Source organism: Calliphora vicina, chromosome 4 (genome assembly GCF_958450345.1).
Source record: "Calliphora vicina chromosome 4, idCalVici1.1, whole genome shotgun sequence".
NCBI classification, from domain to species: Eukaryota; Metazoa; Arthropoda; class Insecta; order Diptera; family Calliphoridae; genus Calliphora; species Calliphora vicina.
In genome coordinates, this window is record NC_088783.1 from 58,274,566 (window position 1) to 59,370,655 (window position 1,096,090).

Here is a 1,096,090-nt window from a genome sequence, read left to right on the forward strand (position 1 = left end):
ATTTATGAATCAGGAATTTATAACTCAAACATTTGAATCTTCTAATTTTGAGTTGTAATACTTGGACTGTTATTCTTTAAGAAAATCGAGAGTCATGTTTTCGGTCATCCTAATTGCTGGCATGAACTAGACAAAAAGTCTTTAGGCACTTTGTAATTGAGCACTGCCACTAGACGGACTGACGAGCGTTGACACAATTTTCAATTTAGACCTTTGAATGAATTGGATCGAATCGTCTCTTCGGATTAAGCAGCTCATTAATTCAAATAGTAAAGGTCCCTTTGACGCATTAACTATGGAGGGTCTTCGACATCGTCAGCAAAACAACTCTCATTCGTTTATCTTTTAGTCAACAATGTCCAAAAAATACGAAAATCTCCTACATCATGACAGCCTTACACCTAAAACTTAACACGGAATTTTTTATGAAATGTTCCACTTTTCAAAAGTCCCTGCAGCCTCTAAATATTTGCAAGTAATTTCTCATACATTTGACGACACTATTGAAGCGATGTGTCGCAACAATCCTGAAAGATAGACTATAGCAGTTTAGTGAATGTGAAACTCAGAGTTGAACTCAATGCGGTACAATTTTGAATTATGCGAATACATGACAGAGTGTCCCAATGAAATTACAAAGAAGCCTTGTTGGCCACCCAGTTAAATCTAATGCTGAGAGGAACGCAGAGAACAGGCTACAAACCACTTCGGAATAAGGCCTTCACGAGGAGACGAAGGTTCTTTCGGCTATGAACATCAATGTCATGCTTACGCAATAGTTCCTCCTGAAAATCATCAGAGAGACATCTAAACCTAGACTTTACAGTGTTTGGTTTCTCCCAATCTATGTCAGAAAAGAGTAAATAAGAAGGCATATACAAATCTCTTTGATCATTAATTTTAATTTACTATAGATAATTTCTTCTTTGAATATTTTCACGATCCATCAAGTCATTGTTTATAGGGAATAATTGAGGAGTTTCGGAAGTAATCTTGAAGGATCCATGTATTCATGCTTCCAAAATAAAGTCTTGAGAGATGTCAGAGAGCCAAATCCTCTCAGAACACTAGCAACAGGATGAACCAAAACTTTAAGAAATCCAATGTCAGGCTGACACAACAGTTCCTGCTGAAATATATGATGGGCATACATATAAACAACGATATTACAATGTTGGGTTCCTATCAAGTCCTGTCAGAAAGGCATGTGCAAGATGTCCTTGATCTATAATTTTTGTCCACTAAATTTACATAATATGTTCTTTAAAAGACTCATTTTGTTGCCCCAAGTAATTTAAGGACCACCAAGTCATGTTCTCCTTAACTGGGTAAGGAAATGTCTATTTGTGAAGTTGCTCTGGTAATCGGTAGATTGGCGTCTTGGTTAAGGGGAATTTAATTTTTTATCCTTCTTTGGAATTGATTAAAAAAATCTATTTTGCAAAACAAAGTTGCTTTTGTGAAATTAAAGAGCTAAAAAATTATTAAATGTTGAAGGTATGTGATGGAGTGATAGTATTACTTCGATCACATATCAAATAAGTTCATTGAGAACTTAGGTGTACTGAAAGTGTTCGTTTACATCGAACTATTATGATAAACTTTCCAACGAATATATTCTATGGTAGATGACAGTAATTATTCCTTGACATTATTATTCCTTTATTCAAATGGAGAGTATCTTGGAATTTGAATATAACTAGCTAAATTTAAGTCGTTCATCTTTGCACGACAGTGAGCGTTATTGACCGTGACATGAGGGGATGAAATCCACGCCACAAGGTTATCTTCTTGGGTTTGTTGCTGTCCAGTAAGCCCAATTTGAAAATCGTCGTTGAAGATGACGAAAATGGGAGTTAGCGCTCTATCAACTACGATAGAAATGTTTAATAATTTCCAAGCGTTTCTCTTTTCTAAACTGCACTATATATATATGTTCCCGTTGATCCTATATGGAGCTTAGGCCTCAATAAATTGCTTGAACATGTTCCTATCTTGTGCTAATGCTCTCACTTCGCTCCAACTCTTATGCATTCCGGATATTTCTGATTCGATTTGTGTTCTGCATGTATGAGCTGGACTTCCCCTTCTTCTGCTGCCTTGTGGATTCCACTCAATTGCATTCCTTGTGATGTCATTCCATGGCGTTCTCAATGTATGTCCAATCCATCGCCATTTACGTCTTTTTATTTCTGAGGCTATGGGCTGTTGATTCGATTGTTCCCAGAGCATAATATTGGATATTACCATGGGCCGAAATATTCGCAAGATCCTGCGAAGACACTGGTTCACAAACACCTGGATCTTTTGCATATCTCGAGGGGCAGCGTTCCACGTCTCACAACCATAAAAAAGAGTGGATTTTACATGTGTGTTAAAAATGGTTAACTTTGTACGCTAGGAAATGGAAGACGAATTCCAAATAGGTCTTAAACGACCGAAAGTTTGTCGCGCTTGTCAATGTCTTCACCCGACTCTCCGTTTCTTGAAATTATGCTCCCAAGATAGCAAAAATTACTGACATCTTCTATTTCAGTATTGCTAATTTCAAATAACTCTTGGGATGTCGCATTAACTCGGAGGGTTTTGTTTTTAGCAGTATTTATCTTAAGACCAGCCGCATCTGTTTTTGTTGTTATGCTTCGCAGATTTGAAGCAAGGTCTGAGAAGCTGTAAGCTAAACGACAAATGTCACCTGCATAGTCAAGATCACTAAGAAGGCCTTGAAGTCCCCATGTAATTCCCTTGCCGTTTTGGAGAGCACTTCGTAGAATTGTGTCTAGGACTATATTAAACTGAAGTGGTGATAATACACAGCCTTGCCGAGCACCGATTTCAACCTTTACAGTTCTACTAAGCACTTTACCGTGTCTAATTCGACAGCTAGTATTATGGTAAAGGCACTTAATAAGTGGGACAAGTTTGTGCCTTAGAGCGCTCCAAATCACACTGTGGTTTAGTTTGTCGAAGGCTTTCTCGAAATATATAAAGCACATATAGAGTGGTGATCGCCATTCCACAGATTGCTCGACGATAACTCGGAGACTGTTTATATGGTCGATGGTGGATTTGTGGGGTCTGAATCCCGAACTATGATAACACTTAAAATCTTGACTGATGTTTTGATATGGTTAGATCATAAAAAACGTATAAGGATGCATTTGTATTAAAACACAGAAATGTTACGTTCCTACTAGGATTCATATTAGTAAGCAACAGACTTTTTGCATCAGAAAATTTCCCATTTAGTTGGTCACACTTTCAGCACACATACACATCTTGTACTGTTACAGTTTGTCCTTGCCTGCAAAAATCTAGCTGTAAGGGAATAATTGTATTAAAGCATACATATTTTCAGTACATTTTGCTATCATATAGCTAGTAAATAGAAACAGAAGCATTTGTATATAAATAGGAGTTAGTACTTCATTCATAAAGTACTTCTTAAACGTGTATTGGCATCTGCAAAACTTCCTCAGTTCATCATCCATCCAAAATGCAACAAAAACAAACATATTTGTATGCACCTACATAAGGTTGAGTATGCTGGGTGTTGCAATGCCGTTTCATTGCCAGATTTTACTTCTTCCAGAAGTGTTTCATAATAAACATCTCCCACAGTTAGATTTAGAAAATTTTTGTTATAATGTTTATTGTTTACAACATCTTTTTTTAGTTTAACCAAAAACCATTTTCCGTTTACATTCCTCCTCCTTATGTTTGAATGGCCATCCTTCTAGTTTACTTGTTAGTTTCATTTTCCATATTACTGGCACTTTTGTTGGCACATTAAACATTCATATTTAGCCGTAGTGCTATGATTGTAGCAAATATTTACTTGCATGTTGCACGTTCAAAATGTTACTGCTACCGCTTGAATTGATTGCTTGTTATTACCGATAATATGCTGCTGCTGCTTATAAATTGTTGTCATAACAATTGTAGTTCGAATTATTAGGGTATTTGGGTTGTTGATGTTTGGCATACCTGAAGGGTTTATGTAAATTGTTTGGATAGGGAATAAAATTATATGGAATTATGAGGTATTGCAAAGCTCAGTATGTTGAATCAATAGAGTTGAAGAGATTATTTCAAAATAGAACTCCTCATGTGATGTTATTTTTTCTTGCTTCCTATATATATTCCTATTAGATATTCGCTCCAGAATATTCACTCAGTCAAAGGTTGTCTGATCATTTTTTCAATGGACGGTTTTCCACTGCCTATTCCATAACGATTACATCTTTTAGACGTTATTTTCAGACCTGCGATTTAGTTATTTAACATTTCTTTGGATCACCATAATTGAATCTCAGCTCCGGAATGAAACGAGTTTTTTTCTTGTCCAAGAACTTTCGATAAGATTGCAATTATTACAACAAAATTTTTAGAGCGTAATAAAATATATTTAATATTTTTTTAGATGAATCAACGATCCGGAAGAACCCGAGTTAAAGTAGTACAAATATTGATCTGTGATTGAGTTTCAAATCGTCCGACTCTGTCATATAAATACGAACCACAACAACAGGATCTTCTTTTCGAAACCAAGTCTCCTTTTACAATGCAGAAATTGAAAGGCAGACATTTATCTAATTCTCTTTTGAACTAACCTAAACCTGTGTAATACACACACTACCTATTCAACTCCTCGCCCACAAACTTCATCTGTCTGCCTTTCAATTTCTGCATTGTACAAGGCGACCAAGGTAGTTTTATTACACTAAACCAGATATTTTTTTATCACGGAAGAGATTTCGATAACAGAACAGTTGTTACAACGTTTTATAACGTCTTTTGCAGCACTTCGTAGTGGAGCATACGACAATCACGATTTCATTTGCAAACCCAAAAAAGTGCTATAGTTCAGGAGTTAGCTTCAATAGTAGGTCTTTATATAGTTAGAATTTAGCTTCAATCCAAGGTCTTTATATAGTTAGAATTTAGCTTCAATAGTAGGTCTTTATATTGGAAGAATTCAGCTTCAATCGTAAATCTAACCTAGCAGACAGTTGGATATTGGGCACCTTGTGACTTACCAAAGGGCCAAAAATCTAACCAACATAGTGATGCGAAAGCTGGTTCAGATAATGGAAGCAATTATGCAAACACTTTGACCTGGCGAACTAAGAGCCTTGATTGTCGCAAGATTGTTCACGTAGATGAAAATGTTCAATATTTTAAGATCAAGTTCACGTATTTGCTGAAAGACGGTGAAGGTATTGGAAAAGTAGCGAGTTACCAAAAAGTCCAGCTCACGAGAGAAAATGTTCAAGCCGGTGAACGTTTCCATATTAAAAGCATCAATGAAGTTTAACATCTCGTTGATGCTTAACATCATGTTATTCTATTTACTGGTTATGTAGAAATTCGGAATAAATATTTCTATTCCCTTCACAGCCCCAAGATAAGACTTCCTGCGCTTTGTAGGATGATGTTATGGGAATATGTTCGTACTTTAATGTGACTGAATGACTTCTTCTTAAAATTGTAGAAGAACTTTAGCTCATTCTACTCTCAGCATCCACGAAAGCTTGAAGTCAACTATACAAAGCATAGAAGTATCAGGTTTCTTTAGAAAGTTTCAGAGTAATACTCTAAGTTTATATCTCTTGTGTAATTCAATTGTCTTCTGGGTCGTTGTCTTAGGTCTATAATAGGAGGACAACAAAAACCGATTTCACGAGTTTACTTATCATGGTTAGAAATATCCCTCTAATAAAGAGTACGAAATAGCTATTGATATTTTGGTACATCTCCTAGTAAGTTTGATAAATATTTTATTTACGACGAGAATGATATAGCTTGTGAGTCTCTTAATTCAAATTTAGTTATTCTACCCGTGTACATATTGGAGTATAAACCCTGGTCTTTTGCATATTCCCGGCTTCTCGATATACCTAAACTATTTAAGTTACTAAGGGCTTCCAAACGATTTAAATATCTTAGTATTATTCTGGACAGTAAGACAAACTTCAGTTCGAATATCGTGGAATGGGTAAGGAAGGATACATTGGATCTTTAATCCTTTAAGATGGTCATTGAAAATAGTTTTGTTCTACGATATATAAATTAGTACCTTAGGTCAGCTAAGAACAGATAATTTACCGATCTGAGTCGTGGCCTGAGTTTAGGCCTTCAAAGAAGCAAAATATCCTTGTATTATTCTGGACAGTAAGAATGCCGTAAAAGGGGCAAGGATGGATGCAATGGATCTTTAATCCTTTAAGATCGGTATTGGAAACTATTGTTCTTTTATATATTAAGTTGTCATCGTTTAGAGTTCAACTGTAGAGGGTAAAATTTATCGACCTGTAACGTTTAAGATTTCAAAGGAGTAAAATATATTTTTATACCCTACACCACCATAGTGGGGAGGGTATAATGCGTTTGTGCAGATGTTTGTAACGCCCAAAAATATTAGTCTAACACCCACCTTAAAGTATACCGATCGAATCACTTTATGAGTCGATTAAACTATGTCCGTCTGGTCGGCTGGCTGGCTGTCCATGTAAACCTTGTACGCAGAGTACAGGTCGCAATTTTAAAGATATTTCGATGAAATTTGGTACATATTATTTTTTCGGCACAAGGACCAAGCCTATTGAAACTGGCTGAAATCGGTCCATTATTTCACCTAGCCCCCATACAAATGTCCTTCCGAAATTGGACTTTATCGGTCATAAATGTTTAATTTATATATGTATCTCCACAAATTCCGCTCCAAATAAGTTTTATATACACTAAATTCATGTCACCAAATTTTGTTACGATCGGTTCATAATTAGTCATAGCTCCCATATATGCCCGCTTCCGTAAATCACTTTAACGTGCATAAATCGCTTAAAAATGTTTTTATACCCACAAAATTCAACATAGTTATCATCAATATAGATATAAATCACACGACATAATTTCATGGTGATCGGTCTATAATTGGTCATAGCCCCCATATAAGGCCCACTTCCGAAAATCACTCCAAAATAAAAATTATTGAAATTTTAAAAGAAAAATGTTTTTGCTCTTTTACTTAGTGAAAGGTATTATATGGTCGGGCTTGACCGATCATATTTTCTTACTTGTTATTATTGCAGATAGTAAGATGAACTTCAGTATAAGTAAGAATACATTGGATCTTAAATAATTTAAGATGATCGTTCGATCATTATTTGGAGAAACTTCTCGAGAAAGCTTGTTCGACTTGTTCGCAGAAGACCTTGGTTGACTCCTAAAGATATACATCAATCTATTATTTTAATGTTTTATGTTATTAGCTTCTGGGGCACATGAAAAAATATAGGCGAAAGTGAGGATGAATGTGTACTTAGGGGTTAAGGTTCGAATATATTTTTTAATAAATTCAAACATCGATTGAGTACAGATGATTTGCTCTACTGACAATTGTGGTGGACTAGTAATTGATCTCAGGCTTAGTAATACTTACTCTCCATGATGATCCTGTTTTCTGTGTGAATTCTAGTGATAAGTAGGAATAGAATAATATCAAACACAACATTTCCAAAAGTCCATTTTAACAGGGAAACTACTTGGTTGTTCTTGATGAACTGTGTGATTTATCGATGTGGATTTGGAAATATTATGTACCATGAGTTCATATGAACCAACGCATTATCAGCCACCACTCTACATAATCTAATCCAACAATACAAATTTATTTAAATTTTTCAAATATAATTATTTTTTATTAAAAAGTCCTCCGCTTAGCCAACTCCAACAAAAGATCAAATTTAAAGGCGCCAAAAGTCCGGTTTTTTACAGTTTAAATTAAAGTAGTTGAGCTTAGTAGACACTCTCCATTTAAAATAAACCATAATCTTAAGCAAAACAACATATTTCTTTAAACAAAAAAAAAATCTTGTTGATTTAAGACTTCTGCTCAAAATAAGCTACTTATATATGTAAAAATATATACTTTTAAATGATGAAAATATTGCTTTGAAAATCCTTTGAATACTAAACACACACAAAACACTTCAACTATTTTATTTTTGGGCAAGAAATCCCCACTGGAGTTGAGGGAACACAGAGAGAGATGAAGAAAGAAAAGAAACCTCTAAGTACTTCACAAGTTTTGTGTGAAACTTGTGACACGTTTGTCAACGTGTTCAATTTCTATTTGCAAAAAAAATAAAATAAAAATATATTTTATTGCATTCAAATGCTAAAAGAAGAACAACAACTACAACAACATCAATGAGACTTAACAACAATTGTTAAACGGTCCATGGATGGATATCAGAGTTTCAAATTTCATGAGAGCCATAAAAAGAAATGAAACGAAATTGAGCGTGGAAGACTTTAATGGGGTGTTGGATAAGGTCGACTGTAAAATGTTCTACAATTTGTTTAATGATTTCTTATGTCATTACTTTCAAATATTGAAACACAAATCAATGTTTAAGTTGAATAAATAAGAGGATCGTTAGAATAAATTTATCTTAAATTCCTATTATCAGTTGGATATTCCATATCCCTGCTGACTGATTTTATCAAAGCCCTTATAGAAATCCTAATATGACCTTTGTCTGTCGCATACAATTAGTCAAATATTAGCAAGACAATCCGATAGCTAATGGTAGTGAAATGGTAAATTGAACGATTTTTCTGTGCTATTGAAGCTAAGCTGTGCCATCAAACAATCAAGGGAATTCTAAAATCTCTGTCAAATCTAAAAGGGGAAAGCATATGCTAAGAATCCTGCATCCAATTCCGATAGCTTTAAGCTAAAACTTTGCAGTTCCCTTCTATTACTATTTGGAAACGTCACCTATCTCCACACAAACTCAACATGCCCAGCTTTCTAACAAGCTAACTATTCAAAACACCGATGGAATGGAGATGATATGGTCAGACAAACATTTCAGCACGATTATAAAATGTTTTTTTTTTGTTCATTTAGTTTGAGTTTTTTGCCTTTATCCTCAAACAAACACTAAGACATTGGACAGTCTTAGAGTCTACATTGCTACCGCTGGTATTTCTTGTTGTATATCGTTTAATTTGGTTTATTAGATACCAAAAGCAACAACAAATCACAAAACTGAACTGGTTTTAAATTTCAGCGCCACTTTAAATCCCAGAAAGAAGAAAGAAAAAAATCAAAAGGTTCCAAAAGAAATGAAAAAAATAAATAAATTTTTGTGAAAAGTACTCTTGATAATGTTTATTTACCATTTTACAAAAGTGGCTGGCTCTTGCTGTTGTCTTTTCTTTTACTTTTCATATTATTTGGGACAATAAAATACCTTCAACTAAACAACAATAAATGAATAATAAAACTACACAGCCATAATAAAATAAACATAAATAAATTGAGAAGAATGATGAGGTGGATGGATGATGATGATGACAAAAAGATTTCGTTCTTCCTCTTTTGTGCAATGAATTGAAATTGAAATGCAAACGGTACAACAACAGTAAGGTTAACAAAAGGATTTTTGAAACTTATTTTGTCGAATTGCACTTGAAGAAATAACTAAAAAGAATTCAAAATTTTAAAAAATTCTTTAATTTAAAACTGAATTAATACTTGTAAGGGGACTCGTGCATTAAGTTAAGTTAGGACTATCCTTATATTTATCCTCTAAGGAGTAGTTCCAGGCCAAGTAATTGAGCTAATTCCACAGAGTTGGTCCATAAATCCATTGGACAAATTGAAGTAGGTTTGAATATCTAGGGGATTTCATTGTAAGAGCAGTGAGCTTTCGTACGACATTCGTGTGGTTTCCTGTGATGCGGTATTAATGGCATATCTATGTACGTCGTTGGATCTTTTAAATACATCTGTATATTCGAAAGTACTTCCTGATATGCCTCCAGCTGTGTGATGTCGAACCTTGGATGACTCCTACGATGATATCACAGGAGAAACATTTTTGTCAGTCGTTGTGTTGATTTACTGGGAGAACATTAGATTCCTTGTGTGGTGTTCGGATATTATTATTTAAATATTTCGCCATTGGATAGCACTCAATGAATGTGATCACTCTGAGGCAGTGTAATTTACCACTGACCAATCGTTTTGTAGGTAGTCCCAGAGCTTTGAGAACCATCTTTCCATTTCGAAATCTATGAGCTGACCCCATATACTTTAGGTGGTTCACGGTCGGTGTTTTGACACCATCGACAATAACGCCAATATTAAGCTTTACCTCCTTCGTCCAAATGGTGAAGAGTTTACGCGCTGTGAAGAACTTGTGCATTTCTCCGTGATTACCATTCACCAGACCGCATAGGTCATCAATATTGTTGCCCGTCGTCATTATAGTGTGCCTACAGAGGGAGTGTGGGAGGAGAAGAGCCTCAAGCATGTTTGCGATAAGGCAAAGATGTTTCAACATCAGCAAAGATATACCTTCTGGCACAATCGCCTTAAATTGTTTTTCTGCATTGATGGATTGGAAGGTTCTTTAGTTTACGAACAAGTCTGTCTCACTAAGGATGCTCAATGAAAAGCCGGCAGAATAAACCTGAGCACTGTTCTGGGTAGGATATGGTGGTATCTGCAAAGCTAATCGCGTCTCAGTCATCGTTCTTCTTCGGGTAAGAGAGAGACCGAACTATATATCACAACTTTCCAACTCCTGAGCACAAGTTGCCGTTTATCAGATGATCTTCTTCGTTGGATAAGAAAGAGACCAAAACTTATACCAAAACATTATAACTCCTGAACTCAAGTTGCCGTTTATCACATGATCTAACCATTGTGTTTCGCTTGTTCTCTTTTACCAACCGGCTGATATCACGATTCAGCTGGTCGATCATTGTGCCATCGGAGTTGGTGCTGCAGGCGTCATCACAGTATAGATAATAGACCTGCAGGAATGAATCGAGTCCCTGATGCGGTGTCTTCCACTCCGCTCGATGGACGTTGGAGGTCTGTTCCAGTCTTATTTCCTTGGTTGAAGTAATTACGGCATTCACAGGCTATGAAATCATTAGACCGATGCAGACTAGGCCGATCTAGAAACAGCTGGTCGCCAGGTGGCGTACAGGATCAGACCCGGACTCGCTTTCGTGATGTCTGGTGAGCCAGTGTAGTTACCCATAATCTTTGATGAATTCGTCGACGAACCTCTCAAGTTTTCCCCTAGTTTAGAGTACCAGAGCTGAGGTGCGTTAAAGTTCCCAAGAGCCAGATGCGTATCACCGTGGGGGCTTCGTTCCAGTCTTATTTCCTTGGTGGATATAATTACGGCATTCACAGGCTATGAAATCATTAGGCCGATGCAGACAAACCTTTATGGGAAAGTAGTTTGCTTCTAGAAACTGCTGGTCGCCAAGTGGCGTACAGGATCAGACCCGGACTCGCTTTCGTGATGTCTGGTGAGCCAGTGTAGTTATCCATAATCTTTGATGAATTCGTCGACGAACCTCTCAAGTTTTCCCCTAGTTTAGAGTACCAGAGCTGAGGTGCGTTAAAGTTCCCAAGAGCCAGATGCATATCACCGTGGGGGCTTCGTTCCAGTCTTATTTCCTTGGTGGATGTAATTACGACATTCATTAGGCTGATGCAGACAAACCTTTATGGGAAAGTAGTCTGCTTCTAGAAACTGCTGGTCGCCAGGATCAGACCCGGACTCCTTTTCGTGATGTCTGGTGAGCCAGTATAGTTACCCATAATCTTTGATGAATTCGTCGATGAATCTCTCAAGTTTTCCATTATTTGAGAGTGCAAGAGTTAAGGTGCGTTAAATTCCCCTAGGACCAGACCTTCTAAACAGTCGGGACGGTAGCCTATTATATAGCTGGCCGATCTAACTGCAATTTCTTTGGCTTTAACGTATTGGTCTCTAGTGTTGAAATCGAGAGAAAGAGCTCTATATTGGGCAATGTTTTGGATAATAACTACGAAAAGTAGCCTCTCCAAACTGTGCAGTGAAGTGTAATAATGACGACTTCGAATATATGTTTAGTCGGCGTTGGTATCATGGGGCGACTAAACTCCCACCACTTCCTATCATAGTGAAGTCTGGAGCATTGGACATAGATTTTTGTCAATTTCGGCACGGATTAGTTAGTTGCAGAGCTGCAATGCCCGAAAATGTTACTCATCTGGTGAAAATTGTACTTTTGATTCTGGATTTAACAGCCCTTGGCCGAATAATTCCGGTGGGTAGAACCGGCAGTCGTGGAAACAGGGGTAGGAGTCAATGATGCTGGCAAAATCATTACATGTTTAATCCTTTTGCTTCTGCTATGAATTCCTTTATATTCAATCTCCCAACTGCTCTATGTAGTAGAAATAGTCCTTGAACACCAAAGATCAGTAGTTTATAAACTTGATAGAACATTTAAAATTTACCAATAAGAATAAATCGAATGTCAAATATATTTTCGGAGCTCTTTTAATCTTAGACGATTGAACTCATTAACTACTTTCGTAAAATGACAATATTATAAAAAGGAGATAGAACTGAAGATGAAATAGTCCAGTTCCAAGTATCCAAAATTGTCGACCCAAAAGTCAAGGTCAAGGCGTTCATTATAAAAACAGTAACAACGAATTAACTCTGGGATCTAAAAAATCCACTCCATTTTCTCAATTCACCTCATACTTGCGGCTTGTGCCAATAAAATTGCTTTTAAGGCAGTCGACATCATAACGATTTTTGAGATAGTGTTACAACGTGGGGTCTGGATCTTTTAAACTACTGGTTCGATTGCAAAATCATATATAAACGAATAGTAGAAGGGGACAGGGTGGTCACAACGATTAGTTTAGACATTATCCAGATTTATTGCCACTTTTTTTGCAATTGATCCCACTATGCGACAATGGGTCAATGTGGGCTCGAAGCGCTTGTAAGAAAATTGGATCATCGTTGACTTCTGTGAAAGTTGTTATAACGAGATGAAAGAAATGAAATTAAGGCTCCTTATTCTGCTGGTCCTAACGAGATAATAGCTGAGTCGCTGGATAGCGGAGATAAAAATCGGAAGACTCTACGTTCTTGGTCCGGTTCCCGCCTCTATATTTCGCTCAGTGTCCCATTTTTACTGCAATTTCAAATTCATAAAGTTTTGATATCATTTGGCGCCACTGTCAAACAAAAAACAAACCAACAACAAAACAAAAAAAAAAAATGCTAAAAAAACAGAAGAATTTGTAAGCAGAGAAGGACGTGCTGCATGATTCTTTTTACAATATTTTTTATTTGAATTTTGATTTTCCCCTTTTTTGGGACATTGTGTGCGTGTGTGTGATATATGCAGTTTTGAATAGATCACAACAATGCGAGCACATTTTGAAGTTTCACGTTTGAATTTTGTATGTCAATTCAATTCAATACACTCAATTTTATTGTGAATACTTACCCAGCAGTTAAGCAAGTAGTCAATGTATCTCTTGTAGACAGTAATTGGTACTAATGTCTGACCACTTGCCTGACTGCAATTTATATATTTTGGGTTATTTGGATCGTGGTTACTTTATATATCCCATGTAATCTAGCGAGAAGCTAATTGGCATTTAAGTGTCTCTAAGTAATCTAGAGTGTAGTCACTTTGAACGTTTATTTTGTATAGTACTTTTTTTGTGAGTAATTTGTACAAACTGGTTTTATACAAAATGTATTGCTATAATTCTCATACAGTTTGGCTTTTGGCTTAAGTATACTGACATCCCATTTAACCTAGCGTGAAGCTAATTGTCACTTAAGTGTCTCTAAGTAATCTAGAGTGTAGCCACTTTAAACGAAAGTAGTTTTTAACTGACTATTTGAGGATAATTAGCGCCGGTATATGTTGAAATAAGTACCTAGTTATGTAGCTGATATGTGAATCCAATGCTTTGACTACTTTGGACTAGATATGTAACTAGTTCTCATCCTAAATGATATGTGAAATCACTAGTTTGGGACAGTCTCTTAGAACTGCTGGTTTCTTATGTATGTTTGTTGCTGTTGATGTTGTATTTTTGAATTTCAATGCAACTCAAATTCAATTGTTTTAAAACATTTCATTTTCATTTGACTGCACTACTTAACAGGGGCACAACAATTGCTTAAACATTGCCCCATGCATGTGCAATGTTTAATGGCTTGGTTGGTGGTGCATTGTCATCATTTATGGGAATTTTTGTGTCATTAAATTAATTCGATGATTTATTTCAAATTACACATTTGATTAACAATTAATTAAAGCACAATTAATATATAATCAACTATAGAATTTAGTTTGCTGTGAACAATTTGTCTTAAAACTTTAACGAAATAATTGTTTTAGCAGAAAAGAAAGATTGATGTTTAACAAATGTTACATAAATTGTGATATTTATATTGAGGCAGTTGCAAAAACAATTTGCTTTTATAGGGGGGCAAGTAATGTAAAACTGTTACAGAGCTTTGAATATAGAAACTCTTTAAAGACTGGAGTTTTATTAAACAAATTGAAATTAAGGTTATATTTGATAGATATTTTAAAATTTTGTTTAAAAATAAGATTTGAAATTTTCCGAAATTGTTGTGATATTATTTTTACAAATCTTTTAACGCCTTTAAACTTCTGTCGTATTTACACGACTTAAGCGTTCCCCTCTTTACATTTCCTATTTAATTTTTTTTATTGGGACCTCTTATCTACCATCAAAAAGGCTTTCAACAACAAAAAACAGAGGAGAATTGAAATAATATTAAGTAAGTGATCTATATTCGGTTCTGTCGAATCTTATATACCCTTTACTAAAGTATTCTTTAAAATAAGGAACAATTTTATGGTAAACAAGTAATAGAGCTATATTCGGCTGCGCCGAATCTTATATATCCTTCACCACATTATACTTCAAAATAAAAATTTTAAATATTTTTAGGTGAACAAAATTTATTATTTTTTGCAGTATTTTCATTGTTTGGAAAAAATAAATTTTCGAATTGTTTTTTTAAAATTTTTAAACTTAAAATTTTTTTTTTTTAATTTTAAAATTTTTTTTTTGTTTTTTAAATTTTAAAAAAAATTTTTTTGGTGAAAAAAAAAAATTCGGGTTAAAAAATATTTTTTTTGATTTTGACCCATTGTAGGTCCAACTTACTATGGTCTTATATATGTCGTTGCAAAGGTCTTTGAAATATCTATCATTAGATATCCATATTGTCTATATTAATGACTTAGTAATCCAGATATAGGTAAAAAATAGGTCAAAAATCGATGTTGTCCTGGTTTTTTCCACATATCTCAGCCATTTGTTTACCGATTTTGCATCCCGAAGATATCAGGGGTCTTCAGAAAATTGATTTCAACAGACAGACGGACAGACAGACGGAGATGGATTAATTGACTCCGCTATCTATAAGGATCCAGAATATATATACTTTATAGGGTCGGAAATGAAAAATGTAGAAATTAGAAACGGAATGACAAACTAATATACATATACCCTTCTCACGATGGTGAAGGGTATAAAAAGATCGGGTTAAAAAATATTTTTCCTGATTTTGAGCCATTGTATGTCCGAATCACTTTGGCGTTATATACGTGGTTGGAAAACTCATTACATATCCATATTGTCTATATTAATGACTTAGTAATCCAGATATAGACCAAAATAGGTCGAAAATCAAGGTGTCGTGGTTTTTTGCTTATATCTCAGCCATTTCTGGGCCGATTTTCTCGCTTTTAAATAGCATGCATGTAAGTTATTTGGGGGCTACGGAAAGCTGATTTCAACATACAGATGGCTATATTTACTGCGTTATTTATAACGAAAATATATACTTAATGAGGTCACAACTAGAGTTTTTCCGCACATTTTTCAGTCCCGAAATCCCGGGAAATTGTGCGAGAATTCCTGGGAATTATTTTCTTTAGTTTTATGTAATTTTTTTTGAATTTGACTCTTTAAAGATGCTGAAAGCTTCGAAACAAATGCAGAAGATTCATACAACAAAAAAAGATTTAACCCAAATAGACCAATAACAAGTTCATTATTCGAATTATTCCAAAAAACTCGTGAATGCTCTGGACTGTCACAGAATTCTATTCCGATCTAATGTGGAATTATTTTAGTATTTTGCTTTTTCGCAAAGTGTAAAACGAATATTTTTAGAGTAAAACCGTGGAATTGAATTTTGTTTAAGTGTTAATTAACATCTTTACTTAATTTTTGATTTAATAAGCAAAACATTGTCAATTCAAAATTAAACAAAATAAAATATTAATTTTTTGCGAATTAACAGAAATAATTGGAATATAACGTAAGTCAAACAAAATCTAATGGAAATTGAAGCCATTCCAATACAAATGACAAGTGGTGAAACATGTCATAACCAAAATTAGAAATCATGTCAGTTTACTTCTTTATATTAAATTTTAATTGTAATTTTTTTATTTATATCCAATTACATTTTACAACCAAAGAAATTTTTTAGATTTTTAACGAAGTCTACATTAAAATTTAATAATTTGTTCTAGGCGGGAATTCCCGGAATCCCGGTAAATTTCAAAATGAATCCCGATTTCCCGGGAAATGAAAAAGTGCGGGAAAAGAAAAACTCTAGTCACAACTGAAAAATGTAAAAATTACAAACGGAATGACAAACTTATATGAATATAACCTTGCCACTCATGGTGAAGGGTATAGAAAGAAGGTACAAACTAAACAGTTACATTTCAGTTAATATCAATTACACTGACAAAATGTTGCAAATTGGTTGCTAAATGAAAGATTTGTCCCTTGTGCCTCATTGCTGTTTTAAATGCAAACTCAAGTATAATATTTCTTATTGTTATCCCTTCACGATCATGATGAATTGACTAAAGGAAAATGGAAACAAAAAGAAAGAAACCTACAACAATATCAATTGCTGTAAAGACTTTTGAGCAAGGAAATGAGGGGCTATTTACAGCTGCTTTTAGAATGAATTGTTAATGTTAATTGTTATATAGAAGGTCCAGTAATAGTCTAAAATTAAAATACAGTGGACTGCTGTTGTGTTTTTGGGATTTTATACATCAATTTACAATTTACTTACAGAGATCTATGAATTGTCTAAACTTGAGTTTCGTGATCGGTTTTAACCGAAATCACTGTTTTTCGTGACAGTTATCCTTCGGCCATCGTTGTTTCCTTTTTGAACTATATTTAGCAAAAGAATAAAAAAAGTTTGGACTTGAAAACAAACTAGCTATACTATACGTTAATATTTGGATAGAAAAAGCAGAATTGAGAGTGAATGACACGATTTCAGACCTGGAAGTTCATTCAGAATCTTTTTCTAATTGCATTCTAGCAATTATAAATATTTTAATGTAATAGTAACTGAGATACAGATCAGAGAATTAAAGGGGTATTTATAATTCAATTATGAGAGATTCCTTCAAAATTGTTTGCATTCATAATATAATTGTTTGTAGCTTTTTTTACATTGTCAAATGATTCCTGTATCTATAATAACAAAATTTGGAGGAACCAGTTCAAAAGCGAAAATAACCGAAACCGATCAGTTTTCAATTTATTCAAATTTTTCATAAACTTCGAAAAGGCATTTCATAGATTTTTATTGGAAACATGCAATTTTACACAGTCAAAGTTTAGGTATTTCTGAGTAGATTTGTATTTACATGGATTCGTTGTAAGAATTGGGGCAAGTAGCCGGCAACGTTTTATGCTTCGGGTCTATACCCAGCGGGAATTTCTTTCTATAGAAGGTATACAAGGCCTTGGCTCCCAATGACATTTTTAATATTTATCTTAAAGTATACTTTAGTGAAGGGTATATAAAATTCGGTACTGCCAACAGTAGTTTAGGAACGTAAATTCGTAAATTCACATAGATTACACGCAATATTGAAAAAACGTTAAAATTTTTGAAAGGGGCAAGGTTTGCGGAGCTTCTGAACAGCAAATACAAGCTTTTTATATAAGTATTTTGTATTGCAGAAAACCATAGGACTTGAAAATTTATATTTTAGTAAAATTAAATATATAACACACCAATTATGAAAAAAAATTCACCCGGGAGTTTTTTCCCGTTTCTCATTTTTCCTATTCAAATTCTATGTTAAAAAATGAAAAGGGAAAAAACTCCCGGGGAATTTTTTTTTCATAATTGGTTTGTATATAAATTTTTCAAACCTCATTTATCTTAAAAAACTAAACAAATTATAATATGTTACTTTCCATGAAGAAAAATATACAATTTTAATTGTAAGAGATATAACAAAATTTGGAACTACTAAAGATCCTTAAATTAATGTCGTTATAAGTTTTGAAATTTTTTATTTTCAAATACAGTCTCTTTCTGAGTCGATTAAACGATGTCCGTCCGTCTGACTGGCTGTCCACGTAAAACTTGTGCGCAGAGTACAGGTCGCAATTTTGAAGATATTTCGATAAAATTTTTCGGCCCAAGGACGAAGCCTATTGAAACTGGATGAAATCGGTCCATTATTTCACCTAGCCCCCATACAAATGTCCTCTTGAAATTGGACTTTATCGGCCATAAATGTTTAATTTATATATGTATCTACACAAATTTCGCTCCAAATAAGTTTCATATATACAAAATTCATGTCACCAAATTTTGTTACGATCGCTACATAATTAGTCACACTGCCATATAGACCCGCTTCCGAAAATCACTTAAACGTGCATAAATCTCCTATAAATGTTTGTATATACACAAAATTCAACATATGTAGTAAACTTTCATTAAGACATAAATCACACGACCTAATTTCAAGGTGACCGGTCAATAATTGGTCATAGCTCCAGTGTTGCCAATTTAGCCCTTTTTGGGCTAAATTTAGCCCTTTTCAATCTTGTTTAGCCACAAAAAATTTAGCCTTTAGCCTTTTTTATTTTCATTTAGCTATATATACTTACTCTAATGAAAATTATATATTTACTCTAATGATCTGAAATTTTTGCTGTAGAAAATTAGTAAAATCAGTTCAAAAAAATTGGCAGGGATATTATGAAAAAAATTAACTAAAAATGTTGAACCAGTAAACAATTTAAGCACATACAAATGGTTGGATCTTCCATACATTAAAAACATGCCATAACTAATATAGAGAAAATGTACGTTATTTAAATAAAAATTGTTAATAAATATGTTAATATTTTACGCGCGAGTCCGGGCGTTTATAAAATCATATATAGGGTTAAAGAGAATACTTTTAACTTTATCTGGGCGATGTATTGAAGTAAATATAGTACTTTAACAAATATTTTATAACACATGACATGTAGTATACCGTTTTCAAAGACTACAACAATCCAAACAATTTAGTAAGAAAAATTCAGTTCATTATTGATAATAATTTAGGTATGATCATTTTTATCTGATCAAATGTAGAAAATTAACTTTTTCCAAATTTAAATTAAATATTTATGTTTACATATTTTGGCTACCTTAGTTTTGATATGTTTACTAATTAATGGCAAAATTTATGTTTTTGCCAATGAAAATCAATTCTGTCCGGCGACGTGTATAATTTTTAGAATATTTTTTTTCTACATTACATGAGAGGCATATTTGCCATATATTAACTTATCAAAATATTCTCCATCGAAGTTATCACAAAGGATTACTTTATACATAATTTGTCTTTCATATTAATAAATTTGCATAGGAGCATTTTCCAGGCCAGGTGATAAATACGAGGCTTTAAAAACATCGGCATATGATATACGTGTGGCCCCATATTAAGTTATTTTAAAGTTAAGGATCAAATAAATATTCTTATTTTCTTGCATTTGAACGTGTGTTATATTCATACATTTTTCTTTGTCTATTCGGCATAGCCAAATGTAACATTCTAAGTCGTTTTTTGTGTCAAATGTATGTATTTTTTTAATTAAAAATTTTAGCCCTTTTTTAGCCTTTTTTTTAGCCCTTTTTTAGCCTTTTTTTTCTAAGTATTTAGCCCTTTTTGTTCACCATGAATTGGCAACACTGCATAGCTCCCATATAAGGCCCACTTCCGAAAATCGCTCAAAAATATAAATTATTGAAATTTTAAAAGAAAAATGTTTTTGCTCTTTTACTTAGTATAGGGTATTATATGGTCTGGCTTGACCGACCATACTTTCTTACTTGTTTTTTTTAAATTGTTTGGATTGGTATGGTGAGGACTAGGTCCGCTTAAGTAAGTAAAAATTTACTTTGCAGGCTTTGGTATTAAATTCTCTTTTCGGATCATTTATACAATTTATATAATTCCAAATAAAATGTTTTTCTACAAAAGACTTTTTGGGAAAAAACGTTAAAAATACGTCCCTTTTTCCAAATTTGGATGCGTGTAACTTTTTATAAGGACGAGATAACTATTAGCCAGTTGTTTTTATTTTATTTCGAATTTTATCGCTAACACAGCTAATTTTTTTAAAAACTCGGCCCTCCGTAGGCCCGCCAAATCTAAAAAACCAAAAAAAATTAAAAAATAAACCTAAATATCTTTGGAACTAAAAGAGATAACCTCCACGTGTAAGCAAATTTGTAGATCTTCTCAAGGACTATTTATATTGTTACGTTTTAACCTTTTCAAAACGTTAGTTTATTTCCTTTAAATAAACCCGATACTTTTGATTGCTAATAAAAGCCGTTTAGTAGTTTAAAAATTGTAACAACTCTTTATTTATTTAAAATGTACAACAACAGCAGAATTAAATAGTCACTCAAAGTTTTTTATACACGTTTATAAATTCGCAGAAATACAGACACAATTTATAATGTACACGAATTCACTTGAAAAATACAACACACTTTAAGGCACCCAGTTGATGTTTATTCGAAAAGCGTCTCTGATAAACTCACTGACGACTGCAACCTCTGCCACTATTTATAACACTGCCATCTGCACTCCAGATTGCTCTTTAACTGTCTAGAGGTTTCTAATACATACGCCATCTGTGGTGTACTTTCTACAATGTTCTTTAACTGAATATTCGAATTCGAATATATGGTCGCAGCAAACAGCGTTGCCAACTTACGATCAATGGTCAACTGAATCAGCCCTTTCGTTATATTTTAATTCAAGTACCTACAATTTCGTAACAATATTTTAAATTCATTCGAATCATAAATAAAAAAAATTTAAACCCGAGATGACCAATTTTGAGTGGTCACGCACTGGCTCCTGTTATCCTTAGGAAGCTGAACAAGTGTATATCAACTCAAAAAGACCTCAGTTCATACAGTGTGAAATTTCGTTTAGCTATCCTCAATAGTCCCCGAGATATCGAATTATTAAAAAAAACGTTTCTAAACAACTGCGCACACTTACCCCCTTTAACACGAAGTCTGGTTATATGTTAACTAGTAGTTATACTGTCGGTTAAAATTAATTTTGTATGAAAACTGTCAGTAGCTAACACATAACCAAACTACGTGTTAATGGGGGTTACTAGTTTTTTTAAACATTTCGTTTTAATTTTTTTTTAAACTACCTCATAGTTTGATTTTAATATGTTAAAAATTGCAATTGAAATTTGTCCCTACGTGACTAATTCTATATCAATTTCCTTTCTTCTATAGCTTTCTACCATTAAATAAATAACCAGTTAATAAAATCCTCCTATTAAATATAATTGCATTTGCACTGGCAACTCTGCTCTGTTTGTCAACAAACATTTTAGTTCTTACACGGTCTCCACTAAAATCGTTTGCTTTAAATTCGTCGTCGTGTTGTCCGTCATTAATAAAACATTAAATATAGTGAAAGTGTAGTGCATTTAACAAAATTCCTAAAATATTAACTGTAATTTAAAAGAATATCAATTAAAATTATAACAAATCATCGTTAAAATAGTGTTTTTATTAAAATAAACCAGAGAGAAAAAGCCAAATTATCCATAAGAATTTGTATGCAATAATTTCATTGTTGTTGTATTTAGCAGTACTTCGTGGTTGTTGTTGTTTTTAAATAGAAGAGCTTTAGACATGACTTTGCGTGTAAATCGCGTGATGCTGTCCATTCAAATGTGTTGTCGTTGTTATTGTTTTTTATTGCTTTTGCATTTAGCAAAGGCTTGAGTGAGACAATAAGAGCAAAAACTAAATAGTAAAAACAGAGCATGAAAAAAAGTGAAAAGTGTTTTTGTTTTGAATTGAATAGGAAGGAATAATATTAGAGTTGCCAATTTTCTGGCTAGTGTAATAAAAACGGAAATCGGTTCGGGTATTTAATTATAAATTAAAGTAAAGAAATATGTAGAAACTGTATTTCAGGTGAGTTTATTATTTAATGAATTCATATTCTCAAGATTTAAATTTTTAAACAAATGATATTGAAAATAAATATTTTAAATTTTTAGCTGAAAACGATTTTTGTTTTATCTAATTTAAATACATATCTGGGATCAACTTTTTATAAAAAATAGTTTAGTTGGCTGACCTTTTACGATATTAATGCTAGCTTGAAGTAAAAACCTATACATATAAATCAGCCGTTTCAAAAGTTATAAACAAATTTCGTGAAACTGATACTGTCAAAACGAGAGGTTATCAAAAATCTAAAATTGTTTTTTTATTATTCTTTATTTCAATGAACTGATTTTTTTAGTTTATAAAATGTTTGTGAAATTTTTAGCAAAAAAAGTCTTCCAAAAGTTTTTAATTTTTTTGTTTTGGTACAATCAGAGCCTAAAAATTACAATATTTAATACTGATTTGTACAATTTTTAAAATTCACTTACTATCCCTGATTCCCATTTAGTTTATAAAATTTCGTAAACAATTTTTTTCCGAATTTCACTAAAATTAACTATCAAATCAATATTTTGTACGAGTCCAAAATTAGGTAAATTTAAAATTGAATATTGCAGAATAGGTCTACAAAAGTACAATAATTTGTATATATGGGGCATTACATGTCAAGTGAACCAACTTTTTAAATCGATGTCTTCCGATCGGGATAAAATTTGCACCAAGGTTAGTTCTATTGGATAGTAAAGGGCCCATTTTGAAAAAAAATTTCGAAGTTGCAAAAAAAGTCAATAATTGTATGTCTTGAGTTGAAAAATATTTATTTTGATAGATATCCCACTCACATCCCACTAAGCGACAAAATAGGTCTTAAAGGAAAAGACATAAGCTTTCCTTTGAGAAAAAAAAATTTTTTAAAAATATTGGAAAAAAAATCTATTTTGCAAAAAAAAAAAAATAAAAAATTGTATGCCTTGAGTTACAAAATATTTATTTTTATAGATATCCCACTCGCATCACACTAAGGGACCAAATAGGTCTTAAAGGAAAAGACTTAAGCTTTCTTTTGAACAAAAAAAAAATTTTAAAACAAGGCCCATATTGGAAAAAAATTTCGATTTTGCAAAAAAAAAGTCTAAAATTGTATGTCTTGAGTTGCAAAATATTTATTTTGATAGATATCCCACTCGCTTCCCACTAAGCGACCAAATAGGTCTTAAAGGAATAGTCCCAAGCTTTCATTTGAGCTAAAAAAAAATTAAAAAAGGGTCGTTTTTGAAAAAAAAAAGTCAACAAAGTTTTTGATTTTGCAAAAAAAAGTAAAAAATTTTATGTTTTGAGTTACAAAATATTTATTTTGATAGACATCCCACTCGCATCCCACTAGGTCTTCAAGGAAAATATCTAAGCTTTATTTTAAGAAAAAAAGGCCCATTAAAAAAAACAAGTCAAAAAGTTTTTGATTTCGGAAAAAATATATTAAAAAATTTTTATTTGTTTAAAAAATTGAAGAAAGAGCTATCTAAGCTATTTGGGACACATTTTGCTAAGAACAATAGGTAATAAGATACATGGATAAGCCAAATTGTCAAATTTTGACCCCCTCTAACTCAGAGAGTTCTCGACCGATTTTATTGAAAAATTGTGTCTGAGTTACTATCCAGTAGAACTAACCTTGGTGCAAAGACATCGATTTCAAAAGTTGGTTCACTTGACATGAAATGCACCATATTCTTAAAGATATAAAGTATTTCAACATAAACAAGTAAGAGAGCTATATTCGGTTGTACCGAATCTTATATACCCTTCACCAAATTATATTTAAAAATATTTTTTTTTTTTAAATATTTTTATTTAAACAAAATCAAAATTTTTTTTTAATGTTTTAAAATTTTTTTAAATAATTTTTTTTTCCAAATTGTTTTTTAATTTTTTTTAAAAAAAGTTTTTTCCAAATTTTTTTTTTTAAATTTCTTTAATTAATTTTTTTGGAAAAAGAATTTATGACAAAAAAAAATTTTTGATGAAAAAAAAATTCGGGTTATAAAATATTTTTTTCCGATTTTGACCCATTGTATGTCCAACTTACTATTAGGGATGCCAAACGGGACTGGTTTTACAAATCCCGGGATTCGGGATTTTAGAAATGTAAATCCCGGGATCCCGGGATTTTTCGGGACCCCGGGATTTTTCGGGATCCCGGGATTTTTCGGGATTTCGGGATTTTTCGGGACTTCGGGATTTTAGTTAAACGTCAAAAACATAAAATTCAACAATAAAAACTATTTATTTCGTTAATATGAATAAGAAAAAATATAACAAAGCAAAAACTAATGCATTGAATTAAAATAAATTTAACCGTGATAAATCCATAACAAAATTGAAAATTTTATAACTTTTGTATTGGGTACATATGCCATGGACATTGCCCTTACTATGAGACCAATCGTGTAAAAATTGGTAATGAAGTTTAAAAGTTATTTGCAATTGAAACTGCACAACTTTTGTCGAAAATGCTAATCAAGTCTCCATTGATGGTGGGTATACAAGATTCGGCGAGATTAGAATTATAAGTATGCTGAAATTTAGCTTTCTAGGTATTTTAGAAGCTTGAAAAATCTTCCTGAAAATATCAAAAATCTTGTAATATTCCGGGATTCGTTAATCCCGAAAAATCCCGGGATTCTTTTTCACAAATCCCGGGATTCGGGAAATCCCGATCCCGAAAAATCCCGGGATTTTCGGGATCGGGATTTCGGGATTGGCATCCCTACTTACTATGGTCTTATATACGTCGTTGCAAAGGTCTTTGAAATATCTATCCTTAGATATCCATATTGTCTATATTAATGACTTAGTAATCCTGATTTAGGTCAAAAATAGGTCAAAAATCGAGGTTGTCCTAGTTCTTTCCTTATTTCTCAGCCATTTGTCGACCGATTTTCTCGATTTTAAATAGCGACCGAGCCGGAAGAATTTCGGAGATATTGATGTATGAATCATGTATGTAAGTTATTTGGGGGCTTCGGAAAGTTGATTTCAACACACAGACGGACATGGCTATATCGATTCCGCTATCTATAACGATCCAGAATATATATACTTTATGGGGTCGCAAATGAAAAATGTGGAAATTACAAACGGAATGACAAACTTATATATACCCTTGCCACTCATGGTGAAGGGTATACAAATTTGTCAGTCTCAAATAATATCCAGTGTGGCTGCAGGAACTAATGTTTAACATTTTATACAAAATAACTCAATAAGTTTAAATACATTTTTCCTGTTTACCATGATACCGATTTTACTCGTTTTCACAAAAAAATTTCAACATTCAGAAAGCGGAAAGCTTGATATGTTCCCTATTTATCCCCAAAGCATTTTCACAGCCCCGAAGGAAATGTGGATCTTATGGGGAAAATTTAACAAAATACCATTTTTGGGATTTTCCATCCAATTTTTAGGAACTGCGGTATTCTCTTTGACCTTTTGACAAGTTCTTTTACACTTTGTTATTTAGAATAACAAATTTAAAAAACGTTGAAAATTTCATTTAGTTTTGTTAATAAATAACGATTTTATTACATATGTATTACATATTTACTGAGTTTTTAAAACTAAAATGTCAAAGGTACCCTACTTTGAGCCCCCATAGCGCCGCCCCTGTAGCATTTGTAGGTCCCATTTTAATAACTTAAACTCGAATCCTCCTTGGCTACGATCACGTCAACTTTTATTGCGACCGTACCAGCCATTTAGAAATGTCATATTTATTTCCAAAAAAATTCGTTTCTGCCCCACTTTGCATCGGTCGATTGCGGCTTATTAGCATTAGGGTTTCTATCGGGAAAAATTTCCCGGATTTTTGTATTTACAGTGTTATTTCAGTACAGATTCTTGCAAATCGAATGATAAGATTATATCCATAGATGTTTTCGATACAATAAATAGAAAATTATTTGATTATCAAAAATAGGAACCCTAATTGGCATTGATCTGCGATTTCAAATAACCTCTCAAGAAAAAGGTCTAGCGGAATCCAATCTTACAATTTTGGTGACCAATTTAATTTAATTTTGACCAAACAAATTAAACAAATTGCTACGAAACTAAATTTCATTGAAAGTATCTAAAAAATAATTGGTCAATTCACAAGGTCTCCTATCATGTCATATTGTCATAATGTCCTAATATTTCACGACTCAGCGGCTTAACCTACTCTTAGGCGATCGGCCCAGGTCTCTGCTGGTTGGTTACGATAACACAAAAAACATAGCATACAGAGTAGTATAATTTTACATGGTAAACATTAGCATTCGTTATGGTTATTAGTATTAAAATTTTAAGTGTTTTGTTACAAAAATGTCCCTGCATTTCCTACCACCCTTTCTATAACATCAATGCTGCAGCCAATATTGGCTGCAACAACGACAATAATTACAATTCAACATTTATGAAATAGTAGCACTTGTTACTACTCGTACACCCCCACTTCGTTAAGAAAATTTAAAATAGTAAAAAACAAAGCACAACATACAAATTAAACAAAAAGATACACAACAATAAACATAAGTTTTACACAATGCCAAAGAATTAAATGTGCAAAAACATCATATTTTAAGGGAAGTTAGACCAACTAACATAAATGGATTTAAAATGTAATTCTTACTAAAAAATGTTTGTGTTCTAAAATATCTTATAGTCGAGATTAGGATTTATAGCTTATTTGGTTCTTGTCTGTGCTAAGTTTAACCACCATTCGGCTTGCATTCATTCCCTGTCTTAATTGTAATCAAAAAATCTCCCTAGAAACTTTAACATCAATGTTTAACAAAAACTTCAATATCCTAGAAAGAATGAACACAACTAAAGTTAAAACCGAAGAGGAAAGGAAAACAATAATAATAACAACAACAAAAACACCAAGAATGCACCCAACAGCAGCACCAGCACTAAATAGTTCATGGCAAGGAAACAACATACCAACAGAGCCAACACCAACTACTACAACGATTGATGTTGTTGTTGTTGTTACTCATAATAATAACAACAAAATAATGCATACGATCTCATACATACATTCCAATTCCTTCCTCCCCCTGTTTTTGTATCCACGAGCGCAATTTAAATGAAAATGAAAACAACAATTAAGTTGAGCAACAAAATTTCATTGCGGTTTCAACTTGGCATATTGCTTGCATCTGCTTATGTTGGCTGTTGCTTGTATTCTTGTTGTTTTCAGTTTCTATTGTTGCTGCCAAACCGAACTTGCACTAGTATTCATATTCGATGGTACTACACAGCCTCAACTATTGCTCCTTAGCCTGCACATACGGATGTGCATACATAAATATTGAATACAATGAAAGCGGCGGCGTAAAGTAATAAACACTTCTCCCTCTCTCTAGTATTCTTTTCGTCAAAATAGCATTAAAATATTGATGAATTGCTATATAGTGAGTCACATTTCAATATCAATGAGAACAGAGTCTAACAGGACAAAATTCTATGGGAGATTGGTAGAGATATATCCCGAATACTACAGAATGCGGAGATCCATCATTCTCTGGCTTAATAGAATACATAACTCTGCCTCTTTCTAAACCTTGTTCCGTTTATTTGAAGAATGGTACATTTTTATTTCTAGAACTGGTATTTAGCAATGAAAGGACTATCACCATTCAATATTATCAAGGTTTCCTTCAAAAATATTGCACTTTTTCATACTAAAGAATTTGTATAAATTTTCTTAATGTGACTGAGTCAGATCCAATGATTTGTGTTGAATGAAATATTCAGAAAATTTATAAAAAAAAATTTAGTATGAAAAAGTGCAATATTTTTGAAGGACGGAGTTTTAAAGTGGCATATTTTTGAATCTAATTCAGATATTGACTTGAAATTTTTGTTGTAAGACCAAAAATTAACTTATCTAAACAAAACAATATAGCTCGGAATAAATGTAGATCAAATTGTTCCATATCTGCAATTCTTATGAGAAGCAGACGTGTTTTTTATTCGCTCCGCGATTTAAGTGGTTTCAGTGAAAATTTAAATAAAAAGGAAAAATTTAGCGATTGGACGCAAAAAAAAAAAATATTTCTCTAAGTGTTTAATATAAACAAACAAAAAAAAATATACAATATAACAAAAAAAATAGAAATTTGTTTAAAAGTGCTTTGTTTATTTTCTTTTTTCAAATTTCGTTAAATTACTGTGAGCATATGAACTCTCATAATGAGAGTAGACTCAGTTTAAACGGTAGAAATGCCTACATATTTTTGAACGGGGAGGGTGAAAATAGAAGTGCTAACAAAAATATAAGAGATCCAGACTTTAACAAAAATTATTTAACCGCCAAACCGATTGAGAGAGCGCGCTCTTGTTCCCCCGTGATACAAATACATGAGAACAATATTGCACACACATCATCACCTAGTAATGCTTGTTTAGAACAAAGCATAAAAGAAAATAAAAAGTGTTCTGGTACAACAACAAATACTGCAGTAGATATAACAGAGTCGACAATGATAAATACACAAGCTTATGGTAATCCACTAACAACACCTAGTGAGAGTTTTAATGTATTTAACACTAAAAATACCGTGATGGAAGATAATGGAACATCAAGTGGTGCTATACCTAAGGTTGGAAATAAGATAAGTAAAACTAAATCTCCAGTTCAAACAGGTATGCTTAGATATATAAGAATTAATAAGCGAAATTTAAGTCCCCAGAAAAGTCTGCCTTCTGAGAAGAAGCAAAAAATTACTGATAACCCCTTGAAAAGTAACCGTTTTGCTCTCTTGAGTGAGGAAGATTCTAATCGTCAAAAAAATGATGATAAATCCATCCGTAAACCGTTAAAACCACCACCAATATTCCTTCGTGAAACTAGCTCTAATAGCTTAGTGAAATCATTTATTGAACTCATTGGAAAAAATAATTTTCATATTGTTCCAATAAGAAAAGGAGGTGTGCAAGAGACAAAAATAGTTGTATACACTGAGGATTGTTATAGAAAAATTTCTCAACACCTAAATGACAGTAAGAAAAACTTTTATACATATCAACTTAAGAGTTGCAAGGGCTTGATAGTGGTCATAAAAGGTATAGAGTCCAGTGTAGATACAAACGAAATCAAGGAGGCCCTGGAAGAATTGGGCTATCAGACAAAGAATGTAGTCAATATCTTTAATAGAGACAAGGTTCCTCAGCCAATGTTTAGGGTTGAGTTAGAGCCTGATGATAGGAAATTAAAAAATAATGAAACTCACCCTATATACACTCTAAGATATTTGTTGAATCGTAGAGTGAATATAGAGGAACCTCTTAAGCGTAATCGTCCAGTTCAGTGTAGTAATTGTCAGGAATTTGGACATACACGTAATTATTGTACCCTACGCACAGTATGTGTTGCATGCGGAGGCCTGCACTCTTCGTCACAATGTGATATAGTTGAGAATGGTCTCAGTAGGAAATGTGGTAACTGCGGTGGAGATCATTCCGCTAATTATCGCGGATGCCCGGTCTACAAGGAGTTACTAAAAAGATTAAGAGAGAGGCAAAAGCTGTTGAGAGGTGAAATAGTTGAATCAACACCTACAAATTCGGTATCTACATCTAGACCACTAAGTTCTGGAGTAGATTTTTCAAATGATAAAATAAATGCGGCTCATCCAGTATCACAGGAAAATGGCCAGGGAGCTACAATTAATGCTGGAGCCAGCTCATACGCCAGTATTTTAAAAACGGGTTATCAAAAGCCAAAAGTCCCCCAAAATATGGGAGGGTTGGAAAACCTTATGCAAACACTTACTGAGAATATTTCCTCTCTTAATCAAAATATGACTAACTTCATGTCATCCATGCAAAACACAATACAAGAGCTTCTGAGAGCACAGAACCAAATGATTCAAATTCTATTAACAAGAAAATGAATTTTTTGAAGATATGTTTCTGGAATGCAAATGGTTTAAACCAGCACAAATCGGAAATTTCCCATTTTATGTTAAATAAAAGCATCGATGTGATGTTAATTTCGGAGACACATCTTACAAATAGATATAACTTTAATATATCAGGATACTCATTTTATTACACAAACCATCCGGATGGTAAGGCACATGGCGGTACCGGTATCATAATTAGAAACCGATTGAGACACTATGCCCTAGAAGCGTTTTCAAAGGATTATATGCAAGCAACATCTATTCGCCTTGAATACCCAGCTGGAGACCTAACTCTGAGCTCTATATATTGCCCACCACGTTTTTCGATGACCAAGGAAAAATTTGAAGAATTCTTTATAACACTAGGAGATCGGTTTCTGGCATGTGGAGACTACAATGCCAAACATACATATTGGGGTTCGCGATTGGTAAATCCCAGAGGTAGACAGCTGTATAAAGCTCTAGTTGATCGCAAAAATTGCTTAGATTTTGTGTCTCCTGGACACCCAACTTATTGGCCAACTGATCCTAGAAAAATTCCTGATCTAATAGACTTCGCCATATGCAGAAATATTATTCGGAATGCAATATCCACAGAAATATCCTATGATCTATCTTCTGACCACTCTCCTGTAATTATTAATTATTGTGAGAGACCCAACACCCCAAGATTTCCTAAGGACTCTTTGTATTTTAAGACAAATTGGCTAAAATATAGGAAATATATCAGCAGTCATATCCACACAAATCCTAATTTACAGTGTGAGGAAGACATAGATAGGACCGTTAATGACTTCACGTCATTGATTGTTTCGGCTCTGGAACACTCTAGGTGCCAGATCCCTCCAAAAACTAATACGCCTATTTCAAGTTCGGATATTGAAAGACTTCTTCTCGAAAAGAGAAGACTCAGAAGAGAATGGCAACATAATAGATCACCTGCTGCAAAGCAGAGGCTGTCCGCAGCAGTACGAAAACTGAAAAGAGCCCTTCATTTAGAGGAGGATCGCATAAACGAAAAATATATTAAAAGTTTGACGAGTACAAAATACACAAATTTCTCTCTTTGGAAGGCAACGAGGAACATTAAGCCACCGGTAGAGGCACAAAGCGCTTTAAGAAAAGCTGACGGAACCTGGGCACGAAGTGCTATAGAAAAAGCCTCAGTATTTGCTGTACATTTAAGTGAAGTATTTCAACCCAACTCCACGGCAAATGAGTTTGAACTAGAAGAACTGCCAGCTTCAACAATGGCTAATGCAGCCCAATTCGATATTAGTCCTGAGGATGTTAATAGAGTAATTAAAAATAAATTAGACTTGAAAAAATCACCGGGATATGATTTAATAACGCCATCAATGATTAAGAACCTACCAAATGTGGCAATAATTGTGCTATCTATATTGTTTAATGCGATCTTGAAACTAGGAATTTATCCAAAAAATTGGAAAATTTCTCAAATAATAATGATACCTAAACCGGGTAAAGATTTAACCCTGCCATCTTCTTATAGACCTATTAGCCTACTCCCTTGTTTGTCGAAGTTATTCGAAAAAATATTCCAGGAAAAGATAATACCTTTTTTGAATGATGGAAACATTATCCCAGTACACCAATTTGGTTTCCGTGAACATCATGGCACCATTGAACAGGTCAATCGTTTAACTGGAGAGATTCGAAAATCTTTTGAATTAAAGAAATATTGTTCTGCCATCTTTTTAGACGTTGCTCAGGCTTTTGACAAGGTATGGCATAAGGGTCTAATACATAAAATCAAATGTTTACTACCACTATGTACTCATAAATTGCTGGAGTCTTATTTATCGAATAGACTTTTCAGAGTTAAGTACAATGATTATGTGACGAGAGAATGCAAGATTGGAGCTGGCGTTCCACAGGGAAGTGTACTAGGACCTACACTATATTTGATTTACACCTCCGACCTCCCTACGTGCGATAAACTAACAATTTCAACATTTGCTGATGATACCGCCATTATTTGCTCAGACGAAAACCCACTCATGGCATCTAGTCAACTACAGAATTACCTCGTACGTGTGGAGTCATGGTTGAAAAACTGGCGAATAAAGGTAAATGAGCTGAAAAGTAAACATGTTACGTTCGCTCTAAGGAGAGGAAATTGCCCACCTGTCACACTCAACAACGTTAATATACCGCAGTCTGATTATGTCACCTACCTTGGTATTCATCTAGATAGACGGCTTACTTGGCGCCGACACATAGAAACCAAGAGACTTCACATGAAGTTAAAAGCCTCTAGCTTTCATTGGTTAATCAGTGACCAATCAAAATTAAGCCTTGAATATAAAGTCATCCTGTATAAGACCGTTTTAAAACCAATTTGGACATATGGAATTCAATTATGGGGAATGGCTAGCAACACCAGTATTGATCTTATACAGAGGGCCCAATCTAAAATTCTTCGGACCATGACGGGAGCACCATGGTACATAAGAAATGAAAACATCCACAGAGACTTAGAAGTGACATTGGTAAAGGAAGAGTTCGAGAAAGTCCGTGAGAAATATATTGTGAAGCTGCGTAACCATCCCAATACGCTTGCAAGACAACTTGTGCAGACCCAAACCCGATCCAGGCTCCGTAGAGCAGATCTACCACCCCGCTAAGATGAGTGACAGTTTACCATAATGGCTCTCTTGCTGAAGAGCAAATAGTTTTAATTTTAGTTATAAGATTTAAATACTTATTGTAAGGTCAAAATAGACAGATTCAATAAATCAATAAAACGTTAATAAAAAAAAAAAAAAAAAAAAAAATTGTTCCTAATATTTGCAATCCTATTAAAATTTTGATATAAATTTTAGTTTTAGAAACTCAATGAATATGTAATAAAATCTTTATTTATTAGCGAAACTCAATGAAATTTTCAGCGTTTTTTAAGTTTCTCATTCTAAATAACAAGGTGTAAAAAACTTTGTCAAAAGGTCAAAGGGAATCCCGCAATTCCTAAAAATTGGAGCGAAAATCTCAAAAATGGTATTTTTTTCAATTTTGCCTATAGGGTCCACATTTCCTTCGGGGCTGGGAAAATACTTTAGGGATAAATATGGAATACATCAGTGTTTCCAAAACTACTTTCCATTTTCTGATCCCAGCTTTGGGATTTTAGAACATGTGACCCAAAGTTGAAGTTTTTATAAAAAATAGGTCAATTTCCAAAGGGCGTGGGGCCGACATGTTCGAAAAATAGGACATGTTTTTTATACCAAAATGTTCTCCGTAAAGAAGCTTTATAGAAAAACATAAAATTGTTATATGTTCTTAAAGAAAGTTGTTTTTTAATAAAAAAAGAGTTAAGTCACCTTTTTGTCCAAAAAACACCAAAAATATACTATTTTTTGAATTTTTAAATTGAAAATCGGTTATTTTTGGATTCGTACTTGATATTGCTCTGAAATCTTTTGTATGTTGTTGGTAATTTAGTTGTCTAACTAACAAATTCGAGTCCATTCGGTCCAAAAGTGCGCCCTATATTTTTAAAAAAGCGGACCAAGGTATGGCAAAATTTTAAAATTTCAATTTTGAAATGCCTAAAACTAGGAAATTATAAGAGATAAATAGCACACGCAAGCATGTCTTTTCAAGAGCGAGCCGAGCGCTTTCCAAAAATATAAAATTCTTTGAAATCGGATGGGAAACAAAAAAATGGCACGTGTTTAAAAATTATACATGTCGAAGATACCCTACTTTGAGCCCCCATAGCGCCGCCCCTGTAGCATTTGTAGGGTCCACCCGTTTAGAAATGCCAGATTTATTTCCAAAAAATTTCGATTCTGCCCCACTGTGCATTGTGGCATGAGCTGTGTGGTAGGTAGCGCCGTCCTGTTGAAATCACATGTCGTTGGTGTCCATATCATCCAAATAAGGCCAAAAGAAGTTGATAAAAATTGACCTATAGTGCTCTGTGGTAGGTAGCGCCACCACATGTCGTTGGTGTCCATATAATCCAAATAAGGCCAAAAGAAGTTGATAAAAATTTACCTATAGCTCTCGTCCGTGGCGGTGCTGATGTCGTTCTCAAAGAAATATGGACCAATGATGCCGCCAGACCAAAATTCACACCAAAGATTGACTTTTTCGGGATGCATTTGAAGCTCTTGAATATCTTGCTGATTGGTATCGTCCCAAATTCGACAATTTGGTTTGTTGAATGGGCGAAGAGCGAGGAACGTTGACCGAACAGGACACCAATTTTGATCAAACAATTTTATCATTTGCAGATGAAGTTAATCCGAGCTAAAGAAAACTGTTGCTTAAGCTTCAGACTACGAGGGTGGGGTCATTTTCGTAGCCCAATTCATGGATTTTTGCCATAGAAACTGCCCATGTGTGTTACCTTTTGTGCACCCGATTGTGGTCAAACGCGGCAGCCATCTTACGGAAAGATTTCTCATTCCCAAGTGATCATTCAAACCACTGAGCCATGTAAAACACCTATGGCTTCCACAATCTTTCGCACTTTTAATCTCCGATCGGACAACCCCATACCGAGATTTTTATCTATTGTTTCTGGTATAAAGACCTTAACTGGGCGTCCAGAATGTTCGGCATCTTCCACTTTTTTTATCAAGCATTATTCCGCAAAATATAATGCTTGTGGATTATTTAAAGCCTCTTACGCACTTTAGTAGGGACAGAGGGGTGGGTGTAACATGATATATGGATATGACATACGACTTACCCTGATGGTTCCAAGATGATGTTTTCTGTTGTGAACTAGTCTTAAAATTGGTATACCCAATATACTGTCTGCCAACTTAGTCAGACAGTATTAGGGATAGCTCTCCAGCTAGAACGTCTATCTGATATTACCCTTGTATGGTTTGCTGCGCATATATACTACCGTGGTAATGACCAGAAGGAAGAGCTGGTTATAGAAAAATGCGCCATTTCAAAAGCATTCAAACTTGATCTAGTTCAACGATCTCATTGAGTGGTTTGGTCTTGTCAAATCATTTCTACTTCATTGCTTTCAGGCAATGAGCTGACTTTGAATGGTTATAAAGAAAATGAAAGTATTGGGCTAATATCTTGGAAACTAGAAGCTCTACACTATGTTATTCTGTTCTAATTCTTTTTAATATAACGTTGGTTTTTGATGTCTAACCGCAACAGACATGAGAAATTTGAATACAAATTGGTACCGAATATGGGTATACCAATGGGTAACGATTTGAAAAACGGCTTGCTGATTTAAACAATTGGAAAGATTTCTTTCGTATCAAGATATTTATTTCTGGTAATTTCTGAAAAAAATTATAGTTTATAGAGTTGTAACAAATTGCACACATTCAATTAATGTTATAATTTTCCATGCTAAACTCTCTTGGAATTATATTCAATATCGCTGGACTCCCATGCAATTACACATGTAAAATATTTCATTCCACATTAAATCTGCTGCATTATGGAAACTGTTGTGGTTTTGTAGCCAATCAATTCAATTGTAATTTGTTTTCAGCACATGTGTGAAGAAGCTGTTGCAATTGTAAAATATAATAAAAGGAAAAAAGCAATAATACAAAATAAAATCAAGAATGAATTGTAATAAATGGAAAAAAATAAAAAATAAGTTAAAACAAATTGCATAAGTTGCATGTTCATTCTTACAATTTGTTCGCTTGGCGCACAGTATCTCTAGGGGTTTGAACGAGTATGAATCTGAGGAGAATTTAAAAATGAAAGTGGCCTTTTTAAACACTACATTTAGCTAGTCTGGGGTATCAATCTATTTTGCATTGAAACTTCATCACTCTTATTTTTGGAATGTCTTAAATTGTATTTTGTAAAAATAGATAAATTATTTAATTTATATTGTTTAATAAAAGTAATTTCCATGCTCAAGCTCTGGGCAGTGATACTTATCGTGCTAAGGCTTTGCTGCGGACTAGTTTAAAGAAAGCTTTTCTAAAGATCATTACCAGTTTCAATTAATTATTATTTCGATTTTTAAAATTACTAAAGTTTAAACTTGGGAATGATATGATCTTCTGTACACTATTATTCCTAGATCTTTTAGAAACTCTAAGAAGGGCTGTTAAGGGAAGGCCTTGGTCCCCGCTTAACACTTACTCATCCTCTTAAAACCACACACATGTATGTTGTTAATAGAATTTTGTAATAAGTAGCAGCTATAACATTTACAAAGATGTGTTCTTACAGTTTTAGTTGAGTTTTCAAACTAAACAGTGTGACCAGAAATATATTGTTACGTTTTTACCTTTTAAAAACGGTGGTTGGCAAATAAAAGCGATCAGTAGTTTAAAATTGGTAACAAAACTTTATTTATTTAGACAACACTTTAAATAGTTAAACTCTTTTAATGAACACACTTATTTTACACACTTTAAAACCACACTGGACAAGAATACACTGGTAATACAGTTGATGTTAATTCTAACAGCGCATATAATAAACTGACTCCCTCTGTTACTATTTGTAGACACAGTGTCATCTTCTAGTAGTTTCATGAATTATCATAACGGACAAAACGAGAATGTTACATTTCTAGAGCTTTTAGCAGCTTTAATGTTAATGTTAGCAGCTTAAACAGTTAATGCTGTCCAACTTATAAACAATATTAATAACAGCAGGTTATCAACATTGTCGATAAGTATAAATTTATACTGTTGGAAAATGATGAAGTTGTTAAACATGTTAAAAGTTGTATGAAGAATTTTTGTCCCATTTTAAATGCATGCAATTGTAGTCAACAACTAACAACAACTGCTTGCTGCAACTAAAAATTAAGCACAGCAGCAGCAACAATTTAAAAAGAGCAAAATCCATACAATTTTATTTTTATTTTATATTTACTTCCTATTTTTGTTTTTTCACTATTTTTTTTTGTGAAATAAATGCAAATTGTTTTTACTTTATTCTTCTTCTCCTACTTCTTATCAAGCTTATTATGTTTTGTTTTTGTTGTCATTATTATTGCTATTGCTAATGTTGTTACCCCTACACTTGTTGTTGGGTCTTTTTTTACTTTTTTGCAAATTTGTTTTAAAGAGTTTGCAAGGCAGTTGGATAAAGGAATTATATCCTTCTATAAATCTAGATCTCTTATAGTTGATTCCATATAAATATAGATAATTCTTTTCAATCGGAAAGATTTGACATTATTTTTAATTTTTCATATACGTGAGGTATTTCTCACTGGGGCCTTGAGGTTACGCCCCCCACCCCTTGGTGTTTATAGTCCAAATTCAAAACATAAACTCAACTACACCTCCTCTATAGCAATGGACAATTTCATTATCGGAATATGCGTTTAGAAGTTATATATTTATTTTCAGTTCCCCCAATTATACATTGGCTAGAGGTCATAAATTGCGATTTGTGATGTGAAAAATAACCAGATAATCTAACTACTTGAGGAAAACTATTTTTTTTAATTTATTTGATTTTAATAGAGATTTCATTCCTTTACATTTATGCTTTCGATGCTTAAATATTATGTGGCAATAAATTTGCTCCTTTGGCCCCTAGTGTTTTTAATAAGAAACTAAGTAATTCTGGTAAATCATTTCTAGAATGAGGCAGAGTGCAAAAGTGAAGGCAGCTCTTTTAATAAGCGTTAATGCGTGCATAATCACTTTTAATACATTTGTAATGATTTTTATGAGAATAATGCATTAATTTAAAAGGAATTTTAAATAATGTTGAGAAGATGTTAAAACAGATTATTATAAATTAAATGAATTCCAAGTACTTTCATTAATAATTATGAAATTTCTACTTATAACTGTGAGTAATGCTTTGTTCTATAAAATTATACAACGATTGGGATTAATCCAAAGTTAAAGTATAAATAGAGCCACGATTAAGACTAATTTTGGAGTATAAATAGAGCCACGATTAATATTAAATTTGGAGTATAAATAGAGCCACGATTAAGACTAAATTTGGAGTACACGATTAGTAGAAAATTTGGAGTATAAATAGAACCACGATTAATATTAAATTAGGAGTATAAATGAGCCACGATTAATATTAAATTTGGAGTATAAATAGAGCCACGATTAATATTAAATTTGGAGTATAAATAGAAACACGATTAGTATTAAATTTGGAGTATAAATAGAGCCACGATTAAGACTAAATTTTGAGTATAAATAGAGCCCCGATTAAGACTAAATCTGCAGTATAAATAGAGCCATGATTAAGACCAAATTTGGAGTATAAATAGAGCCACGATTAATATTAAATTTGGAGTATAAATAGAGCCACGATTAAGACTAAATTTGGAATATAAATAGAGCCACGATTAAGACTAAATTTGGAGTATAAATAGAGCCACGATTAATATTATATTTGGAGTATAAATAGAGCCACGATTAAGACTAAATTTGGAGTATAAATAGAGCCACGATTAAGACTAAATTAGGAGTATAAATGAGCCACGATTAATATTAAATTTGGAGTATAAATAGAGCCACGATTAAGACTACATTTGGAGTATAAATAGAGCCACGATTAAGACTAAATTTGGAGTATAAATAGAGCCACTATTAAGACTAAGTTTGGAGTATAAATAGAGCCACGATTAAGACTAAATTTGGAGTATAAATGGAGACAGGATTAAGACCAAATTTATCGACGATTAAAGCGTATAAATAAAGCCACGATTAAGGCTAAATTTTGAGTATAAGTAAACAAGCTATCAATGCTAATTTAGATCTAAATATGGACTATAAATAGATTTGCCTGGAGAAACGATTCTTCTTAGAAACTACCATGTTTTAAATTACCTCTTTTGTAGCCAATTATACTCAAGAATTTCACCACTTTGTAAGGTTTCTCTGCAAATTATGCTTTCAAACACAACCTTAAACTTCTACACAAATAATCCATTTGGAAAATTTCCCTTTGTAATCTAATTTGATGCCTTTGTAACTACAATTCAGTTAAGTTCAAGTAATTAGTATACTCTAATGGTTCAATTCAATGAGATTGCATCTGTTTAACCAACTTATTTTCCATTATCATTCTTAGCAAATAACAATTCTATAGAAGAATAAAATACTATAAAATCTTAACAACACAATACCTACTTCAAACAAAACTGATGCATGCAATTTATGTCAAAATTACACTCATAAACTGTATATTAAACATTTTCTCTATTTGGTTGGCAACATAAGAAAATCTTAGAAAAAAACTACTTGATAGTGAAAAAAATACAATTTCATAACAACTACTATGGCTGCAATACAAAAAAAAAAGAACTTGAGCTCATTTCAAAAAAAATATATTCAAGGATTTTCAATTTTCTTCTAAACGAATGAGTAGCAACTTATGAAGTTGCAAGAAAAATCATGCATAAACAAGTAGGAGTACGTACTACTTACTATAACATTGACTTGATACTTATAGTATAGTTCTATACAGGAATACTCACTCACAAACTAATACCAACAATAACAAGCAGATTGACATACAATTTAATGTTGCTGCTCCTGTTGCTACTACTAAAATATGGCAGAAGTAGTATATTGTGGCACCCAATTGAAAGTGCATCAGTATCGTTATCATGAACTTCTTCAAATTCAAAACTGCAATGAATTGAGTGTGTGTCTGATAGCTGCATGACGATGATACTGATACAGGATGATGACAATGCTGTATTGCATCATGATGTACAGTGTGAAACTAAAGTGTAATAAAATTATGAACAAAAATGTATGAGTTTCTTAGAAAGAATATATGAACTAAAAACAATACGCATCTTTGGGTTGAAGGTTTGTTATAGTGTCATAGTTAGGCCACTGTTAATGAGTCCAAATAGAGCCATGATTAAAGCTAAATTTTAGAATAACAAGAGCCACGATTAAAGCTAAATTTTAGAATAACGTGAGCCACAATTAGAGCTAAATTTCGAGAATAAAGAGAGTCATGATTATGTTTAAATTTGGAGTATAAATAGAACCACGATTAAGGCTAAATTTGGAATATAAAGAGTATCAGGAATAAGTTCAAATTTGGACTATAAAGAAAACTACGTCTATGGCTAAATTTGGAGTATAAATAGATTTAAGATTTAAGTTAAATTTCGAGAATAAAGACAGCCACGATTAAGGCTAAATTTGGAGTATACAGAGAGTCACGATTATGTTTAAATTTGAAGCATAAATTATTATTATTAATTCCTTTATGGCCTCAACAAAAGATTTGCAATCGTTTCTGTTTGATGCTAGGTTCTTGATTTCATTCCAGCTTTTTCCTGCTCGCGAAGCCTCTATGCAGTGTTGCCACCAAGAAAATTATAAACTACACATGTCTCATACCTAAATTACACATACGAGAAAAAATTACACATGTAAATAAATGTTCGTGATTTCAATAGGAGAAATTGTCTAAAATTGTCATAAATATAAAAGGTTTGTCATAGTGGACTCTGGGATGTTTGGACCAAATACGATCACTTTATTGTTAATGGACAATTTTCACTTGCTGTGATTTTAATTTATCCAGGAATTGGATATATGAGGGATATTAAAGCAAAATTTTCTAATTTAATGAATTCTTGAGATCGGTCAAATATATCAATTCCAAATATGCTTTTAACAAATATTAATCAATTTTCATTCGGAGATTGTTCCATTGGAAGTTGTTACATTTCTATTAAAATTTAACAATATTTAAAAAATAACACTCTGTTTGCTTTCGAATTTGAATTTATTCCTAATTTAAGTGCTTTGAAATCAGTTTTGTTTTCCATTTCAAAGATAAGTATTTTTTACTATTTGTTTAAAAATTATAGCTCTGATCATTTTCCTTCCCAGTAAATACTTTACCAGTAAAATCTTGTAACGTTTATATTTTTAAAATTTGTAGTTATAAATTTGAAATAAAGCTTCCAAAATAGTAAATTGTAAGTCAATTTTATTGTTTGTTATTTAAAACACACACCAGAAACCAGACATACAATAGCATAAACACAAAACAGTTCTTACGGGTATAAAAAATAACTAGTAACAATTTGTAAATAAATTTTTCTCACACAAATTCCTACGTTCTTGTTTTTATACCCTTCACCTTCGTGAATATTCTGGATCCTTATAGATAGCGGAGTCGATTAAGCCATGTCCGTCTGTCTGTTGAAATCAATTTTGTGAAGACCCCAGATATATTCGGGATCCAAATCTTGAATGATTCTGTCAGACATGCTTTCGAGAAGTTTGCTATTTAAAATCCGTCCATAAATAACGGAGATATGAGCAAAAATCTGAGACAACCTCTGAAAATTTCATCAAAAAAAACAATTTATTGCATGCTTTGACAAAAAAGCAACAAAACGTATGTTTGGATGTGTGTTGGTTTCATTGCTTTGCGTATTTTGTTTTTGTTTTGTTTCGTTTGTGACTTCTACAATTTTTAAAAGTGTTCTTGATATATTTAGGATGCTGTACTGAAAGTGGGCAATATACATATAGGTATACTAATTATTATAAAAAATAATAATGCATTCACAACAAAGGTGAAGGGTATATAAGATTCGGCATAGCCGAATATAGCACTCTTACTTGTTTTCTCTTAAGATTGGCTAAAATTACCCCGAAATAACTGCAATTACCGTTACCGTTATCTGTAAATACCTTTACCCTTATTCTATAAACAATTTAAAATTATAATTGAAAATTAAGTTTTTTCCAATAAAAATTTGTAATAACTTGTAAAAATGTATAAGTTATTGAATAATATTTGTTGTTTTATATTTTTTCATGTTGGAATTAAAAGTCTTTAATATAAACTAAAATTTAGTTTCTATTACCAATATTACGCAAACAAAACTATCACTAACGGCGAAATGTCCACTTGGAAAACCAAACATAGCAATCTCCAAATTACTTATCATATTTTTCTGCAAACCTTAATGTTAATTTTGTTAAAACTTGAGTCATATCCTCATACAATAATTCCATTATACTGAGTAACAAATGAGTACAATATAATAAATATGAATACATTTAGAGATACTGGATTTTTTATTTATCAACTAAAATAGAGGATATATGTAGCTACTTTCCCTCATATAAAGTACATATTTATTTCAGTCGGTTTTAAAATCAGGATATAATTGGAATTTAAAATTACACATGAATTACACATTCACTCAATTACACATGGGCTACACATCCAAGTTAAAATTACACACAATATGTGTAATTACACATGAAGTGGCAGCACTGCCTCTATGTCTAACTGTGTTCTCCAAGTGTGGACAGACCGTCCTCTCCTTCTACTACCTTGTGGATTCCAGTCAATGGCATTGCGGGTTACATCTCTGGGTGGTCTTCGTAATGCGTGGCCTATCCATCGCCATTTCCTTCTCAAAACTTCGGAATATATTTGCCTTTGATTTGTGACTGTCCATAGATGAGTGTTTGATATTCTGTTGGGCCAGTAGATTTTTTATATTCTTCATAGGCATTTGTTGGTGAAAACTTGCAAAGTGTTTACGCCTCTAGCAGCCATATTCCACGTTTAACAGCCATAAAGGAACACAGACTTAACACACGAGTTGAAAATTGTTAGCTTAGTGCGGGTGGAGATTGATAATGATTTACAAACTGTGGTCCGAAAGCTTGCCGAGCTCTCATGGTACGATTTGAGCATAAATAGAGGCACGATTATGTTTAAATTTGAAGCATAAATAGAGGCACGATTAAGACAAATTTTTAAGTAAAATAGAGGCACGATTAAGACAAATTTTGAAGTAAAATAGAGCCACGATTAAGGTAATATTTGGAGTATAAATAGAGCTAAGATTTAAGCTAAATTTCGAGAATAAAGAGAACAACGATTGAGGCTAAATTTGGTGTATAAAGAGAGCCACGATTCAGGTTAAATTTGTAGAATAAAGAGAGTCAGGATTTAGGCTAAATTTATAGAATAAAGAGAGCCACGATCAAGGCTGAATTTGGAGTATAAAGAGATCCACGATTATGGCTGATTTTGGAATATAAAGAGTGCCACGATCAAGGCTAAATTTGGACTATAAATAGATTTAAGATTTAAACTAAATTGGGAGTATCAATAGAGCCACTATTAAGGCTAAATTTGGAGAATTAATAGAGCCACGATTTTAGATAAATTTGGAGTATCATTAGAGCCATTATTAAGTTTAAATTTGGAATGTAAATATAGCCACGATCAAGGCTAAATTTTGAGAATAAAGAGATCCACGATTATGGCCAGTTTTGGAATATAAAGAGTGCCACGATCAAGGCTAAATTTGGACTATAATTAGAGGCAAGATTTAAATTAAATTTGGAGTATCAATAGAGCCATTATTAAGTTTAAATTTGGAATGTAAATAGAGGCACGATTAAGACTAAATTTTGAGTATAAAGAGATTCACGATGTAAGCTAAATTTGTGATTAATGTGCTGTTTTTATATAGCGAACGAGTACTTTGAGTGGAAATTTAACATGTGTTTTGTTATTGTAACAAAAACAAAGTACATGTAAAACGTCCACTTAAAACGCTCATTCTCTATAGAAAAACAGCACATAATTTGGAGTATCGATAGATTCACTATTAAGGTTACATTTGTATTACAAATGGAGACATTTGTTAAATTTGGTTATTTTGGTTAAATGTTAATAAGGTTAAATTTGTATTACAAATGGAGCCAGGATTAAAGCTAAATGTTTACCCACAAACTGTTATAAATTTGTAAATGGAATCATGTTTATAAACAAATTGGGAGTATAAAGGAACCACGGTTAAGACTAACTTTGGAGTATAAATATAGCCAAAGTTTAGGCTATAAGCCAAGATTAAATCTTATTTTTGACTATAAATATGTCTACGATTAAGAAAACTTTTGATTATAAATATAGCCACTATTAAATTTATATTTTTTGTATAAATAGTGCCACGATTTGGACCAAATTTGGAGCATAAGTAGAACCAAGTTTAAGGATACATTTCTCTAATAAAGTTATATACATTTTGAATTAAGTCACGTTTGAGTACAAATTTGGACACAATTTAGGTAATATCAATAAATACATGTATGTTTGTTTTTCTTCACACTGTTTGCTATGTAAAAAAGCCAAATCGAGATCCCTTCTTGATTAAATTGACGTAATTTTCTTTTACGTCACATTATGCAAGTTTTATTATTCTTTGTTGATTTGGCCTTCTTTTCCAAGGAGTTTATAAGGATATCTTGACTTTTTTTCGGATGTAGTTTACTTATTAAGGCATTTCATTGACAAGTTTTTTAAAAAGGATGACAAAGGAAAGTTGTGACATTGTTCTTTTGAAGAATTTCGGTACTCAATTAGAATCCTTAAAATTAGGAATTTAAAAAAGACTTGTGAACTATCTTAAGTTTTTTAGGTGATGTAATATGTTTGAAATGGAGTTGTATGATTTAATGAGATAAATTACACATGTTCCCATTTACTTTTCTTTGATTGTCTGATGCTCATTTACATAATATTAAAATACGTTTACAATGGAGGATTGCCCTCTTTACGCCGACCACTGTTTTAAACTGTTACAATTTCTAAGCCTTTGACTTTCTCTTTTTGCCAAATGTCTAGTCTATTCGAACTTTTTTACACTTCCTTTATTAATTTGCTTTCGACTTCTGTTGCAGACCTCTTTGTTTCAAAATATTTTATAGAAAACTTTTAGAAAATTTTGTGTTTAAACCTCCTAGGTCCAATTAAATATCACTGAACTAAACTTTAGTTTTTTCCTCTACCAACTTTGACCATTAAAATTAAATGGGTGTTGGTATATACACACATATAAAGTGGCAGTGGGAGTGCATGTCAAATATAGTTTTGCCAGAAAAACAATGTATGATTTTTACACAAAGAGATAGAGAAAGAGCACTAATTGGCATCCTGGTGATTCAAGAATTTAATAAACTAAAAAGTGGCAAACTACTTTGTCATTCTGTTTGCAGCAAACAAAAATATTTAAAGAATATTGAATTTAATTGAATATTTGATATGCAAGTCTCCTCTGTTGAAAAATACTCACTTAATTCTCATCCTAAATAAAACAATAGACCAGATTCTACTGTTGTATTTTTTTTAATAAAATATTTTACTTTATTTGATTTTATAGTAAATCACCGGGATCTCGTAATATGGATTAGTTTAAAATGTAGAGCTTATCCCATTCGACTTAGCACTTTTACTTTTGTCTCTGTAACTTCTGCAATTTTAATAATTTTTTTATTTTCCCATTTTATTTTTTCATTTCATCGAGCTTTTCTTTTTTCTGATTTCTCAATTAATTGCAGTTGGCATAGATTTTTCCCCATCCAATTCCAAACTTGCCAACTACCATTTGGAACTTGTCTTCAATTAATTTTTTTATACGTCTGTTTTAATTTGTGGTGCCTGCTCAATAAAGAAAAGACACTTTTCTAGTGAAAAGAGAAAATATATATTGATGAGTTCTGTTTTACAAATATCATTTGACTTTTGAGGACTTTTAATTGCAACAATGTGGTTGAAAGGAAATACGTAACGATTTTGTTTTAGAAAGAGACTTTTTGGGGTTATTTTTCTTTGTTTAACCTAAATTTGAAGTATAAATAGAGCCACGATTTAGACTAAATTTGGTTAATCCAGGATTAAAGCTAAATTTGGAGTATAAAGAGAGCAACGTTTAAGCTCAAATTTGGAGAATAAAGAGAGCAACGATTAAGACAAAATTTGGAATATAAATAGAGCCACGATTAAGACAAAATTTGGAGTATAAATAGAGCCACGATTAAGACTAAATTTGGAGTATAAATAGAGCCACGATTAAGACTAAATTTGGAGTATAAATAGAGCCACGATTAAGACTAAATTTGGAGTATAAATAGAGCCACGATTAAGACTAAATTTGGAGTATAAATAGAGCCACGATTAAGACAAAATTTGGAGTATAAATAGAGCCACGATTAAGACTAAATTTGGAGTATAAATAGAGCCACGATTAAGACTAAATTTTAAGTATAAATAGAGCCACAAATAAGACTAAATTTGGAGTATAAATAGAGCCACGATTAAGACTAAATTTGGAGTACAAATAGAGCCACGATTAAGACTAAACTGGAGTATAAATAGAGCCACGATTAAGAAAAAATTTGAAGTATAAATAGAGCCACAATTAAGACTAAATTTGAAGTATAAATAGAGTAAATTTGGAGTATAAATAGAGCTACGATTAGGACTAAATTTGGAGTACAAATAGAGCCACGATTAAGATTTAATTTGGAGTATAAACAGAGCCACAATTAAGACTAAATTTGGAGTATAAATAGACCCACGATTAAGACTAAATTTGAAGTATAAATAGAACCACGATTAAGACTAAATTTTAAGTATAAATAGAGCCACAAATAAGACTAAATTTGGAGTATAAATAGAGCCACGATTAAGACTAAATTTTGAGTACAAATAGAGCCACAATTAAGACTAAATTGGAGTATAAATAGAGCCACGATTAAGACAAAATTTGAAGTATAAATAGAGCCACAATTAAGACTAAATTTGAAGTATAAATAGAGTAAATTTGGAGTATAAATAGAGCCACGATTAAGATTTAATTTGGAGTACAAATAGAGCCACGATTAAGATTTAATTTGGAGTATAAACAGAGCCACAATTAAGACTAAATTTGGAGTATAAATAGAGCCACGATTAAGACAAAATTTGGAGTATAAATAGAGCCACGATTAAGACTAAATTTGGAGTACAAATAGAGCCACGATTAAGACAAAATTTGGAGTATAAGTAGAGCCACGATTAAGACTAAATTTGGAGTACAAATAGAGCCACGATTAAGACAAAATTTGCAGTATAAATAGAGCCACGATTAAGACTAAATTTGGAGTATAAATAGAGCCACGATTAAGAATAAATTTGGAATACAAATAGAGCCACGATTAAGACAAAATTTGGAGTATAAGTAGAGCCACGATTAAGACTAAATTTGGAGTACAAATAGAGCCACGATTAAGACAAAATTTGAAGTATAAATAGAGCCACGATTAAGACTAAATTTGGAATATAAATAGAGCCACAATTAAGACTGAATTTGGAGTATAAATAGAGCCACAATTAAGACAAAATTTGGAGTATAAATAGAGCCACGATTAAGACAAAATTTGGAGTATAAATAGAGCCACGATTAAGACTAAATTTGGAGTACAAATAGAGCCACGATTAAGACAAAATTTGGAGTATAAGTAGAGCCACGATTAAGACTAAATTTGGAGTACAAATAGAGCCACGATTAAGACAAAATTTGCAGTATAAATAGAGCCACGATTAAGACTAAATTTGGAGTACAAATAGAGCCACGATTAGGACTAAATTGGAGTATAAATAGAGCCACGATTAAGACAAAATTTTAAGTATAAATAGAGCAACAATTAAGACTAAATTTGGAGTATAAATAGAGCCACGATTAAGACTAAATTTGGAGTATAAATAGAGCCACGATTAAGACTAAATTTGGAGTATAAATAGAGCCACAATTAAGACTAAATTTGGAGTATAAATAGAGCCACGATTAAGACAAAATTTGGAGTATAAATAGAGCCACGATTAAGACTAAATTTGAAGTATAAATAGAGCAACAAATAAGACTAAATTTGGAGTATAAATAGAGCCACGATTAAGACTAAATTTGGAGTATAAATAGAGCCACAATTAGGACTAAATTTGGAGTATAAATAGAGCCACAATTAAGACTCAATTTGGAGTATAAATAGAGCCACGATTAGGACTAAATTTGAAGTATAAATAGAGCCACAAATAAGACTAAATTTGGAGTATAAATAGAGCTAAGATTAAGACTAAATTTGGAGTAAAAATAGAGCCACGATTAAGACTAAATTTGGAGTATAAACAGAGCCACGATTTTTACTAAATTTGGAGTATAAATAGAAGCACGATTAAGACTAAATTCGGAGTACAAATAGAGCCACGATCAAGACTAAATTTGGAGTATAAAAAGAAGAACGATTAAGGCTAAATTAGGAGTATAAATAGAGCCACGATTAATATTAAATATGGAGTATAAATTGAGCCAGGATTAAGACTAAATTTGGAGTATAAATAGAGCCACAGTTAAAACTTAATTTGGAATAGGAATAGAACCACGATTAAGACTAAATTTAGGGAATAAATTGAGCCACAATTAAGTCTAAATTTAGGGAATAAATTGAGCAACGATTAAGACTAAATTTGAAGTATAAATAGAGCCACGATTAAGACTAAATTTGAAGTAAAAATAGAGCCACGATTAAGACTAAATTTGGAGTATAAATAGAAGCACGATTAACACTAAATTCGGAGTATAAATGCAGACTAAATTTGGAGTATAAATAGTGCCACGATTAAGACTAAATTTGAAGTAAAAATAGAGCCACGATTAAGACTAAATTTGGAGTATAAATAGAAGCACGATTAACACTAAATTCGGAGTATAAATGCAGACTAAATTTGGAGTATAAATAGAGCCATGATTAAGACTAAATTTGGAGTATAAAAGAACCACGATTTAGACTAAATTCGGACTATAAATAGATTAAATTTACGGTTTCGATTGGTTAACCTTTTATTATAAATATAAACGTACTAATATGTTAAATTTTTCACTATAAACTAAGCCAATTTTGGGTCTCATTTTACGCCCAACAAATTCTGTAAAAAATTAGCTTTTAAATCTCATTTAAAAGCTCCTTTGACATTAAAAGAAACTCATGTTTACAAACGTTTATCAGAATTGCTTTTTGTGAAATCAATCAAACATTTAACATTTTACAATCACTTGCAAAGACTCCTTTTGAAATAAATCTAATTCCCCAATCATTTATTAACAAATGAAATCTAGTTCACAATTATTTTGTTGAAAACTATTTGCTAAAACTACATTTTTTTTACCCACAAAAATATAGGAAAAACTTTCCTCAAAATGTCATGTTTTCTGTTGCTTATTATTTATTTTTATTTTTTTTTTGCTTTATACGAACAAGTTGTTTTTTAATTTCCCTTCCTTTTGAACATTTTTCTAGTTTTTATCCTAACAACTACAACATTAGGAAAAATATAAAAAAAAAGAATTTGCTGTTGACAATTAAAGGTTGTTAACTTTCAACAGCCAACGAATGCAAATAATGAAGCCAAAGTGACAAAACAGTGAAAAGCAGGGGAAAAAAAATTTTGTTCTAGCAACTAAACAAAAATAAAAAGTTTGTAGGGAATAAACTGAAATAATTATGAAAATATTATGAAAACAAACAAGCAACAGCAAGAATAAAACGAGAGGAAAAAGTGAATTAAAATTTCTATAAAAAAAAGTAGAGAACAAAATCAACAACAAATAGAGACAAATAGTAAAATAGTACTCTGACTATAAATGAACAACACACAGGATTTTTATTTAAGGATACAGAATTATATTTATGGTGCAGCAAAAATGAAGGAATAAGTGGGAGAAAGACATACAACTAAATAAATCCTGGGCAAACAACTCACTGACACTAGAACACATTTAATAATGTGTTGCCATACAGTTAATAAAATGTGTATAAGTTTTTGTATATTATTGGTAGGGTTCAAAGGCAAATTCGGAGTTTAAGAAGAGTCATGATTACTGATAACTTTGGAGGATAAATAGAATATAATTAGGGTTTAATTTGGAGCATAAATAGAGCCACGATTATTGCTAAATTCGGAGTATAATTAGGGCCAAAAGGTCTAAAAAATTAATTAAACAAGGTCCCAAAAAGGGCATCAGTCGAGAGGATGATGGAATGACAGTAAAGCCACAAGTTGTGGCAGTTACTTATCGTAGCAGAGACTCGTTTAACTAACCAGGGCGATATTCGCACATACTAAAACTCTTGAGTTTAAGAACGGGGACTTAGTATCTCCAAAGGATGAATAGATCCATATATGGAAGAACTGCTATGCGGAACTGTTGTCAAAGACGCCAACACGATAGGACAGTAATTGTAGCTGCACGCACCAGCAAGAAAGCCAAGTTATCAGTTCAGCTTGTCCAGACATTCCAGAATTGGTTCCGGAGGTTTGCCCTAAATTTAAGGCCAACAAACCCCCGGAAATACTGAAGTTATATCCCCTGGTTAATGCACATATTCTCTTCCCACTTAGAAGGTACACTCCTCCCCAAAAAGGGGAGTAAGAACTGGAGAGAAATAACTGTACTCAACATGGTTAACATAATCAACAATAGGCTGTCAGAATCTCTAACACCTAACCTAAGGCTAGAGCAAGCAGGATTTTGAGCTAGAAGTTCATGCATTGATCACCTGAACACCATGCGCATTATTGTTGAGTAATCAGTGGACTCCTTTATACATGTGCTTCATTGATTCACGATTAAGACTAAATTTTGAGTATAAATAGAGCCACGATTAAGACTAAATTTTGAGTATAAATACAGTCACGATTAATACTAAATTTGGAGTATAAATAGAACCACGATTAGGACTTAATTTGGAGTATAAATAAGTCACGATTAATACTAAATTTGGAGTATAAATAGCACCACGATTAAGACTAAATTTGGAGTATAAATACAGTCACGATTAATGCTAAATTTGGAGTATAAATAGAACCACGATTAGGACTTAATTTGGAGTATAAATACAGTCACGATTAATACTAAATTTGGAGTATAAATAGAACCACGATTAAGACTTAATTTGGATTATAAATATAGGCACTATTGATACTTAATTTGGAGTATAAATAGATCCACGATTAAAAATAAATTTTGAGTATAAATAGAGCCACTATTGAGACTTAATTTGGAGTATAAATAGATCCACGATTAAAAATAAATTTGGAGTATAAATAGAGCCACGATTAAGACTAAATTTTGAGTATAAATAGAACCACGATTAATATTAAATTTGAAGTATAAATAGAACCACGATTAAGACTAAATTTGGAGTATAAATAGAGCCACTAATGAGACTTAATTTGGAGTATAAATGGAGCCACGATTAAAACTAAATTTGGAGTATAAATAGAGCCACGATTAAAACTAAATTTGGAGTATAAATACAGTCACGATTAATACTAAATTTGGACTATAAATAAAGCCACGATTGAGACTAAATTTGGAGTATAAACAGAGCCACGATTAAGACTAAATTAGAGCCACGATTAAGACTAAATTTGAAGTATAAATAGAGCCAAGATTAAGACTAAATTTGAAGTATAAATAGAGCCAAGATTAAGACTAAATTGGAGTATAAATAGAGCCACAATTAAGACTAAATTTGGAGTATAAATAGAGCCACAATTAAGACTAAATTTGGAATATATGTAAATAGAGCCACGATTAAGACTAAATTTGAAGTATAAATAGAGCCACGATTAAGACTAAATTGGAGTATAAATTGAGCCACGATTAAGGCTAAAATTTGAAGTATAAATAGAGCCGAGATTAATATGAAATTTGGAGTATAAATAGCGCCACGATTAAGACTAAATTTGGACTATAAATAAAGCCACGTTTGAGACTAAATTTGGAGTATAAATAGAGCCGCGATTAAGACTAAATTAGAGCCACGATTAAGACTAAATATGAAGTATAAATAGAGCCAAGATTAAGACTGAATTTGAAGTATAAATAGAGCCAATATTAAGACTAAATTGGAGTATAAATAGAGCCACAATTAAGACTAAATTTGGAGTATAAATAGAGCCACGACTAAAACTTAATTTGGAGTATAAATAGACCCACAATTAAGACTAAATTTGGAATATAAATAGAGCCACGATTAAGACTAAATTTGAAGTATAAATAGAGCCACGATTAAGACTAAATTGGAGTATAAATTGAGCCACGATTAAGACTAAATTTGAAGTATAAATAGAGCCACGATTAAGACTAAATTGGAGTATAAATAGAGCCACGATTAAGACTAAATTTGGAGTGTAAATAAAGCCGCGATTAGGATGAAATTTGGAGTATAAATAGTGCCACGGTTAAGATTAAATAGTGCCAACTATTAAGAATAAATAAAGCCACGATTAAGACTAAATAAATTTGGAGTAAAAATAGAGCCACGATTAATACCAACTTTGGATTATAATAGAGCCCATATTAAGAATAAATTTGTAGTAAAATAGAGCTACGATTAAGACTACGATTAAGACTAAATTTCGAATATAAAACGATTAAGATGAAATTCGGAGTATAAACAGAGCAACGATTCAAAACTGATTCGATTGTAATTCCCAAGATGTAAACAGCAGGATACTTATTCCACATCCAATGTTTCCAAGTTGAACTAATCAGATTCTCTGATGATGGAATGGATGCGGCTCAGATTCACCCTTGATAAATCGATAACACGAGAGGATGGCGGTTCCAAGAGGAAGGCGGTTCCCTCAAGTTTGTTATAGTCGGGCAGTGGCAGAATAGGCTTCTGCGGTAATCGTTAAACCGTAGGGTTATTCTTCTAGCATGTGTTCCGATTATACAGTGTCCTGTAGTGAAATAAACTATTAGACTTATTTGCTCATGACGGAATACTATAAGTAGATTTGTCCTGCTGGCATCGTATATGGGTCAGGTCGACCTTGCGAAAATACAGATGGATTCATTACACCTTCTGCTGTACAACCATCTTACATTTTGCAAGGGAGTATAAATAGTGCCACGATTATGGCTAAATTTGGAACTCGTTTTCTTTTGTGTGAAATTTTAAGAACTTAATTTATAACCCACCTAATTATAAGTGAACACTACGATAGTACGAGTAAAAGTTAGACATGAACTTCCATGTGAAATCATAGTAATTCTTCCTTTAAACATGTAACCTTCATTCGTCACACTCTGCATTCTTGGTTTTTTCATATTTTTTTTCGCTTTACGTTGGCATTTAGTACCATAGTTCATTCAATTCTGTTTGGTTTTGTAGTTCGGTCTGTCTGTCGGTCGGTCGGTTAGTTGTTTGGTAAACGACGAGTGAGTACTCGTATCATGCAAATTATATATATAAATCTATGCAATTGTATGGGTATGATGTGTTTTCATTACGAGAAAATGTAAAGCGCGTAAAAGTTCATTTCAAGTTAAAAATAAACAATAACAACAGAATCGAGTATAGAGGAAACAAAAACAACAATAAACAATTTCACAAAAAAAAAATAAAAAAATCAAGAGGAGAAATTGCGGCAGAAGTAAGACTACACTTGAGCACATTCTCACATCTACAAACAAACAATTCATTCATTTTTCCATAAACATACACACACACACTTACAGAGTTTCGCACTCTCAAACATATACAGGAAAAGGAAACGGAAGTAAGAGTGGCAATGCGAGCAGCAACTGTGCATTGAATGCATTTCCATTCAAGAATAAGGAAGAGTAACAAAAACTTACATACACACTCAGCATATTTTACCAGCTCTACAACAGCAAATTGGTGGGAATATGATTGGTTGGTTAGGGGACTGAAGTAAGGTGTTGGTATATGTAGAGTTATTTGTGTAAAAAAAATAGAAAAAAAGAAATAATAATCATAAAAAATATTAAAAATGAAAATAAATTCTCTATTTTACTCGTATACTTATTATTATTATTATGAGCATAATCAACGAAACCAAACCAAACTGAACATAATATTCATTTAACAAGCTTGATGTATTAAAAATAAAATAATAAGCAGAGATTTTTAGCTTAATGTGAACAACTAATTCTTTATTGTTGTAGGTTCAATTATTCTTTTACAAAATAATAGAAATCAAGTTATAATTCTGATGGTTTCATAACAAAGAATACCCTCCGAATAAAATATTTTAAAAGGCATTCAAAATTTAAAATGTCACTTTTGGAGCCGACACATGTAAGATACTTCATTCGTCGTATTGAAATATGCTACAAGCCATTTACAGGAATCATATGGCTTCCACAAAGCATCTTCATCTTAAACGATTTGTTGCAGTTGTTTTTGCGTCTTTGATTGTGAGATAGCACTATCATATTTCTTGGAGATTCGTGCGTCTCCATGTATTTTTTGGCCGACCATGGCTTCTTGAGGGTTCCAATCTAGCGCTATCCTAGTTGTAGTTACTGTCAGGATTCTTTCTGATAATGTGGCCGATTCACCTCCATTTCCTACGTTTTATTTGTGTTAGTATGGGTTCCTCGGTGGTAAGGTTTAAGCCAGGGTTAAGACTAAATTGGAGTATAAATAGAGCCATGATTAAGACTAAATTGGGGTATAAATAGAGCCACGATTAACACTAAATTGGAGTATAAATAGAGCCATGATTAAGACTAAATTGGAGTATAAATAGGGCCACGATTAAGACTAAATTGGAGTATAAATAGAGCCACGATTAATACTAAATTTGGAGTATAAAAAGAGCCGCGATTAAGACGAAATTTGGAGTGTAAATAATGCCACGATTAAAACTAAATTTATATATAAATAGAGCCAAGATTACGTCTAAATTTGGAGTATAAAAACAGCCAAGATTAAGACAAAATTTGGAGTGTAAGTAAAGCCACGATTAAGACTAAATTTGGAGTATGGGTTCCTCAGTGGTAAGATTCCAGAGATCAGTGTTGTTGATGTCGTTAAGCCAGAATATTTTGCATATGATTCTGAGGCACTTTTTGGTATTCAACTGGTTGGCCATGTTTCATACCTTTGATTTTCTTGACATTTATCTCAAATCCAACAATGCGTGCCAATCTTTCCAAACGTTCTACTTTTGCTTGCAAGTTGGAGATCTTGTGCGAGAGTAGACAAATATCATCCGCATAATCTAAATCCTTGAGTTGACGTGAGAGGCTCCATGTTATTCCTCTTCTCTCTGAACAAACTTCGCTCAAGATATCACCCAGCACTATAGTGAATAGCAAGGGTGATAGGGGGAGTCCTTGTTTTACTCCAACTTTTGTGTGAAATGGTTGACTTATACTTCCGTTGCGAAGAATTGATAGTGCTGCATCTACGTACATAGCTCTGAAGATTCGAGTTATTTTTGAGGTACTCCTTTTCTTATCATTGCTTTCCATATGGCAGTCCGTCTGATGGTATCGAAGGCTTTCTTAAAATCCACGAACAGTAGGTACAGGGGAGTACGCCATTCTAGAGATTGTTCTATTATAATGCGTAGAGTGTTGGTCTGGTCTACGTAGCTCCTGTTTGGCCGGAAACCTGCCTCTCATTTTTGTTGCTGTCGTTCAAGTCTCCACTTTTCCTTAACTTAACTTAACGATGATGCAATTCTTTCAAGTTGGAGGTTGCCTTTCCGCCTCTCAGACTGATGTGATGTGCGGTCGTACAAGTTCAGCCGTGGTTTCAATGTCAACCCGAAGAATTTCAGCTTGTATTCCCTCTTCGCCTGCTGTAGTGTTATTTCATAACTTCCCGATGACCTCCTTTATCTCACTATTATGGGGGGCCAGCGTGATATTCTTTGGAGGGCTATTGTTTTCAAATTCGTTGTCCTCAGTAGTTGAATCTGTGGTGACGTTACAAATTTCTTCGAAATGTTCTCTCTATATTTGTGTCTGTTAATAGTGCACCACTGCACTCACCACATTGGTGAGACAGCTTTCTCATACTGTTCTGGCTAGGATCATGAAAATGTATATGCTGAATTAACTTAATCACAGTTCGTTATTGACCTATGAACAACTTTGCAGTAATCAAAGAATCTACGCAACTTAATGTTAACACAATAGTTCCTTCTGGGACGATAACGAAGGAGTCATTCAAACTTTGATAAAATCGTGTATGTGGTGTTAAGCAGAGTAATTCCTCTGCAGTTGTAGCAATCTTTCAAGTCGCCACTTTTTGGTAACTTAACGATGATGCCGTTCTTCCAAGTTTGAGGTAGCCTTTCCTCCTCCCAGACTGGTGTGATGTGCGGTCGTAGAAGTTCAGCTGTGGTTTCGATGTCAACCCAAAGAATTTCAGCTTGTATTCCGTCTTTGCCTGCTGTTCTATTATTTCTTAGCGGCTTTATCTCACTTATACTGGGGGACAGCTTGAGCTGTTATTTTCAATTTCGTTGTTCTCAGTAGTTGCATTTGTGGTGATGTTACTAATTTCTTAGAAATGTTCTCTCTATCAGCGACTAGTTGGTTCCTGTTTTTTTTTTTTTTTTAGTTGATACTGCTGTTTCAAAGTGTTGTTTTTGTTTAACTGTAGCTTCTTTGAGAAACCAGGTTCATAGTGTCTTCTGATATCCAAGCTTTTCTTTGACAAAAGTCGAGGATTTGTACACAAGTTACCTAACGTAAACATCATCTCCACAGTTTGAAAGTATACAAAGCCTGGGACATATTTCGAAATTGGGGCATATATTAATGATGTTGAAGCATCTTGAAGTTTTGAAACATCCTGGAAAAAATACTATCCTAATTATCATACATTTGGGTGTTCGGGAAAGTGTGATCCAGTATGATATCTATTTATTCCGTTGATGATTCAGACCAAGACATATTAATAATATCCGAGAATCTCAATTTACCCAAAACGAGTACACAACCCATGTTATTGCTTCTCAATCAAGCCCGACTGTCTCAATCTTCAGAGACATTCCTTATCCCGAAGTTACGGATCTAATTTGCAGACTTCCCTTACCTACATTATTCTATAGTCTAGAGACTCTTCAAGGACCGAGGAGAAAATATCAACAAAACAGTAAATATCATGCTCTTCTAGCCCATCTTCAATATCTCTCTTCAAGAGCTGAAAAGAAAACTCTTCCGATACCTCTCGACGGCTTCTTTACGACTGTTGCCAGGATGAGCACAAGGCCCATATTTAATATCAAACGGATACTCAACAGATTACGGAATTGGAACCGTATTCCCTTTCGTTCAAAATTATTCAAGTATTTAATTACTAAGCAATGTTACTTGCTTTTAATTATAACTTGAACATTTTCGACTTTCGCTTTAAACTTAGGACCGGCTAAATCGTGTTTAACCATTGTTCACAAGAAACCGTTCTCCACTTCAGTCCTCGAAGATCTCATTCGATTATTTGCTACTACCACCAAGATCTGTATCAATTGCAGTTCCATGCAGTTTTACGCCAAACACTTCTATGCTCACCACTCTAAAATTTACTCTCTAAAATTTCAAAGTTTATAATCCAATCGAGATTCAATATTGAAGAATAAGTTGAGATCGTTTCGATCCTAAGGCCTCTAATCATTCGAATTAAATTGATAGGATAGCTGGATCCTATCAATTTAATTCTGACAATCGAAGTCAGAACTGTTTCGGTATTCCAACTGTTTCGGTCTTCTTTCCCCTGACTGCAACCTGATCAACGCTCTGGCTTTCTTTAAAACACTTTTTTTGAAAGTCTGCAGAAAGAACATTCATTAATTACCCTTTTAACGCCGAATAAAACATATAGTTGGTCACATTTCCTCACTCACCATTCAAAAGTCAGTGAAACACAAAACTGAATGTCAGGGCTACAGAAAATGCTGGGTGAAAAAAGTGAAGTAGAAAATGAAAAAAATTCCCAACTGAATGAAAAACAAGGAGGAAAATAAAGAAATGAATGAATTAATGAATACAAAAATAACAACAACAAAAAAAATGAGAAGGAACAAAAAACAGAAAGTAAAGATTTTCAAGGATAACATTTAAATTAAAAAATTACCAAGCACCAGTCAACTATGAATAACCAACTAGCCACCAGCACCACTACTACCTCCAACAGCGAACACATTGCCAGTTATTTAAAAAAGCAACGAACTGATGATGTTGATGTTGGTAGTTTCCAGCTGGGGATATTTTTTTTTGGATAAAATCAGAAAATCCCACATTAAATTTATAAATATTCGTCTATAAAATAAGAAATGAAAAATATTTTTACGTCTTGTGCTTTTTTGCTTCATTATAATTGATAAGGATTTCTTATTAAAAAATCATTATCCTTATACCACTCCCAAATGTCCTGTCGCTCTTACCAATTGTAGACGTAGACAAACGAAATGTGCAGCACATGCAGTTCCTGTTGATTGTAAAAAATTGATAATGTAAAAACTGTTGCTGCTGCCCTTCCAATTCCCCTTATTAGTCTTAAGACTGCAAGTACTGTCTCGTTTGGTTGAATATTAAATTCTTATTTGGTGTCCTTATGCTCATACGTAGCTAGTAAAGAAATTCTAATAATGAAACTTTAAATCTTTCATATCCTTTTATCCAGTTTTCAATTTTCTTTATTATTTTTTCTTTGCCAGTTTTTCTTTAAACAGACATTGCAATTGGACATGAATAGTGGACAAAAACAAAATTATATATTTTTTTCATTAACTTTAAGCTGGTCTATAAATTTAGATAATAGAATTAGGAACGGAAGTTATTGTGACACAATTATTTTGGGTATTTGTATTCTATTAACATTTAAGGAGTTTTGAAGTTGGAAATAGGGCTTGCATGGATTTCAACTACAATATGTAATATTTGAGGCTTTAACTTTAAGCTGTTCTATAAATTTATATAATAGAGTTAGGAACGGAAGTTATTGTGACACAATTATTTTAGGTATATATCGATATTTGGTGGGAAATATGAGTGATCACAGATTATTAGCCTTTTTGACAAGAGTGAGATATCGCAGATTATTATCCTTTTTGCTCCAGGACGTCTTGTTAACGATCTGCAAGTTTTTTTTTTTTTAAACGCTTTATTGATTTATTGAATCTGTCTGTTTTGACCTTACAATAAGTATTTAAATATAAAATTAAAACTATTTGCTCTTCAGCAGGAGAGCCATAATAGTAAACTGTCACTCATCTTAGCGGGGTGGTAGATCTGCTCTACGGGGCCTGGATCGGGTTTGGGTCTGCACAAGTTGTCTTGCAAGCGTATTGGGATGGTTTCGCAGCTTCACAATATATTTCTCACGTACTTTCTTGAACTCTTCCTTTACCAATGTCACTTCTAGGTCTCTGTGGATGTTTTCATTTCTTATGTACCATGGTGCTCCCGTCATCTAAGAAATCTAAGAATTTTAGATTGGGCCCTCTGTATAATATCAATACTGGTGTTGCTAGCCATTCCCCATAATTGAATTCCATATGTCCAAATTGGTTTTAAAACGGTCTTATACAGGATGACTTTATATTCAAGGCTTAATTTTGATTGGTCACTGATTAACCAATGAAAGCTAGAGGCTTTTAACTTTACTATGTGTCGGCGCCAAGTAAGCCGTCTATCTAGATGAATACCAAGGTAGGTGACATAATCAGACTGGCAATTTCCTCTCCTTAGAGCGAACGTAACATGTTTACTTTTCAGCTCATTTACCTTTATTCGCCAGTTTTTCAACCATGACTCCACACGTACGAGGTAATTCTGTAGTTGACTAGATGCCATGAGTGGGTTTTCGTCTGAGCTAATAATGGCGGTATCATCAGCAAATGTTGAAATTGTTAGTTTATCGCACGTAGGGAGGTCGGAGGTGTAAATCAAATATAGCGTAGGTCCTAGTACACTTCCCTGTGGAACGCCAGCTCCAATCTTGTCTTCTCTCGTCACATAATCATTGTACTTAACTCTGAAAAGTCTATTCGATAAATAAGACTCCAGCAATTTATGAGTACACAGTAGTAGTAAACATTTGATTTTATGTACTAGACCCTTATGCAATACCTTGTCAAAAGCCTGAGCAACGTTTAAAAAGACGGCAGAACAATATTTCTTTAATTCAAAAGATTTTCTAATCTCTCCAGTTAAACGATTGACCTGTTCAATGGTGCCATGATGTTCACGGAAACCATACTGGTGTACTGGGATAATGTTTCCATCATTCAAAAAAGGTATTATCTTTTCCTGGAATATTTTCTCGAATAGCTTCGACAAACAAGGGAGTAGGCTAATAGGTCTATAAGAAGATGGCAGGGTTAAATCTTTACCCGGTTTAGGTATCATTATTATTTGAGAAATTTTCCAATTTTTTGGATAAATTCCTAGTTTCAAGATCGCATTAAACAATTATTGCCACATTTGGTAGGTTCTTAATCATTGATGGCGTTATTAAATCATATCCCGATGATTTTTTCAAGACTAATTTATTTTTAATTACTCTATTAACAACCTCAGGACTAATATCGAATTGGGCTGCATTAGCCATTGTGGAAGCTGGCAGTTCTTTTAGTTCAAACTCATTTGCCGTGGAGTTGGGTTGAAATACTTCACTTAAATGTTCAGCAAATACTGAGGCTTTTTCTATAGCACTTCGTGCCCAGGTTTCGTCAGCTTTTCTTAAAGCGCTTTGTGCCTCTACCCGTGGCTTAATGTTCCTCGTTGCCTTCCAAAGAGAGAAAATTGTGTATTTTGTACTCGTCAAACTTTTAATATAATTTTCGTTTATGCGATCCTCTTCTAACTGAAGGGCTCTTTTCAGTTTTCGTACTGCTGAGGACAGCCTCTGCTTTGCAGCAGGTGATCTATTATGTTGCCAGTCTCTTCTGAGTCTTCTCTTTTCGAGAAGAAGTCTTTCAATATCCGAACTTGAAATAGGCGTATTAGTTTTTGGAGGGATCTGGCACCTAGAGTGTTCCAGAGCCGAAACAATTAATGACGTGAAGTCATTGACGGTGCTATCTATATCTTCCTCACACTGTAAATTAGGATTTGTGTGGATATGACTGCTGATATATTTCCTATATTTTAGCCAATTTGTCTTAAAATACAAGGAGTCCTTAGGAAATCTTGGATTGTGAGAGACCCTCACAATAATTAATAATTACAGGAGAGTGGTCAGAAGATAGATCATAGAATATTTCTGTGGATATTGCATTCCTAATAATATTTCTGCATATGGCGAAGTCTATTAGATCCGGAATTTTTCTAGGATCAGTTGGCCAATAAGTTGGGTGTCCAGGAGACACAAAATCTAAGCAATTTTTGCGATCAACTAGAGCTTTATACAGCTGTCTACCTCTGGGATTTACCAATCGCGAACCCCAATATATATGTTTGGCATTGTAGTCTCCACATGCCAGAAACCGATCTCGTAGTGTTATAAAGAATTCTTCAGATTTCTCCTTGGTCATCAAAAAACGTGGTGGGCAATATATAGAGCTCAGAGTTAAGTCTCCAGCTGGGTATTCAAGGCGAATAGATGTTGCTTGCATATAATCCTTTGAAAACGCATCTAGGGCATAGTGTCTCAACCTTTTGTTATCGATCTACAAGTGATTTTAGATTTTTCATATAAAAATCGATATATGGTGGGAAATATGAGTGATCACAGATTATTGTACTTTTTGCTCTAGGACTTCTAGTTATCGATCTACAAGTGATTTTAGATTTTTCATACAAAAATCGATATTTGATGCGAAATATGAGTGATCACAGATTATTATCCTTTTTGCTCTAGGACCTCTTATTATCGATCTACAAGTGATTTTAGATTTTTCATATAAAAATCAATATTTTGTGGGAAATATGAGTGATCACAGATTATTATCCTTTTTGCTCTAGGACCTCTTGTTAACGACTTACAAGTGATTTTAGATTTTTCATATAAAATCGATATTTGGTGGGAAATATAAGTGATCACGGATTATTATCCTTTTTGCTCTAGGACCTCGGGTTAACGATCTACAAGTGATTTTAGATTTTTCATATAGAAATCGATATTTGGTGGGAAATATGAGTGATCACAGATTATTATCCTTTTTGCTCTAGGACCTCTTGTTAACGACTTACAAGTGATTTTAGATTTTTCATATAAAATCGATATTTGGTGGGAAATATAAGTGATCACAGATTATTATCCTTTTTGCTATACGACCTCTTATTAACGAGCTACTAGCAATTTTAGATTTTTCATATAAAAATCGATATTTGGTAGGAAATATGAGTGATCACAGATTATTATCCTTTTTGCTCTAGGATCTCTTGTTATAGATCTACAAGTGATTTTAGATTTTTCAAATAAAAATCGATATTTGGTGGAAAATTTCTCTTTCATCCAATTTCGTAGAGCTAATTATTAAACCTCTTGCTGTCAAAAATCATTTATTCAAAAACTAATAAGATAATACCACTACGATTACCATTGTGATTTTAATTATCCCCCTTAAGGCAATAGAGAATTAACATTTCATTAATACAAAACCCAACTAACTTCATCCTTAAATCCGCACAATTTTAAAACAACCTTAACAAAAACTTCCAAAAAACCAAAATCACAATATTTTCTAACACTCAATTTAATTTGGCTGAGCAAATATTACTTCAATTCTACTACTAACCAACCAACGACTGAATAAACAAACGAACGAAGTCATCGAATGTTTGTTTGTTGTGTTTGTTTCAAATATTATTTAGTCAGTCAGTCGGTCGGTCTCTCTATCTATCAGACGGTTAGTCAGCCATTGAGACCGATAACACAGCCAGCCATACAAACAAACCAGAAGCCGTAGCACCTAAAAGAGTTCACTGTACGAACAACAAATAAAAACGTGATTTCCAAATACAGCGACATTAACTATGAAAATAAAGCAACGTTAAAAGGAAGAAAACGAAAAAAAAACTCCAGCTAAAGCTAAATTCAGAAAATAAAACCAGTGCAAAGAGGAAAAAACTATATAAAATAAAGCTAAACAAATACCAGAAGCATCCAATAACTGAAAGAGCGAAGCGACTACACGTATCATCCTTTTGCAAAAAATTCCCTACATAGACAAAAAAATGCCAGAGTAACATCGAGCTTTAAATGATTGCAATTTCATTCAAATCGTCATCATTGCAATGTGTTCTTGTTGTTGTTGCTGTTGTTTCTTACTTGATACTATGAAAATACAAATAAATGTTTCGTACTAGCATCACTGCTTGTAGTATTAGTAGTACAAATACTACATATTACGAATACTATTGGTAGTAGAAAAGTACTATAATGAATGCTATCAATGTACGGCGAGAGCCAGTGATGCTATTTTCCTCTACTACAACTACTACTGTGATGCTAAAGATGTAAATGTAATATCATCTAATATTACATGGATTTAAGTTGACCAGGTTTTTAAATAAGGCAGCCAGTTGATTTACTGAAAGCAGCTATATAAATGGTATAGTCGATCTATGGTATAAATGGATTATTGATGTTTAGATTTTTGTGCTTGATACCTGGAAAAGCACCATTAACATTAGGATGTCTATATTTCGAAACCTTTTACTTATGTCGTCAGAACGAGGAGCCCATTCTAACACAGGAAATGGTGGTGGATCGAAAAGAACGAATCCTTCCTGTATAACAAGGGTGGCGCTAGAGTGAAACCCTTAAGGTTCAAGAAGCCGTGGTCGGCCAAAGAATACATGAAGACGCACGATACTCCAAGAACTAGGACAGTGCAGTCTTACATGGCATAGTGGGGCAGAATCGAAATTTTTTGGATATAAATCTGGCATTTCTAAACGGCTGTTCCGATCGCGACAAAATTTGAATTGGGCGTAGCCAATGAGTATTCGAGTTTAAGTTATTAAAATGGGCCCTACAAATGCTCTTGGGGCGGCGCTATGGGTGCTCAAAGTAGGGTACCTTCGACATGTAAAATTTTTAAACACGTGCCATTTTTTTGATTCCCATCCGATTTCAAAGAATTTTATATTTTTAGAAAGCGTTCGGCTAGATCTTGAAAAACATGAAAAAGTGCAATATTTTTGAAGGACGGAGTTTTAAAGTGGCATATTTTTGAATCTAATTGAGATATTGACTTGAAATTTTTTTTGTAAGACCAAAAATTAACTTTATTAACGAAACTCAATGAAATTTTCAGCGTTTTTTAAGTTTCTCATTCTTGTCAAAAGGTCAAAGGGAATCCCGCAATTCCTAAAAATTGGAGCGAAAATCCCAAAAATGGTATTTTTTACAATTTTGCCGATAGGGTCCACATTTCCTTCGGGGCTGGGAAAATACTTTAGGGATAAATAGGGAACACATGAGGGTTTCCAAAACTGCTTTCCGTTTTCTGATCCCAGCTTTGGGATTTTTGAACATGTGGCCCAAAGATGAAATTTTGATAAAAAATAGGTAAATTTCCAAAGGGCGTAGGGCCGACATGTTCGAAAAATAGGACATGTTTTTTATACCATAATCTTTTCCGTAAAGAAACTTTATAGAAAAACATAAAATTGTTATATGTTCTTAAAGAAAGTTGTGTTTTAATAAAAAAAGAGTTATGTCACCTTTTTGTCCAAAAAACTTAAACTCGAATACTCCTTGGCTACGCCCACTGTGCATGGGAAAACAACTGCAACAAATCGAATAAGATGGAGATACTTTGTGGAAGCCATATGCTCCCAAGAGGGGTAATGGAGAAAAAAATAGTTCCAGGTAGAGAATACCTTAAACTGGGATGAGAAGGAAGCTGAGACAATTGCTGTTGGGAACAGACCATCACTGATTAGAGATTACTGATTAGAGCAAAAGCTTTCCGGGCAACAAGTTAAATTACGTCAATTAAGTTTCTTAAATTTTTGGTTTCTGAGGACAAGAACAGATCATCTGCAAAAGAGATGAAGAATAAAAGAACGTATTTTCTCTGTAGTTTGTTGTGCGGTCCACTGGCCAGTCGACCACAAAGGGATGTGTTCTAGATGAAAAACGTTTATTAAGTAAAACTCTGCGGCTATCAGGAACAAGTTCCCTAATTTCATCAGAATACATTTCATTGTAGTACAGATAGAACAGTGAAATGCAGCCCAGATTGCGATGGTGCCCCAGCGAATCAATAGAGTTGGATACCCTACTCTCACCAATAATCATCTTCGCCCTCTTCTGTACGCGGTCGAGAAGCTCCAAAATAGACTTCGAAGCACCGGCCCATACGTGGGAGTTGTATTCCATTTGGATATAGGTGGTGTAAATATTGGAGATATCAGATAGTGTGAAGTAATTCCTACACCATTTCAGAAAACCGAAACATTTCAATGATTCTTTTGACACTTGAAAAAATGTGTTTATACCAGCTAAAATCACTTTATATTCTCATGCCCAGAATATCAAGAACATCTGATTCCACAATATTTACACCACCCATAAATACAGATAAAGCCACATGGTCTGTCGTTCGTTTTTGTGTGAACATGCAACACTGTGTCTTGCAAGTGTTGAAAGCGAAGCTATTCGCACGGCCCCATTCAGAGATTGTCACAAGGTCCCGATTAAGAGTATTATTAATGTTATGCCTCTTTGAATTTAGGAATTGGCGTGACATTAGCAACCTTCCAACATGCAGGAAATACACCGGCATGAAGTGCTGAAAAGGTTAGCTAATGGACGAGCCAACGAACACTGCTTCAATATCAGCGACGGCATGGCATCTGGCCCAGGAGGCTTATTTACGTTGACATCCGATAGAACCCTTTTAACAGCACAAGCTCGAAAGAATATACTCGGTATGGTCACTAATAATCTTTCGATTTCGGGCGGTGGTTGCTCACTATCCGGCAAGTGAGAATTACTAGCGAATAATTCAGCTAAAAGTTTAGCCTTATCAACCGGGTCAGTGAATGTTTGGTCATCCTTTAAAACAGTTAGAATTGAGCCACTTGCATTATCCTTTACTCTTTCAACAAATGACCAAAAGCTTTTACTACCCCAGGGAGTAGTAAGAACTTTAGTACTAAGGCGCTGCTCAAGAAAATCTCGCCTTTTGCCGTAGAGAATAAGTTTCAGCATTTTGGTTAATGCGCCAAGTTATGAATGCTACCTCTCTGAATCTGATTGCTGTTTTGCACGTCTGATTAAACCAATATTTTTGTCTAGGTCTATTCGAAGATTTCTTTGATGGAATGAAAGTCTTAAGTGCCAACATGATTACTTTCTCAACAATTTTCGTAGCTGTTTAACACAATGTCCAGTTATTACAGTTTCCAGCACAGAGACATTCCTTCAAGACATCCACAAAAATGAAAAAGTAATCCCTATGGTCAGCTGTGGTTTCAGTTTCCTGCAACAATTCCAACTTTTGAATCTCTCGCTGATTGCGAAGTTAGCAAATTTGCAAATTTGTTAAGATAATCCAACCTTCAAGACATCCACAAAAATGAAAAAGTAATCCCTATGGTCAGATGTGGTTTCAATTTCCTGCAACAATTCCAACTTTTGAATCTCTCGCTGATTGCGAAGTTAGCAAATTTGCAAATTTGTTAAGATAATCCAACCAATATTCCCTTGTATGTCCCCGTGGCAAAATTAAATGATTCTTATGATAAACAATTATCGTCTTGCGGCATGGTGTAGTGGTTAAAGTACTTGCCTACAAAACCAAGCACCCCAGGTTCGATCTCTGGCAGAGGACGACAAATTTAAATCATGGTTTTCGAGTTTTTAAAATTAACCTCCCTCTGAATAATCCATCCAAGAAGCCCCCTGACCACTTCTCCACCTGAAAAAGAGGATAACATCATGGAAAAGGTCAGGCAGCCCGCCACCCCCTGGGAGAAAAGGGTAGGAATAAAAGATCAACAAGGTTCCCCACCACTACACCAAATACACAGAGGGAGTTGTTTCTAGGCAAGGACATATAACAGCACCATTATCCTAGAACAGCAACAGCAGACCAATCGTCTACTTAGCTGGAACAACAACCGATTACCGAAACTGACACAAGGCAATAATAACAATCGATTGAATCCTTATGGCAACATCATACATGTATCCGAGGATCCGCTACAGCAGACCAATCATCTACTTAGCTGGAACAAGAACAGCTTAAACTGATACAAACAATAACAATGGATCTAATGGAAACATCATACATAGAGATGCACGATACTCCAACAATTAGGACGGTGCAATCTACATGGGAAATATGCTAAAAACAACTGCAACAATTTGTATAAGATGGAGATGCTTTGTGCAAGCCAAATGCCCCCAAGTGGGGTAATGGAGAAAAAAAAGATAGCATTAAAAGCTGTTTTCATTTTCAGTAACGAGGATAATAAGATCGCAACTGCCGTTTGACAATCAGAATATACATTTACAGCGGTTGTGAAGATTACATAACTTCAGCTAGTTCGCAAGTTTCTTAATTGATTCAATTTGGTGCTGAAAACTAGTGCAGTGATCCTAAAGTTTTCATAAGATCCTTGGATTAAAAAGAGTTATTATGACCCGAAATAACAACGTCTAGCCTAAATTTCACATTACCCAAAGAAGAAAAATCCACGATCTAGACGGTTAATTAATAGGATCGTAAAGCGAAATTAGATGGTCACCAATCATAATGGATCCATTTTTCATCGCAAGTAATGATTCGGTGTTTTACAGCGTTCAAACATAATTTCGGACATGGAAAATCGACTTTCAAGGTCTCGTGTTCAATTCGTATGGCCAATTTCCCTTCTTTTGAATGATTCCGTCTGCACGCAAACGTTTTGAAATTGCTGCTTGAGTAGCTCCCAATGATTTTACAAGCTCTTGTTGAGTTTGATAACAATCTTCATGGAGTAATACCTTTTTTGTATTCCGTGTTACCACTTCTGAACCAAACAAACCATCTCTCGCACGTTAAAACCTATGGAACACATTCACAATAAGCTTTGGTGAACATTTGGTGTACTGCAGCGTCTCTTTTTTCCGATTACAGAAATAAAGCAAAACTTCCTGCATATGACGCTTTGTTGGCACAGATAAGGCGTAATATGCGATATTCTCTAATTGGTAGGAAGATGAGGAAGTAATACCGTTTGTCGAAGTCTCTTCAGACCACATTGAAGACGATTTGATCGATCTTCATGACGAGCTTATCGACTTCGATGACGTACTTATCGACCTCGACTGAAGGTCACCGAACATTTCCTTAGGGAGGTTTGGAGGAAGCCGGATTTCTAATGTAACTTAAAGCTGATCGTGTAAAGAACTGAAGAAAGCTCAGATGTACAATTTTGAGATGATCAATTAAATAGTTAATAAAATAACTCGCGAATATCGAAAGGTTTAAAAAGTAATACAGTATGGCCACTCTAAAATAACACCGTCTTTACACGAATCCTACTATGAGTATTACAACTAATTTTTACTATTTGCCTGAGCTGAAGTTTTTCATTCTGTGCAAATTACATGTTCACAAGAGCTTGAACTGTAAAGCTCTTATAGTTTGTAAAATGTTCATGTGTGTGTGTGTGTATGCTCCTCTGTATATGTGTGCTTTTTTCTGTCAGACAAACTCACACCATAACATTCGACAGAAAGAAAGTAGCCTTTTCAGCGAAGATTTTTTTGTTTTACAAAATGTCTGAAAAAAATATTTGAATATGTTTGTTTTTTAAGCATTTTTTGCTCTCGTTTGTTTGTTTTCCACAAATACTGGCTGCTGGTGGTTGTTGGTGATGGATGGAATGGAGTGATAAATGAATTTACACAAATATAGATGAACTTTGTAGGTTTTGTATTTGAGTTCCTCTGTCTGTGCATGACAATGGAATGCGATAGTTGGGGATAATTTTTGGGCTACAAAATAGTGCTCTTTTGTGTTTCTGTCAATGCAATTCTGTTTTTTAAGTCTACTCTTGCAGGCAATTCCGTTGGAAGTACGCTTATATAGATTAGGGTAAGGAGGAATGAATGAATATAGAAGGCAAGGACGAATTGAGTTATACCATTCTGTATATTTAGAAAAATATTAAATGACTTATACATTAGTAGAGTATCACCTAAATTATTATTCGGGATTGTAGGTTTGTTCGCTATCATCTTCTTCTCTATTTTGACCATCAAGATCAACTTTGAAACCCTAATTATATCATTATTTTTAATCCTTTTTTCTTATCCTTTCCAGGTAAATCATTTTAATTTTCATCTTTATTCTGTAACAAACTCCTTAACAGGGTAAGTAGATTGCTCCATTTTATCATTCATTAAGTAGTGCAACGAGTAGCTAATAAGCCTTCCAAAAATAGTAGCTCCAGCAAGAATATACAGAAAATCTCGTTTTCATTTCACGTTTACTATTTATTTAGAGTTGAGTTTTGTGAATGAACGAGTAAAGTCACAACATTTCATAGCAAATTTTGGTTTTCCTTACATCAGCTTCGTCTTGTATTTTACTCTAAATTGTAGTTTTTTCATTTGTTTCACTTCTCTTCCTTTCTACGGTGCTTTTTGTTTCTGAATGGAAATGAGTTTAAATGATTAAAAAAAAGAGAAAGATATTCACAAAAAAAAAAAAAAAAACGAAGAAATGTGTTGTTAAATTTCTATATTGGCTGTTTGTGACTACGTTCTTGTCAATGACTGGAGGGTTTTCTTTTTTTTTGGTTGGAGAGTAGAGTATTTGTACGAAAATTCCTTTAATGTATTTGTTGCATGATGAGTTTTAAGGCTCAAATGGTTAACACTAGCATGGGATTTTGAGATATGAGGAAAAAAATTCTAAACTTGTTGGGAAATATTTTAATTTAGATCTGCTTTAAGGTTATATTTCAGCTAGTGTGCCTGGTTTGTGCTGCTAATTGAATTACCGTTTGTTTTGCATTTATATCCTGTCCTTTTAACATGCTTTTCCTTATTAGATTCATTAAGGTTGTTTTACACTATTGCCCAATATTAATAATTCATTTTCTTCTTGAAACGTTGAAAATTCTTTATTAATTAAATTCGAGTAATATTTTTTCAATTTCTCTTATTCATAATCAAGATTGGCTACAGATTAAAAACGGTGAAAAGGTAGCACTAATTTTTACTATTTCGTTAAAGGTAATTTAGCGGTAATTTCACCCTGAAATAAATTTTTAAATTCTATAGATTTCAATAGACTCAATTATTAAAGTCAGAAATATGTATTTATTGGGTGTATGACTTAAAAATTGCGGAATTTTTTTAAAATTTTTAGCTTTTATTTTGAAACATTTGTAGAATATAAATTAATTATTTTTCCCATCTTTCTGGAAACATATGGATTCAGAGCCAAAAGAACTGCTCATCTTTTGAGACCAAGAACGAATCAAGCCAATTTTAGATACTCTGTTCTGGGGTGAAGAGTATCCCAGAGATATCGTTCTGCTTCGATCGAAACAAATAGTAGTCGGACGGGCCACGGTCTGGACTATAAAGCGGGTGAAGCAAAACTTCCCAACCACTTCATTCTAAATACTTGTAAACAGGTATTAAAACATGTGGCCGCGTTGTCATGATGGAATATTACGGTTTCATGTTTGGTAGCATATTCTGGGCGTTTTTCAGTTAATGCTCGCTTCAAACTATCTAAATACAGAGAATTGCCTTAGCGCCATGGATATTTGGCTTTGATGTCGATTCGGCTGGTTGGCCGGTCTGCACATACGATCTCTTATGCTTCGGGTACCCAATTTCTCTGCTTTTTTGGATGAATTCTGCTGCTCGTAAACGTTTTGAAATTGCTGCTTGAGTAGCTCTAGCTCTTGAAGAGTTTGACAACACTCTTCATGGAGTAATGCCTCTAATTCTTGGTCTTCAAACAGTTTTGGCTGGCCTTAGCGATCTTGTAACTCTATTAGTTCTCTTTATCAGGAGATACAAGGTGTGGATATTTAACATGCCGAAAATTGGACTTAAATAAGGCGAGGAAAGCGAAGTACTTAAATATTTTCCTGGATAGTAAACTATCATGAAGAAAGAACTTCCAGGAAGTTCTTAAAAAAGGAGACATTGAGTAATTTATAAGACTTTCTTGGTTGGTTCTTCTCTATGATAGTATATTATCAAGGAAATTAAGAAAGTAAGAACTGGAATAAACAAACGGATATTACAAATCAGTTATTAAACCTATATAGATAGTTATAGAAAGATACTGACTACGGCTCAGAGGTCTATCTTACTTGGTATAACTGAGGTCATTACAAATACACGTCTGAATATCTATCTCTATTTGAGTGGAAGCATGGATGCTTTAGTGCAGTCAATGCGAAGGAGCTTCCTTGGACACGACGTTATTATTTCGCGAGTTACAGATTATACGGTTAAGGAAATTTAATTTCCTAGAAATGGGTGTCTGCTTTCGATCCGAAAGTCTGTTTGAAATCGGTGCAGTATTCACAGATGGAAAAATGCACAGGAGCACAGGAGAGGAGACTTACATTCGAATGTCTTGTAGACTTCTCGACGAATGGAGTGCCATCTGGGCTAAGATTTTGCCAATTTTGATGACTTTTTAAGTCGATAGTCAGGCTGTGCTGGAAACTCTGTGGTAAATTTTAAATTTTCTTCGTGGGATTATGGAACTATACGTTGCAGTATAGTTGAATGAGTTCACGGACAAACTTGTGAAGCAAAATTCTAGACTGGACTTGGTGATGAGGGGAAATATTTTAGTTGACCATGACTGCTATTAACTGATCCTGGGGAAGTAGAGTCATGGCAGGAACCAGAGTGCTTGGACAAGCTTAGTCTACGCGTAGTCTAAGAACCATTTAAGGTGTTAAGTAAATGGACTAGTAAGTGGGATAACACCTTTCAGATTTTTATAGGATGTGCGAGGATGTAGCTGAGTTTAAAACAATGCCACATAAACAAACAACCTGACAAGCGAATATACGGCAGACTGGCTGCTGACTTGGTGATATGTTTTGTTTCATTGGGGTAACTATGTGGCTTAATGATGGCAGAGTGTGCCCCTCATCTTTGACTGTAGTTCTCTTTATTGCCTTCTTAACTTATTTGACTTTCTTTCAAAGTAAATCGCAATAGACACTAATGGTCTCCGAGTGGAAGTATCTATAATGAACGCTAATCTTCTTAATCTAACCTAACCTAATATCTTTGGCAGTATTACTAAGTCGCAAAACCAATGCACCCAATTTGCCCACTTTTACTTGACCGAATGAAAAATCAACTTTGTCTTAATGGCGTTTAACATCATAAGGACTTTGTGGTATTTAGCTGGATAATGTCCAAGATCCTTTGTTTTTCTTAATTCTACCAGACTATGGACAACACATCAGATTTGTACAGATATAGGTTCAGTATATGTTTGCCCATGAACCGATGACCAGTTACACACTTAGCCAGATATTCGCAGATATTCTCGCAGCTAAGAATAGCAATAGTATTAGCATATCTCATGAAATTATTATAATTGATCCATGCGGTATTACAAACCACAGCTCATCTTAAGCCCATCCTAATATCAAATCCAATACATTTTAACTAACCTTTATCCATTTCACGTGAAAGCAAATATCGTAAATGCTATATCAAATTTAATTATTTATTAATTTGATTCAAAAATAAGGGTTTCATACCCAAGATCCCTGCATGATCGTATGTTCTAGATTTTCAGTTACCAGTTTCAGCTGGTTCTGTGCCCTGTTACTGTTATGTATATGATTATAGGGAATAGGTGTTCAAATCATATATAGCAAAATTCTAGAGTTTGTCTGTAATCAATTTTTTGATTGTTCTATTCGACTATAGAAGATGGCATAATTCTTGGAACTGGCATAATCTATTAGTTTTGTTTTGATGTTTTTTATACCCTACACTACCATAGTGGGGAAGGTATATTGGGTTATTGCTGATGTTTGTTACATGCCTAAATATTGTCCCAATACCAATCTGCTCAGGATGACTTTCTGAATCGATTTAGAGATGTCCGTCCGTCCGTCCGTCTGTCCGTCCATGTAAACCTTGTAATCCAACTACAGATAAAATTCGATAAAATTTGGTACAAGCTCTTCTATTACCCCAAAGACGATGCCTATTGAATTTGGTTAGAATTGGTCCATTATTTCTCCTAGCTCCCATACGATTGCCCTATCTGAAAATAGTTAAGCTTTCATAAATACCTTAGTTATATAGATATCCAAACCAAATTCTGCAAAAATAAGTTTTATATAAGTCAAACTCGGCTCACCAAATTTTGTGATGATCGGTCCACAATTTGTCATAGCTCCCATATAATGCCCACTTCCGAAAATCATTTTAATGAGTGTAGATTTCTTAAAAATTCAACACAAATAAGTTTCATATATACAGAAGTCATGCCACCTAATTTTATTGCGATTGATCCATGATTATATTGGTGTAGGGTATCATATGGTCGGGCTTGACTGACTATACTTTCTTACTTGTTTTGAAATAACAATATATCGGCAAGCCTCAATTTTTGGCCCAAATCGTACTAGTGATCCATATTTAAGTACTAGACGTGTTGCTGCAATATGCATAAATTGGACTATATCAGGATTCAAGTTCCATTTCCCCATAGCACAGTATACCACCTTAGTATGAGTAGAGGGAAGCTTGTATTCTATTTGCATATATCGAATTTGTTGGCTCTATCAACAGAAAGCCTTTGATAAAGAAGAATTTCGTTTGAAGTAACAAATTTCTTGTTACCCGTTCTAAAATTTCCCCTGACTTCTTAAAAAAAATGTATCTTTTTCCAGTTAATTGGAAAATAGTTGAGAGAAGGTCTAATGTTGAATATTTCGTGAAGACTGGATGATGAAGTTCTTTAATTTTTGCAGAATTCGTAAAATGTAAAAATATGTACCAGTGACCTGTATGGGAAGAATGTATCCTTTACCCATGAGATTATCTTCCGGAAAATTATGTCCTCTCCGAATACATCCATGTTTACAGAAAAGTCTGTGTTGAGAAGAATATTAAGCAATTCTGGTGAAGAATTAGACCAGAGCTCTCAATCAAATTTCAAATCTCAATTACATATGATTTTTATATTTATAAAGGATATATTCTAGATCCTCTGGGAGTTTTGTTTTCTATTTATTTTCTAAACTGTTCAATACACTGTCTGACTAATATCGACTATTTTAACTCCCCATAGTTTAATCATATTTTTCTCCAATTTTAATTTAACTGATTTGGAAATGGTGTAACCATTAAATTTTCTCCAACTACTTACTACTACTTTATTATAATCAGCAATTCCTTAAGGATACAACTTGCAAGTAACTTCAAACTTCTTTTTGACTTTACATTTTGTCGAAAAATATTTTTCATCTTAATTATTCTCCAGTTTATTACGTTGTTATGCCCTACACCATCATAGTGGGTAGGTTATTATGTTTGTAACTCCCAAAAATATTCGTCTAACACACAACTTAAGGTATACCGATCGACTCAGAATCACTTTCTGAGTCTGTCTGTCCGTCCATATGGTTGGTTTTCTGGCTGTTCATGTGAACCCAGCCAGGTCCATGTAAATCTAAATTTGGCATATAAATTGTTTTTATCCCAAGGGCGAAGCTTACTGAAACTGGTCCATTATTTCACCTAGATCCCATACAAATGTCCTTCCGATATACTACTTTATCGGTCATAAATAAATTTTAGCTCATAGCTCCCATATAAGGTCCACGTCCGAAAATGATTCATGAAACTAAATTATTGAAATTTTAAAAGAAAAATCTTTTTTTCATTTACTCCGTGTAGGGTATTATAGGGTCGGTCTTGACCGGCCTTACTTTCTTACTAGTTTTTTTTTCTTTTTTGGCAAATTGTTTTCCATTTAGTTGCACTTCATTTTACACCCAGACACTAACACATTCTGCTATGAAAATATTTACATTCAGATTGTTTTTATTTAATTTTATTATTATTGTTTTGTAGTTGTTATTGTTCCATTTTGTTCCTTTTAAGGATGTTAAAGGGTGTCTGAGTATCGTGCATACTCGTTGTTAGTTGTGCCGAATTGAATTTGTTTATAAAACTTGCAACAAAAAAAAATAAAAATAAATTTTGCATTGTTTTTTCTAATTGAACCATAAATGTCTGAGAAATTTTTTTTTATAAAGTGTTTTGTTGTTGGTTTAGTAGTTGTTGTTGGCTGCTGTTGTTAAAATAACAATAAAAGGTTTATGAAACTGTCAGAAAACAGTAAATAATTTGTAATAGATGTTAAATATTTGCCAATACATATTAATTTAAAGTGGTTTTGTTTAAAGTTTTGATTTTAAACAAAATATTAGAGGTATTGAAGCAAAGTTTGTATGGGTTTAGGAAAAGCTATTTGAAATAATTGTTATTTAAAATCTGGAACACATTAGATAGGAGTCTTGTGAGCCAATCAGTGGTTTGATTCTATACATTGATATGGCGAATGTAAAGTGGTGGCTCAAGATATTTCCAAGACGTTCGATAAAGTGTGGCTTGGTGCTCTTTTATCAAAACTAATCGCTTTTGGTGTCGGTAATAACTTCTCTCGAACTTTCTCAGAGATCGCAAAACGAGTTCAAGATAAATTCAGGGGTACCCAAAGGCTCCGTTCATTCTCCTAATCTATTCCTTATTTTTCTAAACGACTTGCTACGTTAAACTTCCAACCGTATCTATTCTTTTGATAATGACAGCAACATTTGCCATTCATAGCCATAGTCAAGCCAAATTTATGTCGGAGTTTGGGGCAAAGATGCAACATGTGAATGATTCCCTTCATCTGGACCTTGTGGCAATCTCTGAGCTTTCTCAGAGATCACACTGTTATATATAGGATCTCATCAAACGTGTTCAAGATCAATTCAGGGGTACCGCAAGGCTCCGTTCTTTCTCCTTCTTTATTTCTTATCTTTCTAAACGACCTTCTACTTCAAACTTCCAACCCTAATTATTCATTTGCAGATGACAGCAATATTTGCGATTAGGGCAATGAGGCAAAATATGAATGATTCCCTTAATCGGCACCTTGTGACATTCTCTGACTGGGGTCGTGCGAATAGGGTCGCTTTCAACGCTCGCAAGACTTAGTGTTGCATGTTGTTACAAAACCGAACGACAGATCATGTGGCTTCATCTGTATTTATGGGTGCTGGAAATATTGTGAAACAGTCGACCTCGATGTTCTGGGCATGAGAATACAAGGTGATATTCGCTGGTCTAAACACATTTTTTAAGTGTCAAAAGAAGCATTCAAGTGTCATGGTTTTCTGAAACGGTGTAGGAATTACTTCACTCCATCTGATCTCCTCACTATTTACACCACCTACCTACGATCGAAAATGGAATACAACTCCCATGTATGGGCCGGTGCTTCAAAGTCTATTTTGGAACTTCTCGATACGAGGAGAGGGCGAAGTTGATTATTGGTGACGGTAGGGTATCCAACTCTAGTGATTCGGTGAAGCACAAACTCAATGTGGCTTGCTTTTACTCTTCAATTGGTACTACAATCGAAATTGTTCTGATGATGAGAAGTGATTATTTTGACACGGAAGACAAAGAACGCCCAGTCTAGCCAAAAATGTTTGAAGACCAATAATTGGAGACATTACTCCATGAAGATTGTTGACAAACTCAATAAGAGCTTTCAAAATCATTGGGAGCTAATCTAGCATCAATTTCATAACGTTTGCGAGCAGTAGTATTCATCCAAAAGCTGGGAAATTGGATACCATACGAATTGAAGCTAAGAGACCTTGAAAGACGAGTTTACATGTCCAAAATTATGTTTGAACGCTATAAAAGAAAATCATTTTTGCACCAAATCATTACTTGCGATGAAAAATGTATCCCGAAGCATAAGAGAAGCCCGGCCATCCAGCCCAATCGACGCCAAAGGCAAATATCTGTGGCGCTAAGTTAATGCTCTGTATTTGGTGGGACTAAATGGGTCCTATGTATTATAAGCTGCTGAAATCTGGCCAGATCATCACAGGGAATCTTCACCGAACTCAACTGAAGCGAGGATTGGCCAAAAATGTCCAGAATATGCGGCCAGACATGAAACAGTAAAATTCCATCATGACCACGCTCGGCCACATGTTGCAATACTTGTTAAAAAGCATTTAGAATGAAGTGGTTGGGAAGTTTTGCTTCGCCGGCTTTATAGTCCAGACCATGCCCCGTCCGACTACTATTTGTTTCGATCGAAGCAGAAAGCTCTCTCTGGTATACGCTTCACTTTGGAACGTACTATCCGATACTACCTTCATTCGTTTTTGGCTTCGAAATATGAGCAGTTTTTTTGGCTCGGAATCCATATGTTGCCAGAAAGATGGGAAAAGATCATAGCTAACAATGGCAATGTGTCAAAATTAAAGCTAAAAATTTGAAAAAAAAAACCCTCATTTTTAAATCATAGGGAACTGATCCTGATACCAGCAAAGTTTTATGTAATACACGTTTTTCATCAAGAACACATCCCATTGTGGTCGATTTTCCAGTGGATCGCACAACATACTTGAGGGGAAATTCGTTCTTTAGCCGTACTCTTCGTATGTGGCACAAACTTCCCGCTAAAGTCTTTCGTCTCACTTTCAATGTAGGAAAGTTGAAATAGAATGTCCACAAACACTACTCCCTCTTTCCTCCCTGCCATTACCTATTTCCCTAGTTCCAACACAGTGCTTGGCATGAGTAGGGTTCTTGGACTGCTGTTACAAGAAGAAAAGAAAAAACCCTAAAGGCTACACAACCTCCTGCCATTTTAAAAAAACCACAACGTCATATAAATTAAATGAAATTTGTATACAATGCTACACTTACCAAACTTAATTTGCCCAACCAAAAGAAATAATCATAATTCTCATCCTTTATTTGCCACTATCAATTTATAATCAAAATAACCATTTTATCTGTATGGAAATCCCATATCAACCTACATGTAATTGCTCATGATTAGTCGAGACTTCGAAGTACAAATGAACTACAAGGATACAACACATCCTTTCGCATCTTTTATTCGGCAAATGCCAGCCGCACATGGAAATGTACATACATATGTATATGTATGTAAGTATGACAATAACAAATAAATTTTCATAAACACAAACAATAACAAATGTCAATAACATGCTCTATCATCGTTCGTGTTCACTAAAATGTATCCTTTTTAATGTAGTATTTTAAGTGCAATCTTTGTAGTTGTATATACTATTGTTCCTCTTTGATTACAACAAATATACATTATTTTGTCTCCTTTTGTATTTAGTTTACTATACATTTCTACAAAAAATGTTATTATTTGTCTGTCTGAACAAATTCATTGTTAAGGGAGAGATAGAGAGCAAGTCCTTTATGTTTCTGCCAGCCACATTACTAAACTGAATGAGAATTATAATAAATATAAAATTGTGCTGAAAGTATGATGTTGCATCATTCTGGTGGATGCTCAACATTACATGCACAAACACTCCATCAGTTTATCATCAATTTTCGTAAATGTGTTTTAATGTGTATTTATGTTTGCGGGAGCATGAGCATGAGTTTGAGCTCTGAACAGGGAGAGGGGTAATTTATGTATGCCATCAGTTGTGACTTGACCAAATATGTCTGTGAAAGTTTAAAGGAATTTAAACTTTAATTAAAGAAGAGTTACAAATGTAAAGAAAAAATTTTAGTAAAATTATTCTAAATGGAAATAGGAATATAGTTGTAGTAAAATGGAATTGATCTTGAAATCTCAAAAGTGGTAAATTGACAAGTCCAAAATGGCAAATAGCCTCTACGGCTGGAACCTACACAATCTTTTGTTGAGATTTTTCATGATAATTTTGCACTAATGTGTCAATGCATGGGTGGTTCTGGGCTTGTTGGCATAGACATTAGGCTTCAAATAACCCGATATAGGGGTGCAATTTGGATCACCATAATGAGAGAATACACGTCCACCAAATGTCGCCCCACATGTCGTCCACATCAATATCTTCAAATTTAAGCAAAAAGAACTAAGTATGTTAAAATATCCCAATATGAAGTATAATCGATATTATTCCTTTTTGACAGGACAAGACCAGACCAACCAATGAGATCAGTGAAACTAGATCAAGACTGCCGCATTCAGGTATCCAATCAGTCACGAAGTCTGGTTTTCAACATCCCACATAAGTCGATCATTATAAATACTAGGGCGTGAAAAACTCTTCCTTTGAGCGGTACAGATAGCTGAAGTAATAACTGTTAAAGAAATATCCAAGATACAATTTTCATGTTTCCGTTTTGCGAAGATGCGACCGATACAGAAACTGAGACATTCAAAGAGAATTCTTTTTCAGTCTCGATCAGGTTGCCAAACTAGGTTTTAGCAGGGACAGCTCTTTCTTACTCTGTCCGACAACGGTAGAATTATTATCGCCGTTAAATGAGCCTGAATACACTAGTTTATCTGGAAGACGTATTGCGAACCATGAGCCGAGTTCATCACAGAAGACACCAGATCCCATACCCCATGTTTGCAGAACCATCCAGAGTTTTTAGCGGGAATTGAACCCTCAACTCATAGACTTTTGGTTCAGCACACGATCATCTAGTCAAACTTTCGAAGTCCTCTTGGTGTTATGTAGTCAGAGGTTAGGTTTAGGAACGAGTGATCTATATTCAAGATCCTTGTGTGATCATTCGTTCTGGATCTCCAGCATACAGATGAATAAGTATTACTGTATGGTGGATTAAATATAGCTATGTTGCAGTAAGTTCCAATATAGTGGTCAGAGCCTCTGAATGACTAGTGTGGTTCTCAGAATACTGTTAAGGTGGTTCACGAGGTTTTTTCTTTTCGTTGCATTTCCACAAACTAAAGATTCATAAGTTCATCCTGGACATTTTTTTTCAATGAACGTTTTGCGACAGATACAGTAAGAAACCGTTTTTTTTTCTACTTGGTCCAGAGCTCTGGGTATGACCCCTACTCATTAAAAGTATTGTGTTGGAACTAGGAAAATAGGTTATGGGAGGAGGAAAGAGGGAGCAGTGTTTGTGAACATTCGATTTCAATGCATTGAAAGTTCCATGAAAGACTGCAGCGGGAGGTTTGTTCCACATAAGGACAGTACGACTAAATGACGAATTTTCCCCCGTTTGGTCCGTGTTGTTTGGTCCACGGGTCAGTCGACCATAAAGGTATGTGTTCTTGATGAAAAGCGTATTACGTAAAAAACTGCGGGTATCAGGAACAAGTTCCCTAATTTCATCAGAACACATTCCATTGTAGTACCGACAGAACAGTGAAACGCAGTCCACATTACGTCGATGCTCCAGCGAATTAGTAGAGTTGGAGTTGTATTCCATTGTCGGTCGGATATAGGTGATGGAAATAGTGAGGAGATCAGACGAAGTGAAGTAATTCCTACACCGTTTCAGAAAACCTATACACTTGAGTGCTTCTTTCGACATTTGAAAAATGTGTTTAGACCAGCGGACATCACATTATATTCTCATGCCCACAACATCAAGAACGTCTAACTCCAAGATATTTACACCATCCATAATTGCAGATGAAGCGTTCGTTTTTGTGTCAACAAGCAACTCTGAGTTTTGCGACCGTTGAAAGCGACCCTATTCGCCGAGTGTCAAGATATTGCTATTAAAATCCACAAAACATACCTGGAACCAACATTACAACATCAAGTTAACAATAATTAGCCAAAGTAGGGGAGATATTATCCCACTTAAGTGTGTTTCTCGATATGATATGCAGCTGCTGATTCAGATCAACACCTAGATTTTGAAGAGCCTTTTGAACAGAAATAGTTGTTACGTAGTTGAACTTGAACTGTCAGCCAGAGAGTCATTAAGAGCCCTCAGCTTGGAAGGTTTTCAAAAAACAAAGATGATGGGATTAGTGGGAGGAAGACTTTTGTATTCTCCTGACATCTTTTCCAATTTTTGGGAATAAAATGTTTACACTTTACCTAGATAGGGAGGCAGAGTTATATATTCCATTGAGCCAGGGAATGGTGAATCCCTTAGCAATCTTAGTATTCACGACAGGACGTCAACAGGTCCTATCGATTTATATGGTGAAAAGCTTCAAACCACTCATGAAGATCTAGAGAGAGAGGTAGAGTTTTTGTGTTCCATAGAGTCAGGGAATGATGGATCCCTTAGCAATCTTAGTATTCGCGGCAGGATGTCATCAGGTCCTGGTGATTTATATGGTGAAAAACTACATACCGCTTGTAGATTATGATTTCAAAAAGTGACTCACTATGCAGCAACTCACAGTCAGTCAAGTCCATACAGTCTAGATATTAAGTAGAATATCTGGGATTCCGTTTAAGATTTTACCAGAAGTGATCAATCTTTCTTACATAGATCGAATTAGAGTGATCTGTCCAGAACCTTTAAGTCTGCGGTATTCTCAACAGATTCGTAGACTTAATATTTTTTTAAGTTTTCATATAAAGTACGATTTTTACTCAGAAAAAAGGTGATTGCAGATCCTTATCTTGGTTAAACGCTTATAAACGAATTTATTTTCTTCATATAAATAAGGTATTTCTAAGAATTTTTTGAGAATTCAAACAGTTTTTGTATTAGAGCTAGATTACCTTCTTCTCATACAAACGAATCAATTCCTTTCCTACACCGGCTCCTAAATTTTTCTATAGATTAATGGTCATGTGTAAAAAAAATGATTTTTTTTTTTGTAGTTGTAGTTTCATTTTAGTTCAGTTTGAATCGTTTTGTGTATTGCCATTATCCATGTATGTACAAAATCGTACGTGTTCTTCGAAATGAGAGTTGTCTGATGTTCTTTCTTTCATTCTTTCATTCTAGTACATCATTCTACAACTATTCATAGAAAAACATTTGTAGTCATAGACTAAATGGCTGACCATGAGTCTGACTCTGTACATTTAAATTTGTATTATTTTGGAGGGGTTTATCTATAAGTACTACACTACACTAGTCTATGTATGTTCCACGAACATTTACTCATATAATCAAAATACAAATGATATTAAGTCAATTGTATGTGCAACTATTAACTTGAAGATGAGTACGAGAACTACGACGAGTGTTGCATGATGTTTGAATTCATTCATTCTGTGCAAAGAAAGCAACTGAAAAAAATAATAGAAAGAATGAGGAACAAAATAAAAAATCAAAAAAAAAAAATACATGAAGCTTTTGTGCATTTTTTGTAAGCTTATAATACTTGTTTAAATAGAAATATATGCTCTATTGGTTTGCCATAGAGTTCATACTCACTCGTATTATATCAACATCAATATGAAGGAATAAATATGATGATGATGCCAGTGCTAGAGCTTGCTGGTGTTTTTGTTATGGTATTTATAGTTTTTGGATATTGGAAGAAACATTAAATAAAGATTTTGGTTTGGTAGTTTTTTTTTTTTAAATTGAGTATTTTAGCTGTGTACTTTTACACATGAACAAAAGTAGACAGTGATAACTAAAAAACTAGCATAATTGAGTTTTTCTTCTTAGTTATTTTATACAATTTTTCAACATGCAGCTAATTTTCTTAGCATCGATCTATTTAGTTGCATAAAATCTCAGGTTTTACTTCATTAGGTTAGGTTTGTCACCATTTTGAGTAGTGCTCTGTTTGAACTTTAACATAGACTTTATCATTAATGGTGACTATTTGGTGATCTTGCCTGTAACTCTCGAGTGTGCTCTCATTTTTATACAAAATCTCCGATGCGATCCTGTTTGTAACTTAGAGGGCCTAAGTGTACTGTGGATAGGTTAGAAAAGACCACACAGAATACTGCATACGTTTAAAATACCATTTATGCAGATCCATATTGAATCCTTAGAAAGACAATACGATTCAATAGGCCTCCATTGTAGTACAGATTCTTTATCCCCTTGATTACGCCAGGTTCTGCGAATATTCTCAGTTTCGAGTTATAGGCAGTTATGTTATGTTGTGATGGTGATTCTTGATTTCCATGTGGATTCGTTCCGAAGTACCTAAAATTAAAATTTATTCATTATATTTCCATAAACAAAGTCAAGTCCAGGATAAACGTTTTCACAGGAGATGCTGTACATTTCCACACAGCAATGAAGTGTCATGCTATTGATACCAGATAGTAGAGCCCTATGAAACAGAAATTAATTTATTTGTGGGGGTACCGCTTCTATGATTTAAGCGAATGGTTCTGACCAGGCTCTACGACTTTGCACAAACGAGATGTTAAACAGTGACTACTTTAAGGACGGAAAGGGCGATTTGGCCTGAATATAATTGTAAACTATTAATAACTATGATGAACATTCCTCGGGTTTGACTACGAAATCTATTAGCTGTTATTGTTCGGATTGCATGCCAGTATATTCAAGCTACGATTTTACTACTTTTGTAGAAGTTGTCATTACGAGAAAGAGGAGGAGATTGTTAAGCATCTTCTCTTAGTACGTGCGTCGAATGGTTTGGTTAAGGACTCATTTTGGTTGAAGGGAGTAGTGACTGAGCTCTTAAGCGTATGATTCTGACGAGTCTACGACTATACATAAACTAGACTACTTGCAGGTCGGGATGGGCCTATAGCTTCAACATAATTGCAGTTGATCGATAGCTACGATTAGCATTCCTCAGGTTCAACTGCGCTGGTCACTGGTGAATGCTTGTTCAGACAGGAGGTTAAATCTAACATTTCATGAATTCTGTAGAAGTTGTCATAAATATAAATAAGAGGATACGGTGGAGTATCTTCTCTGCCACTACCATGCCCTTGCAGATTCTTACACGACCTGACGATTCGGTCGGCGGTGGATGTCAAAAGGCTAAATGCCTTCTTTTGGTTAAGTAATCATTTCGGTTTAAGGGTGTTCGGTTCTCGGTACTCCAAACCTTGAGCCTTTCTTTGCAGGTATCACGACGGGACTGATGTTGAAGGAACCAAGTGTGTCACTATTTAATATGACAGCCTGTTTAACCTAACCATCATAACACCTAAGTTCCTACACAATTTTTTAGGGGTTGTAATTGATGGGTTAATCATTAGATCTTGTTCTCATTTTAGACCTCTTCCCAATACAATGCTACTTATACGAGGATATTATTATGATTTTAATAGTCTGCCAGTTCTTCGTATGAGGTTGGGTAAATGGACGATATGGACTGTGTATCTGAATGAACTGGCCATTAGGATAATAATATGATCGACACGTCTGACTGTTTAGCCAATAAGTGGCCAGAACAGTTTTAATATGACCGGAACATTTTGTTGACATTTCAGTTGGGTATGTCAAGGAAAGAACTTATTTATGCGAAGTCACTACTAAGTCGGATGAAGCGTTTAGTACACAGTCTCGGGAATGTCCCAAAAGCTTTTTTGTTCAGTATTTTAGAGACATACTATCAATATGTTTTGAGAAAGCAAACTGCAAACATTTATCCATGTTTTTATTTCCTCGCCTAACAGAATAACTGGATGCATTCCAGACCAGGACTTGGTTGTGTTGAATCTCTCTTAGTGTTTTAGCGACATTCTTTCTTAATCGTTAGTAGGAATCCTAAAACTAACTTTCTAAGTTTTTGTACGCTCATGGTTACTTTACTGCTGACTTTAACGACATTCTTTATATATATACAGTTCTTGAACTGAGGCAAGCCATTCCTCTGTGAATTTGCCTTAAATATAAAACCTTCAATTAGTTTATACATTTTTATATAAGCGTTGTATGGTTTATTGATTTTATGATATTGTTATATCTTTGATTTCCCTCCAAGACATGACCATATGTAATTCCCAGTTTTTTTGGAGTATCCCATTCTTCCGAATTTGGCTCTATTTAGAATTTTTCTAATTACATTTTGAGCATATTTGTAACCATCCGGCGCTAATGGGTTAATTGCAGCTTACCCTTGTCGTCTTAATATCTCTACTCACGCAACTCTTTATCATCAAATCCTTCACTATAAACTAGTTTCGTTAAGAGCCTTAAATCTATTTAATTGGAGATAAGTCATCAATATTTATTTTTTTATAAAGCTGCAGCTAATTGCTTTCATTACGGATATCTTTAATGATCACCTTGATCTATTATCTATGGTAGAGCATGCCAAAATCAAGATCATTTTGAGAATGCTAGAATGTTGGAGTGTGTTGGTATATTCCTATTCTTTTACAAATAAAAGCTATGGTAGAGGACTGATAAGTTGAACAATCGAAGAAGGGCACTTTTCTAAATCACTTCTCTCGATTGCCAAAAAACTGGACATTGTCTTATTGATTAGGAATGCAGTGAACACTGTTGGATACTTCCTTTGTAAATGTCTCTTGAAATCCTTATAGAACATGAAATCCGTATATCATATCTCGTGATTTTATAATGTTTGATAACGTATCGTAGAATTGATATTTTTGAGATCTGTAGTCTTCTATAAACTGTCCAGTTTTAACAGAACTTCATTAAGACATCGAACTGGTTTTGCGTTGGAGACGATGTTCAAGCTCTTTGCATCTCCTTGAACAATTTGAAAGTGTATTGGATTCAATCAGATTCCGAAATAACTTTGTAAGGACCTTGAATGTTGGAGACGATGTTTGTATTGCATCTCCTTAGACCATTTGTAAGATTGTTGGATCCAATGGGAGTGTGTAGGATCCAAAAATATTCCGAAGACATTGTTTGAATCATATCTCACTGCATATCATTTGAAGTGTGTTGGATACAAAGCGAGTGTGTGGTGAAATACTCCAAGATAATGTTTATCTATAAGAACTACAACTGCTATATTTCCATGCCCCACTCTACACATCTGTCTATAATGCATCGTATTTACTTAATACCAATTTACAAACGTTTTGTTTCTTTGCACATGCATTTTCGTGCTTTCCATACATACGACTTCGAGTGAGTCTTGCTCCTTGGGTTTTGGGATTTTGTGTGTGTGTTTTTGTTTGCATTTCCAGTTAAGAGGAGCGAGTGTAAGTACTTATTTGTAATGGCAAGATGATTTTATGAGCCATGTGATCTGTTTTTAGTGATTATTTGATAATCCACACTTGTAAGTGTAAAACTAAATGTACATGTTCATGATTTTTATTTATATTTTTTTATACTTCTTCAATTTGTTGCTGCTCTTTCTATTAAAAATGTTTTAAAAATGGAGGATGAAAAAATGTGTGCTGTAAAAAAAATTGTTTGCAGCCGGTTATTAAATGATTTGTGCTAAATTTATTATGATGATTATATGATTTTGATTGAATATAAATTGAGTTTCATAGGAAACATTTGATTTGTAATTGTGTACAGAAATGAAAGGAATTGTTATATGATTTGGTATTCCAATTTAAGATTTAGATGATTTTGAGTTAGTTTAGCTTAATATGGAAAAGAAGGATGGAAGGAATTCAGTCTATTTTAGAAAATAATTAATATTCGAATCAAGAAAACAATGCAGTTTTTATATTAGTTATGAGTGGGTTAAAGGGATATGTTTCTGGTTTCGGATGATAAGAAGTCCTAGAGCAAAAAGGCTAATAAAATGTGATCACTTACATTTCCCACCAAATATCGATTTTTATATGAAAACTTTAAATCACATGTAGATCGGTAATAAGAGGTCCTAGAGTAAAAAGGATAATAATCTGTGATCACTCATATTTCCCACCAAATATAGATTTTTATACGAAAAATCTAAAATCACTTGTAGATCGGTAACAAGAGGTCCTAGAGCAAAAAGGATAATAATCTGTGATCACTCATATTTCCCACCAAATATCGATTTTTATATGAAAAATCTAAAATCACTTGCAGATCGTTAACAAGAGGTCCTAGATGAAAAAGGTCAGATCGTTGTTAAGAGGTCCTAGAGAAAAATGAACAATAATCTGTGATCGCCCATAACTTCGTGGGTATAGCCTGACAATTATCCAAAGATTCATGCTTATAAATGACACCTGATTATGTTTAACAAAATTAGGTCTCTATTATGGCATCAGAAGACAACTATACTATCATCTTCCCTCTATGAACCTTCAGGACAAATATTTTTCATTCCTACAAAATAACGATCTTCAATTTGCAACACCTTTCCTCATTACAATTTAAGTGAATGAAATAACACTCATAAATAATACAATAAAGACTGGCAACAACTACTGATGCTTATTACCAGAATTAAGTAGCTGCAATTAAATTTATTTAAATGAAATGATACTGTTAACATAATTTTTAACCACTCATTAAATATAAATTTACATGATGTCAAGTGTTATAATAATGATATTGTCAACTTTGAGTAGCAACTACTTGCAACACACACAGAAAAACTACTAACACACAACTGCTGCTACTACATCATCAGACACCAACTTGTACTCGTATTACTTACTTATTCTGCCACTACTAAATATATTTTACTTAACTAGTAGTTACAATTTAAATGCCAGTAGCTGAGTGAGTGGGTTGCCTTGTGGATTTACACATCAAGCGTTACATATCGGTGAATGTTGGAAAGGGATAATAACATAATATACGAGTACGTACATAAAATTTTACGCATAAAATTTTCATGCATAAAAATACACCTTAATTTATGAAAGTTTTAACACTACTGCTACTTCTTGGCATCAACATCATGGTAGTCAGCACCATCAGCAGAAACAACAGTATAATCATCGTCATCTTAATCATCATCATCAGCAACGGCGTTGTCAGAGAACCACCAACACATTCATGCTTTCCCTTAAGTAATAATTGCTTTTAATTCATTGTTACAGGAGCAGGAGAAAACTGAAAATAATAACGGGAGCTGTAACGGGAGAAAGGATACCTGGAGCAGGGAGTAAAAACAACGTTATAATAACCTGTATTTACCTACAATGTGGTAGACTGTGTTATGTTTAGGCAGGTTGGAATCAAAGGGTAAGGCCGGAGAGAATAACAACCATGTTATGGAAAATAAATAAGAAAATCACTTCTTAAAAACTGATCATTTAAGATCTAAACGGTAACTTTCTCAAAAACAAGTATAAGTGCTATATTCGGCTGCACTGAGTTTTTGGGTTTATGACTTAAAAATGCGGAATAGTGTATATGCAGGTAGTTTTGCTTTACTTCTTTACTGTGGAAAAAAGTGCCGCTGAAACTCACCGATTGCTCTCCGAAGTTTATGGTAAATGTGTTTCATCGGTTTCAATGTGCGACAAGGAATACAGGCCAGCCAAAACAGTTTGAAGGCCAAGTATTGGAGGCATTACTCCATGAAGATTGTTGTTAAACTCAACAAGAGCTTGTAAAACTATTGGTAGCTACTCAATCAGCAATTTCAAAACGTTTGCGAGTAGCAGGATTCAGCCAAAAACAGGGAAATTGGGTACCATACGAATTGAAGCCGTGAGACCTTGAAAAACGAATTTGCATGTCCGAAATGATGTTTGAACGCTACAAAAGAAAATCATTTTTGTACCGAATCATTACTTGCGATGGAAAATGGAACCATTACGATAACCCGAAGAGTAAGAAACCGGACTTGAAGCTCGGTCAACCAGCGGAATAGGGACCAAAGAAAAATATCCATGGCGCTATGGTAATTCTCTGTATTTGATGGGCCCAAAAGGTTCCTATCTATTAAGAGCTGGTGAAATCTGACCAGACCATCGCAGGACGCAACTGATTCGTTTGAAGCGAGCATTGGCCCAAAAATGCCCAGAATATGCGACCAGACATGAAACCGTAATGTTCCATCATGACAACACTCGGCTACATGTTGCAATATCTGTTAAAAACAATTTAGAGTGCAGTGGTTTGGAGGTTTCGCCCCACCCGTCTTATAGTTATGACCTTGCCCAGTCCGACTATTATTTGTTTCGATCAGTGCAGAACGATCTCTCTGAGATACGCTTTGAATACATGAAGATTGTTGTCAAACTCAACAAGAGCTTGCTAAATCATTGGAAGCTACTCAAGCAGGAATTTCAAAATATTTTCGAGCAGTAGGATTCAGCCCCAAACAGGGAAATTGGGTACCATACTAATTGAAACCGAGAGACCTTGGAATACGAATTTGCATGTCCGAAATGATGCTTGAACGCTACAAAAGAAAATCATTTTTGTACCGAATCATACCGAGCGTAAGAGATCGTGTGTGAAGCCCGGCTAACCAGCCGAATCGTCGCCAAAGCCAAATATCCATGGCGCTAAGGTAATGATGTGTATTTGGGATCTATCTATTATGAGCTGCTGAAATCTAACCACACAATCACAGGGAACCTGTACCAAACACAACTGCTCGGTCAACCAGCCGAATAGAGACCAAGGCGAAATATCCATGGCGCTATGGTAATGCTCTGTATTTGATGGGCCCAACATCTGACCAGACCATCGCTGGACGCAACTGACTCGTTTGAAGCGAGCATTGGCCCAAAAATGCCCAGAATATGCGACCAGGCACGAAACCGTAATTTTCCATCATGACAACACTCGGCTACATGTTGCAATACCTGTTAAAAACTATTTAGAATGAAGTGGTTGGGAGATTTCGCCTCACCTGCCTTATAGTTCAGACCTTTATTGTTTCGACTATTAATTGTTTCGATCAATGCAGAACGATCTCTCTGGGATACACTTTGAATCCATGAAGATTGTTGTCAAACTCAACAAGAGCTTGCAAAATCATTGGAAGCTACTCAAGCTGGAATTTCAAAACGTTTGCGAGTAGCAGGATTCAGCCAAAAACTATGAAATTGGGTATCATACGAATTGAAGCCGATAGACCTTGAAAGACGAATTTGCATGTCCGAAATGATGCTTGAACGCTATAAAAGAAATCATTTTTGTACCGAATCATACCGAGCGTAAGAGATTGTGTGTGAAGCCCGGCCAACCAGCCAAATCGTCACCAAAGCCAAATATCCATGGCGCCAAGGTAATGATGTGTTTTTGGTGGGAGCAAAAGCGTTCTATCTATTATGACAATCACAGGCCCAAAAATGCCCAGAATATGCGACCAGGCATGAAACCGTAATATTCCATCATGACAACACTCGGCTACATGTTGCAATACCTATTAAAAACTATTTAGAATGAAGTAGTTGGGAGATTTCGTTTCACCCGCCTTATTGTTCGGACCTTTATTGTTTCGATCAATGCAGAACGATCTCTCTGGGATACGCTTTGAATCCATGAAGATTATTGTCAAACTCAACAAGAGCTTGCAAAATCATTGGAAGCTACTCAAGCTGGAATTTCAAAACGTTTCAACCAAAAACAGGGAAAGTGGGTACAATACTAATTGAAGCCGATAGACCTTGAAAAACGAATTTGCATGTCCGAAATGACCAAATCATTACTTGTGGTGATAAATGCATCCATTACGATAACCCGAAGCGTCAAAGATCGTACGTGAAGTCCGGCCAACCAGCCGAATCGCCAAAGCCAAATATCCATGGCGCTAAGATAATGTTCTGTACTTGGTGGGAGCAAAAGGGTGATATGTATCTATTATGATTTGCTGAGATCTGGCCAAACCATCGCAGAGAACCTGTACCGAGCGCAAATGATTCGTTTGATGCGAGTATTTGCCGAAAAACGCTTAGAATATACGGCCAAACATGAAACCGGAATATTCCATCATGACACTTCAAACTATTTATATTGAAGTGGCTCTTGGAAGTTTAGCATCACCCGTTTTATAGTCCAGACGTTGCGCCGTCCGACTGATATTTGTTTCAGTCTATCCAGAACGCTCTCTCTAGGATATGCTTCACTTTGGAAGAGTATCCGTTATTGGCTTGATTCGGCCTCAAAATATGGGCTATTCCTTTGGCTCGGAATCCTTATGTTGCCAGAAAGAAGATACTTTGAATAGAAATTCTAAAACCACAGAAATTTAAAATGATTAAAATATAATTTCAGAGATGTTCCGAATCTTGGGGCTCTTGTCAAACATAAAGCCCCCACTTCCTCCCTGTCTTACGAAGCCAGTCAGCCAATGTTTCGAAATAATCATGTTTTATATCATCCATAAAAGTTGCGTGTATTGTATTTGTTGAATGTGGCCTTTAATAATTGTCTGCCAAACATGCAAGAGCAACACATATGTAATGCACGGACATACACCCGCACACTTTATCTACACAACAACAGTCACACTCACAGGACATTCAATAGCAACAAATACCTCATCACATGCCTACGATAGTGTTTATGAGTGCAACAGCAAGGACTATTGTCTTCGAAGCAACAAACACACACACAACATACGACTACTGTACTATACATTCCAGAAGTTTGTAGTTGTTGCTTCCATCTATATGTTTATGCTGTTTGTCCTTACAATTTGCTGGTTGAAAATTATGTATGGATTTGTAGCTGACAGTGTTGTAGCTGGAGAGTATGATGTTGGGTAGAGCAGAAAATTACATTACATCATGTGCAGTTTTTGTCTCTACTCTACTACTTACTTACTCCACTACATGTAACCATGTTTGATGTTGTACACAGTAGTTGTACTCGTAGTAGTAGTTTTTGTTGGCGTCTCCTAGACGTCTGAAATTGCTAGATGTACGTAAAATTGCATTTCATGTCACATGAATTTCGTTTTGTTCACTCAAAACGAAAATGCAGCGACAAAACAAAAAAGAGCATGATACAAAAAAAACAAAAAACCAAATGAATGTTTAAAAGGACATACATATTAGGATGGCACTTTTTCAAAAATTTAAAAATTTTTTTATAACGAATATTGTAAAAACAATTTTTTTCAAAATTTGATCTTTTCTTTTGTAACAGTATAATATAAATTTAAACAAAGTATTGGCCATTGTTAGCTATGACCTTTTACCATCTTTCTGGCAACATATAGATTCCGAGCCAAAAGAACTGCTCATGTTTTGAGGCCAACGAATCAAGTCAATTTCGGATACTCTGTTCCAAATTGAAGCGTATCCTAGAGAGAGCGATCTGCATCGATCGAAATAAATATTAGTCGGATGGGACAAGGTCTGGACTATAAGGCGGGTGAGGCAAAACTTCCCAGCCACTTCATTCTAAATAGTTTTTAACAGGTATTGCAACATGTGGTCCAGCGTTATTATGATGAAATATTACGGTATCTGGGCGTTTTTCGGCCAATAATCGCTTCAACCGAATTAGCTGCACTCGGTTCCTCGTGATGATCTGACCTGATTTCGGCAGCTCTTAATAGATAGGACCCTTTTGCTCCCACCAAATACAGAGAATTACCTTATCGCCATGGATATTTGGCTTTGGTGTTGTTGTTGTAGCAGCTGAGTTGACAGCCATTGGCCGAGTGAACTCGGGTCATTCCGGAGCGTAGAACCGGCTTTGGTGTCGATTCGGTTGGTTGGCTGGGTTTGACCTACAATCTCTTACGCTTTGGGTTGTCGTAATGGATCCATTTTTCATCGCAAAAATGATTTTCTTTTCTAGCGTTCAAGCATTATTTTAAGGTCTCTCGGCTTCAATTTCTATGGTACCCATTTTCCCTGCTTTTGTATGAATCCTGCTGCTCGCAAAACTTTTAAAATTGCTGCTTCATTAGCTCCCAATGATTTTGCAAGCTCTTGTTGGGTTTTGCAACAATCTGTAGTTCTTGGTCTTCCAACTTTTTGGCTTCGGTGATTTTTGTATTCCGTGTCAAAATCACCACTTCTGAACCGAACAAACCATATCTCGAATGCACGTGGTATAGAAAACAAGTAAGAAAGTATGTTCGGTCAAGCCCGACCATATAATACCCTACACTAAGTAAAAGAGCAAAAAACATTTTTTTTTAAATTTCAATAATTTATATTTTTGAATGATTTTCGGAAGTGGGCCTTATATGGGGGCTATGACCAATTATGGACCAATCACCATGAAATTAGGTCGTGTGATTTGTGTCTATATGAAAGTTTACTATGTTGAATTTTGTGAGAATAAAAACATTTTTAAGCGATTTATGCACGTTAAAGTGATTTCGGAAGCGGGTCTATATGGGAGCTATGGACCGATTGTAACAAAATTTGGTGACATGAATTTTGTGTATATAAAACTTAGTTGGAGCGTAATTTGTGGAGATACATTTATAAATTAAACATTTATGACCGATAAAGTCCAATTTCGGAAGGACATTTGTATGGGAGCTAGGTGAAATAATGGACCGATTTCAGCCAGTTTCAACAGGCTTGGTCCTTGGGCCGAAAAAATAATATGTACGAAATATCTTCAAAATTGCGACCTGTACTCTGCGCACAAGGTTTACATGGACAGCCAGCCAGCCAACCAGACGGACGGACGGACGGACGGACATCGTTTAATCGACTCAGAAAGTGATTCTAAGTCGATCGGTATACTTTAAGGTGGGTGTTAGAATTATATTTTTGGGCGTTACAAACATCTGCACAAACGCATAATACCCTCCCCACTATTGTGGTGTAGAGTATAAAAAAATGAAGGGAAATAATTCTGGAACTTCTAAAGGGTTAGTCCGGTTTGAATAAAATTTTACATGCGTAAAGAGGAAGCGTTGGTGAGTTTAAGTTTTGAATTTGAACCTCACCGGTCCACCAGGTGCTCGGCCAGTGGTCCCCAAATTATGACACATCGGGTTCCGATTTCAAATTCTTTTCGGGAAGTTAAGTTTTCCCTAATTAATTTGCCACGTAAAAAACATAAGGTAGACATGTTATATACCAATGCATTGGCTAATTTATCTATTTTTCAAAAATATATATAACTTTTGACAATTAAAAAAATCATGGAATACTTTTTTGAAAAAAATGACAAAAAAATATTTTTTATTGATACCCCTAGACATAGAGAATGTACCTAGAGCGGAAACTCTCCTGTCAAAGACCTAACTCAGTTGTCAGAAACCTATGTGGTGAAAATGTATTAGTAGAAAAAACTATGTGAAAACAAAAACAACACTCGTATGTGTGATTATTTTGAGTCAATTTTAGTTGTGAGTTTTTTTTTCTAGTTTCCGCTCTATGTTTCTCTATCAAAATTTACAAAAAACGGGTTCTGTTTTCGTGACTTTTATCTGTTTTTTTTTTTTAATTTGATTACAATGTCTATAACCAAAAAATATGTATATTAACCTTTTTAGATGATTTTGATTTTAAATTTTGTCAGTTTATTCGTGTCATTTGTTGTGTAAATACATCTCTTAATATGGGAAAAGTTCAACGTATTTTGAAGCCAAAGTTTTCTCATAAATTGGAGGTGTTAAAAAATTTAAAAGCGGAGATTCCATAAATTCAATTTGAGTGAATTTCTAGTTGCTTTATAATCCGTTTACCGCATTATACAGCGAGAAAATTCATTAAAAAGTTCGTACATACAACAGAAAGTGGCCCTGGGAAACGTTGCATCTTAAAAAAAAACTGAGCACCCAAGAAGATAAAACAAAGGGAAACAATTTTCAATATCAGCCGCGATTTTACGATCAAACGCCAGTCATCTGTATTCCAAAATTTATCAAACCAATTCAGTTTTCAATGCCAGTGAAGGATGGTTGAAGAAATTAAAAATTACACACGAAAAATAATCTTCGAAACCTCATCTTATTGATCGATTTGTGAAAGAGTTTAGGGATTACATGGGTTGACTCTTCACCAAGTCTATAAAGCCGACGAATCCGGTTTATATTAAAGATGCTTCCAAATCACACTCTGAAAACAAAATATGTAAAGAGCGAATAACATTTTTACCCCTTTCAAAAATCCTGTGATATAGAACTCCCGTAATAACGCCTGGACGACATCATTTATATTCAAGGATTGGTTCCGTTACGAATTTGTCCCAAACTTAAGTTAATTTTCACTAATTAAGTTAATTTTCAACCACTTTCTTGCCAAGAGGGAACAAATTTAGAGCTCAAACTAAAAAACTTTAATCTCAAAAATGCAGTTCAGATTCTAGCTACGACCTGGGATAAAATATCAGTGTCCAATATCCTAAAATCCTAGAACGCCTTTCTCGAATTCTGGTACTGAATGGAGTGAAGAGGATAACATTCACTTAAATATTTTACAAAATATAATTCAGGAAGAAAATGAAGATCTTTCAACGACTGGTACACTTGTACGGAAAATCTTTTCACGAATGCTGACATAAACAACTGGATTCAAGAAGAATTTCATGTGGAAAGTAATGAGGAGCAAATGCAATTAACAGGCACGGAATCGGAGGTCATGAAGAAAACGAAATTAAAGTAGACGATTGTATATCATCGATAAGCTGTTTTTTTACAAAATAATTTGCCAAAAAAAGCAACTCAAAATCTACAATTTCTTTAAAAATGTTTAAAATGTCAATATTTCAATGTTTTCGCGACAGGTCTGGTTTTTAATTAGTCGAGCTCGCACTGTATATATAACTTTGGACTCAGTCATTGTTTTTAAACAGTTATTTTTTATTGGATACATATGTATATTTGTTGTTAGTCGAATAACGGAAAAATAGATAAAATTGGGAAATATTTGGACCAGCTGTTCTCAAAGGTTGGGTAAAAATTTTGAAAATTTAATTTTCAAAAGCGAATATCTCCTATGCTGTAAGAGATTTCGGAACACAAGCGAAGAAATAGGATACAACAATATTGCTCCTCAATATGTTCTGAGCAGTTGACTTATACAACTCCAAATCCAAAAGTTTAAATTTGTGATAGAAAACGGAAAAAACTTTCGTTCGTTTCAATCATTTTTTTATATTTTTCAATTTTAGGAAATCATTCTGAAATTTTACAATTTTCTTGTGTCATTAAGAGAAAATTATTTGCAATTTTGTCAAGATCATAAACAATTAAGAAATAATGGACAGTTAAGGGTTAACGATTTCAATAAATAGGTATAGGAAATACAAAACCCAATTTTTAATTGGAATATTTTTCAACATTAATTTTTTTAAAATTAAAAATTTGGTCCAAAACACGAAACTTCAATTTTATTTGAAGTTTCATGTTTTGCAACCTCTAAATATTATCCGATTTTGAAAAAAAAATTCAGCATATGATTTTTAGGTGACGAATAACAATTTTAGATCTTGGTAGCATCGAATATCACAAAAGTGCAAAATTAGGAGCAGCCTAATACACCTACAGACAGATTCACATTTACTCACATACAAGTCGAAAGGAAGCGAATAATGACCAGTGATTGTTTAAAGAATGACATTTACAATACATTTACAGTAGTCCAATACAATTGCCATGTTTGTTGCATGCGAAACTTTTCTACCTCATCATAATGGATTTAAGGTAAAAATATACAAAATAAAGGATGTTTTGTGTTTGTGTCTGTGGATGCGTGAGTGTGTGTATGTGTGTGTGTGTAAAGGTAATCAAAGGTAATGAACAGTAAATGAGATAAAATTAACAAGGACATCTTAAATAGTCCATGAAATGAACAAATTTTATGCAAAACAACAGCAAGTACAGAAACAAAAAAATGTACCATGTTGATGAAGACGTTGTCGACATAATGAAGTTTGGAATTGGTTTTATTGAAAGGACACTTAGATGATTAAAACTTTACAAAAAAAAAAAAATTGGCACATATACAAAAATGTAAAGAACTAGCAGTAGGAGTAATTTGATTTCAAATAGGATTTTTACGTAAAGACAACACAAATTTGACTTTTAAGTGTGATGCCTAAAAAAAAATTAATTTACATACGACTACATATCTACTTATTCCTTACTCGAGTATGGAGACCTTGATTAGGCCAGCAATCTGGTAATTCATTCATTGAAGATGCTTTGTGAGAAAGACTTGAATTTAAAGTTTTTTTTTATATGGACAACATAATTTCCTTAATGCTGGCAGAATAAAGATTTTTTTTGGATTAATTTAAGAACAGAGTGATTCACCAGTCTTTTCTTTGACTTAAATGAATGACAGCGGTTTACTAAAATCCATTGAAATGTCTAATTAATTATATACATAGTAGCGTTTTCTAGACGGAAGGTTAGTTTCTGTAATAAATAATAGAAAACTGTATCTGTAAAAATGCTCATATTTATTATATTACAAAATGTTACGAAATTACGAAATACTATCAATTTGAATTTAACTTGCAATATTCATCATGTTCATTAACTTGTCCATCAGTAGAAGCTTCTACTTATCAACGATATTGATAGCACGTTTAAGCTGCTAACATTAGAGTAAGTTCGGGTAATGTGGTATACCTATTTTTTATTTGACTATACTTTTTAAAATCTTAATTCGATTGGAACAGTTCTCAGCTGGTGTTCTACTACAAGTGTTAGGTTTACATCCATGAAAGTAAAAAAGTCTTTTAAGTTAAAGTTTTAGAGAAATTTGGGAAAAAGAGGAAAAGCCCATAAACAAGCCATTGAAAAAATTGGCGGATAATGTGGTGTACCATGTTCTTTAAATATTATATGCTAAACCTCATAACCGATGCATAGTATTTTAATTTGTAAATGTTGCGTTTTATTTAAATTATTTTCAATGGATGTGGTTAAAGTTGGCGGCTGACCAAGCTCACCAGAAGCTCCTCAATACATTATTCGCTTCGTAGGAGACATTGAATGACTGTTGCGAAAAAAGATAATGCTGATTTTTTACAACTGACTATTTCCATAACCTGCAAAAATGAAGTACAATGTTAATTTTCTGAGATCATAAAACTCTTAATTGGTACGGCTACTCCTATGCTCTTAGGTTTAGAGAAAATAAGCTATACCACATTACCCGCCTATACCACATTACTCTAGCATTGAGCTGCTAAAAGCTCTAGAAATAGAACATTCTAGTTTTGTCCTTTAAGTTTATTCATGAAGCTACTGGAAGGAAGATGGCGCTTTTTATAAATAGTGGCAGCGGTTGAAGTCGTTAGTTAGTTTATCATAGGCGCTGTTAGAGTTAACATCAACTGCATTTTTGTACATTATAAAGTGTGTACATAAGGATTGTTACATGGCACTGTGGTTCTAAATCAAAATCTAGGTGGACAAAATTATGAAAATCGGTATCTTCAGAATTTGGAAAAACTAAGTTTTTTCGGAAGCTGACAATCTGCTCTCCTCCAAATATGGGTTTTTCAATTGGACATTTCGTTTTCTCGACAGAGGCGCCAGAAGTTCAACAAATTTTGAATCATATTTTCGTTAATTTTTTTTAATATTTTACTGCTTTACTAAATTAGATATATCTCAATGGTTTTATCATATAGAAATTCACACTTCAAAACATAGATAAACATTGATATAGGCTTTTATTAAGTGTATATCTTATATTTATGGGCCTCACCATTTTCCTGTTATAGTCCTTTCAACTTGGGTCTCAAATATACTGATATTTTTTTCTTCTAAGAATGTTATATACCTTGCCAAAAAAAAAGACCGTCGAAGCCCGTCCAATGACTATTTACATCATTTAAAGAAACTTCTGGGGAATGTCTTTGTAAAAAAATTGTAGCCGCCAGCACCCGCCGAAATACTTTTTTTTTAATTTTTACGGAATGGAATTTTTAGAAATATTTCTTAATTTATTATTTTTTTTATATATCTAGACCCTACTGTAACTTGAAATATAGTAAATACATATATTTTTAAAAATTTAGTTTCAGAAACACATGAAAACGTATTTTTTTAATTTTATATTAACGATTTTTATATGTATATCTAGACCCTAATGTAACTTGAAAAAAAGTTTATATTGATCTTTTAAACATTTGTTTTGGAATCGAAGATACCAATTCTATATAAAAAGAACGCCAAATAATTTTGTCCACCTAGATTATGAATTGGAACCATAGTGCATGGGGGAAGGGTCAATTATTGACCTACGCTTACAAAAGTTGTCAGAAAGAGTTGGGTTCATATAAAACGTGTTTCTGTTCAATTTCATCACTATAGTAATTATTGTAAGATAATTATGAATGTTCAAGTCATTTTTTGAGGGGGACTTTGTATGGGGACTAGGGACAAATGTTGCCCGATTTTCGCCAAACTTTACAGTATAATTTCAGACTACTTAGAACTAATTTGTGCAAAATTTAATCAGGATTGTCGCATAAGCAACATATTTGTGACTGCTCAAACAGTATTCCGGGGGTTTATTTGTACGGGGGGCTAGATGAAATTATGGACCGATATTACTCATTTTCAATAACAAACAAACCTTATCAACAGAGAGTTTCGCTTGGGCCCTATAGTGTTTTCAACAGACAGATAGACGGACAGACTGGCGGACATAGCTAGATAGACCTAGAACCTTATGAGGACCCAGAATATATGCATATACAAATGTGGCTCTGCGACAAATATTTTGATGTGCTGTAAACGGAATGACAAAAGGGAGAATCCATAGCAAAACGGACAGAAAACTGCTATTTTTTAATGAAATTTACTGCACATATTACCGTTCCAAAGGGTTTCTCAAATCAATGACTTTTTCATTTCAAAAATATCGCGATTTGAAAATTTGTTAAAATTGCTATGAAACTACTCAAAGTCCAACATAATTTTTGATTCCATTTTAAAGACAAAGATATTGTAAATGAGCTGAAAAGTAAACATGTTACGTTCGCTCTAGGAGAGGAAATTGCCCACCTGTCACACTCAACAACGTTAATATACCGCAGTCTGATTATGTCACCTACCTTAGAAACCAAGAGACTTCACATGAAGTTAAAAGCCTCTAGCTTTCATTGGTTAATCTGTGACCAATCAAAATTAAGCCTTGAATATAAAGTCATCCTGTATAAGACCGTTTTAAAACCAATTTGGACATATGGAATTCAATTATGGGGAATGGCTAGCAACACCAGTATTGATATTATACAGAGGGCCCAATCTAAAATTCTTAGCACCATGGTACATAAGAAATGAAAACATCCACAGAGACCTAGAAGTGACATTGGTAAAGCAAGAGTTCAAGAAAGTCCGTGAGAAATATATTGTGAAGCTACGAAACCATCCCAATACGCTTACAAGACAACTTGTGCAGACCCAAACCCGATCCAGGCTCCGTAGAGCAGATCTACCACCCCGCTAAGATGAGTGACAGTTTACCATTAAGGCTCTCTTGTTGAAGAGCAAATAGTTTTAATTTTAGTTATAAGATTTAAATACTTATTGTAAGGTCGATAACAGACAGATTCAAAAATTCAATAAAGCGTTACAAAAAAAAAAAAAAAGATATTGTCTTTAAAATGGTGTGAATAAAATTGCTTACATCCAAAAGGTTAAAGGTCAATTTTCGAAGTATATATTTCAATGTAAAAAATATAAAAGATCGCGGTGTTAAAAATTAAAGAAGGACATGGTGTGAGGACACCTAAACTCTACTATATTCGTGCAAAAAATTTTCGATATAGACTCGATTAGTTCAGGAGTTATACAGAAAACCGTTATTAAAAGTACGTTTTATCATATAAATTCATATAAAGCTTCAAGGGTAATATATTCTCTCAAACAAGAGTTAAGTGGACGAAAAAATAAGAGCAGTTTCAGTTATAGAGCTGCGAAGAAACCATTTATTTATATCGTAGAAAAATCTTAAAGTTCGCCTTAAATTTTCTCGAGACAACTTAAACTGCACTGATGCACAATGGGAAACCGTTTTATTTTCCGATGAATCTAAATATTATTTTGAGGACTCTGATTAAATGAGGAGAGTTTGACGACCTGTCAATAACAGACAATATCTAAGTCTGGAACAGTTAAGCATGGAGGGGACATGTTATGCTGTGGGGTTTCTTTTCTGGTGAATGCTTTGGACTTTTACTCAAAATTTACTTTATTATGGAGAAACAAGTGTATACAAATATTATGCACTAGAAGATGGCCATGAAAAAATGCCCCACCAATATTTCAACATGTCAATTGGTGAAGAAGTTTTTAGGACAGAATGGCGTTAATGTCATATAGTGGCCAGCCCAGTCACCCTACCTTAACCCTATAGCAAATGTATGGAATGGAAAGGTAAATCGGAAATTCTCACATAGAGATCCAAACAAATGGTATCAAGCTATAAATGAATGACAACAATAGAGAATATTATTAGTTCTATGTCTAAAAGATGTGATGCAGTTTTGAAGTTGAATGTGCAATAAAGAATCTTTGAAAAAATGTTTTTTCTATATTTTATTTTTCAAGACTAAAAATATTTTTTTATTTTTTCATATTTTTTACAAAAAGTTATTAATAAATTCAATGAAACTATTTTTATATTTTTTTTAAAACAAGTAGTTTTATGGTAGAGTAGTAGTTGCTACAAGTCTTTAATTAAGCGCTTCCTATCTGTATTGAACATAACTTGGTGCAAATTTCCGTCGCGGCTTCACTAGGTGACATGCATCCGAATTATCCAATTTCCCATGACTCTGGATTATTATTTGACCGATTGCATGAGTTATATTGGCTTTGAAGGCTGCTGTGGTTTGTGGCTTAAGAAAACCCCACAAGAAAAAGTATAACCCGGTCAGATCGCACGATCATTATGTCCACATGAGATGACCTTGCCACCATATCGCTCGTGCAGAATGTCCAATGTGGCACGTAACGACGTCCCGTGGAAACCATATGTCGTTGCTATCTTTAATGATAGACAGGCCAAAGTAAGTTGGTAGTCATCGATGATGACCTGGACAACGTCGTTCTCAAATAAATATGGACCGATGATGCCGGCAGCCCAAAATCTACACCGAACAGTGAATTTTTCGGGAGGCATTCGATGCTCTAGGATTAGTATCGTCCCAAATACGACAATTTTGTTTGTTGACGTACCCATTCATCGCTGAAGATGATTACAACTGCTCCAGGGCCGATTCAGCGAACAGACGTATATATATGCACGTGTTCTTGAATACTATATTTATTCATGGTGATTTCACAAAACAAACTTAATAAATGAACCCCAATTCGACATATGTAACTTCAACAATATGGTCTATGGCTATCAACTGCCAAAGTTCGGAAGTCCCTATTGGAAGACTCTTATAATCCAATACGTTTTGTCGTATGATTTTCCCTTAAAAGGCATTATTTTGCATATTCATATTAAATTATAGTGGCCACATTCGATTAACAATAGAGGAACAAACAGACTGAGCTTCACATAAGATGGAAGATTGCTAATTTAATCTGAACAACTCTGGATACAAATACCGGCTGGAGTAATAACCTGTTCCTCGGTTTGAAATGAAAGTTAGTCATTCGATTTATAGCACCCACATAAGCGGACTTAATGAAATCCAAATAAGATTAGTTTAACTTAGAAAGCGAACAAATGCATTCGTTACATTTCGAGAAACAGGGACGCTACAAAAATATACCGATAGGGACAGCAAACGACGCCATATTTTTTGCCGCTCTTTTGACATTTCTCTACAGTAAGGTTTGACATTTCATGATGGAAAGATATACGAGCCAACAATGAGTCGAAATTATTAAAATTTACTACCGAAATTCGGAGTCGGTGGCCTCAACGTTAAGAGCGAAAAATCATCTTCAATGATGAGGCTCATTTCTGGCTGAATGGCTTCGTCAAATAGCAAAATATGCGTTATTGGTCAGACAGCAATCCACACGTACTCCATGAGTCATCATTGCATTGCGAAAAATTACGGTTTGGTGCGTTTTATGGGCCGGCTGCGTCATTGGACCGTACTTCTTCCGTGATGATCAAGACCGAAACGTTACTGTGAATGGGAATCGCTACCGTTCAATGATAACAGAATATTTTTGGCCCCAATTGGATGATATGGACTTGCGAATGAACAGCAAATGTAACAATCAATTTATTGGAAACCAAGTTTGGAGAGCGTGTTATCTCACGAAATGGTCTAGTCGATTGGCCGCCTCGGTCGTGCGATTTGACGCCGTTAGACTATTTCCTGTGGGGCTACGTCAAGTCTATGGTCTATGCCAGCGGCGATTGATGAACTTCGTACGAATACCGAACGTGAAATTGCAGCAGAATCGGCCGATTTATGCTTGAAAACCGGCGAAAATTGGGTTCAGCGTCTGGACTTCTGCAAGCGTAAACTTGGTGGCAATGCAAAAGAAATCGAATTCCATACATAATGGCATCGAACGTACTTTCACAGGAATAAAGAATTTCATTGATATCCAAAACCGTTTTTGTTTTATTTAAAAAAAAAACTTTAGTAGCGCTCTTGTTGAAAAACCCTTTAATAAAGATATTCGCAACAATTTTTCAATGCTTTAAATAATGTTTCAAATCACAGTAGATTATTCTCTTTATAAAATTAATTAATTATTCTTATTTTCATACAATTTATTAACAAAACACGCCAAGTTTTTGCCCTAGCTCAACACAAGTCAAGGTAACTCTGTTTCATTCAAAAATTATTAAATGCAACTCAACTCTTGCTCTCTCTCTAGAGAGTTGCTAAGAGACAGCAAAGAACGCATATACAAAAAAACTCATGAAACATATAAAGGACTAGAACAACAAAAGAAAAAGTATCTATACAGAAGACAATAATAAATAAACCGGCAAATCGACTATAGGAAGAAAAAAAAATAACAAAACAGCTGCTTTGACGCCAACATGTACAAAAATCCCCAAAGAGAGGAAACAAATAGCATAGAAAGAGAGAGAGTTTTCACTTTGAAGTAGCAATATGAAATGGCAATGAAACACTACATTTACTATGTGCAAAACAGTGTGGAATCAAGTTAGACAAATGTACATTTAATTGTACTAAGGAAGGAGGTTTTAGGATGGGGGTACTTTTCACTAAAATTTCACTCCTAGGCGTTACTGGAAATACAGAATCGGTTGTTCTTGTTCCAAAACATACATATCATCATATAACCGTCGTCATTATCAAACCATCATTTCTCCATTCCCGTCGAGAAGGAATATGACCTTGAATGTCCCACCAAAGTATATATGGGATAATGTATAGTCTGAAGATTGATTTAGGAAGCCAGTACAATCGCTATCGATTGTGCGCACCGAGTTCGTTTAGAGATGTCCATGGTAACAACCAAACTTATCTTATAAGAGAACACGTGCATCCCCCCAAACAGTAAACAACATCAATCCGGGTGACCTAAATGCCCGCCTGGAAGATTGACGGGTGAGTCAATAAGTACGCCTTTTTGAATTTCCCGGCTCTTAACTGAAATGGCAATACTGAGCCTGTCAACAGGAATCTTTCAGTTGACTTCCGTCAACATTTGAACAAGATGAGAAATTTAGTTTGTGTTTGACAGTCATTGACGAGAAATTGTAAAAAAGTAAATTTCATCTTCTCAACTTGATAAATACTATGGGAACTCTGCACCATGAATATAAATGGTAAAAATATGGCTTCGTTGTGGACATACAAGCACGGAATATGGCGCACGTTCTAGACGCCCAGTTGATGTCTCATCTCCTAAAATAATTGAAAAAATCACGATATGATGATTATGGAAGCCATAGGCATCTCACGTGGCTCAGTGGTTTCAATTTTGAATGATCACTTGGGTATGAGAAAGCTTTCCGCAAGATGTTTGCTAACAATCGGCAGCACACACGTGAACTTTCTATGGCAAAAATGCCCCCTCCTCTTCCGCAATATCCTCCGAATTTAGCCTTGAGTGACTATTTCTTGTTTTTAATCCTGAACAAATGTCTCGACGGAAAGAGATTTGACTACAACGATGAAATTATTCCCCAAAAAAATACCTATTTTGATGACTTCGACAAATCTTATTTTTTGGAAGGGATAACAAAATTTGGAGAAACGTTGGAAAAGGTTCATAGAGCTCAAAGGAGACTACGTAGAAAAATAGAATAAATGTTTATCCAAAAGATAAAAAAGTTGCGAAATTAAACCCTCGTAGTTATTGAAACACTCATTTGAAAATTGGGACAACAATTTAGTATTTGATATAGCTCTAGGGTTTTGCAGTTCTATAGGGTTTTGCAGTTCCTCATATAACATTATAGGAACGATATAGGTGTCAATGGTTTTTCCTTTAACCATTAGATTTTGAGATTTAAATGATTTACACATTTTTTACATCATATTCATCCTTTACTTATCACATGAACCTCCAACATATTACTCTTGAAATTCAAGTACAATTTGGTTAGCAAATTTAGTACTTTTAAATACCAACACTCATATACCAAACTCTCATCTCTAGCACTCTGTTTTACATTAAGGACTTACATTATGGTATGGTTGGATCAAAAGGGGAGCAACAAAACGAAACATCGCACATAAAGACATGAAAAGAAACCAAGCAAGTTTATTATTATGATTAAAAACACAACCAGAGAGAGAGCATTCTATTTAGAGAATAAAAATTATAATTAACTCTCAAATATAAACAATATTTCATATGACGACAAAAAAAAAACATGCACATGTTTTCATATTAAAACAACATCACAGAAAAAAAGCCGGTTTATGTAAATGAGTCCATGAAATTTAAAAGAGACTTAATATGTTTTTGCTCTCTATGTAAAGTAATATAACTCTCGCCATATTTAGCCAGATGCAGGGATGGATTTCGATAATATTAAGGTATATTGAGTGCTTTTCTTAAGAATAAAAAAAAATCTTATTGCAATATATACATATGAAAAAGTAACTTTAAAATTACTTTCCATTTGGAAAATAAAATATAATTTCTTAGAAATGAAAAAAATAAACTTACCTACGGCAAGTTATAACAAGGCAAGGTAAAAGAAATATTCTTGAAATAAAAGTCCTTGGAGACAGTCCGTGACAAAGCGTGCGATACTACTTAGGATACATCTACAATTAAATTGATACTCCCGTTGCAATTAATGTCACTTATTCTTAGGTACACTGCTATTCAAGGAAATGACATGACCGACGAGACCGTGAGAAACGGATCGGTTATGGAAGAAATCGATTTCTTAATCATATTAGAATTTGTGCGGGAGAGAAAAACTTTGAGATTCGGATCGAACTTGTACTGTTCACAAGGAAGTACAAGATTCCTCATTTCTCGCTTCCCCGATTAAATGGTGTTGAACTAACACTATCGGACAATGCGAAATACTTAGGAGTTATTCTGAATAGCAAACTATCCTGGAATCCCAATACCCTTTCAAAGGCTTCAAAAGCCTTGACGGCAATGTATGAATTTCGGTTTCTCAATGCCGTATAATACGGAAGCAATAGACGGACCTTTATATGACACAGCGGGTCTCACAGTCTATACAGTCGGTTCTATGAAGGAAGATCGAGTTGGCGCAGGTGTCTACATTCAGGAATTCGACATTGGATTATCTTTTAGACTTCCAAAAGAATGTATCATTATTCAGGCTGAAATATCAGCGATCAAAAGGGCGGCTAACTGGCTCAGTTATAACAAGATATCAGGCAGGTATATTCGTATATATACTGACAGTCAGGCCGCAATAAAGTCTATAACAGGTGTATACACGACATCAAATTTGGTCCTGGAATGCCGGGCATACTTAAACAGGATGGCGAGACATTCAACAGTCGTACTCAAGTGGGTATGGGGACACGGAGATACTACGGGCAACTGCGTTGCTAACGATTTGGCGAAAAAAATCGCCATGCTACTGTTGAATTATTTTGTTTTATATTCAACTTAAATACTTTACTTTCAATATTTGTACTTTGTTTTTGAAAATCAATTTATCCATTGTAAAATATGTAATTCTAGTTTTGTAATTTTTCAATTTGATTTTTACTCTTTATCGAAACTTTGTTGAATAAACATTATTATAAAAATATACGCAGTTTATATTTTTAACACTACCTGACGGAGACATAGATTTCCTATGTAGGATTTCGTTATCCAAATGTAAGCTACAAATTAGTAACTTCTACTATGAGCTCGCTTAGACAAGATGGGGTTGTGAATCCACATGCACTATTACCAGAATGATATGGCCCCGACTGAATCGTGGACGAACAACATATCATCTTGACATGATACGCTCACAATTGATTTGTATAGTGGCGGTCATAACCAGACACTGCACTTTTGGCTACCATGCGAGGAGACTTGGCTTGCCCTTCAACGACTTCTGCAGAAGTTGTCAAAACGAGGAGGAGGATGAGACAATATTTCATCTTCTTTGTCACTTTCCGGCATTAGGAGATCTACGCTTAAGGTTTCTGGGACATCGTTCTCTAAATAGTCTTTCAGAGTCCTCGAATATGACGCTAGAGGGCATTAATGCCTTTATAAGGAGCAGTAATTGGTTACAAAGACCAGGCATGTGATCTTTAGAGTGACCTAATAACCGCCAACTTATCGGTACGCAATTTTTGAAAACCTCCTCTCTCCCTCTTTCTTCGGACATCTTCCTTTTAACTTTTTCTATCTTCTCCTTTTTTCATTTCTATCTGTTCCTCTTTTTCTGACTTTCTACTTTCATGAAACACAAAGGGACCTATAGCTTAATACCCACGTGAGCTGCTCTTCTTTTTGTCACTTAGCGGCTGATTGGAAACCTTACCTTACAGAACGCTCTTTCTTGGATACACTTCACTTTGGAACAGAGTATCCGATATTGGCTTGATTGGTCCTCTTAAGATGAGCAGTTCTTTTGGCTCGGAATCCATTTGTTGCCAGAAAGATGGGAAAATGTCATTGCTAACAAGGGCCAATACTTAAAAAAAAACCCGCATTTTAAGTCGTGAGACAATACTTGACCTATATTGCCCATTTTTAATACCAAACTTTTCTGGACAACAAAGAATACTCTTAGTCCTTCTTAGTCCTTCACTATAGGCCCTATCGTGCCTTCAACAGACAGCCGTACAAAGCTACATCGTTATAGAATTTTGTAAGGACCCAGATAATTATATGTTAGAAATTGGAATGACAAAATCAATACAGTTACCTCCCAACTTTATGGTGGGTATAAAAATTAGGTATCGTTAAAGTTTTTCAAAAGTTTTGAAGACTCAATAGTGTTTAAATTTACAAAAATGTTTAGCTTAACTCTTTCAGCCACAGTTTTTTTGTGCATAAGTTTATAATCAAAATAAGTGCAGTTTTACTTTAATTAGGGTTTTTGTATTATGACAAATAAGAAAAATTAAAAATACATCAAAAGGTTCTTATGGAAAACGTGGTTACTTTAGTAACCACCATGGCGGTTGGCATTAACAATAATTATGAAAACTTATCATTTTGGCTAAATTTTTTGAACAAAACAAACGAAATAGCTGTGTAGGTTCTATATCATTTGATATAGTCCCAGCTTCTGTGTAATCAACCGGCTCTTCCAATCGAAAAGTTTGTCTCACTAACAGAAGTATTAGCCAAATTTTAACATATTTTAACTGGTGACCCGAAGGTATATCATCATCAGATCGACTTGCTCCTAACATTTCTCTTCTTCGTGGGGTTTAGGACAGCAGTCATTTTCATCATCCGACAACACACGGCATCCCTTCAAAATAACATAATATTATGTAGAGAAACACATTATATAAAACCTATTCCTGTAATAAGGTGGTTAGTAATCTAACCACCTTATTATTTACGTTATTTATCAAAGAATATAGTATAAAATATTACTTTGTTAGCTCAAGCCAACCAAACAAACACTATGTAACAAAATAACACTGAATTTGATGAACAAAAAGCCTTCGTGAGAAGGGTATATATAAGTTTGTCATTCTGTTTATAATTTCAACAATATAATTTTCCGACTGTATAAAGTATATATATTCTTGATCCTTATAGATAGCGGAGTCGATTAAGCCATGTCCGTCTGTCTGTCTATTGAAATCAACTTTCCGAAGCTCCCAAATAACTTACATACACGATTTATGCATCAATATCTCCAGAATTCTTCCGGCTCGGTTGCTATTTAAAAACGACAAAATCGGTCCACAAATGGCTGAGGACAACTTCGATTTTACACATATTTTTGACCTATATCTTTATTACTAACCCCCATTAACACGAAGCCTGGTTATGGCCTAACTAATAGTTATACTGTCGGTTAAAAATATTTTTGTATGAAAACTGTCAGTTTAACAATTAGTTAATTCATAACCAGACATCGTGTTACTGGGGGTAAGTCATTAATATAGACAATATGGATATCTAATGATAAATATTTCAAAGACCTTTGCAATGACGTATATAAAACCATAGTAAGTTGGACCTACAATGGGTCAAAATTGGAAAAATATTTTAAAAAAAATTTAAAAAACAAAAAAAAAAATTTTAAAAATTTTTAAAAATCAATTCGAAAAAGTTTTTTTTCCAAAAAATTAAAAAACAACTTTGGAAAAAACAATTTTGTTTACCTAAAAATATTTAAAATTTTTATTTTGAAGTATAATTTGATGGAGGCTATATAAGATTCGAATATAGTAGCTCTCTTACTTATTTTAAATTAAGATATTAATCTAAACAGAGCAGCCAGACGGCAAAATTTTGCCAAAAAAACTTAAACGATGACTTAAAAAAATGTAATTGTTTAGCAAAATTTCAATAAATTTCACTTTTTAAATAGTTTAAAGACTCTAGAAAAGGTGGTTAGTAAAGTGACCACCAAACCGGAAAGAGTTTAAGTATAAATTTGTCTTTATTGTCATTTAAAAAATTCGATTTTCCAACTCTGGCCTGATGCATTTAACGAGATATTAACTAATGTTACACGAAAGGGACTCGTTTTAATGCAAACGATTAAATTTATTAAAATTACACACACAAAATGGGGGGATAATAAACAACACAACACACACAGAGCAACCAAAGTCAGACAGACAGACAGCAACAGCAACAAGAATAACAACAACTTTAATGGTTGGACTCGGGTACTACCAGTAGTAGTAGCAGTTGTAGTTGACGTACAATGTAGTGCTATGCTGTGCATAGTAGTAGTACGAGTCCAACTAGAATCCAAAACTCAGCTCTCTTCTGAAATGTATTATTTTTTTATGTTTTTATGTGTGTAACAGTGTATATATGCAGAAACATAATTATTTTTGTTGTTTTTTACTTTGCAAAAACAATACTGACTGAGTCTGTATATGTTTGCTGCATGCAGTCATTCTCCTGATGTTTACCATGGATGGATGATGGCTGATGGCTGTGCTTTAAACATGTTGTTTAGTGTAAGTTTTGCAATGTTACAGTAAGGACGCGTTATTTTTTAGGTGTGTGGCTAAATTCGTTTAACTAACGGCTTGTAAAAGCAAGCAAAACACTGAACATGTTTTGAGGAACATTACAGAGAACTAAAGATTCTTGATAAGTGAAAGAACTAAACAAAAATTTAAAAAAAAAACAGATTCTTGTAATAAAAAACTAAGAAAAAGAAAAAAAAAAAATATTTGAAAAAGTTTGTAACGACAGAATGGTACTACAAAAAACCGGTTAATTAAAAGGCTTACAACAAAAATAATAAAGTGAAGTGCAAAGAAAATTTTTGGGAAAATTCTCCAAGTGGAAACTGTATTTTAAACAAAAAATAAAATTGAATAAAGAAAAAAAAAATAAGAATTTATTAATTTTAATTCTTTAACTAAAAGAAAGTTTTAATTAAAAAAAAAATATAAAATGAGCTTAAAAGTCTAAAGAATGCTAATGCTGCTGTCATTTTGTAAATGATCCTCATCATAATATTTCATAAAAAATAGTGCTCGCCTCCAAAAAAATTGAAATTTAAAATTGAAACAAACATAATAAAATAAACTCCATCATTTACCACCTACACAAACAACCAGTTGTAATTTTCACAAAAATAAATATTAAAAAGGCAAGTGTCATAATTTACACTCTCCAGCAGGAGTAAACCCCCTCAGAAAAATACGTATTTTATTTTATTTTTTTTAATTTGTTTTTATTACCGCCGGAAACCACCAAAACAGTATATAAACGAATTTACAACTTTGTCTAGTCACAACACGAAAAATTTTGTTATTTTTTTTATTGTGTTTTGTTTTGAAGGATTTGTGTTGTTTTGTTTGTGTCGTTACTACAGGGCATGTTAAATTTGGGGGAAATATTTGTGACGCCAAAACAAAGGGGAAAAAATAAAAAATATTTTGCAAAAATTTTTTATTTTAGTTAAAAAAAATAATTTAAATTTTATTATCATACGAGCAAAACACTCTCCAGACAAGCCCTCATTTAAAACCACTAACTAACTAGATGTCAGTCAAAATTTTAGTTATGATCAGCTTTAAATGTTTTGTATTAATAGAAATATGGTTGAGCCATATTTTTACGACATGGTTGATATTCTATTTAAAAATTTAGTGTCTAGAACGTATGAAAAATACGATTTGAAAAATGTAAATATAATTTCATGTTGATATTGAGAAAATACCAATTGATATTAAGAAAATACAAATTGAAATCAAGAATTCCCAATTAATGGTGTAATTCAGAAAATACAAATTGTTATTGAGAAAACCTTAAATTTCGTTGTCGTTGTATGTGTTCCATAAGAAAATATTAGTTCAATATTCCCTGTAGGAAATGTCAATAGTGAATCTGGACTGACTTACTATTGACACAGTCACCAGTACTAGTGACTTCTTATACCCCAGACAATGTTATTTACTATAGACATTTAACATGTGCTTATCATTGAAAATGAACTACTGACTTCGGCACTATAGACTATGTAGTTATTATGCGACCATATGTAGACATTGGACCAGAGATTCACTAGTACATTTTTAGCAATTCTAGTCCACACTTTTGAATCTTTTTATTGGATTTTCACTCTATTAATAATACCGTTAGAACTATTGACTATGCAGTTCTTATGGGACCATATGGAGACATTGAAACCAGATATTCAGTAGTAGATTTTAGTCATTCCAGTCTACACTTTTTAAACTTTGTATTGGAAACAAACTCAGTCCATACACTTCCATATATTCTTTTAAATTGCTTGTTTTATTGAATATAAAAATATTTTTAACATATAAAAGTAAAAAAGGTACAAGTTGCGTTCTTCTTCTTTGCCAGAAGATTCGTTTTAGTTATTTTTTGACTTGCTGCGACTTGTTTACTTAAAAAAATTTTTCTTCTGACGTTGAAAAGGAGTTTTTAATGTGCAGATTCACTGAAAGTGGATATAGCAGCTGGGTGTTGAAAAAATTGTGATATTTTGATCAAATATGCATAATGGAAAATAGTTTTACACATTTTTTACCTATCAGAGCCGAAAATATATTGCGGTAAATATATTTGCCGAATGATTCGTCAGCATTAAAATTCAGAATTATTTTGGATCCAAATATGTTATGTAGGTTACGTTCGGCATTGCCAACGAGAAGTATCATAATTTGTCGTATCTAAAGAATATGAACTATCAATTTTAAATTATTCGTTAATTTCAATCCATATAAATTTAAATACCAACTCTTTAAATTTACTTCAAAATTAATTGGGAAAATGTCAATTATATTAGTTACAACAGCTTTTTTATATTAAAAAAAACAGAAAATAAATTAATATTTTTTCAGTTGTCAAACATTTCTATACACATAAACGGCAAAGTAAAAAATGGAGACGATTTGTAGACAATGTCAACAAATTATTCGACAAAAGTGGTGACTTGGAGACACTTAACCCCAGGTTTTTAATTTACAATTTTTATTTTCTGAATTTCAATTTGTGTTTTCTTAATATTAATTTCGATTTCTTAATTTCAATTTGATTTTTCTCAATATTAGTTAGTTTTTCTGAATTTCAATTTGTTATTACTCAAACTTTATATGGATTTCAATTTGTAAGTTCAACTTGAAAAGGTCTATAAATTTTTTATATTTTTTGCAAATATCAAAATGGCCCTAGCATAGTCGAATAGACCATTAAAAGTTATTTAAAAAATGGTATTACTTTTTCGAGGTTGTCAAAAAAGTTCACCCACAAAACGCGATAAAGTTTGGAAATATTTTTTTTTTTTATCCAAAAAACGCAAATAGTTTTTTTTATCCAAAAAACGCAAATAGTTTTTTTTATAATCTGGTTCGAATCTATAAAATTTAAAATTTGCGGTAATGGGAAAATTTTGACTTTAAAAAATCGTTTTTGTGACCCAAAAAAAAGTTTCGTAAATAACACAACATTTTCCATCGCGTGGTGCTAGGGCCAAAATTTGGTTATAGCCCTAGTCTAGATTGAATTTCGAAAAACCGGAAAAGCTCGTTTCAGTGATGTTTTATGTTTATAATGTGTTAAACGTTTCCTTTGAGAGAAATATGCCAAAAAAAAAACATAAAAACCCAAAAAATAACGACATTTTTATAACAAAAAAATATCTGTCACATACCCACATTAGAAAATGCATACATACATTCTGCATCCTTATATGATTCTAAGACGATCTAGCTATGTCCGTCCGTCTGTCCATCTGTTGAAAACACTATAGGACATAAATAAATGGAGCTAGCTGACGGAAATTTTCTACAAATACTCTCTGTAGATAAGGTTGATAATGGGAAATATCGGTGTTTGATTTCACCTAGCCTTCATGTCCCCCCGGAATACAGTTTGAGCAGACATAAATATATTGATTACGTCACAATCCTAATAAAATTATGCACAAACTAGTTTTAAGTACTCTGAAATTAGGCGAATTAGTCAGCCTTATCATGTTTCGTACTAGATTAATGAAACAGGTTGAATAATTTCTTTAATCTAGTACGAAACTGTCGTTGTCGTAAAACGACTACGCCTTACATGATAAGGCTGAGTGAAGTATGACGAAAATCGGCCAACATTTCGCACACTCAGTTCAAAAGTGACACAACTCAAAATTTTACTTTTTCAGAAATCGAAAATAAATATATACCAATTGAAAAATAATGAAAGACATTAGTGCTGTTTTTAGCCACAGTTAACAGCAACAGAATACACTGATATCTTTTGTATAGATAAATAAGTGTATTGCGCATAGTTTAAGCGTAAAGTTCCTTTTTTCGGGTTTAATTTAATTTTGAGTTGTGTCACTTTTGACCTGACTGTGCGATTTGTCCCTTGTCCCTATGCAAGGCCTCTCAGATAATGTCTTGAACATTCATAATTGAATCGTTTATTTCAAAAACCAGTCAAGCAACAAATTATTGATTTCGTGTAAATCAAAAAAACCTTCTAGCAGCCTAAAAATTACTTTTACAAAATTTATATTTTCATTTCTGTAACTGTTTAAAACAAACAATCATCACTATTGTTAATTGCATACGAAAAATTCTAAAAAAAAAAATCGATTAAAGCCTAGTATTTGTTATTGTGTCAAGCGCTGTCAATTGACTTCTTTCGGCAGTAAACACAGATTCCTCGGCTTTGCTACATAAGAAAGGGGCAGTATTTATGTTTTTTTTTTGCATTAAACAATGCATTTACCATTAAAAAACAGTCATCAGCCAATACATCAATTGTGAATTTTTTGTTAGTTGACTGGTTTTTGAAATAAACGATTCAGTCTTTTAATAATTAATATAGTGATGAAATTGCACATAAGCAAGTGTTTATGTCTATCCAAATCTTTCAACCAATTTTTGTCAGGATCGGTCCATAATTGACCCTAGCCCCCATATAACCCTTGTATCAGAAAAAATTGTTTATTGACAGTAAATAAGATGGTGGGTATACAAGATTCCGCACAGCCGAAAATGACTTGTTTTTTCTGATTTAATCGATTTTATTAATTTCTCGTCTCGTATATGTCTATTATAATAGAATGTCTGCAATAAATTCTACCTTGTTAGGTCCATCGAGAATAAAAGAAGTACTGTCCATATTTCGATGTATGTATTCAAAATCAGTATATCCGCATTTGTTTTTGGTGATGGGTATAAACATTTGTTATATTCGAATTATTTATAATAATGCCAACCATGTGTCGTAAATTATTTCAAAATAAAGTGACAAACTTTTATTGACCCAAGGAAAAACCCTATTGAAACTGATTGAAATAAATCGAAATAGGACTTTTCAAATACAATTTATCTTCAGATACAAATTTTCAATCTACTTTTTTTATTCACCAAAAGTGAAAAAATAGTTATCCGGTTGAAAAAAATAAAACTGTGAAATTAGTTTTGAGTGCAAAAAGGTTTAACTAAAAGTTTTTAGCAAAAAAAATTTAATTTTACCTAAAATAGTTGTTGCTCTAGAAGCATTAACGAAAAACCTATGATTTGTTTAGTATTATTCACAACCTCTTAATTTTATACCAAACCAATTAATAGTATGCCTTTAATTCGAGGCATCTTGCAATTCAAAATCTCAAAGATTTCGAAAAGAAGACTATTCCCATAAGTTTGAGATATATCCTGTTCCATATTATGTTATTAATTTTCACAACTTAAATTATTCTTAGATTCCTTCCATCTTTAAAATTTGTATTTTTTTATATAAAATTTATTTATAAGAGCTTAATTAAAAATAAAAGCAAAAATTTTTCGAAATTTTAATTTGTACCAATACGAGTACAAAATTTTATAATTTTACGTAGGATTTCAATTAAGATTGTAATTTGTTTATAATATTACAACGGCAAAATGCTTTTGTCAACCTTTCCCATGTCCGCCAAACTTTCATTATTTTTGAAATATTGTTCAACAATGACTAACTCTAAACTGTCAGCTTTCAAATTGTTTTCTGGTTGGCAATATTTACTGTACAAATGGCGGAAAAAGTTATATTTTGGGCCCAATAAAGCAAACTATAATACAGTAATACAAAAGTGAACGAAAAAAATCCAGGATTTCTCATGTAGCAATTTTAGTTTTTCCCTATAATTTTTAGTGAAAAAACGGCATTCTTACAGTTAGAAATTCTGAACGTCATAAGTATTTACACCTTGCACCAGCATAGTGGGAGGATGGTATTAGACGTTTGTACTGATGTTTATAACACCAAAAAATGTTATTCCAACACCCACCTTAAAGTATAGCGATCGCCTCAGAATCACTTTTAGAGTCGATTAAACGATGTCTGTCCGTACGTCCGTCTGTCTGACGGACGGACTTTGTTGTCATATGTGTCCTATTTATATAGGTATCCACTCAAGTTTCTCCACAAATTAGTTTTATATAAAAGGAAATCACATTTACAATTTTTTTTGGATCAATCTATAATTGACCATAGCTCCCATATAAGCTCCACTTCCAAAAATCCTTTTAAGGATTTTCTACATAAAATAGAATTGAATAATAATGATTTGGTCATATACTCTGTGTAGGGTATTATGTGGTCGGACTTGACCCAGTATACTTTCTTGTTTTTTTTTTTGTTAGAAATATATGTATATCTTTTAAACAGAGAAAGATTTCTGAAAATCGTTTAGAAAATGGCTGAGTTACGGTAGTTTAAAGTTAGCATCATAGAGAAAAACACATAGAGCGGAAATTAGAAAAAAACTCAAACAAAATAATCACATGTACGAAGGTTGTTTTGGTTTTAACATACATTTTCTCACCACTTAGGTTTTTGACAACTGAGTTAGGCTTTGACAGCAGAGTTTCCAATCTATATGTATTTATCTATGGTTAGATAATTACATCCAATTAAAGCAAAAATTTGCATAACTTATTAATTTTTGAATTGATTTTTATTTACTTCGATGGTTTGCTACTTTGGTATGCTTTTCTACTGAAACAATTAAAGGTTGATGACAGTAAATCTGCCATTTTCCAACCGAGTTTTCAATAGGTAAAACATGTAAAACAAAAGCAACAGTTTTAAAATCAATATCAAACCAACAATAATTAGGAGTTTTTAAAGTTGTAGCTTTGAGAATATCGTTATTTCACTACGTTTGTTGATAAAAAAGGTACTAATCGAAGTGATTCAGAAAAACTATAAGTATTTCCGAACTCTATGGTATCCAATACAACATAATTACTATATAAAAACGTGGTGTAGCATGAATATTATAATATATTCTGGTAATTTAAATTTAAAGTTGTGATCTGAGATACATAATGGTCTGGGGCTATGAATATTTCCAACACATTTGTTAAAAAGATAGATCGCACATGTAATTATTTGAGTTCGTAGAACCATTTAGTTTCGGATCAATACTGATTCCATAGATTAAAACGAGTACAAGGAGGCATTGACGAAAAGTCATTTAAATATATGCAGTATTTTGTTTAAATAACTTATATGTATTTGAAAGCGAGGTATTAATTTCTGTAGTGTAACTAATAATCGTTGTCTGCCTAACATTAATTCTAAATGTTTTTGACATTTTGTTTCTATATTGTGCAGCCTCTATTACACCATAAAATTTGTTTTGTTTCTGTTATTTTTTCTCTTTTTTTTTCATTTTGCCACTCTTTTTTTATAACGTATAAAATGTAATTTAATTTCACCATTTTATTGTGGCTATTCTTACTTTGTATAAAAATGCATGTAACTAGTACGTTAGAATTTTGCGTAAAATTGGAGTAGTAGAGTAAGGAGTCATTTTGTATTTTTGTTACACCGTTATAATAACTGTCATCATCATTTTGTAGTCTATGGTCAACCAACATCTGTCTGGGTTTTTTTTTTTATTCTTAGTTTAATTTTTAACAGACTCTTATTTGGTATGAAGGGATTTTATTCTCAGTTTACTGTGATTTTTTTTCCTAACACCAGTCTGTACTTGTCCTTGTGTAAAAAATGAGTAGAAGAAGAAAAAAAACTATGAATCGTGTTTGGTATTTGTGTTTTCTTGTAAATGAAATTAATTATGACGAGGGTTTATAAATTAACCTTGACTCATTTATTAATTTTTTCCAGGACAAAAAATGTGAGGGATGATGGCATTTTGCGACGTGTTGATGGAGAGACAGGAATATAAGTTTTCTTTAGTTAGAAATTTTTAAAAATCAAAAGCTGTATTGGAAAATAAAGATATTCTAATGGTTTCCCAAAGTACTCCTTCTAGTTCAGTTCTAGTTCAGTTCTAGCTCAGTTCTAGTTCAGTTCTAGTTCAGTTCTAGTTCAGTTCTAGTTCAGTTCTAGTTCAGGTTCTAGTTCAGGTTCTAGTTCAGTTCTAGTTCAGTTCTAGTTCAGTTCTAGTTCAGTTCTAGTTCAGTTCTAGTTCAGTTCTAGTTCAGTTCTAGTTCAGTTCTAGTTCAGTTCTAGTTCAGTTCTAGTTCAGTTCTAGTTCAGTTCTAGTTCAGTTCTAGTTCAGTTCTAGTTCAGTTCTAGTTCAGTTCTAGTTCAGTTCTAGTTCAGTTCTAGTTCAGTTCTAGTTCAGTTCTAGTTCAGTTCTAGTTCAGTTCTAGTTCAGTTCTAGTTCAGTTCTAGTTCAGTTCTAGTTCAGTTCTAGTTCAGTTCTAGTTCAGTTCTAGTTCAGTTCTAGTTCAGTTCTAGTTCAGTTCTAGTTCAGTTCTAGTTCAGTTCTAGTTCAGTTCTAGTTCAGTTCTAGTTCAGTTCTAGTTCAGTTCTAGTTCAGTTCTAGTTCAGTTCTAGTTCAGTTCTAGTTCAGTTCTAGTTCAGTTCTAGTTCAGTTCTAGTTCAGTTCTAGTTCAGTTCTAGTTCAGTTCTAGTTCAGTTCTAGTTCAGTTCTAGTTCAGTTCTAGTTCAGTTCTAGTTCAGTTCTAGTTCAGTTCTAGTTCAGTTCTAGTTCAGTTCTAGTTCAGTTCTAGTTCAGTTCTAGTTCAGTTCTAGTTCAGTTCTAGTTCAGTTCTAGTTCAGTTCTAGTTCAGTTCTAGTTCAGTTCTAGTTCAGTTCTAGTTCAGTTCTAGTTCAGTTCTAGTTCAGTTCTAGTTCAGTTCTAGTTCAGTTCTAGTTCAGTTCTAGTTCAGTTCTAGTTCAGTTCTAGTTCAGTTCTAGTTCAGTTCTAGTTCAGTTCTAGTTCAGTTCTAGTTCAGTTCTAGTTCAGTTCTAGTTCAGTTCTAGTTCAGTTCTAGTTCAGTTCTAGTTCAGTTCTAGTTCAGTTCTAGTTCAGTTCTAGTTCAGTTCTAGTTCAGTTCTAGTTCAGTTCTAGTTCAGTTCTAGTTCAGTTCTAGTTCAGTTCTAGTTCAGTTCTAGTTCAGTTCTAGTTCAGTTCTAGTTCAGTTCTAGTTCAGTTCTAGTTCAGTTCTAGTTCAGTTCTAGTTCAGTTCTAGTTCAGTTCTAGTTCAGTTATAGTTCTAGTTCAGGTTCTAGTTCAGGTTCTAGTTCAGTTCTAGTTCAGTTCTGGTTCTAGTTCAGGTTCTAGTTCAGGTTCTAGTTCAGGTTCTAGTTCAGGTTCTAGTTCAGGTTCTAGTTCAGGTTCTAGTTCAAGTTCTAGTTCAGGTTCTAGTTCAGGTTCTAGTTCTAGTTCAGGTTCTAGTTCAGGTTCTAGTTCAGGTTCTAGTTCAGGTTCTAGTTCAGGTTCTAGTTCAGGTTCTAGTTCACGTTCTAGTTAAGGTTCTAGTTGATGTTCTATTTCAGGTTCTAGTTCACGTTCTAGTTCAGGTTCTAGCTCAGGTTCTACACTCATAGAAAAATGCATCTTCATATTGATGATGCCCTATCATTAGAATTTTGACATCAATGTTATGACAAATGACATCAATGAAACAAAAAGACACATCAATATAATGACGAACGTTATCATACAATGAACTATAGTTCAGGTTCTAGTTCAGTTCAGTTCCTACTGAATGATTTTATTTGCATTTAACACACATTTTTGTAATGAAAACATTTTGACCAAATATGTTTGTACTTTATTTGCATTCTTTTCCACAAATTCTTTAGTTTTTTATTTTGTATTTCCTTGATGTCTTCTTTAAGTAAATCAAATTACACAGCTCCTTTGAGTCAAGTCTGTAAACACAAAAAACGTAAATTGTTAAATTTATGGCAATTTTCTTTTAAACATTAATCAAATTTTATATAAATAAAATGTAAACTCTCTCTAATTTATAGACCACACAATGTTATCATAAAAATCAGCATCTTTTTGTTGCAGTTTCTAATAGAACAACTACGAAAATAAAAAGAATATCCTTGAAATCCCTGGCAACAAAAAAGAAAGTGATGCACATGTATGATTTTAAATATAATAGGGAAAAAAGTGCATGTGCAAGTGTTTTTGAAAGTTTCAAGTCAAATGAAATAGAAAAATATAATTTATACAGCCTCCTAGTCTAGACATGTTTTAACTAAAACTAGTTACAATAGAAAGATAGATAGATAACTAGCAATTTAATGTATTTTAGGCAAAAACAAAAAAATACAATTTTAAGAACAAAAAAAAAATATTGCAAGAATGTTAAAAACATGTGTTGCCATAGAAAATAAAACACTAAATACCCCCAAAAAAATAAAATAAAAAAAATGATAGAAAATTTGAGCTAAAATATTGTAGGAAATTTGTGCCCATGGTTGCTTTTCTTTTGTATTCTAGATTATTTTCTAGATTGTGTGTAGAGGTATGTTGTTATTTTGCCCAAAATAAATTCACTTTCCATACACTTGCCTTTGTATCTCGGCAAAAAAAAAGAAGATGATGATGATGATGGCTACAAAATGAAGCCTTAAATATTTGAAGTGGAAGAAAATAAGATTTTTCTCTTGATGTTGTTGTGTGTTTTTGAACAAAATTCAATTTTGTGTATTAGAAAACCTAAACAAGAGCTCATTTTTCTATTTTCTGGGGTTTTTTTATGTTTTCAATGTTACATACACACAATTTTATTTTGGTTTATAATAGACTTTGCTGCTTTTACTCTTGTAGTTCCAGCCATATTTGTGGTTTAAGCTTAAGATATTAAAACTACTTAAAACATGACTAGAAGCACTATGGGTCAATTAGATGGGGTTTCAAAGGAAATTAATTACTGTAACTTAGAAAATAAGGGAATGAAATAATAATTAATTAATTTATAGAGGATGTTCTAAAATTCTTGCAAGATTTGAAAATTTTCATTAAAATCTAAATTTTTTCTTGTATGTAAATGGGGAACATTTGGGGATTTTTGAAATTTTTTTGGGAATTTAAAAATTACCAATTTGTTTGGGAATTTAAAAATGTTGTTGTATTTTACGAAAAAATCATTTACTAAACGAAAATCTACTAAAAAATATCATTCAAATCTAAATTTTTTGGTTCTTTTGAAATGGGGAAAAATTGGGAATTTAAAATTTTTTTTTGGGAAACATTGCTCATATATAAATCATTGAAAATTCAGTTTCTGACGTGTTCTAAATTGAAATCTAAAATTTTTGTTTGATTTTAAATGGGGAACATTTGGGGATTTTCACAAATTTGTTTGGGAATTTTAAAAAATTTAATATAATATTGTTCATTTAATAAATCTCTGAAAATTATTATTAAAATCTCAAGTTTTTTCCTGTTTGTAAATGATGAAATTTTGGGGATTTTTAACAATGATTTTGGGAATTTAAAAATTGTGTTTTATTTTAAGATAATCTTGCTTATCCGATAATTTTTATAAATTATCATTTAAATATAACATTTTTGGCTGTTTGTAAATGAGGAATATTTGGGGATTTTTAAAATTTTTTTTGGGAATTTAAAAATTTTGTTGTATATTAAGAAAATATTGTTTATTAAATGAAAATCTACTAAACATATCATTCAAATCTAAGTTTTTTGTATGTTTTTAAATGGGGAAAATTAGGGAATTTTTAAATAATTTTTTAGGAATTTAAAAATTGAATTATATTGAAAATATTGTTCACTTGATAAATCATTGAAAATTATCATTGAAATCTAAAATTTTTGCTTTTTTATAAATGGGGAAAATCTAAGATTTTTGGTTTTTTCGTAAATCTGGGGATTTTCACAAATTTGGTTGGAAATGTAGAAATTGTTTTGAATTTGTTCATTTAATAAATTTCTGAAAATTATTATTAAAATCTAAAATTTTTCTTGTTTGTAAATGGGGAAATTTTGGGGATTTTTAACAATGTTTTTGGGAATTTAAAAATTGTGTTTTATTTTAAGATAATACTGTTTATCTAATAATCTTTACAAATTATCATTAAAATAAAACATTTTTGGATGTTTGGATATGGGGACTTTGGGGATTTTTAATTTTTTTTTTGGGATTTTAAAAATGTATGTTAAGAAAATATTCTTTATTAAATGAAAATCTACTAGAAATATTCAAATCTATGTTTTTTGTATGTTTTTAAATGGGGAAATTAGGGATTTTTTTTAGGAATTTAAAAATGTTGTTATTTTAAGGAAATATATATCATTGAAAATTATAATTAAAATCTAACATTTTTGCTTTTTCGTAAATCGGGATCATCTGGGATTTTTATAAATTTGTTTGGGAATTTAAAAAATGTTTTGAATTTTAATAGAATATTGTTCATTTAATAAATTTCCGAAAATTATTATTAAAATCTTAAGTTTTTGCCTGTTTATAAATGGGGAAATTTTGGGGATTTTTGTCAATGTTTTTGGGAATTTAAAAAATTGTGTTTTATTTGAAGATAATTTTGTTTATTTAACAATCTTTACAAATTATCATTAATTTATAAAATTTTTGGTTGTTTTAAAATGGGGAATTTTGGGGATTTTTACAAGTGTTTTTGGGGATTTAAAAATGTTGCTGTATTTCAAGAAAATATTGTTTATTAAATGAAAATCAACTAAAAATATCACTCAAATCTAATTCTTTTGGGTAAAATTATGGAATTTTTGAATCTTTTTTGTGAATTTTTGGCAACATATGGATTCCGAGCCAAAAAGAACTGCTCATCTTTTGAGGGCAAGAACGAATCAAGCAGTCATATATTCTTTTCAAACGTGAAGCGTATCCCAGAGAAAGCGTTTGATCGAAACAAATAGTAGTCGGACGGGTCACGGTCTGGACTATTTAGTTTGTGAGGCAAAACTTCCCAACCATTTCATTCTAAATACTTTTTAACACTTATTGCAACACTCGCTTCAAACGTATCAGGTTTGTTAGGTACAGGTTCCCTTCCTGTGATGGTCTGGTGTATATAGTGTTGAATAACTAAGTGAGAATGAATGACAGATATGTACCCTTCAAAATTGTTTACTTAATTAAATTATCATTAAACTGTAAAATTTATTAATATTTTGAACGGGGAACTTTTGGTGATTTTTTTAAATTTGTTTGGAAATTTCAAAATTGTTTTGTTTTCGTTTATTAAATGTAAAGCTGCAAAAAATATCATTAAAATCTAAAAATTTTATATTTTTGTAAATGTAGATATTTTGGGGATTTTTATAATTTGGTTTGGGAATTTAAAAAATTAGTTATATTTTAAGAAAATTTACTTTATGTAATAAATCTCAGAAAATTATTATTAAATTCTAAAGTTTTTACATGTTTTTAAATGGGGAAATTTTAGGGATTTTGGGAATTTAAATTTTTATTGTATTTTACAAAAAAAATCTTTATTAAATTAAAATCTACCAAAAATATCAGTAAAATCTAAATTACTTTAGCTTTTGTAAATTTGGATATTTTGGGGATTTTTACAATTTCGTTTGGGTATTTAGAAATTATGTTGTATTTGAAGAAAATTTAGTTTGTTTGATAAATCTCAGAAAATTATTATTAAATTCAAAATTTTTCATGTTTTTAAATGGGGAAAATTTGGGGATTTTTTAATTTTTTTGGGGGAATTTAAAAATTTTGTAAAGTTTTAAAAAAAAATTTTTAGTTAATAATTCTCGGAAAATTATCATTAAACTTTATAATTTTTTAATTTTTTTAATGGGGAACTTTGGGGAATTTTTAAAAATTATTTTGGGAATTTAAAAATTCTGTTGTATTTTAAGAAAATTTAGTTTATTAAATGTAAATCTACCAAAAATATCTTTAAAATCTAAAATTTTTGAATTTTTGTAAATGTGGACATTTTGGGGATTTTTAAAATTTTGTTTGGGAATTTAAAAATTGTATTGTATTTTAAGAAAATTTAGTTTATTTACTAAATCTCAGAAAATTATCATTAAATTCTAAATTTTTTTGTTGAATTTTACAAAAATATTTTGAGATTTTTTAAATTTTCCTAAATTTTGGCAAAAGCTTTTTATTAAATGTTACAATTATAGAGAACATTTTCCCCACTGTGCAAACAATTGACTAGTTTAGCAATTGAAAAAGAATGGCAGCATAACAATACTCTTAAATACATTGCTGCTGATGCTGCAATAGCAACTAAAATTCTTTATTGGTCAGGCTTTCAAAAAAGAAATATATGAACAAACAACAAAAAAAAAAATAATTTCAAACTTTGAAGTTTGAATTTCTTTTACAAAAAAACTAACAACGTCTCTCATACTTATACAACATAACCAAGGCATTAATAATGGTGCCACTACTACTTCTTCTTAGAACCCCCCCTCGCTCCTCTTTAAAAAAAAGAAGAAAAACTTTATCCTTTTTAGCCATGACCAGTAGTAGTAGCAGTAAAACAACCAGCACAATCTACTTTTAGTCTTATTTAATCTACATACACAACAGCAGCAGCAGCAGCAGCAGCATTAACTTACAATCATACATGTTTGAACATGAGACTCCTATAAATGTACAGATGAATGGTTGGATGGATTGGTTAAATGTTCTAGAAAAATAGTATTTTGGCTAAAAGTCAAATATTACAAATGAATTTGTTAAAGAACCAAAAAAAAAACAACTTTGTGTTTATTTCATTTTGGTTTTAAAATGTATAATTTTGTTTAAAAATGGTTATAAATATTTATTTTTAGTTTTTAAATGTTTCTTAAGCCGTTATTTCATGTACTCACTTTGAGCTTATTTTATTTATTATGTATTGTTTTTTTGCCATAAGTTTCTTTAACCACAAAGTTTTATAATACAAGTTTTTTTTGTTTGTTCATTTGTTGGGTCCATGTTGCCTTTTTTTTTATTATTATTGTAGTCGTAGTTAGATTTACAAGTCAAGTTGTAGTTTTTTTTGTAGTTTATTTATTTGTTGTTATTCTTTTTGTTTTTCGATCTGAACATGCTGGAAAATGGCAAAAATCTTTATAGGAATTATTTGCAAAAAGAGACTGAAAAAAAACCGAAAAACATTTATAATGTATTTTGTTGATTATGATGTGGATTCGTAATATCAATTTTTGTTGTAAGTTTGTTGTTTGCGTTTGATGTTTTCGATGAGGTGACCAACAAATGTCATTTGATATTATTTAAATGTAAAAAGAAAGAGCTTAGGAAAACACTTAGCTTGTATTTAGTAAATCTTCATTAAATTCTTAATTTTATAAAAAGTATTTCAAAAACTGTCTTGGAAATATTTTCCGGCTCAGGTTAGAGTCTCACTGTTTCAACCGTTGCAACGGGTTTATCCTTCTAAGGAAGCATTTTATAATTCTGAAAATTCGACATGGGGCCTTCGATATTTCACGGGAAGTGCATGACTACCAATTTATAGACTACGTTTACTATGCACTTCACAATTAAGACCAGGGATTCCCAAAGCTAAAACTGCAGTTGTGGTGGTAAGCAAGAGAGAAATGCACCTAAGGAAAAGACAATAAGAATATGTATTGTGCTATGAAATGGATATCAAATGGATGTGAGTCCTGGAACTCTATTGCAAGCGACTTACAATCCCCACAAGTATTTATTAACCGCTGCTTGCGAATATTTTGGCCGAACGTAGTTTCCAACAGAGACCTCTGGAAAAGAGCAGGCGAAACACAAATACACATAGAAATTGCAAATAGGAAATGGAGATGAGTTGGAAATATTTTAGGAAGACAAAATTAGGACACAAAATCCCTCGAAGAACTCTAAAATTTTCAAAGTGAAATTTGAAAAATGTTTCAAAATTTTCACAAATACAATTCAGCATTCTCCCTTATATGTGTAGATAGCCTAGTCCCTTCCCTCCATTTTCCATATAGTGGGAATCCATGCGATGGCATAGTTTGGAGATATTTCACAAAATCCCTCAAAGAACTATAAAATTTTCAAAGTGAAATTTCAAAATTTGTTTAAAATTTTCACAAATACAATTCATTATTCTCCCTTATATGTATTTCAAAAATGTTTCAAAATTTTCACAAATACAATTCAGCATTCTCCCTTATATGTGTAGATAGCCTAGTCTCTTGCCTCCATTTTCCATATAGTTGGAATTCATGCGATGGAATAGTTTGGCCATATTTCACAAAATCCCTCAAAGAAGTCTAAAATTTTCGAAGTGAAATTTAAAAAATTGTTCAAAATTTTCACAAAAATAATTCAGCATTTTCCTTTATATGTGTAGATAGCCTAGTCCCTTGCCTCCATTTTCCATATAGTGGGATTCCATGCAATGGAATAATTTGGTCATATTTCACAAAATCCTTCAAAGAACTCTAAAATTTTCAAAGTTAAAATTCAAAAAATTTTTAAAATTTTCAAAAATACAATTCAGCATTCTCACTTACATATATGTACAGATAGCATAGTCCCTTGCCTCCATTTTTCATATAGTAGGATTCCATGCGATGGAATAGTTTGGCCATATTTCACAAAATCCCTCAAAGAACTTATAAATTTTCAAAATGGAATTTCAAATTTTCACAAATACAATTCAAACAAATTGGTTTTAGTGTCTGATAGCGTGGTCCATTGTCTTCATTTTTTATATGGTCAATATGAGTGACAAAGAAGCATTTGCCCAAATAGCCAAAAAATCCCTATACGAGAAAAACAATTTTAAGGCATGTCTAGAATTCCTGCAAACTTAATGAAATCTCCAAACAATTTAATACTGCAAGAGATACCAGGGAAGGTGACAGCTTATCATGATACTTACTCAATATACTTATGGATAAAATCTTAATGAAAAAAATCAGAGAACGGGAACATAGTGACATTTATCAAATTGCAACGATTGTTTTGGATGGGACTCTTTGGAAGAGTGAGCACAGACACTTCAATAGGAAACCAGTTCGATCACCTATACAAGGAAAAATGCAAACGGTGAAGATCATGACTCTTTCCTAAAAATCCTTGGATAATCCAACTCGAAGAAACTGAAAACTTTTTAAAAATATATCAATACTAGCAATAGATCCATTTTAATAGAAGCCGACTCGAATGGTCAAATGATTTCTACCGACCATAGGAAGCAGTATCTTTTTAGCTCAACAAGAGGAGTTAGATTAGAAAACGGGAAGTGTAGCGATGTAGTCAGATTTATAGATTTGTTAAACAATGATTAACTGGTAACTCGAGCGTTGATATGACTTCCGGAATGCACACGTATTACAATAATCTAAAGGGTCTTCCAATAGGGAATTCCGAACTTTGACAGTTAATAGCAGATAACAGTTAATTCGAAGCTTCATCTGTCGAATTAGACTTAGATTTGGGCAATAAAACGGACGGTGAATTGGCTATGGTTATTATGTAGTCAGATTTATAGATTTGTTAACCAATGATTAACTGGTAACTCGAGTTGACAGTTAATACCAATTGACAGTTGATTCGAAGCTTCATCTGTCGAATTGGCTGTCTTTATTCAGTTTGTTTTGCCAAATCAGCATGGACATATATAGCGTTCAACATAGACAACAACTAGATAGGTAACTGAGAGCCAAAAACCTAAGTCTGTTGTCAAAAACATAATTCATGAGAATGTATTGCATGTATTTTGTTATTGTATCACCCGTATGTGTGAAAAGAGATAATTTTTCCATATATATTACTCTCTCCTTCCGTTCTATGTGTTTATTCTATGGCGTTCAACAACAGGTGCAAATGATCAAATTTTACAATGAGTACCATTTCCAGATGAATGAATGGGTGTGTCAACAAACAAAATTGATAAAGTTGGGACTATATCAATCCACATGAAATCCAAGAGCGTCCAATGCATCCCGAAAAAGCCACTGTTTGGTGTAGATTTTAGGCTGGCGGCGTCATGAGTCCATATTTCATTGAGAACGACGTTGGCCTGGCTATCACCGTCAACGTCGAGCTCGATGATGAATAACTTCAGGGTGCCTGAATTGGATATATGTACACCAATGACACGTGGTTTCAATAGGACGTGTGCCACATTGATCATTCTGCACTAGCGATTTAAGGGCATGGTCATCTCACGTGGAGGTGTTATGAATTGGCCACCGATATCGTGAGATTTGAGCCCGTTTTAATTTTTCTTGTGGAGTAATTAAAAATGATATATTTCGGATGCACACCACTCAGCGAAGCAGCGGCGGACATTTGCACGATGTTATATTCCATATATGATGTCATCGTTATGCCTTTTAAACGAATAAAAAATGTCGATGATTTCTCACATTCCCTTTATACTGCGGATGACTTGTCTATGCTATTGCTCAAACATGATGTGTTTTCGATTGGTCAATGATTAATTGATTCTAGAGGGGACAATTAAAGACACAGGGGAAGCATGTTAGGAGAATGGTTTCCATCTGCAATGACTACAGCAGAAGTTGTCAAAATGAATAGAAGGGGGAGGAAACGATTATAAACCTATTTTGGCTTTATCTAGTTTTATCTGACATGAGGTCCACAATTTTTGGGTCTTCTTCTCCGCGGAATTGGTTATAAAACCACTCTTCCACTATCGAGTTTTGGCCTAAAAGAGGTTCAAATTATCTGCATTGTGTAGAGGATCCATCAACATTATTATACTACCCATACAATACAACGGATGGTTTAATGTGGAGTTTCATAATACGATTGCAACATGACTGGTTGTACACAACAGGATCGTTTGGATCGAACTCATGTGATCTTTGAATACTCATCAATCGGTCGATCTCGGCATCCGAAAGTGATGGCCCGGCGAATTCGAAACTGCATTAACAAGGTTGCAATTAGTCCTATTGATAAATTTTCTTTAAGTGAACTCCTCGGTGCAGCGTTATTAACATATTAACCAAACCAAATACAAAGAGCGTTTACTTTTGGACGTATGTATGGTTTCAACATAGAGGAGACTCCTGATTCACTGTAGTATTTTTTAGAGTTTGAAATGTTCCGACAATTAGGGAACTTGCCGCAATCAACGTCTCCACTATTACCGGGAATCTTTCTTTTTACGGCCGAGCCGGCATTGCTGTCGTAGAAACTACGTTCCTATTTCTATTAACATGATTAAGAGGCATAACTCTGTGTAGGTAGCTCTGATAATTGGACATCATTGAACATCATTTGTAGTGAATAGATGTTGAACATAAAGTTTTTCTGGATCTTCTGGGATGTCAAGGTGGAAGATATGTCACTACCCCGAGTTGGAGAGGTTACGATTGTCGACGAATTCAAATAGGTGTTGAATACAATGATATCTGTCAGAACTGTGATGATAATAAGGAGGAGGAGAATGTTGAAAACTTGTTTCGACACTGTTCACCACAGGCGAGGAACTGAGGCTAATTAGGAAATGTGATTGGTTCTACAGTGGACACATTGGTTGTACAGCATAAATCGGACATATAGTTTTTATTGTATTAGTCCTAATTTACAAAAGTATAGCTCTCCCGCTTTAACGGATAAAGTATTGTCATTGTATATCATATTTTCTCTGCGTACGCTTTAGGCAATCAGTCGACATCAGATGCGATTTCAAAAAATTGTCGGAATAAAATCATTCTAGTATTTTGATTTTGTGTTCCATTAACAAAGTTTTTATTGGGGCTTTATATTGCTGTTGTAACCTTTCCTATGAAATAATAAGTTTAGAAATCAAAAATTCTTGCTTGAGCTCATAAAATCAACTAGGGGTTGCGAACCATTATTTGGCCATCTTACTACGGATTTTACTTCGTATTTATACTTATACTTTCATTTCCTTTACTAGCATTTGCCAGAATTTGTTCCCTTTAATGCCATAATTTAATTAACCTTTGCTTTAGTCAACATAAAACTGTTTTAAGTTTAAAACCATCATGTTTTACAACTGGTCACCTTAATTCTAAAAAGAAAAAACTGACCCCATGATACTGCCAGAGCATTAAGATGGGAGTATGAATGCTCTTTTTTGGCTTAATGCTTAAACCTTTTAATACAGTTTACAATTTTCTGTAAGCTTTAACAGAATCTAAAGAAATATTATACAACAACAATTTAGTTGGTTTCTTTTTGTTTCTTTAAATTTTTGGATCTCTTTGTGATTTCCAACTGAATGGCCAACCAACCGACCGACCAACAGACAGACAAACCTACCAACCGGCCGGTCGGTCGTCCAACCAAACAACCAACAATAATTCCACAACAAGCTGTATTTGATGAAGATGAGACATTTGTTAGTGAGTTTCATTGAGTGTAGATATGTATGACTGTCTGTCTGTTAGGTTGGAGTATTTTTCTTCAATTTGGTTTTAGAAGGTTTTCAGGCTCTTCTCTAGTATTGTTGTTGTATTGAAATGCATTTTCCAAACAACTAACAACAACCAGCCAGAGAAAAAGTTTTAAAAAATCAACGTACATTTTTTTGGTGTAATGAATTTTTATCGTTTCTAAAGTCTAAAGGAATGAGAAGTTTTGTTGTTTTGTTTTTGGTTTGTTAGTTCGTTTGTTGTTTGTTTCATATTGTTGTTTTATTTGTAAAAGGTGTTGTTGGTTTTGTTGATTTCGTTAGTTGTGCTGCTGCGAAATTTCGCTTGCACACTGGTTAGATTTTCATGTTGTTAAGGAATCCAGGGATGCTTTACTTAAGATATATGATATATATTACCATAATTGTTTATTGTCATATATTTATTAAATAGGAAATTTTGTTGAATATTAATTGCAATGTAGTCATGAAGCTTTTGGAAATTAATTCACAATATACACCTCTCTCAATCTAAACCAGAGGAAATACAAGTGGGATAAAAACTCCTCTTTCTCTTGGCTTTTATGAAAATAGTTGACAGTGAGTATTTGCCTTTCTGCGAACTGCTGAAGTTATATTTACGAGCCATCCATAAAAAATAGCATGTTTTCTTAAATCGAATCTGAATATATTGACTACTGCAGATGTTTTCAGAGTGAACAAAAGGAAGAGGAAGCGATTATAAACCTACTTTCTCTTTATCCAGATTTACCCGACAAGAGGTCCACAATATTTGGGTCATCTTCTCTGCGGAAGTGGTTATAAACCTACTCTGCCACTATAGAGTTTTAGTCTACAAGAGGTCCAGATTATCTGCACTGCATATAGGATCCATCAAAATTACATACACTACCGATACAATACATCATATTGTTTAATGTGGAGTTTCATACTGTGACATGACTGGCTGTATGGAAATATTTGGAAGTGCTTATTTGCCTTTACCAGCCATCCATAAAAAGATCTTAGTAGTCCTTATTGTCATGTTCCCTTAAATCGGATCTGAATCGGGTGCCCCGATAGACCAGTCGATAGTGTGCGGAACTATTAATCTGAGTGTTGCTGGTTCGATTCCCGCCAGAGACTCTGGGAGTAACTGCAGATAAGCAAAACGCTTCGCAGTTTGTGTTTGCTTATAATTGCCTGAGTGTTACTTCTATTTTTTTTAAGAATGAGTTGAAATCGCAACAAATAGCAATATGAAGAACATATGAGGTTAATCGTGGAATAATTGTCAAACTTCAATCGAATATGAATTTTCACTGAAAAGTATAAAAGCTGGAGTCCCACAAGGGAGCATTCTTGATCTCCTATACCTATTATTTACAAGTGACCTCCCAAACAAACAAAACACTACTATAGCAGCTTTGAAGCAGCCAACTAAATCCAACCATACCTCCTTCTGGGCATCATTATGGAAAATTAAAATCAGCAAATCAATGTATTAAAATGCATGAAACCATAATCCCGTTTTCAAAAATAGCTGCATATTTTGATCTTACATTAGATTCCAAGCTTCCTTGGATCGAACATATACTCAAGAAGAAGCCAGAACTTGAGATGAAATAAAGACATTTGAATGTGCTTAAAGGTAAAGGCCCTTCCCTGTCAACACAAAATACAATTTTAGTATACCAACAAATCCTGAAACCAGTTTGGACTTATGGATGTCAGCATTCAACAATTAAACACATTGATTCTTTTCAAATTAAAGTCAATGCGCCATGATACATCCGAAAGAGTCGATCCTATCAAAGACGTTATACAAAAATGTGTGTTATCACACCATCAATGGTATGGTATTCAGGGAGCCGTCCAAATTGTGATACCTGAAGAAGAAAAATTAAGACAGAAAGAAGGAAAAGGGAAATAGAAATTAAAAAAAGGGAAATCTATAGATGAAGTTATAGTGAAATTTCGAGAATAGAGTGTATATAAAAAGAGCAAAGAAGGAGGAGAGGGGTCGAGAATTCAAAGAATTCAAATAACGCAAACCATCATGGGATGGTTGCTGGGTCCCTGAGAGGCATAATTTGCATGTCTGGTCTTATCAACCATCCGCTTTCAATAATAATCACACCATCAACTATTAACGGTTCATGTCAACACCGAGGCTAGAAAACTACTTCTTACTGGCAGTAGAATTCATCAAACAAAATCACACCACGCCACCTAGTTTTACTATATTTAACAGAAAAAATCTTTTCGTTACTCCAATTTGACTAGTCGCAGAATAACCAGCATTTCCAGAGCTTCCTAAAATGTGAAATGCTAATGCTCTTGGATTGATAGTTGATTCATAGGATTAGAGCTGAGAAGAGTCATATAGTATTTCGTTGAATATTTTAAGATTTGGAGTATTGAGATCCGCTTAGAGATAATTGAGGACAATCAAATTTTTGTGGTGGGACTCAAATTTTTGTGGTGTACTTGGAAAAAGTTTTACGATCGATACTCGTTTGGCACAGATCGATGTTGAAGTGAAATAATACAAGCTTTATGTGAGTAATGGTCAAATATTCAATGCCTCTGCTGAATAGATCCGGCTGAACTTGGGTTATATTGATTTTTGAAACATCATTCGATTGCGGCTGATTGGGCTTCGCTGTGTGGCTCTCCCTTAGAGCTGTTCTGTTGGAACCACATGTCGCCCATGTCCATATATTCAATTCGATTCAATATAAAATTTGTTATCATTAATAGGTGATCCCTTCATCAATGTCGTTTTCCAACATTTACTGGTGAATGATGCTGTCGAATTAAATTTCCACTTATCACTTATTATTCCCGTGAGAAGCCTTGTCGTTCTAGGAGCATTAGTCCATTTCCTTGCTAGAGAATTCTGGATATTCTACAAGTGGCAATAGTAGACCTACTGAATTCCGTCACTTCTTACGCCCATTCGTCTCTTAAATTCAATACCGCAAAAGTCACTTTCAAGGACGAATGATGCATTCATGAAACCTGAAACCCATATTCGTCTGACAAGGTGTAATCTAATGACTCAGAGTTGAAATTTGGACCACTGAATAAATGCAATCGAGAAGACATTTCGACTCTTTTATGTTTGAGTTGTGAGCCTTGATTGATGCAAGTCTTTCCTCTTAGATATTAATGATAGAAGTTTTAAAATTTAATTCCCGTAGACTTGTCGCATCTGTGTCGATGACATTGATATCCGTCTGGAAGACGACGCAGGTATCGGACAGTCTGAGAGAGGCCAAGTGCATCAGAGAAAATACCTGAAATAGTAAGTGTAGATTGTGATCGTCTCTTTTCGGTATTATAATCCTGAAGGTCAAAATTGGTTGTAGGTACTCTCCATTCTTATCCATTCGTTGACCCAAGATTAGCTAGCCTGCCTATCATCTGTAGAATGGTGTCTGCTTTTGCACTAATAAATACTTATTTTCATAATAGTGATTTGGCATCAGCGACTAAATCATTAACATGGCCGCCACGGATTGTCCACATGGATCCCTAATTGAATATAATTTAAGGGTTGGTTTTTTAGAGGCATAGAACTTTTTTTAAAAATAAAGCCATCCTGTCGGTCCAACTTTGCGTCACTTTTACGAGCATACTTGGTCTTATTTCGTCAATAATGCTTCGAATTTCATGTGATAATTCGGTCATCAAACATTTGGCCCAACAAGGTGATGGTTCCATACGCTGTGTGACATGTTGCGACATTTTGTTGGAACCATTTCTCCTCTAAATGATTTGCAATGACATGAGGAATAAATAAATTACGAATCATTTGCCTTAAGCGTTCGCCATTCACGGTAATCTTGGCACCGGTATCGGACTTAAAGACAAACGCCTTCGGCATGTAATCCAGTAATGGAGTATCGTGAGGATTTTCCTCTCTACAGAAATGACAATTCTGCTTGTTTACATACCCGTTAAGCCAGAAATGAGCCTAGTCGCTGAAGATGTTTTGACTTGATGAATTTTTGGAAATAGTATGAATCATTTGCCTGTAGCGTTCGCCATTCATAGTAATGTTGGCACTGGTTTCGGGATTTAAAGACAAATGGGCGGTTGATGCCTTCGGCATGTAAACCACACAAAACAATGATTTTTTGGGATGTAATGGAGTCTCATGAGGATTGTGCTGTCTCCAAAAATGACAATTCTGCTTGATTACATACCCATTAAGCCTCATCGCTGAAGATGATTTGACTTGACGAACAGCTATATGTTTGGTGGACAGATCGCGAATTTTAGAAATAAATTTCCAGGATTCGTGAACGTTGTTTTGGTGTAAGTCTTTGCTTGGAGATTTGACAAAGTATATTGAACAAAAAGTCAAACACACTACATTAGTATGGCAACTAGTTTTACCCTATCCGAAGTTCCATACGTTTAAAAAAATACCCTTTACTTATTTATATTATGAATTAGATAATCATATAGTCGGAAGTTGAAATGACTTCAAGTACACTCGAATGATCATAGATCGCAAATATTTATCTTTCTAAAAAATGGGGGTATTTGAAATCTCTTTAATACAAACTTCTTTAAGACTAAAGGCAGATCAAGCATTTGGAAGTAACTTTCAAAGTCTATGATTTCTCTTGAATCTATTTGCTGTCTTCACTTTCTAACTTTTCAAGTCATCTGCTCAAAAAATAATACAGCTTCCATTGAATCTTCATGTAGTGGTGGTTGTCCTTGCTTAATCCTCAAAAATGGATTGGGTACTTAGGGAATTTCTAACTTATCGTATCAAATTATCTGCTTAAAAATGAGCAGAGCATTCATTGGTCCTTCGTGTAGTCTAGATTGTCTAACCTCAAACATGACCTAGGAATTCAGGGATTTTGAAGTTGTTTAACACAAAGTCTTTTATATTTTAACTAACATCAAGGATTTGGAATTTCGAAGTTATAACTGATATATTAATTTCATGAAATGTATCACTGTGCAACGTATGATTCTTGTTTTAGCTTTTTATTTATTTTTTGTTTTGTTTGTTTTTGGGGTAAAACGTTGCAATATGTCGTGCCTGGCTGACTGTTTGCATCTTTTACCTTTTTGTCTGTTGTGTTCTGTTCTGTTTTGTATTTATTATTTTGTTGCTCGCTCTCCTCTCGTTAGTTGGTTGCACTATCACAAAACCGGTCTTTCAAAAACTCTGCAAAAAAAGTCAACGTCATTTGGAAGTTTTAGTTTTTATACATAGATATTTGTTGATGTTCTTTCTTGGATTTTTTTTGTTTAGTTTGGTGTTTGTAAGTACCTTCATTTTCTTCGTTGTTGTTTTGCTGTTTTTTATTTGGTCGTAATGTTCCATAATTCTATCGTTTATATTGGCTGCCATTGTCAGTGTCATTTGATATTGTCCTTTGGGAATTTTATTAAAGTGTCTAAACCTTAAAGTTAAAGTTGTAATTTTTTGGCACAACTATTTTGAGTTTAACGAGGCAGCCAAACGAAATGGCTAAATGAAAGGACCCAATAGGAAATGGGAATAATAAAAGATATATATTATGAACTGTCCATAAATTAATGATATCAGGTAATGAAAACTGTCAGTCGTTAGATTGTTTTAGGGAGTCTTTTCCTTCTGATAATTTGGCTCATAAACCATCCTTTAGGTATCTATTTGCTTTATTGGATTAAAGGTTGATTTGAGAACTTCATTGAGGATTCTTCTCTTCTCAACCAAGAATATCAAGGTGTTCTTACACCTAAATTTAAAGTTTGATTCTATTTGGTTTTGTCTGCATAAAACTATATCAACTGTTTAGGATTCAGGACCGAGTGATGTCCAAGTAAAGTTACCGCCTGTTTCCTAAGTTCCTCTATTTTGGAATATAATTCTCTGTCTTTTCCCAAAATACAGCACCGAAAACAAGACCATTTGTTTTATTGGATAAAGGTAGATTTGAGAACATCATTGAGGATTCTTCTCTTATCGGCCAAGATTTTCAAGGTATAAACAACTAAATTTAAAGTTCGATTTCTGTTCGGTAATGTCCAAGTGATGTTTGTTCCAGTTTCCTAAGCTCCTCTATTTCTAATGTAGCGTAGGTCTTCTGTATGAAAATAGCTATTTTTCCCACTGGGTAATTTCGAACATTTGAACATTTCTCTTTTTTTTATTTTCTTTGATTCTTTCTTTGACATTTGGAATCTTGTTTATAGTCTTTGTACTCGATGATGATTAAATGAGAGTACTAGTTTGTGAGTGTGTAAAATGTTCCACAGCTCTTTACAAAAAACACCTTGTTAAAAGTGCAAGAAAAATGGTCAATAAAACAGAAATGTTCACAATAAAAATAGTTTCATTTCCAGATTTTGATGGTCTCTTTTTTCGAAACCAAAACTATTTGTTAATGATTATTTTATTAGTTCAGTTTTCAAGTCACTTTTGTTAAATTTATAGACAAAAATTTCACAATGTAGGAATTTAAAGCAGGAATAAAGAAAGTAGTGAAAATAAGGATTTGGAATTACTAAAGATGATTTTTGATGTGGATAAACTATGAAGGAAATCAAACAAATTTAGGAGCATTTTCTTCGCTTTTTACGCTTTTCGTATAACCGTGTCACTCTCTTATCAATAAGACTAGATTTACACTAGGTTCACGAAATATTTATAATAAACTCAAGACGTGTGCAAGTTCGCTTCATTCGTTCGTCTGAGTATTCCATTGATTTTATGGTCCTTCGGATCCCTAAAATAATAACAAAATTTATAATTCATTTGTTTCATTTACTCTAAATTAAACGATACTCGAGTAATTATGCTATAGTATTCCAAATCTATTGAGTTAAAAATTAATAAAACAAATTAAATACTTAACGTATTTATTTAAATGGTCCTTCGCATACAACTCATACCTTCCTTTGTAACTCTAATCATTTGCAGCAAATATTTAATTTATTTCTTATACATTTCTAATACAAACTTTGTGAACCGCATTACAAAATTAATTACACTCACAATCCTTTTCAAACTAAAGATTCTAATAACCCAAAAATGTATTGACTTTCATTGATATACATAGAGAGATTAAAATTAATTTATTTTTATACTTATATACAATAAATTAATTTATTCACTTTATTCATTGTATATACATACATATTTATTTTTGAGATCAGAAAACTATTTGATAGACAGCTTACTCACACCCGAAAACACAGAGGAACTGTGTGCTCAATAACAGAATTAAAATTGAAATTTAATCAAGTGTAAAATTTACATTAGACGACTTTGTAAAACTGTAGCTGCCACATTTTGTATTTGCCTCATGCAAAGCGTTGAGTGATGCTAATGAAGCTGAAATAATGTTAGTACTTCACAAATTTCAAAAAATTCTTTTTAAAAACATCTCCTGGGCTTTTATACCAATTTAAAAATATAAATACCTCTTAAATTCTTTGATAATCATGTGGTCCCAGTGAGAATCAAACGCTACTTCCGGTACATTTGCTTAGATTCTTCAGTAGCACATCTTTGAGACACTCCAGATCATGATAGAATTCTCTAGTACCAATAATTCTTAGTTTGCGCTAATGTCTACCCGGGCAGTAAAATAGAAGGGGTTGTACCGATTTTTCATCATCTTCATCTAGACAAGTAAAAAGTCTAATCGAGATTATATCAAGACTCAAGATAATCTTGGTCCTTTTAGTGCTAGAGAGTGTCAACGAACTTTGGTAATTATACACTACCTGAGTTCCCAGTTCCATTTCAAGCAGGGGAATATTAGTGACTCTTCGCACTTCAGTTTCATTCACTGGAATAATTGAAAACGGTAGTCTGACTAGAAGACGGTAGTCTGAATTGAACTCTGACTAGAGGAAGACGGTAGTCTAACTAGAGGAATATTGTAGTCTTACTAGAGGAAGTGGTAGTTTGACTGAAGGAATATGGTAGTTTGACTAGAGCAAGATGGTAGTCTGCGAAGAAGACGGTAGTCTGACTAGAAGACGGTAGTCTGACTAGAAGACGGTAGTCTGACTAGAAGACGGTAGTCTGATATGAAGAAGACGGTAGTCTGACTAGAGGACGGTAGTCTGACTAGAGGATGACGGTAGTCTTACTAGAGCAAGACTGTAGTCTGACTAGAGGACGGTAGTCTGACTAGAGGACGGTAGTCTGACTAGAGGACGGTAGTCTGACTAGAGGATGGTAGTCTGACTAGAGGATGACGGTAGTCTTACTAGAGCAAGACGGTAGTCTTACTAGAGCAAGACGGTAGTCTTACTAGAGCAAGTCTGACTAGAGCAAGACGGTAGTCTTACTAGAGCAAGACGGTAGTCTTACTAGAGCAAGTCTGACTAGAGCAAGACGGTAGTCTTACTAGAGCAAGACGGTAGTCTTACTAGAGGAAGATGGTAGTCTGATTAAAGGAAGATGGTAGTTTGACTATAGCAAGATGGTAGTCTGAGAAGAAGACGGTAGACTGAGTAGTAAACGGTAGTCTGACTAGAGGACGGTAGTCTGACTAGAGGATGACGGTAGTCTTACTAGAGCAAGACGGTAGTCTGACTAGAGCAAGACGGTAGTCTTACTAGAGGAAGGTGGTAGTCTGACTAGAGAAAGACTGTAGTCTGACTAGAGGAGGTAGGCTGACTAGAAGAAGACGGTAGGCTGACTAGAGGAAGACGGAATTCTGACTTGAGGAAGACGGTAGTCTGACTGGAGGAAGATGGCAGTCTGAGTAGAGGAAGTCAGACTGGAAGAAGATGGCAGTCTGAGTAGAGGATGACGGTAGTCTGACTAGAGGAAGACGGTAGTCTGACTAGAGGAAGACGGTAATCTGACTAGAGGAAGACGGTAGGCTGACTAGAGGAAGACGGTAGGCTGACTAGAGGAAGACAGCATTCTGACTTGAGGAAGTCTGACTGGAGGAAGATGGCAGTCTGACTAGAGAAAGACGGTAGTCTGACTAGAGGAAGACGGAATTCTGACTTGAGGAAGTCAGACTGGAGGAAGATGGCAGTCTGAGTAGAGGATGACGGTAGTCTAACTAGAGGAAGACGGTAGTCTGTCTGGAGAAAGACGGTAGTCTGACTAGAGGAAGTCAGACTGGAAGAAGATGGCAGTCTGCGTAGAGGATGACGGTAGCCTGACTAGAGGACGGTAGTATGAACAGAGGAAGACGGTAGTCTGACTAGAGGAAGACAGAATTATTGCTTGAGGAAGACGGTAGTCTGACTAGAAGAAGACTCTAGTCTGATTGGAAGAAGACGGAAGTCTGACTAGAAGAAGCCGGTAGTTTGACTCGACGAGGAAGGTAAACTGACAACAGGAAGACGGTATTCTGACTAGAGGACAGTAGTATGACTAGAGGAAGACGGTAGTTTGACTAGAGGAAGACAGAATTCTGACTTGAGGAAGACTGTAGTCTGACTAGAGGAATACGGTAGTCTGAATACAGGAAGTCAGACTGGAAGAAGATGGCAGTCTGAGTAGAGGATGACGGTAGTCTGACTAGAGGAAGATGGTAGTCTGACTAGAGAAACAAGGTAGTCTGACTAGAGGAAGATGGTAGTCTGACTAGAGGTATATGGTAGTCAGACTAGAGGAAGTCAGACTGGAGGAAGATGGCAGTCTGAGTAGAGGATGACGGTAGTCTGACTAGAGGAAGATGGTAGTCTGACTAGAGAAAGACGGTAGTCTGACTGGAGAAAAACGGTAGTGTGAAGGAAGAGGAAGACTGTAATCTGACTAGAGGAAGACGGTAGTCTGACTAGAGGAAGACGATAGTCTAACTAGAGGAAGTCTGACTGGACTAAGATGGCAATCTGAGTAGAGGAATACGGTAGCCTGACTAGAGGACGGTAGTATGAACAGAGGAAGACAGAATTCTGGCTTGAGGAAGACGGTAGTCTGACTAGAAGAAGACTGTAGTCTGATTGGAAGAAGACGGAAGTCTGACTAGAAGAAGCCGGTAGTTTGACTCGAGGAGGACGGTAAACTGACAACAGGAAGACGGTATTCTGACTAGAGGACGGTAGTCTGACTAGATAAAACGGTAGTTTGATTCGATGAAGACGGTAGTCTGACCAGAGGACTGTAGCCTGACAAGAGGAAGACGGTAGTCTGACTAGAAGAAGTAGTCTGAATAGAAGACAATAGTCTGACGGTAGCTTGAGTATAAATAAGATAGTAGTGTGAGTATACAACTTTAGGCGTTTTAATTTTAACATAATAAACAACACTATTACTTATTCTCACTTATTCTGTCGGTTTGTTTATTTGTCTGTTTAACAAATAAACACACACTCTTACAAAGAAAGTTATTCATTAATTTAACAAATAACATTTAATTAAGAGCACGACTATGGCAACCCTTTTTTTGACCCAAAACAAGAGCAACAACAATAAAAAACAAAAGAAAAATCATCTGTAGCAAGAATAACAGCAACAACATCGAACACATTTCAGTAAGAAAATCAAAATCAAAACATCAAACAACCTTTTAGAAACAGTAGAAGCAGCAATAGAAGGCTGCAACAGCAGCAACATAAAAGTATTTTACTCATACCAAATAGGAAGTATGGAACAACAAAACCAGCCTTATATATTTTATACTTCTAAACGGAGGATGATTATGAGGATGCTGATGGCGAAGATTCCCTTTTAGTAAGCAAAAATTAAACTAAAAAGTTAAATCGCAATAGAGAACTAAAAACCTAAAAACTTGTTTATATTTTATAACAAAAACCACGGCAGGCAGGGAGACATTCATGATGTTGCCGGTTTTTAAATGTTAATGTTTGGCTATTGCTGCTACTGTACAGGAGGACCAACATTGGACCATGATGTGAATGTTGATGATGATTATAATGGGGACGTTGTGTTGATGTTGTGTCGATGTAAATTCTCTATTGCTGGTAGTTGTTGTTTTTTTTTGCTGTTCAAATCGTAGCTTGTTCAACTAAACAGTTGAATAGAAAAGAACAAAATCACCAGCATGCCCCTCCAAGTGGCATGCTAGTTTTGCTTTTAAGCTGTATTTTATTTTCTATATTTGAGGTTTTTATTTAGTTTTATAGCTTGTGTTTGGAAATGAAATAACTGATTTATAGTTAAGGATTCTTGTTGCTGTTGTATTCTAGTGTTTGCTTAGTCAATAGAGCTGCTGCAGAGCCACACACAAACCTTTAGGGATCTATAGTGTTAAAGGATTTTTAATTTTTTAGTTTGTTAGGGAATGTGTGGAATATTTAACTTATTTAGGTTGGTTCTTTCGTTTTATTTTTTATGGTTTGTAGGGAAATTGATTTGGTACTAGGAATAATCTAGAGATGAGTATATTAATTTATGTATTCATTTTATTAACAGCTTTTTGAATATTCCCAAAAGGCGTTAGGAGTTATATGTGGAGTTGGAGGGAAATTAATAGTAATTTTTTAGAGCAAAAATAATACATTTAAAAGTTTCAAAACTAGCATGAATAACAAGCCGTTTTTCTTTTTTCGTTTTTATGCTCTTTTCTGAGAACAAGAATATCGATGTTAAAAGGCCTATTCTGTTTGCAGGCTCAGATTTTTATTCGAAGCTGTGAAAAGTATAAGTATATTAGTATAAGACGGTAGTCAGAGTAGAAGGCAGTAGTCGTAGTATAAGACGGTAGTCTGAGTATAAGACGGTAGTCTGAGTATAAGACGGTAGTCTGAGTATAAGACGGTAGTCTGAGTTAAAGATGGTAGTCCGAGTATAAGACGGTAGTCTGAGTATAAGACTGTAGTCTGAGTATAAGACGGTAGTCTGAGTATAAGACGGTAGTCTTAGTATAAGACTGTAGTCTGAGTATAAGACGGTAGTCTGAGTTAAAGACGGTAGTCTGAGTTAAAGATGGTAGTCTGAGTATAAGACGGTAGCCTGAGTATAAGACGGTAGTCTGAGTATAAGACGGCATTCTGAGTATAAGGGGGTAATTCTTATTTCAATGTTTACTGTAAGAACCGGTTCTCATTTCAATATGTTCTTTAAGAGCCGTTTCTTATTTCAATATTTTCTATAACGACCGGTTCCTATTTCAATATTTTCTATAAGAACCGGTTCTTATTTCAATATTTTCTATAAGAATCGGTTCTTATTTCAATATTTTCTATAAGAACCGGTTCTTATTTCAATATTTTCTATAAGGACCGGTTCCTATTTCAATATTTTGTATAAGAACCAGTTCTTATTTCAATATTTTCTATAATAACCGGTTCTTATTTCAATTTTTTCTGTAAGGATCGGTTCCTATTTCAATATTTTCTATAAGAACCGGTTCTTATTTCAATGTTTTCTATAAGGATCGGTTCCTATTTCAACATTTTCTATAAGAACCGGTTCTTATTTCAATATTTTCTGTAAGAACCGGTTCTAATTTAAACATTTTCTTTAAGAACCGGTTCCTATTTCAATATGTTCTTAAAGAACCGGTTTATATTTCAATATTTTCTATAAGAACCGGTTCCGATTTCCATATTTTCTATATGAAGCGCTTCTTAATTTAATATTTTCTATAAGAACCGGTTCTTATTTCAATATTTTCTTTAAAAACCGGTTCTTATTTCAATATTTTCTATAAGAACCGGTTTTTATTTCAATATTTTCTATAAGGACCGGTTCCTATTTCCTATTTTCTATAATAACCGGTTCTTATTTCAATCTGTTCTATAAGGAATGGTTCATATTTTAATATTTTCTATAAGAAACGGTTCTTATTTCAATGTTTTCTATAAGGATCGGTTCCTATTTCAACATTTTCTATAAGAACCGGTTCTTATTTCAATATTTGCTGTAAGAACCGGTTCTAATTTCAAAATTTTCTATAAGAACCGGTTCCTATTTCAATATGTTCTTAAAGAACCGGTTTATATTTCCATACTTTCAATAAGAACCGGTTTATATTTCATTATTTTCTATAAGAACCGGTTCCGATTTCAATATTTTCTATAAGAACCGGTTCTTAATTTAATATTTTCTATAAGAACCGGTTCTTATTTCAATATTTTCTTTAAAAACCGGTTCTTATTTCAATATTTTCTATAAGGACCGGTTCCTATTTCAATCTTTTAAATAAGAACCAGTTATTATTTCAATATTTTCTATAATAACCGGCTCTTTTTGCAATATTTTCTATAAGAACCTGTTCTTATTTCAATATTTTCTGTAAGGAACGGTTCCTATTTCATTATTTTCTATAAGAACCGGTTCATATTTCAATATTTTCTATAAGAACCAGTTCTTATTTCAATGTTTTCTGTAATAACCGGTTCTTATTTCAATATTTTCTATAACAACCGGTTCTTATTTCAATATTTTCTGTAAGAACCGTTTCTTATTTCAATATTTTCTATAAGAACCGGTTTTTATTTCAATATTTTCTATAAGAACCGGTTCTTATTGCAATATTTTCTATAAAAACCGGTTCTTATTTCAATATTTTCTATAAGAGCCGGTTCTTATTGCAATATTTTCTATAAAAACCGGTTCTTATTTCAATATTTTCTAAAAGAACCGGTTCTTATTTCAATATTTTCTGTAAGAACCGGTTCTAATTTAAAAATTTTCTATAAGGACCGGTTCATATTTCAATATTTTCTATTAGAACCGGTTCTTATTTCAATATTTTCTATAAAAACCGGCTCTTATTTCAATATTTTTTATAAGAACCGGTTCCTATTTCAATATTTTCTATAAGAACCGGTTCTTATTTCAATATTTACTATAAGAGCCGGTTCTTATTGCAATATTTTCTATAAAAACCGGTTCATATTTCAATATTTTCTAAAAGAACCGGTTCTTATTTCAATATTTTCTGTAAGAACCGGTTCTAATTTAAAAATTTTCTATAAGGACCGGTTCATATTTCAATATTTTCTATTAGAACCGGTTCTTATTTCAATATTTTCTATAAAAACCGGCTCTTATTTAAAAATTTTCTATAAGGACCGGTTCATATTTCAATATTTTCTATTAGAACCGGTTCTTATTTCAATATTTTCTATAAAAACCGGCTCTTATTTCAATATTTTTTATAAGAACCGGTTCCTATTTCAATATTTTCTATTAGAACCGGTTCTTATTTCAATATTTTCTATAAAAACCGGCTCTTATTTCAATATTTTTTATAAGAACCGGTTCCTATTTCAATATTTTCTATAAGAACCGGTTCCTATTTCAATATTTTCTATAAGAACCGGTTCTTATTTCAATATTTTCTATAAGAACCGGTTCTTATTTCAATATTTTCTATAAGAACCGGTTCCTATTTCAATATTTTCTATAAGAACCAGTTCTTATTTCAATATTTTCTATAATAACCGGTTCTTATTTCAATTTTTTCTGTAAGAACCGGTTCTAATTTCAAAATTTTCTATAAGAACCGGTTCCTATTTCAATATGTTCTTAAAGAACCGGTTTATATTTCAATATTTGCTATAAGAACCGGTTCCGATTTCAATATTTTCTATAAGAACTGGTTCTATTTTCAATATTTTCTATAAATACTGGTTCTTATTTCAATATTTTCTATAAGAAACCGGTTCTTAGTTCAATATTTTCTAAAAGAGGCGGTTTTAAATTCAACATTTTCTATAAGAACCGGTTCTTATTTGAACATTTTTTTATTCTATAGAAATTCATCAACTAAATCAAATTAACCCTAATTACAAATCACAAAAGTAAATCACTGCATTTTATATGACCCTTAACATCCAAAATATATCCTGCATTCCACATACTCAGCTTCACCAACTCTACATCACTGGTCGGCATTCCTAGACACCAGGGTGCAAACAATAAACATTTCAACGAAGTTCATAAAAATTATAAAATAAGAAACAGAATTCAAAAGGTGGCCAGATTAAAACAGAGAAAGAAAGTGCATAAAATTTACAATTTATGTTCTCTTTATGCCGACCACTGTTCTACATTTAAATGAATAGCATCACTACCACTACCCGTCTAAAATAATCAAACCAAATATAAGTTCACATTTCACCACATATTTTCAACGTGATTTTGAATCTAATGAAGTTAAATTTTATTTTTTTTTTGTGTAAAACCCCAGTACAAATGAAAAGTATCTTTGTCCCACACACAATCACACACACCATATAAGGGGTTCGAAACCAAATAAATTTATTTTTTGGTTGTATTTAAACATAAACATCCAACAAATTTTGTGGTATTTTTTTTTGTTAGAGTCTGGGAAGGAAGGATGTTCAGAAAAGAGAGCTCATACAGCTGCGAATTGAATAAAATTCATTATTTAGAATTTCTGTAAAATGGATTTGGATGTCCTTTACATCACAACAAACAAAAAAGCTATGACTACATTTACTATGACTATTTATAGCATTCTTATTTTGTACTAAATATTCAGGAAATTTAATCTGCATAGATTTTAGGCCAGAAGTTGAAATTGTGGCAAACAGAAATTGTAAATGAAAAGATGAGGTGGATGGATATGTGAGCAGTAAGTAAAATTTATTTTGTGGTTTCAAAGAAAATAAATACGCAGACAGTTTGGGGATAGACACATTTATACATATGAACAGTTTATTATGAAAACACTGCCGAGATTAGTTAAAGGGTTTTAGAAATAGGATTTAATTAAATTTGTTGACATATTCAATATTTTTGCTTAACAAATTATTAGTTATGTCTACCTTTAATTATATTCTATACTGTTTAGAATCTACCCTAAACTAAGTAACCAAAATAACTAAATAGTTGTTGGTTAGTTAAAAAAAAGTTTAAATTGTAATTTAATTGATACTCGTACTGCATAAAAAAGTGTTTGTTTTAATTTATCAAGATTGATAATGGAAATCAATTAGGACTTTTAAAAAAACCGCAAACAAAATAACAAAATTATATCTTTAGATTGTGGTTGATGATAAAAACTCATAGATTTCGACTCAAATTTAATTATGCTAGAAGATTTTGTTAAGAAATAAGATTTATCAATTTAAAAAAAGCCGTTAACTTTTACTTGAATTCAAGAAAATAATCTGTTTTATCACAGAGAAAAAAACGTATTGGATATATGACTTCAAATAGAGGGCGTATCTTTTGAATGTGGTTTGTGTTTTTAATAACTTATATGTCATTTTGAATGGTACATATCTGTCAGTTATTCTCACTTTTTCTGTTTCGATTATACCAAATTTTGTGCCAACAAAGCGTCATATGCGGGAAGTTTTGCTTTACTTCTTTAATTTGAAAAAAAGTGCCGCTGAAGTTTATGGTGAATGTGTTCCATCGGTTTCAACGTGCGAGAGATGATTTGTGCGGTTCATAAGTGGTGATTTTGACACGGAAGGCAAAAATCGCCCATGCCAGCCAAAAAAGTTTGAAGACCAAGAGGCTTGGAGGCTTTACTCCATGAAGATTGTTGTCAAACTCAACAAGAGCTTGCAAAATCATTGGGAGTTACTCAAGCAGCGTTTGGGAGCATCAGGATTAATCCTAAAAATGGGAAATTGGGTGCCATACGAATTGAAGTCGAGAGACTTTGAATGACGCATAGTGGTATGAGAAAAAAAAGGGGGAAATAAATCTGTAACTTCTAAACCCTTACTTCGATTTGAATGAAATTTCACATGCTCAAAGGGGAAGTGTTGTGGAGTTCAAGTTTTGAATCTGGGCCTCATGAGCCCACCAGGAGCTGGGCCAAGGGTCCCCAAAGTAGGACAGAATTTTAAAAATGATACTATTTCTTCAAAAAAATTACATATATAGAATCTTCTCATTGAGCACTACATAAAACCTTGTCGTAGCTATTAATTATCTCTTATAGCTTAGGAGATATCCGCTTTTTAAAATTAAATTTTCAACATTTTTACCCATCCTACTCCAGTTTTTTGATGACCGCGGTTCCAAATATTTACCGATTTTCTCCATTTTTCTTTTATAGGATTAACAACAGATGTATATATCAAATAAAGGAAGAATTGTTTAAAAACCATGACTGAGTCCAAAGTTACATGCATTTGAATTAAAAAAGGCGATTTTTCGCTATTTTTTTGAGAAAAAAGTACTTTTATTCTTTTTCAGTTATCTAAAAAATTTCTAAGAGGATGTATAATGAATTTATACTTTTTGAAAAGCTAAATTAACGTCAAATATTTTAAATGAAAAAAAATTATAACTTTTGATACCCATGGGGACCAAGTCCATTCAAAAAACGCCTATTTTTTTATGTAAAATTCAAATTTATGGCAAAAATTCTCAAATCGCATAGTCGATATCAAAATATAGTAACCCATTTTAGATGGTCCAATATGTTCTTAATTATTTTGTAAAGGGTTCCAATAACCTCGCCCCTGGTATGGATATTATAGCCAAAAAACAAAAATATCCCATTTTTTGAATTTTTCAATACTTTTTTGGGAATTGCGGTATTCGTGATTACAAATTTCAAAATTTGTTTTCATTTTTCCATTTTCAATAAAAAAATCTATAGAAGTGTAAAATTTCATTAAAAAATATTCATAAATAAAAATGTTATTATAATTTAAAAAATTTGTATCTATGCAAAAACTCCATAAAAAGCATTTTTTGTCATATTTTTCAAAAAAGTATTCCATGAATTTTTTAATTGTCAAAAGTTATATACATTATTGAAAAGTAGACAAAATCTTCTATCCATTGATATATAACATGTCTACCTTATGTTTTTTACGTGGCAAATTAATTAGGGAAAACTTAACAGAAAATAATTTTTGCACCGAATCATTACATGCGATGAAAAATGGATCCATTACAAACACCCGAAGCATAAGGGATCGTATGTGAATCCCGGCAAAGCAAAGCGCGGAAATTCTCTGTATTTGATAGAATTTAAAGAGTCCTATCTACATGAGCGTGGGCAGATCATCACAGCGAACTTGTAACGAACTTGAATGAAGCGAGAATAGGCCAAAAAACGCCCAGACATGAAACCGTAATATTCAATCATGACAACGCTAGGTCACTTGAAGTAATACCTGTTAAAAACTATTTAGAAAGAAGTGGTTGGTAAGTCCAGACCCTGCCCCGTCCGACTACTATTTGTTTCGATCGATGCACAACTCTCACGCTCTCTCTGAGATACGCTTAACTTCAGAACAGAGTTTTCGAAATAGGCTTGATTCGTTTTTGGCCTCAAAAGAGGAGCATTTCTTTTGGCTCGGAATCCATATGTTGCCAGTAAGATTGGAAAAAGTTATAGCTTACAATGGCAACAATAATATTCCATTCTTAAAGAGATCACTACGAATTGTTCCCGAACATCTCGATAAACAAACGCTCCTAGTTTTGATGGCATCACATCAGTTCCAGTTCTATTTAAGTTTCTGTTTGATACAGTTGCTCTAATCACAGCATGGGAACAACGAAGAAAAAGTTAAAGAGTTGATAATGGTCTTAAAGAGAGAATATCTTAAATACTGAACAATATGATGACATTAATAGTTGCTCTGCAACATAAGTATGCTGCTGAAACCATAAAAGGAACTTAGCCAATAAGAAGCTACAAGACGGAAATTAAACGTCAACTGCTGACTCATCCAGCTGAATACTAAAAGGAACAGAACTATAGTGGACGACTTAAAAACTGCAATTATGCAGGCGTCAGATAAGGAGCAAAGGAAGAAGAAAGACGGTATATATGGGAATCATGGCAATGTGGATGCTCTCTCAAAAAATCGTTGCATCTAAGAGTATAGAGATTGTACAAAACCCAATAACATTTTGATGTTCGACTACGCATACAGATTCCATTAAAGACTAATAAAAGTCCACTGTTGAAATCATATTGTACCCTGGGGTATAGTCTACAGTTGCATATTCCGTACTTGAAAAAAGGCAGAGGCCAAAAAGCCGATAAATGAAATTGTTGGGAAGCACTACCTCCATCGCAGAAACAAATCAAATAATAACAGAGTTTCATGACGGCCCAAATGGTGGTCATCTTGATGTAGGAGAATCCACTCACTATAAATCAGCGAATAATTGTGGTGCCGCGAAAATAAACGAAGTAATAATGTTATTTAAAATTTTTTGGCAAAACCAGCTCTAAGCTCTAATCCACATCGTCCATATGTTTATTTCGTCAACTGTGAAGAGGGTAATGGAATGATTCACAGAAATTGGATCAAATGGTGATGCTAAATATACTAGTGGTGAAAAAACAAGCGGCAAGTGAGTAAAAGTCTAGGAACATCAATTCGACGTCATGGACAAAAATTGCAAATTTCTAGAAGCTCTCTCTATATTCCTACAAATTTCAATTTACATAAGAACTGAAGCTTAATAACCAGCCTCAGCTAATAGTGTTCTTCTAATTAATTGGATTGGATGATTTTTCCTGCAACATCTTCATAAGCGATGAAGTACATATTCAAGTTCATGGCTTTGTTAATCGTCAAAATTGCCGGCTCATGTTTTTTTTTTTTTCTTGGACCAGCACTCAGGGGATGACCCCTACTCATGCAATGCATTGTTGGAACTAGGAAAATAGGTTATGGGAGGGAGGATAGAGGGAGTAGTGTTTGTGGACATTTGATTTGAATTTTCCTATATTGAAAGTGACAGGAAATACTTCAGGAGGAAGCTTATTCCACATACGGACAGTACGGCTAAAGAACGAATTTTCCCTGTAATATGTTGTGCGATCTACTGTCCAGTCGACAACGAATTGATGTGCCGTTGCCGAAGAGCGTGTGTTGCGTAAAAATCTACGGGTTTCGGGAACAAGTTCCCTAATTTCAGCAGAGCACATACCATTGTAGTATCGGTAGAACAGTGAAACACAACCCACATTGCGACGATGTTCCAGTGAGTCACCGATAAGCATCTTCGCCCTCTCCTGTACGCGGTCGAGTAACTCCAAAATAGACTTCAAAGCACCGGCCCACACATGAGAGTTGTATTTCATTTTAGGTCGGATATAAGTGGTGTAAATAGTAAGGAGATCAGATGGAGTGAAGTATTTCTTACACCGTTTTAGAAAACCAAGGCACTTGAATGCTTCTTTCGACACTCGAAAAATATGTTTTGTCCAGCGGACATCGCACTGAATACACATGCCTAGAACATCAAGCGCTTCTGATTCCTTAATATTTACACTACCCATAAAAACAGATGGAGCAACATGATCTGTTGTGCGTTTGTGGGTTAACATACAACATTGAGTCTTGTGCGCATTAAAATCGACTCTATTCGCACAACCCCATTTAGAGATTGTCACAAGATCTTGGTTGAGCGTATCATTCATATTTTGCCTCATTGCCCCAATCTCCGACAGGCTTGGTCTATAATTGAATGCATATGAATTGCAAATGTTGCTGTCATCTGCAAAATAGTAGATAGGGTTGGATGTTTGACGTAGAAGGTCGTTTATAAAGATAAGAAATAGAGTAGGAGAAAGGACGGAGCCTTGCGGAACCCCTGAATTGATCTTGAACTCGTTTGATGAAATTCCATCTATAACAACTCGTATAGTGCGATCTCTGAGAAAGCTCGATATAAATCGACAGAAGTTATTACCAACACCAAAAGCAATAAGTTTTGCTAAAAGCGCACCATGCCATACTCTATCAAACGCTTTAGAAATATCTAGAGCCACCACTTTACTTTCGCCAAAACGGTGTATGGAACGACACCATTTTTCCGATAGGAAGCCTAGCAAGTCTCCCGTAGAGCGTCCTCTACGAAAGCCATACTGCCGGTCGCTGAGTAAATTGTTGGACTCTAAATATTACACAAGATGGTAGTTAACCATACTCTCCATAACTTTGGAAAGTGCAGAACAAATTGCTATTGGGCGATAATTTTCGGGGTTGTTAGCCTCTCCCTGTAACTGTTACTGGTACTCGATATCGTGACATGATAGCAAATTGGATGATATTGATGTAGACGACATGTGTGATTTAACACCATTGGATTTCTTTTTATTAGGTTATTGGAAGTCAAATGTCTATACCAACAAGTTCTCAACCCTGTGCCAATTTACTCAACATGGTTTTGGAAATTTTTGACAAATGAGAGCGTATGTGACAACAAATCCCTAAAAACTATTTGTCCTATGTGCTATTTATTCAATACATAACCCGATTCTTTCAACTTTCTAATTCAATTTCGACAAGGTACTGAAAATCACCATCTCCGATTTTGATGAAGTTTTATACTCTCGTTTTTTACATATTATCTGCTTATCCAATTTTATTAAACTAAGGCTCAAATTAATACACTTTTCTATATTTTCTATTCAATTCAAATCTTGCGTTCTTTTTGGGTCAACTTTGATATCAAGCCGTCATTGCTTATCTATTTCTAATTACAAAATACATAATAACATGTCATTTCAAAGTTATTGGAGTTGGGACATCAGTATTAATGATACTTCTGAAGTTAGACACTCACAGTTTCAACTTTTTGATTTGTTTTCCCATTAAATTTTGTAAATTATTTCAATATTTTTAAATTCCTTACAAGTTTTTTTTATCACAAATTTGTTTTATATTTGCCAAATTTCCAAAACTTTTCATTATTTTATTAAAGTTCAAACCAAGTTCAAAAAAAAGTTTCTTAATTTCATCAAATGTAAAGTCTGTGAAAATGTTTTTCTCAGCATTGTTTTTCTTATTGCTGTTGTTTTTAATTTGTGGCAGTTAGTGACTGTTATTGTTTAAAAATTAAGTAACAACAATTTTCCATTTTCCATAAAAGGAATATAAAACAAATTGCTTTAATATTTTAAATATGTATAACAAACATTACTCACATAACCTTTAGAAGTTTCGTTAATTTTTCGAAATGAGTTAATACACAGAACTTGTTGTCGTTTGTTTGGTGAAGGAGTAAGTAAGTATAGGATTTATGTAAAATAAATAATAATAAAAAAAATAAACTTAAACTTGTATAGTTCTTAGTCTGCTTCTTTCAGCTCCTTTTACCACTTAAAATGCACTTAAATATTTTTCATTTTTAATGTTGCTTAACTTATCAGCACAGTATTGTAATTTTTCTTTAAACACTTAAAAAAATAAACGCACACACTTGTAAATAGTACTCTTTATGCACGCACACCCTTTCGCTGGCAGCCCAGCAGTTCTGTGTTGACAACAAAAGGAGACAAGTGCTCTTTGTAATACACTAATGTGCTCTTTGTAATGTAGATATATGTCAGTTGGATACTTTATACATCCCAGGTGAAGTACGATGGCAATTGTCACATTAGTATCTCTAAGTAATCTAAGGTGTAGTCACTTTAAACATCTGTACTGCATCCTGGAAAGTAACTATTTTACTCAACAGAAGTAGTCTATTGAAGAGTCAATTGTTACTGAGTGTCATTTTTCCTCTTTGAAATTTAAGTAATATCAATTGAGTTCGGCATAGGACACGTACATATTTGTTAAAATAACTAGTCACAGCACTGCTGGGATATTCACATACACTTACATATAAAGGGTATTCCAGTAGGGCCTTCCTAACTTTGTCAGTTGATAGCTGCATCTGTCGAATTGGCTGTCATTTTTTCAGTTTATTTAGGCAATTCACCATTAACGAATATCGCGTACAATAACACGCGCTTCGCCTATTTGACGTTGAGCCCCATTTCTGGATGAATCATCATGAACACCAAGTAAGGAGACACTACCTCCCAGTAAGTGATGAGACTGTGAATAAGGCTATTGAATCTGTTGCTCCGTGTATTATCTCTGATCCGGTGTATAGGGAAAGAATCCATTGGGCAATCAAAAGCTTTGACCCATTTAAATCCCCTTGCCATGGCTCATCAATATATACCTAGCGTGTACCAGATGGATCTATATTCCTCTACGGTGGAAGAGGTGTAGAGTCGTCTTCACTCCGAAAGGAGCTAAGGGGACTCACACTAAACCAAAGGATTATAGACCGATTAGTCTTGCATCTTTTCTGCTGAAACACCTAGAAAGGGTGATTGACATACACTTGAGAAGGACTATTCCGACGGAACTCATCTCTAAATCCTAACCTGTCTACACCAAGGTTAGATCGGTGGAAACAGCTTTACATTCGTTAGTTGGCTCCTCTGAAGAGTCGCTATAACAAATAAGGAGTATTCACTTGTTGCCTTCCTCGATATAGAAGGATATTTTAATGACGTCAGGCCCGATGCTATCCAATCTTCGATTGATGAACTTGGGATTGATCTATGTATACGCCGGATAGTCGAAAAGATACTCGGTTATAGAGACATATGAGATAGGTGACATTAGTATCTCAAAGGTGTTTCGAGTGGACTTAGTGTGAACCCCCACTAGGTGGAGCTAGTTCTCTTCACTAGGAGGTACGAGATCGATGACTTTAGACTACCTACACTGAATGGAATCAGTTTTGAGATCAGAGATAATGCAAAGTACCTTGTCATCATTCTAGATAAAGGATTATCCTGGAACCTGAACATTCAGAACATGATTAACAAGGCCTATGTGGCCATCTACCACTGCAAGAGTAAGCCGAAGGTTATCAATTGGATCTTCTAAGCAGTTCCTAAACCCATTTTGTTTTATGCAGTGCTAGTGTGTTGTCATGCCTCGGAGAATGCTACTCCCAGAAGGCTGGTGAACGAGTTCTAAGGACTATTGCGATACTGATTACAGGCGCTATAAGGTCTACCTCCTCTAAAGCTTTTTTACTATTTTAAACTGGTTACCAGTTGATTGGATGGTGATACAAATGGCTTTCAATTCTGCTGTGAGACCGAATGCTGGCTGCTCGTTGTTTGGTAAGGACTTTGGGCACTCTAAGATACTGAATTACTATGGGTACATCCATAGGAATGTCGATTACTGCAACGCAAAACCATTTTTAGACATGCATTTCCATATTGTAATCCCGAACAGGAATATATGGCTGCGCGGACTCTACCCTCCTGACGATGTCATTAGGATATATACTAACGGCTCTAAAAGGGGTAATAACGGTTGGTGGAGGTTTCTTTATTGAGAATTTTTGGACAAAATCGTACTTCAGGTTAACTAATTTTTGCACTGCTCTGTAGGCGGAAATTACTGCTATAAAATATGCATAAAATTGGCTGAGGTATTATCAGGTATCTGGAGATGTATGTATATTTACTGATAGCAAGACTGCCGTTAACGGAATAGCGGATGTCTTCACGACATCTAGGTTAACAGAGGAATGCCGGGTATCCCTAAACGAGATAGCAAGACACTCTTGGATTACGCTTATATGGGTCCCTGGACACGATGGAAATCAGGGGAATTGTATAGCAGATGAATTGGCCAAAAGGGGTGAGATGATGGATGAGGAGGCGATCGATCCCTTTTCTGGTATCTCCCTTGTTAAATGTAAGATGTTTCCACAGCAGAGACTATATGAGACTGCACAGAACAGGTGGACTAATGAACCCACCTGTGCTATCGCGAGATCGACTTGGCAGGAGAGATCTACAACGAAGAAGAGGATGAGACTGTGTCCCACCTATTTTGCAAATGCCAAACTTGAGGAAACGTTTCCTTGGAACCCACTTACTCTCATGTTTATATGACTTATCAAGGATGGATCTAACACGCATTCATTCCTTCATCAGATAATATTTATAATACATCCGTTGTTTCCAAAGTAAACCAACGGATCAACGTTGGTTTACATCTTGGGTATCACAATGGGATCAGTTTTGAATGTGCGTAAGTGAGCAGCTTGACGAGTGGCTGCCTATGGAACCTAACCTAACATGAACATGAGATCCGAGAGGAAAAGTCACTGTTTGGTGTAGATTTTGGGCTTACGGCAGGACACTGTATAATTGGGACACATGCTAGAAGACTGGGCCTTCGTTACTACGTTTACTTTATAAGCTGTCAAAACGATGAAGAGGCTAAGACTGTGATCCACCTATTCTGCCAATGAGGGAACGTATCCTCTGTATTCCATTCTTATCATGCTTGGATAAGCTATTAAGAATAAATCTAAGACGCATCCACTTTTTCATCACATAATCCTGATGGTTAGCCTTGGAAACAACGGACGTATTATAAATATTTTGCTGTTCACTACTTGGGTATCACAATGGGATCAGTTTTGAATGGACCTAAGTAAGCTGCCCGGCTCTGACTAACTTGAGGGAACGTATCTTCGGAACCCCTTTCCTATTATGTTTAGATGAATCTAAGATACATCCACTCCTTCATCAGAGAATCTGGTTGGTTTACCTCGGAAACTACTGTCGTATTAAAAATATTCTGCTGTTTACTTCTAGGGTATCACAAAGGGATCAGTTTTGAATGGACTCAAGTAGTCTGCTTGATGATTGGCTGCCTTAACATGAACATGAGATCCAAGAGCGTCCAATGAATCCCGAAAAAGCCACTGTTTGCTGTGGATTCGTCGATGCTTCGGTCTATATTTCTTTCAAAATAACGTTATCATGCCATTATTGCTAACGATGAGTGTTATATGTCGATGATTACCAACTTCTTTTGGTTAGAATTGGATGATGTAGTTTCAACAGGTTGGCGATACGTGCCACAGAGCTCATGCCTTTGACATTCTGCTTGAGCAATTGAGGGCATCGCGCGATTTGACCCCGTTAGACTTTTTCTTGTGGTGCTTTCTTAACTCGTAGTTCTATGCGAATAAACCACAAACCATAGCGTCCCTCAAAGCCAACATAACACATGCCATCGGTCAGATTCAGCCAGATTTATGCGCCAGAGTAGTGATTTACATTTCCACGATGTTATATTCCACACGAATAAGAAATGTCGATGATATCACACACATACTATGTTTTATTTAAATTTTAAAATAGAAAGCGCTTAATGAAAGACCCTTTATAATATTCCAAAAAAACAAAAATGGTTTGAAATACAACTATGTGTTTATGAATGTTTGTTGTTGTTGCTCTTACTGTTTACTGAGTCCTTTGATGTAAACAGAGAACAAGACAAAAAGTAGAGAAAAACAATAACAACAAAATCTACATAAAACAAATAAAATATGAGTACATTAACAACAGTAATGGCAACAACATGAACAACAACAGCAATAACAGCAGCAACATTAGTAGAGTTGACTTATGAGTGTAGAATAGCAGTGCTGCCAATGTTTAAAATAATGTATGTGAGAACATTAACAACAGTAAATAGGGGGGAGTACAAGTTAACGGCATAACAAATGGTGGCATTGCATAGACTACAGTGGGACCAACCATTTTTTTTTAGGTTTTTATGAGACATTTTGGGGAAATCATGTTTATAAAATGTTTAAAAGGCTGACTGATCAAGGTACTGGTTTTAAAGTTTTTAAAATATTTTGAATTTATACATCAAAACCCAAGAAATTTAAAGCATTATTTAGTATAAAGAAATTTCGTAATATATGAAACCTTGAACTAGACAACACTTTCCTTAAAACTTTTATTCCACATCCCTACTCCTTTAATTTAGTTTGTTTTTTGGAAGACATAAAATTTATTTAAAAGTTTTTCTTTCCGCCTTCTCTGTGTGTAAAACAAGGAAAATAATAATTTGTTTTTCACTCTTAGTTTTAATATACAGACATACACTAAATAATAAGTATATATTTTCCTACATAAAATAAAATTTGTCTAGCCGTCAGCTAAACCAATAGGAAGAAGCAAATGTAAACAAAAAACCAAATTCAAAAATATTTGAAAATGAGTAAGTGCCAGTGTAAGTAAGTGTTGTTTGATAAAAAGTCTGCTTAAGTTTCCTTTTATTTTTTTTTAAACAAAAATCTTTGTCTTTTTTTCATTTCTGAGCAACTTAACACTTTGAATATCAAATATTTTGTTTCTTCTTAGAGTCTAGTGTGTGCAGAATTTCCTAGAAAGGATAAGCCTTTCTAGGAAATTTGTTGTCTATTCCTTATTTATGTATGTAAGTAATTTGTATGAGAAAAAAGGGCTTAAAATGACCTTTATTGTCAAGTGTTTAATACATTTTTAAGGAAAATATTTCAAGTATTTTATTTGTACGTAGCATTTGATTATATTTTTAAGGCTTGAGTGTCTTGAAACGGGAGTAATATTAAGAATTTTAAAGGAATGTTATATTTCTTTTGAAGATAGGTATTTACAAATTAAAATATTTCAAAAAGGTATTAAACAATTGCAAGCAAAATACTTAGAAAATGTTAGGTTACGGTACATAATCTCTGCAAATAATGTTTGATTTCCTACAGTAAGTATGATTAATATTAATTTGATAAAGTGCTCAATATTATCGCTCATAAGTAATATTGTCGCTCATATTTTAATTAAAAAGGAGCTCTGCTTAATAAATGGTACACGGTCATAATTTATGGAAAATTTTATGTTTTTTACATAAAAAAATGTTTTTCAACAGAGAAATAAAGGGAATGCCATATTTCATTTGAAGTTAGGTATTTACAAATTAAAATATTTAAAAAAGTTTTAAACTGTTGCAAGCAAAATACTTAGAAAATGTTAGGTTAGGGCACATAAAATCTGTAAATATTGTTTGATTTCCTACTGTGCGTATGATTGATATTAATTTTCTAAAATTCAAAATTGTATCAATCATACGCAAGTATAAACACATACATATCTTACAATACACCACCATAGTGGGGAGGGTATAATAAATATTAGTCTAATACCCACCTTAAAGTATACCAATCGACTTAGAATCACTTTCTGAGTCGACTAAACGATGTCCGTCCGTCCGCATGGCTGGTCCATATAAAACTTGAAGATATTTCGATCAAATTTGGTACATATTATTTTTCCGGCCCAAGGACCAAGCCTATTGAAACTGGCTGAAATCGGTCCATTATTTCACCTAGCCCCCATACAAATATCCTTCCGAAATTAAATTTTATCGGTCATAAATGTTTAATTTATATAGATATATACACAGATATCGTTCCAAATAAGTTTTATATTTACAAAATTCATGTCATCATGTCATATTGTTACGATCGGTCCATAATTAGTCATAGCTCCCATATAGACCCGCTTCCGAAAATCACTTTAACGTGCATAAATCGCTTAAAAATTTTGGTATACACACAAAATTCAACATAATTAACTTTCATATAGACATAAATTACACGACCTAATTTCATGGTGATCGGTCCATAATTGGTCATAGATCCCATATAAGGCCCACTTCCGAAAATCACTCAAAAATATAAATTATTGAAATTTTAAAAGAAAAATGTTTTTGCTCTTTTACTTAGTGTAGGGTATTATATGGTCGGGCTTGACCGGTTAACCGAGCAAATAATTAAGGGGTGTATATTTATTCGGTTAATAATCGGTTAATTTTAAATTATTCGATTAACCGAATAATGTCTATTTTAAATTTAAATTGAAAATACAACAACGAATTTTGTGTACAAAAACATAAAACAAACAAAACATAACAATTCAACCAAAAAATAATAGCAAATATCGTATTGAGATCCTTTTTGTATTCACATTTGAGGTTTTTTAGGATTTTAGTGAGATCTTCTGAAATAATCTTTTAAAAAAAGAATATCGGGGTTGTCATAGAATCCAATCGTTGTCGAAATCGGTTTTGAAAACGATAGAAAAGGTACATTGGTCTCGTGAAATCGAAAGTTATCGGTTTTTATATTCGATCTATAATTAAATTCTTTATCGATTAAACAAAAAATTAGATTAGATTTCACAAGTCAAATGTATTTTTTTTTGTCGTTTTCCAAACCGATTCCGACAATGATTCGATTCCATGACAACCCCATATAATTTAATTTTTTTCCTTTTAAATGATTTTTTTCTTTAGATTTAATAAAACTTGACTTGGAAAATAACTCTCTCGCTGATTATTGATGTTGGAAAAATCGAAAGCATGATAAAGAATATCCAATATCTGTTTTTTTAGGTTTTTCTAAGCATATCAAATCTTTCGTTATAATGTTATAACGAAAGATTTGATATGCGTGTACTTTTTGGATTGTTTTAAATATTGAATACTTTTAATAGTTTCGTTTAGTTTCGTTAAGTTCTGTACATGTAAATGCAAACAAAGTTTCAAATCCATATATGGTCAATTCATAAGGTGTCTTATCATGTCATAATGTCCAAATATTTCACAATGTTTTTTATTGTTTTTCAAGCAAAAAATGTGTTATGTGTTAAAAGTCGGTTAAGCCGAGCTGAAGAGTCGTGATATATTAGGACATTATGACAATATGACTGATAAGAGACCTTGTGAATTCACCTATAAATTAAATATGTAAGCTGTTATCTCACTAAACATTTTTCTTGGATGTTGGAAAAAATATACAATTTTAATTTGAAATTTTTATTTGAATTTGAATTGAAATGGAAAAATAAATTCAAAAAAATATGTTAAAATGCAAAAAAAAGGAATTTCGGTTAATCGGTTAATCGAAACAAATTAATCGGTTTATTTGTTATTTGAAAATCGGCAATTTTAAATTATTCGAACAGTTAACCGTTAAAAAATTAATCGGTTAACCGATTAACGGTTAATCGATTGAATACCCTACTATGTACTATAGAGTGTCCCAAAAAAATATTTTTTTGGAATTTTGGAACGCATACCCTCTATGTTTTTATATATATATAACTATAGTTAAATATGAAATTTTGTCTTTCTATCATGAACCCCAAGTGCTATTAAGGGTTAATTTTAATTATTTAGAAATTAAGAACTGGCTACTGAGGCCTTCGTCCTTTAATTTTAATTTTGTGCTGTTATTATAAATACTAGACATCATGCTATATTTCTCTTAAGTTTCATCAAAATCGGAACAAAAATATATAAAATTCCGCATATTGAAAAAAAATACCTTTGACCTTCACGATTTAAGGGTTAACGTTTTCCGATTTTAGCAAAACTTTCAGACTATATTTAAAATTACCTGGACTGTAATATTCAGAATAGGTTTTACTTAAAAATCATAACAGTAAGGAAATTCGGCACATTCGCCAAAATATGGCCAAAAAATTAGTTTTTCTCGAAAATCGCAAAATTTAAATTGCAGGTATTGAAAATTTTTTTTTTAAAAATTAAAAAACAATTTGAAAAAAAAAAATTTTAAATTTTGAAAAACAAAAAAAAAATTAATTTAAAAAATATTTATTTTAAAATATAATTTGGTGAAGGGTATATATGATTCGGCACAGCCGAATATAGCTCTCTTAATTGTTTTTTTGTAATTTTACTTGCAAGGTTTTTATTTTTATCGAGTACAAGAGTTTAGTTATATCAAAATATACTCAAAATATTTGTTTTTTTACAAAATTTGTAATTTTCTCAGTTTAAATTTACTTAAAGGATTTAATGCTAAAATGTTGTTGTATTATTATTTATTAACAACTTTCTGAAAAAGTTTTTGTGTGAAAATTGGAAAAAAATCTCAGCACAAAACTAAAATTTCCTATGATACCTACACAACATCCCGCCCTCACCATACACCTGTACTTGTTACAATTTCGTTGTCTTGTTAGCGATTTATTTAATAAGGTCAACCACATGTCATGTCACTTCATACGTCTAACCTGCTGCAAAAACAAGCAACAAACATTTTGTTATATTTTTTAAATAACTTTAATTACCCATTAGCCAATAAATAAGTAACAATTTTAATAATATTTGACAAACACTACTTGAAAACTTGAATATTTAACCAACAATTAATGTTTATGCTTTTTTCTCAACACTCTCTTATCTTTGCAGATAAATGAATAAATGTTTTTTATGGGCAACAAACAAAACAACTTACCAGGCAATTAATTAATAAAAAAATAAATAGAAAATTTATACAATTCACACACAGTTACAATTAAAAATAACACCCAGCAATTAATTGACAACAAGCCAACCAGCCAGCCAACCAACCAACCTACTTTTAACAATTACAAACCGAATTGGTTTGAATTAAAATCCGCCTGATTTTAAGTTGCCAGCAAAGAACTAATGCTTAAAATATCTATGTAGTTACTGCTAGATAAATTTGCATAAAAATGCAAATAAATTAAAGAATCAAATTCGTGTATTTGCAATGAAATAAAAAAAAATTTATATAAAAAGAAAAATGTAAAAAATTGAAAAATAAAACCTAACCAAACCAAAACTACACTTAAGCTATTAATAATAAATAATACAAATATCAAATTAAAATTGATTGACACTGTCTGACATACAGACTGACTGACTGACGGACAGACAGAAAAACAAACAAACAAACAAAACAACATGTACAAGACTTTGTCGAATGCCTGGTTGGTTGCATTTACAAACAAACAAAATAAAAATAAAGTGAATTGCAGCAAAAAAATATAACGAGTTTTTTTCAACTACCTCGTAAAGGTATTGAAGATTTGAAATGAAATAAAATAAAAAAAATATAAGAAAAATTATCAAGAAAATTGTGCAAAAAATATATAAATAAATACCAGCAAAGATAACGTGGAAAATGTCAATCAAAATTTGTTGAATTAGAAATAAAAATATGTAAAATAAATAAATATGTAGTAGTGTAAAAAAGGTGAAAAGAAATGAATATTTCTACAATATGTAAATTTAAAAAATTCTTCGAAATGTAGGAAGTGTAAAGAAATCATAAATAGTATAAGAAAAAACGCATCAAGAAAATTGTCTTGTTTTGCACAGCAAAAAAGTGTACAAAATATACTCTAATAAGTGTTAAAACAAATATCAATTAATTAATTAAAGGTTGGTTTTGAATACATTTTACACTTGCACAGTGGTATGGATGAATTGGAAGATTTTGAAAAACACAGATTGTGAAATTTAAAACCTTGAATGTGAAAAAACATTTCGAGAATTTTATTGAAATTTTTAATAGCAAAGATTTTAAAATTTTTTAATTTGTCTAAATATGAACCAATATACAATTTTTACTTTGCAATATTAAGGTTTACATTTTCTCAAAAATATTAGATGTTATTTAAACTATATTATAAAATTTTGAAGTCTCAATAAATTTAATTAAATAATAAAAATATTAATTAACTCAAAATTAATATTAATCATACGTTAGAGTGGCCGTTAGTGATTAGCGATCCCGCCCTTTTTGATTACAATGAGTCTTTCTGATAGCAGATCCAAAGTAGTCAACGCTTCGGATTTTCTTTTCGTTTCATAGAGTCAGTTACCTTAGTAGCTACCTAACTGTTTACTTGATCAGCTTCATAACAAGTTATTTTAACATGTACCTTAAATACAAGACCTAGACATCTTATGAATAGACATCTTATAATAACAGTCCAATAACCGATTGCTTGCAAACAAACCTACTTCCGACAACTATCCAATATATAACTTCTGGTGGGTAAAATAAATATCCCTTGAAGGAAATTTTTTTCAGCGAGGGAAATTTTCAAAATTTTCTCATAATTTAAGAACCTAAAGCAAATACTTTAAAATGCACTTAAAATTTTATTGCAAATACTTTAAAGTAAAATTTACCTTCGTTCGATTTTTTTTAAAAAAACAGAAAATTAGATAAATTTTTATAGTTCAAATGAAATTTAAGTAAAATAATTATGAAATTTTTTAAAAAAAAATTCACCTGAAAGGATATATTTTAAACAAGGGAAATTTTTAAAAAAAATTTATAATTTAAAATAATTTGAAATTCATTCAAAAATTTTATGAAAAACGCTATAAACAAAAATTTCCTTTAAAGGGAAATTTTTTGAAAATAAGGAAATTTTATTATTTTGATACAATTTGTTTGCTTATTCAAAAACAAACTAAATTTGTTAAAAATACCTTTGAAATTTTCAAAAATTAAAATTTCCCTTGAAAGGAAATTTTTCAAAACAAGGGAAATTTTTGAAAATTTTGGTAAAAACTCTTTATACAAAAATTTCCTTTGCAGGGAAATTTTTTAAAAATAATTTTGAAATTTCCTCGAAAGGAAATTTTTTTTCAATGAGGGAAATTTTCAAAATTTTTCAAATTTCTTAAAAATTTTAAATTTTCAAAAATAAAAATGTCCCTTGAAAGGAAATTTTTCAAAACAAGGGAAATTTTTGAAAATTTTGGTAAAAACTCTTTAAACAAAAATTTCCTTTGAAGTGAAATTTTTTAAAAATAGGGATATAGTCAAACGAAATTTAAGAAAAATAATTGTGAAATTTTAAAAAATAAAAACTTCCTCGAAAGGAAATTTTTTTCAAAAGTCATTTCATTTATTAAAAAAATTAAAGCAAATGCTAATTAAAAATTTTGTTGAAAAAACTTTAAAGTAAAATTTCCCTAAAAGGAACATTTTTTCAAAAACAAAAGATTATTTTTTTTTATAATTCAAAAACAAACAAAACTTAAGAAAAATAATTGTGAAATTTTTAAAAATAAAAATTTCCTTTGAAAGGATATAAAATAAAATTTCCCTTAAAGCAAATTTTTTTTAAAAACAGAAAATTTTAAAATTGTTTGTAATTCAACGTGTGTATCAAAAAAACGAAATTTAAGAAAGTTAATTACGAAATTTTAAAAAATAAAAACTTCCCTTGCAAAGAAACTTTTTTCAATGAAGGAAATTTTCAAATTGTCCCATAAAAAAAAATTAAAGCGAATGCTTTAAAATGCATTCAAAATTATATTGAAAATACTTTGAAATAAAATTTTCCTTAAGGGAATTTTTTTAAAAACAGAAAAATTTAAAGTAAAATTTCCCTTAAAGGGGAATTTTTTCAAAATAGAAAATTTAAATTTTTTTTGTAGCTCAGCGTGCTTATTAAATTTAAGAAAAACAAGTAAGAGATCTATATTCGGCTGTGACGAATCTTATATACCCTTCACCAAATTATATTTTAAAATAAATTTTTATAAATATTTTTAGGTAAACAAAATTTAATTTTTTTTGAATTGTTTTTCAAATTTTTTTTTTCGAAATTGTTTTTTAATTTTTTTTAAAAAAAAGTTTTTTCCAAATTTTTTAAAAAAAATTTTTTTTTAAAAAAAAATTAAATTTTTTTTTTTTTTTAAATTTATGACAAAAAAATTTTTGGGATGAAAAAAAATTCGGGTTCGATTTTGACCCATTGTAGGTCCAACTTACTATAGCCTTATCTACATCGTTGCAATGGACTTTGAAATATCTATCATTAGATATCCATATTGTCTATATTAATGACTTAGTAATCCCTATATAGATCAAAAATAGGTCAAAAATCGATGTTGTCCCGGTTTTTTGCTCATATCTCCGTTATTTATGGACCGATTTTGCTGATTTTAAATAGCAAACTTCTCGAAAGCATGTCTGACAGAATTATTGAAGATTTGGATCCCGAAGATATCTGGGATCTTCAGAAAATTGATTTCAACAGACAGACAGACGGACATGGCTTAATCAACTCCGCTATGTATAAGGATCCAGAATATTTACTTTATAGGGTCGGAAATAAAAAATGTAGAAATTACAAACGGAATGACAAGAAGGTGAAGGTATAATAATTGTCAAATTTTTAAAAATAAAAACTTTTCTTGAAAGGACCTTTTTTTCAACGAGGGAAGTTTTTAAAATTGTCCCATAGTAAAAAAAAAACTTAAAATAATGAAAATAATTTGAAATAAAATTTCCCTTAAAGCGAAAACAGAAAAATTTTAAAATTATTTAGAATTCAGCTTATTTATTCAAAAATAACTAATTTTTGTAAAAAACATTTTGAAATTTTTAAAAATAAAAATTTCCCTTGAAAGGACATTTTTCTTAACTAGGGAAATTTTCAAATTTTTTTTCGTAGTTTAAAAACCTTAAGCAAATGCTTCAAAATTTAGTTAAAATTTTGGTGCAAATACTTGAAAGTAAAATTTCCCTTTAAAAGGATTTTGTTTAAAACAGAAAATTTTAAAAATTGTATATAATTCAGCGTGCTTGTCAAAAACAAATAAAATTCAAGAAAACTAATTTTGAAATTAAAAAAAAAATAAAAATTTACTTGAAAGAATATTTTTAAAACAAAGGGAAATTTTTAAAAGTGTTTTATAATTTACGGACTTAAAGCTAACGTCTTAAAATTCATTGAGAACTTTGGTAAAAATGATTTAAACAAAAATTTCCCTTAAAGGAAAACTTTTTGTAAATAGGGAAATTTTATGATTATCTTATAATTTGGTTTGCTTGTTTAAAAAGAAACAAAATTTATAAAAAAAAGTTTGAAATTTTCCAAAATAAAAATTTCCCTTGAAAGGAATTTTTTTTTTCAACTAGGGACATTTTAGAAATTGTTTATAGTTTTAAATTCTAAAGCAAATGTTTGTAAACACATACATTTTTGTTGGAAAAACTTTAAAATAAAAATTCCCTTAAAGGGATTTTTTTCAAAAACAGAAAATTTTCGAAATAGGTTATTTATTCAGTTTGATTATCAAAAATAAACTAAATTTAAGAAAAGAAAAATTTTGAAATTTTTAAAAATAAAAATTTCCCTTGCAAGTATATTTTTTAATCAAGGGAAATTTTCAAATTTTTTTTATAATTTTAAAATTTATAGCAAATTCATTGATAATTTTATTAAAACCCTTTAAACAAAAATTTCCTTTAAAGGGAAACTTTTTGAAAAATAGGGAAATTTTTAAGTTGTGGACATAATTTCGCTTGCTTATTGAAAAACAAACATAATTTATAAAAAAAATATCTTTAAAATTTCTAAAAATAAAAACTTCCCTTGAAAGGAAATTTTTTTTCAACGAAGGAAATTTTCAAAATTGTTTATAGTTTAAAATTCTAATCAAATGCTTTGAAACACATGCATTTTTGTTGAAAAAACTTAAAATTTCCTTTAAAGGGACATTTTTCAAAAACAGAAAATTTTCGAAATTGTTGTTTTTTCAGCTTGATTATCAAAAATAAACTAAATTTAAGAAAAAAAAGATAGGATATTTTTTAATCAAGGGAAATTTTAATTTTTTTTTTATAATTTTAAAATGTATAGCAAATGCTTTGAAATTCATTGAACATTTTATTACAAATCCTTTAAACAAAAATTTCCTTTAAAGGGAAATTTTTTGAAAATATAATTTTGCTAGCTTATTTAAAAACAAACAAAATTTATTAAAAATATCTTTAAAATTTTCCAAAATAAAAATGTGCCTAGAAAGGATTTTTTTTAGCAAGGGAAATTTTCAATATTTTTTCATAATTTGAAAACTAAAAGTGAATGCTTTAAAATGTTACTGAAAATAACTTAAATATAAATTCCCCTTAAAGGAAAAAAATTCAAAAAAATAATTAGAATTTATGAAAAATAATTTTCAAATTTCAATAATTTTGCTTTACGGGAAACTTCTTACAATTGTTATGAAGGGTATCAAACTAGGGAATATTATGGCTAGAATTCATAAATTATTTTTGGGAACAACTAAAAACACTTCTACAGTTTTGCAAAGTCTTGTTTACAAGTATTTTTTAAATTTTCTTAAAATCCCCCATATTTCTACCACTGTGCACCATGTACATATGTATTTATAATTCTGTTATTGTCTTTTTGACAACAGGAAGTTCAGCCATGTTGCCATAAACCAAACAAAATAAAACGGAAGCAAATATTTTCTACTGCAACCCACCACCACCACCACCACAACGCAACAGACTGCCATCAACACAAAACAAGTGCCACAGTTTACAGACAAATTAAAATTGAAACAAAACAAAACAAAAAAATAAACACTTTTAAAAACAAAATAAAACTTTTAAATGAAAGACAATGAAAGAAAATAAATTTTTCATACAAAAACCAAACAACTTTTCTCAAAACTTCAAATAGAAAATTTATTTAATATTCAACACAAATTTTTTGCAAAAGAAAAGGAATAAATTTGACAACGACTAGTAATTGCAACAAGATTTAAATTTAAACTTTTTGTATAGAAAAAATAAAAAAAGAAAATCCGAAAATCCTTGGCTTAAGAACAACAACAGTTAAGCAAAAAAAGTTAAACTGCCACTAGCTGGCTGGTTTCCAAAACCATTGTTTGGCCTTGTTTTTTTTTTTTTTTTTGACAAAACTGCTTTTATTTTGCTGTGTGTCTTGCATCTACAATTCAATGTAATTGCGGAAATTGTCTACAATTTGTTGATGATTGCAAATTACTTCTGTGTGCCTCCTTTATTGTGTAAACGCAGCCAGCTTGATGGTGCCACAGCAAATAGTGGAGAATCGATGCAACAGTTTGAAATCACTGTGTGGGCCAAACTCTAAACTGCTCCAGTTAATTTAAATGGAACATTTTTTCCTGCTCATCTAAGAAAAACTGTTTGTACTAGAAAACATTTGTTGCTGATAATTAAGAAGAAAATAGAAAAAAACTAAATCGAAAGACCACAAGTTGCTTGGAGAAAACTTCAACATGCTCAATGGGTAAGTGAGTTTTTTTTTTCTGATATTTTTTTAAATTTAATGAACTTTAATATTAATTAACAAATATTATTACTAAAACGATTATTTCCATAAAGTATTTTTCTAGTCTTGCATGTGTTTAGCCAGTAGTAATCACAACCTAGACATGCAACATTTATTAGTTTTAATAAAAATTCTTTGCCATAATAATGTCTCTGGTAATTATTGTAAATACTTGCTAAAATGATAATGAACTCTCTAATAGTCATAAAAATAGCTATTAAACCACTTCGTAGAACAAGTAATCAAAATTTAATTTCTGTGTTTAGTTGATAAAACAATTGTAATAATATTCCATAAAATGTCTGGCAATTATTTGCCAAGCTAAAGAAATTCCTTTCATACCAAGCAACATAAGAAAAAAGGGATTTATTACAAAGATATGTAATTGAAATGAAATGGATTAAAATTATTCATATTGTTACGTTTTTGGCTTTTAAAAATGGACTATGTAATGACCTACGATTGCACTTGAAATTGTACTTAATAAAGACCCACGATTGCCCTTGAAATTAGACTATATAAAAATCTACGATTGAACTGGAAATTGATTTTTATAAAACTGACTTTATGATTGACGATCGCACTTAAAATATAACTATATAATTGCCTACGATTATACTTGAGATTACACTATATAATGACCTACGATCGCACTTGAGATTAAACCATATAATGACCAACGATCGCACTTGAGATTATAATATAATGACCTACGATCGCACTTGAAATTGGACTATATACTGACCTACGATCGCACTTAAAATATAACTATATAATGACCTACGATCGCACTTGAGATTAAACTATATAATGGCCAACGATAGCACTTGAAATTGGACTATATGATGACCTGCGATCGCACTTGAAATTTATAAAGACCTACGATCGCGCTTGACATTGGACTATATAATGGCCTGCGATCGCACTTGAAATTTAACTTTATAAAGACCTACAATTGCGCATGAAATTGGACTATATAATGACTCGTGATCGCACTTAAAAAATAACTATATAATGACCTACGATTGCACTTGAGATTAAACTATATAATGATCAACGATCGCACTTGAAATTTATAAAGACCTACTATCGCACTTGAAATTGGGCTATATAATGGCCTGCGATCGCACTTGAAATAGAACTTTATAAAGACCTACGATTGCACTTGAAATTTAACTTTATAAAGACCTACGATGAAATTAGACTATATCGCACTTAAAATATAATGATATAATGACCTACGATCGCTTGAAATTTAACTTTATAAAGACCTACGATTGCACATGAAATTAGACTATATAATGACCTACGATCGTATTTCAAATTGGACTAAGGAGTGAGATCGAAAAATTCTTAACACACGTTTTTCATTACATTTTTTAACCCAAGTATTATTTGAATTTTTTTTTGATCAAGTTACCTTTGAAAAACATGTCAGTTATTATGTGTAATGTCAATTATATTAATTTTTTTGTTAATCTGATTAAAATGAGTGACCAGAAAAAAGTGCGTACTGAAATTATTAAATATTTTCAACAAAACCCAACTTGGTCTTACAAAAAGTTGGCCAAGCATACAAAGGTCTGCCGTCAAACTGTTTCCAATGTTATTAAACAGTACCGGGAGAACTTGTCAGTTGATAGAAAACCTGGTTCAGGTAGAAGGAATGGTCCACATGATGTTTCTAAAGCCAAAAAAATAGAACGCATTTTCAAAAGAGCTCCCAACACATCCGGTAGGAAAGCAGCCCGGTTAGCTCAGTGCTCGGACTATTTGGTACGAAAAGTTAAAGCTAATGCAGGTTTAAAAACATACAAGGCTCAAAAAGTTCCTGACAGGAACGCTACTAAAAATTTAGAGGCCAAAAACAGAGCACGGAAATTGAAGTCAAGTTTTATAAAAAAATATTCTTGCTGCATAATGGATGACGAAACGTATGTTCTGGCAGATTTTTCGCAACTTCCAGGTCAAAAATTTTATGTTGCTGATGCTCGAGGGAATGTTGAAGAAAAGTTTAGGACCCAAAAGCAGACAAAATTTCCCAGAAAGTTCTTGGTATGGCAAGCAATATGCAGTTGCGGCAAAAGAAGCCACTCATTTGTTACAACGGGCTCTATAAATACCGAAATTTACATCAAGGAATGTTTACAAAAAAGGCTGCTTCCATTCATAAGACTTCATAATGTGTCCACTTATTTTTGGCCTGACTTGGCATCCTGTCACTATGGCAAACAAGCCCTTGAGTGGTACAAGAACAATAATGTGGTATTTGTACCAAGAGAGGCAAATCCTCCAAACTGCCCGGAGCTAAGGCCAGTGGAGAGATATTGGGCTCTTGTTAAAAGAGAATTGAAGAGTACAAAAAAGGTGTCCAAAAGTGTGGTAGATTTTAAACGGAGATGGACTACATGTTCGAGCAAAGTGACAGAAAGCACTATAAAAACGTTAATGGAAGGGTTTCCGAAAAAGGTTCAAAATTTCATCACTAGTGATTAAAACTATAAAAATAATTTTTTTTGTAAATTGTAATAATAATTTCAATCAAATAAAAAAAAAATTAAAGCTGTAAGTTTAGTGGTTTCTTTTTTATAAACATATATGTATGTTAAGAATTTTTCGATCTCACTCCTTATATAATGGCCTGTGATCGCACTTGAAATTGGACTATGTAATGGCCTGCGATCGCACTTGAAATTTAACTTTATAAAGACCTACGATTGCACTTGATATTGGACTATTTAAAGTCTTACGATTGCATTTGAAATTGGGCTATGTAATGGATTAAAATTATTCATATTGTTACGTTTTTGGCTTTTAAAAACGGTATTTTATTTCCTTTAAATAATCCAAACAACTCTTTATTTGTTGAAATTAACACGACAATTTATTCTCTTTTAATACACACACTTTATAATTTACAAAAATACACTGGTAATACAGTTGATGTAAACTTTAACAACGCCTACGATAATACTGCCTCACTCACAACTCGCTGTTACTATTTATATGCACAGTGCCGTCTTCTAGAAGTTTCATGAATAACATAACGGAAGAAAACTCGAATGCTCCATTTCCGCAATTAGTTAATGTTGTCATGCTTACAAACAATGTTAAAACAGCCGTTTCATACCGTTAAATTCAAACTGATAATGCAATTTCGTATCAATATTTTTAACCAAATCTAAACTATCGACTTTTTGTCCTCTTTTCTCGTATCTCAGAATTTGACAAAAGTCAAGGCAGAAGATCCTTTGATTACAAAGGATTGATTACATTTGTCGTATCTGCAAACAAGGAGGTGGTTTTTAGAATTTTATAATTTTCTTAGGTAATTATTGTAACGATTAAATAATCAGTAGCTTAAAAATCAATTTATTAATTATATTTTATTTTATTAACACTGCTTACAACAGCGTCTTTCATAAAGTGGGAGTGCTTAGGGATCAAATATCATATAACTAAGAGCCATCTGCATATTTAATAGCTTTATAAATCTGCTTTCCCAAACTATTGTAAGCATTGGCAAGATAAACATGAAACGTTATTGCAAAACATATTGTTCAATTAATGTAGTAACTAACTACTAGCCAGCTTAAAAACATTTCCAAAGAAACAAACCGCCTTTAAAGTTTATTATAACACAAGGAATTTAAAATCATAAAAAACAATTTTTACAGATTTTCATATTCTAAGCTGCTTAAATTAAACGTTTCTAATAAAAATTTTTATAGTTGCACTACTTACAACATACGCATGTTCAAAAATCTTCTAATAAATGTTGTGTTCAGTCGTAAAAAAAAGTTTCTAACTACTAAAAACGCATTAAATTAGAAATTTTACTACGAATTGTGTTTTGTCCAAGATCAATAAAAAAAAACAACTTCCCACATACGAGCAATGTTAGAGTATTTAAATTTTCTAAGCTGGCTTTTACAGTTTAAGCTTTTGTAATAGAATTTTGTGTATAAAAAAAAGATTATGTGAAAAAAATGGTAGTTAAAAACCACCTACAGGGTGTGGTAAAGTTGTAAAGTTATTAAGCACTAACGAACCAAAAAGGTATTTTTAATCATTAGACAGGCTCACCAAAATAGCTATGAGTGCAGCATACAATTGTGATACATTTAGATAATATAAAATCTATGACTACTTCTGCACTTAAAATTGGACTATATAATGATCTACTATTGCACTTGAATTTGGACTACATAATGACCAATCACTGCATTTGAAATTGGACCATATTATGACCTATGATCGCACTTGAAATTGGACTATATAATGACCTATGATCGCACTTGAAATTAAACTATATATAGAAACAACAATCGCGCTTGAAATTGAACTATATAGTGACTTACGATCGAACTTGAAATTGGACTATGATCTAACTTCAAATTAAACTATATAATGATCTGCGATCGCACTTGAAATTGGACTATATATTGACCTATGATCGCACTTGAAATTGAACTATATAATGAACCACGATCGCGCTTGAAATTGAACTATATAGTGACTTACGATCGAACTTTAAATTGGACTATATATTGACCTACGATCGCACTTGAAATTAAACTATATAATGACCTATGATCGCGCTTGAAATTGAACTATATAGTGACTTACGATCGCATTTGAAATTTGACTATATTTTGACTTACGATCGCACATGAAATTGGACTACGATCTAACTTGAAATTAAACTATATAATGATCTACGATCGCACTTGAAATTGGACTATATATTGACCTACGATCGCACTTGAAATTAAACTATATAATGACTTATGATCGCGCTTGAAATTAGACTATATATTGACCTACGATCGCACTTGAAATTAAACTATATAATAACCTAAGATCGCACTTGAAATTAAACTATATAATGACCTATGATCGCGCTTGAAATTGAACTATATAGTGACTTATGATCGCACTTGAAATTTGAATATAATGACCTACGATCGGACTTGAAATTGGACTATATAATGGCCATCAATTATACTTGAAATTAAACTATATAATAACCTTCGATTGCACTTAAAATTAAACTATTTAGTTTATTATTTATTGAAATTGGACTATATAATGACCTACGATCATACTTGAAACTAAACTGTATACTGACCTACGATCGCACTTGAAATTAGACTATATAATGACCTACTATCTCACTTGAAGTTAAACTATATACTGACCTACAATCGCACTTGAAATTGGACTATACAATGACCTACAATCACACTTGATATTGCATTATACATGTATTGACATACGATCGCACTTGAAATTGGACTTTATAATTTCTTTCAAAATTAGACTATATAAAGATCTGCGATTGCCTCTAAAATTGCGAATGTTTGCAGAGCATTTTTAAAACAATATTTTATCTACATATTTACAGTGTTCTTGTTCATTAAAATAAAAACGTTTTACAAGATTTTTTTTACAAAATCTTAACTTGGTAACTAGTTTTCACAATGTTTGTTTTTTTGATTGTTAAGTTTTTCATGTAAATCAATATTCATCAAAGTAGTTTTTCGGTAGAAAAAAAAGAGACTCTCTTACACACGTAACAGAAATTCACGCACATGTGACGAAGATAAATGTGAGTAAAACTGAACGAAAATGTTGAGGAAAAAAAGCAACAGCAAGAAAATCAAACAGAATTGACCATGACAAGACAAGAACGAACAAATGCAAACAAATCAACTGCAACAATAACAACAGAAAACAAGAAAATTAAATGCAACCAACTCGTCAACCTTTTTATTTAAAATGCTTTTTTTTTTTGGTTGGTGAGCTTGATGATGCAACAATTGATGATGGGCAATGATGATGATTACAACAAACAAACAAACAAATATCATAATGACGGCGATGATGATGCTGCAAATGAAGTCAATGATGAACACGACAACAAATGATGGATTCTTTAAAGGAAGTTTCAAAAAGTCGAAAAAAACACACACTAAAAAACGAATGTTTGACGACAAAAAAAGAAAAAAAAAACAACAACAGCATGAAGTTCACAAGTTCAAATACAAATTTTACGTGCAACAATACTACAAAAACACACATGTACGCATAAGTGAGTGTGTGTCTGTCTATTGGATGTCTGTTTGAAAGTAAATGTTAAAATTTTGTATTTTTCCCTGGTTATGCCATAAGGGAGACATAGTTGCAGCCAGAGCCAGACCTGGAGAATTGTACTACTGCTGCCAGCCATGCTGTCATGTAGTATTTGCAGCATCATTGCGTTGAAATGCGCATAAATAAGCGTAAAAATTGAATCAACAATTTTCTTGATGTGTTTTTTCCTGTGTGAGTAGCTTTTTTTGTTGTGTTGTTTTCTTCCTTTCACATTCGTTATTATTAAATACATTCACACACGCTTTTATAAACAAGATGAGAATTGTAAACGTTTTAATTCGTTTAAAACGAATGTTTGGTGCGCTTTCATTAATTAATTTTGGGAATTAGTTTGTTTTTTTATTATTAAATCAAGTAAATTCCTTACCTCATATATGAAGTCAAGCAGTGGTCAGTACAAGTCAAGTATATTTTAGCAATGTCAAGCCTGCTTTTGGTAGTATGAATACAGCACTAAATTAACATAACTTAAAAAGGTAGAGCAAATTGCTTTCCTCCTCTTTGTCAAGTTATTCATAAATTAGCCATTGTAATTGATTGCAACTGAAATTGAACAATATAAACAGCTACGATTGCAATTGAAATTTGACGATTTAAAGACCTACGGTTGCAGCCAAATTTTAATATATAAAGGTCCCGATTGTTTGCTAAAATTTAACTCTGCCTTTAAATAAAGTTCAGTTTCAGCCACAATCATAGCTGGTCGAATTTGGCGATTGTCATGTCCACAGCTCTTTCCCAAGTCATATAACGACAAATTCATTTATAGTACATTTTAGCCTATCTTATCTTAAATTTGACCATTCATCAAAGTGCGAGTTGACAAGCTCTTAAGGAAATACCAATATATTTTCGAAATCTGGTGGAGACTCCGTTTCTATGCCATTGCCTTAGTGTTTGTGGACAGGCAATATGGTCTACACTCGTAAACATTGGAATTCCTGACCATCTCATATCCCTCCATGTATTGTGCATTTCAAAGGCCTAGAAAGCAAGGCGTCTGATATGAACACCGGCGTGACGGTACCGAGATAGCAAACGTCAACAAATTTACCTATCTTGGCAGCGTCATAAGTAAAGATGGAGGCGCAGATGAAGATGCAGCAAACAGAATAAATCGAGCTCGTAGTGCATATACCTCTCTGAGTAAAGTTTGGAATTCTTCCCAAATTTCTAACCGGCACAAAATCAACATCTTCAATTCTAGCTTAAAGTCGGTCCTTCTCTACGGATGTGAAACGTGGAAAGTCACCGAGTCTTTAACAACGAAACTACAAGTGTTTGTAAATAAATATCTGAGCAAAATAAACAAAATATTTTGGCCAAACAGCATCACAAACGCCGACCTGCTGATAATTAGCAACCAAACTGCAGTCGCCCATGAAATCCGCCATCGTAAATGGTCGTGGATTGGAAAGGCCAGTTTACATTGGAATCCGCAAGGGAGACGAAATGTTGGACGACAACGAACAACATGGAGAAAACAGGGAGTATTTTCCAATACCTCCGAACAATATATTGTTAACAATGACTTATTTGAAGTCTTCGTGATGTTGGTATGCTAAATAAATTATCTTTCATTTTAAATTTAAATAAAATAAAGTGTGTGTGAGATACAACGACATTTTTATTCGTTTAAATGTCCTATCGATGCCATAATGCATGGAATACATCGTGCAAATATCCACCGCGGCTTCACGCATTCGAAATGTCTAATTTTCCATGACTCTGGCACATAAATCAGGCTGAATTTGAACGATGGTTTGGGTTGTGTTGGCTTTGAGGGCTGCTGTGGTTTGTGTCTTATTCCCATAGACCGGCGACTTCAGGAAACCCCTCAAGAAAATGTCTAATGGAGTCAAATCGAACGATCTCGGTGACCTGTTTACATCACTTCCATGCCCTCAATTTGCTCGTGCAGAATGCCCAATGTTGGGCCCTCTTGGATCTAATGTGAAGTGGTACCTTCACAAATTCGACAATTATATTTATTGACGTACTCATTCCAGAAATGGGGCGAAGCACACGCAACGTTCCCCACACAGAACATATATTTTGATAAAATAATTTTATCATTTGCACATGTTGTTCAATGCTATAACCGTCCGTGGGGATTTGGCAAAACAATCTGAATAAATGACAGCCAGTACGAAAGATGTAGTTTCAATAATATGGCCGCTATAAACTGTCTAAGTTCGGAAGTCTCTATTGGAAAGCCCTTTAATACCGATGGGCAAACACTGGTTGGGTTGATAGCCCTTGACCAAAGTACTTCCCGTCTTTCCTATGTTTAGAACTGGGAGTTCCCATAGTGCCAATATCAATACTAAGATGAATGTCTTACTTAATGGCTGCCCAATAGCAGGTGATGAGAAGAATCTTTCGCTGAAAAGTTTACATATTTTCGAATAACTGAGATGGGAATACAACAACAATCTTAATTCTTCTGGTACCATTCGCCCGTCCAGACAACCTTTGCTACAATAACTCTACAGTGTAATTGACTCTAAGTTAGATATCTTCAAGACTCTTTTCCAAATTCTAAAGAAGAGGAGAGGGAATGATCAGACTCTATCAAGCAACATATTCTTGCCTCATCAATTTCATAGGAAGAGCCATACATACTTTGATATTTCACAAGAGAAAACCTCCTCATCGAGTCATGCCGTACAGAAGATACGATCATACAGAGCTATATGATGATTTTAGATACTCTGTTCCAAGTTCTAAAGGAAATCATAGAGATTGTTTAAAGGCCATTACTGGAAGTAAATATTCAGTTTTAAAATACCGCCAAGGAATATTTTGATACAAAATGGTAAGGGGAAGCAGTTCAAGGATATTTTTGCCATTCAATGTCTCTTACCACTTGTTTATCAATATCGAAGCAAAGTTTTCATTTGCTTTCTAAGCGGAATAAATATAATTTAGGTGTCATTAACTCCGACAAGCCGAATGGAAACGTTAATATTTTCATACATATTTCAGTTTCCTTATTTGCAACACTGCGAACTCAAATATCAAAATCAGTCGTTTGTTGTTTTGTTTTTGACAAATGTAAAATTAATTAAATAATAGAAAGAAATCTAATTTCAGTCGATTTGGAGTGACTAAGGTTCGCTTTTATCTAAAGATCAAGGAATAGATCAGTAGTCTTATCCATACTTTCACCGCATTTTAAGCAAAGAGTTACGCTAATAGCCAAAAACTTATCCAGAAGATATTCATTGTATATGCATGGTCAACCAATAATCGTGTGCTCGAAATGCACCAGTGTAAAATGCTACGAGTGGCTATTTTTAAGTAGGTTTCTTGGGAGAAGTTAACATTATCTATAATTCTAGCAAACAATGGCGTTTATGTTAGGTTTCCAAGTAAACCTAATTTTGATTTCTCTTTATATTTTTGGAATTGGAAGTTTCCATCGAAGCCTTTAAGCAGTGCGTTGCGGTTCTCGTGTTTTCACAACTGTCCAAATATTCAATGACAATTGTTAGTTTGATTTATAGTTATGAGGTTTTTTATTGGGTGTATGACTTAAAAATATGGGATTTAAAATAGAAAGCGTATCTTTTGAACGGTATTTTTATTTTGAAGGGTACATATCTTTCAATTATTCTCACTTAGTTATTGAACGGTATAGTGTAAACAAGAAAGATTTTTTCTTCGATAAGGTCAAATTTTGAACAACGAATCGTCATATACATGAAGGTTTGCTTTTCTACTTTAATTTTAAAAAAGTGCCGCTGAAGCGCTCGATTGCTCACCAAAGCTTATGGTGAATGTATTCCATCGGTTTCAACGTGCGAGAGACGGTTTGTGCGGTTTCGAAGTGGTGATTTTATCACAGAAGACTAATATCACCCAGGCCAGTCCAAAAAGTTTCAATACCAAGAATTGGATGAATAACTCCATGAAGATTGTTGTCAAACTCAACAAGAGCTTGCAAAATCATTGGGAGTTACTCAAGCAGCAATTTCAAAACGTTTGCGAGTAGCAGGATTCATCCAAAAGTATAAAAGAAAATAATTGTTGCTCCGAATCATTACTTTCGATGAAAAATAGATCCATTACAAAAACCCGAAGCGTAAGAGATCATTTGTGAAGCCCGCCCAACCAGACGAATCGATAGCAAAGCCAAAAAACAATGGCGTTAAGATAATGCTCTGTAGTTGGTGGAGCAAAAGAGTGCTATTTATTATGTGCTGCTGATATCTGACCAGTAGGTCTATTCACTAACTTTTAACACTTTAGCAGGTATTTACTTTAACCACACATTCTGATGTTTGCACTAACCACTTTGTGATTCACTAACTAATTTTTAACCATGGTAAACTGTTTTATATTTCTCAAATTTTTTACGTGGAAACTCTGCCAAGAGACATGTCAAAATAGGAAAAAAGAACAAATAAGATTAAAAAAAAAACAAAACAAATGTTAAAAACTGTTAAGAATGAAGTGGTTGGAAAGTTTTAACTCACCCTCCTTGTCATTCAGACCTTGCCTCGTCCGACTACTATATGGAACAGAGTATCCCATATTGGCCTAATTTGTTCTTGGTCTCAAAAGATGAGCAGTTCTTTTGCTGCGGAATCTATATGTTGCCAGAAAGATGGGAAAAGGTCACCTTGACGACTGTTATTTTTGTGTTGATAAATTACATGGTATGAATAAAAGAAAAATTGCAGAATCTTATAAATCCGCCTTTGGTTTTCAGAGATAAGATCATTTTGCCTCCATTGCACATCAGATTGGGATATGAAGCAGTATGTGAAGGCATTATATAAAACTGGCGCACGTTTTGCCCTTTTATCAAAAATGTTTCCAAGTTGGAGTACAGAAAAAGACTTTTCGTGAAAGACAACGACTTCATACATTCAATGAATGATTTAGAAGCTTTCATTTTTCGCTAGCTTTGGACTGCCCTCTTGGAAACTTAGACTTCAAAAGGCACTGAGCGTTTGGCGTGTAAGAGATTGGTCTCCGGGAATAGTTACAGGATAGCCAGGAAACTATGGTCAGATTTGAAGATAGATCGTACAATTTCTTAACTTTAACCCTTAAATGCATGATTTTTACTTTTATTTTTCTATAAAGTTTCAAATATTGATTTTTATTTATTATATTTCTTTTAGCTTTAGTTTGATTTTAAATTTCTTTAGCTGAAACTTTTCGTAATCCATTTGATTTTACTGAAGGAGAATCTGAAATAGTATCAAGCTTATATTTGTCTAAAATGAAGTGGAACTGGAATGTAGACAATTGGCAACAATATGGATTAAAGGGTTAAGTACAATGATCCCTATCATGCGTTGGTGCGGAAATGATCTGCTGCCTTCGATGATGTCTCGTATATTTAATTGGATCCAGTAATTGGCTTTATAATGAGCTAATGATTGGTTTCTACCAGGGGGACTCTGTTCGAGTAGTGTCTGTTGTATGGTTGTGATTGGATTTGACAATCACTCCCATCTATCCTAACTGATTGAAAAGTTTCCTTATTAAATATGCTTAAAACACAATGGTATTATCCTGTATTAGTTCTTTTTTATTGAGAACTAAATGAGAAACTATTATTTATTCAAATCCTTAAAAGCTAATTGCAGCAAAAAGATAAGCAAACTTAATACACTCTGTAGGAAATACGACATACTATGTGACTTATAGATACATGCATCATGTGCATAAAACGGTACTTGTTAAGTCATCTACAAAACTTTACAATAACAAAAGCAACAAAAAAAGAGCAACAACTGATGCTGATTCTATATTTTTCTTTAAACTTTTTCCGTTTTTCTTTCTTTTTTTTTTTGCTTAAAAACTGGACGCGCGTTAAAGCTTGACAACAATGCCAAAGTATAGGAAAGAGTCAAAGATCTCTTTGGCAACAACAAAACAAAACTAGCAGTGGTAGTAAGCAAAATGACTGACGGAAGGATATAAAAATACGAGAAAGCTGGCAGGCTGACTGGCTGGCTGGTTGAATTGTTGTTATTGGTTGCATGAATGCATACATAGATAGATACATACTCGTTTGAGACTCATGATGATGCATGCATTCATATGAAGAATGGCTTGGTTAAGTGCAACATACATGAAGGTATGAAACAGCCAGCCATTGTATGATTGTAGCTACATGGTTGGTCACTGGTTCGTTCGTTCGCTTGTTTATTTCTTTCTTTCTTTTTGAATGTATAAATTTAAAGAATCACATCACAATTTTTTTTTCGTTTCTGTGTGCTTTTTTTTATTGTTTGTTATTGTTTTTTTGTTGTTGTTGTTGAATTTTTTAGCAACCAGCAATGAATGCAGCAGAAAAAAGGCATTTTTAAACGTTTTTGGCATACACGTCAAATATTTGAATCGTCGTCATTTTCTATAGAATGAAATGTCTTTTCTGCCTTGACTCGTCTCGTCTTCGTCGTCTCACAAACGTCGCCAATGACATTCCAATAGCAATTGTTGCACATAACCAAAATGCATACATGCATATTGAATGCACTTCTAAAGGCCCAAGATGTAGGGAAACAAACAAACAAACATAATAAAGAAAAGTATTCATTTAATAATTTTAATATCATTTATTACTTTTGCAAACTCTCCTCTATACGTTGTTTTTTGTTAATTGAGAGGGTGGGACTATTTTAAATTAATTTCTTAACGCCTGGCATTTGTTTGCTACAGCTTCTGCCAATGTTTCTGTAAAACATTTCAATTGAGTCTATTAAGAGTGAAAATGTAAAGTTTTATGGCAGTTTGGGAAAAAACGAGGTTGGTGGGAGAAAATTTCGTTGTAGCTAGAAATGAAAGGAAGAACAAATTTTAAGTAAATTGATTTGAAGCTTTTTTGGTTTTTCTATATTCAGAAAATAGTGTTTGGGAGGCGGCCGCTCCTATACTCATGTAGGAGTATCATAATGGAATCTTGGAATATTTTACCAAGTGGCTTTTCGACCTAATATTTGGACAGCTCTCCAACAATTACGCATTGTAAAGCCTTTGAGAGAATCTTGAATCACCCTACCTTTCTTTTAAAAGGGGTTCTCGGTTGGGATACTTCTAATATTCAAAATGAAGGCTGAAAAACAGGGAGAAGGCTGTAAAGATACTTCTTTATTACAAAAACTAAAACAAGTGTATCTTTTAGACTATCGGTTCTTCACGCTGCACAGTGGGGCAGAATCAAATTTTTTTGGAAATAAATCTGGCATTTTTAAATGGCTCATCCGATTGGGATACAATTTGTCATGGTCGTAGCCAAGGACTATTCGAGTTTAACTTATTGAAATGACCCCCACAAATGATCCAGTAGGGTACCTTCGACATGTAACATTTTTAAACACGTGCAATTTTTTCAAAGATTTCAAAGATTTTTATATTTTTGGAAAGCGCTCTGCTAGGTCTTGAAATGATTCTGCCCCACAGTGCGCTGAGATTTAAGATCTCATATATTTTGCCAGTTCATCTCATAAATGAGAAAATGCCGGTTATGTCTCAATGGGATGGGGACTACTCTGGGTGCCGTGCTCCTATGATTTAGCTGGTAATAGATCTTTGGTTTGGTTGGAAATTGTGCTTTCGGATACTAAAATATAAACTAATGCTTAAACACAACCACAATAGTTGTGCTCCGTTAAGATGATCCTCACTACATGTACGATCAGGAGGATCTTATGGTACAATCAATGACTCTGATGAATATTCCTCAGGATTAACGGTGAATTTGATTTGGATCGCCTGTAACATGATTAAATCTCACTTTCAACTAAATCTGTAGGGTTTCGTCATACGAAGAACGAGAAGAATAAAATTAATATAGGTATGTTTGTATATATGTTTGGATTGAATGGTCTCTCTTGATCTGAGTATCTGATAGTTATCTTGGATTCAAAGCTATACTGAAACTCCAACACTCATACGAGAATGTTAAAGGCGACTACATGATGGTGAAATCCTTTTTAATGTGCTGAGCTATTTTTATGATTAATTGTTAATGCGTCGAGATAATCTTGAGGACTGTTGATCTTTTGATTACAGAATCAATACTAACCACACCATCCAAGATTCTCTTTGCCTTGACAGACTCTTTATCTGTTGATCTTATGTATAAGGATATCGCTCTGACCTATGACATCGGTTTGTGGTTTACGGAAACGTGTTTTAGGAGGAAATCTGGACCCAAGAATACCAAGTAGCTTTAAGACATGGCAATAAAGCCCTATAATGTATGCATCTCTCATGAGATTCAGTGAATGCGAAACACATCTAAGTCAACTTGATGTCCAGGTTGATCTTAAGGAGAGGGGCATTGCACTAAAATAAGTAACAATCTTGTCCTGATACGAGGGCTTAAGTTTATTCTGTGGTTCTGGTCTCCAGTGTTTTTTGTACAAAGATCATGAAACATTAAAAGAATGCGCGACCAAGATATCGGGAAGGACGTGATATCATTCGCTGTCTGCCCTGCTATTAAGACATAGAATATTCTTTACGGGTCATCCATTAGACTAGGTTCGCTCCTTGTTTCGTAGGGGCTTTACCGATGGGTGGATCGTTATATCTGCAATATTAAGGCCAACGTGGTTGGTAGCAGTGTTGAAGATCTGTACATACTTAAACACTTCAGTCAACTGTTGTTGCCTAGTCCTTTCATGCCATCACTGTGTGAGATGGTCCGTTATAACGTGCACACTAGTGGGAACAAAATCGAAGATAGAAATTTAATTGGAAAGGATGTAGGAGTAGATGGTAAGGTTGGGAGTACTGAGGATGGAGTAGCAGGGAACCCGTGGGAGATGAGAGTCTTACTCTAACGGAGGTTCATAAGTCAGGATAATGGAGAATGAAGAGTAGGTTAGGGTTTTGGATGTAAATCGTCTTCTGTGTTTTTTTGGAAAACTCTATTGGTAAATTAAGTACCATTCAAAAGTTTGAGGAGATGGATCTGGTATCTGACGAGGAGCTAGATATCACTGTGATATCTACTAACAGTCAAAAGGCAGAGGAATCGCCTGCCGCCGATGAGGACAAGGGAATCCAAAAGTGTCGATCGTTGGGAGATCGCCCACATGGTATTGAGGTCGCCAAGCTTGTTCGCCAGGTCGCCGTGGAGGAGTTGGCAAGTGATCCTCCACGTGATATTTTAAATACCAGCCGAACGAGCAGAAAGCTAGGAGCGGCACACTGTAATCTCTAGCTTATCTGGCTAAGATGGATAATAGAGATCCGGCTTCATTTACCTCAAAGGAGAAGTATTTTCTCAAAAAGCATCGGCCTGTAACTGCAGTTTGAGGTTGGTCTTCTTCTTGGAGTGTCATGCAGATACTAACGTCAACCAGGCAAGTACTCGTAAGGGTGTCGGCGAACTCAGCAGCATATCGAGGTGGAAATAAAACTTTAAAACTAAATGTAGTTTATTTCTCAATTTATTTGTGGGACTTTCTGCAATTTAAAATGATTATCAGTTGGAGATGTTTCTTGAGCCTGTATTGAATATCAATCGTAAGTCTGCACTGAGAGTTGGATCACTACGATGTGCTTGGTGATTAGAAAAGTCTTAAAAATCGTAATATTGTCTAAATTAAGTTTCAATCGTACGTCTTTATATGTAGTGTAAGTTGAGCATGATTTGTAGAACTTATGCAGAAAAAACTGATCATAATTTGTAATTTATGGAGGCTGTGTTAAATTTCAATCGTAGGTTCGCACTGGGAGCCTGAATGCTGCCATTGGCCTGCTGACTATATTCCAATCCCACTGGCTAGTAAGATAATCTTGCTATCAGATGCTACGATTGAACAAGAGGTTAATATGCCGCTGTCACTACACTAATTGTACAATGAGATCTATATAGTAGTACATATATCATTTGGTCTAAACGAATATTCCAGGGGTTCTGCTGCGGAGTTTAGTAGCCGTAATCGCTGATCAATGATTTTCGGATCGCATGCAAGGAGATTGAACCTCCCGCATATCGAATTCCGTCATAGCGAGAAAATGTAAGAGTCGACAAAGAACATCTTCTGCCGTTATCCTGCATTAAACTGTCAATATCTCAAATATTCAAAATCATTACATTTGAAATTGGCTTTTAAATGGATAATGTTAACGATTTTTTTTCATCTACTTGGACCATATATCTGCGGGTATCAGCTACAAGTTCCCTAATTTTATCAGAACACAATCGATTGTAGTAATGAGTATGGTCGAAAAGCTCCAAAATAAACCTTGAAGCACCGTCCCATACATGGGCGTTGTATTCTATTTTCGGTCGGATATAGGTGGTGTAAATAGTGAAAATAATGTCAAATAGAACCTTTATAGATGTGCGCTCACTTACAACGACATCTATAGGGTTTGTCACAATACGCCCCAAAATTCTGAGCAAATATGAATAATTTTTAAAACCTCCCTCGCACATTCACTTCATTCTTTTATTCTTAATAGACTTGTTAATTTTTTAATTAAGAAAATGGAACAGGAAAACAGACACAAAACAACGCATATTTTTAATGCATTCCATTTACTTCACTTGATCTCTGAATGATTAAAATTGCAGAGACTTCTCTGCTTCATCATCTATTTCATTTTCATCATTGGCTGCAGCTGCTGCTGCGTCCTCTGCGTTACTCTGGCATCATAATTATTTGATTTAAATGATGAAATCTTATACACATGTTTGTATTTAAATCATCTTTAATTTGTTTCTTCATTAAGAACAAGGGAAACAATATTTTGTACATTATTTATAGTTAATATTAATAAAGAAAAAAAAAGAATTTTTATGTTGAACTCCTTCAAAAGAAGAAAAAATTTTCAAAGTTTTTCTTTTTTTTCCCTTGTAAAGTTTTTACTTGATACAAAAATATTAATGAGATGCCAGATTTGTTAGATCACAGACTCTTAGAATTTCTCACACGTCAAGTTTAGTTGAAAAGTCTTGAGTTTGTTGACAAGAGAGGAGAGAAGACTGTAAAGATTTTCCTTTTTTTCTTCCTCTCTCTTCTATAAGCTCAAGCCTTGCACAAGTAAACTTGACTTGTGTGAACTTGACTTATTTAGAATCTATAATTCCTTCTTATTTCCTTCCTATGGTTTTATTCTATAAAAATCCTTTAAATTTCATAACATATGGCAACTTTCAATTTACAGTTATTAATACAGCAAATTGCTTACGTTCGAACAAGCATTTATACCAATTGTTTCTCATTATTGTTCTCTATTCTTTCAATTATTTTCTCCTTCTCCGGCTCAGCTTATTTATTCTGCCCCGTCTGTCTGTCTGTCACAGCACAATTTTCAACTCGCATATTTTTAACCCGGGAATTATGCTTTCATTTGCAAATTATTTTTTAATATTTTCACTTGTATTCTGCTGTATTTTTCTTCCAGATTTCATTCATTATATTTCCCCCTCATCTTTCTTCTTTTTTTTTTATTGATGACTGCATTTTTTTTCTTGGTTGCATGGATGTTTGCCTGTGTTTGAGTCTTCATTATTTCTTCATTAAATAATGAGGAAACATAATGATTTAATTTATCTCTTGGCTCGTTTGTTCATTTTCATATTTTATATTTTTTATATTGGTCTTGATTTTTTTCTTTTAAAAAAAAGAAGAAATATTTAATAATAAAGAAATGAAATCGTTGACATCTTGGTTATTGGCTTAATAAATTAAGCTTTTAGTTGACAAAATCAGTTGCGAAAACATTTTCATAGAGATGGGGAAAATGTTTAAATTATGGAGGATTTAGTTGGCGATTGTTTGGCATCAGTTTGAAGTTTTGGTTGGGAATCATTATTTAACTCTTGATTTAATTGAGCTATCGAACTTTGACATTTAAAACTCAATTTCTCATTTTCACTGCAGGCAGTTTGTTTTAGTGAATGCTTTTTAATTATTTTACCTTTTTAACTATATAAAATTGCCTGTTTTGCTTGAAAATCTTTAAACTTTAACAGCCAACAGTGGGCAGAATGAATTTTTTTTGGAAATAAATACATTTGTCGTGGGCTTAGACAAGGATTATTCGAGTTTAGGTTATTAAAATGGACCCTACAACTGCTCCAGGGACTGCGCTATGGGGGCTCAAATTGGGGTACCTGCCACATGTAAAATTTTTAAACATGTGCCATTTTTGTGTTTCCCATTCGATTTCAAAGATTTTTATATTTTTGGAAAGCGCTCGGCTACATCTAGAATTTTCGAGTTATATTTATTTAAAAATTTAAATTTTAAAATTTTGCCATACCCTGCTCTGCTTTTTTAAAAATATAGGTCGTACTTTTGAACCGAAAGTACTCCTTCGATTTCAAATTTTTATATTATTTTATATTATTGGAAATCACTCGGCTAGGTCTTGAAAAGACATGCTTCCGTGTGCTATATATCTCTTATAATTTCCTAATTATAGGTATTTCAAAATTAAAATTTAAAATTCCGCCTTTTTAAAAATATCGATTGAATTTTTGTTTGTTAATTAGACAACTAAATTACCAATAGTACACAACAGATTTCAGAGTAATATCAATTATGGATCCAAAAATAAACAATTTTCAATTTAAAAATTCAAAAAATAGTATATTTTTGCAGGTTTTTGGGGGAAAAGGTGACTTAAAATTATCTTATCTTTATGGAGAATAATTTGGTGTAAAAAACATGACCTATTTTTTGAATATGTCGCCCCTACGCCCTTCGGAATTTGAACTATTTTTTTTTTATCAAAATTTAAATTTTGAGCCAGATGTTCTAAAATCAGAAAGCTGGCATCAGAAAACGAAAAGCAGCTTTAGAAACCCTGATGTGTTGCCTATTTATCCCCAAAGTATTTTCCCAGCATCGAAGTAAATGTAGACCCTATGGGCAAAATTGTAAAATATATAGGGCGTACTTTTGGACAGAATGGTCTCACGAATTTTGTTTATTAGTTAGACAACTAAATTACCAATAATACACAAAAGATTTAAGAGCAATATCAATTACGAATCCAAAAATAAACGATTTTCAAGTTAAAATTGAAAAAATAGTAGATTATTGCTGGTTTTTGGGCGGAAAAAATTTCTTTAAGAACATATAACAATTTTATGTTTTTCTGTAAGTAGTCTTTACGGAGAACATTTCGGAATTGAACCTATTTTTTTTTATCAAAATTTCAACTTTGAGCCAGATGTTCTAAAATCACAAAACTGGCATAAGAAAACGGAAAGCAGCTTTGGAAACCCTGATGTCTTGCCTATTTATCTCCAAAGTATTTTCCCAGCCCCGAAAGAAGTGTGAACCCTATGGGCAAAATTGTAAAAATACCGTTTTTGGGATTTTCGCTCCAATTTTTAGGAATTGCTTTGACCTTTTAACAAGTTTTTTTACACTTTGTTATATAATTGTTGGTCCTACATAAAATTTAAAGTCAATATCTCAATTAGATTCAAAACAAGTAAGAGAGCAATATTCGGCTTGCAGAATATACCCTTCACCAAGTTATACTTCAAAATATTTTTATTTAAACAAAATTAATTTGTTTTTCCAATTGTTTTTTTTTTAATTTTTTTTCAAACATTTTTTTTCCAAATTTTTTTTTTTAATTTTTAAAAAAAATTTTTTGGAAAAAGAATTTATGAGAAAAAAAATTTGTTGATGAAAAAAAAATTCGGTTTAAAAAATATTTTTCCCGATTTTGATCCATTGTAAGTCCAACTTACTATACCCTTATATATATCGTTGCAATGTACTTTGAAATATCTATCATTAGATATCCATATTGTCTATATTAATGACTTAGTAATCCAGATTAAGATCAAAAATAGGCCAAAAATCGTAGTTGTCCCAGTTTTTTCCTTATATCTCAGCCATTTATTGGCCGACTTTAAATAGCAACTGAGCCGGAAGAATATATTTATTGATGTATTTAAGTTATTTGGTGGCCACGGAAAGTTGATTTCAACATACAGGCGGATATTGCTTTATCGATTTCGCTATCTATAACGATCCAGAATATATGTATACTTCGTGGGGTCGCAAATAAAAAATCTAGAAATTACAAACGGAATTAAAAAAATATTGCACTTTTCCATAATAAAACAAAATACCCTACACTAAGTAAAAGAGCAAAAACATTTTTCTTTTAAAATTTCAATAATTTATATTTTTGAGTGATTTTCGGAAGTGGGCCTTATATGGGGGCTTGTATGACCAATTATGTGAAAGTTTGCTATGTTGAATTTTGTGAGTTTTAAGCGATTTATGCACGTAGAGCTATGACTAATTATGGACCGATCGTAACAAAATTTGGTGACATGAATTTTGTATATATAAAACTTATTTGGAGCGCAATTTGTGGAGATACATTTATAAATTAAACATTTATGACCGATAAAGTCCAATTTCGGAAGGACATTTGTATGGGGGCTAGGTGAAATAATGGACCGATTTCAGCCAGTTGCAATAAAAAATAATACCAAATTTGATCGAAATATCTTCAAAATTGCGACCTGTACTCTGCGCACAAGGTTTACATGGACAGCCAGCCAGACGGACATCGTTTAATCGACTCAGAAAGTGATTCTAAGTCGATCGGTAGGTATACTTTAAGGTGGGTGTTAGACTAATATTTTTGGGCGTTACAAACATCTGCACAAACGCATAATACCCTCTCCACTATGGTGGTGTAGGGTATACAAATTTGTATAAATTTTCAATGGTTCTGACTTGATATTTGACATTGGTGTCTACACGTTTGGTTGGTCGGGCTTCACTTACGATCTCTCAGGCGGTAATCGTAATGGATCCATTTTTCATCGCAACTATTGATTTGGTGCAAAAATTATTTTTTTTTATAGCGCTCGAGCAAGATCAAGATCTCTCGACTTCAGTTCGTAAATTACTCAGTTTCCATGATTTTGGATGAGTCCTGCTGCTTGCAAACGTTTTGAAGTTGCTGCTTGCGTAGCTCACAATGATTTAGCAAGCTCTTGTTGAGTTTGACGACAATCGTGAAGGAGTAATGCCTCCAATTCTTGATCTTCAAACTTTTTTCTCTGTCCTAAGCGGTCTTTGTCTTCCGTATAAAAATCACCACTTCTTAGCCGCACAAACCATCTTTCGAACGTTGAAACCGATGAAACACATTCACCTTCAAGCTTCGGTGAGTAATCGGTGTGTTTTAGCGGCATGTTTTTTCAAATTAAAGAAGTGAAGCAAAACTTTCCGCATTTGAGGCTTTAGTTTTTTACTATACTTTTGCTTTTAAATCATTCCTGAATAGCTTTTATTTCTTTCTATACACTTGATTTTAATACCAAAAATTCCTAAATATTTAGAATAACCCTTAAAATCCGGATCTAAAATAAACTTAATAGAACCATTATTATTGTGGCTGCAGGTGCCTGTCACTTTCAGCTCTTCATTAACTATTTATGGGAACTTTAACTTCTTTCGCAATTGTTTATTTTACTACAAATGCCGCACCTCATATAAGTATTTGTTTAAAGATTAATGTTTTTAATTAATTAAAACAAATTTATAACATATTTTCTACCATAAAATAATTTGTAATTTTAACTAGTTTACATTTGTAATTAAAGCAGTTTGCTGAATTTATACAGTTTGTAATTAATATTTATACAATAATATTTTTTTCTAAAACTATTGAATAAATTAGACTAGAAAAAAATCGTTGCAAAAGCATTTAGTTTTTGTTGCAAAGAGACAAAAATATGTTCAAAGGTATGATTAGCATTAAGCCTGAGTTAGATTGGTCCAAAAATGTTGAAAGAAAATCTAGAAGCAATAAGTCTTAACTAAGTCAGCCCTACCCTATCTTGGTGCAAAATTAAAGCAAATATTTTAGGGGATTCTAAGCGTCTACTTAGATTCTAGCACAGAATATGAATAATGATCAGCAATTTGTAAAGGGGACTGCGAATTCAGGCAAATTGGAGCGAATTCATAAATCACTCTAATTTTCCTGAATTCGCCGCAGCAGTTCTTTATAAATTCACATAAATTCCGTTAGACAAATATTATTTCCTAAATTAATTTTAATAAACATTCATTGTTATCCTAAATGTTTTATTTAAAGTAAAAAAAAAATAATCAGTTATAGGGTACCTAAATTTAAACAGTTTTTTTACCTCCATTTTTATATTAATGACCGCAATAATGTAAATAAATTGTATTAATATTTTCATGTGGCAAAAACAAATGAATTTATATCGAATTGTAATTAATTTTTATACCCACCACAAAATACCTATAATTTTAATATGAACAACAAATTAATTGTAAATTACTAATCATAAAATAGAATTTAATTAAATAAACTAACAAACATTTATGGGAAATTAGTATTATATCCGTTAATTGCTCATACGTCACAGAGGCTGAAATAAACATTTTTATTAATCATGCCCAGAGTAGTTCAAGATCTAGATAAAGAGGAATGAAAAATTTGTGTTGAAAGGTAATATCATTCAACCTTGAATAACAACTGATTTGGTTCGGTATGGTATGGATTCCGGGCCAAAAGAACTGCGTTCAATATACAGTAGCCCAAGAAAGTCTACATACAGGAAAATTATTATGTTACATTAATTTAAAGCAGTTTTTTTTAGTTTTTTTATGAGATATATAATAATACATGTCTTATGTCGATTTTAGCAAAAAAAAAATTAAAATAACGCCCAAAAGTTCACCGTTATTAGAGTTATTGATTCTGAGTAAAATAACGAAAAATGTATTCTCGGTCACACCTACTTTTGGGTGGGCGGGGCTATTAAGTTTCATAATATTTTAAACATAAAAGCACAAAAAACCAAAAAAATATAGTTATTTGACTCAGAATCAAAAATTCTAATAACGGTGAAATTTTGGACGGATAGGAAATGTTACTAAACCCCTTAAGTGATGTTGTTTTAATTTTTTTTAGTGTGAATATATTTTTTTAACAAATATATTTCATTATTTTTAACTTACAAATACAGCTTTCAATGAAAGAAATTTAATTTGAATTCCTGTATGTAGACTTTATTGGGCTACTGCATGTATATTGACCGCGATCCAATATCGCGATTTTTATTGATCGTCTAGCATGCAGTACTGATCAACAGAGAGCAATACAGGGTTTCTTTCAGGCCCTATCGTGCTTTTGACAGACGGATCATCTAAGAATCTTATGAGGACCCAGAATATATATACTCATGTGGGTCAGCGACAAATATTTTGATATGTTACAAACGGAATGACAGTGGAGCATAGATCCAAGGAGCTTTACAGTATCACCAAAAAAACTAACTGGAAAAAACTGTTCGAACACCAGACCGCTGAGAAACGCCGAAGGCGAACTCACAATATCTGCGAAAAAACAACTGGAAATATGGAAACAACATTATTCCAATAAGCTTTCCTTAACAACTTCTAACTACCAAAACATATGCACCTGCGTTTCCCAAGAATGCCCAATATCGCAGAAGTTATGGATGCTGTAAATTACCTAAAAACGAATAATGCCCCTGGACACATATGCCCTATATGCTTAAAGCCGAACCCCATACTACAGCGAACATATTGCTTCCCCTTATTCAGAACTTCTGGCTCACACATGAACTTGATTTAAATTTAAAAGAAGGTTTTATAGTAAATATCCAAAAAAAGCAGACCTAACAAACTGTAAGAACTAACAGGGTATTACCATCCTTAATTAATAAGATCATAGCGCAATTAACATTAACCGGAGAATATCCGACACTATGCTAAAGATTCTGTTACTGGCTTCCGGCCCCAAAAATCCTGTGTAGACCACAACAATAGTCTACGAATAATTATAGAGCAATCTACAGAATATCGCTCTCCGCATTAGCTGTTGTTTATCGACTTTGAAAAAGCATCAAAACTCAATATGGAGCGCTCTTGCTTGCAAAGTGGTCCCACCAAAAATCATAAACCTTACTCAAACTCTATACCGTGATGTTAAATGTCTTTTTGTCCACAATTATGCTCTGAGCAGTATTTTTGATGTTATAGCTGGTGTCCATCAGGGCTGCGTGCTGTGTTTAACATCGTGCTAGATGTTATAGTTCATAATGCTAATCAAGCTCATAGAAGTGTCAACTGGGGTTTTAACCAACAACTCGATGATATCTGCCTGCTTTCACACAGCTATAAAGATATGGTATCATAAAGAGGCCATAAAAGCTGGTTCAAAAATAAACGTAAATAAGAGGAAGGTAATGCGCTGCAATACATTAAACACCAATAAGTTTCGCATTGAGAAGTCTCGTGCCACCTAGGCACCATCTTAAAAAACACAGATGTAGCGCACTGAATCTCAAAAGCCAACCAAGCATTCGTTACCTTTCGGTCAGTATGAAAATCGTCTTCCATATCCAAGATCGGTATATTTAACTCTTGGGTTAAGTCTGTGCTCCTCTAAGCATACGAGGCATGACATACGACAGAACACAACGTAAACTCCCTACAAGTGTTTGTTAATCGATATCTCCGAAGAATATTCAAAGTCTTCTGGTCATATGAACTCTGACACAAACAAATCAGGATTGGTCACATCCTACGCAGGCCTTCAGATGACACAGCTGAAATTGCCAGTGACTAGAAGTGATCTAAGCTGAAGAGAAGTAAAACAAATATCATCAAATCGAATCGAATAAATTCGTTGTGGCCCTTTGTTCCCAGTAGGAACCACATATAACGATCCGGAATATATATAAATTATGGGCGTAAAAAACTGTAGAAATTAGGGAATGGTTAAATTTAAACAAATTAATGGGATAGTTTTTCTTTATAATCTTAATCCTCAAGTTCTAAAGTTGTCAATAATAATAATAATTTATAGATTAATAATAGAATTTTTTAAATTTTTTGACATTCTGATAACCTCTGCTCTGACTATATAAATTAAGATATCTTCAATTGTTCACAAGCAACTGAATTATGTTCAAAATAAAATGTTTCTAAATCACTCTGCAGTGTTTACTATAAATTACTTTCTGCCTAATAGTAATTTCTATATAGAAAAGTTTCAGTATAACAGTTTTTCCTGTAGAAGCTTTTCTGTATAACAGTTTTATTTATAACACAAGTTTATTTTCTTAACACTCTATTCCATACCACTGTATAACTATTTATTCATCTCCTGCCCCCTTTCCCTTCTTTTAAACAAAACTAGCTCATAAATTAGTAATTTAATTTAATTTCATTAAATTTAAATAAAATAAAGTATAATAATTTTCTCTTATTATTGTTGTTTTATTAACCATATTTTAACTGAAAAAATACAACATAATTAAGGTTAATTTTCCCATATTTTGTGCAAACAATTCGATGTTTTTTTTTTTCATTTTGTAAAACATTTTCATAATTGAATTCGGATTTTTTTGCTGTTGTTCACAATTTATTTGTTGTTGTGCAATTGCTTGAGGGAAATAAGATCCACTCAAAAAGATACCTTGGAATATACTATTCATATAAAAAAAGGAACAAAAAAATAAAACTAAAATATACAACATTCGCGTGCACTCATTAAGTGAGTAGTCAGTCAGTCAGCGGCAGTGGCAATTGTTAGTTGTGGTCGTATTCGTAGTCAGTCATCATCATCACCATCCAGCACCAATATCTACAAAAACGTCATCATCATCATATTTTTTCTTGTTCATCATCATAACCATTACAAAAGTCTTGCTTCCATTATTAAAACCGCAAATTATTTAATTTCTTAGTTTTTAATGGACTTCACTTCACAAGTGATAATGGGTCATATAAGTTTATCAGGCTAAGTGCAACATTTAGAAATACATTTTTTCAAAAACTTATTATAAAAATTTCGATCTGAGGGTCCTCCACGCTATTCATAAAGACATACAAAAATTTCTTTAGTTAAAAGAAAGATTCTTTACATAAGTTCAAATGTTTTAATTACTAAATATTATTCCGGAGAATTAAGCCTACTGACCAACTATAGAATTTTCTTAATAAACCTAATAGGTTCGCTGATGTATTTACCCTTGTGATATATTACATATTGCAGGGTTTATCAGATTCGCTCTAACCTCACAAAACACTCTACTTATTTTCTTCATTTTTTTCTTTTTTTTGCTCAAAAAGTTTTCTTTTCCTTTAGATTTGTTTGCGTTTCATTTTAGTTTTATTCATTCTTTCTTCATTTAATACATTCATTATGACAAGTAAACATATTACTTGGTGTCTGGAGATATAATAATCATAATAATAATGATACCATCTCACTGCCAACAAATACTACAACAATATCAACAACTATGACTCCAACTTCAATAATTCCAAAGACGATTTGCAAGTGCAGAGTGCACGCGAAATGAATAGAGTCATTTGGATTCAAAGGAATATTATACACAAAATTTTCGAGAGATAAAACTGTTATATAGAAAATGTTGGGAACAAAAAACTGTTATACAGGACACTTTTGAGAGAAAATTCTGTTATACAGTAAATTGCCTGTAAAAACAATTATTATACAGAAGATTTTCTGTAGAAAAAACTGTTAGACAGAAAACTTTCTACAGGAATCCCTTGTATACAAAATATTTTGGAGAGAAAAAACTTTTAAACAGACAATTTTAGAGAGAAAAAATACAGTTCTAAGAAAATGACGGGCTACAATACTGTTATACAGCAATTTTCTATAGAAAATACTAATTTACAGAATTGTTTCCTTAAAGAAAGTAAATCTATACATAAAAAGTTTACAGAAAATTTTCGGGAGAAAAAAATTTTATACAGAAATCTTTTCAGAGAAAAAACTGTTATAAAGAAAAGTTTCTATTGAAAAACATGTCCAGATAAAAGTTTTTATAGAAAAATAGATCTACTCAAAATTTGATTTAAAAAAATTATTTTTTATAGAAAATACTGTTATACAGCTAATTTTTTATGGAATTGTATATGTAATTGAGAATTTATTTTCTACTGAGTGTAACTTATATTGTTGTGTCATGGGAGAGAATAAACTTTTATACAGACAATTATAGAGAGAACAAGTAAGAGAGCTATCTTATATTCTTATTTAAACAAAATTATTTTTTTTTTAAATAGTTTTTAAATTTTCATGTATGTAAGTTATTTGGGGTCTACGGAAAGTGATTTCAACATACAAACGGACAGACGGACGTGGCTACATCGAATTCGTTACCTATAACGATCCAGAATATATATACTTTGCGGGTCGCAAATGAAAAATGTAGAAATGACAAACTTATATATACCCTTGCCATTCATGGCGAAATTACTGTTCTACAGAAAAACAGTTCTACTCCAAATTTTCTATAAAAACAGTTTACAGAAAATGTTCAATAGAACAAGTAGGAGAGCTATATTCGGCTGTGCCGAATCTTATATATACAAAATAATATATAAAATACAAATTTTAAATATTTTTAGGTAAACAAAATTTATTTTTTTTCCAGTTTTTTTTTTAATTTTTTGAAATAAAAAAAATTTTTAAATTCTTTGTTTTTAAATTTTAAATTTTTTTTTTTTGTTTTTTATTTTTTTGGTAAAAAAAAATTCGGGTTATAAAATATTTTTTCCGATTTTTACCCATTGTAGGTTCAACTTACTATGGTTTTATATACGTCGTTTCAAAGGACTTTGAAATATCTATCATTAGATATCCATATTGACTTATTAATCCAGATATAGGTCAAAAATCGAGGTTGTCCTGGTTTTTATCCTCAGCCATTTGTAGACCGATTTTTAATAGGAAACTTCTCGAAAGCATGTCTGACAGAATTATTGAAGATTTGGATCCCGAAGATATCTGGGGTCTTCAGAAAATTGATTTCAACAGACAGACGAACTGACAGACTCCGCTATCTATAAGGATCCAGAAAATTATATTGTGGAAATTCCAAACGGAATGACAAACCCTTATTACGAAGGTCAAGGGTATAAAAACAGTTCCACAAAAAATTGTGTACAAAGTAAAGTTCTATATGGAAAAACAGTTCTACAGACAATTTTCGAGAGAAAATACAGTTATAAAATTAATTGATTTTATATGGAAAACGGTTTTCAATCCAAAATGTTTGCTCAAGTTCTTTAAGGGTCTGCTTCTTTTGAAACTTAGTTTACCACTGAGCTGGCTTATACCTTCGAATACAGTTATTCGGCTCTTGATAAAGAATTAAAGGGTGTCCCAAAATTTTCTTAAGTTTTTATTTAAATAGGAAATTAATTTTTTCGTAAGTAAAGTACCCAGGATAGGGTTATGTATGGAAGAGTACATCGACCAAATGACCTCCAGGGATTTGGTAAAATACACTTAAGTTAGGATCACACATGACAAATATTTGACGAAAAATACGTAACCACTAAATAAAATACATTTGAATTCTTTTATTTATTTCAAAAACTTATTTTACTTAGGATGATTCAAAACAAAACATTTAGTTTTATTTTATTTGATGCTGTTTGATCTTACAAAACACTTGTAAGAATAAACACGTCAAACAAATTTGTGCTAAAAAAAAGTGGTTACGCTATTTTGAGCAAATATTTGCCATGCATGACCCTACTTTTACTCTTTTGTCGAACTTTTCCACGACCCTTTTAAATAAATGTGGCTGAAGTTTTGAGAGCGGTTTTTGTTAGTGATAATTTATATGTCATTTATTCTCACTAGTTATTGAAAAAAAAACAACATCGTTTTTTTTTTTTTGCTTCAAAAATGTCGAATTTTGTGACAACGAATCGTCATATGCGGGAAGTTTTGCTTTACTTTAAAGTGCCGCTGAAGCACACTGATCGCTCAGAAAAAGCTTATGGGAATGTGTTCCATCGGTTTCAACGTGCAAGAGATGGTTTGTTCGGTTCAGAAGTGTTGATTTTGACACGGAAGGCAAAGAAATGAGCAAAATGATCCTACACGCAGAGAAAAAATATAATTGGGCATGGTTACTGTAACCATTTATATAGTGTTACAAGTTTTTTAACTATATTATAGTCACAGTAACCATTTACATGATTGTGGTAACCATAATATGGTTAACTTACGATTCACATGATTGTCTCAACCATATATATGGTTACAGTAAACATATATATGTTTGTGGCAACCATATTTATGATGAATAATTTTATCATAATTCTCAGATTATGATAAGCCTTAAGCCGAGAGCACCATAATATGATAAGTCCTTCATCATATAAATGGTTGTCACAAACATATATATGTTTACTGTAACCATATATATGGTTGAGACAATCATGTGAATCGTAAGTTAACCATATTATGGTTACCACAATCATGTAAATGGTTACTTTGACTATAATATAGTTAAAAAACTTGTAACAATATTGAAATGGTTACAGTAACCATGCCCAACTATATTTTTTTTCTGCGTGTATCTACTATGAGCTGCTGAAATATGTCAAGATAATAACAGGGAACCTGTACCGAAAGCAACTGATTCATTTGAAACGAGCATTTTCCGAAAAACTCCCAGAATATGGGGCCATCATGACATCGCTAGGCCTTATGTTGCAATACCTGTTAAAAAGTATTTAGAAAGAAGTGGTTGGAAAGTTTTCCTTACCCGCCTTATACTACAGACCTTGACCCGTCCGACTACTATTTGTTTCGATCGATGCAGAACGCTCTGTCTGGGATATGCTTCATTTAAAACAAAATAAAATTGACTTGAAAGATAACTAATAAAGGCCAATATTTTGAATAAATTTTAATTGTACAAATGTTTCAAAATAAAAAAATTATTTAAATCTTTCAGCCACGGTTCTTTAATAAAAATTCATTTATGATGAAAAATAAGTAAAAATAAAAATACTAAAGGATTTTATAGAATGGGGTGGTTGGTTTATTAACCACCATGGCGATTGGCATTAAAAATAATTATGATAAACTTTTTCGTATGGTATTAATTTCTTGACCAAAACAAAAAAAATAGCTGTGTAGTTGAGACATCTTTTGCTATATCCCCATCTCCAGTGTAATCACCCGTCTCTTCCAATCTTAAAAATGGTTACTCATTATAGTTCCACCACAGCAGTTTGGTTAGATAAATCACTAACAGAAGTATTACACATATTTCGTAGAGGTATCTCATTATACAAATCAAAATCACCAAAGGTATGTCACCGAGCATCATCATTCTTTTCTTTGTCGGATTCAAGACGGCTTCAAGGTGCCTTCCAAAAAAATGTCTTCTATATTAACTTTCATTGAGTACACGCGGCATCCTAACAAAATAATATAAAATTATGTAGAGAAACACATTATATGAAACCTATTTCAGTCACAGTGGTTAGTAATCTAACCACCTTATTACTTACGTTATTTATCAAAGAATATAGTATAAAATATTACTTTGTTAGCTCAAGACAACCAAACAATCTCTAATTAACAAAGTAACACTGAATTCGATGAACAACAAGAGTTTTTGAACTCTTTACAATATTTTCAAATTAATACACTAATTGAACCAGAGCACCCTGACGACAAAGTTTTGCAAAATCACATAAACGATGACTTTGATAAATGTAATTGTTTATCAAAATGTCAATAGATTTCAATAAAAAATTTTTAAAGACTCTAGAAAAGGTGGTTAGAAAAGTGACCACTAAACCGCAAAGAGTTAAAAACAAAATTCGATAAAACAAAATTTTTGTGAAAAAATATTTTTGTTAAAAGCAAATTGTTGGTGGTAAAAAATAGTAAAAACAACAACAAATCGAGATAGTTGCCATTTATGGGCCGATATTCTCTATTTGAAATATCAACTTTAGTTGGACTAAAGCGGATATATTGATATATCAATCATGTACGTGAGTTATTTTGTGGCTTCGGAAAGTTGATTTCAACAGACAGACGGACGGTCATGGATATACCGACTAAACTATCTATAACGATCACCAGAATATATACTTTATGAGGTAGCAAATGAAAGATGTGAAAATTACACTCATAGTAAAGTGTAATTTTTGACCTCTGATTCCCTGCTAAAGAAACATATTTCCTATATAAAGTTAACTTGGGCAAGTGTCTAGAAACCTTACAAATATAAAATCAAAAGTATGCCCTAATTATTTCGCGCTCACTCTTTAAAAGCATTTTGTATTGTAATGTGTAGTGTTTTTGTTATATAGAAGGGCATACAGCTGTCAGTATGATTTCATATTTATCTCTATGTCTGTCTGAATCTCTCTGTCTGTCTGTCTGTCCGTCCATCCATCCGTCTAACCATCCGTATGTCTTACGTTTTGTCCTTTTTTTTTCTTACAGGTCCCCCTGTTTTCTTTTCATTTCATTTAATTTTTTTTTATATTTTTTTGTGGTCTAGCCTGTCTGTCTTTTTATTTACACAATATACAAAATGTTGATAATGATAACTAGAATAACTATAGCTACAAAAAAAAGAAAGAAAAATCCATTTTAGTTTGTATAGTTTTGTTTTTATATCTTTTCTGTATAAAATTGTAATAAACTAAACAAACCGACAGTTTTCGGGACAGACAGACAAACAACATACAGTGAATGACATGTACGACTGTTGTAAGCAACGCTGCAATGTTGCAATGTTCCAAACTAAACAATGATCAAGTTAACATGACATTTACTTCTCTTTCTACTTCTATTTGTGCTGATGCGCACGCGTGCATGTTTATTACAACTGACAGTTCTCGGCTTGTAAGAGTGTAAAAATTGCCTGTGTTAACAATAACAAAAACAACAACAGCAGCATTGTACCGGCTCAGAGAGGGGTTTGCTGGATGATTGAATTGGTTTTAAACTTAAAAGTTTACATGGAATTTATATTTAATTTGAATACAGCCAAGGTCATAAATAATTGGAGGTTGTTCAAAGGAATTTGAATTGTTTGACATTAAAAAGAAAAGTTGTTTATTTTTTTATTTATGCTGGCAAAGAATTTTAAAAATAAGGAATAAGATGGATGGATAGAGTTTAAACAAGTAAGAGGGCTGTATACAGCTGTGCCGAATCGAATTTACCCTTCACCAACGATTTTATCCTCCTCTTGGGACTATATGGCTTCCACAAAACATCTCCATCTTGCACGACTTGTTGCAGTTGTTTTCGCGTCCTCTCATCTAAAATTTCACTCTCCTAGTTCTTGGAGCATCATGCGTCTCCAAGTATTCTTTGTCCGTCGACGGCTTCTAGAGCCTTGAGGATTCCATTCGAGCGATATCCTTGTCAGGATTCTTTCTGATAGTATGGCCGATCCACCTCCATTTCCTACGTTTTATTTGTGTTGGTATGGGTTCCTCGTTGTTAAGGTTCCAGAGATCCGCGTTGCTGATGTTGTTAGGCCAGAATAAGTTGCAAATTATTCTGTGGCACTTGTTGGTGAATACATTAGCTTTTGCGTGCTGGTGTTCGATACTAACCAAGTTTCACTTCCATACAACAGAGTAGACTTTACGCATGAGTTGAATATTCTAAGCTAAGGTTCGTCTGAATATTTGTGAGTTGTAGTCTTCCGAATGCCGCACGCAACTGTTATTTACGTCTCTTTAAGCGCCGCCATTCGTGAACACTGTACTGTCTAGGTAGCAGAAGCTTTCTAAGTATTCAACTGGTTGGTCTTGTAGAATGATGTTATCGTTGTTAATTCTCATAGCTTTGGTTTTCGTGATATTTATCTCAAGTCCTTCATTGTGTGCTAATCTTTCCAAATGATTTGCTTGCATGTTGGAGATCTTGTGCGAGATTAAACAAATATCATCCGCATAATCCAAATTGGGGTGAAAGACTCCATGTGATTCCTCTACACTCTGAACATACTTCGTTCATGATGTCATCCAACTCTATAGTGAATAGCAGGGGTGATTGGTGGTATCCTTGTTTTACTCCAGCGTTTGTGTGAAATGGTTGACTTATATTTCCATTGTGAAGAATTGATAGTTCTGCATTCTCGTACATAGCTCTGATATTTCGAGCTATTTTCTGGGTTACTCCTTTTCTTCGCAATGCTTTCCATATGGCAGTCCGTCTGGTGGATCGAAGACTTTCTTGAAATCTGCGCATATTGGGGAGTACGCCATTCTAGAGATTGTTCTATAATACTACGTAGGGCGTTGTCTACGCAGTTCCATTTTGTCCGGAAACCTGCCTGTTCATCTCGTTGTCTCCATATTACTTTGAAACCTCCCCTGTATTATGAGTGCTATTATCTTATGCAATCTTTCAAGTCGCCACTTTTCGGTAACTTAACGACGATGCCATTCTTCCAAGTTGGAGGTAGCCTTTCCTTCTCCCAGACTGATTTGGTTTCGAGGTCAATCACAAGACTTTAGCTGGTATTCTATATTCGCCTTCTGTCCTGTTATTTCTTAACTTTCTGATGTCCTCTTTTATTTCACTTATACTGGGAAGTTGCTTGCCATTCTTAGCATCTATTTTTTGCATATCTGTTGTTTTCGATTTCGTTGTCCTTAGTAGTTGCATCGGTGGCAACGTTACTAATTTCTTCGAAATGTTCTTTCCATCTTTGTGTCTGTGCATCATTGTTTGATAATAGTGCGATCAGCGACTGGTTGGCTCCTGTTACACTTTCGATTGGTGAGACAATTGTAGTCTGGTGTAGTTTTCTCATGTAGTTCTAGCTAGCCTCTTCTTCTGCCGACATTGCAAGTCGTTCTAGAGACTTTCTTTTGTCTCTTCTTGCGGATCTCTTTACTTGATTTGCAGGAGTTGGTACTGCTGTTGCTGTTTAACTACAGCTTGAGTTGCCTTCTTTGAGATTCCAAGTGTCGTCCGATATCCAAGCTTTTCTTTATGGTACCCAATGTTTCTTCAGCGACTCGGTTATGTTTCTCCGATATCCTTCCATGAGTGATATTGGTTTATTGGTTGCTATTACGAATTGCCTCCGCTAACGTTTACTTAATGTCTTTATTCTGGAATTGTTATAGGTAGAGCCGTTTTCGTCTTGTATGTTTGGTTGTTCTTCTGTGTCATTTCAGTTTGATCTTGATTTCGCCTGTGATGAGCTCATGATCACTACCGATGTCAGCACCTCTTCTGTTTCTGACATACATTAAGGAGCTTCTCCATCTTCGACTCAAACATATATGATCAATCTGATTGCGTGAGTTGTCATTAGGTGATGTCCATGTATATTTATGTATCTCCTTATACGGGAAGATGGAGTTCAATTAACCGCTCTTCGTTGTTGTTCCTAACTCCACAGCCGTGCGTTCCAATTGTAGTGCTGATGTTGTCACTTCCTATCTGCGCGTTGAAGTCACCCATTAGTATTATGATATCTCCTCTTCGAATCTCATTGAGCATGGTTGTAAATTGTGCATAGAATTCATACTTCATAGTATCATCAGCAACTTCTATCAAAGCGTAACTCTGTCTTGAACTGATCTTGATGCGAGACATTATTTTTCGGTCTGATGTACGCTTCCTTTTTTAAATGGAGTTTCTGACTTTCTTTAATATTATGATTCCAACTCCACTATTGCCTCATACTTACTTTCCATTGTAGATTAGAGTATAACCTTTTTCCATCTCATTTCTCTCATGCCTAGGACTTTGATTTTATATGATGTCATTTCTACTTGAGCAAACCCTGATGCTCCACGAAGTGTTCGTACATCCAATTGTTCCTTTTCATGTGCCAAAGGTTGTTGCCATAATATCTCTTGTTATCTTGCCTTGTATTAGTTTCATTAATTGGTTGTTGTTGCAGCTAAGTAGATGCTTGATCTGCTGTAGCAGGTCCTATCAGAATGGGACTGCCATCTTTCTGTGTATTTGGTGTAGTGGTGGGGAACCTTGCTAATCTATGATTCCAAACTTTTCTCTCCAAAATGTTGCGGCTGTCTGACCTATACCATGATGTTATCCTCTTTTTCAGGGGTGGTGAGGTCAGGTAGCCTCTTGGAGATATTGTTTGGAAACCATGATGAAAATGTTCTGTCCTCTGTTGAAAAACTAATTTGGTGAAACAAAAATTTGGTTGATTAGTTAGTTACTCTGAATACTCTGAAAGTATATCCTTCTTTCTTTATGCATTTCTAGTATTTTTATAAATTTTATTATTTCAAATCTGACTCCACATCGCATTATCCACAATTTCTTTCCACCCCAAAATAAATACTATAATATTTGCATAGTTTAAATCTAGGTCATTTAAATTTTATTTAAAAATATGCAAAATCAAATAAAATTCCTCTTAGAATTTTTTTAAGTCATGATACGTTACGTATGATACGACCTAACCCAACATCTATCTATCACTTGTTATTTATTTGCGATTTGTTTTGAGGGGTTATTGGCAAGTTTTATATAAATTATTGTTGTCAAAAAGTCAATACAACAAAAATACAAATAGTCACCTCCAGGAAAAATACCCGATTTATAACAGCAACAAAAGCAAAAATAGCAAAACAAAGTAGAGATAAAATCCTTGTTAAATGGCAAATACGTTATACAAATACTAAATTCATATATACTTATTAGGAAGGCTCCACTTCTTTGGAAAATTTAACTTGTCAACATATTTGTCCTTCTGCTAGCAGTTGGTGGTGAGCTGGATCTAAGTTTTTATCATGTGATGCAATAGGTTGCGAGGTTCCTTCTTGAAGCTTCTTTAATATTTAATCATGCAATGTTGGTATCACTTGAAAGATCTTTGAAAGCTTACAGGTGAAAATACCGATTTCATTTTCTTATCTCCTTACAAACTGAGCCACCTTAATATTCATATATTTAAACTTTACTGAATAAATAAAAATGCTATACATTGTGCAACCCAAAAAAAATAAATAAAAATCGGAAACAGAGAGAGAAAGAGAATAACAAGTAAATATTTTAAACGGATTACAAAAGGATCAGCTCTGTGTGTACAAGAAATATAAACGAGCACAAATAAACAAAAAAAAAAAACAAAAATTGAAAATTCCAACAAATAAACGCAGCATATTAAAGGAAAATGACCAGCAGCGACAACTGAAAATACATGAAAAGATTTAAATCAAAAATATTGTTTTAAAATATAAATTTTGTATAAAAACGATGGAAACGACAAATGCTGGCACATAAAGTCAGTAAATTGAAACTCAAAACTGTATTGAATATTAGAGTTGGGGGTAGAGCAATACATTTTTAGTTGCCATTAATAGCTAGTGATAGTGCAATATTATATCAGCCTCACTCGAAGTAAGTGAGTCTTATTATTTTTATAGAAAATTTTTTTAAGGAAAATACTGTTATACAGAAAACATTCTATAGAATTTTCTCCTCCAATACATGTTTTGTTGTGGGCTTACCTTTGTCTTCAAATAATCGTATAAAAATAAATCCAATGATGTTAAAACAACGATCTCCGGGGGCGAATTATAATCTCCAAAACGAGGAAATGTCTGACGATAAATCTCAATTTTTTTACAGGCTGTCTTCCACATCAATGTCATCGAATGTAAGCAAAAAGTACACTGTTATTATGTCGTGATATCGTGCAACAGTAACAGTCTCATCAGCCTCATTTTCGGAAAAGAATGGTCCAATGATCGACACCAAACAGTGACTTGTTGTGAATGTATTTGGTTTTCGACAAACTGCCCAAACTGCTTCAGTTTTCACCTTTTACAATGCTACAACTGCAATTTAGACAAAGTCGCCATAGAATTTCATTAAATCTTTTATTGTAAAACTTTGTTTGTAAGATCAAATAAGGAATAATTGTGGCAGTATTTATTTTGTCAAATGTCTAAAGCAGTCTAAACTAGAGTTCCAAATTTGTCAATAAAATTAAACCAGAAACCGTCTTTAATTATAAGATCTTAAAGGTCCGAATAAGTCACTGGGTGTATGACTTCAAAATACGGGATCGTTCTGACAACATATGGATTCCGAGCCAAAAGACCTGATCATTTTTTGAGGCCAAGAACGAATCAAGCCAATTTCGGATACTCTGTTCTGAAGTGAAGCGTATCCCAGAGGGAGCGTCCTGCATTGATCGAAAGAAATTGTAGTTGGACTGGGTAAGTTCTGGACTATAAAGCGGGTGAGGCAAAACTTCCCCACCATTGCACCTGCTTTTTTTAAACGAGCGCACGAGGTACTCCGTTAGAAAAGAGATGAAAGGGGACAACTAGGCCCTGAAAAAAGTGTAATCTCGCAGGCGTCTGCCGCGAAATGTCCAGCTGCAACATCGAGGCGAGTTTCACTACTGTCTGTTTCACGACATCTTTCATAACAGCGGCTAGACAGAAAACTGCAACTGTGCTAGCGGCTCTGGACCCCAACATCATTTCGTAGTTGCCGGAGCTGATCGCAGCACAGGCTCAACCGCCTCCTATCTGAGCTTTCGCTGGGGGACAATCCGTCAGAGCTTTATTACGAAATGTTGCGTGTTGGGGGAAACACTTTGGGGGATGCAACCTTAAAGGGGCTTTAATCAAAACGTTTGCCCGAAATGGCTCATCCTGTAGTTGCAGTCTGGTCGGGTTTCCAGGCTGAATTCTTAACGCCATCACACCAAACCAAATTCATCGGGTCCAAGCACAACCTACGAGCGAGTTCAACGCGTTACGCCCAGCCGTCGACGATTTAACCAAAAATTTACAGAATTTTTCAACACTATCACGATCTCATTCACGTGCCAGACGACGAAAACGCTCATCGAGCAGCCTATAACATCGACTCGACTGGTTTCGCATGCTGGTATCATATGAAATACAGTCGAAATGCCCAGAAATGTCGTAGTCCTTGCATACACAAGCCACATTGTGAGAACACGGTAATATCTACCTCTTCAATTTCTTCTCCTGATTGACTCGACACGCCGGTGGGAGACAGTGGCGAAATCTCTCTCACCAGATCAAAGACAAATATACGAACAAACACTACCTCATAGACAGCGGTGCCGATGTGTCCGTCCTGCCTCTAACGTCGAGGTCACGTGGCGTACATCCTACTGCTGTTAAATTATACGTTGCCAACGGTTCCCCCATCAAATTTTTCATGGAAAACGTACCAAGCATGACTTCGGCCTTCGCCGCTATTTCGTAGTTGCTGACGACACTTCGGCGATCATAGGTTCTGATATTATTAAGCACAGCCGTAGCCGCCTCATCTACAACTCAACGTATAGCGTAGCAGCGGTCACTAAGCTTTCGAGGCAAATAATACAGCAGTTTCCTGACATAATGAAACTGTCGCCGTACGGCTTGAGAACGAAGTCTTCCATTATCAACACGATCGAGACTTCAGGTCAATCCGTTTTTGTCGTCTCCGTCGCCATTCACCGGAAAAGCTCAACACTCCATACCACAAGTGTTCGTCTCGAAAGAACTTCAACATGCCTCTCATGTTTTCGTGCGCATCGACTCCATATGTCCTTCACTTTCTCATCCGTGGACCGGATGCACTTTTGAAACGTTCGGCCAAATATACAATTCTCATCCGAGGACGTAATAGTGATATCAGTATCGATCGATTGCAGCCAGCATTTCTAGCAAGTAATTATCCCAATGATGATCCATCACTTCAATCAGTACTTGCCGCCCCAGTTGAAGATACGCCCCAAATATTATGTGTGTGAAGTTAAATTCGAATTTAACTAGCACAGACAAAAACCACATTTTTTAACATTGATCTTTTTACAGTCTACATAGCACTGTTAAGCACTTAACAGTCATCATAAATAAATTGTAGTACATGAAATATATCTGAAATATGTATCTGAAATAATTTCAGAACTATAAAAAATAAAAAAAATAATAAAAAAATAAATTTCTGACGTGAAATAAAAGTAAGATAGTAAGAATTAATATTGGAATTTAAATAAAATTGAGTTTTTTGAAAACAAAAGCTGGAGAGGATTAGTGACCATTTTGGGAATTGTGTGGAAGGTTCGCATATTACACTATATAGATATGGTGGTCCAAGAGGTACTTGTTGGAACTGTTATAGTGGGATACCTGAAATAATCTTGGGATTTGAGAAAACTTAAGTTTTTTGAAAAAAAAGCTCGAGATGATTTGTGACCATTTTGGAAACTGGGTGAATGGTTCGCATACTATACTATATGTAAGTGTTGGTGCAAGGAGCACTTGTTGGAACTGTGGTAGTGGGATATCTGAAATAATCTTGGGATTTGAGAAAATTTGATTTGAAAAATAGTATTTTTTTGAAAAATTTTCTAAAGAGGATTTTTGTCCATTTTGGGAATTGTGTGGAAGGTTCGCATATTACACTATATAGATATGGTGGTCCAAGAGGTACTTGTTGGAACTGTGGTAGTGGGATATCTGAAATAATCTTGGGATTTGAGAAATTTCGACATGAATAATTTTATTTTTTTTTTTGAAAAATTTTCTGGAGAGCAGTTTTGTCCATTTTGGGAATTGTGTGGAAGGTTCGCATATTACACTATATAGATATGGTGGTCCAAGAGGTACTTGTTGGAACTGTGGTAGTGGGATATCTGAAATAATCTTGGAATTTGAGAAATTTTGACTTGAAAAATGTAATATTGCTGGAGAGGATTAGTGTCCATTTTGGGAATTGTGTGGAAGGTTCGCATATTACACTATATAGATATGGTGGTCCAAGAGGTACTTGTTGGAACTTTAATAGTGGGATATCTGAAATAATCTTGGGATTTGAGAAATTTCGACTTGAAAATGTTATTTTTTGAAAAATTTTCTGGAGAGGATTTTTGTCCATTTTGGGAATTGTGTGGAAGGTTCGCATATTACACTATATAGATATGGTGGTCCAAGAGGTACCTGTTGGAACTGTATTAGTGGGACATCTGAAATAATCTTGGGATTTGAGAAAATTCGACTTGAATAATTTTATTTTTTTAAAAATTTTCTGGAGAGGATTTTTGTCCATTTTGGGAATTGTGTGGAAGGTTCGCATATTACACTATATAGATATGGTGGTCCAAGAGGTACTTGTTGGAACTGTGGTAGTGGGATATCTGAAATAATCTTGGGATTTGAGAAATTTCGACTTGAAAAATTTAATTTTTTTAAAAATTTTCTGGAGAGGACTTTTGTCCATTTTGGGAATTGTGTGGAAGGTTCGCATATTACACTATATAGATATGGTGGTCCAAGAGGTACTTGTTGGAACTGTGGTAGTGGGATATCTGAAATAATCTTGGAATTTGAGAAATTTTGACTTGAAAAATGTAATATTGCTGGAGAGGATTAGTGTCCATTTTGGGAATTGTGTGGAAGGTTCGCATATTACACTATATAGATATGGTGGTCCAAGAGGTACTTGTTGGAACTTTAATAGTGGGATATCTGAAATAATCTTGGGATTTGAGAAATTTCGACTTGAAAATGTTATTTTTTGAAAAATTTTCTGGAGAGGATTTTTGTCCATTTTGGGAATTGTGTGGAAGGTTCGCATATTACACTATATAGATATGGTGGTCCAAGAGGTACCTGTTGGAACTGTATTAGTGGGACATCTGAAATAATCTTGGGATTTGAGAAAATTCGACTTGAATAATTTTATTTTTTTAAAAATTTTCTGGAGAGGATTTTTGTCCATTTTGGGAATTGTGTGGAAGGTTCGCATATTACACTATATAGATATGGTGGTCCAAGAGGTACTTGTTGGAACTGTTATAGTGGGATACCTGAAATAATCTTGGGATTTGAGAAAACTTAAGTTTTTTGAAAAAAAAGCTCGAGATGATTTGTGACCATTTTGGAAACTGGGTGAATGGTTCGCATACTATACTATATGTAAGTGTTGGTGCAAGGAGCACTTGTTGGAACTGTGGTAGTGGGATATCTGAAATAATCTTGGGATTTGAGAAAATTTGATTTGAAAAATAGTATTTTTTTGAAAAATTTTCTAAAGTGGATTTTTGTCCATTTTGGGAATTGTGTGGAAGGTTCGCATATTACACTATATAGATATGGTGGTCCAAGAGGTACTTGTTGGAACTGTGGTAGTGGGATATCTGAAATAATCTTGGAATTTGAGAAATTTTGACTTGAAAAATGTAATATTGCTGGAGAGGATTAGTGTCCATTTTGGGAATTGTGTGGAAGGTTCGCATATTACACTATATAGATATGGTGGTCCAAGAGGTACTTGTTGGAACTTTAATAGTGGGATATCTGAAATAATCTTGGGATTTGAGAAATTTCGACTTGAAAATGTTATTTTTTGAAAAATTTTCACCATATCTATATAGTGTAATATGCGAACCTTCCACACAATTCCCAAAATGGACACTAATCCTCTCCAGCAATATTACATTTTTCAAGTCGAAATTTCTCAAATCCCAAGATTATTTCAGATATCCCACTACCACAGTTCCAACAAGTACCTCTTGGACCACCATATCTATATAGTGTAATATGCGAACCTTCCACACAATTCCCAAAATGGACAAAAATCCTCTCCAGAAAAGTTTTCAAAAAAAAAAATTAATTATTCAAGTCGAAATTTCTCAAATCCCAAGATTATTTTAGATATCCCACTACCACAGTTCCAACAAGTACCTTTTGGTCCACCATATCTATATAGTGTAATATGCGAACCTTCCACACAATTCCCAAAATGGACAAAAGTCCTCTCCAGAAAATTTTTAAAAAAATTAAATTTTTCAAGTCGAAATTTCTCAAATCCCAAGATTATTTCAGATATCCCACTACCACAGTTCCAACAAGTACCTCTTGGACCACCATATCTATATAGTGTAATATGCGAACCTTCCACACAATTCCCAAAATGGACAAAAATCCTCTCCAGAAAATTTTTAAAAAAATAAAATTATTCAAGTCGAAATTTCTCAAATCCCAAGATTATTTCAGATATCCCACTACCACAGTTCCAACAAGTACCTCTTGGACCACCATATCTATATAGTGTAATATGCGAACCTTCCACACAATTCCCAAAATGGACAAAAATCCTCTCCAGAAAATTTTTCCAAAAATAACATTTTCAAGTCGAAATTTCTCAAATCCCAAGATTATTTCAGATATCCGACTATTAAAGTTCCAACAAGTACCTCTTGGACCACCATATCTATATAGTGTAATATGCGAACCTTCCACACAATTCCCAAAATGGACACTAAACCTCTCCAGCGATATTACATTTTTCAAGTCAAAATTTCTCAAATCCCAAGATTATTTCAGATATCCCACTACCACAGTTCCAACAAGTACCTCTTGGACCACCATATCTATATAGTGTAATATGCGAACCTTCCACACAATTCCCAAAATGGACAAAACTGCTCTCCAGAAAATTTTTCAAAAAAAAAAATAAAATTATTCATGTCGAAATTTCTCAAATCCCAAGATTATTTCAGATATCCCACTACCACAGTTCCAACAAGTACCTCTTGGTCCACCATATCTATATAGTGTAATATGCGAACCTTCCACACAATTCCCAAAATGGACAAAACTCCTCTCCAGAAAATTTTTCAAAAAAAAAAATAAAATTATTCATGTCGAAATTTCTCAAATCCCAAGATTATTTCAGATATCCCACTACCACAGTTCCAACAAGTACCTCTTGGACCACCATATCTATATAGTGTAATATGCGAACCTTCCACACAATTCCCAAAATGGACAAAAATCCTCTCCAGAAAATTTTTCAAAAAAAAATAAAATTATTCAAGTCGAAATTTCTCAAATCCCAAGATTATTTCAGATATCCCACTACCGCAGTTCCAACAAGTACCTCTTGGACCACCATATCTATATAGTGTAATATGCGAACCTTCCACACAATTCCCAAAATGGACACTAATCCTCTCCAGCAATATTACATTTTTCAAGTCGAAATTTCTCAAATCCCAAGATTATTTCAGATATCCCACTACCACAGTTCCAACAAGTACCTCTTGGACCACCATATCTATATAGTGTAATATGCGAACCTTCCACACAATTCCCAAAATGGACAAAAATCCTCTCCAGAAAAGTTTTCAAAAAAAAAATTAATTATTCAAGTCGAAATTTCTCAAATCCCAAGATTATTTCAGATATCCCACTACCACAGTTCCAACAAGTACCTCTTGGTCCACCATATCTATATAGTGTAATATGCGAACCTTCCACACAATTCCCAAAATGGACAAAAGTCCTCTCCAGAAAATTTTTAAAAAAATTAAATTTTTCAAGTCGAAATTTCTCAAATCCCAAGATTATTTCAGATATCCCACTACCACAGTTCCAACAAGTACCTCTTGGACCACCATATCTATATAGTGTAATATGCGAACCTTCCACACAATTCCCAAAATGGACAAAAATCCTCTCCAGAAAATTTTTAAAAAAATAAAATTATTCAAGTCGAAATTTCTCAAATCCCAAGATTATTTCAGATGTCCCACTAATACAGTTCCAACAGGTACCTCTTGGACCACCATATCTATATAGTGTAATATGCGAACCTTCCACACAATTCCCAAAATGGACAAAAATCCTCTCCAGAAAATTTTTCAAAAAAAAATAAAATTATTCAAGTCGAAATTTCTCAAATCCCAAGATTATTTCAGATATCCCACTACCGCAGTTCCAACAAGTACCTCTTGGACCACCATATCTATATAGTGTAATATGCGAACCTTCCACACAATTCCCAAAATGGACACTAATCCTCTCCAGCAATATTACATTTTTCAAGTCGAAATTTCTCAAATCCCAAGATTATTTCAGATATCCCACTACCACAGTTCCAACAAGTACCTCTTGGACCACCATATCTATATAGTGTAATATGCGAACCTTCCACACAATTCCCAAAATGGACAAAAATCCTCTCCAGAAAAGTTTTCAAAAAAAAATTAATTATTCAAGTCGAAATTTCTCAAATCCCAAGATTATTTCAGATATCCCACTACCACAGTTCCAACAAGTACCTCTTGGTCCACCATATCTATATAGTGTAATATGCGAACCTTCCACACAATTCCCAAAATGGACAAAAGTCCTCTCCAGAAAATTTTTAAAAAAATTAAATTTTTCAAGTCGAAATTTCTCAAATCCCAAGATTATTTCAGATATCCCACTACCACAGTTCCAACAAGTACCTCTTGGACCACCATATCTATATAGTGTAATATGCGAACCTTCCACACAATTCCCAAAATGGACAAAAATCCTCTCCAGAAAATTTTTAAAAAAATAAAATTATTCAAGTCGAAATTTCTCAAATCCCAAGATTATTTCAGATGTCCCACTAATACAGTTCCAACAGGTACCTCTTGGACCACCATATCTATATAGTGTAATATGCGAACCTTCCACACAATTCCCAAAATGGACAAAAATCCTCTCCAGAAAATTTTTCAAAAAATAACATTTTCAAGTCGAAATTTCTCAAATCCCAAGATTATTTCAGATATCCCACTATTAAAGTTCCAACAAGTACCTCTTGGACCACCATATCTATATAGTGTAATATGCGAACCTTCCACACAATTCCCAAAATGGACACTAATCCTCTCCAGCAATATTACATTTTTCAAGTCAAAATTTCTCAAATCCCAAGATTATTTCAGATATCCCACTACCACAGTTCCAACAAGTACCTCTTGGACCACCATATCTATATAGTGTAATATGCGAACCTTCCACACAATTCCCAAAATGGACAAAACTGCTCTCCAGAAAATTTTTCAAAAAAAAAAATAAAATTATTCATGTCGAAATTTCTCAAATCCCAAGATTATTTCAGATATCCCACTACCACAGTTCCAACAAGTACCTCTTGGACCACCATATCTATATAGTGTAATATGCGAACCTTCCACACAATTCCCAAAATGGACACTAATCCTCTCCAGCAATATTACATTTTTCAAGTCGAAATTTCTCAAATCCCAAGATTATTTCAGATATCCCACTACCACAGTTCCAACAAGTACCTCTTGGACCACCATATCTATATAGTGTAATATGCGAACCTTCCACACAATTCCCAAAATGGACAAAAATCCTCTCCAGAAAATTTTTCAAAAAAATACTATTTTTCAAATCAAATTTTCTCAAATCCCAAGATTATTTCAGATATCCCACTACCACAGTTCCAACAAGTGCTCCTTGCACCAACACTTACATATAGTATAGTATGCGAACCATTCACCCAGTTTCCAAAATGGTCACAAATCATCTCGAGCTTTTTTTTCAAAAAACTTAAGTTTTCTCAAATCCCAAGATTATTTCAGGTATCCCACTATAACAGTTCCAACAAGTACCTCTTGGACCACCGTATCTATATAGTGTAATATGCGAACCTTCCACACAATTCCCAAAATGGTCACTAATCCTCTCCAGCTTTTGTTTTCAAAAAACTCAATTTTATTTAAATTCCAATATTAATTCTTACTATCTTACTTTTATTTCACGTCAGAAATTTATTTTTTTATTATTTTTTTTATTTTTTATAGTTCTGAAATTATTTCAGATACATATTTCAGATATATTTCATGTACTACAATTTATTTATGATGACTGTTAAGTGCTTAACAGTGCTATGTTGACTGTAAAATGATCAATGTTAAAAAATGTGGTTTTTGTCTGTGCTAGTTAAATTCGAATTTAACTTCACACACATCCAAATATTATCTGACAGTCAACTAAATTCTAACACTGAGACAACAAGCGACAACAATCTTTCACCCAGGGAGCAACATAAGCCAACTACAAGTGTAAGACTGGTCACGATTGCACTCAGGTTTAGGTGAGACCCCTATAGCGGGGGATATATGTGGCATCAATCAATTTAATCACTAAGGGTATACGATATAGCCAATATAGAATATATTAAAAATCCAATGCCTGCTACCATCTTGTTGCAACATGATCTTTTTCATGTTCCTTCATGACATGAATTATACCACATTCAAAATATACAACTTATATTCTCGTTTAATACCTAAAATGTATTAAACGCTGATGTTGCAAGTTATTTTGTTTGTTGGCAAATGGAAAATTAATTTTAATTATAGTGTCAAAATGAATTAAAACGTTAAAAATTTCAAACATTTTTTGTTTTAAATTAAAGCTCAAAACATGATGTGTGGTATAAATAAAGAAAATTTATAAAACTTGTACAAATATTACCTATATGCTACTATTAACATTTGATTTACTGGCTGACCACCAACCAAATTATAAGCATACACCTTTTATAATCACATATGTCGTATTTGTGTATATGAAATTATTTTATATGATTATACATACTTTATATCACATATCTACTATTTTATTATTCATTTATTTAAAAAGCGATTTTCCGTGTTGATTTGGCCTTAAGCCATTGTTTTTATTTGAATTTTCAATTTGCACAAATTTGCCGTATCATCATCACCATGATCGTCCTCTGGAGCAGAGCAATGTTACAATTTATTTATGTTTATACAGATGTATGTAGTATGTTAATACCCGACTTTTTTTATTTTATTCCAGATTATATTTATTAATTTTAACTTTTTATTTCATTTCAATTCACTTTATTTTATTTATTGTTTTATATGCTGACTTGGCTTTATTTGTGCTCTGTTACCACAAATTGTTATTAATTCTGTGGTTGTTGCTGTAAATCAATATTTTCTGTTAAAATCTGTTAATTAAATTGTGTGAAAAGCAGCAGAAACCAGTATCCAGGCAACACACCAACTACCAAAATAAAATATTGACATGAAAATTATAGGTATTAATGTAGCAATTGTATAATAGTTTTGTTGTTAAAATTAAAAAAAAAAGATTTGCGATGTTTAAAATTATGTATGTATATTAGGGTGGGTCGATTTGGCATGAAAAAAAAATTTGTTGGAAATCCTATCATCCTAATTTGCCTAGGAAAGGTAATATTTAAAAAAAAAATCACCCGATTTTAGGTTAAGTCTCATTGGACGATACTTCCTCTATTGGGTGTATAGCTAAAAAATGCGGGATTTTTTCAAAGTTTTACATTTTATTGAATTCCGAACCAAAAGCCAATTTTGGATACTCAGTTCCAAAGTGAAGCGTATGCCAGAGAGAGCGTTCTGCATCGATCGAAACAAATAATAGACAGACGGGTATTGACTATAAAGCGGGTAAAATTCAACCACTTCATTCTAAATACTTTGCAACATGATGGAATATTACGATTTCATGTCTGGCCGCATATTCTGGGCGTTTTTCGGACAATGCTCGCTTCAAGCGAATCATTTACTTTCGGAACAGGTTCCCTGTGATGGTTTGGCAATATTTCAGCAGCTATAACGAAATACATAGAATTACCTCAGCACCATGGATATTTGGCTTTGGTGTCGATTCGTTTGGTTGGCCGGGCTCACACGATATCTTTCTTACGCTTCGGGTTATCGTAATGTATTAATTTTTCATCGCAAATAATCACCCCTATCGGCAATAAAATGTGAAATTTTGTTCCCATGAAATATCCATTTCCCTCGAAGGGAAAATTGCTATCGTGATATTCCCATGAACTTTTCATTCACAATAGTTAATTTTGTTCGTAACAGCTGTTTATTGTTTACAAAATTCCATCTAAAAATTTCACAACAAGGGGAATTTTTTCACGTGAACAAAGTTGATGAACGAAAAAAGGAAAATATTTCATGTGGAATATTGATTCGCGATAGGGGTGAATGATTCGCTTCAAAAATGAGTTTCTTTTACAGCGTTCAAGCATCATTTCGGACATTCAAATTCGTATTTCAAAATCTCTCAGCTTCAATTCTTATGGTATCCAATTTGCCTGTTTTTGGATGAATCCAGCTGCTCGCAAACGTTTTTAAATTGTTGAATTCGACAGCAATCTACATGGCGTAATACCTCCAATTCTTGGTCTTCAAACTTTTTAGGCTGGTGTTTGTCTTCCTTGCTAAAATAACCACTTCTGAACCGCACAAACCATTTTTCACACGTTGAAACCGATGGAATACATTCACCATAAGCTTCGTTGAGCAATCAACTTCATCGGCCTTTTTTCAAACTAATGAAGAAGCAAAACTTCCCGAATATGACGCTTTTTAAATCATACATCCAATTAGATCGTGCAAATGTCCGCTGTGGCTTCGCTGAGTGGGCTCTTCCGAATTTGAATTTGACCGATGACATGAGTTGGCTTTGAGGGTCGCTGTAGTTTGTGGCTTATAAGAAAAAGACTAACGGGGCAACCTCACGATCTCTGTGGTCAGGTAACATCACTTCCACGTCAGATGAAAATCTCTCTGACAGATGGTCTGGACAACGCCGTTCTCCAATAATTCAACAATAAATAGTGACTTTTTCGAGATGCATTGGCCCCTCATGGATCTCAGGTTGCCTATCGTTACCTTAACATAGAAAGGCCATAGAAAAGCCAAAAAAATCTCGACTTAAAAAAACACGAGTTATATATTAAGGTAATGCTATGCTTCAGCTCCTTAATAAGTTAAATTTTGTACGTGTGAGAGTCAAGTTATGACGAAACATTCCCCAAGTTGCGGTCTACGAAAGGCCGAGTTCTTGTGAGCCACGAGAAATCTCGACTGCCTCCTGCAGTCGATTTCACTCTTTCACGGATAGCGGATTTGTTTTCGGCAGATCTTACATTTAGTTGTAGTGCGTGTCTTTGTTCATTGTTTACTGAACCAGTGGACTCAAATTTATCCACCATATTGGGAGACCGTAAAATAAGCGAAGCGCGCGGAACGTTGCCCGAACAGAACACACGTTTTTATCAAAGAATTTTATCATTTGCACCTGTCATTGAAAGCTATCTTCATCAATGGTGATTTTGCAAAACAAACTGAATAAATGAGGGTCAATTCGGCAGATGTAGCTTCATCAATATGGCAGCTATCAACTGTCAAAGTTCGGAAATCTCTATTGGAAGACCCTTTACAATACAAGCTTCATTATTGCAGAATTAACACTATATGAAATGTCAGACTTTAGTGGCTGAGACAGGGTCTCGAAGTGCTCTGCAACGTTCACAAGTAGCACATAGATTCCAGATTTGTTGTGGTTGATAATTCTTTCCATTAATGAGTGACCTCATAGCAAGTTTTAGATAACTGTATTTCTTAATCCTATTCTTTAGAAATATTTAAAATTTTGCAATTTTATTATACTTTTGTTCAACATCAAATTGTAGCCTTTAAAAACATTTAAATCAATTAACATCCTGAACAACTCAACATAAATTGGCTTAAAAAAGGTACGAGTTTAAGCAAAAAAAAAAAAAACACAAAAACAAGAAATTTTGCCTGAATACAGACAGACCACACAAATTAAATGTTCCACAAAATGCCACATAAATACATAGCTCCACATGCAAGAAAGACACATACATACAACATATCCACACTTTCTGAAAACAAAAACTTGACCCACACAACACCAACAATTTAAATCAATTTGTTCTGAATTTACGGCAAATAAACGCAAAAAATAAAGAATGAGAAGAAAAAACAAATGAGAGTGTTATATTCGGCTGTACCGAATCATATATACCCTTCACCAAATTATATTGACCTACAATGGGTCAAAATCGGAAAAAATATTTTTAAACCGAATTTTTTTTTCACCAAACAAATTTTTTTTTAAAGTTTTTTAAATTTTCATTTTTTTAAATTTTAAAAAACATTTTTTATTTAAAATTTTTTTTTTTTGTGAAACAAAAACATTCGGGTTTAAAATATTTTTCCGATTTTGACCCATTATAGGTCCAACTTACTATGTTTTTATATAAGACGTTGCAAAGGTCTTTGAAATATCTATCATTAGATATCCATATTGTCTATATTAATGACTTAGTAATCCTGATATAGGTCAACAATTGAGGTTGTCCTGGTTTTTTCTTAATATCTCGATTATAAACAGAAACCGAGCCGGAAGTATTCCGGAGACATTGATGTATGGATCGTGTATGTAAGTTATTTGGGGGCTTCGGAAAGTTGATTTCAACAGACAGACGGACAGACAGACAGACGGATATGACTTAATCGTATCCGGAATACTTTATAGGGTCGGAAAATTATATCGTGGCATGACAAACTTATTTATATCCTTATCACGAAGGTGAATGGTATAACAAGTAAGAGTGTTATAATCGGCTGTGCCGAATCTTGAATACACTTCATTAAAATGTGACAATGAAATATTTTTCTGATGTAGGGGTTATATTTTTTTTTTGCTTGGACCAGCACTCAGGGGATGAGCCCTACTCATGCAATGCATTGTGTTGGAACTAGGAAAATAGCTTATGGGAAGGAGGATAGAGGGAGTAGTGTTTGTGGACATTTGATTTGAATTTTCCTACATTCAAAGGGACAGGAAATACTTCGATAGGAAGCTTATTCCACATACGGACGGTACGGCTAAAAAACGAATTTTCTCTGTAGTGTGTTGTGCGATCCACCAATCGACCACGAATGGATGTGCTCCCGCTGATGAACGCGTATTTCGTAAGAAACTACGGTATACCATTATAGTATCGATAGAACAGTGAAACACAACCCACATTGCGACGATGCTGCAGAGAATCAATAGAGCTGGATACCCTACTGTCGCCGATAAGCACCATCGCCCTCTCCTGTACGCGGTCGAGTAACTCCAAAATAGACTTCGAAGCACCGGCCCATACATGAGAGTTGTATTCCATTTTTGGTCGGATATAAGTGGTGTAAATAGTAAGGAGATCAGATGAAGTGAAGTATTTCTTACACCGTCTTAGAAAACCGAGACACTTGAATGCTTCTTTCGACACTTGAAAAATATGTTTTGTCCAGCGAACATCACACTGAATTCTCATGCCTAGAACATCGAGAGCTTCTGATTCCTTAATATTTACACCACCCATAGAAACAGATGAAGCAACATGATCTGTCGTGCGTTTGTGTGTTAACATACAACATTGAGTCTTACGTGCATTAAAATCGACTCTGTTCGCATGACCCCTTTCGGAGATTGTCACAAGATCTTGGTTAAGTGTATCATTCATAGTCTTCTTTGAGCTCTATACATTTTGTTCAACGTTTCTCCAAATTTTGTATCTCTTCCAAAAAATAAGATTTGTGGAGGTCATCAAAATAGGTATGTTTTTTGTGTGATGATTTCATCGTTAGAGTCAAATCTGTTTCCGTCAAACCATTTCTTAAGGTTTCGAAACACTCGGGGCTAAATCCGGAGAGTAGAGGGAGCAATTCGTAGACTAATTCATGGATTTTTTCCACGGAAATGTACATTTGTGCACCCTTGCATTGTCCTGGTGCAAAGGAACTTTTTTCTTGGCCAAATGCTGTCGTTTTTTTTCAAATCCTCATTAAATCGACCCAATAAGTTGGCATAATATTGTGCATTGATTGTTTTAACCTCTTGAAGGTTGTCAATATGTGAATATCAAAAATCGGTCGCAAATGACTTTATTGTCTGATAAACCCACCTTGGCCGCTTTAGGCTGCTGTTTGGTATCTGGTTTCGTCCAAGGTTACGAAACGGCTCAAAAAAGTCCATATTGCGGTTAAACAACGCCAAATACTCCTAGGAAGTTATCACACGATTGCGTTTGTGGTCGATTGTGAGCCAACGCGGCAGCCATCTTGCGAAAAGCTTTCTCATGGCCAAGTGATCTTTCAAAATTTAAACCACTGAGGTACCTAAGGCTTCCACAACCCCTCGAACTTTCACTCTCCGATCGGCCAACACCTTATCGTGAATTTTTTCAATTGTTTTGGCTGCATAGACTCAAGCACACGAAATTTACTTTCAATGGCTGTCAAACACAAACTAACTGACGCAACTTGTTCAAATTTTGACAGGAGACAACTGACAGATGCCTGTTGAGAGGAGTAGTGTTATCCTTTCAGTTAAAAAGCGGGAAATTTAAGAAAGTGAGGCTGAGGGTGACCTTGAATGAGGACTAGTATAATTTTGCAGTAGAACTAATTTGTGCATAATGGCTCCATTCCTATCGTGTTGTCAACAGACAGACGTACGGGCGGATATAGCTAAATCGTCTTAGAGGACCCAAAATATACATAATTTTTGGTTCTAAGAACAATATTTCGAAATGTTACAAACGGACTGGCAAAATCATGATACTACCCATCTTTTTTGTTGGTGGGTATAAAAAATAATCGAATGATACCAACCAGAAAGACACAAAAAAGGGTTTCACATTGTTTTTGTTGCTGTTGCTGCAACATCAGCAGAACCGACCATAAATTTAAGGTGTTTAGCAGGGCAGATGTTTAATTTTAGTAATTTTTTTGTTTTAACCATTTTTTTGTAATCTTGTTCAGTTTCTTATTGTTTTTTCCCCCGACACACTCACAAAAATAAATGTGTTAAAATGAGAAATTAAACAGAATGTGGCCTTAAAATAATGACACTTGTTGTATTTCGTTTGTCTGAACTTTTTGGCTTTTGGAAGTGTAATTAGTAGACAGCAGGTTTCGTATGTTTAGCTCATACTGCTGCTTTATACAGACTGCTGTTTATACAGGTCTGATTATTTGGGACAAAAAAAAAATACAGTTTTTTTCTTTTGCAAAATATCAAATTTCATTTTTATGTTATTTATGTAGGTAGCTGGTATATGAATTTTTGTGGAAATTTACATAAATATTTAAAATATTTTAAGGCTTAATGCTGTAGAGTTTTTTTAGCAAATGTGTAGCAGATTTGTTTTCATTTCCAAAATATTATTGACCTAATTATGGCCATCAAGTTATGCATAAAGATTTCTAAAGAACATTGCTAATTAATGCAAGTAGAGGTTGTTGTCTATGCTGATCTTGTTAGAAAGCTGGCCAGCTCTTCTATTGCTAATCTATACCCCAGTAGTTTAAAATTTCTATATATATTTTATGACTTCCTTGTCTGCCAAACTTCATACTCATAAATATTCCTTACCATTCCTCTTTGCTTCCTCCAAGTCTCCCTGCCTGCCATCATGTGCTAAAATCCCATTACATTCGAATATTAATATTTATTTTCATACTTAGGAAACGTTTGCCTTACAAACATAATTCGTATGACTTGTCACACTTTATTCCCAGCATAATAATGTTGCAAGTATAGAGTCATAATCTTCCAAGTATTAAATAAAAGACAAGGAACAATTTGTGTCGTTAAGACTCGTTACTTATGTGGGCGTTTATTAAGTTTAAATCTTTTAAAAATTTTGTTCGTTTTTGTTTTTTGTTGGCCTTTCCATTGTGGCAGTATTTTATTTTAAACATTAAACTAAATGTTTGGTAATATGTTTCTAACCAGTTTGCTTTATTAAGTAAAATAAAGAGTATCATAAGTATCCTTCGAGACAGCGGCTTAAAGTAGTGACAACTTTTTGAGGTCTTTTTCTGGTTTCAAATGGAAGTTATGGAAATAAAAGAATGGAACCAATTAACCGACGATGAAGGTTATTTTGATACTCTTGGAGCATATCTGCAAACTTAAAACCCTTCATAGACTACTTTATACAATGCTCTGAACTCCTGATGATTTATTTCAGCATTTTACACAAACTATTAATGAGTTTCTAAGCCGCTTAACTAACAATTCCTTTAGGATACTTACTTTAGGAGAGGATAAAAGTTCAGTTTGGAAATCTTGATTAGATCATTGTTTTTCAGGTTTAATTCGTTATCATCAATAATGTTCATTCGGATAGATGAGTTTTGAAAACCATGAAATCATAGTCGTTTGACTTATAACGCCAATAGGACTGAGATATTCCGGAAGCCTACATAACGAAACCAAAGGGTAAGACGACTTGTTAACATACCAGAGACTGTCAAACCTCTTGGCGAATATTGAATTTTGCACTTTCCTTACATGACAAGAGGAGGAGTGTGTTTCTTGTAAGGGAAAAAACCACTTATCAAAAACACACTGCCTGTATATGTTCCGCTTTGGGGCATATTTGGATATCTTGGTAAAATATGGGGCGAAGGTACACAGACCTCATTCCTGATAAGAGAGCCTTAGAACATTGTTCTATCTGGATCATTGGTGATATCACTTCGGTGAGCACGATGTAGCTGTGGTTTAAAAACCTAAGCGGGAAGAAGATCGTTGGTTAAGAGACTGAGAGATTCTGGAAGCGTACATAACGAAACCAAAGGATAAGACATGTTAATATACTAGAGACTGTCAAACCTCTTGGCGAATATTAATTATTGCACTTTCCTTACATGACGAGAAGAGGAATGTGTTTCTTGTAAGGGAAAAAAACACTTCTCAGAAACACACTGCCTGTATATGTTCCACTTTGGGGCATATTTGGATATCTTGGTACAATATGGGGCGAAACCGGTGTGCACGGAACTCGTTCCTGGTAAGAATTTATTTTTTTTTAATTCGCAACTGACTAGAGCCTTTTTCTAGTACAGCGGGGATCCAGAGAGCCTCAGAACATTGTCCTGTCTTGATCATTGGTGAGATCGTTGGTTAAGAGACTGATACTTGAGCTAGTGACAAATTTCGGGCCGACAATTGCATCTTATTTGTTGCTGTTAGCCGAAGCAACAGGGCCATTAAAAGTAGCAGTTGGCTCAGTGCTCAGGAAACGTATTGGAGTGGTATCATTCGTGATATACTGATCGTTGGGCTTGGTTCTCGATCGAGGTATATTGTGTGTGGTGTCAGAAACACACACTTTGACTTTTATCGGCCGGGAGCTTTTGAAGTCAGAGATCATATATCGAACTGGTTTACTATGCCCGAAGTTTTTGCTTTGATAATTTTCCTGAGCTTTGCTGATGGCTTGCTAGCTATGATGACAAGGGATTAGATAGCCCGAGCTCTTGAGTAAGGGGTTTGTGCATGGATCTATGCAGTCAATGTACGAAGAGTTGCCAATTGTGTGTTCCTTGAAAGTTACACAATGTCATTGATTCTATCATGTGCTAAGAGCACCGTGATATTGGACCGTCAATCTTAGACACGTTCTGCCTTAGTATGTTCACGGATAACTCAGATGATGGTAGTGTGGTTGATATTCAGACTGAAACATTGGCTATTAATGAGCAAGAAACTAGCTAAGGGAAATTCAGCTATTATGTTATTAAATAGCATGTTTGTTACCAAAGTTATCCAGGAATGCGGCGGCATATTTGTCTGAGGTAGCAAGCCATTCAACAGTGTCATCTTTTCTAAAGGGTATTTCAATAGGAACTTCCAAACTCTGACAATTGCTATAAGCTATATTATTGAAGCTACATCTGTCGAATTGACTGTCATTTACTCATGGAAGGGCATAGCGTTCAACAAGGCGTGGAAATGATAAAATAGTTTTATCAAGCGTTCCGAGAGCTTCACGCAATTACTAGTTAGTCCCATTTCTGTATAAATTATTACATCAATCCTCATGACATCCAACAGCGTTAAATGAATCCCGATAAGTTCACTGTTTGGTGTGGATTTTGAGCTGACGGCATCATTGGTCCATATATCATTGAGAGCGATGTTGGTCAGACCATCATCATCAACGACGAGCGCTATAGATCGATAATAACCAACTTCTTGTGAATGAAACACAGGTTTTTCTATAAAAAATTATTTAAATTGTCAACATAGTCTCCTTTGAGCTTTACGCTCTTTGTCCAACGTTTCTCCAAAATACAAGATTTGTCTAGGTCATCATAACTGGATTTTTTTGTGAGATGATTGCATCGTTGAAGTCGAATATCTTTCCGCCGAGACATTTATTCAGATTAAGAAACAAGAAATAGTCACTTGGGACTAACTACAGAAAATAAAAGCAGAAGCAGGAACCTTTTCGTGGACTAATTCATGGATTTTTGCCATGGAAACTGCACCCGATTGTGATGAAATGCGGCAGTCATCTTGCGAAAAGATTTCTCATACCCAAGTGATCTTTCAGAATTGAAACCACTGCGCCATGTGAGATGCCTATGGCTTCCACAATCTCTCGCACTTTCAATCTCCGATAGGCCATCATGATATCGTGATTTTTTCCATTGTTTTTGGGTTTACAGTTCTCAACTGGGCATCCAGAACGTTCGGCATATTCCATGGTTATACTGCTATAACGAAATTTAGTAAACAACTTTTTTACCATTGAAATTGATGGTGCAGAGTTCACATAGTATTTATTAAGCTTAGTCTTTTAATAAGTGATGGTTTTTAACGCAAAAAATAATGCGTAATGAGCAGATGAAATTCACTTTTTTCCAATTTCTCCTCAAGTCGCTAGGTAGTCTGCTATCAATGGCTGTCGAACACAAACTAAATGACGCAGCTTGTTCTAATTTTGACAGGAGTCAGCTAAGAGCCGGGAAATTCAAAAATTTGTGGACTTATTGTCCCATCCTGTTCAAGAAGTTGGTCTGAATTGGATGATACGCCGCTACGTGACACTTGAGGGCATAGCCATCTCATCACTGGCCACCTAGATCGAGCAATTTTACTCCGTTATACATTCCCTTGTGTGGTTTTCTTAAGTCGTAGGTATATGCGAATGCGTAGGTACATAGCCCTTCTATTGGTCAAATTAATGTATGCGCCAGAGTCATGGACAATTTTACATTTCGGATGCGCTGGTTGGCGAAGCTACAGCAAATACACACTTTATTTAAATTAAAAGATAGGAAGCTCTTAATAAAAGACCGTTTATATTGTAATTGAGAAACTTTTCATTCGAAATATTTCTAGTAACTTATTAAACACAGATCAAGAGTATCCCTTCTACGGGTTCTTTACCCTCACCCTGTTAAAAACGTTAAAAGCCACATTTTTAACATATTCTAAAGCAAACGATTTTAAAACTTCTGACAAGTTCTAGAAATGGGAGAGTGGCATGTAGTACTGAGGATTTAATCTCGACATCACTATTTCAATGGCACATCTTCCTTAATTTTCCTTAAGGATGTCTGCCTTGCTAAATATCTTCGCTCTTTGGACTGATGTTTTCACTAAGAATATTAATGTAATTCAGAATTTCATTTAGTTAACAGATTCCAATTGGACCTGTTTATGAACTCTAATGACTAAAATTTTGTTTTCCTCGCTCAAAGCCATATACAATCAGTAGACTTCACACGAAACGTTCTCTATAGTTTCTCTAGATCAGGAGCGGATACAGGTCAACCATTTGTTTGAAAAATTAAAATTCGTTCTACAGTTTTCCTTTTTTTCATTTTTATATAGAAACTTTTCGGTTTTGGGGGGGAATTCCTATTTCACCCTCTGGATCCGCGTAAGAGAACCGATACAGAACTAGGACCTTGAGTGATTACTTGGGGTAAAGTTCTAGCTTTAATACTTCATATGAAAGGAACCTTTAACCTTTAACGTCTTTAACAAGGCGTTGCTTTAAGATTGATAAGTTTTTCCACAATTGTACATGTTTTCTTTTCATTTGTCATGGAACTTGTGAGAACCAATTGACTCAATTTATCCTCAGGGTAAATTTGAACTATAAGATTTCACTCTTTTCCTCATCTGACATCTCATGCATTATTTGTTGGCATCTCTTTACCCACATACTTGGTTGCTTTGTTGCCTGCATGGCTGGTTCGATGGCTGACTGTCTCTGGTTGCCATCCGTATAAAGAATGTGTGCGTCTGTCTGGTCTGGCCTGGGCTTGTATGTTTGAACACACTTAGAGAGTACGAGTTAGTATTTGGAAGAAATAATATTAGTTGGGGTTCATTATTATTATTGTTCATCAGAGGAGCATAATATTGTTGTTGATGCTGCACAGCACTGCACGACAAACTATATGTATCTTATGGATTTTTAAGTGTGCATTATTAGTTTTCTTTCCTCAGCAAAGCTTAAATAAAGAGCCGAAATGGTTAAATAAAAATGAGTTTTTAAAAAGGAACTACATTACATTATGGTTACGTACTCTTCAAATGAAACTGATGATGATGATGAGGATTTTATAGGCTGTATGAGCTTGATTATTATTTGCTATAGTCTTATTTTGTTTAATGCTGCTAATTTTCACAGTTTTGTTTTTTTGGATATTTGGAAATTATTAAGTGTTTTTTTTTGTAAACCTTACAATATAAAACATTTTATGGCAAATAAAGTATTATTTGGCGTAATGAGCCCTTTTGCTTATATTCGAGTATCATAAATTTTTAGTACTATATTTAACAGGAATTTCCTTTAAATTATTTTCTTATTGTTCTTCAGTTTCTTCGTACTTATTCTTTTAGCACTTGTTTTTGGGTTTTCATATTTAAAAAACGAAATATTTATCTCTTAAATAAAGTTATAAAACGCCAAACAAAATTTCAAAGAAAACATAAAAAATAATGGTGGGAAAACATGAGCTAAGAAAACAAATGTGAAGGTTTTTTCATATTTGTTTCATGTTAAGAAAGAGCGCGGGCTGTTTGTAAAGATTAATTGAGGATTTATTATAGATAATTTGAAAATTTCTTTTAAAACAAGAACATTAAACATTCTTGGAGAAATTTTAACTTAAAGGTGGGTAATAAAAGTGTTTATAATAAGGAATTTGGTTGCCAATCATATTGTTTCGTTGCAGCAAACAAATTGTTCATTTAAGGTTAACTTGATTTAGTTTATCTGGTTTAATAAATACACTGCCTCAAAAGTGAGTAAACACTAGCGACTTTTTTGATCTTTTTAGGATCATGAAAATCATTATAGTCCGACTTGAATCTTTTTTTTTTTTGACAACAGAATCCATTATTCAACCCATTCTCCAACAAACCGAAACTTTTAAATTTTAATCGAGAGATACATTTTAGGATTTTCATTATCTTAAAAAAATCATATAATTTTTGGTGTATACTCACTTTTGAGGCTCACTGTACATATTTATAGCATAACAAGTTATTTAATATAAATAATTCGTTATAATTTAATCAAATATATATTTCCGTTTTCTATTTTCAGTTTTGTTATCATCAACTCTTTTAAATGGTAAGTCAATCATTCCTTTTTGATACACTTCACCATGAATTTTAAGGCTATAATAAGTTTGTCATTTCGATCATAATTTATAAATTTTTCATATAAAGTATTGGGTGTATGACTTAAAAATGCGGCATTTACAATAGATGGCGTGTCTATGTCATTTTGAAGGTAACTTATCTGTCATTTATTCTCACTTAGTTATTGTACACAATAGTTTTTTTTTGCGTTGAATTTTATGCCAAGAAAGCGTCATATGCCGGGCGTTTAGCTTTACTTCTTTAATTTAAGAAAATGTTCCGCTGAAGCACACCTGTGGCTCACTAAAGCTTATGGTGAATGTGTTCATCGGTTCCAATGGCTAGAGATGGTTTTTGTGGTTCAGAAGTGGTGATTTTGACACAGAATGCAAAGATCACCCAAGCCAGCCAAAAAAGTTTGAAAACCAAGAATTGGAGGCATTACTCCATGAAGATTGGTGTAAAACACAACAAGAGCTTGCAACGTCATTGGGAGTTACTCAAGTAGCAAACTTTTGCATGCAGCAGGATTCATCAAAATGCAGGGAAATTGGGTACCACACGAATTGAAGCCGAGATACCTTGAAAAACTATTTTGCATGTCCGAAATGATGCTTGAACTCTATAAAATAAAATAATTTTTGCAGCGAATCCGTTTCGGATCCTGTAGCGAAAGCAAATGATTCGTTTGAAGCGTCCTTATGGAGATTGGAGCTTGACCGACTGAACGTTCGAGGAAGAACCTGTTAAATTTGCACTTTAAACTAATGACGATTGGTATACTGAACTTTTGCTAAAATATCATTGACACTGAGCCGTAGCTCGATTTTCATAAAGACAATAGAAACAACTAAGGGAGCTATATTCGGCTGTGCCGAATCTTATATACCCTTCACCAAATTATACTTAAACATATTTTTTTTAAATATTTCTATTTAAACAAAATTATTTTTTAAAATTTTTTTTTGATTTTTGATTTTTTATTTTTTTTTTATTTTAAAATTTTTTTTTTTGTAAAAATAATTTATGACAAAAAAAAATTTGTTGATGAAAAAAATTCGGATTAAAAAATATTTTTCCCGATTTGACCCATTGTAGGTCCAGCTTACTATAGCCTTATATACATCGTTGCAATGGACTTTAAAATATCTATCATTAGATATTCATATTGTCTATATTAATGACTTAGTAATCCAGATATAGTTCAAAAATAGGCCGTAAATCGAGGTTGTCCCGATTTTTTCCTTATATCTCAGCCATTTGTGGACCGATTTTGTCCAAGCCGGAATAATTCCCGATATATTGATCATGTATGTAAGTTATTTGGGGGCTACGGAACATTGATTTCAACATACAGACGGATAAACGGACATGGCTATATCGACTTCGCTATCTATAACGATCCAGAATATATATACTTTGTGGGATCGCAAATGAAAAATGTAGAAATTACAAACGGAATGACAAACCCTTGCCACTCATGGCGAAGAGTATAAAAATATCAGTCAGTTACTTTGAGGAGACTCATCTGTCTATGTCGACGATCTGTCATCAGATCCGGATTATCAGGATCATTTTCTGAGATCAGAGCTAGACTGAATCTTCAGGGAAGAATTTTTTTATTAGCAATTCAAACCGGTGACAAACTATTGTCAAAATCTTATTAATGCTGATCAGCTGCATCTAGTTTTTCTTGAAGACAATGGAAAAACTATCGTACAGTGACTTAAGGAAGACCTATATATTGATATCAGAACATACATCAGAATTAACTTATCAGGATCATTGCCTGCAATCATAGCACCATCCTCTTTATTCGTGAGACATTGCAGCTTGGTCGACTAGAGCTTTATGGAAGTTACTTCAAACCTATCAGAGATTGCAAATCTATACTACCGCAAGGCTCCGTCCTGTGTCCTACTCTATTACTTATCCTTCTAACCGACCTTCTACGTCATGTTGTTGTCTTTTGCAAATTACAGCAACATTTGCCATTCATATTCATTAAACTGACAATGAGGCAAAACATGGATGTTACGCTTAACCTTCGCTTTACCAAAGGTTTTTTTATATATATGGTTTACCAATAACCACCCGGGTGGCACTGCACCGATATTTTAAAAAATAAAAAAAAACTCATAAAAAGTTTAAAATGAGTGAGTCTTAATTTCGTTTAAATCAAAACAAAATTAAAAAAAAAATTATTAAACTACTAAATCCGTAATGGTCACCCGGGTGGGTATTGGTAACCAAGATACCTTGACAATCTCCAAAGCTCACGACAGATCATATTGCTTCATCTGTTTTTATGGGTATTTTAATATTAAAGAAAAAGAAGCCCTTGTCCGATGGACAAAACACATTTTTCAAGTGTCGAAGGATGCATTCAAGTGGCTACTTCAATTCATCTGATCTCCTTACTATTTTCACCACTTATTTCCGACCTAAAAAGGAATACAAATCTCTTGATTGACTCACTAGAACATCGTCGCATTGTGGGTTGTGTTTCTCTGTTCTACCGATACTACAATGGAATGTGCTTTGCTGAAATTAGGGAACTTGTTCCCGAAACCCTTAGTTTTTTACGCAACATTATTTCTTTTCGGCAAGGACACATCAATTCGTTGTCTACTGGATAGTGGATATCACAACGCATTACAGGGAAAATTCGTTCTTTAGCCGTACATTCCGTTTTTGGTATAACCTTCCTGCTGAAGTCTTTCCTGTCATTTTCAATATAGGAAAATTCAAATTAAATGTCCACAAATACTACTCACTCTATCCTTTCTCCCATAACCTATTTTCCTAGTTTCCTAGAAGGGTTATCCCTCGAGTTGATGTGGTCCAAGCAAAACAAAAAAGAAGCGAATCAATGCCTGTGATCAGAGCACCACCCTATTCATTTGTAAGAGGTAGAAGCTTGTCCGAGTGGATCTTTAACCCTCCGTTAGTCAAAATCATTTTTAATCGAGGCTAGTCGCAATGTATCAAATTGACATCAATAAAAAACGGCGCGTTTGAAAATAATTTCTTCACTTTTTATTTCGAAAACATTAAAACAATATTAAGGTCAAAGTATTTAAAAGAGTAATAAGAATAAAATTGCCGTAATAATATATTTTTATCAAAAAATAGCTTAAATAGCCAGATCAGTTGCGAGTAACGGAGGGTTAAAGAAGAAGCTGTTCCTCATTTTCTATCTTTGCACATATAAGAGACTTCTCTTTTCAAATCTGCAAATGACAAGACTGGATTTGTGGTCCAAATTTTCATGTAGCCATTTCCATTTTTGGTGGAAATTTAGGTCATCTTAGGGGCAATAATAATTGCGATGTCAGACCCCTAATAACATATGAAGTAAGATCAATAATTGTATGTTGTCTGAACGAACTACAGGTGTCAAGGTGTCATCATTTCTGTAAATAGTTCATAAAGTAATAGTTTGTGTAAAGCTTTTATTATACCCTTCACCTTCGTGAGAACGTTATATATAAGTTTGACATTCCGTTTGTAATTTCCAAAATATAATTTTCCAACCCTACAAAGTATATATATTCTGGATCCTTATAGATAGTGGAGTCGATTAAGCCATGTCCGTCTGTCTGACTGATATCTGATTTAAAATCAGCAAAATCGGTCCACAAATGGCTTAGATATGAGGAAACAACCAGGACTACCTAGATTTTTAACCTATATCTGGATTACTAAGTCATTAATATAGACAATATGGATATCTAATGATAGATACTTCAAAGACCTTAGCAACGACGTAAAAAGAAAATTAAAATAACAATTTGAAAATAAATTGTTTCCAATAAATGAAAAAAACAACTGGAAAAAAATAATTTTTGTTCACCTAAAAATATTTAAAATTTTTATTTTGAAGTATAATTTGTTTTTTAAATAAAAATTGCCATAAAACACAAACCTTGTCTGATATTTGCCATATTAAAGATCAAAGGTCACAAAGGTCATGGATATTAAAACAAAGAATTTATGTCAAATGAGTTTGTCTCTGGTCAAGGCATTTTAAACAGCAGGGTGGACTAACAGTACCCAGTATAAAAACATAATAATACCATTATTCTCCCAGCATTTCGAAATATTTCATATTTGTTAAAGCTCTTTTGTGATTTTCTAGAGCGCACATTAAATTAAATATTTTGCTCGTGCCTTCAAATTGAATCATATCATTTTACGTGTACCACTTAAAGCCAAATAAATCTTGTTCGTAATATTTAAAATAAACCTTCAAACCTCAAAAGATTCCAACACATAAATGTGTAGTTAACATGCTTCCGCATGCTGGGTTTTTGTACGTCGTTCGTCTGAAGTGCCAAAATCTGTCAGAATTTCTATAACACTTTAATACTTTGTAGCAGTAACATCAAATTCAAAGGACAGACGGACTAGAGGAAAAAGAACAGACGGACTAAAGAGACAGACTAGAGAACACAAAGACTGTTTGGAGAATAATACAAAAATCATTTTTGGGTTCTTTTTTTAGCCAAATAAACCTCTTATACTTTTAAATTACACTTAGAGATAGATTCCTTTATTTTTGCGAACATTTTGGTATGGACAAGTATGAATATTTTGCTAAAATACCGTGGGGCTAATAAAGAGCCAAGAATAACATTGTATCCTCAACTCCAGCCATTGTTTGAGAAGAAACTTTGTTTTTTTTTCTATTTTTCTTCAATGAAAAGCAGCTGCAGTTTTTCAATGCGTCGAATGATAAAAAAAATCATGGAAGATGAAAAATAAAGAAAAGTACCTTAAACTAGTCTCGTTTTGTAATGTTGCGCTGAAAGACAATAGACTTCAACTGCATTGCATTACTCTATTATCCGTTACCTGATGATGTTGCCTGTACAATGTTTCAAAAGGAAGATGCTGGCTGGCTGAGTGACTGCCTGCCTGGCTGTGCGCGGTTTTTTTTGCTCCTTAGGAATATTTAAGTTTATGGTGGTTTTTTTTCATGGTGGGAGTGAAAATTGATTTACAAACTATGGCCTGGTACTTGTTTGGTTAAATATTTTCGTGCTTGTTTTCTTTTCTTTATGATTTATTTAATAGAATTGTTAAAGTTTTATTGAATTTTAACATGCAGTGTGAGTAATTAATTATAAAAAGCTATTGATTTTTTTATTTGAACTCTAAAAAAGAGATTGTAACGGGAATAAGTTTAAAGCTAAAAGCAGCAGATGAAATGTAGACAGCAAAGTTTGAATAAATTTGTTTATATGTTTGGCTTTAGATATTGGTATTATAACACAAACATCTAAATAAAAAACTAATTTTGGGTTCTATATGGAATTATCACGAAATAAAATAATACTACATATGCGGATTGTTAATATATTAACGATCGATGCAGACCGCTCTATCTGGAATACTCTTCACTTTGGTACATAGTATCCGATATGGCTTGTTTCGTTCGAGACCTCAAAAGCTGAGCTGTTCTTTTGCCTCGGAATCCATATGTTGCCATTTCAATCTATGACCCCGGAATATATTAGGACAGTTGCCCATAATATGCTCTACTGTCTCTTGCTCCTCCACATCCCCACACACCCTACAGAAAGCCTGTGTGCCATTATCCCATTTACTTATGAAGGTTACCGGTTATCACTTCTACTAGAATTCTGAGGTTACACCTGTACAACCCAATTAGTGTTTTGGCTGCCTTTGCATTCAGTTTTGGAAAAAAGGCCCTGGATACTTTGCAATCCGTCCTACTAATCCAGGATCGGTTGTTGTAGTCACGGAATCTTTCAAGTATTAGCCTGTAGTAGTGACATATGGAAGGTATAAGCCCCCGTTCCCTAGTACCATGAACTAAATCATAACCATGTCTGGCCAGTTCATCTGCCACCACATTTTCCTGTATGTTACAGTGCCCCGGTACCCAACATAATCTTATTGAGTATTGTACCAATAACTCTTCGAGAACTCTCCTACAGTCTTCCACTAAGCTGGAATGTATTAAATGACATTTCAAAGGCCTAAGTACCGCCTTAGTGTCCACATGTATAGTCACTACAGGCCTCTCAGTGACGTGTGCCTTTATCAACTTTATGGCTTTCCAGATCGTGAAGATCTCTGCCTGGAAGACACTGCACTCGTTAGATAGTCTATATGAACGTTTAATATTCTTGCCCCGGTACCCAACACAATCTTATTGAGTATCGTACCAATAACTCTTCGAGAGCTCTCCTACAGTCTTTCACTAAGCTGAAATGTATTAAATGCCATTTCAAATCCCTAAGTGCCGCCTGACTGTCCACTGATAGTCACTACAGACCTCTCATAGACGTGTGCCTTTATCAACTTTGTGGCTTTCCAGATCGCGAAGATCTCTCAACTCGTTAGAGAGTCAATATGAACGTTTAATATCCTTGTCGACCAAATAAACTCCGGACCCTGTACCATAGTCCATCTTGGATCCATCAGTGAAAACTGCTCCTCCATCGAACATTTGATCGAATCCAACCCAATTATCACTACTGAGGAACACTACTGGGGGTGCGGCACCGAAGTTGATGATCGCGATCAGAAATTCCCGATGGACTGATGTCCTGACCGATAATGCCTGCCCCAATGCAATGGTTTCACTAACGACGACTTAAATAGCCTAAGTAACTTCCTTCTCAACATAATTTTCAATGTGTAATAGGTTTAGTATTATATCCAAGGCCGCCTGTGGGGTGCTGCCAATGGCACCTATTATGCTTTGTTGAGTATAATACGTTTCCTCATTGCTTCCCACCACACCGTACTACAACCATAAGTAATAGTAGGCCTAACAACAGATGTATAGATCCAATTAACCATACTTGGTCACAAATCAAAATTCTTGCCAATGTAGTTCCTGCATGTATAGTAGGAATTATGGGCTTCTTTAATTATTTATTTAAGTATTTATTTTCCATGACAATTTGTTGCCAAGGAAGGTTCCTAAATACTTGGCTCCCCCTGATAAATGCAGCTCAACGCCGTGGAATTTCGGCTCTCCACCTTGTATTTCCTGATAAAGAACACCAATTCTGTCTTCAGTGGGTTAACACTTAACCCGTTAGTTTTTGACCAGGATGAGATTAGTGGAGAGAATCATTCCTTTAATCAGAATCACCACGTCATCCGCATATGCGACTATATTCCTACCTACAGACTCAAAGATTTTGAGAATAGAGTTTACCACCAGTAAACACAAAAGAGGAGAAATAACTCCAGCTTGTGGTGTGCCCTTGGTAACTGGTCTTCTGATCCTATCGTCCTCTAGGGTTGAGTTAATAATCCAGCATTGAGACTATCCAACTCACCAGGAAGTCGTTAACCCTTAGTTCCACTAACGAATTCCTAATTGTCTGTATCTTTATGTTATTAAAGGCTCTTTCTATATCCAAAAGCGTAGCCAAACTATATTCCCTATGCTTCAAACTGTGTTCTAAGGAGTGAGATCGAAAAATTCTTAACACACGTTTTTCATTACATTTTTTAACCCAAGTATTATTTGAATTTTTTTTTGATCAAGTTACCTTTGAAAAACATGTCAGTTATTATGTGTAATGTCAATTATATTAATTTTTTTGTTAATCTGATTAAAATGAGTGACCAGAAAAAAGTGCGTACTGAAATTATTAAATATTTTCAACAAAACCCAACTTGGTCTTACAAAAAGTTGGCCAAGCATACAAAGGTCTGCCGTCAAACTGTTTCCAATGTTATTAAACAGTACCGGGAGAACTTGTCAGTTGATAGAAAACCTGGTTCAGGTAGAAGGAATGGTCCACATGATGTTTCTAAAGCCAAAAAAATAGAACGCATTTTCAAAAGAGCTCCCAACACATCCGGTAGGAAAGCAGCCCGGTTAGCTCAGTGCTCGGACTATTTGGTACGAAAAGTTAAAGCTAATGCAGGTTTAAAAACATACAAGGCTCAAAAAGTTCCTGACAGGAACGCTACTAAAAATTTAGAGGCCAAAAACAGAGCACGGAAATTGAAGTCAAGTTTTATAAAAAAATATTCTTGCTGCATAATGGATGACGAAACGTATGTTCTGGCAGATTTTTCGCAACTTCCAGGTCAAAAATTTTATGTTGCTGATGCTCGAGGGAATGTTGAAGAAAAGTTTAGGACCCAAAAGCAGACAAAATTTCCCAGAAAGTTCTTGGTATGGCAAGCAATATGCAGTTGCGGCAAAAGAAGCCACTCATTTGTTACAACGGGCTCTATAAATACCGAAATTTACATCAAGGAATGTTTACAAAAAAGGCTGCTTCCATTCATAAGACTTCATAATGTGTCCACTTATTTTTGGCCTGACTTGGCATCCTGTCACTATGGCAAACAAGCCCTTGAGTGGTACAAGAACAATAATGTGGTATTTGTACCAAGAGAGGCAAATCCTCCAAACTGCCCGGAGCTAAGGCCAGTGGAGAGATATTGGGCTCTTGTTAAAAGAGAATTGAAGAGTACAAAAAAGGTGTCCAAAAGTGTGGTAGATTTTAAACGGAGATGGACTACATGTTCGAGCAAAGTGACAGAAAGCACTATAAAAACGTTAATGGAAGGGTTTCCGAAAAAGGTTCAAAATTTCATCACTAGTGATTAAAACTATAAAAATATTTTTTTTTGTAAATTGTAATAATAATTTCAATCAAATAAAAAAAAAATTAAAGCTGTAAGTTTAGTGGTTTCTTTTTTATAAACATATATGTATGTTAAGAATTTTTCGATCTCACTCCTTATACAACCCACCACCTCATGAAGCGCACTCTCAACAGACTTACCCTTAAGATAGTGAGTATCTATATTGCTCCTTAGATGTAGATCTATCAGTTGTTCTAGTGTCATCAGAAGAAAAGACGATAGGACTGAAATCCTTTGGTTTCGAGTGGCTGGCCTTACCGGTCTTAAGCTGGCCACACGGGGAATGAATTGTTCGTCTGATTTGTGATTGAAAATTTTCAATTACTTGTGATTTTGTTCGCCCACAGCCCCATTAACAAGTAACAAGACGTCGAACACGAACAAATCACAAGTGTGTTGGCAGCTTTAGGTATGAAGACTACCTTAACCTCCTGCCACCCTCTAGGCTGAGACAGCTCTTGAAAATATCCACCAAAAGAAATAGTGCCGTATTCGTGATGTTACGTAGCATTGCCGTACAGTCCGTGTGATTTATAAGGATCAAAAGTGTTAACCGCCCAAAATAGTTTCTCCCTAGTGACAATTTCCTCAATTTGTCTAGAGTTATGATTAACACACTCAGGCACAATATCCTCCTGGTCGTCATCCCTAGTTCCTGTACCTACACAACTGGGAAAGTGCGTTTCCATAAGCAAAGTGAGTGTCTACGAGCTGGATTTCGTCCAGTTGTCCTCTCTTTGAATATAACCTGTGACTTAAGCTGAGGATCTTGGACAGGAAATCATTGAAACAATACATAGGTCGTATTGAATTCTGAACGAACTCATATATTTAGTATAAAGCAAGTTTAAGGAAAATCGTTTTCAGAGGTATCTTTCCACTAATATAAACTTCTAGACTTTATATGTTTCATATAAAAAACAAAATAAGTTTCTTTCTCTCCTTGTTCTGAAAAGAAGTGCTAACTAAAACCTGCAAGTCTTAGGAACTTCTAAAACTATACTTTTCCCCCCTCAAACCATTTACACTCACAGATGTAAGCCGCACTCCAAAAGATTACAAACTATCGTCATTAACACGAACATGAAAAAGAAGAGTCAATGAAAAACAAAACGAACAACGATCGCAGGACATAAAACTCAAATAATGTTGATGCTCCATAATCATGAATGCCACAAATCGAATGCCACAATATAAGGCCAGAGTAGAAAAGACGTAGAACTGAAATGAGAAAACGAAATAAGAAGGTGGTACTCTAGTCTTAAATGTATGAATGCTTGGTGTTAAATACGTTGCAAAATGTTTGTTCCGCCGAGCTGCTGCTGCTGTATTATATTTCTGCCAATAACAGCAATGGTGCCACATTGCCAGTCAGTGTCTTTTCAGGAACACTTACAAAATTGAACAGAAAAAATAAAAAAAATAAAGAAAACTACACAAGCCGTGCTAATAAAAATCTGTAAAATACTTCAGCAATTTAAATCATAAAGAAGACAAGAACAATTCCATAAAGTAAGAATCACAAAAAACTAAAGAAGGAAAAAAATCGTCACGAATTAATATTATTTTACGATTTATCTCTTCGTTTAGTTACAAGAGTGGAGGTTTTTTTCTTTAAAAAAAACACAAAAAAGCTTAAATAGATTTTGTTAAAGTTATGTGGAATATATTACATGGCTTTAAATTTTAAGGCCAAAAAAAATAATAAAAACAAAAATAACTTAAAACTCCTGATCAATGACTGATCAGAGGAAACTTTTACCAACACTAAATGAGACCAACTCCAAAAATTTGAAACTTCGTTCTCTCACGATCAGTTTTAAAATTTTAGGTTTTGAAAATTTGAGTTAGGACTTTACTTGGAAACTTTGGACACCTTTTTCATATTGGCTTGGGGTTTAAAGGGATTTTAAGTTGCCTTTGAATAAAAAAATAACACTGCTTACGATTGTAGCTTTACCTTCCGGAGATTCCTAGCATTATCGATCATATTAGTCCCTAAATAAGTAGATTGGTCCCATTACAATTCAGCCTCCTTAAGAGCTCATAGAAAACGCGTTTCATTTTCAATAAAAAGCGCAAATAGTATTTAAGCCAACCAACTATACTGCAGACCTTCGCAAACACTAAAACACTGTTGCTATTACAAACATTTTATGTCAGAATAAAAAGGAGTATTTTGTAACGCCTCAAAATAAGAGTTAAAAGCTAAAAAAAATATATATAAATATAATAAAAAACCAACCAAATATCGTAAATATTTTCATAGTTCTGCAGTGCATACCTTCAAAGTGAATACAATTTCAAGTTCACGATCGTGTTGCACGATTTTTATTTTCTTATTCTGTTGCATTTCTCATTTACTCCAGCAATACTTTACACCAGTATTTGTGGTAACAACTGCAACACAATTTCATTATTGGCTTAAATTGAATTGAAGTGTAAAGTGGTGTAGAGTGGAGCGGAAGGTATAACTATACATAGTGCCAGGTGCCAAGTTCTGTGTACTAAACAAGCACAAAATAAAAACAACCAGTTCCACTTCCATGATGCACTTCACTCTACTTGACTTTAAACGTTTAACTCGGTACTGTTTGCTGCTGCTGTCTCTCTATACGAGTGCAAACGACACTACAACTCTGCAATCAGTTGCACTAACAAGATGCGGATTTTACTAAACGAACTTAATTTACGACCACCCAAACTGGTCGACATCGTCATCATCATCATCATCAACCTCATATTCGATGCATTGGACTCATATGTGAGTGTGTCGTAATGTAAAGCGTTTTAACGCATTTATGATCATAATGCTGATCGTTTTTTTCCCCTCCATGTTTTTGCTGCCTTTTAGTCATGCTATAATATTTACTCCCTTCTTAATGTTTCTTTTCGCATCCTTTTCAATCTCAAAAAATATAATTAGCACTTTTTCTGTAGCGTAACGTGCACGAACGAAATTACAAGAAGTTGTTGGAATAAACGACTTTACATTGCTGTACAAGATCAGTTTCCTTTCAAGTTAATGAAAGGTTTCATTAACTCTCACTGTATAGATTAGTTAAGCCTATTAGTTATATAAGTTTAAGCCGATTTAAGTTAGCTTAGGTTCCATGGACAGCCACTCATCAAGCAGATCACTTAGATCTATTCAAAACTGATCCCATTGTAATACCCAAGAAGGAAACAGCAGGATACTTATTCTACATCCGTTGTTTCCAAGGTGAACCAACCAGATTCTCTGATGAAGGAATGGATGCGTCTCAGATTTATCCTTGAGGAAAGGGGTTCCAATAATACGTTCTCTCAAGTTTGTCAAAACTGGTCTTTGGCATAATTGGCGGGATACAATCTCCTCGTCTTCTTCCTTTTGACAGCTTCTACAGTAGTCGTTAAACCGCAAGCCCATTCTTCTAGCATGTGTTCCAATTATGGAGTGTTCTGTAATAAAACAAACAATTAGCCTTATATGCTCACGAATCTACTATAAGTAGATTCGTCCTGCCGACAGGTGGATTCATTAGTCCACCTGTTAATATCTTACATATTTCAAGGGAAATACTAGAAAAGGGATCAATCACCTCCTCAGCCATCATCGTTCCCCTTTTGGCCAATTCGTCTACTATACAATTACCCTGATTTCCATCGTGTCCAGGGACCTATATAATCGTTATCCTAGAATGTCTAGCTATCTCATTTAGGGCGGCAGCCTTGCTATCAGTAAATATACAGATATCTCCAGGTATTCGATTACACCTCAGCCAATTGGATGCACGTTTTATGGCAATAATTTTCGCCTTAAGAGCAGGTAGCCTGAAGTAGAATTTTATCACATAGTTCCATTTTAAAAAAAAAACTTTAATTCTCAAAGTCTTTTTTGCACTCTCTTATCTGAGTTTATTAACTGATGATTATAAGAATCTTCTCAACGAAGATGAATGCAATAAATAAGTTCGATGACTTCAATTTATTACTTATCAATTGGTATACGCGTCCAGACTCTATTGACTATTAGTCCACCTTAGACTCCTTCACTCAGATACAAACTAACGACTTAGCTGAAGCCACAGAGAAAAGTTAATGTAAGGCTAAGTCCACATTGTAGAAGGTTGAAATTTTGGTAAATGCAGGAATATATTTTATGATGTTAAAGATAGTGATCATTATACCATATATAAATCATCGCAAAACGAAGTTAAAACCCAATTAGGAAAGCTATTGTATGTTAGCTGGAGAAACCTCTGCAGTAGTGTTGAAAGCTCTTCAGAAAAAAGTTGGCTATGTAAGGTTTAACTCCAAGTCCAAGTCACATTCAGAAACTGGATAGAATATTGACCACAAACAGTCTAAAGGCCTAGTTAGTTTGTACGTTCCGTTCCGAATCAGCTGTTTTGTTTTTAGTATAGGGAAAGTTGTGTATGTCGTTAGTTTTTCTGTAACGTTGCCGTTCTGTTGCGGATGAATCTGTTGAAAACAGAATTTTGTCCGCAACGTTAAGTGACAGCTAAAACAGCTGATATCATATATACACAAAAATGCCAACAATATTAAAGCAGTGGTACCAAAATTTTTGAAAGGGAAATATTTATTATTAACAAAAGAATAAAAAATATAATATTTTCAAAAAAACATTGAAATTTAATAAAATAAATATAAATTTCTTTTAATGTATGTACTATGTATGTAAAAAAATTAGTTTAAATTAAATCATTAACAAAAAATATATGTATGTATTTATAAAAATGTTCACAATAATATGTTGAAGGTCTAAATACAAAAAACACTAAAAATAGTAACAAAATCACCAAGATGGTTTTTTGGTTATTATTTTAAAAACAGCTGATACGATCTTACGGAAAAACTAACTACAATATAACAGCATTCAGAACGGCACAGAACAGAAACGTTACAGAACGCAAAGACTAATGGAGCCTTAAGGAAGGCCAAGGTATTGATACATATCGAGTCATAACGGCAAAAAAGACGTAAGCGCCAAAACCCAAATTTTACAGGGGAAGGTTTTTTTTAAATATCCTTGGTTGAAGTCTAAGTATTACCGTGAAATTGAGTATGTATGCACAGTTACTTCTTAACTATATATTGCATTTATTTTATTTCATATATTTTCAAGATAACGGGTATTTATGACGCTTACGTCTTTTTCGCTGGCAGTTACACCCTTCCAATTTTAATAAAAACACAACTTAATGTTTAAATTTTTTTATATTGTTCAAATTATATTCATTTACACAAATACAAATTAACGTTTTTAACCTTAAAAGACTAATATTAATTAATTTGTTAAAACTAATAAAGACGTAAGCGCCACTTCTTGTTCACAAAATATGTAGAAAAAACAATAAATTGTACTTACGTCTAAATTGTTTTTGCAGTAAAATCATAACGGTACATTATACAGCGATGGTATTTTATGAGATGATGCGAATGATCGAGAACTATCGATATTTATCAAAAAACGAAAATTGATAATCATGGCGCTTACGTCTTTTTGGCGGTTATGGCTCGATACGATGGGCAGTTAAAGGCTTTCTCCAATCTAAAACGAAATAAATTTCGAATGCTTCATGGCTTACGAATATAAACACGATCGTTATCGAATGCCATCATTATAAATTTATATACATTTTATTCGATATCGGATAAAGGAATCCTAAAAATGAAAAAAAATCGCAAGTTCGCCGTTGTGGTATTCTTCCAGTGGACTTACAGGAGAACATTAATATTATAAAGCCATTGCTCCTGATAATCTTCAGATTCTGTTTGCGTCCCTCAGAATGAAAAATATACAAGATCGAAAATTTCCAAAGCGGCTGGAGGTGCACTTTTCACGATTTTTTATAAAAAACCATGGACATGACAATTGCTTATCAGGAAGATGTGTCTGTGTAAGCTATGGACAAGAACCAGAAATACTCTTGCAAGTTCTTGAATCTACGCTTAAATTATATTTAAGGATGTGGAATGGATGTAAAGCCAACGAAAAAGAACTGGTACTATTCATTAGACGATACAAAGGCCTTGGGCGACAATTTGCCTTCAAAAATGTTAAACCGAAATCAACTCGTAAAATGCAGGTGCATTGAATCTACTCCAGACACCTCGAACATGTCCGAAATGGCTGTTACGTGTGCACCAGAAGGAGGTGTACTTTCTATATTGCTCAGGAATCTTATTATAAACACTCTGCTATGAGTCATGGAGAAACTGCTTTTCATGACAATTGTTTATGCTTAAGATATGGCTGTTCTAGCTATACTGGAATCTGCGCTAAAATTATTATTAGGGTGTGCGCTGTTAGTAAAACCAACTAAAACATAACTGGCAATATTTCAATTTGTTATTTCTAGCATCAAAGGATTGGAGCTAACATTATCCAACAACGCCAAATATCTCGGATACTATACTATACTAATTGGAATCTAAATACACAATATATAACCACTAATTTGCAACTGCACTATATTGCTTCTAAAATGGAATTATCCTAACCCGGGAAATTTACCCTACAAGCATATACTGGCTATACAATGTTGTTATCAAACCAATTATATTCTATGGGTTAGCGTTGAAGAAGCGAAATCACCAAAATAATTACGAACGTAATATGAGAATAGTGGCGGCTCAGTGCTCACTATCATTTAATATACCTGAACCCGTCTTTGATCCAGGTCTCATGATGAATGTCATGAATTCATTTTTGGAAATGTGGAGAACATTAAAACAGTAAATTTTTTAATTTTTTTCAAATTATCTTAAAAAGTGTTAAATTGTCTAAACAACCAAATTAAATTTTTTTGTTTATATTTAACTCCATATAAAAAAAACATTTATTTGAAAAAATTATTAAGAGGGTATTTTTTAAGACCGACAGAACTTACGAAAGGCTTAACCGTCAAACGAACTGTCATACTGATCAGTATACTCTGGCAAATCATCATGAATAGATTAACGCTTGAACAGCGCTACCAAATTATCCAAATTTATTTTGAAAGTTAGTCATTGTGTTCAGCGATGAGGCTTATTTATGGCTTAACGGATTTGTTAATAAACAAAATTGCCGCATATTGAGTTAAACCAATCCACATCCGACAATACAGATTCCATTACATTCAGAAAAATGCACGTTTGGGGCGGTTTAAACGCTGATGGAATCATGGGACCTTATTTCTTCAAAAATGAGGCCGGAGCTTACGTTACGGTCAATGGAGATCGTAACCGTACCATGATCAATGAGATTTTGTTTGAAAATATGGGAAGATGTGTCGACCGCAATCATCGATTTATTGACCCATTTCTTCAGGTTTGGAAACAAGAAATAGTAATTCGTTTCCGAGTAATACGGAGAATAGGGTGGATGAGGAAGCAATTTGTAGCCTAATTTATGGATTTTTTCCATGGAAACTGCACACGTGTGTACGCTTTTGTGTACCCGATTGTGGGCAAACTCGACAACCATCTTACGGAAAGCATTCTCATATTAAGTGATAATTCAAAATAGAAACTACTGAGTCATGTAATATGCCTATGGCTTCCACAATCTCTCGCACTTTCAATCACCGATCGGCCAACACCATATCGTGATTTTTTTTCAATGGTTTCGGGTGTAGATACCTCAACTAGGGGTCCAAAACGCTCGGCATCACAACGAAATTCAGTAAACCAACTTTTTACTAAGCCTTGGTCTCAGTGATGATTTTTTCCGCAAAAAATAATGCTTAGTGATCAGATGAAATTCAGTTTTTTCCCAATTTGCCCGGGGACATTGAAAGAAACTGTAGAGCTGATGCACTTGCAATGCTGTCACCGAAATAAGTTTGAACGAATTCGATTTTTGAATCCCTCTCTTGAGGGGTAAATAACTAATTTCATACAAACTTCACCTCAGTGTCAAAGAGACCAGAAAAATCTGGCCTTATATTCACAAGCAGAGAATACGAGTTGCGATAAATTTGCCAAGATTCCACCTAACTCACACTGCCCTCTAGTTGCTGACGTTCAAAGGCTGCGTCTTCCTCATAAAGACTTCTGTAGAAGCTGTTTGGTCAACAAATAACATTTATTTGGAGTAGATTGTGCGGTGAATCGCAGAACTCATTACTGCAGAGAGAAAACAGATTGGTAGTAGCAACCGAATGTTGTCAACCGAATGATTCGGTTGCACACATAGAATTTTTCGGCTCTATCAATAGAAAGTCAACTGATAAAGAAGAATTCAGGTTGAATCAACCAAACTTTTGGTATCCCTTCTAAAATTGTGTAGCTACAACTTTAAAATTCGCTTGCGGAGGTAGAATCATTCCATTGGCAAAAAATTCGGTTGCTACTACGAATCAGTTTTCCCTCCCTTTAAACGAATGTATGTGGAATAAGCTATTGGAAAATGATTAATGACTATAAATTATATTTTAAAATATAATTCCATAGAATTCCATATTATCAACGTATTGCATTGCATTGCATTTGAAGATACATACGGACCACTTAAGGATCGTGGAAACGAAACGAACCTCCCTTTTTGAAGTAGTAGAGCTCAAACACATTTTTTGACCTTTATATTTCATCAAGTTTATTGTTCATTAGTGCACGTACGATACGAGTCATGATCTAATGAACTTTTATTATGCTCATATTTTTTCGTATTCAACTATTAACGTTTTTTTTCTTTTTTATTTATTTATGTAGTGATAATGAAATTAAAGTTTTTTTCGTTTTGTTTGCAAGACTTTTGCAGCATTTCGTAGCATTTATAAAATCGACAGCTGCAAAAGTCTGGTGCTAAAAGAAATCTCTTTTGAAAAATGCGTTTAATTAAGAGGAACTGTGTGATGTTTGGTTTATTTTCGTTGCCACGTAACTTGTCTTATTTTAATGGAAGAGGGTTAATTAATTTATGGCATCAAGGCTAGTGACTTAAAAGGAGAGCAGGTCAGGAACGTAATACACAGGCATAAGCTTAAGAGAATTAAACTGATATATTTGACAGATTCCTAGAAGAAATTATTGAAATGTTTCGAAATTGGATCATTGGTTTTGTATTTTATGTAAAATATAATTAAGTTAAATAAAAGGATTTATAAATATTCTTAAGGAAAAAATAGTATTTCTTGGAATAAAGTGGCACAAAATGAAGAAGAATGAGAAATTGGGACTCTGGCTATGTTCTTGGCAACAATTTTTACTGCTTTGCTTTCTCTCAACTAAAAACTCAATTGCATATTTTATATGATCCTCTTATAACTGATTAACATTTCAAACGTCCAAACATTTCAAATAAGATTTGGAAGTCAGAATGTCTCCTACCAAAAAACACACAAATATTTTGGAATTTTCAAAACCAAACAATTACTTAGTTTAAACATATACTATGCAGTCACATGGCTTTAAATCCTAGAATCATAAACAAATTGACTCTCTCTCTCTCTGTCGCTGCCTGCAATTAAAATGCCACAAAATCCTCAATCCTCTTATAACTTTGCACCCTATTTACACAAATTGTCTAGCTAAATTTAAAACTACAAATGTTTTGCAAAACAAACTAAAACTTTTAAGCTGAAAGGGATGAAGTGTTTAGTTGAGAGAGCGGGTGTAGGAGTTATTGTTTGGTATTGTTTATTTTAATGTTTACTATAAACAACTAATTGCTTTTCATTGCTTTTCCAACAAAACAAAAACTAAACTTCAAATGTAATAAACCCTAAATAATCCTCACAAAATCAAAAACTGCCAACACACACTCGCTCTTCCAACTCCAACTACCAGCAGTTGGTTGCAGCTGCAACTAAAGCAGAACATTGGCACCCGAAGAAGGCAAAACAAACAAACAAATGAAACTATTAAAGTGGAGTAGCGCAAATTGTGTATGAACAAACACACGTTGCAGTACTCGGGCATGAGTTGAAATGCTGATGCTGCTGTTGCTCCTGCTACTGCTGTGTATGGTGTATTTTAACACTTGACCAACATTGGTTGTTGTTGGCTTTTTTTACCCTGGATCTCTATTATATGTAGAACAACAAATTGTGGTTTAAATATACACTGAGGTTTATTTTATGGATATATATTTTTTTTGTTTTATTCTATCGGGTTTTTTTCATCCATTCTTCTCTGTGGTTAGAAATTCCAACATATGTGTTTGTTCTATTCCATCATATACTTCATATATACATTGTATGTATGGTTGCAACAAACAAAAAAAAAGCTTGTCTGGACTGTGGTTAATGCTATGGAGCGTGCATATATGTACACAAATTTACTCGATATATATAGTCTGCTTCTAGTATTCTAGTTTTGTCAGAACTTTGAAAGGCTGGAATGGAAGTAGATAAATGCCTTAATTTGAAGGACAGTAGATTACTATGTTTAGCTAACCTTGAAATATTAAAGAATGATAATTACTGCTCAGAATATGAAGCATAGCATACTTGGCTATGCTCTGTTTACGATACCTTGTTCATATCACGCCATTCGTGTTATGTTTCTTCGCCACTGTCATTCATTGATCGAATGAAAGTGTGAATGTTATTCAAATCACCCCTAGATAGATAGGTTTTTTCAGTAAGTATTTGTTGCCTAAACATTTCGCGTTTTAAGACCTGGGATAGTGACAGAGAACATGTTCATTTGTCTATACTTCTTCCTCGTCCTTACAGCTTCTTGGGATTTGCAACCTTGGAGCGTCTTAATGATCACAGACTAGCCGCTATAAGCGTCCCTAGGAGGAATCTATGCAGATCTATCGCAGGTCGTTCATCTGTATGTCCAATTTTTTTGTCTCTTTCCAAGTGGGTTCTCTCTTCCATCTTTCTTTGGCAATGAGATGAAGTTTGCGTGCAATTAGTTGTTTCCCTAAAGAGAGGAATACTCAGAATACTTGTCCAGCTAAAAATATTGCCTATGTTTTTAAATTACTATCCGGACATTGACAACTACATGCCTTTAAAGAAGACTTTAGATAATTTTCCACATTCTATTGGGTGTATGACTTAAAAATGTCGGATTTATAATGGATGGTATATCTTTTTAAGGGTTCATATCTGTCATTTATTCTCACTTAGTTGTTCAACACTATTTTTTCATCGAAAGGGTTAAATTTTGTACCAACATAGTGTCATATGCGGGAAGTTTTGCTTAACTTCTTTAATTGAATGTGAATGTGTTCCATCGGTTTCAATGAGCGAGACACAGAAGACAAAGATCGACCAAGCCAGCCAAAACAGTTTGAAGACCAAGAATTGGAGGCATTATTCCATGAAGATTGATGTCAAACTCAACAGGAGCTTGCAAAATTATTGGGAGCCATGAAATCTGTACCGAATGCAAGTGATTCATTTGTAGCGGATTGGCCGAAAAGTGTCCAGAATATGCGGCCACAAATGAAACCGTAATATTCCATCGCTCGGCCACATATTTTAATACCTGTGAAAAACTATTTAGAAACAGGAGGTTGCGAAGGTTATATGCCAGATCTTGTCCCGTCCGACTACTATTAGTTTCTATCGATGCAGAGCAGAGTATCCGAAATTGGCAGTTCTTTTGGCGCGGAATCCTGTCTATATTTAATCATTACACTCCGGACATTGAAAACAACATGTCTTTAAATAACACTTTACACAACTTTCTACATTGTATAAAATAGCAATAGAAGAAGACTTCACTTCTTAACTATTAACTTAACTCAAACCATAAAGAGATGAAATCAACGGGAAACTATAATGGTGCTTTGTCAACGTCAGTTTTGTGACTAAAACTTGTAGCTATCTAACTGGCTTACATCTTGATATCAGGACCTTATTAGATAGAGTAACAATTCTTCTCCTGGCCTTAAAAACAAGTGCAACCAAGCGAACAAGGAACCAAGGAACAAATCTACAATGAAAGCAAATAAGATCCAATGAATGATCTTTTGTATTGTTCTAATGTACATGAGGCCGAGTGAAAAATCCACAATAAAATATTAGAAGTCTCGCAGACGTACTTGATTCCATATGCCCTGCCATCATTGATGATTCTAGGACCTCACAACAAAACTGTAAAGATAGAAGATTCGTGAACGAGAATAGGTTAATGAATTAAAGAACCATTACATTAGCCACAAATTTCTTTCAAATAGTGTGAAAATAAGGCAATTTTGCGATCATATCTTTTGTCAACTTTCCTGTGATCCAGGATCGTAAATAATATATGAGTTAACGTATCTTTTGTCAACTTTCCAGTGATCCAGGATCGTAAATAATATATGAGCTAACGTCAGTCTCTAGTGGAGTTTAGGGATGCACTCTTAAACCCCTATAAATTTAAAAAAAGTTCTTTAGTGACGTTCGTACATTTCATTACTTATGTTTAACATGTAAATCTATATTAACCCTGGTGTGAAAGAGCTAAGATCCAAGTAAAATTCACAATACCTTCAGCGAATCAGGCATTGGAATCAATGCAGCACAAATTCCTTGGGCATCATTTGAAAATGCGAGAACTTAGTTAATGTTCAGATTTTTCATAATGTACATCATTACAAATAGCTCCAAAATATCACTTACGAAAGGAAAATTTAAAGTTCTTTGGGTTAGGCAACATGACTTCATACTAACGAAATATTTTCTCTTGGGATGTCATTAGAGTTGTCACCAAAAGCTCAACATAACTAAATTAATTGGGTTCCTTCCTAGAGCTAGTATATTTTAACAATATCTATTGATACTAGGGTATTCAATTAATCGGGTTTCTGGTTTAATCGGTTAATCGAGCAAATAATTAATCGGGGTTTAGATTTAATCGGTTAATAATCGGTTAATTTTAAATTATTCGATTAACCGAATAAATTATATTTAAATGTTAAACTGAAACTAAATCACGAATTTTGTGTACTTATTGAAGTATTTTATTAAAAAAAGAACAAAAACATAAAAAATAAACAAATCATAACAATTCAACCAAACAGTAAATAATTTTCTTTAGTTTTAATAAAACTCGACTTGGAAAAAACTCTCACGCTGATTGTAGATGTTGGAGAAATCGAAAGTAAGACAAGGTAAAGAATATCCAATTTGTCAGTTGTTTTTTTAGTTTTTTCTAAGCATATAAAATCCTCCATTATACCATTGGAGTCCTTTTTGGACTATTTAGATTTTAAATACTTTTAATAATTTCGATAAGTTGTGAAAAAAAAACTTATTTCAGTAGTGTATCCAGTTTCGTCTATTATTATGTTCTCATCCGACAATTACAAGTAAATTAAATATATCAGTTATTATAATACTCACTAAACATATTTCTTGAATGTTCGAAAAAATATGTAATTTTACTTTGACATTTGTATTTGAATTAAAATGGAAAATTAAAAACAAACAAATTATGTTAAAGTGCAAAAAAAGAAATTTCGGTTAACCGACACAAATTAATCGGTTTATTCGTTATTTGAAAATCGGCAATTTTGAATTATTCGAACAGTTAACCGACCAAAATTAATCGGTTAACCGATTAACGGTTAACCGATTGAATACCCTAATAGATACGTTAAAAGTACAGTATGAATATCATACTCGATCGTTGCCCATTCCCTGCAAAGACTTCATACACATTGTTATGTGTCTTACTTGCTTTAGATAGCGTCCATCCAAGTATTTCTCCCAGCGTGAATTTAATCCAGATACTTGACCTTTACTTATCTATGGATTTGTTGCCTTATTGTTCTGGAAGATGCGATCAGCATAGTTATTAATCTTCAAATGAATACGAATGATTCTCTCCAAGAAAGAGAATTCGATTTAGCTTCAAAATAAGTCGAGATATTGATTCCAAAAGGATAACTGCGGCATTCAAATATGGAATCATTAAAATTCAAGAAACATTTGATGATCTAAATGATCGCTAGGAGGCTGCCCGTGAAAACTAAAAGCAATATAAAGACGGCTAAAATTCTTGAAAGCAAACCATTTTTTTGTGAAAAAAGTTGAAGCTATTAGGAGCTTCGTCAACCATAAAGCTTTCTTCCAGTGATCCAGCATCTTAAATAATCGAATTTAACGTTATTGTCTAATGAACTGTTTGGGATATATTCTCCTTAAATTCCTTCGTTTCTTTATTAACTTATAGTTAACGAATATCTGTATAATATCCCTGCATTTGCACATGATTTGGCAACACGGGACGACTGTACTATTATGATGGGTCACAACTCTAATTTCATTTGCGATCGCTTAATTAGTTTCTATAACACTTCAGTGATGTCATCGATAACACTTATTATTTATAGGAGTAATTAAAGCACAAATTCTACTTGAGTTTCGCTCCATAATATTGAGAACGTTCTTATTCTTGAACACTTGAATATCGCTCCAAAATATTATGAAACTGAGCGATCTTAATCTAACATAACTCCCTGTAAAGTTTATAAATAGTCTTTTTTGAAATTTCTGATTTAATATATCAGACATCTTTTATAACTGAAATTGTTCTTATTTCTTATCCTTCCTTTTTAGCTTCCAGAAGGGTTTAGTGTTATTGGAAGTGTAATTTTCAAGGAGGAGATAATACTGGATCATACATCATGCCGGAATCAATATAATTTCCAAGTCTCCATTAAAAAATGCTATAAACGAACTGTTGAATTTACATTTCAACAGTTCGTTTATAGCATTTCTTACTCTAGCTTTGAATGACAAAAATATGATAATTCCTTCTTTTATATTTATATCATAAATTGTGCTCAGGAAGGATAAGCTGAGTTAACACATTCGGGTGTCATGTACACCGTTCCATCTTAATGAGAAGCTTAACATTTTCTCGGTATCCTCGACATGTTTAGCTTCCAAATAATGTTACTTCACAATGTCCATTGCATTGGTTATCTTGACCTCAAGGAAGATTTGGAATTGTATAGATCATACTGTGAGAACATCAAATATTCGTATGTCTTTAAACTACTTGGAAAGTTGGATCTAATCGATCAATGCTTTCCGAATTGCATTAGATCGATTAATTAAGATTTCAATTCAATTTCCCAAAATTCATTACATTCTTCCTCAACTCTGTCTATGGAGTATATGTATGGATAGTTGAGACATCTAACCAACTAATAGTGGTGGGTAACAACTGTTAAATGCTTGACCACCATGAAGAGGCAAGCAAAAGAAAGCCAGAAAGAAAAAGCGTAGTGCGAGTATTAAAGCAAAATGACGGGAATATTAACAACCAGCTACAAATAGGAGTTTAATTGCATTTCAATTAGAAAAAAAAGATGAAAATTGAAGAACAATTATGCAGCATAAGTTGTTTATTTTTTGCTTGATCCCTCTCTTCGTTATACAATTTTTTAACATGCCCTGGTCACAATAAAGCAAAAATTAAAACAATTTTTCTAGGGTTTTGCTGGGGTTTCTTTTTTATATATAGATATAAACCATGATGGAGAAGTGCAAAAAGAGTGTGTGTAGATCACAAAAACCACTTGAAATCACATCCAATGTGACAAATTATGTTATAAATTGTAGATTGCGTATATGTATGTTGGGATATAGTTGACTGACTGACTATAGTTAGTGTGACAGACACTTAAACGCCCAAACATGTTTCAAATCATTTTACCATAATACAATTTATGTATGTTACGGATCGGATGGCTACTAACTCGTACAACACGTTGTTCCTTTTGCCAATTTTGTTTTCAGTTTTCAGTTTTTTTTTTTGTTGGTTGGTGAATGATTTTAATAGAGCGAAGTGTTTGTATTCTGTTGCATTTTGTTATATACGTTCGTTTGTTATCGATGGAGTGACAGTTTAACATGATTTTAAAAGATGATTGGATTTGTTAAAAGTGATTAAGATGATGACGTTTATGATACGCCTGTATTATCTGCAGAGAATATGATGATTGCCGTCATTAAGAGGAGTGATTGGTGTGATTGATTTCGACAGCTGTTGTGGGCAATAAGAGATTCATGTGTTGATTAGAAATTTTATCGTTTCAGGTTTAAGTAGTTTGTGGAGTTTGATGAATATTCTTTAAATTTTGTGGGGTTAAATGTTAGGATTTATATTTATAATAGCTTCCGGAAGGTAATTTCAATTTCCTCTTAAAATTTAAGGATTTTTTCTCCTGTTTTGCTCTTAACTATAATGATTCCAGCTTTCTTATACCATCATAACTATCTTTTATGATTATAAATGGTCCTCTGTGAAATTTTTTTAAAGTTCGGGGTTTATTACCAGGATTCTATTAAAACTGAGGTGCTTATTTCTTTTTCAGTTTTTGTGAATAAAGATGAAACTTACACGACCTTCGTCAACCATACAGATTTCTTCCAGTGATTCAGCATCGTAAATAATGGAAGTTAATGATAGTGTCTAGTAAATTTTAGGGATATATTCTCTTAAAATTCCTTAGTACCATTATTCTCTTATGGTTAACGTATATCTATATAGTATTCCTGGTTCACCACAAGGTTTGGAAACGCTGACGACTGAACTATTATGATGGTTCACAACTTTAATATCATTTGGAATCGATTAAATAGTCTCCATAATTCTTCAGCAATGGCATCACAATCTAGGCATTGGAGTTGTTGAAGCACAAATTGCACTTGAGTATCGCTCCGAAATATTGAGAAACTATGCGTTCTCATTCTAACATTAATCTCTATTAAGATTATAAATAGTCTTCTCTGAAATTTCTGAATTGATTTGTCAGGAATCTTTTATAATTCAAATTTAGCTTATTTTTTATCCTTTTAGCTTCCGGAAGGGATGAGTTATTAGTTGGTTATTCCAAACTTAATATAATTTTCAAGTCTCCACTAAAATTGAAGGCAATATAAGCAATTTACATTTCAACAGTTTTTCTTTTTTTTCGAAAATGTCGAATTTTGTGCCAACAAAGTGTCATATGCGGGAAGGGCTGTCAACTCAGCAAAAACTTCTGCTACAACAACAACACCAAAGCCAAATATCCATATCGCTAAGGTAATACTCTATATTTGGTGGGAGCAAAAGCGTCCTATTTATTATAGCTACTGAAATCGGACCAGACCATCACAGGGAACCTGTACCGAATGCAACTGATTCGTTTGAAGCGAGCATTGCCCGAAAAACGACCAGAAAATGCGGCCACACATGAAACCGAATAATGACTATGTTCGGCCACATGTTGCAATATTTGTTAAAAACTATTTAGAATGAAGTGGTTGGGGAAGTTTTGCCTCACCCGCTTTATAGTCCAAAGCGTTCCACGTCCGACTACTATTTGTTTTGCTATTTTGTTTAATGCTCTCTCTGGAATACGCTTCACTTTGGAACAGAGTATCCGATATTGGCTTGATTCGTTCTTGGCCTCAAAAGATGAGCGGTTCAAAAAAATATTCCCAAGAATTTCCATGACAATTTTACCGATTAGGAATACTAGTCACATCTTTAGTAATTTTATCTGTATGTAAGAAATTTAATATTGTCTGATTCTTAGATGCAAACTCGTTGACCATCCCTTGATCTGATGGCAGCCAAAGCTGCTTTATATCTTACCAAAAAACAATCTATGCGTTTGAGTAGATGAAGCACTGCGTAACATTAAAGTATTGAGAGCCTAATCTGTCTTATACTAACTTAGCTCTCAGTAAAGATTATAAATGGTCCTCTTGAAATTTTCTTTGAAGTTTAGGGTTTAAATAGCAGCATTCACTTCCTTATTTGCTTCCGGAAGTGTTTAATGTTATTGAGGGTTACTAGTCTTAGAGACCATGTTGGATCATTCATTCTTCACGATTCAAAATAGTAATTGCCCTCTATCTCCATTTTACATATCAAGATAATTTTAGAGTTTCCTAAATGCTTAAGATTTTGAATGGTGCTCTTTTCGAAAGGGTCTTGTACAATCTTTAAGAACATCTCTGTCCTTCTTAAAGCATCGAACTATGAGTATGTATACTGAACGAAAAGTTAATTTTTTTTTAACAAACAGAAACTTCGAAGCTTTTTAGAATACACCTAGAGTATCTGGCGGAAATTGAACTCTTAGATTGATAGCCCAGCACACTATCGTCTAGAATATCGGGGCACACATATCCAATGTCTTTCTTTATATTTAGTGTCTATAAAATAGTTAATATTTCTGATTCTTAGATGCTAGTCGTTGATTAATCTGTTTTAATATTACTGTAACCAGAAGTGTTTTGTATCGTAGCTTTATATCGATCTTATGTTCCATAAGCCAAAAAATACGAATAATTTCAGTCTAAAACAACTGGCACAAAGTTCTCTCTTCATTAGAAGCCATGTTAAAGACATCATAGTCATTATCCAGAACAGCATGAAGCTCTCAATCTTGTCATTAGAGACCAATATCGCGAGTAGCAATATATTGCAGTAAGAACGTTCAGTATCTATTGTGATATTTGAATGGTGATCTGGATTTCAGAATATTCAGAAGTTCAATAAAAATTGCGATACTGGATCAATATGCAGAGAACCTCAAAAGTGTGTAAACACCGCAAATTATTTGAATTTTTAAAAGATAATGAAAATCTTAAAAGCTATTCATTGATTAAAATTTAAATGTTTCGGTTTGTTGAAGATTGTTTTGAATAATAGATTCGGTTATAATGATTTTCATGATCTTAAAAAAATAAAAAAAATTCACTAACTTTTGAGGCTCTCTGTATATTGAACGTGTAGCAGTGCCCTTAAATCAATTGAAACTGAATTGGTGCTTTATATTGTCAACACATCGACTCTAACCAGCTATATAACATGCTGTCATCTTGGTGTTAGTTAGAACCTTATTAGTTGAAGTTTAAACCAAAAATATAACAAATCAATGAGAAGCTATGATTATGCTTTGTGTGGCTTACTATGTGCAGCTACCTGAAAGGCTATATTCAAATATAAAATCATTACAATACCACAAAACTTAGTTGACTAGGGTGAGCACTAGAAAGTGCCAATGAAACCAAACTAAAAACTAATATAAAAATAACAGAGATGCTCAATATCAAGCAACTTTAAGCAATTCCTTTAAAACAGTTCTAAAATTAAACAAAACATACACTTGCCTACAATAAGTTCAACGACTCCAAAACAAAACTCAGAGTTGTAAAACAATGTTAGAATAAATAGAAACTATCTAAAAACTACAATAATTTTAGAAATTAAATTGAAAACAAACCACATGTTCGAAAAGGGATTAACTATTTAACGAGCATAAACAGCATATATCGATTCATTCAAGGTACTTAAAAAGTCAAGTTAACACAGTTTTAATCCAATTAATTAACAAACAACCCAACATGCACACACTATAAAACCCAGTCCATAAAGTAAACTGACTGACGAAGGCTGCAGTAAATATGGGAATGACTAGAGAAGAATCATTATGACAAACTTTAAGCACATAAAGTTTACGAGAAAATAACATAAAAGGGTGCAATGCAAACTAAACGTAATGTGAATGCGGAGTGCTGCAGCTCTTTAAGGATTTAGAATTTGCATACAAGTGCAATTGCAACTCCACTTAACGCATTGCAACGCATCTCTTAGTCAAAGGTAGAATGCAAAAAAAAATAAAACTGAAAAAGGAAACACTCATCATGCGTATGACTAAATACACGTCGTCGAAGAGGTTTTAATTAACAACATACGCACTGCTAAATTTACGCACTTTAATGTTGTAAGTACGCACTGGTACTCATAGAACAGGGTATTAATATGGAGACAGCCTGCATTATACTGCGGCAACTACGGTTTCCTTATTGTCTGAGTTTGGTTCTCTAATGCCTACTGCTCTAACAACCAAACCCAGTTAGTAGAAGTTGAGTAATAAATGCGCTTAATCATTAGCAACAAGAAGAAAAAAGTAAAGGAAAACGTTAGTAATAACCGGCAGCCACAAACCGGCAACCAACCAACAATCAACTTCTTTAAATCAGTTGAGTAATAAACTAATGACAACATTAACAGCAACCTACATGAATTTGCCACAAAACGAAGGAAGCTTTAGCACAGAAAAAAAACGCAGGAAAACTTTACTTATGAAACACACACGCAGCAGCTCATCAGCACAATTTTCCTGTATGAAGTCAGTAAGCTATTAAATTTTATATTAATTCTTAAACAGATTTCAAGGAGTTCTTATGTTTTTTGTTGTTCATGATTTAAATAGCGATAAAAATCACCATAATTGATATTCAATAAACGGAAGTTTAACATGAGTTCTTTTGCTGAAGTACTTATGTTAACAGTGGGCCTCAGATTTACTTATAAGGAGACTTAAAGTAGAAAAGGTTCTATTTTGATACAAATTGGAAAAATTATTCAATGAATATTATGATATTTTGAGTGCCAGGAAAGACATCAGCAGGAAACTTATTTCACATATGGACAGTACTGCTAAAGAACAAACTTTCCCTGTAATGTGTTTGGCATTCCACTCACCAGTTGACGACAAATTGATGAGCCCTTGCCAAAGAACGTGTATGGCGTGAAAAAACTACGGGTTACGGGAACAAGTTCCCTAATTTCAGCGGAGCACATTCCATTGTAGTATCGGTATAACAGTGAAACACAACCCAATGACAATGTTCCAGTAAGTCAGTAGAGCTGGATACCCAACTGTCACCGATAAGCACCTTCGCCCTCTCTTTCTGAAGCGGTCGAGTAACTCCAAAATAGACTTCGAAGCTGTGACCCATACATGAGAATTGTATTTCATTTTGGGTCGGAGATCAGATGGAGTGAAGTATTTCTTACACCGTTTGAGAAAACCAAGGCTCTTGAATGCTTCTTTCGACATTCATTTTGTCTGAAGGACATCGAACTGAATACTTATCAAGAGCTTCTGATTCGTTCATATTTACACCACCCATAAAAACAAATCTGTCTTGCGTTTGTGTGTTAACATACAACACTGAGTATTTTGTGCATTTAAATCGACTCTATTCTCTAACCCCTTTCAGAGACTGTCACAAGATCTTAGTTAAGCGTAACATTCATGTTTTGCATCATTGCTCCACTCTCCTACAGGTTTTGTCTATAATTGAATGAATATTAATGGCAAATGTAGCTGTAATCTGAAAAGAATAGATAGGATTGGAAGTTTGACATAGAAGGTCGTTTAGAAAGATAAGAAATAGAGTTGGAGAAAGGACGGAGTCTTGTGGTAGCCCTGAATTGATCTTGAACTCGTTTAATGCGATTACATCTCGTATATTGCGATCTCTGAGAAAGATCGATATAAATCGAGAGAACCAAAACAATAACTTTTGATAAAATCGCACCTTGCCACAGCATATCAAATGACTTAGAAATATCTAATGTCTCCGCTTTACTTTCGATAAAACGATGAATGGAACAGCACCATTTTTCCGATAGGAAAGCCAACGAGTCTCCCGTAGAGCATTCTCTACGAAAGTCATACTGCCGGTCACTGAGTAAATTTGTGGGCTCTAAATATTTAAAAAGATGGTAGTTAACCATACTCTCCATAAATTTTGAAAGCGTTCCTTTTTAGATATTGGTGTTACATTAAGTGCCCTGGAGACGATCAAATAAACACATCAATCACATAGTTGTGTGCGTGCATTCGTTGTTTTTCTTCTACACGTACGAGTTGTCGGCAATGATTGATGAAAATCAAAAAGTTTTGATTTTTTCATTTGATGGCTGATTATTTGATCGTCTCCTGTTCTGATTGACAATCAAATTTCATTTGCTTTGTGTTTACCGTTCACGGATGAAATAAAATATTCATATTATGTGTTTTCTTCGAGATTTTTGGTAATAATGGAAAAGGGCGTACAAATACAAATGGTGATTGACGTATTTATTTATACGTCTCCTTTAAAGCTTCAAGCATACAACACTCACACATATGCACTGATTGACGGGTTTATTTGATCGTCTCCAGGGCACTTTAGCAACCTTCCAACATACAGGAAATTAGCCGGCATGGTAGAAAATACTGAAAGATTAGCTAATGAACGAGCTAGCGTCGCAGATCACTGCTTCAAGACCAGTGCTGGTATACCAGCAGACCCAGGGGACTTATTTATGTTGAGATCAGCTAAAACCTTTTTAACTGCGCGAAAGAATATATTCGGCATAGTAACTGATACTCTTTCGAGTTCGGGTAGTGGTTGATTGCTTCCCGGTAAGTTTGAATTATTTGGAGGTAATTCAACGAAAAGGTTATTTTTATGATCCGAGTCAGTGCATGATTGGTCATCGCTTAGAAGCAGTAAGAACTTTGGCTCGGAGGCGCTGCTAGTGCAGATATTTTTTACGCCTCAGCACTTTGGCATACGAAGATCTCGCCTTTTTGGGCCGCGAAACAGTTTCGGCATGTTTGATCAAATAGTAAAACTTTTTTATAAAAAATCTGGTACTTTGCTGAAATAGCAAACCTTTTCTTTCTTTGGTACCATTTAATCCTTTTTAACTGCATTTTCAATCTCTCGAGAACTTTGAGCGATAACTTCTCTAATCTTATCGGATATTCTCTTTAAGAGTTTGGAAGTCTCTGGCTTGCTCACATAGAAAAAAGCAAAGACTTTTTTGGTCAAACTTACCAGTCACTGCTAATCACTAAAACAAAATATCCATTGTCGAGAAAATGCTTTGACAGTAGCATTTTGGTATGGGAGCAACAATTCCTGGAGTTCCAATACATCAATTTGCGGCATGAAAACTAATTGATTCTGCTTCTATATCATCTCTATTTATTCATATTAGCCATTATTCTCGCATTCTTATCAGATATTCTTTCTGCAGGCTTCCAAAGTCTGGATTAGGTTACATTGCCGACTACTGTAAGTCGCGGAAACGAGACATAAGGCGAACATTCAAACAATCAATTGTCGTGCGAGATATGTATGCTGTTTCATCGTCCTGTTATAACACACCTCCAGTAATTCCAATTCATCAATTTTTAAGTGTGAAATTTCTGCTATTTTCAATCGGTTTGAAAAGAACTTCCGTCTGTAAGTTATCGCACTCTTGTTGGTTATTCTCTTTGAGATCTTCCAAACTGATTTTTTCATATGGACCAAGTTACTTTTAAAACATCGAAGAAGACAGAATTCCGGAGTGGTAAATTCTTTTGATCTTGTAGGCTACTACAAATATCCAAAACGAGTCATAGATGATCCAGAACCGCATCCTTCAAAATTCTGTGTGTTATGTAGCAGCGCCCAGTTGCAATTCATCAATTATTAAGTGTGAAATTTCTGCTATTTTCAATCGCTCTGAAAAAAAATTATGGCCATAAGTTATTGCGTTCTTGTTTGATATTCTCTTTGAGAGCTTTCAAAGTTTGCGAATTGTTAAAGAGATCGGTTCCATTTAAAACCCTGAAGAAGAAATAAGTCTGGAGTTGTAGATTCATTCAATATTATAGGCGAATGCAAATATCCAAAACGAGTCATAAGACGGTCCTTCAAAATTCTATGCACATCCCAGTTGGAAACACATGACCTCCAGTTCCATTTCATTAAATTGGGAAAATAAAAAGTCATGGTTCTGGGGCGCTAAAAATCACATTAAATTTCTTACATTTATGATCTCTTACCGCATTTTCAATAATTCTGGAAAATACTTCGAGCAATATCTGAGCTTAGATGACTTGGTAATCCAGTGTTTTTTACTTGACGCTAAGAACATTGTTTCTCCACAAATCTAGGCAAAATTGTTATGAATCTGAAAACATTTCGTCAAAAATTGTGCCGAAAATCTAACGAATTTTATATAAGATTTTCCGGGAAAATAGTAAAAATGCTATTCTTGTTTGGAAGGTCAAAAGTATAGGGTGATTTAATTTAGAGTTATTTTTCTTAATTTCAAACAAAACACTTAAAATATAAATTGAACCTTTGTCGGAACCTTTGTTATACCCGAAAGAACAATCACTGTCATTTACTTTTTAAAGATAATTTCAAATGTTGCACAGACTTCACTATAGGTGGTCCATTCGTGAGTTTCAATTTTCGATCACACTTTTCAGCATTACGCGAGTAATGTTGGTCTTCTTCTATACTCTCCGCTACAATATTCTCCTAAATATGGGCTGCATGTGATCTATTCGGTCTAGTATCCTCCAATAATTTACACTCTAGATTCGAAGGATCGATGATATAATATGATGCTCGAAGTGCACGATAATCATTTCTCATATAACGCTGATTCTCGTAATACAGCTGAATAAATTGGATGTTGTGGTGCGAGACTTTCCACTATGAATTGTCAAACAATACTGAATAAAATAAGAATTGAAAATCAAATGAAAAAAACCTGCTAAAGGAATCACTCTACATATTCCCCTTTTTATAACAATAGGTCTTCTGAAAGCTTCTGATTTTATTTATAAACACAAATCTGTTAAAATTAACAACTTAAGGCTCAAATCAAAGTACTCACTTTACAGCCGTTTATTACTTAAATGACAGACATCACACTATAATTGAAATATTAAAGTCATTACAGCACTTTCTAGCTAGTTTGAACTACTAACTAAGTTCATCATCTGCTACTTCACATAAATCCTCATCGTTCGTCTAATGAACCTTAAACGACACCACACACCTTCTTGGTTTATTCCTAAACATATGCTAGCAATGACAATATTTTCCCTGGTATTTAATGTTACTCCCTATTCGCATTAACAATATTAAAGTAAATAGCAACATATGTATGAATGAATGTATGAGAATTGTGAAAAGACAAAACAACATGTTGTCGTAGCTTATTTAGTCATTTTCTTTAAGACTCTCCATTATGTTAATCCCTGACAGTTTTGCTAATTCCTACTTTTCGCACAAGCATTTTCCAATTCAACTCTCAACACTCCCCCCTTTAACTGCCTTGCTAACAACCTCTATTTAACTTTAGTTATTGGCAAAGTTTGTTTGGGTTACTTGTAAGAAGTTTTTAGTTTTTTTTCTGCTCGTCTTTCTTTCTGTCGTTAAGCCTTTTATTAAATGAGGAAAAAGTTCGTTTGCTAGGAAAAGCCTCAATAAGTATTGATAGTCAGTTCGAAACATATTGGAAAAACACTTGTAAAGTTCGAGTGAAAGAAAGAAGACAACGAAAAAAAAAACTGCCAAAGAAAATGTATTTAATGACTATAACAATTTTCACTGGTGATGTGATGTGATGGTAACCAGAAGGAATACTGCTGTTAGTACTTCATCATACCAGTCATGGCATAAGTCACATACTCACATGTGTCTTCGATGGTATGGTTCCTTGATTTTTTTTTTATTTTGCTTTTTTGGTGTCTTAGTTTTTATGTGCTGTTTATTTTAGCCAACTAATTCACTTTCACCGCACGTACTAACAAAAAGACAAGTTAACAAACATCCATACATGCCAGTACAAGTTAATGGTATTTATAGGGTTTTCCTAAAGAGGAACTGTTGCTGTTAATTATTTGGGAAACTCAGTTTTTGATATCCAACAATCAGTATTCCTTATCCAAACTGTCAAAACATTATCAATCTCTCGATCTTGTAAGAAAGAAAGATGAGTTCTCTCACTCTTATCGAAGCCTAAAGAGATAAACTCGTGGGATAAAGCACTGCATTTCGATATCTTCACGATCTTGTAAAACACTTATCCTGCAAAATGTCCTTCGTCGCGTGAACTGTGTTTGCAGCTGCACCGTGCTGTTGGATCCACATGTCTTCCAGTTCCAATATTGCTCGCTAGTCCACCTACGTATCAGTTGAAACATTTTGTACCTATTCAGCTATTTTCTGTAATAAAAACCAGATTCATTAAACTTCCTCTTCGAAGTACGAATGAAAAGGAAATCAAAGCAAAGGAAAGGAAATCAAATGTTCACCGTTCTGTTGGAACCAGATTCATTAATTTCCAGTGATTAAAGCTTCCTCTTAGAAATACGAAAGGAATTGAAAGGAATGGAACGGAATGGAAAGGAAAGGAATGGAGAAGAAAGGAAATGAAATGAAAGGAATGGAAAAGAAAGGAAAGGAAAGGAAAGGAAAGGAAAGGAAAGGAAAGGAAAGGAAAGGAAAGGAAAGGAAAGGAAAGGAAAGGAAAGGAAAGGAAAGGAAAGGAAAGGAAAGGAAAGGAAAGGAAAGGAAAGGAAAGGAAAGGAAAGGAAAGGAAAGGAAAGGAAAGGAAAGGAAAGGAAAGGAAAGGAAAGGAAAGGAAAGGAAAGGAAAGGAAAGGAAAGGAAAGGAAAGGAAAGGAAAGGAAAGGAAAGGAAAGGAAAGGAAAGGAAAGGAAAGGAAAGGAAAGGAAAGGAAAGGAAAGGAAAGGAAAGGAAAGGAAAGGAAAGGAAAGGAAAGGAAAGGAAAGTAACAAACGATGACACATTGTTACTTGGAATAAAGCAAATATTCTTTAGACAAATTTTAAAAATTTGTCAATTCTTCTTAAACGTAAACCCTAAATCCATTAGAAAGAAAAACATATCGGTTTTCGTTGTTTTCGTTTTTATTTCTGCTGCCATCAACTTTTTTCTACGGTTTGAGTCAAAAGTTCAAGAGTTTACTAGTGCAAAAATTCTTACAACGCGTACGTACAACATGTACATACCTACATATGCACATGAGTTTAGAGGAAAAACTAAACATACATTTAGACATGAACAAACATTGTGTGATAATACATGCTTGAGTTTTGTTGGAGATGTTGTTTTATAAAACTTAAACTGTGTCTTCTTGCTGCACTTCTTTGCAACTGCAAGAAGTCTCGACGGTGGCTTTAGTGATGCCAAATAAGTCACTGATATTGTAACAACTACAAAACTGATTGTTAACGATGCGATACGATATACAGATGCTGCCACAGCTACTATGAATAAATACATTTATGTAATATTTGTTATTGGTGTAGTTGTCATTTCTCACAAGGATTTTCTTCTTGAAGCTGCAGCAGTTGCAGTAGTAGTAGTTGAAGTTGTAGTGTGAAGATACCCATTAAATGTTGAGCTTATGTCAGTTAAAATTACTCGTAATTCTTGCTATTGCCACTATTTCCAATTCTTTATTACACATGTGTACATATCCACACACAGATGTAAGTGTAAGTTTAAATGTGTCTATTTATTATTCCCATACTATGCAGCATGTTGCCTGAATAATAAAAACTAGCAACAATGTACGAGTATGTAGGTTTACTTCAATAGTTGTTATGCCTCTAGTTGGTTGTTGGTTGTTTACTATTGTTTTCCTAACTATACATTTTGTGTTAGACAAATATAATGTTTTAAAGTGTTGTTTTTTTGTTTGTTGTTCTTTTCTTCTTTAAGTTTCTAAAAGTTTTATGAGTTTTTGTCTAGTTTATGCGGTTTTCTAGAATTGTTTATCATGTTGCCACTATTTATGCTGATCTTTTTTTTCTTTTTTGTTACAATTACTTTAGTCTTAAACTTGCTGTTATTATTACGTTGCGTTACCACAACATGACAACTTTTGGTTTTATTTTTCTGTGTGAAACGGCGTAATAAATTTGATTTTACAACTTGCAATTTATCATTTATTCAATGATGAAAAATTCATTGTTGCATATTTGGCAATGCCGATCTAATACAACTTTCCAAACAATTTTGCGTGATTTAAAAGTTGTAACCCAATTAAGAAAGTTTGTTGTCACTTCGCAAGGGAGTTGCAAGCCTGTGTTTATATGTTTAATTATGATATCAAAATATTGACCAGGGAAAGTAGGATATAAAGAGTAAGTTCCCCAGAGAGGTTCTATATAAAGAGAGTAAAATTAAAGTCTGGCATGATTTCTCTGCGGCTGTCAAGTGACGAATATATTTTCTTGTTGAATAGTAACGTTTTTAAAGATCTAATAAACAATCAAAAATAATACAAAGGCGGTACCGCGAAATAAATCGCAACAAAAATTAACTAATTCTCAACCTTAAAAAATAAAATAACTCCCAAAGGGTAAAAGTCAATTACTCCCAATAATTGCCAAATTTATCCTGAAAAAAAATTAAATAACCCACAAAAAATCTAGCCTCTAGCTACATGAGATAGCTTCATCTCTGTGAGCAGGGAGTTTGCAGCTTCAACCTCATATGCTTCAATGCTCCCCGTTAAAGCCCGCCTTCTCAAGCTCAACTGACCATGATTCAGTGATGGAGAGAATTAGGCATGTGCAGCTTCAAACATTCCAACATCTTATGTGCATCGGTTGCCATTTTTGGTAACCAGATACGTGCACGAGGTCTTTAAGGCCTAAACCTTCCCATGCACCACCGATATTTGCGATGAATTTGCTAAGAAAGTCCTTTGAGAACTCGTCCAGTCATTGATCATACTGTAGCCATGATGAATTTCACCAGAGTCAAAACGAGGTGCCGTACCAGCCCTATTAGCGAACAAGTATTCCATTACGAGATCAGTTAATTTGGACTCGATAGCACCCCATTATGTTACCACAGGATTGATGGTACCGTCTTTCTCAGTCGCCAGAGCCATTAGAAAAGGGTCTTTAACCACCTAGTTGAAAAGCCGCCTGGCGGATGTGGGTCCTGGAGCGGTTTTTTTGTCAACAACCTTTCTCCGTTTGGGTGATTTTTCTACGACTGCTGCCTTGGATGTGATGGGTACGGAATCAAAACAGTTTGGTATTTTGCGCGTTCTTCCTCATCACGTTCATGGTGGAAACCGCTGGCAGCATTCTTGTCAATCTTATGAATGAATAGCGCCTTGGCGTATCGAAATTTAAGGATGTAATTTTGACTCTTCCCTTTTTTCTTCTTCAATTGGTCGCCAGCATTGGCATCTGATCGAGTTTTTGGAGGGCAGTAGAGTGCTATTTCGGTCACCCACGCTGCCTGACATTTCGACCAAGGTCTCTTGACTAGAGGCCAGTAGGTTGTCTTCTGAAGATGCTCCGAGATCATCGGTCTTCTTCAGGGTGTTGTTGTTGTTGTTGATTTGGTTCATTTTTGGTCCCACAAATAGGCACGTCAGGGGATGGACCATCCATGCAGTGACGACGTATATGGACTGGACATAAATGGTTACAACCGGTCCGTGTCCTAGCACCGGAGGGGAGCTGTTATCTACTTATCCTCTTTTACCACTAATTAGCCATTCAGGTTCTCGACACTGCCACCAATCACATTAACCTTACAAGTGGGGGAAGGGAAAAAGGTAGGAGAGGGGTTAAAAATGGTAAGGGAAAAGAGAGGGGAAGATAACCTTTAGTCATGAGGGTTTTTGATTTCATTATCTCGAAAGTTGACCCAACATCAGTGGTATACACAACCAAGATAAAAACAACAGCAAAAACTAAAGCCACCACATTGCGATAAGATTGTTAACCAGGTGGCGGTAAAAGTTTATAGCCATCGACCTGTAGCGTTTCGTTCTGAAATCAATATGGACCAATAACCCCGACAGCCCAAAATCCACACCAAACATTAACTTTTTCGGGATGCATTGGACGCCCTTGGATCTCATGTAGATATGTATCGTCCCAAATTCGACAATTTTGTTTGTTGACGTACCCATTCATCCACGTAAAATGGGCCATGTAGCTGAAGATGATGCAAATTGGGATCAGTTTCCAATTGTCCTAGGGCCTGTTCAGTGAACACACACCTTTGTCTGTGATCGTATTCCTTCAGCTCCTGGGTCAGTTGAATTTCGTATGAGTGCAGGCCCAAGTCACAATCAAAAATCCCCAAGTTGTGGTCTGCGAAAGGCTGAGTTCTTATGAACGATGCGAAAGCAACTGCCTCGGATTCTCCTACACACTCTCACGGATAGAAATTAAGTTTCGGATAAATTGATCAAAGAGAAGTCCGCAGCTCTTCGAAACTTATTGGCAGTCGCTTCTATGTTCAAGCATAACGAACTACAAGCTTCTTATGACTTTGAGATTATGTTATAGCAAAACGGTGCCGTCCATCGACATTGTTACACTTTCATTTAAGACAAATATTGAAATAAGGTTTCTAGGAGAAGAGGAATTGCAGCTGGATTTAATTACTCTTTACTTTGGTGTGGATTGGATTTTAGCTTAGTTTTAAATAGTGGCCTTCTACCGGACACCGGGATTTTTCAATCTGCTACATTTCGAATTCCTCTCTCTCGCTCGACATCATGACTAATTACAACCCATGGACTTTGTGAGACATCGGTTCTGCTAGGTTGTGGTAAAGAATATTCGTACGGTTCCAATGGTTGGACCAGATCTTAACAGTAATATATTCATACATGATATTTTTCAACATGTTTTTATCCCAATGCTGGTAATCGGTATCCTATCCTATTTTCAAAAAACTGTTTGACTTAAATAAGGAGAATATCTAAGAGTTCCTCTACACGCATCTCAATGAACTTGTTGTATTTCTCAGGGTCTTTATCTGAAGCTAAGTCTTTCTATCTTAACCCAAAATCATTTGCTATCTACTGGTATTCTAAATGTTGGCTTATCAACAGTTTACTACACATAAGTGTCGGATAAATTGTCCAAAGCGATCTCCGCTGATCTTTTAAACTGATTGGCAGTCGCATCTTTGATTAAGGATAAGGAACTACAAGCTTCCTATGACTATCAGATCATGTGATAGTAAAATGTTCTGCGACCGGACTCCGGGATATTTAACTATCTTCAATAAACTTGTTGAATATTAAAGATTTCCACTGGAAGTTGGTCCCAGTTCTACTAAAGGGAGGGTGTTTGAATCACGTTTCGTATCTCAATGAACAAATGCTAACTAATTACAACTTGATGTATTTCTCAGAGACTTTATCTGAATCTTGATATTTCTAACCTATTCCTAAATTATTTGCTGTCTACTGGCATTCGAAATGTTGGCTCATCAACAATTTACTACACATAAGTTTCGGATAAATTGGTCAAAGCGGTCTCCCCAGCTCTTCTAAACCGATTGGCAGTCACCTCTTTGATTAAGGCTAAGGAACTACAAGCTTTCTATGACTATCAGATCATGTGATAGCAAAACGTCCTTCAACTGTGCTCCGGGAACATTTAGCTTTGCTGTATTTCGAATACCGGCTTTACATGAACTTTGTGAGACATCGGTACTGCTACGGTGTGATACAGTATATTCCTACTATTCCGATAGTTGGACCAGATGACCGGTAAGAATACTCTGTTTTTCGGATATCTCCTATCTTCAATAAAAGGTCTGACTTTGAGGTGTTTGAATTACGTTTCGTATCACAATAAACCAATGCTAATGAATTACAACTTGTTTTAAGTATTTCTCAGGGACTTCATTACAAGCTTGGTCTTTTCAACCTTACCCAAATCAACTGGCATTCGAAATGTTGGCTCATCAATAAATTGCCACGGACTATCTTTTTGGCTCAATTATTGAAATCAAAGTCAGTTGATTACGCTAATAATAAAATTTTCTTCTTACCCAACCTTCTCAATAATCCCCATGAATGGCATAACATCATTTTCCAACAATTTATGAAGTCCGCAGCATACTTTCAGCTAAATGACCCTTCAACATTGCATCTTTTTAAGTGAATCTAACTACACTTTATATGCAACAATACTTTCTTTCTGCAGCATCAATTATTTAAGGAGTTTTACATTAAATCTGTACGTTGGCTTCCAGCACATGCACGTAATTTCTAGCTAAACTAAGTATTTTCAAACATGCCGCACTCTGAACTAACCACAAAATAATAGTTGAAAATTCTCTTAATAGAAACAAATTAAAAAAAAAATAGCCAAGAAGAATTATTTGTGGCATGTGCGTAATAAACACTACATTACCATCACCAGCTCAATCGACACTTGACTGCTGCATTGTATATATGTTTGTCGCTGGGGGTATCTTGTCCGAGGTGTAGGTACAGAAGATTGTCGTCATTGACTACTATGATGTGATGACGATGATGATGATGTGAGCCTGATGCCATTGCCTTTCTAACAGACTTGGTGTCGGTGTTATGGTTGTCATGTGTTTTCTTGTTAAACATGTATCTTACAATGCCATTCCATGCCACATACTCGTAATACCATTTTCTACGACATCATCCATAGTTTTGTAAACGTGTTCTCTCTCTGGTATTTACTACTCATAGTCTAAGTCGTACTTCAACTTACCACTCATGATTTTGATGTTGCAGTTTGGTTCTGTTTTTTGTCGTTTCTAACTGCTGCTTGGTGTAGTAAGCTATAGGAATACGTGCTACATACGTGTTGCCTTGTTACATTGACACTGCGGAAGCAACATTTAATTGACTTAACGTGTAATGTTTGTTACGTATTTTGTTGATTTCTGTTGCTGCTGCTTCATTTTCATTCTCTAAAGTCTTTTCGGTTTAAGTACGATGGAAGCAGAGTATGTTTAGTTTGTTATTGGATAAGGCATTATAATCCACTGGTTTCTGGAATGACAGCTTCTAATTATGAGCAAATCGTATGAAGCAGGGGTCGACACTCATAGCCACACGATCCATTATTTCATTGTAAGAAACACGAATCTAATAACAATCACTTGCTGGTCAGGTCTCAGCCGAAAAAAAATCAAATCGTATAAACCAGTGGTCGGCACTCATAACCACCAGGTGTCGAACACGATCGGTTATTTCCCTGTTCTCTTTATGCCGACCGACACTCAAAAATCTTGGGTCTTACCGTATGCATGGAATTACGGAGTAACTCACCAGGTCATTTTATTGTAGAATCTAGGGACTGCCTGTCTTTATCTTACAACTATGAGCATTTTCTCCTCTTAAGGTACTTGCAGTTCGTTTCTAACTCCTTCCTTTCTAACATTCCAATCATTATTTTATCTCTATTGGGAGTACGAAGTGTGTGTTTGCGAGTCTCATTTAATGTGTTCCAAAATAAAGTGCTGCTTATGAACACATATCCCTGCACAAACACTCCAACACACATTATCATTTATAAGATGGTATGAAGTAGCAAATATGCCCGTACTTGTGCAGAATTCCATCACTGTTGTTTGGTGTTTTTGGTTTCCAAAGTGGTGTCATGAAGGTTGTCTGCTAATACGCTTAGTGCGGCTATGTATAGCTTCCTCAGTGGTGTTGTTATTTTTTGTTGTTGTCCCTGCTAATGCAACAATTTCCTTACAGTTTTTACTTAGTTTTTGCTCACTTTTTCATACCAAAATGTTTGCTTTTAGATTCCTTTACTAATTGATGGCTCACACTCCTCTCCAAGCTCTCACACAGAAGTTAATGTGAATCTAAGATTCTTTAAATAGTTGACATTTTTGCTGCATGTGTGTATTTATGTATGTATATATTTGTTGCATAGTATGAGGAAGTAGTCTCTGCCTCTAGTAGGAATGATTTGAAATTCGTATGGTAAACAATTTAGTGGATAAAGGGTTCTAGTAAACAAAATTCTTTAATAATGCATTATGAATTAAGTAAATTTTTGTAAATAATTTTTAAACTACATTTGGAAACAACTGAAAGTTAAAGGCATAGAGAACTGTACATAGAGACTAGACACTAAGTTTTTTTAAAACAAAAATATAAGAAATCATATGAATAATTCAATAACAAAATGAATTGACTAACATAATTACAAGAGTTAGATTTTTGACAAAAGACTTGGGGTTTTGACAATTACGTCTCGTCTCTATGTTTTAAAATTACTCTTATTTAAAATTGCTTAAAATTATAATCTAAAACCAACAATAAAACTTAGGATTTTCATTGGATGATGTTTCATAATATTTCTACATTGGGTGATAAAGGGAATTGGAATATTGTGCCTCCCAAATCGAACAATTCGTTCACAGTAGAGCTAGAGAAAACTTCACCAAACGGCTCTACTGTAGATCTTGAGTACTTAGGAAGTAGGTTCTCACAATCCGAAATCGCAACGAGGTTTTAAATAAACTATGTCGGATGATAGGCATCCTGGATTACGATAGTGTGCCTTTTTAGAATCTGATTACTGGAATAACAAGGCAATGTGGATTCACTTTCGACACATGCGGTTGTTATACGGACTAGACATTAACATTGAAGCTGCTAAAACCTCTAGAGTTGGAACATTCAGTTTGTTCGTTAAGATCATTTATGAAGCTACTGGAAGGAAGATGGCGCTGTGAATAAATAGTGGCAGAGGATGCTGTCGGTAGTCAGTTTATCATAGGCGCTGTTAGAGTTAACATCAACTGTCTTGTATATTGAAGTAAATTTAAGTGTGTATATTATTGTGAATTATAAACGTGTATTTGTTTGAAATAGAGTATCCAAAACCGAAAACCGGTCAAGCGGTTTTTTCATCTTTGTTTTCATCATCTTAACTTTTCGGTTTTTTGAAAACCCGGTTTTTGTAAAACGGTTAACTGGTTTTAATGAAATATATTCTCTAAAGCCCGCTAAACATATTTATGAAAAACTTTGATACCATTTTTAAAAATATTTATTTATTTTATAGAAAACTATAGCATTTGACAATATTTCGTAAAAGATATAAAATAAGTACATAAACATAGACCCTTACACAGAAAAAATTATATTTCAATTCAAACATTTATCCCATATTGAACTGGTTTCAATTATTTCAAAAATTATTGAATAGATAATTTTCGTAATTGAAACACAAAAAATAACAAAAATGTGTTTTCAATTACGAAAATTATCTATTCAATAATTTGTGTATTTGAAATTCAACCAATAACGAAAATTGTATATTCAATTGTCAAAATAATCAACTTCTAAACTCAAAATTCAATAGAAAATATCAAGAAATTTTGTTTTTGAGCAAATGAATACTAGATTTAATTATGAAATAATTGAAACCAGTTCAATATGTGACAAATATTTGAATTGAAGCGGTTTAAGAAATAGTTTTTTCTGTGTTAAGAATTCAAAAATGATAAATTTCCGAAGATTTAGTACACAATTCTTAACACATTTCCTATTAGCGTCCAGAAATAAAAATAAATTTATGGAGACCTTTTCAATATTAAACAAAAATTTAATATAAACCGGTTAACCGATTTTTATGAAGACAAAAACCGAAACCGTTTAATAGGTTTTTTTAAAAGACAATAATCAAAACTGGTTTTTTCAAACACACACTTTTTCGGATAAACCGGAAACCGGTTTTCTAAATTTGCCTGTTTTTTGGACACTCCAGTTTCAAAACACATAGTGACTGTTTTGTGTAAATTTGTATAAATAAAGAGTTTTTACAATTTTAAACTACTAAACTGCTTTTATTTGCAACCAAAAGTATACTGTTTATTTAAAGGAAACAAACCACCACAAACCAAAACTTTTATTGAATACAAAAATTGTTGAAAAGTTGAATGTCAAAGTAATTAAGACATTCCTAATTCCCGCAAATTTTCCATTCCAGGGAAACACAAATTATTTAGTCTAAATGACTGAATTTCGTCGATTGTCATATTTCTCATATATATTATGATCAAAAATATTTTTTATATTTCGCACTCCTTAAATAATTAAATTTAAAAGTGGGAGAATCCATTTCAAAACGGACAGAAAAGTGCTATTTTCGGATTTGACATTTTCGATTTTAATGAAATTTACTACACATCCCAGCAAAAACTTTACTTACCTAGTAAGCCAGCAAGTATAATTGGAGCAAAGCGATAACTACTTATTATTTGACTGAAACACTACTTACCGTTGTTCGAGATTTTTAAAAAATTCAGGGCTCAAGCTTACAAATGTACTTACAATCAGTTGAGAAATAAGCAGTAAATTCACAAAAAGAATATGTAGCTAAAAAAAAAAAACACAAAAAATATTGCTTTGTGTGGGAATCGAACAGTCACATTATTTGCTTGTGTTTGATAGTCAAGCTGCTAACTCACTGCTCCATGTACGAGTTATTTTATTGTAAGTTAACAATAGTTTTAACATCAACATATAAATGAATATGATATGAACAAAAAAATTAATGGCTTTGACAGGTGGCGAACTACTAACCTCCCGTTTTCCAGTCAAACACACTAGATAGCTGTGCTAAATGCAAAAGTTCATTACCAGCCTGCATAAAAATAAGTACTTATTCTAGTAAATAAAATAATGTGCTGGGTAACCACCACTCCTTACAAAAGAATGCATGAAATAACTAGTGGTCATTACAAAAATTCACAAAATTTTTCCTGGGATATTACGGTTCCAAAGGGTTCCTCAAATCAATGACTTTTTCATCGGGAACCCATTCCACTTCAAAAGTATAGCGATTTGAAAACTGAACTGAATATTTTTCAGTTTTCAAATCGCGATATTTTTATAACGCAATGAGTTTCCATTGAAAAAGTCACTGGTATGAGAGACATATTGGATATACATATTATGTATGTGGTAAATTTAATTAAAATCGGATATGGTAAATCTGACTGTTGTCCGCTTTCACATGGATTCTCCCAAGTATTTTTTAATAGAAAAGCTATTACTTTTTATATTAGTCTTTAAAATATTTATCACATGTTCTCTGACAGATTTCATAAAAATATTAATTATTTAAATGTTTTAAATAGTTACAACATGTCATTTTATTCTAAATTTATTTTTTTATTTACAGATTTTCAACAGAATTCATCAAATAATCATTTAATGGATACATATAAGGTAAGAAGGACATTTTGTATTTAATTTGTGATTTTATTTCCAACATTAAACTTATATTTAGTTGATTTTAAATGGCAACTCAATGACAATTTAATTCCATAGCCCTATGTCTATAACTTATACAAAGTCAAAATAGTTGTCAAGATAAAAAATTATCAGGTATAGTCCCCTGATTTTGCTCAAACAACTTTGTCTTGACAACAAACGTCATTAATTGTTATCTATATATATAAAAGAGTAACGTTACTGACTGACTGACTGACTGACTGATTCATCATCCCACAGCCCAAACGACTGAAGCTAGAATCATGAAATTTTAACTGTGGGTTCCTCCCTCCCCAAAACGATCCACTAAGAAGGGATTTTTGGAAATTGGTAAAAAGTGTAAATCCGGTAATCTTATATCTTTAAAACTAATAAAGATACAAACAACCTTGAAATTTCAAGTTACTCCATTTAAAAAATAAGCTGACAGGTGTTTCGTACTTTTTCGAAATTCGAACCTTTTAGGGGAGAAAACGGGTAAAAACTGTATTTTGGTACTTTTTTGGCACCCTATGTATCTTTTAAACCAATAAACATAGAAACAAAATTTAAATCGTATTCTTTACTTATCAAAAAATAAAAAATATAAGTTTGGTACTTTTTAGAAATTCGAACCCTTAAGGATAAAAATTGTGTTTATTTTTGGTACTTTTTCATAAAATATGTTTTTCTATAATTTGACATAGACATTCGATACAGAAAATTATTTTAATAATATTTTACCACCGCAATGTGGATAAAAAATGTACCAAAAAGGGGATAAAATCGGGAAAATACATTTTATTGCAAATTATTAAGCCGATTTTGATAATTTTTTTAACATTGATTCCTGGATTCATACAAAAATTATTTCTTTATTCGAATGGTACTTTTGGTAATTTCTTCACCAATGTACCTAGAAACATGAAATAAAGCTTACATGGGCCCGAGTGGGTGGGAATCCACAAGTGGCTGCTTTCTGGTACTCTTTCTATATTCTAATGGTACTTTTTGAATTTTTTATAATAATGGATATGAAATTAAGCGTATATGGTCCTAATTGAGTGAAAATTCAAGCGGATACTTCATGGTACTTTTTTTATTATAACGGTACTTTTTTTAATTTTCTATAATAATGGACTTAGAAACATGAAATTAAGCATACATGGTCCTAAGTGAGTGAGAATTCTAGGGGGAGACTTTTTGGTACTTTTTATTTATTCTAATGGTACTTTTTGTAATTTCTTCACCAATGAACCTAGAAACCTGAAATAAAGCTTATATGGAACCGAGTGAGTGGGAAACCACAAGTGTGGACTTTCTGGTACTGTTTCTATATTATAATGGTACTTTTTTGAATTTTCTATAACAATGGATTTAGAAACATGAAATTAAGCATATATGGTTCTAAGTGAGTGCAAATTCAAGGGGATACTTCATGATAATAAATAAGTAACTCAAAAAAACAATATGGAATTAAATCGGCCACCACACTAAACCATTAAAGGTACAACATGCGTTTGGAATATTCATTTAGTTATTATTGGAATCGATAACTAATTTCGAAATTTTTTAAAAATGTTGAAAATGTAAAAATTAAGAAGATATGCATGAAAATTTATTTGGCATTTTGTTATCGATAGGTTATTATCAGTAAAATTTTCTATTTAAAGATCTATGTGTAAATGAAATGTAAAAACTATTTGCAATTAGATTTTTTGTTAACATTTCGTTTTTATTTTCTTTTTGAAAATAGCTATAGTTTGACCCAGAACATAAATTTTCAAATAAAATTTTTAATAAATCTTGTATCAATTTAAAATTTTAATATGAATATGACGAATAAATTGAAATCGGTCCCTACCTTAGTCACTTCACTAATTCTTCATCAATTCCCCTATTTCTATAGCTTTCTACCATACTGTTAATAAAATCCTTCTATCAAATAGAATTGCATGTTCACTGGCAACTCTGCTCTGTTTGTCAAACATTTTAGTTCTTATTTGGTCTCCACTAAAATCGTTTGCTTTAAATTTGTCGTCGTGTTGTCCGTCGTTAACAAAACATTAAATAAAGTGAAAGTTTAGTGCATTTAACAAGATTCAAAAAAAATTAAAACGTATTAATGTAAATTAAAATAAGAACTATTAAAAAATATAAGAAATTATAGTTAAAATAAAGTTTTAATTAAAATAAATAAGTGAAAAAGTCAAATTATCAATCAAATTTTGTATGCAATAATTTCGTTGTTGTTGTGCTTAGCAGTGGTTAGTTGTTGTTCTTATTGTTCTTAAATAGAAGCCCTTTAAACATGTTTTTGCGTGTGAGTCGCGTGATGCTGTCCATGCAAATGTGTTGTTTTTGTTTTTTTTTTGATTGTTTTTGCATATAGCAAAGGCATGAGTGTAAAAATAAGAGAAAAAAACTAAATAGTAAAAGCAGAGCAAGTAAAAAAGTAAAGAGTGTTTTTTTACACAAACAAAATTATTGTTTTTAATTGTAAATAAGGAAGCATACTAGAGTTGCCAGTACTCTAGTTAGTGTAAATAAAGCGGAAATCGGTTCGGGTATTAAATTTTAAGATAATAATGTAAAAAAATCATATGCAAAGAAATATTAATTGTATTTAAGGTAAGTTTATTATTTCATAATAAATTCAAAAGAAATTATTGATTTTCCTCAAGATTTTAATTTTTAAACAAGTGATTTTGTATTAAAACTAAACTTTATAAATTTTTAGCTGAAAATGTTTTTCATTTTATCTAATTTATAAACATACATAGTATCTGTGATCATGTTTTTATAAAAAATCGTTTAGTTTGCTGAACATTTTTATAAAAATCTAGAACTTTTGTAGGTATCTTTGCATGTAATTGTTGTAAATTTTTTTAACTATGTATATTGCTTAATTTCAGTTTTCAAAACCATCACTTTTTACCAAATATAAATGTATATTTCTAAGAAAAATTTAAATTTATTAAATTTAAATTAAAGACAATTTAATTTAGTATAAATTACCTATTAGGGTTTGTTACGTTATTACTAAAAGTAAAAAAAACCAGGACAACCTCGATTTTTGACCTACAGTGCCGGTTAAAATAATAGCACCACAGAACCTTAAAGCAATCAACATGGAAAATATTTTTATTTTCATAGTAATTTTAATTAAATATTTATAGTATATCGTTAATTAATCTCTATTTCTTCTATGAGTAAAATTTTCTTTAAGAAAAATTAACCTTTCAGTCAATTATATGGTATTTTTGAAAAATACCCAGATTTTGTGCAAATAATAGCACCATCGTAAGAAATTGTCGAAAAAATATAGAATATTTATGTTTTCGATTTAAAAAAATATCCATAATATTATAATTTGAATTAATTTATATCGAAATGAATAAAATTTAAAACAAAAAAATTAATTTTACTTTTAAAATTTTTTTAGTAAAGCAAGGTACTCTGTTCAAAATTTCGTGCGAAATGCTGTCAAACTACATATAAAATATTTGGAATGAAATTTATGCGAAATAATTTCGCAAAAGTAGTACTCTGTTTTTATTGTGGAAAACATGTGAAATACATCTGACAACCTTATTTTTCCACACGAAATAACATACGCAGCAATTCTTTCGCACGAAATTAAAACCAACAGCTAACTGTCAAACAGCATGTAAAATTTTTCGTATGAAAAAACCATAATTTTTCGCATATATGAACAGAGTACTAGGCTTAACAAAAAAGTGGTGTATGTGAGCTCTAGTTTCAAAAATTATGATTTCTGAACATACAATTAGCAATCAGGTTGCGAAACCGCTTATCGCTTTTAATCATAACACTCTTGGCCCACCGTTTCGAAAATCAGGCATTTATGTTCTGCACCGTGGTCAAAAGTGGCGACTAGTGTTGCAGTTATTCGCTGACCATTACAAGAACAACATTTAAATTATTTAAATCCTAGTAAAGTTTTATCAATAACAATATAACATCCTCTATTAAAGATAAAATTTCCAAAGTCACATTACCATTTTTCAACATTCAAGTACCAAAAAACTTCTTGGTCAAATAATTAAACAAATTATATTGTTTGATATCAGACTTCTATAGAATGTCCTCCGAATCTAATTTCAACTAATATTTAACCTTCGCTTTACCAATACCCACCCGGGTGACCACATCGATTTTATTGGTTTAATATTTTTTTAATTTTGTTTCGATTTAAATGAAATTTGTACTCACTGAACAAATTCTAGAGGTTCTAATTCTATAAGGTTTTCTAAATTTTTTAAAATTTCGTTCGTCGCATATATTTATAGAAGTGTAGTGTCACCCGGGTGGGTATTGGTAAACCATGTACATAAAAAACATTTGGTAAAGCGAAGGTTAAGATAATATATTCATATTTTCATAAAAACACACAGATTTTAAAATTATAATTTGATCGTGGTTTTTCTACTATAACATTCGAAGAATATATAGAATATGTGGAATAAATAATTCAATATTATATGATCAAATGCTTGATAAAATCATACTCAGATATAAATCAAAGAAATTATGACCCTAGGAATGATCTGTTTAATGATAAACTGATGTAAATTTGGGTTTCAAGCTAAAAGGTCAATGCAGGATGCTAAAAGGTCAATGCAGAATTGTTACTAAATTAAATTTTGTCCTGGTTAATTTTTGTTTATTTTAATCGATTTTTATCTTGGTGCTATTAAAAAAAATGTTTAAAAAACAATTCGAAAATTTTTTTTTCCAAAAAGTGGTTTGGTACTTGAATGTTAAAGAATGGAAATATTACCTTTTATATAGTTATATTGTTATTGTTGAAACTTTTCTAGGATTTAAATAATTTAAACTTTTTCTAGGGTCAATTATGAACCAATCGTCACAAAAGTTGGTAGAAAGATTTAGATTCATATAAAACGTGTTTATATCCAATTTCAAAACGTTATTAATTACACTAGTTTACAAATCAGACATTTTTGTTTGCTCATGGAATGATACTTATATTTTTGAGAAGAGCTAGGGATGCTAGTTAATTGACCATTTTTTGTTTCCCACCTATACGTCAAAATTTTGAGATATATGGGTTTTTATTTTTCACCTGCCCTGAGTACTACTAATACATACTGTAGTGTACCGAATTGTAGTAATTAAGTATTTACATCGTTTTTGGGTACTCAACACTCTGGCGAAGCTACTAGATACTTTCAGAGTTGTATTCTTTTGACAAATTCCAAAAAAAAATTAACGGGAAAAAATAAATACTGTTTAAAAGTACATCTTTCCTGTAGATAAAGGTTAATAAATCGCTATTAAATACAAAACTCTAAAGTAAAAACTATTTTAAAATGTCTTCTAGGAATTGTAAAATAAACCCAGACCATTTTTGTGTTATTTGCGGAAAAATGATTCAGTCAAATCGAGGTTTTCCTATAACACAAACACTGCAAAACGCTTATTTACATTAACAAATTTCGTAAAAGCTTTAAATAAGACAAAACCAGCATTTCAATATTTATGCAGCGTGTTCCCGAGTCTTTCTGAGGCTAAACTAAAAGAAGGGATATTTGCTGGTCCTCAAAGAAGAAAAAATTTGGTTGATACCAAATTTGAGTGCCTATTAACCGATGTTGAAAATGCAGCATGGAATTCTTTTAAACTTGTTGTTCAAGAATTTTTGGGGAATAAGAAAAGTCAAAATTACAAAGATATTGTTGCGAATTTATTACATAATTTCGAACTGATGGGTGTAAATATATCCCTCAAAATTCACTTTTTATATTCTCATGTGGATTTTTTCCCGGAAAACCTCGGGCACATGAGTGACGAACATGGAGAGCGTTTCCATCAAGATTTGAAGTTTTTCGAGAGGAATTATCAAGGTTTTTGGGATCAGAATATGCTAGGAGAATACTGTTGGAGTGTCGTGAGGGAGACAAATGAAAATAATTATAAAAAGAGGACTAAACACTTCACTTTTAATTTTGTTGTCCTAATTTAATGTACATTTTTATATGTTTCGTTTTTAATAAATATTTCAAAAGTTTGACGTCCTGGAATTTTTTTAATATTTTTTCCGAAGTTAGAAGACCTAAATACACAAATCGCCATATGTTTTAATTCATGAGCAAAAACCTTGTAAACTAGTGTTATTATTATACATTCAATTATGAATGTTCAATTCATTTTCTGATGGGGACTAGGGACCGATTTTCGGCATACTTTATTTAGAACTAATTTGTGCAAAAATTTATCAGAATTGCCGCATAAAAAACATATTTATGACTGCTCAAACATAGAAAATTATATGGGGGCTAGACCGATATTTCCCATTTTCAATTGCAAATAAACGTTATCAACAGAGATTATTTGTGGAAAAAGTTAGCTAGCCATCTAGCTCCTTTCGTGTTTTAACAGACGGACGAACATAGCTAAATCTTTTCTCTTGGTGGTTATGAAAATTTATAAAATTGTTACCCAATTTTAAAAGTATCAAATACAAATTTCATATTTTAGGTTAACTGCACAATCTGCTTTCAAGTTTATTTATATATTTATTGGTTTATATATATATACATTAAACGATAGTACTAAAATTTTTAAATGAACAGTAGAATATTTTGAAAATGACATATGTAAAAATTAATTGCTAAAATATTTTAAACATATGTTTCTACATTTAATGTATTTATGGAAATTTGTGTTTTTAACAAATTATTAATGCCAACAAACATTCGACCTCATTGCAATTTAACTAACACAAAGTTATAAACTATTTAATATTCTTAAATACAAAACTAAAATCAATATTATTTAAATAACTTTTACACAGTTTCCTAATTTAAATATTTTGATTCTTAAATTTGTATTATCTGTCTATAGAATTATACTCTTTACTATAAGTGGCAAGGGTATATATAAGTTTGCCATTCCGTTTGTAATTTCTACATTTTTCATTTGCATATTCTGGATCGTTGTAGTTAGCGGCGTCGATATAGCCATGTCCGTCTGTATGGTGAAATCAACTTTCCGTAGCTTCAATACATGATTCATACATCAGTAATTCTCCCGGCTCGGTTGCTATTTAAAATCGAGACAATCGGCCCACAAATGGCTGAGATATAAGGAAAAAACCAGGAGAACCTCGATTGTTGATTTTATAGTCTTCACCTTCGTGAGAAGGTTATATGTATATAAGTTTGTCATTCCGTTTGTAATATCCACAATATAATTTTCCGACCCTATAAAGTATATATATTCTGGATCCTTATAGATAGCGGCGTCGATTAAGCCATGTCCGTATGTATGTCCATCTGTAGTCTGTCAGTTGAAATCAACTTTCCTTAGCTCCCAAATCCAATCATTGTCGAAATCTGTTTTGAAAACGTCAGAAAAAGTACATTGGTTTTGTGAAATCGAAAATTATCGGTTTTATATTCGATCTAGAATTAAATTCTTTACCAATTAAACAAAAAATTACATTGGATTTCATAAGTCAAATTTATCTTTTTTGTCGTTTTCAAAACCGATTCCGATTCCGAAATCAAGTGAATCGGTCCACAACCTATTTTTTACCTATTTTTGACCTATATCTGGATTACTAAGTTATTAATATAGACAATATGGATATCTAATGATAGATATTGCAAAGGCCTTTGCAACGACGCATGTAATACCATAGTAAGTTGGACCTACAATGGGTCGAAATCATATTTTTTTATTCACCAAAAGTATTTTTTTACCTAAAAAATGTTAAAATTTTTATTTAAAGTATAATTTGGTGAAGGGTATATACAGTGACGGACAATACAATAGAATCACTACATATGAATTCGATTAAAGCGGTAAAACTACAAAATTTCATTTCAAAATTTAAAATTTGTTCACATTCTTATGTTAAAAACGATGTCAAATCTAAAAGACTAAATAAAATATGCGACATTCAAATAGAATCAATCAGTCTTAAAATGATTTAAAATAAAAAATCATCATAAGAATTCCTTGTTTTCTTAATATTTTGTTGCATATCAATTATTTCTAATAACAGCATCAAATCTTTTGGGTATTGAATTTAACAAACGTTCGCATGTAGATCGGGAAATTGCATACCATATTTCCTGAATTTTCTGCCAAAGTTCTGCCAAAGTTCTTCCTTGTTTTTCAATTTTTCAGGTCCGAGTTTGTCTTTTACTATTTTCCATAGGATTTAAGTCTGGTTATTGAGACGGCCATTCCATAACATGAATTTTGTTATATAAAAACCATTTTTGGCAAGACCTGACGTATGCTTTGGGTCATTATCTTGCTGGAAGAGCCATTTTAAGGGCATATTCCATTCTGCATGTGGCTTTATAACATTCTCCAAAATATTTACATACAAGTGCTTATCCATATTTTCTTTAATCCAATAAATTGGACCAACGCAATACCAAGAAAAGCATCCCCATATAATAATATTTCCCCAACCATGTTTAAACGTTTTTGGTTTTTGCCATTTTTTGGACGTCTAACCCATGTCTTATCATCACTACCAATTAAATTAATTGTCGTTTCGTCCGTCCACTACACATTTTGCCACTTTTTTTATATTTTCTGGCACACACCAATCCTTATGATTGCTCCTGGTTTTAAATGAAATATTGGAAGTGATTCTATTGTAATGTCCACTGTAAGAGTTGGCACAGCCGATTTTCAGTTTTTGAATAAGTTCTAACACATATTTCCAGCATTTATTTCCTCAATTATTTAAGACCTCTCAGTAATGGAAACAGTGTTTGCTATTGTTTAAGCATTAAGTAGATTTTCATAGACAAAATTTCTTTCACATAAAACGATAATATTTATAATGCTTATAACAATAATAATAATAATACTAATAACAATTGCTACTTATAACAACAATTTAAGAATGTTTGCATGCAGCAAAGTATCCATGTGTCCATATATTTGGGCCATAAAAGATACTGGCTGTGGCAGTTGTTAAGCATACGTTAGATTATAAGAACAGCCAATACTTATGTAATCTACATAAAACTAGAGTTTATGCAGATACAAAAGTGCACATATTCAAAAGCTCTCTTGTTCTGGCCATATTTAATTTATGTAAAATAGTTTGTTAATGTAAAATTCGATTTTTGTGAGCTAGTTTGTTGGACATATATATTTTTGGAATATTAACAAGATAATATTCAGTAGATTACAGTGGACACTATTGAAAAATAAGGGGTTATAGGTTATAGATATAAGTACTAATTCGTACGAAATCCCCAAATGTGTGACAATGACAGAGTCAATTATCCATGGTCTCCTCTTCTAGCTGGTCATTACAGCTTCTACAGAAGCGAGCCTTTGAGAGTGTTCAAATAGAGGCGAAGGACTAGTAATGGACGCTATAAGGTTTCTAGGTAGATTTATCGAAAGTCGTGTTCATTTCAGGTCAGATTTGTCTGGTCTCCTTAAAAGTGGATTCTCTTCCATTTTTCTATGGCAATGGGATGAAGTTTGTGAGAAATTAGTTGTTTAACCCTTAACAGAGGGTTAAACAACTAAAAATATTTTGAAATCAAAACATTTCCTCTTTTGATATCCCCATTTTGGAATTCTTCGGATCAATCTTTAAAAAGTTCTAAATTTTTTTTATCATTTTTGTTCAATATCAGTTCCTCTGTTGCATGTTAACAGACAACCATGAAAACTTATAAGTATTTGCTAAATGAAAACTTGTATTTGAGAAAAAGCCAACAACTTATTAGTTGATTATGTGGAAAATTATTATATTTTGATTGCCACATGACTAGACTTTAAGATACGCAAGCAAACTCATGTACGTCTTTGTACATAATGTGTATGCAGCATGTTGTAGCAACCCAGCAGTTCTAGGAGACAGTACCGAACTAGGGTGGTAACTAGATACTTCAATAGCTACGTGACTAGTTATTTTAACACGTTCATGTCCTAAGCATTGACCCTTTTTAATTACAATGAGAATGTCCGATAGCTGGTCCAAAGTAGTCAATGCATTGGATTCACATACTGGTTACATAGCGTCAGTTAATTTACTAGCTTTGTAACTGGTTACTACATAACTAGTTATTTTAACATGTAGGGGTGCTAATTGACTTCAAATCTTCAGCTAAAAGGACATATCATAGACCAAAAAAGGATTGCTTGTAAACAAACCTTCCTCCGACAAATCTCCAATGTGCAGTACAATATAAACGTTTACAGTGACTTCACTATAGGTTACTAAGAGACACTAAAGTGACTATTGACTTCACAATATGTTACATTGAATATCAGTATACTTAAGCAAATATAAAAATAAACTGTATGAAAATTATATCAACACAATTTGTATAAAACCAGTTTGAACGAATTACCCGCAAAAGTGACTACACTCTACATTACTTAGAGACACTTAAGTGACAATTATCATCACGCTAGATTACCTGGAATGTATAAAGTAACCAATTGTCTACTGTCTGCACTACAAAGAGCACATACGTGTCAAATGACCCAAGATATATAAATTGGAGTCAGCCAAGTGGGATACATAAGAAGGGATACATTGACTACTTGCTTAACTGCTGGGAAGTGTGGTAGCATGTAATTACACATAAGTGTAAGTAGAATTTGAGAGTATGGGCATAAAAGATAAGACAAACATTGATTTTGAATTAAAATAATTAAAATTTTCATTAGAATTTATAATGATTAGCATGTAATGAGCATTTGCCGTGAACTGGTATGGCAATAACTGTCAGTTTCTATGAATGCATGTGTGTTTCGTAAGTGTGTTATCATTACAAATTTGATTACATTAATTAATAAATTCATTAAAACTACTTGCTCTGTTGTACAGGCACAAATATGCATGCAACTGATATGTAGTATGTGTTTTACAAACCTGTAAATACGAAGGTAGTTTCTTATGTCCTCTTAGCATTTCTTAAAATTTCCTGAAATAATTAAACACCTCTCGTTTTTATTGCTTAGTCTGTGTGGGCTTTTCTTATTTTTCTTTCATTTACTGAAGGCCCCTTCTTTTTGTCCAATGCATAAATTAACACTATAATTATGCACGATATCGGTGTATTTTTTTTTATCTGCTGCTGCTGCTCTTTAGTGCGTCTGACAAAAGTCAATTATTTGTAATTATGTATCGTTTTAAATACAAAACCAACAACAAATTGTCGTTTAAATTACTTTAAAAAAAGTGTGAGAGAGAGGGAAAAAGAAAGAGAGAAGTTAAATAAAATTATTAACGCCCAATTTCAATGGCACATTAAGCGTGTATAATTTATGACCAAACAGGTGACAACAATTTCATGCTAATGATTGATTTTAGTTTCTTAATAATAAAAAAACGGTATGAGTCGAAAGAAGTTGAAAAAAAATTAAAATTTAAAGTAGTTTTAAGAAGAAGAAAAATATCTTTACAAACAATTTTATTGCAAAATGAAAGATTAAAAAGATTGAGTTCAAAGTTAACACCTTAAAAGGTAGACAACTACAAAAGGAACCGAATATACATATTGTTGGGAATATTCCGTTGAATATATTCCAAATGTGATTTCAGCAGTCGATTCTACAGCAAAAATTAATACAATGGACGTTTTTTAAACCCTTAAAAAAATTCAAAAACCCACAACAAGGTGTTTTGTAATCAGCTAGACTTACAATCTTCACTCATTATTTAACAAGTTATTTTTGAGTGCAGCACAGTGCATATTTTTGAATCAAATTGAGATATTGACTTAAATTCTATAAAATAAATTAACAAAACTCAAGGAAATTTTCAACTTTTTTTTAATTTTGTCATTCTAAATAACGAAGTGTAAAAATACTTGTCATAAGGATTCCCGCAATTCCTAAAAATTGGAGCGAAAATCCCAAAAATTTTGCTCATAGGGAAAGTGCTTTGGGGATAAATAGGGAACACATCAAGGTTTTCAAGGCTGTTTTCCGTTTTCTGATCCTAGCTTTGGGACTTTAGAACATGTGCCCCACTGTTGAAATTTTAAGAAAAATAGGTCGATTTCCGAATGGCGTAAGTCCGACATATTCGAAAAATAGAACATATTTTTTATACCAAAATATTTTCCGAAAAACATAAAATTGTTATATGTTCTTAAAGAAAGTTTTGTTTAATGACATAGTAATCCAGATATAGTAGGTCAAAAATCGAGGTTGTCCTGGTTTTTTCTTATATCTCAGCCATTTGTGGGTCGGAAAATTATATTGTGGAAATTACAAACGGAATGACAAACTTGTATCTATGAACTTTTGACAAAACAACTTAAGTGGAATTTTCAAATTTTTCAGGAGAGCACAAAAACTGTTGAATTTATCGATCAATATTTTATTATTTGTCCTTGAAGAACTTTATTAATTGTCTCAAAGAATTATACAAAGGATAAATAATAAAATAATTATCGATAAATTCAACAGTTTTTGCGAATTAAGTTGTTTTGTCAAAAACAAATCAACAACAACTCCAAATAAGTCGATTTGTTTTTTATGATATTTCAGAAACTAATATTTGTAAGAAGAAGCAGATTAGTGTAAACGGAGCGTTTTGAAAAGTTAGTTTTATTATAAAAAAACTAAGATATTTTCTTATCTCCACTTAAGATGTTTTGTCCAAACTCCACAGATATATACCCTTCCAGCGATGGTGAAGGGTATAATAATACAGTGAAAACGATTTGTGTTTTACATTTGAGAGTTTTTAATATATCAAGCCTTAACCGCAAAAATATCTTAAGTGCATAACAACAAACTTTATGGGACAAGCTTTAATTCAATGGAAACATATAGGCGATGTGCATTTAAGCTAAAATTGTTTTTGCTATAAAATTGTAGCGCTACTTAATACAATTATTAAATATCATTTGATTACGTAATCGATCTCAAGTTATCGTTTATACACGCCATTCCAGATTAAGATAAACTCGGCTGTGCCGCACAGTGCTTTGTTCAATGGACAAAAATCAAAAACAAGATCATGTCTTTGATGTTAATGAAATTTATATTTAAATTTACACTCATTCGTCTAAGAAAGAATTTTTATAAATATCTCTTTTTGTCGTCACTAGAGGTTGCTAAAGTTAGTACATTTTCAACATAAATTTTATGGAGAAAAATATATTTTTTTTAAGGTTAACTAAAATCATTGTTAAAAGTTCGTTTCAAAAGATATAAACTCGCGATTAGCTGCAAATGAAAGAATATGAATGTGGAATTATGGAGAATTACCGTTTTTGTCAAAAAAGGTTTAACAGTTTAATCTGCGCAATTTTTAATAATTAAAATTTTTTTATTGTAAGCCTGAAATTCTAAAACTTTGTTGGAATATTAGTAAAATACGTGTTAATCTATTTTGATTATGTTTTACTATAGAATATCCATAACTATTATCTATAAGAAAATGTAATCATTAGTTGTCCTTTCGTATGAAAACTATTAAAATTTTGTTTTTCTTTAAATGTATAAATTACCATTTCGTAAATTTTCAATTTGATGGTTTGGGAAAATAGCTCCAGATTTTTGGTTTTTTTATAAAATAATACCGTTTTTTCTTTTAATTAACTAGGAAATATTGCGTTATTTAACAAAAGTAGTTTAATGGCATAAAGTGTATTAATAAGACTTTATTTGGTTCTTGATGTTGTATTTTTTTTTGCTGAAATCAAAAAAAATTCCAAAGTTTGATTTAATTTTGAAAAAAAACATGTTAATCAATTTTTATTTTTCTTTAATTTTGTCTAATGCCTATCTCTTATTTATTATAATGTGAAATCATTATTTGTCGTTTTGACTAGAACTTTAAAAAAAAATTGTTTTTGATGGCACCCATTAAAAACAAATTTTTTTAAATGTAAGTAACTCAATAATTGAATATAACTACATATCCTTAGATTGAGATATTAATATGAGCTTCTGCTGATATTAGGAACACTTAAAGTATAATCCAACATCCAGTTTCTAATATTACAGCTGAACCATAAGGCTATCAACATTTGAAAATGTCCGTCCATCTGTCCTTCCGAATTTAGAAAATATGTACAATACTTCAGTATTTTTTTAAAAAAAGGATATATGGCAGTTATGTAAATCCTTGCTAGAATTGAAATGTTAATAACTAAATTAATCTAATATTATAAGAGAACAATAATTTCTGAAAATTAATAATTTTATTCAGGTTTATAGGTTTTTTAAGGAAAAGGATGTATGGCAGCCACCCGAATCCGTAATACAAATTTTCACAAACAACAATAATTTTATTAAAATGACTATAACCAAATTTTAAAATGTTAGGAGTATAACTGTGAATTTTATTCAAAATTATATGTTCAGGATATATGGTAGGTACCCGTGTCCTTTCACGGATTTTTTCAAGAATTATATTTTTTCTTAATCTTACCAAAAGGTAATATTCCACTAATTTTTATTTGTCTGCAATAACTCCTTCTATTTTTGTCCATTGCCTATATGAAAACAAAGCACAGTGTGCCGTATCTTATAAACCCTTCACCAAATTATACTTCAAAATACAAATTTTAAATATTTTTAGGTAAACAAAATTTATTATTATTTTTTTTTCATTTTTTGGAAAAAATAATTTTTCGTATTATTTTAATTTTTTTTTCATTAAATTAAATTTTTTTTTAAGTTTAAAATTTTTTTTTTGTTTTTTAATTTTTTTTTGGTGAAAAAAATATTGGTTTTAAAAATATTTTTTTCCGATTTTTATCCATTATAGGTCCAACTTACTACGGTATTATATACGTCTGTGCAAGGGTCTTTGAAATATCTATCATTAGATATCCATATTGTCTATATTAATGACTTAGTAATCCAGATATAGGTCAAAAATTGTTCATCATATCTCAGCCATTTGTGGACCGTTTTGCTGATTTTAAATAGGAAACTTCTCGAAAGCATGTCAGACAGAATTATTGAAGATTTGGATCCCGAAGATATCTGGGGTCTTCAGAAAATTGATTTCAACAGACAGACATACAGATAGACGGACAGACAGACTGACAGACAGAAAAAAGATATAAGTCACCTTTGCTTTTAAAAAACAGCAATATCTACATTTTTTTAATTTTTTAATTGAAAATCGTTTACTTTTGGATCCATAATTGATATTGCTCTGGAATCTTTTGTATATTATTGGTAATTTAGTTGTATAACTAACAAAAAAAATCGAAACTATTTGGTTCAAAAGTATGACATGCTTTCCAAAAATATGAAAACCTTTGGAATCTAACGGGAAACAAAAAATGGCACATGTTAAAAAATTTTACATAGCGTCGCCCCTGGAGAATTTGTAGGACCCATTTTATTAACTTAAACTCGAATACTCCTTGTAAACGTCAAATTTTATCCCGATCGGACCAGACGTTTAGAAATATCTGAATTATTTCCAAAAAAAATCTAAGCTCCTGGAAATAATGTACAACAGAGAATATTTCAAAATAAAAATTGTCTGTTTAAGTTTTAATTGAGATCCTCCACAGATCCTACGATCTGTCTATGTCCATCCGTTCGTCTGTTGAAAACATAAGGCCCAAACGAAAGGAGGAGAAATATAGGTCCATGATTTCACCTAGCCCCATACAAATGTCCCCCTGGAATACTGTTGAGCAGTCATAAATATGTTGATTACACAGTGCTAGTTGAAAAAACTGTCAAGCGGGTAATTTTATTGCGGAATTTAAGTTTTTTCAGTTTATTCAATAAACTATACCGTTTTTGAGTTACGTGAATATACAGTAGTTGACAAAACAATGGAAACTTTTCCAAATATTTCATTAGTGGCCTAAAATCTGAAATAATTTTTTAAAAAATTTTAACATTTTTGTAGTATTTTATTTGTATACTTTTATTAACTTAATTTAACAAAAAACAAAGGACATAATTAATTAAATTCTAAAAATGAAAAAACAAAATTAAAAGATTTCTTTATTACGGCATTGACAAAACAATGGAAACTTAGGTATTATTTTAACAAATATGGTCTAAACTTTGCAATAACTCAATATTTTGTTGGGTATCACTTATTTTTTATAACTGCTACACATCGACGATGCATTGAACCAATTAAAGAGTCAATGGTCTCCTTTGAAATATTTTGCCATTCCCTTATAAATCTCTATGAATTGGGCCCATAACTTGCCCTGAAAAACCTCCCCATACCATAATATTGCCACCGCCAAACTTTACAGTCTTATTTGTGTACTTTGGATCTAATCTTTTTCCCTTTGGTCGTCTTACAAATGTTCTCCCATCACTGCCTCTTAAATTGTATTTGAATTCGTCGGAAAAGAGGACAGTATTCCATTTCTGTATCGACCAGTTTAAATGATCCCTGGCAAATTGTAGACGAGCAGAACGGTTCTTTTTAGAAATGAGTGGTTTTTTCCCAGGACGATAGCAACCAAGACCAGCCTCATTTGCCCTGCGACTAACTGTTCGGGTACTTATTTCTAATTTTAGGCTATTAACAACCTCTCGAGGAGTTATTTTTGGGAATTTCTTGAACTCTCTCGCTATTAAATTATCTTGTCTAGGAGTAGTCTTACGAGGTCTTCCACCTAAATGTTGAGTTTTTACAGAACCGGTCTCACGAAATTTCTTTATAATTTTTGAAACTGCTGATTTATTTATTGAATATTTGTCACAGATACTTTTTTGTTTTAAACCAGCTTTAAAATCTTAACTTTAGCCATTTTCGTTAACTTTGAAAAAAAGCAATTATGCGAAAAATTGTGAAAAATTACCAGAATTTAAACATCATTCTTTTAAATATTATTTTCGTTTTACACTTCTTTCTTGCAGAAGTTTAAAAGTTTCCATTGTTTTGTCAGTAGCGAAATAGTGAATATTTTTAATTTTGTTCCCTTTTTTCAGAATATAATTAATTATGTTGTTTGTTTTTCAGTTAATTTATATAAATAAAACTATACAAGTAAAATAATAAAAAAAAAAAATTTATTTAAAAAAAAATATTTTAAATTTTGTCAACCACTGTGTATCCTTTGTCAAATGCTTGTCCAACAAGTGTTCAATGTAGATTAATCACTCAACTAGTGGTGTGGTGAAGAAGCTACAAAAATCGGTCGATTAGGTAGTGGATGACATCAGGTGGTTGATGTGATCCAGTGTGCTTGAGTTATAAACATTAATCGTTTCTCAAATTCATGGCCTATTAATGTTCAAATTACTAAAAGCTCATACCATCAATAAGAAGGATACCATATAAAACTTATATAAATTCAAATAACAGGAACAGCAATTATAATTAAACCCTATCCTAATATAGTACAAATTCAAAAATTATGTCCTTAAAATTTACATTTGTAATTGTATTTAAAAAGCTTCTATTGTGATTTTAGCATTAATTCTATTGAAATTGTTTCAATTCAATGAATTTAATTTACAAGACACGAAGAAAATATATAAATTGTTGCCACTTTCGGTTTACCGAAATATTTTATTGAAACTGTAGCGTGGTGACAAATTCGGTTGTAACAACGAATCTGTTTTCTCTGTACAGGGTATTCCAAATTCATCCTTACTTACCTGTTAAACTGTTACATTTTCAAATCCACAACATTCTCACTTCTTTGCTCTTATTATTAAGATAAACTACATCCCGTATTTAGTTTATTTTCCAAAAAAAAGAAAAACTTGTAATGCAAGTTCAATGTGATGATAAACCAAAAAAAAAAAAGTAATAAAAAGCAATTCTACATAAACTGCAGCACAACATGTCGTGTTGCCTGGAACTAAGAACAACAACCGAAACCACAATTATGATCACTTTGTAGAGCCTGCAGTCGGTATACACCGACCGCCCGACTTACAAAAAAGACCGCACTTAGTTGGGTAACAGCAACAGAAGCCCGTTGTGTATAAGTAATTGTGGTTTTACCAGCGTTACACATTCCCGTAACTATATATATTTTTTTTTAATAATTCTGCCTCTACTTCTTCACCATTATCATGGTCGTCGTCGTCATCATATTTTTACAAAGTTGTTGTGGTTCCACAGCTTATTGTAGCCTGTGGCTTTAAACGAGGCGTTGTGCTAATTGATTTTCCCGCTTAAGTTTTACAGTGCCTCCATTAAAAGTTGTATATATGTATATTTTTTTGTGCCTTTCCTTCATTCTTTCCATTTTGGGTTCTCATACCAATCATTTATTTTTTTCTTCTTGTGTCGCTAAAGTCTTGTGGTTGGCTTTTTTATAAGGTTTTTTTTTGTATAAATTGAGTTTTATTAGCAGCAGTCGTTGCATGTAATTGACTTTATTATTATACTTTATTATACAGCTTTTTTATTATTATGATTTTTTGTTAAAAATTTGTCTAAATTATTTGTTGACATGCTTTCATAAATATTTGAATGTCTTTTTACTCCTTTTTATTTAATAATGATGGTGTTAACAACGTCTGTATATTTTAATGGTTATTAAGATTTTTATTTTAGGTTTTTTGGTAATAAAATGTAGCAATGTTGGTTGAATGGATTTGGTGTTGAGATAAAAATGAAGAAGAAGGAAATTTGAGGAATGTTCCTCCCAAATATAGGCAGCAACATGGCTTAGTTTTGGGGGGTTTCTCCATAATTCTATTCGAAAGGAAATCGTTTCGAATTAAAATGTATTTAGCACACAATTTCGAACATTTCCGTTTTCGCATTGAGTTACGCAGTAACCCCCCTGTATTAAAGTTTTGGTAGATCCTAACAAATACGTGGTAAATGAAATATATCAAGTCTTATTTACAACAAGCCAAAGTCTTTGATTAAACTGCAGTTCTGCCCTATTAAGATACATGCAGTCATATTAGATATTCCCAATCGAAATATCCATTGCTTCGGACTTCAGCTAAAATATAGCATATCAGGAAAATGTCATCCACGAAATTTAGTCTCATTTTGCATAAGGGTTTGGCAACGATCGTATTACGATCGACATCAATCTCATATATTTGCCCTTTGGAACTTGGAATTCAGTTAATGTATTGGGTAAAACAAAAAACATACATATGGATTCACTTGAGTTTCCATCCATACTCGATTTGTATTTACTTACTTGTTTTGGATATCCATGTCAGGAATATCCTCTCCCCTTATAATTTCTGTAGGGCACAACAGACATACCTTAAATGCAGATCGATGGAGACAGCCTTGCATGACGTTGTCGTAACTATCCAGGAGACACTTGATAGAAAGGAGTATTTATGCGTTTAATAATGTGAACATATCCGGAATAGTCGATGTATTAGGTGACTTAGGTATTGATCAACGGATAACAAACTGGACAGGAAATATTCTTAAGAGCAGGGTCATACACTCAAATATGGGTATTGGTAGGACAAGGAAAGTTGTGACAAAGGGCACACCACAAGGTGGTGCCATCTCTCCACATTTGTGGAATCTTATATGGGATAGGGAAAACGGTCTAGCGGTCAACCTTGCCAAAACCGAATACCAGAAGATATAAAATTCCAGAGCTCAGACTTGCACGACTTGATGGCAATTTTCTGAAGATTTCGAGTTAAGCTAAGCTCTCGTGGAAACGTAATGCTGAGAGTCGAATGAGGAAGGCCTTATATATATGTAAGAAAACCTTTCGAAAGAGATGAGGTTTTAAACCATATATTGTACACTGGACGAGAACCCCATTTTGATCTATGGGGTTCTCGTTTGGTGGTGAGCGGTGGACATTAAAACTCAGCTTTCTATTCTAAACAAGGTACAAAGACTAGCATGTCCTGCAATTACTGGCTCTATGAATTCCACCCCTCAGGCCAGTCTAGAAACGATGCCAAATATAACCCCCCTTGATATATAATCAAATGCATTTCAGCTAATTAGAGTGACAATCAGTTGTATGAAAAAAAAGATTGTTCGAATTTTGAAAAATGGTGGTGCATCGATACGCGTGCTGAAATCGTTGTTCGATTTGGCTCAAATTTTCAGCAGTTAACCTAGTGTCACAATATTCCACCCGGCATCTAAAAATCTAAAAAAAAATCGGCTGTCACCCTACTATACATATCTACTTGGGCAGCCTTGCATCAATCAAGTCTCTTAACTCCAACGTTATTAGGCCGTAATATCTTCTCAATTGTTTCCACTCATTGACACAACTAACACAACATCACAACGAGTTTATATGGGTTGCAGGACATGAGGGCATCCGGGGAAGTGAAGTGTATGATGAATACTCAAGTCGTTCTTTGATGTAAGTCTTGCGCAAAGGGATATTCACACTCCCTGGGTTTCCGTATCGAATTTGATAGATGAGATAGACTAAACTCAGATAGTCAAATATCATCTTTTGCACACTCTGACAAAGAATAGGACCAGGACTCTTTTGTCTCTTGGAAGGAATTGGATTAGGCTTCTTATGGGTATAATTACTGGGCACTGTATGATTGTACAAATGTCGGAATATGATCAGATATATTAGAATTACCGGCTGGTTCTCACGGAGACCACAGGCATCACATAGCCATCGGAATTTGGGAGGGAAACTATTCGCTTTTCATGTATGATTTTCAGCCTAAGAGGAAAACGTTTTTTCTAAGGGTTGCACAATGGGTCACAAAGCCTCCGAGGGAACTCGCTAAATGGCGAGCAACCCACCTAACCTAACCAACGTGTTTTGGATACCTACTGCATGCTTCTTCATCGTACTGCCTCACAATAAACTTAGAACGTGAAAAAAATAAAATTTGTTAAAAAAGTGCGTTTGTATACCCTTCACCTTCCTGAGATGAGTATATAAAGTTTGTCATTCCGTTTGTAATTTCCACAATATAATTTTCCGACCTTATAAAGTATATATATTCTGGATCCTTATAGATAGCGGAGTCGATTAAGCCATGTTCGTCTGTCCGTCTATCTGTCTGTTGAAATCAATTTTCTGAAGACCCCAGATATCTTCGGGATCCAAATCTTCAATAATTCTGTCAGACATGCTTTCGAGAATTTTCCTATTTAAAATCAGCAAAATTGGTGCACAAATGCCTGAGATATGAGGAAAAAACCAGGGCAACCTCGATTTTTGACCTATATCTGGATTACTAAGTCATTAATATAGACAATATGGATATCTAATGATATATATTTCATATATAAGGCCATAGTAAGTTGGACCTACAATGGGTCAAAATCTGAAAAAATGTTTTTTAACCTGATTTTTGTTCCCCAAAAAAATTTAAAAAACAAAAAAACATTTTTTTAATTTATTTATGGGGTTCTTGTTAAATTTTTTAAATAATTTTTAAAATTTAAAAAAAAAAATTTTAAAATTTTAAAAATAATTTTTTTTCAATTTAAAAAAAAAATTTTGGAAAAAAATGTTTACCTAAAAATATTTAAAATTTTTATTTTGAAGTATAATTTGGTGAAGGCTATATAAGATTCGGCACTGTCGAACTTGTTTAAACTTAAATCATTTCTTGAAATTTCAGTACAAGGTCCCAGCGGACTTTTTCACACGTTCCAGTGTGAAATTGAACTATTGGTCGGATCCCTTGAACGATTCTAGATAAAATTACCTTGGACCTTTTCATACGTTCCCGTGCACCTTAAAATATCAATAGAAACTAAACTATTGGTCGGATCGCCTTGAACGATTCTATATAAAATTTCCTTGGAATACATGTGGGGGTCGGGTATACTTTCCATGGACCATCAAGGAGTAATTTCAGTTTGAAAATTAAAAAGGTCCCCAATGACCTTCTCACCCATAGGAGGGTTAAAATAAAAATTTATTAATAAAAAATATTTTTTTTATCAAAAAATTTCAAAAAGTAGTCGAGGTTGTTTTCTTATATATCAGCCATTTGTGGGCCGATTTTCTCGATTTTAATTACCAATCGAACCGGGACTATAGGGGATATATTGATGTAAGAAACATGTATGTATGTTATTTGGGGGCTACGGAAAGTTGATTTCAACACACAGATGGACAGACGGAAATGGCTATATCGACTATCTATAACGATCTTATGGGGGTCGCAAATGAAAAATGTGGAAATTGTAAACGTAATAACGTACTTACATATGCCCTTGCCATGGTGAGGGGTATTACAATTATAAGTATTTCCAACCTCTATGGAATCTCAGAATTGCTATATGGGAATTTCTTTTGGTGTAGCATTCTTCGACTGAATATATTTCATCCCGATTTCATGACACATATATCTTTCTTCAAACATAACAAGACCATTATAGAATTCAAATGAATGTTTGCCAACTACCTGAGATGTCATTGATTCCAACAAAACAAGCACTCTTACTGTCGCAAACTTCTCCTCCCTCACCAATTAGTAGATATAGTAGACTCCCTCGTATAACAACTGCAATATATGACAACAACCTCCCCTATTTATGCGTATATATTTGTTTACACATCAAAGAATTTCCTGTATGATGAAGGAGGAAACGAGTGTGTGTTGCATGTGTTCGGAGTGAGTGGTGCAGTGAGGAGCTGTATTTCGCATACGTACGCATTCCCTGTAGAAAGAAACAAAAGTACAAGAAATAATAGAAATAATGCGTATGCAAAGGATTTGTAAATGGCTGTTAAGATAACTTTGTTTTGTTTTGTGCATTTTCTACTCTTGTGTTGGTTTTTTTTGTTTTAATTTTTTTCTTTCTCCTTTTGCATTTTGTTTTTTTTTATTTTTTGTTTCCACTTGTTTCATTTTAATTTATGTAATAGTTAAGTGGTCACCCAAACTCCCGTCCAGGATTATATTGTCATTAACCTCGACGCAAGAACAACGGCCCCTTGTATTATTTTGTGTAGAATCTTGGTGTCTTTGTTGCAATAAGAAAACACTCACACTCACTCATACGTATGAGGAATAAATGTAAGACATTCTTCTGGGACTCTTAGCATAATTTGTTAAGAATACATACGAACGAAGGAAAGAATTTACTATGGGACCCTGTTTCCCTTTTTTTCAATATTTTTCCTTTTTATTATTATTTTAGTTGGTTATGAAACTCTGTAGTGGTTGGATACTGTCTTGAACTGTTTATTTCCCTACATTTTATTAGTTGTATTTCATTTGTGTATTCCTGCCAGCAAGTATTGTTTCCCATTAATACTCTTGTTGTTACTAATTATTTGAAGACTATAGAAATTGAAGTAACTTCTCTTGTTTTTGGGCGAGAGGGTTGTTGCAAACTATTCATAATTATACTTTTGTTGCTAAACCAACCATTCACTGCAAAACTGGGGTTTTAATGGGGTTGCTGCTGCGAACAAGTGAGTGGGAGTAATAAATGCTCTTGTTCATACATATTTCTATTTTTAATAAAAAGAAAGTATTACATTTTATTTTATTTTTTTGTTCAAAACTAGGTGTGGGTCATTTTGTTTTTAAGTACTTTATTATTATATGGAAATTATTTGAAAAAACGTTTATTATGAGTCGAAAAATTATGTATTGAAATCATATACTTAGAGAAAACATTTACAACTGCATTTGAAAAGAAAATTCTACTTGAGAAAACATGTGTATGTTTTTGATGTGACATGTGTTAACGGGGTTTAATTGTGAAGGCTTTAAAATACCTATATATTTTTAATACAGAATTTTTTGGTTTGAACTAAATTTCCTTATTAAATAAATTTTTTTTTCTCGAATAAAATTTCGATTAAATTTTCAGAGAAACTTTATTGTAATAAAAATTATAAATTTTTAAATATTTACACAAATTTTTGTATAGAATTTTTTTTATTCGATTAAATTTTTTATTTGCATAAAAAATTCCAATAAATTTTACATAGAAAATTTATATTTTATGATAAATGTTTTATTCGAATAAAATGTCTATAGTTAAAAAATTGAAATAGAATTTTATATAATTAATAAAACATTTTTTATTCGATTAAATTTTTCATGCAAATTTTTTATTCGAATAAATTTACCATGCTAAATTTTTATTCGAATATTCGAATTCGAATAAAATTGAACAATATATTCTTCGAATAAAATTGCTTTAGCAATTTATTATTCGAACAAAATTTCTTTAGTAATTTCTTATTCGAATAAAATTACTATAGTAAAATTTTTATTCGAATAATTTGTCTTTAGTAAATTTTTTATTCAAATGAAATTACTTTAGTTAATTCTTGATTCGAATAAAATTTCTTCAATAAATTTTCAATTCGAATAAAATGTTTTCGTAAATTTTCAATTCGAACAAAATTTCTTTAGTAATTTCTTATTCGAATAAAATTACTATAGTAAACTTTTATTCGATTAATTTTTCTTTAGTAAATTTTTTATTCTACTAAAATTTCATTAGTTAATTGTTGATTCGAATAAAATTTCTTCAGTAAATTTTTAATCCGAATAAAATGTTTTAGTAAATTTTCTATTCGCATAAAATTTCTTTAACTATTTGTTATTCGAATAAATTTTTTTTAGCAATTTATTATTCAAATAAAATGTCTTTATTAATTTCTTATTCGAATAAAACTACTATAGTAAAATTTTTATTAGAATAATTTTTCTTTAGTAAATTTTTATTCGAATAAAATTTCATTAGTTAATTTTTGATTCGAATAAGATTTCTTCAGTAAATTTTAAATTGGATTTTACAATTTTTTAGTAAATATTCTATTCGAATAAAATTTCATTAACAATTTATTATTCGAATAAATTTTATTTAGCAATTTATATTCGAATAAAATTTCCTTAATTATTTCTTATTCAAACAAATTTTCTTTAGTAAATTCTTATTTGAATAAAATTAATATAGTAAATTTTTTATTCGAATAAAATTTCTTTAACAATTTATTATTCGAATAAATTTATGTACTATAGTAAAATTTGTATTACAATCATTTTCTTTAGTAAATTTTTTATTCGATTAAATTTCTTCAGTAAATTTTTTATTCGAATAGAATTTCATTAGCAAATTTTTGATTCGAATAAAATTACTATAGTAAAATTTTTATTCGAATAATTTTTCTTTAGAAAAGTTTTTTTCGATTCAAATAACTTACTGCATTTTTTATTCGACTAAAATTTTTTTAGTAAATTTTTTATTCGAATAAAACTTCATTAGTAAATTTCTGATTCAAAAAAAAATTTCTTCAGTAAATTTTTTATTCGAATAAAATGTTTTAGTAAATTTTCTATTCGAATACAATTAATTTATTTAACAATATATCATTAGAACAAAATTTCTTTAGTAATTTTATATTCTATTAAATTACTATGTTATTAACATTTTGATACGAATAATTTTTCTTTAGTTAATTTTTTATTCGAATAATTTTTCTTTAGTAAAGTTTATATTCGAATAATATGTTTTAGTAAATTTTATATTCAAATAATACTTCCAGTAAGTTTTTTATTTGAATAAAATGTTTTAGTAGATTTTATATAGATTTTCTATTCTAATAAAATTACTATGTATAGTAAAATTTTTATTCGAATAATTTTTCTTTAATAAATTTTTTATTCGAATAAAATTTGTTTAGTTAATTTTTTATTGGAAGAAAAATAGTTTATTAAATTTTTTATTTGAGCAAAATTTCATAAATAAAATTCTTATTCAAATAAAATTTTTATAACCAATTTTTTATTCGAATAAAATTATTATAGTTAATTTTTTATTTGTATATCCGCATAAAATTTATTTAGTAAACTTATTATTTGAATAAAAAAAACTCTTTATTAAATTTTCTATTCAAAAATTTTGAGTAAACCTTTTATTCGAATACAACTTTTATACGAATAAAATTTCTTTAATGAATTTTTTATTTGAATAAATTGCTAAATAAGTTTTTTATTGAAATTTTGTTATTCAAATAAATAATTTTATTGTGAGAATATTTTTATACCAAAGATTTTTTAAAACAATTATTTTATAATTATGTTTTATTCCAATAAATTTCCAATATACATTTTTAATTTGAATAAATTTTTAGTAGACTATCTGCGAACGGAATATATTTTTAATTCCTTTATTAATTGATCGACTCCCATTGAGTCTTTTGTAGACAAAATTCCCGCTGGATCTTCTTTAACTATCACAGGTTATCTAAGTTTGATTCGATTGGAGACCCTCCGCCGTGCTTCTTGCGTGTTAGCCTTTTATTCACCACAGCATTTTCGGTATGCTGAGATACTGAAAACATTGAAAGGGGCAACATAGACCTTCTCATTTACTGAAGTCCCTGTCTTTAACGGTCAATCGAATGAGTATTGAGCGGAACCAAAGTAACTGAATTAAATTAATCAGCCTGCCGAAGACGAACTACCAATATTCAACATTAAACCAAAGCCAAAATATTTAAAGCTTCTCCTGATAAAGACGTCTAGAAGAAACCAAATCAGACATTGATATTGCTAAGACGCACTTCTAAATTTCACGTCGATGTCTCCATCATAACCAACATAATTAATGATGATGGTTCTAAAGCAATTTTGGGTATATGGCTTCTTCGGGAAGCAGAATGGCATTGATCCCGAATTGAATCATATTGATAAACTAACTTTTCAAACCATCCACCCGAAAATTAAACAACTCCCTAAACATGTGTGTAACTGAATGAGAAATACCCATATTCAAACCAGTACTTTTGAACGAGTGACAACAAATAGGGTGCAAAATAGAAAATTCCTTTTGTAGGTTTTCTTTCACTTGATTTTTATGCTTTTTGTTTCAGTTATTTTGTATTTTTTTTTACTGTGCTAGGGGAGCATGTTGTATTTAGTAGTACTGTTCATAGCTCACAGCTCAGCTCATAGCTGAAGTACACTCTTTACTTTGGAATCATTTCTGAATATGTGTTGGACGGATTTGCTTTGCTTTGCTTTCATTTCAAACTCGTACTTCATTCATTCAAATCGTTCTTTATTTCTTTCTTTCACTTTATGTGTGTTTAGGTTGCTTCTTTTTTATTTATGTTTTTTTCAGTTGTTTTTTGCTTTGCTAAAGTTAAAGTCATTCTTTTTGAAACGATACGAAATGCTTCCTAACGTGATGTTTGAACATTTTGCATGTTAGGGGAGCTGCATAGCATGCATTGGCACATTGTATGATGATGATGCTGCTACTGATGATGATGATGCTGTGAATGATGGCACTCGTACTCGTATTGGAACACAAAATATATATAGGGAGTAGAGTGAAAAAAACCCAGTAGAACAGAAAGAAAAAGTTTTGAAACTTGAGTTAAGTTTTTTTTTGTTTTGTGCAGGACATTGCTCCCTAGATACAAGAACACATAATACTCGTTCATTTACTCTTACATTCTTATATACTTCATATATATACAACTGCATATAAACAAAATCAACAGAAAATATAATTTCTCCTCTTGAAAACAGCTAGGATTCCCTGCTTTTTTTTTGTTGTGCTTCTTTAAGCCTTCCATTTGACAAACAACGTGTGATGTTTGAATGTTAAAAACGAAGAACAAAAATATTACAAATGTTAAGAAAAAAAAAACAATGAAAACAGCTGTGACCATGGTGTTAAAGTGGCGATTTTTAGTCTGTCATCGAATGACCATGTAGCGCGATACGAACCAGAGTCCGAAGGACCACGAGTGCCAAGGACCATGAACAAGTTCAGGCAGGATTTACTGCCTAACAACTTCATATTATTACATTGCAATGATCGTCTCGAATTCCCCCTGAAAAATTCTGCTAGAAATTTTATATTTTTAGAGATGATGATTAATTGGAAGATTAAAATTTTGTAGAATATTTGGATATTAAAAGGAACCTTGAAGATTGATGCATTGATGCATTAGATCTCTCTAATTGTAACGAGGGTGTAAGGAGAACAGAATTCTGATCTTAACAAATTTTGAAATATTTCATTGTTAAAAATTAGCACTTTTTATGCGTTTATTTCCAGCTTTCCACCGCTATAGGCCACACTGCTATTTGGCTTATGAAATATATACATATGTACATAACTGCTAAAAGAAACGTGCAAATAAAAACGTTTGTTTAGCCTACAGAGGAATCTCTTTTCGCTTTATGACAACACCAACTGAAATGAACAAGAAAATAAAAAAAGAAACGAACGTAACAAAGGTGGTTATGGAATCAATTCATCTTTAAAAGGATACTACTTTTTTATTTATTTGTTGATGCTTTCCTTTCCTTCTTTGGCTCGTACAAGTATTGTAACTTTCCACTTGCATGCCATTGAATTAAATAGATTTTTCCAATCCTTTTTTTGCGTTTTTTATTTCGCTTGACAACAAGAAGAACAACAAGTAAATATGTTGTTCTTCAGTTGGACTGAAACGAATTATATATACTCAGCATTGTAAGTTGAGCCAAGAGTTTGGAATTGCATTCCATTTTATAGTTTAAATTCGTCTAATATAATCCAAAATTTGGAATATATACTTGGTTGGTGCTGAAAATTGCATTTTTCTAGACAGTTCTAACTGTTTCTGTCTTGTTATGGAGCAATCTTCCATATTTTGATTAAGTATCAATAATTTTGAGTCAATTGAAACCCAAGTCCGGTTACCATCTTGGTTATGTTTCTAATTATATTATATTCGAACTGCTAGATATAACCAGTAGCTTTATGGTATCTTACAAGGGACTTAATTCGGTCTCCAATATCTTAGATAGATCATCTTAAGTCTTACAAAGTCAATGGATCGTTACCTTAGAACTTTCATAAGATAAGACCTCAAAAGTGTTTCCTTTCAAGGACATTAAAGGGCCTGTTGAAGAAAGGGTTGGTTGTTCAATAATCAATGTTGTCCAGCAGTCCACCAAGACAGCTTAATATGGTCAAAGTTCCTCCGGTCCCATACGCCAGTAGTATCGAGTATCATGGCAACGTTATTATACAGAAGTTCATATGGAAGCCAGTTCAGCATAGTAAAGAGGATCCTGTGATCAACTGTACCGATGTCCGTAACATCTTATGAACGGACACACGGTAGCTTGGCTTAACCACCATACCGAAAATACACATAATATTCCTCGGGTAGTACTTCGGGTTCTCCCGAAGTATACACGAATGTATGATCACAGCGGCTTTCGAAACAATCGGCAGAGTGTTTTGATTCCAGATACTTTGCCCTAATGGAAAAAAACAGTTCCACGTCATTTAAACAATATGGCTTCCGCAGTTGGCATTTAACTGGAAACCTAATGGCTTCCGCAGTTGGCATTTAACTGGAAACCTAATGGCTTTCCTTTCAGATGTCCACCAATAAACCGCATGGGAGAGAATGAGGTTGTTGCACTGGACATTTCCAAAGCATTTGAACTGGTGTGGCATGATGGTATAGTTTCGAAACTGATCTAGTTCGGTGTTGGGGTAGAATTTTCTCGTTTTATTTCAAGATTCCTTCGTGGACGTACTATAAGTGTAATAGATGGTAATTGGGTTTGTTCCAAGAACTTTATATTGTGCTATGGAGTAGCCCATTGCTCTGTACTTTCTCCTTCTCTTTTTTATAAATTGCATGAATGATTCACTTACTTCAAATTCAGTTCATTCTTTCGCAGATGACAACAATATTTGTCACTCATATTGCTTTGACCATAGATAAACTATTTCTGATATTAAACCCTCAAGAATGAATGTGGGTGGCTCGATAAATCGTGATCTTACAAAAATCTCCAGAATTGAACTATTGACTCATGTGTTCCTATGGGTAACGAAACTGTTGAAGGTTCAGATTACCTTTTGATTCTAGGTACGAAAATACAATGTGGCGTCTGTTGGAATCGTCATATATTTGATATTGCGTAGGTAACTTTTATGTACTTGGGTTTCTTGAGACGTTGTCGGACATACATATTTCCCCCCTTCCATGGAATATAATTCCAATGTATGGATCGCAGCTGTAAGATCTAGTCAAGAGGTGTTGGAACGGGTTCAAAGAAGGGCGGTGGATCTTATAGGTGACAAACGGTCAAGCGATTTATAACAGCTTTGGAATATCGTCGGAACATTGTCTGCTTATCTCAATGTTGTTCAGCAGATATATGTTGCTTTATACCTAATACTCGCGTTTTCATTCGGAACTCACGCCTATCACCTGGATCACACCAATGCTATAAATTGGAGTATCGACTGCATGTCAAATTGCAGGGAAAAATCCTTTTTTTCCGAATTATTCGAATGTGGAACCTAATAGCTGCCGATAATTTCCTGGCGGAATATAATATTTAACAATTCAATACAAATGTTCACAAATACTTCAACTTCTTTCCTCCCTCTCATTACTTTATTTCCTAACATCAACACAATGTACTGACATCAGACCTATGTTATGTTAGGTTTACAGGCAGCTGCATGGTAGAGACAGGAAAGAGAGCAGCTCACTTGGATCCAAACAATAGGTCTCTTTGTGTTTCCTGAAAATAAAGATAAAAGAAGGACAGATAGTTGTGAAAAGAAAAGGGGTAAGACAGATAGAATGTAGGAGTAGATGAAAGAGGAAGGTGGCCAGAAGAAGAGAGGTGAGGAGAATATTATGCACCAGTAAATTGACGGATATTAGGTCACTCCGTGGAGATTCCCGTGTCTGGCATGATTAGCCTATTGCTATTCATAATAAAGGCATTTAAGGAACGATGTCCCAGAAACCTGATGCGTAGATTACCTAATGCCGGACAAAGCAGATAAAAAATGGTCTCATCCTCCTCTTTATTGTGACAAATTCTGCAGAAGTGGTTATAGGGCAGGCCAAGTCTCCTCGCATGGTTACCAAATATGCAGTGTCCGGTTTCACCGCTACTACATTACTAAATTGTGAGCTTATCAGGACAAGAAGATACGTTGTCCGCTCTACGTTTAGTCGGACCCATATCATTCTGAGCGAGGTCATAGTAAAAGTTATTAATTTGAAGCTTGCAATTAGATAAAGAAATCCATAAGAAGTCTATGTGTTCGTCAGTCATCATTGCGCATTTTTTCGCCAAAAGATCAGCAACACAGTTGCCCGTAATATCTCCGTGTCCACGTAGCCACATGAGTACAACTGTTGAATGTCTCGCCATCCTATTAAGGGATGTCCAGCAATCCTGGATCTCCCTTGTGTTATGTAAAGGTTCATCCATTAGTTCCGTGTTGTATGGAATTAAGAAACCGAGGTTCCATGAAAGGAAGGGTCTGGAGATGCAATAATCAATATTATTTGGATGATTCTGGATACTTCCGATGCACCAATAGAATTTAGCTTGGAGGCCGTAGTGAATGCCATTTTGCTGGACATTAGGTACTCAGGGATCCAGTTCAATATAGTAAAGAACGACTTTGTTGCAGTCGTTCTTAGGGCTCCTGTTATCAGGATTGTCATTCTCCTTAAAACCTTCTAGAATAGCATTCCAATTGAGCCCTCGTCTAGTGCCCTCCATAGAATAATATAGGCTTAGTGACCATGTCGTCAAGGCTTTGCATGTCCTTGGCAGACATCAGTATACATTGGCTCTGCGAAAATCCCATATATTTAATGGATGTTCTAATGTATACATTAGTTTCACATCTTGGAGCCACCTACCCAATATAAGACATTTCACGTCCTACTTGTTTTGACTACTCCTTATTATTAAGATCAGATATGACAATAATATCTTCCAACATTATTGACATACATCTCAGCACCTAGATTTTCTAGATACCTTTGAAGCTCAGTACATAAATGTGGCATTATTGAAGGCAAAATAGCTTAAACAATTTGTTCGAAGACCCTAGATGCAAAAGCTAACCATGCCCATTCCCGGAATCCCATTTTTTGCAAATGCTGCTGACATGTTACCAACAGAATGACAAACCAATATGCCTCCCATGTTTGTATATTAGAGAGTAACACAGCAACAAAAACGAATTGAAATTACAACTTGTTTTATATGAAGCTCATCTGCTGATGATGATGGCGATATTGCATGAAAGATGGATGGATATATGAATGTCTTCGACAACATGACACATGGAAAATCTTCTTTCCACACTATTCTCCAAAAAAAAAAATGAAAATAAACCCCAACATTAGATGAGTGTTTGTTTGTTATATGGAAAATGCCTTAAAGCCCATTACTACTACAATATGGATAATAAAAACAGCCAGCCAACATGCAAACCTTACATATTTACATACATTCACTCACTCATTTCATTCATATTTATGTACATGTGGCATGTGGCAATAGTCATTTCAGAGTTTTTTTTATTTTTTTTTGTTAAGCTGTAATTAACTCTACTCTGAATGAATGGAAAAATAAAACAGAATAAGAACAAATCAGTTTTAAAGATTTCTAACATTCTTAGTTGTTGTTATTTGCTTACTGGTGTTGTTTGTGTAGTTGTTGCTGCAATTGCTGCTGCTGCTGATGTTGGTTGGTTGCTCGATTTGCAACATCTTACATAAGCATGTTGTTTAAGTACATTTAACATACGTATGAAGGAAGATGTGATTAGATGTGATGTGATTTTTATTTACACTTGGTTGAAAGTAAAAAGTTTTTGTACGGAATTTTAATTTGTGTTCTTTTTCTTGCTTTTTGTCGTTGTCGTTGTTGTTGTGTATTTTTATTATTTTTATTATTATTTTCCATTCATTTCACTGACTTCTTTTACAAGATCCTTTTGGTCATACATATTTTTGTATTTTAACTGGGGGAGAGTTTTTTTTCATTTATTTTGCTCGCGCGATTCCTCAACAAAGATTGTATGTAGTTCATTTACCCAGGATTTAAGGCATAGAGTTGGAGAAAATAGCAAAAAAATATAAATAAAAAATTATATGTAGAAAACATAAATTTTAATTGCTTTTAAAGTGTTTGTTTTAAAGGACACAAATCCATATAGTGGATAAAGAAATTATTGCAATGTATAAAGAGAGTGAGGCAACATGTCCTTAAAAAATTAAAAAAAAAATTAATGAAATCTGAAAAAAATTAAAAAAATATATATATCACTGAATGAGAACTCTGTGTACCTTGAAAACGTTATTTTGTAAAATCTCTTTTAAGAGTTTTTACTGATAAACACAGAAAATTAAAAAAAGGATTAAAAATATTTACGAACTGTGAAAATTCTTTAATAATAAAAGGTTTAAAGAATTAAAAAATACATAATTTTAAAAAGTATTGAAAACTTGACTTCATTTTTTTAATAACGTAACTGCGGAAATTTGTGTCAATGGCTTTGAACTCAATAGTCCATATTATCAGAAAAGATTGTCAATTTATAAATGAATCTTAAATAAATTTGGTGAAAATTTAACTGATTACTGACCTTAGTTGTAAAACTGTTTCTATTATATCCGAAACAGATTTACAACTTAGGTCTTCCTGCACCATCGCCATCAACCAGACTCATAACCAGTTCTGTGTCAGTTTCTTTCCTTATTTGGCTTTAAACTTTGTCAAGTAAAGGTTTACTAAACGACAGTTAAAGTGCTTTTTAAATACTGAAATTCTCCGTTTACTTTCTAATTTTATAAATAAAACCGCCCCATAACTCCCACAAACCAGACTCATAACCTGTGCTGTATCAATTTCCTAACCTATATGGCTTTAAACTTTGTCAAGTTTGTGCAATGCTTCATTTACTTTCTAATCTTATAAATACAACCGCTCCAAATACAACCGCTCAACCAGACTCATAACCAGTTCTGTGACAGTTTCCTTCCACATCTGGCTTAAAACATTGTCAACTAAAGGTTTACTAAACGACAGTTAAAGTGCTGTTTAAACACCGCTATGATTTGTTTACTTTCTAATCTTCTAGATGCATTTTAAAGCATCACTCACGGTAAACATCGTCACAATCACCGCTCTAAGAATGGAATTTGAATGAAATACAGGTTTTTAGAGAAAAAATTATTTAATTTTTGAACATAGACTATAAACTTTGTCCAACGTTTCTCCATTTTTCTGATAGTTTCCAAAAAAAGGTCATCAAAATAGGTATTTCTTTGTGGAGCCAAATCTCTTTCCGCCGAGCTATTTCTTCGGGTTTGGAAACAAGATATAGTCACTCGGGGTTAAATCTGGGGGATGTGGGAGCAATTCATGGATTTTTGCAATGGAAACTGCAACTGTGTGCACCCGATTGTGAGCAAACGCGGCAGCACTCTTGTGGAAAGCTTTCTCATACCCAAGTGATCATTCAAAATTTAAACCACAGAGCCATGTGAGATTCCTATGGCTTCCACAATATATTGCACTTACAATCGCCGTTCGGCCAACATCAGATCGTGAATTTTTTCTGGTCGTTCGGCATATTCCGTGCTTGAACGGCCACAACGAAATTCTCTAAACCATTTTATTTTTACCATTTGAACGTGATGGGGCAAAGTTTCCATAGTATTTATTAAGCTCAGCCTTGGTTGGAGTGATGATTTTGTATGATCACATGAAATTCACATTTTTGCATTTTCTTCTCGTGGTAGTCTCCTATCAATGGCTGTCCAATACAAACTGAATGAGGCTGCTTGTTCAAATTTTGCCAGGAGTCAACTGACAGATGTATGTTGACAGGATCAGTGTTGCCCTTTCAGTTAACCGGAGGGACTTTCAAAAAGTCATGCCCTTATTTAGCCGCCATCATACTCACTAGCATGATGAAAATGTTGAACAAAGTTCTTGCTAGTTTTGCTTAAAACATCCAATTGAAAACTGAAAGCAAACGAACACGATATTGCTTATCCGATTATTCGCTTACTGCATCCAATGGAAGGAAAATGTCCACTTCGCAATTGGACCACGAATTTGACCGAAGAATCAACAGTTAAGAATATAGATCTGGGACTAACAAATCTGGGCTAACAATGTCCAATTAAGCGAACTAGCAGCTACTTACTTTGTTATCGCTTCTCAGATTCTGTCCTTGAACAGCAGAAACTGATCGCAGAATATTCTTTTTTGGACTTGACGCATTTTGGGATTGGAATATCCACATGTGATTGTTGATAAGTTAATGCAACCACAAGGAGTGAAAGTTTAGAGTGATGACACAATTGATCCATTGATTTTTCAAAAATGCTGCTAGGAAAGCCATTTAACTCAACAAAGAGTTAAATGGCTTTTGAGTTGAAGTTATAGATATGATCACGGAGGATCTAAGCACGGTCACAGACCATTAAATAATCCTTACTTTACATAACTTAGATAATGTTGTTATGAAATGTCTTGGCAATGTCATTTGGTCGCTTCGGAGCTGTCAATTTAGCATGTTAGTCTTTTGGGAGTGCAATTTAATACCGATAAGATTTAGTAACAATCCAGATTCTTACAGCGAATAATAATCAGTCGTGGGTTCTATATGGGTCCCATTGTGATAACCGAGTAAGAGGAGGTCAATTAGAGGAAAGCAATTCCCTCATCCGTCATTCCGTCAGGTCAAGCAAAAAATAGTCACTGCATTATCAATCGCAGGGCCGGGTAGTGGCTTAGAATGTGCCCCGCCGTGTGCAGTTCTCCATCATTAAGACACCTCCTACTGAAATCATCATCCATGCAAACTATGAGCAATTACATTTTATAGCACGCACAAACGGAATGTTCATCTGTGCTGCAGAGCGACGATACTTAGGCCATAAGTAGTCTCAAGGGACTACCTCGTCTGAGTGGAATATTAGAAAGCTGTATACCAATCTAGAGGTTAATCTCATCATCTAAGAGCGAGGCTACCTTTTTAATCAACGAATTTACAATACAATTACAAGAGACACTCTGGTTACACGATACTCAAAAAAGGCCACCTGAAGAAAAGCTCACAATCTTTTTGATAGAAGCCTGATATTCCAGGCATCTCCAATATTTCGAACCAAGGAGATCTTGGGAATAGCACTACATGCATTTGGCAGTTCAAAAGATACATACGTTCCAGTTTGAGCCCTATAAAATATCCCCTTCACATACCTTTGACGATAGGGTCGCTTTCGAGAGATTGTGTCCTTTCAGCCCCTGTCGAAGAAATGGCTGGGAATGGATAGTCTCTATGATACGGTAGTCCACTGAGATACCCAAATATTGGCGAAGTTCATTCGGTTCCATGTACCCTAGGGTGTTTCATTTTGTAAGAGAAAAAATAAAATGTAAAATTTTTGCAGACTTTGCTTACGCCCTGAGTCTCTGTGATGCAAAAGATATTTATACCAAATTTCATGAAGATTGAATAATATTTAGAGGTTGCACACTTTGGTCATTTTTGTGAAAATAGACAAAATACAATTTTTCAATGTTAATTATTTTTATTAGAAAACTAAAAATAACAAACTTAAAACAATAAAAACAAATAAAAAAGTAGACATTCAGATTAATAAGTAGTAATTATAAGTATTATATGTAACATGTGTTTTATTAATCAACTTTGAACGATGCAATGCCTTCCTTTGTTCGCTTGGGAACGACCTTTCTGTGATGCTCGACTACCCTCAACAAGTACTGTTTCTGTTGTTCGTCTCTGACTGATTGGTTAAACTTTTTTATTAGAGCAACTCCTCTTTCTGCGGTATCATTGACCACCTTAAGAGCGTTTACATACTCTCTTAGAGAATCACTGCTGTATTCTGTTGTATCATGGATCCCAAACAATTCAAAGAACTTCTTTGTCTTCTTAGTGACAAAATGGCTTAAATCTTTTCCTTCAAAAACTAAGTTTTTACCATCTAATCTTTTTATTTCCTTTTTCTTTGCAGGTTTGGTTTCTAAATTTTTAATCATATTTTCCTTATCAGCCTCAGTAATGCGTTCGTCTAAAAAAGCCAATCCAACGTTTATTTCTGACAGATACCAAAGGTGTCTCTTAGCAACTGTGAGAGCACTTTTCTTGACGCCTTCATCTGGGTAAGTGCTCAGAAGCTGTAGCATATCCAAATCATTCTTTGGAGCCCATCGACTTACAATTGCCTCGTGCCAAAATCGAACATATATGAGGCAGACAAAATGTGCTACCCGTTTCATTCCTTTTATCTCTCGTTGAGAAATATTTAATTGTTTGGTAAAGAGGGCAATTTTAAGTGCATATATTGCTTTTTCCATCCACCTTGCCTGATGTAGAGCCCCTGGAATCTTGAAACTGAAGTCATTTTCAGACCACCCTCCTAGGTACAGGAGTGAGAGTTGTAATAACTCTTTATAGTCTTCTCTTGGATGACTTCCGTTTTTTAAGACATTTTGAATGTAGATAACCATTTTCACTCGTTGTTCTTCTAGAAAGCCTTGAATGGGAATTTCTTCATCTAGCATTGTCGTATATGATTTCTTATCAAGTGAAGCCCACAGACTTTGGAATTTACGAAAAATCTGGATGTCAGGACCACTTGATGGTATGCCATAACACGCTTCATACACCGCTTTCAATATTAGTTCAGTGGTGTGATGACGGCAAGCCAGCCACAACAATGTTCGTCCGAATTCCCTTTCAATTCTGGTACAAGCTCCTTGGATCGGTCCTGTATTAGATGCTGTAGTATCAAAAGATATACCAATGATTTTTTCACGTAGCTCAAATCGGTCCACTTCACGAATAATTACTTCGGCCATCTGCTCACCAGTGCCATTTAAAGCAACAGGTACGCCAAGCAAATGCTCAAAATCTTTACCACTCACTACGACTGCAACCCTATCTTCCAAATTCCCATGGGCAACAGAGGGCAACAGTTTACTATCCCAATGCAAGACCAAATGAGGAGGATTTTCAAAGAGTGATACTTCGATTTTCTTTGCCATTTTACTTCTATTGATCCACCTAGCTCGGTGAACGGTAGCTGGAGATACAGAAATTTTTGAAACATCATGTCCAAGGCTCTTTGCAGTTGATATAAATGAAGCACTTGCTTGTAATTTAGAGAGCTTTTCTCGGTCCCAAGTAGACGTAAGTGTCTGATCAAGAGGTTTTAACTTAGGACATGAACGTAATTTTTTCTTTGATGGTAGCGAAAACTCGGCTTCTTCGTCACTAGATGTTACAGATGGAGTTGAGTGTTCCAGTATGACTGTCTTATTGGTTTCTGCGATTGCTTTGTAATGTTTATTCTTATATGAATCTTTTTGTTCTTCTTTTGCACACTTAGTTCTTATTTTTGAGGCGAAAACCTTGTCAACTCCACTCATTGACGAACTCGTACGATCTTCTCTTTGTGATATAAGAAATTCTTTATCTTCTTCTGATACGCTAGCAATGTCCATAACATTTTGTCGAGAAATGTCAAATAACTCAACGAGGTCACCTTTCCAAATCTGCCGTTTCATATTTGCTTTATCCGTGTTTCTTGATTTCTCTTTACCCAGATTTTGGTATTGGTTGTACAGCTTCTGTATACTAGCACGGATATTCTCCTCCGTCTTAACAGGGATATTTGCTTTTCTTCACACTTCCTGTAGTTTTGTACTGGTACATTTAGCAGCATCCGAAAGTGTTTCTTTAGTTTCCTTATGGTGGTAAATAAAAACTAAAAGTACTTGTCCCTTGAAGGGAGCCGAGCTCCTAAAAACTCACTAGTAGGTACCTTTTCCAGCAGCCAAATTCCTCTTTTGGTTCCCATTTTAAAGTTCAATTACCTACAAAAGATGAAAGAAATTCAAGTGAAGTCGATTGGTACAAACTATTATTTAAATATTGTTTGTTACACCAAATTTAAGATTAGCGTTAAGAACTATAATTAAAAACAGTTTTTACCATATATACATAATATAAGACTTCTTTCCGTATATATGATTATAATGTTAAAAACTGTTCTAAACACACTTTAAGTATGCTGTCATTTTCAGATAAAAGTGTTAAATGTGTGCAACCCCTAAATATAACCCAATCTTCTTGAAATTTGGTATGTATATCTTTTACATCACAGAGACTCGGGGCGTAAGCAAAGTCATATGAAAATCACATCTTTGGAAAAATGAAACACCTTAATGTACCCATATGCCAAAAGTATTGAGGGGGAAGTCAATTCAGTATGCTGAGATCATCGGAGTCGAGGTTCGTAAGACCATATCGAAGGACCTACGGTGCCTGGATTTTCAATGTGGCAGCCATTAATCAAGAGCAGCATGTCAAAAAGTCATTTAGTACTCCTAGATTTATTGCTCTAGGTTCTACCTTTGGAACTTCTACACAAATATAGGCATTCTGGACTGCGTGATCTAATTCGAGGATATTTTCGAAACATTAATAACTCCCAGGTTGCCCCGAATAGACCAAACGATAGTGAGCTGGGATATCAATCTGAGGGTTGTGGGTTAAATTCCCGCCAGCGATTCTGGGTGTATTTGCGGACAAGCAAAAAGATACACAGTTTGTGTTTGTTTAAAATAAGAAAGAACACCATGAATAAATTAAGAAAACTAGCTACATGGTTGACTGGTGCCTCATATCTAGTAGCTGAAGTCGGGACCATTGTTTTCAAGTGTTTCGTGAGTAATGAACTATTATTTGATTTGATCCATATGATCGAATGCTATGGATGTTTAGACTTATATGCCAAAACTCCTGAATCGTAGTTTATCACGGACAACAGGTGTAGGATTTCACTCAACAAAACAACATTGTTTTTAATTATTTATAAAAAAACGCAATTGTAATACATACATTCAACTATTCCCTACTAATGCCCCCTAATCTATTTTGCCACAAAAAACTACTCGCTACATGCATGCTCCTGTAAAAAACAACTAAAACCCTGTAATGTCATGTTAATCTTCACTTAGTGTTTGTTACCACCAACTTGCAACAAACAGTTTCAACAATTCACATGGTTTTGCTTTCTTTTGTCTTCTATCTCTCTCATTCATAGTGGGTTTTTTTGTTCGTGCTACACAAAGTGACATTAAAACATTTTGTATGTTAGTTGTTGCCCTTTTGCCAAATGCAAGCAGCCAGGGTGATGGCACCACAATGTCACTCCAGCCATTTGAGGTTTAACTTTGTCTAAGTTCACAAATTAAAAAATTAAACTAAAACTTTAGTTTGCCATATAGAGAATTAAAGTTGAAGTAAAAAAACAAAACAACAAAATTGAACTTGTCAGCTTGGAACATGTTGCAACATGAAATTTTAAGTTCACTTTATAATGAGGGAATGTTAATTATGAAAGAAACTTTTTTTGTGGAATTAATTGTTGGTTAGAGAAATTTGTGGAAAGTTTTGTGGACATTTTTTCAAAATAATTTCGTTTTAGTTTCTTTTTATTATTTTTATAGATAATTTTATTAAAAAGTTAACCCAAATTTGTAGGTTACTGCTCATTTTTGTTTTTCTCTTAATCATTAAATGAGTTTAGCATGAAAGCAACTAAGTATGTTGAAAATTTTGGGAATATTTACTCTATTAGCAAAATGTTTGTCACAATGTAGAAGATTTGTAGCAAGAGTTTGTTAATTAATTGTGATGGTAAATTATATAGTTTGGTTAAAGGAGTCTTAGTTTATAGTATATATGTGTATTTTTTAAGGCTTTTAAAAAGCTGTTTAACCATTTTATATGACTAGAGGTCAGAATCTAATGGATTTTTTTCCATACACAAGTTGTCTTCAATTTATACAACTTTTGCTATAGATGTCTTGTGTTAATTTAAGCAACTTTTTCTACAGAAAATCTGTAGCAATCTTCAAATTTTTTTCCTGAACTATTATTCATAAACTAAAGATAAATTGTGTCTTTATAGAAGCAAATACTAAAAAAACGTTGCCTCAATCAACTCAAATTTTTCTAAAAATCTTCAAAACTATTTTTTAAAATGCCAACATTATCTACAGAAATGTTGTCGAAATCAATGTAAGTTTCTCTAAAGATAAGTTTTCTCTCAATTATGGCACTTTTTTGTAAAGAAAAGTTGTCTCAAAAAGGGCAAATATTTTACAATAAGTTGTCCAATAAAGGCAGCTTTTTTCCAATAAATAGTTGTCCCAATCATTGCAATTTTTTCTGAACAAAAGTTGCATCAATCAAGGAAATCGTTACTGAGAATTTAGCTCAATCATATCAGGTTCTTCTATAGAAAATTTGTCTTAATTAAAACAGTTATTTCAACAGAACATACTATGTCTAAATCTAAGCAACTTTTTCTAAATATAAATTGTCTCAATCTTGGTAACTTTTTTAAAATAAAACTCTGCAAAAAATTGTCATTTAAACAACATCGAAAAGTTGTCTCAATTAAGGCAACTTTTTCAAGTTTTTCTAAAGAAAAGTTGTAGCAACCAGGGTAATATTTTTTCTTATGAAAAGTCGTCCCAATCAGGACAACTTTTTGTAAAGAAAAGTTGTCTCAAACAATGCAACTTTTTCTAAAGAAAAAATTTCCCAATCAAGTCCAATTGTTCTACAGCTAAATATGTGGTCTCAATCAATGCAACTTTTTACAAAAATTTTCATTTAAATTTTCCTGAAGGAAAGTAGTATCAATCAGGGCAACTTTTTTTAAAAAAAAAGTAGTCTAAATCAAGGCAATTTTTCTAAAGAAGTGTTGTAACAAACACTTCAATCAATGCAACTTTTTCTAAAGAAATTAATTTTAAATCAGATCAAGTTTTTCTAATAATAAGTTGTCTCTATCAAAGAAAATTGTCTAAAAATAATTTGCCTCCGTCAAAGCAACTTTTTCTAAAGAAGCTTTTTCAATCAATTAAACTTTTTCTAATGATATCAAGGTAAATATAAAAGTAGAATGAATCAAGGCATGTTTTTCTATGGGAAAGTTGTCTCAATAAAAGCCACTTTATCTAAAGAAAAGTTGTCTCAATCGAGGCAACTTTTTCTAAACAAAAGTAGTCTCAATCAAGACAAATTTTTCTAAAGAAAAGTTGTCTCAATGGAGGCAACTTTTTCTAAAGAAATGTTGAGGCAACTTTTTCTAAAGAAAAAATTTCTCAATTTCTACTTTTTCTAAAGAAAAGTAGTCTCAATCTAGGCAACCTTTTCTAAAGAAAAGTATTCTCAATCGAAGCAACTTTTTCTAAAGAAAAGTTGAGGCAAATTTTTCTAAAGAAAAATTGTCTTAATTGAGGCAAATTTTTCTAAAGAAAAATGATCTTAATTGAGGCAACTTTTTCTAAAGAAAAATTGTCTTAATTGAGGCAACTTTTTCTAAAGAAAACTTGTCTCAATCGAGGCAACTTTTTCTAAAGAAAACTTGTCTCAATCGAGGCAACTTTTTCTAAAGAAAACTTGTCTCAATCGAGGCAACTTTTTCTAAAGAAAACTTGTCTCAATCGAGGCAACTTTTTCTAAAGAAAACTTGTCTCAATCGAGGCAACTTTTTCTAAAGAAAACTTGTCTCAATCGAGGCAACTTTTTCTAAAGAAAACTTGTCTCAATCGAGTCAACTTTTTCTAAAGAAAAGTTGTCTCAATCGAGTCAACTTTTTCTAAAGAAAAGTTGTCTAAATCGAGTCAACTTTTTCTAAAGAAAAGTTGTCTAAATCGAGTCAACTTTTTCTAAAGAAAAGTTGTCTAAATCGAGTCAACTTTTTCTAAAGAAAAGTTGTCTCAATCGAGTCAACTTTTTCTAAAGAAAAGTTGTCTCAATCGAGTCAACTTTTTCTAAAGAAAAGTTGTCTCAATCGAGTCAACTTTTTCTAAAGAAAAGTTGTTATAGATAGCGGCGTCGATATAGCCAAATGGCTGAGATATAGGGAAACAACCTTGACGACCTAGATTTTTTTACCTATTTTGAAACTATATTTGGATTCTCAATATAGACAATATGGATATCTATTGATAGATATTTCAAAGTCCATTGCAACGATGTATATAAGGACATAGTAAGTCGGACCTATAATTGTTCAATATTGGTCAAAATATTTTATAAGTCGAATTTTCCACAAAAAAAAAATTCTTTTGACATAGAATTTGTTTCAATAATAAATTTAAAAGTAGTTATATAGTTTAAAAAAAAAATAATTTTTTTGCCATAAAATTTTTTTCACTGAAAATTAAAAATAAAAAATATTTTTAAAATTTGGTTACATAAATATGTTTAACATTTTTATTTTAAAGTATAATTTGGTGAAGGGTATATAAGGTTCGGCACAGCCGAATAAAGCTCTCTTACTTATTTTTTATATATATATTTTTTTAATTTTCATAATAAATATTATTTGTTTGTCCTTTTATGTAAGAAATAAAGTTAATTTCATTTAGAAATCCGGAAAACATTTTAATCGAAATTACAAAGAATCAAAATTTGTGTTATAAAAAACATAATTTAAAGTTTGCTTTTTTCAGCATATTTTCAAATAATTTGAGCATTTTTGCTTGCTTATTTAAATTTTTTGTGTGTATACTTATGGTTATCACAATGTTTGATAAGAATACACAACTACACAAACTTAAAAACATAAATTTCTTTTCATAATTTCAAACACGAAATTTTGTATTAGTTTTTGAATAAAATCATTTGTTTCAATTAAACATAGCTACATATAGTATGTGGGTACAACAAAACCAACCATCATCATCTTCTCAGGCACACGCTCGTTCATTGTACCAGCAATTTATTTTTAGATCCAAGAAAGAAACAACACAAAAAGAAACTGGAAAAGAAATCACAGTAAAACTATTTCACACAAACATAGCGCGCCATCACACAGTCGAATGGTTAATATAAAATTTTGTGCTGGTATTAAACAACTGGCTCGTTGGTCTAGGGGTATGATTTCCGCTTAGGGTGCGGGAGGTCCCGGGTTCAAATCCCGGACGAGCCCAAGTGAAATTTGTTTTTTTTTATTGAAATATTTATTTATTTTATATTGCATATTTTTTTCTAAAATTTATTACAATGTTTAACAGGCAATTTTCCATTTATAATGCACTAATAACTTGTCGACGTGCCATGAAATGTTAATGAAAAATTGATTTAATTTAGTTCCAACGTTAAGTGCTGCCTGCTGCCAAAGCATGAGCGGCTAAATAATGAAACGTCAGTCAGTCAGCCAGCCAATGTTGCAGCTAATGTGTGTTTGTGTAAGTGAATTAATTACTTGGTATCTCTGTTGCATAGTGATTTTTTTGGCGCCTCATAATGAAAATCACATTTTATATTATTGCCTTTCCACATACTGCAGCCAATAACAAAAACAGCAACAAAACAAAAAAAAATACATATTTCAGCTTATTATGCATAATTTAATAATTTTTAAACGAGTGCCACACATACAATAAATTTCATTTTAAACAACTATGTATGTATCTTTGTTTGTTCATTTTGTATGTAGGGAAACGCCAACAACATTTTGTAGAGTCCTTATCCCTGCCACATAAAGTGCACCTCAGTACCTTTATGCTCGCTCGTAACTTGCTGAACAAATTTGAACGTGGTCAAACGTACATGTTTATCATTGGCAGACAGGGAGTCGAGGGCAATTTGTGGCAATGCATTCGTACAAGAGTATTGGGGCTGTATGATTGGAGTCTAGTTAAATAAAATACATAAAATGGGCTGCCCATTGTTGTGCTTTGTTTTTTGGTGTATAAAAGTCTAATTGTTTTGAGTTTAAATAATGTTTTTGTTTTATATGCAAGTAGCCAGAGTTGCCAGGGTATATAATAATGGGAAAAAAGATAACAACATTTAAGCTAAGCAAGAAAACCTGAAAAGATATAGGTGACTTTTTCTGTATAATTATTGATAAGATTTTAAATTTTTTTCTTTAGAAAATGTTGACTCGATTGATACAACTTTTCTTTAGAAAAAGTTGCGTCGATTGAGACAACTTTTCTTTAGAAAATATTGCCCCGATTGAGCCAACTTTTCTTTACAAAATGGTGCCCCGACTGAGACAACTTTTCTTTAGAAAATGCTGCCCCGATTGAGACAACTTTTCTTTAGAAAATGTTGACCCGATTGAGACAAATTTTCTTTAGAAAAAGTTGACACGATTGAGACAACTTTTCTTTAAAAAAAGTTGACTCGATTGAGACAACTTTTCTTTTGAAAGAGTTGCCTCGATTGAGACAACTTTTCTTTAGAAAAAGTTGACTCGATTGAGACAACTTTTCTTTAGAAAAAGTTGACTCGATTGAGACAACTTTTCTTTAGAAAAAGTTGACTCGATTGAGACAACTTTTCTTTAGAAAAAGTTGACTCGATTGAGACAACTTTTCTTTAGAAAAAGTTGACTCGATTGAGACAACTTTTCTTTAGAAAAAGTTGACTCGATTGAGACAACTTTTCTTTAGAAAAAGTTGACTCGATTGAGACAACTTTTCTTTAGAAAAAGTTGACTCGATTGAGACAACTTTTCTTTAGAAAAAGTTGACTCGATTGAGACAACTTTTCTTTAGAAAAAGTTGACTCGATTGAGACAACTTTTCTTTAGAAAAAGTTGACTCGATTGAGACAACTTTTCTTTAGAAAAAGTTGACTCGATTAAGACAACTTTTCTTTAGGAAGAGTTGCCTCGATTGTGACAAATTTTCTTTAAAAAAAGTTGCCTCGATTGAGACAACTTTTCTTTAGAAAAAGTTGCCTCGATTGTGGCAACATTGCCTCGATTGTGACAACTTTTCTTTACAAAAAGTTGCTTCGATTGTGACAACTTTTATTTACAAAAAGTTGCCTCGATTGTGACAACTTTTCTTTAGAAAAAGTTGCCTCGATTGTGACAACTTTTCTTTAGAAAAAGTTGCCTCGATTGTGACAAATTTTCTTTAGAAAAAGTTGCATCGATTGTGACAACTTTTCTTTGATTGCATCGATTGAGAAAACATTTCTTTACTTAAATTAGATATATTTTCTATAATAAGAGTTGCTTAGTTTCTAACAATATTTTCAAGAATTAAATTTTCCCCAAATCCCCTATTTATTGAAAAATTATCACATTTGGCAATAGTTTATCTACCAGATTTAAAACTATATTTATGTGATTATTGTAAATGTTAAACATACAAACAACAATTAGATTACATTACAGTCAACGTGTTACAAGATATAATTTTCAGTTAAAATCGCTTTGCAACATTTATACTTCATATATTTGTATGTAAGTATATAGGAGACAAGAACATAAAAGCTTGAGTGGCCAGGTTTAAATAACTAAAAGCCTGCTTGCCTGCCTGGCCGACTGGTTGGCTACATGGCCAACTGACATACCGACCATTTAACCAAAGCAATGTCAGCCTACTTGGTCTTTAACTAAGTAGAGTTTCTGTGCTGTAGCTGAATAAATGTTGCTGGTTTTTATTATTTTCGAATTTTTAACATGCATGTGGCAACGTAATCAATTTGGCGCCCAATAAAACATTCATAAGCCTTAAAGTACAAATGGCCTTTTTGCTGAGCAGCGTTGCTCCCTCTGCTGTCAACGTTGCTTTTGATATTGTTATTGTTATTGTTTTTTCTTTTTCGGTGAATTCCTATTAAATACACATACTTAAGCACACATAAACACACATTCGAACTCACACAAATTTTATAGTCCATAGTCCAGGCTTAAATGAAAATCCATTATCAGTGGTATGTGGTGTACATGTAGAATATCCGAATGTATGGGATGTAATTTTAAAGGTATCACCAACACCGCTACATTACTACACCATTTTGAATTGTATTTCAGAAATTTCAAATTGAGTTTCAGAAATTTCCAATTGAATTTTTAAAAATTTCTTATTAGAAACATATGAAACTTCTAATTTTATTTCAGATATTTCTAATTCCATTTCAGAAATTTCTAATTACATTTCGGAAGTTTCTAGAATTTTGCAATTGTACTTCAGAAATTTCAATTTAAGAAATTCTGAAATTCAATTCCAAATTTTTGAAATATAATTGAAAATTTCTCAAATTCAATTAGAACCATCTGAAATACAATTGGAAATGGTGTATTACTATGTCACTGTGGAAGGGAAGGTAGTCATGAATATTTGGTAGTTGCCAGCACAATGAGCATAAATGTGTGTGTTGTTGGCTGGTGTTGCTTGAATGCCTGTTGAAATATTCAAACAGGAATAATGGTTTGTTAATGCCTTAAAGCTTTTGTATTAAGCGCTGCAAATTGCAAATTTTCGTACTCAATTTTAGTGGCATTTTAATGTTAATTCACCCTCCATATAAGCGCACACACATTTTAGACTTACACTCAAATACACACACACACTCATTGTAAGAGATACTTGCCTCAAATTCTGTGTTTTTTTTTGCCAAAAAAAGCTAAACCTGAAGTTGTTTTAAGCAGCCAGTCGCATTTTGTAGGCAGCATCAGTTTATAATGAGGTTAGAATTTGAGGCATTAACAAATGTGAACTTTCAGCACAAGTGATTAAGATTGTTGGGGCTGAGAAAATAGTTTTAGTTTTTTAATATAATTTAAAATACACTACACATATGGAGTCGAATTTAATGCAACAAATTTACAAAATAGTCATGACGTTTTATTGCTAATAAATATGTATGTAGTTTAAAAGACCTTTGCAAAATACTCCAGGCAACTTTTCTTAAAGCAAATTTGTCTTAATAAAGGCTGTCTCAATCAAGACAACCTTTTCTATTGAAAAACTGTCTCAATCAAGACAACCTTTTCTATAGAAAAACTGTCTCAATCAAGACAACCTTTTCTATAGAAAAACTGTCTCAATCAAGACAACCTTTTCTATAGAAAAACTGTCTCAATCAAGACAACTTTTTCTATAGAAAAACTGTCTCAATCAAGACAACTTTTTCTATAGAAAAACTGTCTCAATCAAGACAACTTTTTCTATAGAAAAACTGTCTCAATCAAGACAACTTTTTCTATAGAAAAACTGTCTCAATCAAGACAACTTTTTCTATAGAAAAACTGTCTCAATCAAGACAACTTTTTCTATAGAAAAACTGTCTCAATCAAGACAACTTTTTCTATAGAAAAACTGTCTCAATCAAGACAACTTTTTCTATAGAAAAACTGTCTCAATCAAGACAACTTTTTCTATAGAAAAACTGTCTCAATCAAGACAACTTTTTCTATAGAAAAACTGTCTCAATCAAGACAACTTTTTCTATAGAAAAACTGTCTCAATCAAGACAACTTTTTCTATAGAAAAACTGTCTCAATCAAGACAACTTTTTCTATAGAAAAACTGTCTCAATCAAGACAACTTTTTCTATAGAAAAACTGTCTCAATCAAGACAACTTTTTCTATAGAAAAACTGTCTCAATCAAGACAACTTTTTCTATAGAAAAACTGTCTCAATCAAGACAACTTTTTCTATAGAAAAACTGTCTCAATCAAGACAACTTTTTCTATAGAAAAACTGTCTCAATCAAGACAACTTTTTCTATAGAAAAACTGTCTCAATCAAGACAACTTTGTCTATAGAAAAACTGTCTCAATCAAGACAACTTTTTCTATAGAAAAACTGTCTCAATCAAGACAACTTTGTCTATAGAAAAACTGTCTCAATCAAGACAACTTTTTCTATAGAAAAACTGTCTCAATCAAGACAACTTTTTCTATAGAAAAACTGTCTCAATCAAGACAACTTTTTCTATAGAAAAACTGTCTCAATCAAGACAACTTCTTCTAAAACTGTCTCAATCAAGACAATTTTTTCTATAGAAAAACTGTCTCAATCAAGACAACTTTTTCTATAGAAAAACTGTCTCAATCAAGACAACTTTTTCTATAGAAAAACTGTCTCAATCAAGACAACTTTTTCTATAGAAAAACTGTCTCAATCAAGACAAATTTTTCTATAGAAAAGTTGCCTCAATCAAGACAACATTTTCTACGGAAATTGTATCTCAATCAAAGCAACTTTTTGCATTGAAAAGTTGTCTTGATCAAAGATGCAGAAAAAGTGTTTCAATCAATACTAAATTGTTATAGAAAGCTGTATCAATCAAGGCTACTTGTTTCAACAATATTTGTCTCAATCAAGGCAACTTCTTCTAAAGACCAGTTGCCTCAAAGGAAAAGTCGTTCAATCAAGGCATTCTTTTCAATAGAAGAGTTCTTTCTATTGAGGCAATTTTTTATAGAAAAGCCTTCTCGAAATTTGTCTCAATCATGGCAACTATTCCTTGGGGAATAGTCATCTCAATATAGGCATTTACTACGGAAATAGTATCTTAATCTAGGTAACTTTTTGTGTGCAAAAGTTGCCTTGATCGAAGCAGCTTTTTCTACAGAAATGTTTTCTTAATCAATGCAAATTTTTTATAGAAAAATTATCTTAACATAGACAAATTTTTCTAGTTGCCTTGAGACAACTTTTTCGTTCGTTTTGTTTTTGTCTCGATGAGGTCAACTTTTTCTTAAGAAAAGTTGTGACATACTGAACAGCATTTTCCATAGACAGGTTGTCACAGTCTACAGAAAAATTGTTACTTGTAAACGTGGGAGTAATTTATTAAAATTACATTTGCATGTTGATTATTAAAAAAAAATATTTAATTATTTAATAAATTTTAATTAATATTGTAAATCACCATCTACAAAATTTATTTATATTTATAATTATTTTTTCTATTTCCAGTCATGTTGTCATCTACTAGATTTATCTTGAATGGTAAGTTTAATAATTTATTACCGATTTTTTTTCTGCAAATTTTTTCTTGAGAAACAATTTTGTTTATTATTATTTTTGTATTTTTAATTAACTGTTAAAAATGTTTGCCATACTGTTGGTTTTCTTCCCCCCTTCCCCTAAAAACGCAATGACTAAATGAATATTTGTTGTTTTACAACCCTCCCATGCCATTATCGTCATCCATGTCGTTTAAGAAACGTGATTTTTTTGTCGCTACTTTGGAGCAAACACACGTCCCAGTTAAATTTATGCATGTGTTCCGTTAAGTGACATTTTTAACATGAACATGGTACGAGTTACAAAAATTAAATAAAAACGAATAAAACACAAACATTAAATTACCATTAACAATTTAATTTTGGAAACAATTTCAGTTACAAAATACGCAAAAAATATATTGCAGGCAAAAATAGAAAAAAAAAAGAAATACAGCTAAAATGAAAAATTGTTAATGATAAAAACTAATAAACATGTATAAATATACACCTTGCAAACACGCATTATAATCAGTGGATGTTTATAATAATGACAGAGATCTAAATGTATGAATTGCATAAGGTACTCCAACATTTTTATTAAAACTGACAGTATCTGAGCTACATTTTCTATAGAAAATTATTTAGAGTCTGGGCATCATTTTCTATAGAAAATTGCTCAGAGTCTGGGCATCATTTTCTATAGAAAATTGCTCAGAGTCTGGGCATCATTTTCTATAGAAAATTGCTCAGAGTCTGGGCATAATTTTCTATAGAAAATTGCTCAGAGTCTGGGCATCATTTTCTATAGAAAATTGCTCAGAGTCTGGGCATCATTTTCTATAGAAAATTGCTCAGAGTCTGGGCATCATTTTCTATAGAAAATTGCTCAGAGTCTGGGCAACATTTTCTATAGAAAATTGCTCAGAGTCCGGGCATCATTTTCTATAGAAAATTGTTCAGATTCTAGTCAACATTTTCTCTAGAAAATTGTTCTGATTCTGGACAACATTTTGTATAGAAACTTGTTCAGAGTCTGGACAACATTTTCTATAGAAAATTGCTCAGAGTCTGTGCATCATTTTCTATAGAAAATTGCTCAGAGTCTGGACATCATTTTCTATAGAAAATTGCTCAGAGTCTGGGCATCATTTTCTACAGAAAATTGCTCAGAGTCTGGGCATCATTTTCTATAGAAAATTGCTCAGAGTCTGGGCATCATTTTCTATAGAAAATTGCTCAGAGTCTGGGCATCATTTTCTATAGAAAATTGCTCAGAGTCTGGGCATCATTTTCTATAGAAAATTGCTCAGAGTCTGGGCATCATTTTCTATAGAAAATTGCTCAGAGTCTGGGCATCATTTTCTATAGAAAATTGCTCAGAGTCTGGGTAATATTTTCCATAGAAAATTGGTCAGAGTCTGGGTAATATTTTCCATAGAAAATTTCTCAGAGTCTGGGCAACATTTCCTATAGAAAATTGTTCAGTTTCTGAGGCAAACATTCTGAAATTATCCTAGCTATGAGAATACTGTTCGAATTCTGTCCAATATATCTGAAATTCTTGTTTTCTTTCCTTTAATGAACTGTTTAAAATGTATTCAACATCTTAGTTTATTCTTCTAAACGACGGTTAGTTAGTTAACTTTACAACTTTGAAAATCTCATACATATTTTACACATAAATTCATATGAAAATGTTAAACTGAAAACAAAAAAAAGAAATACAAGTCAAACACAATAAAGTAAATGTTTTTCTATACAAAATCCGATTTGAACACTTAAACACGTACAACAAACTACCAAAAACCCAAACTCCTCACACAAAGCCAGTAGCGGTGGCAGTAGCAGTAGCAGTATTATTTGCATACACACTTTGCTGTATGCAACCAACCACTTTCTAACAAAAGAAAAGGAAAAGAATTTCAAGAATTCTGAAGAGTGCATAACATATTTTCAGAAGAAGGGAGGGAAATGGTGCAGGAAGTAGCTAGTATATGTTGCAAGTAGTCCAGGGATGTGAGCAAGAAGGAAATTAAAGCCAAAGATAGAAGGCTAAAATATGTTGATTTATACAATTGAATATTTAAAGGTTTCCTTTGCGGCACCTTTTCTTCTTTTTGTTTTATATATTTATTTGGTTTTGAAGATGCTGCAGGAACAGGAGTCATTCCTATCATCATGTGTTGCTACTAGATGCATTGAAATACATATGTTTAATAAAATTGTATAAAATAATGTAGACATTATTTGCATAGTTAAATGGAAAATCTTGAAGGAAAAGTATAGTGGGTCATAGTAGATAGAAAAACTCAGCTCACAAGAGAATCCAAAATAGTGCTAATAGCTCTAAATGACATAGTAAAGGGAAGCTTAGCTTTTTTTAGATTCTAAAGCAAAAATAATTATTTAAAACCGTAAAATTGTAAACATTTCTGATACTTCAGTACCAGATTTTAAAATAGTTTGTTTTCAAACCTTCAGTAAGAACTGTTGGTATCAGTTAAAACATTGTAGGGTACCTACAAAAGAAAAAGTGTTTAATTAAATTGTAAAAAGTAAGACAATATTTAAAGATGTAAAATTGTTTGATCTTCTTCTTTACTCCAACACATATTTTCTTGTTAAGCAGTGAGTGAAGACACCATCTTTCTTCTAAATGTGTGCGAGTGAGAATATTTTTCAAGGAAGTAGGACATTGAACGGAAGTCAAGGAAGTATGAGGTTAAATTATATATTACCAACACACACACACACAAACGTTCCCTCACCAACATACATATTTAAGTTGCATTTTCACTTTCCTTTTTTCTATTGTTCACAAAAACGAAGTAAAAATGAGGCAAAAAATATGTAACCAACCACATTTTATGCAACATGGAAAGGAAACGAAAGACAATAAATTTTATTTTTTATTTCTGGTTTATGTCTTCTATAATATAAGATATGTAGCCATTTTAACACTTAAATTTAATTAAATTACAATTTTCTATTATATACACAATAAACTCAAAAGTAAATAGTAGAAGAAATTAAGATTTAAATGGAAGTAAACATTAAACTTGTATTAGAGTAAACAAATGACACTGTAAAGTAATTGTTTACATGGTGTAACGAAATCAAAAGTTAGGAATGATAACTAATAGATATTTTGTTTAATATAAATTTATGAAAGTGAATTGGAAGCTTTACATTATAAAGCAGATATAAACTGAAAACAATTTTGCTGACCAATATTTTATAGAAAATGTTGCCCAGACTCTCAGCAATTTTCTATAGAAACTATTGCCCAAACAATTTTCTATCGAAAATGTTGCTCAGACTCTGAGCAATTTTTTATAGAAAATTTTGCCCAGACTCTGACAAATTTTCTACAGAAAATGTTGCCCAGCTATTTCTATAGAAAATGTTGCCCAGCAATTTTCTAAAGAAAATGTTGCCAAGCCTCTCAGCAATTTTCTATGGAAAACGTTGCCAAGCCTCTCAGCAATTTTCTATATAAAATGTTGCCAAGCCTCTCAGCAATTTTCTATAGAAAATTTTGCCAAGCCTCTCAGACTCTGTTGCTCAGACTCTGAACAATTTTCTATAGAAAATGTTGCTCAGACTCTGAACAATTTTCTATAGAAAATATTGTGCAGACTCTGAACAATTTTCTATAGAAAATATTGTGCAGACTCTGAACAATTTTCTATAGAAAATATTGTGCAGACTCTGAACAATTTTCTATAGCAAATATTGTGCAGACTCTGAACAATTTTCTATAGAAAATATTGTGCAGACTCTGAACAATATTCTATAGAAAATATTGTGCAGACTCTGAACAATATTCTATAGAAAATATTGTGCAGACTCTGAACAATATTCTATAGAAAATATTGTGCATACTCTGAACAATTTTCTATAGAAAATATTGCAGCCAGACTCTGAAAAATTTTCTATAGAAAATATTGCAGCCAGACTCTGAAAAATTTTCTATAGAAAATATTGCTGCCAGACTCTGAACAATTTTCTATAGAAAATATTGCTGCCAGACTCTGAACAATTTTCTATAGAAAATATTGCTGCCAGACTCTGAACAATTTTCTATAGAAAATATTGCTGCCAGACTCTGAACAATTTTCTATAGAAAATATTGCTGCCAGACTCTGAACAATTTTCTATAGAAAATATTGCTGCCAGACTCTGAACAATTTTCTATAGAAAATATTGCTGTCAGACTCTGAACAATTTTCTATAGAAAATATTGCTGCCAGGCTCTGAACAATTTTCTATAGAAAATATTGCTGCCAGACTCTGAACAATTTTCTATAGAAAATATTGCTGCCAGACTCTGAACAATTTTCTATAGAAAATATTGCTGCCAGACTCTGAACAATTTTCTATAGAAAATATTGCTGCCAGACTCTGAACAATTTTCTATAGAAAATATTGCTGCCAGACTCTGAACAATTTTCTATAGAAAATATTGCTGCCAGGCTCTGAACAATTTTCTATAGAAAATATTGCTGCCAGGCTCTGAACAATTTTCTATAGAAAATATTGCTGCCAGACTCTGAAGAATTTTCTATAGAAAATATTGCTGCCAGACTCTGAACAATTTTCTATAGAAAATATTGCTGCCAGACTCTGAACAATTTTCTATAGAAAATATTGCTGCCAGACTCTGAACAATTTTCTATAGAAAATATTGCTGCCAGACTCTGAACAATTTTCTATAGAAAATATTGCTGCCAGACTCTGAACAATTTTCTATAGAAAATATTGCTGCCAGACTCTGAACAATTTTCTATAGAAAATATTGCTGCCAGATTCTGAACAATTTTCTATAGAAAATATTGCTGCCAGACTCCTAACAATTTTCTATATAAAATATTGCTGCCAGACTCTGAACAATTTTCTATATAAAATATTGCTGCCAGACTCTGAACAATTTTCTATAGAAAATATTGTGCAGACTCTGAACAATTTTCTATAGAAAATGTTGTCACAGACTCTGAACAATTTTCTATAGAAAATGTTGTCACAGACTCTGAACAATTTTCTATAGAAAATGTTGTCACAGACTCTGAACAATTTTCTATAGAAAATGTTGTCACAGACTCTGAACAATTTTCTATAGAAAATGTTGTCACAGACTCTGAACAATTTTCTATAGAAAATGTTGCCCACAGACTCTGAGCAATTTTCTATAGAAAATGTTGCCCAGAGACTCTGAACAATTTTCTATAGAAAATGTTGCCCAGAGACTCTGAACAATTTTCTATAGAAAATGTTGCCCAGAGACTCTGAACAATTTTCTATAGAAAATGTTGCCCAGAGACTCTGAACAATTTTCTATAGAAAATGTTGCCCAGAGACTCTGAACAATTTTCTATAGAAAATGTTGCCCAGAGACTCTGAACAATTTTCTATAGAAAATGTTGCCCAGAGACTCTGAACAATTTTCTATAGAAAATGTTGCTCAGACTCTGAACAATTTTCTATAGAAAATGTTGCTCAGACTCTGAACAATTTTCTATAGAAAATGTTGTCCAGACTCTGAGCAAATTTTTATTGAAAATGTTGTCCAGACTCTGAGCAATTTTCTATAGAAAATATTGTCCAGACTCTGAACAATTTTCTATAGAAAATATTGTCCAGACTCTGAACAATTTTCTATAGAAAATATTGTCCAGACTCTGAACAATTTTCTATAGAAAATATTGTCCAGACTCTGAACAATTTTCTATAGAAAATATTGTCCAGACTCTGAACAATTTTCTATAGAAAATATTGTCCAGACTCTGAACAATTTTCTATAGAAAATATTGTCCAGACTCTGAACAATTTTCTATAGAAAATATTGTCCAGACTCTGAACAATTTTCTATAGAAAATATTGTCCAGACTCTGAACAATTTTCTATAGAAAATATTGTCCAGACTCTGAACAATTTTCTATAGAAAATATTGTCCAGACTCTGAGCAATTTTCTATAGAAAATGTTGTCCAGACTCTGAGCAATTTTCTATAGAAAATCTTGTCCAGACTCTGAGCAATTTTCTATAGAAAATGTTGTCCAGACTCTGAGCAATTTTCTATAGAAAATGTTGTCCAGACTCTGAGCAATTTTCTATAGAAAATGTTGTCCAGACTCTGAGCAATTTTCTATAGAAAATGTTGTCCAGACTCTGAGCAATTTTCTATAGAAAATGTTGTCCAGACTCTGAGCAATTTTCTATAGAAAATGTTGTCCAGACTCTGAGCAATTTTCTATAGAATACGTTTAGTTTGTCACAGATCTTGTGTTTATGAAATCATTTACCCAAAAAGTTATTAAAAATTCTATAATAAACAAAAACTCTTAGTCAACTATAAGTATTTATCCAGTTTTATTTATAATTTAAATTAAATTTGCAAAATTGCTTACATTGTTTACAAAATAGTTAGGAAAAGCAAAAAGACAGTCTATGGATGTATTAAATGATATTTGAATTAAAAAATTTTAAATGTTTTTTATTATGATATTCATATGCATACATTGTTCATATATATTTTACTTACGTATGTAATCTATCTGTATGTAAATGTAAACAATGTAGTTTTCTTGAAAAATATTTTTGTGTATGTTGTGTGTAAATTGTTCACTCAGCTTTTTATTTCATCTTTACAGTCGGTAAATTTTTATTATGATTTTAAAATGATTTTGCTTTTAACACATACTTTTATGTTTGTTGCATGTTGCACTTTATTTACAAAAAAAAAAAAATAAAAGAAAAAAAAAACATTCAGCCATTCATGCAACATTCTAAATATGAGCAAATGTATGTATAATAATGTATAATGTATAATGTTAAAGTTAGGAAGTGGGAGAAAGAGAATGGATGGGTAGCAGAGTTTTGAAGGAAGTGCTAGTTTGTTAAACTTTTGCAGTTAACTTTTCATTTTACTAAATGAGTGACTATAGCAGCAAGCACTAATTTAGCAGGTTTCTAATAATCGATACAGGATGACTGGCTACATATCTGTCCTTTTTTGTCCAGCTGACATTTGAAATGGAAAAGGAATTCAGCGGGGATTTTCATTATGATTTTTGAATGGTTGCTGTTGAATGCATCATCAACATGGATGAAATTTTCAACATTCAACTCTTTTCAAAGTCTGCCTCCAAATATGCAACATTTTAAAGTGGCTCTTATACATATTTTTGGTAGTACTTAAGAGTCTTTGTGTATGTAAATTTAAACGAGTATGTGTTGTCTGCTGTATAAGTATTTTACATTTAATAAAATATTTGCATTTGCAAGTTTGTCGCTGTATATGTTTCATGATTTTTAATTCTACTCAAGATAATACCGCCATTACCGCACACTTTTCTCATGTTTATCCATTTTTGTTGCAAAGATTTTATTATATTTTTCGATACTTAAAGAACCGAAAGCAAACAACAGCCAAAATATGTTGAACAAAACAGTTAAACAGCAAAAACCTTTTTATAAAATGCCGACCACCAACCACTGTGAAAATTTTGCAAAGAGAAAAAAAGAATAAGTTAAACAAACAGCACAGTTTGTTTCATATGTCAAGGGTTTCATGTTGTGTGCATGTTTTTGTTTAAAAACCACACTAAAACTAATTTATTAGAAACAAGTTAGGGAACTATAGTCGGTTGTACCGAATCTTTTATACCCTTCACCAAAGTTTATTTTAAGAAAACAGATTTGTTGGTAAAAAAAAATACCGTGCCGGGAGAATTCCCGATATATTGATGTAACAATCAAGTTTATAAGTTATTTGGGGGCTTCGGAAAGTTGATTTCAACATACAGACTTCGCTATCTATAACGATCCAAAATAGATATACTTTATGGGTTTGCAAATGAAAAATGTGGAAATTACAAACGGAATGTCCAAACTTATATCTACCCTTGCAAATCATGGTGAAGGGTATTCAAATAATGTCTAATTTTGTATTTAGTACAAAGTAGATCAGGGGATTCCCAAATGTTTGCGATGAATAGAGGTCGAATGAAGAACTTGAAACTGGCATCACAGCTCATACATTAGACAGCTAAGAGTAAAATACATATTCAGAATTTCCTCACTCCTTGATAGATTTTAAATTATTTGCAATTTACTTCCAATTTAATATTTTTATGACTTTGAAACAAAAGTTTAAGTAACTCTGTTCTTTAAAGAAAAAACTGTTTTCCGAAACAACTTGTTCAATATTTAAAGTTTTTATAAAAACTGTTGCTTAATTTGGTATATTTTTGTTTTGACTAAACATGTGTGTTTTTTCTAGTTTAATTTTTTTTTTAATTTAGTTATTTTGTGCCAAATTTTATCTTTTTCCAAACAATAACTTTATTTGGTTTTAAATTGGTTTTATTGCTGCTATTTTGTTTTTGTGTAAATTAACATACATACATTTTCTATAAATATTTTATTTAATGAACTTATTGTTTTTGGTATATTTTTGTGAAAAACAATAAACCTTGTAAATGTTTTTATTTTTGAACATTTGGGAAACTTGTTGAATGTTCATAGCTGAATAAGAGAAGCTAAAGTAAAATGTCAACAGGTAATTGGCCAACAAAAAATAATTATTTGGCGTACATAGGACAATATATAGATTAATTTGAAAACCGGATGATAATTAAGTCTTAAATAAAATATTTGTAAAGTTAATTTTTATGATTTTTGGGAAATTATTTGAACCTTTTATTTTATATAATTTAAAAGTAAATTTATTAATTTGGCTTCCCATATTCAATTTCCCAATAAAATTATGGTAAAATAGATGATATTTAAAATATAACTTGATAATAAAGATTGTTGACGACGCACTTGCCAATTGTCTAAAGCAGGGAAAGGCAACCTATACTATTGCATTTTACGATTGTATTAGTTATACACTCTCTGCGCTCTCACCACGAATCGGTGTTGCCAGTAAACTTTTGTCTCTTTTCCCCAATTAAAAATATAAAATCTCATATTGTTCATCATACATCTTCAAAAGTTGGGACATTTTTTTTTTCACTGGCAACGCTGATTCTTAAATTGTGCGATAAAAAAACGATACACAACCTGCTTGTTTGAGTTCTCAAGCTAGACTGATTAAAAGTTGTTTATTTCTCTACAATGCGTGTACACACGTACGTAAGAGAAGAGTAAATGAAAAACGCGGCGCCCATGTTTTGCCTTTCCCTGGTCTAAAGTTACTTTACAATGGTATTCTTTGAATTGTAACATGAACTTGAGCCAAATTAAAAATTTACTTTAATATTTAATTCTTTACGTTTCATATATGGGGGATTTCATATCAAGTGAATCAACTTTTGAAATCGATGTCTACGGGTGAAATTTTCACCAAAGTTCAGATTCAATTTTTCAACAAGGTCGATCAAGAACTCTCTGAATTAGAGGGGGTAAAAATTTGACATTTTGGCCAAACTGGTGTTCTTTTCATCTATTGTATGCCTTGAGTTACAAAACATTTATATATGTAGATATCCCACTCGCATCCCATTCAGCGACAAAAAAGCTCTTAACGGAAAATACATAAGCTTTTTTTTGAGCAGACAAAAAAAAAAGAAATTAAAAAAAATTCAACAAAAGTTTTTTATTTTGCAAAAAAAAAAATTTTGTTTTGATAGATATCCAACTCGCATCCACTAAGCGACCTAAAAGGTCTTCAAGAAAAAATTTAAGCTTTATTTTGAGAAAGATACTGACGATACTATTTTATAGAGAATAAAAAAAAACTCAATTCACGCATTACACCATTCTAGTCGTCTGTATGTGCCTTGTGACAAAACTGTATTTTTTTAAAAACTCTCACTAATTATGTCATAAGAAAAATAACTCCCGTTCGTTTCAATAGTTTTGTTTTTCAAATTTAGGGAGCTATTACTAATAAAGATATAGACCTTGGATTCTGAAATTTCGAAATTTTGTTGCTGGTAGTGTCGTTGAAACAAAATTATCTGCTATTTTGTCAAAATCGTTAATATTTTAAAAAAATAGAGGTTTTGTCCATATACACAAATATGTTCCCTCTTTTCATTCTAATTTAATCGCATCATATGTAAAGTTAGATCCCTTTCACACTAGGCAACTTAGTTGCGCAAGTCTGTTGCCCAACAACAAAACAGCATGTAAAATTTTCTTCTCCTTAACCCGACATTACCTCTGTCATCTACAAACACAAGAGACTTGCGCAACTAAATTGCCTAGTGTGAAAGGGGTCTTATTGTACTCATTGTCCAAATTCCATGTGAGAGAAATTAAATTTAAGAATTGAGGAGTATATCTACAATCAAACAAGACACTTTTGCGGTGTTTAGAAAGATTTAAAAAATTTGTCTTAAAAAAAATAATTTTTTTTTTTAATTTTTTGGAAAAAAAAAATTTTTCGAATTCTTATTTTACAATTATTTTGTTAAAATTTAAATTTTTTGTTTTAAATTTTAAAAAATTTTAAAATTTAATTTTTTTTTTTGGTTTTTTAAATTTTTTTTTGGTGGAAAAAAACTTCGGGTTAAAAATTAAATTTTTCCGATTTGACCCATTATAGGTCCAACTTACTATGGTCTTATATACGTTGTTGCAAAGGTCTTTGAAATATCTATCATTAGATATCCATATTGTCTATATTAATGACTTAGTAATCTAGATATAGGTCAAAAATAGGTTAAAAATCGAGGTTGTCCTCGTTTTTTCCTCATTTTTCATCCAGTTGTGGACCAATTTTGCTGATTTTAAATAGGAAACTTCTCGAATGCATGTCTGTCAGAATTATTGAAGATTTGGATCCCGAAGATATCTGGGGTCTTCAGAAAATTGATTTCAAAGGACAGACAGACGGACATGGCTGAATCGACTCCGCTATCTATAAGGATCCAGAATATACAGTGGTGGCCACCAATTTAAGACAAATACTTGAATTTTTTTCATCAACTGAATTTTAAGTGCGATAGAGCCAAAATAAAAGGACCTCTAAGGGTATGAAATTTATTATTAATGTTTCTAGTTTCTGAAAAATGTTTGGAAAAATCGGTAAAACATATATGGACAAAGATATGTGGAAATATGTTGACACACCTCAGCGAACATCCGCTGTTAATAACATGATATGACCGAAACTAATGGAACTAAAAATACGAAATTTGGTCCGAATATTTTATAATAATAAAAATATAATGATATAAATGTGAGAAAATATGTTTATTTAAAAAATTTTTTTTTTGGTCAAGTTGTAGAAAAATGTTATGTGTTCGTGGTGAATATGTATGAATTGACACAGTCGAATAAAACACACTTGTGTGTTAAAACAATCCTCATGCATACATATTTGTCGAAATATTTGAAAAAATAATTGACAATCACGTGGAATTTAGCAAACAATTTTTGTCTTAAATTCCTGGCCACCACTGTATATACTTTAGAGGGTCGGAAAATTATATTGTGGAAATTACAAACGGAATGACAAACTTATATATACCCTTTTCACGAAGGTGAAGGTTATAAAAACAGAAAAATTTCTAGCAGGTCGACTTAATACCAAATGAAATGTTAAGATCTTTAACGAATTATTTGAGATTCTTGACATTAAAACTACTAGTTATATTCTTATATAGAGAAAATAATGAAAATGATACTGGTTCATATTTGTTTAAATACATTTAGATTTAATAGTTTTCTTTCGAAACGAATTACTAATTATACCCTGCACCACCATAGTGGGGAGGGTATTATGCGTTTGTGCAGATGTTTGTAACGCCCAAAAATATTAGTCTAACACCCATCTTAAAGTATACCGATCGACTTAGAATCACTTTCTGAGTCGATTACGATCGGTCCATAATTAGTCATAGCTGCCATATAGACCAGCTTCCGAAAATCTCTTTAACGTGCATAAATCGCTTAAAAATGTTGGTATACTCACAAAATTCAACATAGTAAACTTTCATATAGACACAAATCACACGACCTAATTTCATGGTGATCGGTCCATAATTGGTCATAGCCCCCATATAAGGCCCACTTCCGAAAATCACTCAAAAGTACAAATTATTGAAATTTTAAAAGAAAAATGTTTTTACTTTTTTACTTAGTGTAGGGTATTATACTTTCTTACTTGTTTTTTTTACAGATTTTACTTTTAACTCTTTGCGGTTGAGTGGTCACTTTACTAACCACCTTTTCTATAGTCTTTAAAACATAGTTTATTGGCTTCTATGGTAAAGAATTATATTTTTCGAAGTCATCGTTTATGATTTTTTACAAAACTTTGCCGTCAGTGTGCTTGCTCTGGTTAGATAAATATATAATTTGAAAATATTGTAAAAATCTGTTTTTTTTAAGAGACTTTCACGCATTCAATAAAAAAATGTGTGTTTATTGTTCATCGAATTCAGTGTTATTTTGATATTTCGGTAGTATGGTCAGAAAATTTAGTCAAAAATATTCGATTACAAAAGAATTTATACGAAACAAAAATGTTTATCATAGTTATTTTTAATGCCACTGCCACGGTGGTTAGTAAATTAACCACTTCACTCCTAAAAAAACCTTGGAATAGGGTGTTTTTTTTATGTTTTGATTTATTGTTTCTTACTTATTATAATAAACTAACTCGATTAAAGTAAAAATGCAATTGTTTTGATTTTAAAATTATACGCAAAGAGTTAATTTAATCTGAAAGAGTTAATGTAATCTTTTAATAAATCACTCTCGGTAAAGAAGTGTTTTTTTAAATATTTTCCGGTAATGAAAAAAGTCCGTGAAATTATAGAGCCCAGATGATCAATTTAGTAATGAGGTCAATATATATTTAGAAAAGCTAGATGCAATAAACTGTTCAGAGTCTCTTAAGGAATCAGATCGGTGAATTTAACACACTAGATCTGAGATACATATATTTTTCCTACTTTTTTGGTTCATTATACTAGTAAAATCCGAACATTGGTCAATTCGGAGTATTTCAGTCATATCTACTCTACGAATATAAGTAGACACATAAAAACTCTATCAACCCAAAGCTTTCAGCATAATGTAATCGAATTCCACTCTATTTCCTATGACTAACTTTCGTTGGCTTTGCTTTTATTTCAATATCGAGAATACTGTCGTTAATTTTTCAATACTGCCACTAAAATGTGCCAGTATTGAAAAATGTTTATGTTTATCAATTCGAAATGTCCTTTGATAAAACAAATTCTATAAATTTCCATTAAATAGTGCTGACCCTTTAAAATATATACATAACTGTGGTTTAACTAAACCACGATTATTAATTACAACGTCGCGGGCTAAACCGCTGGAATGTTATTTACGAGCAAAGCCAAAGAAAACGCAACAAAACTAAACAACAAACAAAAAAAACACTTTTAAGCCATAAAATAAATGAGTTTGATTTTAGAAAACTACATCACAACAGAAAAAACAACAAAATTAAAATGTGGAATAATTTATATTGTTCAAAATGAGTTTGTTGTTAGTTTTTTTTTGCAATTTTCGTTTGACGTTATTTGTAGTCGACGTCCTTGTATGTGTTGTTGCTGTTGTTGCCGTTGCATGTTTTCTGCTGTCAAAACTAACAACATCAAACTAAAAACTGTCATGCTGTGTAACAACCAACAATAAAACTAAAATGTTCATGTAACATTTAAAAATCGACGAATGAACGCCAGCAACATGGAAACTTGCAACAACCAAAAAAAAATATCCCTATAAATTGTTATTAGTTGTAAAAACCTTTTTTTATTTTTGTTTGTTTGTGAGCTGATGCTTGCAAACATTCAAAAATTGTAATGACTCTATTCCGGCCACCATCATACAAAATTCATAGAAAGACGAATGGACAGACAGTTAAAAGTCCTATGGACTAGAGTAGAAGGACAGACAGGTATGGAGGGAAGCAGCAATTGACATCAAACTAAGAAACGCTAACGTCATCCCAAAACAACAATGGCTTATTGTCACCAAACACTAAAAATGTTGTTGCCACTACTGTTGCTATTGCTGTTGCCGTTTTTTCTAGAAGCTGTATGACTATTTGCTACCAACAACCAGCCAGTCAGCCAGCTTGGCCAAGACCAAGACCCAACTGCAGCCATTTATACCCATTCCAAACAGTCATCACAGTGGCAGTTGTTTGAAAGTTTGTGTCGTGTTTTATTTTTAATTTTTTTGTTCTGCTGTTTGTTGGCAATTTTAAAAATATCATTAGTATTGTGTCTAAATAATAAAAAATGGCAAAAAATGCATTTGCTTGCTGTTGTCGCTTTTATTACTGTTATTGGTAAGAATATGTTGTTGGTGGCAAGGAAAAATATACTACAAAAAAAAAGTAACCAACATCACTTTGGTAAAAAATTTCCAATTTTTTTTGTTTTATTTTTAACAAACAATGCAAAACAATACAATTTGCATAAAATCAACATTGTTGAAATTTTTACTTTGACTGCTTGTTCAAATGAATACTGAATAATCCATCCATACATCCCTCTCTTTACTGCCATACAAACAATCAACTTATACTAACAGCAGCAACAAAAACAACAACTTTGTCAACAACATGTTTTAATACAAACATAATAGTAGTAACTGGTAGTAGTATAAAATAAATCTATTAAAAAAGCCAGCAACAGCAGTAAAAATTCAAACTTTGTATTCGAATGAATTAAACAATTTTAGTTTTGTAGCTGTTGTTGTAGTATCTATTCTATTTTTATATGTTCACTAGCTGGCTTATGCACAATGGGGTTCAAGTGGGAAATTCTGTGAAACATTATCTCGGCAACATATGGATTCTGAGCCAAAAGAACTGCTCATCTTTTGAGGTCAAGAACGAATCAAGCCAATGTCGGATACTCTGTTCTGAAGTAAAGTGTATACCAGAGAGAGCATCATGAATCGATCGAAACAAATAGTAATCGAACGGGTCATTGTCTGGATTATAAAGCGGGTTAGGCAAAACATCCCAAGCCTTTCATTCTAAATACTTTTTAACCGGTATTACAACATGTTGCCGATCATTTTCATGATGGATTATTACGGTTTCACGTGCGGCCGCATATTCTGGGCGTTTTTCGACAAATGATCCCTTCAATCGAATCAGTTGGGGTCGGTACATGTTCCCTGTGATGGTCTGTTCAGATTGCAGTAGCTCAAAATAGATAGGACACTTTTGCTCCCATCAAATACAGAGAATTACCTTACCGCCATGGATATTTGGCTTTGGTTGCGATGGGGTTGGTTGGTTTATCGTAATGGATCCATTCGGTGCAAAACTGATTTTTGAGCATAATCGTCTTTCAAGGTCTCTCCGCTTCAATTCGTATGTTACCCAATTTCCCTGCTTTAGGATGAATGCTGCTGTTCGCAAACGTTTTAAAATTGCTGCTTGAGTAGCCCCCAGTGATTTTGGAAGCTCTTGTTGAGTTTGACAACAATCTTCATGGAGTAATGCCTAAAATTCTTCAATATTTTTTGGCTGTCCTGGGCGATATTTGTCAACCATGTCATAATTACCGCTTCTGATCTCTCACACGTTGAAACTGATCGAACTCATTCTTCGAACTATATTTAATTGTTATATCTATTAGTTGTTATCCCTAAAAACTAGTCGTTGGATGATGGATAGCAGAAGCATATTTCAAGACGTATATAATTTATGAGACTGTAAAAGCCCAATAAATCCTAGTTATGCGACTGAGAGATGGATCATTTGATCCGTTGGATTGTAGCCACAATTTATTCTTAGCTACGAAACCGAACTCTACCGATTGAGTGCTGAATAGTTCATTTCGTCAGATTGTCTCTAGTGTTTTATGCCTCGATAGAATAGAGGATATTGTGCTGGATTCCCGCCAGAGTCTCTGGGTGTACCTGCAGACAAGCAAACAGCTTGGCAGTTTGTGTTTGTTAAAAGAAGAATATATATGATTCTTGGTCAAGATTCTTGTCGCAAAAACTCAATCGTATTAGGAAGACACATGCCATATCTAAGTAGAAGAAGATTTCAAAGGTGGCGGGATTTTGAGAAACCTGGGCTGACAAAGTAAACCCCGGATGGAAGCAAAAACTGCATCTATAACTTCTGGCTTTCTACATTGGCACCTTGAGATCGCGTCTTTTTGAAGCTTCTTTATGTTACGTAGATTCTTATAGGTTAGACGACTTTAATTATAACACTCCTGGTTCGATCATATTAGTTCTACAAGAACCTGGTGTTGAACAAATCCTTATTGTTTTCGAAGAGAGACTTTAATCCGTATTTGAGCCATATATGCTCTGATCATTAAGACTGTCATTAGTTTGAATACTGGTAATGCTAATATTATGCTGTGTTCGTCAAAATATAAAATCTCTAACACTCCACTGTCTATTTTGAACTAGGTGGAACTAACTTTATTAGATATCGAAAAGTTTCTGGGTGTCATTCTAGATTCAAAGCTGTTATGGACACAAAAGTGAAAAATGGTCGCCATTTCCATAAGAAAATATGCCTCACACTTTAAGAGAAAATCTTCTTAAGAAAATGCTAATGGCTTTGATCTGTGCCTAATTACCGCACGAGATAATATTGGGAGTTGTGGAGTAAGAAACTAGAAAGGCACAATGAATTCAGAATATGCTGAATGCCTGACAATGAGTAACTAACGCCAACAGAAGATGCTCGACATATCTTCTGGGAATATGAGCTTTCATATGGCTAAGCTGGTGAACGGAAACTCTCCTGTCGAAAACCTAACTCACTTGTAAGCAATCTCGTATGTGATTTGTCTGAGTTTTTTCTAGTTTCCACTCCATGTGTATGATTACTTCGCGAACTTAACTTATGGTGAACTAAAGGGCAAAATAGATTATTCCGGGTCCTGGTACTTAGGTTCATTTAAATCGAATATATGGAGTATATTTGTGGTGGAGGGCTCTTGACAAATTCATCCACCATAGTCCTATAATAGGAACTTGTGAACTTCGGTACTTATATTCGTTATAAGTACATGTGATACCTTCAGGAAATGCATTAGTCTTATTGAACTATCTGCTCATTGCTTTTATGGCTAAGGATGTTGATCTGCGATGAACTGTAGGAAATTTGGCCATGACACCATTCTAGATATCGGATAACTTTGGCTACTGCACATCCAAAACATTATTTCATAGCGGCTTTAATATGTCAATCACGACCGGTGGACTGCTCGAAGTTGATGAAACAAATGGCGAGTGGGTGACTTTATATTGCACTAAGTTGGACGCATGTGACTATAAAACTGCCGAATCAATTCAGTGGTCTGTTGGTTGAGATTTCAGGCGCTGAAAACTTTATGAGTTTTATCGGGTGTATAGGTATAATATTCGATTATAATGCCTATAGTCAGGTAGCACTGAAATCTTAGTACTAAAACGAGACATGGTGAGACATTCTTCGGTTGGACTCTATTGAATAACGAAGTACAAAAGTGTTACAGGCAATTGATAACTGTCTCTCTGTCAAAAAGGGTGGCTTTTAGCAAAGGTCAACCGATTAACCGCTCTACTGTTACAGGAGCTACTACCATTTTTGTCACTAAAGCTTGACACCTTAGGTGTCTTTAATTTTTAACAAGTTCGGCCTGTTTTAAAAAAATTCAATTCTGATCTTTTCAAATATTAGATTTTAACAATATTATGAATATTTTTAACCGCCTTCCATGCCACTGTGCCTTTGTAAAAACCTTTTTTGTTAAAGTGTTAGAAAATACTCGTAAAATAAAATTATTTTAATTAAATTATTGTGTCTTTTTCTGCAACTTTTCCATACAATGACATTCAGACGTTCATTCATTCAGTCGTTCATACGTTTGCTCGCTCGCTCTCCCGCTCTTTCCTTCATTCGTTCGTTCGTTCGCTCCAATGTTTAACAAACTGAACTTTGTGTCATTTATTAATTGCTTTTTAATATTCAAAGTTGTAAAACAATAAATTATTAAAACACCAGCAGAGATGACAGTATTTTAAATTAGAAATTAAAAAAAAAAAAAAACAACACAGCAATAACAGCAACATTTTAAAATAAACAAGTGAAAATCATGTACATTCGATGATATCACATGGTGTTGGTAAATTGATTAATGAAAAGGGTTCGAGAGGAAAAATAAATTGTGAACACATACTTTGAATTTATTTTAATACTAACTACTAGTTATTTTTTACGTAGGTTGTATGATGCAGGACTTTGATTATTACAAATAACAAATTGTTTGACAAAAGAATGAATGAAAGGCCACCTGCATTATTTGAGTTCAAAAATTAAGGAATTCCAGGAATTTTTTTACGTAATACTAGCTCCGGGGAACATTTTGAATCCCTCACCGAACAGAATTTTATGACAGCTGCGTGAACTTAACTTACGGTGAACTAAAGGGCATAGCAGATCCTTCCTGGTTGTGGTGCTTAGATAAGTTTAAATCTTACCTACATATGTATAGAGTACTTGTCTGGCTTTTGACCAATTCACCCACCATAAGTCCTATGATAGGAAGTTGTGGTGTTTGGTACCTATATTCGTTATACTTATGATACCTTCTGGAAACCCATTAGTCTTACTGAACTGTATGATGCAGAACTTTGATTACTACTAATGACAAATGGTCAAAATAATGAATGTTTAAAGCCTCTTGCATTATTTTAGTTCGAAACTGAAAGAATTTCAGGAATGATACCTTGCTCCAGATAATCAAATAGATAAAATAAGACTCAGTTTTGATATATCATATCACTCAGTAGAGATAAGAGCAGTAGATCTTGACTTGAATCAGTCAAGAATCCAACCTCCCATAATAAAGGGTATTAAATTAAGCGCTTCCTATGTGGGCATTATTAACATATAATAAAAGCTTTCAGTTGACCATTGATCGTAAGTATGGCAACGCTGTTTGCTGCGACCGTATATTCGAATTCGAATATTCAGTTAAAGAACATTGTAGAAAGAACACCACAGATGGCGTATGTATTAGAAATAGAGATGCTAATCGGGACTGATTTTTGAAAATCCCGGGGATCGGGATTTGGTAAAGAATCCCGAAATCCCGACCCGGGGATTTCCTCTTGTTCCTTCAGAAATAAAGTGATATATTTCTTTTGCAAGTTGCAAATCTACATTATAACTTGGTTTCGTTATTGTTATTTGGGTTTTTTACATTTATTAATAAAATCTTTTAGCCTTTGAGCAATCGAAATATTTTCATTTTGTTCGAGCTCCTCATCTGAGATAAAATCAATTTCGTTTGAAGAGGATTTAAATTGAGTTTTGTTAGATAACTTACAAAAAAATGTGAAGAATTGATTTTCCCCACTCTAGGAAAACCAAAAATACCGCTTTCCTTTATTAACTATGTTGTAGCAGGAGTTGAGCTTAACAAAATATCAAAATGCATAAAAAGGCACACAAAAATGACAAATTCCCCTATTTACTTATGAAAAACGGGATTTGGAAAATCCCGGGATTTAAAATTAAAAAATTCCGGGTTTCGGGGTTTAAGAAATCCCTAAAACCGCGGGATTTTCGTTTGGCATCTCTAATTAGAAAGCTCTAGAATATACGAGCTTTGACAGTTAAAGAGCAATCTAGAGTGCAGATGGCAGTGTTATAAATAGTGGCAGAGGTTGCAGTCGTTAGTGAGTTTATCAGAGACGCTATTCGAATAAACAGTGCCTTAAAGCGTGCTATATTTTTCAAGTGAATTCGTGTACATTTCCATGACAATGGGACATACATCAGCCTGAATTTGTCCGATGGCATAGGTTATGCTGGCTTTGAGGGACGCTGCGGTTTGTGGTTTATTCGCATAGACCTGTGACTTAAAAAAACCCTATATAAAATGTCAAACGGCGTTAAATCGCTCGATATCGGTACGCAATTCATTGTGAGATGACCTTGCCCTCAAATCGCTCGTGTAAAATGTCCAATGTGGAGATGTGGTGCATAGCGCCGTCCTGTTGAAACCACATAACGTTGGTGTTCATATCCAATTCAAGCTTAATAATGGCGCCCGCCATTGACGGTGATGGACTGATCAACGTTCTTCTCAAAGAAATATGGACCGATGACACCACCAGCCTAAAATCCACACCAAACAGTAACTTTTTCGAGATGCTTTGGAGGCTCTTGGATCTCATGAGGATTGCTATCGTCCCAAATTCGACAATTTTTTTGATGTATCCATTCATCCAGAAATGGGCCTCATCGCTTAAAATAGCCGAATCGGGCAGAACTTTGTCCAAATAGATAAAAAAAATGGCCAGGCCAACGTCGTTCTCAAAGAAAAATGGACCTATGATGCTTACGGAATGTTACACGAACAGAAAACTCATTTTAATCAACGATTTTTATTATTTATAAGTGTTGTTGAACTCTATATCCATCCTTGGTGATTTCGCTAAACAAACTGAATAAACGACAACCAATTCGACAGATGTAGCTTCAAAAATATGACCGCTATCTGTCAACTGTCAAAGTTCGGAAGCCGCTATTGGAAGGCTCTTTAAATAGATCTTCCATTATATGTCTGGCTGTATAGCAAGGCGAAAGACATTTGGGAAGATCCATTTGAAAGCTGACAGCAGTCGGATTTACCATTTCCGGTTTTAATGAAATTTACCACGCACATAATATGTCCAATATATTTCTCATATCAGTGAATATTTCAATGGAAACTCATTCCGATGTAAAAAATATCGCGATTTGAAAATTGAAAAATTTGTTAAAATTGTCAAAAATTTTATACACATATTTGCCCATAACTTTAAAACTACTCAAAGACCAGATTAATTTTTGATTCCATTTTAAAGCCGAAGAAATTGTCCTTAAAATGGTGTGAATAAAATTGTTTACTTCCAAAAGGTTAAAGGCCAATAGTCGGAGTATATATTTCAATGTAAAAAATATCACAGATCGCGGTCTTGAAAATTCAAAAAGAACATGGCATGAGGACACCTAAACTCTTTACCTAAATTCGATGGAGACTCGATTAGTTCAGGAGTTATTAAAAGTACGTTTTTTCATATAAATTCATATACAAATTTAAGCACCTGTGTTTTAGCATAAAAATTGTAATTGATTCAACTCTGTTCTATTTTCTATTTGCTTAAATTTCTGATGAAAAAGTCATTGATTTGAGGAACACTTTGGAACTGTAATATGTGTGGTAAATTTCACTAAAATCGAAGACGTCAAATCCGAAAATAACAGTTTTCTGTCCGTTTTGATATGGTTTCTCCCATTTAGGGTATAAATTCGTAGCTTCTTTTCCTCTCTCTCTGATTCCTCATGCTGAAAGGATCTGTTTTCCAGCATTTCATAAAACCAAAATGAGACGGTCACAGCTTCTGATGTTTCTATAGTGGAAATGAATAATCGGATGAATGTAGTATCATTAAGGCAGGCGCGGATCCAGGTCTTCTTTTTTCTTCTTTTTTATATGAACACTTTTCGATTTTGGGGAGGAGAGTTCCTATTTCCCACCTCTGGATCCGCGCCTGCATTAAGGTCTTGAAGGCTTTAAAGTTGGTATTTTCATATGGGGTGAAAATGTGACTTTCTATGTTAATATTCAGACCTTTAAAGACCTGACAGACCTTTTTAGTACGCTCTGAAAGGTCACATTGTAAAACCCAAGCTGTTACTTAAAAGCTGGAAGGGAACCCTAAATGGGCTGATGGAGCATCATGAAGTAAATCTGCGTTCCTACCAGGATACTGTAATGTAGATGGCAACGAAAGTGCGTACGAGATTGCAAGACACGCGGAGATATTCCCGGAAGATCCTACTTAGGTGTAATCAATGCTGAAAGGTCAAAGGGGACTGTAGAATATCATAAGCATTGTCATGTTAAACATGACAGGGAGATTTTGGATTTAGATATGTGTGGTATTAGGGTCATTGCACAACGGCACTGGGAAACTAAGGAGCACATTATTTGTAACTACACGCAGAGAAAAAATATAATTTAACAATATTATAGTCACAGTAACTATTTACATGATTGTGGTAACCATAATATGGTTAATTTACGATTCACATGATTGTATCAACCATATATATGGTTACAGTAAACAAATATATATTTGTGGCAACCATATTTATGATGAATATTTTTATCATAATATGTTGTTCTCAGATTATGATAAGCCTTAAGCCGAGAGCAACATAATATGGTAAGTCCTTCATCATATGAATGGTTGTCACAAACATATATTTGTTTACTGTAACCATATATATGGTTGATACAATCATGTGAATCGTAAATTAACAATCATGTAAATAGTTACTTTGACTATAATATAGTTAAAGAACTTGTAACAATATTGAAATGGTTACAGTAACCATGCCCAACTATATTTTTTCTCTGCGTGTAGTTGTAAGTTAGCGGATATCACCTGAAATATAAATTATCTTAATAGTAGGGAAGTTCTTTCGAATATTTTCCAATTTCCAGATGTATTTGATCCATTTTCCTTGTTCTCAGCTGAATTTTCTTTCCCAACTTTTAAAAACAATTTTAAGCATATTCAGGATCTTTACTAAATTATTATAGTTAAGTTTTTCTTGGATGCTATTAACAAATGAAGCTATTTATATAGTTTTCCTGAGAATTGATTACAATCTCATTGTTACAGTTCTATACATTTGCCATTGAACAAATATCTTTTAAAATCTATTATCCTGTAAGGAAAAGAACATAAATATTTCTTTTCGTTATAATTATGAACCACTTAAGAAGTACTAGAGTTTCATTATTATTTTATTGCTCGTTGGGGTTTATGTTTTATTGGTTTTTCATACTTTCTCCCTGTTCTTAATGATGCAACCATATGTTGCTAGTGTTTTTGTTTTTGCTGTTGTTGCTATTTGTTTACTTAACTATAAATACTGCAAACACATTTGAGCTTAATAAAGACTGAAACTTGTAACATTGTGTGGTGGCAAGAGAGAAAAGAATGAAAAGTAAACACAGTCAGGCAGCAAGTCATCACCCAACAACACAAGCACAGCCAACAACTAAAACTAACTAAGTAACGATTGGAAGGCGGTTGCATGCATCCAAAACAAGCAAGAATGCAATTACTTACTTCCTGCTAATGCTTTCAATACATCAATTTGTTAGAAAACTAACTACGAGGAAACCAAGTTAAAAAAAACTTTTTGTATTAAAGAAGTTTTTCTGTTGTTTGCACTCGAACTCAAACAAGGAATATCAGCAGCAAGGAGCAAGGAGTGAACTATAATGCAACATGATTTTAGCTTTTTATTTTTCCAATAGTGTTGCTCTATTTGTAGTAACTAAAGGAACTTAAATAAAGTACTGCAGCAAATGTGGCAAATAAAATGTTGTTGCTCAATTTATATGGCCGAACCGTACAGCAAAATTAACTCAATTAGTGGTTCGTCAGCAGCAACATGAGTCAAGTTTAGTTATTGGGACGTAAGTGTGCGCTAGAAACTTGAAATACTTTCACTTTCTTTTTAGCACGTTGCCTGTTAACTATTCATGTATGTGGTAGAGGATTAACATTATATTTTTCCTGGCATTTAATTTGTACTCAATATCCTTTAATTCTACAATTTCCTTTTGGAATTAATGCAGTGTAAACTGATGAAAAGGAAGTTGTAGCACAAATAAACGTCACATTGAATTTGAATTTTGACAGGGTAATGAAGTGTAAAATGCTATAAAATGTAAGATTTCTAGAAATAACTCAAATATCAATGTTATTAAAGTTACACTAGAGTTTTATACATTTGTAGGTTTTCTAAGATAGGGATTTAAAAAAGGTCAAGAATATTAATTGCTAGTAATGGTTTTTGTAAGCTAAATAAGGAATGTATTTAATGGTTTAAAGAGGGAATGTTTAAATCTATTAGACATTTAAAGATAAATAAAATAATCATCAAAAAGCAGACGTAAATCAGTTTTAGTCAGTCCACAATATTATTGTGAGGAACATCAGAGCCACCCAGAATAACTCCAGGTTAGAATATCTCGTCAAAAATATATACAGCATTCATAAACCATTCTAGATGTCGTGTAGATACCAGAAAGTGATTTAAATGCTGGTTTCAGTACATATAATCTCGAAAATCCGGTTATCTCGTACATCATGGTTACGGAAATAGATTCCTGAAAGGGATGTCTGAAAGAGTTTCGTTAGATTACACGTTATGGGACTTTCACTGACGAATCGAAGATGGAAACGGTCAATGGCTCTTCAGGATAATAAAGTTTTTGGAAATTATGCTCCGAAGATAACAAAAATTGCTGACATCTTATATTTGAGTTTTGGTTTTTTGCAGTAACTATTTTAAGGCCAGCCGCAGCTGTATTTGTTGTTATGTTTCGCAGATTTGATGTCAGGCCTGAGAATCTCTTACGCAAATTTCATCTGTATAATCAAGATCACTCCAACTACCTTGCAGTCCACATGTAATTCCATTGCCGTTTTGGAGAGCACTTTGCACAATTGTAGCTGGGAATATATTAAATAGACGTGGTGATAAGACACAGCCATACCGATCACCGATTTCAACCTTTACCGCTCAAATTAGCTCGACGATAACACGGAGACTGTTTATATGGTCAATAGTGGATTTGTGGGGTCTGAATCCTGCCTGTTCTTGTCTTAATGCTGGTGTCACCCTAATGGAGATTCGTTTGGTGACTATTTGAGGAATGACCTTGTTGACAATGCAGAGCAAATAAATACCGCGTCAGCAACACCAACAGCAATACGAGGCCTGTCAACATTCAAAGACTTAAAAATCCAGTAATAGCCACTGCATATTCCGCAAGGAAGGAAGCACAAGTGGTTGCGGAAACACATCGTACCAGTGATATATACAGGTGTTTGAAAAAACTTACAACGGAAACGGAAGAAACGGAACGTAGAACTTGCAACATCTTCTGAGGAACATGTAAATGTTTTGGCAGATTTCCACAGTGACGTGCTATCCTCAAATAGGCTCAGTGCGCAGATTAGCTGTGAATATGAATCACATGTAGATTATCCAAAGTATTTGGCTGTCATCTGATGAAAAGTCATGATATTTAATTATTTAAAACTTGAGAAATTGTATTCATGAAACGTTGCACTCGTGAACAATGAATTTTAATTGTTATAATCCTATCAAGACGCCATCAGCTTGAATTGTCTGTGTTACCAAACCATGCACAGAAAAAACAGATTCGTGATAGCAACCGAATTTGTTGCCAATCGAATGATTCTGTCTTAGTGACCGAATTTTACAGTTGTGGCTACAATATTTTGGAAGGGGCAACTAAAGTTTGATTGCCTCAACTGAAATTCTTCTTTATCAACTGAATTTCTGTTGTTAGAACTGAAAAATTCTATGTGTGCAACCGAATCATTCGATGGCAACAAATTCGGCTGCTATCACGAATCAGTTTTCTCTGTGTGATAACCAATTAGCCTCATTTGAATTATGTTGACATCAGTGATCTTTGCTTTCAACAAGACTGCACCACGAGCCATACAGCGGCCAAACAATTCAGTTGTTACATAAGAAATTTCCTGGTCGCTCAATTTCTTGATTTTGGCGATGTCAATTGACCGCCTCATTCTTATGATTATCACCACTGGAATATGTTCTCTATTATCATTTGAAAGACTAGGTTTAAGTGAGCAAACCGCAAACAACTGATGCTCTGAAATATGAAATTCGTCATTGCATTGACGAGGAAGCGAAACATTGGTGAAAAAGTTGGTTCAAAAGTTCATAAGATTCTGGGAAAAATGTGATTGATTCTAATATTTCTAATTTACATTGTCAAACAAAAGTAAGTTTTTAAGCTATTTGCTCTATAACCTCAAATTTACCCAGCCTTTACGGAATAATAGGATACATTTTCTTGAAAAATACAAAATACTCTTGGTTGTATGACTTAAAAATGCGGGATTTAGAATGCATGGCGTATCTTTTGAACGCGATTTCAGTTTTTAATAACTTATATGTAATTTTGAAGGGTAGTCGGTAAATAACGACATTTGTCAACAAATAAAATGTTCTAGTTAAGCCATAACGATAATTGTTAAGAAGTTAGTTTTGTAACATAAATATTTGAAATAAGCCGTTCTTTGACAGTACGATTGGTCAACCTTTTTGTGTTCGTTAGATACAGACTGATTTGAGTTTTAAATATACAAATTAACTTGCCTTAATTATCATTTGCTTTTAAAAAATAGTATTCGAATTTTAAGAGCAACTTTTATATGCGCCATAATATCCTTATTTAACACATTTCTGGAGTGTATAATGTTTATCCCTATATTCAAATTTCCTAGTGAGCAATTTATTTAGCGATGTGATACGAGTATAAACTTATATAAAAGCTAAAAAATCGTTTTTAAGACCGTTTTCTTAGAAGGAAATACATCCGAATTTTTCGACGATCACTTGTGGTGGCATAGACATATGGATTACACTGGGTTACTTTGATTTTGAAAAAACTCTTGTTCTTCTGTTTTAAGTAGGTTTCGCGAATATATGTATTTGGGGGAGCTGGTGTTTGATTTTTAAATATAAATGCGATTATTTATTCACACGACTACAATTTTATCTACAAACACGAAAATACAATGAACATTTTAATAAATAAAAATGATTTTTTTAATTTTAAAAATATTGAAATTTATGTCAGAAACAATTATATTTAAAAATGATTAAATATTTGTTATTTTTTTTAAGAATATTTGACCACTTTTTAAACTAACGCCAAGAAAATTGAAGCGTTAAATTTGACAATCAAAGTGACAAAAAAAGTTAGCGTTGCGTTTTATAAAATGTACAATTTCAAACAACTGCAATCACAATAACGTAAGAATCAGATGTTACAACGCGAGCAGTCACTTGCTTGAACGCAGTGATTTGCAAACTGTAATTTAATGCAATGCAAAGAAAATGGAGGCGTTGCGTTTTATAAAATTAGGGCCTTTAAGTCCTACAGCCATAGATATGTATATATTTCACACCGGATAAGAATAATGCCTTTAATATCCATCCCATTTAACTGTTCTTCTGAATTATGAATTTTTCATTGATCAATATTTGTCCATATAAGTTTTCCTAGAAATTGTTTATTCTTTAAAAAATATAAATCAATTGTATTCTAAGTTTTGCACAATATTTATAAATTCTTTCTTTCCTTTCTCAGCGCCCCTTCATCCTCTGCTTTCAATTTGAAAAACAATATTTATGAAATAAAGTATTAAATTTTAAAACTTTGTTTACCAGGAAATTGTTTATTTCTTTTCTATTACAAACAGTTTTTTATTTTCTTACAAAATCATCAGCTTCCTTTTGGTCCCTTAACAGCAACTTACAGTTCCGTTCATAAGAAAACAACAGCAAAAAAAATCTGAAAAAGATGAATGTTTATAGGAAAACAACAACATAACAGGAATAATAAAAAAAAGACGACAACACGTTCAACATTAAGTTGCAAATGCAGTGAGTTGAGTTGAGTTAAGTTGAGCTGAGTTGAATTGAGCTAAGCTGATGCATGTATGCATTAGGATTAACTAGGATATTGCATCACCTCAAGTCATAAGGAAGCACAAGCAATGTTTATGTATCTTTTTCCTCTTAAATTGTGTATGCACTAATGTTGCAAAGTATATTTGCAGACTCCTTTCACTTTAGTAGGTGACTTTTTCTTCAGCAGCAGCTTCTTGCTCCCTCTACGACAACATTAAGGGAAAAATATAGAAAATAAAAATACTTTTTTTTCTCTTTTGAAAAAGAAAACTTTTTCTATTTAATTTTCATTTTACGCTAGAAAGTTATTAAATATCTAGTCTATTTTTTCGCTAATGTTTTTTTTCTTCTTTGTAAAAAAATTTGAGCCCAGAAAGAGTGAAATCAAAGAACCACCCATGTTGTTTTTGTTACAAATGCAGGCGTTTATGTTGCATGCCTTACAAAGTCTTTTTAATGAAGTTGTTTATGAACACTTTTTCTATGTTGCTGGCAAATATTTATGATTTGTTGCCACCATTAAAGTGCAGTATAATTCTAAATTCTGTATGAGTTTTTTCATCTTTTTTGTGTCACATGTTGCATTTTGTCAATTGCGTGGAGAGTGTGTCTTAATTTAAAGCAGCAAAGAAAAGAACAAATTTGTAACGTTTCATTAAGTTTTTAAATTAACAAGAAATTTATGTCGTCTTGTTGCATGTTAAATTTCTAATGCACTATTAGTGAATAAGTAGTAGATATTGAGTTGTTAATTCGTTTGTAACGCTTTTTAAGGTTTTCTCTTTATTTTGGAAATTTTTCAATCTTTCATTGTTCTAAATCGCCAATGTATATACTACGTGGGTTACTACTTATTTTTTGAGGTATGATGTGGAACGAATTCTAACCTCAATCGTTTTGTTGCCGAATATTTTGAGGATCTTCCAAGATCGGTAATTTTGTAAAAATAAATATTGAAGCTGCGCGAACTGAGATTCTTGAATTGTGATGCGACTTCTTGAGATATTGTTGCATGTTTGGTCATTACGAAGCCGGTGAAGCAGGCCCAAAATTCAATCCACAGTCTTCTCTTGGAAACCATATTAAATATTTCAATATTTTTCTTAAATGAAAGTGTCCATCGACGTTATGACACTTACAAATGTGAATGAAACTAAATTCAATAATTAGGTCGTTCTTAAAAATCAACAAAAGTTATTGAAAAACGCAGCACTTGCAAAGAAAATCGGCCATCATTTGCAACCAAATATTGATAAATTTCCACCATAAAAACGGGATCTGTCCAATGACTGTTTAAGCAGACATCATTTGGTCTTTACTCCAACTAGAAGGCCAATAGATAGAAGTAAAGGGTGTTTTCTAGAGACTGATAACTTTAAATTGATAGAACTGTTTTCTGTGACTGTGCTGATTTGACAGTTCTCGATCGTTTTGAAGTTAGTTTAATTTGGCAGTTTATCATGAATAGACTCAAGCCATAGCAACGTTACCAAATTGTTCAAATTTATTTTGAAAATCAGGGTTCGATTCGTCAAACAGATCGGGCATTACGTGCATTTTATGGAGCTCATAATCATCCATCAGTGCTATTAATTCGAGAAACTATGGATCGTTTTCGCAACGCAAAAATAAACGTCTTAACTATAATAAGCATCCCGAAAGATGCCGTACAGTGCGCATAAAATAAGCGATGGTTGGTGTGCAGAGTATTGTTGATGATGATTCAAATGTGTCAATTCGTCATCGTGCTCAACAATTTATTTTGTGTCCATCCATTTTATGGAAACTTTAGAGTAAGGATTTTGGTTTGCAATTCAACTCGTACTGGAATTGAAGTCTCAGGATCATTGTTCGCGCTGATCCCTTTTTGAATGAGTCGAAGGAAACATCTGTATTGACCCACAATTTAATTTGAAAATTCTGTTCAGTAATGAAGCACACGTTTGGTTCGTGCCTCAATTGGAAGACATTAGTTTTGTAGACATGTGATTTCAGCAGTATGGTGCCGCATGTCATACAATCAATTTACTAAGAAAAAAATTCGAATAATTTCAAAGAATGGTCCTGATAACTGGACACCTCCTGAATAGCAGCCTTCTAAACCAAATCCAACAAAAGCTATTCACAAAGAAAATTGTTCCAAGAAAACACTCAATTAGCAGTTTTAAAAACCAACCGCTTAACACAGATACATTTTCACCAGGACAAAGTGAACTCTAACATTAAGTCGGTTTAAACCCTAAATATTGGAAAGTGATGGAGGCTGTTATCTTTCATTAGGTCTGACCACTGCATTTTTTTTTTGCTTTTTCTGTATGCGTTTCATGGTGTACTCTAAAGAAAGTAGCCATCTAGAAGTACTACAAAAAGAAGCGCTTCCTACATTTGATAGAGAAGGAAGAATATGCTTCGTAAGATTCAGAATTCAGATTCATTATTGATGGTAGATCATTCCTCCACTGTAGTGATATATATTTAATTCACTGTGGAACATAGGGCCGCAACAAATGTTTTCCATTATATTTATAATTACATAACAGTTTCATCTCACTCCAGGATACACCATGCTCACGCAACTCGTTCTTAATTTGTCGTCTCCAAGTATTTGCAAGTCTGCCAGGTCTTCTAGAAACTTGTGGGTTATATTCGACGGACTGTTTAGTTATATCGTTAGCTGTCTTACTCATTGTGTGTCCCAGCCAACCAAATTTACGGATCGGATACTTTTATTCCACAATTCTTGATTTGATATCGTGACTGGCCAGAATATTCTAAGTATACGCCTGAGGCAACTTTTTGAAAAAGCTTCCATAGAACTCATTTCGCGTCTCGATATATTCCAAGCCACAGAATTCACGTTGCTGTTAAAAACCATGACTTTGGTGTGAGTTGAGATATTTTGCTTGGATAGCATGTTAGAGAAGCGGTGGGATAGAAAACAGACATCATCTGCATAGTCGATATCATCTAACCTATCGTGAAGGCCCCACGAAATACCATGCTGCATATCCATGTGATGTTAAACAATAATGGAGACAATACACAGCCTTGACGAACTTCGACGTTTACTTTGATGGGTTTGCTTAATTATCTTCTCGGGAACTGCTTTGTATCTTAGAGCTTCCCATATCCCATTGTGTTCTAATGTGTCAAAAGCACGTTTGAAGTCTACGTACACTAAGTAAAGGAGTGAGAGCCATTCTACCGATTGTTGAACAATTACCCTCAAGCTATTGATGTGATCATTACATGACTTGTTTGGCCTAAAGCCCGCTTGTTCTCGTCTTAGCTGTGGTTCAATGAAGGTTGAAATGCGAATGTTCACAAATACACTACATTCGATTTGAACCTATGTAGGAAGGTTCAAATCGAATATCCACAAACACTACTACTTCTTTCCTCCCTCAGATTACCTATTTTCCTAGTTCTAACACAATGCTTTGCATGAGTATAGGGGTATAAAAAAGAAGAAAAGGAAACTAAAGAAGAAAATCGCTTTTATCATCAATAAAGATGCTCTCGATATTCTGAAAATTTAGATCTGGAAGTGGAATGATTAGACTAAACTCTCCTACAATGACTTGAATGAATAATTTACGGAATTTTGAGTTTCCGGATATCGAAGTATCTATCGGTAGACTTTGGTTAGACTCTTATTTACAAGGAGTCTGCATCGGCATGCGGTACTTAATCGATTTTGGTATATAATAAATTTTATTCACAATACTCTTTTCCGGTGATAGCCAGATGAACTTCTGACAAAATTTTATTTGGAAATATTGTGTCGCCAATCACGGGGTTATTATTACCTTAAAGTGGCGTGAAAAACTCTCCAGTGATAGAATCCGTCGTGGCAATGCCAATTGGCTGTGATTTTTAGCTTCTTTTTTGGGGTGCCCTTAAATATCGATGACACACGGAAGATCTGGCCCGACAGATAGAGCCAGAAACCGTCAACAAAGTGTTGGAAATTAGATTTGAGGCAGCTAAATGAAGTTTATTCCATAACTAATTAAAAAAAAACCATAACACTTTCAGTATTGAGTTTTGTGCATTTAATGTAATTTTGAAAAATAATCTTGGTAGCCCATTTACTTCGTCATTAATCTATCAAAATTTAGTTTGCCATTTTATTTCCAACAAAAATTTAAGTAATTAAATATGTATTTAATTATACATTTTCTACCTCCTCTACAGGACCACACACAGTGTTTCACGTACCATGAAAATGTCTTTATTTTTGTCAAATTTGAAATCTGTTTTTGTAGCATGTCTTCTTTTTTTTTGCCATATTTTTCTTGTCGGAATCTGTCATCAGTTGCTTGTCGGAATCTGTCATCAGTTGCTTAATTTGTTTATTTATTTTGTTATTATGAGTTTTTTTGCCCAAATGATTTTCTTCTGTTTTTTTTTTTGGATAGTTTTTTGCATGTCGAATGCTTGTTTCATTTTAATATTATGTCTTTATGTGAAGATGTCTAAATGGATGGCTGAAGATGATGCTGTGGATTTCAGTCAGACATGTTCAGAAAGAAGACAAAAAAATGAAAAATACAAAAGAACAAGTGTTTTTTGTGTCTTTAATATTTGTTCCTCTAATGATTGCTGAAAGTTGTTGTCATCATTAGGTTAATGTCTTCTTTTATTGTGTATTTGAGTGAAGATTATGATAAGCAGGAGGATGATGAGTGTTCCAAAAATAAAACATTTTATTTTATGTATTTTAATAAGATTGTTCTTTTTTTGGGGAGTTTTTTTGTTTAATTAAACACATTTTTTTGCAAGATAATCTTTATGGTCTGGGGTTAATGTGTCTGCTTAAGTAAAACAAAAGAATGGAAATTAAAGTAAAATTTTGGTGGATAAGAAATTGAACATTTAAATTCTACATTAAACAATATTAAAATCTTTACGGTTTTCCGACATTTCAAGTTCGCCTAAGCACTTATATATCAAAATTTAAAACAACCATTACTAAACTACTTCCCAGTAATGTAGTTGGTATATAGAAGTCATTACATTAATCTTTATATAGGCAAACTGCTGATTTTTTCTCACTGTCATTTCAGCAAATATCAGTCACAAAAAAAGTGGTGAAAGATATGTGGATCAAATCGGATTTGTTGATGTTTACAAATTTCCTGCCTAATTAATTTCTCTAACTCTATGGGGCCTTTTTTATTATTTCCTTAAATTTTGCAGATTTTTATTTTACTTTAGCATTTAAACGTTAAACTTTCGTTAAATTAAATGCCATAAAATTTAATGCAATTTAAAAATCTTTTTTTTGTAAAAAGGACTTTTTTATTAGTTTGTTTTTATTTCGGTTTTTGATTTCACGTGTGACTGAAGCTTTTTTTTCTGTTGCATGTAGTTTTCTATAAATTTTTTCTTCTTGTTGCATATAAATTGTAGTTTTATTGTGTAGAAAAACAAGCGAACACTTTGTGTCTAGTTGCCAGTTAAATGTTTACTTTTGTAAAACAATATGGAAATTAACAGGGAAGACAAGAGATACTTGACCACTGTTGGGACTCGTAAGAAAATATTAGAAAAATTTGGCTGAATAATATAGAAATAGAAATCAATAACTCAGACCTATTCAAGAAACCGATCACTACAGCTTTGGTAATATAAATTAGTTAATAATTGAGTCTTAAATAGAAACTTTTGCTTTTCATGATACATTGAAAACTGATGAATCTAGACAATATCGAATACTCTGTTCCAAATATCGAATACTCTGTTCCCGGAGAGAGCGTTCTGCATCGATGGAAAGAAAAAGTAGTCCGACTATAAAGCGGGAGAAGCAAAACTTCCCAACCACTTTATTCTAAATAGTTTTTAACAGGTACTACAACATGTGGCGAGTGTTGTCTTGATGGAATATTACGGTTTTATATCTGGCCGCATATTCTGGGCGTTCGGTACAGATACCCGGTAATGGTCTTGCCCGATTTCATAGGCTCATAATAAATATTGCCCTTTTGGTCCCACCAAGTACAGAGCATTACCTTAGATCCATGTATATTTGGCTTTGGTGTCGATATATACAATTTTGGTAACGAATAAAAAATTATTCGATCAAAGTTAAACGAAAAATCGTTAAAAATAAACTAATTTATAGCAAAAACATCATAAAAACTAATAAATATAAACATTTTAGTATATCATTTATTTTTTCCAACGAATAAAACTTAATCGAATAACTTACAACGAATAATGGTAGAAATGATGGCTGTAAAGCCTCAAAACCTAATTCAAATCAGTAACATAATGATCAAAATTAAATTATATAAGAATATGTAGCGAATAAAATATTATTCGAATAATTTAAAACGAATAATCGTCAATGAAAAAACAAATTTACAAACAAAATTACATTTAAACTAAAAATTATGAAATTTTTGATATAAAAATTATTATTTGCAACGAATAAAAAAATTAATCGAATAATTGACAACGAATAATATTCGAAAATGTTGGATGAAAACACACAAAACTTTAAATAAATCCGTATTATAATGAAAAATATATAATGAAATAAGATTTTTGTAACGAATAAAATATTCGAATAATTGTAAACGAATAAACGTTAAAAAAATAAAATTTATATAAAATTTGTTATTTGCAACGGATAAAAAATTAATCGAATAACTAGCAACGAATAATCGTTAAAATTTACAAGAATTCGATTGAGACGTTAAATCAATTAAACCTTTAGCTATACCTTAAAACGTCATTTAACTTGTCCCTAATTAAAATCTTGAAGAAATCCCTTGACTTTCTCAAATACTTGTTCAAATATTGGTAACACAAGAATATCAGATTGATAAGAGCACTTAGAATTTACGAGAAATTTAAAGGAAGGTCCTGGAAATTGGAGCCTCAGAGGAGACCACCTCCTAAAAATCGAATACGTATTTTGAATAGATTGTGCAATCAAGTCCTCTCATTTTCCTCTTCACACTATAACGAGTGTGTTTTTGTTTGGCCATTCTAGTACTTTTTTTTTGTTGTAAAGTTGTTGGTTTTTTTTCTGGCAAATTGTAGGTGTAAATAATGACAGCATAAATGAACATGTAAATTGTTTATGATATTCATTATTAAAACAGCAACAACAACAACAACTAAAACAACAAACAAATAACAATAATAACAACAATAACTATTAAAAAAATTAAATGAAGTGCCTGAAAAAAAACACAATTCAATGTACATTGATTTGTTTGTTGCAAACTCATACGAGCAGAAATAAAAATTACAAAAATATAAATAAATTTGTTGGTAAAAAAAACACAAACAAATCCACAGGATGGTTTTTTTCTCTTCTTTTGATTAGGTTGTGTGAGAGGCATTTAACCAACACTCTTCAGTGTAAGTGCAACATTTACCAAACGGATATTGGGGCAGGGGAGGCAATCAATTTTATATATTACAATTTATTTTAATTCATGCTACAGTGGATTAAGTTTTATTTAATTTTTTTTTTTTTTGTTTTAGTTGAGGTTTAGACTAAAGGTAATTTGCATATTATTAAATTGTAGGACAGAGAAGGTGATGGCTGAAGGTAAATAGACTAAAAGGAGGATCATTGTTACAATGGGGCATAAAAAATACCCTCAGCACATAGAACCTGAGGGTTCATAATAGCAGTTATACTTTGCTTTGGAATTTATAGGGTGATTGAACCATAGATTGGACAACATAAGGACCTACGATTGAAGCTAAAATTGGACTTCATAAGGACCTATGATTGAAGCTAAAATTGGACTACATAAAGATCTATGATTGGAACTATAATTGGACAACATAAACACCTATGCTAAAGTTGGACTATATAAGGACGTACGATTGAAGCTAAAATTGGACTATATAAGGACGTACGATTGAAACTAAAATTGGACTACATAAAGACCTACGATTGAAGATAAAATTGGATTACATAAGGTCCTACGATTGAAGCTAAAATTGGACTACATAAGGACCTATGATTGAAGCTAAAATTGGACTATATAAGGACGTATGATTGAAGCTAAAATTGAAGCTATAATTAGACAACATAAGGACCTATGATTGAAGCTAAAATTGGACTATATAAGGACGTATGATTGAAGCTAAAATTGAAGCTGTAATTAGACAACGTAAGGACCTATGATTGAAGCTAAAATTGGACTATATAAAGACCTATGATTGAAGCTAAAATTGCCTACATAAAAATCTATGGTTGATGTTATAATTGGGCTACATAAGGACCTATGATTGAAGCTAACATTGGACTACATAAGGACCTATGATTGAAGCTAAAGTTGGACTATATAAAGACCTATGATTGAAGCTAAAATTGGACTACATAAAGATCTATCATTGGAGCTATAATTTGACAACATAAGGACGTATGATTGGAGCTAAAATTGGACTATATAAAGACCTATGATTGAAGCTAAAATTGGACTATATAAAGACCTATGATTGAAGCTAAAATTGACTACATAAAAACCTATGATTGATGCTATAATTGGGCTACATAAGGACCTACGATTGAAGCTAAAATTGGACTACATATAGACCTGCGATGGAGGCTAAAATTGGACTACATAAGGATCTACTATTGAAGGTAAAATTGGACTACATAAACCCCTACGATTGAAGCAAAGTCTTACGATTTAAACAAAGGAGAGACTACACAAAGACTTTTGAGGGGCCATATCCAAATGCCAGCATTAACAATATATTTAAAGCTTTAAATTTTTAAAGAAATATAACAAATTGTTCGTTTTCGCTTCAAAGTTCCTTAATTGCTACGTAGGGTATCTCACTTTGTCTTTGTCCACAAAAAAAATCACTCCAACACCAACCACCTTCAATTAAATCAACAAAAATTTGTTCACTTAATTTAAATATAATAAAATAAAATCTGAATGTTATTATTTTTTTTCTTTAGTAATTTTTTGCCCAATATAATTTTATTTTAATTTTGTCGTTGTTTTTTTATCTTGCCTCCAACATGTTGTCGACTTTGAAAATGTCACTATGAAAATCGTGTTTTTAATTTTTTATTATTTTTCATTTCGTTTCCATTATCTTGTCTGTGTTTAAAATGAACCGAAAATGAAATAAAAAAAGGAAAAAAACTAGTTAAAATTTGTTGCTTTTATGATAATTTTTTTGCGGAATTTTTTTTTCGCTTTTGGTAACGACAAATTTATTTTTTTTGTTGGTGCAGCAGCATGTTGCTCTTTGTGTGCTGTTGTAGCGCTGGAAATGTTTGAAATTTAAATGAATTTTTTATTTATTTGAATTCGATTTCAAACAAATTGTTAAGTTGGTCTAACTGGGGCCAGTTAAGTTGTGTTTTTCTGTTCTTGGTCTTGTACACAATATTTATTAGTTCGGTTGTTTTAAGGTCAAAAGTATACAATTTTTGGCTATTTTTAGTTTGTAATTGTAGTTATTGTGTTAAAGATTTTCATATAGCAGATTTTGTTTATATGAAAACAGGAGTTTAGTAAGATTTTAATGAGGAGTGGTGTTATTTTTCTTTCAACTTGCACCTGTGACTTTAAGAAATTCCCTATAGATGTTGGTGTTGTGAATTGTTAATGTATATATTGATTTTTCAAGTGTTAATTTAATAATTTAGTCTTTAAAATCATAATAAACATGTTAAAATAACTCTTAAACACAATTTAAAAGATTTTTCAAGGTATCACTTAGGCAAAATATTGACCACTCATCCTTCCAACTTTCTGTCTGTCTGTCAGTCTGTGTCTGCTTATAGCCCAAGTCATTAATATTGTCTTTACTGCCTGGTTCTTGCTGATAACGCAAGTTTTTTCTTCCTTATTTTTAAATATAAAGGGTCATTGTATGTTGCTGTTCAATATGAGACAATGCTAAAAACATGTTTGTTCATGTTTCTCAATTCAATATTTATTAAAAATTTACTATCATTTTAACAATGTCCTCATGACATTTTTTCCTTTTACACGCAGAGAAAATTCAATTGGTACAATAACTAAGTTTTGCTCCAACAAAATAAGTTAAAGCAACAGAAATTTGCATTCAGAAACAAAATATTTTAGACTTTATACTAAAATTTCAGTTGCAGCAACTGTTTCCGTCATTTTTAGGTGACACATTTTCTTGTTTTAACAACTCTTTTCTGTCTGTGTAGTTTTAAACTTGTACCTGTTTTTGTGTTTATTTCTTTTTTGTCGTACCCGTATATCTTGAGGATTTTTTTTGTAATATGAACCCTTGTTTTTGTTTGACTCTTTTTTTTCTCCTTTCGATTCTTCTTTTCCATTCTGTGACTTTTCAATAAACATTAAATACAACAACATATGACTTCTTCATTAAATGGATATGAATTCTATACTTTTTCCTTAATAAACACACAACAACTAAAACTCATATATAACAAGAGGAATAGATATGTTATCCTTGCAAAAATACATTTAGTTTCAGCCTAAACAATTTTTAAGCTTTCCATAAATTGTTTAATAACTACAATGCTGGAAAGGGACTGGCAAATAGTGGCACGACACATACTAAGGAGCTATGGTTCTGTTGGAGCTAAAATTGGACTACATAAAGACCTACAATTGAAGCTAAAATTGGACTACATAAAGACCTACGATTGAAGCTGAAACTGGACTACATAAAGACCTACGATTGAAGCTAAAATTAGACTACATAAACCCCTAGAATTGAAGCTAAAATTGGACTTCATAAAGTCCTAGGATTGGGGCTAAAATTGGACTTCATAAAGACCTACGATTGGGGCTAAAATTGGACATCATAAAGACCTAGGACAGAAGCTAGAATTAGACTACATAAAGACCTACGATTGAAGCTAAAATTAGACTACATAAACCCCTAGAATAGAAACTAAAATTGGACTTCATAAAGTCCTAGGATTGGGACTAAAATTGGACTTCATAAAGACCTAGGATTGAAGCTAAAATTGGACTAAATAAAGACCTGTGATTGAAGCTGAAACTGGACTACATAAACCCCTAGAATTGAAGCTAAAATTGGACTTTATAAAGTCCTAGGATTGGGGTTAAAATTGGACTTCATAAAGACCTAGGATTGGGGCTAAAATTGGACATCATAAAGACCTAGGACAGAAGCTAGAATTAGACTACATAAAGACCTACGATTGAAGCTAAAATTAGACAACATAAACCCCTAGAATAGAAACTAAAATTAGACTTCATAAAGTCCTAGGATTGGGACCAAAATTGGACTTCATAAAGACCTAGGATTGGGGCTAAAATTGGACATCATAAAGAACTAGGACTGAAGCTAGAATTAGACTACATAAAGAACTACGATTGAAGCTAAAATTAGACTACATAAACCCCTAGAATTGAAGCTAAAATTGGACTTCATAAAGCCCTAGGATTGGGGCTAAAATTGGACTTCATAAAGACCTAGGATTGGGGCTAAAATTGGACATCATAAAGGCCTAGGATTGAAGCTAAAATTGGGCTACAGAAAAACCTGCCATTGAGGGTTAAATTGGACTACATAAAGACGTACGATTGAAGCTAAAATGGGACTCCATACAGGCCTGCGATTGAAGTTAAAATTGGACTACATAAAGACCTACGATTGGGTTACATAAAGACCTGCGATTGAAGTTTAAATTGGACTACATAAAGACTTAAGATTGAAGCTAAAATTGGACTACATTAACACCTGCGATTGATGCTTAAATTGGACTACATAAGGACCTACAATTGATGCTAAAATTGGACTACTTAAAGACCTACGATTGAAGCCACGATAAAGACCTACGATTAAAGCTAAAATTGGACTACATAAAGACCTTGACGCAAACATTGGACTACATAAAGACCTACGATTGAAGCTGAAATTGTGCTACATAAAGACCTATGATTAAAGCTAAATCTGGACTACATAAAGGCCTACGATTGAATCTAAGATAGGACAGCATTATCATGATTGATGCTATGATTGGACCATGATTGCAGCTAAGGTTGGATTACAAAAAGTCCTTGTATTGAATCTAAGACTAGACTGTATAAAGAGCTGTTTTGGCTACTTAACTTGTTTTCTCCTTTGCGAACTAAACAGACAGATTTTAAAAACTCAAAGGGTTAACAAATCTAAAAATGTGTTATATTAATATCAGAGGAAACTATTAAACAACGCCCTTCTTATTTCCTTAAAATTTCGCTTGACAATTTGCTGTTTATAAAATCTATATTTGTTTGTATTTAACCTGACCTTTTTGCAAATAAATTACATACTTGCCCACCTCTGTTTTATAATTTCCAACAAAATTGAAATTCAATATCTATGTGAGCATGTATCGTTAACAACAGTAGTTAACAAAATACACATGATAACCACCGCTCCCTTCTCAGTGCTTTAAAATGAGCTGGTTTCTCCTCCTTCCTCCTTTCCACCTCTTATATAACTATCATTCTATTCATTAACAGCCATATAAAACTAAATTTCATTTCAAGGTACATATTGTGATTATAACTATGTGGTCGTTGCAGCAACGTGTTGTTGCAACCTAAAATTTATGGTTTAATGCTGTACACAACAATCATAGAATTTGTGTATTTGGCTTTATGGTTTTCTTTAATTTGATTTTAAAGTGGAGATGTAGATTTAAGTTGAAAAAAAAAACAGAAAACGATTGTTAAGTGTCTTGTGTAGTCCTGAAAGTTTACGGAGGAGTAGAAGGGCACGGTGTGCCGGCTGTATGTGCGAGTTCTCGTTTATGTGATGTTAAAATATCAATAAATTAGTAGCTAATTATAATTATGTATTGTATATTGCTGTGTTGCAATATTCATGTTGCATGTTAATAAATGGCCAATAAAACAGCTGGGTTAATAAACTAAATGTATGTATACGAGTGAGTGCCAGTCAGACCTTTGCACATTTGTTGAAGTGGTTTAAAGGTTGATATTTAAAAACAAGAGTTGAATTAAATAAAGGAAATGGTTGGATTTTTAATACTATCATAATGTTTCTTTTAAATTTTAAGTAAAATTAATTAATTAAATGAAAACAAAAAATCTAAACTATAAAAAAAAATTCAAAAAAATAATTTTAGAAAAATAAAAATTTTGTTTTTTTTTATAATTTAAAATTTATTTTGTTTTTTTTTTATTTGTAATTCCCACTATTCATAGTCAAATAAAATGATTTAAAAATTTTGTTTGGAACTCGAAATATGGATTTTTAAAGTTTTAAAAAAACAAAATTGGCGGGGAAGTTGTTTATAATAATTTCTTTATATTCAAAAAAGAAATCAAACTGGCTTTGATTTATATGCTGCCTTACTTAATATTAGTTAATATAATACATAATTATTACAATAAATAATAGCAAAAAGTTTTTCTATTTTGCAATATTTTGAAATATAGTTGTAAATTCAGAAAAAAAATCAAAATTTTTATTTAAAAATTTTAATAATATTTTTAACTTAAATTTTAGTAGTGATTAATACTAGTTATATTCCCAAAGAAAATTCAAAAAGTTTTGATCAGATTTCAAAATACGGATTTTTAAAGTTTTGAAAAAACAAAATTGGTGGGGAAGTCAAATATAACAATTTCTATATATTTGATAATAGCTTTAATATGGCTTTGATTTTGCTGTTGGTTTGCTCAATATTAGTTGTTATACATAATTGGTAATTATTACTAATCATATTTATATGATAAATATGATTTTTAAGTATTTTTTTTTGTATTTCTCAATATTTAAAAAAAATATATTTTTTTTTTTAAATTTATTTTGTACTCAAATTTTAGTAGTGATAATTACTGTTTACATTTCCAAAGAAAATTTAAAATATTATGTTTAGATTTCAAGATACAGATTTTTCAAAATTTGAAAAACAAAATTGGTGGGGAAGTCTTTTATAACAACTTCTATATATTGATAATAATTTTAATTTGTCTTTGATTTTACGGTTAGTTTAGTCGATATTAGTTCATAAAATACTTAATTAATACATCAAATTAACAGCAATAAGGTTTCCTGGTTTATTTATATTTTGCATTACACGAAAATAAAAATTGTGATTCAAGAAAAAATTCTAAAATATTTTTTTTTAATTTAAATTTTATTTTGTACTCAAATTTTAGGCAATACATAATACTATTCATAATTAAAAAGAAAATTTAAATAATTTTATTTAGAACTTAATATATGGATTTTTTACGTTTTGAAAAAACCAAAATTGGTGGGGAAGTTGTTTATAAAAATTTAAATTTGGCTTTGAATGGATATTATATTACTCAATAGTAATTTATATAAGATCAATAACAAGAAGAAATTCTAATTACATGCAAACAAACAGAAAAAATCCAATTTTTTTTAAATTTAATTTTTTTTTTTGTATTAACATATGTATAAGTAGTAATTAGTAATATTCATAATTAAAGAGAAAATTTTCCAAATATACTCCAAATATGGATTTTTAAAGTTTAAAAAAAAAATTGGCGTTTTTGATTTAAGTTTATTAAACTTTATTACTAAAACCAAAAACAATTTAAATGCTTTCTTTTAATTAAAAAATATTTGGAAATAAAAATTTTAAATTTCTCTAAAATTTAAGCAAATTTATTTTATACAATAATATGTATATCACAAATCTTCTTAAATCTCCATAATACAAAACTTTATACTATTAATAATAATAATAAAAAAATGACATTTCCATAATTCCTTTTATTTAAATATTAATAAGTAATGTCTGCTCAAAATAATGTCATTATGATGCATGTTCAAACATCTGTTATTTGTTTAATAAGTACTACTACTACTACGACTACTATTTTATTCTTTGCAATCTTTTTTTTTTGTTCTGTTATGTATTTTGTGGCATCAACAACTACCACAACCCATGGCATAAATATTTTTGGTCACATCATGCAAATTTTTATGTAAATTTTCCCATAAAACTGTAAACCATCAAACCAATGCACTGAAAATGTTAACCAAATGAAAAAAACAAACGAATTGGTATTTTATTGTTGGTGAAACAAAAAAAAAACAGATTGAAATCGATAAAAACTCATATTTTTCATCAAAAATATATATGTATGTATTTCAAGCATGTATTGTATGAATAATAAAATTGTTATGGGTTTCTTTAAAAGCACTATGAGCTTTAACTTCATTTAGTTTATTCACTTCATCGGCAGCATCCAGCCAGCCAGCCAGTCAGTCAGAGATTATATTATATTCAAGAAGTATTTGTCTCTCTCATCTTTTGCCATTCCTCAGCATGGTTATTATCTATGTTATACAAATAGAAAGTATAGTGGGTGATGAAAGTATTTAAACAGTTTCAGTCGGGCAGAAAATTAATAAAAAACAGAAGATTTTTGAAAATTTAAAAGATTCCGATTTTTAATGATTTTTTAAATATTTACTCACTGCATTTTTTGCAGATCTCGTTGCTGTGATCAAAAACGAGTGAGTACACGACCTTGAAATGATTCATGACCATTTTTCATAAATGTGGCTGAATTTTAGATGATGTAGTGTTGAATTCCCTGCTTCTAGTCCAAGTTTCCGAATACTAAATCCCTCTACTGTATCTAATTCATTCGGGTGAAAAATTACGGAAAATAAAGGATTTTTGGAAAATTTAAGAGGTTATGATTTTTAATGATTTTTTAAATATTTGCATCATCTATGCAAAATAGTCATAAGTCATTTAAAGGTCCTGTTCGCTCTCGTTTCTGATCAAATCTGGAAAAACACAGTGATCTCGTCGCTGTGATCAGAAACGACAGAGAACACGACCTTGAAATGAGTTATGACCATTTTGCATAGATGATGCAGAGTTGAATTCCCTCATTCTAGTCCGAATACTTAATCCCTGTACTGTATCGAATTCAACACAATACTTTCCTTTTGAATGTATTTTGTTCAGCTATTGCTTCAGTTCATAAAATCCTTATGAATATTTAATAACAAAAATTTTAAATTCAATTAATTGTGGTAGTTGTTCGTATTCTGTCTTCCTCCTGCAATAAAGTGGCAATGAATTGGAAATCAGGAATTGCTATATCAATAAAAAAAAACAATAAATTGTCTGGCCATGATTTCAGGCGGCAAAACATTTGTATGACCCTAATAAACACATGTTTTACACAGACCATTGACAAATATAATCATTTGGTTTAAAAACTACAATTGTTTTTAAAACAAAAACGAAATTTACATACAGACTAAAGGACAGACTTGCCAGACACATTACATTATAATGTTGATATTTTAATACCTTTACACATTTCTTTTTTTGTTATTTTTTTTCGCTCGCATAATACGAAACAGCTTTTGTATGATTAAAAGCCAATATTTGGCCTGAGCCCGGCAAATGTCATAAATTATAAATGTTAAATGTCTGTACGATTAAATAAATGTTGAATTTAAAGTTGAGGGGCAAAAACTGCAGGTTTGAAAGACAGTGAATTGTTTAAAGTAAAATATCAGAGGAAACTATTAAAAGCGTTTTTGTCCGTAAATCAGTGGTCGGCATAAAGAGAACATGGTTAATAACAACACGCTATCAGCTTTTGATTGTGATTTTTATTTTGTTGATATTGGTGTTGTTTACAGATAAATAAACGAATATATTCGTTGCATGTTGCATGTTGCCGACCACTGCTTTGAAGTTTTACAGAATTTTTTAAATAATATTTTCCAAAGAACATTCCTCATCACTAGAGCCTGACACACAAAAGTTCAACTGTAATTATTCATTATTAATTTATTTCAGTTTCACAAACATTATAAATCCTCTAATTACACATTTAGTACTTAAGAATCATATTCTTTACAGCAACAGCAACTGCCAACAATCATTTATTATTGAATTACTTAAAGAATTCTATGAATAAATATGTATTTTTTTTTGTCTCCGACCGTGTCTGTATCAAATACTTACATATTTCTATTACTACCAAGGCAATAAACTGATTCCTATGAATTAAATAGAAAAAAGAATACAACACATTCATACAACATTTAGTAAGTTGTATTCTCCAAGCAAATCCTCGCACAGCAAACGCGTAAAAAGAATTTCATAAATGCGGTAATAGTTTTTTTTCGCTTTTCTCTCTACTTAAATTCTATGATCCAATGAGCAGAATGGAATGCTTTAATAAGGCAAGTCAGAAGAAATAGAAAACCCAACGCATATTGAATAAGACACCATAAACTGGGAGCAACATATTTCTGACTCTATCAAAAAATAGTTAAAGGCAGCTGTGTTAATTGCTGACAATATTAAGGCAAGAATATAGCAGATGCATGTAGGATAATGTGACCAACAACATAAACTATTACTAAATAAATTTTGCAAAAATTCGAAAGTATGTTGCCTGGAACTATTTTAAAAGAATTTTGGACTTCATATTAAGAAGGAGAGAAGTCATATTGGGAACGGAGGCTCTCTTTGAACAGCGATTAAGTTTTGAGAGTGACAATCAGTAGAATTCTTCATAGTGTCTAGTTGTATGGCTGACTCTTTTTTATATACTTTTCGTGGTTTTGTAACTTGTGTCTGTGGAAAGTATAATCAATTGGTTACTTTACATATTCCTAGTAATCTATTGTAGATTCGATTTTGGTTGGCTGTTCTTGGTTGTGCAGAGCATCGAGAAGTTAACAGCTTACTTTGCATATTCTAAGTAACCTAACATGGAGTCAATTTGCTCTTTTGGATTCCTAAGTAAAGTAGAGTGTAATCAGTTTAAACTTTTTATATTTCTTTAAAGGAAGTACTTTTTTACTCCCCAAAACTAATCAATTTGTAGAATTATCAGCTGGGAAAATTGTTCCTACAGTCCTTATCGCAGGTTCACTACAGGATAATCAAAAATAAATATCCACAAACAATACTCTTTCTAAAATCTTTCCTTCCACCTGGGTATTCCAAAATTTAAACAAGGTTTGAATTGTGCAGTAAAGTATTGCCAAAAGGAAGCAATTTGATAACTGATAAGCAAGGATTATACGAGAGATCAACTAGATCTCATTAATGAAACATATTTCAACATATAATAATGAAAATTTTTGGCGACCTCAGTTCGAAAATGTAAGTCACAATATGTTCGGAATTTTAATTTTCCTTTGCCAACTAGAAATAGAGAAATTGGAAAATTCAAGAAGATTCGATTAATTGGTGATGATATATACACTTGTCCTCCACAAAACAAGTCTTTCAAAAGTCAATATTGAAGGCAAGCGTGAGGGTGTTGATGAAAGTCCAGGAACATGAATTCGAAGTCGAATTCGTTGACCAATAGTTTCGAAATAAAGAAAATTTCGCAATAACAGTTCGAAAATTTCATACAAAATATGTGAAGAAAGTAATTGGAAAGTTCAGGAAGATTGGATCTATTGGTAATGCTAAATAAACTGGTCCTGCGAAAGTTAATAACGAAGCCATGCGTGAGAGTATTGATGAAAGTCCAGGAACATCAATTCGGCAAATTTTCAGAAGTTCTCTATATGTAAATATACTCACTGAAGATCTGAGTTTCTGAGATCTGAGTTGGATTGTTGAACATCAACAAATAAATGTGATATCTTTATAAGCGATTAAGAACATTTTTACTGTAATGGTTTTGTAAGTAGTAAAAGTTGCTACAATTGGGGTACAACAAACAGGAGGCTGCAGGCAAAATTTGACTATATTTCTTCGACAATGAGGCTGATAAAGAAGCGCCTGTTACTGGTGATCGATATTGCTACAATAAAACAAAAATTCTTCATTAAAGATCAGCTTCTCCTTACTTACAAAGTTCAATTGATGAAAGAACTGAAGCTTTATGATCATACACTGTGCAGAGAGTTCGTCAAATGGATTATTGAAAATCAAAATCATTCTAAGCGACAAAGCACTGATCTTTTGAGCAAAATCGTCCTAAACAATGATGAATATTCAGCTTGATGACTTTTCAAAATTTCCGAATATGGGGATGATAACACCCATTTGACATTGTCAAAAAGAAATGCATCCATAATGTGTCACTGTTTGGTACTGTACTTCTTTTGGTCAAGAAGTGACTGTTTTTGGTGCTCTAAATCCCGACATGTAACAGAGAGCTTTCTGCCTAAATTGAAAGATATTAATGTAGATGCCATGTGGTCTCAATACGATGACGCCACATGCCATATAGCCCGTGAAACAATCCAAATACTGCATGTGGGGCCCGTGAAACAATTCAATTGCTGAATGAGAGATTTCATATTCTCCCTCCTTTCGATGATCCAAGTTTCTTGTTATGGGGTTATTAAAAGTCAAAGGTCTACGCCACAAGCCCACAACCTCCCATTCTGTCAACGAGGAAATTCAACAAATTTCACTGTTTGGTGTTTAAAGACACAATTGGACCATACTTCAAGCAGTGGCTTGCACTGGTGCTCGATAACGCGACATGATAACAGAATTCTATCTGTCCAAACTGGATGATAGTGATGTTGTGGCTTCTATGATCAGAATTGTACTTCTAGACCGTGTCATTTAACAATATTGGATTTATTTTTATAAGGTTATTTAAAATCATAAGTCTATGCAAACATGCCCATGTTTCTGAGTTGATTTGTGTTGAACAAAGGTCGGCCTGGTCAGCCGAAAATGTTTGAAAACCGAGAATTGAAGGCATTACTCCATGAAGATTGAGAAATACTCGACCAGCAATTTCAAACCGTTTGCGAGCAGCATGCTTCATCCAAAAGCAGGTAAATTGGGTGCCATACGAAATGATGCTTGAACGCTTTGAAAGAAAATCGTTTTTGCACCGAATCATTACATGCATGAAGAATGGATCCATTACAATTACCCGAAGCGTAAAAAAATCATATACAAAGCCCAGCCAAACAGCTGAATCGACAGCTTAGCCAAATATCCATAGCGCTATGGTAATTCTCTGTATTTGGTGAAAGCGAAAGAGCTGCTAAAATTTGATCAGACCATCACTCTTAACTTCAGAACAGAGTACCCGAAATTGGATTGATTCGTTCTTGACCTCAAAAGATGGGCAGTTCTTTTGGCGCGGAATCCTAATGTTGTACAAATGTTTCAAAATAAAGTCAGACATCCAATATTTTATCGTTACCACTAACCTGCTTGTTATTCCTTTCTATGTAACAGTAAACAAGTAAGAGAGCTATATTCGGCTGTGACAAATCTTATATATCCTTCGCCAAATTATACTTCAAAATACAATTTTTTTAAATATTTTTTAGGTAACAAAATTTATTTTTTTACCAAAGTTGTTTTTCATTTTTTTTTAAAAAAAATTTTCGAATGCATTTTTTTTAAATTTAAAAAATGTAAAATAATCTATATTAATGACTTAGTAATCTAGATATACATAGGTCAAAAATAGGTCAAAAATCAAGGTCCAGAATATATATACTTTATAGGGTCGCAAAATTATATTGTGGAAATTACAAACTGAATAACAAACTTATATATAACCTTCTCACGACGGTGAAGGGTATAATAAATGCAGATTGGTCTCATTTTTCTAACAATATGATCTAATGGCATCATCACCATCAACAACAAACTATCCGTGCCAGTGATGATAAGTCTAGGAGAAAAGAAAAAATTACAACTACAAAATGTTTACGACAACAACAAAGCAGCAGCAACAACAACTATCAAAACAGCCCATAAAGAAATGAATGAAAACAATTTGTTGTCACCAAACAATACTTTATTTCTCACACATTGTTGTACTCGTACACTAGACTACACTGCAGTAACAGTAACAACGAGCATCTATCTCGTCCAGGCATACAATCATCCAACAACTTTATGCTGCATATACTACATATGTTGTATGCTGGCAATCGTTTACATGTTTGCAGCACACGCCAATACCGAGCAACATTTCATACGCCATAAATGTGCGAACAATAAAACAGAAAATAAAACGCATTTGCTGTTTGTTTCCTTGCCACACAATGCACAAACACACACACAATTGCATAGATACAGTCATACATAGATACACAAGTGTATTGTGGTGCATGTGTTCTTGCCACTGGCCACCGTTTTATTCATTTTCTTCATTGTTTTCACTCTTTAACCAGGCAGCAGCACCAGCAGCAGCCCAATTACTAGAGTTGCTGTTCTACGCGTTCGTGCTGATTTTTTGTTGTTTTGTATTCTGTTGCTGTTGTTTTTGCCATATTGTCGTTGACAAGTATGAATTACATCTACACTACAGATTAATTGCTGCTAATTAAACGAATTTTTTAGCCCAACAATATTGCAGTAAAACATAAAAAAATTGCAAACAAACAAACAAAAAAAAATACTCAGTAAAACGCTTTTCTGAACACACGTTCATTATTTCTTGTACTAGTACAGCTCCATGTTGCTGGCTGGCTGTTGTTTTCAAGGCATTCGTTTAAACTATGTAGTAGCTGCTGCCTGAGAATGACTTGCAATTGTCACCCAGGACTTGTGTTTTCTGCAAATATGTTGTTGATTGTTGCTAGGCTGCCTTTAAAAGAACGTATTAGACAAATATTTCTGTAATCACTTACAAGCATGTGTGTATGTCTGTTAGTATCACGAGCAACAATTTATAAAATATTTCGCTTTTTTTTTTGTTACAGTTTAAACATTTTTATTACATGTTAATTAACTGGAGTAGAAATTTATTTCCAGCCAGGAAGTTTAAAATTTTCTAGAATTTTATGGGAATTTTAAGTTGAAGTGAACAGATGTAGTTCGTAAATGTCATCTAAATTTTAATGAAAAACTTTTCAGGGCTTTTCCTAGTTGTGGAGCAACCAATCCATAAAATATGTCACGATCACAGAAATTATTGACGATTTACTTTTTCGATTCAATTTGCAGCATTCTATAAGCCTATAAGCTTGTAAATATTATATGGTCCTGCAGCAAGACCTGTTGTTCTGAGCTCCCACTAATGCATCAATTCTCACCGACAACGAGATTTTCTAAAGCAAGCCAATGGGGCAGTAACACACCCTTTCGGGAACACAAATATCTTGGAAATATTTACACCATAATGGGGAGGATAGCTACGGAATTAAGTATGTAGATCGATACTCCCCTACAAGAAAGCCCATACATCCAGCCAAAAATTATCATATTCGAGTATGAAATAACCCTATTCGTTGTATTAGTGTATTCCCCTATTGGATTTCCTACAATGATCACAACGAAAACAAGATTGACACCATATGTATTGACAAAATATGAAGCTGTAATCATTTGGACGTACGAAATGAACACAGCACAGATATCGCTTTCATTGACCACATTTTAATAGCCGAACTACGACATCACAATAGTTGGATATTCAAAAGCTCAAAAAACGAGATATATATATCCAAAAACTGCTGTTAAAATCTCGAGCATATCATCAACGAGAAATATTGCTGTAAAGTGGAATACAATATGACAGCTCCAACAGTATTCCGGGGGGACATTTGTATGGTGGTTATGTGAAATCATGACCCGACATTGCCCATTTTCAATACCAAACAAACCTTATCCACAGAAAGTATTTGTAGAAAATTTCAGCCAGCTAGCTCCTTTCGTGTTTTCAACAGACAGACAGATGGGCGGACATAGCAAGATCGTCTTAGAATTTCATAAGAATCCAGAATATTTATACTTTTGTGGGTCTGTGATGAATATTGCGATGTGTTAGAAACGGAATGACAATATCAATATACCCCCATCTTTTTTGATGGTGGGTATAAAAAGAAGGAAGGAAGAACTGGATGTTATACACTATATGAGATAATCTCAGATCCTATCTTATCTTTCTCCAAATCATCTGGGTTTTCAGCTACTACGTGGTGGAATACCTTTTGGTAATCTATTCCAAAAATAGAACATTTTAACAGCATCGAACTTTTGCGGACGTTTTTTGCACAAAGATTCTAGAACGATTCGAAAAGTACTCACATCTCGCTTAGTTAGCGGCGGCAAAACCTTCATTCTCAAAGGTTGGAGAATGATACCAAAAACGATTCATTAGTTATATCGATAGAGGTTTCTTTACTATTACAAAACTGCATTATTTTAAAAATTTCTTACAATTTCTCGGAATTACCTTTCAAAACATAAAAAGAGTAGAGTACACCTCTATAGTCACGGTTATTCAATTAATTTTTGTAACTAAAATTTGCCACTTTTATATATAAATAATCCAACAAACGGGAAATATTTGGAGCAGTGAAATTCTTAATAAGAAAGCTTATTTTATTAGCATTCATAAGTATTTGAAATTCTTCTTAGTTTGAGAAATATTAATAAATAACTAAAATTGGCCATAATTAATATTAATCATACGTAATGTACCACTATAATAGTGATTAAAAAGTAAATATATAAAGAACTCTTAATCCATTGGATCAATCGCTACAAAACTCGACATTAAAATAGAGGAGAAATTACACTTTCAGAATTTGATTTACAGGAATGTAAAGTCTGAACACAGGCTTGAGTACAGTGGGTCAAAGTTACACGATGGCATTGTGCATATTTTTACTTTTCACATACTATATTGTATGTCGCTAATGTGTGTCTGGATGTCAAACTCCACATGAGATACTATAGAAAATTGACGACAGTTGACGTTAAATGGACTATGGCTGTACCCTTAAAATACCGGCACATATTAAACAAGAAGCCTATAAAAAGGCAGCGTATAAATATGAAAAGAGATGATGGATTTACTGCATCACTACTGTAAACATCTCTTGTTGCAGCAAAAAAGATTGGAAATGTGCCTAAAAGGTAAATGGATAGTAACCTTTTGATCTTTGAATCAGAACAGTTTTCCCACCGGTATAAACATTTTGTGAAACCTTAGCAAGTTACTTGCAAAATTGTTAATTCACTTTGGATCGAACCAGATCGTCTGAAACATATGGCAAAGCTGTCAGCTATGAACTGAATTCTTCAGATCTGACTTTAAACACTCAGTTCAAAAGGCTGTCTTAGTATTCAGGAAAGAGTTGAATTTGCCGCCATTGTGCAGTCAAGTACAAATTACTTCGGAATATATGTTCAAGATTTAACGTGCGCACCTGCCTCTAGGGCCTTATCACACGGTGATCCCAACACTGGATAGAAACAATGCGTCTATCACCGCCATTTAGTGACTTGCAAGGAACACTAAATTGGCAAATTCTCGTACATTAACTGCACAGATTAATGTACAAACCCCTTGCTCGAGAGCTCGGGCTATCTAAAAATCTAACAAGCCCAAGACAATTATTAAAGCAACAACATCTGGCCTGGTAATCCAGTCCAATGTATGATTTCAGACCCAGAACACAAGTCGATAAAAGTCAACGTGTGTGTTACGACTCACACACAATCGACCTCGACCGAGAACCAAGCCCAATAACCAGTGCATCACAGATGCCACTACAATAATACAATTCCTGAGCACAAAGTCAAATTTCCATCTGCTACTTCAGTGACTTTGTTGTTCTCAGCAACAACACCTAGAAGATACAATTGGTGTTCCGAAGTCCAACTAGCACAAACATCAGTACTTTAACCAACGACCTTCTTCCCGCTTGGGTTTCAACCACAGCGTGTTCACATAAGTGACCTCACCAATGATCCTACAAGACTAAAAGTCCTGGGGCCAAGGATCCCCGCTGTACCTGATAAGACTCAGGTCAGCTTCGAACTTAAAAATATTAAGTTCTTTCCAGGAACGAGGTCCATGCACCTCGAAGCCCCGGTTTCGCCCCTTGAAGCCATGTCAATTAACCACTCCAGTTGTATAATAATCAACATCATCTTCTAATCAAAGAAGGCTTGGAGGTTTGACATAGGCACATGAAAAAGATATGGTTGCCCATCAATTTCTTTGCCCGCTATTACTTCGGAATATTGTTCTGTGAAGAATGCAATTGAAAAATTCTGGCAGATTTGATCAAGTTGATCAATATTCAAATATTGGGTGGTAGTGTTGGTGAATGTCCAGGGACAAGACGCCGAATATTTAGTCTTGGATAAGAATTACTATTTTAGAAGTTCTATACAGCGTATACTCACTGAAAATTTGCGTCTGCAAACTCAAAAAGTTCAATTGACAAAAGAATAATAGACTAATGATAAGGAAATCTATTATTGAACATTAACGAGAGAATGCATTTGAGGTTCGGAGGACGTACATTATGATTGTCAAAAAACAAAGCATCAACAATTATGTAACGATCGTTTTAAAAATTTAACATAACTGAGGTGTCCTGCCGTGCCCCTGGTGGTACAAATGAGGTACAAATTCAAAACTTAAACTCGACGATACTTTCTCTTTGCACATGTGCAATTTCATTCAAATCGGACTAACCGTTTAGAAGTTACAGATTTATTTCCCTCTTTTTTTTTTGTTTATACCACACATCATTTTTTGAAAATGAGGGTGGAAAAGCAGTGAATGTTACCGGTACTAGATATCACAACATTGGTTGATATTGATGTGACCGACATGTGATTTCAACAAGACGGTGGTATATGCCATTCAGCACCTTGTTTTCATCAGCAGAAATCATTATGTTCAACTCCCAGTCACTGGAATTGTCGCCCAGTTAATCCTTGCATACCGGCATCAGTACGGTGATACATACATCAGCGAAAAGACTAGACATCTTAAATTAAAATGTAACCAAAGTTGTCAGGCTATTCTGCAACCATTCTTAGTGACCCATCTCATTTCTTACCATCATCCATCTCTCGTTCCTATTACAATTCGATTCACTCCGGCCAATAATTGTGATCTCAGCGACTGCTGTTTCATCCAGAAGTTTTTTCCCGAGGGAAGAAATTTCGACGACCGCAGACCTGTTGAAACAACAACTATAACCCATCTTATATTCGCCAACTCTTTAATCCTACGCCAAAATTCGCAAATTTGTACGGATATTCCCACTCATGTTCCAATCTAAATAGATGAAGATTTTAACGCCTTAACATTACGCAAATCATTCCGAGGTGGAGTAAGCGTCGATAAAAGACTTTAGTAAATCACTATAGGGCAATATTGCCAAATAATTTTGTTCCCTATCTGCAAACATATGAGGGCGGGTCAATAAGTCAGTGACTTTTTCAATAAAACACAAGTTTTTGTATAAAAAATCATTTTATTTTCAAACATAGTCTCCTTTGAGCTCTATACACTTTGCCCGACGTTTCTCCAATTTTGTTATGCCTTCCAAAAAATAAGATTTGTCGAGGTCAACAAAATAGTTATTTGTTTGTGAGAAGATTTCATCGTTAGAGTCAAATCCTCATTAAATTTACGGAATAACTTGGCAATATTACACTTTTCATTCGTGCATCCCAAAAAACGATCGCCATGACTTTATTAACTGACAAGCTCATCTTGGCCTACCTTGGCGCCGATTCTCCCCTAGAATCCCACTGTTTTGACTGCTGTTTGATCTCTGGTTTGTTGTGGTCGATTCACTTTTACGAAACCGCGCAAAAACTCTTCCATAATGCGGTTGAATAACACCAAATACTCTTGCGAAGTTGTCACACGATTTCTTGCGTGATCTTGCGGAAAGCTTTCTCATACCCAAGTGATCATTCAAAATTGAAACCACTGATCCATGTGAGACGTCAATAGTTTTGACAATCTCTCACAATTTCAATATCCGATCCGGCCAACAACCTCCTGCAGCTCAAGCTTAATGAGCACACGAAATTCACTTTTATCCATATTCTCCCCAAGTCACTCATTAGTCTGCTTTCAATGCCTGTCAAACATAAACTAAATGACGCAGCTTGGTAAAATTTTGACAGGAGTCAACTGACAGATGCCTGTGGACGGGACTGGTAATGCTCTTTCAGTTAAGAGGCGGGAAATTCAAATAGTCACGGACATAAGTATAGACCCGCCCTCCACAAAAAATTCGACCATTAGGAAACTTCTTCAAACGCTGATTTGGATTTAACAATTTTATATTACAAAGTACCTCAAATGTTGTTTAAAATCCATCCAAAATAAATGAAATTAGTTACAGTAATAGGTACATACTTTCTCGCCATTAAATCCCCAAAATATGCCGTATCCCCAAACGATATTATCTCTCCCCCATATCCCCAACTTTAGGGAATAATTAACGAGTTAGTTCAACAATTCTAGAATACCTACATTAGAGTGTCCCAAAAATTTTTTTTGTTTCCTATAAAAATCAAATTTTCATCAGCAATATTGAAATGGACTATTTTTTAATGGTTTTAGAAGTTTGGGGTAATTTTAATCCCAAGTGCTATTAAGGGTTAATTTTAATTTTTGTGCTATTATTATAAATACTAGACATCATTTTATACTTTTCTTGAGTTTCATCAAAATCGGACCAAAAATATATAACATTTCGCAATTTTTCCATGAGAAATTCCAAATATTGAAAAATTTGACCTTTGACCTTCTCGATTTAAGGGTTGACGTTATCCGATTTTAGTAAAACTTTCAGACTATATTTAAAATTATACGAACTATAATACTCTGAATAGTTTTTACTTAAAAATCATAACAGTAAGGAAATTCGGCTCATTCGCCAAAATATGGCCAAAAAATTAGTTTTTCTCGAAAATCGCAAAATTTAAATCGAAGGTACGGAAAAACTATAGGAGGTATTGACATAATTTTTCCACATTTTTATTCCCTATTATGTTGACAATAAATTCCCAAGTGATGATCAAAAAATTCTGAAATTTGTTTAACAAAATTTTTAAAAATTTGAAATTGGAGTTTTGAAACTGCCGTTAAAAAAAATATTTTTTTTTGGTCATACCTGCGAATAGGTTAATGGTATCCAACGAAGACAAAAACTCATATACAAGTAAATATGTATATATTTTAAGTAAAAATAAGCTCTTATTTTAATATTTCTCAAAATATGTTCATTTTGTTCCTACGTTTCTTGTTCTAGTGGCCTGAGACACGTTAATGGCCCGGCGATTTTTCAATAACTTTAAAATTTTTTAACCAATTTTTGTGTTTTATATCTTATTAGAACGACAATTGCATACACATATCGATTCTTTTAAATTAAATTGCAAAAGTAATTATTTAATTTCAAAATTTTTACAAAAACTGAAAAAATTGCATTTTTTCCCCTTGTAAATGCACCACAAAACTAAATCGCAAGTCGGCACGGGTTACAATCATGTTAGAAAGACAAAATTTCATATTTAACTATAGTTTTATATATATAAAAAAACTAGAGGGTATGCGTTCCGAAATTCCAACAAAAAATTTTTTTGGGACACTCTAACCTACATACATATATTTAACATTAAAAATAAATCTTATTGTGCTTGCACACAAAATTCCACCTTTTATCGTTCAATTAATAAGCAGTTGCAACGAAATTATTTGTCTGCCAATAAAACATTTTATATTGTAAATCACCAAACGAATTACTCTTGTACGCTGCCACAATACCAAAAGAAGAGTTACGAAGGACAACAGTGTACACTCGTACATACTATGTATTCAAAATGTATGAATGTGTGCCACATTTAAAATTCAACACTTTTAATTAATGTGCGACAAAGCGAATGTGCCACACTAAAGTTGAAACCTCAAATACCTACAACAAACAAACGAAAAAAATAAGAGTATTACATTTAAATTACAAGTCTTTTGTGATGTAATACAACAACTAGCTGCATTTGTATTTGTGTGTGTGTGGCATACAATACTCAAGTGCGTTGCTTTGTTGCAACGCAATAACAGCAACAGAAACAAAAAAAAATCGTTGCTGTGCTGCAATTAACAATAACAAAAAGATTTAGTGTCAACTATTTTGTTGATGTTGAATCCTTCCGCTCGAAAAAGAAGCCACAATTCCCAGCCAAATAACCAACAAAACCATTTACAGCAACAACAAACAAACAAATAAATAAACCATGGCAACTTTAGCGGCAGCATACAGTCAGTTGTCTCGCTGCCACATGTGCTAAATGAATGTTGTTGTCAACCATTTTATATATTTAAATACAAATGAATATTTATTTTCTGTGTCTCTGTGTGTACGAAGTTACAAACGCGGGCTCCCTGTAACCAACACCATGCCCCAAAAAACCTAAGTACACTCTGCCACACATAAACGAGTTGAAAATAAATAGTACGTACAGAATTGTTTTAACATGAAAGATGTTGCAACTCGTTAGTGTTTTGTTGTTGCAGGGTTTTTTTTATTTTCATTTATTTTGTATTGCGTAAATACAGAAGTTGTTTTTTTTATTTATTTATTTCCCTTTTTATTTCATTTATTTTTGGAATACTTTTCTTTTTTTTTTGTTTCTTCTGGCTTTATTTTTTTGCAAATTAATTAGATTTTTGTTGCAGTTGAGAGACAAAGTTTCTAGTTTTCCTGTTATAGTTTCAAAAGTATACATAAGTATTTTTAGTTTGTCATTGGGTTTGCTATATTATTTTTCAAACCATACTGTTTATTTCTCAAGGCCTCTAATCTACTAAACTTAGAAATATCGAATTTTTTTATGAAAGTTATTGATGATTTTTAAGGGTTTCGATCATTTATAAACCAATTTATATGAGGATTCTTTTAGAATGTATTTCCGACATGTCCGTAAAATATTTGTAGCATTGAGAATGATGATTTTAACATACAGACGAACGACCATCTTTAAATCGATTCTCCTACCTATAAGGTTCCAAAAAGTCCGCGACTTTTTGAATTTTCCGGCTCTTAACTGAAAAGACCACACTGCTACTATCAACAGGCATCTGTCAGGTGACTCCTGTCCAAATTTGAAAAAGCTTCATCATTAAGTTGTATTTGACAGCCATTGATAGCAGACTACCTCGTGACTTGAGTAGAAATAAATGTTTTGCGAAAAAACCCATCACTCAAATAAAGGCTAAGCTTTATAATTATATATCTGCACCATCAATTTCAATGGTAAAAAAGTGGTTTACTGAATATTCCGAACATTCTGGACGCCCAGTTGTGTATCTCCGAAACAATTGAAAATTCACATATGGTGTTGGCCGATCGGAGACTTAAATTGCGAGAGATTGTGGAAGCCATATGAATCACACATGTCCCAGTAGTTTCAATTTTAAATGATCACCTGGGTATGAGAAAGCTTTCCGCTCACAATCGGGTGCAGTTTCCATGGCAAAAATCCATGAATTATCCTACGAAATGTTCCCTCTTCCGCCCTATTCTCCAGATTTAGCCTCGTGTGACTATTTCTTGTTTCCAAATCTGAACAAATTTCTCGGCGGAAAGAGGTTTGACTCCAACGATGAAATCACACAAAAAATACTTATTTTGATGGCCTCGACAAGTTTTATTTTTTTTGAAGGGATAAACAAATTGGAGAAACTTTGGAAAAAGTGCAGAATATAGCGTCGTACTTTAAGGGTAATACAATTGAATATTGTAGACATTTTTATTGGAATGACAAACTTTGAACATCCCTACTTTGAACAAGAATATTCCGTCCTTTTTTGCCCTCAATAAAAAAATAACATGAACAAAATCATTCTGTAATTAAGTAGTAGCTCGTGAACGGTTGGAGATCACTTAATGAGTTTTTGAGTTGATTTGCCTTTAATTGGGCTCGAAGTTGTATTGGGGGCTTCGAATAAAATATAAGTAAGTGTCATACAGCAACCATCGATTTATGGAAATCAAAATTTGGAGATAACTTGATTTCGAGAAATGGCCTACAATGTCGTTGAATTGGACATCAAGAATAGTCAATAACAGCCATATGCCTGAATTCATTTTCTAATGTTAAGGCCTCCTGAAGGTTTCATGTATGCACTATAGATACATAAGTATTTGATATTAGTGATATTACTAGAAGATAAACATTTTAAAGAACAAAATTTTCCCATCACCGGATAAAAACTGAATTTTTGGTGACAAAATCCCATGTAAAGACAAATCAACTCAGAAACACCTCAGCACTGACTGTGTGAAATTTCATTAATATGTCTGCAGTCGTTCACGAGCTATATAATTATTTCCAAAATTAAAAGTTTCTAAAGCTTTGTATGTTGGTCACTACTTTAGAATTTTCGTTTTATATCCACTTGGTTTCAAATTGTAAAATATAAATAATATTATATTTCTTCTCTTTTGCGGTTGATCAGTTTAATTTTTAAATAAAACTTGTACAGTATTTCAAAATCAACCATGCCCTTCAAAAATATTTTATTCACTTTATATTTATGTCATTTGTTGAGTAATGACCATGTTGATTCATTAGTTGTTATAAATTTTAAAAAAATATATACATATATTTTCTTTCTCTTTTTTTGGAGGACATGCTAAATAAAAATAATTTATTGTAAGGGAATTGGTTGTTGAAAAGTTGAAAACTGATTTATAAGCCAAAACAAGCTAAATAAATAAAAAATATCGACACAACAAATGTGTTGCTGGTTTCTAAAACAGAGTAATTAAAATTATTCGAATATTTAGACAAAAAACTATTTCTTTATTTATGTTTTAATAATGTAATAGGGCTAGGAAGTAGAAGAAGTTCTTCGATAATTTGATAATATATAGATGGAATATTGATTTAAAATCGTCAATAATGACGCGATTAATTGAAAAATAGGGGAAGATTTTGTTCCTCTAAAATCAATGATTTTAATCTATTTTTAAAACTCTCGATTAAGCCTATATAGTCTGCGAGTTATCCCTATTAACTCAAAATCCAGTTATGTGTTGACTTATAGTTATACTGTCGGTTAAAATTATTTTTACATGAAAACTGTTAGTTTAACTTTAGGTTAAAACATAACTATACATTATCAGTGTTTTAAAAATATAGCACACAATTTATGATTGATTTCATTTAAATAGTACCTGTTAGTTAAACAATAATTAAAAGAAATACCATGACAAAAGCACTATATTATAGTAGGAGTACATAAATAATGAATTTTAAATTATAAAATTGAGAAAATGTTGATATATAGTCCTCTAAAGGTCGAGTTATACGCATTTGAAAACATTACAAAATATCAGCCACAATCTATGACCTATTACAATAAATGTTTGACTGTTAATTAAACAATAAGTAAAAAAAAACATATGAAAAAAGCGTGAAAACAAAAAGCGTGAAACCAGATCAAAATTAATAGATTTTATAAGGACTGAGATCAAAAAATTCTTAACACACGTTTTTCATTAAAACTTGTAACTCAAGTGTTATTTGATTTTTGTTTTGATCAAGTAACCTTTGTAAAGCATGTCTGTTATTATATTTAATGTCAATTATGTTGTTAATCTGATTAAAATGAACGAACAGAAAAAAGTGCGTACTAAAATTTTTAAATATTTTCAACCCAACCTACAAAAAGTTGGCCAAACAATCAAAGGTCTGCTATCAAACTGTTTCCAATGCTATTAAACAGTACCGGAAGAACTTGTCCGTTGATATAAAACCTGGTTCAGGTAGAAGAAATGGTCCACATGATGTTAATAAAGCCAAAAAAATAGAAAGCATTTTCAAAAATTCTCAACACCTCCGGTAGGAAAGCAGTCCGGTTAGGTCAGTACACGGACTATTTGGTACGAAAAGTTAAAGGCAATGCAGGTTTAAAAACATACAAGGCTCTAACAATATTAGAGGCCAAAGACAGAGAACGGAAATTGAAGTCAAATTTTATACAAAAAATATGCCTAATATGGATGACGAAACGTACGTCAATATTTTTATGTTGCTGATGCACGAGAGAAAGTTGTAGACAAGTTTAGGACCCAAAAGTAGACAATTTCCCCATAAAGTTCTTAGTATGGCAAGCACTATGCTGCTGCGGCAAAAGAAGCCAAACATTTGTTACAAAGGGCTCTATAAATACTGAAATTTCCATCAAAGAATATTTGCAAAAAAGGATGCTTCCATTCATAAGACTTCTAAATTTTTTTTTTGGCCTGATTTTGCATCCTGTCACTATGGTAAGAAAGGTCTTGAGTAGTAAAAGAACAGTAATGTGGTGTTTGTACCAAGAGAGGCAAATCCTCCAAACTGCCTGTAGCTAAGGCCAGTGGAGAGATATTGGGCTCTTATTAAAAGAGAATTAAAGAGCCCAAAAAAGTGTGGACAACCTGTTCGAACAAAGTGACAGAAAGCCGGGCCGGGCTTCATATACGATCTCTTACACTAAGAGTTATCGTAATGGATCAATTTTTTATCGCAAGTAATGAGTCATTGCAAAAATGCTTTTTTTAAAGCGTTCAAGCAGCATTTCGGACATACAAAATCGTTTTTCAAGATCTCTCGGCTTCAATTCGTATGGTACCAAATTTTACTTTTGTATGAATCCTGCTGCTAGCAAACGTTTTTAAATTGCTGCTTGAGTAGCTCCCAATGATTTAGCAAGCTCTTTTTGAGTTTTATAACAATATTCATGGAGTAATGGCTCCAATTCTTGGTATTCAAACTTGTTTGGCTGGTCTGTCCGATCTTTGTTTTCCATATCAAAATCTCCACGAACCCCACAAACCGTCTCCCGGTGGAACTCATTCACCATAAGCTTCGGTGTGCTTCAGCGGCACTTCTTTCAAGTTAAAGACGTAAAGCAAAACTTTCCGCATATAATGCTTTATTATATGTGGGATATTTTCGAAGCAAACAAAAAACTTTGTTGTTTACACTATAATGTTCAATAACTAAGTAAGAATAAATGACAGATATGTATCCTTCAAAATGACATATAAATTATTAAATACAAAAACAGCGTTCAAAAGATACAGCAATATATGAAATGTGTCCTATTTTTAGGAGGACTTCGTACCTGGTCCTTCCAAATTTAACCAATTTTACATCGTTGGTTTTTTTTTAAATTTACTACATGTGTTAGTTTGTAACTTTTTGGCAGACTTTTAAAACTTTGGCATATATGTGATGCTTTACTTTGAAAGCCACTTCTGGGGCTTCGGTGGTTCTATGGTCAAAACTTATGGGTCGATTATGGATGGCAACCGAACATCAGTTGCGTTGCCAGAGGTCAACCACAAATTTCTGGTTGCCAATTGCTATCTATAATAGGTTGCCATCCATAATGGACCCATTACACATGAATTCTATGTTAAATTTAATGTCAATCGGATCAGGCAGTTAGAAATGACAGATTTATTTACAAAATATTTTGATTTTACCTCACGGTGATAGGAACATTCACCCTTATAGCGGTTGGCGTATCTGTTTTACGCCTACGACAGTTTCGTAGTAGATTAAAGACAAAATGTAACCTGTTTCTTTAATCTAGTACGAAACTGTCGTAGGCGTAAAACAGATACGCCAATACGAGAATTTTTGTGAAAATATAAAAAACACTAAATATATATTCTACTTTTTGTTTTTTTGGAACATCTTGTTTGCCAGATTGCTTTCAATTTTATCCACGAGTACTAGCAAAAGGAGAAAATATCTCTGTTAGAAATATTTCAGCCTTAGAAATGCCGTATTTGACCACAATTGATTAAAATCACAGTTACTATTATTAATTACATCAATTATAAGAAATATTTTTAAGCTCTCATTAAAAAAGTTTCTTTAAAATCGATTACTTTCAAACGCCAGCCATAATTAATCATTGCTCCTTATCTCCAGCTAAAAATAAACTAACCCCATTTCTCTTGAAACTCCAACAAAATCCATTGCCACATTTTAATTCAATCAATTAAGTTTTCAATTTAAAAACCACTTTTGTAAAACACCTCATTGATTTGTCATTTATAATCTTTCAATTACAGCCAACTATTGACGATACTCATCTCATACAAAACGAAAACGTTTAATTACGAAGCCAACAGCAAGCAGTCAACAGAGTAAAACAGAAATTGCCGTAGAAGACTAGACGAGTAGTTGAAGAAGAGTTTTTTATTCGTAGTTGCAACTGTTGTCAATTAACATCAACATGTGCCATGGAGGCTTGTTTGGGTTTAGGCCGAAGTCAACGCAATCTAAACAAGCAGCAACAGAAAGATTTGAAATTGCAACAACAACAGCAGCAACAGCATACGCAATTGCAACAGCAGAAACAGGCAACACAACAGACCATTGTGACCAATCAAAATTACTATACAACACAACAGCAACCACAAAATCAACGTCATCTAGTAGCACGTGGACAAACCACAAATGTTGCGGCGACGGCTTTGAAACTACAGCAACAACAACAGTTACAGCAGCAGCAGTTACAACAACAGCAGCAACAACAACAACATATAATACAGCATTTGGCATACAACGAGGACAACAACAGCCATTTGTTGAGACATCAAGAGCAGAATTTGCTAAAACAAAATGTGGCACACAATACAGCCACTACATGTACGACAACACCTAAATACAGAAATACAGGAGCAGCAGCAACAACAACAACTAATATGCAACAATCATCACCAGCTTCAAATGAAAGTGTTGGTGGTGGTGGAGTTGGCACACAACAACATCAGCAATCATTTCAAAAGAGTACGGTAACTGTAGAAGTCACCACCACTTTGCCCTCCACCATAAGTCCCACAAACACTGCCTCAATTAGCACTAATTCGAATGTCAAAAGTTTTCGCAAGATTAACAGACATCAACAGCAACAACACCAGCTCCAGCAACAGCACCAACAACAACAGCAGCATCAGCTACAGCAACACTATCAGCTGCAACACCATCAACAACAAATGGAAGCTGATTTAGATGCCATTGAGGTGTGTGCAGACCAGGAGCCAGTGGCCTCCTTTAAAGGTGGAGGCCTGTTGAGACAAACTAAAACTTTGGGACGTTTAAATCATCAGCATCAACATCATCACAGCATAGAGGATCATCATGGTCAATGGTCCAATATGCCACAAACAACTTCCCTGCAACTGTTGCAGTTGCAGCAGCAGCAACAACATGACTATTCATATGCCTACTATGAACCGGGAGCGGCCATGAGACACACCAATATTCCCCACACTGAACTAATGGCGGGGGAAGAAGATCTAACGCCTGCTCCTCCCAATTCCATGAGAGCTTTATTATCCAAGGGCAAGAAGAACAAACTGTTGGTGTCACCCGCCACCCGGCAATCTTATCAAACCCGATTAACTCAACAACAAGGTCATGGGGCAGGAGCAGGAGCTACCGCTCACCAAGCCACAGCCAACTGCAGCAATATTTCCACACCGGAAAACTTTTACGAAGAAATATCAGCTTCCTCTACATCATCGTCTTCGAATTCAATGACCAGTCATCATCAGCTAAGAGCCACCTCGCATTCGGCCGGCTCCCTGACCCAGACATTGGTGGAAGAAGAACTGAGAAGAGTACAAAATAGACATCATAAGATTTTAGGCGAACTCAACTTGTCCGTCGAAGCCATGCTAATGCCAGATAGTCCACCCAACAGTAGTCCCACTGCCAAAGAACCAACGGTGCCCACGGTGAGTGTTACGCCCGCCTCGGGTCAACCTCTAAGATTGACATCTTCCTCGGCCGATAACATATGTGATACGGCGCTGTCCGGAGGACCAGCTGATGAGTTCATCTCTCCCATACCCAATTCGGCAACGGTAAGTGCTGGTCTTTTGCAATCCTCTTGTCTAGCGGCTGATTTAGATAGTGGTTTTAGTGGTTCCAGTGGTGCTAGTTACATCGGCTCTTTGCGTCTGCATAAAACAAATGCCCTTATGAGTTCTCGATCCACCAACCAAGCAACAGCAGCAGCAGCAGCGACATCTACTGCGGCCGCCTCGGCCGCACACAAGACTCAACAAAGTGCCTTTGCTTATGCCACACAAAGTTGCCGTTCATTTCAAAGAGCCAACGCAGCGGCAACAGCCAATGCCAATGCAGCTACGGGCAACTCAAATGCAACAACGTCCTCATCATCAGCATCATCTTCATCGTGTACCATCAAACATTTACCTCAAATTCATCAAAACACTAAACACAATATGCAACAGCAACCACAACAACTACAACAACAGCACAGTCATCTACACCATCATCACCACCATCATCACAATGCTGGCCTAACAACTTGCTCTTCCCTGTCCACCTCCAACCAAGATGATTCACAAAATTCATCGGGGTTTTTTACACGTGCCTCGTGTGGTCGTCGTATTTTAAATTGTGCCAAAATAAGAGCCGCCGAAGATCCCGGTCCCATGGTGTTGAATGCACAGCCCATCGAGTCAAAGGCACGTAGTTTTTGGAATCGCAAAGGTTGGCGTAAATTGCCTGGCTTCTCAACATCCACCTCAAGCATAAATGATACGGGTTTATCAACAGGTAAGTGCTTTCTTCCCTCTATCATCTTGAAATTATTTTTATTCTTTTTGGAACTTAAATTCTACCCATAAATATTTTTATGACAGTTTTGTGTGTGATATACAAATACATAAGTTTTGGTTTGTTTTATTGTTTGCATAAATCACCGCCACAGTTTAATCCCATTAACCTAATTATTGTGTTGCATAAATTATGCCTTTTAGCCAAGAAAACAACATTTTATTATTTTTTATTCACATTCTATAATCTGGAATACTCGTGCAGGCTAACATTTTCATATGAATGAATGGCTATTGATGGAACCAGTTAATTGTTTTTAAATGGCTGCAATATTTTAGCACAAAAAACATAAGATTTTATTATTGAAAAGTCATACATTTTGATAAGAAAGAAGCCAAATTGTAATTCCCACAAGTGATTGAATAATTGAGTTACTATGGGTCCTTTTATTTAAAAAAAAAAATAACATAAATTGCGAACTGGTAGGCCAATCTTTACAGAACTATGAAGATGATAAAAAATAGCATTTATAATAAAGCTTGCAGTGTTAAAAACAATAATAACGATAATCACTTCCTTCTAAGTGAAATTACGTACGTTTTCTAATCAACGAACTGAACAAAAAGGGTGGTTGTAACAACTAAAACCGTATTATTTTTAATTAGGGGCTTCTGCGACAAGGTGAATATCATGGAAATATGATTGATCACAGATTTTTATCCTTTTTGTCCTAACACCTCTAGTTTCCGAGAAAAGTGGAACTTTAGGTTTTCACTCAAAATATTGTTTTTTGTAGGAAATATGAGTGATCACAGATTTTCGTCTTGTGATCTTTTTTAAAAGCATCCAGTGGACCCTTAGGTTTTCACTCAAAAAATCGATTTTTGTAGGAAACATGAGTGATCCAGATTTTCGTCCTTTTGGTCCTAGCAACTCTAGTTTTCGAGAAAAGTGGACTTTTAGGTTTTCACTCAAAATATTGATTTTTGTAGGAAATATGAGTACTCACAGATTTTAGTCTTTTTGGTCCTAGCACCTCTAGTTTTCGAGAAAAGTGGACCCTTAGGTTTTCATTAAAAATATCGATTTTTGTAGGAAATACGAAAATCTGTGATCACTCACAGATTTTCGTTCTTTTGGTCTTAGCACCTCCAGTTTTCGAGAAAAGTGGATTTTAAGGTTTTCAATGAAAATCTTGATTTTTAGTAGTTTTGGAGAAAAGTGGACTTTTAGGTTTTCACTGAGAATATTGATTTTTGTTTGAAATATGAGTGATCACAGATTTTCGTCCAAGACCAAAAGGTCTTAGCACCTCTAGTTTTCGAAAAAAGTGGACTTTTAGGTCCATCGATATTTGATAGGAAATATCGAGCCCTTAGCGCCAAATTATCGTAAGCGACATTTTTAAAATTTTTGTTTTATTGCAGAAATTAAAATTTTATGGACCGACTGATGTTTTAGCGTTCTCAGAATATCAAAATTGTTAATAACATCAAAAATATAGGGGGTAAGATTTTATCATAAGTCAATGTTTATATTTTACAGTAAACAAATTTTATCGTAAGCGACACACAATGGTATAGAAAAAAAAGAGGGAAATAAATCTGTAACTTCTAAATGGTTAGATTGGTTTCAATGAAATTTCACGTGCGCAAAGAAGAAGTGATGTCGAGTTTAAGTTTTGAACGTGGACGACATGGGCCCACCAGGGGCACGACCAAGGGCCCTCAAAGTAGGACACCTCGGGTATGTTACATTTTTAAAACGATATTATTTCTTGGTTTGAGTTCCGATTTCAAACAAATTATACATGTAGAATCTTCTCATCGAGCACTACAAAAAACCTCTTCATAGCTATCAATTATCTACTATAGCTTAGGAGATATTCGCATTTGAAAATTAAATTTTCAACATTTTTACCCACCCTACTCCAGTTTTTTGATAACAGCGTATCCAAATATTTCACGATTTTCTCCAGTTTTCCTTTATTGGACTAACAACACATGTATGTGTCAAATGGAAAAAGAACTGTTTAAAAATAATGACTAAGTCAAAAGTTATATACATTTGAATTTAAAAAATGTTTAAAAGCAATTTTTCGCTATTTTTTGGGATAAAAGAACTTTTTTTCTTTTTAAGTTATCGCAAAAAATTTCTAAGAGGATGTATAAGGAATTTTAACATTCTGAAAGCTTAGTCTTCATAAAATATTCTAAAGGAAAACCAATTTCAAAATTGTTGTTAACGAGGGGACCAGGTCCTTTCAAAAAACACTTATTTTTTATGTGAAATAAAAGTTTAGGGCAAAAATTCTCAAATCGCGTATCCGATATCAAAAAATAGTAATCGATTGTAGGTGGCTCAATATGTTTCTAATTATTTTGTAAAGGGTCCCGATAACCCCGACCCTGGTATGGATATTATAGCCAAAAAACGAAAAATTACCATTTTTGGAATTTTTAACACTTTTTTGGGAATTGCGGGATTGCTGATAATAACTTTCGAAATTCGTTTTTATTTTTCCATTTTAAATAGAAAAATCTATATAACTGTGAAATTTCATTAAAAACTATTTATAAATAAAAATTTAATTTCAATTCGAAAAATTTGTATCTATGCAAAAATTCAATAAAAAACATTTTTAGTCATATTTTCCAATATAGTATTCCATGAATTTTTAATTGTCAAAAGTTATAAATATTTTTGAAAAATGGACAAATAGCTTGAACGAAATTATATTATATCGCATCATAACATTTTTAATTCTATGTATAAATTTCAAAATAATCAAAAAAAACCTTCTCCTGTAAAATTTGTGTTTTGTCGCTTACGATAATTTGGCGCTAAGGGCTCGATATGAGTGATCACAGTTTTCATCCTTTTGGTCCTAGCTGATTGACCTCAAGTTTTTGAGAAAAGTATTAAGAAGTTATAATAAAATGTGCATGTGTCTACTTCAATTTATAGAAAACCTTTTTAAGAGTACGTATATCCAAAAAGTTCTAAAATAAGATTTTAAATGTAATTCTATATTTTTTATTTAAAGGATAAATTGGCTGTCAAAAATGTACCAAAATACAGTTTTTAATCGTTTATCCCCTTAATGGTTCGAATTTCAAAAAAGTACAGAACATGTGTCTGCTCATTTCCCGATAGCATTTACTAATGTTAGTTCTTCAAGTTTCTCCAACACACTCAAATATTTATTTGTAAATAAAATATCTAAATTTGTACTGCATACTTTAGGGAGCTTTTTTTATTACAGTTGACTGGACTCACAAAAAAAGAATTTCCGAGTTTAACCCGGAATTTTTTATCTTTACTGAATCGAATCGAATAAAAAAAAATCAGCCAAATCGCTCCAGCCGTTCTCACGTGATGACATTACATACATGGACCATTTAATTTTTATATTTATAGATTTTATGAGTTAGTTTAGAAGATATAAGGTTATCAAATTTATCCATTAAACCTTAAAAATTTGGTCTGAATAAAAAAATAAAAAAAAATTAAATTCTCTATACTTCAGTAACCAACATTTACCATTGTTATTTTCTTTTATTTCTAGGTATGTGAACTTTTATGGCATTTCTTTCCTTATGTTCATCAATAACTTTTGGTAAATATAAACTTTTTATTCTATTTATTCATATATTTTTAACAATTTGATTTTAAAAGACGCATTATCTACAACAATTGTTATGGGAGACCTTTGAGTCTCATATCTAAAGAAAGGCTTTAATAATCAAAAGCATTAAAAACAGATTTTTGAATGATAGATGTTCTAAAATTCTTAACATGTGGATTTTCAATAAAAACTTAGGCATACACGAGATTTTTTAAAGGAAACTTAGCTAATCATAAGATTTTCTATAGAAAAATTTGCCTTTCAAAGGACATGCAAAAAAATATCCAAAAAAAAAAAATCAATTTAAGAGACAGACAACTTTGTTATTCACAAGATTTTTTATAGAAAACTTTGCCTACCGCAAGTTTTTCTATAGAAAACTTTGCCTACTGCGAGTTTTTCTTTAAAAAACTTTGCCTACTGCAAGTTTTTCTATAGAAAACTTTGCCTACCGCAAGTTTTTCTATAGAAGACTTTGCCTATTGCAAGTTTTTTCTATAGAAACTTTGCCTATTGCAAGTTTTTCTATAGAAAACTTTGCCTATTGCAAGTTTTTCTATAGAAAACTTTGCCTACCGTAAGTTTTTCTATAGAAAACTTTGCCTACCGCAAGTTTTTCTGTAGAAAACTTTGCCTATCGCAAGTTTTTCTATAGAAAACTTTGCCTACCGCAAGTTTTTCTATAGAAAACTTTGCCTACTGCAAGTTTTTCTATAGAAAACTTTGCCTACCGCAAGTTGTTCTATAGAAAACTTTACCTATCGCAAGTTGTTCTATAGAAAACTTTGCCTATCGCAAGTTGTTCTATAGAAAACTTTGACATGACAGCCTGCAATATTTTATTAGAATTTAGTCTTTCCAATTTGCTAAAATACTGGAGTTTTAAATCAATTTAATTTCCATTAACAATTTCCTTTAATTCCCAGCTACAACTACATAATTTATTTAAGAACTCAATAGAATTCAACTGAAATAAAATAAATACAATTTAAAGCAATTACTCGTATTTACATTTTAATCCGAAATGCAATTAATACTAAATAAATATTTCTGATAAAAATTCTACAACTAACTACTACTTGGGCACTGCTGCCGCTGCTGCTGCTGCTACATATTTGCCAACTATTTATTTGTAAATTTCTATAGAATTGGTCCAGCAACTAAATATTTTATTGCGTTTTATTGTGGATGTTTGTATGTACATATTAATGTTGTACACAGTTTTATAATCAAATTCCCTAAATTTATTCGAAAAAGAAAACAGAATTAAAACTAAATATTTGCAAAACTAAAGCCAAAAATTTGCACGAAACAAAAAAAAACTTATCCAGAAAAATCGCCCTCAAACAATAAAATACAATTCACACCCTTTTTGGAATACAAATACAGCAACAAAAAAAAAGCTCAATTAAATTTAAAATAAATTGCTAAATAACTTTTTTTATATTGTTGTTGTTGTTTTTGTTTTTGTTGATTTGGTTACAAAGGGATTAAATATCAACACAAATCAACAAGAAGGAACCAACAGTCAGCAGCAATATGCTTAGTCGAGCGCATTCGAATTTGTGTGCTGTTTGGTTAACTTTTAATCCAACTAATGCTTCAGGGGGGTTTGGTCATAAATCGGGTAATCGGTTATTGAGATGTATTATTTAGCAAAAGCTGTATTCGATTTTAGCAAATATGAAAATTCAGTGGTCGGCACAAAGAGACCATGTCGCAATAGTAAATGTATTGTAATGTTGCTTAAAACAAATTCTCTAATTCTGTTTTTGATTCTTCTGTTTTGATGATTTTGAAGAGTTTCACTCACATTCGTGCTGTGTACATGTGAACAGTCGATTGTGTTCGCCTCTGTTAGCTATGAGTGCCGACCCCTGATGTCATATTCCCTATTCTAGAGGCTATAAAAAGTTAATTTTTATTTGGTTAGCTTTCAATTTTGCCACACCAACATAATGCTCGAAACTTTATTTTCAAACTTTATTTAAAGTTCATTAGTCATTATTTAATTTGCCAGTCAATTCGAGTAATTGATTACACTATTCATCATTTAAAAGTTCTTTTTTTCACAAAACAATTTACAACATTTACAATTTGCACCATTCGGATGAAAATTCTATTGTTGGTTTTCTAAATTAATGCTCCACCAAAATACCAAAATTATTATGTGATGCATGGAATTCTCTTAACTGGATTTAAATCCCTAATTAGAAGTTATTTTACAAACTCCTCCTCCTTTCCATACGAAGCTAATAATTTTATTTATTTACTTTTTGTTAGCAGTTATTTATAAAATTTACAAGTTCAGTTCAGTTTAAATGTGAAAATATTTGAAATTTTATTTTATAGTGCCTGCATTATGTTTGGTGGCCACATATTGTGGTTGCCACATAAAACACATACTCACATCATTAACATCATTATGATACTCAATATCAGCATCATCATAATAATAATAATCATTACTATCAATAGAGGTAGGTGTTTTTTAATTTAATATCTAGTATTTTGCATAAACTATTTACAGAGAGAGTGTGTTGTGCTATTAGTTTAAAAGGATAATTGAGAATTCGATACCATATGTTGCATAATGAAATAATGGATTTTAAAGTATTGATTTAGACACATTGTGCGGAATAAATTTAATGGAAAATTTGCTTTAATTTCAAAAATTTATTGTTAATATTTAATATATTAATTTATATAGAGTTTTTGCCGCATGACACTAGTTGCAATTTAGGAAAATCAATATTAAATTGTGTTTTGATTAACAAAGAATTGTACAACGCAAGTTGTTCTATAGAAAACTGTGCGTAACGCAAGTTGTTCTATAGAAAACTGTGCGTAACGCAAGTTGTTCTATAGAAAACTGTGCGTAACGCAAGTTGTTCTATAGAAAACTGTGCGTAACGCAAGTTGTTCTATAGAAAACTGTGCGTAACGCAAGTTGTTCTATAGAAAACTGTGCGTAACGCAAGTTGTTCTATAGAAAACTGTGCGTAACGCAAGTTGTTCTATAGAAAACTTTGCCTATCGCAAGTTTTTCTATAGAAAACTTTGCCTATCGCAAGTTTTTCTATAGAAAACTTTGCCTATCGCAAGTTTTTCTATAGAAAACTTTGCCTATCGCAAGTTTTTCTATAGAAAACTTTGCCTATCGCAAGTTTTTCTATAGAAAACTTTGCCTATCGCAAGTTTTTCTATAGAAAACTTTGCCTATCGCAAGTTTTTCTATAGAAAACTTTGCCTATCGCAAGTTTTTCTATAGAAAACTTTGCCTATCGCAAGTTTTTCTATAGAAAACTTTGCCTATCGCAAGTTTTTCTATAGAAAACTTTGCCTATCGTAAGTTTTTCTATAGAAAACTTTGCCTATCGTAAGTTTTTCTATAGAAAACTTTGCCTATCGTAAGTTTTTCTATAGAAAACTTTGCCTATCGCAAGTTTTTCTATAGAAAACTTTGCCTATCGCAAGTTTTTCTATAGAAAACTTTGCCTATCGCAAGTTTTTCTATAGAAAACTTTGCCTATCGTAAGTTTTTCTATAGAAAACTTTGCCTATCGCAAGTTTTTCTATAGAAAACTTTGCCTATCGCAAGTTTTTCTATAGAAAACTTTGCCTATCGCAAGTTTTTCTATAGAAAACTTTGCCTATCGCAAGTTTTTCTATAGAAAACTTTGCCTATCGCAAGTTTTTCTATAGAAAACTTTGCCTATCGCAAGTTTTTCTATAGAAAACTTTGCCTATCGCAAGTTTTTCTATAGAAAACTTTGCCTATCGCAAGTTTTTCTATAGAAAACTTTGCCTAACGCAAGTTGTTCTATAGAAAACTTTGCCTAACGCAAGTTGTTCTATAGAAAATTTTGCCTAACGCAAGTTGTTCTATAGAAAACTTTGCCTATCGCAAGTTTTTCTATAGAAAACTTTGCCTAACGCAAGATTTTCTATAGAAAACGTTGGCTAATGGAAATTTTGACTTTGAAAATGTTTTTATTTTATAAAAACCTTGACATCCTTATTATGTTTTTGTTCTCTTAAATTTCACAAACCACCAACAACATCCTTTAAATTAAAATAAAAGTCACAACTCCTTAAATTTTTTGCCATAAATCTTTTAATGCTGTAAAACAGAAATTTACTAAGGATTCCAGCTAAAAAAGCGAAATAAAGCATCAGGTAGCTAAAAAAAAGCAGCAAGTAGTTACATGTGTATAAGAAATCATGTTGTCGAAATTTCTCTATAGTGTTGCAAATCATTTATGTAACAGGCAACAACGACAACATTTTGATGATTTCGTATGAATGTAAGGACGGTGTGATGTGGTTACCATGGGGAGTGATGACAGTTTAAGGGAATTATTTACTATAGTGCTGCTATTGTTGCATTTTGTATAGTTTTTTTTATTGTATATTTTGCTAAATTCATTATAAATACAAACTGTCAGTTTTAAGCCAAAGTAAAATATATAATCCTAACATAAATTACATAACAACGAAACGAAACGTAAGAGTCATTGTACTCTATGGGCTTTGGATTTGGACTCGACTACACAGTGCGAGTAAGAACGAACAAGTACATTTTGTAAATGCCATCATCATAAGGATGAAAAAAAAAACAACAACAGGCCAAAAATAACAAGCAAAGCAGCCTTTTACAAAAAATTAAATATAAAATATTGAAATACATACACACATGTACATATCAACAACTATAACGTTATTGCCATCCATCAGATTCCTGTACGAAAAAAACTCAGTGTGTATGAAAAGTATTTTGTCCACCCTACACTATCTATCACTTTGACTTGTTCTGCCCGCCAACCAGTCTGACTGCCTGCCTGGCTGTTTGGTAAATCATGCTGGGCCAGGGATGGAAAAGTTGATATGATCGTACTTTGTTAGATACTATAATAATGTAGTACTACCGTGACTCATTTAATTCTTTGTGGTTTAGTGGTCACTTTTCTAACCACCTTTTCTACAGTCTTTAAATAATAGTTTATTTGTTTGAATCATATTTTAGGCACATTTTATCCAATAATAAATTAATGAAAATCCGCCCTTAGTCATTATTAGTGTTTATAAACCGGTTAACCGGTTAACCGAAAAACCGGTTTTTCTTCGAAATCTCGGTTTTTTGCAAACCGGTTAATTTAAAATGTTGATTTTCGGTTAACCGGTTTATCCGGTTTTTATCACTCGGTTAACCGGTTTTTAAAATTTAGGTTTAAAACTAAGAAATCTCATGGTTTTGTGCATTTTTTATATTTATTGTACAAACATTATTGGTCTGATTTGAAATCTAAACTGCTGATTTACAATATAAACCTATTTAGATTGATATTTTTAAGAATTACAATGATTCTAAATAGTAGAGGACGATGAGTTTACTTAAAAACTTTTTCAGAATAAATTGCACATAATGAAAATATTGAATGAAATTAAATTCCGCAGAATTCTAGAAGTTAAGCAAAATCTTAATAATGATTCATTATAAACTTAGTGATGATTTTACCAAACGTCAAGTTGAATTTGATGTGCATACCTTCTTTCAATCAATTTGACTTCATTAGTGTGTTTTGTTCTTAAAATTTTATTTTATTATTAATTTCGTTAGCTTAGTGTACAAAGTCCTTTTCAGAAATAACAACGTTCCAAAATCCATAATTTGAAATATTTTTGAAATCTGATAATGGAGCTTTATTAATTATTTGGTGTGATTTATAATGACAAATAATCACAGCTAAGAAGAAATGCGTTTACATCTTATAGGTCCTTTTTTGGGACTTGCTACATTTTCTGTTCCATATCAGAAAAATTTAATGAATAAACCAATAATTAAAACAAGTATATTATATATTTAGTAACATATTTATACTCAATTCCATTTGACTGAGATAATAATTGTGAAATTTTTACAAAATAAAATGGACTTAGCACCTTTGTATATTTATAGTTATTTAATATTAACCATTCCTGACTAATAAAAACTAAAAATTTTAAAGCTGTATACACTTTATTGGACATTTTATGTTTTCTACATATATATGACGGTTAACCGGTTTAACCGGTTTTTTCGATGTCGGTTAACCGAAAAACCGGTTTTCTAAAAAAGCCCAATTTTCGGTTAACCGACAAACCGGTTTTTTAAAAAGTCGGTTTTTTATAAACACTAGTCATTATACAACATACTGAACTAATGAGCCAAAAGAGCGATCTAGTTCATTTGAGTGAGCTGAGCTGAAAAGAGCAATAATAAACCAAATTTTACTCATAACAAATATAGGACTCTTTTGCATGTACAGATAACAGGGCAACGAAATCGAAAAAATTTTAGAGGCTTTTTAAATCACTACACAATTTTGATGTATTCTGGTTCCAGTAGTAGGCTCTTTTAAAAAAAAAATGTTAAGTAAAATTGTGAATTTTTTTAGACCTTTCTCCATATAATTAATGATTACTCAAAAACGGTTAGTACGATATTATTAAGTTAGAAAGACTGAAATTTATATAACCTTTAATCCGTTTCTATAATGCACTTTAATCGGCTCAGTAATTTCGGAGTTATAATAACAAACTGAAGTAAAAACAAGTAAGAAAGTATGGTCGGTACACTAAGTAAAAGAGCAAAAACATTTTTCTTTTAAAATTTCAATAATTTATATTTTTGAGTGATTTTCGGAAGTGGGCCTTATATGGAGGCTATGACCAATTATGGACCGATCACAATGAAATTAGGTCGTGTGATTTATGTCTACATGAAAGTTTACTATGTTGAATTTTGTGAGTATACCAACATTTTTAAGCGATTTGTGCACGTTTAAGTGATTTTCGGAAGCGGGTCTATATGGGAGCTATGACTAATTATGGACCGATCGTAACAAAATTTGGTGACATGAATTTTGTATATATAAAACTTATTTGGAGCGGAATTTGTAGAGATACATCTGCACAAACGCATAATACCCTCCCCACTATGGTGGTGTAGGGTATAAATATATTGTTTATGTGAAAATAGCAAATTTTTAAAAAAATCATGAAAAATCGAAAACGTCAGAAATTGTTCAGATTTATTACTTTATCGCATAGCCACATATAATAGGAACAAAATGTGGTATCAATAATAAAAATCGATTGATTCTTTTCGAATTTATTCACAATTAAGTGACATTTCAGACATACAAAATCGTATTTCAAGGTATCTCAACTTTAATTCGTATGGTATCCAATTTTCCTGCTTTTTGATGAATCCTGCTGCTTGAATTAGCTGCCAATGATTTTGCAAACTCTTGTTGAGGTTGACAACAATCTTCATGGAGTAATGCCTTCAATTCTTGGTCTTCAAACTATTTTGGCTAGTCTGGGCGATATTTGTCTTCCTTGTAATAATTACCACATTTGAACCGCACAAACCATCTTTTCAATATTTCTCAACTTTGATTGAAAATTAAAATAAGTTGTTTGATTATTCCTTTACAAAAGCAAACATTATCAGCTGCCTGTCTTTTCCCCATTTTTTGCTAGAGGTAAAATTTTGAAAAAAGACTTGGGGCTCCAAAATTGCTGCATTTTTGGGAAATCTATGTATGACGGAACCTTGAAAACCCATTAGATATATTTTCTTTTACGGATTGTGAGCAATATTTTACAAAATATTTAAAAATAAATTAAAAAAAAAACAATTTTTTTTAAATTTTTTGGTAACATTTTAAAAGAAATTTTTTTAAATCTTTTCTGTAATAATTTTTAATTATAAAAGCCTTTAAAAATTAACATAAAAACTCAAAAATTTTTAAATAAAATGGATTTTTCCACAAATTACAACTTTGCTAACCCATAAGTAGGTACCTAAAAGGCGTTGTTTTCGCCAAAACAACACTTCCCTGCAATTCCTATTTTTCCTCAATATATATTAATGCAGAATTCTATATTTTGCAGTACACTTCCAGTTGTCATTTAGTTCTAAATTAATCGTAAGGAGTCGTAAATACTTCTTTTTCGTAGAGAGATACAAATCTAACTCTAAACTGTGCACTTCGCTATACTAATCCTATTGTTCCTTATGGTAAGAATTCACCTTCCAAATAATTTAATAAATAATTAGGAAATTCCTAATACATTTGTTTTATTCCTTCCTTTTCGTTTCATATTGTGTTTTTAAATTATTCTGAGTACAAAATCTTAACGATTTTGTTACGGCTCAGAGAGTTTGAACAATTTTCCAATTCATCCATCCCTTTCCCCATTCACCCAGCTGCTCAGCTAAACAGGCGTAGAACACTTTTCAAACACTCATTTCATAGGCTGATCAATTACCTATCATATGGTTATAATTTTAGCAACGAAAAAACTCTAATGGCGCCACTGTGCGCCGGTAAAAAAAACAAACTACATTTTGCACAGAAAAGTTTTTAGTATATTTTATTACAACTTTTCCACAATCATTAAAAAACCAAAAGAAAAATCATCTTTATCTCGAAAATCCCTCAAAATACCAAATGAATTTCCACCATCACCGTCCAATCCATTTTATTATTATACCCTTCACCATGAGTGGCAAGGGTATATATAAATTTGTCATTCCGTTTGTAATTTCTACATTTTTCATTTGCGACACCACTAAGTATGTATATTCTGGACCGTTATAGATAGCGGAGTCGATATAGCCATGTCCGTCTGTATATTGAAATCAACTTTGCGTAGTCCCCAAATAATTTACAAACATGATTGATACATCAGTATATCGGGAATTCTTCCGGCTCGGTTGCTAATTAAAATCGAGAAAATCGGCTCACAAATGACTGAGATATAAGGAAAAAACCGGGGCAACCTTGATTTTTGCCTATTTTTGATCTATATCTGGATTACTAAGTCATTAATATAGACAATATAATATCTAATGGTAGATATTTCAAAGTCCATTGCAAATAAGGCTATAGTAATTTGCACCTACAATGAGTCAAAATCGGGAAAAATATTTTTTAACCCAAATTTTTTTAGCAAAAAAACTTTTTTGTCATAAATTTTTTAAAAAATTAAAAAAAAAAATATTTTAAAATAAAAAAAAATTAAAACAATTTAAAAAAAAATATATTTTAAAGTATAACACCGTACGACACTCAATATTAGACACGAACCGGATGATATACGTCTGAAACAATAAATTAAATGGAGAAAAACTGCGTTTTCAGTTTTTGATTTCGTGATAGTGTTTACTTTTAAAAGGACTTCAAATTTTCAGAGGAGTACATTTTTAAAAAAATGTTTTAAAATACTTCTGATCATCCTACTATGTCAAATTTGGTGTCAAGTGATCAAGAAGAGTCGTAAAATATTTCGTATTATTTTTATTTTATGCTGTAAGGATCAAAAGATATCAAAAATGTCCTTTCAAATTTTTATCCTTGAATATCCTTTTAGATTTCCAATAATTTTTTTTTAAAATAAATTTCATCCTTTTATCTTAACTACTTAAGTGTTAAAAAATATTTTAAATTTGAATTATTTGATTTTTTATATTTTATTTTAATATTTCATTCGAAAAAAATATAACAAAATCCGTTGTGCAAAGCAACGAAGAAGACTCTTTAATAAACAAGTAAAATGTTATATTCGGGCAAGCCCGACCTTATGATAGCCTACACCGGATATATGATTATAAAGAGGTTTCTTTTGATATGAAACTTATTTGTGTTGAATCTTATTTGAATACACAAATTTTCGGTAGTGGACCTTATATGGGAGCTATGACTAATTATGGACCAATCGTCACAAAATTTGGTGGGATGAATTGCGAATATATGAAACATATTTGTGTTGAATTTTGTTTGGATACTGACATATTTCATAGACTTATGTATATTAATGACATTTTCGAGAATGTCATGATCGTCATGAAATTTCGTCGTGAGAGTTTGGCTTACATAAAACATAATTGTGCTGAATTTGGTTTGAATATGTTTATAATTAAGATATTTATGAGAGCTTAACTACTTTCAAATAGGCTGATTCTAACCAAATTCAATAGCCTTTGTCCTTGGGGAAATATAAAGGTTTGTGCAAAATTTTGTCGAATTATCTTTAATCCTGCGACCTGTAGTTTGATTACAAGGTTTACATGGATGGACGGACATCGCTTAGTCGACTCAGAAAGTGATTCTGAGCAGATTGGTATACTTTAAGGTGGGCGTTGGTACAATATTTTTGTATGTTGCAAACAATAGCCCTAACCCATTATACCTCCCCCACTATGATGGTGTAGTTTATAAACATGCACTTTTCTTAATAAATCTTTTTTGTATACTAATAAATTTTTTTTATATATTTTAATTTGACCTTTAATAAAGGATGAAATTTTGACATTTACTATAGAATATTTGGGTCTTTAACGCACTATTTTTTTAAAAGGAAATTATTGGCAATCTTAAAGGATATTAAAGGATAAACATTTTAAAGGACATTTTTGACATCTTTTGATCCTTACAGGATAAAATAAAGATAATACAAAATATTTTACAACTCTTCTTGTTCTTTTGACATACAATTTGTACTTCTTTGAAACTTTGAAGTCCTTAAAAAAGGACACAGGATCACGAAATGAAAAACTGAAAACACAGTTTTTCTCCATTAAATTTATAGTTTCAGACGTATATCATCCGGTTCGTGTCTATCGAATTTTTTCTCTATTTGTCGGACGGTGTAATTTGTGAAGGGTATATAAGATAAGCTCCCTTAATTGTTTTTTTTATATGAAATTGATTTAATAATTAGCCCTCTCGGACTTCAAAAAATTGCCGTAGTGGACGGTATTTCACGTCCCCATGGCGGGGTATTGGTTAAAGTTTTCAACTAGCAATAATCGCACCTCAGTAGAACTTCATTGGTTACGATATCGCCTCTGCGCAAAGCTAACTTAACACCACAAACACTTAACTATATATGCCCAAAAAAACACAAACCAAATGAGAATTATAACGAAAAAAAAATCAAAATAAAAAGAAATGAAAAAAAGGTAAAAGTATACAACCACATTTTATACATATGTTGATACAACATAGATTTTCTTACGCCAAATAGGGGTTGTTTTTGTTTGTAGATAATGCGTGCATTGCACTTAATAATTTTGTTGAAATAATGATCATTTTCCAGATGTTTGTTTATTTTAACCTACTGATAAAGCAAACTGTCTAACTTTAGTTTTCCATCCCTGTTCTGGGCTTAAGCAAGCGGATCTTTTGTTATGATTGTATCAATTTTTCTTGTTGTTCTTTTTCCATTTTTTTGGAAGGATTCTGTTGCATTTATTTTAATTTGTGTGTGTGGTTTATTTTTAAAAACATCAAACAAAAAACAATAAACTAAAAAACTGAAACAATAAAAAAAACGTCACTTGTTCCATACAGTCATTCAACTCGCATTATTTTTTCAAAATATTATATATTGTTGCCTTTGGTTGTGCCACTGCCACTTATTGTTGCAGGCCCAAACACACACACTCACACACATTAGTCTTCTCATGTGTTGCAAGTTTGTTTTGAGAGAGAATTCCGCAACACAATGAACTTAATATCCATCATATACAGCTACATTTTATGTTGACCAGTTTGAATTAACTAAGTTAAACCCAAACAATCCAAACACCACAAAAAAAAAACAAAAAGGCCAACATAATACGGAGGTGGCATGTGCTGTTCATCTGAATGCCCTTTTAAAACATACGGCCACATGAAATAGTTTCCAGCTCGTTCTGACATATTACTCTACTACTACTCCTTTATGTTTACCAAAACGTTCAAATTTTACTTAGTTTGATTTTCTACCACAGCAACTAAAAAATTGATATAATTGTATGTGAATTCCAAATGAACACCAAACAAAAAAACTACAATATTACATTAATTTTTTTACCCAAACATATTGTTGCATTATTATTTAGTCATGTCTCAACTAAGGAAAATGTAGCTTTTCCGAATTGTAGTCTAGAATTAAATAAATTCTCCCTGGTCTCCCCTCAAGGGTTTGTGTGTGCGTGTGTAGTAATATTCCAACAAAAAAAAAACAAAACATAACTGTATTATTTTCCCCAAAGTAAATTAAAGACGACTATAATTTATGATGTCCTGAGGTTGTAAAGCACGACATATTAAAATGTTATTAAGTAAATGCATGTAGTGCATTAATTTCAACAATGTTTACTTTAAAATTAAATCTATAAATAAAAAAATTATGAAACCTGCACCATCATAATAACAAAGCACTGCAATTATTTACCTATTATTAAATCACAAATGTAAACTGTGACCAGCGCAAGATTTTCTATAGAAAACTGTGACCAGCGCAAGATTTTCTATAGAAAACTAAGCCTAACGCAAGATTTTCTATAGAAAACTAAGCCTAACGCAAGATTTTCTATAGAAAACTAAGCCTAACGCAAGATTTTCTATAGAAAACTAAGCCTAATGCAAGATTTTCTATAGAAAACTAAGCCTAACGCAAGATTTACTATAGAAAACTAAGCCTAACACAAGATTTTCTATAGAAAACTAAGCCTAACGCAAGATTTTCTATAGAAAACTAAGCCTAATGCAAGATTTTCTATAGAAAACTAAGCCTAATGCAAGATTTTCTATAGAAAACTAAGCCTAATGCAAGAGTTTCTATAGAAAACTAAGCCTAAATCAAGATTTTCTATAGAAAACTAAGCCTAACGCAAGATTTTCTATAGAAAACTAAGCCTAACGCAAGATTTTCTATAGAAAACTAAGCCTAACGCAAGATTTTCTATAGAAAACTAAGCCTAACGCAAGATTTTCTATAGAAAACTAAGCCTAACGCAAGATTTTCTATAGAAAACTAAGCCTAACGCAAGATTTTCTATAGAAAACTAAGCCTAACGCAAGATTTTCTATAGAAAACTAAGCCTAACGCAAGATTTTCTATAGAAAACTAAGCCTAACGCAAGATTTTCTATAGAAAACTAAGCCTAACGCAAGATTTTCTATAGAAAACTAAGCCTAACGCAAGATTTTCTATAGAAAACTAAGCCTAACGCAAGATTTTCTATAGAAAACTAAGCCTAACGCAAGATTTTCTATAGAAAACTAAGCCTAACGCAAGATTTTCTATAGAAAACTAAGCCTAACGCAAGATTTTCTATAGAAAACTAAGCCTAACGCAAGATTTTCTATAGAAAACTAAGCCAAACGTAAGATTTTCTATAGAAAACTAAGCCTAACGCAAGATTTTCTATAGAAAACTAAGCCTAACGCAAGATTTTCTATAGAAAACTAAGCCTAACGCAAGATTTTCTATAGAAAACTAAGCCTAACGCAAGATTTTCTATAGAAAACTAAGCCTAACGCAAGATTTTCTATAGAAAACTAAGCCTAACGCAAGATTTTCTATAGAAAACTAAGCCTAACGCAAGATTTTCTATAGAAAACTAAGCCTAACGCAAGATTTTCTATAGAAAACTAAGCCTAACGCAAGATTTTCTATAGAAAACTAAGCCTAACGCAAGATTTTCTATAGAAAACTAAGCCTAACGCAAGATTTTCTATAGAAAACTAAGCCAAACGTAAGATTTTCTATAGAAAACTAAGCCTAACGCAAGATTTTCTATAGAAAACTAAGCCTAACGCAAGATTTTCTATAGAAAACTAAGCCTAACGCAAGATTTTCTATAGAAAACTAAGCCTAACGCAAGATTTTCTATAGAAAACTAAGCCTAACGCAAGATTTTCTATAGAAAACTAAGCCTAACGCAAGATTTTCTATAGAAAACTAAGCCTAACGCAAGATTTTCTATAGAAAACTAAGCCTAACGCAAGATTTTCTATAGAAAACTAAGCCTAACGCAAGATTTTCTATAGAAAACTAAGCCTAACACTGACTAACGCAAGATTTTCTATAGAAAACTAAGCCTAACGCAAGATTTTCTATAGAAAACTAAGCCAAACGTAAGATTTTCTATAGAAACCTAAGCCTAACGCAAGATTTTCTATAGAAAACTAAGCCTAACGCAAGATTTTCTATAGAAAACTAAGCCTAACGCAAGATTTTCTATAGAAAACTAAGCCTAACGCAAGATTTTCTATAGAAAACTAAGCCTAACGCAAGATTTTCTATAGAAAACTAAGCCTAACGCAAGATTTTCTATAGAAAACTAACCCTAACGCAAGATTTTCTATAGAAAACTAAGCCTAACACTGACTAACGCAAGATTTTCTATAGAAAACAGTGACCAGCGCAAGATTTTCTATAGAAAACTTTGCATAACGCAAGATTTTCTATAGAAAACTAAGCCAAACGCAAGATTTTCTATAGAAAACTACGCCAAACACACGATTTTCTATAGAAAACTAATACAAACACACGATTTTCTATAGAAAACTAAGCCAAGCGAAAGATTTTCTATAGAAAACTAAGCCTAACACTGACTAACGCAAGACTTTCTATAGAAAACTAAGCCTAACACTGACTAACGCAAGATTTTCTATAGAAAACACTGACTAACGCAAGATTTTCTATAGAAAACACTGACTAACGCAAGATTTTCTATAGAAAACACTGACTAACGCAAGATTTTCTATAGAAAACACTGACTAACGCAAGATTTTCTATAGAAAACACTGACTAACGCAAGATTTTCTATAGAAAACACTGACTAACGCAAGATTTTCTATAGAAAACACTGACTAACGCAAGATTTTCTATAGAAAACACTGACTAACGCAAGATTTTCTATAGAAAACACTGACTAACGCAAGATTTTCTATAGAAAACACTGACTAACGCAAGATTTTCTATAGAAAACACTGACTAACGCAAGATTTTCTATAGAAAACACTGACTAACGCAAGATTTTCTATAGAAAACACTGACTAACGCAAGATTTTCTATAGAAAACACTGACTAACGCAAGATTTTCTATAGAAAACACTGACTAACGCAAGATTTTCTATAGAAAACACTGACTAACGCAAGATTTTCTATAGAAAACACTGACTAACGCAAGATTTTCTATAGAAAACACTGACCAACGCAAGATTTTCTATAGAAAATATTGACAGAATCATGATTTCCTATATAAAACATTGAGTAACGTAAGATTTTCTATAGAAAATATTGATCAACTTAAGATTTTCCATAGAAAATATTAAACAACGTACGATTTTCTTTCGAAAGCATAAAAAATACTGACAAGAGCGAGCTGACCCGCGAAAGATTTTCTATAAGAAATATTGATCAAAGCTAGGTTTTCTATAGAAAACACTGGCCAATGCAGACTATATATTGGGAGTATGTCTTAAAACTGCGGTATTTGCAATAGTTTTTGAACGCGGTTTTTGTTTTTAATAACTTGTATGACATTTTGAAGTGTACATATCTGTCATTTATTCTCACTTAGTTATTGAACATTATAGTGTTAACAACAGTTTTTTTAGCTACGAAAAGTCGAATTTTTAACCAACAAAGCGTCATATGCGGGTAGTTTTGCTTTACTTCTTTAATTTGAAAAAAAGTGAATGTGTTCCATCGATTCAGCGTGCGAAAGATGGTTTGTGCTGTTCAGAAGTGGTGATTTTGACACGGGAGACAAATATTGCCCAGGACAGCCTAAAATAATTGGAGGCTTTATTCCAAGCAGCATGATTCATTCAAAAGCTGGGAAATTGGGTGCCATGCGAATTGAAGCCGAGTAACCTTGAAAGACGATTTAGCATGTCCGAAATATGTTTGAACGCTATAAACCAAATCATTACCTGCGATGAAAATTTAATCCATTACTATAACCCGAAGCTTAAGAGAGAGTATGTGAAAGTCAAAGTCAAATATCTGTGGCACTAAGGTAATCACCCCTATCGTGAAAAACATGTGAAATTTATGTTCCCATGAAATATTCATTTCCCTCGAAGGGAAAATTGCTATCGTGATATTCCCCTAAACTTTTCATTCACAATAGATGCAGCTGCATCTAAAAATTTCACAACATGGAGAATTTTTTCACGTGAATAAAGTTTATGAACGAAAAATGGGAAATGGGAACATACATCATGTGAAATATTGATTCGCGATAGGGGTGAATTATCTGTATTTTTTGGGACCAAAATGGTCCTATCTATTATGAGATGCAGAAATCTGACCAGACCATCACAGAGAATCTGTACCGAACGCAACTGATTCGTTTGAAGCTAGCATTGTCCGAAAAACTTTGAGAATATCCGGCCAGACATGAAACCGTAATATTCCATCATGACAACGCTAGGCCACGTGTTGCAATACCTGATAAAAAGAATTTGGAGTGAAGTGATTGGGAAGTTTTGCATCACCCGCCTTTTAGTTCAGACCGTTCCCCGTTCGACTCCTATTTGTTTTGATCGATACAGAACACTCTCTCTAGGATACGATTCACTTTGGAACAGAGTATCCAAATTGGCTTGATTCATGACTGGCCTTAAAAGATGAGCAGTTCTTTTGGCTCGGAATCCATATGTTGCCAGAAAGATGGCAAAAGTTCATACCTAACAATGGCCAACTTTGAATAAATTTATATTATTGTACACATGTTTCAAAATAATAACTAAAATTTTTAAAAAAATCCTGCATTTTTAAGTCATACACCCATTATAATAATTTCTATAGAAAACTTTCGAATCCCCAAGAGATTCTTTAAAAAACTTTAACATCCTCAGAGTTTCTATAGTAAACTTTACCATCCACCAGGTTTACATAGAATTTCCAATGGAAAACTCTAATCCCTATAATCCATTGCTTTCATAGTTGTAATTAAACTTTAAATTTTTGAATGCAGTTCATTAACACTTTCTGTAACCAAATAGAGAAACAGCTAAATAAACAACAACAAATGACTACGTTTTACCATTTAAATAATTAATATTCAAATATCAATGTTCACCATTCTTGTGCAATTATCGTTAAATGCCAAAATTACGAATACTTTTATATTGGGTTGAATATCCTGTGTTAAACTTCCTTTCCTCTTCCAAAAAAAAGTGAAATTCAAGCAAATGCTAATACTTGTGTATGTCCTTTTTACAATTTTTTTTTCCTTTTTCTAACAAAAGTGCTTTTTCTATTACAATATTTTGTGTTTTTCATGCACTTTTTTGTTTAAATTTAGATAGTAGGGGGAATATAGCTATTATGTATTGTTAGCAGTTAGTTTAGTGCAGTTTTTAGGGAGCACTATAATTTTTGATGGGGCAGTGTTTTTTTTGAACTATTAGGAAGCAAAATTTTAAATAGGTTGTTTCTCATTAATAGACATTGTTTATTTGGTAATTAATATTGTTATTTTAAGTTTTTTCTACAACAAAATTCAGTCATGTATTCAAATGTGTAGCCTGCAGTCCATATTTTTGTATTGTAGGGTGTTTTTCTATTACAAAGGATGCATTATTATTTTTGTGCATTTTTTGCTCTTCTATTATTTTTTAAAACTTATTTTCCATTATTATTTCTTGTGCATTTCTGTATTTAGAATGAAATGGCAATGACATTGGCTGCAATTGTTAGAATGAGTGAATTTGTTGGCATCAGTTGATTACCATTTGTGTAATATTTGGCAGTGACTACTTAAATATTTACATTTTAAATTACTTTGATTAATATTGGTTTAAATATGATAAAAATAAAAGTAATTTAAGAGAGTGTTTCAAGCAGGGTTTAAAATTAGTTAAACGTTTTTTACATTTGACTACCGACTGCGCAATAAATATGAATCGTTTTCATATTAATGTGCACAAATACTGAAAATATACAAACTATAAACCAATGCCATATATGCACAAGCTTCATGGTAGAAATATTTGTCGCAGTTTTTCCAAAAATATTTTGCCTTACAAAATATTTTACGTTGCAGCTAGAAGACAAAATGAAAATTTTGCATTTTTAAATCTTTTGCTGCCTAAATATATGTATATTTTTGGTTAGCAAAAACAAATGAAATTGCTTGTGTATAATATACAAAAAATTACTACAAAAACATCATACATGCAAACAAATTGCAGCGTGAAAACCATAAACTGCAAACGATATGCGCAGTGAAAAATTCAAACAATGAAAATATGGAAGATGCTAAAAGTAGACTGCCAAACCATACGAAGTTGAAAAATGTAAAATACGAAATTGTGCAAAGTTAAAAATGTTTAAAGCGAAAATGTTTATTTTTAAAATATTTCCGCCGCATATATGGTTTTGTTTTGCCGCATATAGTCATTGAGTAGAAAAATGTGAAAAAAACTATGAAGTTGATTTGGGTGTACAAAATAAAAATTGTATTGAAATGTGTGTTAATAAAGAATTTTAGTGCAATAAAATAGAAGTTTTATTTTTTGAGGTATGTAATTGTATGTATTGTGAAAGATAAATTAAATTAAATAAGATTCTGGACAAAGGATAGCTATTGAATTTTTTGATTGATTGGCTTTTTTAATACGAATTCAAATGTATTCATGCTGGTGGTAAAATCCTTTTTTCTCCTGCTACAAAATCACTCACGATCACGACTGAACCTATTTATGTATTTGTTTATGATTTTTGCATAAATTGTTGTTGTATGTACACACATCCAGCAATTTTATATCATAATTACCTACTTGTGTGTATAAGTTGATGTTGTTGCAGTTAATTTCCTTTTGCTACTGTTGTAATTATACCTGTGCCTTTTTTGCATTATATCTTACACATAAAATTGTTCTTCCACAATTATTTTCTATGCTGCTTATTTTTTTGTTTGTTCTCCTGTTGCAAATTTTACGAAAGGAAACATTTGAATGTACAACACTTTATTATGATAGATTTTATTCATAAAATGAATGATCCTGTTATTTATGGTATTTGGCTGTTGTTGTCACATTTTGTTGTTGCATTATATATCCTTTTTTAACCGCTTTACATACAAAATTATTTTTTTTCTTACTAATTTTTCTGGACTCCTATTACCACCAGCATGAATACATTTGAATTCGTATTAAAAAAGCCAATCAATCAAAAAATTCAATAGCTATCCTTTGTCCAGAATCTTATTTAATTTAATTTATCTTTCACAATACATACAATTACATACCTCAAAAAATAAAACTTCTATTTTATTGCACTAAAATTCTTTATTAACACACATTTCAATACAATTTTTATTTTGTACACCCAAATCAACTTCATAGTTTTTTTCACATTTTTCTACTCAATGACTATATGCGGCAAAACAAAACCATATATGCGGCGGAAATATTTTAAAAATAAACATTTTCGCTTTAAACATTTTTAACTTTGCACAATTTCGTATTTTACATTTTTCAACTTCGTATGGTTTGGCAGTCTACTTTTAGCATCTTCCATATTTTCATTGTTTGAATTTTTCACTGCGCATATCGTTTGCAGTTTATGGTTTTCACGCTGCAATTTGTTTGCATGTATGATGTTTTTGTAGTAATTTTTTTGTATATTATACACAAGCAATTTCATTTGTTTTTGCTAACCAAAAATAGGCAGCAAAAGATTTAAAAATGCAAAATTTTCATTTTGTCTTCTAGCTCCAACGTAAAATATTTTGTAAGGCAAAATATTTTTGGAAAAACTGCGACAAATATTTCTACCATGAAGCTTGTGCATATATGGAATTGGAAAATAGTATTTATATTTTTAGTATGTATACAATGAAATATTATCTTGTTAAATATTTGTTGCAGTTTTCATGTAAAATTATGATTTTTTTTGCAATTTTTTGACTAATATAGTAGTAATTTTAAACTCTGGTTTCAAGTTCATTTTTACTATTGGGAGTATGATTTAAAAATTTGGGATTTTTTTAAATTTTTAGCCTTTATTTTGAAAAATTTTTACAATATCTATTTATTAAAAGTATTGAACTATAAGACATTTGGCCTAACGTTGTTATGATGGAATATTACGGTTTTATGCCTGGCCGCATATTCTGGGAGTTTTTAGGCCAATGTCAGTTGCTTTCGGTACAGGTTCCCTGTGTTGGTTTGGCTAGATCTCAACAGCTCATAATAGATAAGACCCTTTTGCTCCCACCTAATATAGAGGATTACCTTAGCACTCTGGATATTTGGTGTCTATTCAGTTGGTTGGCTGGACTCCACATACGATCACTTACGCTTCAGGCTATAGTAATGAAGGTCTCTCGGCTTCAATTCATATGACACCAAATTTCCCTGCTTTTGGATGAATTCTGTTGTTTTGTTTTACAATAATCTTCATGGAGTAATGTCTCCAATTCTTGGTCGTCAAACTTTTTTGGCTAGCCTGAGTTATCTTTGTCTTCCGTATCAAAATCACCATTTCTGAAATGCACAAACCATCTCCCGCACGTCGAAACCGAAGAAACACATTCACCATAAGCTGCGGTGAGCAATCAGAGTGCTTTACCAGCATTTTTTTTTAAATTAAAGAAGTAAAGCAAAACTCCCAGCATATGACGCTTTGTTAACGCCAAATTCGATATTTTCGAAACAAAAAAAACTTTGATGTTTACACTAAAATGTTCAATAACTAAGTGAGATAAACAAGTAAAAGCTATATATTATATTATATTTTGCCGAATCCTCAAAATACAAATTTTAAATATTTTTAGGTAAAAAATTTTTTTTTTTCTAAAGTTGTTTTTTCATTTATTGGAAATTTTTTTTTATTTAAAATTTTTTTTTTTTAATTTAAAAAAAAATTTGGGTTTTTTATTTTTTTTTTTTTGGTGAAAAAAAAATCGGGTTAAAAAATAATTTTTCCGACTTTGACCCATTTTAAATAGGAAACTTCTCGAAAGCATATCCAGAAAGCATATATCTATAAGGATCCAGAATATATATATTTTATAGGGTCGGAAAATTATATTGTGGAAATTACAAACGGAATGACAAACTTATACCCTTCTCACGAAGGTGAATGGTATAAAACTGACATGTACCCTTCAAATTGGCATATTACTTATTAAAAACAAAAACCGCGTTCAAAAGATACGCCATCTATTGGAAATCCAGCATGTTTAGGCCATACACCCCATATATGTATAGTAATTCAAAGAACGCCTTGGAATTTAATAATTACAACATATTCAAAAGTAATTTATTTACATCATGTATATTGATTTGTCACAAAACAATCTTATGTTTTTATTATTCTTGTAAAACAGTTGTAAAAGCTTTACAAAAGCCTATAATTCCTATTCAGTTACATATTCCCAAATTTTATTCTTGTTTTACAATAAATCCCAAGACTTGGCAATCCTATTTGCAGCGCCATCTGCTGTTAATTAATACTAAATTTCATTCGCGCAGTTTATGGTGGTTTGTGTCTTTGCTGGAAGAATTTGTGGTGCGAAACGGTTTGTTGTCATGCTTAGCTAGCGCAACAACCTTAATCATTCATTTCATTTCAATTTGTTTCGACCGTATAGTTGGTAACGCATTAGGTAGGCAACATAAATTGTGTTTGTTGTTATTCAAAATTAAAATCTGTTGATTTTATTTATTTCACTGCATTTATAACTTCCAAGTTTTTCTAAAAGGAATGTTAATCTTTGGTTGCTCATTCTACATACACACAGTTTTTGTGCCTATATCCCAGCAGTTAAGCAAGTAGTCAATGTATCCCTTAATGACAGTAATTGTCACTAATGTCCAATCACTTGGCTTTATATTTTGGGTCATTTGACACGTATGTGCTCTTTTTAGTGCAGAGAGAAGACAATTGGTTACTTTATACATCCCAGGTAATTTAGCGTGAACGCAATTGTCACTTAAGTGTCTATAAGCAATCTAGATTGTAGACACTTTAAACGTTTTGTGAGTAATTCGTACAAACTGCCCAGCAGTTAAGCAAGTAGTAAATGTATCCCTTAAAGACAGTAATTGTCACAAATGTCTTATCACTTGGCTGACTCCATTTTATATATTTTGGTCATTTGACACGTGTGTGCACTTTGTAGTGCAGAGAGAAGACAATTGGTTACTTTATGCATCCCAAGTAATCTAGCGTAAAGACAATTGTCACTTAAGTGTCTCTAAGTAATCGAGAGTGTAGTCACATTAAACGTTTTGTGAGTAATTCGTACAAACTGGTTTTTTACAAATTGTGTTAATATAATTCTCATACAGTTTATTTTTATTTTTGCTTAAGTATACTGATATCGCATAGCATGAAGTCAATAGTCACTTTAGTGTCTCTTAGTAACCTATGGTGAAGTCACTTCAAACTTTTTTTTGTACTGCAGTTTATTTTACCCACCAGAAGCGTTGACAACCTTCGATCAGCTATCCGATAGTCACATTGTAATCAAAAGGGTCAATTGACCCCCTGCTTTGGACATGCACGTGTTAAAATAACTAGTCAAGTAGCTGATCAAGTAACCAGTTACAAAGCTAGTAAGGTAACTGACGCTATGTAACCAGTTTGTGAATCCAATGCGTTGCCTACTTTGGACCAGCTATTAGAAAGTCCCATTGTAATCAAAAAGAGACAATTGACCCCCTGCCTAGGACATGCCCGTGTTAAAATGACTAGTCATGTGGCTATTGAAGTAACTAGCTCCCACCCTAAATGATGGGTAAAATCACTAGTTCGGTACTGTCTCCTAGAATTGCTGGGTAATCCAAATTTTTACTGCATATAATCCAAGTTTCTATATATCTAAACATAATTGTTATACCCTACACCATAGAGAACATAGAGCGGAAACTCGAAAAAAACTCAAACAAAAAAATTACTCAAAAAAGTTACAGTGTTGTTTTTGTTTTCACATAGTTTTTTTTACTAATGCATTCTCACCACTTAGGTTTTTGACAACTGAGTTAGGTCTTTGACAGCAGAGTTTCCGCTCTATGTGTTTTCTCTATGCCCTACACCACCATAATGGGGAGGGTATATTAAGATTTGAGACATCCATTAAATTTTATGATTTTTTCGCATCTTGTTATCAATTAAATAAGTTATTCTAAGAAAAATTTTTCTTTTAATCATCTATGGGTAAATAGATGTAAATGAAATGTAAAATCTAGTTTTTATTGTTTTTTTAAACTAGCTGTAGTTAGATCCAGAACTTAAATTTTCAAATAAAATGTGCAAAAATGTGAACAAATTATGTTTCATAAATCTTTTATCAATTTAAAATTTGAATATGGAGGATAAACTTTATCCTCTTATGATTACCTCATGTTAAAAATTGGAATTGAAATTGGTCCCTACCTCACACATGACTAATTCTACAACAATTTCCCTATTTCTATAGCTTTCTACCATCCTGTTAATAAAATCCTGCTATTAAATAGAATTGCATTTGAACTGGCAACTCTACTCTGTTTGTCAACAAACAATTTAGTTCTTACTTGGTCTCCACTAAAATCGTTTGCTTTTTAATTCGTCGTCGTGTTGTCCTTCATTAATAGAACATTAAATAAAGTGAAAGTTTAGTGCTGTTAACAAAATTTATAAAATATTGAATGTCTTAATGTAATTTAAAAGAATATTAATTAAAATTATAAGAAATCATTGTTAAAATAGTGTTTTTATTAAAGTAAATCAGTGAGAAAAAGCTAAATTATCAATCAGATTTAGTATGCAATAATTTCATTGTTTTTGTAGGTAGTTAGCAGTGTTTAGTTGTTGTTGTTTGTAAACATGGCTTTTCGTGTGTGTCGCGTGATTTTGTCCATTCAATTGTACTGTTGTTGTTGTTTTTTGCATATAGCAAAGGCTTGAGTGAGAAAATAAGAGAAAAAAACTAAATAGAAAAAGCAGAGCAAGTATGAAAGTGAAGAGTGTTTTTTATACAAACAAAATCATTGTTTTTAATTGAAAATAAGGAAGCATACTAGAGTTGCCAGTACTCTAGTCGGGCATTTAATTTAATGTAATAATATAAGATTATAATACAGTAATAAATGCATATGTAAAGAAATATACTAAATTGTATTTCAGGTGAGTTTATTATTTAGAAATAATAATTTTTATGCATTTATTAGGTATGTATTTACTGACTTGATTTTCCTCAAGATATAAATTTTTAAACAAGTGATTTTGTATACATATGGTTTTTTCCATATTACAAAATGTTAAAACAAATAATGAAAAAGTCAAATTTGTAAAAAGTCTTTTTTATTTTAGCGAAGTAATTATTCAGAATAAATATTGCAACAATTGTCCCATAACAGTTGAAGATATTAGCAAAAATATGCGATTGCTTGACGTTACCAAAAATGGGTTTGACAAAATTGCATAACTCAGTCAATTGGGCAAGACTTCTTGTATAAAAAACCGTTTGTAGTAGGATTTAGAAAACATAATTTGAATTCATTTTCCAAATTGTAAAATTTAAAAATCTTTCCTCGTTTTTTATTTGTTAGCCTTAGTATCTCGTATCTCGGTTAGTAATAGGTAATCGACTCTTGAAAAAAAATGTTTATAAAATTTAAAACTACAATTCAAGCTCTATTAAAAACTAGTTAAATTTGGAAAATCTATAGAAATAGCAAAAAGTAACCGGTAATCAGTTATTGAAAATATATGCCAAAATGCTTGAAAATAAGGAAATTTTAAATAAATATTTCATATTGGAAATTTTAGTATTTGTTTGTCGGATTGTGGACTTAATAAAATAAAATTTTCCAAAAGTAATCGGTAACCGATTTTAGAAAATATATATTTATAAATAACAAAACGGTTATTGGCGGAAATGTTAAAAAGTATGTATTTTATATACAAAACTGTAATTTTTATAATCCTTAAAAATAACAAAATGTAACCGGTAACCAGAAGTTATTTACTTGTACTTTCTACAAGTTAATATCGTTTGATTTGTTGAATGCATAATTAAAAATTTAATAAATAATCTTTGGTAATAACAAAAAGTAACCAGTAACCGGTTATTGATAAGATTCCTTAAAATGTTTTAATATGACGAAATTTGTTGAGTAATTGAATTTATCATAAATATTAATATTTTTGTAGCCGAGTTGTGGACTGATAAAAATAGCTATATTCAAAAGTAATCAGTAGCATATTTTTTAAAAATTTGAAATTGGAGTATTTTTAGTAGGGTTGTGTGGATCAATTAAAAAAAATTGTAAAAGTAATTGGTAACCGATTTTAATTTGCATATAATATTTCTCTATTACATACAAACAAATTTTTTTTAAACAATTTTTAGAAATAGTGTAAAGTAACCGGTAATCGATTATTCAAAACTACCTCCAACATGTTTTAGAACAAGGAAATGTTAATAATGTTCTTTCATATCAAAAAAAGAAGCATTTTTTAGACGGCATGAGGATCAATTAGGATTCTTTATTGCAAAAGTAATCGGTAACCGATTTTTAAAATTTTTATTTTATGTATAACATTTAATACTACATTTTAAGTTTTATTAGAAACAAAAGTAAAATTGAAACAAGTAAGAAAGTATGGTCGGTCAAGCCCGACCATATACACTAAGTAAAAGAGCAAAAACATTTTTCTCTTAAAATTTCAATAATTTATATTTTTGAGTGATTTTCGGAAGTGGGCCTTATATGGGGGCTATGACCAATTATGGACCGATCACCATGAAATTAGGTCGTGTGATTTGTGTCTATATGAAAGTTTACTATGTTGAATTTTGTGAGTATACCAACATTTTTAAGCGATTTATGCACGTTAAAGTGATTTTCGGAAGCGGGTCTATATGGGAGCTATGACTAATTATGGACCGATCGTAACAAAATTTAGTGACATGAATTTTGTATATATAAAACTTATTTGGAGCGTAATTTATGGAGATACATTTATAAATTAAACATTTATGACCGATAAAGTCCAATATCGGAAGGACATTTGTATGGGGGCTAGGTGAAATAATGGACCGATTTCAGCCAGTTTCAATAGGCTTGGTAATTGGGCCGAAAAAATAATATGTACCAAATTTGATCGAAATATCTTCAAAATTGCGACCTGTACTCTGCGCACAAGGTTTACATGGACAGCCAGCCAGCCGACCAGACGAACGGACATCGTTTAAGAAAGTGATTCTAAGTCGATCGGTATACTTTAAGGTGGGTGGTAGACTAATATTTTTGGGCGTTACAAACATCTGCACAAACGCATAATACCCTCCCCACTATGGTGGTGTAGGGTATAAAAAAATCTAACCGGTAATCGGATAATGAAAAAAATTATATTAAAATTTTAGTACTTTCCAAAAGTAATTGGTAACCGATTTTAATTTTTATATAATAATTAAAAGTAAAACTTAATCACCATTAGATACAAAAACAAAATTTTGAAAATCTTTAGAAGTAATGTAAAGTAACCGGTAATCGATTATTAAAAACTAACCCCAAAATGTTTTAGTACAAGGAATTGTTAAAAATGCTGTTTCATATCAAAAACAGAAGCATTTTTTAAACGACATGTGGATCTATTAGGATTGCTTACTGCAAAAGTAGTCGGTAACCGATTTTTAAAATTTTTATTTTGCAACATTTAATTGCTGTATTTAAATTCTATTAGAAACAAAAGACACATTTTGAAAATCTTTGTAAATAACAAAAAGTAACCGGTAACCGGTTATAGAAAAATGTCTTTAAAATGTAATACATATAAGGAAATTTTATAAATAAGTCTTTTATATTCAAAGTTATAGCATAATTAAAATGTTTAGTCCCCAACCCCATTTCCAATCACTAGCTTAAGTGAATAGTACGTCTCTGGTTTTTAATACGAACAATGATAATTTTTCTGTAGTTGTTGATATTGTTTTTTTTTTCTGTTTGTTTTGTGTATGATTTTGTTGTATTAGATGTGTTTTCAAACGTTTTGTTGTTCTGTTTTTTTTTTGTTATTTGTTTTTTGGTATGTGTTTGCTAAACCATTTGATGGAGCCGCTATAAACAGAGCGCACATGGAAAAATGAAAATGAAAAAATCAAATTTTCCCCCCTCTCTCTCCACAGTCATACACGAATAATGTTTGCTGTTTGTAGATGGCTTCGTGTATGACTGTCTACTTGGGCTGAATGAATTACTGGAATTGGATGGAATACAATCTTGGTGGATACACGTACAAAAGTACTTGTACACTCACAGATTACGGAACAACACATGCATACGTACGTATGAACATGGAACTGCTGTCTATTCCTATTCCAACTATTACTCCCCTCAACCTGTAGTGTCGAATGTAGTACTCGTATCTAACGAATAATATAAGACAATATACGTTGTCTGTCGTATCTGTAGTATAGTTTTTGGGGGGCTGACTTGGTTGGCTTTGTGATTATTCTGCTGTGGTATATATTTTTTGCGCTTTCCTAAGTAGCTTTTATGTATCGCTGCTCGCTTATTCTGCTGAGGTTGCGACTGCGACGGTTTTGCCATCTCTAAACCACTGAGTTTTTTTTTAGTAGAATCGATCTTGTCGACTCGTGCATATGTTAAAAGCGGATGAAATTATTATAGGCGAAATTGCGTTCAGTTTTTCCCTCTCTGTTTTCTTTTGACGTTTTTAATGTTTTCATACGGTTTTTCTTTGGTTTCTAAGTACGTTTTGATCGCTGCTCTCTGCAATTCTCTTGCACGATTTTCGTTTAATGAGTGTTGAAAGAATGAATAATAATAAAAACAAAGCAACAAGAATAATAGTGCGTTGCAAAGTGCAAGAAATTGAAAAGAAAAAAAAATAAGTTTGTTTTGATTTCAAACTAAAATCTTGGTGCATACGAAAAATATTTATAATTTAGTTCTATGGAATAAATAAAAATACAAATAAAACACAACATTTAAATCAATGCAAAATTTGTATGTATCTTTTGGAATAAGCAAATGTAAAAATAATACAAAATTTTACACATACCATACGTCTGTTTTTCTCTACATACAATAAATATGTATAAATAAACAAGTGTTCTTCTTTTTCATATGCAGTTTTAAGTTTATTTTTGTAGTTTTCTGTGCGAATTTGCACACATGGTGTTTATTATTATTTATTTGCTTTTAGTTTTATTTTTGAAATTGCATACATACATAATTTCTGTGCCCCATGGACTGATATGTATAGTAAAAAAAAAACTGATGGCATGATTTCATTGCTAAAATATATTATAATTGGAAAGAATTAAAATTTCGTGTAAATCGGTTGAAATAAAGAAAAGTAACCGGTAATCGGTTTTGCAAAAATTGTTGAAAAATGTCTCAAAATATATATAAAATTAAAATAAGGGATTCTAATTACAAACTAATATTTAAAGAAATCATTTATCGATCAAATAATATTATTTAAGCACAAAGTAATTGATAATCGGTTTTTAAAAAATGAATTTTTAAGCAATCGCTCGAGATTTTCCTTGGAAAAATAATTACACAGTACAACACATGATTTTGGGACTCAATTCTGACAATTGCACGTGAAAGTAGCCCCAAAAATAAGAACTTCTGCATCATTAGTTTTGTCAAGTTGGCTGCCGTATTAATTTAATGGCCATACGAATTTTTATTCCTCAAGGTGGATTTTTATCACTTTTTCTATATTTTAACACGGTTATATCTCGTATACCGTACGGAATATCTCTTTTGTGGCTGAAGCAATGTTGAAGATATTGAATAGTAGAAAAAAAGTACGGAACATACCTACCCGAAAAAAGTGCATCCAGTGCCTTAAAAATCGCAAAAATTCCCATTTTTTTAAATTTTTTTACCAATTTTTCACCTTTTTTGCTCAATAGCTGGATTACAAATCCAATTATGGACCGATCACCATGAAATTAGGTCGTGTGATTTGTGTCTACATGAAAGTTATTTGTCATGAATTTTGTATGTATACCATCATTTTTAACAGATTTATTCACTTTAAAGTGATTTTCGGAAGCGTGTCTTATATGTGAGCTATGACTAATTATGGACCGATCATAAACAAATTCGGTACATATAATTTGTTCGGCCCAAGGACGAAAACTGTTGAAATTGGCTGAAAACGGTTCATTATTTCACCTAGCCCCCTTACAAATGTCCTCCCGAAATTGGACTTTATCGGTCATAAATGTTTAATTTATATATGTATATACACAAATTTCGCTCCAAATAAGTTTAATATATACAAAATTCATGTCAAAAAATTTTATTATGATCGGTCCATAATTATTCATAGATCCCATATAAGACCAGCTTCCGAAAATCACTTTAAAGTGAATAAATCTGTTAAAAATGATGGTATACATACAAAATTCATGATAAATAACTTTTATATAGACACAAATCACACGACCTAATTTCATGGTGATCAGTCCATAATTGGATTTGTAATCCAGCTATTGAGCAAAAAAGGTGAAAAATTGGTAAAAATTTTTAAAAAATGGGCATTTTTGCGATTTTTAAGGCACTGGATGCACTTTTTTCGGGTAGGCATGTTCCGTACTTTTTTTCTACTATTCAATATCTACAACTTTGCTTCAGCCACAAAAGAGATATTCCGTACGGTATACGAGATATAACCGTGCTAAAATATAGAAAAAGTGATAAAAATCCACCTTGAGGAAAAAAAATTCGTATGGCCATTAAATTAATACGGCAGCCAACTTGACAAAACTAATGATGCAGAAGTTCTTATTTTTGGGGCTACTTTCACGTGAAATTGTCAGAATTGAGTCCCAAAGCAATGAACTGAAAAATGTTGTACTGTGTTATTTGATAGTAAAATTTAAGCCCTTTTAGAAACAGTAGAGAGATTTTTAAAATTAATGTATTTAGCAAAAAGTAACCGATAACCGGTTAGTGAAAAGAACTAAGTTTTAATTGATATGTGTTTTGTATACAAAATAATTATTTTTTTATAATTTTTATCCATTTATAATAAAATCAAACCTTAAAAAGTAATCGGTAATCGATTTTCAAAATTTTTATTTTTTACAGTTTTAAATTAAAATTCAAAATTCTCCTTTGAGAAATAATTATTTGATAGTAAAATTTAAGCCCTTTTAGAAACAATAGAGAGATTTTTAAAATTTATTTATTTAGCAAAAAGTAACCGATAACCGGTTAGTGAAAAAGTTCGTTTAAATGATTTTAAGTACTAAGTTTTAATTGATAAGTGTTTTGTATACAAAATAATTATTTTTTTATAATTTTTATCCATCTTTAAGATAATCAAATGTCAAAAAGTAATCGGTAATCGATTTTCAAAATTTTTATTTTGTATAATTTTAAATCATAATTCAAGCTCTATTAGAAACAAAAGTAAAATTTTGAAAATCTTTGCAAATAACAAAAAGTAACCGGTAATCGTTTATTGAAAAATTCCTCTTAAATGCTTTAAATTTTATTTAGTTTTTTGTAATACAAAAAAAAAATTTATTGCGTTTTGTGAACCGATTAAAATAACTTATACGAAAAAATAGTCGGTAACCGGTTTTTCTAAATTATTTGATTTCAACATTTCAAAGTATAATTTATATTCTATATTAAGCAAAACTCAATATCTCTTCAAATAGTAAAAACAAAATTTTTTTAGTGCAGATTTAAACCAATTTAAATATGTTATTCAAAAAAGTAATCAATAACCGATATTTAAAAAGTTTGTATTGTAGCATTTGAAAGTACATATAATTTATTTAAAACAATACTCAAATAACCAAAAGTAACTGGTAATCGGTTTTTGAAAGACTGGTTTTAAAAAGCTTGTACCTCAAAAGGTAACCGGTAACTGTATTTTGAAAAATGCATTTAAATAATCTTAAATGAAGTTGTTATTATACTCAAATAACCAAAAGTAACTGGTAATCGGTTTTTGAAAGACGAGTTTTATAAAGCTGTACAGTAAATTGATTTTTGTATCTCAAAAGGTAACCGGTAACCATATTTTGAAAAATGCATTTAAATAGTCTTAAATGAAGTTGTTATTAATTAATAGTTTTCTATAGAACAAGTAATCGATAACTGGGTTTTGAACATTATTGTATCATTTGAAAGTTTAATTAATGATGAAAAAGTAACCGTTAATCGTTTTTAAAATCCTTTTACAGATAATTTGTTTTACAGAAAAAAGTTTTCGTATGAAAGATAATTAATTTGTTTGTTCGGTTTGTTTATCGGTTAAAATATCTTCATCGAAAAAGTAATCGATAACCGCTTTCTAAAAATTTAAAAAGTAATCGCTAACAGGTGTCTGTAAAATTTAAAATTATGTTATTTTTAAGTACAATTAAAAGGCTATTAGGAAAAAAAATAACTTTTGTGAAAATCTGATTAAATAACCAAAAGTAACCGGTAATTGGTTTTAGAAAAATGTCTTAAAAATACATTAAAAAAATAAAATGTTGGAAATAAGTCGTTTACTTAATATATGGTAATGTTTTTAATAAAGTTTATGAACGATTTAAATTGAATACTCGAATAGTAATCGATAACCATGTTTTCAAATTAAGGAACATTATTTAAAAGTACTGATTATGATACTTTTAACCGGGAATCTATCTAGAAAATATTTGAAAATAACAAAAAGTAACCGGTAATCGATTATTACAAAATGGCTTGAAATTGTATATTGTATTAATTAAGTCCACGATTTCAACTCTATTAAAAATTAAAGTAAAATTAGGAAAATTTTCTCAAATAACCAAATGTAACCGGTAATTGGTTTTTAAAAAATAGATTTAAAATTCATCAAGATAAAAATGTTATCAAGAAGTCGTTTATACCATAAATGGTATTTTTTGTTTGTACAGGTTTATTGATCGATTAAAATCTCTGGACTATAAAGTTTTTAACAGGAATTGCAACATGTGGCCTAGCGTTTTCATGATGGAATATTACGGTTTCATATCTGGCTTCAAACGAATCAGTTGCATTCGGTACAGGTACCCTGTGATGGTCTGGCCAGATTTCAGCAGCTCATAATACTTAGAGGACCCTTTTGCTTCCACCAAATATAGAGCATTACCTAAGCCTGGTTGGCCGGGCTTCACATACGATGTCTTACGCTTCGGGGTTATTGTAATGGATCCATTTGTTATCGCAAGTAATGATTTTCTTTTATAGCATTCAAGCATCACTTCGGACATGCAATATCGTCAAATGTCAAGGTCTCTTGGCTTCAATTCGTAAGATACCCAATTTTCCTGTTTTGGATGAGACCTGCTGACCGTAAATATTTTTAAATTGCTGATTGAGTTTCACAATAATCTTCATGGAATAATGCCTCCAATTCTTGGTCTTCAAACATTATTGGCTGGCCTGGGCGATCTTTGTCTTCGCTGTCTTAAAATCACCACTTCTGAACCGCACAAAAAATCACTCGCACATTGAAACCGATTAAACACATTCACCATAAGCTTTGGTGACCTTTTTTCAAATTAAAGACTTAAAGCAAAACTTCCCGCATATGACGCTTTGTTGTTAAATGAATAAATGACAGATATGTACCCTTCAAAATGACATATAAGTTATAAAAACCAAAAACCGCATTCTAAAGATATGCCATCTATTGTAAATCCCGCATTTTTAAGTCACCGATTATTTTTTGTTATTTCAAACTAAAATCAATTAATTTTAATTCAACTAACACTTCTCTACTGCAGAATTTTTGCATTGCAGAAATGCTTGAGATTCATATAAAAAAAGTAAATCTTATTTAAATAAATATCATAAAAACCGGTTACTATTCATAATCTAAGCTAGTGATTAGAACAAGTATAATAAATACTGATTTATTGCGCTGCAGCAACAATATTATTTGAAAAAAAAACCAAACATATTTAATAATAAATTTATAAAAACATATTTTATATATCAACAATAGTTTTGTTGTCTAAGAAACAATAGAATTGTGTTTTACTCTCTAGCTAGACTTCAAGGAGGCTTCAAAATCAGTTTTATTATTTTATTTATTTTAGATTTTCGATTTTTGTTTTGTTTTCATACGTATGAATATTACAAATGACAACAGGTTATCATCACCAGGTTACTTTAAGAGACAATGAATATTGAGAAAAACAAAAACAAATATTGAATACTCAGCATGAATAGATTTCAAGTGTACTCGTTCGTATGTATGAAATTGTTTTGGGGGTACAACAATGTACATCTAATAAGTTGGGGACTTTGGCTGATATGAATGAGATTGTAAGCGGTTACTCATGCGTTGACAAAGTATTTGTTGAAATGTTTTTATTTTTTATTATTATTATTTTTGTGTGTTTGTGTGTGGAGAGTGTAGATAATTATTATCAATTACAAGAAGATAAATATTGTCAGTCAAATAACACAACATATAGGATACAATTCAATCATGAAATTTGTAACATTAATAATGAATGAAAAGCAAATAACAAATACGTTTTTTATTTAAATATTAACAATCAATGTAACTATTGTACAATTAGAAAATTAGTTTTTGTTTTAAAACTAAAACTACCCAGCCTTAATTAATGGATATTTTGAAATAAATGGGCGTGTTTGAGCATAATTTTCTTTAAAATTTTAATACCGAATAATCATTATTTGGGTGGCTTACTATACATCATTACAAAACGTTTAAAACTCCAAATCTTATTTATTGGATGTATCTTTTGAACTCGGTTTTTTGTTTTTAATGATTTACATGTCAAAACTTTCGGTACCATACTGAATGAAAATTTTACATGTCCGAAATGATGTTTGAATGCTATAAAAGAAAATAAATTTTAGCACCGAATCATTGCTTGCAATGAGAAAAGGATCGCTTACAATAACCCGAGGCGTAAGAGATTGTATGTGAAGCCCGGCCAACCAGCGCACAGTGGGACATAATCAAAATTTTTTGAAAATAAATCTGGCATTTCTAAACGGCTGTTCCGATCGGGATAAATTTGACATGGGCGTGGACAAGGTGTATTCGAGTGTATTAAAATGGACTCTACAAATGCTCCAAGGGCGGCGCTATGGGGGCTCAAACACGTGAAATTTTTTTTCCCCATCAGATATCTAAGATTTTTATATTTTATCCCGGGAATTACCGGGAATTTTGTCAATTTTTTACTACCCGATTCCCGGGATGTTTAGTCGGGAATCCCGGGAATTAAAAACTGACGAAACTACAATGAAAACAAGTTAGAACTCTATTTTTTTTACCAAAAAAAGTGAAAAGTTTTTTATCGCTTATTATTTATTTGGGGTTTTTTGAATGAACATCGATTTATCTACTTCGCTATCTATAAGACTTCAGAGTATATACATATTTATATTATTTATGGGGTCGCAAATGAAAAATTAATTTTTTCATAATCTGTATGGATTTTGTAAATTATTAAAACCAAAACAATGGTACATGAATGCCGGATGAACTGGCCAAAAGAGGCTCACGCCTTCAAGTCGATGAGATCGATCACTTGGTCGGTTTACCACTATCCTGCTGTAAGTCAATCACACAGCGTAAATTATTTGAGTCTGCTCAACTCAGATGAACTAATTTGACAAATTGCTCGATATCGAGACTCACATGGCCCGTTTTTTGACCATCATAGGTCAATGTCCCTCACGGGGCTACATCGGGCTGGGCTACGAGCTCTGATATCAGTGCTCACGGGGCACTGCTTGATAGGTGCACTTGCTAGGAGACTGAATACTCCATATAATGAATTCTGTAGGAGTTGCCATGATGAAGACGAGGATGAGACGATTGAACATCTTCTCTGCCTTTGCCCTGCCTTAGCAAGAGCTCGGACTGCGACAATAGGTAGTCCATTTTTGCACGGCTTAGCGGATCTATCTACTCTGGATGTCATGAAGATGGAATCGTTCATTCGTGTGACAGGTTGGTTCGGCATTGAACCCAGTTCTGACATGTGAAGGACCTCTTGGGGTCCTGAGCATGGTCCTTTAGGGTAACACAAAGGAACCAATTTATGGACCCAAGTGAGCTGGTTGATACTAGCTGCCTTTATAACCTAACCTTAAACCAAAGCAAATTTGAATGAATTTTTGTAAAATTGTTTTATGCTAAAATTTAACTCAATTTGTAGTAGATTTGAATTAACAAAAATTTGATCATTTAAATTTTGAATAAATTCTGTTATTAATTAACTTCAGTAAAAACAAAAGCTTTTGAATGAAGCTAAAGAATTAGATTTTGGAAATAAATTTATGGAATGAAAGGCTGACATTTTTTAATTACGGATTATGATTTTAGTGAATTAAGCTCAAATTTAATTAATTAATACGAAGCTCTGATATATCATGATTATAACACTATATTTTTTAAGAAATTTGGCTATAATATTACTAATTTACAGTATCATTATATATTTCGGGAATCGCCGGGTACCCGGGAATGTAAAAAAATCATAAAAGTCCGGGAATTTAAAAACCCTACTTGCGTGTGCTAATTATCTCTTAAATTGAAATTTTAAAATTTAAAATTTGTCCATATCTTGGTCCGCTTTTTTAAAAATAAAATGCGTACTTTTGGACGTACTTTTAGTTAGACAACTAAATTACCAATAATATACAAGAGATTTCAGAGCAATATCAATTATAGATCCAAAAATAAATGATTTTCAATTTAAAAATTAAAAAAATAGTAGATTTTTACTGTTTTTTTTGCGAAAAAAAAAACTTTTTTCAATAACATATAACAATTTTATGTTTTTCTGTAAGGTATATTTATGCCGAACATTTTTATATAAGAAACATGTCCTATTTTTATCAAAATTTCAGCTTTGGACCACATGTTCTAAAATCCCAAAGCTGGGATCAGAAAACGGAAAATAGATTTGGAAACCTTGATGTGTTCCCTATTTATCCCCAAAGTATTTTCCCAGCCCCGAAGAAAATGTGGATCATATGGGCAAAATTGTAAAAAAGATACCATTTTGGGGATTTTCGCTCCATAATTTTTAGGAATTGCGGGATTCCCTTTGACTTTTTGACGTTGAAAACTTCATTGAGTTTTGTTAATAAATAAAGATTTTATTACATATTTATTGAGTTTCTAAAACTAAAATTTGTATAAAAATTTTAATAGGACTGCAAATATTAGCAAAAATTTGATCCATATTTATTCCGTATTAATTTTTTTTGCTTGGATGAGTGAGATTTTTGGTCTTACAAAGAAAATTTCAAGTCAATATCTCAATTAGATTCAAAAATATTCCACTTTAAAACTCTGTCCTTCGAAAATATTGCACTTGGCAATGCTCTGTATTTGGTGGGAGCAAAAGGGTCCTATCTATTTCCTAACCGTATATCAATAACCAAAAGTAACCGGTAATCGGATCTTAAAATGCTTTCAATACCAAGTTTTCTACATCACTAGTAATCATTTATGACGACATTGTTGACCAAATAAAATTTAAAATTAAAGAAGCAATCGATAACCAGTTCTTGGTATTTTCACACAAGAAAGAGTAACCACTAATCGATTATTAAAAAGTGGCTACAAAATGTTTTACAGATTAGGATATCTGAACAATAAGACTTTTATTTCTCACATAGAATACATTTAGTCGGATTTGTTGACTGATTTAAAATGCTTGATTCAAAGGTAATCAGTGCATTTTTTTAATTATTGTCATATATGAACATTTCATTAGTTTGATGAATAAACTTTGAAATTGTTGGCCTAATCATAGATTTACTTTTGTTAAATACCTATCAAATAAAAATATACATTTTGTTGATTATAAAATTTTAATTCCAAGCATATTTAGCTTTTGACAGCATACAGAAATATAGAATTATAATTTATACCTATACATTCGTGTTTTGTGTCATATTTGTTTTTGGATGCAGCTATGGAAAAGTATAAATTCTTTAATAATTTATTAATTAAAAGAATTTCTAAATATGTAATTTAATATGAAGAAGTGTGACAAAGTAAGAGTTGGGTGGTGATCTTAACTCACAGGAATATTAAAGCCTGCCACAGTAGCCAGAATCTCTATATATAGTCATAGCTATGATCATGGATGTAGCAGTAGCCATAACTATATCTGTATCTTTAGGCATGACTGAAGCTATAGTTCAGTGCTATATTCAGATGTATTGCTAGAGTCAGAGCTACAGCTATAGTCTGTGTATTTGTAGTATTTTCTGTAGCTATAGTCATAGTTATGACAAAGTCCTAGCTATTGGAACGATTAGAGGTATAGCTACATTCAGAGCTATAGCTGTGGGTATAGTCATAGTAACAGAATATATGTATAGTCACAGCTATGATCATGGCTGTAGCAGAAATCATAAATATATCTGTTTCTTTAGACATGGCTGAAGCTATAACCAAAGCTTTAACTATTGTCAGAGCTATAGTCAAATTTTCTAAAGTCATAGCTACAGCTATTGTCTATGTATCTGTAGTCATTTCTGTAGCTATAGTCATAGCTATAACAAAGTTCTAGCTATAGCAACGATCAGATATATAGCTACAGTCAGAGCTATAGCTGTAGATATAGTCATAGTAACAGCTATATTTATTTTCGAAGCTATAGCTGTAGTATTAGATATATCTGTAGCTATGGTCGTAGTTATAATTTTATATGTTGTAATACCTGTAACTGTAGCTATGTTCACAACTTTAGCTTCAGCGTACCTTTATATAAATTTATAAATTTATTGATTTAAGCGTAGCTTTAAATATAGTAATTATTTCGGTTAGAATTGTAACTAATAGCTAGAGTTAAGTTATAGATATAGTAAAATTATCACATGTTGAAAAAATATGGTCACTTACTAGGTGTAAACATAGGTCAACCGATACAATATTTTCAACAATAATCTGAAGCTTGTACCCCAATATTTATTTAACATAAATTTTATACCTTCAAAGCACTGCCCCAAAATTAGTTGCTGCAAAAGTCACTCAGTCAGTCCACTGATGATTAATTTACGTAGGAATTCCAAAGCAACAAACTGACTAAATCAAATTCATTTGCACAACAAATAACAGACAACTAACTAGACAGCACAAATTTAAAACAGACGTATAACTGCCAGACAAAACAATATTGTATTTAACAATTTTGTGTTGTTCTCTAGACACTTTAGAAATGGAAACAATGGAAATTTTAAATAAAATACTTTTCATATTTAATAATAATGTATAAATAAATATAAAGAGATAAGTTTCAATTTTAATTATTTCAAATAATTTTTGTGTAAAAAGGCAGATGGATAGACTGACAGACAGACAGACAGTCTTATATCAGGCCACTTAAATTAAAATGAATGAGAAACAACATTATGATTATAAACACCCGCCTTACTTGAGATATATTTTGAAAATTATTAGTTCCTTAAGTACTTGACAAAAATTCATAAATTTTTATTTATAAAAATAAACTTGAAATCTGCATATGTAAAAAAAAACGAAAAAACAAACAAAGTCATTAAAATTATATGATTTGATATGATATTTTTAGAATGAAGTGATTTTTTTTAAATTTTAGTTTTTAAACAAATCGTAAACTTGTGTATTGAAATTAAGAAATATTAATACGGAATATGAAAACTGAAACGTTTGCTTAATTTGAAACATGTGACAAAAATAAAATCTTAAAAAATTTAAAGAAATAAAAGATTTTTCTTAAATTTTAAACGTGATATTTAAAAATTGTGAAATTAAAATTTATTATTAACACCACAAAATTGTTTATTTAAGTGTTCATAGAACAATTAAATGGAATCACATTGAATAACATTCCGAAAACATACATAACGCTAAATATTGTGTGTTATCGATTTACTCGACTCCTGCTCCTCTGCCCCAGCTTGCAATTTGTATACAAAATACATTTTGTGTGTGTTTTTATTTTATTATGTTTATATTGGAAACCATTAATACGTTTCCATTGCCATCACCGAAATCATCATTAACATCAACAAAAACAACAATAACAACATTTTTATCGTCGATGTTCTCACAATTATTATTATTATTGCAAATATCAATAATAAACAACAGCAACAAGAGCAACAACAACTACAATAATTCTACTATTACGAATAATAATCGAATAGAAATAATTTGATATAAATCACAATCGCCAGCACCAGCAATATGGCTTTTCAAATGATTAAATCAGCATTGGATGGTACGGTTCATCATCATTTATCTGGAAATCAGCATGGCAACAGTAATGGCGGTGTTGTTTTAATAAAATGTAAGTGAATTTAATGTTTTATAGTTTTTAATGAAAATAGTTCTAGGATTTTAAAGAAATATATAAAGATATAGCTAAGGCTATAGTAAAGGTTTTGCTATAGCTGTAGCTATAGTCATAGTTATATTCATAGAAATATCTGTGAATATATTCATAACTACGTTTGTAGCTTTAGTCATAGCATAGCGATAGCTACAGCTATGCTAAAAGCTATAGTTACAATGCTATGCAACAAGCTATAGTTAGAGATATGCTGAAAGCTGTAGCTAAAGTCAAAGAAATAGCTACATGCATCAAAAGTCCATTATTGATTAATTTGCATAGGAATTTCAATGCCACAAACTGACGATATCAAATTCATTTGCACAATAATAAACAGACAACTAGCTAGGCAGTACAAATTAAAAACATTCTGAGCTATAGGCTGAGCTATAATTCATCCATTGTCGGAACTATAATCAGAACAATATATCAGCTATTTCTCTGAATATCAGATATATTCCGAGAAATAGCTCTTTTATAATCAGACAAATTTTGCAGCTATATTCATAGCAATAAATCAACACTAATCTGGCCTATAGTCCAGCTATTGTTTGAGGTATAGCTCAGATATAATCGGATATACAGTGAGTGTCACTCAAAATCGTACAACATATTTTTTTTTAAATATTATGAAATTATACAGGCAATACTAGGTGATTATATAAAAAATTAAAAGTCATTTTATTAATTGGAACAATAGCTATGCATTTCAACAAAAAAGTTAACAAAACCTCAATTCCTTAAAAAAATATTGATGAAAATTAAAGAACATCACAAAATTCATATTTCACTTAAATTCGTACACTTATATTAAATTACAATTAAAACTTTAAAAATTAAAAAAAAAGTTAATATTAAATAATCCTAATACTTTGTAGGGTATCCTTTGCTATTTTTTAGTACCTGTAGGATTTTAAATGAAGCGTTGATATTCTGGGCACTGACAGTGTTACCCAATTTTGTTATTTGTAGATAAGCGCAATTAAAATTATACCATATTTTCTGATAGGTAAAAGCACACTCAATATAAAAATAGCATTTTAAATTATTTCCAAAACATCAACTTTCTAAAACTAATGAATAAACTTTTACTACGATGGTGTACGATTTTAAGTGACATTCACTGTATATGTATATCAGCTATATACAGAACAATATAAGAACAGCTATAGTCATAGCAATAGCTGTAGCTATAGTGATATCTACAATATCTATAGTCAGATAAATGTCATAGCTACTATAGCAATAACACAGATATAGTATAGCTCAGCTATAGTCAGAGCAATAAATCAACATTAATCAGCTCTAGTCTGAGCACTAGCTCGGCTATAGTTAGAAATATATGTGAGCTATATACAGAGCAATATCTGAGCTATAGTCAGAGCAATAGCTGTAGCTAAAGTGATATCTATCTATAGTCAGATCAATAGATCAGCTACTATATCAATAGCACAGTTATAGTCAGAGCAATATATCAGCAATATTCATAGTAATAGCTTTTCTAAAGTCAGAGCAATTGAGCAGCTATAGTTAGAGCAATAAATTAACAGTAATCACCTATAGTCTGAGCTATAGTCCAGCTATGGTCTGAGGTATAGCTCAGCTATTATCAGAAATATATATCAGCTATATATAGAGCAATATCTGAGCTATAGTCAGAGCAATGGCTCATCTGTAGTCAGAGAAATAGACCAGCTATAGTTAGAGATAGTCAGAGCAATAAACAAACACTTATCTGCTATAGTCTGAGCTATAGTCCAGCTATAGTCCAGCTATAGTCTGAGGTATAGCTCGGCTATAGTCAGAGATATATCTGAGCTATAGATAAAACAATATCTGAGATATAGTCAGAGCAATAGGTGTAGCTGTAGCCATAGTGATATTTATAATCAAAGCAATAGCTTAGCTTTAGTCAGAGAAATAGATCAGCTATTATATTAATAGCACAGCTATAGTCAAAGAAATTGCGCAGGTATAGTCAGAGCAATCAACACTTAGTCTGAGCTATAACTCAACTTTAGTCAGAGATATAGCCCAGAGATAAGAGCTGGGCTATAGTTATATCTATCTATAGTAGGGTTCTTCTCTTTCGAAATTAATAGCTTAGCATTGGTCAGAGAAATAGCTCAGCTACTATAGAAATAGCTCAGCTATAGCAAGAGCAATAAATCGACACTAATCTGCTATAGTATGAGCTATAGTGCAGTTATAGTCTGAGCTCAGGTATAGTCAAAGATATATCTCAGCTATAGACAGAGCTTTAGTCAGAGTAATAGCTCAGCTATAGTGAAAGCAATAGCTTAGCTATAGCCAGAGAAATAGCTCAGCTATTGCCACAGCAATTGCTCAGTTATAGTCAGAGCAATAGCTCAGCTATTGCCACAGCAATTGCTCAGTTATAGTCAGAGCAATAGCTCAGCTATTGCCAGGGCATTAATCACAGAAATTGCTCAGCAATATTCAGACCTATATCTGTAGGTATAGTTATATCTGTGGCTATAGTATAAGCAATAGCTATATACGAAACTACAGCGGTAGCTATTAACAGATCCAAAGCGTTCAATTGATTCGGGAATCTTAGAAATTTCAAGCTTTAGCTAAATTTTCTTATGTTAAAGAAAATTGTCTCTATGGGAGCTATGAGGAATTACGGAACGATCGCCATGAAATTAGTTCATGTGATTTATTTCTATATGGGGGCATTTACATTATGACTTTAAGTCATGACTAAAAATCATGTTTTATTTTTTGTACTAACAAATTGTGACGTCTAAACATAAGGCAAGTTTTCTGTTTTTCAAGACTTTTTTTGATAGTCTGCTTTGAGCTCTTTTCTGATTGGTTGTTGATACGATTATATGCCAAAAAAGGCAAACGTGGTTGACAAAAAAGGCATCGTATAAATGCAAGGGGATTTTCGTAGGGGTTTTAAAAGAAAAACAAAAAAAAAACGACATGATTTTAAATCAAAGTGTAAATGCCACCTATGAAACTTATTTGTGTTAAATTTTAGAATAGGATTCCAACATTTTTAAGAGATTTATGTCTGTTAAAGTAATTTTAAGAAGTTGGTCTTATGTGGGAGCTATGGTCAAACATGTACCGATCGCCAATTATGGACCGATCATCATAAACATAGGTAACATGACATCCGTATATGTATATACAACTTACTGGAGCGAATTGATAAAGTCCTATTTCGGGAGGACATTTGTATGAGCCCTAATAATGCTTCAATTTGAGCCAATTTCAATAGGCTTTGTCCTTTGGTCGTAGATAACACATGTGCTAAATTTAATCGAAATAACTTTAAAAGTGTATACTTTACGCACAAGCTTACATGGGCAGCGGAAAAATGTATAATATCCTCCTCACTATGGTGGTATAAGTAGTACTTTTTAAATTCCCCTAAAAATCCCCAAATCTCCCCTTATTCCTAAAGCCAATTTTTCATCCTCAACTTGGAAGAAAGCCTAATTTTTAGAAAAATCCCCTAATCTGACAACACTGATTGAAATTAATATTTAAAATTAAAAGTACTTCCCTTTCTCACTGTGTAAACAACACACTTAAACATAGTGACTCAATAGATTCTAAAAAAAGTAAAAGCAAGCGGCAAAATTCAAATATGGACAGGTGAATGAATCATTTGAATGTTTAAAAATAAAAGCAATACACTATAAAGTGGAGATATTAATAAACATGGTCATTGTCATAGAAGGGAGATAAACTAAAACAAACTACACGTGAGAGAGAGAGAGCTGCAATGTATTAAACGATATTTTTAAAATATGACAGCTTCATTAAAATCTCACACAGTTTAAATATCACACTAGTTTCCGGTTAAATAAATATACAATTTAAAATATTAGTAGTAGTAGTAAATAAAAGTATTATTTTGAATATTTCTTTTCTTTAATTTCGCACTGATGATCTGTCAAATTCTTAACAATTGATGTCAAACATTTAAACAAATAAATCCATAAAATTTATTTGTATCTCTGGTAAACAACAGAGCTGTAAATATAAATACAAAAAAAAAGAAAAATGTTGCAAAAGAATGAAATAAAATAGAATCGTTAAAAACAATATTTGTGGCATTTTTATACGTTGGATTTCTAAATCAATAATTGTCATCAATTTATTGTTTAATGCTTTTTATTTTTAATGTTTCAAGTGATGTTGGTTTTATTTATTTTGTTTATCATTTGGCATGAAGTAGAAGTCCATCAAATGTATTTCAATTTTAATGAGAAACCAATCACTTGTTGATGGGTTTAAATTAATGGATTTTATTGTAGATTTTTTCAATATTTCAATCAATGTCATTGATATAAATTGTGGATTGTTATGAATATGATATAATTTTGGACATGACCTTCAATTTGTTGACATATTGAATGAGAGATTAATAGAATTCTTCCTAGCCTTTAAATATGAATTAAAAGAAAATATACAGTCCAACATATCTTAGAATTATACAGCTTTCTTCGGTACCTTTCTTCACCTACTAAATGCTCAGAAGTACTGCGGTCATTATGAGGAAGATACGTTGTCTAACATATTCTGTCAATGACTGACCTTGGTCAAATTTGGCATCCCCTTCCTCTCATGCTTGGATAAGCTGACGAGGATGAATCTTAGATACATCTACTCTTACATCAGAGAATCTGGTTGTTTCGTTATGAAAAGAATCCATATCTAATTACAAGTCTCTCATTATATAATTACAAGTCTCTTGGGTATTACAACTGGTGATGGATCCAAGCGAGTTGTACTGAAGAGTGGCTGCCCACGGAACCTAACCTATACGAGGGACCTTGACTCTTTTTAAAATTCAATATTAATCTCACATTAATTCATTAGTTTAAATATCATTGTGTTAGATTTACCAGCAATTACTGACCTGATTAATTTCCTCCTAAAGCAGTCCAAGATTTTGTATTTCAGTTTCTTATGCAAAAGGTGCGGTCATAAAACCGGATCACTAGGTGTCATATTTTAATACTCATATACCACGTTTTTATTCCACTAAATCTCTCATGTTTAACAATCTTAATTCATAAATATTTATTTAAAATATTGTATTGCAAACTCCAAATTCCAAACTTATGTACATATTTAAATAAATAATAATTTTGTTTTTAGCAAACAAATACTAAATCGAATTTTACTGATTATTTGCAAATTGGGTGGGCGTTAAATAACAGCAACAACAACAATAGAAATGTGATAATTGTAGGCGTAAATAAATACCAAAATTCACTTATTTATTTACAAACATAAATATTTAATTTAAACACTAGATAGATAGATACATGCGTACCAGCAGATTTATTTTTGTTTTACGAATTAAAAGCGTGTGATACATTGATAAATATATTTGTTCAAAATGTGTAATTTTTGCCCAAATTATTAGCATTAAATAAATACTCGTAATAACGTAATAATGACCAAATGATTATTTACAATCTGCATACAGCTTAAAATTATTAATTTGTTTTGGGCTCGTCCAGTGGTGGAATGAATATTGTAATTAAAAGCTGAAATGTTTTTGAATATGTAGAGATTATCATGAATATTCAAGGTTGTAAAATATTTAGGGTGCTATGAAAGTTTCAATGTCAAATGCTTTTCAGGAATACCTACTAAAATTTACTAAAGATTTGAATTGCACAGAAATTACAGTTATTGTTTTCTTTAGATTGTTATTTTTTAATTGAATCATACAATACTTAGGAATAGCACAAATGGCATCCACGGCTTCTTTCGGAATATTCAATAACTAATTTTCATAAATGTAGCTTCATTTTGTTGATGCAGTGTTGAATTTCCTCATTCAATGCACGGTTGGTGGGTTACATTTTGACTTCAAAGAATCCTATAAAATTAAATTCAATAATGTTAAATGACACGATCAGCTAAACGAAGTGCACAGGATCAGGAAATGATAAGAATTCAATGGTTTTATGGCACATGTCATCTAATTTAAACAGAAAGAACTCTGTTATCATATCGCGATATCGAGCATCAGTAACAGTCACTGTTTTTGTCCAGCTGCAATTTCCAAAACCCGCAACAAATAGTGACATGCTGTAGATGCACTAGTTTTTCGATAATCTGAACGCAGAATTCGACTAATAAATAAAAAATGCGCTTAATCGCTTAGGATGATTTTGTTCGAAAAAATCAACATTCAACGAACTCTCTTCGCTATACATGGTTGTGTATTTTGTGCGATTCACTGTCCAATCTGAAGAACATATGATATATAATCAAGAGCACACAGGGGGCAGAATAAAAAATTTTTGGAAAACAATCTGACATTTCTAAACGGCTGGTCCGATCGGGATAAAATTTGATGTGGTTGTAGCCAATGATTATTTGAGTTTAAGTTATTAAAATTGGCCCTACAAATGATTCAGGGGCGGTGCTATGGGGCTCAAAATAGGGTACCTTCGATATGTAAAATTTTAAAAAAATTTTTTTTCCCATCCGATTTCAAAGATTTTTATATTTTTGGAAAGCGCTGGGCTAGTTCTTGAAAAAACATGTAATAAAATCTTTATTTATTAACGAAACTCAATGAAATTTTCAACTTTTTTTTAAATTTGTTATTCTAAGTAACAATGTGTAAAAAAACTTGTAAAAAGGTCAAAGGGAATCCCGCAATTTCTAAAAATTGGAGCGAATTCTACTTTTTACAATTTTAGTCATAAGGTCCACATTTCCTTCAGGGCTGGGAAAATACTTTGGGAATAAATAGGGAACACCTCAAGGTTTCCAGAGCTGCTTTCCGTTTTCTGAGCCCAGCTTTGGGATTTTAGAAAATGTGGCCGAAAGTTGAAAGTTGTATAAAAAATTTCTCACATTCCGAAGGGCGTATTCGAAAAATAGGACATGTTTTTTGTACCAAAATTTTGTTTTAATAAAAAAAGTTTATTTTTGGCCCAAAAAATACCCAAAATAATTTTTTTTTTGGAATTTTGGATCCATTATTGATATTGCTCTGAAATATTTTATATGATATTCGTAATTTAGTTGTGTAACTAACAAAAGAAATTCGAGTCCATTCGGTCCAAAAGTACGCCCAATATTTTTAAAAAAAGCGGACCAAATTTTAATTTTGAAATGCCTATAACTTGGAATTTATAACAGATAAATAGCACAAGCAGCATGTTTTTTAAGAACTATCCGAGCGCTTTCCAAAAATATAAATCGGATGCTATACAAAAAATTGCACGTGTCGAAGGTATCCTACTTTGAGCCCCATAACGCCGCACAGTGCTTTGTTCAATGGACAAAAATCAAAAACAAGATCATGTCTTTGATGTTAATGAAATTTATATTTTTCAATAGACAACTAAATAACTCATTCGTGTAAAAAAGACTTTTTTTATAAATATCTCTTTTTGTGGTCACTAGAGGTCGCTAAAGTTAGTACATTTTCAACATAAATTTTATGGAGAAAAATATATATTTTTTAAGGTTAACTAAAATCATTGTTAAAAGTTCGTTTTAAAAGATATAAACTCGCGATTGGCTGCAAATGAAAGAATATGAATGTGGAATTATGGAAAATTACTGCTTTTGTCAAAAAAGGTTTAACGGTTTAATCTGCGCAATTTTTAATAATTAAAAATTTTTTTATTGTAAGCCTGAAATTCTAAAACTTTGTTGGAATATTAGTAAAATACGTGTTAATCTATTTCGATTATGTTTTATTATAAAATAGCCATAAGTATTATCTATAAGAAAATGTAATCATTAGCTGTCCTTTCGTATGAAAACTATTAAAATTTTGTTTTTGTTTAAATGTATAAATTACCATTTCGTAAATTTTCAATTTGATGGTTTGGGGAAATAGCTCCAGATTTTTGTTTTTTTACAAAATAATACCGTTTTTTCTTTTAAATAACTAAGAAATATTGCGTTATTTAACAAAAGTAGTTTAATGGCATAAAGTGTATTAATAGGTCTTTATTTGGTTCTTGATGTTGTATGTTTTTTTGCTGAAATCTAAAAAAATTCTAAAGTTTGATTTAATTTTGAAAAAAAAACATGTCAATCAATTTTAATTTTTCTTTAATTTTATCTAATGCCTATCTCTTATTTATTATAATGTGAAATCATTATTTGTCCGTTTTGACTAGAATGTTAAAAAAATTTGTTTTTGATGGCACCTATAAATAATACATTTTTACCGTAAATGTAAGTAACTCAATAATTAAATATAACCTACATATCCTTAGATTGAGATTTTAATCTGAGCTTCTGCTGATATTATGGACACTTAAAGTATAATCCAACATCCAGTTTCTAATATTACAGCTGAACCATAAGGCTATCAACATTTGAAAATGTCCGTCCATCCGTCCTTCCGAATTTAGAAAATATATACAATATTTCTGTATTTTTTTTAAAAAAGGATATATGGCAGTTATGTAAATCCTAGCTACAATTGAAATGTTAATAACTAAATTAATCTGGTATTATAAGAGAACAATAATTTCTGCAAATGAATAATTTTATTCAGGTTTATAAATTTTTTAAGGAAAAGGATGTATGGCAGCCACCCGAATCCTTGCTGCGATTGTAATAACAATTTTCACCAACAACAATAACTTTATTAAAATGATTATAACCAAATTTTAAAATGTTATGTGTATAACTGTGAATTTTATTCAAAATTATATGTTCAGGATATATGGGAGGTACCCGTATCCTTTCACGGATTTTTTCAAGAATTATATTTTTTCTTAATCTTACCAAAAGGTAATATTCCACTAATTTTTATTCGTCTGCAATAACTCCTTCTATTTTTGTCCATTGCCTATATGAAAACAAAGCACTGTGCGCCGCCCCTTAATCATTTGTAGTGCACATTTTAATAACTTAAACTCGAATACTCCTTGGCTAAGCCCACGTCAAATTTTATCCCGATCGGACCAGCTGTTTAGAAATGCCAGATTTATTTCCAAAAAAATTTCACTGCATTGAAAAATGTGTTTACTGACTTCATAATGAATTTTATACCAGAACAGCAAGAGTTTCTGAATATATGTAGCTCCAATAATTTGATATAAATCAACTTTATCAATCGATCTTTTGAGCATTATCAAACCAAGAGCAGGGATTGTCAGAAGATCCCGATTAAGTAAGTGGTTTAGTTACGTTTTGACTCATAATCGAATAAATAAAATACGATTGGGTCATATGTAATTACTCACTCGTTTATTGACATCAAATTTAACAACTCGTGATCTCAGCGAAAGAATAATATAAGTCGAGAGAATATTTGAACGGAGTTGTTCCGGAATGCCTTTGAAAAATCCAGTCACCACTTCACTTTGTATTGAACGAAGAAGTTTGCAATACTTTCCATAATTTTGGAGGTGAAGAACAAATTAACGCTAGAAATTTTCGAACACTATTCAACTTTGAGTGGCATTCAAAGAGACGCCATCAATTCAGAGATCAATGGAATGTCATATGTGGAGAACGTGAAAAACAAGAGTAATTCTGGAACAACTAAAGTCCCCAATTTATTTCCACAAATTTAAAGACATTTTTAAAAATGATCATCGCAAGTTTCATGCAATTTATCTTGGAACAAACTCAACTCGAAGAGACGAAGATTCTCTCTCCTTGGTATATCGGAGGAGTCATCATCACACGATTGAATGATAAAACTTTATTATTAATATAAGTGTTTCTTAATTCAAAAGTAGTGTGCGTTGTGCTCATTTTACGGCAGACACGGTCCGCCACAAGCGAGTTATCCCTGTGGTAAATTTTCTGACACCTCTTGTTAAAAACTCCTTAGACCTTCTAAATCAAATGAAGGGCGGAACGGCCGAGAACATCGCCGCTACATCATTTGTATGTACTTTTTCGAAAACGACCTTGGTGAAGCGATCATCGTCAACGGCGATAGCTACAGAGATCAATTAAAACCAATTTATTTTGGCCCAAATTGAACGATACATATGGACATGGACGACATGTAGTTTCAGCAGAATGGAGCTTCATACCACACAGTGATCGTCACAATGGGCATGAGCGATTTAAGGATATGGTTATCTCTCGACTGACTAGGCTGTTTCTTGTTGGGTTTTCTAAAGTCGCAGGTCTATAACAATAAGCTGTAATCGACCGGTGTTCTGAAAATCAACATAACCCAAGCAATCGCTCAAATTCTGTCCACTCGCTCTAATTCGAGCCGCCCTTATTGGAAAATCCAATAAGAAAGTCAATTGATAAATATGAATTACGATTGAATCTTCAATTTTTGGTTTCGGAAAGAGAAATGAAAATCAGTATTTTTCTCCCAACATCAAAACCGATGCGGGTCAGTAAATTTTTTGCGGAAGATATTTCTACAATAAAATAACTAATTCTAGAGGGAGTAAAGGCCAGGTGTTTGGAAGTTTTTTTCCTCCCTACATATTTGAAGCAATCTAGTGTAACATGTATCACGACAAACATGTATCCCGACAAAATGAAATCAATGCTGCATGAAACACAGTTTTTCTGAACTAACGCGCAAATTCCTCAACTAGACACAATAAAAGCGAAAAAATCAAATTCAAAATAATAAAATTAACAGAGAGCGCAATAAACTTAAAAATGGGCAATAAATGAGTAAATAGTTCGTGGCGGTGCTGCTGCTGCTGCTACAGCCCTCAAAGCATTTAAATAACTATTTCAATTGTGGCATGAACACAACAAAAAAAAAAGAAAGAAAAGCGCTAACATATTGTAAAGAGTGATGAAATTTAAGTTTTTAATGTTTAACGAGTCAATTTTCATAAGATCTAAATTGAATGACTTAAATGAGGGGGAAAACCCATAGCCAATATAGATATAAATATCTAGTAGTAAATTGTATAACATTTCTGTCAGTGTAGTTTTCCATAGCTTGATTACTACGAACAACTCGTATGGTGCTATTTATGCCCTTCATGATAAAATTGCTGCTCTATTGAAATTTGCAAACGAACGTAGCTGAGTGTTGTGTAGTTATGTGCTGGGCTCTTTTATTGTTGCTCATAGATCGTTGCCACATAAAATATAGGATGGTTGCTATTTTTTCTTTTCATAGGATCGCAACCCATAAAGTCTTTCATTTGTTTGTTGAAAATATTGTAATAAAAAATTCAATACTTTTTTCTTTCGTAGTTTTTAATTGAGTTGAAAAATTCTTGTTCATTGTTAAATCTAAATTAAATTGAATTTTATTCAATTTAAAAAAAGTGCTCGGCAGGCAGGGAAGTAGGCAGAGTGAATGAGTGGTGGAGTATTGTTCAGCGTACTTTTGCTGATCGTTTAGAGTACGACGGACCACTATTTCTCATTTTCAATTTCAGTTTTAATTTAATGTTTATTTTTTTCAGTTTTATGCGTTGAATGACATGGAACAATTGATGAATTGTCGTCAATGTTTTTATTTTTTACTTTATGTTCGCTAAGGCTGGTGGCGGTTGGTTGTATTTTTGTATGATTCGTAAATCTGTTTTGTGAAGGGTATTTTGCATGTGGTTTTATTCTGCTTACTCCTCGTCATTGTTGTGTCATTTATGGTTTTGAAGAGAGTGACCCTTTTTGTACAAATAACGAACGTATTCTTTAGTAATTCCATTTTATAATGGAGATTTTGTTTATATGATGGCGTGCTGTTTTCTATTTATTACTGACAATACACGCAGCTCCAGAAGAGCTTCTTTTATTATTGAAGTTTTTCATTGGTTTTTCTTCTATTTTTTTTTTGTTCATTCTTCTTTTTGCTAAATAGATTGAGTGAGCAAAGTGTGTGTTTGTCATTTTAAAAGTGTTTCACTTAATTTATCATTAATCAATGTCGATTTTGCCATCGTCATCGTTGTTCTATGTATGTAGTATGTTATTGAAAAAATTCTATTTGAAATATTTGATCAGTGTTCGTAGAATATTGTATGAGAGTGTTTTTTCAAGAGCATTGAGCTTCAGGGTATTGGGATACTGTTAGCATAAGTTAAGTATAAAGAGGAATAGATGATTTAGTTTTGCCATTAATAGCAATTATTGAGATGAGGGAAGGGAACACATAACTAGTTTGGATTCTTAGGCCAATGGACCGATTCTAGTTCTAATAATTCTTTGGGAATCTCTCAGTTTAATTAGATATTGTTCCAAGGGGGAGAACTTGACACCTTCTAGATACTCTGTGCTAGTTCACTGAACCGAAGTAAGCCAAGAGAACTAGTTCTATTCCAAATTCACGGAATTATTGCGTGTCAAAATATTGGCACGAACTTACCCCACGTTCTTGAATTTTCAGTCCATAGAATATTTCTAAGCATGGTGCTTATACGAACCTCTTTCGTCAACGACATTTCTTAAAGTGTCTTAAAAGTCTTATTATTTTTATATCTATCGCGGATTAAACAAATTAAATTTGCAGTAGTAAATTCCATTCCTTAATAAAAAAACTTATTTTCTTTACTTTCGAACCATGGTTTGTCGTGAAGCAGCCAAATATATTGTTATCATTAAGGAAATAAGTTGGATTTCTAATTCCATGCAATAGGTAATGAAAGCGTCAGTCACTATTTACTCGCGCTAAAGGTGGAGCCATTGAAATGAGCTGCTAACAGGTTCCAACGTTTTTCCGATTCCTCTGTATGGTGTTGTCCTTTGGTGACTTGCGCAGGAGTTTTTGGAATATGACGTCATTAAAATGTTTGCCACGTATTCACATGGTGACATTTATCCAAAAGGTCGAATTTTCAATGACTCTGCCGCATACATCCGGTTGAATAGCGGCGATGGTCTGAGTTATGTTGACTTTGAAGACCTCCGCGATAATTAAATTGTGACTCGTTCATATGGTTCAATTGGTTAAGGTGATGGCCTCATCAACGTTAAATTCTAACAAGTATTGGAAAACCAATGCTTTTTTCGGCCAAAATCCACACCCAACATTAACCTTTTGTGGATGCATTGCCAAGTGTTGAATTACTTGGCATCGTCCATATACGCCAATTTTGTTTGCTAACATACACGCAGAGAAAAAACATGGTTGGACATGGTTACGACAACTATACTATGTTGTCTGTAACAATATATTGTTGTCGTAAACATATAATTATTGTTTTAATTTAATTTCAACAATATTATAGTTACTGTAAACGTTTATATTTTCATCGCAATTATAAATACGAATATGGTTTTCGAACAACTAAATAATGATAATTAGGTAAACATATTATTTTTATATACAACCATTAAATGTTGAGTTTATATACGCGTAGTCATAATATGTTTAAGATGTTAACAGAATATGTTTACAACGACTAAATAATAATAAATGTAGTCATAATATGTTTAACATGCAAACAAAATATGTTTACTTTTAATAGTCTGTTTTCCCACCATTTGTGAGTGTTGGTGTTTGTCTCAGCTATGTTATTTTTACAAGTAAATTTTGAGTGTCTGTAATTCCCATTCGCTCTATAGTTCTATTTGTATATTATCTTTAACTTTCCTAGAGCGAATAACAATAAATTTGATTTAATCAATAATATTTTAATTGTGAATTTAGTACTTTAAAACTAAAACCTATTAAAATTTTATATTTCCAAAAATAAATTTTAATAATAATATGATTATTTTGGATCATAATATGATTTAATTGTATCATAATATGATTTAATTGGGTCATATTTATGATGACTTTTGGTCATATTATGATTGATTTATATCATAATATGATTATTTCAAAACATATTATGATTGATTTTTATCATAATTTGATTATTTCAGAACATATTATGATATTTTATGATACTAATAATGATCATAATATGTTTTGGACTACAAGCAAAAATCTTATCATAATATGTTGCTCTTAGTTTATGGTTACCACAACCATGTTTTTTCTCTGCGTGTAGCTATTCATCCAAAAGTGCTCCACTGAGCATTAATTTTGATAATAATGGTGATTTGTTGTCAGTGACAGACTGCACCAAAACAATCACCCTTATCGTGGTTGGCGTAAACGTCTTACGCCTACGACTGTTTCGTGCAAACTGTTTCTTTCATCTAGTACGAAACTGTCGTAGGAGTTTGAAGTTTACGCCAACCACGATAAAGGTGAATATCTTCAGCAGACGGTCATAAATGGTTTCGCCCATATTGAAAAATCTTTTCCAAAGTTACAAAAAATGCCTTCGATATGTGTTACCAGATTTCTTCGCACTATAACCTCTGATAAGCCATTAACTTGGGAATTCCTCTACCTTTTACTTAGCAATAGACCGGTAATACCTGTAGTCATTTGAAAATTCTAAGTACCGATGGTTCTGAATTGATGGTGAATCATACCTCTCCCCTGTAGATATGTACGTATGTTTCTGGTGCCGTCACGGTATGCTTTACAAAATGATATTTCTGCTAGAAGGAAGGGCGTCGATATTTGCATGAAAGCCAACCTACACAACGTTGGAAATTCAGCAACTCATCGCTACCTTTTGGCTTAAGTCGTAGGGAGTCCTACTTTCCGCTACTCACTCCCTAACATAAACTCTAGAGCAGGACTGTAAAATTGGCGAATATGAGATAGTTCACCACAAACATTTGGAGAGAGCTAGGGTATTGTGGCCACAACTGAATATATCACTTTGCTTTCGATGACAATGGTACATACATATTTCTTTAATAACTGGTCACAATCTCTTTGGGAATCAAATGCAACATTAGTATGTTGAATGTAATGATTTCAGTCTGATCAAATGAGTTGGAAAAGTGGAGCATTTTCATACATTGAATCATAGGGTGTTATGTTTCCTTAAGGAGCGTCACGTGGTTTTGAAATTTGCCAAGAGGTCTAGGGTAATGGATTTCACTCTGATAATTTTACTTAACCAAAACCAATTACCTTCTCACGACAGCCGGTTCTACGCACCGGAATGACCCGAGTTCACTCGGCCAAGGGCTGTCAACTCAGCAATCACTGCTGCTACAAAACAAACAACCTTCCATATAAGCGGAAAAGGTTTACAATCCAAATATTAGAAGGAAAATCGTCAATTAGAAGGAGTCAGTCATATTTAGCGGAATGTAGATTTTAATAATTACGGGTTATCCTAAAGTACAGTGCAAGATAGAATTCTTCTCCCAAAGTTGCTGAATTATTTAACATAAAAATCCATATAACAGCCATAGATTTATCATACATTATTTATAATGTCAGCAGGACCAATAGTACTGTTCTTCAATAGAATATAAATTGCGTATCACTTGTGTAAATTTCTTAAATTTTCCCTGGATTTACGTGGTAGCTCACTGCACACATTTAGTCAAGGAAAGTCGATAGGACTCCATTTAAAAAAGTACACATCACTTAGTGAAATTATTGTAGCAGATAAAGGCTAGGTACTAGTGGAAGAATAATTGATCCTACCTGTAATTCAGTACAGTTTCCGATACTTTGCATTTGCTCGTCCAGTATTTATCTGCCCAAGAATTTACTTCTTATCAGATGAAGAGTAGTTTCTGACCTTTTAAATCTGTTTATATTTTTACTGATCGTCCAATAATACTTGATCACTATATTGAGACTAGATACTAATGAAATGAGTGCTAGCTCTAAGATCCGAGACACTTTAGAAAAGGTCATCATAGACTACACATAATTATCAAAGAACCTATCGGTGAATTTTTTATTGTATGAAAAGTGAGATATGATATTTGCAGAAAAGAAGAGAAAAGGATTTCACATTTCTAAAGTAAGTCGTTCATGTTTTCTTGCATGTTTTTTGATAGTCTAATGATCCGTTAACAGTGTCATCGGAGTTAAAATATATTCGGACTATATTTTTCTTGCCTCTGAAGATTCAAACGCTATTGAGACAGATACCGTATCAGAAACGAATTTCAATCTGGTTAGATCATCCTTTTCCCAGGGAGCTAAACAAGATATGCGGTCTAACCTGCTGCTCTTATTTGCGCTGTCTGACTAGAATAAAAGGAGTAGTGCAGGATTTTAGTGATAGAAGTCCTAACTGACTGACGGTAAAACTATCAAGCTTCCACGAATGTTTCTGTCATACTGTTCCTCATCATAAAATAATTCTTCATCTGGAAAACTGTATGGGGACTTTCAAACGAGTTCCTTAGAAAATAAAAATCAGTATTGTGTGAAAAAGTCAAGGCATAATAGCCATTTTTTAAAGGGCAACTAAAAGTTCCAAAGCGAAAATATAGAAATTATCTAAAGTGAGATTCAGGGAAATGATTTAACAGTCTCCAAGAATCCTTTTATTAGAAAATTTCATTATGTTGGTTGAACAAAAGAATCTTGCATTAAGCGCTTCCCTTCTTTAAATTTAAATAAAACAATGATTTTTTAATTTTTGTATGTAATATGACATCGTGCAAATGGCCGCCGTGAATTCAATGGGTGGCTCGCATCTGAAATGTCCAATTTTCCATGACTCGATTGATTGGTTTCTATCGACTTTGAGGGCCGCTGTGATTTGTGACTTATTCGCATAGACTCCACAAGTAAAAGTCTAACGGGGTCAAATTGCACGATCTCGATGTCCAGTTCACATCACCTCCATGTGAGATGACCATGCCCTCAAATCACTCGGGCAGAATGTCTCTAATGTGACATTAGGTGAGTGACAAGTAGCAACGTTCTGTTGAAACAACATGTCTTTGGTGTCCATATCATCCAATACAGGCCAAAAGAATATCAATATCAATATATATTGACGGTCAACATCGTTCTCATTGAAATATGGACCTATGATGCCGCCAGCCCAAACAGTAACTTTTTTGGGATGCATTGGACGCTCCTAGATCTCATCTGGATTGGTATCGTCCCAAATTCAACAATTTCGTTTGTTGACGAACCCATTCAACCAGAAATGGGCCTCACCGTAAAATGATCGAAGAGCGCGTAACATTACCCAAACAGAACACCCATTTTGATAAAACAATTTTATCATTGGAATGTTTTGTTGAACCCTATATCCGTCCAAGGTAATTTGGCAAAACAAATTGAATTAGTGACATCTAATTCGACAGATGTAGCTGCAACAATATGTCCTATATCAACTGAAAAAGTTTGGAAGTCCCAGATTGGAAGACCCTAATCAAAACATTTAAATTTTCAACAGTTATCAAAGACCAATGTTGGCAGTGGTCCTGCTGGATCCCGGAAATTTTGTTGAAAACATTGTCTATAAAATATATTGTATTTATTATAAAAATTACTCCCTAAAACATGGTTTATTGACAATTGGCATTTTGTGTGTGCCCTGTAACACCTTATTGCAACACTTTTTTGTTGTTTGTAGTAATACGTAGTTGTTATGGTTGTAGTGATCTGTGGTAATGGAGAGCCATGAAGCAGCATACATGCCAACATACAAACTTGTAGTCGTACAATGTTTGTTCCCTTAATGTCGCCGTTGCATGTACAAATAATAAGACATTGTCCATTTTAACTGTGTGTGACATGCTACAACACTACACAGATACTATAGCGAGATACACACAGCACCACTGCATATGTATGTATATGTTGTTGCAAGGAGTGTGTGAGTTTGTTTACCAAAAGGTTTTATGGATAAATGGAAGACAAGAAGAAACAAAAAGAAAAAAAACTTTAAGCTTCTACATTTAACCGCCACCTAATGTTAAACATGAAATTCGTGAATCGTCAATTTTTTGTGTTGCTGCCTTTTTAATATTTCTCAGAAACCACAATGATGTTTGTCATGTTTGTTTGTAGTTTGTTGGCCAAAACCCAAATGAGCCAAAAAAAAAAAACACAAACACACAACAGCCAGCAAATATTCAGCTTTAACCCACTATATGTTTGAGTTTGTTTGATTTTATTCCTATGGTAGATTTTGGCAAATATTTTTTTTGTGTGTGTTTTGACAAACAAATAAAATCCGCCTGTTAAGAGGACAGTTTTGAGAGTGAATAATAAAATCAAACAAAATTGTGAGTGTGTGTTTCGTTTTTTGGTAGCTAAAAACTCCAGAAAATGAAAACAACCACCACAATGTGGCACCTAAAGATGACATTAAAAATGAGACTCGGAAAAAAGAGTGAAAGTTTTTCTTTTAAGGAAATTTTTTGCAGTGAAACAAATGAAACGAAACGCTAAGAAATGTTGGTCAAATTTGGTCATAAAATAATGTGAGCAAATGTTGTTTTTTTTTTTGTTCAACACTTTTTTTTGTTTTTATTGTCTTATCAAATGACCCAAGTTGCGATATTTTAGTTGGTGTGGCATGGTGTGGTGTCAGTGCAACAAATTGTTTATTTATGGTTTTCATCGATAGTTTGATTGGTTGTTTTTACATCGATGTTTGCCTTATTGTTGGGTCTAATGCTAATACGAAGAACATTAATTAAATGTACAACTGTGGCAAGAAATTTTAGGTTGACAACGAATTTGTTTGGAATCTACAGGTCTGGTTTATGTTTTTTTGAGGAAAAATATCTGCCTTCATTTCATTCGGGAATCGTTACTTATATTTTGAAATATGGCTGCATTAGGCCTCTCCAAAATAATTGTAGGAAGAAGAGGCTCCATTATCTCCAAAATGAATTTCGTTGTCAACGTCTAATATTGATTGTTATGATTACAGACATCGATGCTGAAAAGGAACTTATCCAGACCTTAATTATCCCCTACTCCACTTTAAACTTGAGCTGTGCTCATTTTCCTTCCCACAACGTCGATTTGACTACATTCTATACCAGTTTCCACCTTCCTTTATTGACAGAATCTCTGCCCGAAAGATACTTCAGTGATCCGGGAGTCTTGTCCTTTAAATTGCAGACCTTCATGATGAAAAGGAACTTATCCAGAACCATTTATACTTAAAAGCTGAGCTGCATTCATATTCTTTCCCAGGTACTAGAATTCATGAATATCCATTTACGGCAGTTTTGGAAAATACATTGTATACCTGCCAGTTTTCACCTTTCTTTATTGCCAGAGTCTCTTACTGACACTTCAATAATCCGGGAGTCTTGTTCTTTAGCGTGCAGACATTGATGCTGAAAAGGAACTTAATTATCCGCATCTCTATTAAAAACCTGAGCTGCAATCACTTTATTTCCCACAACATGGTTCGACTGTATTAATATCCATTTACGGTAGTTGTGTAAAATTCATTCTATACTTTCCAGTTTCCACCTTATCCAATCTCTTCCTGAAAAATACTTCAGTGATCCAACAGTTCTCCTGATATAAAACGATTGAAATGCCTGAATCGACAATTTTTCAACTAAGATTTCATTTCAAATGTAATTAGGCAAGGAACGGTAGTTATCGGTGAAAAATTAAATATACGTAGGCTGCTTAGTCCATTGTGATATTAGGAGACTATATAAATCCAACCTGATTACGTTATAAATTCATGTAATCATTCCTGCTGACCCATTTTGTTAACTCTTTAACCCTTGGTCGAAGCCTAAAGTTGGAAAAGAGCAATACTATATTCTTTTGTAGACAAACACATCAGCGGCCAGTCCATATTGATATCTTGAACCGCAAATGGCGCTGGATTGGTTACACGCTGCGCAGGCCTTCAGATGACACAGCTAAAATTGCCATTGATTGGAACCCATAGAGTAGGACACGAAGAGTAGGCAGACCGTTACACACATGGCGACGGCAACTGAACATCGATCTAAGCTAGAGAGAAGTAAAACAACTATCATCAAACCGAATCGAATGGAATAGATTCGTGGTGGCCCTTTGTTCCCAATAGGAACCACAGGACATTATTTATATTCTTTTGTGATTCGACACTAAAATCTTATCTCAGCTTATGCTTATTTGTTAGAATATCTGATAGATTCGTGGAGCAAAACTTAACGATTCTCCATACATCAGGAACATTATTTTGCCAAGGTTCCCGGAACTGTATAAGTGTCGTGGAGAGGGAATGAAATCCATATCGGCTCCAACCTATATTTGAGATTCATGCTCTCTAATCCCTAACCCACACGTTCATGTAACTTTTCGTTATCCCATTTTGCTTTCCCGAATATCATGTCGTCAAGCATGTCATGTAGAGACGTTAGATCCTCTACAGGAGAGTTATGATCCTTTCTGAACCTTCAGTATGAGGGCGGGCTAATAAGTCCGTGACTTTTTGAATGAAACACAGATTTTTGGATAAAAAAATTGTTTTATTTTTCAACATAGTCTCCTTTGAGCACTATACACATTGTCCAATCTCCTATTTTATTATCCCTTCCAAAAAATAAAATTTGTCCAGGTCATCAAAATATGTACTTTTTGTGAGATGATTTCATCGTTGGAGATAAATCTCTTTCCGCCGAGCTATTTTATCACGTTTGGAAACAAGTAATAGTCACTCGGGGCTAAATCCGTAGTGTAGGGTGGATGATTCGTAGCATAACATGGATTTTTGTCATGGAAACTTCACATTTATGCATGATTGCGTTTGTGGTCGATTGTGAGCAAACGCTGCACCCTTGAGGAAAGCTTTCTCATACCCAAATGATCATTCAAAATTGAAATCACTGAACCATGTGAGATGCCTATGGCTTCCACAATCTCTTGCACTTCCAATTTACGATCGACCAACACTATATTGTGAAGGTTTTCACTTGTTTCGGGTGTAGAGATCCCAACTGGGCATCTGGAACGATCGGCATCTTCTATGCTTGTACGACCTCAACGAAATTCAGTAAACCAATTGTTTACTATCGAAATTGATGATGCAGAGTTCCCATAGTATTTATCAAGCTTAAACTTGGTTTGAGTGATGGTTTTTTTCGCAAAAAATAATGCTTAATGACCAGACTAAATTCTCCTTTTTCCATTTTCTCCTCAAGTCATGCGGTGGTCTGCTATCAATGGCTGTCAAACTCAAACTAAATGTCGCAGCTTGTTCAAATATTGACAGGAGTCAACAGACAGGAGCAGTGTTGCGCTTTCAGTTAAGAGGAGGAAAATTCAAAAAGTAACTCACCCTCGTACCTAGAATCTTTCAATATCGGTATCGGGCTTTTCACTCCATTAAGAAGTTCAATGTAGATTGAAGTATGAGGGAGTTCATAGCAACCTCTTTCTGTACCAAATCCAGCAGTAATAGGTTTGAGACTTTATTCAGTACTTCGGAAGATGTAGAGCGAAGAAAATTTAGTAGACAATCTTTGGAACCAGTCCCAACTCTTTCCAATGGGTTGCTTATACGAGTAAACACCGAAAATATTTGTAGAAACACAACCCCAAACAAGTTTTAATATTTTAAGATTAGAGTAGGGTATCCTTAAACAAAAAAGTGTTAAATAATGTTTCAAAACTACAACAAAAGCAACAACAAAAGTCTAGTGTTAATTACCTGAACGTGCGTTACTATTGTCTATATTTTGTTTTATTTTATTTAAACAAATTTGCATAATTTTCCCATAACACCAAACAACAAAGCAACAACCAATCAACCAACAAACAACCAACCAACGAAACAACATTTTGATGTCCAACATCCCAAAAAAGGAAGTTTGGTGGTATTAAACAATGCCAAAAGGAATCCAATATTAGTTGTGCATATTGTTTTATTTTCGTTTTTTTTTGCTTAAGTCAGCCAAAAAAAAAAACCAATAGATTTTGACTGGACTGTATGTTTCTTTAAAAGCTTTTGGCCATTTTAGAAAAGTTATTTAAATCGTTTCAACAATGTTGCACAATTTATTGTACTCGTATCTTGTACTTGAAGTGAATGAGTATGTATTCATTCCAAGTTAGAGGGGCTGTTTTTGGACATTAAGACCCAACGAAGCCAAAAAAAAAAAAAAACATTATAAGAGTTTTGTTTTAATTAACCTTTTTAGTTAATGGCTGTGAAGCTTTTTGGTTGAACATGTTATCCACATGTTTTTCCTCGATTTTAGCCTGAAGGGCTTAAAATTTTTTCGTATTTACGAGTAGATTGTGTGAGTTTTTCTTAAATAATTTTAGTCTTTTGGGGAAAAAACAATGAACATACCATACCGTTGTATGTTATTTTACAAGCATGTGAAATATTTTTTTACATTTTTTATTCAAATCAAACATTTTTTAAACAGAAGGATGTTTTAAGAGAACATATTTTTAGTTTGAACCAAAATCTACTTTGTTAACAATCGTTTAAATGCTAAATTTGTGATCACTCACACACATTTCCAAATAAAATTCGAGTTCTGATTTGAAAAAGTGAAAACTAATTTAAGCGTCAATAATTTGTGATCAGTAATAATTGTAACTGAAAATCGATTCTGACTCAAGAACATACATCCCATCCGATAAACGTCATGACATTTTTGACCACACTTTGAATAGTTCTGAAGAGAACTTTTGTCGATGAGTTCCCGCTCTCTTGATGGATATTCTCTTTGAGATATCATAGAGTTAAGAGAAAACGCAAATAAGTTTAGAATGGTAGAATCGGCTGATCTTGCCAGGAACTGCAATAAACAAAACCAGACATTAGATGACCCAAGGTCTTATCCTTGAAAATGTCAATTGTCCATCGAGTTGCACTTTATTGTTTGATCCACATTATCGTCTTTGGTCCCGATCTGGACTCCTTGAATACTCGTCAGATTTCTTTCATTGATTTGGGTCAGAGTTTGACTTCATTTGGTATAACCATCAATTTGTAAGAGTACAGCAAGATCTTCTCCTCCAAAAACAACCCACTATCAGTAGTAATTTGATCCTGTTGTCTGCTAAAAGACACTGTTTTGCCTCATTGATCGTCAAACCTCGTTGGTAGATCTAGACTGTTCAAGTTGGTGATCTACGTGCTCGGTCCACTGTCCTTGTCTTAACTGAACTCCTCAATTACTAAAAGCAATTCATAACTCAGAGGTAAGACAAAGCTCCCAGAAGTATGTTGGATTTGGAACAAATTTACTAACATTTTCGGAATGACGGAGTCATTATACCTTCAATTCAACTACTGGCTATGATGGCTAATTATTTTTTGCATTTGCTGTTTATTACTAGGAGTTTTGATAGTTGTTGTGGAGGTTCGAATTGAGGAAGTCGCAGTTAGACATCCATTTGCGATATTGATCGTTTATCATGTGCCACCCTTAGATCGTCATTGTTTTGCCGCATTTATCGTCGTTGGTGCCGATGTGGGCTCCATGAATATTTGTCAGATGTCTTTCATTGATTTTTGTCAGAATTTGACTTCCTTGTGCGAGTACAGCTAGATCCTGTTGTCTACTAGCAGGCACTGTTTTGCCTCATTGATCATCAAACCTCGTTGGTAGATCAAGACTGTTCAAGTTGGTGATCTACGTGCTCGGTCCACTGTTCTTGTCTTAACTGGCCTGAACTCCTCAATTACTATTAGCAATTCATACCTCAGAGGTAAGAAAAAGGGGCAGAAGTATCCTGGATTTGGAACAAATTTACTATCATTTTCGGAATGGCGAAAATGGTCATCTATCCAAATTTATTATATCTTCAGGTTAACACGAGCTATGATGGCTATTTATTCATTGCATTTGCTGTTTATTAATAGAAGCTTTGATAGCTGTTGTTGATCAAGTTGCAGACATACATAATTTTGCGACATTGATCATCAACCCTCATTGTTTCCCATGTGGCACCATTAGATTGTCAGAGTATTGCCGCATTTATCGTCGATTTGACCTCCTTAAACCTTCGTCTGATTTATTCATTGATTTGAGTCAGAGTTTGACCTCCTTTGATATCAAGATCTCTTCGTGCGAGTACAGCAAGATCTTCTCCAAAAACAACCAAAAGTCAGTAGTAATTTGATCCTGTTGTCTACTAACAGACACTGTTTTGCCTCATTGATAGTCAAAACTCGTTGATCCTTATGTGGCACCTTCAATGGGGATGATCAAGACTCTTCATGTTGCTGATCGTGCTCGATCCACTGCTGACAAATGGTACAGGTTTAGTCGTTTTTGCATGACTGATCTTGTTTTGCTCAATCCTTGTCTTAACTGGCCTGAACTCCACAATTATATTAGCAATTCGGAACTCAGAAGAAATACAAATGGGCCAAAAATATCCTCGATTTGAAAAAAATTTACTACCATATTCAGAATGAAGGAGTATATATTAGATGATGTTACCTATGAGACTAGTATAGAAAGAGTCGCCCTAAACATAGGGAACCGTTGCAACTGAGTTGGAGTCATGGGCGCAGCATTGTTGCATAAGCCCCAGCGTCATGTTCGAGAGGTAACCATCACATGGGAAAGATATAAATATTTTATAATGTCTCTAGTCTCCAACTTCTTCGCTAAAAAAAAACAAAACTTAGAACTGTCACTTTAATTTACATTGAAACACCAGACTATTGCCAACAACTAGTGGTTTTATATAAGCCATCTCCAATAAAGCAGACTATCAGTTGGAAAATAAAAACATAAATTAAACTTTCAATGATTAATGGCTGTGGAACCACCTCTGCGCCTAAAAAAGAAAGAAAATCTAAAATTCCAAATTAGAAATTCAAAAGCAAAAACGTAAAGAAAACACACAGACACATCCTTTTTGTAGTTATTTGTTCACCAAGAAAAGAAGTGTTAAAAACATACATTAGAAACCAATAGACCAAAAACAACAAAAAAAAGGTGAAGAAAAAATAAACAGCAACAAAAAAAAATCCATACAATTATCACTGTCATATGCTTGTAAAGCCATAAATTTTGACAATTGTCAAATCTTTTTTTAGTTTTATTCGATTTCATGAGCGCCTAACAGAGAAAGACAGACAGACAAAGAGGGATAGATGGATGGACGACTGTAATAAAAATCGAAACATGAACATGAAATAATAAAAAAAAGGCGGCTTATGATCAATAAAAACATTTTCACCTTAAGACTTTTCCAATAGGTTTTTGCAGTTTTTTTTTCCTTACAAAATATGTACAAAGTTTTATTTTAATTTTTTTGAGGCAAGTATTAAAATTTAGTTTTCAGGCTTATTGTCTGTCTGCTATGGCTGACTGCCGCTGACAATATGTAAATGTGTCATCATTCATTTGCTATGGTTTGCAGTTGTTTGCTGCCATGTTGCATGAGTGTTTTAGGCAAGTAGTTAATAGTGTTGCTAGTACGAGTAGTTTTGTTTGTAGTATTTTTTTTGGTGTTGCATTTGCTTGTTTGTCTTGCTGACACCATTTGCTACAAATCGCAGTGGCAAATATAGTGTATTCCTCTGCTCATCATGCTGCTATCATACTTTCCGCATTCATTTGCTTGTTTTATTGTTGCTTCTTTCTCTACGTTTGTCACTTTTAACATGAATTCAATATTTTGTAAATTTGTTTATATCCTTCACCATGAGTTGTAAGGGTATATATAAGCTTATCATTCCGTTTGTAACTTCTTAATTTTTCATTTCTTCATATAATATTTGTAGATAGCGGAGTCAATATCTGTCTGTATGTAACTTACATACATCACTCATACATCAATACATCCGCTATAGTCCCGGTTCGTTTGCTATTTAAAATCGAGAAAATCGGTCCACAAATGGCTGAGATATAAGCAAAAAACCCCGACTAAATCGATTGTTGACCTCTGATTTATATCTGGATTACTTAGTCGTTAAAAGACCTTTCCGGCGACATATATAACATCATAGTAAATCGGACATGGGTCAAAATCGGTAAAAATATTTTTTAACCCGAATTAAAAAATATTTTCATTTTCTATCTTGAAGTTTACTTTGGTGAAAGGTATAGAAAATTCGGCATAGCCGAATATGGCTCTCTCACTTGTCTTTTTTTTTTTCCTTTTCGCTTCCCAAACCCAACTCTATACAGTGTGTTGTTTGTCTGTCTGTCTCTGTCGCTAATATTTTCAATTTCTGTCGTGCTGCACTAATATTTAAATGTTGCTTTTTGATGATAGTGGGTAAAAAAAAATCAAAACAAAACATGTTTCTGCTTTTAGTATATTTCTCTCATTAGGTCTAGATTTTTGTTTATGCCAGCCAGCCATCATGGTTCATGTAGCAAGGCAATCGGTAGTAGGTTGCATTTAACGTTTAACACAGGTTGCAACCTCAAATTCATTGATTTATTGCCAAATGTATGGTAAGCTTTGTATGTGCCACCAAAAAGCGCACACAACCAATAAAAGGTCTCTCTTGAACAGCAGTAAAATGTATTTAACCTAAAAACTCATTATCAAAAATAGATAAGATTGCTGATTTTGTTGTTGTTATTTTTCTAACTGATTTATGGGTGTTTAGTTTCTAAATAAAAGCTGCAAATTTTATGCATTTATTGGGCATATTTGAATGCACAGAAATCCATAGAAATTCAAATATAAATAAGTGTATGTATACTTAAGTGTAAAATCTTCTTATGCAATTTAATTTAAGCCTTCAAGCTATTTTATAAATTTGAATTTTTAATTCGAAAGAAGAAGAAGAACAATGAAACATTGGCCATTGTTAGCTCTGACTTTTTCTCATCTTTCTGGCAACATGTGGATTCCGAGCCAAAATAACTGCTCATCTTTTGAGGCCACGAATAAATCAAGCCAATTTCGGATACTCTGTTCTGAAGTGAATCGTATCACGGATAGAGCATTCTGCATCATTGAAATTGCAGTTTGAGAGCTCCCAATGATTTTGCAAGCTCTTGTCGAGTTTTACAACATGTATTAGTGCCCCAATTCTTGGTCTTTAAACTCTTTTTGGCTGGCCTGGGTGCTCTTTGTCTTCCATGTAAGAATCACTATATTAGCAATCGGTGTGCGTTGGTGAGCAATCGGTGTGTTTTAGCGGAACTATTTTCAAATTAAAGAAATAAAGCAAAACTTCCCCCATATGACGATTTTTGGACTTGACACTTTTACGGTCCACTCTATTAATCCAGGATTGTAAAATTTCTCTGATATTACCCAGTAATTTTGACAAATCGGAGGCTTTACCTTCATCTCTCACACCTCCAAAAACTCTCCAAAAGCTTATCTCCCAAGTTCATACGCGGACTCATTTTATTGTTCTTTATAATGACGCGTAATATGGTTTTGTTATTAATTCGTATTTTGTTATATAAGTCCAAAAAAGGGAGGGGATAATGCGATATTTTGCTTCAACTTCCTTATCGATTTACCAAATGAACCAATGCGATTATTACAACGTAATGCTGAAAATATAAGCTTCATTCCTCTTAAAAAACTTCAACGACACCTAGCGAAACGTCTTTGTTTATGAAGGGAGTCATAATAGCTGCTTAGGTAAGAAAATCCATAATTGTACACAATTGTCAAGTTATTTTTGTTAGCATTGTTTCTGATTGCTGCCAATCACTGTGTGATGCCTCATCTTCATATGAATGTTCGTTCCAATGACGAGTGTATTCATTTCCACAAAATATTGTATTTATATCCTTAAAGTAAAGGGGATCGAGATTGCTGAAGCTATATAGATGATACATGAAGGAATTGTAAATATATTAGATGAGTATTTGTACTTGAGGAAGCATACTTCTAAATGGGTTGTCCTCTTACAGTCAATGAAGAAAGAAACGGAGCAATTTTTGCTTCAATCGTGGCTCTATTTATAGTCAAATATTTGCTGCAATCGTGGCTCTATGTAAATTTAAATTTTAGCTTCAATCGTGGCTGTATAAATAAAGCTTCAATCGAAACTTTATTTAGCTTTAATCTTGACTCTATTTAAAGTTAAATTTTAGCTTCAATCGTGGCGGTATTTATAGTCCAATATTTGCTGCAATCGTGGCTCTATCTAAGGTTAAATTTTAGCTTCAATCGAGGCGTTATTTATAGTCCCATTTTAACTTTAATCGTGGTTCTATTTATAGTCCCATTTTAGCTTCAATCGTGGCTCTATTTATAGTCCCATTTTAGCTTCAATTGTGCCTCTATTTATAGTTCCATTTTAGTTTTAATCGTGCCTCTATTTATAGCCCCATTTTAGTTTTAATCGTAGCTCTATTTATCCCATTTTAGCTTCAATCTTGGCTCTATTTATAGTCCAATTTTAGCTTCAATCGTGGCTATATTTATAGTCCAGTTTTAGCTTCAATCGTGGCTCTGTTTATAGTTCAATTTTAGCTTCAATCGTGGCTCTGTTTATAGTCCAATTTTAGCTTCAATCGTGGCTCTATTTAAAGTCCCATTTTAGCTTCAATCGTGGCTCTATTTGTAGTCCCATTTTAGCTTCAATCGTGTCTCTATTTATAGTCCCATTTTAGCTTCAATCTTTGCTCTATTTATAGTCCAATTTTAGCTTCAATCGTGGCTATATTTATAGTCCAGTTTTAGCTTCAATCGTGGCTCTATTTATAGTCCAGTTTTAACTTCAATCGTGGCTCTATTTATAGTCCCATTTTAGCTTCAATCGTGGCTTTATTTGTAGTCCAATTTCAGCTTCAATCGTGGCTCTATTTATAGTCCCATTTTAGCTTCAATCGTGGCTCTATTTATAGTCCCATTTTAGCTTCAATCGTGGCTCTATTTATAGCCCCATTTTAGCGTCAATCGTGGCTCTGTTTATAGTCCAATTTTAGCTTCAATCGTGGCTCTATTTATAGTCCAATTTTAGCTTCAATCGTGGCTCTATTTATAGTCCCATTTTAGCTTCAATCGTGGCTTTGTTTATAGTCCAATTTTAGCTTCAATCGTGGCTCTGTTTATAGTCCAATTTTAGCTTCAATCGTGGCTCTATTTAAAGTCTCATTTTAGCTTCAATCGTGGGTCTATTTATAGTCCAATTTTAGCTTCAATCGTGCCTCTATTTATAGCCCCATTTTAGTTTTAATCGTAGCTCTATTTATCCCATTTTAGCTTCAATCGTGGCTCTATTCATAGTCCCATTTTAGCTTCAATCTTGGCTCTATTTATAGTCCCATTTTAGCTCCAATCGTGGCTCTGTTTATAGTCCAATTTTAGCTTCAATCGTGGCTCTATTTATAGTCCAATTTTAGCATGAATTATTGTTTAGTTTATAGTCCAGTTTTAGCTCCAATCGTGGTTCTATTTATAGTCCAATTTTAGCATGAATTATTGTTTAGTTTATAGTCCAGTTTTAGCTCCAATCGTGGTTCTATTTATAGTCCAATTTTAGCTTAAATCGTGACTCTATTTATAGTCCCATTTTAGCTTCGGTCGTGGCTCTATTTATAGTCTCATTTTAGCTTCAGTCGTGGCTCTATTTACAGTCACATTTTAGTTTTAATCGTGGCTCTATTTATAGTCCCATTTTAGTTTTAATCGTGGCTCTATTTATAGTCTCATTTTAGCTTCAGTCGTGGCTCTATTTACAGTCCCATTTTAGTTTTAATCGTGGCTCTATTTATAGTCCCATTTTAGTTTTAATCGTGGCTCTATTTATAGTCTCATTTTAGCTTCAGTCGTGGCTCTATTTACAGTCCCATTTTAGTTTTAATCGTGGCTCTATTTATAGTCCCATTTTATCTTCAATCGTGGATCTACTTATAGTCCCATTTTAGCTTCAATCGTGACGCTATTTATAATCCCATCGAATCGAAATCAAAGTACCTCAAATTCATCACCATTTTCCTGATGATGGATACGTTTATTTTCTAGGATAATTTACATGAATTATGAATGATCTTCTCCTAAATATAAATCAAATACTTACAGAAAAATCTATAAATTCCTCAATGGGAATTGATTCTAAAGAAGACCTACATAGATAGAACTATAAGCTATCAAAATGATGGCTACTAGGATTTTAGGAGATGATCTTCATCATCTCAAATAATGAGGAACATTTTCTACCAATACAACGGATCAAAAGACTAAAAAGCTAGGAAATTATGGCAAAATTTTCCTGCAAATTAGTTCACCACCTGAAAACTTTGTTGTCCGTCCGGGAATGTGCTATAACTTTTCAAATTAGACGTTTTAGTTGGAAGCTGAACAATTCTAAATCCGGACTAATAATAAAAATATTGATACTTTTAGGGACAGAAGAGTTTGTTTTCATCTTTTGTGAAAAAAGCACACGATAATGGTTGTTCCTCAATTGCGATACTAATTTAGCATGACATCACATATCAAATTGAAGTATTTTCATGTACATATTTGTTGGAGATGTGATCTCATCATGCCTGATTAAATTACATTAAAGCCAAGGTTTTCTTCTATTTAAATTTTCTTGTGACAATAAACAAAAGTCATTTGTCGAACATTCAGCCTTAGATGAAAGTAACTTCTGCCATTCATTTTCATTCACTCGCAGTCCTAGCTGGATAGTATTTATATTTATAGTCCAGTTTTAGCTTCAATCGTGGCTCTATTTATAGTCCAGTTTTAACTTCAATCGTGGCTCTATTTATAGTCCCATTTTAGCTTCAATCGTGGCTTTATTTGTAGTCCAATTTCAGCTTCAATCGTGGCTCTATTTATAGTCCCATTTTAGCTTCAATCGTGGCTCTATTTATAGTCCCATTTTAGCTTCAATCGTGGCTCTATTTATAGCCCCATTTTAGCGTCAATCGTGGCTCTGTTTATAGTCCAATTTTAGCTTCAATCGTGGCTCTATTTATAGTCCAATTTTAGCTTCAATCGTGGCTCTATTTATAGTCCCATTTTAGCTTCAATCGTGGCTTTGTTTATAGTCCAATTTTAGCTTCAATCGTGGCTCTGTTTATAGTCCAATTTTAGCTTCAATCGTGGCTCTATTTAAAGTCTCATTTTAGCTTCAATCGTGGGTCTATTTATAGTCCAATTTTAGCTTCAATCGTGCCTCTATTTATAGCCCCATTTTAGTTTTAATCGTAGCTCTATTTATCCCATTTTAGCTTCAATCGTGGCTCTATTCATAGTCCCATTTTAGCTTCAATCTTGGCTCTATTTATAGTCCCATTTTAGCTCCAATCGTGGCTCTGTTTATAGTCCAATTTTAGCTTCAATCGTGGCTCTATTTATAGTCCAATTTTAGCATGAATTATTGTTTAGTTTATAGTCCAGTTTTAGCTCCAATCGTGGTTCTATTTATAGTCCAATTTTAGCATGAATTATTGTTTAGTTTATAGTCCAGTTTTAGCTCCAATCGTGGTTCTATTTATAGTCCAATTTTAGCTTAAATCGTGACTCTATTTATAGTCCCATTTTAGCTTCGGTCGTGGCTCTATTTATAGTCTCATTTTAGCTTCAGTCGTGGCTCTATTTACAGTCACATTTTAGTTTTAATCGTGGCTCTATTTATAGTCCCATTTTAGTTTTAATCGTGGCTCTATTTATAGTCTCATTTTAGCTTCAGTCGTGGCTCTATTTACAGTCCCATTTTAGTTTTAATCGTGGCTCTATTTATAGTCCCATTTTAGTTTTAATCGTGGCTCTATTTATAGTCTCATTTTAGCTTCAGTCGTGGCTCTATTTACAGTCCCATTTTAGTTTTAATCGTGGCTCTATTTATAGTCCCATTTTATCTTCAATCGTGGATCTACTTATAGTCCCATTTTAGCTTCAATCGTGACGCTATTTATAATCCCATCGAATCGAAATCAAAGTACCTCAAATTCATCACCATTTTCCTGATGATGGATACGTTTATTTTCTAGGATAATTTACATGAATTATGAATGATCTTCTCCTAAATATAAATCAAATACTTACAGAAAAATCTATAAATTCCTCAATGGGAATTGATTCTAAAGAAGACCTACATAGATAGAACTATAAGCTATCAAAATGATGGCTACTAGGATTTTAGGAGATGATCTTCATCATCTCAAATAATGAGGAACATTTTCTACCAATACAACGGATCAAAAGACTAAAAAGCTAGGAAATTATGGCAAAATTTTCCTGCAAATTAGTTCACCACCTGAAAACTTTGTTGTCCGTCCGGGAATGTGCTATAACTTTTCAAATTAGACGTTTTAGTTGGAAGCTGAACAATTCTAAATCCGGACTAATAATAAAAATATTGATACTTTTAGGGACAGAAGAGTTTGTTTTCATCTTTTGTGAAAAAAGCACACGATAATGGTTGTTCCTCAATTGCGATACTAATTTAGCATGACATCACATATCAAATTGAAGTATTTTCATGTACATATTTGTTGGAGATGTGATCTCATCATGCCTGATTAAATTACATTAAAGCCAAGGTTTTCTTCTATTTAAATTTTCTTGTGACAATAAACAAAAGTCATTTGTCGAACATTCAGCCTTAGATGAAAGTAACTTCTGCCATTCATTTTCATTCACTCGCAGTCCTAGCTGGATAGCATTTGGGTTGATGAGGCAGAATTTGTGATGTATTTATTAAGGAAGCGAGCTTATTTTTGATTATCACTTACCATTAAGGATGCTCACAATTTTAATATAATTATTTCCAAGTTCTTGCTGAAGATCTGAGATCTCACTAAATTAACAAAATGCTTTGTTTTGTCGCCTATTTCTTACCTTCTTTGCAGACTTTCAATCATAAATATCAGTAAAATTTTCGATTTGTTGCAGTTCTAACTATAGAGAAATATATGGAGCGGAAACTCTGCTTTCAAATACCTAACTCAGTTGTCAAAAGCCTAAGTCGTGAGAATGTATTAGTAGAACAACTATGTGAAATATATACTCCAGTTTTGGCACCCAATGACAACTATCTTCTGTCGAACTTAAAGAAGTAGCTTTGAAGAAAAAGATATCATTCTACTACCTCTTCATTTGTGTAACAAATGTTTTAATACAAATCTCCAAAAAGATTGATTATGGAAGCAAATGATATTAAGAACAATTGTTAATTAGAAAATATATGATTTCATAGAAAATCATTCAAGAACTTACGTTTTCTAAACGGTGTTATAACTTTTGGAAGAATGTTAACAGCATAAGAGGAGGAATAAATTTGTTTTTCAATAAAAGCCAACTATATTGTTAGATCGTACAAATGTAGGAATAGGAATTGGTTCTAGGCATTATCAATAACATAATGAATTGTGCCCCTCTGAGACAAACACGTCGTTTTCGATAGCCGTCTGATATTATGAGATACTGCTAATTCATTAGTGTGCGGAATATATGAAAATTCTAAACAAGAACTCAATATATTCATTACTAAACACTGCATTTCACGATTAGGAATCACTTCTGGTTCAAAATAACAAAGTTTTTTTTTGAATTTTCTGAATAATTAAAGATTTTTCCATTTAATTGTTTCCAATATTTCTAAGAATATTTGAAAGTGACCTAGTCTAAATTTACAATAATCTTATCAAGTGTTCTCTACTTGTTGCTACCACAAATTAAGCTGTCAACCAATAACACTGCCATAATTTATGGACCTACTATACAAATTTCCAGCTACCGTTCTCCTTCTTTTCCAATTAAAAAACAAAACAATTTCACTTTAGAAAATCGAAAAGATTAACAGCAATAGGAAAACATACAACAAACAACTCGCAATCGATTTGTGAGCAGAAAGAAGTGTAATTTTCCTTAAACAATTTGTTAATGCCAATTTGTTGCAAGCAATCAAATAAGATCAAACTCTAACAACACTTAAGACAGGGGAAAAAAGCCCACAAATTAAATTAAAATAAAAAAGGAACGATCTGTGCTGTGGTGTGTTGTCGACTGGTGGTGGCTACTGTTGAATTTGGTTAGTTGGTTGGGTTGAATGGTTGCCTGGATGTTTACTGTATGTAACGTTTAGTCAATGTGAGATAGTCGTCTTGAAATTGTGTGTGTTTGTTATTTTATTTGACATGTTAAACATATCTGCCGAAATATATCACAATTGACATTTAGCCAGCCACTGAGTGAGCGAGTGAGCGCGCATAAGAAAACTCAACATACGATACAGATACTTGTATTCCTATTCCCATTCGCACAACTCACTAAATGCTACAATTAATTGCCCAAAAAAACAAAAATCAACATACCAACAAGATCTCTCTTTTGGTTGCACAGAAATTTTGATCAATGTTTGTTTGTTTGTTTGTGTGTATAAGGCCAAAAGGCGTTTTTGTTGAAAAGCCAAATTTAAATTTACTTTAAAGAAAAACATTTATTCGCATGTACATTTGTATATAGAGACTGCCACATACATAGACTGACTGACTATCGGGCTGACTGTCTGTTTGTATGTATGTTTGTTTGCTGCCTTCCTTCCTGCCAACCATCGAACCAGTCAACTACTTAACCAGCCAACCATCTCGCCAAAGCCAAAGACAGCTGGAGAGTTAATGTAAGAAACGCAAATAACAAACTGTTAAACAGCCTAAATGCTGTCGAATTTAATGTCAATGCAATTTTCAAATTATACACAAAATAATGAAAAAAATATAAATAAAAAAACCATCAAAGAAAATTGTGTGTTAAGTCGACTTGGAAGTTTGCTGCAGTGCGTTCACAAATGTATTGTAACCGGCATACTTCCTATTGTACAGTGTCTCATGAGCAACGTTTGTCCTACTATCGTAGATCACCCCTCCCATCTACCTCTGCTCTCTTCATTCACCGACTCTCGATCACATTCGAAAGTTTGTCCAAAGAAATATGAATGTGTTTCTGAATCGATTTCCTTTAATTCGCGAATTCGTCCGCCATTTTAAGTTCTCAAATGTCATCGTGTCATAGCATTTTAATACTACGAAGTGATAGAGCCTTGTAGAGGCACAATCGAATCCAAAATATCGACGTTTTCTGAATTTGCCCCACAGCTAAATTTAAGCTTAAGATCATCAGAGAATATTTTCGAACCGTCAATGATGACAGAGAATGGAATTGATCTTCTAGTATCCCAATGAATATATCGAATTACATTCGGAGATAATGTAATTCTGCTGACTCCTAGTTTTTCCCGCTCACACTCCGTAGGATTACTATCATGCACAAATTCGCTCGACTCCCTGTTTCGTAATGCCGACACAGAGGTGCCAAATCCAGCTGTACACTCACCTCTATCGGCAAAACATGTGAAATTTATGTTCCCATGAATTATCCATTTCCCTCGAAGGGATAATTGCTATCGTGATATTCCCATGAACTTTTCATTCACAATAGTTGATTTTGTTGGTAACAACTGTTTATTGTTTATGAACGAAAAATGGGAAAAGGGAACATATTTCATGAGAAATGTTGATTCGCGATAGGGGTGAATAAGTTCTTTTGCAATGGGATTTCTATGATATTCAGGATTTTCTTCAAACTTTTACAGAGACGAATAGGAGAAGTTTCGGCGCTTCAAATTATCAAGAAGCTTCAGAAGTTAATTTCATGGTCTTCAACCAAAATTCAGTATAATATAGATCGACAGATTAACCTTTTCTGGAACGTTCAATAGTGAGTACGCTTAATCGAATTCATTCAATATGTGTTGCTCAGTCTGTCTGGTAGGACACTTATTACGAACGAAAATTAAAGGCTGCGCTCTTAATTTTGCGGCCACCAACTCGCAATTCGTTAGTCATATAAATAATTTTCAAAAGTATCTTATTAGAGCACCATTAAAAAATTTTTACTTTGAATAACGTCTTCTTTTTTCCTTTATTTATTCCACTTGGGAACATAGGACTTCACAATCAAATTATAATTAATTCTATCATTACATATTAATTTAATTTCATCAAAAGATTTCTTTACTTTCATTTAAAATTGTTCTACGCCATGTATTTTTTGAACGACCGGAGCGCCGACTTCCTTAGGGATTCCATTCTAAGGCGGGTCTCGTTACGGAGAGTATGTTCTATCCATTTCTATTTTCTTCTTGTTATTTGACGAACTATTGGTTCTTCCTTTGTTAGCCTCCAAAGGTCTGTGTTTGTGATTTTATTTGGCCATAATATTGGACATATTATTCGTACCTGAAGTCTTACCATGGTATTAAAACACATAATTCTAATGTTATAATTCCAAATTTCTTTACAATCACATACTGTCCGTTGGATCTTTTCCCTTATGTAGAAGACACATAAGGCGTTGTTCTTTCTACTTTCAGCACTAAGTTTTCTTAAAACCTCCAGGTTCAGTTAGGATAATTGGCTTCATTAGAAAACTACAGAGTAGTGTTTTACCTAATTTTCTATTGTAGTAACTGGTTATCCTTCTCCTTCAATTTGCTCAAGTCACTTTATTTTTGTATCTAGAAAAGATGCTACTACTTATTCCTGTTTTGTCAACTGCAGCCCCAATAGTACTTGACTTTCTCCACAGATCATCCCTTCAGGTAGTAGTTGCCCAACGAGAGAATACTTCAGTCTTTCCAGTATTTTCAACAAAAATTAGGACATACTAAGTAGTATTTAGTATTTTGGTTTATCTTTGCAGCCTTAGGAATAAATACTTCTTTACGATTACAGTCTACTTAAAATCGTCATGAACTATGGCTGGTTCTTGATGTTAGGGCATGAATAATTTTACATCATTTAGTCTTGGAGTTCTGAATAGATATCAAGTCCAAAGAATTGTGTTCCTTCAACCGATTGAGTCCATGTATTCACTGTACGTAGTGAAATACATTTAAATATGGAAATGTGAGTACTTTGACCTTATGCAGAGTATACGTTGGGAATGACCAGTTGTGCCGGAATGACTTGTTTTACGCGACAAATCTTCTACCGTGGATTTAATGGCGATCAAAGCGGTCAATTAGGTGTTCCATCAAATTGATCCTGTACATACCTCTATATGATCTGCTCATAGATTCTATCTGACATGCCTTGGGGGAGCCTCCCAATGTGTGAGTCATAATTTGGTTGTCATTTCGGAAGGAACTATTGTGTCAACATGACTGTGTTTTCAGACCTTTGGACCTTTATTTCCTCATGAAGATGATGGTTGGATGTTATTTCAATGCAGCGTGTTTAGTATTTTGATAGATTTAGTGCTGAATCCTAGCTCTTTGAGGACCTTGTTTTCATTATCAAATTTCGGCTAGTTCACTGCCTGAATCTCCACATTCGTCAAGATAATAAAGAGTGTTGCAGATGACTTCGTTGGTGGAAACAGCAAGTTACGAGCAGTGAATTTCATGGATTTTGGATTTCGTGAATATATACGCAAAGTTCATTACCGCAGTGGCTATTCACCATGGTATCCACATCACGCCTTGTGCAACTTTCCAAAGCCCTCCAAAACCTCGAAGAGTTTAACAATGTAAGCCATAATTTTAAATACCTAAAGTGACTGCATGTAGGGTGTTAATACAAAAATGAAATAAAGAGTTTCAGTGTTTCAACAACTACCACCTCTGTATTTAGCCAGACAAATGAGGTGGTTTATGTGTATGTGTTAACGTACACACTCTTATAAACATCGCAGCAGAAAAAATGTGCAGTAAAATAGCCTTCCTAAAGGCCTTATTTTGGAGATACAACCCAGCAAAAACTTTTCTTACAAAATAAGCTGAAAAATACTACTTATTATTCAACTAGAACCCACGAACATCAGCCATTTTTGCTTGTTAATCTGGCCTCTTACTCAAAATCTTCTTTCAAGGTCTCTCAGCTTTAATTCGTTTGGTACCCAATTTCCCTACTTTTGGGTGAATTCTGCTACTTGCTGATTGAGTAGCTCCCAAGCTCTTGTTGAGTTTGACAACAGTCTTCAAGGAGTAATGCCTCCAATTCTCGATCTTCAAACTTTTTTGGCTGGCCTGGGCGACCTTTGTATTTCGTGTCAAAATCACAACTTCTGAACCAATCAAACCATTACTCGCACGTTGAAACCAATGAAACACATTCACCATAAGCTTTGGTGAACAAACGGTGTACTTCAGCGGCATTTTTTTGTTTTCAAATTTAAGAAGTAAAGCAAAACTTCCCGCATTTGACGCTTTGTTGGCACAAATTTCAACATTTTTGAAGAATAAAAACTCTGTTTTTTACACTATAATGTTCAATATCTCAGTGAGAATAAATAACAGTTATGTACCCTTAAAAATGGCATTCAAGATATTAGAAACAAAACCGCGTTCAAATGTAAAAGAAAAAAAATAAAAAAAATCTGCCTCATCCGTGAGTTGAACTCACGACCTCATGTTAGGTTTATATATGACTTGATGAAGATGGCTAACAATTTATGCATTTCTTAATGCATTATTTCATTGCAAAATCAAGTCTAAATTTTACATGGGACGTCATTAGGAGGAAGGCCTGTACAACTCCCTATTTGTTAGATGTATAATCAAAGTCCCTCTAAAATGTCCTCTAGAAAAGTCCAAAAATAAGACGATCGGAATGAGTATCAAATCATTTATTTATAGCTAGTAAAATAAAAATATATAGCCTATTGACGCTTCCCAGTAAGGATCTATCTACGTTCCAAATTTCAATAAAATCGGTTCAGCCGTTTAGGCGTGATGCTCAAACAAATAAACAAACCAACAAACAAACTTACAAAGACATTTATATATTTATATAGATGTGTAAATAGGTAATTTAGAAGGCCTATAAAGTGAAGCCCTAACTATTTTTCCCCGCTGACATGTGTGACTCTGCATATGTGTGGAAGTCCGTTCGTTTGTCTGTCTGTCTGTTTGATTCAACATTTAAGCCTTCTTTTCTTCTCCCATTTTAGTGATCATGCCAGGCCCCCTGTTGCTGCTTAAAAGCTGGAACATTGCTTGGCTGTCTGTCTGTCTGTCTGGTCTGGTCTGGCTAGCTGATTGCCGGGCTGTTTGACTTAAATGTGGCTGCTGATTGTCCATGTTTATTATGTTTTTTTGTTTTTTTGTTCAAGTATTTAGGAGATGCTTATTTGCTGATAGTTTTGTATTTGTTTCTTTTTATTTTTTTGGTTTTCATTATAAATTGTTCGTTAAATTTTATTATTGTTTATTTGATTTTAAGCCAAACTGACAATTTTCACACATTTACACACATATTACAAGCAGCTTATATTTGAAAATAGTGCGCCAAATTGTCGGCTAGTTAGAGATTTTTTACAATATTATTTACATGATATTGCAACATTATTATTGTAGTTTAGTTTAACATTTGACTTTAGGGGTTATAAAGTGGGGGTTACATGAATGATTTTGGCTACTGTTTAAGATCATTATTGCTATAAATGTCATTTAAATTATAATTATTTGAACTAAAAGAAATTCATTTGTTATAAGGATAAAACAAAATTAATTTATTATTTTAAATACTGCTAGTATTTCTTACATTGCATGCATACAAGCTGTCAATAATTGCCACAACAGTAGCCACAAAATGTCAACTGATATTTTTAGCACTCCAGCGAAATAGAAAACGAAAAATGTGTCATAACAACTGACACATCGCACTACTGTTTAGCCGGTAATGTAAAACTTTTACCCAAAAATTTATAAATTTTTAAAGAAAAAAACTAAAAAAAAAAACTCTTTTAAACAAGACATAAAACATGAGTAGTTTATAAACACTTTGCTACATGGCTAAATACTCTTGCTGCAGCTATAGAAAACGTGCCACCAACAGCAGCAACAATAAAATATAAACATGCAATTTTGCAACTACTTTAAACACAAAACTAAAACATCATCTGTATCTCAGCAAAACTAAAACGGTAGCAAAAAAAAGCTTAAGTGTAATAAAAAGCAAAGAAAGGGGAACTAGAAATGAAACGAAACTAATGTTGCAACATTATTTTTTTTACTCTAAGAGATGACTTACACAAGCAAAAGTGGCAGAAAACTAAATAAATAAATAAACAAACAAACAGCAGCAGCATTGGCAATAGCAGCAACAAGAAACGACTAGATGTCAAGAGGTTGCATCTTTAAGTGGAGCAATTTAAGGTGACAGTAGTAAATGTTGTGCATACGACAGACGAGTAATCAAAACAAGGTTTTTTTTCCTGTTTTACTTTTTATGTTTAAAAAAAAAACTAGAGAAATTTGTTGTTGCTGCTGCTTCAAAACAAATATTCAAATAAACAAGGATTTTGAAATAGAAATTGCACATAAAAAAACTGTCATTAGAAGAGCAATCTTTTTTTATAGGAAATGTCTCTTTCTTTAACATTTCATTTATTTATTTTAAAAGCCTGCAATTAAGATAAAACTAAGAATTTACAAATTATTTAGTTTAACAGAATTGTCTAGATTTTTCATTTCTTTTCAAATGACACACTTTTCTATTTGTAATTAATTATTACTCATACGCAATGTGTAGTTTTTTTATATTTCATTTCAATTAATATCAATCATACGTCTGGGTGATGCATCATTGTCTGCAGTTAATGCGTTTTTTAATATTTTTGTTATTTAATTTAATTACGATGATGATATTTTTTGTTTATTAATTATCATATTTCATTTATTTTTGGTTTCTTTGCAGGTGAGTGTTAAAATTCTTTGGTAAATATGAAATTTATTAGTTATTAATCAATATTTTTATTTAAAAAAATTTTTGTATCTGGATTTATTTTTATAAAATCAATGATGCAGAGTTTCTACTCTATAGTGACTTCTTCTTTCATACAAAATTAAAAAATGTGTGGCAAAATTTAGGTTTATTTTTTAAAAATTTCAGGTGTCCCAAAATGTTCGCTTGATTTGTATTATATAGAAAACACAGTTCTTTAGATTGCCTGTTTATAACCAACACGCCCTAAATATCAATCTAACATCCATCTACACCAATCGACTCAGAATCACTTTCTAAGTCGATTTAATGATGTAGAATATTGCTAATTTACTCAGTGTGTGTTTTTCATTAAATCATAAAGTACAATGAATAGGGTTGGGTATGGAATAGCACATCCATTAAATGGCCTCCAAGGCTTTTCTGACACATAAGCACTTGTCGGTCGTAGTTTTCCATGATTATTTAGTATGAATGTGGCGGAGTTTCGTTGAACCTTCAATCTATCAATTGTGGGCTTGTTTGGTGCAAGTTGTAACGAGGTTTTGTCATCGGCTAAGGTAGTTCAGCCGAGGGTAGACTTTCCAATCCACAATCCTTAAGTAAAAACACAATTGATTTACCCTTTTTGGGGTCGATAATATCTTTCTTTATTAATTTAATACGATTTACTATAATAATAAGTTTTATATATAATGAACTCTTTGGGACTTCAAAATTCGTCGGCTATACGATATATTTAGATGACTAACTGGGCAGTTTTTCACAAGCGATAGCTACGGATTTCTGTTGATGCCTTTCGTCGGTACAGGATCGTGTGATTACTAAGACTAATGCATTGAACACATTGAAGACAGCAGGCTACACGACTACACGAACACAAATTCTTCTGGCTGGAGTTGTAGTCGTGTGGCAGCTACTGAATTATTTTAAAGGCGACAGCTTCAAAGTAAACAGTTGATTTATAATTCAGTGGTGCCACTTCAATAAAAAATAACCGTACAAAATTCCAAAGTAATTATGATTTAAAAAATTATTTTGAGTAAAAATATATATATGGTTATAATTAATTATGTACCTGTTATTAATTTACATCAATATGGTTATCAAAAACTTCTCTTAATTAAGTAAAAAAAATATTTTTTTAAGCACTAATATGATTTACATGTTTTATTATATTAGCAACACTATTTTAGTTTTGTAGTTGACAAAAATAGAAGTTAGCCTAATTCGGCTGCAGTGGCAAAAACAATCGTGTGGCCGTGTAGCTGTGCTGTCGTCAAAAGAATCGTCGTCATATAAACGTGTGCATTCTAATTTTGACAGATTGTTGTTGGTAGCCTGCTGTCTTCAATGTGTTCAATACATATATTCCGTTCGGATGGAGAAAGATCAGGTAACGTGTATCTTCGGTACATGATCGGGTGATAACTAAAGCTATAATATTTTAGATACTTCTATCTATAATATAAATAAATGAACTAAACTAGGTGCTCAGTTGGCCGAAGCATCTGTCTTGAACAGTTGACCGAAGTCTCTGCATTAAACAGACGACCAAACCCTCGGTATTGAACAGACGACCGAAGTCTCTGTATTGAACAGCCGGCCGAAGCCGGCCTATTGTACCTATACAGGTACAATGTATTCATCGGCACTCGGACGTAGTTTCGAAAAAAAATGGGTTGACCGATTTGTATCAGACGACTATATATATAATGTAAGCAAACAATTTATCATATTCATGTACTTTTTTGGCAGTTATGAAGAATTTTATATACAGGTATTGGAAATACCTATGTTTGTACTTTTCTGAACTCTTATTTGAGTTGCATGGTCTTATTTTTCTCGCTTTTTATTTTAAATAATCTGAAAAAACTCTTCAATTTAAAAAGGTCTAAAAACTCTTAAATTAGTTTAAATTTAAAAACATTAAGAAATTTAGAAAGTCTGGAATTTGAAGGGTGTTGGAAAACACCATAATCATCTAGGCGTGACAGTTGGATAATGGAACAGTTAAGAAGAACTTTCTTTTAAAAAAAATCTCTGATGTTTCCTTTTATGAAATGATTAATTTTGTGTACACATTTCATAATATATTAATTAGAGTTAATGGTAAAATCAAATTCCAAAAAAATCAAAATTTGCAATTTAGATGTAAATTGATTAAGATCCATATATATTTTTGTAGAAAAAAGATTATGTTCTACTTTGCACATCTTATCAATAATAGGTTTATTTAATTCCAAAAAAAAATCCACTTCTCTGCCTTTCACTGCCACTTGATGTAAAACTAACATAAACAATATGGATATTTAATGATATACCTTTCACTATGAGTGGCAAGGATATATAAGTTGTCTTTCCGTTTACAATTTCTAAATTTGTCATAAAGTAGTTGATACAGCAATATCCGTCTGTCAGTATGTTAAAATCAACTTTCCGAAGCCCCGAAATAACTTACTTAGAGAATTTATACAATATATCCGCTATAGAATAGAAAGATTTAGAATCGAGAAAATCGGCCCACAAATGGCTGAGATATAAGCAAAAAATCTGGATAACCTCGATTTTTAACCAATTTTTAATCTATATTAGGATTACTAAGAGCTAGTTTCTTACTTTTCAGTTAAACGTAGCTTAACACGCTGTTATATTAAACCTGACACATATTTAGACGGGATTTAACCAATGATTGTGTTTCTCACTAACGGATTAATTTTGTTAGCATTGCCATATTTTTCAGTCAAATCACATGTGCATTTCTCAAAATTTTTCATATAAATATGGCAATACTTTAAATTTTATAAGGAAAACAGCCTTATAACTGTAATAGAAAAAGCGTCATTAAAGTATATAAAATGTTTATTAAAAATTATATTGATGTTTGATTCAGCTGTTGTGCTGAATTGTTTTTTTTTATTTTTCAACTGTTTGTGCTTTGACATTTTGTACTTACGTTTAACTACCAATGATGCTCAGTTAAACCTAGATTATATAGTAAATAAACAATAAGTGCGAATCACAATTTTTAGTTTGATCTAGGTTTTAACGAAGCATGTAGATTATCTTTATCCCAGAAACTAGCTCTAAGTCATTAATATAGACAATATGGATATCTAATGATAGATATTTCAAAGTACTTTTCAACGACGAAGACCATATTAAGTTTAACCTACAATGCACGGTGGTAAAATCCGGCCAAAAATGTTATTTTTTGGTTTTTTAATTTTTATAAAATTTTGATGGTAAATTTTTCTTAACACTTCCGAATATACAGTTCGGCTATAAAGTAACTATATGGTTATTTATAGTGCTGTAAAGTCAAAGGTTTTTCTTGTCATTTTAATATTAGAAAAATGCTTTGCTTTTATCTTTAAAGTTTTTTTTTGCAAATTAGCACATGCTTTTATAAAACAGTTAGCAGTTAACCATGCTACGTAGTTATTAAGGAGTTGTTGCGTGTTATTTTTATATAAAAGTAAAGTGATTTGGAACTAGTTTAAAATCTATAGAAACCAAATTAAAACAAAGTTTGAAAGGCCAGAACAAATTAAACTATTAGAGGTTAAGTGTAAATTACATCTAATACTGTAAAGCATCAAGAGTAAGCATTATACATTTCAGCTGCAATTATCATACATTCCAAGAACCAGAACGATTTCAGAGCCTTCATATTTTACACATTTTTTTGGCATTTTTTTTTTTGGTAAATTTTAAAAATTATTTAAGTTTGAGAGTTATTTACGTATATGCTGATTTGCCCAAACCATGTATTTGAATGCCGAAAATTTTTCAATGGTTCATTTATGTTATTTTTAAATATAAACGTAATTGAAGCCATTTACAAAAATTACATACTTTTTTCGATAATTTTATAACGTCAATGTTTATTTGACCAACTCCTGTATGCAATTTCTAATATTTTTTGCGATGTATCAAGTGGGTTTTCTTTAAATGTATACCAAATTTCAGTCATTTACATGAATAACCTAACTTTTCCGATAATTTCAAAACGTCCATGATTGTTTGGCCAAACCCTTTATATGTATTCCGAAATTTGTAAGACCATTTTCATCAATCACTTATGCTATTCTTCATTTCAGGCATTTACATGAATAACCTAATTTTTTCGATGCTTTTAAAACGTCCACGATTGTTTGGCCAAACCCTGTATATGTAATCAGAAATTTGAATGACAAATTTTGTTTTCGATCACATATTTTTTTCTTTATTTTGGATTAAATTTCAGCCACTTACATACATGCAATTTGTTTGATACTTTTAGAACGTCCATGCTTTTTTGACCAAACACTGTATTTGAACATCGAAATTTTTATCGATCGATCGGTTATGGTATTCTTAATACAAATACCAAATTTCAAACATTTTTATGGAGAAATGAAGAAGTTATGGATTTTTGACCGGTATTGACCACCGTGCAATACAACACTATACAACAAAATCAATTTTTTTCCAAAATTACAATAAATTTTGAAATTAATAAATCCGAAATTAACCCTAAGCTCTCTTTTGTTATGTCTTATTTCTGACTTTCTGGTTGAATTTTCCGTTTTGGTGTATTTAGAGACTTATAGTAAAATTTTACGGATAATATTTTTTCGGAACATTTTAACCCCTTAAATCCCAGTTTTAATGGTGTTTTTTGCTCATTTTTAAAAGAAGGATAAAAAGACCCATGCCTTGAGGATTTACAGGGTTAACATATTATACAAAAATATTCTCCGTAACATTTTACATAACTTTGCTGAACACATTTTATACCTAAAATGTAAGGATCACATGGCTTCTTATGACGATTGACAATAAGAATGTGCCAGAATTGGGAAACTTTAACCTCCCCTCAAATGAAATTCAGATGTAAACTTTCAAAACGCCGATACACGTGTCTTTTTTTTTTGTCTCCTCTATCAAAATTTATTGGTCGGACCTTGTAATTTTGGAAAAAATTGGATTTTGTTGTATAGTGTTATTAGAGTATTTCTACTTGGTAAGGCAACTTTATACTTTTTTTCGATATAAAGCAAAGGTGCTTCCATAAACCGAGCAACCCATCCCTAAATTCGGTTGTACAGTGTAATAGTTACAGGTGAAGTATTATAAACAGTACTTTAACTGGATGAAGATGATTCAGTCATGAAATAATCCCTCCTAATTTCATCATCTTTACTTTGACGGAAAATTTTGAAAGTTCTTTTCCAAAAGCACTCATTAGTTTTTAAGTTATAACTCTAATTTGTATTAAAACCAAACTCCTGAAATTAATCTACAGGTTTTCTTATCTCTGGCCATTAATCGTTGGTGTACAATGTGTTTTAATTCTAAGCGATATTTTACTTAACTGAAAATATCTCCTCAAACTAAATCTAATAATTAATCATTCACTTTATACAAACAAAAAAAAAACATTCGCCTTTAACAGAAATTAATGATGCTGTTTGTAATTAGAAATTGAGTTCATTGCAACTAGAATTATTTGAGTAGACTAAAATAGAAATAAAACATTTTTTGTGTGCGAGTTTTTTTTTTGTGCAACATGAAAAATGTCACATACTTATTCAGTTCAACTTGTTGCAAATAATAAAAAAAAAACTAAATAAATTAAGTAGTCAAAATAAAACGAAAACAACAACAACAAACTTACACTTAAAGATGTTGCAATGCAACGACAACAAACTGCTAGGTAAATATGCAAGAGTAGTAGCAGAGTCAGCATCATCTAGTGAGGCAATGTTGTTGTTACTTCTATCTTTATTTCCTTGGATGCAACAAATAGAGCATGAGTTGAGTGCAAAATAAACTTAAACAAATCTACAATTGAAATAACTGACTGACTGACTGCCTTGCCTGGCTGCTACAAAGTGTATTTTTTATGCTTCTAACATTTTTTTTCTTTTCTGTTTTCATTTTCTGTGTTGCAAGATCCAACGTAAGATTTCATTTGTCTGAGTGTGTGTGTGTGTTTGTGTGTTGTTGCCAAAAACAACAGAACGACAAAAATTGTGTAGTGTCTTTAAAAGTGAAACAGAAACAAAACCAAATACAAAAAAACTTAATGCAAATTAAGCAAAAATAATTTCAACAAGTTGCACGTCACAGTAGTAACAAATCGAACGTGACGCAGTTTAAAACTCATTTTCCTTGTCTAGTCGAAAACAAAGCGACTTGCATACATAAAAAAAATATGTGAATAATAAAGTGAAAAATAAATAAACAAAAATTAACAATTAATTCTGCGAATAAATAAAACGAACTTAAAAAAAATAATTCAAAAATACTTGCAATTTTAACGAATATTTCGGTTTCTTCCACAGAGAGGAAGTTTCAAGTTGTAAGTACGAATGTGCTGCTGGGACAGACAGACATTATTGAAACAACTTGATCGGAAAGCTGTGCAGTCAGACAGACAGACAAACGGACGGACGGTCTTACAGTAGAGTACGAGTAGTAGTAATACGTTGTAATTGTGTTTAACGGTTTCTGTGTTAACTGTCAGTTAAACGTTTCTTGAAAGTGTGACTACTTACTTGTCTGTCCTTAAGTCTGTCTTAATAACGATAGCTTAGGTTAGTTAAAAAGTAATTTCGTTTAAAAAACTAGGAGTAAATTTTTCTCCAACCAAATCATGCTTTAAACAGGACTCTACATTCTGCATTACGATCCTCAAATTCTAGCATTAAATACAACACGTGAAACGTAAAAAATACGGCCACTTTTACATGTTCCAATTTTGGATGCCTGTAACTTGGGACGTGATAACGACCCTTCTTAGGCCCGCCATATTTTTTTGTAGATCTTCTCAAGGACTGTTTATATATTAAATTTTAGCTCATTCGAATCATAAATGGAGTTTTGGCAATTTTTTTTTTTAAAAAGTGAGACCAAAGGTGGCGTGTAAGAGCGTAAATAGCTTTATTTAAAACTTTGCTATCTATGGTGACCCCCACAAAAATGTTCGTGGACTATTTTAATCCTTAAATGTCCTTTTTGAAAGGACTTTTTTGATTTTCTCGAAATAGGGGTCGAATTGACACCTAAAGAGACAAGCTAGAGGATTAAGATCTGCCACAAAAATTATTCCCATAAAATTCTACAATATAACTCTGACAATAAGAATTCTCTCAGACGTTAACTTAAAACATTTTTTTCATTTAGTATAATGCCCCCTTCGATCAAAAAATTAAAACTTTGACCTACTGCACGGTGGTAAATTCCGGCTTTTTTGGTTTTTTTAATTTTTATAAAATTTTTATGTTAAATTTTTCTTAACACTTCAGAATATACAGTATCATAGTTATTTTGGCTATAAAGTAACTATATGGTTATTTATATAGCTGTAAAGTCAAAGGTTTTTTCTTGTCATTTTAATATTAGAAAAATTTGATTTTTTTACTTTTGAATCGAAGTAGCCTTTGCTTTTTTCTTTAAAGTTTTTTTTTTTCAAATTAGCACATGCTTTTATGAAACAGTTAGCAGTTAACCATTCTTCCTAGTTATTAAGGATTCTTTGCGTGTTATTTCTATATAAAAGTGAAATGATTTGGAACTAGTTTAAAATCTATAGAAACCAAATTAAAACAAAGTTTGAAAGGCCAGAACAAATTAAAAGGGGCTATTAGAGGTTAAGTGCAATTTACATCTAATACTGTAAAGTATCAAGAGTAAATACTATAAATTTCAGCTGCAATTATCTGCCATTCTAATAACCAGAACGATTTAAGTGCCTACATATTTTACACAATTTTTTTTGTATTTTTTTGGTCAATTTCAAAAATTATGTTAGTTTGAGAGTTATTTACGTCTATGCTGAATTGGCCAAACCATGTATTTGTATGTCGAAATTGTTTCAATGGATCATTTATGTTATTTTTAATTATAAACCTAATTGAAGCCATTTACAAAACTGACATACTTTTTTCAATACTTTTATAACGTCAATGTTTATTTTGCCAACTCATATATGCAATTTCTAATATTTTTTGCGATGGATCAAGTGTGCGTTTCTTAAATGTACACCAAATTTAAAATTTTACATGAATAACCTAACTTTTTCGATAATTTCAAAACGTCCACGTTTGTTTGGCCAAACCCTGTATATGTATTCAGAAATTTATACCACCATTTTTTTCAATCACTTATGCTATTCTTCATTTTTGGTCTAATTTACAGACACTTACATGAATAACCAAATTTTTTCGATGCTTTTAAAACGTCCATGATTGTTTGGACAAACTCTGTGTATTTAATGCTAAATTTGAATGACCGATTTTTTTCGATCACATATTTTATTCTTTATTTTTGGAATAAATTTCAGCCGCTTACATGCAATTTTTTGATACTTTTAGAATGTTCATGCTTTTTTGACCAAACCCTGTACTTGAACATCGAAATATTTATCAATCGGTTGGTTATGTTATTCTTAATACTAAAGAGGACAGGGAATAATAAAGAGGACAGGGAATATCTTCAGCAGGCTTCCTGAAAGTGTGGCCTACCCATCCCCATTTTCTCTTTCTAATTTCAAAGTGGATTGGTTGCTGTTTCGTTATTGCCCACAAGCGGTTATATGAGATAGTCATTGGACAATATATTTGACAGGTTTTCATAAAGGTTTGAATTTATTGGAAGTCACATTTTACAGCATTTGATGACTCACATCCATAAAGTAGACTTGACTTAACGTTAGAGTTGAATAGACTCTGTTCAGTTTTTTCAGATGTCCGAATGCTTGTCGGGCTTTGCTGATGCGTCTCGATATGTCTCTTTTGGATCCTCCAGGATCCTACCAAAATAGCAAAATGACTTAACTTCTTCGATGACTTTGTCTTGTATGCGAAGGTGGTCAAAATTTGCCATCGATTTCGTAATATTTATGTTAATCTTCATGCCGGTAAAGAAACCAAAAAAAATAAAGAGCGAAATAAATCTGTAACTAAACCGTTAGTCCGATTTGAACTAAATTTGATACACGCAAAAAGGAAGTCGAGTTAAAGTTTTGAACTTGGAGTTTATGGGCCCAATATTGGCGCGGCCAGGGGCCCCCAAAGTAGGAAACCTCGGGTATGTTACATTTTTAAAACGATGCTATTTCTTCGTTTGTGTTCCGATTGTGTTTGTCGAGCACTACAAAAAACCTTGTCATAGCTATCAATTATCTCTTATAGGTTAGGAGATATTGAAAACTAAATTTTCAAAATTTTTACCCAACTTACTTCAGTTTTTTGATAACAGTGGTTCGAAATATTTCCCGATTTTCTCTTTATTTACTTTATTGGACTAACAACAAATGTATATGTCAAATAATAGATGAATTGTTTAAAAATCATGACTAAGTCAAAAGTTACAGTGGTTGACAAAACAATGGAAACTTTTCCAAATATTTCATTAGTGGCCTAAAATCTGAAATATTTTTTAAAAAATTTTAACATTTTTGTATTATTTTATTGGTATACTTTTATTAACTTAATTTAACAAAAAACAAAGGACATAATTAATTAAATTCTAAAAATGAGAAAACAAAATTAAAAGATTTCTTTATTACGGCATTGACAAAACAATGGAAACTTAGGTATTATTTTAACAAATATGGTCTAAACTTTGCAATAACTCAATATTTTGTTGGGTATCCCTTATTTTTTATAACTGCTACACATCGACGATGCATTGAACCAATTAAAGAGTCAATGGTCTCCTTTGAAATATTTTGGCATTCCCTTATAACCGCCTCCGATAAATCCTCCTTCCTGGTGTAATTTTAGGTACTTATATTACGATCTACAATTTCCCATAGATTTTCTATGGGATTGAGATCTGGCGATTGGGCAGGCCACTTCAAAACACGTACCTCTTTGGATTGTAACCACTCGTTTACAACCCTACAGGTGTGTTTCGGGTCGTTGTCGTGTTGGAATCTCCAAACTAGGGGCATATTTTCTTCAGCGTATGGATACATAACATCGTTTAATATGGTTCTAATATTTTTCCCTTTGGTCGTCTTACAAATGTTCTCCCATCACTGTCTCTTAAATTGTATTTGGATTCGTCGGAAAAGAGGACAGTATTCCATTTCTGTATCGACCAGTTTAAATGATTCCTGGCAAATTGTAGACGAGCAGAACGGTTCTTTTTAGAAATGAGTGGTTTTTTTATAGGACGATAGCAACCAAGATCAGCCTCATTTGCCCTGTGACTAACTGTTCTGTAATGGTAGATTGTTGCTAGAGGTGTTGTTGGTACAATTAAATTTTTTTTTTTTTTTTTTTTTTTTTTTTTCTAGTCATAACGAAAGTCCGCACGTTCAAACATAGACTAGGGCTCGCCGGATGGGTGTGGTTCTTGGCTTTCGTTATCCTAATAACTACCAACACAAAATTAGAAAACGTGCTCATAAAACAAAATATTATACATCATAAAACAAAATATTATAACTCACTTTAAATTCGGACGGACTAAAAAGGGCTATTTCTAATTTATATTTAAAACAAGCTAACTTCATTTACTTCAAAACTACCGGATCCTTAGATATTCTAGATCCATGCCCTCACCAGCCATGGTTCTTCGTTAAAATACCTTTAAATCAATTTTGAAGAACCCCATATTATACACTACCTTTTTGTTTTAGTTTTCTTAACTTCAATTAATAAATTCTTATTTCATTTTGAAATTACTTAAAATTACTTTTAATTTATTTGAGAAATTCATTTAGTATAAATACTGTACTGTAATTTATAAATCCATTTATCTTATTAACTTTACACAAATATAATAATATATGATTATATAAACATATACTCTAATAACGAAATCTTTAATTTGCTAATGCCTTTGCAAAATGTTTCCTGGGTTAATACAGTAATCTTAAAACAAAAGTAATGAGCAATGATAAATGATCAATGAAGAGAAATTATAATACAATAAAAATTTGGAGACTTCATTGATCGATGCTTAAAAATATCAATGAAAGAATTTAAACAAGAATAAAACAAGAATAACAAAATACAAATAACAACTAACAACTAACAAAGATGGGACTTATTAATTATATGAACTTGTGAACTAATTAAATATTTGAATTATTTTCTTTGTAATAGTAGTTTTAAACTGAAGTCGAATAAATATATATAAGAAATTATATGTATATAATTATAATAAAAATTACAGAACAATTTGGTTTTAAGTAAACACCGAATTCAAGTTCTAATTTAATTAATTATTTAACTTTTGAATTTTGAAACTTTTCAACTATTTGGCGAATAAATGAATACTTTACCAAAGTTTAGGTATCGGTGTGCTTTCAAAGGTTTATAGAAAGTGTACTCGAAGACGCCAGTCTCGGTTCCAAGTCCAACACATGGTTTCAAACAGTAGAATTGAGTTCCAGACTTAATGGTTGATATTTAATTGGTGGAGATCACTGCTCTTTTATTGTTCGCTTCTTGTTTTCTTTGATTTTTAAATTTATGTAGCAATTCAAATAGTTTTTATATAATTTAAATTCTTAAATTGTACTTCACAATTAATTATCAGATTATATAATCTTTAGATTTGGCCACGTTTTATTATTATCTTAATAAAATATATGGGCTGGTTGAACTTTTCTGTTTGACGTCTCAGTTCTGAATCATCCAAAAATCTTCTCGATTTAACCTCACTACATATTTTCAATAAAATCTATATTCATTCAATAAAACACTCATTGAGAAAAGTAACGGGACTATAAAGAATTATTGAATAAAAAGGTATTTGAAAAATGAGTGGAATATAATTGAGAAATGTGTTGATCAAAGAAATGGAGCGAAACAAAAAAAAACAAGTGGGAATGAAACATTAAGTCTTAAATTTATTTTATTTACTGTTTTAACACTTTAAATCGAAATCACTTGAAAGAGTCAATTCATTAATGGTCATATCAAATAGAATTCAACAAAAAAAAATACCGTCACAACACAGGTATATTTTAATTAAAATATTAACAAATTTTAATGCAAAATATAGCTGGAAAGGCGCTTTTAATTCGGTTTTAAGTCCTTGGCATGATAAGTGCCAATAATATTGCCTTTTAAATCTGAAACCTTATAATACGAATTTCCAATGCGTTTTTTAACTATAGATCTTAACCATTTTGGTGCTAGTTTGGAGTTAAAATTATCTGATTTTTTGCTTTGAACGAAATTCCTCCTATACACTTCATCACCTTCATTATAGTGGACAGCTCTTGCACGCAAATTATAAGGCTTCTTGTAATTATTGTAAGCTATTTCCAAATTTGTTTTAACATTCTTTCGTATCAACTGCAATTTGTCAGCTTGGTTCAAATTTTCTCCTTCTTCTAATCCACCTACTTTCCTTAACAACTCATAAGAACTTCCGTGGGTTATCATGGGATACCCAAATAAAACATAGTATGGAGAGTATCCAAGAGAAGTATGAAAAAGGCTTCTAAGAGCTATGCAGATATTATACAAATGGACATCCCATTCCCTTTGATCTTGTTTTAAATACGAGCGTATGGCAGCCAAAATGGATCGGTTGAGTCGTTCTGATGAATTGGATTGTGGACTATAAATAGCCGTGAATATTTGTTTTATGCCATATTTGCTCAACAGATCCCTAAATTGTACCGAACGAAATTGAGTGCCATTGTCTGTAACTACATACTCTGGAACACCAAACAGACTAAATACCTTTGTTACAAGGAAATCGCAAATTTCACCCGCTGTAAACTTCTTTATAGGCTTCAATATGGGATACTTAGAAAAATGGTCCAATATTACAAATATCCCCACATGTCCTGTTTTTGATCGGGGGTATGGACCAAGAAAGTCCATATATAGCCTTTGAAAGGGGCGTTCTGATTTTATCTGATCTCCCATTAAAGGTCGTAAAATATTATTGGGAGATTTAGATTGTTTACAAACTATACATTTTCCTATAAAATCTCTCACAGTCAAAGACATTTTAGGCCAAAACAAATTTCTTCTGATTTTATCTAGTGTTTTCCCAATCCCACAATGCGAAGAGTTTGGCAACGAATGACATCTTCTAATGACTTCATTAGTCAATTCGTTTGGAACCCATAATTTCCAAGATGTCGCTTCACTATATGGGTCACCGTTAGCAAAAGTTATACGTTTGTAAATAAATTTCCCCATCACTCTAAGGTCAGGAAAACTATCTTGTTTATCACAAATCGAATTCCTTAAGTTTACATATTCTGGGCTATCAAAAGCAGTAGATTCAAGATCTATTTCCGGTTGGATTTCAACGTTAGATATAGCCTCAATCGATAACCTAGAAAGAGCATCGGGTACGGTTTGCAAACTGCCTTTGCGATGGACAATGGAGAACTTAAAACCTTGTAATCTAAGAGACCAACGTGCTAAACGTCCGTTTAGGTCTGTCTGCCGCATAAGCCACTGAAGGCTTGCGTGGTCTGTAACGACTTTAAAGGTATGTCCTTCGACGTATTCTCTAAATTTCTCTATGCACTTCAAAGCAGCTAAACACTCAAGCTCTGTTATGGAGTAGTTTCTTTGTGATTGATTTAATTTGTATGAATAGAAGGCTATTGGTCTTTCAACTCCCTCCTCATTTTCCTGAGCCAAAACACCACCAATGCCAAGAGTTGAAGCATCGCATTGGATCACAAAGGGTTTTTCAAAATTAGGTGTTATCAAAACTGGGGCAGTCGTTAAACAAGTTTTTAGCTGTGTGAACGCTTTGTCTGCTTCATCAGTCCAAGTGAATGTCTTTGTCTTTTTCGTTAAGTCTGATATGGGAGATGTTAAGGCTGAAAAATTTTCAATAAATCGTCTATACCAACTGGCAAGACCTAAAAATTTTCGGACTTCACGGACGGACTTCGGAGGTGGTAAGTTTTTTATGGCAGAAATCTTGTCTGGGTCGGTTTTAACTACTCCATAACCTATAATATAGCCTAAATATCTAACTTCTTTTAGGCACCACTTGCATTTGCCAATATTAAGGGTTAGGCCAGCTTTTCTGAGATGATGAGCTACATCGGCTAATAATTTTAAATGGTCTTCAAAAGTTTGAGAAACTAGCAGGAGATCATCCAAATAAATAAATACTTGATGTCTCAAAGATGGTGGAATTACGATATCCATCAGGCGACTCATCGTCTGTGGCGCATTAGTCAACCCGAATGGCATAACACGAAACCTATACAAAGGTCTATTCGGAACTGTGAAAGCAGTCATATCACGGGAGTTAGTGGCTAATCCGATTTGCCAGAAGGCGTGTTTTAGATCCAAGGAGGTGATGAATTCTGCTTTGGGTAGACGTGATAGTATATTACTTATTTTGGGTTGGGGATAAGCATCCCTTACCGTTACCGAATTTAACCTCCTTGAATCTAAACACAATCTGACCTTTTCATTTTTTCTCACTAGAGTTACCGGACTGCTCCATGGGCAATTTGGTGGTGCGACTTCAATAATACCCATTTCTATCATTTTATCTATCTCCGCGTGTATCAGTTTTTCGATTGCCGGCGAAACTGAGAAGTACCTCTGTTTGACAGGTTTTGATCCCTTTTCCAGTTCTATTGTGTGCTCAAGTAATAAAGTTCTACCTAAACCTTCACGATCAAATGATGGAAATAAGTTGATAACATTTTCCAACTGTTTAGACATTTCCGGTGTTAAACTATGACAATTTTCCATTTCCTTGTGACAAATTTCCCTAACATCAACAATATTAGTATCTAAGTTTAATATATTAAATGTTCTCACAAAATCAATGCCCAGGTAAAGTTCGTTTTTCAAATCAGGGATAATATAAATTCTTAAATTTTTTATTAAGCTACGAAATTCAATGTCCACATTTAAGTAACCAAATACTCGATATTGAGTACCTCCAGCTGTTGTAACAAATTCGTTTAATTTTCTATAAGATATATTCTTTTCTAGAAATAATTTTGCTGCAGAACCAGCAATACAACTAATCGATGCTCCTGTATCAATGAGTCCTATTAGATTCATATCTAAAATGTTTATTCTTACGTAAGGTCTCAAATCGTCATTTACATTTTCTATAGCATTCAAAGAAATGTTTATAAATTTTCTACTTCTAACGACATTCTTCCAAAATGATCGCATTCTTTTAGTATTACGTTTTGGTGTCATATTTTTAATTTTGGCTAATGAAAATGACTCACAAAATATCTTTTTTCTAATATCATTATATCTAGAGAGCCGTTCGTGATATGGTAAGATGGTTTTAAAAACAGGTTTGTTGTTATAAATATATAGGGTGTTATCTGTGTCTGTGGTTTGGGTTGCAACTGATTTTGTCAAATCTATTTCTTTGAGCGGTAACCGCTCGTTTTCAAGTTTCCCTGGTTCTGACAGTGAGGGCAATTTGGCTTGAAAATGTTCTCTGCCCCACAACCATAGCAGAAAATCGTCCTGTCTTCCAAACAGTCAGTGAACCTATGGCCGGGTTTTCTACAGTTCCAGCAAGTCAAGTCTTTCTTTATCTCAGAAATATTCTCTAAATACTTTTCCTCCTCACTCTCATATTCCAATTCACTTATTCGTTTTTGTTGTTGGGGTCTATTTAAGTATTTTTCCAATTCATTATTTAGAACTTCTCTCTTCAACACTAAATGGCGAAGTTGGGCTACTGTATGGATCTCAATGTAGAATAGTTCTTTTCTTAACTGTGGTCGTAAATTTCGTCTTAAAGTTTCAACTAAATCTATCTCTGTCAACTGATATCTCATTCTGTCACATAGTTTTAAAATGGCTGCATGATATTCATCGAAGCTCTCCCCTACTAATTGCTTACGGTCCCTTACCATTTCTCTAATGTCGTTATCAGATAGATGGTCAGCAAAACTAGATCTAAGGGCATTGGCAAGAGGTTCCCAAGTCATTTTCCTTGTTGTGCTTCGGAATCTCCAATACCACTCTTTTGCTCGTCCACATAGTAAGATGTGAAAATGATCGCATAAAAGTTGAAAATCTCCCCCTAAGTTGTCTGTAGCCAAGGCTGTAATTACATACAAAAACTTTCCAACAGGAAAGTTCGAAGAACTACCATCAAATCTAATGTTCCAGCTATTTATAACACTAGCTACTTTACTACTATTAGCAAGAGCTATAGAAGATATTGAATTGTTATTTCTACTAAGGCCTGGATCATTAAGATTAATATTTGACAAATTACTGTTATCCAAATTTGGATTATTATTTTCATTAATATTTGCAAAATTCATATTTGAATTTTGAATGTTATGATATGAATTACGGCAAGAATTTGTTGGAAATAAATCTTGTGGAAAATCTGGTTGAATTCTATTTAAATTGACTTGTTCAAGCTTTTGGGACAGGTTTTCTATAGTCCTGTAAATTTTGTTTATTTCGTCTTTTAGATTATTGGGAGAGTAATGATCAGGTGAATTACCTGGTGAATTACCTGTATTAATTATGGTACAATTGTTTTCGTCTAGTAAATTTGGTTCCGATTCATTAGGTGTAAAAGATAGATTTCTATTACTATCGATTTCTTGGCTTCTAGTTGCATAACGTGTCTTTTTAGTAGCACTTTTGGTTTGAGAGGGCTTAGCTTTTGGAATGGCACCTTGAGAAGCAGGTGTAATAGACGATAACCTGAATTGGGTTAATGTGGCATAATTAACAGAGTTTTTACAAATCGGACAGAATGGAGACTTTTCTATATATGGTAGTAAACAAGCTTGATGAAATGTGTGATGACATTTGGTTGAAATTAAAATTTCAGAATTGTCGAAAGATTTCGAACAAATAGAACAGATTGAATTAGGTGTTTGTGACATTTTTCTTTTAAATTTAAATTTTTAAATCTTGTAAATATTATTTTATATTGATAAAATTCGAAGTTAAGAAAACGAACGAAGGTAGTGTAGTAGTTGGTAGTGTGAAATGTGTAAATGAAATGATGAATATTTAAATGAGAAAACAATTTCTAATCAATAAGCATGAAGCCAAGACTGGATAACTAATTTGTTTTAATGGCAACAAAAAAAAAGTTATACTCCAAAGAAATTGACTACAATGAAATAAAGATTATAATGTTAACATGTTTTTCCCAAGTAGTTATTGTAAACTAATATAAAAATTGTGATTAAATATTTACAAATTAATATCGTTTACGGACCAGTCAAAATAGTATTTTATCACCATTGATCTGATTATTCCAGTAAATCCCAATAAAATGTTTGTGAAAATATGAAGGAGCTAGACAAATCCATATACAACAAGATGACATTATTAAAAAAAAATATATATTTTCTGGATTGTCATGCCCCACGTTGGGCGCCATCTGTAATGGTAGATTGTTGCTAGAGGTGTTGTTGGTACAATTAAATTTTTTTTTTTTTTTTTTTTTTTTTTTTTTCTAGGCATAACGAAAGTCCGCACGTTCAAACATAGACTAGGGCTCGCCGGATGGGTGTGGTTCTTGGCTTTCGTTATCCTAATAACTACCAACACAAAATTAGAAAACGTGCTCATAAAACAAAATATTATACATCATAAAACAAAATATTATAACTCACTTTAAATTCGGACGGACTAAAAAGGGCTATTTCTAATTTATATTTAAAACAAGCTAACTTCATTTACTTCAAAACTACCGGATCCTTAGATATTCTAGATCCATGCCCTCACCAGCCATGGTTCTTCGTTAAAATACCTTTAAATCAATTTTGAAGAACCCCATATTATACACTACCTTTTTGTTTTAGTTTTCTTAACTTCAATTAATAAATTCTTATTTCATTTTGAAATTACTTAAAATTACTTTTAATTTATTTGAGAAATTCATTTAGTATAAATACTGTACTGTAATTTATAAATCCATTTATCTTATTAACTTTACACAAATATAATAATATATGATTATATAAACATATACTCTAATAACGAAATCTTTAATTTGCTAATGCCTTTGCAAAATGTTTCCTGGGTTAATACAGTAATCTTAAAACAAAAGTAATGAGCAATGATAAATGATCAATGAAGAGAAATTATAATACAATAAAAATTTGGAGACTTCATTGATCGATGCTTAAAAATATCAATGAAAGAATTTAAACAAGAATAAAACAAGAATAACAAAATACAAATAACAACTAACAACTAACAAAGATGGGACTTATTAATTATATGAACTTGTGAACTAATTAAATATTTGAATTATTTTCTTTGTAATAGTAGTTTTAAACTGAAGTCGAATAAATATATATAAGAAATTATATGTATATAATTATAATAAAAATTACAGAACAATTTGGTTTTAAGTAAACACCGAATTCAAGTTCTAATTTAATTAATTATTTAACTTTTGAATTTTGAAACTTTTCAACTATTTGGCGAATAAATGAATACTTTACCAAAGTTTAGGTATCGGTGTGCTTTCAAAGGTTTATAGAAAGTGTACTCGAAGACGCCAGTCTCGGTTCCAAGTCCAACACATGGTTTCAAACAGTAGAATTGAGTTCCAGACTTAATGGTTGATATTTAATTGGTGGAGATCACTGCTCTTTTATTGTTCGCTTCTTGTTTTCTTTGATTTTTAAATTTATGTAGCAATTCAAATAGTTTTTATATAATTTAAATTCTTAAATTGTACTTCACAATTAATTATCAGATTATATAATCTTTAGATTTGGCCACGTTTTATTATTATCTTAATAAAATATATGGGCTGGTTGAACTTTTCTGTTTGACGTCTCAGTTCTGAATCATCCAAAAATCTTCTCGATTTAACCTCACTACATATTTTCAATAAAATCTATATTCATTCAATAAAACACTCATTGAGAAAAGTAACGGGACTATAAAGAATTATTGAATAAAAAGGTATTTGAAAAATGAGTGGAATATAATTGAGAAATGTGTTGATCAAAGAAATGGAGCGAAACAAAAAAAAACAAGTGGGAATGAAACATTAAGTCTTAAATTTATTTTATTTACTGTTTTAACACTTTAAATCGAAATCACTTGAAAGAGTCAATTCATTAATGGTCATATCAAATAGAATTCAACAAAAAAAAATACCGTCACAGTTCGGGTACTTATTTCTAATTTTAGGCTATTAACAACCTCTCGAGGAGTTATTTTTGGGAAGTTCTTAAACTCTCTCGCTATTTAATTATCTTGTCTAGGAGTAGTCTTACGAGGTCTTCCACCTAAATGTTGAGTTTTTACAGAACCGGTCTCACGAAATTTCTTTATAATTTTTGAAACTGCTGATTTATTTATTGAATATATGTCACAGATACTTTTTTGTTTTAAACCAGCTTTAAAATCGTTAATTATTTTATTTTTTAAGTCTTCACAAATCTTAACTTTAGCCATTTTCGTTAACTTTGAAAAAAAGCAATTATGCGAAAAACTTAGAAAAAGAAATTGTGAAAAATTACCAGAATTTAAAAATAAAATAAATTAAAATAACTGTAAACAGGATGCTTTTTAAATCGTTCTTTAAAATATTATTTTCGTTTTACACTTCTTTCTTGCAGAAGTTTCCATTGTTTTGTCAGTAGTGAAATAGTGAATATTTTTGATTTTGTTCCCTTTTTTCAGAATATAACTAATTATGTTGTTTGTTTTTCAGTTAATTTATATAAATAAAACTATACAAGTAAAATACTAAAAAAAAAATATTTGGAAAAGTTTCCATTGTTTTGTCAACCACTGTATATGCATTTGAATTTAAAAATAGAAAAAAAAACGATTTTTCGCTAGTTTTTTTTGGAAAAAAGTACTTTTTTCTTTTTAAGTTATCTAAAAAATGTCTAAGAAAATGTATAAGGAATTTATACTTTTTGAAAAACTAACTCTACAACAAATATTTTGAATGAAAAAAATTTTGAAAATTTTTGATACCGAGGGGACCAGGTCCATTAAAAAAACCCATATTTTTTAGGTAAAATTCAACTTTAGGGCAAAAATTCTCAAATCGCATAGTCGATATCAAAATATAAAAACCCATTTTATATTGCCCAATATGTTCTTATTTATTTTGTAAAGGGTTCCAAAAACCCCGACCCTGATACAGATATTATAGCCAAAAAACTAAAAATTTCCATTTTTGGGATTTTTCAAAAAATTTTCGGAAATTGTGGGATTCCTGATAACAAATTTCAAAATTTGTTTTTAGGTTTGCATTTCGAATAAATATAACTATATAACTGGTGAATTTCATTAAAAATAATTTAGAAAAAAAAATTTAATTTCAATTTGAAAAATTTGTATCTTTGTAAAAACTCAATAAAAAGCATTTTTTGTCATATTTTTCAAAAAAGTATTCCATGAATTTTATAATTGTCAAAAGTTATATATATTTTTGAAAAATAGACAAAATACCCTATACTTTGATATATAACATGTCTACCTTATGTTTTTTACTTTAAATTTGTTACATTAAAAAGTATGTTTGCCTTTTGAATGAAAAACCTTTTTTGGGACATTGAAGATAATTTCTTCAGCCAATTCTTCAGAAAACGTTTCGTTACAAGAATATTTCCTGAAGCTAAGCACTTGAATGTGGTTCTGCTTCTTTATATTCAACTACTTTTTTTTACATTTTCACCCCAACCCAATACAATAATACGAGTACAACACGTTCAGTGTTAAGTTTAGTTTAGTTCATTTTGACTTTAACTTCTAGAAGAGGATGTTGTCGTCATTATGTTGCATTTTGTTAAAACAAAATGCCAATGTTGTTTTAATTCGCCAACACCAGCAACAGCAGCAAACACAACAACATCATTATCTGCAACAGCAGCAAACACAGCAATTGCAACTGCTACAGCTACAACTACTAACAGCAACAGGCAAGTGTTAATTTACAATAAACAATATTTTATTTAAGTTTTGTATTTTTAATTAAGTAGTTTTTGTGGTTTGTCTTCTTCAAATTTACCTCCTCTGGTTTATTTGAATCTGTATGATCTATCGTTATTTGCAAATAGATGCCAGTCTCCGATGTTTAGTTTAGAAGTTGTGAAATATTTGTGTTTTGTTTTTTTGTTTTTTTTTGTTAACCCGGCAATTCCCATAACCTCGCCAAAGGGAGAAACAATTTGTTTTTATTAAAAATACTAAAAATACTTCTAGTTTACACTATAAATAAGTTTAAAATAAAAAAAAATATAGCTACTTGCGATTTTATAGCGGGGTCACCTATAGGTGACACTGGGCAAAAAAAAAATAATTTTCTAAAAATACTTGCTCACATTGTTAGCCTGAATATCTAGCAGTATTTATTAAAAAAAATTATTGTGATACATACCCGTTTGGCATTTTTATAACAACTTATTTATCATAAGACACACACCAGTATGTTAAAATCAAAAACACAGCTTAATGATTTTTAAAAATCCCCTAGTTAATAAAATTCTAGGCTTTGCCAAAATAAAATCAGATATAAAACAGGATCTTGTCTGTATATAAATAATATCAATATTTATCAGTGATATCTGTTTCAATGTTTAAAACTACCGTTAATCTTTGTCACCTGTAGGTGACACTGGGAATTGCCGGGTTAATACATATGTTTGATGAATTTAAATTATTTGTCAACTGGTGATTGCATGTTAACTAATGCTTATATGTAAAGAGATATTCTTAAGACTATTGCGAAAGAGGTTTTATAACAGAATGGAGTTGAAAATGAAGAATAATTTTTTAGATTCATTCCTCCATTCCATTCAAACTTTGAATTATTAAATTTTTGTTAAATCAAATCATTTACAAAATTAATTGAAAAAATTGTCTTAAGCCTTTTTGTACTAGATTTGAATTGAAGAAAAATTTAATCATTTAATAAATTTTTTAAGCTATTTTGTTATGGATTTGAAGAAGAAATTTAAAGAAATTAGATTGATTCAATAAGAAATAAATTCTATAAATAATGAATTCACTTTTTAAATTTTCATACGAAAAATCCCAAATAAAAAAATAATAATAAGTGGTCTATTATTGCCGAAATATAAGCAAAAAACTGTAAAAAACTTTTCTCTGTTTTAGTGAAAAATTGGAAAAAATCCCGGGAAATTAGTACCGGGAATTCCCGGGATAAAAACCCTACCTATGTGTTATAAGATTACTAATGCCCAATAGCAATTTGTTCTGAACTTTCCGAAATTATGGTGAACTAAGTATTATTTTGATTACAATCGTTTTCCTAGCTAGAGTCAGTAAGATACGCATTATTTGGCACTGCCTATAGGAAAGATTTTTCGATTCAATCAACATATCGATCTTTAGGCCAAAACACTTTTATTTTAAAGTCCTTTGGTCAAGAATCTTTTGTATATTTGTTTAAGGAGCAATTTTCAATACATTGATATAAAATAGGTCAAAGTAACTTAACAAGCCAATGTGATATTATGATACCTGGTTTTTATAAGTTAAAAACATGAAAAAGGTGTTAAAAGAGAGTAGTTTCGTAATGCTCTACGAATGATCTTCTGGTCTTCCCATCCCAGAGAGAGAGTTGCATTCACAATTCTGACGAGAATCAAATAATAGCTCTAGATAAGATCAGATATTTGATGGAGTGTGGCAATTTGTATTGCGTTAGATGCCGATAATAACTGCTCTCGATTTATGTAGATACCACCTTTAAATGTTTTGAAGAATAACTAATTTCTTATTTTTGTCACTGACATTCTATATCGAACAATAATAGGATAAGCCCATTAGAGATTTGGATCATCAGTCACAACATGTGTGATATCTTGGTTATATGGGTTGCTCGCAGTTAGCGACTACAGTGAGAGGCCTATTGTGATACCTTTAGAAATTTTAGTCAATTTGTAACACTAGTTGTCTCAGTGAAAATGAATCGGTAATTCTGAAAAATTTGATTTAAGAGACCTCTGCCAAGATATCCCAATCTACGCTTATATATAGCGGGTCAGTCTCATAGAAAGTTTTGTACCGACTTCTGGCATAGTTGTTACGTGGGCAACCCATATGTGCCGTCTATACGAGTCTACAAGAACCAAGCGAATCTTGGTTTTTTTCTATGCCAGAGCAAGTAACATCCCAAGTAACATCTCTTTCAACGCCTATTTGTCCATCAAATTCGATACTGCAACGATTTATATGAACCTTTGTGTCACAGTTACGTCCAAGGACGACATGTTTGTAGAACTATCATCAAGGATTCCATTGCCGTCGGAATCCATACAAACTCGATAAGGTGTTGCATGTACTCCCTCTATTCTCTTTTCCTAAACCTACCAACACACAATACACAGAAAATAGGGTCTAACCTCTTAGTGGTAGATTCACTGTCTACTTTTTCACCTGAATTAAAGTCTTGTTAGTCGTTCAGGGAGTATATCTGCTAATTATTTTATGCGGAAAGGTAAATACAAAGGTCTCTCATTAAGCGCTTCCTATCTTTAATTTTAAATAAAACAAAGTGTATTTAAGCTATCGCCGAATTTTTGTATTCGTTTGAAAGGCTTATCGATGCCATTATGTATGGAATATAACATTGTGCAAATGTCCGTCACGGCTTCGCTGCAAATCAGGCTAAATTTGAACATATCAGGCTTAATTTGAACGATGGCATGGGTTATGTTTTATTTGAGGGCTACTGTGGCTTATTCGCATAAACCTGTGACTTAAGAAAGCACCACAAGAAACACTCTAACTGGTTCACATCGCACCGTCTCGGTGGCCAGTTCACGTCACCATCACATGAGATGACCATGCCCTCAAATCGCTATTGCAGACTATCCAATGTGACATTAGCTGTGTGGCATGTAGCGGAGTTCTGTTGAAACTACATGACGTAGGTGTCCATATCATCCAAATCAGGCCAAAATAAGTTGGTAATCATCAACCTATAGCGCTCGCCATTCACGGTGACGACCTGTCTAACGTGGTTCTCAAAGAAATATGGACACACTAAGAAATCCACACTAAGCAATGACTTTTTCAGGATGCATTTGGACCTGATGTGGATTGCTATTCTACAATTTTGTTGGTTTATTTGTTGACGTACCCATTTATCCAGAAATGTGCCTCAACGTAAAATTAGCGATGCTCGCTAATAGAACAAATATTTTGATAAAATAATTTTATCATTTGCTAGTGTTTGTTGAACGTTATATCCATCCATGGTGATTTGGCAAAACAAACTGAATAAATTACAGCTAATTCGACAGATGTAGTTTCAACATTGTAGCCGTTATCAACTGTCAAAGTTCGAGAGTCGATATTGGAAGACCCTTTGTTATATCCCTATTATTCCAAAGGGTCTTCCAATGCGAAATGGATTTTGTTTATTCAGTTGAGTTTAAAATGATCTTTTATAATTAATATCGGTCAAAACTGAGTCAATTAATTCCAATTGATTAATTTTTACCATAATTAAACTCAAATATGAACTTAGATAATTAAAAATCCAAAATGAATTGAAATTTCTGATCCGTTCGATGTTGAGAAAATTCGAAATTAATTTTTTTTGGTTGTAGCCAGAAAAGAGAGTTTATCCCCAACTATTTATAGAACTTTTTCTTTGAAGTATTAGCCAGTCTTAGAGAATGCTGAAGAAATTTTCGATCAGAAAAATATCTCCATTCGCAATATGTACGTGTTTGGTTAGCTTGTGTTGTAAACTGTGATGATCTGCTCCACCATATTTTGTTTTAGCTTAAGAAAACTAAACTATAATTTTTACATTTTCATTGCATATTTGAGCCAAATTGATTGGTTCCTCAAACGTTCTAGCGTTGCTTAAAGCTAAAATTCATTATCAGAGGAAGCATGTATGATTAAGCATCATATATTCAAATCAGGATCTGCGGCTTAGCATTTTGGAGAGCCATATGTTTTAGGGTTGATTATCAGAGTTTCAACGGAAATCCTATTTTGACATTGATTGAATATCGCCAATTTTTGCTTTAAATCTGTCAATAGAAGTGTCCTTACCACCCTGATCCCTAATAATCTGGTGTTTTCTCCAACTACTTATATCAACCTCAATTTTACTGTGATTTGAATCACACTCAATTAATGGTAAAGTGTGAAAGAGTTGAAGTTTATAATTGATTGCTCAATGATGTTTGAAAATCAGTTGTAGGAGCAAAGGTTCTACATTTTGAAAAAAATTTCTTTTGATGAGCATATTGTCTATGAACAGAATTAACATCCAAGATGACCCCTACTCATGCAATTCATTGTTTTGGAACTAGGAAAATAGGTTATGGGAGGGAGAATTGAATTTTCCTATATTGAATGTGACAGTAAAGACTTTAGGAGGAAGCTTATTCCTTAAACGGAAATGAATAAATATTCCCTGTAATGTGTTGTGCGATTCTCTGTCCAGTCGACCACGAATTGATGAGCCCTTGCCGAAGAATGTGTATTGCGTAAGAAACTACGGTTTCGGGAACAATTTCCATAATTTCTGCAGAGTACATTCAATTGTAGTAGAACAGTGAAACACAATCCACATTGCGACAATGTTCCAGTAAGTCAGTGGAGCTGGATACTCTACTGTCACCGATAAGCATCTGTACGCGGTCGAATAACTCCAAAATAGTCTTCGAAGCATCAGTTCATACATGAGACTTGTATTCCATTTATTTTTTCCTCTTGGAGCAGCACTCAGGGCATGATCTCTACTGATGCATAGCATCGTGTTTGAACTAGGAAAATATGTTATGGGAGAGAGGAAAGAGGAAGTATTGTTTGTGGACATTCGATTTGAATTTGCATATATTAGAAGGGACAGTAAAGACAAATCGGGAAGATTGTTCCACATACGAACAGTACGGTAAAAATAGTAAGAAGATCAGATGAAATGAAATATTTCCTACACCGTTTTAGAAAACCAACCCATTTGAACCAACGACTCTTGAAAAATTAGTTTTTTCCTGCGGGCATCTTATTAAATACTCAAAACATCAAGAGCTTCGGATACTTTAGTTTTTAAACATTTTGCATTTACCCTGCGCAACCAATGTAAGAGTTATGCAAATTTAATTGAAAATTTAAAGAAAACAATCCTACCTTTAATGCTGTCACCTTATAAAATCACTTTGGCTTAAACAATTTTTCGTGTACATTCTTTAATTGTAGTTTGTTCCAACAAAAAACAAAAAAAAATACTAGTATGGAAGTAGTATCATGTTGTTATCACCCATACAAAACATTTGTGCAACATTTCTCTAATCTATGAGATTTCAATATTTCAACTTATTGAAAAATCAACAGAAATTAAAGACAACAAAACGTTTGGGTAAATTGACAAAGTGACAGTTGGTTTGATTTGTGAATGTCTGGTGAATTGAAATACATGCAATTGAATGATTTAGTATTTTAATATATTTTTGCAATAAATAAATAAGTAAATAAATACGAACTACAAATAAAAATCAAGTTATAAAGTTGACAATTTTTCAAGATACGACTAGATGACAAGTTGCAATTGGGATTTGTCTTGGCTTTTTTCAACATTTTGTTTTTTTTTTATTTTTTGCCTCTTTTACATGAAATATGATTTGTAGTATGGATTTTGTTGTTGTTGCTATTTTTAAGTTGAAGTTTAAGTTAAAAGTTTCTCAAATAAAACAAAAAAAAAAATGATTTATTAAATGCATCAGACAAGGTGTCTGATGTTCACACACAAAAAAATATGATGATCATCATGATACACAGCCCACATTGAACAACGATTTCAATGACAATTTTTTCAACACCTTTTTTTAAAAAAAACATGAAAGGAAATCCTACAAAAAATAAGATGTTTAACAAATGTGGTTCAAATATTATTTTAATTTTAAAGATTTATTTTCAAAGAAATAATCTGTAAATCATTTGGTGATTTAATTTTTACAAATCATTTTACAATTTAATTTGAAAAGATAATGTTGTTGTTGGTTTTTTTTTCTGCTTCTCTTTTTAATAAATATTTATTTATTGCAGAGAAATCATGTTAATCATTATGACATTTCAGTAACTTTTACTTTCATCCTGTTGCAATTTTTATTTTTATTTTATTTTTTTTGTAAATCAATTTCAGTTTTCATTTCTTTTTTGTTTCTTAATGAATTAAAAAAAAAATGTTGCTCAAAAAAAAAAAGTTTTTTGTTTTCAGAAACACCGCCCAAGAAGTTGTTTCACTTTGTTTATCAGCCCAAATAATAATAAAAACCGACTGTTTCATTGACTCTGTTAAAACAATTTTATCATTTTGTTAAAATCTATAATCAAGAAAAGGCCACCAGAAAAAAATCTCTTTTTTCTTAAAAAAAAAATTAAGTAGAAACCTGCAATAAAATTCCTGTTTCTTTAAATATATTTTTTTCTTTTGCTAAAAAAAACTTTCATTTTCTTTTGTATTAATTTTAACACAATGAAATCAAAACAAAATAAAAACTTTTTGCTGTTAAAACGTTTATCTCGCACACAAAATATTTAATACGAAATACACTTTTGTTTTCATTAACATTATTTTTCAACACTGTGCAACAGAAATCTTAATATTTTTAGCTTTTTTTCTTGAATTGAAATCCACCAACCCTTAACAAATAGATTTATAAAAATTTTATTAAACAAAAATTAAAAATTTTCAATAAATTGACAGTTTAGAATAGACCGATTTGCATAAAAATTGCCAAATATATTATTTTGCTTTGTTTAAACTGAACATTAAAAACAATATGTTCACACTTATCTTATATTTACTCAAAACAACGTAACCACTATTTTTAGCACAAACTTGTTTAACTTTGTTTACTCTTACAAACGTTTGGTAAGAGCAAACAACGACAAATACAATACAACTAAATATGTACCGTGATTTATCCTACGTAAGAGTAGAAACACAAGCTTGTGGACCTATTCCAGCAGGAAGAATTTCTAGGGCTTCATTTTGTACCCCTTCTACAAGATCTGTTACACATTATATAATATTCGATTCTCAGAAGGTGTTCAGGAAGGACTTTGATCCTCCTTCTAACAACTTTTATCTAAAAATCAAACATGATTGGATTTCTAATTATTTTCACATGTTTTCTATCTATTGGTGTATGGTTTAAAAATGCGGGATTTACAATAGATGGCGTATCTTCTGAACTCGGTTTTTGTTTTTAGTAACTTCCATATCATTTTGAAGGGTACATATCTGGCATTTATTTTCACTTATTTAATGATTATTACAGTGTAAACAACAAGACTCTTTTTTTTGCTTCGAAAATATCGAATTTTGTGCCCACATTGTCATATGAGGGAAGTTTTGACTTCTTTAATTTGAAAAAAAAGTGCCGCTGAAGCACACAGATTGCTCACCGAAGCTTATGGTGAATATGTTTCATCAGTTTCAGCATGTGCGGTTCAGAAGTGGTGATTTTGACACGGAAGGCCAGCCAAAAAAGTTTGAGGGCCAAGAATTGGTGGTATTACTCCATGAAGATTATTGACAAACTCAAAAAGATCTTTCAAAAGCAGCAGGATTCATCCAAAATCAGGGAAATGGGGTACCATACCAATTGAAGCTGAGAGACTTTGAAAAACTATTTTGTTTATTTGAAATGCAGCCTGAACGCTATAAAAGAAAATCAATTTTGCAGCGCATCATTACGATAACTCGAAGCGTAAGAGATCGTATGTGAAGCCCGGCAAACCAGCGGAATCGACACCAAAGCCAAATAATTTGGTATCTCGGGTTAAAGCTGTGGTGTTTTCGAGTTGATTTGCATTTGTTCAGCTTCTTAGCGCTAATGGGGGCTAAGGTGGGGGCTATTGCAATACCTGTTAATAACTATTGTGAAAGAAGTGGTTGGGAAGTTTTGCCTCACCTGTCTTCTAGTCCAGACCTTGGCCCGTCCGACTATTATTTGTTTCGATCGATACAGAACGCTTCACTTTGGAACAGAGTATCCGATATTGACTTGATTTGTTCTTGGCCTCAAAAGATGTACAAATGTTTCAAAATAATAGCGAAACATTAAAAAAAAAGTTATACTCCCAATATAACAAGAATTCTTTATTATAAACGGTTACAAAATCTTCTAAAAAATGTAGACTTTTATAACATTTCACAACATCATAGTTCTCGTGAAGTAGTTTTTTATATATATGAAACTAATCACGCGATTCTTTAAAGTCCATTCCTCACCGTTTTATGTTGGATCTTGAAAAGGCTTTCTTCAGCAGACTTTTAATTAGGCTTTAATTTTCAGGATTCTTAACAGAAGTTTCTATGTAGACATTCTATGAGGCAGTTCTCCTTACAGGACTTCAACGGAGACCTTTTGAAATAGGTCTTCTAGCAAGCCTCCTAGAGAACCGAGTATGCAATGATACGCCAAGTAAAATTTAAACGATTTTTGCAATAAGGTTGAGTGTCCTAGTATCTGCAAAATTAGATCTTTCCTAAAGGAAAACAATATATAAATGACAATAAAATCAGATCAGCTTCATTTAATGTGCATTTTCTCTGAGAAGCGGACACCGCATTAAAAATCCCATGATTGTGTTTCTACACTACACACAGAAAACAGTTTTTGTTGCCAATCGAATGATTCTGCCTTGGTGACCGAATTTTACAGTTGTGGCTACAAAATTTTAGTAGTGTTAATAAAAGTTTGGTTCCTTCAATCGAAATTCTTCTTTATCCACTGATTTTCTGTTACTAGAACCGAAAAATTCTATGTGTACAACCGAATCATTTGATTGGCAATAAATGCGGTTGCTATTACACGAATCTGTTTTCTCTGTGTAAAAGAAGATTTTCAAATATAGGTTTTCATTAAATATTTGTGACCATATCTTAAAAATAAATAATGTTGGTCTGTGTAATTCGCATGTTCAACTAAACGTACCTCCGACATTTAGCGACATTGTTGTACTTGTACATTGTTGTTTCTGTTGTTTGCTGTTAAATACATTGTTGTGTTTTTTAAATACCAAACTAAATTCACTACTTAGTAGCTGCTTCTTTAAGAAATAATTGTTGCTCTGGTGTTTTTTGACTCCAAAGACAAACACTTCTTATGTGTATAAAGGCAAAGCTGTTAAATAGCAATAAATGGTTTGCTTAAGACAACGAATGCCTGATCACAGGCATTCTTGCGTACGAACCAGTCTACCAAATGTATTTCTTAAAAATATCCATAAAAGCAGCAAGATTTCTGACAATTCCATTCACAAGTCTTAATCTATGTTGACAGAGATTTGAGGATGTTTACTCTTTTGTAACAGCTAAAACTATACAGATTTTTAATCCAAGGGTTCAGCATCGAGTTCCAAGCCAAGGATTTTTGCTACTTTTACAAATAAATACGTGGGAGGAAGTGAAATAGGGCTGGCTGACCTGTTGAAAATGTGAATGGTATTATAAGACCTGTTGGGGACCACTAGACATTAAGACTGTTGCTTCATCGTGACCTCATTTGGTTTAGAACCCCTTCTGTTTTATGCTGCTTCTACATGTCTCCTGTGGGCGAACTCCAACTACGACATTCATTCGGTATCCTGCTACCGTCTTTATGAATTACGTTCCTGTCTTCGATCCAATGGACCCTGCTTATACATCTAGATGTTATCCTGGTATACTCGAAGATAATTCCTAACATGCCTCGCGAGATATTCCTTCTAATATGACTCCTCTAATGCCATGTCTTTTCCATGGCAGAATATTATTTGTGCTTGTTATGAGCGATGAGCAAATTTCCTGCATCCTGCATATAGCTCTGAATGTTCTCTTAGAATACTCGAAGCTCCTTCCTGACATGCCATCTGGGGTGTTTCCTCTAATGACATCCCAGAAATAACTATATTGTCAGCATGATGTTCCATGAATATGATATCCTTCGTTTCCTCATTTATATTGCTTTGAATATTTCTTCACTGAGTTTCACAAAACGATTAGATTAAGCTATACCTCCTAGCTCTAGATGATGAAGAGTGTTGACGAAGTCTTCGTTGGTGATAGTTCAGGATATGTGCATTGAAAAAGTTGTGTATTTCTCCAAGAGAACGATTAGGTCACAACGTTGTGGTCCCTCGCCGTAGTGGTGAGTTGTTCACATACAAAATCAATTCCACTCCATGTGTAAGTGCTAGAATAGTAGTGACAGCAGCACCCCTATCTGAGCTAATCCTTACTTAACTGTTTGAAAGTCTGTATCTAAACTCGAAAAACAAGTTACGGCTCTGATAATCTAGAGATAGATAGATGTTGTTGGGTATTGTGGACTGTAGAATATCCCGGAAAACTTGCGCCTCGACGATTAAGTAAGAGACTGGAAGATTCTTAAGTTTGTTTCGCCTTCTCTCTCTCAATTCCACACCCTGTAGTAATGCGAGAATAGGAATGCAAACAGTACCCTTGCCTAAGGTAATCCTTGCATAACTTTTTGAGTATGGTTCTAAACTCGAAAAACCACTTACGGCTCTGATAATCTACTATGCATCTCTTCATGTTGTTGGGTATTGTGAACTGCAGGATAGCCTGAAATACTTTCGCCTCGGGGATGGTAAGTTAAAGACGAGAAGATTTGTAAGTTTTGTTTCGCCTACACTCTCTCAGATTGCTCAATGAAAAGCCGGCAAAACAAAGGTGATCACTGTTTAGAGTCGGATATTGTGGTATCCTATTCGAACTGTAGAATACAACTTGCCAAATCCTGAAGTCAAATTTAAGTTTCTTAATTGCAGTTTCCTAAAATTTGTTTTCAACCTGTTTATATCGCTATTCAGCTGGGTAATCATTGGGTTGTTGTAACAGGTCTGCTGTCGTGTTCCTTGAATAAGAAACTTCCAGTTGATACTGATGTCACTGAGTTAAGAATCTTCGGTCGAGAAAGCCTAGGGTCGTTCCGGAACGAAGGTCCAATTGTTGAAGGAATGAGATCCAACCACACGGTACTTCGGATATCATCCTAGCGCTTTTGCTAGGAAGTCCGACCGCTATCGTGATATTTAGTAAGCCATCGCGATTACCCATAATCCTTGTGAAGGCATCGTTATTCTGACAGCAGAATGTGGATTTCTCAATTTGTTCTGACATCATCTCATCCCATCTGCTCTTCCCCAAGGCTAGAATTCCAGAGCTAATTGTGAGCGCTAAATTCATCTAGAGCATGAAGTGTATCACCGTCTTTAAAGATCCTGATGTTGAAACGGTTGACTGTTGGATAGGTGGCAACTGTAATCAATGTCATCGAAGATCTGACTGCAATTTGACAATCTTCGGTCGAGTTAGCATTGGGTCGTTTCGGAGCGAAGATCCAATTGTTGAAGGAATGTCATCCAACCGCACGGTACTTCGGATGCCATCCTGGTGCTTTTGCTAGGAAGTCCGGCCGCTGTCGTGATATAATCCTTGTGGAGGCATCGTTATTCTGATAGCAGAATGTGGATTTCTCAATTTGTTCTGACAACATCTCATCCCATCTGCTCTTCCCCAAGGCTAGAATTCCAGAGCTAATGGTGAGCGTTAAATTCATCTAGGGCAAGAAGTGTATCACTGTCTAGAAAGTTCCTGATGTTGGAACGTTTGACTGTTGGACAGGTGGCAACTGTAATCAATTTGATCGAAGATCTGACTGCAATTTGACAATCTTCGGTAGAGTTAGCATCGGCTCGTTCCGGAACGAAGATCCAATTGTTGAAGGAACGCGGTCCAACCTGAGGTTGGTACTTCGGTTGTCTTCTCACTGCTTTTGCTGGGAAGTCTGGACGCTATCGTGATACTTAGTGAGCCAGCGCGTTTACCCATAATCCTTGTGGAGGCATCGTCCTTCTGATAGCAGAATGTGGATTTCTCAATTTGTTCTGACAATATCGCACCTCCCAGGTCTTCCCCAAGGCTAGAGTTCCAGAGCTAATGGCGTTAAATTCCTCTAGGGCAAGAAGTGTATCACCGTCTAGATAGGTCCTGATATTGGAACCGTTGACTGTTGGACAGTTGGCAATTGTAATCAATTTGATCGATAAATCTGACTGTAACACTTTAAACCTCAAGGAATTGTTCTCCAGTGACGAGATCTAGATTTTACATGGTGCTATGGATAATGAATGTTAAGTCCTCGTGTCTTATCAGCAATGTAAACAAGATTATTACATTCAATTATTATTTGATTTAAAGGGTTTGGAGAATTAAAATGGATAACGATTTTGAAGGTTTCGCATAAAAGTGTCAATGAAATCGGAAACAAATTAATTTAAATTCAATTAGTCATTAAAAATTATACTTTTGTTGGGCTTTATACTTTAAAGAAGTTTCTGAAATTCAACCCAAATGAATGTTATTCAATTTGTCAACTAAATAAACACTACACATATAAAATACTCAAAATTAATAGTCTGTTGCAATTTTCCATACAAGTAATAAACTTTAATTTTATATTTTCCAACCGAAATTTATATGAAATTATTAAAGTTGTCTGTCTGACTATAGCGGTCGCTAGCGGCTGATGGTGTTCCTCCATACTGCCGTTGCCGCAATTGATATAAAACGTGCAGCAAGTGCAACCTTAATTAATTGAACATGTCATAAAAATTACAAATTCATGTATGAAACGATATAATATGACTACGAATTTGAGTGCGAGTAACAAAACCTACACATGATTTTTTTCGGTTTTTTTTTAAATAAAGTTTTTAGTTTTGGTTTTTGCACTAATGAAAATTAGCTTATTTTTGCACGAAACGATACCGCCGAAAAAGAAACAAACTGTATGAATGACTTAATGAATAAATGAGAGAATGAATGGACGACGAATGTTTAAACATGTGACTGGTCGCCATCACTCTGTTTGAAAGTGTTGGCTGGTTGGTTCGGCTGGTTAATTTAGTGGTGTGGTGGTGGTTTGTTGGCAACGAGGGTTGGTTATCATTTCGCAAGCAACCACTTTGAAGTAATGCAACTTTAAGGCTTCAAAAGTGGAAGTTATTTCAACTCTTAATAGTGAATAAAGCACTCAGGAGTGATCTAGATTGAGACTGAGTTTCCAGCTTAGAATCATCGTTAGTTCTTTTAGAGTCAATCGCAAATAACTGCTTTCAATATCCGAAAAAAGAAGAAATGATGTTCAAAATTCTACTTGTCCACAATTCCTGCAAAAGTCGTTGTATTGGAATGTATTTCAATCAGACAGTGTTCAATAAGAAACCCCCTACATTCGAGAGGTTCTTCCTAAACTATGTAAATGGCGAGTTTGTCCCCTTGGAATTAAGAGTTGATCATATTAGTTAGGTTATTGTACAGTTGGTTCTTCGGACCCAACTTGACTTTTAAAATTGCTTTATATTTAGAAGATCTTGCTCTAATATGCCACAGCTCTTCCAAATAAAGGGCTCAGCTAATTTCACCCCACCCTCGTTTCATACATTAAACAAAAAAACTGCAATGTAATGTAATGTGTCAAATTTTTATATATTAATGTCAAAATTGTAGCAGACAAGCAAAACAGCAACAAAACAAAAAAAGTTATTCAACCTTCATTAAGAAAAGTTCAGATTGTAAACGACAGCACAAGTGTTACTTGTTCATTTTTTCATTTTTATATTTGTATTTTTGTGATTTGTTTTTTTTTTCTCTCTCTGATGTCCTCCATATATTTGGGCCACAAAATGCAAAAGCTTTTTGTGCATTTTTATTACTTTATTATGATTAAAATGATGCACTCACAACATTGTGTATGTTTTTTTCCTACTTTTAATTTGGCTGTTTAAACAAATCCAAGGACTTAGTGGAGGTTTTTAACTGATTAACCGACTTTAGAGTCTGTTTGGGATTGGAACTAATTTGTAAATAAACGAATGTTGTGCATAAATTCATTTATTAAGTGAATTAAAATTCAAAAAGTTATAAAAAAAACACATTTACGTTGTCATTTGTTTATGTTCAGTTTTTTTTTAAATACTTCTTCATCTTTTATATTTATTGCTTAAGGAATTGGGTCAATATGTCATTTGGGCTTGGGTTTTTTTTAGAGATTTATTTAGTTACGTTTTTTTTTGTTGTTGCTGTTTATAAATGGTTAAGCTTTTAATTTGCTGTTAAGTTGTTAAATTGCAGAAGTGGCCAAAGGTCATGGCTGAGGAATCTGGCATAATGGAATATATATACTAGACTTTATAAACGTAACTTTTATAAATTTTCTGTACCTGGACATTTGTCAAAACTTTACAAATAATCAATATTTAATTACTTAAAACAGAAAAAAATCGAATTGCTTAATTAAAAATGTTGTGGGCAATCAGAGGTCATAAGGTCATTCCTTTCACAAAATGAATGACAAAAAGCTAACAATTAACATCATCCAAATCAAAATTTGTTAATGCAATTACTAAATGACATAATTTGCAATGACCGGTTTCAGTTTTTTTACTGAAAATTTGTTCACAAAGAAACTAGTATGGATACAGTTTTTTAGTAAGGATTAGAGCAGGATATTCTAAAAACTTTTTTTTTTGACAAAAAGAAAAATTATTTTTAATTACTTTCTGAACAAGCTATCCAGTAAAAACCATAGAGAATTATATCTAGAGACGAGACCTCCGATTTATCAAACAAAAATACACCAATTCATATTTGATACAACATCGAAACACATTGACTAGCTGGTATTTTGTGGTTGCAAGAGTTAGGTTTCTGACAACAGATTTAGGTTTTTGTCAATTACGCCTAGTCGCAATGTTACCCTATGGTACAAAACTCTACTTACCTAGTAAGCCGGCAAGTAATATTGGAGATAAGTGATAACTACACTAGTTATGATATAGAACTTACAAAAGGGTTGACTGTCAAATGAACTTTCATACTGAGCTCACATTTTAATATTTATAATCAATATAATGTGGTTAATCATCATTGGAAGGATGATGAAGGGAGTGGTGTTTGTGCACATTTGATATGAATTTTACTACATTGAAATGGACAGGAAATATTTCGACATGAAGCTTATTCCACATTCTCTGTAGTGTGTTGTGCGATCCACTGAAAAATCAACCAACAATGGATGTAAAAAACTACGGGTGTCGGGAACAAGTTCCATAATTTCATCAGAACACATTTAATTGTAGTATCGATAGAACAGTGAGACACAACCCACATTGCCACGAAGCTCCAGAGAATCAATGGAGCTGGATACCCTACTTTCACCGATAAGTAACTTCAAAGTGGACTTCGAACCGACCGACCCATACTTGAGAGTTGTATTCCATATTGGGTCGGATGTAAGTGGTGTAAATATGAAGGAGCTCAGACTTTCGACATATGAAAAATGTGTTTCGTCCAGCGAACATCACATTAAATTCTCATGCCTAGTACATCGAAAGCTTCTGATTCCTTAATATTTTCATCACCCATAGAAACAAATGAAGCAACATGATCTGTCATGCGTTTTTGTGTTAACAACATTAAGTCTTACGAGCATTAAAATCGACACTGATCGCACAACCCCATTTAGAGATTGTCACAAGATCTTGGTCATTCATGTTTTGCCTCATTGTCCCAATTTCCGAAAGGCTTGGCCTATAGTTGAATGTATATGAATACGAAATGTTGCTGTCATCTGAAAAGAATAGATAGGGTTTTAAATTTGACTTAGAAGGTGATTTAGAGAAATAAGGAACGGTTCCCCTGAATTAATCTTGAACTCGTTTGATGAGATCCCATCTACATCAACTCGTACAGTGCGATCTCTGAGAAAGCTCGATATAAAGCGAGAGAAGGCGTTACCGAGACCAAAAGCAATAAGTTTCGATAAGAGCCCACCATTACACACCCTATCAACAGTCAACTTTGGGCGATAAGTTCTCTACTCTTATCGGATTTTCTCTTTAAGAGTTTGGAAGTCGCTGGTTTGCTCACATAGAAAATAGCAAAGACTTTTTTGGTCAATCTTATCAGCCACTGCTAGTCGCTAAAACAAGGAAAGATATCTCTCAAAATATCCATTGTCGTGGGAGATGCTTATGCAGAATAATGCTTCTGGTGTAGAATACACAGATCTGCAGTTCCAATACATCAATTTGCGGCATGAAAACTTATGTATCATCTCTATTTATGCATATTTGCAATTATTTTCGCATTCTTATCAGATATTCTTTCTGAAAGCTTCCGAATTCTACCGCATGTTTACAAATTAAGTCTGGAGCTGGATTAAATTAGGTTATATTGCCCGCTACTCTAAGTGGCCAAATATGTGTGCTGTTTCCTGCTGTAATACAGCTACAGATATAAAAATTCATCAATTATTAAGTGTCATGTATCTGATCTTTTAACCGCATTTTTAATCGCTCTGAAATGAACTTGCGGCTGTATGTTATCGCACCCTTGTTTAATAATCTCTTTGAGAGCTTCCAAAATCTGTGAATTCTGAACTGCATTCCATGGTTTCAATGAAAGGAGTGCAATTTAATCTAACTGCCTGAACGAAGTATTTGAGTGAATCTATAATCAGTTTACTGTCGATTGCCGCGGCGCACTTCATGTCATTTTCACATGACGCATTTCAGAATGTATTTCTTTATTTCGTGTACGCATTTATTAAAAATATGCAACATGCACTGTATGCTAAGGTTTTCATGAAGTTTCAAAGCTGTCAAAATGCAGCTTTAAGGATCATCACAGGCTGCTTTCGAATAGTCGCGTGCTAATGTCAGGACAGAAATGTATATGTACAAGTAAATCGTCCATAATATGCACAGAGCTGAACTTGTCGCGTAAATGCACAGAGATGAACCTTTAGCGTAGTTCTAGTACAACTGAGGACGAATTAAACAATATTCTTTCTCCTTTGAAAGCTAAAATGCATAAGATTGCAATTTTGCTTTTTAAATTACTTGACTTAACAAATTTCGTGTCGTGTACTTGTAAATAAATCGCGCCATTTACTTTTCATGTTGGCCTGATCTGCCTGGAATGTGTGATAATAATTTATACTCTTCTCTTACACATTCTCTCTTTCATGCATAAATATTTATTTATTTGTTGTAAATGTCCGTTTATTGGATTCCTTAACAGAACAAAAAATTCTTAATAATAATTCAATTGCTTTCTTTATTGCTTCTTTTCATGTTTTTTTTTTCATTTAATTTTGCATTCATTCTTTTATTACGAATATTGGCTGGCCAAGATATGAGGAGATTCTTCATCATCATCATCACCACCATCTTCATTCGTTTGCTGCCATTGTAGTTTTTAATTTTTAAAGTTCATTTTCAGTTAAAAATAACTGAATTGACTGACTGCACAACGGACAAGTGCAAATGCACTTTTTTTGAAATGCACACAAATTGCAAAATAAAAGAGGAGAAAAAAACTATGGTAATTTTTTTTATTATACAAATTGTACTTACTTGCAAATGCCTTAAGCATGAAACTAAAGCGGTATGGTGTGTGTTTGAGTGGATGTACGAGGGTTTGCTAAGTAATTTTTTAAAGGAATTTTCAAAAAGTTTTCTTCATAAAGATTGCTACTAAAAAGATTGTGCAGAAGAGAGATTGAAATAATTTTTTTGCAAAGAAGAGTTTTATTTTTTTTCAACAACCCTCGCAATATTTCTTTGCAGAAGTCTGCGGCCTGCCCGCATTTATTTACGCATTGACTCTGCAACAGGCACGCATTTCACAGTTGCATCATTTGCTTGAAATAGTTGTTTTTTATTATTAAAATATTTTTGTTTTTTTTACCGGCATTTGGCGTTTTCTTCTTCATTTTATGGGTTTTTCGTAAGTTTTTTTTCTCCCAACTTGTTTTAATTTTATTTCGTATGCAAAAGAAATTCCTCAGGCCACAAGACGCCAGCATTTGTGATTTATTTTTAGGTATGTTTTTGTGTTTTTTTCTTTTGTTCTACTGCAGAGTGCGTTTTCAAAACGTAATAAATACATGCGTTGCTCTGGTCCTCCCAGCGATTATTTATGGTTATTATTTCACTTCGTTGTTTCTGCCATACATTCATACATCATTTTTATTATATTTCAGATTCAAAGTTTTTGATTTTATGAGATTTTCCGCAGTATGCAAATATTATTTTCTCGCTGTGGCGTAAATCTGGCTCTTCTAATTAAATACTCCTACTTTTTGCATGTTTAAAGTTTTTAGAAACCGTAATAAATGGGTGTAAACCTTTAACTTAAACGTCGTTAGAATTATTAGTTTTTTTATGCGAAAAGTTTGACAGTTTTTATAAGCATTTTGAGTGTTTCTATTTAGCTGAACTTCCGGGATAATTTAATGTGGTCGGCACAAACAGAACCTGCTACATTATTAAATACAGTGTGCGACACAAATGTGTAAATGATGGTCATATATTTACACTTTGTGATACAATATTTAAAGTGCAATGTTTATAAAGAAACGTTTTGTGTTTTTTTAAACAATATTTATTAAGGATATTTTAGGACTAAATAAACACCCTTCATTGCATAAAAACCACATCTTTTGATTTCTCTAAGAGATGTACGTTTTAAAATTTTAATTTAATAGCATGAAGATAGTTTTGGTTGTACCTCACGGGGATTATTTTCTTCTACTGATGCAACTAGACGCTATACAGTGAGACCATCTTTAAACAATAGAATTGAATTCCGTCCACAAATTGGTGCTGGAAAAGCTAAACCAAATATATTCGCCATGTTCTCAACAGATTTAAAGAAATATTGAATTTGGTGGATATTTTTCGATAGGAGAGACCATTTTTCAGCTGCTCTGTAACAGATTTTGAATCTTCGGTGCTAATCTTCTTCATATTCAATATTCCTTAAAGAATTGTAAATTGTTAACTAGTAACATGTTTTAACTAACTGTCATTAAAGAAATTCATAGCACTGAATACAATAGATATTGCGTGCACGGATGCGAAGACAATTAGAGATGAATCTGTCCGAATGGGGTTTTTACATTATCAAGTCCCGTTTTGCATCCTTAGATAGTAAAAAACCCAACGTCGCTAGATCTGGGATCTCCTTTCGGTTTTCCAGAATTGACGAAAGTGGTACCATTGGTGTTCGACATAATTCCATTGTCAGACCACCTTGTCTAACAATCTTTGATATTACGATGTAAATGACTCTACCTTTGACGCGTGGTATAGTCATTTCGACTCCACCTAACTGTTCGAGCGCAGTGAACTACCATGTCAACCATCCATCCATCCACATTGTCTCGAATAGACCCAGAATAAAAGTTCGTATTTTCCAAACTGCCGACATATTTGAGCAAATCTCGTTGGTTCCAGAAGCGTTCTTATTTATATTCCATGTTCGAAGTCGTGTCCTTGTTTTATAGCTAAAAGTCTTCAACAGTTAGGCATCATTTAGATTTTCATTTGTTGTGGTTTCCTTAAAATTTAAGATGAAATGGAGATGAGACAATCGCATCCAATTTTGGTATCGGGGCTGCCGGTAGAGCATTTAGACATGCTTGAATTATCAGAGTGGATTATGAGCCGCATCTTACTCCAGCCATGTTATTCTAAGGATCATTGGCGACTCGGATACTTGATAGGATCGTTGAATAGTCCCTCCGATACTCTCTCTTTAAAACCGCTGAAATGTTGTATGCCACTGTATCTACTGAATGTTCCACTATCCGTAACCTGTGGACGAGTCCGGTAGCATTTCAGATGATGCTCTTTTCATAACATCGTTTAAAATGGGTCTGTATCCGATTCCAGTCACAATAATATTGCCACCGTTGTTGTTGTAACAGTTCGACTGTGACCGATTGTTCTTTCCTTTTTTATATTTTTGTACACAAAATTCGTTGTTGTATTTTCAATTTAAAATGAAAATAGAAATTATTCGGTTAATCGAATAATTTTAAATTAACCGAATAAATCTAAACCTCGATTAATTATTTGCTCGATTAACCGATTAAACCAGAAACCCGATTAATTGAATACCCTACTAAATACACCAAAACGGAAAATTCAACCAGAAAGTCAGAAATAATACACAACAAAAGAGAGCTTATTAGGGTTAATTTCGCATTTATTAAGAATTTTATTTTAAAGTACCCCAAAAATTTAACATGCGCACCCATTGAAGAACGCTTATAGCTGAAATATGCTGGACATCGTATGGTAATGTAGTGGAATTGCCTAGAGCTAAAAAGAATGTAATTAATGAAGACTTCCTATCCAAATTCTTAATAAATACGAAATTAACCCTAAGTTCTCTTTTGTTGTGTCTTATTTCTGACTTTCTGGTTGAATTTTCCGTTTTGGTGTATTCAGGGACTTATAGTAAAAATTCACGTATAATATTTTAGCGGAACATTTTTACCCCTTAAATCCCTGTTTTAATGGTGGTTTTTGCACTTTTTTAAAAGAAGGTCAAAAAAGACCCATGCCTTGAGGATTTAGAGGGTTAACATATTCTACAAAAATATTCTCCGTAACATTTTACATAACTTTGCGGAACAAGGATCATATGGTTTCTTATGACGATTAACAATAAGAATGTGCCAGAGTTGGGAAACTTTAACCCGATCTTAAAATATATGTATATAAGTGATATTATTAACCGCGTACGTAAGTGTTGCAAAATATTTAATAAATCAAATGATAATCACAAATATTGCAAACTAACATTTTGTTGCAAGAAAAGTATGGAGTTCGTATTATACATGATTTTGAACATCGTTCAACATCTTTGTCTAATATGGTAATAAACTTTTTGCGTATTTGCAAATGCGTCAATCATGCACTGCCTGAATTCAAATTAGCTACATTCACTGACAATGATATCAAACTTTGGACAGATTCCCTTTATTGTGTAATTCCCCAAGACCACTTTATTAAGCAAAGATTCGGCAACGTTGATAGAGCTTGATGTGTAATACAATTTGTTATAAATAATTTAGAAATAGTGAATAATTAATTTACTAAAGAATTAGTTATACAATTTAAACCCCGAATTAATGAAAGACATTAAAAAGTTCTTAATACGTTTATATTGTATTTGAATTCTAGGGTTAGCTAGTCAATTGTTTTGTAGATTGTTCGGCATTTAATCTGATCGGAATATTTCTGTTGAAAATTTAATGATGGACTTTGTTTTAGAATGTTTTTTAACATTATCAATACTTAAATTGGTTACTTTAAAGTTATTTTTTGTTTTTCTTTAACAATAAAATATTAAAAAACCGACATCAAAACTTCATTCTTTACTTTTTTAAAAAAAAATTTAATTATTCGAATAATTCGATTAATTTTTAATGTGTGATCGAATTATTCCAACAAGTTAAAATCTCTTATTCGAATTATTCGTTTTATTCGAACAAGAGAAAAATCGAATAATTCGAATACCCTAATGTATACCCACCACAAATGGAGACAGTTGGCTGACATTTTCCACAATTACTCTCTGTTGATAATGGATAATATCTGTGAATGGTTTCACCTAGACCCCGTACAAATGTCCCCCCGAAATACTTTTTCAGCAGTCATAAATATGTTGATTATGCGGCAATCCTGATGAAATTTTACACAAATCATTTCTAAATATTCTGAAATTATACTGTAATTTAAAATTTGCCATTGAGAATCCGACAGTTCCCCAACAGCTTCTTAAATATCCCAAAAATGGGCTTTTTTAGATTTTTTGCTCTACTTAGGGCACCAAAACTAGGTCGAAATATGCCCAGAAATATTACACAGAGACCATCGCCGACTAAATTTCACGGTGGCTTGTGGCTGGCTAGAAAAAGGGTCGACGGTGGCACAAAGCCGTTGTCAGCCGACTGAGGAAAATTATTCAAATTGTAAACAAGTAAGAGAGCTATATTCGTCTGTGCCGCATCTTATATACCCTACACCAAATTATACTTAAAAATAATAATTTTAAATATTTTTAGATAAACAAAATTTATTTTTTTTTCCATAGTTGTTTTTTTAATTTTTTGTAAATTATTTTTTTTTTAATTGTTTTTTTTTTAAATTTTGAAAATTTTTTGTTTTTTCAATTTTTTTTAATATTTAGCAAGAAAAAACTTTTGGTGAAAAAAAATTAGGGTTAAAAAATATTTTTCCGATTTTCACCCATTGTAGGTCCAACTTACTATGGTCTTATATACGTCGTTGCAAATTTCTATGAAATATCTATCATTAGATATTCACATTGTCTATATTAGTGTTTTAGTAATCCAGATATAGGACAAAAATCGAGGTTGTCCCGGTTTTTCCTTATATCTCAACCATTTGTGAACCGATTTGCTCGATTTTAAATAGCAACCGAGCCTGAAGAATTCAACAGACAGACAGATGGACATGGCTTAATCGACTCCGCTATCTATAAGGATCCAGAATATATATACTTTATAGGGTCGGAAAATTATATTGTGGAAATTACAAACGGAATGACAAACTTCACGAAGGTGAAGGGCATAAATATACAAAATTTAAAAACAATTAAACAATTTTATGAATTAACTAAGGAACTTTTATCAACCACAGCACAGCGGCTATTTTCAAGTCGAATTAAGCATAAAATGTCGGTGTCTGTGGGTTTTATAATTGATCTGCGGTTCGGCTCAGCCGGCTTACAGTCGAAATTACGGAAAAAAGGATTCCAATGTATTGTCATTCACTGTGAATACCACAAATTTCGTAAACAGTCAGTCTGAGCTGGTGACCTCTAGCCAAAATAGCAAAGGAAATATTTAATAAACAAATTTGACTACAAATTGTGTCCTAAAATCATATGTGTCTAGTACTCCACCTTTATTGACACCTGCATCACAAAGTACCCCTAAAAAATAGCTACACTTGTAATGTCTGCAGCCTACCAAATTTATTTGAATATAAATAAATTTATTACAGCTAAAATATTTTATAAGAAAAACCACATTTTGTTTAACAAAACTATTTCTAAACACACACAATAACAATGGCAACACTTGTGCTCCAATTACACTCATAAAAAATTATCCATTAAAATAACAAACAAGAACATTACAATAACAATAACAACGAAATGTAAACAATAAATAAAAAGTTTCTATTTTTTGTTTTCTTTCTTACTTATTACACATTAAATAAATGTTTACAAACAAAATAGTTGTCGTATCACATAAAATAGCAAACAATCAAGCCAAAACAACAAAAAAAAAATTGTCTAAAAAATACTGAAACATTTTGTATGGAAATAAATAAAAACAGCAAATATATGTCAACAACACAACAAAACGATCACCTACAAATCACACACAACCAGCCACTAACTCACTCGCTTAACTACAAAAATATTAAGCCCCTCAGACGTTGCTCCTTCTCTGCCACCTAACAAACTCCCACCAAAAAACCAAACGACTCGCCTTTCCCATTTACCGTGCCAGTATTTTGTCTCATTTCTATTGAGAAAACTATTCAAACACCCGCTTTTTTTATTACACGATTGAATAGTTGCTGTTGTTATTGCTGAGTTTGACAACTGCAAAATACAACAAAAATTATGTCACATACCAACAATTTTGACATTTTCTAAGACTCTTAGACAATTCTATTACGACACTTTGCAGCGACAGTGAAAAACGCCACAACATCAACAACAACAAAACTGTTTAAGTATCAACAAAAATTGTTGAATTAAATTTATTAGACATCGTGTGTCTCCCCATTTCTGTGTGAGAGTGTAAAGCAGTGGTGTATAGAAATATGGCACTAGTTAAATCAAATATGACAATATTTTCCACTATATTTCTGTTGGTGTATCCTCATCATTTTAAATCAAGCGAAAGTTGTCTTTTCATGGCATGATCAGTTAGTGATCATCTCTAAAGCAGTTTCTTTAACTTCAAGGTTATATCATAAATAAGATTCAAATTCATTATGGCAACAGAATTAGCAGGCAGTCGAATGAATCGACATGGATTTTTTCTAAAAGTCAGTTAATATACTTGATCTACGAATTTTGCAACTTCGGTCATTCGCTTCTTGTGTGCACAAAAAGGAGGATCTCTTTTTTAATTCCTCTTTCCACTCTGAAACTACAAATAGAATAGTTTAATTTTAATTAAATCAAAATAATGTTCAGGATCTACATGTGTTAATCCTTTTTATTAAACGAAAATTACGAGATTTCACCGGAGGAGTCATCCGAACTTCAACATCACATAGTTAGTGACTCCCCCGAGGCATGTCAGAGAGGACCATAGAAAATACCAGGAGAGGATATCACATCGTTGGTGACTCCCCCGATCCATGTCAGACAGTACCTTAGAAAATACGAGGAGAGCATACAGAGGTATGTGCAGGATCCATTTGATCGCAGCTTGTATATGACAGATATGAACGACATTCATACGGCATCCGCTGTAGCAGGTCGTACTTGGAGGTCGCTCACTATCGATAGCAGACGCCGAGAAGATTCTGCCGCGTAAAACATGACTCGTTCTGGCACAACTAAGATCAGGATGGAGCAACAGACCGTGCCGTCCTCAGCTTACGCCCAATATGTGGTCAGGGTCCCCATGACACCCTCCACATATTCAACTGTCCATCACTACGTCCAGTTGATTTATTTACCCACCAGTAGTAGTAGCACAATTTCTTGGACTTGATCTTGCAGAACCCCTAGACTAAATATTGTAAAATTGTTCACGCTGCTACAACAACAACGATATCTCACAACTTTGTTCCTCTGGTTCTGGTACCATTGAATCAATAATCCACTGATCTCTTGATTCGAATTCACTGTAAATTCCCACTTGAAAGTATGTTTGTGTGTATTTTATTCTGTTTCGATCCCTTACACTACTGCATCCAAGATTAATTTTTTCTTAAGCGTTTTCAAAAGAAGTTTATTTTTTATGGGGAAAATTAATGCTGGGCTATGTTATAGTTAAAATCATAGGGCGGAAACTATTAGGTGAATGACTTAAAAATGAGAGATTTTTTCAAATTTTTTGCTTTTATTTTGAAACATTTGTACAATATAAATTCATTCAAAGTATTGGCCATATTTCTGGCAACAAATGGATTCCGAGCCAAAAGAACTGCTCATCTTTTGAGACCAAGAAAGAATCAAGCCAATTTCGGATACTCTGTTCTGAAGTTAAGTGTATCCCAAAGAGAGCGTTCTGGATCGATCGAAACAAATAGTCGCCGGGCGGGGCAAGTTCTAGACAAAACTTCCCAACCACTTCTTTCCAAATATTACACTTTTTAACAGGTATAGCAACATTCGGCCTAATGTTGTCATAATGGAATATTACGGTTTCATACCTGGCAGCATATTCTGTCATTGATCGCTTCAAACGAATCAGCTGTGTTCAGCTATTGGTCCCACCTAATACAAAGAATTACGTCATGGATATTAGGCTTTTGTATCGATTCGGCTGGTTGGCCGGACTTCACATAGGATCACTTACTATTCGGGTTATCGCGATGGATCCATTTTTCATCGCAAGTAATGATACGCATTTCAGACATACAAAATCGTCGTTCAAGGTCTCTCGCAAACGTTTTGAAATTGCTGTTTGAGTAGCTCCCATTGATTTTGCAAGATCTGGTTGATTTTGACAAAAATCTTCATCTCATCTTCTTTTGCTTCAAGGTGTCTCTCGTACGGTACCCAATTTCCCTGCTCTTGGATGAATCCAAGCGTTTGGAAATTGCTGATTGAGTAGCTCCCAATGATTTGGAAAGCTCTTGTTTAGTTTTACAACAATCTTCATGGAGTAACGCCTTCAATTCTTGGTCTTTAAACATTTTTGTCTAGTCTGGGCGATCTTTGTCTTCCGTGTCAAAATCACCACTTCTAACAAACCATCTCTCGTCCGTTGAGACCGATGGAAGACATTCTCCATAAGGTGAGCACTTGGTGTGCTTCAGCGGCACTTTTTTCCAAATTAAAATTAGTAAAGCAAAATTTCCCGCATATGACGCTTTGTTGTCACAAACTTCTACATCTTCGGAGCGAAAAATCGTTGTTGTTTAAACTATAATGTTCAATAACTAAGTGAGAATAAATGACAAATATGTACCCTTATAGATAGCGGTGTCGATATAGCCATGTCCGTCGCTCCATCTGTCCGTAGCCCCCAAATAACTTGCAAAAATTATTCATACATCAATATATTCGCGATAGATCCGGTTAGGTTGCTATTTAAAATCGGGAAAATCAGGACAACCACGATTTTTGGCCTATTTTTTATCTATATCTGGATTACTAAGTCATTAATATAGATAATATGGATATCTAATAATAGATATTTCAAAGTCGTTTGCAACGATGTAATAAGGCTATAGTAAGTTAGACCTACAATAGGACAAAATCGGGAAAAATATTTTTTAACCCGAATTTTTTTTTCACCCAAAAAAATTTTTTTTCTCAGAATTTTTTTATCTATGGTTTAAATTTAAAAACAAACAAGGAAATATAGCCGGTCAATCCCGACCATACAAAATGAGCAAAAACATTTTTCTTTTAAAATTTCAATCGTTCATTTTGGTCAGTGATTTTCGGAAGTAGGCCTTATATTGAAGCTATGAACAATCGCTATCAAATTAGGTCTCCTGATTTCTTTCTATATGAAATTTATGTATATTAAATTGTTTTAGGATACCAATGTTTTTAAGAGTTTTATGCTCGTTAAAGTAATTTTCGAACCTGGGGCTTATATGAGAGCTATGGTCAATTATGAATCGATCTGTACAACATTTTTAGGTGTGATTTATTTGTATATAAAACTTGTTTGGGGAAAATGTTTGTGGATATCTACATTAGGGTGGCCCTTAATAAACGAAAGTTGGATTTTGGCCATTCTCACCCTCCAGTTTGGTGAACATTAGTAAAAAAATCATCCTGAAAAAATTTTAGGTAAATCGGTTGGGGTTAAGACGTCCCGCAAGCCCTCTGAAGTTTTGGGTTCCTTTTCAAGGTGAAAAAATGCTTTTTTTCAGTTTTTGTAAAAATTTTGCCATTAAAAAATTACTTTTCCAATTTAATTTAAAAGAATAGAAATGTGTACGCAATTGTCGTTCTAATGAGACATAAAAAACAAAAATTGGTCAACGTGTCTCGGGCCTGGCGAAAAAATTCGCCAGGCCATTAACGTGTCTCGGGCAACTAGAACAAGAAATGTAGGAACAAAATTAACATATTTTGATAAATATTAGAATAAAAGCTCATTTTTACTTAAAATATGTCCATAGTTACTTGTATATGAGTTTTTGTCTTCGTAGGATACTGTTAACCTATTCTTAGGTATGAACAAAAAAATAAAAATGTGTTACGGCAGTTTCAAAACTCCATTTTAAAATTTTTAAAAATTTTGTTAAACAAATTTCAGAATTTTTTGATGATCTTATTTGGATTTATTATGAATATAATAGGGAATAAAAATGTGAAAAAATTATGAAAATATCTCTTATAGTTTTTCCGTACCAGCGATTTAAATTTTGAAATTTTCGAGAAAACCAATTATTTGGCAATTTTTTGGCGAATGAGCTCTATTTCATTACTGTTATGAATTTTAAGCAAAACTTATTCAGAAAATTATAGTCCAGATAATTCTAAATATACTCTGAAAGTTTTACTAAAATCGGAAAACGTTAACCCTTAAATCGTGAAGGTCAAATGTCAAATTTTTCAATATTTGGAATTTTTCATCCAGTTTTTCAGGATGATTTTTTTACTAATGTTCACCAAACTGGAGGGTGAGAATGGCCAAAATCCAACTTTCGTTTATTAAGGGCCACCCTAATCTACATATATAAATCAAGCATTTACGAGGACATTTGTATGGGGGCTAGGTAAAATAATGGACCGATTTTTACCAGTTTCAACAGGCCTCCTCCTTAGGACGCAAAGAATATACGTGCCGGGCGGACATTTTTTAATCGATTCAGAAAGTTATTCTTAATTGTTATGTTTACTTTAAGGCGGGTGTTAGACTAATATTTTTGGGCATTACAGACCTCTCGTGCATTTATTTATATAAATTATTTAAACGCCTAGAAGTCTGCTACAGTTTTCCACATAACTGTTTGTATCACTTTTCTATGTTAATAAATTAACAAATTCATAGAAATTGTTTTTTTATTGTTGCTGTTGTTGTTTTCTAAGAACATTTTTGATAAGTTTTTTATATTGTTGTTGCTTTTTAAGTATTCACTTGAATTTAAGGCAATTGTTGCGAATTGAAAACACAACAAGCAACATACCACTCACAATCAAACCCAGCAGTTCGTGCCAGCAGCAAACAAAAATTTTTGTTTCGATGGTGTTAATTTAAATGCGTTTTTCTTCACAAATTTTACTTTTTTTAAAAAAATTTGAAAATATTTCAGTTTTATTAATGAACGTCACAGACGATGTTGACACATTTTGTTTATTCACTGCTGTTGTTAAAGTTGAGTTTTTAACTATGACTGGCTGCGAAATTAGTTTCGCATACACAATTTTGTTAAATGTCAGTAATATTTTGTCATTTTGGCATACATTTTTTTTTTTGCAAAAGCCGGGTGTTAATAAGTAATATTGCCAGAAAATCAAACAACAATTTTAGTTTTCAATTATTTTTATAGGAGGGAGGGGGAAGATATGTAAAAAGTGTCTGGCTGGAAAAAACACAGCTCATGAAGGAGTTAAGGAATTTTCGTGAGAAAAATATTAATTGTTTAACAAAAATAACTTAAATATGTATTAAAGTTTATAAAAATAATTAAATAATACAAATGTAGAGAGATTTGTTCTTAATCTCTAGATCAGTGGTCGGCATAATGATAACATGAAACGGACTGACGGACATTGTTTAATGAAACCTGAAAGTGATTCTGAGTCGATCGTTATACTTTAAAGTGGGTGTCTGACTAATATTTTTTGACGTTACTAACATCAGCACAAATGCATAATACCCTCCCTATTATGGTGGTGTAGGGTATAAAAATAAAGCATATTTAAAATTTATATCTGTCCATTGGCTGATTTTAGCATTATTTGTAATAAAATTGAAAACTTTTTCTCCACGAATCATTGATATTTTTATAGCTCGTTTAATTTTTGACACATTAAAATTGTGAAATGTTTTCCTCTTCACTTTCAAAAGAATTTGGTGTGTCTATTTTTCAAATATGTATTTCATTTAGCCGAAACAATTTTTATTTTGCCACATAAACAAAATAGTTTGTTGCATATTTATTTATTCAATAAATAATTTGTTGATACAATTTGTGGTACGTGTCTGTAAGTTGAAAACAAAATATATTTCAATAACATTCATGAAAGACAGACTAAAATGGGCATGAAAAATGTTTTTAATAAAAGGACCTAAGTGCAAGAATTAAAATCCCAATATTAATCTTAATTGAATTTAATATGTGGTAGGTCCTCCTTTCTGCGCAATTGCAGCATTTTAATGGCTTTGCATGGAATGGACCAGCTTTGTTGTTGTCAGGGAATCTAAAAAAGGTTTAAATATGTATTGAAAAGTGACCATAAATTGCTAGTTTATATTATGAGTATGTCTGTACGGAGACTTAATTGATTCTGTGTATATATGTTGTTTGTTCTAAGAACTTCCTCCATCTCTTTTTTTCAATTTTCAGTTGACTATAGACCTGATTTTCAGGAGATACTTTTGATATTAGATTATCTAGACTCGCTTAATAGCGATCTCACTGCAATATCCAGAAGATTAGCACTTGTATTAACATTGGATTTGTCACAAGGTATCCTAGACCTCGTCTCATGAAAATCTCCTCCTCCATTGTGTTTATTTCCATTTACAAAATTTATTTTTCTTCCAAAGTTGTTTGAATTGTTATTTTAAATTTTTTAATTTAAATTTTTTTTTTTAATTTTTGGTGGAAAAAAAATTCGGGTTATAAAATATTTTTTCCGATTTTGACCCATTGTAGGTCTAACTTACTATGGTCTTACATACGACGTTACAAAGGTCTTTGAAATATCTATCATTAGATATCCATGTTGTCTATATTAATGACTTAGTAATCCAGATATAGGTTAAAAATCGAGGTTGTCCTGGTTTTTTCCTCATATCTCAGCCATTTGTGGACCGATTTTGCTGATTTTAAATAGGAAACTTCTCGAAAGTATGTCTGATAGAATTATTGAAGATTTGGATTCCGAAGATATCTGGGGTCCTCATAAAATTAAATTCAACAGACTGACGGACAGACAGACATGGCTTAATCGACTCCGCTATCTATAAGGATCCAGAATATATATACTTTCTAGGGTCGGAAAATTATATTATGGAAATTACAAACGGAATCACAAACTTATATATACCCTTCTCACGAAGGTGAGAAATAAATATCTATATTTAGTAGGGTGATTGGCCCGATTTTTAATAACCGGTTATAATCGGTTTTTTTGTTAAGTCGGTTTCGGTTTTTTTGAAAAGCTCACTTTTCGAATATCGAAGAAACCGGGTTTTTCTCCTCGAATAAACGGTGTGATTTTATGAGTTTTAGTGTATTCAAATCTTTAATAAATATTCAAAATCCAAAAAAGTTTTTAAAAAAAATACTCCAACTATTTTAGAAGACTTTTTATATTTAGAAAAATGTCACAAGCGATGTATATAATATTCTATATATTTTTTCCATTTTTTTTTAAACCTAACGTAGTTGTTGACTTTTGAATTGAAATAAAAGTCGTAAAATATCAACCACTCATTTTAGAAAAAACTTAATTTTAATTTCAAAATGTGTTAAATTTTACCCGAATATCATAAGAAAACAATAGCTATGGTATTTACAAGGGGAATCCCAGTTTTCATACAAACATACAGCCCAATTATGAAAAAAAATTCCCCGGGAGTTTTTTCCCTTTTGGTTTTTTTAACATGGAATTTGAATAGATAAAACAAGTTAGAACGGTATATTCGGCTTTGCCGAATCTTAAATACCCTCCACCTGCATACATATTTTTTAGGTTGATATATATGGGAGCTATAACAAATTATAGGCCGATCATCATAGAATTAGGTATAGCGATTTTGGTATATATGGGGATTATTTATGACGATTTTCAACTTAATAGCGACATTTATAAGATACTTATGCTAATTTAAGTGATTTTCGGAAGTGAGCTTTATACGGGGGCTATGGTCAAATATGGGCCGATCCACAAAAAATTTTGTGTTGTGATTTCACGAAACTTATTTTTGCTGAATTTTCTATGGATATTCCTATTCTGTAGGCATTTATAGACCATATAACCATATTTCGGGAGGAAATTTGTATGGGGGCTAGGAGAAATCATGGACCTTTTATCATAAAATTAACGAGTGCAAAATTTTATGATATTAGCTGCAATATATTTACAAAAATGACCAAAAATATGTGAAAATTATCAATTTTTTTTGAGGTTGTCCCACATTTTAATTCATAACTTTGGTTCCACTGTACCGATTTTGCTGATTTTCAATACCAAACTGCTTATTACAATAATAAACATTTTTCTTGCTACTCTGCTAAGTTTGTTTGCGTATTTTGGACATGAGCGTGTTTTACGCAGACGGACGGACGGACGGACATGGCTCAATCGACTTAGAATTTCATAAGTATCAATAATATATATACTTTGTTGGGTCTCAGATGAATATTTCTCAATGTTACATAATGTTACAATATTATTCACCACTTATGGTGGTGGAGGGTATAATGAGAAAATGGAAAAAAGCTCCCGGGGAATTTCTTTTCATAATTGGGCTGATAATGTTCAACAAGTATGATGAAAAGTGCTACCAAAGCTCTGAAAACATTTAACTTAATTGTGCGTAACAAAAATTTCAGATTTTAGCTCCGGGTCAAATTTAACCCCATGACCTTAAGTGCAAAAAGTTTTATAGATATTTTTTTTCTGGCAGATTTGTGTTTCTAAAATGTAGTTGTTATATTATAACATTTATTTGAAATTAAATAAAATTCATAAAATATCAAAAATATCAACCACTCACTTTTAGAAAAAATTCAATTTTAATATCAAAATGGGTCGAATTTGACCCGAAGACCTTGTGAACGTTAGAAGAAGCGTTTTAAAAGGGCTTATTTCTAATTAGAATACATGTATATTCTTTATCATAAGTAAGAGATCTTTAATATAAAATAAAACTTATTTTCTTCTTATTTCTAGGCGTTTTAATATTTTGCCAAAAAACCGGTTAAGCGTTTATTAGTATAAAACCGAAACCGGTTTATATTAAATTGCAATTTTTCGGAGAAACCGAAAACCGGTTTCTAAAAAATGTCGAATAATCGATCACCCTAATATTGAGGTAACAAAAACTATTAGTAAACTATTTTTCGAAAATGGTATTTTTTAAATTTCTATAATAATGAACCTATAAGCAGGAAATTAAACACACATGATCAATGATAATGACTAAGTTAGAATCTAAAAATGGGACTCACATGTACTTTTTATCAACTAATAGTATATTTTGAATATTGTTTCACCATTGTATTAAAATATGTGGTGGGAAATTAATAGAATTTCGGTTTTTATCTATATGTTAATTGACTGTAATGTTAAATCTGCTCAAATGTTTTCTGGTAGTTACGACCTTTTTCATAAATGTTTTTAAGTTTAATTGAAAACATTGTTGTTTTAAATGGATTTTGACATTCTTTTATTATGATTATTGTTATTTTTAAAATAATTAATTGCGAATATTTTATGGAATACTTGGACAAAAATATAAACAACCAGCGGCAGCAAAAAACTATAAACAAATTAATGAAAATAACAATTTGTTTTTGAAATTAAATTGTAAATAAACAAAAATTTTATTGATGGCTTGGGGCAATATTTACTTTATACTTATAACAGGGATGAATAATTTTCACCTCCATTAATAATTTGGCATGAAAGAAATCTTCTAAAGGCAATACTTTGTAAATACTTTGCAAATTCCTAACTTTTATACACAAAATAAACTCCAAGCAATAAGAGCTGACTAAAACTCTTTTAATTGCTAAACAAATCGATCTATTAAATTTAAAGGCAAAGAAAAATGCATGGTTTAGATAAGCTCATGCTTTATTATTGCCTTTGCTTATGTGTAATGATCTTTGATCCTTAGACTTATTAACGCAATGCTTAAGATTACTGATCATATACTATTTTTCTCTGAAATTATGATCAGAAATTACCCTTTATTTCGAAAGGTTTTGCCATCCCTGTTATATTCAAATAAACTTTGCTGGAATTCCTTAATTTTTTTCTTTCTATATAATAAAATCATTAAGCAAACTTGAACGACATAAACTTTCCTTTCTCCCCTTAAACTAAAGGAATCCGTAAATTATTGTAAAATAACTGCACATTTTTTATTTCTGTTGCAGTTTTTGATGGCACCTTGCACTCAAAATGTCAACTTTAATGAAAATATTGTTGCACTAAATACATATTTCTGTTGTATGTGAAGAACATAAAACAAAATAATAATGAACCAATTCATAAATCGCCTTAAAGCTCATTGTAAATTAAGGTTTAAATTGTTGACGTTTTTCTTTTATGTTTATTTTTTTATTTCAAGCTGAAGAATATGCTTGATTTTTACCGCTTTAAATAATCAACTCAATATGCATCTTTATGCAGATCTGCTTGGATGGTTGAATGGTTGGTTGGTGGTCTCTGTCTCTTTGCCAGCCAATAACTGGTTAATAACTGTCTTTAAGCGGCAATCAAATGAAAATGGAAATTAAATTCTTTGAAAAGCAAAATAAAATGCAGGTTAATTTTTTTAGTGTAAATAATGTAGAAAAAAGAGGCAGGTTGAAAGTAAAATAAAAGTAAGGTGCTATATATGAGAGTTAAAAGATGAGATGTGTCCTGTTTTAGTGAAAACAGTACAATTTCTGAAAGGAATCAGTTAGAAATTATTGTTGTTTATGCGAGATCTAAATTCCATGTTTCTAGGTCCATTATTATAGAAAATTTAAAAAGTACCATTGTACCAAAAAAGTACCACTAAATACACCCTTTTCGTATACTTACTCATTCAGGATCATATACATATGTCTAATTTCATGATTCCAGGTTCGTTATTGTAAATGTGTTCAAAAAGTACCATTAGAATAAAAAAGTACCATAAAATCTTCCCCTTAGATTCTTATTAACTCAGAGCTAGAGTATCCGAAACCGAAAACCGGTCAACCGGTTTTTTCATCTGTGTAAACTCCACCGGTTTCGGTTTTTTGACAAACCGGTTTTTGTAAGACGGTTAACCGGTTTTAATGAAATATATTTTCCAAGAATGATAAACTAAAGATTACGCCATCAAGCAAACTCATTTAAAACTTTCTGCGCATATGGTATCTGTGACGTCACGCAATCTGTGTTTCTATTGGTTAAAAATTTTCAGATGTCAAACTATTATTTTATATGTAATAATAACAGTGGGACAATTTATATTTTTTCCCGCAATTTATTTGTTTATTATAAATTTAATTAATAATAAGTATATATGATATATATGATTTTTTTTCAATTTCATTTGTATTTTGGTTAACATTTTCATTGGAAATTTTGTGTACATTTTCGTTTGAAGTTTCATTTGGAATTTCATTTGGAGTTTCATTTGGAATTTCAATTGGAATATCGCAAGACCCTATGGTGGGAACAAACCCCGGTTTCAATTTTTGTGTACGGCGATTACTAAATCCTATTCATATTCATGAGGAAATGACCTACCGAAATTAAATTGGTGATAACTTACCCAGCTCAAATTTCAAATTTCTTTCGAAATCCTCTTTTTTAAAGTGTAAGGCACACATTTTTTCTTTTTGTACATTAACGGGTTTAAAACGATTACAAAATTTTACCCAAGACTTTCTTTGTATTACACCCTTCGGGAAATTGTAAAAGGATACAGCTTTATATACAAAAAGTTTTAAACATTTAATTAAAAACACACACAATTTTACTTTTTTCACAATTTCTCATATGTTTTTTTTGTTATTATTTTGCTTGCACTTGCCCACTGCACACTTCATGTTTATATTCTTTATGAAATATTCCTTTTTGGTTTTCTTGATACTGGGGCTTTCTTAGATTACTTCACTTAATATATTAGCAATATTATTTTTTTTAAGAAGTTTTGCATCAAAAATAAAACAAAATTCGTTATATTTTTCGAAATCTGTTACAATATTTTTTGAAAACTGTCAATGTATTTTTGAATGCAAGGTTGCCAACTCTCACTTAATACATACATTTTTCACTAGAAATAGTATGTTTAATATACGAAAAAAATATGTCAACCCTTAAAAGAGAACAACTACGTCATCAAACGGTAAATCATGCGCAAGGCGTAATCTTTAGTTTATAATTCTTGATATTTTCTAAATCTCATTCAGACATATTTATGAAAAACTTTGATACCATTTATAAAAATATTGATTTATTTTATAAAAAAAAATTGCAGCATTTGACAACATTTCTTAAAAGATATATGTAAAATAATTGCTTAATTTCCATTAAATAAAAATTTAATATAAACCTCTTAACCGATTTTTTTAATCGAAACCGGTTTTTTCAAAAACCCACTTTTTCGGTTAAACCGGAAACCGGTTTTTTGGACACTCTACGCGATATATATATGGGGCATTTCATGTCAAGTGAACCAACTTTTGAAATTGATGTCTTCAACAAGATCGGTCGAGAACTCTCCGAGTTAGAAGGGGTCAACATTTGACATTTTGGCCAAGCAGGTGTTTTTTCTTATCCATGTATCTTATTACCTATTATTCTTAGCAAAATGTGTCCCAAATAGCTTAGATAGCTCTTTCTTCAATCTTTCGAAAAAAATTATTTAAAAAAAATAAAAAAATTGTAATATTTTTTTCCGAAATCAAAAACTTGTTCGACTTTTTTTTTAATTGGCCCTTTTTTTTCTTAAAATAAAGCTTAGATATTTTCCTTGAAGACCTATATGGTCGCTAAGTTGAACATTAACATTTTTTTTTTTTGCTCAAAAAAAAGCTTGGGTCTTTTCTTTAAGACCTATTTAGTCGCTTAGTGGGATGCGAATGGGATATCCATCAAAATAAATATTTTCTAACTCAAGAAATATAATTTTCGAAATTTTTTTCAATGGGAGTTACTATCCAATAGAACTAACCTTGGTGCAAATTTCATCCCGATCGGAAGACATCGATTTCAAAAGTTGATTCACTTGACATGAAATGTCCCATATGCTTAATTTCAGATTTCTATGTCCATTATTAAAAAAATTATAAAAGTACCATTAGAAAAATAAAAATAATTTTTTTAAACTTTTTTTTGTAAATTTAAATTTTTTTTTTTTAAATTTTAAATTTTTTTTTTTAAATTTAAAAATTTTTTTTTTTTGTTTTTTCAATTTCAAAAAAAAATCGGGTTAAAATTGTCTTGGTTTTCATATCTCAGCCATTTGTGGACCGATTTTGCTGATTTTAAATAGCATGTCTGACAGAATTATTGAAGATTATCTGGGGTCTTCAGAAAATTGATTTCAACAGACAGACGGACATGGCTTAATCGACTCCGCTATCTATAAGGATCTAAAATATATGTATGTATATACTTTATAGGGTCGGAAATGAAAAATGTAGAAATTACAAACGGAATGACAAACTTATATATATATGAAGGGTATAAAAAAGAACCTATAGTTCAGCTCTCACTTGTACCTAAATATTATCCCCTATTCCTAACTCTAACTTTACTCATATATGTACATATCAGCTAACTTTAATGTCGATAAGTTAAATAATTTAAAATATTAAAAAAATTACCAATTTCCCTTTTCCTCCTTGAACATCCTCAACTTTGAAATTTAAAAATATTCCACTTTGCCAAAATTGTTTATGCTACAGACATCAGTCTCAAACGATTAATATCTGTGTTGATGTGCTCAAGAAAAAAAAAATATGTTTAAAAAAGCACTAAACTGTTTACCCGGATTTGGCTCAAAATACACCTTGGCACTCGAATTCCAAATAACACCCTGTTAGTTAATTTTTGTATGAATGCAGGAACAAATGTTAAACAAATTATCAAAATTAGCTTAATAATTGAAAAAAGTTATTTATACCCTCTATTTGGTATCTTTTTTTATTACCTTGCGGTGATACAATTTTATTCAAATAAATTTCTGTATCATGGTGGGAGCTCATAATAAAATACTCGTATGTCTATGTCAATTTATAGAAAAACTTATTTTATGAAAAAAGTACCAAAAATAAACACAATTTTTATGACTTTAGGGTTCGAATTCCTAAAAATTGCCAAATCCATATTTGTTATTTTTTTGATAAGTAAAGAATACGATTTAAAATTTATTTTTATGTTTAATGGTTTAAAAGATACCAAACTAAGATAGGGTGCCAAAAAAAGTACCAAAATGCAGTTTTTATCCGTTCTCCCTAAAATTGTAGTTCTCCCCTAAAATTTTCGAATTTCAAAAAAGTACCAAACACATGTCAACTTAATTTTAAATGCGTTTTGGGGAGGGAGGGAATCCACAGTTATAATTTCACGATTCTAGCTTCAGTCGTTTGGGCTGTACTACTCTTTTATACTTTACTATTTTATATATAGAGATTGATTTTAAATGGTAACTAAATGACAAGTTAAAAAATGTATTTGAAAAATATTGTATAACTTATTTTGATTTACATTTAATTGAAAATCATCATTCATTAGAAAATGTTGACAGATAAACGAACACAGGTAGACATACTATATTCAAAACCCATGCTAGTAAATGATAAATTTTGACTATAGTTATACTGAAAGGGTTAATGAAATTATGAGTTATAAAATCGGACCATTATAGGTACAACTGTTAAAATTTGCGTTTATAATACTCATCGAATCGAAAACAAGTTTTTAACTTTATTGAAATAAATGTAAAAATTGGGATGATTTTTTTTGTATCTGGTTATAATGGGTTATCGATGAAATAGTTTACCATCACAAAATTTTTCTCATATTTAAACATCTATGGGCAAATGTAATTAAACTTTTTTCAATATTTTGTTTTTAATTTTTTTGAAACTTTAAACTTCAATTAAAATGTGAACAAAATGTGTTTTATAAATCATTTATCAATTTAAAATTTGAATACGAAGGATAAACTTTATCCTCTAATGAATGTTAAAATTGGAATTGAAATATTTAATAATATATAAATGTAATTTTACATCACTTCCCCTCTTCATCTAGCTTTCTACCAATAACTTAATACCCTGTTACTAAAATCCTTCAATCAAATAGTTTTCCATTTGAACTGGCAACTCTGCTCAGTTTGCCAAACATTTTAGTTCTTACTTGGTCTCCACTAAAATCGTTTGCTTTAAATTCGTCGTCGTGTTGTCCGTCATTAAAAGAATATTAAATATAGTGAAAAGTGTAGTGCATTTAACAAAATTCCTAAAATATTAAACATCTCAATGTAATTTAAAAGAATATTAATTAAAATTATCAGAAATCATTGTGAAACTAGTGTTTTTATTAAAATAAATCAGTGAGAAAAAGCAAAATTATCAATCAGATTTTGTATGCACTAATTTTATTGTTGTTGTAGGTAGTTAGCAGTGTTTAGTTATTGTTGTTGTTTGTAAACATGGCTTATCGTGTGTGTCTCGTGATTTTGTACATTCAATAGTGTTGTTGTTGTGTTTTTTTTTATTGTTTTTGCATAAAGCAAAGGCTTGAGTGAGAAAATAAAAAAAAACTAAATAGTAAAAGCAGAGCAAGAAAAAGTGAAGAGTGTTTTTTACACAAACAAAATCATTGTTTTTAATTGTAAATAAGGAAACAAACTAGAGTTGCCAGTACTCTAGTTAGTGTAAATAAAACGGAAATCGGTTCGGACATTTAATTTAATGAAATACATAATATAAGATAATAATAATTTAAGTAATAAATTCATCTGTAAAGAAATTAAAATTGTATTTCAGGTGAGTTTATTATTTAGAAATAATAAATTGTTTGCATTTATTAGGTATTTACTGCATTGATTTTTCTCAAAAATTAAATTTTTAAACAAGTGATTTTAGATAAAAAATAAATTTTAAAAATTTTTAGCTGAAAATGTATTTCGCTTTATCTATTCGAAAAAAATTTAGAACATACGTAATTATGTATTGTGATTTTTTTATACCTTTCACCATGTGTGGCAAGGGTATCTCGCATCCCACTAAGAGACCAAAAAGCTGTTAAAGGAATGGACCCAAGCTTTCTTTTGAGCAAAAACAAATTTAAAAAAACGGCTCATTTAAAAAATAAGTTAGATTTTGCAAAAACAAAGTCAAAAATTGCATATTTTGAGTTACAAAACATTTATTTTGATAGATATTCCACTCGCATCCCACTAAGCGACTAAATAGGTCTTCAAGGAAAATATTTGAACTTTCTGTTGAGCAAAAAAAATAAAAGAGGGCCCATTTCGAAAAAAAGTCAAAGTTTTTGATTTTGCAGAAAAAGTCAAAAATTTCATGTTTTGAGTTACAAAATATTTTTTTGATAGATATCGAACTCGCATCCCACGACCAAATAGGTCCTCAAGGAAAATATCTAAGCTTTATTTTAAGAAAAAAAGGGCCCATTTTGAAAAAAAGTCAAAAAAGTTTTTGATTTCGGAAGAAAAATATTAAGATTTTTTTATTTTTTTTTAAATGTTTTTTTTTTCGAAAGATTGAAGAAATAGCTATCTAAACTATTTGGGACACATTTTGCTAAGAACAATAGGTAATAAGTTATATGGATGAGATCACATGTTTGGCCAAAATGTGAATTCCGAGAGTTCTTGGCCGATCTTGTTGAAAAATTGTGTCTGAATTACTATCCAATTAGTCTAACCTTGGTGCATCATCCCGATCGGAAGACATCGATTTTAAAAGTTGGCTCACTTGACGTGAAATCCCCCATAAGTTTGTCATTCCGTTTGTAATTTCTACATTTTTCATTTGCGACCCCACAAAGTATATATATTCTGGATCATTATAGATAGCGGAGTCGATATAGCCATTTCCGCCTTTTCGTCTGTATGTTGAAATCAACTTTCCTTAGCCCCCAAATAACTTACAAACATGATTGATACATCAATATATCTTCCTCTATACATCAATAATTCTTCCGGCTCGGTTGCTATTTAAAATCGAGAAAATCGGCCCACAAATGGCTGTGAAATAAGGAAAAACCCGGGACAACCTCGATTTTTGGTGTATTTTTTATCTATACATACAGTGGTTGACAAAACAATGGAAACTTTTCCAAATATTTCATTAGTTTAACATTTTTGTAGTATTTTATTTGTATACTTTTATTAACTTTATCCTCAGCGTATGGATACATAACATCGTTTAATATGGTTCTGTATCCTATACCTGTCATGGTATCTTTATAATATGAATTGGGCCCATACCTTGCCCTGAAAAACATGCCCATACCATAATATTGCCACCGCTAAACTTTACAGTCTTATTTGTGTACCTTGGATCTAAACTTTTTTCCCTTTGGTCGTCTTACAAATGTTCTCCCATCACTGCCTCTTAAATTGTATTTGAATTCGTCGGAAAAGAGAACAGTATTCCAATTCTGTATCGACCAGTTTAAATGATCCCTGGCAAATTGTAGACGAGCAGGACGATAGCAACGAAGACCAGACTCATTTGCCCTGCGACTAACTGTTCGGGAACTTATTTCTAATTTTAGGCTATTAACAACCTCTCGAGGAGTTATTTTTGGGAATTTCTTGAACTCTCTCGCTACTAAATTATCTTGTCTAGGAGTAGTCTTACGAGGTCTTCCACCTAAATGTTGAGTTTTTACAGAACCGGTCTCATGAAATTTCTTTATAATTTTGGAAACTGCTGATTTATTTATTGAATATTTCTCACAGATACTTTTTTGTTTTAAATCAGCTTTAAAATCGTTAATTATTTTATTTTTTAAGTCTTCACAAATCTTAACTTTAGCCATTTTCGTTAACTTTGAAAAAAAGCAATATGCGAAACACTTAGAAAAATAAATTTGGAAAAATTACCAGAATTTTAAAATAAAATAAAATAACTGTAAACAGGATGCTGTTTACATCGTTCTTTTAAATATTATTTTCGTTTTACACTTCTTTCTTGCAGAAGTTTAAAAGTTTCCATTGTTTTGTCGGTAGCGAAATAGTGAATATTTTTAATTTTGTTCCCTTTTTTTGTTTTTCATATTTATATAAATAAAACTATACAAGTAAAATACTAAAAAAAAATTTTTTATTTTAAAAAAATATTTTAAATTTTGGAATTTTAAATATGGAATATTTGGAAAAGTTTCCATTGTTTTGTCAACTCAAAATCACCTTTGACAATTTATCTTTCCGAATCGAAGAATTTTCAACAAAATGGCATCGATTTGTTGTTGCATATTTTTGCATATTTTGTTATACATAAATGCATATTTTTCTTTTAAATGTATATATTTAGCATATTTTTCCATTTTATTGTATATTTAATTTTCTTTTGGATATATTTTTAATGTACACTGTACATTTTTTGCCGAACGTAGGGGTCACCTTTTTACATTTTTCGTTATATCTTTGCCATTTACCGTCGGATCTTATGGCAAATGATATACCAATGTTTTGCTCTAAGGGCCATAGACCTTAAGTATCCCGTTCTAGTATTTATCCTTCAGATCTTTGTTCCTACCACCCTAGATAATATGGATACCAACTTAATGGTAGATATTTCAAAGTCATATGCAACGACGTATATAAGGTTGGACGTATCATAGTAAGTTGGACCTAAAATGGGTCAAAATCGGAAAAAATAATTTTTAACCCGAATTTTTTTTTCACCAAATAATTTTTTTGTCATAAATTTTTATTGTAATAATAAATTTAAAAAATTAAATTTGTAAAAAAAAATTATTAACAATTTTGTATTTTTAAACAATTTTGCAAAAGAAAAAAATTAAAATTTTGTTCACCTAAAGATATTTAAAATTTGTATTTTAAAGTAATGGATTCGGCACAGACGAATATAGCTCTCTTACTTGTTTCCTATATTTTATATGTTGAAATTACAAATTACGTTTGAAAATTATAAAATTCTTTTAATAAAGTCGAAAACAAAATTTGTTTCGTTACCGGAATGAATGAGCTTAGAGTATTTTATAAACATGGAGTAAATGGTTCCTATTTTAAAAATTTGTAAAAAGTCTCTTTAAATTTCATTTTATAAAGATTTATCAAAGGTCCATAAAACAAATTTCGTATAGAAATTTTGTTTTTTATAAATTTAAATATTATTTATGAATATGGGAGAATATCGTTGGCATGAATTGTTCATAACAATTTACAAAAAAAGTACATTTCTTTGAATATTTATTTATATTTCTTGATTTATTTTGCAAAATGTCAGACAAACAATAATTTGCTTATTTTTTTTCCCGAGGATGTTTTTGCGTATATTTAAAATTCCTATAAAACTCAAACAAATTTTGTGTTTCACATGTAATATTTTTTCCACTCAAATTATTTTAAGTTGATTTTTATGGGTTTTTAACAAATTACATGGCAGCAGCAGCCATACAGTTGTTGGGTTTTGTAATAAAAATAAAAAAACGGCGAAAAAAGAAGAAAACAATTCCTTTTTTGAAATTTTTAAAACATAATTTGTACATGTGGTTGACCGTAGGGTATGTTTTCTGGTTTTTGAAATGAATGCATTTTTGATCTTTCCCCCAATTTGATTTTTTTTATTTTGTTACTTTTTAACCAAATTATCACTTGTGCATTTTTCTACTTGCCTGCTGACTCTCTAGGTTGTTTTTCATTATGAAATTTTTATTGAATTATGAAAAAATAGCTGCTAGTTATAGGAAATTTTGTTGTTGTTAACTTTTAAATCTTAGTATTTTTAATAATTTTGTTTTTCTTTTTCATTTACTTGACTTAATTTAATTTTTTATTTTTCTTTTTGTGTTTCTTTACAGGTAAGTGCTTTTGATGCTGCTTCAACACCTTTTGAACATTGATTGTTTTTTGTTGGGGGTGAATTATTGGAATTTAAAATAAAAATTGTTTTGTACAATATTTGTAAGTAGATAAATACCATGAAATGAACTGAAACTCTTAACGATTACAATAATAATCTGATTATATAGATTTTATTAGCATGAAATCTTATTAGTTAAAAGAGGAATTGATAAACAGGTTAACAATTTAAAACAATTTTTCAAAACAAATAAATTTCCAAATGGAAATGTAGGATTTCCTCTGAGTACCCCTGACTTTATTACTCATCTTTTAAACAGATATCGCAACAATCAAATCATTGTAATGTTATTCTCTTCTCACTGGTTGCTATATAAAAAATCAAATTAATTAAATTTTGAAATTCAAGTCAACAGAATCCAACATCACATAGACTATAATAAATCTGAAAAAACCTAAAACCACCATAAAAACAAACTGAAACTACCACAACAAACATATACTACGTATATATTGTTGCAAGATTAATTGATTCCCATTGTAGTTGCAAGCAACAGCAAAGAAGTTAAATGAATTTCCATTTATTAACCACAGGAACACTTCATTTAACCGCATTAATGTTGAAAATTTGCCATAAACCAAAAAATTATTTCAACAAGAAGGGGTTGCATTTCATTTAAAAACAAAACCAACAATCTCATTTCCAAAATAAAAAGGTATAAATTTCGTATTGCGTAATAAACAGCAGGATACGCTTGTTTTGTGTTTTTTTTTTAACGATTACGAGTATTTACACTTGAAAATCCCGGAGTCAAACTGAAATATAAATAAAAATAATAAAAACTATAATTGAAAGCACACTTTTAGGGTATTAAAAAAATTCAATGATGTTTGTAGGTAAATAAATACAAGGGGAAATTATTTACAAAAGGTTTGAATGTACGAGGATAGTGTGATTAGTTGCTGTTCTTTGTATTACTCATGATGGAATGAGTCTTTCTTTAGTGACTGAGACCAACTTTACATTAAGCTTGAATGCCTGAAGTAAAATAGAGTTTCAAAATCCTCGATCATAATGGCTTCTTCTCCAGCTGATCACGCCAAGTTTTAAAAATGATTCTTCCATTTGGTTCTATCAACAGAGTTTTGATCGCCATCATATACTAGGCTCTTGTATTGTAACTGAACCAGCTGAACCGCTGTCTATTTCCTTTATTTTGGATGAATCCTGAAACGGTTTGCAATTGCTGCCTGAGTAGCTCCCTATGATTTTGCAAGCTCTTGTTGAGTTTGAGAACAATCTTCATGGATTAATGCCTCCAATTCTTGCTCTTCAAAATGCTGCCTTGGGTGATCTTTGTCTTCCGTGGTACAAAATACGACATTTTCGAAGCAAAAAAAAAACAATTCAAAATGTTGTTGAAAACAAAAACTGCGTTCAAAAGTTACGCCAAAATTTGTATGATCATTTTTCATAAATGTGTCTTAATTTAAGGTGATATTCCCTGTTTCAATTAACGGGTGGTTGTGAGCTTGTTGGCATAGAACTTTGAATACAAGTAACTCCATAAAAAGAATTCAATGGTGTTAATTACACGATCTAGGGAGCCAATTCTGATCACCGAATCGATAGACAAAACCAGGGTCGTTATTATCTAATACAATTAAATTTTTCACAAAAAGAAAACTGATTCGTTGTGATTTGTAAACAGGGGTCGTTATTATCTAATACGATTAAATTTTCCACAAAAAGAAAACGATTCGTTGTGATTTGTAAACATTCGAATGATTCCATTATCTATATTCTATATAAATATATAAATGTCTTTGTAAGTTTGTTTGTTGGTTTGGTTGTTTGAGCATCACGCCTAAACGGCTGAACCGATTTTATTGAAATTTGGAACGTAGATAGATCCTTACTGGGAAGCGTCAATAGGCTATATGTTTTGTATTTTACTACGACAGGGGTAGCGAAGCGCACCGGATCAAGCTAGTATTCTGCAAACAAGAATTACGATTAAAATATTTGAATTTTTGTCAGCGACAATAGAAAAGTTCGGTCATTCGATTAGATACAAATTCGGTTATCACAACCAAATGAGTTTTCTTTGTATGATTTTCCTTTCAAATCCAATTACACAATTTTATTTTATTATGGGATGTATGTGGCACCAGTCGTCCACTTGAATATCATCTGATTTAGGCAGAAAGAACTCTGTATCCTTGACCAGACTAATTTTTTAAGAAGTATGGTCCAATGATGCCTCCACCCGAAAATCTCCACCAATTGTAATCCATTTATTTCTCGTTAATTACATGTGAGTTCTCTGAACACTAAATGCTTCAATTTAGAAGATTAGCAAAGCTATTAAGGTAAAAATGCTATCAATCATTTTGCTCGAGAAATATTCGAACTTATTTTTGCAATATTTTTCAATAATGAAATTTTTACAAAACCGAAACTGTCTGCTGTCAAACTGTTTTTTGCAAAATCTTACATTCCTTTTGGGACACCATTTATATCATCTGCATTTGCCAAAAGCATTTACTTTTGTTAAAGATCGTATTTACAGCTGCTTTCATCATTATTTTCTCCATAGCGATATTGAATAGAGTGCTCGACAGACTGTCATCTTGCCTAAGGCATTATATTCGGTTCGGGTTTTATCTATTCTCTTCTTGATACATATCGGATTATCAATGGCAGCTTTTTAAACAACAAATATGTATATGAACTTATCAGCGACCTATCGTAATGACCAGAATTATTGATTTGCGGGTCTAAATTCATACTAATATGGACAGATCTCGTCATTGGTCACGCTTAATTTTTTCATGAGAACGCTATTTTTATATTATATATATGCGATGAAATGGTGATCTGCCGAAAGATCACCAGCTTTACTCTCATTACAAATAGAGAGCACTGAGCTATATCTAGGTGCATGTAAGTTACCTTCAGATAGAATTTTGGAACATCATCTCCTAAATTCCACTATTTCCTCCCTCTCTTGATACCGTTGCTTGACAACTCGCACTGTAACAGGCTGCATGATCTTTGTCGGTGCAGCATCCTTTTGTTAAGTTGTGTTAAGTCTTCATCATCGTACAATTAAACCCTATCATTGATTAAGCAGCATATATGAATATCGACATGGTGTACAAGAATCACTATGGAGAAATGTGTTTCTAAACAGCTATTGATTCAGTAGGTTGGAATAGAATGTGTCGATTTCCAGGATATGCGGCCATCAGTTGTGTTCATCTTTTGCTGTATTATTTTTCGTACTTTGGAAGCAACAATTTTATAATCTGTCTAGATGTCGTTCCTCGTTTCGATCGTACGTTCACAATACTGTAAGCATAGTTACCTTTATTCACTTACTGTTAGCATGCCTAAGTTTGGTTACTTGTGTTCCGATTAGGGACTAGTTTAGTTTTCTTATGGGCGGGTTTATGCTAAAACATTGTACTACTTACCCCCTAACATCATTCCTAACCGTCACACTTCCAGGTGCAGATTTACGCCATCCTGAATTTAGTGTTCAAGAGAATTTTGAGAAGTCGGAGACCCAGGTTGCACGAAGGATTTTATTCTCTTATGTCGTCATGGACTACGAAACATCTCTGAGCATACTCATGCTCATAAATCCTGACGATGTTGAAGTTAAGGGGCGGGTTAAGTGGGTGAAGTTAGGAAAGATCCAGAATACATATACTAGAGTCGCACGAGGATATTGTAAGAATTACAAACGGAATGATTACTTGTGGTAAATGTTATAAAAATGAGGACGGAGGAAAAAGGTTTCTCCTTCATAGAAAATAATTCAGTTTCTTTAAAACAAATTTTCATTTGAAATTTCCTTTAAAACTTGAAACCCTATCACACAACCCTCGTTTCTTACAAAAAGTGGGTTAATCTAACAAAACTCTTGGATTTTCTTTGTATGTTTAAAAATCAAACTTTAATTTATTAGTTTATCAATGTAATCCGTGTAAATGGAAAAAAAAATCTAAAAGGATTTAACCAGCAATTTTTTGTACTCGTTTTATAGATTTACCTTTTTAGATTAAAAAAAACATAGTTTGCGAAATACCATCCACAGCTGTTAACAGATTTTTAAAGGGTTTTAGAAAATGTTTAGCAACATATTTAAAAGTAGATGGCAATGATGTGATATTTCAAGTTGAAGTGTTAAATGTCAAATGTTGACAAGTTGTTGTAGTTGCAGATAAATAAAAATGACTTTGACAAAAATAGGAATTTAGAAAAGCAATAAAAAGAAGAAAATTAAAATAAGTAAATAAACATGATTTGGCAAAAGATTAAATTATAAACCACCCCTACAATCAAACACAGCTGTTAAGCAAATAAAATTTTACCCTGCAATAATTTTTTAATAATACCTTGATATTAAAGGTTTTTATTTATTTTACTGTGTTTTTTTTTTGTTTTCTAAATTAGTGGTAGTTTATATTTTGGTAAATTTCAAGATCTGGTAACACCCCTGTAATATTCTGTGTATTTTGTCTCTCCCTCTTTAGGGTTTTGATAGTTATGTGACTGTCTCTTTAATTGTTTACTGTGTGTATATTGAAATTAATACCCATATCACAAATAAATATTTATTCCAAATTATGTAAATCAATATGCGCCTTTAAATCATTCAATTGACATGTTTATTGATCTTTTATACAAACAATTATGAGAATTTATGTTTTTTTTTAAATTTCGTAAGGCGATCTTTACTTTTTAATACTCCCTGCAGTTTGTGCTACTCTCTGCTCTTAATTATTATTAATAATTATGGGGTTTAATTTAAATAGTTTTGGGTTTAGTGATATTTACTGCTGTTTTATTTTTTTCTTAATTATAATTGCCAGGTTTGCTTAAGAAGGGATTAGTTAATTGCCTTAAATCATGTGTAATGGTCATTAAAAATGGTTAGTATTGTTTCTGAAATGTCTATAACAGATGGTTTTTTATGTGGGAGCTTAGGAAGTTTAGGAATTTATACAATTTTAGGCAAATTGTAATTGCTGTGGTTTATAGATGTTAATATACCTATCGTATGTGTAAATGGTGGCTAAAATACACGCAAGATTTGAATTTGCCGCCATTTGTGCATTAAAGTGTTGCCAACCCAAAAAGCTGTTTCACTGCTTAGGATTAGTAAAAATGGAGCATGAGAGAACAACTCGTTTTAATTTTTGAACAATATTTCAAAAATAAACAAACTTCGTCAACTGTGAAGAGAGTAATTGAAAAATTTAAGGTGATTTAATTATTTAGTGATGTTAAACACACTGGTCATCCTGAAACCAGGTGTACAGACCAGGAAAATCAATTCGACGTCTTGAACAAGAATTACAAATATTCAAGAAGGCTTTACTGAATATATGTGTCTCCATACTTATAGAGAACATAAGAACTAAAACCTGGCCAAGCATAGCGAAGAGGATTCGTTGAATTGATTATTGAACATCAACAAGTGTATGCTGATGCAATATCCCAAGCGATGAATTACATTGTGTTACTATTTGGAACGAATTTTGTGCTGGACACATCATTGGACCATACTCTTACTGGTGCTCGATATCGTGACATGACAACAAAGATCTTTCTGCCTAAATTTGCTGCTATTGATGTGGAATATATCAGATTCCGCTAAACAATTCTCTCTCAATTCGGTGATCAGTACCTCGTTTCTATATTGAATGTGAGAAACATTTCATTCAAAATATTTATAAACTTCTTGTTAAACTCAGGAGGAGTATGACTGAATCGTTTACTGTATCTGCACTTTCAATGTATTTACTCGTAGTTTGAACATTATATAAATCATTCTGTTAAAAACTAAATGACTTTTAGAATTTTTGAAATTTTTTTTCGATTTGAAAACTTCTAATAAGTTATAGTTACGGGGTACAGGTCTGGCTCTCTAGATCGTGTGATTTAACACAAATGGTTCAAACAATAAAACAAGTCAAAAGAAAGTGCATTTATTAATGATTTCTTGAAATTTCAGAACAGCGGACCTTTTCACACGCTCCCGTCAATAGAAACTAAACTATTGGTCGGATCGCCTTGAACTTTTTTTAAACGATTCTAGATACAATTTCCTTGGAATATATGTGAGGCTCGGGCATATTTCCCATGGAACATCAAGGAGTAATTACAGTTTTAAAATGAAAAAGGTCCCCATCGGAGGGTTAAAAAGCTAAAAGCGTAATAACATTTTCGAGTTATTAAAAATTATCTGTCATTTATTCTCACTCAATTATTGAATATCATAGTGGAAACAATAATTTTTTTTTTTTTCTTCGAAACTGTTGAATTTTGTGTCAACAAAGCGCCATGCCAGCAGGACTAATCTACTTATGGAATTTCGTCGTGAGCAAATAAGGCTAATTGTCTCCTTCATTACGGGACACTGTATAATTGGAACACATGCTAGGAGATTGGGCCTACGGTATAATGACTACTGTAGAAGCTGCCACAATGAAGAAGATGAGACGGTGTCACACCTATTCTGCCAATGCCCGGCTCTAATAAACCTGAGGGAACGCATCCTTGGATTACCATTCCTTTCATGCTTAGATGAGCTATCAAGGATGAGTCTTAGACGAATCTACTCATTCATCAGAAAATCTGGTTGGTTTAACCTGAAAACAACGGACGTATAATTAATACCCAGATGTTTACCCCTTGGGTATCACAACGTGATCAGTTTTGAATGGACCCAAGTGAGCTGCTTGAAGAGTGGCTACCCATGGAACCTAAGTGTCATAAGAGCCGTTGAAGCTCACCAAGGCTTACGGTGAATGTGTTGCATCAGTTTCATCATGGGAGAGATGGTTTGGTCGGTTCAGAAGCAGAGACATGGAAGACAAAGATCGCCCAAGCCAACCAAAAAAGTTTGAAAGACCTCCATGAAGATTGTTGTAAAACTCAACAGAAGCTTGCAACATCATTGAGAGCTAATCAATCAGCAATTTCAAAACGTTTGCAAGCAGCAAGATGCATCCAAAAGCAGAGTAATTGGGTACCGTAGGAATTGAAGCTGAGAGACCTTGAAAGACCATTTTGCATGTCCGAAATGATGATTGAACGCTATAAAAAAAAAAATAATTTTTGCAACGAATCATTGCTTGCTATGAAAAACTGATTAATTATGAATCCCGGCCAACCATCCGAATCGACACCAAGCCAAATATCCATGGCGCCAAGGTAATGCTCTGTATTTGGTGGCAGCAAAAGGGTGTTATATATTATGAGCTGCTGATATCTGACAAGACCATCACAGGGAACATGTACCGAATACAACTGATTCGAATTTTGTACCAACAAAGCATCATATGTGAGAAGTTTTGCTTTATTTCTTTAATTTGAAAGAAAGTGCCGCTGAAGCACACCGTGTTCCATCGGTTTCAATATGCGAGAGATGGCTTATCACGGAAGACAAAAATCACCAAGGCCAGCCAAAAAAAGGTTTGAAGACCAAAAATTTGAGGCATTACTCCATGAAGATTGTTGTCAAACTCAACAAGAGCTTGCAAAATCAATGAAAGCTACTCAGCAGGATTCATCCAAAAGGAGGGAAATTTGAAGCCGAGAAACATCGAAACACGCTATTTTTTTTTTTTCATCATTTATTTATTGTATCTTCATTATTTAATGAACTAACAATAAGTGGTTCAAATCTTATATCTAATATTATTATTTAATTAGTCCAGCCAGTGCCGGACGAAAAAATTTTGTGTTCATGGTTGTTTTGGTTAAATTGTCATTCTTCCTTCTAGATTAGGTCTGCTGTGTCCCTCCTTCTTAATCGAGTGTGGCCACGGTTATCTAATATGTTGCGGGTCAGCGGGTTTGGGTGAACTTCAAGTTTTTTTAAATATTTTTGTACGTTTTTCGAGATTTCAGTTTTTACAATGGGCACGTTTAGATCTTTGTGTATATTCGCATTTTTGATATACCAGGGGGCAACTGTGATCATTCTTAGAAACTTGTTTTGGCGTCTTTGGATCTTTTCTACATTTGACGCTGAGGCCGTGCCCCATAACTGTATGCCATAACACCATATCGGTTTTACGATCATGTTATAAAGTAGAAGTTTACAATCTAAACTAAGCGTGGAGTTTCTGCCAATAAGCCAATTAATTTGAATTGATTTCAATTTCATTTGAGTCAACTTTGCATCTATATGACTTTTCCATGTAAGGCGACGATCGAGATGTATTCCGAGGTATTTCACTTCCGATTGTTGAATTATTGTTTGGTTATTGATATGAATAGGGGAGCATGATTCTCTACGCAATGTAATGTGTGTACATTTTTGCTCGTTGACTTTAATTTTCCATTGTTTTAACCATTTTTCTAATTCAAATATGTGGTTTTGTAAGTAACGAGACGCTTCTTGAGGGTTTTCATGAATGCTTAGAATAGCAGTATCATCAGCAAATGTTGATGTATGAGTGCGATTGTTAGTTGGCATATCAGACGAATACATCAAATATAAAAAAGGTCCCAGGATACTGCCTTGGGGGACTCCAGCTTCAATGGGTTGTGCAGTACTTAAAAAGTTTCCCTCTTTAACCTTAAATGTTCGACCAGTTAAATAGCTTTCCAACAGCTGTCGATGAAGAGTGCAGAACAGTATTTCTTTTCTTCAAACGCTTTTCTCACCATATTTACAAGTCTATGGGTTTGTTCGATAGTACTGTGTTTTCTTCTAAATCCAAATTGATGATTCGGAATACAATTGTTTTCAGTTAACATCGGGTACAACTTGTTCATAAGTATCTTCTCAAATAGCTTTGATATATTAGACAATAGGCTGATGGGTCTGTATGATTCTACTTTTGTGTGATCTTTTCCCGGCTTGGGTATCATGGTAACCAGTGAAACCTTCCATTCTGGAGGATAATATTCAAGTCGTAATATAGCATTAAAAATAAAAAGAATTATTTTTATTGCTATCCGGGGTAGCTCCATAAGCATCTTGTTGCTGATCTTATCCATACCAGGCGCTTTCTTGGGATTTAAATCAGCAATAGCATTTTCGATCTCTCGAATCTCAAGACGTAGGGGTACGGCTGCTCCAAAATAGGGTGCAACAGGTGGCAACTCAATTGCTTCGTTTGATGTGTTCGGTGTAAATACTTTTTTTAAATGATTAACAAACAGATTCCCTTTTTCAGTATCATTTCTTGCCCAACCACCACTTGAATTTCGCAAGGGGGACTTACATATAACGGGTCTTTTAAGATTGTTTGTTGCTCGCCATAAGGAGACACGCTATTAAAAAACAAAAAATTTGCACCGAATCATTACTTGCGTTGAAAAATGGATCCATTACGATTACCCGAAGCGTAAGAGATCATATTTGAAGCCCGTCCAACCAGCCGAATCGACACCAAAGCCATTATCTGTATTTGGTGGAAGCAAAAGGTTCACATGAGCTTCTGAAATCTGATCAGACCATCGCAGGGAACCTGTACCGAACTCAACCGATTCGTTGGAAACGAGCATTGACCGAAAAACGCCCAGAATATGCGGCCAGACATGAAACCGTAATATTCCATCATGACAACGGTCAGTCACATGTTGCAATACCTGTTAAAAGGTATTAAGGATAAAGTGGTGGGAAAGTTTTGGCTCACCCGCTTTATAGTCCTGACCTTGCCCCGTCCGACTACTATTCGTTTCGATTACTCTGGGATACGCTTCACTTCAAAACACAGTATCCGACATTTTCTTGATTCGTTCTTGACATTAAAAGATGAGCAGTTCTTTTGGGGAGGAATCCATATGCTGTCAGAAAGATGGAAAAATAAATTTATATAAATCTTTCAAAATAAAAACTAAAAATTTTATAAAATCCCGAATTTTGATGTCATACACCCAATTGTATTCCTAATTTGTTTTCGAAAATAGAACAGCAATACAAAATTTTGACACATTTATCAAATTGCTGCCAAAAATTTCGATTGTCTTGAAAAACTAAAATTTCAAATCAAATGATTTTCACCTCTATAATTCTGTTGATATGAAGTCTCCGAATTAGTGACCCCACTTCCCTTATGTTGAGCTGATAATTTTGCTTTAATCTAAATTTCCATTTCAAAGTAATTTTTATAAATACAAGTTTTTCTTTCCACAGAAAACCATTGATGTTGCCATATATTTAAACAAAAATAGTTACTTTTAATATAAACTCTTCTAATCTTTACACATTCTCCGGCTTCTTTCAAAACATTTTTCCACTTAATCTATTTAATATTGTTTCCATAAACAAAAATCATAGCGGATTAATTTCTAGCCCATAAATTTCATATTTAATTAATTCAAGATAAATTCTAGTCATATCTCTCTTTAAGCTGTGACAATATTTACACCCAAACATTTTAATTCTTAACAAGTTCTTGAAAAATGGAAATTAATTTTTCGTCGTTGTTGTTTTCCTTTAAATCGACCGCTTTTGATAACAAATTTATTAAACAACAAATGAACCACAAAATAAAAAATTAATAGGAGAATTTATGAAAGGAAAGAAAACCCACACTGATCTTGACCCCTCATTGACACCCAATGAAGCTGTCAATTCATTAAAAGAACAACAACTAAAACGAGAATAATTCAAGATTTTGTGGAAAGAAGAAAATTATGTGTAACAATTTATTAAGAGAAGCAGAGTAGTACACTTTTGAAATGAAAGAAAGCAGACAAATATGGGTTTAAGGAAAGAAGAATGAAGTTAATGAATTAGATTTGAGTTTGAATAGATGTTGGAGAATAACAAGAGCGACAAAGATTGTTGGTTTTAAAGCTGTTGGTATAAATTAATTGTTTTGTAAGACAATGAAGAGTAGAGTATTGGACTTAAATTCAGGTTGGAATGATAGAATTGAAATAGATTTGAAAAAGTCATTCTGCAGTCATATTAAAAATTAGTGTCACTCTCCGATCTTCTCATAGAATTGATCAGATGTCAGTAGGACATAATCAGCACGAATGCGAAGATCATTCGCCAATTCCTTACTATGACATTTTAATAGTGTTGACATCTTTCGCATTTAGTCTTTCATTTTGTGTCCGAAATTCAGAAGTGCTAGTGAAAAATACAACAGTGTCATGATATTTCCACTGGAATGTTTTAAAGATCTCATGACTCAATTTCCTACCGGGTATAAGACAAATCATTTAATGCGACTGCAACTTTTCTTTGATATTCATTCAGACAACACATTAAGTTCATTGAATAAATTGTTATTAAAACAAATTCCGTCTATAGCAAATTGTGTTTTGCCTTAATACATCCTTCTCTAAATGCCAAAGACTTCCTGGTCTCATGCATACTTTTATTTTCAAGCTAAATAAAAGCAAATCATAATCATAAATTTATGACAAGCTCCTCCATACAAGAAACGTTAAAGCAACTCACACAAGGACAGCCTAAGTTATTTAATATTCCAGCGTTATTTCTGGTCTACACTGACCTCCAACGTATGAATGTAATGATCAATTCAATGTCCAATGATTCTAATCTAAATGCTCTAAACGCACCAAGCCAAACACCAACCAACCAGCCAACCAAAGGAATAGCAGCTAAACAGACCTCCAGACTAAAAACATTGACATAATGTGGCTTGACCAAGTCTTAAGTTTTCTAAAAAACGCGCGCGCCAAAATGACCACCAACTATGCAAATGAAGCTGCCACAAAATATTAAACAATAACACAGAGAGACAGAGAGAGAGAACGAAAGCACTGATTATGGATTGAAACTGAAAAGGAACCTTATTTTTTTTCATTGTCTCATATTCCTCTGGCCACTTGAATGGAAATATAGATAGTTATATGGAGAGGGTTGAACAAATGAACAGACAATTATGTATAATACATATGATCGTATTGAGCTAAAAGGTGCGAACGATCACTACGTGTGTGGCATGGATCATATGAAAACGTTATTGTTATTTTATTTATTTATTTTATAGATATATTTTTTTTAAGTTAACATCACAAAAAGGGGAACAATACAATTCAATCCATATCAATATAACATGCAACAACAATTCCATTTTCATTCATTTCAATACCAAGCAAAAGACTAAAAACTTCATATTATCACAAAGCAAAAGAGTAGAAACGAGTCGTGTTTTTTTAATTTAATAATGAAAAATCATAAAACAAATATTATGGTAATTGGATATTCAAAATAGATGAACAAAAACTAAATAAAATCTAAATCATTGTTATCTTTTCGTTTTCTAAGCAACAGTCAGTCGTATTTTATAAAAAATAAGTTGTTCTTCGGGGCACTTAATAAAGAAGAAGGCCACAAAAAAGAATCACTTGAACAAACTATAAATTAATAATATACATTTAGTAAGTTTCGCTTAAGCGAAGCTCCAAATTCAATTTCATTGCGAATTGAAGTCGCTTAGGCGAAGCTACAAATTTTCTACAGAAAATAGTGGGACGCTTAAGCGAAGCTACAAATTTTCTATAGAAAATAGTGGGACGCTTAAGCGAAGCTACAAATTTTCTATAGAAAATAGTGGGACGCTTAAGCGAAGCTACAAATTTTCTATAGAAAATAGTGGGACGCTTAAGCGAAGCTACAAATTTTCTATAGAAAATAGTGGGACGCTTAAGCGAAGCTACAAATTTTCTATAGAAAATAGTAGTCGCTTAAGCGAAGCTACCAATTTTCTATAGAAAATAGTAGTCGCTTAAGCGAAGCTACAAATTTTCTATAGAAAATAGTTTCGCTTTTCTATAGAAAATAGTAGTCGCTTAAGCGAAGCTACAAATTTTCTATAGAAAATAGTAGTCGCTTAAGCGAAGCTACAAATTTTCTATAGAAAATAGTAGTCGCTTAAGCGAAGCTACAAATTTTCTATAGAAAATAGTAGTCGCTTAAGCGAAGCTACAAATTTTCTATAGAAAATAGTAGTCGCTTAAGCGAAGCTACAAATTTTCTATAGAAAATAGTAGTCGCTTAAGCGAAGCTACAAATTTTCTATAGAAAATAGTAGTCGCTTAAGCGAAGCTACAAATTTTCTATAGAAAATTCAATATTTTCTATAGAAAATTTGTAGAAGCTTAAGCGAAGTTCCAAATTTTCTATAGAAAATAGTTGTCGCTTACGTGAAGCTCCAAATTTTCTGTAGAAATTAGTGGGACTCTTAAGCAAAGCTCCAAATTTTCTGTAGACAATAGTGGGACGCTAAAGCGAAGCTACAAATTTTTTACAGAAAATCGTAGTCGCTTTGATGACCTTAAAAATAGTCTATAAAATGTCTATCGTTTAAGAGCACCTATAGAAATACATTTATCCAGCTGAAAAAACTTCATTTTAAAAAAACTCCTTCACTTCCCATTGCCATAAATTATTTCCAAAACTCACTCAGCTAGAAAATATGTCTGTAATTTGGTGTAATAAATTACTTAAAAACAAAAAAAAAAACAGAAAATATAAAATTTACATAATTTTGGTAAATATTCCAGAGAACAATTATGAGTAATTAACACACAACATCTAACAAAAAAACTAACCATATGACAAGTAGTAACCCCTTTTTAAGGTACAATGACTACTGACTGGTAGGTCAGTTTAAATAGAATCCCCCAAGTACAAATTACAAGGATAAACATACACAAAACTAGACAGACAGACAGGCTCAAGAGGAAGTCTATGTTAATGACACCAAATGAATACTCACATCAAACTTGTTAAATAGTGTTACAACAATTAATTCCTGGTAACAATTTTCACGCCTAAAATACACAAAAAAAAATATTCAGCCAAAGGAAAAAAAAGTCCATGTGTATTTAAATGTTTGTCATTGTTGTGTTTGCACCCGGTGCTTAGTTTGGAAGTTAAACATCATAATCATCCTCATTATAATTTACAACACTCCGTAATATTTTCCACTCGTAATATTTGAAATTTTAACATATGCAATGTATTTGTTTAGTAACAACTTCAAATATTGTTGTTGGTTGTGTGAGGTGGCCTAAAACTGGTCACATTTTTATTAGAAGACATTAATTAAGCTAATTTTACATTTCACAAGAATTGCTGTTGGTGGCTCTTTATGTTGTAGTATCTATTCAATCTAGCTTTATGTTATTTTATTGCTGCTTGAAATATTTGTTAAGCGGACAGCACTTTCTATAGAAAATTTGTAGCTTCGCTTAAGCGTCCCACTATTTTCTATAGAAAATTTGGAGTTTCGCTTATCCGTCCCACTATTTTCTATAAAACAGTTAGAGCTTCGCTTAAGTGTCCCTCTATTTTCTATAGAACAGTTTGAGCTTCGCATAAACGTCCCACTATTTTCTTTAAAACAGCTGTAGCTTCGCTTAAGCGACTACTATTTTCTATAGAAAATTTGTAGCTTCGCTTAAGCGACTACTATTTTCTATAGAAAATTTGTAGCTTCGCTTAAGCGACTACTATTTTCTATAGAAAATTTGTAGCTTCGCTTAAGCGACTACTATTTTCTATAGAAAATTTGTAGCTTCGCTTAAGCGACTACTATTTTCTATAGAAAATTTGTAGCTTCGCTTAAGCGACTACTATTTTCTATAGAAAATTTGTAGCTTCGCTTAAGCGACTACTATTTTCTATAGAAAATTTGTAGCTTCGCTTAAGCGACTACTATTTTCTATAGAAAATTTGTAGCTTCGCTTAAGCGACTACTATTTTCTATAGAAAATTTGTAGCTTCGCTTAAGCGACTACTATTTTCTATAGAAAATATGTAGCTTCGCTTAAGCGACTACTATTTTCTATAGAAAATATGTAGCTTCGCTTAAGCGACTACTATTTTCTATAGAAAATATGTAGCTTCGCTTAAGCGACTACTATTTTCTATAGAAAATTTGTAGCTTCGCTTAAGCGACTACTATTTTCTATAGAAAATTTGTAGCTTCGCTTAAGCGACTACTATTTTCTATAGAAAATTTGTAGCTTCGCTTAAGCGACTACTATTTTCTATAGAAAATATGTAGCTTCGCTTAAGCGACTACTATTTTCTATAGAAAATTTGTAGCTTCGCTTAAGCGACTACTATTTTCTATAGAAAATTTGTAGCTTCGCTTAAGCGACTACTATTTTCTATAGAAAATTTGTAGCTTCGCTTAAGCGACTACTATTTTCTATAGAAAATTTGTAGCTTCGCTTAAGCGACTACTATTTTCTATAGAAAATTTGTAGCTTCGCTTAAGCGACTACTATTTTCTATAGAAAATTTGTAGCTTCGCTTAAGCGACTACTATTTTCTATAGAAAATTTGTAGCTTCGCTTAAGCGACTACTATTTTCTATAGAAAATTTGTAGCTTCGCTTAAGCGACTACTATTTTCTATAGAAAATTTGTAGCTTCGCTTAAGCGACTACTATTTTCTATAGAAAATTTGTAGCTTCGCTTAAGCGACTACTATTTTCTATAGAAAATTTGTAGCTTCGCTTAAGCGACTACTATTTTCTATAGAAAATTTGTAGCTTCGCTTAAGCGACTACTATTTTCTATAGAAAATTTGTAGCTTCGCTTAAGCGACTACTATTTTCTATAGAAAATTTGTAGCTTCGCTTAAGCGACTACTATTTTCTATAGAAAATTTGTAGCTTCGCTTAAGCGACTACTATTTTCTATAGAAAATTTGTAGCTTCGCTTAAGTGCAGCTTTAAATTTTCTATAAAAAATAGTTGTTTAGGAAAAGGCCTAGTGATGATTTTCCATTTTAAATTTCATACCTTGAATTTTGCTGGACCTTGAAAATATTTAAATATTGTTTTTTCAATGTCAGCTGTCTGTTAGATTGGGGTGTGATCTTTTATTTTCATTTAAACACTGACTGCATATATTTTGAGTTTTATTACTACAAAATTTCAAATACTTGCTGGCCATTTGCAGTAGAACAAGCCTAAAATGAGGGGAGTATTTTTTGTTTAGTCTTTCTCCTAAAAATACGTATCCTCTAGTTACAATAGCAGCGACAACGACTAACAAGGCAATGAAGACGACAACAATTTTAATCTTATGTCTGTCTGTATGACTGTCTCTCTATCTATTTATTTTGCTAAGTTTATTGTACTGTACGGGTCTCATGTTGAATGTTTAGAAATTCCATTTGGTTTTTGGTCTATAAAATCTACTCTTTTCAAATGAATATTTTTAAATAATTTTTTAGCTCGTTGGCTGACATTGCCAGGTTTCCTTTATGTACATTTATGACAAGTTCTAGTCTGGTTTATTCTTCTATTTTGTTGGTTGTTTACAAAGCGACATGAATAGAAATAAAAAAACATCTGCATAGAGTTGGATCATAATTTTTCATATTGTGTCTATTAAGGATGACGACGATGATTAGAGATTAAAAGGTCAATGAATTTGTGGATGGATGTGTGGAAATGTGATGTATTTATTTAGGAATTTTATGTATTTCTAAAGAATTGTAATATTAAAGAGGGTGGTGGCAATGGCGTGTGCTATAAAGCGAAAATATTTAAAATTCTCATTTGGAATTTGAGAAATTTTTTATATTTTTACAAGATTTAATAAAAAAGTTATTTAACATTGTCGTTAATATTTTCATTTAGCTTAAAATCATAATCCCCAAATTAGTTTGCATTTCTTTTATAATTTTGCCCAAAAATATATTCCAGCCCATAAAGAGGAACCCCCTAAAGGCTTTAATAATTTTATGAGTTTTAGCCATGTTGTTACGGTTGAAATGTTGTATTAAAAATTGCTTTGAAAATCAATAAATACATTCCTTTAAACCAACTAAAAGCAATAACGCAACATTAAACCAACAAATAAAGACAGAATACTACAGAGTCAAGTAGATTTTTCTAAGAAATTCAGCTGCAATCGTAACACTGAGAGCAGCACCACTCAACGTGTGGGATAGAATTTCAACTTTAAACATTTTTCGAGTAGAAGATGAAGCAACATACAGCGCACAGTAAAATTTATTAGCGTCAACAAACGGCAACAAACGAAACCAACAACAGCAAACATGAATATACTGTCAGTCATTTAGTCAGTCGGAGCCTTGGTTTGGTAATTCCTTTGCTGTTTTTTTTTCTTTTTTGCTTTTAATTGCCCAGACATGTTTTCTGAGATTTTGTTTTTATTTCTTGAAAACGATACTTTTTGTGTTACTGCGTCTATTTTATTAGTATTTTTGTTCATTGGAAATGGCATAATATGGCTAAGTTTGCATATAAGTAGCTAAAAGATTTCGACAATTAAAAGTACAAATAATATAATATGAAAATTGTATTGCAACAAGGTCTCCATGTAAGATATTTATTGTAAATCTTGGAGACCATGTTGCAATAGAATTTATATGTGAGAGCTCGTTTTTAGTATTTCTATACACCCATAACTATTGCTAATCACTGTTTTTCCCAACGGAATTTTTTGTAACTTCAGGGTAACAGATCTTGCAATATAGTATTTGTTGGGGGCTGACAGATCTGAGACGGGCATCCGAAGGTTTGATATCTTCAAACGTGTAACAGAATGGTTTCGTTGAGAAGTGACATTAGTCAGATATGGGGAATTAATTCATTTCTAAACCCTTTCTTCCCAGATATCACAGAGGGTCCCATGGACTTTGAATATTGCATGCACACTTGTTTTTCAATATATTTTCTAAATCTTGAATTTGTCACACGACTAGTACAATAAAAACATGTAATAGCGCTATATTCGGCTGTGCCGAATCTTATATACCCTTTACCAAATTATTCTTCAAAATACAAATTTTAAATATTTTTAGGGAAACAAAATTTATTTTTTTTTCCAAAGCTGTTTTTTAAATTTTTAAAAAAAATTTTTTTTCGAATTGTTTTAAAATTGTTTTTTTAAATTTTAAAAAAATAATTTTTTTTTTGTAGCTACGTAGCTTTAGGGACCGAATTTTACAGTTGTGGATACAAAATTTTAGATAGGTATTGTTGATAGAACCAAAAAATTCTATGTGTGCAACCGTATCATTCGATTGGCAACAAATTCGGTTGCTACTACGAATCTGTTTTCTCTGTGTAGGTTTTTCAAATTCAACAGCAATTGTTACTACATAAAGAACATCGAAACGAAAGGTCGCCATTTTTTGTAAAAAAAAACATGGCAGATCGAAAAGGTACTATCAGTATAACGTTCATTTTGAATGCTACACCATCATATTCTATTGACTGAGGTCTGAACGATAATATACTTTCATACTGAAATATTTGTGATTCTCTTGTCTCAAACAAGTTACATAAAATATGTAGGTTATATCCACAGTACGGTCGCAATACATACTGCAATTTCTAACTGGCTGATGCGATTGACATGAAATTTCACATGGGCGTAGCAGAGGACTATTCTACTTTAAGTTTTGACGACGAAGTAGTGCATGCTCAAACATGCCAATTCAAAGCTTAAAAACTGTTTGAGGTCATCTCATACACAGGATGATCCAAAGACTTTTTAAATCAGATGTTATTTTGACAATGATAGATTTGATGAGTCACTTTACGCTACAACGTTAGCGTTGTATCGCCAGAGACTCCGGGTGTATCTGCAGACAAGCAAAACGCTTTGCAGTTTGTGTTTGTTTTTAAAATAAATGAGGTGTGAACAAATCATAGAGGTAATTTTTGACCACCCAGTAAGAATACAATGTGAGATACAGGGTAAAAAGTTGACCACCTCGGGTTAGAACAACTTTGTAGAACTTTGTTAAACTATGGACAGATTTCAGTAGAGTAGAGTTTAAAAATGCGTCGTTTTCCAAATTATTAGCTTTTATTTTGAAACATTTGTAAAATATAAATTTATTTAAAGCATTGGCCATTGTTAGCTATGACTTTTTCCATCTTTCTGGCAATATATGGATTCCGCGACAAAAGAACTGCTCATCTTTTGAGGACAGGAAGGAATCATGTGAATTTCGGATACTCTGTTCTGAAGTGAAGAGTATCCCATAGAGAGAGCTTTCTGCATCGATCAAAACAAATAGTAGTCAGACGGGGCAAGGTCTGGACTATAACCACTTCATTCTAAATAGTTTTTAACAGGTATAACATAATGTGGCCGATCGTTGTCATGATGGAATATGATGGTTTCATGTCTGGCTGCATATTCTGGACGTTTTTCTCCCAATGCTCACTTCAAATAAATCAGATGCATTCGGTACAGGTTCCCTGTGATGTTCTGTTCAGATTTCAGCAGCCCATAATAGATAGGACCTTTTTGCTCCCACCAAATACAGAGAACTACCATGGATATTTGGCTTGGTGTCGATTCGAATGGTTGGCCAGGCTTCACATACGATCTCTTACGCCTCACATTGAGCCAGAATCAAACATTTTTGGAAATAAATCTGGCGTAGCCAAGGAGGATTCGAGTTTAAGTTATTAAAATGGACCCTACAAATGCTGCAGGGTCTGCGCTATGGGGGCTTAAAGTAGGGTACCTTCTACATGTAAAATTTTTAAACACGAGCCATTTTTATGTTTCCCACCCGATTTCAAAGATTTTTATATTTTTGGAATTTTAAAATTTTGCCATACCTTGCTGCGCTTTTTAAAAAATATATTGTGTAATTTTGTACCGAATGCACTCGAATTATTTTCGTTAGTTAGACAACTAAATTAGCAATAATATATAAATGATTTTTCAATTTAAAAATAAACAAGTAAGAGTGCTATATTCGGCTATGCCGAATCTTATATACCCTTCACCTTTGTTGTGGATGCATTATTATTTTTTATAATTAGTATATAGGTAGGTATGTATCAGAGCTGTAAATGAATCATTCTTTTTTGATTTTAATTCATTATGAATTAGCTAAATTTTGAATTAATTCATTGAATTGAAAAAATGAATTGAATGAAATTTGAATCAATTCAAACGAATTAGGCAGAAATGAATTTCAATTCATTTCTAATTCAAATGAATTTGTAAAAATGAGTTGCAATTCATTTACAATTCATTTGAATTGAATTGATTTTGAATTAATTCAAACGAATTAGAAAAAAGAATTAGCAATTCAAATGAATGACTCAAAAATGAGTTGCAGTCAATAAGATTCGAGAGCAGATCTCTAGGGGGAATGAAAGATTTCTCCTACCAAAATGAAAATATCCAGTACAAAAAATTAAAAGCCTTGTCCTGTATACGCGCATGAACAATGAAAACATGGTGTTTGTGGTTTATTTCTTCAAGAAGAACTGATTTTTATTTTTAAATACGCTGAACGACAAAAGATATTTAATATTCAAGAAGCAATTAATAATTTTTCAAATTTTGTGACCCACGACCACCCAACGACAAACTTTTTGCTAATATTTATATTATATTTATTTCAAAAAAACAAAACTATCTTCCAAAAATAATCAAAAATCAGGAAAAATAACAATGTATGAACAATGTTTTGAACTAACACAATTGAGTTTCATAAATAAGGCTAATTATATTTAATTAGAATGCATCATTCACCTTAAACAATAATAGCTTTTCAAAATTATCATCTGAAAGAGATCCACGTTTAGGGATGTTTAGAATAGAGGCGTACGAAAATAATCTTTCAACGCCAGCTGACGATGGTAACGGCGCATTATATTTAAAGAAAGATTTTTTAACCGTCGATTAATTATACTGCATACTTGATGACTTTGAACAACCTGCTAAATATGCTGCGAATTTCGCGTCGGAGTTGGAAATGAATTGCTAATTTTTTTTCTAGTTCATTTGAATTAATTCAAAATCAATTCAATTCAAATGAATTGTAAATGAATTGAATTAATTCAACATCAATTCAATTCATTTGAATTGGAAACGAATTGCAATTCATTTTTACCAAATTCATTTGAATTAATTCAAAATCAATTCAATTCATTTGAATTAGAAACGAATTGCAATTCATTTTTACCAAATTCATTTGAATTAACTCAAATTTCATTCAATTCATTTTTTTGTGTGAATGATTCGTGAATTAATTCAAAAATGAGTGATTCATTTACAGCTCTGGTATGTATGTACATTGCCCACTTTCAGCGTACAGCATCCTAAATTTATCAAGAACACAAAAAACAACAACAACGCCAAACGAAACAAAACACCAAAAGAAAAAACAAAATACGCAAGGCAATGAAACCAACACACATCCAAACATACGTTTAATTGTATAAAAAACAACAACAACGCCAAAAGAAACAAAATACGCAAAGCATGCACATTCAAACATACGATTTGTTGATTTTTTGTAAAAAAAACCAACACACAACCAAACAAAAGTTTAGTTGTATAAAAAACAACAACAACGCCAAAAGAAACAAAACACAAAAAAAAAAACAAAATACGCAAAGCTTGCCCATCCAACCATACGTTTTGTTGTTTTTTTGTCAAATCATGCAATACATTGTGTTTTTTGATGAAATTTTCAGAGGTTGTCTCGGATTTTTGCTCATATCTCCGTTATTTATGGACGGATTTTGCTGATTTTAAATAGCAAAATTCTCGAAAGTATGTCTGACAGAATTGTTGAAGATTTGGATCCCGGAGATATCTGGGGCCTTCAGAAAATTGATTTCAACAGACAGACAGACAGACAGACAGACAGACAGACAGACAGACGGACAGACAGACAGACAGACAGACAGACAGACGGACATGGCTTAATCGACTCCGCTATCTATAAGGATCCAGAATATATATACTTTATAGGGTCGGAAATGAAAAATGTAGAAATTACAAACGGAATGACAAACTTATATATACCCTTCTCACGAAGCTGAAGGGTATAAAAAAAATAGTAGATTTTTGCCGAAAAGGTGACTTAACTCTTATTTGATTAAAAAAATCTCTCTTTAAGAACATTTAACAATTGTATGTTTTTCTGTAAGGTGCCTTTACGGAGAACATTTTGGTATAAATAAGTAGCCCTATTTTTCGAATATGTTGCCCCTACGCCCCACAGTGTCAGATTTTGGCATTTTAGGGGGACTAAACTCTGTATTTCAAAAACTATTAATGGTAAAGCCACGAATTTTTGAACTTGGTATTATCATGAAAAGACGCATCTTTTTAGAAAAATTGGGCGAAATCGGACAACTGACACGCCCACCTCCCATGTAACAGTAAGAATAAATATGCTAAGATTGCGCCAAAGAAAGATTGAAAGTTATGGCCAGGAGATTTTTTAGGGCAAACCCATTAGGATAAACCCATATTTAAAAATACTCGGGCCTTACTACACTGAAAAAAAAATTTATAGCTGGTCAAAAAATATATTTTTATTTTTTATTAATTTAATATTTGTTACAGAATAATACAATAGTAGGTAAGTACATAAACATTTAATTTACATTATTTATTCCAAATCAGAGCCATCAGAGTCGTCATTATAAATATCCTGCTCTTTAAGTAATGCCAAAACTTCAGGAGTTAAAACGTGTTTTTTAGTTTTCGGATTTTTGCGCAAACTGCATATTATCGGATCAGATGATATCAAAAGTCTATGCAATAAATCAGTATTAGAGTCAACTCTAGATGTTTTTCTCGTAAAGTTTAGTCGATATCTTCTGTTGTCTTTATTCCTAGCTTCTTGTGCTTCTTCCGATAACTGGCCTATTGGAAGAATACTGCTATCTATAATTTCTTTTGCATGGAAGAGGACTTTGTGTACTGTCACTGGCATGAAGTACCAAGAATATTTCTCTAAATATATATTTCTTGTCATTTCTGCGAACTTTTCAAAAGCTGTGGAATTTATTGGATATCCTGATGCTAAACATTCTAGGATAATGTGAAAACGTTTTATCAGTTCCATGTCAATATTAATTATCTCTGCTGTTTTCTCGGCGTTTCTAAAAAATCTTCTTGCCGTGTTTCCATCGTTAGAATTTCCGGATTTTTGTTTTGGCATATCGACTAGTAATCCCATTTCGTTTTTAAATCTTTTTTGGATATGTTTTTTTCGTTCCAACAATTTTGCTTTATTTTCATCTCCTCTAACTTGCCATTTTTGAATGTCTGTTCTGTATGCAATGTGTAAGAGACATTCCATAAAACGGATCCAGGCATGGAGAGGAGAAATTCCTAAACGCAGCATATGCTGATCCACTGATCTATTTAAAATTGCCACTGGGTTATTCATAGCTAATGGTGTTGCTCCACATATATAGCATGCTTGTGACGATGAATAATTAGAAAGTGCACTGCACACTTTTCCATCAATCATACACAAAATTAATTTGGAAGTAACAGTAACAGCAATAGTGCCTATTGTTATCGTGGTTGGTACAAGTGACGAAATTTGTTCCTCAATTAACTTTACTTCATTTAAAATAAGTTCTTTAGTTTCTTTAGCAAATATAAATTTTATTGGACGACAATACCGCGTTGAGGATGGTGCCAAGTTTTTCCAAATAGTATGTTTAACTCCATCCTTTGTATTTACATACATTTCAATTGGGACCATGGAAATACTAAACAAATTTTCGTCCGAAATATCTTCTTGAGCGAATTTTTGCTTGTATTGATTATGTTCAGCTCCATCACAGCCCCATTTAATAATGATAATTACATCATGGAAATTATTCGGTATCGATAGAAAAACTTCTTCGTAAGCGGAACATAGTCTTTCAACTGTATGATCAATTAAAGATTGAAGATTAATAGCCGCATACGACTCAGTGACAACTATACCATTCGGATAACATAAACGCTTCGATTTCGATACTAAATCGTAAGATGGATATATCTTGGGATGTACAGCTTTTGTATGTTGTCTTACTAATCGATATTTATGCGTCGATAAATCGGTATCAATTATCATTGCTAAGGCCTGGTCAGGAGAAAGAGTTGTTAGCCTTTCATTAGACATTCTAGCCATTTTTATTGAGACACCTCTTTTTGGGGATGCATTTGCAAGCTCAGTTACAATTGCAGCTGAAGATCGCTTACCAGATGAATGTAGTTGTACAGCCGCTGCCATTAACAACTCATTCGGAGTGGTCCCTTTCACAATCTCCTTTGCTTTTCTTGTTTTTGTTTTTCGACAACAGTCAACGAAATTTTTTGTTGGTCTACCACCTCTGGACTTTGAAATAGAAGGTTGACTCAAGTATACTGAGAAATCAATTTTATATGCAAGCCACTCACTGTTAATTTTTAAAAACTTTGATTTTAATCTTTGAGACTTCCTCCACTTTTCCAGTATATCATGGCAAATTTTACTAACAAAAATTTTTAATTTTTTAAGATCAATAGTTTGATTGGATCCATTACTAATATTTCCTAAAATAAAATCAAAGACCCGCTCATATTTATTATTTGGCGCAGCGGAACACCAAACATCGAAAATTTGTTGATTCGACATTTGCGAGTTCATGATGAACTTTTGAAAAAATGTGTATAGGGTATGCAAAAAGATGCAAAAAATATTTTGTAATCCCAATAGGTTATATATCAATTTATCATATAGTGCCAACAGAACCTTGGAATCAAATGGTATTCTATATTTTTGATTCCATTAAATATTTGTTAATTTCAAAACTTACTTAAAATAAAATGACTTACTTTAAACGGCACAGAAAAATGTGTCCTCACTTATTTTTCAAAAAGCTTTATTACTATTAATAAATAGATTAATACCTTTAAAAAGCAAAAAAAAAAATGGAAAAATATCCATAAACAAAAAAGTTATAATGATTTAAAGTTATTGAATACTCGGCAGATAAAAATAAGATTTTTATTTTTTGTAATATACACGACATTCAGAATACCGTTACCTTGTTTTGGTTTACATTCCTTCACTTTCTTAAGCATTTATTTATTATTTGGACAGTTGTCTGTCGTACTGCATTTAAACTTAATCAAAAAAACACACAAAAAAAATGAGTTTTGTCCCCCTAAATTTGCAAAATCTGACACTGTGCGCCCTTCGGAATTTGACCTATTTTTGATCATAATTTCAACTTTGGGTCACATGTTCTAAAACAAGTAAGAGAGCTATATTCGGCTGTGCCGAATCTTAGATACCCTTAACCAAATTATACTTAAAAATAATTTTTTTTTAAATATTTGTAGGTAAACAAAATTAATTATTTTTTTCGAAATTTTTTTTTTTTCGAAAAAAGTTTTTTCCAATTTTTTTTTTTAATTTTTATTTTGGAAAAAAATTTATGACAAAAAAAATTCGGTTTAAAAAATATTTTTCTCGATTTTGACCCATTGTAGGTCCAATTTACTATAGCTTTATATACATATATCGTTGCAATGGACTTTAAAATATTTATCATTAGATATCCATACTGTCTATATTAATGACTTAGTAAACCAGATATAGATCAAAAATAGGCCAAAAATCGAGGTTTTCCCGGATTTTTCCTTAATCTCAACCATTTGTGGGCCGATTTTGTCGATTTTAAATAGCAACCGAGCCGGAAGAATTCCCGACATATTGATGTATGAATCATGTATGTAAGTTATTTAGGGGCTACGGAAAGATGATTTCAACATAAAGACGGTCAGACGGACATGGTTATATCGATTTCGCTATCTATAACGATCCAGAATATATATACTTTGTGGGGTCGCAAATGAAAAATGTAGAAATTACAAACGGAATGACAAACTTATATACATATACCCTTGCCACTCATGTCGAAGGGTATAATAACAAAGCTGATATCAGAAAACGGAAAGCAGCCTTGGAAACCTTGATGTTCCGTATTTATCCCCAAAGTATTTTATCAGACCCGAAGGAAATGTGGACTCTATAAGCAAAATTAGTAAAATACCATTTTTGGAGTTTTCTCCAATTTTTAGGAATTGCGGGATTCCCTTTGATTTCATTGAGTTTTGTTAATAAATAATGATATTATTACATAAGTATGTATTTATTGAGTTTCTAAAACTAAAATTTGTATCAAAATTTTAATAGGATTGCAAATTTTAGCAACAATTTGATCCACATTTATTCCGAACTAATCTTTTTTTATTTAGATAAGTGAATTTTTGTTCTTAGAAACAAAATTTCAAGTCAATATCTCAATTAGATACAAAAATATGTCTCTTTAAAACTCCGTCCTTCAAAAATATTGCAATTTTTCATAATAACATTTTTTTATAAATTTTCATACAGCCCCTACAAGAACAGTAACAGTCATTTGATGCATCATCTGATGGGTATTGTTGATGGGTTTATACATCAGTAGTTCCCATCATTTTATTAAGGGCATCGTGAAAAACCTGATGTAAACTTTCGTGTACGTGTGATTCTTTTTCTCTTTCGAACTATTGTTTTCTCTTTCCAACTTGTGCCGTGTTATGCATATGTTGGTAAATAAATTGCTAGTGTGTTAGTTTCCATCAGCCATTTCTTGTAGGGGCCCTATTAGGAATAAAAATTCCACGGGGGTTTTTTAGCTTTCCTCATTTTTCCTATTCAAATTCAATGGGAAAAAACTCCCAGGGAATTTTTTATTCATAATTGGGCTGATAATATTTAATTCAACAACAACTCAATGGTTATACTAAAATATGAAAAAGTTCAATATTTTAAATATTGGATAAAATTATTCCGAGAAAAATAGTTTCAAAAAAAACTAAAATGTCTTTATTGTTGTCCTGATTCATGTAGAATACGACTGATCCTCTTACAAACGATGTTCGTTTGGGTTTTTATGGTTTTTTAATCATATTTATGTAAAACAGTTTGGATTTTTGCCTCAAGTAACATAATTTTTTGGTTTCATTTAAATGATGCAACAGTTTTTTTTTTTGGCATTCACTTGAACTCTGACTGACATGTGGAAGTGTGTGAAAAAATCATAGCACAAAATATGCCACAGAAAAAACATAAAGATTATTTAAAGAAAATTTAACAAATTGACTTTTGTTAGCAAACTTTACTTACTAGTTTGCATAATACTGGGACGTGATTAAATAGAAATTTAGGTCAAGTTAGAAATAGTTTTGCAGGTACTCATAATGAATTAAGAAGGACCTAAAATGTTGAATATTTTATTAAAGTTTAATGTATTGCATATAAAATTTCTTATAAGAGAAGCCCTGTGATATTTTATGTTTGATTTTGTATAGTTTTTCATTTATTGTTTAGAACTTTTTTGTATGTATTTATATTTTTTGTATAAATACATAGAAATGTATATTTTTTTCCTTAACTTTCTATTTATGGTCAATATAACTGTTGTTTAGATCATTGAACTTTTCTTCAGATCATGTTGATCTTTTACGCATTTGAAATATTTTTCCATTTTTATGTGTTTTTTTTTTTTTTGTTATGTTTCATTTTCTTTCGCTGATGAAGATGCTGAAGATCGTGGCTGGTGTCTGTGTGGCTTCTTTGTTGAAAAAAGCTCATTTTACTTTCTAAACAAACTGCAGGCATACGTTACTTTTGTATTGTTTTTTTTTTTCTGTTTTTATTTTTTTCTTTTTTTTTGTGATATTTCTTTACGTTTTTCTTGATTAATATGCCAGGCAGCAAACAGCACTACTACAATAGAGAACGTATCTAAGTATGGTCATTTGAGGAAGAATATTTTTGTTTGGCTTTTGCCACATAACGACGCATCATATAAGTTTTATGCACATAATTTAACATAAACAAGCAACAGTGGCAGCAGCAGAATAGTCAGCATTAAGGCGGCCGTCAAACAGGCAACATGACAACTCCTTTCTCCCCACCCAGCCCTGGCAGCCAATGTTGTGAAATGGAAAATTGGCGAAATTTTCTTTCACAAGAAGAAAATTTTTGTTGAAATTTTGCCAAAATAAATCTGTGAAAGAAAGAAGATAAAGAAAAGCAAACTAGTATTTTAATCCAACCTCATCTTTTTTAAAGATTACGCAACATTTGCCACAACGCTTTGAGGCAACATCAATGCAAATTTTGAACATACATACTTGTAGGCCAGCAACAAAAATACTCCTCTTTTTATATTGTTGCTATTGCTATTGTGGCAGAGTGGCATGAAACGAACAACTTTAAATCTCCATCACCTAAAGCGTCAACATATCAACACTACTAAATGAACGAGCAGCAGCAGCAACAATAAAGAAAACTCACTGAATGTGCAACTTCCTAAAGGAGGAAAATTCCAAAAAAAATTAAAAACGAAAATGAACATGATCTACAGCATCACTAAGCAACAACAACAACAAAAATTAAATAAACCATTGTGTGTTACATTATAAAGTAATAGTGGCAAAAAAAATCTCTGTAAAGGAAGGAAAATCCAAAAATTCGTTAAACATGCAGCAGCATAAATGCAATTTGTTGCAAATATGCAGCACCACTAACAACAATAACCTCACTGAAATAAAGTTACTTACATAAATCTTAGATTTACAATAGCGTTGTTGCACTTCTTTCTACCGTTTCCATACTTACTGGCTGCCTCAAAAGAATCTAGAAAGAAATCGCACACTAGCAACAGCAACAGAAACAAAAACAAAACAGTATCATATGGAGTCATCATTGACAGTGGAAGTGAATAATACATCGATATTGTTATAAAATGCTATAAACATGCCACAACATTGTGCAACATCTACACATACACTAATACACAGAATGCAATTTGTTATGCCAGCACAAATAACATCACACACATTCATCTTTTTTACTTTCAAACCACAGAATACCTGTGTGCCGATCGATGATGATGATGATGATGATTTCTTTATGTTTCCTACATACCTACTCCTCGTACTCGTTGACCAAACCATGATGCCACATCAAATATATCTTACCAAGAGTGTGGCGTTAAATCACCGTATTTGTGCGTGTACATGTACGTGCATGAGTAATCAGTATAGCGGACAAAAGTTATTATGAAAAATGTATGAAGGAACAACAGCGACGATGACGACGATGATGATGATGATGATGATGACAATGACGACTACGTTAAGAAGGAGAATGAAAAACTATTTACAACTACAACATGATTCGATAGTAACACAGTGTGGAATGTGGCATATAGGTATTGCAAATTGATGATGTTTAAGAATAGATAGACAATGAAAAGGAATGAACAACGTTTTAAGTTTTAAGGGGGCCAGGGACCAAATTAAATAAGAAATTAGCTGAAAATATTCAGGACCCTCAACGACATATAGAAATGTTTCGGTATTGTTTGCTTAGCAGTACTATGAAATATCCTGGAGAGATACTATTAAAACCAGAAAAAGCATCACCCAAGGGTGACCCAGTGGCTGTACACGAGCATTGTATGGCCAATCCTGACATACTCTTAAATAATTTGGTGGTCATCTGTATAGAGTAACCTATTACTGGCCTAGACTTGTTTAATATACATTTTCCATGGACTTTGGTCTTGCGATCGCTGCTTTCAGTTTGCTTCTCCAAGGATATTTAAGTCTTCTTCCACTTGGACTTTCCAATGGATTTTCGGGTTTTCCCGTTTCACCAACGTGCCATCACTCTTCCAACGTATCCCGGACAGATCATTCGTTGAAATTTTATACAGCTCAATATATTTAAATCATACTGCTCGTTGTTCATTCGTCACTTGATTTAGCGACATACTCCTAAATAGTCTGGTAGTCACCTGAAGAGTGAAACCTATTACTGGCCTTGACCTGTTTAATATAGATTTTAAATGGACGTTGGTCTTGTGAGCGCTGCTTTCAGTTTGGATTTTTAAGTCTTCTTCCACTTGCCAATTCTGACATACTCTCGAATTGTCTGTAGAGAGGAACCTATTACTGGCCTAGACCTGTTTAATATACATTCTACATGGTCTTTGGTCTTGTGAGCGCTGCTTTCAGTTTGCTACCCCAAAGATTTTTAAGTCTTCTTCCACTTGGACAGCGCACGTGAAAGGGTGAAATGAGTGGAAACATTTCATCCTTTCACGTGCACTCACTCTTCTAACGTAAATCAGTCAGCGCATTAGTTGGAATTTGATGCACCTCAATATATTTACATAATACAGCTTTGTGCATTCGTCACTGGATTAATCGACGAATTTTCCTCGCGATTACGCTGAAAACATCTTTATCATCTTACGAAAGGCCAATTCTGACAGACTCCTAAATAGTCTGGTATTAACCTGAAGAGCAGGAACCTATTACTGGCCTAGACCTTAATATACATTTTCCATGGACTTTGGTATTGTGAGCGCTGCTTTCAATTTGCTTATAAAAGGATTTTTTTAGTCTTCTTCCACTTGGACTTTCCACCGGAGTTGCGGTTTTTCCCGTATAGGTCTTCGAACGCCTCATTCTTCCAACAGCCAATTCGTTGGAATTTTATGCAGCTCAATATCTTTACATCATACAGCTCGTTCATTCGTCACTGGATTTTTCGACGAATTTTCTCCCGATTACGCTCAAAATATCTTCATCATATTTCGAAAGTATCCATGCTTCATATTCTTATAATTACTCGGTTATACAAGGTGGCGCAAAAGTAAACTTCCGATGTTTTTTGGCTGTAATTAAAAAAAATGAAAAACTTTGATTCTTCTTGTGGATTATTTTTATATGGTCTTTTAATTTTTTTACATCAAGTTTTTTTTACATGTAAATGGCCGCCGCCACTGTTGATTGTCATTTGAGCCCTTTTTATGGCATTTTCCATCACTTTGGCCAAAACTTCCGGCGATAGGTCCTCACATTCTTGACGGATATTGTCTTTAAGATCTGCAAGAGTCTGAGGCTTGTTGACATAAATCCGCGACTTCAAAAAGCCCCACAAAAAGAAGTCTGGAGCGGTCAAATCAGGCGATCTTGCTGGCCAGTGCAAATCGCCATAACGGGAGATTAGGCACCCGGGAAATGCATCCTTTAGCATATCTGTTGTGGCAAGTGCAGTGCGTGCCATTGCACCGTCCTGTTGGAACCACATGTTTTCCAATCCCAATTCATCAAGTTGCGGTAAAAAGAACTCGTTGATCATTGCTCTGTAGCGCTCACCATTCACAGTAACCGTTTGGCCCGCGACGTCTTCGAAGACAAAAGGTCCGATAACTCCTCCAGCGAAAACAGTACACCATACAGTGACTTTGAGCGGGTGTAATGTCTCTTCGTGGTTTACACTTCAGTGCCCCAGATGCGTAAATTTTGCTTATTTACGTACCCGCTAAGATGGAAATGGGCCTCATGACTCATGATTATTTTTGATGAAAAATCATCTTCCTCTTGGTGGTGATTAAGGATGGCAATATTCCGCGTTCTGGAGCAGTGTAGCGTAACATTGATTATTAACGTGTATTTCGCATATGTTTACTACACAAATTTCAAAACAGAACTGACATTAGGGGCCAATCGCAAAATTTATAGCATTTTCTGATAGGAGGATTACTTTTGCGCCACCTGTTATTATAGGCTTTGCTATTCAACTGAATTTGCCTTCGCTTTACTACAAGGCTGGGGCCAAATCACGGCATTCGATATCGAATGCACGTTCGTGTAGAGAAAATTTTCGATGGCCGCAATGTTTTGGATCACGGTAGTCGATTGTAATTTATATTACCTACTACTATTTTTTACATTGCTGAAGCACATGACAATAAGAAAAACAAAACAAAAAAGGAAAACAAAATAAATAAATTTGTGATAAATTGTGAAAAAAAATGCAGAAAACTTTTAATAAAAATGGATCCAAATGTTTTTTTGTATTCTCATCATCGGCCAGTGGCATATTTCAGAATGTTTTTTACTTTGATTAGTACAAATTACCATGTGCAAAGTTGTGAAAAACTTCAACAAAACACCAAACATAATTTTGTCCCAAAATTTTAAAATTTTAAATAAAATATGTATATTTTTTACACTAATTTTGAGAAAATATCAGAAAAATACGTATATTTTTATTTATTAATTTACTTCATTGTGTTGGTTGATTTGTTTAGTTTTACCACAAAACGGCAGTGTTTGTTTCTTTTCGATAAGATATTACCAATCGAGTACAACTTCGAGTAAATACGTTTCGATAACGACTGCCGTGATCCACGTTAACTACATTTCGATGACAAAGTACTCGATTTCGAATGCGGTGATTTGGCCCCTGATGTCATTTTGCATGTTTACGATGGAGCTGAGTTAATTCTCGAAGTTACAATTGACAGTTTTCGCGTTATCTCTAGCTTTTTTCGAAATGTTTTCTATGCAGTTGCAAACATTATTTTGGTCTTATCCTCGTTTATCAACTGATAAAATAAAGAACCCTGACTGACTGGTGCTTTTTGTGGCGTGAACCATGATATAGTAAAAGCGTCCTAGTCAGTATTTTCAAATACAATCAAGTTGTTATCAATATATTAGGATTCACTAAATATCAAAAGGGTAACGGTCAATGATCGATACAGAAAATTGTCTATTGAGAAAGAGTGTGGATGTGTAGTAGTGTATATTGCCAGGAATGTTAGTTATTTATCTCCAAAATGTCTCATTATTTCCACGAGTTCAAAGCCAACCAAATACCAAATAGAGTTCTTGATGTTTTCCTAAGTAACGCACTCGTGACCATCGATATAGTATTCCGTAGTATCTTTTCGATGATCCCAGAGTATATGGATTTACCAAGAGCCTCCACTTCGTGTTTAAGAAATAGACATATGTTGTTTCCCAGAAAGAACTACCGCAACATCATCAGCATATGCAACAGTTTTACAGGTCATGGATAACCTCTCCTTGCGGACTTACTCTGTGATAGGATCAGTCTTCATAGTAGACATAATGATTCCGAACTTCTCCCTGTGAAGCGAGTAGTAATCCAATCTCCTCGGAGCCATTATGATCGTTCCTGTTACACAGTATTAAAAGCGCCTTAGAGTCATACTCTGATGCTCGAGTGTTTTTCACACACGAGCAAATGAGCAAATGTATTACAGTTTCAACTGATTTTCCATCACTTAGTCTTGTTGAGAATAAGATATTCGGTCAGAGTCTATCAACGATCGCAGATACAAATTGTTAATCCTTTACATGGCTTTCATGAGAAAAGCCGACAAACAGACAGATGGGCATAATCTAGTCCACATTACCTTGAAGTACGCAGTAATGCCGCCATATGATTTAAAAGTCTCAAATGTCATTTCAGTCTATCCATATTTATGCGAAATTGGTTCTCCATGCCCACACTGAAGAGTTCTGAAGTTTTCGCTTTTTATAGATGGTGACGGCCAGGAAAATGCGCCTCTATCAGAACCTCTAAGGTTAGTAGTCCAGCTGCCACAAGATTTCTAAACTGAACATTGGACAAGATCGTACGTAAAATATTCGTCCCAAAAGTAAATTTCCACGACATAGAGGGTCTCCAGGATATGTGTATCTTGTTTTTGAATTCATTTACAGAGGACTTATATAGATATTAATTTCCTAGTCTATTAACCTCATTAAACAATCTGCAATAATTCCACCAAGTGCTAGCTATCTCGGGAGACCACCGTGGAGGCTTTATCCTACCCCTGCTAACAGGTCTCATATCCACGTCGTGGAAGAGCATGACGTTCGGCCCTTTCCAATTCGTTATTCTACTAATTCGACATAAAGCCAAATCAATCACCTCGAGAGAGAGAAATATTTACTGTTCAAAACAAACAACTTATTTTTTTAAATAACAAGATATCAAAGATTCGTCAAATAAGTATTTACACGTGACATTCATGACTTTGTTGGCCGCTAAATTCTACTTAGTTCTGAGCTCTTTTATAGTTCCTCTTATAATTGAACAACTTCCTTCTATCGGTAGTAAATCTTTCTATACAAAATCCATTCCATTGCTCCTATACCATTCAATTGTTTCCCTTAAATATTTTTTGGCCTGAGGTTTTACAAACGCTAACTCACGTTTGTTAATCATTCTTGTCATCTGACCCTTTTTTCAAATTTTACTTGAACTTATCTTGTTTCTCTATTCATTTGAGCTATTTTACCCAATAAATATTTCAATTGTACATTTTCCTTTCTACTGCTTAATGAAATGTCATTATCAGTTGTGCAAATGTTTCATACAAAAATCTAGTATTGATTGATATTAAAGTTTTGACATTCAGACACGAGTACGAAGAAATGTAAGGAAATAAAGAAGAAATTGCGTCAATTGTACGACTATTTAAGCTCTCGTTTTGTTACAAATCATTTAATATTTGAAAGTACACTCTTGACGCATTTTCAAGTTTATTTTATTTATTTTTTCATATTCTTTTTTCATTGTTATTTCCCCAACATGACACACAATTATAATGGTTACATGCAACAGCAGGTACCTGCTATAAAATTAAAACAGTAACACAAGAATAAGGGTATTCAAGGAAAGAGAAAATAATGAAATTTATAAAAATAGTTAAGTTTTGGAACTTTAATAAAAAATTATTAACTTTTGATATAGACATCAAATCAGCAAAACAAACAAATTTATTTGCTAAGAAATATTTCTGCCTACTAAAGAGCATACCCCTAATACTAGCCATTACTCCTACTACCTGGCTACTGAACAGGAGGTTGCTTGGTTGCCGCTCCGTTTAGCTGGTTGATTGGTTTAAACTGCAATGACACGTGAATAATTGAGCACTCTGTGACAATAAAAACGTTTTTTTTTCTGGTAATTCTCTCTATCTGTCTTAATGTACAATGTATGTGTACAAACAGGACACGTGTAATCGGAAGTGTTGTTATTTTAATACAACTAGCGCCAGCAAAAAAAAAAACTTGTAAAAATAAACACAGATTTTCTGCAAAAAAAAATAAAAACAAGAAACTCAAACATAAAATAATAATAGTCATTGTTGAAAAAAGAATTATAATTCTATATAAATAAAAAAAGGACAATTTATGCAAACAATATTCTGCAAAATACAACAAGATGTTTACATTTTGTAGCAACACCATTGCCACCACCTACTGTTGACATTTAAAAACTGAAAATAACAAAAACAAATATTCGATACATTCAATATTTTTTTTTAAATTCCTTTACTGATTTAAATAAATAAGGAATGAGCGTAGAAACAAAAAAATAATTGTTTACTCTATTGTAATGGCAACCTTATCACGTTTTAAATTAAATTTTATAAGAAAGTTTTTCCATTTTTAGTCATACTTTAGATAGCTATACTGATAAGGTAGTAGTTTGAGTTTGTTTTAGATTTTGTTACCTTAATGGGAGGGGATATATAGGGATTTTTAGTTGAGTCGATATATGAAGTCATTTACTGTAAATGATGAGGAAATGATTACAATGTGGTGCACTTGTTCAAAGATTTCTTAATCAACTCGTTTAAGCGAATGAGGATTGTCCTAAACTTCAGGAAAATTTTTCACAGAACTCATTGCTTAATAGATTTGTTACTAGACCTGATGTATGACATAATCACAAACACTTGCCAACCATATTCAGTCCGTTCATTTACGAAAAAACAACGAAAAATCCTCTAATGTTCTGTCATCTTTAGGGAAACCCGAATCATGCAAATGCATGCTTTTTCCTGTGCGTCCTATGGAGCCGTCCATAAGGTCCGTTTCAGAACACTATAAGAATTGTGGTATCGATTTGGTAGAGCTGATTTTGCCCTTAAGAGCATATTTGTGCATTTATTACTTTTAATGGCATATTGATGGCATATTTTTATATTTAAAAACAACAAGTAAGAGAGCTATATTCGGCTGTGCCAAATCTTATTCACCAAATTATACTTCAAAATAAAAATTTTAAATATTTTTAGGTAAACAAAAAATTTTTTCCAAAGTTGTTTTTTTCATTTTTTGTAAAAAAAAAATTGTCGAATTGTTTTTTTTTTAATTTTTTTATAAAAATTTTTTTTTTAAATTTTAAAATTCGGGTCAAAAAATATTTTTGATCCGATTTTTACCCATTGTAGATCCAACTTACAATGGTCTTATATACGTCGTTGCAAAGGTTTGAAATATCTATAATTAGATATCCGTATTGTCTATATTAATGACTTAGTAATCCAGTTATAGGTCAAAAATCGAGGTTGTCCTGGCTTTTTCCTTATATTTCAGCCATTTGTGGACCGAATTTCTCGATTTTAAATAGCAACCGAGCCGGAAGAATTCCAGAAATATCGATGTATGAATCGTGTATGTAAGTTATTTGGGGGCTTCGGAAAGTTGATTTCAACAAACAAACAGACAGACGGACATGGCTTAATCGACTCCGCTATCTATAAAGATACAGAATGGGTGAATTTCAAAATGTATGCATACAATGCAGTCATAACTTCATCAAGACAAAGCATGCAAACTCGTAGTTAAAATTCAAAAAAATACTTATCATACTGACTGTTTTTACTTTTTCATACATTTTGCGTTATGAAACATTATCAAAGTTTACACGGTTGCGTCAAAAATCGCTCGACTTTTTAAGGTTGCATTGCATACATACATTTTGGAATTCACCCAATATATACACTTTATTGTGGAAATTACAAACGGAATGACAAACTTATATATAACCTTTTCACGAAGGTGAAGGGTATAATAAGAAATTTACAATAAATGGTGTATCTTTTTAACGCGTTTTTTTTTGTTATTAATAAGTTATATTTCACTAGTTGATCGGCCCGGCCTCGCCCGGTAGCATTTACTAATGTTAGTTCTTCAAGTTTCTCCAACCCACGCACACCAGCCTGTTCTTATTTGCAAATAAAATATCTAAATTTGTACTGCGTACTTTAGGGAGCTTTTTTATTACAGTTGACTGGACTCACAAAAAAAGAATATCCGAGTTTTACCCGGAATTTTTGAATTTTTTTTCTTTACAAACCATCTCCTGAAAATTTCGAATCGAATAAAAAAAATCAACTAAATCGCTGCAGCCGTTCTCACGTGACGACATTACATAGATTTTGAGTGTTTTTTTTGCTTTGAAAATGTCAAAGTTTGAGCCAATAAAGCGTCATACGCATTTACTTATGGTAAATGTGTTTTATCGGTTTCAACGTGCGAGAGATTGTTTGTGCGGTTCAGAAGTGGAGACAGAAGACAGAGATCGCCCATGCCAGCTAAAACAGTTTGAAGACCAAAAATTGGAGGCATTACTCCATGAAGATTGTTGTCAAACTCAACAAGAGCTTGTAAAATCATTGGGAGCTACTCAAGCAGCAATTTCAAAACGTTTGCAAGTAGTAGGATTCATTCAGAAGCAGGAAAATTGGATAACATATGTATTGAAGCTGAGAGACTTTGAAAGACTATTTTGTATGTCTGCTCCGAAGCATTACTTGCGATGAAAAATGAATACATTGCGATAACCCGAAGCGTAAGAGATCGTTCGTGAAACCCGGCCAACCAACCGAATCGACAGCAAAGCCAAATTTCCATGGCGATAAGGAAATGCTCTGTATTTGGTGGGACCAAAAGGGTTCTATCTATTATCAGCTGCTGAAATCAGGCGAGATTATCAAACACAACTAACTGATTCGTTTGAATCGAAAATTGGCTGAAAAATTACCAGAATATGGGTCCAGACATGATACAGTAATATTCCATCATTACATCGCTCGGCCACATTTTGCAATACATGTTAAAACTATTTAGAATGAAGTGGTTGGGAAGTTTTGCCACACCCGCCTTATAGTCCAGACCTTGACTCGCCCTATTACTATTTGTTTCGATCGATGCAGAACGCTCTCTCTGGGATATGTTTCAACTTAGAAAAGTGCATCTGAAATTGGCTTGATTCGTTATTGGCCTCAAAAGATGAGAAGTTCTTTTTTGGCTCGGAATCCATATGTTGCCAGAAAGATGGGAAAAAGTCATAGCCAATACTACAAATCTATTTTGTACAAATATTTCAAAATAAAAGCAAAAATTTTAAAAAATCCCGCAATTTTAATTCATACACTCAGTATTTAAAACTCTATGGTGTATGTTTACACGGTGGCATGTCACAGTGTCCATTGACATAATGTCCATGGACATTATGACACCCCATAAAGTGACATTTTGTCCATGGACATTGTCATTTCGGTAGTGTCATAATGTCCATGGACACTATGTCACTTTGCTTATGGATATTATGACACTTTTGAAAGTGTCATAATGCCCAAATTTTGTTTAGAAAAACTAATCTTTATAAAATTTTTGATCCTAGTAGCAGTTTATATTTTCATATATCAGAAAACTTCATGTAGCGAAGCCGCCTGCCGCGTTCCATGGAGGAGAAAGCCCCTAAAAGCGACCGCAGGCCTCCAATAAGAAATACCTTTTTCTGCGATACCGAATAGTTGCTCGCCATGCTACTGAGTGCAAAAAACTTGTCTTTGTAAATAAAGTTTTTCTGCGTGGCGGCCTACGGCCGCTCTTAGGGACTTTCTTCTCCATAGAACGCGGCAGGCGGCTTCGCTAAATAAAGCCTTTCTTGTAAATAAATTATTAAAAAATATTTTTTTGAAGTGAAAGTTCTTAAATTTTTTATTGAACTCTCTTTTTTTGTCAAATTTATTCCTAAATTCATATTTATATTTTACATTACCCATTTTAACACTTTAACACTTTTACTTTTTTAAACTTTAAATTTGTGACGTCTGAACTCCACAAAATTCAGATAACAGATAACATAAATACTTAAATTATTTTTTAAATATCATGGACATTATGTCACTCCAAAAGTGTCATTATGTCCATGGACTTTACGACACTTTACACATGGACATTATGTCAATGGACACTGTGACATGCCACCTGTTTACACCAGAATAAATCATTTATTGAGTTCCTTTTATGTCTCAAACATAATAATCAGTCCATTATACCAACAGACCTATTGTAGCGCTAAATATTGAATATGGTGGGCGAGAAATAAGTTATTAAAAGTAGAAATAGAAATACTATCAGTTGTTTATAAAAAGTTAAACAAATAATTATTTTTGTTTGCTAAGGTTTTTTTATTATAATTTATTTAGATTTAAATTAAAAAGGATTTCTATGTCGCTAGGGAGATGGTCACCAATAAATACATAATTTACAAAAGCTTTCGAGAAAAACAGTTATTTTTTACTTAATATTTCTTACAAATGTTTAAAAAAATACATCACTATTTATTATTAATATATTAATTTATACTACACGAAATAACCTAAGCATACAACATAAAAATTAAAAAAACAAGTTATTTTGTGATGCACAATTAAATTGTTTCCATATCATATAATTCAGACCAAAAGAAACCAGCCCGAAATTCATTCCAAACATCGCAAAGTGAGTGATGCGCGCGAAACGTTGCCCAAACAGAACTCCCATTTTGTTCAAACATTTTTATCATTTGCACGTGTTGTTGAATTCCGGCCATGGTGATTTGGCAAAACAATATTCTAGGCGTCTTTTGGCCAATGCTCGCGTAAAACGAATCAGTTGCGTTGCAACAGGTTCCCTGCGATGGTCTGGCCAGATTTCAGCAGCTCATAGTAGATAGAATCCTTTTGATCCTTTTTTGGCTGGTCTTGGCAATCTTTGTCTTCCATGTCAAAATCACCACTTATGAACCGCACAAATCATATTTCGTTTCAGCGGCACTTTTTTTAAAATTATAGAAGTAAAGGAAAACTTCCCGCATATGACGCTTTGGTGGCACAAAAACTTTGTTGTTTTCACTTTAATGTTAAATAACTATGTAAGAATAAATGATAAATAAACGTTCAACTAATACACCATATAATTGTTTTATAATTTTGTATGCTTTAATTATTTCGTAAAGAAAACTTATGAATAATTTTCATACAAATTATGTAAACAATTTATTCGTTTGTAACCCTAAACTGGGGTTAAAAGTTGAATACAATTATACTTGGTTTTAAACAAAATACTTTTATTCTGGCATGCATATTCAGTTAAAGTATTTTGGACAGAAACATTGAATTTTTAACTTTACTTTTGCCATACTTTATTCCTTATTTCCAAAAAATATTTGCTTTGATTTTTAAATTAATTTATTCCTTATCCTCTCTATTTTCAGGTAAGTGCTGTTCATATATTCCAAAATATACTAATGGATTGTCTTGAAATATTGTTCTGCCCAAAATTATGTAAGTCATACTCAATATTAAGGATTTTTGTCAAAGTTTTTTAAAATGACAACAAATTTGCATATTTTCACATCAATTAATCGAATTGTAGCAAAAAAGTACAAATGTACTAACCATTATCTCAGGTAATATAGCGTTAATGACCACTTTAATGTCTCTAAGTAATCTAGAATGTAGTCACATTAATATTTTATGTTACTGCACTTAACAAAGTATTAATTTTACCTACCAGAAGTAATCTATTGGACCACCAAGACAGACGGACAGACTTAGCTAGATCGTCTTAGAATTTCATAAGGTCTCAGAATATATATACTTTTTTGAGGGCTAATTCCAGTAACCAGTGCTGTTTCTAATGAAATGTAAAATCACTAATTCGGTGCCAGAACTGCTGGAAATTGTTTTCGATTTTTGTCAATAACATTTTTTTTTTATTTTGCCCCTTTTCACACTGACCCTTTTTAGTGTCAACTTTGTTGACCGTGCATTCACTTGAAGCAAAAACTTTAAATGACATAATTTGGTTAAATATTTTTTTTTTATTTTTCTTATTTATGCATCATTGTATGCACTTCATTACATTCATGTGTTACAAAATAATGGAATTTCTTATGAGTTTGAAAAAGGCACCATTCAACAACACAACAACCAAAAAAAAAATCATATTAAAAATTCGATTACATAACCCATCATAAAACTGGTGGGTGCTAAATGTGTAGCTGCTACAATTATGGCGCCTCAAAGAAACGAAATTTTGGGTAACAAAAAAAAAACTTATTCGTTCACTTCATAGACACTACTTACTCCTCACCCAATTTCATTCAGCTGACTTGACTGTCATGTCAAAGTTTTCTACGAACCAGCCGATATAAAACAGGCAACTGGGTTTGCAACAATATTGTTGCTGCTACTGCTTTTTATTTTGTTAAAGCCTGTCAAAGCAGTGAGTGAGTAAAGTGTTTACTTCTGAATGTGGATTTAAAACAGATGCCCTTATTTTTCGATTAGATGCTGGCATTTTTACATTGTATTGTATTATATTTGTACCATAGAGGAGAATGTATGATATTAGGAGCCCTTTGAAATACGAGGGTGTCATGAGTAATTAGGTTTGCGTGTGTGGCTAAAAAATTATGGATTTTTTAAATTAAATTTATTCAAAGTATTGGCCATTGTTAGCTATGACCTTTCCCAACTTTCTGGCAACATATGGATTCCAAGCCAAAAAACTGCTCCTATTTTGAGGCCAAGAACGAATCAAGCGAATTTCGGATACTCTGTTCTGAAGTGACGCGTATCCCAGAGAGATAGTTATGCATCGATCGAAATAAAATGTAATCGGACGGGGCAAGGTCTGGACTATAAGGCGGGTGAGGCAAAACTTCACAACCACTTCATTCTAAACACTTTTTAACAGGTATCGGAACATGTGACCGAGCATTGCCAAGATGGAATATTAGAGTTTCATGTCTGGCCGCAAATTCTGGGGGTTTTTCGGCCAATGCTCCCTTCAAACGAATCAGTTTTGTTCGGTACAGGTTCCCTATGATGGTCTAGCTAGATTTCAGCTGTTGCTCCAACCAAATAAAGAGCATTTCCTTAGCGCCATGGATTTTTGGCTTTGGTGTCGGTTCGGCTGGATGGCCGTGATTCACATACGATCTCTTACGCTTCGGGTTATTGTAATGAATCCATTTTTCATCGCAAGTATTGATTCGGTGCTAAAATGATTTCTCTATTAGCGTTGAAGCATCATTTCGGACTTGTAAAATCGTCTTTCAAGGTCTCTCAGCTGAAATTCGTATGATACCCATATCCATGCTTTTGGATGAATCCTACTGCTCGCAAATCTTTTGAAATGGCTGCTTGAGTATCTCCCAATGATTTTGCAAGCTATTGTTGAGTGTGACAACAATCTAATGGAGAAATGCATATAATTCTTTGTCTTCCATGTCAAAATCCACTCTTCTGAACCGCACAAACCATCTCTCGCACGTTGATAAAGATGGAACATATTCACCATAAGCTTCGGCGAGCAATCGGTGTGCTTCAGCTCCACTATTTTTCAATTTAAAGAAATAAAGCAAAACTTCCCTCATATGACGCGTTGTTGGCACATAATTCAACATTTTCGAAGGAAAAAAAAGTTGTTCTTTGCAATATAATATTCGATAACTAACTGAGAATAAATGACAGATATGTACCCTTCAAAATGACATATGTTATTGTAACTCCCGCATTTTAAAGTCATACGTCCAATAGAAAATTTCCGATCAATTCCCTACTAAAACATTTGCATTTTATTAAAATTTTATTGCCAACCCTCCTACATATCTTTCTGCCAAAATTGTGTTTATAAAATTTTTGACAACTTTGGCAACTAAAAGCTTAAGTGAAATAATGTTTATTCTTTTGGGAGAAAATAAAACATAAACTCATTCAATAATTTCAACTGCTACATAAAAATGAACTATTTTTCTTCTTTATATTGTACATATTTTGGAAAACAAAAAAATCAATAAAAATCAATGTAATTAAAGTGCCATAAATATAATTTGTAATCGTAATGCTCCACATACAATTTGTTGTTTTGGTGTCTTAAAAGTTTATCTTAATGACCAAAGCTACTTAATAGTGCATAGAAATACACAAAACACAGAGATACTCAAATGCTTCTATACACATGAAGAAATTTATATTGGAATTTTTAAATAGATACAAGTCGAATGGAGTATATTCGTATGATTAAGTAGATATTTTCCAAGAAAACTATATTCTGAATAATAGCTTTATAAATAAGCATTTGCTGAATTATTTATATTTTATTCCTGTTTTGGTGGTACACTGCAATAAATTTGTATTTTTTAAGATAAACCTTAATCAATTTTATAGTATTTTGGAGCAACAAGTCCTTTTGGTTTGTACAATTTTAGAAATTTCAAATTTCCTTTGAATTTAGCTTTTATTTAAAATGTTCCTTTTCTCCCAACTTTCTTTAAGTGTACTATATTTGCCAGAGTGTGTTTTAATGTGGTGGTTTGCACTTATTGTGCCATCATCATCATCATTATTATAACAACACACTCGTGATTCAAAGAGAAGGGTCTATGTCATTTTCGTATTTCAAAATAAAACAGAAACAAAAAAGATTGAAACCAAAGAATGAGGTCAACTTTAAAATTCTATGTAGACCAATTATGTGCATATGTGTGTGTCTATTTGTGAGATAGCAGATAAGCCGGTCTGGCCAATGTACCAGGAAGTAAGTGCAACTAATTACCATAAATACTTATCCAGGCAAAGTTGACTATAATCTAAAAACAATACAGGAACCAAATTACGGCAGTAAATTTAAATTTCGTAATTTGTCCTGTTGGCTTTTTAGTTTATAGAAAAGTTTAGAGAAAAGCTTATAAAAATCATTAAAAAAAACTTATTCTTAGAATACCATTAAAATAATATTTTATATAATATTATTCAAAAGGCGTTTTATAGGAAAAAATTTAAAAATACATCATAATAAGAAACGTTTTTTTATAGAAAAGATAAAAGCTTTTCTTCTCATTGTAGAAAACCATTAAACAACTATTTAAGGAAAATTATTAAAAAAGAGCTTTTTAAAATATTATAAAAAAAATTATAGAAAACCTTTCTATAGAAAACAAGTAAGAGATCTATATTCGGCTGTGCCGAATCTTATCCTTCACCAAATTATACTTTAAAATAAATTTTTTTAAATATTTTTAGGTTAACAAAATTTTATTTTTTTTTAAATTGTTTTTCAAAATTTTTTTTTTCGAAATAGTTTTTTAATTTTTTTAAAAAAAAAGTTTTTTCCAAATATTTTTTTTAAAAAAAAAATTTTAATTTTTAATTTTTTTTTTTATTTTTAAAATTTATGACAAAAAAAATTTTTTGATGAAAAAAAATTCGGGTTAAAAAATATTTTTCCCGCGTTTAACCCATTGTAGGTCCAACTTACTATAGCCTTATCTACATCGTTGCAATGGACTTTGAAATATCTATCATTAGATATCAATATTGTCTATATTAATGACTTAGTAATCCATATATAGGTCAAAAGTAGGTAAAAAATCGAGGTTGTCCCGGTTTTTTGCTCATGTCTCCGTTATTTATGGACCGATTTTGCTGATTTTAAATAGCAATCTTCTCGAAAGCAAGTCTGACAGAATTATTGAAGATTTGGATCCCGAAGATATCTGGGGTCTTCAGAAAATTGATTTCAACAGACGGACAGACAGACGGACATGGCTTAATCGACTACGCTATCTATAAGGATCCAGAATATATATACTTTATAGGGTCGGAAATAAAAAATGTAGAAACGGAATGACAAACTTATATATACCCTTCTCACGAAGGTGAAGGGTATAATTATCTAAAAAGCTTTTTATAGAAATTTCTTTGAGATTTTCAATAGAAAATCATTGGGCTTTTTAAAAAAATATCTTCTTATAGAAAATCAATTTAGCTTTTTAATAGAAAAGCTTTTAAAGTTACATTTTAATACAAAATAAAATCATTTAAAAGCTTTTTTAGAAATTATTTTAAAAAAACTTTGCATGAAATTTAAAAAGTTATTAAAAAAAAAGTTCTATAAATAGGGGTCCGTGACATCTAGTGGCCGCGAAGAACTAAGGAAAACTTTAAGCCTAAACACTGTATGTATTCTAATTTATTTTCCAATTTTAATTTCAAAGAAAATAATTGTCTTATTGCTCAACTTTAATTTCTAATTTTTGATTTGATTTATATTGGGAAAAATATTGTTTAGCTTTTATTTTGAATACTTTTATTGTACAATATAATGTATTCAAAGTATTTTCCATTGTTAGCTATGAAATTTTCCCGTCTGTCTGGCAACATATGGACTCCGAACCAAAAGAACTGCTCATCTTTTGAGGCCAAGAACGAAGCAAGCCAATTTCGGATACTCTGTTCTAAAGTGAAGCGTATACCGGAGAGAGCGTTCTGTATTGATCGAAACAAATAGTAGTAGCATGGGGCACGGTCTGGACTATAATACGGATGAGGATAAACTTCCCAACCACTTCTTTTAAATACTTTTTAACAGGTATTGCAACTTGAAGCCGAGTGTTGTCATGATGGAATATTACGGTTTCATGTCTGGGCGTTTTTCTGCAAATGCTCTCTTCAAACGAATCAGTTGCATTCGGTACAGGTTCATTGTTGGTCTGCCAGATTTCAGCAGCTCATAATAGATAGGACGCTTTTGCTTCCACCAAATACATAACTTTTTTATACCCTTCACCTTCGTGAGAAGGGTATATATAAGTTTGTCATTCCGTTTGTAATTTCCACAATATAATTTTCCGACCCTATAAAGTATATATATTCTGGATCCTTATAGATAGCGGAGTCGATTAAGCCATGTCCGTCTGTAGTGTTGAAATCATTTTTCTGAAGACCCCAGATATCTTCGGGATCCAAATCTTCAATAATTCTGTCAGACATGCTTTCGAAAAGTTTCCCATTTAAAATCAGTAAAATCGGTCCACAAATGGCTGAGAGGACAACCTCGATTTTTGACCTATGGTTCAAAATAGAAAACTAAATTTTTTTTTTAAATTTAAAAAATTTAAAATTTAAAAAAAAACAATTTATAATTTAAAATAATTAATAAAAAAAAAATTTAAAATAACAATTCGAAAAAAAAATGTTCGATAAATAAATTTTGTTTACCTAAAAATATTTAAAATTTGTATTTTGAAGTATAATTTGGTGAAGGGTATATACAGCCGAATATAGCTCCCTTACTTGTTTGTAACTAAAAAGGTAATGCAAAACTTCCCGCATATGACTCTTTCTTTATTAGCAAAAGCTTGTATGGACTCCTGATTTAATGCTGTTAAAAAGGTTTATTTTCCAAAGAAATTACATATTTTGAATATAGCATTTTAAAAAAGCTTCTTTAAAAATCTTTTGGAAAAAAATATTTTAATAGAATTAAAAAAAATTAAATTTTATAGAAAATAATTTAAAAAATAAAAGCTTTCTTGTTGCGAAAAAGCTTTTTATGGAAAAGCTTTTTTATAAAAAATATTATTATTAAAAATTCTTTGTTTAGAAAAAAAATTTTATCCATAAAACCTCGCTTCTGTTATGATTGATATTTTATTAAACTGTTATACAAGATATTTTTTTAAAACGTGCCAAAGCTTGTTCCCACCTGCTATTGTCATTGTTAGAACTAATAGCAGTAACACCAGCTCAGTTTAATGACCAGTATTTTTCTTTTTCTTTAGAATTTCATGAAAATCATCTAGTTTTTATGGCTCTAGCTTAGCATTTCATTGCTCTTGGTGTTTTTCCCATTTTTTTTTTTTTTTTTTTTTTTTGTGCACGATTCTGTTTGTGGTCACTTGTTAAGTGTTAAAATGGAAATTGTTAGATAATGGTTGGATTGGATATTGATAATGATGGCTATAAATACTGATTGAAAATATGTTATATAAAGAAGGTTTAAAGAAGAAAATACTCAAAGTTAAGGCTTATAGAAAATCTTCATTTAAAAATTAGTTTGTGACAGTTAAAAGTCTTTAATGACATGTAAGAGTTCCATGTACGTAAGTAAGCATTTCTTGTTTGTATAAATATGATGACATAATAAGTATTTCTGTATGATTTTTAATTAAAATATAATTAGCTAAGGATGCATTAAGTGAATAAAGGTGAAAACAAAATCATAAGAAGCTGCCTGTTTTTAATTAAAATTTTCTAAAATTGATTTGTTAATCTATCGTCACCTTTTGTGTTTAACGATAAATTGTGTAACGTGCCTACTGTGGAACTAAAGAGGTGTAGGAAACTACAGTAAAAGCTCTATATAAGTTACATCGTGAGTTGTTGTGCTAAAGCTCAGGTGCAGAGCTTTACTCCCTTTAAGAAACTGTAAAGCTTAATTCTACCATCAATTTGTTTGTTGAACTGCTCAACAAATCCTGTAATTAAAATGTTATTTTCAATTTAATAATATTCTATTTAGATTGTTTATTATTTTAGTAAACAGTTCAGGAAGTATTTGCTGTAATTCCTTTTAGTTGCAAAATAAATAATTGTACGGCTTTACATTATATATTTTTTCCTTACTAAGTCAGTCGTGCTTCTCCAGCAATGACGTTCTTCGTCTTCCAATGCAGCACACAATCTAACGACGACGAGGTTGACTGTTAAAAAGGTTCCTTATGTGGAGAATATTGCAAAATCTAGTTGGCATAGCCGTACATGCAACCAAACACATTCCTAATCGCACATAAATTCTAATATACTTAAACTTATTTATTTGTTGTATTTATTCATCATTTCAAACGCCATCAAGGCGCCATGTTGCGGCATTTAATTGAATTATGTTTTTTTTTTGTTGCTTTAATTTTTTTTTTTGCTCTTTCAACAAAAATACCATGAAGCGTAACTGATACGATTCGATTGCGTTTTTTGTTTTTTCTTCTTAGTAGTACTTTAGACATCTCCCACCTCTTCAACTCCCCTCCCTAAAGCCACCAGCTCTGAGCTGTGTGCTCTGTGTGTTTTCAGTGTAAAATGTTAATCAAATTTAAGTTTGTTCAAACAAAAAAAAATATGGGCAAGTCTGCTCTGTCTGTGTTCCATCATGGAATATGTAAGTATATGGATGGTTGGAGGTTCATGTGTGTGCTGTTCGATTTTCTGATGCTGAAACTTTGGTGGAGCAGTAGTTACGCGGTTACGTCTATTGATTCAGCTATAGTTTTGTTGATGAAACTAAAAGTTCATTACATTCGTTTTGTTTTTGGTTTTAAAGTTCTTTCTCATTTGTAATCAAATTCACATGTTGTGTGCGAGTCAGTCTGTCTTTCTGTGTACTTTTGATTTTTAAACCCTCCAAGCTTGAGGTTAGGGTAAAGGGAGCATACTTGGTGGGTTATTAGATTTGCACTGACATATATTGTTAAAGTACGCTATTTCTGCAAATAAGTCAAATCTCAAAATAAGTTAATGATAACAGATGTTGTTGGCCTTTATGCAGTTTAAAGATCAATTTTCTTCGACTTTTGATAATGAAATGCATCATCTTTTACCTTCATTTTCAATTCAAACGTTATTTTCGTTCCCTTCAGCGTGAATTTCGAGAATGTATTTTAAAATCGGTTCTAGTTTCAGAAGCATGGTATTTAATATTTTTTTATTTATTTGTCTTTTTATACCCTACACCACCATAGTGTTTGTAACGCCCAAAAATATTGGTCTAACACCCACCTTAAAGTATACCGATCGACTTAGAATCACTTTCTGAGTCGATTAAACGATGTCCGTTCGTCCGTCTGGCTGGCTGGTTGGCTATCCATGTAAACCTTGTGCGCAGAGTACAGGTCGCAATTTTGAAGATATTTCGATAAATTTGGTACATATACTTTTTTCGGCCCAAGAACCATGCCTATTGAAACTGGCTGAAATCGGTCCATTATTTCACCTAGCCCCCATACAAATGTCCTTCCGAAATTGGACTTTATCGGTAATAAGTGTTTAATTTATATATTTATCTTCACAAATTTCGCTCCAAATAAGTTTTATATATACAAAATTCATGTCATCAAAATATTTTTGCTTATTTACTTGGTGTAGGGTATTATATGGTCGGGCTTAACCGACCATACTTTCTTACTTGTTTTAAATTGCAATCTATCTTAATACAGATAATAAGCAACTTTGAAAAAAATTTATTAAGAAGTTGATAGATGTTCTCTTAAATTCCAGCGAATACCACGGAGACAGTCGATATTAGTTTGTTCCATACCAAAATCAAAAAAAGTGTAGATGACATAACACAGCCTTATTTAACTCCACGGTTAGTTTGGAAAGGTTGACTCTCATGTCCATTAAAACGGAATGCGCAATCTGAATCTGTTTATAACTCCTTGATTATGTTTATTATCTTTTCCGAGCTCTCTCCAAATAGAACTATGAGATACCGTGTCGAAAGCTCGTTCAAAACTTACAAAGAGAAGATATAACTGCGAATTGTGCTCAATTGATTGTTCGATAATTATGCTAAGTGTGTTAATATGATCTACGCATGAACAGTTCGGTCTAAAACCCGCCTGCTCCTTCCGTAACATTGGTTCAATAACCGTGCTAATACTCTTAGGTATTAATAGCGACAAAACCTTACAGATGGCATTTAACAGTGTTATACCCTTCCAATTTTTACATTGGGATAGGTCACCTTTTTTGGGCACTGTTACAACTACTCCTTTTTTCCACAACTTGGGTATCGTGATGGTGTTCTATACCCATCCCATTATCGGTGTAAGAGATTGTGCTTTTGGTCCGGCTCCGTATTTTAATAGTTCTGCAGTGATGTTGTCGGCGCTGACTATTGAGGATCTTAAGAACTTCTTTCTGAGTGGGTGGCGAGTTGAATATTTCCCGTAGATGGTGATGCCTAGATATTAAAAGGTAATCTGGAGCTGTTCGGATTGTGCTAGGAGCGGACGAGAAGAAACTATACCATCTGTTAAGTTGTTAATCAATAGTGAAATAATAATATAACACAGTACACATCACGTAAGTTACCAGTATTCGCAGACTTTTCGACATCGTTGGCGAAATTATCGTAGTATTTTTCATAATCCATCCTTCCCAGCGGGAAAAAATGATAGGACTTCAGGGCTTCTAAAAGGCATACTTACACATTCTAAAATATCCTATATTCATTCCACTCTGCTTGCTATTAGAAGGCGTTCAAGAAGTCCTATGAATTCCCTTCTAACAACAAGTGAGTAAATGAAAATAGTCAAAAAATAAAATACTCTTCATCTTTTTGATTAACTCTCCTTACAAATTTACAACAATAAATTGCTTGCAGCAGATCATAAGTAGACCTTCCCATAGCCCTCTAACAGCAGAGAGTATGCAAGGCCTTGGCTCGCAATGACACGCCGTGTAAAATTGAAATGATTTTGCAATGTGGCCAGAAGTCATTGTGTCTGCAAATTGACTGTATATTTTTCCCGATGGGTCACCATATGCTTGAATCTACGAGCGCCGGTTCTATAATCAGCCTTGAGCCTTAGTCTTTTGTCCCTAGATTTGGAACTATCAACTTTATGTTTAATTCGTCTACGTGAACTAATTTTCTCCCATAATTGAAAACTTAGCCATGGTTTATGATTGCGCCTTTTGATACCTAGAACGGATTTTTCACTGACCACGCATATTTGGGCTTCTTTTAATGCGTTGTTGTAGGCAAGACCAAATCTAAAAATTATGCCACCCAATGGCACGATCCTGTCTCTAATACGTTTCAGGAGAAACAAGTAAGAGAGAAACAAGAGAGATGCCGAATCTTATATAGCCTTCACCAAATTATACTTCAAAATAAAAATTTTAAATATTTTTCGGGAAACAAAATTATCTTTTTTTCCAAAGTTGTTTTTTTTAATTTTTTGGAAAATTTTTTGTAAATTTTAAAATTTTAAATTTTTTTTTGGTTTTTTCATTTTTTTTTTAATATTTCACTTTTGGTGAAAAAAAATAATTCGGGTTAGAAAATATTTTTTCCGATTTTGACCCATGGATATCTAATGAAATATCTATCATTAGATATTCATATTGTCTATATTTATGACTTAGTAATCAAGATATAGGTCAAAAATTTGTAAAAATCGAAGTTGTCCTTTTTTTTCCTTATATCTCAGCCATTTGTGGACCGATTTTCTCGATTTTAAATAGCAACCTAGCTGGAAGAATTCTGGAGATATTGATGTATGAATCGTGTATGTAAGTTATTTGGGGGCTTCGGAAAGTTTCAACAGACAGACAGACAGAAGGATATGGCTTAATCGGATCCAGAATATATATATTTTATAGGGTCGGAAAATAATATTGTGGAAATTACAAACGGAATGACAAACTTATATATATCCTTCTAACGAAGGTGAAGGGTATAAAAATCTACTATTATAATTTGGACAGATGGACAGAATATTTGTATAACCAGATCTCTAAATTAGTAATGCCGGAATGAAACATTGATGATAACCAATTCCTTATCCAATTTTTAGTTACATGTCATATTCTATTTGTGATTAAACAGATATTAAGAAACATTATTGTGATTCCTCTATAAATAAGTGGTGAAATGGTTGATTGTTGACAGTGCCATTTTTCCTTCTTCAGGGATATTTGTAGTACAAAAGATTCTTTAGGTTTCGTGACATCGACCATGGAACCAGATTTGAATACCCTACACCACTATAGTGCGGAGGGAATTGTGCTTTTGAACTGATGTTTGTAATGGTCAAACACATTTGTCTAACCTTAATGTAAAGCGATCGACTCAGAATCACTCTCTGCTGAGTTTCGGGTACATCTGGGAGGTTATTTTGTAATTCGTTTCGAAAAGAATATCGTTTGAATTTGTATACTACTTGCTTTAAGCTTTGAATGACGCACTGATAATCTCACTGCTGCCATATTATACATCGTCAATAACAAATCGTCATTGAATCCTTTGATGTTTGTTGGCTGCAACTGTGAAAAAGAAGGATAATTTCAACTTCAGGTGTCTGAGTAGATAATACTTCCTTTTTATAGCTTTATTGGACTGAATTAAATTAAAAGAACCTCACGTTCTTTCTTCTCATGAGTCAACTAATGAATGAAAACAATGTTAAGACATGCAAATTCTTCTGTTTGAAAATGAGAAGGAGCTTGGAGATCTGGTGACGGTTATCGAGTAATATAACTTTTTAATTACATTTAAACTTGAGCGTGTCATTGTAGAAAATCAATTGACCCTACGTAGATTATAAAGACAGTGCACTTACTCACCAATTACCTCAGTAGTTCCCCAACTCGCTACTTGACTAGATATTTAAATATTTATTTGAATTAATTGACTCCTATTGTTCAGTCTAAGACTGTTTATTGTATTCCCGGTTTCCTCTAAACCCATTCTCCACTCTAGATAACAAATTTACTCTGCAATAGCTAATATATTACCCGGTAAAACAACTACTTCCTAAAGTAAATTTAAAGTGACTACACTCTAGCTTACTTGGGGACACTAAAGTGACAATAGTCTATCAAGAATATTTAAAGTGACCTATTGACAACTGATTGCCTTAGCAAGTACTCTAATGACCCAAAACTATATAATTAACTAAAAAATAATATGACATTTCATGGAATTGGAATAGGAGAAAAACTTAAATTTATTATTATGATTCGTAATGGAAAAGACTTTTTGGGGCTTATAGTAGTGTTAACAGGTGACACTGATACGTTCTTATCAAAATAGAATTCTATCGACTCTAGTTTATTGGTTTCGCATAGCGTTGTTGAATTGAATCGCTATTCCTTAATCAAAATAGATCAACAATAATATCTTAATCAATTTAGTACGCTTCTAACTAATATAATTCTATCAAACTCGCTGTAGAGTGCACAAATGCCGCCTTAAACTCAAATGGCCCACAATTAGTTGCTCATTTCATAGTCATTGTCTTAATGAAATTTTAATCAATGAATATTGCTGTAATGAACATCGAGTATATTTTTGGGATTGTGTAGTTAGTTGGAGTACGATTATAACAGTATTGTCATGGAGCCAATATTTAGTGTAAAATATTTGAAAAATACATGATGATGAAGTGCGTCAATGTGATGATTGTGTTGGTGGTGGGAAAACTGAATGTACTTTTGTGTGTTCGTGGGTACTTATCGGTGGGCAACCTAATCAAATTGTTATTAAGCAAATTAAGCATGTTTAGGAAGATTATTTTAGTTTTTTCTGTATGTATGTTTAGTATTTACGAGTACGGAGGTTATTGATTGAAAATGTAAATACAAAAAATTGTGTGAGAACCAAAATTCGATTTTTGGTTTTGAGGAAACAAACTTTTTTTAATGAATGATACTTAAGTGAAGTTGATATAAAACAAAATTTCGAATTCAGTGTAGAGCTAAGAAGCTTTGAATGAAATGATTAACAGATACACTGCATAGTTGGCTTTATAAATTCGGAAAAAAATTCAATTCCCTTTTCTTCTATATTAGTTTACAAAGTTTATCGACTTTAGTTTATTTTGAGAAACTAGATCCACATACTAAGAGGATCTGTAGATCTCTTTTCTTTACAATCGCAAAATCAAAATTGTCTACACTAGCATCATTGTTTTGCAATTCTTTAAAATTCCTTTCCCACCACAATAAATCGTAAATCATAATGACCCACCCCAACCAACTCTTTTAATCAAAAGTATTTTAAGAACTCTTTCATTTGTCAATTGAAATAGAACACTCGCAGCAAATAAACACTTTTAATTCTTAAGTTCAATCTATAATTTAAAAGCCATTTAAACAAACACCATGGATGGAATCTTTTTATATTTAAAACACAATCAATCCAACTAAAACCAGCCACCACCATCACAATCAATATCCACCAGCAATCGCCCCACCAACCATTATAATTTAACAATTAATGACAATTTTTAACACAAAATTTCCTGCTTAAATACATACAATGTTTAAATGGACAAATATCAATGAAGAGGAAAAGGAAAAGAAAATAAACAAATAACAAATAACAAAAAAACGCGCACCACACTCAATCGAATCGAACTCAATGACAATTATCAACATTGTCAACTGTCAAAAGAAAAATGCACTCAACTGTCAAATTGACCTCTAGCCATGGGATGGAAATTTGAAGAGCAGCAGCATTCATTAACAGCGCACATGCGGCAATGACAATAAATTGTGTCCACGAGGAGCCAACAAACCACCGCATAAAACAACTGACGCTTCGCTTCGTTTGTGGTAAATTATAAATAGCAAAAACACAACGACACAACAAAAAAAAATCATATTCAGTCTTAGGACTTTGCTATTAAGCAATGGCTTGTCCATCATACCCCCAAACCCAATCGTTACTATCCAATCATTCCATGTGAATTGACAGAAAAACAAATATTGAACGAATGAACAAAGTAATCAACACATACTTTTTATTTATTTGTAGATATATAATGTTTGTTGTTATTGTTGTTGTAGGCGGAATAAAAGAGAATTGGGAACGTTCATATTTTTTGAATTTTACAGGATTTCAGTTATTAATCCAAAGATAATTTATTAAATACGAAAATGCCAAAATAGGCCTGATGTTAAAACACTCCAATATATTTATGAATAAACGTTGCTCTACCCCGTGCAAAAACTGGGTGACCCGATTTTTCAGTTCTCAACCCCGAAAGAGCAGGGCATAGATAAAGAGTTTCAGTACATCCTTCTAAAAGGGAGATTAAATTTTCTATAAACCGTAGCCTACCTGGTGAGAAACCTATTTAAGCTGTGGATCTTTAGCACTCGTAGAAGGATCGTAAGAGTCTCGAAGTAATGGGTGTAACGTTTTTGGAATTTGGTGTAGAGACACCCATATAGTTTCCTTTTGACCCATACAACTACATCAGGAGAGCGGAACTCCATTCAGATAGGAAACGGTGCTGGCCAATCTATCTAATTTTATTTTATCAAACTAACTCGCTATAGTGTGAACATTAGACGCCTTAAACTCAAATATCCCACAATTAGTTGCTTATTTCCTAGTCATTGTCTTAATGAAATTTTAATCAATGCATATTGTTGTGAATATCGAGTATATTTTTGCGATTGTGCAGTTAGAGTTCTCAACCCCGAAAGAAAGAGTCTCAGCAAGTCCTTATCCTGTTTGTCGGCTTTTTAATGGTGAAGATTTCAGCCAAAATAACTCTTCATAGATCCGGTAGCTTGAAATTTTCAAACTTCTTAAACACGTATACAGCCCGATCATACCAAAGAGATGATTTCCCTATTACAAATATCCAAGTTCTGAGCCACAACCTACCCCAGGCCGCAGACTGAGATCTGTATTAGATCTGGACCATGTCATCCTGGGAGGACACATCATCTATTACTGATGATCTGTCCTTGATCGATATTAAAAATCGATGGTTTTTCGATTATCGTCACACATCTATCATCCGCATGATCCAGAGGATGTGAAATAGGATATTTCCCCCCCAAAACCGAAAAATTTTCATATAAAAAAGGAATAAAAAGAAAAATGTAGAACAAATTTTAATTTTGGTTGACCTGGATCCGCGCCTGGCATGACAGGTAGTCCTCGCTGTTCAAACTGCTGCAATTATGTAGGTGAAGCGATGGAAATGGTGGAATAATTATATATTTAAGACTGCAAGGAAAGTTCCAGCAATTAAGAAAAAGTAATGAACTCAAACACGAGATGTTTAACTGGAAATTGACGCTAAGCCTGACCGCCGAGTTCAAAGCATATGTATCATAATAAACAACTCCTTAATACCGTGGTCCGTTGAGTAACCGTGATCAGTAAAATATTCAGGAGGATTAGTTACTGAGCGCCATCTACCAAAATAGTGCCGCATACATTAGTATGATCATGGAAAACGTGTCGATGAGCCATTTACATATCCTTGGATTTGGATGCTATCGATAGTGCGTTTGCAACAATCTGGAGTCCGGATTTATTCTCACATACTTATCAATGTCTGAAAGACTAAGTTCAATTCTTTTTGGAGCGGCAATGGAAAATGTGAAATTTTTTACATTGCCGAGAAGTCTACGAGAGCGATCGAGCGACTGATTAAAATTAATACATTATTCTCTAGAACATTTATTCTAGGAACATCAAAATGGATATGAAAATTATTTTTTAGGATTCACGGAAGTTCCGAGTACAAAATGTTTTCTGCCGGCAATCTAAATTCAAATATTTCATAACTGAGCAACACGCTGGTCAGTCAGGATATTCCTTGGAACTTTATTGAATGGATATCGAGTTTTTTCTGAAACGCAGCTACTACCATAATTTATCTGTCAGTATTTAATGATCTACCATGTTATCTCTTTAATATGTATGACACTCGAATTCATTATCATTTATTCATTTATTCGTTTCATCCGTAATCATCCTTATTATAAGTTTAGTCTGATGTTAAGGTTACAAGCTGTTCTTTTCTCATCTAGCACCTAAATCCATCTTATACCAGCAAGTTTCATTATCATTAAGAATATACGTTCCTTATATTCCAGCATACAAATGATGGGCCAATATTCTTCTAACATTTTAGACTCTTTAATCTGTATGGCTCTTGTATCCACTCTTCTGAGTATGGTATAGGATTGCGGTATTCTAGTATGTTAACAAGTTTCAAATAATCCTGATTGTAAGATTAGCTCGATGATGATAATATGATTGGTCAATTTGCTTCATTCAATTCTACTGTCAACTACCGTTTTAATCCATCTTATACCAAGTGTAAGGTTTTTGGTGGCTGCCCAATTACCCAGGTCAACTCTCTTTAGTTTTTCGGGTTAAACATGCTCTGCATTCATTATATTAAGATATTGATATTCCAGCATATGATGGATTTGTTAATCATCCTGATTTTCAGGTTGGTCTGATAATGATAAGATTGACCCATTTCGTTCAATCGATATTAGACCATTGTATGCTGTGGTAATGAAGAATGAGATGGATAAATAAAGAAGGAAGAAAAGAGATGAAAAATAATATTCGCCCTCCCTAGGCTGGACGACTTTGTGATTCATTCGGAACCGTACTTCTTACAAATTTGATTAGATTCGTTGATAACAAATCTCTGAGACAGTCCAGATCATAAAAAAGACCTGTGTCATGATGTAATAATCTCCGATTTTTTAGAGCGGAACAGTCGCATAAAATTTTTGTTGTGTTGTACTGATTCCTCTTCTTCCTCGTCTAAACAACTTCTACAATTGTTATAATGTGGATAACTCATACTTTCCGACATATGTACAGTCATATAGTGTCCAGTATTTATTCCCCGTAAGAAGCCTGATCGAATCCGTACGAAGAGACTAGAGAGTCTGAACATTCTGCATATCCTACAAGTTGTAAAATTAAACCACCTGAGTTCCGCCTCTTCCAACGCCCATTATTCTATGAAATTCGATATCGCCACCAAGGGTACAAGAGTTACATCCAAGGACGACACGTTATTTGCACATTCATCAGCGATTTCATTCCCCCCGATATCATTGTGTCCTCAACCCATATTAACTCAACATGGTGTTGTCTAAGTTGGTCAAGAGATTCGAGGAGACATTTTGACCTAATTAAGTTGGAGTTATGAGCCTTGATTGAAGCAAAGCTATCCACGAAGATATTTATGGGCGAATTTTCTAGATTTAGTTCCTGAATTCTCGCATATATACAGATGGCATAGATCTGTGCCAGGAAAACGGTGCAGGTGTCAGGAAATCTGGGAGAGACCAAAAGGCCGAGTTCATCAGAGAAGATTCCAGAGCCTGTACCCGTTTCCGTCTTTGATCCTTCAGTGTAGATTAAGATCACTTCGTACCGAAGGAATGAGATCGCGGACCAGTCATCCCTTATCGGTATTCTAATCCTAAAGATCCCGTTAAAAATAGCTATAGGAACTATAGTCCGTTCGTTGCCCCATGATTGGCCTGCCTATCATTATTTGTAGGATGGTGTCATGAGCACTACGGTCATGCCTCAGTTCGCCTGAATCAATTAGTCGATTCACAGGGTATCCTATCTAGTTATATTGTCATAATGTTCTAATAGTTCACGACTCGGCTTTTCCGGATCATAGGCGTTCGGCGCAGAGTAGTATTATTTTAGGACATATTTTGCTTGAGAGGCAATAACAAAATTTTTAAACCATTGTGAAATATTAGAACACTATGACATGATATGATACCTTGTGAATCCACTAATTGAGCCTTGGAGCTGTCTTAGCAAAAACAAGACTTACAAATCTTGGATAAACAACTTTTGGTTGAATTTTACCAAGTAATTAGCATTTGAAAACCACTGTGCGAAACGCACTGTATTTGAGAAAAGGGGTTCATGTTTGGATTTTTTTTTTGTTCGTATTATGATTATGATTTCCTTTTTTTCTGCTGTTGTCTGTCTTTTTGTCTCTGTGTAGGTCCACCACACTCATGAAAATGCATTAAAATTAATGTTTTGCAATTCAAACAACGGCATAAAAAGTAACAGCAACAAAAAACCATGGCAAACGAAAATAAAAATGGACAAGTCGTCAAACATTCACTCACTCATTCATTCATTATTGATGTGGTACAACTGTTAGTAAGATTCCAAGTCCTTTTCTTTTACTTCAGTTTCTTGTATATTAAAGTAGTGTTTTAACCGAAAGACCCACTCTCCTTAACCAATGTTGTAGTATTGTTGTCGCTCTAACAATAATAAAATCAGCAACAAAAACAGACCTCACACAATGCAAAAAAACAACAAAAACAACAACGAAAAAAACAATAGCGAAACTTAAGAAAATGCAGCAGGGTTTCATTTCACATGCCCAAGCGACTGAGTGAGTGAGTGACTGACTGAGCGAGTGATACGTTTGTATACTATTCACTCGTACATATATGCATGCATGCAGCATGCATGATTAGTAATGTAAAGTTTGCGACGTTGTTGTTGTTGCTGATGATGGTGATAGACATGTATGAGACACATACGCGAATTTTTTGACATTGATGATGATCGGCTTTGAAATGCGGGTGTATTAAGATCATACACATAAATGTGAGTGTATATATGCTGTATATTTAATGTAATACGACGACAATCGGAAAAGTCCTTTAAAAATCTTAGTGATTGAACACAGTGGGGATTTAAAAAATAAAACTTGATATGCAAATCATTAAGATCATCAGAGGGAGCAACTGTGCGCCACGGATCAGAATTATATGCTGTTAATTACAAATACAATTATGTGAAAAATCCGAGGGTGTCTTCGAGAATATTTAACTACAAGTCGAACACATTTTGGTTCCGTTTCGTAACCATAAAAGCAATAAAAATCCCTTAAAACTCTATTGACACCAACTACAAATCGAAGGATTGGGTAGCTTTATTTTAATCTCAATTGATTTTTCAGCCTAATCTCGTATAAACACAGTTTTTTTTCCAGCTATGGTTAGATGATATTATAAGTACACATATGAACATGACATTTTAATATAAAAAAATGCTGAAAAAAAAAATATATTAAATGAAAAACAAAAGTTATGTTAATGGGCTTTTTTTAGTACTTTGTTAGTTTTGTTTTAAGAGAAAAACAAAACCGTCAACTGCATCGAATCAACTTCATACGTACACAAAATATAAGGCACTTGTATTATTTTAATATTTTTTTTAAGTTTGTATGGTTTTTTATAAGGAAACGTCAATCAAAATCAGTGAAATATTCGTTTTGTCTTTCATATTTGTTTAGAAATAAATTAAACTTTGATCTTAGTCACTAAGGCATTTATAAAATTAAATCAAATGAAAATATATGGGAATGACTTTATTTTTGAAGTTTAAATTTTGTACTGGCCATTTATTTGTACGTATGTATTTCGATAGTGTGTATATTTTAATTAAACTTTTTTGGTTTTAATTTATGTTTAAGGAAGAAGACACATTTTGTTAAACAAATAATAGCAATATGAAATTGTTATTGAATAGTGGTAAAAAGTATCTTCTAAACTACTGTAGCGATTGCTAGATAATTTATAACAGCACTAGTTTCAACTAAAAACTGGGCTAAGTTTTTATTTACCCTTTGAGAGCGACTTTTGAAACAATACAACCCTTTAATTTAATGTTAGAACCTGACATTCTGCAGAAAAGAAGAATACTGAAAATGGCAGCAGCGATTCAGAAATTGACACTGAAACTGGCGAAAAATCGGTTTTGGGTATAAATTATGAGTGATCGCAGATTGAGCTTATTTTCCGTAAAATCGCAGTATCCACAAATTTAGATATTGGTTTTTTTATACAAAAAATCGATTTTTGATATAAAATATCAGCGATTTGGATTAGATTCACACTCGAGTTCCAAAAATTACCCTGTTAGTTAATTTCTATATGACTGCACTAACCAATGTTTAAAATTTTATCAAAATTGGCTTGATAATTTCGAATAAAATGTGTTCCCGTTTTTACCACTTTTTGGTACTTTTGTAATTATACAAATTTAATTTAAATAAAATTCAGTCGCATTAAAATATTCATATGTCTATGCGAAATTTATAGAAAACAAGTAAGAGAGCTATATTCGGCTGTGCCGAATCTTATATACCCTTCACCAAATTATACTTTAAAATACAAATTTTAAATATTTTAAGGTAAATATTTTATTTTTTATTCCAGTTGTTTTTTTTTAATTTTTTGGAAATTTTTTTTTTCGAATTGTTATTTAAAATTTTTTAAATTAAAATTTTTTTTTAAATTTTAAAAAAAATATTTTTTTTTGTGAAAAAAAAAATCGGGTTAAAAAATATTTTTTTCCGATTTTGACCCATTGTAGGTCCAACTTACGTCGTTGCAAAGATCTTTGAAATATCATTAGATATCCATTTTGTCTATATTAATGACTTAGTAATCCAGATATAGGTCAAAAATCGAGGTTGTCCTGGTTTTTTCTTCATATCTCAGCCATTTGTGGACCGATTTTGCTGATTTTAAATAGGAAACTTCTCGAAAGCATGTCTGACAGAATTATTGAAGATTTGGATCTCGAAGATATCTGGGGTCTTCAGAAAATTGATTTCAACAGACGGACAGACAGAAAGGCCATTAGAACCATCAAGAAATGGCTGGAAAAATCGAACCTGAAACTGGCAGAACACAAAACAGAGGCCGTGTTGATAAGCAGCAGGAGAGCAAATGAAGTCCTAAGGATCCAAGTTGGAAGAAGCGAAATTGTTTCCACGGAAGCAATAAAATATCTGGGCGTTATCATCGATAACCGACTAAATTTTAAACGGCATACGGATTACTCATGCCAAAAGGCTACCATAATCGTGAATGCATTGGCCAGGATGATGCCAAAAATATGAGGCCCAAGGCAAAGCCGTAGAATACTTCTATCGAGAGTGGAAAACTCTATACTGCTATATGGGTCACCGATCTGGAATGGTTCACTAAGATGCACCACCAGGAAGGACATGATGTCCATTTTCCGTAGAAGTTGTCTACGAGTATGCAGCGGATACCGCACCATATCTCTTGATGCATCATGTGTAGTTGCGGGCATAGATATCCCTATAGATATCACAGCAAAAGATCATAAACATAGAAACGCAGTACAGATCAATTCGACAAACAGAAAGAACACTGTCGATACAAAACTAGCAACGAAGGTGGGATAACTCTACGGTAGGTCGATGGACGTACAAATTAATCCCAAAGGTTATCGAAGCTATATATATGAAAACATAGAACATGTTATATTAGTATGTCACCGATTCCAAGAGTAAAGATCAAATCTAGAGACTCAGCTACGGTGCAGCTTAACAACAGAACATATTGTAGACGTCATGCTTACATCAGAAGTATAAAAAGATTCATAACGTACGTAAATGAATGCAGATTCGAAAGCAAATTCGAGTGGAGCAGTCATATATCCAGTGATAAAAAAGGTAGATCAGCGACAACAGCTGACCACCCCGCGACGTAATACCTAACAGCAGTCCCGCGGAGTGTGGTGTTGACGATGGAGGTGGTTTTAGTCGGTATTAATCCAACATACCCAATTGTGACCTATTGTGGAAATTACAAACGTAATGATAAACTTATATACCCTTCTCACGATTTGGTAGGATATAAAAATATATATACTGAAATATCATTGTATAAAAGACGAAATGCGCAAGATAGGATTTGATTTTAGACCTATGGTTTCTTTGGGAAAATTTCTTAGAATTTTCCGTAGAATGCATTTCTGCTATACGATTTTTCGTGAAAAAATTTACCCACCCTAATGTATAGATGTACTTAGAAGATAGGTGGATTAAACAATAATATAAATTATTATTGGAGTACTACAGCACTTTTGTACCTACGGCCTTGAAATGTCTCTCTAATAACGATTTAGAAATTGTACAGATCGTTTCTCATTGTCTTTGAGTTTGTTCCAATCCTCCAAGCATCTAATTTGTGCCATATATTTTAGATCTGTCCTGAGATTTTTTATGCCAGCTATCGCATAATTTTCAAAGCATAGTTTGCTCCTCCGGATGACACGTGTACGCAGAAATTCAAACCAGAGTAATGTCAGATAAACTGTCCGACTAGAATAAAATAAAATAAGTATACGATTTGGTTAACAGAAATTCCGCTTGTCTGTAAATACGAATACATAGCAATATCCTCTCTAATATTCAACACCCTGATCGGCAGTAAATTCTCCGAAAACGCGAAAGTTTATACTAGGTTTAAGACTTTTATCTGCTGAAGAACCCTCATGTTTTGGGACTTTACGTGTTAATTGTTAGGTACCACGCTACGGCCCGTGCTAATTCTTATGCAGTTTTATTAATTCTAATTTATTGTGACCTGGTACTAGGGTTCCTAATTTAGCGGAACTTTTCCATTTCCGGGAAATAATAAAAAATATGTTCATTCTTGGTAATTCCCGGGAAATTAAAAGATTGAAGGTGTCCGACTAAGTTAGAAAATCGGAATGTAGTATATAAACAAATGAAAACCACTATTATTGTCATTATTTTCTCTAAAACTTCAAATTTTAATTTGTATTAAGTCGATCTACTATAAACTATTTTTAGCACACAGAGAAAATTGTTTAGGTTGTCATAACCGAAAATGCTGCAAGAGTATCTCAGTTTACAGCTACGTCCAATATTCCAACTTCTCACAGATGTTCCCGCTATATTTTCTATTAACATCTATATCTTCAGTATTATGTCTTAAAGTCTTACAGTTATTATTTGGAAGAAAGCGTGTGATAATCCCCGTTATGTGGTCAGTTCTTGTGTTCTCTAAGTGATATTTTCATATAAAATATGGGAACTACTAATACTGAGTTAATCATTCTGTCTAAGTTTCATTTGAGTACTCCGTTGATGTAAAGATTCACTCGTTCCATGGTCCATTATCGGCCACCATAGCAATGGTCCATATGTCAATTTATGGATTCAGTTGTGTTATCAGAGGGCAACTACCAATTTCTGGTTGCCATCCATAATCGATCTATTAGAGATTTCTCCTAAGTTGAGAATTTTCCGTTGGAACAGTACATCTTATCCAGTCGTTCACTATTTGAACACTACCGAAATTATTAAATACTCGGTAAAAGCATTTAGAAGGAAACATACCAGTGCATATTCCCCATGATCCAAAGATGTCTCTTTTTTAGTCGTTAGCTCATGATGAGCTGTCTCCACCAATTTATTTTTGATGTAGGCATGTTGATTTTCCATCCATGGCAGTCGACAGAACCGCGTTTCCGATAAAGGGGATAACAAAATCCACTATGGAATTATAAGCCTCTGATGATGATAGGTTTCCATCTTTACCCCCAAATTCTGGCAGATATGCAGGGTTTTAATACTTATTACGGTCATTTCGCCCAAGTAACCTTTGGTGACATCGTTTGTACAATCATGGGGCAACAAGACAATTAGACATTTAAATAAGGATTGTCTGTGTTTAAACCTTATCACACAACCTTCTTAACATTCTTAGACCTGCAAAAGCTTCTTAACCTCCTCCTGTATAAGTATTGTAACTTAAAATGATTAAATACTTGTACACAACTAAAGGTCAAATCTCCAATCTATTAATCTAACTTACTTCCTCATCTATCTCCTGGTGGTTGTTACCAACCTGAAGTAGTTGGTGGATGTCATAAACAAACAATAACAACAACACAAAATAGACAAACAAATAAATCCCAAAACAAATTTAAAAAAAAAACTCCTTTTTTATATAAAACTGATGATATATGGCAAGGCGTTAACCCATGATCACACATTCGGTATTTTTATCTTAAATAGAAAGAAAAATCCAAGGGAAAAAACTTGAACTGAAATGAAAATAAAAATAAAAAATTTATAATAAATATTGTTTGTTTTGTTTAGTTATTATTTATTCATACCCAGGGCTAAAAACACCGGGAAAAAATTATGTTCAAACCTGGGACAAAAAGACAGAGAAAAATACATAATAAAACGCAGCATGTTGTTTTGTGTTTTCATAGCGATTCCTTTGAAGAGTAGAAGTGGCAACGAAATTCAAAAGTTTTTGAAGCTGCAAAACTCTAAAATAGTGCATGCGGTAGGTCGTTCATTTCTTGTCGGTTTTAGTTTAGTTTTGGTTTAAAATTGGCTGCCTGGCCGGCTGCCTTTTAATGTTTATTTTATGTTGCTGATGATTGTGTGAGTTTCTAAATGTTGTGGTTGACTTGTCTGCTGCATTTTTTTCCTTATATACACATGACTCTTCCTAATTTCTTATACTTTTCCCAACCCTCCGCTTTATTCCTTTTAAAACTTTTTCTTTTTTTTTTTTGGTGAAAAATTCGTTCATAATTTTTAACTTAAACATAAAAATGTCGTGCTTAAATATAAATCTTTAAAATAACAAGAAAAATATTGAAGAAACTAAAGAAAAATCTTAATGTTTGTATAATTTATTTTCCCTTTTTTTTGTGTGACGTTTGTTGACTAACAATTTTATGTGGAAAATTCAGCTAACAATTTGTTTAACTCAAGTTTAACAACACCATTTTGTTATGGGAACTAAGCTACTAGCTTTAACTGCACCGGTGATCGGTGATCACACACACGAAGACCTCGCCTTTTTGCGTAGCGAATCTATTTCAGCGTTTCCATTATTACGCCAAGTTCTAAATTCATCCTCTTTGGATCACATGGAAATTTTTCACGTCTGCTTTTCATCTGGTTCTAATTTCGCAACCATTTTCGCCATGGCATTGCCATTTTTATCCATGAAGAGGGATCTAGATCAGCCGATCCTCGCCCTAGATAAAAGTTGAACATTAGGTAGCTGTCCGTGAAACTTTGCAAAGATCGGAGAGCGAAAAGAAGGTGGAAATAGTGCAAAGATCGGAATTACCGAGAAATGCAAGATCATACTTATCAGGGTATGAAGTAATCAAACGATCGACAGTGCAAAAAGTGTAGACTGATTTCGATTTAAAACCATAATCAGTCCCCTTTTTTCCTAGTTGGTCTCATTATTATCCTACAGCCAGGAAAATCTTATTTATTTCTAACCTAAAGTTGTATTGCATAGACATGTGTGAATTTATAAAGCGCACTCCTCTCTTCCATATTTATTTCTTTCTTAAAGTAATGTGTGTTGTTTTAGTTACATTTTTGCAGCCTTAAGCAAATAACCTCTTTATCTAACCCATAAAAATATATTTTATTTATAAAAATTGTCTTTAATACAAACTCCTAGCAAATGATCTTCTCTAACAACAACATCATAATCTTTAACTTCGTCATCATAAGTTTTCAACACTTTTCTTAAGATGTTAAGATGTTGCTGGCTCATGCCTAAACATTCATGTTGTTTATTATATTTATTTTTCTTAATAATTTTTTTTTATTATAAACTTTTCTATAACTCTGTATAGTTCATCGTTGTCATCGGTCCACTTGGCTTGTTTTTGCTGTCTTATTTTGCGCCTTTGGCTGGTCCTAGCATGTCACATTGTCATTAGTTTGAAAATGTCTTTGGAATTATGAAAATCTTTAACATATTTCTATTTTAGCTGTTGAAATGAAAATGAAAATTTTTATTTAACGCTTTAAGCAAATCAACTGCAAGCGAAAATATTTATATGAATGCAAAGCAAATTAAAATAAAGGCAGGGGAGAGCAGCTTGGAAACAGACATATGGATGGACGGACGGTCAGGCAGAATTTCTAATGTGATTAAGCGTGCATGAGAGACAGAGAAAACAAAAGAGAAATTTCTATTTAAATATGTTGACATTTTTGGGGAAAACATTGTTTGAGGGAATTAATTTAAAGTTAGAATTTTAAAAGATTAATTGAATGTATAAAGAAGTTTCAAGAAGAGTGAAAGGATTTCAAAAATCCAGTTAGAATTGTTGACGTTTTCTTCTATACGTAAAAAATACATGGAAACTTATCGTCACACAGTAAAATTTTAATTTCTGCCTGAATAACTGAAGAAAGTGCAAATTTACTGGATGAATTTTATATACTTTTTAGAAATTTATACAGTGACCGACAAAAGTCTACATACGACCATTATTTTCGTAACTCGCGGACTTCTAAACCATAACAAGTAAAAGTAATGATGCAGTTTTATTTCAAATGAATTTTTAGTAATATAACAAAAAAATATCGCTAAATTTATAATTAATTTAACTTTTATTCACAAAAAATTAAAAAAATGTGTTGACAAAATAAACATTTTTCAGCGAATACAAATTTTCATTAAATTCAATATTTCGTTGGGCCACCACGGGCATCGATAAGCGCCTGGGCATCGAAGCAACTAAATTTTCCAGTTCTGCGGACGTTATATTTTGCCATCCTTCTGGAAGGTTCTCCTTTAACATTGGTGCACAAGTAATAAGATGTTTTCGGATCTTCCGTTGTAGAATTTCCCACACGTGCTCAATAACATTTAAGTCCGGTGTTTGAGGTGGTGTGTACAATTGTCATGGGGCATGGTAGAGTAGCCAATCTTTGACAATTTGAGACCAATGTTTCGGATCGTTATCTTGCTGAAAAATCCAACTTTAACCAAGAGTTAAAATATCAACGGATGCTCTCAAATTTTGTTCCAAAATGGATTTGTAATGATAACGATCCATATTATCCTCAATAAACACTAACTTTCCCACTCCAGAAGCAGCGACAGTACCCCATCACACTGCCAACACCATGCTTAACTGTAGCGAGTAAGTTTTTCGAATCCATTGCTGTATTTGTTTTGCGCCATACTTTATCTCTCCCATCACTTCCAAATATGTTATACTTCAACTCATCAGTGAAGAAAACTCGCTTCCAGAATTATATGTCCTTTTCAAAGTGCTTTGGGCGAATTCCAAACGAAGTTTGCGATCCGTTCGCTAATTTACGAGGAGTTCTGCTTTAATTACCATTATTATTTAAGGTTCTTTGAATTCTTCGTGGATGAACAATAACTTCTGATCTTGTTGCGAGTTCTTTGGCCAATTTTGTGGTATTTACTTTTGAGTTTTTGTTGACTTCTTTTAAAATGAAGATTACATCTCTACGATGTAGTTTCTTTGGGCGACCACTTCGCAGCTTGTTTTTTAACTCTACCAGTGTTTTCAAAGTTACTGAATATTGTTTGAACTATAGACTTAATAAATTTCATGGTTATCTGTTAGTATACAAAAAAACCAGGACATGCGTGGTCGTATGTAGACTTTTGTCAATGTTTATACCCTACACCACCATAGTGGGGAGGGTATAATGCGTTTGTGCAGATGTTTGTAACGCCCAAAAATATTAGTCCAACACCCACCTTAAAGTATACCGATCGACTTAGAATCACTTTCTGAGTCGATTAAACGATGTCCGTCCGTCTGTCTGGTCGGCTGGATGGCTGTCCATGTAAACCTTGTGCGCAGAGTACAGGTCGCAATTTTGAAGATATTTCGATGAAATTTGGTACATGTTATTTTTTCGGCCCAAGGACCAAGCCTATTGAAACTGTCTAAAATCGGTCCATTATTTCACCTAGCCCCCATACAAATGTCCTCCCGAAATTGGACTTTATCGGTCATAAATGTTTAATTTATATATGTATCTCCACAAATTCCGCTCCAAATAAGTTTTATATACACAAAATTCATGTTACCAAATTTTGTTACGATCGGTCCATAATTAGTCATAGCTCCCATATAGACCCGCTTCCGAAAATCACGTTAACGTGCATAAATCGCTTAAAAATGTTGGTATACACACAAAATTCAACATAGTTAACTTTAATATAGACATAAATCACACGACCTAATTTCATGGTGATTGGTCCATAATTGGTCATAGCCCCCATATAGGGCCCACTTCCAAAAATCACTCAAAAATATAAATTATTGAAATTTTAAAAGAAAAATATTTTTGCTCTTTTACTTAGTGTAGGGTATTATATGGTCGGGCTTGACCGACCATAATTCCTTACTTGTTTTTATTGTTTTTTATGAATAATTTTGCAAGTTTATATTGCAACAACATTTTATTTTGGTGCATAGCAATAAAAATAGATTTCAAACAAAACTGCATTGTTATTTTTTTATTTACCGGGTTTTCTCTAATAAAGTGGCAAAAATTGTGGTCGTACGTAGACTTATGTCGACCACTATATAAGTACAAAAATATTTGCTACATGATGAGCCCTGAAAATCGCCTACCTATCAAGGTTGGCTACCGTTATCGCTAAGTGCTGGAGAACACACGTCGAGTTTACTTGAGCAAGTCTTGAATTTATAGAAGAGAGAGAGTAAGAAAAACATTTTTCCAATCTTCTCTCCTCACTCATCAACAAATTATCCAAATTTTTACCGAATCAGTAGCCAACCTTGATTTCTATGTTGATTTATTGACGGAATATGAGCGACAATTGCATCTTATATGAATACATTTAATGTCAAGGAGAGCGATAAGTAGTCTTCTTACAAATTATTTTAAACGGATATCTTTAACGACGTTGTAAAAAAAATATTCGAAAAAATTCTGAAATTTTGTCTTTTATTAAACCCTGCTGACAGTAATATAATGGCAAGTCTTAAATGTAGTTTTCTGTTGAGTTTGACTTCAATCTTCATGGAGTCATGCCTCAAATTTTGGTCTTCCAAATTTTTTGGCTGGCCTGGGCGCTATTTGTCTTTCATGTCAAAATCACCACTTCTGAACAGCACAGGTTCCCTGTGTTCCCAAGCAAAGGCTTAATTGGCTTTAATGTCGATTCGGCTTGTTGGCCAGGCTTCACATTCGATCTCTTCGGTTATTGTAATGGATCCATTTTTCATCTCAAGTAATGATTCGGTGCAAAAATGACTTTCCATGCGTTCAAGCATGATTCGAACATGCTAAATAGTCTTTTAAGGTCTCTCAGCCTCAATTCGTATGGATGCCTTCGCCATGAGTGGCAAGGGTATTTATTTCCATATAACACCGTACGACACTCAATATTAGACACGAACCGGATGATATACGTCTGAAACAATAAATTAAATGGAGAAAAGCTGCGTTTTCAGTTTTTCATTTCGTGATCCTGTTTCCTTTTAAAAGGACTTCAAATTTTCAGAGGAGTACATTTTTAAAAAAATGTTTTAAAATACTTTTGATCATCCTACTATGTCAAATGATCTAGAAGAGTTGTAAAATATTTCGTATTATTATACCCTTCACCTTCGTGAGAAGGGTATATATAAGTTTGTCATTCCGTTTGTAATTTCTACATTTTTCATTTCCGACCCTATAAAGTATATATATTTAGTATAGAATATTTGGGTCTTTAACTTACTATTTTTTTAAAAGGAATCTATTGGCAATCTTAAAGGACATTTTTGACATCTTTTAATCCTTACAGGATAAAATAAAGATAATACAAAATATTTAACAACTCTTCTTGTTCTTTTGACAATACAATTTGTCATTGTTGGAATAGCAGGAGTATTTTTAAATATTTTTTGAAAAATTTAATTCTTTGAAACTTTGAAGTCCTTAGAAAAGGACACAGGATCACGAAATGAAGAACTGAAAACACAGTTTTTCTCCATTAAATTTATAGTATCAGACGTATATCATCCGGTTCGTGTCTAACGAATTTTTTCTCTATTTGTCGGACGGTGTAATATTGTCATTCCGTTTGTAATTTCCACATTTTTCATTTGCGACTCCACAAAGTATATACATATATTCTGGATCGTTATAGATAGCGAAGTCGATATAGCCATGTCCGTCTGTATGTTGAAATCAACTTTCCGTAGCCCCCAAATAACTTAAATACATGATTCATACATCCATATGTCGGGAATACTTCCGGTTCGGTTGCTATGACTGAGATATAAGGAAAAACCCGGGACAACCTCTGTTTATGCGCACAGTGTATATGGCCAGTTATTGTTCACTGGCCATTCTATGTTTTTTATTGTATTCTCATATTTTGTAATTACTTTAACTCACTTACTCTTGTAAACTCCAAGCGTACGGTACGTACATAGAAAAAAATATAAACCCCCGAAGAAAAACTAAATAAAACCCCATTTTATTTTAAAACCCCAAAAATTAATTTGCATTTTTATTTTTTAAACCCCGATATTTTCGAGGAAATATTTCAAGGAAACAACCTCGATGTTTGCCCTATTTTTGATCTATGTACATCTGGATTACTAAGTCATTAATATAGACAATATGGATATCTAACGATAGATATTTCAAAGTCCATTGTAACGATGTATATAAGCTATAGTCAGTTGGACCTGCAATGGGTCAAAATCGGGAAAAATATTTGTTAATTCTAATTTTTTTTTCATAAATTCTTTTTCCAAAAATAAATTTTAAAAATTAAAAAAATAAATTTTAAAAAATTTTAAAAATAAATTTTAAAAAAAATATTTGGACAAAACTTTTGTATAAAAAATTTTAAAACAATAAAAAGAAAATTAATTTTGTTTAAATAAAAATATTTTTAAGTAAAATTTGGTGAAGGGTATAAAAGATTCGGCACATCCGAATATAGCTCTCTTACTTGTTTATCACTAGTAATGATTCGGTGCAAAAATGTCCCTGCTTTTGGATGAATGCCGTCGCCTGCAAACGTTTTGAAATTGCTGATTGAGTACCTTCCAATGATTTTGCAAGCTATTGTTGAGTTTTACAACAATCTTCATGAAGCTTGGTATTCAAACATTTTTGGCTGGCCTAGTCGATATATGTCTTCCGTGACAAAATCACCACTTCTGAACCGTACAAACCATCTCTCGCACATTGAAACCGATGAAACACATTCACCATAAGCACTTTTGTTCAAATTAATAAAGTAAAGCAAAACTTTCCGCAAAAGACGCTTTGTTGACCTAAATTATACATTTTCGAAGCCAGAAAAAATGTTGTGTTTACACCATTATCCCATGTCACAATCAATCAGGTATAATTATTCGGGAGAGTTGTCAATCAGTTCCCTGGTTCTGTCAAACTAAAGAAAAATATGAAACGAAGTGAAATAAAATTTGTTACTTCATATTTACAGCACATGCATAACTCCAATCTTTTATTTTATCTGATGGAGATTTCACAAAGTTCACATATTTTTGTTCAAACACAATAATATGATTTTATTGGGTCACAATATGATTACTTTGGATCATAATAGTATGTATTGTTTTTTCTCATAATATGATTAATTTGCATCATATTCAGCCTAATTATGAATAAAAATTCCGCGGGAGTTTGTTCCCCGGGAGTTTTTTCTCATTGAAATTGAATAGGAAAAATGAGAAAAGGGAAAAAACTCCCGCGGAATTTTTATTCATAATTGGGCTGATTATGATTGTTTTTTATTACTTCACAAAATAATTACTTTATGATAACAATAAGAATCACAAAATGTTTGGACTACAATCGTAAATCTTATCATAATATGTTGTTCTTAGATTATGTTTACCACAACCATGTTTTTGTCTCGCCAATATTTGAACGTGTTTTGTTAATAGGGAGGGATCTATATCTGGAATGTGATTTCAAAGATTCTCATTAGATTAGTGTATTTCAATAATGTATACAAAAGGAATAGTAGTGTAACATGTTGCAATCAGATTTCTAGTGCAATATCTGGCACTCAAAAATTCTTTTCAAAAAAAATCTTCAAATTCTTTGAAAAGCTTCAACTCTTATTATTGTATAAAACAAATAAAACATTATTAAATTTATACCATTTAAAGAATATTTATGCGTGATTTCTCAAGTACTAAAGTATGATCATGCATTTATGTTTGACGATCATCTTCAATTTAAACTAAATATGTTTGTAAGTACACATTGTCTGCATTTTGGCAGTTTCATCATTCAAAACTTATGTAACATTTTGAACTCACTAAACTTCAAAAAAAAAATATGTTTACTATCAAAGTGCATTTCAAACGTAATATTCATTACAAAATATTCTTTTAAATTTAATATGTTATAAACAAAAAACTTAAAGCAGAAAAACCCCCAAAATATTGTGGTAATAACGGAAAACACTTCAATTAATGGGCCATTAACATAAAAGCCATTAAGAATAAAAAAGATTCTTCAGCTTTAATTTCTAATTCCTCTAATGCAGCTATATTTATAATGATTTTATAATATTTTTATATTATTAAACCGAAAAAATCACTTAAAAAATATTCTAATAACAAGGCTATAAATGTAATTGCTTGTAATGGCTTAAAAAAGTTTTTGTTCTTTATTATTTTTTGTTTCAGAAAAAAACATAAAATACACAACACACTCACTTCAAATTTCTGAAAAAACCCTACAGGTCTAGGAACTAATTCCCGGTTTATAAATGTTAAACACCAACACTGGTTACCCACCAAACTACTTGCAAAGCTTTTCAGTGGTGATTTTATCTACATAACTATTAGCTAATAACATGTTTTTAATATAATTTCTTTACTTCCACTTAATGCACCTAACGAACTAGCGATTTTGTTGGTGAAAGGTACATTAACAGGTAACCAGTTGACACACCTTATACATAACTTTTTATTATAAAGGTATCTGATGTCTTTGTAGCCACCTTCAAAACTGCAGGAAAAAATATATGTTTATTGCTATATTACTTTTTCAGCTTAACACAAGAACAATGCCCTGCCTGCCTGGAATTGAATGAATAGAAAGAAGTCTCGAGATGTGAAGATGCATCGACTGCAAATGACGCATTCATAATAAAAGTACTGAAATAGAACAATTGAATAAAACTTTAACTGACAACTGCATACAAATACAACAGATTTTATGGAAATATGCCTTGAATAAGATTATTACAAAATATTAAAATGAATTTCAATAAATCCTCTCCAATTACATAATAAGTACTTCTCGAGAGAGGGTTGTGCTTGTTTTGTTCAATTGTGTAAAAGATGATTGGTATTTTTAGAACATAAATTTTATGAGAAATAAAAAAGAATAAAATTGAAAAGAATTGAATTGAATGTAAATGCAAGATTAATTAAATGTGAACTATGATGAATACATAACCATACTTATGCGATTTTGCACTTTTTACTGTCATGAAGTTTAGATTGGTGAAATGCATTTGCTCACAGTGGGGCCGTTTGCAAAAAAAATCAAATATTTATAAAAATGTTTACAAACGTAATTATGTTATTTAAATTTCAAATGTTATTTGTTTTCAAATATATTTTAAACGTAAATATGTCAATCTTAATCGGTAATGTCGCACAGTGGAATTGATTGCAAAAAAGTGGTAATAAATCTGAATCTTCTAAACTACTTTTTCCGATTGCAAAATGACGTATGAACAAATCGTAGAGGAGGAAAGAAAATAAAATTTGTGACCACCAAAAGTCAACCACATCTGGTGAGGAAAACTTTGTACAGCTTGTACAAAAAAGGAGAGATTTCAATGAACGAAACTTTGTTATAAAGCAGGTGGGAGGGTAAAGAAATTCTTATTTATTTCACTAAGTACTTTATGGAAGTACTTGAAAAGAAAACACAATTTCCTATACTTTGATAAATAGTATGTATTTCTGATATTGGCCACTAGTCATGATTTTGGATTCAAAATCTACAATGTAATATATTTTTGTTCACTGCATTGCCGACTACTGCATTACCAAACATTGGAGAAAGCTAAAAGATGAAGCTAATTATAGCGAAGCCATTCATGAGACTAGTGGAATAGACAAGATATGTATACTATATATCAGCGTATAAGAAATTATAAAAATTTTAAGAATTAAAAAAATTTTTAAAAAAAGTATGGGAAAAAAAGTTAATTAATTTATTTGGAAATTTTTAAAATGCTATAAAAGTTTTGGTTATGAATAATTTGTAATGTATTTATACAGTTGTATAGACATTTTTGATCAAAATGCAAACGTTAAAAACAAAATTGAGAATCCCACAATTCCCAGAAAACTTTTCAAAAATCCCAAAAATTTGATATTTTCGATTTTTGGATCTATTGACGGTAACAAGATCCGGGCTATGAATTGCCATTTCAAAGTATTTAAGAAGATATTAGGGCAAACAAAAGAGGTTTTCATTATACCCTACACCACCATAGTGGGGAGGGTATATTGGATTTGTGCAGTTGTTTGTAAGGCCCAATAATATTAGTCTAACACCAACCTTAAAGAATTACTTTCTTAGTCGATTAAACGATGTCCGCCCGTCCGCCTGTCTGTCCATGTAAACTTGTTTTTTGAAAGCAGCTGCTATGCCATTAGAGAGTTTACCATAAAGTTGAAATTTACATAAAAAATAGGTGTACTTTGGAAGGATCCAGAGCCTGTGTTTATCTTTAATGACTTTAGTAGAAAATAACAACTGTATCATCAGGAACTACTAGAAGAGATTTTTTAAGACAACAGAATTTGAAGAAGACAACTTTCAAAACATTATGGCTAATCTTCCAAAATCATTCAAATAGTATAATAGAAATCTATATTTAAGAATACGTCTCTTATATTGCCACAGAGTTCAAATGAGGGCAACATTTGACATATTTAGTCGCTCAATTCATAATTAACAGAGTTGATAAAAGACAATATTTAAGACTTTTTCGACAGCATTCAGCAATATGACGATCATCTGTCAGCACAGTTTAACAGATTACAACTTGCCAGACAGTGGCTTCGTTAACAAGATTTATTTTACATCTCTGTAAAAAACAATCAACTTTGGAAGAAGATAACTTTCAAAATATCTTCACTCAACTTATCGCCACAAATAGTTAATAAAATAGAGTATTCTAGACTATATCGCTTACCTTTTCGTTGACAGAGCTTAACAGAGAACAACATTTAAGTTTATGTTGGTCAACAAATTTGAAAGAAAACCACTTACAAGACTTTCTTTGCCATAAATCGAGTTGATAGTAGACAAAACCTTGTCGCATAAACTTGTTTACGTCCAATTTCAACACGATATTAATTACACTAACCAACAGCATTTTTGGAACAGACTAGTGATATAATTCTATATATAATTCTGAAAGGGCATGTTGAGTAGATCATTTTTGTAGAATAAACTTATAGTCCAGCTGGTCTGAATTTTTTTTTTACAGTGGGTCAAAGTTTTAATTTTTTGATCGAAGGTAGCATTATACTAACTGAAAAAAGTTTTGTAATTTTATATCTGAGAGAATTCTTATTGTCAGAGTTATATTGTGGAATTTTATGGGGATCATTTTTGTGGAAGATCATAGCTTTTATTTATTCACCAGGAGCTCAACAAACCTTGCTCCCTTTTGAAAAATTTTAAAATTTTTTTATACATTGGATGCGTGTAACTTTTTATAGGGATGAGATAACTGTTAGCATGTTATTTTTATTGTTTTCAAAATTTTATAGCAAATATAGATAATATTTAAAAAAAAAATTTCGAACCTTCGTAGGCCCGCCATATCTAAAAAACCAAAAAAAGGTCGAGCAGAATTAAAAATAATAAATAAATAAACCTAAATATCTCTTGAACTAAAAAAGACATATTTTGTAGAGTTCCTTATTTACTATTTACATTTTAAATTTCAGCTCATTCGGATCATACTTGGATTTTTGGAGATATTTTTAAAAAATGTGAGACCCGATATGGCGTGTAATTTTGCTAAGTAAGCGTAAAGGGCTCTATTTACAACTTTTGTGTCTTTGGTGACCCCCAATGAAATTTTACGGCAAAAAGTTTCGTAGAATATTTTAATCCTTAAATGTCCTTTTTCAAAGGACTTTTTTCAATTTTCTCGAAAAAGGGGATAATTTGACCCATAAAGATAAGAGATAGGCGGTTAAGATCTTCCACAAAAATTATCCCCATAAAATTCCACAATATAACTCTGACAATAAGAATTCTCTCAGATATTAACTTACAGCATTTTTTCAGTTAGTATAATGCTACCTTCGATCAAAAAATTAAAACTTTGACCCACTGTAAAAAAAATTCAGACCAGCTGGACTATATGTTTATTCTACAAATATGATCTACTCAACATGCCCTTTCAAATTATGTGGTCTCTGTTCTGTTCCAATCAAAAAGTCTCAATTTGTTGGACAGTGTTATTATAAGACAATTATGAATCTTAGAGTTATTTTCTGAGGGTGACCTTGTATGAGGACCATTGACAAATGTTGCCCGATTTATGTCAAAACTTAAATCAAATATTGCTCGACTATGCCTATTTGAAATTGCATGTCAATCGAAAAAGCCAGTTAGAAAAAATCGATTGATTTCGCCACATTGTATTAAGCAAAGTTGACCACCTCGATTCTTTTGAATTTTAAAATGTTTTATAATAAACTTATATATTTGTAACGATTTTCAACAAAATTGCTTTCCTTTTTCCAGAATGTTGACACTTGTTTCAAAGTTCTATCTATAACCATTTATTTTCTACGTGACAGTCAACAAATGTATACAATTAGTTAGTATTTAACTAACTGAAAATATCTACATTCAGTGTACTTTTACTACTTCATATTATTCTGTAATTCGAGAACTAAACTAAACAAAAAACAAAGACAATGTTTCATTATCCTAGACAAAAACAAGTTAATTGCAGCTAAAAATAAACCCAAATACATAAATCATTTTTAAATGCTGTAGAATCTTAAAAAGACACGCATATCCTTGCAACAACTCCCAGGATAATTTTAAAGCATGCTAAGATTACATACATGTCTTTTGTTGATAATTTAAAGTTGTTTTTTTCCTTTTGCTTTTGACATCATAAAATTGTGTTGGCATTTATGATTTTCTTGCTTTTGAAAATTTTTCCAATTGAAATAATGTGTGTTATGGTATTTTCTTTTTGTGAAATGTGTGAAAAGGGATTTTTCTTTTGTGTTTCTTTTTCTTATAATTTCTTTAATGATTGCTTGTATTGTTTCATTTTATTCTGTCTTTCTTCAGATTTTATTATAATTTGGTGGGAAATTTGAAAATGTTTGATGTATTGTTTCTTTTTTGATTTATTTTATTGAAATGTAAATTTGTTTGTTTTATTGTTATTTAAAACAGTCATAATTGTGTGAAATGTCTGTATTTTTAAAGTTGTCAACACCGTAGATGTATGTATGTTTTATTAGAAATTAAAAATTCATTATACATACATAGGAATATTTAGTAGAAATTGTGTATTTTTTTATAAAAATCCACTTAACTTTAAAAGTATTTAAATATTTTTATGGATTAAGTAGAAGCCGACAATTTTAGAAGGTTTAGAAGAGAACAGGGTTTTGATGATTTTGGAAGAGAGGTGCATACAAGAAAATGTGGCTGAGATTTGAACCTGTTTATTTATTATATCCTTCACCATATAAGTTTTTAATTTCTACATCTCTCATTTGTGACCCCATAAAATATATATATTCTGGATCGTTATAAATAGCAAAGCCAATATAGCCATGTTCGTCTATCTGTCTATATGTTGAAATCAACATTTCGTATCCCCCAAATATGTTACATACAAGATTAATACATCAATATAGCCGCTACAGTCCCGGTTCGGTTACTATTTAAAATCGGACCACAAATGGTTGAGATATATGCAAAAAACCACGACTACCTCGATTTTTTACCTATTTTTTAGCTATATCTGAATTCCAAAGTCATTTATATAGACAATATGGATATCTAATGACAGACATTTTAAAGATCTTTCCAACGACATATATTATAATATTGGCTAAAATATTATTTATCTCGAATTTTTTATATATATTTTTTCATTAATAAATTAAAAAAAAAATTTTTTACTTAAAAATATTTAAAATTTTTATTTTAAAGTATAATTTGGTGAAGGGTATATAAGATTCGGCACAGCCGAATATAGCTCTCTTACTTGTTTTATTTAGTATTGTTTGACAATTTATCATCTACTGCATCAACGTCTCAGCTGTATTATGTGATAAATGTTTTTCGTGCTCTTCGAACAACATATTGTTACGTTTTTACCTTTTAAAAACGTTGGTTAATTTCCTTTAAATAAACCGGATACTTTTGATTGCAAATAAAAGCATTTTAGTAGTTTAAAATTGTAACAACTCTTTATTTATTAAATCATCGACCTTCGCTAATTTCGCTATCCGTTCCCGTCAACTGTCGCCCTTGATTGTGTTAGGCGGCCAATTGACAGTTATCAAAAATCTTAGTGATAACTGTCGCGTAAATCGCGAGATACCTGTAGCAGTGCTGGAAAGAGTGATAAAAAATTTGATCTTCCTGATGGATCATAAATTTCAAAGATTATTCTTTCCGATCATAGCACGATGGGGCCAATGACAGGTTTTGAGGCAAAAAGTCCTTTTTTCAAGTCAACCATTTAAAAAAAATAATAACGGAATTTTATATTTAACACCTTGAAACACTCAAATATTAAAAAATTAAAGTCAGGTGGCAACTCATGGCGACATGCCGAGCTGCCAAAGTTGCCAAGTTTTGCTTTGCTACATTTTCCGACATTCAATCATAATGAAACAACAAAGGAATTTTAGTCGTCAAACAAAAACTTTTAAGATTATAAAAATTTTGTAAAATGGAAAACACTTGTAAAGGTGTGTTAATTAAAATATTATTAAAAATTTCAAAAAAAAGTTAGATGTAGTAAATAATTTTTTGTGTCAACTTGTGTTGTCTTTTTTGTGAAGTTTTTGCTGTCGTCCATATATTCTTTGGAATAGAACTTTGTTTATCCGAGCGTATCCGTGAAAAAATATATGTGTGGGGAAAGGTAATAATGTGTATTATAACTTTTTGGAAAAACCATCTGCCGCCATTTGCCGCTGTTTATAAAAATTTATTTCCTGATAGCGTATAACTTAAAAATTTGGATATTTATAGCCTAAACCTCCATAGTGGGGAGGGTATATTGGGTTAGTGCTGATGTTTATAACGAGCAAAAATATTGTTCCAACACCCACCTTATGGTGTACCAATCTGCTCAGGATCACTTTCTGAGTCGATTAAGCGATGTCCGTCCGTCCGCCTGTCCTTCTGTCAATGTAAACCTTGTAATTAAACTACAGGTTGCAATTTTAAAGATAATACGACAATATTTGGTACAAGCATTTCTCTTATCCCAGGGACAAAGCCTATTGTATTTGGTTAGACTCGGTCCATTATTTCTCCTAGCCCCCATACGATTGCCCTATCTGAAAATAGTTAAGCTCTCATAGAAATCTTAGTTATATAGATATCCAAACCAAATTCACCACAAATAAGTTTTATATAAGCCGAAATCGCACCACCAAATTTTGTGACGATCGGTCCTTAATTAGTCATAGCTCCCATATAAGGCCCACTTCCGAAAATCACTTTAACCAGCATATATCTCTTAAAAATGTGGATATTCCATTAAAATTCAATACAAATAAGTTCTATAGATACAAAATTCATATCACCAAATTTTATAACGATCGGTCCATAATCAGTCATAGCTCCCATATAAGGCCCACTTCCAAAAATCATTTTAACGAGCATAGGTTTCTTACAGATGTTCGTATTAAAATAAAATTCAACACAAATAAGTTTCATATACACAGAAAACATGCCACCTAATTTTAGGGCGATTTGTCCATAACTAGTGATAGCTCCTCGCTTAATTTCACGATCCGCCTATCGCCATGCATATATTTCCTGTCACTAGAGGTGGGTGTGGCAGTAGGCGGATTGACTTGAAATGATTACTAATGTCTTAGGTGAACATTTATGCGACCTAATTGAAAGTCAGAAACTTATTATTTTCCAGTGATCTTCATCCGCAGTTGCACTTTAATCCACCTACTGGAAATAGGCGTGGCACTGCCCGATAGACTTAAATTTTTTACTGGAAATTTAAAAACTTATTATTGTCATCTGTACGAAGTTTTAAAGGTCTAGCTGTTTCCTGTGATTTATTGCCTCAAAACTGGTCATTGGCCCCATCGAGCATAGTAAAGATTCCGACATCCAATTCGATTTTAAGGGTTTTATTTAGAATAAAAAAAATCTCTATATAAATTGGCCTTCCAATAGGGACTTTCGAACATTGACAGTTGATAGCGGTCATATTGTTGAAGCTACATTTGTCGAATTGGCTGCCATTTATTCAGTTTCTTTTGGCAAATCACCATGGATTCGCTACATTAGCGTTCAATAGCGTTCAAATAATAAAATTGTTTTATCAAAATGTTGTTGATTGCCTACATCAAAAAACAGAATTGTTGAATTTGGGGCGATGCATTCCGAAAAAGTCACTATTTAGTGTGGATTTTGTGCTGGCGGCGTTCTTTGAGAATGACGTTGGCCAGGCCAGCACCGTCAACGGCAGATGCTATAGGTCGATAATCACCAACGTCTGTTGGCCTGAATTGGATGATATGCACACATACGACATGTGGTTGCAACAAGACGGCACTACGTGCCACACAGTTCATGCCACATTGGAAATTCTGTACTAGCGAGGGCATGGTCATCTTACTTGGAGGTGAACTTGAAACCGAGATTGTGTGATTTGACCCCGTTAGACTTTTTCTAGTGGGGTTTTCCTAAGTCGATCTATGCGACGTAACCCACAGCAACCAACATAACCCGTGTCACCCAGCCGTGCGGACATTCACAAGATGTTATATTCCATACATAAGACATCGATAGGCATTTAAAACAAATAAAAACTGTCGATGATAGTTTTATTTAAATTTAAAGATAGGAGGCGCTTAATGAACTTTATATCTATGAAAGTAAAGGACAAGTTTAGGTTGCTAAATTGACTAAGTCTGTGTCTTTTCTAACCAAAAAAATCAAACTGACATTTAATTTATTAAACATCTACTTCCAGACATAGATAGATGCACATAGATAGGAAACTCTACTGTCAAAGACCTAACTCAGTTGTCAAAAACCTAATTGGTGAGAATATATTAGTAAAAATACTATGTGAAAACAAAAACAACTCTCTTATGTGAGATATTTTTATGTAATTTTTTTGCTTAAGTTTTTTTCTAGTTTCCGTTCTATGTATATTTATCTATGCTTCCAAGCATTTCATTGAACATTGATATGTTTAAACAGAATATTTGATTTTAAAAACTCAACCTTCAAATTATTTACATCCTTTGTGTCATTAGCAAAATCCAGTTCCGTAATTTCTTCTAAAATCAAGTTAATGAAAACTTTAGCTTCAAATTCCTTTAATTAAAATTTATATACCCGCAGCTTCTTTTACGCCTTTTCTTTAATAAATTATAGCGTTTTTGCTGTTGTGTTACAATTTATAATAAAAAGCCTAATTTCAAGTAATTTCAGGGGATTTGTCCATGTTTATTTATTTATTTAACAACAAAGAAGAACCAGGATTTATCATCAGTATCATCATTATTATGGCCTTCATTATCCTCATCATTAGTAAATTTTGATTATTTTGTTTTGTTTTACTTTTACCATTCTTCATCATTCATTATTCAGTATTTGAGAATATTGAGGTAAAGTACAATAGCATTTTGATTTTTATCTCCTGGCTGTCTGTTGTGTCCGTCTATGTTGTCTGTCTGTGAGCTCTTGAAAATTTATTTTTCTGTATTTTTTTTTTTTTGCCTCTGAGTTATATAATCGTTTTTATTTCATAATATTAAATATATTTTTATTGTTATTTTACTTTTTACTTTTGTTGTGTTAAGATTTTAATTCGTACTTCAGTGAGGCAGGGCTACTTGTACTTGAGTATGGTTGTATTAAGGGGTTTCACAGTTAGAAGCAAATGAATTAAATTCAAAAGGTATCAGTTTGATTTGGAGGAGGAGGATGTGAAAGCCAAATTAAATCTTAAGTGGTGTTATTTTCTGGCAAAAATAATGTTTTTTGACTTTTTAGTTTTCTTTTTTTAAAAAAAGGCAACATTTTGGAAAAAAAATTGCCCTAAATGAGGCAAATATTTAAAACTGTTCATTATCAAATTGAAATCCAATTTAAAACGTATGGCTTCTTCTTTTCTAGTATAAATACCGCATTTTTCCCTCTTTAGTTTGTTTAAATAAGTATTCCGCAAAAATTCAGTCTAAAAAGGCAAGAAGGGCGAGATCTTTTCTAACATAAATGTTGCCTTTTTCTTGCCCTTTTATTCATTATCAATTTGAAATCCAATTTAAAACATATGGCTTCTTCTTTTCTAGCATAAATACTGTATTATTCGTTCCTTCTTTAGTTTTTTTTTTTTAATATTCTGCAAAAAGTCAGAATAAAAAGGCAAGGCGAGGTTTTTTCTGTCATAAATGTTGCCTTTTTCTTACCCTTTTGTACTCGTGTATACGTTATTTAAGAGTATTGAATACTTAACAACAAGTTAAAGACCAAATAATACAATTCGGTAAGATTTTGTTATATTTAAGACGAAACGAAGTCCAATCCAGGGTTTTTTTTCTTGCCCCTTTTAGTGTTCTTTTCATGGAAAATGTAACATTATTCAGAGACGAGGGCAACTTTTTTTTGCAATTTAAACCTTGTAACAGGGAAATTTTTGCCCTTTTCTGGTTTCTACTTTATGAAATCTTTGTTTTTTTACAATTTTTCCTTGAATACCTTTAATATTTTGATACCTTTAATGAGTGTTTATTGCCCGAACGAATGAGTATTCTTTATTGTTTCGGCTTGAATGGTTTTAAGGTTTTCTTTTATTTTTTGTGTTACAATATAACATGACCATCGTCATAATCATCATCATTTTAAACATCTTTGGCAGCAACATACTGAGAATTATTTATTAATATGAATTGCTTGCTTACTGGTGCCGGGAGTAAGTGAGTGACTGATTAGGTGCGCGTCTGTTTGAATGCCTTTAATTACTCTTAATGTCCATTTTATATATCAAAATTAATCGTACAACATATTCTTATTTTAATTGTTTTCTTTTTTCTCTTGTTTTTTCTTTCTATCAATCTAAATTAATTGTATTTTCTTTCTTTATCTTTGCAGGTAAGTTTTTGTGGGTCCCTTTTATGAATTGAATGGGAGATTGTCAGGATGTAAGTAATTTATTTACTTATTTAAGGGGATAACATTAAGGATTTGTTCAGTAATTATCTGCAAAATTGCTTGCTCTTGAAAATTACATTTATTTCAATATGTGTTGGTCTTATGCAAATTGTAGGGATTTAATCAGAATTGGAAATTAAGCAAGAAGGAAATTAAAGTGTTTCTTTGTAAAAAAAAGTTTTTGAAAGTGTTAGGAACCTTTCTCATTTCAAGAGAGCGTCTGTGGCTTTTTTGCAGCATTAAAATTTCTACTATTGTAGACCATTTGGACATCTTGCTGATATTCTATCAAATCTATAAGAAAGTCTTAGATTGTAACAGAAAATTTTGAAAATTTATTTCAATAAAATTTATTTGGAAAACTATAATTAGTTTAATTAATATTTAGCTGCATTAGTTCTGCCCGAAAACCATTTCATGTTTAATTTTCCAAAAATCCTTTTAAGCACGCAACAGTTGCCCTCTTTTTTCCCTTTATACTTTGATCTTCCCCTTCAAAAATAATTTCGAAAAACATTGTTCTTTTATCGAGAAAACAACACGAGCTCAGTGTGAACAACAAGAAATATTAAATAAAAAGAAAGTAAGAAGAACGTGTATCATAAGTGTCAATCTCTGGGGTCGCACATAAATTTACAAGAATTTTATGTGCTTTTTACCATTTTACAAATTCTATTGAATTTTGGAATAAACATTTATAAACAAATTTTTTTTTTATATATTGATTTAATCTTGAAAACATTATTTCATGTACACAAGTACAAAAAAGAGTGTGTGTGTAGAAATAAATGAATGTATCGATGGATGAAGGCAGACATCATGACCAAATACCCTACGACAATACTTAAATACAACAACCAGACATGCATCAATATTAGTGCAGCAATAATAAAATTGAAGTAGGCATGTTTGTTGTAAACATTTATTAATCCCAGCAAACACGGAGGTTTGATGTCAAATTGAGAATGATTTGAAATCAAAGATTGGAAGATAACATTCAATCATTTAGCACTTAGCTAGTTGCATTGAAAGGTCTTCAGAGTTTGGAAGAAGACGACTTTCAATACATTACAGCTGATCTAGTCAAATAAGTTGCTACAAAACAACATTAAAAAATTATCGCTCTTCTTGTTATACACAATTACGCGCCTTATAGTCCAGACCTTGCCCCGTCCGACTACTATTTCTTATGTTTGATGCAAAACGCTCTCTCTGGAATATGCTGTTCTTTAGAAAAGAGTATCTGAAATTGGCTTGATTCGTTCTTGGCCTCAAAAGATGATCAATTCTTTTGCTCGGAATTCATATGTTGCCAGAAAGATTGGAAAAGGTCGTAGCCAACAATGGCCAATACTTTCAAACTTGTCGCTCAATGGCCAATAGATTTGATACAACATTTAAAATTAAATTTTTTATGAAATAAAGATGTTAGTTTTTGTGTTTGCTGGGATATTTATAGTGTATCGAAGCCTGCATGCTGCATTAAATTTGGTACAATTGTAGTAGTAATATCAACCGGAAATAACCTCTCTTTCCCTCTCATTCTGTCGTTGTTTTGTGTACTTTTTGCTCTTAAGGGATTTCAAACAAATAATATAATAAACTGGGGATCGGATTATTTTGTTGTTCACAATTTTTATTTCGCAGTTTGTATTCTTTGTCGTATGAAAACAAATTTTAGAAAATTTTGTTTTGGCAACAAGGGCTGACTGAAAAGTCCTTTTAAATGTAAAGTAATTTTGCTTAACTTTCATATATGTAAGTTCAGTACATTTCGTTCAAAGCAGGGATTCTCTAGGACAGATAATTTGAACATAAAATGGGTTAATTTGGAAGGACTTGTGAAGGATCCTTACATACATATATGACATACACCACCATATTGGTGAGGGTATATTGGGTTACTGCTGATGTTTACAACGTGCCAAAATAGTGTCCCAACACCTTAAATTATACCAATCTGCCCCGGATCACTTTCTGAGTCGATTATAATAATAATACTAATATTATATTGCTGTTGATAAATTTTATTAAATAGGTATTATGTGAATTAATATTGAGTAATTTACCCGCCAAATCAAAGCGAAATTAAAATTATTATGAATCTTAAGAAATTATATACAACTTCCCCGCCAATTTTGTTTTTTCTAAACTTTAAAGTTCCATATTTTGAGTTTTAAAGTAAGTTTTTCAAATATTTTTTCTAATAATGAATAGAAATAATTAATTTTAAAATCTGAATTAATTTAAAAATTAAAATATTTATTTTCGAATATGCAAATATACCCATTCATTGATTTATTAATTTAATTATGTATTATATAAACTAATATTGTGTAATTTAACAGCGAAATCAAAGGCAGTTTATAAATATTATGAAAATATAGAAATTAATAGTGACAACTTCCCCGCCAATTTTGTTTTTTAATATCTTTAAAAATCCATATTTTAAGTTCTAAACTAAATTTTTTTAATTTTCTTTTTAATTATGAATAGCCTTAATAAGTGCTAAAATTTAGATTAAAATAAAATTTAAATTTAATAAAAAAACAATTAAATTTTTTTCTGAAATCAGAATTTGTATGTCCAAATATTGCAAAATATCAACAACAATAAAACGTTATTGCAGTTGATTTATTTTATTAATTAGGTATTATATTCAACTAATATGAAGAAATTTAACACCAACATCAAGGCAGCTTAGAATTATAACAAATATATGAAAATTTTACACAGCTTCCCCACCAATTTTGATTTCTAAAAAAATTAAAAATCCATATTTTGAGTTCTGAACATAATTTTAGAAAATTTCTTTTTGATTTTAAATAGTATTAATCAATAATAAAATTTTAATTAAAAAAAAGTTAATTTTTTTTTTAAATTAAATTTTTTTAAAAAATAAAAAAAAAATATATTTTTAGATCTAAAGCTATGTTTAATATTTTTGTAGGAATACACAATTGACAGGTGCATATCCAACACTTTTCAGATTGCGCTTGTTTTTGTTTTCTTTTGCATACATTTTAAACAATTCATATGAACACAAGTATAGATTTTGTACGTTTATGTTTTTGAAATGCTTCACTACCAGCATGTGAGGATGTTTTTAAATATTTGCAAGAAACGTGCATGCACCATACATATTTCGTTGATATTCTTTCTACTATCCCATTGCATTGAGTATGCAATGAATTTTTTTTAGTATTTTGAACATTTTTATCCATTTCATAATTCATTCATTCACTCATTCAATTATTTGTAAAAGAGAGAAAACACATATTGTAAATAATTTTTATTTTACGTACACATTCAATTTTTTGTCGACTTTTTTCTTGTTAAAAATCACGAAGAAGAATTGTGCAAGTTGGTAGAGACGAATTTCTAGAACACTTCTATTTGTTATTTTCGTACAACTAAAGTAAAATTACTATGATCAACAATATATTTCCTTAAATTCCACTGATTTTTTTTAAATTTTCAGGGGTTCAAAATATGTACAAGTTTTAGGAGTATGACGCAAATTAAAAAAGAGATGCCGAATAGAAAAATCTACAAATTTTTAAATTTTTATTTAATTTTTAATGTCATCATTTGTTGCAAACCCATTAACAATTTATGTAGATGACATGTTTGTTCCACCCATTCATTCACACTAGCAACGCAACATTCTCTTTTAACACTCTACAATTTTTAAAACATGAAGTTTTTATCAATTTCTGCCAGTGTGAAAGTCTTCTTTAGCATTCTTTTCCTTCTCTTTCCTTTTTTTTTATAAAATTTTTGTAAAATGGAAACACTTTTTTTTCATCACATACATTTTTTGCTTGGAATTTCGTGGTACTCAACATGTTGAGTGTAAAAACATGTTACTTTTTCTACCGAAAACAAAAAAAATATTTTCTGGAATTTTTTTAAAAAAAAAAGAAATATTGCAGGATTAAATTGTTGTTTGTTTGGAAAACAAGAGTATTCATATTGTAGCAAGTATTTCTTTATTTATTTTATCGTTTTGGCATGAGTATTAAGTTGTATTTCAACAATACATGTACAAAAATGTTGCTGTCAGTCAGAATTTCTGCATTTATGAATTCAAACAAAATAGTATAGAAAAGAAACATTTTTATGCGAAAAAAAAGAGTTTTTAAGGATTAAAAACATTTCCACAATGAAAAGAAAAGTTTAAATGAAAAGTATTTTACAAGGAAAATTTGTTCTGCAAAAAAAAAACTTCCGGGAAAATTAATTCATTTTTGTTAATGAATTAAATTGTCATAAATATTGTTTAAACACCTTTAGTTTAGATTAAATTAAAGCTTTACAGAGTTGAAACCATAGATTTAGGTATTATGAATAAATGTGTTACAAATTGGAAGCGTTACTCCATGAAAATTGTTACCATACTCAACAAGAACTTTTGAAAATCATTAGAAGCTACTCAAGCAGCAATTTCAAAACGTTTGCAAGCAGCATGATTCATCCAAAAACAGGGAAATTGGGTACCATTCGAATTGAAGCTGAGAGACCTTGAAAGACGATGTTGTATGTCCGAAATGATGCTTGAACGCTATAAAAGAAAATCATTTTAGCACCGAATTATTAATGGATCTATTACGATATAAAATGGATCTATTACGATATAAAATGGATCTATTACGATAACCCGAAGCGTAAGAGAACGTATGTGAAGCCCGACCAACCAGCCGAATCGACACCAAAGTAAAATATCCCTGGCACTAAGGTAATGCTCTGTATTCTGTGGAACCAAAAGAGCTGCTGAAATCTGGCCAGACCATCACAGGGAACCTGTACCGAAAGTAACTGATTCGTTGGAGGCGTAACCGTAATATTCAGTCATGACATGCCACATGTTGCAATATATAAGTATATACGTTCCCATCATTTCCGTAAGGAGCACAGAGCCTCAGCAAACACGATCCAACGTACTTTATCATGGGCAAGTAATTTTATCTCTTCCCATCTTTTGTTCATGATAGCAGCTTTGATGTCAATTTGTTGCCTCCATATTTGTGCTGGTCTTCCAGTTCTACGGTTACCCTGAGGATTCCAGTCGATGTCGTTTCTGGTGATGTTGTTAGCTGGTCTACGTAGGATATGAGAGATCCAGTTTCACTTGCGTTTCATCATTTCTGTTGCAAGTGGCAGTTCACTAGTTCAAGTCCACAATCTGACATTCGTGATAACATTTGCTCAGAAGATACTTATGATTCTGCGCAGACATTGATTCACAAACACTTGCAGTTTTGAATATCTTACGGTGTAGAATTCCATATTTCACAGCCATAGAGTAGGATTGACATCACGTTTGTGTTGAATATTTTAAGCTTCACACGACGAGAAAGAGTTCGAGAGCTGCAGATTTCAGCATACGAGGTATGCAGATTTCAGCATACCAAAGGATTGTCTGGCTTTTGTGAGTTGATTTTCAATGTCCTCTATAGAGCCACCAGTCTTTGTGATAATGCGAAGTAGCTGAAGGTGTCAACATCGTCCAGTTCAAGGTTTTTAATGCAGCATTTTTCATGCCTTGTTTCATTAACACGTAATGTTTTCGTTTTGCTAATATTTATCTTCAGACCTGCTTCTTCTATAATATTTGCTAGTTTATGCAGCTCGTACAAATATCGACTGGGTAATCTATATGGGCCCTGCTACACGTTCAACACATATATGTATACACGTTCAATAAATATCGCGATACTGGATCGCTATCAAAACAAATATATAGTGGCGATCGCCATTTAATTGATTGCTGCGTTATGACCCCCAGACTATTGATATGATCAATACAAGATTTATGGAGCCTACAGCCAACCTGTTCATTTCTAAGTGTTGATGTTACTACCTCAGAGATTCTTTTGGTAATGTGATAATATTCCGAGAAGTGATATTCCTCGCCAATTGTTTCGATCCTTGGAGTAGCCTTTTTTCGGGATTTCGTAAATAACTTTCTTTAAGATCACTGGGTAGTAACTCCGTTTCCCAGATATCTGTGATGAGGGGAAAGATAATTTGTACACTAATCGTCAAAAGCTCGGACGATTTACTAATTAATGCTGGTGATTTGCTATTATTAAGAGAACTTATTGCTTTAACCTCGCATAAAATAGTATGTTGTTTCGATGTTGAAGTTTTCGTTATGTGATATACAATTGCACATTAATTGTACATTGACACTGCTGGGTGGAAGCATATCAGAGTAAAATTCCTCCCATAAAACCATTTAATCGTTCACATGTTAAAAACTATTTAGAAAGAAGTGGTTGGGAAGTTTTGCCCCACCCGCCTTATAGTCATGACCTTACCCAGTCCAACTACTACTTATTTCGATTGATGCTGAACGCTCTCTCTGGGATACGCTTCACTTCAGAACAGAGAATCCGAAATTGGCTTGATTCGTTCTTGACCTCAAACGATGAGCAGTTCTATTGTCGCGGAATCCATATGTTGCCAGAAATATGGGAAAAGGTCATAGCTAACAATGGCCAATAATTTGAATAAACTTATATTGTGCAAATGTTTCAAAATAAAAGCTAAAAACTAAAAAAAAGTCCCGCATTATTAAGTCACACAATAATTTTACTATATATTTAAGAGAAATTAAAAAAGGGTTTTTTCCCCAATTTAAAACGATATACTAAATATAAAATTCAATTATTTGAACTTAAATTCGGTACATCTGTATTTATTTATATACAAGTATCTTTAAAAATTGTTTATAATTTAAATAAATTGTGGTTTTCATGTGTATACACACAACATTTAGCAGGAGCTAAATTTAGCTTACATTATTTTTTCTAAAATTTCGTTCCTTTACAAATCCTGTTATCCCATAACAATTGTGTTGTTATTACAAAAACAAATTTTGCCCCAAAGTTGTAGAAGAAGCAAAAATACAAAAAAAAAAGGAAATAACATAAAGCATTGTTTATATATCAACAACAAACGTACAAAATATATACACCATGCATTTGTTGTGATAAACTACGAGGCTTACTAATTGTGTTTTGAGATATTAAAACAAACTTTTAACATTTCATGAGCATTACTCCCAGTCTGTACCTGATAAATAGTTATCAAAACAGGATACAAAGTTGTCTTGACAATAATTTCAAACAAGAACGAAATATTGAAACAAAATCAATAGTAGTGGAGTGTCTGGTTTGCCTTTTAAATATCATGGATCTAGGATTATATATCAGTTCAATTTTGGGTTACATTATGAGTCTTTATTATATGACAAAAGTTATTCAATACGGCACGAAGCTCTGGTCTTGCTTCTTGGGAAAATCTGTTTATTCAATTTTAGTTTAAAACATAAATAGTAACACTCGCATAACAACAATTACGATGATGATACAGAGTACTGGCTGTGTATGAGTTTTATAAGACCCAGTAGTTAAGCCAATAGTCAATGTATCCCTTATAGACATTAATTGTCACTTATGTCTTATCACTTGGCTGATTCCAATTTATACATTTTGGGTCATTTGTATGTACGTATGTATGTGCTCTTTGTAGTGCAGAGAAAAGACAATTGGTTACTTTATACATCCCAGGTAATCTAGCGTGAAGACAATTGTCACTTAAGTGTCTCTAAGTAATCTAGAGTGTAGTCACTTTAAACGGTTTGTGAGTAATTCGTACAAACTGGGTTTATACATATCGTGTTGGTGTAATTCTGATACAGTTTATTTTTATACCCTTCGTCTTCGTGAGAAGGGTATATATAAGTTCGTCATTTCGTTTGTAATTTCCACAATATAATTTTCCGACCCTATAAAGTATATATATTCTGGATCCTTATAGATAACGGAGTCGATTAAGCCATGTCCGTCTGTCCGTCGTCCGTCTGTTGAAATCAATTTTCTGAAGACCCCAGATATCGTCGGGATCCAAATCTTCAATAATTCTGTCAGACATGCTTTCGAGAATTTTGCTATTTAAAATCAGCAAAATCGGTCCACAAATGGCTGAGATATGAGGAAAAAACCAAGACAACCTCGATTTTTTACCTATTTTTGACCTATATCTGGATTACTAAGACATTAATATAGACAATATGGATATCTAATGATAGATATTTCAAACACATTTGCAACGACGTATATAAGACCATAGTAAGTTGGACCTATAATGGGTCAAAATCGGAAAACAAAATTTTTAACCCGAATTTTTTTTCAGAAAAAAAAAATTGAAAAAACAAAAAAAAAATTTTTAAATTTAAAAAAAAACAAAATAAATTTAAAAAAAAAAATTTAAAAAATTTAATAACAATCGAAAAAAAAATTTTTCCAAAAAATTAAAAAAACAACTGCAAAAAAAATTTAATTTTGTTTACCTAAAAATATATAAAATTTTGAAATATAATTTGGTGAAGGGTATATAAGATTCGGCACAGCTGAATATAGCACTCTTACTTATTTTGAAGTATAATTTGGTGAAGGGTATATAAGTTTCGGCACAGCTGAATATAGCTGTTGTTGTTTTGTTAATTTTTTGAAAAAAAAAAATTTTGGAATTGTTATTTCAAATTTAAATTTTTTTTTTAAATTTAAAAAAAAAATTTTTTTTTTAAATTTTTTTTTTGGTTAAAAAAAAATTCGGGTTAAAAAATATTTTTTCCGATTTTGACCCATTGCAGGTCCAACTTACTATGTATGTTCTTATATACGTCGTTGGAAAGCTCTTTGAAATATCTATCATTAGATATCCATATCGTCTACATTAATGACTTAGTAATCCAGATATATGTAGGTCAGAAATAGAGGTTGTCCTGGTTTTGTCATTTGTGGACCGATTTTGCCGATTTTCCACTTCTCGAAAGCATGTCTGACAGAATTATTGAAGATTTGGATCCCGAAGATATCTGGGGTCTTCAGAAAATTGATTTCAACAGACAGACGGACATGGCTTAATCGACTCCGCTATCTATAAGGATCCAGAATATATATACTTTATAGGGTCGGAAAATTATATTGTGGAAATTACAAACGGAATGACAAACTTATATATAGTTTATTATGATAAAAATTTTCGTAGGGTATAAATTTATTTGAAAACTTATCATATGACTAAATTTTCTGAACAAAACAAACGAAATAGCTGTGTGGTTGAGACATTCTCCAATTCTTTTATATCATTTGGTATACCCCCACCTTCTATGTAATCAACCGACTCTTCCAATTGACAATTTGTTCCCCATGTTGGGTCCACCATAGCAGTTTGGGTAGATAAGTCACTAATAGAAGTATTAGCCAAATTTTATGGAGGATGTCATCATCCGAATCAAAATGTCCATCTTATTTTTTTACTGGAGCCCCGAAGGTATTTCACCGAGCATCATCATCAGACCGACTAGCTCCTAACAATTCTCTTCTTCGTAGGGTTCAAGACTGCAGACTAGGGTTATTAATTTCCCGGACTTTTTTCTTTCCCGGGAGGAAATTAAAAAATCGTTTCATTCCCGGGAGTTTTTTTAACACTAAATTAAACCAAAAACCAGAAAAATGTTTTCGAATAAATTGACTTATAAATTTATAATTTATCGACTTATAATTTAATTTTAGGGTTTTAAAAGAATTATAAAAAAACTGTATTTGGTTGTTGTTCCAGCCTTTTTAAGGGTTTCTGATTTAATAGTGGCATTTGATCGGTATTGACACAGATGTAGTTTTAATCAGTATGAAATCAATAAATTCATTGTTTAATTAAAAAACTTTTGAATTCCTACCATGTTAATTTTACAAAACATGCGTAGTTAGAGAAATTTTTCAAATCTGATTGTAGATAAACAAATTTGAACCACTATTACATATTGTTATTATTTTCTCTAAATATGAATAATAATCATTGAATATCCCTAAAAGATTTAATGTTAGGCATCTTAATAGTTTAAAATTTGTCTGCTGTGGCTTGAGTTGAGTTATTTCAATAGTAATACTTCTTTGCCAACTCACTATCTGTTGTTAAAACCGAAAAAAATCTATGGATATAATAGAATAATTCAATTAGCCACAAATTTGGCCATCCAAACGTATCTGAATATAGTAAATTTTAAAAGAAATCTTATGATGAAATTCCCGAAAATTCCCGACAAATATTTCCCGAAAATTAACAAAAAAATATTCCCGGGAATTCCCGTGAAATTTTTCCCGCGTGGGAATCCTACTGCAGACACATTCCCATCCAAAGGTATACCTTCGAACAAAGTATCTTCAATTTAATAATCATTGATTACACGCGGCATCCTTACAAAATAACATAATATTATGTAGAGAAACACATTATATAAAACCTATTTTTGTTACAGTGGTTAGTAATCTAACCACCTTATTACTTACGTTATTTATCAAAGGGTATATTATAAAATATGACTTTGTTACCACAAGTCAACTAAACAAGCAATAAATAACAAAGTCATACTGAATTTGGTGAACAATAAACACTCTGACCTTTTTTTATTGAATGTGGAAATACCCCTAAGAAAACTGCGGTTTACAATATTTCCAAATTATATTAATCTAACCAGAGCAACCTGACGGCAAAGTTTTGCAAAAACTTATACAATGACTTAAAAAGATTTAATTGTTTAGCCAATAGATGTAACTAAAACTTGTTTTAAGACTCTAGAAAAGGTGGTTAGAAAAGTGACCACTTAACCGGAAAGAGTTAAGTAGGCTGATATTCCATGAAACATAGCTTGAGTCAATAGTCACTTTAATGTCTCTTAGTAACCAATAGTGAAGTCACTTTAAACGTTTATTTTGTACAGCACTTTAGAAAGCAATCCATTTGAGAGTTCTCGGAGGATTGTTTGTTTACAATTGAGCCCCTGGATATACACGTGTTAAAATAACTAGAATGAAATGATGGCTAAAACCACTAGTTCGGTACTGTCTCCTAGAACTGTTGGGGAATGTTTGGCATGTTGCTTGTTGTTAATTTCCTCGTATACCACGAGTGTTGATTGTACTTAAACCAGAGAGTCTGTGATACTTTCGCAATGTTTTCATTTTTGTTATTGTTGTTGTTGTTGTTTTAAAAACAAAAACAAATTAAACAACAACCCCTACTTGCATGACTGGTAGGTAAGTAACACACCGAAACATACTTACACAACCAACCCCTCCCCCTTACTCACTTGTGAGAGTATCCTGTTTGTTGGAGAATAGTGTCCTAGTTAGTGAGAATAGGAATACAACAACAGCTGTTTTTCTTTCTTTTTTATATAAAACGAGTACGTAACCACATAAATGTACAAACAAATATAAACATTCGTAAGCTCTCGTTACTTGTTTTTATTGTTGTTTCTTTTTATTATTCCTTATAAATGTAGGCATAAAAAAATACTTTTATTGTTGCTGCTGTTTATAATTTTTTTTTTTTGTTTTTGTTCTATACAAATAATTTTTCACTTTGAGTTGTTGTGTTTCTTGCTTAAATAAATACAAATAAAAACAAAAACAATGAAAACAACAATATTAAACCCCATAACAGAAATATCCTTATGGTTGCTGGGAAAGCTGAACTCCTGGTATTAAAATGTGTTGTTGTAGTTTTGTGTGTGTTTCATTCAGTCGTCAGTCAACGTAGAAAAAGATTGCGATTGCTATTGTTTGTAAACGGAGATTTTTTTTGCTTTTCTTGCTTCAGAATTTTGATGGCCAACACTTATTTGTATACATTTTGTTGTTATGTATGAATGTGTTTGAGTCCGCTTTTAGGGACACGTGTTTTTTTTGTAGCAGTTCACAAAAATAAAGCAGACTTGGAATTGAAATCTAAATCTACTCACGTCATTCAAAACAAATTTCATATCATTTTAGTTGATTTCATTTGCTTTTAACAACATGCAACAGGTCCATTATTATGAGTTCTTTATTTTTTCTCTGTACTTTTTTTGTTATTCTTATCTTTTTGTTTTGAATACAGACTTTTTATATAAAAAAAACTACTTACACACTCTACCTTAGAAGAGGAAATGAAGGAACTGAAGCAAGCAGTTGGTCAAAATATTTGCAACATTTATTTGATCTCAGAAAATCAGGGGAACTAATAACAAATTGGTTAAGAAGGCCCATTGCAACTGATCTGTAGAATATCTTTTCCTTTAATTCCTTTGGACTAAAAGTTATACCAAAATATAAAGCATTTTTTTCATACATATTTCAACAAAAATTAGCAAAATATTAAGTATCTTCTAAACTAATGGTTCAATCAAATTGCAGTGTATAGAAACATTATTGAGAAAATTGTATGAGTTATAGCTGAACACTTTGACTGTAAAATTGCTTTAAATTTTAAAGTTTAAAATCTACTAACAGCCACATATGTGGCTCAGTTTTGATATACTTGACATTCACTCGCCAATAATACAAATAACAAGTAAGAGTGCTATCTTATCACCAAATTATACCAAACTTTTAAATATTTTAAGGTAAACTAAATTAAATTTTTTTCCAGTTGTTTTCTTTCATTTTTTGGAAAAAAAATTTTTTCGATTGTTATTTTAAATTTTTTTTTTTTTAAATTTAAAATTTTAAAAGATTTTTTTTTGTTATTCAATTTTGTTTTTGTGAAAAAAAATTCGGGTTAAAATTTTTTTTCCGATTTTGACCCATTGTAGGTCCAACTTACTATGGTCTTATATACGTGGTATTTGAAATATCTATCAGTAGATATCCATATTGTCTATATTAATGACTTAGTAATCCAGATATAGGTCAAAAATAGGTAAAAAATCGAGGTTGTCTTTGTTTTTTCCCCATATCTCAGCCATTTGTGGATTGATTTTGCTGATTTTAAATAGAAAAATTCTCGAAAGCATGTCTGACAGAATTATTGAAGATTTGGATCCCGAAGATATCTGGGGTCTTCAGAAAATTGATTTCAACAGACATACAGACGGACAGAAGGACATGGCTTAATCGACTCCGCTATCTATAAGGATCCAGAATATATATACTTTATAGGGTCGGAAATGAAAAATGTAGAAATTACAAACGGAATGACAAACTTATATATACCCTTCTCACGAAGGTGAAGGGTATAAAAATAATGCTTGCAGAGTTTCAAAGTTGTTAAATTTAAAAACTTTTAGTTTTTATACTCTACTCCGCCATAGTATATAATGATTTCTTTAGTTCAAGGAACACATGGTCTGAAATCAATAGCTTGATCTCGGGCTTGGAATAAACGGTGTAATCGGTTGAGATTACGCTCTAGAGATGGCTGTAAAATGCTCATTTAGTCTGTGTATCTAAAGTTTCAGATACGAGTTCGGAGTAGGGTTCCTAATTTCCAGCACTTTTTCCTTTCCCGGGATGAAATTAAAAAATCTTTTCATTTTTTTTTTTCGAATAAATTATCTTATATTTTAATTTTACCAGGGTTTTAAAAGGAGTATAAAATATCTATATTTAGTTGTACAATGTTGATTCAACCTATTAAGGGTTTCTAATTTAATAGTGGCATGTGATCATATTGTCAACCACGTACTTAAGAATCTGTAAAATATGTGTAGTTAGTTTTCAAAGAAAATTTTTCAAATCGGATTGAAGATAAACAAATTCAAACCACAATTATTGTTATTATTTTCTCTAAATATGAATATCCTTAAAAGTTGTAATGTTAGGCACCTTAATAGTTCCTTTAAGAACATAACATTTCAATTTGATTCATTCGAATTTTTCTACTTTGAGTTGAGTGAAAAAAATACTGTTATTTAAATCGTAATGCTTCTTTGACAACTACCATCTGACTATCTGCTGCTTGAACCGAAAAAATCTAAGGATATAATAGAATAATTCAATTAGCAACAAATATTGCCATCGCAACGAATCAGAATACTATAATTTTAAGAAGAAAACTTATAAAGTAATTTACGAAAATGTCCAAAAAAAATATTCCCGAGAATTCCCGGGAAATTTTCCCGCGTAGGAACCCTAGTTCGGAGTCACACTGCGAGGGTTCTGTCGCAGTATAGGTGTCAATCTATCAGAGCATTTCACGTTCTTTGCTAAATAAAATCCCCACTCCACTAGACCCGGTTGAAAACACTCCAGGGTCCGGCCATCTGATTTCGTAAAGACGTTATGTAATGACTGCTCAAGATTCGAAGAATCTAAAAACATCCTTACGTTCGAAGTTCGTAATCGTTTCAGGTGTTTAACGTTTAACTTGTCATCAAATGAATCGATTGATAATTATTCTCATTCTTTGAGGCTTCGCCATTTAGTTCTACCATCATCAATTAGCATCCGATCCTGGATGACCTGGATGCGATCTGGATGAGATGCCTCATGTTACTAGCCGGTTTCTACAATACCCGATGCTCGCTAACAGTCGCCACTTACAACGCTACAGGGAAACACTCTGAGACTCGGAACCGATGATTGCCTGTGACTGCATTAACAGCTGCTCCATATATCCACGGAACTTCCCACCAGTCGCAACCTGTGAATGCGACCGATAGTATAACGCGTTTGTGCTGATGAAAATGTAGTCCAACCCAGCTTAAAGTATTGGGTGTATGTATGTTATTTTGAAGGGTTTTTTTGCTTCGAATATTGTACCAACGAAGCATTATATGCGGGAAGTTTTTTGAAAAAAGTATTTGAAAAAAATACCTTTGAAGCACACCGATTGCTCATCAAAGCTTATGGAAAAAGTGTTCCATCGGTTTCAACTTGCGAGAGATGGCTTGTTCGGTTCAGAAGATCGCTCAGGCCAGCCTAAAGACCGAGAATTGGAGGCATTACTCCATGAAGATTGTTGTCAAACTCAACAGGAGCTTGCAAAATCATTGAGATCTACTCAAGCAGCAATTTCAAAAAGTTTGCGAACAGCAGGATTCATCCAAAACCAGGAAAATTGGCTACCATACTAATTGAAGATGAGAGACCTTGAAAGTCGATTTCGCATGTTCGAAATTATGCTTGTACGATACAAAAGAAAATCATTTTTGCACCGAATCGTTACTTGTGATGAAAAATGGATCCATAACAATAACACGAAGCGTAAGAGGTAAGGTAAGGTTCTGTATATGGTACAAGCAAAAAGGTGCTGAAATCAGGCCAGACCATTACAGGGAACCTGTTCCGAACGCAACTGATTCGTTTGTAGCGATCATTGGCAGAAAACGGTCATGATGACAACACTCGGCCACATGTAGCAATAGCTGTTAAGAACTATTAATAATGATGTGATTAGGAAGTTTTTCACCAACTTTATAGTCCAGACTATGCCCCCTCCGATTACTGTTTGTTTCGATCGATGCAGAACGCTCTCTCTAGGATACGTTCACTGTGGAACAGAAAGATGAGCAGTTCTTTTGTCTCGGAATTCATATGTTGACAGAAAGATGGGAAAAGGTCATTGCTAACAATGGCCAATGCTTTGAATAAATTTGTATTGAACAAATGTTTCAAAATAAAAGCTAAAAATTTAAAAAGAAAAAAAAATTTAAGTCATACACCCAAGGGCTGTATCATCATCAATCAATATCTGATCTTAAATGGCCTTGAGGCAGGCTGGTTGAGATGTCTTATTTCACATTTATATATATAGCAAGATTTCTTCAAGATCCGACTCTTGCCGTCAGCCGCCTCTTACACGGGGAACACACGTTTGCAGTAGGTTACTATTGGTTATTTTAAGACGCAAGTCTCCCGTCTTAATATTCCAAATATCAAGTGGAGAATGATCCTTGTTTGATGATTTCTCTTGTCATATTTCAAGACTTCTAGTAAACATTCCGAATTCATTTCCGACTCCAAAATACGTTACTTTTTTAACATTGTTGGATTTGGAAAAAAAACCCACGATCAAAGTGATCGACTAGTTTAAGCCAGCTATAATTCACAGATCAATGTTCCATTGAAATCTGAACTCCTCTAAAGCGCCTTTCAAATTCCCCATAAACTTAAATATTGTATTTCCTTATGAAAACATCTCATCACAGCTATATTTTGCATAAAAATTTATTTCGAATTTCCTTAGAATTGAATTATAGAACTTCATATGTAATTTTCTGTTGCTTTCAAAGCCAGTCTACAGCTAAAAGCATGAATGTGTGTCTGTTATGTATATCAACATTTAACCAAAAATGTTGGACGTTTGGACTTTTTATCCTTTCATTTGCATTTTTATTTTTCGTATTTCGTTCTCGTCTTGATTATTTTGTCATTTTTATTTTCTTTTTTTGTTCCTGCTCAAAGCTGATACGTAGTAGTTTTAATAATTTTGTTTTTTTTTCATGTGACTTGACAAGGGTTCGTTCTTTTGCTGGGTATTTATAACAAAATAACTCTTTCGTCTACCCAAGGTAATAAGTTGAGAGAGTTCTTAGGAAAAATGATAATTTAACTGTTGAATAATATTTTTTTCCCCAAAATTCATTTGATTTGTTTTGGGGTTTTATTTGTTGGTTAAATTGGGCATTTCATGCAGCTACTTATTAATGTAGACAGAAGAGTAGACATTTGAAGACTTGATAAAGTTGTTTTTTTTTTTGAGAGTGAAGGAGAAATGTTTACATAAATTAAATTTGAGAAGTATTTGACTTTTAGGTTTTTGTGGCAAATGTCAGTAAATGAGTTTATGGTACAGATTTATAGGGATTTTTTTCCAAGAAAGGACTATCGATGCCATTATGTATGGAATATAACATCGTAGAAATGTCCACCGCTAAAGTTAAAGTTTCCATCTCGGTGGACAGTTCACATCACCTCCACGTGAGATGACCATGCCCTCAAATCTCTACTGCAGAATGTCCAATGTGGAATAAGCTGTGTGGCACGTAGCGTCATCAACCAAACAGTGACTTTTTCAGGATGCATTGGACGCTCTTGGATCTAATGTGGATTGGTTTCATTCCAAATTCGATACTTTTGTGTGTTGACTTACCCATTCATCCAAAAATGGTCCTCGTCTCTGAATATGATTTTTTGATAAAACAATTTTGTCATTTGTACGTGTAGTTGAATGGTATCCGCCCACGGTGATTTGGCAAAACAAACGGGATAAATGACAACAACAAATCGACAGATATAGCTTCAAAAATATGGCTGCTATCAACAGTCAAAGTTCGGAAGTCCCTATCGGAGACCCTTTAGTAAGCAAGTTTGTTCTACATGAGCCAAATGGGAAGAGTCACAAAGTAGCTACTTCGAGGATGACTGCTGCCACCCAAAAAAACTTCTGGAATTTTCTCTTTGACTTTGAAAGGGACCGAACTTTAATTATGAATTAATTGAAATAGTAACTTAAGGTTTTTGCTCCAGAGACATTCCAATAACTACTACCTTCATTCGAATAATAAATTTTTTTATTATTTTCATATTTATCTCCCACTGTGAAAAAAAATGCTCAACTTTCATAATTTCCAGCCTCACGAACAGAAGAATATCATTCGCATGATTCACCATTTATTTCTATTAATAGTCAGTCGTTTTTTTCCCCCAGCCAACTGACTGACTGGCCATTAATAGTTGGCTAAATCATGAAAGCGATTTGTAACCATATTAGAACATTGAAATGGTTTTACTAACTTTAACTGTAAACAAAACAAAAACAATACATATTGTTTAAAAGTACACTGCACTTTGCACTTCGTAAACAACTACAACCACAAAGACAACAGCAAAAACAATAAAAAGAGTTGCGCAAGCGCAGTGTAAACTACAAAAAAAAAACACACACGATTTATCTTAATGATGTCTGTCGCTCTGTCTGTCTGGCTTTAAGGAATGTGGACAAAGGTACAAAAAATAAAGAAGAAAATCAGCAAAAGTTCTCATTGAACAAAAAAGCAAATAAAGAATTACAACAATCACAACAAGAAATTTAAATGAAATGCAAAAGAAATTGAAATTTTATTTGGGTTTAGAAATTTATACTAAAATATTGGGATCGAGGATGCGAAAAGAAATTTAAAAAATCGAAAGATTTGTCGAGATAAAGTCCAGCTTCATTACTTTGGCTTGGAATATCAATTAATAATAACGATCATAATAAATTTTGTTAATAAAGGCCACAAAGTAACTAATGCGTTGTAGCTTGGGTGTCCCAAAATACACAAAAAAACAGTTTGATAGCTGAAATTTTCGTCGAGTTAAAATGGAAAATAAAACGAGAGAACAAAACATTTCCTTAAATGAATTTTTTTTTCAAAAACAATGAAAGTTTGGCAAAATATGGTGGGAATATTGATTAAACATCGTGAACTGTGAAGAGAGTAATTGAAAAATTCCGGAAGATAGGATGAATTGATGATGCTAACACACTGTTCAACCAAAACAGAGCCCTTCAAATGTCAATATCGAAGCAGTAAGTGAGACTGTTGGTGAAAGCCCACGATCATCAATTCGAAGTCGTGGACAAGAATTGCAAAATTCCATAAAGCTCTCTACATCGTAAACTCACTGAAGGTCTGTGTCCTCTTCGTTAGCAAATTTCAATTGGCACAAGAACTGAAGAATATTTATTATTACACACAGAAGAGATTTCATTGAACGGATTATTGAACATCAAAAAGTTGATGCAGATTTATCTAAGAACATTATCCCAAGAGATGAAACAAATTTTTACCTTGAAGGCTGTGTTAATCTTGAAAATTGTCGCATTTTGGGTGCAGAGAACCAACATGTGATTGTAGAAAAACAAATACAATCACATCATGCCACTAGTTTGGGTGAATTTTAGGTTGGAGGCATCATTGAAACTAACTTCTTCGAAAGTAAGGCTGGTGAATTTGTGACTGTTACATGACTGAGGCATGATATCAATATGAAAGCAGAGTTCTTTCTACCTAAATTGGACGACAAGTGTTTATAACTGCAGTATGAGTACATTTCCTACCTTTCAGTGATCAGAATTTCTCCCTAGATCGTGTGATTAATTATTTGAATTCAATTTAAAGCCCCCCGTAGTTTCGAGATTTTTTTAAATTTTTTTCATTTATTTTAATATGTACAATATAAATTTATTCAAATTATTGGCCATTGTAAGCTATGACCTTTTTCCATCTTACTGGCAACATATGGATTCCGTTGGACTGCGACCCAAAGGATCTTTTGTGTAGCTATAAATTTTGTTTCATCCTAACAGATTTAGGCTACGTATAAAGCCAATTATTCTATTTGGTGAAAGATCAATTATGTCCCCCAGGGCCATTAAGGCCCTTCCGAGCCATTTAGTTCTGCATATTGCCAGCATTGGGAAGTCTCATAGAACATGTTCAGAGGTTTCGGCCTGGAGTCCACAAAACCTGCACTATTCATTCTCAACGTTACCTAACATAAATTGGTGATATTTTAAACCACAGTGTCCGGTGAATAATCCAGTAAGTATCCTCAAGTCACCCTTTCCGAGCGAAAGCAACGACTTGAATCTACATCTGGATATGGTTATGAATCGTTTGGACTGTCTTAGTCCTGGTAAATTATCCCAAAATTGGGCAAATTCCGATTCAACCCAAGAACGTATACGTTCCATAGTGTATCCACGTGGGATGCCAAAAAACGGTTCAGGGCCTATAAATTCATTGTCATGGCCAGGTACCCAGCACAATATAAGTTCATTCAAGGATGTCCAGCAGTCCATAACAACACCAGACCTCTAAGAGCAGCCTGACTATCAGACATAACAAATATTCTATTGTTTCTTAATCTCCTTCTTAAGCATTCATTGGAGCATATAAGGATGGCGTAAATCTCCGCCTGAAATATTGATGGGAATGTATCCATTGGGATACCTCTTTGAAAATTGGAATCATAGGTACCAGTCCCAGTGTCACCATTAGCCTGTTTGGCTAATGGTTCCAAACAGGCTAATGGTGACCATACTTGGTCGGCATTATTTTGCCACCATGTCTGATTTAACCACTCGTCCTTTTCAGGTATAAGGACCCTAAAATTCCTATTTAACACCAGAGTTTTAAAACTTATGTCGATGTGGTTTTCATTGCTTCACAGACGACTATGTAGCACCATATCTGTATTTTTATTGGATGCACAGAGAAAACAGATTCGTGACAGCAACCGAATTTGTTGCCAATCGAATGATTTGGTTGCACACACAGAATTTTTCAGTTCTAACAACAGAAAGTCGGTTGATAAAGAAAAATTTCAGTCGAGGCAACCAAACTTTAGTTACCACTTCCAAAATATTGTTGCCACAACTGTAAAATTCGGTCACTAAGTATATAAAACTATAGTGAAATTGTATGAATATTTTTCTTTACAAATATTCATCCCTTTAACAGTTCCATCCGGTTTATTCACTGCTTTAAAGTGAGTTAGAATTGAGCAACATTCAAAAATAGTTGACATTTCAACTATGTAATAACAACAATCAGTGTTATCACTGGCACCTTGCATTGCCACTACATTACAACCACAACAATGTCATTATCTAGTTAAACTACATCATCATAACCTTTCAAACATCTTCCTAATTACATATTACAATTACACATCTTTCTCTCACCAACTTTAACTACATACAGCTCTTTGTTGTGGTTTGTTTTCTTCTTTCATTCTCTCTCATTGTATATTTTTTGTATCTTTAATTTTACTCCTCTGCCACTGCCACAAACTACCAGGCATGCAGTTCTAATGTTTGGGATTCTTTTTTAAAATAACTTTTTTCTGGTAGAAATTAAACCTAAAACTACTTTTTTGTTTGTTTTTCTTTTATTGTTTTTTGCCACCATCATTCTCAGTTATCAACAACAACTTCCTTTTTCGTGTATAGTCAGTCGTCAGTCTTGCCGTTTCTGTTGATTATTATACTTTGTGAATGTCTTTTGCTGCTGCTTCTTGTTTTTCTAAGAACACTTGAAATAAAGAAGAAGAAGAGTAGAAACAACAACAATTAATGTTTTTATGATGGAGAGGGGTTTACATATTTTTGTTGTCTCTTGTTTTATTTATCTATTTTCTTTTATTTTGTTTTAGTCTCTGTTTTTCTACAAATTTCATGCAAAATTGTTGTGCAAAAACAAACAAATAAAAAAATATAGTTTTTTATTGTAGTTTTGCATTTGTTGTGTTGGTGAGTGTCTATGAATGAGTTTATTAGTGCCTTGTTATGATGCATTTTTCTTTATCTATCTTTCTATCTCAAATTAGAGTTACCAGTAAGTTCATATGATTATGAATAAAAAGCAATCCAATGGTGAACAGTGGGGCAGTATCAAAATTTCACATGGTCGTAGACAAGGTGTATTCGAGTTAAAGTTATTAAAATGGATCCTACAAATGCACCAGGGGCGGGGCTATAGGGGCTGAAAGTGGGGTACCTTCGATATGTAAATTTTTTAAACACTTGCAATTTTTTGGTATCCCATCCGATTTTAAAGTTATATTTTTGGAAAACGATCCGCTAGAACTTAAAAAAAACATGTTTATGTGTACTATTTATGTCTTATAATTTCGAGTTATAGGCATTTGAAAATTCAAATTTCTGAATTTTGCCCTAATTTGGTCCACTTTTTTTAAAATATAGGGCGTACTTTTAGACCGAATGGTTAGTTAGACAACTAAATTGCCAATAATATACAAAAGATTTCAGAGCAATATCAATTATGGATCCAAAAATAAACGATTTTTAATTTAAAAATTCAAAAAATAGTAGTAAATTGTTGCTGTTTTTTGCAAAAAGTGCAATATTTTTGAAGGACGAATTTTTCCCTTTCACACTAAACAGCATGTAAAATTTTCTTCTCCTTAACCCGACATTACCTCTAGCATCTACAAACACAAGAGATTTGCGCAACTAATTGCCTAGTGTGAAAGGGGTCTAATTGAGATAGTACATATTGACTTGCAATTTTTTTGTAAGACCAAAAATTAACTTATCTAAACAAAAAAAAATAGTTTTTTTTTTCTTCGACCACTCAGGGGATGACCCCTACTCATGCAAAGCATTGTGTTGGAACTAGAAAAATAGGTTATGGGAGGGAGGATAGAGGGAGTAGTATTTGTGGACATTAGATTTGAATTTTCCTATATTGAAAGTGACAGGAAAGACTTCAGGAGGAAAGAACGAATTTTCTCTGTAATGTGTTGTGCGATCCACTGTCCAGTCGACAACGAATTGGTGAGCCCTTGCCGAAGAACGTGTGTTGCGTAAAAAACTACGGGTTTCGGGAACAAGTTAACTAATATCTGCAGAGCACATACTATTGTAGTATCGGTAGAACAGAACTTTCAACGTTTTTTAAATTTGTCATTCTAAAAAGACTTGTCAAAAGGTCAAAGGGAATCCTGCAATTCCCTAAAGCTGGAGCGAAAATCTCAAAAATGGTATTTTTTACAGATTTGCCCATAGAGTCCTCATTTCCTTTGGTCCTGGGAAAATACTGGGATAAATAGGAAACATATCAAGGTTTTCAAAACTGCTTTCCGTTTTGTGATCCCAGCTTTGTGATTTTAGAACATGTGGCCCAAAGTTGAAATTTTTATAAAAAAAATAGCTCAAATTCTGAAGGGCGTAGGGGCGACATATTCGAAAAATATGACCTGTTTTTTATACCAATAAGTTCTCCGTAAAGATTCCTTACAGAAAAACATAAAATTGTTATATGTTCTTAAAGAAAGTTTTTTTTTAATAAAAATCTGCTAATTTTTTAATTGAAAATCGTTTATCTTTGGATCCATAATTGATATTGCTCTGAAATCGTTTGTATATTATTGGTAATTTAGTTGTCAAACCTAGACGAGCGCTTTCCAAAAATATTTCATATTACTTTGAGCCCCCTGGAGCATTTGTAGGGTCAATTTTATTAACTTAAACTCGAATACTCCTTGTACCTCGATTCTCGATCGGGCCGTTTAGAAATGTCAGATTTATTTCCAAAAAAATTTGATTCTGCCCACTATGTGGTGTTAATCACACAATCTAGGGCAGCCAATTCTGTTTGCCGAAACCAGAGAGACTACAAGACCGGGAAATATATCATGCAGCAGTAGAATCAATCAATTTAAGCAGAAACAATCGCGATATAGAGCACCGGCAACAGTGACACATTGAGAATGGATTTGTTTTTCCACAATCACAAAATGCACTATAATTCGCTTTGTTGTAACTTATCTATCGATATCAAGTTTTTTTAATACCTTTTCTTAAAATTCCTCTCAAAAACTCCCCTGGAAACAAGCTAAAAATAAATTCTCCACAGCTTAAGTTGCAGCAAATGCAACAAAATACTTGTGAATATAAAAATAAATATTGGCAGCCCTAAATTGTCAACAAGCGACGACGAGTATCACTTTGATAAACAAAAAAGAAAAAAACAACAGAAAACTGAAAATAAAAACAACAATCTTGCGGTTTATGCACTTAATCAGAGGCGCTCTCACAAGATGCATTTTCAACATTCAAACACAGACATATGCACTCAATTAGAAAAAAAATACTGTCATACACAGAGAAATACAACACCAAAACTATAGCTATCACAAGTTCATCACTTGAACACGGCTGAACAGAAAGAACTTGAACACATTTTAATGGCCAGAGGCATACATACATATGTATGGAGGGACGGACTATAGTACCGAAATACTATTGTTATTAAAGTTTAGTACAATCAGGTTTTGTGTTTAAAATAAACATTTAGGGGTTAAATAATGTAAATTTTATACATTTTCTTTACAAAATTAATACAGAATATTAAAAATTATTAGAATTTCTTTAAAAATTAGGTTCTTTAATGCTAATTTAACAAATTTTACACTCTTCATTCAGTTTTACTATCATTTGCTGCTTAATTATAACAGTTTCTTTACTCTACATGTATTTACACATGTTGCCTTCAAATGTATACATAATAATGTTTATAAACATGTTTATTTTCATCTGTTATATTTGGCCCGCCAACACCAACCATCCCAAACAACAACAACAACCATATGGTGTTAAATAATTCTCCACATGTTATTCGTTCTCTGTTTACTCCAAGCACAACTGTTAACGTATGTTTATTTCTCTGCTGCTGCTGCTGCTTTTGCTCTGCTCTGTTAACACTCAACTTATTATTACTGTTAATGTAATGCTTTTTGTGTGTTGTATTTTACTCCGTTTATTTGTTTGTTTGATTTAAGTTGAGTTGATTAGTTTAATGTGTTTTTTAGTTGTTGCTGTTGTTTTTCTTCTTCTTTTACTGTTTATGTGTTTTTGTTGTTGCTGTGTTTCTTGCTTTTTAATAAAACACATTTAAACAACTCTTCTTTCTTTTTGTTTGTGTTATACATTTTTCTTTTATTCTGGTTTTGCTTTTCGTGTATTTTTTTGTTGTTTGTTTGTTTGTATGTTAAAGATTCATTCATAAAAATCTTTAAATTATGGCTGGGTGTAGTTGTGTGTGCGGTGTATAAGTGTAGGGTCCAGTTGAATACACACAAATTTTAATTGACCATATGTTTTTTTTAGTTTAGTTTTAAATGAAAATTAATTTTTTAGTTATTTATAGTTTTAAATTTGTTTGCTGTTTTTGTTTATAATATGTTTATAAATAAACATAGAATAATTTTTTTTTGTTCAAAACTTAAATGAAAATGGTGGGTTATTTATGCCTTGCAAAATTTGTATCATATCATTAAAATTAATTTTATTTTATTCTTGGAAAAACATTGTGATGACGAGTGTAAATTACATTCTCAAAACAATATTTTTGTTTTAACATTAGCAATCAGTTCTTAAAAACAGGGTAACCAAAAAAATATGAAATATTCGCAAGATTTGAATTTGCCACCACACAGTGGTATGAGAAAAAAAAAGAGGGAAATAAATCTGTAACTTCTAAACCCTTAGTCCAATTTAAACGAAATTTCATATGCGCAAAGAGGAAGAGTTGTCGAGTGTTGTCGAGAATTGGTTAAAAATCGCGGCTGACTCCTAAGTTACGTGCATTTGAATTTAAAAAAATAAAAAAGGCGATTTTTCGATATTTTTTGGGGAAAAAAGTACTTTTATTCTTTTTAAGTAATCTAACAAATTTCTAAGAGGATGTATAATGAATTTGTACTTTTTGAAAAGCTAACTTTACAAAAAATATTTTAATGAAAAAAAAAATTATAATTTTTGATACCGAGATGACCAGGTCCATTCAAAAAATGCCTATTTTTTATGTAAAATTCAACTTTAGAGCAAAAATTCTCAAATCGCATAGTCGATATCAAATTATAATAATCTATTTTAGATGGCCCAATATGTTCTTAATTTTTTTGTAAAGGGTTCCGATAACCCCGCCCCTAGTATGGATATTATAGCCAAAAAACGAAAAAATCTCATTTTTGGAATTTTTCAATACTTTTTTGGGAATTCCGGGATTTCAAAATTTGTTTTCATTTTTCCATTTTCAATAAAAAAATCTATGTATATAAGTGTAAAATTTCATTACAAAATATTCATAAATAAAAGTTTTATTTCAATTTGAAAAATTTGTATCTATGCCAAAACTCATTAAAAAGCATTTTTTGTCATATTTTTCAAAAAATTATTCCATGAATTTGTTAATTGTCAAAAGTTATATACATTATTGGAAAGTAGACAAAATCATCTATCCTTTGATATACAGTGGTGGTCAAAACATATGCAACCAGCAACAGAATTTTACAAAAGTTGTTGAAACTAGTTTAAGATGTAAACAAAAATATTAATTTGCTTATAATATTTTTTAATTAATGCTTTAAAAATAAGAATATGAAATTTAATTCAGAATTTTTTGCATTGAAAAGAAAAAAAAATTAAAAAACTACGTATGGGTTGATATTTCATTGGCCAAAACATATGCAACTAATTGCTTCTAAAACATTTCTGTCTATAAAACTTAATATTTCGTGGTAAGTCCTATATTTTCAATGACGGCCTTACATCGGCAAGGCAGTGAAGCTATCAAATTGGCAATAAAATTTGCAGGAATAGCGTTCCAAGCATCTACCAATCCTTGAAACATAATATCTGAATTAGTGCAATTTTCGGGGTCGCTTCTTTGATTAACGTTTTCCCAAATGTTCTCAATGGGATTCAGATCTGGTAATTGTGGTGGCCATTCCATTACCAAAACTCTTTCCTGTGCTAACCACGATTTAACAACATGTGCAGAGTGCTTGGGGTCGTTATCGTGCTGAATAACTCATCGAAGAGGCTTATTATCCTCAGAATTTGGAAGCATTACTCTTTCCAAGATGTCTCTATAGTTAGATCCATCCATTATTTCATTCATTTAGAGCGATGGGCCAACACCAGCAGCAGAAAAACTGCCCCCATACCATTACGTTGCATCCTCCATGTTTCAGTGTCTTTTTGCAGTATCGTGCTTGAAGCCGCGTGTTAAGTGGTCGTCTTACGTAACACATGAAATCACTTCCGATGATATTAAATCCGGATTCGTCGCTAAATAGGACAGTCGTCCATTTGTTTTCAGGCCAATTTAAATACTCCATAGCAAACTTCAAACGTTTCTTTTGATTACGTTTTGATATAAGCGGTTTTTGCGCGTAGGGAAAACGTCGGCGAAGCATGCAGGATGCAACGTAATGGTTTGGGGGTTGTTTTTCTGCTGCTGGAGTTGGCCCATCGCTCTAAATTAATGAAATAATGGATGGATTTATCTATAGAGACATCTTGGAAAGAGAAATGCCTCCAAATTCTGAGGATAATAAGCCTCTTCGATGAGTTATTCAGCACGATAACGACCCCAAGCACTATTCACATGTTGTTAAATCGTGGTTAGCACAAGAAAGTGTTTCGGTAATGGAATGGCCACCACAATTACCAGATCTAAATCCCATTGAGAACATTTGGGAAAACGTTAATCAAAGAAGCGACCCCGAAAATAGTACTAATTCAGATATTATGTTTCAAGGATTGGTAGACGCTTGGAACGCTATTCCTGAAAATTTTATTGCCAATTTGATATCTTCACTGCCTTGCCGATGTAAGGCCGTCATTGAAAATATAGGATTTGTCACCAAATATTATGTTTTATAGACATAAGTGTTTTCGAAGCAATTAGTTGCATATGTTTTGGCCAATGAAATATCAACCCATACGTAGTTTTTTAAATTTTTTTTCTTTTCAATGCAAAAAATTCTGAACTAAATTTCATATTCTTATTTTTAAAGCATTAATTAAAAAATATTATAAGCAAATGAATATTTTTGTTTACATCTTAAACTAGTTTAAACAACTTTTGTAAAATTCTGTTGCTGGTTGCATATGTTTTGACCACCACTGTATAACATGTCTACCTTATGTTTTTTACGTGGAAAATTAATTAGGGAATCGCAGATAATTTACCTAATGTAATAGAAACAAGTAAGAGAGCTATATTCGGCTGTGCCGAATTTTATATACTCTTCACCAAATTATATTTTAAAATAAAAATTTTAAATAGTTTTAGGTAAACAAAATTTAAATTTTTTTCCAGTTGTTTTTCTCGAAATTGTTTTATATTTTCTTTTTAATTTTTAAATTTTTGTTTTAATTTAAAAATACATATTTAAATTTTTTAGATTTTAAATTTTTTTTTTTTAATATTTAGTGAAAAAAAATTTTTCGTGAAAAAAAATTGGGCTAAAAAATATTTTTTCCGATTTTGACCCATTGTAGGTCCAACTTACTATGATGGTATTATATATGTCGTTGCAAAAGTCTTTGCAATATCTATCATTAGATAAACATATTGTCTATATTAATGACTTAGTAATCCAGATATAGGTCAAAAATAGGTAAAAAATCGAGGTTGTCCTGGTTTTTTCCTTATATATCAGCCATTTGTGGACCGATTTTCTCGATTTTAAATAAGTAGATTTCAACACACAGACGGACATGGCTATATCGACTCTGCTATCTATAACGATCCAGAATATATGTATATACGTTGTTGGGGTCGCAAATGAAAAATGTAGAATTTACATTTTGTGTACCCGATTGTGAGCAAACGTGTTAGATGCCTATGGCTTCCACAATATCTCACACTTTCAATATTTCAATCAATTCGGTATAGAGACCTCAACTGGGCGTGCTTGTAAGGCCACAACGAAATTCAGTAAACCACTTTTTTACCATTGAAATTGTTGGTGCAGAGAGTTCCCTTAGTATGTATTTATCATGATTAGACTTGAGTATAAGTGATGTTTTTTTACCGCAAAAAATAATGCTAAATAAGCACATGAAGTACACTTTTTTCCATCTTTTCCTCAAGTCACGTAGTAGTCTGCTATCAATGGCTATCAAACAGGAAATAGATGACGCAGCTTGTTCAAATTTTGACAGGAATAAACTGGCAGATGCCTGTTGACAGGAGTGTTGCCCTTTCAGTTAACAGGCGGGAAATTAAAAAAGTCACGGACTTATTGGCACGCCTTCGTAAGATGTCTACATCTGAGGTTATTCGTATTTAATGAATGTAATGACACAATTTGGGTACCATACGATTTGAAGCTGAGAGAATGACTTGAATGGCGATTGTGCGAATGCTGCTTGAATGCTATAAAAGAAAATAATTTTTACATCGAATCATGACTTGCGATGAAAAATGGATCTATTACGATAAGCGTAAGAGATCGTAAGTGAAGCCCGGCCCGGACGAATCGACATCAAAGCCAAATATCCATGGCGCTACGGTAATGTTCTGTATTTGGTGCAAGCAAAAGGGTCCTATCTGTTAAGAGCTGCTGAAATCTGACCAGACCATCACAGGTTACATGTACCGAACATAACTGATTCGTTTGAAGTGAGCATTGGCCGAAAAACGCCCAGAATATGCGGTTAGACATGAAACCGTAATATTTCATTAAGTCAACGCTCGGACATTTTTTGCAATACCTGTTAAAAACCATTTAGAATGAAGAGGATGGGAAGTTTTGCCTCACCCGCGTTATAGTATAGACAGTGCCCGATCGACTCCTATTTGTTTCGATCAATGTAGAACATTCTCTCTGGGATATGCTTCACTTTGGAACAGAGTATCCGAAATTTGCTTGATTTGTTCTAAGCAGTTCTCTTGACTCTGAATCCATATGTTGCCAAAAAGATATGAAAAGGTTATAGCTAACAATGGCCAATAAAAAAAAATCTAAACATTTCAAAAATGCCACATTTTTAAGTCATATTTATTATTCTTAATTTTGCAATTGTTCTTAAATTAAGAAATTTTGTTGATCTCAATTAAATTACTTCATTTTATTTTAAATATTTGAGTTTTAATGAAACTTTTCCAAAAAAAATTAATTTTCCTTCAAAAAATACTCTTTAATAACATATTTGGTCACCTTATGTCCATAACATTTGTTTACATCAAGTTATTATCGTATAAACATGTTGCTAACTGCTTCACAAATGTTGCTAAACATTTCGAACATATACCAAGTCTCGCATAAGCACTCAAACACAAGTAAACAAACAAAATTCACCACCAACTAAAGCCACACTAAAATAAACAGACAACATTAAATGCACACTAGCAGAGTATTAAAAAACAAAAACAAAACAACAAACACACCACTGCATAGTTTAACAGCTGTAGCAGGCAGAGCACAAGTGTTACATTTTAACAATTCGAACAGTTTTTAACAGACGTCTAGTGAAAACGGTGGTGTAACGCGGATGAACGAAACAGAAAATTTTAATTAAAAAAAAACAAATTCAAAGCAAATAAAATGTGAGAAACATATTGAAAAAAACCAACAAAATAAAACATATTTTTGAGAAAATAATTAAAAAAATAAAAAAGGTGAATGAATAAATGGTTTAACAAAATATTTCTAAAAGAATATTTATTAAAAATTAATGAATTACAATATAAAGTTGAAAATAAAGTGAGTGTGTGTGATTAATTTTGTTGTTTGCATGAGAATTTTAACAGTCTTCTTCTTGTTCTGCTTCTTCTTTATAATTCGGCCTGTTGCTTGATTAGAATTTTTGTCTTCTTTTCTTTGTTTTCATGGCGGTGCATTATTCATTACTGAGAGAGTGTTGGTGTGTTTCTGTTAGTTTAATAAATGAATGATAAATAGAAAACAAAGAAGAATTTGAGAAAGAAGAAGCTGATGATAAAATAAAAGTGTTAAATTAAAACAAGAATGAATAAAAAATAAAAATACAATTTAATTTGTAAATAAAAAGTAATGAAAGGAATTTGAATTATGTGGCGAAATTTTCACATTTTTAGTGAAACAAATTAAAGGAATTTAAACAATAATAAAAACAATGTTAAATTTACCTAAATAAAAAAAATTAATTGAAAATAAAAATAATTAATTCAAATTAAAACAGAATTTTAAAGAAATTTTTACAAAAATTGGAAGATTTATTTAAATCTAAGGAATTTGGAAAATTATAAGATGTGAAGATTAAACATTTATTCAAAAATACTTAAAGAAGTGATGCAATTAATAAGACTTTTTAACAATTTAGACAGTTGTGTAAAAAAACTTAAAAATATTAAGAATTAGAAAAAAAATTTAATGAAAAAAATGAATTTTAACAGTTTTGTGTAAAAAATTTGAAAAATAATAAGAACTTTTAACAGTTTTGTGTAAAAATTTGAAATTTCAATAATTTAACAATTTATTAAATTACTAAAAAAGTTAAATAGTGTGGAAAATTGAAGAGACTTTTAAAAAAACAATTAATGCAAAAAAAGATCTAAAGAATTTCAATATCTTTTTTGTGAATTATCTACAGAATTTCAACTTTTAGCTAAAGTTTTTGAGTGAAATTTTAAAGTATGTAAATATACCTATTCCAAATAAAACAATTATTTATAAATTGATTAATTAAAAACAAACATTTGAATAAAAACCTACAATTTTCCAAAACTTTTTGTGAATTTTCTAAAGAATTTCAAAATTTAACGGGAAATTTTTTTCTATTGAAAAATTCCTAAAACTAATATTATTTCGTATTTTTTTAATAAATTTGAGTCAAAATATAAAATTTTGACATTTTTTTAACAGTTTTTAACTAATAAACTTTTGGAGATATATTACATAAGAGTTAAGGAGAAAGAGTTAAGCTTTCAAAATATTATTGGTTGAAATAGGATAAATTTGGTTTTTAAAATTTTGAAATTTTTTTTTTAATTTTTATCATAAACTTTTAGAATATAAATTATTGTTTCATAAATTTGAGTCAAAATTAAAAATTTTTAATTTTTTTTACAAGTTTTGAATCTTTTAACAGTTTGTAAATTCTAAACTTTTAATGACATCTTAACTAAATTTGGAATACATAGGTATTAATGGAGAAACAGTTGTTAAGCTTTCAAAATATTATTAACAAAAATATTGAAATAAAACACAGTGGGAATAGAAGTAAAACCAATTAAAGTTTCTCGAATATAACAAAAATTTCCCAAATTTTGTAATTTTTAAAAATTGGACTTAAATTTTTTAAATGTTTTTTTATTTGATTCTGATAATTCCACAAAAATTATAAAAATAAAAATTTTCAAAAAATAAAAAATTTTAAAACTTTTAAAAATTTGCAATTTTTGATAAATTTCAAAAGCGTAGAACTTCTAAACTAATAAAACTATATAAACAAAATTCCGATTATTAATAGTGAAGGAGATCTACTTTCAAATTATTAAAAAATAATCTCATTATACCTAAGTTGTGGCGCCCTTACGTTAACCAAAGTTGATAATTTTTAAAAAAATTTGGAAAAGTTTGAAATTATTTTGGTTTAAAACTGGTAAACTACCAAGGCAATCTTAACAAAACTGAAACTATTAATTCAGTATTGGTTAAGCTTTCAGATTATAAAGTTGTAACTAATATTAATTTAAGCTTTGGGGCTCTATTGTAAACCAAAGTTGGGATATTTTGATGCAAAAAAACACAAAATTTAATAACTTGTTAAATGTTATTTCCAAATACAGCAAAAGTTAAACTTACAGAGTACATATTACTAAAAGTGCTAAAAAATTTGAATAAATCGAAAGCTACTATGGGTAAAAGTTCAAAATTTTGGGTGTGTAAAAGATTTCTTTATTTAGAAATTTAAGTTTTTTTTTATATTTATTAAATTTATAAACAAAATCTAAACATGCTGGGTTTTATGTTTTCAAAACAATATTTTTAATTAAATATTATTAAAACACCGTTTATATTTTTACATTTTCTATCAAAGTTTCAAATAAAATTAAATAGGTACTTTTTATAATTCTCTGAAAGTTTTGAACTTGAGTTATATTTTTGTTGCGAATTTTGATTTAATATCGGTACATTTACCCTATATTTGGCAATAAAAGCGAATCATACATTTTGAAATAAAAGTTTATTTTTAGGCCCCCGGAGTAGGACCTTAATAACTATAGGTATTAAGTTTTTTTTCTTGATCGGAATAAAAGTTTTGAATTTCTATACAAAAGGAATTTGTTTTACATAAAATTTGTTTACACATTATGTGTCTATTTTTGTTCTGTGTAGTTCCCGGTGTCTTGAAATGTTTTAATTTAATAAATAATATTAATAAAGCTTAACTCCTGCTTTATTCAAATACCAATTTCTATACAAATCGGAATAAAGGTATAGAAGTTATATAGATAACAATGTTTACATAAAACCATTTTTTCTACTTCTGTCTTCTCATTTTGCCCTTTGTAGTTTCTGTAGGGTGAACTGTTCTTAATTAAATTAATAATGTTCTGAAAGCTTAACTTCTGCTCTATTGATATGCCAAGTTTCAAGCACATCGGAATACAAGTTTGATATTCTATAGCGTTCTGTAAAACTCAATAAACTATAAAATTTCACATTTCACATTTAAAAAAAATTAATTTTTTAAATAAAATTGTTAAAAAATCAAAAAATTATTTATAAACATTTGGAAAGCAAGAAAAGATTTACCATGAAATTAAATATTATAGGTAACAAAAATAGACCAAAATATTGAAAAATAAATTTTTCTTTAAATAAATTTTGAACAAACTTTTTATAGAAAATTAAAATTTTCTTGTTATTTTGTAAAACGTGTTTATTTTAGCAAAAAAATTTAATAAAAAAAATAAAATTATGGGAAACTGAAATTTTTTTGTAATTTTATAAAATTTTTAATAAAAAATGTTAGTTTTACAAAAAATTTAAATAAAGAAAAATGTTTAGTTACCTAACTAGTCCATAAAAAACAAAATTGCAATGAAACTATAAGAAAAATTGTGAATAAAAATTATTTAAAATAAAAAATAAAAAAATTTTAACAAAAATGTTAAAAATATTGAAATCCTTAATAAATAAACAAAATTTCTTATAAAATGCTTCAATTTCAGAAACTTTTTTTTAGAAAGAAATAAAAAATTTGAACAAAAATCTTAATAAAATAATGAAATTAAATAAATAAACCAAAATTTTTATAAAAAAAAACTAAAAGTGAGAAAAAGTGAAAATTTTAAACAAATTGCCAATAAAAATAATAAGAAAATTTACAACAAAAACTAAAATTCAAACAAAAACTAAAAGAATTTAAAAAAAATCTATAAACAAATCAAAAAATAAAAAAAAAATTCATTGAAAATTAAATTTTTTAAAAAAAGTTAACACAAACTTACCTTTAAATTTGAATTTCCTATCAACAAAAAACATTTTTAAGAAACTCTTGAATAATTCTGAGAATTTCTTATACATACAGTGTTTTTAAACATAATTAAATTACAAAATTTGTTTTAATTTATGGATTTACATGTGTTAGTTTTCAATAAAAACACACATGACAACAACTTAAAATACAAACTAAAACAACAATAACGACAACTTTGTACCTACCTACAACAATTTAAGGACGTGCCAAGCATAATTTAATGTTGAAACTCCTTTAAAATCTTAAAGAAAGAAATTATTATTTCAAACATCTTTTTGTGTTTAGAGTAAAAAGTGCTGTGACACCAAATACATACAACATACAACAGCAAACACCCAAAAAAATTTAAAACAACTTCAAGCAAAACTGCCAAAAAGTAACAAAAAAACTAAAAAAGAATTCTATATAAAAAACCTTAAAGGCAGACATTAAAAAAGAAAAAAAACAAAGCCACGACATATTCAAAACTTAAATGCTTTAAGAATCAAAAAAATCTAGCAGAAAAACACTAAATAAAGCAACAAAATCAAAGAAACTAAAAGAAAAAACAAAAATAATTCCAGGAAATCAAAAACAAACTTAAGACAAATCAAACAACAAAAAAACAAATGAAAAATAAAAAGAGTAACAAAATCTAAAAATAATAATAACTACTAACTAAAACAACAACAAAAACCGTAATTTTTAAAACAAAAAATTGTTATTAGTGCTTTTATCACAACAACCAACAAACAACCAAACTTCTTTTTATTGTCTCTGCATTTGTGTGAGTTCTCTACTCAATTATCATTGAGACAAACAGAAAAACAACCAAACAAAAACAACAACAAATAAAAATTGTGTTGCTTGCATTTTGCCGCCAACTGTATATTTGATTTTACTCCTCTTAAAGACAACAAAAACAACAGAAAAACAGAACTTTAATAAACAACAACACATAAAATATAAAAGCACAAGGAAAATATAAAACTTAATGCAAACATTAAAATAACAACAAAAACAACTACACTCAAGCAATAAAAAGAAATATACAGCAACAAAACTCCTTTAGCTGAATTTTTTGGGTTCCTTGTTGTTATAAAGAGCAGCTTTAATTTGTTCCTTGTTGTTATTGTTGCTCTTACAGTGTGCAATTTTTTTTGTGTGTGCGAATTTTTTGCGAAACGTCATCTCATCTTTAACCACTCGGATCACAGTGTTTTTTTGTGATTCTACTTCTGTGTTCATTCTTCTTTTGTTGGCTGTTATTGTGGATATAAAATTTTATTACTGCTGGTATGTTTTTCCTTTTTTTTAAGAATTAAATTCTTTTTTTCCAGTTTGATTATTTAAGTTTTAGAAACATTATTCCAGAGAACATGAAAAAATGTTAAATAAAAAATTTACATGAATTTTAATGGGGAAATTACTTCTTGAACAAAATACACACACATGGGGAGGGTAAAAAAAAACATTTGGCATAAGTAAATGTTTTTTAAAAAACTATAGGAGTCAGGAAAGGAAATGAAAATTCGAAATATTGTTCAAATAGCACTTTTTTCTTCTATTAAAATTATTTTTTTTTAAAATATTTTTGCACAAGTACCCAGGTAGAAAACAGAATTACTCGATTTTTTTAAAACCATAGATTTTTAATATTGTTGTTTATTGTGTTTTTTAAGAATGAAATCTTAAAATTTTGAAAGGTTACAACTTCATATCGGTTATTTAATTTATATTTTAAATGGTTACTCGTTTCATTGTTGTTCGGTTACTCAATTTTTTTTTTAGTTTATTGAACTTTTTTATTTGACGTTATATTTTTATGTTTTGAGAAAGAAATAAGAAATTTTTAAATGGTTACTCATTTTTCTGAAGCGGTTACTCACCGTTTTAATAATTTACTCAAACTATTAAATTTTTTTATTAGGTTTCTACTAACTTTAAATAAATATGATAGTTATAGACGTAAAAGCGGTTATTTAATTTATATTTTAAAGGGTTACTCGTTTTATTTAAATGGTTACACTATTTTTTTAAAAGCATAGAACTTTAATAGTGTTGTTTATTATGTTTTGAGTAAGAAATCTAAAATTTTTAAATGGTTACTCATTTTTTAAACGGTTACTCATTCATATTTTTCAAACTGGAAAGTTATAAACGTTAAATCGGTTATTTAATTTTTATTTCAAATGGTTACAAGTTTTATTTTTGTTCGGTTACTCTATTTGTTTACTGCAATTAACTTTTATTATTTGAGAAAGAAATCTGAAAATTTTTAAATGGTTACTCGTTTTTCTGAAGCGGTTACTCACCGTTTTTATAGTTTACTAAAACTATTGAAATTATTTTTTATTAAATTAGGATTAATTTTTAATAAACTGAAAGGTTATAAACGTTAAAGCGGTAATTTATACTTCAAACGATTACTCGTTTTATTTAAACGGTTACTCATTATTTCCATAGGTTACTCGAATGTTTGAAATTATTTTTATTATCTTTTGAATCATTTTCTATAAACTGGAAGGTTATAAACATAAATCGGTAACTTAATATTTTAAACGGTTACTCGTTTTTATTTTTATACAGTTACTTGATTTTTGTAGATTATTTAATTTGAATCATGCTATGTATTTTCAAATTTTAAGTAATAAATCTCAATTTTTTTAATGGTTACTTGTTTTTTTTTTTTTTAACGAGTTCTCATAATTTTATTAGGTTACTAAACTTTTTAAAATTATTTTTATTATACACACTTCGACTAATTTTTTATAAACTGCAATACCTAGGACATTTGTTTATTTTTCTGTGAATCTTATTAATTTCTGTTGTGTGCTAAATTGTCACAAAATCAATAAAACTTCAGAATTTAAGTAAAATTAAAAGCAATATAAAATAGCATAAGTAATCGATTAATAAAAATTTGCGTATTTTATTTAATCGAAAATTTGCAATAATCGATTAATATTTATAACTTGAAATTAATTATGTAAATTTATTTAAAATTGAGTACACGTTCAAATTTTAAACCAATATTGAACAATTAACAGAGTAAAAATTAATCGAATAACCGAATAAAAATTAAAAAAAGCTTATAATTGAATTTTTCATTATTATAACCAAAATAGAACAATTAGCCGAATAAAAATTAATCGATTAACCGAATAAAATTTATAAATTCTTGTAATTGAGTTTTTTTTTTATTCTAACCAAAATTGAATAATTCGTCGAATAAAAATTAATCGATTAACCGAATAAAAATTAAAAAATGCTTACAGTTCAACAATTAGTCGAATAAAAAATAATCGATTTTAGCAAATAAAATTGAAAAATGCTTACAATTGAATTTTTTATTATTGTAAGCAAAATTGAATAATTCGCCGAATAAAAATTAATCGACTAACGGAATAAAAATTAAGCGATTAACCGAATAAAATTTAAAAATACTTACAATAAAAACTTACAAAATTGAACAATTCGCCGAATAAAAATTAATCGATTAATCGAATAAAAATGAATCGATTAATCGAATAAAAATTAAAAAATGTTTACCATTGCATTTGTTATTATTCTAACCAAAATTGAACAATTAGGCGAGTATAAATGAATCAATTAACCGAATAAAAATTCATCGATTTTAGCAAATAAAATTTAAAAATGCTTACAATTGAATTTTATTTATTGTAACCAAAATTGAATAATTCGCCGAATAAAAATTAATCGATTAATGAAATTAGTCAAGAAATTAAAATTAAGCGATTAACCGAATAAAATTTAAAAATACTTACAATAAAAACTTACAAAATTGAACAATTTGCCGAATAAAAATTAAACGATTAATCGAATAAAAATTAATTGCTTAACCGAATAAAATTTAAAAATGCTTACAATTGAATTTGTATTATTCTAACCAAAATTGTAGAATTATCCGAATAAAAATTAGTCGATTAACCGAATAAAATTTAAAAACTTTTACAATTGAATTATTATTCTAACCAAAATTGAACAATTAGCTGAATAAAAATGAATCGATTAACCGAATAAAATTGACAAATGCTTACAATTACATCTTTTATTATTCCAACCAAAATTAATCGATTCACCGAATAAATTTTAATTAGCCGAATAAAAATTAATCGATTAACCGAATAAAAATTTAAAAATGCATTGAATTTTTTATTATTCTAACCAAAATTGAACAATTAACCGAAAAAAAAATAATCGATTAACCTAATAAAATTTAAAAATGATTACAATTATTTTTCATTATTCTAACCAAAATTGAATAATTCGCCGAACAAAATTAATCAATTTATTTACCCAATAAAAATGAATCGATTAACCTAGAAAAAATTGAACAATTTGCCGAATAAAAATTAATAGATTAAAATTTAAATGAAAATTTATGCTTACAATTGAATTTTTCATTATTCTAACCAAAATTGAATAATTCTACGAATAAAAATAAATCGATTAACCGAATAAAATATAAAAATTCTTACAATTGAATTATTATTCTAACCAAAATTTAACAATTAGCTGAATAAAAATGAATCAATTAACCGAATAAAATTTACAAATGCTTACAATTACATTTTTTATTATTCTAACCAAAATTGAACAATTCACCGAATAAAAATTAAGCGATTCACCGAATAAATATTAATCGATTAGACGGATAAAAATTAATCGATTAGACGAATAAAATTTAAAATTGCTTACAATTGATTTTTTTTATTATTGTAACTAAAATTTAATAATCAGCCGAATAAAAATTAATCGGTTAACCGAATAAAAATGAATCGATTAGCCGAATAAAATTTACAAATGCTTACAATTACATTTTTTATTATTCTAACCAAAATTGAACAATTCACCGAATAAAAATTAAGCGATTCACCGAATAAATATTAATCGATTAGACGGATAAAAATTAATCGATTAGACGAATAAAATTTAAAATTGCTTACAATTGATTTTTTTTATTATTGTAACTAAAATTTAACAATCAGCCGAATAAAAATTAATCGGTTAACCGAATAAAAATGAATCGATTAGCCGAATAAAATTTAAAATTGCTTACAATTGAATTTTTTATTATTCTAACTTTTAAAAAATAAAAGAATTTATCAAAACTAATTACAAAATTTTGGAATTTTCTATTCCAGCTTAGTTTTTTTGTTAATTACAAATATTTTATGAAAATATCAAGTAAAATTGTCAAGGTTTCATTTGAATTCTAGTGCAATATTTTTCCTAGAAACATTAAAAATTTATGCATTATGTATGCAATTCCCTATTACCCCTCAAGAGTTTAAATATGTGTGACATATTTGTTCAACTCACAGAATAACCAGAGGCAGGCAAACGACATACACACATATGATGACTATTGTGGTAAGTTTAGCCAACATATGTTGCACATGTGATCTGTAATGTAAATTTCACTTTCATTGCCCCTTTACTACATTTAACACTAAAGAACTCTTACAAATTGTTTTAGAAACGATATAATTTTTCGTTTTTATTTGGAAATGAAAGGGAAAGGAAATTCATGAAAGATTTTATTTTTTTTTAGAAAGTATTTTGTACTATTAACAATTACATACAGCTAACAAATGAAAACATTACATCACATTACATTGAAAACAAAAACAACAGTAAAATATCAACATTGTCATCGTCATCAGTACTCGGATGTTTATATTAGTAAAATAAACAAAAAAAAAACCAAAGATATATAAAAAAAGTTAGAGGAATTGAAATGACAAAAAACCTTTTAGAAATGAGATGACAAGAAGAAAATTTTACCAAAGGGGGGGAAAATAAAGTAAAAACTATAAACGATAAAAAAAATCAAAAGTCATGTTGACATTAAAAAGAAAGAAAAAAACTAAAACCAGAAGGAAATAAATGCTAAACAAAAAAATCAATGACAAATCATTGTCATCAAAACTTTAAGCAAGGCAACCAACACAAACTGCAGCAGTATGCAGACAAATTGAAAATAGAAATTCAATAGAAAATTTTGTTTGGAATAAAAATACACAGAACTTTATGGTCCATTAATTGACAAAACAAATGTTGTTTGTAAGACTGCGTTTGTAAGTACCCGCAGCCCTTTTTTGTGGGCATAGTTCAATGTAAAGTTAATTATCAGGTATTTTTTTTTTATTTTTCTTTCCATAGACGTTATAAGTGAAAGTGAAATTGTTATAGAAAGAAATCTTTTCTATTTATTTATCTGACAAATACAAAACGAAAACATCATCGATTTTAGATAAATAAGTTGGAATTGTAGGTATTACAGTATTCAATCATTCAATCATTTGTTATTACCATGTGTAATAAGCTGTTTTCTTTTGGGCATTTACAACGCCAAACCAAGGCCCCCTCTGTCACCCTCTCTCTCTTTGGCTTATGCACTCAACAAATGATTAATTTGTTTTTGTGTTTAACTCGACAAATAGACAACATTTTTGTAAATTGTTTATATTTTCTAAAAATCTTTATTAGAAACAAATATACATAAATACAAGAAATAAAAATAGAAAATGAAATTGAAATTACAAATTAAATATAGAGACATTTATTATTTTAAGAAAAAGTGAATGCAGCGCAAAAGTCTAAGGTGTTAAAGGGGGGATGAGACCAGACAGTCCCCAAAATTACATTAAACAGTTTTTTATTTAAATTTTTTAGTTTAATTTAAATTAAAAGTTTAATAACAATTAAAAAAGAAAGGAAAGTGTAAAATATTTCAAATAATTAGAAAGATGGAGCTAAGTACCCCAAGAGAAATAAAAATTGTAAACAAAACTTAATTATTGCTTTAAAATATGATAATCAATTACTTTTTAAAATTGAATTTATTAAAATTTAAATATTTTTGGGTTTAACTCAAATATCTATATTTTTATATTTTCAGAAAAAAATCTGAAATTTTTGAATGGTTACTCGTTTTTTTAAACGGTTACTCGATATTTTAATAAATGAATCGATTTTTTTATAAATTTATTATAAATCAAAGCATTTTTTATATTTTGAAAAACTATAAACGTTACAGTTGTTATTTAATTTATATTTACAGCGGTTACTCATACTATTTTTAATCGGTTACTCGTTTATTTTAACCGCATTCGTCTTTAATACTGGTATTTATTAATTTTTAATTAATAAATCTTAAATTTTCATATGGTTACTCATTCTTTTAAACGGTTACTCACTATTTTAATTGGTTACTCATTTATTAAATGGTTTTTATTTTATTTTGATTTTTTTTTATAAACTTTTCATAACATAACATTAAATTGAATATTTAATTTATATTTCAAACGGTTACTCGTCTTATTTTTTTATCGGTTACTCGTTACTTTTAACCGAATTCGACTTTAATAATGCTATTTTTTAAGTTTTAAGAAATAATTAATACATTTTTAATCGGTTACTCACTATTTTAATAGGTTACTCAAGTTTTTTATATTGTTTTTTTTTATTTTTACTAACTTTTTATAAAATGTAAATTTAAAAACTCTAAATCGATAGTATAACTTATATTTCAAATGGTTACTCGTTTTATTTTTTATCGGTTACTCGATTCTTTTAAGCGCATTCGTCTTTAATACTGTTATTTTTAAAGTTTTAAAAAAGTAATCTTAAATTTTTAAATGATTAATTATTTTTTTTTTCAATGGTTACTTACTATTTTAATTGGTTACTCAAATATTTTTAAACTTTTTATTTTATTTCGACAAATTTTTTATAAATTATATATAACTTAACATTAAATCGGATATTTAATGTATATTTTAAACGGTTACTCGTTATGTTTTTGATCGGTTACTCGATTTTTTTTACCAAATTTAACAGTACTACTGTTATTTTTTAATTTTTAGGAATGACATTTGCATTGTTCAAATGGTTAGTCGTTTTTTTTTAAATGGGTACTCACAATTTAAGTGGCTACTCGTTATTTTTTTAAATGTTTTTAATAATATTTCGAATACTTTTTTAACTCGATTGTTATAAAGTTTATATCGGTTATTTACTTTCTATTTAAAGTGGTTACTTGTTTTATTTTTAATCGGTTACTCAAATTTTTTGACTGCATTTAACTTTAATAGTGTTAATTTGTGAATGGTTACTCGTTTGTCTTGAACGGTTACTCACAAAAATAATGCCAACCTTTCAAGTGTTATTTTGTATGTGCTACGAGAGAAAACTTAAACTTGAATGCTTACTCCTTTTTCTTGAACGGTTACTCACTATTTTAATAGGTTACTCAAATTGCATTAAATTGTTTTTATTATACTTGGCCTCATTCTGTTTAAACTAGACAACTTTAAACATTAAATCAGTTATTTAATTTATATTTAAAGTGGTTACTCAATTTAATTTTAATCGAGTAATCGATTTATTTTGGCTGAATTTAACTTTACGTGTGTTATATTTAAAATCTACGAAATAAATCATAGATTTTTGAGTGGTTACTCGTTTTTCTTAAACGGCTACTCACTATTTTAATTGGTTACTTAAGTTTTAAAGTTATTTTTTTATTATAATTCGACTCATTTTCTATAAACTGGCAAGTTATAAACATTCTATCCTTTATTTCAATTATATTTCAAACGGTTACTTTCAGTTGCGTTTAATTTTTAATCGGTTATTCTATTTTTTTTACTACATTTAACTCCAAAGGTGTTATTTTTATATTTAAAGAAATATTAAAATGTTTCAAACGATTACTCGTTCTGTAATGGTTACTCATTATCATAAGTGGTTACTCGCTTTATTTTCATCGATTACTTGATTTTTTTAATTGTATTTATGTTTAATGCTGCTTTATTGATGTTTTAAAAAAGAAATTTTAAATTTTTAAATGGTTACTCGTTTCTTTGCAGTGGTTACTCAATATTTTAATAGCATACTAATTTTTTTGAACGGGTTTAGACTTATTTTTATATGCTGGGTTATTACAACTGATTTATATTTGGTTATTTGTTTCAAATTTAATTGGTTACTTCCTTCATTTTTAATTGATCACTTAATTCATGGATAATCGGTTAATCGATTAATTTAAAATTGTAACATGAGTTCATGGTTTCAAGTTCTTGAGATATCATTTCAAATGCATGCAAATTTATTAGAACTTAAAGCAACACTTCAAAAAGCTATTAATTGAAATGAAAAAAAAAAATTATGTGCCGTTTTAATATTTCATGAGATTAGAGCCGCCTGAAATTTATTAGCAATTAATAAATAATAACCCCTAAATGAATAAATTTTACCTCCTTAATTTAGTTTTCACTTGAAATTTTACTGGCTGTTATTAGTTGTACCGAGCAGGTGCTCCTCCTCCCCCTTTCACATTTAAAACACATGTTTAAGATTTGTTATTTCTAAAAATTCTTTTTTTCTTTTGCAGTTTACAGCTCTCAAACAGGAAGTTTATACAATTTTTTAAGATGATTTTTTTTCTTTAGCTCTTTTTTTTTTGCTGAGTTCCACAGCGTAGTAGTCATTATTTGCCTTAAGAATCAATTAAAAAATTATTTTATGTCCATGTTTATGTTTTCTTAATGGTTGTGTTGTTTTTTTCCGATTTTTTTTCCATGTTATTTGTACTTCTAAAGAGTGGCTGGCAGTGTTGAACTCTTAAGTATACAGCTATTTTTGTTTGTACAGATTCTAAATACTTTATTATTTTGTTGAGTTTTTTTTTTTGTGCGCAAAAAATATATAATTTTTTACCTTTTTAAGATTTTTACGTGTTGTGTGATGTTTAAAGTTTATGGCGGTAGAGGTTTGTGCGTTTTGTTTTTTAGAATGGACAGACACTCTTACACTTTGATATTTATTTATAATTTTGTTGCAAAATATGTAGATGAACTTTATTGTTTTGATTTTTTTTTTGTATATGACTGGGTACTTAATTTTATTGTTTAAATAAAATTTGTTTGAAAAAAAAAAATTTTTTTATTCAACAATCATGTGAATTATTTTGTTGATTTTCTAAATTTATGAAAATTTATTGTATTTTGTTTTTAATATTTAGCAATAGTTTTGTTTGTTACCATCATAAACTTTGTTATTTATAAATTTTATTAAAATTTAGTGTTTGTTCTTTTTTTGTAAAATAGTTTTCTTTGAAAATTTTTATTTATGCAAAACATTTACTTTAATGTTTGGAAAATAAATCTTATATGACGATTAAACAGATTAATCTATTAAAAACGAGTAATTGATTAAAATGCTATATATTTTATGAAAAATATTTCGAATATCAAAAAACCGATTAGAAATTAATCAATTAATAAGTTAATGTTTCAGCAGGAACGGACTAATCGATTAAATATTATTAGAATTGTAAGCGAATAAAAATTGATCGCAAAACTCAATTCCAAAATTGGAATTCATTGATATTCTAATAAAAACTAAAATCCTCAAAATCGAATAATTGATTAAAAATTATTCGAATAATCGATTAAAAATATACATTAATCGCAAAACTCAATTCCAAAATTGGAATTCATTGATATTCTAATAAAAACTAAAATTCTCAAAATCGAATAATTAATTAAGAATTATTCAAATAATCGATTAAAAATTAATCGAATAACTGGCTAAAAGTTAGTGTTTCTTCAGCTTCAAAAAAATAAATGGTTTAATGTTGTAATAAGAAAGTAATTTCAAGTAACCGACTAAAAGTTATTCTAATAACCGATTAAAAATTAATCGAATAAAATAATCGTAAAATTTAGTGTTTTTAAAAAACTGTTAAATATTCTGAAAAAAAATTAAATATCCGATTAAAATTCATACGAATAATCGATTAAAAATTAATCGAATAACAGGTTAAAAGTTAGTGGTTCTTTAGTTTTTAAATTAAGAATGGATTCATATTCAAATAAAAAAAAAATTCTGAGTAACCGACAAAAAGTTATTCGAATAATCGACTAAAAATTATTCGAATAATTGTTTAAAAATAAGTGTTTCTGAAATTTTACGTTTTAAAAATATGTATAATAAAATGTAATAACAAAATACATATAATTATAAATCTTGAATAACCGATTTAAAGTTATTCGAATAACTGACTAAAAATTATTCGAATAATTCATTAATAATAAGTTTTTCTTCAGTTTCAAAGTCAGGAATAGATTAATATTAAAATAAAAAATAGTTCTTAATATCCGATTAAAAGTTATTCGAATAACCGATTACAATTTAATAAAACGTTTTAATTTTTTAAATTCTTAGGGCAGCAATGGTATAATACATATTTTGTTAAAAACTATAACTATGAAAACCGATTAAAAGTTATTCGAATAACCGATTAAAAATTATTCGTCAATTCTAAAAATACTAATGGAATAATAAAAAGTTATTCTTAATATCCGATTAAAAGTTATTCGAATAATTGAATCAAAATGAATCGAATAACTCTTTAAAAGTTACTGTTTTAATTAAGTTACTGGATTAATAATAACCAACTAAAATTTATTCTAATAACCGATTGAAAATTAATCGAATAATTGTTTAAAATTTAGTGTATCTTATGTTTCAAAAACAGGATTATATTATTATCTCTGAATCGAATAAGAAATCAAATAAATATTAATCGAATAACTTGATAAAAGTTAATTTTTCCTCAGTTTAAAATTATAATTCTAATAAAAAATACAATTCTGGACATCGAATAACCGATTAAAAGTAAAACGAATAATAAAATAATTTTTATTCGATTGAAATTTTATTTTCAGTTTCAACAACAGAAATGGAACAATGTTCGAATAATAAAAATTCTGAATTACCGATTAAATTTTATTCGAATAGCCGATTAAAATTAATCGAATAATTTTTTAAAATTTTAGTGTTTAAACAGTTTCAAACACACGAAAAAGAGATACATATAATAAATAAAAAAGTAATTCTGAATATTCGACTAAAAGTTATTCGAATAACCGATTAAAATTGAATCGAATAACTTAATAAAATTTAGTATTTATCAAATTCCAGAACAGGAATGGAGTTATATTCTAATAAAAAATATAATTTTTAATAACCGATTAAAATTTATTCGAATACCCGATTAAAATTAATCGAATAATTAGTTAAAATTTATTCAGTTTCTAAAACACGAACAAGAGATATAATATATAAAAAAATAATTCTGAATATTCGACTAAGTTATGGAAATAACCGATTTATATTGAATGAATAATTTATTAAAATTTAGTATTTCCTAAATTTCAGAATAGGAATGGATTTATATTCTAATAAAAAATATAATTCTGAAAACCGACTAAAAGTTATTCGAATAATTGAATAAAAATTAATCGAATAACTTCATAAAAGTATCTGATTCTTAAATATTATATTGACAAAAATTTTGTCGATTAAAAATGATTATGAAATGAACTGTTTAAAATATTGAGTTTCTTCAGATCCAAAAACCATATTAAACAGTAATGGATTAATTTTTTATAAAAATATAATTCAGGAAATCGAATAACCAATTCGTAATTATTCGAATAACAGATTGTTGGATATTTTTGCTTTAGGTTTTTTGGAGGTGTTTCTTTCCATATAGGCTATTTGAATAATGATGATTTTAAGCCTTTCTTTAATAAATTAACTTTGACTAAAATGATCTAAATACAACCGTTAAGCTTCTCAAAAATAAGCTCATTTGAATATTGACCCATCATGACCAGTTGAAATGACCTTGCTGCTTACTAAAAAAATAATTATTTAATAGTAGCCTCAAGCTTTAACCGTTTTGATAAAGAGTTTATGTAATAAAATGTCAGATAATGTTAACAATAAGTTACTTTATCAAAAGAGAAAAAAATTCAGTTGCAACATCATTAAAGATGTCATAAATCCTCCATTATTATTAGAATTAGGTTGTATGGGATGTTTCAAACCTCCTTTATATAAATTACATATTTAAATTTGTAAATTTAAAACAAATTATACGGTTTTTATTAGAAACAAAAGCCCATTAAAGAAAATAAATGTTATAATTTTCAAACAAAGTTGACAAGGGTCAAGTTGAGGAGTGAGTCTACCCCAAAATGATTACTAAATTATAAGTTTGAAAATAGCCAAAAAAAAAACTTTAAAGATGCATCAAAACCAATTTAAATAATGCATAATCAAACAAATGTCTGTTACAAATTTCCTGATTATTCAATACCTATAATTAAAACAGACAAAATACTTTGTTTTTTCAATGGAATCAAAATATTTAGCTTGGGGCTGCTTAATAAAATAACATTTTCTAAGCAGTGCTCGATAAAGTAGATGAGGAGATGAGTATTATGACATGTCTGTAATAAAAGTGTTCATTTGGACGGTTAAGTGGAAGTGCAATAGAAATTTAACAATAACAAAACCAAAACCAAAATGTTAGAGCATTTGTTGTAAATTTGTGTTACATCAAAACCTCTTAAACTTAAGAGAAAAAAAAATTGACTTAAGTATTGAATTCAAGGTTAACAATGGTAACAACATTTTTTTTTAGGGGGGAACCAGCTTACAACATCAAGACAAACTCAATCAACCATTAATAGTGTTTTTTTCTTCTTTTCGTTTAAAGTTGTAAAAACATTTTGAAAAAAATCATATTAGTGAAAAATCCACATCAATCATTATTATATATTTTTTTTTGTATCTAAGTGTTTAAACGTTTAAAATCTGGCGGTTTTTTCTTCTTTTATTTTATGTTGACTTCATCAAATTACAGAGTGTCAGCTTTTGGCTGCAAATGTCCTAATATATTTATGCAATAAAGTCAAAATACAGTTGTTTTTCATGTAAAATGTAAATTTTTTAATTTAAAAATTATATATTTTTTTTAAATTTAATGACAGTTTTTTCGTATTTGTTTAATTTTGAGAGCCTTTATTGGATGATTTAATTTGTGTTTCTTAAATTTGTTTATTTTTCTGTTTAAACCGCCAGTATTGTTTGGTTTTTTGTTGTTATTTATGCGGGCTGTCATTTCAGTTGTTGTTAATTAAGTTTTATGTTGATTAAATTCACGTTCACACGTCTCATTTGATTAAATAAATATGTATTTGAAATATTATTTGTTTGATATACAGTGGTGGTCAAAACATATGCAACCAGCAACAGAATTTTACAAAAGTGGTTTAAACTACTTTAAGATGTAAACAAAAATATTCATTTGCTTATAATATTTTTTAATTTATGCTTTAAAAATAAGAATATGAAATTTAATTCAGAATTTTTTGCATTGAAAAGAAAAAAAATTTAAAAAACTACGTATGGGTTGATATTTCATTGGCCAAAACATATGCAACTAATTGCTTTTAAAACATTTCTGTCTATAAAACTTAATATTTCGTGGCAAATCCTATATTTTCAATGACGGCCTTACATCGGCAAGGCTGTGAAGCTATCAAATTGGCAATAAAATTTGCAGGAATAGCGTTCCAAGCATCTACCAATCCTTGAAACATAATATCTGAATTAGTGCAATTTTCGGTGTCGATTCTTTGATTAACGATTGCCCAAATGTTCTCAATGGGATTTAGATCTGGTAATTGTGGTGGCCATTCCATTACCGAAACTCTTTCTTGTGCTAACAACGATTTAACAACATGTGAAGAGTGCTTGGGGTCGTTATCGTACTGAATAACTCATGGAAGAGGCATATTATCCTCAGAATTTGGAAGCATTACTCTTTCCAAGATGTCTCTATAGATAAATCCATCCATTATTTCATTAATTTAGAGCGATTGGCCAACTCCAGCAGCAGAAAAACTGCCCCCATACCATTACGTTGCATCCTCCATGTTTCAGTGTCTTTTTGCAGTATGTGCTTGAAGCCGCGTGTTAAGTGGTCGTCTTACGTAACACATGAAATCACTTCCGATGATATTAAATTCGGATTCGTCGCTAAATAGGACAGTCGTCCATTTGTTTTCTGGCCAATTTAAATACTCCATAGCAAACTTCAAACTTTTCTTTTAATATAAGCGGTTTTTGTGCGTAGGGAAATCGTCGGTGAAGCTTGCAGGATGCAACGTAATGGTATGGGGGTTGTTTTTCTGCTGCTGCAGTTGGCCCATCGCTCTAAATTAATGAAATAATGGATGGATTTATCTATAGAGACATCTTGGAAAGAGTAATGCTTCCAAATTCTGAGGATAATAAGCCTCTTCGATGAGTTATTCAGCACGATAACGACCCCAAGCACTCTTCACATGTTGTTAAATCGTGGTTAGCACAAGAAACAGTTTCGGTAATGGAATGGCCACCACAATTACCAGATCTAAATCCCATTGAGAACATTTGGGAAATCGTTAATCAAAGAATCGACACCGAAAATTGCACTAATTCAATATTATTAATAATATTATGTTTCAAGGATTGGTAGATGCTTGGAACGCTATTCCTGCAAATTTTATTGCCAATTTGATAGCTTCACAGCCTTGCCGATGTAAGGCCGTCATTGAAAATATAGGATTTGCCACGAAATATTAAGTTTTATAGACAGAAATGTTTTAAAAGCAATTAGTTGCATATGTTTTGGCCAATGAAATATCAACCCATACGTAGTTTTTTAAATTTTTTTTCTTTTCAATGCAAAAAATTCTGAATTAAATTTCATATTCTTATTTTTAAAGCATAAATTAAAAAATATTATAAGCAAATGAATATTTTTGTTTACATCTTAAAGTAGTTTAAACCACTTTTGTAAAATTCTGTTGCTGGTTGCATATGTTTTGACCACCACTGTATGTATATCACAGTGGGATAAAAAATTTTAATCGTTTTTCAGAATTATCCCAAAAGGCATTTTTGCTGGAATTTTAGATGAAAGCAAGTGTAATTCAAGCCTTGAATTACATTTGTATTACACTTTATTTCAATAGCATTCTCCAGTAAAAGGGAAACATAAATCCAAACCATATGTTTTTTGTTAGAAAAATATTTAATTTTCAAATATTTTTCAAGTTTAAAACATAATTACATTTGCATTCAAGTAAAATTTCAACAAAATATTCAAGTGCTTGAATTTTTGAGTCTTTTAGATTAACTTTTAATGGATTATTCATTTTACTTCTAATCGGTTATCGATTTTCTATTAATTTAAATGGAATATTGGCCCGCAAAAAGTTATTCGATTGCAATTTAATCTATTATTCGAATAATTTTTCATCGATTATCTGTTTTCATAGTTGTTTTGTTATTACAATATCAGTCCATTTCTGTTTTTGAAACTGAAGAAAAACGAACCACTTATTCGATTAATTTTTAATCGGATATTCGAATAAATTTTAATCGATTTTTATAAATATATTTTTTATTAAAATATAAGTCCATTCCTGTTCTGGAATTTACGAAATACTAAATTTTAATATGTTATTCGTTTCAATTTTAATCGGTTATTCGAATAACTTTTAGTAGATATATTGAGATTTTTTTCTATTATTAGATTATTAATCCATTCCATTTTTTAAAACTGAAGAAAAACGAACTTTTAACTTAATGAACTTAATTTATTCGATTAATTTTTAATCGGATATTCGAATAAATTTTAATCGATTTTTATAAATATATTTTTTATTAAAATTACTGTTCTGGAATTTAAGAAACATTAAATTTTAATAAGTTTTTCGATTCAATTTTAATCGGTTATTCGAATAACTTTTAATCTAGTACATATTCAGAATGATGTTTTTATTATATTATTAATCAATTCCCGTTTTTCAAACTGATGAAATACTTACATTTAACAACTTATTCGATTAATTTGTAATCTATTACATATTCGAATAATTTTTAATCGGTTTCTTTATTTTTTTTTTTAAATATGGTATGGGATTATAAGGTGGATGCATCCAGTTTCTGGAAATGCAATTCAAGTTTTTAACCACTTATTAGATTAACTTTTAATCGGATATTCGAATAGATTTTAATCGATTTTTATTTTTTATTAAAATATAAAGCCATTTCTGTTCTGGAATTTAAGAAATACTAAATTTAATAAGTTATTCGATTCAATTTTAATCGGTTATTCGAATAACTTTTAGTCGGATATTCAGAGTTATTTTTTCTATTATATCTGTTTATGATACTGGAAAAAATACAAACTTTTAGCCACTTATTCGATTAATTTTTTATCGGATATTCGAATAATATTTAATCGAATAATTTATAATTATATTTTTATTGGAATATAAATCCATTCATTTTCTGGTACTTAAGAATTACTAAATTTTAATAAGTTATTCGATTCAATTTTAATCGGTAATTCGAATAACTTTTAGTCGGATATTCAGAATTATGGTTTTATTATGTATATCTGTTTTTGAAACTGAAAAACAAGAACTTATTCGATTAATTTTTAGTCGGATATTCGAATAACTTTTAATCCAATATTTTTTATTAAAATATAAATCCATTCCTGTTTTTGAATTTAAGAAACACTGAATTTTATTAAGTTAGTTGAATAAATTTTAATCGGTTATTCGAATAACTTTTAGTCAGATATTCAGATTTTATTTTTTTATTATATCTGTTTTTGAAACTGAAAAAACACGAACTTTTTGCCACTTATTCGATTAATTTTTAATCGAATATTCGAATAACTTTTAATCGAATTTTATAATTATATTTTTGTATTAGAATATAAATCCAATCCTGTTCTGGAATTTAAAAATACCAAATTTTAATAAGTTATTCGTTTCAATTTTAATCGGTTATTCGAATAACTTTTAGTCTGATATTCAGAATTATGGTTTTTATTATATCTGTTTGATACTGAAAATAAACGATACTCGAATAACTTTTAATCGATTTTTAAAATTATATTTTTATTTGTAGAATTTTATTTTTTATTCAAATATTATGTGATTCATTTTTTATCGATTATTCGAATAACATTTAGTCGGATATTCAGAGTTATTTTTTATGTTTTTGAAACTGAAAAACACGAACTTTTAGCCACTTATTCGATTAATTTATAATCGGATATTCGAATAACTTTTAATCGATTTGTATAATTATATCTTTTATTAGAATATAACACCATTATTGTTCTGGAATTTAAGAAATACAAAATTTTAATAAGTTATTCGATTCAATTTTAATCGGTTATGCGAATAAATTTTAATCGGTTATTCGATTAACTTTTAGTCGGATTTTCGGTTTTATTTCTTTTATTAGAATATTATTTCATTTCAGTCTTTGAAACTGAAGAAAACCGAATTTTTAACCACTTATTCGAATAAGTTTTAATCGATTATTCAAATATTTATTGCTTATTAACTATTTATCAGTTATTCTTAGAGTATTTTTCTATTTTTGTTTTTGAAACTTGAAAAAAATACTTTTAACCTTTATTCTTGTAAATTTTAATCGGTTTTGTGAATAACTTTTAGACGGGTATTTAAAATAACTTTGTTTATTAGAATATTTATGAATTCCTATTATTTGAATCTAAAGAAACACTAACTTTTAACAAGTTATTCGATTAATTTTTATTCAATAGAATCGAATAACTTTCAATCGAATATTTTCAGAATAATATTTTTTATTTGAATAAAGTGTAGAAACACTATTTTAGCACTTATTCGATTAATTTTTAATCGATTATTCGAATAATTTTATTCGATTATTCGAATAATTTTATTCGATTTTCAGAATTGTATTTTTTTATTAGAAGTTATTCGATTAATTTTTTTTTATTTGAATAAAGTGTAGAAACACTATTTTACCACTTATTGGATTAATTTTTAATCGATTATTCGAATAATTTTATTCGATTATTCGAATAATTTTATTCGATTTTCAGAATTGTATTTTTTTATTAGAAGTTATTCGATTAATTTTTAATCGGTTATTCGAGCAAGTTTTAGTCGGTTATTCCATTTTCTGAATTATAGTTTTTATTATAATATTAATCCCTTCATATTATCAGCATTTTACAACTTAACTGGTTATTTGATTAATTTTTAAACGGTTAATCGAATAATGTTTAGATTTAGTCTCGAAATTTTATCATTTTGATTGCGCTGCTGAATTGTCTATACCTTTTGTGGATAGTACCGACATGTTACCAGCTAGAAATTTCAGCTGCTTGCTAACACATCCTACATTAGTCGTAGTTTTTATCAAATGTTAACTGGATAAAATCAGCAGTTTGTTAATAGTACTGAAATATTGCAGAACGGATTTTGTCCTGCTGACATTTACCAAAAAGTATAAGCAATGTCTGCAGGTGTCAGAGACAATATGGACCTGAAAGTACTAACCTGTTGACAACCTGCTGATTTTGTCCTCAAAATGTCAGCAACTTCAATCATTCCCTCAGAATGATAAATTCCATAACTATACAGTATTTCAAAGGCCAGATTTATTTGCTTACACTTAAATTAAACATGACATGTCATGCTCTTCAAAAAAAACATTCGCCTGTCATATGAAAACATGGCCATTAGATGGGGCGTTTTTAACATGGACATTTTGACAGATTGATTTAATTTAATATTTATTAAAGTTTTCATTTAAAAAACAGCAGCTATTTTTACGAGATGTTTAAATAATTCGCAACATTGTATGATTTTAAACGCTTTAAAATAAAATATTTATTAAGCAGCCGCAATATATTTTAAAAATCATTCATTTTGTTTAAAAAAAAACTCGTTAGTTATTAATAGCGTTTTAATATTTAACAAAGTAAAAGGTTAATGAAAACTACTATACAAAAAAATACAAGCAATAAAATAAAACATGAATAACGATTTGTTCAAGCAATGCGGATTTCAATGAATTAAAATATTCACACAATTTTTATTATGATTGTAAATTGTTTTTGTTTTCTTTTTTTTTTTAAAAAAAAATATATAAAGAAATTAATAATACATTTTGTTGTTAATAAATGATAAATGATTTAAATTAATGCATAAAATTTAAAAACTAAATGAAAAATTTCAATGAAATTTTAAAAGTTCAGCAAGTAACTATCTATGTATTGTTAAATAGCAAGGATTTAATTATGAATTAAAGTTTTTGTTTAAACAATGATTTAATCTAAAGCTTGAAACAAAAATCTCTTGAAAAATATAAAGCAATTTAAGAAACGCACGTTTGTTATTATTTATTGTGTCAAACTCACTACTATTGTTTAACAACTGTGTGTAGTTTTGCAGAGTTGTGTTTGGTTGTAGTTAAACCTGACAAATTATAACATTTCCGCAAGTTTGCTTGTTTTTTAAACTAATAGACTTGTTACAGAGTGAAAACAATTTATTTTTAACAAATTCGTAAACAAAAAATTTATTATTAAAACTCAAAACAAACCGACGAAATAACTTGCAAAAAACTACAGCGTAAACAACAAACCTTTGAAAATTAAACCCAGTTTTTTTTTCTCATTCATCTGCAGTATTTTTTTTTTAAGCTAAAGTAAAAATAAAGTTGTAATTGCTAAAATGGGAAAAAAGTATTAAAAAAAAAGAAATTTATAGGATTTTATGTGCGAAACATGTAAAAATGTTTAATTGTTTTGCTGTTTTTGCTTCTTTCTGTTGGCTTTATTTTTTCGTTTTTAAAAACCGACCGCCCACATTGAAGTGATAAATGTTTTTTCATGTTGCTGTGTTTTCTTTTGTTACTTTATTATTATATTTTTTTTAAACTAAATAAAATTTTTTAACAAGTTGTTGGTAGTTTGGCAGCCAGCAGCAGGTATAAGGAAAAGGAATTTTTTTGGCTGAATTTTTATTTAGTTGTCATAAGTTTTATTTAATAGAAAGAAATCTAAAGAAATATAAATGAAATATTGGATTTTATGAGTCCCAGTCCTGCTGACACCCTCACAATGTCAGCAGGAAAACTCAGCAGTTTGTCTGAAGAACTGAAAAATCAATTACATTTCTCAACTTTAACATATCAGTAACATTACCATTTTATTTGATTTTATCCAGCTGACATTTGTCTAAAAGTCTGTAAATTGTACAAGGTGTCAGCCGATGAATTAATTCGTTTATAAAATGTTTTATTTAAGTAAACCAAATCTTTATTAAATTCCTAACCAAACTAATAAATTTGTATTTCTCCTTTTCTCTTTCAGGTATGTACTCAATTCTTATTACATCACTGAATTATGATTGCGGTAAATATTGTTTATATTATAATCAAAGTATACTTTAGGGATGCTGTATTTATATTGCATAAATTTGGGCATACTTAAATAATAAAAATAAACCACAATGACCCTTGAGAGTAAAGTTTAGTTATGAATGCTAACAAAACTAAAGCATACTTTAAGGTGAACAACAAAATTAAAGAAAAGGGCATAAGTTTAGGGGGAAATAAAAAGAAATGAAAGTAAAAATCATGGCAGAAACTAAAAAGTTCATGTTTTTTTGAGCAAAAGTTTTTTTGCTAACCAGCTTTTTAACGAAAAAAATAATGCTACATGGCCAATTAATTACTTAAATTTTGGCAAATGTTTGAATAATAAATTAAAAAAAATATTTTAAAATATTGCAATAATCTAATGAGCAGATCATTTTAACTCTTTTTTAATTAAAAAGGCCGCCATTGCGTCTTCTTTAATGACATCCAAGCTGATTGTGGGGAGGTAGTGTTACAATAAAATCTGTTAAGTAAATCATTTATCAATTATTACGAGTACAAAAATCAAATACAATTTGTAAATAAAAAAACTATATTTTACGCTAATTTAAACATGGATGTCTGTTAGTGAGTGTGTGAAAAAAATATTTGATGATTTTAAGGGAATCTACAAGCACTGGGAGAAATAATTGCAATGAAAGGAAAAAAAACAAGTTGAGAAAATGCCAAAATAGTTAAATAGTTTTACTGAAAACTATTTCCAAAAGTATTCAAATTTGAAACTCAAAAGTTGTTTTCAAAAATTTTAATTTAGTACTAAATTGTTGGCTTTATGTTTCAGTGTATTAAAATTGCTAAAAAATAAAAAAACTATACTTAAAACTAAAACAAAAACACCTTTAGGCCAAACACGTTTCCGTCCGTTTCAGCTCATTATGGTTAATTTGATTCTTGTTTTAAAAGTCTTAAGTCTTTAGTTTTATATTTTATGTTGTTGCTATTTATTTGTAGGCATTTCTAAAGACACAACACAACACACCACACTCAAGACTTCAAGACGTTTTAAACATTCTATGCGCTAGACTTGTTTGAAACTTAATGGCCTCTAAAATGTTCAGTCATTCATTCTACATTTCTGTCTTTCTGTAACAACCAGTTATAATTTCATCTTGTTAAAACTAAAAACTCTGTTTACTTTCGTTGGCTACAAGCAATAGCAACAAACATATGATTTTATTTTTTTGAATTGCCAACCTTAACACACTCCCTCTTCCACACCCCTGTTTTAACTCTTTTTTTTTTTTTTGTGAGGACCATAACAGATTTTGTTTAAAGTTTACTTCAAAAAGAGAGCATCCTAAGACCGAGACAGGTAGACAAGAAAAATCAATCGATCATTGTTAATTTATCATTCAGTTTTTTTTTCTGTAACGTTCTTTGTTTTCTTCTGTTCTATTCTGTTCTGCCTGCCATTCAATATCCACTCAATTTAAAGTTACTTGCTAGATGATGTATCCAAGAGTTTTTTTTTTCATTACATTATCATTATATTTCTTTTACAAAACCATTAAGTAACACCAATTGTTAAATGACAAGATAATTACTTTAGAAATGTTGTAAACGTTTAAATTTCTGCTAGAAACTACAAAACTTGTCTTTGCCAATACTCTTTTCATCAGACTCTTGGGTAAATCATCATTATTGGCAGCAGATTATTCTAGTTTTTATTTACAATATGATTCATGCTGAAATTTTTGAAATATGTTAATTAATTTTTGTAAACCATTATTTTCTTTCTTAAGGGTAATGGAGTTGGCAACACCATAGGTAAAAATATTGGCCATAAAAGATCATTAAAGAATGAGGAATTTGGTGGGAAACTAATTTGGTTTTGTAGATTATTTCTTAACCAAAATTCCAGGTTTTAATTGTATTTCAACACTTATATAGATTGTAATAGTTTTTAAAAAGTTGGCAGCGCTATGAACGTCCCTGTAGAGCCCGTATAAAAACCCTATTCACACCCATTTACTTATACTAAAATTATAATTTAGTACTAAAGTAATAATTTGGTACTAAAATTAAAATTTTAGTACTGAAATTAAAAGTTTGGTTACTAAAGTTATGATTTGGTATTGAAATTATAATGTGGTAATAAAATTGTAATTTAGTACTAAAGTAATAATTTAGTACCAAAAGTTTAATTTAGAACTACAATTAAAATTTTGTACTAAAATTATAATTTAGTATTAAAATAATAATTTGGTACTAAAACATGATAATATAATAATTTTTTAGTACTAAAATTATAATTTAGTGCTAAAGTTATAATTTAGTATTAAAATTATAATTTTGTATTAAAACTAAAGTTTTGTAATAAAACTATGATGTTTTACTAAATTTATAATTTAGTACTAAAATATTTTTTAAATTTTAATGTTATAATTTAGTACTAAAATTGTAATTTGCTACTAAAACCATGCATTTGGTCAAATGTCAGCAGGAAAATCAAACCTGTTGAATTGTTAAACCTCGTTTAACTGACTTATATTAACTGTGTTTAAAAATACTGATATTTCAGAAATTGTAATTTAGTACTAAAGTAGTAATTTAGTACCTAAAGTTTAATATTGAACTATAATTAAAATTTAGTACTAAAATTATAATTTTGTATTAAAACTAATGTTTTGTACTAAAACTATGATATTTTACTAAATTTATAATTTAGTACTAAAATATTTTTTTAGTGCTAAAATTATAGTTTAGTGTTTAAAATACAATTTGGTGCTATTGTTATAATTTAGTACTAAAATTGTAATTTTCTACTAAAACCATGCATTTGGTCAAATGTTAGCAGGAAAAATCCGACGATTTGTTAATCCTCGTTTAAATGACTTATGTATATAAACTGTGTTTAAAAAGACTGATATTTCAAAAATTGTAATTTAGTACTAAACTAGTAATTTAGTACCAATAGTTTAATTTAGAACTATAATTATAATTTAGTAATAAAATTATAATTTGGTACTAAAACTAAAATTTTGTACTAAAACTATGATGTTTTACTAAATTTATAATTTAGTACTAAAATATTTTTTTAGTACTAAAATTATAATTTAGTGCTAAAGTTATAATTTAGTATTAAAATTATAATTTGGTACTAAAACTAAAATATTGTACTAAAACTATAATGTTTTACTAAATTTATAATTTAGTACTAAAACAATTGTTTAGTACTAAAATTATAATTTAGTACTAAAATTGTAATTTTCTACCGACGATTTGTTAAGCCTGTTGAAATGTTAAACCTGGTTTAACTGACTTATATAAACTGTGTTTAAAAACACTAATATTTAAAAAAATTTAATTTAGTACTAAACTAGTAATTTAGTACCAAAAGTTTAATTTAAAACTATATCTAAAATTTAGTACTAAAATTATAATTTAGTATTAAAATTATAATTTGGTACTAAAACTATTTTTTTTACTGAAACTATGACGATTTGTTAAACCTGTTGAATTGTTAAACTAACTGACTTATATAAACTGTGTTTAAAAATACTGATAATTCAAAAACTTTCGTTTTTTCGTAACTACTGCTGTTTCAAACCTGTCTTTTTAAGAACATTTATAATTGATGTCGCCGTGTTAACCCAAATTTTAGGCTGGTCTTGCTTTGTTTTTTATTAATTATGGTTTTTAGACAGGTTTCTTTTGTTAAGCAGGCAGGCAGCCATCCACACAGTCCATCAATGTCTACTAAAATTACACCCGCTTTAGCCAAACATAAAACCACATCACAGGAAAATCATGGCCACAAAAGATGCCATAAAGATAAATATTTTGAACATTAATTTCAATCTTATTTCAAAAATAATTTATAATTTCTTAAAGACACAGAGAAATTTACAGAATTTTTTATTTTTTTTTTTGTTTTTTCGAAAAGAACTTTAAACTCAAGAAACATAATTTAAAAGAAAGTAATTTAAAACGTGTGGGAATGAAGAAAAAACTTAAGAATTAAAAGATTTGAAACTAAAGATTAAGATAAAACAACTACTCAGAACAGTAAAGAATTGAAAACATTTTAAAATTGATTATTAATGTCCAAAAATTTGTAATGAAACATCAGTTAATAATATTTATCAAACTTAAATGATTCATCAGAAATTATTAATCATTAAATTTGTTAACGATTTCTTTGTGATATTTACAAAAATTATTAATTTTTTTGTGGATTTCAAAGTTTATTCAACTTTTTTTTTAGATTCTTCACCTATTTATTTTGATTTTTTGTTATAAAATTTATTACTTTTTTAATTATATTAATTAATTGTTTATGATTTAAGGTGTTTATCTCAATTTAAAAACATTTTAAATTTAATTTCAATTTAAGCATAGACCATTAACGGTTATTTAATATAAAATTGTTGCTTAAAAACCGTTATTATATTTCTATTTCTAAATTGATTTATGGCCTTTTGGGAAATTTCATTTCAATCTAAGATTTTTTTCAAGTCTTTTTTTATCTATCTTCCTCTTCCTTTCTGTGTTCATTTGAAATGATGTTTAAATGTCTACTATTAAGGTTTCCTAGTAGTTTATAGTTGTTGTCTTTTGTTTTATTTTTCTTTGGTGGATTTAATCAATTGTTTAAACAAATAGCCTTGAACTTTTTTTAGATACACAATGGAAAATATTTAAATAATTGGCGACTTAATATTTATTTTCATTCATAGGTTTTGTTTTGAAAAGAGACTTTGAAGATTGTTGGTCATTTAGGAAGTGCTTTAAAAGCGGATATGAAATATTTTTAAAAATTTTAAGTCTCAAACCTAATTCAAACAAAGCACATTTGAAATGTTTCTCAAAATTGTGAGTGAAATTGAGGGCTTCAATAGTTGATATCGTGACATCTGATTCTCAAACCTAATTCTAACAAAGGCAGAGGGGGTTTGAGTTTCAAAATTTGAATTGAATTTGAGGTAAACTTGTTAATAAATGTTATTTTCAAACCTTTCTCAAGTTTAACTATCACTTCAATTTAGTGCTAACATTTCGGCTTTGTACTAAAATTAATTAAATCAGTACTAACCGAGCAAACACAATGTCGAAAGCTATAATGACTTTAACGTTTGATATCAAACTTGATTTTCAAACATGATTCAAACCTAGACAGAGATTTTTAAGTTCAAAATTTGCATACAATTTGAGGTTAAAAGTGTTATTTTCATTCATATCATTCACAAACTAAACACATCTTTGATTAATGCTCGAAAAATGTTTGAAAAATTACGTTTTCTCAAATAATTCTCAATTTGAAAACCAACCTGAGTTAGTTGAGTTAGTACTAAAATATTTGTATTCAACATATGTTCCACACTTGAAATTCATTTGAGAATTAGTTGCGAAGAAAGGCATATCTCAAAATGATAAACAATTCTTAAATTATTTTAAATTCGTTAGCAATCACTTGACATTTGAGAAATAGATTGCTTTCAAATAATTCTCAATTTGAATTGAAACCTCCGGCTTTGCTGAGTTAGTATTAAAATACCTTTTTAACTAAATTTAGTTTCCACACTTGAAATATAATTGAGAATTTTGTACCAAAATTTAAATTCATTACAAAATTTATAATTTTGTACCAAGATTTATAATTTTTTACCAAAGTTACAATTTAGTACCAAAATGAAGATTTTTGTACCAAATGTACAATTTTGTACCAAATTTAAATTTCTACCAAATTTACAATTTAGTACAAAAGTACAATTTTCAACCAAAATTAAAATTTTTTACCAAAGTTACAATTTCGTACCAAAAGTACAATTTTGTCCCAAATTTACAATTTACTACCAAAAATACAATTTTGAACGAAAATTACAATTTTGTACCAAAATTACAATTTAGTACCAAAATTACAATTTTGTACCAAATTTAAAATTTTGTACCAAATTTACAACTTAGTACCAAAAGTACAATTTTGTACCAAATTTACAATTTAGTACCAAATTTACAATTTAGTACCAAAAGTACAATTTTGTACCAAAAGCACAACCAAAATTACAAATTTGAACCAAAATTACAAATTTGTACCAAAATTACAATTTTGAACGAAAATTAAAATTTAGTACCATAGTTACAATTTAGTACCAAAAGTACAATTTTGTACCATATTTAGAATTTAGTACCAAAGTTACAATTTTGTACCAAAAGTACAATTTTGTACCAAAGTTACAATTTAGTACCAAAGTTACAATTTTGTATCAAAATTAAAATTTAGTACCAAACTTACAATTTAGTACCAAAAGTACAATTTAGTACCAAAAGTACAATTTTGTACCAAAATTACAATTTAGCACCAAATTTACAATTTTGTACCAAAATTACAAATTTGTACCAAAATTACAAATTTGTACCAAAATTACAATTTTGTACCAAAATTACAATTTTGAACGAAAATTAAAATTTAGTACCATAGTTACAATTTAGTACCAAAATTAGAATTTTGTACCAAAAGTACAATTTTGTACCAAAATTACAATTTAGTGCTAAATTACAATTTTAACCCAAATTACAATTGAGACTATTAGAATTTAGTATTTACTAAAATTACAATAAGGTTCCAAATTTCAATTTAGTACCAAAATCACATTTTAGTAACAAAATTACAATTAAGTTCCAAATTTCAATTTAGTACCTAAATGAAGATTTTTGTACCAAAAGTACAATTTTGTTCCAAATTTCAATTTACTACCAAAATTCCTATTTTGTGCAAAAAATCCAATTTTGTATCAAAATTCCTAATTTGTAACAAAATTCCTATGTTTTATCAAAATTACTTTTTTTTTAACAAAATTCCTCTTTTGTACCAAAATTCCTTTTTTTTAACAAAAATTACAATTTTGTACCAAAACTGCAATTTAGCACAAAAACTACAATTCACTACTGAATTTTAAAATTTCCCTTAAAATTATTTTGTTTTTAAAATTAGGCCTATAACAAAAATATGTAGGTGTTTTCATTATGACACTTGTCGTGTCACATAATTGTCACCGTTAACAATTTTTAATTAACTTTGTATTATTTAAATATTTTCTTTAAATTGAAATAAAAATTAATAAACATTTTACATTTTTCCACTGCATTATTAAGTTAATGACATTGTTGTCAGCAATCTAATGACAAGAAACAATATTAATAATATAAATTTTAAATAACTTTTCAATAAATATAGGCAGGTACCAGTTCTATTAACATATTCTCTTTTTTCTTAGTTGTTTGTAATAAATATTAAATCTCCAAACACAAAAATTCTCATTAAATATGTAAATTATTTAGGGTTTAAAAACCTAAATCTTTAACACACCCCTGGAAATCAACACAATGAATGGTTCGTTCACAAACATTTTAACATATTAATTAATAATTAAATAAATTTTATTGAAAAAAATATATATATTTTGTTTACAAAATAAAGAGAATTATAAAAATAGTATGAGAAAAATAGTTGTATTGAAAATAATTTTAGAATTTGAAAAAAAAATAGAAAAAAAAAATGAATACAAAAGTCAGACACGCATGAATATAAATACAGATTTAAATGACAACTGACGCTTTTAAAGTTCAAGGTTTATCATTGAAACAAATTTTGAAACAATTATTAATGAAATATTAAATAAACAATAGAACCAAAAAATAATTTATGCTTAACATATAAAGATTATCTGTTGGAATTGGAAAAAAACGTGACGCAATATTTGTAATGACATGTGATTAAAATTTAATTGGGGGAATTTTTATTTTCATATTTTATATAGATTATTAAAAATTTAAAAGGTTTTAAATTTAAATTTTTAATTTTTTTTTCTCATGGCGCCTATTTTTTTTAATTGATACATTATATAAATTAAATTTTGTTAAAATATGTGGCAACTTTAAAGATTTTTATTTATTTTATGTTCTAAAAAAAATGTGCTTTGCAAACTAAACAAAAACTCTGCTAAACCAGTTTTCTTCTAACAATATACGAATTATACAGCTTAATTCTAAATTCTTTACACACAAAATTTTTGCTCTAAATAACTTCACAACATCACACAGCCAGTAGAAAAATGCTAAAGAATTAAAGAAAAAACAATAAAAAAATACACAACAAAAAAAGCATACACTTAATCAATGAAGTAGAACAACATACACACGCCCTTCTCTATAACCTACACTCAACTCAAAAAGTAAAATTACTTTATGTGAATACAAAGAACAAGCATGTAATACTAAATGATTACATTTCGTAACACAAACACACACACTCACTCAAACACAAACAAAATCGTTAATACACGAATTACGCACTCGTGAAAACAGTTATGCACTCGCATATGCAACACACACCTACATGAACATGCATGCATTTGTTTGAATGAATGTATGTATGTACTCGCATATTAGTTTAATACAGAGAGTTTTTTTTTGTTATTTTGGTGGGAGCACAATAAATAAATCCGTTACTTTAACAACAAGTACAACAACACACATTGAACTTTAACTTTAAGGGGGGCCAACATAAAAAAACATATAAAAATGACAACAATGTTTTTTTTTTTTGTAGTTTATTGTCAATATGTATGAGATATGAGTCAAGTTTGTTGAAATGTATTAAAAGGGGGGACCAGGGAATTGTTCAGAAGCAAAGTAATGACAACAAAGAGCACGTTACATGAAATGTTAGAATAAAATGTTGCTCTTTTCTTCTTTCTGCTGCTGCTGCTGCCTTCTTTGTTTCCTTATTTATATGCATTGCTACGCATGATATAATTTACAAAATACTAATAAAATAACAACGAAAAAAGTACAAATAACGAAAAGAAAAAAAAAAATACGACAAAAATTAAATAAAAATAAATACAAATTACCGGCTGTAAAATTAAATATAATAAAAATAAATGATACAAAAACAACAAAAAAATCGAGTAAACAACACAATGTAAAATAAAATGAAAGCAGTGATGCCAAATAAAAATTTTAGCTACTAAACGAGGTAAAATTGTTTTGTCTGCTAGTTATTGGGTGTATGACGTAAAAATGCGGAATTTACAATAGAAGGCATATCTTTTAAACGCGGTTTTTGTTTTTAATAACTCATATGTCATTTTAAAGGGTACATATCTGTCATTTATTGCTCACCAAATCTTCTGGTTAATGTGATCCATCGGTTTCAACGTGCGAGCTATGGTTTCAGCGGTTCAAAAGTGGTGATTTTGACACGGAAGACAAAATCGCCCAGTCCAGACCAAGAATTGGAGCCATTACTCCATGAAAATTGTTGCCACTCTCAACAAAAGCTTGCAAAATCATTGGGAGCTACTCAATCAGCAATTTCAAAACGTTTGCGAGCAGCACGATTCATCCAAATGCAAGGAAATTGGGAACCATACGAATTGAAGCCGAGAGACCGATTTTGCATGTTCGAAATGAAGCTTGAACGCTGTAAAAGAGAATAATTTTTGCACCGAATTATTACTGGCGATGAAATATTGATCCATTACAATAACCCGAAGCGTAAGAGATCGTATGTGAAGCCCGGCCAACCAGCCGAATCGACACCAAAGCCACATATCCATGGCGCTAAGATTATGCTCTGTATTTGGTGGGATCAAAATGGTTCCTATCTATTATGAGCTGCTGAATTCTGACCAGATCATCACAGGAAACCCGTACCGAACGCAACTGATTCGTTTAAAGCGAGAATTGGCCGAACGCCCAGACATGAAACCATAATATTCCATCATGACAACGTTCGGCCACATGTTGCAATACCTATTTAAAACTATTTAGAATGCAGTGGTTGGGAAGTTATGCCTCATATAGTCCAAACCGTGCCCCATCAGACTGCTATTTGTTTCGATCGATGCAGAAAAGTTCTCTCTCGAATACGCTTCACTTCAGAACAGAGTATCCGATATTGGACTCAAAAGATGAGCAGTTCCTTTGGCTCGGAATCCATGTTGCTAGAATGATGGGAGAAGGTCATAGCTAACAATGGCCAATATTTTGAATAATTTTTGCCAACAATCAATGTAAAACGAGTTGGCTTAGGGTAATTCAACATTAAATATTTCACAAGGGAACAAGGCGTTTTCATTGTTGAAGAATATTTCAAAACTAATGAAAGTTTGACGGCCACAGTTCGAAAATTACGTACAAAATACATATGTCAGAAATATTGATTTAATTTTGTCAACTGTGAAGATAAAAATTGAACAATTTAGGGAGATTAGATCAATTGCTGATACAAAACACGCTGGTCCTCCAATAATAAGCCGTTCAAATGTCAATATCGAAGCAATAAGTGCTGGTTTACACACGTCTAATTTACTTGAGTCTGGAGTTTACAGAGGAGAGGGGAGGAAAAAGTGAACCGTCTTTCCAATCTCCTCTCTCAAATCTCCGCTGGTGTGAACCAGCACTAAATAAGAGTTTTAGTGAAAGTCCTGGAACCTCCTGGACAATCAAGAATGGCTAATTTCAAGAAACTCTGCAGCTTATACTCACTGAATAACTGCGTATCCATGCTTTCATAGTTCAATTGAAGAAATGAATCATGGTGATCATACAAAGCGAAGAAAATTCGTTGATCGGATTATTGAACATCAACAAGTGGATGCTGATTTTTAAAGCAAAATCATAGCCATGATCGTCGTGCCGCAATTGGAGTTCAATGAACCCACATGTGGCTTAGTTTAGGTTCCATTGGCAGCCACTCGCTAAGCTGCTCACTTGGGTCCATTTAAAACTGATCCCATTGTAATACCAGAAAAGGTATCGATCGTCTCCTCATCCATCATCGCACCCCTTTTGGCCAATTCGTCTGCTATAGAATTACCCTGATTTCCATCTCGTGTAAGTGTTAGCCTATAATGTCTCGTTATCTCATTTAGGTATACCCGGAATTCCTCTGTTAACCTAGATGAGGTGAAGACACCCGTAAATATACATACATCTTCAGATATTCGATAATACCGTACCTGATGAGCAGTGCAGAAGTTAGGTAGCCTGGAGTAGGATTTGGCCCATAATTCTCAGTAAAGAAACCTCCACCGGCCCTATTACGCCTTCTTTTTTGGAGCCGACGACATGTAATGTTGTGACATCTTCAGGGTGGTATAGCCCGCGCAGCTATATATCCCTGTTCGGGATTATAATACGGAAATGCATGCCAATAAATAGTTTGGCGTTGCAGTATCGTGACTTTGGTGTATCAGACACTGTATAGAGATGATTGGAAAATATCAGATATTATGACCTTTGACCTGCACCATTGTGCACATGGTTTTGCTAACATTTAAGTCCTTATTTATAATGCCAGTATGAAGATAAATCTTTGAAACATTTGAGGCCCCAAAAAGTACCTAAATACTTAGCGAAAAGTACCTAATAGGGCAACACTGCCTAGAATCCAACAAATACACTGCCTAGTTGAAAAAATAAGCAACGAGCTGTAGAACCGAGCACACAACAATAAAAAGACCTGTCAGTTAAACTGACATTTAATCTAAATTTATATTGACATTTCTATTTTTTTCCTCTTTAAGCAAACAAACACACATACACACACATAAATACTCTTACATATGACTTTATATATTTATAAATTGTAGAAAAAGTAAAGTAAAGCTAAAGTGAAATGTTAATGTATGCAAGTGTATCTCGTAGATGTTTGTTTGAGTGCGATTGAAATACAGACATACTATACATATGTATGTAGTTTGAGTGTGATGAGTGGAGTGTTGGTTGTGATATAAACAATTTTTGTTCTGTTTGCCTAACCAGCAAAACACGCATATATGTATGAACGAACGAGCTTGTCTGTCGATCTATGTAGGTATGTATGTACTTTGACATGTAAGAACGAAATTTATCCATGAGTAATTCGTCAATTCTGGGTAATGATGATTTGGCAGGGAATTTTTTGTTTGTTGTATGTATGAAATAAACCTCTCCTGCTGGTGGAAGCAGCTATTTAAAGGTGTTGAATGTCAGTTGACTCCTTTCAAAATTTAAACAAGCTGCGTCATTTAGTTTGACATACATTGCTAGCAGACTAACTACTGCGAGACTTGAGGAGAAATCATCACTTAAACCACCCAGCAGTTAAGCAAGTAGTCAATGTATCCATTAAAGACAGTAATTGTCCCAAATGTCATCACTTGGCTGACTCCAATTTATATATTTTGGTCATTTGACACGTATGTGTTCTCTGTAGTGCAGAGAGAAGGCAATTGGTTAATTTATACATCCCAGGTAATCTAGCGTGAAGACAAATTGACACTTAAGAGTCTCTAAGTAATCTGGAGTGTAGTCACTTTAAACGTTTTGTGAGTAATTCGTACAAATTGGTTTTAAAGTTTCAAACTTTTTTATACTGCACTTTATTTTACTTTCGATCAGCTATCAGAAAGTCTCATTGTAATCAAAAAGGATCAATTGACCCCCTGCTTAGGACATGCACGTGTTAAAATAACTAGTCACTTGGCTATTGAAGTAACTAGTTTCCACCCTAAATAATGGGTAAAATCACTAGTTTGGGACTGTCTCCTAGAACGGCTGGGCTTTGCTTGATACAATACTATGGGAACTCTGCACCATCAATTTCATTGTGTCCGTAAAAGCACGGAAGTTGCCGAACGTTCTGGATGTCCAGTTGAAATCTCTATACTCGAAACAATTAAACAAAATCACGATATGATGTTGGCTGATCGGAGATTGAAAGGAGGTTTCCTGAATTTCATTGTGGCCGTAAAAGCACGGAAGTTGCCGAACGTTCTGGATGCCCAGTTGAAGTCTCTACACCCGAAACAATTGAACAAAATCACGATGTTGGTGTTGGCCGAGTGGAGATTGAAAATGCGAGAGATTGAGGAAGCCATAGGCAGCTCACATGTCTCAGTGGTTTCAATTTTGAATGAACACTTGGGTATGAGGAAGCTTTCCGCAAGATGGGTGCCACGTTTGCTCACAATCCGGTGCACAAAAGAGTACTCACATGTGCAGTTTCCATGGCAAAAATCCATGAATTAGAATGTGAAATGCTCGCTCTTCCACCCTATTCTCCGGAAAGAGATTTGACACACAAAAAAACATATTTTGATGAGGAATTAGTATCGAATCAGATTCTAATTCACATCATCCGATCATAATTCTGCCATCAAGTGTTTATTTTCTGAATTCCCTTCTTTGTTTATCCTTTTTGTTGATTATTTTAAACGATTTCCTTCCTTTAAACAGCAGTGAGTTTCTGTAACGTCAATTTTGTTGGCAACATGTTACACATTTTAAATTCCTAGTGAAGCAGAAAATTTCTTTATACAATCGTCTACTTTTTATTTGGCATTAAAGAGTTTTTTCTTCATACGTTTTTTTTCCCTGCTTATGTAAAATTCTTTGCAATTACTTTGGCTGTTGTTGCAGACAAAAAGAAGTGAGAAGTTTTCAAAAGGAAACTGTGAACATTTTCATGGGTGTAAAAGACTTGAAATTGTTGTGACAACGGAAGTTAGTTTTTTTTTTGGTTTCGCTTTGTAGAATATTTGTGTTTATTTCATTTAATTTAAACATCCTACACTCACGCTTCTTCATTAAGAATTTTAAATAAAAATATTTACACGTCCGTTGTTGTCTTCTGCTGCAGTCTGTTTTTTTGTTTCGATTTTGTATTTATATTCCTGGAGATTAAAAGGCTTTAAAGGAAAAGCTGCTCTATTCCTTTAGTAGGAAAGAATAAGGCAGCTGCCTAAAATTTTAAACGATTAAGGAATAAAGGCCATTTGTATTCCTGGATATTAAAAGGCGTTAAGTTTGGCAATTTTACAATTTTTTGTCCTCTAGTAACGAAGAATAGGGCAGCTGCCCAAACGTACCTTAACTTCGTAAGGATGAATCCAATAACTTTTACAATTAATTGCTGTACATTTCTAATTTAAATCTTTTTTTTTTTAATTCTCCAAAGTAAATACAATAATTTACTAAAAAAAACACAATTTCATTTTATAAATCCTTTTATTCGTTTCTTATTCCTCTTAAATCCTTTGAGATTTTTTGCTGTTTGATTGCTGCAGTCAGTTTTTTTTGTGGCATTTTATTTGTTTCTAAACTTTTTTTTTTTGGTAACCAAGATAAACTGTACTGTAACTGTACTTTAAACCAGTCGTCTGCTTTTGTTTAGATTTTAAATAAATAAATGAATACAAAATTAAATAAAAGATATGAATATTATGATGATGATGATGATTGTATGTACGTTTAAAGCTTTTTATTCCATTTATTGTGGGGAAAACAAATAACTGGAATAAGTAGAGAATAAATAAAGTAACCTGAGACTTTAAATAAAATTTATAACAATTCTGCAAATAAACAAACAAGCAAGATCGGGCACAAGCAAATTAAAGATTAAAGAGTTTTGACTTTTGTTAAATGATCACAAATTTAGAAAGAGTTTCAAAGAGGGGTCTTAATTTTGGTTTAACTAACAAAAAAATTTCCCAGAATTTAATATTTAAGATAGAAATTACGGGGTTCTTCTTCAGATTGTAATTCCAACTTAGGCAGAAAGAACTCCCGAGATCGAGCAACTGTAACAGTTACTGCTTGACCAGTCTAATTTCCGAAGAAGTATTTTTATATTGTTACGAAATTGTACTTGAATTCAAATATAACGATTTTAACGGCTGATTTAAAAGTAGCATAATGCTTTCAAATAGCAGTGCTGTAATAGCAAACTCTAACATATCTGTGGGCATTATTAACATTGAATAAAAGCTTTCAGTTGACCATTGATCGTAAGTATGGCAACGCTGTTTGCTGCGACCGTATATTCGAATTCGAATATTCAGTTAAAGAACATTGTAGAAAGTACACCACAGATGGCGTATGTATTAGAAAGCTCTAGACAGTTAAACAGCAATCTAGAGTGCAGATGGCAGTGTTATAAATAGTGGCAGAGGTTGCAGTCGTTAGTCAGTTTATCAGAGACGCTTTTCGAATAAACATCAACTGAGTGCCTTAAAGTGTGCTGTGTTTTTCAAGTGAATTCGTGTACATTATAAAGTGTGTCTGTATTTCTGCGAATTTATAAACGTGTATAAAAAAACATTGAGTGACTATTTAATTATGTTGTTGTACACTTTTCAAATAAAGAGTTGTTACACTTTTCAAACTACTAAACGGCTTTTATTTGCAATCAAATGTATCCGGTTTGTTTAAAGGAAATAAACCAACGTTTTGAAAAGGTTGAAACGTAACAATATTTTGACTATCACATGTGGGTTCGGCTATTTTAATGATTAACGCAGCCATCCAGGTGAAAATGTTCTGCATCGTTTAGGATGATTTTTATCGAAAAATCGGCATCCACTTGTTGGTAATCAATTATCCATTCAATGAACTCTTTTCACTACGAATGTGCATTAGGATGTTTAAGTTCATATGTAAATTGATCTTTGTAGACATGGAGACGCAGACCTTGAAATTCCCACGAAGCCGAATTGATGTTTTTAGGATTTTGTTCAACATATATTTCAAACGGATAACAATCTTGAAGCGATGCAAGGACTTGAATGTTTTCTGTGACTTTGGCTTCGTCATAGCTATAAAGGAATTTCCAAATAAAGATTACTCACCTGTTGTCATGTGAACCCATTCCGATTCTCAAGACATGTATGAATTTCGCTATCAACTAGAACGATTTTCTCTTTGTGTATGGAGAGAGATTTATCTGTGGACAAACGGCGCTTATCGATCTGTCATCCTCGACTGAAACCAAAGGTTTGGAGGGTCAAACCCGATAAAACAAAACTTCTATTATTCACCAGAAGATATAAAGTCAAACACTTTACTCTATTCGCAAGATATGGATGAATTTCGCTCTTGTTCAGTTCGATCACTCTTTGATTATGGTATGAGCTTCATCTGTGGACTTATTGATCTTTCCTCCTAGGCTGAAGTCAAATGTTTGGGTGTCAACCCGGATAAAACGGAACTTCTATTAAAGAACACACTGGATAGACTCAATGCTTGCTTCGCATTCCATAGGTAAGATTTGGAGATTGCGACCGAACGTGTTGAATTAGATCTACAGATATATTGTGAGACCTTATGGTTGCACTATATGGTGGGAGGCAACTAGAACCAGAGTGTAACAGAAATACACTGACTAAGGTTCTAGATGTAACTCGATTGACACTACCGCAGCCAAAAGGAGCAGACCACAGTTGGCCATGAATAACATTCAGTATTTACTGCTCATTGAATGGGAATGGCGACAATAGCTTTATAGCTTTTATGAGTCGACTCTACTGAGGCCGTGGAAATCTAGTTATCTCGTACTACAAACAAATGGAAATAAACTTCGATAGGACAGCGATGTTAGCGAGCTCTATAAAGTTTGATGGGCCTCCTCAGTATACGACTGTGTTGTCATCCTAAGTTTTCCTCCAGACTAATCGGTCGTGGATTGGAAAGATTGGACTGTGGTTCAGTCTAAAGTCCTGTTCAGAAACTCGACTGGAAAACAATTTTGAACTTTTGTATGAAAAACACTCAGTGTTCAAATAGAGTGGATTAAGCCATGTCCGTCTGTCTGTTGAAATCAATTTTCTGAAGACCCCAGATAACTTCGGGATCCAAATCTTCAATAATTCTGTCAGACGTGCTTTCGAGAAGTTTCCTATTTAAAATCAGCAAAATCGATCCACAAATGGCTGAGATATAAGGAAAAAACCAGGACAACCTCGATTTTTGACCTATATCTGAATTACTAAGTCATTAATATAGAAAAATGGACATCTAATGATAGATATTTCAAAGACCTTTGCAACGACGTATACAATACCATAGTAAGTTGGACCTACAATGGGTCAAAATCGGGAAAACATATTTTTTAAACCGAATTTTTTTTTTCACAAAAAAAAAAATAATTTTAAATTTAAAAAACTAATTAAAATAAAAAAATCAACTTTGGAAAAAAAAAAATTTTGTTTACCTAAAAATATTTAAAAATTTTATTTTGAAGTATAATTTGGTGAAGGGTATATAAGATTCGGCACAGCCAAATATAGCTCTCTTCGTGGTCGTGGAAATTATGATCATATTATCTGAAAGTGCCAGGGAACTAAACCCAAACGAAAATGTACTGCTTTGATTTGTCAGTGATATGACTGACACCTTTTCACTAGTGAAGTAACTAATGCATTTAAAAAAGTTAATAAAAAATTGTCAGTATTCTTGTATATATCATAATTTTTCAATATTTCTGTTAAATTTGCCCTTTACTGTTTGAAATTCTTTCCTGACAAGATGCAAATATCCATATATTTTTTCCATTTATCTTTTGTTCACAACATTTTTTCTTCTACCTGCCTTTTAATCACAAGACTTACTGACTACTATGAATATTAATTTTACTTTTTCCTTTAAAAGTCAATAATACTTTTTTGCTTGTTAAACTTAAACATGAGTCATAGAGATAGAGAAGATTAAAAGGAAAGAAAGATAGAATGAAATAAATTCATAAACAAACTTGCAGAAAGGAAATCTGCTTGGAAATTTAGCAATAATCATTCAAAAGACACATTTTTCAAAATAAAAATTGTTAAACATGAAATTTCTAACTAAAGTGGTAATCTTTTTTAATTGTAATACAATAACCTGCACCCCTCGTTTTACATTGTATTTATTTGTTTATTTATTACAAATACCATTTATAATTATAATTTTATTTCCATATGTTCTCAGAATTTCTAATGTTTTTTTTTTTAAGATTAATTACCCCAACAAAAGTAAACTTTGTTCTGTGGACTTATCTCCTCACTCACATACAAATTATTAACCAGCTAGACATTTAATACACAGCCATAGCAACTTTAGATTATGATTATATTTCTATACACAAGTGTCTTTTCAAATTATTTATTCAACAGATTATATGATTTTTTAATTACTTATATAGTATTTGTAGGGAAAAGTTGTAGCTACTTTTTTTTTTTGGTATGATCATTTGTTTAATAAAGTAATTTATTACAAGAATTAAAGCAATTTCTAAATAAATATGGTTATAAAATTTTTAATAGGACAGTAATTTCAAAGTAATTTAAGGTATTATTAAGCTTAGAGGGCTTATTTTTAAGTTTATGAACTTTTGAATTGATTTATATGAATAATTTTTGTTTTTTTTAAGTGAACTGAATTTATAACTTCCTAAAATTAGGAAACAATTACTTATTATAAGTTTTTTGTATAATACTGATATAAATTTTAAGTTTTTTAACACTTTCATACATTTTCCTTGTGGACATATTTTTGCATAAAAAAGCATATTTCTTAAAATTGTTCTTTTTTCATATTTTCTGGATTTCTTTTGATAAGAAAATCTTTTAGCACAATTTCTTAGTATTTCTGTTAGCATATTTTAAAATAAAAATCAATATTTGGTCAATAAAATGCATATTTTCTTAAATTTGCACTTTTTAATCAGCTGCATTATTAAACTGCATATTTTGTTAATTTAAAAACATTTATTTTATTATAGAGTTTTTGTAAAGAAAATTTAAATTTCTATGTTTTTTTATAACCAAACTTTAATTTTTGAGTTTGCATATTTTTGCATATAAAAGCATATTTTCTTAAAAGTTAAAATTTCAGATTTTTTCTTTAAATTTCCATTGCAAATTGTAATATAAACACGTTTAAATACAATAATTATATTTTTGTGTCAGCATATTTTGGCATAAAATTGCATATTTTTTTAAAACATAAAATTTGTTTTTCTAATTTAAATTTTTTTATAAATTTAATAGATTTTTGTATAATACAGTTGATATTTGTAAGTTTTTAAACATTTTCATTCATTTTCCTGAAGAGCATATTTTTTGCATAAAAAAGCATATTTCTTTAAATTGTTCTTTTCACATTTATAGGGATTCTCTTTCATAAGTAACTATTTATTAGTATCTCTGTTAGCATATTCTAAATATTTTGGCATATAAATGCATATTTTTTTAAATTTTCACTTTTTAATCCAAAAAAAGCTTACTATTGCTTTAAACAGCTTATTTTCTTTTTATTGCTTAATTTAAAAACCTTTATTTTATGTTTTTACAAAAAAAAATTTGCAATTTCTATGGTTTTTATAAAAAAAACTTACATTTTTGAATTTGCATATTTTTGCATAAAAAAGCTTATTTTCTAAAAAGTTAAAATTTCAGGTTTTTTCTCTAAATTTTCTTGGCAAATTGTTTTATAAACATGTTTAAACATAATTATTATGTTTTTGTGTCGGCATATTTTGGCATAAAATTGCATATTTTTTTAAAACATAAAATTTGTTTTCTAATTTAATTTTTTTTTTATTAATTTTATGTATTTTTCGTACAATACAGTTGATATTTGTAAGTTTTTAAACATTTTTGTTAATTTTCCTCGAGAGCATATTTTTGCATAAAAAAGCTTATTTCTTTAAATTGTTCTTTTCACATTTATAGGGATTCTCTTTCATAAGTAACTATTTATTAGTATCTCTGTTAGCATATTCTTAAATAAAAATAAATATTTTGGCATATAAATGCATATTTTTTTAAATTTTCACTTTTTAATCCAAAAAAAGCTTACTATTGCTTTAAACAGCTTATTTTCTTTTTATTGCTTAATTTAAAAACCTTTATTTTATGTTTTTATAAAGAAAATTTGCTATTTCTATGGTTTTTATAGCAAAACTTAAATTTTTTGAATTTGCATATTTTTGCATAAAAAGCATATTTTTTTAAAAGTTAAAATTTTTGAATTTTTCTCTAAATTTTCATTGCTAATTGTAATATAAACATGTTTAAACATAATTATTATGTTTTTGTGTCAGCATATTTTGGCATAAAATTGCATATTTTTTTAAAACATAAAATTTTTTTTCTAATTTATTTTTTTATAAATTTAATACATTTCTGTATAATACAGTTGATATTTGTAAATTTTTGAACGTTATCCTTCATTTTCCTGGACAGCATATTTTTTGTATAAATTGTCTTTAAATTGTTCTTTTTCACATATAGGGATATTTTCTCTCATAACTAAATTTGTTAGCACAATTTATTAGTATCTATGTTAGCATACTCTTGAATAAAAATAAATATTTTGGCATATAAATGCATATTTTTTTGAAATTTTTACTTTTTAAACCAAAAAAAGCTTATTATTGCTTTAAACAGCTTATTTTCTTTTTATAGCTTAATTTAAAAACCTTTATTGTATGCTTTTATAAAGAAAAATTGCAATTTCTATGGTTTTTATAACAAAACTTACATTTTTTGAATTTGCATATTTTTGCATAAAAAAGCTTATTTTCTAAAAAGTTAAAATTTCAGGTTTTTTCTCTAAATTTTCTTGGCAAATTGTTGTATAAACATTTTTAATCACAATTATTGAGTTTTTGTGTCACAATTATTGAGTTTTTGTGTCAGCATATTTTGGCATAAAAAAGCATATTTTTAAAAATATTAAGAAAAAATTACTTAATTTAAATTTTTTATTCATATTATAAGTTTTCCATGTAATACTGACAAAATTTTTAAGTTTTTTACCACTTTCATGCATTTAGCTTGAGGGCATATTTTTGCATAAAAAAGCATATTTCTTTAAATTTTTATTTTTTCATATTTTTAGTATTTTTTTGTACTAAGAAAAACTTTTACAGCTATCTTTTAGTATTTCTGTTGGCATAAAGATAAAATATTTGTAGCTATCTTTCATTTTTAAAGCTTTAAAGTGCTTATTTTTGCTCAAGATTTTCTACATTTCTATATTTTAGCTTATTGTACGAATTATCTAGTTTCAATGAATATATGCAGGATTAAACTTAAAATTCCTTACTGTCTCAAATTGATGGTCCTTTAAAATGCTTATTTTCTACTCAAAAATTAACTAGTCACTTTTTATGTTAATTTTCTTTTCTCTTCATTGTTTCTTTTTTTACTATCATGTAAAATTTAACTAAATAAATTAATGTCTTTATCTAAGCTTTATTTACCTAAGTACTCATACAATAAAAAATGTATTTTTAACAATGTGTAAAACTGTGATCGCTACTGTGCCACTCACTCACTTATGTTGTACAAAAAAAAAAGTGTAATCAAGCTAATGACTTGTCATAATAATAAAAGTTTTACTTTTTTCAACAAAAAACATTTTTATGGCAACAAATAAAAATTAAAGACATTTATGTCTAGTCACAATTACATTATTTTTTAGTAGAGACACAAACCCAGGGAAATTGAGGGATTTAAACCTAAAAGGCTTAAAACTCTAGGAGTAAACATAATTAGAAATTTGTCTTTTAAATATCTTCAAATTTCTATAGATTTTTATGGTGTTTAGTTCAACAAGGAGATTTAAATTTTCCTATATTAAAAAATGTTATATTAATTTAATAATTATCCCATTGTTGTTAGATTGATGAGAGTTTTTAATAAGAAATTTTAAAATGTTTTGCTTAATGCTTAAATTTACTTATTTTTACCTTTTTTTTTGCTTTATGTTCTACTTAATATACTTTGTAATAATTGCCATCCCTGCCCTCTCAATACCTTAATTATTTGCATAAATCTTCTCAGAATTATTTATTTACAACATGCTGTAACCTGATACTGTTATATTGCACTCTCTGTAAAATAAAACAACAAGCAAATCTAAGAAAGAGAGAAAGAGACTAAATTTCAAAAGAATTCATTATGACTCTTTTGTTTACATACTTTGTTTTGTTTTTACAACAACTCTTCTTCTTCATGTTTGTTTTGAATCAAGCTAAAATAAAGCAACAAATATAACAACAACTACATATACAATTACAGTTGTCATATTACAACAATATTAGCAAATAACATTAGCCAATAATAATAATAACAACAACTAGACACTAAAAATAGTAATTGCTAAATTGTAATAATGACGTTAATTTTTGCTAAAAAAAATGAACAACAACATTAGTTGTCACTAAAGAAACAAACAATTTAAGCCGCGAATTTCAAAGGTCATTAATGATAATGAACTTTTATGTTGAGCATTTTGTTTTTTTTTTAGTTTTTCTTTCAAATTTTTTTTCTTTGTTGCTTTTTATGCTTGAAAAATCAAATGAATTGAATGAATTAATAGACAAGAGAAACAACTACAACAACTATTTTAGTAAATATTTAGTTGTTGTTATTATTTTGGCTTCTCATACTAGGTAGGTACTTACTAAGTATGTGTTTCGGCTAGTGATTATTTGACGTTTATTTTCATATATCGTTGAATGTCCGTCTGTCTGTATTTGCTGCTTGTTGCTTGCTGCGGTACCTTGAATGAATATTGTGACAGACACACTGTGCTTTTGGGAGGAAGAGTCGTGACAGAAAAATGAAGGAAGGCAAAGATTTAAAAAAAATTAAGTTTCCAACAAAATTTTCTATATAGACAACTGTTATACAAATAATTATTTATATAGGAAAGTGTTATACAAACAATTTTTATATAGAAAACTGTTATACAAAATATTGTCGATATAGAAAACTGTTATACAAAAAAATTTTCGGTATAGGACCTGTTATACACCAATTTTTTTTATATATCAAACTGTTATATACAATTTTCTATAGAACAAAATTTCTATATTAGAAACTGTAAGACTCAACATTTTCTATTGGAAATACGACTTAAAAATGTGGGATTTACGATAGATGGCGCATCTTTTGAATGCGGTTTTTGTTTTCAATAACTTATGACATGTTTAAGGGTAGAACATTATAGTGTAAACAACAAAGTTTTGTTTTGCTTCCAAAATTTCGAATTTTGTGCCAACAAAGCGTCATACGCGGGAAGTTTTGCTTTACTTCTTTAATTTGGTGAATATGATTCAACGGTTTCAACGTGCGAGTGGTGGTTTATTCGGTTCAGAAGTGGTGATTTTGATACGGAAGACAGATGTCGCCCAAGTCAGCCAGACAAGTTTGAAACCATGAATTGGAGGCATTACTTTATGAAGATTGTTGTAAAACTCAACAAGAGCTAAACTCAAGCATCAGAATATGCGCCCATGAACGAAACTGTAATATTCCATTATGACAACTCTCAGCCACACGTTACAATACCTGTTAAAACTATTTAAAACAAGTTGATCACCCCGGCTTACTAATGTTAGTTCTTCAAGTTTCTCCAACCCACTCACACCAGCCTGGGGGGTTACTCTGCTGCGATGCGAAAATTAAATGCGTTAAGAATACAATTTTGTACATTAACAATGCAATTTTGTAAAGAAGCAATACTGGCAACTTGTAAATAAAAACATTTTAAACTAATTTTTTGTGCGACGCGAAAAAGCAATAAAGGGTACCAATTGTACCATTTTTCATTCGCATCGCAATAGAGAGTAACCCCCCTGTTCTTATTTATTTGCAAATAAAATATCTAAATTTGTACTGCATACTTTAGGGAGCTTTTTTATTAAAGTTGACTGGACTCACAAAAAAAATAAAAATTTCGAGTTTTACCCGAAATTTTGGAGCCAAATCGCTCCAGCCGTTCTCACGTGATGACATTACATACATGGACCATTTCATTTTTATATATATAGAATCTATTATAGATAGATATAGATAGAAGAAGTGGGCGGGAAGTTTTGTCTCACCCGCTTTATAGTACAGACCTCGCCCCGTCCGATTACTATTTGTTACGATCGATGCAGAACGATCTCTCTGGGCTTGATTCGTTCTTGGCCTCAAATGATGAGTAGTTCTTTTTGGCTCGAAATCCAGCTGTTGCCAGAATGATGGGAAAAAGTATTTTTTAGATAAAATGTTGCCAGATACTAAATTAACAACAAATCTCATTTGAAATGTACAAGTGTAAAGCAAAAGCTGCTTTAAAATAGTACAATATCCCACAGTAGTGCTTTCAAAAGATGAAATTTAAATTGTTTTGTTATGGGAATGAAGTTGGCTGCAGTTGGTTTTAATATGTGCTTAAACACAAATTGTTTATAGTTTTATAAACAAATTTTAAAAGATTTTATTTTAAACGGATTCAAAATTAAACCCTCCGGCCCCTTTTCAAACTGAAATTACTACTTGATGGTCCATGGGAAGTATACCCGCCCCCCACATGTATTCCAAAAAAAATTTTATCTAGAATCGTTTAAAAAAAATTAAAGCGATCCGACCAATAGTTTAGTTTCTATTGAGATTCAAATGTGTTTAAATCTGAAAAGTTGAAAAGGTCCCTGGGGACCTTTTTCTAACATTCATTATATATAATTAATAAATAATAATAAATCAAAACAAAACAAAAAAAACTTTAAAAAATGCGTTTTCATATAAAATTCCCTAAAGGTCCCTGTGGACCTTGTACTTCGTATAAGGGTACTCAACCGTCTGAGGGTTAAAGTGATGTAGTGTCATGTCTCTAAAATCTGATATATAATGTGTTATGATTTCGGAGTTAGGTTGGCGATAGTTTGTTTAAATTTAGAAGTTATAGCATGAAGTTAGCTGCACTTGGTTTAAGTTTTTATTAATATCTTTATTTACTATAGTTTTTTATTTAGAAATTCTAAGAGAATCCCGAAGAATTTATTCATTTTTATTTTAGCTAAAGTTTACGAAAAAAAATATTTGAGAGTTTCTTAGGTTTTCAATTTGGTTTTCATATTTTAAAAGAAAAATGTGGCCAGTCATTAAATTAACAAAGGTTACTATTTAAATGTATTAAAGTAATGCAAGTTCAGTTTTAAAAAAGCTTAAAATTTCATTGTACTGGCTTTAAAACTTGTAATTCAAAGAGATGAGGTTTTGCAGTGAAGTTGGCTGCAGTTGATTTAAATTTAAAATTTTGAATAGTTTTACAAGGAAGTTAGTTGGCTGCAGTTGTTTTACATTTCAATTTAGTTTGTTGGATTTAATAGTTTGTTAAACTTATTTTAATAATTTTTTTATTTAAAAAGAATTTATAGCTTTTTGAAACTGTAGCCATATATGTTTCAATAAATATGTTTAGTTTTTTATTGTTGTTGTCGCAGTTGTTGTACAATTAGTTGTTGTTGTTATTGTAGTAGTTAATGTAGGTTTCTTTTACATTTTTCATAAGGTGGAAAACATTATTAAAACAAATTCAGGTCAATGTTTTCTACGGTATTGATTTTTAAGAGCAATTGGTTTTTTTACATTTTTGTTGTTATTTCTTCTTTCGGTGTGACGCTATGTTTTGTTTTAAATATTATTAGATGGCAATTGTTATAAATTTTTTTAGCTAAAAATTTCAATAATTGGAATCCCAAACAACTCGGCACACATGTCTGGTTTCATATGAATTTGATTTTGTTTAAATTGTTTCAATATTTTTTTTTTAAATTTTTTGGTTAATTGAGTTTTAAATGAAACCAATTTGTTTATATTTTTAAATGTTTTGCTTTTTTTAGGGGTGGGTTGCACCTTAACTATGTTGTATACGCAGTTAAAAGAGGTGTGTTTTGAAAACTAAAACGGAAATTAAACTATTTGATTAATTTTGTTTAAACATTTTAACATATTTTTGGGGCGAGAAGGCTATACATGACCATGTAAATTTGTTTTTAATTTGATCTCTATTCTTTGCTGTTTTTTTTTATTTTGTTAAATTTCAAAGTCAATTAATTTTGTTCCATTTCATTTGTTTCTTTACAGGTAAGTTTCCTTTGGCTTGAAATAATTTTTGCCTGAATCATTATTTTAACCTGCTTTTTTTGGGCCAATAATTGTGCTTAAACTGGGTGTGTGAGTGTCTAGCTCGACTGCATGCTCATGTGGTTTGTATTTTTATATTTATTATTATTTTGGTGATTTATTTGCAAACCAAATCCTTTTAATGATTTTTTTGCAAAGAGATTTATCTTGTTGAATTATTATTTATTTCAAAAAAATACAAAATATATTTCTTTAGCTGTCTGTTTATTTAAAGTATGTGTTTCTTTTTTATAACTATATTACTTTTTCCTCATTCTTGACTTTCTTTTTTAAAATTCTTAAGAAATTTATTTGTTTGTCTTTATTATAAAAAATGCATTTATTTTCTTATACGTTTTTTATTTCTAAATGCAAAATTCACACCACAATTTATCAAATTGTCATTTGGTTTTATAAGCTTATCGCAAAGCAAAGAATACCAAGAAGAAGGGAAGGCTCTTATTTTTTCTACAACAACAACTTCTCTCTCTTCTCACATTCAAGTAATATGTGAATTCAACACACTTAAGTGAGAGAGAATTAACTTTAAAATCTCTCAAAAAAACATATTTTTTCCTTTAAAAAATTTCTATAATATTGAATAAAAATTCAATATAAAACCGGATGACTGTTTTTTTAGAATGGCAAACCCGAAACCGTTTTTTTAAAATCACACTTTTCGATTAAATCGGAAACCGACACTCTAGCAGAGATATAACAATGAAATGCTTGCTGAAATAAAATATTATTGTTCAAAAAAATATATGCTATATATTGTGGTATATAGAACTTTGGTAATTTTAGTCTGATTTCAACAAAATTTGGTGTGTTCTTTGAGTAAAGGTTAAACTTTCAAAATAATCTGAGTGAGAGTAAGTCACATCTAGCCAAAGTCGAGCATATCGGGGGTGTGTAAAACTTTTGTTTAGTTTTTTTTTTTATATTTTGAAAATCTTGTTAAACAACTAAAATATTTTATGACATTTTCTGAAAATTAAGACCTTGATAAAGTTAAATATTCTATAAATTTTTTCATGTAGCCTACCTCAAGAGCTAGACTCAAGAGCTAATTTAGTGGAAAAAGTCAAATTTTTTTCCGGTATTTTCTAAAAATAAATTTGTGTAGAACTGTTTTTTTCAATTGAACATTGTGTATAACAGATTTTTCTATAGAAAATTAGTGTATAACTGTTTTTTTCCTATAGAAAATTAGTGTATAACAGTTTTTTCTATAGAAAATTAGTGCATAACAGTTTTTTTCTATTGAAATATTTTTGTATAACAGTTTTTTTCTATTGACAATTAGTGTATAACAGTTTTTTCTATAGAAAATTTTGTGTATAACAGTTTTTCTATAGAAAATGTTGTGTATACCAGTTTTTTTATAGGCAATTTTGTGTATAACAGTTTTTTTCTATAGAACATTTTGTGTATAACAGTTTCTTCTATAGAAAATTATGTGTATAACAGTTTTTTTATAGAAAATTTTGTGTATAACGGTTTTCTCTGTATAAGTTTTGTGTATGCCAGTTTTTTTCTATAAAAATGTTGTGTATAAGAGTTTTTTCTACAAAACATTTAGTGTATAACAGTATTTTCTATGGAGAATTTTGTGTACAACAGTTTTTTCTATAGAATTTTTTCTGTGTATAACAGTTTTTTTTATAGAAAATTGTGTGTATAACAGTTTTTTCTATAGAATATTTTTAAAATAAAACTAATAAAATTAGTGTATAACAGTTTTTTTCCATAGGAAATTATTTGTATAATAGTTTTTTATAGACAATTATGTGTATAATAGAACATTATGTGTATACAATTTTTTTCTATAGAAAATTATGTGTATAACAGTTTTTTTATAGAAAATTTTGTGTATAACAGTTTTATCTATATACCTTTTGTGTATAACAGTTTTTTCTATATAAATTTTGTGTATTCCAGTTTTTTTCTATACAAAAATTTTGTGTATAACAGTTTTGTTATAGAAAATTTTGTGTATAAGAGTTTTTTCTATAGAAAATTTAGTGTATAACAGTATTTTTATAGATAATGTTGTGTATAACAGTTTTTTTCTATAGAAAATTCTGTGTACAACAGTTTTTTATATAAAATTGTGTGTATAACAGTTTTTTCTATAGAAATTTTTTTTGTAAAACACTTTTTTCTATAGCAAATTATGTGTATAACTGTTTTTTTATAGACAATTATAGGCAGTTTTTTCTATGGTAAATTAGTGTATAACAGCTTTTTCTATAGAAAATGTTGTGTATATCAGTTTTTTTATCGACAATGTTGTGTATAAGAGTTTTTCTGTAGAACATTTAGTGTATAACAGTATTTTTATAGATAATTTTGTGTATACCAGTTTTTTTCTATAGAAAATTCTGTGTACAACAGTTTTTTATAGAAAATTGTGTGTAGAACAGTTTTTTCTATAGAACATTTTTTTGTATAACAGTTTTTTCTATAGAAAATTATATGTGTAACAATTTTTTTATAGACAATTATAGACTGTTTTTTCTATCGAACATTTTGTGTATAAAAGTATTTTTTATAGATAATTTTGTGTATGACAGTTTTCTTATATAGAAAATTATGTGTATAACAGTTTATTTTATAGACAATTTTGTGTATAACAGTTTTCTCTATAGACATTTTTGGGAATAACAGTTTTTTCTATAGAAAATTTTGTGTATAACAGTTTTTTCTATGGAAACTTGTATAACAGTTTTTTTCTATATAAATTTTGTGTATAGCAGTTTTTTCTATAAAATTTTTTATTGTATAACAGTTTTGTTATAGAAAATTTTGTGTATAACAATATTTTTGATAGAAAATTTTGTGTATAACACTTTTTCTATAGAAAATTTTGTCTTCAACAGTTTTTTTCTATAGAAATTGTTGTACATAACAGATTTTTCTATAAAAATTTCTTGAATATCAGTATTTTCATTACAAAATTTTGTTTATAACAGTATTTCCTAGAGAAAAAAAAAACTATTTCTTGTTATTGTTAAGCATTCTTTACTCTCCAATTCTTTTTAAATCTGAATTCCTGTGTCTGTTTATATTTCTTTAGCAACATTTCAATCAATCTTTTGTCTAAAAGGTAAAAACACCCTAATCATCTGCTGGAATTGTTAGTATTGTTTAAACTGTAGAAAACGAAGAAGTTAAAAACAATTCTGGCAAATTGACATGCTTCAATTTTATGTTTCAGAGATATACTACGCATGAATCATCTCAGTATTTTGCACAAAAAGATGCATAAAAAGATAAACGAACTCACATTAATCATGTGGCATAAAGAATACACTGAGCGTCAAACAACAACAACACACACATATAATGGTCAGACGAGAATAGTGAGCGCCAATGCAACGCTTGTTCTAATTGTAAGAAATAAATAAGGAATGTTTTTTTTTTATGACGCGATTTTTTTTTTTATACAAGCAATTTGCAACATTTCTCTAAGATGTGTGTTGCACTGAGATGATGATGAGGATGCCCATAAGAATGAAAAAAACAACAAATTAAGCAAAATAACAAATGAGATACGAACAAAAATTAACAACAAAAAATTTATATAAAAATACACAAGCCAAAATACTTATAAAGAACCACATAGTGAGGCCAATACCAAAAAAAAAATGGTATAAAAAAAATGTTTTTTAAAAACATGAATCATTCGCCAAGTTTTAAAATAAATAAAGAAACACATGCATGTGCCACCAGATGAACAGAAAAAAACGCAAAAAAGAAACGGTGAAAAGCTTTTGAAGTGTGTTTTTTTTTTGGTTTTCTTTCATTTTCGTACTTGTTTTGTGCAAGATTTATTTAAGGATAATAAAACTGAAAAGAAATTTTATAGAAAAAAAAAAAAAAATTCTTTTTAGTTTCATACTCATTCTTACATACTACATTCACTCACCTTTAAATAAAATGTTGGGTAGCCATGTTTAAACCCAGCAAACTACACGGTTTTATAGTAAATTTAGATAAAAATTTCGAAAGAAATCTGTTTAATTTATCCCAAGTTTTTTATATTTCCGAAAGTTTCAAACATGTTCTAACATGTTTCAGTAATTTTTAATTTGTTTGTTTGCTGGGTTATTCTTAGAAAATATGATGTATAATGTTAGTGAATTTGAATTTCAGAAATTTATGTTAAATAAACATGGCCTAGTGCTTGAATAACTAGCTACCGGTTAATGTTGGTAATATTTTCTAAATGTTTTTCAACGTTACCTACTACTTGCAGCAGTAGCAGCTGAAGCAGAAGACTACAACTACTGCTACTGGAAGAGGTGGTTTGAGGTGGTGTGTTACTTGTAAAGAAAAAAAAACAATTCTTGAAAACATTTATCATCATTTGCATGCAAATGAAAAGAATAGGGGTTTCCAAAAAATTAAAATTATTTAAAAAATTCAAAACTAAACCAGAAAAATACACAAAATTGTCTATTAAAAATACTGTTATTCACAATATTCTCTATAGAAAATACTTTTATACACTAAATTTACTATAGAAAAAACTGTTATACAAAAAAATTTCTAAAGAAACAGCTGTTATACATAAATTTTAAATAAAAAAAACTTTTATACACAAAATTTTCTAAACAACTGTTATACATAATTTTTTCTATAAAAAAACTGTTATACACAAAATTTTCTATAAACAAACTGTTATACACAAAATTGTCTATTAAAAATAATGTTATACACAAAATTCTCTGTAAAAAAACTGTTATACACAAAATTTTCTATAGAAAAAACTGATATACACAAAATTTTCTAAGGAATCAACTGTTATACACAAAATTTTCTATAAAGAAACTGTTATACACAAAATCATCTATAGAAAAAACTGTTATACACAAAATTCTCTATAGAAAATACTGTTATACACTAAATTTTCTATAGGAAAAACTGTTATACACAACATTTTCTAAAGAAGCAACTGTTATACATAAATTTATCTATAAAAAAACTGTTATACACAAAACTTTCTATAGAAAAAACTGTTATACAAAAAATTCTCTATAGAAAATACTGTTATACACTAAATTTTCTATAGGAAAAACTGTTATACACAAAATTTTCTATAAAAAAACTGTTACACACAAAATTTTCTATAAAAAAACTGTTATACACAAAATATTCTATATGAAAAACGGTTATACACAAAATATTCTATAAAAAACTGTTATACACAAAATATTCTATAAGAAAAACTTTTATACACGAAACATTCTATAGAAACGACTGTTATATACAAAATTTTGTATTAAAAATACAGTTATATACAAAATTCTCTATAGAAAATAAGTTTTACACTAAATTTTCTATAGGAAAAACTGTTATACACAAAATTTTCTATAAAAAGCTGTTATATATAAAGAATTTCTATAGAAAATTATGCTTAGAATCTGACTAAATTTTTTTATAGAAAATTCTATAGAAAATGTTGAGCTCAGAATCTGACAAAATTTTCTATATAAAATGTTGAGCTCAGAATCTGACAAAATTTTCTATAGAAAATGTTGAGCTCAGAATCTGACAAAATTTTCTATAGAAAATGTTGAGCTCAGAATCTGACAAAATTTTCTATAGAAAATGTTGAGCTCAGAATCTGACAAAATTCTCTATAGAAAATGTTGAGCTCAGAATCTGACAAAATTCTCTATAGAAAATGTTGAGCTCAGAATCTGACAAAATTTGCTATAGAAAATATTGATAAGAATCAGAATCTGACCAAATTTTCTATAGAAAATGTTGAGCTCAGAATCTAACCAAATTTTCTATAGAAAATGTTGAGCTCAGAATCTGACCAAATTTTCTATAAAAAATGTTGAGCTCAGAATCTGACCAAATTTTCTATAGAAAATGTTGAGCTCAGAATCTGACCAAATTTTCTATAGAAAATGTTGAGCTCAGAATCTGACCAAATTTTCTATAGAAAATGTTGAGCTCAGAATCTGACAAAATTTTCTATAGAAAATGTTGAGCTCAGAATCTGACAAAATTTTCTATAGCAAGTGTTGAGCTCAGAATCTGACAAAATTTTCTATAGAAAATGTTGAGCTCAGAATCTGACAAAATTCTCTATAGAAAATGTTGAGCTCAGAATCTGACAAAATTTGCTATAGAAAATGTTGAGCTCGGAATCTGACAAAATTTTCTATAGAAAATGTTGAGTTCAGAATCTGACAAAATTTTCTATAGAAAATGTTGAGTTCAGAATCTGACAAAATTTTCTATAGAAAATACTGAAACCCCTACCAATTACAACATGCACCAACAGAATGTGATTTTTTATTTTCTATCTTGTTCAGGTTGTGTTCATGAAAAGAAATTCTTTTATACTTTCGAAAGGTTATGTTTACATATTACAACTCTACAAAGACTACAACAACAATACGAAAAGATAAAAAAAAATACTGAGAAAAAAGATTCGGAATAGTATAAAAAAGAGCTGCCATGAATTTTGAAAAATAAATGGAAAAGTAATACTGGAAAAATATTTCATTTAACTAACAATAATTTCCAATAAATTACTTCATTAAACTAAGAAATGAACTTTAAACCTTAAAAACTACAAATATTTTGCCACAATTTCTAAAAAAAACCAAGTTCATTCAACTTGAAACAGATGAAACTCAATTATTTTTTTATAACAATGAACTTATTTAACTCAATGCAACATCTTTTTAACCTTAAAATCAACCTCCTACTAAAATAAATGCCAAAAAAAGTCATTTAAATTTATTACGAAATAATTCACTTTTAGTTCATGAACGTTCAGAAAAAAAACTGAAAATTTGAAACAAAAAATTTAAAAAAAAATACAGTGGCAAAATCATAAAAATAAATTATATTAACCGAGAAATTGTTTAATAATAATTGTATTTATTGAATAACGTAAAAACAAGATGACTAAAAAACCCCAGGTACAAATTTTAAATGTGTGGTTTTAAATAATCAAAAAAAAAATAATAATAAAACTACTACAAAATACAACAATGTTATGGAATGACATCTCCTCTCTCTAGATGATGGGATTTATTTTCGCTTGCATGAATACCCACATATATGTGGAATGCTGTAAAGTATTAGGGGTAATCACAGAATTGAAAACAAAATGATACTTTTTTGTTTTGGTTAGATTTTGGATCACCATATTCTTTAGAAAATTTGCCTGATTCTGAGCATAATTTTCTGTAGAAAATTTTGTCAAATTCTGTTAGATTCTGAGCATCATTTTCTATAGAAAATTTTGTCAAATTCTGTCAGATTCTGAGCATCATTTTCTATAGAAAATTTTGTCAAATTCTGTCAGATTCTGAGCATCATTTTCTATAGAAAATTTTGTCAAATTCTGTCAGATTCTGAACATCATTTTCTATAGAAAATTTTGTCAAATTCTGTCAGATTCTGAGCACCATTTTCTATAGAAAATTTTGTCAAATTCTGTCAGATTCTGAGCATCATTTTCTATAGAAAATTTTGTCAAATTCTGTCAGATTCTGAGCATTATTTTCTATAGAAAATTTTGTCAAATTCTGTCAGATTCTGAACATCATTTTCTATAGAAAATTTTGTCAAATTCTGTCAGATTCTGAGCACCATTTTCTATAGAAAATTTTGTCAAATTCTGTCAGATTCTGAGCATCATTTTCTATAGAAAATTTTGTCAAATTCTGTCAGATTCTGAGCATCATTTTCTATAGAAAATTTTGTCAAATTCTGTCAGATTCTGAGTATCATTTTCTATAGAAAATTTTGTCAAATTCTGTCAGATTCTGAGCATCATTTTCTATAGACAATTTTGTCAAATTCTGTCAGATTCTGAGCATCATTTTCTATAGAAAATTTTGTCAAATTCTGTCAGATTCTGAGCATCATTTTCTATAGAAAATTTTGTCAAATTCTGTCAGATTCTGAGCATCATTTTCTATAGAAAATCTGTCAAATTCTGTCAGATTCTGAGCAACATTTTCTATAGAAAATTTTGTCAAATTCTGTCAGATTCTGAGCATCATTTTCTATAGAAAATTTTGTCAAATTCTGTCAGATTCTGAGCATCATTTTCTATAGAAAATTTTGTCGGATTCTGCGCATCATTTTCTATAGAAAATTTTGCAAATTCTGAGCTGAACATTTTCTATAGAAAATTTGGTTAGATTCTGAGCTGAACATTTTCTATATAGAAAATTTGGTCAGATTCGAAGCTAAACATTTTCTATATAAAAAATTTGGTCAGATTCTGAGTTAAACATTTTCTAAATAGAAAATTTGGTCAGATTCTGAGCTGAGCATTTTCTATATAGAAAATTTGCACAGATTCTGAGCTCAACATTTTCTATAGAAAATTTGCTCTGATTCTGAGTTGAACATTTTCAGGAATCTGTACATTTTCTACAGTTGTTTATTCACAAACTGTGATCACCCTTTTTATTTATATAAAACGACATGTGAATGACAATAAAAGAAGAAAAAGATAAAAAAAGCCGTCAAGCTTAAAAAAGAGCATGTTTTTTTCTTGTTATTGATTTTAAAACTAAATGATGTTCAATATCGTCTCAAATACTAATGATGATTATGACAACGATGAAGCTGATAAAAAGCACCTGCTGTGCCTTGAATAGTCACAACATGATGTCGTTTTTTTGTTGTTGTTATCTTCTTCATCATCTGCTTTAATTTCTTTCCCCAGAAATACATGCATATTCCTCAGGTATTATAGTTAAATGAAACACACAAATACATAATTTATTTTAGTTTTATCATTATTAAACATAAATATAATTGAAATTTTAAAAATTTCATAAAAAAACAGCATAATTTATGAGCAAAAGAGAAGACATGCACCACTTGGCTGTCTCTTTTCCAATAGCTTTTTCTATAAACAAATGTGGAACAGTAAAAGGATGGAAAAGAACAAGTGAGAGCTAGTGAGAGCAAGAGTTGTTGTGTTTGTTGTTTTCTAGGTGTTAGAGATGCCAATGTTAAACAAAACACTTGTTGCCACCTATTTTAACCCTGTTGCAAACAACTAACCTGCTGTAATCTAACGTATAAATGAATGAGTGGAAATATGTAGCTTTAGTCGTTTATTACATTTTCATTTGTATAAACAATTCATTGTGGGATCTTTATTATTTGTTGTTGCTATTAAAACCAATAATTTTCTACATTTTACTTTGATCATGCTGTTACCGATCTTCGTGGTTGGTGGTGGTGCTGGATGTTAATGTCTGCCTGAACTGATGCTGTTTGTTCAATATGTTTGTTTGCCACCAATTTGAGGTAGATAAGATGCTGAGTTGCCATCATGTTAGTTTTTTCCTTTTGTTGTAATGTTTATTATTATGACTTTGTATTTAAAAGTTTATGCCGCATTTGCTGTTTTTTTTCTTCTTTAGCTTGCTAAAGACCATTGAACTTTTTTGTTGTTGTGTTTTTTGAAAATATTTTTATTGCTGTTTATCTGTTTAGTTGCTAATAGAGTTGTTATTTTTGTTCATAATTGCTAACATGGCAAATATTCACACATAGACTCAAGAAATTATTAACATAAATATTTTTAAAAATTTTTGTTCGTTTGTTGCTTTTGTCTTTCGTCAAAAACTCATTTATTTGTAAGAGCAAAGTTGCGTAATTCATGACATTTCAATAACAGTGCTTTTTAGCCACAGCAGCAAGATGAAAAATAAGTAAAGAAACTGTTTAAATGGGAAACCTAAAGCACGGCAAAGAAAAAATCATTTTCAGCAACATTTTCTGTTTAGAAAATTTTGGCAGATTCTCAGCAACATTTTCTGGAGAAAATTTTTCGGATTCCGAACAAAATTTTCTACAAAAAATTTATCGGATTCTAAGCTACATTTTCCAAATAAAATTTCTCGGATTCTGAGCAACATTTCCTATAGAAAATTTCTTGTATTTTTAGCAACATTTTCTAGAGAAAATTTCTCGAATTCTGAGCAACATTTTCTATAGAAATTTTTTTGCATACTGAACAAATGATGAGCAACATTTTCCAAAGAAACATTTTCTAGAGAAAATTTCTCGTATTCTGAGAAACATTTTCTACAAAAAATGTCTTGGATTCTTATCAACATTTTCTACATAAAATTTTTCGGATTCTGAAGAACATTTTCTAGAGCAAATTTCTCGGATTCTGTGCGACATTTTCTAGAGAAAATTTCTCGGGTTCTGAGCAATATTTTCTAGAGAAAATTTCTCAGATTCTTAGCAACATTTTCTACATAATATTTCTCGGATTCTGACCACCATTTTGTAGAGAAAATTTCTGGAATTCTAAGCAACATTTTCTGTATAGAAAATTTCCGGTATTCTGAGCAACATGTTCCAAAGAAAATTTGTGGAATTCTGAACAACATTTTCTATAGAAAATTTCTCGGATTCTTAGCAACATTTTCAGTATAGAAAATTTCCGGGATTCTGACAACATGTTCCAAAGAAAATTTCTTGGATTCTGAGCAACATTTTCTAAAGATAATTTATTGAATTCTAAGCAACATTTTCTAGAGAAAATTTCTTGGATTCTCAGAAACATTTTCTCTATAAAAAATTTCTCACATTCTGAGCAACATTTTCTAGGATTTTGAGCAACATTTTCTATAGAAAATTACTTGGATTCTACGCAACATTTTTTAAAAAAAATTTGTCTGATTCTGACCAATATTTTCCGGATGCTAAGCATCATTTTCTACATAAAATTTCTCGTATTTTGAGCAACATTTTCTAAAGAAAATTTCTCGGATTCTGAGCAACATTTTCTACAAAAAATTTCTTGGATTCTGAGCAACATTTTCTAAAGAAAGTTTCTCTTATTCTTAGCAACATTTTCTGAAGAACATTTCTCGTATTTTCAGCAACATTTTCTACAGCAAATTTCTTGGATTCTGTGCCAACTTTGGCCTGCCCTGCTGTTTGCAAAAGTACTGTTGCTTTTAACATAAAAATAAAAAAAGTTCAAGTGCGTTCAATGGCGTGGTGTTGGTGGTGGCATATTGAACTTTATTGAAGATTTCGATCACAGGTACAACAACAAAAACACACAAAAATATTCATAAACAAAATTTTTATACAGAATATTGACCGCAAATTGAAGGTATTTGTACGTTTAATTATGATAAACACTTTTTTGTTGGACGGAATAAATCAATGTTATTAATGCTGCGAACTAATGCTTTGAAAAACAAAAGTGAAAGGATTAAATTAAAGAAACAGAAGAAGAAGAAAAGGGTTAATTTGTTTAAGAGATTTGTAGCATTAAAGGTTACAAGGTCACAATTACTTACCACAATAAAAAATAATTAAATCTAAACAAGTTTTAGAGCTAATAACGTTAATTTTTCAAAATACTTGAACAGAAAAACACAACAAAACATTTCATAATTTATTTGAAATTTCTTATCAAAAAACATTAAAATTAATACAATATTAAATTAACAATTTTATGAGCCACATTTTAAAAAGCCATAAACTATTAAAATTTCGATTTCTTCTACTCAAAACTATACTTTTGTTGTTGCAGTTGAACATTAAACTTTCATCAGATAATTTTCCCCCCAAAAAATATGGTTGTCTCTGAACATCATAAAAAATTTGTTTGTGTATGTTTTTTTCACTATTAATTATTTTTTTATTTCAAATTAATATTTATTGTTAAAAAAAATTTTAAATTTTTTCGAGCTTTAAAATACTATTAAAAAAGGCCATAAAAAAGTATTTGTCAACTATCAGAAATATATTTAAAATGAAATTATGTTTTTTTGTGGGTTTTCTCTGATTTAAACGTAAAACTATGTAAAAGGAAACAAATTTCAAAATTAACAAATCATTTATGGGCGAATAGTGATAATACATACAACGATTTAGGTTTTTTTTAACACTTTTGGATTTAGGAAAGCCGTCTTATATGTAATTTTAATAGTTTTGAAAAGATTATAGTTTTATGATAATCAAAATTTTGAAAGTTTAACTGTAAAGCACAGCAAATTAGACAAATATTGAAAGTTCTAATGCATCACAAATGATAAAACAAGCTTTCAAGAAAATATTAGTCTAACACCCACCTTAAAGTATACCGATCGACTTAGAATCACTTTCTGAGTCGATTAAGCGATGTCCGTCCGTCCGTCCGTCTGGTCGGCTGGCTGGCTGTCCATGTAAACCTTGTGCGCAGAGTACAGGTCGCAATTTTGAAGATATTTCGATCAAATTTGGTATATATTATTTTTTCGGCTCAAGGACCAAGCCTATTGAAACTGGCTGAAATCGGTCCACTATTTCACCTAGCCCCAAATGTCCTCCCAAATTCCGCTCCAAATAAGTTTTATATACACAAAATTCATGTCACCAAATTTTGTTACGATCGGTCCATAATTAGTCATAGCTCCCATATAGACCCGCTTCCGAAAATCACTTTAATTTGCATAAATCGCTTAAAAATTTTGGTAAACACACAAAATTCAACATAGTTAACTTTAATATAGACATAAATCACACGACCTAATTTCATGGTGATCGGTCCATAATTGGTCATAGCACCCATATAACCCCACTTCCGATAATCACTCAAAAATATATATTATTGAAATTTTAAAAGAAAAATGTTTTTTGTTCTTTTACTTAGTGTAGGGTATTATATGGTCGGGCTTGACCGACCATACTTTCTTACTTGTTATTAAATGTTATTAAGCTTTACTAAAATGAACTTTCTGACACATTTTAAAATTTTTCTAAACAAAATATTTCAATAGACAATTTTTTGCTTCTGAAAGAGTGAAATTTCTCTATAGAAAATTTTTTGTCTCTGAAAGAGCTAAATTTTTCTATAGAAAATTTTTTGTCTCTGAAAGAGTGAAATTTTTCTATAGAAAATATTTTGTCTCTGAAAGAGTGAAATTTTTCTATAAAACAATTTTTTTCTCTGAAAGAGTGAAATTTTTCATAGAAAATTGTTTGTCTCTGAAAAAGCTATATTTTTCTTTAGAAAATTTTTTGTCTCTGAAAGAGCTAAATTTTTCTGTATACAATTATTTGTCTCTGAAAGAGCTATATTTTCTATAGAAAATTTTTTGTCTCTGAAAGAGCTAAATTTTTCTATAGAAAATTTTTTGCCTCTGAAAGAGTGAAATTTTTCTATAGAAAATGTTTTGCCTCTGAAAGAGTGAAATTTTTCTATAGAAAATTTTTTGCCTCTGAAAGAGTGAAATTTTTCTATAGAAAATTTTTTGCCTCTGAAAGAGTGAAATTTTTCTATAGAAAATTTTTTGCCTCTGAAAGAGTGAAATTTTTCTATAGAAAATTTTTTGCCTCTGAAAGAGTGACATTTTTCTATAGAAAATTTTTTGCCTCTGAAAGAGTGACATTTTTCTATAGAACATTTTTTGCCTCTGAAAAAGTGAAATTTTTCTATAGAACATTTTTTGCCTCTGAAAGAGCTAAATTTTTCTATAGAAAATTTTTTGTCTCTAAAAGAGCTAAATTTTTCTATAGAAAATTTTTTGTCTCTAAAAGAGCTAAATTTTTCTATAGAAAATTTTTTGTCTCTAAAAGAGCTAAATTTTTCTATAGAAAATTTTTTGTCTCTGAAGAAAATTTTTTGTCTCTGAAAGAGCTAAATTTTTCTATGGAAAATTTTTTGTCTCTGAAAGAGCTAAATTTTTCTATAGAAATTTTTTTGTCTCTGAAAGAGCTAAATTTTTCTATAGAAAATTGTTTGTCTCTGAAAGAGCTAAATTTTTCTATAGAAAATTGTTTGTCTCTGAAAGAGCTAAATTTTTCTATAGAAAATTTTTTGTCTCTGAAAGAGCTAAATTTTTCTATAGAAAATTTTTTGTCTCTGAAAGGGCGCACAGTTTTCTATAGAAATAGATTTGCCTCTAAAAGAGTGATAGTATTCTATAGACAATTTTTTGCTCTGAAATTTGTGTTTTAGGAAATTATTTATCTCTGTAAGGGCATAATTTTTCTATAGAACATTTTTTGTCCTGAAAGAGCAAATGATTTGCATCTAAAAGAGCTAAATTTTTCTCTAGAACATTTTTTGCCTCTCAAAGTGTAAAATTGTGCTATAGGGAATTGTTTACCTCTGAATGAGTGAACATTTTCTATTTTTTGCATCTTATGTTTGCATTACTGTATGGGAGCGACATTTTTCTCTATAAAAGAGTAATCTTTTTTTTCGAACATTTTGCAGTTTTCTAACTTTTTTTTAATTATCTATTCAAAGTTTGACTTGACTTTTGAGTCATAGTTTTTTTTATTTTTAATTTATATTTAATTAGTTATTGTCTGTTATTTAAAAGGAAGTTTAATATTCTTACTTTTTGCACTTTAGCTATTAATTCATTATATCATGTGTTGTTTATGAACTTTTTAACATTTCAATTTGTTAAATTATATTTATTTAATGCATTTAGTATTACTTTGTGGCTTAAATTACACTTGAACTTTGTTAAGTAATTACAATAATGAAAACTAATTTTAAATACAAGATATTTAGTTTAAATATTTAAAGAAATGCTAAATATATTTGTTTAAAAATATAGTTTTAAAATAGAATTGTTTATAAATAAATTGTCATTTCTGTCTATAAAATTAAAACTGCAAGAAATATTTATACGAATTGAAAACAAAAGTATAAACAAATGGATGTTGTTGACATTGAATTTAAAATCCGCTAATAACAACAAAAAAAATAATTTTGCACATTTTAAGAGACAGAGAGAGAGCAGAAAAAAACGCGACATTTTGGGTATATTTTTAAATGATGACGTCTTTACAGATTTCAGCCACTGTTAATGATAGTGTTTCTTAACTTAATGGTGTTATTTTATATAGTTTTGTTTATTAACAAGATATTGTTAATATTTTCAACATTTAAGAAATATTTTTCTCTTTTTTTATTTCAAAATTTATTTCATTCAATCTGGCATCTTGTCTCTCCAAATATACGAAATGGTCCTTCTTATTATATTATGTATAGACGTACTTGTGTGCTTTTTATGGCCACTTGGCGGTTTAATCCATTATAAATTTTTACTTGCTTTTTATGACTTTATTTTTTATTACTAATTTGCCATCTTAACATCTTAAGCAATAAGTTTAAGTTGATGGCAAACGTTTAGAAACGATACACACACACGCTCTCTTCCATTAAAAAACACCCACTCAATACAAAATATTTTTATTACCAGCTATAAAGGGTTGAAAAAAATACTGAAAAATTTAGCTTAATAAAAACTTGTTGAACATTTCATTTAAAGAAATTGCAGTAAAATGCATTTCAACAGGTAAATTTAAACTCAGCATCTGCTTCATAAAAACTTAGTGATTGTCAAGGTTGTAATAAAATTTTCAATACAAAAATTTATGTTTAAATAAAGAAATATTGAAATCCGTTTTGATAAAGCAATAAACTAGAGCAAAAACCATCTTAATTTACAAATAAAGCTTGAAAAACTTAAAGCAACACTTACAAATGAGCAAAATAACAATTTATCTTCTAATTAAGAGATTTTTATACAAAAAAAAAAGAAATAAGAAATATTTAAAATAATCTCCATAAGAAATCAATAAATAAAAATGCAAATAATTTCCGGTTTTATTGTGGAGTGAATGAATAAGTGTATGCGAAACCATTAAAAAAGAATTAAATTTTTATACAATTTCAAAATGAGAGTGAAATCAACTTTATAACAAAAAAAAACACAAAAATCAAGGTTGTCATTGTATGCAAAAGTTTAAATACCTCAAATGTCAAAAAGCATCTCATACAGCAACAAAAAAAAACATCTCCAGTGTCAGATACTCTACACAACACAAGTCAGTCATAATAATATGAAATATTATACATTTTTCTTTATTTTCATTTCATTTATTTCAAACAAATTACATTTATTTCTTGTGCCAGTGAGTGTTTATTTGATGTCAAAAAGTCAAAAACCTTTTTGCCATTTTCATCACATTTCAAATTTCATGTTTGTTTTTTTTTTTTTTTATTTTAAATCATGTTATTATTTATTGTTGCTCAGAAAAACATAATTTTGTTTATTTAATACTACTGTTTAAATTTGTTTTTGTTTAATTTGCTGTTTATTTTGGTTATTTAACACCTTTTTGTTTAAATGTTTAAATGAGCATTACAAATGCCTGCCCTTTATTTGCAAGATTATAGACATTTTGTTTTAAATAAACATTGGGGTATATTTTTAAAAATGAGCAAAATATGGAAATATTCTGCACAAGAATTATTAAAGAGGGGTAATTTGCTATAGGAAATTTATATTATGCATACAAATTTTTATAAAGGGATATTTTTCTATAGACCATAGACAAGAGCGACATTTTTTTAAAAAAAAATTTTTGCCTCGAAAGAGCTAAATTTTTTTGCCTCCAAGATTTAGCTCTTTCAGAGGCAAAAAATTTTCTGTAGAAAAATTTAGATCTTTCAGAGACAAACAATTTTCTATAGAAAAATGTAGATCTTTTAGAGGCAAAAATTTTTTCTATAGAAAAATTTAGATCTTTCAGAGGCAAAAAATTTTCTATAGAAAAATTTAGCTCTTTCAGAAGCAAAAAATTTTCTATAGAAATTTAGCTCTTTCAGAGGCAAAAAATTTTCTATAGAAATTTAGCTCTTTCAGAGGCAAAAAATTTTCTGTAGAAAAATTTAGCTCTTTCAGAGAAAAACATTTTCTATAGAAAAATTTCACTCTTTCAGAGAAAAAAATTTTCTATAGAAAAATTTCAATCTTTCAGAGAAACAAATTTTCTATAGAAATTTAGCTCTTTCAGAGGCAAAAAATTTTCTATAGAAAAATTTAGCTCTTTCAGAGGCAAAAAAATTTCTATAGAACAATTTAGCTCTTTTAGAGGCAAACAATTTTCTATAGAAAACTATTCGCACTTTCAGAGTCAAACAATTTTCTATAGAAAAATTTAGCTCTTTCAGAGGCAAACAATTTTCTATAGAAAAATTTTACTCTTTCAGAGACCAAAAATCCCTCTTTCAGATGCAAATAATTTTTTTATAGACAAATTTAGCTCATTCAGAGGCAAATAATTTTTTATAGAAAAAATGTAGCTCTTTCAAAGGCAAGCAGCTGTAACAGAAGCATATAAAGGAGTTTATTCACCATTTGTTTATATGCAATAAATTTAGTTCCCATAATGGTAATTATTTAGAAAGTAACATTTTCATTTTCAGGGGGGCAGTACAGAGCGTTTAGCGTTTGCACCCAGAATTATGTTATGTCATCATAACACATATTAAACATAAATAAAAACATTATAAAAATAAAATAAAAACTATAAAAACTACACAATTATTTCTTGTGTTTTACAACAAATAATTAAATTGAAAACAAATACAAAAAAAAGCAAAATATTTTTCTATAATTAAAATATCACAAGAAATAAGTATAAGTATTTTATAGCTCTTGGCGTTTTGTTTGATTAAATATAATTTGACAAGACGGCAGAGAAAACAACCAACCGACCACTCACTGCACACAATGCTACGGTGTGGACTGCAACACCGGCGACTGACTGCACTACTGGTATTTGTATGTGTTTTTTTTCTAAATGATTTCTTTATTAAAAGTGACATTTCTTATGCAATTTATGCATGTCATACTGGCATTTAAAATTCAACAATTTTTATAGATTGTTTGTAAGAAAACACAACAACAAAATACTATATATTTTTTTGTTTAATATTAAATTATTTTATGACAAGTTAAACTCATTTATGACACATTTGTTAAAGAAATTTAATTGTTAACATTTTTGGTATTTAAATTGAAAACTACCACAACAATAATAAATAAATAAAAACAAACAAACAAATAATGTTTTCCAAAGAAAATATATTTTATTAAATGGGGTAGTAGCCGCCATTCACTCACTCTCTATCACCGGTTTGAGGACAAACATAAATGTTGATTTCATTATGTCACTTTTTATGTAAAGTTTTTTTTTAGAAAAATTGCTGTCAATATAATCATTTATACAAAATAAAAAAATAATAATAATTAAATTATGCAAACTGAACAAATTTGAAAGTATTTCATTATTTTGGTTTGAAAATCAAAAGTAAAAAAAGGGGAGCTCTAAAATTTTATTTAATTTCCTGTCATAAAATGTAATCAGCAAACAAAAAATAAAGCAAAAATAAAAAGTCATAAATATTTCTTTAATTTGAAAAACAATTAATGACAAAAACTCAAACAAAACAAACGAAAATCGTAAATTTTGTTCAAATTAAAATAAATTTATTCCCAACCTTTTAAGGAAATGGATTTGCATACTAACGATTTATAAGGTTTGTCTAAAAAAAATTAGCTGCATTTTTTAAGTGTGTGAATTCCTAAATATTAAAAAAATGAAACTAATTTTAACACTACTTTTTAGGAAATCAAAAATTAAAGACCGCTTTTGTTAGACATACATACTTATAAGGGACTTCAAAAGCGCCTGAATAATAATAAAAAATAAGTAAAAAAAAATCTCAAGAAATTTCTTCTAATCTGTCAAGAATTATTAAATATTTTTTGCCTCTAAAAGAGCGAAATAAAAACAGATTCTTTACAAAATTAAACTCTCTAAGAGGCAAACAAAATTCTATATTTCTAACATTTTACTTTCTGAAAAATTCCTTCTATTGAAGCAATAAAGAAAAAAAAATTTACTTTTTCAGAGCAAAAAAAAAATCTATAGAAAAATTTTACTCTACTAAGAGGCAAAAAGTTTGTAGCTAAAGTTTAGTCTTCTATAGAAAAATTTAGCTCTTTCGGAGACAAATTTAGCTGTTTAAGAGCCAAACAATTTTCTATAGAAAAATTTAGATCTTTCAGACGCAAAAAATTTTCTATAGAAAAATTTAGAGGCAAAAAATTTTCTATAGAAAAATTTAGATCTTTCAGAGGCAAAAAATTTTCTATAGAAAAATTTAGCTCTTTCAGAGGCAAAAAATTTTCTATAGAAAAATTTAGCTCTTTCAGAGGCAAACAATTTTCTATAGAAAAATGTACTTCTTTTAGAGACAAACAATTTTTTATAGAAAAATGTAGCTCTTTCAGAGGCAAAAAATTTTCTATAGAAAAATTTAGCTTTTTCGAGACAAAAAAATTTCAGTCTTTAGAGACAAACAAATTTTCTATAGAAAAATTTCACTCTTTAGAGACAAAAATTTTCTATAGAAGTTTGTAGCTAAAGTTTAGTCTTTAAAAGGCAAACAAAATTTATATAAACAAATTTTTCGCCTTGACAGTCAAACAAATTGTCTATAGAAAAATTTCCAACTTTTATAGAAATGTCGCTTTTTTATACACTTCACCTTCGTGAGAAGGGTATATATAAGTTTGTCATTCCGTTTGTAATTTGTACATTTTTCATTTCCGACCCTATAAAGTATATATATTCTGGATCCTTATAGCGGAGTCGATTAAGCCATGTCCGTCTGTCCGTCTGTCTGTTGAAATCAATTTTCTGAAGACCCCTGATATCTTCGGGATCCAAATCTTCAATAATTCTGTCAGACATGCTTTCGAGAAGTTTGCTATTTAAAATCAGCAAAATCGGTCCACAAATGGCTGTGATATGAGGAAAAAACCGGGACAACCTCGATTTTTTACCTATATCTGGATTACTAAGTCATTAATATAGACAATATGGATATCTAATGATAGATATTTCAAAGACCTTTGCAAGACGTATATAAGACCATAGTTTTTTGTTAAAAAAGAAAAAAAAAATATAAAATTTAAAAAAAAAAAATTTAAATTTAAAAAAATTGAAAATTTTAAAATTTAAAAAAAAAAATTTAAATTTTTTTTTTTTAAATTAAATTAAAGAAAACAATTTTGTTCACTTCAAAATATTTAAATTTTTTATTTTGAAGTATAATTTGGTGATGGGTATATGTGATTCGGCACAGCCGAATATAGCTCTCTTACTTGTTTTCTATAAAATATTTCCCACTTTGAAAGGAAAATAAATAGCTATACAAAAATTTCCCTCTTTTAGAAAATGTTTAGTCTTTAAAGTTGTCCTCTTTTCTGTAAAAAAATTTTACTCTCTGAGAGGCAAACATTTTCTATAAATTTCCCTTTTGTAGATGATAAAAAATGTTCCATAGAAAAATGTCTCTTTTTAGAGGCAAAAAATAGAAAAATTTTACTTTTTCGAGGATTTTTTTATGGACATTTTACACTATCTTACAGCTAAAGACTCATAGTTTCGAGTCTTTAGCTGTAAGATAGTGTAAAGTAGGTATTAAAAAGTTTTAAAATTTATTATAAATCAGCAATATTTAAAGTTGTTACAATTTTCATAATTTACGTATGTAAACTATTGTAAAATTACAAATAAACACAAAAGTTTCCCAAAAGGTCTGTAAATCTTTCATTATTCAATTTAGAATTTATATATGACTTCCTTAATTTACTAATAAATTTAATATGTGCATTTAATGTTAGCAAGCGATTTTGTTATTTAAACAAGACACTGTGGGAAAAAATGAAGAAAAATTAAAAAAAAAACGCAAAAGCAATACAATTTTAAAGTGAAATTATAGTGTGATCAGAGTTGGGGGTAGTGCACTAAATGTTGAGTGCAATCAACATTTCACTAGCACTAAATATTATTTTAAAAAATATAGTTTTAACTAATTTTCATCAGCTTTAGTGGTAGTGAAGCTTATATTTTTATCACTAATATTTTTTAGTGATAGTGATATTTTTTTAACTATAAATCAATTGAGTGGTAGTGTAGAAATAAGCACTAAACTCAAATAGTTAAAAAATTTAACAATAACTAAAAAAAAGCTTCAATAATTTTCTTTGCACTAATATATTCAAAATTAGTGATCGTGAAGTTATTCCAGTTTAAACTAGAATATTAAATATAGCATCCGAAGAAATAATAACACAAAAAAACACTGATAATGTAGGATTCTTAGATTTTGGGGAAATTGACAGTAAGTGAAAAAGTTATTGAAGAAATTACTTAGTTTATTAACATCTTCAATATTAGGACCTTCAACATTTGTTCAGAAAGATGGCATAGAAAGTGAAATACGTGCATTCCTTTTAAGCTCGGACACTGATATTTGCAGTCTCAAAAAATATCCAATAATAAGGCAAATGTTTTTTAAATTTAACACGCCTTTGGCTTCTTCTGCTCCAGTAGAGCGTTTATTTTCTTTTAGTGGAATGGTGGATTCTCCTCCGAGAAATAAATTAAGTGATTCGAATTTCGAAAAGCTTGTTTTACTTAAAGCCAAAAGTCGCTAATTATTTTATGTGTAATTGCTTATTTCTCTTTTTATTGTAATTTGTATATTTATATACCGCTTTTACGTTTTTTCCTTAAATATATTAACTTAAACTATGAATAGAGTAAAACATTTCTTTGTTGAAAAAAATAGTGCAGGAATATTTTTTTAACTAAAAATTTTAGTGTAGAAAAAATTATTTCATTAGGCTGCAAAAAAAATATTTTAACTATTTTCAAAATATTATTAGTTAAAAAATTTTAACTACACTATCACTATTATTGAGTGAGGCTTATATTTTTCAACTCATCACTAAACATTAAAAGAATTAGTGAAATATTTTACACTACCACTAACTATTAGTGATAGTTAAAAATTAGTGCACTACCCCCAACTATGAGTGTGATGTACAATAATACTTACTATATTTTTTAAATTATAACTTAGATATATTAAAAGGCAATTAAGATACTTGAAAATCTTAGCTAAAGGAAAAATTTAAAAATAAATTATTTTTTTCTTAGTTCGAGCTAAATATCAGGGCAGAAGATATTTAGAAAACTTTACTCCTTCTCTATTAATCAGGCCTGTCACAGAATTCCATTCCGATCGAAAGTGGAATTAATTCCGTAATTTGCTTCTACACAAAAAGTAAAACGAACATTTCTTTCGGAATGAAACCACTTACAGTTTTCAAAGTGGAATTGATATTTGTAATTATTTGTTTTTCTTAAAATTTTAATAAATTTCTGTACCAAAAACTTCACTTTTGTTTTAATATAAAAAACGCTATCAAATTAAAATCAGAAATACTGAATTATTAAATATTTTTGGAATTAATAAATTACACGGAATCTGAAGAACATAAAATGAAATCGATCGGAATAAAAACTATGGAATTGAAACCATTCCGAACGAAATGTGTGACATGCCTGAATATGCAAAGCTTTGCTTGAAAATGACCTTTAGTTTAGAACTATTTTTTTTAACCAACACAAACTGCGAAGTTTTTTGCTTGTTTGCAGATACATAAGAGTCTCTGGCGGGAATCGAACCCGCAACCATCAGATGGATAACATATCACACTATCGTCTAGTCTATCGGGGCAATATCTATTTATTACTTATTATTACTACAATTTTACTCTTTAAACTCACTAATTTGAATTCTACTAAGACTTACTTTTATCCGAATAGAACTGTCAATTTAAAAAAATTATGGAAAAATCGAATATCTATCCAAATTCAAAAGCTTAAAACAAATGTATCATCTTACTTACATCTGATATTTTACTAAGCTACTTTTTATACCCTTCACCATGACATTTTTTTTTTTTTTTCATTTGCGACCCCATAAAGTATATATAATCTGGATCGTAATGAATAGCCTAGACAATATAGCCGTATTCTTCTGTCCGTATGTATGTTGAATTAAAATTTTCGTAGCTCCCAAAAAACTTACATGCATGATTCATACATCAATATATCCGCTATAGTACCGGTTCGGTCGCTATTTAAAATCGAGAAAATCGGTCCATAAATGGCTAAGATATAAGCAAAAAAACACAACTTTCTCGATTTCGTTTACCTATTTTTATACCCTTCACCTTCGTGAGAAGGGTATATATAAGTTTGTCATTCCGTTTGTAATTTCTACATTTTTCATTTCCGACCCTATAAAGTATATATATTCTGGATAATTATAGATAGCGGAGTCGATTAAGCCATGTCCGTCTGTCTATTGAAATCAATTTTCTGAAGACCTCTGTCAGACATGCTTTCGAGAACTTTGCTATTTTAAATCAGCTAAATCGGTCCATAAATAACGGAGATATATGATATAACGGAGATATATAGACAATATGGATATCTAATGATAGATATTTCAAAGTCCATTGCAACGGTGTAGATAAGGCTATAGTAAGTTGGAACTACAATGGGTCAAAATCGGGAAAAACATTTTTTAACCAGAATTTTTTTTTCATCAAACAAATTTTTTTGTCATACAATTTTTTTTCCAAAAAAAAAAATTAAAAACTAAAAAAAAAATTTGGAAAAAAAATTTTTTAAAAAAAAATTTGGAAAAAAATTAAATTTTGTTTACCTAAAAATATTTAAAAAAATTTATTTTAAAGTATAATTTGGTGAAGGGTATATAAGATTCGGCACAGCCGAATATAGCTCTCTTACTTGTTTTTATCTATATCTGGATTACTAAGTCATTAACATATACAATAGGATGTCTAATGATAGACATTTCAAAGACCTTTCCAACGACGTATATAATGGGTTGAGTATTTTTTTACCATAATTTTTTTTCTACCAAATTTTTTCCCTAAAATTTTGTTTCTAACAAAAATGGTTTTCAATCTTTATATTAATCTTTGGTGAGGGGTATTTATTAGCTTTTTGTTTTAGCCTGTTCCACTGTGCTTTATGATCACTTAACGTTTTGTTTATATTTGAGAATTTTCTTGAAATTTTGCATTTAACAAAAACACTAAACAATTTTCCAATTAATTTAATAATCATTGTATATTAAAATTTATTGAGTGTGCGTTATTTGCAATTAAAGTGGTAATAAATATTTGCTTAATGCAGTTTTAGCACATTTTCTAATGGGTTTTTGGCTAAATGATTAGGGGTATTCTTCTATGCGTATTTAAGTGAGAAATTAAGCAGAATGTTTAACAAGAAATTCCATATTAACATTTTCTACGCAGCAGATTTCAAATTTATTTATTTAATAGCCAATTCAGACTGGACTAATTAGTTGACGAACTCGATTCGTACCTCAGAAAAGCGGGACAAATCATAACCGTTCCCCTGAATTTGATGAATACATAACGTCCAGAAAACACTTAATCACAATTACTGAAATCCCATTCCATATATCTAGCGTAAAGTCAATTGACACTTTACTGTCTCTAAGTAATCTAGAGTGTAGTCAATTTAAACGTTTATTTTATACTGCACTTTTTTGTGAGTAATTTGGACAGACTGGTTTTATGCAAATTGTGTTGATATAATTCTCATTCAGTTTCTTTTTGCTGACATCCCATGTAACGTAGTCTGGAGTCAATTGTCACTTTAGTGTCTCTAAGTAACCAGGAGTGTAGTCACTTTAAAAGTTTATTTTGTATCGCTCTTACATAAGATTGAATTGGTTGGATTCACACCGGTATGTGAATCCAAGATGTTGATTACATTGGACCAGCTATCCGAAAGTCTCATTGTAATCAAAAAGGGTCAATTGACACCCGTAGCTAGTCATGTAACTAGTTGTCACTGATAGGTAAAATCATTAGTTCACGACAGTCCCCAAGAACTGCTGGGAACTTTAATCTACTTGCTAATGATAGTTTTGCTTACACCCAGAGTCTCTGGCGGGAATCCAACCCGCAACCCTCAGATTAATAGTTCAGCACACTATCGACTGGTCTATTGGGGCACCCCTTACTTTTGAGTAACACATTCTTACCTAAATGAAAAAATAATTATATTTATTTATCATAATATTCATTTCAATTGGACCTCACATAAGTGCTATGTGTTATTGTGAACTGAGTTGGGTCTGATATATCAGTTTAAAAACTTCACATTACTAAACTATAGCTAAGTAATTCAAGCGGTATGTAGGAGTCTTGGTAGAGTATGTCAATCAATACTAGCAAGTCATGAGAAAGTTGAGCTCGTTTTCTGGCGGATTTAAAATATGGAAATAAATAGGTTAATGAAAAAAAGTAAGCTATTCTTTTATATTCTTATTTTTTTACTAAATCTTTGAAACTTTATCGCTTAACGCCATCATTATGATTTCGATTTAAACACACTTAACACATTTGAGGCTATTTCAAATACAGTGGAGAACTGTTTTCCTGTTAGTCATACAGTATTATTGTCTTAATTAAAACTCTTTTCAAATTGTAACAATAGAATTGAAATTGATATTGGAAAACATAGCCAAAATATTGGAATTTAAATTACAAAAAAAAACACACACAACAACAATTCTCTCTCTCTTTCTCTCACCATCAAGGTTAAAATTCATTGCAATTTTGCCCTTTTTGTTTCCTTCGTTAAAACCAAAAATGGTATATGTTTTAAATGTGTTTAAAACTAAAACAAAAAAATCAAGGTAACAATAAAATAGAAAAAAAAAATTAAAAACTATTAAACTTTTACCATGTAAAACACTAGCAGTTGTGTATCAGTTGATGGCTTATTTTGTTTTATTTTACATTTTTTGCCAAGTAATTGATGATGTGTGTCACATAGTGCAATCAAAATTAATACTACATGTAGTTTATTTTTTTGCTATTTGTTTATCAAAGTCTCGGTCAAAAGCATGTTTAGGGGATTTGTTATAGTAAATAATCTATTTAAAGCAAAAAAAAAAATTTTTTGTAAAAATTGGGTTAAATAAATGAAATCGTATTAAAAACATTGAACACAATTGGAGTGTCTAGATATGAGATAATTGAGATTTAGTTAGGCTTAAAAGTTTCATAATTTTGTAAAGTTATAGAAAAAGTTTTTTATTTAAAAAGATAATTTAAATGAATTTAAACGTTTACAAATAGGGATGTTAATAAGTCAATAATTTGCTATTACTAAAATAACTAGTGACATATAACGACTACAATAACTCGGTATGTAGAGGTAATTACAAGTCATTAGTTACTGCTTAACCACGCTTTTTATACCCTACACCACCATAGTGGGGAGGGTATTATGGTGATGTCCGTCCGTCCGTCCGTCCGTCTGGCTGTCTGTCCATGTAAACCTTGTGCGCAGAGTACAGGTCGCAATTTTGAAGATATTTCGATCAAATTTGTTACATATTATTTTTTCGGCCCAAGGACCAAGCCTATTGAAACTGGCTGAAATCGGTCCATTATTTCACCTAGCCCCCATACAAATGTCCTTCCGAAATTGGACTTTATCGGTCATAAATGTTTAATTTATAAATGTATCTCCACAAATTGCGCTCCAAATAAGTTTTATATATACAAAATTCATGTCACCAAATTTTGTTACGATCGGTCCATAATTAGTCATATAGGCCATATAGACCCGCTTCCGAAAATCACTTTAACGTGCATAAATCGCTTAAAAATGTTGGTATACTCACAAAATTCAACATATTAAACTTTCATATAGACACAAATCACACGACCTAATTTCATGGTGATCGGTGCATAATTGGTCATAGCCCCCATATAAGGCCCACTTCCGAAAATCACTCAAAAATATAAATTATTGAAAAAGAAAAATTTTATTGCTATTTTACTTAGTGTAGGGTATTATATGGTCGGGCTTGGCCGACCATACTTTCTTACTTGTTTGTTTATAAGTTTAAAATCAAAAGAATTGCATTTTTCCTTTAATCAAGCTTAGTTTTTTATAAAAAGTAAGAAAAAATAAATCAAAACATAAAAAACCAACCCATTCCAAGGTTTTTTGTGGAGTGGGGTGGTTAGTTTACTAACCACCGCGTGGGTTGGCATTAAAAATAATTGTGATAAATATGTTTGACTAAATTTTCTGACCAAACAAACGAAATAGCAAAGTAACACAGAATTCGATGAACAATAAACACTCTGCTTTTTTTATTGAATGAGTAAAAGTTTCTTAAAAAACTGCAACCTGATGGCAAAGTTTTGCAAAAAAAACATAAACGATGCCTTCAAAAAATATAATTGTTTAACAAAATAACAATAAATACCAATAAACTATGTTTTAAAGACTATAGAAAAGGTGGTTCGTAAACTAACCACCCAACCGCAAAGAATTAAATAGCTCAAATTCAATAATAATGGTTTCTTAACAAATTATTTTTGTTGTATGTTATTAATCTAACCCTGGACCTCTTGAAATTATATTTTGCATTTAAAAATTCCCTTTTCCCCCTACGCTATTTGTGTTTTGTATCACTGTCACTTTTGTCAAGCATTCTTAATAGAAAACATATAAAATGAATTGTTTAACTACTTAGTATTTGCTTTTGTATTAATTTTTATCACAATAATAATGATGATACGCAATTTCTAATAAACAAATATAGAATAAAATATCGATTTGCCAGCCATATTGTTGTAGTATTTCAAATCACATTCTCCTCCATATAAATTTTTAATTTATTCAACAATTGTTTCTATAGTTTCTTCTTTTTTTTGTTCTGTTATATTTATTTTATCATTCTTTCATAAAGCGATTCATTGGAAATATTTTTGTTTCAATTCTTTTCGTCTTAAATGTTTCAATAGTAGACTTAGAGTGTCTCATAGCAACTGTTTTTAATTCAAGAAATTTAAATATTTATTTTCGATTTAATAGCAAATAAAGATAAATTAAAAAGAAGAATAATAAAAAAGCAAATAAATATATAGTTAAGAAGAAATGTTGCTGATTTGAAAGCAATAAAAACAAGGCAATGACATACTACTACATACCGAGTGCATGACTTGTAAGTAGTTCAGTAATGTAAATTCAGTTGTTACTGATAAAGGCTTCTGTAAGTCCTTACAATCAATAATGAGTAATGAGCATTTTAACACATTACTTTGTGATGATAGATTTTGCTAGGTATAAGACAAGATTTTTAGTTTAATATTTTTATTTCAAAAATTTTTTCAAAATTATTTAATTATTTGTTTATAAACTACCAAAACCGCTATATTTATTGATTAATAAATTAATTTACAACACAAATATTAAAGTTAATTTGTAGTATTTATTTCTACAAAAATTTCAATATTTCAAATTTAAATACTTGTATTGAAATTTTTATAAATGTTTTATAATTTTAGAAATATTTATGACATAATTAACATTAAGCTGTTATACTAAAGCACACGTGCAAATCAACATTTTGTTTAAACAAAATGCAGTAATTACAAACAAACTACTTCCTTTTCAGAAAAGAATCTTAAACAAATAAATAATTTAGAAATAAATGCTATTAATTGTATAGTACTGAGTCATTTATTTGGAACTTGAGGAAAACAATAAGCTTAATTAGAAAGCAAAAACTATGTATTTTTGTTGGTAAATACCCAGTAATAAATAGCATCCCAGCTACCAAGTAATTATTTAAAATAATGATATTCTAACACTTTATTACTTACAAATTAGTATTTCAACTCTTTATTTTAAAAACGGCGATGTCCTTGGCGACAACTACTTATTGTGTAAGCTTACAAATAGGCACATAAATAATTCATTACTAGTTACAGATCTACTTACATGTAATCACTATAAGAACTCATTTATAATAAGGATTTACGAAAGCCATTATCAGTAAAAAACGAAATGTCAGGCAATGTCAGGTACTTTTTATAAAGGTAAAAATCTAAATGAAAATTTAAATTTCTCAATTTTACTTAAAATTGGTACTATGTGCAGAAAAGTACTTTTTCAAAAAGTACTTTTTTGAATTCACTTATTTTTTAGTTTTAAATTACATACATGCTTCTATTTAACGATTGCTTTTATGTTGTAATTTTTGCAAAGTACTATTTTAATTGGGACCAGTAAATTTTGGTACCAAAACAATAAAACTTGTTTTTACAGGAATTTTTATATTATTTATTATCAATTTATCAATCTGTTACTAGCGGTGATACGTTTTTGATAAGTAATTATTTAAAATAAGTACCCAATTTAACAAATTACTGCATGTACAGTAATAAACACATTTTACTTAAAATTGGTGCTATTTTTAGAAAAGTACTTTTTCTTTAAAGAAGAAATTTTCAAAAAGTACCTTTTCAAAATATGATTTTTTGAAGTTACTTACTTTTTTATTTTAAATTACACACATTTTTCTATATAACTTTAGCTTTTTTATGATTTTTGGAAAGTAATATTTTAGTTAGAATGAGGAAATTTTGTTACCAAAACTATAAATCTTCTATTTACATAGATTTTTGTTATTATCACTCTAATTTTTTTAATTTTCAAACCCACTTGCCATACTTTCCTTCAAAAAGTACTGTTTTAAAGTTACCTTTTGTTCTGCGGCTCCTCATATCTAGTGTGAAGTCAATTGTCACTTTAGTGTCTCTAAGTAATCTAGAGTGTAGTCAATTTAAACGTTTATTTTATACAGCACTTTTTTGTGAGTTTTTATACAAATTCTGTTGATAAAATTCTCATACAGTTTCTTTCTTGCTGACATCCCATGTAACGTAGTCTGAAGTCAATTGTCACTTTAGTGTCACTAAGTAACCAGGAGTGTAGTCACTTTAAAAGTTTATTTTGTTTCGCTTTTAAGTAAGATTTGTTGGAATCACACCGGTATGTGAATCCAATATGTTGAGCTATCAGACTGTCAGTCTCATTGTTATCAAAAAGTCAATTGAACCCCTGCATAGGACGTAGCAAGTCATGTAACTAGTTGAGTTTAAAAATAAATTTTCTTATCTATTTTTTTTTTGTTAAAGATGAAATTTGTAAATGTCCTTTCCAAAATGTACTTTTTTAAGTAAATTTTTTAAGCATAAAAACAAGATAACATTTTATTAAATATGGTACTTTTCTAAAAACTAGTTTAGAAAAAAGTACTTTTTATAAAAGTACATATCTTTTTTAAGGAAGCTACTTAAATAAAAAACTTATACCCGTGACTAAATGTAAACTTTATTTTGGTACATTTCAAAACACTGCTAAAAAGTAGGTAAAAAAGTAATTTCCCAAAATCTATTTTAATAAATAGTAATTTAATTGTAAAAAAATAGTTTTGGTACGATTCAAAACAGTACTTTTCTTAAAACTACCTCTCTAAATAATACTTTCCCAGGAATAATTTACACAAAAAGTATCGTGTTTTAATTGTTAAAGTTTGTTTTGTTACGTTTCGGGAAGTATTTAAATAAAAATGATCGAGACTAAATTTCAAAAATACTTTTCTAAAAAGTACCTTCCTAAGGAAGTACATTCCCACGAAGATCTTTAAATAGAACATTCTATTTTAATTGTGAATTAAGTGAAAAAATTTGTTTTACTACGTTTCAAAAAGTACTTTTCAAAAAAGTACCTTTCTGAAAAAGTACTTTCCCAGAAAATATTTATATAAAAGTCCTAATTGTAAAATTGGTTTTTTTTGTTTTGTACGTTTCAAAAAAGTACTTTTCCAAGAAGTATTCAAATAAATAGTAATTGTAAAAATTTGTTTTGGTACGTTTCATTAAAGTGACTTTTTAAAAAAGTACTTTTTCAAAATGTACCTTTCTAAAAAGTACTTTCCTAGGAATTGTTAATATAAAAAGTTTGTTTGTACATTTTGAAAAGGTACTTTTCTAAAAGTACCTTGCATTTGTAGTTTAAAAATTTCAACTGTCTTTAGATTCTGTCTGCTTTTCCCCCTTGTTATAACTCCCTATTATTTTCAGTATTTTCTCCCTCCTGCAAATGTGGCCTGTCACTTCCATTTCATTGTGAACAAAAAATCTATGTTTGTTGTTGTTCAATAAAACAAATTCTAGATCAATTAGAATTGATAATTTACAATTTCCACTTAAAAACCATTTATCGACTTGTCATTGTCTGTGTATAAACAATAAATTTAATCATGCTCGAAAATTTATGTTTGAAACCTTTTTTTGCTGGTTTTGTAAAAATGGGTTTCAAAAATAAATAAATTTTATTTTTGTATTAACAACGGTATTTTTTTTTGTTTTTCCCACTTCCTTTGCATTACATATGTAACAAAAAAAATATTACTGCCTTGAATAAAAAGCAACAAACAACATACCAACAACATTTGATTACAAAGTTTGGCCAACCAACAACATGTTGCAGGCATTTGTTGCATTTATCACACCCACCACTTTATAAAATAACAAAAAAAGAATAATAATAAAAAATGCAAACAAGAACAAAAAATGGAAAATATTTATTGAAAAAAAAAAATGAAAATAAAATAAATAAACCAGAACATTTAATTGTATGTTTAAAAAATGCTCCAAAATAATAAAAACAAATATATAAAGGACGTTCACACTGGCTGATAAAATAAAGGATTTGATTTTATTTTTGTATATTCAAATTTTGCTCTTTTTGTTTTAAGATTTGCTTCAGATTTAACTGGTTTTTGTGATTGTCTAGTGTGAACGCCTTTTGACATTTGTTAAGTTCTGTTTATTTTGTTTGGTTTTTTTTTTTGGTTTATGGAGCAGCTATAAATTAATTATGCTTTTTTTTCATGTTAAGCAAACTCAAGTATTTGCACCTTTTTTATTGCTGAGGGTTTGTAGCTTGAGGCAAAGGCAACTATTTTGTTGTTGCATGTGGCTTGACAAAAAGGGTTCTTTCTCTATCTTGCTCGAGTTGTGTGTTAAAATGAAATGTTTATTATAGTTTGTTTATAAAACCCCGTTAAATAAATAAATATCAATTCAATTCGTTTAGTTTTTTTTTTCCATTTTTTTTTATTTGAATGGCCTCATTTTAGCACGACTTTATTGATACAACCAACGTCCAACACTTGCGTTGTAAACGCAGAACATACAATATACGACACAATACTTTGGGTACCATATCAATGTTTGTTTCATTTTTTATTCTTTCGTTTTTTTGTAATGTTAGTGTGTAGTAGTATTTCCCCCTTTAATATTGTAAATTAAGTATTTTTTTCGTTTTAATGGTTTTTGCATTTTGTAGCGTGCAAGTATCACTCACTCGCATTTAAAGTGTAGAAACCGATGAAACAAAACACACAAAACAGAAATATTCTGTACATGTTTTTTTTATTTTATGTTGGCTGTCGTTGTTCTGTCTGTTTTGTCTGTCATTGTGAAGGAGTGTCCGTCTCCGTTAGGCCTATGAAACAAAACAAAACCTGACCACCATCGCCGCCACCGCCCGTATTTTAAAACTCTCTATACTAGAATTAAGAACATTTATTGCATTTAATTAAAATAAATAAACAAATGAAATGAAAAAAGAACTGGGGGCTAAATAATATACATAAAATAATCCATTAACCTTAGTTTAATGTGGAAAAACACAGTGGTTCATATGGTGATGTTTACGCAAACACAATTACTAAAGTGTCAGGCGTTTAAAGTTATTAATTGTAGTTAATTATTTATAAATAGTTAAACATGAAAATTCTTAGCTAAAAGCTATTAATTAATTAAACTTAAGAGAGTATAACAACTTGTTTTCCAAGATTGATGCTCTCTAAAGGTATAGATCCGAATACTAACCCCAGTGTTCGTTAAAACCTTATCCAATTTATGGCCCTTGATGGCCGGAAGCTGGGTTTGTTGAATACTGTCGAAAATATGCAAGGCACACCTGTTCCTATCCTTGCAATATAAAATACCCCACCCACCAAACTCTCCCCCCTCCTCAAGCAGACTCTCATGGGTGCATTGTCCCATCTATCAAAGAAAGGTATAAGTGTGAAGTAATCAATACATATTATATGAAATTTTCCACGGACTATCGAGAACATCATATCCATAAATCACACGAATCAATGAGCCCGTAGAATTGAGTCTAATATTAGAGTTGAGATCAACTTTCGGAAGAGCAGTTCACCAAAAAAGTACTTTCCCCAAAGGTACTTCCTTTAAATAGTACTTTTCCGAATGGTATTTTCTTTAAATAGTACTTTTCCAAAAGATTCTTTCTGTAGAAATTACTTTCTTTAAAAAGTAATTTTCTTAAATAGTACTTTCACAAAAAGCTGTAAATAGTACCTTTTCAAAATGTACTTGTTTACATATTACTTTTCCAAAGGTAACAAAATAGTACATACTTTTCCAAAAAAGTACTTTTTTAAAATATAACTTTTCCAAAGATACATTCATAAAATAATACATTTCTTAAAATATTACTTTTCCAAATGTACTTTCTCTTAATAGTACTTTTCCGAGTGGTATTTTCTTTAAAGAATAATTTTGGAAAAGGTACCTTATTTAAATAGAACTTTTCCAAAAGATTCTTTCTTTGAAAGGTACTTTTTCATAAAGTACTTTTCAAAAATTTACTTTTCTTAAATAGTACTTTCACAAAAAGGACCATTTCAATGCGTACTTAGTTTTAATAGTACTTTCCAAAATGTACATTTTTACATTTTACTTTTCCAAAAGTACTTTCAAAAAATATATACGTTTCTAAAAAGTACATTCCAAAAAGGCACTGTTTTTTAATTAGAGATTTTCCCAAAAGTTTTTTTTTAAAGAATAATTTTCTAAAAGTTGCCTTCTACAGATAGCACTTTTCCAAAAGCTTCTTTCTTTAAAAAGTGCTTTTCAATGCGTACTTTTCCAAACCGTACTTTCTTGAAATAGTACTTTTACAAAAGGTACTTTTTTGAAATAGTACTTTTACAAAGGGTACTTTCTTGAAATAGTACTTTTCCAAAAGATACATTCTTGAAATGGTACATTTAAAAAAGGACTTTCTTGAAATAGTACTTTTACAAAAGGTACTTTTTTGAAATAGTACTTTTCCAAAAGGTACTTTTTTGAAATAGTACTTTTACAAAAGGTACTTTCTTGAAATAGTACTTTTCCAAAAGATACATTCTTGAAATAGTACTTTTACAAAAGGTACTTTCTTGAAATAGTACTTTTACAAAAAGTACTTTACTGAAATAGTACTTTTAGAAAAAATTACTTAAGTACAACATTTTCTAAAGGTACTTTCTTTCAAAAGTACTTTTTCCAAAAGTTACCTTCTTTATTGAGTACATCATACTTAATCAAAATGTACTTTTCCTAAAAGTACTTTCCTAAGAGAGAGTTTTTCCTAATGCTTTAAATAATACTTTTCCAAAATATTTCCAATTGTTGTTTTCAAAAAAATAAAATCCTTTTTCAAATCATGCTTTTGCAAAACTTCTTTTCCGAAATGTACATTCTTAAGAGAGAACTTTTCCTAAGGCTACTCTTCTTAAGTACTTTTGCAAAACGTATTTTTTTAAAAATATAATTTTCTGTTTTTCGGCCAATGCTCGCCACAAACGAATCATTTGCGTTCGCTATAGAATCCCTTTAATGGTCTGGCCAGATTTCAGCAGCACATAATAGGTAGAACCCTTTTGCTCCCACCGAATACAGAGCATTACCTTAGCGTAATTGATATTTGCCTTTGGTGTCGATTCGTCTGATTGGCCGGGCTTCACGATCGGTCTCTTACGCTTCGGGTTATCGTAATAGATCCATTTTTTTTATCGCAAGTAATGATTTGGTGCAGAAATGATTTTCTTTCGTCTTTCAAGATCTCTGGGCTTCAATTCGTATGGTACCCAATTTCCCTGCTTTTGGATGAATCCTGATACTTGCAAACGTTTTGAAATTGCTGATTGAGTAGCTTCCAATGATTTTGCAAGTTCCTGTTGAGTTTGACAACAATCTTCATGGAGTAATGCCTCCAATTCTTGGTCTTCAAACAGAGACTTTTGGAAGTCTCTGTCTTCCGTGTCAAAAACACCACTTCTGGACGGCGCAAACCATCTCTCGCATATTGAAACCGTTTACCATAAGCTTCGGTGAGCAAACGGTGAGTTTTTTTTTCAAATTAAAGAAGTAAAGCAAAACTTCCCGCTGATGACGCTTTGTTGGTGCAAAATTTTACATTTTCGTAGCAAAAAATACTTTGTTGTTTACACTATAATGTTCAAAAACTAACTAAGTGAGAATAAATTACAGATATGTAAACTTCAAAATGATATATAAGTTATTAAAAACAAAAAAACGCGTTCGAAAGATACTCGCAATAGTTTTTCCAAAAATTAATTTTTAAAACCTAAGTTCTCAAAAATTATTTGATTAAAATATAAATTTTCAAAGAGATACATACTTCTTTAAATCAATATTGGCACATTAAAGCCGTCCTTGTTGAATTTAAAATTGTTTAACTCTGCAAACAATATTTGGTAAGATCATTCTAGTTGATTCAAAAAAAAACCTTATACAATTTTCTACAAAATTTAAAATTTTTTTGCCGGAAATGTTATTATTTCAAGCTTTTGTACCTTTTGAAAGCTTTATAAATAAATAAACAAATTCTCTTTTAAATACCCAGCTAAACCTACTTATATATTTCTATTATTATGTATTAAACATACAACTAAATATCAATAATTTATAATACGAGTATGTACCTACAATAAATATAATAAACAATGGCTTAAGCACATTTGACATTAATTTGACGTTTTATGTTGCCGCTGACAGTTTTAACAAAAAACTGTCAAAGTTGTAAATATATAAAGAGCTACAAAGCTTTTCTCTCCACTTTATACACTCTTTCGTCAAAAATAAAACATTATTGTATTTTTTCTTAAATAAAAAAAAAATATAAATATTTCCTTTTCTTGAAAGTTTTAAAAGAAAACTATTGAATCATTTAGACAGCTTAAAAAAAACTACTCCTCCATGTGCTAACAAAACCTAAATACAACTCGAAACATGGTCATATACCAAAATGAATATGTTGAATGAATGAATGAATGAAGAATAGTTGTATAAATGAATGACATTTGTCATTTGTTTGTGGCTGGTTTTGTTTGTAAAATAAATATATTTTTTGTTTCTTTAAACAAGAAATGAAAAGTTTTCTGTGATTTATATAACTCACTCATAATGTAATTTATTTTAAACAAATATTGTTCATAATTCTTTTGTTTAAAAAGGAAATTTGATATATTAACACCTTTTTTTGGTGTGACAGACAATATTCCCAAATTTCCCCAAAAAAGCTTTATTTTCAAACATGATCGATTGCTTTTGCTTTGAGGGGTCATTGCTTTAAATAAATTTTTAAATCATGTCTCTACTTGCTGTTGTTGGTCATTATTATGATATTTCTTTAAATTTCAAGTTTCTGTTTATAGATTCTGTAATTTCTAAGAATATTTTGTGAGTGTTTTTTTGTTTTGTTTTTGTCAATTACCCAAATTTATTGGACCGTGTTGAAATAATTGTGAATTTGCGTTTTAGTTTTATTTCGTTTTATTTATTTTAAATCTATTTTAAGTTCTTTATTTACAGTTTTTTGTTTATTTGTTTGCTTAAATGAGTGCCATTTTTTGAAGTTCAAGTATTTATTATTTTTAAGTAGAGGAAACTTGTTTTTGATTTATTATTTTAAGCGGATGGGTTAATAAATAATTAGAAACATTGATCTTTAAGAATAAAAAAGTACGCTACATTGCTCAATGTAAAAGAGAAGCTTTTTAATAGAACTTTCTTAAATAAAGCTTTTGTTAGAAATGCCGGCTTATAAAATGTTCAAAGTGTTTATCCGGCTTATTTAGAAAAAGCTTTTTTAAGCTTTATTGAATTTATAGAATGAAGCCAATAAAGTTTACTAAAATAAGCTTTTGATATTATGTATTTATATTACTAATATATAAATTTGATCAAAGCTTTTTAATAAAGTAGTTTTGTAAATTTTAAAATCTTCACTTTAGAGCTTAATATTTAAATATACAATACAGGGCTTTTAAATTCGTTTAATATTAGATTTAAAAAAAATAACATGACTCCTAAAGAGCTTTTTTACAGTGTTATTATAACTGTGAAAAAATATAATAAAAATATGAGAACTATATAAAAAAAGCTTATCTTAAAGCTTTTTCAGAAGCTTGAAAGCTTGATATTTTTCAAATGTTGAAATAAAATTTAATACATTAAAAATTCTGAAAGAGCTTTTATGTTGTTTGAGTATGTATTAGAAAAGCTTTCAATAAAGACTCTAATTAGAAAAAGCTTTTAATTATAAAAGTTTAAAAAACCGCTTAAATATTTTATATCAATTGTAAAATAACTTTTTAAAGATAAAATGGTACAAAAGCTTTTGCTGAAAGTTATAATTATAGTTTATAATACAAACGTTATAAAAAATCTTTTTTAAGAAAAAGTTGTACAAAAAGCATTTTAAAAAAAATTTGTAGAAAAGCATTTTATGAAAAATTTTTAGAAAAGCTTTTTACGAAAAAGTTGTTCAAAAGCTTTTTACGAAAAATGTTTACAAAAGCTTCTTAAGAAAAAAGTTGTACAAAAGCTTTTTAAGAAAAATTTGTCAAAAGCTGTTTAAGAAATTTTATTAGAAAAAAACAGTTGTACAAAAGCTTTTTAAGAAAAACTTGTCAAAAGCTTTTTAAGAATAAGTTGAAAAGAGCTTTTTAAGACAAATTTGTGCATCTTAAAAAAGGGTGTAAAAAAACTTTTTAATAAAAAATTGTACAAAAAACATTTTAAGAAAATGTTATACAAAAGCTTTTTTAGAAAAAGTTGTAAAAAAGCCTTTTTAAGAAATAATTGTAAAAGAGCTTTTAAAAAAAATGTAAAAAAGTTGTAAAAATCTTTTTTAAAGAAAAAGTAAAAAAAGCTTTTTTGGGAAAAATTATTTTTAAAATAAAGCTGTTAAAATAGTTTTAAAGAAAAAGATGTAAAAAGTTTTTGTAAAAAAGCTTTTTTAATAGAAATTATAAATAAGCTTTCTATAGAAAAAGTTTTAGAAATTTTTTAAGTAAACATTTTTTAAAAAGCTTTTTTAATAAAAAAGTTTGTAAAAAGCTTTTTTAATAAAAAAGTTTGTAAGAAGCTTTTTTAATAATAAAAAGTTGTAAAAAGCTGTAAAAATATTGTTTGAAAAAAAAAACAGAAAATAGCAATTTTAAGGCGAAAGCTTTTTGTTTAAACATTTGCAAAGCTTTAACTCAAAGCTTTCATATACACATTTACTTGAAATTTAAATCTTTATTTAAAAACGATTTAGTTATCTTTAAAAGTTAAGGTAAAGCTTTTTTGCATAAAGTTTAAAGAGAAAGCTTTCTTTCTCATATATTCATTAAAACTTACTTCCTTATGAATAGCTAACTAAGCATGTGACATTTCAATTTTAAAATATAATTAGCCCGTTCGTTGTCATACAAATTTTATTTTGTAGCTTTTGGCTCTTAACACTTCAATTAGAACTCTAATTGCTTTGGTTTATAAGTACGTAGATTTTAAAACTGGTATTATTTGTTTGTAGAATATTTTGAGAATAATTACTTTTAGTGTTATAACGTCATGATTATAATTAACTTAGGTATTAAATTTTTATTTAATTTTGTGTTCGGATATAGGAGATTGTAGGTGACTGCTGGAAATGGCGTCTTAAATAGATTTCTTACTTTAATATAATTAATAACCAAAGCAAATACATGGCGTCATGAAATTATGTTTAGGTTTTTGCAGTTTAATATAAACATGACTCAGAATTTCAAAAAAATATTAATAATTTGTTGTGAAAGCCAGCAAATTTTAGTTTAAAAAAATTGTTATTAAAATAATTTAATAAAGATATTAAATTACTTTTAGATGTTAATTTAATTATATAAATAAATTGATTTAGACAGTTGTTTAGAATTTTTATTTTAAATTAAATTAAAGGAAATGTGGTTTTAAATTTTCTTTGTGAGTATTTTTTTAGATTTAATTAAATATAAATAAAGAAAATTGCTTTTTTTTCATCCAATTTTTTCTGTATTTATTTTCATTCAGTTATTTAAGCGAAATTGCTAGTATTGTATGTTAATTATAGCTGGCTTATTGACTAACTAACTGCCACCTACACGCACAGCTCATTAATTTCTCAACTCTTTAATTATGCATAAAATCAAATAAATTTCTTATAATCAACATTATTATCATAATCATCGTCGTAATTATTATCCCACCCAGCACCATATCATTCAGTGTAACCAGCTGCCTTGAAACTCTTTCGTTAACAGCTCATTAAGTAAAATCATCAGCCATATAATGGCTGCCAGATAAATGCCATTGCATCTCTCTCTTTCTCTGTTCCACCCTGCTTTAAGTTGAGAAAATTATTAATTAATTTCGAAAAAAAACGTTATTTATCAATCACATTTCCTTGGCATTTTATATAAGGACTCATATATGAGCCTTTCAAAGCCTTGAGTATTAAAAGCTTTGTATGAATAATGTTTTCTAATGGATCCTTTTATTGAATTTTGGCTTTTAGGCAGCTTTTATTTGCACCTTCATATGTGTGTGTTAGAGCTTTTGTAAGAGCAAAGTTGTTTGTATTTGCCTGCCTACTTCCTTCCTATTTCTAGGTTTGTTTGAACGGATTTTCATTTGGAAACTTTTTTTTCAATGTTTTTGGCATCTGATTTTTCGTTTTTTCTAAAAAGAAAAACAATTGTGTAATAATATAAGGCTTAGGAAAGTGTGGAAAAGTAGGCAGACAATTAGATATATTAAAAATAATCTCACAACAGTTTTACAATGATGGGAAAAAGGGTAAAATTAAACCAAATTTATGTTTTAAAAAGCTCATAAATTAAAACATAAAATAATAATCTTAAAGTTTATGAAAATACATAAAATTTTATGACTTTCCTGATTTAAGAATTTCTAAAAAAAATCAAAAAAAAAAAATTTTAAAAAATAAGAAGATTTGAGGAATATCTTCATAACATATTGCTAAATTAAACAATACGTCTGTTGAATTTTAAAATTTTAACACTAACGATGACACATTCTTCTCTAACAAAAAATAAAAAAAATAAAAAATGTTCCCAAATATAATAAATGAAATTTGTAATCTTATTAACTATGAAATCTACACACACTCAAATTCTTCCACACAATAACAAATTAATCTTATTAACTATTTTTTTTGTCATGTCCATTTTGTTCCATGTTTTAAAAATTAATATAATAATAGATGACAGCTACACACACTTTAAAAAAAATGCTTTGTGGTAAAATGCACTTTTGAGACACGCCCCCATACTTTGTATTATAAAATATTTGTTTATTTTATGAAAATAATCTCAAAATTATACAGAGATAAAGAAAATTATAGAAAATATTATTTAAAAAGACCTTTTAATGTTGAGAAATTTGCATTTTAAATGATGCTGCAGCCAAAGCAGCAGACAAATATTTATGATGTTTGAAAATGATTTTTTTTTTACAAATAAAGAAAAAATACTTGGGTCCTATAAAGAGATTTTAGAAAGAGCTACAGAGTTCCCAAAAAAGCAGATAGTTCAAATCTTTAAATAATTGGCTTTATTTGAAGAAATTAAAAATTTTGTGAAATTTGGCAACCTCGCAAAATATTTAAGTTTTAAGATTTTAAGCTTTAATAGCTAAATTTTCCCTTGCTTTATCTTTTGTATTGCAAACCAATACATTTTTAATTGATTTTATTAATTTGAGTGAAATTTGGCAACATGTCAAAATCTTTAAAGTTGCATTTCATAAGTAAATAACACGGTAAATAGTTATTAAAATTGAGACTTCAAATTAATAACTAGAAAATCATCCAAAAAAGTAGATAGTTGAAAATCTTTAAATAATTTGCTACATTTTAATAAATTAAAAATTTTGTGAAATTTGGCAACGTCGCAAAATATTTAAATTTGAAGATTTTAAGCTTTAATAACAAAATTATCCTTTGCTTTATATTTTATATTGCAAATCAATACATTTTTAATTGATTTTATTAATTTGAGTGAAATTTGGCAACATGTCAAAATCTTTAAAGTTGCATTTCATAAGTAAATAACACGGTAAATAGTTATTAAAATTGAGACTTCAAATTAATAACTTAAATTTTTGCAATATACAACAAAAATATAAATTACAGCACCTTGGATAATATTTTTTTTGGTAATTTGACAGCAAAGCAAAAAAAATTTCAAAATTTTTGAAAACTTAATTTTTGTTATAATTAAATAAATTCATTTCTATAATTTGTTCTATTTACCGAGATTTTTTTTACAAAAAACTTTGAATTTCCTATAAAAAGCTGTGAATTTTTGTAATTCTTAAAATTTCTAGAATTTTTGGTTGGATTCCTTTAATTTTAGACATATTATTACAATTTACAGTTTTTTATATTGCAGAATTTGAGTCTTGAATTGTTAACTTTGTGGATTTGGCGATATTGAAAAATTTATGAATTCTGTTAAAAAACTTTAGGCGGAGCTTTAGTTGAATTTTAATAATTTTTAAGAATTTGGCAACAAGGCAAAAATCTTTAAAAACTAAAATTGATTTTTGCTCTTTAAATACAACAATTCTTAATAGTTCTTTGTAGTAAAAACTTTAAGTTAAGGTTTGATTTGTTAACTTTGTGGAAATTTGGCAACAATGCAAATTTTTTTTTATTCTTAAATTTTAACTTAAATTCTTATATATAATCTAATTTGTATACGTTTTAATGTAAAACTTAAAAGTTTGGCTTGAGTTTTGAAATTTTTAGAAATTTCACAACATCGCTAAAAGATTTCAAAACTTATTGATTTTTTATTTAAAAAGAATTTTGGCAACACCGCAAAATATTTAGAAAATTATAATTTACAAGTTATAACTGGAAAATGTTAAAAAAATCTGCTTTTTGTATTCAAAACTTTGAATTTCATAAAAAAAATTTATTATGGTGGAAATTTGGCAACATGGGAAAAAGTAAAAAAATCAAAATTTAAATTTATACTTACAAAATAGTTCCTTTTTTCTTATGGTTATGAGAAAAACATAGAATTTTAGATTGAATTTATTTTGAAAGGAAATATGGCAACATAGCAAAATATACAGAAAATAAGAATTTTCAGGTTATACTTTCAGAATGTTTAAAAATGCAGCACTTTATATTCAAAACTTTTAATTTCATAACAAAAAACAATTGACAAACAATTGAAAATTAAAAATTTCCCGTTAATTTTTTTTTTGATGTAAGAAAAACAGATTGAATAGATTTTTTGTTTGCTAGGAAATTTGTCATTAGAAATTTTGAATTTTTAGGTTATGCTTCCAAAATGTTCAAAAGTACTGTGGTCGAATTAAGGCATTCGTGAACGAACTGCCTATCGTATAGAAAAGTAATTTCGATATCGAAATTATATTAAAATGTACTAAATTTCTTGTTCGATATCGAATTCTTTTTGTAATCAAAATATTGAATTTCAAGGATTTTAATTTAATGAAATTCGGCAACCTTGCAAATGTTTAAAATTCAATGTAGTTCAATACATTGTTATTGAAATTTGTTTTAATTTATTTTAATAAAAATTTTTCCTTAAAATATAAAATTCCATATAAAATCAAATTGATTGGATAAATGAATGACACCTGACATCCAGCAATATTTATAATTTTAAATTAATACGAAATTTCACCTGTCATTTTGAAACTAAATGTAGGGTAATTATTAAACACACTATGTATGTGTTGCAATTTTGAAAATAATTTTTAAAACTTTTTTTTTAATATTTCTCAAATCAAATCAAATCAAAAATTGATAGCTGTCTAATACATATTAGAAAATTTCATACTTTTAGACAACTATAAAAATATTATAATAGAAATGGCGCCATTTTCTTTGAAATAAATTTAAAAATTCTTATTTTATAAATTTAAAATGTATATAAACAAATCTAAATTTAATTGTACCTAAATAATTTATTTAATTTTTTCTTTGTTTTTTCTATCTTTTTAGGTAAGTTTTCTAAGGCTTTTTTCATACAACACAAAATTTTTGGTATACTAGACATGAAATTAAAAGTAAGTTTAAAGTATTTCATTATATAATATAGCTGAAACAACCTTGAATTATTTGAATTTGTACTAACAATCGTTACGCACAGTGAGTACACACCGTTACGCTTCAAACATGGTTAGAACAATGGCTGCAATAATGGTGGCCATATTTCAATTTAGTTTTCAAGTTTTTATTTTTCAACATATGTAAAAGTCTTTGGTTTAACAAAAACAAAAAGGGAGAGCTAAATGACAATTGTTCTAAACACTCCCACAAAAATCCCTAAACCTAATTACTAGTCCCTATCTGTTTGAGGAAGCTCTTTATAAAATCTAATTTATTTCTAGCTATAATTTGTTTGGCTTACTAGCTTTTTGGGGATTTAGGGAGTTTATTTTAAGGGAGACAGGTGTGTTTCATTTTATTATTTTCATTTTTAGTATTATTTCTCATATATAAAATACATTTATTTTTTTTTGGGGTGGGGGAGGGGTTCAAATGCCAGGGCTTTTGTTTTTTTTTCATAATTTTGTTGTTTTTATCATTATTTTCAGTTGTGTTTTCCCCATGGAAATGTGGAAAAAATATCATTTGCATAATAAATTAGTAAATCGATAAGTATGTTAGAAGGTTTGACAATTGCTTGAGGTATGTATATGAGTACTTTGTTTGTGGCCAGCCATTGTTACAGAGTATTTGTTCAGTTGATTTCGAATAGTCCATATTGGCAATTACTTGTGTTTTAGGGACATATCAGCTAAATGATAATTGAAAATAAATTGAAAATAATTGAATTGTATAGACAACAAGCAGAGAATGAAAGAGAGCCATTTTCCACTTAATATTTAAAATAAAAACTAATAAAAAATTCTTAAAATATGAAAATTACTGGCAAATCTTTTTAAATATTAAATAAATTTGACAAATATTTAAATAACTAGGAATTTTTTGAATTTTACTTAACTTTCAATCTATCAATCAATTATTGCATTTTAAAAAGTTAAAGGAAATTTGGCAACATAGCAAAAAGTTAAAATATTCGAAATTTCTGTATTAACTAAACAATTATCACTTTACTTTATTGGTTTATTAAAATTCTAAAATATAGACTAAATGTGCTTAACAAAATGGAATTTTTGATCGATTTCTTAATAGGAGAGGAAATTTGACAACACTGCAAACATTTAAAAATTCCCAGTTTTAGGTAACTGTTCTACAAAGTGTAGGATTTTAAATTTTGTGGAATTTGGAAATTAAGTTATATTACAAATCATTGAAGAATCCTTAAAAATATTGAAGAATTTAAACTTTATTGTTAACATTGATCTAACATGCCTTAATATCCACTTAATCTTAATCATATGTAGGATGTGTAAGGCAATTATGGAGATTTGAAATTTGGCAACATCGCAAAATATTAAAAATAACGAATATCGAAATATGTAGTTGAATTTTTAAAATGTCTTAATTTTTTATTTGAGTGAAAATTTGGCAACATTGCAAAAAATTAAATGTTTACAACATTTAATTTTATTATATTTATGTTATTTTTTAAAACTCTCCATTTTATTGAAAATTTTGAATTTCGAAATATGTTATATTTAAAATATTGAATTTTAGTTCAAATTTTAATTTTGAGGGAGATGTGGCAACGAAGCAAAGTGTTAATACATTTGAATTTTCAAGCCATTATTTTAATATATTAATTTCCTCAGTCCGTTATATACAAATCTTTGTATTTTGTATAGATTGTCAGTTTTTGTTATATAAAAAAACTTGGATTTTCTATTATACAAGAAATTTGGCAACAATGCTAAATATTCAGAAAATTGGAGGTTCAGGTTATAGTTTTAAAATGTTTCTTCTTTATTCAAAACATTGATTTTTATGAGGAATTTTAATTTTGGGTGAAATATGGCAACATGTCATAAAGCTTAGAATTCCTAATTTCAAGATGTTATTTTTGTTTAAATGAAAAACAATGAAATTTGACAATATTGCCATGTGATATATTACTAATAGATTTTGTAAATTTTATACATTAAAAATTATCAAAAATGCTGTCCTTTAAATTTAATAACGAATTGTTATTATGGTGGAAATCTAGCAACATTCATTATATGAAAAACATTGGTTTTTTGTATATAAGAAAAATTTGACAACATCGCATAATAAAAATATTGATGTTTGGAATTAGTTTTTGTTTGGGAGGAATTTGGCAACATGGCAAAATATTCAGAAAGTTAGAATTTTCAAGTTATACTTTCAAAATGTCCAAAAGGCTGTTCATTATATTTAGAACATTAATTTTTATACGATTTTTTTTTTGTTTTGGCAACATAGCAAAAATTTTAAAATTTTAAATTTGAAACTGCAGTCCTAAAATATTTTTTTAACACTTTGTGCTAAAAACTTAGTATTTTGGATCAATTTTGTATGGGAATGGAAATTTGGCAACATCGCAAAAATTAAATTTTCATGTCATACTTTTTAAATAGTCATATAATTTTTGCTTTATATTGGAATCTTAGAAAATTTGGCAACATTGCAAATATCAGAAAATTAAAATTTTCAGTGTATTTCTTCAAAATGTACAAATTGTTTGTTGTGGGTTTTAACAAATTATGGATTTTGGATCGATATTATATTTGTCCGATTTTTAAGAAATTGTCACTATTTTTTATTTAATTTGAGCTTTAATTGAAATCTTCGAAATTTGGCAACATAGCAAATATTAGAATATTTAAATTTTCAATTTATTTCTTCAAAATGTTCAAATTTTGTGAATCTTTATTATATGTTCCCGATATTTAAGAAATTTTCATTCTTTTAATAATTTTATATTAAGTCTGAAATTTTGCAACAGCGCAACAATTGAAATATTTCAGTATTGTAACCATATTAATTTTGATGTTAAATAATGCCAAGGATCCCACTTTAATGACTGTAATACCTTAATTTTCTTATACTTATCTTAATTAACCTACATAACTCATTTATATTCTGACGTCTATACTGGCCATATTGACCTTTTTTCCATGAAATTAAAAGCTTAATGATTCATGTCTTATTCTTTAAATTTTTTGAGACTTTTATCTATTTAAAGTTTAATTTTGCAAACCAAAACGGAAATCTGTTTTCTTTGACACATTTGCTGTTGCAAAATTTTATTAATCATTTATATTTTTATATATAATATTTCGCTATAAACTTTAGTCTTTCTTTGTTTAATGTTTTAACGAATGAAAGTACACAACACAGAGAGTGAAAAAACACCAAGACAGATTATCAGCTACAAAATAACAATATAAATAATAAATATTGTATATTAACAACCATTGATATCAACCATAACCTACAACCATAAAATATGTTCTTAAACGAAGAAAATTATGGAAAAAAACAAATAATAATAAAAGAAAAAGATAAATTAAAAAATAATGAACACAATGGTTTATGGTAGGAAATAAATGTCTTATAATGAGTTATTGACAGATTATAAAAGAGTGGGATCTTCAATTCAAATAAGATAAATATTATTTATTCAAAAATAAAAATCTTCCTAAAAACATGAAATTCCATCAAGAGTTGCTAGTTAGTTTTACTAAAAATTAGCTTAACCCGTTGCGCTTCGCTACCCTATAAGTATTCCAGATATTCGAATAACTATTTATTTTGTATGATAGGTGCACGCCCACTAATCAAATCCGTCCCATTTTTATTAGACTTGCACTGATAAGAAATTTGTTCGTATAAAGTTTGAAGACTGTTACAATTACTCGAATATAACTATTTACTTTGTATGGGTGGTGCCACGCCCATTTATCCAATTCCGCCAATTTTCAGCCAATATGTCTTTGTTATATTTCAATGTATTCTTTGAATTTCTTTAAATTTTTAAATTTAAAACTAAATTTTTCTTTATTTTTTCTTAATTTTCTCCATATTTCTTTTATGTTTCCACACATTTCCATTACTGCCTTTCAATATTCTTTTGTTTTCAAATTGATAAAAGAACAGTTTTCCTCTTTAAACATGCCATAAAAACTTCAACACTTGCTTTCGTACAGAACATCCACAAGAATAATCATTAATGATAAGAAATTGTTTAAAAACAATGGCAACAATGACATCTTGGAAAGCGGAAAAAGTTGAAGTTTTTAGTACAATAAAGAATATTTCACACAATTTGTTTTTAGTCAACTTAATTTCACTCATACATGTCAATATGACAGTTTAGGGTAATAGATAATGACAAAAAATTGTTGAGAGGTCTTAAACGAAAAAGTCATAGATGAATATAATGACACAAATTTAATTAATACTCTTATCGAACTCTAAGGATTTTCTCCCCTTAAACTTTAACATTTTCAGGACAAAATTTCAAAATATTAATAACTCAGTCTGTTATATATAAATCTTCAATTTTAAAAAGATTTTTTGTAAAAAATTCATAATTTGAAGCTATTATTTCCAAATTTTTCTTTATTCTTCCCGCATGAATAAAAATATTGACTTTCGGAATGATTTTCTGTTTGAGAGGAAATTTGGCAACATCGCAATATATTCAGACAGTTGAAATTTTCCAGTTATACTTTCAAAATGTTCAAACAGGCTGCTTATTGTATTTAGAACTTTGAATTTTATAAAAAATTTATATTTTTTTTGGATATTTGGCAACATAGCAAAAACTTGAAAATTAATAATTTTAAGCTGTAAAATATATTTATTTTTGTTATATGAAAAACATTGTATTTTGGATTATTTTTTTGTTTGAGAGGAAATTTGGCAACACCGCAAAATATTCAGAAAGTTGGTATTTTCAAGTTATACTTTTAAAATGTTCAAAAAGGCTGCTTATTATATTCAGATCTATGAATTTTAAAACAATTTAAATTTTTTTTTGGAAAATTGGCAACATAGCTAAAATTTGAAATTTTATTCTTTACTCTCAAATTATTTATTTTTTTATTTTTGTTATATGAATAACATTGTATTTTGGATTAATTTTTTATTTGAGAGGAAACTTGGCAACATCGCAAAATATTTAGAAAGTTAGAATATTCAAAAGGAAATGGGAAATGTTCAAAAGGATAACAAATATTTTTTTTTGGACATTTGAAAATTTAAAATTTTAAGCTTTACTCTCAAAATATTTATTTTTTATTTTTGTTATATGAAAAACATTGTATTTTTTAATTTTTTATATGAGAAGAAATTTGGCAACATAATTTTTAAAAAGTTGGAATTTTCAAGTTATACTTTCAAAATGTTCAAAAAGGCAGTTTATTATATTTAGAAATTTTGATTTTTTTTTAACGAATTTGCATTTTTTTTTGAAAATTTGGCAACATAGCAAAAAGTTTAAAATTTTAAATTATCAGCTAAAGTCCCAAAATAGTCCTTTATTTTATTTGTTATATTAATTTTTGTTTGTTTTTGGCTGCGTGAAAATTTGGCAACTTCGCTAATCATTATAAAATTACAATTTTCTGGTTCTACAGTCTAAATCATTAAAAATGCTGCCCTTTGTATTCAAAACATTGAATTTTATAAATTTGATAGTTTTGAGTGAAAATTTGGCAGCAACATCGTAAAATATTCGGAAAATTATAATTTTAATGATTCAGGAACACGAAAGGAAAACAAAATCAGTTTTTAAATAATTTTTTAGTGTTTTTCATGTTTTCAAAAATTTGAAAATTGTTTTCCTTTCGTGTTTCTATAATTCAGGCCCTAAGATTATAATTTCAAAAATGTTGCACTTTTTATTCAAAACGTGGAATTTTGTAATGAATTTTTGTTTTGGTGGAAATTTTCCAACAATGCAAAAACATGCGAATTTGCAATTCCTATCTGTTGCTTTAAAATAGTGATATATTAATTTCTTTATATGAAAAACATTGATTTTTGTTTCAAATTTTTATTTCGGGGAAAGTTTGGCAACGTTGCATAATTTTCAAAAAAAATCTAAATTTCTAGTAATTCTTGCAAAATATGTATGGCAGTTATATAGAATTAATAATATGGCAAAAAGTTAAAATTTCAAAATTTTGTAATTTTGCTTAATTTTGAATTCTGAAAATTCTGTTTAAATAAAATTTCCCTAAAACATGAAATTTTTTCGAATGGAGCAAATTTTTGAAATTTTGTTAAATTCTTCTTTATTGTGAAGTATCACAATTAATAATGAATAAAATTGAGAAAAATTTTGTTTAAATAAAATTTCCCTCAAAGGGAAATTTTTCCATGTCAGGGAAATTTTTATAATTTTGGTAATTTCTTCCTTATTGTTAGGTATCATACTTAATAATGAATAAAATTGAGAAAAAATTTGTTTAAATTAAATTTCCCTAAAAGTGATTTTTTTTCAAGTTTGGGAAATTCTTATAATTTTGCTAATTTGTTCTTTATTGCTAATAATAATAAACAATGAATTTATTATATTCAATTTATGCATACAAAATTAAAAACTCTGGTCGATTTAGAATATGAGGAACCGCAGAACAAAAGGTACCTTTTCGAGTTTTTTTTACAATTTGTTGGTATTTTTATAATATTTGGGTTGAAATCTTCTAGAAAAAATTAATTTACCAAAATTTTTAAATTTTCAGAAAAGTACATTTTGCTCTGCGGCTCCTCATATAAATCTTTACATTTTCTAAAGATTTTCGATTGGGAGGAAATTTGGCAACATTGCAAAAAGTATAAAATTTTAACTTTGACTTAAATCAGGAACACTAGTAATTTAGTAAATCCTAGTATTTTAATATTTAGTTACTGATATGAAAGCCCTGCTGTCAGAAAGATCTATTACAGAAAATCGGTGATTGACATACTCTAGAATTCCTTCGTGAGGCCGAAGAGCGGCTATTCAGAAAAAATATAAATATTCAACTACAGTGCAGGATCTTGATTTGTTCTTCAAATTTTTAGCTGTATTTCTTTATTATTTTAGTTATCATCATTAAATTTTAAATGAATTTTTGTTTTATTTAAATGGTAATATTTTTAATAAGCAACATTCATCTGCCTTTCAATGTAGTAGTACCCCCTTTAACACCATTCGTCATGGGGTTAATGTAATAACAATAAAATTTTGTTATAATTTTTCATAGTTTGTCAGCATCATTGTTGTTTTATAGTTTATTTGTTTATTTTTTTTTTCTTCGCTTTCAAAATTAAAAATTTTTCTTTATGAAGCCCATTCATCCATCCACACATGTCTCAAAATTGTATCGAATATCTTACAAATATGTTTGCCTTGTTTTGGTAATTTTACAAGTATTTCAAATGTATTCATATAGCTTGATCTTTATATACTTGTATTTTGTGTTAAATGTTGTAATATTGACATTTAAACAAAATTAATATGGGTTTGATGGGACACACAAATCAAAAGACCTACTTACAAAAGCAAAACTTTTGGGAGAAGGAGAGACAAGAAGAAAAGTTTACAAGTGAGATACTTGTTGTGTTATAAATCTTGTCTTTATTATATTTTTATTACATGATTATTTATGATTATGATTTAAATTTGGGGGCAGTAGATGTCAATGTCTAAGGCTCTGTGTAAACGAGAGTGGGAGTATATGTTTTAAAACATTTTTAATTATAATTATTTTCAAAGAAAAAGGTTATTTTTAAAGATAAATTATAGACAGTTGGTGTGACAATGAAATAAATGAAAAAAAAAACATTTTGTTACCCCTCAAAACATCAATTTTGAGCCACTGTAGCAGCTTTGGTATTCAAATTTGTTATGACTGCTAACAATATTATGAAAGCTTAACTATTTCTTTATATAAATGCCAAATTTTGAACAAATCGGACCAAGTTCTATACTTATGAAGTAATAAACCAAGAAGGGGGACCATAAGCCACTTCTGTTTTCAAGAGCCTTGACTATTTGAATTACTTCTCATTCTCATAATTTTTACTGATCAGAACAGGGATTGAGATGTTTTATTTATATAGAAATATATCCGAGCAGGTATTGAGAAGTTTTAAAATAATAATGCGGGAGGACACTGCCCCACTTAAATTACTTTTCTTTGTCATGCTCAAAATCCGCACTTTTTGTGCGAACATTGTTTTTAGAAGTTTGAAATTGGTATGAAATTAAACTAATAACTATTTTAAGTAATTAGTGTTGTTGGCAAAATTAATTCTTATCACACAACTCAATCTATACATGTCAACATGTATAGGGGGGTAAAAAAACCAAATTGCACTGACATACTTGACATAAAGGTTGCTGTTTCTAAGTAAACCAACAATTATTTTAGGCGGTTTTTCTTAACAAACAACAATTTTTCTATATAATTAAAGGTTTCTTTGAAAAATAAAACTTGAGAAACTGAACTGAAAACTAAATTTAATTTACTGTTCAAAAGTCATTAAATAAATATGAGTGACATACTTCGTAATATTTGAAAAAAACCAACTAAATAAATTTTCAAATAAAAAAAACACCTACATATTATTTGAAATCATAACAATTTTTATTATATTTTTTTTAAGAAAAAAATACCGCCAAATTGTTATTTAACAACAAAAAATAACACCTGTTGTTGACCAGCCAGCCTCTCTAACTAATGAACAAAATCTATTTCAAATGAATTTTATAAACTCAGGTTTATTTGTTTCTTTTTTTTTGCAGCCATAAATAAAAAATTTACTGCTTTACAAATTTATTAAATAAGAATTTATTTGTGACAAACAATTTAAGAAATCCAGCAAAATATTTGTACAAATTCTGTCACACATTTATTAAGATGAAGAATTTATGAGTTCCAGCCAGAAAAAAACAAAATTAATAAAAATAATTGGCATTTTTTTAAAGCAAGTAATGAAATAATAATTAAGCTGTGGCCGTTTAATAGTTTTTTAACGAATGTAATGCTATTTACACTGGCTACAAAAAATGATTGGTTACACTTTAACTTAAATAGTTTTCTACAATATATAAATATTGGGTATACGACTTAAAAATTTAGTATTTTTTCAAATTTTTAACTTTTATTTTGAAAAATTTTTATAATATTGATTTATTCAAAGTATTGGCCATTTGTTAGCTATGACCTTTTCCCATCTTTCTGCCAATATATGGATTCCGATCCAAAAGAACTGCTCATTTTTTGAGGCCAAAAACGAATCAAGCCAATATCGGATACTCTATTCCAAATTGAAGCGTATGTCAGCCAGAGCATTCTGCATCGATCAAATAAAATAGTAGTCGGACGGGGCAAGGTCCCTAACTATTCATTCTAAATAGTTTTTAACTGGAATTGCAGCATTTGGCCGAGCGTTGGAATATTACGGTTTCATATCCGCATATTCTGGACTTTATCAGCCAATGTTCGCTTGAGACGAATCAGTTGCGTTCCGTACAAGTTCCCTGTGATGGTCTGGTCAGATTTCAGCAGCTCATAATAAATACAACCCTTTTGATCCCATCAAATACAGAGCATTACCGTAGCGCCATGGATATTTGTCTTTGGTGACGATTCGGCTGGTTGGCCGGCCTTCACGAACCATGTCTTACGCTTCGGGTTATCGTAATGAATCCATTTTTCATCGCAAGTAATGATTCTGGTCAAATCTGATTTTCTTTTATAGCGTTCAAGCAAGATTTCATACATAAAAATTCGTCTTTCAAAGTCTCCCAGCTTCAATTCGTTTGGTACCCAATTTCCCTGCTTTTGGACGAATCCTGCTGCTCACAAATGTTTTTAAATTGTTACTTGAGTAGCTGCCAATGATTTTGCAAGCTCTTGTTGAGTTGAGTTTTACAACAATCGTCATGGAGTAATGTCTCCAATTCTTGGTCTTCAAACTTTTTTGGCTGGCCTGGGCGATCTTTGTCATCCGTGTCAAAATCACCATTTCTGAACCGCACAAATCAACTCTCTCACGTTGAAATCGGTGTGCTTCAGTTTCAAATTAAAGAAGTAAAGCGAAACTTTCCGCATATAAAGATTCGTTGGTACAAAATTAAAAAAAAAAGTTTTTCGATCTCCAAGGATCCATGATTGTTCTATACTCCACTACTTAAATCCTTAGTTATATCTCTAACAATACACGATTGGTCTATTTAATTCATCACCATCCACGACTGTTATTTTGAACTCTAATGCTCTTACGATCTCCAAGTATCCATGATTGTTCTAGAACTCTTAACTTCAACGATTCGCTACTTAACTTCTCAGAATCATCGACTGTTATTTCGATCCCTAACAATCTACCATTGTTCTATTAAATTCGTGAGGATCCACAATATACGTTTGTTATATTTAGAATCCATGAATGTTATTTTAATCTATAAGGATCCATGATTGTTATCATTAATTCATTAGGATCCAAAATTGTTCTTCTGATTTCTAAGTGTCCGCCATTAACTTCTCAGGAATAATGAATTCTTATTGGATCCACAAATTTTCTTTCGATCTCCAACGATCCATGATTGTTCTATAAAACACTTAACTCCAAGGATCCATAATTGTTCTATTTAATTGCTCAGGATCATCGTTTGTTAGTTCGATTTCTAACAATCCACAATTGTTCTATTCATTTCATCAGAATCCAAGTTTGTTCTTTTCAACTCTAAGTATCCACCATTAACTCCTCAAGAATAACGATTGTTGTGTCGAACTCTTTGTTCTATTTAATTCATTAGGATCCAACGACTGTTATTTCAATCTATAGGAACCTGCTTATCTTTAATCCTTTAGAATCCACAATTGTTCTTTTGAACTCTAAGCATCCTCAGGTGACTTCTCAGGAATAAATATTGTTTTAACGAACTCTTATGAATTCACAAATGTTGTTTCGATCTCAAGGATCCATGATTCTATAGAACACTTAACTCCAACGATCCATTTGCTCTGTATAACTTGTCAGGATCATCGGTTGTTATTTTAATCTACAAGAATCCACGATTGTTCTCTTTAATTCATCAAAATCCACAATTGTCCTTTTCAACTCTGAGTATGCGCGAATAACTTCTCAAGAATAACGATTGTTCTAACGAAGTCTTATAAATGTTCCTTCGATCTCTAAGCATCCATGATTGTTGTATAGAACACATGACTCCAACGATTTATTTTTGTTCTATTTAACTTTTCAGGATATTTCGATTTCTAAGAATCATGAGGATACAAGTTTGTTCTTTTCAACTCTAAGTATCCACGATTAACTCCTCAAGAATAACGATTGTTCTGTCAAACTCTTTGTTCTATTTAATTCAGGAGGATCCAACGACTGTTATTTCAATCTATAGGTACCAACTTATCTTTAATTCTTCAGAATCCACAGTTGTTCATTTGAACACTAAGTATCCGCGATTAAATTATCAGGATTGTTCTAGCGAACTCTTATGGATTCACAATGTTCCTTCGATCTCCAAGAATCCATGATTGTTTTATAGAACACTTAACTCCAACGATCCATTATTGTTCTATTTATATTTTCAGAATCATCGGCTGTTATTTCGATTTCTAACAATCCACAATTGTTCTATTTAATTCATCAGGATCCAAGATTGTTCTTTTCAACTCTAAGTATCCACGATTAACTCTTTAGGAATAACGATTGTTCTAACAAACTTTTATGGATCCAAAAATGTTCTTTCAATCTCCAAGGATAAATGATTGTTCTATAGAAATCTTAAGGATCCAGGATAATGGATAGTGAACTTTTTTCGCCAAAAAAAATAATTTTTTGGAAGGTGAAGGTGGCTTTTGAACATTTCTGAGTCTAGTGTAAACGCCTTTAAAATATTTTTTAATGAATTATTCCCAGGAATAATGCGGCTTTATTTATATAGAAATTTTTTAACTGTAAAACAAAAATTAATTTTTTAAATCAAACATTTATGCTTTCCCAGTTTCCCATGAAATAAATATAAAGTATTTTGCCATTAAAAGATAACAAGGATTATGATGAAAGTAAAAATAAAGACTTATTGAAATATTAAAACTTTTTGGTTGGTTTTCTTAATAAAATATAACTTAAGCCTTTTCTTTTTTTAAGAATCCAAATACGCTCTAAATCATTTGAAACTTAATACAAAATTTTGATAAGTTCAACAACATGGTTTACCCTTTAAACTTAGATTGAGGAGTTGGGGTAACCTAAGAGTTTTATCTAAAAACCATAAATAATCCCATTAGTTTTATACATTTCAAATATATTTTATATAAATTAAACACATTTGCCGTTTATAACAGTATCATTTGTCTGGGTTTGACTGTGTGGATGACTAAATGCCTTTAAATTATCTTAATTAAGAACACACTCCCGCTAAACTAACTCCTCCAGCCCTCCTCTCCCCTAAAGCTGTTTGCAATGACAGAGTGCAAGTATAGATAACATTTTAACGCCCTTTGGAAATAGGCCTTAGCTGCCGCCAGCCAGCATTATTTGGTTTTTGAAATTAAACTAAATTCTAAAAGTTTGAGTGAATACTGATCTGTGTGTGACTGAATGAATGACTGACTGTTTATCGCTTGCATTTGAACATTTATGAAATGTTTACACACTGTGTCTGTGTGATGTTTCCACATTTTGTTGCAGCTTAGGGTTTGGTTTGGTTTAGTTTAATTTGTTGCGGGCACAAGAAAACTCCTTAAATGTTTGAAATAATGATTCATGTTATGAGGCTTTCACAAATCCCAAGGGTTTTAATTTCAATACTAATAACTTTAAGTACGAGTATGTTTAATTGGGAAACATATGGAATAACTATTCCTATGTGCACCATTTTGAAGCAACATAAAATGTTGAGGTACTATTTTAAGCTTAGGAAAGCACTACATTGTTGCATGTTCATTATTTTAACTATAAAATAAATGTGCTGTAAATTCCTTGAGTTTAACAAAGTTCCTTTGATTTTAAACCTCCTGTCTCAAGCAATTAATACTTTGTTGAGCTAAACAACCAGAATATAGCTTGAAACCAAAGATGTGTGAAAAAACACACACACATCTTACCGCATTTTTACACCTTTCAAACAATATCGGATATAAAAGTCATGGTGTTAATCTTGATGGTGTTTTCCCTAGTAAGTAATTGTTACCTAATTAAAATTTATGCCAACACTTCCTTGCAAACACCACAAACATGCAATGAAGCGCAAATATCACCCAATAATATACTGAATTGAACGTTGAAAGAAACCTCAAAATTCATGAACTACACACCGGATAAATTGTGGAGGCAACACACACAATTTTTTGCAGCCACCAAAAGAGATTTTCTTTTCCTTACCAATCAGTGTTAAAATATGAAATTTAATAACTTTAACTTTATATTTTTAAGATTAATACTGTGTGTGTTAGTTAATTCAATAAATTATTTCAAATGTAAGAAAAAGAGACAATATGTAATAAATTTCTGAAAGGAAGCAAAACTAAGGCACTAAGGTTTTTTTTTGGTTTTTTTGCTTTTATCGCCAAGTAAGTGGGAAAATGTTGGGAAAAAAGGTTAAGGAAATAGTGGTTAATAGTTAACCAAGACTTCCTAGATTAAGGTAACATCATCAGCAACAACAACTAGTAACAGATAAAAAAAATACAACAATAAACACAAATAAATAAATAGCAACACGCTTGTAATATTAATAAATCAAACACGCAGTGCACAATGGGACAGGCTGGAAATTATATGGGAATATTTGGAATTAGGAATAACTAATTTTGTAAATTCATTAGACGATTGTTTTTTTGAAATTTTATGACTTAGCAACTGATCTCTTGAACTCTAGGGATCGACAATTATTCCATTTAATTGTTCTCCTCAGGAATAAGGATTGTTTTGTCGAACTCTTATGGATCTACAAATGTTCTTTCGATCTCCAAAGATCCATGGGAATATTTGGAATTTGGAATAAATAATTTTGAAAATTCATTAGACGGTTGGTTTTTTTAAATTTTATGAATCAGGGACTGATCTCTTGAACTCTAAGGATCGACAATTATTCCATTTAATTGTTGTCCTCATGAATAACGATTGTCTTATGGATCCACAACTGTTCTTTCGATCTCCAAATATCCAGGAGTGTTGTATAGAACTCAAAAGGATCAATGATCTAAATCTATAGGGTTTTTCAATTAAACTCTTTGTAATCCACGATAATTCCTTTCAACTTTAAGGATATAGGAATAACTCCTTACAAATAACGATTCTTCTATTGAGCACTTATAGATTTCCAAATGTTGTTTCAATCTCCAAGTATCTAGGATTATTCTATACAAATCTTGAGGATCCACCATCCCTATGTATAGAATTGTTGTATTAAACACTTCCTGATCCAAGATTGTTTAAATTCCACAATTTCCCAATCGAAATGTTTTGAGACAACGGCTGTTCTTTCGATCTCTAAGGATGTACTATTGTTGTATTTAATTCTTGAAGATCTATGATTGTTCATTTGGACACTAAGGATCCATATTTGTTGTTTTCAACTCTAAAGATTTACGATTAGCTCCTCAGGAAATCTAATGAATTCCCAAATATTCTTTCGATCTCCAAGGATCCGTGATAGATCTATAGAACTCTTAAGGTTCTACAATAAAGATGTATAAGGTTGTTCTATTAAACTGAGATCCGCGGTTGTTCTATCGAATTATAATGAATCCACAACTCTTCTTTGGAACTCTAAAGATTTACAATTGTTCTATTTAATACATCAGGTTTCACGATTATCTCCTCAAGAATAACGATTGTTCTAACGAACTCTTATGGTATCCCAAATGTTCTTTCGATATCCAAGAATCGATTATTGTTCTATAGAACTCTTAGGGATCAAAGATTACCTGCTCAGGAATAACGAACTCTTATGGATCCGCAAATGTTCTTTCGATCTCCAACTATCCGTGATTGTTCTGTATAACTCAAGGATCCAAGATGAACTCTTTAGGATTAACCTTCGCTTTACCAATACCCACCCGGGTGACCACATCGATTTTATTGGTTTAATATTTTTTTTAATTTTTTTTTCGATTTAAATGAAATTTGTACTCACTGAACAAATCCTAGAGTTCTATACAATTTAATAGAACAATTTTAAACTTTTTATAAGGTTTTTTCAATTTTTTAAAAGTTCGTTCGTCGCATATATTTATAGAAGTGCAGTGTCACCCGGGTGGGTATTGGTAAACCATGCACATAAAAAACCTTTGGTAAAGCGAAGGTTAAAGATTGTTCTTTTTATTTTCAAGGACCTATGATTGTTCTAACGAATTCTTATGGATCCGAAAATGTTTTTTTCGATGATTATTCTGTAGAACTCCAAAGATCAAGATTGAATCTTCAGGAGTAAAGATAGTTCTGTTGAACTCTTTTGGATCCACAAATGTTCTTTTGATTTTCAACGATCCATAATTGTTCTATTGAACTCTAATAGATCCACAAATGTTCTTTCGAAGTCCAAGTATCCACTATTGTCCTAAAGAACACACAATCCAGATGTATAGGATTATTCTATTGAAATCTTTTAGATCTATGATTGTTCTATCGGAAACTTTAGGATCCATCATATCTATATCGAACTCTTGAGGATCCTCGATCTGGGTGTATGGGATTGTTCCAAGGTTCCATGATAGTTCTATAGAACTCCAAGGATCCAAGATTAACTCTTCAGGAGTAAAGAGTTTTCAGTTGAACTCTTTTGGATCCACTACTGTTTTTTTGATATTCAAGGATCCATGATTGTTCTATCGAAGTCTAATGAATCTACAAATGTTCTTTCGACCTCCAAAGATCCATTATTGTCCCAAAGAACTCTTAAGGATGTACAATCCAGATGTATAGCATTCTTCTATTGTTCTAATGGAAACTTTAAGATCCAGCACTCTTTCGGATCCAACATATCTCTACCGATCTCTTGAGTATCCACGATCTAGGTGTATAAGATTGTTCTATTGAGCTTAGTAGATCTACGATTGTTTAAAAGCAAACACTTAAGGATCGAAATCTTGAAGATTCACTATTCAAATGTATAGGGTTGTTCTATTAAACTCTTCGAGACCCATGATTGTTTAAAATCCAAGAATGTGCTATCGAACTCTTTAACATCCAGGATTATTATATTGAACTCTTTCAGTTTCATGTTCTATGCATCGTATATAATTAGAAGGGGAAGAAAATATGATAATCAATTTAGACATGAGGAATTCTCCTAATTTTATTGTCATAAGTTTCATTGATTTTCGTGATGTGTACATGTGAAAGACGACCTGATAACTATAGGCACTGAGCACGAATTTAGAATCCAAAAAAACATATAAATCATACTCCAAACTAGTTAAAATTTTCATTATGCAATTGTCAGTGTAAAATATTTTTCATTCAGTTTTTCAACTTTATTTAAATCCTCACCCATTGTAATTACCTCTATTCCTTCATCATTTTAATATTTATTAAAAGTGTTTAACTCTTTAATGTAATAATGATTAAGTATGATGTAAATATTTTACATAAAAACAACCACGATTCACCAAAAAAAAAAAAACAAAAAAAGAACTACAACCATGATGATGTGAATGATAGTGAAGCTGGATTGTAATAACGATAATGAGTTGTAATGATACTTTTGGCAAAGTATAAATTAAAATACACAACAAAACACATGAACTTTGACATTAAATACACACTTTATTTAAATGCAAGCAAAAATATTTAATAATTTACAAAAATATTGCAAACATTTCAAGCAAAATGTTTTGCGGTCTTGTCTTTTTTTTATCAACAAATACAAAGAGATATACAATACAACAAAAAAAAAAACTAAATAATTTTAAATTACAGGGCTCACAAATTTATACTTGAGTTTATTTATTTCTTTTTATTTAAGCAAATAACAAAAAGAAAAACTTCCGCTTAAAAACCGCACGCAATTTCAAACGCAAACTCTCTAACCAACTACATTCAACTACTAACCTCCTCATTTTTGCTCTATAGCCCCCCACTGCAGCCCACAAAAAAGGAAGTACTAGTTGGTACTTGATTTTCTTTCAATCAGTTTTCTTTTTTTTTTTCTTTATTTGATTGGAGGTATTTAAATGTGTGTCTTGCTTTCAGAAAAAACTTAACAATTACGACTACAAGTTGTTGAGATGTTGCTGTTGCTTGATGTTTGTTAAGATGATGTTTAGGTGACGTTGTTTAACCGCTTGTTTATTGCATTGACATTAGAAACTTTCAATTGTTTATTTACATAATACATCACCCCACGCTATAATAATCAACATTAGACTGCTTTGGCTAACAAAACTATGAAAGATTTTTTTTTTGATGATCATTTCATTTTCCTTGTAATATTCGCACAATTTATTGTGAAATGACCAAAGGTTTAAGAGACCCTCGAAGTAATTTTAAACCAAAGAATCCACTGTCTTCTTTATCTCTAAAGGGTCCTCTCCTTTCTAACTCTAATTGTTACACGATTCTTCTATATAATTCCTTAGCACAAATGTTCGTTCGAACTCCGAACTGTTCTTTCGAATTCCTTAGAATCCACGACTTTTCACTTGAACTTGCTTTGGATACACGACTGTTCTTTCGAATGCCTTAGAATCCACGACTTTTCGTTTGAACCCGATTGTTATATATAACACAATGGGGTCATCTGAACTCTAAAGGAACCAGGACAGTTCTTTCGTACTTTTTAGAATCCACGACTGTGCATTTGAACTCCAAATTCCCCACTACTGTTCTATTTAACTCCTTAGGGGCAATTGAACTCTAAAGTATCCAGGACAGTTCTTTCGAACTCCTTAGAATCCACGACTGTTCATTTGAACTTACTTAGGATACACGTCCTTTCGAATTCCTTAGAATCCACGACTTTTCAGAACTTGCTTTGGATACACGACTGTCCTTTCGAATTCCTTAGAATCCACGACTTTTCATTAGAACCCGATTGTTATATTTAACACCATGGGGTCATTTGAACTTTAAGGGATCCAGGACAGTTCTTTCGTACTTCTTAGAATCCACGACTGTGCATTTGAACTCCAAAGGATCATTTGAAAACTAAAGGATCCAGGACAGTTATTTCGGACTCTTTAGAATCTATGTGTGCTTTTGAAATCCAAAGGACCCACGACTGATCATTTGAACCAAGAATTTTTTATCGAACTCTTATGGATCAACAACTGCTAAAGGATCCAGGATCGTTCTATCAAAATCTTATGTATCATCAACTGTGCTTTCGATCTGTAAGGATCAACGATTGCTCTATTGAAATATTACGGATCCACGATCCAGATGTATACGATAGATCTTCAAAATACGTGATTGTTCTACCGAATATCTTAAGATCTAGTATTATTATAGTGAACTTTTCCATATCAAGGATTCTCACATCGAACTCTTGTCCAGATGTATAGGAGATTGTTCAATTATTCTCTATGAGTTTCTCGATAGTTCTAGCGAACACTTTTAGATTCGATATTTTTCCTTCTAATTCCTTAAGTTCTTAGTTCTTTGTTATTGAAAATTCAGTTCTTTACGATCCACGATTGTTTTTTCGATCCCAGTTTATTGTTGTTGTCAACTCAGTTCTTTACGATCCACGATTGTTTTTTCGATCCCAGTTTATTGTTGTTGTCAACTCAGTTCTTTAAGATCCACGATTGTTTCTTCGATCCCAGTTTATTGTTGTTGTCAACTCAGTTCTTTAGGATCCACGATTGCTTCTTCGATCCCAGTTTATTGTTGTTGTCAGCTCAGTTCTTTAAGATCCACGATTGTTTCTTCGATCCCAGTTTATTGTTGTGGTGAACTCAGTTCTTTAAGATCCACAATTGTTTGTTCGACATCAGTTCTATGCTGTTGCCTTCTGAGTACATTAAGGTTAAGAGTACTTTGAGGTTAAAAACTAATTTTATTAAGATTTGTGATTGTTCCTTTGAACAAAGTTCCTTGTTGTTGACAACTCAGTTCTTTAAGATCCATGATTGCTCTTTCGAACAGAGTTATTTCTTGATGACAACTAATTTCTTTGTTATTCACAATTTTTTCTTCAAGCCGAGTTATTTGTTGTTGTTGACATCCAAGCTCTTTAAGATCCACGATTCTTGAATCAAACTGAGTTTCTTTTGTGCTAAAAACTCAATCATCTACGATGCGGGATTGTTGTGTCCAACAATTGTTGACAACTCAGAACTTTAGGATCCAATATTGTTTCTTTTGACTGAGGTCTTTAGTCAGTTCTGTAAAATACACGATTGTTCCACTGAACTGGTGCCCAAACCTAAATTCAATCAATGGTCTTGAGGTATTCCAATATAAAGTTCAATCGTAGGTCTTTACGTATTCCGATTTTAACTCCACTTCAATTGTATAACTCAATTTAGTACTATCTTTATACAACTCAGTTATATTGTTCCTTTAAATTTAGTTTTTTATAGTGGACAATTCAGTTTTGACAAATTGGTTCAGTAAAATTCGAATATTCCATCGATCTGAGTTGTTGATAATCCACAATGGTTGTTAAGATGCCATAATGTTTCATCAAACTGATTTCTATGTTGTGAATTTCTTGGACTGGTAGAAATTGTTTAGAACAAACTCGTGGTTATTTTTATGATTTTCCAGGCCTTTTTAGATTATGAAACTACCACTTCCTGCACTTATGCTAATGTTAGATAATTGTACTTTACTTTTTATTTTCTTATTATTTCCTTAAGATTTATTATGAAATAAACAATTAATGATTGCCAATCATTAGTAATTTATGTAAAATATTCTAAAAACGTATGAGTATTTATATAATTTCATTTTATAGCAATTAAAATCACAATGTTAAAATGTACTTAAAGCGGCGCTTTCAACTTTGATTGTTTGAAAAAATATAATAATAATTATCAAATGTAATGAAATGCAAAATAACAAAATCATTTAAAAGCATTTGAGAGAAGAAACAAAAACCAAACGCGCAGGCCGCCAGTTTTATAAAACTGAAAAAAGTATTTTTAAGTATTTCAAACTCTTGGGTTTAAAAGAAAAGTAGTCATTGAATAAAATTAAAAACGCAACAAACTGCAGCTACAATTATAAAATGAAATAAAATACATTGTTAATAAAAAAACAAACAAACAAACTTAATAAAAACAATAATAAACTACTAATACAAGGCACGTAAATGTTTTAAAGCGCATGCGCGCAAACAGCTTGCGCCAGTGTGTATACTATACATTACACAGCACATTTGTTGGCACAAAATTGTCATTTTGAAAAAGTACTTTTTTGTTTAAAAAAGTTCTTTCTTAGATTTTCTTAAATTTGGAAATTAGCTTTACTTTTCGGGTTAAACTTAGAAACTTTCAGTCTATGTTGAGTAAAACTAATTTAGTACCTAAAAAAGTACTTTAGTTTTATATATTTTACCATCCCTGTTTATGATATTAAAGAAGTCGGTAGGCTTCTTTTTTTCGACTTTAATGAAAATTACTAACATGTGCAGAATATAATATAAAAAAGAAGTATATGAGTTCAGAAAATAAAATAAATGTGGTTGTATTTCATTAAATTGTTACTGTTAAAGAGGTTTTCAAAACTTTAGCTTTTCATTAAAACCATGTGCATGATCATTTGATTTCTTTTGAGTCTGTCCGTCTTCCGACCATGTTGTTGCTATGGTTGACCATTTAATTTTTAACTTGTTGCATCTTCAGTTATTTGTTGCGGCTCATGTTACGGAGTGTTTAAATGTTTTTTTTTCTACTTTTTTTAATATAAATCTAATGTGAAAAAGTAACGCAATTCCAATCAAAATGCAATTTAATGTAAAATAATGTAATGTGCACCACAGACATTGAAAACATGATACAATGATGTTGTTAATGCTGATCATACCTGATGATGATGATGATGCATGCAGCATGCTTAATATAAACCAAATTTAGCAACAAGTTAAGAAATAAAGAAAATAATATCTACTTGCTTGTATTTATATTATGAGTTTTAATAAAACCTTTTCATAACATTTAAACGATTGCATTACAATTTCTTTTCTAATGTTAAAGCAATTGCGGTTTTCAATTGTGGATGCTGCTGTCTGTCTGTCTGTGTAAGAGGTATGTTATGGTTTGGTTGGATGGATAGATGAATGATGCCATAATATGTATTAGAGATTTTGTGGCATCAACAGCATCTGTTGTACATTAGAGGCCAGAGAATGTAGACAAACGATGTGTTTTGAATGCCAAGTGAAAGTCGGTGTTTACTAGCAACTATTGGTTGCAGCGTCATAACAGCTGATTTATATTCGTTTGACGCAAATTCTGCAACAGAAATTTTATTTAGATTTAAAGTCTCTAATTTTATATGATTTTCAAAGTTCATTCAGTCAAGCACTCGTAGGTTTTTATGTAGTTCAATCTTTGCTCTCCATTCGGTCCACAATGAGCCACAATTTATGGAGTCCAATATTGACTTCAATCGAAGGTCTTTTTGTAATCCGAAATTAGCTTCAATTTAGTAGTAAAATATATATAGTAAAATATTAAGTTCAATCGTAGATCTTTATATAGTCCAATATTTGCTGCAGTCGTAGGTCTTTATATAGTACAATATTGGCTTCAATCTTAGGTCTTTATATAGTCCAATATTGGTTTCATTACTAGGTCTTAATATAGTCCAATATTGGCCTTAATCCTAGGTCTTTATATAGTCCAATATTGGTTTCAATCGTAGGGCTTTATATAGTCCAATACTGGTTTCAATCCAAGTCTTTATATAGTCCAATTTTGGCTTTAATCCTAGGTCTTTCTATAGTCCAATATTGTCTTTAATCCTAGGTCTTTATATAGTCCAATATTAGCTTCAATCCTAGGTCTTTATATAGTCCAATATTGGCTTCAATCCTAGATCTTTATATAGTCCAATATTAGCTTCAATCCTAGGTCTTTATATAGTCCAATACTGGCTTCAATCCTGGGTCTTTATATAGTTCAATATTGGCTTCAATCCCATTTCTTTATATAGTCCAGTATTGGCTTTAATCCTAGATCTTTATATAGTCCAATATTGGCTTTAATCCTAGGTCTTTATATAGTCCAATATTGGCTTCATACTTAGGTCTTAATATAGTGCAATATTGGCTTTAATCCTAGGTCTTAATATAGTCCAATATTGGCTTCAATCCTAGATACTCCAATATACTCCAATATTGGCTTCATACTTAGGTCTTAATATAGTCCAATATTGATTTCAATCCTAGGTCTTTATATAGTCCAATATTGGTTTCGATCGTAGATCTGTATGTAGTTCAATCGGAGGGGTGTATACAGTCCGAAATTAGCTTCAATCGTAGGTATTAAAAAAAAGTTTAAATTTTACCTTTTGAGAATTGTTGTTATTACCCTAACTATTAAATACAGCTATATTTCTTTCTAAATTGTCTTAGTTATACTCTTGGTTGTAACTACATATAAATGCTGTTGTGTTTCTACATTATATTAATGTGATTAGCGTTTAGGTTAAGGTCATTTTATTTATAAATAAATTTAAACTTAAACTTTTCTTTGTGTAGTATTGCCCCCTCCAACCAAGTAGCTTCGAAGTCATTTAAAGCCATTAAAAGAAAATCACATACAATTTGTGCAAAAAAAAAGAGGCTTAATTTAGCTGTGATTTTGTTGGTGTTCATTTGCAGGCTAAAAAGGGCAACATGCAGCAGACTCACACACATTTGCTATATTGTACAATAGTAATCGTAAATTTAAACGTAAATTTGGAATTATTTTTTTGTGTAAATACTCGCTCGTATAATAAAGAAATCTACAGGTACACGTTTCAATTCGTAGGTTATCGCTGGCATTAAATCTTAATTATGAGAAATAGTTTTCGCTTTTTATTTAAATGGATTTTAAGAAAATAAATGAGGAATTTTAAAGGAATATTTTAACTAAAAGGAAATTATAGAAACAAATATGAACATAATTTACCTATAAAACTGAAGAAAATAAAAATTAATTCCTTAAATTACTAACATAAGTTCTGATTATTTGAAAAAGTTAAGAAAATGGAAGAAAATTTGTCTTTAAACAATCCATTGTTAAATGAGCAATTGCGCGTTTTCCTCTTTAAACGATTTGCAAATTTAAATTTATCCCTTGTTTGGAAATTCTAATTTTGCAAGATAAAATTGTTTGAATCTGCATACTGTGTGTTTAAATCATTTTGTCTCCTACAGCAAATAATTTTAATAACTTCTATTGATTTATTCATGTTTCTTACAATCCCAAATAGATCACTATTAAATATCAACAAATTCGCTACGCAATTGAAAGAGATATTATTCATTTAAAACTTTGTAAAATTCTGTGTAACTTTTAATGCCACATTTTTTGTTTTCGGGACAGCTTTAATTATCTGAATGCATTCATTAATTCCTAGAATTAAAACAACGTATTATTCATCATTTGCCAATACTCTCTGAGGTTATAAACCAACCTGGTGTTTTTTTTTCGCTTTGTTGTTTGCCAACTGCGAAAAAATAATATATATTTGATAAAATTTGGCCTTTTTGTTTCTTTTTTAAACTATATTCATCACCCTGAATAAAAAGTTTTTTTTTTCAATGTAAAACTATATGAAATGAAAGATAAGCTTTTCATCAGAAACATCAATGGTTTTTTGTGTTTAATTAAATGGGAATTTTATTAAGGGTATTCAGAGGAAAGAAAAATGTAGGAGATTTAATTGAAAGGCAAACTATGTATTTGAATTCTGAAATATTTTAAAAAGTCTTAGTTAAATACCTTGATAAGCCACAGGAATTCGTGTTCCAATATCAGTTTCAATCGTAGTCCAATTATTAGAATTAATCGTAGGTCATTATATAGTCCAATATTAGCATCAATCGTAGGCCACAATACAGCCAATCCAAGGTCTTTATATAGTCCAATATTAGAATCCATTCAAGGTCATTATATATATAGTCCAATATTAGCATCAATCCAAGGTCTTTCTATAATTCAATATTTGCTTCAATCGTATGTCTTTATATAATCCAATATTATCATCAATCCAAGGTCTTTGTATAGTCCAATATTAGCATTTATCCGAGGTCATTCTATAGTCCAATATTATCATCAATCCAAGGTCTTTGTATAGTCCAATATTAGCATCTATCCGAGGTCATTATATAGTCCAATATTAGCATCAATCCTAGGCCTTTATATAGTCCAATATTAGCATCAATCCAAGGTCATTATATAGTCCAATATTAGCATTAACCCATGGTCTCCATATAGTCCAATATTAGCATCAATCCAAGGTCTTTCTATAATTCAATATTTGCTTCAATCGTAGGGGTTTATATAGTCCAATATTAACATCAATTCGAGGTCATTATATAGTCCAATATTAGCATCAATCCTAGGTCTTTATATAGTCCAATATTAGCATCTATCCGAGGTCATTATATAGTCCAACATTAGCATCAATCCTAGGCCTTTATATAGTCCAATATTAGCATCAATCCAAGGTCATTATATAGTCCAATATTAGCATTAACCCATGGTCTCCATATAGTCCAATATTAGCATCAATCCAAGGCCTTTGTACAGTCCAATATTAGCATCTATCCGAGGTCTTCATATAGTCCAATATTAGCATCAATCCAAGGTCTTTCTATAATTCAATATTTGCTTCAATCGTAGGGGTTTATATAGTCCAATATTAACATCAATCCAAGGTCATTATATAGTCCAATATTATCATCAATCCAAGATCATTATATAGTCCAATATTAGCATCAATCCAAGGTCCTTAATAGTCCAATATTAGCATCAATCCAAGGTCTCTCTGTAGTCCAATATTAGCATCTATCCGAGGTCATTATATAGTCTAATATTAGCATCAATCCAAGGTCTTTATGTAGTCCAATTTTAGCATCCATTATTTCCAATTAAATTTTTCTCTAATAGGCTGCATTATTAAAAAATTAAGCACAGGTTTGTTTATTGTTTTTTCTTTGCAGTGAATAACCCTATTATGATTTTTATTTATTTCCATTTGTCATTCAGTTCCCGCTCCTTTTTCTACAGAACTTTTAGTCAATTTGAAATGTGAGTATGCAACATGTTGTTGGCTCATGGATTTTTCGGGCGAATTTTCAGTTTTTTTTTTTTATATTTCAAATGAATACAGTAAAAGCTTTACATAATTATGAAATTTATTGGAAAATATGACTTTTAAATAATATTAGGACATTACAGCAAGATTTCACAGTTGTTGTTAGTCATCTCATATGATAAAACATTGTCATATATTTATTTCAAGCATTAACAGAAAGAAGTAAATAAATTTGCACTATTAAAACAATAGAGGTTGCATTTCAAAGAAAAGTAAGGGTCAGGATGTGTACTATTTGACTTGAAAAAATTAGCTGGAAAAAAATTTAATTATTTCTGTTCTGTGCAATCAATTTACAGCTGTTCTTATGAATTTTGTTGTAATAAAAATAAAAATATTAGCTGAAATAATTTAATAAAGACTTCTACGTTTCTCATTTCAATATTAGCATAAATCGAAGGTCTTAATATAGTCCAATATTAGCATCAATCCAAGGTCTTTATATAGTCCAATATTAGCATCAATCCAAGGTCTCTCTGTAGTCCAATATTAGCATCTATCCGAGGAGATTAAATAGTCCAATATTATCATCAATCCAAGGTCATTATATAGTCCAATATTCGCATCAATCCAAGGTATTTATATAGTCCAATATTAGCATCAATCCAAGGTCTCTCTGTAGTCCAATATTAGCATCAATCTTAGGTGTTTATATAGTCCAATTTTAGCATCAATCCAAGGTCATTATATAGTCCAATATTAGCATCAATCCTAGGTCTTTATATAGTCCAATTTTAGCATCTATCCGAGGTCATTATATAGTCCAATATTAGCATCAATCCTAGGTCTTTATATAGACCATAATTACCATCAATCCAAGGTCTCTCTGTAGTCCAATATTAGCATCAATCTTAGGTGGTCATATAGTCCAATTTTAGCATCAATCCAATGTCATTATATGGTCCAATATTAGCATAATAAAGACTTCTCCGTTTCTCATTTCAATTTAAATTATCACAAAGTTTTTGTTTTGTTTTCAATTTTAACTCATTCTATCTTTTTACGTCTTTCAATTCTCCACTAATTTATATTATTCCAAACTTTAGTTTAAAATGCTTTAAAATTCTAATCAGTTTAACTATGTAAACCTCTTACAATGATGGAAACTTTATTAAAATCTTGTTTATGCTTGATTCGTATTACAAAAGAAATCATGATTTCCACCAACCCAACCAAACAATCAACCCACTCACACACTTTTGCTTTTAATGATTTCGCATGGAACCTCTAACCATTAGACACGAGAGTCAGTCAAGAAACATGACCATAAACATAATAGCTAAACAACTGTAAATTGAGGTACTAGATAAATTAAACACTGTGAGAAATAAATATTTAACAAGTAAGAGAGCTATATTCGGCTGTGACGAATCTTAGATACCTTTCACCAAATTATACTTAAAACTAATTATACCCTTCACCTTCGTGAGAAGGATATATATATGTTTGTAATTTCTACATTTTTCATTTCCGACCCTATAAAGTATATATAATCTGGATCCTTATAGATAGCGGAGTCGATTAAGCCATGTCCGTCCATCTGTCTGTCTGTTGAAATCAATTTTCTGTAGACCCCAGATATCTTCGGGATCCAAATCTTCAATAATTCTGTCAGACATGCTTTCGAGAAGTTTGCTATTAAAATCAGCAAAATCGGTCCATAAATAACGGAGATATGAGCAAAAAAACGGGACAACCTCGATTTTTGACCTATTTTTGATCTATATCTGGATTACTAAGTCATTAATATAGACAATATGGATATCTAATTATAGATATTTCAAAGTTCATTGCAACGATGTAGATAAGGCTATAGTAAGTTGGACCTACAATGGCTCAAAATCGGGAAAAATATTTTTTAACCCAAATTTTTTTTTCATAAAAAAATTTTTTTTGTCATACATTAAAAAAAAAAATTGGAAAAAACTTTTTTTAAAAAAAATTAAAAAACAATTTCAAAAAAAAAAAAAAATTTTAAAAACAATTACAAAAAAATTAAATTTTGTTTACCTAAAAAAATTTATTTTAAAATATAATTTGGTGAAGGGTATATAAGATTCGTCACAGCCGAATATATCTCTCTTACTTGTTTTTTTTTTTAAATATAAAAAATTTTTTTTTCCAAATTTTTGTTTAAAATTTTTAAATTTTTGTTTTTGAAAAAACAATTTATGACAAACAAATTTTTGATGAAAAAAAAAATTCGGGTTAAAAAATATTTTTCCCGATTTTGACCCATTGTAGGTCGAACTTAATATAGCTTTATATACATCGTTGCAATGGACTTTCAAATATCTATCATTAGATATCCATATTGTCTATATTAATGTCTTAGTAATCCAGATATAAATTAAAAATAGGCCAAAAATCGCCATTTGTGGGCCGATTTTAAATAGCAACCGAGCCGGAAGAATTCCCGACATATTGATGTATGAATCATGTATGTAAGTTATTTAGGGGCTACGGAAAGCTAATTTCAACATACAGACAGACATTGCTATATCGACTTCACTATCTATAACGATCCAGAATATATATACCATGTCCATTTGTCCGCCTGTCTGTTGAAATCAATTTTCCGAAGCCCTCAATTAACTTACAAACATGATTGGTACATCAATATATCGCGTATAGTCCTGCCTCGGTTGCTCTTTAAAATCAGGAAAATCGGCCAAAAACTAACTGAGCTATAAGCCGAAAACCCAACTACCTCGATTTTTGGACCCTATAACTCGATAACATGTACAAAGACAATATGGATATCAAATGAAAGGCAGTGCAAAGAACTTTACAATGCCATAGAAATTCTGACCCACAATTGGTCAAAATCGGGAAAAATTGTTTTTAATCAGAATTTTTTTTTCAAAATTTTTTTTTTTTTATAAAATTTGTTTGTATTTTTGTGCTAGATTTATAGTAAAATATACTTAATTTATTTAAGTAAAGAAGTTGAAAATCTAGTTTAAATATTTCCCAAATTTTCTTTGATTTGCTGTTGAATTCAAAGAACTTTACAATGCCATAGAAATTCTGACCGACATTGGGTCAAAATTGGGAAAAATATTTTTTAATCCGAATTTTTTTTTATTTTTACAAAATTTGTTTGTATTTTTCTGCTAAATTTATAGTACAATATATTTAATTTATTTAAGTAAAGAAGTCGAAAATCTAGTTTTAATATTTCCCAAAATTTCTTTGATTTGCTCTTGAATGCTGGTATTTTGCTAAGTGTCTTATAATTTTCATTAAAACATTCATAACTTGTTAACAAAAAAATAGAAACAAAAATAAGCAACTCCATAATAATACTTCAAATAAAATGACTGTCTAGTAATAATTAAAAGAAAATATTTCTATAACGTGTAGAAAAGCTTTTTTGTGTTTTCTTCAAATTATGCGAAATTATAAAAACACACAGCCATTCGTCAGCATTTCTTTCATACACTACTCAGTTAATTTGCAGCCAGCATGAATAAAATTTACAAACAAAGTCTTTAAGTCTGGCTTAAAAAAAACAAACAGAAAAAGTGCATTCATTGTAACCCGGTCTTAAAGCTTTTAAAGCATTCCAAACATTTAAATTTATACTCACAACATTGCAATGTGAAGCTGACTACATTGGCAGCCAATTACAAATACTGTTTTTCTTTCATAAAATTAAATACTAGTAGTACAGCAACAGCAACTACAAATAAGACAATAAATGTAGTAATATTTACTGTATTTAAACTTGGCCATTACAACTGTACAGTGTTGTGGCTTAATTTTTTTTTTTAAAACAATCAAACAGCAGCATCTCTACGCTTTTTTGTCTTTGCCAGCCAGCATCATGATCATTGTTATTTTAATCGTTTATTAAGATCTAAAACAAGATAAATTTGCTAACAAATCTCTCTCTCTCAAAAAAAACAATCTCTAAATTTAAGTTTTAAACACAATTGTCATAACACAGCTTCAGACAACATGCGACATACACAACAATTACTAATAACTAAAACACACATGTTTGGATGGATGGAGTGAAGAGGTAAAATTACTCTGGAATCAAACAACTGGAAATGATGATGCGAATGCAGCAGCAGGCCTTCTTCATCTGCACTATTATGGCATGTGAATGAAGTTTTATGATATTGTTTTATATTCATACATGACTGAATGCCAGTCAGCCTAGCCTGCCTGGCTGCCTGCATACGACCGTAGTACGTGTATGGCAACTATTTACTGATGGACGGACGTACGGAGGGGAGGGACGGACAGTCATATAATAATAATAACAACGGATCATCAAAGTTTAATGTTATTTTTGGCCTTTTTGACTCTATTTATGAATTTCAAATCTTCTTTTGTTGTATTGTTTTTTTGGTATGAAAACAAAGTTTAAAGTACAATAATGTGAAAAAAAACCAACTACACAGAGAGAAACAAATATATTATGCCCTTTTCTGGATGAATGGATACGTCAACAAACAAAATTGTTGAATTTTGAACGATATCAGTCCACATGAGATTCAAGAGCGTTCAATGCATCACGGAAAAGTTACAGTTTTATATGGGTTTTGGACTGGCGCCACTAACGATCCATGTTTTGTTGAGCGTCAAAGGCGAGCGCTATATGTCGATGATTACCATATTATTTTGACCTGAAATTGATGATATAGATAAGATAACAAACGACATGACACACTGAACATTCTGCACGAGCGATTTGAGGTCAAGGTCATCTCACGCGCAGGTGATTTGACCTGAGATCGTGCAATTTCGCAAGGTTTTCTTAAGTCTATGCGAATAAGCCACAAATCACAGCGGCCCTCAAAGCCAACATATATACCATGCCATCGGTCAAATTCTGTCTGATTAAAATGCGAAATTTTTTAAAATTTTTAGCTTTTATTTTGATGGCCAATACTTTGAAAAATTTATTCAAAGTATTGGCCATTGTTACCCATTTTTCTGGCAACATATGGATTCCGTGCCAAAGAAACTGCTCATCTTTTGAGGCCAATAACGAATCAAACCAATATCGGATACTCTGTTCCAAAGTGAAACGTATTACAGAGAGAGCTATCGAGTGCATCGATCGAAACAGATAGTAGTCGGACGGGCACGGTCTGGTCTATAAAGCGGGTGAGGCAAAACATCACAACCTCTTCATTGTAAACACTTTTGAAGCCAAGAACGAATCAAGCCACTTTCGGATACTCTGTTCCAAAGTCAAGGGTATCCCAAAGAGAGCGATCGAGTGCGTCGGTCGAAACAAATAGTAGTCGGACCGGCACGGTCTGGTCTATAAAGCTGGTGAGGCAAAACATCCCAACCACTTCATTGTAAATACTTTTGTGGCCACAGAACGAATCAATCCAATTTCGAATACTCTGTTCCAAAGTGAAGCGTATCCCAGAGAGAGCGATCGAGTGCATCGATCGAAACAGATAGTAGTCGGACGGGCACGGTCTGGTCTATAAAGCGGGTGAGGCAAAACATCACAACCTCTTCATTGTAAACACTTTTGAAGCCAAGAACGAATCAAGCCACTTTCGGATACTCTGTTCCAAAGTCAAGGGTATCCCAAAGAGAGCGATCGAGTGCGTCGGTCGAAAGAAATAGTAGTCGGACCGGCACGGTCTGGTCTATAAAGCTGGTGAGGCAAAACATCCCAACCACTTCATTGTAAATACTTTTGTGGCCACAGAACGAATCAAGCCAATTTCGAATACTCTGTTCCAAAGTGAAGCGTATCCCAGAGAGATCGATCGAGTGCATCGATCGAAACAAATAGTAGTCGGACGGGCACGGTCTGGTCTATAAAGCGGGTGAGGCAAAACATCCCAACCACTTCATTGTAAACACTTTGAGGCCAAGAACGAATCAAGCCACTTTCGGATGCTCTGCTCCAAAGTGAAGGGTATCCCAAAGAGAGCGATCGAGTGCATCGATCGAAGCAAATAGTAGTCGGACGGCCACGGTCTGGTCTATAAAGCGGCTGAGGCAAAACTTCTCAACCACTTCATTGTGACGGTCAGCAGCTCATAATAGATAGGACCCTTTTGCTAACACCAAAACCAAAGCATTACCTTAGCGCCATGGATATTTTTCTTTGGTCGATTCGGATGGTTGGTCGGGTTTCACATACGATCTTTGATGCTTCGGGTTATTGTAATGGATCCATATTTCATCGCAAGTAATGATTGGTTGTGAAATGTTTTTCTTTTGTAGCGTTTAAGCATCATTTCGGGCAAACAAAATCTCTTTAAAGGTCTATCCGCTTCAATTCGTATGATACCCACCCAATCCCTGCTTTTGGAGGAATATTGCTGCTTGCAAACGTTTTGAAATTGCTGATTGAGTAGCTCCCAATTATTTTGCAAGCTCTTGTTGAGTTTTACAAAAATCTTCATGGAGTATTGCCTCCAAATCATGGTCTTCTTTTTTGACTGGCGTGCAATCTTTGTAGTCCGTGTCAAAATCACCACTTCGGAAACCGATCAAACACACTCACAATAAGTTTCTGGTAGCTTCTATGGCATTTTTTTTTGAAAGAAAAATATCGAGTCAGTGAAATTTAAAATTTTCTCACCCTGTATTTTATGACATGTGCATGACGTTCTTCTCGAGTCATTTTAAAAACCCAAATGAACACATAAAAACATGTCTATTTTTAGATTTTTTTACAAACTCAATTGTTGTTTAATGTATGTTTTTTGCATTTAAATTTAACTAAATTAACTTGGCTTTGTAAGCCATCATAAAAGGTTGGTACTACTCGTATTGTATTGTTTTTCAAACCATAATAACAGCAAAACTAACAACAAATCGAATATCTATCAAAAACCAAATTAAATATTAACAAAAACACAACAGTTAACAATTATTTATTACTTGATTTAGTTGTGAATTTTCAAACCCTCCCCAAAATATAAGCTTCTTCGGCAAAATATGTTGGAGAGTTAAATGCAGAGGAGACAATAAATTAAAGATACAAATATTACAAATTGTTTGAAATCGTAATAGTCGTTTAATTGCCATGAATTTTATTTACTTTTTTTTATTAAAATAATTAAATTAATTTTTGGGTAATTGTGTAAAAATTGTTGTTTTTATTTTCTCTCATTCATTAATTTCTTTGAGCTGCTGCTGTATTTTTTAAATTTATTTTGGTTTGAGTTTTTTTTTAAGTAATTGCGGTTTTTATTAGATCTTTCTTTTTAATGTTGTGCGCATTTACAACGTGTTTGGAATTTAAAATGACCATTTAAATAACAATTTTCGTTAAATTTAATTTGCTGCATTAAATAAGCAAAATGACAGGAGTTACTTACAGACTTCATAACAACAAATGTACATAAATACTTGTAGAGATTTTGTTGTACTAAATGAAGTTAAGTGATTTAATTTTCTTAAAATAAAATAAGAAAGAATTTAAAAATTGTTTAAGGAAAATTAAACCTGATTGTATTTGTTTACTTTTAAAGGTTTCTAACATAAAATCAAGCTCAGTTCTAGTTCAGTTCTAGTTCAGTTCTAGTTCAGTTCTAGTTCAGTTCTAGTTCAGTTCTAGTTCAGTTCTAGTTCAGTTCTAGTTCAGTTCTAGTTCAGTTCTAGTTCAGTTCTAGTTCAGTTCTAGTTCAGTTCTAGTTCAGTTCTAGTTCAGTTCTAGTTCAGTTCTAGTTCAGTTCTAGTTCAGTTCTAGTTCAGTTCTAGTTCAGTTCTAGTTCAGTTCTAGTTCAGTTCTAGTTCAGTTCTAGTTCAGTTCTAGTTCAGTTCTAGTTCAGTTCTAGTTCTAGTTCGGTTCTAGTTCAGTTCTAGTTCAGTTCTAGCTCAGTTCTAGTTCAAACACTCTATAATCCTCAACTTTCATACAAACCTATTTTTGTTTTAATAAATGCATTTCTAGAAATGATACTTTTTTAAGGTCCTTTCATAACTTTGTACTTTCTTGAAGTGAAGCACTTTAAAAATAACTTTTTTGAATAGGTACTTTTTAGAAAATGTGATTTTATTAGCAGTCACCCTTGCAATTGACCATTTCGAAAATGACATTTACAAAAATCTACCTTCATTACAAATAGGTTTACATTTTCAATACTTTCTTAAAGTTAAATCATAATTTTCATAGTTGAAATTTAAACTGTCTGCCTAAGAGTCTACTTGCCTATTTCGCTGTCAGTCTCTCTGTTTTGATTCATTGACTGTCAATCTTTTCATCGGCTTAATTACAAAATTGTTTATACTTGTGTTCAGATATTTATTTACTTAAAAATTATTTTAATCATCTTTAAGACTGACAACAATATCTATATGTACATATGCATGGTGAAATTTACACTTTTTTTCACTTTTAAACATCTAATTAAAAATGACATGTTTAATATGAAAAATCAACAAATAAATGATTGAAGAAAAAAAATTGCTAAATATCAAAAAGATAGCGATATGAAGAAAAAACAACATGACTTTAATACGCATTAAAATAAACATCATCATCATCTTTAAAATCAACAAAAGTAAAACTGAAAGATTTTTGAAAAAAAGTGATTGAAATAAAGCCAACCACAACAATTATTTAACAAAAGGTTAAATAAGAAAAAAGATATTACAACAAATGAAAATGAAACCGATAAAATCCCAAAAGAAAATATTAGAAATTTTTATTTTTGAAAACTTTTTAAAATAATTTTTTTTATTAAACAAAACAACATAAGTTAGTAGTTATCGTTACACTGTGAACTTGTTGGTTTCTTATTTCCACTGGTACGTTCGTTACACTTGTGACTAAAATACTATAAAGACAACAACAATAAGATTAAAATGTGTAAAATGTAAATAAATAAATAATAATCTACATGTAAGTAATAATACAAAAAGTACATAAACACAGACAGATGATACGAGTAACCAACGAATAAAAAAAAAACTTGAAAAAAAGTATTTTACTGCGAGGTTACAAGTATTTCGAAAGTGAAAACTTGAAAATTGTTTTGTTTGAATTGTGTTTCATTAACAATAGATACATCATCACATACTCAGGTGATACTTTTTGCCATGTTCCATCTAAATGATAAGAAAAATATATGTTTTACATTTAAAATTGTGCCACTGGGTAAAAAAAAAGCGCTTGAAATGTTTGTTTTTTTTTCTCGCTCATTGTTAATCAATGTGATTTCTAACACCCAAATTTGTTTGGCCTGTATTTGAAAATGTTGGATTCTTTGTTTATTTTACAAATTTATTGTTGTAAATACTTAGATAAGTTGTTTTATTGGTTGGCTCTGAGTACTTACACGAATTGTGCAACTTTTTACAACATCATCATTATTTCATCATTTTTGTTTTCAAATGCAAATGATTATTTATTTATGTATATAGAGTTTTGTTGTTTATATTTCAATAAATTTATGCAAATTAAAGTTATTGTTAATTACTGTGGAGATTGTTAAGTGTATTTTTGCCCTAGTATTTAATGACATTGGTGCTGAATTTATCAAATATTGGTTTTCGTGCGGTTCGTTTATTGAAGATGAAGTTGGGAAATGTTTTGATTAGATATACAATTTAAAAGAGAACTCTTTACAATTAGCTAAAGTAAATACAAAGGGTCTAATACCTAGGAGCACAACCAACAAATCGTTAACAATATTTATGCCCCAGAGTTCCTGGTAAACTATCCTTGAACTAAACTAGAACTAGAACTGAACTAGGACTGAACTAGAACTGAACTAGAACTGAACTAGAACTGAACTAGAACTGAACTAGAACTGAACTAGAACTGAACTAGAACTGAACTAGAACTGAACTAGAACTGAACTAGAACTGAACTAGAACTGAACTAGAACTGAACTAGAACTGAACTAGAACTGAACTAGAACTGAACTAGAACTGAACTAGAACTGAACTAGAACTGAACTAGAACTGAACTAGAACTGAACTAGAACTGAACTAGAACTGAACTAGAACTGAACTAGAACTGAACTAGAACTGAACTAGAACTGAACTAGAACTGAACTAGAACTGAACTAGAACTGAACTAGAACTGAACTAGAACTGAACTAGAACTGAACTAGAACTGAACTAGAACTGAACTAGAACTGAACTAGAACTGAACTAGAACTGAACTAGAACTGAACTAGAACTGAACTAGAACTGAACTAGAACTGAACTAGAACTGAACTAGAACTGAACTAGAACTGAACTAGAACTGAACTAGAACTGAACTAGAACTGAACTAGAACTGAACTAGAACTGAACTAGAACTGAACTAGAACTGAACTAGAACTGAACTAGAACTGAACTAGAACTGAACTAGAACTGAACTAGAACTGAACTAGAACTGAACTAGAACTGAACTAGAACTGAACTAGAACTGAACTAGAACTGAACTAGAACTGAACTAGAACTGAACTAGAACTGAACTAGAACTGAACTAGAACTGAACTAGAACTGAACTAGAACTGAACTAGAACTGAACTAGAACTGAACTAGAACTGAACTAGAACTGAACTAGAACTGAACTAGAACTGAACTAGAACTGAACTAGAACTGAACTAGAACTGAACTAGAACTGAACTAGAACTGAACTAGAACTGAACTAGAACTGAACTAGAACTGAACTAGAACTGAACTAGAACTGAACTAGAACTGAACTAGAACTGAACTAGAACTGAACTAGAACTGAACTAGAACTGAACTAGAACTGAACTAGAACTGAACTAGAACTGAACTAGAACTGAACTAGAACTGAACTAGAACTGAACTAGAACTGAACTAGAACTGAACTAGAACTGAACTAGAACTGAACTAGAACTGAACTAGAACTGAACTAGAACTGAACTAGAACTGAACTAGAACTGAACTAGAACTGAACTAGAACTGAACTAGAACTGAACTAGAACTGAACTAGAACTGAACTAGAACTGAACTAGAACTGAACTAGAACTGAACTAGAACTGAACTAGAACTGAACTAGAACTGAACTAGAACTGAACTAGAACTGAACTAGAACTGAACTGAACTAGAACTGAACTAGAACTGAACTAGAACTGAACTAGAACTGAACTAGAACTGAACTAGAACTGAACTAGAACTGAACTAGAACTGAACTAGAACTGAACTAGAACTGAACTAGAACTGAACTAGAACTGAACTAGAACTGAACTAGAACTGAACTAGAACTGAACTAGAACTGAACTAGAACTGAACTAGAACTGAACTAGAACTGAACTAGAACTGAACTAGAACTGAACTAGAACTGAACTAGAACTGAACTAGAACTGAACTAGAACTGAACTAGAACTGAACTAGAACTGAACTAGAACTGAACTAGAACTGAACTAGAACTGAACTAGAACTGAACTAGAACTGAACTAGAACTGAACTAGAACTGAACTAGAACTGAACTAGAACTGAACTAGAACTGAACTAGAACTGAACTAGAACTGAACTAGAACTGAACTAGAACTGAACTAGAACTGAATTAGTACTAGAACTTGAACTGTGAACCAGTTTAGTTCTGCTTTTCCCAAAACTTTTATATAAACTTTTACTATTTAACATATGCTTTAAATTATTATTAATAGCTTTTATTTTTAAATACATATTAAAAATATATCTGTTTAAATTCATACGAAATTAATATTAAATTTTTCCTCCTTTTTTTACTTTCAGGTATGTGCACAATTTTCTCAAATGATTAAATATTACGGTAATTTATTCTTAATACAATTTACAACAGTATAGAATACTCCTACTTAAACATGTTCGCTCTATTATTAAAATCTATACACACAAATTTGTGCTGCATACTTTTAAGCTGTAAGAAATTAAGCATACTTTAAGGAAAACTTTTTCTTTGAAACATATTAAAAACAAAAACAATTTTAAGGATGTTAAGAAATTTAGAGTTTTTTTTGTGAGAAAATACAACCCGGAAAAATAACGACAAGCCTTCGCTCCTACTCTGTTTACTGGAACAGAATCTAATTAACTTTTGTTGTTAGGAATCAAATTTTTTCTGCTTACCTTCAAGCTTTTGTAAACTGTTTATAAATTTATGCTTTTTTTTTATTAATTTATAATTTTTTTATAAAAAAAAGGTTAAAAAAAAGATCAGAAGAAAACTGGTAGCAAGATTAACTATAGAAACTCAACAATAGAAATATGTTTTTTATGAGAAAAAAATCAACAGCTTTCAAAACAAATTTCTTGTTGTTTACATTCGATTTTTGTTTCAGTGTTTTACGTTTTGTTAAGTCTGATTTTGCTATCTAATTGTTTTCTAGACAATTAATCTTAATTTATGTTGTTGGCGAATGTCATATCAAATGCCTTTAAGCCATACTTTGACCAATTTTTGCAAAGCATTCCAAATGAAGAAAAAAAAACACATTTGTAGCAATCATTATTATAAAAAATATCAAAAAAACTAATTGAAATCATTAGTTAGATAAGAAGCAAACAAGTTACTGAAAATAAGCAGCTACTATGTCACACAATAAAACTAATCCACAATTATTAGGTATTTCCCCGGCAGCCTTTGGAACCAGTTTCCCTTTGATTGATGTTTTAACTATGAAACATTATCATTGGTTACCCAACAACCTACTAGCAAGGCTTCCTATATCCACCTCATATTTTTAATCAAGTGCTCTAGCAACTCTGCTAGATTGCTCATTTCAGACAAATGATTAATGACTGGCTAATAGAGGATAAAAGCTTTAGAAAAATATTCAATAAAATTCTAAAACAAAAAAGAAACATTAACAGTTATTTTTGGCCAAACAAAAAAGTTTCAAACCAGTTACAAAAAATTTACTTTTAAAAAATAATTACTTGAACGAATTTTACTTTTGTAGCCAGCTAAAGTGCCACCTTACAACTGCTACCAATAAATTATTGAAAAAAACAACGTGTGTGGGTCATATTTTTTACAAGCTTTTATTTCTCCTTTACTTGACCCTAATTTTGTAGTTTTATTAATAATTTTACGAAGTTTTACAAGCTGTTTTTGTTTTCTGTTTCTGTTAATTTTTTTTATTTTTTGATGTTGTGAACGATGTTTTGATGTTGTTTGCAGATAAAACTCTCTTGAGAAATTCAAGTAATACAAGTAAGACACTTAACCAGGCTAAAAATAAAGCCCGCCACAATCATTAATTTGCCAAATATTCCCGATAATAAATTGACTTTTACTTGGTCATGTATTGTGTTACACTCGACACAATTTTCAATGTCAATGAACGTTAAAGTCCAGCAACGATGAAATGAAAAATTTAAGACAATACTTGACAATTTTACTGGGATCATTAATTATGTTGATAATTTAAAAGATTATTCAATATTTTTTCTTTAGTTTTTTTTTATGGGCAATGACAAGTAACAAATTGTAAGAAAACTGACAATTTTAAGTGATTGCTGTTGAGAAAAGGGGTGCAGTATGTAGGACCTTTTTTAAGTTCTCTTGAAAAAGAAACAGTTTAATTATAGGAGAGTTGAGTGATGACTAGCAAAAGTCCTTAATATAAGAGTCATAAATTGCGTAATTTAAAAAAAAATATAAAAATAAAATAATTTACAAAGCTCTTTAAGTATTCCTGAAATCATCACAGTTCTGTTCTAGTTCTAGTTCTGTTCTAGTTCTGTTCTAGTTCTGTTCTAGTTCTGTTCTAGTTCTGTTCTAGTTCTGTTCTAGTTCTGTTCTAGTTCTGTTCTAGTTCTGTTCTAGTTCTGTTCTAGTTCTGTTCTAGTTCTGTTCTAGTTCTGTTCTAGTTCTGTTCTAGTTCTGTTCTAGTTCTGTTCTAGTTCTGTTCTAGTTCTGTTCTAGTTCTGTTCTAGTTCTGTTCTAGTTCTGTTCTAGTTCTGTTCTAGTTCTGTTCTAGTTCTGTTCTAGTTCTGTTCTAGTTCTGTTCTAGTTCTGTTCTAGTTCTGTTCTAGTTCTGTTCTAGTTCTGTTCTAGTTCTGTTCTAGTTCTGTTCTAGTTCTGTTCTAGTTCTGTTCTAGTTCTGTTCTAGTTCTGTTCTAGTTCTGTTCTAGTTCTGTTCTAGTTCTGTTCTAGTTCTGTTCTAGTTCTGTTCTAGTTCTGTTCTAGTTCTGTTCTAGTTCTGTTCTAGTTCTGTTCTAGTTCTGTTCTAGTTCTGTTCTAGTTCTGTTCTAGTTCTGTTCTAGTTCTGTTCTAGTTCTGTTCTAGTTCTGTTCTAGTTCTGTTCTAGTTCTGTTCTAGTTCTGTTCTAGTTCTGTTCTAGTTCTGTTCTAGTTCTGTTCTAGTTCTGTTCTAGTTCTGTTCTAGTTCTGTTCTAGTTCTGTTCTAGATCTGTTCTAGTTCTGTTCTAGTTCTGTTCTAGTTCTGTTCTAGTTCTGTTCTAGTTCTGTTCTAGTTCTGTTCTAGTTCTGTTCTAGTTCTGTTCTAGTTCTGTTCTAGTTCTGTTCTAGTTCTGTTCTAGTTCTGTTCTAGTTCTGTTCTAGTTCTGTTCTAGTTCTGTTCTAGTTCTGTTCTAGTTCTGTTCTAGTTCTGTTCTAGTTCTGTTCTAGTTCTGTTCTAGTTCTGTTCTAGTTCTGTTCTAGTTCTGTTCTAGTTCTGTTCTAGTTCTGTTCTAGTTCTGTTCTAGTTCTGTTCTAGTTCTGTTCTAGTTCTGTTCTAGTTCTGTTCTAGTTCTGTTCTAGTTCTGTTCTAGTTCTGTTCTAGTTCTGTTCTAGTTCTGTTCTAGTTCTGTTCTAGTTCTGTTCTAGTTCTGTTCTAGTTCTGTTCTAGTTCTGTTCTGTTCTGTTCTGTTCTGTTCTGTTCTAGTTCTAGTTCTGTTCTAGTTCTGTTCTAGTTCTGCTCTAGTTCTGCTCTAGTTCTGCTCTAGTTCTGTTATAGTTCCCCAACAGCAGCCCTTTTTATAAAGGCCCTGGTACTTTAAGATTTTCTATTTTATCTTATTTTCCTGGAAACTTATTTTACATTAATTGTGCAACATTTTCAAGTTTATTTTCTTTTGTATTTTTGATGCAATCATTTGTTTTAATAAGAATACAAATAAACTGCTTTGTTTTCGTTCACTTTGCATAATTTCTTTCGTTGTAATAAACGATTTAGTTTTGTTTTTTTCAAATTCTCAGAAAATGTTTTACTTTAAAATTAGTTTCTACCCTTGAGTATGCTAAACAAATTGTTATTATTTCATTAGACAAAAGGTATGCTTTGAATTATAATGTTGGCAATTGTTAAATGCCTTAAAGTATGCAAAACATTTTATTTTATTATATAATATTTAGTTATAAGATTCCTCAAAGTCTGTGAAAATGGCTAGAAATTGATAAAATTAAATTTTAACAGGAATTTTAGAGAATGAACTAGTAAATAAAGGTTGTATAACAAAATTCTGCATTCAATATTTAATACACAGTGCGTGACCTTTACAAAATTTGTGCAGAAGCGATTCAAAATCGCGAACAATTTCAAAATTATTGAGAAATACGGAGGTGCCAGAAGCATTGGGAGTTTATATATTGTTTTAATTAATCCAGACGGAAAATTTTAAGCCAAATAAATCTTTATTTCCTAAAATATAATATTCACTCTTAATTTTATTGGCATCATGGTTAGTTGGCTTCATAATATATTTAGAAATAAGACAAATGATGCTTTTGAACCCTTAAAGTATGCTTTGAAATCGTACTATGACTAACAAAATTAGTTTTTTTTTTGTTCTATTACTTACGACTTTATTCAAACTATAAAACTAATTTCGTTGTTCGTCCAGAATTCCTTGGAATTGTTAATTTAATAAATTTGTTGGAAAATATTTTATGTAGAAATAAGAGAACTCCAAAAAGTATGATAAAAATAACTTTATGAATGAATATATACAAGGCTTTAGTGAAAAATTTTCCTAAAAGTATGCTGCAAATATTTTAGTTTTCTATTTAATTAAGGATATGCTTCATTATTTTTACATATTAAATTAAAGATAGCATACTTTACAGTAATACAAATATAATTTGTTTCATAATTACTATTTAGTGTAAGCTCTCTTAATCTGCTATAAAATAATTAATTATTTTAAAAACTTTTAAACAAATTATGTAAAACTTATAACAACAGGAAAATATCATAAATTATTATGAAAATGTCAAAAAAAAACAACAACACAACACACTTTTAGCAACAAAATGTGTAACAAAACTTCAACACACACAATAATGAAGCCACCACCTCAACTTACTTATAGTCACTCTAAATATCTCGAAAGGTTTTGAAAAATACAATATCAAACACACACACCCACTCAAATATTTCTCTACTTGTAACAGAAATTTTAAAAATTTTTTAAAAACGGCGGTATATCAATTTATTTTCTTACATTTTTTTCATACATGACAAAAAAAAATTGTTACACATCGTTGTGGTCTTTGGAGTTAAATTTGTACGCTTATTTTTCAAAGCTTATGGGCAGTTAATTTGTTTGTCACTTTATATTTGTGTAACATAAAGTTGAATATGGAGAAAAAAAAACCTAAAAATACATACTTAACTGCCACAACTCACGCATAGTGTTTATAAACCCGGTTATCCGTTAACCGAAAAACCGGTTTTTCTTTGAAATCTCGGTTTTTTGCGAACCGGTTAATTTAAAATGTTGATTTTCGGTTAACCGGTTTATTCGGTTTTTATCACTCGGTTAACCGGTTTTTAAAATTTGAGACTTAAATTATTAAATCTAATGTTTTTGTGCATTTTTTATATTCATTGTGTACACATTATATCAAACATTCGGTCTGATTTGAAACCTATACTGCTGATTTACAATACAAACCTCTTTAGATTAATATTTTTAAGAATTACAATTATTCTAAATAGTAGAGGATGATGAGTTTACTGAAAAACTTTTTCAGAATAAATTGCACATATTGAAACTATTAAAAATTAAATTCCGCATAATTCTAGAAGTTAAACTAAATTTTAATAATGATTCATTATAAATTTTGTGATGATTTTACGAAACGTTAAATTGAATTTAATGTACATACCTTCTTTCAATAAATTTGACTTCATTCGTGTGTTTTGTTCTTAAAATTTTATTTTATTAATCATTTCGTTAGCTTAGTGTACAAAGTCCTATTCAGAAATATTGAAATCCATGATTTGAAATCTGATAATGGAGTTTTATTAGTTATTTGGTATGATTTATAATAACAAATAATCACAGCTAAGAAGAAGCGCGTTTGCATCTTATAGGTCCTTTTTTGGGACTTGTAACATTTTCTGTTTCATATCAAAAATTCGAGGTGATAATAAATATCAAAATTATTAAATATTTAATTAATTTTACATTTTTTGGTTGAAATTTAATGAAAAAAACAATAATTAAAACAAGTATTATATATTTAGTAAAATATTTATACTCAATTCCATTTGACTGAGATAATAATTTTGAAATTTTTACAAAATGGAATGGACTTTGCACTTTTGTATATTTAATATTAACCATTATTCCTGGCTACTAAAAACTAAAAATTTCAAAGTTGTGTATACTTTATTGGACATTTAATGTTTTCTACATATATATGACGGTTAACCGGTTTAACCGGTTTTTTCGATGTCGGTAAACCGAAAAACCGGTTTTCTAAAAAAGGCCAATTTTCGGTTAACCGACAAACCGGTTTTTTAAAAAGTCGGTTTTTTATAAACACTACTCACGCACCAAAAGAAATTAAGGAAAAAAAACTTGACTTAAACATGCTTTAATTAAACTTTAAAATTTTGTTTCTCTTTTTTTTTTCTTCATTTTATAAGATTATATAAAGAAATATTTAACTTTAACTTTTAAAATTAACAAACAAAAAAAAAACACACAACAACAATGTTTTAGTTATAAAAAAAACAACTACACACTTGTATATTTAATCACTAATTTTAGCTCAATGTGTGGCTGGCTGGCTGCATGAAGCTGCCTGCCTGCCCGTGCTTGTTTCTGCTCGTGCTTGCAAGTTAATGCTGCATGTTTATTCAATACATTTGGTTTGTGTTTTATTTGTTGGTTTTCGATTGGTCCAAAAAAAAATTATTATCATAAACTTCATTATAAGACAACCAAAAAAACACAAAAATGTTTATTCACAAAATATCGGTAGACTTCAAACATATCAATGTTTGAATATTTCAGCAGAAACAAAAACATAACGTCTACAAAATCATTAAAAAAATGTTTTTTTTATTATTTATATATTTAAAATATTATATTTTAAATATAATTAAGAGAAACAGTAATTTCTTAAGCAACAATTTAAAAGAATTATTACGATTTCAAAGTTATATGGAAATGGTAATTCAAAATTTACGTCAAATTTAAATTAAATTGAGAAATATAAAAACAAGAAGTTAAGGATCAGTATTAATATTGGAAACTTTATCAGTTAAAAACAAAAAAAAAAACAAATAAGACAGCTATATTCGGCTGTGCCGAATCTTATATACCCTTCACCAAATTATACTTCAAAATAAAAATTTTTTAAGTAACCAAAATTTTTTTTTTTTAATTTTTTGGAAAATATTTTTTTCGAATTGTTTTTATAAATTTTAAAAATTTAAAAATTTTTTTTTTAGTATTTTAAATTTTTTTTTAATATTTAGCGGAAAAATAACTTTTGGTGAAAAAAAAAATTCGGATTAAAAAATATTTTTTCCGATTTTGACCCATTGTAGGTCCAACTTACTATGGTCTTATATACAGTGCTGTTCGAAAAAATAAGGCCACCCTCATCCAACATATTCAAGACAAAAAATGATGTACATAAACGTTATAAACAACACTTTTATCATTTATTTTTGTTAGGTTTTAATACAAATAACTTAAATTAAAACATCATATGGTAATTCAAATCTTAAAAAAATATATATACGTAAAAATACTTCAGGTAGTGATTTTTTGGTGTGAATAAAAATAGGGACACCCAATCTAGTTATCTAAATTAAAGAAATTTTATATATTAAAGTTTGATTTTATTTTTTAATTACATTTTGTTTACCTCAGTACTTAGTCGAATAACCATTATTTTCAATGACAGCTGCGCAACGTCTTGGCATTGAGTCCACAAGCTTCTGGCAAGTTTCGTTTGGGATATTTCTCCACGCATCTTCAATCAATAACCATAGCTGTTGTTTATTCGATGGATTCTTTCCTCGAAGACGCATTTTAACAATTTGCCATAAGTTTTCAATAGGATTTAAGTCTGGCGACTGTGCAGGCCAGCTCAAAACTTCTACGCCGTTGTTCTGAAACCAATTTTTTGCCCGCTTCGATGTGTGTTTCGGATCATTATCTTGTTGAAACACCCATCGAAGCGGCATTTCCCATTCCGCATAAGGCAACATAATGTCCTTTAGTATATTAGTGTAGTATTCAGCGTCCATTCTTCCCTCAATCCGAAATATAGGCCCTGTTCCATTATAAGAGAAACAGCCCCATACCATTATATTTCCGCCTCCATGTTTAATAGTTTTCGTGGTATATTGGGGACGAAATTCGGTGTTAGGAGGTCTTCGCACAGTAAGACTGCTCCGGTCAGAGTTAAATAAATTAACTTTTGTTTCATCTGACCACAAAATATTTCGCCATTTGCTCAGGGGCCAGTTTAAATGTTTTTTTGCAAATTCTAGTCTTTTCTTCTGGTGTTTTTTTGTAAGATATGGAACCTTTCTGCTACTTTTCGACTTCAAATTATTTTTAAGTAACAGCTTACGTATAGTTGAGGTGGAAACATCTAAGTTATGCTCTTTTTTAAGGGCAGAAGAGGTAATAAAAGGATCGTTTTTTACATGTCTCAAAATTTTCCGCTCCAAATGGGGTGTTATTTTTGATTTTCTTCCTCTATTTTCCGGTTTAAACTGACTCTTTACAGCATTTTCCACCATTGTCTTTGAGCAACCGTCTTTTTCAGCTATTTTTCTATAGCTCTCACCTTGGCTATGTAGTTTTTTTATTATTTCCCTGCGGTCTTGAGTACAATGTTTGCCTCTGCCCATTTTTTATTCTAAATGTTATTTTTTGTTTTTAAATTATTGTGGAACTATGAAATATGTATTAAACTTACCATTCAATTAGAAATTTTTTTGTAAATTCTTATTTTTTGCAATTTTTTACAACTGTCCCTATTTTAATTCACACTTGTTTTCACGCCTAAATTCATAATTATATTTAAATTACAAATAATGACGCGTAAAGAATTTTAAAAATAACGGGATAATATTTATAAGAGATCAATAAAAAAAGTGCATTTATTTGTTTTTGTACAACTCTTTGTTTAAGAGATTTAAAATGTAAAAACTCTTCAAAAAGAATGTGGCCCTATTTTTTCGAACAGCACTGTACGTCGTTGAAAAGGTCATTGAAATATCTATAATTAGATATCCATATTGTCTATATTAATGACTTAGTAATCCAGATATATAATACCTTTCTCACGAAGGTGAAGGGTATAAAAATATGAGATAGTCTCACATTTTGAATGATAACTTAGTTTATATTTAACCGATTTCTTTAATTTTCTTATTTTCAATAGCAAACTGTCTAGGACAATAATAAACGTGTATGATAAATCTTATCAATTTCGGTTTTGTTTTTTAGATATGAAAGTGATTTACACAGACACAAATTGCCAAAAAAGCTTATAATTGCATAGTGTGAAAGGGGTCTGAGTTTCATTACCAATTACATTGAATAATAAATAGTTTTGATGAATGTTGACAATTTCGGGTTTGTATTTTATATGAGAGAGTGATTTACACAGACATTTATAGCTAAAACGACTCAGAATTGTAGAAACTTATACACTTTATAAGTTTTTAAGTGAAGGGTTGATAACTTTTTTTCTACTAAATCGATTTTGCTGAGTTTCAATACCAAACTGTTTAGAACAATGCTAAACAATATAGATGAATCTCGTCAATTTCGGGTTTGTATTTTGGATGTGAATGTGATTTACACACACAGTTATAGCTAAAAATACATCGAATTGCATAATAAACTAGAATAAACACTTTATAGGTTCTTAGATGAATATTTCTAAGCTAAACAAACATTTTGATTGATAACTTTGTATCTATTGGGCGTTTGTCTTAAAAATGCAGAATTTTTTAAAATTTTTAGCTTTTATTTTGAAACATTTGTACAATAACAAGTAAGAGAGCTATATACGGCTGTGCCGAATCTTATATTTCCTTCACCAAATTATACTTAAAAATATTTTTTTTTTAAATATTTTTATTTAAACAAAACAAATTTATTTTTCCAAATTGTTTTAAAAAAAGTTTTTTACAATTTTTTTAATTTAAAAAAAAAACAATTTTTCAAAAAAAAATTTGTGAAAAAAAAAATCTTTTGATTTATTTAAACAAAATTATTTTTTAAATTTTTTTTCCAAATTGTTTTTTAATTTTGTTTAAAAAAGTTTTTTCGAATTTTTTTTTTAATTTTTAAAAAAAAATTTTGGACAAAGAATTTATGAAAAAAAATATTTTTCCCGATTTTGAGCCATTGTAGGTCCAACTTACTATAGCCTTATATACATCGTTGCAATGGACTTTGAAATATCTCTCATTAGATATCCATATTGTCTATATTAATGACTTAGTATCCAGATATATATCAAAAATAGGCCAAAAATCGAGGTTTTCCCGGTTTTTTCCTAATATCCCGGCCATTTATGGGCCGATTTTGTCGATTTATAATAGCAACGAATTCCCGATATATTGATGTATGAATCATGTATGTAAGTTATTTGTGGGCTTCGGAAAGTTGATTTCAACAGACAGGCGGACATGGCTTAATCGACTCCGCTATCTATAAGGATCCAGAATATATGTATATACTTTATAGGGTCGGAAAATTATATTGTGGAAATTACAAACGGAATGACATACTTACATATATATACCCTTCTTACGATGGTGAAGGGTATAAAAATTTATTCAAAATATTGGCCATTGTTAGCTGAACTTTTCCCATCTTTCTGGCAACATATGGATTCCGAGCCAAAAGAACTGCTCATCTTTTGAGGCCAAGAACGAATCAAGCCAATTTTGTATACTCTGTTTTGAAGTGATGAGCATCCCAGAGAGAGCGATCTGAATCGATCGAAACAAATAGTAGTGGGAGAGGCAAGGTCTGGACTATAATACGAGTGAGGCAAAACTTTCCTACCACTTCTTTCTAAATAGTTTTTAACAGGTATTGCAACATGTGGCCTGGCGTTGTCATGATGAAATATTACGGTTTCATGTCTGGCGAGTTTCGGCCAATGCTCGCTTCAAATGAAAAATTCGATAGATATGACCCTTTCTTCCCACCAAATAAAGAGCATTACATTAGAGCCATGTATATTTGGCATTGGTGTCGATTCGGCTGGTTAGCCGGGCTTCACATACGATGTCTTACGCTTCGGGTTACAGTATATTTTATAGCTTTCAATAATTTCGGACATGCAAAATCGTATGTCAAAGTCTCTCTTTCCCTGCTTTTGAATGAATACTGCTGCTCGCAAACGTTTTGAGTAGCTCCCAATGATTTTGCAAGCTATTGTTGAGTTTGACAACAATCTTCATGGAGTAATACCATCACTCGTACAAACCATCTCTCGCACTTCGAAAACGATGGAACACATTCACAATAAGCTTTGGTGAGCAATCGGTGTGCTTCAGCGGCACCTTTTTCAAATTAAAGAAGTAAAGCAAAACTTCCCGCATATGACGCTTTGTTGGCACACAATTCGACATTTTCGTAGAATAAAAAAAATGTTGTTGTTTCCACTATAATGTTCAATAACTAAGTAAGAATAAATGACCTTCAAAATTACATATAAATAAAAATTTGCCATCTATTGTAATTTCCACATTACACCCAATATTATATTTGTTTATATTGTTTTTCATTTGCAAAACAAAGAATTAACTGTTCCCCTTACTTATTTATACTTATACTTATTTATACATAAATGATGATGGTTTTTTATTACCCTTACATACCTAAATATATAAATCTATCTGCAAGTATCATCTTTATTATAAACGTTATTTTTTTCCTGTTTTTATAACACAGATGAATCATTTTGTATGATGTTGTTTTGTTTTGTTTTTTTTTGGGTAAATTTTACAAATTTGCCGCTGTTTTTTAAGTAAAGGTTTTAGATTTCGCCAACTTGTTTTTTTTTCTTGGTTTAAATAAATTTTAATTTCAAAGATTTTATCTCTTGAAATGGCTTGGGCAGTCTTTAATTATAATTTAGTAATATTTGTTTATGAACAATAGTTACAAATCAAAAATCTTGAAAATAGACTTTGTAATAAACGAACTTGATCTTTTGAGGATTTTAAAAAATTTTAAATATTTTTTTTTAAATGTTATTGACTTATTTCTTGTAAAGACCGTTAACATTTAGATTTTTTTTTTTAATTTTTCAAGTAATTTTTTTTTGTGATGACCATCTTATTTTGTTTATTATTTAATTAATAAAATTGAAAATTTTATGTTTCAAAATTTATGACTTTTGGTTTGTTTTTTTTTCGTATTGGGTTATTTGCAAAATGGGGAGGGAGTAAGTCTTGGCTTAATTGTGATTTATTGGTTAATTATTTTAAGTTATATCCGGTTAAGTGTGTAAATCATTTAAAACAAATGCTAATTTTTTATTGAAAATTTAATTTCTTTTGTTTTTTTGGCAAAATTTTATTGCATTTGAGCTGCTGCTGCTGGTGGGGGTTGAATGCTTCAATCCAGTTTGTTAATTAGCCTGGTGTTTATTAGTAAAAGTAATCAATTTGTCTATAAAAATTAAAAAAAAGATTGTTTAAAAGTAAAGTGAAGTGGCGTAAACAAAAATTTATTCATAATAAACACTTAATTGCAAGAAAAACAATTAAAATACACTGCGTGGTAAAAGTAGAGACATGCAGTGTATTATACCAGCTAAATACCGAGGAATAGTTGTCCATTTACTCATATTCGTTTCATTCAATAATAGAACTTTTTAATTATTAAAAACACTTTAAGGAATATGTGTAAATTTCCTTATAAAAACCTATTTTGAAACATATTGAACTTTAAGGTCAAAAGGTTAAATAAGTTTCATGTTATGGCTTTATTTCATCTAAAATGGTAAGAGAAATTTATGAATTTTCTTATACAACAGTATTTTTAAAATTATTAAACCTTAAGGTCAAAAGGTCAAATTAACAAAATTTGTGAAAATTCCCGGAATTTCTTTTGAATTTCTATATAAACGATAATTTTAAAAGATAATATTTCACATTATTACCTTAATTCATCAAAAAAATGGTCTAGTAATAGGTTTACAGCTAAAGTAAGAATTTTCATATTTAAACGTGCAGATCAAAAGGTTAAATTTCTTCTTATTATTTTATTTCCTTCGCAATTTGGTCGGGAAATAGTTACTGTTGCCTTAGCATTTCAAAATTTGTCTGTATTTCAAATATTTTTTATTATTCATTTAACCAACAATCAATCATCAGCGATTTTAGATCAAGGCATTTGATTTAAAGCAATATATCCATTCTAGGCGATTCTGTTTGAAACACTTTATGACTTGTAATAACAATAAAAAATAAAACAAATATAATTTGTTTATTCTTTAAAAGAAAAACAATAAAACAATTGAGTTTTTTTTATGAGCTGTTACTGATGGAATACAATACACAAGTACAGCAAAAGTTTAAATTGTTTACATTTCACCCTTCAATCAAGGGGTTTTTATCAATAAATTTTGGAAAAATTTTGTAAGAAAATTCATGTTTTCAATTTTTATTTTACTAATTGTATAAAACATTTAAGAAAATGCTTCAAATTATTAGACAAGTTGGTGTAAATGAATTTTTCATGTTGTCTAATAATTTTTAAAAATTTTAAAAAAATATTTTAATGTAAGTTTGAAGTTTGAAGTCTGGAGGTCACAGTTCATTATGGAAAATTGTAATGATTTCCACATGTCTAACATAAATTTTATTATTTGCTTACCTTTAAAGATGATTAGGAAAATTTATAATTTTATGCAATTCCTAGTCTATTTAGCTATATGTGTGTGTGTAAATCACTCTCGCGTCCAAAATATAAAACCGAAATTGTTGAGATTCATATAAAATGTTTAGAATTGTCCTAAACAGTGTGGTTTAGAAACTCAGCAAAATTGATTTAGTTGAAACAAAGTTATGAACAAAAATTTCACTTTGAAATATTCATTGTTTGACCTAAAGATGAGTTTTTTTTAAATTTTTAGCTTTTATTTTGTAACATTTGTACAATATAAAGTTATTAAAAGTATTGGATATTGTTAGCTATGACCTTTTCCCATCTTTCTGACAACATATAGATTTCGAGCCAAAAGTACTAATCATCTTTTATGGTCAAGAACGAATCAAAGCAATTTCGGATAATCTGTTCCAAAGTGAAGCGTAACCCAGAGAGAGTATCGATCGAAACAAATTGTATTCGGACGGGGTAAGGTCTGGACTACTTCTGCCCAACCACTTCATTACATACAATCTCTTATGCTTTGGGCTATCGTCGATTTTTCATCCCAAATAATGATTCGGTGCAAAAATGATTTTCTTTTATAGTGTTCAAGCATCATTTCGGATATGTAAAATCGTGTTTCAAGTTCTCTCGGCTTCAATTCGTATGGTACACAATATCCCAATGATTTTGCAATCTCTTGTTGAGTTTGACAATAATCTTCATGGAACAATGCCTCAAATTTTTGGTCTTCAAACTTTTTTGGCAGACCTGGGAGATATTTGTCTTCCGTGTCAAAATCACCACTTATAAACCGAACAATGGATCATTCACCATTCGATGAAACACATTCACCATAAGCTTTGACAAGCAATCGGTGAGCTTCAGAGGCAATTCTAACTCTTTTTGGCTATAACTGTGTGTATAAATCAATCTCACATCCGAAATATTAAATCGAAATTGCCAAGATTCATCTAAAATGTTTACTATTAACCTAAACAGTTGGGTATTGAAATTCAGCATAATTGGTTCAGTTGAAACAAAGTTATCCAGCAAAATGTGAGACAACCTCGGAACATTTTTTTAGTTTTTTAACATTTTAGATCTTCGTAACGCATTTTTATTTGTTCTGGCGAGAATTTCGAACGATAAGTTTTTACACTCTTGCCAAAAATTTCATTGGGGAGAATACTTCACATACATATGTTTGTGACTTCAAAAAACCTCAAAAAGCTCCCTAAAGTATGCAGTACAAATTTAGATATTTTATTTGCAAATAAATAAGAACTGGCTGGTGTGCGTGGGTTGGAGAAACTTGAAGAAGTAACATTAGTAAATGCTACCGGGCGAAGCCGGGGCGATCAACTAGTTATTTATACAATTGATCAATTAAATGCTCTCATAAGTAACACAAGGGGTAAGGGCTCTATTAAAGATTTCAAAAGACGCTGATAGAGCAGAAGTGCTTGTTTACTTCTACTTGAAAGTGATAATTTCTTAATTTATATTTAAGGAGCAGGGAACAAAAGTTGTTTAAAATGAAACAATGTTTAAAAAAACTACAATTATTCTGCTTTTACTAAATCAATCGCTATTTAGCTATTTTATGAACTGATCTAAGTGTTTATTTCTTTAAAATAAAACGTTTAAAGTTTCAATAAAAGGTGTGTCTTTAACACCAGTTTTTCAAACCCTTAAAAGAGAAGACAGCCACAGAGTTTCTAAATATGCATTTAAATATATTGATTTAAAATTTTTTACGCTGCAAATTATACATATTCATGTTTTTATTTTTTGTTTTGTATATAATTTAATTAAAGTGCATAATATTGTAGGTTTTTGTTACCAGTTTCATATTTTTTTTTTAATAATCTGGTTTATAAGCAGCGTATAATTTCAGCTTTACACCTGCGTTTGTTATTTATTTTTTTTTCTTCATGACTTTTCTTACATGTTTAAAGTTAGTAAAAAAACAGCTAAGAAAAAAGGGCTTGCATTCGAAGCATTTTATTAAAGTTTTCTACAGCTGATTATAGCAATTTGTTACATACTATATAGTTTATGGATTGTGGTTATGTGATTGTGTCTGACAATTTTTAAAGAAAGTTGCATATAATTTTTAAAAGTTTTTTTTTGAATTCGTTATAACTATAACTTTAAAATGGTAATAGTTATTTATTTTATAAAATCATATACAACATACTCACTTGGCTTTGGAACGCATTAATTATTATGTTTCTCTTTTAGTTTTATGTTTTTATTTTTTTTTTTTGCTTTTTCCACTTTTAAGGAAAATAGTGCAATTTTTATTCACCGAAAGTTAAAATGTTAGTAAAAATTAAATCTAAGAAGGAATATTTGTAATAAGTTTTAAAGAATTAAGTGTTATTTGTTTCTTAATTTAAATTTATTTTAATATTTTTGAAAAGAAGACACAATTTCCTTTCAAATGATATATAAAATGTCTCTCTATGTTATAAACATCACAAATTAAAGGACTCGAAGAATATAGCCCAGCTAAATTTCTCTTTCTTTCATTCAATAAATATTCCATTTTATAGTGAGCTTTGCTGAGATGTCTCTTTTCGTCTCTTTTACACATATTAGCTTTAGACTAGAGCCAGGCACACACATGCAAGGAGTTGTAATGTACAAGAGAGAGAGAGTGAAGAAATGCAACAAACAAACAACATTTCGTTCAATGCTAAAGCAAAAAAACGAGCAACGACACGACATTGTCGTATGAATGCGAATGATTTCCTTTAATACATGAGCATGTGTAGGTGTGAGAGCAAGATAAACAAATGCATGCAGCTGCATTTTAATGGTAAAGCATACTTTTAGGCAGTATTAATTACTAACAAGTCATAAAAAATATGTTCTTGTAATAACTTCACTTTTAAAATGTGTCTATTTGAAAGCAAAATAATATTTTATTTACCATCAACTATTTATTTTTGAGTGTATTTTTTCTTTACAGTCTAAGTACCTGTGAATTAGGTCTTGATTTAATTTATAGTTTCACACTACTGATGTTTTTTTTTTTTTAATTTGTCTACATATTGTATTCATGTCGTTGCATGTTCTTTTTTATTAGTTTTTTTCCCCCTCAAATTATAATTTTATCATACATTATTCGCACGTTCTTGACTTGAATTAAAATAAAAATTTTAATTTTAGTTTTTCCCCATCATCATCATTTCAACGTCGTCATTGTCTACCTTATTTTTTGCTGTTATCAAAAATAGAACATCTTTATTTCTTGTTGAAGCTCTGGTTTCTTTTGATATTCTAGCAGGTGATTATAATTTGAAAAAAAAATATATATAAAAAAGGCACAATAACAAAACAATGTTTAATAAAAGTTCATATTCCTTCATATGCTTAATAATATAGAATTATTATATTTTATATATTTAGAAATTATAGACGTTTCATGTTTGACATTTGATTTTTTCTGTTTTAATTCTGTTCTTGAGATTTAATATGAAAATAGTTGATGTTAATTATAGCAGTTTCTATAAAGACTTTGACACTTGTTTGATGTCATAAAAAGCCTGATGGAAATGTATTTGTTATTAAAGTTATAAGAAAAGGTTATTTATAAATTCAGATAATAAGTAAAAATGTTATAATCAGAACATATAAAGAAATGAAATTGAAATTGTAGAAGTCTTAAGGTTAAATGATTGAATTTAATAATATAGTAGAGACACTTACCTTTCCCCAAATTAACTAAAACTAAGCAAAAATTAATAAATTTCTAATGATTGTTTATAAATCAAAAGATTTGCAAACATTTTTATGAAAATATAACATTTTTTCTTTTGAAATTTAAAATAAAATTTATGTGATCTTGAATCTCACTTTTAAGTTGAGACAACAACCAACCATTGCAAAACTAAAATTCCTTTAAAATTCCCATAATTATTTTTAATTAAAAAAAAAAACAAAAGAAAGTAAAAAATCAGCCGTATTTAAACAGATTTCAAGGTTATACAAACAACCATAATTTTGTTTCGTTTTTTTTTTTGCTTTGTTCAACAAAAATTACCAAAGAAATTATTGTAAATTATCTCTTTATTACATGTTTATGGTTTTTTTCTTTCTTCATTTCTTTTGGTCGAACAAACTGCAAAACCAAATCACCTTGAATTTGTTAAATTATCTTAAAACATTTGTACCGCCACCACCAACACCACCACCACACTGACTCACTGCCAGCAGCACCATACTCACCTGTGTGCTGCAAAAATAAAACACAAAACAAAAACATTTTAAAAACGAAAAGAAATTTGTTGAAAAAAAAAATGATAATTATTGTAATTTACACATTATAAACTGACGATTTAATCTTTTTTTTTTAAATGTAAACTATATGTACAAAGAGAAAAAAGCTTAATGTTAAAGAAAACAAAACAAAACTGCTTAAGTTTTCCAAAGAAAATTTGAATTTTGTTCGTAAATGATAAGAGAACAGTGGGAACAAAGTCTTAAGTGTTAGCAATAATGTGTAATATTTAAACTGGAATCACATTATTACAGTTATTTAATAATTTAATCACCATCGAAAGACACAATTCCTATTCAATTGATATATAAAATGTCTCCTTATCTTTTACATATCTCAAACTAAGAACATAGCCTAGCTAAATTTCTCCTTCTGGTTTCATTCAATAAATATTCTATTGCATACTTATTGAACTTTGCTTGGATGTCTCTTTATGTCTCTCTTTTACATACTAGCTTTAGACTAGAGCCAGACACATACATCCAAGCAGAAGTAATGTACAAGAGAGAGAGAGAGAAGAAAGGCATTAAGCAAACAATTAAACATTTCGTTCAATAATAAAGCAAGAAACGAGCGACGACACGACATCTTCCTATGAATGCGAATGGGTTTCTTCAATGAGCATTCGCAGAATGTGAGAGCAAGATAAACAAATGCATGTAGCCATTTTATTATACATTGCTCTATATTTGACTACTAAAGCATACTTTTAGGCTGTATTAATTACTAACTAATGCTAATCAAAACGGATTTGTAGCATATCAAAATATTGGTCGCAGACCCACATTAGTTAATATATTCTGAATCCTCATAAGATTTAAGGCGATCTAGCTATGTCCGTCCGTCTGTCTGTTGAAAACACGATAGAGCCCCAACGAATGGAGCTAAATGGATGAACTTTTCCACAAATACTCTTTGTTGATAAGATTTCTTTGGGTTTGAAAATGAAGTCCATGATTTCATTTCGCTCCCATACAAATGTCCCTCTGCATAATGTTTGAACAGTAATAAATATGTTGATTATGCGGCAATCCTAATAAAATTTTGTACAAATTTATTCTAAGTACTCTAAAATACTGTAATATTGGACTGTAAATTATGGAGAAAATCGGACAACAATTGTACCTAGTCCGCATTTAAGGTCCCCCTTAGAAAATAACTTGAACATTCATAATTGTCTTATAATAATTAATATCGTGATGAAATTCGACATAAACAAATTTTATACGAACCTAAATCTTTCTACCAACTTTTGTGAGGATTGGTCCCCATATAACACCTATTTCAGAAAAATATTTTATTGTCACATATTGGTGGTGGGTATCTTGTTTTCTTTCCAAATATTATTTGGTATCCAACCACTGTGCCCCACCAACAGCGAACAAGTCAAGCATTGAATTGTAACAACGTGTTGAATTTACAATGAAGCTCATTATTTTTATCAGCTGCCAAGTGGAAAAATTAATTATATTTAAAATTTGTTTTTTTGCATTTTTTTCCATACATTATTTTGTTTGGTTTCCTTTGGCAAATTGTCGCCCCTACGGGCTGTCAAAACTTGAAAAAGCAGCTCAGAGTACCTACATGAAACTTACTGACTCAAACTAATTTAAATTTATTTTATTTATTGAGTTCAAAAAAGTAATAAATTGCCAAAAAAAAAAACAGCAAAATTTGTAATCATTATTTTATTAATTTTTATGATGCTGCTCATAAACTGTTGCTGCTACCATATATTATAAGTTAATAATGTTAGTTGGTGGCTGCTGCTGCTTTAAATTTTAAATGATGTTAAAAAAATTACATGACCTTGCTTAAGCTTTCAGTTTTCTTTATTACAAAAAGTAATTTTGATTAAACACAAACTGTTGATTCAATTTCCCATAGCCTACATTAAGGTTCCTTTAAATTTAAATCATTATCAGTAATATTGCAAAACTCTTAATGGAAAATTCAATTTCAATCTTTAATTTTTGTTTTTCCCTACTTAGGCAGCTTTGTTTGTACTGCACAGAGACCAGCGCCAGCCAGACTTGTTAGTACTATTTAAGTAGTATCTATCTCACTCTCTGACGCCTTGTCTTATCTTTTTTCATTTAAAAAGAGTTGAGAACGAAATTGAAATTGACAAAACTTAATTGAAAATTAACAATGTATGTCAGTAGGCTGTTGTTTATTTGCTTGTTTTGTTTTGTCTTTAAACAAAGTCTTCTTGCAATATGGGTCATATATTAATCTCTCATTTCCCAATTATAAAGTGATCATTTCAATTAAGATAAAAAAAAAATATATGTCAAGCCATAAACAAACAACAAATATAATTAATTATATCAATCAGTCTAAAAGACAGAGATAAAAGATCATTAATATTGTAGCACAGAAGAGCGAAAGAGTAAAAGATTGTAAAAGATTGTTTTGGGAGGGATTGATTTGCAAAACAAAATTAAAATATTGCTAAATACTAAAAATTTTTTGTACATTAGATTAGTAAGTTGCATAAAAGAACAATATCATACATAGTCTTATGATTTCATAGTGTATTCTGGTAAAAATAGAGTTAAAATCTACTAAACATCGAATGTTATGACATTGTATGTATAACTTCCCCCTTACGCTCTATTAAGAGGCATAGAAGGCACCTAAAATCATGATCAAGACTAAGAAATATCCATGACTTTCTCATACACTATGTAAACTAACATAGAAATTTTCTAAAAAGTGAATAAATTCATCTTAGGGTTCCTCGTTAGGCTAGATAATAGTGTTCTGGGCTATCAATCTGAGGGTTGCGGGTTCGATTCCCGCCAGAAACTCAGGGTCTATCTGCAGACAAGCAAAAAGCTTCGCAATTTGTGTTTGTTAAAAAAAATATCCACAAAGATAGCAAATAAGGGGTACACTTATTTTAAAAATTCAAAAAATGAAATACATTCAAGAAAAGAAAGGGTTATTCATTTAGAGATTTTTTTAACTTTAAATAAAACACTCAAAATAGCATTGGATGTAGGAATCTTGATTATGACCCTAAAAAACAATCCGTGCCATTTACTTTTTAAACGGCCAGACTTGATGGTAGATGGTCCATTCGGAAGGTCCAATTTTCGACCACTCCTTCCAGCAGTGCTACCGATATCTAGCGAATTACACGAGTAATGTTGGCTTCCAAGTCTTGAATCGCAGATGCATTGTCGACGGAGACTTCGATAGCACATTCTAGGTGGCCAGTTGATAGGTTCGGAACGTGGAATTAGAGAATGTCGGTGAAGGGCACGAAAAACATTTCTCCATAATGTATTGTCGAACAGTACTGAATTTGTTGTTGGACCAAAAAGAGATGAAAATAGGTTTTTCTTTGCATTGGACAACCTCTGACCTTCTCATATATTTACGGGCAGATATTGAACTCAAAATAAGCATAGACCTTGCTATTTTTTTCTATTACCCCTCTTACACGATTTGTTGCAGTTGCTTTCTAGTCTTTCCCATGGAAGACCCAAATAACACGAAATGCAATGCTGTTAAATCACACGATCTATGGGGCCAAATCTGATCACCGAAGCGAGAGAGTACTTTAGGGGGAAATGTTTCATGTAGTAACTGAATTGTATCATCGGTAACACATTGAAACCAGAGAGTACTTTAATGGGAAATGTCTTGTGTAGTAAATGAATTGTTTCATTGGTAACAGTCTCTGCTCATTTTTCGAAAAAGTGTGCTCCCATGACGGTTTCAATTCAAAATTCTCACCAAACTGTGACATGTTGCGGATGCATTTGTTTTTCGACAATCACATGTGGGTTCTATGAACCATAAACGTCTAAATTTTGATTAACAAAGTCATCAAGGTGAAAATATTCTTCATCATTTAGAATGATTTTGCTCGAAAATCAGCATCCACTTGTTGATGTTCGGTGCATGATCAGTAATTGAAAACACAATCAGACTTGTGAAAAATAGGCAGAAAAACAGCGAAAGTGCGGTCCAAAGTTGTCTCCCGCCCATAATTTTCGTCAAAACAGTGATATGTTGTGTATGCATTCGTTTTTCGATATTCACATTGTGGGTATCTGAACCCCAATTGCGACAATTTTGTCGACGAAGTCATCAAGGTGAAAATTTGCATCACTAGCTCAAAAAATCAGTATTCACTTGTTGATGTTCAATAATCCATTCAACAAACTCTCTTCGCTGGACATGTTCATTAGTCTTCCATATTTGTGTCAATTGATCTTTGTAAGCATGACAACGCAGATCTTCCCTACACAACGTTCAATTGGCTTCCCTAGAACTTGTTTTTGTGCGATCAGAAGGTTCAGTATCAATCAATTGTAGTAATGTCCCTGAAATTTTCTATTAATCTCTTCACAGTTGGCTCTCACATTCTCATACACTACTTCGATATTGACATTTGAAGTTTCAGTATCAATCAATTGTAGCAATCTCCTTGAATTGTTATATTGATCTCTTCTTAGTTTATTATTTTTGAAATTTTTGTTCAACAATGAAAATGCGTTGTTCTCCTTTGCAATGCTCCAATTTAGCTACATACTAACCCTAAACTGTCAGCTGTTAAACAGTTTCCTGAGCTGACAGCACTTTACTGGGATTTTTTGATAACATAAGCGCTTTTAAGCTTGTTTGCTTATTTTCAGAGCTTTCTAAAGGTCCCCAAAGAACTAGAAAGTTCAACATGGTCATTCTTATAATACTAAACAAATTATTATGTGATTTTTTTTTTAATTTCAATCACAGAACGGAGCGTCTTCCTGGCATGGACAGCCGTATACACTAGTAATACATTGTAATATTACTGTTCTATATATTCTTGCACTATTTACTCCCTCAATTTATTTCAATTTAAAATTGTATCTCACTTTAGTTTTCAACAAAAAAAAAACCCACACTCATATTGCCACATTGTGCAACGCAATTACATTAATTCTGTCCATATATCAATGTAAACGTGTTTATTTTCCATAGAAAATTACACAAATTTTTTGAAAACTAATTCCCGCATTTGCATCATAATTAATTTATTACTTTGTTCTTAATTTTCTACGCAGTATTTTATAGTTTTTCTTTTTAAACAAAATAACAAGTGAAATGAAATGATTTAAACTGCAACAAAATTAGAAAAAAGAAAGAAATGAAATGAGTGTGAAAAACTTTGTGGTTTTGTATTCGTATTTGGGCAATAAAATGTTTGCAACGGAAATTTCATCAACTAGAGTTAATTAAAATGTTTGCACTAAAAAATTGTGTAGAAAATGTTTTACAAGAAATTGGAAATTTGGAAACAAAAAAAATAATTTATAGGCTTTTGAGTAATAGAGAGTTGGAAAGAAAAAATTGTATTTAAATTAGAAGAAAAAAATAATTTGGAAGTAGGTGAGTGAGGAAGTATTTTAAAGTATTTGGAGCAACATAATAATAAAAAATGTCTGCTCAATTGGGGAAATTTAGCACTGAAGAATTGTATTATTGAGGTTGTTGTGTCTTTTGCAACTTGGTACTTTTAAAGTAAAATGGTACTATTTATAGTACCAAATCAGTGGTAAATGTCTGTGATAGTTGTGGTTTATTGTAGTCCGGTTCAGATTTGCTATTTGTGGTCATTGTAATCGTAATTCTGTATTTAGCAAACTTTGTATTGCAACTTTAAACTTTTTCAATAAAATAAATAACTTATATCTGCTCAGTTTGCTTTAATTAAGATCATTCAAATATAAATCCGTTTCATTACAATTATTAAATAAATCGTTTTACACTTTTAGTTTATATTCAAATTAAAATCATGGACACAAATAAAAAAATAAAACCTCATTGATATGTTGTTGATTTCCTAAAGTGTAGGAGTTGAAAATCATTATGACAAATACTCGATGAAAACAATATAAAAAAGATCAGAAAAATAGATACAATTCTAAACATAGCAATTCATGTTTCACATGTCATAAAACACAAAACAAAAAAAGAGAAAAAAATCAATGACATGATTTAAAAAAAATACAAACAATAATAAACTTAAAATAATAGTTTAAATGTAAGTAATACAAACATAAAAACGAATTATTAACAATCATTTATTTTAATAAACTGTTTAAATTAACAACTAAAACGGAAATAAATATCTTAAAGATAAATTATTGATACAATGCCGTAATGTTAACGATCATAAAAACGAGGTTAAATCGTATTTGACTTAAACAAAGCTGTGTAGTTTTTTACAAACAATTTTGCAAATGTAAAAACAATTTAAAACTATGAACGAACGCCTTCCGTTTTATGTCTTTAAGTCACCACCGTCTGAGAGATGTCGGTTAATCATACACCTACAAAATGTATTTAATAAACAAGTATTATTATGTTGACATTTAAATTTAATTTAATATTAGTTAAGTAACATTCTGTAGTTTTTCAATAGTTTTTAAAACCATGGTACATAGATAAATAGGCGCCTTAATAAAGGTGTTTCCAAAATTAATGCAAGTTTTGAATTTGCCGCCATTTGTACACTAAAGTGTTGCCAGCCAAAAAAAACATTTTTTGACAGCTTAATGTTATTAAAAACTAGTTTACCGCCCTGGCTTCGCCCGGTAGCTATTTACTAATGTTAGTTCTTCAAGTTTCTCCAACCCACATACACCTGCCTGCTCTTATTTATTTGCAAATAAAATATCTAAATTTGTACTGCATGCTTTAGGGAGCTTTTTTATTATAGTTGAATGGAGTCAAAAAAAAAAAATTCCGAGTTTTACCCAGAATTTTAAGATTTTTTTTTCTTTACAAACCATTCCTAAAAATTTCGAATCGAATAAAACAAAAATCAGCCAAATCGCTCCAGCCGTTCTCACGTGATGACATTACATACATGGACAATTTCATTTGTATATACATATATAGATATAGATGAGAGAGAACAAGCGCTTTCAGTGTAGAACAACATTTCAAAAATAATGCAATTTTGTAAGCCACTGTTCTTTTGTAGGACAAATGAACGGAAAATTTATTTAATTTCGTATATTCCAGTTCTAGGAGAATGTCCTGAACTAGTGATTTTACCTATAATTTAGGGTGACAACTAGTTACAAAACTAGCTACGTGAGTAGTTATTTTAACTCGTGCATGTCCTAAGCTGATCCTTTTGGATTGCAATGAGACTGTCTGATAACTGGTCCAAAGTAGTCAACGTCTTGGATCAACGTCTAGCTACATAACTGGTTACTTGATCAGCTACATAACTAGTTATTTGACATGTATACATGCAAGCCGAATTCAAATGAACTCAAATAGTAAGTTAAAAAAAACATTTCATAGACAGTCCAATAACCGATTGATTGTAAATAAATCTTTCTTCGACAACTCTCCAATAGATTATTTCTGTTAAGTAAACTAACTGCTTTCTAAAGTTTAAAGTGACTACACTCTAGGTTACTTAGAGACACTAGACAATGGTTACATAGATTGTCAGTATACTTAAGTAAAAATACCATAAACTGTATGAGAATTATATCAACAAAATTTGTATAAAACCAGTTTGTATGAATTACTCACAAAGCGTTTAATCTGACTACACTCTAGATTACTTAGAGACACTTAAGTGAGAATTGACTTCACACTAGACTACCTGGGATGTATAAAGTAACCAATTGACTTCTCCTTACAATACAAAGTGCACATACGTGTTAAGTGACCCGAAATATATCAATTGGAGTTAGCCAAGTGAACAGACATTAGTGACAATTACTCTCTATAGAGGATACATTGACTACTTGCTTAACTGCTGGGGTTGTGCAAATGTCAATATCGAAGCAGTGCGTGAGATTGTGTGTGTAAATCCACGAACATCAATTCGGAGTCGTGGACAAGAATAGCAAATTTCATGAAGCTCTCTTCAGCGTATACTCACTGAAGATCTGCGTCTGTATTCGTCCAATTGACACAAGAACTGAAGCCTAATGGTCATACACAAGAGAGTTCGTTGAATAGATTATTATACATCAAGAAGTGGATGCTGATTTTGCTAGCCAAATCAATCTAAGCTATGAAGCAAATTTTCACCTTGATGGTTTTGTTAATCGTTAAAATTGCTGCATTTGGATTTCAGAGAACCCACAGAATGATTGTCGAAAAACAAATGCATCAACCACATGTCTCTGTTGCTGCGAATTTTAGGCTTCTTCAAAAATTAAGCTGGTCAAACAGTGATTGTTTCTGGTATTCGATATCGCGACATTAAAACATAGTTTTTGTTGGATGATATTGATAGATACAGCTTGAAAGTATTCAATTATTGCAAGAGACATTTCCTGATCGTTTGCTCTCTCGTTTCGATGATCAGAATTGGCTGTCAAGATCAGGTGAATTAACATCATTGGATTACTTTTGGTTTAATTGCAAACAATGGCCTATGCGAATAAGCCCACAATCACCCGTGCATTGAGGAAGGAAATTCCACTCTGCATCAAAGAAATTCTTATTGAAAAATTTGACAAAAGAATGCAAAGTCATGGAGACAATTTTCCAGATGTGCTAATCCTTACATCACCCTCATCTGGACACTAAATGAAAAAATAACAATCTAAAGAAAAATTTTCAAATTTTGAGTTAATTTTGGAACACTTTTCATAGGTCTCTTTCAACTTATTTAGTGCCTGGTTTGTATGTGCTTTGGTTTGGTTTGGTACCCAGTTTGTTTATATAATCATTAGTAAATATTATGATCTGGCCATTTCACAAACAAATATTGGGCTATTACCCAGCAGGACAAAATGCTAGGGCTTCACTTTGTAGGCCTTAAAAAAGACATTTTCTAAAAGTTGCAATGGCTTCAACGGAAGACCTTCTAATTTGAATTCTTAAGAAGGCCTTCTACCAGACCTCTAACAGAAGCAAGGCCTGGTCACTCAATGACACGTTGTATAAAATTTTAATTAGTTTGCAATGCGGCTGGGCCTTTAGGAAGGCATCTTTACTAAATTTTGCACCGGCTGGGTATTTATTCTTCATTTATTTAAAAGTTGCTCTCCTGGATTTGGGGTACTTTTTAAGCAGTTTGGTACTAAGCTTAGTATGTACTACTATTTTTGTAGTCAAATTTGTAGTAAGTTCAAAATAGTATGGTAATTTTACAAACAATTTGGTCCAAGGTATTTTATCATAGCTATTACCCAGCAGATCGAAATAAAGTGTTTCTTTTTTTATGTCTATATTTTAATCAAAAATATTGTATTATTAAAATGATTGTCTCCTCTATCTCTATTTTGTTCATTGGTACTTTAACATATAATTGGTACCACTCATACTACCATTTTGGTAGTCAAATCAGTAGTAAATATCTATCTATCTGTGGTAGATGTTTGTCCATAAAAAATAATTAATTACTTTTCATATTAAATTGTTTATTCAGCGGTCCATTTCTGATAGTTTTATGTGGTTATTGTTGTTGTTGGTATTCTTGTCTTTTGTTTAAATATTTTTATATAATATGCTCCCTTTTTGCCATTTTTGACATTATGATGTTGATTTCAATAGTTTCATTTTCAATTAAACACCTACAAGCATTTTGTTTTGTGTGTTATTTGTCGGTACTAGTTTATTTGTTTATGCAAGAAAATTAATTAAATGAAATAATAAATATTATTTATTGTATAACCAAAGTAAATGTAGCAAAAGAGTGTTTCAAAAGGAGTGAGAAAAGATTTGGTAAGATTTTGCATAAAATTAGGATGAGTAACCAACATTAGAGCAATATTTGCCTCCTTAACCCTCTAACCCGCAAGAGTGCCTCAAGGCATGCATTACAAAACATCAATTATCTCAAAAAGTAATTATAAGTGTATTGGTGAGAGGATATCTGCTTTAGTTACAGATTTGTTAACATTTCTCTCGAAGATCGAAATGCATTCTGACTTTTAGTTTTTGTTCTATCAGCTGTTTTGTGTGTCATTTTTTTTTTAATCAAATGTCTTTCTTTTCTGGCAAAATTGTACCTTTATTCTGCCTTTTACCCTTTTCTGTGTTCTTTTCTTAACAAAATTTAGTTTGGTAAGCGTATAACGTGTGCTTTTCAAATAATGTTGCCCTAAAATCCCGAAGATATGCTACACTTTTCACCCTCAATTTTATCAAAGGGTTAGAAATTCAGCACTTTTTAAACAGCAAAATGTATAGTTTTACAACATTTAAAAGGTACATAAAAGAAAATTGCATAAATGGTAATGGTTTTTGTTCTATTGTGATCGTTAAAAATTTAAAACATTATGAGGGTATGGGTAATCTTTCATAAATTGTACAAAATATGTTGGCAACATTTTGTGTCAGAAAAGAAAACGCCAAAAGTTTTACTAACTTTTAGTCGCCCTATCTATTCGAAATATTTTTTATTAGTTCTTTTTCATTAGTTTTTCAATAAAATCGTATTATACATAATTATCGTTTTTTGCACCTAAACCGGCAACAATGTCCTGAGGCACTCTTCACCTTTTTGCACCTGGTTCCTAAACTTAATTTGCAAATTAGTTTCTGATGTCTGTTCTGAGTTTATTCGGTCATAATTACCCTAAAAAAGATTATTCGACAACTTTTGTTTAGCTTTTTAAAGTTAGAGGGTTAATGAAATAATACCTTATTGCTAGTTTTTCTTGATTCTTATTAAGCTGCTGACTCTTTCTAGAGCTGTTTGTTTGAATGATAAATCAAGAAAGTGCAATATTTTAGCTGACATTAAGTTTGTGTCCATTTATCTGATGCATAGCAAATAAATCTTAGGCATATTTAACATCAGTGGAAAGGCAATTGTGTCTACAATATACATAATTATTTCATTTAAATATATTAAAAAATCTATATATAAGGTTTATTTATAACCACCAATCAATTCGTTATGAATTGTTTATTGAAGAATTTTGTATTTAAATAATAATTTTCATAATAACTGGATTTATCATGATTTTTGTACTATTGAATTAATATTGTTATTATATTATTTATATAATTTCAATTCATTTTAAATTTATTTATAACCAGCAATAATTTTCATATGAATTATTTATTGAACAAATTTGAAAATAAAAACAAATACATATTTTAACCCTTTAATGTTTTAAATAGTTTTATAGTATAGCATAATACTATAGTTTTAAATAAAGCAATTTTTTTTCATAAATTAAATAAAACAAAGAAGATGGTAAATCATAAATTAAATGAATTATATTTTAAAAATATTAAAATATTTTGCATTAAAATATTATTGAATATTAACAGATCATTGCAGGGTTAAATATCACCCATGTATTGTATATGTATCTAAAATAAGCTACGGCACGTGTATGAAATTAATATCAAGAAATGGAAATTTCCATTTCTCTCCCTACAAAATTCATATTTAAATTTTAAACCTCCAACATCCACCTACTACTACAAACATTTTAAAATGTACTCCTAATTAGATGTGCGTGTATTACAATACAAAAAGTGCAATAAAACACCTTACCAACTTTTCCTCTTGAAAACACTTGTACATAAAATCTCCCTCATAAATACTTTAATCACAGCAAAAACAACATTTTCTCATTTATATTTAACTTTAAGGAGGAAAAAGAAGTCCACCCACTTTTAATCTCACCTCTCTATTACACAAACACTCTCACTTACTTATTTACAGTTTGTAATCATTAAAATAAAACAACAACAACAACAATACACTCGTAACCAAAAACCAACTGTTTTCCCCCAAATAAATACAGAAGAAAGCTGATGTTACACGCTCATCTCTACTTTCCCAAGAGTAACTTAAGTAAACGTAGAGAGTAGAGAGCAAAACCATAGAAACTCTGTTAAATTAAACGCATCTCATATTCATACAACAACTACATCACTTAGAGTCAAAGTTAATTAAGTGCAAATAACATTACAGATTTTTTTTTTATCGCTTTTTCCTTTATTTCATACATCCATCCTTGAAAAAGTGCGTTATAAGGTGTAAAAACATTTACTACAACATCATCTACATACATCATCATCGTTTTGATCATCATCAATAATAATAAACAGATTTATACGTGAAATTTACAATGTGCAAGTTGAAATTGGAAAAATTAAAATCAACTAGTGTTTATTTTGGAATGAAGATAAACAAATCTGTTGCCGTTTGGAAAAACTAGGTAACTCCACTTTTTGCGATAATTGAAATAACACCAAAAATAGAAAGTACGTTTCATTTATTATCACTCTATCAGATCAAAATTTTGATATAGATTATCAATTAAAAGTTATTTTTATATAAAAACTTGCTAACTCCGTGTGTGTTTTTATCGTGTTTTCAAAAAATGCAGTTACCTAGTTTTTCCATACGATCACATAAGTGGACCTTTTTGCCAATTTTTTGGGGATTATATTGCATTGTAATCGTACCAATCTACGATATCTAATTAACCTTTATTTTTAAAATGGCGGTGTTTGGAGATATAACTTAATTTATGAATTTAACGTGTCTAGAAAAATCGTTATAAAAACAAGTAAGAGAGCTATATTCGGCTGTGCCGAATCTTATATACCCTTCACCAAATTATACTTCAAAATACAAATTTTAAATATATTTAGGTAAACAAATTTTTTTTTCCAAAGTGGTTTTTTTAATTTTTGGAATTTTTTTTTTATTTTAAAAAAACTATTTTTTTTTTAAATTTAATTATTTTTTTAAATTTTAAAAAAATTTTCTTTTGGTTTTTAATTTTTCTTTTTTGGTGAAAAAAAATTCGGGTTAAAAGATAGTTTTTCCGATTTTGACCCATTGTAGGTCCAACTTACTATGGTCTTATATAGTCGTTGTAAAGTTATTTGAAATATCTATCATTAGTTATCCATATTGTCTATATTAATGACTTAGTAATCCAGACATAAGTCAAAAATAGATAAAAAATCTAGGTTGTCCTGGTTTTATTTCTCATATCTGAGCCATTTGTGGACCGATTTTAAAGATTTGGATCCCGAAGATATCTGGGGTCTTCAGAAAATTGATTTCAATAAACAGACGGACATGGCTTAATCGACTCCGCTATCTATAAGGATCCAGAATATATATACTTTATAGGGTCGGAAAATTATATTGTGTAAATCACGAAGGTGAAGGGTATAATAAATAGTTTTGTAAAATGTTCAGATTAACCTCCTGATTCAGAAGCACTGACGAATCCGTTTCTGAATCCGTTTTGAAAATCAATTTTTATTAAATAATTAGGATCGTTTTAGATACAGAAGTTTTAGTGGTCCCGAGATGTATCGCAAACATCCGGCGAAGATGAAAAAACATCCGGTGAATGTTGTCGTCGGTCGATATTCGCATTGGTTATTATAAAACGCATTTTTACAAAAACATTACAAAAAAATTTATTAAAACTTACTTGCTTCTCCAACTACATAATCCGAACGATCACTTATTTAAGATGGGTTCGAGTACACATTAATTTTAAAGGCTCCTTGCTATGATGCACTGAAGACGAGGATCCAAATATAAAGCTGCAAGAAATGTTTGATTAATTAGCAGCATAATTGCTCTTCTGAAAAATAATTGCTTTTCTTGAAGCATTTGTGTGACGACGTATACAGGTTCCAAGAGATTTATTTTCTGACGGGAAAAATAGGACTCATCAAACGAGTTCTATTTTATGACGGCAATTCACTTTTTACGAGTTTCATCCTATTAACTGTTTCAGATGGATCTTTATTTTTAAAGTCACAAAATAACTCTTATAAAATAAATTTTTGATATCACTGGTATTTTCATAAAACGTTTAAACTTCAAAATTTTGTTTTTTTTTTTTGTTAAACTTTTAAGTGATAAAGTTTTTAATAAAAATAACTCCTTACAGCCAAAACAATGATTTAACCATTATATAATTTTTAAAATTTCTAAAAAAAGCTCTCTCTACAGAAAAGCTTTTAACTAAAATAACTATTAGCTTTTTGTCCACAAAATAAAGCTTTTGAATCCAAAAATCTGTATCCACAAAAATATTTTTTAACCAAAAATAAAAGCTTCCACCTCAGAAAAGATACAAATTAAAAAAAAAGCTTTTCATAAAAAAAAAATTCAACCAGAAAGCTCTTCTCATTAAAAAATTCATGCAAAAGCTTTTTTGCAAAAAAAAAAACTAATTTCGTGTAAAATTATTTTTTACCAACAACAAATTTTTAACGAAAATTATTATTTTGATTAAAGCTTTTTATACAAAAAATCGTTTTTGCAGCAAAAAGCTCTCATTTCACTTTAAGTGAAAAAAATTATTTCAAAAAAAAGTATTTCAATCAAAAAAGACATTTTCAACTTAATTTCAGAAAAAAGCTTTTTCATTCATAACTGATCTACAAAAAAGCAGTTTTCACCCAAAAAAAAAACTTTCCAATCCAAAAGGTTAAATTAAAAAAAAAAATTGTTTACCCAAAATGCTCCTTTTTTAAAAAACTTCTTTTAATACACAAAAGCTTACAAAGTATTTTCTTATAAAATATTTGCGTTTTTTTTTGTATTTTACTTTAAACACACTTGCATTTTTCTTTAAAAATAAATGTTGGTGTTAAAACGTTTAACTTTATTACCACGCTGCTGCATTTATTATCTTCTTCTTGCAGTTAAAGGAAGTTACAGGCAACATTTTTATATTTAAAACGTTTATGTTGCTGGTTTTATTATTTTTTTTTTCTCTCACAGTTTAACCCAATTCTTTACAACATTTAGACTTGTAAGTTTAGTAATTTTTGAAGATAAAAGTGTTTTTGAATGCAACATCATCTATTCACTGCTGCTTGTAGAAATATTTCGAAAAAATATGTGTATAAAATGCGTGTGTGTGTAATGTGTAAAATTGTAGAAGAAAAACAACAAGTTTAAGTTGATGGCGGCTTTTGCTTTTGGGTCCGGCCTTCTCTTACATTATGGGGCAAAAATTTTGAAAAAAGTTTTATTCAACAAAACACTAATAATGTGTTTTTAGCTGTTGCCTGTTTCTAATTAAGCTGTTAAATTTTGAGTGTCAAGTCTAAGTTAAATTTTTCCAAACAATTTGCTTTAAATGCTTGTTTATAGTTTTCGGGTTTTTAAACAAACTATTGCTGTTTCTGTGGCTTTTTCATTTTCATTATTTTGCTTTTTTATTACATGAAATGTCTTTAAACATGTTATTTTGTATGTCTGTCTTTGAATCATTTAATTGCCTGTTTTACACCATTAAAAGCTTAGAAAGTTCTTAAAGATCATGTCTGTTTGTATTTGACAAAATGATGTCTCTTTCTTTTTCGTTGTTAAAATGCAAGCAGTAGAATTTTATGTTTATTTTATTTACTTTTAATTTTTATGATTTAAGTTTTCTTTTTTTTGTAATTTTTTTAATTTTCCTAAGACTAATCTTCTTTTTTTCTTTCTTTTCAGGTATGTACTCGTTAAAATGTCATCATAAATTCAGGTATTTCTTTAAGTTTTTTTGTTATTCAAAACTAGCGAAAGGTTTCAATTAGTTATGGAAAAGTATTTAGCGAAAATTTATTATAAAAACTGAGTCCGTAAATCAGGCATTGGTGTCAATGATGTTTGTTTTATTTAGCTAAGGAAAAGTGTGGGAATTTTGTTTAGAATTGTGCAGAATTCTAATTGAAAATGTGACAAATATTTAGCTGATAGAATTTTATGTAAAACATTGGGACCATTGGGCGCTAATGGGTTAACAGCAGATACAGTTTAACTGTATCTTCAGACAACCTAAATTTAAGCTTTCAAGATTTCTTCTTAAACTTTTTATTCATAAAAACTTTTTATTTCTCTTCTTATAAAAATTCTTATTAATAAAAATTAATGATTTTTAAGTTCAAAATTTTGTATGTTGAAAAATAATTTCTTTTTAACAGAAAAAAATAATTTTAAGTTAAAAATTTTCGTGTTGAAAAATAATTCAGAACAGCTTACTTATTTTCCATTAAATATTAGCACAAATAAATATTTTCTCTTTATTTCTTTTAAACCTAAAACAATAAAAATTACACTTTAATTTGAACTGACATTTGCGTGACTTTTACTTAAAACATCATATTATAAAAGAAATTTTCTAAGCCAACAAACACTTGTAGTTGCCACCAACAATAACAAAAACAATTGCATGCATCTTCATCATTCAAAATAATACTCATTTACATTAGAACAATATTTTGTTTGCGTAAAATTTATTTACTTTAACCATAAAAGTAAAGAAATTTAAAGAAAAATATCAAAAAAATATTTAAATTTTTCTACTTTAAACACAATTTATTTAACATTTTCTACTCGCATTTATGCAGGCAGGTTTACAAAAGCTTAAGAGTAGAGGTAGGGAGGTAGGCTTAATACTCATCGTGCCTGCCTGGCTTTAAATAGAAATAATGAGAAGAGGAAAACCCAACCAACTTAAGTGAAAATATTTTTTAAGTGTCTCTGCACAGAAAGAAAGAAAAGGTAACATAAAATGCAACACTATAAAGACACTCAACTAGGGTCATAATAATGCCTTAAAAGTTGATAGTTGCAAAATTATTAAGGATATTCACTACTTTGAAAAACATGCTAGAATTAATAATAAAAAAAAACAGAAAGATTTATTACTAATAAATGAATTTAAGTATTTTTTAAACATTCTTAAATATTACTAAACTTTTGGCTTATGCTGAATCCCCCTATTATTTTGAAATACTTGTACTGCCACATCATTGTGTGCTGTGTGTTTTTTGTGTAAAAGTAAATCTTTTAACATCCATCCAACATTGTTGTTACACACTTGCTACTCATGTACAATTTGTTCTATAAAATGTTGATATTTTAGTGGGCTATAAAAATAAAATTTTACGTGCGTGGCAGGAGGTGGTGCCTCCATTGTTGCAACAAAAGTTTAAGGTCGCCAGAAATTATAAATCAACACTTCACAAAAATGCAGCACACAGTAACAACTCAATTGACCTACAACAATAAAACATTTGGAATGGTCAGGCAAAAGTTTAAAAAGGAAAACAAAATTACAAAATTTGGGGTTTAATATTTCAGAAACTTTTTTATTGAAGTCATATTATTTTTAAAAATTACAAACCTTCAACTTTTGTGTACTTTGTAATGAAAAGCCTTGAATTTGGTTCTTTGAGGAACCAAATGGATATTGTCTTTAATTAAATGTTCTGATATTTCTCCCTCTTTTAAAGCCTTTACTGTTGCTTTTCTTTTATATTTGTCAAGTTTTCATTGAAACTAGCCCTGTTTCATCTGTACCACAGAATTGATGCAAAAGATGTCGTTGAGTTGAAAAAAATAAAATATGAAATTTGTTTGCATTGCAAGGTCATTTAGGTAATTTATGTTTCTTAAAGTTTTTAATAGTAAACCAATTTTGGAAAAACTGAAAAAATACTAAAAAGAGCTTTTAAGTTTTTAACAAATTTAAAATAAAAACATTTATCAAAAAAAGTAATGGAATAAATTCAAGTCCAACAAAGCTTTTCAAGTAAAGTACTTCAAAATGTGGGTATTAAAAAAAGCTTTTACGCTGTTTAAGTTTTTAAAGAAAACGTGATTCTTAACACCCAAATCGTTTGAAAAAATTTGAATTAGATCATTTAAAAACGCTTAAATATTTTAAGAATAAATTTTAGCTCTTAATAATCTAAAAGCTTTTATTAAAGTTCAGAGAGCTTGAAGCTTATAAGAAAGCGCAAAGATTTAAAAAAAGCTTAAAGGCTTTTCGAAAGCTCATAATGCTTTTATAAAAATTTCAGAAATCTTGAAAGAGAGCTCAAAATTTTGTTAGAAAGCTTAAACGTAAATTTAAAGATTTTAATAAAATCCTAAGCTTTTACGAAGGGCAATTATAAAATATTTAGCTGAAAGCTTAAGGCTTTTAAGAAAGATTTAAGCTTTTAGAAAGCTTAAAGATTTTAAGAAAGATTAAAGATTTTAAAAAATATTAAAGCTTTTAAGAAATATTAAAGATTTTAATAAACATTAAAGCTTTTAAGAAAGAGCTTTTAGAAAAAATTTTATCTTTTAAGAAATATTAAAGCTTTTATGAAAGATTAAGGCTTTTAAGAAATATTAAAGCTTTTAAGAAAGATCTAAGCTTTTAAGAAATACATATTAAGGATTTTAAGAAATATTAATGTTTTTAATAAATATTAATGTTTTTAAGAAATATTAAAGCTTTTAAGAAAGATCAAATATATTCAATATTGGACTATATACCGTTTAAGAGTTTGTAAAAATGCTAAAGCTTTTCCGATTTTTTTTAAGATTTAAAATAAAGCAAAATCAATTACTAAAGCCCAAGGCTTTTATGAAAGCTTAAAGCAAATATAGAAAAATGTAGCTGAAAGCTTAACGCTATTAACTAAGGTTGAAGCTTTTAGCCCCTATTTTGTACTCATAGGTAAAAATTTACCAAACAGTTTTTAATGCTTTAAAATAGGACGTTGCTTCTTTTTGCTAAATCGATCAAATATCACGAAATATTTATCTTAATTTTCGGGATGTTATGAATTTATTTGCCACGAATGTAAAAAACATAATCAGAAACAGAATTTGTAACAAAGAGTAAAGCTTTTAAGAAAGCTTAACATTTTGTATAATGATTGAAGCTTTTCAGACAGTTTTAAAATTGTGGAAATACTTCAACTAAAAGCTTTTACTAACCATTAAAGCTTTTTCTGAGAAAGCGAAAATTATTTTAAAAAAACCTACAGCATTCATTAATTCTTAAAGCTTTTAAGAAACTCACAACTTATAAGAATGTTTAAAGAGCTTTTAGCTTTAAAATTTTAAGATAGCTCTAATGCTTTAATGCTTTAAAGAAAGCTTTATAAAAAAATATGAAATATTCTAAAGAAACTTAGAGCATTCACTATTTTTTAAAGCTTTTAGGAAACTCACAACTTTAAAATATGTTTAACAAGCTTTTAGCTTTGAAGTTTTAAAATAGCTTTAGTCTTTAAGAAAACTTTGGAAAAATATTCTTTTAGGTATTAAGAAAGTTTGATTTAAGAAAAAAGCTTCTGGCCATAGCTAGACACATAAACAAAGGCGACTTGCCAAAAATCTAAGTGGTGAGACTATTTTGTTATTAAAACCGAGTAATTAAGAGCTTTCTCGCGATTATGTTGTAATTAGTACTTTATGATTAAAGCTTTTAATACACCTTTAATCATAGGAACAATTATTAAAAGTTTTTTCAAGCTTTGGCATTATTTTTATTAAAAATTAAGTTTACAAGATGTTATTATTTCATGCCTCTGACATTCAGCAGTAATTCCTTTTACTACTAAATTGCTTTTACTACAGCCATAAGAACAACTTAGCAAACTTGTATACAACTTGTGTAATAATATTTTACAGTTTAACAAAAGTTCGTAGAGAAAAGTTTCTACACTCAAAGAAAAATAACTTAAGAAATATAATATACAAAAGTTTATTGCAAGTTGCACTAAAATTTCCAATAAATATATTAAGTTTGAAATAGCAATTTTAAAATTGAGCAAAGTGTCCATCCAACGTTTTTTCGTTGAGTGTTTTGTGTTGCATCTACAAAAGCCATTTTATGGTGACAAGACATTTGTCTTGTCTAACGAAATTGCAAGTTTGCAAGTAGCATGTGGCATTATATAGTTCTATTAATGTTAGATATTACCACAAATAGTTTAATTTAGTCATTTAAAGTTAAACAAACAAATTTATGGATGGGCCAGTAATAAAAACTAACTACAAGCATATGTACTCGCATTTCAGTTTGGAATTCTAGGAAATAATAAAATTTAAATTGATTCGAAAATATAAAAACTTTTAAATATTCTAAATGACTTTTTATAATGAAATTATAAAGACTTGACCCAAAATATCACGTTTTCATGATAAAACAAATTTTTCATTCATAAATTTGAAATATCTCTGCTGTGTTTTAATTTTTTTTTTTTGCCAAACTGGCGCCTTTTTATTGGTTTATGTCGTCTTGTTTTTATTCTCAGCATGTTTTTTTTTTATTAAGGATTTGCAAAAGAGGTCTGACTGGAATAAATATACTTCTTTATAATTCATTATGCCACCGCAGAGCTCGCCGCTATCTGTTAGTTGTGAGGGTCTGTGCGAATGTGTGGCATTTTTGCTATGAAATGATGCCGCCTTTTTTTGTTTTCAAGTTTCAAATCAATTGATATTATTGACAAATAATATTTATGATGATTTTATATATTCATTTTTGTATTTCTAACATTCTTAATTTGCTTTTTATATAAAGACAAGCTGGAAAAAAATAAACATATTTTTAACATCAAGGATTTCGAAGAATTTTTATGTTTTTATTTGGGAATTATTGTATTTCAACAGAAATATAAAAACACACAATGTAGTTTGGTGTTTTTTTTTGGTAGCAAATGACAAATTTGAATTTGATTAGAATTTGTTGAGAGTTTTGTTTGTATTAGCAATGAAGCCAATGAATATATTTAGGTAAAATGTTGGTTTGAGACAAAGGAAGTTATAAATAAGCTAAATTCTTAAAATAAATATCAAAACAAAATAACAAATAAATATTAATACCCAAGAATTATAAATTGATATGTAAACATTTGCATCTCTTTCAAATTATATGGAAAAATCACAAAAATTTATAAAAACTTTAAAAAAAAATATTTTTTAAGAGGTGTTTTACAAAATTCAACTAAAACACCATAATTACCACAAAATCTTACATACAATATAATTCATACGCTATAAATTTGAAAATTCTTTAATTATACCCCCACCTACTGTATTGCAAAAAAACTTATTTTCCATAATACCCAACTTTTGTAAGCCAAATGCATAAAATTTAAAACTGAAACAAAAATTCAAAATACATACCAACTCTTAGCTAGCATTTGCTATAAGTAGTAATTTCGTAGCTTTTAAATTAAAAAACCTCTAATTAATTGTTGCCATAAGCTTTAAAGAATGACTAATTAATATTAATCATACGCCTACCTACAAATTTAAACTAGTACAACTAAAAGAAAGATTGTATTCTAAACAAAATAATTAAAATCAAAAGAAAAACCCCTACATACACTATTAATGATTAATTGAACAATAGATTTCTAACAACAAGGCAATCAACAATGGCGCTTAAGATTTGTGATAATCTTAAGAGAAAAAATACAATTGAAATTAAAACAATGAATAACTAATAAAAAAACTCCACCCTTAAATTTTCATACAAAAGCCATAAAAAATTTTTGAATTTTTAATAATGTGCTTTATTTGAAACTCAAATTATAATGCGAGTACATGTTTATATTTTTATTATTATTCATATGCATAAATAATATTGTATTTTTTTTTATTTGTTTAACCATAATTGTTATATTAAGCCACCTTTGTATGTTAAAATAAAATACATATGTATGTATTTTTTATAGGACATAATGCAATAATTTGTAAACAAAATTTGTTATTTCTCATGTGACAATAGCAATAATTGCTACAAAATTTATTAAGTTGATTATTCAAGAAATATTAGAAAAAAGCCAAGTATGTTAACTTTAAATAATTATATTGGGGGTAAAAAAAATCAATCAGATTATTACGAATTTTTATAAAACTTTAATAAGTAACACTACTTTATAAAAATAAATCAATTTAGTTTTTTCTTTATCGTTGTAATTTACTTAAGAAAAAATGTTCAAAAAATAATTTTATTTTTAAATATCTGTAAAAAGTTTCTTAAAATCTTAATAATTATTAAAACCAAAATTAGCCTAAAGACTAAGCTATCAATCGACATTTATTCAATTTTTCTAGTTATAAAACTAAAAATTTTAAAATTATTTTTTCAAGCATATCCCCTAATAAATATTAATCATACATTACAATTATGAATACAATACATTTACAATTATGAATATTTTTGCTTAAAATATTCATAATAACTATTTATTGTGTGTTAGCTATCAATCGCCATTTATTACATTTTTCTAGTTATAAAACTAAAAATGTTAAAAATTGTTGTTCAAGCTTAGCCCTTAATAAATATTACTCATACGCTCCTTAATTCCATTTTAATTATTTGGTTTTATTTGAAAAATTATTAAACTTTTTAAGTATTTTTAAAATTATTCTAGCTTATTTTTGTTACAATTGTTTTAAAATAATTTTATATAAGAAAAATTTTGAAGATTTTTTTTAAATTTAAAATTTTTTTTACAATTTTTTTCAAAATCTATAATTAAATAAACCGCAATTAGCCCAACTAACAATTTCTATATTTATGATTATTGTAGGTAATTTAATTTAAAAAAAAGAAATCTTTTAAATTTAAATTTTCTGCCGATTATTTTTTCAAAACAAAATTTTGTATCTATTGAGTCCATAAACTTCATAAATTTTCAAAACCGAAATTAGCCTGCATTGTTAGCTTAAACATTTTATAACAACACATTTCCTAAACAAACTAAAAAAAAATCTGTAAATACTTAACTAAAATCTCCTACAAATTAATATTAATCATACGCTCTATAGCACAATTTTCTTAATATTAAGATATTTCCCCTTAAAGCATTACTCAACGTGCTAAAACTTTTCTAAGTCATAAACCTATTAAAATCTTAAAACTTATTTAAACCCCCAATAATTTTCTAAGCATTTTCAATGCTTAAATACACAAAGTGTCATGTGGAAATTTATTATTTTTTTAACATTATTTTTTAATTTTTTTTTTTGCAAAATAATCTACCATTTACATACAGCACCTTTAAAGAAGCTAACGCTTTAGTATGTGTATGTGAATAGTTTGTTTATTTATTTGTTTAAACAATTGAATTTAACAACTGTTTATTTGCTGTATGTTACCGGTATTGGAGTATACGAGTGCCTGTGCTTCTCATTTCTTGTAATTTTTTTTGCCAAGGTGTTGTCATTTATGCATTTAATTGTCATTTGTTTGTGTGGTTTTTACACTCATTGTTGTTGGCTTGTTTGCGTTTCAAGCCAAAGGTGTCAATTTGTTTTGTCTTTGGCTTTCATATAAGCCAAACAATCAAACCAACTTGTACATTGTATTAACCTGACTAAGATAATGGTGGTGATGATGGCGATGGTGGTGCTACTGCCGCTGCTATTAGCACTGACGTTATTTGTATTGTTGTATATAAACACAGTTGTTGTTTGATGAAGTTGGTGAATGATTGTTTGCAGTGTTGGCGTTGCAATTTAATTATGCAAATTGTATTTATTTGGAAGCAATTTCTTGGTTATTTTGCCATGGCAATAATTTGGTGGTTAAAGACACTGTTTTAGCACAAAAAATAATAAGAAATATTTGGTACTGCTGGTAGAAATATTCTACAGATAGTCAGAGAAGTCCAAAAGTTCATTTTAAAAGTTAAAATTCATAAGTGTATCTTGCATTAACAATTAACGATATAAGAATTTTTTATAATGTTTTAGTGCAAAACTCATTAACTAACCTTAGTTTTATTTAAAATATTGTAAATTCGATTATAAGTCAATTTAAATAAAATTAGTTTGAATGGCGTATGAGTAATATTTAATTGATATTTTCATGAGTTTAGGTGCTCATTTATTTATAGATTTTTTAAAATGTCTTTGAGAGCATTTATTTTGATGTCATTTTGAAGCTGAGACATCAAGCTTATTTCGGTTTAGAAAATCTTTATATATTCTTAATTAAATTAAGCTGAAATGAAGCAAAAACACAATTATTTTTTTATATTCAAAATTATTTTCATGTTTAAAATTTTTTATAATTAGTTCAAACCTCTTTAACTGCAAAAGTTTTTATGTAGTTTTAAATCTAAGACATTAAGCTTATTTCGAGTTTTTAAATTATGTTTGTCCAATTTAAAAAATCATTTTAAAGATGTTTTAAAGATTTTTTACCCAAGGCTTATACTTAATATTAATTACATTTTTATTTATAACTTTTTCATATTATTAGCTGTTGATTTAAATCAAACCATATTTGTTTAACAAGACCTTAAGCTAATTTTAATTTTTCTTTAAATAATATTGTAAATCATGATAGGCTTAATTAAGCCTTCTTAACTCCTTATTAGTTTTTAATTTGTTCTATAAAAAATATTTTGTATTCTATTTATAACCCTAATAAAATTCTTTATGAATTCCTTGAAATTCCTAAATACTTTTACTTTGTTTATGTAACAATTTAAAGAAATAATATGGATTTTCAACCCCTTCCCAAATATTTTAAATTTGTGTCTGTATTACCAAGCAACAAATATTTATTTTACCAAGAATAAATGTCTTTTATCTAAAACACAAGAGGACTACAGACATTAGGCTTCCTGTTAAGCTTTTACTTTTGGTATTTAATTTTTAAGATAAATTTCTATTTACATTTTTAATTGCTTTTTCGTTTAGTATGTGCCACAATTTTGTAAATTTTCCGAAAAGCAATTGTCATATTTACAGGTAATATGTGTTTGTGTTTCTGCTTAGGGTATTAAATTGAGTTTTAATTAATATAAATTTTGCAATACTTGGAATTTTTTGTTTAACATTACATACATTATGTATAAAATTATGTTGTATTTTGATCTATCTTTAATATTTTGTGTAATTATTTTAGGATTAATTTGGTATCTGAAATATTTGGAAATAAACAGTTTAAATGAAAGCCAAAAATAAAGAGTTTGCATAAATATTTTTGTTTATTTTAAGATAATTTGGGGAAGAGTTTTGTTTTTATGTCATGAAATATTAAAATGAATGTTTTGAACAAATTTCAAAAATAACTTGATTTTTTTTTGAAGTCACATTATAAAACCGAATTTAGCTTTAAGTGTTTACTTTTAATTTTTAAAAGATTTATTCTTGTAAACAATGTTTTAAAAATTCTGTAAATTCTTATGTAAAGCCGTTAAGTAATTAATATTAACCATACTCTTCAAAGTATTAATGTTTACAATAATAAATTGTTAACCCAAATAAATAATGTTTAAGTTATCGACAATTTTTGTTTAGAAAACAAGAGTGCGCAATAGTTTTCTATAAAACAAATTAAGTTACGTATAATTTTTCTGTACAAAAATTTAAATAATCGATAATTTTTTTCTAAAATAAAGGTATTGATAATTGTTATAAGCAAATTTTTAGTTATTTATACCATTTCTATAGAAATTTTAAGTCTTTCATAACTTATTATAAGCAGAAATATAAAGTTATAAAGTTCTACAGAAATATAAAGTTATCGATCTAATGAAAAATAAAGTTTTCGATAACTTTTCTAATGAAAAATAAAGTTATCGATAACTTTTCTATAGAAAAATAAAGTTGTCGATAGAAAAATAAAGTTAAAATAGAAAAATAAAGTTATCGATAACTTTTCTATAGAAAAATAAAGTCATCGATTACTTTTCTAATGAAAAATAAAGTTACCGATAACTTTTTTATTGAAAAATGCAGTTATCGATAACTGTTCTATCGAAATATAAAGTTATCGATAACTTTTGTACTGAAATATAAAGTTATCGATAATTTTTTTATAGAAAAATAAAGTTGTCGATAACTTTTCTATAGAAAAATAAAGTTATTGATAACTTTTTTATAGAAAAATGCAGTTATCGATAACTGTTCTATCGAAATGTAAAGTAACCGATAACTTTTGTACTGAAATATAAAGTTATCGATATCTTTTATATAGAAATATAAAGTTAACTATAACTTTTTTATAGATATATAAAGTTGTTGATAATATTTTGTACAGCTATCTATAACTTTTTTATGGAAATATAAAGTTATCGATAACTTTTCAATAGAAATATAAATTTATCGATAACATCTCTATAGAAATATAGAGTTATCGATAACATTTGTAGAAAAATATAATGTTATCGACAACTTTTCTATAGGAATATAAATTTATCGATAACTTTTGTACTGAAATATAATGTTATCGATTACTATTCTATAGAAGTATAGAGTTATCGATAACTTTTGTACAAAAATATAATGTTATCGATAACTTTTCTATAGAAAACTAAAGTTATCGATAACTTTTCTGTAGAAATATAAAGTTATCAATAACTTTTCTGTAGATCAATAAATGTTATTAATACATTTTCAATAGCAAAATAAAGTTATCGATAACTTTTCTAATGAAATATAAAGTTTCGAAAATAAAGTCATCGATAATTTAATTTTTCTATAGAAACTTATATATAACGTTATCGATAACATTACTTTTCTATAGAAAGTTATCGATAACATATTTTGTACTGACAAGTTTTCGATAGCTTTATTTTTGTATAGACAACTCTATTTTCCTATAGGAGTTATCGATAACTTTATATTTATATAGAAAAGTTATCGATATAATAATTTATCTTTAGAATTGCTATCGATAACTTAAATTATGACTTGTTTACAAGTTCTATATAAAATTCAAGCTTTTTATTTATGAAATAAAATTTCGGTCTTTAACCCTATAATAACCGCCAATTTACATTCAATTCTCCCTTGCTACACCCACTTTTACTATTTATATTCTTTTTTAACTCAATTATTTTCAAAACAAAACCCTTAATTATGATATTTATTACAAATTTATTACAAACATTTTTAAATAATTAATATAACTCATACGTTCCAGTATAAAATTTCTCAAATGTTTATATTTATTTATATCAACATCTATGTTATTTTTGTTTTACTGCTATAAAACAAAATAATAAACAATTACTATTCAAATTTATTCCAAAACACAATGTATGTCTGCCAGTTCTTTAACTAATTGTTTGTTAAAATTACATAAACAATTGTTTGTTTGTTTTTCTTTCTAGATTATTAAGCAAACGCCTAAAATTATGCAAATTAATTTATTATACATGTTTAAGGTTTCTAAATTCTTTTCTGACAAAAAACCATAAACATATTTAGCAAAATAAAATATAAAATATGAATGGTTTATAAACCATAGAAAATGTAGCAAAAAAAAATAAATTATATTTCATATATTGTTACACCTTAAATGTCATACAATTTCCCCTACTTACCGCAGCCTGACTCCCTTTATACACAAAATTTATGTAATAAATTTTACTTTTAATAAAGTCAACCCAAAAACCATCCAACCAACCAACCTTTTTTTGATATTGTAACATAGAACACAAAAATGAAGCATTATTCTGATTTCAACATCCTCGTCATCATCGTTGTCATCATTTGCAACAGCAGTACAGTTTTGTAGGAGACAGACTCTATTATATAAATAATATAAAACAAATTCTCTTAGGAGGCGGCGTGCATAAATTGTCATATGTTTTAAAGCATTTTCTTTGTAACATCGACCAAAAAAAAAAAAATGAAAAGAATCTACATAATAAAATTATGCTTGAAATTCCCTTTTTTCAGTATTTGCTTTCTATATATTTTACGTTTTAGTTATTTTTAGACTGACAGCATTTTAAGGAGCAGGCTGTTACACAGTTACAAATTAAACCGGAATTTATGGGGATTTCTGGTATTTGTTTTAAATAATTCAAAAATAACAAAATAATCATTTGTAAGCTAAATCAGCTTACAAAAAAAAATTAAATGTAAACATTTGAAATTTGTTGGTATAATTGAATAATGGTTTAGAGAATTATTTGTAAAGGGATGACGTCAAACATATTCAGGGAATTATAAAGTTTATGCAATTAACTAATTTCGGTTTAAATAAGTTCTTTGAAAAAAAACTAATTAAAGCACTTTATTTCATACTAATGCGTATGATTAATATTAATTTTGAAAAATTTTAATTTTAACATTTTAAATGATTTTGAAGGATTTTTAAAGAATTCTATGATTATTTATATTATAATACATTTAATTTGTTTTAAGTTAATACAATGTTGGTAAAATGTTACCTTAAATCCATTTAAAAATGTAGTTTTTTAAAAAAATTTTAATTTTTTTATATTATTAGTAATTTAATTTAAAACACAGACTGCTACTAAGTCAAATATTTCAATGGTAGCATTAAGTATGTCCTCTTAGATAATTTCGGTTTTCAAAATTTTATAAATTATACAGCTTTAAGAACAAAATAGTTAAAATTTAAATTTATTTATCACCATGGCGTATGATTAATATTAATTTTTGATAAATTTTGTGTTTTATGAATTTATGTTATTTGAAATGGAAATTTAAAATATTTTATGTTAATTCTAAGTAAAATACTTTACAATAAATCAAAATTTGTTATTTAAAAAAATGTTGAAACTAAACTCATAAACATAAGCATTATTAATGTTTTTTTAAATATTTTTTTAAGTGCATTACAATTATCTTTTTTTTTGCTCTCTCTCTCTTAACTTTCTCTGTCAAATTATTTTAATTGTTCTGTTCTGGTGCTAACATTTTTATGTTGGTACCTACATGTTAATTTCATACTTGAAATGAGATTCTTCATAATTTGTTATGTATGCCAACGCCTTGTTTCCTCATCCTCGTTCCACCAAAGTAATTATGTTCTTTGTTAATTCCTATAATTGCTAAGGAAAAAAAAAACGCAATTAAAATATAGAGAGAGAGTGTACAAAAAAAGAATGTTGACTATGTCGACTTAAAAAGTTAATATGCCATAACAGGAAACGTGCAAGTCAACTTGAAAAGGAGAGCAGGTCCTTAACAACCAAACCCTTAATTATAACATGACATAAAATAGTGACATTTGGTTGACTGCTTTTTAAATTTAAAGCATTAAGTTTAATAAGAATGAGTTTGGGGACTTATGTTAGAATCATTAAAGTGATGAATTTTTCAGAAGACAAGCTGTTGCATGAAGTTTTTGATAGGTTTTAATTGGTTTAAAAAACCTAATTCATTACAATGTATTGCCATTTATTTTGTTATTGTATCAGATTCGATTTTTTTCATTGACATTTCTCTCTCCATCCTTTCTATGTATCTCTTCTATGTTTTTAGCACTTAAACAAATGTATGTAATTTGCTTTAAGAATAGTTTAGCCTTTTGTTGTAGCAGTAAAGCTTTATTTCATTTAGTTTATTATTTACTGATATGACTACTTTATAGAAATTGAGATAAAAAGTTTTGTTCTTTGCATAATCTTCCATAACAATAAAGCTCTTAGTTTAATTACTTTCCATTTAAAAGGATTTTATTGATTTAATCTTAAAAGGAAGTGTAAAATAAGCACCATTAGATGATTGGATAATAAATACCACATGTTTATTTACATATATGATATAAATAAAAAGATAAAAATAACATTATGTAATAAAACTATAATTTCTGAGAATGAAAATCATTATTATAAATTTTAAATATTTAAGTTGTAATTAAAGAAATTTTAAATTCTGAACAAAACCGTAATTTAAGCAATTTAAAGGTTTATATTAAATTATTAGCTTCATAATTGATAAAGCTCTTAATCATTTAGTAAAACCTTAAGAAAATTAAAATATGTAATTAATATCAATCATACGCCTCAATGGGAAATTTATTTATTTTGTAGAGTAAATAACAAATAAATAAAAACGAAAATTAGATAAATTAGTTAAAAATCAGTTGCTATTTAACAATTTATTGTTAAAAAAAATTTTTAAAGTATTTACAAATGTTTCAACATTTTTAAATGACTAAAAAATTTAATTTGAATGCGCTTTCATAGAAAATATTACAAAAATTTATCAAGCACTATAAAACCGAAATTCAATCAAAGCCAAAGCTATTAATCTACGTTTAAATCACAAAGATATCTTATGTTTTCTTAAAGCTATAAATTATTTAGTAAATTTTTGATAAAATAAAAATAATAAATATTAATTATACGCCTTCATAGTTAAAATTGCTAAAATTGTATTTCATAGAGTTTTAAAAAAATAACTAAAACCGAATTTAGCTTATTTAATTTACTAACAAATTTGGTAACAAGTTGGTTCCAGCCATAAATTAAAAAAGTGTATAAATTCGTATAAACATTTCAAAATCTTGAAGCCCGAATTTGTACAAAAAAATTCTTCAAAACTAAACTTTATTTTATATAATTTATCAACAAATTTTCGGCAAAAAATTTTGAAATGTTGTAAACGCATATTCGTAAAAATTTTAATTTATAAAAAATTTTTGAAACCCAAATTTGTAACACATCTTTTTGGATAACATATAGAATTCGCAAAATAAAACAGCTTTAAATATTTTCGTAAAATTTATTAACATGTAAGCTACTTAAATATATTGTCGAAACAATGAACAATTATTTGTAATGAAAAGTGGATTTGTGACCTATTTTTGTATTATTAAATAAAGGATTTTTGGAAAATTATATAAAACCATAATTTAAGTAACAACATAGCTAATTAATAACTTTTATTTCAATTAAATATGTTAACTTCTGCAAAAGTTATAAAATATTTAGTAAAATATAGCAAAAATTAAAATAATTAATATTAATCATACGTCTTCTTAATAAAATTTTTCAAATTTCTAAAATGACTTTTATACGCAAGTAACAGAGAAATGAATAAAAACCGTAATTAGCTGGATTGTACCAATTGTATTTTATATAATTAAGCTAACAAAAATATTAAAAATCTATAAATAATTTTTGATATTTTTAAATTTCTCTAGGAAAATTTAAACAGAAACAAATTTTTCAGTATAAAATTAATCTTAATAATAAGCTAAGGTTATTTATTACTTTTATTATTTATTTGTTTTTTTTTTTCCAAAACTTTTACTTTTCAAATCTAGCTTACAAAATCTTTACTCTGTGTTACAAACGCCTTAATTGCTGTCACATTTACATGTTTAGTTTTTTGCATCCCTCCACAAAAGATCTAACAATTTAAATACAGTGTCACTGTGTCAATAAGATTTTTATAGTTTAACAACACCTTTTTTCTAGTTTTTTTTTTAACATAGTGTTCCACATTTTTCCTAGAATTCAGTAAATAATAAAGAGAAGAAAAAAATACGCTACATTAAAAATGCTCATAAATTAAATTGAAAACAAATGAAGACCAAGTAAATAAACTAAACCAAACTCACAGACAACACCAACTAAAAACAAACGAGTACTTGCAATAATAATGAAAAAAGCCCTTTCATACCTTAAAACAGCAACAAATCTAATCTTAAAATCTCCATACAAAAAACGCCTACAGTTAACACACGCTCACTCATTTCACAAAGCTAGTTTGTCAGTCCGTCCTGCAGTCAGTCAATCTCTTAGTCCCTTTGCTAGTTAGGCAGCCATTCCAGTCAGTCAGTCATGTAACTAGACCAGGTTGTTGTTATTGTTGCTGTTTAGTCGGATTACAAGGAAATAAAGGGAAATTTTAGTTTTTCAGGAAAAACAAGATAAACCAAACAAAACCCCAGCTAAAAACATCACATCACACGTACATAAAGAAATTTATGTGGTAAATTGTTACAGTCTCACTCGTTGTTGTTGCAAGATGTTCATTGAATGTCGTCGTTGTTGTAGTAGTTGTATTAATGTGTATGTGTGTCTATATCCTGCTGACAATAAACAAAATTAAAGTGTCATGTTGCGAAAATAGAACAAACATAATAATTCTGAATAAATTACTGGCACATGATTAAAATTTGTTTCGAGAGTTTATTTTGGTCATACAATTGCTGGGAATTGCAAATTACCTAAAGATTGTTGAACATTGAAATACTAATAATTTTCTATTTTTGAAAGGATATAAATAGTCACAGTACTTCACATAAATAGCAATCAATTGATTGCTAGATAGATTGACTCCCACAATATTTAATGAAAGTTTAAGCTAATAAATAGAGTTTAAAAATATTTAAATTTTTAATTTTTTAGTTATATGACTTTATTGGCAAAACTATAAATATTTATAAGTTACAGTAAAACCGAAATTCAATCAGAGTCTTAGCTAATAAACTACATTTAAATCATTTAAATATCTAAATATTTGTAAAAGCTATAAATTATTTAGTAAAAGATAACCAAAGTTAACATAATTAATATTAATCATACGCCTTAAGAAAAAATCAAAAAAAAATTATTTTATATATTTCTGATTGATTTAATTAAATTCTAAGCTAATAAATTATATTTCAAAATATTAAATATCTCTATATTTTATAAATCTATAAATAATTTTCTATAAAATAATAATAATGAAATTTAATCTTAAGATTTCATAGAAAAAATTACATGTATTTAAAAGTTACTTTAAAACTGAAATTCAATCATAGTCTTTGCTAATAATCTACATATAAACCATTTAAATATCTAAATATTTGTAGAAGCTATAAATTATTTAGTAAAGGTTCCCAAAATCAACATAATTAATATTAATCATACGCCTTCATAAGAAAATATTAAAAATTTTATATTTTATATGTTTTTGATTGATTTAATCAAATTATAAGCTACTAAAAATATTAAATATCTTTATATTTTATAAATCTATAAATTATTTTCTAAAAAATTAATTTAATGCAATTTAATCTTTAAGACTTCATAGATAAAATTACAAGTATGTATTTAAAGGTTAACTTACAGTAAAACCGAAATTCAATCATAGCCTTAGCTAATAATCTGCATATAAATCATTTAAATATCCAAATATTTGTAAAAGCTATAAATAATTGAGTAAAAGATACCCAAAATTAACATAATTAATATTAATCATACGTCTTGGTAAGAAAAAATTAATAGCAAATTATTTTATATAGCAATAAAACTCAAAATTTGCTTTTTAAAAGTTAGTTCCAGCAAAGAAAGTGCTAATGCTTGTATACTATAAAAATCTAAGAGGATCTCCCATATAAAAATATTTAAAAATAAACTTTAAAATTAGTTGATAATATCCGAAATAAGTTTTTTTTGATTACTAACAAATTCAATTTACAAAATTAATTGTTGCAAAAAATTTAAAAAGTTCTTAACTTAAAAGATAAATTCTAAATATGTTAATGATATAAACAAATTATAGGTTCTATTTCCAGCAAAAAAGTCTTTAAATATTGGGTGTATGACTTAAAAATGCTGTATTTTTTAAAACTTTTACCGTTTATTTTGAAATATTTGTATAAGATAAATTTATTCCAAGTATTGGCCATTATTAGCTATAATCTTTTCCCATATTTCTGGCAACATATGGATTCCAAGCCAAAATAACTGCTCATTTTCTGAGACCTAGAATGAATCAATCCAACTTCGGATACTCTGTTGTAAGGTGAACCGTATCCCAGAGAGAGCGTTCTGCATCGATCGAAACAAATAGTAGTCGGATGGGGAAAGGTATTGACTATATGGCGGGTGAGGCAAAACTTCCCAACCAATTCCTTCTAAAAACTTTTTAACAGGTATTGATTGCATAATGTGGCCGAGAGTTGTCATGATGGCATATTACGGTTTCATGTCTGGCCGCATATTCTGGGCGTATTCGGCAAATTGCTCGTTTCAAAAGTTCGGTACAGGTTCCCTGTGATGGTCTGGCCATATTTCAGCAACTCATAATAAATAGGATCCTTTTACTCCCATCAACTACAGAGCATTACCTTAGCGCCATGGATTTTTGGCTTTGGTGACGATTCGACTGTTTGGCCTGGCTTCACATAAGATCTCTTTTTCTTGGCAAGTAATGATTCGGTACAAAAATGATTTTCTTTTGTAGCTTTCAAACATTATTTCGGACATGCAAAATCGTCTTTCAAGGTTTTTAGGCTTCAATTCGTATGGTACAGAATTTCCTTGCTTTTGGATGAATCCTGATGCTCACAAACATTTTGAAATTGATGCTTTAGTAGCTCCTAATGATTTTGTTGAGTTTGACAACAATCCCCATGGGGTAATGACTCCAATTCTTGCTCTTCGAACTTTTTTGGCTGTTCTGGGCGACCTTTGTCTTCCGTGTCAAAATCACCACTTCTGGAAAGCACAAACCATTCCTCGCACTTTGAAACCGATAAAACACATTCACCATAAGCTTTGGTGAGCAATCGGAATGCTTCAGCGTCACTTTTTTCAAAGTAAAGAAATAAAGCAAAACTTCCCGCATATGACGCTTTTTTGCCACAAAATTCGACATTTTGGAAGCAAAAATCTTTGTTGTTTACACTATAATGTTCAATAACTAAATGAGAATAAATGACAGATATGTACCTTTCAAAATAACAGATAAATTATTAAAAAACAAAAACCGCGATCAAAATATGGGTGTATGAATTACAAAAGCTTTAGAATAAGCTTTTTTCAATAAATCTGTTATATAATGAAAGCTTCTAATAAATATGATAATTAAGCTTTTTGATTTACATCTTATTTTAGAACAATAATTTTATTCATCAAAATCAATGAAATAATTAAAAGTTATAAACAATTGAGCTCAAGTCTTTGTCAAATAAAAGCTTTGTTCCACAAAGTCAATTCAATAATGCTCTCAATAAATGAAAAAAAATTTGATAATTTTTCCCTATCAAATAGTAAATAGTTAAACAATTTCAATATTTATTAAGCATATTTCGGAGAAAAATAAAAGAAATATATCCTTAAAAACACTCAGCAGTTTGAAAAAAAAGTTGAAATCAATGAGCCATGCATGAAATTGAAAATTACATGTGAAACCAATAAATTAGCAACATGTGGCAGGGTATAAAAATAAAAATAAAAAAAAATAAACCAAGTAACCTATAGAAATATCGAACTCAAAGCAACAAGTAAGTAAATATGTATGTAGAAAAGTGTAGTAAAGTAAACTAAACTAGCAGGCGACCCATATTTTTTTAATGTTTGTACTCAGTTGAACCAAAGGCAAACAACAGCTAAATGGAAACCTCCTCACTGATGTATTGAATATCAGTTAATAAAATGAATGAATAAAAATAAACAAAGTTTAAAGCAACAAACTTGATATCATCCACTGGTTTTTGTGTTTTTTTTTCTTTACATTTTATTGTAATCCAAAGTTGTTTGATGTTGAGGCTGTTTTTTATCTTTAAATATTTATCTCTATGGCTGGCTATAGTTAACTACTACGACTAACTAAACTAAGTAAAGGCATTCAATAAGCAAATAACACAAGCCAATGTTATAAGAAAAAATTGACTAAAGCTGCCTTTTATTATTGTACAAAAACAAGGCAACAGGCAAATATTGGAAAAAATAAAAAAACTCGAGCAACTAACTCTACAACAGTCAACTGTTTAAATAATAATAATAGCAGCAGTTAAGTCCGTCTGGCTGTCCTTCCACCTCGTTTACTTAATTCAATTGCTGGCAATAAGACTTTATTTTGTTGTTATTTTAGCTTATAAACCTACATACTAAAAATATTTTCCACGTTTTCGTTGTTATTGTTGCTTGAGTAAATATTAAGTGAATGAATGAAGTAGAATTTATAAACAAAAAACAGCTCCAGTAGTTGACAAGTTGTTGCACATCCCATGGTTACTACTAACTACTACTGCTACTACTACTAACCAATATTTTTAGCACTACTGCCTCAATTTCTACTTCCATGTACAATGTGCTACATTTTATTATATTCTTAAACATACTGGTTTTTACATTTAGTTTTTTTTTGTTTGTTTGTTCATTCCTGCCAAAATCCATACACGTTTTACGCACATTTATTTATTTATATGGAGGCTGACAAGACAAAGTCATTTGTCAAATATAAACTAGTAGTAAGAAAAAAAACTTATTTAACATCTTCAACATATTTTTCCACATAAGGCCTGAAAACAGATCACAACACATTTATTTTTATTCGTACTTGTTTGGGTTTTTTGTGTTGCAAAGCCAGCAAATCAATATTGAAATCATGAATGAATGAAATAATACTTTTGCGTCTTATCTAGGTCTCTAGGTTTTATAATGCCAAATGTCCTTGAGACAGGCTACATATTTATTTATTCCATCTCTTTTTTGGTCATTACGTTTATTCTGGCTTCCTAGGAAAAGGTTTATACTGAAAAGTATTTAATAAGAATGGTTGAAAAATTAACTTTTGAAAGTTTAGTCAAATGAAAATGAGGATTATTGTAAGGTTTGGTTTTATTGAAATTTAAGATTTTTAAATGAGTTTTAAATACATATGTGAAAGAGCTTTAAATGGAAAGCTTCTAAGATTTATATTTTAAAAGTGGTTTCCTTTTCTACGAAAACAAATATAACAAAATTTAGCTACAAACATTATCGCTAAAGGAAATACTTATGTGTCGATTATGGATGGCAACCGAACTTCAGTTGCGTTGCCAGAGGGCAACCACAAATTTCTGGTTGCCATTTGGCAACAAAAAACGATGCTGCCAGTTGCCATCTGTAATACCATTTAGGCAACTGACAACGCAACTGAAGTTAGGTTGCCATCCATAATCGATCCATTAATTAAGCCTGGTAAAAAATTTGTAATTTCAAAGAATTTTGTATTTAACAATTAAATTTTAAAAAAAGCTACACTTAAACTGTAGAGGGACTTCAAACTGTTTAGCGATATTCATTCCCTACCAAAATTAAAAATTACTTAAATATAAGATAACGTCTTTTCGATTTTTCCCATATTTCATCAATGTGAAATTCTAGGTCCAAATTCCCAGTTCAGTAAATCGAGTTGTTTCAGAAACAAGTGATTTTCAATAAAATATTGGGTGTATGACTTAAAAATGCGGGATTTTTTCAAATTTTTAGCTGTTTTGAAACATTTGTACAATATAAATTTAATCAAAGTATTGGCAATGATTAACTACTAGTTGATCGCCCCGGCTTCGCCCGGTAGAATTTACTAATGTTAGTTCTTCAAGTTTCTCCAACACACGCACGCCAGCCTGTTCTTATTTATTTGCAAATAAAATCTAAAATTGCACTGCATATTTTAGGGAGCTTTTTTATAACAGTTGACTGGACTCACAAAAAAAATTTCCGAGTTTTACCCGGAATTTTTGATTTTTTTTTCTTTACAAACCATCTAAAAATTTCGAATCGAATAAAAAAAAAATCAGCCAAATCGCTCCAGCCGTTCTCACGTGATGACATTACATACATGGACCATTTCATTTTTATATATATAGATGATTATTTCCCATCTTTCTGGCAACATATGGATTCTGAAGTATCCCAGAGAGAGCGTATTGCATCGATCGAAACAAATAATAGTCTGGACTATAAAGCGGGTGAGACAAAACCACTTCATGCTAAATACTTTTTGAAAGGTATTGCAACAGGTGGCTGAGCCTTGTCATGATAGAATATTACGGTTTCATTGCTGACCGCATATTCTGGGCGTTTTTTTGGCGAATGCTCGCTTCAAAAGAATCAGTTGCGTTCGGTACAGGTTCCCTGTGATGGTCTGGTCAAATTTTTAGCTGCTCATAATATATAGGACCCTTTTGCTCCCACCAAATACAGAGCATTACCTTAACGCCATGGATATTTGGCTTTGGTGTCGATTCGGCAGGTTGGCCGGGATTCACAAACGATCTCTTACGCTTTGGGTTGGGTTGGAAATGATTCGTGGCAAAAATTTTATTTTTTTATAGTGTTCAAGCATTATTTCACACATACAAAATCGTCTCTCCGCATGTTTTGAATAGGAGAAAACACTAAAATATTACTATGTGGAAGTATTTAGAGCTTATTACAACATTTTAATGACAATAATAATAGTTTAAACTACTGTATTTTATTTTTTAATTTTATTGGTAGGCTAAGATTGCGGTTAAGACTAATCTTCCAATTAGCATGTACATAGTTTGAAATGAATTTTACTCTGATTGTTTATTTGCTATTATCAAATTGTTTATTGAAACTGAATGTATATTTTCTATTCATTTTTTTAGTTCTTGTATACATATATTAACAGAATATATATTGTATTATTATAAGAGAAAAATCTGTCACATACGGTATGTCACGTACGATATTAAATTTTATTTATTATAAAATCATCGAAAGATTGTTTTTATTTAAATATGATGATTTTTAAGGAAAAATATTTGGTTTAGTGTATGAAATTAAAAGAAAACATAACGCCTCTCATGATTCGCAATTATTCGGATATTTCTACGTTTTATGTCACGAACGATATACACTTATTTTCCTCCATATTTTGGACAACAATGTTTCGAAAGAATTTATTATTTTTTTTAAATATAGTAACCTCTGAATGGAACATAAACACCAAATTATTTTTCAGATACTATTATTTTTGCAAAATGTATTCCACTTTATAGGCGTACAAATGTCACGTACGATGATATGGAATTGCCCGTATGACGATTCGTTGGTACAAAATTCGACATTTTCGAAGCAAAAAAAATAAGTTATTTACACTATAATGTTCAATAACTAAGTGAGAATAAATTATAGATATTTACCCTTCAAAATGACATATAAGTTATTAAAAACAAAAACCGTGTACATATTTTTAGTCATACACCCAATGTGATCATAATATGTTTGCACTACTATCATAAATCTTATCATAATATGTTGCTCTTGGATTATGTTTAAAACAGTAAGGTTTTTTCTCTGTGTACAAGGTCCAAAATTTTTATCTGTAATCCAAAAATCAAATTCTAAAAATTTTATAAAAGATTTTATTTTAAGTTTCGAGTCATGGGTCAAGGTAGGAAATTAAATGTTGAAAAAAAGTTCAATTAAAAATTGATTTTTTATTCCATTTACCCATAATGTTTAAATATAAAATAGTAACATTTTCTGGCATCGATAAACCAATATAAAATTTTATATTTTCCAAATTTTTTTTTTAACGAAATTTAAAAAAATTGTTTTCGATTCCAAAAATGTCATTTATTTTACCTACTTTGGGATAGTGTACCTACTTTTGGTTAGGATTTTGAAAAAGAAAATAGTTTTTGGTGACAAATTTGTTAAAATCGAAATTTTTGGTATTGAAAATTAACAAAATGGGTCCATATATTGCTATGACTACCTCAATTTCTGGAAATATTTTTGAACATATCTCGGAAACAACAATATGTACATCTAAGGAAATTTCAGAGCTTTCGAAAGCAATTAAGCTTTTTCAAAAATTTTTACTTGTTTAATATGTTTTCAATAAGCTCATCAAATTTAAAAAAGTTTATATCTTTCAATTTTTTTATGGATCTCTCTTTGCTAAACAAAACTTTTAAAAATGTAGAAATTTTAAAAGTAACAAACTTTATTAAAAATTACTTTTTAACTTTTTTTAAAAACGACAATTTTTCCTATAAAAAATTTGTTTTAAAAGTTTGAATAACTAAAAATTTACTAGTTTGAATTAGTTTTTTTGTTTGTTTTTTCTTGTAAAAATAAAAGTGTCTCCGTCCATTCATTCATGTTAGCACCCCATAATGGTTTTTGTATGGAAGTTTGAGTGTTTGGAAGAGTATGTTTACAGTTGTGTGGGTATTATTATTAGTTTCCATGTAGCAGTGTCGTCGTCGATGTCGTTGTAACATCAAACTGTTGAAATGATTAATCGATTTGTTCCTGTGTATTCAATATTTTTGTAAGATTTCATCTAGTTTTGTATTTATTTTTTCCATTTTTATTTAATGTATTTTGTCGATTTCATGTTGGGCAAATAAAACGCGTTTTAATGTCAACAATTGCTGAAATAAAAAATAAAATAGAAAACTAAATAGAGTCAGTTGTCGTTTTATTTGTACAATTTGAGTTGACTTTGTCTATTGGCGATATTTGAGTAGATTTTTATTTTACTTTGTATGTTTGTATATTTATTCAACATACATATCGTCTCCTTAAATGCAAAAGGAAGTAACAATCAAAAAATTCAAAATTGAGTTTTTAATGGATATTGATACAGCGCATCATATTTGTAATCAAAACACTGTAAATTTTATTATGTTTTTTGTCTCTCTGGTAAAATTTTCAAAAGTTTTGATAGGCCCTTTTGCATTTTAGGTGGCGATATATACAATACAATATATACATAGTTATTGTTTATTTTCCTATTTATTTGTAATTCATAGATTGCCATCGATTTTTATTTTATTTTCCTTAAATGTGTGTATATGAGTGGTTGTAATATTGTATTTGATTTAATGATGGTAGAAAACTGGTGATGATGATGTTGTTAATGTTGATATTGACAACGTTGATGATGATGATGGTGATTATTATAGACTTGTGCTAAACTTTGTTTTTTTCCTTTTTTTATTTATCATTATTAATGGTTGACATTCAAATCTTGGCTTCAAGAGTCAATACACGTCACATTGTCCATACATACTTACTTGCTAACTTATGTATGTAATTGGTAAAATGAATGATGGCTGGAATGAATGAGTGAGTGAGTGTCTGAATGTGGTCCTCAAATTGAAATTAGATGTTTATTTACTATTTTAAGTATGTATGTTAACATATGCACTATATTGTATAGAAAACGTTTTTTTTAGATAAAAAAAGAAACAAAAATAAATAAATATACACATAAAGAAGAATCTTTTTAACAGCAGGGATTTCGTTATTTGTGGAGTGTGCTTTAAGGAAAGAGCAGAATAAGGACTGTGGGCGCTAACGAAACAACTTTCTAATAAGTTTAGCAAATAAAAGCAAAAGTTATTAAGATATCTAGGTGGTATTAGCTAGAAAATGAGCTGTAATTGTAAGGAAATGAATTCGATTTTTAAAGAAAGTAACTTAAAGTTTAGGAAAATCATTAAATTGGGTAAAAAAAAATTAGGGGAGTTATGCAATATTAAAATTTTATTTAATATTCAAACTTTTTATGGAATATTGAAGAAAATTCGTATGATTTGTTAGTATTTTTGTAGATTACACTCTTTACCAAAGTAACAAACTTCATTTTAAAATCTACAAAGAATATTTTTTGGATCCTTATGTAGATTGAAGTCAAATCTCTAAAGCCCTCAGGGAACACTAAAAACATTAAATCAATTTTTTCAAAAAAAAAAAATAAAACAAAATTCCACAAAGACCTATTTTTTTAGAATTTTATTTATTTTTAGAGAATTTTGTACAAAAGTTAAAAAAATTTATTTTTGTTTAAATAATTTTTTTAAAAACAAATTTGAATTTTTTTATTATTATTAAAATTACGTTTTTTAAAAAAAAAATTTATTTTTAAAAATTTGAGACTTTTTCACAAACAATTATCTGTTTTTTGTACAAAAGTTAAAAAAAATATATTTTTATTTAAATTGTATTTTTTTTTTAAAAATAGCTTTTTAAAAAAAAAATTTTAATTTTTCAAAATAATTTTTTTTTTAAAAAAATTTCGAAATAATTTTATTTTTCAAAATAATTTTTTTTTTTTTAAATTAGATTTTTTTATATTTTTCAAAATACATATGTATGTATAAGAATTGTTCACAAAACCTATTTTTTGTACAAAAGATATATATTTTTGTTTAAATAATTTTTTTTATAAAGCTTTTCATAAAAAAATTCAATTGGTTTTTTATTTTTAAAGATGGTTTTGCAAAATAAACTTTTTCTTAAGAAATCCTTTTCTCAAATAAGTTTTTCACGAAAAAAGAAATGCGTTTTAAATAATTTTTTTTTAATTAATTTATATATCTTCCATGAAAAAAAGAATTTTCTCCACAAACCTAAAAAACATTTTCTTACGAAAACCCTTTTCGGAAAAAAAAATTATAAAAAAGTTCCAAATAAAAAAACAATTTTCAAACAACAGCTATTTCATAAGAAAACTTTCTCAGAGACTTTTTCAATAAGCTCAACAACTTCCACAAAGTAATTTTTCTTTTCCAATAAAAATTATTTCTATTTTAAACAAACTTTTTCTCCAAAAAAAACCAAGGAAGGCTTTTTCACACAAAATCTTAAAAAAATGCAATACAATTAAAATAGGTTTTTCTTAAGCAAAAGCTTTTTTATTTAGCTTTTTTTCTGGAAGATAGCTTTTTCACTAAAACAATTTTTTTAAATAAGCTTTCTTAAAAAATCTCACAGAAATATTTTCACAAAAAATATTCTCAATAAAATATTAAAAAAAAAGGTTTTTTTGGAGGGTTTATCTCAAAGAACTTGATACTTTCCAAATAATTGACTACAATGTGCTAATATGAGAGAAAATAACTATCTAACCCCCAGTAACATGAAGTCTGGTCATGTGTTAACTAATAGTTAAACTGACAGTTTTCATACAAAAATTATTTTTAACCGACAGTATAACTATTAGTTAAGACATAACCAGGCTTCGTGTTAATGGGGGTAAATAAGCTTTTTCAAATTATTTTTTTTTCTGAAAAACTGTCTCAATTATAGCTTTTTTTACAAACGAACCTGTGTCAAAAGTTTTTAAAAAAAGCTTTTAGTCAAATTAATTTTTCAAATTAATTTTTTACTGGAAAATATTTATGTATATATTTTTAATAAAAGGCACTGAAATGTATTATCTGATAAACTATAGAAATCAGTTTGGTATTCCCATAAATATTATTCACGATCGACTTGAATAATTTATATTTTTTTCAATAATGTTTCTCTAAGTAGTGCATTTATAACCCTTTGGCCACTCTATTTCTTCACTTATGTATATGAAATATGTCTTTATGTATGTAATCATCAAATTGCTTCCTTATCCCTCACATTTTTTATGACTTTCTGTTTAATATAGTGTGAGATAGTTTTGTATTTCTTTTTTTTTATTTATTTTATAGCGATACGACGACGAGTAGTTTTATTTTCCCTAATAGTTCATCTTAAAACACTGACCCTTTTTATGTGCGAAAAAAATTTACAAACATCTCAGCTTATCGCCTTAACCAGCAGTAACACAAAACAACAACAAAAAAAAAACAACAACGAATGGACAGAGCAAAATTTACCACACTAAAAGCAACATTAAAAATCCATAAACATACAAACCATATTGTACTTATCTACAGCTTTTTCATCTTCTAAAAGTTTTAAAAGAAACTGAACAAAACAAGACTCTAAATAAAAACAAATGCCGCTTTCTGTAATAATAAGCTTTGCAGCCAAACATATCTCCCTCTTGGACTATGACGAGTCCATTAAATATGTGATGGCGGAACTTTTAAAACAAAAAAATTAACTTATTTTTATTTTTTTGTATTTTTTTTATTATTTTTGCCCACTAATCTTTCCTAGGAAAAGCAAAACTTGTAATTTTTGTTGGCTGTTACTATTTCTTGTTTTGATTTAGATTTAGCAACAAAAAAAAAAAGTTCTTGACAAAAGGAAATAATATCTGAAAAAGTGAAGTGAAACAACACCCACGCTTTTTGGGTAAACGTGCACAAAACTAAAGTTTAGCCAAAACAACAGACAAAATCAAATCAATTTTAGAGCCAACCATAAATGATGATGATTTAGTGGTTTTGTATTAAGTAAAATTCTCTGTTCTGTTCATTGTTAAAGTTAAAAGAACGCATAAGAACTTTTTTATTTTTAGTTGTTACATTCAAGCTCTTTGCTAGAGTCAGCCTTTTTTTGAAAAAAGCTTTTGTTAGATAAATTGTGGCAATCGTGCCATGTCTCTACATAATCAATAGTTTTGAAAGTAAAAGCCATATTATGTTTGTAAGTTGCAGAGGTCAAAAAACTTAATTCAATTTAATACCCTCAATATTTGCTACACGTGTCTAGAACTAAATTAAGAGAGTTGTTTTTTTTGGGGGATTTATCTCAAAGAACATGCTACTTTCCAAATAATTGACAACAATGTGCCAATATGACAGAAAGTTTCTTTAGGAAAATAAAAAAAACTTCAAATTTAATGAAATTGATACAGTACGTATCTGAATTTGTAAATTGTTTTGCAGTTCTGTCGAAAATACTTTAGAATTTAATAGCCAGCTCCATACAAAAAGCTCCCAGATATATTTCAGTCCTGAATACACTTTTTAGGCTTTTTTAGTATAAAAGCTTTTTCACAAAAATCTATTTTTCAAGACAATCTTTAGTCACTAAAAAACTTTTTTCATCAACAAACTTTATTTTGTTTGTAGCTTTACAAAACAACTTTTTGTATTAAAAGCTTTAAGACATTTCAACAAAAAGCTTTAAATTTTTTTAAAAAAAAAGTTTTTTTTTTACAGAAATAAAAAAACTTTTTTTAGAAAAAACAATTTCTACTTTAGGGTTTATTCCTAACCACAATTGAAATTTCTATTACATTTCAACTATTTAAGACACAAAACTAAACCACCCATTCTTTAAACTCTTTACAGATGAATCGAAATTAAATTCCGGTTCTTGGGAAGATCCTCTACCCTCTACGACGACACACCACACCAATAATAATACCAATCAAAATCTAGCGATAGCCAGCGCCCAAAGCGCTAAAAACGGCAACATAACGACAACTACAGCACAATTGCACAATCTCACAAATCTAAGACGTCCTGACACATTAGCCACAGCACGTCACAATCTCCAGCCCTTGATTATACAACCGGTAACAAATCTACAGCATCAGCAGCAGCATCACCACCAACAACAGCAACATCACCACCAGCAGCAACAGCAACAACAATACAATCAACATTCAGCGTTTACAGGCAGTGTCATAGGCCGCTGTAACGAGGCGGCACTACAACAACACCAACAGCAACCTCTACTACAGGGGGCTGCTGTAACCGGCAGCACAATAGCTGGCGGTAGTTTTAACGCCAACGGCGGATCGACTGCCGTTGGTGGCGCCACTGACGGTTCGGCGGCATCGCCCAATAACGTAGCGGTCGAACATTTAACGGACTCCGCACAAATTGATTTTCAAACAAAATCACCTTTGCCACCTAACAGCTCTTCAGAAGACGAAGAGTTGGCCAACGAGGAGGAATTAAACGGCAGCGTGACGTCATCTTTAAGTGCCACAAATCAACGCAATTCACAATTGCGTTCCACATTCAATCGCGCCAAACAGCACTTGTCCTTTGACAAATGGCGTTCGTCGAATGCCAACAACTCAACTGCTGATACCAGCAGCAATTCAAGTACGAGCAGTAGTGGTGGAGGTGGTGGAGGTAGTGGTACCTTAACTCGACGAGCCAGTACAACTTGTGCCACCACAATGCCCACAGCCCATCAGCCGCCGCGAGAAGACATCACAACACCAGGAGAAACGCCTGGTGGTAGATTATCGCGTTGGTTTTCCATACGACGCGGTTCATCACATCAATACGATGTGGGCGGTCGTGATGGCAGGCAATCGAACTCATCCAGCATAGATTTGCCAGATGCTGTGTGTGATTCCACACAGGCATCGCCACAGAAATTAACAAATTCAGCGAATTCATCAAAATCTGCCTGTAAAATGCCTGGGGTACCAGAAGTAAGTAAAATGCAACAGAATTAAAACAAAAACTAATATCCTGTTGTTAATTTTAATCTATATGTGAAAATCTTATTTTAAACGTCATCCTGTTTTAATTTTTGTTTAATATGAAATAAAATTTGTTTCTTTTCTTTCTAAACAGAATGAAGATGATGATATTTCATCATTAACCGCATCGACTTCTAGATTCGATTTGGATTTAATGATACCACCTGGCAGTCGTGCCAACGGCACCGCCCGTTCGGCTCACAATCGTTTGGTACAACCCATGTTACCACCAGCGCCACCTGGTCTTTCACAGCAACAACTCAAACGTCGCCATATTGTGGCTGCCATTGTTCACAGTGAAAACTCTTATGTGGCCACTCTACAACGTCTAGTCAATGTAAGTTTAACTGAAGGTTATCTTTAGTTTATTTTCTTTCTTCTTTTAAATTTCCTTCCTAATGTATGCAAATTATTGTTTCTTGTGTTTTAATTAGAGTAGTTTGTTGTTTCTATCTTTTTTTTGAATATTTAATTTTTCTTTTAAAAGTATATTAATTTTCCCCTTCATTTGCACTTTCATTTTTTAGTTTTTTTTTTTAGTAATTAAATTATTTTGCATGCTTGAAAAACATTTTTTAAACAGCCAATGTGTGAAAACTCATTTTAATACATTTCATTTTCACGAGAAATTAAACTTTATTTGTTAAATGCAATAAAAAATAGATAATTAATTGTTAATTTTTTATGTTTATACATAAATTTTACTTTTTTTAATGATAGTGGCTTTTTTTGGAATTTATAGTTTTTAACACTTTTTTTCGCATTCAAAATAGAGTGTGAATGAACAACACTGGCTTGGAAGAAGTGTTTTTTTAATTGATTATTTTTTACAATAATTACAAGCTATTATCAAGTTTTTGCTAGGAAATTTTCAAGTCTCATTAAGAAACACAAATAGAAATAGCAGGGATGCAAATGTTGATACGATCGTATTAAGAGCCAGGGATCATTTGCCACTTTCAGTATTTTGTGTAAAACAATTCCTGTATACTCAAAATTATTTTATGTTTAATATTAGCATGTCCGTGCATGTCATTAATGTTGTATTATGGAAAACAAGAGAGTCTCAGAGACGGAATTAGAGTATCCAAAACCGGTCAACCGTTTTTTCATCTTTGTAAACTCCACCGGTTTCGGTTTTTTAACTTTTCAGTTTTCTGACAATCCGGTTTTTGTAAGACGGTTAACCGGTTTTAATGAAATATATTTTCTAAAGTTCATTCAAATATATTTATGAAAAACTTATAGAAAGTTATAGCATTTGACAATATTTTGTAAAAGATATAAAATAATTGCATAAATATAGAGCCTTAAGAATTGAAAAATATAAAATTTTCCAAGATTTAGTACACATTTCCTATTAGCGTCCACAAATAAAAATAATTTGATAAAAATTTAATATAAACCGGTTTTTTTGATGACAAAAACCGAAACCGTTTAACCGGCTTTTTTAAAAGACAATAATCAAAACCGGTTTATTCAAATTTGCCCGTTTTTTGGACACTCTATACGGAATGGTATCCAGTTTATTTTTCATGGCAAATGTGGTGTGTAACTGGTTTTTTATAGACAATTTTATGTAAAACTGTTTTCTGTAAAGAACATTTTGAATATAACTTTTGATTCTATAGAAAGGTTTGTGTATAACAGTATTTTCTATAGAACATTTTGAGTATAACATCATTTTCAATAAAAAGTTTGTGTATAACAGCTTTATATACCGAAAATTTTGTGTATAACAGTTTTTTCTATAAGAAATTTTATGTATAACAGTTTTCTGTATAGAAAATTGTATGTATAATAGTATTTTATATAAACAATTTTGTGCATAAAAGTATTTTCTATAGAAAATTTTGTGTATAACAGTTTTCACTAGAGAAATGTTGTATATAACAGTTTTCTCTATACAAAATTTTATGTTTTCTCTATAGAAAATGTTCTGTATAACAGTATTTTCTATAGAAAATATTGTGTATAACAGTTTTCTATATAGAAAACTTTGTGTATAACAGTTTTTGTATTGTGTATAACAGTTTCCTCTATAGAAGATTTTGTGTATAACAGTATTTTCTATATAAAATATTGGGTATAACAGTTTTCACTAGTGAAATGTTGTGTATAACAGTTTTCTCTATAGAAAATTTTATGTTTTCTCTATAGATAATTTCTGTATAACAGTATTTTCTAAATAAAATATTAAGTATAGCAGATTTCACTAGTGAAATGTTGTGTATAACAGTTTTCTCTATAGAAAACTTTGTATATAACAGTTTTCTCTATAGAAAACTTTGTGTATAACAGTTTTTGTATTGTATATAACAGTTTTCTCTATAGATAATCTTGTGTATAACAGTATTTTATACATAAAATATTGCGTATAACACTTTTCACCAGTGAAATGTTGTGTATAACAGTTTTTTCTATAAAGCATATGAATTCCGTGCCAAAAAAACTGCTCATCTTTTAAGGCCAAGCACGAATCAAGCCAATATGTTCCAAAGTGAAGCGTACCCCAGAGACAGAGCGTTCTGCATCGATCGAAACAAATACTAGTTCGACGGGGCAAGGTCTGGACTATAATGCGGATGAGGCAAAACTTCCCAACCACATCATTCTAAATATTTTTTAACAGGTATTGCAACATTCTCGTAATATATAGGACTCTTTTTGGCCCACCAAATACAGTGCAAATACATGGTTGGCCGGGCTTCACATACGATCTCTTACGCTTCGGGTTATCGTAATGGATCCACTTTTCATCGTTTTTCAATGTCTCTCAGCCTCAATTCGCATGATACCCAATTTCTCAGCTTTTTCATGAATTGTGCTGCTTGCAAACGTTTTAAAATTGCTGATTGAGAACCTCCCAAGGATTTTGCAAGCTGTTGTTGAGTTTTACAACAATCTATATGGAGTAATGCTTCCAATTCTTGGTCTTCAAACTTTTTTGGCTGACCTGGGCGATTCTTGTCTTTTGTGTCAAAATCACAAACCATATCTCGCACTTTGAAACACATTCACCATAAGCTTTGGTGAGCAGTCATTTAAAGAAGTAAAGCAAAACTTCCCGCATATGACACTTTGATGGCAAGAACAGACTTTGTTGTTTACACTATAATGTTCAATAACTAAGTGAGAATAAATGACAGATATATACTCTTCAAAATGACATATATGATATTAAAAACAAAAACCGCTTTCGAAAGATACATCCAAATATTATTTTAATACCGAACAAAAATTTAATTTTCAATCACTGGGAACTCCTATGAAACTTATCTCCCCCTCTCTCTTCAATCAGCAAACAATTTCATGGCCACATATGAATTTTTCTTGTATGGACAACTCTCTTCGATGTTATGTTCTTGCTCGAACAACATTTGCACAACGAAGCCTGTTTTTTTAAATAATTACAAAGTAAAACATCGACTCGTTTTCCCTAAAAAGAAAAACAAGAACTAATTTATTTTCCATATCTCTAGACATATTTAACAAACCTCGCACTCTCGTATTTTATCAATTATTGTTTTAAAAAAAATATTTAAAATTTCTTAATCAATTCAGCTTAAAGTGTCATTTTACAACTTTTATTTTGCATTTTCCCTTAGATTTGTTCATTAATTTTGTTCAATGTTTGCATGTTTTCACAAATTTTCATAAAACTCAACTGCCCTTGTTAATATTCATTTTTCATACCATATTAATCCATTTTTATTGTAAATTTTATTTCTTTACATGCCATCCATCCAATATAATAATAAAAAATAAAACAAATTATATATAAATAATTCCAATCCCCCTCTTCTCTACTACGTCACGCTATCAAAATAAAATCAAATTAAACCAAAAAAAAAAAAATAAACAATTATAATTAATAATTTAATTAACAATCAATCATCATTTACTAACAAACCATACATACTAACTAACATCCCAAAAACTAAAATAAAATAGTTGCAAAATTAAAGTAAATAAATGTACAGAAATATAAACGAAATTTTAATTTAACAGAAAAAAAGAGGTAAAATTTGAACAAAGATTTAGAGAGAAATTTAAATTAGATTCTTAATATTTCAAATTATTGTTGTAGCAAATGTCTATGCTGTTTAAATTGATCATTAAACATTTCTCTTTTAACTCATAAACAAATTTTGCCTCTTTATTTCTGCATCTTTAACTTAAGAAAAAAAAAATAACATTATTTCTTTGCTTTAATAACACAAAACCTCTAAACTAAAAAAAACAATAATTTTTATATTTTCTTTTTTCATTCTTTGTACATTATTAGGATTACAAAAAACCTCTTGAAGATAGTAGTCCACCAGTGTTGAGTGCCACCAAAATAAGTACACTCTTCCATCGCCTGCCAGAAATTCTCCAATCGCATCAATTGTTTCGCATCGCCTTGGCTGAGTGTGTACGCAATTGGGATCGTGATGAGAAATTGGGTGATTGTTTTGTGAGCGCCTTCAGTAAGCCACGTATTTTGGAAATCTATTCAGGTTTCATCAATAACTTCTCAGCTGCCATGGAATTAGCGAAAATGGAGGAAAAACGCAAATCTGCATTGGCGGATTTCTTCAAAGTTAAACAAATAAGTGCTCATGATCGTTTAAGTTTCTTTGGCTTAATGGTTAAGCCCGTACAACGTTTCCCCCAGTTCATACTCTTTCTGCAAGACTTACTCAAGTATACACCCCAGGGCCATCATGATCGCATGTCGTTGCAGTTGGCGTTGACGCAACTGGAACTGTTGGCTGAGATGCTGAACGAACGCAAACGTGAGGCTGAACAGTATCAAGGTTTCAAAGAGATGCTGGGACACATAAGTGGCACATTCAATACACGTTCTCTAACCACAACCGAGGGCAATCGGCCACGTTATTTATTGCGTGAGGATAATGTCACACATATGGAATTTAATCAGGCTGGTTTTATAGTCAAATCAAAGCAACGTCGTTTGCTGTTGTTGAACGATAAGGTTATCTGTGTGTCGGTGGCACCGAAGCAGTCACATGATTTTGGCGCCACCGAAAAGTTGACCTTCAAATGGATGTATCCGGTGACAGATGTGGAAATTGTGGATAATAGTACTTCCGCTACCTTATCGAGAATATTAACTGCTGGTAAGTGGAAAATGAACTTTTATTTATTTACATTTTAAGTCGTTTTTAAACGTGCTGACACCTCCTTAATTTCTCATAGCTTTTTCCAATTGTCAGCAGTTCAAAAATGCTTCATACTTTTTATTATTTAAAGAAAGTTTAAAAGTCTCCTAGTTTGATTTCTTAAAAGTACAAATTGTATGCTATTTTAACAGACTAAGAAAAATGTCCAGTTAATATTCTTAAAATTATAGATCTTCACACATCCGTTAACTTTCCCCACTCAATCAAAACTTCACTCCACTCTTCTACTTAATGACAACTGCATTGCGCATGTCAACTGTTTTAACTTAAAAACTTAACTTTTACTTTAAAATTATAATTATGATGAAAATGAAAACAATTACTTTCAAAAAAAATAAAAAACACTATTTTCTTGCCTATTCATAAATTCATAAATAGCAGCATGAAAACTGAAAAGAAAAAAAAAATGCCATGATCGTTCAAAAACCTTTAAAGAGTAAACTCCTCCTTAACATGTCAATGACTTGAAACGAGAGTGAAACTTATATTTTTATACTTAAATACTATTAGAAAATTTCCTATTACACGATGGTTTCATTTTAATAAAAAAACAATTTTATTTTTTTTTGTTTCTTCTGTTGTTTTTGACTAATGAATTGCGTGCCGTTAAATACCCCCAGCTCATGGTTTGATTGGGGCCATCATAACATTTGCGTCCTCACAAACAAATAAAGCGTAAAATGGAAAATACTCACCATTATTAAAAAAAAAACACAAGCAATAACGCTATTTTACTCCTTCCAAGCATAACAAAAAAAAAATTAAATTAAAAAAAAACGTTGAAAAACAAACAAAATTTGAAAAAAAAAATTAAATGTTTATAATAAATAACTTGCGTATTTCAATTGTATGTTGAAAACGAACTATGCGCATGTGCAGCAGAGTTTTTAACCCTTTAGGAAGGCAAGATTTTCGATAACCTTGATATCAGTCTCCTTTAAAATTTATAGTTTTCACAACGAAATGTTGATAATAAAAATGAAAAATCATTTTATTTTTCAACATGGTGCCTTTAAGACCAAAGTTTCTCCAATTTTTTTTTATCCCAAAAAATAAGATTTGTAGATGGCATCAGAATAGACATTTGATGACCCACCCCGAGAAACCCACTGTTTTGACTGCTTTTTGGTCTCTGGTGTGCACTGGTGGATACATGTTTCGTCCACTATTAGGAAACGACTCAAAAATCAAAAAGGAAACGATCATTCAAAATTGAAACCACTGAGCCATTTGAGATGCTTATGGCTTCCACAATCTCTCGCACATTTTATCTCCAATCGGCCAACATCATATCGTAATTTTTTGGAATTGTTTCTAGTGTAGGAACCTCAACTGGGCGTCCAGAACGTTCAGCATCTTCTGTGCTTGTGTTGCCACAACGAAATTTAGAAAACCACTTTTTTACCATTGAAATTGATGGTTCAGAGTTCCCATAGTATTTAACAAGCTTAGCCTTGACTTCAGTAATTTTTATTTTCTAAAAAAAAATAATGCTAATGAGCAGAGAAAATTCACATTTTTCCATTTTCTCCTTAAGTCACTCAGTAGTCTGCTATCAATGGCTGTCAATCACAAACTTAATGACGTAGCTTGTTCAAATTTTGACAGGAGTCAGCTAACAGATGCCTGTCACGGACTTTTTGACCGGCTCTAGCAGTTTTCGCAATGTTAAAAGTCACCTGAACGATACCCGAGATATTGCTGTTCAAAGGTCTCAAAAAATGTAATTTGTTAAATATTTGGAGCATATCAAGGTTGGGGTTTTGTAGATTAGATAGGGGTTCATACTCTTCCACTCGGAGACCCATAGGATCCATTGTGATATCCTTCAGGAATAGACCTAGAGCTCAAGAGGAATAACGAAATGAAAACAAATAATTCAGGTGATATGAAATATAATAAAATCCCGGTATGAAGGACAGGAAATAAGACCAGGGTTCTGCAAAGACTGTCACTTAAAATAGCCAGGCTATTCCCCTGATAAAGCCTAGATCATAGATCGACTGGGTGGGTCCATAAATCCACTGGACGTTATTAAGTAGGTTTTGCTCGACAGCTCGACAAGAGGGTGTCATGATGACCCTGGCCACATGCTGATCATAAGTTGAGGATGACACGGTCTATGCGGGACCAGAAGGCTTTATGTCTGTTGCTCCATCCTGTTCTTAGTTGTGTCATAACGACAGAATCTTATTGACGTATGCTATGGGTGGTGGGCAACATTCATACGGTATCTGGCTACCGAGGAATTGATGACGTATCTATGAATGTCGTTCAAAGCTGTCATATACGAGCTGCGATCAAATGGATTCTGCACATACCTCTATATGCTTTCCTCGTATTTTCTTAGGTCCTGTCTGACATGCCTCGGGGGAGACCCCAACTGTGTGATGTTGAAGTTTGTATGACTATGCCGGTTCTACGTACCGGAATGACCCGATGTTCTTCGGCCAAAGGCTCTCAACCCATCAACAACAGCAATGAGATCTTGTAATCTAGGAGAGTTACACAAAATATGTTCTACTATTTCTAGCTCATCAATATCCTCTTACATCCTACATAAGTCCTGCGAGCCACACTCTCATTTTCCAATGAAGGCTCCAATTGAGCAGTGGCCGGTTATCAATCCTAATAATGACATGATACCTTTCCTATCCAACCCAATTAGTATTTTATAGCTTTGAATACCATGAAATCCGTCGTACTGTTCCAGGATTGGTTTGTAGAGACACGGAAGATCAACCTATAATAGTGGAATATAGGAGGTTTTACCCACGGTCCCTACTAATAAGTTCCAGATCGGTTCATCTGCTACCTCATTACCCTGTATGTTACAAAGCCCTTTGTAGGAATACAAAGAAAATAGTTTGTCATAAATGATAAAACTGCACCCCCGCCTGCCTAACAAGGGTTAATTAAACGAAAAACTAACAAATAATAGCCATAACTCTTACCAACTGGTGATTGAATGGTGGGAGCTGTTTTTTTTGTTGTTGTATTTTCTTAGCGCATTTAAAATAATAATAGTCTTTCAATATCGTCATGTTATGATGATTTTTAAAACTTTATTTACAACAAAAATAATAGCAAACAACAAATACAGACGTTGCGTTTTTCTGATCAAGTTTTCCAACCAAGCAAATGAAAATGGGGGGCGAACAAAATCAAAAGACCAAACAGCAACAACAACAAAAATATGTTACTAATAAAACACTATGATTTAGTTTAACAGGCTAAAAAGATACAATTGAAAAGGCTACAAAAAAAAATAACTGAAAAAAATGGTCTTGTTATTGAAGGTAGACAGACAATTGGCATCAAATATCAGTTTATGGTTTGGTTTGGTTTCGTTTTATTTTTGTTCATATTTGATTTCGTGCAGGCCGGGACAGACAATTAGTTTATAGACATTTGTTAGTTTGGCCATAATTTTCTTATTTTTTTTAAAAGAAAATTGTAACCTTTACATTTTAAAGCGCGTTTGCATTTGAATTTCTTTTTTCACTGGCTGCCATGTCAAATTCATTTAAAGAGAAAAAAACAAAAACACCAAAAACGAACGTTTCTTTTCATGTTAATTTGTTGATTTATGCAATTTGCCAATAATCATAATTATTGTATTTCAATTCATTTTTATTATTGTTTTTGATTGTTGAATTAGTAACAAACCGAACAACTGAAAAAAACACAAATAAAAATGTGAAAAACGAAATCATTGTTATTGTTGTTTTTGTATTTGGCTGACTGAGAGTTGGCTTTTCATTGAATGAATGACTGAATGGTTGGTAACTCAAGACTGTTGGGAAAAAGGGTATGGTTTCCGCTTCGGATGTAATAAATTGCTAAAGAGATAAATAAAGTGAATTTTTATGGTTTGTTTTGATTGTTTATGAAATAAACAATCCATTTCGTTTTGCAGGCCTATAATGATGTAGTTTTTTGTATTATTTTTTTTTCTTTTTAGGGGGGTTTTGTTAAAAAAAAACTAAATACCAAAAGCTGCAAAACAGTTTATTAATAATATAATTTTTTATATTTATAAAGTTTTTTGCTTCTTTTTTTTTATATTTGAGGAGATTGTATGTCAGAAAATTTATTGTTTAGAAAAACGACTACAAGAAGATGAAAATAAAAACTTCCTAAAACGATAACGATCAAAATAAAAATAAGCCACAAATGAAACAAAAAGTTTAACAAACAAAAAATAAATAATAAACGTTAATGCGGAAATTTTGTTTAAAAAAAGTTTTACTGATTATTAATATGAAGGTTTACAAAAAAAATAGAAATAAAATGAAAGTAATTGTTATAGACAATTTGCTAATAAAAACAACTTGACAAGACATCTATAGAATTCCCAGAAAAGGTGTTAAATATTCATAGATTATAAGTAAATTGTCTTAAAAGTTGTTAATTCTTTGTGATTTTGTGTTGACAACTTGAATTACTTGTTCTTGGAATATTTTTAGCAAAGTAAATGGTCCTACGAACCTCAATATCAATAATTATATCTAGTTTTGCTTTATTGTTTTTGAAACTACATACATTTTCAAACAGTTTCCTTCTCTTCAAATAAGATCCAAGCCCATCATCATACTAATTTAATTATTTCTAACTCATCCTGCTTTCCCCAGGTCTCAATCGCGGCGGAAGTCTTAAATCGAATTCGAGTTCATGCAACAACTACTCCACCAACACTCTACCTGCCAACACATCCTCGCCTTCGGCTGCAGCCTATCAAAATGCCGCCTTTGACAATTCACCCGCTGCTCTACTTACCAATGGTGCTGACAATCTCTGCAACGAAATGAGTACACTCATGTACGATTACGAAGTTGTTTCGCGTATTAACGATCTGGTCGGTTCTCTCAAGGGCACCTACAAGGAACTCAACACGAATATCACCCGTAATCTTATGAATTCCATACAAAGTTCTATACAGAGGAAAAACGAAGAGATGGCATGGGTGGATTCGTGTTGTTTACAATTGGTGGCCAAGAATAAGAATGGCAAGGAGGAGACGTTTACATTCCAGACAGCAAATCCCAATGTTAAAAAGGAATGGATAACGGAATTGCGTTTGGCACAACTGGCATTGGATATAAATAATTCACCGGCTTGGGAGACAACATCGGCGGAGCCGTGTGCCACAAGTACGCCGGCGTATGAGCAGCAACAAATGCAGCTGGTGCAGAGGCAATCAAATAAGATGCCACTGTTTGTCAAAGCGATGCCAGTTTTTAGGTCACAGCATCAAACGGAGGTGAGTTAAAAAACAAACAAAAAAATTTAAATTCTTTTCCAAAATTTTCTTTAAAAAATGTTTCTAATTTATCATTCTCCCTTTCAGGTTCGCTGTGGATGTTACTATACCATCGCTAACGATTCGAAAATCAGTGGCAATGCCCGACGCCGCCATAAACAACAGAATTATCTGTGGGTCTGTACCACAAATGGCTCCTCCTCCCAGCTAACCGTATACTCACAGCATCATCAACAGGCTGGCAATCTACGTGATGTGGGCACCTTTGAATTGACCGAAACCCAAGTGACGGCCATCGAATTTGTCAAGGGCCTGGACAATTGCAAGACACGCGAAGAATACAATTCCTTATTGGGCGATCTCATTTGGATGGGTACGGATGCCAAAAAGTTGTTGATTTATTCTGCTAAAAATCCAGAACAAGAAGAACAATTACATTGCTGCAGTGTGCCGGGCATAGTGACGAGAATACTGTATCATTTTGATACGATTTATGTGGCCCTAACGAATGCCACCATCTTGATATACCGTCGTGCCTATGATGGTGTTTGGATGTTAAAAGATCCTCAGGTGGTGCAGTTGGGCGAGAGTGGCTTACCGGTACCCAGTATTTTACCCATTAACATGAATATCTATGCTGCCTGTGCCAATCGCGTTTACGTTTTGAATGCTTTAAATGGTGAGATACAACGCAGTTTTGAGGTGCATCATGGTTCGAATCAACAAGTGAATTTGATGGCTCATTCTGGTATTGGCTTGTGGATTTCCTTAAAGAACTCCACCATGTTGTGTTTGTATCATACGGAAACTTTCAAGCACTTGCAAGATATTAATATAGCATCTAGTGTTTTGAGAAGCGATGGCAAAAAGGAACAGGCTGTAAATAATAGTGCCATTTATGTGACGGCTTTGATGGCCTGCAAAGGTTTGTTGTGGGTGGGTACCAATGTGGGCATAGCGGTGACAATACCACTGCCCCGTTTAGAGGGTGTTCCCATTATAAGCGGCGGCATTAGCATGTCCTGTCATGCTCATTTTGGTCCCATAACTTTCCTGTTGCCTTTGGTGCCTAAAGTGTATCCCAGCTATAAACCCAGCGCTTCAGCCAACTCACAAACTTTACCACCGGCTTTGAATATAGCTGTGGAACCAGTGGTTCCTAGTATGGGTGATGATTTACAATTGCCAGCCATAGATGCCGATCCCAAAAAGCTAACAGAAGCTGATTTAGATGAAAGTGCTGTGGTGTTGAGAAGAGATTTGCCAAAAGATGATTCCGGTTCTGGTTCAGCTTCACCCTCGGCTTTCATGTTAAGAGAACTGAGTGCAGATGGTGCTGATTCTAATGCCTCATCACCACGTTGCTCCAAATTGGATAAACAAAACTCGTTGGATCAATCTTTCTCAGCCAAAATTAGAGCCTCTTTGGCCAACTCACCGGCCTTCCATCGTAAACGTTTCAGAGATTTGTCCTCTGAATCGGCTAGAATGTCTAAGACCTTACCTAGAGGCTTAGGATCAGCTGGCTACTTCCAATCGGGTCTTAACTCCAACACCAGTACCCTATCCCATGGAGAACATGGCTATTGTGATGTCTATGGTTTGTATGGCAAATTGATCTTTGTTAAAGAAGACTATGATGCCGAAGAGGGTACCCAGGGTAATCTCATGGATATGATGTATGAGGGCATGCGCAGATCTGATCCAGAATTAGCTGCCATACCCGGACGTGTCACTACTTTGGACAGACGTTTGAGAATGAAGGCTTCCAGACCACGTTCTTTAGATCTTTCCAATTGGTCGGTGGATTCAAAATCCTCTAGTTTGTATACTTCCTCGGGCAGTGAAGAGAGCATGGGAATACGCTTCTTTGGCGGTCGTTCTGTTTCACGCAACAGCTCAAGTGCCAGCCATAAAACCTCAGGAAATGGCAGTGATTTGGGTAATATCTCAGAAAATGGTCTAATGACGGAATTACATCACAATCATAGCACCCCTAAATCGGATGATGGTTTCAAATTAATGCAACAACATAAACAAGCGGGAGCAGCCGGAGCTAACAACTCTTCTACGCCACCACCTGCAGCTGCCACAGCTACACTCAAACGTAAACAAAAGCAAAACGCCAAACAACAGCAACAACAACAAGCCGATGGACCACGCACTATTATCACCCTAACCGGCGGTCGGGGCTACTGGCGTCATGTCTGGTACAACAACACCAACTCTCCCGGCCACAAGTCATCCTCCTCATCATCGTCTCTCAGTTCAGGTGCATCCTCACCGCTCATTGCCAATTCAAATGATGCTCACATTGTGATTTGGGAGAAAAAGTTATAATCTCGGGAGTATGTGTGGCACTGTAAGGCCACACCGCCACCTCTAGCCAACTTACATCCCTCAACGTCCATGTATTTACAGCCACCCTCATCCGCACTCTCTACACCCGAACGACGTAGTCGTGTACGCTTTCGAGGTTCATTTGTAATGCGTGAACGTGGCGGGGCCACCTCACTGACCGGTTCACCTAATTTAAGTTTAGGCACACCCACCACCATGGGTGGCAGTTTAAGAAGATTGGCGAAATTGAGACGCGGTGGTAGTTTAAAGGAGTTTTAAATCAAGCAAACAAACAAACCAACGGGAGAGCATTGTAGTATTCAAGTGAGATTTATTTTATATGTAAAGCCATCACTTTTTTAAAAAAAAAACATTTTGAAAATTTTCTTTAAGTAGTTGTAAAACATATTTAAAAGTTCTTTTACTGGTGTTATTTAAACTTACATACATTTAACAAGCGTTACATTAACAGATTACAGGCAAGCCGATAACAAAATAAAAAGCACTAGGCGATGAAAGAAAAGCTTAAGTTAACTTTAAGAATTAAGAACGACTACGTATATTAAGTTTTTAGAACGAAATAAGTTTAACTTGTTGTTAAAAAGGAAATGCTAAATGTTTTTAGGCATTTCATATACTTAGATATGTTTAAAGCTAAACTTTGTAGCAACTTAAGATATAAATAATGTTATTAGAAAAACAACCAAACCTTGTTTAGTGTTGTATAAGATGTTTAAACAAAAATATTTAACTTATTTAAAGAATTTCTTGTAACTGCGCTTTTCTCAAAAAAAAAAAACGATAAAAACTTTATTTAAAAACACGTCTACGTCTATTTCAAAAGAAAGTTTAAACCGCTCAAAACTTGTTGTCAAAAATATTTTAAAAAAAGCCATGCCATTACTCTTTGATTATTGTAAATAATTTGTATACAAACATTTTTCAAATTTCTCTATAGAGAATTAAAAACAAATACAATTTTTCGAAACTCTATTTACTATAAGACTAAACAAACAAACAAACAAACCAACCATCATACATATATTTCTTTTGCTAATTATAGTTAATAATTAATAATCTATTGTAGAATTTAGCATACACACACAAAATGGAAGCCTTAAATATAGAATATTGTTTTGTTTTAAAATTGATTTTTCTTATATATATACTTGTATAAATAGAAATTAGTTATAGGTTTTCTTTGTAAAAAAAAAATATTTCAATATTATTTAATTGTAAACTTAACATTTTTTTAAAAATTAATTTAATTGTTTTTATATATAACTTAAAAGGTTTGAAATTGTAACAAAATAATGAACTTTTTTTAAAAAATAATTTAAGTGATTTATAGAAAAAAATAATGGTTCTTATCAAGTCTTAATATTGTGATATTATATTTTTCAATATTTCGACTAAAAATACCTATTTTAAAATATTGTCCTGATTTCCAGCATTCTGTAAACAAATGCTGATTAAAAATGTACTGGGATTTAATATGCCAAGCAGCTTCAAAGTATTGGTTTCTCAAACTTGTTTGTATTCCCAAAATTAAATTTGCGGTTTTCAAAATTCCCAGTATTTTTAAAAAGTTTTCAAAATTTAAAGCATTTTAAATTTATACTGCTTATTTTTTTAAAAGCAAACAGTTTTGAAAAATAATGGGTTTTAAAAATTCCCAGTATTTAAAAAAAAATATTAAATTTCAAAACTTAAAGCTTTTTAAATGTATACTGTTAATATGTTGGAAATAAAAAATAGTTTTCAAAAATACTGGGTTTTCAAACTCCCAGTATTTAAAAAAAAAATCCAAAATTTTATCCACATTTTATTCATACTAGTGAATTTTCTAGGAAAATCACAATTTTATAAAATATTGGGTTTAAAAAAATAGAGGGCATTTCCAGAGTTATAAATTGAATTATAATTGAATTACTATTTTATTGATACTGGAATATATTCTAGCAAAAGTAATTTTCCTAATTTTATGAAGTTTTTATGAATATGCACTGGTTTATTTTCTGAAAAAATAAAAATAGCGGTTTTCATATAACAGAGTTCTAAGAATTCCCAGTATTAAAAAAAAAAGATACCAATTTTGAAAAATATTGTTTTTTCAAAATTCCCAGTATTTCTAAAACGTAAAGATTTTTCAACATTGTATCCATATTTCATTCATTTCCTGTAAAAATATATATTTTGAAAAATACTGGGTTTTCAAAATTCCCACTATTTCTTAAAAATAAAGAGTTTTTAAAATTGTATTCATATTTCATAGATATTAATGCATTTTCTGCTAAAAAATTCTAATTTTGAAAAAATAATTTGTTTCAAAAAATAAAGGTTTTTCAAATATCAACTAGTTTTCAAAATTTTATGTTGTAAAAATATTGGTTTTACCTTATATTTCAATAAAAATTAACTAGTTTTCATAATTTTATGAATTTTTCATTTACTCTTATCTATTTTCTGGAAAAAAAATCAATTTTGAAAAATATAGGTTTTTTCAAAATATATTTTTATATATATTTTTATATTTTTTTAGTATATTTTCTAGAAAAACTATAAATTTTGAAAAAAAAATGGCTTTAAAATTTCCAGTTTATAAAAACCGGGTTATAAAAACCACCACCTTCATTTATTTATAGAAAAAATTATTAGTTTTAATAAAAATGTCCAGCTTTTCTTAAAATATAAAAGTTTGGTAAAATGTTGGCACTATTTAAAGGTTTTTACTAATTGTTTTCCGAATATTGAAACATCAACTTAGATTTCCTTTTTACAACATTTACAAATTTTGTTACAACTTCAATCACTTTTAAGTACTATTTTTTTTTAACAAAACAAAAATTATGCCATTAATTTTATTAACACTAAAACGAAGAACAAAGTTAATAAAATTGAGCGTATAATTTTGGACATAATTCTTTCTCATACATCATCTTTTATAACCAACTTATTTAATTATTAATTAATTATTTTAGTACACTGATTGAAAAGCAAAAACGAATAATTTTTGTATAAAATTAACAACTCTACTCTATTTTTTTGTATATTTATATTAAATACTACCTACATTTATCACGATTTAATTTGTAATTGCATAGAATTAAAATTTAAATTTAATTTAAATTTAAACAAAATCATTGTATAAAAGCTTAGCTTTCGTGTTAATTACTTTTTTTCTCTATAATTTCTCTTAATTATTATTAATTATATCAACTATTTTTGTTAAAAAGTTATTATTGTAGTTTAGTTTTCTATTTTATTTTTTTTTTTGCTTTCTTTTAATTTTGTTTAGTTTTAAGCCTTAAGGAACAATTTAAATTCATTAAATTTTTATAATTGTAATTAAAAATAAACCACAAAACATTGTATTAAATTAATTAAATATATAAAAAAAACAAACCTGAAATTTTTTTAAATAAAATGATTTTCTAAAAACAAAACAAAGCAAATGTGTAATTAACTAAAACAAATGAGTGTTAAACAAATTATTAAAATAATAAACTAGTTAAATCAAAGCATATCTTTTTTTCTACAAAAAAAATAACAATATAAAAACAAACAAAAAACAATTAAAATATTTATAAATGTATAAACATAAATTTATAGCTTCATTTTTGTAAAGCTTAAATATAAAAAAAATAATAAATTTCATTATGCTATGGTTTCATAAATCTTTGAAATTGCATTGTGTATTTAAAAAGAAATATAAAACAATTTTGAAATGATAAAAAAAGGGAAAAGTTAAACAATGTTTAGGGGAAATACCAGCGCATTTAAAACAAATCGTATAATCTTTCTAAAAATTTTAAAAATAAGACTACCACATCTTATCAATAATACCTAGCTCCCTTTAGAAAACCACATTTTCTCTTCTCTATCATTAGCATCACAACTGTTCTAAATGCGTCTATTTCCCTTAACCTTAATTGATTTAAAACCTTGTTAATTTTTTTTTAATAAAAAAAAAAATTTAAAAACAAAACTTTTTGCTATTTATGTATTTTGTAAAACAATTTTTTTTTCCAAATTATAAAAAAAACAAAACGAGAACAACTTATAATTTGTCGTTCATAATCAAATTATGCGCAAGTATACAAATTTTGTCTTAACAAATAAATAAACATGATAAAACAAGCACTACAAAATATTAAATAAAAAATATTATTTATATAGCTTATTATAATAATACATATTATAACAACAACAATAATAAAAAAAATAATTATTATTATACAATAAACATAAAATAAAACTCAAATATATACATTTTTATTTATACATGTGTATTGTATGTGTAATTGTCTTATATTCAAATCACAACAAAAAAGAAAAATAATATAACAAATTATACAACAACAAGAAAAAACAAAAACCCAAAAAATATTAAAAAGCAACAAAAAAATTAAATAAAAATTATTATGTATAAAAAGAAACAAAACTAAATTGTTTTATTTATTTAAAAACAAATAAAAATAGTCCATTTTACATAGTTTTTATAATCCGAATTAAATGAAATTTGACACACAACTAGCCTAAGAAATAGGCTTTCAGATGGCATCTAAAAAATGTTCCAAAATCCTACCAGTTCAGAAATATATAGGTATAAACTATAAATCACTATAAAAGCCATAGTAGGCGTGGCAGTGGGCGGAAAAAATATTTTTAGTTTTGTAGCTGAATTCCATGTCTATCATATAAAGGAAGTTTCATCCAAATATCTCCATTAGTTTTCGAGTTATAAGCTGTCAAAGAAAATAGTTTGCAAGAATCCACCTACTGGAAGATTTTGTTCTCCTAGTACTTCACAAAAATTTGTCATTTTTTGAAATCAAACTTACAAGCGGTTTCGAAGGGATTCATTGTCGAGCGTCTTTTTCTTATTTATCTTGAACAGAATATAATGAAATTTGGCATACAGATAGCTAAGGAAATTATCTTTCAGATGGCGTCCAAAATTTTTTGCCACGCCCACCTAGTTTAAAAATATGTGGGCGTAAAATATGAATCGTTATAAAAATTAAAGTAGGCGTGGCAGTGGGCGGAAAATTATTTTCCATCTTGAAGCTAAGCACCCAGTTTATTCTATGGAAAAAGATTCATCTAGATATCTTCAATGGTTTTCGTGATATAAGCTTTAGAAGAAAAGAGTTGTCATACACTTTTAAGACAAATGGATTGAAAATTATTTTTTTCCGTAGCGACTTTTTCTTAGTGTTTATAATCCGAATTAAATGAAATTTGATACACAACTAGCTCAAGAAATAAGCTTTCAGATGGCATCTTAAAAATACACAGAATTTTTAGCAGTTCAGAAATATGTAGGTATAAACTATAAATCACTATAAAAACAATAGAAGGCGTGGCAGTGGGCGGAAAAAATATGTTTAGTTTTGTACCTGAATATCATGTCTATCATATGAAGGAAGTTTCATTTAAATATCTCCACTAGTTTTCGAGTTATAAGTCTTTATAGAAAATAATTTGCAAGAATCCACCTACTGCAAGATTTTGTTCTCCTAGTACTTGACAAAAATTTGTAATTTTTTGAAATCAAACTTACAAGCGGTTTCGAAAGGATTCATTGTCGAGCGTCTTTTCCTTATTTATCTTGAAACGAATTAAATGAAATTTGGCATACAGATAGCTAAGGAAATTATCTTTCAGATGGCGTCCAAAATTTTTTTGCCACGCCCACCTAGTTTAAAAATATGTGGGCGTAAAATATGAATCGTTATAAAAATTAAAGTAGGCGTGACAGTGGGCGGAAAATTATTTTCCATCTTGAAGCTAAGCACCCAATTTATTCTATGGAAAAAGATTCATCTAGATGTCTTTATTGGTTTTCAAGCTGTAAGCTTTAGAAGAAAACAGTTGTCCTACATACACTTTTAAGACAAATGGATTGAAAATGCTTTTTTTCCGTAGCGCCTTTTCCTATGTGTTTATAATACGAATTAAATGAAATTTGACACACAGCTAGCCCACGAAATAAGCTTTCAGATCGCATCTTAAAAATGTTCAGAATTTCTACAAGTTCAGAAATATATAGGTATAAACTTTAAAACACTATAAAAACAATAGTAGGCGTGGCAGTGGGCGGAAAAAATATTTAAAGTTTTGTAGCTGAATTCCATGTCTATCATAGGACGGAAGTTGCATCCAAATATCTCTACCAGTTTTCGAGTTATAAGCTGTTAAAGAAAATAGTTTACAAGAATCCACCTACTACAAGATTTTGTTCTCCTAGTACTTGACAAAAATTTGTCATTTTTTGAAATCAAACTTACAAGCGGATTCAAAAGGATTCATTGTCGAGCGTCTTTTCCTTATTTATCTTGAACAGAATATAATGAAATTTGGCATCCAGATAGCCAAGGAAATAATCTTGCAGATGACGTCCAACATTTTTTTCCACGCCCACCTAGTTTAGAAATATGTGGGCGTAAAATATGAATCGTTATAAAAATTAAAGAAGGCGTGGCAGTGGGCAGAAAAATATTTACCATCTTGGAGTTTAGCAGCCAATATATTATACATAAAAAGATTCATCCGGATATCTTTAAAGGTTTTCGAGATATAAGCTTTAGAAGAAAAGAGTTGTCCGACACTTTTAAGACAACTGGATTGAAAATGTTTTTTTCCTTAGCGCCTTTTCCTTAGTATTTATAATCCGAATTAAATGAAATTCGACACACAACTAGCCCACGAAATAAGCTTTCTGATGGTATCTTAAAAATGTTCCGAAATCCTACCAGTTCTAAAATATATAGGTGTAAACTGTAAATCACTATAAAAACAATAGTAGGCGTGGCAGTGGGCGGAAAAAATATTTAAAGTTTTGTAGCTGAAATCCATGTCTATCATATGACGGAAGTTGCATCCAAATATCTCTACCAGTTTTCGAGTTATAAGCTGTTAAAGAAAATAGTTTACAAGAATCCACCTACTACAAGATTTTGTTCTCCTAGTACTTGACAAAATTTGTCATTTTTTGAAATCAAACTTACAAGCGGATTCGAAAGGATTCATTGTCGAACGTCTTTTCCTTATTTATCTTGAACCGAATTAAATAAAATTTGGCATAAAGATAGCTGAGGAAATTATCTTTCAGATGGCATCCAAAATTTTTTTCCACGCCCACCTAGTTTAGAAATTTGTGGGCGTAAAATATGAATCGTTATAAAAATTAAAGTAGGCGTGGCAGTGGGCGGTAAAATATATTCCACCTTGAAGCTAAGCACCCAATTTATTCTATGGAAAAAGATTCATCTAGATATCCACAATGGTTTTCGAGATATAAGCTTTAGAAGAAAAGAGTTGTCATACACTTTTAAGACAAATGGATTGAAAATGTTTTTTTCCTTAGCGCCTTTTCCTTAGTATTTATAATCCGAATTAAATGAAATTCGACACACAACTAGCCCACGAAATAAGCTTTCTGATGGCATCTTAACAATGTTCCGAAATCCTACCAGTTGTAAAATATGTAGGTATAAACTATAAAACACTATAAAAACAATAGTAGGCGTGGCAGTGGGCGGAAAAAATATTTAAAGTTTTGTAGCTGAATTACATGTCTATCACAGGACGGAAGTTGCATCCAAATATCTCTACCTGTTTTCGAGTTATAAGCTGTTAAAGAAAATAGTTTACACGAATCCACCTACTACAAGATTTTGTTCTCCTAGTACTTAACAAAAATTTGTCATTTTTTTAAATCAAACTTACAAGCGGATTCGAAAGGATTCATTGTCGAGCGTCTTTTTCTTATTTATCTTGAACAGAATATAATGAAATTTGGCATACAGATAGCTAAGGAAATTATCTTTCAGATGGCGTCCAACATTTTTTTGCCACGCCCACCTACTTTAAAAATATGTGGGCGTAAAATATGAATCGTTATACAAATTAAAGTAGGCGTGGCAGTGGGCGGAAAATTATTTTCCATCTTGAAGATAAGCACCCAATTTATTCTATGGAAAAAGATTCAGCTATATATCTTTAATGGTTTTCCAGCTATAAGCTTTAGAAGAGAAGATTTGTCTGTCATACACTTTTAATGCAAATGGATTGCAAATGAATTTTTTCCGTAGCGCCTTTTCCTTAGTGTTTATAATCCGAATTAAATGAAATTTGACACACAACTAGCCTAAGAAATAAACTTTCAGGTGGCATCTAGAAAATGTTCCAAAATCCTACCAGTTCTGAAATATATAGGTATAAACTATATATCAATATAAAACCATAGTAGGCGTGGCAGTGGGCGGAAAAAATATTTAAAGTTTTGTAGCTGAATTCCATGTCTATCATAGGACGGAAGTTGCATCCAAATATCTCTACCAGTTTTCGAGTTATAAGCTGTTAAAGAAAATAGTTTACAAGAATCCACCTACTACAAGATTTTGTTCTCCTAGTACTTGACAAAAATTTGACATTTTTTGAAATCAAACTTACAAGCGGATTCAAAAGGATTCATTGTCGAGCGTCTTTTCCTTATTTATCTTGAACAGAATATAATGAAATTTGGCATCCAGATAGCCAAGGAAATAATCTTGCAGATGACGTCCAACATTTTTTTCCACGCCCACCTAGTTTAGAAATATGTGGGCGTAAAATATGAATCGTTATAAAAATTAAAGAAGGCGTGGCAGTGGGCAGAAAAATATATTCCACCTTGAAGCTAAGCACCCAATTTATTCTATGGAAAAAGATTCATCTAGATATCCACAATGGTTTTCGAGATATAAGCTTTAGAAGAAAAGAGTTGTCATACACTTTTAAGACAAATGGATTGAAAATAATTTTTTTCCGTAGCGATTTTTTCTTAGTGTTTATAATCCGAATTATATGAAATTTGACACACAACTAGCCCACGAAATAAGCTTTCAGATCGCATCTTAAAAATGTTCAGAATTTCTACCAGTTCTGAAATATATAGGTATAAACTGTAAATCGCTATAAAAACAATAGTAGGCGTGGCAGTCGGCGGAAAAAATATTTAAAGTTTTGTAGCTGAATTCCATGTCTATCATAGAAAGGAAGTTGCATCCAAATATTTTTACCAGTTTTCGAGTTATAAGCTGTTAAAGAAAATAGTTTACAAGAATCCACCTACTACAAGATTTTGTTCTCCTAGTACTTGACATAAATTTGTCATTTTTTTAAATCAAACTTACAAGCGGATTCGAAAGGATTCATTGTCGAGCGTCTTTTTCTTATTTATCTTGAACAGAATATAATGAAATTTGGCATACAGATAGCTAAGGATATTATCTTTCGGATGGCGTCCAAAATTTTTTTGCCACGCCCACCTAGTATAGAAATTTGTGGGCGGAAATTATAAATCGTTATACAAATTAAAGTAGGCATGGCAGTGGGCGGTAAAATATTTTCCACCTTGAAGCTAAGCACCCAATTTATTCTATGGAAAAAGATTCATCTAGATATCCACAATGGTTTTCGAGATATAAGCTTTAGAAGAAATGAGTTGTCATACACTTTTAAGACAAATGGATTGAAAATAATTTTTTTCCGTAGCGACTTTTTCTTAGTGATTATAATCCGAATTATATGAAATTTGACACACAACTAGCCCACGAAATAAGCTTTCTGATGGCATCTTAAAAATGTTCCGAAATCCGACCAGTTCTGAAATATATAAGTATAAACTGTAAATCACTATAAAAACAATAGTAGGCGTGGCAGTGGGCGGAAAAAATATTTAAAGTTTTGTAGTTGAATTCCATTCTAAGCTTTCAGATCGCATCTTAAAAATGTTCAGAATTTCTACCAGTTCTGAAATATATAGGTATAAACTGTAAATCGCTATAAAAACAATAGTAGGCGTGGCAGTCGGCGGAAAAAATATTTAAAGTTTTGTAGCTGAATTCCATGTCTATCATAGAAAGGAAGTTGCATCCAAATATTTTTACCAGTTTTCGAGTTATAAGCTGTTAAAGAAAATAGTTTACAAGAATCCACCTACTACAAGATTTTGTTCTCCTAGTACTTGACATAAATTTGTCATTTTTTTAAATCAAACTTACAAGCGGATTCGAAAGGATTCATTGTCGAGCGTCTTTTTCTTATTTATCTTGAACAGAATATAATGAAATTTGGCATACAGATAGCTAAGGATATTATCTTTCGGATGGCGTCCAAAATTTTTTTGCCACGCCCACCTAGTATAGAAATTTGTGGGCGGAAATTATAAATCGTTATACAAATTAAAGTAGGCATGGCAGTGGGCGGTAAAATATTTTCCACCTTGAAGCTAAGCACCCAATTTATTCTATGGAAAAAGATTCATCTAGATATCCACAATGGTTTTCGAGATATAAGCTTTAGAAGAAATGAGTTGTCATACACTTTTAAGACAAATGGATTGAAAATAATTTTTTTCCGTAGCGACTTTTTCTTAGTGATTATAATCCGAATTATATGAAATTTGACACACAACTAGCCCACGAAATAAGCTTTCTGATGGCATCTTAAAAATGTTCCGAAATCCGACCAGTTCTGAAATATATAAGTATAAACTGTAAATCACTATAAAAACAATAGTAGGCGTGGCAGTGGGCGGAAAAAATATTTAAAGTTTTGTAGTTGAATTCCATGTCTATCATAGGAAGGAAGTTGCATCCAAATATCTCTACCAGTTTTCGAGTTATAAGCTGTTAAAGAAAATAGTTTACAAGAATCCACCTACTACAAGATTTTGTTCTCCTAGTACTTGACAAAAATTTGTCATTTTTTTAAATCAAACTTACAAGCGGATTCGAAAGGATTCATTGTCGAGCGTCTTTTTCTTATTTATCTTGAACAGAATATAATGAAATTTGGCATACAGATAGCTAAGGAAATTATCTTTCGGATGGCGTCCAAAATTTTTTTGCCACGCCCACCTACTTTAAAAATATGTGGGCGTAAAATATGAATCGTTATAAAAATTAAAGTAGGCGTGGCAGTGGGCGGAAAATTATTTTCCGTCTTGAAGATAAGCACCCAATTTATTTTATGGAAAAAGTTTCAGCTATATATCTTTAATGGTTTCCCAGCTATAAGCTTTAGAAGAGAAGATTTGTCTGTCATACACTTTTAATGCAAATGGATTGCAAATGAATTTTTTATGTAGCGCCTTTTCCTTAGTGTTTATAATCCGAATTAAATGAAATTTGACACACAACTAGCCTAAGAAATAAGCTTTCAGGTGGCATCTAGAAAATGTTCCAAAATCCTACCAGTTCTGAAATATATAGGTATAAACTATAAATCACTATAAAAACCATAGTAGGCGTGGCAGTGGGAAGAAAAATATTTAAAGTTTTGTAGCTGAAATTCATGTCTATCATATGACGGAAGTTGCATCCAAATATCTCTACCAGTTTTCGAGTTATAAGCTGTTAAAGAAAATAGTTTACAAGAATCCACCTACTACAAGATTTTGTTCTCCTAGTACTTGACAAAAATTTGCCATTTTTTTCGAAATCAAACAAACTTACAAGCGTATTCGAAAGGATTAATTTTCAAGCGTCTTTTCCCTATTCATCTTACACCGAATTTAATGAAAGTTGGCATACATATAGCTTAGGAAATTATCTTTCAGATGGCATCCAAAATTTTTTGCCACGCCTACCCCTTTAAAAAATTTGTGGGCGCAAAAAATAAATCGGTTTAAAAATAAAGTAGGTGTGGCAGTGAGCGGAAGAATATTTTTTATGAATTCTTTCGAATCCGCTTGTAAGTTTGATTTCGAAAAAATGGCAAATTTTTGCCAAGTGCTAGGAGAACAAAATCTTGAAGTAGGTGGATTCTTGCAAATTTTTTTTTTTAAAGACTTATAACTCGTAAACTAGTGGAGATATTTGGATGAAACTTCCTTTATATGATAGACATGGAATTCAGCTACAAAACTAAAAATATTTTTTCAGCCCACTGCCACGCCTACTATTGTTTTTATAGTGATTTATAGTTTATACCTATATATTTCATAACTGGTAGTATTTCGGAACATTTTTAAGATGCCATCAGAAAGCTTATTTCGTGGGCTGGTTGTGTGTCGAATTTCATTTAATTCGGATTATAAATACTAAGGAAAAGGCGCTACATAAAAAATTATTTTCAATCCATTTGCCTTAAAAGTGTATAAAAACTCTTTTCTTCTAAAGCTTATAGCTCGAAAACCATTAAAGATATCTAGATGAATCTTTGTCTATAGAATAAATTGGGTGCTTAGCTTCAAGATGTAAAATATTTTACCGCCCAATTCCACGCCTACTTTATTTTTTATAACGATTCATATTTTACGCCCACATATTTTTAATCTAGGTGGGCGTGGCAAAAAAAGTTTGGACGTCATCTTAAAGTCGAATCCCTAAGCTATATGCATGCCAAATATCATTAAATTCGGTTCAAGATACATAAGGAAAAGACGTTCGAGAATGAATACTTTCGAATCCGCTTGTAGTTTGATTTCAAAAAATGACAAAATTTTGTGTTAAGTACTAGGAGAACAAAATCTTGCAGTAGGTGGATTCTTACAAAATATTTTCTTTAAAGACTTGTAACTCGAAAACTAGTGGAGGTATTTGGATGAAACTTCCCTTATATGATAGACATGGAATTCAGCTACAAAACTAAAAATTTTTCAGCCCACTGCCACGCCTACTATTGTTTTTATAGTGATTTATAGTTTATACCTATATATTTCATAACTGGTAGTATTTCGGAACATTTTTAAGATGCCATCAGAAAGCTTATTTCGTGAGCTAGTTGTGTTTCAAATTTCATTTAATTCGGATTATTAACATGAAGGAAAGAGCGCTACAGAATAAAAACATGCTCAATCCATTTGCCTTAAAAGTGTATGACTACTCTTTTCTTCTAAAGCTTATAGCTCGGAAACCATTAAAGATATCTGGATGAATCTTTTTCAATAGAATACACTATGTGCTTAGCTTCAAGATGGAAAATATTTTACTGCCACGCCTACCTTAATTGTTATAACGATTTATGTTTTACGCCCACAAATTTCTGATATACATAGGTGGTGAAAGATAATTTCTTAGGCTATATGTAAGCAAATTTTCATTAAATTAGATTCGAGTTATATAATCTATTCTATATAAAAAGACTCTCCCAGATATCTTTAATAGTTTTCAAGCTATGGATAAAAAAGTTGTCATACACTTTTAAGATTGTTTGATTGAGAACGATTTGTTTCCCTAGTGCCTTTTTCTTAGTTTTTATTATCCGAACTAAATTAAATTTGGCACACATATAGCCTAGGAAATTCTCTTTTAGATAGCGTCCAAAATTGTTTGCCACGCCCGCCTAGTTCAGAAATATATGGACGTATATTATAGATCTTTATAAATATAATAGTAGGAGTGGCAGTGGGCGGAAGAATATTTTCTATCTTGGAGTTAAGCACCCAATCTATTCTATAGAGAAAGTTTCATCCAGATATCTTTAATAGTTTTTGAGCTATAATCTTTGAAAGAAAACAGTTGTAATACACTTTTAAGATTAAGATTGAGAACCATTTGTTTCTGTAGTAACTTTTCCTTAGTTTTTATAATCCAAATTAAAATAAATTTGGCATACATATAGTCTAGGATATTGTATTTCAGATGGCGTCCACAATTTTTTGCCACGCCTACCCAGTTCAGAAATATACCTATGGGCATAAACCGAAAATTATGATAAAAACCACAAAATGCTTAGCAGTGAGCGAAAAATCCATTTTATCCTTTGGACAAATATTCATTCAGATAGCTGCACTGGTTTTTGAGCTATAAGCTTTGAAAGAAAACAATTTTCATACACTTCATAACCAAATTTATTGAGAATGATTTACAATTACGTATTTGTATAGACAAAACACAGCTATTATAAAATGAGTTGATAAATAATAATTTTATTTTATAATAAGTACATTATACTTTTAGGCTGTTTTTTTGGTTGTAGTCTTTACTGCATTGAATAAGTTACAGGGTGTTTTGGAAACTGTTAGAAAATTTATTGCTGGTTACACAGGCAGATAGCTTTGGTGTGGTTGTTGGTATTGACTGAAGTTGCCTTTCCTCTTTGTTACAGATTTCTCGTATGATAAATGAAATTTTACCTAAAAAGAAATGGGGAAGTATTTTAATATAATTTAAAGTGTAAATAAATTAAATTAAGCTGTAATTTATAAAAAGATAACAAACTTTAAACAATTGCTTCAACAATTCATAATTGGAACGAATTTTTTATTAATCGAACATGACGACATGTTCATGAATTTTAAAAAATTTTACATGACGGTTGTTTTTACTTTTTTTACTTATATTTTTGATACTTTATAATAAATTACATTACAGTTGAACTATCTAATAATTTTGTTTAATAATTCTTGTATAAAAGAACTATAAAAACTAGTTCCGAAAGAACTTCATGGAACAACTAAAAAACTTTTGTTAAAAAAAATTTATTTGTCAAAAAAGAGTGTTTATATTTAGCGGTGACATGGGTGGTATGGTCAAGATTTAGGTACATATAATACTTGTTTATATCCAATTTCATCACAATTCCATATTATAAGACAATTATGAAAGTTCAAGTCATTTTCTGAGGGAGGACTAGAGACAAATGTTGCCCGATTTTCGCTTTACAGCTTAATTTCAGAGTATGTACTTAGAACTAATTTGTGCTAAATTTGATCAGGATTGCCGCACAATCAACATATTTATGTATGCAAAAACAGTATTTCGGGGGACATTTGTATGGGGTCTAGGTGAAATCATGGACCGATATTGTACATTTTCAATGCCAAAAAAACCTCATCAACAGAAAGAAAATTTTAGAATTCCTATCATAGAAAATAAATTTCTTAAAAATGTTATACCCTAAAAACTAAAAGAGATAATTGAAGAAAACTTTAGTCACAGCTAATCATTGTAAAAAAAAAAATTTTTGAGCATGAGTAATATGAATTCACAAAGTCCTTTATGGCTGATATCACGTGAAACGTTTAAATTAAAAATATTTTCAATAAAAACTATTTCGTACGTTTCTAAAGTCAAAAGTTGATAAGAAGCCACGAGTCGCTCTGCTCGAACATCTTGTGCATATCAGTACTAAAATTCTTCATTATAGAATAGACTTTATGAAACAAATAGCAAAAACAACTGAGAATAGATAACAAACACATAATTTCACTTTCTCATACCGACTAAATATGACTGTGTGTTTGAAATTATGAAATTAATATATAAAATGCCTTCTAATAGCTATTGTTTGCTTTCTTCTCCAAGGTCACGAATGAAATCAAATCAAAATTAATTTTATGTGAAATAAAAATAACAAAAACAAAAGTCATCAAGATGTGGGAAGAAGTGCTGGCGATACCCTACAGAGGCAGGAAATTGTTTAGTTGCTATATGAGAATATTTTTTTTCGGTGGGTAATTAAATGTAGCGGATTTGAAATGAAATCGTTGGAATGGCAGATAGTTTGAAGATTGGAAAGTAGTGCAAATGCTACTGCTTTATTAAAAGGGTTTTCTAGAGGGTTTTCTATATATATAGAGGTTGACAATTCAAAATCATCATATCTCTTTAATACTGACCGAAACCCTGTTTTAGGCATAAACCGAATATTTGGTCGAAACCGAGATTATTGGATCTGGCTCAAAACATCGTTCTATTCTTCTGTATGATTTTATTTGGAAATGCTACACACAGAAAACAGTTTGGTTGGAAAACGGTTAGAATTATTAATATTTAATTAACTAAACTGAAAATTTATTATAACTATGGAAAATGTATTAATTCAACCGATTTTCCATATTTACAGCTAAAAATATACATTTGTAATTATATTACGATTCCAACAATTGTTAAATTGGTTCATGTAATCAATTTGTGCCAGAATAAAATTAGTTTAAATGATTCGGTAACTTCAACAGATGTAAATTCAAGCTTTAATAGTAAATATGGTGGTTACAATCAATATATTGGTTGTATTATAATAATTTCTCCTAAAATTATGCTTCTAGTTAAAGTAACAAATAATTGTTCAAACCAATTTCCAAAATTCGATGCTCACAACTGAAAAAATAAGTACATAATCCAATCGAACTATTTGTTGATTTATTTGACAACAAAAAATTTTCTAATAAAATAAACCACACAGAAAAAACAAAAATTCAAATCCAATCACAAAATTCATAAAGTCAATTGAATATTTTATTGAAATGGGACCTATCACAAAAATCACAAAATCAAACAACAAAATTTGTAAATATTTTATTGAAAAAAAAATTTTTTTTTTCTTATTAAAATATTTTAACTATCAATGAAACATTTATATGAAATTCCACATAAAATCAAACAATATTTTTAATAAAACCATAGAAACAAATAATTGGTTTTGACTAGATATTCAAACAATATTTTTTATTAAATCAATTAAAATATTAATAACATTTAAATTCAAAATCAATAAATATTTTAATTATATATTATAATATAATATTATAAACAATATTTTCTATATAAACTACTGATATACACAATATTTTCTAAAGAAAATACTGTTTTACACAATAGTTTCTAAAGAAAATACTGTTATACACAATATTTTCTATATAAAATACTGTTATACACAATATTTTCTATAGAAAAACACTGTTATACACAATAGTTTATAAAGAAAATACTTTATACACAATATTTTCTAAAGAAAATACTATTATACACAATATTTTCTATATAAAATACTGCTATAGACAATATTTTCTATATAAAAATACTGTTATACACAATATTTTCTAAAGAAAATACTGTTATATACAATATTTTCTAAAGAAAATACTGTTATATATAATAGTTTCTAAAGAAAATACTGTTATACACAATATTTTCTATAGAAAATACTGTCATATAAAATATGAACTAGTTTCTCCCACTTACGGACTATCCAGCAAACGGGAATCCAAGTTATATGGATATTGTTCACCTGTGGGAAGATAAACCAGTTTTCACATTCATCTTAATGAAAATCAATCGTCTTACCAATTATGTCGTATTCTCCCAAATTTCTGTCATAGGAAGCTAACAACGTCTGCAATTATACCGGAATGTTTAACAATGATATAATAAAGAATTTTAAGTTCATACATACTTACCAATCTTGAAACGTGAGGAGTTATTGAGCCCTTGAACTCCTAGTCTGTTTCATGACGACCAAAACTTAAAAATTGTGTACATATGTAAATATTTTTTTTCAAAATATATGTATAATTTATTTTTATTTTACAGCTGTTTGTCAAAATTCACTATAAATTTGTTTTTGTTTCAAAGTAAACAAACATTTTTTCAATAATTTAAAAAATTGTTTGAGTTTATAAAAAAATTCAAACAAAATTTTAATAAAGAAAATATTTTGTTATGTACAAGTGTTGTCTATTATTTTGAATATTATAAAAATGTATCACAAAATGAAAACGTGCTTGATTTTAAGTACATTATGTTAAAATATTTACAAAACAAATAGACGTTTCTCATTATTAAAAAAAGTTGTTAGCATTGTTAACCATCAAATTTAAAACCAACTAAAATATTTATGAAACCAAATAAAATAAATAATAAAATACAAATCTGATTTCAAACATGCATTTGTTTGAAAATATTTTAGTCATAATTTTTTCTGTGCAGAAAATAAAATATGAAAAAAATATTCATAATAAAATATTAACACCAAAAACATAACCAAAATATTCCATATACTGTTGCGGTTATAAATCTCTAGAATGGTAAGTTTACATGATGTTTCTTTTATTAGAAATATCCATTTTAAGGAATATGCTTGCTAATTTAAGTTAAACTCTGATTTAATAGGTATACGAACGAGGTGTTACTTTTGGCGAAATATTTCGAATCTCTTTGTTTTTCCAGTTGATGTCGCATTGAAATATTAAATGTTTGGTGATGCTGTTATGTCTGCTGCAACCGTTTCAAACGAAATACTAAGAATTGAAAACAGATAATTTTAACTGCAATGCAGATGTAACAAAAAAACGGTAAAAATAAATTTCTACCATTGCTGTTCCCACCGCCAATTTTAAAGATCAATCTTTGTATTCTGTATTACTTGTTTTTTGGAAAATAAAATAAATAAAAACCATTTTGTTGTCATTTTTATAGGAACATAAAGTCAGTACTTGCAATCGATTTATGGATTGGTATGGTAACCGATTGAATTTGAAAAAATTCGGCTGTCATAACAAATTTATTTTCTCTGTATACCAATAAAGTGTCATTAGGACCTCAAAAATTCGGTAATTGCAACTGATTTATTTGATAGTAGATGTAACCGACTAAATTCGATTGGCGACAAATTCGGTTGCCATAACGAATCTGTTTTCTCTGTGTACATATGATATAAAGAATATCCTCGATATTTATTAGCAGTGATCTTCGCACTACTACATGGCACAGGATTTTGTTGAAAGGGATCACAGCAAAAAAATTTAATTTAGAAGCAGTTGCATTTATTTTACTTCCATACGGCTTCCAATACAGCTTCACACAATATAAAGCTTCCCAAAATGGTGAATAAATCCAGTAAAGTAAGCGAAGGACTACCTTATGATTCGGAAAGTATTGTGGTTCACATCTACGCTTATGTGATATACGATATAAAGTGTATATACGATGGTTCATATCTCCGCTTACGTGATGTACGATATAAAGTGTGTCTACGATGGTAATATCCCAGCAAAAAATATTCTGGATTTGGAAGCAATAAATATGAGTACTGCATCTTCTACTGCTACATTAATTGCATCCTAAAATTATTGCCTTACAAAAATGATTTTGGAAGGCATACATTAAGCTATTCGTATAGGTGGTGAAGAACTTAGAAAAAATCAGCGCTTCTTGTTAGGCAATCACTGGGTCTGTAAGATTTTATTGCTTCTTAGCAGCTCTAAAATCTATGTGCACAATTGTTTGCACATATTTAATTCGATGAAATCAGGTTAATTTTAAAGCTGTGGAATATGCTTATTTTGGATTCCTTATGTAGAGCCTCTACGCGAGGAATCCCATATAAAAGAATGTAATCTTTCATGCGAAGTGGTAGCAGTATACAAGTGCTCTCTGCCTTACAAACCTGCTTCCGAGGAAGCACCATTTTTTGCTGGGATAATACTGGAATATTTGGCGAAATAACTAAAATAGATGACTCTATGTAGCAACATCCGTGTGGATTTTGGGCTATATGTATGTCCGGCATCACAACAACATAATAAGAATATCAGAGTTTTTTTAAGCAGAAATTCAGAAATTGCCGTTGATGCACACCGACTGCTCACCAAAGCTTATGGTGAATGTGTTCTATCGGTTTCAACGTGCGATAAATTGTTTGTGCGGCTTAGAAGTGTTGATTTTTACACGGAATACAAAGATCGCCCAGGACAGCCAAAAAAGTTTGAAGTCCAAGAATTGGAGACATTACTCCAAGAAAATTGTTGTCAAACTCAACAAGAGCTTGCAAAATCATTGGCAGCTATTCAAGCTGCAATTGCAAAACGTTTGCGAGCAGCAAGATTCATCGAAAAGCAGGGAAATTGGGTGCCATACGAATTGAAGAAGAGAGACCTTGAAAGACGATTTTGCACATCCGAAATGAAGCTTGAACGCTATAAAAGAAAATCATTTTTGCACCGAATCATTATTTGCGATGAAAAATGGATCCATTACGATAACCCGAAGCGTAAGAGATCGTATCTGAAGACCGGTCAACAAGCCGAATCGACACCAAAGCCAAATATCCATGGTGCTAAGGTAGTTCGCTGTATTTGGTGGGAGCACTAATTCGTTTGAAACGAGTTTTGCACAAAAAAAACGCCCAGAATATGCGGCCAGCCATGAAACCATAATATTCCATCATGACAACCTTCGGCCACATGTTGCAATACTTGTCAGAAAGTATTAAGAATCAAGTGGTTGAGAAATTTTTCTTCACCCGCTTTATATTCCAGACCTTGCGTCATCCGACTACTATTTCTTTCGATCGTTTTGATTCGTTCTTGGCCTCAAAGGTACATACATAGTCCAAAAATCAAACATTTTTTTCCTAAAACATGTACGGTATTAACAAAGTCGACCTAGATCCCATCACAATTAGGTAATCATACCAAAAACAATATCTTTGCACAACCTATTTCGCACTAACTTTCATTATCAATGCCAAGAACAAAAAAAAAAATGTTGCCCAACGACACCAGCAAACATATACGAAAAAATTTAGAAATTTAAACACCAAAGCCAGCATACACTCACAGTCTATTATCACCTGCAAGAAACTTTAAATTAAACACCAAAGACTGATTCGAAAGTTTAATACAAAAAAAAAGAAGCAACAATTCTAGTCACACAAACCCACGACATCTATTATCATTTTGCTGTCATTTATTATTATCTGTAACATTAAAAAAAATAATGAATGTATGAAAATCATTTCATTTCAAATGATTTTCTTTGTTCGCCAGAAAAAAAGTTGTGTGTATCAAAAAACGTTTGTTATCAGTTCCAATTTTTTTATATTTTTTTTGGGATTTTGAAAGTGCGTCATGAAGTGCGTGAATTGATTAAAATTTATTAAATTAAAGTAAATATTAAATGAGTGTTTCTGAAATAAGTAGCAATTATAGTAACAGTGTTAGTGATAATTTTGAAATATTATAAACAATATTGTTGCTGATAATGTCCACGAACATGTGAGGCCCCCCATATGAACAATATTGCTATTCTAAAGGAGATTTTAAAAAAGTTTTAAGGGGTGGAAGGGTGTTAACATATTTTTAAAATAATTTGTATTTATAGCGATAAGTGTATTTTTCTAAATATAATGCACTTATATTTGAAAAATATTTTTAATTATTATAAATACAAATTTAATCTATTGTATTTGTCGCGTCATAGTTTAGCGATTAAACAAATTGAAAAACTATCTCCACGCCACAGAAAACGTCAATGAACGAGGATGTTTTGTAACTATAGGTTTTTTTTTTAATACTAAAAAATAAACATATTTATATGAAAATAAAAACAATTTTCATAAAATACAAGAATTTTAAAAATTACACTACTTTACAAGTCAAAAAAGTTTTTGATTTCGGAAAAAAATATTAATTTTTTTTTTTTTTAAATATTTTTTTTCGAAAGATTGAAGAAAATATTTGGGACACTTTTTGCTAAGAACAATAGGTAATAAGCAGGGAAACCAAAATATGCAAATGCATGTTTTTTCTGGTGAGCCTAATGCATGTGAGCCTAAGCACATGGAAGATATTTACACGTTTCAGAACTATTTAAGAATTTTGGCATCGATATGTTAGTGCATATTTTTGCATATTTTACCCTTAAATGCATATATTTGTTTTAAAAGCATATTAATGTCATATTTTTGCGTTTTTAGAGCGTTTTAATAGCATATATTGACTTTATCAAACAAATTTTGTCTTACTTATTTTTCGCTGTTGTGTTACAGGTTTTTACTTCCTTTGTTTAAAATACAATAATAGATGGCATTTCAACAAAAAAAAAAATTAAAAAACAAAAAATTTTTTTTAAATTTTAAAATAAATTTAATAAAAAACAATTCGAAAATTTTTTTTTCCAAAATATGAAAAAAATGAAAAAAAATGTTTGTTCAGCTAAAAATATTTAAATTTTTTATTTTGAAGTAGAATTTGGTGAAGGGTATATAAGATTTGGCACATCCGAATATAGCTCACTTACTTGTTTTAATATAAAATAAGCACTATTTTAAAAATAGCGCCATCTAAGTTTAAAATTTTAGTTCTAATTCAAACTTAACCGTTCTAAGTGTTAAATATTGTCTTTTAAATTTGCTCCTATAACATCAGATGTCGAAAGAACATTTTCTATGTATAAAAATGTTTTCAGATCCAATAGACAACGATTTTTATTTGAAAATTTAAGTCAATATTTTGTAATTTATTGCAATAATAACCTTAATTGAAGAAGTGACTTTATATTTATATGAAATATCATCAAAAAATACATCTCAAGGCCTTTTCATAGCTTAAGTTCCTATAGTTTTTATGTTGTATTTATTTTCTGTTATACTTGTTTTAGTTCATGTTATTTTTGCTTATTTTATGTTACTTTACCATTTTAGAAATTAATTGTACAATTCAATGTAGAGTACTTGGCCTAGTAGAAAAGCAGAAGAGCTATTTATTGACAAACGTTTCAATTTCTAATGTATTTTGTTTTTATTTTTTGGATATTGTGCTCTTTTACTACATTGTCAGGCCAAGTACTCTACATTGTGAATACCGCTATTGATTTTATTTAAATAAAAGTATATTTTTTGGTTAAAAATTATATAAAAGTTTGTTTTTTAAGAGCATATTTTTTAAATTTTAAGAGCATATTTTAAAGTTTTTACTGCATATTTAAAACGCTTGTTTTAGAGCATATTTCCGGTTTCCCTGGTAATAAGTTACATGGATAAGAAAAACACCTGCTTGGCCGAAATGTCAAATTTTGACCCCCTCTAACTCAGAGAGTTCGCGACCGATCTTGTTGAAAAATTGTGTCTGAGTTACTATCCAATATAACTATCCTTGGTGCAATCGGAATACATCGATTTCAAAAGTTGGTTCACTTAACATGAAATGCCCCATATATATAAAACAAAAAAAATGTTTCTACCGTTATAGACTCTGAAACCATTCAACCATTAGCCGGTTTCATTGGAAAGGAAATTTTCTGAAGATGGTTTTAGACACCTAAAATCCTACATTTGTTCCATTCGGTCCATTCTTAAAGCCGATTTTCGAATTTTCCCACACAAAATTGTTTCCCAAATTTGAACTTTTGAAAATTTTAGTTTTGAAATTTTGTTTGTAGGTACTAGGGTATTCAATTAATCGGGGTTCTGATTTATTCGGTTAATCGAGCAAATAATTAATTAATCGAGGTTTAAATTTATTCGGTTAATAATCTGTTAATTTAAAATTATTCGGTTAACCGAATAATTTCTATTTTCATTTTAAATTGAAAATACAACAACGAAGTTTGTGTACAAAAACATAAAAACAGCAAATAAGGTATTTGAGATAATTTTTGTAAACAATCGCCTATTTGCTGCAACAACGTCATAACTCAAAATCCGTGTTTTATGAACTCAGTAATACAAAATATGCGCTGCTCTATAATCTTTCATATAGTTTCATCTGTTTTCCAAAAAGTGAATTATTTTTTGTGTGAGAGTGTTTTTTGTTGTAAACATCAAAATTAAAATTCATGTTTTCTTGTATATTTGATAAGTAAAAATTTGGGTTAAATACAGATTAGAAAGATCTACTATTTATATTTCTGAAATCACATGATTTGTTGAAAATTTATTTAAGAAATAGTAAAATGTCCTAAAATATTCAAAGATGTTTTTCTCGAAACGACTTTTTTTGAATTATGACGTTGTTGCAGCAAATGAGCGATGTGTGAGTTGTTAAGGGTTTCAGTGAGATCTTCTGAAATAATCTTTTATAAAAAGAATATAATTTAAACGATTTTTTCTTTAGATTTAATAAAACTTTTCTTGGAAAAAAACTCTCTCGCTGATCAAAAGCATAATAAAGAAAATTCCTTTTTGGATTGTTTTAGATTTTGATTAATTTAATAGTTTCGTTTAGTTATGATAAAACACTCATTTCAAAAAAAGTTTAGTCTATACATGGAAATACAAAGTTTCAAATAGATGTAAATTAAATATGTCAATTATTATACATACTCACTAATCATGTTTATTGGATGTTCAAAAATATCTAATTTTAATTTGAAATTTGTATTTGAATTGAAACGGAAAAATAAATACAAAAAAATTTATTAAAGTGCAAAAAAAAAAGAATTTCGGTTAATCGGTTAATCGACCCAAATTAATCGGTTTATTTGTTATTTGAAAATCGGCAATTTCAAATTATTCGAACAGTTAACCGTCCAAAATTAATCGGTTAACCGATTAACGGTTAATCGATTGAATACCCTAGTAGGTACCAAAGTATAACAAGTAGTCCAACTCTTTGACAACAGTACCTAACTCTATACATGTGTTAGTAAAAAAATACCTAACTCTTAATATGTGTGAGTAAAAAAATTACACATGTGTTGGTAACTTTTAAATTTTCTACAGGCAACAGAGTTTTATAAATATGTTCTAAATTTGAATTTGTATGAATCTTCAATACCAAAAATTGTAACTCTGTCTATAGTTTAAATTCTACAATAACAAAAAATTACATGTCAGAATTTCCAAAAATATTTTTTCTTGATTTGTGCAAAGTAGAAACTTTTTAACAATGAAAGTGTGCTAAAAGTGTTTAAAAAAATATAAAATTATATCTGGTAAAGTAATAATGTGAAATAGAACGTTATTTTATCAAAAATTAAAAGTTAAAATTTCAAGACATTTCATTTGTTTACATTTCTCTGAGCTCACACAGTACCCGTATATGTGAGAGAGTAATTTGAAAAAATTGAGAGTTGGACTACTTGGTATACTTTGGTAGGTACCTCACACGATGTGTAGATTCACTAAGATGGGATTTTTAGAAATTAGAATTTTTAGGGGGTAAAATTGAGTAAAACCTTAATCAAAATTAATGCAAAAAATAAGTGGAGAGGTGTTTCGTACTTTTTGATTTTTATACTTTTAAAGGAGTAAAACGGGCGAAACCCAAGTTTTAGTAGTTTTTTGTATCCCATATCCAAGAAATTTAATTTAAATGGAATTGCAGTCCTTCTAAAAAAATCAAATGGATTTTTTCTTTTTAGAAATTTTAACGTATAAGGGGTTAAATTGGTACTTTTTATATGTTAATATGGTATAAAAATGTTTATTATAAAACACCTCTATTAATAAAAAATGTTTAGCGTAGTAGCACACGCTGGGTATCCGCTAGTATTTGATGAAGTTTGGATTGGGTAAGGAATTGTAAAATTATTCTGCTATATCCTCAATAGTCGATGCTCTAGGTGAACTAAGCATTGATCAACAGTTCCATAAACACGAATTTGGGTATTGATAGAACAAGGAAAGTTGTGACAAGAACTACACTACAAGATGGTGTCATTCCTCCACTTCTGTGGAACCATGTCGTAAATAAAATCCTTTTCAGGCTTTACAGTATAGGTCCAAAGTAATCGTATATCCCTATGACATTGTGCTTCTTATCAAAGGGAAGTTTCTTCCTACAATAAGTGAATTCATGGAATCATCCATTAGCATCCATAGCGGTTCTTTTAACAAGAACATACAAAATTCCGGCATTTAGACCACCTCGGTTGGATGGTACTATTCTGAAAATCTCGAAGGAAGTCAAATACCTTGGTGTAATTCTAGACTCTAAATTATCGTGAAAGCGTAATGATGAGGATCGAATGAAAAACGCAATATGTATATTTTATGTCTGTAAGAAAACCTTTGGGAAGAGATTGTACACTGCATTCATAACATCTATTGTAGCATATTGCATTCTAAAATACACTGCCCCATTCTGAGAAAGGTACAGAGACTAGCTATTACTGGCTGTAGGAACTCCACTCCACGATGCTGGACATACCTCGATATATATATTAAATGCCTTTTTGCTAAGTCCGCTCTAAGAGTAATTAACGATTTAAAATATTTGAGTTTTTTATGATCCCAGATTGAGTTTTCTTAAGGATGAGGAAGTCTTAGTTTGAGTATGTCAGTATCTGGCATCAACAAAGGAGATATTGCCTTTGTTGATGTCAGATACTGACAGAGTTCCAAGCATCGTTAACTTGATCTACACTGCAATTGTTCATCCAAGTCTTTAGTATGAAATTATCGGTTGTTGGACTTCTGTGGATAAAAAGGAACTATCTGAGAAAGCGCCTGTCTGGAAAAACGGTACAAAGAATGGTTCTCTTGTCGTGGAAGAATAAGGATCACAATATCTCCAATCAGTGGTTTTTAGACAAGGAAATTAAGAAAGTTGTGGACTGGCTGCGAACGAAGGCCGTCTTCACAACTACCATTAATGGAAATGTATCAACCTTGGTTGCCTCGTTCCTGAGTAAGAAAACAGTACATAACTGTCGCATATCTTTGGCTGAGCGGTTTTACATTGGATAATTTGCTTTTCGGGTCCCAGATTGGGCACTTTACTATGAGCTAATCTTCTGCACTTCGGCGTAGGACTGAACGCATCGGCAACGGTTACAGAATTGACATGCTACTGTATTACCATCTAAATATATAGGGCGAATTATCACGTTACGTTCGATAAGAGACATTCCACAGTGATAACTAGACAATCAGCCCAATTATGAGTTTTTCCCTTTTCTCATTTTTCCTATTGAAATCCTATGTTAAAAAAAGAAAAGAGAAAAAACTCCCGGGGAATTTTTTTTCATCATTGGGCTGAATGTGTTGACTGCAAAGATTTCTGCCGAGGAACATGGAACAGAGGAAACATTTCATTCATGGTAGTCGCAATTTTATTTTAAGCTTGGTATCGAGAAAGGGTTGGTTCTACGATGTGGACTCTACTTGACCAAAGTTCCAATCGAATTGTCTTGGACTTGACTCCTATAATCACTGTCGATTTCAGAGCGCCAAAGATTGACTTACAGTGCAACATTATGCGACATATTTAACATTTAATTTTTTCCAAGTGTATCGAAGATTTCTAGAAACTTTTCTATGCAACCAACAATAGACATAAAGGCAATCATCTATTTCCACATACATAAATACATTTTGTGTTTGCCAAACTTGCAATTCAACATTCATTGCAAATTATATTTAATAAACTAAATGTCTAACGCTACGTCTGTCCTTTTCTCCCGACATACATACATACGTCTTTCTCTCCGTCTATAAACAGTAAGTTTTACTTTTGCTTCTACAACTAGAAATTGCATTGATCTCGAGGTTTGTGAGTTGAAATCTCAGACAATATTTTTTTTGCAACTCTTTGCTCAAAATATGGCAGCAGTATGGTAGATTTTATGTTGTTTCTCGTTGCTTTGTAATCATGAAAATTATAAACAGCAACATAAAGATGAACAACAACAAAAAGAGCAAAAACCAGCTCAGACACACCTCCTTAGCCAAGGCTTTCTGGTAGTCCAATGACCGACCGCATTTTGTGTGTTTGTGACAGCAATCGATCAAAAAATTGCAATTGTTTCTTGTTTATGATCGTGTGTGTGTCTGTGTCTAAAACGCTTACCAGCTGGCGATGTTGAAAGAATAATTGGAAGTGTTGAAAGAAAAATCGAGAAACTTAAATGAATGTGCAAAAAAACTTATTTTAAGCTACATTTGGAAATGTACAAGAAAAAGAAATGAAACAAGTGGATTTTTCAATGTATAGGATATTGATATTCTTTTTTCATCGTTCAAAAAAATATTCTGTTTCGGATTAGACTTAAAAAACCCGGTGATAGTTTCAATTTCAAAACTAAAGGGGTTTTCATTAAGCGCTTCCTATCTTTAAATTTAAATAAAACAAATTTTTATTCGTTTGATAGGATTACACAGGTCAACAGCAAAAAAAGGCTTCACTAACCACTATATAGATTTGATGCATCATGGTTACCTAAGTACAAAAATGCTAAAATTTTTGAATTCTATGGGTACATTTTTTTAAAATTTTTTTTTTTTCTAAAATTGTGAATTTTGTTAGATGTTTCTCCACATAATTTATGATAACTCAAAAAGGGTTACACCGATATTATTGAAGTAAACTTAGAAAAGTTCAAATTTACATAGCCTTTAATCTGTTATATTGCATTTTAATCGGCTCAATCGTTTCGGAGTTATATTAACAAATTTAAGCAAAACATATACAGTGGTGGTCAAAACATATGCAACTAGCAACAGAATTTTACAAAAGTTGTTTAAACTAGTTTTAAAAGTAAACAAAAATATTCATTTGCTTATAATATTTGTTTATTAATGCTTTAAAAATGAGAATATGAAATTTAATTCAGAATTTTTTGCATTGAAAAGAAAAAAAATGAAAAAAACTACGAATGGGTTGATATTTCAATGGCCAAAACATATGCAACTAATTGCTTCTAAAACATTTATGTCTATAAAACTTAATATTTGGTGGCAAATCCTATATTTTCAATGACGGCCTTACATCGGCAAGGCATTGAAGCTATCATATTGGGAATAAAATTTGCAGGATTAGCGTTCCAAGCATCTACCAATCCTTGAAACATAATATCTAAATTAGTGCAATTTTCGGGGTCGATTCTTTGATTAACGATTTCCCAAAAGTTCCCAATGGGATTTAAATCCGTTAATTGTGGTGGCCATTCCATTACTGAAACTCTTTCTTGTGCTAACCTCGATTTAACAACATGTGAAGAGTGCTTGGGGTCGTTATCGTACTGAATAACTCATGGAAGAGGCATATTATCCTCAGAATTTGGAAGCATTACTCATTCCAAGATGTCTCTATAGATAAATCCATCCAATATTTTATTAATTTTGAGCGATGGGCCAACTCCAGCAGCTTAAAAACAGCCCCCATACCATTACGTTACATCCTCCATGTTTCACTGTCTTTTTGCAGTATCGTGCTTGAAGCCGCGTGTTAACTGGTCGCCTTACGTAACACATGAAATCACTTCCGATGATATTAAATTCGGGTTCGTCGCTAAATAGGACGACTGGTCCATTTGTTTTCTGACCAATTTAAATGCTCCATAGCAAACTTCAAACGTTTCTTTTGATTACGTTTTGATATAAGCGGTTTTTGGCGCGTAGGGAAAACGTCGTTGAAGCATGCAGGATGCAACGTAATGGTATGGGAGTTGTTTTTCAGCTGCTGGAGTTGGCCCATCGCTCAGAATTAATGAAATAATGGATGGATTTATCTATAGAGACATCTTGGAATGAGTAATGCTTCCAAATTCTGAGGATAATATGCCTCTTCCATGAGTTATTCAGTACGATAACGACCCCAAGCACTCTTCACATGTTGTTAAATCGAGGTTATCACAAGAAAGAGTTTCAGTAATGGAATGGCCACCACAATTACCGGATTTAAATCCCATTGAGAACTTTTGGGAAATCGTTAATCAAAGAATCGATACCGAAAATTGCACTAATTCAGATATTATATTTCAAGGATTGGTAGATGCTTGGAACGCTATTCCTGCAAATTTTATTCCCAATATGATAGCTTCACTGCCTTGCCGATGTAAGGCCGTCATTGAAAATATAGGATTTACCACCAAATATTAAGTTTTATAGACATAAATGTTTTAGAAGCAATTAGTTGCATATGTTTTGGCCATTGAAATATCAACCCATACGTAGTTTTTTTTAATTTTTTTTATTTTCAATGCAAAAAATTCTGAATAAAATTTCATATTCTCATTTTTAAAGCATTAATAAACAAATATTATAAGCAAATGAATATTTTTGTTTACCTTTAAAACTAGTTTAAACAACTTTTGTAAAATTCTGTTGCTAGTTGCATATGTTTTGACCACCACTGTATTTTTTATGTGAAAATAGCAAATTTTTGTATTTTAAAAAACTCATGAAAAATCGAAAACGGCAGAAATTTTTCAGGTTTATTGCTTTATCGCAAAGCCGCATAGAATAGCAACAAAATGAGATATCGATTATGCAAATCGATTGATTCTTTTCGAATTTATTCACAATTAAGTGAATTTGCTCATTTTCACAAAATTTAACTTTTTTGTTTGATATACATAAAACTGAGTAGTTAATGTTCTTCTTTCGATTGATTGAATATTGAAAACATTTTCCCCATGCTATGTTCAAATTTTCACATATATATTGCGTTTCAATCGGCTCAGTAGTTTCGGAGTTATAATACCAAATTTAAGCATAAAAATATATTTTTAACGTGAAAATAGCAAATTGTTTTGTTTTAAAAAAATCATGAAAAATCGAAAACGTCAGAAATTGTTTAGATTTATTGCTTTATTGAAAAGCCACATTTAATAGGAACAAAATGAGATATCGATTATAAAAATCGATGGACTACTTTCGAATTTATTCACAATTAAATGCATTCGCTTATTTTCAGAAAATTGTATGTCCGTACAAGCGTGTACTTTGAGTGAACATTTTACATTTGTTTTGGTTTTGTTAAAATTTTTATTACAATAACAAAATACATGTAAAATTTACACTCAAAGAACACGCTTGTACGCACATGATAATATCAGTCTAACCCATTTTGAGTTATCATAAATTATGTGGCGAAACATCTAACAAAATTCACAATTTTAGAAAAAAAAATTAAAAAAAAAAAATTACCATTTTTGTACTACTGGAACCACAATACATCAAAATTGTGTAGTGGTTTAAACAGCCTCCAAAATTTTTTCGATTTTGTTGCCCTGTGTTATAGATGCCATTCCGCGGTTTCACTGGGTGGCGCGCATCCGAAATGTCCAATATTCCATGATTCTTGCGCATAAACCAGACCTAAGAAAATTAAACAAAACAAGTAAGAATGCTATATTCGGCTGTGCCGAATCTTATATACCCTTCACCAAATTATACTTAAAAATTTTAAATATTTTTAGGTAAACAAAATTTAATTTTTTTTCCATTGTTATTTTAAATTTTTTTTTTTAAATTAAATTAAATTTTTTTTTTAAATTTTAAAAATTTTTTTTATGTTTTTTTTTCCGATTTTGACCCATTGCAGGTCCAACTTACTATGGTCTTATATACGTCGTTGCAAATGTCTTTGAAATATCTATCATTAGATATCCATATTGTCTACACATTAGATATCCATAATGTCTTAGTAATCCAGATATAGGTCAAAAATAGGTCAAAAATCGAGGTTGTCTTGGTTTTTTCCTCGTATATCAGCCATTTGTGGACCGATTTTGCTGATTTTAAATAGCAAACTTCTCGAAAGCATGTCTGACAGAATTATTGAAGATTTGGATCCCGAAGATATCTAGGGACAGACAGACAGACGGACATGGCTTAATCGACTCCGCTATCTATAAGGATCCAGAATATATATACTTTAACGGAATGACAAACTTATATATACCCTTCTCACGAAGGTGAAGGGTATAAAAAAGTGTAACGAGGTCAAATCGCACGATCTCGTTGGCCAGTTAACAACGCCTGGGATGACCATGCCCTTAAATCTGTGTGTCACGTAGCGCCGTCCTGTTGAAACCACGTGTCTGTAATATCCAATTCAGGACAAAAGAAGTTGGTAATCATCAAGGGCTCTCCGTTGACTATGATGGTCTGACCAACGTCGTTCTCAAAGAGTTTTGGACCGATGACGATGCAAGCCCAAAATCCACACCATAACACTTACTTTATCGGGTCGCTCTTGAATCTCATGTGGAATGGTATAGTCCCAAATTCGACAAATTTGTTTATTGACGTATCCATTTTACTTATACGTGTTGTGAAACGATATATCCATCCATGGTGATTTGAAAAAATAAATGAATAAATGAGAGCCAATTAGACAGATGTAGCTTCAAAAATATGACCTTTATCAACTGTCAAATTTCGGAAGTCCCTATTGGAGGACCCTTTATATAATGTATTCTTTGATAACCATACAAAATTATAAAATCGGAAGTCCTTATTGGATGAGCCTTCCATCCATGGTGACTTGAACAAAACATACTGAATAAATGAGAGCCAATTAGACAGATGTAGCTTCAACAACTGTCAAATTTCAGAAGTCCCTATTGGAGAACCCATTGTATTCTTTGATAACCGTTCAAAATTATTACAGTCCGACTAAATATTCTATTTTGGTTTAGGAAAAAAATCTGGTTTCAGCCAGTATTCGGTCAAATTTTTCCGGAGTACCGAATGTTTTGAATATAACAACACAAATCTGGGGGTCTTATATTATTTAAAATATTTAAATATTTTTCAGTTTCAAATACGAAATAGCAAATCCAACAAACAATTTATTTCATTAATCAAATTAAATTGGATCAAGTTTTGGTATGAAGTGAATTGGATAATGGGCTTGATAAATCCTGTACAAACAATAAGTTAATAAGCTTAATTTTGTCTTTAGAATAATCTCTGATCAAGGAAAAGAATTTCATATAACTTTGACCTAAAGAGGATATTAATTAATAAACTTTCGTCAGTAGAAAATACAATATTCTGCGACGCACAACTCCTTTTGATTTATAATATTTAGTTGTCTTTCAAACCTTTTCTCTAGCAATGCCATCAGTATGTCACCAAGCACGTTCATATTTAACAATTGATTTGTCAAATACATTGTGTTATTGGGTATATTCAAAAACCCCCCTTTTAGCAACATTTTAATATTCCACTCACTCAAAATTTACAGTGAAAATGTATATTTAATGGACTACCGAGTGAAAAAAATCATTTGATACAAAATATCAAATAGTTAAATGGCTCATAATTTATTATTTTTAAGAGTTAAACCAGTTAGAGCCACGCTAAAGCCATTAAAGATTTCCAAAATATATATTTCTTATAAAGTTGACCTAAATGAAATTATTATATTTCTTTAAGATGATAAGAAGAAACACAAGTTTTATGCAATCATTAATTCTTGTATAATAATGACCTAAACTGAAAACTTGCTTCAGTTTTTTAATATTGATAAGGGAATTGTGAAATATACAAGACTCAGATCAGGAGGTCAAATTAAGAAATTAATTATTTTATTTAACAGCTATAGAGATCCATACATTATACATATATATTTTAAGAACAGCTTCGGGGAGGGTATTATAAGTCAAATTTAAAGTGATAAACTTCCCGGCCTTACAATTTTTAAAAATAAATGTATTTTTTCCAACGATCTTTAACAGATGAGCTCTGACAAGCTTCATCTTTAATGGTAGCAGCCACATATTTTAGGGCGAGAAGTGGAACAGTATATACCATATTCTAAAACCCATATACGTCGAGTTAAAGCTAATGTTCAAAATTTCCCTAAACATCGTTTGTATGTATGTTATTTGAAACAATATTTGTACATGATATATTGCTTTCAAAACCTAAGACAGCACACTATATCAGAACATTCCTACTAGGGTCTAGGACTCGACTTTTTAAACAGTTGTCTGCCTAAAGGCTAAATACTGATGGTTTTTGAATTTTAAACAAGTTATTTAAATACTTGGAAATTCCCCAAAAGCAATAATGTTTTAAAATATTCTTCGATAACGTAAACAAAGGAATTTAAATCTTAAATATATTATTGAAGCAATAACAAGTAAAAAATGCATTTCAAATTCAAAAGATATATGTATATATAGACGTGAATTGTAATTAAGCAATCAAAACAAAATTAGATCTCTTGTTTGTTTATTCTGAAGAATTATATACATATCTTCGTATTGCTCAAAATAGATCCAAAGAACAAAGTGAAAACATTCATTAAATACAGGCAGTTATATTGCTGAAAGACTGACAAAGAGATGGACAATGCTTCAGAATGGAGTTGGGCATAATATTCCATGTTGCTGAATCATTCATTATACCCTTTACCTTCGTGAGAAGGGTATATATAAGTTTGTCATTACGTTTGTAATTTCCACAATATAATTTTCCAACCCTATAAAGTATATATATTCTGGATCCTTATAGATAGCGGAGTCGATTAAGCCATGTCCGTCTGTCTGTTGAAATCAATTTTCTGAAGACCCCAGATATCTTCGGGATCCAAATCTTCAATAATTCTGTCAGACATGCTTTCGAGAAGTTTCTTATTTAAAATCTGCCAAATCGGTTCACAAATGGCTGAGATATGAGGAAAAAACCAGGACAACCTCGATTTTTGACCTACTTTTGACCTATATCTGGATTACTAAGGCATTAATATAGACAATATGGATATCTATCTACCTTTGGAACGACGTATATAAGACCATAGTAAGTTGGACCTACAATGGAAAAAATATTTTTTTACCCGAAAAAATTTAAAAAAAAAAATTTAAAATTTATAAAATTTTAAAAAAAGTGTTAAAATAACAATTTTAAATTTTTTTTTTCCAAAAAATTAAAAAAAAAATAATTTTTGTTTACTTAAAAATATTTAAAATTTGTATTTTGAAGTATAATTTGGTAAAGGGTATATAAGATTCGGCACAGCCGAATATAGCTCTCTTACTTGTTATCCTTTAGAATAGTTTACAGAAACATTTCAATTTGTTTCTTTAATTTCTGAATGAAGAGCTAAGTATGGTTGACAGACAGAATGAATGAATGAATAGTAGTGTATGTGTGTATCATAAAGTTAACAATCGAACCGAATAAAGCATTTTGAACGAACGCAACTTGCACTGAATTTCGTTGATGGAGAGTTGAATTTCCTCCTTCTGTAATGAATGAGTGGTTATGAGCTTCTTGAAAATTTAAGCAGAAAGAACTCTGTTATCATGTCGCGATATCGAGCACCTGTAACAGTCACTGCTTGAACAGCGACATTTTCGAAGAAGTATGGTTCAATATAGTCAATATCATCCTATTTAGGCAGAAAGAACTCTGTTGTCATGTCGTGATATCGAGCACCAGTAGAAGTTACTACTTGACCAGACTAATTTTCGAAGGAGTATGGTCCAGTGATGCTTCCAGCGCAAAACCCAAATCCAAATCTGTGTGTGTTCTCTAAACCTCATGATTTTCCTCGAAAAATTTTCATTATTTTTGAAATTACTAAAAGTAAACTAAAATTGCTGCTCTTCAATAATTTCTTTAGAAACCGTTAAATTGTTCATCATGTTTTTCAATGTCGTACCCAATCTACCGTCAAAAATAATTTAAAAGTCGATCATTGGATAGTATATCTAGAGTATCGACCATAGAACTAGAGGAACAGTAACTACTTTATATTTTCCTTCTATATACAGTGGTGGCCACCAATTTAAGACAAATATTTGAATTTCATCAACTGAATTTTAAGTGCGATAGAGCCAAAATAAAAGGACCTCTAAGGGTATGAAATTTATTATTAATGTTTCTAGTTTCTGAAAAATTTTTGGAAAAATCGGTAAAACATATATGGACAAAGATATGTGGAAATACGTTGAACCACCTCAGCGAACATCCGCTGTTAATAACATGATATGAGCGAAACTAATGACTAAAAATACGAAATTTGGTCCGAATATTTTATAATAATAAAAATATAATGATATAAATGTGAGAAAATATGTTTATATAAAAAAAAAATTTTTTGGTCAAGTTGTAGAAAAATTTTATGTGTTCGTGGTGAATATGTATGAATTGACACAGTCGAATAAAACACACTTGTATGTTGAAACAGTCCTCATGCATACGTATTTGTGGAAATATTTGAAAAAATAATTGACAATCACGTGGAAGTTAGCAAACAATTTTTGTCTTAAATTCCTGGCCACCACTGTATCTTGTTCTCCATAAAACAAGTTTCTTTATTCACTCCATAGGCCTTCAATCCATTCTCTATTAGTTTCACCTGATTTATATTTTTATAAAGCATTATATTTGTGTTTTTTTTTAACTTATCTTAAAACAAGTTCTCCCTCTCCTCCTCATTACAGGTAACGCAAAGCGACAAAGCCTACAAAAGGAAATATTAAGCTGTCCATAAACCCAAGGTTAAGCAGATTCTATAAAATCGTGATGGGATAACAACTATGGATATATGCATATCAACGCGATATTAAACAGCAGTCGATTTCTTTACTTTAAAGAAAATTCTTTGGAGAAATAGGGAAGAGAAAAACAACGCTTTAACTGTAACAATTGGCTTTTTAAGCATTGATAACATAAAGTTAATGGATTAACTGACAAGAAATTTTAAAACCTTTTTGTTATTTGCGAGAAATTCGAAGTCGACTTTGGCCTGGTTTCTTATGAAACATTTTTAGGAATGAAAAAAAGCTGTTTATTTTTTATTAGAAATACTTGGTAAGCCCCTTCGGCTTACCAAGTCGATAGCATTTTGGTGGTCGAATACAAACAAATTTTTGAAAAGCTACTCATAACTCGAAACCTTTTGAGGATAAGAACGGAGACTTAATAATTTCAAAGGATGAACATATCCGTATATGGGAGGACTACTATGCGGACTAAGACGCCTACGGGACAGGACAGAATTTGTAGCTGCATGAAATATCAAGGCATACCAGAAATTGTGTCCGCTATTACATGACAACATTACCCCGGAACTACTGAAGGTAGATCCCCTGGTGAGTGCACATATTCTCCTTTCACTTATACACGAATTTTGGACAACTGAAACGCTGCCTCATGATTTAAAAAGTACTTTCTTTTACTTTTACTCCCAAAAAGGAGAGGAATAACTCAGTTCAACAAAATATTAACCCACATAAATAACAATAGGCTGTCGGAATCTCTAGCCCCTAATCTAAGGTAAGATCAAGCTGGAGTTAGAGCTAGTAGTGCAGTGTGCAGCTTAATCAGGACTTCAGATAAACATTGCAAAAACCAAGATAATACCGACAATATCCGGAGTTTTATTTCAAGCAAGTTTTATTCAAGTTTTATTTCAAGCAATGGTGGAGCAAATGATGATATAAGATCTCGCATCAGAAAAGGTATATCATCGTTTGGAATGCTGAATATATGACGCTAGTGTTTTTTTAATTTATTTTTTTTGCGAAAGTTTGTAGAAATGTTTATCTGAACTATTTGGGACACATTTTGAAATAACAATAGGTCAAAATGACAAATTTTGACTCAGTAAGTTGTTGACGGATCTTATTGAAAAATTGTGTCCGATGCAAATTTCATCCCGATCGGAAGACATCGATTTCAAATATACATATATGAAAGGTTATTATGACCTCTTTAAATTAAACAGCTAAAAAGTAATATTTTCCTTTAAAAGTGCATTCATGGTGCAAATGTAATTTTCTGATGCATTTTTGATAAATTTCCACCATTTTAATTTTTCTATATTTTAGTTTGTAAAATGTAAAATTTTATCGAAATATCAAATTTTGTAATTTTTCAAAAATCGTGAATTAAATCACGAGTTTGGTATTTTTTATAAATCTTTTATGAAATGAACGAAATACGTTATGGGCTATATGAGAAACTACACTGTTTTAAGCTCCATGGGACTCAATTCCTCTTAATATATTTTGTAAAAATTAGAGATGTATTTATTACAGATCATACATAATATGTATCTAAAAAATTCAATCGAAATTTTAAAAGAAATACACGTTTGCATAGCAAACAACGGAAAAATTAAACCAGATATATTCATGATCAATTCTATAACTGCGATCACAATTATACTGTAGACAGAGTGATGTGGCCTTTAGTGTAGTTTTTCATAAAAGTTGTCCTAAATACATAATATTATTTGTCACACTGTAGGTGTTGTTTAAAACAACAAATATGTATGGAAGTAAACAGAAAACAAGCCTCCAAAATTTAATCAATTTACTGATGTCAAATTTAAAAAAAAACAATAACAACAAACAACAACAAAAGTCTTGAAACGTAGAAAACATCATACGATGTACAGAAATGAAAAACAACATAAAAAACTATCCGCAAGATATATATGTACAACAAATACACTTTTTTTGTTCAAAATCTTGAAGTTTTTTATTCAATTTATCATAAAAACCGAAACAGAAATTCACATTCGCAAAAAACAACAATCATATCACGAATAACAATAACACTAATGAAACAACAAAAAAGAGTACCTGCCTTGGAGGCAAATATGGGGGCATATTCTCAATAACCATTTATTAGCAACAACGATTCAGGTTGTATATAACAAAAAAAAAAAAAACACACTCACACTTACTTGTTAGAAATATATGTATATGTGTATGTATGGATATAAATATTGAACAATATAACGATCATGAATAACAGTGAATCAAAAGCTTAGGAGAGCATACTTAAAAAGAAGAGAGTAATTTAATTATTTTGCAAAAATATAGGTAGATTTGTAAGTTTTTTTTACAAATATTAGATTGAACAAAGAGTATAATAATTAAAATTTACAATTTTTTGTGTATTTTAATGTTATAGATTCAACTAAAATTGGATTGGTTGGCCCCTTTTGGGCTCGTCTCATTTTTAGTACACAAGAGAAGAAAAGAGCATATTGTTTAAATAAATAATTAAATATAAATTATGTTTGTTGTTGCAAATACATAAAAATGTATGTGGTTTGTAGTATGTATAGCGAAATAATTTTGGGAGTATTACAAAGTAAATTAAAGAAAAAAAAAGAATTAAATAAATAATAAAACATTTGTTGACGTATAGTTTTTTAAGCTTTTAGATACACATACACCCAAACATACAATATATTTTGACATACACGTGCCTCGCAATTTTTTATGTTGTCTTTTTTGTTTGAATAAAATAAATGAGCAAAAAATTTCGCTTAGCAACAAATGGTTTAATTACTTAATAAAATAGTTTTACATATTGATAGAAGAAATTAGTACTTATGTATACACGCAGATTGTATAATATGCGAACAAATATTATTTTTATGTAGAAGATAAAAAAGTAGAACTTTTTTTTGGGTAAATTTCTAATGAAAAATATAGAATGCCTAATATGCAAATAGAATTCTACAGTGTGAATAGAAATTGTGAGAACAGCTTCTTAGTAAACATGCGTTAAAAGCTAAATAGTTTGTACTATAAAAAATATATACTACTCGGCAGTGTCGAATCTTAAATACACTTCACCTTTCAACAGGTTTTACGCTCTCCTGCAAAATTTAAAAATTCCATTTAAGTTGTTTTGTCAGAAGCCCACAGATATGTTTCTAGGATGTATATTAGGATGGGTCAATTTGTTCGGGCGTGAAAAAACGTGACAAGCATATAGCAAAATCGGAATCTACACAAAATTCTAAGAAAATTACGAAAAGAAAGAATGGGTCTAAAATCAAAACCTTGCTCCCGCTGAGAGACTTCAAAATACACGTTTAAGAAATTTCACTGTCCAACAAATTGAGAATTTTTGATTGGAACAGAATAGCGACAACATAATTCTGAAAGGGCATGTTGAGTAGATAATTTTTTGTAGAATAAAATTAAGTTTTAATTTTTTGATCAAGGGGTGCATTATACTAACTGAAAAAATTGTAAGTTAATGTCTGAGAGAATTCTTATTGTCAGAGTTATATTGTGGAATTTTATGGGGATCATTTTTGTGGAAGATCTTAACCCTTTAGCTCCTCTCTTTAGGGGTCAATTTGACCCTTTTTTGAGAAAATCAAATAAAGTCCTTTCAAAAAGGATATTTAAGAATTCAAATATTCTACGAAAATTTTTTCCGTAAAATTTCAGAGGGGGTCACCAAAGATACCAAAGTTGTAAATAAAGCCCTTTACGCTTAATTCGCAAGATTACACGCCACCTTGGGTCTCGCATTTTTTAAAAAAATCACAAAAAATCAATTTATGATCCTAATGAGCTGATATTTAAAATATACAAAAAGTCCTTTAAAAAAGTACGTTTAAGGATTAACATATTTCAGTGGGGGTCACCAAAGATATCTAAGTTGTAAATAAAGGTGCAATATTTGATCGACATATCTTCAAAACTGCGACCTGTAATTTGCGCACAAGGTTTACATGGACCGCCAGCCAGGCGGACATACGGATGGACATCGTTTAATCATAGAAAGTGATTCTAAGTCGATCTTTCTTTTGATAAGATTCTAAGCCCTGGTTCCTGCAGACATACAAAAATTAAATAACAGCGTGTTATTTGGAACTCGATGATGATGATGTAGATAAATCCAAATCCATCTGTGATCTCTCATATTTTATACCAAAAATCGATTATTAGCATAAAAAACTCAAATATCTTAAATAGTAAAAACTTGGTAAATACATTTTTAAATGTATAATAAATTTTTGGGAAAATAAGCTTAATCTGCGATCACTCATATTTCATGGTAAAAATCTATTTTCTGTATAAAAAACTAAATAACTTAAATAAATACTGCGATTTTACAGAAATTAAGCTCAGTCTCTGATCACACATATTTTATACCAAAAATCGAATTTTGGTATAAAAAACTCAAATTTTACAAATGGTTAATAACTTTGTAAATACTGCGATTTTAGAGAAAATATGATCAGTCTATGATCACTCATATTTTATACCAAAAATCGTATCAAAAATAAAAATATTTTAAATCGCTCACAATCTGTGTTCAGTCATATTTTATACCAAAAATCGAAACTCAAATATTTTTAGTAAAAACAAAATAAAAAATCCACAAAATTGATTATTTTGAAAATTCTAACTAGGTAAATTTATACCTTATCGGCATACATATAGTTAGCTAATATGCATCAGAGTGAAATTAAAATCATCAAGTAAGAGAGCTATATTCGGCTGTGCCAGATCTAATATACCCTTCACTATTAGGGTGAGTCGATTTTTTTCACGAAAAATCATATAGCAGAAACGCATTCAACGGAAAATTCTAAGAAATTTTCCCCAAGAAACCATAGGTCTAAAATCAAATCCTATCTTGCGCATTCGTCTTTTATCCAATGATATTTCGGTATATATATATTTTTTTTAATAGTTTTTTTTATTGGATTTGATTTTAGACCTATGGTTTCTTGGGGAAAATTTCTTAGAATTTTCCGTAGATTGCATTTCTGCTATACGATTTTTTAATTTTTGATCGTCCATACAAATCAACCCATTTTAAATATTTTTAAATAAACAAAATTAAAAAAAAAATATTTATTCAAAATTAATTTTTTTTATTTTGCTTTTAAATTTATTGGTATTATTATTTTTATTTTGCTTTTATTTTTTTTATTTTACATTTAAATTTTTTTTTTTTTAAATTTATTAAAGAAAATAATTGATGACAAAAAAATTAGTTTGGTGAAAAAAATATTCGGGTTACAAAATATTTTTCCCGATTTTGACTCTTTGTAGGCTCAATTTACTGTGCCCTTATATAGTACGTCGTTGCGAAGGACTTTAAAATATCTATTATTAGATATCCATACTGTCTATATTAATGACTTGGTAATCCAAATGTAGATCAAAAATAGGCCACAAATCGAGGTTGTCCTGGTTTTTTCTAGCAACTCAACCGGGTTTATAGCGGATATATTGATATATGAATTATGTATGTAAGTTATTGTTGATTTATTGTAAAGTTGATTTCAACATACAGGCCCAAAAAAATCATTATTAAATAAGTAAATTATTTTTTTTAAAAAACCCTTTAATAGTTTTAGTATGACAGCCAACCTTGCTTTTCTCACTCACTGTACTTATATATTACAATATTTTACATCATACAACACTTGCAATCAAAATCATTTAACTGAACTCCTCGATTCTCAAATTAGAACAGCTTTAAAGTTCATTATTCGACATAATTTATTTGTATTTCCCTTTTTTCTTTGGTTGCTATTGGAATTACATAATGTATTTATATGAATGTATAAAAAAACTAAAGTATACTTTCTGTGGTTTTGAATAATTAAATTAAATACCAAATACCTCTCCCACCCCTCAAACAAACGATTTTAAAATGAAACAGTCATCAATTTCAGTTGAGCTGGATGGATACTGACTTGTTTTAAACAAGACTTTTTTGTTTTTGTTCAGTTATTATTTCTTTTTGTTTGCAAAAGTGACGCGAATTTATTAAAATTTTGATAATTTTTATTTTAATTTAAAGCAGAAACAATTTTGTATGAAACCAGTTTTTTGCAGACCAATTTTTAACACTTATTTTTGTATAAAATCTAGATTAAGTAAATTATTTAAAACAAGCTTCTTTCTTGTTTAATAAAAAGTAATAAAATCAATTTTTTTTTAATGAAAAGTATGCAAAAATTAGCATAATCATAAAATAGTTTAGACCAGACATTTAAACTAAATTTAGAGGAATGAAATTTGAGCAGTATTTTGCGGAAATATGGATGAATTTGTTGCTCATCAAGAGGAGAAATGCCAGACACGCGTCTAGTGATGTCACTACTTATCAACGCACAAATTACAGAAGTTTTTTTGTTCATTGAATGAAACACATGTATATTGGGTGTACGACTTAAAAATGCGGGATTTTAGCGAATCTCTTGAACGCGATTTATGTTTTCAATAACTTGTATATCATTTTGAGGGGTTTTTAATTCTAACTTTGTTATTGAACATTATAGTATAAAAACAACAAAGAATTTTATGCTAACAAAGCGTCATATGCGGGAAGTTTTGTTTATCTTCTTCAATTTGAAAAAAGTGCATCTGAAGAACACCGATTGCTCACCAAAGCTTATCGGGAATGTGTTCCATAAGTTTCAAAGTGTGAGAGATGATTTGTTCGGTTCAGATGTGGTGATTTTGACACGAAAAACTAAAATTGCCCAGGCCTGCCAAAAGAGTTTGAAGACCAAGAATTGGAGCCATGAACATTGTTGTAAAACTCAACAAGACTTTAAAAATCATTGGGAGCTACTTAAGCAGCAATTTCAAAACGTTTGCGAGCAGCAGGATTTATTCAAATCAGGGAATTTAGGTACCATATGAATTGAAACCGAGAGACCTTTTGCATGTCCGAAATGCTATAAAAAATCATTTTTGCACCGAGTCATTTTACTTGCGATGGAAAATGGATACATTACAATAAACCGATGTGTAAGAGTTCGAATCATAAGCCCGGCCAACCAGCCGAATCAACATCAAAGCCAAAGCTCTGTATTTGGTGGGAGCAAGAGGGTCACATCTAGACCAGACCATCCCATGGAACCTGTTTCGAACGCAACTGATTCGTTTGAAGCGAACATTGGATAAAAAACCGACAGAATTTGAAAAGCTCGAATCAACATCAAAGCCAAAGCTCTGTATTTGGTGTGAGCAAGAGGGTCACTTTTTTATTTATTTATTTATTTAGTCTATGGATTAACTCCGTTCAGACAAAAAATTAAAATATTATAAATATTACAAACAAATTTAATGTAATCTATTTAAATATAAAATTAAATTACGTTTAATAATATTAATACTCAAAGTTGTATCGATAATATTGTACAAATCATTAAAATTTAAACAGATTCGACGAAAAGAGTCAGCATTAGCATAATTTTGTTGAAAATATGGAATTTTTAACGGATGGTAATAACGTGTAGGGCGTTGAGGGACATTAAAATGTAAGTTGCTTAAAAGGAACTCTGAGCTAATATTGCCATTAATAAGGTTGATAAGAAATATGACATTCAACATTGTTCGGCGACTTTTTAAAGTTGGTAAATTGAGTTCCAATAACCTGGTACTGTATGGAGGAAGATATATAGATGGATTTGGGTAAGATCTCCTTAAAACGAATAGCAGAAATTGTTTTTGGACAGACTCAATACGATCACTATGGATGTTATAATATGGATCCCAAATGATTGATCCATATTCGATTATAGGTCTTACAAGAGCTATATACAACTGTTTTGTTATAGATGGATCAGAAAATTCCTTTGACCATCGTTTAATAAAACCAAATACACCACGAGCTTTATTAGTACACATATTTATATGTTCGATAAAAGATAACTTAGCATCAAATAATACACCAAGATCCAAGAAAACATCAACAACCTCTAATTTGAAATCACCAAGGAAATAGCATCCAATTGATCTAGTTTTTCTGGAAAAACGCATATGTTTACATTTTTTTAAATTAATATCCAAGATGTTAATTTGGCACCAAACGAAGAATAAATTTAAATCCTGTTGTAAATGGGGCTGGACAATAGAGTCGGCACAACATGAAAACAGTTTTACATCATCTGCATACATAAGTATGTTGGAAAATTTTATTGTGGTAGGAAAGTCGTTGATATACAATAGGAATAGTATTGGTCCTAGATGACTGCCTTGCGGAACTCCAGATTTGACGATAATATTTTTAGACAATGCATTATTAAAACGCACACGTTGTTCACGACGGACAAGATAAGATTTTATCCATTCCAAGCAGCAATTCGTAAATCCCATTATATACAGCTTATGCAACAAAAGATCGTGGTTAACTCTATCGAAGGCTTTACTAAAATCAGTGTAAATAACATCGGTATTACATCCATTAATGAAACCATTATTAATTATTGTTGTCAGTTCTAGCAAATTAGTCGTAGTCGAACATCCTTTACGAAAACCATGTTGGAAAGGTGTAATTATGGAAGAAACTTGATGACTTAAAAATTCGGTTAGATATTGTTCAAAAAGCTTAGGAATGACGCTTAATTTAGCAATACCTCTGTAGTTTATTATATTCGATTTATTCCCAGATTTAAACAGTGGAATAATAAAAGATTTTTTCCATAATTTCGGAAAGTAGCCATACTTTATAGACATGTTGAATAATATTGTTAAAGGTGTTGCTAAAGATTGTCTATTATGAGCTGCTGAAATCTGACCAGACCATCACAGGGAACCTGTTTCGAACGCAACTGATTCGTTTGAAGCGAACATTGGCCAAAAAACGCACAGAATTTGAAAAAGCTCGACCACATGTTGCAATACCTGTTAAAATGTATTTAAAATGAAGTGGTTGGTAAAATGAAGACCTTGCCTCGTCCGACTACTATTTCTTTCGATCGATACGCTTCACTTCAGAACAGAACAGTACCCTAAATTGGCTTGATGCGATCTTGGCCTCAAAAGATGAGCAGTTATTTTGGCTCGACATTCATAATTTGAGAAAGATGGTGTTACAAAAAATATAAGAATTTCAAAATACCCTCTTATGTTATAGGTCACCAAATGCCCATTTTTTAAGCTTAAAGACATTTTTATTTTAAATTAATCCCTCAAAATTAGCGTGACGTTATACTTTTTGCATATAAATATTTTTTAGATACTCGATACTAGAGTAAAACACTCATACACAAATACAATATAATATTTATATGTATATTTAATGAACATATGTACTCCTAAACATTAGATAAATAATATATTTATATACAAATAAAAAACGCAAATATTTAAAAATTGTTGCTGACATTTATACACATTCAAATGATTAATAGTAAAAAATGGCCAACCTTGAAAATTTGGCAAAAAAAATAAAGTTTTTTTTTACTCCTGATAAAGGTACTAGATAGAAAAAAAAACTAAATAGTTATTGTTTGGCTAAGTTGAATATAAAATTCACTCTTCAGCAGTAAAAGGGTATTGATTTGAACCAGCACAAACTGGTTATTCTGAATAAAAAGCTTATGCTTACAAAACCACTTCTACTGCAATATGTTTTCCATGTAAACTTCAAATTATTTAAAATGTTTCATATTAATGGAAATCTATATTTAAGTTAAAAAAAGGCTTTGAAAAAAAGAATCCCTGAATTATTGTGAAAATAAAATGAGTATAACACATTCTGAAAAGTATAACACAATAAAGTAAGTATAACACATTCTGAAATGTAAAATATTAAGACTAAATATTTATTTTATTAATCCATTGATTTATAAAATTAATGGCGGCAAAGGACCTTTAAATATTATTACTTTGAAAATAAGTACATATTGTATTATTCTTTTATATTTTTTATTTTCCAATCACGAGTTTATTTGTTTTTGGCATCAGCATGAGAAAAACGAAATATTTCCACATTTTGACAATTTCCAAAAAAAAAATAATAATAATAATAATTGTTTACAGTCCATTGCTCTCTTCCAAAAAAGGCAAACATTTTTCGTTATCTGTATTAATTCATTCAAAATAAGGAAGACATTATAAGTTACAATAAATAGAACACCGCACTGTACTGATTAATGATCAGATCTCGAGTAAATAAACGTCACTAAATCTGACGATTTGTTTATTGAAAACAAAAGTCAGAGCTGTCCAAATGACTGTCCAGATTTGGAGATGTCTCCCCAGTTATATTTGTTTGAAGAAAAACAGAGGAAAACTAAATTATTGATGGAAGTGAACTTTGTCAATTACTTTTTCCACTTTGAACGAAATAAAGCAAGGACATAAACCAGTGGTAGGCAATTATAGCCACCTGAGGCCAAACGCAAGCGACTAATCACAGACGAATGTGTCGAAATTCGTTGAAATTAATAATCAAAAACACAATCAGAAAATTAGTTTTACTCAAAAATACAATACAAAGTGAGGGAATTTCGAAAAAAAAAAATGCAAATAAATCAGCAATTTTCTAAATTTTAATACAACTTGGGTGCATGTTAATGTTAAGCTTTTATTTTGAAACATTTGTACAATATAATTTATTCAAAGTATTTAGGCATTGTTAGCTATGACCTTTTCCTATCTTACTGGCAACATATGGATTCCGAGCCAAAGGAACTACTTATCTTTTGAGGCCAAGAACGAATCAAGCCAATTTGGGATACTTTGTTCCAAAGTGAAGCGTATCCCAGAGAGAGCATTCTCCATCGACCAAAACAAATAGTAGTCGAACGAGGCAAGATCTGGGGAGGCTAAACTTCCCAATCACTTCTATATAAATAGTTTTTAACAGGTATTGCAACATGTGGAGGAGCATTGTCATGATGGAATAGACATTTTTTGGCAAATGCTTGCTTCAAACGAAACAGTTGCGTTTGGTAAAGATTCCACATTTAAGCAGTTCATAATAGACATAATAGGACCCTTTTGCTCCCACCAAAATCTGAGCATTACCTTTTCGCATGGATATTTGGCTATTGTGTCGATTCGGCTGGTTGTCCAGGCTTCATGTATGATTTCTTACGCTTCGGGTTAACGTAATGGATCCATTTTTCATCGCAAGTAATGATGCGGTGCAAAAATTATTTTCTTTTATAGCGTTCAAACATCATGTCGGGCAAAATCTTATTTCAAGGTCTCTCGGCTTCACTTCGTATGGTACCCAATTTCCCTGCTTTTGGCAGAATCCTGCTGCTCGGAAAAATTTTGAAATTGCTGCGTGAGTAGCTAGCTCCCAATGATTTTGCAACCTCTTGTTAAGTTTGGTAACAATTTCCACACAGAAAAAACTATTTCTTAAACCGTTTCAATTCAAATATTTGACACATATTAAACTGGTTTCAATTATTTCATAATTAAATCAAGTATTTATTTCCTCAAAAACAAAATTTATTGATATTTTCTATTGAATTTTGAATTGTTGGCACAAAACTCGACATTTTCAAAGCAAAAACAAACTGTATTTTTTACATTATAATTTTAAATAACTAAGTAAGAATAAATGACAGATATGTACCCTTCAAAATGGCATATGAGTTATTAAAAACAAAAACCGCTTTCAAAAAAGATACGTCATTTATTGTAAATCCCGGTTTTTTAAGTCATATACCCAATAGTTGACAGTATTTTCCTTTAGTTGGGGAGGATCCTGATTTCCAACCGATTTTTACGAATTAACAGATTAAACTCATATCTCTCAAACACAAGAAACTGTTTTAAAATTAGTTTCAAATTTATATATATAGCATAGTGTAATTATGAGATCGCTAAGATACGGACATTCTTTAAAATGACTTTAAATGAGTTTGCTGTGAGTAATTGTGAACTCTTTCGAAAACTCCCGCTATGTAGATTGGACAGCTACTTCATTTTAAAAAAAAAACAGATACTGAAATAGAGCTATATTCGGCTGTGCCGAATCTTATATACCCTTCACCAAATTATACTTCAAACTACAAATTTTAAAAATTTTTAGGTAAAAAAAAATTATTTTTTTTCCAAAGTTGTTTTTTTTTTGATTTTTTGGAAAAAAAATTTTTGGAATAGTTATTTTAAAATGTTTTTTTTTTAAATTTAAATTTTTTTTTGGTGAAACAAAAATTCGGGTTAGAAAATATTTTTTCCGATCTTGACCTATTGTAGGTCCAATTTACTATGGTCTTATATACGTCGTTGCAAAGGTCCATATTGTCTATATTAATGACTTAGTAATCCAGATATAGGTCAAAAATCGAGGTTGACCTGGTTTTTTCCTCATATCTCAGCCATTTGTGGACCGATTTTGCTGATTTTAAATAGGAAACTTCTCGAAAGCATATCTGACAGAATTATTGAATATTTGGATCCCGAAGATATCTGGGGCCTTCAGAAAATATATTTCAACAGACAGACAGATAGATGGACATGGCTTAATCGACTCCGCAATCTATAAGGATCCAGAATATACATATATACTTTATAGGGTCGGATAATTATATTGTGGAAATTACCCTTCTCACAAAGGGTATAACATTTTTTTATGATTTTTTTTTTTGTGAAATTCCGATTTTGATTTTTTCCGATTTTGACCCATTGTAGGTCCAACTTTGATATCATTAGATATCCATATTGTCTATATTAATGACTTAGTAATCCAGATGTAGGTCAAAAATATCGCAGCCATTTGTGGATTTTAAATAGGAAGGTTCTCGAAAGTATCTGGGGTCTTCAAAAAATTGATTTCAACAGACAGACAGAAGGACATGGCTTAATCGACTTTCTAGGGTCGGAAAATTATAGCGATATTTAACAAAAAAATTCGAACATAATTTTGGTATGCAATTGCTTTAAAAAAAGTATCACGTTTTGCCATCTGGGATCACCCGCTGATAGGACAATCATATCAATGTTTTGCACATGGGCCCAGAATTTCACACGCATCCAATAACTGCAATCCTTGAGGATCGTAAGGAAGAAAAGTAAAAAATCTAATATCTTAAGTTAAAAGGATCTTTTGAGGCTAGATCTTGAATTATTTATGCCGAATTACTTATTTATACTTATCATTTGCTAAACAAATGAATTCAATCTACAGAATTTCAAAAGTTTCCCAATATTTCAATATAATTTGTTGCTTTTATAATTTATGCTATTTGAGTCTTGTACTGAATCCAATAGAGCAAATATAGAGAATTTTAAAGAAACGTTATTGTTTACCCATACTTAGACCCCATTTCTTTAAAAACAAATCTTCTTTAACAACAAAAGCAAATATATAGCTGAATCTAATTGTAAATAAAATAAATCTCATTTAAAGAGCAATATCCAAAGTGCGTCATATTTTCAAAATCCAAAGATAAAACATATATAAATAATAGACATTTTAGCAACTTTTAAAGGATCTATTATACATTCTAGTAAATTAAGTATAACACCCAACTGGCCCCCGAAAATATTTCGTTGTGGTATGTAGACAAATATTAATTGGCAACGTCAGACGAAATATCATCAACTTAATGTCGAACATTCAGACCAACCGTCTGAACAGCAGACCAGCCGACATGTCGTCCATTAGAAAGATATATGTTTATGTTTTAATTTTAAATTGGACACAGAAAACGCATACAATTTTATAGAAAAAAAGTTATATGTGCAAAATTTTATAAATAACAATAAAACAAATAAAGCATAAGGAATTAAAAAAAAAAACAACAGTAAAAAACATTAACGCCCCCACAAAGAAAATACGTATTTATGTATTGTATTGTATGGATATAAAATGAACAAAAAATGTTTTTATTATCGTATTGAAAATAGAAATCACGGGGAAACAATTTAAAAGAACTACAAAAAGATTTTTAAATAAAAAAGTGGCTATTCTGAAAAGTTAACACACCCTAAAAATAACAAAGTTATATTCACAAATAACAATTAGAATTCACACTACTTGTGATATCGGCGAACTTTATACAAAATGATTTTTTCTATATATGTCTGGAGTCCAGACTCTGGACAACATTGAATATACCAAAAATATCAAGATTTTATAAACAAATTCCAAAGAAAAACCAAAATAATTTGTGAGAACGAATAGAAATTCTTGCAAATGTCAAAGGTTTTCAATAGAAAATCTGACAGAAAAGTTGTTTGTTCAATGGTTTTCTATAGAAAAGTTGACAAAAGTTCTGGTTTTCTATAGAAAAGTTGGCTGGTGGCGTTGGCTGGTGCCCTGGATTTATATTGAAAAGTTGGCTGGTTCTCTGGTTTTCTACAAAAAAGTTTTCTGGTTCCCTGGTTTCCACAGAAAAGTTTTCTGGTACCCTGGTTTTCTATAGAAAAGTTGGCTGGTTCCCTATTTTTCTATAAAGAAGATGACTGGTGTCCTGTTTTTCTATAGAGAAGATGGCTGGTGTCCTGGTTTTCTATAGAGAAGAAGGCTGGTTCCCTGGTTTTCTATATAGAAGATGGCTGGTTCCCTATTTTTCTATAGAGAAGACGGCTGGTGTCCTGGTTTTCTATAGAAAAGTTGGCTGGTTCCCTGGTTTTCTATAGAGAAGACGACTGGTGTCCTGATTTTCTATAGAAAAGTTGGTTGGTTCCCTGGTTTTCTATAGAAAAGTTGGCTGGTTCCCTGGTTTTCTATAGAGAAGATGGCTGGTTCCCTAGTTTTCTATAGATAAGTTGACTGGTGTCCTGGTTTTCTCTAGAGAAGATGGCTGGTGTCCTGGTTTTCTATAGAAAAGTTGGCTGGTGGCGTTGGCTGGTGCCTTGTATATATATATAGAAAAGTTGGCTGGTTCCCTGGTTTCTACAGACAAGTTTTATGGTTCCCTGGTTTTCTATAGAAAAGTTGGCTGGTTCCCTGATTTTCTATAGAGAAGATGGCTGGTTCCCTGGTTTTCTACAGATAAGTTTTCTGGTTCCCTGGTTTTCTATAGAAAAGTTGGCTGGTGTCCTGGTTTTCTATAGAGAAGTTGGCTGGTGGCGTTGGCTGATGCCCTGTATATATATATAGAAAAGTTGGCTGGTTCCCTGGTTTTCTACAGATAAGTTTTCTGGTTCCCTGGTTTTCCATAGAAAAGTTTTCTGGCTTCCTGGTTTTCTATAGATAAGTTGGCTGGTTCCCTGTTTTTCTATAGAAAAGTTGGCTGGTTCCCTGGTGTTCTATAGAGAAGATGGCTGATTCCCTATTTTTCTATAGAGAAGACGACTGGTGTCCTGGTTTTCTATAGAAAAGTTGGCTGGTTCCCTGATTTTCTATAGAGAAGATGGCTGGTTCCCTGGTTTTCTACAGATAAGTTTTCTGGTTCCCTGGTTTTCTATAGAAAAGTTGGCTGGTGTCCTGGTTTTCTATAGAGAAGTTGGCTGGTGGCGTTGGCTGATGCCCTGTATATATATATAGAAAAGTTGGCTGGTTCCCTGGTTTTCTACAGATAAGTTTTCTGGTTCCCTGGTTTTCCATAGAAAAGTTTTCTGGCTTCCTGGTTTTCTATAGATAAGTTGGCTGGTTCCCTGTTTTTCTATAGAAAAGTTGGCTGGTTCCCTGGTGTTCTATAGAGAAGATGGCTGATTCCCTATTTTTCTATAGAGAAGACGACTGGTGTCCTGGTTTTCTATAGAAAAGTTGGCTGGTTCCCTGGTTTTCTATAGAGAAGACGACTGGTGTCCTGGTTTTCTATAGAAAAGTTGCCTGGTTCCCTGGTTTTCTATAGAAAAGTTGGCTGGTTCCCTGGTTTTCTATAGAAAAGTTGGCTGGTTCCATGGTTTTCTATAGAGAAGACGACTGGTTCCCTGGTTTTCCATAGAAAAATTGGCTGGTTCCCTGGTTTTGTATAGAAAAGTGGGCTGGTGTCCTGGTTTTCTATAGAAAAGTTGGCTGGTGCCCTGGTTTTATATAGAAAAGTGGACAGAAGTCCTGGTTTTCTATAGAAAAGTGAGCTGGTTCCCTGGTTTTCTACAGAAAAGTTTTATGGTTCCCTGGTTTTCTATAGAAAAGTTGGCTAGTTCCCTGGTTTTCTATAGAGAAGATGGCTGGTTCCCTATTTTTTCTATAAAGAAGATGACAGCCATCATTCTATAGAGAAGCCATCTTTCTATAGAGAAGATGGCTGGTTCCCTATTTTTTTATAGAAAAGTTGGCTGGTGTCCTGGTTTTCTATATAGAAGATGGCTGGTGTCCTGGTTTTCTATAGAAAAGTTGACTGGTTCCCTGGTTTTCTATAGAGAAGATGGCTGGTTCCCTGGTTTTCTGTAGAAAAGTTGGCTGGTGCCTTGGTTTTCTATAGAAAAGTTGGCTGGTGCCTCGGTTTTCTATAGAAAAGTTGGCTGGTGCCTTGCTTTTCTATAGAAAAGTTGGCTGGTGCCTTGCTTTTCTATAGAAAAGTTGGCTGGTGCCTTGGTTTTCTATAGAAAAGTTGGCTGGTGCCTTGGTTTTCTATAGAAAAGTTGGCTGGTGCCTTGGTTTTCTATAGAAAAGTTGGCTGGTGCCTTGGTTTTCTATAGAAAAGTTGGCTGGTGCCTTGGTTTTCTATAGAAAAGTTGGCTGGTGCCTTGGTTTTCTATAGAAAAGTTGGCTGGTGCCTTGGTTTTCTATAGAAAAGTTGGCTGGTGCCTTGGTTTTCTATAGAAAAGTTGGCTGGTGCCTTGGTTTTCTATAGAAAAGTTGGCTGGTGCCTTGGTTTTCTATAGAAAAGTTGGCTGGTGCCTTGGTTTTCTATAGAAAAGTTGGCTGGTGCCTTGGTTTTCTATAGAAAAGTTGGCTGGTGCCTTGGTTTTCTATAGAAAAGTTGGCTGGTGCCTTTGTTTTCTATAGAAAAGTTGGCTGGTGCCTTGGTTTTCTATAGAAAAGTTGGCTGGTGCCTTGGTTTTCTATTACTTTTCTATAGAAAAGTTGGGTGGTGCCCTAGTTTCCATTGTAAAGAATTGGTTTTCTTTAGAAAAGTTGGCTGGTGCCTTAGTTTCTATAGAAAATTTGGTTTTACCAAGGTACCAGCCAACTTTTAGAGGTGCTGTTAAGGTTTTTATAGAAAATGGGGCTGCTGTTAAAGTTGTTTATAGAAAGTTGGTCTGCTGTTGAGGTTTTCAATAAAAAATTTGGTTGGTGTTTAGGTTTTATATGGGAAATTTGGCTTGTTTCTATTGAGAATTTGGAAGTTTTTTTTTTTGCAAAATTTGGATGTCGTTTAGGGTTTCAGGTCATTTTTTAATTTATGTTGGTGTTGTTGTTAAAGAAAATGGAAGATGCATTTCACTATGTTCTATCAAAGACTACAGATGTTTTTAAAAATGTCAAGGTTTCCAATAATTAAAGAATGTATAATGATATATCAGGGTTATATAAAGCAAAATTCTGGTTAATGATCTTGATAAACAAAAATTTCAACTAAATTATTCGATGTATTCCATTTTAATTAAATGTACATACATATATAAAACTTTATCAAATGCCATACCATTTAATGAGACTCATGGAACTGCAATTTTTTAAATGGCTTAAAATGGCATGACATTTGATCACCGGATCGTTTAACAAAAAGTCTTACAAAATTTCAAATTAATTTATGGAAACTTTTTTTGTTAATGACGTTATGAACACTTTAATGTGAAAAGTTTTTTGGTTTGATAAATTTTATGATAATTATTTCAATAAATAGATTTTATTTTTTATTATTATTATTTTTTTTTTGGTTTAATTTTGATAAATATATTTAAATGATAATTATTAAAATTTTGAAAGAATGATGAATGAATGGAGGTGTTTTATTTTACATATAAGTATGTATAGATATATTGTCTATTTTTTAATCATGTGTTATCATGACTAATCAAAAAAAAAATCTTCAATACCCCCCTTTAAAAAAACTTTTTGTCGAGCGTACCATGCGTAAGACGTCTATGTTAACTTGTGATTTTATTTAGCAGAAGTGTGTAGGGGCGATATTTATTTTTTTTTAATTTTTTGCCAACAAAATTTCAAATATTTTTCAAAGAAACTAACAATATGGCGCATGGAAATTATATAAGTAAAAGTAACATCTACTTTTAAATAATATTGTGTTTATTTTAGAAGAAAAAAGTAAATACTCTTTTCGTTTTTTTTCCTAATCTTTTTTGTAGACTGATGCCAAAAAATTGTGTAAATAAAACAGCGTATAGACGTGTGTATTCAATTTAGGGGGGTGTGTTTTTTGGGCCAAATGGTGGCAGAAATATGTTAGAATATGTTTTGAAAAACAATGGTTTAAAACGAATTGTTTAGGCCTTTATATTAATTTGTTTGAATTATTTTTAAAGAAAGTTGGTTTGAATAATGATGGTCACATAATGAACTTACTTTTTTGTGCGAGCTTAGATTTAGATCAGCGAATATAACTTTTCTCTCTCTCAATTGACTGATTCAGTTTTTGTTTCTCATTTGTTTGTTTTCTTCAAATTCATTTCCCTGGTGGTAATGGGTACCACCAGGGAAATGAAAGCTGAATTCAATTTAACTTGCCAGAATAACATTGTTTACTAACTGCGATCATTAAAAATTTCAAGATCTCATTTCTAGCATCATTTTTCCATTCCTTAAAATTTCAAATCATTAATATTTTTTTACATTTATACTTCAATATCTCTGGTAATAAAAATATTCTATATAAATGACGTCAATTAAATAATACGCACTGAATTATTTGCAGAAATTGCTAATTAATTTAAAACCAAACCGATACTACTTAATAAAATATTAAAAATGTATTTTAAATTTTATTTCGCACTACTTTTAGTTTCATTTGAATATTATTTTCCATGAATTTCTCCTATAGTTTTTTATGAAAACGAAAGTTTTGAACTCATACAAGGTCAGCCATGATTTTCACGAGCAGTTTTTAAATAAACAAAAAGAAAACAAAATAAATATCGTACGATTTTTGAAATGACGTTTGCGTCTCGCATTATGTTTATTTGGAACGTAAAAAATGTAAACAATTATGAAAAACAACAACAACAACAAAAATAAAATCTCGGCGTAAACAATTCTATTGCAATTGAACTATTTTGCCTCCAATTAACAATTGTATATGAAGGCTCGCTCTCTCTTTGTAGATATCATAAAGCTCTCTCGATCTCTTCAATCGATATTACATTGTAGTGTTACAAATGTGTGTCACTAATGTTACTCATTTAAAAAGGGGGTGTGTATAACCTCCAAAACCTCTTACCCCCCTTTAACAACCCAGAATAAAATATGATCGTAAAATACCTAATAACAGCTACGTCATTTTCTCGTGTAAATTATTGTAGATAAACAACAGAAAAATTAAAGAAATTCAAAATAAAAAAAATAAACTTGTTGATAAATTATTACAATAATATTTACAAGTAAGTTAGTGTTAAAACTACTGTTTAGTGGTGGGGTGTTAGTGGGTAAATTTATTTGGAATTTACAATACAGTGACAGAATAAAAAATAAACAATAACAAGTGACGTTGAAAGGAAGGTGATTTTGTTTTTTCCTACTAAATTTTATTTATTAGAATAGAAATAACAACAATAAAATATGGAAAACCATAGACAATTGTTATTATGAATGAATTTAAATCAATGTAATGCACGTACTTCACACAAAAACAACATAAATTAACAGCCTTGGAAAAGGTAATAGCACAATAGGTCGCATAAATAGTCTTGTTATATGTTTGATATTGTCAATAAACTCTCACACAATGGACACTATGAAAATGATTACCCTAGAATTCCAGGATTCTGTAAAAATTTATTATTTAATGAATATAGGCCGGATTAGATAATCCTACATGTTCGAGATAATGAACTCAAAAGCGTTCACGACTAAATGTTATCCTCGCCTCCCTTATCCTTAACCTTTTTAATCACTTCTCTTCCCTTGTTTATCCTTTCCCCCACTTGTAAGGTTGACGTTGTTGGAAGCAGCGGTAACAGCACCCCACCGGTGCTAGGACACGGACCGGTTGTAAATATTCTGTCTAGTCTAGGAACAACAAACTACGACCAATGATCTAGTATCGTTATCAGAAGACGGCCTTCTACCCTCCAGTCAAGAGACTTTAGTCGATCTGTCAGACAGTGTGAGTGACAGACACATTACTCCTCTAAAAAACTGACAAATAAACGTCTTTAATCGGATGCTAAGGTTGGCGATTAATTGATGAAAAAAATAACAAGGAGGAAGAGTCAGAAATACTCTTGCTAAAAATGCTGCCAGCGGTGCGCCCCATGAACTCGATGAGGAAGACCGCGTCAAATACCAAACTGTGACAGATGAGTACCAAAAGTTTTTGGATTTTGTACTCAGCACATATAAGGCAGCAGTCGAAGACTCAAAAAGATTCAAGAGTAATCGCCCTCAGACGAAGGGAGAAAAATCACATAAAAGGAGAAAGTTTACCGACAAAAAAGCCGCTCTGGGATCCGCAACAACTACGACCACATCTGCTCGACGACACTTCAATGAGGTGGTGAAAGACCACCTTTGGCAATAGAAACAGATGGTCTCATTAATCCTGTGATATCAAAATGAAATGCCATCGAATCCAAATGATAACAAAATGGAATGCCATCGAATCCAAATAAGCTGAGCTTGAAACGGGACCTCGTTTTGTGTGATTCATCGTGTGATCAAATGCCTGGACGAGTTCTCAAAGGACTTTCTTGGCAAATGCATAGTAAATAACAGTGGTGCCTGGGGAGGTTTAAACCCCACCTGTCCAAGAAATTGCGATAAGACCGCAGCGTGCACAGATAACCTTCGGGTACTCTTAGCCGGAGAAGACCTTGACAATGGACTGGAGAAAGAACTCTGGGCTGCAGACTCGGATGTAATGGTCTTCCCGGCCTCAGCATACAACAATGGTAGGCCAAGATCATGTCTTCGGGGTTTCAGACTTCCTTGGTTAAAAAACTGCGAAATCCCCCTTTCAATTAATGAAAAATATCCCTGACTCTCAACTATAATGGAAACTGAATACTCAACACAGATTAATACATCTGTCTTCGTCATGGCATAGTTCCTCCATGAGTGAGTGGTGTAGGGGTAACCTACGATTCGACTTCTTATTTTTCTACTGTAAGAAGTCATTATTTTTGTTCGCGATGTCCCAAAAGTAATCCTTTATATTTTGGCCGGAATTAAGTTGTTTTATTAGTAGAGTTATTTATAGAATTTTGTATTTGCAAACAAGAAATATAAAAAAAAGTCGCAGCCACGAGTCGAACCACCAACCATCCTTTTGCTAGTCTGTTGTTGTACTCACTACACCACTGCTTAGTTATTTCATTGTGCGTCAAATAATGGTTTTCACACAGTAATGCAATATTCTTTTCTTGTTTTTCTAAAAATAAACATGCAATAAAAAAATGGGCAAATTGAAAAAAGTAACAGTTTTTTTGTTTTGTTTGTTTTTTTAGACTTTACTACTTAAAAAGTAAGTTATTAAAAAAGACATTATAGCTTTGTAAGCGAAGTTTTTGCTGGGATGCTGGTTCTGGTGTATTCTGTGACGAACATGGGATAGATATCTCAAACCGTCTTCCGAATGAAAGTAGTGTTTTTCAGGTTGCAATTTTTGCAATCATGGTAACTTGTAATATAGTACAATACTCGCGGTAGTATTGATATTTTTTGCCACTTCTCTCATTGAATGTCTAAACTACTTCATCTTCATTAGTCAGGTAATGTAAGAATGCTCTGGCTAGGTCGTCGATCTGACATTACTTTTGTTTTGGTCCCTGCGCATAGAGACTACTATGGCAATAAACAGGTTAGCAAGAGATGGCAAGAATCGGATCTGCTTTGGATCTTTCTTACAAAGGTTGGGAATAGATGGCGCAACTTATATACATGTAGGTTGGCCAAGCTAATGTGGCCCACTTTTAATGGAAAACGAACTATGCAAATGATAACCCGTAATAGAAGGTATGTATCAAGGTTGATGGCAGAATGAATGGATTACTGGAAGCTAGGCAAGCATGCAAGTCACCTTGGACTCTCCTTTAACGTCTATTGTAGCTATAAGGATTGGGAAAAAGAGGAAACGATTTTTTCACACGAGTGCCCAGCACTGAGTATGAAAACGCACATATTAACAAACCTTGGTGAGGTATCTGGGTCTAGACTTAATGACCTACTGATATATCTCACGGCTCATCGACATTTTAGCATACATTACGATGTAAATTACACAACTAGAGATGCCAAACGGGGAATCCCGTTCCCGAAAATCCCGGAGTTTTCGGGATTTCTTAAACCCCGAAGCCCGGGATTTTTTAATTTTAAATACCGGGATTTTCGGGATTTTCCAAATCCCGTTTTTCATAAATAAATAGGGGAAATTGTAATTTTTGTGTGCATTTTTTATGCATTTTGACATTCTACATGCCCGAATATCGCAAAGTGATGTTCAGCAAAGTTGTTAAGCTCAACTTCTGCTACAACATAGTTAATAAAGGAAAGCGGTATTTTTGGTGTTCCTAGAGTGGGGCTCTGGAAAATCAATTCTTCACATTTTTTTGTAAGTTATCTAACAAAACTCAATTTAAATCCTCTTCAAACGAAATTGATTTTATCTCAGATGAGGAGCTCGAACAAAATGAAAATATTTCGATTGCTCAAAGGCTAAAAGATATTATTAATAAATGTAGAAAAGCCAAATAACAATAACGAAACCAAGTTATAATGTAGATTTGCAACTTGCAAAAGAAATATATCACTTTATTTCTGAAGGAACAAGAGGAAAATACTTGCAGATTTGTTATAAGTATTTGCAAACGGTTTTGCCAATATGTCGGAAACAAAATTCGTTCCAGAAAGGCAGACGAAAGCATAGATGCAATAGTATGCTTTTTAGTGTCTAATAAAAATTAATTGCGGGTCGGGATTTCGGGATTCTTTAACAAATCCCGATCCCCGAGATTTTCAAAAATCAGTCCCGATTAGCATTTCTAGACACAACATCTGATAAGTAGTGTGGTCTTTTCAAAACGGAGTCCTTTCGGTTCTACTTAACTGTTCGCGCGCAGGATTAGGATAAATATATATTTTTTTTTTCGAAATATTATGTTCGGTTTCGGCCTTAAATAACTGGTTTTGGTAGGCTTCCTTCCAAAATAATTTTAAATATTTGTTAATTTGAAACTGTATTTAATATGGTCATAATCATTGGATAAGAAAAGGAATATTCTACTAATCTTTTTCAGTTTAAAGGAATTTTCGAAAATTTTTCGAACATTAATTCGAGTTTGATGTATGCATGAATCCAAATTTTAGCCTACTCCGGCTACGACATCTGGTACAAAATTACACATAGCTATTTAAATAAAATAGTTTAAAAAATACGTAAACACCGTAAAATTTGTTTATTAAAACAATAGTGCGTAGTTACAATTAACTATATTTTTGCTCGTCACTAAAGACAAGCCCCTCCAGTGCACTACATAATACGTAGATAATATTTAAATTGTTTACCATGAAATATCACAAAATTCAACAAAAACAAATTTATTAAATTGTTTTTCAAAATAGTTTCGTTAAATAATAATAATAACAATAATAAATGACTAACTTTATCTTTCAACTTTCGAAGTAAACAAAATATTTATTTTCATTCAAAAATTTAGCAAAAAGATCGCGTGATCACTTCAAAAATAAAAAAAAAATTACGCATTTTACGCACTTTTAAAATGTATTTGACGTATTTATTAGTTTCGAAAATATAAGGGGAAGTTGTTCAAAAAAAAAAGAATGGTAATAATTAAGTTAAGAGTGGTCAAGGTCGCTGGGAAAATTATTTAATTTTGTTAAAAAATTTAAAAATAGAAAATCAGACGCATTTTACGCACTTTTAAAATATGTATATTTTTAGTTACGGAAATATATTGGGAAGCTGTGCAAAACAAAGAAAATTTAATGATAATAATTAGGTTAAGAGTGTTCAAGGTCGATAGGAAAATGGGTGATTCAGCGAAATGGAAATTATGTGGGAAATATTGTAGATACACAGAAATATGTAGGCATTTATGTGTAAAACCGAGAATGATCAGTCATTACTATGTACCACACAAAGTAATGACATCTGCTTACATTAATTCCAATTTATTGCAAATGAAATTCATGGGATGTCTAGTCTAGTCATCGCAGAATCATCATTAGAATTTCATTTGCAATAAATTGGAATTATATTTGTAATGTAAGCAGATGTCATTACTTGATTCTTTATTATTGATTTTTTTATGGGAAAAGGGGATTCTTAAAAAAAACAAGATTGTTTTCTTTTAAAATTATTAAAAATTTCTTAGATAAGTTCATAATCTATAAAACTTGCATCATAAATTCACAGAATATAAAATGAGATTGCAAAAAAATATTTCATTTTAAAAAACAACTTGGTTTTTCTTTATAAATAACAAAAAAAAAAACGAAATACAAACAAACACACATGTAACAAATATTGTAAGAGATAATCTCTCTCTCCCCCAAAGTAATTAAGAGCTAAACTCATTACATTAAAGAGCACCATTTTCTTTTCATTTTAGTACTAAAACTAAACTAAACAAACTTATCAATAACTTACAAAACACTTGAGCATGATAAGAAATCCATTTTTTTTTTTTTGAAATCTCAATTTTATTATTTAAATCACATCTGTCTGATACTTGAAAATCGAGTTCAAAAGTGATGAAAAAATCAAAGCAGTTTTCTTTAGAATATGAGCAATTCCGATTATGTACTGAGATTACAGTGAATGTCGAATGAAGCAACCAGAGCACCAAGTAAAGACAAACTCGCTGCGCTTAGTGTATCGATACAATTTGTACTAAATTGCGTGTGTGTAACGAATTTACATGATGTACTTTCCACACGTGTTGCATCAGACAAATATTTACAAAAATAAACACACTCCACACGTTCAGTGGCATTGAAAATAAAAATGCCTCAATATTTTTTAGGACAGTTTTATTGGATTTTTTTTTGTTTTGTCTTATTTTAAGCGACAAAATGTGTTAAAATTTACTAAAGAGATAATAAAATATTTTTGATATTTTTTTTCTTTGGTGAAGTGGAAATAAATTTAATACACAGCAAGAGGATTAAAGAACACTTAAAGAAATTTTAGAAAAATATTAGGAACTAATAGATACTTTGAATTTTAAGACTAAACAATGATGTTTCAAAATACAAACTTAACAATTAATATTTATATTCGTCTGTGCCGACTATTGTATACCCACCGTCAATATGTGACAATAAAATATTTTTCTGATATAGAGGTTATGGGGGATGGGGTCAATTACGGGACCGATCCCCACAAAAATTGGAAGAAAGCTTTAGGTTCATATAAAATTTGTTTATGTATAATTTCATCACGATATTAATTATTATAAGACAGAGATTATAAGAAGAGAGATGTTATTTGTGGTTTAGATGTGGTGATTTTTACACGGAAGACAATGGTCTATGAATTGAAGACATTTTTCCATGAAGATTGTTTTCAAACTCAATAGGAAGTTTTGCTTCACACGTTTTATAGTCCAGGCCATGCATCTTCAGACTACTATTTGTTACGATCGAAGCAGAACGATTGATCTGGGATACTCTTCACTTTGGAACAGAGTATCCGAAAATGGCTTGATTCGTTCTAAGCCTCAAACGATGAGCAGTTCTTTTGGCTCGAAATCCATATGTTGCCAGTAAAAGCGGAAAAGGTCATAGCTAATAATCGCCAGCTAACAACGTTCGTTAAACCTATCGCATTAAATTGTAACCTTCACATAAATTAAGTTTTAAGGAAGTAGCACTTGTATACGAAATAAAAAAAATCTTTATTTACATAATTCTCCTAAAATTACAATTTTCCTATTAACTGCAAGTTATCTTTTCACACAAAATGGTGTTTATTATTTAATTAATTGGGTATTCCTCAGTTATTTCAATAGTTGATTACAAAATTTGCGAGTAAAATATAAATGGCATTGCTACAATTTCCTACTAAACTTCTGCTTAAAATTTCATCATCATTAAATAACAAAATATTTTCAAAATAGTAGTTTAAAAAAAAAACTACAAAATATTTTGCTTTAACATGCAAATTAATTAAATATATTTTTTTTATTATTAATAAATACAAAACAAATCTTCAATAAATAAAAAGTTCATTTAAATTTTTAGCAAATTGGCAAATATGCACTAATTTTATTAAAAACCTTTTTATCTTTATCTACGTTTTTGGCAAATGTTTGTTAAATACTTAAGTTTTTGTATATCACTTTAGAGCTTTTGTTAATAAAAAGGCGCGTGTTAATAACTCTTCCTATTTTGAAGAATAAAGAGTCATGGGATAAAGTGTGAATTTCATTTTTTGAAATATGCAGATATTATCTGCAAAAGTATTGTATATGTATTAAGTAGCTCTAGTTAATTAAACATTAAGTTAAATTTACTACTTAAAAATTATTTTCAATTAATTTCAATTATTTAAATATACGATATAAATATACTTTTAAATATACGAGGGTATATTTCCCGGCTCTTAACTGAAAGGGCAATACTGCTCCTGTCAACAGGCATCAGTTGACTCCTGTCAAAAATTGAACAAATTGCGTCATTTAGTTTGTGTTCGACATTGATAGCAGACTACTTGTGACTTGAGGAGATAATGGAAAAATGTTAAATTCGTGTGCTCATTAAGCATTATTTTTTGCGGAAAAAAAACACCACTCAAATAAAGACTAAACTTAATAAATACTATGGGAACTCTGCTCCATTAATTTCAATGGTAAAAAAAGTGTTTTACTGAATTTCCGAAAGATTCCGAATGTCTGGACGCCCAGTTGAGGTCTCTACATCCGAAAAAAATCACGATATGGTATTGGCTGATCGGAGATTGAAAGTGCGAGAGATTGTGGAAGCCATAAGCATCTCACATGGCTCAGTGGTTTCAATGATCACTTGGGTATTAGAAGGCAATATTGGTACAGCGTTTGCTCACAATCAACCACAAACGCAATCGTGAACACACGTGCAATTTCCATGGCAAAAATTCATGAATTAGGCTACGAATTGCTCCCCCTCCGGATTTAGCCCCGAGTGACTTATTTATTATTTCCAAACCTGAGGAAATGGCTCGGCGGAAATAGATTTGACTCCAAATATGAACTAATAGCACAAACAAATACCTATTTTGACGACCTTGATAAATCTTATTTTTTGAAAGAGATAAACAAATTGGAGAAAGTGTATAGAGCTCAAAGGAGACAATGTTAAAAAATAAAATATTATCCAAAAACATGTGTTTCATTCAAAAAGTCACGGACTTATTGACCCGCCATCGTGGTATAAAACAAACAAATAAAAAAGTATAGTCGGTCAAGAGACCATTTTTAAGAAATGTATGCTCATTAATGAGAATTTTTGAGGTGGACCTTAATGGGAGCTATGACTAATCCAATTTGTATAGCGGCAAAAACTAAATTTACTAATTTATAATAAATTCAATAGGCACCATATTTTTTCCAAATATCTTCAAAATAACCAACTCTACTTTGCACACAAGGTTTACATGGACAAACAGCCAGCCAGAAGGAACATGAATAATTAATATATTGGAGGAGAGGTCCATGATTTCACATAGCGCCCATACAAAGTTGCCCCGGAATACTGTTTGAGAAGTCATAAATAGGTTGATTATTCGGAAATCCTGAAGTTCTTATAAAGTCGACTTTATAAAAATCGAAACATGTCGAAAATGTTGAATTTTTATTTCAACTACAGAACACTAAATAATATTGCAAACGTTTGTTCCTAATTGTGGTTATTAAAGCTTAATACGTATTTAAATAGGTTTGCTAGACTATTTTCTTAAATTTTATAGAAATTTAAAATTCCATTGATTTAAAGCATGGAAAGTTATTAAACAGATGTTGTTATGCTTTTAGAAATTGTAGGTTAATACTGTCTGGTTCTGAATTGATAAGTAATTATCAGCGTCAGACTAAAAACAAACTTGTATTTAAAACATAATAAAAAAATATATTTTTACAATCTTAATAATGCCACCATAAACCATAATTTACAAATTTCATTTCATTAAAATTTCATATTAATAACATTTTACTAATTTGACGCCATACAACAGAAGAAACGAAGAAAAACTAAACCAATTTTTAAATTCTAGGAAAAGTGGATTCGAGGTAGTCCAAACCATCCCTATATGAAAGGGAACTGACACAGAACTAGTTCGTGATTGATTCATCAGTCCCAGTTCTGAAACTTTATATGAAGGCGACCTGTCTCAACAGTGAGAAATTGCCATCTTGTATACACTCTGTTACAGGTCACTGAATTAACCTAGACGAAAATGTTCCATTTTTGAACAGTGGTCAAGTAATATTAATTGATTTTTTGAACTAAACATTTGCACCGGCTAAATCATATATCCTTTTTCACTTGTATTGGAACTAAAGAGTGAGTTTGAAAAAACCTTAACACACTTTTTTCCTTAAAACATTTAACCCAAGTATTATTTGATATCAGTTATTATGTTTCATGTCAATTATGTTCTTTTGTTGTTGATCTGATTAAAATGAGTGACGAGAAAAAAGTGCATACTAAAATTATTAAATATTTTCAACAAAAATAAAAAGTTGGCCAAACAATCAAAGGTCTGCCGTCAAACTGATTCCAATATTATTAGACAGTGTCTGGGGAACTTGTCCGTTGATAGAAAACCTGGTTTTGGTAGAAGGAATGGTCCACATGATATTTCTAAAGCCATTAAATAAAAAGCACTCCCAACTAGAGTTTTTCACTGGAATTCCCGGCAAAATTTGTCCTTAGTTTTATGTGATGTTTTTTAATTTGACTTTCTCTAAAATATGCTTAAATGCAGAAGATTCATACAACAAAAAAGATTTAACCCAAATAAACCAATACCAAGTTCATTATTCAAATTATTTCAAAAACTCGTGAATGTGCAGGACTGTCAAAGAATTATATTCCGATCGAAAGTGGAATTATTTTAGTGTTTAGCTTTTTCACAAAGAGTAAAACGAATATTTTTGGAAGTCAAATTTTATTAACAAAATATAATGCATGACGAAACGTATGTTATGGAAAATGTTTCGCAGCTTCCGAGTCAATATTTTTATACCCTACACCACCATAGTTGGGCATGGTTACTGTAACCATTTCAATATTGTTACAAGTTTTTTAACTATATTATAGTCACAGTAACCATTTACATGATTGTGGTAACCATAATATGGTTAACTTACGATTCACATGATTGTCTCAACCATATATATGGTTACAGTAAACATATATATGTTTGTGACAACCATTTATATGATGATGGACTTATCATATTATGGTGCTCTCGGCTTAAGGCTTATCATAATCTGAGAACAACATATTATGATTAAATTATTCATCATAAATATGGTTGCCACAAACATATATATGTTTACTGTAACCATATATATGGTTGATACAATCATGTGAATCGTAAGTTAACCATATTATGGTTACCACAATCATGTAAATGGTAACTGTGACTATAATATAGTTAAAAAACTTGTAACACTATATAAATGGTTACAGTAAGCATGCCCAATTATATTTTTTCTCTGCGTGTAGAGAAATATTTGGCTCTTGTTAAAAGAGAATTGAAATGAATAAAAAAGGTGTCCAAAAGTGTGGAAGATTTTAAACGGAAATGGACTAACTGTTCGAACAAAGTGACAGAAAGCACAATTAAAAACTTAATGGAAGGGTTTCCGGAAAATGTTCATAAAGTCATCACTATTGATCAGAACTATAAAAATAATATTTTTTGTAAGTTGTAATAATAATTTCAATCAAATAACAAAAAAATCAAAACTGTAGGTTTAGTGGTTTCTTTTGTATTAACATTAAAGTATGTTAAGATTTTTTCGATCACACTCCTTAGAATGTTTAAAACAATTAACACAATTCCAGGACTAAAGAGACAGACACAGAAAAAACTGTCATATTTCTATCACTTTACAAAGTTTGTATAAAAGGTAGATGTAACTTTAATCTAGCGTTTGCTTAGGAAGGGGTAAATTAACACCTTTAGGAAATTTTCGAACTCTACAAATTTTGTAGGAATCATGTTCTTAAATAATGATATTGCCCTCCAAAAATGCTTAATTTAAACAGATATACCGCGATAAACTAGACGATAGTGTGCTGTACTAACAATCTGAGGGTTGCGGGTTCGATTCCCGCCAGAGACTCTATATGTATCTGCAGACAAGCATAAACAATTCGCAGATTGTGTTTGTTAAAAAAAAGTATTTTTAAAAAGAAAACTAAAACTATCCAATATGTAGTTCTTTATTGTTTACATTCTCAATAAAAACAACACAACCCAGTATGCATCATTTCGAGTCAGTTCTTTTTATCGAACTTATTTCGAATTGAAATCGAAAATATGAATTTATTATGATGCTCTATCCAATCTACATTTTTTAGAATATCGTATTTTAATATTTTATAGAAATGGCGAATAATGTTTGAGTTTTTTGAAAAATTCATATACATACATATTATTCTATTGTCAATTTGTGAGAAAATGAAATTTTATTTCTTATCCTATCAATAACATATTCATAAAAATATAGTTTAACACGAAAAATGGATCGAAGACGTCTTAAAAGAAAAGCGCAGCCAATTATTGATGTTGTTTTTGACAATTCGAATCTTCAAAATCAGCAAACATCAGAAATATGTGCAGAGTTTATTGCATTAGAAAATGAAAACACATCTAACGCAACATTATTGGATAATAATAAAGGTTATGCATTATTTCAAGAATAAATTTACGAAAAAATGATTCATTTTCGATATAACTTCCAATCATTTTGCATACTGGGAATATTTTAGCAACACTGAAGTATTGGAATTTTGTTAAGTTTTTTCGTATGTAAGAATAATCAGTCTTTTTTTTTGAACCTCTTTTAAACAATAAATTACTAATAACGAACTTGTGATTTAAAAATTGTAGTAAAACTGACAAATTTCCGTTTTTGCGTTCTACATATGTTGTTTTTATAAAAAGGTTTTAACACATTTTTACTATTTCGGTTTCTTAAACCCCCCTGCTATGCCGCTGGGTATTCGTAATTTTCTATTTGTTATTTTCTGATATTTTATTTTAATATTTTATGTTTTTTCCAAATATACGTAAAGACAAAGAATCCGCGCGTTAAATGTATATTAAAATACGTTGAGATGGTTTCATCATACAGCTCGGAAACAATTTAAAAATTTTTATAGATATTTTTTGTTGAAAGTAAACTAAATGAGCTGTTCTAAATTTTTAGCACATTTATCAAGCCCCGCTCTCTTTGCCATGCTCTTTATGTTTATATAAATGTATGTATTTACTTATGTATGTAGGTATATATTTTTGCTTTTTGTTTTCTAAATTAATTGATAAACAAATTATTGCACATGTCAACAATAATTTCTTGGTGTTTTTATAAAAATAAATATAAAATAAAATTGTTTAACTTTTTATAAACTTTATATTTAAATAAAGTTGTTTTAATAATTTTGTTTACTATCACTTTAAAGAAGGAACAAGGAATTGTATTTTTAGTACACCCGGAAAAACATCAACAGCAAAACAAACTCATTTAGTACAATTACAAGATCTCTTATTTTGTGTTTGAGATTTATAAGGGGAAGAAGAAAAAGAGAAAATAAGAGGATCGAGCGTAGGCAACAATATTACTAAAATGATTTAATAACAACATACTAAATACTTGTCAAGCTGTCTGGAGCAAGACAACGCCAACTACTCCCCCATTTACCCTACCTCGTCGCTTTTGCCATTAAAGACCAGTAGTGTTTATACATATAAAACATGTACTTATGTATAATAAAAAAAAAAATTTAGCAACAAATAAACCTGCCACATTTAACAATGAATAAAATATAATAAAAAAAAACCGAACAAATTAGACTCTTAGCAGCAACCGCAAAAAAGCACCTAAAAAGTACTAAAACCAACAACAACATTTCGTACGAGAATTTTAACTTTTTAACATGCGGATACACACTCACACTCAACCAATATATAGCGGCACACTCACTTACTCACATAGATACACTCACACTCTCTCAAAACTTAGTTTGCCAATTGATGACGATGATCGCACGAGCATCAGAGTTGGTTCGTCTTTTGTTGTTTACTGCTAATGAATGTTGATGTTGGTTGTTGTTGGTTTAAAGTGTGTGTGTGTGTGAGTAAAGAGCTAAAAGAATCAACAGGCAATTTATGCGAGCCCAAAAACCTATAGATAGAGGCCGCATGCAGTCAAATAATTCAGTTATTGCCGTAACTTGGAGCTGTAAAGACGTATTAATTTCTTTAAAAAAGTCAAAAAATCTCTTAAATACGAAGTGTTTCTTTTTTATATAGAAAATAACAAGTTAAAAAATCTCATGAATGTAATATAGCATTTCAAGTAGAAGAAAGAAGCAAATAAAAAAAAGATCTATAAAGTAAAATCAAAAGAAACTGTGCAGAATAAAATAGGAAAAAACAATTTTTTATACATAAAATTTACTTGGTGCGGTTACGTCGAAAAAACCAAGTGGAATTAAGCGAACAAATTTAAAAGTGTTGAACCCATATTACACACATTTTAAATTTTGAAGTGTGTGAAAGTTTTAGAATTATATAAAAAAAAAAAAGTTTGAAATTTTGATTACCAGTGAAATTAAATAACTAGCAAACATGACAACCAAAATGGCTATTAATGCTAAGGTAAGGAAATTATGAGTTAAAAAGATGTGCGGAAATTTATGCCAAAAGTAAAGGAGAAAATAAGGAAAATTAAAGAGAATAAACAGGAAGAAACAATAATGTTTAAAAGGAGAATATTGGAGTAAAATTAGGAAAAATTATTTATACATTTAGCAATATTTGAATAAAAATAGCAATAAATCATGTTAAAATAGAGATTCTTTTTTTATGATTTTTAAAAAACTCATTTAAAAATATTATTCTTTTGTTTCATTTTAAAAAGTTTTTAAACATAAAACTATTACATTTAATAGATTTTCTAAACATAACTCTTTTGCCGCCAAAATTATTGCCGAAATTCCAAAATTTCGACTTCAAATATTGCGGCAAAATGGGTTAATTATATTTCAAGTTTTAATTTGTATAGAAAATGTTAAAACTAGAGAATTTTATCAACTTTTTCAATTTCCAAAGTCCTCATTTTTCATAAGTGTTAAAAATATTTCGAGTTTTAAATTTAAATGTATTAAAATTATTCAATTCTCAAAGTGGTAATTATTCAAAATCGTTTATAAAGTTTTTTGTCCAACAATTCAAAATGTTTTTTTTTATAAATATTTAAAATGTACTCGGGAGGTTACGTATGAATAACAAAATCAAAATTATAAAATCGAGTTTTGAGATTTCAAATACAAACCTTTTGGCGCAAAAATTTCAAAATTTTGTCTCCGATTAAGGCGGCAAAGTTTGTTAAACATATTTTGTGTTTAAAATGTATATAGAAAATATTAAATATTTAGTTAAATCAAGCAATTCATTTTTCAAAATCATTTAAAACAATAATACTCTCTTAAAAAGCCAATTATGGTTTCAAGATTTAGATCTATTTTAATTCCTTCTCAACATGTTGACAATAATTTATTGAAGACAAGTTTTGTATAAATGTTAATTCTAATGCAACAATTCTTAGTCAAAACCTTTAAAATTTGTTAATGAAACCACATATTTTTTCAATTGTATAACAAGAACTATTGTTGAATAAACATTTTATTTGTTTAACAACATGTTGCTGTTACTTTAATAATGACAAATAATTGCAATTTATCAAAATTTTAATTCTAATGCGATAAATTTAAAAGAAAACTTCTTTGAAATTACATTATGAATGAATAGATTTGTTTAATTGACTGAATATTGTTAAGTAAACATTTTATTTCCTTCTCAACATGTTGCAAAAGACGACTTTTGAAACAATTTGGACCAAAGCCCCTTGATATTTATCAAAATATGCCAATGTTTGTAAACAATAACAAACCCCTAATTTTATTTATAGAACATTTGTATATAATTGTTTACTTCTAATAGTCTATCAACCTTTTTTTTAATTTTCAAAGTGATTATTTTTCGAAATAGTCTACAAATTTTTTTTCAATAAATTGAAATCTTTTGCTTATTATTTAGAAAGTACTCAGGGGGTTACCTATGAATCATAAAAACAAAATTCAAAACTGTGCTATTTTGAAACCATTTGGCCCAAGCCCCCTTGATAATTCTCAATATAAGCTAATGTTTGTCAACAAATCAAAAAAAAACATGCAAAATTTCAATAATAAAACCTTCAAATTTATTTATTTATACATTTTGTTTATTATTGTTTTGCAACTTTTCAAAATCTTTTAAAAAATTGTCATTTTCGAAACCTTTTTTAACAAATCGAAATTCTTTTTATAAAATTCATACCCCGAGTCCTAAATCCCACCTCCACCATCCGATATATATCAAACAAATTGACTAAAAACACGAAAAATTTAAATAAAATCACAATAAAACTTGCTGTTTTTATTGAAAATTTATGATTGTAATGTTTTATGACAAAATCCTAAAAAAATAATTTTTCAAAATCCTGTAAAAAGTTTTTTCCAACAATTTGAAATTTTTGATTTAAAAATTTTGATTATAGCTGGGAGGTTACGTATGAATCATAAATTTGAATATCAATAATCTTCTCTTTCGATTCAAATACCTCCCAAAACCCCCTGATCTTTCTTAAAAAGCCATAAATTTGAAACAAATTTCCAATAAAACAATCTCATTAAATTAAAATATTTATAGAAAAATTATGTTTCTGTGTGTCTCTTTATAACAAAATCATTTAAATTTTCACTGACGTCAACATAATTTTTTTATAAAAAAAAAACTCATCATCCCCCAACTTCTTATCTAAGATTTCTGTTTTGCCCAGAAAATCTATATTGTTGTCATATGCTAAAATTCAATAAAAAAAAAATATGATTAATAAATATAAATTTTGTTATCAGTTTTAATTTTATATAATTGTTTAATATTAAAATATTATTAATGAAAAATTTGAATAAATTTTATAAAAAATTTTATAAGAGCAAATGTTATTGAACTTGAACTTCTGCAAAAATTCTATAATGAAAACCAACAAAAAAATGTCTGCTGCATAAAGAAAAATGCATAAAAATTTTTGTGAATAAATTTTAAAGAAAAGTTTTATAACAATTCCTATGAATTGTTTAAACTTTCAACAGTTGTTAAGCAAAACTTATTTAACAAGGTCTGCAAACCTTGTCTGTCTGCTATAAAACCAAAAAAAAATAAAAAATTCAAATGTTTATTTTATATTTTTTTTTAATTTAGAAAACTGGTATTCTTATTTAAACAATAGAAATCAAATAAATGGCAATAGAAACACAAACAAAAGAAAATAAGTAAATAAATTATACCAAAATTCATAGAAATTTGGCAAAAATTTAAAGTAAATATACTATACAAAAAATTGAATTTGGAATTATTTTTAATTTGCAAAACTTTCCAGTAATGATTTTACGTTTTTTCTTAAAGCATTTTAACTTTTTTTTGTCATTTACATATTCTTTAACAAGAATTATTGTTGAGTACTTATTTCATTTGCTTCTCAACATGTTGCTAAAGTTTTAATATTGAGATATTTTAAAACATAATTAACATTTAATAGAATTTTGATTCCAAGCTCACAATTTAAAACTTCCTTAAAGATTCAATTATGCTTTCTAGATTTAGATGTATTTTATTTCCTTCTCAACATGTTGCTAATAATTTAATGAAGCAATATTTTTTTTAAAAATATTGAATTGTAATAGAATTTTATTTTAATGCAACTATTCTTAAGAAAATACCTTTAAAATTTGTTAATGAATGCATAACTGGATTATATAACAAAAACTATTGTTGAATAAACATTTTATTTGTTTAACAACATGTTGCTGTTTTTTTAATGGTGACAAATAATGAAAATTTATGAAAAATTTAATTCTAATGTAATAAATTTAAAATAAAACTTGTTTTAAATTCAATTATGAATGAATTTATTTGTTTGGTTGAACTAATGGTTATGTAAACATTTTATTTCCTTCTCAACATGTTGCAAATGCCGGATGTTGCTTAAGGAATACAAAATTTTAATAAAATAATTGCTATTTAATAGAGTTTTACTTTTAATAGAAATATTCTTAAGCAAAGGCCTTTAAAATTTGTTAATGAATGAATAATTGGATTCTATAACAAAAACTTTTGTTGTAGAAACATTTTATTTGTTTAACAACATGTTGCTGTGTTTTTAATGATGAAAAATAATTGAAATTAATCAAAATTTTAAATCTAATGTAAGAAATTTAAAAGAAAACATCTTTTAAATTCCATGACGAAAATACATTCCATTTGTTTAGTTGAACTATTGTTAAGTAAACATTTTATTTCCTTCTCAACATGTTGCGAATGCCGGCTGTTTCTTAAATATTTAAAAGAGTTTTAATTCTAATGCAACAATTTTAAAGCAAAAACCTTTAAACAAAAAACCTCATCTTTTGAGGCCATGAACTAATCAAGCCAAATTTGGAAACTCTGTCCTGAAGTGAAGCGTATCTCAGAGAGATCGTTCTGCATCGATCGAACAAATAGTAGTAGGCAAAACTTCCCAACCACTTCATTCTAATTAGTTTTTAGCAGGTATTGCAACAGTTGGTCGATCCTTGTCATGATGGAATATTACGTTTTTATGTCTGGCCGGATATTCTGGGCGTTTTTCTTTTGAACCGTACAAATCATCTCTAGCACGATGAAACACTCGTCTATAGTCTCGTCTAAAGTCTTGTCTAAAGTCTCGCCTATAGTCTCGCCTATAGTCTCGTCTATAGTCTCGTCTATAGTCTCGTCTATAGTCTCGTCTATAGTCTCGTCTATAGTCTCGCCTATAGTCTCGTCTATAGTCTCGCCTATAGTCTCGCCTATAGTCTCGTCTATAGTCTCGTCTATAGTCTCGCCTATAGTCTCGTCTATAGTCTCGCCTATAGTCTCGTCTATAGTCTCGTCTATAGTCTCGCCTATAGTCTCGTCTATAGTCTCGCCTATAGTACCGTCTATAGGCTGATCTATAGTCTCCTGGTGAGCGTTACTTTTTTTCAAATTAAAGAAGTAAAGCAAAACTTCACGCATATGACGCTTTGTTGGCAAAATTTTAAATGAAAATAAATGACAAAAAGATTATATTTACTTAGTTTTTTTTTGAAATATTTACTATTTACAGCTTAAAAATTCCCCTGAAATTAAATAATTTCGTAAATTTTTATAATCGGAACATTTAGCCTAAACATTGTTTAGTTTCTATGCAAAAATTATGGACAATATCGAAGAATTTGTAAAAAATTTTGATTTGTATGACATGTTTGAACAATTACAATATTTTTTCTAAAACAAATTTCTTTGGAATCTAATTTATAATATCACATACATATGTATTGATTTACGCTAAAAGTCTTAGATTTTATTATTAATATTTATTGCAAATGTAGGCAAAACGTGCCTTCATATTTAATTAAATATAAAACTAATTAAGCATAATTGAATTTTTGTTTAATAAATTTATGTACATAAAAACATTTAATTAATTTGAAAAAAAATAGTTCTTTGAAATTATGCAAACAAACAAAATATATTATTAAAAAAGTGGAAAAATATTCAATAACTTTTAAAAGTGTCAGAGGAAAAGTGAAATTTTGAAAAAAAAAATAAATAATTAATTCAGAGTTAGTGGAACAGGGTCTTTTAAATTTCAATATAAAAAAACATGTTTATTTAAACTGAAATAAAATTAAAAAACAAGTGCTTTAAATCAATTTACAAAATAAATTAAATATCTGACAGTTTGAATTGTCTTTTGTTAAGAAAAAAATACAGGAAAGTTTCCTTCCTTTTTAATATATTTTTAAACGATCATTAAAAACCCAAAAAGAAAAATCATTTTTATCTCGAAGAAAATCTCTCAAAATATCGAAAAATTTCCAATTTTCAGGAACAAAAATTTTTTATATTTTTTTTATGAAATTGATTTATTAATTAGCCCTCTCGGGCTTGCAAAAATTGCCGTAGTGGACGGTATTTCACGTCCCCATGGCGGGGTATTGGTTAAAGTTTTCAACTAGCAATAATCGCACCTCAGTAGAACTTCATTGGTTACGATATCGCCTCTGCGCAAAGCTAACTTAACACCACAAATACTCAACTATACATACCCAAAATAACACAAACCAAATGAGAATTATAACGACAAAAAAACACAAAATAGAAAAGAAATGAAAAAACAGAAACTAAAAAAAATGTTGTTGGTAAAAATATACCACCACATTTTATATTTATGTTAAAGATACAGCATAGGTTTTCTTAGACCAAAAAGGGGTTGTTTTTGTTTGTAGATTATGCGTGCATTGCACTTTAGTATTTTTGTTATTGCAGTTTATTTTGTTTCCCACAAACTGGTTTTATCTTTGGAATGGTTTGTTTTTGTTATTATTGTCTTGCATTCTCTTGGTTTTGTTGTTGTTTTATTGGGAGAATTTCATATGAATTTATGAGTAAAAATGTGACTAACTAATTCGTATTTTCTGGTTCCCTTTTTAATTTAAAGAGTTTTTATTGTTAGGATTTTATGAATGAATTTTTTGTTGTTGGAGTATGAACTTTTCATTAAGTGTTTAATCAAAATATTTATGTTAATTGTTGTGTTTTTTAGATAAGATTAACTTAATTAATACTTTAATTTAAACAAGTACCTATGAATTCAAAATCAAGGCAGACTGCTTGACTTCAATTATTGTTAACTAAAGAAAAATATTTATTAATTGTAAAAAAAATATTGACAACATTGATTTTCTTTCAATTTAATGAAAATTTTACTTTTTCTTTATAAAGAACAGTAATATTTCAATTGTTTACCTTGTGTAAATAACTATATTACCTTGTGTAAACAATAAATAAGTTGTATACTTTGTGAAAATTTTATATTTTTTAACATATTTCTTATATTTTTGACATATTTACATTATGTCAACAATGTAAATAATTAAAATTTTTAAGTTTTCCAAAAAAAAATTAATTTCAAAAGAATTTTGTTAATTTTAATTGAATTTTTTTTTGTAATTGTTTCTGAAAATATAATAGTTTTCTCATAATTTTTATATTTTTCGAGTAATTTACCTAATGTAAACAATGTAAATAATTATTTTTGTTGCATTACCCTCAAATTTATTGAATTTAAAAGAATTTCTTTAATTTAAATTAATTGTTTACATTATGTAACCTAAAAAAAAGCTATTGTTCATAAAAATCTTAAATTTTTTTTAATTTTCTTAAATTTATATGTGTTTTTACATTGTTTACCTAATGTAAATAATTATTTTTTTTTTTGCTCTTCCCTCAAATTTATTGAATTTAAAAGAATTTCTTTAATTAAACTACATTTTTTTAATTGTGTACATTGTGCGAATAATAATTTTACCTTATGTAACCAACAAAAAATGCTATTATTCATAAAAATCTTAAAATTTTGTTAATTTTATATATTGTTTTACATTGTTTACCCAATGTCAACAATGTAAATAATTAAATTTGTTTGCATTTCTCTAAAATTTATTGAATTTAAAAGAATTTCTTTAATTAAATTAAATTTTTTTAATTGTTTACATTATGTTAATAATTATTTTACCTTATGTAAACTATCAAAAAATTCAGTTATTTCTGAAAATCTTAAAATGTTTAAAATATTTGTTAAATTGATAATTTTTTACATTTTTCACCTAATGTCAATAATGTAATTAATTCAAATTTTTTTATTTATGATAAATTTATTCTATAAACAAACATTTCTTTGCTTTTAAAACATGTTTTTAATTGTTTACATTAAGTCAATAATTATTTTACTTTAGGTAAACAATAACTAACTGCCAGTTATGCTTGAAAATCTTTAAACATTGACAGGTTTAATAACTTTTTACAATTTTTTATTTACCTTAAGTCAATAATTAGTTTACTTTAGGTAAATAATGTAAAATTGCCTGTTAAGTTTAAAAATCTTTAAGCTTTCATAACTTTTTACATTTTTGATATTTTTTACATAATGTAAACAATTAAAAATAGGTATATTTTAAACATATTTAAGCTACAACTAGGCTTTCTATACTTTAATATGTACATTTGAATTGTTTACATTTTCTATTATTTTTTACTTTAAGTAAACAATGTAAAACAACCATTTTTGCTTGAAAATCTTAAAATGTTGGCAGCTTTAATATATCTTTTACATTGTGCACATTTTTTACATAATGTCAACAATGTAAAAAACTAAAATTTATTCAAGTTTAAATAACAAAAACTTTGTATGGTATTTCTTTAGCTTTAACTAGATTTAATTGATTGTTTACCTAATGTAAATAATTATTTGAAATGATGTAAACTATCAAAAAATCCCATTATTCCAAAAAATAATAAAATAAAGCTATTTTTCTTATACTTGCGTAATAATTACCCAAGTAATTAGTGTAAATAATAAAGAATTTATTAAATTCTAAGAAAATTATTTAAAAATATACATATTTCAAATTTCCATTTTTCTTTTCATTTAAAAAACTTGGTTTCCCGCCTTTCACAATTTCTGTGAACTTTACTCGGGCTTGAAAGCAGTAGCAGTTTAATGTAAAAAACTAAAATTCATTATGTATTTATGTTATTACGCTTTGACAATTAATTGCAATTATTGCTTAAAACGTCAAACAAGTAAAATTAAAAGAGAACAATGCACTTTTATATTAATTTGAATACTTTTACATTATCACTACAACATTGTTTGGTTATTTTGTTTTAAAATATTATTCAATAGATTACTGCTAACCCAAATTAATCTAAATGATTAATAAATTTAGTAAACTTTCATCAGATGTTTAATATTATTTAGTTTGATAACATATTGACATCTTTGGTGTTACTTAAGTGTTGAAAATACGTGACAAGATTAAAGTAGTTTTCTTGTAAAATTAAAATCATTACATTTAATATGACAATAACAGCAGGGATCACAAAGATTATCAGTGCAATTACAATAGAAATTTCAAATTTCCAAAAAAATATTATGAAAAATTTTCATTGTTTACGTCATCAAATTTGAAGGCTAAATTGAACTTGAAATCGGCCAAGAATTTTAATATATTTTTAACATGAAATAGAATAGTGAACAAATTCAATAGTTAAAGTTTAAAATATTAGAAAATCGATTTATAATAAATTATTTACCTGAGCTAAACTTTTAAAAACTTAATACAAATTCCAAATTTTTGCAAAGAATTAAGAAATATTGTTTTAATTAAATAATTATTTTACCTTATGTAAACAATCACCAAAATCTGTAAATATTGAAATTTACACGAAGTTTTTTTTACACAAAGTTTTTTTTACTTTAAATAGACTTTTTGAATTGTTTACACGATGTCAATAAGTAGTAGTTTGCCTAAGGTAAACAATTAAAATTTGTGTAATATTTTGTGCAATAAACATTATTTACTTTAAATCGATTTTTTTTATTCTTTACACGATGTCAGTAAATAGTTTACCAGAGGTAAACAATAGAAAAGTCGCATTCTTTATGAATATCTTCAAATTTTAATACAAAATGTAGGAATTTCTTTAATTTTTTGAATTTTTTACACTGTGTCAAATTTTTTACACCTAAGGTAAACAATGTAAAAGTCGTTTTCTTTAGGAAAATCTTAAAATTTTAATACGTTTCCTATATTTCCGTAATTTTTGACGTTTTTTACATAATGTCAAAAATGTAAATAATTAAAATTTGCGAATTTTACGCCATTTTTTAGTGAAAAAAAATTTTTGAGTTTGTTGAATTGTTTACAAGGTGTCATTAAGTAGTTTACCTAAGGTAAACAATGGAAAAATCGCATTCTTTATGAATATCTTAAAATTTTAATATGATTTCCTCTATTCTTTCATTTTCGACATTTTTTACATAATGTCAAAAATGTAAATAATTAAAATTTGGGTACTTTAGGAAACTTTTTTGTGCGAAAAACATTCTTTACTTTAAATTGAGTTTTTGAATTATTTACATGGTTAATCATTAAGTAGTTTACCTAAGGTAAACAATGGAAAAATCGCATTCTTTATGAATATCTTAAAATGTTAATACGTTTTCCTATATTTATTTTATTCTTGACATTTTTTACATAATGTCAAAAATGTAAATAATTAAAATTTGTGATTTTAAGCCAAATTTTTAGTGAAAAAAAAAATTCTTTACTTTAAATCGAGTTTTTTAATTATTTACACGATGCCAATAATTAGTTTACCTTGGGTAAACAATTAAAAAATCGAATTCTTTATGGATATCTTTAAATTTTAATACGTTTCCTCTATTTCTTTAATTTTTGACATTTTTTACATAATGTCAAAAATGTAAACAATTAAAATTTGTGGATTTTACGCAATTTTTTAAAGAAAAAATCAACCATTCTTTACTTAAAATCGAGTTTTTGAATTGTTTACACGATGTCATTAAGTAGTTTCTTTAGGTAAACAATGGAAAAATCACATTTTTATGAAAACCTTAAAATTTCCTTTAATTTTTAAAATTGTTCACATAATGTCAAAAATGTAAATATGTAATTAAATTTTCATAATTTTACCAATTTTTTTTAGTAAAACAAAGCATTTATAAACAATAAATAGTTTTTTTATAGTTTACATTGTGTCAACAATTATTTTACCCCAAGTAAACAATTTCATAAACATATCTTTCATAAAATCCTAAACATTTTAATACGTTTTCCTATATTTTCTATCTTGTTGACCTATTTTACATAATGTCAACAATGTAAACAATTACAAGATTTGTTATTTTACACAAATTTTGTATTAAATAAAACATTATTTAGCTGCAATTCACATTTCTAATTATTTACAATTAGTTTACATAATGTAAACAAAGTAAAAATAAATTTGTATCTAAGAATTCTTAAAAATTTTCATATTTTAAGCAAAACCATCTAACAACATTAAACATTTTCATTATTTCTATTGCATACAGCAAAGTTATTAAGTAATTTAATGTTAAATACATAGAAAAATTAGAATATTTACTTAGTATCAAGTAATTTTGACCAAACCAACCATTACTCTTAATATAATTTCTTTATAGATTATGGTTGACAATATGTAAATAAAGGCTACAAGAAATTCGATATGTTTAAACGCTTAATATTAAACGCATATTAATTTTCCATAACACTGACTGACGTTAAGGCACAATTTAAAGAGAATTTCACTAGACAACGTAAAAGTAATTTCATGTAAATAAACCATGTACATTGAACTTAGCCAGCGGGGTAAAGTAAATTAATGAATTTATATAACAGCAAAATATAAATTAAAACAAAAGAATTCATTTTATAAGAAACACGCAAATTAAAATAGAGCGAACACACGCTACTTATGGCATAAATTACCAGCCAAACAAATTTGTTTCGCATACTAAATGAGTTTGAAAATGAAATTAAACTAATTTTTTTTCACTTTCCATTATTTTTCAGGATATTTTCCGCAATCAACACCGTTTGATACGTTTTATCGAACAATCAATTCGATTATGCAGCAATCAGTCGTTAAAGGCTGCCCAAGAGCAGCAACAACAACAGAAACAACAATTAGAAGCTGATTTCCAAATCACCAAGTCCATGACATCACAATTATCAAATGCTGTACCTGAGCCCATTACCCATGACGATGATGTGGGCGTACAATTCAATGCCACCCAATTGTCGGTGCGTTTGGCCACACCCCAGCAATTGCAACCCAAACCCGATTCAGCCGAAGAGTTGGGCTTTGGCAAATTGTTCACAGATCATATGTTGAAGATCTACTATCACAAGAATTTGGGTGGCTGGCAAAAGCCCCAAATTACACCCTTGGAAAATCTCGTTATGCATCCCGCCGCCAAAGTATTGCATTATGCCGTTGAGGTGAGTTAAAATTAAAAAAAAAAAATTATTACAAATTTCCCCTTAAAATTCATTTGTTAAAACTTTTGTCAGATCAATACTGATCGTTTGTGAATACCCCTGTAAAATATTGAAATTATATAGAAATCGTTCTTGCATAAGCCAAACCCCCCTGAACTTTATTAGAAATATTTATTAAAAATCTAATAATTAAATTAAAAATAATATAAAGTTGACAAAACGCTAAATTTCCTTTGTTCACTAAAGTCAGAGATCAGGAGGCATGATCATCAGTTGCTGATCGAAATCAAATTTTGCAAACAATTTTCAAATATTTTTAATCTAAGTTGGCATTTAACAAGGAAACAAAGCCTACAAATAATTACAAAAATATTTTTGTTTTTCTAAAAGTTCAAAATCTTACGAGTTAATTGACGTAATCTCTATAGTACGTTCGGTTACACGGGAAAAAACACGTGTGAAAAACAGATGAAAAAAAAATCAATAATAATAACAATTAATCAAATATTGTTGCTATTTGTAAACAATTGTGAAAAACAAATTTCTTTTAGCAGTTGTTATGCACTCTTATCAGTATTAGATTTTATATTGTTTGCCTTGAGATTTTTATTTTGAAAACCCTTTTATTAAAACAAGTAACAACACCTTGTTTACACCTTTAATTTAATTATATTAATCTCTTTTTTAATAAAAATAATTATTTAATTTAAATTTATTTGTTTGTTTTTTTTTTAAATAGCTTTTTGAGGGCATGAAGGCTTATCGTGGTGTTGATGGCAAAATTAGAATTTTCCGTCCCAACATGAACATGAATCGCATGAATTTAGCTGCCAAACGTTCCGGTTTACCCACATTCGAGGGTGAAGAATTTGTTAAATGTTTATCCCGCCTCATATCCATCGATTCCGAATGGGTACCACACACAGAAGCTGCCAGTTTATATATCAGACCCACACTGATTGGTATTGATGTAAGTATTTGGAAATTAAATTAATGTATTTTTAAGGTTTCAGGATATTAATAGAATTTTTCCCAACCTGGGACATTATTTGGACGATTTTGTATTTCTTTAAATACTTTAATATAAGAGAATTTAAAAAAGTACCAATAGTACCTGGTTTTAAATAATTTAAATGATTTTTGGTAAAAAAAAACACACAATTTAAACATTGGAAAGTAACAATAACTTGAATAAACCCCTTTAAGTTATTAAAATTTCCAAAAAGTACTTAAATTTATGGATTTTTAACTTGATTTTCCAAAAAGTACTTTTTTCAAAAAGTACCAAAAATACTAAAATGTCAATATATTTTAATATTTAATTGTTCAAATTATTTTGGCAAATAGTACTAATCTATATAAGTACTTTTTTACACATTACCAATTAGTACTTTTTGAAAAATGTACCAAAAGTATTAAAATATCCAATAAAAATGTGTGAATTTAATTTTTAATTGTTCAAATTATTTTGGAAAATAGTACTAATCTATATGGTACTTTTTTACACATTACCAATTAGTACTTTTTGAAAAAAGTACTAAAATGTCAAATAAAAATGTGTGAGTTTAATTTTTAATTGTTCAAATTATTTTGGAAATTAGTACTAATCTATATAGGTACTTTTTTACACATTACCAATTAGTACTTTTTGAAAAAAGTACTAAAATGTCGAATAAAAATGTGAGTTTTATACTTAATTGTTCAAATTATTTTGGAAAATAATACTAATCTATATAGGTACTTTTTTTGCACATTTCCAATTAGTACTTTTTGAAAAAAGTACCAAAAGTACTAAAATGTCAAATAAAAATTTTGGAAAATAGTACTAATCTATATAGATACTTTTTTTGTACATTACCAATTAGTACTTTTTGAAAAAAGTATCAAAAGTACTAAAATGTCAATTAAAAATGTATGAGTTAAATTTTTAATTGTTCAAATTATTTTGGAATATAGTACTAATCTATATAGGTACTTTTTTTGCACATTTCCAATTAGTACTTTTTGAAAAATGTACCAAAAGTACTAAAATGTGAAATAAAAATGTGTGACATTCAAATATTATTGTTATTTTAAATTAACTTGTATTAAAACAGTATTAAACATGTAAGAGAGCTATATTCGGCTGTGCCGATTCTTATATACCCTTCACCAAATTATACTTTAAAATAAATTTGTTTAAATATTTTTAGGTAAACAAAATTTAATTTTTTTTAAACATTTTTTTTCCAAATTTTTTTAAATTTAAATTTTTTTGAAATAAAATTTATGACAAAAAAATTTTTTGATAAAAAAAATTCGGGTTAAAAAATATTTTTCCCGATTTTGACCCATTATAGGTCCAACTTACTATAGCCTTATCTACATCGTTGCAATGGACTTTGAAATATCTATCATTAGATATCCATATTGTCTATATTAATGACTTAGTAATCCAGATATAGATCAAAAATAGGTTAAAAATCGAGGTTGTCTCGGTTTTTTGCTCATATCTCCGTTATTTATGGACCGATTTTGCTGATTTTAAATAGCAAACTTCTCGAAAGCATGTCTGACAGAATTATTGGAGATCTAGATCCCGAAGATATCTGGGGTCTTCAGAAAATTGATTTCAACAGACAGACAGACAGACGGACATGGCTTAATCGACTCCGCTATCTATAAGGATCCAGAATATATATACTTTATAGGGTCGGAAATGAAAAATGTAGAAATTACAAACGGAATGACAAACTTATATATACCCTTCTCACGAAGGTGAAGGGTATAAAAAGGGCAGTAATTAGAAATATCTTAAATTTTAAAGAGTTTAGAGAAAGTACAATTTTTCTAAATTTATAAAAATACAATTTACTAATTCCCAATTCTGTTTTCCTATAATTTTAGCCTACCTTGGGTGTTGCTTCCTCAGATTCCGCCTTATTATACAGCATTCTCTCCCCCGTCGGTTGTTACTTCAAGAGTGATGATACCGGTGCTGTTTCCCTGCTAGCCGATCCCAGTTACACAAGGTAAGTTGTCTAGGAAACCTCAAAAAAAATCCTCTCAAAACATGTAGTTAATTTATTCTCTCTTATTTGCATAATTTTAGAGCCTGGCCAGGTGGTGTAGGCAACCGTAAAATGGGTTCAAATTATGCTCCCACGATTAATGTACAAAAAGAGGCTGCCGCCAAGGGTTTGCAACAAGTTTTATGGTTGTATGGTGAAGATCATCAGTTGACAGAAGTTGGCACCATGAATATCTTCATGTTCTACATTAATGACCAAGGAGGTAAGTTACAAATAATAAACTATTCCAAAACGGATTAAATATTAAATATTTTATTTTTGTTTTCATTACAGAAAAAGAATTGATCACACCTCCCTTGAATGGTTTAATTTTGCCTGGTATTACCAGAGATTCCATTTTAACTTTGGCCCGCCAATGGGGCAAATTCAAAGTAGCTGAACGCAGCTTTACCATGCCACAAATCGGCGAGCTTTTGAATCAAGGAAGAGTAAGTTTTAATTACATTAAAATATATTTTCGAAATAAATTCTAACAAATGTTCGTTTCTTTGATATTTTCAGTTGCTTGAATTGTTCGGCACTGGTACCGCCTGTGTAGTCAGTCCCATTAATCGCATTAACTATATGGGCCAAAATCTGTACATCCCCACCATGGAACAAGAGAAACCTGTGCACGAAACGATTCGTAAGACATTAATGGACATTCAATACGGCAAGGTTGATCATCCCTGGGCTGTGGTTATTGATTAAGAAGGCTTTTCTTTCAATCAACCATTTTAAGGAGAGATGAGATTTTTTTATCCAAAAAATTTTATTTAAACTTGTGTGTATTAGTAGATTTTAAATAGCTCGATTTATAAAATAAGTTTAAGTTTTAAGTTCCCCACAGAAAAAGAGAAGGGTTAATTAAAAAGGTCTTTTCAAAACGGATCTTTTTTAAGACCCCCCTCCACTTTTTCTGTTTTCAAATCAGCAGACAGTTGTTTTTTGTGTTAAATAATTGTGTTGTAATGTTAGTTTAGTTTTTACTTTAATTGTAAATTATTTTATAGGGTAAAGGACATTAAGGCTTGAGTGATGACTAGCAAGACTAGCTCGAATTTGTATAGAAAAAACCTGCATTTAAACAAAAAACAAGAAAAAAATCACAAAAAAATACATCATTTTATTTAATTTCTAAGACATGAAGAAGAACAAAATAAAACTCTAAAACAATTGTCTGTCTGTTTAAAAGTCTCTACAGAAGAAAAATCCCTTAAATATTTATTTATTTTGCTAAGTTTGTGTATATAACCTTAGATTCTTCTCATTTTAAATATTATTATTACAATTATTACCTAAACATTTAAACTAATTTTGTGGAATTATATTATTTAATCAAACAAAATATTTATGTACCCATTTTATAAATTTATAGTTTAGTTTTTATACTCAGGGGCTATAATTTATACTCGTATGTAAATTTTGTTTTTGATTTTATTCCTTAATTTCATTTTAATTTGTTTTAATTTTTATTATTATTATTTTTTTTTCGTTGAAAAGAATTTTTTGTGTGAAATTATTTTCTAACGTACCGGAACAAGTGCATTTATTAGTTTTTAAGTTCTAATAATTTCAACAAATTTTTTTGATCTTAACTTTTGGTTTTTATCACTTTTTTATTGAAAAACCTCATTTTATTTACCAATTTTTTTGCTGTAACAAAATTTTACTTATTATTTTTTTGGTTTTACAAAATTCAAAATTATTATTATTAATTTTTATTTAATTTTTTTAAATTTGTTAAAGAATTAAAATTAAATACATATTTAAGAGAATCTGTAAAATAGTTTTAAAATAATGAAAGAAAAGAAAGAATTAGGAATTACAAAATGAAAAAGAAAAATTTAAACATTGAATTGAAAATAAATTTTTTTTTATTATTGAAAATTGATTTTTCAAAACAGCAGTAAATATTTTGTTTTATTTTTAAATTAACATCTCGAAGCTGAGCCAAATCTGATATACCCGTGAACATTTTTTATATCCACCAACAAAAAGATGGCGGTTATACTGATTTTGTCATTCTGTTTGTAACACATCGAAATATTCTTCGCAGACCCACAAAAGTATATACAGTGAGCCTCAAAAGTGATTATACACCAACAAATATTTGATTTTTTTTAAGATATTGAAAATCCTAAAATTTATTCATCGATTAAAATTTTAATGTTTCGGTTTGTTGGAGATTGAGTTGAATAGTAGATTCGGTTGTGAAAAAAAAAATTACTTTGAAGCTGTGTGTATATTCTGGGAACATATGAAATTCTAAGATGATCTGGCTACGTCCGTCCGTCTGTCTGTCTGTCTGTCTGTATGTTGAAGATCAACTATTCTTTGTTGATCACAAATGTTTGGTATTGAAAATGTTCAAAATCGGTCAAGTAGTACTTGAGTTATGAACCAAATTGTAGGACAACCTAAAAAGAAAATTATATTTTTTATACAGTATCACTGTATATTACAGATAATACCATGATACTACTATGACCAAGCTCTGTTGAAATTGGTAAGAATCGGTCCATGAAAAATAAGTTACATGTAAAAAGAAATCACAAAACGATATATTGTTTGGATCGGTCCCTATTTGATCATGGTCAAGGTTAAAATTCGACATAAATAATCATACTGTATATGAAAATCGGAGTACCGCAATTAATAGTGCTTTTGAAAAGTTTCTGACTGAATATTAGAATCGGTTTTTGACTGAAACCCAGTTGCCATTGGACTCTAGTAAATATTAAAGGGACTTAAAAGGATTTTCGGAACTTGACTTTATATGAGAACGATTGTTAATATGAGTGCTATAATTTTAAAAGAATAATTTCTTTTACATTTGGTGCGAATTTTGAATTCTAGTTTTAACAAGTAACAAGTAAATATTTGGCTGTGCCGAATCTTATCTATAATTTATACTTAAAAATATTTTTTTTTTAAATATTTTTATTAAACAAAATTATTATTTTTTTAAATTGATTTTAAACACTTTTTTCCAAATTGTTTAAAAAAGTTTTTTCCAAAATTTATGAGAAAAAAAAATTTTTGATTGAAAAAAAAATTCGGGTTAAAAAATATTTTTAATTTTGTTTAAAAAATTTTTAAATTTTAAAAAAAATTGTAGGTCCAACTTTATTGCCTTATATACATCGTTGCAATGGACTATGAAATATCTATCATTAGTTATCCATACTGTCTATATTAATGACTTAGTAATTTAGATATAGATCAAAACAAGTAAGAGAGCTATATTCGGCTGTGCCGAATCTATATACCCTTCACCAAATTATACTTTAAAATAAATTTAAATATTTTTAGGTAAACAAAATTAAATTTTTTTTTAATTGTTTTGTTGATGAAAAAAAAATTCGGGTTAAAAAATATTTTTCCCGATTTTGACCCATTGTAGGTCCAACTTACTATAGCCTTATCTACATCGTTACAATTTACTTTGAAATATCTATCATTAGATATCCATATTGCCTATATTAATGACTTAGTAATCCAGATATAGATCAAAAATAGGTCAAAAATCGAGGTTGTCCCGGTTTTTTGTTATTTATGGACCGATTTTGCTGATTTTAAATAGCAAACTTCTCGAAAGCATGTCTGACAGAATCATTGAAGATTTGGATCCCGAAGATATCTGGGGTCTTCAGAAAATTGATTTCAACAGATTTCAACGTACATGGCTTAATCGACTCTGCTATCTATAAGGATCCAGAATATATATACTTTATAGGGTCGGAAATGAAAAATGTAGAAATTACAAACGGAATGACAAACTTATATATACCCTTCTCACGAAGGTGAAGGGTATAAATAGGGCAAAAATCGAGGTTGTCCTGGTATGAATGATCCCAATATTTGTTAATTCACTCAAAACAAATGCTACTCAAAATCGGAACAACAACTAGGAAAAGGAATATACGAAGATCTTATACGAATTTGGTTTTTCCGTTATCTCGAAAATCCATTTTGGTAGGACACCCCCAACAGAGATTCTGGATAGTGATGTCTGGAAGAGCTCCTTTGATTACATAGAACTTTTGCGGTATTTACTGAAGGAACTAAGATGGAAAAGAACACCGGCTCTGGTATCTACAAGACAGACCGTATGAAGTCTTTTAGACTTCCGGATAAATGTAGTGTATTGAAGCCGATAATTCTGGCCGCCTAAAGAGCTTCAGATCTTGTGTTGGGAAGTGTCATCTGGGGTAACAAGGAGATAGGCAGAAGGAGTACAAGGCTCTGGTGGGTCTCGGGATGAAATCCAAACTGGTATATGGAACTTCGGTAGGACACCCTCAATAAAGATTCCGGATAGAGATGTCGGGGAGAGTTCCGTTAAATTACACAAGGGTTGTGAGTTATTTACTGAATAATCTAGGATTTAAAAATTCACCGGCTCTGGTGTTTACATTGTGAACACGGACACTAGGAAGTCATTGAGACTTCCGAATAAATTTTGTATCCTTCAGTCTGGAAGCTGGTGATCTTTCTATGTTGATAGTCAGGCGGCGTTAATGAATCAGTCAAATCTAAGGCAAGTCTCAAAGCTATCCTTGGAATTGAAGGAAGAATCGGTGAAACAACCACTCAGGAACTAACACAGGGTTCTATTGGAAAAAAATTATACTGAGAACTAATGAATCCTAGATGGTCAGTATGAAGTGCAGAGTCTCATGGTCTTGTAGATCTGAATTGTAGAATTATTAGGGTATTATTACAGGTCATTGCCCAATTAAATAGGACTTGCAGATGGAATGACAGCATACCGCACTATTGAGGACGTGTGGCTACGAAGATTGGAGGTCTCCAAATGGAAATTTACTACGGAAAAAAAAACTACCCCTGAAGCACGCCGTTTGCTCACCAAAGCTTATGGTGAATGTGTTCCGTCGGTTTCAACGTGCGAGAGATGTTTTGTGCGATTCAGAAGTGGTGATTTTGACACGGAAAAAGTTTGAAAACCGGCATTACTCCATGAAGATTGGTGTAAAACTCAACAAGAGCTGGAAAATCATTGGCAGCTACTAGGGTATTCAATCGATTAACCGTTAATCGGTTAACCGATTAATTTTTGCCGGTTAACTGTTTGAATAATTTAAAATTGACGATTTTCAAATAACGAATAAACCGATTAATTTGTTTCCCTTGCCTTCTAGCAATGGTTTTTTAAGTATAGTACGAAAACTGAAACTAAGGAATTTGGAAATGACATTTTTTCTAGAATATTCTATGATGAACTTTGTGATAATGGGTTGAGTGACGCTATGATAATAGACGAAACTAATCAGAACTTAAGGAAACTATTAAAGTATTAGAAATCTAAAAAAATATGCTTAGAAAAAAAGTAAAAAAGAACTGAGAAAAATCGTGTAAAATTGAAGCATTTAAATTACATTCTTTTTTTAAAGATTATTTCAGAAGATCTCCCTAAAATCGGAAAAAAGAACTCATATATGTATATTTTTATTTATTGTTTTGTTGAATTATTATGTTTTGTTTGTTTTTAATGTTTTTGTTCTTTTTATTAACAAAATGCTTATATAAGTATACAAAATTCGTGTTTTTCTTTTCAATTTAAAATTAAAATAGAAATTATTCGGTTAATCGAATAATTTAATATTAACCGATTAAATCTAAACCCGATTAATTATTTGCTCGATTAACCGATTAATCCAGAAACCCGATTAATTGAATACCCTAGCAGCTACTCAATCAGCAATTTCAAAACGTTTGCGAGCAGCAGTATTCATCCAGAAGCAGGGAAATTGAGTACCATTCGAATTTGCGCCGAATCATTACTTATGAATATAAATGGATCCATTACGATAACCCGAAGCGTAAGAGATCGTATATGAAGCCCAGTCAACCAGCCGAATTGACACCGAAGCCAAATATCCATGACGCTAAGACAATGCTCGATATTTGGTGGCACCAAGAGGGTTCTATCTATTATAAGCTGCTGAAATGTGACCAGACCATCACAGGGAACCTGTATGGAACGCAACTGATTCGTTTGAAGCGAGCATTAGCCGAAAACGCCCAGAATATGCGGAGAGTCAGTAAACCGTAATAATATTCCATCATGACAATGCTCCGCCACATTATGCAATTTCTGTTAAAAACTATTTAGAAGGGAAGTTTTGCCTCAGCCGCCTTATAGTCCAGACCTTGGCCAGTCCGAATAGTATTTGATTCGATCGATGCAGAACACTCAATCGGGGATACGTTTCACTTCAGAACACAGTATCCGAATTTGGCTTGATTCGTTCTTGGAATCAAAAGATGAGCAATACTTTTGGCTCGGAATCCATATGTTGTCAGAAAGATTGGAAAACGGTCACAGCTAACAATGGCCAATACCTTGAATTAATTTATATTGTACAAATGTTACAAAATATTTGATTCAAACGCTGTTGTAATTATTTATTGAATTGAACAAGAATTGATTTCTTTACCCTTTAAAATTAACAAAATTATATATATTCATTTAAATGTTTATTGCATTTTTATTTAATTAGTTTTATTACTTAAAAAAAATGTAATTAATTAAAACAGAAAAAGTGTATAAACTTTTTTTTAAAATTTTAATTGTTTGTTTGTTAAATAAAATGTTTAAAGATTTTAAATCTTAATGTTCGATTTTTATTTTAGGTTGTTTTTTGTTTCTAATTTAAAGATTTGTCATAATCTAACAATATTATCATTTTAATTACTTTTGTTTTAATCAATTAGTTAATTAATAAATAACAAGTCTTTAAGACTTAAAAATTTGTTTATGAGTTCAAAAGAAAATTAGTTTAAATAAAAACATGAATAAAATGAAAAAGAAATAACTTTTTTTTAAAAAGGTACTGGACAATTAATTAAAAATGCCGATGTCTTAATTATAATTAACAATTATTAGTTAGAACTATTTGTTTTTTCAATTACATTTAGTAATTGAATTATTTTGTTATTTCATTTTTTTGGTTTTTGAGGATTTGATTCTTGAGGAATTGAGTTTTGATTTGTGTGTGTTTGTTTGTTTTGTTGGTGTCTGTTGAAATTTATTACAAAAAAAGTGAGGTTTTGTTATCTGTTTAAACGGAAATTTTATTTAAATTTAGATTTTTTTTAGTTTAAAGTGCCTAAGTTGCGTTAAAGTGCGCAAAATTTCCAGTTGTCGTTTTTTTTCAATTTTGTTTTATTAATTTGAGCAAAATTTCTCATTCCTTACTTTTGTTTTAAACAAGTAATTTGAATTTCCAAAAAAAAAAATTAATATCGATTTGTTTAATTTTCTTTTAACGTTTAATAAAATTTACCAATTTGTTTAACAAATAAAATTTATGTAAATTAATTGAAAAGTACTTGATTTTTAGTACTTATTTTCTTATTTTAAAATTTGTTTTATTTACTTAAAATGAGTATTTATTTTGTTTGTTTTTATCTCAAGATTTTATTTAATTAGTTTTAATTTAATTTTTATTTATCTAAATTAAATAACAAATTTTATTAGGGTCTGTTTAAGTTTATCATAGATTATATAGTCAAATTTAACTATTTTTAATTTAAGGTAAATTTTATTGGTTTTTTAATATATATTTTTTTTTAATTATTTTAATAATTTCCTTAAGAATGCACTCCTGTGTTTTGTTTGTAATTATTGACTATGTTTGAAAACCTAAAGTATTGATTTTATTTTTTTATTTAAATTTTTTTTTTTTGTTTCAACTCAGAATCTAGAGTATTAAATAAAATTTTTATTTTAAAATCATAGCTGTTTCTTTTTTTTTTGATTTGTTTTTTATTCTAAATAATATTTGTTTTTCGAAAAATACTTTTAATTTTAACTGACAAATTGAAAATTCCTTGTTTCAAGTCTTAAAATAATTTAGTTTCGGTTTTAAACATTAATAAATGCTAAATATACAGGAAGTAGGGTAGAGTAGAGTGCTCTTCTTTTACGACTAGTTTTATATGTATGACACAAAATGTTAACTATTTTTTAGAGTTTTGAATTTGTATTTATGTAAAATGTATGTAAGTGAGTGGTAATAACGAATGATTGAATGTGTAAATGATTGACATGCAGTTTGTGGTAAAATTTGTTTAATTTCGAAGTCGAGTTTTTAGATTTAACTTTGTATTTGTTTTCTAATACCGAAAAATATCTTTATCAAGACCTTTAGAGATGTTATTCTAATTCAATTTAAAGTCAACAGCTCAAAATTTTTCCAAAATATTACTTAAACAATATATCAGAAATTACGACTCCTCGCTAACATTATAAATACAAAATTAAGACTCCTTCAGAATATATGTACCACCATAATGATGTATTACATAAAGGGATTTACAATAGATGGCGTATCTTTTGAATAGCAGGGAATTGAAGCCGAGATTCCTTGCCACATGTTGCAATACTTGTTAAAAAGTATTTAGAATGAAGTGGTTGGGAAGTTTTACCTCACACTTGGCCTCAAAAGTTGAGCATATCTCGGAATCCAAATGTTGACAGAAAGATGGGAAAAGGCCATAGCTAGCAATGGGCAATAATTTGAATAAATTTATAATGTAAAAAAGCTAAAAATTTTAAAAAATCTCGTAACCAATTGACTTCTATCTGCACTACAAAGAGCACATACCTGTCAAATGACCTGAAATATATAAATTGGAGTCAGCCAAAAGGTCAGAAATTAGTGACAATAAGGGATCTTTAACTCACTATTTTTTTGAAAAAAAATTATTGGAAATCTAAAAGGATATTCAAGGAAAAAATTTTAAAGGACATTTTTCACATCTTTTTATCCTTACAGGATAAAATAAAACTAATACGAAATAGTTTACAACTCTTCTTGATCATTTGACACCAAATTTGGCATAGTAGGATTATCAGAAGTATTTTAAAACATTTTTTTTAAAAATGTACATCTCTGAAAATTTTAAGTCCTTTAAAAAGGAAACAGAAACACGAAATGAAAGACTGAAAGCGCTGTTTTTCTCCATTTATTTTATTGTTTCAGATGTATATCATCCGGTTCGTGTCTAATATTGAGTGTCGTACGGTGTAATCTGAAATTCAATTGGAATTTTCTGAAATACAATTGGAAATGGTGTAGTTAGAACGACTATAACTAAAACCACTGCAGATTCTTTGATAACATCCATAGAACTGAAGAACAATATTGTTATTTTTTGGAAGTGTTATTAGAACTAGTTAAGATGAATCCAATGCAACATTTGTAAGACCGCCGATGGTAAAGAGACTTTCGCTAATTTTTTGGGAAAAAAAATATTTTTTTTTCTTTTTAAGTTATCTAAAAAGATACTAAGAAGATGTACAGTGACGGACATTACAATAGAATCACTCACCAACGAAGTCATCAGCAACACTCTTCACCACCTGGACGAAGGAGGTAAAACTGAATTTAGGCATCATGGTCGACGGCGTACAAATTCCGACAGTGAACCACCCGAAAATCTTGGGTGTCACTTTTGATAGCCTTTTTACCTCCTCAGCACACGCCACTGCAATCACGCATAATATTTGGCAAATTTGCCAAAGAACATAAGGATTGGTGTGGCTTGGTATGGCGTTGGCCCAATTTACTGGATTAAGGAAAATATGGATAAGCACCTGTACGTGAATATTTTGGAAAATGTTATGAAGCCACATGCAGAATGGAGTATGCCCTTAAAATGGGTATTCCAACAAGATAACGACCCAAAGCACACTTCAGGTCTTGCGAAAATGTGGTTTTCAGATAACAAAATTGATATTATGGAGTGGCCCTCGCAATCCCCTGACTTAAATCCTATCGAAAACCTAAGGAAAATAGTCAAAGATAAACTTGGACCTGAAAAAGTGAAAAACAAGGAAGAATTATGGCAAAAAATTCAGGAAATCTGGTACGCTATTCCTCGTTCTACATGCGAACGATTGGTAAATTCAATGCCAAAAAGATGTGATGCTGTTATCAAAAATAATGGTTATGCAACAAAATATTAGGAAAACGATGCGTTTTTGAGATGTTCTTTAATTTTTATAAGTATTAGACTGATTGATTCTATTTTAATATCGCGTATCTCATTTAGTTTTTTTATATTTGTCATAGTTTTTAACATAAGAATGTGTTCATTTTTTATTTTAGTTTTATTTATTTTTTGTGTACACCATATATTAATATATACTGAAATAATTTAAATTTTTTAACTAAATTCTGTAGTTTTAATGATTTACTTAAATTTATATGTAGTGATTATATTGTATTGTCCGTCACTGTATAAGGAATTTATACTTTTTGAAAAGCTAATTTTTTTTGAGGTAAAATGTCCATCCAAAAAACGCTTATTTTTATGTATAATTCAACTTTAGGGCAAAAATTCTCAAATGTCATAGACGATATCAAAATGTAGAAACTCATTTTAGATGGCCAATATGTTCTTAAATATTTTGTAAAGGGTTCCGATAACCCCGACCCTGGTATGGATATTTTAGGCAAAAAACTAAAAAAATTAATTTTCGGGATTTTTCAAAACTTTTTTTGGGAATTGCGGAATTCCTGATAACAAATTTCAAAATTTGTTTTTGCATTTTCAATAGAAAAATCTGTATAACTCTAAAATTTCATTAAAAAATATTCCAAAATAAAAATTTAATTTCTGTTTTTCAAGACTGGAATCGGATACAGATCCATTTTAAACGATGTATTCATTGCCTGAGGCAAATACGCCCCGACCCTATGATCCCAAACACACCTTTAGGGTTGTAACCGAGTGTTTACAATATAATCCCAGTAAGCACCAAACCCCCAAAAATTAAAGCACTTCAATATTTTGTTGGAATTTGACTTGAATGTAATTATGTTTTAAACTTGAAAAATATTTGAAAAATTAAATATTTTTCAAACAAAAAACATATGGCTTGAATTTATGTTTCCTTTTTACTGGAGAATGCTATTGAAATAAAGTGTAATACAAATGTAATTCTATTGCTTGACTATAATTCAAGGCTTGAATTACACTTGCATTCAACTTGAATTCCAGTAAAAATGCTTATTGGGATGAGATACGTGTTTTAAATGGCCACCCAATCCCAGATTTCAAACGCCTATAAAATCTTTGGAAATTTGTGGATCGCTAAATACGGAAATTATACCACGAATGAAGTTTTTCAGATGCGGTTATATGGAAATAGCTAAATATTTCAATGGAGACGATTGACTCTTTTTTGTGGATTTTCTCCTATTTATTGAAAATTTGGATAAGTTTCCTTTGTATTGTCAACCACTATATATAGGGTTTTCGAATATATTCAATTTGAAACCCCATTCGAAAGAAAAGCAAATAATGTGCAAATATTGGAAATACGCTGTTATAACTTGTATAAAGTAAGCTGTTGTAGTGTTCCCATGCTTGGACATATACAAAATTGTAATTAAAGTAAAATCTGACCTCGAAAATTTAAACGTTTTTTACCAAAAAATAAAAACTAAAAAAGAAATTGGTTAACATTTTCCCTATAATGATTGTATATATGTATTGTATGTATGCACTTATGTGTTTTGTATATGCTATGGATGAATTCAAATGGGAATCATTTAAAATGATTTTTTTTTCATTTTGTTACGACTATGTATACAATATACGAGAATAAATGAAGTTCAACTACACTTTTATATATGATACACAGTTATTGGGTTGCAATTAAAATTAGATTTTCTTATCAAAAGAATGAATACGGTTTCGCTTAAATCTTAATAACAGGATATTTTTCTTTGGATTTTTAAAAACTTATACCGAAGTTTAAACAATTAAATATTAATTATTATATAGCTAGAAATCTAAATAAAAAATAATGTAACCTTAAAACTGAAATGCAAAACTATTTAAATAAATATAAAAAAAAAATAAAGGAACTCTAAAAATGTAAATGCAAAATTATTTAAAATCATATTTAAAAGAAAAATTAAATAAAATCAGATCTGTCACAGAATTTGCACGAAAGAGAAAATAATCGCATGTTCCAATTCGTAACGAATTGGTTTCGCTTCATTAGCTTTCGTAAATACGTTCTGCTACAAAAACTTCACATACCCTAAGGCGCAACTTACAATTTTTTTAATACACAAAGCATATGAAAGTAATTTTTAGTTGTCACTCCTAAAAGTATACGTGAAATATTTAAAAAAAAATTCGTTTCTTTACGCGTTTTTGATTTTTTACTTTCACTTTATCAATAGAAAGTGGATTTTTGTTCACTTTTGTACAAATTCATTGTCTGTGCTATAAGAGAATATTTCATGATTTACGGAAAAAGAAAATATGTATTTTACGTAAAAATTAAAATAATGCGAAATAAAAGACTAGAAAAGGAAAATAATTTCAAATGTTTTAAAGAAAATGGCAAGTAAATAAATGCTATCACATAACATTAAATAGGTAAGAAACTTCAATTCAAAACTTATCTAATCTAAAGAAAACTTATTTAAATACAAAAACCTACGAAAGTTTCTTAACATCTATAAACTATAGAGTTGTTTTCTAATGTTAAAGAATTTCCCTTTAAGCCTTAAATATTTGGGGAAATTCATTGGCAATATCTCTTACTAATTGTTGATCAGAGGCACTACATTCAGTTTCCTCACAAAATATACGCGTAAAGATTTTCATAAAATCTTGTTTACGATGCTGATGTTCCTGATAGTTGGTGTTGCGTAATATGCGACGACATAATTCCAAATAACAGCGTCTCAGCTAATATTTAAGTGATTGTTAGCATAATTAAAGATAATAATTAACAGAAAAACAAACTTACCGGATTACCAGCACACAAATCAGTTAATTGTCTTACTATTATATCGATTAATACTTTGTTATCATTTGTATAAAACATTCCTGCAGTTTCGGGTATGCTAAAGATATCGATAAACATTTTCAATACCGAATTCATGGTATCCGTTGAGTGCTTAAGAACTTTAATAGGATCCTCTGCAAATATAGAATTTGTATAAATTATTGTTGTAAATATTGTTATTTTAATAATTTAACAAACCTTCCCGATTTAGTAGTAATAAAATCTTTTCTGTAAATACTTTGGCCGAGGGTAAATTTTGCATAGCTTCTACCACCACATTTTGTGAGAAATCCGTAAATTGTAAATTAAATGCTAGAATTAATGCTATTACCATATCCACTAATATTTCAGGATTATTGCCTTCAACTATTTCTAAGAGAAATGAGGCAAAATGTACGCCCAGGTAATCTGAAAGAAAAAATTAAAAATAAATGTATAAAAGAGTATTTTGATAAACTAACGATAAGTATGTAAAAACACCATTAACACCCCTTCTTTGACAACGAAAACAAAAACAAGCCGAATATATATTATATACCCTTCACCATTAGATATCTATGTTAATAACATAGTAATCCAGATATAGATCATAAATAGGTCCAAAATCGAGGTGGTTTTTTGATAATATCTCAGCCATTTGAATGTCCGACGTACTATGGCCTTATAAACGTCGGTGTTGTCCTGTTTTTTCCTTTTATTTCAGCCATTTGTGGCCGATTTTCTCAACATACAGACGGACATGGCTATATGGACTCCGTTATATATAACGATCCTTTGTGGTGTTGCAAATGAAAAATGTAGAAATTACAAATGGAATGACAAGCTTGTATTACACTTGCCACTCATGGTGAAGGGTATAAAAAGGAACACAATCTATGATCACCTACATTTTAAACACGAAATCGGTTTGTTATATGAAAATTAATTGAAATATAAACGCGGCTATAAGACTGTAAATAGTGGACCAAAAGAAGAAATTACGACCATCCAATTTTTGGTATGAAAATTAACTTTTTTTTAAAAGAAAACAAACACAAACTGCGAATCGTTTTGCTTGTCTGCAGGTACACTCAGAGTCTCTGGCGGGAATCGAACCCGCAACCCTCAGATTTATAGTCCAGTACACTATCATCTAGTCTATTAGAACTAAAACATAAACATGGCTATAAGTCAGTAAATATTTCAACCAAAAATTTCATTTACGATCATCTTTATTTAATTTCAAGTCTATATAAATTATTATAAATTATATTGCGTATCTTTTGAACGCGGTTTTTTGCTTTTAATAACTTACATGTCATTTTAAAGGGTACATATCTGTAAGTTATTCTCATTTTGTTATTGAACATTATAGTGTAAACAATAAAGTATTTTTGCTTCCAAAATGTCGAATTCTGTACCAACGAATAGTCATATGCGGGAAGTTTTGCTTTACTTCTTTAATTTGAAACAAGTAAGAGAGCTATATTCGGCTGTGCCGAATCTTATATACCCTTCACCAATTATACTTCTTTTGTTTTTTAAATTTCTTTTTTGGTGAAAAAAAAATAGTTTTTTAATTTTTTGGAAAAAATTTTTTTTTTCGAATTGTTATTTTAAAAATATTTTTAAAATTTTTTTTTTGTATTTAAAAAAAAAACTTTTTTGTTTTTTAAATTTTTTTTTGGTGAAAAAAAGTTCGGGTTAAAAAATATTTTTTCCGATTTTGACCCATTGTAGGTCCAACTTACTATGGTCTTATATACGTCGTCTTTGAAATATCTATCATTAGATATCCATATTGTCTATATTAATGTCTTAGTAATCCAGATATAGGTCAAAAATAGGTCAAAAATCGAGTTTGTCCTGGTTTTTTTCCTCATATCTCAGCCATTTGTGGACCGATTTTGCTGATTTTAAATAGGAAACTTCTCGAAAGAATTATCGAAGATTTGGATCACGAAGATATCTGGGGTCTTCAGAAAATTGATTTCAACAGACAGACAGACGGACATGGCTTAGTCGACTCCGCTATCTATAAGGATCCAGAATATATATACTTTATAGGGTCGGAAAATTATATTGTGGAAATTACAAACGGAATGACTTATTATAAAAAAGTTCCGCTGAAGCACCGATTAAACACCGATGCTTAGGGTGAATGTATTCCATCGGTTTCAACGTGCGAGAGATGGTTTGTGCGGTTTAGGAGTGTTGATTTGATAGCCAGTCCAAAATGTCCAAGAATTGGAGGCATTACTTCATGAAAATTGTTGTAAAACTCAACAAGAGTTTGCAAAATCATTAGAAGCTACTCAAGTAGCAATTTCAAAATGTTTGCGAGCAGCCGAGAGACCTTGAAAGACAATTTTGCATGTCCGAAATGATGCCAACCAGCCGAATCAACACTAAAGTCAATTATTCATGGCGCCAAGGTAATATTTGGTGGGAGCAAAAGGTCCTATCTATTATGAGCTGCTGAAATCTGACCAGACCATTGGAAACTGTACCGAACGCAATTAATTTGTTTGACATGAAACTGTATTATTCCATCATGACAACGCTCGGCAACATGTTGCAATACTTGTTAAAAAGTATTTAGAATGAAGTGGTTGAGTAGTTTTGCCTGGCCCGCTTTATAGTCCAGACCGTGGCTCGTCCGACAACTATTTGTTTCGATCGATGCAGAACACTTCGCTTTGGAACAGAGTATCCGATATTGGCTTGATTTGTTCTTGGCCACAAACGATGAGCAGTTCTTATGGCTCGGAATCCATATGTTGCCGGAAAGATGGGAAAAGGACGCAACTAACAATGGCCAATATTTTGAATAAATTTATATTGTACAAATCTATCAAAATGAAAGCAAAAATTCAAAAAAATCAGGCATTTTTAAGTCATACACCAAATATTTTCCCGTTCTTACCAATTATTGGTACTTTTTTGTCCACATTGAGATGATACAATTGTTATTCAAATAAATTTGATATGTTTATGTAAATTTAAAGAAAAACTTATTTTATGAAAAAAGTTCCAAAAATAAAAAAATATATTACGCAAAAAACGATTTAATATGTGTATAGGTTCAAAATGTAGATATGGTTCCAAAAAAGTACAAAACACCTGTCCATTTTATTATGTAGATGAGAATACATTTTAATTTTGTTTGTATCTGAATTAGTTTTCGAATTTCTTAGTGAATCTACATAGGGAGAGAGGAATCTAAAGTCAAAATTTCATGTCTCTACCTTTTGGTGTTAGGACTGGGCGATGTTGCATCAGTCAATCACTCAATAACGTTACTCTTTTATATAGATTGTTCAACTCACCTTGATGATTAACCGGCATTGGCTGGCCCAAACAAAATATAATTGTTAACATTTTGACTAATTGCTTAAAACGATCTAAATTCGAAAAGTTCGTTTTCATATCCTCAACAATTTCCAAAGGCAATACGGAGGTCAACAAAATATCCACGATAATGTGATCCAAATGGCAAGCGGCCGTAAATGTTTTCAGCAGTAAACGTTTGATGGGCCATCTAGTTTCCATTTGATAGTATTGAACTAAATTGACCAAGGCCTGATATTGATCACAAGACATTTCATAACAACTAATAGTTTCATCGGCATTATTCTATAATAACAAACAAAATAAATTAGATTCTTTATATCATAAACTAACATCATTTAAATTTACCAATATTTCTACAAGTTCCTCTAAAAACTGTACAATATCATCCTCATCTTCATACAACATCCAGGTGCGTTGCTCTGCATCATTTTTACAGTCGGCCAGTTGTGAGAAAATATATTGCAGCCGCTTGGAATCATGAGTCATGCCTAACAGACCCTTGGGTGTTTCCACCTTGTCGGTAACATGTATGGCTACTGCCTCTAAATATGGGTTAATAGCACCATTATACAGCTGTTCCAGACTTGTGAGTACCACACGTAAAGCTTCACACGATAGATCAAAACTCAAGTTGGTATTACGCCGTATAACATCCACAATTTGATACACATCGGATGATTCCACTTTCAAATTTGGCTTCGAATAGCTGCCGTGCACTAGAGCGGCTGCTGCAGCAGCTGCATGTAATTGCTGCTGCAAAGCGGCTGTACTATCTTCACTATCCAATGCCTGGCTATTTTCCACACTATTGCCAGCCTCACCTTTGCCCTCCTCATTTGCAGTCTCTGCTCCCTCACCGCTGACATTATCACTAGCTTCAGACTTATCGTTAACTTTATCTTCCTTGGAGTCATCTCCATTTAATTGCTTTGTATGTTGAGCGTCTCCTTTGGTGCTCTTCTCTTTGTTTTGCCTCTCCGGAGGTGAGGAATTATTATTGACGGTGTCTTTTAAACTGCCGTTTTGTTTGGATTGACTGTATGAGGCTGAAGAACAATCCTTTAGGCTGGGTTCTTTGTAGGTGGTCACCACATCTTCACTGGTCGTTGTAGTTGTGGTGGTAGTTTCTGAAGGCTCCGATGTGATGCTATTATCCTGGGCAATGTCATTGACTTTGTTTTGGGCTGGCACCACCGCTTGGGCTTGCGGTGGTGGTTGACTGGTCTGTGGCGACTGCACTTGCATTGAACCCATACTGGGCGATTCGGATATCATTAATGGCAAAGTGGTGCCCATGGAGGGACTAGATATGGATTTCTTACTACTATCTAATCGTTTTGTATGGGGTGGACTATGAGGTCGATGTTCCTGTGAGTGAGGGGCACTGTGTTTACTACTATATTTATCACCTAGACTTTGTGAAAATGACAGTGATGAATCAGCATCTCGTTCCGAATTATCCTAAATGTTAATTACAAAATTATTTCTCAAAGCAAACAAATATTTAATAAATTCATTTTTCGTTACCTACCAAATACATTCTTTCCATTGATATTTTCTTCTCTCTTAATCTCTCCAACAACTCGTCTTTGGGCATTATGCCATTTATTTCATTATCTTTACATTTTTCCAACGATTCAATTGAAGAATTTAGAAAACTTATTAAAAAATCTGGTTCAACCTGAAAAAAGGAAATAAATATAAATCTTTGTTAAATGTGTTAAGAACAAAGTTTAGCCTTCGTTAAAAGTTATTAGTTGGATGTAAATGTAAATATACTGTTTGTTGTTTGTTAGTTTAACATGCTAATAAAGTTGTATGATAGATGTGCCATTGAAGGTGTTCCTTTTTGTAAAAAAAAAAAACTTTAAATTATGTGTTCTTATTAAGTTAGAAATTAATTGAATTTTCTTTTTCCTGTTTGTAATTACATGCAAGAATATTACATGCAACTCTATAACATTAAGTCATATTAATGCTGGCATGTTATAGCTTTGGCCCTTAGGCGAGATAATTGTAGGTTAGGTTAAATTTGAAAATGATTTCTGTTCATGGAAATCCAGAGACTTCCAATTTGAACCCACTTTTTGAAATGTTTGAATCCAAGGTGCCAATTATTGCTGAATTAGTAGCATAAACCAGTGGTTTATGCTGGAAATAATCGAGAGGTGTCAAATTGCACGACCTTAGAGGCCAATTGCCACCAAATGGTGCATTTGTCTGGATCTAATGGAGTAGGGATTGTGGTTTGTTTATTAAGTCAACATTTAGCCTCATCGCTGAACACAATTTTGCTATATAACAGTCGTCTATAAGTTGCACGAATCTATGACAGATTTTCAAAGTAAATTTGAATAATTTGGTAGCGTTGTTCAAACGTCAAATCTATTCATAATGATTTGCCAAAGCATACTTATCATAAATGTCAAAAAGTGAGCGCAGTATGACAGATCGTTTAACATTATTAATGCATCAATGATTTCGTTAATTGTATCGGCAATATTAACATAGTTGTTATAAAAAATAAATGAGAACATGAATTTCATTTGTTCGTATTTGCATAGACTCCCGAACACACTTGCATGTCTTCTCGCACAAAGCCAAACGTGAGTAGGATCTACACATGGCCAAGTTCAACGTCAAGTACTTTATATACAGGTAAATGTTATTTTCGTAAAAGAATCAAGTAAGAAAGCTATATTCGGCTGTGCCTAGTGTTTATAAACCGGTTAACCGAAAACCGGTTTTTCTTCGAAATCTCGGTTTTTTGCGAACCGGTTAATTTGAAATGTTGATTTTCGGTTAACCGGTTTATCCGGTTTTTATCCATCGGTTAATCGGTTTTTAAAATTTGGGACTAAAATTAATAAATCTCATGTTTTTGTACATATTTTATATTCATTGTATACACATTATTGGTCTGATTTGAAACCTAAACTGCTGATTTACAATACAAACTTCTTTCGATTAATATTTTTAAGAATTACAATGATTCTAAATAGTAGAGGACGTTGAGTTTACTTAAAAACTTTTTCAGAAAAAATTAACATAATGAAACTATTAAAAATTAAAATTAAATTCCTCATAATTCTATAAGGCTAAATCTCACTAATTTTCATTAAAAAATTAGTGATGATTTTACCAAACTAATTAAATTTGACTTCATTAGTGTGTTTTGTTATTAAAATTTTAATTTATTAATCATTTCGTTAGCTTTTCAGAAATATAACAGGAGAGACAAAAAACGTTCTAAAATGCATGATTTGAAATATTTTTGAAATCTGATAATGGAGTTTTATTAATTATTTGGTATGATTTATAAATAATCACAGCTAAGATGTGCGTTTGCATCTTATAGGGCCTTTTTTGGGACTTGGAACATTTTATGTTTCATATCAGAATGTCGAGGTGATAATAAATTTTAAAATTATGAAATATTTAATTAAAAAATTGATTTACATTTTTTGGTTGAAATTTAATGAATAAACCAATAATTAAAACAAGTACTTATTATATATTTAGTAACATATTTATACTCAATTCCATTTGACTGAGATAATAATTTTGAAATTTTTACAAAATAAAATGGACTTAGAACTTTTGTATATTTATAGTTATTTAATATTAACTATTCCTGACTACTAAAAACTACAAATTTTAATGCTGTATATACTTTATTGGACATTTTACACATATGTATATGACGGTTAACCGGTTTTTTAAAAAAGGCCAATTTTCGGTAAATATTTTTAGGTGAACTAAAATATTTTTTTTTTGTACAAAGTTGTTTTTTTTAATTTTTTGGAAAAATTTTTTTTGAATTATTTTAAAACTTTTTAAATTTTAAAATTATTTTTTTTAAATTTAAAAAATTTTTTTTGTTTTTTAATTTTTTTTTTTGGTGAAAAAAAAAATTCGGGTTAAAAAATATTTTTTCCGATTTTGACCCATTTTAGGTCCAACTTACTATGGTCTTATATACGTCGTTGCAAAGGTCTTTGAAATATCTATCATAAGATATCCATATTGTCTATATTAATGACTTAGTAATCCAGATATAGGTCAAAAATCTATGTTGTCCTGGTTTTTTCATCATATCTCAGCCATTTGTGGACCGATTTTACTGATTTTAAATAGGAAACTTCTCGAAAGCATATCTGACAGAATTATTGAATATTTGGATACCGAAGATATCTGGGGTCTTCAGAAAATTGATTTCAACAGACAGACATGGCTTAATCTACACCGCTATCTACAAGGATCCAGAATATATGGAAATTACAAACGGAATGACAAACTTATATATACCCTTCTCACGAAGGTGAAGGGTATAAAAAAACGGCATTAGCATCCAACCATTTATGGCTCTACTCTATATGGGATAAATTTAATTGTCCTTTCATTGCTACGAAGCTTTTTTACGACTTCTGCTTTAGTTGTTGTAACTGTAAATGGAATTTGATCAAAAGAGTTAATGATTCCGCAATTCTTAGTACTCTCAATTAATCTCCTCTCTATTTTTTAACGATCTATGTCGAAAATCTAAGGAGTTTGGAGAATGATCAGCAATATTTTAATAACTTCATTAGTTTCCTTACAAAAGGTGATTTATTTAATGTGGACTTGCCCAGAAAAGTTAGACAGTTAGTCAATTTGTTCCATCATCTATCTATTTTCTATATATATAAAAATGGATGTGTGTATGTATGTTCCGTATGGACTCAAAAACTGCTGGACCGATTTTGATGAAATTTTCATGGAATCTTCAGAATATCCTAGCGGGTAACACTTTAAAGTCAGATTTTCAGTCTGTGGGTGGAGAGGCGTGGCAAATCACGGAAGATCAGGGAAAGAAGAGCAGTTCAAAATGGTGTGGAACGCGAATCACGTCTTCAGGAAAATTGGAAATGGTATAGCAACCCGGAAACAGAAATAGAACGCGAATCACGGCTTCAGCAAATGCGTATCAGTGCATCTTCATCGAGAGCTGCAGAGACAACCCAACAGCATATCGAAAAACTACAACCCAATCGCTCCCGAATGTCTCAATGAAGAGAAATAATCGATTTAAGGTTGGCGGCATTTCATTACAATAAGGATGATGACTGCAAGAATCACAAGGACATACTGATTGGCGCAATGAACAAACAATATGATGATGTCAACAAGCTCAATAATGAGCAAATTCAATGGAAACTGCCTGGCGATACAATGAAGTACAAATCGATTGACACAGTAATGAAGGAAAAACAAGCCGTCAATTATCCTACTGGATTTTTGAATTCATTGGAACCAGTCGGAATGCCACCACATGTGAGGAGCCGCAGAACAAAAGGTACTTTTTCGATTTTTTTTACAAATTGATTTTTAGGTATTTTTATAATAAAACTAGAAAAAATCAATTTCCCAAAATTTTAAAATTTTCAAAAAAGTACCTTTTGTTCTGCTACTCCTCATGTATTAACATTGAAGCTTGGATCACCGATAATTGCTGGCTTACATTTGGAAAATGCATATTTTTCACACGGACTTGGCTGGCTACAGAGTTGTCACACAAAATAATTTATATATTTTTACTCCAAATAAAAAAACAGGAAACATTGTACATCCCCTGGCCTTAAGATGAATTCATAAATATAATATCCCATTTCCCTTAAATAAAAAGATATCTGCTACAACTTGGTCATATGACCTCCTCATCCGCCGTCATTTGGCTACAGATACTTAGTATTTAGGGTACGAAGTCAGGTCGGGGGAGCTTTAGTTTTGTCCGACACTTTAAATCGAGATCGCGATGTAATATAAAACCGGGCCAGCAACTCGTACCGGTTTCAGTTAGTAATAAATTAATCAATGGTCCCCGACATGGTTAAAAACATAGTACATATACACAAAACTTATATTCAAGACTCGATATTGCTGAAGTGCTCATCTATTTTGAATATCTAAAATTTGGGTTACCGTAGTTCATTGAGCCGTTCTTGAAACAATTTTAGTATTGCGAGTTTGATTAGTCTGAGTTAATAATCATGAGTGATTCGAACTATGTATAATAACTTCTCACAAATTGGAGCTTACCTGTGACCAGGTTTGTAAGGGAAGGCATGATTTTTATATGTCAAATTCCCACTTGGGTACAATACAAAATGCTTCCTTGTAAGCAATACGAGTAAGTCTACCTGTTTCTCTGTAAGGGATAACAGCAAGCATTTAATTTAATTCTACTTACATTAATACTTATTTTATGCTGTTGTAATTTTTCTCGTCGACTTCAGCTTCACTATCACCCCTATCGGCAATAACATGTGAAACTTTGTTCCCATGAAATATCCATTTCCCTCGAAGCGAAAATTGCTATCGGGAATATCACGATGAACTTTACATTCACAATAGTTGATTTTGTTGGTAACAGCTGTTTATTGTTTACAAAATTCCATCTAAAAATTTCACAACAAGGGGAATTTTTTCAAGTGAACAAAGTTGATGAACGAAAAAAGGAAAAGGGAAAATATTTCATGTGAAATATTGATTTGCGTAGGGGTGTATATCTTTTCTAAAGTATAAAACCGTCACCTGATTCGTTACCGTATCGTATCTTAGTAATTAACCTCAAAGATTGCCAAGATGCTACCTAAATGCTAAGGAACGAAATAGTGAAATCTAAAAATGTACTTGAAAAATTTCAGTTCACACATGGGATTTGGCGTTTATTTTTTTTTCCCGCATTGGGAAAACAATAGTGTAGACGAATTATCCAAAATGGTAACGTTCCAGGACACTGTGACAAATGTAAAACAAATTATTATAATTCCCTTAAATTCAATTAATCACAATTTGTTGTCACCAACACCAGACATGTCAGAAACTATGCGGAAATATTCAATAACTGCCTGACTTCCTTTTCCGTTTAACAAAATGTTGAAAATATTTAAAACCAAAAAAAATATCAGTTAATATTTAACAAATGCGATGGTTGGCACATTCCTGGGGCATAGTCTAGAATATTTATGCATTGGTGGAACTGAATATTTGTAGTGTCCTTTTTAAAGACATGTTTGTCCTTATGAGCGAACATGCATATATGTATATTAATGCAAAAACAACAACAACAAACACTTACATACGTCTACAAACGAGTGTTTTTTTTTTGCCCATGGTAATAAAACAGTCAAGGACATTGTATTAAAACAAAGTGGTTTTTTTCCTGCTCCTGCTGATGTAGCTGCTTCTGTATTTTCTTTTTCAACTACTATGACTACTTTTCATTGTAACATAATTAAATTTTAGTAGTATTTCCTTAAATAAAACTCATACGGAAACTTTTTGCATTAAAGAAAATAAAAATATTGTTGGAAAAAAAATACGAAACAAGCGTTAAAAAAAACACACTCACAGAATGTTGCATGCAAACAGCAAAAAAATAGAAAGAAAAAAAGACCATTGTCATCATATGGAGTGCATGTGTCAGTTGATTGTGTTAAATAGTAAAAACAAAATAATAAAACAGGACATGTCAACCAGCCAGCCATATCATGTATGCATGGCGGTTATGCATGGTTATGATTTGCTCTGCAATCCGTATAAATCTTTTAATCTTTATGCATAATTACTACAACAAAATGTATGAAAAAAAAAAAAACAATGTAAAAGGACCAAATCCCTATTGGCAGATATACAAAATTTTTTGTTTACACAGATAAATTTAGCAACAGACTGACAACCATATTGCGAGAGGATTAACGTATAAGTTTACTGTGAACATTGTTTAAATTGAAGCGAAAATGGAAGGACATCTCTGGTTTTGATTTTAAAAAACGGTTTGTTTTATTTTTGTGTGGAAAAATACGTTGTTTTATTTTGATACCCCCACATTTTTAAAACAATTGTACGACCATTTAAGGATTTTTTTCGTAGTTGTGCACTAATCCTTATTATATTTAGTGACTGATACTTGAAGTTTTTTTATATAAGATGACAAAAAACACTCATTCGATATGGTTTTGCAATGATTATTCGGACCATTAAGTAGATTCCTGTAATTTTTGAATTGATGATGACTATTTCTGTTAACACCTTTTTGAATTCCGCACTCCTTACGATATTCTCTTTAAGAACTTCCAAATTCTGTTCACATACACCTGAGACTTCGAAAAACCCAAAAGATCCTTGAAAATTGCGAAAACAGAAACGCTTCCTTCGAAATGTCCATTGTCGCACGAGCTGTGTAAGATAAAATCCTATTTCAGGCTACCTAACTTCTGCAGTGCTCTTCAGGCGGAAAATACTGCCATAAAACGCGCATCCAACTTGCTGAGGTACTATCCTATATCTGTCTATTTACTGATAGCAAGGCTGACGTTATAGCGGTTGTCTTCACAACATCTAGGAATGCCGGGTATCCCTAAATGAGATATAAAGACATTTTAAGAAAACGCTTATATGGGTCCCTTTACACAATGGAAATTAGGGTAATTCTATAGCAGATGAATTGGTCAGAAGGGGATCGATGATGACTGAGGAGGCGATTGAAACATTTTTGGTATTTCCCTTGCAAAATGTAAGATGATTGTACAGCAGAAGCTATATGAGACTGCACAGAACAGGTGGACTAAGAATCGACCTGGCCCGTATACGATGCCGGCAGGACGAATCTACTTATAGGATTCCGTCGTGAGCAAATAACGCTAATTGTTTATTTTACTACAGGACACTGCATAATCGGAACACAGGTTGCCACGACAATTGGATCCCCGTTCCGGAACGACCCGAATCATATTCGGCCAAAGATTTTCAACTCAGCGACAGCTGTACAAACCGAAAGTTGTTTACCCAGGAAAGAACAATCGGTCACAGTTGAACTGTTACAACAACAACGTATTCTTGGAACCCCCTTCCTCTCATGTTTAGATGAGTTATCAAGGATGAATCTGAGACGAATCCATTCTTTCGTCAGAAAATCTGGTCGACCTGGCCCGATGTCGGCAGGACGAATCTACTTATAGGATTAAGTCGTGAGCAAATAAAGGTAATTGTTTCTTTTATTACAGGACACTGCATAATCCGAACACAGGCCTACAGTTCAACGACTGCTTTAGAAGCTGTCGAAACGAAGAAGAGGAGGAGACTATATTAGACCTTTTGACCTATTCTAACAAACATGAGGGATCGTATTCTTGGAACTCCTTTCCTCTCATGTTTAGATGAGTTATCAAGGATGAATCTGAGACGAATCCATTCCTTCATCAGAGAATCTGTTTGGTTCAACTTGGAAAAAACGGAAGCAGATTAAGTATCTTGCCATTTACTTCTTGGGCACCCAAGTGAGCTGCTTAATGAGGGGCTGGCTGCCCATGGAACCTAACATAATGGGACCACATGTCATCCAGTCTTAACTCATCACTTTGCGGCAATAAAAAAACACGTTCAGCATTGCTCGCCTGTCACAATGCCGTTCTTATCCACATCGTTGTTAAAAAAAATAAGGTCCTCTGACAACTTCGGCTATAAGGGGATGTGACTTTAAGTCAATGTAAAGGCTCTTTGTGAATGATACGTGGATTCATAGCACTCCAGTGGCACATATTTCTTCGCTCATGCTAAATTTCGATCGGGTATTCCTCCTTCTTGAGAAATATCATTTTGCTTTACAAATATGTATAAAAAACCAATTAAACTAAACCATTTCGTTTTAGGTTCTTCATTACTCTATTGAATCTTAACATTAAGGTAATCTTTAAGTAAAAGAATATCTTCGTTCATCCTAATTTCCTACGTTCATTCATACTCTTTGAAAATTTGGAATCTGTAGTATTTTGTGAGTTTTTAAAATGTTCATTTCCTTAATTTTGGATTTTTTAAGGTTGGATTTTCTATTATTTAGATTCGCTCTATCGTGGAATCTTTCATCCTGTATAATTCGTCAACCTTCACGTTTCTCATAATAGACCCAAAGAATTTCCGAATTGTGATGTGAAGGAGTTAGTTATATTTGTTTGATAGCATCTTGACTGTCTTCCTTTTACTTCTTCAACAATTGACTCAACTTATGACTGAATGATTATTTTATTGTTTGGAAACCGCTTACATTTGCCATATCTTTGTCATTCATCATTAAAGTCCAGGCATGCTCTAAGATTTGAGTCGTCTGAATAATTATTTTTTAGCAATTCTGTAGCTACAATTCATGTTACTCCTTTTGGGGTTCTGGTAAATGATATATAGTTAACATTCATTTACATTATTGGGATTCTGTTAAATCTCCTATTACACAATTTTTTTTAGCAATTCGGTAGCTGGAATTCATGTTACTCCTTTTGGGACTCTGGTAAATCTCCTACTACGCGAAGGCTGATCATTCTCGATGGTGTTTTGTTTTGGAAGATGGTTGGTCATCTCTTTCTATATTTAATGAATATCCTTTACAGAATGTAGGCGAATCACAATTAAATTATATTATGTATGATATTTTCAAACTATTCCCTGATTATCGCCTCCAATTTAGCAAATGCCAATCCACGATCTAATATTGCGTAACCGATTCTTCTGCTTTTGTCTAATCCCACGCCTACCCTCCATTTTTTCTTGGAGTATTAGGAGAAGAAGTTCATATTTTTCTCCTCTGATAATGTGATCAAAATAAGACGTTTTACGGACTTTGGCCACTAGTAGTTGATGTTCCGTGTGCAATCTTCTTAATATTTCGTAATTGGTTGCTAAATATGTCGAAGAAGTCTGCGGGATGTCCACATTTCGAGATATTCATGCTCAAATGATCAAGGGTCAAAGACTCCATGGAATATAGCAGAATTGACCAGATGCAGCACTTCATCAATGTAAGACGAAGTTGTATGTCTATTTTGTGGCTACATAACATTTTCTTATATTTTATAAAAGAAGTTCTGTCCGCTTCAATACGGCATTTGAATTTTGAAAAACAAAAAGATTCGCCTAAGCACACTGATTGCTCACCATAGCTTATGGTGATCGATTTCAATATGCGAGAGATGGTTTGTGCGGTTCAGAAGTGGTGATTTTGACACGGAAGACAAATATCACTTAGGCCAGCCAAACATTTTGGAAGCCAAAGAATTGGAGGCATTATTCCATGAAGACTGTTGTAAAACTCAACAATAGCTTGCAAAATCATTGGGAGCTACTCAAGCAGCAATTTCAAAAAGTTTGCGAGCAGAAGTATTCATCCAAAAGCAGGGAAATTGGGTACAATTTAGCATATACAAAATGATGTTTGAACGCTAAAACCCGAAGCGTAAGAAAACGTATGTAAAGCCCGGCCAACCAGCCGAATCGACCTCTAAGCCAAATATCCATTGAGCTAATGCTCTGTATTCCATCATTGGCCATATGTTACAATACCTGTTAAAAAGTATTTACAATAATTGTTTCGATCGAAGCAGAACGCTCTCTCTGGGATACAATTCACTTTGGAACAGAGTATCCGATATTGGCTTAATTCGTTCTTGGCCTCAAAAGATGAGCAGTTCTTTTGACTCGAGTCATACACCCAATACTATCTTAACTGAGCATAATCAGATGGTTCCTATGCAGCACATCAAAATACATAATTATCCTTCATTCAAGTATAGGGAATTTAGTGTCGCCAGATTTGGAATGTATTGGTATTGTCTTCATTGATCTCTTGTAAACTTGAACTTCAGCGTGATAGGCTTCAACTCTCTAAAGTCGGTAGGACCAATAGCTAGAGAGTCAGCTAAAAATGAATAACTGTTGATATTAAACGTTCAAAATTTGCTAATTTCATTGTCTATGAGAGACTGCTCATAAAGGTGTCTATGATTACCGAAACTTACTCATTATTAGTCATAGTCTCATTGGAGTATTAAAAGCATAATTAAAATATCGGATTGGTCCCACAATGGAAACAGATAGTTACATTTCCCATAGGTTTAAACCATAAGCTTGTCAGTAGCACTGAAATCCAAATTTAATACGGAAATATCAAGAAATTGTTATTACAATTGGAAAGCTTATGCTTTTGTTCTGTTAGCATTCCACTAAATGGCACACAAAGTAGACGATTGAATACCTTTTAAATGCATCATGTGCTATAGGTTGTCGATTATCTCTTCCTCCCTTTCAGTTTGAAATAACTCCCAGCACTTGTAACCGATTTGTTATAAAAAATATCAATATTTTAATTACTCATGTCTAACCAACATTCCATTTTAATATTATTTCATGTAAAACCACATATTCATTAAAAACTTTTCAAGTTTCTGATGCCATACAATCTATACTTAAGTGCTTTTTGTTTGGTTTGAAAGCCTGTGAAATAAATGCAAGTGTGAGTGATTGCAACAATTATAATGAGAATGTCCAACAATTTATACAGTTGATGTTGTCCCTTTACAACAAACAGAAAACTTGCAAACTCAACCATACATGCATGCATAAGTGTCCTGTTTTTATTGTAAATATATAAAGTTTTTTTATAAAATGTTTATTACTGGGACAAATGTGTTAAATTAATTCACATCCTCTATGCTGCTAGTTGCTGCTTCCTTCCTTCCTTTCTTTTAGATAGACATATAGGGGTAAACGGAAAAGCGTATTTAATAGCTAAGAGATGACACTCCTAGTTTCAGACGCGTTTGACAGTTACCATTTGTCAAAAGACTCAAATGTTTAACCATTTTTTAAAATTTTTAAAACCGATGAACAACAACCAATTCAAAATAGTTTGTCAGAAGTCTTTGGAAAAAGTAATAGTAATAGCTACCGCCAAACATGGATAATTTTCCACCACGACAATTCGAGCAGAAAACATTTATTGATAGATCATTTGCTGTGATTAGGTATCTCTTTTTATTAAAGAACAAATAAATTGTGATGCTTGAAGAAGGAATCAACTCTTCAATTGCAACTCCATTTTGGAGTGTTGACACCAAGACAAAGAAACAATCTGGGGCCGAATTACCGCATTCGATATTGAGTAAAATCGATCGCAATTTTCTTATTGGAGATTACTGCATTCGATATCGAGCATGAAATTTAGTACATTTTGTTATAATTACGATATAGAAATTATTTTTCGATACGATAGTTCATTCGATCACGAGTGCGCTAATTCGGCCCCAGTACTGAACAAAACCGATCGTACATGGCCAAAAAGAAGTACTCTTTCATCAGGAATGACACAAGAGGGCTTCGAATTACATTCTAAACTGTCATATTCTTTATATTTAAGCTTCTATTCCAAAGATCGTGGAAAGATGCAAATCATGAGAGATTCACCGAAACAACGACTACATAGTGTCGTCTAAAGATTGTCCCACATGTCAACCAATTTTCTCTCATTTTAAAACTACTTTTCAGCCTAACCTCGATAGTTTGGGCGTGTGTGTGTCTGTACAAGTGTAAATGTACGTGTATGTTAAAAATCAATTTCCTTGGGACAAAATTGAAACAATTTTCTTGTTGACATCACACAGTATGTGAGCGGTATGAGAGATAGCAGATCGGAGAAGCTTTGTGTGGTGTGTTGTCATCATCGTCTTCTATGGGTTATAAATTCATGTTAAATACTTGTGATAACAATCTCAACAATTTAAGTTTTCTTGGAAAATGTAGTTTAAGGTTATTGACATGTTCTGTTGTAATTTGAATTATTGTTGCAATCGCAATATTTATCAACACTAGAAAATTATTTGAGATAGAAAGTTTTTCTTTTTTTGCATTCTTTTTTTTTCCTGACTTTTCAATATTGATGCAGGATTTTAATTTTTTACCAAGGCAGAATTTTAAATACAGAAAAAAAAACAAATAAACAAACACACATGTTCGTTCAGCCTGAAGCACAACAATTTTTATATTTGAGGAGCATATTTGCAACAACACTTTAATTGCTTTTAGGTTTGGGAAAAAGAAAACCTTGTAATGGAATAATTAATATTGATGGTTTTAGTATAGAGTGTAAATAAAAATGGGAATTTGTATAGAAAGTATTTGTTAGTGTTAAATTTAAATTAGAAAATGTAATTGAATTTTTAAAGCCCGACGGGGTGTATTAAAACCTTTAGGTCCCGAAGGAATATCCATGCAGATTGGAGTAACTGTGAATGCGTTTAACAATTGAGTAAAAAGACTAGTAACATCCCATGGTAGGAATATAAGAATTGGAATCTTTGCATGCTGATAGTCCCCTAATATGCAGAATCGAAGACATTCGTCGCTTCTCTACTTACAAGTTACAGGTCATAACATAGCCACAACAGTCTCGGCGGAAATAATAATAGACTGATCTTGTTATTGAAACTGCAGAAAATCCACGGTTAAGAAACGGCGCAAACACTCCTTCGAAGTTGGCACACGACTGCGTTTGTAGGCAACCATCATGCGGAAAGCTTTCGGATACCCAAGTGATTATCAAAATTGAAAACACTGAGGCATGTGAGATGCCTATGGCTTCGCAATCTTTCACACGTTTAATCTCCGACCGGCCAACACCATATCGTGATTTTTATCAATTGTTTCGGATGTAGAGACTTCACAGGGCGTACAGAACGTTATGCATCTTCCGTAAATGTACGGCAACAACTAAATTCAGTAAACCACTTTTTTACCATTGAAATTGATGGTGCAGATCAAGTTTATCCTTGGTTTTAGTGATGATTTTTTCAGCTAAAAATAGATTACTTCTACCTGTCATAGGACATTATTAGCCGTCTTAGCCACAGATATCTCAAATAGCATACATTTTTAGATGCCTCTTGATAGTACGGTCCTGGCTCTCAACCTGTTGAAAGTCTTTCATTGTCTACCAGTTTCTTCGGGAATAATACAAAGAAATGGATTGACAAAGAGTAAAACAAGTATCAGGAATTTTGTCAACATTTCTGTTTAACTTCTGCCTCTTTAAACGCTCTGCACTGTTCCTCAATCCACTCTTTGTTTTTTCGTATGGAAATCCCTTAAAAAACATGGCACGGAGTTTGCAGAAAATATGGGTGGAGAAAAACAAATTCAAAAGAGAATTTCGAAAATATCATGACTGAAAAGTCATCGTGTAAATCGCGTGAATTAAGCCTGTCTAAAATATAGATGAAGAATCCTTGATCTATGGAAATTAAGCGTGGAATCACCACATCATTACAATCCAACTGAAGATGCTGAAATTTTAAATGCCAGTCTATTCTTAAATCGAACAGGCATTATTAACCGCCATTTCCACTGATATTTGAGACAAGAGAGGTTCAGTCAGTCCATTACTCTTTGAATGAAACACAGGTTTTTGGATCTCTTTTGAGATCAATATACTTTGTCCAACGTTTCTGCAAATTTGTTATCTCTTCCAAAAAATAAGATATATCGACGTCATCAAAATAAGTATTTTTTTGGGAGATGATTTCATCGTTGGCTTCTCTTTTCGCCGAGAAATTTCTTCAGGTTTTGAAACAAGAAATAGTTTATCGGGGCTAAATCTAGAGAATAGGTCGGATGTGGGAGCAATTCGTAGCCTAATTCATGGATTTTTGCATTGGAAACTGCATTATCCTGGTGAAAAAGAACTTTTTTCTTGGCCAAATGCGGTTGTTTTTTTCAAATCCTCAATCGACCATTGATTTCTTTACCCTTTTGAAGGTAGTCAATGTGGATTATACGGCGTGCCCGCCGAGAAACCCACTGTTTTAACAGCTGTTTAGTTTCTGGTGTGTTGTGGTGGATCCACGGTTACGAAACGGCGCTAACAACGCCAAACACTCCTTCGAAGTTGTCACACGACTGCGTTTGTAGGCAACCATCTTGCGGAAAGCTTTCTGATACCCAAGTGATCATTCAAAATTGAAAACACTGAGGCATGTGAGATGCCAATGGCTTCGCAATCTTTCGCACTTTTAATCTCGTGAATTTGTTCAATTGTTTCGGATGTAGAGACTTCACAGGGCACCCAGAACGTTCTGCATCTTCCGTGAATGTACGGCAACAACTAAATTCAGTAAACCACTTTTTACCATTGAAATTGATGGTGCAGATTACATATCAAGTTTAGTCTTGGTTTCCTATTACATATCAAGTTTAGCCTTGATTTGTGTGATGATTTTTTCTGCTAAAAACCACGCGAAATTCACTTTTTCCATTTTCTCCTCAAGTCATGCGGTAATCTGCTATAAATGGCTGTCAAACACAAACTTGTTCAAATTTTGAAATGAGTCAACTGACAGATGCATGTTGACAGGAGTAGTGGTGCCATTTCAGTTAAGAGGCGGTAAATTCAAAAATTGACGGACTTATTAGCATATATTAACAAGTACCTCGTAGAAATTCGGTCCTCGTCGAACTCGATATGTTGAAAGTCTACGTCATTGTCTACCAGACTCTTCAGGACATTCTGTTCTGCTCCTCAATTCACTCTTTGTGAACATTTGTTTGTCATAGGAAAATGCCTCAAAATAGGATATTGTCAATGACATGTCTTCAACATTGTCACAGTGATTCAATGTAGCCTGTCTAAAAGATCTTAACATGTGAAGAAGTTCTGATCTATGAAAATAAACATTAATGGTTTGAAATCAGATCGTATCATTTCAAGAAGTATTTAAGAAATTGGATAAAAATGGGTCTTTGATATTATTTTAGGTAAAACGACCAAACATGAACTCATAACAATGCATGAAAGATGATCCTGAATCAAGACACAGATCGAATTTCAATAGTTGTTCTCTCTTCCACTATTTTTTTAATCTATTGGATTTTAATTAGCTAAAAAAACTACTTCTCCATGAATCATTTCAACAATAAGGTAATATGTAGTTCAAACAAACGACGCCTTTGCTTAGAGTTGGAAAAATATATTTTTTGTGCCAAAAATAAACATTTGTGTTACATATAGTTTTAAAAAAAATGTGTCCCTAAAAATATTTCCTCCTCAAATTATTTCATTAGCTTCCTTGTTTACAATTTAATTTCCCTCCATTAAACCACTGATTTATTGGTCAGAAATCATGAAACAAAAGACATCGATTGCCTCTAAATTATAAAGTTTTTTGTTGCAGTTAAAATACCCAGCTTTTCGCCAACATATGTAGTTGCTTTAAATAGTTAAATATATTTTGTCTAAATGCACAAATTGACTTTTGTCACAGGACAATGGCACTGCATGAACATCTGTGCTGTATACTTAGATGCAAGTACTACCTACGAACATTTGTACTCATGTGTATAATAAAGTATGGCCTTAGTAGACCAAACGAAATGAAAGAGCTCAAAAAATGTAAAACAATTCAAATGTTTTTCTGGTGCTCTTAACAAAACAGTGCCTGGCATGCATCCTCATACACAGAGAGAGAGAATGAGAAACCATGTGACAATTAAGTGATTTAGTAGTGTCACGTAATAGTTTTAAATTGCCGCACTGTATATTTGTTTTGCAGTTTATGTGAGTGCCCTACATCAAGTGATTTGGTAATTTTCTTAAGTTAAGTATGATCTGAGCGAATGTTTTTTGTCAAAAATTAACAATATTTGCTGTAAACGGATCTCCTCACAGTCTTATTTTCCAGCTGAGTCTTTGAAACATGTAGAATAACAAGATGACATCCGTAGTAGCAACCCAACATGCCTTGGGTTGCGCTATTCCAAGAACTACTTTCACGAAACCTTCACCGTAACAGCCGCTCGCAGCATTACTTTCCAACTGAATCAGTGAGAATCCAAAATTAACGTGATGACATCTGTATTATCAAGCCTGACGACACAAGGACTGTATAGATTATGAGGAAAGAAGGATAATGTTGTCTTTATAGAACTACTTTAACGAAACATTCAGCATTAATTTCCAGACGACGGTTCAGATGGGTGATCCTTGTCACCCATCTGAACCGCAATTATTGCATAGATTATCCAGCCCTACGATTAAGTTGGCAAAGCGCACATATCCGGCCATAAACGATATAATAATGACTTTACCCAGTTTTTATAAAATATCGTACCTAGACAGGACGAAACTTCGACTTTCGCAAACTGCATTACCTTCCGCCACAGAAACAACACTTTTTGCAAGTCAATAATCAGAGGACAGATAACTTTAGTCTGTTAGACAAGGTAAACAACAATCTAAACGGACTCTAGGTGTTTTAGACGGATAAAGGCACCTTTGCCCCGTTTAGATTGTGTAGTTAGCGAACTTCATGGCGTTTTGCTTGGTCCATAAGAGTAAAATTATCTCTTCGAAACTTCGATGTTCGCAGACTACATTATCTTGCTGCCTAAGAAACAACACGACACTAATCAGGAATCATTCGGGAATTTAGCAAAATTCGTCAAGTATGGACCATTCTCCACCATTGTCAGAAATCATTCGGGAATTTAGCAAAATTCGTCAAGCATGGACCAAATATCAGTCATGATATTTTCGAAGTAAATCGCGTGATAGACTTCTGAAGAAGCCAAACCATGCAATTGCTCCAAACCATACAATTTCTGCATTACTGACATATCTGTCACATATTCTCACTTAGTTATTGAACATTATAGTGTAAACAACAAAGTTTATTTTTGCGAAAATGTCGAATATTGTTTTGCTTTACTTCTTTAATTTAACAAATAGGGCCGCTGAAGCACACCGATTGCTCACCAAAGCTTATGGTGAATGTGAATGTGTTGCGAAAATGTCGAATATTGTTTTGCTTTACTTCTTTAATTTAACAAATAGGGCCGCTGAAGCACACCGATTGCTCACCAAAGCTTATGGTGAATGTGTTCCATCGGTTTCAATGTTCGAGAGATGGTTTGTGCGGTTCAGAAGTGGTGATTTTGACACGGAAGACATATATCGCCCAGACTAGCCAAAAAAGTTTGAAAACTATGAATTGGAAGCATTACTCTATGGAGATTGTTGTAAAACTCAACAAGAGCTTGCAAAATCATTGGGAGCTATTCAAGCAGCAATTTCAAACCGACCAGCAGGAATCATCCGAAAGCAGGGAAACATGGGTAACATACTAAGGTAATTCTTTGTATTTGGTGGGAGCAAAAGGGTCCTATCTATTATGAGCTGCTAAAATCTGACCAGACCATCACAGGGAACCTGTACTGAACGCAACTGATTCGTTTGAATCGTATATTAGCCGAAAAACGACCAGAATATGCGGCCTGACATTAAACCGTAATATTCCATCATGACAACGCTCGGCCACTAGCAAGTCACTTGCGGAAGAACTTCTGCAAGTAATTGCTGAAGTGTTTCCACTCAAATTGAAACTTGCGGAAGTCTGCTTTCAGAAGTAGTTTGTAGAAGTTATTACGACGAACTTGCTGCAAGAAATTGCAGACGTGTTTCCACGAAATGTAAGTACAGATTACAGTATAGTTTCTTTTCTTTGTTTACTTCCTGACCATACTGCGTTCGGAAATTGAGCAATTTCATTTTGACCTCTTCTTCGTGCGCGTCTATTTCATTGGCTATTGCCTTTAAAGCGTTTTGTTTTTTAATTTTACTATTATACTCTTTTGAGGACATTTCACATAATTCAGGATAACTTTCTAGTTTTTTTTTGTTAATTTATTTATGTTAATTTTTATAAATTTGGAAATGAACTCAAAAAAATACAAAACGAAACTAAAAGCAAAAGTGAATATCACAAACCCTTTACCTGATGTACACCCGACTTCTTCTGCAAATCTTCAAAACACTTGCAGTTCACAGCAATTAACTCTACAAGCCGTGACTTCTGGAAGTCGACTTTTAATACGTGTTTACACGACAAAATCTTCTGGAAGCAACTTCCGCAAGAAAACTTGGTAGTGGACACACGGCTTTATATTCCAGACCTTGCCCGTCCGACTACTATTTGTTTCGATCGATGCAGAACACTCTCTCTGGAATACGATTCATTTCAGCACAGTATCCGAAATTGGCTTCATTCGTTGTTGGCCTCAAAGTATGAGTAGTTCTTTTGGTGCGGAATTCATAAGTTGACAGAAAGATGGGAAAAGGTCATAGCTAACAATAGCTATTCCCAATATATATATTGTACAAATGTTTCAAGATAAAAGCTAAAAATATGAAAAAATCGCGCATTTTTAAGTCCCCAACACCAAAATTGCCCCCGCTGATTCTTTTAATTATCTCACATCAAAAATATATTGTGAGGTCTACGATTTTTGATTCCTGAACAACCACTTGATACGTTTTAATGACATGATTTGGTGTATTTTAAAAATTTCTACAAATATAAGCCAAAGTGTATTGATTTCATGGACTATATTTTGGAAAGACAATAAAACTATTTTCGATGATAAAACTCTTGCAGTTTTGTATTACAAATTCCTCTATACTACTTCAAAACTCCCCAAAACCCAAATGTCATATTTAATATTTTACTACAAATGCTTTCAAATGTAAGTTACTCTCCTCACACTCAAGCAAAGTAGCGTCTTTAAATTTTCGAGTTTAACCCATAGTTTAACCTTTGTTTAGTTTTAGTAGTTTCGCTTAAAGGGTTTATAAACGTGAAGAGTGTAACTGTGTGTCAAACAAAATACACTGTTACTTTCAACAGCAGTTTAGTTTTTTTTGTTGCTTCTTCTGTTTTGTTTATCCATTTTGTTTTGTTTGCCGTTTTGCGTGTAAGAGTCCTTTTATTTGTTCATTTTGTGGTTTAATTGAGGTTATTTTTTTAGTTTATTAAAATGGGGCTTTTGAGAATATTTTCACTAAAATAATACAAAACATCACAACAACAACAACGAACTAACCAAACATTTCCATTTAAATCATTTTAAATAACACAACTATGGCACAATACTCTCATTTTTTAAATGTTTCAAATGAACTTTAGTGCAAAATACTGACACGGTTTTTATTATACATGTGTGATTTAAAAATTATTTGATAGTAAAAAGAATATAATTTAAGATTTGTTTTTGGCAGCGTAGCGGAAATGTTTAAGGGTATTTTTATTAAGGTAGAAAAAACCATTTAGAAAAGTATTTCAGCTAACATTTATAAGGGAATTTGTTCAAGTCTAAAAAAATTAATGGTTTCTTTATTAAAAGGTGTTACAAATCACATGAAAGTGACAAATTTTTAGGTTAAAAAGTAGTAACAAAACATGCTTAAGCATGTCGTATTATTCCAAAATGAAATGATTATTTATCTTGAAATTATTTTCACATATTTTGGTTTATTATGAGCCTTTAATCTACTGACTTTTGTAGACCAAAGTAGTTTTCCTCAACATTTCAAAAATTATTTTTGCATTATTTTTTAAAAGTCCCTTCTCTTGCATTCATACATTTACTTTAAAGGAAATATTAAACTTCAGCACACCTTCTAGCCAACCCTACAAGGGTGCAGTCTTTATAAGACTTATTTTTTTTTTTTGTAATAAAACACACGATTTCCCTGTTGTATGAATAAATTTTGTATGTTTGTTCAGAGAAGAGAATGATGCTGGTGATGCTGGTGAACATGTTAATTTTTGAGTGCTTGCCAAAATGTAAACAAAAGAATGAATGACCCAGCCAGCGTGTTCCAAATAGTTTTAGTTCTGTTCGTTTTCATTTATTTTTCTGGCAAACCGAATGATGTTCCATTGTCAGGATGTTTTAGAATGCACCAACGAAATGTTTTAAATGAAAATAGATTTTCTCTTAATTAGTTTAGTTATGGAAAAAAGGTATATAATTTAAAATAATAGAAGAGTTACTATATAAGTTTTGTGTAATGTCAACGTCAGTATATTGGGTGCATTTATTCAAAGTATTGACCATTGTTAGCTGTACCTTTTCCCATGTTTCTGGCAACATAAGTATTCTAAGCCAATACATCTGTTCATCTTTTGAGGCCAAGAACGAATCAAGCCAATTTCGGAAGAGCATCCCAGAGAGGGAGAGAGTTGTGCTCCGATCAAAGAAAATAACTTTCCAGCGACTTCTTTCTAAATATTTTCAACTGGCAACATGTGGCCTAGCGTTGCCATAATGGAATATTACGGTTTAATGTCTGTCCACATATTATTGGCTTCTTCGACCTATACTCGTTTCAGTTGAGTTCGGTACAGTTTCCCTGTGATGGTCTGGCCAGATTTCAGCAGCTCATAATAGATATGAGCCTTTTGTTCCCACCAAATACAGATCTCTTACGCTTCGGGTTATCGTAATGTATACATTTTTCATCGCAAGTAATGATTCGGTCCAAAAATTATTTTCTTTTATATTGAACGCTATAAAAGAAAATAATTTTTCATTTCAGACATTCAGACATTATTTCAAAGTCTGTCGACTTCAATTCGTATGGTACCAAATTTCTCTGCGTTTGGATGAATCCTGCTGCTCGCAAAAGTTTTGAAATTGCTGCTTGAGTAGCTTCCAATGACAATAATCTTCATGGAGCAATGCCTCTAATTCTAGGTCTTCAAACTTTTTTGGCTGGCCTTGGCGATCTTTGTCTTCCGTGTCAAAATCACCACTTCTGAACCGCACAAATCATCTCTCGCACGTTGAACCGTTGGAACAGATTCACCATAAGCTATAGTGAGCAAAAAACAGTTTGAATATTCAGTAGGATTTATAGCTTGATAGTCTTCCATATACCGCTGTTGTAAGAGACTAAGAATAATGGATGAGTCCGAAACTTACTAACATATGACTGTGGTTCAGCAAAATTATACAAAAGTGTTTCATCCACGTTTTTTTCGTCTGCCTTTGAAGCAACAAAAACCATAAAGGAGGTAAATCGTTGTCTAAGAAGTCATATTCCTGTTTATAAATCTGAAGAAGTGTGTCAGTAGAAATCATAGAATTTTGAAGATTAATAACGTGTACTCCGAATGAAAGTGCGCTTATTAGGTATAAGACTACTTATGTCTGCTGAACAGTAAAATAAAGATAGGCTGTCTACATTCCGACGATGTTTTAAAGTATCAATAAACCGAGTAAGTCTCATCCCCGCCTTTCTTCGAACCCGGTCCAGCAGCTCTAGACTTGACCTTGCAGCCTCCCATTTTTGGGAATTATATTACATTTTTGGACGTATGAAGCTAGTATATATACGAAGAAGGTCAGAAGGGGAGAAATATGTCCGACACCGTCTCAATAAACCCAAGCACCTAAAACTTTCCTTCGCAACATCGAATATATGACGATTCTAATGGAAGTTACACTGTATTGTCGTATCTAGAATCAAAAGGTTATCTGAAACTGCAACAGTTTCGTTACCCATACAAAGAATTGCTTGTGAGTTTTGAGTGCGTTGAAATTAGCTCGTTGCAATTCACCCCATCTGAAGATTGCTGTATGGCCACAATTTACAGAGTCATAGATTTTCAGTCTTAAGAGTTTAATCTCAGAAAGAGTTGGTCTATGGTCAAATGAATATGAGTGACAGATATTGCTGTCATCCGCGAAAGAATAAATTGGATTTGTTAGTGATTGTTAGCAAATCATTCATGAAAATTTAAAAAAAAGAGAAGGAGAAGCAACAGATCCCTGGGGAACTCCACAGCTCAATATGAAGTTCTTGTAGCAAACCCCTTCTATTACTACTCTTATAGGTATTTATTATAGTACGTCCACAAAGGAAACTATAAATAAAAGGAGAAAGTTCTACCCCGACACCGAACGCGATAAAATTCGAAACTAGTCCATCATGCCATGGGTGTGTTGAACGACTACAGAAGCCTGTCTGTCATTAGAAGTCTATTCGATTCCAATTCATAATTGACAAGATAATAGTTTAACATGCTCTCCATAACCTTCGAGAGAGCCGAACAAATTGAGATTGTGCGATAAGCTTCTAACAATGGAGAAAAATCCCTGATTAATATGAAAAGTAGAAAAGGTTCATAAGTGGACAAGCCATCGATGAGGAATATTTTTTAAAACAAGTGCTGAAATATAATCTGATCCAGGGGCATTGTTCACGAACTTTCTTAACTGCCCAAGTTCTCAAAGATATTTTAGGCATAGTACAAGATACAGTAGGTATCACTTGCTACACTCATCGGAGTATAAGTCTTACTTAGATGAGTTCAACAGAATATTGGTAGTCTTAATGTTGCATAAACGATCTCCAAACTCTCCGAACTTTGTTTCAATTCCCAAGGGTTTTTGAGACAATAATCCATTACAGATTGCAGCACTTTATGCTTTTCTTCGTACTTATCAGCAAATATCTTCATCTGATTATTATACTTGATTTTGCCAAGAATTTGTTCAATTATTTTATCTTAATCTTCAGCGCTTCATCTGTTCTAATAAACACTCAAGTTTGCACTGTCAGCGCCATAAAGAAGCCTCGGTTATATGAGTGCATCATATAGACGAGATTGGGAATTGTCTTTCAATTGATTGTGTCACAACCCTCCAGTCACTGACGAACCAAAATTTGTCTTGCATAGTGAGGTTGAAGAGGTCACCCTTTGGCCCAGATGAAAATTCCGTGCTGATGCTTTGGAACCTTGATGAGCGGTGTGTTTCTTTACCAGCATGAATTCCAGAAAATGTACACAATCACATCCCTAAACCCTGGAGTATCGTACAGGCCGATCTCTATGTTATTTACATTCGCGAAGACACTTACAGTGTCTGAAAATGGGTCAAGTGATCCCAATGCACAAGGAAATATCGTACATTCCAATTTATATGTTAACTTAAACACGCAAAGCCATTCAATATTTATGTCCTTCATACAGTGTTTCTTTACCAGCTGGAATTCTGGAAAATGTACACCATCACCTTCCTGTAGATTGTGCACAACTTGCGTGCCCTTCAGTCGTTTATCGTGTTTAGAGACAGATATATCGTAGATATATCTATAAATTTCGTCACTTCGCAAATGTCACTGCAATATCGCATAAGTAAAGAAACAAAGTACTCAAGACACTTGCCGACAGCACTTGGGTTGTGGATAAAGAAACCTTGTTGGCTACATATAAAATTATTGGCCGGTCTTTCCTGGGTAAAAAACTTTCTGTTGATACAGCTGTGGATTGACAATCTTTGGCGAGTAAGACTCAGGTTGTTTTGGAACGTTGGTCCAATTGAGTAGTGTGGTCAGTATCGCTGAGTGCTTCTTAGTGCAGACAAATACAAAGCTGCCAAAATACTGCCCTCAGGATCATTACGGACTGGTTTCATATATCCTTGGAATATTTCAGGCGGAAATTTACGCCATCCTTATATGCTCTAACGAATGTTTGAGAAGGAGAGTTAGGAATAATAGGATATTTGTTATGTCGAATAGACAAGCTGCTCTTAGAGCCTTATCTTCATATGATGTAAGGTCTGGTGTTGTTATGGACTGCTGGACATCATTGAATGAACTCGGCACACTCAATGAACTTACCTTGTGCTGGGTATGAACGTGCTGATTGTTTGGCCAATAGAAGTGCCCGACGTCCATTCATAGGCCCTGAACCGTTCTTTGGCATCCTTTGGTTACACTATGGAATGAATTCGTTCTTGGGTTGAATCGGAATTTTCCCGATTTTGAAACAATTTACCAGGACTTAGACAGTGCAAAAGGTTTATTATTCTGTCCAAACGTAGATCTCAATTGTTGCTATCGCTCGGAAAAGGTGAATTGAGATTACTCACTGGATTATTCACAGGACACTGTGGCTTTAGGTATCACTAATTTATTTTGGGTAATGTTGCGAATGAGCAGTGTAGGTTTTGTGAACTTCAAGCTGAAACCTCTGAACATATTATATGCGACTGCCCAATGCTGGCAAGGGGATGTAATTGATCTCTCATCTAAGGCTACAAAAAATATCCTATGGGTCGTAGTGCTTGAGGTCTCGCTAATGATAATGATAAACCTTGGAATACCATATTCATAAGGAAATGAAGGTCTTCACGGTAAAGGAACACCCCAACATGATGACATACAAGTTCCTTCTGGATTGCCATGGGAGAAACCACACGAAATGAATTGGAATCACACGAACCATATTAGTAAAGATTATCGACTGTGTGTAAATGACATTCCTAGATATACATATGATCCGTTTGATCATGTGTCGTACGTAGGAACTTGGAACGATATTCTAATGGATCTAGTAATAACAGTGGTTGCAGGTTACCGCATGAATATCGTATTTAAAGGCCACCCACAGTAATAGGCAGAAACCGAGTAAACACTGCCGTGGAAAACAACAGTAGTTCTGAGACAGCAGTACAATTCAATGGACTTGATCTTCGATAACGTTGCTTTCACTGAAAAGTTAAGGAAACAACTCAATGTCTACTGTTGAAGTAGCACAATTCATTCGCCTTGATCTCCATTATTTTTTCTTGGTCATTATTCCATCATTGGATTCTTTGTCGAAGATGTTGATGTACTTCTTTCTCATCATCTTTCATTGATAAGGATATTTACCCTGGTTCTTGCATTACACTTCTTTTGTGACACCTTTTCAGCAATTATATACTGAATGCGAATCAATGAACGCACTTCATCATATGTGTGTCAAGCTCACTTATTAATAGAGGTCAATCACAACAAGATGGATCTGATATGCTCTTGTTCAATAATTATATAGGGGTCTCCTCGTACTAGCCGGTGTTTGAATATCGTACCACTTAAAGCAATTAGCCGCCTCGGATGTCTACTAGGAGAGGCTAAATTTTACAATAGCATGACAATATATGTTTTTCTGGCACGGAGCCAACTTCCAAATAAAGAAGACTATGTTGATATGATTTGACCCCAAATAACACCGTGAATCAAATTTTGGGTCATAAATTTTTAACTCAATTTGTATGGTATTTTGCAGATAGTAGATTTTTGAAAATAGTATTAACTAAATTAACATATTTTACTAAAAATATAACGTTCAATCAATGTAGGGCACATAAAATTCTACGCGTGCTGCAGCATACAAAAAAACACTTTTACTTTTTCCAATAATACTTAATACATAATGTAATAGCACTGCTGATATTATGCACTCTCTAGTATGAATATTGAATGAACAAAATTGTGCATTAAAACGCAATTTATAGATAATCAACCTAATTTTATGAAAACAAAACACTTGTGCATGACGTTTCATGCTACGAGTACAACACATTGTATATTTACAAGCTCTATTGTTATGGTTTTTCCCATTTCTGCAAGTTTTTCTTTCATTTTGTGCAAAATTACAAATAACAATTGATTGGCACAATTCTGAAACAACAAGGAGAGGCCCTCTTACAGCAAAAGCTAAAAATAAAAAAAATAATCAACAACATTCCAAGACAATTACCAGCGTTTGTTCTAAATAAGGAAAACGAACACACACACAAGGTTTGATAATGAAAACCAATAGTTTGGTGGTGGTTTAGTTTAGTTTGGTTTATGGGTTATTATGATTATTATGTTCCATAAAATAACTAACAATCAACTGATATGGGGGGCATTGTAGGTTTACAAATATAGTTACATATAGTATTTGTTGTTGTTGTAATTTATTTATTTGACTTACCTTTATTTTCATTACGTAATTGGAGGGTACAAAACCAATATTACCCTTCATGCTGACCACTTGCCACCAGTTACGTTGACGTGCTGAGGTCTGATATAAAATAAAATATTCACCCTCATCGAAACTGATGGTTTTTGGATAGACGGCTTGAAAATCATATAAAGCTTTAAGCATTTCGATGTTATCTGCAAATAAATACACAAACACACACACACTCTGCATTAGAAAATTGATTTGTTAAGAAAAAATAATCATTTAATTAGAGTGTAAATTAATTTGTTAAATATTTCATTTATGGTTAAAGCAATTTTCAAGGATTTTATACTCCTTGTATTTTTTAGTATTTATTTTTAAGCACAATTTAGTTGGCAAAGAATATGTGAACGAATAATTTTTAATTTAAATCCAACTTTACTGTGTGATAGAAAAACTGCAACTACTAAAGGATTTTAGAGAAACAGATGAACAAACGGAATAAAAACAGGGAGGTGGTGACAATTGTCAAAAACAAAAATCACTTGACTTGGTGGGGAGAGAGAGTGTGGCAGCAAAGGAAACAAAAACAACAACATGAATAAATAATTGTTGGTTGGCAAGGCAACGAGGATAATCATGTGTAAAAACAAGGAAATAAAACAAAAACAAACATGAAGACGACCCATACACACGCTCACAAAAAAAAAGAAACAACAACCAACTCATACGAAAACAATAGTGAAAAATAACAACAAAAGCAAAATATGCAAATTAAACAGTCTCAAAAAACCGCTACATTTTAGCTAAATTTTAATACACAAACACACACATTCTAGTTGGTCTCTCGCTCTCTGGCTTTTTCAAACACTCTCGCACAGGTACTGATTCTCCGTTATTTACTCGTGCAAGCAATGCTGCCAGACTGAAATTTTCCTTTTGAGATTTTGAAAATACATTTAAATATTAGATTAATTAAATATGCATGTAAAAAAGTAAAATTAGAAGAACCTTTTTTAACAACATTTTAATGTTTTTAGATAAACATGAGATAAGTTTTGAAATGAAACTAAATTTGGCTATTGCTCTATAATTAAAGATGACGGATTTGAATTCCAGTTTTATCCCAACCTGATTAACAATAAATTTCATAGGTTATTGTAATAGTTTTGTTAAATAATTTGTTAATATGAAGAATAAATACAAGTATTGTCTAGAATTGTAGATTACTAGAGTCTGACACAAACCGGTGTTTCAAGACGAATCCGAATAGAACTTAATATTCGGTCAAACAAATTTTCTATTGTTCAGTTGGTTTTCAAAAGTATTTATTAATTTAATTTTAGAGTCTCCATTTTAGCTCCATTAATACTTTTTCTAGGGAACAGTTTCTACATGATGCTTTTACAATAAAACATATGTTTTAGTATTATATTACTTATGTATATTTAAAACTTGATTATGCTTTAAAATTCCTCAATTTATATTTTTTCTTTATAAAGTAAAGGTATTCGGCCAAATTTTGAGTCCGAATTTTAAGTCCGAAACGTAGAACAAAAATCAAAAATTCATGTGCCCCTAAAAAATATTGAATACACCTCTTTTACAGTAATTCAAAAATGCTACTCTTATTTGTTATTGGTTCAGAAGATATAGCCCTTCAAAGTTGACTGATTTTCAGTTTTCAAAAAGACAACAGACAATTTTTAGGTAATTTGGTCCGCTTTCAGATACAATATATCGAAAACTATGTAACTGATCGTCATTATTTTTGATTCTTTTGTTAGATATATTTATTAAGAAAAGAATAAACAAAAATTGTACTGTTCCTTTGTATTTGTCCAGGTAAATCCATATTTATTTACCAACTATACATTTTTTCAATATTTCTCAACTTTGATGGAAAATAAAAAAAAAACTATCAATTTCTATATTTGCCATATTTTCAAAATAAGTTCTTTGATTATTCCTTTACCTAATGCAAAAATTCCCAGGTGCCCGTTCTTGCCCCATTTTTAGCTAGAGGTCAAATTTTGAGAAAAGACATGGTTCCAAACGATATTTACTAACTATACATTTTTTCAATATTTCTCAACTTTGATGGAAAATAAAAAAAACTATCAATTTCTATATTTGCCATATTTTCAAAATAAGTTCTTTGATTATTCCTTTACCTAAAGCAAAAATTTCCAGCTGCCCGTTCTTGTCCCATTTTTTGCTAGAGGTAAAATTTTGAGCCTTTAAAAACAAACATAAAAAATTTTAAAAAATATTTTATTTTACTTTCCATAAAATTGATTTTTCCACAAATTTCAACTTTGATAACCCATAAGTAGGCACCTGAAAGGCGTAAAACCATTTTCAAACACTAATTTTATAGGCTGATAAATTATCTATCATATGCCTTTTAAATTTTTGGATTATCTCATTTGGTTCAAAAGTTATGATTTTTGCAACGAAAAAACTCAAATGGCGCCACTGTGCGTCGGGTTATGTAATGTTGAGATAAAGGCAGTGGTGTGACTTTAATCAGATATATTCGAAGGTTTTCAAGAGGGAGTGATGTTAATTTAGGGGAACATAAAATTAGTGTGAAGTTTCAGCGCATACTAAACATACTGTTACGAAATTGTACTTGAATTCAAATATAACGATTTTAAGGGCTGATTTAAAAGTAGCATAATGCTTTCAAATAACAGTGCTGTAATAGCAAACTGTAACATATCTGTGGGCATTATTAAATAAAAGCTTTCAGTTGAACATGGATCGTAAGTTGGCAACTGTAATGGACGTTTATGTCAAGAAAACAAAAATTCACACTTACCTTATTTTTCTAGCAATTTATAATTTGTCCCATTGAACTTCAAACAAATGTCACCTAAGTCTTTCAATTTTCACTAAACAATTAACTAAATAATTTATTAATTACAAATCATTTTTCTTTTCTAAATTAAGAAAACGTTTTGTTTTAAAATTCACTATTTAAATTATTTGTAATTTTTTTGGGATAAATACTTGTTGTTAACAATCATATGTTTTTTTTATACTGTTTTGTTTTGGTTTGGTTATTCGTTTTGCATGTGTTGATTGAGAAAAATCTGATAACGTAGAAGAGTTTTGTCTGAGCTAAACGTTGACAGGGTTCGGAAATTTTATTCATGCATACTTAGATATAATGACTCGTTAACGAGTGAAATATAAAATACCTTAAATGTTTAAGATTTAATAAATAATCTAAATTTAATAAAATATGTGGTTAATAAAATACCAAACATGCTAAATAATGTAAAGTTCTTTTGGTTAATCGGCATGAAGAATGGGGAATGAACATTTTTTATGCATGATCATGAGTGGAGTCATATATCTGGCAACTTGAAATGTTTCTATCAAAAAATGACATGAAATATGAAGTTTTATTTGACAAAAGATTTCTTCTGTCAAAGATAAATTTTGCAAAGATCCTTTTCCTGTTGATGGTCGAATCAAAAAGTTAACACATTAACATTATCGGAATAAATATCCTTAATTTCTAAAGCCATCCATTTACAATTGGCTACAAGGCACAAATAACTTTTGAACAATAATTACCAATTATCTATCATCAGGTAAATTTTCTATAAATTAAATTAATTTCTACAAATTCTGATATAACTTTAAATTAAAGGAAAAGCTTACGAGTCCAAACACTCAACATTTCTATCTCAAAATTTTGGCACAAATTCATAAAATTAAATTTATGTCACCGAATGTGTTTCAATTAGGAGACAAATAAGCAGGTAATTTTTATTTGAGTTTTAAATATGTTCCAATAAAACATATTCTTTATTAATTTATATTGTTTTCTGTATTAACATTCAAAGAAAACCACTCAAATCTGTTGAACAAGTTCCCAAAACCTGCCTAGGGAATTCCTCTTCCAGGGGATTCCTCATGTTATGGATGAGTCACCAGACAACAGTGCTTCTTCTGCATCTTCCATGATTTTCGTGCTCAACATCATTAAAACCAACAACACTAACCAAAAAATTCAAAACAACAAAACAAACCAAATCTCGAACTCTTTTTTTTTTTTTTCAACTAAATAAATAAAACAAACAAAACAGAGTTTCCCAATCTGTTATCTAAATACACCAAAACAGTGATTTACAACCAAGCAAATATAAAAAAATTGGTGATAATTAAAGAGTGAAAAAAAAAAATGTTTCTTTAAAAATGTGAAAAACATAAATATCTCCACACATACATATAATTATAATAATTTTAAAATTGTTTTTTTTTAATCTTGCAAAAATTGTGTTACTAATTATGTTCGTTCATTAAATTTTGCTTTTGTAACATAAATAACCAAATGCACCCTATAGTATGTAGTATTGCATTATACTTAATATTTATTAATTGAATATATATTAAAATTTGCCTAGTGTAAAGATAATATAAAGGAAAAACACAATTCCAAACAATTAAAATGAAGGCACCCTACAATATATAGTGTTTATTTTTTAAAAAAAAAAGGAAATTATGCTCATGTCCAAATTGAAAATTAAAACTGTATAAAAACTGTATTAACTAAATCGAAATTGATCAAATATAAAGAAAAAAAATGAAATATAGAAAATAACTAAAACTTAAATATAAACTACATTAAAACAACAAAATATAAATACCTAAAACATATACGTATAAAATATGGTTAAAATTAATAACTAAAATTTTTCAAAACAAATAATGCAAGAAAATAACGAAAATAAGTAGATTTTATTTTCCCACAACATAGCGCACGTCGAATTCATGGAGAAGGCCTTCTACAGTTTATTCGATTGGTGAGTAGATATATATGTAATCTCTTAACTTGCTTATTTTTTTCTTATTTATCTTGCATCTTTCGTAACAAACCAAACAAATGAAAACAATTTAGTAAAGAATGATCAAACCTGTTGTGACCTAAATACTATTTCCAGTATTTAGAGAGATCAAACTCGTTGCAAAATATTAACTCTCTATTTTTATTTCGAACATGTCGTGACCTACTTTTGGTTATAACCTACGTAACATTTACACACGAACATGTATATTCATGATCAGCTGTTCATGTCTGAGTTCAATGAACTTTACTAAATTTCTTTGCATTTGTTTTATGGTTTTTTCTTTTAAAATTTGCACTATGGGCCAAATTACTATGTATATTTTTAAAAAAAATTTTGGCTTTTGGTGATAGGAAAAATTAGTTTTGGGTATTTAAAAAAATAATGTTTATAGTTAATTACAAATAATATTGTGGAATATTTTATAAACTTCCAATTTGATTTTTTTTTGCATTGTTAAGATCTTTGTTAAAAGTTTGTTATTAAATTTTACATATTTTTTCTATTAACAATTAATAATGTTAAATTTAAGCCATTGAATTTCTAAATTTTAAAATATTTATAAATTCTAAACGAAATATGAACATTTTGAATTTAATTATAATAAATATGTCAAATATGATTGAGTAAATACTTTGTTTCGTCTTCTTATTGGTTAAGTGTAAGAATGAAGAGATAATACACAATTAGGGGTTTTACAAAATTTACTATGCCAGTAGAACTATGGCTGGTGAGGGTTTTGAGGCACACGTATCCAAAACATCAGGATGGCGTATAAATAGGCAGAAATGATCAACTATAAAATTTGTTTTAGTTTTAAATTCCTTTCATTTATAACTAAATTTGGGGTCTTGTTTATTTTTTTTTAGTTATACAAATCCAGTTAATTTATCCATTTAGTTTTTTTCCGGGAGTCTATAACAAGAGCATGTAAAAGTTCGCAAGGTTAGGAATTAGGACACGAACCCCCCAGCCGACTGCTTGCTAGTGTATCAAAGGCTCCCATCGTCCTTATTTCCCTAGCTTTTGTTAAAACTATGGCTCGTAGCTGTGAAGAAGTGCAACATAGAAAGGAGGTTTGTTTTCGACTTAACTCTTAAACCTAGTATGGGAATTTCCCTTCAAATACAAATTATTTCACGCATGATCCTTGTTTTTTTTTATTTATTGGAATTTCGTTTAATTGTCTATACTAGATACTTAGATATTGTTTCGAGTAAACAATATTTTTTTTCGAAGTTCTTTTCGTTGTTTTACATTACAAAAATGGCGCCCAACGTGGGGCCCGAAGGAATGGCTCGTTCTTTCTGGCTCTAAAATTTGTTTTATTAAGTAGTAGATTTCATTTTTTAGGTAATTCTAAAATAATTTTTATTGAAACAAAATTTGATAAAGAATAACTTTTATATCTCTTCAGGAATTTTAGTTACTTGAGGTTTTAAGGTTCGCGTAGACTAACCGCTGAGTTTACAATAGTCCTTTCTTTATCTTATAGAGTGCAATGAAATAAATTTTAGTGTTACTAAGTTCTGTAATAGTCTAGCGTATTTATGAATATTGAATCCGAGTTTTAGCTCATTTTTATACAATGGAAATCATAGATTCGCTATCTGCAGTTTATGACCTAGTTTAGAAATGATTGGGTACATAGGAAAAAATTGTGACCTTGCTAATGGGACCAATTTCATACATATTCTAGTCACATTATCGAACTCCATAGCCTAGTATTGTTTGTTGAATAGTTGATTATTTTATATGACTGTTTAAATAACTATTATCTTATTATTTTTTACACGAAACTATTAAGAAGACCATTTACTATTAGTTTTCAGCAAGATACATTTTATAGATTTGGAAACCGAATCAAAAGTTTTATATTCTTTAAATTTTCCCCTTTAATTTCTAGAAAAATTTCTACAACGAATTTAAAAATTTCAATTAAACCTTATTGCTAATTTGTTACTTGTTAAAAGTTAAGATTTTCGAAATTGTTTTTTTTTCTATTGCGAAATATTGTTTATTTAAACACATTATTTTTTTATTCTAATACAATTTATATATCCTACACATTTTTTTTACCAATATATTTTAATACAAATTCCGTTTTCTTTATAAATTTTCTATTTTATAAGACTTTGTTCACATAAATTTATAAATAGAAAGTAAATTTGCTTAGTTTTCATTTCCATTTTTTTTTGATTTTTCTTCTTTTAACACAATGGCAACAGATCCTACATCTCCTCCAACCACAATACCACCACCTTTGCCTTCGGCACCGATTTATATAGAACCATCGGTATGCCAGATTTGTATAACATCAATGAGTGAGGGACAGGAATGTTTGATCATTAAGGAGTGTAAACATGCTTTCCATAGGTCATGCATAGAAACTCATTTAGCCACATTTTCAGATTGTCCGATTTGCAAACGACACTGTCAGTTGTCTGAATTAAAAAAACTTACGATTCAACCAAAAGGTAGTTTGGCAAGAATCCCTAGTACAAAGCCACGAGGTGCAATGTCAAAGCATTATCAAACCAGAAGCGTTAGTAAGAACGTAGGTCAAGACCCTATAGATATTAGTTTTAGTCATGAAGCTAATGAAGAGAGTGTCCCATCGTCTGCGACTAATGCACCGAATCCGACAATTGACTCTGAAAATGAACCGACTGTAACAGCAACTACAAGTAATAATAATATTGATTATCAAGAGATTAATCGAATGATTGAACAAAATTTGACTCGTCTTTTAACGAATTTAAATTTTGCTCCCAATAATCACCCAGAAGTAAATCAAAATCAAAACACACCTGCTAGTATCTTTAATTCGAATAACAACTTGTTCGAACAACCAAACGTTAATATTGTACATTCCCCAATTCGTGTCAATTCATCCGCTAATTCTTATCACAGCACCTTAAATGCTGACAAAATTTCTTTAATAATTCAAAATTGGAACGTTAAATTCGACGGTACGTCTAATGGTTTGAATATTGAGGAATTCTTGTATAGAATTAGAACTTTAACAAAAGATTATTTCAATAATGATTTTTCAATTATATGCCGAAATTTACACATTTTGTTAACTGGTAAAGCCAGAGAGTGGTACTGGCGATACCACAAAAGAGTCCAGGTCATTGAATGGATCGATTTCTGCGAAGCGATAAGATGTCAGTACCGCGAGTTTAAATCGTCCTTTGACATAAGAGAGGAGATTCGCAATAGAAAGCAGAAACCTGGAGAAACATTTGACTCCTTTTACGAAGCGGTTTCCACTATTATGGACAAACTACCAACACCAATGTCTGAGCTCGAGTTAATTGAAATTTTAGCAAGGAATTTACGTCCAGACATTCGGCAAGATCTCTTGTACGTCCCTGTGCACTCTATTCCACATTTAAGAAAATTAGTGCAAATGCGGGAGAATTTCTTATCAGAGGAGCATGTTCGTAAAAATATGTTTTCTAGAATTTCCAACACAAATCCCTCTCGTCGTATAGCTGATATATCGGCAGAAAATATTGATGAAAACTCTTGTAGTTTAGAGGAATTAGATACAGATTTATCCGTTAATGCTGTACAAAATATTGATTTTAATGGTAAATGCTGGAACTGCGAGGAAATAGGTCACCATTGGCAGGATTGCCTCAAAGACAGGACCATATTTTGCTATGGATGTGGGGAAAAACAAGTATACAAACCTAATTGTTCTAGGTGTGCATTAAAAAAGCAAAATATGTCAAAAAACTTAAGGAATCCATTCCCAAAAGAAAACAAATAATATTAAATGATACCATTTCTATAAACCAACATTTTCCTGATACTGACCCCTGCAAACCTACCGGACATGACGATAATAACTACGAATTTGGTAAAATTAAGCTACTCCAACGCAAAAACGATGATGAAGACAAAAACTTATTAAAGAATAAGGATATTTATAAGTCTGGTCAATTTTCAAATAAAATTATCTATCCCCGTTTACCTTATCATAAGCGATGGCAATTATATCTTGAGAAACGAAATGAAATTTTTAACGTTTCATCGATATCAGAGTCCACAAAAAAGAAACCAAAACGATCTACAGTTAGATTAAGAAAATATTTTCGATTAAAAAAGTTTTGTAGAAAAATGTTAGTCTCAACCATAGTATCTGATGCAAAAGATATGAGATATTATGCAAAAGTAACATTTTTGAATTTTACCGAATATGGCCTCTTAGACACAGGTGCAAATATAAGTTGCATAGGCTCAAATTTAGCAGAACAAAATTTTTCAAAATATTCAAATTTTAACAAATGCAAGTCATATGTGAAAACAGCAGATGGTAAACATCAATCTGTTTTGGGATGGTTAGATGCTGATATGTCTTTCAAAAATAGTACAAAAACCATAAAACTATTTATAATTCCATCTATCTCTCAGCGACTTATTCTGGGACTAGACTTTTGGAAATTATTTAATTTATGTCCAGAATTAACTGGCTCCGCCAATATTATTGCCTTATCTAGTCCTTATGATAATCCTTCTGATTTGAATGGTATGTCTGAGGTTTTGTCTGATTTTTCTAAAACAACTCATCCCATTGAAGAAAATTCATATCCACTTGATAATGAACAAAAAGGGCAGTTAGAATCTATTATTAGTCTATTTCCTAATTTTGATAAACATGGACTAGGTAGAACAAAATTAATTGAACACAAAATCGATGTAGGCAATGCTTCTCCTGTAAAACAAAGATTTTACCCAGTGTCACCAGCGGTAGAGAAGCTTATGTTCGGTGAAATCGATAGGATGCTAGCTTTAGGGGTTATTGAACCGTCTTCGTCCCCGTGGAGCTCTCCAATGAGGTTAGTGGTAAAACCTAATAAGGTGCGTCTATGTCTAGATGCAAGAAAATTAAATATGGTTACTAAAAAAGACGCTTACCCGTTACCAAATATCGGTGGCATATTTGCAAGGCTTCCTAAGGCAAATATAATTTCGAAATTAGATTTAAAAGACGCCTACTGGCAAATTGGTCTGGACGAAGCTTCGAAACCTTTGACGGCTTTTACTGTGCCCGGAAGACCGTTGTATCAGTTTGTGGTGATGCCGTTCGGGTTATGTAACGCCCCACAAACCATGTGTCGATTGATTGATGAACTTATACCACCAGATCTAAGGAATAGTGTTTTTGGTTACTTAGATGACTTGGTGATTGTTTCTGAAGATTTTGAGTCCCATATTGAGATATTAGTTAGAATAGCATATCAATTTAGGAAGGCGAATTTAACTTTAAACGTGCCCAAGAGCAACTTTTGTGTAACTAGAACGAATTACTTAGGTTTTGTAATAGGAGACGGAGGTGTCACAACAGATCCTGAAAAAATTAGTGCGATAGTCAATTGGCCCATTCCTAAAAATCTCAAACAAGTGAGAGGATTCCTTGGATTGGCGGGATGGTATCGCAGATTCATCGAAAACTTTTCAACAGAGGTGTGTCCCATAACAGATGTTTTGTCAACGAAAAAGAAATTTACTTGGACACCAGAAGCTCAAACTGCTTTTATAAGAGTAAAACATCTGTTGACAACCGCTCCTGTGTTGACAAACCCGGACTTTTCGAAAAAGTTTTTCCTGCATTGTGATGCGAGTGATTATGGCATTGGCGCAGTTCTGGTGCAATTGGATGCTCAAGGTGAAGAAAAGCCCATTGCATACATGAGTAAAAAGCTTAATGCAGCGCAGCGTAATTACTCCGTCACAGAGCGGGAATGCTTGGCAGCTCTGGAAGCCATCAAAAAGTTCAGATGCTATTTAGAAATGCAGGAGTTTGAGGTTGTCACAGATCACTCGAGCCTACTTTGGTTGATGAAACAACCAGATCTGAGCGGAAGACTTGCCCGATGGGTTTTTAAATTACAACCGTACAAATTCTCCATAAGTCACAGGAAAGGAAAAGATAATATAGTTCCTGATGCATTATCCAGAATCCCAATGGATACAATCAATTCCTTGGAAGTTGTTGAGCCTGAAGTCGACTTAAACTCACCCTACTTTGAAGACCAAGAATATGAGGATTTAAAAAACAAAATAACTCAAAATCAAAGTAAATATCCCGATGTTAAATTAGAGAATAAATATGTATATATACGAACAGAACATTACACTGGTGAAGAAGAGCAGGAAAATTCATCTTGGAAATTGTGGATACCCTACAGACTTCGAGAAAGTACAATAAAAAGAGCTCACGATTCCCCTACTTCTGCGCATGGTGGTATGATTAAAACTTTGGAATTATTGAGAAGAAATTTCTATTGGCCAGGTTTAATTAAAGATGTGAAAAACTATGTAAGAAACTGTGACATATGTAAGGCTACCAAAGCGCCAAATTTTATAATGAAACCGCCTATGGGGAATCATACAATATCACTGAGGCCTTTCCAACGGTTATATATTGATCTTTTAGGACCTTATCCGAGAAGCAAGTCTGGATTCATTGGCTTATTAATTGTACTTGACCACCTTACAAAATATCACTGGTTATGTCCTCTCAGAAAATTCACCTCAGCAAATATTCAAAATTATTTAGAACAGAACATTTTTCATATGTACGGTGTTCCAGAGGTCATAATTAGTGATAATGGCAGCCAATTTAAAGCAAATGAATTAAATGCATTCCTTACAAAATATGGCATAAAACACATGTATACTGCATACTACTCCCCCCAATCTAATGCGTCCGAAAGGGTCAACCGATCACTTATAGCCGGAATTAGGGCATATTTAAAAAAAGACCATCGACTTTGGGATGAACAGCTCAGCGCTATTAGTTGTGCACTCCGAAACTCCTACCATCAAGCCATTAAAACTTCACCCTATCACGCACTTTTCGGGTTTGACATGATAACCCATGCGTCTTCTTACGAACTTCTTAGAAAACTAAAATTGTTAGATGAACCATCTGCTAAAATTTCTCGTGACGATCACTTGCAACTAATTAGACAAAATTTAAAGAAATATATAAAAGAAGCCTTTGACAGGAACCAAAAACAATATAATTTACGTTCAAGACCACAATCCTTTGCTATTAACCAAGAAGTTTTTAGGCGTAATTTTGCGCAAAGCAGTATGGAGAAGAGTTTTAATGCCAAATTGTGTCCAATGTTTGTTAAAGCAAGAATTCGCGAAAAAATCGGTAATAACTACTATGTTTTAGAAGATTTAGATGGAAAACTGGTAGGAACCTATCACGGTAAGGACATTCGTCCATAAACGACCTGTTTCAAGCTATTTTCCTTACGTAAAACTTGGAAAATATCTAGTTTTGTAATGGACGTTTATGTCAAGAAAACAAAAATTCACACTTACCTTATTTTTCTAGCAATTTATAATTTGTCCCATTGAACTTCAAACAAATGTCACCTAAGTCTTTCAATTTTCACTAAACAATTAACTAAATAATTTATTAATTACAAATCATTTTTCTTTTCTAAATTAAGAAAACGTTTTGTTTTAAAATTCACTATTTAAATTATTTGTAATTTTTTTGGGATAAATACTTGTTGTTAACAATCATATGTTTTTTTTATACTGTTTTGTTTTGGTTTGGTTATTCGTTTTGCATGTGTTGATTGAGAAAAATCTGATAACGTAGAAGAGTTTTGTCTGAGCTAAACGTTGACAGGGTTCGGAAATTTTATTCATGCATACTTAGATATAATGACTCGTTAACGAGTGAAATATAAAATACCTTAAATGTTTAAGATTTAATAAATAATCTAAATTTAATAAAATATGTGGTTAATAAAATACCAAACATGCTAAATAATGTAAAGTTCTTTTGGTTAATCGGCATGAAGAATGGGGAATGAACATTTTTTATGCATGATCATGAGTGGAGTCATATATCTGGCAACTTGAAATGTTTCTATCAAAAAATGACATGAAATATGAAGTTTTATTTGACAAAAGATTTCTTCTGTCAAAGATAAATTTTGCAAAGATCCTTTTCCTGTTGATGGTCGAATCAAAAAGTTAACACATTAACATTATCGGAATAAATATCCTTAATTTCTAAAGCCATCCATTTACAATTGGCTACAAGGCACAAATAACTTTTGAACAATAATTACCAATTATCTATCATCAGGTAAATTTTCTATAAATTAAATTAATTTCTACAAATTCTGATATAACTTTAAATTAAAGGAAAAGCTTACGAGTCCAAACACTCAACATTTCTATCTCAAAATTTTGGCACAAATTCATAAAATTAAATTTATGTCACCGAATGTGTTTCAATTAGGAGACAAATAAGCAGGTAATTTTTATTTGAGTTTTAAATATGTTCCAATAAAACATATTCTTTATTAATTTATATTGTTTTCTGTATTAACATTCAAAGAAAACCACTCAAATCTGTTGAACAAGTTCCCAAAACCTGCCTAGGGAATTCCTCTTCCAGGGGATTCCTCATGTTATGGATGAGTCACCAGACAACAGTGCTTCTTCTGCATCTTCCATGATTTTCGTGCTCAACATCATTAAAACCAACAACACTAACCAAAAAATTCAAAACAACAAAACAAACCAAATCTCGAACTCTTTTTTTTTTTTTTCAACTAAATAAATAAAACAAACAAAACAGAGTTTCCCAATCTGTTATCTAAATACACCAAAACAGTGATTTACAACCAAGCAAATATAAAAAAATTGGTGATAATTAAAGAGTGAAAAAAAAAAATGTTTCTTTAAAAATGTGAAAAACATAAATATCTCCACACATACATATAATTATAATAATTTTAAAATTGTTTTTTTTTAATCTTGCAAAAATTGTGTTACTAATTATGTTCGTTCATTAAATTTTGCTTTTGTAACATAAATAACCAAATGCACCCTATAGTATGTAGTATTGCATTATACTTAATATTTATTAATTGAATATATATTAAAATTTGCCTAGTGTAAAGATAATATAAAGGAAAAACACAATTCCAAACAATTAAAATGAAGGCACCCTACAATATATAGTGTTTATTTTTTAAAAAAAAAAGGAAATTATGCTCATGTCCAAATTGAAAATTAAAACTGTATAAAAACTGTATTAACTAAATCGAAATTGATCAAATATAAAGAAAAAAAATGAAATATAGAAAATAACTAAAACTTAAATATAAACTACATTAAAACAACAAAATATAAATACCTAAAACATATACGTATAAAATATGGTTAAAATTAATAACTAAAATTTTTCAAAACAAATAATGCAAGAAAATAACGAAAATAAGTAGATTTTATTTTCCCACAACATAGCGCACGTCGAATTCATGGAGAAGGCCTTCTACAGTTTATTCGATTGGTGAGTAGATATATATGTAATCTCTTAACTTGCTTATTTTTTTCTTATTTATCTTGCATCTTTCGTAACAAACCAAACAAATGAAAACAATTTAGTAAAGAATGATCAAACCTGTTGTGACCTAAATACTATTTCCAGTATTTAGAGAGATCAAACTCGTTGCAAAATATTAACTCTCTATTTTTATTTCGAACATGTCGTGACCTACTTTTGGTTATAACCTACGTAACATTTACACACGAACATGTATATTCATGATCAGCTGTTCATGTCTGAGTTCAATGAACTTTACTAAATTTCTTTGCATTTGTTTTATGGTTTTTTCTTTTAAAATTTGCACTATGGGCCAAATTACTATGTATATTTTTAAAAAAAATTTTGGCTTTTGGTGATAGGAAAAATTAGTTTTGGGTATTTAAAAAAATAATGTTTATAGTTAATTACAAATAATATTGTGGAATATTTTATAAACTTCCAATTTGATTTTTTTTTGCATTGTTAAGATCTTTGTTAAAAGTTTGTTATTAAATTTTACATATTTTTTCTATTAACAATTAATAATGTTAAATTTAAGCCATTGAATTTCTAAATTTTAAAATATTTATAAATTCTAAACGAAATATGAACATTTTGAATTTAATTATAATAAATATGTCAAATATGATTGAGTAAATACTTTGTTTCGTCTTCTTATTGGTTAAGTGTAAGAATGAAGAGATAATACACAATTAGGGGTTTTACAAAATTTACTATGCCAGTAGAACTATGGCTGGTGAGGGTTTTGAGGCACACGTATCCAAAACATCAGGATGGCGTATAAATAGGCAGAAATGATCAACTATAAAATTTGTTTTAGTTTTAAATTCCTTTCATTTATAACTAAATTTGGGGTCTTGTTTATTTTTTTTTAGTTATACAAATCCAGTTAATTTATCCATTTAGTTTTTTTCCGGGAGTCTATAACAAGAGCATGTAAAAGTTCGCAAGGTTAGGAATTAGGACACGAACCCCCCAGCCGACTGCTTGCTAGTGTATCAAAGGCTCCCATCGTCCTTATTTCCCTAGCTTTTGTTAAAACTATGGCTCGTAGCTGTGAAGAAGTGCAACATAGAAAGGAGGTTTGTTTTCGACTTAACTCTTAAACCTAGTATGGGAATTTCCCTTCAAATACAAATTATTTCACGCATGATCCTTGTTTTTTTTTATTTATTGGAATTTCGTTTAATTGTCTATACTAGATACTTAGATATTGTTTCGAGTAAACAATATTTTTTTTCGAAGTTCTTTTCGTTGTTTTACATTACACAACGCTGTTTGAATTCGAATATTCAGTTAAAGAACTTTGTAGAAAGTACACCACAGATGGCGTATGATCTAGAATATTCGAACTTTGACAGTTAAAGGGCAATCTAGAGTGCAGTGTTATAAATAGTGGCAGAGGTTGCAGTCGTTAGTGAGTTTATAAGAGACGCTTTTCGAATAAACATCAACTGAGTGCCTTAAGCTGAATTCACCTATGAGTTTCAGAAAAATTTTTTGTTCGGAACAATTTTTTTTTTATATGTAGTTTGACATTCCATTTTTGAGAGAGACTTCAAACTACATATAAAAAAACATTGTTCCGAACAAAAAATGTTTCAGAAACTCATGGGTGAATTCAGCTTTAAAGTGTGTTGTGTTTTTCAAGTAAATTCGTGTACATACATTATAAATTGTGTCTGTATTTCTGCGAATTTACAAACGTGTATAAAAAAACATTGAGTGACTATTTAATTCTGTTGTTGTTGTTGTACATTTAAATAAATAAAGAGTTGTTACAATTTTCAAACTACTAAACGGCTTTTATTTGCAATCAAAAGTATCCGGTTTATTTAAAGGAAATAAAACAGCGTTTTGAAAAGGTTAAAACGTAACAATACGTTGAACATATGGTGTTAACATCAAATTTTAAATTAGGCTGGCAAAGTTATGTTTTTTGACCTGTGACATTGGGAATCCTGAGAACAGCAATTTGGTAAATTTTAATATTTCTTGGCTGCAGATGGTAGGTTAGATTAAAGAGGCTGTCATGTGTAATAGTGACTCACTTGGGATGGCTCGAGGTTAGGCGTACCAAATCACCGTCTGGCCATCTGTCTTTATAAACCCAAAAAATTTGTTTCACCAAAAAAATTTGTTTTATCAAAAAATTCACACAAAAATTTTTTTAATTTTTATGATAATAAAATTAATAATGTTTTTTAAAAAATTTATTTTAACAAGAAGTTTTTTGGTAAACCCAAAATTTTTTTTTAGCCACAAAATGTTGATCCAATTGAATTTTTTGTACCAAGTTTCATAAACTTAAATTTATACCTAATTAGGTAAAAACAATTTTATGATTTTACTGTGCACTATGGACCATAAATGCATAATAAAATGTTTTAGTACCTTTCATCTCTAATAGTACCTAAATCTAGTAGATCTAAGCCAATTTTGTTTTAACAAAAAAATAAGTTAAATTTTTGCTACCAAAAAAACTAATTAATATTTGAAAATTAGAGTTTTTCCATCTGGTAGCTTTGTGTAAGAGCCACTAACTAGATGCCATCAAGGAATTGTATTAAAATTTAGTTTCCCTTTACTATGATATTTTATTGTTGTTTGCATTTAGTTTAGCATGCATTCATTATAATTTACATTTCCGTTTTCTGTTAATATCTATTGTATTTGTAAGTGTAATGAGAATATGTGTGCTTTTTTTTAGTACTTACCCATTTTGTACGTCAATGTGCAAAAAAGCAAAAAAGAATAATAGGTACTTTATGTACGTATATGTGTGCGTATTTATGTGGAGAGCAGATGTGTACGACAATAGTTGCAAAAATGAATGAATTTTTTAACACTAGACAAGGACGTTAGTTAATTAGGTTTTATTTTGTTGCTGTTGTTGTTGTTATAGGTAGGTATTATTTTGTTTTGTTGTTTGTTTTTATTTGCAAATTCGCGTTTGCTTTTATTCACGTCTTCTTGGTTGTTTGTTTTTCGGTTATTTTCTTAATGTATTTTTGGTTAAATACTGTTTCCCCAAAAACAACAATAATGCTACTACATTCCCTCCTTTTTTGCACAACAAACACAAACACTCAATTTCTATATATACACGATTTTTCTATTTAGGGCGGAGGCTGTTTTCTTGGCTGGGGACACTTTTGTTAAATTTTGCATGTGCGTTTTTTATTCTTATTTTTTGGTTTCTTCTATCTATTGCATCAATTTCTATTTTTAACTTTTTTTAATTGAATTGTATTACTTTAGCTTACTTGTTGATATTTTTCCAAATAACAAAATTTACTTTTATGATTGATTGTGGTTGTTGTTACACTTGTTTCTTCACATTTATTGCTAAAAATTTCTTGTGTGCAATTTGATTTTTTCGTCCACCACCACTTTAACAACACTTCCTTTCTCTGGAGTTGGCACTTTATAAATACAGGATATTATTTGTATAACGGTATTATATTCGTTTCATTTGGCTGTTTCCTCGTTTTGTCTGCTTTCAATGCGTTGTTATTTTTGATCTTAGTGGAGGAATTTGTCAAATAAGACAGATTTTTGTTAATGTTGTCTCTTTTACTGCAAAACATCTGTTTCAATTTGGTGTGGTCAATTCAGCGTGTTTTGAAAATAAACTAGGTTGAAAAATCTAATAATTTTCTTTTTAAGGCTAACATTTTAGTATTTGAAAATAAATCATGTTTTTATTACTGTGGGATTTTAATATAAATATTATTAAAATAAAACTTGCAAATCATAATGGAGTTTTTTTGTTTTTATTGTTTACATTTTAGAAATTGTCTTATAAGAATTTTGAGAGAGAAAGAGAATTGTGCTAACTAAACACACTCAAAAAAATGTATAACAGTGTTTTCTAAAATAATAATAACTAATTGTAATATATTAAAGGTTTTGAATTATTATTCGTAAAAAGAAATGTATTTTTCAAATTAAATTATTCAACATTACAAAAGTATATTAAAACTAAAAATATAAAGATAAATATAATTTTAAAATTAAAAATATTTGTTAATTTTTTGGTTGAAAACATATGTTTAGTGAATCAATATTAAATTTTCTATTAAAAGACGAATTCTTTTGATGGAACAAAAAGGATAAATTTTTGTTACTACGGCTTATCGCTTATAACTTAGCTATTTATGGATCAATTTGGCTGATTTAATGAGTGCAGTCTCTTCCAGGCAGAGATCTTTGCAATCTAGAAAGCCACAGAGTTGATAAATGCACACGTCACTGAGGGGTCTGTAGTCACTATATATGTGGACAGTAAGGCGGCTCTTAGGGTTTTGAAATGTCATTTAATACATACTAGTATAGTGGAAGACTGTAGTAATGCTCTCGAAGAGTTATTGGTACACTACAGGGAAATGATGAATTGGCCAGACATGGTTCTGATTTTGATCATGGTACTAGGGAACGGGTGTAAAACTGTCACTACTTCAGGCTAATATTTGAAAGATTTCGTGACTCCAACAACCAATCCTGGAATAGTAGGACGGATTGTCAAGTGTCCAGAGCCTTTTGGCCAAAACTGGATGCAAAAGCAACCAAAACACTAACTGGGTTGGATAGGTGAAGTCTCAGAATTCTAGTAGGAGTGATAACCGGTCACTGCTCAATTGGGGGCTTCATATGTAAATGGGATAATGACACACAGGATTCCTATAGGGTGTGTGTGTGGATATAGAAGACTAGAGCACATTATGTGCAACTGCGCGAGACTACAGGGTCATAGATTTTCATTTACATTTCTGGATGAACTTGGTAGTGTTGCTGTCTGTAAACAGAGTCACATACTAGGTTTTATTAGGGGAATAGGTTGGCTATTTAAAGGACGTCTACAGTGATTTCAAATCCGTAATCAATTTTTTCTCTATTCTGATTTGGATTCTACTTTTTCACACTTTTATTTGTATATGACAATGGACCTTATGATATCCGAGTGGAAGTGCACATAGTGTTTCCAAACCAAACCTAAGTAGTTTCTAAACTTTATTTATGATGAAGAATTTTTCGTTAGTTTTTTAGTATTGACCAACTAATTTCTATCTATCACGTAATTGAATAATCAGTTCCAGATAAAGCTTAAAATATTGTAATAATTAATAAGATGCTGTACTTATTTCTACTGGCGCAACTGTAGAACAAATCAATACAACCCTGTTATTGTTTATTTTGTTTTTCGTGGCAGCTTCATTGAATTTTACAAATAACCGGGTTTTTACAATATTTCTTTCGACAAAAAAATGCCTAAAATCGTAGAACTAAGACAGGATCGTACTTTAATACGTTCTAATTTTGATGGCTACAAATTGTCCTTAGATCCGGTGCCCATTTTAAGGCAAGACTTAACATCGACACCTTTAAAAGCGGAACTAAATGATGACCAATATTCTTTGTTGCATGCCGAGTTGTTTTCCATGCAAAATCTGCTCACGGTTGATCCATGGGCCAGAACACATTCCTATTTCATTAATCGCCTGGGAGAGGTAGTAAGATGTGCTTACGATGACAACAAAGGCCGGCCGGATCAACAGCAGGTGGTTTATCGTTTAGCACAGGATGTGGGCGAAGATTGTCGCCAGCAAAAGGGCGATTATAATTATAGTTTAAGATTTTTATCGGAAAAATTTTGTGTGGTGTGTGATGGCGTTAAAACTCTTTTGTTGCTGGAAACCGGAGATCGTTTAAAAGGTGGTGAGTGGAGGATGGTGGCCACTTGCAGGATAGAAGGTGATGGCCTAGTGACAGATGAAAAGAATTATCTTATTTACGATGCTCGCTTGGATATAATACAAGAACGAAAACAAATTTCTATTATATTGGGTCACGTTCAACGTGTGGAATCTGCCCTGCCCGAAGGTACAACTTCACATTTTCTCTATTTGCACTGGAGTAAATGGTTTTTGGAAGATGATCTGTGGAAATTTCAAATTTTGGACACTTTAGAGGGTAAAGGCTCTGTATATTACTGTGCGTTTGAACCTCGCGCAGATTCTGTAGTCCTAAGCTCCAATCATGAGTTTAAATGGAGGTCGAACAATTCTTTGGAAGATGGTGTGAAAGACAACCCAAAACCGGAGGAGGAGAAACCTCAATTGCATGGAGCATCTGCTGATGAGGAGAATCAAGTTTCAGGCTTTTCCTGGTCACAAACTGATGAAGATTTAGTTATTAAATTTGAGGTTAAAGATGGAAAAGAAAGAAATGATTACCATGTAAAGTGTGTGATCAATAAGATTACGGTGAAATGCAATGATGAAGTGTTATTGGATCATGAATTGTTTGAAAAAGTTGAATTGGATTTAACCACATGGACAATAGTAAGTAGGAATAAAAGATTTTTACAGAACTAAAATTTTTTTTCAATCCATTTAAAACTACACCATTTTTCTATGTAATTCAATATCACGTTTTAACATGATGATACATATTCATTTTCTTTTAGGAAAACAATTTTCTTCAAATAACTTTAATTAAGCAAACATCGGGCTTACTCTGGACTTCACTGTTGGCAAATGGTCTTGGACCCAAAGAAACTAATGATAAAACAGGAGAAAATTGTTTACCTATGGAACAACAACCTATAGCTAATCTTGAAGCTCCCATAGAAGATTGTGATTTTCCCATGGGTACCGCAGAAGATGAAATTACTATTGGTAAGTATTTTAATCATAAAAAACTTCATGACAAAACGAAAACTAAACCAATTTTCATATAACTTTTTTTAGCTCGTTTTAATTTGTCCACCAAAACCATTACCCACAACATTATCATGGGCTCCTCACCACCTTTATTCTCCACATCGCTGAGACCAGGTTTCCCATTAGCTATAGCCACCCGACAAGATGTCGACTGCTGTCTGTGGTTGCAACAGTACAATCCCTCGAAGCCGGACGAATGGTCTATACGTCATGAGGGCAATCTACACGCATTTGGTTATGTGCAGGCTTCGAAGCTGCAAAAGAAATTTATGGATTGTTCGCCCGATTTGGGTTATGCTCTGATAGCCGAATCCCATCGTCATGTATTTTTGTATAAAACCAAATATGATACGGCCAGTGGTCTGAGAAATCGTAATGGACCTCAGGTGACAATTGGTAAACAGCATTTAATAACGTTGGACGATGCGGGTGAAGTTTTGGGACTGACAACAGCCAATAGTGTGGCCACATTGTTGACAGAGAAATGTGTGTTGTTTTTGCAAATGGAAAGTTAATAAATGATTTTATAAGGATGGAGAAAAAAGTTTTTGTTTTATTTAAAAAAAATATAGAACAAAACTACTTAAAAAGAAGAGGAGAAGTAAGGACATTAGTGTGCTGCAGTCATTTGACGGATTCTAGGTCACCACGTGGATATTGCCGTGTCTGGTATTTTAACTTCATGTCCGACAGTTCAGAAAGATTATTGAAGGAACGATGCAGTGATAAATAAGATGAAAAATTGTCTCATTCTCCTCTTCACGGCAGACCAAGCCTCCTTGCAAGGTCGCCAAATTTGCAGTACTCGGTTATCATTCTGGTAATCATACAGGCGGGTTGACACCCCATCTTGTCTGAGTGAGCTCATAATAAAAGTTACTAATTCGCTGCTTGGCATTATGGCTCCTTTTTTCACCAGATCAGGTAGGACTTTGGAGTAAGTGTTTTTAATAGGGAATAAACAAACATTTAATCAACATTTCTGATTTGAATTTTGAATATTTTTGTTAATAAAAATTTTAAAGTTATAATAAACAAGTAAGAGAGCTACATTCGGCTGTGCCGAATCTTATACATATACCCTTCACCAAATTATACTTCAAAATAAAAATTTTAAATATTTTTGACAAAGTTGTTTTTTAATTTTTTGGAAAAAAAATTGTTTTCGAATTGTTATTTAAATTTAAGTTTTTTTTTTAAATTTAAATTTTTTTTTTTTAAATTTTAAATTTTTTTTTGTTTTTTCAATATTGAATTTTTTGGTGAAAAAAAAAATCGAGTTAAAAAATATTTTTTCCGATTCTGACCCATTGTAGGTCCATTGGTCTTATATACGTCATTGCAAAGGTCTTTGAAATATCTATCATTATATATCCATATTATCTATATTATTGACTTAGTAATCCAGATATAGGTCAAAAATCGAGGTTGTCCTGGTTTTTTCTTTATATCTCAGCCATTTGTGTACCGATTTTCTCGATGGCAACCGAGCCGGAAGAATTCCGGAGATTTTGATGTATGAATCTAGTATGTAAGTTATTTGGTGGCTTAGGAAAGTTGAGTTCAACAGACAGGCAGACGGACATGGCTTAATCGACTCCGCTATCGATAAGGATATATACTTTATAGGGTCGGAAATGTAGAAACGACAAAGGGAATGACAAACTTATATATACCCTTCTCAGGAAGGTGAAGGGTATAAAAAGTAAAAAAACAAATAATTTATTTTAAATTATTCAAAATTTCTAAATAATGAATAATCGGGAAAAAACATTAGAATCTAAATTTAGTGGTGAAAAATGGCAGCTGATAAGAGTCGCAAATGTAATAATATGTTACTGAATCCAAAAAATCATCTATATATTTTATTTATTCGCTTAAGTGAAAATTCTGTATATTTATCGTTAAAATGTTTATTTTCAATTTATTCCAATTGGAATTTTTGAGTCTTCCTTCACTTTAAAAACAATTAAATATTTTTTGCAACACCCTGTCAATAATTACTACCGTTATTTCCACTGTTGCTCTTTGAACAACCCTGTTATCTGCACACATGTTTTCTAAAAACACATAAATAGCGAAGAGAAGCAAGCAAAATGTTTCAGAATTTTTGAAGTGCGGTAACGTTTTAGAAGCACAAAAAATACGATTAGAAAGAAAAAAAAAGTACAAGACCAATAATATATAAAAAATATTTAACCGGTGGCTACTGAAAGTGAATTTCATATTCCATTGTAACAAGAAAATATAAATACTCATACACTAAAAACGAAACGAAAAAAAGCACGCGGTGTGAGACAAATAATTAAAAATAAAAAGAAACAAGCAGAAAAGTTGTGTTAAAAAGCTAAAAAAGGTGCATTAAAAAGAAAATATTTTGAAATCACAAATAAATCTAATTAGAATATAGCCAAAAAAGTACAATTGGAAAAGGGAATTAAAAATTTAGTTTAAATTTTGTAGCAAAAAAAAGGTTCACGTAATTAAAGATTTGTGATTGGTATTACTATTTTTGTTGTGGTCACTCACTGAAAAGAAAATATAATAGAGAATTTTTTTCATTTCACTTCTACAAATATAACAACAATAACTAACACACAAAAAAAAAGTACCATAAAAACAAGGAAAACAAAAGGAACCATATAAACACACCATTCCCCCTACAAGAACCTTTCAACAGAATTCCTTAGAACCATTAGGGTGAGGTCATCATCATCACTATTTCAAATTGTTCAGTTCTGCTTAAGAATTAGTTTAAAATTTCATTTAAATTTATTTCTTTTACTTTCAACACTATTCGCACATTTATGTTTACACAAAATTTCATTTAAGACTGTGTTGGTGTTTTAATTAATTAAAACACCAACACAGTCTTAAATGAAATAATTATTAATTGACAGCAACAAATAAAAAACTTGAAATAATAGATAAAAAAAAATTAAAATTATTTTACTTAATCACGGTGACAATGTCAAATTGAATTTTGTTTATTTAATACAACCACTCAATTAAAATAATTTTGTTGAAAAATATTGTGAAATTCCTAATTTTCTTTGAATAAATTCCAATACAAAAACTTACATACAATTGAACTTTAATCCGACAATTACGCGATTCCACGTTTATTGTTTTGGTACATTTTCTGTTATTATTATTGTTGTTATAGTTGCCAAAAAGCAAAACAAATGAAAAGTTAATGACAACAATAACAACAAGCAATTTGTTCCCCTTTTTCTTTCTTTGCAGACGAAAATTGAAAAAGAAAATTATAAAAAAAATAATAGTGCAATTAAACAGGGTGCCTACAGAGGAAATCAATAGTGAAAATTAAAGCTTTGTTTTTCAACTTTTAGACGTTTTTGGAATAGAAAAAAAGGTAAGTTTATTTAGATAGTTTTTCGAATATTTTAAGTGAAAAAACTTAATCTTTGGTGGACAATATAAAATGATTATATGAATAAATGTTAAGCGCTTTTGGAAACAAATCTTTTTGGGTTTTTCGTAAATATTACGAAATCACGCTCTCATTTAATATGTAATTTGGTTCATAACTTCTTGAGCTGTAAATTTAGTGGGGGGTTTTGAATTTGGTTGATTTTCAGAATAATTTCAATATAACTTTCTAAACTTATAGGTATGTTGCTAAATTATTTATTAAATTTAATAAATCTATGACAATTTTTATTTTAATTTATATTTGTAGTGCTGTTTTTTCTTGGCTTAATTCCAATTTATTTCTGCTCCTACGTTTTTTATTACACATTACAGAATCTTTTTCTTTATTGTTTTTTTTTCATTTCAATTGTACTTTCCCTCAACAAAAACCCAACGGTTATTGTATAATTTGTTGCCGTAGGTCGTTACTATATTTTCTTAAGAAATTACCACAAATCTTTATGCAACTTATAATAGTTTGAAAATGAATAAGGGGAAAAAGTAAATCCAATCTTTTATTTGAATAAAAAAACCAATACATTACTAACCCATTTAAACAATTGAAACGTTTATTTCAAAAACCAGTCAAGCAACAATTTTTTGATTTTGAGTAAATCAAAGAAAACTTCCTAGCAACCTAAAAATTACTTTTACAGAATTGATATTTTTTTCCACGAAAGTTATCCATTCATGTCACTGCTTGATAAACAAAACCTTTTTAACTATAATAACATATATTCATAATAAACTCGTTTTGCTTCTGTTTCCGTTGTAGTCCATTTAAAAATATTCCCATAAAACTCTTCACATCCAACCAAGTAGAGTTTTAGAACTTGTAAATATTTTGTTCCACCTCTATTGAGACTTACAACATTTATGAACAAAAAAAAATGATTAGGACCTAGTATTACATAGAATAAAGTAAACCAGCCGCTGTCACTTGATTTCTTTCTGCACTAAACACGAATTTCTTGGCTTTGTTTCACCATAATAGGGGCCGAATTAACATTTGTTTTCATTAAACGATGCATTTACCTATACAAAACAGTAATCGCCCAATAACTCAATTTTGGATTTTTGTTGCTTGACTGGTTTTTGAAATAAATAATTCAAATGAATAAGAAGAGAACTGCGTTCGCTACGTTCGAATTAAAAAAAAACATAGAAAATTACAATTCTAGTTATTTCGGTAAAGGTAGCTGACAGGGTATTTTAGTGGTTACAGTTTAAATAGCCAACGTTGTTAAAAATATGAACAATTTCATACTGTTTTAAAACATTTTCTCTAGTTTTTTGTTCTAAAATGATGAGATAAATGTGTTTATTATAATTATACGCCACTGTTCTTTAAATCAAGTGATTTCAAAAACTATCGAATTTCAAAAATGAATAATTGACAGATTGATGTCCTGTAAATCTGACGATTGAACATTAAAACAGATTTGTTTACTCGAAAGTAAAACTAGTAAAGATTGGATATAGGTACAGAACTTAAAAATATATGCATTTTCAAAACAAAAACGTTACATGGATTCGATTTAAAGAACAAGGAGGATAATCAGCTTTGCTCTGTAGAGAACTGGATGACTTCAATAAAACAAATAAGTACAATTAACTCCTTAAAAAACAAATATTTTGAAATTGTACCAAAATTGCTTAATTATTAATACAAATCATATATCTACTTGCTTAATCTGCATGATTCGAAAAATTTTCGTTTGGATCAGTTAGAATGCTGAGTTATTTATACATATTCTAAAAAAAATGTAATGAACAAAAATACGTTAAACAAATTTTGATATTGTCACCCGATAGGACCTATTCCCCAGATTGATATTTTAATCCAAATATAGACATTTATTTATCTTATCTGAAAATGTCTATATTTAGATTTTCGCTCAAAACTTCTTAACTTTTCAGACTAAACGAATTTGTTTTTGTTCTTTCTGCATGATTTGCAAAAATTTCTTTTGGCTCATTTAAAATGCTGAATCATTTATGGTGAAATATAGAGCAGCTTGATAAGTATTTTACAGAACCATTCAAAATTGCTTTGGTTTAGAGTGCAAATGTATGTATGTTAAGATAAATTTTAATGACTCATGTCTTTCTAATCAGCTGATATAACTACTTATCTCTTAATGATTTATTGATTGTTTTAATTAACTAAGATAAAATTGTGTTGAATGAAAACTTCTCCAAGAAATAGTAAAGATAATACAAAAGTTGCAATGTTGAAATTAAGACAAAATTGTAACTACATTAACAAAGCTATTTAGAAACGATTAATTAAAAATTTATAAAAAAAACATTCTAAAACAAGCTTTTATTTAAAAGCTCTAATCCCCAGTAACACGAAGTCTGGTTATGTTTTAACTAATAGTTATACTGACAGTTTTCATACAAAAATAATTTTAACCGACAATATAACTATTAGTTAAGGCATAACCAGACTTCGTGTTAACGGGGGTAAATAGAATAAATAAATTTTAAATTAAATAAAACTATTTATTACAACCAGGCCTGAAGAATACTGCATCCATTTGGGATTCTAAAGGACATAAAGGACATATTATCTAAAATTGAGGAATGTAGAATAGTTCCATCTTCACAGGATTTCAATGCCGCCAATATCTCAGCCTTCTTCCTCGTGATTATTTCCTATAATGTTCTAAGGGTTTGGGATGGAATAACCTGGGAGTGTTAACGATGTATCGACAATGTTACGGATGAGATTTTATTCCTAAGCGGACAAGCATTTTTTGAAGGCTTCTCTTAAAACTTGAGGGAACTTATTTATACGGAAATGTTCAAATTTGAAAGATTATTTCTAATTGAATAACGGAGAAACCTCTCTGGATTACTGAACGAATTATAAGGAGGTTCAATTTAAACTTAGTGTTTTACTTAAATACTCTTTGTCCGCCTTAGGTTCTGAAGCTAGCAGCTTAATACAATAATGTTAAAATTACTGGATTACTGAACAAATTACAAGGAAGTTGTTATAGAATCGATAAAAGGTTATGCACAGAGTAGCGATGAATACTGAAAATTTTAGCAAAAAAGTTATAATAAAAGTATTTGCTGGGAAATTGCTGCTTTTTATACCCTTCACCTTCGATATATAAGTTTGTCATTCCGTTTGTAATTTCCACAATATAATTTTCCGACCCTATAAATTATATATATTCTGGATCCTTATTGATAGCGGAGTCGATTAAGCCATGTCCGTCTGTCTGTTGAAATCAATTTTCTGAAGACCCCAGATATCTTCGGTATCCAAATCATCAATAATTCTGTCAGACATGCTTTCGAGAAGTTTGCTATTTAAAGTCAGCAAAATCTGTCCACAAATAGCTGAAAAAACCAGGACAACCTCGATTTTTGATTTATATCTGTATTACTAAGTCATTAATAAAGACACTATGGATATCTAATGATAGATATTTCAAAGACATTTGCAACGACGTATATAAGACCATAGTAAGTTGGACCTACAATGGGTCAAAATCGGAAAAAATATTTTTTAATCCGAATTTTTTTTCACAAAAAAAAAAAAAATTAAAAAACCAAAATTTTTTTTTAAAATTAAAAAAAACCAAAAAATTTAAAAAAATTTTAAATAACAATTCGAAATTTTTTTTTTTTTTCAAAAAAACTAAAAAAACAACTTTAGAAAAAAAATAAATTTTGTTTACCAAAAGTATTTAGAATTTGTATTTTGAAGTATAATTTGGTGAAGGGTATATAAGATTCGGCACAGCCAAATATAGCTCTCTTACTTGTTGTAACTTAATTTGAAATTCTTGGAATTACGGATAAAACTCTCAGGATTACTTTTCGAATTACATGGAAGTTATTATAGAATCGATAAAAAGTTAAGCACAGAGAAGTAATGAAGTTATAGCGGCAAATATTGCAATTACAGGGAAAGTGTTAAGGGGATTTTAATTTCAAAGAAATAAAATAAATAAAAAACTTTACAGTTGTTTTAAAAAAAGCGAAGTAACTGATTCATAACAGTTTATAAAACCCTTTCATAATGAAATTATTCGTACTAATAATAAATATGTATAAGGAAACAATGGAAACATGTGTAATTCTTTTTTTTTTTTGTTGAACAAACCAGCTAAAATAAAACATTTGTCATGACTAAACAAACTCACTGAATTACAAAAATTATTAATATAATATTGAAATACATGGGGTATTTTACACTGTTCTACAATAAATTACAATTTAAGTAAATAACCGTTCGAACATTGAAATAAAATCTTTATGATATTTAAGATCTGCTCTAATGACATTGCGTATTAAACGCATTAACCACAAAACTCACTATAACTAAAGATTTTTTTGAAATTTCCAGTTTAAAAATAAAAGCTAAACAATAGAATTTAGTATAGAAATTTAATAATTTATTATAAAACACAACAACAAATGTCTTGTGGTTTTGAATAACAAACAAAAGCAACAACAACTAGATCAAAGTCTGTTTGAGACAAAAAAGAAATGCATATTTAATTTTTTTGTTTAAAACGTTTAATAGAATTTCATGTTAATGAACTCTGGGAACGCTTATACTAATATTTGTATGTATCTTTTTTTATATAAAAAAAATTAATATGAAATTCGATTATAAGAAAAACAAATGTTTGAGTACAAATATCAAATATAAGTAGAAATGATTTGAACATTTTCATATTTTATGTGGGTTGAACTAGAGATTTTTAGTAATATTTCGAGGAAATTTAAAAAATATAAAGAATATGTTTAAATAGAATGCAATATGTAGTAATAAATTACAAAAGTTTGTTTATATTTTAAAACAAAAACTATTGTGTTTTGAAAAATTTCCCTAAAATTTTCCATTGTTTTTCCAAAATTTTCCACACATTTTCCAAATATTTTAGTCTGGCTTTAATTAAATATTTTATTGTAATCTATGAGCAATTAATCATATTTTAACACTTCTAATACCTATTATTTGTTATATATATTTTATATAAGGTATTTTCTAATTGTATTTAATTAACTTCCTTATATATATTTGTTTTACCCACGTATTTGTCTATTTTTTATTAGATAGATAATTTTTAATACTCTCCAAATGTTATTACAATACATTTATTTTTATTTTTTATAATGATAACTATTTATTTAATTGTTATCTAATTTTACAAAAAAAAAATATAATTCATTATTATCTTTACCAGAATTTATATAACAAAATTTGTTTAGTGCTTGTCAACACTTGAATTGTTTTTCGTGATTTAAATGTTAATGACTTTGTTGTGGCTTTTAATATCTGATGATTTTTATCGGCGGAAAACGCTAAAAACAAAGGTGTCGCATTAAGTTTTATTATGACAACTATTAAATTCGATATGTTTGATTTTGTAAAGCAATTAGATAGATTTTGTTCACCAATTCAAGTGCAACGAACAGTGGCTAATGTTTACTAGGTTGCAAGTATTTTATTTATGTATTAGATTTCAAGATGGACGTTATACAATATCAATCGAAATTGCAATATTATTTAAACGTTTACATCGATCATCAGAGAATGATGTGATTTTTTGAATTTACTTAGGACTGCAATACTTTCCATTCCAGCAGACAGAAGTTGCAATCTGAGTCCACAAATGTCTAGGAAATCATTATATAGGCTAGCAGCTCACTTGCGTCCATTAAAAACTTATACCATTGTGATACTCAAGAAGTAAACAGGATAATACTTATTCGACATACATTGTTTCATCATTGACAACTCATTTAAAAACGAGAGGAAGGGGGTTCAAAGAATACTTTTCCTCATGTTTATCAGTTCCGGGCATTTTATGTTGAAATCATCTTTCCGAATCTCTTAAATAATTTACATACATGATTGATCTATTTAAATTCTTGAAAAACGGCCCACAAATGGCTGAGATATAAGCAGAAAACCACAACTACCTCTATTTTTTATCTTCATTCTGAATTGTTTTTAACATGTATTACACAAAGAGAGCGAGCGTTGTCATGATGGAATATTACGGTTTCATGTCTGGCCGCTTATTCTGGGCATTTTCGGGAAATGCTTGTTTCAAACGAATCAGTTGTGTTCGGTACCAGTTCCCTGTGATGATCTGGCCGAATTTCAGCAGCTCATAATATATGGGATCCTTAGATGGGATCCTTTTGCTTCTAACAAATACATAGCATTGCATTAGCGCTATGGATATTTGGCTTTGGTGTCGATTCAGCTGGTTGGCCGGGCTTCACGTAAGATCTATTATGCTTCGGGTTATCGTAATGGATCCATTTTTCATCGAAAGTTATGATTCGATCCAAAAATTATCATCTTTTATAGTGTTCAAACATCATTTCGAACATTTAAAATTTTCATTTAGGGTTTCTAGGCTTTAATCCGTATGATACCCAATTCCGTTGCTTTTGGATCAATCCTGCTGCTCGCAAACGTTTTGAATTTGATGTTTGATTAGCTCCCAATATCCTAGAAGTACTCTCACCGATGTTTTTCAGTATTAATATTGTTATAATTTTTCTCATGCATACTTTTACATGAGAAGAACACATGAAATCATGCCGAACATTTTCTGTGCAACTCTGTATTGAGTCTTTGCTAACATGCGTATTGTGTCTTAGCTAAATATCTTTGAAATTAAATCGAAAACAACACCAGCTTCACAAAATGTATGTTGCTTTCGTTTTAGTAATTAACAAATAAAAAGTACTACAAATTGATTTCCGAAATTTATAAAAAATAACATTTAATACTTACCCCCAGTAACACGAAGTCTGGTTATGTATTAACTAATGGTTAAACTGACAGTTTTCATACAAAAATATTTTTAACCGACAGTATAACTATTAGTTAGGCCATAACCAGGCTTCGTGTTAATGGGGGTTAGAGGAATTTCATCGACATGATTTCTTCCAAACAACTTGTTTTAACAATAGTGGAAACGTAGTCTAAGGATGGATAACGAAGGTAAAAACTAGGATAAGAATAGTGTTGGGCAGTCTCTACAAATTTTCCAAAAAAAAAGTTAAAAACTGAAATAATAAATAAACGGTAAGAGCCATTTTCCCTCACTGTGGATCTTGTCAGCAACATCAATAACTGTGATTGCAAAGGACCCAAAATAGTGTATATCGTTTCACAACCGTTAAAGTTCGGAGCGACGACATACCGCATTTCAGACCAGAATGTCCTGAAATGAGACGTTTAAACGATTGAAAAATATTCTTGGTGTAGCAGGTCTACTGTCGTCGAAAGTTCAGCCTTAGAGAAAAAACCTTGGGTTGATAGAGCTATAGCTGAGTTGTCAATATTAAGGCAGGTGAGACTCGTATCGTTCCGGAGCGAGAATCCATTTGTTACGTTCCTGAGTTTCTCGATACTATCGGCCAATAAAGTTATACCAGACCAGAAGCCAGTTATTAACCGACCAATAAATCGTAATTTGCTTATTGGGAGGCGAAGCATTTATATTATCGGATAACGGTTGTATAGGCCCTGGACACGGTGATAATCTGGGTATAGCTGATAAATTGGCCAGATGGATTGCGATAATGGATGAAGAGGCGATAGACTTTTTTCCTCTTGCAAACTGCACAGTGATTGTCTAACTGGTACTGTTTGAAATTGCACAGGCCAGGTGGAACCATGAATGCACTTGAGCTATTGCGATGTCCACCAGGTCCGTATATGATTATGACATGAAGATTCTACTTTTATTGGATTCCTTCACAAACAGATAATGTTAATATTTCCAACCAATACAGGATATTACATCATTGGAACGTAAGCAAACTCTCTGTCTGTTATATTCACTATGGAAAAAACGAGTGTCGATTGAGAGACCTGCTGTTTACTTCTTGGGTATCACAATGGTAATAGTTTTTGGATGGACCCAAGTGAGCTGCTTGATTTTTTTCGGATTGTAGGAAAATAGATTAGCGATTGAGAGCACAAGAATTTATCTCATCGCAACCAAACTTTACCAATTGAGAGCCGAAGAATTTACCTAATCCAATTATACCTTGAATAGGATTGTTTATTTGTTTACATAAGTGAGACTCGTATCATTCCGGAGCGAGGTTCCAATTGTTGTGGAAACGTTCTTCATTTTCTCGATACTCTGTAGCAATAAAGTTATACCAGCCCAGAACCCATTTATTAAACGATCAATAAGTCGTAATTAGCCGGTTGGGAGGCGAAACATTTATCTCATCGGATAACGCTGGACAAGGTGATAATCTGGATTACTGTATAGCTGATAAATTGCCCAGGCGGAGTTCAATAATAGATGTAGAAGCGATTGATCCTTTTCCTGGTATCCCTCTTGCTTATATAGCTTATCTTATACAACAAACCAATATTTTCCGATTGAGAACCGGAGAATTTACCGAATCGAATTGTACCTGGAATAGGATTGTCTAATTGTTTACCGTTCTAAATTATGATTAAAATAACTAGCAAAGACAGCAAAACGCAATCTTATTTCGAAGAGACATGAAAGATCTGGGACAAATTAAATTTCATAGCAATACATACAACATACATCCTGAATGGAAACAAGTATAAAACACTTGTGTCCATAGATTGGTCCCTTTGTGATACCATAAGTGATCATGTTATGGTTCTGTAAATCAGGACCTTTACATGTTCGTGTGAGATTCACACAACCTACACAATGTACGAATGATCGAATCTATTCTCTTAACATCCACCCTCGGTTGATCGGTAGAGTTGCGCAGAAAAGGATGCACATTGTCACCGTCCTATTCCAGGAAATATCATGGCAAAGACAGAGGAACTGTTATATGCTCCCTCTTCATCATTACAACTTCTATAGAAAGTATTCTCCTACTATGCGCACCTATCAGAAATATCAAGCAGCATTAGTTAATAAATTGTAAGGGGCCAATATTTTGTAACATTCGTGTTGTATTCATCTGAATAGTCGACTACATTCGTTCCATGGTGGCTATAAGTGACGACCACTACTTTAAACGTTAAATGGTCAATTAAATATTTCTCACAATTACTGATGATTGCTTTATATTACAATTTTATTTAGTAATAATGTTCCTTCTTATTTTATTTAATTTCAATATGGCCAGCGGAAACTTCACAATTTTCCTAAACATTATACAAGTTTAGAACAATTACATCATAAAAACTGAAGTATTTTCAGGTCAAATTGACAAACTTTAAGAAATTTAAATTAAACTGTCTTGTAAAATTGTCATATGTTCCTTTAAATTGAGGAGAATATATTGGACAATTTAAGAAAGAAAACTTAAACTTAAATTGTATGTAATTAAAATAATATATTTTGAGGGGTGTGTAATTTTTTTTTGTTACAAAAAACACATTCAATAACAAATATGTACTTGAAAATATGTACTTTGAAATGTTGTATGTATAGTGTTTTATGATTGTATAATACTATTTCTAATCAGTTGTCTAGTCAGAGATGGGGAATGTGTGATAATGAACTTATAAAAAAAGATAGCTTAAGTAGTAGGGTTTAATTAATTTTTGATTACAAATGAAGGAAATGTTATTTATGAGAAAAAGGTTTAAGAAAGAAATGTAAGTAGATCACAAGCGTAGCGGAATCATTGAAAGATTTTGGTACGATCGATCTTCCATTTTATACTTGGTCTGTAATGATTAGTCTGCTAACATTACAAACTAATTACAAAGTAAGTGATAATTAAATAAGTAAAACTGGCTTACATTACAAACATAATTTTCTATAGCTTCTTGAACTTTTTTCTAACAAAGGATTCCAGATTTATTACTAAAATGAAAGATGATCTTTGAAATAACAAAAACCTTAAATGGTTCTCGTATCAAAACTTTTAAATTGCATTTTTATAATTTAAATTTTTTCAATTTATTCTTAACAACTAATGCCCTTTTTCCCATGCCTGTGCTGTGTAGCGTCACTCTATTAAACGAATATTTTTATTTATCACACATTTTCCGTTGTTTCTAACAAATGCACATTAAAATGCATTCAAAATAACGACGTAATTTTATATTTTTGCAATATATGACTTACATACATACGTAAGTACTAAAAATATTACTATCTTAAGTAATTAAATAATTTTATTGCCCCCACCTTTATAAAGATTAGTTAACTAACATTTAATTGGCGCTATAAAAAATAAAATAGTTTTCTGTGTTTTCTTTCTAAATTCATTTAAATCTTGGAGATGTAGGAAATATTTTAAAAGGGCTTGCATAGACATGGAGAAAGAACAATGCAAAACATTGTAAAATGCTAAATTAGTTTTAAAAACACGTGAACAAACAGAGATTTTAAAGCAAATAACTGGTTTAGCTTAAAGCATATTGAAAATGAGGAATTTATAACAGATGGCGTAGCTTTTGAACGCGATTTTCTTCTTTAATAACTTATACAGTGGTTGAAAAAACAATGGAAACTTTTCCAAATATTCCATATGTAGCCCAAAATTTGAAATATTTTTTTAAAATACATTTTTTTTTAGTATTTTACTTGTATAGTTTTATTTATATAAATTAACTGAAAAACAATAAACATAATTAATTATATTCTGAAAAAAGGGAACAAAATTAAAAATATTCACTCACTATTTCGCTACTGATAAAACAATGGAAACTTTTAAACTTCTGCAAGAAAGAAGTGTAAAACGAAAATAATATTTAAAAGAACGATGTAAGAAGCATCCTATTTACAGTTATTTTATTTTTAAATTCTGGTAATTTTTCACAATTTATTTTTCTAAGTTTTTCGCATAATTGCTTTTTTTTCAAAGTTAACGAAAATGGCTAAAGTTAAGATTTGTGAAGACTTAAAAAATAAAATAATTAACGATTTTAAAGCCCTGTTTAAAACAAAAAAGTATCTGTGACAAATATTCAATAAATAAATCAGCAGTTTCAAAAATTATAAAGAAATTTCGTGAGACCGTTTCTGTAAAAACTCAACATTTAGGTGGAAGACCTCGTAAGACTACTCCTAGACATGATAATTTAATAGCGAGAGAGTTCAAGAAATTCCCAAAAATAACTCCTCGAGATATTGTTAATAGCCTAAAATTAGAAATAAGTACCCGAACAGTTAGTTGCAGGGCAAATGAGGCTGGTATTGGTTGCTATCGTTCTGTGAAAAACCTCTCATTTCTAAAAAGAACCGTTCTGCTCGTCTACAATTTGCCAGGGATCATTTAAACTGGTCGATACAGAAATGGAATGCTGTCCTCTTTTCCGACGAATCCAAATACAATTTAAGAGGCAGTGATGGGAGATCATTTGTAAGACGACCAAAAGGAAAAATATTAGATCCAAAGTACACAAATAAGACTGTAAAGTTTGGCGATGGCAATATTATGGTATGGGGATGTTTTTCAGGGCAAGGTATGGGCCCAATTCATATTATAAAAGATACCATGACAGGTATAGGATACAGAACCATATTAAACGATTTTATGGATCCATACGCTGAGGAAAATATGCCCCTACTTTGGAATCTCCACGACAACGACCCGAAACACACCTCTAGGGTTGTAATCGAGTGGTTACAATCCAACCAGGTACGTGTTTTGAAGTGGCCTGCCCAATCGCCAGATCTCAATCCCATAGACAATCTATGGGAAATTGTAGATCGTAAAATAAGGACCCAAAATTACACCAGGAAGGAAGATTTATAAGGGAATGGCAAAATATTTCAAAGGAGACCATTGACTCTTTAATTGGTTCAATGCATCGTCGATGTGTAGCAGTTATAAAAAATAAGTGATACCCAACAAAATATTGAGTTATTGCAAAGTTTAGACCATATTTGTTAAAATAATACCTAAGTTTCCATTGTTTTGTCAATGCCGTAATAAAGAAATCTTTTAATTTCGTTTTCTCATTTTTAGAATTTAATTAATTATGTCCTTTGTTTTTTGTTAAATTAAGTTAATAAAAGTATACAAATAAAATACTACAAAAATGTTAAAATTTTCAGATTTTAGGCCACTAATGAAATATTTGGAAAAGTTTCCATTGTTTTGTCAACCACTGTATATAATAAACAACAAAGTTTTTTTTTTCTTCGAAAATGTCCAATATTGTACCAACAAAGCGTTATATGGGGGAAGTTTTGCTTTACTTCTTTAATTAAAATAAAAAGTGACGCTGAAGCACACTCATTGCTCACCACAGCTTAGGTTGAATGAGTTGCATCAGTTCCAACGTGCGATTGATGGTTTGCGCGGTTCAGAAGTTGTGATTTTGAGACGGAAGACAAAGATCCCCTAGGCCAGCCAAACATTTTTGAAGACCAAGATTTGGATGCATTAGGTACTCCATGAAGATTTTTGTCAAACTAAACAAGAGCTTGTAAAATCATTGGGAGTTACTCCAGCAGCAATTTCAAAACGTTTGTTTGCAGTAGGATTTATTCAAAAGCAGGGAAATTGGGTATCATACGAATTAAAGACAAGAGATCTTGAAAGACCCTTTTGCATGTATGAAATGATGCTTGAACGTTATAAAACAACCGGCCGAATCGATACCAAAGCCAAATATCCATGGCGCTAAGGTAATTCTCTGTATTTGGTGGGCTCAAAAGGGTCCTGTCTATTATAAGCTGCTGAAATCTTACCAGACCATCATATGGAAACTGTACCGAACGCAACTGAATCGTTTGAAACGAGAATTTGCCGAAAAACGCTCAGAATATGCGGCCAGACATGAAACCGTAATATTACAGCGTGACCACATGTTGCAGTACCTGTTAAAAACTATTCAGAAAGAGGAGGTTGGGAAGTTTTGCCTAACCCGCCTTATTATTGCAGACCTTGCTCCGTCCGACTACTATTTATTTCTATTGATGCAGAACGCTAACTCTGGGATACGTTACACTTCCGAACAGAGTATCCGAAATTGGATTGATTCGTTCTTGGCCTCAAACCATGAGCAGTGACTAGTTATTTTAAATTGTGCGTGTGCTAAGCAGAGGTCGATTGACTCTTCCGAAGTATCCAAAGCATTAGATTCATATACCGTTTACATAGAGTCAGTTACCTTACTAGCTACATAACTGGTTACTTTATAAGCTACATAATTAGTTATTTTAATATGTACGAGTGCTAATTAACCTCAGATATACAGTTAAAAAGACATCTCATAGACAGTCCAATAACCAATTGCTTGTAAACAAACCTTCCTCCGACAACTCACCAATAGATAACTGCTTGAGGCTAAAATAACCAATTTATAAAGTGCTGTACAAAATAAATGTTTAAAGTGACTACACTCTAGGTTACATATAGACACTTAAGAGACAATTGACTTCACATTAGGTTACATAAGATGTATAAAGTAACCAATTGACTTAAATCTGAATCACAAAGAGCGCATACTGTCAAACGACTCAAAAAATATCAATTGGAGTTAGTCAAGTGATCAGATAATTAGCAGGCGAGGATCCATGTCAACCATTTGGGGGGAAAATTAAAATTCTACATTTTTGCTTAATTTAATTTTTTATATGAAAACTTTTCGGTTTTGGGGGAGGGGGGATTTCTATTCCACCACCTGTGCATACGCGCCTGGACATTAGTGATAATAACTGTCTATAAGGGATATATTGCTCGCCAATAGACCGATCCTCAGAAAAGTTGGTAGAATGATTTAGGTTCATATAAAGCTTGTTTATGGCCAATTTCGTTAAGACAACTAGTTGACCGCCCCGGCTTCGCACGTTAGCATTTACTAATGTTAGTTCTTCAAGTTTCTCCAACCCACATACACCTGCCTGTTCTTATTTATTTGCAAATAAAATATCTAAATTTGTACTGCATACTTTAGGGAGATTCTTTATTACAGTTGACTGGCTCAAAAAAATTCCGAGTTTTACCAGGATTTTTTTTTGTTTTCTTTACAAACCATCTCCTGAAAATTTCGAATCGTATAAAAAAATCAGCCAAATCGCTCCAGCCGTTCTCACGTGATGACATTACATACATGAACCATTTAATTTTTATAATTATAGATAGATTATGAATGTTCAAGTCATTTTCTGAAGGGGACCTTGTACGATAACTGGGGACAAATGTTGTCTGATTTTACTTTACAGTGTAATTTCAGAGTATGCATTTAGACCTAGTTTGTGCTAAATTTTATCAGGATTACCGCATAATCAACATATTTATGACTGCTCAAACAGTTTTCTGGGGGGACATTTGTATGGGGGCTTGGTGAAATCATGACCATTTTCATTATCAAACAAACCTTATCCACAGAGAGTATTTGAGGCAAATTTCCTTTCGTTTGGGACAGATAGAGAGACGGACGGACATAGCTAGATTGTCTTTGAATGTTATGAGGACCCTGAATATACTTGACCGGATAACGTGCTCCATCGATTTGAAAGCCACAGAAGTTCTATAAAGGAATAATGCTTCGTGAGGTTTACGTCAATAACTGACAATTTTAGAGTTTTGAAAGGCCTTAAAGAGTGAAGAGTGTTAAAATTTTGTCTTATGTTTTTTGCAAAATTGGGTCAGTTTTATAAATAAAGGTTTTTGGAGCTGATGGACTTTAAACATCTTTAAAACCTATTATTTTTCTTTCTTTAACAATTCTCCAACTTGGTTATAAATATGAAATTTCAAAGGGAATTTTAGAACATAAATTTTTTGATGACTTTGTTAAATTTTTTATTCAAAATCCTTACTTTTAAACTAGTTATTTGAACCATCAAATTCCTGTTTAACATTTCTGATACTGAATTGCAATCTATAGCATGATTTGCAATATCAGTTTTTGATTTTCCTAAAGTAAATGTCAAATACCACGTCCATTAATATAGTTTAAGATAATCTAATGATAGATTGATTGTTAATGGGTTTCTAACCACAGACGGTTATTTGAAATTCTTGTACAGAGAATTTCAAATTCGTTTTAATCTTTTCAAAATGCTCCGACTGTTTTTTTTTGTTGGTGTTTAACTCACTCTAATATTTAAAAAACCCAATATTTGTTATGTCTTCTTTATCAGTTCTTATCTAATGATTGATTTACCAAATATGTAGCTATAATAAAATGTTTAAAGACTTAGTAATCATTAGATTGCGTATATAACGCAATTTTTTTTGTATAATATATGCATTCTCTTCCCCATACAATTCCTCTCTATGTATTATAGTCTATAGGTATGAGTATTTATAATTAAGTGTATAATGCTGACTCATGATTATTCGTATATTTGTTGATTTTTAGTTTAGTTTTATTTTGCATACCCATTGAATAAACAAATGAATAGAAAAAAAATATTTTAATTTTAGCATTGCATAAATACAATACAAAAATTTTAGCAAATTTAAATAAATAAACATAATTTTGAAGGCAGCTAATTTTTTTTGTTCAATACTGGCTATTGGTTCGCACATGTGTTTTTACAAATGAAATGCCATACAGTGGAGTCAATGGAAAAATATCTGTATTTTGTAAATTACTGATCCGATTGCAAAATATTGAATGTACGAATTGTAGAGGAAGACATAGACCTAACCTCTGGAAAATCTGTTCATATTTGTACATATTTGTAGTTTAGCAGATCCAGGTTTGTTACCACTTTTTGTACGATCGACCTCACAGTGCGCCAATATGACCCTGAATTTAAAGACAGAATTTCAAAATTAAGAAGATTTGATTGAACAAATGTTTCTTTTCTTATCTTTACAGTTTTATTTGAGTAATGAAAAACCTTTGGCAAATTGATTTCAATAATCATTTATTTTAATTGAGAGCAAAGTGTAATAAATATGTTTACAAGTATTTACTTTAGAATCACAATTGTAGAATTCGTTCCACAGAATGAGTTCTAAAACTGGTTGTCGGAACTAGTTCTAGGGATGTTATTAAATAATCAGTAGACTTACTCTGTAATGCGATTCAAATGAAAGTACTGAAATGCGAACATTTTCATTTTCGAATCGAGTTAACCCTCTAACCCGCAAGAGTGCCTCAAGGCATGTATGCATTACAAAACACCAGTTATCTCAAAAAAGTAATTATAATTATACCCTTCACCATGAATATAAAGTGTATATATAAGTTTGTCAATCCGTTTGTAATTTCTACATTTTTCATTTGAGACCCCACAAAGTATATGTATACATATACAGTGGTTGACAAAACAATGGAAACTTTTCCTAAAATCTGAAATAATTTTTTAAAAAATTTTAACATTTTTGTAGTATTTTATTTGTATACTTTTATTAACTTAATTTAACAAAAAACAAAGGACATAATTAATTAAATTCTAAAAATGAGAAAACAAAATTAAAAGATTTCTTTATTACGGCATTGACCAAACAATGGAAACTTAGGTATTATTTTAACAAATATGGTCTAAACTTTGCAATAACTCAATATTTTGTTGGGTATCCCTTATTTGTTATAACTGCTACACATCGACGATGCATTGAACCAATTAAAGAGTCAATGGTCTCCTTTGAAATATTTTGCCATTCCCTTATAACCGCATGCGATAAATCTTCTTTCCTGGTGTAATTTTGGGTCCTTATTTTACGATCTACAATTTCCCATAGATTTTCTAAATCTATCTAATCTAAACTTCAAAACACGTACCTCGTTTGATTGTAACCACTCGGTTACAACCCTAGATGTGTGTTTCGGGTCGTTGTCGTGTTGGAATCTCCAAACTAGGGGCATATTTTCCTCAGCGTATGGATACATAACATCGTTTAATATGGTTCTGTAGCCTATACCTGTCATGGTATCTTTTATAATATGAATTGGGCCCATACCTTACCCTGAAAAACATCCCCATATTATAATATTGCCAAACTTTACAGTCTTATTTGTGTACTTTGGATCTAATCTTTTTCCCTTTGGTCGTCTTACAAATGTTCTCCCATCACTGCCTCTTAAATTGTATTTGGATTCGTCGGAAAAGAGGACAGTATTCCATTTCTGTATCGACCAGTTTAAATCATCCCTGGCAAATTGTAGACGAGCAGAACGGTTTTTTTTAGAAATGAGTGGTTTTTTTACAGGACGATAGCAACCAAGACCAGCCTCATTTGCCCTGCGACTAACTGTTCGGGTACTTATTTCTAATTTTAGGCTATTAACAACCTCTCGAGGAGTTATTTTTGGGAATTTCTTGAACTCTCTCGCTATTAAATTATCTTGTCTAGGAGTAGTCTTACGAGGTCTTCCACCTAAATGTTGAGTTTTTACAGAACCGGTCTCACGAAATTTCTTTATAATTTTTGAAACTGTAGATTTATTTATTGAATATTTGTCACAGATACTTTTTTGTTTTAAACCAGCTTTAAAATCGTTAATTATTTTACTTTTTAAGTCTTCACAAATCTTAATTTTAGCCATTTTTGTTAACTTTGAAAAGGAAAAAGAAATTGTGAAAAATTACCAGAATTTAAAAATAAAATAAAATAACTGTAAATTATTTTCGTTTTACACTTCTTTCTTGCAGAAGTTTAAAAGTTTCCATTGTTTTGTCAGTAGCGAAATAGTGAATATTTGAAAATTTTGTTCCCTTTTTTCAGAATATAATTAATTATGTTGTTTCTTTTTCAGTTAATTTATATAAATAAAACTATACAAGTAAAATACTAAAAAAAAAAATTATTTTAAAAAAGTTTCCATTGTTTTGTCAACCACTGTATATCTGGATTACTAAGTCATTAATATAGACAATATGGATATCTAATGATAGATATTTCAAAGACCTTTGCAACGACGTAGATAAGACCATAGTAAGTTGGACCTACCTACAATGGGTCAAAATCGGAAAAAATATTTTTTAACCCGAATTTTTTTTTCACAAAAAGTTTTTTTTAAATTTTAAATTTAAAAAAAAAATTTTAAAATTTAAAAAAAACAATTCGAAAAAATTTTCTTCCAAAAAATTAAAAAAACAACTTTGGAAAAAAAAAATAAATTTTGTTTACCTAAAAACATTTAAAATTTTTATTTTGAAGTATAATTTGGTGAAGGGTATATAAGATTCGGCACAGCCGAATATAGCTCTCTTACTTGTTTTTCAATAAAATCGTATTATAATTAAAAAAAAATTAAAGTTTTTTTTTACATCTAAACCGACAACAGTGCCCTGAGACACTCTTCGCCATTTTTCACCTGGTTCCTAAAATTAATTTGCAAATTAGTTTCTGGTGGCTGTTCTGAGTTTATTGGGTCATTATTAACCTAAACAAAATTATTCCACAACTTTTTTTTTTAGCTTTTTAAAGTTTGCGGGTTAGAGGGTTAAGCAATAAAACATAGCGAAAATATATGTAGAGCGGAAACTCTCCTGTCAAAGACCTAACTCAGTTGTCAAAAACCTAAGTGGTGAGAATGTATTAGTAAAAAAAACTATGTGAAAACAAAAACAACACTCGTATGTGTAACTTTTTTTAGTAATTTTTTTGTTTGAGTTTTTTTTCTAGTTTCCGCTCTATGTATATTTTCTCTATGATTTATTGCTTAACCCTCTAACCCGCAAACTTTAAAAAGTTAAAAAAGAAGTTGTCGAATAATTTATGGAATAAACCCTCTAAAGTGGTTCTGATTATATTCATTCTAGAACTAGTTATTTTAAACACTCTCTAAAAATATTTCTGAAATATTTTAAAAATTAAACATTTTTTTTATTAAAACATTTAAAAATAAATTGTCTTTATATTTAGTTCAAACAATTTAATAAAAATAGAAATTGTGAATTTATCTCATTGAAAGCATTAAAGAGAAAACAGTCGCGAGACATAATCTGTTCCTATTTTTCAAATATTTTCTCATTCTATGCTCACGTTTAAATAAAAATATTTAGCCCACACGTTTTATTGCATATAAATGATATTTGGTTAATTAAGGTGGGGAAATAAAAATTTAAATTAATTTTCACATAATAAAAATGTAAATTTTTTTGACATTTTATTTAACAAGTCTATCATGTATCATACTACTAACTTTAAGTTACACTATAACAAATAAAAAAACTCTCTACCAATCATTTCCTTTTTTTCCCTTAAATAGTATTTAAGAACTCGTGTTTTTTACACAAAAAATCCAGGTTACACTTGTATATATGTAAAATGTGGTAAAAAAGTACTATTAATTATATTTATTTAACATTTTCCAACAAAAGTCCGCTTGTTATTATTCTTTTGTTGTGGGACACAACAAAAAAAAATTAAATAGTTCTAACTAGGACACCGCCAATAGACGTCACAGAAGAGCATTACCAACAATATTTTCAACCTTCTTTTTTTTTTGTAGTATTTCATTATACCTAGTTGTTGTATATATTTTGGCTATTTTATTAATATATTCTTTATAGAAAAAAGAACTGTTTTAGTATCGCGTGCTACACATGCTTGGTGCCAACTAAACAACAACTAAAACACTTATAAAAAAGTATAGTTGTTTTTTGCTTAAATTATTTATAAATATTTGAATGTTCTACGACGACTTGTTGATAACCCTAATAGATTTTAAATGCTTTTGTTTTATTGTTAAACTTTTTTGATTATATTACATATTCACACGAAACTTTTAGGGTTCAATTTCTGCAAATTGTTAACTAAAATAGTTTAGTTTAAATCAAAAAATCTGTAAAATCGTTTTAAAACAGCTAACAGTTTTCAAATAAGTGGTGCTCAAGTGTCTTATCTTAATGTATCAAACATCTCTTCTGATCTTTTAAATGATACATTTACATGATTGGATCATTATTATAGAAAATATTTACGATTTGAAGTGATTTAGAGAGTTCAATGAGTTCCAAAATTTCCACAGAGATTGTGCAGACTTATCTTATAAATTTCTTTTGATATTCCAGAAAATGTGCTGAAAATTCTGTATACGGTTCATTTTAGTAATAAAATTATATATTTAAGAAAATATGTAGATCCTATGTAAAGTGTCCTACTTAAATAATGGCTCTCATATTTAAACATTGCATTCTTAGTTTGATTGAAATCTTTTTATTTACATAAATTCTTATAAATAGTCTTAAAAGAAGTATGCGCGAAATAAATATTGAACATTTTTGGGCTTATTACATGGGAATAATATTGATAGATTATCAAAAAAGTCAATGTTGGATCATGTTATATAGGTCTCTTACAATTGGCGAGAACACTCAGAATCCTTCATTTGACAAATGAAAGATGCCTGTACAAACATATCTTAGTCTAATCTGCTATAGAGCGATCAGCCACATAGAACGTGTTGTGCGCCGATTCCTTCTCTTCTTCGTATAAAGAATAGTTGTTACGTGGGTAACCCATACGTTCCAACATCTGTCGAATTATATATTACCCAATAATTATTCTTGTAAAAAGTCAAAACTAATTCATCCTATGAGGTAGGGCCAAAGTATTTGGAATATTCTATAAGTGGTAATCGTAGATCACCTTTCCGTCCAACATCAAATTCGATACCAAATCCAAGGGCATATGAATATCCCTTTTCATGACAGTGTCGTCCCTTTTCATGACAGTGTCGTCCCTTTTCATGACAGTTCGTTCATCAGGAATTCCAGTACCCCGGATGCCCTTATATCATGGAACCCATAGTATTTCGACAATGTGGCAGAAAAGTTTGGCCATTGAATGAAGAAATCGAAAAGACATTTCGACCCTATTACGTAGGAGTTGGAATCCTTGATTGATGCAGGGCTACCCTTCGAGATTTATTCCCCAGATTCTTCTCGCTTTGTAGATTACATAGATCTCTGCCTGAAAACGGTGCAGGCATCGAGCAGTCTGAGAGAAACCAATAATCAATGTTCATTAGAGAATATTATCGAGCCAGTGACTTTGACCCGTTAGTGTAGATTGAGATATTTGCAGCCCAGTTCTCGCTTCTGGGTATTCTATTCCTAAATATCCTATCAAAGTAAAGAGTGGAACTCATGGAGAAAGTAAATTGTACAGAATGAAGATGTGATGAGACTAGAGAGCGTCAGGAATATAGTGCCTTCCACATTCGACTTAGCCCACAAATGGCTAAAAATAATATAGACAATATGATAGACATTCAAAATCGGGAAAACAACTTTTTAACTCGAGTTTTTTGTTCACCAAATTATTTTTTCCCATACAATTTTTTTCACCCATATTTTTATCATTAATTAATAAACAATTTCTTACTTGCTTTCCACTGAAAATATGTGCACCATTTATTTCGCGCACACTCCTTGATAAATACCTACAAATGTGTGTTTTCTGATTTAAAATTATTTTCAAATGTGAACTAAATATTTTTTTTTTTTTTAGAAACATGAAATGCAATTACAACTGACATGCGAAATAGCATGCATAGAATTTAGTTGACCGTTTTTTTTGTTTGAAATTTTTCATTAATGATTGAATACTTGTATTTCATAATGTTGATGAAAGTTTTCAGTTCTTTTCTTTTCGTTTTTTTTTTTTTTTAATTTAATGGTCTAATGCAATTTTCAAAACAATATTGAGCTCTCTTTCAAACTACAACATTTTATTTGTATTTAATAATTTTAATTAATCAATAATACCTAAAGGTATCTTAAGAAATAACTAATATTGAGACATTTATGGCTACAAATGTCGTTTGTTCCAATATAGGATTTGCAATAAACGGTAGTCAAGATCGGACACATTGGTCCTCATAGGACCCGTTAAAATGTATGAGAAATGTATTTTTCAAGGTTGGTTACCGATTCAAAATGGTAAATGGGTAACGGTAACGATAATTTGGATTATTTCAGAGACGGTATTTGAACGATAATGGTATTTCCTGTTTTTTTGTTTGGACCAGCACTCAGGGGTTGACCCCTAATCATAGATTATAGGAAAGAGGATAGAGCGGGTGCTCCCAGGGGTGAACAGAAAATTACCCCCAAAAAACCTAATAGTTTTAATATAAAACAGGAAAAAAAAATATAAAATAAATTTTACTCTATGACGCCCCCCCAAATGGTTGACCTGCATTCGTGACTGCGATAGAGGGAGTAGTGTTAGTGGACATTTGATTTTAATTTTCCTATATTGAATGTGACAGGAAAGACTTCAGCAGGAAACTTATTCCACATGCGGACAGTACGGCTAAATTACGAATTTTCACTATCGCGTGTTGTGCGATCCACCGTCCAGTCGACGACGAATTGATGAGCACTTGCCAAAGAACGTGTATTGCGTAGAAAACTACGGGTTTCGGGAACAAGTTCCCTAATTTTAGCAGATCATATTCCATTGGAGTATCGGTAGAATAGTGAAACACAGTGAGTCAATAGAGCAGAATACTCTACAGTCACCGATAAGCTCCTTCGCTCTCTCATGTACGCGGTCGAGCAGCACCAAAATAGACTTCAAAGCACATGAGTATTTTATTTTCGGTCGGATATAAATGGTGTAAATACTAAATACTAAGGAGATCAGATGGTGTGAAGTATTTCCTACACCGTATTTGAAAACCAAGGTATTTGAATTTTTCTTTTGAGACTTCAAAAATGCAGACATCGCTCTGAATACTCATGCCTAGAACATCAAGAGCTCCAGATTATTTAATATTTACTCCACCTATGTATATGGGCTTTATATAAATTACTAACGGAAATAACTAATGAAACAATATTTTAGTTTTATTTAATAATTTTAAATTAATCAATAAAATTTAAGAAATTACTTATATTGAGTTATGGCTACAAATTTCGTTTGCCCAAATCTAAGTTTTGCAATAATCGGTAGTATACGATACATTAGTCCTCATAAGACCCTTTAAAAAAATCTATGAGAAATGTGTTTTTCGAGGTTGGCTACCGATTCAAAACGGTGAATGGGTAACGGCAACGATAATTTGGATTATTGCAGAGCCGGTATTTGAGCGATTACAATATTTTGGGGTAACGGTAGCCAAGCTTGGTATTTTTTAACAATTTAATTGAACATATTTTTGGGGTTGGTTGTTTATAAAATTTTCAATTTACTGTACATAACTTGTAATTTTTTTAAAAAGGTAATATAAACTATGTACTATATAATTGCCACCTTTACAATGTTGTTAAATGACCCACACGAGACAATAATTAGTATCTAATAAATAAAAAGTGCAATGACTGTCCCTGACAATTTAGATGTAGAACAAAAAAAAAAACAGTTAATAAACAGCCCCATTTGCAGTGGGCGCGTTTATGACCAAATATAGGATTCACACACTCACTTAATTCCATGTTTTTTTTATTATTATGGTCATTAAGGAATATACTAAATAAAACAATACTTTTTAGCCCTGGAAAACTACAAATCGTTATTATTATTATTATTATTACGATTGCTAGATTTGAACCAATAAATTTGTTGTTATATTTTTCTAGCTTTGTTTTTGTTTATAGTCGCCTAACATTTGTTTTATTTTAGTTTAAGTATTATACTTGAATAATACAAATACATATAGTAAGCAGAGCTGTAAATGAATCATTAATTTTTCAATTAATTCGAGAATTATTCATGCACTGAATTAGCAAATTTTGAATTAATTCTTTTCACACAAAAAAGGAATTGAATGCAATCAATTCAAATGAATTTGGTAAAAATTGATTGCAATTCATCATTTCCAACTCAAATGAATTTGTCATTCAAATGAATTGCAATTCGTTTCATTGTTGGAGTCAAATCTCTTTCCGCCGAGCTATTTCTTCAGGTTTGGAAACATGAAATAGTTTCTCGGGGCCAAATCCGGAGGATGAGGTAGCAATTCATAGCCTAATTAATGGATTTTTGCCATAAAACAGTCGCCATGACTTTTTTGGCCCTCTTTAGCTCCGTTTGACCCCGAGAAACCCACTGTTTTGATTGCTGTTTGATCTCTGGTGTGTTGTGGTGGAACCACGTTTCCACCAGGGTTACGAAACGTCGCAAAAACTCATAAACATTGCGGTTGTACAACGCCACACTCCTGCCAATTTGTCACACTATTTCATTTATGATCGATTGTGAGCAAATGCGGCACCCATCTTGCGGAAAGCTTTCTCATACCCAAGTTATCATTCACAATTGAAACTACTGAGCCATGTGAGATGCCTATGGCTTCCACAAACTGTCGCACTTTCAATCTCCGATCGGCCAACCCCATATTGTGCAGTTTTTCAATTGTTTCGGGGGTTTAGACCTCAACTAGGCTGCCAGAACTTTCGGCATCTTCCGTGCTTGTACGCTGTAGAGCGGGGAAATTGGGTATCATACGAATTGAAAACGAGAGACCATGAAAGACGATTTTGCATGTCCGAAAAGAAAATGAATGTGTCATTCGAATGAATTGCAAATCGTTTCTAATTCAAATGAAGTTGTCAAAGTAAATTGCGATTCGTTTCGAATTCAAATGAAGTTGTCAAAGTAAATTGCAATTCATTTGAATTGAATTGATCTTGAATTACTTCAAATGAATTTAAAAAAAATAGATTTGATATACTGGAATTGTCAGGTAGCGGCTAAATAGGAATTGAATTATTAGGTATCGCCGAAAATCCTATCAAAATGGGAAAATTTTGTTTATTTGCTAAATTGTTCTATTTCATTTGAATGAATTCAAAATCAATATAATTAACACGAATTGGAAATGAATTGCAATTTATTTTAACAAATTCATTTGAATTGGAAACGAATTGCAATTAATTTTACAGATTAATTTGAATTGAAAACGAATTGCAACTCCTTTTTACAAATTCATTTGAATTGATTCAAATTTCATTAAATTATTTTTTGTTGTGAAAAGAATTATTTAAATATTTAGCTAATTCGTTCATTTACAGTTCTGATAGTAAATATAGTATTTATTTGCTGTTGTTTATAATCTTTAGACACTTTGTTTATTGTTGTTGGTTTTAGCAAATACAGCGCAAATAACCACTTGATTATTTTACTGGATTATAGCAATATATATATGGATGTGATGACATTTCTATATACAAGTTGTTGCTTATAAGAATTACCGTTTTTGTTGTTATTAAAAATATTATCATGATTTCCTGTAATTGCATTTCTCTCCTCTTCCTACTTCCCCAATACCACATTCGTAATCATTGTGCACGCGAGAGTATTTATCAGTGTTCTCTTTGTGCATTTACACATGCATTTAATAATGTCCGACTAAAATGCAGTCATTTCCATTCAATTGAATGGAGAAAAAAGCAAGGTTGGCTACTGTTACCCCTAAAATAGCCTTTCATCTCCACTATCGTTACCGCTAAGCTGCCGTTAACGAATTAACAGCAATTACCGTTATCGCTAAATTACCATTACCGAAATGAGCCAAATTAAAGTTATCATTACCTTTAAAATGTTTGGTATTGGTAGCCAACCTTGCCATTTTTATGTTGTTGCTTACAAATTTTTAGTGAAAATTCCCTTTATTACTGAACAATTCCCATACCTGTAATTTATCAGAATTCAAAGTAATTTTCAATTCAATTAATATGTACATTATACCCATTGTTGTGTGAAAGTTTGCATTTGTAAATAAGAGAGAACTGAAAAACTGACTACAATTGAAGAGAATGGGATCTGATAAAGTACGAGTGAGTTATTTACTATTTACTTTATGACCATTTATTTTATTGTACTCGTATGTTTGTTGCTGTTGCTCGTAACCTTGACATTCGTTTCAGTTTTCTACATGTATTTTTTGTTTTTGTTTTTACTAACATATTCTCCATCAGGGATGGTAAATAGAAGTTTAAAATTGTACCACCCAGTCATAAACAATGTACTTTTACGGTTATGATTGTACTAAAACTAATTTTTCCAAATTTTTACAAAAACCAGACAAACCAAAATTGATATATAGAAGTTATGGCAAATAATGAACCGATTCTTTAAAATTAGGCAGTGTAGAAGTATTAAATTGTATGTATCACTACTCTGCAGGAAATGTCAATAGTGAATCTGTACTGACTTACTACTGACACAGTCACCAGTACTAGTGACTTTTTATACCCCAGACAATGCTATTTATTTCAACTTATTATTTTAACACGGTGATGACATTGGAGGCAAGTACATACCAAAAACGCTTACAAATAGGGACTTAAATAAGTCATTATCACATTCGCTTACAAATATGGACTTAAATAAGTAATCTATCTACAAATTGTCTTTAAAAATTATTCTTACTTTATATCTTAAGAGATTAAAAATGTAATTGAATGAAGAAAAAATATTTTAAATCTATTTGAATAAACAAAAATGTAATCATTCAAAGGTTTATAATGAGTTTTATAATGGTTTAATTATGAATTTGGTAAAACGTTAATTTATATCACAATGAATGTCAGTCATTACCAAACTACTTCTAAGTCATTGAAAAGTAAGTTGTCCAGTAATTGCAAGTAATTACCAAGATTTTGCTAGTTACTGTAGTGGAGGAGTTAGGGTTTCTAATCGGGAAAAATTTTCGGGGAATATTTTTGGAAAATCCCGGAAATTTTTTGAAAAAGTTATATTTCGAAACGAATTATGATTTTTTTCCAAATTTAACACAGTCAGACTTTATAAATCTTATTATAAAATATAAACATTATTGAATTTTGACCAATTATTTGGAAAACTTTTGATTTGATTTTTACACACTCCTCCAGTGTTACCCGCTGCGCTATTGTGAAGATTCCCTGAAAATTTCATCAAAATCGGTCCGGCCGTTTTTTATATACAGTAGCCCAAGAAAGTCTACATACAGGAAAAATTATTATGTTACTTTAATTTAAAGCAGTTTTTTTTTATTTTTTTTTATGAGATATATAATAATACATGTCTTATGACGATTTTAGCAAAAAAAAAATCAAATAACGCCCATAAGTTCACCGTTATTAGATTTATTGATTCTGAGTAAAATAACGAAAAATTTATTCTAGGTCACGCCTACTTTTTGGTGGGCGGGGCTATTAAGTTTAAACAATAAAAAACCGGAAACAATTACAAAGTGTATTTTGCTTCTCTAAACAGTTATTTCGTTTAAATTAGTTATTTAATTTTAACTAAAAAGAATATTTTATATATTTTGTTTCTTTTATAATTAAAATCAAGACAATTCATTTCAAGGGCTTAGTGCTGAAACTCGATAAGCCACCCTAATTCGAAAACTGATTTTATGTGTTAATTAAATTACAATATTTCGACTATAATTAAAAAGCGCTCATTCATAAAATTCTTACATTTTTATAGATTTTATAGAATTTTTAAAGTCGTTTTTTTCGAAATATTGCTTTTGTGACTTATCGAGTTACAGCACTAAGCCCTTCATTTGTTTTGGAATAACTGCTATACTTTAATTATTTAAAACTAGCTTGACCCAGTGCGCTTCGCTACCCCTGTCGTAGTAAAATATAAAAAATACTATGCCGAATCTTATATACCCTTCAGCAAATTATATTTTAAAATACAAATTTTAAATAGTTTTAGTTAAACAAAATTTATTTTTTTCAAAATTTAAAAAAAAATCAAAATTGTTTTTTAATTGTTTCTAATTTTTTTTAAATTTTTTTCAATTTTTTTTTTTTAAATTTAGTAGTGAACAAAAATTGACAATAAAATTTTTTTGGTGAAAAAAAAAATCGGGTTAAATCGACCAACTTACTATATATAGCCTTATTGTAGCCATCGTTGTAATGGACTTTGAAATATCTATCATTAGATATCCATATTGTCTATATTAATGATTTAGTCCAGATATAGATAAAAAATAGGTCAAAAATCGAGGTTGTCCCGGTTTTTTCCTTATATCTCAGCCATTTGTTAGCCGATTTTAAATAGCAAACGAGTCGTATCAATCATATTTGTAAGTTATTTGGGGGCAACGGAATGTAGATTTCAACATACAGATGGACATTACTATATCGACTTCGCTATATATAACAATCCAGAATATACATATATACTTTGTGGGGTCGCAAATGAAAAAATGTAGAAATTAATTTTGAAATTGTACCAAATGAGTTAAGCTACATTTCCGCATACACCGTAATCGGCACCGAAAACGAAATTCCATACATTTGCACCGAAAAAAAGTTCGTTTCAGAAATCGGCAACGAAAATTGGAAACGAAACGGCACCGATCAGTAACGAAAAACCTGTCATTTGGGGCCGGAACGAAAACAACTTTAAGTAGGTTGTTTTCGGTGCTGTAGGAATGAAATTATTTTAGTTATTTTTTTATTTCAAATTTAAAGAAAATCAAAATGAATAAAAAAAATAAATTTCTTTATTGGAAGAGGAAAAAATAATAGATTTTGTCAAAAATAATGAAATTCTATTTAATGTGTGACATCCAAAATTAAAAAAAATAATTTCGTTTCTGTTTTATGCCGCAACGCACCCAACTGAAACGAAAACAATTCAGAAACTATTTTCAGTTTCAGTTTTCGTTATCGGCGCCGACGGTGCATGCGGAAACCCAGCTTTATTGGTACTTTTCCGAATCGAATTGTACCAAAAAAAGTACAATTGCATAAATTTTGCTATTCCTGTTCTCCATTACACTTTATAAAGAACTGGGTGTGAATAAAAGAATGTGTGAGTGCCCATTAAACATTTATTGTCGAATTCGGTCAGAATTCGTATCCACAGTCTGCACAAGTTTCTAATTTCGTATCTGATGTTGATACGATATTGTACTGAAATTTGTATGAGTGGTTGACAAGAAATCTTAATTCTTTGTCTGGGCAATTGTTTTCAAACTTGTTGGACAGAAATTTGTACAAGTTCTGAGTTAAATTCCCAGGGAAGTTACCGATATAAAAAAAAATTGGAGACTATTCCGTCGTGTTTCAAAAGGAAATTTAGACAGCTTTGTTTATTTCTTGATAAATGTTCGGAATTAGCTCAGCAAATTCTGACATTTGATACGCTAGCCATAATTGTTTACTGGGTATATACAATTCGATTTTGTATTAAAATTATTGGTTTGGTTTTGTATTTTATTTTATTTGTTTATGTTATTTCCTCAGTTTTTTTTTGTTTGTTTGTTTTTATTTCTTTTGCATTTGAAATAAATCTTGAATCTTGAGTATGAAATAAAATTGCAAAAAGAAATCGGCGTAAATAAATATCTTACAGAGGTATTATTAAAAGAAACCAATCATAAATAAGCTTATGTACAATACAATTTTAAAATTTTAATGGCTGAGGGAATAAGTTGTTTCTTTTTAAAGCAAGTTTTATATAATATATATTTTTTTAGGAATTTCAATTTACTCTTATCTAATAAATATATTTTTTTTGTATCTTTTCAGGTATTTAACACGTCCCTGAATTAAATATATTTATTTTATTGTGAGTATGTATTTTGTAATTACTTTGTGTCTGGCTGGTTGTCTAAATATTGATTGATTTGCTGCTTTGATTTCTTGTACATGGAAATGTGTTTCAAATGTTATGTTTAAAATGTTTAAGTACTTATTTATGTATGTTTGCTGGGGATTATTAGAAAACTTTTGGTTTTCACTTCCTTTATTTAATATTGAAATAGAATGTCAAGATTTGAAAATATTGAGGGTTATTGTGTTGCTCTTGAACATGCTATTAGATTAACTTGTAAAATATGTATTGTGGAATAATTATTACCATGACCTTTAAATAATATTAAAACCTTGTTATTGTGAAGCTTAACATTCTTAGCAACCGATCTAGAACTTGTTAGGTTAGGTTAGGAAGGGGTGTACACTATGTGCACTTCCACTCGAAGACCTTGAGGTCCATTGTGATTCCCTTCAAAAGATAAAGACAGTGAGGATAGATTAAGAATGCAAGAAGAGTCCAAAACCGCATATTAAAAAAAAAAGAAAAAGAAAGATAGAAAGAAAGAAAGAGAGAACTAGTTTCTTCATCAGTGATTTTTGTTGGAAATTTTCATGATGATTTTTTTTTAAATTTTGTATTTATCCAAACAAAAAAAGAAATAAAAACTTTTCCTAATTTAAATAACCAAAAAAAATTATAAATATTTACAAAATGCAACAAATTTTAAAACGCAATACATTTTTCATATTTCTAATAATGCACTTAATTCAGTTACAGCTAAAATTATTAAACACCTGCTTATTTTACAAAAAAAAATCTCTAATTTAAACGCTAATTACCTTGGGCAACAAAAAATACTAACGGTTTCTCTTATAATACTCATTTTACTTAAATATTTGTGTATAATTTTCATTAATCACAAAACAATTTTAAACCACACATCCACTTAAGTTTTCTAATATAAACAGTTATAACAAACTATAAGTAAAATTCTAGAAATTAATTGTATATACAATAAATATATAGACATTTCTTAAATTTGTGAGTGGAATGAGCGCAATTTTAATAGTGCACTTTTAGTGGTTGACAATACAATGGAAACTTTTCAAAATATTCAATTAAGAGGTCACAATCCAAAAAAGTTCTTAAGAAATTTTTATTTTTTAGTACTTTTGGATATTTATATTAAAAACAAAAAAAAATATATTTAATTTATAAGCGATTTTTTTTTTGTAAAAAAATTTTATAAAATTTTTTTTTTAAATAAAATTAAAAACAAAATAATTTTATTTTTAATTTATTAGCAATTTTTTTCTTTTTTTAAAATTTTGTTAAATTAATTTGTAAAATTTTTTTTTTTGGTTGAAAAAAAAAATTCGGGTAAATTTTTTTTCCCGATTTTGACCAATTGTAGATCGGACATCCTTTGGCCTTATATACCCCGTTGCAAAAGTCTTTGAAATATCTATTGTTGTATATCCATATTGTCTATATTATTGACTTACTAATGCAGATATGTATAGATCAAAAGTAGGTCAAAAATCTAGGTTGTCCTGATTTTTTCCTTATATCTCAGTGATTTGTGGACCGATTGTCTCGATTTTAAGTAGCCACTGAGCCGGAAAAATTCCCGATATATTGTTGTATGAATCATGTACATTTGGGGGCTAAGTTATTTGGGGGCTATGCAAAGTTGATTTCAACATACAGACGGACAGACAGACATTGCTATCTATAACGATCCAGAATATATATACAAATGGAATGACAAACTTATATTTACCCTTGCCACTCATGGTGAAGGGTATAATAAGAAATTGTTACAATAATTAAGTCATACATAATGAATTTTGACCCATTATTGAACAATTTTAATGATTTTTGGCAAAAGAGTTATTAAAATATTTCCGGGAATTCTCACAATAAGTTTTTTAAAGAGTATTTCTCTTCTTAAAATTCGTTTGAAAGGCCTATCAGTTTCATTATGTATGGAAGATAGTGGCACGCATCTGAAATGGCGAATTTTCCATGACTCTGGCACATAAATCAGTCTCCATTTGACTGATTTCATGGGTTATGTTGGCTTTGAGGGCCGCTGTGGTTTGCGGCTTATTTGCATAAACCTGCCTGAGATGAACATGCCCTCAAAATGCTTGTGTAACCACATGTCTTCTTCTAGATCGTCAGACCTGCAAGGCAATACTTCCCAACCTCTTCTTTCTAAATTGTTTTTAACTGGTATTGCAACATGTGGCCAAGCGTTGTCATGATGGAATATTACCGTTTCATATCTTGCCTCATATTTTAGACATTTCAGCAGCTCATAATAGATAAGACCCTTTTGTTAACAGCAAATACACAGTATTACCTTAGCGCCATTGATATTTGTCTTTGGTGTCGATTCGGCTGGTTAGCCGGGCTTCAAATACGATCTCTTAAGCTTCGGGTTATCGTAATGGATGCAGTTTTCAGCGTAATTAATGATTCGGTGCAAAAATAATTTTCTTTTAAACTGTTCAAGCAGAAATTCAGACATACAATATCGGTTTTCAAGCTTCAATTCGTATGGTATTCAATTTCCCTGCTTTTGGATGAATCCTGCTGCTTGCAAACGTTTTGAAATTGCTGAATGATTTTGCAAGCTCCTGTTGAGTATGACAACAATCTTCATGGAGTAATGCCTACAATTCTTGGTTTTCAAACTTTTTTTGCGAGACAGGGCGATCTTTGTCTTCCATCATCACCACTTCTGAACTTCACAAACCGTCCTTAGAACGTTGAAACCTATGAAAAAGATTCTCCATAAGCTTCGGTGAGCAATCGGTGTACTTCAACCGCACTTTTTTCAAATTAAATAAGTAAAGCAAAACTTCCCGCATATGACGCTTTGTTGCAACAAAATTCGTCATATTCGAAGTCGATATTGTGCTGAACTATTAATCTCAGGGTTGCGGGTTCGATTCCCGCCAGAGACTCTGGGTGTAACTGCAGACAAGCAAACCCCTTCGCAGTTTGTGTTTGTTTAAAAAAAAAAACTTTGTTGTTTACACTATAATGTTCAATAACTAAGTGAGAATAAATGACAGACATGTACCATTCAAAATGACATATAAGATATTAAAAACAAAAACTGCGTTCAAAAGATACGCCGTCTTCTGTAAATCCCAATAATATTTAACCCTCTAATGCTTAAGCATGCCTGAAGGCACTTATCGCAAAATGCCAATAAATGCAAATAAAACTGATATATCATTTAAAAATGTTTGAAAGCTTTATAAAATAATTTAAGTGCATTTTTTTGCAAATGTTACATGAGTTTTTGAAATGAAAAATCAGTTATATTTGCATTTATTAACATTTTTGCGATAAGTGCCTTAAGCATTAAAATAACTCTTAATTTAAAGATTTCTTATTAGCTTAACTTAACGAATTTTTAAACTCAGTTTAACTCACAACTGAAAAACTCCACCTAAATGACTGTTACTTTTAACCTGTTGATATCAAACTAGATAACCAAGCAATCTATTTATTCCAGATTAAACATTTATTTCAGTTACGTTTTACCCACCTTGAACTATTTTTAATTTTTCCACTAGACTTGTTTGTTTTAATTGCTAAATTATTGTATATATCAACAAAAAGAAATTGTTTGCAAAAAACACAGAAATAAAAAAAGAATAATGATGGTCTCCTGATACTAAAGAAAGTACAAGCTCATATTTAGAAACTATAAACAATTAAATTAAGCTAAATTGATTAAATATTAACAGTTGTTTATAATTTAAAAAAGAAATTTCATAAAAAAAGCAAAGCAATCTTATCTGAATAATAAACCATGTAGATGTTTTAAATTAAAAATAAAAAATAGTACAATAATAAGTGAAACTGAAACGAGCTGCTTATCAAATGCTATGATGATTTCTTATAATTTCATGACAAATTCAATTTGTATAAGATTTGCTAAGAAAAACACAGGGAGTTAGGAGGAAGAGAGAAGACCATGAAGTAGGTCTGTCTGGCTGGTATTTTACTATATGATTATTTCAAAGAAAGCATGTAGTTTTCCATGCTCTATATTTTTGCTAATATTGATTCCTTATGTTGCTTTAGTTGTTCAACATGAATCACATTAAATTAATAATGTGATTTGAAATGTTGTGCATCAAAATAATATGTTATTTACAAGTTACAAAGTTTATTTTGTGCTCAAATTACAAAGATTTATTTCCCTCATGATTAACTATTGCAAATGTACAGAAGAATATATGTAATGCAAAATAAATAGTGAAATAATGATAGTACTACAGTAGTAATGTTTGCATATACATACATATCACATGTGATTATAAATTACTGTGATTTGTTATTTATTTACAATATTATAAAGCTGATCAAATGTTGAAGGAATTTGCAAAATAGAGCAAAAAATAATTGAATTTTCAAGGTTATTTGTTAAATATGACAAATTTTTCAATTCACATTCATATGAAAAGATTTGTAAACTCTTATCTTTAATTACGTGCCTTTCAAATATTATTGCTATATTGCTCTGGGGCTCCACATTTCTAACTTATTAATCCGATTTTAAGTTAAGTTGTTTTAATATTATTTAAAGAGATAACAAATGGACATTTTAGGTTCATGCTGACTTTGGCAACTGTGCCAAGTGAAAGCCTGCTGACATCCTTTGAATTTCTCATAATTTTTGCTTAATTTGTATGCTTTGAATATTTCAGTCTAAAGGAAACATTTTATTTTGTAAACGGCTCTTGAAGGATTTGAGAAAACTTTAATGAAATTTTATATAATCAGAGCTGAGGCGTTTCTAAGTTGATTTGCATTTACATGTGTTCGTAGTCCATCTCGGGCCTATTTTTTAAATTAATTTATTATCCGAATGTCAAGAAATTTTACATTTAGACAGAACTTGAAAATGTCATACAAATATCATACAGACACTTAAAAACATCCGTATGCTTAGATTATTTCGTCCTGGAATTGTCGACAAAATCATCAGGTTATCTGAAGTTGTGAAAAATCTATTATATTTTCATTTTGTTCAATATTTTAATTTGTATGCTTACTTTATTTGATTCTAAACATATCACAAGGTTTAATTTATTTGAAAAAAAGTGCGCCTGAAGCACACCGAATGCTCACCGAAGCATATGGTGAATGTGTTTCATCAGTTTCAACGTACCAGAGATGGTTTGTGAGGTTCAGAAGTACACGGAGGACAAATATCGCCCAGGCCATCCAAAAAAGTTTGAAGTCCCAGAATTGGAGGCATTACTGCATGAAGATTGTTGTAAAACTCAACAAGAACTTGCAAAATCATTGAGTGATACTCAATCATCAATTTCAAAACGTTTGCAAGCAGCTGGATTCATCCAAAAGCAGGGAAATTGGGTACCATATGTATTGAAGCTGAGAGACCTGGAAAGACGATTTTGTATGTCCGAAATGATGCTTGAACGCTATAAAAGAAAATCATTTTTGTAAAGGATCATAACTAGAGATAAAAAATGGATCCATTACAATAACCCAAAGCATCAGAGATCATATGAGAAACCCGGCCAACAAGCCGAATCCATACCAAAGCCAAATATCCATGAAGCTAAGGTGATGCTTTTTATGTGGTGGGAGCAAAACGGTCCTATCTATTTTGAGCTACTGAAATCTAACCAGACCATCACAGGGATCCTGTACCGAACCCAACTGGTGCGTTTAAATCGAGCATTGGCCGAAAAATGACCAGAATATGTGGCCAGACATGAAACCGTAATATTCCATCACGACAACCATCGGCCACATGTTGCAATACTTGTAAAAAGTATTTAGAATGAAGTGGTGGGAAAGTTTTGTCTCATCCGCTTTATAGTCCAGACCGTGCCTCATTCGTCTACTATTTGTTTCAATCGATGCAGAACTCTTTCTTTCTCTGGGACACGCTTCACTTTAGAACACAGTATCCTAAATTTGCTTGATTCGTTCTTGGCCTTAAAAGATGAGCAGTTGGTTCGGAAACCATATGTAGCCAGAAAAATGGGAAAAGGTCTTAACTAACAATTGGTCAATACTTGCAATAAATTTATATTTTACAAATGTTTCATAATGAAAGCTAAAAGATTGTAAAAAGTACGCATTTTTAAGTCATACAACCAATATAAATTCGCGCTATCGGCAATAACTTGTGAAATTTATGTTCCCATGAAATATCCATTTGCCTAGAGGTAAAAAATTGCTATTGTGATATTCCCATGATCTATTCATTCACAATAGTTGATTTTGTTCGTAACAGCTGTTTATTATTTACAAAATTCCATCTAAAAATTTCACATCATGGGAAAAGGAAACATATTTCATATGAAATATTGATACGCGATGGGGATGAAAACTTTTATTAAAAATTCGTATAATAAATGAAGTTTTATTTTTTTTGATTTTTTTTTGTAAATCCTAGGCGATCAACTTTAGGGGGCTGTCCATCAGCCACCATTTCTATTACGAACCTATGTAAATACAAACAAACTCAGCTATGACTGTGTAAAATTTTATTAAGATATTTCTGTCGTTCATAAGCTACTAGTTATATTCAAAATAAAATATTTGAAAATCACTGTGCTGTGGAACTACGGTGACTAATTGGATACTCTCCAACAATTTTTATGTAAAACTAGTTGGTAGCATTTACTAATGTTCTTATTTATTTGCAAATAAAATATCTGAATTTGTACTGCATACTTTAGGGAGCTTTTTTATTAGAGTTGACTGGACACAAAAAAATAATTTTCCGAGTTTTACCAGGAATTTTTTAATTCTTTTTCTTTACAAACCATAATCTCCTGAAAATTTCGAATCGAATAAAATAAAATCAGACAAATCGCTCCAGCCGTTCTCACGTGATGCCATTACATACATGGACCATTTAATTTTTATATACTTACTAGTTGACCGCCCCGGCTTCGCCCGGTAGCATTTATGTTAGTTCTTCAAGTTTCTCCAACCCACATACACCTGCCTGTTCTTATTTATTTGCAAATAAAATATCTGAATTTGTACTGCATACTTTAGGGAGCTTTTTTTATTACAGTTGACTGGACTCAATAAAAAATTTTCGAGTTTTACCAGGAATTTTTTTTCTTTACAAACCATCTCCTGAAAATTTCGAATCGAATAACAAAAAATCAGCCAAATCGCTCCAGCCGTTCTCACGTGATGCCATTACATACATGGACCATTTAATTTGTATATATCTAGATGACATATTTACACATTTCTATAGACTTTAATTTATTTGCAGTCTTTTATTTCGCTTTCTTTTAATATCGGCATATTGAAAACAATTTACACATTATGTATAACAGTATTTTCTATATAGAAAATCGTGTATAACAGAATTATATTTTCTATATAGAACATCTTATGTATAACAGTACATATCGCTCATTAGCTGCAACAAAGTCATAATTCAAAAAAAGTCGTTTCGAGAAAAACTACTTTGAACAAATCATGCGATTTCTGAAATAAAACCTGATTTAAATAGTAGATACTAATATCTTGCTAATCTGTATTTAACCCAATTTTTTACTTGTCAAATATACAAGAAAACATAAATTTTCATTTTGACGTTTACAATAAAAAAACGCTCTCATACAAAAAATAATTGACTTTTTTTAAAACTGATAAAACTATATGAAAGACTAAAGAACGCCGCGGCGCAAATTTTGTATAAATAGTATGTATAACAGTATTTTTTGTATAGAAAATCATGTGTATAACAGAATTGTATTTTCTGTATAGAAAATCGTATGTATAAGAGTATTTTCTATATAGGAATTTTTGTGTATAACAGTATTGTATTTTCTTTATTAAACATTATGTGTATAACAGAATTTTCTATAGACTAAATAATATTGTGTGTAACAGTATTTCCTATTTAGAAAATCGTGTTTGTAACACTATTTTCTATATAGAAAATCGTGTGTATAAAATTAATTGTGTATGCTTAGGTTATTTCGTTTACTAATTAATATCCTGCTGCCTTATTTCTTACTTCATTTCTGTCATAAAAACTTTATACGTTGACAAGTATTTTATTTTATTTTCTTAATAAAATTATTAAGAAAATGTAAATAAAACATGTAACAAAAAATATGTACGTATATAAAAACCAGTAAAAGCCAAGTGTTGATTTTAAGCTTTTAATTTATAAGACCCATACATCCATCTTGCGACGAAAGTGGTTTGTAGACATTTTAATCAGCACGTTTTTTTGTTTAAATAAAAATTTTCTAGGGCTAGGGTGTTGTGGTTTAATAAAATAACAACAAATTTATATTATTATATTATGATTTTCTATGTTTATTTGTTGACATGTGAGAAATAATTGTAGTAAACTTTTCTATTATTAAAGTTTTGTGTAGAAATAATGATTTTTCTAAACAAAATTTTTGCAAAACCATATTGTTATCAGTTTTCTTTTTCGTAGGAAATTAATAAATTATATTTTAAACTTTATATGTATTATGTGTTAATGTATATAACAAAGAAGCATTTGGGGTAGTCACTGTTTTATAGAAAATTGTAAATCAATTTAAAAAAAATATGATTAAATTGGATTGGAAGGAAGTCAATGACTTTCAGTATTTTGCTTAATCTAGTTTATATAAACGAAAAAATGAATTATTACTACTGAAAATTATTCTTTATTGAAATACATACTGTACAATTATATTAGCATGCTTTCAATTCCAATGTAAACATTCAGAATTCAAGATATTGTTTATTCAAGACGATGGTTTATTTCCTTTAAATAAACCGGATACTTTTGATTGCAAATAAAAGCGGTTTAGTAGTTTAAAATTTGTAACAATTCTTTATTTACTTAAATTTATACAACAATTTAAAATATTCACTCTTTTTTAATACACACACTTATATTACACACTTTGAAAATACTCTTTATAATGTACAAGAATATACAGCATACTTAAAGGCAGTTAATTTGTCTTTACTTAAAGATAATTCAAATTAGATTGACTGATTGGTGTTCTCACGGCCAATTTATATACACTGCATTACCATCTAGATGCTTCTTGAAAGCTCTATTTCTTTTTTGAAATTTTTTTACGAATCAAATTGTAGAGTGATTCTGAACAACTTTCTGAATTATTTGGCGATATATTTTCAATCTAATAACTTAAATAAAGTCTGTAATTTTTGTTTTCAAAATAAAATTTTGAAAATCATATTTATATTCATTAATAAATTTAACTCTTTCAAATCACTGTTATCAGTCTGAGAGCTTATACTTTACTTATGTATATACACATCTGCTCAAAATAATAGATACACCTAATTGGAAAAAATTTAAATGGCGGTAACATTGAAAATTTCCTCGCAAGCGTTAAGAATACATCATATTATTAAAATTTCTATCTGGCAATGTCATGTCAGTCAAAAATCTGGCAACTATTTGCTTTCATGTTGATTTTTAAAAACGAATTTATTTGAATTACAAAAAATTATTTGCTCATAAAAATAGATACACATCAGTAATTTGTAATTTGTTTATATACAATTTTTTTTTGTGCAATTTTTTGTTCCTATTTACGTGAAACAGTAAGTATAATTTAAATTTTAGCAACAATTTTATAAAAAATAGGACTCTTTTGAAGAAAATGGGACGAAATCATCATTGTACCGAAGATGAGAAAAAAATTGTTCAAACGATGAGAAATCAAGGAAAATCATTACGGGAAATAGCAAAGAGCATAGGAAGATCTTTACATTTTGTCCAAAATGCTTTATCTAAAAAACAAAAAAGAGAAACTCGCGGTAGACCAAAGAAAACCAGTCCAGAAACAGATAGGCGGATCGTCCTTATGGTTAAAAAAGACCCTTTCATATCATCGAAAGCTATTTCTGCGGAGCTATGTAACGAAATCAGTCCACAAACAGTTCGTCGTCGTCTTTTACAAGCTAAATTGCCGGGAAGAATTGCCAGAAAAGTGCCACTAATGCGCCAAAAAAATATCAAGACAAGATTAGAATTTGCTAAAGAGCACTTACAATGGTCCGGGTGTGAAGGCGAAAAAAAATGGAGAAATATTTTATGGAGCGACGAAACAAAAATAAATTTGTTTGGAAACGACTGCCAAAGAAATGTACGCCGACCAAAAGGAAAAGAATTCCACGTTAAATTTACAAAAAAGACGGTAAAACATGGCGGGGGAAACATAATGGTTTGGGGTAGCTTTTCATGGAATGGTGTTGGTCCGATATTCCGAATAGAAGATACCATGAATGCTAGTGGGTATAGAGACATATTGGAAAACGTAATGCTTCCATATGCATCGGAAAATATGCCATTAATATGGACATTCCAGCAGGACAACGACCCAAAACATAGTTCAAGATTAGTTAAAAACTGGTTCTTGGAGAATAACGTACCTGTTTTAAGCTGGCCCAGCCAATCCCCTGATTTAAACCCAATAGAAAACATGTGGAGTTAATTAAAGATAAGGCTTTCGAAGGAAGTTTTCAAAAATAAAGATTTATGGGAGAAAACGCAAAAAATATGGTACGAGATTCCATTGGAGAAGTGTCAGAACTTGATATCCAGTATGCCCAGAAGAGTGGAGAAAGTTTTACAAAACAAAGGTGGATATACTGGATACTAGCTTTACTTTAATAATAAACTAATTTTTTTAAGATAAAATTTATTAGCTTTTGTTTAATAAGAATTTTTAAAAATGTATCTATTATTATGAGCACCAAATTTTTCGAAATTTAAGAAATTTAATTTACTTTATAATATTTATTATTAATTATGAAATATTTTGTTTTTGTTTTTTACTCTCCTTTTAACTATAAATAAAAATCGACTGAATTTTTTTTATAATTTTACAATATACCATTATTTTTTTTCGTTTTTAAAAAATAAATTTTGGTGTATCTATTATTTTGAGCAGATGTGTACATTTATAATTATATATTTTTGTTTATATGTATTATTAATAAATAAATATTAAATTATTTTTTTACGTTGCACACGTTTTCCAATTTGTATACACGTTTTTTTGGCATATTTTGTGTTAGTATTTAAAAGATTGTTGTATGTTGAAATGCATTTTTTTTATTAATCATATTGTCAATTTAAATTAAAAGAATATTTGTATTTAATATTTGTTATTATAACAAATATATACAAATTCGTATTAAATGTGTGAATTGGTGATAAATGCTTTTTTGTTATAAAAATAAGTGATAGAATTGATTGTTATTTGTAAAAGTTTTCACAACAAAGGAGTACAATATTGGGCCAATGAAGTTCCAACTTTGTTAAACATTACAATCTCTGTATATAATTTTCGGAAAGCTATAAATCTTACTAAGGCCGGGTAACTTGATTTAAAATCAGAGATCGAAAATAACTCGTCCATATACCAAAAAACCCAAATTGTGATTTATATTTTTGTGATAAAAATAAATCACAGTTATAAAAAGATTTTTTTTTTAAATGGTTTGATATGACCTTTATTCGTTTTTGTTGTTTTTTAATGGTTTGGTGTGAGATAAACAATTAATTTGTTCTTGTTCTTAATAACTGTTACTTTCTCTTTTATTTACATACAATAACATATTGCTAGTAATTTTTAACAAATTATGGAAAGAAAGATAAGTATGAAGTAATGAAGTCTGAGTAACAGAAATGAGAATTTTTTTTTTTAAATCTTTTGATACATTTTATATATTTAAGCGTTGATTTGCATCAAATACATTTTTGCGATTTAGTTTTCATTTTCGCAACTAAAAGTCACAAGCTGACCTTTACGAAAAAAAAATAAATTATAAATCACTCATCCAGATTATTTGTGTTTGTTTCTTTTCTGTTTCTCTCAACCCCAAACCTAAAATGTACTCGAATAAATCACTCTCTCAGTGATATATCACAAAAAATTATTTTTAAATGGCTGCGAATGAGAATTTACCATTGAAATGAAAGTGAACCCGTTATTTTCGGCCTCTGTTTGAAATGAATATAAATTAATTTTAGGTAAATTTATCTGCTGGGATTTTGAAATTGGAATTATTTCTTTCTTTTACTATTCCTCATTTTTATACCCTTCATCTTCGTGAGAAGTTTTGTAATTTCCACAATATAATTTTCCGACCCTATAATGTATATATATTCTGGATCCTAATAGATAGCGGAGTCGATTAAGCCATGTCCGTCTGTCTATCTGTTAAAATCAACTTTCCTAAGCCCCCAAATAACTTACATACACGATTCATACATCAATATCTCCGGAATTCTTCCGGCTGGGTTGCTATTTAAAATCGGGAAAATCGGTCCACAAATGGCTGAGATATAAGGAAAAAAAACTTATATAACCTTCACCTTCGTGAGAAGGTTATATAAGTTTGTCATTCCGTTTGTAATTTCTACATTTATCATTTCCGACCCTATAAAGTATATATATTCTGGATCCTTATAGATAGCGGAGTCGATTAAGCCATGTCCGTCTGTCTGTCTGTTGAAATCAATTTTCTGAAGACCCCTGATATTTTCGGGATTCAAATCTTCAATAATTATGTCAGACATGTTTTCGAGAAGTTTCCTTTTTAAAATCAGCAAAATCGGTCCACAAATGGCTGAGATATGAGGAAAAACGAGGACATCCTCGATTTTTGACCTACAGTTGCGAACAAGATAATAGCAGTACCACGAAATTTTGAAATATTTTAATTTTTTTCTCAGTTTACTGTGTTTGACATACAAAAGAGAGTGGACGTCGAATATATTAACTACAGCCTGAACTTCCAAATAAAAGCAGTTTATACCCGCCAGTTCACAAAATATTGCGATATTTGCTTGTAAACCAGTCGGCATTCAGCGTACTCCAAACAAGTACCACTATGTATTTTTGTTAATAGTGGATTTTTCCTTCGTCTTCGTTCTGTGAAGTTTGCATTTAGAAATCATCTCCTTACTGTTATATCAATAACTTCTAAATTTCATTCGGTTTTTATTAGCTTGACAGATTAAATGGATTGCATTTGATGATTCTGACGATATTTCGATCGTCCTGAGGTGCAGTTTTCCGTTTGCAGTTCCTATTTTCTATTTTTTCTTTCTTTTCAATAGCGTTTGATATAAAGTCCATATATTCGGAAAAGATTTTCCTTATTTTTTTAACTTTAAAATTAATTTTCGCTAAGCAATGGTGCTATGTATTGCGCAACCCACTAAAACAGGAATTATATAAAAAATAACTATATTTAACATTAAAAATACAATAAATTCAGCATATTTAACTAAATTTTACTTTAATCTTAAAAAATATTTGACTTCATTAAAAAAAAATAAAAAAAATTAATTCAATAATCCGGCACTGCTATTTCAATGTTAATAAAAAAATACATATTGTCATATATAAGAGCCTTTATTTCCGAAATTATCATTATTTTTACAAAAAGAATATCTCACAAAAAATGTACAGGCTTGACCGATTATGTTTATAAACAAAATTTTAAGTTTAAAATTTTTAAAGACGTTGTACGCCGTTTCAAAAAAATTCCTTAGTGGTACTGCTATTTTCTTGTTCGTAACTGTACATACAGTGGTTGACAAAACAATGGAAGCTTTTCCAAATATTTCATTAGTGGCCTAAAATCTCAAATAACTTTTTAAAAAATTTTAACATTTTTGTAGTATTTTATTTGTATACTTTTATTCAGCCCAATTATGAATAAAAAATTCCGCGGGAGTTTGTTCCCTGGGAGTTTTTTCCCATTGAATTTGAATAGAAAAAATGAGAAAAGTGAAAAAACTCCCGGGGAATTTTTATTCATAATTGGGCTGATAATCTTAATTTAACAAAAAACAAAGGACATAATTAATTAAATTCTAATAATGAGAAAACAAAATTAAAAGATTTCTTTATTACGGCATTGACAAAACAATTGAAACTTAGGTATTATTTTAACAAATATGGTCTAAACTTTGCAATAACTCAATATTTTGTTGGGTATCACTTATTTTTTATAACTGCTACACATCGACGATGCATTGAACCAATTAAAGAGTCAATGGTCTCCTTTGAAATATTTTTCCATTCCCTTATAACCGCCTCCGATAAATCTTCCTTTCTGGTGTAATTTTGGGTCCTTATTTTACGATCTACAATTTTCCATAGATTTTCTATGGGATTGAGATCTGGCGATTGGGCAGGCCACTTCAAAACACGTACCTCGTTGGATTGTAAAACCACTCGGTTTCAACCCTAGAGTTGTGTTTCGGGTCGTTGTCGTGTTGGAATCTCCAAACTAGGGGCATATTTTCCTCAGCGTATGGATACATAACATCGTTTAATATGGTTCTGTATCCTATACCTGTCATGGTAACTTTTATAATATGAATTGGGCCCATACTTTGCCCTGAAAAACACACCCATACCCTAATATTGCCACCGCCAAACTTTACAGTCTTATTTGTGTACTTTGGATCTAATATTTTTCCCTTTGGTCGTCTTACAAATGTTCTCCCGTCACTGCCTCTTAAATTGTATTTGGATTCGTCGGAAAAGAGGACAGTATTCCATTTCTGTATCGACCAGTTTAAATGATCCCTGGCAAATTGTAGACGAGCAGAACGGTTCTTTTTAGAAATGAGTGGTTTTTTCACAGAACGATAGCAACCAAGACCAGCCTCATTTGCCCTGCGACTAACTGTTCGGGTACTTATTTCTAATTTTAGGCTATTAACAACCTCTCGAGCAGTTATTTTTGGAAATTTCTTGAACTCTCTCGCTATTAAATTATCTTGTCTAGGAGTAGTCTTACGAGGTCTTCCACCTAAATGTTGAGTTTTTACAGAACCGGTCTCACGAAATTTCTTTAAAATTTTTGAAACTGCTGATTTATTTAATGAATATTTGTCACAGATACTTTTTTGTATTAAACCAGCTTTAAAATCGTTAATTATTTTATTTTTTAAGTCTTCACAAATCTTAACATTAGCCATTTTCGTTAACTTTGAAAAAAAGCAATTATGCGAAAAACTTAGAAAAAGAAATTGTGAAAAATTACCAGAATTAAAAATAAAATAACTGTAAACAGGATGCTTTTTACATCGTTCTTTTAAATATTATTTTCGTTTCCATTGTTTTGTCAGTAGCGAAATAGTGAATATTTTTAATTTATTCCCTTTTTTCAGAGTATAATTAATTATGTTCTTTGTTTTTCAGTTAATTTATATAAATAAAACTATACAAGTAAAATACTAAAAAAAAAATTTAAAAAAAAAATATTTTAAATTTTGGGCTACATATGGAATATTTGGAAAAGTTTCCATTGTTTTGTCAACCACTGTATATCTGGATTACTAATTCATTAATATAGACAATATGGATATCTAATGATAGATATTTCAAAGACCTTTGCAACGACGTATATAAGACCATAGTAAATTGGATATACAATGGGTCAAAATCGGAAAAAATTATTTTTTAACCCGATTTTTTTTTCAAAAAAAAAAAATTTAAAAAAATCAAAAAAAAAATTTTAAAATTTAAAGTAACAATTCGAAAAAAAAAATTAAAAAAACAACCTTGGAAAAAAAATAAATTTTGTTTGCCTAAAAATATATAAAATTTGTATTTTGAAGTATAATTTGGTGAAGGGTATATAAAATTCAGCACAGCCGAATGTAGCTCTCTTACTTGTTTTTACTACAATTAATTTCATTAACTAAATTTTCTTTGAATTTATTTTTTTTATTATAAAAATTATCAAATTTTTAAATGATTCATAATTTATATTGTCTGTATCTGATAATGACGTTTAAGTTCAAGGTTAATTGTATTTTAAATAAAATAATTTTACAACACAAAAAAATAAAGAAAAAAATTAAGTACAAACGAATCTATAAATGCTTTACTTAAAGAAACAAATATAAAGCCATGCAATTTATTGGCATATGTTCAAAATTTTGCCAAAAAAAAATCAGAGAAAATCTCAGCTAAATAACAATTGTGTCAAAAAATTATAAAATTGGCACAAATATAGAAACAAATTAGATAAATATAAGCAAATGTTTTGTCTGCGGGATTTTAAAGATTACAAAAAAAAAGAAATCGATATTTTTTTTTATAGTATTTGTTAATGTTTTTGATAAATATTAATAAATTGTTACAAAATTTAAACATTTTTTCAAAACTTTTCAAACAATTATTTGTTGCACAGTTTTTATTTTTTTTCTAAATACCCTCGTAATATAAATTATAAAAAATTAAGCCAATTGAAAATAATATTATAGTTCTAATCAATGGATTATTGTTTTGTAGTAATTTATCTTAAATATTGCTTAATTAAAAATGCTCAATGAATTTGTGATCGTTTATTATGAAACGATTTAGGCTAGTCACAGTTTGAGATTAACATGGTATTTCCCACTATGCTTAATGAAAGGTAACTCGAGTATAAGATCTGTTTACATATTAAGTGTTTTAGAAACAACAACTATTTCTTTCCATTTTTAGCTTAAACTAAGACCACCCCTAAGTTTATCTCCTTGTCATCTTTACTCGAGCATGTCAAAATTCTAAATTTATTTTTCCATGTAATTTTATTTATTTTTTTTGTTGAAATAATTACACAGTTGTTACTATTTAAGTATTACATGCAAATCGCATTTTGCTGTTTGTAATTACTCTTCATTAAATCAATTAGATTTATTTGCCAGCATTCCAAACAATTGTTGCAAAGCAATTGTATTTAGTTGTATTTTGTTTAAGCTCGATTAAACAACAAAATATTTGAAATTTTTTTTCCAATTCATTTGTTTCCGTGGAAGTTTCAATTTCAGTTTTACTTTTTAATTCAATTGTTTTTAGTTAATTGTTTAAACTAAGATAAAAAATCAAACCTTTTATAATTGGTATGAACTGAGTATTGAAAGTATAAATAAAACGCAATTCCGCAAAATTTAATTAATTATAAAAACTACAAATACAAACAAATGAAAACAAAAAAACTTGTCATGTTTTTAGTTTTCATTACAAAGTGCAATCTGTCTGGGTTTTTAAAACAAGTGCCGTGCCGCACAGTGCTTTAGAATTGTGATGTTAAAGTATTGAATATTTTAAGTATTGAGCGCTCTATATAGAGTGGTTTTATTTGAGTATTCAATATACAAAACTATCTACTTACACATTTTTAAATGACATTTTTAATAGCGCCGATTAAATTTCACGGTGGCGGCTGACTCCAAAAACGGTCGGCGGCAGCTCAAAGCTGTCCGTCAGCCGACTAAAGAAAAATTACTTAGTCTGCTTTTACACAAGTTTTCTTGCCGCAAGTCGGAGTTTATAGGAGAGAGAGGCAAGAAGAAAGAAGAGGGGTACACACTTGCTTGTACTGACAAGTGTCTTCAATTCTTTTTTGTTTTCTCATTTTCACTATGGCGTCTAATAGGTTTTGACATACAAAATTGAACACAGACTTGCTGTGTGTAAACAGACGAACAAGTTTAAAAGATAATCGAAGAGACTTGCTTCAAGTAAACTTGCTGTGTGTAAATGCCAACTTAATTTGTAAAAAAATAAAATTTAAAAACGAAAATTTTATAAAATTAATAAGGAACTTTTTTCAAGCCGATTTAAGCTGAAAAAATTTCGGCGGCGGCTTTTAAAATTTATAGGAGGCTCAGAGCAGGTATCCGAGGCACTTCCGACCTTTGACAGTTGATAGAGGCCATGTTATTGGAGCTACATCTGTTGAATAGGCTGTCATTTATTCAGTTTGTTTTGTCAAATCACCATGGACGATTATAGCGTTCAACGTTCCCACAACAATTGGATCTCCGTTCCGGAACGACCCGAATTATATTCGTCTAAAGCCATGGTAGGCGTTCATATTGTTCAGGTTACGATGATTTTCGTCAAACAACCCGAATGTGAACAAAAGAGCGTAATAGAGCGTAAAAATACACACAATTCATTCAGTTTCTTGATGTTGTTGTGGATATTTAATTTTTTACCCAAAAGAGCACACAAATTAAATGCCTCTTTTTGCCTACCAATGGTCTAAAGATTGTAAACTCAGCGACAGCTGTACAAACCGAAAGTTTTTTCCACAGAAAAGAACAATCGGTCACAGTCGAACTGTTACAACAACATAGCGTTCAACAACACATGATAATAATAAAATTGTTTTATCAAAATGCGTGCATCGTTACGCCCCCTTCGCCCATTTTACGGTCGTCATAATCGTCCTACAGAGACGACTATTCGCAGTGTGGTGGATAAATATGAGTCCACTGGGACGATATCAATCCACATGAGATCCATGAGCTCTCTAGCTGATTATATCTATAGTAAAATTGGTATATCAAAAAAACAGGATTTAAATTTGTTAGATAATCTTTTTGAAGCTATAGTGGTACTTATTTTTACGCTTTTACCTTTTAAAAACGGTGGTTTATTTCCTTTAAATAAACCGGATACTTTTGATTGCAAATAAAAGCAGTTTAGTACATAGTTTAAAATTGTAACAATTCTTTGTTTATTCAAATTTACACAACAATTTACTTTCATGTAATACAGTTGATGTTACTTCTACCACTTCTACACTAACTCAACGACTGCAACCTCTGCCAACTTCCGTCCAGTAGCTTCACGAATGATCTTAACGGACAAACTAGCATGTTCGAATTCTAGAGCTTTTAGCAGCTGCAAGGTTAATGTTAGTAGCTTAAACATTTAGTGTTGCATTGTTGATAAGTAGAAACTTGATTAGGGTTACACGTGGGAAAAATTTCCCGTGAATATTTCCTTGTAAATTTTTGGGAAATGTTTGTCGTGAATTTTCGGGAATTTTTTCATACCTTTTCTTCTCAAAGTTACAATATTTTGTAAGTTCTACACCATTTTCAATTCTATTTCAGAATTTTCTAACTTTATTTCAGAATTTTCCCAATTCAGTATTAAACAAGTAAGAGAGCTATATTCGTCTGTGCCGAATCTTATATCCCCTTCAACAAATTATACTTCAAAATACAAATTTTAAATATTTTTTAAATTAATTTTTTTCCCAAAGTTGTTTTTTTTTATTTTTTTGGAAAAAAAAATTTTTCCAATTGTTTTTTAATTTTTTGAAATTTTAAAATTCTGAAGAATTCTGGAGATATTGATGTATGAATTGTGTATGTAAGTTATTTGGGGGCCTCGGAAAGTTGATTTCAACAGACAGACGGACATGGCTTAATCGACTCCGCTATCTATAAGGATCCACAATATAGGGTCGGAAAATTATATTGTGGAAATAACAAACGGAATGACAAACTTATATATACTATTCTCACGAAGGTGAAGGGCATAAAAAGACAATTTATTCGAAAACAAATTTACTGGTTTCTGGTTTAATTTAGTATTAAACAAGTAAGAGAGCTATTTTCGGCTGTGCCGAATCTTATATACCCTTCACCAAATTATACTTTAAAATATTTTTTTTTAAATATTTTTAGGTAAACAAAATTAAATTTTTTTTAATTGTTTTTCAAAATTTTTTTTTATTTTTTTTAAAAAAAGTTTTTTCCAAATTTTTTAAATTTTTTTTTTTATAACAAAAAAAAATTGTTGATGAAAAAAATTCGGGTTAAAAATATTTTTCCCGATTTTGACCCATTGTAGGTCCAACTTACTATAGCCTTATCTACATCGTTGCAATGGATTTTGAAATATCTATCATTAGTAATCCACATATACATAATTCAAAAATAGGTCAAAAATCGAGGTTGTCCCGGTTTTTTGCTCATATCTCCGTTATTTATGGACCGATTTTGCTGATTTTAAATAGCAAACTTATCGAAAGCATGTCTGACAGAATTATTGAAGATTTGGATCCCGAAGATATCTGGGGTCTTCAGAAAATTGATTTCAACAGACAGACGGACAGTCAGACAGACGTACATGGCTTAATCGACTCCGCTATATAAGGATCCAGAATATATATACTTTATAGGGTCGGAAATGAAAAATGTAGAAATTACAAACGGATTGACAAACTTATATATACCCTTCTCACGAAGGTGAAGGGTATAAAAATTACCGGGTATTCCCGGTATTGAAAAGATTTTTTAATTTCTTCCCGGGAAAGGAAAAAGTCCGGGAAATTAGGAACCCTAAGCTTGATGGACATGTCTATAAACATGATGAATGTTGGAGGCAGTCGTTGCAGACCGTTAAATTCTAATTGATAGTGTAATTTCGTAACAATATTGAACAAAATTCAACAAACATACTTTCACTTAATTGTCTTTTTGACAATAGACTTTTAGTAACTTAGAATTTATAAAACTTTTGTATATGTACATTTTTGAAAAGCAGACACGATTGATTTCCTAAACAGTGATATACAATATGTTCATTCTATCTATCCGTATTAACAAATTAATAGACACAAAATTAACAACACGGTGTAAATTAATTAAATTAAATCCATCTTTATTAGACTTCAAAACCCTACCAAGCCCTTGTTATTATGTTAAAGAAATCTTTCAGTACTTAGTTTTCCAATAATATACCAACATCTAATATTTATTTTTCTCTTTCTCTCTACTTTTAGTCATGGGTCTCTTAAGCGAAGGCAGCCCTTTGTCGTGGGAGGAAACAAAAGCCCATGCCGAGCATGTGCGCGAGCATGGCGTGCAACAATTCATAAATCTCTATCACAGACTAAAAGATCGCCAGGGTGATGTACTCAAATGGGGCGATGAAGTAGAATATATTATTGTTAAATTCGATGACAATAAAAAACAGGCCAAAGTCTCTTTAAAAGCCCAAGACTTGCTAGCCAAATTGAATGAAAAAGAAATGGCCGATCCTAATGGTGTTAAATCGCTGTGGCGTCCAGAATATGGCGCCTACATGATTGAGGGCACACCCGGTAAACCATTTGGTGGCTTAATGGCCCATTTCAATGTGGTGGAAGCCAATATGCGCTACCGGCGAGAGGAAGTCACCGAACTGCTGGAGCAGGACGAATGTGTTATGTCCATAACAAATTTCCCACGTTTAGGTTGTAAGGAATTCACACATCCCATTTATAATCCCCAGCCGGAGGATCCAGAAAGTTCAGCAAAATCTCTATATTTCCCCGACGAAGCCATATATCCGGGTCATCCACGTTTCAAGACGTTGACACGCAATATACGCATGCGACGCGGCGAAAAGGTAGCCATAAAATTAAAAGTATTTAAAGATGAAAACACCAAACTACCAGTAGAGGGTAGTCCCCCCATGGAGCCAGATGTAGTATTACTTGATGCCATGGGCTTTGGCATGGGCTGCTGTTGTCTACAATTAACATTCCAAGCTTGCAATATAACAGAGGCTCGTACCTTGTACGATCAATTGGCGCCATTGTGTCCCATAATGTTGGCCCTAACAGCAGCTTCACCCATTTACCGAGGCTATTTAACAGAATCCGATTGTCGCTGGAATGTCATTAGTTCCTCGGTGGATTGCCGTACTCAGGAAGAAAGAGGCCTTAAACCATTAAAGCAGAATAAATTTCGCATAGCAAAATCTCGTTATGACTCCATAGATTCGTATCTATCGCCAGAGGGTGAAGAATACAATGATGTTCCGCTCACCTATGACGAAAAGGTCTACCAAAGTTTGCGTGAGGGTGGCATAGATCATTTGTTGGCCCAACATGTGGCCCATTTGTTTATACGTGATACGGTGTCTTTGTTTAGCGAGAAAGTTCATCAGAATGATAAGGAGGACACAGATCATTTCGAGAATATACAATCTACCAATTGGCAAACAATGCGCTTTAAACCACCACCACCCAATTCACCCATAGGCTGGCGTGTGGAGTTCCGACCTTGTGAGGCACAAATAAGTGATTTTGAAAATGCCGCTCTAGTGGTTTTTGTGGTTTTGCTAACTCGTGTGATATTATCGTATCAATTGAATTTCCTAACACCCATTTCCAAGGTCGATGAAAATATGCAAACGGCTCAGAAGAGAGATGCTTGCCGCAAGGAAAAGTTTTGGTTCCGTAAAAATGTGCGCAAAACTCAAAGACTTTCGAATGGTTATGCCAATGGTTCACTGCACAACGGAACCACCATGAATGGAGGAGCTACAAATGGTACGGCCGCTACCAATGGCTCTTCGAATGGTACAACAAATGGTGTAAATGGTGGTGCTGCCACCAATGGTTATCATCATCCTCAAGCGCATAGCGATCATGAGGAAGATTTTGAATTGATGTCGATTGGAGAAATATTCAATGGAAAGGTAAGAATGCCGACAGCTGTTTAATTTTAGGTTCTAATGTGTAATCTGTGGCGATCTTATCGAATTATTTATTTGTAATATAACCATTCTAAACTGCAAAGGTCACTTGGGCCCATTTTCTTTAAAGAGAAAAATAAAGGGAGATATAAAGCGAATATTATTAAAAGGTAATAATCCAGGGTAAAAGTAGTTTTTCGGGTGTAGAGACCTCAACTGGGCGTTCAGAACGTTTGGCATTTTCCGTGCTTGTACGGCCACAACGAAATTCAGCAAACCACTTTTTTTACCATTGAAATTGATGGCGCAGAGTCCCATAGTATTTATAAAGCTTAGTCTTGGTTTGAGTGATAGTTTTTTTTTCTCACAAAAAATAATTCTTAATGAGTAGACGAAATTCACTTTTTCCAATTGCTCCTCAAGTCACGAGGTAGTCAGCAATCAATGGCTGCCAAACACAAACTAAATGACACAGCTTGTTCAAATTTTGACAGGAGTCAATTGACAGATGCCTGTTGACAGGAGCAGTGCTGCCCTTTCAGTTAAGATCCTCGTACATCAATACTATTTAAATTAGGGAAAATCTGCCCACAAATGGCTGAGATAATGGGTATATCACTTAAAAATGCTGGAGTTTTTCAAATATTTAACTTTTATTTTGAAACAATTGTACAATTTCTCATCTTTTTGGCAACATATGGATTCCGAGCCAAAAGAACTGGTCATCTTTTGAGTACAAGAACGAATCAAGCCAATATCGGATGCTCTGTTACAAAGTGAAGCGTATCCCAGAAACAAACAGTAGTCGGAAGAGGCACGGTCTGGACTATCATACGGTATCCTGCTGCAGCGGAATTGATGGCGTCTCTATGAATAGCGTTCAAAGCTGTCATATACGAGTTGAGATCAAATGGATCCTGCACATACCTTTGTATGATCTCGTCGTATTTTCTAAGGTCCTGTCTGACATGCCTCGGGGGGAGACTCCAAATGTGTGCTATTTGACTGACTCCTCCGGTGAAATCCAAGAAGGAACTGTTGCGTCAACATGACGTTATATTCCCTGACCGGTAGAACCTTAGTTCCCTCGTGAAGGTGGTGTTTGGTGGTAGTTTGTAGGCAGCCTGTGACGGTACTTAAGGCTGTATTTGCTTTGAATATTTCTTCACTTAACGAAGGCGACCACACTGTAGCCGCATAGTTATCCACTGACCAGCCAATCGTCTTTTAGGTTGCTAGCAAGGTTTCTTTGTCCATACCCCAAGTGCTGCCGACAAGTGACTGAGGACCTTATTCCTTGTATGCTGAGGAGGTAAAAAGGTTATCAAAAATGACACTGAAGATTTTCGGATGGTTCACTGTCGGAATTTGTACGCCGTCGACCATGATGCCTAAGTTGAGTTTTACCTCCTTCGAAAGAAATTGTGAATTTCATTGAGATAACCTGGTGGCGAGCAGCTGGTAGTTGATGGGTCAGCTGGGGGAGGAGAAGAGCTTCGAGTGTCCTCACTACTGGTGACAGGAGGGAAATCGCGATTTTCCAAGGTTTTTTAGCATCAGCATTGATATTCCGTCAGGTCTTATTGCCTTTGAAGGCTTAACTGATGGCATCTGCAACTTCAGTTGACTTTTAAAGTTGTGGTGTGTCCGAGACTGGAAGATCATGTAGTTTGCGGGCAATACTTCTTTTCGCCTTGTTTCTCTCGGGGTGCTCAATAAATTGTCGGCAATAAGCACGCGGTCGGATATGGTGGTATCTTCAAACTTAATCGATCCCCTATCATCGTTCTTTGTCGGGTTGGAGAGAGACCGAACTGTAGACCACAACTTAAGTTGCAGTTCTACAAATGATCCAACCATTTGTATCGTATGTACTCATTTACCAACCTGCAGATATCGCGGTTCAGCTGGCTTTTCATCGCAATTAATGATTAGATGCACTAAAGATTTTCTTTTATAGCGTTCATGCATCATTTCGGACATGCAAAATTGTCTTTTATGGTCTTTTGGCTTCAATTCGCATGAAACCAAATTTCACTGCTCGCAAAAGTTTTGAAATTGCTGATTGAGTAGCTTCCAATGATTTTGCAAGCTCTTTTTGAGTTTCACAACAATCTTCATGGAGTAATGCCTCCAATTCTTCGTTTTTGTTTGCTAAAGTTTTGTACAGATTTTCCAACAGATGTTAGAAATTCCAACAGATATATTTTATTTTAATATTTTAACAAAATTTCATGTTAAACAATTAAAACATTTCAATTTCTTTTCCAGCCTGATTCATTCCCGGGATTAGTGCCACTCATACGCAGCTACTTGCAGTCTATGGAAGTTGATACCGATACTCATTGCACGATTGAACAATATTTGAGATTCATACAAAAGAGAGCTTCGGGAGAGCTAATTACAACAGCCACCTGGATGAGAGAGCAGGTCTTAAATCATCCAGATTACAAGTAAGTCTCCCTTCACATTTTATTGCTTAGGAACTCTTTAATTCTAATATATTTATTTTTATCAACTTACAGAAAAGATTCCGTTGTTAGCGATGGTATAAATTATGATATTTTAAAGAAAATTCAAGATATACAAAATGGTAAATTAATTGAACCCGCTCTGCTGGGACAGGAGGGCAATCATACCAAAACAAAAGATTTCATACCACCAGCCATACAAAAACACTTGAATGGTTGCTGTGAAAGTAAATGACCATTTCAAATTGAGGAACAAATTAATGGTGACGACAATAGTGATAATGAACAACAGCAGCAAAAACAACAACAGCAACAACAACCAGTAGAAGAACTAGACAAAAAGTAACATTGCCAAAATTGAAACTAAACTAAACTAGACCATACCATTTTCATTATAAACAACCAAAAGAAACAACATTGACACAACAACTTTTAAGAAGAAGTGTAAGACTTGCCAGCCAAGCTTCGCATAAACAACATTCAGTGTTTTAACTTGTTAAGGAATGAATACCAACCACATTGTGAAATTTTTATTTTAAATGAAATTGATTAAGTTGACGTTTTTGATTGAAAGAATGAATTGTTAACTTTGTGTACTTTTTTTTATTTGGTGAATTTAAATTCCTCAAAAACTTAAAACGCTAAATAAATTGATAATTGTCAAGATTTCAAAGAAGTTTTTAAAGCTTTTGAAAAATATGGCAAACAAAAAAACAAAATGAAAAATGAGGGAGATGTGCAACAACATTTTATAAGATGTTATCTTAACTCCCAGTAATATAATAATACACACATCAACAAAAAGAGAAAGAAGTTTTAACGTTTAACGAATTTTTTCTCTTTAAGGGATTTTTATTATTTTCAAAGAAAACTAAAAAAGGAAGCAAGGACTATGTTATTTATACTATATACATTATTATATAAATATATTTTTTATTATTTGTTAAATTATTTACTTAATGCATACAAATAGTTAATCACAACTTAAAACAAAACAAACAAAACAACATATAAACCATAAGTGTTTATTTATTTACTTAAAAAAAAAATAATTGATAAAAATATAAAGCAAAAAAACAAAATAACTTAACAAATAAAATTATAAATAAATAAAAATTTAAGAAAATTTCTTTTGGTTTAATTTAAGAAAAATTTCTAAAAGGAAATTAAACAAAAAATATATATTTAATTAAAAAACAAAAAACTTAAAGAGAGGAATGTTAATATAAAGGTTTAAAAATTTATAATTTCTAAAATTTGTTGTCTTTATAACAACCACTCAGGTTAAGTGATGGTAATTGACAGATTTTGAAACAAAATAATGAAATAAACACATGTTACTTTTTTAATTATCATTTGCTTCCCTTGAAATAACGTTTATATTTTAACCTACCAAACCTATTTTACGTAGTTGATACAAAATTGTTTAATAATATTCAGTTTTAAATAAACTAGACCAGTCATATTAAGTTTGGACTTTGCAATGACAGACAGTGATTTCAAAATTGTTGTAGACCATTCAGATATGTAATGAAAATTTATCAATTTTAAAAAGTTAAATTTGGAACGATAAACGGGGAGAAAATTCACGCATTCGTAATCGAAATAAATTTCGAGTGCGAAAAACTCGTACGCTATCTAGCACTATTATTATAAATTTCAATACATTTTATTCAATATCGAAAATAGGACAATTTCAAAAATTAAAAAACTCGCACGTTCGAATAAGTATTCGCTCGCATACGAATGCGAGAATTAGACACCAGGTATTCCCCATTATGACGATGTCTAGTTAGATTTTAACTTGTAGTTATACTGTGGGTTAAAATAATTTTTATATGAAATCTGTCTGTATAACTTTAGATTAAAACCTAACTATATTCATTGTGATAATGGGGGTATGTGATGGAAATTTTGAAAGCTAATATTTTTTAAAAAGAGCTTCATATTAATTAATTCAATTTGAGCTTAATTCATTTATTCCATTAATCCATTCCCAAATTTATATTCTTAGATTCATTCAAAAGCTTTTATTTAAATCGATTTCATTTCTCGTTCAATTAATTCATAATAACAAAATTAATTCAACCTTTGAATCACAGATTATTACAGATATGAAACAAATGCCAGTTGTCAAAAAAGTTTTCAATGTTTGTGATTTGCAGAGCGAGAGAAAAATTATAATTTCCATAGGAAACTAGTGTGAAATATATTTGTCCCTCTTTTCAAACCACAGCCATTTTGACATTTTCTTTTGTTATTTTTCTTCGGATAGCAGCTGATTCATATCTGTATAATTTGTGCTGTGAATGATTGAATTTTTTGCTAATACAAATTTATTAAAATAGTTTTTCTTCATTCAAGTTGTTTTTGTTTTTGAAAATTTTGTTTGAATTGAATTTGAATGCAAATTTATGTTTTGAACCTCAAACACAAAACATGTGCCTTGATTTTATGCTTCCTTTTTACTGGTGAATACTATTGATATAAAGTGAAATACAAAGCTTGAGTTACACTTGTTTTCTACTTGAATTCCAGCTCAACTGCTTATTGGGTTAATCCTATTTGTAATCAAAGGTTCGGAAGAATTAATAATTTCATTTTCGAAATAAAAAACAAAATGTTTCTCTTAACTATTCGGTTAATAGATCATTCTTAGGTTTAATTCCTTTGTAATTCATTCTTTATAGAATTTAGCTACATTCACATTTTCTTGAATTCAAATGCCTTACAAAATAACTTTAAAAATGTGTGGAATGATTAAATTGTTCTTTAATTCAAATCAATTATAAAAAGGCTTAAGTTGAATTCATTTTGTAAATGATTAAAAACAGAACTTAATAAAGAAAACATATTCTAATTCAATTTGCATTAGATTTGAGTTACAATAATAAAAATTGAATCAAAGGTTGAATGAATTCTGTTTAAAGCCTTTGAAGGAGGCTAAAGAATTAGTTGTTGGGTATAGATTTATGGAATGAATGGCTGAAAATTAAATTCCTTATTAACGTTTTAGTGAATTAAGCTGAAATTGCATTAATTAATTCGAACATCTATTTGTAATACATTTGAATTAAAGAAAATTTGAAATCATCAGACATTTTATTAAGCTATATTGTAATTAATTTGAATTAAGATAACCTTGAATGCTGCAATAATGAATTAATTCAAGAAAGAATGAATTCTTAAACGAATGAATTCAATGCGTTTGCAGTACTAAGGAATTAAGACAACGAATTAACCAATTGGTGCGCGTGAATGGTTTAATGGAATTGTTAAGATGATTAAGAATTAATTCTTTGAACTTTTAGAAAAGAAGTACACGTATGTGATGGAAATCGATTTTGGAATTGAAAAAGCTTGTGATGAATTTAGTACTTTCATTTTGTGTGTTGTTAAAAATACTAATTGATACTTTTCCACACAGTTTTTGTTGACTTTTTTTAAATTACTTGATATTTGCCATTTGATATGTATTTTGCTTAAAAAATCATACTTGAAATCTAACGAAATTCAAAACAATATTTTCAAATTTATCATTTTAAAACCGATTGAGTTCCAGAACATAGCTCATAATGAACTCGGATCGATGTCAAGACTTATTTTTAAAGCAATGGCTTATAATTTTCTATTACAATAAAGTCCGGATAACGAATATCAAATGATTTAGACTAACTTTTGGATGAAATGTGGTACAAACAATACAAATCTTTTACATTTTATAAACGTTTCTTTTCCGAAATCGATTTTCAACATACCTGATGAAATAGAGGCTATTGGGTAATTAAAATATATTTTTTTATTTCAAATCGAATTATGAATTTATAATTCACCTGCTAAAATCTGTCTGATCATTCCCTTGTTTATTCAGTTATTCACCTAATTTTGACAGGCCTAAAAAAATTGTAAATCTTTTTTTAATTTGAAATCTTTTTTTAGTTACTTTTCCATTCGCTTTGTACTATATAAAAAACTATTTGTATTAGCATTTACTTTTAATTTAATTCAAAACTTTCTGTTATATATTTTTTTAAAGTTTATTCTAAGCATACCTTTCAAATGCTATACGATTTAATATTAATTATCTTTAATTAATTTTATAGAATAAGTTTTTAAGTTTTAAACAAAATAAAATAATACTTACAAAGTTATCCTTCTTAATTAAAAAGGAACCAAATTATATGTGTGTTATTTGTAGTTGGAAATACAGAGAGAGTAAGTGATTGCCTATTAATTCCTGAATATTCTCGAATTTATCATGAATTTCTCATTTTACCATTTATGTATAAAGAGCTTATATTAGATTTCGGGTTCTTATATTTCTATAGGGTATTCCAATAGGGAGTTCACAACATTGTGAGTTGATAGTGGCCATATTGTGGAAACTATATCTGTCGAATTGACTCATTTATTTAGTTTGCTTTGCCAGTTATAGATTTTTAGAATGTTTAAAACATAATATTTTTAAATTGATATTTCACACTGTATGGACCTAATCTGGTTTAACCGTTTATTAACAAATCTATAAATGATTAAAAATTTCCGAGAAACTCGTTAATTAAAATATGTTTTTATTTTATTTAAAATAAAATATTTTATTTAAAACAATAATCACTTAACGGCAACTCTGTATTTACTTGTTTACCATAGGGTCGGTAATGAAAACAAGCAGTTATCAACTGATAATACAGTACGCACACGCTACTTATCGACTAAATATCGATAATATAGTTTAGTAACAGTTAACTTTTAAATAAACTAAATTATGACGAATTAAAGTTGACAAAATACCGTTATACTAATTATAGTTTCGAATCCCAAAGATGTTATACAAGAGATTTCTGTGCCTGTTTTTATAGGAAAATAGTCAATTTAATCCGAAAATTTAATTTTTTGTGACAGTACTTAATAGTGGGAAGATATAACAGTTTACATTCAAGTACAAACAGTCACAACATAAAGCTGTAAATAAAAGCTTTATAATAGTTAATATAACAGGGAAAAACAGTTAATTTAATACAGTAAGTAAACAATTCTCGAATACATACTGCAATGTTGAGCCGAAAAAAACAAGGTAAGCTTCCGATTCGAACCAGTTATAAGGTAAAGGTAATGATAATTCGGATTATTTCGTTAAAGGTAATTTAGAGATAAAATATACCTCAAATTTGCAAAAGTAATTTAGTCGATGTTCGCAAAGAGTGGGCATTATTTTCTACTTTTTGGGATGAAATTTGCACCAAGGTTAGTCATAATGCCATTTGACAACTGGTATTTGTTCTCATCCATTTAACTTATTGTTCTTAGCAGAATGTGTCCCAAATAGTAAAGATAGCTATTTCTTCAGTCTTTCGAATTTGTATACCCTTCACTTTCGTGAGAAGGGTATATATAAGTTTATCATTCCGTTTGTAATTTCCACAATATAATTTTCCAAACCTATAAAGTATATATATTATGGACCCTTATAGATAGCGGAGTCGATTAAGCCATGTCCGTCCGTCTGCATGTCTGTTGAAATCAACTTTTCGAAGCCCCCAAATAACTTACATACACGATTCATACATCAATATCTCCGGAAAATCGGTCCACAAATGGCTGAGATATAAAGAAAAAACCAGGACAACCTCGATTTTTTACCTATATCTGGATGCTTTGATAAGCTTAATAAGCATTAATATAGACAATATGGATATCTAATGATAGATATTTCAAAGACCTTTGCAACGACGTATATAAGACCATAGAAAGTTGGACCTTCAATGGGTCAAAATTTTATTTAACCCGAATTTTGTTATACCCTTCTCCTTCGTGAGAAGGGTGCTGAAGAGCCCAGATATCTTCGGGATCCAAGTCTTCGATAATTCTATCAGACATGCTTTTGAGAAGTTTCCTATTTAAAATCAGCAAAATCGGTCCACAAATGGCCGAGATATTAGGAAAAAACCAGGACAACCTCGATTTTTTACCTATTATTGACCTATATCTGGATTACTAAGTCATTAATAACGACAATATGGATATCTAATGATAGATATTTCGAAGACCTTTGCAACTACGTATATAAGACCATAGTAAGTTGGACATACAATGGGTCAAAATCGGAAAAAAATTGTAAAATTTAAAAAAAAAAAATTAAATTTTTTAAAAAAAAAAATTAAAATTTAAAATTTTAAAAATGAAAAAAAAACTTTAGGAAAAAAAATATATTTTGTTTAACTAAAAATATTTAAAATTTGTATTTTGAAGTATAATTTGGTGAAGGGTATATAAGATTCTCTCTTACTTGTTTTTTTAATTTTTTTTCAAAATCAAAAGCTTTTTTGATTTTTTTCCCAAAAGCAAGCTTAAATATTTTCCTTGAAGATCTATTTGATCGCTTAGTGGTATGCGAGTTGTATATCTTTCAAAATAAATGTTTTGTAACTCAATATATACAATTTTTTACGTTTTTTTTTTCAAAATCAAAAACTTTGTGTAATGTTTTTTCAAAATGGACCCGTTTTTATTTTTTGTTCAAAGGAAGCTTAGGTCTTTTCCTTAAAATCAAAAAAATGGTATTTTTTATATTTTTTACTCTGTTGACGGTACCGAGGTCCGGGCTATAAATTCCATTTGCAAACATATTGGGGCATACAAAAGAGGTTTTAATTTTTTGAAAGCAGCTATTATAGAAAATTTGGCATAAATTTTAAATAACAAATAGAAAAATAAAAAAAATACTTTTTAAATTTTTTTTTTTAATTGTTTTTGGTATAATTCTTTGTTGAGTATGTTAATTAAAAAATAAATATTTGAAAAAATTCGGGGAGATTTGAATCCGCTATTTGCTAAAATCAAGACCAAGGTAGGTAAAAAACCTCAAATTTAAATGTTCAAAGATGAATATCTCGTAAACTATAAAATATAGGGGGCATTTCAAGTAGCGTTGCCAAATGTCCCGGGAATTATGAATCCCGCGCAGGACGCAGGACACGTTTTTTTATATTCTTGCGATAACAATAAGAAAAGATAAAATCACTGCTACTTGTTGATGTTTTGTCTAAGATTTGATATTTTTATTAATAAAGTGTGTGTGTTTTGTATAATATCATTAGTTTACCTAAAATCTTTTGGGAAAAGGTTTTCTGATTATCTGGCCTAAGCAAACAGTTCTTGTCCCGCAGTTACATTCCAACTGATCGGGATTGTCATTGGATCCAATCATCCAATCATCATTTTGAAAACGATGTAATGTAATTTTTTTGTTTAATCGATATAGAATTTAATTCTAGATCGAATATAAAACCTAAAACTTTTGATTTCACAAGACCAATGTACTTTTTCAGTCGTTTTCAAAACGACTCAGCATTTCTGCTGATGTTTGTATCACTCAAAAATATGGATCAATCAACTCAGAAAGTTATTAAGGTATACTTTGGTTAGTAATGTCTTTCAGGCTGTCCATATGCTGGCTGGTTTTCCATTATATGGCGCATGTTATTATTTTGGAACAAGGACGAAATCTATGGTAATGAACAGTTCATTATTTCATCTAACGGATACGATTTTTTACCCGTAACTAATGATTTTGGAGGTGTTTGGCAAATACCAGAAAAACAATATCACTTCCCAGGTATTTCTACTTCATTCTTAGCTGTATCACTGTGTAAACAATTTGGGATAAATATAATATCTAGTTTAAAATAATGGAATAAGTTTTCTTGTTTTTTGTCCCGCGTAAGGTTTCAAAATCCCGCCATTTTTCACCGATTTTGAAAATTGTCCCGCTTTTTGTAAAAATAAAACTGGCAACCCTTATTTCAACTGAATCAACTTAGAAATCGATGTCTTTCGATAGGGATGAAATTTGAACCAAGGTTGGTTCTATAGGATAGTAAATTCAGACAAGATCGGTCGAGAACTCTCTGATGTCTTTTCTCATCCATGTAACTTATTTCGAAAAAAAAAAAAATTAAAAATTGTTGATATTTTTTCCGATATCAATAACATTGTTGACTTTTTTTTTCCCAAAAGAAAGCTTAGATATTTTCCTTGAAGATCTATTAGGTCGTTTAGTGGGATGCAAGTTGGATATCTATTAAAATAAATGTTTTGTAACTCAAAACATAAAAACGTTTTTTGTAGATTTCTTCTTGTAGATTCTACATATTATGTATATTAAACATCTTTCAAATTGGATCGAGAACAAAAATATTCCCCAGATACCCCACTTTGGGTCCAACCTTATTGTTTAAAGTCTAAATGCTAAACTTAAACTCAGCAACACCTCTTCTATAGTATTGGGAGATTTGAGTAAAATCGGACTATCGGTTACAGATTCTATATCTGCCAAAAAAATATTTTTCAATTTTTAATGTTCAAGTCTTTTTCTGAGGGGGGCCTTGTATGGGGACTAGGGATAAATATTGTTCGAACAAATATTATCAACAGAGAGTATTTATGGAAAACTTCAGCCTCCTAGCTCCTTTCGTTTGGGACCTATCGTGTTTTCAATAGACAGACGGACAGACATCGTTTAATCGACTCAGAAAGTTTAATATTTTGAGCGTATCTGCACAAACGCATAATACCCTCCTCACCATGGTGGCGTAGGTTATAAAAAGGTTGCTAGGTAGGCAAACATACTTTTTTATGAATTTTTATAATCACCTTTTTTGCAATTAATCCTTAAATTTAAAGTAAAATCGCAGTATTTACAAAGTTTTTAACAATTTAAGATATTTGAGTAAAATTTCATATTTCCTGAATTGGTCTTGGGATTTCATTTCCAATAAATATTTGTTTAAAATATCCACCTTTTTAATTTAATTATCGCATAAATGAAACACAACTTTAACAATAAAATTACTTTCGAATTATATTTTTATTAAAATGAATTTGAAATTTTCTTTGTTTGTTTTTTCTTGTTCTTAGTAAATTATTTTAAATATTAACATACAATATTCTTCAATATTCATTTTCAATCTCTCATTATTAATGTCTAAATTTAAATATTTATTTAACCATTCAAATTTTGAAATTTTTGTTTTGAGTTTTTCATGTTGTTTTTTATTACGAATTACAAATTACAATTTTCTTTAAATTTACTAAAATATTTAATATTTTTTTGTTTGTTTGTATATTGTATGTATTGTAAATATATTTAAGGTTTTTTCTGAAAAAAATAAATAATAAATTACATCAAATACATGAAACTTTTGTTTTGTTAAATATTGCTATAATTTTTGGTTTTGTTTTACTTTTACTATTTAATAAAATTTTACACAATTTCGGTTGGTCTACATGCTAATTTTTATTTTTAAATTTAGTTAAACTTTATTTTTGTTTTTCTTTTTAATAATTTATCAATTAATACCTTTTATGAAGTTATTGCAAAAAGTTTTTTTTTTGTTATTTTCATTTTCTTTTCGGGGAAAAAATTACAAACTATTAGTTTAAATTATAACAAAATTTATTTAATTTTTTTGTTGTTTGTTAATCTAAATTTTCTTATAACTAATAATACTCGGTTTTCAGTTTTGTTTTTTTTTGTTTTAAGACTAAAAAACATTTAAGGCTAATAATAAGAACAACATTTACTAAAAAAATTTAAATAGTTTTTTGTGTTTATTTTACGTTTTGTATGGGGTTTTGATTGTTCATACGTTTATTTGGGTTTTTATTTGTAGTTTAAGTTTTATAGTTTTATTTAAAACAGAATATTTAAAACAGTCTTGGCGAAATTCTTCAAGTTAGTTCAATAGTTTTGACAGTTTCATTGTTAAAAGCCTGAAATTGCTTAGAATTGTGATAAATGGGGTTTAAATGGTGATTAAACAATAAATTGTATTAAATATTGTTAACCGATCGCCACACAGGAAACTGAGAAAAAAGTGGAAATAAATCTGTAACTTCTAAACGAATAGAACGATTTTAAAAATAAGGATGTAAGGACCTTTAATACTTATGTTTGCACGGTTTGGTGGAGGCAATGAGTAAAAGTAGTTATAGGAAGATACTCAGTAGAGTTCAAAGATGAGCTTCCTTCCATTGCCATAACGGACCATATGGTAACGACTTTAGACTTCGGTATTTCACCTCCAATTGTGTTTCCAAGTAGGGACAAGTGGGTTGGATTTGAAAGGCTGCACCCCTTAGTTCTCATTGATGGGTCCTGGAGTTTATGTAGTAGATGAGGACATCAAAGTGTAATAAAGACTCCCAGATGAATGAAGCGTTTTCAGACAGAGATCCTAGCGATCTGGAAAGCCACGGATTTGATAAGGGCACACATCACAGACGGATCAGAATGTGTTGGGTACCAGGGCACCGTAGCATACAGAGATATGAGATAGCAGATGAACTGCCCAGACACGGTATGGACTATATTAGTTGGGAGTGGGAGGTTAACCTCCTATATGCCGCTATTATAGGTTGATCTTCGAAAGATTCCGTGGCTCTATGAACCAATCAGAAGATTGCATAGCGTCCAGAGCTATTTGGTCAAAGTAGGATGCAAAGACAACCAGAATATTAATTGGGTTGGATAGAAAAGGTCAGTTGCTCAGTTGAAGCCTGCATGGGTAAATGGGATATGGGCGCACAGGACTTCTGTAGGTTGTACGATAATATTGAGGCACTAGAAACAGAGCAACATATTCTGTGTAACTGTCCTAGACTACAGAGTCTCAGGCAAAAATGGCTAGGAGAAGGATTCCATGATGAACTGGGGAATATAGCTAGATATGATCTAGGAAATCTATTAGGCTTTATCAGGGAAATTGGCTGACTATTTTTAGGTAACGGGACTCTGTGAATCCCAGTCTATACATTGTGTGGGGTTTTGATTGCATTTTTTTAAATCAATTTTGGTGAATGTCCAAAGTTATTATATGGGGTTAGGTCAATTGAATCGTTTATTTTAAAAACCAGTCAAGCAACAAAAAATCTAAAATTGAGTTATTGGGCGATTACTATTTTTTAAAGGTAGTGCAGCGTTTAATGCAAACAAAATTAAATACTAGCCCCCTATTATGGTGAAGTAAGGCCGAGAAATCCGTGTTTAGTGCAGAAATAAGTTAAGTGATTCATTTCATACTATGTAATACTAGGCCCCAATAATCATAAATATTGTAGGTATCAATAAATGTGAGAACAATAAAAGAATTAGAAGCTCTAAACCCCTACTTGATTGGATATGAAGAGTTTTATGGGGTACCCTGAAATAGCTCCCAAATGAAATAAATCCCAATGAAATAATTCCCAGCAAAAATGAAATAATTCCCAAACTTGAAAAATAAAATAACTGCCAAATGGTGAAATGAAATTACTCCCAATAATCGGCGGTTTCATAATTATAAAAATATTAGTCCCAAAAAAGCGAAATAACTCCCAATGAAATAAATCCCAATAGAAATGAAATAATTCCCAATCCGAAGAAATTTATTAGTGTAATCTAATGAAATCAATGAAATAAAGAACTACAAAAGTGAAATTATTCTTCGCTTACCAAACATTTTTTGCATTGTATTGGAGTGTATCAAAAACTGGCTTCGCATAGAAATTTGTTTGGCATTGCCGGCCTTTGGCCGTTGTATCAAAAACTGGCTTCGCTCAGAAAAGATTTCTTTCATTGCAGAAAGGTAATACAATATTTCAGAAAGTAGAATTTAATTTCGCACCAGATTAAGATATCGTTACGACGTGACAAAGGCCGACAATGTAAAAATAATCTTTTCTGAGCGAAGCCGGTTTTTGATACACCCCAGAGGAGAAATCCTTTGCGCCCGGACGAAGGCCGGCAATGCAAAAAACTTTTCTGACCGAAGCCAGTTTTTGATACACCCCAGAGGAGAAACCCTTTGCGCCCGGCCAAAGGCCGACAATGCAAAACAAATTTTCTGAGCAAAGCCAGTTTTTAATATTTTGCTTTTGTAAAGTAGAACCTAAAAAAAATGAAATAACTCCCTATACAGTGAAATAACTCCTAATTCTCATAATAAAATGAAATAAAACCCAACAAAAATTTCATTGAGAGTGTTTCATAATGAAATAATTCCCAAGTTGTATGAAAAATTTGTTGGGTGTTATTTCATTTTTTCGTGGCAGTTATTTCATTTGGGAGTTATTTCACGGTACCATTTTATGGCCTACAATGGAAGCAGAATGCACTGCACAGTGGTTTCCCTTATATGAACAAGCGGTCAATAATCAATATCTTCAAAACTAAAAAAGGTAGGGTCTTCAAAATTTATCACCTCATAGCATGCCCGAAGAACTTAAAGTCCGCAAATTTTTTAGAAAAAATATTAACAACTGTAGCCACAGTAGCCCTTTGATTTTTCAAGGGTTAATTGGCTTTTAGATTTGTTTTATGAATTTTTGAAATAAAATATTTCAGTATGAAAATTCGTTTGTTTTAAACAATTTTAGTTAATTTTTATTCCATTTTAATTCATTTGAATTATACACTGAAAAAAAAACTAAATTAAAAAGTTATACAAAGTTATATGCGCGATATTTTTCGGGTATGTTGCAATCTAAACTGTTTTATATGCTTATTTTTCGCTTCAGCATCTTCCTCCGACAATTCACCTATTGACACTACTACATGCTTGCTTACCTCAGCTCCATGGATCAGATTTTTATGTACCGATGCAAAAATAAGACGGCGCACAGAGGTATTTTGGTGTCAAAAAGGCAATTTTTCAAACACTTAATTTCAACAATCAAATGATGCAGTTTTGTAGAGAAATGTTTAAAGATGAAATGTACACTTATAGTTTTAAGAAAAAATTTATTTTATTTTTAAAAAAGTCCATGCTAGTAAAGTCCTTGCAAGGGTGTTAAGCTAAAATTTACTTATATTTTCACGCAATTCAGTGGTTTATATACCATTTACCTTTAACATATTTGAAAAATATAACATTTCCACATCAATAAAAAAAAATTATGGGGATACCATAAACAGTTAAAAAGATATGCCCAAATCTATAAGTCTCTAATAATTATTGTATTTTTGATTTTCCATGGAGAAAAAAAATGTAGCCCCACTTTCCCCCAAGCTCTTTTTTTAATAAAATGAAAGGTGGGAGTGTCTTGTTTCGATTAAAAAAAATAATTGTTTTCGGAAGTTTTCGGGACAGGATGAAAACTAAAATTTTTTTGTCGAATAATAAACGAAATATCCAAAAAATTCTAATCTATGAATGAGTTTCGTGGGCGGTGGGCGTGACCGATTTTATTGAAATTCAGCATGAGTTCCTTTTTGGTTTCAATAAATGTATGTACCAAATTTCTAGACTTTTGCTTGGATATAAACAATTTTATGCGAAAAAATCAATTTGGACGCGTTGGGCGTGGACGATTTTGATAAAATTTCATTTTTTTCTTAACTTAGTCCATATAATTCTCTGTGCCAAATTTCAGCGCTCTACGACCACAGCTTATAATTTTTGCAAAAAAAATGTATGAAGCCATCCCACTGTGGGGCGAGTTAGTATATTAAAGATTACACGCCCATCCGCAAATTTCCGCAACTAACTTCAGCACTTTTATTATCTTAAGAATCTGATAAATACAATGAAAAAAACCCTACGGGGGAATATTGGGGGAACACATCTAAAACTTTAAGTAAACATAATGAAGTTATACAAAAAAGTAACAAATATATAGGTTAACTAAAACATTAATTTCACAAGAATTACAACACAAGTTAGTTTTATTATTTTCTAAAGATAAAATAAATACCTTTAACTTCAAAATTCATTGAAAATAATTTAATTTTGTAGACTACAGCAATTGCAAGACCGTTTTGAAGTGCACGTTTGTAAATCCAGCGTTCAGCTGCGCTTTGCAAATGAATATTTGCTCATGCTTTTAATTTTATTTTTAAAAAGTCCCGTTAGATTTCCAGCAAAAACCGGTTTTACATTTAAAAGATTGGATATCTAAGAGACAATTTTTATGCATTTTGTCTAAATATTTTGTCATCGTTTTATTTATTTTTGGCCTATGGGCGGATCCACTGTGCACTGTAGAACTAATTTATGATGACGAATATGATGTTAAACTCTTTTAAAAGTTCATATGTTATTTTACTTTTGAAGTTCCTAATAAAATTTGAATATTTCGTATGAAATTTACATAGTGATGGTTGTTTGTTTCAATTTTTCCAAAATCAATAATTTGTTGCTTGACTGGTTTTTAAAATAAACGATTCAATTATGAACAGTTATTTAGGTTCATATAAAACTTGTTTATCCAATTTCATCACGATATTAATTATTATAAGACAATTATGAATGTTCAAATCATTTTCAGAGGGGGAACTTGTATGGGGACTAGTGAGAAATGTTGCTAGATTTTCTCCATACTTTACAGAATAGTTCCAGAATACTTAGAACTAATTTGTGCAAAATTTGATCAGGATTGTCGCAAAAGTTTTGCTAGCTCAGTTTTATATTTTATAAATTTATTGTGTACCCCATTTATAGGACATTTTATAGTTTAAATTTTCGTTGAATTATGAGTTTATATGAAACCAAATGTTTAAAATGAAACCAAAATGGTATTTTGTTTTAATACCAGTTTTTATAAATTTAAACTCTAAAATAAGCTCTTGTTTGAATTGTAATTAATAATCTGTTTTAAATATTTGTTTTGATATAAATATTTTGTTTTACACATATAATTTATTCATAGTTTTATTTAAAACATCACCTCTTTTTAAATTTACTGTTTTATAATTGAATAAAAAGAAGGCTATATTCGGCTGTGCCGAATGTTACATATACCCTTCACCAAAGTACACTTAATAGATAATGATTGAAAACTATTTTTGATTAAACAAGTATATACCCTTCACCGAATTATACTTCAAAATACAAATTTTAAATATTTTTAGATAAACAAAATTTATTTTTTTCCCAAGTTGTTTTTTTAATTTTTTTTAAAAAAATTTTTTCGAATTGTTATTTTTAATTTTTTTTTTTAATTTTAAAAAAAATTTTTGGTTTTTTAATTTATTTTTTTGATGGAAAAAAAAATTCGGGTTAAAAAATATTTTTCCGATTTTGACCCATTGTAGGTCCAACTTACTATGGCGTTATTTACAATGGTCTTGCAAAGGTCTTTGAAATTCCTATCATTAGATATCCATATTGTTTATATTAATGACTTAGTAATCCAGATATAGGTCAAAAATAGGTAAAAAAAATCGAGGTTGTCCTTGTTTTTTCCTCATATCTCAGCCATTTGTGGGCAGATTTTGCTGATTTAAAATAGGAAACTTCTCAAAAGCATGTCTGACAGAATTATCGAAGATTTGGATCCCGAAGATATCTGGGGTCTTTAGAAAATTGATTTCAATAGACAGACGGACCGACAGACGTACATACGGATAGACGGACAGACATGGCTTAATCGACTCCGTTATCTATAAGGATCCAGAATATATATACTTTGTCGGTCCGAATTTCTATGGCGTTATATAACTCCTTGGAAAGGTCTTTTAAATACCTTTCATTAGTTGTCCATATTGTCTATGTTAATGCCTTACTAATCCAGATATGGATACAAATATGTCAAAAATCAAGGTAGTCTTGGTTTATTGCTTATATCTCATCAATTTCCCGAATTTATAATGCAATCTAATCAGGACTATAGCGGATATATTGATGGATCAATCATGTATGTAAGTGATTTGGGAGTTTCAGAAAGTCGATTTCAACAGACAGACTGACGGAGGGACATGACTAAATTTACTACTCTATTTATAATGATCCAGAAAGTATATAATTTTTGGGGTCGCAAATAAAAAATATTAAAATTACAAACGTAATCACAAACTTATATATACATACCTTTGAAACTCATGGTGAAGGGTAAAATAAATACAAACAAAATTTTCAATTTAAAAAACCTAAAAATATGACAATTAGTTTTCACTTGCATTACATAACTAAATAATGAGTTAGTAATAAATAAAACTATGTATGAATTTATATTTTGTTTAATTATTTAAATTATAATTGCTGTTATGCATATTTTTGTTATCATTTTCCATCTGCTGTAAATTAACAATTATAATTCAATTCAATTGTTATTTCATTTGAAATGTTTTGTATATTTCCTTCATTCTTTGCTATTATTTTATGTGTTTATAAGTTTGTTTTTCTTTAATTTATTATTATTTAATTTATAGTTTTATGTTTAATTTTTGTTTTTTTTTAATTTTATTTAAATTGTCGTCCAGCGACTGTTTCATACATTTTATGTTTAAAATTTCTAAAATATATGTATTTTTAAGGTTTTATTTGTATAGGTATTTATGTATATAAAGTTTACAAACGATATTGTAATGTAATTAAATATTGATGCAATTAACTTGATAATATTGTATTACACTCATAATGAAATGAAATTAAATTCTGTTTTAAATTTAACAATAATAATACAATTAGTTTGGTATAGAGCAAATTAAAGCACGCCAAAATAAAACAAATTAAATTATAATTGTGGCCATGTGCTCTATTATAACTATTAACATAATAAAGAATTAGACAGAAAATAAAATTTAAGAGTTTTACACTTTTAAGAGGTTAATGGTTTATAAACAATGTTGTAATTGTAACATATTATGTAGTCGCTTGACTTAGCTTAACCTGAGTTCTCCTACTAGGAGAGAGAGAAGAATATTGAACTTAGAAGAGTTTCTCAATTATTGTAATATTATTTTATATTAAGTACAATACTTTATTTGTTCAGTACACAAAATTTCTTAAAGCAAATCTCACTTAACTTCTAAGCCATTCTATTACATAAATACTTCCACTGAACTACTTCTCTCCCTCTCTCTCTCTCTTTCTCTCACACGAGTTTAAAATTAAGAAATCACTGTTTTTAGAAATTGCGCAAAATAGCATTCATTATCAATATATCTTTATAAGTTCTGACGCGATTGCAAAATAATGTGTACAGAAATTACAAGGAATACAGAGGCAGCTATAGATATCAAAGTTTACTATCTGATGAAACTGTGATTTATTTTGAGGTTTTTTAAATTGTTTGTTTGACTGGTGTCATCTTAGTTTTATTCAGTATTGTTGGAAAATTCATCATGGAAAGACTCGTACCGCAACAATGTCTCCAAATTATTCATCTGTTCAGTGAGAAATGTTTTTCGTGCACTTCGAGCAACAAGGGCTTTATTGAAGAATCAGTTTGGTGAGCAGCCGATTCCAAGTTCCTTTCCAGTCAACTGGCAAGCTAGATCGTGTGATATCTCTGCGGTTATGTGAAGTAAAAAGTCGAAATCCGTGAGAATTGTTACACATAGAAAATATATTCCTAATAGCAACAGAATTTGTTGCCAATCGAATTTTCGATTGCACACATAGAATTTTCAGTTCTAGCTACAGAAAAACGGTGGATAAAGAGAATTTCTGTTGAAACAACCAATCATTTGTTACCACTTCAAAATATTTTTAGCCACAAGTGTAAAAATTTGCCACTAAGACAGAATCATTCGATTAGCAACAAATTCAATTGCCACTATGAATTTGTTTTTCTGTGAAGTTTTTAATGTTGGAAAGAGTCATAATTCGCCAGATACCGGTAGCAATGCTGGAAATAGTGATACAAATGGACCTATATAAAGTAATTGTCAGATATTGGTCTTTCGGTCATTATAAATATTCCGACATAAAATTCTATCTAATATTAAAATAAGTAAGAGAGCTATTTTCGGCTGTGCCGAATCTTATATACCCTTCACCAAATTATACTTCAAAATAAAAATTTTAAATATTTTTAGGTAAACAAAATTCACTTTTTTTTTCCAAAGTTGTTTTTTAATTTTTTGGAATTTTTTTTTTAAATGTAAATTTTTTTAATTTTTAGTGAAAAATAAATTTGGTTTAGAAAATATTTTTTCCGATTTTGACCCATTGTATGTCCAACTTACTATGGTCTTATATACATCATTGCATATGTCTTTGAAATATCTATCATTAGATATCCATATTGTCTATATTAATGACTTATTAATCCAGATATAGATAAAAAATAGGTAAAAAATCGAGGTTGTTCTGTTTTTTTCCTTATATCTCAGCCATTTGTGGACCGATTTTCTCGATTTTCTCGACTTCGGAAAGTTGATTTCAACAGACAGACGGACAGACAGACAGGCATGGCTTAATCGACTCCGCTATCTATAAGGATCCAGAATATATATACTTTATAGGGTCGGAAATGAAAAATGTAGAAATTACAAACGGAATGACAAACTTATATATACCCTTCTCAAGAAGGTGAAGGGTATACAAAAACTCTAAATGTATCGCACTGTACTTATGGAAACATAAATCCGAGTTGTACAGACGTTTTTACTCGTATATGAGTGTTTGCCTTTGTAAGATAGCTTTAACCTATGCACAAGTATGAGCTGGGAGTCCACGTCTTCTGTTCCCTTGCGGATTCCAGTTCATGGTAGTTCTAGTGATGTCGTTAGGGTGCTTTCTAAGAGTGTGGCCGATCCAACCCCTTTTCGTATCCATATTTCAATCGGTAGGATTTGTTGGCTTGTTTAGATATGGTTCTCGGCCAGAATACACGTAGGAACTTGCGAAGACAGAGGTTCATGAATACTTGCATTTATCACAGCGAGTGGCAGCGTTCCAAGTTTCGCAGCCGTACAGAAGGGTAGATTTTACATTGGCATTGAAGATTGCAGTTTTCGCACGCAGAGATAAAGAGGGTGATCTCCAAAAAGGTTTTAGAGCGCCAAATGTTTGATGTGCTTTTGCATATCGATTGTCGATGTCTTCACCCTATCCGATTGCAAATATATTCCGGGAGGTTGCATTTATAAGTAATGTTTTGTCGTAAAGTATGTTCTCCGCGAGATATTAGAGCTGTGAGCCAGTAGACAAATATCGTCTGCATAAGCAAGATCATTTAGGCGACTGAGCAATCCCCACAATATCCCCCTGTCGTTATCGAAGGATCATGTATATTAAATAGAAGTGGTGATAGGACACATCCCTGTCGGACACCTATCCCAACTCTCACAGTTTCACTACGGTATAAACTTTTCAAAAGGCGTATAAGTATGAGAGGTATTCTCCTACAAGCCAATGAACTCCAAATTACATTGTTATTTAGTTTATCGCAGGCCTTTTCGTTGTCTATGAACCATTGATACAGTTGTGAGCACCACTCTACAGATTGTTCCACAATAACACTTAGGCTTTTTATGTGGTCGATGGTGGACTTATGGAGTCTGAATTCAGCATGTTCCTGCCTTAGAGTTAGTGTTACCCTGTCGGAAATCCTTTTAGTAATTATATGGGCTATTACTTTATTAATCATGCATATCATGCCGCACCCCTTATTAGGGCCCGTGTGATGGCCATTTATTTGTATATTTATTATCACCCCCTTAGTCAGCTCGTTGTTTAGATTTTCTCTCTCGGAATGTTCGGATAATTGGCAGTACTATTTCAGCAGTCGTAAGTGGGTCTGCCTTCAAGAGCTTAACTGAAATTCCTTCAACACCTGGGGATTTGTTGTTGAGACTGCTAATTGAATTTGCGATCTCCTCACTGGTGGGACATTTGTAAACAATGTATGGGTCGTTCACTTGAGAATCACGTACGAATTCCGTTCGTAAAGGATGGATATTCCTCGAGAGCATTCGGCTATAGTGATCCGCCCATACCTGAACCTGTTGCTCTTCTGTAGTCGCAAGTTCGCCGTTTGCACACCTTAGGGGGCTTTGCGATGTCAGAAATCTAGAAATCTAGACATATCGCTGATACGATGACTATCTGAAAATTACATATTATCAGCGGCTGAAAAGATTGCCCGATTTGATTTCCAGCTTTTAGGTTTTTTTAAATCACCGGTGTATATGAACAAACTAGACTATGGAAGTTTCCCCTTTGAGTAATTTTTGGTGAACATCTTTCCACATCTTGTTATTATGCTTCAAAGGAAGATAAAGGGCAAAACCGGTGACTGAGATTTGCACGAGACCTTAAGCTGGAAGTAGTTTATTTGTTTAAACTCACAGCTGAAAAGATTCTTAATCTGACAGTGATTCCCAGGACTTGTCCTAATCCAAAGCGGTTAGAAGACTCAAAGTGGGTAGAAGATTGTTTAAATCGCTGATGTTTGGTCTTGTGCCAAATTTCGGACAACCAGTATTACTAGATGCTGCTGTTGACTCAACAGAGCCATTAATAGCAATATGTAATTGGCTCAGTACTTAGGGAATGTGTTGATGGCGTTCCTGACAACCAATAGTATTGACTGGATTACCAGGCCGGACTCTTCTGTTTTGCTAATTGTCCTAGACTTTGAGGATTTACAAACTATAGATGACAGGGATTAGATATCACTGAGCACCCTGCTAGTCAATGTCAGAAGATTACCAATTGTGTGTTCCTTGCTAATTCCAACAATGACCTATTGTCTTTATTACAGTGGGGTGGGCCCAACACTGCAGGTATCCACTTTAATCTTAAACACATCTTGACTATGGAAGTTCTCAAGGAGAATATCCGTCAAGAGTTGAAGGATTACTTTGGCGTTATATACAATAATATATTGAATATTGAAATAATATTGAAAAGGCCTTTGAAATATCTATCATTAGATATCCATGTCTTTATTAATGACTTAGTAATCCAGATATATATCAAAATAGTTAAAAAATGAAGGTAGTCGTGGTTTTTTGTTTATATCTCAGCCATCTGTGTGCCGATTTTCCCGATCTTAAATAGCAACTGAACCGGGTCTATAGCGGATTGATTGATGTATAAGTCATCCATGTAAGTTATTTAGGGGCTAAGGAAAGTTGATTTCAACATACAGACTGACATTGCTATAGCCACTCCGATATCTATAACGATTGGGTCGCCATTCATGTTGAAGGGTATAACAACAAATAAACAAAAAATATTTCAGCCATGAAGTAGTCTAGCTGAACTAGCTCAAAATTAATTGCTGGGTATATATTTACTTAACTCTTTCAGTCACGCTTTTTTGCGTATAAGTTTAAAATCAAAACAATTGCATTTTTACTTTTAATAAAGGTTAGTTTATTATAAAAAGTAAGACAAAATAAATCAGAACATGAAAAAACCACCACTTTCCAAGGTTTTTTGTGGATTGAAGTGGTTAGTTTGCTAACCACCGTGACGGTTGTTTTTAAAAATAACTATGATACAAATTTTTGTTTCGTATAAATTTTTGTGAAAACGAATATTTTTGACTAAATTTTCTGACCAAACAACCGAAATATCGAAGTAACACTGAATTGTATTAACAATAAACAGTCTGTGATTTTTTATTAAATGCGTGAAAGTCCCTTAAAAAATAGATTTTTATAATATTTTCAAATTAATATATTTATCTAACCAGAGCACCCTGACGGCCCTGAGTTTTGCAAAAAATCATAAACGATGACTTCAAAAATATAATTGTTTAGCAAAATGGCAATAGATGCCAATAAACTATATTTTAAAGACTATAGAAAATGTGGTTAGTAAAGACCACCCAACCGCAAAGAATTAATAAATATGCATTTTGCAAACAGCTCTCAGCAAACTGCTTCATTTATCCCTTAAGTACCACTCAAAACCACTTAAATGTGTAATTTTCTTTATTTTCAACATAATTTTTTCCTGCAATTAAAACTTTAAAAATAAAATAGAACAAATTTTTGTTTTGCTTTTTTTGTTTTTGCCTTTTTTTAGCTTGACTTAAAAATTAATTTTAGACTGCAACGCCATAATTTAAGTACTCGATTTGCCTTTAATGAACATAAAACGCTCAAAGTACTTTTCGTTAAACATACAATAATTAATTAAATTTAATGCAATTTAATTTAATTTAATTAAAAAAGTTATTTGCTTTTAATTTTAATAATAGTGTTTCTTATCTTCTTTTTTTCTATTGGGTGGGTGTTTGTGAGTGTGATGGTTCTGTGAGTGTATTTAATTCAATTCATTATAAATCGAGTGCATTTGAGTTTTAAAAATTTTGTATTTTAAATAATTTCATTTATAAATTTATATATGTATTTACTTGTATTGATTTTATTTATTTATAGTTTTTGTTTTTGCTTTTAATTACAAATAGATTGGAAAAAGGTACGTGGTACATCTCAAGGGCAAGAATTTATAAACCCATTTTGGTAAACATCTTATTTTTTATTTTTACATATTTTTTTTATTTATTTTCTATATTTTAGTTCATAATAATTTACAGTTATTTATGTTTTGATGATAAAATAATAAAATTAATTATTAGCAGCAAAATATATTTACTATTTAGAAGCAGTTTGACAATTTTAAAGGCATTTTTATACCCTACACATAATGCGTTTGTGCTGATGTTTGTAACGCCCAAAAATATTGGTCTAACACCCACCTTAAAGTATACCGATCGACTTAGAATCACTTTCTGATCGATTAAACGATGTCCGTCCGTCCGTCCGTCCATCTGGTCGGCAGGCTGGCTGGCTGTCCATGTAAACCTTGTGCGCAGAGTACAGGTCGCAATTTGGAAGATATTTTGATGAAATTTGGTACATATTATTTTTTCGGCTCAAGGACCAAGCCTATTGAAACTGGCTGAAATCGGTCCATTATTTCACCTAGCCCCCATACAAATATCCTCTCGAAATTGGACTTTATCGGTCATAAATGTTTAATTTATATATGTATCTCCACAAATTCCGATCCAACTAAGTTTTATATACACAAAATTCATGTCACCAAATTTTGTTACGATCGGTCCATAATTAGTCATAGCTCCCATATAGACCCGCTTACGAAAATCACTTTAACGTACATAAATCGCTTAAAAATGTTGGTATACACACAAAATTCAACATAGTTAACTTTAATTTAGTCATAAGTCACACGACCTAATTTCATGGTGATCGGTCCATAATTGGTCATAGCCCCCATATAAGGCCCACTTCCGAAAATCACTCAAAAATATAAATTATTGAAATTTTAAAAGAAAAATGTTTTTGTTCTTTTACTTGGTGTAGGGTATTATATGGTCGGGCTTGACCGACCATACTTCCTTACTTGTTGTTAATAATTTTAGCTTACAATAAATATTGCATTGGTTTAAACCATTGGTCTCCAGCAGTACGCCCGCGGGCACCGTCTATGTGTGAGTTTCTTATATATGTGAAACCGAAATTATAAAACGAACATGAGTTATTTTAGAAGTGTTGCCAGTGAAGGATATTTTCATAATAAATTTTGTTCAGTGTACACACATCGTAACATTAGAATACGAAGCAAATCTAATGTTGTGAGAGTTTGGTTAACAATAGTTTAAACGTACGAGACATGGTTTGTGCGGTTCAGAAGTGATGATTTTGATACGGAAGACAAACGTCACAGGCCGTCCAAAAAATTTTGAAGACCAAGAATTGGAGTTATTACTCCATGAAAAATGTTGTAAACTCAACAAGAGCTTGCAAAATCATTTGAAACTACTCAAGCAGCATTTGCAAAACGTTTGCAAGCAGCAGGATTCATTCAAACCGATTTTGCATGTCCGAAATGATGCTTGAACACTATAAAAGAAAAACATTTCTGCACCGAATCATTACTTGTAATGAAAAATGGATCCATTACAATAACCCGAATCGTAAGAGATCGTATGTGAAGTCCAGCCAACTAGCCAAATCAATACCAAATGTGGGAGCAAAAAAGTTCTATCTATTATGAGCTGCTGAAATCTGGGAGCCTATACCGAACACAACCGATTCATTTGAAGAAAGCATTGGCCGAAAAAGATCCGGAATATTGGGTCAGACATGAAACCATAATATTCCATCATGACATTACCTTTTTAACAGGTATTAGAATGAAGTATCGCCTTATAATCAAGACCTTGCTCCTTCCGATTACTATTTGTTTCGATCGATGCAGAACACTCTCTCTGGGATAGGCTTCACCTTAGAAATTCGTATTTTTAAGTCATACATCCAATATATTTTTTGTAAACTTGTGTTATTGATAACAACATGTTTAATTAATCGAATAATTGATTAATCAGGTTATCCGATTAATCGTAGCATTAAGTATTAGGTAAGAAATTTCGAAGAGAATTCCAGCTTGTCTCCATTTTTCTTAAGAGACATTTTGGTTTCTAGTTCGAGGTTTTTGTGCTTTAGCTTACCTTACTTTATAGCTTCTTTTCATCAATTAGGTAATCATAACATGCTCTCAATTTAAACAAACTGCTTCCAAATCTTTAATATTTTTTTTGTGCTGCAATTGTGTTAAAATAATATTTTCCATAAAAAAACACAAATATTTTTTATAGATTTATAACTAATAAAATCATACATAGATATTTTCTGGTACTTCTTCAATATTTTTTTATTTTATACAATATTAGTGTGCGTTTGTGTTTGAAGTATGTTTCTTATTTTTTTGTATCATACATTTAACAATACTTTGATTTACAGTAGAATATGTATTCTGCTGCTGTTTTGTGGGAGTTGCTACATTACACATCATTATATTTCCACATTTATTGATTCTCTTTTTTTTTTGAGTTTCGTTTTGTATAAAAAAATAAACAATTTTCAATGATTTTAACCTGAGGGAATCGTCAGAGTCAGAATGAAATGTGAGCACAGTGGAGGCAAATGATTGTCACGGGGGATTTGCAGTTTAATAATGGAATGGATCAAAGGATGTTAAAGCTTACGTATGACAATTTATTTTTATTATTGTAAAGAATGATAACTTTCATAAAGTCTGCTGAAATCATATAAAAACCTTAATTCATCTGCTGACTTTCTCATAAACTTGGTTGAGTATCAGAAATATAAAATCAGTAGATTGCCAATTGTACAGAATAATCAAGACATTTCGATACTACGACCTTTTACTACTATTTGCAAATCGAATTTGAAAATAAATCGTTTTGAAACCGAAAAAGGTTCTAATGTTAAAAATCCAATTTGATACTGTTTCATACATTTTGATCAGATTTATTGTATAAATTAATTAAAATATGTCATATTGGCTGCATTTTGAATGAAAATAATAACCCACTTGTTGAAAAATCGTTTTGAAACCGATCAATTTCCATCACATACTTGTATATCATACGAAGAATTTAGTATGCCAAATTTATTGTGATGGATCTCCAAAACATCTAATAATACTTAATATTTCTAGGTTTCTAAACTGCTGGCCTCATAAATACAGAGTGGTATATACTGTTACGAAATTGCATTACCGATTTGAATTTAACGATCGTAACGGCTGCTTACAACATTCATCATGTTTATAAATATTTCCAGCAGTAGAAACACGCTGTTATTAACATTGTTTAAAAGTATGACAACATTAACTGTTAAAGCATTAACATTGATGCTAAAAGCTCTAAGTGATCATTTTGGAAATAGAATATTCTAGTTTTGCTTTGAAGATGACACTGTATATATTAATAGTAACAGCGAGTTGCTGAGCAATTAGCATATCATAGGCGTTGTTAGTTTTATCATCAACTGAATTACCAATGAATTCTTGTAAATTATAAAGTATACTTTTTAAGTGTCTTTATTAAAAGAGAGTGACTATTTAAATTGTTGTGTTAATTTAAATAAATAAACTACTGATTGCTTTTATTTGCAATTTAAAAAAATGTGGTTTCATTAAATGGAAATAATCTACCCTTTTTAAAAGGTAAAAATGTAACAATACATATGATAAGTTTTGGTTGATCCTGGCCAAGATCCTAGGTTGGTTGATCCTCGCCAAGATCCTAGCTACAACATGGTCCAATTTGCTGCTGACACTAGCCCCTATTCCAACTACGAACCCATATAAATACAAATCAACTCAAGAACATCTCAGCACTGAACCTGAGAAATTTCATTAAAATTTCCTAAGTAAAAAACTTCAAGGCAACTGTGCATCAGTATCGACATGTCTTTCTGATGAAGATTTATAAGATGCAGAGAGTATCTCTAATTAGACTTGGACCTCGTTATTATAGATATAATTTTCGGATTCCAGATATTCAATGTAGATCTTGCTCTAACCACTCATTATCATAATAGTATCGATGCGCAGGTATCCTAACCTGTGTAAATGACTCAGTCTAGACTGATCCTGCTGACTTTAGATTATAGGAAGTAGGAGTTAAGTGATCTATGTTCGCGCGGATACCTTTGTCATATAATTCTTTAGCAGCGGCGCTTCTAAAGTAATAAATATGTTAGAGATGTCAATATAACCGCTTGAAACATACTGTCTTCATCTGGAAAATCGAACGTGAATCTTATCTTACTTACAGAAGAAGCCAACACTATATGTCATCTTAAATCTGTCGGAATTTGTTAAACCAAACATAACCTTAAATATCCTATCAACTTTTATATGGATCTCCAACATGCATGCAAAAGGAGAAGATTTGGAAAGTTTAGCATGCAATGTTGGACTTGAAAAAACCAATGCTATGAGAATCAACAACGTTAGCACCGATAATATCATGCTACAATGCCAACAAGTTGAATACGTAGAAAGCTTCTGCTATATCAACGAAACAGATGTTAATAGCAGGATCAATAAAGCAAGAGCGGCATTAGGAAGACTACAACAATTATGAAGAAACTCACAAATATCCGAACCAATAATGTGTAAAGTCTACTCTGTTGTACAGAAGTGATACTTGGTTAAGTAGTATTGAAGATCATCACGCAAAACTAGAGGTATTCATCAACAAGTGCCTCAGCATCATATGTAGAATATTCTGTCCTAACAACATCAGCAACACGGATATCTGGAACCTTACCAACGAAGAACCCATACTAACACAAATAAAATGTAGGTATTGGAGGTGGATCGGCCATACTATCAGAAAGAATCCTGACAGTATAACAAGGATGGGGCTAGAGTGCAACTCTCAAGTTTCCAGAAGCCGTGGTCGGCCAAAATATACTGGGAGATGCACGACACTCCAAGACCTGGAACAGTGCATGGGATGACGCGAAAAAAAATAATTCAAGTAAAAGAGATATAGAACATTTTCACCTTGATGGCCACATGTGATTTTCGAAATACAAATACACCCCCATCGTGTCACAGTTTGGTGTGGATTTTAGGCTGGAGACATCATTGGAAAAAGGCTGGTCATGCAATGACCGTTATTGCTCGATATCGCTAACGAGTTCTTCCTACCTAAATTGATTGATATTAATTTGTGTGACAAGTGGTTTATACAAATGCCACATCACAAGCCATACAGCCCAAGAATTTATTCAGTTATTACTTGAGAAATTTTCTGATAGTGTAATCACTCGAGAAAATTTCAAAGCATTAATGAAAGGAATTGCCATAGAAAATGTTCAAAAAAGATTGCATATGTGGCAGCTAAATCTTAGAGGCTATTCCAAATTCTCTATTTCATATATTCCCTATACTGTGCACTTTATGATTCAGCAAACCTACTCCATTCGGCATGCAACTGATTTGATATTTCTCATAAAACCGACTTAACACCTTTTGATTTAAAATATCTTAGTCTCAATATATGTCTTATTGATTTATTTATATTATTTGTCAGCAATAGATGTATTTATGTAGCTCGTGTTGCGATTTTCCCAATACGGGAAAGGAAGTTACATGCATTTGAGTAGCACAGTTTCCAGGAAGGCTGGGATGAATGAAATGTTTTCTAAGAAATGTAATATGAAGATTATGCAAGGTACCAAAATATTACGAAATAGTTAGGAAATCTTTAAGATGTTTTCTTTTTATCTTGAATATTTCTGATGTGATATACAATTTATTAAGTTATTATAAACACTAGGAAGTAGTTATTTTAAAGCCATCAAAGTAATGACTTATTTAAGTATCACTGGTTTCAAATTATATTATTTCAAGCCATTACTTTCCAATAATCATTTTTTTTACTGGAATTCCAGTTGAAAGCAAGTGTAATTCAAGCCTTGAATTATAGTCAAGCAATTGAAGTATAGTTGTAAATATTATACTTTATATCAATAGCTGTCTTGAGAAAAAAGGAAACATAAATTCAAGCCATATGTTTTTTGTTTGAAAAATATTTAATTTTTTCAAATATTTTTCAAATTTAAAACATAATTATTTTAGCATTCAAGTCAAATTCCAACAAAATGTTCAAAAGTGCTTGGATTTTGCGGCTTTGGGTTGTTGTTACTATCTTTTTCTTGGTAAGTTTTTGCTTTCAAAATATATAGAATTGAAATGTAAGAAAAATATTTATTTTTCACATTGATCATGAGTGCGTATGATTAATATGTGATTAATTATAACAATTATACGCTTGTATATCCAAGCCTTATTTTTCATATTAAGTAGATGGAATATTCTAAATAAATAAATAAAAATTAATGAAGAATGCACAATCCTTAGGGACGACAAAGACATCTTGAATATATGTATAGTGAAAATATTTGAAGGACCTTTTCAATGGAAAAAATACCTCATCGAAAACAGAAGAACAAACTGAAAACTACTATGAAGAAAATCCCTCTCAAATAGAGTATCTAAAACCCGGTTTTTATATTTGTAAACTCGACCCGTTTCGGTTTTCTTTAAATTTTTGGTTTTTTGAGAAACCGGTTTTTGTAAGACGGTTAACCGGTTTTAATGAAATATATTTTCTAAAGCTCATTTAAACATATTTTTGAAAAACTTTGATAACATTTTTAAAAATATTGTTATATTTTTAAAAATTCTGCATAAAGAAAGAGCCTAAAGAATTCAAAAATTTTTCATATGTAATAAAAATTTAATATAAACCGGTTAACCGGTTTTTTTAAAAGACAAAAATAAAAACCGGTTTTTTCAAAAACACACTTTTTCGGTTCAACCGGTAACCGGTTTTTTAAATTTGCAGGTTTTTTAGACACTCTACTCGCAACGCACAGTGACGCCATTTCAGTTTTTTCGTTGCTAAAATCATAACTTTTGAACCAAGGGTATATATAAGTTTGTCATTCCGTTGGTAATTTCTACATTTTTCATTTCCTACCCTATAAAGTATATATATTCTGGATCCTTATAGATATCGCAGTCGATTAAGCCACGTCCGCCAGTCTGTCTGTCTGTTGAAATCAATTTTCTGAAGACCCCAGATATCTTCGGGATCCAAATCTTCAACAATTCTGTCAGACATGCTTTTGCTATTTAAAAAATCGGTCCATAAATAACGGAGATATGAGCAAAAAACCGGGACAACCTCGATTTTTGACCTATTTTTGATCTATATCTGTATTACTAAGTCATTAATATAGACAATATGGATATCTAATGATAGATATTTCAAAGTTCATTGCAACGATGTACATATATAAGGCTATAAGTATAAGTTGGACCTACAATGGGTCAAAATCGGGAAAAATATTTTTAAACCGGATGTTTTTTTTCATCAAAAAATTTTTTTTGTCATCATTTTTTCCAGAAAAAAAAAATTTTAAAAAAAAATTTTTAAAAAATTTGGAAAAAACTTTTTTTAAAAAAAATTAAAAAACAATTTAAAAAAAAAAAATTTTTAAAAACAATTAAAAAAAATTAAAGTTTGTTTACCTAAAAATATTTAAAAAAATTTATTTTAAAGTATAATTTGGTGAAGGGTATATAAGATTCGGCACAGCCGAATATAGCTCTCTTACTTGTTATGATTTAAAATTATTCCAGAAAAGATTTAAATTTTTTTTTATATTTTGTAAATTTTCCAGAAAAGATTAAATTTTTTTTTAATTTTTATACCTTTCACCTTCCTGAGAAGTATTAATATAAGTTTGTCATTCCGTTTGTAATTTCCAGTATATATATTCTGGATCCTTATAGATATCGCAGTCGATTAAGCCATGTCTGTCTGTCTGTCTGTTGAAATCAATTTTCTGAAGACCCCAGATATCTTTGGGATCCAAATCTTCAATAATTCTGTCAGACATGCTTTCGAGAAGTTTGCTATTTAAAATCAGCAAAATCGATCCACAAATGGATGAGATATGAGGAAAAAATCAGGACGAAATCGATTTTTGACCTATATCTGGATTACTAAGTCATTAATATAGACAATATGGATATCTAATGATGATATATGAATGGGTCAAAATCGGAAAAAATATTTTTTAAACCGATTTTTTTTAAAAAAAAAATTAAAAACATATTTTTTTTTTAAATTTAAAAAAAAAATTTTGAATAAGAATTTGAAAAAAATGGAAAAAAAATTTTTGTTTACCTAAAAGTATTTAAAATTTGTATTTTGAAGTGTAATTTGGTGAAGGATATATAATATACGGCACAGCCGAATATATCTCTCTATTTCTTGTTTTAAATAAATTTTTATTTTGATATAAATATTGATCACAATCCGTAAAAAAGGTATATCTAATGTGTTTTCACGGTTATATGTCATAAATTGCCCAACAATTAATGCAACACATTTTGAGAACCATGTCTTTTTTCAAAATTTTACCTCTAGCAAAAAATGGGGCTGGAAATTTTGGCATTAGGTAAAGAAATAATCAAAGAATTTATTTTGAAAATATGGCAAAATTACCTAAAAATGGTCTGGTTTTTTTGAAAACTCAAAATCAGTCAACTTTGAAGGGCTATATCTTCTGAACCTATCGTTGGACAAATTCCTGTAAAATAGTTTTTATACCCTACACCACCATAGTGGGGAGGGTATTATGCGTTTATGCAGATGTTTGTAATGCCCAAAAATATTAGTCTAACACAGACCTTAAAGTATACCGATCGACTTAGAATCACTCTCTGAGTCGATTAAACGATGTCCGTCCGTCTGGTTGGCTGACTGTCCATGTAAACCTTGTGCGCAGAGTACAGCAATTTTGAAGATATTTCGATCAAATTTGGTACATATTATTTTTTCGGCCCAAGGACGAAGCCTACTGAAAATGGCTGAAATCGGTCCATTATTTCACCAAGACCCCATACAAATGTGCTTCCGAAATTGGACTTTATCGGTCATAAATGTTTAATATATAAATGTATCTCCACAAATTGCGCTCCAAATAAGTTTTATATATACAAAATTCATGTCACCAAATTTTGTTACGATCGGTTCATAATTAGTCATAGCTCCCATATAGACCCGCTTCCGAAAATCACTTTAACGTGCATAAATCGCTTAAAAATTTTGGTATACACACAAAATTCAACATAGAAAACTTTCATAGAGACAAAAATCGCACGACCTAATTTCATGGTGATCGGTTCATAATTGGTCATAGCCCCCATATAAGGCCCACTTCCGAAACTCACTCAAAAATATAAATTATTGAAATTTTAAAAGAAATAGGTTTTTGCTCTTTTACTTAGTGTAGGGTATTACATGTTCGGGCTTGACCGACCATACTTTCTTACTTGTTTTCAATATTTTTTTGGAGCACATGAAATTTTAGACTTTTGCAACCTCATTTGTTCTACAGGCGCCACTGTGTATAAATTTCTGCGATTATTAGCTTCAATCGTGGGTCTTATTCCAATCGAGTTTTGTCTTCAATCGTAGGTCTTTAACAAGTGTTTACTATAAAAAACAGGCATACGTTAGCTTTAACTTTTTGTTCTAAATGGGATTTAATAAAGTGACATAACACCCTGCATTATTATTGTACATATGAGTAATTGAAAATGTATCAAGTTAAGAATTTCATAATTTCTGTTCTTTCAATCTCCTTTCAAATGAAATGATTGCTAAATACTTGGGATTTATTTGAGATAAATTTTGAAAAATTTGGTAATTATTGTTTGTATTAAAGATATTTTTTTCTTTTGTTTTAAATATAAGTACCTGCTATTGCTACATATTTATTAAACATTTATTAATACATATGGAATTTATTCGATATTCGATTTAATTTATTTTACTTTTCATTAACTCAAGTTTAGTTGTAGTTTGCCAAACTACTTTCATAATTTCAATTAAGTACAAGTACTAAGTATTTCTCTTTGTTTTATGTTTAAATATATATATTTTAAGTACTTACTAACATAAGATTTAATTTCTATTACTTAAGTTAGATATATAAAGATTATGCAAAATTTGCTTTTTTGTTAATTTTAAATTTTGGGGAAAACTTTATGTATATTATATAAATATGTATGTAATTATAATTAAATACATTTATTGATGTATTGATGTATGTAAATGTTTATTGCTCTACTTATATAACTTTTGTTTTAAATTTTTTATTTTATAATTTTATATTTAATACCTTTTCTTGCTGTTTGTTTAAAATTATTTGTTTTTTTAATAAAAAAAAAAATATAACGATTTTTGTTTGTGTTTTTTCTTTTTTAAAGTAAAATTAATAAATAATTAATTACATATAAATATATATTGTTATATAAAATATAATTTTTAGCAAATATTATATCAATTCCTGACAAAATTTTATGAAAATTTTAAATAAAAAAATTAAATTTTATTAATAAATTTGTTGGTGGTTTTGAGCTGTAAAGAGAAATAATTGGAGAATTAATAAATTTGTTATCAAATATTAAACATATGAAAAGTAATAATAAAATATAAGAAACTAGAAATTTGCAATAGGATTCCTTTCGATCTAGCAGTGCTTATTATTTGTTTCTAAACTTCAGAAGATGAACCTAGGCAAAGGAAATTTACATGGTATTCCCATGAGGTCAAAATTCAAAACTTAAACTCAACAACACTTCCTTATTATGCATATGAAATTTCATTTAAACCGGACTAACTGTTTAGAAGTTACAGATTTATATCCCTCTTTATTATACCCTTCACCTTCGTGAGAAGGGTATATATAAGTTTGTCATTCCGTTTGTAATTTCTACATTTTTCATTTCCGTCCCTATAAAGTATATATATTCTGGATCCTTATAGATAGCGGAGTCGATTAAGCCATGTCCGTCTGTCTGTCTGTCCGTCTGTCTGTTGAAATCAATTTTCTGAAGACCCCAGGTATCTTCGGGATCCAAGTCTTCAATAATTCTGTCAGACATGCTTTCGAGAAGTTTGCTATTAAAATCAGCAAAATCGGTCCATAAATAACGGAGATATGAGCAAAAAACCGGGACAACCTCGATTTTGAACTATTTTTGATCTATATCTGGATTACTAAGTCATTAATATAGACAATATGGATATCTAATGATAGATATTTCAAAGTCCATTGCAACGATGTAGATAAGGCTCAACTTACTATGGACCTACAATGGGTCAAAATCGGGAAAAATATTTTTTAACCCGAATTTTTTTTTTCATCAAAAAATTTTTTTGTCATAAATTTTTTTTTCAAAAAAACAAAAAAAAAAAAATTAAAAAAAAAATTTTTTGAAAAACAATTAAAAAAAAATTAAATTTTGTTTACCTAAAAATATTTAAACAAATTTATTTTAAAGTATAATTTGGTGAAGGGTATATAAGATTCGGCACAGCCGAATATAGCTCTCTTACTTGTTTTCCTATACCACTGTGCAAAGTTTTGCTGCAATACCTATATGAAAAAGTGGTAACATTCCTCCGAATTTTACATTAATTCGTTTTTACAATTTGTTTTTCATTGAAAATGCAAAAAGTTCTGAATAAGAGCCTTCCTAATAAGCTTGTATACAAAAATTTGTATTTGTAATTTTTATACCTTCACCTATTCCCACTTGTTTCCAATTTACTTGACTGACTATATCTGTTCGTCTCAATGGGAATAATTAAATACGTATTAAAGGTGTTTGCAAGCAAACGTTTAGTTTTTTTTTTATCCAGCACTCAATAGTTACAAACTTTTATTTTCAAATGTAATCAAACCCCTAAATAAACTTGTCTTCATTTTATATACATTTTGACACTCTGCTCATGTTATTTAGTGTTGGTTGGTGGGTATATAAAACAGCCAGCTGTGACAGTTTGATTGACAGCTCACATTACGTGTTGCTGTCAGTGTCGCACATTTTTGCATAATTTACCGGAATACAACAAAAAAAAAAATCTATATTGAATTTGCCAATTAAAGTGACAGTAGTTAGATTGGCAAACGGTTTTACAATATGAGTACCTATCAGCCAATTGACAATTAAAGTGAAGTTAATTGAATTTTTACATAGTTTGGGAGAAAATTGTATTTAGAAATTTCATTAAGGATAAACTAAATATAACTAAATATTATTTGAAATATTGAAAGTAAATAATAACTTTTGTTAATCATGACATTAATAGAGGCATAGTAACGCAATTTATATCTATTAAAGTTTGCATAAAGGATCAGGAATCAATAATAATAAACTAAATAAGAGTAAGTAACAACTAGGGTTCTTAATTGGAAAATTTTTCGTTTAAAACCAAGGATTTTATAAAGTCTTTTTGTCTCTCCTGTAAAATTTATGAAAAGCGATATAACTATTGTCTCTTTTGTTTGTTAAATTGTAATTTTTCCAGGCATCCACCTGTAGTAGTAATGATGACTCAAAGTAAAACAAAATAAAATACGAAAATCTTTTTTCAAAAATTGTGTTATTTTGTTGTCCTTAAATTTCAAATAGAAACCTTTATACATGTAAAGTCCACAAATGGCTGAGTATAAGGAAAAAACCAGGACAACATCGATTTTTGACCTATTTTTGACCCATATCTGGATTACTAAATCATTAATATAGACAATATGGATATCTAATGATAGATATTTCAAAGACCTGTGCAACGACGTATATAAGACCATAGTAAGTTGGACCTACAATGGGTCAAAATCGGAAAAAATATTTTTTAACCCGAATTTTTTTTTTGACCAAAATTTTTTTCACTAAATATTAAAAAAAAAAAATTAAAAACTAAAAACAAATTTTTTTTAAAATTAAAAAAAAATTATAAAATTTAAAAAAAAAATTTAAAAAAAAATTTAAATTTTGTTTACCTAAAAATATTTAAAATTTTTATTTTAAAGTATAATTTGGTGAAGGATATATAAGATTCGGCACAGCCGAATATAGCTCTCTTACTTGTTTTAGGTTATCTCGTATTTTCGAGATATACCATTATTTAGAAAATGGAGGAGGTTGCACAACATATATTCGTGTAACTTAAAAACGGTTTAGTTTATTGAATAAAAATAATCAATAAGCCTTAACATGTTTTTAATCTTCGCAGTCGTTTTAGAAATATAAATTTTTTTTGGCCAAAAAAAAAAATATTTTTTAGAAAAATTTCGAAATTTTTGTTTTTTAAAACGGTTTCAGTTTTTTCAACTAGCACAGTGTTATTAAAAAAAACATAAAAACCTTAAAATATTTATTACAAGAAAATTTTTGTGAAACGTTATCTTAGAATGAATTCAATTTTAATTTTAGTTGGGAACATTCAAAACTTTTTGGTGGCCACCTAATGTAAATATGTTTGCTAAAACTTACATATGACATTCTTGTAAATGTTGTACAGAAAAAAGACAACATAAGCATTAAATGAATTACATACACAGTGACAAGGCCAAGGACATTTTAAAATAACAAGCTAAAAAATCAACTACAAACATTAGTACAAGGATAACAAACATATTATGAAAGGTAAGGAATATCAAGGAGCAGTGGCGTAGAATAAGTTACATTTTTCATATGTCGGTCCACAATTGGATATAGGCTCCCTTTCCAGGTCCATAACATAAATGTCTTTAATATGTTGGTATCCAAATAAAATTCATTACAAATAAGTCTCGTATATACGGAGATCATGCATCTTAAGTAGATTACGATCGGTTCATGATTAGTCATAGTTCACATATAAAACAAGTAAGAAAGTATGGTCGGTCAAGCCCGACCATATAATACCCTACACTAAGTAAAAGAGCAAAAACATTTTTCTTTTAAAATTTTAATAATTTATATTTTTGAGTGATTTTCGGAAGTGGGCATTATATGAGGGCTATGTCCAATTATGGACCGATCACCATAAAATTAGGTTGTGTGCTTTATGTCTCTATGAAAGTTTATTATGTTGAATTTTGTGAGTATACCAACATTTTTAAGCGATTTATGCACGTTAAAGTGATTTTCGGAAGCGGGTCTATATGAGAGCTATGGCTAATTATGGACCGATCGTAACAAAATTTGGTGACATGAATTTTGTGTGTATAAAACTTATTTAAAGCGGAATTTGTGGAGATACATATATAAATTAAACATTTATGACCGATAAAGTCCAATTTTGGGAGGACATTTGTATGGGGGCTACGTGAAATAATGGACCGATTTCAGCCAGTTTCAATAGGCTTGGTCCTTGGGCCGAAAAAATAATATGTACCAAATTTCATCGAAATATCTTCAAAATTGCGACCTGTACTCTGCGCACAAGGTTTACATGGACAGGTAGCCAGCCAGCCGACCAGACGGATGGACGGACGGACATCGTTTAATCGACTCAGAAAGTGATTCTAAGTCGATCGGTATACTTTGAGGTGGGTGTTAGACTAATATTTTTGTGCGTTACAAACATCTGCACAAACGCATTATATCCTCCCCACTATGGTGGTGTAATGATTGATATTTTAAAAGAAAGACCGGTTTGACTGACTATAATTTCTTACTCAGTATAAATCAAGCATTTATGACCTCCTAATTCGGAAGGACATTTGTGTGAGGGCTAGGTGAAATAATGGAATTATTGTTACCTGTTTCAATAGGTTTCGTCCTTGGATCGATAATAACACAAGTCAACAACCAAAAAGGCTTGAATAACCACTATATAGGTTTGATGGCTACCCCAGAACAAAAATGGTAAAATTTTTCAATTCTATAGAGCATTGTTGAGATTACGAACATTTCTGTGAATTTACATGTACACAACCAGAAAGTAAACAAAAAACACAGCAATAGCGTAAAAAATACAAATAAATCATTTAGTTGCAAACAATAGAGCGTAAAAATATAAATATTTCATTCTGTTGCTTGATGTTGTTGCGGATTTTTTATTTTTAACCCATCTTTTTGCGCTTCCCTGCTGTAGAGTGATTTTTTTTTAATTTTTAAGTAAAATTGTAAATTTTGTTAGACGTTTCACCACATAATTAATGATAACTCAAAAAGAGTTAGTCCGATATTATTAAAATAAACTTAGAAAAATTTAAATTTATATAACCATAACAATTTTATGTATGTATATCAAACAAAAAACAAAAATTTTGTAAAAATTAAAAATTTTCGATTTTTCATGATTTTTTTTAAAACAAAAAAATCAACTTTTTCAATGTAAAATATTTTTTGCTTCAATTTGTTATTATAACTGCGAAATTTGTACATAGCATGGGGAAAATGTTTTCAAAATTCAATCAATCAAAAGAAGAACATTAACTACTCAATTTTATGTATATCAAATAAAAAACTAATATTTTGTGAAAATGAGCGAATTCACTTAATTCTGAATAAATTCGAAAATAATCCATCAATTTGTATGATCGATATCTCACATTGTTCCTATTACATGTGGCTTTGCAATAAAGTAATAAATCTGCACAATTTTTTCCGTTTTCGATTTTTCATGATTTTTTTAAAACAAAAGAATTTTCTATTTTCACGCATAAAATATATGTTTTGCTTCAATTTGTTATTATATCTCCGAAACTACTGAGCCGATTGAAACGCAATATATAATCGGATTAACCCGGTACTTATAAGTACTATAACAATAATAAGCTTGCAAAATGAAAACAGAACATATTTTGACCCTTTTTATCTTAAAGTACTTTGAATTACACAATCATTTTTGGAAAAATATTTTTTTTTGCCTATTGGCAAACTCGCTTACCCAGAATAATGGTGAATTATTTCATGTTCTCATTGTGAAGGTTATTTTTGTTATAATGGTAAAAAATACTGTATCGTAAAATACCATAAAATCGACTTGTAATAGAAAATGTTATAAAAGTTATAAAACTAATCAATATATTAATAAAATTTAAACAAAAATCTATGAGTTTCTTTTTATCTTTTGACTGATGCTGACCTAACCAGGTCCTTTTCGGATCCTTGCAGGTCCCTTTCGGTTTCATGCAGGTCCTCCACAAAGTTAAAATTTTGTAAATAACTTCCTGAAGTCCTTATTTTCAACGATTTAAAGCCTTGGTCCACAAGGGGTTAAAGGTTATGTAAATTTCTAGGTTTATTTTAATAATAACGGACTCTTTTTTAGTTATCATTAATTATGCGGAGAAACGTAAAAAAAATGTATGATTTTACTTCAATTTTTTTTTTATTTGTATTACTGGAACCACAATACATCAAAATTGTGTAGTGGTTTAAAAAGCCTTTACAATTTTGATGGAAATATCTTCAAAATTGCGACCTGTACTTGTCGCACAAGTTAGATCAATAGGTATACTTTTTTTGATTTTTTCTAGAAAAAGGCTTAAGGATCTTTTAATGTATTATATTTTTTAAATGTATGAGGGGGATCAGTCAGTCCGTGACTTTTTTAATGAAGCACATGTTCGACTTTTCTCCTATTGTTTATTCCTTCCAAAAATATGATTTGCCGAGGTCATCAAAATTTATATTTCATCGACCCTAATAAGTTGGAATAATATTCGCCATTGATTGTATTACCCTTTTCAATGTAACCAATGTGGATTGTACCGCATGCATCCCAAAAGTTGGCTGATAAACGCTCCTTGGCCATGTTCGGCGCCGATTCACCTCGAGAAACCCACTGTTTTGACTGCTGTTTGGTATCTGGTGTGTTGTGGTGGATCCATGTTGTGCGAAGTTGTCA

At 31.3% G+C, this 1,096,090-nt stretch overlaps 5 protein-coding genes, 1 long non-coding RNA gene and 3 other non-coding genes across 10 annotated transcripts; 6 read left to right on the top strand and 3 right to left on the bottom strand.

Moving 5' to 3' along the window:
• Positions 1-226,420: 226,420 nt before the first annotated feature.
• Positions 226,421-852,383, top strand: LOC135958942 (uncharacterized). The gene is made up of 9 exons (XM_065509893.1): positions 226,421-226,446; positions 271,632-271,678; positions 321,162-321,194; positions 383,511-386,031; positions 838,303-839,405; positions 839,551-839,793; positions 843,745-844,582; positions 849,280-849,908; positions 849,996-852,383. Exons 4-9 carry the CDS (start codon positions 383,682-383,684, stop codon positions 852,246-852,248), a joined length of 7,416 nt encoding a protein of 2,471 aa, XP_065365965.1. The 5' UTR covers positions 226,421-226,446; positions 271,632-271,678; positions 321,162-321,194; positions 383,511-383,681; the 3' UTR covers positions 852,249-852,383.
• TRNAP-AGG (transfer RNA proline (anticodon AGG)) lies at positions 315,343-315,414 on the top strand. Its single transcript has one exon. It is a non-coding gene; the product is annotated as a tRNA-Pro (tRNA).
• Positions 400,432-400,571, bottom strand: LOC135959320 (U4 spliceosomal RNA). The gene has a single exon (XR_010576526.1). It is a non-coding gene; the product is annotated as a U4 spliceosomal RNA (small nuclear RNA).
• LOC135958943 (uncharacterized) lies at positions 645,497-776,537 on the top strand. Of its 2 annotated transcripts, none has more exons than XR_010576479.1 (3): positions 645,497-646,101; positions 649,642-651,224; positions 776,468-776,537. It is a non-coding gene; the product is annotated as an uncharacterized LOC135958943 (long non-coding RNA). The 2 variants fall into 2 exon arrangements; XR_010576480.1 differs by lacking the exon at positions 776,468-776,537 and adding an exon at positions 696,779-696,936.
• Positions 852,384-920,351: 67,968 nt separating the features above from the next.
• Positions 920,352-937,111, top strand: Bcat (Branched chain amino acid transaminase). The gene is made up of 7 exons (XM_065508027.1): positions 920,352-920,811; positions 931,719-932,147; positions 932,887-933,117; positions 935,034-935,158; positions 935,239-935,420; positions 935,492-935,646; positions 935,720-937,111. Exons 1-7 carry the CDS (start codon positions 920,782-920,784, stop codon positions 935,906-935,908), a joined length of 1,341 nt encoding a protein of 446 aa, XP_065364099.1. The 5' UTR covers positions 920,352-920,781; the 3' UTR covers positions 935,909-937,111.
• On the bottom strand, positions 926,191-926,330 carry LOC135959344 (U4 spliceosomal RNA). The gene has a single exon (XR_010576548.1). It is a non-coding gene; the product is annotated as a U4 spliceosomal RNA (small nuclear RNA).
• Positions 937,112-947,548: 10,437 nt separating the features above from the next.
• On the bottom strand, positions 947,549-996,643 carry LOC135958252 (NCK-interacting protein with SH3 domain). Its single transcript, XM_065509146.1, has 8 exons — positions 995,764-996,643; positions 978,827-979,011; positions 952,909-953,058; positions 951,723-952,838; positions 951,353-951,659; positions 948,243-948,452; positions 948,006-948,178; positions 947,549-947,944 (listed from the first exon to the last, which is right to left on the bottom strand). Exons 1-8 carry the CDS (start codon positions 995,765-995,767, stop codon positions 947,753-947,755), a joined length of 2,337 nt encoding a protein of 778 aa, XP_065365218.1. The 5' UTR covers positions 995,768-996,643; the 3' UTR covers positions 947,549-947,752.
• A 1,632-nt stretch (positions 996,644-998,275) lies between these two features.
• On the top strand, positions 998,276-1,000,315 carry LOC135957727 (nudC domain-containing protein 1). Its single transcript, XM_065508521.1, has 3 exons — positions 998,276-999,390; positions 999,516-999,726; positions 999,799-1,000,315. The coding sequence occupies exons 1-3, from the start codon at positions 998,314-998,316 to the stop codon at positions 1,000,284-1,000,286; spliced, it is 1,776 nt and encodes a 591-aa protein (XP_065364593.1). The 5' UTR covers positions 998,276-998,313; the 3' UTR covers positions 1,000,287-1,000,315.
• Positions 1,000,316-1,001,836: 1,521 nt separating this feature from the next.
• Gclc (glutamate--cysteine ligase) lies at positions 1,001,837-1,058,438 on the top strand. The gene is made up of 5 exons (XM_065506617.1): positions 1,001,837-1,002,127; positions 1,003,018-1,003,147; positions 1,053,160-1,054,844; positions 1,057,113-1,057,294; positions 1,057,367-1,058,438. The coding sequence occupies exons 3-5, from the start codon at positions 1,053,162-1,053,164 to the stop codon at positions 1,057,545-1,057,547; spliced, it is 2,046 nt and encodes a 681-aa protein (XP_065362689.1). The 5' UTR covers positions 1,001,837-1,002,127; positions 1,003,018-1,003,147; positions 1,053,160-1,053,161; the 3' UTR covers positions 1,057,548-1,058,438.
• The last annotated feature ends 37,652 nt before the right edge of the window (positions 1,058,439-1,096,090 follow it).

Coding starts and splice junctions, on each gene's coding strand:
- LOC135958942 (XM_065509893.1), top strand. CDS start 383,682: ATGGAGGCTTGTTTGGGTTTAGGCCGAAGTCAACGCAATCTAAACAAG. Junction 839,794..843,744: donor CTCTACAACGTCTAGTCAAT/GTAAGTTTAACT, acceptor GTACATTATTAG/GATTACAAAAAACCTCTTGA. Junction 849,909..849,995: donor GGTCACAGCATCAAACGGAG/GTGAGTTAAAAA, acceptor TCTCCCTTTCAG/GTTCGCTGTGGATGTTACTA.
- Gclc (XM_065506617.1), top strand. CDS start 1,053,162: ATGGGTCTCTTAAGCGAAGGCAGCCCTTTGTCGTGGGAGGAAACAAAA. Junction 1,054,845..1,057,112: donor GAGAAATATTCAATGGAAAG/GTAAGAATGCCG, acceptor TTTCTTTTCCAG/CCTGATTCATTCCCGGGATT. Junction 1,057,295..1,057,366: donor TTAAATCATCCAGATTACAA/GTAAGTCTCCCT, acceptor ATCAACTTACAG/AAAAGATTCCGTTGTTAGCG.
- Bcat (XM_065508027.1), top strand. CDS start 920,782: ATGACAACCAAAATGGCTATTAATGCTAAG. Junction 920,812..931,718: donor AAATGGCTATTAATGCTAAG/GTAAGGAAATTA, acceptor ATTATTTTTCAG/GATATTTTCCGCAATCAACA. Junction 932,148..932,886: donor TATTGCATTATGCCGTTGAG/GTGAGTTAAAAT, acceptor TTTTTTAAATAG/CTTTTTGAGGGCATGAAGGC.
- LOC135957727 (XM_065508521.1), top strand. CDS start 998,314: ATGCCTAAAATCGTAGAACTAAGACAGGATCGTACTTTAATACGTTCT. Junction 999,391..999,515: donor ATTTAACCACATGGACAATA/GTAAGTAGGAAT, acceptor ATTTTCTTTTAG/GAAAACAATTTTCTTCAAAT. Junction 999,727..999,798: donor AGAAGATGAAATTACTATTG/GTAAGTATTTTA, acceptor AACTTTTTTTAG/CTCGTTTTAATTTGTCCACC.
- LOC135958252 (XM_065509146.1), bottom strand. Junction 953,059..978,826: donor ATTACGTAATGAAAATAAAG/GTAAGTCAAATA, acceptor TCCTTTTTTCAG/GTTGAACCAGATTTTTTAAT. Junction 952,839..952,908: donor CAATGGAAAGAATGTATTTG/GTAGGTAACGAA, acceptor ATTAACATTTAG/GATAATTCGGAACGAGATGC.